A 955,236-nucleotide genomic window follows, 5' to 3' on the forward strand; every position below is an offset into this window, starting at 1 on the left:
TATATATTTATTATTCCTACAGATTATCTTAGTAATTACTTTACCTTTATCCATTGAAGTAAAACACAAACCTCACCATTAAGTATTGCTGAAATTTGCTTGGAAACTGAATTAGATCGGTTTTTCATAAGTTCTTTTCATTATTTTCCTCTGCTTGGTAATGCGATAGTTGTTAAAGATACTCTTTTCTTTTCTTGCAGAAGAATTGATAAATGAAATGATAAGCTATAAATGGAAACAAATCTTGAAGATTTTTGTTTTATATAAACAACTTGTTAACAGTGCAGTTATAAAAGTAGAGAAGTTAACTCTGACTATAGTTACCAGATTAATTGCACATTTTTAATTAATCAATGAAATATTTCAGTGAAATTGAAATTTAGATAATTATAGTGCTAATCCCACTGACCAATGAATCTTGGAAGAAATGACGTAGTTGATTAAGGGTTTTATCCTGCCGGTGAATTTAAATCAAAAGAAATAAATCATTTATGTATGTATATATATTCTTTTTTTGGTCTTCAACAAAGGGTTTACAGAAATAATTCTTAGAAATAATCGGCTCAGTTAATTCTGCTCCCGAAGCACTTAGTATGCAGCCACCCTTCCAGGTGTGGTGTTATGATTTTTGAATAAATTAAATTATATTCTAAGAATTAGAATACCCTTTGTGCGTCAAACATAATTATGCAAATTTATTTAAGTCTAGTTTTTATTAAAAAAAAGATTTATTTGAGTTATTTCTTTAATAATAATTACATAGAATTATTATATGCAGAAACAGTGTGCTCGTGGATATTATTACAATAAAGGGGGATCTTCGGCACTTTCCTCTTATAGGCATCTTAAACGCTACCATTATTCAAGATTTGTGACATATAATTATTATTCTACATCGAAAGTTTATGAGCAGGTTAACTGTGCAGCTAAAAAGGTACAAGAATCAAAGGCATTTTATTTGAACAAAACACTCTTTCAAAGCAAACAGTATTTCAAAATAACCAGAAGTCATGAAGTAATTGTCTATTTTTTTCAGGCATGGCCTAACGTTCAACTACACAATTAGTTTAGGTGGACAGGAGCGCGTAGCACATACTTTACTACATTTTTTCGAACAGATAAAAATTAGCTACTCGCGGTATTCTAACTGGGAACTTTCCTCTCACAAATCCAAGCTTCGTAACCACTACTCCTACACCTACTCCCAGAGCCTCAGGTCATTCAAATCCCTTAATGTGTTAAAATCAAAAGCCTCAAATCTTCTAAGACAATTTATGCAGTTAGTACACCGCTGATATCCTTACCCCGATGATATCTACAATTCTAAAAACAGGTCATGAAAGTTACCAAGTGGAGTGATCGCCTTAGGCAGCCTTCAACCTAATTCTTCTCTTTTTCTATTTCTCTTAATCTATATTCTCTTTTTAATTATTAAATAATGGATACTAATATTATTCATAATTACGTTATATTCGAAGAATAAGACATTGATCTCATGCAGGCTTATATCCCTTACAGAGAGATAACTATAATATCATTTATTTAATTTATTATCAACTGATTTCATTGACGTCTTCTACACCTCCATTATTCTAGGGATTTCCTGTGGAATTGTTCACAAAATTCACCATTTTCTTTACATCCTTTCCTTACATCTGTTACGTGGGGAGTGGAATAAATATAAGCGATCCTAAAGTGGAGGATCTAGCAAAAACAAAAAGGAGCAACTTCTACTTAAATAACTTGGATGTGTAATGATTCTTATCTAGGGAAGCCTGATGACGGTTTGTGGTTATATATTTCGATTAAATAGAAATAGTCAAAGAAGTTGTAAGTGTTCATTTTCAGGGAAATAATTTATTGTAAGTTTTCAAATAACGTCTTGTAATGTGAAGTTATCATATTGAGTGTGGCTTCCTTGTTTGATATCAGCAGCATTTAAAAAATTCACTCAAAGGAGAAAAATTTCTATATCTTTCTCTTGTTAGCATTAATCCCAAAAAGTCAGTTTCTTTTAATACTAATCCATTTTACTTCTTAAAGCCCATTAAAAGAAATATTAAATTCCTTCTAAAGGCTAAATATAAGTACCCGTCATAGAGCAAGTACAGCAGACACACGCTAGCCAATTTGTGCCACTAATGGTTTGGTTTGTGCGTAACTTGTACTGTTTGGACGGTCTCTAGTAGCGTTGATGTTTACAGTCAACATGGCAATAGATTCTTCTGGGACCGACGGGGGGGAGGGGGTCCATGGACTTATTGAAAAATCTTCATTTCTTAGTTTTACCTTCAAGTCCTCCATTGTTTACTTTTTTTACAGCACCCAAAATCTTCTTTTTATGGTTTAACATTGCATGTTTTTGATCTCTGTAAGCTCCTGGTTAGTTACGTTTATGATAATTGGAGGTCAGTACTTAAGATCGGTATGGACATTACTTTCCAGTTGGTTCTAGAGGAGTAATCGGTTCACTGTTTTCTCTGTCTGTCGTAAAAGGTAACTAAAGGAGAACCCATCACCTGAATTCGTTGCAGATGATGCACCTCATAGACTTTGTAGCACACTGAAATGGGAAAGGCTGAGCCAGAATCCTAAAGGAGGCCAATCCAGATTTCTCTGGATCAACCAAAAATGGCAATACTATTGTGGGAATCACTTCAGCTAACTAACGCCTGTACTCTGACTCTCTAGAACGATTTTTCTTTGTTTCAATTCCCTGTAAATTATGCTAAACCTTTTAAAGACCTAGTTAGTGGAAATGCTTTTCATTTAAACTGTTTTTTAGGAGAGAGAGTTTCCGTAATGTTAGGCTACCTTCAAATTCGTTTCGTTATTGTGATCCTGTAGCAAAGTCAACTAGCATTTAATGAAGATCCAAAGTTGGACGAAATACTGGAAAATTCCAGTAAGATTAAGTCATGTGAGTGTGAGACACAACAGATTGTGTCTGCATTGGTAAGATATTGGTTATGTAAGCATTACCCGTTACATTTGCGTCACAATCTCAGATTACATTAATGTAGCTACAGGTACAGATTTGAATGTCTGATACTACATTGATAATGTATAATTTATCAGAAAGGGGATTATTAAACCAAAAACTTGTTCAATGTATTAAAGACAAATAAATAATAACCTTACTTTTACTTTTTAGGTTCATTAGCTCTTTTTCTATAGCAATAAGCTGGGAGCATTGACCGTTGGCGGATGTCAAGAGAGAAGCCCAGCCCTCGAGACCAACCTGCCTCCAGTCCTCCTTGACAGCCACCGGCTTAGCTTTTTCAAGAACGGTAAAAAAGAACGAAATAAATAGAACGTAATTCAAAATAAGAGTGAACTTGCTTTGTGTGCGTAATTAACACTTTTATATTATGATTTATAATAATATTCTTTAAATCAAGCCTTGATGTTTCTTTGAAAGAAAGCTAATTAATGTTAGATCGATACTCAGTTTAAAGAATTGAAAGGAAGATTATGTTTTGTACGTGTGAATGTAAATTTATTCCCCTAACCTTAAAATATAAATGTGGGGTGCCTAACCGAACCTCAATATGGTTCTTATCTCCTTCATCCTGAGCTTCTTGAAATAAGCGGGGATGAGTGCCAACAAGGTTCTTTGAAATTCCTTGCCGGCTTGTTGCGCTACCTATTGCGTCGAAGTCGACAGAAGAAGCTCTAGTTATTTCCTTAATGCGGGAAACGAGATCAACTAGTAAGTTTTTATTATCAGACAAATGAAGTAAATCAGTTTGAAATTTAGATTTGAATTCCAAAAGTCTTATTCTTCTTTTAATAGAATGCGTAAAGCAAAGATCTGTGATCTGTGTACACGGAAAAATCACTACCTGCGAAATTTTTTATTGAAGAATTTACAACTAGGTGTCCTTACCGTAAGAGTTGTCTTTATTTTTAAAGAGCTTTAAGGCTTGTTATGCCTCATCTGTTAGCTGATCTATTAACTCTGCTAATGGTAATTGGTAAGTCAATGGAAATGTGAGCTTCCACGTTAACAGCCTCTTACTCCTGATGACCAGGCTGCGAAATCTGTCCTTTCCTGTTCGGTAATCTGTAAGAACATAATCTTAACTTTGGAGTTTGCGCCAATGTACAGCGCTTAAAATTCCTTATCGTACATCCTGGTGAGAACAAAGTGTTTCGCTGTTTTTGTTTTCTCGGATATTCAGAGGAAAATCTAAGGGCCAGCAACTAAATTCGAACCCGGGGACCTCCGCGTGGGAATCAAATACGCTAACCGCACAGCTAATCCCTCCTTACCTTCGTTTTATCGTTTTCCATTTCAAGTTTTTATCTTGGTTAATTACGTTTATGTTTAATTGCAGGTTACAACTTTAGACCTGTCCAGTGGATGTGGGTTCTGGAGAGTAATAGGTTTACGGTCTTCTCCGTCTGTTCTTAAAAGACAACTAAAGGAGAAGGAGAACCAATCACCTTATCGGAATCGCTCTGAAATCAACTCAGGTGACTCAGACTCTCTAGCCCACTGAAGACGGTAAGGCTGGGTCAAAATCCTGAAAGAGACAACCCTTGTACTGCGATTGGGTTTTGAAACTAATTCCCTATGTATCTAAAACTTAAACAGGTTAAAAGAAATAAAAACAAAAGGTTAATACAGAGATACTTGAATTGTTTGCAATTAATTTTAAAAAAAATTCTTTTAGGGCATTCATATATTTCAGCTTTTTCTATCCAATGTTTCTTTTCAAAGTGCCAAAAATGTATCTCCCTTTAATTGCTTATTCCTTTATTCATTAATTTTTATTTTGATAAAGGCAGCAAAACTCTGACACTATACTCCCAACGTTTTTTTTAACCAAGGTCGCCAAGTCGGTCTGAAAAGCAAAAAACTGAAAGCAAAGGACAGTTTAAACTGGGTAAAATTGTTACTCTGTTCAAATCTCCGTTACTATGTTCTATACTCTTTTGTCCTTAAAAAAATAATAATAAATGAAAATACAACTTCTATATGAAAAGAGTTTTACAAAACTTTTTAAGAGGATCATCACTTTTTGAAGGTCATCTCCAAATTGCCAATACTTTTTATACAACTTATTCTTAATAAAAAAAAATAATTCAATACAAATCTCTGGTCTTTTATATGAATCTTATTTTTGTCACAATAAATTCTCGGAAATTATTAAAACTTAAAAGTGTATTTCTAAATGGGATTTTAACTTCATTTTTCCCCTAATATTCTTTATAAACATACATCTGTAGATTTTCTTTTGATATCTTTCAGTTTCAATTTTTTGATTTGTAATCTTTTCTTCTATTAACATTCGAATTATCTCTATAAATAAATTTTTATCTATTGATTTTTTTCCCCCAAACGATGTTATAATGTATGAAACCGCTCATTTATTACCGCCTAGCAATAATTATTGCATTTTTCATTGATTAATAATTGCCTGAAGCTCTTCAGAAATCTGAACACTCATTGCTACCTTAGGCTGAAGTCTACAAATGTACCCAAGCAAGTGATGAAAGTTAGAAGAAATGGTGCAAATACAGAAGTACATATATGTAGATAGCCAGTGGGCGGTAGCAAGCTTACACCACAAACATCTTAGGAGATCGGCGTTATGTGTTGAGATGGTAGCCACCGCCGCTTTAGTCTGCGATGTGGATTTGAAGGAAGTGTTGTAGTAGACATGTTATACATCAGAGGGTTGTAATGACTGGGCAGATTTCAGTGAAGTTTTGTGTATCGAGATTAATATATTTATGAAACGAGAATAATATTTTAGGACATTCAAAAATATTTTAGTAATTTTTGTCAAAGATATTCTTGAGATTTTTCTTCTACAAAAATAAAATAATTATTCTGAGCATTTAGAATCATATAGGCCTTGTTGGGATTAAGTGATATATTCAAAGGCACTTGCGTTGAAACGTTTTTCATCAAAGTAAAACTGTAGTCACAAAATCTTATTTTCGCTCCTGTCCTGATTACATCAATCCAATTAATAAAAATGGATTGATTGCGACAATACTTTTTTGACAAAAAATTTATTGCTATGTAATCCTAGGATCCGTCCGCTAGAAAGAAATTGACTCTCAACTCTATTAATGAATGAATTCAATTCTTAACGCCTTTTTTTTAGGATAACTGTTATTGTTTTTATGGTCTCGTCTCTTATTTATTGGTCAAATCAAAAATAAATGTTATCAATAAATATCAATTTAGATAAACTCGGTAAGATTAGTCGATGAGGTCAGAGACTTTAAGTCACCCTGGTTAAAGACGTTACGATAATGACATATAATTTCCATTAATCTATTAAGTTGTCAAAAAAGATTATTGGCTATGATATATTGATGAAGAAATTAGTTACCTTCTACATGACTTATAGTTGGGTTCTTACCGTTTATACCATCTATTTATTGCTTTATAATCAATATCTCTAGAAAACATATTTATTGTTCTCTCATCTCATTGATCTTAAATACTAACAGAATTAATTTAAACCTTTAAAGGCGAAACCATTCACTACCAAAGCTCCAATAGGACGAAACAACTTCCTCAGTGTGACAGTCAATATGAGTGCTGTGAGGTAAAAGTCACGAGATTTTATTAAAATATCCGTTAAATTTTTGATTTCATATAAGAAAGGATCTCTATAAAATACATACAATGTACAGAACTCTAAATGATTTTTCATTTAACACCGGACATTACTCTTAAATTTGAAACACTCTTAAAGTAATTGCACACTAATACAGTTGAATATGTTGCCATTGTAAAAAAAGTAGTTACAATGATTTACTGACCAAGATAACAAAGGTGTAGTGGTTTTTCAATTCAAAATGATCTCAAACTATATTTGATGAGCACGACGGATTTTCAAAGACTTCCAAAGGTAGCCGATACTGAATCTTCTTATCCACATACTTCAAACCGACAAGAAGGTGACGGTGACAATTTCATCCTTTGTTCGTAAAGAAAATTTTGGCCTCGTTCATTTGTAGAACGCGAAATGCCAAAGGGTTAGATTATAATTATATACAATATAATGAGGTTCTAACAGCCTAATTTAAAGTTCCGTCAATAATTGATCTTTATTAATATTACATATACCTATAATCTTGAATACAAATGTATAGTTACCATTACGCATAATTAGAATCTTATTGAGTTTATCGCCGCGTATGGGGAGCTCATCTTGTGATGACAGCTCTTGATAGTCTTCAATTCTTTTTTAATATCTTTGTGGTGTTGTGTAATTGTAGGAAAAGTGTGCTTAAATTTGAGATGAGGATTGTGCCAGTGTGTTGGAGAATGAATGAAAATATCTCATAAAATGTTTAGAATAATTCCTACCGAGGATTTTGAAACTTAGCCCACCTTCAATGTCACTAAACATAGCAACTACTGCGCCAGATCTACACTTGTAGATAAAGAAATAGTTTAATCACTTCAAGTAAGTTAATTGTAACAACTGTAACATGTAATAAATACATTATTTGCTGAAAATCTAGTCTATTTTTCTTCTCTTTATTGCCTACTGCTTTATTCAACCGATGTCCACCCAACTTGTTCTAGGAACAACTTCTTCACTGGGAATTTTCCTTAAGATTCCAGAAATGCTATTCTATCTAATCGGTCATCTGACTTCTTGAGCCAAGGACGAACAATTTGAATCATTAGCATTTTAAATAGGATAGAATTGAAGATACCCTATATTGTAGGAATGCAATTTCCTATTTTTCTTTTTTGGTCAGCTATAGTTCTCACTTATTGTTTCCAAGATTCTCCTGAGCACTTTTCGCTCAAATTTGTCTAACTCTTTGCAGGAGTAATAAGATTTCACTGCCCCAAGGGCGGTTCTCACCAACGTACTGGCGTGTCTTCGTCACTCGGAAGGCAGCACTTTTCTTCATAATTTTACCCGGGTAAGATTCCAGGATCTTAACGAAAGAGAATCATTGGATTTATTTTCGGAAAAATCTCAAAATACTGCAACTTCTGCAAAGGGATAGTTCAGGATGGTTGATTTCGTCGAAAAGCTTTTTTTAGCTGCCTAAACCAATTTCTTTGATCTTTTGTTTTTGAGTAATGGTGGATAAAAAGACAAGGGATCAGCTCAGTAGGGCACACAATTTCTCTGCTGATATCCCGAGTTCGAATTTAGAAAAAAGAACCCTGTACAGAAGCCGGTCGTGCAGAGTAAGAGACTCCGGGTACAAATGACCCAATATGTTGAAGTTTATTTTAGTAACAGAATAAGAAAAATTGTTCAAAATAACAGTAACTAATAAACAAACCGATAAAGAAATGGAGAAAATTCTAAAATAAAACTTCTTTTCTAATGTTTCTTAGAAGCATGCATTGAAAGAAAACTATTCACACTTACCTATTGAATTTTTATGAGTTTATGTTAAAGAAATCCACTGCAAAAGTATTAAAAATTTATTTCTTCAGTGATTTCGTTTTAAAAAATCAAATGATCTACATAATGTTTAAATGTACAATACCCTTTTATTCGTTCAATAAACTTTTAACCTCGAAATCAGACCTTGAAAGTATTCTTCGCTTTGCTTTAATTGTAATTAAAACCAGTAATAAGATAAGATTGCATACTGATCTAGATTAACACACGTCTGGCATTTGTAGGTTTTTAGGTCTACTGATTTGATTAAAAACATTTTTTACATATTTACAAAAAAAAATTTATTTATTTAATTTTCTTACAAAAGGCGATTGATCTTGTTGTAGTTTTAACATCCACAATAGAAAAGTAACATATTTTTAATTTTTCTTATAAATGGTTTAACTCTTCCGGAATTTCTTTGGGTTCTTTTTACAGTTACAATTATTTTCTTCTAGTTTGATGTTGCATTACATATTTATAGGTAAGGAAGTGAACATTTGACTCTAATAATTTCTTAAATTAAGGATATCCTCTAGCTTAGAAGTACGATATTTATTGGATAACGAAGTGCAAAATAGTATCAGCGTTTAGATTATCCCTAGATCGTGGTTGACGAAAATAAAGGTACGAAATGTTTTTTTAAAGGAAAACAGCTGATGCAAAATCCCATTCAATCGATTCAAGTTTTATTATTTATATGTAACTTTATTTGTTCAGGTTATGGTAGTATAAAAGATACTGGTGCTGCTGTTTTCAATAGAATCGTGCAAAAGTGAAGAACTATTTCTCCTCTCTGATACTGAATTTTACTAAAACCACTGTGATTCACTTCTAGGCAAGTCAACATTTATGGTCATTTAGATGGGTATTATATAATTTCTTAATAGAAACCGCACGCTACGACTCCACTGAGGTATCAAGATTAAATTTCAAAGTTGCTTCTTTTGTTTTCGTGTTATTGACCCAAACAAAACTAAATAATCCTAAGAGATTAATGCTGAGAACTGTGAAGTGAACTTCTTCTATCCTTATTGTAATCACTTCTGTGACCATTGAAGAAGAGAATTCTTTCACCAGTAGAAGGAATCGTTAATTGTATTGCATACCATAGACCGTCATTTCAGAAACTGTATTAACTTTGAAAGCTACACGCACCCACTTAAGTCTATAAAATCCTTCTTCAAAGCCTATGTTTTTTATGTTTCATTAACTGGCGATGCAAATTACATTTATTTTGACAATTGAAACAAATAAACACACTAGATCAAGCCAAGCAGCTAGCTTCACCTGCCCTTCAAACAGAAAGATTTTAAAACAAACAAAAATTGGCCATGTTCGTGTAGAGGAACTTCTGCAAGAGCGTCATTCATTTTCAGTGACGGTTTTGCAGTCACTACGAATTCTACACTATTCAGCTAGAATTTCGTTGCAAATATCCCACTGTGGTACTTAAAAATGAGTATTCCGAGGCCTTTCTCATCCAGCTTACCTGGACTTACGAGGGTCGTTTGAAAAGTCCGTGCAAAAATAAAAACTACTTAATTTTTGGGGGTAAACCTTTTTTATTTTTCAACATAGTCTCCTTTTAGGCTTATACACTTCGTCCAACGCTGCTCTAGTTTGTTGATCCCTTCCGAATAATAGGATTTGTCCAAGTCTGAAAAATAGCCATTCGTTTCTGCAATCACCTCCTCGTTTGAATAAAATCTTTTACCCGCCAGCCATTTCTTCATATTGGGGAACAAATAGTAGTCCGACGGAGCCAAGTCTGGAGAATAGGGGGGATGTGAAACGAGTTGGAACCCTATTTCCATTAATTTTGCGACCACAACTGCTGAGGTGTGAGCTGGTGCGTTGTCGTGATGGAAAAGGACTTTTTTGTGGGCCAATCGTGGGCGTTTTTCTTGCAGCTCGGTTTTCAAACGGTCCAATAACGATGAATAATATGCACCTGTAATAGTTTTACCCTTTTCCAGATAGTCGATGAGGATTATTCCTTGCGAATCCCAAAAGACAGTCGCCATAATCTTTCCGGCCGAAGGAACGGTCTTCGCCTTTTTTGGCGCAGATTCCCCCTTGGTAACCCATTGTTTAGATTGTTCTTTGGTCTCAGGAGTGTAGTGATGTATCCATGTTTCATCCACAGTGACGAAACGACGCTTAAAGTCCTGCGGATTCTTCTGGAACAGCTGCAAACCGTCCTTGCAACACTTCACACGATTTCGTTTTTGGTCAAGCGTGAGCAATCGCGGCACCCATCTTGCGGATAGCTTTGTCATGTCCAAATGTTGATGCAAAATATTATGTACCCGTTCATTCGAGATGCCCACAGCACTAGCAATCTCACGCACCTTCACTCTTCTGTCATCCATCACCATATCATGGATTTTATCAATGATTTCTGGAGTAGTAACCTCAACAGGGCGTCCAGAACGTTCAGCGTCACTTGTGCCCATATGGCCACTCCGAAAATTTTGAAACCACTTATAAACTGTTCTAATCGAAGGTGCAGAGTCACCATAATGTTTATCAAGCTTCTCTTTAATCTCCTGAGGCGTTTTGCCTTTCATAAAGTATTGTTTAATCAACACACGAAATTCTTTTTCGTCCATTTTTTGAAAATCACTCGACTTCCTCGATTCAAACGAATGCCAATCACAAAGAAATAGACCGATCTGGCTGAAACTTGGTGTGTGTTCTTCCAAGAGATGCTACTAACTAAACATAACCTCGATACGCGCCAGTGGTGCTATCTCTCTGACTTTGCACGGACTTTTCAAACGACCCTCGTATTATCAACTCTTAAACTTTTTACGTATTAAACTGTTTACTTGGTGGAAGAAATGGAACGTTCCGAGTTTATTTTTAAGGGTGAGTTAAACAATTTTTTGAAAAGAGAAATAAGCGACAGAATTTGGTTAAAGATGATAATAATGAAAGTAAGAAAAAAGGAAATACATACATATGTAGGTTATGGTAAACCACGTATGAGGAGGTTGAGTAATTTGTGAACCCTGTAAAGAAATATCTTGAGCACAATAAAGGTTGTAAAGTTTTTAATCTTGCTAACTATTAAATATTTGCTATTAATTCTATCTGTAACATTAAATGCGCATTCTTTATGTAAGCAATATAAAAATAGATGCTATTAAAACTGCTTATTGAGCTAATAACTAACAAAGAATTATTAATAGAAATCACATAAGTGCAGTGATAACACAATAAGTACTGCAATAAACAGTAAGAAAAGTATTTAATTAATAGCTTACACAAATAAGTTAATGTATAAAAAGAGAAAAAAGTTACACTCTAAACTAATTCAAAAATTTAACACGTTTATATCTCCGAAGAGAATGACGAACATGTGAAGCCAAAGCTTCCGTTTAAAAGTTTGGTACCTTTATACCGGGAAAGAAAGTAGTTCTCCAAGGATCACTCATTTACAATCCAAGAAAGATCACTCGTTTCTCTTTCCAGAGATGTAAGGTTATAATTCAATACAATTAATTTAACCATAGCTTCAAACTCCAACGGCGTGAATTTGTTTTTTAAGAAATCTGTGTAGTTTCCCAGTGGATTCGAACTTCATAAGCTAGCTCTTTGTACAAAAATATGTCTCCATTATTGATTTGCTTCAGCAGCATAAACATCCTGGCATTCAGATGTTACTAAAATTAATATCTCCTGTAATAGAGCCTGCCTTAGATTAAATAAATCAGTTATCCTTTATTTTAGATGAGGTGTGTACATATGTATCTTCAATCTTTCTCATTTGCTTTGCTTTATGGTTATGCGAGCCACGAAATTTGGATATCTTCTCTAATTTACTTAACGAGAGATCGGAAATGAAAAAGAAGTGATTGGCTTAGTGATTAAATCAGTGGATTCTCACCCAGATTCGAATCCAGCTGTCTGGTCTTAGATTCTATCTACCTTGGAGCCTCTTATAGCTCACTGTCCGGTGATTGAAATTGTTTTTCATAGTAAATTAGAAAAACTGGACTCCAAAGAGATCAGATTTAAACACGTCTTAGATTTGAAAAAAAAGAGTAGGTCAGGAACCGTCTGAAGATATAAGAGAATTAGGATTGAAGGTCTAGTTTCCTGGCACAGAATCGCAAAACGCTGTACTCTAAAAAATCTTCACACCTCTTGATATGGGCAGCATAACTGGTAAACTGCTCACGCCATAGAATCCAAAACGTGAATATTTACTAAAATATGAAGTTATTAAAATTTTTACTTACAACCAGACCATTTTCATTTAAAATTTACACAAGGCATCCTGAGGACTTCAGCCTCCCTCTCCAATCTTATTTTGTAATTCATAAAAGTAATATTGGATTTATATTTTCAAGACAAAAAAAAATCAACATTTCATCTTACAAAAGTCGGAATGCGATTCCCAAAATTGTGTTTCTTTTTATTCGATTTCGTGGAAAACCAGCAAAGATTTTTTTTTTGAATATACTATGCAAAACCACTTACCATAACGACACATTCTTTTTCAAAGACAGAGAGATTATTTGAAAGTCAAACATCATTTACACTGCACTAGAATGTAGCTATATCATTTATTACCCGTACGGAGAATTACACTTGCCACTTCTGCGGGGACCTTAGCACGTCTGCGGGTATTTCCAGACTCTCTCATAGTTATAGTGACCCCATAGGCAAATCGAGCTCTAACTTCCCGTACGTTGATTACTTTACAGAGGACCATCCTATACACTAATACATACAACAATTTTTAGAAACTAGAACACATATTGAGTTTCATGGATTTTTTTTTTTTTTTTAACATTTGTTAGAGAAAATTAATAAATCAGAATTATTGAAATCAAATCAGAAAATATGGTATTATTGTTTCCCACTGACCATATATATTTTTTTAATATTTATATTAAACGATTTTTATTATGCAGGTAAACTACGAGGGTCGTTTGAATAGTCCGTGCAAAGTCAGAGAGATAGCACTACTGGCGCGTATCGAGGTTATGTTTAGTTAGTAGCGCCTCTTGGAAGAACACACACCAAGTTTCAGCCAGATCGGTCTATTTCTTTGTGTTTGGCATTCTTTTGAATCGAGGAAGTCGAGTGATTTTCAAAAAATGGACGAAAAAGAATTTCGTGTGTTGATTAAACACTACTTTATGAAAGGCAAAACGCCTCAGGAGACTAAAGAGAAGCTTGATAAACATTATGATGACTCTGCACCTTCGATTAGAACAGTTTATAAGTGGTTTCAAAATTTTCGGAGTGGCCATATGGGCACAAGTGACGCTGAACCTTCTGGACGCCCTGTTGAGGTTACTACTCCAGAAATCATTGATAAAATCCATGATATGGTGATGGATGACAGAAGAGTGAAGGTGCGTGAGATTGCTAGTTCTGTGGGCATCTCGAATGAACGGGTACATAATATTTTGCATCAACATTTGGACATGACAAAGCTATCCGCAAGATGGGTGCCGCGATTGCTCACGCTTGACCAAAAACGAAATCGTGTGAAGTGTTGCAAGGACGGTTTTCAGCTGTTCCAGCAGATTCCGCAGGACTTTAAGCGTCGTTTCGTCACTGTGGATGAAACATGGATACATCACTACACTCCTGAGACCAAAGAACAATTTAAACAATGGGTTACCAAGGGGGAATCTGCGCCAAAAAAGGCGAAGACCGTTCCGGAAAGATTATGGCGACTGTCTTTTGGGATTCGCAAGGAATAATCCTCATCGACTATCTGGAAAAGGGGGTAAAACTATTACAGGTGCATATTATTCATCGTTATTGGACCGTTTGAAAACCGAGCTGCAAGAAAAACGCCCACGATTGGCCCACAAAAAAGTCCTTTTCCATCACGACAACGCACCAGCTCACACCTCAGCAGTTGTGGTCGCAAAATTAATGGAAATAGGGTTCCAACTCGTTTCACATCCCCCCTATTCTCCAGACTTGGCTCCCTCGGATTACTATTTGTTCCCAATATGAAGAAATGGCTGGCGGAAAAAAGATTTTATTCAAACGAGGAGGTGATTGCAGAAACGAATGGCTATTTTTCAGACTTGGACAAATCCTATTATTCGGAAGGGATCAACAAACTAGAGCAGCGTTGGACGAAGTGTATAAGCCTAAAAGGAGACTATGTTGAAAAATAAAAAAGGTTTACCCCAAAAAATTAAGTAGTTTTTATTTTTGCACGGACTTTTCAAACGACCCTCGTATATCATGCAAACAAAGATCTGAGTCAAATTTTATAATTTTACATAACTGCAAATGTATATAAATATATTTAAAAATTAGGCTTCAGCTTCATATCATCAATTTTGCCATAAATCTGAAATTATATAATACCGTTGCATTTTTATCATACAATGCATTTTCCTATGTTAATTATTTATGTGGAATTAAATTCTTCAGAAATTTCCTATTTTGCTGAGGAGTAGTATTTGCAGTAGTAAAACAAAACCCATTTACTTTATTTAAATCAAGAACTGAAAAGCACTTGTATTGAAAAGTAAATGAACTGAAAATAAAAAAAAATTGGTTTCCAATTTAGCCGCTAGATGGGAGACTAAACCAATATCAATTTTATAGCAGTTTTACATTGTTGCTTCTTTAATAAGCAAAATTAATTGTTGTTTTAGACTGTATAACCAAAATATCTAATATAAATGAACAATTAATGATTATGAAATTCAGTTATAAGATCACTTATTAAGCGGGAGGTCTGTTTTAGTTGTGTTACTCTTCACTTCTAAACATTTGCTAATTGAAAATTTACTTATTCAGGCATTTAACAGTTGTTTAAAATTTCATTATTTTTTCAATTTGTTTCACTAAATTTTAAAATAAATTTATGCACAACACTAAAAGTTGTTTAAGGGAAGTGTAAGTTTAATGCAGTTAGTGGGACGAAGAATTTTGTTTGGAAGCTGAAGATGAATATATAGTTCATTATAATTCTCTATAATTATTGCAGTCTAGAAAAACTTTAAGTAAAATCACAGTAAAATTGGGGGAATTTGCTAAAAGTGTGAAATGGTACTTTATTGGTGAAAAAAATCAAATTTATGAAAAGTGAGTTTCGCTCACTTTTAGATTAACACTCTGATTCATCTAAAATAAATAAATAACTAAATTAAAATAAATAAATAAAAACTGGCCTTACATTCTACTTGGAAATTATATTTTGAAAATATTAATATGAATTTTACAAGAAGAACAAAAATTATAGTACGAAACTGAAGTAGGATAGACGTTTAAAAGAAGGAAAGCTTCTTCGTTGTTTTATTTTAAAATGACTTTTAAAGGCAAATATTAATTATTTTATGGGCGCCAATAACCTCAGACGTTGACGCACCTTAAATAACAAAAAAATATTTAAGGTGCCAGACAATAGACTGCCAGTTTTAATCTAGGTGCTCGTCACTTCCTTCGAGGATAATCTCTCTCCGTAGAGATAATGAAGTGGGTGATGATCACGAAAATTGGGCATTATAGGACTCAATATTTCTATGATATAATAACATTTCTTATTCTGGTGAGGATTAGTATTTAAGGCGATAAGAAAATGCTCTTGACTCATTTAAAAAGAAAGTAAACTTAAGAACTGAAAAAGCAATATGGTAAATTGGTTGGTACTTTTGCCGCTAGAGTGGATACTAATCCAATATCTACCAATATCTGTAAAATTAGATTAAGTTTAGCAAAATTAATTTTTTTCTCCTTTGTGTAACCAAAAGATCTTTTATGTATATATAAAAAAATATTGATTTTTATCAGATTCAGTTAGAAGGTCACTAATAAGCAGGGAATCTATTTTAGTTGTGTTAATGTTCACTTTCTAAAATATACTAAAAAAAGAGTTCAAAAATGGAAAGCTGAAACTAGAGCTGAAAAACTTTGTTGCTACTGATCCCAACTGTGAAAAATAATTTATATTATTATTATTTTATATTATTAATAGAATTATTAGTCTATGATAATATGCTTCTTGATAATAATAATTTCATATTTCTCTCAAAATATCTTCGCAAAGTATTGCCCTTATACAGTTGCTAAAAGATTCACACTTTTTTTCACGATTCATTCCAACAGAAAAAGATGGAAATTCATAGATTAATTAAGAAACTTAATGTATTTGTGCTAACTTCGTAATTTTCTATTGTATTATATCAATGAATCGAGACTGCTCCAAACCAATGGTTTGTTCTTTTTAGTTTTACAAAGTATAGACATCTTTTTTGTCTAGTATTCAGCAGCTTAATAAGTTTGCTTTGTTCCTAAATCAATTAAATCCATTTGCATTCATTAATTAACTAGACACTTGGGCTTCAGTTTTTCGTGGCTGTGTTCAATAAAATCTGTTTTGTTTTTTCTTTCTCTCTCTTTGGTTTGCCCACTGTATCGTTAGTGTATTTTTAAAGATATTTTAAATTGCATCTTTCCATCTAGCAATGGCAATCTTTACTTTATTAGAATGAATTAAAATTATCTCGTTAGGTTCAAGAAACTGCAGTTTATTTTTTGAATTGTAAAAAAGAATGTTAATTCAACTCTGGAAATTTGGTAGTTACTTTCGAATTAATAAACTTAAGCTGCTGCTGCAAGTACACTGATACAGAAGCAATTAAACAAAGGTAAACAAAGGAACCGAAGGATGAAAGTTACTAGTGTTTTGTTCTAAACAGTTTATGCAATCTTCTTCTCAGTTTAATTCTTCGCAAAAATTGGTTATGGTTTGGATTAGAAGGAAATTTAAAGGAGAGTGGTACTGGTTTAAAGCAGTGTGAGGTGAAGCTTAAACTCCAGCTATTTACATTATGCAAAAAATAAAAATAAATAAAAATAACCTCTGTTAAATTTAGAGGTGTAAAAGTTAGCTTGAATCACTTAAAAACTTGTCGTGAACGAGTTTTGATGTGGTAGTTCGGCCATTGGAAACCGACTAAAAAAAACACACACAAAAATGCAGACTTTTGTAATGCCCTAACAATATTTTCTTTAGTCAGGCCTCCATCTACCTTCTTTTAGGTTCGGTTCTTTACTCCATTTTTTATTTTATTTTTTTGCAATGAATCTCAGAGGCTCCATTTTCAACAGTCACCTTTGTGCCATTTAACCTTCAGCATATTAAGAACTTCATTCAGAGAAGATTGCAGTTCAAGTTTTTTATTTTTTTTCCTTATAAGTGCTTCAAAATTTGAGGTCGTTGGCGCCCGGAGCTTTTTTCAGAGCACTGATGGCCTCCGGACAGTACTCCCTTATTACAGACAACCAGCTGGATTCGAACCAAGGACCTCCGCGTAATAATCCAATACGCAAACCGCATAGCTACTAATCCCCTTCCTTCAGATCTGTCAATTACATTTTTTTATTGTAATGACCATTGATGTTCTTATGACCTATTCGTTCTCTATTTAAAAGTTGAAAACTTTAAATAAAATCGAATATTGTGAAATTCATCGTTGATTCTAAGAATTCTGTACTTTCGTTCCATTTTTTTGTTAGAAGTTATTATCAAACAGCTACAAACACGCTAAAGTTCATGAAGTAACCTACATTTTTCTAGGAAGCAAACAATTATTGGGAAGTGCATGTTTAACAGCAATGGGAAAATAAATTAAATGCACTTACTGTTTGGCCTGGTAATTTCCATTTTAAGATTTATGGGTTGTAGCTAGCTTTGCTTTATTGATTAATATTATTACTTGTTGAAATATTTTTTGGTTATTGAGGTTTTTTGGTTAGAAATTTAAAAAAACTTCTTTTAGCTTATTTACTGTAACTTTGGCCAATTTATTGCCTTCTGCAGAATTTCAGAACAATTCAACAGAATTCATGCACTACATAGCCGTATACTACGAACAAAAAAATTATAATAATAATATTAATAATAAATTACTTTGACGAAACGCTGATATGAGTTTTTTTTTAAATTTATGGCTTCAACTCAGTAACTAAAGAAATATTTCATTAAGATATTATTACCCATTATTTTAATTTTAAGGTGCGTCAGCATCTAAAATCATTGGCGCCTGGAGTCTTTTTCAGAGCACTGCTGGCCTCTGCAGAGTGTTTTCTCGTTACAGACTACCCTGTTACCCTAATCATCAGTGAGCTATAAGCGGGTTTGTAGGAAGAGAAGTGATGCACACTGCAAATTTAATAATCTAGAAAATTTGTTGCACTTAATAATTCAGTTTCAAATTCACTCACACTCTTATAGCTGCTATATTCTTTGGTTAAAGAAAAATTCTCTTCCTCCAGATCGAAATTAAGCATTTTCACTTTTTTCTTGCATCCTAAAAATCACAGTTTTTCTAATAGGTTCTTTATGTATGAAATTTAATTTTACCATTTCATGAATTATCTATTCTAATCCCGTATGGATTGCCCCACGGTACAATGAATTATTATTTTTATTATTATTATATTATAATTATTATATTATTATTATTTAAAATAATTATTATTTTAATTTAAAAGAAAATTATTGTACCTTATGTTCTTCAAATAAATTAACTCAAATATAAAGTCGAGTCAGCTGTAAAGACCTAATAAGTTTAAGAAGTCAGAGTTCAAGGTCTGACAAATTACAATATGAGGTGCAGCGACAACACAATACCCTTTTAGCATGCGAGATGGAAAAGACTGAGTGAACATTGTTGTATTACATTAACAGAGTTGACCTTTACAAATATTACCCACTAGCCTACTAGCCAACCAAACGTTCCTTCTAATATCGGCTGCCCTTATTAGTTGCTGGTCTCTCGTAATTTATTTCTAATTTAATCCAACTCAGGTGAGTATTAGTCTGATAAATTACCTTATCAAACTGACTGTGTCTCGAAATAGTATACTTTGTACTGGGTAATGTGTAAATTGTGTCACCTGGGACATTCCGCCAGAAATATCATGCTATGCAAGCAAGGACGATTAAGCGATTTCTGTAGGAGTTTATTATTAATGTCCAAGTAAAGCCATTTGTGATTTAAGCCAACATTTTAGCTGTAGGGAGAGTACCGAAGTGTAGGGCCATGAAGATTTCCATTTTTCTCTTTAATATGAGTGTGTGACCTAGCTTTATCTTGCAGGAATAACACTAAGTCATTTTTAACAACATTCTATTTGGCTGTTGACAGAAAAAAGTCAGAATTTATGTTAAGACGGAAATGAATTAGTGTTGCCTAATAACTTTTAAAAGCCATAAAAGCGCCTTATTTTCAATTTTTCCTGCAAGGTACAGCCATTGATCACCTGACTCGTGTCCTTTTTATTACATCCCATTCTAACCATATGTTCTCTTGTGGTTTTCAAGAAAGATTTGGAAGTATCTATTCTGCTAGTTCTGGGTGAAATCTGATTAGTTGAAACAGCAAATATTCTCCTTTTAACCGTCCTGAATGGAGATGGCGACTAAGAAGATGTTTATACCCTTCTCAATAATTAAAGGGGGTCACAAACTTTTGGGTGGATGCAGTTTGTGCTGCAACCCAAAATATATATATATATAAAAAAAATATCATCATCAGGTCCCTGACGACTTCTTTGAACCTGACTTTCTTTTCTACGTTCGTACTACAACTTCTGCGTTTTGGCAACAACCCTGCAGTGCTTTTATCAAGGACAGTGCTTTCATCGAGGATGCCCCTCACAGATTTCACATAGAAAAAGCAAACCTTAACATCAGCAGGCTGAACATGTAGCTCCATACCGAATAAAATTAGAAATAAATAATTGTAACCTTCTTGCGGTTTTCTGAATAAGCTTACAATTGATTTGACAATGTGAAGATAACATAATATAACTAGAAAGTTTCCGTTTAGTCCAAATATCATCTGGACATCATAATGTTGCAGGATGTCTAGTCATTGAATTTCTTTTGTTAGAGATACTTCTTAAGCAAGCTTAGTTTCCTTTACAAAAATTTATTTCTCACTAATCTCTGCTTTTTCATTTAGATCATTGTCTGGTTTGTTTTTCTCTTATCCCACAGCTGTAAATTTGTAATCTATCAGGTTAGAATAGTTACAATATTACGAAAGGTAATAAGGAAAAGCAACAAAATATATTCTTACAATGGATTTATAGACGGATATAATATGTATAAGGTAGTTTGCATATTTTCACGTAACCTTAACCAACTGTAAATGGTAAAGATATAAATTAAGCTTACAATAGAGTCGGCTTTCTCTGTGACTGATATAATAATCTTTCTTTTTCTTTTTGTAACATTTAAACTTCACATTGGATTTAATTCTTAAAGTTTAGTCTTTTCAAGGACCTCTTAAAAAGATTATTATACACTCATATTTTACATTCACTTTCTATCCTAGACATTCGGTTCCAAATTTCTATTTTGAGTGTTTATCACAAATGTCCGTTTTGACTCCAAAAAAAAAAAGTGGTTTTTACAGATAGGTTTGCCTGTGAAATTACCGGAAGGTCACATTTAATATCCAGTTCAGATGCCATCATTGAACAGGGTAAGTTATACAGTGGTTTTAGAATTGTATTTCATTTTTTAAAAAAAAACTCGATTAAGGATTCTTTTCAGCGAGAGGAGCTACCTCTAAAGTACTAGTTTAGATTAATTTTTGAACTTGAAATATAAATAAGCGTTAGCTGAATGGTTTAGCTAATGCTGGATTCCAACGCAGAGATCGCTGGGTTTATTCCACCTTTCATTTTCTCTTTCAAGGTGCTTCTTACAGCTCTCTTAAATAAAAGTATATTATTATTATTAAAATTGGTTAGAACTTCTTCGATTTACAAAGTTATTCAAGATGAGCCATAATCTGGAGCGAACACTTTTGCTTTCTTTATTGGAACAAACAAAATTTATTGTTTACAATATATTTTTATTGTTCTTATGGACAGCATCAATAAGTTTATTTTATTTTTACCCTTCAGTTTTCATGGAACTAACTGGAGTTACATGTTATTTAAAAAATTTTATGCCCTAGAAGTGGGGCAAGGTGACTGTTGAAGTTTAGTTAATAAAAAAAAAAACCAAAACGGGGGAAACAGTTTAGTAATAAAGCGAAGTGCAGTGTCAGTAGGTCCGGTGTTCCGCACTCGGAGCGATCAATATTGTGCTCGCTCCGTGGACACCCCCCCACGCAGGTTACTGCTACGGCTGCTGTTGCACTTGCGCTCTGGATCTCTACTGCCTTCGTTCACAGTTGCTTGCTTACACTCTTCCACTCCTGAGGATCACCTGTGCAAAGGTAAACAATGGAAGCTGTTGGCTTGGAAACCTCATTATTTTCAACTGTTGGCGAACATCCAGTCTTACTTTTTTTTAATTTTATTTAACCACTTGGAATTTAGTTTCTCAATTCATTCTTGTACATATTTTCAGATTTGAATTGAATTTTTAATTATTATTATCTAAAACAAAACAAAGGTATAAATAAATCAAACTAACTGAAGATCTATTAAGAAATTTTGAAAAAGTGAAATTAATAGAGTAATTTTCACTACATAAAAAAAAGTTTCAATTAAAAGTAATCTCGTACCAGCAGGTAGTGCAATAAATTTTTGCCGTCCGTGAAAATCAAAGATGTCGTCTCGTTGTTAGTTATTTTTAAGTTTAGTCGAAAACAAAACTCTTTTAAGAAAATACATTTTTACGCTAAATCTTGAGAAAATGGATTAACTCTAATGCTTCCATTTCCTTGTCAAAGGACCCCAAAGGTTTTATTTTTCTTTTAAACCTTTAAAACACAGAATAACATTAATTAATTGTTTTTAAGCGTTAAATTGGCAAACATTAGGAACTGGGAACAACTATAATTTAAATAATCTAAAAATATGACTACTTAAAACAGTAAAGATTAAAAAAAAGAAAGGATTGGACAAAAAGCCCCTTTTGAGTTGGCTACTTGGAGACAGGGACCAATCTAAAGAATGAATGAAAGAATGCGAAATAGATGTTTGCTGAAAAGTTTCAGCAAATACTATCCTACATCAATAAACAGCAATAATTCATTTGTGGGAGTATCTTCATTTTCAAGAAAGCAATAAGAACTTGCTTGAAAAGCTGATTAAACTTAAAAAAATAAAGCAGGATTGAATAGTAACAAGTTTCAGAGACAGAACTTGAACTTTGAAGAAACAAAGTTGATTTATGAACTTAAACCGTTAAAGTTAAAAAATAAACTTATTCAAGAAACAAAATCAAAACTGTGTAAGATTTTATTGGTTACAAATGAATGCGCTAAAAATCAATTAGTTTGTTGTCTAAAATATATTTACAATAATGGATTTTATTCTCATTAACTTGTTTATATTGTCTATTTATTCTTGACATTGAAATAAATATGAGATTAAAGATCGGAAATAAACTAAAATATTAGTTAGCATTAGTGTGTATAACTTTCTACAAAATTGAATGCAGGCATTATTTCTGTTTAAGAAAGCTGTTGCTCCCTGTTTGAAAAGGCAGCGGTTAAAGTTGTAGTAGACATTGTGGCTAAATCTATCTAATTTTATTTCCTCCTTAAAACTCTTTCCTGCTTTAAAGGATGTAAAATACGTGACTAGCCCATATATTGACCAAAATGTTTAAAGCTCTATTTGGAATTCATTACTTTTTATTAATGACAAATTTACTTTCATAAACACCTTGTGAACAGAATCTATTTCTTGTTTTTTGTTTCTTTAAATGAATGTTGTGAAGTATTAAACATTACATTTTCAAATTTTTTTGAGATGCCATCAACCCAAAAAAAAAAAGAGGTATTTGCAGGAAATCTTCTGATTTTCGTCATTGAAAAGGTTGAGTTAAGTTTTATCGAATGTCATAGTAGAAGCAAGTGTGATCGTCGCCCTTGTAATTCTTCCATATTACTCGAATTATTCAATAATATCTCAATCATTAAAAAAAGTATACTTTTACAAAATAACCCTTGTTTTAAATTATCATTGCATTCTTTTTAACGAAGGTACTAACCAAATAAGTTAATCTATTTTGGAAGAATTGAATTTTGCATTTCTCAAATTTAAATAAGGGAATCATTGACTAATCCACAGTTAGTAATTAAATATTATGCTTTTTCAGGCCATCAAAGAGATTTATATTTCTTAATATTGAGATCGTACTTACATTACTATAGAGTAATAGTATAATTCATAGGAATGAAGTATTGATTGCAATGCTAAGAAATTTCTTGCCCTACTTGGAGATCAATGAGTTTTCTGCTCAGGGATAGTAATTTGAAACAGTATATTAATCCAATATTTGCGAGAACATAATCAGAACGGTGAGCAGTTACATTTTATGTGTATTAGTTACAATAAAAATCAGTGCAGCACTTGTAAGGAATAGGTAGATCACTCTTCAAAGAAGTGGTAAAGTAATACTTCCTTAATTTGATTAATAAGGATTGTTTAAGTTATTATTATTATTATTTTATTATTATTAGTGAATATATAGGTTTCGTGACCGTAAATTGTTAAACTTGGAATTCTAGGTTAGCGAGGAATCGGTCAAATAAAGGCAAAGAAACGAGTTGTTTTTTATTTGACCGATTCCTTGCTAACCTAGAATTCCAAGTTATTATTATTATTATTTTATTATTATTATTATGAATTTTTTTATTTATTAGATAATATTTATTGTATTAGACTTCAGAATTTAAGAAGGTAAGATTCACTTAAGCCTTACTTTGGATGGAAATCACCTTTGGGAGAATTTGAAAAGAAAAGTTATTTCTCAAACACCGAGGCGAATCCATTTGCGGCAAAACGGATTTTTCCTTCGCTGGTAATTTTCTGATTTACCCACCTTAGTATTCTATTCGGATAAAGGCAAAGTCCCAGTTAATAAACAAACAAAATAACGAACAAAAGAAAGAAACAAGACGGTTAAAAAAAAATAAGAATTATAAACTATTTTGTGAAAAATATTACACAGGAAAGATATGACAAAATTATCGGTGGGATATTTAAAGAAATGAGCCTAAAATGGTTGTTGATCTTAATCAATTGATTTCGTAATATGAAAGGGACCAGATAGAATAATCAAGTTAATATAAAATCTAAAATATCTTAAGATCGGGCTGTAACTTAAAATATTGTTTAAAAACTTTCTGTTATTTTGATTTGGCCAAAAACACCTAACATAGCTGAACTAAGTTGTGAGTCTTCTTCTTCTTCTTCAGTTTTTGGAGGACCTAGTTCTTCTCAACCACTCATTCCTTCTCTTCTCTCACAGCGACATTCCTACTCCCTCTACTTCTCAAGTCCAACACCACCTCAGCATGCCTCCTAAAACTCGGTTGCGGTCCTTCTACTATTCAACATATTCTTGGGAATTCTGGATTCCTTTATTCATGCAGTATGTCATAACCACGTTGTTACTATCTACCATTCAGATCGTTAACAAGATCAGATGTGACTTATTTACTTATCTACTTTTAGATATTTCTCAGCCTTTTTATACTACCGGCTCTCTTAGCCTGTAATAAAATTTAATTGTTTCTCCCGCTCAACCCCTTCCCCACCCAAATAAAAGAATCCAATTGCTCTCTTTTTTCTAAATTTAATTAAATTGTTTTTTTATTATATTGTGAATCAAATATTAACACGAATTAAATTTCATTCAGTTCAAAAGGTCACTCAGTTCTAGGAATGCAAGTTTAGTCATTTCAAGAAAAAAAAGCCAAAAATTAGAAAGTCAATTTTGGAAAAAGGTACTTCATAATCCTTTCTTTTAGATTCCTGGAAATATCCTTTCGAATGTTACACAAGGACTTTCTATACTTTGAAGTATGCCGGCCAATCAATGAGTGGCTATTTCCTCATTAACCATTTTCTCGAGTCTAAGAAACCACAAATCGGTTTTCTATGGAAAACTCAATATACTGTTGCCAGGAAAGCAGTTTTTTCCTTTATCCAGCCCCAAGGAAAGTAATAATTCAGATTGGTAGTTATTTTGAAAAGATAATTACCAAGTTTTATCGCTAACTGTATTTGAGAGGTTATCAGGATCTGTCAGGACAAATTACATGGTTAGATAGATTCAATTATTGAAAATGATATATTACGTAATAGCTATAATATATTTAGCTGAGTTGTGTAACTCTGAATGTCATTAAAACTTCATTTAATAAATAAATAACGTTAATGGTTTATTATTTATTTAGTACTATTAAATTTAGCGAAGGTGGTTGTTAATCTTGTATTTTGTTAATTCTTTATTCAGGAATTACGTAAATTGTAAAAAAAAAAATCCATTTCCACCGAGTTTCGGCAAATTTATCCCCTTACTCTTGTTCATAATTGATTAAACAAATATTCTCAAAGTAAAAAGAAAAAGTCAATCAATATAAAAGCAGAAATAAATACATTTTTGGTTACTTTCTCTTACTAGTATATCTGTTTAATAACTCGTATTTACACTGACCAAAAGAAGGCAGTCAATTCGCCGAAATGTTAGTAATTAAAGACTTTTTGAAAACTTTAGGGCAAATCTTTTTTTTGTGCTAAGCTTTCAGTAAGTTTTTGTCATTCCAAAATTCTTCTTTTGTGGTATCGTTTGCTGTCGCTTCTTATGTTTGCCAGAGAATTTTCTTCTCGTTTATAATCATGAAATGAGATCTAATCGTCTCATTTGATTTACAGAATTCTTGCATAAAAACTATATATTGTTTAATTTTGTACTAGTTGTTTTATGCTTTTTATAGTTGTTGGTTTAGTTAAACAATTATTTCATCACAGTTTAGTAGTAATCGAAGAATGATAACGGGAGCTGGTGTCTCAATTTAGTATTTGAATTTAAGAATCTCTGTATAAATTACTATTCTGAATAGAAGTAATAAAGTGTATAGAGGACTAGAATTGTCTGTTGCACTATTTTTGTCAGTAAATAATTATTTACTGACAAAAATAGTGCAACCAATTGGTCATAGGTGAAAAATTCGTTGGACTTAAGTAAATGTAGTCTTCAACACGATATGCTGAAGTCATATTGACATATGTATGTAGATATACTCATTTTATTGTTGGTTTTGTGATTTACGAATTTTTGTGAAGTTTTGTTTCATAGGAAAGCTTGAGCACCCCGAGAAACCAAACTGCATTTGCTGAGTGCAACATCAGTACTTCAGTTTTATTCATCATTGCAAACATGTTCTTTTTTTTTTTATATAATGAGAGCAGTTTTTGTTAATAATGACTTGTGACTGAAACTTTAGAATTGAAATTTAAAATACTCTTTACGCAATCTTTGGATCTGTGAAGATGGAATTAGATCCAAAAGCAAACAACACCCGAGCATGCTATAACTGATGAAGTGATGGATGTTTCAAGCATTGCTGCTTCATACAAATAGTTTATTTTATTTTCACTTTAATTCATACGACTTAAAAATGGGCGTCCAGCAAAAATAATGGGGTTACTACAACACTGAAATTGTAATTATTTAGTGCTGAAAAACCTAACGGATAAAATTTGTTTTGTTTTCGAAAGAGAAGCAGAAGGAAAGAATAAGTATTTAGGTCGGTAAGGGAAGTGAACTAGCCATTGTACTTTGGAAATTTGCATCCCTGCAGGTCCACTAGCCCAACAATGCGAACAGCTTCTCGATTCTAACATCTTCAACGAGCACACGATGCATATAGAGCTTCTTGGTATAGTTGATGGTGCTTCTCATACATAATATTATGCTGAACACTTTTCAGAAGCCTACATTCTATCCAAAAACATTGCTTCTTAAGGAAGGCATTAGTTTTTTCAGGACGCAATGGATTTGGGTTTATTAAGCCACTCCTGCTAATAAATACTTTCATGCCAATAAATACACTCACTCTATTAAACACAACATACGTACTACTCAGTCATACAAGAGGAAAGTACTCGATATTCCTTTCCCCTTTAAAATTTCTAAACTAAGCTAACCTAATCTATACCTAAATTTTATTATAATAATTTATATTTTTCAAGAAATCAAATAGCCTCCTTACATAAGGAGAACCCTCTCGAAGAATTGCGCGTTTGTCATGTGGCAGGCCTGCTGATTCCCTCTGAGTTCGCAGTGCCTGACACCCTTCCAACACGTGCGACACGGTCAGCCTAGGCTAGTAAGCATTTGTTAAAAGTACTGCACACTTGAGTTAAATTCTACGAAATAGCCTCCTTAGGATAGACTATACACTTGAAGCGGATAAGTCAACATGATTGTATATTTGTCTAAATGAAGCTAAACCCAAATACAATACTTTGATTGATTCTTGACGAAATGTGAGTTTTGCAAAATGTGTGTTTTGTAAAATGTGAGTAATGAATTAAGGGATGGTACCATCGGCGAAACCGCATTCCCCCTCGTCGACCAGATCGATGATGTAAGAGGGGAGCGCGGTGCGATATCCGATAGCCTAGGCTCCACCTTACCTTGCTATGCAAGATATGTATGTGGCAGCCCGATAGGCCAATAGGTACCATCCCAGCTCTAGTGGCCATTGAATAAGAAAAGAGAAAATGTGTGGTGGGCGCTAATGGCCATAGACGTCGATGCGCCGACAAAAAAAAAAAAAAAAATTAAGCCACTCCTACAAACCATAATGATCTACTTTCTTTGGTTAACTGTGACAGTAAACTTTTATGAAAGCTTTAAACTTTTGCCTCTGAACTGAAGCGAATTACGATAGCTGGTTTTTGATAGCAGTTACACGTACATTCAGTTAGTAGATGCAAATGTAAAAGATATATTGCTAATACTTTGCTTTTTAGATCATATCGGAGAGTTCATGGTACATTTGAAATTAGTATTACCATTCAACGGAAACGCCCTACAATTTCGCCTTATCTTTTGAGTCCTTTCTCTTATCCCAGAGGGATAATCAATCTCTTGGTAACATGTAATATCTAGAAGCTCCTGGGGCTCCACCAATACTTTCTCTAATGCTGGTTACAATCTCGGTTCTTTGTATTGACAACTTCTGAAATGAAAAAAATTAAACATGATTTAAGGATTGTATATCCAGTAAAATGTAGATAAGTTATCTTGGTAAGATTAGCATATTAATCATTTGCATAAATATATGTGTCCGATTCCCTTCCTGGAGGAAGGGTCGTAAAATGACGAAGTCCTTCTGCTTTAAAGTTTTTTTTTAAATGTATTTATTAATGGTTGACATCACCATTGCCAAAATAATATACAATTAAGTATGACTATTTCTAGTATAATCTACAATAGTAAAAGTAACATGTGCGCTTTTAGCAGTTTTGGTAAAGGGCGTGATTAGACCATAGTAGGACGTGCCACACGTACCGCTCGTGACTTTACATACAGATTGTGCAGAGTAAGCAAACTTTTTGCTGCCCCCCATAACACTGGGGCAATACCTTTAGCTGCTCATGACTCATGACTCTACGTGCTATCTTCGCTTTGGTGCCTGTTTCAGCCAACTTACACGTCTGACTATTTATCGAAAATATCGTACATAAATATCTTTAGTAGTAGTAGTACTTGATTCTCACTTTCCCTTATACCTATAAGAGAAGGTATTCAGGGTAAGAGCAATACAATGAGTCTGGACATTAGTGTTGATATTCTATCTCGAGTTTAAGATACTCTTTGTCGAGAAACTTCTGTTCACAACTTCCAATATTTTGCGAGTAAATGGCCAAAATATAAGTCAAAAGCGCAAACCAAGAGATCGACAATGTTCAAAGACAATACATCAACTAGAATTTTACCCCTTTATTGAATCGATTTTATCGTTGTTGAGTATTTTCCAAGAAATATCTCTAATTCCCTAACAATATTTTTAATTATCTAGTACTTAATTACCAATATGCATTTTTCATTTTACGTATGCCAAAAAAATCTTAAAGTCTTGCAAACCACTTAGTTCCATACATTCACAAGCAAATATACCTCACCAACAAAATAAAAAACTTGTCAACAAACTAACTTTTGGAGACGACTTTGTTGCAACTGAAGTAGACTAAAACTTACTGACAAAGAAATAACTTAAAACGAACGTAAGTTATCATTTAATTTGACAGTATGTATATATGTATACCACTACATCAATTTGGTTTTCGAACAGCTTAAGGTAGAATTCAACAACTAAAAACGAATAACCGATTAAAGGATAAATATTTAGAACAGAAACAGAACTCTGTGATTAAATTACCAGTTGCACCTTCAAGTTTGAACTCAGAATGACAAGACGAACACCTCTACAAACCAGACTCAATACCAACAAAAACTTTACTAAGCGTTTTACCAAGTTCGGGATTCCTCAGGACTCAGTTTTAGTCCAATACTATTCACAATGATAATTAGATACATTATCAGGGCGTAAAACAATGTATAAATGACAGCCAAAAAAGTAACAAAATGCCATATCAATAATGACTAGATCTTGGCCATTCACTAATATGGAGTTCAGGTTTAATTCACAAATTATTTTGCTGCACAAAATACAAACTATGCAAAAGTAGCTGAATTCTAAAATATCCAATTATACATTACTCTATGATAATCAAAGAACTTGAGAAAACACGATTATAAAGCAGAAATGTTATTCAAAAATTCTGAAACAAGACGTTACTAGAAATTGAAGTTTTCTACCAAAAAAAATGCCCTATATTTTCATGCAGGAAGATTATAAGATTTCTTCAGTCTGCTGCAATTCAGCAATCGAGCATTAGGACATCAGTTAGTGTCTTTGGCCCTAAATTCTTCAATATAGGCTTCAAAATAGGGCAACCAGCCAGCAAATGAAACGTATCCTTGAATTCATTTAAATTGCATATGGAGCGCAGATAAATTTTATTTTACTAAAGGGCTTGTAGATGAGATTTCATATCTTTTTACCTTAGCTTTATTCTGTAGCCCTTACTGTCACAACCTTAGGGCAATTCTGTTTTCCTTTCCATTGGGCCTAAATTGATTTTTTTTCTAAATGGTCTAAATATGAATATGATATAGTCAGCACTGATTTTATTTTTAGCCATGCATTTCAGGACCAACCCGTTACTTTTCTTTCCAATATCTCCTACCGACAGGCTAAATGTTGGTACCACCTGGATGTACTTATTGTAGGCACAATTTAATTATTTCTTGTTTAATTGTTTTTTGTACAATCTTGGTTGTTAAAAGCCTGCGTAATGCCTGCGTGGAGCTAATCTATGGAGAAAAATTTAAGGCAAAGTAAAGGACACTATGCAGTGAAAACTAGTAATCTGCTATACTCGTATATTTTCTGTTTTGTTAAATTCGACTTAATTTGGTCGGAAAGCTAACGAAAATATAGTGTGTAGGAATTCCACCGTAAGTGTGAGTATGTAAGGAGAAAAATTGAGGAATACCAGAAAAAGTTCTGGAATTTACGCCGAAAATCTATGGTTCCTATCAAGGTCTTATTCTTCCGGCGAATAAAAGGTTAGGAGCTACAACAAACTTCTAAAAATAATCTTCCATTTAATCTAGGACATTAGCTAAACCCCTTCAAAATAGTAAATGCCATTCGCATAATCCAACTGTAAACACACAATCGAACTGAAATGGGTGAATCACTTAACATTTCCTAGAGAAGTGTTTTGGCTATAGATTATTTTGTATTGGCAGAAGGGGCACGGATAGATAGGTTAGAAAGGGTTCAATACTCGCTTGCAGTGCCTTCTATTAACATGTCTGTTTAAGTGCATGTTCTATTCCTTGTTGTAGTAGTCACGAGTTACAATTATTTTACAGATAGTGCTCAGTGCTTTTCTCACCCTGTGACATCGGATTGATGGATGAACTGAGATCCATTATAAAAGGGGACGTGGAACAACCCCTTCACTCTTCAATTCTAAAGCGTTGCTGCTTCTAGCTCAACATGCTCACACATGTTCATTTAGTTGAGTATATAGAGTTTTTCTACTCGTGCTAGCATTAACTTGATACAAGTTTTCTATATAATTATTTTTAGAGATGTAATTCGATATAATTTAAAGAGCAAAGCTATAGCTATTACACAGGTGAAACAATTTACATTTACAACAAATATCTGAATGCACTTGCAAACAACCAAATGTTACACTTTCTCCTTTAAGTATACAAACGAAACAATCAAGGGTATACCCTTAATATCGAACAACACTGGAATTGTGGAAGGGATTTCAAAACAAAAGTGCAGTGTCCATTCTTAGACTGTGATCAATATTATCAGCAATTGAATTCATTTGAACCCAAGCAAAGTTGGTTTTAATCCACAAAAACTATATAAGACCCGTGTTAGAATATAAAAGAAGAGCTTCTCTCTGTCACGACTTGCAGTACTCCAAAAACACGGACTTCAACATTAATAACAGGAGTATGGAAATCAACTTCTGTCTTAGCTAGGGAGATCCTCTGTTATTCAGAAGATCCTGAAGACAAGGGTGGACAGCTGCCTGTTGAACGCGCAACATGAAGTTTATCCATCCTTCTAAAGATCTTTCTTCCAAAAATGTGAGACAGTAATATTAAAAGAAGTTTATATTTGAATGGAACAAAACAGAAGTTTTTGCTCACAAGGATTTTAGGGAGATTTTATATTTTTATTAATTCATGCTGCATGAAACCTTGAAATTCCAATTACTATTCGCCAAAGAGTTAATTTCAATTCTAATTTAATAAATTTCTAAATACCGGATAATGATTTATAAAGTGGAAAGTTGTTGAGAATATATTCAAGAAGTGAATGGTTGTATTTAATCAAGTACGTTGTGAGCATAGTTCATAAGAGGAACTTCCAATATTTCACTAGATATGGTCCATTTAACTTACGCACCATGGAACAACCTCCATTCCTGACAAAAGGCAACGCTGGCGAGACTAAAACTTATCCAACCGTGCCATATATATAAACAAGATTCAACAGCCAACTTAATTTCATCTATCTTAATATCCAAGCTTCAATGATAGTTTTTTTGTTTTTGTTTTGCTCTACTTAAAAGACTTTAGATCTAAATTATTATTTTCAAGTTTATTGAAAAATAGTTCGCGCCCATATAAGGTTGTTATTTACTATGATTAAAAGTGGGCCGCAACATGAAGAATCTTACATTCATTTAATGTTTTGCGCTTGAGAAACGTGAGAAACCGTTAAATTTGACCGCATTAACCTTCATAAAATATTGGAATGTGACTTATTTTGCCTAAATGTAACTTCTAATTTTGCAGGAAGCAGAGAGACAAAAGTATTCTTTACCCGTCCTTATTAAACTTACTAATTAGCAACAAGTAAGTCCAACGCCAAATTATAGTTAACCTTTTTTTTTTCCAGAAATTTGCATCTACGTAGCACTTAACAGAACACGTAATAAGTAATGAGCTGATAGCAGCTATGGAGGAGTGTCTGCCGGAAATAGTAAGTAATATATTTATATTAATAATACCTAATATATATAACGCATCATATCCCAGGATCTAGTTATCCTCCCCTAAGAAAGTTTCCCCTTTTGGCTAAGACGACATGAAGGGTGTTGGACTAGCGAACTTTCATGAGGGTGTTGTTTATTGACAGGGCAGTAGCTGACTGATGATAGCTTCTGCCAACCCTCACTAGAATCTCTCCCCATGTATATTTCATTTACGAAATGTTTGGATAAAAGTGCACGAAATCCTAAAAGAATAAACGCCTTCAATTTTAACGATTGCTATTATTTATGATTTGTTTATCCAGTAAAAACTTTACATTTTTCAGTCAAATATAATTTAAATTGTTTATCGTGTATCACTTTTTATTTATTTTAATTTTTTTCAGAAGTATTTGCGTTTGAATGGTTTCCCTTAGTGTTGGGAGAATGGTTGAATCCGTACTAACAGCTCACAGTGCTTCCAGAGTTTTATACAGCTACCTGTTATAACTCTTTTTCACTTCAAGTATTTCTCGAAATCCAAAATTCTAGTGACTAACTTGTTTGGAATGATGATGTCAAAAGCATAAGAAATAATTAGAAAGTTATATATAAATAAATATACGAGTGGAAGACAACAAATTAGATGGATAGCCTACCAACTAAAAAATAATGGAGAATCCAAAATAAACCAAGGAATCGGGATGTGAAAGCATTTCAGGAAAGTAAGGATGGACTTTATTAACTTTAAAAGCACGGATTCTATCCATACTGATAAGTGCTACTGATTTATGTTTATCTTTTTTGTATAATGTATTCTATTTCTTAATAAATGCACTATTATTATTATTAAATTTGGTTAAGGGTAAAAATCCTATTAATTTAGGAGTATTAAAACAGAATTAGTAAATTTCTCTCTCCAATAACAATATAACTCGAGATCTTGAAGTGTTGCTTGACCATACAGTAACTTTCAATTCACTTATTGATCGTATAAAAAGCTATAGTTTAAGAATGTTAGCGTTCATCTCTCATTACTTAAAAAAAAGCTTTAAGCTTCTCAGACCATGCTCTACACTACAATGGCCGAGTCTATTCTAAAGTACTGTTCTTCAGTTTGGAATCTGGACAATATTGCAAAAAGTGTAAAACGAATTCTCCCGATATTATTCTATTAAACTTGGACTTCAGCTACCACCCAGACTCCCCATGAAGCTCTTTAGAATCTCATCTGCAGACTCGCAGACAATGACTCCCTTTTAAAATGTTTCATCTAGACTGGCTTCAGATCCTCAACAAAATTATATTCTTTATCTTAATTGCATTTTCATTAGGACTGATCTCTACATGATAAATTTTAAATCTGACTCTTAGGTCTACAAGAAATGTTTTTACTCAATGATTTGATTTATTATGTTTTGCACTATTCTTCTCTGAAATCTGGAGTATTCTGCCATGCTGATATAACAGAAAAAATTCCGCTTATATTCTATAAAACACTATTAGAAACTGTCCATCCTCGCTTTCTGGGCGTTGTTCATCTGGTTCTCAAAATCTTCTTGCAGACGGTTTCTTTGGATCAAAATATTAGAAATGTTTCAAGAAAAGTCAATTCTATTACAATGAATTATGTTACCCCGCAGATCACATTAATATGCCTTTGCATCAGCGCATTCGCAAAGTTTTAATTTTTTGTATGTTATTGAAGATCAGAATCTGTTGGATGTACTGCAATTAAACATTTGAAAGATATCATGTCAAAGGTAAATAATCATTCTACAAGTCTAGACGTGGAAGACGTCCAAAATGCTACAAAAGTGTTCAGGTGAATAGGAGAACTCTAATTCAACTTTAACTGTGGCAATGAAATGATCAGAATCGCTGTTCAGCCTTGGCTAATATCTGAAAAAACATTTCAATTTTTTATTCATTGTAAAGATAATAGATTCTAGCTGGTCTTTATGCGTTATAAGAAAAGATATTTTTCATTTTCTTCTTTATTTATCCATTTTCAAACTTCTTAGAACAAAATAATCTTGAAAAACTATCCTAACAAGTCTTATGTACAACAGTTGAGAATATTGTATCAATTATTAACTTTCTAAGCTAACAAGTATTTATTATTGTTATTAATAAAAGTTTAAAAATAAAAACTTTCTTTCCATGAACAACTTAGCTATATTACTAATGAAATATATATTATATGTTATATAATTTATTATACATTGATTATTCTTAAGATTTGCTATTATTAGCTATGGCTATTTAAACTATAACTTATTGCTTTTTTTATTATAACTATTAGCCCGTTTTTACTTAAATTTATTTGATAGAATATATTTCAATAGTTGTAGTTTATTATCGTTTCTTTATATAATATTATTTATGTTTGCCATTAAGAAAATTTGCAATTTATTCACTCCATTTTACGCTTATTTTCTTCTTTTTTTTTTTAAATTATTTTTAAAAGACACTTTCGTTTCGTTTTTGCTTTACTTTGATTTTTCTTTTTTGTTTCACTGCAATTTTTAATGTTAATTATATTTTGTTTTGTTTCATTTTGTTTATAATGTTCATCTTTAGGCTATGAATGTACTTCATAAGCTTTTAATAAGTAAATAATAGGTGCAAATTTGATCCAAGTATCCTGCCTTATGTATATGGTTTTTTTTTTATCTGTCTGTTCAAAATAAATAAATACTTAAGCGAATTTACTGGTTCGTTCTGGGTAGCTGACGCATTCCTCAAGATGTTTTGTATACGGTTTATTAAAAATCCTAATGTGATTGAATAATTGGATATAAAATGCTGCAGAATTTATTATAAACTTAAGATATTACTAATAATTTAAGAGTTATTAAACACCAAACCGTAAATTTAATTCTTAAGAATATGTCGTGCAGGTTGTATTTTTATTAAGATGACATAATTTCCTTGTGGCATACCTTCCCCGTAATTGTGTCATTCGAGTTTAGTTGAAAAGTGGCTTTAAATTGATTTACATGTACCAATTTCTTCACTCCCCTTTGTTCATAGTTCGGTAAATTAATTTCGTCGCCTTGAAATTAGAATAGATACCATCTCTTTACTTTGAAGCCTCGGTAGTGCTTCATCTTTACACTTAAATACTCACTTTGATGGTACAGCTTGTTTGTCTTCTTCAGTACTGTTCATTCACAAGCTCTATTCTTCTGTTTATATTTCGTATCTTGAGAAGGTAATTACACTATTATAATTTAAAAGTTACTAAGTTAGCTAACGGACATCAAAATTTATCGAGGAAATCTTATGGCTGATTATCTGATGGTTTTTGTTTGAGTAACATGTCTTAGCGTTCTGAATTGTAAGACCTGATATTATGTTGAAATTTAAGATGAGTACCAGCTTGTTATTGCGGATATTCTGAAACAAACACCTCTTGGTTTCGGGATAAGCTGAGTGGAATGTGATAAGTGTTTATCCCAAGTAAGCTCTATTGCCTTTCCGAAGCATACTTCCTTTTTCTTCAGTTTGGATAAGAGAAAGCCTGCTGATTGTACCGAACTTGTGGATGTTTTTCACTCCAACTTTACTTTGACAAATCGGTCGGCGTTTTCAATTCTTTAAATACAAAGTTGGACGTTGCAAATTGAACACAAACTCCTTAAGCCTGGACATCAGGCCAATATTTACGAATAGTGAATCACTCACTTTTGACGAATGCTGTCAGTGTTGCTTGCTAGTCCACAAATAGCACCAGTTTACTTGGAAGTTAATCGTCCTGCTTTTAAAAAAAGAGATTGGTGATGGGCAAAGGCCAGACAACGGTCCAACTAAAGAAATAAAGCCTGATATTTAGGTTCAGATTTTTTTTAAAAAAATCTCATATTATTGATAGATATGTATTTTAAACCGTATTCAGAGTGAACCAATTCGTTCATTATTTTATGATAGATTGACTTTCTTTTTTTTATTCCAATTCCAAAAATTAATTTCTTTACGCATAACTACAGCTTTCTCCACGTACGGCTCGGTTAGATTTATATCAGAGTTATAAACATTCAGCTAGTTACAAGCGGAAAGGTTTTGATTAATCTGACAAGTGAACAATTTGTAACATATTTCAAAGGGTGTGCTCAGAATTGTTAATCAAATTCGCTGTCTAGATTTATTGCCCTTCATATCATTTACCACGACTTAAACATGACATGTTTATAACAAGATCAATTTATTTTTATCTAAAATTAACGAAATACAAAATTAAGAAATCAAATAAAATGGACAAGTTAACCAGGTTTTCTTGGGTACAATAAAAATCGCAATTCCCGCTCTAAACAAAATAAATAATATTAATAATTTTTGATCTTTTTAATAATTATTAACAATTTTCTGTATTTCAACTTTTCATATCAATGAATTTATTGTAGTAATCGATTCAAATTTTCAAAATTTGCTTCCATTAAAAATATGGATTTTCTAAACAGCTAGGAATTATAATAATACTAAAAAGTTGTATAACAAAGTATTCCAAAAATAAAAATAAATATGTAATAGAAATATATTAGATTTCTGTTCTAATTTACCAACATTGTCAAGTTAAAATGTCCAACATTTAAGCCCTATTAATTTCCATCTCAAATAGTATATGCAGGTGTTTGTTTAGCAATTTTATTTATTTAAATGTCAAATCATGAAGTAATAATAAAAATAAGAATAATAATATTTGCAAGGGAAGAGATTAGACGCTGGATCTCACGCAGAGATCCCGGGTTCGAATCCAGCAGCTGGCCGTTAAATGTTCTCTTCTTAGGAGCTTCCAACCGTTCACTGCCCGGTGATGGATTGTGTTGTCTTTAACGAGAGATCCGTTCGGAGGCCGTAAAAAAAAATCTCTGGGCGCCAATAACCTCAGTTCCTCAGCTGTTGATGCAGCAGGTTGGAAATACTATCTTAAAATTCATATGTCGCTAGCCCAAAACGAATTGCTACCTTAACTTGAACGAAGCTTTAGGAAGGTTTAGTAAAACAAAACCTCAAATTATGTCTACTAATAAAATACTAAAAAAATAATCTTGTGTCTACTATCTTCGGACGGCTGGCAATTTCCTGTTTGTCTTACAGTACTAGATCATCAACATGAGTTTGCGCAAGAAGCACATCTTAGTTATTGAAATCAGCTGACTCTGCAAGCAAACTGGCTAATTCTCAAGGTATATCAACTGCTTTGGAAACTCGACCTTAGCTCATAGCAACTATCTTCAGATGGCGAAGCATCAGGCGCTTGCCCAAAGTAATGGAGATACATGAAAAGAGGTACCTTAATATAAGAATTATACAAGACAGAGTGAGTGTGCTTCTAAATAACCGAACTTCTTCGTTACTGCCATTATTCTGATCAATTGAGAAATAAGCAATTAAACTGAATATTCTTGATTACTAAAGGTAAGCGCCAGCTAATTATTATGGGCATAGTCCGCAATCCTTCTATGCAACAAGTTATTTCAAGCATTGGCTGGAAAGAAACGCAAATACCACTCGCCGTTCACATCGGGATACATAAGGTAAGTGGGGGGAAGATGCCACACTTAACACTTATTTCCGTTTTGTAGGAAACTGGGTTATCGAAAAAAAAACACCAAATGTATCAACGTCCAGGTTGTTTTTTATTCTTTAATTACATATATATATTAGTATATTAGATTAATTGCAAAACCGATAAAAATGCATTTGAATGAAATTTGGCAAAACTGGCATCTTCCCCCATCATGTGGGGAAGATGCCAGTTGATGCGGGAGTTGATGCAACAATATCTTAAGATATAAATTGAGAAAGAAAAAATTACAAATTTAATGTTAGGTAAACTTATACTTATACTAGTTTCAAAAAGTTGCATTAGTTTTGCAGATTCAATGATGGACTGGTCACAGAAAATTGGGAAAAGACAACAGTGAAGCTGAAAGTGTTAGACTGAAATTCCTGAATTATGCAGAAAATATTGCTTGCCACCACTTTTTTTTCAATTGAATGTCTTTAGAAATGATAATTTTTGCAGCTATCCTTCTGAGTCTTTCCTAAACATCTTTGGGTTAAAAACTCGAATAGTTGAGATACAAGTAATTTTTCGAAACAAAATTGTAATAATAAATGAACACCGGAGATCCTGAGTAGAACACTTCTTAGGTTTTCTCTTTCTAGCAGTCTTTAAAGCTTGTAAGATGTTGAAGAATGCTGTCTGTAACAAGATAAAACTAAATGTCTGAATGTCAGTATTCAAATGAGAATACTCCCAGTGTAGATGGTCAGACATGACACAACTTTATTCATTTATTGAAAATCTTCCTTATTTTGATATTGCCTCCACGAATTTTTGGTTCCCACCGCTTCAACTGTATGAAATCCTTCTTGTTATGGTCTGTCAAAATCTAACCATAAAGTTTTATTTACCAAAGTCTGAAGAGAATTCAAGTAAGTTGATAAACTTAACCTTATTTTAATTTACCTAGTGCCATAAAATTATTACTAGAATTTATGCAGGTTCTATTTTTTCATTTTCTAGAATTTTTTTTTACTAATGACAGTGTTTTCTTTTTAAACGTCACCGAACACAATTTTTCTATTCACCAGGTATATAAAAGTAACATTTAATATCATGAGACTAATTTTTTTGTCTATTGCAAAACCGTATTCATTTTTAGACGATTCATTTTACTAAAATAAAATAAAGTTCAGGACATAGTCCTAGCATTCATTCTCACATTAACTTTTCAGCAATAGAGCATTCTTCATAATTATTTTTTACTTTGGGATTTTAAAAATGAATTCATGTCCTTTCTTATTTGAAAGCATATTATTAAAAAGACATTTTTTTCTTTTTATTATTCTGCACTCATTTAGATGGTAGAAATGTTTATTCTTTGTTATTTTTTACCAAATAAATGATTTCTTCAGCTAACATCCCTTCTTCCATTTACTTTTAATTCTTAGTATTATAAACTATTCAATAAAAATAATAAGTCGTAGCAGCCACTTCTTTGGAAGAGTTGAAGCGAATTTTGAGGTAGTATAAGTTCATTCAACTTGGAAGTAGTAATAAAAGACAACAATTGGTTCATTCGGTCGAAAACAAAGAATACAGTCAGCCTCAACATCTACTAATATGGAGTTCTTGTCATCTAGAAAGTATCCAAATTAGACTTTATACTTAATAAAATAAAAAGTTCCGAAAATATAGTTATATATGAGCCGTTCACTGCACAACTCAATTGACTCCATAAAACAAATAATGGAGAAATGCGATGAAATAAGGTACATTGTATTTTATAATTCTATTTATAATTTTAATTTAACGTTATCTTTTTACGGCTGCTGCTGAATTTGAGTTGAATTATTGCAACGATTTACATTAGAGCACGGATTAATCAAAATGGCTTCTGAAATAAATTATTAACTATACAATGGTCAAAAATGTTTTGTCGTTTAATGGTGTTAATCTTTACTATTTGGGAAATTTATTATAAATATAAAAATCTATATGACTGAACCAAGTGCTTTGACACATAAATTTAAGATATTCCAAAAAGTGGATTTAATTGATTTGTGCAACGAACGGCCTAAACAATAATATATCTTACATAGTCAGACAAGCTAGTAGTTAAGGATTGAATTTAATAAATTAGAGTAATAATTTTGGTGAATTATCCTTAATTGGCTAAGTGGCCGGGATGTAAATTAACATTTTGCCTCAAAAGTATTTTTTACTTCAAGGAATTCTTGTTTTGTATTCAGAGGAGTGAATGAACACTTAAGTTAAAAGATTTGTTGTCCTGTTACCATGACGGAAACAATCTATTATCTCTTCAAAAAGAAGTTTTAGTTGCACTTTAATTTTCGATTACAGTGTCATCACTCATCAGTATCCGTCATCTTCGATCTATTCCTTCTTCGAGTGCTTCATAAAGAGGTGAAATCATAAATAAGTGGTCCTACCTTGTACTAAAGTTTTAACTAAAGGAAATATTCTAGTCTTTCAAGTGAATTAATAATTAATAGCATTTAATTTTTTTTTTTGGAAAGAGAGCAACCTGTCTCAAGTAATAACTGTCTCCGACTCACTATTTGGAGACTTCTCATAACTTGGAAGGCCCTGATCCTTGCAGGCGATCCCATTTCGAAATCCTATGCTCTTGATCTGGCGGATGATGCAGAATGAGGAATTAATAACCGTGTGCAAAGTTCTTAATTTTTCAAGGATAATATTTTATTCATCTAAATATCTTGACGACCTTAAACAATTCAAAGTGTTTTTCTAAGTGAAATAAGTCTTTTGTTCTAAGTTAACTATTGCCAAAAATAACAATAGAGGCTATAAAATTTAATAAAGAATATTAAAGTTGTTTTTTTTTTTAGATAGAATCATACATACGCCGGAAGCTAATATGAAAACACAATACCATCCAAAAGAATAGACTTCACGTAATCTCGGCAAGGAGACGGTATATGTCAGGCGAACGCACAGGAGCATGACAGAGTTTTTATAAAAAAAAGCCATTCATAAAAAGGAAAAAAAAATCAATAAAGACATTATCCTCACATATAAATATTCCTCATATATAAGGAAATAATTCCTCCTCACAGTCTAAGGACTAAGGAGTAGAGATTATCAGAACTAAATTATTTATGTAAATGTATATTTCTGATGTTAATAAATCTCTCTGTTATTATTATTATTATTATAAGGAAATAATATTTTTATTTACATTTTTTTGTTTTTTGTAACCTGAATCACTGATGCTACTTTTAGTAGAAACAAAACCCGTTATATTCCATCCATATGGCAAATGCAATTGTTTTGGTTGCTCTCTAAAAACAAAACTTAAAAGCTATGTTGCGGCATTTAAGTGGCAAGTTGCCAAAACCTGTTGTCAGCATTAAAGGATAAGCAACTTAGCCGGGCCAAAATTGACATTTTAAAATTATTGTTTGAACAAATGCAAGCGGCACATAATGTGAATAACCTGATTTTGAATATTGTCAAGAAAATCTTTCTTCTAATCAAATGTAAATTTTAGAACTTTATAGTTGCATTTGCCATTATTTGTATTATTTCACTGACATTCTGGAAATAAATATATATGAAAGCAAAAATCATTAAACAAAAAGTGATGCACAAACATATCATAGAGGTACGATATTTCCATTGGAAACGCAATGCAGATAATTTGCACAAAACAATAACTTCTTTTACTTGGTAGACTGAGTAACAAAAAATTAGACTAGATTATCAATTTTTTGAATCAGCTTATTAAACAAATATTTCTACAGTGTTATTTACCTTGTGTCGTACATAAATAACATATTGTATCTATATTTGTGCAGCAAATAAAGCTTGCTAAAACATTGTTGCTCTTTAAAAGTTTGTTCCTGTTTATAAAATATTTGTTGATTCGTTTGTTGTGATGTGTTTTACTGTAAGCTAAATGTTAACAACTAATTGTTCTACCAATCACTACAAATTTAGTAGTATAATATATATGCTACGTCACTGCCCTGAGAAATGAGAATAACTTATTCCCTAGCTTGAAAACTTGGCAAAATATAAAACATTTGTGAATGCAATTGGTAGCATTTTTTCCCTATCTACAGAATCGTCCAATCATTAAATAACAAAACTTGGACAATGATTCTATGTTCATTACTTTCATCAAAAACTTTAATTTTTTTTAATTGAAGACACTATCCGTATTATTATAGAATTAATGGAATCGGTACAAAGCCTTTTACCAGATTGACTAAAGCGGAGTGCCATAAGTTTTATCAAGTTAATTAAATTAAAGTGAAAACATGCAATGGTAAGTTTCGAATGGTGAATTGGAGACATCGACTCTATCCGGTTTTCAGGTGTCCAGTTTCAATCTCACTTGCAACGCAAGTTATATTAGCTGATACATATCTAAAGAAGAATGTTAAGAAAGTGAAGATATATCGTAAAAAGTTAACTCAACTTTTTTTATAAATTTGTGATATTAGATTTCTAGTTTTGTTGTCCACGCACACGGTTTGTCAAGTTCAGTGAATGTAACCAGAAAGCTAGTAATATTCCAGGGAATGTACAACTTTTCTGGTTTGGCTCTCTAGCAGTTGCTCCTTCTATCTAACATATTGTCATTATCTTGTAAAAAATAATAAATAACATTTTATTATATTTTCATTATAGAAATTGAAATGGAATCAAAACTTTCTCTTCTTAAAATTTTATTTAAAACAATAATCTGACTCTAATGAGTAAAGTTCCTAAAATAAAATCGTTTAGAAATTTTTTTGATCTAATCACTTTACTTGAAAATAATAATAAATAGAAGGGAAGAGATTAGCTGTGCGGTAGCGTATTTGATTTCCACCACGAAGATCCCAGGTTCGAATCCAGCTGCTGGTCCTTTAGATTTTCTCTTCCAAGAAACATATTACGGCCCCCTGTCCGGAGATGGACAGTGTTTATCTGTAATGAAAGAACACTGTCCGGAGGCTGGCGGTACACTAAAAAAAACTCCGGGCGCCAATAACCTCTTAAGCGTTAAGACGTGCTCATTAACTAAATTAAATAAAATAATAATAAATTGAACTCTAAAAATTTCTTTTCCGCCTGAAAAGTTTTATAAAAGTACATGAGAAACACTTCTTGTGATGTTACTAACGAAATATCAAATTTGAAGAAAAATGGCTGAACGGAGTTACGATTTCATTGCACAGATTTATTTTTAGTTTTAGAGTTTTTTTTTCCAAAATGGCAATTAAATTGAACAAGTATATTAAGGATTCAATTAACGAGGAATCGGACCAGAACAAAAAACTCTGTCTTTTGCCAACATTACGGTAAATTTTATTATTTTCTTCTTCAGGGTCTAGATGTTACAAATAAAACAAATACGTACAAAAATTTAGAATATTGAACCACATGACTACAAATACAACATATTAATACATGTAGAATTTATTAATTAGAACATATTAATACTGAAATATAGAACAAAATTGTTCTATATTTCATGAGATATTTAAGATTACATTTTGGGACGTGTTCAGATTCGTTTCGAATACGGTGAAATTTCAAACGTTTATATCTCTTTTAATACTTATCAGAATTCTATGATTTCTTTACCGAAATGTAGAAAAAAGTTAGTTGTATCAATGATACAAATTGCAATGTACTGGAGGTAATAGTTAACGAGATAAAGAAGGTAAAATTTGGTGGTTTTCACCTTCGTACAAATTCCAAATGTTTATATCTCCTTTTGTATTCGTTGATTTCAATGATTTTTTTACCAAAATGTAGAGATAATTTAGCTTTAAATGTGGTATAAATGGCGAAGTTTTAGTCATATTATTTCGTGAGATATTTGAGAATAAATTTTGGTACGTTTTCTTGTTTGTTTCGAATTCGGTTAAATTTCAAACGTTTATATCTCTTTTCATATTTATCAAAATTCTATGATTTTTTTACTTTAATGTAGAGAAATGTTAGTTGTATAAATGGTACAAATTGCCATGTTCTAGAGCTGCGTTTCCCAACCTGCGGTACGCGAGTGGCTAGGTAAGCGAATGTCAATAATAGCGAAATAGAAAATTAAAAAAAAAAATTAACCTTAAAAATTTCGTAGAAACCTTTTTTCCTATAATACATAAAACTTATTTTACTTAATAAATTAATTTACAGTAAAGTTGTTAATATGTATAATAATTAGTTTGGTTTGTCTCAAATATACGAGAAAATCGAGAAAATATAATGCACATTTAACATTATCAAAGTGGTCTTTTATGCAGTATTTTCTAAAACCCGAAAAGAAAAATGATAATTGGATTTCAAACCCTTTCTATAAAGAAAATTTAGGAAACGCTACATCATTATCGATAAAAGATAAAGAAAAGTTAATACAATTATCATGTGACAGAACCTAAATGATAACTATGAAAAATCTGCTTAAAAAGAATGATTGTAATGAGTAAGCTCATTTAATTGGTACTTAACAGGTAGTTGAATGCATAAAAGATATTAATATTGCACAAATATAATAATCCTAAAGAAAAACTTTGTAAATTAATAAATAATTTTGAAGTGAAAAATATGTACGCAATTTTTAATTATTTAAAAAAAGTTTTAAGATCTTACAATTTACAACCGGGCTTAGGCCTTGGATTTTATTTAAAGGTTAATAAAAGAAATTTATAGTGCAGTATGTTCGCTAGTCGCCTCCGTCCACGACACCTAATTGGTTGTTGGACGTAAAGCCCGCCTGAAAAAAAAAAAAATTAAAGTTGATAATACGATAATAATAATACTCACATTAATTAAAACTGTCCGGTAGGACAGTTGTATAAGGGTTGACCATCAAAAACTGCACGAAAAAGCGTAACGTTGAAAAACACCTAACTTTGACAATTTTTTTCTCTTTTTCTATAAAAGATAAAATTCCCAAATTTTCTTTAAATCTTACTCCAAACCCTCCTTTATAACTGTAATTTTTTTGCAACCACCCAGATCTAATAGGTTTCGAGAAAAAAGTTGCCGAAAATGAGCAAAAACGGCTTTTTCAAAAAATGTTCTTGTTCTTGTTCTTGTTGTTGTTCTTGTTGTTGTTGTTACCTTTTTTTGTAAACAACGTAGCGCCTAAACGCGCGAACCGATTTTCATGAATGAGGTGTCATTCGATTCGGAATTTTATGTAGATGTGCCTTTTGGGGGTCTCGATGCTGTACATCGAATGGGAGAGGAGTTAGCCCCCTTTATGTATGGCCCCCTCCAAAATTATTATTACTAATTACTCTGTAAATCTTGGCCCGATTTTGATAAAATTTGGTAGGGTGATAGGGTTAGGGCTCCCCTACGTAACATTAAAGCGACGATCAGCTCTTACACTTTTTAAGGGGAAGTATAGCAATCGTTGCAAATTATCGACACGTGAACCGATTTTCATGAATGAAGTGTCATTCGAATCGAAATTTTGTACAGATTTGCACATTAAAAGTCTCGACGCCGTGCCTCATAAGGAGGGGAGTTTGCCCCACCCAAATAAGACCCTTTCTAAAACTATTATTACCAATATTTCTATAACGCTTAGTCCGATTTTGATAAAATTCAGCCCGAATAAGTGGTTAAAGCTCCTCTACGTGGCTGTCAAGTGCCATCTTGCTCTTACACCTACTAAGAGGAAGTACTGCAATCGTTTAAATTATCAATGAGTGAACCGATTTAAATCAATGAATTGTCGTTCGATTAAAAAATCTTTCCTCTTTGCCTTTTAGGGAGAAGTACTGCAATCGTAGTTTATTTTTCTTACTCCTCTTAAAAGGAAGTACTGAAATCGCAGTTTAATTTTGCTATTTACGTACAAATACCTTCCTATGTTATTCAAAACGCTTTTTCAAAAAAATTGTTATTGAGGATGGTTTGGGGGAACGCAACTATAATCATTCTATAAAAAGATCTCTCCAGTGGTAGTTACGGTTCCGACTTAACATCTTATCAGATTATAATGATAGAATTGCTTATTCCAAATTTTAAAAAAATCTGTAAAGAAGATATGTAACTTTGTAAAATAGACAAAAAGGAAAATCTATCCAAAAGGTACAAAAATCTCCTTAACAAAAACTTACAGTTTAAAATGTTAAGTATAAGGGTTGATTAAACGCCAAAAGGTACACAAATCAGCGAGTACCCAACATTTCATTAATACTTCATTAATATTTAAGTAATTCTACTGCATTAATTTTCATTAATAAGTTATTTTTTAGAATTTATTAGATGTCACAGACCCTTATGCTGGCCACTTCATTATAATATTTTTTAGTTATAATTATGATAAATCACATATATACGTACATGCATGTTAAAGTAGAAAAAGACAAAGTTAGAGTAGGCTACTGTCTTGAATTCGTCTTACCGAATTATTCGTGAGCACAAATAATACACAGATAATAACAAGTAGATTATTTAACAACAATTATTCATTTCTCAATTGTAATTTAATTTAGTCCCCCTAATTTTACTTATAGTAAAATCCTGGAATAATTAGCTGTCCTAAAATATGCATATCTTATTTACTTTATATTACATATATACAACATTGTGGTATGAATACCTAGATTGAGAATGTATTTGAAGAAAACTATATTATTTGCGATAAAGCCAGATAATTATTACCTATTATTATAAACGTTTGACTACTACATAAAATAACAATTACTTTAATCGAAGAATGAACTTAAACCGACGATTTTTATTTAAAAATAAATAAATAAATAAAATAAAATCATTGATGTAAGTTTTTTATAAAAAAAAGTTTTGAATTTTTTAGCCTCATTTTTTTTTCTTTTTAACCTGTAATTAATAGTTTGATTATTATAAATAACTAGATATTACAGTCAATCTACAGTGCTACTTGAACATATATTTTGTAGACGAAAATGGCCAGCATAAGGGTCTGTGACATCTAATAAATTCTAAAAAATAACTTATTAATGAAAATTAATGCAGTAGAATTACTTAAATATTAATGAAGTATTAATGAAATGTTGGGTACTCGCTGATTTGTGTACCTTTTGGCGTTTAATCAACCCTTATACTTAACATTTTAAACTGTAAGTTTTTGTTAAGGAGTAATATCGTAATAATAAAATAACACACTCGGAATAACAAAGTTCACGAAATACAATCATTTTTACGAAGTGGTACAATTTAGCATGATGTACTACCAAGTGGTACGCGAGCCAAAAAAGGTTGGGAAATCATAGAATTCTGATAAATATGAAAAGAGATGGTTTAAAACGCTGTTCTAAATTAATGCATTTGTTTTATTTGTAATAACCAGGCCCTGAAGAAGGCAATAAATAAACTTGCCGAAACGTTAGCAAAAGACGGAGTTGTTTTTTTGTTCCGGATCGATTCATCATCGCTAATTGAACCCTTAATATAATTTTTTGTGGTCACCAAAAAGTTAATACAAATTGATATATGAACAAGTATATTATTGAAGTCGATTACTTTTTAGTCAAAAATGTACGTTTAAAACGGAATTTAATTACGCAAGCTGCAGTAAGAGACAGACATATTTGTGTTCACATTAAATTTCTTAACGAATGATTAGTTTGTTTGTAACAGTGTCATGTACAAGGCTGTTACGGAGGTTTATATCTTTAGAATAATGCAAGATTAATGGTATCATTTAACTCTCTTTGCAATCTTAATTTGGTGTTTTTAGTTTATATTTTTTTTTAATAATTCGCCGAAGTATTTGTAAACAGTGAAAACGTTGTAATACTTAAAAAATTTTAAAATCAGCGAACATTTCTGAAATGGATCAAAATTATGTAACGACGAACGGGTGCAGAGTAGAGGTGCATGTGAAGTAGTGATGGGCTATTTGAGCGGACTCGTTCCATTGGAACGAGTCCGATGGTGGAACGAGTTGATTCAAATCCCTATTTTTAAAAAAAGTGATTCCGCCCCGCCCCAAAAAATTTAGGCAAATAAAAATGAAAATGAGGCAGCAGAAGGTTTGGAACGATTAAACATAAGAACAAATGTCACGCAATTTATTATATTATTATATCATTAAATGTTAGCTTTCCCAGTTAATAACAAAACTATATTTCTTTAACACACATTGAGTACTATCCCTAATTTCCAATTGCTCTGATAAATATAAAATTAACAACGTAATACAAATATTAACACAAAAATAGGCTAGTCAAATATAAATTAAAGCAATGCAGTTTTGTCATTATCTAGCTTGACCACTAGAAGACTGGAGTTAACTTACTTCAAGAGTATTCAAGGTAGAGAAACGGAAATGGGTAGGAAATTATTCCATAAAAATTCTAACCCTTCAAAATTATAATTACTCATAATATTTATTAACTAAGAATTGAATATCAAGCTTTTAAAATATTATCTTATTGTTTTACAAAAAGAAAAAGCTGTGTGCTTAATCTTAAACTTAGCGCTGGACACTCTTACTCTCATCTTCATTGGCGTAAGCTTGAACGTGTACATGTCAGCTAGACGGTCAAAGTAAAACTGGGCCAAAATTTAGTATTACCTAACTGGTTTACTTAGTGTAGTATCCCTCCCACTCTATCACCTATTTCACAAACATTCATCGATTGAAAATATTTTTTAGTTAAATATTCGTTTCATTGGAATACAAAAAACATTATAACGCTTTCTTAAGATGATTTGAATTTTTAAAATTTGTTTTTGTCCATTACTCTTATAAAATACGAAGAATTTCAAATAAAATATAATATACAAACACAGAATGATCTAGTGTGCAGGTGGAGTCAGTCGTAGTTTCCATGACAACGGAACCGTTAAACGACTCCGGCCCAGCTCTAGCATTTTCATTGGTTAAATCCACTGGAGTTGGTGGAGTCGAATCCGGAGTGATTTAAATCCTTTTGAAACCGGACTCGTTCCATTTTTTCGTTCACTGAATCTAGCCAATAGAAATTGCTGGAGCTGGAACCGGAGTTGTTTAACGGTTCCATTGCTATGGTAACGAGGACTGACTCCACCTGCATACTAGATCATTGTGTTTGTATATTATATTTTATTTGAAATTCTTCGTATTATATAAGAGTAATGGACAAAAACAAATTTTAAAAATTAAAATCATCTTAAGAAAGCGTTATAATGTTTTTTGTATTCAAATAAAACGAATATTTAACTAAAAATTATTTCCAATCGATGAATGTTTGTGAAATTGGTGATAGAGTGGGAGGGATACTGCAGTAAGTAAACCAATTAGGTAATACTAAATTTTGGCTCAGTGTTACTTTGACTGTCTCACGGTTATGTACACGGTTAAACTTACCCAATGAAGATAAGAATAAGAGTGTCCAGCGCTATGTTAAAGATTAAGCACACAGCTTTTTCTTTTCGTAAGATAATAAGATAATATTTTTAAAGCTTGATATACAAGTCCTAGTAAATAAATATTTCTTTATTTATGAGTAATTATCATTTTGCTTGAAGGGTTAGAATTTTTTTTATGGGAATAATTTCCTACCCATTTCCGTTTCTCTACCTTGGATCCTCTTGAAGCACGTTAACTCCAGTCTTCCAGTGGTCAAGCTAGATAATGACTAAACAGCATTGCTTTAATTTTTATAATTGACTAGTCTATTTTTATGTTAATTTTTGTGTTACGTTGTTAATTTTATATTTATCAGTGCAATTGGAAATTAGGGATAGTACTCAATGTGTGTTAAAGAAATATAGTTTTGTTATTAACTGGGAAAGCTAACATTTAATGATATTTTTTAATAAATTGCGTGACATTTTTACTAATGCATAGGGTAAGTACAGAGACCGGAATCGGTGAACGAGTTGTTGGAATCGATTCCAACCCTGGAACTGATTCAAATCCAACGAGTCCAAAGACGGACTCGTTCTGCCCATCACTAATGTGAAGTGAAGTGGTTGGCGCGCATCAATAACAGGCGGCAAGTGCGGGCGCGCTGAATAGAGGGGAGACATGCGCATACAGTCGTCGTGAATGCCGGCGCTGCGGCCAGTCACTGTCAAGGCGCCGTCCTGTTCTACACTAAATTATAAAAATATATATCTCTTAACTACAAATATAAATACACCTTTTATTCCAATAAATTCAAGTTGTTTCATAAACAATTAAAATTATTTTGGCGCATTATTTTTCAATTTTATTTAACCATTGAACTGTTCATCGAGTAAATCTGTTCTACTGTTCTGTACTGAACGTATTCGCGATGTTATCAAATAACCAGTAAGTGATTGGTTTATTAACAATCAGTCCTATATTTCTCATCAGGTTGTCATAGACTTTTCCTCTACCTGAGAGCAGACTTTGTTTTTTAAGTGAGTGTTGTGACCAAGTGCATTTTTGTTCAACTTGACTTGTATCTGGCGTAAATCTACCTGTAATCAGCAACGAATAACAACCCACTTGGATATTTGGGACATTAAATATGGTGCGTCTTAATGTTTATATTTTATTCTAATTTGTAATTTAACTGCCTAGAGATTACGTTAACTGATAAGGAGGTGTTAATGTTAGTAAATAGTGAATGAACAGCACTCTTGCCACAACATTCTATCTCACCGGCCTGACTGAATCGATATTAAAGCAGTTTGCTTTATCGCTAAATATAAATTGGGTATTTCTCTGCAAGTTTTATCGTTACTTTTTATTTACTTAAATACCCCTAATTATTATTTTTTTCCAAAAATCCTTAAATATCCCCAAATACAACAAATATTCCTTATATTTCATTTCAATTGCATTGTAAAAGTATTCGCACAGTTCTAAATATCTTTATCTCCTTTTCTTTGGCGCTTTTGCCGAACATTAATGAGAAATTAACTAATACACTAATTGTTTTCAATGAACCCTCTCCCTTTTTGTTGTTTACTAAATGCAATTAGTTGTATCATTTAAAAAAAAACATCAGCCAAAACCTCTCGAAAATATTAGCATTATGATAAAATCTCAAAACCCCAATTTTCTTTTTTGGCAGACTGATAAACAAGCAGGGTCACAATATGGCGCAATATAGGGCGAACGTAAACAACCCTTTTATAAGGGACTTCACAACCTCCCCTACCTCAGCTATCTCTTCCTGCATCTTCAGTTTTTAACCCTAGCAACTCCTCCAGTTCTGACGGTAGTATTTCTACCTCCTACTGCTCTCTTTCTACCTAGTTCGGCTGCTTCTGGAGATAAATCTGAAAAATTCTTTCTCTCTCAAGGGACATAGACATATATACACACTCATACTTCTACGCTTCCTACGTGTTATATAATCAATATTTACAAACAAATAAATAAATAAATTTTTGGTTTATTTTGTTTATCCTAAAATTTGTGACTACTGAATGAAGTAGTATAGTGTATTGAATATCTTTTATTAACAGATTTATTTATTTTAATGGAAAAGTTTGGCGATTCATTTCATTATTTATTATTATTATTATTATATTTAAGAAAAAATACATTCTTCTTCGTGGGTATTATGTTTTTCAAACAAAAAATAATGCTTGCCCATGGAGTGAATATTATATTTTCCTCACTCTTTAATTTTGAGGAAACATGTATTATTTGAGGAGTTACTTAACACTCGAGTTAAATATTATATTTTTTCTGCAACCATTAGATTTATTAACTAAAAAAATTAAAAATTTCATTTTTACAGTCTACAAAAAGTAATTTATTTATTATAAACATTTATTGTTATATTACAATTATTTACATTACTTATTACATTTTCTGCTGTCTCTTTTATTGATGGTGGAGTGTTTTCTAAACAGACTTCACTAGAATCCATTTTAAATTTCTATAAGGTAACACTATAACCTTTTTAACTGTTATAATTAAAAATATCTATTATTTATTAAAGTATTATTTTTATTTCTATATTCCTTCAATTTTTATTTTATTTTTTAATATTCGTTTTTTAATTATTTAGTTACGTTAAATAAGCTTATTAAAGTTTTACAGAAAATATTTATGTTAATAACAAAACTTCTTATATCAAGGAAGCAAAATAAAGTTTTTCCACTCACATTTACATTTTTCTGCAACCATGTAGGAATGTTCTCATTACTCAATTAAAATCAGCTGTGTAATGCCCAACTTGACCTCACTAGTGGGGAAAAATTCCCATTAGTGTCACTTTCCTCACTAATGAGTGAAAAAACTTTATGTGCTTCCTTGATATAAGAAGTTTTGTTATTAACATAAATATATTCTGTAAAACTTTAATAAGCTTATTTAAATTTATTTTATCTAAATAATTAAAAAACGAATATTAAAAAAATAAAATAAAAATTGAAAGGAATATAGAAATAAAAATAATACTTTAATAAATAATTAGATATTTTTAATTATAACAGTTAAAAAGGTTATAGTGTTACCTTATAGAAATTTAAAATGGATTCTAGTGATTCCTGTTAAGTTTTTTTTTTTTTTTTTTTTTTTTTTTTAGTTAATATCCCTAATGGTTGCAGAAAAAATATAATATTTAACTCGAGTGTAAAGTATTAAAGTATCGCTTCGCTCGCTCGTGCGTGCAAACCCTGTCTCGTGTGAGGAAAAAGTACTACTTTCCACACTTGTTAAATAAATAACTATTATCATTAAAAAAATTTGTTTTCTTATCATCGCTCGTATTGATTCCTTTCCTTTTGAAAGAAGTGGTAGTTAAGGATTACCTTTTGAAAAGGTAATTTAGGATTATTTCTTCATTTGAGGGGGGGGAATGTTGCTAAGATTTTGAATTTGTTTAGTTAGTAACGTGTCCAGTAAACAGTTGCTATGATTTGCATAAACCTCGTCAAAATATGAGATTATTGTGAGGGAATAGCAGCAGCTTTTGGTTAGTATTGCTCCCGTTTTATCTTAAAGTTGCATTCAGTTGTCTTTCCCCCCCCCTAGTAAATGTGAATTATGAAACAAAATGTAAGACGATCACCCAGGTATGTACAGGAATTTCCGAATTGAATAGTCTTAAAACTTTAATAAAGAACATATTTTGTCCATTCGCAATGGATCAAATTATACAGCCATGTTTCGTCAACATCCTTCTACTTCTTCTACAAGAAGTATTTTTTCTGTTATCGTGTATTAGATTTTATTAATTCCATTTTTATTGGAAGCAGAGATTTAGCCAAATCCTCGAAAACAACTGACGATTTTCTATAACATTGCCCTCTCGAATTTTACTTGTTTTGTGTATAGGTGGCTAAAAAAAAGACGCATCTAAAGGTGGACAAAATAGAAATAGAGATTAGAATATCACCATAATTTGCATTCCTGTTTGTTCCATCGTCGATCGCGTCTGTCAGTGAGGGTTTTCAACGAAATTCACGAACAGGAAAAGTGACCAATATTTTCTTTTTTGTCTTTTATCCACTTCATAACACCCAATATTGGTCTTAGAACTATTCCTCTGTAGCTAGCTACTGGATTCACAAGAATTTCTGTCTTTTATTTGAAACATTTACAGAGCTACAACTTTTTGTCTGAAGTGTTGATCCTGTACTGTATTATACAAGGTGTTCATTTTAAGACGGCTCAAATGCATTTCATGCTTAAACGGTTAATCTGAGCAAAAAATGGTAGAGGGAAAAATTTGTAGCCCGTCACCACTAGTTTCAGAATATGTGACTTGATTTTAGATTCCTGCCTGCGTACGCGGCGCGACCAACAGTGAGGGTTTACGGTTGACCCCCATTTTCATATACACAGTTTTAAAGAGTATAAAAAGTTATGAAAGAAACCGGAAACCTCAATTCGATATCTTCAAAATTAAAGGTGCTAGGTCATTTCAAAATCTGGTATTTATTAATCATATATCAATTTTTTAACTTGTTATCAAAGAGAAAGAAGAGCGCGCGATAGGTCATTTTTATGTATTTTTTCATCCCCTTTCTTCTGAAAGTATTGCCAAGGCAGTAAAGCTAGTAGTTTTCTTACTATAGAGAAAATAAGTCGCTTTCCGAGTGATTTTTCTTAAAAAAATCAAATGTAAAGAGCTTTAGATCTTCTCAAGCATACACAAAATGGCTAAAAATTAATTTTACATGTGTTACAAACAAGAAGATTTAATAATTATTTGGTAATTTTGGGAGAGTTATATCTTTCATGTAAAGGATCAAACTTATTCCTTAATTTATCAAATAATGCACTTTACTCAACTTGTGAAGCATTTGAGCCGTCTTAAAATGAACACCCTGTATAATACTACCAGTCATACAATGTTAAGCAATAGATACAGCTGGAATTTTAATTTTAAAAGGAAGAAAAGTTAAAGGCAATTGTGGTGAAGAGGTTCTTTAAATCTTGGGAACTTTATCACGAACTGCTTCACCGATTGGACAGTTATTTGAAACATTTTTCTGCACTTAAAAAATGAATCGACTAGAATTCTTACAGTTTAAAGTTACTGCACTTTTTAAAATGTGGGAATTTGATAAACGGGTTGTAAAAAAACCAATGACATTTTTTATTGCATTTGCACATTTCTTTCGTTGCTTTTTAGTTTAACTTTCAATGATGGTTTTTATCAAAAAGAGCAAAATTAACAAAACTGTATCAGTTCGATTCTATTGGCTGTTTTAATGATGAAATATTCAAATGTTCTGCAATTAATAACTGTATTAGGGAAGTATTTACCTAAGCATCTCAGTCCAAGCATGAACATCATCTACAGGGAATGGTAAAAACCATTTGAGTTCAGCTTATCCACTAGCAGAACTTTTTGCTCCCAATACATTTGATTTCCTACTCATAGTTGCTTGCACTTGTGCATATTTTAGATGGCTACATTCTATGAACCAATATGTTTTTTACAGCTGACTTAAGACTGCATCTTATTTATCGCTACAGCTCGACTATTTTAATGTATTTTAAATAATTTTTTAGACGTTCACAACTAAACAAAAAAAGTATTACAAGTGAAATAGGAAAACATGTGCATCCTTTTTATTGAATGATGCCACTGCCTTAGTGGGAGAACTCTCCATTAAATCTTCAGATTAGTGGTTGATGGCCTTTTAGGGAAGATGGTCGTGATGTAAGCTGCGTTTTACTATGTGAATGAGCAGCTTATAAGGATGGTTAGATGTAGATTCATGGATTTTTCTTATTCATATGCGGTTTTCATTAGTAATTCATTGTGTAAATGTAATTTCGAAGTCAATATGAAAGATTCAATTTGAAACAAGGAGCCTAGCGCTGGCACTTTTTCTGAGTTCTGTTGACAGGAAGATTGGTTTACGACACCAAGTTGAAATGCTTCTAATCCTCAAAGGAATTTAATAGCGGGTTACATAGTCTTTTGCTTTCAAGCGATTGTCGAAAACAATTTTTAATTAAATTACTATTAAAAGATGTTTTTTGCTAGAAAAAAAATATATTGAAAACTACATTGAAGATCAATAAGACAATAATGAAAATTGCCTTGCAGAAGTACGCGCGGTCTATGCCAGTGACCTTAGAGGCACGTCTTTTGCTTCACCGTTACTGAAGATTCTTCGAAATCAGAAGGTTTTTAAACAGAGATTTCTTTTCATTTTTTTAAATCCTGCAAAGTGGATTTTACTTCGATTTCATCCTTTTGAAACCTTTTTATTGAACTTTTTTTTTCATTTAATAATGTTTTGTTAAAATTAATATTGTAATGATTTTACCTGTAAAAGTTTTTCATTACTTATTTATTTAAATGAAGTTATTATTGTACGTTTCTTTCAGTATAGACTTTTGGAAATGATTATCTCTCATCGTAACCTCTCTCTAAATAAAATTTTAAGTGTCAGCGATCTGGTTGCAAATGGAAATGAATGATTCATTACAGTTTGCTTAACAATTACGAATCGCCAAGCTAGTTTTAAAGTGTTGATCTAGATCGAACTTGCTTACAAATTATTTGTTCGTATTTATTCTTTCTAATACGTATGTTACATATTTTTGACGTATTTCAAATTGCTTGTTACTTTTATCTAATCTTTAATTTGTTTAGTTGATTCTATAGTTAAACACTTTTACTGTAACCATATAATTATGTATTCAATTAACAGTAAAGAAAACAGTTGCGCTTAACAAAATCGAGCGCAGAAAGCGGACAGCAGTATTGAACTACTTAATTAAACTAGATCCTCGCTACCATGGGTTAGCAAGCTGTTAATGACAGAGTTATGGACAAGAGCTGAAAAAAATTATTAATGGAAGTGAAACACAAAATGAAGTTACTATTTTCTCATTGCATACCTTAAGAAATGACCTAGGCTTCACTTCCTTGCGAACTTTCATTTACTTTGGAATATAAAGTAAGGCTGCACTTGTCAATAAATAACTTTATTGAATCACAGTACTGCCAATTTTTTACTCATGCTTTCCAGTTAATCGAAACTAATTTTATAAATATCGTTTTCAAAATAAAGCCAACTAGGTGTTACTTCGGCACCGCATGTTAGCTCTGTCTTGCTGGTCAGCAGACCTTAACTTCATTCAACTTGAAGTCTCTTAACATAAACATTCACGATTTCAATAAAAATTCTTTGAATTGAGTAAAATAGTTTTTATTTTTAAAATACTAATATATGTAGATTCTTTAGTCGTATTCTTCGATTAGTTATTATTTACTTTACAACAATTTTATATTTTTTTAGTGTTGAAAGTATTATTTTGATTTTTCGTAAGACAAAATCATTTTAAATTTTAGATTTACTTAAACATTTAAAAATTTTTGTCATTGCGCATCTATAAATTATTTAAATAAAAAACAAATTAGAATAATTTGTCTACTTCAATTAGATTAAGATACAAGACTGTGTCTTGAAGGGCCAGAGATGTGTCAAGGGCGTGTACACTCCTAAGACAAGCCCTAAATTAGAATCCCACTAACCCTTACTCATCAGCACAGGCTATTCATAACTCTGAGGTTTAAGAATAACACAATCACATCTTTAATTTTATTTCTTAATTTTACTTTTTTAATTAAAAGTTTGTTTTAAAATTTGATACCGTTACAAATGCGTACTTATTTGGTCTTGACCAATAGGACAAGAGGTACAACTATTCGAAATATGAAGGAAAATGCCCAAACTATATTAACTTATATCTCCTTAATGAAAACAGCTAGAAAGCAAGAATTTTGTACAATTGTAAAGGTAAACGAGTACTATAATCGTATGTATTTCCGCTGAGATTAAGCCAATAGAACCGGAGATTCAACATGTCGAAATTGAATTGTAATTTAGATGGGACAACGACAACAAGATTTGGACCAAGCAAAACGATCACAGAATCTCTTGTGATAGTTGCAATAATTTAAAAACCACTAACTCAGGTTTTCGTTTTCTAAAAATATTACAAATCTGTACCATTCGTTCGACTTCTATTTTCGAGCAATTATTAGAAAAATTGTTATTGTATTGTATATAAATATTCAGACAATGAATATGTCCTGGAATTTGTTGCCATTTTTTTAGGGCAATGGAATTTTGGTTTCATTAGTTTCAACCAGTTGAACTTGCTGGTTTCATTATCTGATAGTATCATAATTTGTTGGACTATTTCATTAACAGCCTTCCACTTCACTTAGTAAGTACAATCGTTTTTTGGGGGGTCTAAACCAGCAGATCGGTGAATATCCAAGAAATAATTTGTGGTGTAGTTGTTAAAGCTTCTTAAACGTGCTTGCGTAGAGACAAAAACCGAGGCTCATTTAAAATGTATGAACTGAAACGTTTGGAACAGATTTATTCCTTCAACTTTTTCAAAATTATGTAAAATTTTTTTGATATCATGTTGATTATAAATTTTATTCTAGATTGAATTTTCTTTCATATTCTCTTAAGAAAATTGATTCACCATCTTTCTAAATTAATATTTGGACTTGAAGACATTACTTATATACTGATCAAAGAAGTGAAAATCAAGAAGGCAGTATTTACCTTTTCAAATTGTTGAAACGAGGGAACTTTTTGACGTGATCTTTTTTCATTTTAAAATAATAAAGTTAGATTAAACTTAAACGCTAACCGATCTAAGTTTATTTGGACTTTTATTTTTTTTTAGTTACACAGGCTCCCTTTAACTGATGAAATTGATTATTATTGTTTCAGTAAACTTTAAAGCGGAATTAAAAAAAAAGAAGAAAAAGTATTAAAAACATACGGACCGTCTTAGTATGTTTCTATATTTGGTTCTCCTTTAATGTGGTTCATTTTTAGTTGTAATTTGGAAATTTACCAAATTTTTTAAGGAATGTGTATGTTTTTTTCTTTTTTAATTTATTTATTTTACAATTTACAAATTCTTTTAGCTAGAAATTTTAAGTTGTAGAAATCTTTCACTCAAATTTGTATTAAAACCAATTTATAAATCAAAGGCTGTCAGTATAGTTAATACTATTTATTTCTAGGTACTGAAAACCAGTTTTTGGGTGATTTCAATAAAAATAATATAATTAAAAATATCTTGTTCTTTTTGGTACAAATAAAGGCTGCATTTTTGACATAATTAGCGAATGTAGTTAGTTGACAGTTTGTGCAAAGGGCCGTTTCGAATTTGTTTTGTTTTCTTCAGTGCTCTTTTCCACTATACTAATTGGTGGAATCGAGTACATAGAATCAAAAGTAAAAATAAAAAAATATTGATATTTTAAGGAAAAGATTAGCTTAGTGGTTTTTGAACGGTTTCTGTCCCAGAAGCTCTTTGCCTCGAGAGATAAAAACAGTATCAGAAATGGAATTTTATTTATCATTTATTGAAATTTTATAATTTCTCGCTTCAATGTTTTCACGTTCTCAATCACCTGTGGTTCTCAAATTTTGGAAACTGAATGTTCACACATAGGTGTCAGCATGCCACGTTTCCTCTCCTCCCGTGGGACTCCTGTTCTCCTGACTTCTTCAATAACTATCTGCTTCCTGGCACAGACCTGGTACATTACCTTGGGTGATTCATGTTAATGAACGATTATTATGGAACTCACATAAGAAAAAATTAGTTAAAGCATGCCAGAAGAAAAAGAATAAATATTTATTATAATAAATATGTACAATACATAAAATAAATAAAGAAGTATAAATGTATAAAAACATTTCAACCTTCTTAACTAAGTGAAGTAAGAGAAAAGTTAGGTGAGGAGGATTGGAATGCAGGGAAAAAGGAGGAAAAACCTGCAGCTGAAGCATGCCAAACTTCTTTAACGCCTTCTTGGACAAAGATCTAAACTAGCGATGGAGCTAAAAAGACTAATTCACAACTCTGTAATTAAACCTATGTAAACCTTAGTTTTATTATTATTATTATTATTATTTTATGTTACTCTACCAAATAGATGTATTCCTGTATTTTCAGAACCTTCTGGGAAGGTCCCATTGTTGTTTTGAGACAAATCTGGGATATTAACTGCTCAGTTTTTTTAAACCCCGTTCTTTAGTTGGGAATCTATATTTTGGAAAGTATTTTTTAGGAATTATGGGTAATATATAGTATATGAGTTGAATTTTTTTAACTTTTATAAATGAGGGAAGATTATGCATGAGTTCAAAGGAGAAAAGAAGACCCAGGAGAAATGCGCTATCTGATTTAGACCCAATCAGAAATATTTTTTTAAAAAAAGTAAAGCATATTTTTTTCAGGCGGGGCTATACGTCCAACTAATTAGGTGTTGTGGACGGAGCCGTCTAGCAAACATACTTTACTATAAATTTCTCATATTAACCATTAAATAAAATCCAAGGCCCAAGACCGGGGGAATCGAACCCAGTACCACAGTACATATTAGCTTTGCAGGTCTCGCCTCTAACCGCCCGGCTACCGTGGATCTTTCAGTATTAAGATTACAACCGAAATCCTCCCTATCTTATATTTGTACGCTAAGCACTTTGAGCTTTAGTTATTAGACTGTTTCTGAAGTAGAATAACTTCTGTGATAAAAGGCCATAAGAGTTGAATACAAAAGTTTTTGTTATAAAACACATTTCTAGACCACATCGTGTCACCTATTCTTCATCTTGTTTTATAATCAATTCTGATTTCACAACATTAGCCATAAATAATGTTATAGTCTACAGATTATTAATAAAAACTTCCGTTCTATTGCTTCTAACTAGATCAGGTGAGATGAAGTCTTATTTAGAAATCAGGTTAACCTAAGTTTGACTTCTATTTCTAATTGAAGAATAATGTTGGATGAAGAGGTCAGTAAATGTACCTTTTTTTTTTAGTGCAGTTTTTGAACGGTATTAAGATCATCACGAACGGGTGAATGGGTCAGTGAAAGGCAGCGAGCGAATGATTTATTAAACAGTTCAAAAATATAGACAGGAATAATCAGATACAGTCGAAGTAGAGTAATTACTTTGTGCAGTTCTTATATACTATGCATGTATCAGACTTTGATTTAAAAAAAAAACAAAATATTGATTTAGTGATTTAGAATCTGTTATAAATGTATACAAAAAGTAAATATGGTGATGATGTAAATGGCGCGTAAAGAGCAGTAGGAGAGCAACTACCTATCGATAGCACGTTTGTGCCGTTGAAAGGAGCATCAAACTGTCGTAACGAATAAGTTTTGATAGGGATGTGTGTACTGTACAGCCGTATGTTCTAGGCTGAAACCCATAACTGGCCGAAATGAGCAACATAATACCATTTCTGAATCTATCGAGTTTACCCAAGAAAGAATACAAAACAGATATTTTTCAGTTCTTTATAGAAAATCTCAATTAGTTAATATCAATTCCATCCATTTAAGATGTAGTTTTAGGAATACCCACAGTTCATTGCAATAAAATAAACCAAAACTAAAGAGCCCCATTATTCATTTTCAAAATAATGTTGACTGGCAATCTGATTTAAAGAAAGACAAGCTGCTTCTTTTTAATCAAATTATGTGAGAATTAGTTTATATATTTCTTGTAAACATAGACCTAACACGCGAAATTAAAAATTAATTAAGCAAATCATTTAATTAAGAAAGTACATAATTATATTACTAACTGGGCGATTATTTCTGTGAAGCTTCTGATAATTAATAATGAAAACAATTACTTTTTTATGAAGATTAATGCGTACAAATGGAGCTCAGAGCAACGTGTAGTATAATAAGGTTATTCGTAAATTATGTTGATAGCATTAAAACACTATTTTGTATAGTAATCTTTTGATCTTTATCTTCTAAATACAACATGTACTTCCTTGATATGACTGCCTGAGAATAATTCAGTTTTGTTTTAAATATTAAATATATTAGGTGTAGAAATTACTCTTAGGCGCCTTGATAACTATTGGAGACTTCACTGCAAAGCTAAGGTGTAGTGAGTTCGATTTCCAGTCTTGTCGTAATTTCTTGTGTATAATTGTATTGTGAACACTGTATTTGACATCAGTCTCGAGTTTAGCAAAAGGAATGGAAAGCTTGGAAAAGTGTATTTCTTAACTTATTCTTCCTCTTACTAGAGTTGTAAAAATAAAAGTGGATTTCCACCATTTTCTGTTCCATTACTATCCATTATATTGAGTGGTGCCCCAACTTAGACCGCGATCTTAAAACGGCTCGTTGGCAATTTTTATTTGGTTAGTGATCCTTTTTTATTTTAAATAATATTTTAATTACTCCCTAATAATAGCAAAAAATAAGAAATACTATTTTGTCAAAATGGCTACAGACGTTTTAGTTCCAAAAAACTTTAACAATTATTAAGGTATTAAATCATATCATAAACGGTGTAGATTTTATGAACTGAGAGAGTCAATTAAACGCTCAATTACGGATTTTGGTCTCTAGTGTGTTTCTCTTTTCTTAAAAAAGCAGGATAATTGAGCTTTCTAAAGGTGAAGTTTTTTGACAAACTTTTGAGTTGAGGAGCTAACAGGAAATAATTAAAATCTAAAACTCATAAAAAATTAAAATATTTTGTTTAATAGCATTTTTGGTTGATTACTTTATGGAGATCAATAATTTTAATCAATTGCTCACGGTTTTTCTCTCGTTGCAGACAACACTCTTCTGCATCAGGGCAGAACAAAGAAGCTCTTAGCGAGAGAAAGTCTAATCAAATTTTTAAACAAAGAATTTGCAAATTCGTTAAGTGAAAAGCAAGTTTTTGGAATCTTTAATATTAAATTGGCGTATTTTTACAGCATGCTGCTAATCTAAATATTTTACTGTATAATTCTTTTCATTTAGTAATGTTATTGCTTTAAAACTGATTTCTGTATCTTTAGAGATCAAATTTAAATGACTTTAATTGAAAAACTTATAGAATTCTATCAATAGCTATTTCATTAACCTTTGTGATTTTTCATTTATATTTATTGAATCAGCAAAATCTTAATTTTTAAGGGAGCTGCTGTATATTTTGTGGAATTGCAGGATTTTATTTCTTTTTGCTGAGTTACATTTAGGAAATTTCCAGTCGTGAGAATTAATGTTTTTATGTACTGCTCGTTGTGTAAACGAACTACATTTTTTTATAATTTAGCACCTATTTGAAAATTAATGATGAATAACAAAAACAAATTATGGAGGCTTAATTATTTTATCTTATTAAAACTCATTAAAATTGATGGAAAATTGACCATCGTCTCTTTCTACTTTTTAAGGCGATGCCAAATCAGGTTCGGGCAAATATTTAGCCAAGTACAAACCTTAAAAATGTTCTTAGAATGATTTGGATGACTGGTGATGATGAGTGAGGTTGTGTGGAACATTTGTTTGAAGGCGGGCGAATAATCCAAGAATAATCATTAATAAGGATGAATCCGGCTTAACATATAATCATGATCATCAAAAGTAGTTCTACGGTAAACATATATAATTACTATTAATAAATCCGATTTTAAAGTACACATCACTTTGTCGAAGAGAGTATAGATTTGATTTAGATAATAAGTCAAAAAGAACTAGTTGATCTTTCCCTTCATAACAAAGAAACTTTTGAAATCAAATTTAATTGTTAATTTAGAAATGTTTTGACGTTATAATTTGCCAACGATCAAGTTGTATGTAAGTTCCACTTAGTGCAGACAGTTGAATACATAACTAATGATGAACTGGAAGAACGTCTGTCTGATGGTGGAAAAAAAGAGGCCATCCTGAAGTGTATAAATGATTGGCCTTGCCTTCTATTATGTCGTCGGCGCAATAGTCATTTTGTGCGGACATCTGAAATTACCTACCTTTTTTTTTACTATTCTCAATTCTGTTCATCAGATAGTTATCTCACTATTAATATTACTATCATAGTACAAAAATATAAGTTTTCAAGTTGCCAACTGTTTTTGTCTGCCTCTGAGGATTAATAATATCCTGTAATTTTCTGTTCCTCTAATTTATAGTTTTGTTTGTTCGTTCCTTTTTGATTCTGTACAAAATAAATACTTTTTAAGCCATTGATTTAAAGATTTAACGAATTCAACCAATATTTTGAAAAAAAATAATAAAGCTGATAATGTTATAATAATTTATACCATTTGTTCTGTTTTTAAAGCTCCCATTACGTCAAAAAAACATTACTTCATTAAAAAGATATTTTTATTTGCTTAAATCAAAGGTATTAACCTATTTCATTTGGAATTTCATTATGTGCCTTCGCAATGCTTGGAACAATGACATCTTAACCATTAAAGCAGATTTAAATAGTCTTTTCAGTAAGAGATAAGATTTTATCAATATTGCTGTAAATGTTTTAATGACGTCTGAGATTCCTTATTGTTATTAGCTTTATTGTAAAGCTAGCTTGAAAAACATAGAACGATGTTAATCTAATTATGCTTAGTGATAGAAATATCTATTATTTCTTACCCGGCGCATCGACAGCTTGGTCGTTAGCGCCATCTCGTTACATAAAATCCTCTCATAGTCGGATGGCACCTCCTCCTTCCTCGTTGCATCCTTTACAGCTTCCATTGGGAAGTAGTGTGGAGCCGAGGGTCAATGGAGCACATCCTCCCTCGTCAACCCTTTGACCATCGACTCCAGTCAACGGAGGGGAGAGATTTACTGACATGTTGGCATCATCCTTTCTGTTCTTGTACTCGCATGTTTTGGGTAGACCACATAATGAAGGGCTAATCTCTTGAGCTAAATAAGTAAATAATCCATCCACCTAATCTATTTGATTCACTATTAATAGGGACGAAGTACTTTGCTTAAATCTCCTTCACCCCAGATAAAAAACCTAAATAGACTAGAAACATAAACCTAAAAACCTTACACAAAAAACAACTCGCATCCAATAGCTTCATTCAACATAATAAATTTATAAATATCTATTGTTCAGTGATCAATTTAATTACTGTAAGTTGACCAATTTTAAATGGTTTGGCCGTTACATTTTGCCACCATGTTACAAAAGAATCGTTAGTTCGTAATTACTATTGCTGGAGCACTTAACAGCGTTTATTCTCTAGATTGTAGAGAGTACAGTGACAACTTTAATAATAACTAGACGGTGTGTGTTAACTACCTGGTGAGAAACTTAGGACTTTCAGAGCATGAACAAGTCCCGCCCCAGATCCGTTACGTCATCATACTTCACCGATATCATTCTACCGAAACATAAATCTTTAACTGTTAATACCACCTGTACGTTTATAGCATTTCTTTTATTTTCTCACTGTTATTTATTAATTTCCTTGTTATAATTAACGTTTTTTGTTGTAATCTATTTCATTAAATCATAATATTAACGTTTAAAGTAAAAATTATTATTTAAAAAGTCGAAGGAAAATGCAATTGTGGGAATTATTGAAATGGCTTAGTTTGCTTTAATTTGAAGGAAGAAATTTTAACTTCAATGTTCTTTTTTAAGTTGGAAAATGGCTTTTCCGTTCTCCTTAGTCTCTTTGTTTAATTTTTGTCCAACCAGTTATTGAGAGGGCAAAAAATCCTTTATAAATTTTAAATAAAATAAAAAGAAATCCTACATTTATTATTTAGGTTTCAATATTTTTTCATTTCCAGTTAGAGTTGATTTTTTTTTTATTGAATTTATTACTTCTTTATCCTATTTTTGTTATTTTTTAGGTTATTTTGTTTATATTTTGCAAAATATCTACACATTCATTTGCTGTTAAATGATTTGTTTCTAATTAGCATAAAGTTGGAAATCGATTCTTTCATGCGCAACAACGTGTGACGTATTATTAATCGAATCCGCCAAATACACAAGTATTTTTATACAATTACATTGTTCGTATTGTATTTAACATTTACGAGGTGTGGCTATTAAATAACTGATGCTGCTACAGAAGAACTATGCATGAGCCAAATCCTAACGACCGACAGCTGTGCAGCATAAAGCATTCTCTTTCTATTGCAGCGCCTCACGTGTTTGTAGAGAAATCAGTCTGACCGTCGTTTGTGTAGGAGGTGTTAGTTTTGTTTTGCCGAAAACATGATACTACACATGTAGTAGAGCAACGAATTGTCGTGAAATTTCACATGAAACTTGGTAAAACCGCTACTGAAACTTATCTGTTATTAAAAGAAGTTTATGGCGATGAATGTTTATCACTTGCGCAAGTTTTTGAATGGTTCTAGCGTTTCCAAGATGGCCAAGAAGACGTCGGAGATGATGACCGCCCGGGTCGTCCTGCCACGTCCAAAACGGATGAAAATTAATCGATTATAATTAATCAACATTACTACCGTGAGGTGCTTGCTCAACTCCATGAAAGAGTAAGGAAAAAACGACCCGATTTGTGGAAGAACAAGTCGCTGGTTGTCCATCAAGACAACGCGCCGGCTCACACTGCATTGTCTGTCAAGACGTTTCTAGCCAAGTACAACCATCCCAGTTTTAGGCCATCCGCCTTATTCGCCTGACCTGGCCCCATTTGACTTTTATCTGTTCCCCAAAGACAAATCTGCATTAAAAGGAACACGATTTCAGTCCGTTGAAGCTGTGAAAGAAAAAGCGGCACGCGTCAAGCAGGTGCTCATAGAAAAAGACTTCCAGCACGGTTTCGAACAATGGTAAATTCGCATGGAGCGTTGTAGGGATATGGGAGGGGTGTATATTGAAGGTGATAATAACTAAATATGTATAAATATAAAATAAAATGTTTTATAGCTAATAGTCTCGTTATTTAATAGCCACACCTCGTATATATTTTATGTTGGCAGTGCGAAAGCCGAACGGTTAGAGAAAAGCAGAATCTAAGATGTAATGTGTGGTACTGTTTAATAGTGAAGTATGTTTCCTCATCGCCTTCGTTAACGACAACTGATTTGGGTAGTTGTTCATTAAAGTTCGCCTAATGAATAAATCGGCATTAATTTACTTATATTTTATATTATCCGAGAGAAAGATTGATTATTGCCAGTTTTAGTCGTAATTTTTCTATTTGTTTTACTGCCAAGCTTTCCACCCGGAAACTAGGTCATCTTCATGGCTGCGGAACATCTTTTTTTTTACTAGAAAAAAATTACAATATACTGGATGGCATAGAAAATAGTTAACCACAATTATCTACCTTAAGCGGTTACTGTTAAACATAAATTTTGCTCTGGAAATTCTTGATCAAATTGGAAATTACGTTTTATTGCAATATTTTTCACATTATTAATATTTTTATATTCCATTTTCTCTTTTATTGCTCTTCTTCCGCTGGAGATGTCATTATAATTAAATATAAGTGCAGTTATTAACTTTTAAGCTGAATAAGCTTTTACATTCTAAAAAACTATAAAAGCATTTTACTTTTGATCTTCTTCTTCTTTCTTGGCATTATAGCCCACGAAGGGTCCTAGCCTCTTCAATTTTCCAGTTGAGATTTCAAGACGTATTAAGGTTTTGCAGAACAAGATTTTCGGCCCTACGCCCAACCCCCGATACAACAGAGGGCCTTGAATTAAAAGGGTTTACTCCCTTTGCCGAAGCTATTTCTATGGGAAGATAGCCCTTAGGTGTGTAATGCTTGTTTACGTAAATGTATTGTGAGTTTATTGCATAGTGAAAGTGCATGGAGTACTGTGCTAGGAACCCGTGGGATTGCAACACCCAGGAATCTGCAAGCGATCCTCTGCGGGTTTACTTTGTTTGATTTCAGTCTATATCCATTAGTGAGGTTTATCACTGCCAGTTACTCCTATTTTAATTTGTTTACTGAATAAGAGTTGGCTAAGTAACCCATAAATTTGTTCAAAGTAGTCAAATATAACTTAGAATTATAACTTGAAGAAGGATTGGAGCCCCATATTAATAACATGTTCGTATAAGAAGCGCTCGCTGAGTAGATTAAATCCTGTTTTGTTGTGGCGGAGATAAGACAATGGAACGTAGCAGATTGCCTCCGGCCTGTTGTCCATGATCCTCCTTGTCGGCGGGATTACAATGATGGCACATCTCTTTCCCACCCACAAGTCTGCAGCCTTCTCAACACGCAATAGAATTATCCTTTAAACAAACATAATGCTAATTTATTTACCCCACAATGTAAGTGTTAATATGTTTACTTATCGCTCTAAAAAACTATTATTATCTCTTTGTTAAATTATAATTTATTTTATATTTCTATCCAACTAATCTTAAACTTAAGTTATATTTATGAAGCTATAATATCAAGTTGTGTTTTAAAGCGGTAGCGCGCTTCATTAATTATGTATTTTCTATTTATTTATTACCGCTTTTGATTCCTTTCTACTTCTTAATTTCATTCTGAATTCAAACTGATTTCTTTTTTTTTTGTTAAGATATAGTGACATTCGGTATAATGATTTCAATTTAATTGTAGCACTTAATTTTGTTAAAATCATCTGCAAAAATAATAATTTAAAAAAACATTGCTAGCCTAAAGCAGTTTTGTTTGTTAAGAATCTGAAAATGACTAGTTTCTTCAAAATAAATTAGCATTTTTATTCAATCTAGACCAAAACTAGATCATTGATCGTATAGAGATGAAATTTAATAGTAACCAAATAATTTCTAACTAGAGAAAAAAGTCTGTAATATACAATTTTAAACTGCGAATAACGATTAGGATAAACAAAATGATGATGGCTCTACTAGAAATGATTATAAAACCCAAATACGTACTTCTCGTTTCCTATCTTTTGTTGATAGTATCTTGAGGATTATAGTTTTATTGGCACTCCACCCACTCTAGATAGATGTTAAGTGTTACTAAGGGTCGAGAACATGATGCTTGATGTTTATTGTCGACCATCTGTACCGCTACTGTGCAGTTAGTGTAGAATAGGCCAGTAGGGGGGACCATCTTGTAATGCATGTAGTATTAATACGTACATCGATAATAAATATAGACTTACCTCTAATGTGCCATTTTAGGGAGCTGTACGGCCTCAATGTCTGTGTAATATTAATAAGAATTAAGTATGAAAATAAAATTAGAAGTTGGAATAGAATTTTCTAGTTATTAACTATTTTTATAGAAATTGGTTCCTAAAGTGCGCACAATCGGTTGAGCGAGAACTTTGTGATTTTACCCACAAAATTGTTTTAACAAAAGTATAATTATTTAAAATTGTGTAATATTTTCTTTAAGTGAAAGTCAAGTGAGTATTACATAGGTAAATCTAACTTTTTTATCTTATAAAGAAAAACTTACAATTTACAAAGTTAGGTATAAGGGTTGATTAAACGACAAAAGATACATAAATCAGCAGGTACCCAAAATTTCATTCATACTTCAGCTTGTAATTTCAGCCATTTAGAAACGTTCGAAGAAGCTTATGTGTTTTATTTAAATTTTATAAGAACAGTATCATTTAAGTAACATTACTTCATTAAATTTTCGTAAATATTGTTTAGAATTTATTAGATGTTACAAACCCTTATGCTGGCTGTTTTCATATATTACGTAAAGTATAGAAAATTTTGAGGAGAGCGGAACCAGTTGAAGCCAAACTCGAATTGATTAATCAACCTCCGCTGTTTGTTGAAAATTCAAAACCGGTTAGCCATGATTCGACGGACAAAAAATCGGTGATTAACAACAATTTAAGTGTAATGTAAATTTACTGCCGGATTTACACGCCAACAAAAATCAAATTGACAAAATATAAAACTGTTTAAACGTTTTATTACAAGGAGAAAAAAATCTTGTATAAACTCAAAGAACAATTAACTACAATTTCTAAATTTACTTCTTAATTTCTGAATTAAACGTAAAATACGATATACTCGTATAACTGCAATGATTGCATACATTTGGCAATTTAATTTCACCAAATTTTGTATAAAATATCTTTAAAATGAGACCATCAGTTTCAGATTGGAGAGAAACTAAACATTAAGAATAACAAGAATAGTTTTAAGCACAAGGCAATAACAAGTTATAATAATTATAAAAATGGTGACTAAGTGATGATAGTTGGAAATAGTGCAGTAACTTAAAACAGGGCAACATTTGGCCCAGAAAGTGCACCATTTAGGGAGAGATGCTTGAAATCTCTCAAGTTCACCCTCCTCTAGAGGGGGAGTATCACTCCAGTTCTATGACTCACACAGACATTCCAAACGGCCAATTATCTTTTCGTAAATATAAAAGCAAGCCCACCCTTGCCCAATATGTTCTTGTAGTCTGTCTGCTAGCTTGGGGGATTTTAGATCTCTTGCTACTGGAATCAGCAGTCCGCTGCCCTCCTCCATTCCATTTCTCCACAATCACCCCTTTTTGAGGGTACTTTAGAATATTATTTTTAGGGTTATAGCTGTGGCATAGATTATTCGATTATTATGGCATTCTACAACTACAAATTGGCAATGTTTTGCTTGATAAAGCTCGTTCTCATTTTTTCTCGTTTTTTTAAATTTTTAATCGTACCTCTAATGTAGGATTTTTTCCAGTATTAGTTGGTAAGTTCTCAGTTTCAGAACGACAACTAAGCTTTTACTCATTGTACAAACTTATCAGAAACTTCCAAAGAAAGTAAAACGATTTCTAACCAATAAAAAGTAGCTCAATCGGCATTCGAACGGGTGATCTCTCAGTTATAAAGCCACCCTTATATCCACTAGAGCAGTGTTAGCGAACTTAATGAGCTCGGTGAGTCAAAATTTTGAAAAACCCTAACTTAATTCTGATTCTGTGTCACATATAAAAATATTCATCTTTTTTTATATTTATAACCAAAGCAAAAAAAAAAAAGATTTATTAAATGACCCACTTCAAGATCCATGATTCATGATCTGAGGAAAGTTTGCCAGATCTTTATTCTCAATAAATACCATAATTTCTTCAAAGTACTCTAGAAATCGCTAGTATTCTTTAAAACTATATAATAATTTTTTGTCTCTATCAGTGAGTATCACTCGAAATGAGTTCGCTTGTCATAGGTTCGCCAGCTCGGCACGACCAATACCCACGATGTCAGCACCCATGTATATACATGTGTTTGTAATCATTATACAAAATTTAAATAAATCAAAGGAGTCGTAGGTAAGAATATCCTAAAATATTGGGATATTCTATTCGTTTTCAATTATGATTCTAGTTATCATATTGCAGGTGGTAAGCCTGTACAGAAAGCGGTAAAGGCACTTAAGAGAAAAGTCTAACCCACTTTTATTCTCCCGGAAGTGGCTCAATGTGCATTTTCCTGGAAGAATGTTATAAATAGAAGTTATCGATCTACGGTCTATACGATTCGTACTCTTAGTTAAAGTTATGTCTTCGGAGTTGTTTCCTAAGAAAATCATTAAAAAGCTGAAAAACGTTTTAAAGTGGTTTTTCTGGTTGAAAATTAATTTGGACCAAAATGTTATTCTTAGTCTTTAAGCTAAATATTAATTTTGAACTTAATTGTATTTTATTACCATTGGGTTTTATTGCTACTGTATTTTTTACTTCCGTTTTATTAAATATTAATGGTTCAAAACTAAAATGGTTATTTTCTGTTTGCTCCTTCTCCAAAAATTTGCAACTTCTCAGTTTCCTGCAATGACAACCCTCTGTTCGAGGTAGGGTAATATTTAAATAAAAAAAAAATCCATATGGTCTTGAAGCTCAAAAAATGCAGAACTTTTTCTGCAATTGGGTGACTCCCTTGATTCATTAATCATTGAAAAAATACAGTTGAAAATTTTTACAAAAATCATCGAGAAAGAATTTTTTAGATAGTAAAGTAGAAATGTCATGGTTTATAAGAAACATTTTGTGGATCTGGGTCAAGCAGATTTATAGGATGCTCTTTCGTTTAGAATAAGCAGATTTGTTGTAGGATAAAGGACAGAAAAGTTAAGGCCATTTTTATGGTGGAAAACGTGAATATCGACGAAAAAGTTAAAAATGCAAATATCTTGGACACTATTGAGAATCGGACCAAAGTGAATATAATATTTTTTGTTGCATTTGAGCTACTGAATTACCTCCTGAAGTTTCGATCTCTTCTCCGTGTACACTCTGTATACTAGGCCAATTTGTAAAAATCAATTATTCGTACTCAGTGAAACTTAAGAACCTGCTGAAAACTAAAAATTGGAAATCTATTCCATTACGATAGCAACCCTTACCATTGTACGAGCATCTAAAACATATTTACTTGTATACAATATCATCTTGAAGCTTTATTACTTTATAGACAGCAAAGCGGTCACTGTCCGCTGTCTACAGAGTGTGACCATGAAATGCAGAGTTGTGAATGCTTCATTTACAATTGTACGAGCAGTTCCGTCTAGCCGAGCTTGTCTTTCTTCTCTGTTAAGACGCATTCTTTTTTTTTTTTTTAAAAAAAATCAGAAATAAAATATCATATTGTTGATCATCTTCAAAATATTTTCAATTAAAATTGGAATTAGAGAAAGCGTTTGGACTTTTTTTCGTCAGATTTGTTTTCTCATATCTACATCCACTAAAATGCCTACCACTTTAATGTGTAACCAGGTACTGTTGGTGAGAAGGAAGGTATTTTAAGGCATGTTCTGGCAATCGAACCTGTTTAAAATTATTATTGTAATAATTCTTTATAAGTGTTTTTTTTTGTATTCGCCAGTATCCACCTCGAAACGCAGAGCACTCGTTATGATTGAATTTGATTTTTATAGCTGTAGAATTGTGCGGGAGAAACATATACTACTTTATGCCATATTCTTTAGAAAGAGAGCTTTACATTTTGCTCTTAAATTCATTTTAGCATAAAAATTGTGTTTTGCTCTTTTCCTTGAAAGAGGAATAACGAATGCTCCAGAGCATAGAAGTATAGCAAACATATTTTAATAAAGTTACTGAAACGAATACGATAAATAAAATTCAGGGTAACCTCCTGGGCTGAAACCTACTACCATATAGTATACTCTCGGCGATCCTAGCCTGTAAATAGCTCGTGGCGCCTTGAATACTTCAATATTCTTTAGAACAAGCATTTTTGCTTATATTGGTATTTTATATTAGCTTTTTTTTTATATTTATGCTGACAGGCATATTTAATAAAAACTACTTAAACTTGATTCTTACATAATTAAAGTAAAGCGTACTTTTTCAGGCGAGCTTAACGTCCTACAACATATTAGATATCGTGGACGAAAGCGACTAGCAAACATACTTTACTGTAAAGTTCTCATATTAACATTAAATAAAATCCAAGGCCTAAGTCCGGGAATCGAACCCAGTACCACAATACATATTAGCTTTACAGGTCTCACCTCTAACCGCTCGGCTACCGAGGCGCTTTTTTTTACATTATTATTATTAGCTCATTACTTAAAAATAAATCTATAAAAAATATTTTAAAATTACGAAACAATTGCTAATTAATTGAGAGAAACAACACTAAATCTGCCTAAAAACGGTTCGTCGAAAAAATTCTTACCAATCGTCCATGTTGAATGAGGTAATAATATACTTATCTAACATCGCCCAACTCCGGTGTAGTTCCCATAAAGTATTTTACTATGCACCACCACAATACTCATGTGTGTTTACTAGTCACCAAATGAACGAACACACGCTATACGTGACCATCGGTAGCTCACGAATTTAACCTATCTTTTTTAGCTTCCGATTAGTCATTAGTTAACTCAGGAAATTGTTAAAGTAAAGGGCTAAATTTTGATAACTAGTTCAACAAACTTTTACTGCAATTACTCTTACAGTTTTAATTTTAACGGTGTACTCCGCCACAGGTAGTTTGCCTGCAATCTACTTCTTATTCTTAAAAGTAAATTAAATCGTTTTGAAAATTTCTCTGGAATGTTTCGCAAACTAAAGCGGGCCTCTCAGTGTCTTAAGGTTAATCACAATTAGTAATCAAATTATAATGTTTAATTTTATAAAATAGTTGGTTAAAAAAATGTATTATTACATAATTACTGAGGTCACAATACGTCATATCCGCAGTAAAATCCAATCATGCAGGCTTTGGTCTGTAGATATCAATGGATATACGAGGGTCGTTTGAAAAGTCCGTGCAAAGTCAGAGAGATAGCACCACTGGCGCGTATCGAGGTTATGTTTAGTTAGTAGCATCTCTTGGAAGAACACACACCAAGTTTCAGCCAGATCGGTCTATTTCTTTGTGTTTGGCATTTGTTTGAATCGAGGAAGTCGAGTGATTTTCAAAAAATGGACGAAAAAGAATTTCGTGTGTTGATTAAACACTACTTTATGAAAGGCAAAACGCCTCAGGAAACTAAAGAGAAGCTTGATAAACATTATGGTGACTCTGCACCTTCGATTAGAACAGTTTATAAGTGGTTTCAAAATTTTCGGAGTGGCCATATGGGCACAAGTGACGCTGAACGTTCTGGACGCCCTGTTGAGGTTACTACTCCAGAAATCATTGATAAAATCCATGATATGGTGATGGATGACAGAAGAGTGAAGGTGCGTGAGATTGCTAGTGCTGTGGGCATCTCGAATGAACGGGTACATAATATTTTGCATCAACATTTGGACATGACAAAGCTATCCGCAAGATGGGTGCCGCGATTGCTCACGCTTGACCAAAAACGAAATCGTGTGAAGTGTTGCAAGGACGGTTTGCAGCTGTTCCAGAAGAATCCGCAGGACTTTAAGCATCGTTTCGTCACTGTGGATGAAACATGGATACATTACTACACTCCTGAGACCAAAGAACAATCTAAACAATGGGTTACCAAGGGGGAATCTGCGCCAAAAAAGGCGAAGACCGTTCCTTCGGCCGGAAAGATTATGGCGACTGTCTTTTGGGATTCGCAAGGAATAATCCTCATCGAATATCTGGAAAAGGGTAAAACTATTACAGGTGCATATTATTCATAGTTATTGGACCGTTTGAAAACCGAGCTACAAGAAAAACGCCCACGATTGGCCCACAAAAAAGTCCTTTTCCATCACGACAACGCACCAGCTCACTCCTCAGCAGTTGTGGTCGCAAAATTAATGGAAATAGGGTTCCAACTTGTTTCACATCCCCCCTATTCTCCAGACTTGGCTCCCTCTGACTACTATTTGTTCCCCAATATGAAGAAATGGCTGGCGGGAAAAAGATTTTATTCAAACAGTGGTGGTGATTGCAGAAACGAATGGCTATTTTTCAGACTTGGACAAATCCTATTATTCGGAAGGGATCAACAAACTAGAGCAGCGTTGGACGAAGTGTATAAGCCTAAAAGGAGACTATGTTGAAAAATAAAAAAGGTTTGCCCCAAAAAATTAAGTAGTTTTTATTTTTGCAAGGACTTTTCAAACGACCCTCGTATAGCGATATTAATGTTTAGATATTTTTTTTTTTTTAAGAACACCATCTTTCCCAATTAATTTCTATTAAGCGAGAGCAAACTAGAACCTATTCTATTATACAAAAATTTTGAAATTTAAAAATAAAAGTTATTGATGAGACGCATTATTGATTATTTTCCTTTTTTTCTCTTTTGATTGAAACAAGTTATATCTTTTGAAAGAATTACAAGTAAAACCTTAATGTCTCTCTAAAATTCTGCACAACTACTTTAAACACTAAAAATTAGAAAAACAGTAATATTTGATTTTTTATTCCAATTGTTAGCCTTTTCCAGAAAATTTATATCATTTCTTTGGCAGAACTCGTAATAAATATATATATATATATACAGTCTTTATTTTAGAAATATTATTGCCAACATTACCTTGGAATAACCATTTCTTTTTCAAATAGATTAGGTAAATTATCCAGAGTTGTAAACATAATGGTTAATAAAAACGCCTTTGCACAATCATTTTGGTTACTGATGTTATTACAGTTACGAACAGACTATGATGTCACCATCCCATAATTGGTACAATCCTTTTTTACCCACTGTATTTTACACACAATGAAACTTTTCCTTATTTGTAAGTTATGTGGGTTGATATGTCAGCAAAGATTAGCAAGTTTTGTGCGACGTAAAATTTTTTTTGATTTTCTTTTATGTTTTATCTTACTAAAAAACACCTTCAACTGTGGGTTAAATAATTGTTATTTAATGTTTCTATGATTATTATTTTAATTACAGTTTACTTAGTACTATTTTGCTTTGTTTCAGGTGTGTACAGATTCTCTATTTATGGAAGATGACTATAGCGGTTAGTTGTTGTTTGTTCTGCATAAATTAAAAATGATTCATATCAGAATTTAGTAACGCTCATTTTTCGCTGAATATATTTTAGCATCTCACTTGAGGAGAAATACATGAGTAGCAAGCAATATAGCTTTTTCTGCTACACTTCCAGCCACAATATATCAACTGTTGGTTCCTTCTACCCAGTGTTATGTTCTTCTATTCGCAGTAACAGCGCAGGCGGCCCTGAGCAATAGATTTACCATCCCAGTAGTTCTATTCACACCTATAGTCGGCATTCTATCCTACACTTTTAAAGTACTTGGCTCAGTTCATGTTTAAAGATATATTTCATTTATTTAAAACTTACCAAATTTTCTTCTCTTTAATTATAAAGAATTATTCTTTCGGATGCATAACGAGAAACTTTCGTTATTATAAAATATAAAAAGTGTGTTGCGAAGTCTCCAGCTACAAATTTCGAGATGCTAACATTTTAGCTTATATTTCAGAGTACCCTTGAAAAATGTTTCCTAGAAAAATTTCGGAAAGAGGCATTTTCAAAATATTTCAAAAGAAAAATCCATCTAGTAAAATGGATCTTTCGGATTTGGAATTTAAAAAAAAAAAAAAACTCGGAATTTTAGCTACACATTAAAGCCTTTCTTTTTAAGACATAGAAAGGGACATTACAATGAAATGGTTCTCTTAAGGCAAGCATGAACCCTCTTTCCATGAACTGCCTTGATCGAATTCTAGTGGAAATTATTTTCAAATTAACGTTTTAGACCAACTTAAGTGCACTGTGGATATAAAAGATTAAAGAAAACATACCAGTTTAATAATAATCTAATTCTTGAAACCATATTCGTCCTTTTGTTCGCACTTATTTAATGCAAGTAATAGTAAAGACAGTCACATGAAACTATTATACTGCAAATGAAGACAAAGACGGTCCAACCGGTATTCCAAAATATCTATGAGAACAGCCTTGAAGCAAGTGTGCCTCTACATTGAGTTATCATTATCAATCAATTTTTAAAAAAACTGGAATCCAAACAGTAGGTAAGAATAGTGAAAAATATTTTTTCTGACAAGAAGTTTGATTACGTTGTTATTGCTATAGACTGCTCCAGCGTGATCGCGTATTAGAGTCCAATTTTTCTCTCCATAGTTTCTCTTTTACCAGGAGCTTCTTAAAGCTCTCTGCCTTGGAGATATGAAACTCCAACTGGATACCGTCTTAGAACAGAAAAAGGCTACGTAATGAGATACATTCCATTCTTCATCCAGTTTGCCCATAAGCTACCTCTTAAGTCTTAAGTTCATTATAAGTAGAATTGATTTCGGATATATTTTAGAATAACTTCTATCCATTAAATTAAGTTCATCATCCAAGCAAATAATCATCATTTGTAAATTCGTTCTGAAGTTGGATTGTAAGAATTATTTTATAACTATTGTTCCGTTTTTTAGTGTCATATTTTTATGCAAAAATTATGGAAAACGAATGCTAAAAAACAGTAAATTGCAAACTAATGCAATTTATTGTAATAAAATACAAATTCATGGCTAAATGCTGTAGTAGTTAGGAGAAATTGCTCTCACATTGCAGAAATACAATAGTTTTAAATAAGTAATACTAATCGAAACAAAACTGTAAATGAATTGTGTTGTGTTAAATTCGATCTTATGCAAAAAGTCGAAGTTAATTAATACGATATATCCTTGATTTGTTGTTTACCTGTAATATTTGTATTAAATTGTTACTTTCCCTTTTACATCGTCAAGATTTTAGACTGACAGTTTTTACAGAAATACAAGTGAATGGCTCCAGGTTACAAAAAAAGAGAACTTCTGTTTAATTGATCTAAGTTTGCTTGCACACTGAAAAACCTAACTGAAAAAGAAAAATCGCAGAAATTTGAACTTAGAATTGAGCTTTTTTACTGTAAAACTCGACCAACTCCATAAAACAAAACAAAAATAAAGAAATGTGATAAAATAATGTACATAGTTTTTTAAAATTCCGTTTATAATATAAATTCAAATAAATTTACCGTTATTATTCAGCGCCCTGCTACAGAATTTGAGTTGAATTATTGCAACGATTTACATTAGGAGCACGGAGTTAATCAAAATGGCTTCAGAAATAAATTATTTATTACTTAATGGCCAAAACATTTTTTTCTCTTATAATGGTGTTAACCTCTGTTATTTGGGAAATTTGTTATAAATATAAAAAGCTTTGACTGAACCAAGTGCTTCGACACTTAAATTTAAGATATTTCAAAAAGTGGAGTTACCAAAATTCCAAATTATTCCTTAAAATTCTTCATATTAGCTTACTTTGTTAAAATATTTGTTTGATAAACCGAGGTTTGCCAGAACAGACTGGCAAAATTTCACTTAGAGATAGTGTTGAGTTGGTTAAGACCGAGAGATTGAGTCGATTTCTTTGTTATTCTAATCAAAGAAATCTCCTTCATCATGTCAATATATCACGCCTCAGAGTTGCGCCTTCCAACAGTCGATGAACTACTTTTGATTATGACAATTCACGAAGTACTTTTTAGTCACTCAGTGGATGAATAAGAACATTTTGTTAACAATGCATGTTTCTCATTTGTTACATTTATCTCGCTTCTCACTCTAACTCTTTCAGTTCAAGACTTCATAATGCGAACCACACTGTTTCACAGATACAGATACACTAGTGCTGATGTAATCACGACCTAAGACATGAGGGTCATATCTCTGTTGCCATATGATGCTAATTGACCTACTCTTGTTTTAATACTATGTGTATTTAATGACGACTTAGTATTTTGTCTTCGCAATTCAGTGCTGTTAAATCTTTTAGATTCGTTGTATTTTTGCGTCAGACGTAATTCATTAATTTCATATTTCATTTCACCAATGAAGTTCTTGCATTTCGTCAATGAAGAACCCTTCTCCTATCGGACAATTTAACTCTTAAGACTCCAGCAAAGGTACCATTAATTTCTTGCTACAACATAATCGTATTTTATTTTCAATGGATAGGCTTTTTATGGCTTAGGATATTGCAGAAATGTTTAGAAGCGGAATGGCAGATATTGTAAAGATACGAGGGGGTACCCAAAAATAACCGGAATTGCGTTGCCGCGCATGGAGCTTATGTAGTACGCATTTCTGCCGCTAGACGTGTATAGCGCAATTCCTTGCCAGTTCAGTCCTGCCTGTGTTGTCTGCCTGGCTTGTTCTGTTCATCTGCAGTCATTGTTTTTACCAGCGCTGTTTTGTTCTTTTTTCGTTTTTTATGATGGCAAGTTTAAGTGAACAACGTGCAGCTCTGAAATTTTGTTTTCTACTCGGCAAAAATGCTGCTGAAAGTGTTTTAATGTTGAAAACAGCTTACAAAGATGACGCTATGGGAAAAACTCAAGTATACGAGTGGTTTACTCGGTTTAAAAATGGCGACATGTCGATTGATGACAAACCTCGTTCTGGACGTCCATCAACTGCCCGAATCGACGAAAATGTTGAAAAAATTCGAGAGCTGGTGTTCACAGACCGTCGACAGACAATTGATCAACTGTCAGAGGGTAGTGGGTTATCTTGGAGCTCGGTTCAGCGAATTTTAACGGAAGATTTGGGGATGAAAAGGGTTGCTACCAAGTTTGTTCCTCGAGTTCTGACTGACAATCAAAAAGAACATCGAGTTGAAACATGTCGTGCTTTGAAACAACAGCTTGAAACTGATCCAGACTTTCTGTCAAAGGTCATTACTGGTGATGAGTCATGGTGCTATGGTTATGACCCAGAAACAAAGCAACAGTCGAGCCAGTGGAAGACGTCATCTTCACCCCGACCAAAAAAATGTCGTCAAGTCAAGTCAAACATCAAAACAATGCTGATTTGCTTTTTTGATGCCAAAGGCGTAGTCTATTCAGAGTTTGTCCCCCCAGGTCAGACCGTCAATCAAACCTTGTATTTGGAAGTTTTGAAAAGATTGCGCAATAGTGTTCGCCAAAAAAGACCCGATTTGTGGCAAACAGGAGACTGGTTCTTACTCGCCTGACCTGGCTCCGTGCGACTTTTTCTTATTTCCACGCATGAAAAAGGGCATGAAAGGTCACCGATTTGACAACATTGAAGAGGTCAAGAAAAAAACGAAGAAGGAGCTGTCAGCCATTTCTAAAGATGACTACAAAAAATGTTTCGAACAGTGGAAGCACCGGTGGGACAAATGTATTAGTTGTAATGGAAAGTATTTTGAAGGGGATAAGGTTGTTCTGTAAAAAATTTGTAAATAAATAGCTTTTAAAAAATAATTCCGGTTTTTTTTGGTACCCCCTCGTAGCTGCGTAATTGTAAATATGAGGTAATATCCCGCCTTTGGATGTTCGCTCTTATTTAGTAAACATAATAATTTAAACTATTTTAAGTACTGTACTGTTAGTTCTGAGATATTCGTTAAAAGTGTTTAGCTCTAGTTTTTGTTTGAAAATCTTCTTTAGATTAGTTTATGTTCTATCTATAAAGCTGAAAGGATGCTCACAAATTTTATAAATCATTACAAAAACAGAATCTCTATTTTCCATCTTGAAAAGTCAATCTAAGATAAGAGTATTTTTACATGGTTACGTTTTTATGGTACAGAAAGCTTATCTGAGATATGTACTACCTTGGCACGCTGATAAAAAGGACATATTTATTATTGTTAAAAATAAAGTCGGACGTCAGAATATAGTTGGCCAACGGTTTTCTGAGTTTGTTGCGTGGTCAAATACTATTGTACTTTGTTAGCAAAAATAATAAAATAAGAAAATTGCATCTTGTTGACACTTGACTATCTTTATATAGTTTTATATCTATACTTATCCTCTAGCTGCGAGTATTCCCGTAGAGTAATGTGAATGATTCACAGATGGAGTTCCGTGCAAACCACCTCTTTGGCTAAGACCTTGCGTGTTTCGCAGCTGCATTGCCTGCCAGCAACGTATTGGCCACTTTAATAAAAGATTTCTACAGTTTCTATTTATTCTTGCTTTCCACATTTATTTGTAACTTGTTATAGAAAACTTTATTTGAAATTATTTAGAATCTGGACGTATTTTTGATTAGTATTATTTAAGAAATATACTTTAGTTCTTAATTAAACTGTTTACCTACATAGTTTCTTTTTCAAATATTGCTTCCTGCTTGTTTGTGACAACTATCTTGAGTGGACACAAATGAGAAGTCCGGTCTATAAGCTTCATGGAAGGCCGACCAAAGTAAAGTAATGCCTATTATTCCAGGCAGGCTTTACGTACTATTAACCAAATTAGGGTGTTTATAAAAATAGTGTGTAGAACTGAAACTCGTAAGTGAGATACACCAAAAAAGGACAAACTGTCCGTATTCAACCAGTTGTACAGAGACTTCCACCATAAAGAGTAATTTTAAGTTAGAACTCTGATTTTAGAAGTCAATAGTTTAGAACTCTAGTTCGTTAGTTTTGACTTCACTTCGACGAACGATTAATCTGGAATCCTCATACTCGACTAAAACGAACTGAGTTAAACAAAAGATATATATATATATATATATATATATATATATATATAATTTTGAAAAAACTACTAGACAGACGTTCGAAACAGTCATTACATGAAAAAAGGGCACCCAACTACTCACTACTAGCTCCTATATGGATTTATGGAATAGAACTATTCCATAATAGTACGGGACAGCCAAACACTCGAACGTTTATCGCATCAAATCCCTTCAATCCAAAATCTTACGCACCCAAGTCAGTGATCCCATCTAACAACATGCCTTACATATTCTGGATGATCTTAAAATTCCCTTCGGCTCTGTCATTGCAAAATTCCATTTCCAACTGACCTCTCATACGAATCCTTTATCTAAGTGCTCTCAGCCTCTACCATCTCAACTAATCCTCCCCAACGTTTGAAGCGTTCAGCTGCGTGCGTATGCAGCGTCGACTGTTCATGCTTGATTCTTCTCTTTTCCGATATTTTTTACTCTCCTAAAAGTTAAATTTTGGTGTATGTAATAAGTAGTTTTTATAATCTAGGTCAGGGGTCGGCAACCCGCGGCTCGCGAGCCGCATGCGGCTCTTTCATCCAAATTTTGTGGCCCTTCAGCCTGTCCAAAATAAATTGTATATTTCAATTTTATTGAAACAAATGAAATTTTCATTTATTAAAGTAAAGATATTTGTTCAAAAAGAATTTTAAATGTGATTGGTTTGAAATTGAATAGAATTATATTAAAATACAGTACGTAATATACAGGACTACCGCCATTTTCATTCAAACACAGGTTTAGATATTTATTTGTTTATTTACTTTGCAATATGTGAAAATAAATACATAAAACATTTAAATGTTATTGAATATCATCAAATAATTGAATATATCAAATTATAATTTTTGAATACAAATGATCTACAGAGTTGTTTACACTATCATCCTTGCGGCTCTTGGTAAGATTTACTAAAATTATTTAAGGAGAAATGGCTCTCTACTTGAAATAGGTTGCCGACCCCTGATCTAGGTAATACTTTTAATAATTAAAGGTATTTTGAAAATTGGTATTTAAAAAATGAATAAGTTAGGAAATCGAAGATTGTAGCAAGAGAAATACTGTGAGTATTCATAATGATTAATGAATAATGAAGTAATGCGCAAGAGTTTTAAAACTCAAGTTTTCTAAAATAAAATAGAACACCCATTATTAAAAAAAGTTTTAAGCTGCACTTATTAACTTTTTAATTTAGGCTGTTAAAGTTTAAATGCCAAGGCTATTCATAAAAAGCTCTTTTACAGGAAATCTTTACTTTGTCTTGATTTCCTAATTTATTATTGGTATTAACTTTCAAAGCTTTTTTTTTTCTTTTATTTAAAAAATTAAAAGAATGATTTTATTAAGAAATTTCATTAACCACTTCTTCAGCATTCTTATTAATTTTTCATTATTAAACCGAACTTTCAGTTCCCTTTTTCTGTTTTTTTTTTTTAATTCCTTTATAATTATTTTTAACTCAACGTTTCATAAACATCTTCAGTTATCAATTTAGGTGTTTTTGTTATCAAGTTTGGTATCAATTTTTATATTAGTCATTTTTTTAATAATCATCTAAGTGACTTTGCCAAAAATTTTGGAACCATTTGTTTTTACTCGAACTACAGTGGTACCTCGGTTCTCGACCACAATTCGTTCCGGAAGTGCGGTCGAGAACCGAAACAATTATCCCATTAGAAATAATGTAAACTATGTAGTTTATTTCGTTTCTAAGCCCCAGAAATACGAGTATGCTTTTTTACTGGCCTAATTTTTATATTTTATGTAAAAACAAGGTGTCTAAACAAGAAATATCGTAATATCTAAAAGTGTAAATATAAAAACAACTCGCCTCATCTCGGTGGTGTTCGAGTTCCAAATGTTTGTTCGGATTTCAGGACAATATTTTCTCGAATTTCTTGGTCGAATACCGATTTGTTCGAAAGTCAAGTCGTTCGAAAACCGATGTAGCACTGTCTTTTATTAATTTTTTAGCTGTCTCTGTTTGAATGAATGAATGAATGAAAAAATATACAATAATGCAGTGTTTACAGTAGAATTTAACTACAATATAGCATCATTTCTCTTACAGTTCTAGTTAAAACATTTATTTGTACGAGGGTCGTTTGAAAAGTCCGTGCAAAAATAAAAACTACTTAATTTTTTGGGGTAAACCTTTTTTATTTTTTAACATAGTCTCCTTTTAGGCTTATACACTTCGTCCAACGCTGCTCTAGTTTGTTGATCCCTTCCGAATAATAGGATTTGTCCAAGTCTGAAAAATAGCCATTCGTTTCTGCAATCACCTCCTCGTTTCAATAAAATCTTTTTCCCGCCAGCCATTTCTTGGGGAACAATAGTAGTCCAAGGGAGCCAAGCCTGGAGAATAGGGGGGATGTGAAACGAGTTGGAACCCTATTTCCATTAATTCTGCGACCACAACTGCTGAGGTGTGAGCTGGTGCGTTGTCGTGATGGAAAAGGACTTTTTTGTGGGCCAATCGTGGGCGTTTTTCTTGCAGCTCGGTTTTCAAATGGTCCAATAACGATGAATAATATACACCTGTAATAGTTTTACCCTTTTCCAGATAGTCGATGAGGATTATTCCTTGCGAATCCCAAAAGACAGTCGCCATAATCTTTCCGGCCGAAGGAACGGTCTTCGCCTTTTTTGGCGCAGATTCCCCCTGCGGATTCTTCTGGAACAGCTGCAAACCGTCCTTGCAACACTTCACACGATTTCGTTTTTGGTCAAGCGTGAGCAATCGCGGCACCCATCTTGCGGATAGCTTTGTCATGTCCAAATGTTGATGCAAAATATTATGTACCTGTTCATTCGAGATGCCCACAGCACTAGCAATCTCACGCACCTTCACTCTTCTGTCATCCATCACCATATCATGAATTTTATCTATGATTTCTGGAGTAGTAACCTCAACAGGGCGTCCAGAACATTCAGCGTCACTTATGCCCATATGGCCACTCCAAAAATTTTGAAACCACTTATAAACTGTTCTAATCGAAGGTGCAGAGTCACCATAATGTTTATCAAGCTTCTCTTTAGTTTCCTGAGGCGTTTTGCCTTTCATAAAGTAGTGTTTAATCAACACACGAAATTCTTTTTCGTCCATTTTTTGAAAATCACTCGACTTCCTCGATTCAAACGAATGCCAAACACAAAGAAATAGACCGATCTGGCTGAAACTTGGTGTGTGTTCTTCCAAGAGATGCTACTAACTAAACATAACCTCGACACGCGCCAGTAGTGCTATCTCTCTGACTTTGCACGAACTTTTCAAACGACCCTCGTAGGTCTGTTTTCTAAAATTAAAAGATTTAAATGTTCTGAGATAAATATATTTGTTGTAAATAATATAAAAATGGAAGAAGATTATTCAATACTTTTGGAGCGTAAATGAAATAATTTAAAGCCCAATACAGCCTCCTCAAATTATGAGTTTAATAATTTTAAATACTGTTTTTTTTTTACCTGTCATTCCATGTCGTAAGACGCTTGAGGCTAAGATGGAAACGGATGCTGTGCCGTAGGAGAAAATTTTCAGATTCATTATCAGATTCAGTTTTAACCTAATTTTCTGTCAATTTATTAATATTTTTGCAATTTTTTTTCCATCGAGATGTTATGTTTATTTTTTATCATGATTTACTTAATAGGAATTTCATTCATCTATTCTATTTATTAATCTACTTTTAGCAGAAATAGTCTGCGGTAAAGAGAGTTGATTTCTTTACACCTCTATGAAAACAGTAAACAATTCTTGGCCGTCCAATAAAGTTCAACCTTTTATCGAGCAGAGAAGCATGTTACTTCCGTTTAATTTAGCGTTAACTGAAGAGGAATCTTACGCGGTTGGTTGGTTATCCATCTGTTATGGTACCCACCATATCGTATCTCAGGTTATTCTTGATTATATTTCTCAAATCTAATTTCCAATGTTATAAGATATTTTTGAAGTTTTTTTTTTTATGTTATTTTGTGACAGAAAGTTTTAGTCTTTTTTTATTATTTTTATTAACTTATGCACTTATGATCTCCAATGAAGTTGAAGCAAAGACTAAATACAGGTTTCACTTTTATGATACAATTCATATTCCTATTGAAGAAGTAAATGTGTATTCTTAAAAGATGGATTTTCAAGTTGTTGGATGAGAGATTTTTGGTCCAGGCTGCGTTTACAATCCCTTTACATATTATCTTCCTTTTCATAGCCGGAAGTTAAACCAAGAACCTTTCCGGTGGCTACCAGAGCTCAGAGTCAGCCCTGGGTGTTATTGATCAGGGAAAAAAATGAGTAAATTTAGAAGATGTTCACGTAATTTAATCGTATATTGAAAATCGACTGGACATTTGCAGCCAACGGTGTTGACCAATTAAAGATACTTATCACGAATGTACGAAAAATAACTTTCCTTATGTCCTAACTCTTCCTCAAACTCTTAACATATCTGTTTGTATAAATATCTGTCATTTTCTTCGACGCTAATAATCACAAACTTCGTGCTTTTATAATACATTTCTTTCTTGGAAGACAAATATCTGTATAGTCTCCTCTTGTTTGTCACGATTTTTTTTTTATTTTGTTTATAACTGACAATTCAATATTACTGTGGATAGTGGGACCTTTTCGTGACTTTACTTTTTGTGTCGCCGGAAAAATATATGTTATCATTGTTTTGTCAGCATAATGAGTGGGTGTAAGTAATTTCTAACTGTGCTTCACTTTTTCCATTTTTATCTGACTGCAGTAATCAAGAATGCATCATTTTTTCCTTCCTCAGTTCAGTTTCTTTGTGAGTCCATTTCGATTTCAGCTTTTAGAATTTAGAAAGAACTGATATATCATTTTGTCTACTCTGAGTTCAAAGTTTGACAATTAAATTAAAATGTAGATAAAATCTAGAGTACTGTAGGGCAGATTATTCATAAAAATCTAAATTACTATGTAGATATTTTCTTAACTCACAGCTATTGTCAGTTTTAACAAACAATTTACATAAATATTTAATTAAAAAACCTGTTTGCTATTTCTCTTCTCTTTAAGTTTCAAAAACTGCCCGGTATTAAGGTTCAGCGTCGAATAAACTGCTTGAAAAAACGTAATGTTGAATTGAAAAACACCTAAATTTGACCATTTTTTTTGTTCTTTTAAAGTTAAAATTTCATGGGTTCAGTATCCCTAATCAAATACATCTAATTCTTTAATTTTCTAGTTTAATAACTCTCATATTTAACTTGAGCAAATTAATTCCAACTCAAAATATTTAGACAATGTTATGTTACATTACATTTCTAAAGAGTGATTTATGAAAATGTTTTCTTTTTAAAAAGTAATTTCAGAACTCTTGAATTGAAGTCGTTATTTTTTTACTGCACTTATCCTGAATTTAGTAATCCTGAAGAATAATTCCTTCAGAAACAGTTGGCTTCTTTAACTATCTTCATTCAAGTCAAATTACTATTTAGTCCTATTCGTTGAAAACTTCTATGTAGTAGAACTGTTTGGGAAGCTCAGAGCTTAATGAAATCCTTATATAAATATTTGGTGTAAACAATGTTTACATTACGCTAGCGAGAGCGTATTCACTTTATTTACAACTTGATTAAGAAAGTAAGAATTAGTTTGTTATAAGAAAATATCCTTATATCCAGAGAGGAATATAAACTAAATGCAGCAGCATCTTAGTTTTAATTTGATTAATTAGCCAACAATTAGTTGTACTTTAATTGCTTTTAATTGTTTAGTTGCCAATTTAATTTTTCTAACAAAGTTACGAGTTTTAATTTGAGATTTTAATAAGGAATGATTGAAGCTGGACTTCCTTGTAATAGCTTTAGGACATCTCTTTACATATATCCATCTGATGTCTGCAATAGGGGTGTCATCAATGTCAGTTATAGAGGAGAAATGTGGATGGGATCTTTATTGTCCGTGTCCCAACACACACAGCAGGCTATATTTACAAGGAGGAAGTAAAATAGCCTAGGAATGGTGGGTGCAATCTTACCATTTTTTTTTACGGTCGTTCTAAAATTACTTCTCTCTAATGGAAGTAATATTTACATTTGCTCCCTTTTAGGTTATTATGCAAATATTTTTATAAATATCAAGCCAGTTATTATGTACTAAGTGCGAGGTGAAATGATTTACGGAATACATTTGATTTAATATATTCTTTGCAAGTTATGTGAATATTTTAGTAACTTTTAATTTCTAAAAAGTAGTACTACTTCCGTTTGTGAAATTCTTATTAATTTCACAATTTTAGCTGCATATTCAGTCCTTTTTGGTAACATGTAGCACTCGAAACTGCACATTATCCTCGAATGGCCCTCTAGAAGAAAACTCTCCCCCATCTAAAAGCAATTTTAGAATAGAAGTTTTAGATCATCATAGGTAACTTTTGATCACAATGTTAAAAGAAAATAGTTTTGCCATTTTCAAAATAACCTCAAAAAGAAAAAAGAAAACTCCATTCAACGAAGTGCACCCTTCCTCCTTCAGGCAAGGGATTTTATAGCTAGGTTATAAACAGGTCTGTAGGTTATAAACAGTCCTGATAGGCCAGATTTTAGCTTTCTGCAATCCTGTTCTTGAGCCATTATTATTAAAATAACAGAAACTAAAAGAAAAAGAAATTCCAATTTCTCTTACCGACGTGAGCAGATTAACCTCCTACAAGTCAGAGAAAATAATGGTGATAACTGATTTCACTAGATTTATCGTCTAACTTTACCCTCAACTTTGCCACATTGTCTTAATACTTTTAAACTATTTCAGTCGTATAAGCCTGGAATAGTCGTTCAATACTTTGGACTGTTACTATTACCCACAGAAAGTTAGTATAAAGTTCTAGGATTTACTGAAATTAGGTGCTGTTCTGGGTAGTATATATTCGATTTGTTCTAACTGGGCTCACTGGAACCTTCCTAGCAAACCTAGTTACTCTATTTCCTAGAAGTTTTTACAAGAAGTTATGCACCTCAGTTTTGATTATCCCCCAAATTTTGTTTATTTCGCCATTCCGTGATAAATGATATCGCGTTTATATTCTCATAAGTATATTTTTAAAAGTTTTTGCGGAAAAGAAACATCAATCATTACTAATTTTTTAACTAAAATTATTTTAATTATGTGTTCACTAAAAGATAAATTATAAAATATCGTGAACTCAGACTTAATAATTAAATAGTTTATAGTTAAAAAAAACTTCTAATAACTAGAGACAAGAGTCATGAAAGCAATAGAACATGAACAGTTTGCTGTAAAATTAATATTTTGCTTTAAGGTTTTTCTTTTAAGAAGATTTCATTTTATCAGAACTGTTAAGACTTTTTTGGATTTGAGTATCTATATTTGCAATATTGTATAATGGTCTGGATAACATTGAGCCTATGATTGATTACTGAACTTGGGAAAAAGTTTAACAATTCTTTTAATACAGCAACCCGAATGCTTATGGTTATTATTTCGATAAAAGCATTCTAGGATATTCAATCTCAATTTTACTCCATAAACTAGACACTACAGTACTTTTTGTTTTTGTAATACTCCTATATCATCTTATGATGAACCATGTATGAAAGTGTTAGTATTAAAAGTTAAAATTGAAGAAGCCACTTTATCTGTTCTCTGTTGTCAGATCGTGAAGAAGGAAACGTTAAGACATCCTGTTGGTTGTTAGGAAAAGTTGTTACAGTATTGATTGGTTGCTCTGCAGCCAACCTTAGGCTTGCTCGCCATTATTCTTCACCAATTAGTTTCCCATTCTATACTCATTCTGCCCACATGACCTTTTACTCACCTCACCAGTAAGTTAGTTCGATTTTTGATTGTTTATTTCAGTAACCAATCAATTGATATAGACAAACTCTGTTTTAATTTGCTCGTCAAGCCTTAATAGACATTAATGACCATTTCGCTTCTAATTGTCCCATTTCTAAAAAAGAGCTTCAACAAAATGCTGTATGAATAAAAATGATTAGACAAAATGTGCACAAAATAGGACCATCTTGACTAAAAAAGATATCTGCTTAAATTACCAAATAGATTTTGTTTCATTAGATTTAAAAAAGTATTTTTAACTGTTGAACAAGAATTTTGTTTCATTGAGGTAAAATTAAGTTTAATTTTAACGATAAGAGACGTTAAGCCTCCTCTGAGTGTCGTAAGAATCTTCTAAGTGGCAACCTGGTTCTTCAATCCTTACAAGAGCAAGATTTGTAGACTTGGAAAATGAATTCCGTACACAACTCAGAAACTTTATGCAATTTTTAGTTTATTAAATTTTTTTTTTTTTTGTATCTAATTGATATAAAAGTATATCTTTCGGAAAAAAAATAATCTTTTTCTGCAACCATGTAGGAAAGTTCTCATTACTCAATTAAAATCAGCTGTGTAATGCCCAACTTCCCACACTAGTGGGGGGAAATTCCCATTAGTGTCACTTTCCGCACAAGTGAGTGGAAAAACTTTATTGTGCTTCCTTGATATAAGAAGTTTTGTTATTAACATAAATATTTTCTGTAAAACTCTAATAAGCTTATTTAAATTTATTTTATTTAAATAATTAAAAAACGAATATTAAAAAATAAAATAAAAATTGAAAGGAATATAGAAATAAAAATAATACTTTAATAAATAATTAGATATTTTTAATTATAGCAGTTAAAAAGGTTATAGTGTTACCTTATAGAAATTTAAAATGGATTCTAGTGATGCCTGTTTAGAAAACACTCCTCCATCAATAAAAGAAACAGCAGAAAATGTAATAAGTAATGTAAATACGTAAGTAATGTAAATAATTGTAATATAACAATAAATGTTTATAATAAATAAATTACTTTTTGTAGACTGTAAAAATGAAATTTTTAATTTTATTAGTTAATAAATGGTTGCAGAAAAAATATAATATTTAACTCTAGTGTAAAGTATTTTCCTCACACTCGGCAATTTGCACTTGCACTCGCATCGCTTCGCTCGCTCGTGCGTGCAAACCCTGCCTCGCGTGAGGAAAAGTACTACTTTCCACACTTGTTAAATGAATAACTATTAAACATATTATTGGTGAAAATTTCGAAAAAGTTGGAAGAGATTAGCTAATACTGGATTCCAACGCGGAGATCCCAGGTTCGAATCCAGTGGCTGGCCCTTAGATTTTTCTCTTCCTAGGAGCTTCTTACAGCTCACTGCCAGGTGGTAGACAGTGTTTTCTGTAACGAGAGAACACTGTAACACGGCAGTGCACTGAAAAAAGCTCCGGGCCGCCAATAACCTCGATGTTGACTCGCCATAAATAAATTAAATAAAAATGATAAGTTCTATCAGTTTGCACCCTAAAAGTTTCCCATTAAAAGGGCGTGGTTAGCATGATGTAGCACGGCTGTTCTAAAATTTTGATTGAACCGTTAAAACCATCCAAATTTCATAACTTGAATAATTTGTAGTGATTGGTTTGTTATTTATTGATAATTATTTGACGTTGAAAATTGTTTTAATTACTCATAATAAATTTTCCTCGCAAGAATTATCACTTGAAATACACACTAAAAACAATGAAATAAACAATTACTAAACCTAATATTTATGTTTTACGCTTTGAAGGAAACATAAAATTTAGAAATACTGATAATTTTGCTGAAAAATTGTTGCCTGAATTATATTAAGCAAAGGACATCAGCAAACAGATTTTCTTCAAATTTATTGTAACGTACCTTGATACTGCAGTCACTTCCACTAGAACTTTATTCACCAAAGGATTTCCATTTTAATTCTCTAGGCCCAATCTTAGTTTAGATTAGAAAAGTATAATGAGGTTTTCGTTTGTGGATTAAGAGCATTTACCAACAAGACTGTTAGCTTAGTTTAGTAAGATTTAATTTGTGTAAGTAAAGATAAAAATAGAAAGAGAAGAAAACAATAGGAGAAGGTTGCAGGAAGTCTAGAAGGGTGGACGAGCCCCTGTTAAGTTTTATTGTGATAGCGCAGATGCAGCAAATATCCCGTCTATGTGACACTCCCTACGTGGTCATAAATACACTTTTATAGTCTTTGAAGAATTACTAACAACACTTAACCGCAGTAGCTCTCTTTTATGTTTTATGCACTTTCCTAATCGCCGTGTACTATTCATCAGGTTTACTGTGATCTTTAAATTGTTACGGAGTAAAACTGGGAGCATTGAAATGTTGATGTTCAAGAGTTCTTGAAGAAGTGCATTGTTGAATATAAACAAGTTTTGAAATAGATTTATTTAAGAAACATTACACTAAAAGCAAACCCCTGAACTGATGACTTCAGAGACTGATCATGGAATTTAAATGATAGGGTTAAGATAAGGTTACCTCTGACCTTGATGACACCTGAGAACATCTCAACTTGGTGTTAATAGATTTGCTTTTATAATCAGTAAACGGTATTTCCTTATCAGTTTTACTACTTCCTTTCTGATGAACGGTACAGTGCGCGTATTTTTCTATCTATTTTGCTTATCATAAACGGTTTAGAAGGTTCTTTTCCGTTAGGAATTCGCAAGAGGGATGCTTAGATTCTTGTTGAGATCTTACTACAACCTTTCATTCGCGAAAGAGGAGTTTTAGTATGCATGATGAACTAGCCCTTTAGTCGGCACATAAAAGAAATTGCATCTTATCACGAATACGTGAACAGTTCCTATTTATCGCACAAAGTTTAAAATGTTTTCATTCTTAAGGAAGAAAATACCAGTTTTCAGCATGATAACTGAACTACTTTAAAACCATTGATGGACGCGGGTTTGTATCCTCTTTGTAGACATGGTAAGGAAAGGATTTGTTGGCCCTTCCTAAGATTTCGTTAGAGAGCCAGGGATACACCAGGCGTTGGAAAGATTTATTCTAAAATCTAGCAATCTTCCCGTTTCTTTTATTTTAATGGAAGTCTTCTTCGAAGTTTCTTGCAGGGCATTTGATGAAGAAGCGTACTTTGGCACAACGAGTGATGCTCGCTGACTCCCAGCACCTGCCACTCTTGCTAGAAATTCCCCTGAGTGCCTGGGTATGTGATTCCATCACCTGAGTGATCAATTGAACTTTTACGTGCTGCGGGTCGAACAAGATACTGTAACTTTGCAAACAACTTGGGCCAACAGTTTTAGGAGCCTCAAAGTTCCTTCTAGTCTCAGAACTTCGTAAAGCAGAGCGAATGTAAAACTAAGGTCAAAATAGTTCACAAGTTTCTTTTTTATAATTCAGTGAAAATGATAACCAGTTTTTAGTTTATGGTATGGCTCAGTGATGTTAATGGAAGTATAAACTTTTTCCACGCCCCTTCATGGACCAAAACCACCCTTGAAGCCCCTTTATTAATCCTATTTTCCTTCACCCTCACCATTGTACTCTGTTCTATTTACATATTCATGTTTCTACCGCCATCTTATATTTAATCAATGATTCTGAAACACAAAGGGGAAGTTTTATTCCCTTTAACAGAAGTTTCCGACTTATTCTTTTATTTAACTTGGCTAATTATGTAAATACTTTTAAATAAAAATCGCAATAATAACATTCTTAGGGATTTGATTAGCTTAGTGGATAACTCAGTGGGTTCACTGCGTGGACATCTCTGTTTCAAATTCAGTTCTCTGTTCATAGATATTCATTTTCAACGAGAATCTTTTATTTGTCTGCAACTTTGAGACACGGTCCGGAAGTCTGTAGTGAACTGTCAGAAGCCCGGATCGCCATTGTTCTCAGATTTAAAGCGTCTCTAGAATTGTAAAGGAATATATTAGCTTTATATTTTTTACTAGCTTGAAATAATAGCTATAGAACGAAGTACTTAGATATCAACATTGGAAACCACATTTCTTTTATTAGCCAGGGGGACTTTCATTGACTAAGTACTTCTGAAAACAGAAGGAAATGAACTAAGTAGATTAGTGGTTGCAGTAGATGCTAAAAAATGGGGTAAACCATTTTACTAGCATCCCTGGTCTCTGCCTAAAGTTATTTTACTGGACGATGCAAAAGACCATAGGAGGGACTGATTCTCCTCTGACAAGTTCTCTACCTTACTTTGCGGTTTTCGGCCTTTAGGTGCCAGCTTCTCAAACCAACTCGACGTCATCAAGGATTTCCTCCATGTTATGCAGTTGTTTTTGCTTCTTTTCCTGCTGTAAGATAAATAAATATGAAGGATATTTTCCAATAATATCTGTAATTCTATTTCAAACAATAAATTCTATTGTGGACATTGGCAAACTGTTTCACGATTTTAATATTCTTATTAAATATACATAAATAAATATCTTATAAATAACTTGCACATTATGATCCTATCATCGTTTTAAAGCGCCACTTTCTTTGAGAAAATACTAATAAGAGAAATGAAGAAGCAGAGAACTCGATGAAAGACAAAACGTTCTGAAAGTATTGATATGACTTACTCAAGCAGACTATAAATAACTTGCACATTATGATCCTATCATCGTTTTAAAGCGCCACTTTCTTTGAGAAAATACTAATAAGAGAAATGAAGAAGCAGAGAACTCGATGAAAGACAAAACGTTCTGAAAGTATTGATATGACTTACTCAAGCAGACTATAAATAACTTGCACATTATGATCCTATCATCGTTTTAAAGCGCCACTTTCTTTGAGAAAATACTAATAAGAGAAATGAAGAAGCAGAGAACTCGATGAAAGACAAAACGTTCTGAAAGTATTGATATGACTTACTCAAGCAGACTATAAATAACTTGCACATTATGATCCTATCATCGTTTTAAAGCGCCACTTTCTTTGAGAAAATACTAATAAGAGAAATGAAGAAGCAGAGAACTCGATGAAAGACAAAACGTTCTGAAAGTATTGATATGACTTACTCAAGCAGACTATAAATAACTTGCACATTATGATCCTATCATCGTTTTAAAGCGCCACTTTCTTTGAGAAAATACTAATAAGAGAAATGAAGAAGCAGAGAACTCGATGAAAGACAAAACGTTCTGAAAGTATTGATATGACTTACTCAAGCAGACTAATTTCGGATTAGTGTCAGGGAATGTTTTTTATTAAATTGATTTATTGATCAAATAATTCAAGAAATTGAGGCTCCTTCACAGAAAAAAACAATTTAATAGTTTTATATTGTAAAATATTAAAATTAACTTTTTTGTATATGTACCGCCGTTCTCTACACAGTATACACATCAGACAACCCTCTACACTGCTCTGTACATATGGAGACGACATAGCCATATTAGCTTCAAGTACTCATCCTACATCAGCTTCATACAAGTTACAGACACACTTACATAAAATAGAATCCTGGGCAAAGAAGTGGCGGATTAAAATGAACCCACAGAAATGCCAGCATGCCAGGTTTACTCTCCGGCGGGGCTCCTGTCCACCTGTCCTCTTCAACAGCAAACCTCTTCCTTATACAGAACTGGTGCGCTACCTTGGGCTCTACATAGACAAGCGACTCACGTGGAACCTACACACTAGACTTAAAAGACAAGCAATGACAAAACGTGCGAAACTACTTTACAGACTTCTTGCTCCAAAATACCCATTGAACTCAAACGATTAATATAAAGTACTATCCTCAAACCTATGTGGACTTACGGACTAGAGCTGTGGGGTTCAACCAAACCTTCAAACATACGGACTGTACAGACATTTCAGTCAAAACTCCTCCGACAGATAGCTGACGCTCCTTTCTACGTGACTAACCTCACTCTTCACAACGACCTCAACATCCCCTTCGTACACCAATTAGCCAAGACTAAATATCAATAATTCCATACTGCTCTCTTTACTTACTCCAATCCTCTAGTACAGTTGTTACGCTCTCTCTAGGGCGAGAACGCAATATGTTCGGGCTCGCCAGCTACCAGTGGAGAAGGGGGTGGGTCGAGAAAAAAAAAAAGCGAAAACAAAAAAAAAGTTGAGCGCCACGCCGTTTTTACTTATGGCTGTGGGGTATACGACGAAACCCAAAAGAAAACAAAAGAAAATTGATATACCAAGTATGGCTTGTATTAAACAATTACAAGGCTGAACACAAAAATAAATAATAATAATTAAAGTAATCGGATATTCAACGTTCCCAAAAGTTCACTCACAACAAAACTAAATAAATCAAAGGAAAGGTGTTACTTCTGATCCTCCTTCTCTCTTCGAGCTGACAGCCTGTCCTTCGCCAGCCCCTTTCAGGAATTTCTTGAGGTGTCCCCCGATGGAAGGAATTGAGGAGTAAGGCGATCACCCAATCTTTTCTTGCCAAAGTACTCCGCTCGCTCTTTCCACCTCAACCTTGCTCTCGTCTAGCCCAAAACCAGATTTTCCTCTGTGTGGCCACACACAACTTGTCGCTCCTGTCACCAAAACTCAACTGTCTCGTTATTTTTTTTTCTTTTTTTATCCAGGTGACCCTTTTTTTAAAAAAACACATTCCCATATGATTTAATTGATTTCCCAGGCAGCACTGAACTCAACAAAATAAACACAAATAATTACAATCTTTAGGAATCCCAATACCCCTACAAAAATGAAATCCAAATTTCCTGGGCCTCAGGTAGCCACTATTAAAACAATCACCACAACCACGAACAACTTCTATACCGCCATTTTTCTTACCCTTAAGTGATTTACTAATTTGAAATTAGTAACATTTTCTCCTCTTTCCCGGAAAGAAAAATGGCGGCATAGGGTGATTGCCAAGAACCCAGGGATATTATGTTAGATGGAGGGAAGGGACAACCTATTCAGTCCTCGGCCGGATGTAACTTCAAATCTTTCGCCCCCCAAATCCCAGCGAAAGCTCCTGTTTTTGCGTCCTCGAGTTCATACGCGGCTTGCGAAATCTTTTTCCTTACTCTCCGCTGCACGAATTTTGGTGCCAGTTTGCCCGAATAGTAGGTGGTCGCATCCGACTGTGGGTGAGTTTTGCACCATACCAACTGCCCCTCGGCATACTCTACAGGCCTCCTCCTTAAGTTGTAGGTCCGGCATCCTTTCTCATAAGCTCGGTCAAGTCTATCTTGAACCTCTTTGTACAGCATCGGCATTCGTTTTATTGCCTCGAGTCGGGGCTCTTGGTTGGTGATATCCGTTTCGTCTCGCCCTGTGGGCTCTTGTTCGTAGTCGGAAGCTGTTCTAGGTAATTCCCTGCCGTAATTTAAGTACGCTGGGGTGTAACCTGTTGCTTCGTGCACTGCCGTCTTTAGAGCGAACTCTAACTTCGGCAACTGGCTATCCCATTGCCTGTGGTTATCCTTCACATAGGAAGACAGCATGGTTTTCACGACTCTGTTGACTCGTTCCGTCGGATTAGCTTGTGGGTGGTACAAGTTAGTGAACCAGATCTTTGTTCCATATTCACCCATTTTATTTTGAAATTCACGTCCTTTAAACTGGACTCCATTGTCGCAGATGATAACTTGTGGCACTCCAAATTTCAAAAATACTTGATTTTCAATCAGTTCAGCAACCTTCTTCGCTGTAGCGGCCCTTAAGGGCAAAAGTATTGAATACTTTGTGAAATAATCACATACAACCAGTAGCATTCTATTTTGTTTAGTAGATAAGGGAAGAGGTCCCATTAGGTCTGCCGTAATTATCCGCCAAGGCGTTCCGGCGACTCTCTGCTCTCCCATTAAACCAGCTGGTCCTTGCTGACTGGGTTTCAATGAAAGGCATGTAGGGCACCTTGCCACGTACCTTGCAACATCCGCTGCCATCCCAGGCCAGTAATATTTCTCCTTCAATCTTTGTAGAGTTTTGAACGAACCTAGGTGACCTGATGTCGGTCTGTCATGGTACTCGAAAAGAAGGTTCTTCCTTTCTGACTTTGGCACAACTGCCTTCCATGGTCGATCTTCTCCAAGGATTTTCTTCGAATCTACAATTCTTTTGTACAACGTTCTTCCCTTTACCTTCCAAACAGGGTAGGCTTCAGGTTGCCGGTGTACCTTAGCACACAAATCTCTGTACCAATTGTCTAGCTGTTCTTCAGTATATTCAACTGCAGAGATATCCTCCTGGTCCTCTTCCAGCCTAGACAAAGCATCAGCAGCTTGGTGTAATTTGCCTGCCCGATGGTGGATAGTAAAATCGTATTGTTGCAATTTCACCGCCCACCGGGCCAGACGTCCCTGAGGGTCCTTTAGATTATTCAGCCATTTGAGAGCCATGTGATCCGTAACGACGCAAAATTTCATGCCCTCTAAGTAAGGCCTAAACTTTTCTATAGCCCACAGAACCGCCAAACATTCCTGCTCCGTAGTTGAAAACTTTCTCTCGGCTGCAGTCAGCCCTCTACTCGCATATGCGATCGCCTTCTCGCCTTCCAGATAGTCTTGACTGAGTATTGCCCCTAACCCTGAAGCTGAAGCATCAGTCTGTAAGATAAAGGGTCGATTAAAGTCAGGACAGGTGAGAATAGGAGCCGAGATCAACTTATCTTTTATTTCTCCGAACGCCCTCTGCTGATCATCGCCCCAAAAATACTTTCTCCCCTTTTTTAATAAACTTGTCAGAGGCGCCACTATTGTGGAGAAGCTGGGAACAAAACGTCGATACCAGGACGCTAGACCCAAAAACCTCCTTACTTGCCTCACCGTTCTTGGAGCCGGGAAATCCATAATCGAAGATACTTTTTCAGGATCCACTTGTAATCCATTTTTGTTGACGATATAGCCCAAATATTTTAGCTGAGGTCTACAAAAACAGCATTTCTCCCAATTCAGAGAAAGGTTTGCTTCCGCAAGACGTTCGAAAATTTTCTCCAAAATTTCTATATGTTTGTTAAATTCTTTTGTCACTATCACAATATCATCCAAATACACAAAAACATGAGGTTCCAGATCAGCGCCTAAGACATTGTCTATGAGCCTTTGCCATGTAGCTGGCGCATTGTGTAGTCCGAACGGCATCCTAGTAAAATGAAAGAGTCCTCTACCTGGAACTGTGAAGGCGGTTTTTTCGCAGCTGTTCTCCTCTAGTAAAATTTGCCAGTATGCACTCTTTATGTCTATGGTCGACAGATAGTGACCATCTCTAAGACTGTCTAAAATTTGTGTCACGAACGGCAGCGGATATGCATCCCTCTTCGTAACTGCGTTCAACTGGCGATAATCTACGCAAAAACGATGTGTTCCATTTGGCTTCTTGACAAGAACCACTGGGGACGACCAAGGACTCTTGGATGGTACTACTATTTCCTGTGCTAGCATTTCGTCCATTTCTTTATTCAATATAGCCTGTACGTGCGGAGAGACTGGGTAATACCTTTGCTTAATGGGGCGGTGGTCTGTCTCTATTACATGTTTTACTTGGCTTGTACAACCCAACTTACGCGGTCGCCTTTCTTTCCATTTCCCAACAAGTGCCTCTATAATATTCTTCTGATCTTCTTCCAGAGAAGAGTGACTAATGATCGCAGGGGTGGATTCCAGAGCCATTACTGAGTTATCAAAAGACCAGGTCCCCTTTTCAACATTAGGCACCACACTCATCTTCTTCCAAAAGTCAACTCCGAGAATAAGTGGATATTTAAGCCTTGGTACCACCAAAAAACTGATCATTCTTACCTTTTCACACAGTTCTACCGGTAAATCGATAGATCCTGCTACCATCACTTTATAGCCATCTGCCACTGATACTGATCTACTGGACGCATCCCCCAGTTCCATACCTAGTCTTGCGAATTTTCCCCATGTGTGCTGGTCTATTAGAGATCTAGTTGCTCCTGAATCTAGCAAACCTATGACTTCGTTGCCTAGTATTCTTACTTTCAAAAACGGACGCCCATCCTTACTACTCAATTGATTTATTGGTTTCGAGCAACTCATGTGGGACTCTTTCAACGCAGCCAACCTTTCTATCTCTTCTGTACTATCCTGGGTGGTCTTTGGGGTTACTTGCGAGCTGCCCCCTCCTTTACTCGCCCCCTCAAAGAGTTTTCCTGCCTCTGCTGGCACTGACAATTATTTGTCTCTACCTGCTTTCTCCCGCAGCGTTCGCAAAATATTTGTTTCGCCGCCTTACACCATCTAAAAGAATGTCCGTTCTGGTCACAGTTCCAGCACTTACCAAATGTGGAGCGGCGTTCCTTCGGACTCTGAATCTTCTCGGTGGCATTGGAACTACTGGTCGCTTCTGTCCTTCCTACGACTGCCACACTGGCTGTACTGGGCGTCTTTCGGTTCGGTGGAAGGTAAGCTAGGTCGGGTTCTAACAATGTCTTTTTTAGAGGAGGAGGTCTATACATCTGCATCCTCCAGCGATTGTCTTCGATTCTGCGACCTTTCTCAACTAATTCTGCCAGGCTTGAAATTTTTTGCAAGCCTAGACGTTCCAAATAATATGGGTGCAAATTCCGCAACACAATTCGGAGCACCTCATTCTCAGTAGGCTTTTGGGGGAGTCGATGAAAGTAATTTCTCATCACACTGACGTAAAATCCGATTTTTTCGTCTTCTCCTTGGGTACGGGATCTTATTTCTTCCCATAATCGTTCAGTGTAGTCCAACGGTTCAAATTCATTCCTCATTTCTTGAACGATTTCTTCCCAAGAAGAGGTCTCACGTCTAATTGCTTTTAGCCATATGAGCGCCCTGCCTGAAAATAAGTCAAAAGCTGAATTAAAAAGATCAGCATCACTCGCATTACGGGCAGACTTCATCTCTTCTATGGCTTCCAAAAAGGCGTGAACGCTCTGGTCATCTCCAGAAAATTTAATTCCCCAGTCTTTCAAAGGAACTTGTATTTTCTTAATCACGGGCTCACTGCAAGGATCTATTCTTTCAACTTTTCCTGCTGTCCCTGAAGTCATTCGTCGGCCAAATTCTTGCAAACATTCCATTGATTCCTCTAAGTAGCCCAGGCGCACATTCTCTTCTTCCTCATCCTCGGTGGAAAGAAGTGTGAGTCTGGAAAGTAGATCGGCCAGCCTATCCTCCAATTGACGAGCCACCGGGCTTCCTCTGTCTCCGGTGATATATGCCACCTGCACCCGAATAGCTGTCAAAATCTTACCAAAACGGTCCAATTCTATCATGTTGCCGCTAGGTCTAGAAGAAGTTTCTTCGACTTCCTGTTTTACTTTAGGATCCCTCTCTTCGCATAGGGCCCATAACTCAGCACATTTGTCAGCTAATTGCCTCTTCAGTTGCCATGCCTCAGTATTACTATCTTCTGGTCTAACTCTGTTGACCCTGTTAGTGACATGTTGTAGCCCAGTATCTATCTTTCGCAGTTCGTGCTCAGAAGCTGTTTCATCTAACTCGGTAATTAGAGCTTCTAAAGCGTTAATTTTTCCTTTGCAAATGTCCAAGTCTTCAGCTGTAGAAGTCTCATAAACTGGCAACATAGCCTTGCCTTCCCTTTCTAATCTAAGTAGTGGTCTAATTTTCCGGCGCATCTCATCCACAGTCGATTCAGCGGCAAGCCCTCTAATACGAAGCTCGTATGTCAGTTCCTCCTTACTCAATCTATTCGTATCCATTTTATGGGCTATTTAAAAAAACCAATTAACCCAAAATTACAGACAATAAAATTCAATAGTCAACCAAAAAAAAACAAAAATTAATTCGTCCACAAATCAATACTTAATCTTTAAAGTTATTAACCACTTAAACGTGTGAAAATATTAATCTCTTTTCTTCTTCGAGCCCCACGTTGGGCGCCAAAACTGTTACGCTCTCTCTAGGGCGAGAACGCAATATGTTCGGGCTCGCCAGCTACCAGTGGAGAAGGGGGTGGGTCGAGAAAAAAAAAAAGCGAAAACAAAAAAAAAGTTGAGCGCCACGCCGTTTTTACTTATGGCTGTGGGGTATACGACGAAACCCAAAAGAAAACAAAAGAAAATTGATATACCAAGTATGGCTTGTATTAAACAATTACAAGGCTGAACACAAAAATAAATAATAATAATTAAAGTAATCGGATATTCAACGTTCCCAAAAGTTCACTCACAACAAAACTAAATAAATCAAAGGAAAGGTGTTACTTCTGATCCTCCTTCTCTCTTCGAGCTGACAGCCTGTCCTTCGCCAGCCCCTTTCAGGAATTTCTTGAGGTGTCCCCCGATGGAAGGAATTGAGGAGTAAGGCGATCACCCAATCTTTTCTTGCCAAAGTACTCCGCTCGCTCTTTCCACCTCAACCTTGCTCTCGTCTAGCCCAAAACCAGATTTTCCTCTGTGTGGCCACACACAACTTGTCGCTCCTGTCACCAAAACTCAACTGTCTCGTTATTTTTTTTTTCTTTTTTTATCCAGGTGACCCTTTTTTTTAAAAAAACACATTCCCATATGATTTAATTGATTTCCCAGGCAGCACTGAACTCAACAAAATAAACACAAATAATTACAATCTTTAGGAATCCCAATACCCCTACAAAAATGAAATCCAAATTTCCTGGGCCTCAGGTAGCCACTATTAAAACAATCACCACAACCACGAACAACTTCTATACCGCCATTTTTCTTACCCTTAAGTGATTTACTAATTTGAAATTAGTAACACAGTCTCTCGCCTCCTCTGACATTCCTGACAATCCTCCTCGCCGACTGAATCGTCAGTGGCCCCGCGACTTCCTCGCAGTCTGAAGGCCTAAAACCTGTAGAAAGTGCTACCGCTGGGCAGTTTCTTTCCTCCTGCCTTTCACGCCTCTATACTTCAATCTCCCTATTTACTTATTGTACAATAGTGTATTATACAGATTGTAAATAACAAAGTAAATTTAAAAAAAAACTTTTTTGTACTAAAAGTAAAATTGTTTTGATTAGGGAACCAAAATTTTGAATGCTATTCCACTTTTTCCAAAAAATTGTTAATAATAATAGTACAATTCGCTAACTAGTGACTATTAATTTGGCAGCTAATTCAGGTGAACCCCATGCAGTTCTCAATTTCATTATAAAAGAGGCAGTCTGCCAGAATTTACTGCGTCCCAACTAATATCTATGCAAAAATCTTTACCACATACTTATTCTAAAATAATCTCGTTTTATTTTTAAGTTTAAAAAAAGAGTACGAATTATAATTTAATATAAATTATAACTGCTTTATATTATAAAAAAAGTTTCATTTTGCTAATTTAACAGGAAACTTTGATAGATATCGCGAAATCCTCCAACAAACTGGAAGATGTTCTGCATCTTCCAGACAAATATCTGAAGTCTGGATTGTAGACGTCATAGTTCTATCTCAATCTCTATGCAGAACATGAAGGTTACGAAGACCCATAGTTTTAAGATGTCTACTTCAGAGAGATTCAACTCGTTTCTGTTGACATTTAAAGAGCAAATTATTATTGAATTCCTCAATGAAGGTGTAGGAATCCTTAAAAGATACAAATGAAGCCTATGAAGGACTATTGAATCTTGTATGGGGCTTGATTCAGTTTATTCTTAAGTAGATATTTCCGTACTAAAGCTCTCCCTTTACCTTTATAATATTCTCATGGAAAAGACTATAATTTGCGACAGAAAAATACCAGTATAGAGAACGTCTATAATTGATTGTACAATTATTTTATAATCTTCAGCTAGCAGATGACAGCTAAGAGAAGGCACCACTTACGAGATTGAAAAATTGGTCGAACTCGGCTAATAGTTGCTTGGAAAGTGAACCGGCGAAAGAAGAAAGCAAATGCTTTTCTGGAGCATAAGATCTATTTTTTATCAAAATATTTCAAATAATAAGCTAACTTTTGTGGTAAATTTTAAAATCAAAATTGTAAAAAGGACTTTAAACCGAGAATAAATTCCAAATGATTCTGAAATAAACACTAAATTAATTAAATAATTAATAGCATAGAATCAAGGAAATTAAATAGCCTGCGTTAAAAGCAGTTGGCCTAAACTCATTAGCTGGAGGTAAAGAACTTACAGAGGAGATTTGATAATTGACATCTTTATATTAGTAATTTTGAATGTTTGAGACCACCTCATTTCAAAACCCATACCTTGGCTTCAAAATCGTTGAGAATCTTTGAACCATGAAATCTTTTTTAAGTTCTCTCCCAGGAAATAAGTTCAACAAGCGCTGCAATAATTTCAGTAAAAACTAAGGCAAGAATTTTGGTAGAAAACATTCGATAATTTTTGGTGGTAATACGTATTTTTATTAACAAGGTAATAAATTATTATTATTATGTACGCTAATATTGGAGCCCACCTGAAGTCAATTAAGAAAACACTATTTAATAAAAAATATATAACTATTAATTTAAAAAACTAGCTAAAATTAGAAATAAATAAATTATTGAATATTACCTTTAAGATAAATAACCTGGGCATACGATCTAAAAATAGTATGAAGGAGAGAAAATATTTGTAGATCTCTAATTTTACTAGAAGGGCCAATGTGGCCTGCTTATTTACAAGTCACAAATAGCATCGAAGGGCAAACTTTGTCGCTAAGAATAGGCACATATCAGTCATCAGTGTAAACGAACTTGTAAAATTTATCAACGAACGAATTTGTAACGTCATCTAACATTACTTGAAGGTTATTACTTTTCTAACTGTATATTGCGATCGATATTTAAGTTGTCACTGTCAATATTTGTTTAAGGAGTTTCCCTCTGACTGAAGAAGGGTTTTTTTTAAGGAAAATGGGATGACACTGTATTTCAACAACTTAAAAATAGAAGTTCATAATTATTATTATTATTTGGGTACACCCTCGGGATCTTACTGAAAGTTAACCATCAAAATCCCTCAGTCAAATACCACTTCAATTAATAGGTTGTCCACTTTATTTTAGAAAACTGCCGACATTAATGACGGCTGCCAGGCCGCATCAGTCGAAGATAAAGCCGCTGTTTGTTCCTGTACAGAACACGGACGTCCTTAGTTCCAAGCCATCGTGCAGAAAGACTTTAGAAGCCCTCTTTCTCTCTTTCCCTACCTCCTAAAATTTTCAGCCCATCAAATGTTCTATTTATTATATTAAACGTATCTCTCCCGAAGAAAACCCCTCATGAAAACATGAAAACTCTTAACTACTTCTTATAACGAAGTTCTTAAAGCAGCCCTCTTCCTACTCGAGAAAACTCTCCTTCATCCACCCTAATCCGAAGCTAAACGTAATCATTGTTCTTCTAGTTGAGTCCCATAAGCCTTTTGCTTTCGGATTTTGTTGAAAATGTTTTGAAAAAATTCTTGAAATCACACCTTTCCATTCTCAAATTCAACATCATCCCGAATCATCACTTTTGATTCAGACATCCCACTCTACAATACAACAGTGTCATCTGGTTGTGGACGTCCTATCATTCTCTCTTAAGAAGAAGGAATGTGATTCGTTTGTCTTTCTCAATTTTAAGCAAGCCTTCGATCGTGCATGGCACCCGAACCTACTATGTAAACTTAAGGGTATCTTTCCATTCACCAATTATCTTATGCTAAAATCTTTCTTGACCAGTGGATACTTCTGTATGAAAGTTAGCCTATCTCTCCTATTGACAATGCCTAAGAAGATGTTACACAAAGAGGTATCTTTGGTCACATCCTATGCAAAATGAACACAGCGGAAATCTCTATCCATCAAGAAACTAACCTTCTTACTTATGCAGATATTACTGCAGCTCTTTCTTTTCACTGAGGTTCAACAGTAGCGTACCAAAACCACAACTCACATGCTTAAAAAAATGTAATGAAAGCTAAATGAAACCATATCCCAATCCATCACGCCGTATCACTTTCCCTAAAATTTAATTCATATACCATCCGCTAATGTCGCCTCCTACCTCAGACTGTTAATAGACAGAAGTCAAAATTGGGGCCCTCACAGACCGCAAAAGAATTCAATTCAACAGACGTTACCAACTATGCAAAAAGGACTGCTTGGCGACAGATTCTTACTCACTCTCTAAACATTCAACTACGTATACACAATTCCATTTTAAACCTATCGAAACTGAACTGTGGGGTCCAACCAAACGTTCTAACCTCCAAAGACTAAAGACTCCTTCAATCCAAAATCCTTTGAAATCGTTATTAATGCCTCCTTTTATGTATCTAATTTTCACTGTTGATGTCCGATTCTGCTATAAGAAATTCCATTAACCCTGCATTTTTAATCTAATCCTTTATCCCACCAACTACCATCCCAATCTTTACCTTTAAGGCTTTAGATTTATTCTTTGAAAACTCATCTCCTCAAATATTGTAGTAGCTTCTCAGCGTACACATCTTGAAAATTATTCTTTTCACTTGATATATATTGCAATAAAATGATTATTTTTTCTAAGTCCTTGAATTAAAATTATTAGAATTAATTTTATGCAAAGAGAATGTTCAAAGTAACATTTAAGTCTGCAAAAGTTTAAGTTACTTACTTTCACTGAATTTATTGGCATAAAACTTGTACACAGAGTTTATAATTCTTATGTAATTTTCCCTCTCACCCTGCTACTGTTATTAATAATGGAGTCAGGTTTTTCTTCGTTTTAATGTTCTTTAATATTTATTGTTGTAATGTAATTTACCCTGTTTGCCTTACAATTTAAGAAGCACTAAATGATCTCCTTTCAAAAATGTTAAAAATTATATTCCTGGTAGTATTTCATCAATAAAGTTACCAGTCAATAAATTTTTAGTAGCTAGTTATTAATCTTCTTGTTGCTAAATAATTCGTCAAATCTTATTTGAGATTTGATCTTATAGACGTTTCTATTTTAGCTCTGCATCTGTAAAGCCCCTTTGTTTATTTACAGTACCTAAATATATTCCCTAAGTAAGTTTGTTAGTGCAATTACAGCAACTTCAATAATATAAAGCATTAATTGCACTCTACGATTAATGACTAATATCCTTTAATAGAAATTTATGCTTTAAATTCATTTTACGTGGGAGTTGTTTGAAATTTAACAACCTGTTTGAATGAGTTGTTCATTTATGTATATTTGTAATTATTTTTAAATCCACTTTTTAGTTTACAGTTTTTAATTCCACATTAAACTTTATTTGATTTTTCCCCTTTTTTGAACGATGGAGCGCTACTGGTGCGAATTATTTTCCTTCGAGAATTTAAATGTGCTGATTGAGCCACTTAGTTTGAAGGTACTGATGATTAGAGAAACCCCAGATTTCTTTGAAAATTTCGTAGTGATTTTAAGGCAATTCTTCGCCTATTGGTAATGTGCTTCCAATTTTTCTTGATTTTCTTAATAATAGTAGTATACACTGAAATCTGAAATATTTTTAGGTTGTGGAAAAACAATCTCTTAATCCCTATTCATTTTATCTTAGCAATAATATATTATTTTGTAACATTATTCCTTTAGCTAGGTCTCTATTATTATCGAGAATGATATCGTAACTATTACTTCCTTGGGGTTGAAATGTGTTTGTCTCAAGACGCAACTGAAAAGGTAATTGAGTTTCCTAGTGTGGAAAATAAAAAATTCTTTGAAGTATCTTTGATCAGCATCACTTCATCAGCATGAAGATCAGTAAAAATCTCCTTAACAAAAACTTACAGTTTAAAATGTTAAGTATAAGGGTTGATTAAACGCCAAAAGGTACACAAATCAGCAAGTACCCAACATTTCATTCATGCTTAGTTGATATAATTTAAATAATTTTGCTGCATTAACTTTTCCTTCACATTTTTTAGAATTTATTAGATGTCACAGACCCTTATGCTGGCCATTTTCATCTACAAAATATTTGTTCAAGTAGCACTGTAGATTGACTTTAATCTATAATAATCAAACTATTAATTACATGTTAAAAAGAAAATGTTATTAAAAATAAAAAAAATTATGAGGCTAAAAAATTCACACTTTTTTAAAAAATGCTCACACCAACATACATCAATGATTTTGTTTATTTTATTTATTTATTTTATTTTTAAATAAAAATCGTCGGTTTAAGTTCATTCTTCGATTAAAGTAATTGTTATTTTATGTAGTAGTCAAACGTTTATTACAATAGGTAATAATTATCTGGCTTAAACGCAAATAATATAGTTTTCTTCATTACATTCTCAATCTAGATGTTCTTCCCACAATGTTGTATGTATGTAATATAAAATAAATAAAATATGCATATTTTTAGGACAGTAATTATTCCAGTATTTTACTATAAGTAAAATTAGGGGGACTAAATTAAATTACAATGGAGAGATGAATGTTTAATAATCTACTTGTTATTAACTGTAAGTCATTTGTGCTCACGAATATTTCGGTAAGACGAATTCAAGACTGAAATATTGTTTCAGATCCTCCGTGATTCAAATTTAAACAGTAGCCGACTCTAACTTTGTCTTTTTTTACTTTTAACAAGCATGAATATGTGTCAGAATAAAGGGCATATTAAAGATAAATCAGAAGAATAATTTGGAATAGAGTTAGAATAAAGTACCTATTTAATAACGAAGATATAATAAACATTTTATCATAATTATAACAAAAAAATATTATAAACGAACTGGCCAGCATAAGGGTCTGTGACATCTAATAAATTCTAAAAAATGTGAAGGAAAAGTTAATGCAGCAAAATTATTTAAATTATATCAACTAAGCATGAATGAAATGTTGGGTACTTGCTGATTTGTGTACCTTTTGGCGTTTAATCAACCCTTATACTTAACATTTTAAACTGTAAGTTTTTGTTAAGGAGATTTTTGTACCTTTTGGATAGATTTTCATTTTTGTCTATTTTGCGAAGTTACATATCTGCTTTACAGATTTTTTTAAAGTTTGGAATAAGCAATTCTATCATTATAACCTGATAAGGTGACCGTAATTACCACCGGAGAGATCTTTGTAATAAAGAATGATTATAGTTGCGGTCCCTAAACCATCCTCAATAACAATTCTTTTTTAGAAAGCGTCTTGAACAAAATAGCAAGGTATTTGTACGTAAATAGCAAAATTAAACTGCGATTTCAGAACTTCCTTTATGAGGAGTAAGAAAAATAAACTGCGATTACAATACTTTTCCATCAAAGGCAAAGAGTGAAATATTTTGAATCGAACGACAATTCATTGATGTAAATCGGTTCACTCATTGATAATTTTAACGATTGCAGTACTTCCTCTTAGTAGGTGTAAGAGCACGATGGCACTTCACAGCCACGTAGAGGAGCTTTAATCACTTCTTCGTGCTAAATTTTATCGAAATCGGACTAACCGTTATAGAAATATTGGTAATAATAGTTTTAGAAAGGGCCTTACTTGGTGGGGCAAACTCCCCTCCTTAAGAGGCATAGCATCGAGACTTTTACAGTGCAAATCTGTACAAAATTTTGATTCGAATGACACTTCATTCATGAAAATCGGTTCACGTGTCGGTAACTTGAAACGATTTCTATACTTCCCCTTAACAAGTGTAAGAGCAGATCGTCGCTTTAATGTTACGTAGGGAAGCCATAACCCTAGCATCCTACCAAATTTTATCAAAATCGGGCCAAGATTTACAGAGTAATTAGTAATAATAATTTTGGAGGAGGCCTTACATAAAGGGGGCTAACTCCTCTCCCATTCGATGTACAGCGTCGAGACCCCCAAAAGGCACATCTACATAAATTCCTGAATCGAATGACACCTCATTCATGAAAATCGGTTCGCGCGTTTAGGCGCTACGCAGTTTACAAAAAAGGTAACAACAACAAGAAGAACAAGAACAACAACAATTTCTGAAAAAGCCGTTTTTGCTCATTTTCAGCAACTTTTTTCTCAAAACCTATTAGATCTGGGTTGTTGCAAAAAAATTACAGTTATAAAGGAGGGTTTGCCCTTTATTTTAAAGAAAATTCGGGAATTTTATCTTTTATAGAAAAAGAGAAAAAAATTGTCAAAGTTGGGTGTTTTTCAACGTTACACTTTTTCGTGCAGTTTTTGACGATCAACCCTTATACAACTGTCCTACCGGACAGTTTTATCAGCATGAAGATCAGTAAAAATAACAGCAAAAGTGAATCAGCTTTGGAGAAGTACTATATATCTTTCCGTAGAATTCTTCTTCGTATAAACAGGCTAAGCAATCCTGTTACAGATGCCTCGTAGAAGCACTGGTTAATTCAATTATTAATGAAAACTAGAATATAAAACTACAATAGTGCTAATTAGAGTGAAAAACGCTTAAATAGAAATTATAAATAATGTTTTAAGTCTAATCCTGCACCTATAATCTCAAATTACAATTTACATTGTGTGCTAAATAGGCATGTAATCGATGATTTACATACATAGAATTTTAAATTACCATTAATTCATGAATATTCATTTAATTGATTGATAATTGAAGAAGAAATGTTTAATCATGAACATAATTGATTCATTAAATCAAGTAAAGACAGTTCAGGTAACGGTTAACTAAATTAATAAAATAAAACATTAACTTGAAAAAATAATTGTAAACGCATAAAATATTTACTGTCTATTAGTTAAGTAATAAATATTTTGTTTTCAATTTTGATGTATTTTTTTTTCAAACATAGACCAATGTCTCAATAGTTTCATAGAAACTCAATAGTTTCATTAGCATTCATGCGGGGCGAACATGTCACAACATGTTAATTTAAATAATTTAAAGTGATATATTATTTTCTCTTTTGTTGTACATTTTATAATACTAGTTTCGAAATTAGTTTTTACTTTTATATATGTATATACAGCTTTCTTTTGTACAAATGTTTTTAATATTTAAAAAATTTTAATTGAAAAAAAATGAATTAGACATAACTTTGTAGTCAAGTATTTTTACAAAATTCTAGAAAAAATATAGAAAACAATTGGAAATTGTAGATTAAGTGTAGCAATTCGATCTTAAGAAGTAAAAGAATAAATGATGATAATGATTCCTAAATACTAGTCACATGTTCTCTTCGTAAACCTCTTTTTTTAAAAATTTGGGGATCCTACCTTTGATTCCTTTATGGTGATTTTGATTCCTAAAAGGTAAAACCACCTTCATGCTTATAAATCCAGGCTTTAGTCGTGAAAAAAACCCGGAAAATAAGTGCAGGATGTCAGAAGAAGATTGTAAAGGATAAACGGAAAGCAATTTCAAGAAGATTCCAGTTCCTCTTCCTGCACCAAAGAATACAGAACGTCAATAGCCGACTTTACCCACTACGGTCCCTGCTACACTTGCCTTCCACTTGTTCATTGTACATTGGACCTGCTATATTACCTCTCTAAATCAAGGTTTTACTTAGCCAGTAATCTTACTGCTCTTCTTGTTGCTTGTTATTCACCCAAACCATATGATATGGATATTTCGCTTGAGTTAAAGCTCATACAGTGCAACCCCCTCTCTTAAGTTCCATTTCCTATGATTTCTATTTACATTTATATTGAATTTGTAAATCAAACTCCACGCTGCGCAAGGGGAGAAATAAATTAAAATCAGCAAACCTCTTTTAAGATTTTTTCTTTTTTTTGTTTAGGTAGTGATTTAATTAAAACATTTTTATAGTTATGGAAATGATTTTTGATGAAGCAAAAAGTCCTTTCATGCGAAAATTAATTCTAAATTTATTTGATTATTTGATAGATTGTTTATTGTTAAAAAAGTAAAGTACAATTTTGTTGTATTCTTTAGTAATAATAGTAATATTCATACCACCCACTTCAAAACTTTAGGTGAACCTATTATTCTTTTTCGATGGTTCTTATATCGATTCCTACCTAGTATTCCTTTACTATGGAAGAAGTACTTCTTTCAGGCTCCTAATTTCAGGTTTTCAACGGGGAGTAACGGTACAAGTTAATTTTCAAAGTGTATCATCTTCTATCCATTTCTAAATTAATGTTTCATATGCTATCTCTTTGTATAAATTAAGAAAGTAATACGTTAATTCCAAATTTTGCTAATAAGCTTCATTGTTCATATGTTGGAGTAATTTTAGAGAGTAAGAAAAGAGCTACTACACACTATGGTTATAAATCCAGGCTTTAGTCGTGAAAAACCCGGAAAATAAGTGCAGGATGTCAGAAGAAGATTGTAAAGAATAAACGGAAAGCAATTTCAGGAAGATTTCAGTTCCTCTTCCTGCACCAAAAAATACAGAACGATTCTGATGAAGAAAGATTATGAACGATCATGCTGATGAAGAAAATACCGCGAATATTTGACGACATACTAAAGATCCGGAGCAGTTTTCTGTAATGAATCCCAAGAAACGAAACTCTGATTATATTCCTTACAAATCCACTAATGCAACAATAATATTGACTTAGAAGTAGAATGTGAGAAACAAAAATCTAAAATCGATGATATTAAAAAGTAAAAAGAAGTTTACTGAATGAAGTAACCAAATATACTGTGAAAGAAATACTACCTGTATGTCTCACTTGCGTCGTGGTATCTGTATATTTTAATATCTACGTGTTTTTTTTATCTAAGTTTTAGCGTATGTTGCTGCGAGATGATGAGTTAAAGATTATGTTCGTGGGAACCCTAAACCCTAATTAATAGCACACATCAACTTCAACTGCGAAGTAAGAACTGTTATAAGCTTATAAGGTTCAGTAATTAAAAATATTACAATAATAATTCATTCAATATAAAGTAATTCAATGCACAATACCTTTATTTTCAGATTTGAATAGTTTTATGATTTCACAACGCATAAATAAAGGATGTTGGGCTTGATCTGGCGATAGAAGGAGTAATGTAACGCCCCAGCCGTCAAAATTAACTACAATTCTAAGGTGTAGCGGCAACTAGCCATTGTTATACCAGTTTCTAGTAGTGTGCTCATAGATTGTAATGTTTTATAATTAGAGCAATTCAATGGTTTTAATTGTATAATGACTTTTACCATTTAATGGGGTGCAATCAGGGCGTGCGTACTAGAGAGTTATTGCTTACGGTATTCCACTCTGATGCCATTACGATTTGCAAGATAAATGATTTTGATAGTACAGGGAGTTTTTTTTTTTAGTGTTAGTATTGTTACAGTCGACCTTGTTTTGGGCTAATCTTATTTTAGAATGCGTTAGGTTAGTTCCCTCTGTTACTAATTATCACCTCCTTCTGCCGACTGTTGATCTAACTTTTAGCTGTTAAAAATTCTTTCATTTTAGGAATATAACCTACATTTACTTTCTTTCACTTATTCTAACTGGATTATTAGATTATTGCATTTTGGAGAATCTCGAATTAGTTACTTTGAATACATTTCAGATGGAAATGATTGAAAGTGAAAATCGATTTTAAAGAGGTCATTCTACAAAGTCAATGAAAGCATAACTTTATTTGAAGTACCTAATAGTTGTTTTAATAAATTCTAAAATTTATTTTAGTACCTTGTTTCATAATGATTTTATTTTTTATTACATAGATTTATGGTCGCTATTAACTAAGCTAGGAAGGTAAGTAATGTAGCTATTGTACAAGTTCGTGAAAGGTTAAAATACAACTTTTATATTTATCTAGTTGCGTAACAGTTAATTATCGCAGCTAATTTTATTTATTAAACGAAAGTAATTTCTTTCCTGTCATGAATGGTGTATTTTAAGATGTGCCAATACTTTAGTTGTGCAGCCTTTAATTCAGTGGAATAAACGTATTTATTGCTTTAGAAGAATATTTTTTAAATGATACCGATTGAATTTCACATTTTACTTCTTTAAAGTGGCTTTATTGTTTTATATTTATGTACGTACCTTACTTAGTTTCTAGTGCCAAGAATTCTGTCTATACTCGCATCTTTAATTATGTATTTCTCTTGCTGAACGAACATGACGCCAGAGATAAAATTTTTCCACCAGTACGGCTACAGATTCAACATTAACCACAATACATTGTTACTTATTACAAATAAATTTTAAAAATTTAATGTTTTATGTTGTTAAATACGAGACTATTGCTATAGAACATTTTATTTTAAATTTATACATATTTAGTTATTATCACCTTCAATATACACCCCTCCCCTATCCCTACAACGCTCCATGCGAATTTACCATTGTTCGAAACAGTGATGGAAGTCTTTTTCTGTCAGCTCCTGCATGACGCGTGCCGCTTTTTCTTTCACAGCTTCAACGGACTGAAATCGTGTTCCTTTTAATGCAGATTTTACTTTGAGAAACAGATAAAAGTCGCATGGGGCCAGGTCAGGCGAATAAGGCGGATGGCCTAAAACTGGGATGTTGTACTTGACTAGAAACGTCTTGACAGGCAATGCAGTCTGAGCCGGCGCGTTGTCTTTTCCTTACACTTTCACGGAGTTGAGCAAGCACCTCATGGTAGTAATGTTGATTAATTATAATCGATATTTTCATCCGTTTTGGATGTGGAAGGGCGACCTGGGGAGACATCATCTCCGACGCCTTCTCGGCCATCTTGGAAACGCTTGAACCACTCAAAAACTCGCGCAAGTGGTTAACATTCATCGCCATAAACTTCTTTTAATAAAAGATAAGTTTCAGTAACGGTTTTACCAAGTTTCATGTGAAATTTCACGACAATTCGTTGCTCTACAACGTGTGTAGTATCATGTTTTCGGCAAAACGAAACTAACACTTCTTACACAAACGACGGTTCCGGTCAGACAGATTTCTCTACAAACACGTGAGACGCTGCAATCGAAAGAGAAGGCTTTACGCTGCACAGCTGTCGGTCGTTAGGATTTGGCGCATGCATAGTTCTTCTGTAGCAGCATCAGTCTCGTTAATTAATAACCACACCTGGTATAATCAAGAAAAGATTAATTATTAATTGGCTAAATTCCGTTAATCTAAATTTTGCTCTTTTAGAACTGAGCTTTCAGTGTTAACTCAGAGGGGAGTTTTTTCTACGGCAATCTTACCGAAACTTCCAAAAGAAGGGTATTTTCCTAAGTGGATCCTTTTAGCTAAAGGAGGCCAGCAGGTTATTTGAAGAACCTACTCATCTGCAAATTCTTGAAGAGATGATGATTGGATAGCTATTGACTGAGGAATTTTTAAGTGAGTTTTTTTAAAGAAATAGAAATTTTTAAAAAACCGAACAATACACAGGGTATAAAGCTGTTATGTCTGATGGACTAATAATGTAATTAGATGTAATTAAAGAGCCAATTAAAAGGAATGACAATTAATGTAGATTACTTTGTTTTAGAGCATCTATTAAGTGATATATTCAATTTTAAATAAAATACATTTTTAAAATCCTTGAACAGAAACATATGTTAGGAAAGACAAAAGGAAACTCATCAACAACGACTCACTCTCAACACCCCGACGTCCCTATTCATCATCATCTCTATCAGCACTTACTGATCCAATCACCTCTGACATTTCTTGTTCAGCCTAATCCTTCAGAGCGCTACGGTAGCCGAGCAGTTTGAGGAGAGACATGCGAAGCTAATATGTATTGTGGTACTGGGTTCGATTAGGTAAGTATGTTTGCTAGTCGCCTCCGTCCACGACACCTAATTGGTAGTTGGACGTTAAGCCCCACCTGAAAAAATAGGCGATTACTTTAGTTTACCTAATCCTACGTCTATTGCTTTCATGCAAAATGTTGATTAGCTTTTCAGAGGTTTTTAGAGACATAGGTTTCTACACGGTGCTTTGTGAAGCATCATTGATGAAATCGAAACACCCTAGCTATCTCTCCATTCTTCATAAACTCAATTATTTGAAAAAAAAAATATATGAAATATATAGTAATTAGCACACCATATTAATTAAAACCGTTAATTGAGGTAATTCTAAAAACTAGAAAACAGTAATTCATTAAAATGTCACATTTTATTGAAGAGTTTAATTTTAATATGTGTAAAGCCAAATTATTTTAAATGCCTGGTATCATTTTAAATAAATACCAAATTCGAACATTAATATTTTTTCGATTTTAAGTTATGCTCATTGGTCACATTTGTTAAAAACCACGCAGCTCAAAAACAGTAATTAAAAAACTAATAAATAAAAATTTGTTGAGAACTTACGATCAAAATCTCCCCGAAAGCAATATTCTATTTTTAAGAATTGCGAGGTAGGAAAAAAAAAAAATTATAATTAAATAGTGCGATGAGGACACGTGTAGAACACGTGGGAGTTAGGCTAAATGCATTCGGCCAATTAAAGGCCCACGCTGGTGATCTTACCACTTCCCCTAGGAACTGTATGTGTCCACTTTTTATTATTTGCTTCTGACATAACTTTTAAGAATCTCTAGTCTTCGGATATTCTTCTTTTTTTAAAAAAATAATATGCAGTAGTTGACTGATTAAAACCTTTCTTGCAAAGTGTTATTTGTTGCATTTGTCAATGAATGTATACCTGGACAGTATTCTTGAACTAATGTCATAGTCATTCTAAAATGTTTAACATCCTCCTAGAGTGAGCTGCCAACTGTTTGTATGATGCATTTAATACTATTGCGACAGTCTTACGACTGCTGCAATCTGTTATTGCAGTTACTTTATTCGCAGTCTGTTATATTTATACTTTCATATGAGAGAGTAGAGTTTTATTTATTTTATGGAAAAAATTTATTTAAGAAATTCACTAAAATTATAAGTTTGATATTGTGTTTCTACTGTAAAATTGCTATACGTATAACTATTTATATCAATAAAATATACATAAGAAATTATTAAAGTGTAACTGTTTTTCTTCATGTAAAGTGAATATTGCTTATGCGGGTAAGACGTAATTAATTTGTAAAATATGCAGAATAACTGGCTGCAAGTACACGTTGCTTTCAGTTAACCCTGTGTTAGCCTCTCCTAATTTAATTATAATTTTTTTAATTTACAATTCACCACACTCGGCAGCAATGCACGTACTCTAGTAAGCTTTGCATGATTAGAAAGCTGATAATTTATTGCAAGTATATTTCAAAAAATAAGATATGTATTAGTAACGCATAATTTTTAATGCAACCTTTCAAATTCCCATAATGACTTCTTTAAAACCATAATCCCACTATTTAAATATTTTTTCGCTATTTCTTTTCACGTTCTTTCTCTTGAAGAAGTCTTAACAGATTACCGAAGTAGTTTTCAGTTGTTTCAAATTTCAATGCAAGAACTATCTGATCAAGAAAGCTGACTGCTTACAAAAGCTTCCGTTAAATAATGAATCAATATAAATTTTCATTTTAGACAAATTCAGTGCAACAAGCAAAACTAACGTTAGTGATTTCTGCAACATCCTAGGGCAGTCTCAGACGATCGACGTTTTTTTGCTATTAAATGGCCTCAAAGCCATAGGCGATTCGGTCAATGAGGAAGGTTGGTCGGTGTTGTTCTGGAAGAAAAAGGAACGGGATTAAAGGATTATAGCAGGAGGCTAATGTAGAGTAGCGGGATTAGGCTATGTTTGAGACAAAGGGAGATATTTGTCTGAATAGATTGTGAGGTTGGGGACATTAAATGGAGTAGTCACTGCTGCGTTAGAATTTGGGATTGAAAGGTTTATAATCAGTTGTGGTTAGTTCGTAAAAAACAATCATTCTCCGCCTTCATGACTATCCTAAATCCATGAGCTGTCATTTCTTATTCTTCCAGATAATCCTATTCTATGAAGCGGTTTTCCTCGGCAATGAAGATCAGCAGTTAATTTTGGAGAGTCGCCACTAAGAGATGACTCTTCACCCGTCTGACTTGTTGCAGGATATTATGGTTTTGCTGTTTTTAATTTCAAATTAATTTTAACAGACCTAGATTGCCATCACACTAAAGTTGGTAGATAAGTATGGACCTTGAAACAGAATTTAGAAAGAAAAGTAGCTTTAATATATAAAGTTAAAGTTAAATTAATAAAGTTGTACATAAAATTGTTAACGTTAATAACTTTGGTGGTCAGGCTGATTAGATTAAACAACTGTGTGGTTTCCACAATCGTCTGATGAAAACTAGGCACGAGTTAATTATCTACCCAAAATTACCAATCAAAAATTATCGCTCGATTAATATTTAATTGGATAATTACAAAAAACACTTAGCTGATTAGTGTAAGGTAATTTACTTATAAAATAAGATGTTTAACAAATGGAGGCTTTGCAAAATAGAAAACATTAATTTCATTTTTTTTACTTTATTTTTATCCATTATTTTGTTTTATAATTATAATATATACCCTTGAATACATGTTCATTCAAGAAGTACGTATCAATGGTGTAGATGGTAAGGGAAATATTGTATCTATTGACAGAACTTGGTTGAATACATTGTGAAGGGCACCTGATTGACTTCAATCATTCAATCACACTGATTGTCGATAAGTTTGTTGGCGAAATTTATCAGTGAGTTCGTTTTCATAATTTCACAAAGAAAACGAGCTTGGCTGTTATTTACTGTTTTTCATATATTTATACTTTTCTACGATTTTTGAAATTTGATTCTCCTAAAGACATTTATTTTTAATTTGAATAAAATATACTAATAAAACAAAATTAGTTAAACACTTGAGGGAAGCGAAAATTCTTTTCAGAAGAGCGTTCATAATTTACTTTGAAATAAAAACCATCAATAGCACACCTGTTGTGTTTTATCATTCTTAGATACTACAATTGGCTAAGTCATCCTCTTGTACTGTTATCATCAGGCGATTTAAGAATGGAGATATCTAATCAGCGGTCATATTACAAGATTTCAAAAACATAGGGTTATATTCCGCTGCCTTTAGGTCTATGGGAAAATGAAACTACGTAGTCTAGGTACTTTTTTGATGTTTGTGGATTTTTATTTTACAATTTTTTTATTACTTTTTTAAATCTTTTATTGAAATTTACAACTGCAACGATTGTTGCAACAAGCAAATGCGAGTGTATACGAGTGGAGAAGGCACCCAGTAGTGTCACTCCATTATCTTGCACGTATGTTAGTCTGCTCTTAAGATGACAGTAGATTGTGAGACCATCTTCTCTTCAATCTTCTTGGAGGATCACCTGGTATTGCAGAAAAAGAAAAGTTCTATAAGAGGGTTAAAATGGCTGTTGTAGAGGAATGAAAGATCTGTAATGAACGGGATTTTGAGGTCATTTTGGATGGTGAGGTTAGATATGTAGAATGGAGTGTTAAGAAGTTTTCGAAGTACTTTTGGCTGTAATGTCTGGAGACGTAGAGAGTTGGAACGTTTAGCAGATCCCCATACTTCGATGCCGTATGACCAAATACGTCGCAGTAACAGAAGACCAAATAAGTGACTTATGACCAAATAAGTCTTTTGTTATGTTGGTTAAGTTTAAGTTTGTCAAGTAGTCTGTCGAAAAGATTGCAGCATTGGTTAGTTTCTAGCCTTTCAGTCTAGTATGGGGATTCCATGTAAACCGTTCGTCTAGGTGCAGTCCAAGGTAGCGTACTTTGTCCACAGTTGGTACAGGAGTTTGGTTCATGAAGATTGGAGGCAGGATTTTCCGTCTAAGAGTAATAAATACTATATATTTGATTTGGTAACGTTAGTTTTGATCCGCCATTTGATAAGCCAGTCCTGTAAATGGTTTATCCTAGGTCCTCCTCTTAACTCCTTATATACAGCCGATATACCTCAACATCCAAATACCTTCCTACCTTTGCTGACGATACTGCACTCTTATCTCCTCATTTTACAATTTGAAAGTTAGATTTGCAAAAATTGCCAGGTAAAAGTAATGCCTATTTTTCTGGCAGGCTTTACGTCTACCAAATTGGTCTTAGATGAAGACAATTAGCACAAATACTCTACCATGAAATGAAATCCAAGTCAACTCAGAACCATAATATATCTTAGCTTTGCGGGCCTTAAACATTACCAAATTAAAGGGACAAAATATAAATATTAGAGCTCACATCATCTCTCTTGGCTCTACTGGCAGTTTGTGAATAATAGAGGTTAACTAGATTGAGTTACCATGTTACCATACTTGATGTTGCCAAGGTGATGCTGTCTTGTAGTTGTAAACCCTAAATATAAACTTTATGCATGATAACTGACGTAAAAATTATACGATAATTTGTTAACAGCTATTAGCAATTTTTCATTGTTACTAGTTACATCATTGTTTTTGTTTTTTTATGTCAAGAATATAAAGAGAGTAAAAAGTTTCGCTTGATTTCTGATTATATATTAACACTTTTTCCATCTTAAAATACTTCACAGTTTTAATTAATTACGAAATAATGTTACGTAATGAATGTTTTTAATTATCATTTTTCTTTGTAGTAACATTAATATTTATTGGGTTTAGCCTTGTATGATCTAATAATCAATTATTAACGGAAGGAAGCTCAACAGATAGTACGATAATAATTAAGGAAGAAATGACCACGACAGGACTGAAAATATAATCAGATATTACAGTAGAATTTACTTTAATAAAAATCTATAATCATAAAGCTGTTATCTTAATTTTATTATATTTAATAAATCCAATAACTGAACTACTGTTGGTGAAGCCCTCAAGTGGCGATTTAAGATTCTCTATGACAACAAAACGCCGCGAATCCCATTGCTGTTTTCCTGAACATTTGTACTTATTTATGTTTCCTTAGTAACAATCATGATTCGCTAGTTTTTTAAAAATTCGTGGGCTAGTTATTAATAATTTGTTGCTTGCTACAGCACGATGCTATCATGTAGCAGGCAGGACATACGGTTTGACAAGATTACAGTACGGTCTGTGAGTTTATATGGTCCCGGTCATCAAACTCCCAACTTCTGCTGTTGTTTATATTTATCTACTACCGCAATATAGAAAAGTTGGCGTAAAAAATAATATGGTGTCCAGTTCGAAAAATATTATATTTAAATTAGAAATGCTTAAATGGTCAGAAGTTATTTACTTATTTCCATCTTTGTAACTCTTATTATACAAAATTTATTTTCTGAATGCGATTATAAACTTTAAATTACTATCCTGTACTTAAGTTATATGATTAAGTTGAATTACGTTTCTTAATTTCTTCACGTTTTCACCTCCTACTTGTGTAGCTTATAAATTAGCTTAATTTGGATTTTAAACAAAATGCATATATTTAAAAGAATGAGTACAAAATAAATTCAAGTAAACCACTGGCAACTGTAGTTTATATTCCTTCTTGTAAAAATAGTGTTACACCATTTACAACCATTTCCTATCAAGTTTCCTTTACAAAATCCTTGATTAATAAACAGGTAAAATCTATAAAATTTAAATTAATAACCAAAATTAGAATTATACCAATCTGGTAGTTAGGGGAAGATGCAGGATTTAGAGTTTCAGAGTGGAAGTGCTTGATAATTTAGTTAATACCGACGGGGTAACGAGAGGTCAGAGAGATGCGAGAAGGGTGACTCGTTAGCCTGAAGGCTTCCTAACTGGGCCAACACCACCTCTACTCCACATGTAGCCGATCAATATAAAGTGTGTATAACTTCTATTTTTAGTGATATAAACACGTGGTGCAATCAGAATTACTTAAAAAAAAGCATTAATTCATTAAATTTTAATATGTGACTCAATAATTGCGAATTCATGTAGTTTTTGGATAATTATAATATGTTTTAGTTTATAAATAATAATTCTTTTTTTATTTTTACTTTATTTTCACAACTGCAGTATATTTCTGCAATAAGTGAAGCTGATACAACATGATATAAGTATAAACATGAGTAACGTGAGGGGAGAATTCACCCATTGGTGAAACTCCCAAAGAAGAACAGTTCAACTATTGTACACTGGCACTTACTTCATGAAGAAGGTCACTGGGCCACCTGCGCTCCAGCCGTCTTGGAGTATTTTCAGGCAATACAGTAAGTTGGGATATACTGGTGGATTAGGATGTGAGGTGACTGATGTATGGAATTTAATGTAACGGGATCTTACAGCTTCTGAAACATAAGGAACAAGGAAATCTCGGTGCAAGGTAGAGTTATAGAGACATAGTAAGGAGCATTTGCGATTCGACGGAGTGTTTTTGACTGGAAGGATTGGATTTTATGGATATTGGAAGCTTTGGCTGAATCCCAAAGTTCCAATCAGTATGTCCAGGCAGGTTTCAGTATCATTGTGTGGATAAGTCTTTTATTGTTTAGTGAAAGCTTAGATCGTTTGTCTTCAAATAAGAATTAAAATAAAAATTGAGAACTATCTACAATCAACTTTATTTTTATGTCTTTAGCTCTCATTTTCAATTATTTAAATTTATGAATGGTTTTTACGCAATTTTAAACTTTTATAGTAATACTTAAGATAAAGTACATGTGTTTATTTAAGCCTCCTTATTCCCATGTAATGCGCTGTTTTTAGAAACAGACGAATTTAAGAAAAAACAACTTGAAACAACCTCAAGCAATGAGAATTATAAAAGAAGCTCAGTTAGTCTGAAACAGTCGTACACCTTGAGTTTCAAAAAATTTGTTCTCTCATCTCTGTGTCTTCTTGTCAGCTGGTTGGCTCCTTGTCAGTTGGTTGGCTCCTTGTCAGCTGGTTGGCTTCTTGTCTTCTTGATGATGGTTGAGAAATGTCTACCATAAAAGCAATTTTTAACATACATATGTATATTGAATGAAATATTTAGACAATTTGTTGCTGCTTAGTTCGGCTTGCAGAATTTGATAAACAAAAAAATGGTGTCAGAATTGTTATGTTTGTATTAACATAGAAGTAATTTAGTCTCTTTGGATCAACTATGAGGATCAAATACTCCACGCAGATTAGAAAGAACAGTTTAACAAACTTTATGATACCCTGATACCATACTTATTCAGTCTTGAGAATGTTCTAAGTGTTCAAACAAGAAGTATAAGGATGTTAACTTAGAACAGAAGGTTCTTTATTAACTTGTCCATACTTTTACGCTATAGGGTGAAGGGACCAGTAATTGACTGGGCACCAGTAATTGACATACCAGAAATAGACTGGTATTATAGGGGATATGAGCCGTTTTTAGTGGTGATTCTTTCAGTTTCGTTATTAAGAAGCCTTTGGGCAGCAGTTCCAGAAAAATATTAATTATTGGAAGGTTCCTAGGTATCAGTGGAAGGTTATTTGTGTTAAAAGTTCAAAATCAAGGAAAAAACAAGCCGTTGCTAAGGAGGATTGATAAGAAAATAATTTTTCTTTTTTCTTATTTTTCGTTTATTTGTTCATATATTCGTGAGGTTATCAATGTTCTGTTATAATTAGTATTACTTGTAGATTTCATTTATGTAGTTTTTTTTTTAATTATAAGAAGCATTGAGGATTAAAATTGGGCTGTCAATCACTGGTCCTTGAAACGGCAATCTGCCCAGTAATTGACATGTATGTCAATTACTAGTCCTACAGCTTTTTTGTTTGAGACCAGTGATTGACTTCCTGGGAAAATGATAAGATAGGTTGATAAATTTTATTATAATTAAAAATTCAATACATTGTAAAATAAAATCATTGATAAAAATCGGCAAAATAAATAGTAAAACTTCCAACAAACTATGTTTAAATTAATGAATTAGCAAATGTACGCCTTATTTCAAGAGGGCATGCAGAATGATTATTCTGTAGAGATCAACAATGGTATGAACAACAAACTGGAATAATCGTGATCGCCGAACAGCTTCCGAGGCCTACGTGATTGATAAAAACGACGCCCACTTATCGGAGTTGGAAAATCTCTCATTCTCCCTCAGTTTTGGGTCCTAGCCACATGACAAAGAAGAAAGGGAGGAAATGGCTGAACCATAGAATTCCATCAAATAAAACGGCCAGGGGAAAAATGAAGCTCCCTTAAGAGAAGTACCAGGTGCGAAATCAAACATACGAGTACGTGGAGAGTTGGTGACTTTGTGATGTTACACAATAATAACATAAAAAAGATTGTAAGATCTATTGTATTTACTAATTGACAGACATGTTGACCGAAGACGAATATATAGCATCCCATAGGCTAAATAGGCTAAACTGTATTTTAAAAAAATGAAATCGGTATGAAAACCATTTTTAATTTCTAAACACGTGAAGGTTGGATCGCCCTGTACTACTTTATGGAGAACGTTACCAATTTAATAAAACCGTTGATGTGTGAGGTTTTCAAATGGCTTGTGATTTCAAGTGGCTAATTATCAATTACATAAGATATATTATGATGTTCATTTCCTATGGATTCCGAAAGAATATTTTGTTTTTTCATTCATTTTTTCTTTTATGGTGTGCCTATTTTAGTAACACATATTTTTGTCAATTGGTTACCTAGTTATGTGAATATCAGTGGTTTATTTGTAGGTATGTGTATTTTAATACCTATCCTTTCCAAGTTAAAGAGTCAATAACAGATATATATTTTTTAATCTAGTTTTTTTTTCATTGACGTTTCATTTGTTAATTACTGTTATAAGTGCGAATGCTTACAACCTGTGGCGGGGCGCGATGAACGTGCACACAATGTATATATACATGTGCCCAAGAGGTAACTCAGTAATAATAAACAATAAAATACTGAATAGATGCAGAAAGTAAGAATGAATTACATTCAGATAGTTTGGTTTCGAAGCAAATGACACTGGCAGCACAGATTGTGGAAAATATTAGCGAAGCGCTCCAAAAGAAGGGAAGTGTAGGAGAAATTTGGTTTACTAGAAGGCACCAACAACTCGAACTCAAAGACGCGTAGATACGATCGGTAGCAGCGTTATAGGTGGAATGAATGAAACAAGGATGTGACCACATAGTCTAATCGGAAGTAGAGAGTTTGGTAAAGTGAGAACCAAAAAAGTTCCCAAAAAAAGGTTTAAGTAACAAAATATTTAGCGGAAACTTGAAAGGATAAGAGAGCGGAGAGAAAGAGATAAAAGCGAGCCGACAGGCATTGTGTGCGATCTAACAAGTAAGTTAGCTAATATCTCCTTGGTACTATTGAAAGTAAGGGCTGTTATTCAAATTACCTGTCTTGGTTTGGACTTAATTAAAACTGTCCGGTAGGACAGTTGTGTAAGGGTTGATCGTCAAAAACTGCATAAAAAAGGGTAACGTTGAAAAATATTAGATTATTTAGGTTTGCCTATTTAAAAACTGATTGTAATGAATTATGAATAAGACTGATTTTTGTTATAAATCTAATTGAAAAAGTGATTTAAGTGATTTATTTAGATTTAAAAGTGATTTTGAATGCATACCTTATGTCGTTTCATGAATATATTTGTATGTCAATTACTAGTCCCACCCCATGTCAAACACTGGTTCCACCGAAAATTCGGTATGTCAATTACTGGGTCATTGACATATTTTCAAAAAAAATTATTTTTGGTTGACATAAAGTTCGAATTTACTGCTTTTAAAATATTAATAAAATAAAATACATCCTACTGGAGCGGTACAATTTTACAAAATACACCTGGAGTCAAAATAACGGAAGTTATTCTATCTTAAACTCGAATTTTTTCTTAAGCAGTCAATTACTGGTCCCTTCACCCTATACATTAATAAATTGTTTAAAAGATTGTCAAACAGAAAATAAATATACGCTATAAAAATTGGTTGTCTTAATTACAGGATGTTTGAAGTCGTATTTATACAGTGTTTACATTTATATATATATGTATATAAAATGCGGTTGTTTTATTTTTGTAGTGTAACAATAACATTGTAAGCACCAAGCACGTGTGTCAACATCCCAAGTGAAATAACTTGTACGTTACCCGTACAACGTGGATATAACATGTAATAAACTGTGATTTATATCTCCATATATATTATTCCATAACAAACATATGCTTGGCTGTGTAAAGCTTACTGTGATTCATGTAACACTATTCACAACTGAGTGTAATTCTTCTCGTTTAAGTTTCAGTATACTAAAATATTCTAAATCAGTGATTTCAAAATTATTTAAATTTGAATATTTAGAAAGAAACAATGGCATTATTAAGGGTTCCCTTATAATATTTAGTATTCAGTATTCTGCATCAATTGATGCTCTCAACAGAGACATTGCAGACAGTAATGTCAAGCTCCCTGTACTTCAGAGGGCCTTATACTCGTATACACATTTTTTCCTTTTAGTTTCAATCTAATATATATTTATAAAAATTCTTGAGAATTAAGCTAACCGTTCATTAAGTTTTTAAGTTTCTGTTGAAAAGTAATTTCGTGTGAAGGTTTTGATATCTATGCCCACTTCAATTGAAAATTTTTCGAAAGATTGTAAAATTTTTTTTTTTTAATTTTAGACGCGTTAACATCTGAGTTCAAAAGTCATGATGAACTTCTATCGCTGCAGACAACACTGTCAGATCATCAGGTCCTCCGTGTGGAAATTCAGTTAATTAATCATCATTGTCCTTAAATCATTCAATTCTTATTTTTTGAATAACTACTGCTATTGATAGGAAAGCGATAAAAATTACTTCCGGAACCCTTAATGACTTATTTACAACTGCAAGCTCGAACCTTCAACCAAACGCTCCAAATTCTTCGTCAAATGCTCGGTACAGCGTTTCCAGCTCTACTCTTGACACCAAAATCTCACCATTTCCTACATAAAGAAAGTGAAAGTAAAAGAACTGGAAATGGGATTCGAACCCAGGATCTCAGCGTGCAAATCCAGTGCACTAAACAACTAAACTAGTTTCTTCCCATACTGTCCTTTTTTATTTATTTATTTATTTATTTTTACTTTTGTTACATAACATTTTCAGTATTTTTTCAAGTTTTTAGTTAAATCTAATAGTAACTTACAATACCATAACTTTAAAATTTTTATTTTGTTAAAATCTGCGCCAATTTTTATTTAGATTATTTTAGATGTTTCATTCTTTATTTCTAGATATAAGTGTGATTTCTTGACTAGAACTGTTTTAATTCATTCGATTAATTAAGATTCGATTTATCTACGCGCTCTCGCCCTATGACGTAATTAAAATATGGATTCGTTTGTTTGTATTCGTTAAGAACAGGAAATAAGAAACAATTTGGTATTTTTATTATTATCATAAAAAATGAGTTCCACCTATTTGGTAATTATACACCTACACCCACCTGACCTTTAATTAACCTTTTATTTTGAAGCATTGAATCAAGTCTTACATCATAACTTGAACACTCAGAGTCATATTTCATTCACGATTTTCGTTGAAAGAATTGCTTTAATTGGAAATTCTGAACATTCCACTGTTTTAGCGCTGACGTCCATTACGCGCATAAAAAGAACTATTAAAAATAAGCAGCTTTAATAAGGAACTTATGCTTCCTTGTATCCTCTAACAGTCGAAGCTCCTAATTTGGTCTACAACCAAATGATATTCTAATAATTACGGTCGACTGATAAGTAATCCTAGTAAATGAATTCTCAGAATAATCCCTCTTAAAATCCCACTTATTCCTTCAATTCTGGAACGCAGGACAAAATTAAACCACTTTCTTCTGCTACAGTAGTGTAGTATAGTGAAATTCATTCACAAAAAGAAAAGGAAAAAGTGCACAAAGCCTCATTTTTAGAAAGTCACAAAAGTAACAATCCTTAAGTTTTATTTTAAAAAGCAAAAAGAAGTAATGACTTTCTGTTATTTTTTATTACTTTGTGCAAATAGCGTGCTTTTATAAAATCGTAAATTATGGCTTTTAAGAGATATAGAAATTTATTTTAGTGAACTGTAATAAGCTACAGTAAGGATTAACGAGGGAAAGGATTAGTTAATTGATTGAGATCCTGAGTTCGAATGCAGGCTGCTGACCCTTAGATTTTTTCTTCCTAGGAGCTTCTTACAGTTGACTATCCGGTATTGGTCAGGTTGTTAGATTAGATTAAATTAGGGTGGCCTCAAGGCCTGCGCCACCGCGACCCCTATGGATCTATTGTGGCTCCCCGGCTTTAGAGCTCACCCTCCAGACCCGTCCGTTTAATCAGACACTTAATTCTGGCGAGTGGCTCCTGGGTAAAGCTCTCAGGCCTTGGTTTTTCCTCCCCGAGAAGTAACATCCTTAGCCATACTAGCCCCTCACACTGACACAACACGTGCAGTGCCGTTTCCTCCTCTTGCTGACAGAACCTACATACAAAGGCTATCTTCTGCCAGGCCCATGCGATACATGTGTTTTCTGAGCCTGCAGTGGCCCGTTAACAGGCCTACAATTATCCTTATAGCCCCACGGCCTTGACGGATTAATTCTGCGGTTAGCCTCGGCGAATAACCTCTGATGAACTCCTTCGCCTGTCTCAGCCCAGTGGTGGCAAGCCACCACTCTGGTCAGGTTGTTAGAAACAAGAGAATAGATGTCCGGAGGCCGGCAGTGAACTGAAAAAAGCTGCGGTAAAAATTATACAAAAAAGAAGTTACTATAATAAAATTTAATGAATTGTTCTGTTAAAAAATGTAATGAAGTTAATCAATTAATGAATTATTTTAAGCAGATCTTAGGGAACAGATTTCCACCAATCATTAACGCCAAGCCACATTTAATAATAAGAATTTAAAATCCTTAATAGCACTAACCTTTCCAATATCGTAACATTTAGAAAGTTCGCTTTCAATGTGATCAATGAAACCAGGGACTAGCTCATACTGTGGACATTGTTTGGAAATAAAGAAGCAATTGTGCAATATTGCATTTCCCTGCGTTTACTCAAAGGCTTTTTAAGGTCAGAACAATTCAGACTGCAATTACTGTTACCTACCCTCTCCTTAATTTTCATGACAATTTTACTTTCATGTTATTCCTGTAAAAATGCTCTTATTGTTGATGTAAACTTAGTATCTGTTTTCTCTGTTGGTTGCAGGTGAGTCAGTTTGAGTATTATACTTTAGACTCCAATTTACGTGAGTAAAAAAAATAATTTATTTCAATTTGATGCTAGAGAGCTATCTCACGTTTTAAAAACAAGTTTTATGCACTTATAGGGCATGAAACTGGAACCTTTACATATTTCAATTTTTTATCCAGTACAACTGCAAATTATAATTATCTAGTGCCCTTAAACAGCTCGATTCAGAGACGGCTTACCCAATTTTGTACAAGGTGAAACTGCAATTTAGTTAAAGATAAGCAATAATTAAAGATATCTATTCTTGAAATGATGTACGAGTATCTTCTGTGAAATAGAAGCATAAACAATAGCGAGAGTTATCCTGGAACAGACAATTTTTTTGCAGGTTTTTGTTACAATTGTAAATGATAAACTGGTGATTATTTGCGTTTGCTGATAACCTGCACAAGGAGAGCAAGAAAGAAGTTTTGGAGTTTGAATATCTAAGAAGGAAATTAAAGACCTGGTGTTTAACGACGGAAGACTTTTGAACACTCAGGCAATTTGGAGGCTTCGGTCCTGTTTTGAAGTCATTTCTTTTCTTAAAACAATTCTTAAATTAAGAAAACATAAAAAATTATACGAAGAAGAAGTTACTACAATAAAATTTAATAATTATTCTGTTAAAAAATGTAATGAAGTTAATCAATTAATGAATTATTTTAAGCAGACCTTAAGAAAAGTCTAAGGGAACAGATTTCCACCAATCATTAACAAATTTTGTTTTCCAAATTATCTCCGAGCAGAGTTTTTTACCAAAACATTCCGTCCCGTAGTGAGTAACGGTATGTAACTATAACATTATTTAATCTCATCAATTTGACATTAATCTGACAGAAATTGCTGCCATATTTACAAACAGTCAAAAATTTTAAATGCTTCCTACATCATAATATAAAACTCATTAATCATTCTTGTCTAACAGAATCGTGTCTTGTAGTCTGCTTTTTGATTTGTTTTTTTTCCAGAATGATTTCAATCGCTCACTTTCTTTGTAAACAAACTTAATATTGATTCAAACTATCATGTATCACAGTAATCAGAATGTTTGTTGATTCTGTTCTCTCCCTTTGTTTGTTTAGTACGATCATGTTAAGATGAAAAAATATGGAATTAAGAATGGAAATAAAGCTTTAATCCGACTATTTTTAGCGAATTCCTTCTGTTTTATAAATAGTTATATGCCTTTAGCACATTCTTTATTACTGAAGAATTTACAACTTTCTCTGCAAAACAACTTCTAACGAACTTAAATCTTATTTGTCTAATTAATATACCAGTTCAAATAATACATCACGCTTTTACCTTCGCAGCCACAGGGTGCATGCTCTCCACTCTAAATTCCCTCTTAAAGTGCATGTATTCGCTTATACGAGGGTCGTTTGAAAAGTCTGTGCAAAGTCAGAGAGATAGCACTACTGGCGCGTATCGAGGTTATGTTTAGTTAGTAGCATCTCTTGGAAGAACACACCCCAAGTTTCAGCCAGATCGGCCTATTTCTTTGTGTTTGGCATTCGTTTGAACCGAGGAAGTCGAGTGATTTTCTCACGCTTGACCAAAAACGAAATCGTGTGAAGTGTTGCAAGGACGGTTTGCAGCTGTTCCAGAAGAATCCGCATGACTTTAAGCGTCGTTTCGTCACTGAGGATGAAACATGGATACATCACTTTACTCCTGAGACCAAAGAACAATCTAAACAATGGGTTACCAAGGGGGAATCTGCGCCAAAAAAGGCGAAGACCGTTCCTTCGGCCGGATAGATTATGGCGACTGTCTTTTGGGATTCGCAAGGAATAATCCTCATCGACTATCTGGAAAAGGGTAAAACTATTACAGGTGCATATTATTCATCGTTATTGGACCGTTTGAAAACCGAGCTGCAAGAAAAACGCCCACGATTGGCCCACAAAAAAGTCCTTTTCCATCACTACAACGCACCAGCTCACACCTCAGCAGTTGTGGTCGCAAAATTAATGGAAATAGGGTTCCAACTCTTTTCACATCCCCCCTATTCTCCAGACTTGGCTCCCTCGGACTACTATTTGTTGCCCAATATGAAGAAATGGCTGGCGGGAAAAAGATTTTATTCAAACGAGGAGGTGATTGCAGAAACGAATGGCTATTTTTCAGACTTGGACAAATCCTATTATTCGGAAGGGATGAACAAACTAGAGCAGCGTTGGACGAAGTGTATAAGCCTAAAAGGAGACTATGTTGAAAAATAAAAAAGGTTTACCCCAAAAAATTAAGTATTTTTAATTTTTGCACGGACTTTTCAAACGACCCTCGTATTTGGTTGTGTAGCAACCTAGAAAATCTGTTCAGGAATAATAGTAATAATAATAATATACGCTTTATTCATATTACACTATTTTGTACAATATTTACAGTTTGAATTAAAGCAAAATAAGGCATGGCAGCCGTCTGCCAGAAGTCCGGTATTACTCCAGTTCTACAAATTTAGATAATAAAACGTAAATTATGTTTTCTTTATGAAGACTGTTTATAAAGATTACTTATTACAAAAGATTAAGGATCATAATTGAATTGTAGTATTAGAAATGCTCGGTAACGCCCAGCTTCAAGAGTGTATCTGTGAATACTCCGCCAACCGTACTGTCCATCCAGGTAGTTAATAACCTCCCTCCGACTGAATAGGAGACCTTTCCTAGCCATCTGACACGGAACTCTCTCAGAACAGGACAAGTTCCCACAAAATGGACCGTATCTTCTATATCTCCAGTATTGTAGAGCGCACAAATACATCCTCTCACAGATCTACTGACACTGCAGTTCAGCGATAGTAACTCCCCTCTCAGTTTCATTACAGTACTTATTAAATTTAGGTAAATCTAAATAAATTGATTCAATTAATTTAGGAATAATAATAGGGCATAATTTAAAACTTTTGGCCGAAAAGTGTAGCGCGATTCACAATCACAGTGCCAGAAACAATTTGTATGCCACCGATTGCCCTATTATTTATTTGTAATGATAAAAAATAAGGTTACAAAACACATGTATTACTATGTTTTCAGTTCTTTCGTATTTTGTACCGAATTTGCTAAAGACAGCAAGGATGTCCTGAATTTTGAACTGAAATTGGCGTCTTGAACCAGATATCAGGCGAAGGGTTCTGCCGAGATTTCTTTTCTAACCTTCATTGACTTGGTTTTATTTTAAATACATTTTTCTTTATTTTACCTCGAAAGTTTAGGTTAGTTTATTACTACAGTGTATTTTACGTGCAAATTTATTTAAAGTAATTTATATGATTATATTCGTATTATTTATTGGTTAAACATTTTTTTATTTTAATATTTTCTTTTGATTAATGATTAGTTCAATAATTTACTAGCTGAATATATAAACATAAATTAGTTGCAATGAAGAGATTAACCAGATGTTATGTATTTGATGCGTGATAGAGCGTGCTAATAACAAATATCCAAAATTTATTTTTTGTTTCCTGATCCGCCATAGAGTCATTAACTGGAAAGATATATTCAAATGTGTGCTAACTAAACGTTACAAAGATATAAATGTTCTGTCTGAATTTATAAATTGACACATAAAAACATTAATAAATAAATTCTAAATGTCTCTGACCTTACGCATAAGGTCATAAGAATTGTAAGTTCAAATACTCGCCTCCAGTAGTCTTTATGGATTGAACGTGAGGTGTTTTAAATATATACAAGTTGATCTTTAGGTAGGCCATTAGTTAATGGAAACTAGAGATACAAAATGTTTGCAATAAAATTTGCTTTCATTGATAACCACCACACAAATTCACTTCACACTGTTTCTAAATGTTATCTTTGTAAACTTATTATTTATTAATTTTTACTACCTTTATTGAGATTTTTTGTAACTGCACAGAAATAAATGCATCACAGAAAAAAAAAACACTGAAATGTCTGACGAAACCAAAATATCAGCCTCCACCATGGCAGGAGTTTCTCGACTGTAACCCTAGAGACAGTCGACGCTACATATACGCAGTTTGGACGCAAGGCGGCCACCGACGCTTCAAACATCATGGAAGATTAGTTGGGGAGAGTGGAGGCGGAGAGGACTTGGACTAAAGGATTCGTGCGGAGTGGATAGTTGGTACTAAAAATAAAATATTACAGCCTGTGTCATGTTTTTCTGCAACCCCAAATAATTTTTGTCCCTTATTTATTGAGCGAACTCTGTATTTGGGGATTGTTTGTCCTTCTTCTAAGGGCTTCCTCAGTAGACACATCATAAATCTGATAAATGTTTTTGTATTCGTAGTAGAAATACAGACCATTCTCTTGCCGATTAACTGAAGCTCAAACGAGTTATTTTTCTCATAAATTTATCATTTTTCTTTTTTCAATACTTACCAGTTCTCTTTCTTTAATCGCACTTCCATAAATGTGGTAATTTGATCTTGAAAGAGTGTTAATGGTTTACAAGATTTTATTACACAAAAACACTCTTTCCCTTAAGTATGATTCCTTGTCTAACCGTTCAGAAGATAAAGTACTGCGATCTTGTTCTGTATCAGTAAGAGTTTCTAGCGTAGATACTCGTTTGTATTCTTATTAGTTCGAAAAAAAATGCTTTAGTATGTGATCTGTACGCTTAGGTATTAAAAGACCTTGCCTGTCCGAAGTATAGCAATATTTCAAGAACGAAAAGTCGTAATTGTAGTTTCTTTAACACAACTGAATCTGACAATAAGTTCGAATCTACTGAATGATTCAACATAAAAAGCTTGCAATTTAAACAATTTGCTAGTAAAACTTACTTTTTGTTCTCTCAGCGAACTCAGATTTTATACAAACTATCTGTCGAGCCTTAGCCACCAATAGAAACCTCTCCTATTCATCTCTATCCATTCAGGAGCCACTCTCCAGAATTAAGAGTCTGATTAAACGGACGGGTCTGGTCGGGGAGCCACAATAGATCCATAGGGATCGCGGTGGCGTAGGCCTTGAGGCCGCCCTAATTCAATCTATTCTATTCTATCTATATCCATTGCGTTCCACCACCATGTTGTGGCACCCATCCTTGTCCGTTTACCTTGCTAACCAGGTACAGCCATCATGTATTCCAAGATCTACCACCTTTATTATATTTAGGCACTGAATGAACTCCAATTTTGATAAAATGGGATGGTCAAAGAGTGACGCGGCTTGCAGAATAGGCTTCTTCAATTCTCTCTCATAGGTTTAGTGGTTAGCGTCCTAGATTCCTACCTTGCGTATTCCCTAGCTGCGAACTAGATTCCTCTTCCTGGGAGCTTCTACATCTCATTTTCTGGAGATGGAATTTTTTATATAAAGAGAATACTGTTCACAGTCTGCCAGTTCAACCGGGCGCCAATGACTGACTTCAAAAATTTTAGTAAATAACTCAAATTTTTTTTGCAATATATTTTGTATTGAATAAAAGCCTATTTTCTGGAAATCTTAGATTTATCTGTAAAAAATTTTACAATTATCGAACTCATGGTAGCGCCTCTTGTGGTGAACTATGCAATTACCAAACTTCAGTTTCTTGCAATGAATAGAAAATTTGCTAAAACTGCAATCATTGATGTAAGAGTAAATTCTACAACTGTTCTATGCCGAGTTTTTGTTCAATATTTTCCCTATTTTATGCGAGAAAGTGTGGTTTCAGTTGTAAATAAATTTCATTGCAATTCCTAGCATTTTTTAGCTACAGACTTTTTGTGAGTTCTTTTTTTTAATGCTTAACCTGTTAAGCGCGTATGACGTGGATACACGTCTAACCAAATCTTTGTTTCGGTGCGTTCGACGAGTATTCTAGTTGTGAAAAATATAAAATTACCATTAACTATAAAAACTCGAAATTTTAATAAAATACAAGAAGAATATTATTTGGTGGGATGTTTCCTTTATCTTACCAATAGAACTGCTAAGTATTTTATACAGAGTGGGTGGTGGGAGTCAGCCAAATGATAAGTGGTTGGTACATGTTTGGTCTCCGCATAAGAGATTGGGGAATTACGCGTACAAATAAAAACTCTCAACCCTTGTGCAAAGCCGTTTTTACCTTAGATAGAGGTTCAGACCTCAGTTCGTGCATGATTTCATTTTGCACAGAATTCAAAGCTCTTTTCTTCCTTGTAAAAGCTCTTGCGTCCATAGTGAACTAGGCAATGAATACGTGAAGCGGTGCAAGATTTTGAATGAGCACAGAATGCACACAAGCCCCAGAAATTGCAGAAAAAGTGCTTGCAGTGACTATTATGAATTATGACGTTGTAAACTTTTAGTTGTTTTGCTCTGCGTTCGACGTGTATACACGTCACTGTCTGATTTTAATTCCGCACACTGTGGGGGTTTTTTAAAACTAAATTCCACGCTTAACTGGTTAAGACGCTATTTTCTCAGTAAATAAAAAGATCCTTACTTTTATAATGATAAAGGAATCTGGAGATACTTCTTGTCTGGTAGAAGTCTATTGAAATGCATCGCTCCCTTATGCAATTTATAAAGTAAAACAAATTCTTTCAGCACTTCTATTTTGCTCTCTAGCCCTTAGTTCTATATTGCACTTCAAATATCTTGTGGAGTCTAAAAAGAAATCGGAATAAATCAAACCAACTATCGGGAAGTTGTTTACATTAACATACATGAATGTATCATTTGAATAATGTATAACTTTCAATTCTGTTGTAGGTTGCTATATCTGTCTATACTTAAATTATGTATTTGTCTAGTAATATTACATGTTACAAAATTAATACTGATCCTTGGCAAGGAAATTCTAAAAGAACTTCATAAATAATTTATTCCTTCGAAGAAAACAATTCAACGATGTGATTATATTTTCCTCAATGCTGAAGTAGGTAAGGAGTGTCTAAAAATGTTGCCAGCGCATGACTCCACATGAACTACTCGAATTCATTTCTCATTGATACGAGATGTCCAGTCCAGTTGGTGCATTAAAGATCCTCTTCTTTGGCAACCTCCTCTACTTTGTTACCTTGTGATGCTCCGGCACCAGAATAGTCAGTCGGAGGCTGTTGTTGTTTGCCTGTAATGCCTAAATTAGGTAAATAATATTGGGTTGTAAGCCAAAATAATGCGGGTACAAATTGTATATCATGCAATTAATTCTTATTCAGTATAAACATCGCTGTGACCTGAACATCTTTCCCAATAAGAAACAAGATGATCCCATTACGGTAACAATTGGGTTCTCTGAGGTAAACTATTTACGATTAAGAAATTTATCCAGTTTCTTGAAAAGTTGATAATCTAGGTGAGAGATTTCTGAGGAATATCGTAAGTAAAGTAGATATTGAGCTCCAAAACGTTCAATTTTGGGACGGTAATTTGTAAAACATGCCGGCGAGCATTGCCATTATCGGACCGATACTGTTTCTGACCAATTCGGTTATAACCCAAGTCCGAAGTATTAGCATAATTTCGGTTAATACCATTTTTTGACAACTCCTTTTTAAATTTTTGGTTTTACCGAATTTCAAAAACGTTCAGTAGCTGATACCAGCCGCGCACTACCTTATTGTAGCCATATATATCTTCGGAACGAGTCTTACTACTGCAAAGAACGTTTCCTATTGTCGTAAAGGATTCACTTTCCATACCAAGTACGAATAGATCAATAACCAGAGATTTTATTGTCAAATGTTCAAAAAAACAAACCTCTAAACGCGATAATTTTTGCTGATTATTCAACCATCCACAAAACTGTACGGTTAGCGTATTGGATTCCCTCGCAGAGATCCCGGCTTCGAATCCAAATGCTGACCTTAAGATTTTCTTTTTCTAAGAGCTTCTTATAGCTCACTTTCCGGCGATGGACATCCTCAACAAACAATGTGGCTAACATCTGTTTCCTCCACCACCTCCTTTACCATTTGAGATGGCTATCATACCATCCTTGATTACTGAAGAATCAACCTGATACATGGGCCTCCAAATCTACGGACAGTAATTTCTGGAACCAACGTTGCACATGGTAATGTTTAAGCCGCAAACATCAATTTTTTGATTCTCAATAGGGACAAGGTGGTGCCATCATTCATGATGATCGCCATGTATCTTCAGTGATACCACTCTTACGACTCTTAATATCGTTTTTGTCCCCAAGTAGAGGGGCGTAGTTGATCATTAGACTGTAAGGCTAATCCTTCCCAAAATATTTGCCAGAAATAGAAAACATTGCTTGTTATAAGTATGGAAGGAAAGTTGAGAATTAGCCTTCAAGAAGTGAACTTAGCCTGAGTAGAGGCTTGAAAATTAAACTAAGGCTCAGTTAGGCTGGTGGTAAGATAAGTTGCGCATTAATCACACTTCATTCTGAACTGAAAATCTAAAAATGTGTTAAATGCTTTGATAATGTCTACTCCTCTGAAAAAAATAGCCACGCTTCACTACAGCTATTTTCACTAAGTTAACTATTCACCTCTTTCTATTTTTTTTCTTTTTATGAGAGCAAAGAAAGTAAATTTTTTGTTTTTTGAACATTGGAGAAAAGCAGATGGTCACTTGTAAGAAGTTCACGAGCTGATGTTCTTTGTTGTCCTACATAGTGAAGTTATAAAAGTTCTGGTTCCGGTAAAACAAGTTCCTCATTCTGAAACTTAACCTCGGCATTTAAATAAAAAAAAAAAAAAATCCTAAATATCAAACTTGTTACTATGCAGCCATATTTTACTTAGTAGATGCAATAAAAAGCCTGCATTCTCCTTTCTCTATAAATTTGAAGTATAACTGAAATTAATAAAGCAAAAAATAAAATTGGGGTTTCCTATTATAAAGCATTAAATTACATTAATTTAAACAGATTTGTGAGAAGGTAAGAACTATCTCTATTTTGGTTCTGTTACTGTTTTAAAAACACTGTATCTTTATTTGTTGATGAGTCATGTGTCATAATTTAAAATTATAATTGTATGAATCATTTTTTAAACTTATAAATATTTAATTATAATTTTTTAACAAACTTAAGTGAATAGGAGATAAATAAGATGAACTGGAGCGGGAAGAGCAGGAGGAGAGAAGCTACCCAGCGGTAGCACTCTCTATAGGAGAGAGGGGAATGTGAGGAGGAGAATATGAGTGGGAGAGAGGAGAGATTTAGTTCTTCAGACAGTAAGGAAACCGCGGGGCCACTGGCGATTCAGTCGTCGAGGAGTATTAGGGATGTCAGAGGAGGCGAGAGATTGTACAAGAGAATTTGAGCAAGTAGAGAGAGCAGTATGGAATTTTTGATATTTAGTCTTAGCGAGTTGGTCTATGAAGGGAACGTTGAGATCGTTGTGAAGAGAGAGGTTAGTCACCGTAGAAAGGAGCGCCAGTTATCTGACGGAAGAGTTTTGATTGAAATGTTTGTACGGTCCTTACGAGAAAAAATAAATAAATCTAAATTTGGGTAATGAAAAGAAGTTAGGCAAGCTGATACAAAATATTTAAGACCCGTCACACCGTAAACTATTAAATAATTTAAACATATAATATTTATATCCTCTATTAAGTGACAACAGATGACCTGTTGGCATCACTGAGCATTATAGCATCACTTCTAGGTGAATAATTTTGGCGCACGACTCTTACAACTTTCTGTAACTTCGAATTACGTATTTAAACTTTACGAAATAGAAGACAGTACTTTTATCTATAATTCTCAAACTTCTCTATAACTTACCCATCTTTCTGTTAGTCTACATCAGGGGTCCACAACGTTTTTACACAGGGGGCCAGTTCACTGTCGCTCAGAACGTTGAAGGGCCGGACTATAAAAGAAACTATGAACTAATCCCTATGCACACTGCACATATCTTATTTTAAAGTAAAATAACAAAACGGGAACAAATACAACGTTTAAAATGAAGAACAAGTAAATTTACATCAACAAAGTGCCCAATATTTCTATGGGAATTATGGACCTGCTTTTGGCTAATGAGATGGTCAATGTTCGGTTTAGTTATAGTGCTTTGCCTTTCTTCCTACTTCTGCTATTATTTCACACTGCTACCGGAGCCATGACGCGTGCGTCCCGCGTCACCAGAAGTAGTACTGTACGTGTGCGACGCCGCCACATACCACCGATGATAGAGGTACCCTTCCGGAAGTGTGGCGGGGGCCGGATAAGTGGCCTCAAGGGGCCGCATGTGGCCCGCGGGCTGTAGTTTGGGGACCTGGTCTAGATTTATACACTGACAAGAGAAAATCTTTTCAACAATTTGTCAAAAATGTTAATTGTTGTCTAATGAAATTAAAGCCATTCATGTGCGCAAGAATAAAAATAATCTCTATTTAAAAAATAAAAAAAAATAAAAAAATGAAAAAAGAAAAGATTTTCGAAATTGAGTTTCCCATAAAAAAATTCTTTGAGATAACATCTGGTGAGTCTGTTCATGAGAGCGAGCGAGCAAGAACAGCTTAACTCCAAAAAAGAGGCACAAAAGCAATCACCGGTGCTAATTATTTATCATGGACGAAACTTCTCTAATGCTTATTATTTAAATATGTTCACCAGTCACTCCAATTATATTAGAGACATTTTTGTAAAATAATTCCAATCTTAAGTAATGTGGGCGGACATTGAGCAAAACAGGACCGAAAGTTTTAGTGCGTTCAAAAATATATTTTTTCTAATAAAAACAAGGTGCTCAGGTTCGCTTGTACACTTTAATTTGAATCAAATTCCAGCTGAATATAGCAACTATATTTCTAGTATCTGCTTAGTCTAGCGACAGGTGTGGTCAGATCTGTCCAGTAATATGGAAATAATAGATAAAGACTAGCCTTCAACTTGGCATTGGGCATTGGGCTACCGTGCCAACATTGACTAAATTATAGTTTCAGTTTGAGTTGTGGTCGAAACTCAAAGCTATAAATATGTGGCAAAACTATTTCATTCTTTAGCGCCGCCTTTTTTTGTTAATGCTATATAATTAATTTGAATAATTGGAAGTGACGCGCTGTTTGAATAAATGAAGTTACATTTTCTATCAAGCATGATTGGAAGGAAGTAATCAATCATTATTTTGCATTATTCCTGTGCGTTTTCATTTTACATCATACTTACAATATAGTGTACTGTTATTTTAATTGTTTATTAGTTTAATAGACTCATAAATCATTCATAAGTAATTAATATAATTGCTAGCAATTAAATTAATAAACTGTAATTAATTAATATTAATAGTAAATTAATAACTTTAAGAATAACTGGGTTTATAGAATCATGGAACTGCAGAGCATGTTCAGGAACTGCTTTTAGCAGTTCTGTTGCTGGCAGAGTACTTGCATCACTGTGTCTAACAAACATAGATCATTGACTTTACCACAAAAAGTTTTTCATCGCTGCATTTTCACTTGAAATAACATATCGACTGAAATCGTGATTTTTACGCTGTGGAACAATGCACAATCGTCCCCCCGCAGTTTTCAATGGGCTAAAGAATGATACGTGATTTTTAAGTAACCCTGCTTCTACCACTTACGCGTCAAGAGGGATGTCAAGTATCTGCGACATTTGCATACAGTAAATACATAAAATTAATTTATGATTCTTATGATTAATTCAGTATTTTACTTACCAGCTGGTGAATATAAAAGTTTGTGCAGAAATAGCTTCAGTATTAATAACAGATTTTTTTTTTTGACTAATAATTTCAGTGGCACCATGTTCAGCTTTTGATTGGTTAGTTTGTCCATATGCAGCTCTGAAAATAAACAGTTCTGTACATAATTATTCTCCCACAACTTAATACATTTTTTGGTTATTCATTCAATTAAGTTAAAGTGAAACTATTAAATACTCTTTCTAATATTCAACCACTGGTATTAAAGTAAACTTTGTATTTGTTTCTAAACGTTAATTTTTACGCTAAATTCGACCTTATATTAAAAGCACATATTAATACAGCTATATTAAACATTAGCGCTACCAAAAATTATGAAATGTTGACTTAAATATAGTTCCGAAATTACCCCAACGTTGCGCTCCATTCGGTACTCCCAATTCCCTGCATTATTTTTAATTATTATTAAATAAAACTGCATTCATATTTAAATATTTTTTAAAAATATGTTTTCCACAAAGTGCAGATAAAGAAATCCATTCCGACTGTACCAAGTGTAGGCGAATCTGTTAAGGATTACAATAGAAAAAGGGGAACATATCGCTGATAATGAAAATACGAGTAGATTTTCAATTTCAAATTATATGTTAGTGGTAGATTGTAAATATTATGTGAAATTTTAGACACCCTTGTTATTTAATTTAAGAGAAAGCTTTCTACTGATCTAACAACTCATGCTGCGAAAATGTCACTTGATCGTGATGAATATTCTGCAAATATTACTCCAAACGTTAAAACAATGTAGATCACATGTAAAACTTAATCGCGTGATAGTAGCAATTAGTCAACAGCAAGATTACCGCTGTTCTCGAAAGCTAATGAAAGTACACTTCCATGTTTTATGATGAATAGTTAGTTTCTTAATCTAGTGTTACATTACTCTAATTACAAATTATTAGATTAGACTACGTAAATCACTAGATTATTCTAGTCCCTTCATAAACAACACATTTATATGAATTTTTTAATATATTTATCAAACAAATAATATGTGCATTCGTATTTCTTTAATTCAATGTTCTTTTAGACTTTGAGGGCAATTTTCAACTTTAAAAACAGTTAGTGTACTAAAGACTTCAACTGTATACTTTTGACTTGCTAGCTAACTAAAGAATTGAACATTTTATTTAGTCCTTCTTTGGCTTTGCGTTTCTCAGACGAAAAAAAAAAGAAGAAAAAGGAAATACACATTAGAACAAAGAACAGGAAGTAAAAGTACCGAAGAATGAACAAAAAAAGAGAGAGAGAGAGATAACGTCAAAGAATAGTAATTGTACAGAACAATGCGGCTGTAGTTGTGAAATTAATTGCCGCATTAATCGATAAGATCCTCACATGATGATAAAAGACGTCGCGTTCGTGAAGAATACTAGAGAAGCAGATAAGCCACAAAAGATCCAATCAATCCTGAAATCTTTCCGGTACTTTCCATCCACCTGGTTAAGAAGTGAATAATTTTGCTAATAGAAATTCGCGTACAGTCTGGTTTAACTTCTTCAAGTGACATCATTTCTTTAATTTTAATGTTCATTTATAATTGTTAAAAATAATTTTTTTTTTTTTTTTGCCTTACTTTACAGAAAGAGAAGGTGCTGTGATCGGGATGGTTTTCTATTTTGAGTCAACTTCAGAAATATCCTTTTTTAAAGTCCCTTGAGTCCAAAAGCAATCTTTACAAACAGGGATTGTGTAAGCAGTAGAAGTAGAAAAACAAGAAACTGTTGGAACTTCAAATGATATTTCGAATCAGAAAGACCCGATGGAGTTTTGGGGAAAAATCTAAATAAATTTGGGAAATGCTTCTTTAAAGAAACACCAATCGGTCTTTTGGCAATAACTTCGTAAGCCAGTAGCTTTCTTTAGATCTTAAACTGTTTCCTTTAGATCTAAAACTATTTCCTTTAGATCAAAACTGTTTCCTTTGGATCTAAAACTGCTTCCTTTAGACCTAAAACTGTTTCCTTTGGATCTAACACTGCTTCCTTTAGATCTAAAACTGTTTCCTTTAGATCTAAAACTGTTTCCTTTAGATCTAAAACTGTTTCCTTTAGATCAAAACTGTTTCCTTTGGATCTAAAACTTTGATTTGAACCATTAACCCTTTTTAAAGCAGTTCGGTGAAATGGTGGATCCTTTTGGTATTTATGTGCAAATAAATTTATGGGCTCAATAAACTATGAGGAATTAAGAAAAATTAAATATGTAAAATTCCAATTTGGAGAAAATCGGTTTATTGGAAAAATGTCATTACTAAATAAATCTTGCATTTTTTAGCGATTTTTTACGTAAATTGCGGTGAAGAAAATGTCAAAAATGTTTTCCACCCAACAAATTTTGTATACTTGTGCAACAGTATCTTTTGAAGGAAGGTTTGAAACTAAGGAGAGTTAAGTTGGATTAAATTCCGAATTAACTCTGTTAACTTTTCTGTAAGGTCAACAAAAAAAAATTAATGATTTGTCAATACATATTTTCTTTCAGCTGTAAATTAATAATAAGCGCTTTGATTTTAAACGTATCAGCCAATTTGATCTGGAATACAAGAAGGGCACGTTTATACGCAAAAAGAATAAGGAATCACAAAGTTTGTTCCCCATCTGTAACAGGATGCAACTAAGACTATTAAAAGGATGCCTAGGTTGCAAAAAAGTAATTTCCAGGTTTATAGATTTCCTACAGAAGCAAATGTTCTGCTAACTTGGTGGATAACCGGTGGTTATAACAGCTGACACTCCATCTGTGGCTTCGTGACGGAAGTTGACTACTAGCAGAGACTTTTAGGATATGTCGGCCAAAGTGGTTTTTGAGGCCCGCAAAGCAGTTTTCAGAGTACAGTGAGTATTATGTCCGTAAGTTCCTGCAAAACAAATACATAGCTTTTAAAAGCAAAGATAATGAACTTAAGGGAGGTCTTTATGTAAGGAGTTTCCCTAAAACCCAGCACGCTAATCAGGAGATTAAATAGACAAAAGAGAAAATACTATTTTTAAACCAATACGATTATAGTTAAGTAAAGCTAAGTTACTTGACACACATCATAGTTACAGTAATAGTAGATTACTAACAATAGTCTCATGATTATTGTAAATTAATTTTCTTGTAATATTTTGTTAGTATAAATAAATATAACGTGTCAAGAATCAATAAAGTTAAGTAATTGGTGAATTACAACCACCATGTTATTTGCGCTGGCGCCTAAAGTTACTGACACACAATACCCAGTGTATTTATCAAAGTGTTCAGAGCAAAGAAGCCTAGGCTAATACCCAGCTAAAGAGAAAATCATCCTTTTCCTTGTGTAAAACATCCCTGGAGCCAAACAACAGAGCCTGCTCTTTGATCTCTCCGTCGCCGAATCGCTCTAGAAGTTTTTATCTATAAAAGGAGATTCCCTTGGTGTATTTTATTCTCCTTCTCTCGTGTATTTTTTCTAGTTTAACTTTGTTACTTTCAAAGCGGATTGTTGTATCTAATATGGAAGCTCTATAAATGTTATTTTATCATTTACAGCATATTGTTATTGCCTCGTTATTATCACGCCAGAACCATTATCGGCGTAAACCTCCTAAAAGCATGCAAATCCCTTTTCTCATTAATAAATCTACTATCGTATGTGGTGACATCAAGTTGTGAGAGGCATGTTCTATGTTATCTGTCCAAGCACATGTTCTGGAGTTCCCAGGCACCCTGTCGCTTCTGCTGCAGACGGGACCATTAACCTTTGCAATCTGTCCGCTGGCTTTGCTGAAACATCTCGCAAAAAGCGTCTTGTTCTAGTTTAATTTCACGGAATTGGTCCAGTCTGAGCAGTGCAATATATTCTTGTCGTACTTAAATTAGTACTAACTTTAGGGTTGCTTTTGAAGTTACAAAGCCTCGCCTTGACCACTATAAGCGATGTTCAGCCGTCAAATAACTTTTCTCTTCAATGTTTTCTTACCATTCGGTTTTGGGAAAAGTCTTCTGCTGCGCTAAGGAATAGCGGTAATCTTGTGGCATATGCTTTTATTTCGTTAACTAAAATAATTTGGACAGTAATTAACGTTGAAAATAGCTATTTGGGAAATGGCAATCGAATATTTGGAAAAGAAAACTTCGAAAAACAGACCAGTTTCAATTGCTGTCACACAAAATTTCTTGGTGCTTTTTGCACATTAGAGAGCTAATATTAATGTTATAGTTATTTTTGTGATTATATCTGAGCATAGATAAAATCAATAATATTTGAGTAATGTTTGTCTAGACTAGACCAAACTCTACTAGACTATATTCTCTACATATTCAGGAATTACGACGAATGAAAAAAAAAACAAATCTTTTTATAGATGCAATTAAGGCCAAAAGTACTAATTGATATTTAATTAACAATAAACACTGGTGAATCATTTCTTCTCAAAGCACGAAGAATGGGTGCTCATTTTCATCATATTACAAACCCATTTCAAAGATCAATAAAAAATAATTACCTTGGTTGCTAGGTAACCATCAATCAAGAAAAACTAAAGGGTTACCCACCTGGCGTGTGGTGTATCAACCTAATTGTATCAACTGTGATTGGACGGATTGTAATTACCATATGTTAGTTTCCATTCAGGTTATAAAAGCTGCCATGTTGCTATTCTTTACCGAAACTCTTCACCATGCATGGTTCTCATTTCATCTCAGACTTCTCATAATTTAAAATTTAGTACAAATCGTATATCCTCATATAATTTTCCATTTTAGTTGTAATTTACAACTTACTTTCGAAACAATTTTACCAATCTTATAAATGAATCAGAACTCATTGTGTTCTTAGGGTTTTTAATTGGATTTGGGATGGACCCGAAGTGCGTTCAGTGACTATTGGCAGATTCTCCTTCTTCTGAGCTTGTACTTCTAAACTAAAATATACTTACTTTAATTTGACCTAAACCTTTATTAGTTTTGGTGTTAAACATGTGTACTCGAGCTTGTAATAGGCTCTCTTTTCTTCTCAAATGATTATTCCCGAAGACGTTCCAAAATAGTAAATAATACCATTATTTTACTAGAAATAATTATTTGATTACAATATTCTCTCTTATCAGAAATATTGACAAAGAAAAAATGGAGCAACTTACAAAGGATTTGATATGGCGAAGGCGCTTGTAAGTCTTATTTGCTTGTGTATTACACGAAAGTGAAGCAATAGTACCAAGTGGGATGTAGTACTACAAGACAATGTTTAGAGAATCTGCTCAAGAACTAGGTGAAGGTTTCCCAACGGTCTACCAGAAGGGAAAGAATCAAGCAGGACTGACAGAATCAAATTCATTATTAGACTACTATTATACTTTATACATCTTAGCAGTTATTACATTATTATTAGAGGCCGGATTTTTATGTATTAAAGAAAGATGTTTATGGGCATAAATACATAAATATTAATTTTTTATCGTAAGTTAATTAAAAAAAAGACGAAGCTCGTGTACATATATTCATAGTACACATTTAAATCAATTCTATTCAATGTAGAAGTGTTATTCCTAAATCGGCCTTCCCTTTTAAGTCTTTTACCCGCTACTTATCTTCGACAAGTATTGTTTGGAACAGCTCGAACCATCTTTTGCCTTTACCATTTGGTGCGTCAACGTATTTTAAGCTCTTACCATTTAATTCGTTCCCTAACACAATAAATCTCTATCTAGATACTTGGTAAGTAATAAATATAATAGTATAACCTCAAGAGATAGTTAACAGCAACAGTTAACATTTGTAGCTGTTGAATTATTTTTAAACAAAACTAAATTTATATTATAAATACTCGTAAACTTGTGGAGTTTAACTTGAAAATTATTAGAGCCTGTTACCCAGTAAAATTTTAAGAGAATTTTAACACCATGCTAATAGGAGAGTAAATGAAGTACTAATTACTTAAAATAGGTTTATTTTGATCTGTAACCCTATTTAATATGATTCATAGTTTGCTCTGTGTTTGCAACAACTACAGTAAGGGAAGGACCTAGAAATCAGCAACTAACAATTATTTTCATTAAGGAACCGCACTAATCAAAACTAGAGAAATTGTAAATAATATTTACTGTTTTCTTTTTTTTCTTTTAATCTAAAGTGCGTCCAAATCTGAGTTTATTATTGGCTAGAGCCATTTTCAGAGCTCTGGTATACATCTGGGCAGTATTCTTCTCAATACCGCAGTGACTGCTACATCTAAGGGTTGACAGTAGCACTCGAAACCGCGATTTCCGCGTGGGATTCCAATCAAGTGATTGGCGAGATATTTTTGTTTATATGATAGGGTAACAGTGTGGCAACCTTCCACACTTTTCTTGTGTTTCCAATAAGGGCCAAATTTTAGGGCTTTGATTTTTATTTTAGCCTTGTGTTACGCCAAAATTTCACGTTAAAAAAGAATTTCATTGCGTACATTGTTGCCAGAGAAAACCTTGAACAGAGTTCATGCCAGATTATTATTAATTTTATGCATTATAACTATGGTTAGAGTTTCTCTAATTAATATATATTTTTTCCTCAAACTTTTTCTGCTCAATGATGCGACAGATGTTCTATTTTATAATTTATTATTGCTTTCTATTCTGTCTTATTTCATCTTTTCGTAGTTTCATTAGCTTCTTCTTCATCGTTCATACAATTTTAGATGGTCATTTCCCATGCGCACGTGTACTACAACTTAACAAGATTTCATTGTTAACAGCTAAGATTGATAAGAACTGAACTTTGGTAAACAAGGGTCTGCTCTGGGGACTCCCTCTCTACACCAAAAGTGATTGATGTAACCCAACCCTTGTGTACACTAAAGTGATGTATGTTGTGGCGCAAGATTTCGACTCTACCCACAACAGAAATGTATAAAATTAAAGTCTTAATTTAGTCAATTTTATTCTTTTGATAAATAAGATGAAACTTCTCAAAAACTTGTTTTAAAATAACCTTTAAAAATATAAATTGACTGATTTAATATTTTTACGTATAGACATTAATAACTCTATTTCTTGTATTTTTTTAACATTTTGAGATGACCAAATACTAGCTTAAAATATTAGGTTATAAAAAGTGTTTGTTTCACTTCACCCAGTGATTTTGGCCATCAGATAACTGAAAATATTCTAAAGGCTCATTTCTTATATTTAACCTCTATAATATACTGGTTTAGGCGGTTCCACATTACTCACCAGCATCCTTTTGGAAATCTTTTAGCGAGATAATACATTATAATAAATATGTATTACACTTTGTTGATTTTTTTACCATAAAACTGCTCAGGTAAGTATATGTGCATTAACACACATCAATCTGAATATTTCCCTGACCTAGTCCCCGTAGAACTAACACCTCATACATGCCTGGTTTTACAGGTCAACAGACTTTGAAAAACTTTCTAAGACTGTCTGGCTCTGATACGTTCCGCAGTAATGTTAAGGTACCGCTGCTCTTTCACACATGTCACGTTAACTAGTTTTATACCATAATAATCCGTACTTCAACTAATTTGTGCGTGATCCACAATATTTTAGTTTCATCTAGAATGGTCCTGAAATTTCAATCCTTTTAGAGCATTTTCTGGGCTTTTCTAATTAATTGATTTTGTAGAATAATAATAGAATAATTTTTCATTTAGGCTGGAAACATAGTGGAGCGGCGAGCAAAGCGGCGATGATAGCGAAGAGCGGAGCGGCGAAATCAAACACAAGTTAACATATGGGACCGCGCATAGTGGCGAGCAAAGCGAAGATAGAGCAACTCTATCTATTTCTAGTTTTTGTTTTTGCCGCTTCGCTCTTCGCTATCATCGCCGCTTTGCTCGCCGCTCCACTATGTTTCCAGCCTTAATGAGTAGTATTCTTACGCTTTGTTATATGGGTAATTCAGCAAGTTAGTTAATTATGAGAAGGCTTACATTTTTTCATTATATATATTGTAACTCGAATGTTGCTATTTTACAAAAAGTTGATCGTCGTACATCTACTGACTTTTACATTTGCTACTTCTCTTTATTTTAGAACTACATCTTATTTCCTAATTACTTCGGAAACAACTCAAACGGAAGTAACTGCATTCTACATTTAACAGTGTAGTAACAGAATATAATAGAATTAATTACAATTGGTTCTTGTTGTTGTTTTTGATTAAAGTTGTTAGTTACCTCAGTAGCCGAGCAATTGGAGGCGAGGCTCGCAAAGCTAAGATGTATTTGTGGTGCTGGGTACGATTCCCAGTCTAAGCCTTAGGATTTTATTTTATAATGTTTAATATAAGAATTTAATATTAGAGTTGGATGCCTCTCTGTCCGCCCACAAAACCTGGTTTGGTAATTTTACGTAAAGCTCGACTGAACAAGAAACATTACTTTACTCTTACTAACATAATTTGAATTTTAACTTAGTTTTTTCTTTTTTTTAACAAGCAACAAACTTTAAAAGGACGACAGTTAGCTAGATGATAATTTTCATCCAGGGAAGATGATAAATACGCGTGTTTCAGCTTGCCCTTAAAGCTACTATCCTGCCTTGAAAAAAAGGCTTCATACTTATCTCTCCATTTTTTTCTTTTGATGTTCGTTAAACATTTTTATCTTCCACCATGAAACAATCCTGAATTCTGGTACCAGAAAGCTTAGCTTATGAAAAATAAGATGATGTCTTGAATATGATTGGACGGTTATAAAACATAAAACGATTTTTAAATCGCCTTGAACAGATTATAGAATCGCCTTGCAAGAGCACCATTAGACGTTTTACTTGTTGCTTTATCATATTTCCCTCAAATTTCTGTTTGAATTATAAATTTAACTATCACTATAATTTTAAGAGATACAATTTTTGTTAGAAATGTAGTGAAAAAATTAAGAATTGTTGAATAATAAACCAGACAAAACGGTAATTTGGCTTATATTAAATTTACATAGATATAAGCACAATATGAATGATAAATGTGATTTCGGGTTGGTGGTATAATTTATTAGTGTCCCGTTGGTCTCCTTAAGTTTCATGAATGGAGATATTGTACGAGATGGTCGAATTTAACACAAGGTTTAGGTCTATTCAGTGCCAAGTAACCGCTTGATTTATATCATTGTGCGAATATATGTATAAATTTTGTCTTAAGTTGCACTTAATTATGTTGTTTAAAAATACTAAAATAATATATTTAATCAATTTGCCTCAAGTTAGAAATTCATCTGCTTTAAACTTTCACTCTAGTTCATTTATTTTCATTAATTTTTGTTTCTCTGTCTCTTAGGATGTCGCTTCTAATAGTTATTTTCAGTTACTCGAAGTGAACTAAACCGTTTGAATCGCAAATTTATTTAGTTTTCGAAGATTTGTAAATAAGAAGCGCGTATAGTATCTTTGTCAACTAGAGAGGAGTCATTGAAAAATCAGGTGAATTGTTTTTTAATCAATGTTTATCTTACAGGGATAATATATGCGTTATTGCAGTTGCTAAAAAAGCTAAACCCAGTGCAAAGGTTCATTGTACTCCATTGGAGACAGGTTTTCTTTTTCCAGTTTCTATAAAGGGGACATGTAGTTGACATCGAGATAAGAGTTTGTCAGCCGTCAGTGAAATCGTAAGAAATTACTAGGGGACCTCTGAAGGTCCTGTGCGAGAAGGGATACATTAAATAGCGAAGCCAGAATGTGGGTTTATTTATTTGTATTTTTAATTTGAAATGAGATCTAATATCACGAATTAAATAAACAGTTTAATTGGCTCTCTAACAAATTCACGTTACGTTTGTAATGTTTTGAAGAATAGTCCAAAAAATATTTTGTTCACTTACTTCTGTAAGTAGTTTGATATGTTTTATGGTTAACAATTTTATTATTTATTAATGGGCTCAACAAGCAAGTCAAGTTTCTTTCCTGAGACTGCTGCAGTACGAGACTTCTTGCACATAAAAAAAGCAATTTGTGGAGAATAACCACTTCTGGGGAGTTTCATGAAAGCTTTTTTTGTAATGATATATTGGGTAAAAGGTTTAGTATTTCACCGGGATACTCCCTGGAAGAGTAACATTGTTGGGCTCCGTTGAGAACCGTAAACTAGATCATTGTTATGAGATATGGGGAAAACGTGGGTCTGTGAACTGTGCATATTCCTAATAGAGTCTTCTGTAATGCAGTTAAGACTTATTTAAAAAGGATTTGGGGAGAAAGGGATTAGACAAGTGGTTAGCGTACCGAACTCCCTATATGGACAACACGAGTTCAAATTCAGTTGCTATTTCTAAGATTTCCTCTTCCTAGTAGCTTCTTCTCTTCCGGTGATGGATGGTATTTCCGTAACGAGAGAACACTTCCCGAAGGTCGGCAGTGCGCTGAAAAAAAGCTCCGGACGCCAATAACCTCAGATGTTGACGCGCCTTAAATTAAAAAAAAAAATCAAAATTTAAGCGACAACAAAAAAAAACAGTCTTTGTGTTACGTAACAGCGAATTAGTTGATCTTTGGATTCCAGTAAATTCTTCAAAATTTCCAAATACAAGGCGTTTGTAAATATAATTTAAAGTCAGCGTTCTCTCCAGTTAGCAAACAATCTTTACAGGACCACTGCGGAAACAACGACCTCCTTATAGCGGTACTCTGTAGAAGACTCATATTTGAAATCTAAACATTTGTTCTACATTTGAAATCAAGTGGGGGAAGGAAATCGACTTACTTTTTTTAAGATACACGTTTTATTAATATCAAGCTACGGTTCCTCTTGCATTTTGAGAGACATTTGACATTTTGAGAGGCGTGAGAGATATTTTTGTCTGAAAATTATTTTTAAAAAAATAAGATTCGATAAATTCAATTATTAGAATGGTTAGAATTTGGATTTCTTCCTTACATTGCTAAAAATGCAGTGAACAAGTTTTGACCTAAATTTTTAATTAATACTACTTTCAAAAGTAATTTTTTTCCATAGCATTGCAATAATCAATTTAAAATAAAAATTTGCAGTTTGGAAAGTAATTACTAATTTTTAAATTACTACATAAAAAATAATTGCAATTTATTGACCAGGAAGTACGTTCAAATATTACGACACGGGGATCGCAATGTTAGCTAAAATTAAAGCAAACCATAATGAGATCGGTGGAATTTATATTAAACTAACATCATTGAGAGAATTTCATAGTACTCGTATTTTAGCAGACCGAACTCATTGCACCAGTGTGTTGCAACACGGCAGCACAGCAGTTTGGTGCTACTGCTTTGCTCGCTCTGGACTTAGGGCCTTAAGGTTTTTTTCTTTTTATACTTTTTATTTTATTTTATTTTTTATTCCATTATTTTTGTTTTATTTACGGTTACTGTCTGCTAGCCCAAGAGCACGTTTTGCAAACCCAGCTGGGCAAAATAAAAATTCTACAAACTACAACAAAACTTAGTCATACTTTTGAGAACAGTACATTAATACTGAGTCATTATTATGTCACCAAATATCACTTTACCTTTTCTACTCAACAGTACAAAAACCTTAAACCATATTAAACTTCGTTCTCCAACAATTTCTGGCTCAAAATAAAAATGGTTCCAAGTTTTAACCGAAGGTTTAGCCTGAGATGCAATGGTGTTAGACTGTGTTTTAAACCAGTGAGTTACGAATTATTTAGAACTAGTTGCAGGAGTAACGCTTCTGGATATACGAGGGTCGTTTGAAAAGTCCGTGCAATGTCAGAGAGATAGTACCACTGGCGCGTATCGAGGTTATGTTTAGTTAGTAGCATCTCTTGGAAGAACACACACCAAGTTTCAGCCAGATCGGTCTATTTCTTTGTGTTTGGCATTCGTTTGAATCGAGAAAGTCGAGTGATTTTCAAAAAATGGACGAAAAAGAATTTCGTGTGTTGATTAAACACTACTTTATGAAAGGCAAAACGCCTCAGGAGACTAAAGAGAAGCTTGATAAACATTATGGTGACTCTGCACCTTTGATTAGAACAGTTTATAAGTGGTTTCAAAATTTTCGGAGTGGCCATATGGGCACAAGTGACGCTGAACGTTCTGGACGCCCTGTTGAGGTTACTACTTCAGAAATCATTGATAAAATCCATGATATGGTGATGGATGACAGAAGAGTGAAGGTGCGAGAGATTGCTAGTGCTGTGGGCATCTCGAATGAACGGGTACATAATATTTTGCATCAACATTTGGACATGACAAAGCTATCCGCAAGATGGGTGCCGCGATTGCTCACGCTTGACCAAAAACGAAATCGTGTGAAGTGTTGCAAGGACGGTTTGCAGCTGTTCCAGAAGAATCCGCAGGACTTTAAGCGTCGTTTCGTCACTGTGGATGAAACATGGATAAATCACTACACTCCTGAGACAAAAGAACAATCTAAACAATGGGTTACCAAGGGGCAATCTGCGCCAAAAAAGGCGAAGACCGTTCCTTCGGCCGGAAAGATTATGGCGACTGTCTTTTGGGATTCGCAAGGAATAATCCTCATCGACTATCTGGAAAAGGGTAAAACTATTACAGGTGCATATTATTCATCGTTATTGGACCGTTTGAAAACCGAGCTGCAAGAAAAACGCCCACGATTGACCCACAAAAAAGTCCTTTTCCATCACGACAACCACCAGCTCACACCTCAGCAGTTGTGGTCGCAAAATTAATGGAAATAGGGTTCCAGCTCGTTTCACATCCCCCCTATTCTCCAGACTTGGCTCCCTCGGACTACTATTTGTTCCCCAATATGAAGAAATGGCTGGCGGGAAAAAGATTTTATTCAAACGAGGAGGTGATTGCAGAAACGAATGGCTATTTTTCAGACTTGGACAAATCCTATTATTCGGAAGGGATCAACAAACTAGAGCAGCGTTGGACGAAGTGTATAAGCCTAAAAGGAGACTATGTTGAAAAATAAAAAAGGTTTACCCCAAAAAATTAAGTAGTTTTTATTTTTGCACGGACTTTTCAAACGACCCTCGTACGAGGCTTTAAAGAAGAATTCCTTGAACTGTACCGCCATTTTAGTTGAAACTTACGCAGCGCTAGTGCCATAGACGGTGCTCTTCGGCCCAGCAGAGTACTTCATTATAATTAAGAACAAAGATGGAGGTTACGATAAGAATAAAAAAAATTTTACCTCTAAAAACGGATACAAGAAACTGTGCGGTATATTTCAGAATTAAAGAGATTCTTCTGCTTGAGAAGAGAGAAGTAGAGTGATCAATCGTTACCCTTGTAAATGTCTAAACCGACAGCAGAGACAGTCTGCAAAAAAAAAAAAAAACTAACTAAAGAAAAACGTATTTGGTTAGCAAAAGTTTTGTTGACCCAGGTGATCGAATACTAACTTGTCGAAGAAGACCGCCGGCTGCCATCTCCTCGTAGGACATGATTATTTAGAGGTCCACCTGTACCCCATAAACATAAGTAGCGGAACTATTATCGAGACAGGAAATCGAAGGCATACTTGTCGACCATCTTGACACTTGTCCTCCTTCAGAGAGAAATATTGATTCAGCTAACTGGGAAAGTTAGGCCACGCTGGCATATAAAAAAAAAACTTTTATAATTAAAACTGCAAAATAATATTGATAATAACTATTCTTATTTAAAGCGTCATTATTAATTAGAGATTTGACTAAAGAAATATCTATTGTCGAGGCTAATCGGATTTATAAAATTGGAAAATTCTAGTTCAAACAATAAAGGTTTACCTTTCAATTCCTCCACAACACTCTTTCACAGATTCTAAAGGAGGACTGTGTTCGTAACGTCGAACTTCAAAAGAAAATTAACACTAATTGGCTCCAGAAATATAACTACGGTCTTCATTGACATCAAGAAATTAAAACCTTTTGTCTAAATAAGTCTGGACACTATTTTCTTATTAATTACATTTTGTTTAACCATTATCATCTACCGCAGAATTTTAATTAGTAATTTTGGTAAATAGTAATTTTGACTAAAATTTTAACCTAGTTTTATTATATTCTAATTTCTAATAAAATCTACGAATTATTATTATTTTTGTGGCAACTTCTAAGTTGCTAATTATTTCTTTATTCTATTATTACTCACAGCCTCAAACTACGAGTACATACTTATTTTGTTTAGCTGGCATTTTTTATAAATTGAGTTTTCAAAGATTTTTTGCGAATGGCAAACCAAAACTGATTCCTTCTTAGTTTCATTCCATTTTAAAGAACATTACTCACTTTCTCTCCCGCGCTCTCTCCTACCCACTCTGGATGAACTCCCCTACTGAACCCCCAAATTTGATCGCAATTTAACTTTGATTGAGTTACAATTTAAGATCATATTGATTTCCAGTGAAATTTTTAAATTCGTTCAAGGAACAAAATTCAAAAACCTTTTAGAATTAAAAGTAACGATCCTCTCGATTTACTTTTGATCCAATCACAAAAACAGCTTCAAGAAATTGGATTTAACTGGCAATAGTAATAGCTAAAGCTCAAGGCTAACGCTGGGATTGTTTTACGTTTGGACATTTGGTATCTTTCATTGACTACATAACGAAATTAGACACAATCTGTATCAATTGAATTATATAGGACATTGCCTATTTAGAAGTAAGGAGCTGTAATTGGTAAGATTGCTAAAAATCTGGGGTAATCACTCAGGCGGCCTTCTTGAAGCTACTCAAAAAACCTCAAAGGTTCTACCTAAAAGTTTTCCTCAAACCCCAAATATTTGAGTCCTATTTCATTCTTAAGTGCATTACACAGTTAGTAAACCCGTATATTTCGCTAAAATTTATCCTTAAAAGGAAGCCCATTCCAAGAACTGTCTGGAAAAGAATTTTTGCAGAAAAATGACCAAAGAAAAAATTATACATCTATCTGTACGTAATGTTCGTTCGCAATTAACAGAAAAGCCCAGGAGCCATTTTGTTGAAATTGGACAATCTATTGAGTTGGAACAAGTTAACAGTACACCAAGAGAAGGTTTACAACAATGGCACGTTAGAGGAATCCTACTTATACTCTTTCCCCGAGGTGCCCTTTATGGAATTGGTTAAGAAAGGCTATCAGTAAAAGCTATACTCGTAGGTCTACTCACAAACAATTAATTCATCAAGCTTAAAAAAAAAATATTTCAAGTTGTTTTTGAAAAATCTCAAAATACTTAGCAATTCAATATTTTTTTTCTTCGAATTTCGAAATTTAGTTCCATACTTGATTATTATTAAAGTACAAGTGGCAAGACTGTGAAATATACAAAAACTGCTGATTGGTTTTAAAAAAATGCCCTCGGTGTATGTGTGTGTGTATTTCAAAACCAAAATCGCAGAAAGCTGAAACTTCCTGACAGGAAAATTTCAGAGTGGAAGGAAATATCATGTTAATGAATAGAATTTTCATTTTTTGTTTAATTTTTCTCTAAATCCTCTCAAAAGATTTTCTTTATTTTTATTTTTATTTTTTTTTTTTGGCGCATCAACAGCTGAGGTTATTAGCGCCCGGAGCTTTTTTCAGTGCACTGCCGGCCTCCGGACAGTGTTCTCTCGTTACAGACAACACTGTCCATCACCGGACAGTGAGCTGTAAGAAGCTCCTAGGAAGAGAAAATCTAAGGGTTAGCAGATGGATTCGAACCCGGGACCTCCGCGTGGGAATCGAGTACGCTAACCACATAGCTAATCCCTCCCCTTCTTTAATATTTGTAAACTTATTCTACTTCTTTTTTTTTTCGGCGCATCGACTGCCTCAGTCATTAGCGCCTATAGTACTCATCCTAATCTACAACTTCAACTTTTATTTGTAAAATTGATGTAGGACAATCAATTTAAGAGCAACACCTAGGTGAAGGTGTGGAAGACAGAATTTTTTTGATTCCATTTTGTGTAACCAACTTTCTTTAGAAAACGCGTGTGTATTGCGTGATTACTAATCATCTTAAAATCTTTCTCATTGAGATGGTTTTTTTTTTAAGGAAAGTAAATTATTAACTTTACATTTTCAACTGTAAAAACTTAGCGTGACTTTAATTTACAAATTACAGTTCACTGTTAAGAGTTAAGCTGTAGATTATCAATCAAAAGCTTCTGTCAGACAGCTAGAGTACATTATTCAAATTGAATGCAATGGGTTTTACGCTGTACTATTGTCGCCTGACTTACAAAGTAGAAATATTTCATTCATTTGGCCATTTAAAAGAATGTAACAGTTCTTTATTCTGTAAATTGCTTTCACCTACTTTAGCTCTCTTAAATAAATTTATTACTTGTAGTAGATTTTTATTTAAAATTATGGCAAATTATATTTAATAACAAAATATGTGGTGTAATATTTGTTACACGATTTTCTCTTGACGGAATTTGTATAATTAAATTTTTCTACCCGAAAAACGATACAAGTTGACTCAATCGAAAATGCTATCGCCCAATCCACACTGACGGAAAAATCCCTTTTGCATTTATTCAAATTCCAAATTTTCTCAAAAGTTAAGCCCTCTCATATGTAACCTGTCCCAAACTACCCCTTGAATCCTCCCCAAAGGCTGATGCGTCGTTGGCCACGCGATTTCCTGGTTACATGAAAGAAAACGGCTTCCTCCGAATGGTCCTCATTCAATTCTTTCTAGTCATTTTACTTATGTATTGTATGTAATACTTGTTACCAACTAGAGTTACCAATTTATTTATTTACAACCTGTACATATACATATACATTAAGTAAATGTGCCCTTAATTGAGTTACGCACAAATTGTAGGCTGAATCCTAGTGGATCCAGCTCCACAATCGGGAAGGCATGCTGAGAGGGGTCAGCCAATGCTGGAACTCTCTAGAGGTTGGAAGGAAGTTTAGGAAATAGGTAAAAGTTCACGGGGCCAACGTCGTTTCAGGCGTCGTGGAGAACTGTCAGGATGGGTTGTTGTGGATAAGGCTTGTGCGGTGGGATTAGGATGTATGGTTAGGCTATTATGGAAATTAAGGAAGCGAGAATGGATTAGATCATTGACAAAAGGGATATTGAAGTCTGTACGGAGGGTTAAATTGGATACATAATAAGGAGTGTTGACGATTTGCCGAAGGACTTTAGATTGAAAGGATTGGATTCATTGGATGTTGGAAGGTTTCGCAGAGCCCCACAGCTCAGCTCCGTAGGTCCAGATGGGTCTTAGTAGTGTCTTGTATTAGAGTCAGTTTGTTCTGTACGTTCATGGCTGATCTCCGCCCAAGCAGTCTTCGTAGTTGTCCGTATCGTCTACCATGCAAGAGAGTAAAACAACATTTTTGAAAGTTAGGATTCTTTTATAAAAAGACAGTTCAACTTCAATTTATGTTCCCTGTAATAAAATATGACTGTTGAACAGTCTCCGAACTCTGACAAAAAGTTTCAATCCAAATATAGCTTTATATTTCTAGCAAGCTTTTTATTCACGTTCAACTTAATCTTTTACACAACTGCCTAAAAAAATTACATAAAATAAGGAAAAAAACAACTTCCTTAAAGTGTGATCATTCCGCTTTTGGTTAGACATTTCAACATTTAGTATTCAACTCAGGTGAAATACCTGGACACATATCCAAATGTAGATCTACACTTATGCAATTAGTTGGCCAACTTTGTGGAAAATCAGAGAAGCCGTTTTCAAGAAACGTAGCAAACGGAAAAAACTAATTATTTTTTTAGTAGCCAATGGTCTACAGTCGTCTACTGAGTCCAATAGTTGTAAATAAATGTAAAATTGGAACTTTTTGAGTCTTAACAAATTCTCTACATGTTCTACATGTTAAACAGAACGGTTGTTAACTTACAGGAGGCTCCGTTTACATTTTCTTACAATTGTCCGCATCCAATTTAGATTGTTTGTAGCTGTTGATTTACGAAATTCTACTTCTTCTTTTTTGCAACCTTAATTTAAAAAATGTGTCGACTTAAATTCTTGGTTTAAATGAAACTGGCTCCTTAGACAGCCGAGATCACAGAATCTGCCTTTATACTATAAAACCATTATATTGATAGTAGTGAGTTTAATTACAACTTTTGGGTAAAAAAATTAAGAAATTAATTTATGAAGACTTATTTTTCTAAGTATGAAACTAAAGTTAAATATTTCAGGAAATCATAGGTTTCTTTATTACGGTAAACAGTCCTTGGTTCAAGTAAATTTAAATTAAACTGAGAAAAGGAAAAATCGTGAGACGGTTTGCACAAGTTTTACTACTTTTTCTTTAAATAGAGACGTAGCTTAATAAAACAAATGTAGCGTTATATATTATTTGTTTCGTATTTGCATATGAGTGCTAAAAAAAAAAACTGTTGAACTTGAAGGGGACTCGACAGGGTAACCTTGAGAGTGACTCATTCTCACGTCCGATACATAATTTGCAATATGTTCTCTATTTAGTTGCTTGTCCCATTCGACTGTGAACTATTGTTGTGAACTTCGCCGTCATATTTACACAGTCGCCAGCCAATTGGGGTGATCCCACGTCTTGCATTAATTCCAGTTAACATTGGTATTGTCAAGGACTCTAATAACTTCCTACAATTTCAGATACAGTTTAGTTGTAAACAAGTCTAGTTTGAATTAATGGTAATCATGTTGAAGTAAAAAGTTTGGAAAATTATTAAATTAGTTAGATATTTTACTCTTTCGTAAAATAACTCTTAAGAGTTCCAGTGCCTTTCTACAATAATAATTCATTATCATTCGAATGAAGTGAAATTATACGTCCATAACAGCAAAAAAAGAACGTTACGTCAGTATCTTGGATTAACTATTTACGTGCGAATATTAGAGTTGCATCTTAAGCTTGCATTTTAACTTACTTATTTACATAATCGTTACATAAACCTTACGCCAGAAAAGCTAAACGTGAACAAAGTACCGGCTGTCTACTTTTAAGATATTTATCTTTGTCTTTTGTGTTTAAACTAGTTATTAGCTGTTAGACGAGCCCAATTACGTCATGATTGACTTTCGAGGACCTCTTAAGTTCATCTGCCGGGTCACTGCATGGTCCAGTTAATTACATATTTAGTTTAGCAGCTGCGTGTTTCTGTAGCAAAGAGGCTAAAGGTATGAAATTCTGCATTAAGTGAGTCTAATGAAAAGTTTATAAAATATTCAATAAAATTGTACACAGGTACGAAATAAATATATCTAATTTATCAAATAATTTTTCATTTCATGTAGGGAAGGGATTAGCTATGAGGTTAGCATACTGGACTCCCACGCGGAGGTCCCGGGTTCGAATCCAGCAGCTGACCCTTAGATTTTCTCTTCCTAGGAGCTTCTTACAGCTCACTGTCCGGTGATGGACAGTGTTGTCTGTAACGAGAGAACACTGTCCGGAGGCCGGCAGTGCACTGGAAAAAGCTCCGGGCGCTAATGACCTCAGCTGTTGATGCGCAAAAAAAAAAAAAAAAAAAAAAAAATCTCTCTAATTGTTATGAATTTGTACAATATTGAAATTATAACGATTGTTGCTTTTCAACAGTATTAACAAAATTGAGGGCCTGATCTGGGTATTGGTTATAGTATTCAAAGGATAAAATGTTACAGCATTACAGTCGAGACATTTTTAATGTAAGATCTAACAGTAATAAATCCAAGATATCAAAACTCAGATAGACTGGAACATTTAAGATGATATACGAGCATTATAATTCTACTTACAAAATTTAATTTAAGATCACAGCTTATTATTCATCAGCTGATAAATTGTATAAGAACAGTTAATATTAGTGTCCCGCTTTAGGCGACAGTTAAAGAGTAAAGTTTGCCTAAAGATATTTAAAGACTTTTAACTAAATACATTTAAAGTTATACAAAGTTAAATTAATTTCGCCAACTGAAACTTCGTCTCCTGTATTATAAATTCTTGAAGGAATAATATATTTAATGTAAGGTCGGCCAACTAGTTTTGATTACAAACCTTTTAATACAGATTCTGCATAATTTAAATATTCATTCTAGTTTCATAAAACAGATAATTAGACATTTTTTTAAAAACTAAATATAACGAATTTGGCTACGCTTCCTTATGTCTAACTTGTAGTTTAAAAAAGAAATAGAACGCTATGAAGTTGTAGTTTTATTTTATTTCATATTTGAGATTTAATAATTGTAGGAAATAATTATGTATACTATGATGTCTATTATTATTAGACAAAAAATTATAGGGAATCATCGAAGTATATAGTTATTTCAATTTTTTGATCTAATTAATTTAAAGTAATTACAGTTCGTTTTAATGTTATCCTAGCGCACATCTTGAAAATCTCAGCGTTTCAATTTTGTATTTCATTCACGTTTTCAAGGTTTATTCTTCGATCCTGATAAGTAACTTCTAATAAATCGTGTAGAATATCAGCTTTGGGTGAGGTAAAAGTAAGTTTTTGTTATAGTTCACGAAAGGGTTGTAACAAAAAGGGTTTATAAGATATTATTGATCGATTACGGCAGCAGCTGTTGGTCAATTATAACCACGAGGTCGGTTTCTAACCGGAACAAAGTATTGTTTCATCAACCAGTCCAAGTGTATAGGGTTCTTTCCCAATTGGAGACATGATGGATTACTTATTGGGTTAGCAATAAGTTGAGTAGCTGGTAAGTTCGTTTTCATTATCTTTTATTTTTCTAATTTCTATGACCTTTGTCAGAGATACTTAGTGTTTTCGAGAAATGTTTATAGTCCATCTTTTGATAGCAATACATATTCTGAGGACTGTAGAGAGAAGATACTTTTTGCGGAGTCTTTATTCTAGATAGGTTTTTCCCGAATTTTTTAAATTTTCTTGTACATTTTTCACTTAATTTTTTATTTACATTACATTTACGTAGATCTAGAACTTCTTTGTAACTCATCGGACTGTGGGTTATAAGAAGGTAATTGTTATATCCACAATTCATTGTTGCGTTAACCCTCAAAACATCTGTGATCTAGGGATACTGTTGCTGATTATGGATTTCGATTTACTTGCAGACTGGGTCCATGTAAATTTGCTGTAACTCAGTGTTTGTAAAAGGATTCAAGATTTTGTTTGACGATTCATTTCTAATAATATACTAATTTAGTTTTTTACCTCTTAGCCATGCTATCTAATCATTGTATTATTCTTTTCACTACCAATCCTCGCATTCAAATCACCCAGCATCAGAATATCTTCCTTTCTACTCTTAACACAAGTCTCAGTTGCGACTGATTGCGTTTCCTTCTTTGCTTTGGCGTCATTGTTGGTTAACTCGTCTTCCGTAACATGCAAACTTCATCTTCATCATTCTTTCGTCAATTTTATACCAGAATTTAATTTGATTTTTAAATTGCTTCCTCATCACGTTGAATTCTTCTCCCTTTGCTCTTTCCCGTTTGCCACTCCACTTCAACCATGCAATTACTCCCCCTTCATTTTCTCTACGGTTCCTTTCTTTTGCGTCTCTGTTATCACTGGTTATTCAAATTCCTTTCTTTCTCCACTTTCTCCAATATTTCATCTCTTTGCAAGTGATTTGGGGGGAATTCGTTTTAGGGGAGAACTTAGGAGGAATGGTAAAAGGCTTCCCCTCTATCGTTTCATTGTCGTGTATGCTGAGTTTAAATTAATTTTTTACATTCTGATTTTGAAGAAAAAAAAATATAATCACGAGAATCGAACAAATTCGTGTGAGTGTACAAACAGGATATTTGTGTTAGATTGGAACCCCATACTTGAAACACGAACAGGGACACATACTTTGATACCTTTCTATAGAGACATAACGAGGACTTGTAATTACCCTAACCCCTTTAAAGTCTCCAAGCAAAAAGGCACGTGGCAGTTCACCCCCTCAGGGCGTACGCTGTAATTTAAATCAAGGGAATTGCGTTTACCAAGGGTCAGGGACAGCCCTTTCATTAGTCAAATGTAAAGAGTTGGACACTATTTGCTTGCTACACAGGACAGATTAACAGTTTAGTAATCAACTTTTAATCTTACACCACCAAGCTATCATTATGTAGGGCTGCTGTAATCTTTCTGATTGCTTGCCGTTATTATGTGAATTGTTTGAGTTTAATAATGCAATGAACTAGTTACTTTTGGATAGATAGCATTCTTCATAATATTCAGTTTTGCTAATTCATATAAAATAACTGCAGTTGCAGTTGAGAAATCAACATTCCATCTCCCAGATTTGTTCCTAAATTTCTTTCAGATGAAAAAGCGCCGAATCATATATAAACCTTAAAATATTGTGAGTATTTTGAGTTATTGTGGTTTGCTATAATAATTTGTAATTAACATTTTTTCAAAAAGTACCCAAGACATCTATTTCCGGCGAGAGTTTACTGTAAAAGATTTGCACGATTTCAATACTTCCTCCAGCGAGAAGTAAATGAAAGTGAAACTTTTCCTTTTTAGGTTAGTTCTCGTTTAGACGTCAGTTCTGTATTTTTTTTTTCTATATTTTTTAATTACAGTTCGCTGTTGAGCAGCTTTCATTTAAACGGTTCCAGTAAATCCGGTCTAGCTGCGTTTTTTTAGCATAAGTTATTCTCTAATAATAAATTAATCGCTTAGAACTTGAATTTATATTTATAATTTCTAATTGTTTTATAAATTTCTCGCCATTCCGTAGACAAGCTGCTGAGATTTGATAAACTTTATATTTGCCAAAGAAAGTTAAGTTAGATTTTGCACTATTTATAGTCTATCTGTGCCCTTCCGCTTATTGCATTGAAATATTTTTGACGATCAACTCTTGTCTTACCGGGCAGTTTTAATAAAATTAGATAAAAAATTAGACCTTGGTTTTCATTCACAATTTAAAAATACCGACTTAATACAACAATTTAACAAATAAAATAAAGTAAAAACCAAAAACAAACGTTATAAATGTATAATACATAACCCAGATTTGACCTTAACCGTTAATAACTTGTTTTCTTTTTAATTCTTTCACCGCTATTTATATCGTTTAATTTGTTAAAAATAGACTAACAGTGCATGTTTGATCGCCATAATTCTCGTAGTATTTATTTTTACTGTCCGCAATTTAATGCCTCTCGAATAATTGTACTAATTTATCCAACCTTTTCTAATTTAGGTTAGAAACTTTTGCTTATTGCTATGTTTTATTCTTTATGGCCACTTTGCTTCTTACAGGGAAGTATTCCACTTACAAGTTCCTTAACTCGTAATTTAGGTGTGGCCGCCTAATATAGTCAGAGATTTCTTTGGAGTAACGTCTGTAATAAGCTTCAGTCTCTTCATGGAGTCTGACGTTCATGATGGCATTGGTTTCACAAGGAGACAGTAGGATGTTTCTCTTATCCCAATCTTTGCAGAGATAGGCTTGGAAATAATCTTACTCCATCTGTTCTCCAGAATTTACTATTAAATTACTTTTGGGGGAAGGAGGCAGATCAGGGGAAACACTAGTACGTAGTAAAGGTGAAAGTAACAATGCACGATAGACTAATCTTATACTTTGTTTTAAAATAACCTACAGGAAAGGTTGCAGTACTTAAAATGCTCTAAGTTTGTAAGCATGCTCGGACTTCGTATTTTATGCGTAGAAGTTATGTCCTCGTGTATGAATACGTAAATATTGTTTACCACATCAAGGGACTTTTTGTTTGAACAGTTTTACCGCCGAAAAAAGGCGTATAATTCAAGCCTGCAATTGAAGTTATGAAGGCATTCATTCCACATTTAAACTAAAATATAATTATTTTACTTGCAAAGTTTTATGCAATGATTAATTCTATTCAGAAAAATTGACTTTTATTCACAAAATAAAATTACGTGTGATAGCAATTGATCGCGTGCCACCATTTTGGTAATAAGTTTGCCAATTTTGAGAATCGTTCGGTACATCTTGAATTTTAGATATATCCTCTGGAAGGAAAGTGTGATCGTATTGGAATAATATATTGATTTTTAAGCATATTTGGAATAGCAGGGAGCCAAAGAATTGTTGGGGACAAACGAGTAGAGAAGTTATCCCAGTAGAACTTCTCCAAAATACAGTAGATTATTCGCTATCTTCTTTTGTCAAAAAGAAATATTTTGTACTACAAGATTTGCGATTAAAGTGGAGTTTTCTGTATTCAGTTTTGGCGACTTGAGTGTTAAACATACGGACTATACAGGACATTTCAATCAAAACTACTCCGACAGCCAATCGATCTAAGCTATGTTGCCTACTATGGAACATTGCTAAACGCTTAAAGAACAGAAATCGTATTAGAGTTTTAGCCTTGATCATTTCGAATAAAAGATAGTAAGAACTCTGTAGGGCACAACTGGCCCTTGGAAGAAAGACTCTTTAGATTTGGGAGCTTTGAAGATTAAAGCGTGACTCATGCGGTGAGTAACGTGCAAAATAAATTGCCCAAATAGCGTGAGAGAGTGCAGTTGCCTTTCATGACATCCGTTGCCATTAATGTGTCCGAGCTGATAATTTTAGACTCTTTTATAATAGATTCTCTAATAATTAATGACTTTCACTGAATTAACATTATTTGAAATGAATCGCAATAATTATTTTATGCTTATTTTTAATCCTATAATTATTGTAAAGAAAATTTAAATGTATTAAATCAGCTTAAAGATACAACCAAGGGCACTGACAATTGAGGAGTCGTATAAAATTGTAGACATTTTGATTCTTACAATGCTAGTGAAATCACTTACAAAATTGAAAATTTAACCGGTTTCGGAATCAGAAGACCTCAAAATAGATTTCCGGTGAAATCGAAATTTGATTTGCTCATAATACTTTGCTGGCCCAGTTTAAGAAAGCAAAAAGTTTGAGAAATACTGAATAAAATAAAAACGAGTCCAACTCATTTTCAAGAATTCCATAAACTCAGATCCATCAGTAAGACTTATATTTGTGTTTATATGAATAATTGTGCAAAATTAAAGGAAATCTATCGCGTTTTTTTCTGAATCATTGCGATTAACTGTGAACTGATTCACATCTGGATTTCCGCATTGTTTAAGAGACGGCTAAGTGGAACTACATGTTTGAGATCGCTATTGATTATTTTATTGTATTTTATCATTGTCTTTGTCGACATTAATCCGGGACAAAAATTATTGCCAAGTTCAGTCATATTTTTCTTTTTATTGGTTTCATTGTCATGATTTCGCACTAGAGACTAGTTCATCTTCAGGTCATATATTTATTAACAATTGCAATTTGTTTAACATTGTGTATGTTAACCGTAGACACTGACTAAAAGGTTCTAGAGGCCAGAGGCGGATCGATTTTCTAGAAAAGAACATGTCATCCTTCGCTCGAAGCTTCAACATAAAACCTTTACTTTACTCGCTACCTTCTTCCTACATTGCTAACACTCATTTTAGACACTATTATTCAGCTCGGTAGTTTTATTTGGAATACGAGGACTTTCCCTACCAGTTACTTCTGTGCCACAATCTCCTATGGCCTCAAAGTTCCAAAGATATCGTAGCGCAGCCACTCAAGGGTCAATATATTCTGGTGTTTTAAAATTTACTTTACGAGGTATAGTTTTAATTCCTATGTGCTCAACATTTATTCGAATAATTTACATTTCCCTGTGTACTTTACCACTCATTGAACGATAGAGAGTCTAACTTATTAAGATAATGTTATGTTTTGTTACAGGCCGAGTGATGTTGGAAGGGCACCGATGATGAGCTGCGAGTACCGCTGGTAGTACTTGGCTACCGCGTTTGAGCGCCTTCGCACCCCCTAATCCCGGCAGTGCTATCCGTCCTTAGAGGACGCCATGCTTTCTTACATGGTGCCCTCGGTAGAGGAAAAACCTCCTCCTGTACCAACTAAAGTTAATCATCTGCAATTGGATTTAGATCCACCTACAGCAAATAATAATACACCAAACACAATTCCTGCCGATCATCTTACAAATGGCCATCCAAAGAGAATAATCAAAACAACTAGTAAAAGCTCAACAATATCTGGCGAAAGCAGCGCCAGCAGTTTGAGTTCGGTGCTTGGCGGCGAAGTGGCCGGCACCCATGCTACTCAACAGTCTCAGGACAAGAACAAACACAAGATCATCACTAACGGACCAGCTAAACATCCTACACTCAAAAGGTGGGAAAATCCAAACTTTTGGAATAGTTTTGCTAAACTAATCTTTCTTTATATTGTAAATGTATGCTATATATCGCCGGACTCTAGATAATACAGAGTGAAATAAAATCTTTAGCCTTCTTGTCGCACAAATTACCATCCTTTCATAAAAACCATCCACTATATTTAAGCAAGAAAATTACGTCTTAATATCTCAGTTCCTTCCCTTTTATTAATCAAAAAAAATATGTGAAATAAACATGAACTTCTGTTCATTTTAATTAACTTCAAAGAATACAAAACTTTGAAATTAGAGAGTTTTAAAGAAATTAAAAATACTTTTTCAACCTGAAGTTTTAGAGCACGTTCTTAGAAGTTTGTAACTTATTCTCTTCCATCTTTGAAAATTGTAAAAGTGATGGACCTTTTATCCTTATTAGTCTTATTAATAATGAATTAATAATTATTCTTACCCATTAAAATTATAAATTATTCTTATTAATCAAAAAGTTTTATCATTGTTGTCTTGACATATCACAGATATCCTCTGTTATATTAATTACTAAGTACGTTTTAGCGGACTTGTTTACTATTATTGGTCACCTAAGAAGTTTACGTTCAATGTGGCTCGTTTTCATAATCTTCATCGCTTTTAGGAGTTGGATGTAAATATTTAGCTACTTTATGGGTTCCAATGGAACTATACTTGTAGCCAAAAGAACTATAGTCACTACCTGGACATACCATACTTCCCTCAGCTTCTTTATTTCGTACCCTAGTTCGGTATACTTTTCTTCCTCCCCTAAAACTTAAAGGTAGTTAGTTGATGATGCACAGAGGATAACCATTTCTAAGCTCCGGCCTGCATTTGAAGTATAGAACTTTTGCTACACCAGCCCCCGATTTCCTGCAATTAACTGGTAGACCACCTTGGCTACATCATTGCGATGAGCCAGATAATCGGGTTGTGCCAAAAAAAATCGTGGAGCCACCCGTTGAACTCTCCGGCTGCAGAAGCCACTAGCGGCATCACCCAGCTGATGGTAGTCAAGACAATTCTCTTGCCATTCACCAGAACTTAGCAACTCTTTGAGAACAATTCTTTTGTACGTCATTTTGGGTTCTAGTATTTTCTAGTAGTCTAGGAGCTGCTGCAGACCGTGATTGTGCTACACTTCAGCATTACTTTGTCTAGGTTAGGGTTTCGTACACGGGCACCCAGTGTCTCAAGTTCCTTATGACAAAAATCGCTAAACGACATAACAAGTTCCAGCATCCAACTGATGATCTCCAGCGACTTTCGGGCTTTTCGCCATTTTTTTCCGTAGCCCTTACCAGAAGCCTAAAGTCGATTGTGTTGAAATGTTCTGGCAGTAAGAACCAAACGGTCATCGTTCAGTTTCATTTTCAAGCATAGATTGAGGCTCAAATTACTCGAATAAATAATTATTATTACTTGCTTGCAGAGTTAAAGAAAACAAGTACTTTTTAATTAAAAGAACAAAATAAATATTGATTAGTAATCTTTTTTCACTTTTTAATGTGATAATTGGGCTTTGATAATTAATTTTAATAATTAATTTCTCAGGGCATTTTAATTATCAATTATTATTTTTAAAAAAATCGCTAATTAATCTACTTTATACCCTTATATATCGTACATTATGCCCTCTTGTAAAGAATAGCAAATAAAGTTTTAGTTAACATTATACCAGAATTCAATAAATTATCATTAAAACTGAAATTGTGTGTGTAAAAAAATTTTACGGTTTCTCTTAATGGTATCATAAATTTTTAAGGCTAAATATTTTTATTTTATCCCATTAAATTTATGTAGAATTTTATTGCATTCTTTCGTATCTATTGTTATTAGTGACATCCATTTCCAAGAAGCTTCATAAATTTCAGTTTCATATCAAAGCAAAATACTGTTATTTTTTGTTCTTTTTATTTCGGCGATCTTTATGTTAACATTCTGCTTTGATATTAATTTCTGTAATTTAAGTGTTTGCATACCATTTTCGCCGTTTATTTTTTTTTAAATTCTAAATAATATTCAGTTAATGTTCAAGGACTCTTAAAAGAAGTAAATTTTGCCAAGTCGTAAACCTTTTAATAACCTTTCCTTTTTCAAGGCCCTGCAAGTTTTATTCCAGTGGTTTTTGCATATTACCCTCTCTTGTCTGTTGGAGATAAACGTTTCCATTGGCAACCAGCGATTGCAACGTATTCTGGCAAAGAGAATGTTACCTTTCCTCTGGCCAGACTGTGTAAACGGCTAGACTTCAAATGAGGACTGCGCCAGTTAGCGGAAATGGGCGATTTACCTGAATGCTGGGATTGGCTTATTTGCCGCGTGACGGACCTCAGTAAAAGCTTCAAGGGCACATAAGGCTTTGTAAGTCAAAAGGAGGTAACTTTCTGAACATGGTTGCTCAAAGAACTAAAGTCGTACCGGTGTCTCTTTGGAGGTGATGGTAATATCATTACCCAACATGTAAGTTCAAGAGTGATCTTTCTTTATGGACTTATCTGCAATAGTTTCCCTCTTCAATTAACTAATGAAGACGTCCTTTCAAACAGACGTTTCCAAATTGGAAAACTTATTCCAAAACAATTGACGTAAAAGAAACTTTCTCTGCCAGTTAATACGGAAACGTTTCTCAGGACCGCTTTTTCAAAATCCGCTTTTCAACTTCTTTTTTAACAATTCAGAGATCTAGACTGGTCTTCCAGGTAAAAACATCCTTGTTTACTTTTCGTAGAATAGTTTTCAGAAATCCCAGAGATATTCAGTGTAAATATTGGGTCTAGAATTGACCAATTGGGCTCTCTTTCACTGAAAACCCAGTTTCCATTCACCTATAAAGAACTCGGAAGACTTGAGAAATATACAACCTTTTCTAATGATGCATTTTTGTATGTAATATTTTAATTTAAATTTTGTCCTTAGAGCAGGAAGTTAAATAAGTCGATATTAAAAAATAAGTTCTATTTTGAATGGGAGGTAGTCTTAACTGTTGCTGAAAGTTAATGTTCATTTCCCCTAAATTTGAGCTCGAGTTTTAAAAAAAAATCCTTCGTCAAAATCAGATATTTACTTCAGAACTTCATTAATTAGGTCCTCTAGTAGTAGAATTTTTAAGTGCAAAGAATTAGGCGGTATTATTTTAGTTAACAATTCAGAAGTGTGACCGCATGTTTACTTTAGTACCAAGTTTACAATGAAGCAAATTGCGCAGTTATGTATAATATAGTTTAATAGGTAAATTGTGCTCAATTGGTGCTACGAGCTTTTTACTCGTCCGCAAGATAAAACAATCATTAAAATTTATTAAAATTCTTAAATCTAAATTGTTTTAAATCTTGTTGCTGTTCATAATGTTATCTCTTTGTTTTTCTCTCTTTCTGCTTATGTTATCATATTAAATTATATTTAATTACCATTCTTGACCTTCTGGCTGTAATTTAAGATTAGTGATCTTATTTTCTTTGATTGTAACTTTGTTTTCTTACTTTGTTAATCCAACGAATCTAACTCTCTCTCCTACAAGAACGAGTTAATTCATAATTATTTCTTAAATTTTCATCGCCAAACTACAGGATCGTCCGATCCAATTCGCACATGATTATCTATCATCTCCAATCATGGCATTCCACCAAGTTATAGAGAAAGACGTGTTTTCTCTATATATTGCTGTAGAACGCTCAATTTCAAATCTTGTTGATAATATTTATATTGATTTGTATATAACAAAGCTAAAGTTAAATGTAAAAAAATAATTTATAAAAACTTGTGATGGAATTGGTATTTTTAAAAAAAAAATGTTGCAATTGAGAGAAATGTTGCAAAATAAATTTAATAACTAACAGAATTTATTGAGCCAGCAAACCATAATGATATTTTCATTGTAATAAAAAAAAAAAGCAAATAAGGTTATCAATACTGGCAGTGAATTCAATCATTCGTGTTAATTTATGACTCCGTTTCGTAATAGTTTATCAGAATTACATTTAATGTATTGTTTGTTGGTATTTTAGAGTCTTTAAACGTTCCATTCTAGGCTACTTAAATAGTTTAATTGAATGGAAGACTTCCTAACCATCAGTGCCATATATCACAATGTTGTAAGCTATTTAGTAAATAGTTTTGATTTAATACTATTTTCCCATAATCATCAGATTGAAAGCATAATTTACAACAGTAAAATAAGCGACTATGATAATATATACGATATTTACGAATAGAATGTTCTATTTCCTTATCTCAATAGGAAATACGCTAGATCGCATGTTGCCTTGGCATGTTACCTTCCTTCGTTACAAGATCATGAAATCCGGCATCGATTTCTCACTCATAAAGAGGAACAGATCAAGATTTTATAAGTTCAGTATTAAAATAAACATTTTATATTAATTTATTCTGTAATAGAAGAAAATATGAGCTACAGAGATTAATTAAATCTTTTAAAAAAGTTGGGGACAAATGGAGCTTTTGTTCAGAAGTTTTGTATGAACTGGCATGCATTGGAAAATAAATTAATAGAAGACGAAGCTAGAGATTAAAATAATTGTAATGAATTCTCTTTTATAGATAACCAAGATTTCCTGTCTAGAAATTACAGTCGGAAATTGAATTAAAGACATGCAACAAGCACTATCTTTTAACAGCATACACAATAATAATTTATGTACTTATCTATTTACAAACACATACGAACAAATATTGATACCCTGTATTTCTGCATCCTCAGAAGAAAAACAATAAAAAATGCATTGTTTAAACACGTTTCTGAGATTTTTGCAGTAAAGAAAAACACGGTGTGCTTTACCGATTGTAGCGGTTGCTGTTTGACCCAGTTCTTCCAATTTATCTGCATTGAACCCAATAATCAGTTTAAATGTAACTGCTCTATCCAGGGAAACAATAAGACTTTAAAATATTTATTAACACAATTATTTATTTTGTGTCCTTAATACGGCCAGATATTATGTGCAATCGTTGTGATCACAGTAAGTTAAAAACTGAATTATTTTCTTTTTAAGTTTTCACCACAGAATTATTTATCAAGTCAAGAGAAACTTCATGTTGCCTAACTTCAATTAGTATTACATTAAGTCAAAAGTCTCCCATTCTAAAACGAATTAGTAGTTAGATAATATGTTGCATTTTCTTTTCTTTTTAATTGCTCAAGATTTCCTCACTGCGGCTCTTCTCTTTCAAGGCCGCTTTTCTCAACTTCCTCTGTGATTTCATTCGCCAGCATCCTAATTACTCTCATTTACCTTGCATCATACTAAGCAATTATACTCTCGGAGCTTTTGAAGCACATTGTGATGATAGCAGAACCAAAATTTATACCTCCTAATAATTTAGAATTCTTATCGAATCTCCTCACTTAGATTAGCTATTACGTATTAAGATGAACAAATAACTGCCAGTTTCAGTCATTATATATTTTTATTATGCTAAGCTTTCGACCTAGGGAATAGGTCCATCTTCAGGGCCAATTTACAATGTAATATTTTACATCATTAAAGGATTGGCGTGTCTTCTGTCTTATCTGAACATGGACTAAGTGTCACTCACTCAGTAATCACTAGATGAAAGCCAATCGAACACACTCATGAATCAGTCACCAAAAATAATGAACAGTAATGACAGAAGAGTGAAGGTGCGTGAGATTGCTAGTGCTGTGGGCATCTCGAATGAACGGGTACATAATATTTTGCATCAACATTTGGACATGACAAAGCTATCCGCAAGATGGGTGCCGCGATTGCTCACGCTTGACCAAAAACGAAATCGTTTGCAGCAGTTCCAGAAGAATCCGCAGGACTTTAAGCGTCGTTTCGTTACTGTGGATGAAACATGGATACATCACTACACTCCTGAGACCAAAGAACAATCTAAACCATGGGTTACCAAGGGGGAATCTGCGCCAAAAAAGGCGAAGACCGTTCCTTCGGCCGGAAAGGTTATGGCGACTGTCTTTTGGGATTCGCAAGGAATAATCCTCATCGACTATCTGGAACAGGGTAAAACTATTACAGGTGCATATTATTCATCGTTATTGGACCGTTTGAAAACCGAGCTGCAAGAAAAACGCCCACGATTGGCCCACAATAAAAGTCCTTTTCCATCACGACAACGCACCAGCTCACACCTCAGCAGTTGTGGTCGCAAAATTAATGGAAATAGGGTTCCAACTCGTTTCACATCCCCCCTATTCTCCAGACTTGGCTCGCTCGGACTACTATTTGTTCCCCAATATGAAGAAATGGCTGGCGGGAAAAAGATTTTATTCAAACGAGGAGGTGATTGCAGAAACGATTGGCTATTTTTCAGACTTGGACAAATCCTACTATTCGGAAGGGATCAACAAACTAGAGCAGCGTTGGACGAAGTGTATAAGCCTAAAAGGAGACTATGTTGAAAAATAAAAAAGGTTTACCCCAAAAAATTAAGTAGTTTTTATTTTTGCACGGACTTTTCAAACGACCCTCGTATTTATTAGAGTCTGGCCCTGGCCAGTGTAGTGTTCACATCTGTGTTTAATTGCTTGGTACAAACGTACAAGTGCATGTAAAATTTTGAAAATTCCCTGCTTGATTTTTGCAGTTGATTGAATCATTGAGTTAAAAAATATGTATTTATTAGAGTCTGGCCCTGGCCAGTGTAGTGTTCACATCTGTGTTTAATTGCTTGGTACAAACGTACAAGTGCATGTAAAATTTTGAAAATTCCCTGCTTGATTTTTGCAGTTGATTGAATCATTGAGTTAAAAAATATGTATTTATTAGAGTCTGGCCCTGGCCAGTGTAGTGTTCACATCTGTGTTTAATTGCTTGGTACAAACGTACAAGTGCATGTAAAATTTTGAAAATTCCCTGCTTGATTTTTGCAGTTGATTGAATCATTGAGTTAAAAAATATGTATTTATTAGAGTCTGACCCTGGCCAGTGTAGTGTTCACATCTGTGTTTAATTGCTTGGTACAAACGTACAAGTGCATGTAAAATTTTGAAAATTCCCTGCTTGATTTTTGCAGTTGATTGAATCATTGAGTTAAAAAATATGTATTTATTATTTTAGTAAATATTATTAATTCGATTTATTGAATTATATTATTAATTCGTTCTTAAAATACTTAAATTTACAACTGTAAGTATAACGTAGTAGCAACATAGTGTACATCAGTCCTTAAATTTTAAAATTTAATGGTTGAGCTGGAGCAATTAAGTGGGACGTGAGTTTTGGGGAATGAGGGAGAAGGGAGCAGCCGTCCTGAGCCGAACTTCGGAAATCCCTAAAATCAACTTTAGCGAACATGTTTTTCTTTAAGGATTATTCTTCCCGATTCATTATTTTTATGGCTTCCAAAAAAAAAATCTTTTATTACTTTACTTGAATGAATAATTTTATGTAATATCATATTATTTATAGTAATAACATAAAATAAATACAGAATTATAAATGTATTATACATTTCAACCTTCTTAACTAGTGAAGAAAGAGAAAAGTTAGGTGAGGAGGATTGGAATGCAGGGAAAAAAGGAGAGGAAAAACCTGCAGCTAGCGAGAGAGTTAGAGTAGTTATATTTTAGTCTTCCGCGTCTGTATGTTGTAGAAGGATCTGTTGGTGGCTATGTCGCGGCATAGTGGTTTTGGATGGCAGTCTAGGATGAAAAGGAGTTTGAGCAGACGATTTTGGATATAGGAGTGAACCAGGGATAATGGACGCAGTCTCCGTGGAGTGAGTCAATTCTAGTACGTCGTTGCTAAGTCTGAGAAATTTGTTCTGGGTTATCTGAAGTTGCTTGATGTTACTACTTACAAGTCAGGCTCCAGGCGGAGCAGGCGTAGAGCAAGATCGGGCCTAATGACTACTTTGTAGAGGAGGAGTTTGTTGGTTAGGGTCGTTTTGGAGTCACCTAAGAGAAGAGGAAATAATAGTCGTACAGCCAGTTTGCCTGCGTTTACTTTGTCCAATTACATTACTTATTGAAACTTACAATTTGTAAAGAAGCCATCGTAAAAATTTTTTTTTTTTTTTTTTTTTTTTTTTTTTTTATGATTTAAGGCGCGTCAACATCTTTGGTTATTGGCGCCCGGAGCTTTTTCCAGTGCACTGCCGGCCTCCGGACAGTGTTCTCTCTTTACAGACAACACTGTCCATCACCGGACAGTGAGCTGTAAGAAGCTCCTAGGAAGAGAAAATCTAAGGGTCAGCACAGCTGGATTCGAACCCGGGATCTCCGCGTGGGAGTCCAGTATGCTAACCACATAGCTAATCCCTTCCCTGTAAAAAAATTAGCAACAAGAGAATCGCAATTTGGTTTTTATACTGAAATCGAGTATTTAACAAAAATTACTTTATTTAATTACCATAAACTATTAATTTCTAAAACAGAAAATATTTATATCAGCCATTAAATGGTAATACATGACTTTTACATCTAGTTAAAAAAGACGCCGTCATTTCGCTGAAATTGCCCTGTTCCTTAAACATTTTTGTCGTGCTTTATTTATTACCGTGACTTTTTTTCCTTGCAATTTTATTACCTTGATTCTTTCAAACAAATAAAGAACAATCTATTCAAGTTGGCACTGGATAGTCTCTACTGTCATAAAAAGTATTAATATTAGAAAAGTTCAATAGAGTGAAACACAAAAAGATATAAAATTGTAGATAATGTCCAACGAGTTCAAAATGCAACTAAATTTTGTTAAATGAAAGTAGTTAGTTCACTTTCATATTATAATAAATACTTTCGGATTAATTTACTAGTATTAAATAAAAGCAGGAAGTATAGTTTAAAATAAAAGAAGAATCAATTGGAAATACTGGCTTTACATATGAGAACGGATATGGAAAATGCTTTCATCATTTGGACATGCTAAAACCTTTCTAACGTAATGCGGAAATGAGGCAAGTTAAATTAACAAACAAAACTTGTTTTGAAAAGAAGAAATCATTGTTCTGAGTTGTTCGACTTTTTTCACCATTTTGAACAAATTTTGTCCGTAAAAATGAAAAATTAGAAAAGACCTAATGTAAATTCTTACACAAACTCTGGATGTGTCGGGTGAGGTCAAGTATCTGGGTATTGTTCTGGACACGAGACTCATTTGGAAGGCGCAGATAGAGAAAGTCACACTAAGGGCGAAACAGGCCCTTTGTGGAATAACTAGAACCTATGGGGTCTTAGCCCAAAGATGGCTCTACACACGTACAGTCATACCTATCATCACCTACGGTTCAGTGGTGTGGTGGAGAAAGACTGAACAACAGACGGCAATTAAGGCTCTAGCGAGGGTGCAGAGACTGGCCTGTCTGATGATCACGGGGGCCTTTAGTAGTACCCCTACTGCAGCGCTGGAGGTACTGCTGGGGTTGGCTCCGCTTCAATATGTTATTCAGGCGGAGGCAAGGGCCAGTGCGTACAGAATGGCGAGCAATGGGCAATGGAGGCGTATCAGCTCCTGCATTGGCCATATGAGTATTTCAGATAAGGTCGGCCCTGGGCCGGTTATTGACATGGCAGGGGACAGTATCTGTCCTAAATACAGTTTCGAGACTCCATTTCAGGTATGTATTAAACCGAGGACTGAATGGAGGGTGAATCGAGACTCCATTTCAGGTATGTATTAAACCGAGGACTGAATGGAGGGTGAACTGGACGGACCAGTACCGGAAGGGAGGTACTTGGTTTACCGATGGCTCCAAGATGGACTGTGGGACTGGGTCTGGAGTTTATGGGGTTAAACCCGAGGTACTCATTGAGAGATCTCTTGGGAGATACGCCACAGTCTTCCAGGCCGAGGTTTTTGCTATTAAAATATGTGCTGAGGAAAACCTGCGGATGGAACCTAGAAATAGGGTGATTCGTATCTTTTCGGACAGCCAGGCTGCACTGAAGGCTCTCGTATCCTTCAGAATGACCTCTTCCCTGGTTTGGGAATGCAGGAAGGCCCTAGAACTACTGGCGCGGCACAACAAAGTTCGGTTGGAATGCGTGCCGGGTCATGTGGGTATTGAAGGGAATGAAAAAGCGGATTATCTGGCTAGGAATGGAGCTAACACTCCTTTCATCGGTCCAGAGCCTGTCCTGGGGATCACCAGGGGGTCGGCTCGTGCGGCTCTCAGAGAGTGGATCTGGAGGGAGCACGAAAAGAACTGGGTGATGTGTCCTGGGGTTAAACACAGCAAGACCTTGATGCCTTGGCTGTGTAAGCAAAGATCTAAAGAGACCCTGTGTTTGGGTAGAAATCAGATTACTCTGATTACAGGCCTATTCACGGGGCACGGTAGGTTTAAGAAGCATCTGCGCAAGGTGGGGCTTATCAGCTCGGAGCCGTTGTGCAGATTATGTCAGGAAGAGGAGGAAACGGCCTCTCACCTGTTGTTCGATTGCGTTGCAATCGAACGTTTGTGCTATGAAACCTTTGGAACGTTGAGGCCGAAGGAGATAGTAGCGCAAAAAGAACTAGTAGGGAAAGTCCTCCACCTCTTTAGGAGGGGAGGGTTCGCTTACTAGAACTAAGAAGGGGCTGGCACAATAAGTCTTTTGTGGCTGCGGTGCCATGGGGCATAGGTCCCGTCCCATCTACTATCTTAATCTTAAATTCTTACACAGGTTGATCCATTTAAAACGCACCAATCGCTAATAACTTTTTAGCAAAGCGGAATTTCGAAAAAACCCGCGAAGTAAACTATATGTTTTTTTTGGTCTAGTTTTCAAATTTTTTACCCCCGATGGTGTATCTTCATTTTTGGCGGAGTTACGGCCAAAAACCCAATTGGGGTTTCACAAGGACCCTTGGTTTTGACAATGATTATGAAAACTAAATAAGAAACTGTGAAAAATGACGTTGACCCCGTTTCGATTTCCCTAATATTAGTCGAGATATGTAAGATCAAAGTTACAATTTTATCTATTCGTGAACGGTTTTCAATATTAATTTTCCACCAGAAATACACGTTTAGGGAGGTCCTCTGACTGCGAAAAATGTTATTTGTGACGCTAAGACAAAAATAATAGTAATTGAAGATCTTAAAACATGTAATGTAATGTACCTAATGGTTGTGGGTTTGTCAGGATAAATTTGTTTTATCATCAAATAAAAGCAACCATCACATCATTTTAATGCACCCAGTATGCAAGACTTCTTGACCTATGATTACGGTAAGAATATCTTGCCAGGGATGGGCGGGTGTTCGTCTAGTGGTCAAGAGCGTGGCTTTGTAAGTGGGAGATCCCCAGTTCGAATCCCGCGTATGACTACACTTTATTAAAAAAGTATTATGATTTTTTAAGTAATAAGAATGACTGCATACTCTCAGGATTCGAACTAGGGATCTCCCACACAAAGCCACGCTCTTGACCATTAGACCAACAACCTGGCAAGATATTCTTACTGTAATCATAGGTCAAGAACTCTTGCATACTGGGTGCATTAAAATGATGTGATGATTGCTTATATTTGATGATAAAACAAATTTATCCTGACAAACTCACAACCATTAGGTACATTACATGTTTTAAGATCTTCAATTACTATTATTTTTGTCTTAGCGTCACAAATAACATTTTTCGCAGTCAGAGGACCTCCCTAAACGTGTATTTCTGGTGGAAAATTAATATTGAAAACCGTTCACGAATAGATAAAATTGTAACTTTGATCTTAAATATCTCGACTAATATTAGGGAAATCGAAACGGGGTCAACGTCATTTTTCACAGTTTCTTATGTAGTTTTCATAATCATTGTCAAAACCAGTGGTCCTAATAAAACCCCAATCGGGTTTTTGGCCGTAACTCCATGAAAAATGAAGCTACAGCATCGGGGGGTGAAAAATTTGTAAACTAGACCAAAAAAAACATATAGTTTACTTCATGGGTTTTTTCGAAATTCCGCTTTGCTAAAAAGTTATTTGCGATTGGTGCGTTTTAAATGGATCACTCTGTACATTTTTTTGTTTTGTTTTGGTAAAACAGTCCTAATTGAATTTGATGACAGATTTCTAGTACTCAGTGTACCTTGTCTGGAAATTCGAAAATCTAGTGCTGGAGAAAATTATTATCTTTGATGGAAGATAAGTCAAAAAATTTTTTGCTATTCTGATTAAAACATAAGGAAGAAAACTCTTAAAAACAGGAATAATGGACACGAGAATTATCAAGGCCACTAAAGTTTTTTCGAAGAACAATGGATTGAAAAATATGAATGGATTTTGGTTGAGGAGTATTTGATTTGTTTGATTCTGCATTCTGAAAAAATTGCGGCAGAAAGCGCTTCCCAATTAGGGAGTAGCATGGCTTCGGGTGGAAAGTGCATTCTCGAACAGAGGTGTCCATCATGGCATGGTAGGAAGAACATTAGGCATTTAATGTCGAGGAGTTTATGAAAAAAAAAGAAATGGCGGATCACCAATAGCAGCAACCAGGCTAATTCGTAGCGCGTTGTATGGAAACCATCTACCGCGTTGTATGGAAACCGCGCTATAAGAAACTCGGATTTAACTGTACAAACCAGGCTAATTCGTAGCGCGTTGTATGGAAACCATCTACTGCCAGATCTTACACCCCTCCGACTTTTTTCTTTGGGGTTATTTCACTGCAAAGGTGCACCAAAGACGTTCCCTAACTTTTGATTCTAACTCTGAAATAGGCGATACGAAAAAAACTCAAAACTACCCGACCTATTACAAACATTCCTCAATCAAACTAATAAATCATTGACGAATCCACATGACATTCGACGTGACAAACTTTTTATAAGTATTTTACACACTTCTATTTTCCAGCAACATCAGAAATTTATCGTTGTTTACGTTAACGTCAAAACCCAAGAGTTAGTTTGTAGGTCCTCAAACGCGTACATTTCAAAATTATTTGTTTTACCCATCTAAAACCCATCCCGCAGCACTATTTGTTGTTATCTTATTGTTTGATTGATTTTCAAAGCTCCAATTCAAGTAACTCTAAATCAAAGTGAAGGACTATGGCTTTAAACTCCAATATCAAATATTAAGAATCGTGTAATCACATACTTTTCTTGATATTTTTTCAAAAAGTGGTGGCGTAAAAAAGTCCACGGTAATTATAGCTCTATCTCAAGCTTGCCTCTACTTGTTTTTTATTATTTAAATTATTTTTACTGAATTTAGAAGAGAGAAGGCGTATTTCCAATGACTAATAAAGAACTAGGTATTCAGAAATATTTCTAGAATACATGTCTAATCGAAACATTTTTAAAATTCCTTTTTGCCTGATCGATTTCCTAAACTAACCTATCTTTTTACTTAGTAAATTTACGGAAGTTTCTGCAGCGTGACTATTTTTAGAACTAGAGATAAACAAGAGAAGCCCTAGATAGCAGGAAAGTTTTGGTTGTGGGCTGCTGCACCTACGATTTGGGCGACATTCAATCAGGTTCGGCTAGTCTCATATTACAAACTAATTGTGGTCTCGATATCCAGATGGGAAGTGGTAATGCATTCTATTGTCAAGTCAATGATGTAATCCATTCACAGACCACAAACTTATGCAGCAGACAGTGTTGCAGAGAGCTTTGCGGTTTAACAATCCAATTTATGTTATATTTTCTATCCATTTCAAACACTAACAGCCATTATAATATCTTTTTTATTTTAATACCATACTCAGTATCGATAGCGGTATTATTGACAAACAAGTTATTGCCCACTTTCACTAAATTACTTCTATAAATGAGTAATAAAAAATTATCTTAAGTCTTGTTCTTTGAAGTTTATGTAGAATAATTATAATAATTATTTGCTTTAGAAAAAAAGCACACCATTTTGGAAAAGAGATGATCATAAAACATTATTGTTAAACAAATTTTAATTTCTATCCACAACAATTAAAAAGGCACTTAACCTATTTTAGCCCTTCTAAAAGAACTAACTATGCAATAATTAATGCAGCACTTAGTATAAATGTGAGGTTGGCTGCAGTAGTGTTGAAATATTGAAGCATTTTTTTGCCTTGTATTGTTGTAAAATGTACATTCTTAAACAAAAAATAAAGTTTGTCTTTCTGATATTAAAAACAATTCAAAAAATTATTTTACGATGAAACTAATTTTTTATGGAAAATATAAAGGATAATTTTGTTGGGAGTATTGAACCGTAAAAGACAAAAGCTTTTTAAAAATATTAATTTAATGATTTAACTAGTTCGAAATAATTTAATGCTTAGCATTTGAGTCAAAAATAAGTTGTGAAAAATTACTAAATTTTGAAGCAGTAAAGAATATTAGCAAAAGCTTATATTATTGTTCCAAGGTCCAAGACTATTCTAGACTACCTAATGCCTCCCAAAATTAATTAATTTTGATTTTGGAATTTATTAATTGTTTTTATAACCTTATATTGATCGCGTAGGTGTGAAAACATACAATATACTAAAATAGATCTTTAGTAAGATGCTTAAGATTCAGTTCGCAGAGAACACCCAAAAAATAAAAATCCAAGAGCCAAGATTTGATCTCCTACCTAAAACTCCCCAATAAGAAATAAAATAGCTGAATATTGGATAACAATCCTGTCCAAGACTTCAGTCACCTTAGAGAGTGTATAGGAGTCCATAGAGATAGAAGAACAATCTTAGGCGGAAATCGTCCTAAGCTCTTCCACAGCCATTTTGTTCCGATCAAAGCTTCACAGCCCAATATTTTATCTCCTGCATTATCTCGCAAATTCGATGTATCTTTAGATACAAAGTCGAGTAAAGAAAGAGAACCAACAGAAGTGTAAGAGATGCATAAAATTCTCTAATCAGCATTTTGTAGTGCAAACAACTTTTTAAGCTCAACTTTTGAGGATTACACTGTAAAACAATCCATTATTGGAAAGCTAGGTAGATATATATGTGCCCAAAGATATACCAACAGCAGAACTAGGCCAATGAATGGCCGATAGACGCCAAATAGGGTCAACTTACCCACCTTCTCATTTCCTGAAATACCGACCCATGGCTCTCAGACTATTGGAACATCTTTGGAAATTGATGCTCCTTTTATCTCCTTGGAAATTCCAGCACCATTAAATTCAGATTTTATCTTTGTTAATATAAAGCAGTATTTAAGTAGAAAAACATAATGGCGATACCATCTAAGACCATTGACAATTCTTTTTCAGGCAACACTTTCCACCACTGTAAGAAGCTCCTAGGGAAGAGAAAATCTAAGAGCCAAAATTAGATCTTCATTATCAATATTTTTAATGAATTCCTCGGAAAAACAATATACAATTTAACTGAATTCAAGCAAACTAAATTTTTAACTGGCGCAATCTACAGTCAACCCTCCTATAACGCGGTGAGTGCGTACCGCGTTGTATGGAAACCGCGCTATAAGAAACTCGGATTTAACTGTACAAACCAGGCTAATTCGTAGCGCGTTGTATGGAAACCCTCTACCGCGTTGTATGGAAACCGCGCTATAAGAAACTCAGAATTAGTACAAATCACATCATTCGTAGCGCGTTATATGGAGACCAAAAATACAAAAGACAAGATAAATTATAAATTATTTTTATTGAATTGAAGAGTTCATAGAAGGAAATGATAAAAAAAATGAAACAAAAACTGAACTAAAAAACTGTTTTCCAACAAGAAAAAGAAAGACTTTTGTAAAATTATCTCCACTCATCCTCGCTGTCAAATATGAGTTGCCTAACTCGTCTTCTTTTAACGTTAAAATGTCTTCCTCAGTTGGTTCATCTTCACATTGGTTTTCGAGTGTAGCTTTTTTTTTCTAACTCCACTAAAACCTCTCTATAGGGAGATAAGCAATTTCTTAACTCTCTTTTAAACTTTGCGCTGCGCACCGTTGAACGATCAGTTTGAATGAAATGTAGTTCTAATTCTTTAGCCAAATTTAGGCCTTTTTTCATATCTTTTAAATCAAGATTGGTCAGCCTGGTCAGCAGTCAGGAAAAAATTAGACAGAGCGCACGTATCTAATTGACTAACTACCCCTAAATTAATTTTTAACCCGAATGTTGGGAGAATTTGATATTATTTTGTATGCTATTTAAGTTGTATTTTTAGTTACTTTATATAAGACAATTAGGTGAAGGATACTTCCTTTATGTTAGTAGGCTTGTATATTTTTTCTTTCTTGTTTTGGTCAATATAATTGTTCACCCTAAAGGCCTAGTTATTGCTAACCTTTTATTGTGATGGTTATCTGGTTCCTTGCTGGTCAACACTACCATTAGTAGTGTTACAACTTACAGTATTGTGTAATGTTGTCCAATTATAAACCACAAATAAACCGTTTGAGTGCCACGGAGCGATTTTGCGCATCTTCGCTGTCGCTAGAACAATGCCAGCAACAAAATTTTACAAACAATTGGTCACCAACGAAACGTACTGTGAAAGAGCTCTGAGACGACTGAAACCGATGTCGTAAATGGCTAAGAGATAAGCTTGAATGTTTATATAAACATATCCAGTTAAAATCTTTCATTGGGTGCACGGAAAGAACTGATGGGACGTTATTGGAACGGAAAACGCGCTGTAAGAGTACCGCGTTATAGGAGGGTTGTCGCAATTTCAGCTTCGCGTTATATGGAAACCGCGTTATAAGAGGGTTGACTGTATAAATGTAAAGAAATGGTAAAATGTATAAAATAAGATTCGTGATATTGATTGTAATCTTAGGCATGACCGTTTAAGGCAAGCTCCCTCTATAAGTGGGACAAATATAACTTCAGCACAAATTAGAAATGTATGCTCTTTCTTATTGACCGTGCATTGATTAAAAAAATAAAAATTGAGAAAAAGATAGCCCATTACTTAAAAATAAACTTACACCACTGAAACAATTAGATTTCATAATTTAATATCGTCTAATGTAAAAGCGACCTTAATGAAAGGAGGCAGATTTAGTAATAATAAAATAATAATAAATGTATTATATAAAGTACCGATAAAAGTTGAATGACTCAGTTGAGTTGGCAGGCAATCAGATGACCTGCGGAAACTGAATGTTAAGTGCTGGGATATAAATAGGAATACGTCAGTGTTCATTTACATCGTCTTTGTATATTGGTACACAAAATGAAAAAATAAATACTTTGGGAAAATAAATTTATATTTAGTTGTTATAAAGCTTAAACGAGGTTTTCTATTATTAGAGTACGTTTTAATAATATGAATAAATTAAAATAATACATAAAACTAATGTAATTGTTAAATGAAAGGAGGAAGTGTAATAAAAATGGATTCAACTAAACTTCCGTTGGAAGTTGATACCGGAACTTGTAAATAAATTATATTACAGCTTTAAGGTCGGGAGTGCCCCAAATGACCGATTTAATACTACTAGCAGTTTATTAAAAGAGAAAGCATGCAAAAATGAAAATTATATTTTTAGAGTTATAATATTTGTCCATTCTTTTGTAAATTTACAACCTTTCCTTTTATCTCAACCTTTTATTTTTTTATTTATTTTATTTTTATCTTATACCCATAACCTTTAAAAAAAATTTATTTGTAAATATTCTGTTTGAAATAGACAATTGAATTCTATTTTTGGCTGACCCCTAGTTAGCCAGGTCAGGCTGATAAGAAATCTTTTTTTTTTCTTTTCGTGAGATTAGAAATGCGACCTTTAATGAGATCTATTGTGGGCGTTATACTGATGTAGATGAGATTCTGCAGGTTTCTCCGGTGATTTTTAAATGCATCAGGATTCAAAGGTGATTTTAATATGGGTTTATTACTTTTAGGCTGGTTCGAAATGAAAACGAAAAAATTTAAGTAAAAATAAATGAATTTAGCTCATTGGGCCTAGAGCATTTTTAGATTTGCCTGCAAAGGCCTTCCTCAGATACAGAGATCAGTTGATAATCCTGGCTAACCTGGCTTGCGAGCCAGAGGAGGCACCATTGAAGGCACAGTACATGCTTCACAAGTTGAGTAAAGTGCATTATTTGATAAATTAAGGAAGTTTGATCCTTTACATGAAAGATATTGATCACTTAAATATGTGGCAGGAGGTTTCCAATTTTTTTAGGTAATTAAACGCAACTCTCCCAAAATTACTAAATAATTAATAAACCTTCTTGTTTGTTACAGATGTAAAATTATTTTAAAGCCATTTTGTGTATGCTTGAGAACATCTAAAGCTCTTAACATTTGATTTTTTTTAGAAAATTCACTCGGAAAACGACTTATTTCCCGATATTAAGAAAAATACTAGCTTTACTGCCTTGGCAATATTTTTAGTAGAAAGGGGATGAAAAAATACATAAAAATGACCTATCGCGTGCTCTTCTTTCTCTTTGATAACAAGTTAAAAAATTGAAATATGATTAATAAATACCAGATTTTGAAATGGCCTAGCACTTTTAATTTTGAAGATATCGAATTGTGGTTTCCGGTTTCTTTCATAACTTTTTATACTCTTTAAAACTGTGTATATGAAAATGGAGGTCAACTGCGTACCCTCACTTTTGGACGCGCATCAGCCGCATATGCGGGCAGGAATCTAAAATCAAGTCCCACATTCTGAAACTAGTGGTGATGGGCAACAAATTTTTCCTCTACCATTTTTTGCTCAGATCAACCGTTTAAGCATGAAATGCATTTGAGCCGTCTTAAAATGAACACCCTGTATAACTTATTACAAATAAGAAACGATTTTTTTATTTCCCTTAACCCCTTAACGTGCACGCTCGAGTTAACTCGAGCGCGCTAAATTGGCCAAACTGTGCACACTCGAGATAATTCGAGCGGCGTTGTACTTTATGCTGCTATAATTTTTCACACTCGAATATAATCGAGAATTGAAAATAATGTGAAAGCAAAGAAAAACAATCGTTTTATTGATATTTATCATTTACATGGGATTGCAAGCTATAACACTTACTTAATCGTATAAAATATAGCGGTTTTTTTCAAAAATACTGTGCATTAAGAGGTTAATAAATAAAAATTGCATTTAAATATTTTAATGGGTCAAAATTATTATTTATAAATTATTTTAATAAAATTTTCATTATTCCCTCTCTTAAGTTTAATAAACACAACATCAAGTTAAGTGAGTAACTGAACATATCTTGAATAAAGTAGAATACAGGAAGTACACTGCAGCTGTATTACTTGATTTAGTTGATGTATTTGACAATTTTGACACGTTGGACTGCTTTGCAACATTAGACTTACGCTCTTAATTACATTATTCAAATCAAACTATCCTTTTTACAAGTCCTAACTTTCTGGGTGAGGTACAATAACATTTACAGTACGCGGCGGCAGTTCTTGAGCGTCTGCCTCAGGGAGCATTCAATTTATTTTCTATGGACAGATCTAAACCTCGTGTAACAATTTTTAGCTACTTACGACAAAATGTCATAGACAAAAGACGACAACACAGAAATTTACAAAACATCACCGACATACAGACATCAACTAATCTTATAACTAACTAATAAGATTTAAAAAGGGAACTGAATTAAAACCTATCGAAAATGTGAGCAAAAATATCTCTCTAAGAAGATTACAAAATGAAGATCTAAGAGTGTGGCTAGCTCGACGAAACTCTGGAAGTCGACACATCAACACAAAACTGCAACAATCATAACCCAACTGAGGCAGTTATAGCCACTTATTAACTTAAAAACACAAATAACGCACTAGAAACTACAAAAAACCCTATTCTGACAAACCCCTGTCAAATTTGGATAACAGCTAGTAAAGACAGACCAAACTACTGGACATTACAAAACATAATTCACAGAACGTTTCTTCGTTCACCAGAAACACAAATTCATGCAATGGATTTTGAGTTGTATTAAATAAGAACAGTCTTCTAACTGTATACCTGTATTTTTGCTACTTGAAAGAAAATTATATAATTTGGTTAGCAGTAATCGAATTGTTGTTAGTAGTTACGTAATTCTTTTTGTTAAGTTTATGGTAATGAATTTGATAACATTTCTCGACAAGTTACTTATGACGTTAATGCATCAGAAAATCTAGAAATCAATTCCAAAAAACAATTCGGGGAAAAAAGAATGATTTGAACTTTTAGTAGATTAAAAAGAAAAGATTTAAATATTCATCAAAAAGGACTAGAAATTAATTCCAAAAAACAAATTAGGGAAACCAAGAAAAATAATTTTTAAATCTTAGCCGAATAAAGAGAAAATATAGATTACATTAAAAAATCCATTCCAAAAAACCATTTGGGGAACAAAGTATGCAAATATTGAAAGTTAAGTTGATTTAAAAAAAAACAAACATTAAATAATACAGTAAGATTATAAATTATTTCCAAAAACCACTTCAGGAAACCAAGAATGTTTAATTTTCAACTAACTATCGATTAAAAAGGAAATATCAAAGAATACTCAAAAAAACTTAGAAAACTATTTTGGGAAACCAAAACGCTATTATTGAACTTACAGCCGATAAAAATAAGAGATAATCGAATACATTAAGGATTAGATATTAATTCCAAAAAAGAACTAGAGAAAACTAAAATGCTAATTTTGCACTTATAATCGATTAAAAAGAAAATATTAGAAAATGCATTAAAAACGTTTAGAAATTACTAACTATAAAAAAAAAGTGAAACCAGTATTGAAAATTATCTGCGAACTGTCGATTAAAAAGAACAATATAATTTCGGAAAACAATTTGAGGCATAAAAAATACTAATATTGAACTTTTAGTCGATTTAACAAGATCAGATTAAAAAATACAATATCAAAACCAAAACGCTATTTTCGCTATAGTCTTAGATATCAATTGCAACAAACATTTTGTGGCAACAAAAATATAAGTAATAATTAAATGATGAAATGTTATTTGCATGCAAGAATAATAAAAATTTAATTGGAATTTAAATTATATAATTGATAATAACGTCTTACCTTGTTTAAAAAAATATAGAAATTCATCAGCATCTCAATAGATCACCAGTCCAATAGCACCTGGCACTTGACACTAGTTAAAATAATTCACAACACTATTCGCACTAAAACTGTATATCACGCACTGAGTATAACAAACACAATTTATCAAATATAACTTCACTTTAACGCGCACAAATATTCACTTAAAAACCCTCGTTAAGAAAGAAAAATCGCTAACGAGTTAAAGATGGCCGTCGGTTACTGGCTAGGCAGATCTGCTGGTAAATTAAGGTTTACCAACTTTACCAGCTGGTTTACTGACCAATTTTTTCTTCATTTATTTTCATCACTAACCTACAAATATAAAATGTATTTATTGAATTAGATATTTTGTTTCATTCTTTGATGTCGACCTTAAAATATCAAAGAAGATTTAAATAAATCGATGCTAATACAGACAAATCTGGTATGAACACTCAAAAGAGTTAAATTTTTTTTCAGCTTAAATTTTTCGTGACATTTTATTTTTGTAAATTATAAAGGAAAATAATAATATAAAAAAAAAGTTGGTCACAATGATCTTCAGCTGATCTGCCTGGCCAGTTACCGGTGTCCATCTTTAACTTGTTAGTGCTGACTTTATTAACGTGATTTTTTTAGTTCGTGTTAAGGTGAAGTTCTATTTTATAAATTGTGTTTAAGTTATACTTAGTGTGTGATGTATGGTTTTAGTGCAAATAGTGTTGTGAATTATTTTAAAAAGTGCCAAGTGTCAAGTGCTATTGATGATCTATTAATGTGCTGATGAACTTGGATATTATTTAACCAAGGTAAGACGTTATCAATTACTTATTTCAGATTTCAATTATATTTTTATTATTCTTGCATGCAATTAACATTTCATCACTTAATTATTATTTGCTTCGTCTTGACTAAGTTCAGTGTTGGTTAATTCTTTTATATTGAATATTACCAAAAGTACGTATTAAATTGATTCCTCAAACTTTTTGATGTACATATCCTTTAATCTTTTCCTTTTAGTCGACTCTAAATTCAAAAAATAGCGTTTCAGTTTCTCGAAATGGTTTTCTAATCCTTAGATGTATTCTTTGATTTTTTTTTTTAATCGACTTTGTTTCTCGCCTTAAGTTTCAGTCTATAAAATACTATACTAGCTACACAGTGGGTTGTTCTGAACTTGTTTTGCACGAAAGTTTTGATAAAAATCAGGAGGTTTAAGTGAAAGCACACAAATGTCTGTCTCACTCAAGAGATTTTTTGTTTTATTATTATTTTTTTGATTGGAGGAGTGTTTGATGGATGAACTATAAGATTTGTTGGGAAAGTTCTAATTAATATCTGCTTCTAGTCTAATAATTAATTATACCTTTGGTTTACACCTAAAGGAGATCATTGTATTTTTATCTCTCTTAACATGCCTTTAAGTTAAAAAAAAGTACAAAAACTAAGTTATTTTCTCTAAATTTTGATTCGGCGATAAATGAGGGTTCCTACAGACATAAGAATCATTTTTGTATTTAATTATTAGTTATTAACAACTTAAATATTTAAAAGAATAGTAATGACCTATAATAAATAGATTTAACTCTGATTTACTTTACTTTATTTAGTTTATTGTCTCAGAAATATGTTCATTTTGGAAATGTTTGTATTCATATTTCTATCACTTGTTAAGTGCATCAAGCTTTAAAAAATCAGCATTGTATTCATAGCGTACTGGCTTTTCTTGCTATAAGAACCTAAGTGCTTTCAATTCATCTACTTCAGCCACTTATTTCAGAGCTTTGCAACAGTTGTGCCATTTTTTCGGCAACAGGTATGCAGCGAGTCTATTGAATTAAGCAGAAGAATTAGATTCTTTTCTAAAGTACGGAAATAGCAGTCTTCGGCACAGCTTCAATTCTTTGCCTCTTTCAATCTATCTGATTTGATAACCTTGTTATTGGATGATATGACCTATTTGGGAGCATTGTAGAAAGAGGAGGAGGAGATGTATTGGCATTAGGGATTTGTTATCACCCAATTTCTTTTGATTGATGAAGGGAAAGGGTTTGTTGCTGCAGCGAGTGGTGATCCCTGATTGCCGCCTCACTTCGCTCTTTCCAGGAGCTTCCCTAGCGTACCTGGGTACTGCGTAGTTAAGTCTCCTGATCTGGGTAGGCTCAGTCCGATCTATTTTGGTAGTAGTGTAGTGAAAAAAAATGGAATCCTTCGACAACGAAAAAAAAATCTGTATTCTTTTTGCTAAAGTTCTGTATTAGTTCACTAAATTTTTTAAAATTGCATGTTCTGTAATAAACTAAAAACGTTTTTGACGTGCATAATGGCAAGAAAATGGCACACAGGATTTGGTGTGACGCCGCTGGTGGAAAATGTTTGTGAACCAATGATTTGTGTGATTCAGGGTTTACACAAAAACCCAGTAGAATACCAAGTTACATATACAATGTTTTGTAAATTCAATGTAAACTTAAATTACTTTTTCTCTCTTTTTTGGCAATAAATCTTTTGACGAAAATAAAAACCAATTTCTAGGTCATCCATTATTGTTTGTATTTTACACATTTGGGCCCAAATCAGTTAGGGTGTGGAGACTATTTGTTTTTTTGTACGTATTCTGTATTCATGTTTCTTTTATTTATTTATTTATTTTATTATTGTATCGTTTTTAAGGCCGCCAGTTATCTAAAGCTAACTTTAAATAATGTAATGCACTTTTAAAGATAAAATGTTAGCGATAGCCTTGTATTTTATACAAGCTAAAATAACCTTGACGCTATTATCAGTTGATAATCTCATTCATTTAAAACAATAAATAAAGGTTATACCTGTCTTTTCAATTTTCATTGTTTATTTTTTTACGGTATTCATTATTATATCATAGCTTCCCTTCATACTAGTAAACACTGAAAGTATTTATGTATGTATTATGTTTTACTGTTCTTCAGAAACAATACCATATTAATTAGAATCGCTGAATCAATATGTACCGTTGATTGCTAACCTATTTTGTTTGAGATAAATCAACAAAGGTTTACAGCTGAATTCGATTCGCGACAACTGGTGAATCCTATATTTTTAAACCTTAAGAATATAAAGATTAAGTATTCAATCACTGTTTCTTCCGTAATAAACCTTAAAAAGTTTTACAGTCAATTGATTTGAAAAAAAAAAAAAGCAAAAGTCTTTGAATTCTAGCATTATAGGCAAGCTGTATGATTGGGCACTACCGCTGCAAACAAGCACTTGGTAATTGCAATAAATTATAAGGTTCATATTGCAGACTTTCTAATTGGTCATTGTTATTAAGTATCACCGTCCATCGCTTGTCGTGATTTGTTAGAATTGAACTTTATTTCATGGAGGAATAAAAAAAACATCTTTCTGCCAATTTATCTAGGTATTTATTTCCTATTTTTGAATTCTTTCCGTCTGCTTTTTTCTGGGAAATTTGAAAGTTACAACTGCAATAATTATTATAATAAGTAAATATGCTGGTGTGAATATATTGCTTTGATGTATTTGAATGATAATGATGGTTTTAAGTTGCTTATAAGATCGAAAGATGCTTTAAGCATCTTTGAGAATTTCTAGGGAATTAGTTCGAAGGAAGGATTAGGATTAAGGATTTGAGTGAAGAGTGTGGTAAACAGGTTTGGCTACGGAAATTACGAAAGGAGTATTGAGATTTGTGTGTACGGTAAGAGTGGTTACATAGAATGCGGAGGATTCTGGGTTGTGGATGATTTTGATGAGGTTTAGATTAAAATGATTAGTAGATCAGTATCGTTAAATTCTATATGTCCGTAATGGCCTCAATAAGAAGATGTAAAGCTATCTCTTGTTAACAAGTTAGGCTATAGAACGGTCAGGTTGGAGAGATAAGAAACAGTACGTTTGAATCGAGTATGAATCGGTACCTTGTGAGCCTCTTGCCTAGATTGAGCCTTAGGTATCCTACATGATCAGCAGGAGGAATTATGGTTCCACTCAGGTAAATAGGAGGAAGCTTTTTGCGATTTAAAGTAAGCATTACTCATCTGCATATACTTAAACGCATTTTGTGTAAAGCTAGTTTTATTCAGTTAATTGGTATTTAAGATTCTGTTTTGTAACTATAGTAGAATTGTTCATTGTTTTTGGCGATTGATTCATTAATCCAAAAGCAAGAAAGAATATTGCCAAATCTCAGTCAAAATTTTTTATTTTTACCAAGCTTTCGATCTAGGAACTAGGTCATCTTCAGGAATTATTGACAATATTATATTTTTACACATAAGTTGGTGTGTCTTCTGTCCTGTTCGTATATCTTAGTGTTTAATATTTATTAAACTTACTGAAGAAATGAAATACGGCTTCTTTTCGCTCCAGGAGGAACAGTTTCCAGATAGACTGGTTTAACTCCATCATTTCCAGTCTGAAGTACACAGTTCTTGGAGAATAAGCGAAACGAAACCTTAATAATTGAACCTCTTTTTTTGCTCTGTTAAAGTGAGAAAATATTGAAAGAAAACCATTTTAATAGAACTGTAAATGTACAACATTTAAGAGAGCAATAAGAAAAAAATGAAGGTCATCTAGTCATCAATCACTTTCACAGACAAAAGAATTGATTGAGCTCAAGTCGTTGCAGAATTGTGTTGATTAGAAGGAAACATTTTTACCTTTCCATTTCTCGTTTGTATGAACTTTAGTGTAATAGTGATTGTAACAAGCGCTTGACTAGAATAGTTAAAGGGTAACTTTGGTAACATTCTCTATTTTATTACGATAATGTTTATTACTACTACTTTTATTGTTAATGCCACTGTACTTCAACTCTTTTTATGTACAGAATAAGTTCAAGGCTCCCTAAATCTAGAGACTATAGTTATACCGTTGATTTTGTACATTGTACTCTTTCAATTACATTACTAGGTTAGAATTACCTCTTCTTCTCTTGATACAAAGATGGTATAACAGAAGTAAGTGCCTACACGCCAAAAATTATAAGGCAGCCATGAGATTATTATTTGTTAGCTTTGATTCCCCTTACGAGAGATTATATGTATATCCCTGCAAAAGCATAATGCATTTTACCTCACCAATATCGGGAGCATATGTTACATATAGGGTAAAGTTGGGTGAGATGGCCACCATTTTATTTGGATGGTGCCTGCAAATTTTTGGTTAGGGCTAGGCTTACTTTATTATTATTTTTGGAAACCTCATACGCTCACAAACATAAGATAAGGAAAAAATTTCAGAAAAAATGCTGAGGGAAACATTTTTTTATTCTTACAAAAAAAAAAATATAGCATTTGGCCATCTATCCCCACTGGGTTGGGTGAGTTGGCCAATGTAGCTTGGGAGAGATGGCCACATATTGTAAATGAAATTGCACTAGTAAAACGTAAAAATAACAGAAAAAAATGAATGGTTACTTAATATTTACTTAATATTCTTCTTTTTAAATGCGCTTTTACTATTTGGCAAGCGTATGCAAAAGAAGAGCAATTTTCGTGGAACCACTTCCGGCATATTATGCATTCCAACCAATCTTTTTTTTCTGGTCTTGTTGTAGCTTTCCCCATATCCTGTACATTCAGTTTCATCGATTTCTAAAATGGCATCACTTTCCTCTTCAAATTCGATTCCTGTTTCGTCCTCTTCATCGGAACTTGGGGAAGGTGAGCGTTTTCTTTTTCGAACAATCCTTTCTTTTAGAATTGTCTCTTTGGGGATGGTATTTCTTGTTGGTTTGGATTTCTTTGTAACTCTGTTTTTCACAACAGCAATATGCTCGAGAGAAGTTAATAAAGTGGCAACAGACTTGGCTCGTTTTCTTGCAGAGACGACAGTTTGGGTGTGGGATTAATACGATCTCAAATTTTCTTCAGTATAATTTCCGCGGTTAGTGTTCTGCCTTTTATGCTGAGTTGGCATTTTTCTGCAATGAATTGGAAACTGAGCCAAACTATAATAGAAAAAAAAAGTAAAAATAATTGGTCATCTATCCCTACTGTTTGATGGCCATCTGTCCCTAACGCTAGAGAGAGATGGCCAACGTGATAAACATAACTCAACGCGTACTTTTTGACAGTTTTAGAAGTTAGGATTCATTAATGTATACTGTACTGTCCTAATACGTAAAAAACAACACTAAAATTTCGACACATACATTCGCTGCAGCACGCAATATGCAACTATCATACAATTTTTTGTTGAGTCGATAATGTTTTTATTCTCTGAGTTAATTAATAACGCTTTGACGCAGACCAAAATGAACTCACTGTAGTCAGACGTGAAGGTTCATCACTGGAGAGGTCACGCAGCGCCATCTCTCCCGATTGGCCATCTATATACATCACTTTTATTAAGCGTTGTACTGATGCATCCTTGGGCTTTATTCTCTTCCCCTAGGTTTGATTTGTTTTTAGTTCTCCAAAATCTATGATATTTCTATTTATATGAGAACTTAGATCAACCGAAGCTTTAATTAGGTAAATTAAAAAAAAAATATTCCGGGAAAAAATAGTGAGAAAAGAAAACAATGTATCACAGAACTAATAATAATAAAATGTAATTGAAGATTCAACATTCCTCTGGTGAACGGTACACCTGTCTTCTTGATAAATAGTAAGGCGAGACTAGAAATAAATCGAACAATCTAGACGGAGAGATCAATTACATTGCGTAATAAGCAGATATTGAGATATTAGAAAACACCGGACTACAAGCTAGATTGATGAACGCGTGGGAAGGGTTTAGTGAAGAATGGGTGCTGCTGGCAGTCAGCTCTTTGAATTCTTCTGCTGTGAATGGAGAAGGTTACATTTCATTGAGGATTCTTCAATACAAAGGTATTGCCAACTTAAAATGTCGCAAGTTATAGTTTCTATTTTATTTAATTATTTATTGAATTTTGTTTGTTCCATAAGTTTTAGTTATTTTTTCCCCTGCTAAAAACAAGAAACTAGGTTCCTTTTATTTGATCATTGCCTTGCAGGTGATGGTTTTGTTCTTTTTGCTGGATTTTCATTCAGCGACTTCTTTCGGAATTTTCAAAATATTTCCTTTAAAGTAAAGTAAAGTAATCGCCTATTTTATCAGGCGGGGCTTAACGTCCAACTACCAATTAGTTGTCGTGGACGGGAGGCGACTAGCAAACATACTTTACTGTAAATTTCTTTTATTAACCATTAAATAAAATCCAAGGCCTAAGACCGGGAATCGAACCCAGTACCACAATGCACTATTGCTTTACAGGTCTCGTCTCTAACCGCTCGGCTACCGTGGCGCCTTATATATATCCTTTATTAAAAGCCCTTCTTTATTTCTCTTATTTTTGGTAAGAGCGGTTTATCCTCATGAACGAAGTGGAGGCAGTGAAAACAGTTTCTGTCTAGACCGTAATTATACTAATGTGCATTGATATGCTATTTTACCACATACATATCTTATACATTATACGAGTACATTGCGTATATAATAAAGAAAATACAAGTTTTGTGGTAATGCTTCATCCTGGAGGGACTCCTTAGTTTAAAGGCGTATCTGTTTTCTGACAGAAGTACACGGAAAAGTGTTTTTGGAAATGATGTAAAAATTTCCATAAAAAAAAAAATCTTGTCTTTCATTTATGAAGACTATATCTTTCCATTAGATAAAATATCTTGTCAAAAAATTGTTTTTAATGGTCATTTTATTTGGTAAAACACTCTTTTAAAAAACAAAACAAAAACGAATACTTTTTGAGATTTGTATTCATTTATTTATTATTTATTGTTTTTTCACATTTCGACACTTAATGCCTGAAAAAAGTTATATTATTTGTTGATTTCAAAGCCAGGAGAATCAATGAGTCAGAGACGCTAAACATTTATTTTAGTTAGTTTCTTTACTACTACATTTTATTATTGTTTTTATTACTGCTGGCCCTGGCTGTCAGAACGTTGGGAAACAAATAATAATAAAAAATTTGTGTATGTTTTACCTGCTGGAAGAGCCTAGCCACTTAAATTTTTAAAAAGATACAGGTTTTTATTAACAAGTACGAGGGTCGTTTGAAAAGTCCGTGCAAAGTCAGAGAGATAGCACCACTGGCGCGTATCGAGGTTATGTTTAGTTAGTAGCGTCTCTTGGAAGAACACACACCAAGTTTCAGCCAGATCGGTCTATTTCTTTGTGTTTGGCATTCGTTTGAATCGAGGAAGTTGAGTGATTTTCAAAAAATGGACGAAAAAGAATTTCGTGTGTTGATTAAACACTACTTTATGATAAGGCAAAACGCCTCAGGAGACTAAAGAGAAGCTTGATAAACATTATGGTGACTCTGCACCTTCGATTAGAACAGTTTATAAGTGGTTTCAAAATTTTCGGAGTGGCCATATGGGCACAAGTGACGCTGAACGTTCTGGACGCCCTGTTGAAGTTACTACTCCAGAAATCATTGATAAAATCCATGATAAGGTGATGGATGACAGAAGAGTGAAGGTGCGTGAGATTGCTAGTGCTGTGGGCATCTCGAATTAACGGGTACATAATATTTTGCATCAACATTTGGACATGACAAAGCTATCCGCAAGATGGGTGCCGCGATTGCTCACGCTTGACCAAAAACGAAATCGTGTGAAGTGTTGCAAGGACGGTTTACAGCTGTTCCAGAAGAATCCGCAGGACTTTAAGCGTCGTTTCGTCACTGTGGATGAAACATGGATACATCACTACACTCCTGAGACCAAAGAACAATCTAAACAATGGGTTACCAAGGGGGAATCTGCGCCAAAAAAGGCGAAGACCGTTCCTTCGGCCGGAAAGATTATGGCGACTGTCTTTTGGGATTCGCAAGGAATAATCCTCATCGACTATCTGGAAAAGGGTAAAACTATTACAGGTGCATATTATTCATCGTTATTGGACCGTATGAAAACCGAGCTGCAAGAAAAACGCCTACGATTGGCCCACAAAAAAGTCCTTTTCCATCACGACAACGCACCAGCTCACACCTCAGCAGTTGTGGTCGCAAAATTAATGGAAATAGGGTTCCAACTCGTTTCACATCCCCCCTATCCTCCAGACTTGGCTCCCTCGGACTACTATTTGTTCCCCAATATGAAGAAATGGCTGGCGGGAAAAAGATTTTATTCAAACGAGGTGGTGATTGCAGAAACGAATGGCTATTTTTCAGACTTGGACAAATCCTATTATTCGGAAGGGATCAACAAACTAGAGCAGCGTTGGACGAAGTGTATAAGCCTAAAAGGAGACTATGTTGAAAAATAAAAAAGGTTTACCCCAAAAAATTAAGTAGTTTTTATTTTTGCACGGACTTTTCAAACGACCCTCGTAAGTGTTCAGCGAGTAAAGAAACATGAATTAATTAAAATTCACTATTAATTCAATTTAGGCCAAATTTTCTGTTTCAATGAAAGCCAAAACTCTGGTATGCACGTCTTTCTCTTAATTCTATTCTTCAAGTTCTAACTCTCAAATTTCCTTCAAATTCTTATCAATCAAGGAATCAAGAAATCTTGCGGTAAAATAATTTTGACGAAAAATCTTATCGTAGCAAACACCCTGGGTGTGGGTACCCAAGCAAAAATTAAATATTAACTTTTTGCCAATTTTTATTATTTAAATGACGATGGATACACTTCTCAAAGAACTTCGTGAATATCACTTTTTTTGGACTCAGCTGACCTCAAAACGAATATTTTTCGGCAAAATCTCAAAATCTAGAATCTGAACGATTACACCTTCTCTTATTTATTAGTAAAATTATTCAAAAATAAATAGTTTAAATTTTCTATCTAACTATAGCTTTAAATTTATTTATTATTTATTTATTTATTTTTATGCGTTTATTGTGCTACAATCAGCGCGTTAGCGCTTTAAGTAACAATGATAACAGTGAACAGTAGAAGTAAATGAGTGGAGAAGTTACCCAGGGTAACACTCCAAAACATTATATGGTTAGTCATTCTCTTCACTTGAGAGGAGATGACGAGGCCACTGTCTTTTAAGACGTCTTGTCGGGTTGTCAGGAAGAGTTCTAGAAGAAAGATTTTGAGCTAGAGGATTTATATGAGATTGCAGGCTGAAGTGGAGTTTTCTGTATCGTGTTTTAGCAACTTGTGTGACAAAAGGAATGTTAAGGTCAGTGTGTATAGTCAGATTGGAGACATAAAATGGAGCGTTTACGATAGTTCGAAGTATTGTAGCGATTGAATCCTTTGGAGATTGGAGCGTTTGGTTGAACCCCACAGCTCTATTCCATACGCCCATATGGGTTTTAAAATAGTAGTATGAAACAATCTTTTAATGTCCAGAGAGAGTTTTGATCTATCGTCTAAGAGTCTTTTAAGTAGTCGATAGCGTCTGTTTAGTTCTGTTCTTTTAAGTCTAGTGTGGGGGTAAATTTTTTTATTAAAAAAAAATAAATAAGTCAGCTAGCTGGTTTTAAAATGTACTAACTAAACTAGACCAAAATACTTTCCCTTGTACTATAGTGGAGATAAGTGGAAGTATTGTGATCGTAACAAAACTTTCAGTTTCCAAATTCCATCAGAAATAAGCGCTTGAGTCCCCTAATTCAAGAACAAAACAAAACACAAAGTTGTAGGTAACAAATGAGTAATGATATTCCGAGTGCATCATGGTAATTTTATATGCTTATAAAGCTGTATTGTGCTTTTTAATGCTGAAGACCGAAAGTGATTATGATAGGCGGAAGTGATGTCGAGTGATCTATAGTGTTGTTCCGTGGGCTTGACTTCCTCCAGGAAGTACGTGCTCTGCCGTTTAGGAATGGCAATGAGTTAGTACCAACAACTCTAATACTCTCTCTCTCTTCAGATCAATATATCATTGCCAAAGTACTATACATATCTTTTGTTTCTTTGTATATAGCTTTCTAATTATAAGATAAGGTAGGTGCTGATTTTCCATTATCATTTTTTCATCGGTAACATCCGGTTTGATTTATGTGGTAAAATACCTGAAAATCTCTGAAAATTCACACTCATTTTGACTTCAGATTTAGAAAGTGATTGTATCCGACTTGAATTCTCTTAATCATTCTAGTTTTAGGATTTTACTGATTATTCTGGATCCAGAAAGAATTCTTCCTATTAAAAATTAGCAGAACTATAAATTTTACAGCCAATATTAAAATTAAACAGAATTTTAGAACAGTGTTTTTTATCAGCGTATTTACGTAGCATACCTTCTCTACTCGTATATTCTGCAGCACTATTTTATTAATGGATTGGTCAATATTTCGTTGAAGATGAAAGGGCTTGTTCCAATTTTAAAGTGAGCAGTTTAACCACTTAGATAAAGATTGATAGGGCTTTCAGGGCAGAGGGAAATTGGTTTTTATTATTAGTTCGACTGGAAACTAGATTTGTGTTCAGTCTGTTCGTGATTTGCATCACTTTGTCCTTCACTATCACCTCTAATTGTTCATAACTCTTCAAAAAATTGCTACTATATTGATTTAGGATGAATTAATTTACAGTTACGAGCTAGCTAATTCGCTTCTTGCTTTTTTTCAAATTATTACTGAAAGCACATTATTATCGAAATTGCTCACTAATGTTACGTATTTTTCAATATTTTAAATGTAAAACTTATTTCTTTATTTATAACTTTACCTTACTTCAAGAATTAGATGGTATTCAAGAATGCACAGGATTTTATATATTTTCAGATTTCACTGGGTATGTCCGTTTTCAGGTCCATTAAGGCCGAAAAAATGCAGTTTTGTTTGACTGTTTGTATTCATTACGTATGTAACTTTATTTAAAACGCTATTCTTCTCTAGGCTGCGGTTTTAAGATTAGTCGGGATTAACCTTTCCTCTAAAATTTCATTGAAGTGTAATTTACGAGTACAGTAATTACCATATTATTTATAATAATTAAATCAATTAGAAATTTGAGAAAAATCTGAGGGGTGAAAATTACTATTTCACTGAGAACATTTTGTGGTTTTCATTAACCACATGTGAATTTCATCGCGAAATTGCGAAGTGAGAAAGAAGAAATGATCGATTTTTCAGATCTTTTTGAACAGTTTTTAGGATTTTCTCGGACATGGCTCCAACAGTTTTTTCTTAAAATTCCTTTGCACAATTTTGTATATACGTACATATATAAGATTTTTCACAGAAATATTTCAGACATTCTTTCAAAATTTATTATATGGGTTATGCGGCTTTACATTTGCATATTGGCGAGTATTTAAATGCGTTGCTAAAACATCAGACGGTATTCTTTCTAACGGGGGGGACCGGAAAGTAATGTCGTTTCTGCGCATGTCGATATTTGGTTGTCATTTGTCAGCTCATTGTGCATCTCGAAGGCGCGCCAAAGTCAATTTAAGGTTATTGTGATTTGTTCACTTCTAAATAATTCAATATTAAACTTTTCTTTTTTTTTGCAGTTTGGGGTGAAATAGCCAACCAAATACCAGAAGAGCATATACGGCATTGTATGCTTTTTGAGTTTCGCAAGGGTAGTAACGCAACAATTGCGACCAAAAACGTTTGCGATGTTTATCCAAGTGCATAAGATGTTCGTAAATGCCAAAGATGGTTTTCCTAGTTCAGATCCGGTAATTTTGATCTCTCTGACTCCTATCGATCAGGAAGACCAACGACATGCTAAAGGCAGAAGTGGAAGCAAATTCATGTCAAACAATCGAGGAACTGTCAAACACCCTTAACCAACCTTGGTCGACTGTCCAGGAACATTTAAAGTCTTTGTGTTTGGGTCCCTCATAATCTGTCCGAAGAGAACAAAGCCAACCGATCCATCACATGCAACGTATTGCTTCAACGGCACCGTACAGAACCGTTTTTTGATCGTTTGATCACTGGAGACGAAAAATGGGTCCTATATGATAATCCAAAACGTAAAAGGTAGTGGCCAAATGAATCACCACGAAGTACTGCAAAGCTGGGTTTACATCCCAAAAAGGCACTTCTGAGTGTTTGGTGGAGTATTCGCGGAATTGTTCACTTTGAAGTGCTGCAACCTGGACATACTGTTAATGCAGACCTTTATTGTGTACGATTAGATCAAGTGAACCAAACATTAATCGAAAAGTATCCGGCGATTGTCAACAGAATGCCATAGAAAGGGCGTCATTCTGCAACACCGACAATGCAAGACCACACTGTGCAAGGTGAACCCTGGAAAAAATTAAAGAATTGGGGTGGGAGGTACTGCCTCACCCGCCATACTCCCTCGATGTCGTACCCTCGGTTTTCCATTTATTCCGATCTCTACAACATTTTCTTGGTGGCAAACAATTTGAAAAATTGGATGATGTCCAAATTGCCATCTCGAGATATTTTACTCAAAAACCAATTGATTTTTATCGGTCCGGGATTGAAAATTTGCACACTAGATGGCAAAAGGTTGTTGATAAAGAGGGTGATTATATTATTGATTAAAAATAAAGACTTATTCGTTTGAATAAGAAAGCGACATTACTTTTCGGTCCCCCTATTATTTTGAAAATAAGGTTTAGTTCTTTGTTTAAGTTCTATTTTCTTTAAAAAAAGAAAATTTGAATTTTTATGCATACATCTTATTAATAAAGGAAAGTTATTATTATTCGTTTTTCTTTTTTCAGTGACTTAGTCTAAAAGTACGCAAGTTTATTTCTTTAAATGTGGTATATTTTGTACTCTTTTAAAAAAGCTACTTTTCTTCTAGTCAATTTGCAGAAAATCCGATGGTAATTTGTCTAAGAAAATTTTAATTTGAAAAGGAAAAGTCAAGTGTACACACCAGATTTCTTCAACTTTTAGCGAATTAAAGATATTAAAATCACTTTGTTTTTCACTTTAAACCAGACATAAGTTTTATCTCAAGGCGTGTTTTAACACTCAGATGGGTAGGTTAGAGCTATAACCAAACAGACTAGAAATAAAACAGTAAACGATTTGTTTTCCCAACAAAAACACTAGAATAACTTAACATTTCACGAATATCCGATCTCTTAAGTGGCCTAAATCTTGGATAATAGATGACCTATAAAGATAGCCCTATAAAAGCAGTTTATAAGTAGTAAAGAATAAGATTTTTTAACCAATTGAAATATGCGTTTTAAAAATGAATTCTTCTTTGCTCACTTTTAGCTGAACTATATTTTTATTTAATTATTGAATAAACATTTATTTCTAGTTAACAACTCACAGAAACCCAATGTTTAAACTCGTTGGAATTCCTCTTGTTGTAAACCCTAGTTTTTTACTCCAGTTGTTACTTAACAATAAGTTGCTCAAGTTTACAAAATATTTACAAAATAAAAAGCGATAGATTCTAGTTGTACGTCTACAAAACTTGTTCTAGTATTGTTCCAAATGAGCACAATCCATCTTAGCTCTAATTTTCATTAACTTCATTTGCATACTACAGCAGCTTTCCGCAACACTTTCTAAACTGCGGCACGATAAATTGTATACAGGACCATGCATTTGCAAAAATATAATGATATATTTTTATGCACTAATACTGTTATTTTTCATTGTTCGTGGAGTACTTAGCTGTTAAACTAAAGTAGATTCGTTGTGTTCGTACTATTTTCCGAATATCTAGCGTTAATAAAAGATATTTTTGAAGAAACAAAGCACTAATTGATATTGATTGAATAAATTTTTCTTCACTTATGAAAATATCAAAACTAAATAAGAAAGGATTTATACAGTTCAAGAAAATGCGACAGGGCCCTTGGATATTACACAAAAAGTTATTGTAAAAGTTGTTTTACAAATTGAAAACCAGACACTCAAGTGTTTCTCTTATTGTAGTTTAATTTTCGTGAAACTTAGTTAATTGACTTTTAATAACTAATGTCCATTTTAAGGGAACAGAATCGAAAATAAAACTAAAAACTGAAATTATATTCAATAAACTAGTTCTTCCCAGACAGCTAATTTAATTCATATTTGGAATTTCGGTTAAAAAATTTAACTTTTATTAATATTTTATGTGTCATAAATCCTTGCATATGTAGAAGGGACACATTTTAGGGATGCCCAAAATCATCCCATCTCCTAGAAGTGCCCTTAAATTGTATAAGGGTTACGGGAAGTAGTTCGTAGGAGCCGTTTTCGAAAAGTATCTCAAAAAACTGATAAGTCCATTCAGCAAAGAGGTAGTTTCGGTTTAACTCTGGCGGTACCTAAGGTAAAATATCTAATTGTAAGCTTTCTGCCATTTTTTAACTTTTTAGTTAGGCGGAAAACGCAAACCCAATTTGTGACAAAAAACCTACTTTACAAAATTAAAAATCTGCTAAATTACAAGAATTACTTTTTAAGAGAATATTGAGAAAGTAAAAATGAATATAAATTTGCTTGTTCCCGTTTTGGAGTAGTTTTGGTGGGTCTATTTTTTGTTTGTTAATAATTAAAAAATATTTTATTGATGATCCTTATCAGAGGCTGTTTTCAATTGATAAGGAACCTTCAGCGGCGAATTCTACAGGAAGTCTGAAGTTATTGGATGTTTTTGTTTAATTTACTGTTGACTACAAGGTATTGAACTTTTTACTTCTAGCTAGATTATAGGCGCTCTTATCAGTGAAGCAATAAACATTTTATCTTAAAGAATATATGGAACAAACTTATTATCAAATAAGGAAGGAAATAATAAATAAAATGAAATTTACTGTCTTTGGTACAACTAATATAAGTAACCACAAATGAAAAAGAACGAAAAAATAAATGAAAATATTGCATTATTCAGAACATCTAGGAGTTGGACGACAGATTTTTTGTTTCTTGAAGATTGGTCAGCTAGAATATTTGTCACAAACAGGAGGTTTTTCATTTTGTATCCGAGGATGGACAAGTTGCGCAGGAATATTGAAAGATAGCAAAGGGAAACAGAAGTGTTCAGTCAAGAAAAGCAGCCTAAAATAAATATATATAAATTCATATAAAAAATATACGAGGGTCGTTTGAAAAGTCCGTGCAAAAATAAAAACTACTTAATTTTTTGGGGTAAACCTTTTTTATTTTTCAACATAGTCTCCTTTTAGGCTTATACACTTCGTCCAACGCTGCTCTAGTTTGTTCATCCCTTCCGAATAATAGGATTTGTCCAAGTCAGAAAAATAGCCATTCGTTTCCGCAATCACCACCTCGTTTGAATAAAATCTTTCTCCCGCCAGCCATTTCTTCATATTGGGGAACAAATAGTAGTCCGAGGGAGTCCGAGTCTGGAGAATAGGGGGGATGTGAAACGAGTTGGAACCCTATTTCCATTAATTTTGCGACCACAACTGCTGTGAGCTGGTGCGTTGTCGTGATGGAAAAGGACTTTTTTGTGGGCCAATCGTGGGCGTTTTTCTTGCAGCTCGGTTTTCAAACGGTCCAATAACGATGAATAATATGCACCTGTAATAGTTTTACCCTTTTCCAGATAGTCGATGAGGATTATTCCTTGCGAATCCCAAAAGACAGTCGCCATAATCTTTCCGGCCGAAGGAACGGTCTTCGCCTTTTTTGGCGCAGATTCCCCCTTGGTAACCCATTGTTTAGATTGTTCTTTGGTCTCAGGAGTGTAGTGATGTATCCATGTTTCATCCACAGTGACGAAACGACGCTTAAAGTCCTGCGGATTCTTCTGGAACAGCTGTAAACCGTCCTTGCAACACTTCACACGATTTCGTTTTTGGTCAAGCGTGAGCAATCGCGGCACCCATCTTGCGGATAGCTTTGTCATGTCCAAATGTTGGTGCAAAATATTATGTACCCGTTCATTCGAGATGCCCACAGCACTAGCAATCTCACGCACCTTCACTCTTCTGTCATCCATCACCATATCATGGATTTTGTCAATGATTTCTGGAGCAGTAACCTCAACAGGGCGTCCAGAACGATCAGCGTCACTTGTGCCCATATGGCCACTCCGAAAATTGTGAAACCACTTATAAACTGTTCTAATCGAAGGTACAGAGTCACCATAATGTTTATCAAGCTTCTCTTTAGTCTCCTGAGGCGTTTTGCCTTTCATAAAGTAGTGTTTAATCAACACACGAAATTCTTTTTCGTCCATTTTTTGAAAATCACTCGACTTCCTCGATTCAAACGAATGCCAAACACAAAGAAATAGACCGATCTGGCTTAAACTTGAAGTGTGTTCTTCCAAGAGATGCTACTAACTAAACATAACCTCGATACGCGCCAGTAGTGATCGTAACTCAAGCATTATTATTGTTAAAGGTATAATAATAATTATAATAACAATAATAAAAATAATAATAGTAAGTACTAGTGCTTTAAAAAGATCAGTATTAAAATCTGTAATGTAAAATAGAAATGAAAGTTGTTTATCTTAAATTTCTTTATAAATAATTGCCAAAGGGTTAAAGTTCACAATAAAGATTTGGCTTCTTTGTAATCAGATAAGCAATACTATAAAAATTGAATATGGTACCTGCAATCACCGGAGCAAATCTTTATCTTTTATATTTTAGTTGAATACTTTCTATAACTGATATTATCTTTTCTGTCTAGCGTTTCTTTTTGTTAGAAAAGTTTTAAATAATTTTATTATTTCTATTTCCTGTATAGAATAAAATTTATTTATGCGCGTATTTAATACATACACTCTACGTATGTTGAGAATCTATCTAATAAATGATCTGATAAGGCCCACAAGTGACGGTAGTGACCGTTATAATTTCAGGCCTCCGCGAGAAGGTACACTGTCTCCTGTGGCCTTAGCACAACTCTGAACATTCGTAGATGTATAGAATTAGTCAGTTTGGGACAGCTGTCTGTTTAATTCTGACAGATGCTCTTTCAGGGGAACAATCATGTGTTTTCTGCCTTCTGTTGCTTCTTTGAAAAGTTAAGGATAATTGAGCTACCTCAGAACTGAAAACTGACTAAATTCAATGGCATGTACTCTCCTGTTAGTTTTATCTTCCTGAATTTGTCTTATCTTTTTAAATCTTTGATTTGGTGATCACTTTAATGATTTATTCCGACGTACAAATAGTTTCAAGCTTTAAAGGCTTCAATTTTGATTTTTGTAAGAGTTTTTCTACGCTATCACTGCCCCCTTAATGTAGAAAATGCCCCCTCTAATTGAACCCGAACCGCCTTTCTGAATCGTTTCGCCGCTTCCTAAATCAGTTCACCGCACTCAAGGGAGTGAATCACCTTTTTGCAACCTTTAAGTATAGATGATACAAATACGTCGATTTAGAAACAAGATTTGTGCTTTGACATGACAATCATAAATGAGAAAGGAAACAATCTGAGAAACCTCAATATACTCGTAGCTTTTTTTAATCCATTTTTCAATTTTTTTTTTTTTTTTTTAAAGAAATTCTCTGAGATCTGAAAAGTGTTCTGAATATTAAAGTTTCTCTAAAAATTTATGTTCCCCATAAATTTCAGCAGCTACTTTTTTAGCCTACTGCCTCACGTAAATTTCATAAGAAATTTACTCACTGTCTCCTGAAAAATTTAACTTTTACGTGCAAACAAGTCAAATGAAAAATTTAGTTACATCCTAGTAGAAACAAATAACCCAAATAACGCCTAAAAATAGCACACATGAACTTCTTGAAAAGATTTTATTGTAAACAAGACATCTTGGAATATAAAATAATTAATAAATGAATTCTGGGAATGTCCGGCTTCACTTTTCTCATCAATAAGAGACAATCATGTGAGTAGATTTTAAAAAAGAATGATTAACATCATTTAGATTTTCTATTTAAGTGATGAGAATCCAAAACAAATAAACTTACTTCCAGCAGTCATTATAACAGCTGAGACTGATTGCACTTTTACGAACTAGTTGGAAACTGTTCTTAAACCAAAATGAGTATGTTGCACTTGAGTTGAATTGTTTCGGCAGGTATAGAATGTTCAAGTCGCCATTAATGGTCTTACTTAAAGATTATTTCTCGCATTATTCGGACCCCCCATAAGAAACCTTAATTATTTGCTATTTAAAAAAAGTGATTTGTAAATACAGTGACCCCGCTGTCAGTAACGCTTCTGCCATTGTTGAGTTCAGAATTGAAGGAAAAGAAATAATTTCTTGCACGAGAAAAATTATAAATTACTTTATGAAAATGACAGACAATATGACGTAAGGGAAACTGCAATTATTTTTACAATTGTATTCTTATAATTAAATGAAAACTCTTTTTTTCTACGGAAGAAACTTATAAACTACGCTTTTCCGGCGCCGAAATAAATTTCTGGCTTTTAGTTTTAAATACTGCGAAGCGCATCTTTATAATTTTGTTTCTTTCAATTTAATACCTCAAACGTTAACCTATTTCACATCTACCGTCATCCTATTTTCTGACGCTAATTAAAGTAATTAGTAAAGTAATTGCCTATTTTTTCAGGCGGGGCTTAACGTCCAACTAACAAATTAGGTATAGTGAACGGAGGTGACTAGCAAACATACTGTAAATTTCTTTTATTAACCATTAAATAAAATCCAAGGGATAGACTAGGAGGGGTCGGCAACCTATTTTAAGTAGAGAGCCATTTCTTCTTAAATAATTTTAATAAATCTTATCAAGAGCCGCAAGGGTGATAAGAGTGTAAAAAGAACTCTGCAGAACATTTGTACTCACAAATTATTATTTTATGATATTCAATAACATTTAAATGTTTTATATATTTATTTTTTACATATTACGAAGTAAATAAACAAATAAATAATAACTAAACCTGTGTTTGGATGAAAATGGAGGCAGTCCTATATATTACGTACTGTATTTTAATATAATTCTATTCAATTTCTAACCTATCACATTTAAAATTCTTTTTGAAAAAAATATCTTTACTTTAATAAATGAAATTTTCATTTATTTCAATAAAATTGAATTATACATTGTATTTTGGGCAGGCTGAAGAGCCACAAAATTTAGATAAAAGAGCCGCATGCGGCTCGCGAGCCACGGGTTGCCGACCCCTGGACTAGGGAATCGAACCCAGTACCACAATACATATTAGCTTTACTGGTCTCGCCTCTAACCGCTCGGCTACCGTGGCGCCTAATTAAAGTAATTAGCTTTACCAAAAACTTCAGAAATACCCAAATAATTATACGCGTTTTATTATTAATATATTTCTATAAAAATACCTTGATCTTCTTGAAGTAAAACGGTCGAACCCAATTTCTTGAAAATTAAAACATAAGAATAAGAAGTATGAATGAACTTGATGAAGATAATCGTTTTGTGTCTAGACAACATTGAAATGTATAATTTTGGTAATTTCTCCCAGTTAGTCTTTGAATTCTTTCCTGCAAGGACGTAGTTATCATGTAACAACTCTTCGGAAGGTTTATTAAAATTGTAAAAATATGTTTCGAGTTTTTTCTTGTTTGTTTTTTGTTTTATAAATTGCATAGTGTTTTGTTATTTGCATTTCAAACAGATTCCTAATTGTAAACCATAATAATTTAAACACATAGTTCCCCTATATTATTGACTCACATTTTACTATACAATTACTGCGCAGATGGATTTAATAAAATAAGGGAAAGTAAGAATGAAATAAATTTAGAAGGCATTGCAAGTGTGCATGTAGTTACAGAACAGTTCTATTTTTTCTTTTTTGTCACTGGTTTGCGCAACATCTGTTCAGAAGTTTTGTGAATATTTTTTTACCCACCTCTAGCAACGGAAGTTAGTGTTCTATTTAAAGGGATGGTTCAAGGTTTTGGCCGGTCACCTTGGGAGTGAATTTACGCGACATTTCAGGGGACATACTGCTGTGATGAAACTTCTGAACAAAATACATTCTGTTTTATTGTATGTGTAATGTGAAATTTACATTAGAATAGAGTTGATAATATCAGAAGTCACTTCTATCTTATTTATAATACAATAATCAAACCTAAATGACAGTATGTTCATTATAAATAATATGGTAACAATTTTTTTTTTTTAAATATTTTATTAATTTTTTGTTTTTAACTGCTGGTAAGATAATGTATTGCAGCCGGTTATCTCTATTTGTTGTAATTATCTAGGAACTCAATAAGACGACTTGGGCAAAGCCCAAGCGAACATTTTTTTGGTTTAAAGTTCCTCGAGTGAAGTACTTGTTGCCCAACAGCTCGAGTTGGACTCCTTAACACTAAAACTACCTACATTTATGCATAACTATCCCTACCGTGACCGAGCGGAACTGAAGGTTCTCTGCTTTCACGTTTTCCCAAATATGGAAAGCCTTTTATTACATCTAGTACATGCATGTACCGAGTGAATCTGCATCTTGACTTTGTTGGGAACAAACGTCCTTGGAAGAGATATATGCTCTTGGTTAGAACAGTTTTGACTGTTCTTTACGAATTAGTTCCAAAATTTAGAAATCAAAGCAGATTTATCAGTTTATAAGCGATGATTTCTTTGATCCACTCGAATAAACATAACAATTTCCGTCTATACATTTCTGCTCACTATATTTGAGAAGAATGCTGGTCCCTATTTTTCGTTCCATAGAAAAGGGCAATATCGTACATTTTTTGCCTCATATGCACCACATGCAAACAATAATCCGATAAATGCATTATCAAATTGAGTTTTCGAGAGAATTCTGTTACAAAAATAAAATGAAATATTAAAATAAGTAAATAAAATGAAAATATTCAGCCGGTCAAATGACCGGTCGAGGTAGTTAAGACGGACTAAATATTTTTCTCAAAAATCAAATAGGAAAAGAAGTGAATATTAAAAAAACAATTGTATACATATTTTAGGAAAAGTCGTGAAGTTTAATGGCGGTTACGATAAGTTGTAATTTGAAAATTTAAACCAAATTTAAAAAACGGTCAGTTGACCGGTCGTGGTACGTTTAGTGTTAAATAAATTACTACACTAATCGTAACAGTTAAAAAAAATTGATGATTAAAAAAGTCTATTAAGTTAGTGATACAATGAGATCGGCCCACAGACCTAGAGATTTACCATTCTTCGCATGATTAGTCCGTCCTCAATCCTTGCTGTTATTACTTTATTTCCTGCAATAAGGACCTTTACATTACAATAATCCTCTTCGCCAGGAGGATCATCTTACGACAGAACTTGCTTAAAAGTATCGGCATAATCATTTGCGAATATTAGAGCTTGGAAACAACCTGCAAGTTTGGCAAATATATAAGAAAAACCTGCAACCAACAAACCAGAGTTCAATGCATAAAAGATACCCGGATATCAGTAGAAACTAGGACGATTTCATTCTTCTCTGGTACTCTGGGAAATTAGCTTAGAAACCGGAAAGTTTTGGATTTCCTGTTAGTCTGTCATAAGGCAGGCTCTAAAATTGGGCGAACTTGAAAGTATTTCAAATCAAAGGATTTCAAAGGTTGGTGAACACAGAGCCGGATTTAGATGAAAAGTGGCCCTAGCCTATTCCACTCATGAGGCCCTCTCACAAACGAACCGACCCAATGAGCCGAACGCGTTGCTCTTAACCAATACATTTTTATGTTTGTTTATTAGTCATATGCGTAGAATTTCTCCTTATTTTCGGTACAGTATTTTAGTGTTCACTGTTTGTAGGACCCTCTTGATCTTGAGGTTCTAGGCTGAAGCCTAGATAGCCTATAGAAAAATCCGGCCCTGGGTGTACACAAGAAGTTGTAGAGACTGAGTTTTTTTTTTTTTTTTTTTTTTTTAGCTTCAACTGCTTACATTGATAGATCCGGTCTGACTTGAAATTCACTCTTGGTTAAAAGAAATTCTATAATTTGAACATATTTTTTTAAAAAAAAACAGTTATTCTTATTTTGCAGCAGTGATATTAAGATAAAATAAGCAAAATTCAATCTTAAATTGATGTTTAAGATGCCGACGGCTCCATTGAGATAAAGGAAAAATCTTTGGAAGCGAAAGGGAGGACCGAGAATGTATAACTTTTTTTACATTACCGTTAGTCATGGAGTCGATGCCAAAAACAAGTCTAGATTGAGGAAACAGCTTTTTGCTTTCTGAATTTTGTTTTATTACAAATTTAAAAGACAAAAGTCACCTACCTTTTTACAAAACATTGTTTTTTACATTTGTCGTAATCACATTCTGCTCTCATCCGATAATATCCTATTAGTAGGTCTAATAATAAAGAAATGAAATTAATACAAGCTTCTTTATCGAAAAACAAAAATCAGTACTGAATCAAAACTTTAAACTGAGTTCCACAAGTGCTACATATTCAAAAGACAACGCTGACTAGAGCGGCCTTAGGAGGTAGATATACCTCAAGTCTAAAATATGCATCTAACTGACATCTAGTGGGAAAATCTGAAATCTCTAAAGAAATCGTTTTCTTGGAGTCTTTTACTGGGGAATCCTTTTATTTTATTTATTTATTTATTTTTCTGCTCGGTACTTCTTATTTCGTAATTTTTTATTGAAATAAATGTTAACAAATTTTACAAAATTTAGATTAATCAAATTTTCTAATAATTCGATATTAAATTATTCCACAAATAAAGTTGGAGAAATAATCATAGGGAAATCGCTTGGAAAACAAGAAAAAGGCTCCAAGAAGGAAGTTTCCCAGGCAGAGGCGATGAATGTTGACGCGACATTTGTGGTGCTGAAAACTAGACAGCTGACGCACAATGGAAATTTTTTGATTATTGTTTTACAATTGTTTCAATTAGGAAGTAATGAACTCGGCAACTGATGTAGACGACTTGCAACTTGTGACTGAGTTACTTTTAGGCACCGCTTTTAAGTGGCAATTTGTTGAAATTGCAGAAAATTAAATCAGATTTCAAATGGAAAATAATGAAGTTTTTCAATCTGCCTATTAAGTTTTTCTATTCTCCATTGCTATGACTTATTCACACTTTGTTGGTTGTACAGTTGTAGAGCATTTTGCTGTACAATAAACTATTTGTGAGCTGTCTATTGAGGGACATCCTGGGCCAACCAGGTTAGAGCATTTTTTCTTTTGTCCTAAACGCTCTGGCACGCAGAAAATGGCTAATGCTCCACAAAATGACCTGTAGTCAGACTCTAGATTCTAGTAGGGTGGGTCGTAAAGGCACCACGACCCAATGGATCTATTGTGGCTCCCACTCAGTCTTACACTGCCTTAAATTAACTTTTTAAGACTTAATAGATTAATAAAAATAAATAAATAAATAAATAAAGTCTCTTTTTGTAAAGTTTCTACAGTCCACAACCAGTGGCATCCACAACTTACCAAGTCCTTAACGTTTGAGTGAACATAAACATGAAGATCACTTATAAGAACTCGTATGAAATAACATGTTGCAATACTCATAAATAAAAATTTATGTAAATTAGAATTCAAATCTAAGCAGCTTAGTAGTTAAAAAATAAAAATAAAATAAAAAATAGTTTAAAAAAAGAAAAAAAGCGGTTAATGTGACCTTGTGGAAGCGGATAGTTGTTGCTATGTTATAGTAATATAGGTCAAGTTTACCAAGGTCAGCAAGAGAGAGATGCACTCTATCGACCGTCCAATGCCTTTACAATCGTTTCTCCCACTTTGGTCAAGTCTTCAACGGAATCCTAATACCTTTACTTCCGCTTTCTATTAAAAATTCTACTAACAAGTTTTAAATTTCTTATTTTCTCATTATTAAAAAAATTAATTGGTTTAAAGTAGGTCTACTTGTTTGAAACATAATTTAAGCCGTGTATCATTTCCGGTGTTTATTTAAATATTTTCAATTAAATATAATAAGTACAACGGAAACATAAATAACTTCCGTAGATATTAATTACAGTTTCGTTTATAAACTAAGCATTATTTATTTTGGACAAAATTATTTATTCGCCACAATAATTTCAAACAGCATTCTTGCTTCATTTGTGCACAAAATAAACAGAATTCTAAGAAAATACCTGATGCCTAAGAAATCCCAACCTCTCTAGAAAATTATTGCCTTGCAGTTCGCAGAAATATAAAAAAATCTTATCCACTAATTTATTATTTAGTACTTACTTTCAGTTTGGTTACAAAATCTCTTTTGTATCTAGTAATTTTTACTTGAAGTATTTGTAAGAGAAAAGTGCCCACTTTTATTTGTATAGCTTTGCGCATGCGTAGATGTGTAACATAGAACCACCATGGCGGGTAGTTTGACTTGTAGAGTGCGGACATTGTGCATTGTAACGAGCTGAGTGTTATTGGGGGTACAAAAAAAGTAAAAAGATATCCAGAAAGTACTATTAGTTTGGTTAATCAAAACAGATTCTTCTGTTAAAGGTAAGATTTCATGTTTAATGAGGTTATAACAATTGTTAAGGTTATAATAATTGTTATTTGAATTGTAGAATGCCATATCTGTTACCTGGATTGCAATTTGTTAATGATGTTATTCGATATTACTAAATAAATTTGTGTCAAAAGATCAACTCGGTCTACAGCTGATAAAAATAAAATAAGCTCCTACATTCATATTGCCTTAAATATTGCGTACTTATTCAATGGAATCTTCCTTAAAAGAATAAATTAATTAAAACCAATTTGAAATTATTAACTAAGTTTAATTATTAATGCTGGACATTCTTTTTAAAAAATTTAGGTTAGAAAGCCTATTCATTCATTATTTCTAATTATCAAAAAATTTGTGAAATGGGTGTAGAATGAGTTCATTGTAAAAGGATCTCGTTATGGAGAGTTCAATGAGGTTTCGCCTTTCCCGTTTGTCCAACTCAGTTCACTAATTAGACTAATCACATTTCTAACACATACATTTTGTAATTGACCCCCGCTAACATTTGTAAATTAAGTCTGAAAGAAGGTAAATGATTAAATTCCATAAATAAATAAATACAAATTACAATTTAACTTAATAAGCAGAAATTCAACTAAGAGTGGAATTCTGCTATATTTGGAATGCTTTTATTGTTTCTTTCGTTATATTAATATATAATATTTGTATTAACGAAAATTTGGGCCAACAAAAAGATCTAGTGTGACTCACACGACTTTTCATTGCCACAGTTTATTTAGTTACATTTTCTTGAAACCAAAATTCTGTCTAGGAAGTTAGTCGACCTAAATATAATCATGTTCACTTTAATAAAAATATTTCTGTTCTTAACAGATCGGCCAAGCCGGTCAAATCAATCCCTTTCATTCCACAAATTCCCAGCAATCATATTAACATTCTCGCCAGCAGCTAGCTTCAAGGGACGCCAATATGTCGGAGTGTCCATCAGAACGCTCTCACAGGTCTAAGCGCAGAAGATGTTACTCTTTAGTCTGTAATTGTTGAGATAAATTTATATTAATTTCTTGCTATTCTCTCCACTATCTTTTTTTTGGCATTGGCTTTCGCCATACAGCCAGCATCGTCTAGATGCTTATCACTAGAATATCACTCACTCTCCATTCTTACTTATAAATACATTCGCTTCACTCATTCATCCCTCTACTATATCCAACTATTTACATAAACTACAGCTAATGGATGGATCAGTACTCTATATTCCTGCCATCCTTATAGCTTAACCGAAATTAAAATCACGTAATCCTTCTCTAATCATTTTCTTGCATTCATTCTAATCGGCTATAACTTTTAAATACATTCATATTTCATTGCTAGCTCTGCTATAGACTTAATCATGTAGATGTTGGTGGAGAATATTATGTCTTCGTAGCGAAATGGTGTACCTAAATACCTGTATATGTCGTCAAACATTCGTTTCCTTTCTACACACATAACGTGGACATATCATTATTATATGTTTGAAATCCTCCTCCTCAGTGCAATCTACGCAAAGATGAGAGGAACTTTTGTTGATCCTGTGAAGATACGATCCGCACACCACGTGGTTCGCTCTCAGTCTGCTTATTATCGTAACAACCCATTTATTAGTGACAGTTCCCTTAAAAACCATGGTTGTCTAGGTAACTGATCTGCTATAGTTTTATAGAATCTTCCTTTATTACCATTACTGTAATCTGTTTTTTTTTTTCTTTTTAGTCTTTAAAAGGTCGAGGTTCTGTCAGTGTTTGCAACACCATAGGTCAATAAAAGACTAAGAAATGCTTTTTAGACCGTTTCAAAAAATTGTTATAACAGTCCGTAAACATTTTGTTGCTGTTCTCCATTGTATTATTAACAGTGGATACAGCAAAAGTTTGCTTACTTCCTCGTTAATAAAAAGGGTTGCCCTGACGACTTTTCCCTTCGAGTAAAATTTGGAATGCACCGAAATTATCTCGAAAAACCAACGCTGGAATTATTTTTCTGAACCCATGGCGTGAGAGAATCCATGAGATTAATGCTCTGGGCTTCCACGCGATTCTACCTGCAAAAAAGCCCAGGACCTGTTATAGACACCATCTTCCAAAAACAGTCCTAACCTCCTAGAACTTTCTAGTAAATCGAAGTCGATTATTTCAGTGAGAACATTTTATAATGTCTTTATTATTATTATTTTTTATTTAATCGAGTAGTAAGTAGCGCCCGGAACCTTCTCGATTCTTTGCCGGTTCGCGGAGAGCATTCTCTCAAAGAAAAGGGAGTCTTATCTCTTTTCAAAACACACAGAAGTCGCATTTAAACGTGAAGCTCTAAATGTTCACGTTTATTAGAGTGTATATATCGTTTCTTTTGCAGTAGTCCAAACTTTAAACCTGAGTAAAAGTAAGTCCGTTTCTTATCTTTATATTAAAACACAAATCTATGGACAGGATACGCTGTTGGAGCACCAACCAAATCGGTACTTTTTAAAAAACAATCTTAACTTCGTGTTTATACTACAATGAAGTCCCGTTACACTCGTTAGCATCTAAATTTAAATATATTCTCGAACGTCATGTTGTGGGTAAACTTATAAGTGATGCATGCTCTATAAAAGAATACCTCCTCTCCCCTAACAAAGAGTTCCTAAACCAGGTGGGCGTGTCAGTAACGAAAGAATAAAGGTGCTAGTTGTGGTCTCATTACCAGGTCCAGGCACAGAGCTTGGTTACAGAGCGGCAGGTACGTGCTTTAAGAGGTCGTGATCTTCCAGTAACGGGAGTCATTGGTGCTAACTTCACCAACGCCAAAACCACCTGAACCAGGTGGTCCAATTTTAAAATTACTAATTTTTCGTTTTAGCAGTTTTGGATTATCTGTAGGATTTATTAAAAGTTGCCTGCAATTATAACTAAATATAGAGCGGACTAAGGCTGATTTTTTTTATATCTCTAATTGCGTGAGATTCTATTAATACTGTAAGAAGTTATTTATAGATCAATTTTAACTCTGTTTTTGTCTGTCGTCTTTAGCTACTGTAATTGCAATCACACCACCTCTAAACTTATGGGTTTGGGTTTTGAAAGAGGTTTTTGAATGTGGGCAATCTTACTCAGTCATTGGCGGCTCATGTGTGGTTGCCCAATAAAAAATTAATGTCTGATTAAAAGTTATTTCCAATTAGGGTTTACGACGTTGTCGTGGTTTTGTTTTAATAAAGATATTATTAATAAAGGGTCATACATTTGTTTACCAGACTTTGTACTTAAACTTGACGAATACCATGCTAAAAGAAAAGCTATGGCGATTATTTCTAAAGAAAGAGAACTCATTTTGAACAAAGAAAGACGAATGGATTTTCCTCTTTAAAAAACGGTGCATTGAAAGGATCGATTGAGTCTTAAAGCCTCAATTTAATAACACTGGCCCTATAGAGATAGCAGTGCAAATGGTACTCCATGAGTTACGTCGGTAACTGTTCTTGTGCCATGAACATGCCGAGAACTTAGGCCGACTTCCGCTGTAGAGGTCTGCAGATTATGATCGGAGGAGAGCCAAGCATCTCTTTCAACAAGCATCTGTAAATACACATTTGCTAAATGTATACAGGGTGATCCATTTAAAACGCACCAATCGCGTTTTTTCCAAACTTTTTAGGAAAGCGGAATTTCGAAAAAAAGTACGAAGTAAACTATATGTTTTTTTTTTTGTTTAGTTTTCAAATTTTACACCCCCGATGCTGTATCTTCATTTCTGGCGGAGTTTCGGCCAAAAACCCGATTGGGGTTTCATAAGGATCACTGGTTTTGATAATGATTATGAAAATTACATAAAACACGGTGAAAAACGACGTTAACCCCGTTTCGATATCCCTAATATTAGTCGAGATATTTGAGATCAAAGTTACTATTTTATCAACTCGTGAACGGTTTTCAATATTAATTTTCCACCAGAAATACACGTTTTGGGAGGTCCTCTGACTGCGAAAAATGTTATTTGTGACGCAAAGTAAAAAAATAATAACAATTGAAGATATTAAAAGATGCAGTGCAATGTAATGGTTGTGGGTGAATCAGGATAAATTTGTTTTATCATCAAATAAAAGCAATCATCACATCATTTTAATGCAAGACTTCTTTTGCTTGATTGGTTGCTTTTATTTGATGATAAAATAAATTTATCCTGATTCACCCACAACCATTACACTATACTACATGTTTTAAAATCCTCAATTATTATTATTTTTTTACTTTGCGTCACAAATAACATTTTTTGCAGTCAGAGGACCTCCCAAAACGTATATTTCTGGTGGAAAATTAATATCGAAAACCGTTCACGAATAGATAAAATTGTAACTTTGATCTTACATATCTCGACTAATATTAGGGATATCGAAACGGGGTTAACGTCGTTTTTCACCGTGTTTTATGTAGTTTTCATAATCATTATCCAAACCAGTGGTCCTTATGGAACTCTAATCGGGGTTTTGGTCGTAACTCCGCCAAAAATAAAGATACAGCATCGGGGGTAAAAAATTTGAAAACTAGACCAAAAAAAAACATAGCTTACTTCGTATTTTTTTCGAAATTCCACTTCCCTAAAAAGTTATTAGCGATTGGTGCGTTTTAGATGGATCACCCTGTATATGTACAGTTGCAAATGAATTTAAAAAAAAAAAATCATTATCTAAAAATCTCAGAGTCCCTCAATGTACGAGTATGTGGCACCTTAAAACGCAAACTCGCCATAATTTCTCTAACAAAAGATGAAAAGAGATAAATATATATAAAAATCAACAAAAATATTAAATATTTCATATTTACGAGAATATTGTTTGCACTGTATAATTGCATTCTTTGGGTAAAAGGGAAAAATCAATATTCTTATGGGGTAACGTGACATCTGTTACAAATTGGCACAACATCTGTTCTATTTGAAGCTGGTCACATAATACACATCACAGAAGTAGAAGAGAGGAGGTATTGGTCAATATGCGTTTGTTCCAACAATTGCATTACCAAACATATCCGACGATCAAAAGTTAAGGCTGAGAATGATTTCAATGAAATCGCTTTTGTTTTAGTTATTGTAGTGATAATCGTTTTTACGAGTTTTCTCGGCGGTGTAGTGCTTCCACAATAGCTGTTATTGTTCTACATATTTTGTACTCTATTCCTGTTAAAAAGTTGATTGCTTAATCGACAACTATCACTGTAGAATAGAAATCATTAAATAATTATTAAAAGTTCTGAATCATAAAGAAAATTACGCAAACTATTATATTAAAGTGCAGAAGGTGTAAGACGAAAGGCAGAACATTTTTTTCAAGTATTAAGAGAAAGTAAATGTGCTGAATTTTTATTGCTTTGATAGATGGTCTTGTTGGTTCAACACATCAGTTAGGAAAGGGAAAAATTGAAAAATGTTAATAGGATTCTAAAATAAGAGTAGTCAGTAATTATTCGTTAAAATTGTTTAATTATTTTGTAAACTGGTGAACATTACTTTGATGGGATTGCATTAGAATTTCTCTAAAGTGGACTACTTATGAAAGTCGGCGTCGTTAATTTACTAGTTTTAGGTATCGTATTATCTTTAGTCTTCTTTATAAATTTCGGTACTTAAAACCTAATACTTTTTAAAAATATTAATTGAAAAGAATATCGTTACTAACTTCTACTATGTTCTATTTTGATGGCTGCACTCTCTCTATTTCCTAAGTATAGTTACAAGTTTAGTTACTACAAAATCCGCTAGATGTCTCTAAGCGCTTTATTTAGGCTTTACTCGAACAGTGCTTGAAATGCCATAGTAACTTCCATACAAGCCCATTATAGAACAAAACTCTGGAAGTATTAAACGGATAATTCAATAAAAGTAAGAACTATTAAAAATTTATTTTTTAAATATCACTGACATGTCTTTTTACAGGTTTGTCCCAGCTTTTCATAAGTAGAGATTTCATTATTTAAAATAAATTAATTTCTGAAGTAACCTAATGAAACTGTTATTCTGTATTAATTCTAGACATATTATTGAAAATGTTGCGGGTTCTGATTTCCAAGTCTCGGCAGCCATAGAGGTTTATTGTTACATCTTGAAAGGTGTACTAGATCACATCTCCTCTTTTTTAAGAGATCAAGGTTTTTGCCAGCATTAGTTTCTGTTACATGATTTCCTCTTATCTCTAAAGTTCTAAAGATCTTAAGCAGCAGTCAAGCGATTGCCAGCTGAAGAATAGAGAGGTGATTTCTTACTCCATCTTATTGTTTCCTCGTAATCAAGCTAGATTAATCAATCTCTTCACCTTGTGAAGAGAAGAACAGCGAATGGTGTGTTATCTGACAGGTTTTAAAAGACGTTTTCTCTCCCCCATTTCTTCCCAGGGAATTGACCCATCTACGGAAGAGTATTCTGTGAAGATGTTTTATGACCAATCGTGCCTTACAAGAAAGCATCAGCCAAACGGATTGGGCCGAGTTTGTCAGAAGGTAGTAGGAGGAATTTGTATATCTCTTGCTGAATCTGTATAGTGCTTTTTCAAGCGTTCAAAGCTCCTGGGGTCGCAGGTGGAAGGTTGTCTATCGACTCGGTCTCCATGTTTTCGCTACTAGAAATCAGGTTATCTCACTCAATGTCCCGACAACTCCACATCAACTTAAGTTTAAATATCAAGCATCCCAGACTGAATACCTAATTCTGAATAGTAGTCCCTTAGTCCCACCAAAGTCTCGAAACTTAAAGAAGAAATCTGGGCTCAGAGAGATCAGCTACTTCCCGCCCTTTTAATTCTAAATTTAAGTGAAAATAAAATATTTTTAATTTTTTTTTTTTAGTTTTAAGTTAATCCATTTTTTAACTTATTCCAACATTTAAATTTAGTAAAAAAAAAATTGCTTTGGCCTGAAAAAAAATACCTACTAAAGGTTACTTTAACAACAAAGGGTTTCCCAGATGAGTACACTTGATAAATCAAGAAAATGTCTTACTCATTTTCCCTTGACTTAGTCGAGGAGAAATCTTATCGATAAATTTTCATCATAGTTTTTATATTTTGTTCTTCCTATCGATTAAAATATTTTATAAAGTTATCAATCAGGTTTTGCGGAAAGTTTGTTAAATTATTCGAACTAAAAATTACTCACACTTTTTAAGGAAATATCTTTTCTAACATTACCTTCCATTTTATTTTGTGTGGCTATATCATAACCTGATCTCAAGTAAACTTGTTGAAATGAAATTTGGCAGTAGTCCATCAGTTTCAACTAGGTCACATTCGCTTGTTTTAAGTCTATTTTTAAAATTAAGTTGAATATTTATGTTTTAATATAGATTATTAGAGTCTAGAATATATATTTCTGAGAAATTTCGCAACTAATTCTTACAAACTGCGCACATTTCCCAACCCTTCCATTAAACCACATTTAACTTGAAAATGAGATTTTGTTTTGTTTTTTGTTAGGGTTCTCTGATTGACTGATATTGTCGATCAGTTGTGTGATTGATTCTCTGATATTGTCAATTTGATCTTTGACCTCTTAAAGTTTTTTTTATATATCATTTAAATATCATTTATTAAAACTAAAGAAGAATATAGATTAGAATTCAGTCAAAAATACAAGCATTATTGACCTACAAATTATTGATTATAATATTTATTAATTGCAAATTATTGGCCATTAAATTAATTGAAAAATATTTTTGATTTGTTATTAATAAAATGAGTTAAACATTAAGTGTAGTAACTGGTCCTTGAAGTATTTATTTTTTACTTCTGTTCTTTATCGTTTAATTGTATCCAAAGTTCAAGCCTTTTTTTAGTAATTTTCACATGAATTACAATCTTACAAATGATTTACCCGAATTACATAATTTACCGTGAGAGAATTTCTTATTATGGAAAAGATTTCCATAGTTTTTTTCTTATTATTAATGAACTACTTTTAAAGAAGAAACAAAAGCATGTTTATAATGAACATGTTATCTTTGCTATTGTCGGACAAAATTGGTTGAAGTTTGTGGGAGTATATTTTAGCGAACAGCCTTAACAGTATTGCATTTCAACAACAGTAATACTGATCTTATATTTAGATAATTTTGAGCCACCCAGCGTCTAGACTTCATCCAAGTGGTAGGTGGAGGGGGGAAATAGTAAAAGGCATAAATACCTGTGTACAGTAAGTACTATGTAGCATTACATCTATACACAGTGAAATGTTTTTTACCGTTACGAACGTGATCGGCTTGCTCAAGTGCTAGCGAACGAGCGTTCACTTTGTCTGGACAAGAAACCTCGCAACATTCTGTCTTAAAATAGAGTTTACATCAGATTCTACTAAAATATAGATCATGTCCACCAGTTGCCCTCTGCCTCTGCCTAAACTTTCAATTACTCTGGTCACGCTATTGTTTATTTTTCTTCTTTTTTTTTTTTTTGTAAATTTAAAAAACATTTAAATTATTCTAGTTGCTTAACATAAAAGATGAATTTTTAAGAATTTCTAATTGGAGCATTTTAAAATGTCTATTCTAATCACGTAGAAACATTCTCTTAATGCTAAGATTCTAATTCATGCTTTACTTCTAAATCAGAAATTCTTCAGATATATTCTCTCTCATTGTAGATTGTATTAAAAGGGCGGTTCCACCAAAAAGGGGAAGGAACGCAGGCAATCCAAAATGCCCATTGTTTCCCGCCCACCACTCATCTCATGAGAGATACCGGGGCTTTAAAACAAATTCGGCTAAAAGTTGCCAGATGCTAATATAATAAACTAATAAAGTAGTAACAGGACACTAGGGAGCATGGCGACTCAATCGCTCAGTGCACTGAATAAACCTAGAAAGTTCGTTATGATTACCAGATGCCACAATCTCGGGGAGGAAAACATTTAACCTCCCGAAGACGAGAAATCTAGTTTTAAAATAAACGGGGCACACCTCTACAAAGTGCCGCACAGTCTCATTGGACTCACCACAGCCAGCGCGAATTGGCGACTGGATGAGGCCCGCATTTGGAAAGATGGTACGCTAAATTCGCATGTCCATTGGCGGATCCGGGACCTGCTAAAACCAACTATAGCCGTTTTTGACAGGCCAAGAATTTCTTTAGCTTGACGGCAGTCAGCTCGGGATCTCCACCGTTTCCGCACTCGCTTCGGCGGTACATATACTATTCTTTCTCATACAAACTACCTCATCCTCAAATCCTACCTAAAAGATCGGTATTTCAGAGTCAACTGTGGAGCAGCAGACTCTGATATCCATCTAGCTCGACCTGGTGTTCCTCAGGGCAGTGTCCTAGGTCCTCTTCTTTACTCCTTATACGCAGCAGATGTACCTCAACATCCAAATACCATTCTTTCCACCTTTGCTGACGATACTGCTATCTTATCTCCTCATTCCGATCCTCTTATCGCTACAGGAGCTTTACTAACACAAATCAACCACTTACAGGACTGGCTTTTCAAATGGCGAATCAAAACTAACGTTACGAAATCAAAATTTATAGTATTTACTCTCAGACGGAAAATCCTACCTCCCATCATCTTGAACCTAACTAACTCCTACACCAACTGTGGACAAAGTACGCTACCCTGGACTGCACCTAGACAAACGGTTGACATGGAATCCCCCATACTAGACTGAAAAGCGCTACAAACTTCTCGCCAGACTACTTTAACAAACGTTTGAAACTTAACTTACATAACAAAAGACTCTTATATCTACTGTTACTGCGACCTATTTGGTCATAAGGTATCGAAGTATGGGGATCGACTAAGTGTTCCAACACACTACGCCTCCAAACATTACAGTCAAAAATACTTCGAAAACTTCTTAACGCTCCGTTCTATGTATCCTAACCTCACTATCCATAATGACCACGAAATTTTTTTCATTACAGATGTTGCTAACACTCGTTTTCTCAAATTTCATTCCTCTACAGCAGCTCATCCTAACCCTCTCATAGAACACCTATCTTCCTCCACATTACTTCATCCTCTAAGGAGATTGAAGAGAAGATGGCCTCGTGATCTACTCTTATCGTAAGAGCAAAGCACGTTACTGGAGTGACACCACTACACTCATGATTCTCCACTCATGATTTTCTTTTATTTTTTGTTATCAGGTACCATATTTGCTTGTTGCAACAATCGTTGCAGCAGTAAATTCCAATAAAAGATTTTTAAAAAATATATACTTATATATTTTTTAGCAACATTGTATATTTTTTAAAACAGTACTGAAATGATCTCTTACTGGAAAGCTTCTATAAGAACTGTGATAAACAATTTTTATCAAGGGAAATAATTGTAGTAAAAGTTATAAAACTTAAGGGGGTGTAGAAATTTTTTTAAAAAAAGTGACCACCACTCCATTGGGCAAACAAAAAAGTATTGAAATATGTTCTTAAATTTCAGAATTTTTGCAACACATTTAGCCCTCATTGTCAGTAAACAAGAGTTTGGAGTACGTACATATCGCGAAAATGACGCTTTAGAGCGAGTATATGCTGAGTGTTGGAGAACCCCTTCAATTTTCTTGAAAGTTTCTTGATTCATGAATATTTCAATTCAGGGGGAGTTCTTTAGATTGAGAGGTCTCACCCAGTCCAGTTCATGTTGATCACATGCCCCAAAGGTACAACTTTTCATCTTTGGAACTTCCTAAAGTTTTCGTAGACGTATTTTTATTGCCCTTTGCAAGCGCAGGCATTAGAAGAAGACCTTTTATATAATCCAAATTTGTATTTTGTAGAAATGTAAGTTCTTCCTTTCCCTAACAGAGTTCATTAAAAAAAAAACTATATACTAAAATGTAAATATGATGAAAGTAAGTGATAATTGAACCGCTCTAAACGGAAACAATGTCAAGATCTCTTTCTTGACCTCTGTTCCGCCTGAGTGAGCCTGTAAAATTGTTCTGCAAAGACTGACTAGAGGGACCTTCACTAATGTTTTTGCCTCCGGCCGAGAAGGTTTCAATTATCTATCTTTATAAAAACCTTTCACTTTGTGAACCACCCGTGGGCTACATTAGGAAATACCTTTTCTTTTTATATAAATGCTGGGATGAGATCATTGTTTATGTTTTAAAACTCGTACTCGATATTAAACATTTTTTTTTTCTTTCTCTTAACACAGGTAAAACTAGTTCTTCCTGTCGCCGCACTTAAGAGGAAGTATTACAAACGTGTATTCGATTTTGAGTCTACACCGGAAATATACGGAAGTGAGGTCCTCTAACTGAGAAAAAGTGTTGGTTATCATTGGATGTATTTATACATTGTTCTTATTTTCTTTGTTCAGAAAGTTCTTGTTATCTGATTTTATTAATTTAAATCTACAGATTGTAGAGCCACAGTTAAAAGTGAGCAAAGTATGTACATATATTGGCATCTGATTCGCATCTGGGGGTGTCGCTTTCTAGTTTCTTGCAGTTCAAGGCAATGAAATTGCATTGAATGGACTTCTAAGCCTCTTAAGTACCAGGGAACGTTTTGTAGTTTCAGGAACGGTGGTAGATGATAATGAGGATATCAGAGGATGGGCACAGGATATTTTAATTTATTTAGCTGATGGGAGATTATAAGAATTGAGAAAACCTTGGGACCATCGGCGTTTTAATCTTCTAGGGGATGGTGAGAGAGGAGAACATTTGTATAACTGGGTTAGAATGGACAGATTTGGAGTCGTGGAATTCTTTTTATTAGCTGGTAGACCAAGGGGATTTTACGAGCGGAGTGGGGGAAGAAGTTTGACTTGAGACAAGTTAGGGAGCATGGCTGCTACGAAGGATCATCGACTGGGATGTCTGGATACGATTAGAAGTGGAATTCTGGTTGAACCTCAGTCAAACATCCGTGTCAACGGTGGTCGAATGCATGTTGTTTATGTTAAGTCTTTCATTTTCTGTTGATTGATCAGAACGTTGGTCAAGTTGTCTAGAGATAAGTATTTACCGTATGTTTAGTTCCAGTCTCTTCAGCTTTGTTGAGAGGTAGAGATCAAGATTATTACCATCTGTCAACATTGGAAATCGTGGTTCTGTAGAGGCTAAAGAATTGCTCTTCTGAGGGTGAAAATATTTCTTAGAAACGTAGAAACACTCAATACCTAAAATGGAACATTAGAAGCACTTCTACACTTTCTGTGAACTTCGCACAAGTTCTCGCTGAAAAGAAAAAATTGAAAACAAATTTAATAGCTCCACTCAGAACTGGTGAGTTTAAAAAGTTAACGGAAAATTAGCTTCATCCCATCAGAATCAGGCTAGGATGGATGAGTGGTTCGCGTTCGTAAACAAATTCTTTCGTCAGTGCAGTATTTGTGCATATATTCTGGACTTCTGCGTAAACTAAAATAGTTGCACATCTCAGGCTCTGAAGCCTGGGGTGATGTTAAGGCTGTCTTTGGAAGGACTCTTCCCATTAGGTTTAGGTAGATTAGATTAGGCTTAGTTAGAGGAATCTGTGAATTAGGAATATTATCGTACTTCCAACATGGGCAGAGTCTGCTGAAAACAACTTACAATAAATAATTTTGAATATATTATTGATAGAGTTTCTTAAAAATTTGAATTAACGGACCTAAATAAAAAAATTTTCCTGAAAACCAATGTAATTTGTGTAATTAGGCTAGTTCTAAGGGTAACTTTTGTCATTTCTTTACTGAATGTAAAATTTTAAATTGCTGGAGAAATAAATTTTTACAATATTATCTTCAAGAAGAGGAGGAGGATTCTTATCTTGGTCCAGTTTGATGCATTATTGTGTTCAGATGGCTACAACAAAGTAAGCAATTTTTGTAGGACATACGATTGAGAGATAAAGACTGAGATCAATATTATTGTAGGCTACAAACATGTGCTACTGTCACTTTATTATTAGAATGATTCTCCAGCTTAAAATTCACTCTTTTCAGAATATTCATTCAGTACATATTATCATTTAATGAGGTGATAAGTGCCAACCCTTGCTGTGGTTACATTATCTGAAAGCAATAAATTATTACTATTATTATTAAATTATTCAGTTTTTTTTTTAAATAGTAAATTAAGAAACCACATTTCTAATTATCCGTATTAATAAAACGTAGTCCCTTATTTCCACTGTGGAATTAAATATAGAATCAGAAGGCTGCTGTCTATCTGCATTGTTTATAGTCGCATCGCCAGCTGAATATGGAACATTTAGCGTCTGTCTGCTGCTCACAGATACTTCTATTTATACATTCTATATGCTTAGGGCGTTTTTTTTTTTTATTAAATTTAAAAAATAAATAAGTAAAGCATCTGTTTCATCATGTCCGGCTATGCATGTAAATAAAACTAGTTCCCAGTCAAACTGGAACATATACTGCGTAGTACCAAATCTCGCGAGTTCATTCATAGGGGAGACCTTGGTGAATACGATGTGAAGGTCAGTGCAATAATGCGTTGTACAGAAGATCTATTGCTGTAATGATATATTAATTATCTGATCTCCATGTCAGCTTCCCATTTCCAGATATTAATCACTGCATAAAAAAACCTAATAATATTTCCTGTGATTTCGTTTTAATGAATCAACTTTTATTTTATTTACTTGGGAAATGTGAATAATACGAGATAACCATATCAACTGGTAATCCATGGAATGTAATTTAATCCATCTTTAAGACCTACTGCTTCATGAAGTGCTAAAGAGGTTAATTAAGCGTTTCCCACATTATCTACACAAATATTACGTTCCACTCCGTGTGAAAATTGCTGGCTCTTATTGCTGGCAGTTATGTAAAATCAAAACGTTTTCTAGTATTAAATTATCCGGCAGTTGAGTAGGTGGTGAATTTCATCGATTAACACCTCCTCGGCTACTTATGTGTGCTATATTAAAGAGGTACTCATGGACCTAAATCTAATTGTTTCATCCTCCCTAACATCGAACCCAAAAATAGATCTCTTAAAGGTTTAATTTCATTCTGTTGGCTCTCCTACCTTTATAGGGAGTTCCCAAAAATCGGGTTTTGGAAAGGCATATCCTGAGAGAATAGGGCTGGCATCTGGCGCCTAGGAAGTGGTTATCCCATTAGAACATTCCCAAATTTAATTTGTGGTCCAATTTTTTGATATACTTTAATTACAGAGGAGCTGCGTGGGCAATACGGTGTATGTACCTGCTACCGGCTTATCCCTATTTCTAGAACTGTCCTAGGGAACTTGATTCCTTTAGACTGAAGAAGGCTTAGAACATTTGGGGAGCTTTGGGGCGATGCTTATAACCCTAACGTTTCCTATACAGGTGTTGGTTCATTAATTCATTCTCCTTGATTCATTAATCATTGAAAAAATACAGTTGAAAATTTTAACAGAAATCATCGAGAAAGAATTTTTTAGACAAAGTAAAAATTTCATTATTTATAAGAAACTTTTTGAGGCCTTGGGTTAAGTAGATTTATAGTAAATTTAATGCTCTTTCGTTTGGAATAAGCAGATTTGCTGTAGGATAAAGGATAGACAAGTTACGACCGTTTTTATGATAAAAATTAAAAATGAAAATATCTTGGACACTATTAAGAATCGGGTTAAAGTGAATAGAATATTTTTTGTTGCATTTGAGCTGCTGAATCACCCTGTATAGTAGTTATCACTGTATAGTAAGGTGATATAATAAGCTGTCGGGTTTCCTCACGGAGCATTGCCGACTTTAGAGGGCACCTGCAGACTGTAGGAAGATGGATGAAGCTCCAATACACCCGCTGCTTGAGGTGGATATAATTTTCCTTCCTAGAACCCACTCAGATCCTGAGATTTCTTTGATATCCTGGTCCAGAGAAGAAGTGTTGTAGGGTTTCGCAAATAATAATAATAATAATAATAATAATAATAATAATAATAATAATAATAATAATAATAATAATAATATAATAAAACCTGACACCTAAAGCAGTTTTCGCGATTTGCCTGCAAGATATTCTTCAGTTGTGAATCCTCCTGGCAGTTTTTTATTAAGTTGTGGGTCAGGTTTATCCAACCTTCCTGTCTCAAGCGATTGATTGATCAATCAATCGTAGGCAACTTTATTTTTGCGTGATATTTAGAAGAGAAGTGAAATAAAGTATTCTTCTAAAGTGCAATTTTAGGTATTGCGCAGCATTTAACCATTTAATACTTGATTAAGAAATGTCCTAACTTTTAATTTTGAGTAGGAAGAATATTAACATCTGGAAGCACACCATTACCAGAGAGTTGTCTTTGCGTTTTCTTTAGTATTGAAGGCAATTGCCAAAGTGATTCATTTGATCGTGGACAAATCTTGTGTCTGGCCTTTCTCAGTTTGGTTTTAAGCTTCCTCAGAGAGAGCAGTGGTTCTAGGAGAGCTATGACATCAACTTTCCTTTAATAATATTTTATTACTTTATAAAATATTTAATTTAATTCTTTTATTAGGGCTAATTACAAAAGAAGAAGATTTAATTACCTAAATTGTGGTAACAGAGAGTCGTTTGTGGGTTCATACCAGACATTTTACTGAATGAAAGAAGGTGGATTCATAATTCCTTTTGTACAAAATTCAAGTTCTGGCCAACAACTCCTATCTGCAAAATTATAAAACATGTGGGTATTTCAGTTAAAAATTTAATTTACCAAGAATTTATTTAATTTTCATTCCATTTGGGGCTACGTTAGCAAATTGGTTAATAAAATGAAAGTTAAAAAAAAAAATAAAAATAAATAAATGATTAAAATAAAAAATGAATTCACTCTCAGAAAAAGTGCCAAGTCTTAAAAATAGAATTTCATAATATTATAAAGTTTAGAGAGCCAAGTTTAACACATTTCTATCTAATGTAAAAACTAATAATAATTTCTTCGTTTTTATTTGAAGGGAAGAAATCTGGTCAATTTGAGGTGGCTGTTAGATTTCTGCAAGTAGTTAGATATTGACAGTAATCAAGTAACAGTTATTGCTGAACACTTGTAAATGATCTAGAGATAATAATTGTGTTGATCGTACGTCCTACAAAACGCACTGACATTTAGAATACCGCTATCGCCTTTCTTGAAAAAAACCCAATTGTCTTTTACTGCCTTCTCAAAAGAGCATAAAGCGCCATGGATCGCTGCATAATTGAAGCAATAAATATTTTATTTAAATTTATTTGCATTTAATCTCAAAGCCGTTCGACCTGATGATAATCGCCCTGTTTCCCAACTCATCCACATTTTTATTTACACTTTCGATCGCCTAATTTTACTTGGCCCTCTTTTCTCCATTTCCTTGAACTTTACGGTCCTTATTCGACTTTTCCTGCAGTGTCTCAGATTTTAAAGACTCTTCTGAAACCTGACTGATTATTTTTTTACACTTTCATCAGGTTTGACTTCTTCTACTTGTCCATAATCAAAAATGCCTGTAAGAATACAATACCTCGCGCCCAAGATCAATAACTTCAGCTGCTTCTTCATGTTCTTCTTCACCAAAAAACTTTTTATCTTCGTTGAGCTATACATCTATGTTATCTGCTTCTATATTGGCCTCTTCCTCTTCCGATAGTCCAATTCTATCAGTTATTTTTCATCATGTTCATCTTCATTATTTGTAATTTTATATATCTCATCATCAAGGAAGCTCAGTCACCATGCTTACATAATTGGTTGGGTTCTACATGATTTCTTTACCTCTCACAGACTGATCTACTTTTTTTAGGCTACTCTTCTAATTGTAATTCATTTAGTATGTGTAACAATGGATTGTTTCCTTGATCTAGGATTCTCAAACAATCTCAAAAAAGGATTGTAATGTGTGATTGCTCTAAAAGCAGGCCAGCTGGCCGGTATAACGTGTTCTCGTGCAATATTAGCAGCCGTGCCGCTGATAGTTCGGTTCCTAAAGAGCCTAACAGTGCCTTGTTCCTTAATTTATTGAGTTGATCGGTGCTGGATGGTGTGAAGATGAATTTTTCGAAAATAAAAACTGTATTATAAGACAAGAAGCATGGATATAGTAATCCATATAGTCTTCCCTCAACTCACAGTCCAGATTCATACTTCTCAGTTGATATAAAGATTTAAAAAAAGTCAGTCTATAAGTGACCTCTTTTCATCTTTGTAACACTCTAAGAGGTAGCAGAAAATCTGTTTATTGAACAAATACATCTCTCTTCTTTGTGACAATATGTGTTTTTTGAATACAATTAATAATATATGTAATATTTATCTTCATAGCGACTTATTTACCTACTTAACTAATTTATTTTTAGAATTGTGCTTTCATAATTTGCTCTTTTTAAGTGTATAGTTCATTGACAACCAATGTAAATGTAGTAAGTAGATAATTGAAGCCAATAAACTTACTCAATGTAACTGCCCTTTAAACTCCAAGACTGAATCTACCCAAAATATTAAATAAAAAGGGAAAATTCTTTTTATTAGTCTTTTATTACTACTTATATTTAAGCTTGCGAATGCAGCTTTGCTACGATTTCGCAAAATTATATTATTTTTCGCGAATTCTCTCTTTTATCTTTTAAATCGATCTTTTGCATTAAAAATGAAAAATTATTCATAATGGTCCTGTAATAATAGGTTTTTCGTTTGATCTCAATTTGTCTAAACTATAATATTTGCAAAATAAACTAACCGACCTTGTAAGCATTCTAAAGTAGGTAATTATTTCACAAAATGATAGTTGTTAACACCTACGCGAGTGACTTAATTAACATTTTTAACTGTTAGACGTAATAAGTTTTGGGTTATAATAAACAAAAAATTTAATCCCAATTAATTAAATTAATACCTGCAACAGATTGGCCTGTAATATTTACTACTAGATCTAACAACACCATCTTAGTTTGTTAGTTACACTTTGAATTCAAATTAGCTACTTAAAACTAAATGGAGAGAATGTATCAAAGAATCTATTGAGTTTAATGAATCTAATCTGCGCTCTAAGCACATTGTAATTAATAATAATTAGTTAATTTAAAGTCTACGTTGAACTTTTACTGATTATGGAATTCTTAGATGAATTCTCTTTCATTCTTAAGGTAAAACGAGAATACCTACGACGGTCCTAGATCGAGAGAAATGTTCGTTATGTAAACCCTTCGAGTTAACTTGACTATCTTTTATTTCTGAACAAAGATTACTGCGTTCGTCTTCGTTTTTCAAGATTACCCTAAATTAGTGGTTTATGAAAGAGGCCCGAATACTGTATCAGGAATATTTAAAAACATAAATAAAAATAAGTTTCATAATTGAAAATATTAGAAGGGGCTTAAATAAGTTATAATATAAAGATGAAAAATGTTGAAAAATAACCCCAAAAAGAAGGTATATTCCGAGAAAATTGCAAGCTTGTAATTGATTATTTCACTACACTTTTAGACTGGAGGAAGAATCGCACTCTAATGGCTGAAAACGATAGAAGTTACAATTCAAGCTCATTGTTCGTAGGGAACAAAGTTCTTCTGAATTCTATTTAAAGATTTATTTGAACATGTTGCTAATAAATTTCAGCTCATCAAGAAACACGCCTGAATTGTAGTTTTGCTTTTTTTATTAATCTGTATATTACATACACATGTATTTGGCAATGATGGTCGTCTTGGGCTTAAATTGTCCAAGATTTCTAGAATAGCGCCTTTATTCTTGAGTTCGAACATTTACTACTGAGAAGATAAAAATGTTGAAGAAGTTTGATAATGTAACGAGACGGTTGTTGAAGTAACATATAGGTACAGTTCTATTTTAAACACTTCAAATGGACATTTATAAAAATCATTTCAATATCTTGACCTAAACTTTTAGTTTAGATTTCTCAGTTGATTATCCCGAGCTATTTTTTGGGGCCAAGCTACAAAAATCATTATACGAGGGTCGTTTGAAAAGTCCGTGCAAAAATAAAAACTACTTAATTTTTTGGGGTAAACCTTTTTTATTTTTCAACATAGTCTCCTTTTAGGCTTATACAGTTCGTCCAACGCTGCTCTAGTTTGTTGATCCCTTCCGAATAATAGGATTTGTCCAAGTCTGAAAAATAGCCATTCGTTTCTGTAATCACCTCCTCGTTTGAATAAAATCTTTTTCCCGCCAGCCATTTCTTCATATTGGGGAAGAAATAGTAGTCCGAGGGAGCCAAGTCTGGAGAATAGGGGGGATGTGAAACGAGTTGGAACCCTATTTCCATTAATTTTGCGACCACAACTGCTGAGGTGTGAGCTGGTGCGTTGTCGTGATGGAAAAGGACTTTTTTGTGGGCCAATCGTGGGCGTTTTTCTTGCAGCTCGGTTTTCAAACGGTCCAATAACGATGAATAATATGCACCTGTAATAGTTTTACCCTTTTCCAGATAGTCGATGAGGATTATTCCTTGCGAATCCCAAAAGACAGTCGCCATAATCTTTCCGGAACGGTCTTCGCCTTTTTTGGCGCAGATTCCCCCTTGGTAACCCATTGTTTAGATTGTTCTTTGGTCTCAGGAGTGTAGTGATGTATCCATGTTTCATCCACAGTGACGAAACGACGCTTAAAGTCCTGCGGATTCTTCTGGAACAGCTGCAAACCGTCCTTGCAACACTTCACACGATTTCGTTTTTGGTCAAGCGTGAGCAATCGCGGCGCCCATCTTGCGGATAGCTTTGTCATGTCCAAATGTTGATGTAAAATATTATGTACCCGTTCATTCGAGATGCCCACAGCACTAGCAATCTCACGCACCTTCACTCTTCTGTCAACCATCACCATATGATGGATTTTATCAATGATTTCTGGAGTAGTAACCTCAACAGGGCGTCCAGAACGTTCAGCGTCACTTGTGCCCATATCCATATGGCCACTCCGAAAATTTTGAAACCACTTATAAACGGTTCTAATCGAAGGTGCAGAGTCACCATAATGTTTATCAAGCTTTTCTTTAGTCTCCTGAGGCGTTTTGCCTTTCATAAAGTAGTGTTTAATCAACACACGAAATTCTTTTTCGTCCATTTTTTGAAAATCACTCGACTTCCTCGATTCAAACGAATGCCAAACACAAAGAAATAGACCGATCTGGCTGAAACTTGGTGTGTGTTCTTCCAAGAGATGCTACTAACTAAACATAACCTCGATACGCGCCAGTGGTGCTATCTCTCTGACTTTGCACGGACTTTTCAAACGACCCTCGTAATTAGTCCATTAGAGTAATTTATTTGGGGAATTTTTTAACGGTTGGATCTTGATTAGAAGGAAGTGGATTTAAAATGAAATACAAAAAACAGTCGGATGTACATGACAGAAGACGTTGTTTTGAAAAAAGTTTTGTATAAAATGTATTGTGTTAAATTTGAGTATCTTCTATTTCAGTCTTTGTACGAGGCGTTGAAATATTTTGATTTAATTTTATAATTTTATAAAAAGTAGGTTTACTATTTTAATTGTTCGTTTCCTCGTCTTCTGCTTCCTTTTTATAATTTTCGATTTTTAATATTTTTTCTTTCTGAGTAATATTAATTTTCTTAATATACAGGGTGTTCATTTTAAGACGGCTCAAATGCATTTCATGCTTAAACAGTTAAAATGAGCAAAAAATGTTAGAGGAAAAATTTGTTGCCCGTCACCTCTAGTTTCAGAATATGCGACTTGATTTTAGATTCCTGCCCGCATACGCGGCTAACGCGCGACCAAAAGTGAGGGTTCGCAGTTGACACCCATTTTCATGTACACAGTTTTAAAGAGTATAAAAAGTTATGTAAGAAACCGGAAACCGCAATTCGATATCTTCAAAATTAAAGGTGCTAGGCCATTTCAAAATCTGGTATTTATTAATCATATTTCAATTTTTTAACTTGTTATCAAAGAGAAAGAAGAGCACGAGATAGGTCATTTTTATGTATTTTTTCATCCCCTTTCTACTAAAAATATTGCCAAGGCAGTAAAGCTAGTATTTTTCTTAATATCGGGAAATAAGTCGCTTTCCGAGTGATTTTTCTGAGAAAAATCAAAAAGAGCTTTTGATGTTCTCAAGCATACACAAAATGGTTAAAAATTAATTTTACATCTGCTACAAACAAGTTAGTTTAATAATTATTTGGTAATTTTGGGAGAGTTGCGTTTAATTACAAAAAAAAATTGGAAATCTCCTGCCACATATTTAAGTGATCAATATCTTTCATATAAAGGATCAAACTTATTCCTTAATTTATCAAATAATGCACTTTACGCAGCTTGTGCAGCATGTACTGTGCCTCCAAAGGTGCCTCCTCTGGCTCGCAAGCCAGGTTAGCCAGGAGGTTATCAACTGCTCTCTGTATCTGAGGAGCACCCTGTATAGTACCTTACCACATTGAACCTTAGAATGGTCTAATAGCCGTTCTTGAAGCGCAGAAAAAATCTGATTGATCACAAATGAATTGTAACAGCCCAAGGACAAAAACAGCAAAGAAGACAAGTTATTGATGGCTGTAATTGAACATTTTCTTCAATTACTTTATCTCTTTCTTATCACCCGCAAGATTGAATTACTTTGATGCCATTTATATAATTATTTATTTACAGATCTTTAATTGATATCAAAACTTTAATAACTAGCTTTTTATGAAAGTAGTTTCTTTGTAACAGTTTGAAATTATGTTGAGGAATTTATATAACTGATTCTCTTCATAGCCCTGAGATCTAGCGTACATTTCCAGTAATTGGCCTTAAAACTATAAGATCTCCCATTGTTCAATGAAGTGAATTCAGAGGAAAACTTCTACAATGGGAAATAATCCAATTATTTAAGATATGTTGTTATCATTTCTAACAAATCTTGGGAAATATTTATCGTACATTTCTAGCACTTTAATTAGTATCTCTTGAAGGAAATATTTCCTTAGCGTTCCCTACCAGCAGTAGCGCTAGTATCCTTCACGTCAGCTTTTCAGCTTTCTTCTTTGGAGACTTTGAAGTGTGATTATTGTTGGAGTAATATTGTTTCATTTTGAGCACATCATGATACTTTTTTTAATAAAATGTAGTCATACGAGGGATTCGAGTTGGGGATCTCCCACTTACAAAACCACTCTCTTGACCACTAGACCAACACCCGCCCCTCCCTGGCAAGAGATTCTTACCGTAATCATAGGTCATGAAGTCTTGCCTTCAGGGTTCATTAAAATTATGTGATGGTTGCTTTTATTTGATGATAAAACACCCATAACCATTACATTACATTTTTAAAGTCTTTAATTATTATTATTTTTGTTCTTTGCGTCACAAATAACATTTTTGTAGTCAGAGGACCTCCCAAAACGTGCCACTTATGGAAAATTAATATTGAAAACCGTTCACGAGTTGATAAACTAGTAATTTTGATCTTAAATATCTCGACAAAAATTAGGGATATCGAAACGGGGTCAACGTCATTTTTCACAATTTTTTATGTAGTTTTCACAATCATTGTCAAAACCAGTGGTCCTTATCAAATCCAAATCTGTTTTTTGGCCGTAACTCTGCCAAAAATGATGATACAGCATCGGGCGTGGAAAATTTGAAAACTAGACCAAAAAAAACATTTAGTTTACTTCGTGGGTTTTTTCGAAATTGCGCTTTCCTAAAAAGTTATTAGCGATTGGTGCGTTTTAAATGGATCACCCTGTATAATTCACCATTCTCACTGTGATACGAATATGTAAATGACTTGATACACATTACATTTTTGCGTGGATCTATCTATTTATCAATGTTTTATAGAATGAATAATTATTTTTTAAGTTCTTCGTAAACTTTAAAAACATTTTTGCGAAAACTTTTAACTCAATCGACGCCCAAAATCTAACGATCGCTCATCAACCAGTAACTAATCCGTTTAAAATTTAAAGAGAAAACTAGTTTGACTAATGAACAAACCAGCCAGCTTTAAATACCACAAAGCCCTGGTTAATTGCAACTGGAGATGTAAGGGTTACTTTACTCTTTTTATAACTTCTTGGCTTTAAAACTTCTTTTATTTAACTATCTTTCCATGAATAACTTTTTTTTCTACAATTCAAACTTAAGGTTTCTTATTTCTTACGCGTATCTCCTTCGAATCTCTTTTCTCTGTAACTCGTCTTGTCCTAAAGTAATGCTACTTTTTCCACTACCGATGAATCGGATAGCAAACTTACTTTATTTGATTTTCCTTTTTAACTTATTAAATAAAACCCAAGGTCTTGCTTGCGAATCAAACCCAATACCAAAACGCATCTTATTTTGCGGGCCGCTAAAGCCGCTAAAGCCTCTAATCTCTCGGCTATCATGGCTCCTTAAGGACCCTCTTTGTTTCTTCTTTTAGTTACTTCTTTCGGCTGAAACTTCTTTTTTTATTTATTTTTTCTAAAAATCCAAGAATCATATTTTTATATGTAATCTCCTTAACAAAAACTTACAGTTTTAAAAGTTAAGTATAAGGGTTGATTAAACGCCAAAAGGTACACAAATCAGCTAGTACCCAACCTAACATTCATACTTCTAATATCATATTAGGATGAAAAATTAATGCCAGTTTCAGTCATGATAAACTTTATTACGCCGAGCTTTCGACCTAGGCACTAGGTCATCTTCAGGGCTAATTTACAATATACTGTTTTACATCATTGGAGGGTTGGTGTGTCTGTTCATGGACTGACAAGACAATTAGCCAGTAAACCCAGTAAATTAGCCCTGAAGATGACCTAGTCTCTAGGTCAAAAGCTCGGCATAATAAAGTTTATCATGACTGAAACTGGCATTTATTTGTGATCCTATTGAAACTATGATTCAGTCACCTAAAATAATGAACAGTAATTCTAGTATCATATTTTTTAGAATGTATTAGATGTCACAGACTCTTATGCTGACCTTTTTTTCAATCACAAATATGTTTCTGTTAGAATAATATGTTAAAAAATGTATCTCATCATAGTTAGTATTAAAAAGGCACTTTATTTTAACAATATCCCAAATTATTTTTGAAATTTATCTTTATTCTAAATAATCATTCTAAAAACTCTTACAACTTTTTAGAATTTGCATTAATCAATCATTAAATAAAGATTTGTGCTAGTTTCCAATTGGAGGTAACTAAACTAAATTAAATTAAATTAAAGCTACTTTCTTATTAATTTACCAGCACAAACGATTGTAGTGATTAATAGTAATCTCATGCTATAATCAGTGAAAGATATGAAGCTGGACTTCGGTTATTTGTGATTTAAACAGACAATAATGCTGTTGAATTAAATCATCACCTAGTAACTTGCTAGTCAACTATAGCCACTTCATTTTTGTCTCTTCTTAATTTTTACTTAGAATAATGTCAAAGATTTGATATTTGTCTTTCACTTTTTAACCACTAGCGTAGTGGTTTACTATTGTAACGTAGTATCTAACTTATCACATTACTTTGGTAAATGCGAAACCTTCAATTACCACAATTATTCCACTTGAATCTCGTTTCCCTGTTGGTTCTATAAAAACTTAGTTTAATTAAACATTTAGATTATATACTGCGGTTTCAGCAAACCTTGAAACATTGGTAATTGATACCTGAAGTCCTTTCCCAAATAAATTACGTATCAAAGAGTGGGCGTTATACTAAAAATAAAAACATATTTAATTACTTTAATAATAAACGAAAATAGTTATTAATAGGTGATCATTTCTCTTGAGGGAACATCCTATATAATAACATATTCATTTAGATAAAAAAGAAAAACTGGTAAATCTTATACGGACTTATTGTTTCCAATGCAGTTTTCGCACTTCTGAGTGAAGACGTTTCTTTCGAACAATGAATTCTTATTTCATACTAAAAGGAATGCTTACTCAATAATATGCATTCTACCTGAGGCGAAGATCTGACCACTGTTCCAAAGATACGAATCCCCATCTATCTGCTGTGTTTGCAGCGTATGTGTTGAACTGCTACAATACTTAAGGCTAGAATGCATCTTATAAGTTCATCCCCCAGCCTTTGCTGGTCAAGACCAATGGTACACAACCAAAAGATGCGGTCTTGGCAGAGTGCTGACTTAATCTAGCATTATTCCTACCTGTTATAAGGCACGACAGGTCACAGAATACATATAGTGTATCGCCGATGATGGGTTCAGATCCTATGGTTTCAGGAGTAGAGAAATCATTTTTAAAACTCAGTAAGGGTTGCTGAGGAATCGTTAGTTTGGGTATGAGGCCACCACTGGCACTTGATAACCACAGAAGATAATTCACAAAAACGACTGGTGGGGAAGCCACAAAGAAACTTGTAAGTGGACAAAGTTTATCCTACAAGAACTGTATGAAGTCTTTACTTTAAAGCCTTCTTTCTTCACAGGGAGGGTTATTAACAGGTTTGTGTGGACCTGAAAGAAATGGAACTGTTTGGCCGGCCCTGTAATCACTAGGCTGCGATGTGATACATGAGGAGATCATGACGTTTTAAACGACTAATGCTCTAGACCTCGTAAAGAGAGCAGGTTTTATCTCCTAGATCTATCTATGTGATAACAAAATAAGACTGTTTAGTTGCAGTGCCTTGGGGAAAAGGTCCCGCCCTGTGTTCGAATAATAATAACTCAGAAACTAAATGTTGCTTTCAGTAGAACGACGTGAGACTCAATTCAGAATCAGTGTTTTTTCTCATTTAAAAAAACTTGGCATTATCATTTGAGACGTTGGTTTTTAAATCGTAGTCATCACCTTTGTTCAATTTTTTTTTACCTTGTATATAAAGGCAATAGGTGTTTCTGGGCAATACAGAAGGTTTTAAGTTTTCGAGAACTATCTAGGGAGGCAAAGCTAAACGTCTATTAAAGCCAGTGAAATGTGGCTGTTCACAAAGGAGGATAAAAGACTGCTACATGCGTAGGAGAAGAAGATTCTAAGAAAAATCTTTAGCCTAGTGAAAGAAGGGGAAAGGTACAGAATTAGGAAGAACAGCGAATTAAGAGAGCTGTACCATGAGCAAGATTTAGTGGATTGGATTAAGAGGGGAAGATTGAAGATTCCGGATTTCTCAGGTAAATAATGAATGGGCACAAGGGGGGGGCGAGAAAAGAGGAAGACCGAGGATTAGGTGGCTGGATGATGTAGAAGAAGTCATTAGAAGTATGGGATTAAGGACATGGAGGAGGATTGCTTTGGTGAGAGAGGAGTGGGAAAGGGCGATAGAGGAGGCAAGGTCCTTCGAAGACCATACAGCCGGAGGAGAGAGAGCGAGATAAAGTAATCAATGAACTGAGTGAGTTTTTAAATTGTTAAGTAATCAAGCGAATTACCAAAAGAAGAATTTGCTGGCTGGACTATAAAGAACTAATGGCAGGACGACTAATCCAAACTTCTAGCAAAGCTTTCCCGAAAAGAATAGAGATGACCCAGTATTAATAGTAATGATGGTGATGATTGACTGCCTGAAAATCAGTCGGATTAATAATTTTAACTAACTTAGCTACTCGCGAGCATTACGATATCCTTTGATGGGCTACCCCAAAAACCATTAGATCGTCATCAACTTCTCATGCCTATTGCAAGACTACTTTAAACCCAGAGAAATTTTAATGAAGTCTAGACAAAGAATAATGTTTACAGAATGTTTCACAACTGTTTTTGAACTTTGTGAAATTAGTTGAGCAACAATGTAGAGTTCTGGTCTTTGCCTTTTTACGTACAACAAACGTAGAATGTTTTAACTAAACATGTTCGTAAATATAACTATTTTGATGTACATGGACAAGATACATCTAATGTGATTCGAAGCTTGTCAGGCCTTAATACAGTACATACTTTAAGACGTTCGTTAATGGCTAGAAAAATTCGTAAAATAATACAAAAATTTTGGTACTCCACGTTTCGAAAACCATTGTTGTCCTTCATTAGAAGCTTCTGCAAAATTCTCTTACTTTTTTTTCCGAAAAAACATGCTGTGGCTACCACCCTACACCCTCTTCCTTTTCAAATTACACCAATTTTACTCCAACGTTGATTTGTAAACTAAAATTACAAAAAAACAAATCAGGCCGACATAATTAATATTTTTTGTTAAAATTTTGTCCAGTTGAATGTTTATTTAGTCTACTCAGATTTATAACAGTAAAACAAACAACCTCCCGTTAAGAGAGACAAGTCTTTGGAACAATTCCAGCTTTCCTTTGCCCCCCCCCCATATCCTTCTACTTTCAACCACATTGTCACAATAGATTTTTTGGCTACATTATAAAGTTCTTGTTTTCCTTGGGCTATTCTTGTGTATTTTCACTTCGTCAAGATTAAAACTTGATGATGATTATTGCGAATTAATGAAGATAATAGCTGTTTAAAATGTAAGACTGTTCTCAGTTCGACCGATTTGTTTTTACCATTTAAATCGAATTAGATATTGTTTTGCTGCAAAAAAGATAATCATTATTTATTCTATTTGCGATCTGAATAAACTCAATTCTGTTCGCCATTGCTGGGTTTACTCTTCAGGAGCAGAGAGTGATATATTAAAGACAATAAACTGTATTTATCAAGTTTTAATCGTGTTATTTCCCTCAAATAATATGTACATGTTTTGGCAAATTTTCTAAGACATTAAAGAGATAATATTATATGTTATACAAAATAATAATAGTAATAATAAAACTTCATTCTCAGTTAATAGATGATGTAACTTAGGGTTTGCTCAGTTAATGACAAAAATGTTATATAAAAATAAGCTTTAGTGGAGAGGAGCACATTTGAACAGAATTTACATTTTCTGCTACAGAGTGCACAGAATCGTATTACTGAACCTTTTTATTTTGTTTTCTACAATTTTAAGTATTCTGAACAGATCTATATCAATAAACAGTTTGGTACTTTACATACATATCTATATTTTTTTAATTTAAAAATGTTGTGTCAAATGTTTAATTTAAAAATGTGTCAAATCTGTCCCACTGGTGGGGTACGTTTGAACACAATATAAAATAGAAAGAAATGATATTACTTCACTCTGAATCTACCTTCTATCAGTTATTTCTCTCACTACTACATTACTTATAAACCACTGATATCTAGTTCAAAAATGAAGAATGGCTCAGTTCGGGATGTTGTACCCGAAGTGATGGGTTTAGGAAGTTTGAACAAAATACTCGGTTTGTTGCGCTTCTTAATGTAGTAGGTTCGGACCACTTTCCCCTTCTCTGCGATTAAACAAAAAAAAGTCACAAACTTGCAGGTCGGTAGGGCGGCACATTTTAACTGGTGATGTTGAAATGTGCCCCCTCTCCTTCCGTAAAAGAAAATATAATATCCAACACTTTTTGCAAGCAAATAGACTTTTGTAAATACTAGATTTAAAAATACGAATTCCAAATGTTAATATGGACTAACAATACTTACACCTTGTCCACTACAATCTTCACAATACACTTCCAAAGCTGTAACAAAAATTTTACTTCTACCTTACAAGATATAACATTCCTCAATTCTGGACTTTACAAACAATGAAAACGAAGGGAAACTCTGTCAATTATACAACAGGTCTGCCACAACATATGGAGAAAATTACCAATCATAAATGTTTTAAATAATTGGCGAGAAATTAAAAAACTTTTCAAATGTGCCCCCTCTCCTCTATACATCCAGTATGTTATATTCAACTAGAAAACCAAGTTTAAAGAGATTCAGCAAGACGGTATTTTCGGTTCACCAGTATTTACCAATACCTTAATGTCCTTCAGCTTTCGGCGTTTTTTGTTTCTGAGTTACAGTGTCAATTGTTAATATCTGCCCCACTTGTGGGGTACCTTTGAACACAATATAAAATAGAAAGAAATGATATTACTTTACGCTGAAACTACCTTCTATCAGTTATTTCACTCACTACTACATTACTTTCTCTTTTAAACAACTGAAATCTAGTTCAAAAATCAGTTCGGGATGTTGTACCCGAAGTGTGATGTGTTTAGAAAGTTTGAACAAAATATTCGGTTTGTTGCGCTTCTTAATGTAGGTTCGAACCACTTTCCTTTTCTCTACGATTAAACAAAAAAAGTCACAAACTTGCAAGTCTAAATACTAGGTTTAAAAATACAACTCTAGAAGTTCACACTCTGTTTATAGCCCACGATGGTACTCAATATTCTTGCCTTCGTGGCTTACCTTCGCGTTCATCCCTTATCCAAGAAGCATCCTCACACTGGGATAGTCAAGCAGACTCAGAGACCAATTAGGGAAAAAAAAAATTCTGGCCAAGGTTATCCCCGATCGTAAAACAGAAATATTTCTCATGAAAACTCAAAAATCAACATTCTACACGATTAGGCTAGGCTTCCTCTTAGTAGAGTAATGGGAAGTATTAAACGTCTTGGTCAACCTGTCAGGAGTTAAACCCCATGATTGGAACCTTGGAAATAATCTCGCAGTTGATGGCAGAACGACAATACCATTTACCTTGCCAGTTTTAAGTTTCCATGACTTGCCTTACACAATAATGGCGTTAACCTTCGTTAATTAAATAGTAAATTTTTCTAAATCAATTTGCGCTCTCTTTTAAGAAGAGAATATATTATTTCATCTCTTTAAAAGTGCGTAATTACAGTTATGATTAGTGCATATAAACGGTATTTTTCACAAAATGAAACTGAAAGTCGCCGTAACCTTGTCCTGCCCTGATGGAGGAGTTCTTGTTCCCTTTTATACCATTCACTCGGCTCATGTTAAAACCTGTTATGCAAATTCTCAAGAAATTGCTTATATGGCATAGGTTTCTATGAATGTGATTTATTTGACCTAATGCGGATTCTCAGACTACTCCATACTCTGCTTTCGTTTTAATAATTACTTTTATTTCGCATGTTTTGCCTTCATTAATTATTGTATTCCTTAAAAAAAGTAATTAAATGGATTTTAAAATTGAATGATAACAACTTTCACTTCTGTTTTTTTAGGGTGTCATTTGGCAGTTCGAAAGGTTCAATGGTTGAAACTTTGATATACGAGAGCCCTCTGCAGGAAGAACCCGAACTAAGCCCGTCCACCGACCAAGCATCTGTCGACAGCAATCAGGGGTAAGTATTTATCAAATTCAAGCTCTCATAAACTTTTAAGTTTTGTTTATTTTTTATTCTTTCGACATTTAAAGCTAAAAACTTCTTTTTTTGCAGCTTTTTGGCCTTGCCTTTCATTATCCAGCCATTCTTAAGTCTAACCCATTTCCTACTTACATCTGAGTAGCCACCGTTTACAGCTATCATCCTAAACCTATTATAACACAAGAAGTACACTCTCTGTTTACAACCCACGATGGTACATTCTTGCCTTCGTGGCTTCCCTTCGCGTTCATCTCTTATCCAAGAACAATCATATTTATTGATAAAGTCCACAGTGGATTGTAGTAGATACTATCCTCATACCGGAAGTATTTCTCTAAACACTTTTTATAAAATAAGGAGCACTTCCTTTCTTTCTCTTGCTTAGCCTTGGCATTTCATTTACATATTTGAGATCTTGACAGTTTAGAAGAACTGGTATGAAGTTCAGAATAATTGCACTAGGTATATTTTTTGAAAGATCCTAAATGTTCAAAGCTGTCATGGTTGAAACTGGTCCTTTAACGTTATATCCAAATAAGGACTTCAATAATATTTATTAGATCGTTTCAAAAGAAAATTTTTTGCCAGATTTCTTATTCTTCAAAGACAATAAAACGAGTAACACCTTCAGCCTGCATTCCTCTTAAAAAATGAGAAGAGCAAGTTTTGTTTATTGAAATAATAATAGTTCGTAAATTACTGCAACTATTAATAAGAAAAAATTAAATTAACAATTAACTAAAGAATAAAAAGTTGAATTTTTAAACCGATTAATCCACTACGAATTAAGTTAGACAGTTCGTTTTGTTTTGTTCAATTTCAAATACTCATTAGCAGATTATTGTACAACTAGATCCTCATTTGGTAGTTCGTATTTTATTTTTATGAGTCATATAATAACCCGATTAAAGTTCTGGTTTATGTTTTTGAGTATAAATTAAAACGCTTATAGTGTTGCCTTACTTAAGAGATCTGATTATGGGATTACTTACTACTACAAGACCACCTTGAACTAAAGTTTTGGTTTGCATTTCTATCTTCAGTTCCAGTTTGTTTACACTTGTTCTTATCCTATTAATTAAATGAATTTAGATTTGTATCTGCACCAGTCAGTGCTTAACAATTTAATATCTCTCTCTTCCGATGCTTGAATGGAACGTGTGTTTCGTATTCAGTTTGACTAGAGTTGGTAGATGTTGATACAAGTTCACCTCAAGCTTTTAGTAGTTTTTGACGATCAACCTTGCATAAGTATCGTACCCGTCCGCTATAGTCCTTTCCTATTATCCTCGAAGATCTTTCGGACTGTTCATGCTGTGTGAGTAGACTCCAAGTGCTACAGAATCATGAGTGTTAAGTTGGTAATGGAGGAGAGTTTAAAAAAGGAAGAATACTGAAGGGCCCGATATCTGACGACAGTTAGATCCATTCATCAATCTTACTCAATATCTTTTTAATTGCAGTCCCTACCAACTAAATTTAGGTAATAAATAGTTATAGTTTTAAGATAGTTCGTAAATTAGAATTGCTGTGAGAAAAACAACGCAGGGCACGAGCGAACATTTCTTTAAAAGGATTACAAACCTGAGTTAGAAAATATTTTCTCTGTATTCAACCTCAGACCAGGAGTCCCCGCAGGCAAGGAGTTATTTGCAGATAAGGATCATATATGTTGGTCTATCTATGTTGGCTAGTAATCGGATCAAAAATAACAAGAGCAAGGTACTATTTTAACTGTTGATATTTAACCATCGTAATATATTATCATTATAAAATATATTTTAATTATTTAGCATGTTATTTTTCTATATTCTATTCGATTGGCGCCCTTTGTGGGTGCACATTGCTTCATTCTCACCTGCCTTCGAGAAGTACATTTCTTGCAATGCAATACAGAGCACAGTGTTTGGGTGAATTGTTTCTGTCTGTGAGCAAATAATGGTCTCAGTCCGGGTGTTTGCTGGGTCTAGCAGTTTGCAGTTCTGCCTAGTGAATCTTGTGCCCCAGGGTTCCGCAAAGATAGCAACTTCCCCAGGTCTTTCTGATTCCAAGGAACTTTATAGATTTTAGTAATGAACATTTTTTGCTACCATTTTTTGATGGGTTTCAGCGCAGTTTCCATTTATAGATCCAGATTGTTATGAAGATTAGTAGACGAATTAATCCTATCATACGATTTTAAACATCCATCATGCGTAAATAGAATTTAATCAATGACTTATTTTAATGTAACGTTTTTTGAAGCATTAATGAAATTGAGTTGACAATTGAAAGCCAAAAATAAAGTCGCTCGTCTTGAACCAATCATTAGTTGATCGCAAGTATGTCACTTTCAAAGATTGTATGTAAATCACGATTTCCAATTCTTACTTTAGAAATTTAATAATCCCAGTTATTTCAATATCAGCTAATTTTCTAATTTTACTAACTCGTTGAGAGAAATCACTCTTTCATATGTACAAGCGTTGTAATTATAATGATTTGAAATGGTCTGCGTAGAAAGAAATGTTTGTCATTGTCATGTCCTTATTAATCTTATTTATAAACTGATTGAATTATTGCTTCAAATTGCATGAATCAAAAGAATTATCGTACTAATGCTAGCATAGTGCATCCCGCGACTGTACTGTACATGAGCGAAGCAGCGCTTTGCGGCACCGCCACATATAGTGCTCCTCTCACTGACCACCAATGAAAGAGATACCCCTTCCGGGAAGTGCGGCTAGGGCCGCATGGAGCCCGCGGCCCGTAGTTTGGGGACCCCTGATCTAAGTGCTTAGAAAACAAAGTACGAGACCTTGGACTATCGACAAACGACTACGTGGAATCCCCATAGTCGACTCATAAGACAATGACTTTAAAAATCTAACCACTTGCTAACACGATGGTCAAAACTAACAATAAACAATATGGGAACTGATTTATAAAGCACTTCTGAAACCATTCTAGACTTACAGGCTCAAACTGTAGAGAATTTATTATAAAATCTCCCTCAATCACAGTCTAAAATTCTTCTTTGAATAACAAATTTTCCATATTTCACCCATATAACACCATGTCCTAGATATACGAGGGTGGTTTGAAAAGTTCTCGGAATGTACTAGAAAGAAGTGTCTTACCTCGGTGGGACTGCTTTTATTTTTCAATATAGTCTTCCTGTAGACTAATGCGTTTGGACCAGCGATGTTCCGATGCCTTGATCCCATCTCGAAGATGAGATTCCTCCAGGCCTGCAAAATACCTTTCCAATTCGGCTGCCAGTCCTTCCGTTGTAGGAAATCTCCGTCTACCGAGAAAAATTTTCAGCTTGGGGAAGAGATGAAAGTCTGATGGTGCCAAATCAGGTGATGGCAACAATTCGTACCTCAGTTCATGAAGTTTTGCCATGGCAATAACACTTGTGTGCGGGCGGGCGTTGTCCTGATGAAAGATGACTTTTTTCCTTGCCAAACCAGGCCTTTTTTCGCGTATCTTTTCCTGCAGTTGGTCTAGGAGGTTTGCATAGTATTGTCCCCGTAATTGTTTGGCCAGTAGGAAGATAATCTATCTGCAGAATGCCTTTTGCATCCCAGAAAACTGAGGTTTCCGGCCGAAAGTACTGCCTTTGCTTTCGTATTATTCAGCCTAAGACTTTTTGTTAGATCGTTATAATATATTTCATTCGCATTGATTATCTCAATTCTCTGTCATCGGCTTCAATTCTTTTTTCCTTCCAAACAGCTCCATTCAACGTCTAAAGCGGCGCTGATTCCGCGATTTCCTTGGCGTTAGGAGACAGGTAAATAAAGAAGGCACTCGTAGAGTCGCCACTGGGTTACGATTCCTCTTACGTCACTTTCTCGGACACTCTATTTACTTGTTCCTGGAAATCTACTTTTTTTTTGTTGCTCAAATTACAAATGGAATTTATAATAAAATTTTTATGATATGCATTACGAGGTGTTCTGAAAATCGTAGAGTGAATGTAAAATAAAAATACCATTTTTTGAACGGTTATGGTGAAGTTTAAATTTCATTTTCTTAAATGTGATGGCCTATGATCTGGGAAATGTATTTCTTATTTAAATTATTCTGTTTACATTATTCTGTATAAAATTATACTACATTATGATAAAATAAGATATTTATCTCAGGTAGAACCCTGAATGTTATTGTTAAAACCGCCCATTATTAAGAATAATAAACACAGAAATTCTCTCAGATAAAACTGCTAAATAACGTGTACACACAATAAGCCCCGCGTTACAAGGAGTGTCATAGTGTGTTGTTTGTTATTGTACAACATCGTAACTCCCCGTCAGATAATGCGCTTCTCAGTCAACAGTGTTCACCCATTCTTTGTGCTCGTTTCTTAACATACACCTTGTGATTTTTTTTTACTCTGTGCTCTGTTGTGACTTTTAAGGCCAAAATTATGGGTGTGACAAATTTTGTTGGGTAAGTTCCAAGTTTTTTAATTTGAAAATTAAATGTAAATGAATTAATAAGTTTTATTTGGTTTTTGGAACTATTCCCATTCAAAATTGTAGGTGTAAAAAATATCAATTTTTTTTTTAGTGACGCTATTTAATGTAAAAAACTGATGTAAACATTTAGATAACCTTCTCTTACGCAGTTTAAGAAATTAATTTTTCTTGCTACATAATTTTTACTAAAAAATCGGTAACTTCAATAATTATACTACACAAATGCCAATAAAGGTTCTATTTTCGAGTGAAAGTGCTACCAACTGCAAAAATAAATCAATAAAATGAACTTCCTTCCGATCAGCCATTTTCTTTGAGTTTGAAGGTAGCGTTACGTATTTTGTCTTTAATAATATTTAATAAATGGACTTACATGACATTGAAATGGTACTTTAGTTCCGATTAAAACTTGGTACAGTAAATTTGTGATGATTGTCTTTAAACTTAAAGATACAGTACAGTAAAGACTTATTACTGTAAAGTATAAATAAAATGAAATTTCTATTCATTGATTTGATTTATTGTAAACTTATTCATTGTTTAATCGTTTAGTTTGCCAATTTTTTGAACAAACAAATTTTTGCAGACTTTGTATCTATCCTTCATCATTTACTGCTATTTATTTACTAAATAATATCTTTAGAGATTTTAGAATTTGCTCGCACTAATTGCTTTTAGATTGTAACAAATGATGATCACAAAGTTGATGCTTTTTTCTCTATAAACATTCTTTTTGAGACATCATAATTGTGAAAATTACATTTCCATTGTCTACAAATAATTATTCTTCAAGTGGAAACTTCTTGGCGGAACGACCTTCTCGCTACTGTACTCCTCAAGTTTCTAATACATTCTTTTTTTCCTTTAAACCGGAATTTTAGAACAGATCCAATTGTTACTGAATTTAAAAAGTTCCATATCCTTAAATTGTTACTAAATTTCACTAGAGGGAAATCTAACACTCCCCGTCCTGATACAAGATTTCCTACCAAGAGTTAGCCATTTGGCCGAAGTTAGAGATCTGCAAGAATCTATGTTTCCTGAATTTCGAAGATCACAAAGCGAATATTCCCGGAAAATAGAAAATTTAATACGATCTCAATATTTTCCTTTCCTTGAAAAGAAAAATTGAAAAATTAATTGAAGAGCTTGGTGCAAAAAGGAGTTATCTACATTTTTTTTCAGAAAATGTGTTTAGTGGCGCCCCCTATTGTATGTTCAATTCTACATCTTTTGGTGCATAAACGAGTCCTTATGCAGACTCGTTTATTATTACTTATTCTCTAACCTAGGTTACATTTGGAGCAAAAATGAGTTTTCTACTGCAGATAACTATCTTTTGCTCCAAACAGAAAAGATGACGCCATCAATCAAACAAAAAAATTTTTATTAGGTTTATTTACTGTTTATGTTAGGTAGATATTATTATTTTTTTTTTTGACAGGCATAATAATATATCTAACATTCGCTCCGACAAGACACAAAATGCCACTTAAAAGCTCAAAAACTAGAAATCTGTTGACTAAAGTACTTAATATGTACTCGAAGTTTTACTGAAAATTATGATTTTGGTGCAAAAAAGAGTTAGCTGCAAAATAACTTTTGCTTATAGCAAGCTTACAAAATGCCCTAGAAAGTTCAAATTGAGCCCCAAATGACCCCATCACAATATATTAACTTATCCTTACAGCAGACACAACATAAGGAATACATCTTAAAGCATGTTAAGTTTTTTGTCCCTACTAAAAAATTTTTAAAAAACTGTAGATAACTCCTTTATGCACTAAGCTCTTCAATTGGCTACCGAAAAAATAACTGATTTATTATTTAAAGTCTTGACATTTCACCAGCAATTCAAAAAATGGATTAGTATGGCCTTCGAATAAAACATGTTTAAATTTCAATTATGATGTAATCATCACAAATATAGGTAGCTATCGATTACTAACATGTAAAGGCGATAAATTATTCTTTGGTTAATTCGAATCGTGCCAATTTAAATATGTCATTGTGTTGGAATAAAAATTAACGTTTGTGATTACTACAACAAAACGTTAGGTTTCCGAAGTTGAAGTTGGTTTCTGCCACAGAATTCAAATTTCCTTTTCCTTTGATGAATCCATCAAATCTATGGTGTTAAATATAAAAGTATTTACATTTTTAGATCTTTAAAGCGCCGAAGTAAAGTTATTAAAATCATCCGAATTTAAGTTTCGCCCCGAAATGCTGGTTTGAAGTTAATAAAAGTATGAAAATTTTTAATAAATCTTCTCTCTGTAGTTCACGAGGTAAAAACAAGTATTATCTTGTCATGTTTCTCCTGGTGAAAACGTATTTCGAAGGCACGCAATAATATCTCCTGCTCTTCCACATCCTTAACATCCTTAAGGAAGCACAAGTACGAGGGTCGTTTGAAAAGTCCTTGCAAAAATAAAAACTACTTAATTTTGTGGGGTAAACCTTTTTTATTTTTCAACATAGTCTCCTTTTAGGCTTATACACTTCGTCCAACGCTGCTCTAGTTTGTTGATCCCTTCCGAATAATAGGATTTGTCCAAGTCTGAAAAATAGCCATTCGTTTCTGCAATCACCTCCTCGTTTGAATAAAATCTTTTTCCCGCCAGCCATTTCTTCATATTGGGGAACAAATAGTAGTCCGAGGGAGCCAAGTCTGGAGAATAGGGGGGATGTGAAACGAGTTGGAACCCTATTTCCATTAATTTTGCGACCACAACTGCTGAGGTGTGAGCTGGTGCGTTGTCGTGATGGAAAAGGACTTTTTTGTGGGCCAATCGTGGGCGTTTTTCTTGCAGCTCGGTTTTCAAACGGTCCAATAACGATGAATAATATGCACCTGTAATAGTTTTACCCTTTTCCAGATAGTCGATGAGGATTATTCCTTGCGAATCCCAAAAGACAGTCGCCATAATCTTTCCGGAACGGTCTTCGCCTTTTTTGACGCAGATTCCCCCTTGGTAACCCATTGTTTAGATTGTTCTTTGGTCTCAGGAGTGTAGTGATGTATCCATGATTCATCCACAGTGACGAAACGACGCTTAAAGTCCTGCGGATTCTTCTGGAACAGCTGCAAACCGTCCTTGCAACACTTCACACGATTTTTTTTTTGGTCAAGCGTGAGCAATCGCGGCACCCATTTTGCGGATAGCTTTGTCATGTCCAAATTTTGATGCAAAATATTATTTACCCGTTCATTCGAGATGCCCACAGCACTAGCAATCTCACGCACCTTCACTCTTCTGTCATCCATCACCATATCATGGATTTTATCAATGATTTCTGGAGTAGTAACCTCAACAGGGCGTCCAGAACGTTCAGCGTCACTTGTGCCCATATGGCCACTCCGAAAATTTTGAAACCACTTATAAACTGTTCTAATCGAAGGTGCAGAGTCACCATATTGTTTATCAAGCTTCTCTTTAGTCTCCTGAGGCGTTTTGCCTTTCATAAAGTAGTGTTTAATCAACACACGAAATTCTTTTTCGTCCATTTTTTGAAAATCACTCGACTTCCTCGATTCAAACGAATGCCAAACACAAAGAAATAGACCGATCTGGCTGAAACTTGGTGTGTGTTCTTCCAAGAGATGCTACTAACTAAACATAACCTCGATACGCGCCAGTGGTGCTATCTCTCTGACTTTGCATGGACTTTTCAAACGACCCTCGTAAGTGTACTATGCTGAGATATTCCAAGCATTTATAGCCAAAGACCTTGACCTATTTAACATCATAGAGCTATATTATTCTATCAATGTATTGGAATTTTGAAGGCGCATAAAAAGAAGTAGTAGAGAATTTAATTTTGACTATATTTGATTGATTCTAGTCCTTTCTACAAATTTGTTTGTATAAATAACAATTCCAAATAATGAATCACCAATACGTATATACAGGGTGATCCATTTAAAACGCACCAATCCCCAGTTCGAATTCCGATTATGACAATACTTTATTAAAAAAGTACATATTATGATTTTTTTTATTTTGGGATTCAAACTGGGGATCTTCCATTTACAAAGCCACGCTCTTACCGTAATCATAGGTTAAGAAGTCTTGCATATGGGTGCATTAAAATTATGTGCTAGTTGCTTTTGTTTGATGATAAAACAAATATGTCCTGATTCACCCACAACCATTACATTACTCTACATTCTTTAAAATCTTGTAATTATTATTATTTTTGTTCTTTGCGTCACAAATAACATTTTTTGGGACCTTCAAAAACGTGTATTTCTGGTGGAAAATTAATATTGAAAACCGTTCGCGAATAGATAAAATTGTAACTTTGATCTTAAATATCTTGACTAATATTAGGGAAATCGAAATGGGGTTAACGTCATTTTTCACAGTTTTTTTTTTATGTGATTTCATAATCATTGTCAAAACCAGTGGTCCTTATCCCGATCAGCTTTTTTAGCCGTAACCCCGCCAAAAATGAAGATACAGCATCAGGGGTGGAAAATTTGAAAACTAGACCGAAAAAAACATATAGTTTACTTCGTGTTTTTTTCGAAATTCCGTTTTCCTAAAATGTTTTTAGCGATTGGTGCGTTTTAAATGGATTACCCTGTATATTCTGAATAGAAATTATATATTTATTTAAATAAAAAAAAAATATAGAAACAGAGTATATTCGAATAAAATGTTTTGTATAGTTCGTTAACAAGTTTGTTATGCTAACACGGTTGTTTTGAATGACTAAGTCACAAAATTTAGCCACATTCTAAAACATCCTATATGCCCTCACTTGATGACTCATAGTTCACTTGCATAATATTACCCGATTTAGTTCATTACAACATTTCTGACGTTGCAGCTACTCCTACACAGTTTATTTAACAAATTTTAAAATCTTAAATGCAATTTAACTTACTAATTACTTTTTTAAATTCTTTATTACTGACTGGGGAAAGAAAAGTTCGTTATTACAATCGATTATTTAAATTTCTAAATACGACCTCGACAAATTTGAATCTTATTCAGGTGAATAAGGAATTGTGTGGCCAGAATTTTATCTACTCGCTGTTCCACCGGTTGGCCATGAATTCTTTTTCTTTCCTTTTTTTCTCTTCAACTTGAATATTTTTCCTCCCCATGGGAAATTACCTCAGCGTGTCTGGCTTGTTAATAATTAAATTTTTTAAACATTTTTTTTATTTAATCTAAAATTCTGAAGGGCAGTTCACTTTATAGGTAGATTGTGCATGCAAAAAACGTAAACAAAATCTTAAGACCACAAATGTCGAACTGATGGTTAGGAGAGGTTCAACGATTAAAGGTATTCTTTTTAAGAGTAATTTTTCTTGGAAGTAGACTAAACGGACGGTATGAAGATGGCCTAGGAAAACTAGCTACAGTTTTTCAGGCTGAGCTAGCTGCAATTTGGTTCTGTGCTGCCGAGATTGTTGGACGAGGAATTATTAATTCTAAGGTCGTGATTTTCTCGGATAGTCCGGCTGCTCTACGAGCTATTAGTTCCTACCAGGTCAACTCAAGGTTAATATGGGACTGTCTGGGTGCCCTGAAGGAAATTATTAGTGACCAAAATAAGGTCTTTCTGGTTTGGGTACCTGGTCATTCAGGACAAAAGGGAAACGAAGTGGCAGATTTATTGGCCCAGGAAGGCTCTGTGGGACACTAAAGTTAGCTCGGAGTCCTGTTTTGGGGTACCAAAGTGTGTGAAGACTGCGGCCATTAACTTATGGGTGCAGAGTAGGTCTCAAGAGTGGTGGGTGGCTTGCCACCACTGGGCTGAGACAGGCGAAGGAGTTCATTAAAGGCTATTCGCCGAGGCTGACTGCAAAATTAATCCGTCAAGGCCCGCTTGGGGCTATAAGGATGATTGTAGGACTATTAACTGGCCACTGCAGGCTCAGGAAACAAATGCATCGCATGGGGCCTGGTAGATGATAGCTTTTGCAGGTTCTGTCAGGACGTGTTGTATCAGTGTGAGGGGGCTCGTATGGCTAAGGATGTTACTTCTCGGGGAGGAAAAACCAAGACCTGTGAACTTTACCCAAGAGTCGCTCTCCAGCATTAAGAGTCTGATTAAAAGGACAGGTCACTGGTGGGTGAGCTTTAGAGGAGGGGAGCCACAATAGATCCAAAGGGGTCGTAGTGGCGTAGGCCTTGAGGCCGCCCTAGTCTAATCTATCTATCTATGAAGATTGTAAACGGCATTGTATATTTGTGAAGTGTAGAGGATAGCTTTTTGTGGTAAATTTCTAAAGATTGCAGGTGTATTGAGGATCTTCCCCAGTTATTTATTTTTTTTGAAGATGTTTAATGATGAAAGCGATTTCTTTAGCGTGAAATACGGCTTGATAACTAAATCTATGAACTTTATTTTGCATTATAGAGCGGCAAAAAGTTAAACAAAACAGAATTGCTTCCGACTGTTACTTCATTAAGAATTTTTAATATAATCCCAGTGATTGTAAGACAGTTTGAATTTCAAAAATCCCAGTTTGCGACAACCCTGTTTTTATAGCGCAAAAGAATTTACTGAGGCAAACTGGTGCTCTGACCACTTCCAACTTGATTGAGTAGTCAGTATTTTGGTTGTTGGTTAAAGCGTTATTTTTTTTATTTTATTTCATTTTTTTATGATTTAAGGCGCGTCAACATCTAAGGTTATTAGCGCCCGAAGTTTTTTTCAGTGCACTGCCGGGCCTCCGGACAACACTCTCTCGTTACAGATAACACTGTCTATCACCAGACAGTGAGCTGTAAGAAGCTCCTAGGAAGAGAAAATCTAAGGGTCCAGCAGCTGGATTCGAACCCGGGACCTCCGCGTAGGAGTCCAGTTCGCTAACCGCCTAGCTAATCCCTTCCCTAAAGCGTTATTACTTCAAGACTACATTATATCACAGTCATTTACAAATTTGTTTACTTTATTTTACTGTTAAGAATTGTATTATTATTGACGTGACTTTATATGATCACGCAATAAATAAATAAATAAATACAAATTCTTGGAAGAGTTATAGGTATTGACTGACTTCATTGTTAATATACTCAGATTAACTAACAATAACTATAATGGGAGTATGTGTTTTTATAAGATTGATATTTTTCACATTTTGAATAAATTCACACAATAGAACTTTAGTTATTACAATAAAATTAAGTACATCATTCATGGTTTAAACGTACTGGTGCAAATTGCTGTTATCATTTAATTAATATAATATGTGACGTGAGATTTGTTTTGTATAACAGAACTTTGAACAGATAAGATGATAAAAGATTATTTCTTATGTTATTCACATTAAATTTTATAAGCAGAAAAGCGTTTCTTTTTACAGAGATAACAACACAGGAAAATCGTACATCGATAGTTCTTTTAAATAACTTTTCGATTTTTCCTATTCGATTCTTTTGGAATTAAAGATGAGGAAATTTTTTGGTTTAAACTTCCTCATGACATCATTATTATGTGAGTTCTCTCTGAAGGTACTACAAAATTTAAAGGTACAATTTTAAAAAAATAATCTATTCTGTGAAATAACCAATTTTCTTCAATTTGAAATTTTGTTTACATATTTAATCCTTATTTATATTTAATGGTGGTTAATGTGTAAATAGTGAAAAAGGGCTTTAAATGACAGCCATTACCTCTCTCGCCCTCATGTACCCTTCTTCATTGAATGTTTTCAATAAATGTTAGGTAACTTATGCGTGATTCCAAAACAAAGTTTATACTCATTTGACCAAATTGTAAACTCGGCAATGTACATAAATACTTAGATCAATTTTCCTGTTAATATTCGAGTCCAGGAATTTGACCAGATCCATTTCCTCCCCGTCATCATGCCTTAATATTAAGATTAATAGGACAGAAATATATATTTTCCGCCGTGCTCCTGTCACGTTAAATTGCCAAGTCCTGGAGTTTCTTATTTAAGTAATTACTTAACTTCAACAACATCGAAACTTCTACTGAAATCATTAATTGTAACTTAATTGCTGCCAAAAAAAATAAAATCTACTGCCCATCTAGAAAGAAATAATTCAGTTTGGATTATCTGCAAGCTGTATTTACAATCTAATAATCTCGCTAGAGATTCGAAGCAAAAAGCGTGAAATTATTCTTGAGGTATTGGCTGGTGTTGTGACCTTAGTTAAGGGAGAGAGAGAGAGAGAGAGAGAGATGAGTTCCAGTTCCACTGGCATCTCCTTCGATGGTTATATCATCATCTCCGCCCTACCGGAAATAACGCCTATTTCCTCAGAGTAACTGCTTGCAGATAGCTTGGGCTCTCTCTATTCGATTGCCTTGTGCGTTTGGCTCAATACTTCAGTCTTTATCCACTATGTAATTCGTATTATTTAGCTGAATTTCTAATTAATATTTTAGTTGTACCATTATTATTTCGTAAAGTTATTGAGGAGATTTTAGCTTGCTATAGAGTAGAAATAAGACGCTATAATTTTAGTCGGAACATTTACGTGTCTCCCTGATTACAATTTCATTTATTTTTTTATTTAATGACGAAGCCCAGAGCTTTTTTTTTTAGTGTTTTTTTGCATTGTTTTAGTGATAACAGTTATTGAGATATAGAAGGTTAAATTCTGCAGGTTTTCAAATTACTTCAAATTTCAACGTTTATATCTATTTTGGTATTGTTCCAATTACAATGAATTCTTTATCTAATTGTAGAGAAAAGTAAGCTCTATAACTAGTATAAATCACAATGTTTACGTTATAATAGTTATTGAGATGTAAGAGGTCTGTAGATTAAGTAATGAGACTGATTTTTTTAAAAAAATTTTATTCAAAAAGAATTACAATTCTATATTGTCACCATCAAAATAACTTCCTTCTGAAGCCACACAGCGCTGGAGACGTTTCTTCCACTCCTCGTAGCAGTGCTCGAACTCCGATACTGGAATAGCCTTCAGCTGGTCGGTTACAGCCGTTTGAATGTTTTCGACTGTCCCAAAAAGAGTTCCCTTGAGGTGATTTTTCAACTTCGGGAAGAGAAAAAAAGTCACAAGGACTCCAAGTCAGGCGAATAAGGAGGCTGAGGAGCCACAGGAATGTTTTTACTAGCCAAATACTCGTTTATTGAAATTACAGTGTGACAAGGAGCATTATCGTGATGCAACACCCACTTGTTCTTGATGTTTGGTCTCGTCCACAAAGAGTTTCACCTCAAGGTCAAACGGTCAATCAACACTTTTACCTGGAGGTTCTTGAAAAACTTCGAAAAAGGGTCACTCCTTACTTGAGTCCTTGAGACTTTTTTCTCTTCCCGAAGTAGAAAAATCACCTCAAGGGAACTCATTTTGGGACAGTCGAAAATATTCAAACGGCTGTAACCGGCCAGCTGAAGGCTATTCCAGTATCGGAGTTCGAGCACTGCTATGAGGAGTGGAAGAAACGTCTCCAGCGCTGTGTGGCTTCAGAAGGAAGTTATTTTGAAGGTGACAATATAATAGAACTGTAATTCTTTTTGAATAAAAAAAATTTAAAAAATCAGTCTCATTACTTAATTTACAGACCTCGTGGAATGTTAATTTTTGCTGGTTTTTAAAATTTCAAACGTTTATATCTCTTTTCGTATTGTTCCGATTTCAATGAATTCTTTACCGAATTGTAGAGAAGCATAATCTCTATAGATGGTAAAAATGGCAATGTTTTACTGATCATAGTTATTGAGATATAGAATTCTTTTTTCTGGTCAGTGTTCTCTCATTATAAACATTATCCAATACCGTACTGTAAGAAACTCTTAGGAAGATAATATAGAACCGGTAGCTGCATTTAAACCTAGGATCTCCAGTACTCTAACCATTTAGTATCATCCCTTCCTTACAATTTTCAACGTAATAACTTAAACATAACCCAATAACAGCGAAAATTGTAAGCAAAATTATTCATCTAATATAGTAAACTTCGTATACTTGATTTTCATCTAATTCTATCATCAGTAAACAAACCTGATTCTAATTAATATTATACAGAATTCAGAATCAAATAGTAATTCTGGAGTTTGGAGGAGAATCGAACTTCATCGTTCCTTAAGTAATACTTTAGAGCAGGGGTGAGCAACCTTTTTAATCAATGGGCCAATTTAAATTTAAATTTTTTTTGGCGGGCCGCACAAAGATTAACTCTTATTAATAATTTACGAAACGTCCGTATTGCATGTTTGAACAAGTCTCCGACAAGTGTGTATCTCGTCACAAAAAAATCGCGCAGACGCGGCGCGTTCGTATTGCATGTTTGAACAAGTCTCCGACAAGTGTGTATCTCGTCACAAAAAAATCGCGCAGACGCGGCGCGTTCGTATTGCATGTTTAAAAACGTCGTCGACAGACAAGTAACTTGCCATAAAAAAATATTTCGGTTTAGTATATACTACCATTTTATTATAATTAATTTTTTAACAATATATTGATGGGAGAAAGTCGATAAAATAAATTCAATTTTAGAAATGCTTGGCGGGCCGCGTGTTGCTCATCCTTGCTTTAGAGTTATTATTATTATTTTTTAGAAAATGCTTTCCTCATTTGCAGTTATTTATGCGATAGTTGCGGAAAGTTATTATAACCTTCAATATTTTTCCGAGAGTCAACAAATGAACAATAAAAACATTAGTTATTTATTTTCCAAGTGAGAGAAGTTGAGTTTTCACCCAATCGATTCCAGATTTTGCCAAAAGAGGGATTTAAAAATGGTTCACTTTTTTTTGGCAATTCACATGCAGTCTATTTTATACTTACCTTCTATGAAGGGAAGGGATTAGCTATGAGGTTAGCATGCTGGACTCCCACGCGGAAGTCCCGGGTTCGAATCCAGCAGCTGACCCTTAGATTTTCTCTTCCTAGGAGCTTCTTACAGCTCACTGTTCGGTGATGGACAGTGTTGTCTGTAACGAGAGAACACTGTCCGGAGGCCGGCAGTGCACTGGTAAAAGCTCCGGGCGCTAATAACCTCAGTTGTTGATGCGCCAAAGAAAGAAAGAAAAACTACCTTCTATGCAACTCCGATCACCACAAAAATAATAAATTACCTACACATCTACTCTTGGACAAGTAATTAATTAACGAAAACGTTTCTTTTCTGTAACACCAGTTATTGCCTGAGCTCTTTCTCGATAATTAGAGCTTCATCGTTGCCTTTTCTTTGTGTATATAAGAAATAAGTGCATGAAAACGATTGCACTTTATTATTGATTTTTTCAATAATAATATCTTCATATCTTAAAAGATACTAATTATAGTATCTTTTAAACGGTCCTTGAGCAGTGATTAAATGTTTACGTTCTAAAATTTGATTTCAAAACGTGCCACTTTCATGGCTGTCAAGTATCCCAATGTAATATTAATGTACAATGTTGGGTGTACGAACAATTACCTAAGGGAAATTTGGTACAATCAGCCAACTAATAACACTGGAACCTACATGTGTACATTATGGGATTATAGCCTGTAGTAAGCATGTTTCAACATGTTCAGCTCTGGTGGAAACCCAGGGCTACTGGTTACTGCTCATCCGAATTAATTGGATTCTGTTTCTATTGAATAGACGCCGCATTAATATTCTATATATTGATCAGTCTCCCATAAACGGCTTCTTACTTTATTCAACACTCTCTTGTAATCTCTTATAACTTTTATTTATATCATCTTCCCCGGCAAAATTAACTTTTGGAAAAGGTTCACAAAGGTCCTACCCCTTGTGTAGTCTTAAGAAGGGTTAAAACTATTTCAAAAAACGTCATTCAGGAAAATTTCTTAAGCAGAAGTACCTCTTTGCACAATTGATTGTTTACTTGATGGAAAATGGCTCTATTCTGTGAACTTCTTTTACACTTAACATTAAACATAGATTTAAATTATTTTGCTAAAAAAAAAAAAAAACTCGTTTTAGTGCAGTTTTCGAGGATGAGACACGGGATAGGCTACCCTGTAAGGTAACATTTCAGTTTAATGTGGGGTTATATAAACTGGGTAATCTTGTAAACCGGAAACGAGTGGAAGCCGAGGAATAGGAAGCTAATGAGAGGAGAGATATCTGGGAAAGCCTCAGAAAATCGGCCACTGCCTTTTAGACATACCTAAAAAATTTGTGCTGTTGCGATTATAAGAGTAGGATAATCATCTCCAGAATTGTAAGTTTCTCAGATATCCAGCAGTCAGTTCCATGAGGTTTTAATTCAAACCAGCGTTAATGTGCTTAGACATTCTGATGAGTATTGGTATGTAGTATCTAGTGCTCTGGCATTCAGAACTTAAGCGTAATGAGACAGTAGCTTGCCCGGGAGAGTTTCCAGTATACTCTCAAAAGAACTTGAGCCATTTATAGCGTAGGAAAGAAGAGTGTAGCCGACAAAGCCTGGTCATGCAAAGAGTTGCAATAATAGTGGTGAAAACTGAAGGTTTCTCTCTGAAGGTCTCTCCTACTCTTAGGCAGACGAAAAGTTCATTATGAGCTTGCCTAAATTAAGCAGACTTTCGCTTAGAGACCACTGCCTGAGTTAACAACACACGCGTTACCCTCGGCTTAACAACGGTTAGCCTTGTAGATTTATCAGAATGAAGAAGAAACGGCACTGTACTTATTGAATAGATGCTATTTCCTGATCCTGGCTAAGAGCTCGGCCCTTTAGTACGGGAAACTCGTGCCTTCAAACTTTACCTAGAAATCCCTTTTCTAACTCTTGAGTCTAACTAGACAGGACTGAAGAGGTCGCTCCTACTAACCAGGAGGTTGCTACTAGAAACTCCCGGTGTAACGAGTAGTCTACCTTCACGGGAACTAATCTAATTTAAACTTACGTCCCAATTATTAGAATAAAGAATTAAGAAGCGGACCACAAAGATGAATTCAGGGAAGGGAATTAATATGCGGTTAGCGTATTGGATTCCCACGCGGAGTTCCTGGGTTCGAATCCAGCTGCTGACCCTTAGATAGGGTAAGCTCCTTCCTAGGGGCTTCTTATTACAGCTAACAGTTCATGTTGACGCCCTTAAATCATTAAAAACAAAATAAAACAGAAGAATTCATGCATCTAAGAGACTTAATCTAGTTTTGGAGCTAGATGCCTATAGTGTACATTAAAATTACTTTTTTAATAGCAATTTATGGGAAAACTTTAAAATTTACAAAGATTTTCGGGAGATTTCAACCAACCTATTAAAATTTATAAATTTTATGTGGTGAATAGTGGACTGTCTACTGAAATGTTAATGCTTATTAAGTAAAAACTACCTAATTCTTGAAGTCGGAGAAGGAAAAAAATTGCAGCGTGGGATTAATAATTTACATGTTTATCGCTATTTTACCTGAATTTATTTTCATTTAAATTCAGTTTATCGTTTGATACATATATATTTTTTATAATTACAGCCAAGCCCGCATTATTTAAATATAATAATAAGATAATATTGCTTCGTGTACGTTTTAACTCGTTAAAGTGAGGGCTACAAACAGCATGTGTTTTAGTACAAACTATGCATTAGATTACAAAAATAAAATAATAAATTCTATATGATGCGAAGTAAGATCATAACCGACTTTAGCTTGCTGACGTAATAGCTTGTAAATCTACCAGCTAGTAAAAGGTTTGTTTTTTTTCTAGCGTGGGGGTGGAATACTTTGTCCGTGAGTTGTATCTCTTAATGCATTTTTATGTTTCTGTTACACTGTAGGCGATCGGATGTTAATTTAAATTGTTCCTTATTTCTTTAAGTCGAGTCCCTTATTCCCCGTTCGGGCAGTCTTAGTTTCATTATTTAATTAAGTTATTATGTGATCCTACAATTCTGTGTCAAGGCGGTAAATTACTCTCTCCTACTCTTGATCTCAGAGCTAGCGTTCAACAAGCCAGATATGATATTACACACGGCGGATATTCTTACCCATTCACAATCTATAATTTAGTTAATTAAAATTTAATTCCAATCCCACAAACGAATGTCGCCCGCTAAATTGGGCTGTTCTTTAATGAGAAATGAATTAGGAATCAGTACGTACGACAGAAAAGGAAGGATTGGATACGACGATAGAAGACATCTATTGAAGAGACTCATTGAACCCATCTTTCATATCCAACAAATCGCAGTTTAACTAACTCCATTTTAAAACCTATATGGACTTACGGAATTGAACTATGAAGTTCAAGCAATCCTCAAAAGACTGCAATCCCTTCAATCCAAAATTCTCTGTACCACTTTAATGGGTGGGTCCCTTCTATGTTTCTATGCATGTGAATAAGTAAGTGCAGTTTTAGCAGTGCACCAAAACTGATGTAAAAATATCAAACAAATGAATGAATGAATAAATAGTGATTAAGTTTTGTTTAGAATAATTACTTCTTTTAGCTAACAAAAATAATATTAATAAAGAGGGAAGGGATTAGCTATGAGGTTAGCATACTGGACTCCCACGCGGAGGTCCCGGGTTCGAATCCAGCAGCTGACCCTTAGATTTTCTTTTCCTAGGAGCTTCTTACAGCTCACTGTCCGGTGATGGACAGTGTTGTCTGTAACGAGAGAACACTGTCCGGAGGCCGGCAGTGCACTGGAAAAAGCTCCGGGCGCTAATGACCTCAGCTGTTGATGCGCCAAAAAAAAAAAAAAAAAAAAAAAAAAAATATTAATAAATTTCGATTGTGCTCAAATTGTGTATTATGCAAGTGTTGATTTCTAAAACTTCTTTTTCGTTTGAAATTTGGTTGAATTTAATCAGAAGAATTACTTAGAAAAATACTTTTCTATGGTGCTAAAGGTTTTTTTTTTTTTTTTTTACTTTATTTATTTCCACAACTGCAGTATAATTCTGCAACAAGTGAAGCTGATACAACATGATACCTAGAATAGATACATGAGTAACATGAGGGGAGAATTCACCCATTGGTGAAACTCCCAAAGTGGTACAGTTCACTATTGTACATTGGCAGTTACTTCATTTAGAAGATCGCGTGGCCACCTGCGCTTCAACTGTCTGGGAGGATTTCCTGGTAGAGTAGTAAGTTGGGATACTAGTGGATTAGGCTGTGAGGTGATTGATGTGTGGAATTTAATATAACGGGATCTTACAGCTTCTGAAACATAAGGAACAAGGAAATAGGAAGGTAGAGTTATAGAGACATAGTAAGGAGCATTTGCGATTCGACTGAGTGTTTTTGACTGGAAGGATTGGATTTTGTAGATATTTGAAGCTTTGGCTGAGCCCCAAAGTTCCATTCCATAAGTCCAGGGGCAGGTTTCAGTATCATAGTGTAGATAAGTCGTTTATTCTGTAGTGAAAGTTTAGATCGCTTGTCGAGAAGTCTAGAGAGAAGTTTGAATCGTCTGTTCAGTTCTTTCTATTTAAGTCTAGTATGTGGATTCCAGGTTAGGCGTTTGACCATGAAGAGTCCTAGATAGTTACCACAATCTGTTGTGGGTAGATGAGTGAGGTTTAGGTAAACGGGTGGAAGGACAGTTCGCCTTAGGGAGAGTGTAGCGTAATTACATTTGTAAGGTTTTGTTAAAATGAATGAATCTAGAAGCAATCATACGTTTTCTTAATAAGCGTGTAGTGAAGCGCTAGCACCAAGATATTTAATCCTTATAAGAAGATTAATTATATTAAATCAAAGACTAATCCAAAAAAAAAATGGATGGGTATAATTGGAATGACCGACAATAAAAGACAAGAAGACACAGAAAAAGATAATTAGGAATAACGAAATGGAATTGCGTATTACTGCAGGCGTTCTGCGGAGAAGCCATTTGACATATATTAGATTCAGAGCTATTGGTTTTTCTTGCAGGCTCTTATGGAAATGGAAGATTCAGGTTGCTTGCTCTTCAGATGAGCTAGCTCTTCACCAGTGCCCTGGATATTACAGCAATTTTTTTTTTTTATATATACATTCCTTTATTGGGAATCAAACTTGAAGTTAAATTTTCGAGATGAAATTGAACTTTTTCTGAAAAATACATATTTAAGGCTCCCCTGAAATTGAAAAAAAAAAATGCATTTTTTTTGGCGCCAGGTCTTTCATTATGATTACTTGAAAATTATCGTAGATTAAATCGAGTAAAAAGTTAGTGTTTCAGTGCAAATAACGTGATTATTGAGTGAAAATAGAAACAAATTGGTCCAGATACTGTGAGAATTATTGTGCCTTAAGTAAGGTATTCAAGATAAACTGTGGAAGTTGCAAATTGGCTGGTATTATTTCTTCTTCTTTAGCATTTACCTGCAGTGAATGTTCTCTCTAATAGGGCTGGAATAGAAGAGAGAAAGGAATTAGAGGCGGCCATCTTGCCGAAGAGAAGGGTTTTCTTTTGTAACGGAATTCAACTTCGAAGACATTTCTTCTTTTTGTGTTGTTTGAGTCACGAAGTTGTTACAGATCTTCATCTCATTTCATCTTCTTCTCAGTGAAAATATTAAACTTAATTTCTTTCACTTTTAAGCTAATAAAGTTGTTACAATCTCCTTTTAAACTTTAACGCTCAAATCTTTACATTAAACTACCTCGAGTTGAAATAGAAACTGCATTTCTTAGAAAGTGCATTGTGAACTCAGAATTCTGGCCTGAATATCTCTTTGTAGCTGCACATTTTTTTTTTTTACTCTTGTTTGAATGAGAAAAGTGCAAGATTTAAAGCTAGTAGCAACTTACAGTAAGTGCCTGAAGTCTTAGTTAACGTAGAACTTGAAAGAGAAGAAGCCTTAAATAATTGGGAACAGTAGCATTACTCTCAAAAAACCATAATAAATGTCTACAGGAGACAGAAACTGAATCTAGTGAATGACTGCAACTAATCCACTTCCTAACAGGCGCTCCATGCGGATATTTCCTGCACCATTTCCATATGCTAGAATCATCTTTTAATGTCTATATAATCCGGTGGGATGTTCAGTACTTTACCCAGCTAATTTATTACTGCCCACTCTTAGTACAGAGCCTGGTTTTATCAGCTACGTGCGAACGCTGGCCCTTGTTAGAGCACAGTGCTGATGGAGGTGTAGAAAATCCAGGAATTCGTAAAAGGAACAGTATATTTACGTAATTACTGCTTTAAAACAAAATTATTACTTTATTTAAATTTGTCTTTGGGACCTTATCTTTTCATCTTCACTATCTTGGGCGGCCCGTCTCGCATCTTCTTTATCTTCATTATCTTTAAATCAGCCTCAAAGCTGCCGTTCACTCATTGAAGCATGGATGGCTCTTTCTATCTTCGCCTGGATAACTTGGCAGCATTCTTTTGTACTATTGTCCCATTTCCCAGGGCGCTGTAAATGTCCTAGCCACTTCACATTTCCCTTTTTGATAAAGCCAGTTATATTCTGATCTGCGTACAGATCCATTATCCCTCAAACCCTCTATCACATCCATAAATTACCATAAGTCACAAAATCAATTTGTAGAATTCTTGTATTTCAGTTTTAATTTCTATAAAAAACTTTATGATAAATTTTATATATTAGCGATTCTGTGTCCTGGTACGTTAGAACTAGCAGTGATTGAATTCAATTTTCAAAGAATTACCGAGAAATAATGGCAACACTGACAAGTGATTGGACGTACTTTAGCAAACATCTCCATTTTGGGAAGACTTGTACTTTGAATGAGGATGCGTACTTCCGGTACCGGAGGCAAAACGATATACGTTTTTATAAGCACTTCTTCTACTAAGTTAATTGCCAAAAATGTTGGAACTTTCTCTAATTCTCTCATAAAGTTATAATAGAAACTATTTATTAAAGAAGCACTTTCGGTCAGCATTAGCTTCAGATTTGGAATTTCGGTTACATATTTAATATTTAATTCTTATAAATATTCCTATGTGATTAGTAAGGAACGGATTTTTATGTTTTTAAAAATGCCAAATATTTAATTAAAATATGCATTTATTTTCGTCAATTATGTGGAAAATATGTGATTTTCTTAAAATATTTTCCGGAATATTTAAGTAAAATGGACATGTTTTTTTATGAAAATGGATTTTTTTTGGGGGGGGGGCAAGTTATAATTATTTATACAAGAAAAGAACATTTTTACAATTTGTAATAATTCATTAGGAACAAAATAATTTGTTTTTACAAGTTATAATGATTTATACAACAAAGAACATTTTTACAATTTATAAAAAGATGTGTTAAATTTTCAATTTTGAAAACTTCTCTCTTCGAAATTGTTTGCAACCACATGAAATTTCAAATGTTGGAACGTAAAGTGTCGACGATCTGGGCGTAAGATGGACTTGTAACGACTAAAAGATCGTTCAACATCTACAGATGTTATAGGTGCCTTGCTGAAAGAAGTTATCTCGTTGGTTGTAAAGGGTACACGATGTTCTGAGGTGACTTCTGTTCCACTGATAATATCAGAAATCTTTGTTCTTGCTCAGTACTTCTACCAGTTTTGATCTGATCAGATCTCCCTTACTCCCAGGAAAAAGTTCGGCTGGAAACTTGCGAAGATATTTAGCAACCAGTTGTTTGTTTGAGGCCGATGTTCGTGGCATTTCACCCAAAAAAGAATAACTAAGTGACCGAACGAAATGAATTGGACACTTCAACGAACGAGCTGAAAGAGCAGAGAACGTCAGACAACTTCAAAGAACTAACAAGTGCCCGTCACTGTTAAGCAGCATTCTGTGTAAATTACAACAACCATTGCCCACTGTGATTCTCAGCCCTACAGTCTGTGGTTCACAGTTCCTGTCAACCACCTCCCAATTATGAAAATATGCCCAAAATGAAAAAATATGTACATATTTTGATTAAATATGTAGAAATATTTATTTATTTTAATCAAATATGTATAAATATGCGATAACATCCAAATATGTGGAAATATGTGAAATAAAAGTAGACTCAAACGGCTTAAAAAGTGTCAGTATGAATACTTCTAGTTGAAAAACGTCTGTAAATTGCCTAGAAAAAAATATGTAAATACATACGAATCCGTTCCCTAGTGATTAGTGTACACATAACAATGAAGTGGCCCTTCAGATAGAAGCTAACTCCTTGCTCAGAAGTATCTTAGATGTTGAGACGCGCCTTGAATTCAAAAAAAATATTTATTTTGACTTTCAATCCTCAAAACTGTACACTTACTGAAGAGAATTTAAGAATGTGAAAATCGTTATAAAAACATAACCACGTTTTATCGATTGTATTTCCCACAATGTATTATTACCTAATCACTGTTCCTATAATTCATTGATACGGTCCGTTGCACTAAGCCGCTGTACTGCTTTGTAAACCTCTGCTTAAGCTTGTTGGCTGTCTAAAACATTTAACGATCATTTAATGATATTTGATAAACTTGAGATTACAAGTTAAGTATTTAAGAATTTTATAATATTTTTTAATATATTTTCATCTTTTTTATAATATAATATGATGCGCATATTTCATAATATTTATATCTAAAGTTTTCTTCGCTTGTTTATTTGCTTTGCAACTGTACACATTGCAAAACAAGCTAAAGAGATGAGAGTTACAGGAAATGTGTCCATTATATGTAATTTGTGCTTAATAATCTCAGCTTGAATAGAGAAATTAACGACCATCCAGTGATGGAAGCCGTTAGTTCGCAAGGTAGGCAAGCTTACGCAGCAACCTTCGTAGGAGGTCGGCGTTATGTGTTAAGATGATCGCGTGGCCACCGCCGCTTTAATCTGCGATGTGGATTTAAAGGAAGTGTTGTAGTAGTAGACATGTTGTTGTGGATCAGAGGGTTGTAATGACTGTGTAGATTTGAGTGGAATTTTGTGTATCGAGATTGGGGCTATTTCAGAGGCGAGAGGAATATTTAGATCAGAGTGTATTGTGTGATTGGTGACGTAGAAGGGAGCGTTAACTATTTTTCTCAGGATTTTTGACTGTAAGGTTTGAAGTCGCTTCAAACGACACACATTGAAGCTAGAAGGGCTGTTATCACTTTCTATTCATTAGAGTCAGTCTTGATCGTCACAAGAGTATTCTTTGTAACCTTTTTCTTTTTCCGCCTGTGGTCAGCTCGTTTGGGGATTCCATTTTAGTCGTTAGTCAAGGTGTAGTCCGAAATACCCATACTTAACGGGAATGGTTGTGTTGTGGAAGTGGAGAGGAGGAAGAGTTTTCTTGTTTAGAGTAAATACTATGCTTTTGGATTACAGTTCATTCATTCTCCACTTCTGCAGCCAAGACTCTAGAATATTCAGGTGAGATTTTAGAGCACGGCTTGCCTTCACCACGGAGCGGATAGAATTGCAGTATCGTCGGCGAATATGAAGGCAATTATTGTTGTTGGATAGTCGGCTGTGTACAGATTGCAAAGTAAAAGGGCATGTACGGACCCTCCAGCGAGTGTTGGAAGGATAAGGGTTTGACTTGGAAGAAATAATAAAAAGTGCAGTCTGGTGTGTCCTTTATCCACTTAGTTGAATAAACAACCGCTAGGGTGTGCCACTGTTGCGGAGTTTGCGGCTGTCCCGCCTCAGTCGAAGCTGTTGGTCGGGTGCTGTTAACACTAACATCTTTACTCTTGTAACTTTTTTATCTACTTATCTATTGCATTTTTTGTATTAGTTTCAAATTTATTAATTATTAGAAATAACTGTTCTTATTGTGCCAGTTAATAAGGTAAGATTTTTTTACATATAATATTCTATCGGTTTTTACTTAATTCCCGCTGTTGTAAACCTGTATTACTTCACTAGGAATTGTTACTGGTGAATGAAATTGTAATAATATAGAATGGAGGAGGTTACATCATCATAACTATGTATACGTTTCGTTGGAAATATGTGTAATGTGCATGGTGGACACAATAAACAATATTCGGGTGAAGGTTATGTTTTCGTAGGCCTTATTGATCGGACCGCCTTACCCAACCGGGGCAGAGCCCATTTACTTTACACACCACTTTCTATACAGATCGCGTAGCAGATTACTTAAGTTTTTTCCATTTGACTATCTAGTTGAAGTTACTAAGTATTTTTTGAAAATTTGCTGGACTTTAAGAGGGTTTTATGTGACTGCAAAAACAAAAAAAAATTATTATTGGAAAAATCGTCAGTTTGAAAAACTTTATTTTCTATGATTTGATAGAAATGTCTTCGTAAAACTACCATCCTACTTAGCTTAATTAATGTTAGTCATTTCCTCGAAAATCGTCTTCTAGAAGATTGTTCAATTTCGTATTAGGGGCGAGGTTATGGCTGTAATAAGTGCACAGGACCCAGAATGTGGGGGAACCCATGTTCGACTCCAGCTGGCTGTTCTTAGGTTCTTTCTTCGTACTTCTCATTTTGTAGTGACGGAAGTGTTGCGTTTAGACAGAGAGAAAACTGACCTTAGTCCGGAAATGCACTGAGACTCCGAGCACTAATGAAGTTCTTATGGTAAATGGATTTTTCGAAAGTATGTTTTTTTTTAAACAATGGATAATTTTAGGTAACCTTCCTGAATGAAATTGTTAGACTTCCGAGTGAATTTATTAAATTTGTAAATTTGAAGGATTTTTCATTTAAAATGTAAAAATTGAAGTGTGTTTGTTTTCAAAGGATTATTGGGTTAGAAGAAGTGGCGTGTATTCAGTTGGCACATTTTGATTATTACGAGTTGGCACTTCAAAGAAAGGCAGTTAATTGAAGATTGTCTTATTTTAAACAATGAGAGCTTCTGTAAACAAAACCAAAAATAACGCTTCTACATCTGATGTAATTTTGAATGTAGAATGAAGTATAAAGCATGAACATGATTAAATTCCTTTGAGGAATTATAAATTCTTCAAATACTACTGCTAATAAATACTTATATTATCTTGAAACTCATTGAACGTATCACCCATACTAACTAGCAGAAGTTATATAGGTATTTTCTGGTTGCTTAGCAACTGCCCTACATCCCCCCCCCCGTCACCAGCGCAGTTAGCCCTTGACCTCCAAAGAGTAACGTTTTAAAGCAGTATTGAATAACCTGTGTAGAGATGCTGTAAGTACACTAATTGCTGCAGCACTAATCTTTTTAAACTGCTAGATCATCGCATTTCTCTGTGGTACTAATTATTGTGTGTACAACCAAGTATCGCGTGTAAATAGTTCACTAACTAATCTCTTCTAGTTCATTCAGTGGGTTTGTTGATCCAGCAGGTCAACTGTTATTCAATTTAAGAATGCTGACTAGATAACAGGGTTGTCCCTGAATACTTACTAGTCTCTTTTTTCTCCCCTCCCACTTAAGAGTTTCAAAGCCAAACATAGAATAAAAAAGAATGAACTATTGATTTGTCTAATTACTCATTTTTCACATTCTCTTGTCCTACTAATGAGAGAAGTATTGAGATCGTGCTGTTATTCGATTTTGAGTTATAAGGTTTCTTTTACTTTAAATTGCTTTTTTTACTAACTGGTCTGTGTGTGTATGTCTACGTGAGCATTACTCCAAAAAAGGGCAAATTGCAATAAGAATTATTAAATTAAATCAAAGAAATTTTCATTGATGGGTCAATCATTGACTTTCATCATTGATAGTGAACGAAAGATTGAAACCGTTAACAGATGCAGTGAGCATGCGTCAAGATGCAAGTCAATCAAAGATGCAAATCTAATTTCTAATCTAAGTCAAATTTATTGATGATTCGACGGCAATTTTATGAACACAATAGTATTGAAAAATAAGTTTGAAAAGTATATAGGGTAAGATTTGGTCTATAAACGTAAACATTCATTCCACAATAGCACAATTAACGGCGTGAATGAACATTCGTTTTCATCAATAATTATCGCTACATTCAGCTTAATATTAGACTTCTTTTAGCAGATTGATGGAGTGATTTGTAAAACCAAAAGAACGTCAATTCACATCAATAATTGAGCAAATGCTGTTAAAAAAAAACACAGTTTAAACAAAAATTTTGTTGAATGAATGTTTCTAATTAGCAGTTATCATTATATAAATTTAAGGGAAATTTATTATGCATAGCTTTTTGATTATTTAATAGACACTTTGTTTTAACCAGTACACGTCATACCGAATCTCTATTACGGTGCGTTAGACGTGTATACTCGTTGTCAAAAATCTAAAATTCCCATTAACTATAAAAACTCGAAATTTTAATAAAATACAATAAGAATATTATTTGGTGGGATGTTTCCTTTATCTTAACCAATAGAACTGCCAAGTATTTTGTACGGAGGGGTGTGGAGGGAGTCAGCCAAATGATGTGGTTGGTACATGTTTGGTCTCCGCATTAGAGATTGGGAATTACCTCACACAAATAGAAGCTCCTTAACCCTTGTGCAATGCCGTTTTTACTTTAGAGATTCAGACCTCAGTACGAGCATGATTTCATTTTGCACAGAATTCAAAGCTCTTTTCTTCCTTGTAAAAAGCTCTTGCGTCTCTAATTAACTAGGCAATGCATACGTGAAGCGGTGCAAGATTTTGAATGAGCACAGAATGCTCTGGTAATCTCAAGCCCTCAGAGATTGCAGAAAAAGTCGCTTGCAGTGACTATTATGACGTTGTAAACTTTTGGTGGTTTTGCCCTGCGTTCGACGTGTATAGACGTCATTGTCTGATTTTCATTCCGCACACTGTGGGGGGTTTTTTAAAAACTAAATTCCACGCTTAACTGGTTAAGGTGAAGCTTATCGATATTATTTTACGTATCAAAATAATGGAACTATTCGCATACATCAAAATTATTTTACAAAACTTACTTAGCTCAGTTCACCTGATTTACTTGATTACTGAATCACTTACCATGATTTAGCATTTTATAATTCTACACCTAGTCTACACGCAGTTTTTCTGCCGGAAAGAGTATTTTTAAAACATTCTATATTTAGGTTAGACGATTCAACGAAACTTTATCTTTACTTACTATACAATAATTTCATTAAAATGCGTGAATTGTAAGAAAGAGATTTGAATCACTCAGACAGTTGATTGTGCCTTTGACCTGAATGAAATCTTTTGTGACAATTATTTGTTTAATTAATGCGCATTATAAAGCTAACAGATTGTGAAATTTCTGTGTTTTACTTATTGTATACGAGAAGACTTAGATTCAATGAAAGAGGGATAAAAGTACTTCAAAGTGATGCTGCCCTCCCTGCTTCTCTATTATCGTCCTCTGTGACTTTATCCTTTATCCCTATCCTTTTCTTCAAAACTTTTTGCGTCTCCTTTTCTAGAGAGATAATTCGCAGGACTTTATTTTCTTTTGTCTTTTTCTTTTCAATTAGTCCTCTTTTTCGCAACCCAAAAAAAGTTTTTCGATTTTAACTGTTTTCTTATTATCATTATTATTTAATTTATCACCTGGTCTCAAATTGAAAACCTTCCAGAACTTTCTATAACTTCCTGAATTGTAAAAAGGATCAAATTATCCACGGGATTCGCCAAGAACGACGGCATACTACTCTACAGAACTGTTATTTCTTAATTATAAGTTAGATCTAACCTGAATTCTAAGTTTGGAGTAACACAACATTAACTAGAAGGGTTTTCGAAAAAAATTGTTCTACAGTTGTCCACCAAATTTGAGTTTTTAACTATACAGCTCTAAACCTATCGATCTATTGCATTTTTTTTCTGGAAAAACTAGTCTTAGAGAGTTTTGAGGATTCTGAGAGAAAGTATAAGTGTAATTGCAGTGCACTGAGGTTAAAAGAGACATTTTCTCTTCTCCTGTCACAGACTCCACAGGAGATTCCGTCGCAGGTGGATCCAGCTCCTGGGATTTTCTGGACCGTTCATGCCTTATAAGAAGGCGTATGATTAGATAAAGTTAGCATGGACCCTCCTGTCTAGTCCATGTCAAGATCAGCGATCAGTTACCACTGGACTGCTTTGAAGGTCTGCCGATGGCTTCTCCAGCAGGGATTATAATGAGAAGAACTATTTTGTCGCATGCCTGATCCTTAAGAACTTACCAGTAACTAAACTGAAACCAGTACCTACTGGGCCTAGTAGATACATCTCTCACGTTGGACTAAAATTTGGTAGCTAGCATCGGAATCTGTAGAGGTAGCATAATCGTTTAATGTTAGCTACTTTTTGTGCCCCTGAGAAACCTCAAGCTCCACAGGGTATCTTTTTGAAACTAGTAATAAATTCTCTAGGATCTATTCTTATCGGAGGATTATCTACTCTTCTAATTAACTCTTTTTAGAGAGGAGAGAGTTTGAAAATCATACAATTCTAGAACTTTCCAAGATAAATGGGCAAAACTAAACCACAATATTGTTATAAGTTAGTGCTCACAAAGCAAGTAATGAATTTTTGTCAATAAAAATAATAATATCCTGTTAGAAATCTTGTGATAATAAAAACAAATGGTGGCGAGGAATGCCAGAGTCTCCGGAGACTGTACAGATGCTCTGCAGACTTCAAGCACACGTGTGATCATCCATGTATAAAACTCTCGCCATAAAAACAAAGATTGTGTTCTTCCACTTCGTCTTTCGCTAAGAATAGAAACAAAAAAAAAAATTACAGCATTCCTAGTTGGCTTTGTATCAGTTCATTCCTAACTAGATAGGGTCACCCTGATAACTTCACTATGTGGGTTCTATCTCACTCTCTACAAGGGGCGTCCGTAGTAGGCATAACTTCTTCTAGTTTTGATTGATCATTGCAAGCAGGGACTTAAGAAATTCTTAAGATAAATTTGATCTCTTTTGAAGTTTCACAATGGTTGTGTTCATTTTGCCCTTTATCGCAAGAATGGAATCAGCTTTCTAGCTTAAAGAGAATAATTAATATTTAAGGAGTTATTTTTAAATATTATTTATATTTTATTGCTAAATTATTAATTTTTATCAACTTTTTTTTTATCAACGATAGTTCCAATTTTAGAGAAGGCGGTCAATGCTTTCTTTGTATTAGTTAACTTTTATTGTTTATTTTGAGAAATAATATTTCTCTTATTCTGAATTCAAATAAAACAATAATTAAAAACACGCCTACTTTACCCCAACCTGGAAAAGAAATTAACCCATTTTGTGTTATTGAATTAGCTGCTTAGATTATAATTTGAAATCATCTATTTAAATTATCGAACATTTATTCGATTTTGAGGTTTTAGGTTTAGTGAGTAGTGAAAAAGTGGTTTTCTTAAAATAGCCCGTATGCGCCTTAATAACTGTATACACCAAAACTCGAAAACGATGAATTGCAGAAGGCTTTATTTATTTATTTGTAATTTACCATCTGTGTACATACATGTATACAATTAGTAAATGGGATAAATAAGATGAACTGGTGCGGGAAGAGCAGGAGGAGAGAAACTACCCAGCGGTAGCACTCTCTATAGAGGAATAATGACGTTTATTATCTTAAGACCTGAAGGAGGTCGCGTGGCCACTGCCGATTGTTAGGATTGTTAGGAATGTCAGGGGAGGCGAAAGACAGAACTATTTAAGATTATAGCTAGTAGAGAGAGCAGTGTAGAACTTGCGATATTTAGTCTTGGCGAGTTGGTCTATAAAGGAAATGTTGAGATCGTTGTGAAGGATGAGGTTAGTCAAGTAGAAAGGAGCGTCAGCTATCTGTCGGAGGAGTATTGACTGAAATGTCTGTACAGTCCGTATATTTGTAGGTTTGGCTGAACCCCACAGCTCTAGTCCGTAAGTCCACATAGGTTTGAGGATAGTGTTGTATGTTAAACGTTTGAGTTCTAAGGGCAATTTGGAGCGTGGTCCAAGAAGTATGTAAAGCAGTTCCGCACGTTTTGCCATTGCTTGTCTTTTAAGTCTAGTGTGTGGGTTCCACGTGAATCGTTTGTCTATGTAGCGCACCAGATCTGTGCAGGGAAGAAGATTGCTATTGAAAGCAGGAGGTTTAAATTTGATATTTCGCTGAAACGATAGCAAAAAAAAAAAAAAAACCGCCACAGCTAGATTTTGGTGCGGAAATAAGTCTACTAGAAGTGCCTAAAAAAGATTTATGAGTCCTAAAATTTCATTTAAACTTCATGTAAATTATAATTTGTATAAAAAGATCCTGGAAATTCTTTTAATGAAAGGTTCTTTTTAGATGGGGACGAGTAGATTTCCTTAAAAATGCTATTTTTCTGTCAGGGGCCTCTCTTCTGAATCCTGTGCTAAGGGGGTAAAATTTATTGTAGAAAAAAAAGAATTTGAATACAATTTTTCAAACGGAAGTAACTCGTATTTATTCAGTGGATAGTTCACTTTCTCGAAAGTGGCTTTTAGGCATTTCTGTAAACATTAAATTGGTTGGGCTGAACTCTCTCAGTCAAGTTATATGAATATTTCAGTGTAGTGTTATTACAAAATTTGTATCGTTGGTAAGAATTAATGGGTTGAACATTCCTAATTGTGAAAACAGTAATGAGCTGAAACTTTGAGAAATCAGTAAAAGAAAGTCGTTTAAATGTTCAGATCATTTGTCTCAACTCGAAGATCTAGGGTTCGAATCCAAAGTCACTTTCTCCTCCTTAGGAGCTTCCTACAGCTCACCGAACAGATAGTGTTGTCTGTAATGAGAGTACCATCTCCAGGAGGTCGGCAGTGCCCTGAAAAATTGCTCCGAGCGCCAGTGACCTTCCTTAAATTAAAAACAAACTATTTTATAGGCAATTTATTTGGTTAAAAATACTAATACCTTTGATTTTGGTCATAAAATGTTTTAAGTAATGGTAATTAAAACACCATTTAAAACATATACATCTTACCCATTGATGAACCCTACTTTTTCTCAAAATGTTTCGAACCTTTTTGGTTTCGTGATTCAACAGAAAATAAACACTAAATAATGCAACTAATGAAATTCTACTTTTTCTAATTTTGCATCTACTAGCATTAAATATTGGTGTTATTTTTTATGAATCACCTTTAAGGAATAATATTGCCAAAGATATATTTCTTATTTAGTCAAGATTAATTTGACATGATGTCATCCACTTGAATAAAAATGACCACCCATTTATCTTGCAATGAGAGGCTCGAATGGTGCAATGCTGAAGTTTTATGTACTTCTAAAGTATTTATAATTAATTAGGTTGAGAAATATCGGCAATTTCTTCAATAAAAATTTAAATATTAAATGGTCGTTGTGAAATATTAGTGATATTTACTGATATTTATTTTTATTTACCTTTTTGATTTCCTTTTTTTCCCTGATTAAAATTGGTGACGTCAGTTGCAATGTTGGCTTTCTGCAGTAGATATCAGTTATTTCAGAACTTTGATATTGTTTTTGTTTGATGTGAAACAGTGTTCTTGAGAGAAGCCTGGAGACCAGCAAACACTCTGATATCAGTTTTCAAAGAGATCTAGTTTAACCCTTCCCTCTCTAGTGGCGAAGCACTCTTATTGAATCTCCGTTACAACTGGAGTGGCGTATTAAGAGCCCTTATCCAATAATCGCTCGCTTATTTTATAAAATTATCATCGTAAACATCAAAGTCCAATATCAGAAAATAAATGTGACCTAATCCTAGCCAAGTTTTAGTTCTCTCAGAATGTATAATTAGGAAAAACTTGTTAGCTGCGTCGATGAGTTTGATTTTTCACGTTTTATTGAAAACTTAAATATTACAGATGCACCTGAGTTTCATTTAATAATTCATTTGATTTGTTATTAAGAATTTTCGAGGGCTGAGTTTGTATTATTTGTTAGCGAATTGGAATCCATCTTGTGGCCCTTAGACTCTTTCTTCCTAGGAGCTTCTTACAGATCACAGTCCGGTGATGGACAGTGTTTCCTGTAACGAAAGAACACTGTCCGGAGACTGGCAATGTACTGAAAAAAGCTCCGGGCGTCAATAACCTTAGCTGTTGACGCGCCGTAAAGCTTAAAAAAATAAACAGGCCCGGTGAATTTTTAGTTTAACTAGGTATTTTTCATAATCTTGTTTGTTAATCCTAAATAAAAAAGGGTTGCTACTCTAACCACTAATGGTTGATGGCACGATAATCTTGATAATGAAGGCAATTTAATGTTTTTGGAGGGTCGTTTCGGTTGTTAACATCTTTAGTTATCTGGAGAAAATTGGAGGTAGGGTCTTTTTTCTAAACTTAGTGCCCGGAAGGTCAGGATACAAGAGAAATGAAGTAGCAGATTACTTGGCCAAGTATTCTCAGGCCCCCCAAACTCTTCTGAGTCATTGCCACAACAGTGGAGAAGAAACCTCTAATTCAGAGACAGGAGAAAAAGTTATCAACAGCTACCATGCCCAAACTTACTGGGATATTACTTCAGGAGCATTGAACAGCTATTAGATTGATCGTGGACCTCTGTACGGACCAAGGAAATGTGGACGTGACACATTATTGCCTGTTTAGGATCAGACAGAAATAAGAGGAAACGCTTTGGACATGCTATGTGTCAATGTGATGAGCTGGTGTGTGGTTCCTTCCTTCTTCATTCTTTGCCCAGAAACTTCCGCTAGAACCCGAAGAATAATTAAGCTGACATGATTGGTCTTTCCACAGAACAATAAGGGCCACAACTTTTTTCTCCAATTGAAGCTCTCTTTTCAAAGGGCAAGATCTTCTCAGTGTTTGTCCGTTGTGTCTTGAATCTGTTCCTACTACATCTCCAATATATTTTCATATATATCTACAGCGTGTTTATGGAAAGAACGCTTATATTGTCCAACCTGAATTAGAGTAGAAATCTTTTCCATCAATGCAGTTCCCGCCATGTTTATTTTATGCTAATGTACGTAATCAGTTCCTCCTCATCCTCCTCAAGAACCATCATGACTTGTCAAAAATTGGGTAAAAATTGTGGAAGATCAAAATTTGGTGTCTTCAGGCCATTCTGTTGAGGCGATTCCACAGAATCGTGTTACAAGTAAGAAAGTTAATTATCATGGGATTTGTAATATGCAATTATCCTAATATTTATAATTTATTACTAATGTGATAAGAATTACAAATACAAATGGACAATTATCTTCTTTAATATATAATTATAGTAAATTATCTAAAATTTACTACCCATTAACAACACATCTAATTACGGATGTATGACATTTTTATAAACATTATATTATCATTTAAATAGGTTATAATTATTGTTTTTGATTTCGTTTGCCACGATATTTAATCGTGGAAGAGCATTGAAACAAGGAAACTGTGCCATTTATAAGATAAACATATTTCGAGAGGTCTTTGCTGAGTTTATATCATAAAATAATTGTCTGGGAATTTTAATAGGACAACTTTTAGATGTTTATTCGTGTCCCAAATAATTTTTTGGGTTGTCAACAAAGTAAATGCAGATTTAGCATTTGACAAATTCTCACCGTTCATTTTAATCTCCATCGAACCTTACAAGGATCAAAATATTGTCATTGTTCTCTCTGCCTGGCAGCTATTAAAGCTTGTTTTGTACTGCACCGTCTTGGCGTACTCATGGACGTGGGTAGAAAAAAAAATTAGTTCCACTACTCTGGGAACTGTGGTGGAATTGTGGAAGGAAAATAAGACAGCTATGTCTTGGCAAGGCAATTTGACAAATCACCTTTTATAGGGCCTGAATCCGTAAGCGCTTTTTGGATCGTAGCCTCAAATATCTGACGAAGCGTAGATATGCTGGGGGGCAATTATAAACAGAACAGATCTGAGGTATGCTTCTTCGTTCTAATAAGTTCCGCAAGCTGGACGGGTTTCATCACAGTGCTCGACTGCGAGGACACCTGAAGATGCTGGGTGTGGATCACGTTGGCTCTTGCCTGACTTCTTGGGGAGAGGGAGGATACTTCGACACTCCTAACTGTCTGCAAGGCTCAGTTCAAGGTAGACCCCTGTGAAGTTACCAGGTGCTATAGGAGGACTCACTTAGGATCCTTCCCACATTCTAAGATTTTGTTAGATTTCTTGGAACTTGAAGGGTTATTGAAGGGTTTCTCTAGCAGCACCCATACCACTAGCAGATCTTACAGCAGCGGAGCTAAAAGATATTGAAGTATCGCAATTCTTAACAGTACTAAAACTAAACTAACAAAAGCATTGCCCCCTTTTAACTGTTCATTTCATTTCTCGCCAACTAACATTACATCTTAAGAACTAAAACAACTTCTGTGCAAAGGAAACTTTTGCACAACCTATAAAGTCAGAACAGGCCTTCCAAAATTCATCAAATCTCAAATCAAATTAGATTTATTAGTGCAGATCTAATCTTATTTCTGGTCGTCGGAGTGGTTTTAATGATTGGTAATAAAAGAAGTGTTAGCCTGTTAACCAGAACTTGAGATTCTTGCCCAGGAACAGCAATTACATTCTAGACGACTAATACATTTTAATCTTGAAGTAAATTTATCTTTACGATTATTTTGTTTGGAGTTTTTATTATTTATTTTCTTTTCTATGTTTATGGCCTAACAAATCTATATAAACTTCCTCAAAATCACTTTGCATTTAAAATAACTACCTGTTATGTAAATTAAATGTATGGATTTCGAATGATTATTATGGCTTACTGCTCTTGTTAGAAGATCTAACGTAATTAATGTATTCTCTATTTCAGTTAGTTAACAGGCGATTGGTTTTCAATCGGTGAAAATTCCATTTTAAAATAGCTATTCTATTTCCGTAGCACGATTTTCTAAAAATTGTATTTATCTTTCAGTCTTGCTTTCTTTTATTACATCAAATTTTAATTCGGCTAACACTAAACTCAAACAAATTGACGTCAATCTCAGATACAAACAACTGACTCTGACGAACTAACTAAAACTGATTACCATTCTACTTGCCCCAATAATAGGCATTCGGAATACAACTGTACAATCTAAACAACAGACTTCAAACCTTACAGTCTAAAATTCTGTGAACAATTAAAGCTCCCTTCTACGTCACCAATCACTCAATAGATTCTGACCTAAATATTCCTTTCGTTACTGAAATAGCCCAATCTCCATTTCAAAAAACTCCACTCAAATCTACACAGTCATTACAACCCTCTGATTTAAAAACATATCCACCAGAACCACCACATGTCGTTGGCCACGTGATTATCTCAGTACATAACATCGATCTCCTAGGATGGTTGCTGTGTAAACTTTCCAATTCAGGAAACTAACGGTTCTCTATCACTGCACTCATATCTCTGGGTGCATGTATTTGCACATTACCTGTATCTTCTTTTGCTTATTGTATATGTACAGTTGCAAAAGAAATACGAGTAAGTAAACATTTCGTATCAAAATTATTGATTAAGTCATTACATAAAATATAAATTTATAGATTTATACTTTGATCAGAATTTCTCATTTTCATTTCGCTTTCGTTAGACGAATTTAAAATTAATTTTTAAAAATATTAAATTTTCCGTATTTATAATATGAGTTTAATAAATTAATAGTTCGTCACAATAGCTTATTAGAGATAGGGACTCTGTCCAATAAATGTACAATAGTACAATTGAAATGTTACAGAAGTCAGTAATTCGGGCATTGTGTCCCATTATGTGTAGCGGTTTTCATTCAAGGAATCTGCGTATTAGTTTATTTAGTTCCGGATATGTAAGTTAACATTGGGAGAGGAGTAACTCAAACGCTAGCATCTTCATGCGAATACTTAACTTCATGGGAGTTCATTAGGGGCGTTTAATACAGTTTAATAAATTGAATTTATTTTTTAAGCCGGCCAATGTTATCTTCGGCTGTATTTTGACAAAAGACTGACTTGGAACTCGCACACAAGACTTAAACGGAATGACGTTAAGCGTTATCGCCTGCTTAAAAGACTACTAGACCACTGATATACACTTCTACACCAAAACCCACCTGAACTTACGTTATTGAAGTGTAGGGTTCAACTAAACGCTCCAATTAACAACAAATTCAATTTCTAAGATCACAAATTCTCCGCACTATCGTTATCGCTCCGTTTTACGTTTCAAATCCACCCAGATTTAGAAAATTCCTTTTTTGATTCAGGCAGCTAGAACTCGCTATATAAACGCTTTCAACAGAACTTATAGTTTCAGTCCAATCCTCTTGTTCGCCATTTATCATCTCATTACATCAGAAATATCCTCCTAGGCGATTAAAACGCCAGTGGCCTCGCGATTAAAACCCTCTTCTGAAGAGAGTAGTTAACCCTAGAGATGATTACCATTGATTAGTGCGTTTGAAGTGGTGTCAGTTCTGTCATTGTTACTAATAGTGCATCTAGCACTGCTGAAATTTGACAAATACATTCGTAAATTCTTTACAGTCATATTGTTCAATAGTAATGTTGGCGTAGACCTTTTAGGGTAGTCAGTTCTCCATTCTTTGTACATTTGCTTTCTTTCATTTCTAGTTACAGCAAGAGTATTGCAATCGTCCGAATACTTGGGAGCATGTTGCTCACAGCCGGATTTTTTCTCATAAATTTTAAAATTTTACTAGAAATTTAGAACCACATTAATATTAGACAAAATAAATAATTTATTCTGTTAACAGTTTACTAACGTTTTATGAATGACTATTAAGTGCACCAGTGTAGGTTGGTTACTGTTGAAGTAATGTAGATCATACACAGACATGTGGGTGGACGCTGAATATTCTAATTGAGAGCTAGGGAATTCTTGGTATATAAATGAACACGCTTTGTCCATGCTAATAGTAGCGACATTTTAGAATGGTCACGCTTTGATGAACATTCACAGAGCTATGGTCTGTCCCAGACCGCTGAATGTAGTCTCTCGCTGGCCACCCATCAAACACTACTTATAATGACTTATCAGACATCTTCATTCCTTTCCATTAGGGTCTGTCAGTTCACTGCACTCTCGCCGATTGCTGCAATGGCTGCTTCTATGATGCGCCAAATTTTGTTGTATTTTTAACTCTTTTTTTTTTAATGCGTATTTTTCGTAAGAGGAGCTATTGTTTTTTAACATTGCCACGAAACTTTTCAGGATTCCGGTCTCAGAAGCCAATTTAATTTAATCATATTGTATTACCAAAAAACTTTAATTATAGTACTACAAGATAACTCGTATTTGGCGTCCTAGGCAAGTAAACAACTTACGAGATATCTCGTAGTTGGCAGTCAACGTGTTAAGTAATTAAAAACATTGTAAATTACTCATAATCTTGGCTACTGCCTTTAAACGCACTGAGAGGGTCACAATTTGCATAAAATCGCTTTCCAAAACGCTACACACGCTTTTCCGTTCTTTGATATTTTCTCCAAAAAGGCTTTTCTTCAAACAACGAATATTTTCTTCACACTTAACAGGTTTACGATCTTTATTTGAAACATTTTCATGGGAAATACATTTGATGGAAGTATCCTTTGAAGTCCCAGTTTAAGAATACACGAATCTAACACCTGTATAATAAACATTAAAGGATAAAATGACGAACATTAAGAACACAGGTTGACGATTAAGGGGACTATGTAAGTAAAACTGATAAGTTATTACAAGAAAAACAGTACAACCATACCGAGAAGATGCAGCAGAAAACCTGTGCATATGTGCTGGTTTCGTGCTGTGGACGCTCTTGATCATGCAGTCGCCGGTCTGTAATAGAAGAAAGGTTACGATGAATATTTAGGGGAGGTGTATGGAGTGAACAGCGAAGGATCGTCAAGGTTCACTGACATTATTACCTTGGAGACATGGATGATTGACCAAACAGTGCGCTATGGAACGAACGACAGAGAGCAAACAATCAGGGTTCGTTCACCTAGAAAGGAAAAGCAGTATACGACTAGTGCGTACTGCTACGAAGAGGGCTTAAGGGGAGCACTTTGGGCAGGAGTAAGGGCAAGTAGTACAGTGTAAGAGAAACTAAACCCCTATTAAAAAAAGGAAGCTTGCTCGATCGATTTGATGCCTACTTTAACAGCGTGACACCTCTTGCGGAATCAATTATAGTTGTTTATAATTCACCATTCACTTATATTGAGGTGAGTGAAAAAGAATGACCGTTTTTAATTAGTTAATGTATTTTCGTTTCATTAAAAATGGTTTCACTGGCGCAATCCTAACTCATCAGTACAGTGGATAGAAGAGCGGTCGCAAGGCGATGTCAATTTAAAAAGAACACAGTGCTGTGGATTTTTTTTTTGGAATTTCGAAGATAAAATCCACTACGAGTTTGTTCCGGAAGGACGTTCTGTCGATTCTGATCTTTATTCGGAACAACTGCATCGAATGCACGAAGTTTTGGAGAGGCGATACCCGGCTTTGGTGAATGTTTTGCTGCAGTAGGACGACGCCCAGCCGCACTCTTCCCGAAACACAAAGCAAAAACTTGCTGAAATGGATGCCACTGAAGTTCTACCGCACCCTCCCTATAGTCATAATCTTGCGCTTTCGGACTTATATATTTCCGAGCAATGGCTCACTTTCTTAAGGGCAAAAGATTTAAGACGTTGGAGGAGGTAAAAATTGGAGTAGAAAGACTTTTTCCTATCGAAACCCAAAGAGTGGTACCGGCAGGGAATCGATTCTAGAAGGCAACTAACCATAGAACATAGTAAACTGTACTTCGAAAGTTAGAAGAAATTTGATGTAAGAAAAAATAATAATTCGCTTCAAACCCTTGAAACGGTCACCTTTTTTTTACTTACCTCAATACATGGAAACTGAACTTCTTTAATCACAGTCCTCATTAAGACTTCGATGGGACTTATCTGCAAATTCCAGGATTACAACTCGGTGATAACATAATCTGTGGCTTTTCAAACTCCACACTCATTTTTAAACTTCTTCATGTCCTTCAGACTGATTTAAGAAGATTTTTTCGAATAGTTTAACACCGTTGAACATCCAAGCTATGATATCTTAAAGTGTAACCACTAAGGCGTCATGATCACACTAGCCAATAACTGCAAGCGGCTAAAGGATGTTGGGAGTAGTGGTTTATAGCGTGGCTTTGTAAGTGAGAGATCCTCAGTTCGAATCCCGCATATGACTACTTCTTATTCGTTAGAAAAAATGTTAATAGTGAAGTATGTGCTTCCACCTCTCCATGCATATGACACCTAATTTGAGAGTATCCCCTCATAATGAAATAGACCATCACTTTACTTCTTGTTATGCCTATCGAAAATAATATCTGCATTACCGATGCTGTATGCGGACTCCTAAAATTTGGTGCACCAGGATGCAGTCAGGTCTCTTATTGGAGTAAGGACTGCCCTGATTGTTTCCTATGGACTTGACAATGTAAAGAATTTTCTCTACTATTCCTCAAATACTATTGTACATTTATATCATTTCTTCTACTGGAATATATATATTATGTATATGTATATATAAAAGTAATTGCCTCCATTTTTTTTCTGTAGCCCCAAGTTGGGACGAATAAATGTCCGAGTGTAAGGTAGATACAGTGTTTTACGACTGACACTGTACAAGAAAGTGAATAAAACACAACTTGGTAGAAAGTCTGAACTAAGGCGAAATACTGCATCTCCAAGTCAGTCTGTAATAAATTCTTGTTTGCACTCGCAATATTCATTACATTTTGTGTGTTTCTTTTCTTTATGTTATTTGGCTCGCTGTTTATTTAATAAAATAATTATATTTATTGCAAAATAATATTTAATACATACATTTATTTATTTATTTATTATGGTGTAGTCTGTAGTTCACATACATTATTTGCACTTCTTGGGCCGCAGTGGATGCCAAGGGTCATAACCAGCTGACCACAGCTCCTACAAAAGGTGGCTGGCTGATTTATTGTTCTCCTTCTTTCTGGAATTTTATTGTCTCATTAAGTTTTATTGCCAAAGTTTATTCAACTTGAACCGTGAATACTATATTAGTTTTAATGTTTTTTTCTATTTATTTTTTGCAGAATTACTGCAATTATTTGAAATGAGAGAATAAGTGTATGAGTTAATAACATATTTCTAATTCTATGGCCGAGAGTTATTTTAATTTAATATTTGGATTTTCTGGATGTACATAGGTGATGGCTCTTCAAACTCTAAAGCTTTTTTACTAAGAAAGTGACTTTGCAAGCAAGTGCATTCTGTTTGTAGTAAACTGGAGGTCAGAAGCTCGTCCGAGAGTGAAGTTTATGTTCCGAACGTTTACTTTCATTTTCCATTTGTGAAACCATTCTTCTCGAGAATTTAGATGTTCTTATAAGAAGAGAGGAAACTGGACTGACTGCGAATGTTAGAGAAGAGAATGGCTAAGTCGTCTGCGAATGTGAAGATGATGGTTTGTGTCCATCTAGTTGGAAGGTCTGGAGTGAATATTAAGAATAGAATGGGTATTACGGTTTTTAATTAGACAATGTATAAAAAGTAAGGGATATTTTTCATTAATTTGTCTTTCATTTTGATTGCATTAAAAATAAAAACAAATAAAATGCCCTGCCAGTTTTGTGCAATAAAACGAAATAAGTTTTAATTATAGCTACAAGTGGAAATTAGATTAGATTGAATATGGAAGGATGAAAGAATTAGGGTGAGTCATGTCTAAACTAGTAGAGTCACTCAAACTTGATGAAGACTCACTTTCAAGAGGCTGATCTACAAAAGTAATGGCTGTGGAATAATTAAAGTTTAGAGAAGTTAGAGGCTTTGTCTCTCCTATACTCTGCTAGTTTGAGGGCGGACTATGTGTGAGTGTTTTCTGTTTATATTGTAGAGGTGGTTACCGGAGGCGGCAGTCGGATGTGCTGCCTCCACTTGTTTATCGATTGTACCTGGGTTGCACACAACTAGGCCACTGCCACTCGTATCTCTGTCACTCTAGTTCCCTCTCTCCTCCTAACCTGTATTGTAAATAACAGGATGCCTAGTCACCTCGCTCGCCTAGATGTATAGCTGTTCGTGCGCAATTACATTTCTATCTGCTATGGTGTCGTAACAAACTATCAGAGGAAAAGTAATCAATCATTTTTCTTAATTGTTTTTCTGAAAAAACATGCAACTTATGAATGAAATAAAAGTGAAACTGCACCAATCAGTACAGAGGTCTTAAACAGAGCTAAGAAAAAGAAAATAATGAATCCATTCCGAGCGGTTGGAGACTAGACCCGCAAAGTTAAGATGTATTGCGGTACTAGACTATATTCTCGGAGTAGGTCTTGGATTTTATTTATTGTTTAATATGAGAAGTTTATAGTTAGGTACGTTTGCTATTCGGCTCCGCCCATTTTGGTAGCTGGACTTAAAGCCCGCCCTGAAAAAATAGGCATTACTTTACTTAGCTCTAAATATCTTGTGTAGGTAATGTGGTTGAATCCTAGAACTGTCAGTCTATCCGGAATGGGCAAATTATATTTAGATGTTGAAAATGTGACTAGGACCACAGTTCAGCTAGAAAATATTGCTGATTGTTGTTGTTATTGATTCTGCAAGTTTAGAATGAGAAGTAATCTTAATTCAAGACAAATTCTCTGCACCAAACCGATTATTTCACCTTTAATGACGGATGAAGGTACCAAACCGGTCAGGGATACAAAGAAAAAATACAAGGGATGCAAGTGCTAAGACGAATATTACCTAGCTTCGCGTACCTAGCCACAGTTTCAACACCTAAGCATTAATAGTCCTCTCTGGATGAACTCTTAGTTCAAAATTCAACCACGTTACCTTCAAATGATGTCTGTTTAATTTATAGTGTGCATGAATTTAAAGTAATTTTAAATGGGCAGTTATTAAATTGGGATATACATACTATATTGCAAACAATTCTAGAGCTACAGTTTAACTTAATTGAAGAATCTCATTATTCTAGAAGAGTTTAACTAAAAATTATCTATTTTTTTACACGATTATTGTTATTTTTTTAACACTTAATGGTCTGCTGACGTCTGCTTTTTATTGTTCTAAGATTGAGATGTACGAATCACTTCATCGGTTCTTCTATGAGACAGTTAGCCCACATTATCATAAGAAAAAAAACTTAACAATTTTCAATTGTTAGAATTCAGCCAATTTTGGAATGTAATCAAAATGAATTTTTAATAATTTATGTAGTTCAGGCATGTCTATATCTTATATTATTGTTGCCCGGAGTTTATTCATTACACTGCTGGCCTCTGGATAGTTTTCTCTCGTTACAGACAGCATTGACCTATTACCGGATAGTGAGCTGTAAGAAGCTCTTAGGAAGAGAAAATTTAACGTCCGGCAGCTGGATTCAAACCCAGATCTCTGCGTGAGAGATCTCATCTAGTTACAGAGCCCGTTTTTGTTCGGCTGAATTCACTGTCGGGTTACTTTTTTAACATCTATTCCACATCCCCTCCATGATTGTTCCTTTGTTTGCATTTCACACCCTGGTAGATCAGTCAGCTGCTTTCATCCAATTCAGTTTTACTTCCTTCCATTCTTTGTTAAACATGTTCAAGTACTAATTGTCAGCCATTAATGATCAGCGAAATAGAAGAAGTCCCATTTAACAACTGACTTAGGAGTAATTGTTGAAGGGGGAATTTTTAACAAAACATTTCATTGATGCACGTGGATTATCAACAAAGTACTCCATCTTCAAGCCCACATAATGAGTTCTGAAACCGTTAATTCTTTACGCGCCATTTCATTACATTTACGTCACGTATTTAAAACTAGCATTTCTACTATCGTCTTAAGAGAGTACGGTATCCGAAGACTAGCAGCGACCCAGAAGACTTTTTTAAGGCGTTGCCTTTAAACATAGTCCTTCCGTTATACTCCATACTTCCGTCTCCAGCTGTAAGAGGGTTCTAGAAAAGGAAACATTTTAGTGAATTCAGCTGATATTGAACCCGAGCTCTCCGCGGAGGAGTTCACTGCCCGAATCACTGGGGCCAATTCCAACTCCCCAACTTCTATATTAGAGGTTAGTTTAATATTAAACATATTGAACTTCAGGAATTTCTCACGCGTAATCACGTGACCCTTACTTATATGCTTGAGACAACAACCCCCCAACAAATAGAAATATCATTTACTAAAACATCTTTCTTGCACTTTTCTTATCACAAAACTAGTATTGTGGATATATCCTCTATTACAAAAAAAAAGTCTAGCATTTTATTTTTGTTTAGTAGCACAGCACTCAAAAGTTAGCTGCAAACAGTTTTGATGATGTAGCTCAACAATAAACTTCACAAATTTCATAATAATTTGAAGAAGGTAATATATTTACCGAAACGTCGGGTTGAGAAAAGAAATTTCTCCACAATATTTGGACCCAATTCTGTAATTTCCCTATGATAATTTAATCGTATAAGTTTTGTCCACTGTTGGCCGTCAGATAACACAATTATGAAAAACATCGACTATAAACCACTTTAACAGTAAAAATCAATTTATTGAAAAAAAGCGTTATCGAAAAACAAATATTGCATAAAATGATGATAAGGTGCGCAAATTTAATAACAAATTGTTTTTGCTCTAATGTTTTATTATGTGACAAATGTTGAATTTCGTTATTCTCTTAAAAACATTTCGTCCATCTTTAAAATTTGTAGAAAGATGTTTACTTATTAAAATTTCCTATTAAATCTGAACACAATAATGGAACTTTTAACCCTAAAAAAGAGCTTTCTGTTGAATATGTTAAATTCTGTTCAAATCTAAGATGTGCTACTGGGTTCGATTCCTGATTTAGGCCTTAGACTTTATTTAATGGTTGAGAATTTTATAGTAAAATTTGTACGCTAATTGCCTTCACCACGACCACTGCCCGCAGCAAATAGCCATTATCTTAGATTTTACTTGTCGTAGCAATTCATATTTATTGTATCCCTGGGCGGTTTCGAATTTTTATCCATTGTCAGAGGTGATTAATGAGTTTAGTGTAGAGATTTCAACTTCATTTATGTTTCCGTCTCGCAATACACTTGCTGACTCATATTGTAATATAGTAAAGTTTGTATTTTACTTGTATAGTGCGTCATATTCAGAAAATTGTTGACACGAACGCCTTATTTAGCTTATTTAGTTAGATGTGGAACTATATGGAAATCATAACGTGATACAGAAATCTTATCAAATCCTTGACCCCACTTATTTTTTTTGTTAACCCTTAAAACAAAAATGAATTTTATATGTCACGCGAACATGATTATCTTTCTTAATTTGATCCAAATTTAGAATTTAAACAAATAATAATAAATTAATTAAACAAAAAAAAATGTTGAATATTAAATTTCAGTTAAAAGAAAAACACTGTTCAACTTTACGTGGGCAATTCTTACAAATTTTCGAAATACGTACAAGTTATAAATCCCTTTTTTTAAAAAACAGGGCTTCCTTTTTTGGTAGCTATTATATTCTTGAGGGAGTCTCCTAAGAATCAGGTTACCATGAATTGTTCTCCTCCAGTATTACTTTGAAGGACTTCCTTCAATGTTTACTCGTTTAATGTTAATAAAATCGCAATATTTAATTGAAATAGCATTTTAAGTAAATTTGTCATTCATATAATGTAATTCATGCACGCGACCCACCTTTACCTCCACATTTGACGCAACATCCCTTGGAGAGTCAAAGCTTTTTGGAGGTTCTTATTGGGGGCGTGTACCAAAAGATCACCGTGGCTACCGCCGCTTTTACTTATTGTCTCAGTTACCAGGTGCACTACAAACTCAAAGCACCTACCTCCTACCTACATTGTCTTTTAATCCTGGGCAAACTCTATTTGGGTTACCAGAAAATTGTCAAGTTACTTTAATCTTCAAAGAACTAAAAGAAGAGTAGGTTGTGGTCACTAGTAGTCCCAGACTTGATGAGGCAAACAAAGAATTAAGCGTACTTTTTTTAAAAAAAGAGGAAGAATTGTGTTTTTTCAAATCAGATGATTGTCCCCTGATCTAGGAGATTGTGAGTAATTCCATTTCTATAAGTCATAGTTATTTAAAAAAAAAAAAAGGACGTTCAAAGAATGTGATACGGTATCGGGGACAAGGTTGAATATTTAAATTAAACAAATATGGCTGCAGAAGGTTAAATTTTATCACCCATCCTATTGATTAACACCTATTGTGATTTGCCTTTTTATTTACTTTTTTTGTTTTATTACTACAACTTACTTTTTTTAATGTGTGCTAAGTAATGATGGTTTAGCATTATTTTTATAATAATAATAAAAATAATTCCCTCCCTCGAGCGAAAGCAGAATTGCCCGAGTGTTTTCCTTGATGTCGCTCAGGCGTTCGACAGGGTGTGGCACGAGGGACTACTGTTTAAGCTGAGGGAGATTCTTCCTCGTACTTACTACCTCATCCTCAAATCTTTCCTAAAAGACTGATATTTCAGTCAACTGTGGAGCAGTAGACTCTGATATCCGCCTAGCTCGAGCTGGTGTTCCTCAGAGTAGTGTCCTAGGTCCTCTTCTTTGCTCCTTGTATACAGCAGACATACCTCAACATCCAAATACCATTCTTTCTACCTTTGCTGACGATACTGCAATCTTATCTCCTCATTTCGATCCTCTTATCGCTACACGAACTCTACAAACACACTTACAGGACTGGCTTTTCAAATGGAGAATTAAAACCAACGTTACGAAGTCAAAGTTTATAGTATTTACTCTCAGACGGAAAATCCTACCTCCTGTCATCTTGAACCAAACTCCTACACCAACTGTGGACAAAGTACGCTACCTTGGACTGCATCTAGACAAACGGTTGACATGGAATCCCCCACACTAGACTGAAAAGACAAGAAACTAACCAACGCTACAAACTTCTCGCCAGACTACTTGACAAACGTTCGAATAATAATTTAATAAGAAAAAAAGTATAATGTTTAAAATTCTTAAAGTATTGATATTTCCTACAATTTACTAAATAAGCTGAATTGCAATACTAATTTATTGAACTTGGAAATTACGTAATGCCGAAATATTCTATAGTGCAGAATACTCATATTCTACAGTGTAAGCTCCAAGCAAATCAGGTTGCGACGAAAAATTGAGCTTTTATTTATTTGCGAATTAATAATGGTTAAATCTCTCTTTCATTTGTTAAGATCTCGTGTAATTATATTTGTTATCTTTTTGTAAAGATAATAAAATTATCAGTTATATTTTAGAGATTAGATTAGGACTGCCTCCAACATCAGTTATATGATATTCTTGTCCCGAGAATGCAGCAGGATTGTGCATCCCTGCTCTTCAGGATTAAGGGGATAGAGCCTTAAATTTTCCCTATGATCCAATTTGAATTAACAAAGAATTTTGTTCTCATATGGAGCAATAGGTGTATCGTCCGCACCACGAACTAAACTGCACAATCTTTTATCAAGATAAATGTGGCTACAGTAGAGTAGTATTACTTAACAAGATTCTCTGATTTCATTCTTAGCTTTGAAAAGAAACGTCAACTTCACACCCTACTGGCATCTTGTTCGTTGCTCCCCTAGATGTCCCTCTCTCAACATCATCACTTCTTAACATCTGCTAACATTGCTTTGTCATACAATTGAATGACACCTTCTTACCACTGGTTACCTTTGTAACATCGCACCCTACAGTTACATCTTGTAATCCTCTCCTTTTAACTACGTAGGGTACCGAAGTTTTGTCCTACACGCCGCCAGTAAGGCGTAGTATTATTTGTTTTTATCTAATTTAACGTAGTAAAGAACAAACGAAGGTCTCATATGTTTAGACGGTTTCTCTATTTGGTGATTATATTGAGAGCACCAAAGCCTAATTCTATAAAATATAAGGTAGAGAAAGATCTTTTAATTTTCCACATATTTGGATTTAATGTAGGCATTGAATGGCTTTAGCATCTGACAAAAACCTCTATCGCCCGCCATGATGAAAGCTAGACTTCGCCCTCTAGTAGGGGTCGATAGGGACTAGATTGGCTACCTCTGCTTTAAATCTTATCTTGTATCATTGAAGGCAGCTTAAATATTTAGTAAACAATCCCAGTTTACGGAAGTAAAGCCCAGTAGATCGTAGGAATGGAGTGTGGGAGGTAATTTTTGTTAGTATATCGCTTCAGATTACTTTTCTTATTGCTGCAGGGAGTTTATTTTTTTTAAAAAAAGATTTACGTAATTTATTTTAGCGCTATACTTTTATGCTCCTCCATTTTTAAATTTATAACTACTTTTCCTAGCAAACAGAGGTTTTAAAATGGTCACAAAAAACTATAGTGCCTTCAATTCATTCCATAAATCTATTCAGACAGTGCGTCAGTAATATGCTATTAAGCCTTGTTCGTATTCATAAATGGTTGTTGTCACTTTGCTGCACTCTGCACTAAATTATTATTCCTACATGAATTATTTATTAGAAATTATTTATTTTATGCGAATAGATAAGTAATACATTTACACCTGTTAAGGCACAATTTTATTGGTAGAAATGTCGATTGATAAGCGTTAATTGTCAATAACACTTTCTAGCTTAACTAACTCTATTTGAGATTCTAATCTGTAAAATGCCTTAATGCTCTATATTAATATATTGTTTTTTCTTCTTTTTGCAGGTATGTGACGTTTGAAGTATCTTGTAGCCAAACTTGTGAAACTGAAGGTTTGTGATATGTCAATACAGAGTATTTACTCACAATTCAGTATTATAATTTTTGGCCTATTGGATCATTAATATAGTTTTTAAATAAGTTGATTGGAAGAAACAACCTTGAGTTGGCTAAAACAGGATGACCTTCTCCTACCATAACAATAAGTCGTTAAAATGAAGCCGGTTCAATATATTTTTTTTAAAATGGAACAACTCCTAATCAATAAAACATTGCTTTACTTTGAGTTAAGACTATCTGCAAAAAATATTGTTACTGCAATTACTAAAGTATAAGGCTCTTTTCTTGTAGTTATTTCCTTCATTGTAATTTGCTCACATTAAGATGCGGGGTGAAGCAGAATCAGTGATTTAAACCAATATTACTTTATTCCTATAACAGATAAAATTAAAATTTGCTTTCATTTTCACAATTTCGGATGTTCATCTTTCTTCAGAGATTCGATTCAGTAGATTCGTGTACAAAAACTGATCTGATTGAATCAGAATTAAAAAATAAAAACTAAAATTCACTGCAACACTTTTTGCAGTGAACCTAAAGGCCAGAATTTTAAAAACCGAATATTGAATGTAAGATATATACATATTTTTTTTTGCATTTATTTATGCTACAATTTATGCGCGTTAGCGCTATAAGTAACAGTGATAACAGAGTAACATTGAATATACGAGTGGAGAAGTTACCCAGCGGTAACACTCCCAAATATTAGGCTATTAGCCACTCTCTTCACTTGAGAGGAGATATCACGAGGCCACTGTCTTTTAAGGCGTCTTGTCGGGTTGTCAGGAAGAGTTCTAGGAGAAAGATTTTTAGCTAGAGGATTTATATGAGATTGCAGGCTGAAGTGGAGTTTTCTGTATCTTGTTTTGGCAACTTGTGTGACAAAAGGAATGTTAAGGTCAGTGTGTATAGTCAGGTTGGAGACATAAAACGGAGCGTGTACAATAGTTCGAAGTATTTTAGATTGTAGCGATTGAATCCTTTGGATTGGAGCGTTTGGTTGAACCCCACAGCTCTATTCCATACGCCCAGTTGGGCTTTAAAATAGAAGTATAAATTAGTCTTTTGTTGCCCAGAGAGAGTTTTGAACTGTCGTCTAAGAGTCTTTTAAGTAGTCGATAGCGTCTGTTCAGTTCTGTTCGTTTAAGTCTAGTGTGGAATGTAAGATTTAAAATTGAAAATATAAGTTGTTAAAGTGATGGTAAGTACCAGTTTGAAAATGAAGTGTGTAGTGTAACTGTGATTGTATCTTATGTTAGCCACTTCAAACGCGAGCGATTAATTTCTTTAAAGAAGTAGAATTACAAAGTAAGGATTTAGCATTATATATTGTAAGAACATTTAGAGTAACTAATTTAATGGTAACTTACTTACTTACTTACGGCGCTACAACTCGCGATGAGTCCTGGCCTCCCTCATTAGCATCCGCCATCTTGCTCTATCTTTCCAGTTGGAAATTTCCAAAAATCCTTTTGCGTCAGCCGTCACTCCATCTGCCCACTTCAGCCTCTGCCTTCCAGCCCTTCTTGTTCGGTAAATAGTCTCTTCTAACACTTTCCTTGGGATCTCGGATTCCTCGGTTCCATATACGTAGGTGGCCTGCCCAGCTCAGCCTGCCTATCTTAACAACTTTAACAATATCCGCTTCGGCTTACAAGTCGTATAGCTCCCTATTCTTTCGTATTCACCAGACTAACCCCTCTTTTACTGGGCCAAAAATTCTCCGAAGGATCTTCCTCTCGAAAATGAGCAGATACTTCTCATCTGTCTTACTTAAGGTCCAAGTCTGGGAAGCATATATAAGTACCGGGCAATTTAATGGTAAGAATTACAAATATAAGATATAGAACTAAACAATTATATAACAGACAAAATGGCTTAAGGTTCAATGTCCACTTGCGATATCTATCTATTTATGTAAGATGTTCTTTGTCTTCTTTGTGTATTTTATTCTTACAACTAGTAATTGCAACTTTGTTTTAAAAGAGAATCCTCTGTAGGGTTATTGTGTGTAAGAAGGTGAGATTCTTCTTATCTTGCATTCTTGCATAATGGCCGGACCCACTTTTTGTGTACGTGCGGTGGTTAAATGTGTTGCTAACTGGAATAAGAAGGAAATGTCTCAAACGGAAGTACGAGTACCTTATTCATTACGCAATAGATTGTTCATTGTCTCAAAAATAGTAACTCCTAGACTTCAGATATAGATTTTATAACATTTTTATTCGAAAAAGACTTTTTATTTCGAACAAAATTGAAAAAATTACGTCAGTAACCTGGATGATCCTGTATGTTGTTATTGATCCGAAACCATTATTACTGCATCCCATGAGGGGCACTGGTTTAAAATATTAAATTTGAACTTTTTGCCGTTTTTAGTTATGCTACTTCAAAATTAATATTATCGTTAAAAACTTCGCATAAAAAATCGCAATTTTACAATAACTTCTTCCAATGGTAGAGTAAGAGAAAGTTACAATATGTATTGTTACGTACAAATACCATGTTTGTAGTAACCAATAGTATACTTTCATTTCAGCGCCTCTGAAATTTAGATAGGAACTGTTGCATAAAACTGAACTTTCACCTTGTTTTTTATAGCCAATAGATTGTACTGAGTTGTTATTTAAGTATTCATTAATAGTGTTCAGATTAGTTTCTTTAAAAACATTTACTATTACACCTTGACATATCTAAATTATGCATTACCCTTGAACAAATAATAGCTTCGTTTCTCCATTAAAATAGTATGTACTTAACGATTTACAATTCTGACAGTTGTTCCTGGGTAGGAATTAGGTCTGCGATTACAAAATAAGGTGCATCAACATCTAAGGTAAGAGCTTTTTTCAGCGCACTGCCGGTCTCCGGGTAGTTTTCTCTCGATACAGACCACATTTTCTATCACCGGATAATGAGCTGTAAAGAAGCTCCTAGGAAGAGAGAAATCTAAGGGCTAACAGCTGGATTCGAAACCGGGATCTCCGCGACGGAATCCAGTATCGCTAACCACTACTTTGATATTATTGCAGTTAGGTTCAGATTAAGTTAAACATAGATTTAACTTTCAATTGATGTAGTAAAATCAAAGACTTTTCGTGTATTTTTGAAAACAATTTAGTGCATGTTAGAGTAATACGACACACTCGTACATTATAGTATATCAGATTATCGTTGGAAAATCTTTTCTTTTTTCAGATCTGAATGTTTGATTAGAAGATCATTTTACATTAAAATCAAATTCGAATACTTCTTAAGAATGGCCGGTAAATTTAGGTAAAATTTTTGGACAACTTGTTTTGGTAATCTTTCCTAAGGTTGCAGCTGAATTTAAGCAGTTGTAATTACAGTGGGACAAAAAAGTATTCATACACTAAGTTTTTTTACTTTATCTACTGAACTTTTGTTTCTAGGATGACTATTTCTTCAGCACTGAAATCGAAGATAGTAACAATGAATTTAATGCTCTCATTTTCTTTTATAAACATAAAGAATTGATTAAAAAGCAGAAAAATAATTTATTGTATAAAATTGAGGCGCTATTTCAGCAAGGGTTTAGTTATCGCCACATAGGGGGGGGACTTACATTATCTCATGCAACCGTCCAGGATATAATTAAAGTGTTTAAGACAAGTTCTACTGATAACGCAAGACGTTCTGGGAGGCCGAGAAAAGTTTCTGTGAGAGGAACGCGCAATCTGGTGCGGCAAGTTTCCAATAATCCCATGATAAGTGCACGCCAACTCTTGGAAAGCCTCGCGTCAACTTCAGGGACCCTTGTTACGCCATAGACATCCGAAATTGCCAGTATGCAGCGGGCTACTAAAGTTGAACTGCAAGGAAGAAACCATTCATTATTGAAATCAATAGGATGAAGATACTGGATTTCGCTCGGAAGTTTGCCAATAAGCCGCTGGAATTTTGGAAAAATGTTATCTACTCTGATGAGAGCTAATTCAATATTTTTGGATCCGATGGGCGAAAGTTTGTTTGTAGAAGGCGTAATAGGGAACTTGAAGCAAAAAACATAATAAAAACTGTACAGCACGGAGGAGGCAGTGTGATGGTATGGGGCTGCAGGAGTGCTGTGGGAGGGGCAGAACTTGTCGTCATCGACGGAATTCTTAACACTGAAAGGTACGTGGACATATTCCGCCATAATTTAAGCAAAAGTGCTGGTAAATTGGGGATCGAAAGCGCATACTTCTTTCAACAGGCTAACGATCCCTAACATACAACCAAAAAAACGAAGGAATGGCTGCTTTATAATGCCCGGAAACAACTTGTCACCCCTCCACAGTCTCCGTACATAAACCCTATTGAAAATTTAAGGTCTTATTTGGGACGGAAAATTCGAAAATTGCAATGTTTTTCCAGAGAAGTCCTCATAACCAATTTAACCAAATCATGGGAAGAAATCACTTCTCAAGAGACACTGAACCTGGTGGAATCTGTGCCAAGGGGGCTTCAATCAATAATAAATGCAAAGGGATTGCATAGAAAATATTAGGTCTTTAGTTTTGCGTTAATTATAACATTCAGCCTGAGTGTATGAATACTTATTTTGCATACAATAAATTATTTTTCGGCTTTTTAATCAATTCTTTATGTTTATAAAAGAAAATGAGAGCATTAAATTCATTGTTACTATCTTCGATTTCAGTGCTGAACAAGTAGTCATCCTAGAAACAAAAGTTTAGTAGATAAAGTAAAAAAACTTAGGGTATGAATACTTTTTTGACCCACTGTATACGAGGTGTGTTCAAAAAGTAACGGGAATTTTTAAATTTCGCGGGTCTGGAGAGTCTGATTGTAAAATTTTTTTTTTATTATGTTGGTACACATGCCCCTGAAGTACGATAAAATTTTCAGTAATATTCATTGTTTACTTCTTAAGTGGCAGCCGTTAAGGTTAGACGTGTTTTTCGAGCTTGGCGATTTTTGTTTGTTAAAAAAAATGGATCAAAGAATTTGTATTAAATTTTGCGTAAAAAATGAAATAAAGTGTAATAAAGTGTGTGAAATGTTAATAAAGGCATATGGTGAGTCTGCTATGAGTAAAACAAGGATTTACGAGTGGTATAAGCGTTTCCAAGATGGCCGCGAAAACGTTGAAGATGACGAACGACCTGGACGTCCAAGCACATCAACAACCGATGAAAACGTGAAAAAAGTGAAAGAAATGGTTATGAACGATCGCCGAATCACAATCAGAGAAGTCGCTGATGATGTTGCCATATCAATTGGCTCATGCCATGAAATTTTTTCGGATGTTTTGGGTATGAAACGTGTGGCAGCAAAATTTGTTCCAAAATTGTTGAATTTCGAACAAAAACAGCGGAGAATGGAAGTTGCTCAAGAGTCACTCAATGAAGTCGACAACGATGCGGATCTACTGAAACGTGTTATAACAGGTGACGAAACATGGGTTTACGGATATGATGTCGAAACTAAGGCTCAATCATCCCAGTGGAGGCATTCTGGATCGCCAAGACCGAAAAAGGCTCGACAAGTGCGGTCGAATGTGAAGGTCACTGTGTTCTTCGATTTTAATGGCATAGTGCATCATGAATTTTTGCCACAAGGTCAAACAATCAATAAGGAGTACTACCTACAAGTTCAACGCCGTTTGCGTGAAGCAATCCGAAAAAAACGCCCGGATTTGTGGCAAAACAATTCATGGATTTTGCACCACGATAATGCACCTGCTCACACTTCATTGCTTGTTCGTGAATTTTTGGCCAAAAACAAAACTTTAACGATGCCCCAGCCTCCATATTCGCCAGACATGGCTCCATGTGACTTTTTTCTATTTCCAAACATAAAGAGAACATTAAAAGGCCGTCGTTTTACAAGCTTAGATGACATTAAAAGCGAATCGCTGAAAGAGCTGAAAGCTATCACAAAGATCGAGTTTCAGAAGTGTTTCGAGGATTGGAAAAAGCGCTGGCACAAGTGTATTGTATGCGAAGGGGACTACTTTGAAGGCGACAATATTAATGTAGATGAATAAATAAATATTTTTTTCAAAAAACGAAAATTCCCGTTACTTTTTGAACACACCTCGTATAACTTTCATTTTTTATTTTTAGAAAGAGAATTTTCATTTATGGTTTCCACTTTTTTAATTTCCTTTATTCTGTTTTATATAAATCTAATTTTTAAATAAATAATAAATTAATTTTGTTGGAGACAATAACATTTTCTTGTATAGAGATATGTTGTGGTGAGGTTACTTATTTAATTTGATAAGTATCAAGAATGTGTTGATACAAGGTATTTTTTATCTTATGTCAGAGATGCGGCGCTGTTTAAATTACTTCAAGTTATCTGAATTATCAGTTTTTATTTTACACCCTCGCTAAAAAGCCGAGTAATAAGTTTCTTCCTAGAACTTAACATAGCGAGTTTTGCTCAACCTGCTGCTCTTACGCCCAGCAAGGGAAACAGTTGCAAATCGTCCCAAATTTCCAAAATTATAGTTTTTTTTTTTTTTTCACTTTATTTGTGTATTTACAACTGCAACAATTGTTGCATCAAGTAAACATGATCTTACTGGTTCAGTTCACTTGTTATGACATGATTAGAGCAATCACCCACTGGTGAAACTCTTTCGCAATGATTTAGTCACAACAGATCTCTAGGCCATTTTCGCTTCAAGCGACGAGGAGGATTGTCGGGAAGGTGAGGAGAGGAGAGTTGTTGGACAAGAGGATTAGGATGGAGAGCTAGGAGGCTGTGAAAGTTGCGGTAGCGAGACTTTATTAGGTTAGTGACAAAGGGGATGTGAAGGTCAGTGTGTATGGTAAGGTTAGAAATGTAGAATGGAGCATTCAGGATTTTCCGTAGGATTTTTGACTGTAGTGTCCTGCAGGCGTTTGGAGTTAGAGGGTTTGGTTGAGCCCCACACTTCTGCTCCGTATGTCCATATGGGTCTTAACAGTGTTTTGTAAATTGTCAGTTTGTGATTCGAGTTTGGATCTGCGGTCAAGTAGTCTAGTAGCTTGTAGCGTCTGTTCACGTCTTGTCGTTTCAGTCGAGTATGTGGGTTCCACGTGAGTCTCTTGTCAATGTACAGTCCTAAGTATCGTACTGCGTCAGCTGGAGGAATCGTTACACCGTTCAGTTGAACTGGTGGACTCGCAGATTTTCTTAGAGTAAACGTAATGTTTACTGACTTTTGTTCATTAATTTTAATTTTCCATTTTCGGAACCAGGTTTCGAGAAGCTTTAAGTGAGTTTGAATATTCTGACTGGCTTGCACCGGATCGGAGTGAGATGAAAGTATAGCAGTATCATCAGCGAATGTTGAAACTATTGTATTTTGAAAAAGAGGTAAGTCAGCAGTGTATATTAGAAAAAGGAAAGGGCCCAGTATGCTTCCTTGAGGAACTCCAGCTTTTATAGGTATAAAGGATGAGAGGGCCTGCCCTTGACGACGCGGCAGAAAATTATAGTTATTGCTAAAATTTAAAATAAAACTTTTAAAAAAATTAAAAGTTACAGAAAGTAGTATTTCTTGTGGGTGTTCGTTGAATGTTGAGGATTATATTTGTGCGGATTTAGTCAATAAAAATCTCGTAATTTTTCGCCAACGTTTCGACAAAATTGCTGGGCCTACCTCAGAACATAGTGTGTGATTTATAGAATACAGTTTTATGACAATTTAATAGTAATATAACTCATTACTAACCCACACAATAACAACAATAAATTCGTCAAAACGTCGGTGAAAAATTGAAGTTTTTTAACCGAATCCAGGCGTACACTACCCACAATATTACAGAAAATATTCTGGCTTACTCTGGTATTGTTAGAATTCTTTATTACCAACTTACGTACAGAGAAGGATGTTGCACTTTTAGACTGGTTAGTGTTGCACATGTTAGAAATAATGCGCCTAGTTCATATTACTTTTCCTTTTGTACTAGTTAAATGTTCAGCTTGATTTCTGAGACAACGTTTGTAAAATGTAAATAAATACTATAAATAATGTGACAGTTTGTTTGTAAGCTTTCTTTCCGGAGATTTATAATTAGAGTTCATATAATTTATTATTGTTAATAAATATGTATTTGCTATTTGTTCATTTAACTTTTTGCAAATTTTGTCATAATTGTTTCTGTACAATTCTGGCATAAATTTTAAAGTAATTGTTTTTGATAGTCTTAGAAGTCAAAGTATTTTGTAGTTGCTATGGAATTATAGCTTTAAATGGAGTAATGATTAAATTTTACTTCCTAATGAAGTCGTGTACTCGTTGTCGTCAGTTGGCTGTGATATACTCGTAATTCCCCATACTGATTGGTTCAACATTAATCAGAGTTTGGTGATAACGGACCAAAATTTTCCTTAATTTTGCAGGTTATTTGAAATTTATCAATTTAGAAAATTCAGGCGGGGCTTAACGTCCAACTACCAATTAGGTGTCGTGGACGGAGGCGACTAGCAAACATACTTTACTGTAAATTTCTTTTATTAACCATTAAATAAAATCCAAGGCCTAAAGACCGGGAATCGAACCCAGTACCACAATACATATTAGCTTCGCAGGTCTCGCCTCTAACCGCTCGGCTACCGTGGCGCCTTAATTTAGAAAATTATTACACCTTGAAGCAAAATATGAGCGGTAACGTGAAAGCAGTTACTGCATACACTTGTTACTTTAACTAATTAATAACTTGTATTTATTTTTCCAATTTTTGGCAACGTTTTTCTGGAAATCTAATTTTTTGTAGTGCTAATGAGGATTTACTATATTTGAAGAAAATTTTACCTTTAAAGAATTTTACCTTTTATATAATAAGAAAACTGAAATTATTTAAAAATATATGTTTTTTTCAACTTACCGCTTTTTCGTCCAGTTTTTGACGATCAACCCTTATACAATTGTCCTACCGGGCAGTTTTAATATATTATACTACTAAGCTGTAGTTTGTGTTTTACAATTAAAAATATAAGTACGCTATGATATTTATATAGCACGGTAAAAGAGATAAGTTAATAGTTGCGTGTCTAGCTGTAGATTCATGTCAGATATTGTTACTATATTTAAATCTATGCGTGCGACTACCTTACATGCTAGGGAACAAATTATATAGCACATTAAAATATGTGACAGCATCAGTATCATTCCACCAATCTGGCTGTCAGGACTGCTTTATAGTTATTCCCTAATACTTAACTTTTTAAACTGTAAGTTTTTGTTAACAATTTTCAAAGGATATATAAGGTGATAAAGTTTGGAAGCTTAACATTTCCTTCATATTTCGAATTGCTGTATCTTCTGTCCTATAGATGTAATCTCCGCGCAAATATAGACAGTTATACTACTCGTTTACCTCTACAATTGTACATAATACTGGCTTTCTAGCTACATTTATCAAGGAGATATAAGGTGATAAAGTTTGGAAGCTTTACATTTCCTTCATATTTCGAATTGCTGTATCTTCTGTCCTATAGATGTAATCTCCGCGCAAATATAGACAGTTATACTACTCGTTTACCTCTACAATTGTACATAATACTGGCTTTCTAGCTACATTTATCAAGGAGATATAAGGTGATAAAGTTTGGAAGCTTTACATTTCCTTCATATTTTGAATTGCTGTATCTTCTGTCCTATAGATGTCATCTCCGAGCAAATATAGACAATTATATTACTCGTTTACCTCTACAATTGTACATAATACTGGCTTTCTAGCTACATTTATCAAGGAGATATAAGGTGATAAAGTTTGGAAGCTTAACATTTCCTTCATATTTCGAATTGCTGTATCTTCTGTCCTATAGATGTAATCTCCGCGCAAATATAGACAGTTATACTACTCGTTTACCTCTACAATTGTACATAATACTGGCTTTCTAGCTACATTTATCAAGGAGATATAAGGTGATAAAGTTTGGAAGCTTTACATTTCCTTCATATTTCGAATTGCTGTATCTTCTGTCCTATAGATGTAATCTCCGCGCAAATATAGACAGTTATACTACTCGTTTACCTCTACAATTGTACATAATACTGGCTTTCTAGCTACATTTATCAAGGAGATATAAGGTGATAAAGTTTGGAAGCTTTACATTTCCTTCATATTTCGAATTGCTGTATCTTCTGTCCTATAGATGTAATCTCCGCGCAAATATAGACAGTTATACTACTCGTTTACCTCTACAATTGTACATAATACTGGCTTTCTAGCTACATTTATCAAGGAGATATAAGGTGATAAAGTTTGGAAGCTTAACATTTCCTTCATATTTCGAATTGCTGTATCTTCTGTCCTATAGATGTAATCTCCGCGCAAATATAGACAGTTATACTACTCGTTTACCTCTACAATTGTACATAATACTGGCTTTCTAGCTACATTTATCAAGGAGATATAAGGTGATAAAGTTTGGAAGCTTTACATTTCCTTCATATTTTGAATTGCTGTATCTTCTGTCCTATAGATGTCATCTCCGAGCAAATATAGACAATTATATTACTCGTTTACCTCTACAATTGTACATAATACTGGCTTTCTAGCTACATTTATCAAGGAGATATAAGGTGATAAAGTTTGGAAGCTTTACATTTCCTTCATATTTCGAATTGCTGTATCTTCTGTCCTATAGATGTAATCTCCGCGCAAATATAGACAGTTATACTACTCGTTTACCTCTACAATTGTACATAATACTGGCTTTCTAGCTACATTTATCAAGGAGATATAAGGTGATAAAGTTTGGAAGCTTTACATTTCCTACATATTTTGAATTGCTGTATCTTCTGTCCTATAGATGTCATCTCCGAGCAAATATAGACAATTATATTACTCGTTTACCTCTACAATTGTACATAATACTGGCTTTCTAGCTCTACATTTATCAAGGAGATATAAGGTGATAAAGTTTGGGAGCATTACATTTCCTACATATCTTGAATTGCTGTATCTTCTGTTTTATAGATGTAATCTCTTCGGAAATTTGTACAATTATAGTACTCGTTTACCAGTACAACTGCGCACAATTGCAGCTTTCTAAATGGATTTTTGAAAGAGATATAAGGTGATAAAGTTTGGTAGTTTTACATTTCTTCATATTTGGAATTGCTGTATCTTCTGTCCTACTGGTGTAATCTCTACGGAAATTTGTACAATTATAGTACTCGTTTACCAGTACAACTGCGCACAATTGCAGCTTTCTAAATGGATTTTTGAAAGAGATATAAGGTGATAAAGTTTTGCATCTCCTTCATATTTCGAATTGCTGTATCTGCTGTCCTATTGGTGTAATCTCTACAGAAATTTGTACAATTATAGTGTTCGTTTACCAGTACAACTGTGCACAATTGCAGCTTTCTAAATGAATTTTTGAAAGAGATATAAGGTGATAAAAGTTTGGTAGTTTTACATTTCTTCATATTTCGAATTGCTGTATCTTCTGTCCTACTGGTGTAATCTCTACGGAAATTTGTACAATTATAGTACTCGTTTACCAGTACAACTGTGCACAATTGCAGCTTTCTAAATGAATTTTTGAAAGAGATATAAGGTGATAAAGTTTGGTACTTTTACATTTCCTTCATATTTCACTCCTATCTTACTGGTGTTTTTTTAACTGTATAAGCCTTTTTTTCTATAATTTATATTCTGCTGTTTTTTAGGAGGGGAGTTTCAAAGTTTGACTTTCCTTTAGAGTGCCTTTCAATATATCTTATAGTTACACTAAATGAAGTTCAGATGAACGTTTTGTACATAGGTAAAGAGTACAAACGCTGGTAAAAGTAAGTGCCTAAAGAAAAACGTTTTAATTACACTTAAGAGCTGCAAGTCGCACATAAGTTAGTATTAGTGTGTATTTGTGAGAGTGTTGCCAATAATGTTGGGAATTCTTTGAATCTTTAATTGATCGACGATGTGATCTAGTGTCTTTTAATAGTACGCCATAAATTGTTATTTCTTTCAGTCTGGATAAATTCTATTGCTAGATTATAAATGTAATAATAATTATTACAAATGATGATTCTACATTATCTGAATATTATTTTGCGTTTTACCATTATTACACTGTATAAATCAGAAATAATCATCCCATTATCTTTATCTGATAATTATTTGTAGTTATTACTTAATGCCCTTGAATGTTTTGTACTGGGTACGTGCAAGAATGCTGCAATACTGCACTTGCATTTATCATAATTGCATTTTTCTATTTTTGCCGGATGTTGTTTTTCTTAAAATTTGCATAATTTTTAATTAATTTTTTGTTTTGTAAAAATATTCCTTCAAAAATAAGTTGGGAAATCTCAGCCTTAGAGCCCTTAGGGAAACTACGCCACTGGTCATGGGATGCCCAAAATAGAAAACAAAATGATTCTTTATTGATTGACCTTAATTACAATACTTTATTTAGTTTTGGTGGCAGGGCATATTTCGCTAAAGAACAACAAATGTTATTCTAAACTTCTCAGAACAAGTTATTTTCTTTTTTTTTTTTTGGTAAAATTTAAAATTTAATCTTTAAAAAACTTTCCTTTTGTTCGCAGTACTTTGTTGCCAAACTTTGCTAATTTTTTAATGAAAGTCGGAAATTTCTTTCATTAAAGTCCAGCCACTGCTAATTTATTTGGAGAAAACTTCACGACAGAGTTAGTTACACTATCATGGAGTGAGAGATCTCTAGAAAAGTAGTTCATCTGTTTTAATCACTATTTCTAAAACTTTTAACTTAGCTTGATTATAAGGAGCAAAATTAAATCGATTAAAATAAATAAATAGGTAAATAAGATATTTATTGTGCTACCCAAAAATTCAAAAGTTTAACTAATAATTCAATAGGTTAATTAATTAACGCAAATCAGCTGGTAAAATTGACGCCTCTTCTTAATGATGGGAAACGGATACACCTCATATAAACTTTTTTTTTCACTTTATTTGTATATTTACAACTGCAACAATTGTGCATCAAGTAAATTTGATCTTATTGGTTTAGTTCACTTGTAATGTCATGGTTAGAGCAATCACCCACTGGTAAAACTCTTTCACAATGATCTAATCACAACAGATCTCTAGGCCATTTTCGCTTCAAGCGACGAGGAGGATTGTCTGGAAGGTTAAGAGAGGAGAGTTGTTGGACAAGAGGATTAGGATGAAGAGCTAGGAGGCTGTGAAATTAGCGGTAGCGAGACTTTATTAGATCGGTGACAAAAGGGATGTGAAGGTCAGTGTGTATTGTAAGGTTAGAAATGTAGTAAGGAGCATTCAGGATTTTCCGTAGGATTTTTGACTGTAGTGTCCTGCAGGCGTTTGGAGTTAGAGGGTTTGGTTGATCCCCACACTTCTGCTCCGTATGTCCATATGGGTCTTAACAGTGTTTTGTAAATTGTCAGTTTGTGATTCGAGTTTGGATCTGCGGTCAAGTAGTCTAGTAGCTTGTAGAGTCTGTTCACTTCTTGTCGTTTCAGTCGAGTATGTGGGTTCCACGTGAGTCTCTTGTATCTTATAAACTTAATTAACAAATTGTCATTAAATTCAATATTAAACTCTTTTTTTTAGTGTATACTTCATCAAAACTGTCCGGTAGAACTGTCTACTTTATTTACAATATGTTCAGTTACTCGCTTATCTTGATCTTATTGATAAATTCTTTGACCTGAACCCAAATTGGTGAGATGGTATTTTGTGTGAATTAGTTAAGTTATGCAACACTTGTTAGCAGATAAATTTGTTCAACTGTAATTATTTAAATTAATACGTAAATATCCAATGCTTGAGTTGCAAGTGATTGTCGACAGGAGCACTTTACTCACATTACATTACTCTAACGTTTACAAGTTTGTTTTACTTTATTTCACCCTGGCTATGTGGAAATATTACAATCGTAAAGATTTTTGAAATACAGGAAATTATTAATTCTCGGTCCTTTTAAATGACGGAAGTAGTTGGTACAAACCCATTCTATGTGAAAGTCTTTTTATTGTACAAAGGCCGAAATAAAATTAAAGAATCCTAATAGGTATTTAAGGGATATGCAGGTATTTTGGGCGTAGATAATGTTTTATTATTTCTTTATTTATTTATTTGCAACTAAACAAAAATATACATTTAGCAAAAGTGCAAAAATACTAATAACATTCGATTGTGCCACTGAGCTGGCTCAGTACCACAACCAGGATGACAGGATGAGAGAAACCAGCCAGCGCTGGAACTCTCTAGGAACTTATTGGGGGTTTAGGCGGCAATGAGGTCACGTGGCCAACGCCTCTTTAGACGACGTGGAGGATTGTCAGGATGGGACGATGTGGATAGTGATTGAGCCAGAGGATTTGGGTGATCAGAGAGTCTGCTGTGGAAATTTAGGAATCGGGTGTGGATTAACTCATTTATGTAGGGAATATTGAGATCATGATGGAGGGTGCGGTTGGAGACATAGAATGGTGCGTTAACGATTCGGCGGAGGACTTTAGACTGGAAAGATTGGATAGGTTGGATGTTGGATGGTTTGGCGGAGCCCCACAATTCTGCTCCATAGATAATGTTTTAGAATTTTAAAATGGAAGTTGTGAGAACGTAAGCTGGTAAAACTGAATCAAACCTAATTCATTTGTACTGGGAAATTAATTGTTGTTAAATTAAATATTTATGTGTTTATCAAATAATTTGCGTAAATAAATACAACCTTAAATAGAATACTTTTAGTAGTAGAGAACATGCTACACCCTCGTTAAATTCATGCTTTTTGTTGTGAGGTTTGTCGGTGCGTTTGGCACGGAATGAATTTGAAGAGCGTATCAGTATTATAGTTAATTTGGTCTTTCATAATGTTTTGGTGAGTTGATTTCTGATTGTATATTTCTAAGATGTCCGTAAGTCTTCTTTTTTCCTGAATATAACAAGAGTCATTGTGTTGTTGATACTGACCAGTTGATGACTGTGTTTGATATGGAGGTTTGCGTAAGTTATGTTTGTACGAGCGGATGTGTTCTTTGTATCTGTCTTTGATTTTTCTTCCGCTCTGGTCAATATAGGTACTGTCATAGTCTGGGCATACCACTGTTTTCATAAGGGTCGTAAGTTTCGATTTGTGTACTGTTTCCGAGTTTGTTGGTTGACTTAATAATTTGTTTAATACCGTAAATTCTAGAAACCTCTCGCCTATTTCATTCCTTTCGGCCAACCCAAAGTTTCCTATTTCTTTATCTTCTCTTTTTTTTCACCAACTTTAGGATTTAGGTCGCCCATTATTATTGTAATTCTGCACGGATCTCTATGGAAGCTTTCTTGTAGCCTATCATAAAATAATTCTTTTTCCTCTTCTGAGCTACATGATGTTGGGGCGAACACCTGTACTATTTTAATATTAATATTTTGGATTTTTAAATAGATTGGTGATATTAATCTATCTGCACCTTGAGCACAATCTATTTGCTTAATGTACGCTTTTAGATTTTTATTGATTAGGAAACCAGTACCTCCCTGTCCTTTTTTGAATCCTTTGTAGTACAATCTATTGCTACTACTTCATTGAATACAATTTTCGGTTTAAATCAATTATCATTGCTAAATAATAGAATTATTTTGACTAATTACATATTGATAGTATAGTTTCATATTGTTAATTACTACTCTCCTTATCAAGTGACGCAAATAATTACCAGTCAAGTGTACAGTTAGTTTAATGATTAATATTACTCGCACACATCGAGGTCATTACAGTAGTTGCCATCTAACTTCTATTCAATTATGTTTAGAATTCATAATATGTGGGCTACGAAGTTGTTTCATCTTAACTCGTAGTCCTATCTGGTTTTAAAGACTTATTTGAATGCAAGCCAGCCTTAACTTAAACGTGATAGCATTAATGGGCAATTGCTGTACGATTCGCATTGCTGTAAATACGTAAGTTGTTGCTAGCCCTGGGTGAATTTAGTGTTATTTAAATGATTTTAATTATCGATTATCAAGGTTTATTCCATAAAAAACACAAATAATCCTTTAAATAATTTCAACTGAAAAGGTTTTAATTCTAATATTCATCAGACATGAAATATTTAAACCATATTAATCGTGAACAGTATTTAGGCTTTTAAAACCTTACATTACTCTGAAAAACCTTAAAGAGAAGGCTATCCCAAGCTGGTACCCTGGAACATATTCGAGAACGTTAACTATCCATTAAATAAAAGGGTATTTCAGTTGAGCAATTTTCTTCATATTCAATTTTAAAGTGGAAAATGGCGCTTTAGAGGGAATCTATTCACTTCCTTTACCAGAACTACCTTTCATCAAATTTCCAAATTTCTATGTTCATAATTACTATATTAAGTTTAAATGAAATCATAGAAGCTGTTATCAATTAAATTCTAAATTAACTGGAAAAGTGTAGTCCAAGTAAAGTGGCGTCATCGTCAGCCATTGTGCTTCAAGTTTGGAAATTTAATTTTAAATTGTTTCTTATTATTATATTGCTTGCAAGATAGTACAATGAACAGACTGTGACTTTTTAGAAGTAAGACTAATCACAACCGTCTTCCAGTAGTGCTTATAATCGAATTTATCTGGGAAATTTATCATGCAGAACTTATATAACTTCATTTACGAGTATATAATTAATGCATTATGTTTTTAGAAAATCGGTAGAATCCTTTTTGAGTAAAACTTTTAAAAAAAAAAAATGAAAAATTTATTCAGTGAGGTGGTACTTTTGGTTGATTGATTTTGGCCAAAAAGTATTATGGTTTCCTCTCTTAGCGAAATATCAACTTTCAACTTGATTTTCGTTTTCGAATTTCGGTGAATCAAACAGACAGACAGATACACACACAGATAGTGGTGGAGAGGGTATTGTAAAAGGGGTGGGGCAGTTTTGTAAAATTCACTTTTTCATAAAACGAAGACCTGAAAACAGATATTTCTGGTGAAGAGTCCAAACCAATAAATCTGTACGGTTACAGTAATCCACTATAATAAAGAAAGAGCAAGTATTATCTCCGTAAAAGGAAGAAATAGGGTACAATTAGGTGGAACAGTCGTCAAGACCAGTATTCTAGTAAATATCTCGGAATTACAAGAAAACATTACAGTACCGTTCCAGTACCAAGGTATTCACTAGAACATTCTTGTATTTCGTCTTCAGTTACGTCCCAATAAATAGTAGACGCTTCCTCTCTCATTTCTGTTACCACGGCCTAGAAGAACATACACTCGAAGGTATCCTTTATCAATTAGATAGAAATGTTAATATTGTTCTGGAATTTAAAAGTTTTACTAAAGCCAAGCCACAAAACACTTTGCAATTCCCATGTCATCTTCAAGTTCATATTTTTTTTTTTTACAATTACAGAATTAAAGTTAGTTTGAGTAGCAATTGTGATTGGCTCATACACGTACAGAAGACCTCCGCAAATAATTTTAATTCTGGAGTTTAAATTGTTGCAAACAAAACGTTGATCCGGCCAGTGCTTATATACGGCTCTGCAGCATGGACCATGTCAAAAAGTAGATGATCGGTCCTTGGCGATATTCCAGCGGAAGGTTCTCCGTAGAATTTATGGCCCTGAACGTGATGGACAGAGTTGGAGAATCAAGAAAAACCGGGAGGTATATGCTTTGTTCAAGGAACCGGATTTTGCCAAAATTATAAAACTCGGAAGACTGTGGATGGGCTGGGCACGTGGCAAGGATGGGGGATGAAGAAATACCCAAAAAAAATTATGGAGGGCAGCGAACTAGATGCCAGGAGGGTAGACAGACCAAGAACGCGATGGCAGGATTGTGTGGCAAGAGATGCTTTGGCAATGCTAGGATTCCGTAACTGGAGGGCGGCTGCGCAGGAAAGAGACGCCTAGCGGGCACGTTTTGAGGAGGCCAAGATTCTTCATGAGTTGTAGCGCTATTTAAGAAGAAGAAGAAGAAATTGTAGCAAAATTTTACATTTTTTGTTTCAAGAGATTAATTTATAGTTAATATTGACGATCAGTGATTCATTTATGTGTTAATATTCAATGGTTTTCTTTTTCAATTAAATTGTATATGCTCCGTTCTAAGTATCTAACCTCACTATCCATGATGACCTCAAAATCCCTTTCATTACAAGATCTTGCTAACACTCGTTTCTTCAAATTTCATTCCTCTACAGCAGCTCATCCTAACCCTCCCATAGAACACCTATCTTCCTCCACATTACCAGGTAATCTTCTAAGGAGATTGAAGAGAAGATGGCCTCGTGATCTACTCTTATCGTGAGAGCAAAGCACGTTACTGGAGTGACACCACTGGGTGCCTTCTCCACTCATGTTATTTCTTTTCTCTTTCACCATATTTGCTTGTTGCAACAACTGTTGCAGTGGTAAGTTACAATAAAAGATTTTTAAAAAAACAGAAAAATTGTATGTATTAAAAATTTAACAAATCATATATCACGGAAATAACTTAAAGAAATCGAAAGATTTGCAACGAGTTATTTTGTGACATTTGTAGATTTGTTTTGCCTTCACATTCCATTTTGTTTAAATCAGACCCGGAGTCAAGGTAATCTTGAATTCGACTATAAGGCGATCTTTACCGCCCTCTCGTTCTTTTATATTTTGTTTTCTTTTGTCTTTTAAATAAATTTCTTTACCGTATTTGAGAAAAGTTTTATTTCATTTGTTTGTAGCTTTTTGTGTGTTATAACGTTATATGTTTAACAGTGGTCTTCTACAGTTAGAATCGACTAGGGGACTAAAGAATGTACAATGACATTGAAATTAAAGTCAAGAATAAACTAATGGATACCGATTAATGAAATTAATTGACAGTAAGAAAGGAAATGAGATAATTACCCTTGATATAGTCTGAGGCGAGGAACTGGTCAGTGGACATGATGACATCATTCAGTTCAGCTGTCGGTGGTGCGAGTTGCTTTTACTTTCATCTCCGCACTTCGATATTCTGTCTGCAACTTGGTGACCTCACTTCTATCCTGCAGACACTGGATGTGGAATTTAATTCTTTTTTATTGCTATTTATTACTTACTATCTTGTTGGCTTTATTTTAGTATTTCTTTATATTTGATTGAATTCAAACTAATAATCGATTGATCGAAAAGCCCAATAGATTTCGTTTTTACAACATTACCTTTTCAGAACATTTTGAATTGTTAGTTTTCTACCTTTTCTATATTCTCGTATAGTGGAGCAGAGTTGTGATCTAGTTAAAATGTTGGAATCTTAGAAAAACAAATTTTGGGGTCAATGCCTAACATAAACGTTGATTGATTACGTTGGCAGAAAGACAGAGTTGTTTTTTGTTCTGGATTGATTCCTCTCTAATTGAATCCTTAATATAAGTATTCACAATGTTTTGAATGTACTTTTTATTCAAGACCTTTAAACACTTCTCGATGCTAAATCAGAGAATCCTATCCTCGACTAAGAAAGCGGCGATAGACACACGATTGTCTCAGTCAGTAATTGAATGGAGTGTGAATTGACGAATGCGTGGTAACTCCACTTATCCACGGAATCAGTTATTCCGATTTACTTTTTGCAGTAGCAATGCACCTATAGTTTGCAAGTTTCATTAAAGTTATTAATCAAAATAAATAAGTAAAGAAAGACAGAAATACTATAAAAGGAACGTTTTTGAAAAATATTTTGGGTTATTCTCATCATTGGAGGAGGGAGCTTATTGAGTGAGAAGCTGTATCAGGGTTTTTAAGGTAACCTCATTCCATCTTGTAACGCTTTATTTTTTTAAAAAAGTCCAAGAGATACTTCAAAAACTGACAAAAACAGTTTTTGGCGTCCATTGAATATGCGTCTCAATTATTCTGTACTTTTTTTAAAAAACGATAAATTAGGTTAGTTATAATTAGAAAAGTAAAGAACTGCTGTTATTTCTCTTGGAACAATAATACTAATGCATTTAACATTATTTTTGGTTTTTACTTATCTTCAAATGTTACAACAGCTCTAATTACCTAGGTTTTTTGTAATGTCCTTATTTTGAAAGTGAAAACAACTTTCTACGCATTTATTTTTACTAGTAATTAGCTAGTTTTGTCCTCTGGGTGCGCAGTAAAGGCAGTGCAATTCTTTTGGTTTTGATAGCTGTTTAGATTTGGATGCTACTAATTAAATCTAAAGCAAAACGATTTAAATTTAAAAATAAAATACTCCTGCTTGAAGTTCAAACAGAATTGGTACGATTTTTCTTTTTTGGTAAGTACAATTCAAGGGTAATAATATTTTTTATATCAATAGCAATCACAACTACATATTAGATTAAAAGTAATTGTGAAGCAAAAGTTATTTCCTTCTGTCTCATTGTTATTATTATTCATTAACTGGTACAATTCATGGCGTAAAACAAAACTAATAATAATACCAGTGGGTTGGTCCCATTTTCGAATAGAAAATAATCCGGCCATAGTTTTCCTACTACCCAGGCTGCAATTAACTATTCGATATGCTAAATAAATCACGTAGATAGTTTTCCCAAAGGCCTTTAATTTCAGATCAACTATAATATAATGAAACTGTAGCGTTGGTTTTGAACTTATATTGATATCTATAGTTATTTATTTTTAATATTTCTTGCTGAATAGTTGATCCACTGACAACAAGGGTGGAGAAATTCGAAACAAATATGAATTGAAGCATTTTTCAGATACAAATCTCTTCCTTAAATTGGATTTCTGAACGCCATGTTTATCAATGATTAATGACAGTCTAGCTTTAAAGCAGAATATGTATTTGTTTTGTTTTATGGCATGGTTTTTATTACAAAAATGATGGTTAATCTCATCTACAGAGATTACGTCATTAAATTGCAAAGTTCTTGTCTCTTACCAGTAATTTTATTTATACTACGAGGGTCGTTTGAAAAGTCCGTGCAAAAATAAAAACTACTTAATTTTTTTGGGTAAACCTTTTTTATTTTTCAACATAGTCTCCTTTTAGGCTTATACACTTGGTCCAACGCTGCTCTAGTTTGTTGATCCCTTCCGAATAATAGGATTTGTCCAAGTCTGAAAAATAGCCATTCGTTTCTGCAATCACCTCCTCGTTTGAATAAAATCTTTTTCCCGCCAGCCATTTCTTCATATTGGGGTAGAAATAGTAGTCCGAGGGAGCCAAGTCTGGAGAATAGGGGGCATGTGAAACGAGTTGGAACACTTCACACGATTTCGTTTTTGGTCAAGCGTGAGCAATCGCGGCACCCATCTTGCGGATAGCTTTGTCATGTCCAAATGTTGATGCAAAATATTATGTACCCGTTCATTCGAGATGCCCACAGCACTAGCAATCTCACGCACCTTTACTCTTCTGTCATCCATCACCATATCATGGATTTTATCAATGATTTCTGGAGTAGTAACCTCAACAGGGCGTCCAGAACGTTCAGCGTCACTTGTGCCCATATGGCCACTCCGAAAATTTTGAAACCACTTATAAACTGTTCTAATCGAAGGTGCAGAGTCACCATAATGTTTATCAAGCTTCTCTTTAGTCTCCTGAGGCGTTTTGCCTTTCATAAAGTAGTGTTTAATCAACACACGAAATTCTTTTTCGTTCAATTTTTGAAAATCACTCGACTTCCTCGATTCAAACGAATGCCAAACACAAAGAAATAGACCGATCTGGCTGAAACTTGGTGTGTGTTCTTCCAAGAGATGCTACTAACTAAACATAACCTCGATACGCGCCAGTAGTGCTATCTCTCTGACAAACGACCCTCGTATATTAATTAATTTTCTAAGTTGATTTAGGAGAAAATCTGAGGTAAATTAGCTTCTCTCTGACGGCCAATTCAAATAGTTGAAATTGTGGTTAAGTCCCCAGTACGGGATAATATCTTTGAGTTTAACCATTTTAACGCGCATATTTCTTGTATCCCTGACTGATTTTGGAATTCCATCCATTTCCAGAGGTAGATCAATCAGTTTAGTGTAGAGATTTTGACTTCACTTCACTTCCGTTTCTGTTTCGCACCCCCCCTGGTTGTAAGTCCGAAACCCCGGTCTGGAATACAATAAACATACAAAAGTGATGATTCAAAATACATTATTTGATACTTTTCTATTATTTACTTGGAGTTTTCGCTTGTACAACGACTTTACAAAGATCTAAAGATAATTTCATAATAATATTACCTAATAATTTTATAGAAAAATAGAATAAAATTGTCAATGTTAGGTGTTTTCAACGTTTCACTTTTTCGTGCACTTTTTGATGATCAACCCGTAAACAACTCTCCTACCGGACAGTTTTACTATCTATTATTGTTAATGGACTAAAAATCCTAAGATGTGTCTTTATGGACTGCTTAATCATGCAGCTTGAAAAAGATAGTGATAGTTGGAAACAGTATTGAAATGATAGCTTATAATGAACAGATTTTACAAAATTCTTGATTTATATTTAAGACATCCATAGAATTCTTCAATCTATAAATTATATTCCACTTTAATTTATAATAATCTTATAAAATCCTAACATCACTAATTTAAATTTAATAAATTTAGTCTAAATGTATTTTTATTTTTTTTAAATAAACAAAAAAATCAATTGATAATTATAACCAGCAGAAACTATTAGTTTACGTAGTAAGAAATGAGGTCGCAGAGTATCCGTTATCGGCAAAGAGGCTGATGACCTCTTACGCAACGCCGCGTATTCACATCCCTTTACTTTCCCTATTTGTAAAGCCGTCACCTAGAGTGAACACTGTACATACATTCTGCATTCTGTTCTAGATTGTTTTTTATAATATGGGCACATCAGCAGAGTTATTTCTAATTATTTTTAAATTTTATTGCAGAGTTTGTATTATTGCAGGTTGCAGGTACAGTTTCTTTTTTCTAATTATCTTATTTTGCTGCAAAAAATGCAATTAAATTGGTTATTACATAACCAACAAAATCATTTTGATTTATAAGTGGTTAATAATAAAATCTAATGATACGACTTCCAATTCAAGGTATATTCCTGAATTGTCTAATGTGACCAATTCAACACAACCATCCGTCGTTGTTGGCCTTCAGCCGATCAGTGCACTCACCTATGGACTGTTACAAGTCTTCTGTTTTACTTGTTGCAGTTTATTTCTGTGTAGCGGTAAAAATCTATGTAAAGATATTTAAAAATGAAATATCTACACGATATTTAGTTACTTAAAAAGCTATAAAATTTGGGTCGTAATTTTAATTTAAAGCCACTAAGTTTTCCAAAAGATTCGGTTACCAGAAAGTTTTCAAAAAAATCCTTGGGAACGGCACCGGAATTAATATTTAAATTATTTGATAAATTAGCAAAAATCAATAACAGTCTAATACAGTGTAATTTGTTCCTTTCGCTCTGCTGTATTCTAGTGAAATTGGATTGGTTAGTTAAAGTAATGTATCTGTAGTAGAATTATTTCCAGACATCTAATACACGTGAGGGAAGGTTGCTTGGCTGTAATAAAGATTAGGGAATGCATTCTAGTCACGGTTGGCACTTTCTTTATTTTTATCTATTAATCAAATAGAGCTAGTTCGTCTGTTATTCTTTTATTTTTCTCCTTCCTCGTGATTCGCCGTATTTTTTGAACTTCACAAGTACAGATCATGGAGCACGATATGTTATCTCCTCGCGTACTTCATTCTCCTATCCCTCTTTGCTCTTTAGTTTGTTGTTTGCTTTTCATATTGTATTGTTCCTAGTTCTTTCCATGGCAATTCATGATTCGCTTTCGCCATCTTTTAAAGACTGGCGGATAACTCAACTTTGATTATTTATACCAACAAATTTAAGTCATCTTCAATGCAATTCTGTTGCTATTAGTTGTATAATATGATATTGATATCTTTGATTTATAGCTATATATTATTTTGAAGTTCTTCATTGATTTATATTGTTTCGAAGTGTTCTTTTGAATGTTCTTTATTTTCAGTCGGTGTTATTTCAAATTAATTTTTGTAATTTGGTTATTTATCTGTTATTTCAAAATTCTTAACCACATTTTGAATAACTCTGTAGAATAATTTTCTTTTTAACAAAATTTGGATTAATTGAAATTAGCCAATTAAATGCTGTAATTAAATTTGAAGACATTTGTAAGAAAGATGCTCTTCCTCACTGTTATAATCTGTTTCAAATTTAGAAATTAATAGTAAAGGAGATAGTAAGCGGATATTAGGATTAACACAAAGATCCCCAGAAAGAAGTTGGGAATAAGACAGGAATCGAAGAATTAATGTGAAAGAAAATTTCGGATACCAAGATAATGTTGGTAACTATAGGCCCTTCTAAGAATGTATCCAAACAATGGACATAAGAAGTCGGTTATTGTGGCAATTTTCTGATTCTAGTTATAGCTGGTCCATCAATAGATCGCTGTGCAAGTTCTGGCTAGAATCGTTCTTACGGACGGTGTCAGTGGCTTCGTAGATAAGCTGCTAAACATTTTTTGAACTTTCGAATAATCACACAGCTTTCAATTGAATCATTTTGTCGAAAAATGTGTAGTCGACATAATTGGAGAATTGTAACGTCTGGTTTTTCCATTACTAAGTAATAATATTACAGTAGTTACACAGGTTACTTTAACTGTTAGCAATTAGTAAAAAGAATTTGGGGGCGGATGTTGGTCTAGTGGTCTAGAACGTAGCTTTGTGAGTTGGATATCTCCAGTTCGAATCCAGCGTATGGCTACTTTTTAATTGTTAGAAAAAAATGGTTTATAGTAAAGTATGAGCTTCCGCCCCTCGTCTGCGATACCTAATTGGTAGTTGGGACAGTAAGCACCGCCTGGAAAAATAAGCAATTACTTTTACTTTAGTAAAAAGAATTCGTGTCAGTTTTTTGCCTGCCTCTCGCTTTGACATTGGTTGATGTTTGCTAATAATGCCGTAGATATTTTTTTTCAACGAATAGGTCTTAAGAACTCCTGTTACTTTCACGTTCTTACTTCTTAATTGTGTCCTTATATGTAAGAGTATTGCCATTACAATTGTTATTTTATTAGTTTTTTTTTCAATTAAATTTTTGAAATAAAATTGGAGATATCAGTTAGAAAATTGATAAGACTACAGCCAATAAAGCAATATTGATTGCAACCTGTGAGGCAAGTTAGTTCCTAAAAGAATTTTTATTTTATTTTTTCACCTGGCACGAACCCAAAATAGGAAAAAAACTGTAAGTTATTTCTGTAATATAAGGATATATACCATGAGCCGTCATCTGGGCGATCGTTTTGATTTAGTTGAATGTGTATTTTTGGAACGCTCAGCTGATGTGCTGCGGTTGTTAATAAGATGTAATCATTTCAATTATACAGATTTTATAGAAATGCTTGTTACATAAATTGAAGATATTGTTTCTAAATGAAATACAAAGCAATTTAAATTACATCGTTTGGAAAAAAATTAACTTTTCTGTCCTAATTTGTTTTTATTTAAATTGATGCGAGTTTTCAATAAACGAAAGTTTAAATCAGATACAAAGTTGTTACAGATGAAATCTGAAGTTGTTACGTACTGTACAAATCATAGACTTTCAACGTTCAAATCAGGGACTGAAGTTGTAACCGTTTAAATCAAAGGCTGGGAAGTTGTTACAGTTTAAATCAAAGACTGGGAAGTTGTAACAGTTTAAATCAAAGACTGGGAAGTTGTTACAGTTTAAATCAAAGACTGGGAAGTTGTAACAGTTTAAATCAAAGACTGGGAAGTTGTTACAGTTTAAATCAAAGACTGGGAAGTTGTTACAGTTTAAATCAAAGACTGGGAAGTTGTAACAGTTTAAATCAAAGACTGGGAAGTTGTTACATAAAAAAACAAAAAAAAAGGTGATATTTTAATTTAATTCGAATGAATTAACTTCTCAATACAAAATATCCTTTGCAAATATTCTGGGAGATTCCCTAAATATAGTAGTGTAAATTCAGAGGCCATAGTGATGAACGCCCTTTTGTTATCTAATTCTTTTGTCCTTAAATGTCGGACATGAGAAAGTGCGTGACCTTTAATAGTACGAATATCGCTCGAGTTTCGAAAACTAATATTTCATTTTGAAACTGTGGACTGCTAAATCTAGTTTAACCATTCGGCCATTTACTTATTATTATTATTATTTATGATTTAAAGCGCGTCAACATCTAAGGTTATTGGCGCCCGGAGCTTTTTTCAGTGCACTGCCTGCCTGCGGACAGTGCCCTCTCGTTACAGACAACATTGTCCATCACCGGACAGTGAGCTGTAAGAAGCTCCTAGGAAGAGAAAATCTAAGGGTTACTTATTATAAATGATATTAATTACGTAAAGGGGTTGTTTGCGTACCGAACTCGTGTATAGGAAGTCGGCGATGAAGGAAAAATAGATTTCTCTTTGTTTTAAATCTGACTCACACAAAGATTGAATGTATACTGTAATTTTTACACAATTATGTATGTCATGTAATATCATTTTCTTAGATTGGTATATCTTAGATACTATCATCTCATTGTTTGCTGAATGTGCGAAGTGTTGACTTATCATGCTCCCTGTGGCCTCCATTCCGTGCATTCATCATGCTATGAGGATGCAACCTCGGCGCTCCAAGGATGCTAAGGTCGGCTGGTCCATCTATCTTGCGTGTAATGACGAGGTGGGCGAGTCCCCTGTGCGTCCCGTCGCTGGTAGTTCCTTTGAGCAGTGCGTCCTGCAGCGTAGATCAGGAGAGCCGGTTGGCTCTGCTTTATGTTTGTACCAGGGTCACCAGTTTGGTACTGTTTGTTTGCAAAATACTCAACTGTAGAAAGTGATCAATGAAGTATAAAACTGTTTTCTCTTTATTTTTGAACTTATTCGTTCAAGGTTGAATATTATACTGTATTGTTCACCTAAAGGAATAATATATATCATGTGTATATTATTTTTTTAGACACATTTAACGTATCGTAGATCTTGGCGAGTTATTTACTTGCTGTGGCCCAAATAGCCACCACACACGCATTTATCATACAACTGATAATGATAATGCTATATTTGAGGCAATCTTCTTCATCAAAATTAATAACATTTGCCATTTTGAACAGATAATTCAGTTTCTTTTACATATTTTAGAAAATTCATGGAAAAATAAAATAAACTGCCTGTAAACTGGTTAAACTATATGAAAATCAGCCAAAACATTGGAATGGAGGTTCGTGATGATAGCCATTATATAAATAGCTGAAATGGATTAATGCATTGCGAAACTATTAAGGCGAAGTTTATGCAATATTTTTTCTTAATATAAAACTGATGAAGCTATTTTTAGAAGTAATCTGTGTTAATAAACTATAAATAAATGGGGCATATTGCCGTGAGAGTTAGTTAAATCACCCAGTCGCTTCTTTCTATTCATTCGTAGATTTCGAAAATTTTATTTTTAAGAGGATTTTTTGTTTTAATAATTTAAAAAAAATTTTGTAATTGCCAAAATTATTTGCACCAATTTGTTTTATTTTAAACGATTAAAGATCGAATTCAATCTTACAGTTCCAAAATTATTTAATAATTTATAATTTCAGTGATTGTTATAGAAAATGATTTCTAAATGTTTATGTTGTCTGAAGGTTTTTCATTTTTTTGTTTCTTCTCAAAATCAAGTATTAGGCCTTAAATTACAAGAGGAAAACCATTCAACAATGGCCTGTGTTGAGATATTTTCTATTGGTGCTCTACGTTTCGGGTACCATTATGCCTGCCCTCCATCTGTAGCTCCGGGAAAACGATTACAGCATTTACACACAGAGTAAAAAGAACAAGATAAATTTTGCAAAAAAAGAAACGAACTAGACATTGTGAACAAGAAAACTGGTAATTGTAATTGTACCAAATGATTCCTGTCCGAATCCGTGTCACCTTCATCCTGAACACCATTAACTTCAAGAAAGACAAGTCATCTCATCAATCTACCATATCATTTCCACATTTTTATTAAAAATTTTATAATTTACAATTTACTGGGTTTTTGTTTTTGTTCTACCTTCTACCATATTTTCCTAGTTTTGTACGTCATAACGTGCACAACGCTTTAACGTCCAAGGTATCTAATCTTTACTCAATTATTTTCGTGTTTTCTTTTATTTTAAACATTATAAATTAAATATAATTTTAATTTATTCATTATTTCCCAATTTTATCTTTATATTTATCAAATAATTTTTAGTTTATTTTATTTCTCTTTCACAATTTTGCTTGATTACTCTAACCACGTATCAGCAACAATTCTAAACCCTATTATCGTTTTTCAGGAGCTCCTGATGAAGGGCACCCAATGATCTCCAAAACCTAGAGCACCAATAAATTGTTTTCTTTAATAAAGGACTTTCTCTGGCCTTTGTCGAACCACCCTACCTCTTTAAATTGCCTATATTTTATTGTCAAAATTTAGGTAAGGAGGTCAGTGTGGTGTTGCAGCCTACTTTATAATGTTTTGCTTCCAAATCTATTTTTGACTTAAGTATCTCTGTACACTGAGAGGTTGCACCCCTTTAAGTTGTTCACTTCTGTCCTCTCTTAATAATGCATATAATATTACAGAGATTGCCTTATTTTCTTCCCGGCCATTCTAATTTCATTTGCACTATAATAAAATTTTAAAAATATCTTTTAATTTGGAAATTTAGCCGTCAACATTTTATTCTAGATTATAATGGTGACGAGGCAGTAAAATTATCAGTGGTGGCACTTTAAATTTGGAAAAACTGAAAAATTGATACAGTAAACTGGTCTTGTCGGAGGACCAAATTTTGACTTATTGTACGATCTGTGTTGGCACCTAACCGAAATATCACATTATAACTCTCTATTTTTTTATTTATTTTTTTTAATTTTCAAGTTACGATGGTGACAAGCTACATATACAAACAGACAACAGTTCTTACTAACCGCTCTTTCGATCTCTGGGCACCTCAAAATAAATGTTTTCTTTTTTAAAACTGAAAATCGAACATCTGCTACTATACGGTTATAATCATTTTCATTAGTGAGTAAATATTAAAGCGATTACGGCTCTCCTGGAATTTTCCGTTTTCCTGTAATTTTCTGATTCACATTGTTCAGTTCAAATTGCGGAATAATGAAGTTTTACAAGAAATCATCTATAGCAGCGGTTCTCAACCTGTGAGTCGAACGACCAAAACACAGTGGTCGCCTAAAGCCATCGGAAAATACATATTTTCGATGGCTTTAGCCGCTGAGAAGCGGCGCTACCGTCTGCAGCAGCGCTATTCAGCTGGAACGCAAGCCGTTATGCCCGTTAATGTTATTTATTGGAATTAGTAATAAATATTCCTCAATGTACAGGGTGATCCATTTAAAACGCACCAATCGCTAATAACTTTTTTGGAAAGCGGAACTCCGAAAAAACTAATGAAGTAAACTATATGTTTCTATTGGTCTGGTTTTCAAATTTTTCACCCCCGATGCTGTATCTTCATTTTTGGAGGAGTTATGGCCAAAAACCTAATCTGGGTTTCATAAGGTCCACTGGTTTTGACAATAATTTTGAAAACTATGTAAAAAATTGTGAAAAATGACGTCAACCCCGTTGTGATATCCTAATATTAGTCGAGATATTTAAGATCAAAGTTACAATGCGTATGCAGTCATTCTTATTACTTAAAAAAATCATCATACTTTTTTTAATTAAGTGTAGTCAAACGCGGGATTCGAATTGGGGATTTCCCACTTACAAAGCCACGCTTTTGACCACTAGACCAACACCCTGGCAAGATATTCTTACCGAAATCATAGGCCAAGAAGTCTTGCATACGGGGTACATTACAATGATGTGATGATTGTTTTTATTTGATGATGATGACACTTTCAACTAACATCGGTTAATAAACTCGGAAATAAGCTGGCTAAAACGGATCTATCTCCATCGTTTTAGAATAAAATGACTTCAGTAATGTAACATGTTCACTTGAAAAGGTACTATTTCGAGGGGAGAGGGGCTGCAAACTTCTATTCAGTGAAATGGATTTAGTGAAAATGATGAAAATTTAGTCAGCCAATTTTCTTCGAATTATTATAGTTTATATTTTGGTAATATATTAAAATAATTTTAATAAATGATATATAGGGAAGGGATTAGCTATGAGGTTAGCATACTGGACTCCCACGCGGAGGTCCCGGGTTCGAATCCAGCAGCTGACCCTTAGATTTTCTCTTCCTAGGAGCTTCTTACAGCTCACTGTCCGGAGTGTTGTCTGTAACGAGAGAACACTGTCCGGAGGCCGGCAGTGCACTGGAAAAAGCTCCGGGCGCTAATAACCTCAGCTGTTGATGCGCCTTAAATCATTAAAAAAATAAATAAATAAATGACATAATTTGGGTAAACCATACATAAGGGAAAAAACGAAATTTTAGAATTTTGATAAGATCTTTAAAATTTCTTTACCTAAATTGTTGAAGATTTAATTGAAATTAATTTTCTCTTATTTCATTTTAATCGTGAACAAAACGAATATAGCATCCACTGCCAACATTTCAGAACATTTATTACTTTACTGGGGCTTAGGATCACTTTAACTAAGTAATATTACACGTTCCCGTAATGGTTTGGGGAAGAATAAGTTTAGAATGTTATTAGCACTTGCCCACTATTTAGCGAATCGCTCCACTTAAATAATATCTTCAACTTGGCACAAGAATAAATTATCTAAATTGAGAAGATAATGTTCTAAAGTAGTTCCTAAGCACTTAGCAAATACTGCACACTTATGAACAGTATACAAACTACACTTTAATTAACACTATGAGCTTTTCATACAATTAGCATTTATTAAGACTAGTATACAAATGCTTGTTAAGTACCACCTTTAAAAGGAATACATAATTCGTATAAAAAGATAATTTTTATTATATTAATCCGAAAACCGAACCAGTTAAAGGATTTCCTAATGAACAGCAGCGCTATTTGAATCAATATTTAGTGAAACTTGCAAACAGAATATTATTAGAAATGTTCTGCTTCAGCTTAATTTTACTTCTATAAACAGTCCATTACATTGTAGACCATTATAAAGCAGTAAATAAACAATTTCAGACAAGCGGACAAGGTAACAACACGGAGAAGTAGGCGATAGTGCTGCTGCTGGCTCCGTCTATAATAAGCGCTGATGTAAACCATTTCAATGTCAAGGTTTTACAACCTAGCCAAATGGAAAATTATTTTTCTTTAAAGTGTTTCTATTTTGCATCATTGTATAGCTGGCCTTATTTACACCTAAGATATGTATTAGCATTATGGTGCTTTAAAAAAGTGTTATTGTGCGTTTTTCGCACACTTTTTAACATCACAACTATAAAATTAGGTCACAAACAAACACCTGCATATGTTGTGTTCATGGCCGCTCTTTATTAATAGAACGTATTGGTAAATAAAATTGTGTTAAATACCATTAATACCAACTTGTTAAATAGTTATGTATGCTTACCCACGGCGTAAAATAGCCAAAATGGATTATATTTTTATTAAATCACCTTTACGTTACTAAATACAGTTTGTGTTTAATTATTGCTATTCTCGTGGATACTTTTCTGTGAACGAATGTCAATTATGGTTATTTATTTTAATTTAAGGCGAGTCAACATCCAGAGCTCATTGGCGCACGGAGCTTTTTTCAATCACTGCCGGCCTCGCCATTGCACTTGCGCATTAACGTGAGACGGTAACGTTAATGAACTCAAAATATCTACAATAAATTGATTAGTCTACCTCTGATAATTGATAGAAGTCCAAAACTCGTCAAGAATGCAAGACGAATAAAATCAAATGATATTATTCAGACTGCGGACCTTACCGCATTTTCATAGAAGCAATCATTGAGAAGACATTTTATATTTCTTGAGTTTTGGTCAGTTCATAGATCAAAAAATCTCATCCAACGAGAGGTCGAACTATATTTAGTTCAACTTCACAGTTTTTGATTACTAATCTATGTGTAAATATTTTGCTAAAATTATTGCCCATAATATTAACTATTCTCGCAGGGGGGTCGCTGTTGCATGCTGCCTCCTGGGTGTTGCAATCCCATGGGTTCCTTCTAGCACTGTACTCCATGCACTTGCACTGTACAATACGGACACAACACTTCTTACACTACATTCACTATTACACTCCCAAAGGGGTCGGCAAAGGGTGTAAATCCTTTAAATCAAAGGTCCTCCATTTTATCGGGGGTTTGGCGAGCGTAGGGTCGACAAAAAAGTAAAGTGATCGCCTATTTTTTTCAGGCGGGGCTTCACGTCCAACTACCAATTAGGTGTGGTGGACGGAGGCGACTAGCAAACATACTTTACTGTAAATTTCTTTTATTAACCATTAAATAAAATCCAAGGCCTAAGACAGGGAATCGAATCTAGTACCACAATACATATTAGCTTCGCAGGTCTCGCCTCTAACCGCTCGGTACCGTGGCGTAGGGTCGACAACCCTATCTTACAAAACCTTAGAAACCTCAGTTGAAAAATAGAGAAAGCTAAGACCATTCTTGGGGCTGTAAGACCAAGGTAAAAAGATAGAAATATTAACTATTGCTCAATAAGAAGAGAAAAAAAGTCAAAATTTAGTTAATCTAAAACTTGATCATTTTCACCCACTATTGGAGAATTAGCTTCATTTAGAGCCCATCTATCAGTGATATTGATTTATGATCGAAATGGACAGGTTTTGATAACTGTCGGTAAAAACGGCTATCTTTCTATCCAAGTATTAACTGCCTTGTTATCAATTTAATGTCAACTCTTATCTATATCCCGATTACTTACTCCTGTCACTTGTATTGGAAGCTAATCGTTATTATTACATTGTTCGTTGTTTAGTGTAACCGTTCCTCACTTAACACTGTCTATACAGGTAAGAGATGTTTTTAATTCTGTTATTTTAGTTTATTCATGAACCAATATTCAAGAAACAAATGTAAAATTATTCACAGTTAAAACAGATGTATAAAATTTAGTTTATTTTAAGGTATTACCTGTAAATTGCATTTAAAAAGTGCTGCATCTATCTTTCAAAAGCTTGTTAAAATATGCCGAATTTCTTTTGACGGTATATCGTGTGTCGCAAGCGCTATTTTAATGTCTTTTATTCGCCTTTGGCTTAAATCGATCTTTTCATCTATAGTCTACAGTTTTGAGCCTTCCTCGAAGATTGTCTTCAAGAGAAGTATTATCACATTTAGATTCAGCTGTCCATTTGTTTTATTGTTAAAAAAGAAATAGCGATTTCCTCTAAACAAATCTTTACCATTCAATTTCTGTCGATAATCAACTATACTGTTCGTAGAATTTTATAATGGCGTAATATTTCAGTTTATCCATTTCAATGAAATGCACACACTTTAAAAGAAAACTATTTTGACAGATAAAGTTATAAATTGTTATTGCGACCAAATTTTGTTTCTAGAGGTGTCAAATATTATTGCTGGGGGAGTCGATCTTTGTGCTAGATGGAGATCTTTTCACTTGCACTTAATCCCGGAAGTAAGTGGGAAACTGAGTGCTGAATTATCTGTGAAATCATGTTCAGAATTTTTATGTATATATGTATATATAATAACTGCGAGAGAATCACCTGCATGTGCAACCATTCATCTGGCGTAAATAGAGTCAATTCTAAGTGAACTGGTTAAACCACAAGGGAAAATGGAATGATTGGTATATGATTAAATATTGTATTTTAAGCTTTATTTTATTTGCTTATTTTTATGACACAGCCTTGTAAATAAGAATATATTTTTGCGAAGGTTAAACTTTTTATGGCGTTTAGTCATGGTGTTATCTACATTTTAAGTTGAATAGATTCTTTACTTTAAACGCAGTTTAATGTACGTAATTGTTTATAACCACTTTTTTCTTAAGTAAGAGACTAATTTCAAATAAAATAAATGCCATAAACACATTAAAAAACGAAGTTGTATTGAACAATTTATAATTTTTTATTTTTATATTGAAAGGCCCATTTTAAACTGGAAATGAAAAAAAAAAAAAATCTGTTCTCAGACTGAGAAATTTATTTAATAAACGTTATAATACACAATATGAACGCTCAAAAACGATCATAATTACTTAAATTAATTATCAAACAAGGAGCAAAAACTGTCGTGTGTATTCACTAATGTTAGCACCTAGCAGATCGATTGCCTGTTATTGTAAAAATGTTAACTTCTTTTCCACTGGAATTTACTCTCCGTACCTTTTTGTACGATTTAGTTGTTTAGTTATTAGAAATTAGTTCATTCAAAACCTAAAAAACTTTTTTAACTTAAGTTTATGAATTCAATGCAGAATATCCAATATCATCGAATGAATATTTTCAGAAATAGTTCAGTTATTACAAGATGTTCGAATACTTTATTATTAACAATAACAGCAGCCGTAGAATTTAGTGGCAATTGAAGAACTGAATTAAGAATGAGATAGTTAACTTGGCTAATGATACAAATAATTATGACAAAGATGTGCCAAGATAGCCGAGCGGTTTAGAGGCAAGGCCCTCAAAGTTAAGAGATGTATTGTTAAAACTGGATTCGATTCCCGGTCTAGGCCTTGGACCTTATTTAATAGTTTCTATGAGAATTCAGTAAAGCTTGTTTTTGCTAGTCTTCCTCATCCAATACACCAAAAATGGTTGTTGGTCGTAAAGCACGCCTTAAAAAAAATTAGCCATTACATAAAAAGGAAATATTGAAAATTGGTCTCGGATAGGTTTTCTTTTTCCGCTCCTTTTAGGTTGATAATAAAAATGTTCATTATAGTTCATGATTCAGGGGGTCAAGTTTCGCGAAATAAAAAGTAAGATTTTCTTAACATTTTGATTAATCATAAAATTTATTATAATAAAGAGCTAAACTTTGATTTGTTGCCCCTTTTGTGAGCGTAATCTTTAGATAATCTTTTTATGAAATGAGAAACCTAAGAAAATGGTGTCCTGAAAATGAATATAGTTGTGTTGAGATTTAGATGCCATCTTTAATGTTCAAATGGTCTGCTCTACAAATCCAAGAGACATTTGATTAAATCTAGTCGCCTTTGAAGTTTAAAGAGTGAATAATTTGCAACATGTTGTCCCTGTAAAGTGAACTATGTAACATAGTTATCGCATCTTCGTTGAGATACCCTCTCGTTATTACCGAATTGGTAATGCTTGAACTCGCATTGTGAAAACCATACTTCTCTCACCTGTACAATAATTAAATACTCTTTGACACAAGTCCCAAAAAAAAAGGAGTTTTACAGCTTTTGTAAGATTTGTCTGTGTCATTCAAGGTAGAACTCATGCTGATACAAAATTAGAATTCTGCTTCTTGTTTTTAGCGCCTCAAAACTTGTATTTTAAGCGAAAATTCTATTCCTAACAATGTTTAGAGTTAGAATGTATAAAAAAAAAAAATTAATTGCACGAAAAAGAATTACCTGGATGAAAGTAGATTCCCCTAATAGAATGAGAAGATAACAAAAGAGTTTGCTTGAAGGTCAGTTATGCGCTGTGTTTGTGCTATTGTATCATCCAATTATATAACCGATGCCCAGACAAGGTTCTATAAGAGTGTATTATACAGGGAGATGGTAGAGAGAAAATCAAACCTGAGCTATACCTCTTTATCTAACAAACTTCTTGCAAGTTTGTGATATCCTTTACTCTTTTCGTACAAATTGGCCGAGTTAGTCACAAGAGTATGTGCGTAATATGCAAACCCTTAAGTGAAGGTCGTAATGAAGAACATATTTCAGAAAAGTCGTACTTAAGAATGTGTGTTTTTATTTATGGATGTTGGATACTGGAATTAAAGGAACGAAACTGCTGTTAAAGCCGCAAAAAGTGTAGCATTGTCATTAAACAAAGAACTGAATGGAAAAATATTGATGAAGAAGCCTACCTGTAGTAAAGTCCACTAAGAAACTTCGAAATATCAAAGCCACACCTACGAAATGGTTGAAATCTTTCAAAAAAAAAAAAAACAACGAGAAGAAATTGTGCTCGCTAAACTGCAAGTATTTGTCATACAATGCTAGCTAGCACAAGGTAATCTGTTATGAAGAGAAAAGCATCCCCAATAGGTGAGGTCTATGGCCACTCCGCTGACGGTACGATATATGTATTACCCTGAATAATGTAAAGAATACGATTGAACATGAGTATATTGACAGAAAGAAGAACGTATTGAATAATGCCAGTAATTCGTTACAATATTTACGGCAAATATCGTTATCGCTGCACATACAAATAAAATGGTAAAATTATGTTTTTTGTCATTATTTTTTTAATTAGGTAATTTTTTAAGGATATATGTGCATGTATAATGCATTAGGAAAGTTAGGATTAGAAGAATATCAAGAACTCTATTCTATTTGTGCACAGTTACGTAAGTTTGTGTTTGAATCATAGTTATGTATGTGTAATTTGATCGATTAGGCTCTTTTTTTGTGATTTAAGGCGCGTCAACATCTAAGGTTATTGGCGCCCGGAGCTTTTTGCACTGCCGGCCTCCGGACAGTGTTCTCTCGTTACAGACAACACTGTCCATCACCGGACAGTGAGCTGTAAGAAGCTCCTAGGAAGAGAAAATCTAAGGGTCAGCTGCTGGATTCGAACCCGGGACCTCCGCGTGGGAGTCCAGTATGCTAACCTCCATAGCTAATCCCTTCCCCGATTAGTACTAGGCCGAATGTATTTATTAGCAAGGATAGATAAAGTAAAGTAAAGTAATTGCCTATTTTTTCAGGCGGGCTTTACATTCAACTACCAATTAGGTGTCATGGACGGAGGCGACTTTACTGTACATTTCTTTATTAATCTTTAAATAAAATCCAAGACCTAAAACCAGGAACTCAGTACCACAATACATATTAGCTTTGCAAGTCTCGCCTCTAACCGCTCGGCTACCGTGGCGCCTGGATAGATAAGATAGAATTAGAGCAGCGGATCGCATCCACTGGGGCGCGCCCTACTTTGGGTCCTAAGAGTTTAAAAATGTATCGCGACTTGAGCCCAACTTATGTATATGAAAAACCCATTGCATTCTTAACTAAATTTTATTGAAACTAGCTAGAGATGATTAAAACCTATACAACTAAAATAAATCACTTTAAAATAACCTGCGTTACTTTGCAAGAAGCAAGAATGGACAAATTGTTGAAGGAGCATCAGAAGCAGAAGAGCTGTTAGTATGCATTGGTATAAAATTGTTATATGCATGTAAAATAATAGGTACTATTCGCCTGCATTTGCATCATTTTTTTCCCCTCCAACGCACAAGGGTCACCTTATAATTTTGTTCTTATTTTTGGGCCGACAGACACCAAAGAGAGCGGAACGCTGGATTAGAGTACAAAGGAGACTAATGTACATATGGATGAATGGAGTTAAGCTTGGCACGTGTAGATAAGAACGTCGTGAATAAACAGGTCTTCACTTCAGTGTTCAGTTGGTGCACAAGATTTAAATTGTTAAGCACCTGAACAAAAATAATCGTAACAAACAAACAAATACCTTATTAAAGTGTTCATTATCACCCTAAAGGGGGATCAACTTATGAATTGTGAATGCCCAAGCTCATTATATAATACATTTGTTTCATATGTACATATACAAGTAATCTAAACTAGTGTTTGTTGCTGATTATTAAATGGTAACCAATCAAATAAATGGTTACCTGGGTCGGTAATAATGCAGAATATCCAGCTCGCCTTCGCTCGATAGTGAATGTCCCCATTTCAAATTGAGCTAATATAACTCTCCTGTATTTCTGGATCATAAAATTTATTGCTCATAATTTATGTATTTTAACTGCTGGTAAATATATATATATATATATATCTGCTATTAAAGATGAATTCATTCTTGAAATTACGTTCATATTAGGTTTTCCCTATAGCAAGATGGTCATTACTTTGTTAATGTTTGATTCTTTCCTTGTTCAACAAAGGCAACTGTTTTTTTTTTATCTAACATTCATTAACAATGCACAATATAAAGTATACACTAATGATGGGATGATGCAAGTCTAGGAAATGGCACATAAATTAAAAGAAAAAATAAAAATAACTTGATAAAAAGTTACGAACATATATGATGAATTAACATGGCGATCTAAAGGAAAAAGGATTGCAATTTTACGTAGAAAATAGAAAGACAGAATAACCTGCAGGTGTTACAGATTGTTGCCACACATCATAGCCACATTGGTGACTAAATGTAAGCTCTATATCATTTCTAAACGTCCAAAGTATTCTTGTGAGTTAAATTTCATTTTGTGGCAGTGTAATACTCGTATGTGTGCCGCCCTTGCTAGCACGTGATTTTGTAGGAGTGAATGAGAATCCTATTTCAGACGGGTTTTGCGACAAAGTACCAAACTAGAAATCGTGGATGGAGTCATATATCTAGCTACTTTTCATCTATAAATTTCCCAATTTATTGACTTCATGCTAAGGTCGGCAATCGATATCACAACACATAAGTGCTTTGAGGACTCCATAGTTTTATTCATCCAGCCTTCATGGCGCCTTATACCTTTATTTGATAATAAAATAACACAAATTTGAAAGTTATCTTAAAATTTTTTGAAGCGAAAATTGAAAACAAATTCTTTTATTCGTATCAAACATGTGAGATTAAGTTAGTTGCTTACAATAAAGTTATGTTTAAAAAAATGGTAAAGGTCCTTGGTTATTTGTAAAGAAGGTCTAATCAAAACCATGCTAGATCCTTCTAACATCTTTTAAAATGAATAAAATCCCAGACAAATGTATTATACAGTTGATTGATGATGTTTTTGTTTTCGGTTAGCCAAATTTGGGAAAATTTCCCCAATTGCGTCAAGTTTATGTCCATTTTAGAAAATTATTCTTTAAAGTACACTTCAGGTCGATTTACCCAGACGCCATTTTAAAGGATTCAATTAACTACTTCCTAATTTTATTTAGGCGATAGATGTGAATGAATGTTCAGACCTAACTCGCTTCTTTTATTAAAAAAAAAAAAGTATTTCAGCTCCTCCAAACAGTTAGAATCTGATACACCATTTTAGTGTACGATATTACATTTCACATAAATCAGGCTGAGAAATGTGAGTTGAATGTTAAACACTCCAACTGAGCAAAGCAGTCCGAATCCAGCTAGAATTTAAGAAACAAAAAATGCTGCTATATATTTCCTCAGATATTATCCAAATCGTGGAACTGACCATATTTTTGAGAGTAAGAACTGTTCACAGTGTAAAAGTTATGATACTTGATATCAACAAAACGCATTTTAGAGTGTCTAATACATCCATCTTGTCATCTTATCTCATGAAAGGTACTCGAGTTAAACTTTCTTGTGCATAATGAGTGAACATCGTTCATTATTTTACTCAAAATATTCTTAAATGGAGTCAAAGCCGGCAGATATAAAATATTAAATGGGATAGAACAAAACATTTACATTACTTTTTTGAAAAAAAAATTCGGAGTTAAAGGTTTGAGTATTTTTTTTTTTAAATTTAAGTGAATCAGTATGTAAATTTATTGGCACCCGGAGCTTTCTCTGTGCACTGCCGCCTTTCGGGTCGTGCTCTTTCGCTAAAAACAAGACTGTCTATCTCTGGACAGCCAGCTGAAAGGCTCTTACGTGGGTAGCGCGGATGGATTCAACTCGGAATCTCCTATTTGTCTACCTCGCAACCAACTGAACTAATTCGCAATCTTTTGCTATTAATATTGTTGCTAAACATTGTTTTTATTATATCCTTCTTATTTACAAATTTCACTGAACTAGACGAAGTTTATTTTGGTTGATCGCAACTTCATTATTGCTAGATAATCTCATTCAATCTCAGATCGTAATACATGAGTGATTTCCATGAATAGAATTAACTGTGTAGCCTCTCCATCCATTCATGAACTTTCTCCTAGACTTACTTCGAATTACATCACCCAGCTTTTAATTGCGTAAGTACCTCTTACATCACATATAAAGAAGAGTGAACAAAAAAACAAAAAAATCTGTAAATTGTAATTAAAGTTTGTCACTTTAAACATCTAGTCGGTTTTTTTTTTGTTATCATAATTACGTCATTTAACTTACTTCAGTAAGTAGGAAGTTGGTTTCATTATCTACAAACTTAGTATATTAATAAACTTTGCTAGATCATAACTTACATGAACTTGGGCTATCTGATGTTTCGTTGTTAAAGAGGAGGAAAACCTTTTAAGATTGTCCCAAAGTTTCGGATGAATTATTTATTTACTTGTTTTACACAATGTTGTCACGTTGTTCTTTACTGTAAACTTTTGTTTCCGGAGCTTCGTGTAGGCCTTTTACATATTATGTAATTTTCGTTTCCTATTAGTTAGGGTCAAATTTTCGAAATCGTTTTGAACCGGAAATTCCGTTTTAGGTTACCCTTAGTTCGAAGATGTTTTTTTTCGAAAACTCTATGAGTATGTATCACAACACATTAGTTCACAAACGAAAGCTTGCGGGAGGCTTGGACTTTTTTTATATCAACTCTCTGACAGTAACTTAACGAATAGAACCTCTACTTATTTTTTCTTAAAATGACTCCATGGTTTTTGGTTTTTTATTTTTTACAAAAAATTGCACACATCTAGATCTTCAAATTTTATTTTAATTATTTTCGAGAAAAATTTGTTTCAAGGGCGCTTTTAGGTGAAGAGGGAGGAGCAGGCATCCCTCTAATGATTCATTTCAGTATAATGTACGGTCATACCACTTTCATGTGGGATGGAATGAATACGTTTGTAAATATTCTCAGTTTAAAGAAAATTCCTTATCTCGTTACTGAACAGATTTTTCCTTCTTTTCGAAAATGTTTTAGGGTTTCCTCTGTAATTAATGACTACAATAATTACATGTAGATTTATAAGTTTTATTTGCAAAATTTTGTCTGGCATAATAATTTTTAGGGCAATTATACGAGGTCTGTAAATTAAGTTATGAGACTGATTTTTTTAAATTTTTTTATTCAAAAAGAATTACAATTCTATATTGTCACCTTCAAAATAACTTCCTTCTGAAGCCACACAGAGCTGGAGACGTTTCTTCCACTCCTCATAGCAGTGCTCGAACTCCGATACTGGAATAGCCTTTAGCTGGTCGGTTACAGCCGTTTGAATGTTTTCGACTGTCCCAAAATGAGTTCCCTTGAGGTGATTTATCAACTTCGGGAAGAGAAAAAAAGTCACAAGGACTCAAGTGAGGCGAATAAGGAGGCTGAGGAGCCACAAGAATGTTTTTACTGGCCAAAAACTCGTATATTGAAATTGCTGTGTGACAAGGAGCATTATCGTGATGCAACACCCACTTGTTCTTGATGTTTGGTCTCACACAAATGACCCTTTTTCGAAGTTTTTTAAGAAGCTCTCGGTAAAAGTGTTGATTGACCGTTTGACCTTGAGGTAGAAAGTCCTTGTGACTTTTTTCTCTTCCCGAAGTTGAAAAATCACCTAAAGGGAACTCATTTTGGGACAGTCGAAAACATTCAGACGGCTGAAGGCTATTCCAGTATCGGAGTTCGAGCACTGCTATGAGGAGTGGAAGAAACGTCTCCAGCGCTGTGTGGCTTCAGAAGGAAGTTATTTGAAGGTGACAATATAGAATTGTAATTCTTTTTAAATAAAAAAATCAGTCTCATTACTTAATTTACAGACCTCGTATGTACATATGTATTCGATAGTAATTACGTATGAAACGGAACTTGAGAGTTGTAAGAAAAATTAATCTGAAAGTTGTTTACAACAGATTATTTACCTTAAATTTTAAATGGTACACTCAAGGAATTTTATTTTACCACTTTTATATAGGTACGTACTGGGAAATTCAAAGCTAATATTCAATCTCTTTTCACAAGACATCTTGTGCGATGAGGTCTTAATATAGTTCAGTAATCACCTAATAAGGCAGACTTCTGATCTCACATTATTGAATAAATTATAACTTTTTGTTCTTCTGTATATTCCTAAATCACTTTTTGCTAAACAGTCCAAAAATCACTTTTATTGTACCGTTTCGTTTGCCATCTATTATTATGGAACTGTTAACAAAATAAATAAACAGTGGATAATTCCATCTCAAGCGGTCATTCGCCTAGTTAGTAGAATATTTTCGCCACTTGTGTCTAAAGTGCGCTAGATGTTTTGGACATTATCCAAAATATATTGGGTAGATAAACCTTATTTAGTTCACCACATATTGATTTATGTATTTTTTATTATCATTAAAAAATTTGTATGATATTTATTTAGCAATTGTAATAATTTCTTACAAGTTTATATTGATAGGTCAATAGTTGGCTGTCTACGTAGATAAAAATAGTAACTTTTTATAGAATTAGTTTGATAAATTGTTTGCCTTCGGCTATCTTATCCGATGTTAACCATGTTCTTGTTTTTACTGAAGTGTCCCGTTCAAAGGTAGTGCGCCAAATTTGGTTCTTTAGTCACAGCGACCCAATAAAGATGTATTGAAACACTCAACGCTTAACCGAACTCTACCAATGTCCACCAATTACATGGCCATCCGTGGACCTTGTAATTACAATGTCTGGGACAGACGCCAAGTTCCTGAAGAAGTGGCTACGCCACTACGGGAAAGTAGTAGAATTAAAGAGAAAACTACGACTATTCCATGGTTTTTTTTTCCTATTTCATAAAAACTAACAGTATTTATTTCTTCATTTTTTTGATGGAATGAAGTTTAAATTTTTATGTTTAAATTTTATCATCATTTTTCCCCAAAAAAGTTGATACATTGTTTCATTTAAGATGCTTGGGACAGGACTCTTAGAAAAGCTTATTACGCCGTGCCCCTGGAAGTCTAGTACGTAAAAACTCGAAGATCTTTTACCACAATCTAGCGATTACAAAACAAAACCAAACAGGATGTGGGTAACCGCTTCCTGCTCTTTCAGTCTTAGCAGAGAACTTCATCCTTACCCAGCGAAGGGAGCTCTGACGACAAGCTTTCTCGCGAAATGCCCTTTTTTTTCATTATTATCTGTTGATCGTGTCAGATACAAATTATAAAAGTTCCAACATTTAACTACACTTTAGATTTAACATAAGATTGCATTCAGGGAGAAAGTTCGAATAAAAAAAGCGCGTGCTTTGCTTCATACCGTTGCAAATGGTTACTTTACCAAAATTACTTTCACTAAGTAATACAAAAAAGAGAAAAACTTTATTTGAACTTCTTTATCTAATTCTCCAAACTAAACAACAGCTGTGCGACCACCAAGCACGCAACTTTCAACTGGATGAAGTTACTCCACATCTCCACAGTCCTTCTAAACTATCCTACTAATTAGAAGGACCATATCCAACTAGATCTTTTAATAGACTGCGATATGTTCTTTATAGAGTTGGAAGTCAGCATTAGAATTTATTATCGCCCTTGTAGTAGGTGGCGCCGTCCTGGCTTACACTAAACCATATCGATCTATCTTCATTGATTTTAATCAATCTCCTCCGTCCATGATGTGGCCTCTTTTTGTGTGGTTAATGTAATTCCCATCTAAAAAATAATGCTCTATTACATAATCTTGTTAGATATCTAATATATTTAGTTAATATTGTTTGCTTTTAGCCGCTTATTGAACATTATGTTGTCTAAGGAAATGTTCTCTTATAATTAAAACTTGTATTTTGCGTGTTCTTAACTTCTATATCATATGTAATGTTTTTTTGCTAAAATAATTTAGGAAGAATTTACAAATTTACTAGTACCATGTTGGTACACAGGTTGTAACGCATATACAGGGTGTCCCAAGCTATCTGGATAATGACTTTTTCTCGGAAACTAAGACATCTAGAAAAAAACTAAAAAATACGTGTTCCCTTAGTTTTTTGTTAGAAATCCAAATTTAATTTGTAAATTTTTTTCGGTGCTTCCAGAAGCGAGATACAGGCACCAACTTCATTTTTTTAAATAGGAAGGTGTGGATTTTATTTCAGAAATAGATTCCTCTATTTTTTTAAAGAAAAATTTACTTGAACGGTTTTTTTCTGTGAGCGATATTTTACAAGTTATGAATGAAAAATGATTCTTATAAGAAATTCCAAAAACATAATATTATAACGGTTTTTTGATTGAATAAGAAGAAAAGTACTGTTTTATTATAAATTTTACTCCTCAGTAATATTACAGATCATGCTCGAAATGGCCTCCACCATTAGAGATGCATAGACATGCTCTTTCCTGCCAATTGTCCCTTACTGCCAAAGAAATAGATTCGAATTTAACCGAGTTACAGGTATCTATTATTCTTTGCTTTATTAGTTCATCTACAGATGCAATTCCGGCTTGATTCTGATACACCTAGATCTAGAAATGCTTTTAGATAACCAGAAATAAGAAAAGAAAGGAAATAATTATGAATAATCACCTTGTTTTCAGGTATCCTCAAAGGAAATATCCCAATAGGTGTCAAGTCCGGTGAACGAGGTGGCCACTGAATTCCCCCTCATGTCGATATAACACCATCAGGCATGTAAAGAGATATCTCGATAGGCAATTTGATAGGCGTGTTATATCGACACGGGAGGCGATTCATTAGCCACCTCGTTCACCGGATTTGACACCTATGAACTATTTCTTTTGGGGATACCTGAAAAACAAGGTGGATTAGTTTCCAAGAAAAAGTAGTTATCCATATCCCTTGGGACACCCTGTATGTATGCACATTGGTGTTAATAATTTTATTCCAAATAATTATTCATTATATAAATTACAACAAGTTATTTCAGTTTTTTAGATTTTGATTTATATTACAAAATAATAGCGATTTCTGAAGGAAATCTCTTAATTTCTAGTCAATTTAGTAAAATCAAACTCCCCTTTTGATCGATTTTGACTTCACTGTCGCGTCCAAGAAAGACGCCTAAGTGAAATCAAATTTGGACTTTTTCTGTCCTTCTTGCTAAGTATGGTCGATTCTTAGTCATAAAATCCCACAGGCCAATCTATAAAAACCACTTTTACGCCCTCAGTTGACCTCAAAACAGATTCTTCTAGTGAAGAACTTAAAAGCGAAAATCTTCACGATTACTTCCTTTTTTCGAGGAGTTCAAGGAAATTAAAAACCTAGTTATTTAGTTCTAATCTCTAGTTTATTTTAAAATGCCGAAGGTGAAGTTTGACAGACAGTAGTTAAATAAGTGATGAGCCAGCTGTCGGGAATCGATTGAATAAATCAATATCTTACCCATTACCATCCCCATTCTAGCTGCCCATTATCACGTAGCACCAACAGAATTTTTTAATAAACGATAGAAATTCATGACTACTTGTTGACAAATAGTTTTTACTAACCTATGGTTATTTTCATACGAAGTAATGAATATGGTAAGGATATATATTCCTGCGGAATGTTTAAGAGCAGAATAATATCATTGATTTTTTTATATAACAATATCATTGTAGCACGCGGTATTTTTCATTTTTCCGACTAAACTGATGAGTCAATCCCTGTTGATGGATGAAAATACGATGAAAGTTAGAAAAAGTACAACACGTGCGTGCTTTGACGGATAAAAGTAACGTTAAATTGTTACTTTTGTTGTTGAGTGTTCACTCTGGACTTTTTTAAAACGGTTTATCGCGTTAAGTTTCGCGTAGTCATATCTGACGTAATTCTTGCTCACTTAATTTTTAAAAATGGCAGTTCAATCTCAGGTTCATTGACTAGGCCAAGTAGGAAACGAAAAGCAGTGAAACTTGGTTCTATTGAATGTTTTAGGTCAAAATAAGCCGTAAATGTAAAAAAAGAGGTTAATTAATATGGATTTATGGAATGTTAACGTTTTCAACAAGCTTTCCAACCTTACTAAATCTGAAATTGAATTTTTGCTTTCAAGTGAGAGATTATTTACCTGCCTGAGACCTGGTTGTATTCTGAAAATGTGAACTTAGCTTTGCTTTTAAATGACTATTCTGTGTATGTCTCGAATGCTTTGAATTTTCATAATACAAGACGAGCATCTGGAACGTTAATGATTCTACTCAGGAAAAGTTAAGTTTATCAATTGGATTCTTGCTCACTGCTCTAAATACTTAAATAATCAATTGTAAAGTCATGCAAATTCATCTATACAATTAACTTTAAGCAACATCTTTTGAAACACAAAACTAAAAAGGTACTAGTTAAAGAAACGAACTTATACGAGGTGTGTTCAAAAAGTAACGGGAATTTTTAAATTTCGCGGGTTTGGAGAGTCTGATTGTAAAAATTTTTTTTTTATTATGTTGGTACACATGCCCCTGAAGTACGATAAAATTTTCAGTAATATTCATTGTTTACTTCTTAAGTGGCAGCCGTTAAGGTTAGACGTGTTTTTCGAGCTTGGCGATTTTTGTTTGTTTAAAAAAATGGATCAAAGAATTTGTATTAAATTTTGCGTAAAAAATGAAATAAAGTGTGTGAAATGTTAATAAAGGCATATGGTGAGTCTGCTATGAGTAAAACAAGGATTTACGAGTGGTATAAGCGTTTCCAAGATGGCCGCGAAAACGTTGAAGATGACGAACGACCTGGACGTCCAAGCACATCAACAACCGATGAAAACGTGAAAAAAGTGAAAGAAATGGTTATGAACGATCGCCGAATCACAATCAGAGAAGTCGCTGATGATGTTGCCATATCAATTGGCTCATGCCATGAAATTTTTTCGGATGTTTTGGGTATGAAACGTGTGGCAGCAAAATTTGTTCCAAAATTGTTGAATTTCGAACAAAAACAGCGGAGAATGGAAGTTGCTCAATGAAGAGAGTCACTCAATGAAGTCGACAACGATGCGGATCTACTGAAACGTGTTATAACAGGTGACGAAACATGGGTTTACGGATATGATGTCGAAACTAAGGCTCAATCGTCCCAGTGGAGGCATTCTGGATCGCCAAGACCGAAAAAGGCTCGACAAGTGCGGTCGAATGTGAAGGTTATGCTCACTGTGTTCTTCGATTTTAATGGCATAGTGCATCATGAATTCTTGCCACAAGGTCAAACAATCAATAAGGAGTACTACCTACAAGTTCAACGCCGTTTGCGTGAAGCAATCCGAAAAAAACGCCCGGATTTGTGGCAAAACAATTCATGGATTTTGCACCACGATAATGCACCTGCTCACACTTCATTGCTTGTTCGTGAATTTTTGGCCAAAAACAAAACTTTAACGATGCCCCAGCCTCCATATTCGCCAGACATGGCTCCATGTGACTTTTTTCTATTTCCAAACATAAAGAGAACATTAAAAGGCCGTCGTTTTACAAGCATAGATGACATTAAAAGCGAATCGCTGAAAGAGCTGAAAGCTATCACAAAGATCGAGTTTCAGAAATGTTTCGAGGATTGGAAAAAGCGCTGGCACAAGTGTATTGTATGCGAAGGGGACTACTTTGAAGGCGACAATATTAATGTAGATGAATAAATAAATATTTTTTTCAAAAAACGAAAATTCCCGTTACTTTTTGAACACACCTCGTATACATATCGAATTTTATTATAGCTTCTCAAATCCATGCTTCCTTTAGAAATGTTACATACGCAGAAAGAAATATAGAGTTGATAGGTGCACTGAAGGAGTAGAAGGTTGGCAATAAACGTGTTAAATTGACCGGAAACTGCCTGCTTCTTTGTATAACCTGTGAAGAATCACCTATCAAAGAAGGATGCACCATGAGATCAATGTAATTGTTTTGGAATTGGTTTTAATCCACTCAAAAAACAGGATGTCTGCTAAAAAAATTTTAAAAAAATTGTTGCCACAAAATACTTTGTACTGTTAAGTATTTTTATGATAGAAAATATTTTGTACTGAAATTCTTCTTCTTTTTTTTTATTAAGCAAAATTACAGTGAAGAAAAAAAATACTTAGAACTTCTAATTAGGACGAGAAACTTAATTAATCCTCCTAAAAGTTTGGTACGGAGAGAGATTCTAAATTAGATATTTGTACAATAGTTAAAGAATTCTTTGCTGCGGATTTTCGCGATCGTGAGAGATTTACAAAATTAATGTTTTTCACCTCTCTGAAAAATACTTTCCAAGACCCCTTAAGCTAAAAAAATAAAGTTTTTTTGTAAAATAAAAAAAATAATAATAATTTTTTTCCATTTTTTAGCCTCATTAATATAAATTAGTTTTAGAAACTATTGTACTGCAGTTAATGTTGCAAAGTTACCATATTCTAGTTGATGCGATAAAGTTTGCATTGCACATTTACAGCAACGACACTTTATTCGTGCGACCACATTTATCATCGTAAGTTCGTGTCAAAACCAGAAACCTTTTCATCATACTAATGTCCAATGCTCTCTCTTTCTACTCGTGTATAATGCAGTTGTATCCTATAAAGCCGTAAACACAACCAGGAACCTGCTGTATTTGTAATAAACATGATGAATGCAGTCTCTGGTGCCGTTCTAATTCACTTTGTATACAATTTTTGTTTTATGGTGCTCATATTTTTAATTAAACTGTAACTACTCTAATTAACTTAACAAATCTACAAAAGTAATAGAAATTAACCTTTAAAGGTAAAAAACTAATGAGTTGGGTATATTTACTCGTAGAAACAAGAATACCTTAGAGCCTTGTTCTTTGTTCTTAAATTCTTTCTATCTTCGGGGCCCCCTTTTGATTCTTCATCGTTCAGGCAGACCTGAAAAAATGTTAACATTGTTTTCTGTACAATTAAACAGTGGTACATTTGGGGTAGATAAATAAAAACTTAAAAATTATTCTTTTTTCAAAAATGAAATCTAATTTATTTTGTAAAAATTTTCTATTTCATAATAAAATTAAAAAGATTTAGTGTGTATTTTTTACACCATTAATTATTTCCGCATGTTACAACAATATTTTTTTCATCAAATAGTAATTACAACTAAATATTACATCAATAATATACATATAAGAACCAAAATTGTAAAGATTACAGGATGGAAGCTGGGTTACTGTAATGTACCTCCTAAAATCACAAAATTATTCTTTGGATCCCTATTTCTAGTTACAGCTCTCAGAGGCTTTTATTTTTCATTAGGGGGATTGAAATAAAGGGTAAATTGGGTGAATTAACGTTAAGTTCAGAGTGAAAAACTGGTTGAGTTAACCATGCAGTTTAATCAACGTATTTTAAAGATTTAGCTATGTTACTTAGAGTGCGACAAGTCACTCTACTTTGTCAAGCCTTAGCTGACCAAAAGCGAATAATACTAGGGCTATTTGGTTAGATTTTGTAGATTATTTTGGACAGGAGCTACGTTACTTTGATCGACTGCACTCGTGAAGCTTGGCCAGTTAAAATAGGTTGCTTATCTGCAGTCCTCGTTCTGCAGCTCTTCACTTATTTCTTAATGCATGCAATTTTCTGAATGTTTTCCTTCTCAACATTATTCAGTTTTGTCTTTATTCAAAATTATCTTTATTTTTTACCTAATGATTTTATTGATTTACTTTGTTTACATTCTCTTACTTGGCGTAAGAAGAAGAAAGCATTGTAATTAGGCAGATATCTTATTTAGAGTGTTGCTGGAAATTGTGGTTGTTTAAATCTCTCGCTTCTCTCTAACCATAAATACATGGTTGGTGTCAAGATACAAACGGTACCTACAATTCTGCTGTTCCACTGTCTGCTCTAACGTTCCGCTAGAGATCCTAAGTAGATCGTCATAAGGCATGGTCATTATACTTGAGGAAAATAACGGACTTAATATCACTAACCAACCGGTCATTCACGCTGTGTGTTTTAATTTTCAAATTAAGATAATATTTTGTTGCCTCTCAATTAATAGAAAACGAGATTTTAGGATATTTTTGATTAGTTTAGTTATAGTGATACCATAATGAGGTATCTTAAAGATTTGTACTTATTTATGCTCATATTATCTTTTTGTTGTGATTTTCTGTGCGGTAATTCAATTTAAAATAGGTTTTCGTTTACGTTTTATTAGGTTAGACCAGTGGTCGGCAAACTTATTAGCCAAAGAGCCAAATATGAACATTACAACAATTTAAAAAAAAATTGGGAGCCAAATCTGCTTGTTTAGTAAACTTTTATTACACTAAATAAGTAGTACACTAAATAATACTAAATTTCGTACTTAATAAATATTTATTAATGCGAACAATGTGCTTGCATCTTCTTGGAAAGTTTGAGTAAGTCAGGTTTGTATGTTGTTGTTTTTAATTTTAGGCATGATTCCAAGTTCTCATCAATAAGACGACTTCTCAGTTTACTCTTGATAATGTTCATGCTTGAAAAAGATTGTTCGCATTTATATGTAGAACCGAAAAGGGAAAGAATAGCCAACGCGAGCTTTTTCAGCTGATCGTAAGAGTCAGGAATACTATTCCAAACGTTGAAAATGATCATGTCTTCCTTCTCCAGGTCATTCAAAGCAGACCACTTGTGTTTGTGAACTAAGATCACATTTTTTCTTCTCCAATATTTCCAATTCAACACAAAGACGTTCGAATTTAGAGCGCCATATCTCCTTGTTTTTTAAATCCAGCAATTGTATTTCAAAGCTACCAATGTCATTTTCAAAAGGAGAAAATTTCAACTCGGTTATCGTAGCATTAAGAGGATTTTTGACAAATGCTAAAGTTGCTCTGCTGTTTTTAAATTCCAGAAACCTGCTATAACATACGAACAATTTCAGCCGGTAGCTTGTACATGGTTTGTGTTTACGTTTACGAAAACTAATAAAATTAAACTCGATGTTCGTTACGTATTTTTACAACAATATAAGATTTTAATTACCTATCTATCTTTTAACTTAAACAAAAAATTATACATGTTCTCGATTTATAGGAGAATTTTAATTTATCAAAATAAGATGTAATTTTTTTCTTACCGTTTTTTTTTTAATTGAAAATATTATTGCTTCCGTGGATATTTGTGCCAGAGCCGCACTTAAGGAGCCAAAGAGCCACATGCGGCTCTGGAGCCGCTCTTTGCGGACCACTGGGCTAGACCAAACTGTACCACTATTTGTAGAATTCTTCTCCAAAGGACATTTTCCATTTTCTACTAACCAATTTTATACCAATTCGGGCTTAGTTGTTTCATCCTACTCTCAGTTGGAAATTGATTAAAACATCTCTTTCTTTGATTGTGTATACTCCGTGAAATCACAAACCAACCCCTACGTTTTTGTGGTAACAAACCTTTTTTTAACCTGACTGATGCAATGTTCAGTCCAAACCTTCTATTGTGTTCAGCCAATTTATTATTTTCAAGGACCGGATGGTACAAAAGAAGACCATTTTGAAAAAAGAAAACTGAATTTTAAATACATTTTTAGAGTTCAGGGTTTTAGAGTTTTAGAGTTCGGTTCATTTTAGAGTTTTTTTAAACTTTAAACATAAAATTGAAGTATGATCAACAATTTTGCTACAGTACTGAAAGAAACATTTTAATCTTTTAGTGCTTATTTGTAACCCAAAACGAAAAAGAGATAACTATGAACTTCTTTTGCCAAAAGTTCAATACACAAACGTACCAATAAATTTGTCTTTTTTTTTAATTAACAGCTCAAAAGTAGATATACGAGGGTCGTTTAAAAAGTCCGTGCAAAAATAAAAACTACTTAATTTTTTGGGATAAACCTTTTTTATTTTTCAACAAAGTCTCCTTTTAGGCTTATATACTTCGTCCAACGCTGCTCTAGTTTGTTGATCCCTTCCGAATAATAGGATTTGTCCAAGTCTGAAAAATAGCCATTCGTTTCTGCAATCACCTCCTCGTTTGAATAAAATCTTTTTCCCGCCAGACATTTCTTCATATTGGGGAACAAATAGTAGTCCGAGGGAGCCAAGTCTGGAGAATAGGGGGGATGTGAAACGAGTTGGAACCCTATTTCCATTAATTTTGCGACCACAACTGTTGAGGTGTGAGCTGGTGCGTTGTCGTGATGGAAAAGGACTTTTTTGTGGGCCAATCGTGGGCGTTTTTCTTGCAGCTCGGTTTTCAAACGGTCCAATAACGATGAATAATATGCACCTGTAATAGTTTTACCCTTTTCCAGATAGTCGATCAGGATTATTCCTTGCGAATCCCAAAAGACAGTCGCCATAATCTTTCCGGCCGAAGGAACGGTCTTCGCCTTTTTTGGCGCAGATTCCCCCTTGGTAACCCATTGTTTAGATTGTTCTTTGGTCTCAGGAGTGTAGTGATGTATCCATGTTTCATCCACAGTGACGAAACGACGCTTAAAGTCCTGCGGATTCTTCTGGAACAGCTGCAAACCGTCCTTGCAACACTTCACACGATTTCGTTTTTGGTCAAGCGTGAGCAATCGCGGCACCCATCTTGCGGATAGCTTTGTCATGTCCAAATGTTGATGCAAAATATTATGTACCCGTTCATTCGAGATGCCCACAGCACTAGCAATCTCACGCACCTTCACTCTTCTGTCATCCATCACCATATCATGGATTTTATCAATGATTTCTGGAGTAGTAACCTCAACAGGGCGTCCAGAACGTTCAGCGTCACTTGTGCCCATATGGCCACTCCGAAAGTTTTGAAACCACTTATAAACTGTTCTAATCGAAGGTGAAGAGTCACCATAATGTTTATCAAGCTTCTCTTTAGTCTCCTGAGGCGTTTTGCCTTTCATAAAGTAGTGTTTAATCAACACACGAAATTCTTTTTCGTCCATTTTTTGAAAATCACTCGACTTCCTCGATTCAAACGAATGCCAAACACAAAGAAATAGACCGATCTAGCTGAAACTTGGTGTGTGTTCTTCCAAGAGATGCTACTAACTAAACATAATCTCGATACGCGCCAGTAGTGCTATCTCTCTGACTTTGCACGGACTTTTCAAACGACCCACGTAGATGTAGATTTTCGGAAAATTCGAATATAATTTACTGGTGCACCAAACATTGGGTTTTGATAGATGACTCGACCTCAGCCCTATTTATTAACTTCTTATTTCTTAGTTTTTCCTTTCCAGGCTGCCCTGTGTCTGATTTGCCCTTATTGCCCAGGAAAAAAAGTGAAATAATCTGAAAATCACTTACTTCGATAAATTTCATTAATTAGAAATCAATTTTAAGTTCAACGCTTTGATAGTTTCTCTTTCTCAATTCCGTTTTAAGTTTACCATTACTATTTCAATTTGTCAATGAAATTTAAATTTTTTAACTTGACAAATTCATTAAACATCATAATAAAGCTACGAGGCCTCGCAGTGGCAAAGTTAATAATGGCAAGCTAACATTACCCAAGCTTCCAATGACACCTCAAACCACCCAGGAAAAGAAAGAGGAAAAATGTTTTTAGAGAATTCTAACAGTAGAAGAAACAATGCCTACAAACACAAGGTTTATAGCCTACAAACAGGCTGTTGCTATACTAATTTGTAATTGAAACAAGCTCTAGCAAGCCTACAACGTTTAAGGGAACATTTACTACTAAAAACTGCTCCAGTCGCTTTTTATGTACTTTTCTCCTTTATTAGATTTATTCTTGTTTTATTAGGTTTACTTTCTTTTTCGATGTTACAGATTTAGTTTTTATCGTTCATTTACTTTGCGCATCTTTTATAGCTTTAATTGCTACGTTTTATGTTTCTAATTACATTTTCCATTGGTTATGACATTTTTTTTAATTTAGTTCAGGGATTGTGAAAAATGGTTTGAAAATAACGAAATGAAATATATTCCATCCTCATTTTTAACAAAGATTGCCAAGTTTTGGTGTTTCTAATTGAATAAATCGAACTGGATGATCAAATAAATCAGCTACCCTCATTTCTCCCTAGGGAAGTTGAATCCGGATGTCCAAGAAACCTTAGTTGAACGAAATGGTCGGTTTAGGATTCTCCGCTTGTGGTTTGATCAATTGTTACAAGTTTACAGGTCACACATTTAATAAATGTTATCATTTCTTAAAATATTTTATTAGAGGGATTAGCTTAGAGACAAGAGCTTTAAAATTCCATAGCGACGATCCTAGGTTCCTAGCCAAACTAGCCTACCTTACTTTATTTTTTCCTGAAAAGCCTCTTAAAGCTCACTATTTGGAGACAGTGATGCCTTTGACGGAAGAACATTGTACGGATGGCAGCAGTGCTCCAGGGCCTGCCGTGAAAAAAACTCCAGTTAATTTTGTTACTATTCGTAGCAATCGAGGCAGTTAGTTTACATTCATTAACTTACGTGCAGCACTTAAGTATTTTCAATACAAGTCCGGTTTTTAAGATTACTACTTAAATTTTAAAAGAGTAGTTAGTTATTACTGTTTTCAGATAGTGGAATTAAATCTGTGGCTTGGTGCAAGAAGTGCAAATGTCAGACTTTTGGTAAAAATGAGTAAAAAATCTGTTTTGATATATTAAGCATCAGAATTTTTCTTGCAAGGAGTGCCGAAGTCAATTTCAAAGTAGTAACTGAGTTACTAAAACTTACTAGTGCCAACGTCAAAATTTAGCATCAATATTTGGGGGGCCCTCCAGGTAAACCAAAGAGGACGTACACTCGTAATCCTTTTTTTTTTGACATTGGCACTTCTTGCACCAAGCCACAGAAATAATTCCAACCTGTTTTTATATTAAAGTAAATACTGTAAGTGCGGGGCCATATGAATTAGTCTTTCGTATCTTCGTATTTAGTCATCAATCCCTAGCTAGATCTTACATAGGTCTTCAGCTCACTTCCCGGATTTAAAGATCATCAAAAGAGTAAGACGAGAACTTCAGTAAATTTAGTTATCCAGAAGTTAGAATTTACTGTAACTTCTTCGATTTTCAAATGTTTTGGGGTTTTCCTCGGATTTTCTGCCAACTAAATATCTAACTGTGTGCTATGTAGATCTTAAACTTTTAAACGTAGAAGCTTACGTATTCTGTTCATGCTTGAAATGTTTTCACTTTATGTTTAACACTTCTATTTCGCTACGCAAGTTCCTTTCCCTAGTTTATACAGCCACTTTCATCTATCTTATCACACTACTTCTACACTTTCTTTTCAGTTATGAAAACAGAATCCTTACCAAAGGAACATTTAAAAGTCAAGGACTAAAAGTTCTAAGGACCTTCAAAGGCCAACGATTAAGATATATGTGTGTTATCATTCAAATAATCTTGACATTGAACTAGTTCTTATGAACAGTACTCAAATATTAACATGTTACGAATTAAATATCCAATTTCAACCTTTTTTTGCATTTTAACGGTACACCATGTGAATGTCAGCGTAGATTTGAAATTACTATTTAATAATGAATAAACCTGTTTGAAGGTGATTATAGAATGTGTTGGAAGGCTTGGCGATTGTAAACTAAATCCCTAAGGCATAGTTTGACCTTTGACTAACAAAGGAACATCATTAAAGGCGAACGCCTAGAAAGTGATTAGCAGTTGGCTGTCCATCTTTTATATATACACCTTTCATAAAAGTTCATCCAATGATAGTGGATGGCGTCTCCAGATGGTTGTGTACTGGTCTAGTCATTTTCCTTTCTTGAGGATGAATAGAAACTAGAAGTTAACGGAGGAGCTTAGTCTAGTGGCCAGAACTCCTTCTTTTCCATCATTTTTGACTTTATTATTTATTATTTCTCTTTATATTCACTTTTCATTTCTTCAAGTATCCAGGCTGCCGTTATGGAACAGTTTTTGCTTTTCTTGCAGTTAGTAAAATTCTTACAACCTTTTTTTCTATTTTATGTTGAGTGCCCTGAGATTTTGCTGAAATCATTCATATTGATGGCTTGAAGTTGTTACTCTCCAAGCTCAATTTTCTCCCTTTATTCCTGTCGAGAACATGCAAATGGCCCTTCGAACTTTTGAATTGATGGGACAAGTTATTTGGAGTAAGCAGTACTTTAGTTCATCCCATTATCCTCAGTTGGTCACGGCAAACGGCGTACATCCTAGTGGGCGCGCTGAAAACTGGTCACGAGTCTTGACCCTGAGTAAGTCAAGTGTCCATTGATTTAATATGACCTAATGCCTTATTATAAGGCGCGATAGGTTCTCAGGACGTTTTGACGAAGGTAGGTCTACGATTTGAGGTCTTCAGGATATAGAAACCAAAGGAGACTAGTTGCAATCCCTGGTTCTTACGAAAAAGGAGGTTTTCTGTTTATTTTACCAGAACAGTATGGGGTAGTCACAGTAATACCACTGAGAGGTGTATATCCTCCTTCAACACCATGAAATTTCCAAAGCTCTTAAGGGAACCTTCTGGAAGTATGGGAAGTCAGAAGATTGGGGATGATTTCTGCCAGATATTGATGTACTTCGCAATGTCATAGATTAAGGACGCCCTAATTTAGTATTTAATTACTACAAGTTTCTAATATGTTTTCCATTGGTTTGCAGGTCGGACAGCAGTAGAGCGTCCAAAGTAAGAGTAACATTTTTCGAGTGTGAAAAACCACAAGTTGTAAACTCTCCAGAACCGGGAGACAGTGCAGACGAACTGGACGCACCAGTAGCAATGAGCGGTGGTCAGCCAACTGAAAATACCTCACCACAGCCGTACAATCGGCAAGCCAGGTAACTTTTTATATTTATTAATAATTGGTCTTTGCTTATATATAATCGTACATAAAATTCCTTCGTTTAAATCGTGAGTCAGTTTATAGATTTCCATTTTTTCTCGACAAAGTTCCGCAAACAGTAACAGCTGGTTCCTTGATATGTTCTTGTATTGTTTTTCCATTATCCTTTTTATGGAGAGTAGAAGGCTGCACTTTTGCAACCGTAAATTTCACCAGAATTGTAAATGTTTATAAAGTAGCTAGAACGTAATACCATGATGCAGATCGCTACCCTAATACTATTACAAATACGAATAAATAATAATGAAATATTGAAAATATTTTCCGGCCACATGTTGACAGTTTTATTATTAATTGTACGTGACAATGACGTAGTAGAGCCATCAGAATGGTAAAAGCTCGCGGCTGACACGCTCGTATATTATTCCTAATTTGAAAATGATAATTTTTTTTACAAAACTATTTCTACTTTCTTTTATGACTTAATTAGAATATTGTTGCAATTACCTTACATATTTCAAATTGTTTTGTATTGTTTCATTATACAATTGCAGAGAGAGTTACATTTAAAAAAAAATTTAGTTCTTTACGAAAGTAAAGGTCATTCTAAATTTAGAAATTGTTGATTATCACAAATTGAAGTTATCGTTACATTGTGCACTATCTTGCGGTCTCAAAAAATAATATAATAAGTTCTTCGCTATTTTAGAATATTCATTATTATGTAGGTTAAGAAAGATTTTTTAAAATTTAAACTAAACTTTTGTGCCTAGTAGATCACTCTCGTGATCTGAACAGTTTTGGTTTATCTCATCTTCCAGAGAAGTATTTGCTGTATTTTATAATTATCGCTAAGAATTGACATCTGTGCTTTTAGTAAGTTCCAATAAAACCTTTAAAATTCCAAATGTATGGGAAGGAAAATGGTACTGAAAATAATCTTTTTGATTGTTGATTGTCTTTGGCAACTCTTTTATTAATGAAGCCATTCAAATGGCTTCTTGTTTATAACTCATTCTTGGATTAAGATGGCAGTAAAATTTACTTATTTATATTTATTTTTAATATAAATATAAATATTAATATATTAATAAAAATAAATATATTTATTTATTTACATATTTAATTTACTGCCTATTGACACTTGTAAATAAGAACACATTGTCAATCCATAAGACTAGAAGACTTGAATGATTTCAAAGAGGAACATTGCAGTATGAAGGGCGAGTCGATTAACTCTTTATTAGCATATTTATGTCTTCTTATACTTGAGTTGCCAGTAGACATATGTAAAATACATTTGTATATTAAAAATGATAATGTTATCCAAAAATTGTAAGAACATTTATCGAGTATGATTTTACTGCCATCGTAATACAAGAACGAGTTATAACAAAAAGCTAACTGTGCAGTAAATACAAGAATACTGATGAAGTGAAATCCCAGGATGCAGCCATAAGTTTGTAAGACCATCGAAGCTTCAGCTGCTTGGAAGGATTCGAAGAAAGGGTAGCTTGCGTTAGGTTGCGAATGAGTGAGCGGGTTGTGATGTGGAGAGTTTGGAATGAGATTTGGAGTAACGGGATTGGGCTAAGCCCGCTAAGCTAAGGGCAAATGAAATTTGCTTAAAAGTTCTGTTTTGCGTCCAATGGGACTTAATCCATTATTTAATTAAAAAAAAAGATTAAACCAAAGAATCCCGAAGAGATATATTATAGTGGAATCTTGTTCTCATAGTTCGGAGCTTGCAATAGAGCAATAGTTTCTTAACAAACTAGTTTTTCCTCTTTTATCTTTCTAACTTCCTTTACTCATTTCCCACAGCTAGAGTAGATATTTAACCCGTCCATTCTGTTCAGAACAGCTCTATCAAATATCGCTTTTTACTTCTTTGCTAATTGTTGTGAAACTTAATTTAGAACAACTCAATTTCACTGTTAATATTCTCTTATTTTTATAATGTTAGGTTCATAAATTATTATAACCAAGAATAATATTGTCAAAATCTTATATTTCATTGATTTTAATACATACCAGTGGTTTCGGCCCTCAAGGTTATCATCAGATATCATTCATTTAGTGGTTTATTGAAATTAGTGAAACGTCCAGCAAGTACGTGTAAAAATGAATGAAAAGTAATATTAAAATAGCATAATTTGTGTTATAATTGATAATTTAACTTATCAAGAAAAGTAAGTAGAAGCAAGTTTTGCAAATTTTTTGGAATGCTAGCTGTAACCTTTCTTTTAGCTACTTGATTGCTACATTGAAGGTTAAGCTTATATTTCAGTTTGACAAAGAAAGCTTTTGATTTCTTTTAAGTAATGTTTCTTTAATTTTAATGTCGCATTTCACAACAGAAGCTAGTTAAAAAAAAAATATTGTTTAATTCTTTTTTATTATTTGTTCTAAAATAGAAAGTCATTTCACGCAACAATGATATTTTCTTACTTTTATTAGTTTTCATTTTATGATCCTCAACAGAATTTCATTACTGTAATTTCGTTAATCCACCATGAACTCCAAACCACCATTCACCCTGCACAACAGTGTCAGAAATGTAAAGTATCGCTTTTTTACTTTGTTAAATTACGACGGGATGGGTTTGGTGTAGAGTAATATGTATAAGTTCGAACTAGTAAGAGGCTGATTCCAGTTCGAGTACGGAGAGGAGGAACCAAAGAAATTCACCGTCGAAGATTCAGTTCTAAGATGTGCATGTTTCGAAAAATAGATTTTATCGTTTTTATAAAGTTAACAATCGCGTTTTAAAATTTTTTTTTTTTTTGCGCATCAACAGCTGGGGTTATTAGCGCCCGGAGCTTTTTCCAGTGCACTGCCGGCCTCCGGACAGTGTTCTTTCGTTACAGACAACACTGTCCATCACCGGACAGTGAGCTGTAAGAAGCTCCTAGGAAGAGAAAATCTAAGGGTCAGCTGCTGGATTCGAACCCGGGACCTCCGCGTGGGAGTCCAGTATGCTAACCTCATAGCTAATCCCTTCCCTTTTTAAAAATAATTGATATCATAATTATTGCATAAATGTAAATTTCATCCTTCTTTCAATGATTTATTAAAGGGGGAAAAAAAGGATCGAAAACGAAGCAAAAAACATGAATATTTGTGCATTTATTATCACATAGTTATTTATTTAATTTTAAAAAACAATACTAGACTTACTTACTTACTAGACTACTTGACCGCAGATCCAAACTCGACTTGAACCACAAACTGACAATTTACAAAACACTGTTAAGACCCATATGGACATACGGAGCTGAAGTGTGGGGCTCAACCAAACCTTCTAACTCCAAACGCCTGCAGGACACTACAGTCTAAAATCCTACGGAAAATCCTGAATGCTCCTTACTACATTCTAACCTTACCATACACACCGACCTTCACATCCCTTTCGTCACTGACCTAATAAAGTCTCGCTACCGTAAATTTCACAGCCTCCTAGCTCTCCATCCTAATCCTCTTGTCCAACAACTCTCCTCTCTTAACCTTCCAGACAATCCTCCTCGTCGACTGAAGCGAAAATGGCCTAGAGATCTGTTGTGATTAAATCATTGTGAAGGAGTTTCGCCAGTGGGTGATTGCTTCAACCATGACTTTTCAAGAGAACTGAACCACTAAGATCAGATTTACTTGGTGCAACAATTGTTGCAGTTGTAAATATAAAAATAAAGTGAAAAAAAAAAAAAAACAATAAATGAATTATAGCTTTATATTTCAGATAAAATACATAAATTTAGTGTTGAATACAAATCATTAGCTAAAAATAGACACTGTACATGCATCAGTTAAACACTGAACTAATCAGTATAGGATTTCCACATTTTGCTTACGCACTTAAGTGTGTTGTTTTATTTTTATAATCCGAGTCTAAATTTGGAAAAACTGTTAGCTTCAGCGCTTTTCTCATGAATTTTATTTTTTAACTGAATAGATGGCTGCGAATCATTTACATCAGATTAAGAAATGTTAACATAAAAAACTGCGCACATGTTTCTAAAATTAGAGATACTTTCTTTAATCTTGGTGCTAGATTCTATTTTAATAGTATAATGTGTGATAGTTTTAATTTAGTATTCTGTTGAAAACGCTCGGAAGATTTTTATCTTGAATCACAGCTTTGGAAGGTTTCTTCAAAGTTTCAATTTTTACTGAATATTTTTAATAGGGTTCAATAAATAGTGCAATTGGATTCAATTTGAGCAGTGGTGGATGTTAACAGACGGGGTCTTCCTTATTCGTAATATAAGTGGATGCGCTGAAAAAGGCTCCGCGCACAAATAGGTCACTAAATTAGGCCGCCTTAAACAGTCTCTTGAATCAATCTCATGATTACTAAAAGATAACCTTGCCTTCATTGATGATTAGCAACTGTCGCGCAGAAAATAATGCTGATGTTTTTTCGAAAGAGTGAAATGATTTTATTGTGTTACTTTCTATATTTGATACAACGTTGATATTTACCATTAAGACCTTTCTAAACGTTTATCTAACCAACTTGGCTGTTTAATTTATATTAGATTTTTAGTATTATTTTCACTTGCTCTCTAAAGAGGAAATAATGGGGTCTTAGCGAGATTTGGGAAATTATAATTATAATTTGGGTTTTCTATCTAGTGTGCATGTTCGTTTCAGTCAGTGTCTTTACTGAATAAGTTCTCAGTTTACTAGTTTCGAGTTATTATGGGCCGATCTAAATCAAATTTAATGAATTTGAAATAGACTAATTAGCTCTTTCTATACGTTTATTTTAAAAAATAATAATAATTTCTTGAAAAATAAACGAAAGGTTTTTAAATGAGGCGCCACGTTAGCCGAACGGTAAGAGGCGGGGCCCGCAAAGCTAATGTGCAATTTCTACTGAGTTCGATTCCCGGCCTTGGCCTAGGATTTTATTTAATGATTGGTACAAACAATTTGTCGTAAAGTATGCTAGCTGTCCGCCTCCGCCGTGACTTCTGATTGGTAGTTGGACGAAAAAGCCGTGTTTTTTGGTATGGTTGAAAATGGCAATTTTATAACTGCGTTTTTGCGACTCATTTTCAACCATAACCTTACGCAACCTCACCTATTCAAACTTGATGTTGAGATAACTTGATATTCAGCGCTAAATGCGAGAGCGGAAGTGGAATGGAGGGCGTCATGGATCATTTGCTTTTCTCCTGCTTCAAGTGCAAAAAAGCGACAATTTTATACACGTTTTTTTGGAGTGCTCCAAGTATTCTAACCATAAAGATTGTAGAAGCGCATTTACTATTTCATTATGTAGAATAAAATACAGATTCAGGAAATGTGAATAACTTTTGTTTAGAAAGATTTGTAGTTTGTTCATTGCTATCTTACTGGCCCCTATCCAGACTGTGGTTTCTGTGGGGTCCGTCTGTTAATTAGAGAGTAGACTGTCTCTAAAGGTTTGGTAGACACGTCTTAATTTTAAAGTCAAATAAGGAGTCATTGCCAGTCTAGTGTTGAGTTGTACACCAGGTATTTTAGGTTTTTGTGTGAACGCCATTCCATTGAATTCAATTTTAAAGATCTGAATGCGTTCCTCGCAAAGATTTTTATTTGTGTCCTCTGTAAGTTTAGTTGCAGTTTCCATTAATGAAATTTGGAGTGTTATTTTTACCAGCAAAGTTTATAAATTACCAATGGTCATGCCAGGAAAGCAAAAGAATATCATGTCAATATAAGTTGCGAGAACAACAGGGCTACTAAATATAGGAATGTGAGTGCAGATTGTGAAGTTTAATGAATAATTAGGTACGAATTAAAAGCTGGTCTTAAGACTGTGTTATTTTTTTAACACTTTTGGAAATAGGCATTTCTTATTCAAGAATACTTCCCACAGACCGACACTGTAATCAGTAGTCATCATATTTCGGAATTAAAGAGTTATTCAAGATAGTTTTAATGTGTATTTGTATCAATTCTTTAATAACGAGTAATAATCCTTCTTAACCAGTTAAGCGTGGAATTTAGTTTTAAAAACCCCTACAGTTAGCGGAATTAAAATCAGACAGTGAAGTGTATACACGTCGAACGCAGGGCGAAACAACCAAAAGTTTACAATGTCATAACAGTCACTGCAAGCACTTTTTCTGCAATCTCTGGGGCTTGAGATTACCAGAGCATTCTGTGCTCATTCAAAATCTTGCACCGCTTCACGAATGTATTGCCTAGTTAACTAGAGACGCAAGAGAGCTTTTACAAGGAAGAAAAGAGCTTTGAATTCTGTGCAAAATGAAATCATGCTCGTACTGAGGTCTGAACCCTCTATATAAGGTAAAAACGGCATTGCACAAGGGTTGAGAGCTTCTATTTGTGTGCGTAATTCCCAATCTCTAATGCGGAGACCAAACATGTACCAACCACTTATCATTTGGCTGACTCCTACCACCTCCCTCCGTATAAAATACTTGGCAGTTCTATTGGTATGATAAAGGAAACATCCCATCAGATAATATTCTTATTGTATTTTAATAAAATTTCGAGTTTTTGTAGTTAATAGCAATTTTATATTTTTTCACAACTGAGTATACACGTCGAACGCACCGTAACAGAGATTTGGTTTGACTTGTGTACACATCAAACACACTTAACAGGTTAATTTTAAACTATAACTTCCTTTGGTCCCCGATAATCCCAAATACATGTGCATGTTTATTGTAACTATCCACCGATTCTAGTGTAAAAGGCCAAAATTCTAATGTTAATGATGAATCAAGCTACAAATTATGAAATCTCTAACACAGCGAAGAGCTACAAATACTTATTTATTGATTGGCAACTTCCAGTGACTTGGTGTTGTCCAGTAATTCGAACCTCACCAACTTAAGAAACAAGGAAAGTAGAAGAGAAATGAGGCCGCGCTGTTTAATTTTACATTGAAAATCATGCAAATCTAAAACATAAACCATATGTTTTGGTTATTTAGTTTACAAAAATAGAACTTCTGCCAGTGTATATAAAATTCGATACAGAGCACACCAGTATTTACGTAAATTAACCATTGTTTACAACGTCCTTGCCAAAGATAGTAAGCTGGGGGAGGCCTGCAATAAATGTAAACATTGCAATGGTGGCAAACAAGTACGGAGTTCGCGGTGGTGTTGGTGTATGAGACTGTAGCTATTTCTGTCCACAGGCACAGTGACTGTACTGGCCCGTTTAGCGACATCAGGAGGGATCAGAGTGGGAGATGGTGGGACTATTCTTAGAAAGTTGACAAGCAGGGTACATCTACATTGGGCTTGTTGGTCATGACTCTTCATGCCATTTCTGTTGGTCCTCCAATCTTGAAGTACAAAAAAATAGAACCAGGATTCATGAATATAAAGCTGAAGTTATATGACTTCCTCATGTCTTCCGTTATAATGGCTGTTGTCCAGATTTAAAGAAGAAAACTTCTTTACTGACGCGTGATGTGGTTCTTCGAGCTTTGGAGATGGTCTTCGTTTCTTTCAAAAAGAAGAAGGATTATTGCCAATTTCAGTTATAATTTTGTTATTTTTTGACCAAGCTTTCGACTAGTTCTTGGACTAGTTCAGCTTCTGGGCTGTGGAACATATTTCACAGGTGATAGAATCGATTTCCCAAAAAAATTCAGAGATAAAACCTCACTAAAATGAAATAATTTACGTATCAAAGACAGAAAATAGTATAAAAACAGATACGTACAATCTAAACATGTACGCCAACTTACTACAAATCATGTAAAGAACATCTTATTGATAATTGGCTACACTGATCTGTTCACTTACCAAAATATTTGAAAAATGACCGCACTCAGTGCCTAAACAATCATGGCAGAAAACACGCTGACAATAGATGCAGCAATGTTAATTAATATTATAATTGTTAATAACATGAGGTAAATAATTTTTTTGAACCATTTTTATATTCTGTTACTGTAAAATATGTTCCAATTCCCTGAAGATTGCCTAGTTTCCAATTACCTGAAGATTGCCTAGTTCCTTAGTTCGAAAGTTTGGCAAAAAAAATATATTTTTTTTTTTTTTTGCGCATCAACAGCTGAGGTTATTAGCGCCCGGAGCTTTTTCCAGTGCACTGCCGGCCTCCGGACTGTGTTCTCTCGTTACAGACAACACTGTCCATCACCGGACAGTGAGCTGTAAGAAGCTCCTAAAAAATAATATTATTATTGAAATTGTAAATATTCTTTCTTGCTTCTGGATTAATGAATACTCGTAAAGTCATCAAAAACGAGAAGTGTGAACACTACATAGTTTCTTTCTTCTGATTCTTCTCAAGCTTAGAATTTCTTGTGGGTATCACACTCTCAATGTGGGTGCTTTTAGCTGAACCATCTCTGGTCTTTGTAACCATGAGTATTGTTCGCTCCACACACACCTGGCAACGTGATTGAAGTAGCTGTTAGAATAGACAAACTGCTCGCATCTCTCTTTTACTGAAATATTCTTGTAGATTTAAAAGATACTGCATTTTTTGTTTAGTTTTTGTTTTTATTCATAACTTGAAAATTATCAAATCTAAAAATAAAAGTGGAAGAAGAACTCCTGTAGCATGGTGCATTTGTTGCAACGTTACGAACGCGATAACCTTTCCGTCCTGCAGCGTTTTTAATAGTTAGTCCTAGAGTCTATCAGATTTTTAGCAATAAATGTTAATTAGACCCTGAATCAGAAGTATTTTTTTTCTTTTGATTAAAACAGCCCGGTAGGACTATGAGGATAAGGGTTGATCGTCAAAAAGTGCACGAAAAAGCGTAACGTTGTAAAACACCCAATTTGTTTCTCTTTTTCTATAGAAGATAAAATTCCCAAATTTTCTTTAAAATATAAGTCAAATCCTCCTTAATATTAATAAATATAGAATTCCTGAAAAGTAAAAATTTAATGAAGATAAACATTTACTGAGCAAACAGTAGCCTCTGCTCTCGGCTCTGAAATAAAACCTTGACAAGAATTACCAAAACTCTTGTACTTTTTTTCCCCCTCTCCAAAAGTGTCGACATCGAACTAAATCAGTATTCATCAGGTTGGTTGAACGTGTCACGTAATGGTACACCAGTATAGTATCAGAGAGTAATTGAGTTCAGTGCACATACTTTTCTATCTCTTCCAATTTGTACATTATTACTCGAAGTCTTCTTGACCGACTTTACGGAATGTCTATCATTATGGCGACTACTCCTATAACTTCAACTTTACTTGAATCTTATATCTGGTTCACTTAGAAGTTTTACGTGTTCTTTTACTATTTTTACAATTACCATCCTCAGTTTCCCTATCTTACCGCTTGATGCATCTTCTTTCATTACTCTTTTCATAATAGTGCGAGATAGTTGGCCTCTCGTAAATCTACTTTCTCCAATTTACCAGTAGTGGCACACATTGGCTAGCCAGGAGGCTTAAATTAATTTGAAGAAATTAAACTGTGAGAAGCACTTGTCTTGTCAATTTTATTTTAATTAGGTTGTATATAAGTTATGTGCGACTTCCTGTAATGTTAATTAACACTCAATATCTTTGAGACGGTAAAATGGGCGAACTATTTTGGGCTAATTATGTCAATGATGTTTGTTAACTGGGTTAAACAAAGAAAAATGATGAGAATTCTCAACTACTTATCTCTTTGACATCAATTCTCGAAGTTCTAAATCTTACATTTTTAATTTTCAAATCCGAATTGGAAAACTTACGTATATATTACTATCTTTATCTAGATTAAAAAAAAAAAAAAAAAAAAAAAAAAAAAAAAGCTGAGCATTACACCGAAATGAAATGATAACAATATTTTTAGAAATTTGAGTGGGAACACTTTCGGTAAAATCTCAAATAAGTGCGAAAATCGTTTCGTATACTATAAGAAACTATACAAATATTTAGCGATTTTGGTGGCTACGTTACAGTCGGATGCTCTGAAGGGTCCAAATTGAAATATAATGTTCCAGCTTCCTGCGCGTTCTCTTTTCGCAAATTCATCAAAACCATTTTTTCCGCACCTCAATCCCAATATTTCTGGTAAAAACTCCATTTCGAAAACCCGGCATGATTCGCAGTACTTTCCTTGCCTAGGTTTAGTAAAGGTAATAAAGATTCAAAAAGCAGGATCATTGATTTCATTCCTAGTGAGAGAGGAGAAGGAAAGGAAGGCCTAAGAAAACTTGGATGGAGGGTATCTCCGAAGGAATGGCCTCTAGAGGCCTCAACGTCTCATTTCCTCCATCTTCTGCAGCACATTTTTTGAAACGTTCATTTCCATTTTTGTTTTTTCGTTTCTTATTCTTTCAATCATTGATACTCGTGCTGCCACGATTCCAGTAATACATCTCGGTGGCTAGAACCTTTTCCCTCAAAGCCTTATTCTTTATGTAATTAATCAAATTAAGGTAAGGTTTGATTAAACTGACTTTTCGTCAGTGAATTTTGAGTGGTAGTTCAATATATTACAAGAATTTAAATGTAATATTACTAGATTAATGTGTCTTTAGGGGACATGGGAAATTGCAAATTCTTACTATAAGCAGTGGAGGAGCTCTTCGAATATTCGTCGTCAGCAATCAGTGATGTGGAGTATGAGTTATTAATTAACGAAGGCGTACTCTGCCAAATAAACAGGACTTTAATTTAATTGTAAAGCAGGAGTTCAGTTGGAAAGCTGAGTTAGTGCATTGTAAGGAAGACATATTCCCGCCGGTGCTTCTTTAAAGTTTAAATATGAATGTCATTAAGGTAGATGGCATCTGAGGAAGTTCACATTCTGAGCGTAATCTGGGTGAACTAAGAGAGCCGTAATTAGAAGCATCAGTAATAGAGAAGTTTTGCAAGAGCGGTGAGGATAGCAAATCCTTGGAGACTCGGCACTCAGGATGGTGTACTCGTCGGAAGAATGGAAAAACGGTTGGAGGAGGAGGAGGGCCGGAAGTCCTCATCCCGTTACCCAAATTTCCAGAAGAAGAAACTATTATTTTTTTCCCAAACTTCAAAATATTCATGTTTGTTCATGAATATTTATTATTCATTATCAAATTCCTTAATATTCGCTCATGATTTTAAATTAATTGTTCATTTTTATGGGTACAAAAGTGTTACGCATAAAATGTTAATTCGTGCATGCGATCAGGCCGTTAGTAAATTAGCGTTGAATACGCCTTTTTATTTTTCGTAACGCTGTAAAACTTAATTCTGAATTAATCAGAAAATCATTATTTTAAATAATATACTATCTAAAACGGAACCACATTTTTGTAATCTTAATGTTTAGTAAGCTTCAATTATCTTTCCTCCCTATCACTGTAAAGAAGACACGTTCATATAAATTAAGATTTAATGTTTGTTAATTATATAATTATACATTGTTGTATTATGATTATGATGTTAATTTCATATTTTCTTTATAAAGGGAACAGAAATTATTAACAACAACAGAAATAGTGAAAGTTAAGCGTGTGCTCGTACGTTAATTGGGTAATTATTGTGATATGTTAATTATTATTATAATATTGTCAAGTATTATATTAATATATTCGATGTCAAGTAAATTTTATTGATAATAACGTTTGTTTTTGTATCTTAATTAGTTGTCACTATTGTGCTCAACTGCTAGGATTTCACGTTATTTATAGTTAATAATCTGTTTTATAACTAATATTCTGTTTTATACACTTTCATATCAAAAACAAATATTATGTTATTAGTAGTTTCATACATTCTGGAAGAATTACACTTCTTTCATTTGAGAAATTGGGGAAAAAAAAGTTCTTGGAAAAAAACTTTAGATTCTGTTCACGTAAACAATTGTTTGGTCAATACTTGCTAACCGGAATGGGACTTAACAATCGTGCTTGTAAGTTTCTTGTAAGTCTAAACAAACTAACTGCAAGTTAAACGAGAATATTGAAACTATATTTGGTAAAAATCTTAGAAATTGGTCAAATTAACGCTATAAATTTTGAAAACATGCTTAAAAATGTGTTTTTCCCAGCAGCGGAATTGTAAGAATGTAATTAAGAACTAAGGATTCAAGATGGGCGAGGAATCGGTCAAATAAAAACAACAACTCGTCTTTTTGCCAAAACTGTTTTCTGTAACTCAACCAACCCGCATAGCCACGCCCTGAAGAAGGCAATATATTTATCGAAACGTTCGCAAAAAGACGTTTTTTTTTTTGTTTTTTTTTTTGCGCATCAACAGCTGAGGTTATTAGCGCCCGGAGCTTTTTCCAGTGCACTGCCGGCCTCCGGAAAGTGTTCTCTCGTTACAGACAACACTGTCCATCACCGGACACTGAGCTGTAAGAAGCTCCTAGGAAGAGAAAATCTAGGGGGCAGCTGCTGGATTCGAACCCGGGACCTCCGCGTGGGAGTCCAGTATGCTAACCTCATAGCTAATCCCTTTCCTAAGACGAGTTGTTGTTTTTTATTTTACCGATTCCTTGGCCAATCTTGAATCCTAAGTTAAATAATTTACGGTCACGAAACCTAGATATTTATAAATGTAATAAGAGCAAACAGGGTGAGGAGTAGATGAAATAATCCATTACTCTTTAGTGCAATATATGTATATTTGTAAATATGTATTCATCGTGAAACAATTTCGATCCATTTGATTAGAATTTCCATTTTGTTTCATTTTATTTGTTTTGAGATCTCTTCCCTAAGAAATTAACAATGATTGGGATTTAAAGTAACAGTATATTTCTATAACTTCAATTTTTTTTTATAGAAATAGAAATAATAGTAATTTAATGTGCAAACAAGACCATAAAAACACTAAGTAAATAAGTGCAAGAAGAATAAGAACAAGTATTGTTCATTGCACCTTAAATGTTTAAATATATTAAATAGCTTTATCTCTTGATCTAGAATTGTTTTTTTTTTTTTTTTTTTAGAATTTTATAGAGTTGAATAATAAAATCAACAAAATTTATGTAATCCTCGAGAAACTATATCTCTGATGGTGAAAGAAAGTTAAGTGGTATGCAACTGCAATAAAATATCAAGGAAAGTTGTCCATCCATATAAGTGGTATGCATACAAGGCGGAAGTTGGTGCTATTTTTGTATTTATCGGGGAGAAAGTAAACGTTGATTTAGTATTTATGTAAAGGAAGTCTGTTCAAACTGGAATTTAATTAAGACCAGTTAATTGCAGTCTCGTTAACACTAAATAAATAACATAATTTATAATTTTATTTTTCTAAAATAAATCACCATCTTTGGGATAAAATTTCTTGTAAAAACTGTTGAAGCAAAAAAATTGGAACGTCCGAGAAAACAGAAAGTGTACCAGAAGACATTTAGAATCGCTCAGAGCATTTTTTGTTATCTTACTCTCTTTACCATATGTAATTGTAAATAGTACGAGGGTCGTTTGAAAAGTCCGTGCAAAAATAAAAACTACTTAATTTTTGGGGGTAAACCTTTTTTATTTTTCAACATAGTCTCCTTTTAGGCTTATACACGTCGCCCAACGCTGCTCTAGTTTGTTGATCCCTTCCGAATAATAGGATTTGTCCAAGTCTGAAAAATAGCCATTCGTTTCTGCAATCACCTCCTCGTTTCAATAAAATCTTTTTCCCGCCAGCCATTTCTTGGGGAACAATAGTAGTCCAAGGGAGCCAAGACTGGAGAATAGGGGGGATGTGAAACGAGTTGGAACCCTATTTCCATTAATTCTGCGACCACAACTGCTGAGGTGTGAGCTGGTGCGTTGTCGTGATGGAAAAGGACTTTTTTGTGGGCCAATCGTGGGCGTTTTTCTTGCAGCTCGGTTTTCAAACGGTCCAATAACGATGAATAATATGCACCTGTAATAGTTTTACCCTTTTCCAGATAGTCGATGAGGGTTATTCCTTGCGAATCCCAAAAGACAGTCGCCATAATCTTTCCGGCCGAAGGAACGGTCTTCGCCTATTTTGGCGCAGATTCCCCCTTGGTAACCCATTGTTTAGATTGTTCTTTGGTCTCAGGAGTGTAGTGATGTATCCATGTTTCATCCACAGTGACGAAACGACGCTTAAAGTCCTGCGGATTCTTCTGGAACAGCTGCAAACCGTCCTTGCAACACTTCACACGATTTCGTTTTTGGTCAAGCGTGAGCAATCGCGGCACCCATCTTGCGGATAGCTTTGTCATGTCCAAATGTTGATGCAAAATATTATGTACCCGTTCATTCGAGATGCCCACAGCACTAGCAATCTCACGCGCCTTCACTCTTCTGTCATCCATCACCATATCATGGATTTTATCAATGATTTCTGGAGTAGTAACCTCAACAGGGCGTCCAGAACGTTCAGCGTCACTTGTGCCCATATGGCCACTCCGAAAATTTTGAAACCACTTATAAACTGTTCTAATCGAAGGTGCAGAGTCACCATAATGTTTATCAAGCTTCTCTTTAGTCTCCTGAGGCGTTTTGCCTTTCATAAAGTAGTGTTTAATCAACACACGAAATTCTTTTTCGTCCATTTTTTGAAAATCACTCGACTTCCTCGATTCAAACGAATGCCAAACACAAAGAAATAGACCGATCTGGCTGAAACTTGGTGTGTGTTCTTCCAAGAGATGCTACTAACTAAACATAACCTCGATACGCGCCAGTAGTGCTTTCTCTCTGACTTTGCACGGACTTTTCAAACGACCCTCGTATTTTCTAGTATATTAGTACTGCAAGGATTCATACTAATAATACTTAATAATTACTTGTGTGCTGAGACAAGTTTTGCAAAAAAAAAAAGCTGCTCCTTGATGAAGTAAAGCAAAAAGTGAAAATTATAATTTAAAAATTTTCATAATTTGTAGAACACATTTTGGGGCGTACTCTACTTTTCTTATCTATATTCTTGTTTACCAGCGTAATTTCAGAAATATTTCTGCGATAATGTTAATATGTTTGAACGGTATATCATCAGATGACCTCGTTCAATTGAGCATCTCTTAATTTGTTTTAATTGATAGATTACACTTTTTTTGTGTTTCTGGAAGCTTGTTAGTTTATTAAAACTATTTCGTGACCAGAATATTTAGTGAGCCAGTTTGACAGTTTATGGTGTTTAAACATTAGGACTGCGGTATCTTTTAATTATTTAGGGCTGCAATAACAGTACAGTGCCTACATGCATCCGTTTTTACTATCTTATTTTTTGTGACGTTGATATAAAAAGGAAAAAGGTGCCCATTAAATTAGCTTTGTACCCAACTTGTACTTCCATGCGTTACCATATTTTCTTTGGTGGTATTTGAGAGGTTTTGATGCTCGGAAATTCAAAAATTGTATTTTATATTTAAGAAATGGTGAGTAACAAAATAATCGTGAGATAGTCTAAAATTTTGTTGCACCTGCAATCCATCTTCTTGACTGAACGAAAGCTAAACTAAAGACGATTACTACCCCTGGCTTTCGAGCATAGAAACATCTTAATAAGTAGCAATAAGTCGTAAAGGATACCAGGAATTAGAGTCGTTGGGTCAGAAAAGAGAAAGAACTGCGTTTTTTTTCTCATGAGAAATGCAGCATAATTCTCGCTGCGATTTCAAAAAAAATTGTTGACCATATTCTGTGTCCCATCTTGAGGTTTTTTTTTAGGCGCGTCAATTTCTGTGGTCACTAGCGCCCGGAGCTTTTTCCAGTGCGATGCCTGCCTCCGGGCAGTGTTCTCTCGTACAGACAGCACCGTCTATTACCGAAGCTCCTATAAAATGTAAGTGCTAGCAGCTAGATTCAAACCCGAATCCACAAAGGTAATTCTCTTGAGTTATTGATTGTTAGGGATAATATGAACGGTTTCTGTGGTAGAAAAAAAGAACACTTCTTTTCACTGCGCAATGGCACTTACTTCATTAAGAAGATCGGACGGCCATCATTGCTTCAACCTGTCCTGGCAGGTTAGAATTTGTAAAAACTGAAACATAGTGGGTTATCGTTGCTTCCAACTCATCAAAAAGCAAGAAGTACAATTAGACGGAATGGTTTTGCTTGGAAGGATTGAATTCGATGGATTTTGGAAGAATTGGCTGAGCCTAATGTTCCATTGCGTATGTCCAGAAACGTTTGAGTATTTAGTGAAGATAAATTGTTCGTTGTTTTATGGAAGTTTCGTTCGTTTGTGCTTGAAATCTTCAGTGAAGTTTGTCTCGTATCATTAGTTCTTTCTGATTAAGTCTGGCATATGGATTGCAGGTTAGACGATTTTGTCTACGAAGTGTCCAACTTAAACAATCTACGGTTGGAATAGAAGTGTGTGGTTTAGATAAACAGATGAAAGGATTATCCTAACGAGAATTATTTCTCATTTATTTTACTTCTCCATTTCTTTGACCCTCAAGAAGATCTATAGAAGAGCGATAGGCTAAGGCCAAGCTTCTTGAGAGGAGAGGATTACCATGTCTTCGGCGTAAGGAAAAAAAAAAAAGTTTGATGACGGGTAGCGATATCAGCGGTACCTTTTACAAGATATTCTGCAGGTCATCTTCATCACTTTACGCATCATACTTCCTGCAAATAATATGTAATATCTAAAGAACCTGTAGTTGTGACTATAATTTCAACTTCTTGATCGTTTCTTTATCTCTTGTTATTTCTAAGTAAGGCGGTGGCTAACGGTAAGTTAATGGATCATATTATTACATGAAGATATAAACTTAAGGAAAGAAAGAAGTATTCTAAGGGGATGTAAGGTGGCTGGCGGTAGTTGTGATGGTCCATAGTGCTTACTGCAGTTTTAATCCGCTGCACCGTTATTTAGATGAAGAAAAAACGGTATCAAACTGTTTCCCACTCAGCGAATCTTTCTTTTGCAGGTACATAAATTATACACCATAACTCTCCATTTCTAACTACAAAAAATGAAGAAAGAAATATTATTGCTAGTCGGTCAGTAAAAACAGATGTTCACAATACTGTACAATAAAGTTTATACTTCTTAGACAGTTCTTTAAATGTTTATATTTTCTAGTTTTATTGACCCTTGTTTATTACTTTGCAGTTCATTTTTACGTTTACTCGTTTTTGTTTCAAGAAAATTTTCTCATTGTTTACTTAAAAATCACGTTGTAACTATTCGCTGGTTATAGCACTCATTTTATCTTTGAATATAAGTATTTACTCCTCTTTCCTGATTACTCTTGGAAAACTGGTCGCTGCTATAATACTTTTATTTAGGAATAGTATATTCTTATTACCCAATTGTTCAAGTAGGGAAATTATCGTCTAAATGGATTTAATTTGCATATTACTTGATAAAGATTGGGGGAGGAGAGATCCAATTACTTTTCTTGTTCTCAGGATAATACTATTTAAATTAAGATTTCCGTTCGCTTTAAAAGACAAAAGGATGGTTAATTAATATGCCAACTGTAGTAAGATAACTTTCTGAAAATATAATGGTTGATTAATATTGCATCCAGTAAACAAAACAGTCAGCCATTTTTTTATACAGATGATAAATTGTTCGCATTTGAGTAGATGAGGTCACGAAACATTCATTATTTATTTCTTTTTTTGGCCGTTTGTTTGTCTATCCTCAACACTATTTTTAAGATTATGAATAATGAAACTGTTTTAACTAATCTACAACGTAGCTTCTGAAGGACGTTATTTGCTTAGAACCTAACTAAGATTATCTAATAAAAACGTATATAAATATAAAAATATATCCAAAATATAAATAAAAAAATAACCTCAATTCTGATTTGATTGAAAATCGCAAGAAACTTTGTTGCCAGAATCACAATGTTGCACTTGATGTATTATATACAAACGTAATGATACTGCGCTTGTTAAAAGATGTTGGTATACGAGGGTCGTTTGAAAAGTCCGTGCAAAGTCAGAGAGATAGCACCACTGGCGCGTATCGAGGTTATGTTTAGTTAGTAGCATCTCTTGGAAGAACACACACCAAGTTTCAGCCAGATCGGTCTATTTCTTTGTGTTTGGCATTCGTTTGAATCGAGGAAGTCGAGTGATTTTCAAAAAAAAATGGACGAAAAAGAATTTCGTGCGTTGATTAAACACTACTTTATGAAAGGCAAAACGCCTCAGGAGACTAAAGAGAAGCTTGATAAACATTATGGTGGCTCTGCACCTTCGATTAAAACAGTTTATAAGTGGTTTCAAAATTTTCGGAGTGGCCATATGGGCACAAGTGACGCTGAAAGTTCTGGACGCCCTGTTGAGGTTACTACTCCAGAAATCATTGATAAATTCCATGATATGGTGATGGATGACAGAAGAGTGAAGGTGCGTGAGATTACTAGTGCTGTGGGCATCTCGAATGAACGGGTACATAATATTTTGCATCAACATTTGGACATGAAAAAGCTATCCGCAAGATGGGTGCCGCGATTGCTCACGCTTGACAAAAAACGAAATCGTGTGAAGTGTTGCAAGGACGGTTTGCAGCTGTTCCAGAAGAATCCGCAGGACTTTAAGCGTCGTTTCGTCACTGTGGATGAAACATGGATACATCACTACACTCCTGAGACCAAAGAACAATCTAAACAATGGGTTACCAAGGGGGAATCTGTGCCAAAAAAGGCGAAGACCGTTCCTTCGGCCGGAAAGATTATGGCGACTGTCTTTTGGGATTCGCAAGGAATAATCCTCATCGACTATCTGGAAAAGGGTAAAACTATTACAAGTGCATATTATTCATCGTTATTGGACCGTTTGAAAACCGAGCTGCAAGAAAAACGCCCACGATTGGCCCACAAAAAAGTCCTTTTCCATCACGACAACGCACCAGCTCACACCTCAGCAGTTGTGGTCGCAAAATTAATGGAAATAGGGTTCCAACTCGTTTCACATCCCCCCTATTCTCCAGACTTGGTTCCCTCGGACTACTATTTGTTACCCAATATGAAGAAATGGCTGGCGGGAAAAAGATTTTATTCAAACGAGGAGGTGATTGCAGAAACGAATGGCTATTTTTCAGACTTGGACAAATCCTATTATTCGGAAGGGGTCAACAAACTAGAGCAGCGTTGGACGAAGTGTATAAGCCTAAAAGGAGACTATGTTGAAAAATAAAAAAGGTTTACCCCCAAAAATTAAGTAGTTTTTATTTTTGCACGGACTTTTCAAACGACCCTCGTAAGTATAGTTAACGCAACTAAAGTATTATTTATCATTTTTTTAAATTGTTATTTGTTTTACTTTTATTTATTAATTTAGAACCGAAGTAAGTGATAATTAGGGTTGCCATCTGCCCTAATTTCCATTTTTGGAAAGGGGAGTCCTTTTTTAACACCTGTCCTTTCTTAAATTAGGAAAGGACGCCTTTTGTCCTTTTTTCAGATATTGTTCATACAAATCTAATTTATTTTATTGAATTTTTGATTTAAGTTCGGACTTCCGTGACTTCTTCATTTGGCGTGTTGTTTTTCTGTTCTAACTAAACTGAATAGGTCAATAGGTTGTTGATGTAACGATGAACTTTTTATGAATAAGTATGTAAGATATAAATGTACCCAGGCCAGATTACAGACAGGGGGTGAGGGGACTTTTGCCCGGGGCTCGGAGCCGGAGTCTCTGCATGTATACCTAAAAGAAATAAGGAAACCAAATGATATATATTCCCGGGCCTCAAAATCCTGTCGAGGCCCCTGAATGTACCTAATTTTTTTAGGGTATCTTTTTTTGGAACTTTATAGAGTTGGCAACCCTAGTGATAATTCTCACAGACTCAACTGCCAATCAGTTTACACTAATTCAATCATTTCAATTAAGAGGGTGCGTTTTACATCGATAACTTTAGTCGACATTGTAACTCCATTAATCAGCTAATACTATTGTTAGCTTATTCCTATCATGTTAGCTGTAATTTATGAAGTACTTTACTGAACATTAACCAGCAAATACTTAACTATTTAACTTACATGCGCTTTAATATGTAATAAATACTTTCTATTTTAAAAAATATTGATTAGGTGAACATTATCAGTATAATAAGTAATCTACAATAAGTCATTTACTCCAACCATTTGCGACTTCATGAAGTGATTCAAATGAAAATATCATTGATGTAATCAATTTTCTTCGGTATAATAGAACCAAAGCAGTCTTTTAATGCCATTAATAATAAATAATTATAATAATTTAGGAGTTAAATACTTTCAGTTGACAATTCTTTTTCGTTTTAGGACAAGAGTTAACTAAGTATCACTTAATTATATCAGTAATTCCAGAAAGAACAGTAATTGAAGTACAGTTATTGCCTTAACAAAGATGAACAAACAGCATTGCTGCAACATTCTTTGAATTATCCTTTAGGAATCATCCTCCTCTTCTAGATAGTAGCACCTTAATATTTCCTATTTGTTACTTAAATTTTAAATAAAAGGATGGACATTTTAAGAAATGCAATAACAGAAAGTAGTCAAGTGGAGGCATGGCTACTTTGAGTGAAGTTATACATTTATTCATGAACTTTTTCTTATGGTATTTGCGTAGAAGTATAATTGATAGTTACTTTAAAGTAATTGACTGTAACATGGAAGCTTGTGCTCCCAGTCAGGTGACCTGTAGAATATTCAGAATGTGGGCAGCTGAAAAGGTGGGCTGAAAGTATTAACTTTGCATTTTTCTTTTATTTTTTAGTGTGGAATAGACATTCATATTGTCATAGTTACCATAGTTAATTCCAATTTTTATCGTGAAGTAAACAAAAAAGTAATGGAATACAAATTGAACAGGGCGATACCTATCTACCCACCCTATTCAGCCTAAAATAACCGCAACTAACAATTCAGTTTAAAGTATTTCAGTTGTTTACTTTAAAGTAACCAAACAATATAATCTTTACCGGGTGGATGGAATGCATTTCCTAATTCTAACAAACCTTCAAGCAGAAGATCACTTTGGCCAATTGCGTCCATGTGTTTTATCATTAATAACCTGCTTCCCTATCAATTGCATTTATCAAAGAATCTTCTGCACAGGTAATTTTAAATTTGGCTCGCGAATGTACCAATTTTAATTCTGAAAATCCGGCGGGTCTTCCTGTATTAAATAGTAATTGATGATTTTAACGTTTAATGTCTTGCGGAATCTCGGAATTGGGTCCACTCCAGTCCATCCTAAGAAACAGTAGACGTAGTATCTTAATGCTATTTTAATTGTACCCTTTATTAAAACTGTCCGGTAGGACAGTTGTATAAGGGTTGATCGTCAAAAACTGTACGAAAAAGCGTAACGTTGAAAAACACCCAACTTTGACAATTTTTTTCTCTTTTTCTACAAAAGATAAAATTCCCAAATTTTCTTTAAAATATGGGGCAAACCCTCCTTTATAGCTGTAATTTTTTTGCAACAACCCACATCTAATAGGTATCGAGAATTAATGTAAAGAGAACCGATCAGACGGAAAGGTAAGATGACGAAATAAGAATTCAGGAAATAAAAATAATTTAAAAATTTTACAAACTGGAACTAGATGGAGTTTTTTGTACGGTTGGCTGGAAATCGAGGTCAAAGGACAAAATCGATTTATCCAAGAATCTTGGGCTTTACTAACCAAACAAACTAAGGACAATAAACCATCTTTGTATAAAAAAAAGAGATTTTGGCCATCGTAGATATTCAAGTTCAGCAGTTATTCAAGTTATATCTATGCAGAGCCATTTTGTAATTGTTATCTAGTTCGATATTTTATATGAAGTCACACATAATTTTTAAGTCATTCGATTAGTTATATCGAAAGTGTCCTTAAAGTAAATTTCCTAACTAATTTGTTTCTAATTTTAATTCTTTGAACAATTTATCCGCTGGCCAATTTAAATAGTTTACAAATTCTTGCCATTACTATTTACTTGCCACCGTGATTTGAAACAAAGGAATTTCCTTCACCGTGGTCCCAGCTCTCTTAAAACAGAACCAGAACTTGTTATCTATTCATGAGGCTGCTGTGTTAGAGATCGAGAACAGTCGGTATAATACACCCATTTGTGACCTAGCCTTTCCGGGATAGTCCAGAACCTTTGTGGTTTGTGCTTTTTCCGGCCGTAGGAATTCTTAATTTAATATTTACATATTCATATATGTGTCTCTTATATACGAATACACCTGAATATGTGAACCATGCAATAGAGAAATCTTGTGTGATTTTTGTCTAATTGTGACTGAAAATGAAGATAATGCTCAATAATTGAAATTTATTCATAAAGTTTCCCAGTTGATTCTAAATTTTATTGAAACAATTCCTTAATATTTGATAAGCAAAATTTAAATTAACTAGCAATTTCATCACAAAGAAAATAGATACTCATAACGAACCGCTTAAAATATGTGAGTTGCCAATAATAAACTAATTGATCCTTCATGTCAATTCCTGCTACATGAACTTCTCTGAACGCGTTTATAGTCAGTTGCTAGAGAACCACAGCTTTCCAGACAGGGTGCTGTGGAACACGGTTGAAGAATTATTAAAAAAATAGTTATTTATTTAACAAGTGCGGAAAGTAGTACTTTCCCTCACACGAGGCAGGGCTTGCACGCACGGGCGAGAGAAGCGAGGCGAGTGCAAGTGCAAATTGCCGAGTGTGAGGAAATACTTTACACTCGAGTTAAATATTATATTTTTTCTGCAACCATTAGGGTTATTAACTAAAAAAGAAAACTAAACAGGAATTACTAGAATCCATTTTAAATTTCTATAAGGTAAAACTATAACCTTTTTAACTGTTATAATTAAAAATATCTAATTATTTATTAAAATATTATTTTTATTTCTATATTCCTTTCAATTTTTATTTTATTTTTTAATATTCGTTTTTTAATTATTTAGTTACGTTAAATAAGCTTATTAAAGTTTTACAGAAATACTTCATATATCAAGGAAGCACAATAAAGTTTTTTCACTCACTAGTGAGGAAAGTGACACTAATGGGAATTTTTCCCTACTAGGTTATAGTGGAGGTAAAGTTGGGCATTACACAGCTGATTTTAATTGAGTAATGAGAACATTCCTACATGGTTGCAGAAAAAAAAAAGTTTACCTAATTGAGAGTCTGTAAGTTGTTCTGTTTGAAGACTTGCTAGAAATGGAATCTTAAAAAATGGTGCCATAAAGAAGTGATATTATTGTTTCTGGGATACAAAAAAAATTTTGGTATTTGGAAAAGAGAACCGTCTATCATGCTATCTTTAAGTGAAGAAGTTAGTTAATCGTTTATGTCCGTGTCATGTAATCGCCTAAACATTCTGAAAAGCAAAAACAAAATTATCAGTAAGAAATAAAATAATAATTATCGTATCCTTTCGCATCTTTACTTTGGTGTTACAATTTGGTTTCTACAATAGAAATGTTAACCACCCCCAAATTAATATTTAATTGGTAAATTTAAACTTTAATCAACAGTTTGCATGAATTCTGCTTCACCATGTCCACTAACATTATCTCCAAGAATCTCAAACAAAGAACGAAATATTTCTTTATGTTAGATCAAGATAATTTCTTTATCATACATAGAAACGTCGGTTTACCTTAATGTTGTTCATTGAACTTCCAAAGAGAAGGGGCAAAGTCCCTCTTGAATGGGAAAAACTTGTTCAGGAAGTTGAATGTCATTTGATTTACTACTTTTTTTTTAGAAGAGTTCTTCCGTATTATAGTTGCGTGTGAAACATGATTAACAAAAAGAGTAACCTACTTGGCTTCCTATTTGTATGAGTTTAGATTTGATTCCTTAACCCAGTAGATAACAAAGAAAAAGTTGAAATCCCAGCAAGAAATAATCCAGGCAAACTACTGATTACACATCTTCCTTATATTTAGGCGAGAGTTCAATTAACAATTATTCTTCTGTTTATTTTAATAAATAGTAACTAAGCTGAGTAAATGTTTAATTTTACTTGCGCTACTGCTACATACACTGATCTTTTTATATAACAACTCGGCTGGTACAGAATATTCTTAGCTTGGTGCAAGATGTCGGTAGTTAGATTGGGAAGTTATTCCGCCTGTGTAAACATTGAAATAGTTGGACCGTTCACAGAGCCTATATCGCCCTAAAAAGGTATTTCAAACACCCTTCCTTTTTTTCTCCCTTCTTTTAAAAGACTTCTTTACAAGTTATTTTTTTAAAAAATAAACATTCACTTTTTATTGACATTCTTTCTTTCATGTTGAATAGCTTAACTTATATAAAAAGCAGAAAGTAATTCAAAATGAGCATTAGTACAAGCTTTGGTCCTCTTCTTAGTGTTATATTTCAGCCTTTAAAGTATGATCCAATTTTAAATTTATAAAAACAACTTTGACTTTAAAAAAAAAAAAACTATTTTGGTCTTTATCACTTCCTTGTCTTATTAAGAGATATTTGATAAATACGAGGGTCGTTTGAAAAGTCCGTGCAAAGTCAGAGAGATAGCACTACTGGCGCGTATCGAGGTTATGTTTAGTTAGTAGCATCTCTTGGAAGAACACACACCAAGTTTCAGCCAGATCGGTCTATTTCTTTGTGTTTGGCATTCGTTTGAATCGAGGAAGTCGAGTGATTTTCAAAAAATGGACGAAAAAGAATTTCGTGTGTTGATTAAACACTACTTTATGTAAGGCAAAACGCCTCAGGAGACTAAAGAGAAGCTTAATAAACATTATGGTGACTCTGCACCTTCGATTAGAACAGTTTATAAGTGGTTTCAAAATTTTCGGAGTGGCCATATGGGCACAAGTGACGCTGAACGTTATGGACGCCCTGTTGAGGTTACTACTCCAGAAATCATTGATAAAATCCACGATATGGTGATGGATGACAGTAGGTGCGTGAGATTACTAGTGCTGTGGGCATCTCGAATGAACGGGTACATAATATTTTGCATCAACATTTGGAAATGACAAAGCTATCCGCAAGATGGGTGCCACGATTGCACACGCTTGACCAAAAACGAAATCGTGTGAAGTGTTGCAAGGACGGTTTGCAGCTGTTCCAGAATAATCCGCAGGACTTTAAGCGTCGTTTCGTCACTGTGGATGAAACATGGATACATCACTACACTCCTGAGACCAAAGAACAATCTAAACAATGGGTTACTAAGGGGGAATCTGCGCCAAAAAAGGCGAAGACCGTTCCTTCGGCCGGAAAGATTATGGCGACTGTCTTTTGGGATTAGCAAGGAATAATCCTCATCGACTATCTGGAAAAGGGTAAAACTATTACAGGTGCATATTATTCATCGTTATTGGACCGTTTGAAAACCGAGCTGCAAGAAAAACGCCCACGATTGGCCCACAAAAAAGTCCTTTTCCATCACGACAACGCACCAGCTCACACCTCAGCAGTTGTGGTCGCAAAATTAATGGAAATAGGGTTCTTACTCGTTTCACTTCCCCCCTATTCTGCAGACTTGGCTCCCTCGGACTACTATTTGTTCCCCAATATGAAGAAATGGCTGGCGGGAAAAAGATTTTATTCAAACGAGGAGGTGATTGCAGAAACGAATGGCTATTTTTCAGACTTGGACAAATCCTATTATTCGGAAGGGATCAACAAACTAGAGCAGCGTTGGACGAAGTGTATAAGCCTAAAAGGAGACTATGTTGAAAAATAAAAAAGGTTTACCCCAAAAAATTAAGTAGTTTTTATTTTTGCACGTACTTTTCAAACGACCCTCGTATGTTTGTGAGTTGTGTTCATAAATGGTGTAAGAATACTGTCCGAATGTTCTAAAAAAAATTATTCCAATAAAAGTTATTGATCCATATGTAAGCCATGGATGTATGAAGTTCCAAGACAATTGTCCCCATCGACCATTCAGGGAAGGGGTACATCTGGCTGAGGAATTTCGTTTACTAAAAGTCGAGGGCTTTCCTGAAGGATCATCTTCCAGCGATCTTTTGTTTTTGGATATTTTATATACAAACCATTTTTTTTTTTTAGAAAACCTACATTTCCGGTGTAGCAAAACTTAACATTTTCAGCATGATTGCTAAAATGTGCTTACCTTGCAAAACAGATAGTGAATAAAGTTGTAATTTACAACAACAGCCAATTGTTAAAGTCAATGCTTTAGTTTAGCAAGAAATTTATTTAACATTTTCATTTTATCGTTAAATGTCGTTAATGTTAAATAACATTACTAATTTTCATCAAATTTCCATTCCTAATGAAAAACTACAGGAAATTTGGAAGAATTACTTGCTTGACGTAAGTTGCTTTAGCTGGTTTTATTTATTCACTTTACCTTTCAAGCATAGAAATTGCAAAATTCAAATCTGGGTAAATTACATTTATGCCCTCACACAGTATTAGGTAATCTCTTTTAATTCTAATCACTATTTCACAACGATCGAAAATAAATTAAATCATATTTTACGAACAAACCTCCGAACGAACACATAATTTGCATATATAATGAAATATAAAAAGAATACATAATTATCTTTGGTGAGAATGGACGAATATAAGAATTTACATTTATTGAAGTACAACCAAAACTAGAACGACAATAGCAGTACATATATTGATTTACAGCTGTTAACGAGAAAATGTATTTGTTTTACTAATTTCTGTTCAGTTTATTGGCACAGTTGGCTCTGGTGTTTATAATAAATGAGGTAACTACATTTCTTGACTGTTATAAGGAAGGTTTACAGTTCGAAACTGCATTACAGATAAATTTCTCTCATTTTAAGGGGTGGTTTACATGTGAGTTAGCAAAGTGGTTTAATGGCAGTTTCCAGTTACAAGGGAAACCCTCTGAGAACGATTTCTCTTGGACTATTTTTTGAATTTAAAATGCCAAAGTTCTCTTCGGGAAAACTCCAAATCAATAACCTGGACGATCACAACGCCTACGTAATCTCTCTTACAATTAATAAGGGGAAATAAAAACAGTTTTGGTAAGTCATGAAGTTCCACATCTATCTGGTTGCGAAATAAACATTAACAGTATATGTTGTTTTGTTTAGGAATATTAGGCATTGCATAAAGAAAATGCAAGACTTTAGTAATCATCTGATTATTCTTTTCTTTAAATTAGTTTATTCAATTTTTAATTTACATTGCTGATCATTTCAACCCACTTAGCCGTCCAATTTAATTTGTTTGGTCCATCCTAATTATGAAGGCAATTAGTTATGTAAGGGATAATCGTCAAATCTAACTCTTGTTGTAACAGTAATTATTTAAAATCAAGAATTAGAATGAGCGATAATTTATTAATACTTTCATTTATTTATGGATACATTTACCCTACAGCTGAAAGTAAAACTGATTAGTAATTGATAGAAACCAAGGTACAAACCAGTTTCCAGAGTGGTCGCAATTTGCGATGAAAGTTATTTTAAATGATTTACTGTAATATAAGCATCTTTTTTTTTTAGCAGTTATATAAGCATGAATTAATAAGAAAGTATCCCTAATTAATAAATTGTGTAGAGTTGGTGGCTTGATTCCAAATTCTTGTAAAAATAATATTTAAAAAAAAAGAAGATAATATTTTAGAATGTTAAAAATGATCCTTTTATTAAAGTTTTATTAGTGGTGAAAGCCAAGTAATTCTTTTGATATTAACAGCTATGATTCCTACTTTTATTATTCTATTTATTGGGAAACTTTTTAAGAATAAATATTTTAGTTTCCAACTTTAAAAGAAGCAACTTTCTCTTTAAATAAAGAAGTTTTGTAAACTTAACATTTTCGTGGTTACTATCTGAAGTAACTTATTGCCTAACACCACTTAGTTGGGTTTAAATCACTAAACTTCACATTTTAATAATATATGTTTTGTCAAATAAAAGTATATTTTCCTCGCAATTAACGTAACGTGTCTTGAATCTTAGAAATTATACTTTAAAAAAAAGTTGACTTCAATAGTGTTAACTATATATAAATTATATTGTAAAAGAAGCGAGACGTCACAAACTTTTCCAGAACGCTATTAACAACCATATTCTCTGAGGAGAAATTTGAAACCTAAGTAATAATAAATGAAAATCAAAATTAGATAAAAAAAATAACTTTTCTTAATCAATAATCGTAAAATTTGTGTTTAAAAAATAATACCTAACAAGAAGTTATTTCTCCCAAATGTTTTGCGCAATAATTAAAAGAACAAATATCAAAATTAATTACCTAACTGCCTTTGTGACAATAACAAACACAGAATAACAAGATTATTATTGTAAAAAAAGGATGAAACGAACAATAACAATTACTGGAGAAACACACACATGTGGGTAAAAAAAAAAGACAACTGAACCTATTATTTACTGTAGTGTCAGCACTTCTATATAAGTTGGAGGTTTCACCATTGCTATTTGAGCGTGTTATTGCATCAAACAGGTTTCTTACTTTTAGACATTTTTGTTGCAAAATTTTGTATTATCATTTACTACAAATTTTTCGTGGATTTTAACAATAGGTTTTTTTTTTTTTTTTAAGTAGACAATATAACTTGAAATAAAAGCGCCATTTTGTTACTTTTAGCTATTTGGCGATAGATTTGGGGATGTTATAATTGAAAACGGTTAATGTTAGAATGCTTGCGCAGACCAAGTGGGTTTCAGTAATGCTTTGTATAGCAGAAAGTTTTGTCCACCGTTAGTTTTGAACGACTGTTCTGGTAAGAACTATTATTTATTTTTTCTTGTCGTTTGAGAGATGTGTGCAGATTGCAAGTGAGTTGTTTTGCTGATATAGAGCTCTAGGTATATGATAGTGCCTACGCTAGGAAGTGTGGCCAGATTTAGATGAATTAGGGAGCAATTAGTTCGCCTAAGAGTAGAAGTTATATTCTGACTTGCTTTGTAATTGTTTTCAGGCCTTAAATTACAAAAGGCGTGATGTTGACAAAGGCTAAGGAAAGTCTTTATTAAAAGAAAACCATTTTATTGGTGTTTTACGTTTCGAGGATCATTAGATTAGATTAGATTAGACTAGGGCGACCTCAAGGCCTACGCCACTGCGACCCCTTTGGATCTATTGTGGCTCACCCTCACTCTAAAGTTCACCCACCCTCAAATAAGCTCAAGTTGAAGATTAGGGTACTTGAATAGATGTAGAAGTAAACAGATGCTAATCGAAAGGACTTCTCGCTAACTTAGTTTAAATTTGTTTATTGATCCTAGCAGATAGAATTGAGGACAGAATTGACTTTTTTTTTTCAAGAGCAAAAACCTATGATTGGCGGATATCGTTCTGACGTATTTTGACTCTGAACCAGTAAGTTGTTAGAGCCTCCTACAATAGCAAGAGGAAGTCTAAGAAAGTGCAGCTGGAATTGCATAGATCACCGCCTGGAATCCCCTTCTTTTATCCTATTCTTTATCCTATGCAGCATCATATTCAGCTTAAATAGAGTCAATCACTTTTTTCGCAGCCCTTAACAGTCCTTCTTGTCGATCGATATATGCGAAATTATCGATTGTAGTTAGTATTTACTCAGGTTGCTTCCTTGCATACAATAAAGGTTGTTGAAAGTACCTTTAGATAACACGGTGAACCTGCGATAACAAGTTAATCATAAAAGTGCAACCTGCTGAATTTTATAATATAAATCTACATAAGACTTGGTGCACTGTAATATGCACTAAGTAAATACTGATAAATATTGTTACATAATTTCAGAACTTGAGTTTTCGTGAAGTAACAGCGATCATTCTAAAACATCAAAACAGCTTTTTTTTGAAGAAATAAGCCATAAAATGAAATTATTTTTCTTGTAACTGTTTAAAGGTAAATCAACTTGTCCTTATTCAAACTCTCTTTTGTGTAAATTACACAAAATAAAGGTGCGCCAGTTCGCTGCGGTAGTGAGAGAGGAGTATAGTCGATATATATATTCAGATATCGATAAAAACATCGTGCCGAAAACTCGATATCGAAAGTTGGCAACACTTGTAACCAGTTTAAGAGAACTTAAAATACAGGTTATTTATTCCTGCGATCAAGTTCATCCCCCAGTTAGACATTGGAATTGCTGCATATTGTTTCTGCTTAACTATACAACTGTATATTCTAGTATATTTACGGTAAGAATACAGCTTTGTATTTAGCAAATAATATGGCCGCTTAGGCAGTGAAAATTAGTTTTTTAATTAAGTTTTTTCCGGGTTTATTGAAGTCAATTTTTTTAAAATTAATTAATGATAGTTTCTCGTTAATTCTATGAAATTAATAACTTTCAATAATCATTTCTTAATGCATTCTGTAAATAATAAAATTGCAGTCATAAAGATTTGTTATTACTTGTCTCTCACGCTGCTGATTTCAATTTTTTTTTTTTAATTGTCATAACTTTTTTGCAAATCATTTTTTTATTCTGTTAAGTAAACCTTGGAAAATTGACTTAACTTTTCATTATAAAATATTAATTGAACTTCTCAATTAATTGAACTTTTTTAACTTAATCGTTCCAACTTTCATTGCTATAAAAATATTTTTTTCTGCAACCATGTAGGAATGTTCTCATTACTCAGTTAAAATCAGCTGTGTAATGCCCAACTTTACCTCACAAGTGGGGAAAATTCCCATTAGTGTCATTTTCCTATTAGTGAGTGAAAGAACTCTATTGTGCTTCCTTTGATATAAGAAGTTTTGTTATTAAATATTTTCTGTAAAACTTTAATAAGCTTATTTAAGTTTATTTTATCTAAATAATTAAAAAACGAATATTAAAAAAATAATATAAAAATTGAAAGGAATATAGAAATAAAAATAATATTTTAATAAATAATTAGATTTTTTTAATTATAACAGTTAAAAAGGTTATAGTGTTACCTAATAGAAATTTAAAATGGATTCTAGTGATTCCTGTTTAGTTTTTTATTTTTAGTTAATAACCCTAATGGTTGCAGAAAAAATATAATATTTAACTCGCCTCGCTTCACTCGCTCGTGCGTGCAAACCCTGCCTCGTGTGAGGAAAAGTACTACTTTCCACACTTGTTAAATAAATAACTATTATCCCTAAAACTCATTTAGGCCCTCACACTTTTTAAAAAAAATCAGTAAATTTTAATTTTCGAGTTGAATTTTTGTTGTATTTCCTTTCTTAATTCAATACAAAAAGTAATGCATTTCATATCCTTTATCGGACAAATCGGATCTGTATGAGATGCTCCTAGAAAGAGAAAATCTAAAACGGATTTTGGATCTAAATTGGAGCTTTCACGTGGGAATCCAGTACCCTAAAGAAACCATTCAGCTAACCTTTCTCTCCTTCATTAGATTTTAAACTGTAAGGTGGGACAAAAAATTTCCTTCTGATGAATGATTGGTTCAGGAAGCGGAAACAGGTAAGCAAAATAATAAATGTATAAATAACTTTTATAACCGTGATATCCGTTGAATATTTTTTTCCACAGTTCATCTGTATTTCCTATTTTGCTATTCCTATTTCCGCTTTAGCCTGAACTGTAATTTTATTTCCTTATTTAAGTGTAATTCGATATTTAGATTTTAAAGCAGTTCACTATTAAATTATCTATTTCATTCCGTATTATTGAAATAAAATATTAATAAATTCCCCGTAAAATAACATTTTTAAAAATAGGAAAGTTTAATAAATGACAAGAGTATAAAGTAGAGGCAATGTTAACTGTTACCGAGTGAGGGTATGTAAGTGAGATATTAATTTAGAAATGAGTAGTCGCTTCATTAGAACTAACCAGTGAATAAACACATGATCTTAACAATTGGGCTACGAGTAAAAGGCGTAGTTTACAAAGTTGTTTTTTATTATTATTACTGCCGAATTTTACTTGTTCATTATATACGAAGGTCAAATGCAGGAAATGAATTACGTGAGCAAGAACTATTCTACATTATGTGGAGCGGAAGTAATCAACAAGTCTGTAAAGGACAGGCAGAGTAGATAAGTTTTTAGTGCAAGCCAGTAAAGTCCGGATTGACTTCCAGTGGATTGTTTGTTATATTTGTAATTAGTCAGCTTGCATTTGTTTGTTCGCTGTTGTTTACCTCATTTTGCCATATCTAAATTATTACAAACAATCCCGAGGGGAATTTCACTGAAATAATCCATAATTTTTGTTTTTACGTCCAATATTGATTATTGCTTGTAAACTTTCTGGCGCTTTCATGTTCTCCTGTTGTGATAAAATCTTTCGTCACGACTTTTCCAATCGATAGGTCATGTTATTTATTCTTCAGTTCCTTACTGTAATCGATCTTAACGATAAAAATGTAAATATTAAACATTTTTATTTAAATAAAATTCCACTCTTGAACTTGAAGGTTGTTAAAAAATAGTTGAGCAACTTTTTTATTAAAAAAAAGAATCGTCGCTCCTTTTTGGTAATTAGTAGAACAACATTCAGTCTCTCATTCCTGTGAATTTCATCCTATAACTTATCAAATCAGCTGAACTGTGAGCCGACTGAAATATTTGCGGTCCATTTTTTGCATTTTTAGTGTTTTCATTTTCCAAGGTTTTGTTCTTTTAACTCTGGACTGCACAAAATCAATAATAAATACCCATTTACTGGAATGATGAATTTCTTATTGTTTACTTTAAACGTGGCTTACATATGGCTTGAGTTCCCATTGAAAATAATTGTTTTTTTGGATCTGCTTAATCTTTGGGCTAATCATAATCCTTAGCAATTAAATTGACCCCGTAGTTATGAAAATGATTTCTTTTTTAAATTCCTAAATCTTTTTGATTCTTTTGATCTTTGCACTTTACTATTTTCCTAAAATTGTTTTGGGTTACAAAATACAAAAAAAAATTACTTTGTATTCGGTAATAACGTGTCATAAAGAAAAAATCCAAAGAAAAGTCCAAATTTTGGGCTAAGATTAAGATTCTTATAGGGCGGCCTCAGGGCCTACGCCACTGCGACCCCTTTGGATCTATTGTGGCTCCCCTCACTCTAAAGCTCACCCTCCAGACCTGTCCTTTTAATCAGACACTTAATTCTGAAGAGCGACTCTTGGGTAAAGCTTACAGGCCTTGGTTTTTCCTCCCCGAGAAGTAACATCCTTAGCCATACGAGCCCCTCACACTGAGACAACACGTGCAGTGCCGTTTCCTCCTCCTCTTCCTGACAGAACCTACAAAGGCGATGCATGTGCTTTCTAAGCCTACAGTGGCCGGTTAATAGGCCTACAATTATCCTTATAGCCCCACGGCCTTGCCGGATTAAATCTGCAGTCAGCTTTGGCGAATAGTCCTTGATGAACTCCTTCGCCTGTCTCTGCCCTGCGGTGGCAAGCCACCACTCCTGAGACCTATTCCGCACCCATAGTTTAATGGTCGCAGTCTTAAGACATTTGGAGACCCCAAAATAGGGCTTCGGGCCAACGAAGTGTCCCGCAGAGCCTTCCCAGGCCAATAAATCTGCCACTTCGTTTCCTTTATGTCCTGAATGACCAGGTACCCAAACCAGAAAGACTTTATTCTGGTCACTGATTTCCTTCAGGGCACCCAGACAGTCCCTAAAAAAATTTTGGGTTAGTTAAATAATTCATTATCAATATGTAGTAACCGACGAAAAAAAAAGAGTCAACATTTTGACTGTTGAAGTAATGTTGATGGCATTTATGTGGATTCGACTTAGCAAGGAAAAAATCGCCATTTATAGAATAAAATGGCATTTCCGCCCTATCTTTATTTAATATATTTATATTTGTAATGTAACTCAAATATTTAATCCCTATTAAGATTATAGAGGCAGTGCGGTCGTACATTGTACTTGAATCTTTGATCCTTTAAAAAGGGAGCTATCCTCCTTCTTTTAAGGTACATTCTTTTCTTTTTAAAAAAAAATCCAGGTGCATCAACATTTGAGGCCATTGGCGCCCGGAGCAATTTTACAGTGTACCATCGTTCTCCGGACAGTGTTCTCTTGTTGAAAATAACACTTTCCATCACCGGACAGTGAACCGTAAGAGGCTCCTAAGCAAGAAAAACAATCTAAGGACCACACAGTTGGACCACCGCGTAGTAGTTGAATTCGCTAATCACTAATTCTGCTAATCCCTTTGCTTTTTATTGCTACGATTTAATCGTTTGGAATAATTGGATGAAGATGCAGAGTAAGAGGAAGATATGAGGGGAATGGTTGCCCATGTAAAGAAGGTGGAAGGACGCTGAAACAAGTGACTAAGATTGTCTTGTTCTTTCATTCTAACACTTTTACCCCGTTTCATATTTTCGTGTTACTTTTTTACCTGAATTGTTCCTGAATTCACTGTATAGCTCCTTAATTAAGATTTCGAATCCAAAATTTCACTATTGTAATTGATATGCATTAATATTCCTTTGGAAATTTTTTTTTTTTTTTTTCAATACACTCCTGATCCTGTTGAATGTCTAAATGTTGTTTGATTTATTACGTCTGTTACTCCCTTTTTTGATAATTAAATTCCCGAAGGATTCCATTAATCATTGGTACTAATCTAAGAAGTGAAGAACATATATTTGAAAGTTCGTTAGTCATTCTCTGAGTTTATGAAGCGGACAGAAGCAAGAAGGCTTGGCTAATGACTTGCTGGCTATGAAGACCGCCTCTGCCGCCTTATTATTCCGCCATCCTTTTTCATTAAGAATGAAAGAGTGAGTAATATAGTGCGATAAAATTAAAAAGTATTCGAATATTGTGTTATTTTAATCGTAAGTGGCTTTAAACTAATCCAACGTAAGTGATATTAATAATGTGCATTATTTATTTGCTTGTTCTGCTTTTAAAGAGATTTATATAAAATATAATTCTATGTACATCATTCCAAATTGGTTGTTAACAAGATGAATCTAGGACAAAAGTGTCGATAAAAAAGAACAATGTTTTGAAACAGGAAAAAAGTCACACAATGAGTGAACAGTTACCGTTAGCACTTGTGTCTTCCTTACCACTAACAATTGGGATGAATAATAAACAGTGATTACAACATGTTTCGCTCAAAATTTCAAAATCGTTCAACAACAGTTACAAAATATTTTTTGCCAAAATAATTTTGGCCCGCTTAAAAGGCTGGTTTCTTTAAATTTGAAGAGAATATTGAGGAAATAGATTTAAGATTAAATGCAGAATAATAATAATAAAATTTAAAATTCACGTAGCAGTTGTATTTGAATTATTTATTAATTTTTTTAACTTGATTTATTTTCACAACTGCAGTACATTTCTGCTACAAGTGATGTTGTTGGTACAACGTGAGACATATGTACAAATTCGTGAGTAGCATGAGGGGTGAATTCTGCCAAAGGTGTAGCTCCCAAAGAAGAATAGTTCACTATTGTGCACTGGCACTTATGTACTTCATTTAGAAGATAACGTGGCCACCTGCGCTTCAACCGCCTTACGAGTACTTCCAGGCAGTGCAGTAAGTGGGGAAACTAGAGGGTTGGGATGTGAGCAAGTTGAGGTGTGGAACTTGGCTTAGCCCAGGATCTTGGAGCTTCAGAAACATAGGGAACTAGGAAATTCCCAGCGGAAGCGACGGGTATTCATACTTAACAATTAAATTCTCATATTAACCATTAAATAAAATCTAAGGGCCTAGAACGGGGGGATCGAACCCAGTACCACAATACTTCACAAGCTTTGCGGGCTTTGCCTCTAACCACTCGGCTACCATGGCGCCTTCTCAAGTAAAAAGTAAAGTAAAGTAATCGCCTATTTTTTCAGGCGGGGCTTAACGTCCAACTACCATTTACTAGGTGTCGTGGACGGAGGCGAATAGCAAACGTATTTTACTATTTACTCATTTAACCATTAAATAAAATCTAAGGCCAAGACCGAGAATCTAACCCAGTACCACAATGCATATTAGCTTTGCAGGTCTCGCCTCTTAACTCGCTCGGCTACCGTGGCGCCTGCCTTCTCAAGTATTATATAGAGTATTGAGAAAAAATAAGTTATTAGTAATAAATTTAAGGATCTCTATCCACTTGGCCTAATTTCTATCATCTATGTTAAGGTAAGATAAGAACATAATAGTTGTCAAGCTGGTTTACCAAGTGATCGATATTGTTGTTTGCCCATTAGTTAAAAAGGTTGTGAAGTTCGGTTATAAACAGCGTCTCATTAGTCTTTCTGCGAGGATAAACAGCGTTAAATCTAGGCCACTAGCTTAGAGCCTAGAATAACTCTTCAGAACATAATTTGGCCTAACCTGAAATATTTGTACAATATTTTAGTTAAAATTTAAAGAATTTAACATTAATTACTCCTAATCATTCCTTTAAATTTTTTTTATTTATTTTGAAAGTTACAATCAGCGCTAGACGCACTATCAGTAACAATGACATTATAGGCACACTCAGTACCTGAGGAAAGAAGTAACCCAGCGGTAACACTGCCTAAGTCATCTTAGGGTTAACGACTCTCTTCAGAAGAGGGAAAATCGGTGGCCACTGACTGATTTTAATCGTCTGGGAGGATGATCTGGAAGTTGATGAGGTGATAAATGGCGGACAAGAGGATTGGTATGAGGGTGTAAGTTCTGATAAAAGTTTTTTTAGCTAGTTCCAGCAATAAATGAAATGTCTAAGTATTTGTGGATGGTTAGATTTGAAAGGTAAAAATGAGCGTTAAATGTAGCGCGGAGAATTTTGGACTGTTGAAAACCGTACGACCAGATGGGTTATAGTGTGGAAGGAAATGAAAATCAACCGATTTTATTAAATGGAAGATTAGGTCGTTGGCCTAGTAGCTTTTTAAGTAGTCGATAGTGTCTGATAACTTCAGTTTGCGTAGGTCACGTGTGAACCTTTGAATTAAAATTCTATTATAATTAAAAAAAAAAATCCACGAATACTAGTAAAGATGCTGCAATCATCTTTCACAATACAAGTTTTAGGAAGGATCTTTTAGGAGAAGCATTATCCGCTCCTGAAGTTACTCCCGCAGTAATGGTATTTTTTCAGACACATTTCTCTCTTAGTATTCCAGAACCTAGGGAGTAGCTTATGAGCGCTACCATTTCCTTCGTCGTACATCGGTACGCATACTCTGTTAGATGTAAAATTACTCATTTTACAGACTACATTACACATCTTTCTACACCCAAATCTTGATTCAGAGGATATGTTAATACATTAGCAGCAAATAAAAGTCACATTGCAATCGTAGTAGCCGGAGTAGTGGATATTGAAAGTTTCTTGAAACAGAATTCGCACAGAAAATTCGCCGGAAACCATTAAAGTTTTACGATTTATGTGGCACTTCTGCCCAACCGATTATCGTCATATTTGCATCTTAAATATTAATTCTCTATTAAGATTTATTAATAAAGTGCCAAGATTGTTCTGTTCTTTCATTCTATGAGTTTATTTCCTGTGACTCTTTTGCCCTTGAATTCTACCATTAATCGATAAAGATTAGTTGCATTAGAAAATTTATGGCAATCTAAGAAAATAAATTATATATTTGTCGCTGTCTGCTTCATTCTACTCGTCTGTAACTATTTTTAATATAGCCACATCTGAAACATTAGCGAAAGAAATTTATAAACTTTTCCAAAACCTTTAAATTATAAATGAATTAGTTGAAAGCAAGAGCCGTTAAATTGACTCATCGATAATTCAACAGACATAAAACTCTTTAAACTTTCTTACTTCCAATAAAAGAAGAATTTCAGTCATTGAATAATGTGAGTTAATCATTTGTTATTATTTAAGCAAAACTAGGTTGCAGAAATTGGAAAATTTGTTCATTTTAATGAGAGCGTTTAAATTTTCATGCCGGCAATAAAAAGATGCTTCTTTTTATTAAAGTTTAATGTGGACAGCGTTGGTGTTGATGAAGGGAGCCATGTGACCTGAATAGTTAAAACATTCGCACTTATTAACTCAATTGGAATAGAGGATATGGTGACGCCCTTAACCTCCATTAGGCGCTGGCGGAGAGAGGAGAGGCAGCAGATATATATACTCCTTCATTCAATTATTGTAGAGCAGTAATTTAATTATTCCGCTCTTTTGGCTAACCTGGTCCTCCATCATTCAATCTGTTTCAATAATTTATTACGCCGCTTTTGATTTCATTTTATTTTTAATGAAATATTTAAAGAACTTTTAATTGTGGGTCAGGTAGAGTAAAATCCAAAAAAAAAAATAAATAAAATTAAAAACGCAAGACAGCTCCTTAGCTCCTCTTATCATGTACTCCTTTTATGTAGCAAACATCTTTTAAGAAGCGAACATCCCTACCATCCTGATATTATGATGATGCCTCTCGCTAATGATTCTGCTATACTTTATTCACATCCTTTTCTATAATATCATCCTTGAAGCTTCCCGGAATGTAGATATAGATATAGATTAGATTGTCGGGGTGGGACCTATGCCCTACGGCACCGCAGCCAAAAGAGACATTGTGCCATCCCCTTTGGATCTAGTAGATGATGAAACCTCCCCTACTAAAGAGGTTGAAAACTTTCCCAACTAGTTCTTTTGCGCTACCATCACCTTTGGACTCAAAGATCTAAAGGTTTTCTTAGCGCAATCACTCAGTGATCAATCAGCCAGTGAGAGGCCGTTTCCTCCTCATCCTGACACAATCTGCACAATAGTACCGAGCTAATAGGCCCCTCCTTGTACAGATGACTATGCCCTTTGTGTGGTTGTGTAAATAAATGTATTGGGGTGTAACAAAGGGTATGTTGCACATGTTCATGTTGTTAGGCTGGGATACCCGCAGGGGTCGCCAAGTACCCTGAAGAAGTGGCTAATCCACTTCCTCCTACAATGTTATAATTGAATGATCATTGCGTTGGCGAATTTAACTGAACGCCAACAAGCGCACAAAAAATTCTTTTACACTAACATCGCATACTTGGCCGAATGTACAGATAAATAATCAGGGGGGAAAAAACGACATTCAAGTGTGCAATCTGGGGTTGTACCTGGAAGTACATCAGGCATAGTACCTTGGGTTCACTCGACTGAGAAGACAAGAACTAAATAGGTGATTTTGTCTTCTAAGAGGGTTTCTTGTACTGAATCTTACTGCGAATAACTGCCTATCTAATAAACGCTTTTACGTCCCATTTAGACGTTCGGAGCGGAACAATCCCTCTTACATCCATAGAATAAACCCTTCCAATCCAAAGTCCTCAGACGAATCCTAATGTTCCTTTCTAAGTTTCCATTGACACCCTCCATCTCAACATACCGTTCATTTCTTATTTAATCCTCTCTTGTTTCCCTATTTTCCTCATTAATCTATCTAGACATCTTAATTCTGTTGCCCAAACCCTCTCTTTCAATTCTGACTACTTCACGTCACTTGCAACAGCGATTGTTCCGTGTTTTCCTCGTGTTGATCAAACTTGATTTTAATTGCTAGTGAGTGCCAATATTCCTGTTGCATCTCTTCATCTCCTATGATCGTCATTCTCGTGCCTCAACTATTGGTAAATATCTTGGGCTCTTACAGAGCATCAGCTCCATTTTGTTGGGACATATATTACATTCTACAAGATTCTTTTTTTTTTTTTCAAAAAGCCTTCGCAAACAGAGAGATACTTTGAGGCAGGTCTCAATACAGGTGATGCAAACCTGTGGAGAAGCAAATATTTTAGTAAATAATAATTGAAACAAATGAATGTTTAAACTGCTTTGAGTAAACCTTAAAGGGGTTTTATGAATGTTTATGTATTCTAATCCATTTATAGCAAATATTTGCTCAGTTTTTTTTCTCTTTTTTAATTAGAAGTAAATTCATTGTTTCGTAAATTAGTTTCTGAACTCTAAAATTGGTCTAGTTGTTGGGAATTATTACCTCAGAATTCCTGTTAAGCTAACTACCGAATGCAATTAAAAATATGCCGAATAAAGACTCTTTTTTTATGGAAATAAATTTTAGCTTCGTTAATTGTAACAATGATCTACTAACCTGTTACATTTATTACACTTTCCCAGCATTTTTCACATCACTAATGATCGTTAAATGTTTTTGTAACAAGTTGAACTCATGACACAGTAATTTTACCAAAATAAAAGAATGTATAATGGGTAAATCTGCTTCTTCTTTTTTTACGTTAAAACTTTATCGAAGGCACTTATCATTTTGGGGCTTACCTTTAACTGCGTATAAATTCTTATGATAACCTAATCGTTGAAGTAATCATTACAGTTATCACAATTATTGCTACATTAAGAACGATTTTTGATAAACGAAATTAATAATTAGAGTAGGAATAACCAAAATTTAACCTTCAAATAATTTATTGTAGTAGATATTCTTTATCGTAAATCTCTTTTATCATTTTATAGCCCTACAGTTCAGTAAAGATGGCGAGAAATAGCCTCTTTTTAGTTTTATGTTACTTTCATATTTTAGAAATGCATGTAGCAATGGCAAATAATTGATAATTGCTTTGGCAAAGAAAAAAGGTCAACTTTCATTAGATACATTTTGTGTCAAAGAATCTCCCAGAAGTTGCAGCTTGCAAAAGTTTTTATTATTATTATTTATTTATTTGCAACTGTACTGATTGTGCCACAGAGCTAGCTCAGTGCAACAACCAGGATGACGGGATGAGAGAAACCAGCCAGCGCTGGAACTCTCTAGGAACTTATTGGGGTTTAGGAAGCAAGGAGGTCACGTGGCCAACGCCGTTTTAAGAGTGACGTAGAGGATTGTCAGGATGGGACGATGTGGCTGGCTAGTGATTGAGCCAGAGGATTTGGGTGATCAGAGAGTTTGCTGTGGAAATTTAGGAATCGGGAGTGGATTAATTCATTTACATACGGAATATTGATATCAATGATGGAGGGTGCGGTTGGAGACTTTAGAATGGTGCGTTAACGATTCGGCGGAGGACTTTAGACTGGAAAGATTGGATAGGTTGGATGTTGGATGGTTTGGCGGAGCCCCACAATTCTGCTCCATATATCCATATTGGTCGTAATAGTGTTTTGTAAAGTGTAAGTTTATTTTGTAAGTTCATGGAGGATTTCGGCCCAAGGAGACTCCTTAATAGTACGTAACGTCTGTTCAGTTCTTGTCTTTTAAGTCTCTTGCTTGCAAAAGTTAAAAAAAAAAAAGATGCATTGTATTGATGATGATGTAGATGTAAAAACATCAAATTTTTGCCTCCATAATGATTCTGCAGTTAGTTTAATTTTTTTTAAAAAATGAACATAATATATAAAGAAATATATTGTTCATTAAATTACTTGATTTGAATTACAGTAACATTAAAAGTCAATTTACAGTTGGGTTTACTGCTGCTCCCCCTTGTTAATGACTCTGCTCTTTACCACTCCAAAAGGTGTCCAGCTACGCTTTTGTTTGAGCCTAGCCATTCTGGAAAGGTTGCTGCAGCCGTTCAGAGGAAAGGTCATCGAGCTATACTACAGTCTTTCCGGTTTTTCTTCCCTTTAAAGATTGCTTTTATTACCTTCTCTTTATTTTTAAGTTTGGATAAAAAAAAGTATTGGATCGTGTTTTGATGTAATGTTTCTGCCCGAAGTATCTATTGTTGAGAAAAGGTGTTTTTTAAAAAAGCGGTCATATAAGGATTTTTGGCTCTATGTGAAAAACCCTAGCTCAAAATAGAAGACTCGCAGGAAGCTCAAAAACATTCCCCATAGGTTCTGATAGTAACTCTACGATGAATATTTCTCAAACGGAAATTGTCTCTTAACTGATATTTTTCTCCACAATTTCTCGCAGTCTACTTCAACGAATTTCTTCTAAAGTGACAGCATAAAATGTGTAGGTTCACTTAGTTCTATTTAGGGCTGTTTTGTAAAAACCTTTCTTTCTTTTAGTGATTCCCTTTTTATTTATTTTATAGCTTGAGTTTACAATAAGTTAGTTTAAATTTATTTCAATAACTCCTAAATAGAGGAAGAGTTAAAAACATAAGAAATTTCAGAGTCTTCATTTAGATTCTTAGAAAATTATTACGTTTCCTAAGTGAAGATAAATTCAGACAGATAGTTGTATTCAGTAGCTGCTTTCTTGAAAGTTTGGTTAATAAGGCACATCAGTTTATACCTTCCCTTTTTCAATTCTAAATGATTCACATTCACATGATACATTACTGTAATTCTTTTCGTCAGTTTTTTATTTAAATTAAAAATGTATTAATTTTTACAAGAATCATTAGAGTAATTTATATTAGTTTGTAAGTAGATATGAAAATTAAATGTCAAGATTGATAACTTCAATTTAAAACTGCCTGGAGTAAAATGCTAATACCTATTTTAGACATGCTAACTAGATATTATGTATAAATATCTATGTACTTGGAAATCTTCATTCCAAGATTAAGTTGTAACTCTTCCTAAGATAACACAGACATTCAATTTTTTTTTTTTTTTTAATTGTGCCTAAGGTTGATTTGGAACTGATTTTAGCTACACTCAACAGCAAAAAAAACCGGACACTCAGATTTGGTCTCATAATTTTGTTAAATACGCTAATCTTTTTAGTTTATGGTTAGAATTGGTTTATTTATAAGTTATTTACACAAAATCTGCCACAAATGACTAATTTTTATTAATTATTAACACAAAATTATGTAATAAAGAAAAAATAAGAAATTAACACATTTTTCTTTTAAACTTTATTCTTCATTTTTATCAGGTTTTCTGACAAGGGATGTTCTAATAGCGGGTATTTCTCCCTCTTCTACGGCGAAGGGCCCTAATCCTGTCAGGCATAGAAGAAATAAAATTTTGGACGTACGCCACCGGCAGAGCATCCCATTCTTCACGAAGAGCAATTTGGAGCTGATTTAAGACACTAGGAGGAGGAGGATGACGATGTCTAACACGCCTTTCTAAATTATCCCATAAATGTTCTATGGGATTCATATCGGGAATTCGTGCAGGCCAGTCATTCATGATTCCCACTAGCTCCAAGTATTCGGTAACAATTCTGGCGGTATGTGGGCGTGCATTATTCTGCATCAAAATGAATTGGTCACCAATAAATGGAGCCAACGGGATCACAGCCTCTAGGAGCACTTCCTCAATGTACCTCCGAGCAGTCAGAGCCCCCATTATCAATGAAAATCAGTTCAGTACGGGCGTGGAAATTGATTCCACCCCAAACCATAACTGATCTCCTTTCGAAAGGTCGTGACTCACGAAGAGTACATTGAGCATAGATTTTTACAAATATGAATTCCGTCAATTCGTGACATATATTATTAAAGAACTGCAATATGCAATTAGTGTACTAAGTCAAATGAAAATCGTGCAACGAAAAAAGCCGATTTTGAACGAATTCTAAAAAAAGAAAAAATTGACCCATTAAAGCGACGTTTTTGGTTGTCTAATATAGGGCAAAAACCATAGTATCTATTACTGTAGGCCCTAATATTTAATTTGAATTTTATTTGTTTTTTTGGAAGAGAGTGAGGTGGAAACTCTTTCAAATACTAACACACTAATAAATTTATAAAAATTACAAAAAAACAAAATACACTTTTTACGAGGGTCGTTTGAAAAGTCCGTGCAAAGTCAGAGAGATAGCAACACTGGCGCGTATCGAGGTTATGTTTAGTTAGTAGCATCTCTTGGAAGAACACACACCAAGTTTCAGCCAGATCGGTCTATTTCTTTGTGTTTGGCATTCGTTTGAATCGAGGAAGTCGAGTGATTTTCAAAAAGTGGACGAAAAAGAATTTCGTGTGTTGATTAAACACTACTTTATGAAAGGCAAAACGCCTCAGAAGACTAAAGAGAAGCTTGATAAACATTATGGTGACTCTGCACCTTCGATTAGAACAGTTTATAAGTGGTTTCAAAATTTTCGGAGTGGCCATATGGGCACAAGTGACGCTGAACGTTCTGGACGCCCTGTTGAGGTTACTACTCCAGAAATCATTGATAAAATCCATGATATGGTGATGGATGACAGAAGAGTGAAGGTGCGTGAGATTGCTAGTGGTGTGGGCATCTCGAATGAACGGGTACATAATATTTTGCATCAACATTTGGACATGACAAAGCTCACGCTCGACCAAAAACGAAATCGTGTGAAGTGTTGCAAGGACGGTTTGCAGCTGTTCCAGAAGAATCCGCAGGACTTTAAGCGTCGTTTCGTCACTGTGGATGAAACATGGATACATCACTACACTCCTGAGACCAAAGAACAATCTAAACAATTGGTTACCAAGGGGGAATCTGCGCCAAAAAAGGCGAAGACCGTTCCTTCGGCCGGAAAGATTATGGCGACTGTCTTTTGGGATTCGCAAGGAATAATCCTCATCGACTATCTAGAAAAGGGTAAAACTATTGCAGGTGCATATTATTCATCGTTATTAGACCGTTTGAAAACCGAGCTGCAAGAAAAACGCCCACTATTGGCCCACAAAAAAGTACTTTTCCATCACGACAACGCACCAACTCACAGCAGTTGTGGTCGCAAAATTAATGGAAATAGGGTTCCAACTCGTTTCACATCCCCCCTATTCTCCAGACTTGGCTCCCTCGGACTACTATTTGTTGCCCAATATGAAGAAAAGGCTGGCGGGAAAAAGATTTTATTCAAACGAGGAGGTGATTGCAGAAACGAATGGCTATTTTTCAGACTTGGACAAATCCTATTATTCGGAAGGGATCAACTAACTAGAGCAGCGTTGGACGAAGTGTATAAGCCTAAAAGGAGACTATGTTGAAAAATAAAAAAGGTTTACTCCAAAAAATTAAGTAGTTTTTATTTTTGCACGGACTTTTCAAACGACCCTCGTAGGACTCAAGGGACCAAATCATTAAAACAAATATTTGTACGATGGAAACTTAAATTCAAAGATCTGCACGATTACACGATACTGGTGTGAGATAAAGTAAAAAGAACATTTTCTGACGTTTAAACAATGTCTTGATATAAATACCCAAAATATTTAAAACGGAAATCTAATTATTTTTTTAATAAGACATCAGTGTGTGATAAATTGTAATGAATTACTCCCAGTGTATTTGTGTGCACATGTGAATGAATAGCAGAATCCCGAGGTCAATTGGGTGGGTCAAATTGTATATCTTACATTACTCCCAGCTCTACTACCCACTATAGTTTTATGAATGAGCTATCAAATGGTAATATTTTACGAAAGTCACCCCTGCTGTTAAATTTAAATTCGCTAAAAATGTAGTTTTATGAAAATTCTAGTTTATTCAGAGTTAACTTTGTTGTAAATTAGTAATTTTAGTATCAAATTAGTTTTTTTTTTTAATTCAACTATCGATAGAAATCTCTTGCATGAAGTTTAGCATATCCGGTTATTGGTGGAGGTAGTAATTTATTCCATTTCCTGTCTTATTAGTTTCCTAAAACGAGTTAGTTAATAAAAAAATAAAATAAAAACAAGATCACAATCAGAGAAAGTTGTAGAAGTATGTACTTGGTCTTGTTATTTACTTCGATCGATTTCACAATATCGTTCTTCTTAATATCTCAAGCATGCAAAGTGCACAGAACTACTGGATTGTTTTGCTTGCGGTTAGTTTGTCTAGTGCCTGTGCGGTTGTTCATTTCCGTTTTCGTGTAGACTCTAGTTCTAGATGCGCTTTTTTAAACCAAAAGACTGCTACTTAAATTATTTTAAATTGTAATAATGTGGTTATTATTTTTTTTATTTTATTTTTTATTTTTCACAATTAAATTTTGTAGAATGGCGAATTACCGCTCGCTTATAGAATAGAAGTACTGTCCGATCGATATGTCGTAATAAAAATTAGCCACGAACCGGATAATTTATAATAAAATAAGCCAATTAAATACCGAAGTACTCACTCACAAATATTGGACAAAAAAGAAAGGCCCCATTTACACAGAAAGTTTTATTAGAATCTCTACCTTTAGAGATAAGGTATATTCTAATAATAAGTTAGATGTGTACAACTTAAAATACGAACATTTATTGAGCGAATTAAGTGTTAACACTTCCTTCGACTTGATAAAGGTACCGGAAAAGATGAGAACCGCGGCCTTCGAAGATTACATTTCTTCCCATTATCCGGGCTCATATCGTTTATTTACAGATGGGTCCAAAATCAATAATAAAGTCGGAAGTGCTGTGTATGATCCGGTTCGGAACTATTTTACGATAATTAAATTAGAAGATGAGGCGTCCATCTATACAGCGGAGCTGATTGCTATTTTAACGGCTTTAAAATATATTTATTCGTTGTCGGAGAAAAAATATACCATTATTAGTGACAGCCAGAGTGCGTTGTTGTAAATTATCACATATACACAACCAGTCTACAGGAATGAATCACATTATCGCAGAGATTGTAGAAACTATTGCCATTTTTAAAGAGAAGGGAGTCTGCATTAATTTTTTGTGGGTAAGGGGTCATTGTGGTATAAAAGAGAATGAAATTGTTGATACACTTGCAAAGGAAGCCACCAATAGTGGGGAAATGGCTAATTATAAATTACCACACACCAATATCAAGGGTATAATTGCAAAAGCAGCACTACAAAAATGGCAGACAGATTACAATAATGGTGATAAAGGTAGATTCTATAAAACTATGGCAGATCAGTTACCTAGACAACCATGGTTTAAGGGAACTGTCACTAATAAATGGGTTGTTACGACAATAAGCAGGCTGAGAGCGAATCACGCGGTATGCGGATCGTATCTACACAGGATCAACAGAAGGTCCTCTCCTCTTTGCGTAGATTGCAATGAGGAGGAAGATTTCAAACACATAATAATGATATGTCCACGTAATGTGGTAGAAAGGAAACGAATGTTTGACGACATATACAGGTATTTAGATGCACCATTTCGCTACGAAGACATAATATTCTCCACCAACATCTATGTGCTTAAGTCGATAGCAGAGCTAGCAATGAAATATGAATGTATTTAAAAGCTATAGCCGAATTAGAATGAATGGAAGAAAATGCTTAGAGAAGGATTACGTGATTTTAATTTTGGTTAAGCTATAAGGATGGCAGGAGCACAGAGTGCTGCTCCATCCATTAGCAGTAGTTTATGTAAATAGCAGTATATAGTAGAATGATGAATGTGTGAAGCTTATGTATTTGTAGGTAAGAATGGAGAGTGAGTGATATTCTAGTGATAAGCACCTAGACGATGCTGGCTGTATGACGAAAGCCAATGCCAAAAAAAAAAAAAAAATTGTAGAACGTAGCCAGCACGTTTACAGTTGTGCAGCACTTTCTTTACTTTCAGACCTGCCTGCATCTGCAGATCTGGTTAATTTTGCAACATTTATTGCGCTAAATTTAAATGGGCCACGTGAAATATATTTAGTTATCGATATTAACTCAGATTAATTTATATATTACCTCTAGAATAATTTGTTTTTAAAAAAAATTATAGAAATTTGAAATCTTGTAAATGTTACATGGAAGTAATGTGTTCTACGCATTTTACATTTTGGATGAATGATTGTAGAAACTAGATGGAAGGAGTGGCCAAATCTACAGCGACTAGATTCTAGTGTTTGTCTAAGAATGTAGGTGTCTGTAAAGTGCATACTATTGTAACTGTGCATAAGCGCATGTGAGTGAGGTAATGTTTGCTTATGAGAACACTGAGCACAAGTATATTTGTACTTCTGCTAGCCGTAATTGAACTGGGCGAATATTGAAAGGAGGCAGTGTTGATTGTGTTTTGTGCTGTTAGAATTGGATATCCCCAGGGACGTCAAAATTTCTGAAGAAATGGCCAAGTGCGCTTGTTGCTATGTAATTGCTCGAGAATTGTCAAGAATTAGGGAAGGGATTAGCTATGCGGTTAGTGTACTGGACTGCCACGCGGAGATCCCGGGTTCGAATCCAGCTGCTGACCCTTAGATTTTTCTCTTCCTAGGAGCTTCTTACAGCTCACTGTACGGTAATGGACAGTGTTGTCTGTAACGAGTGGACACTGTCCAGAGGCCGGCAGTGCACTGAAAAAAGCTCTGAGCGCCAATAACCTTAGATGATGACGCGCTTTAACTCTTTGAGGCAGACGATTTTAAAGAAAATAAAAGCCCTAGCTGCACAGAATTTCTTCTATTATAAAAAAATGGAAATAAACGTTCATTGCCATTATTTTACGTATGTAATCATCCCTCTCAAATAATCATCACTCAAAATACGGAAAAAAGAAAAAGAAAAAATTAATAACATTTCAATAGTCCTTTTTTAGTGTGGGACACTGGTATTGTATAATACCACTATGCAACTAATGCTCTATATGATGTTCATTCAAACACAACTTTTTACCAAAACAAAGCGGAACTTTGCAGACAGTACAGCACTCTCCTTCAGCGCATTGTTCCTTGAAATGTTTAAGTTCCATGTTTTGACCCAATTTTTTATAAACAATATATGAATTGTTTATATATATACAGCTGCATCCAAATAATAGAACAGTATGCGGTGCCACCATTTTTTACTATCGGTCAAGTGTATAATAAATATAAAAATTATTTCACTTATTTACGCATTTACCATTGGTGCATAGCACTGCCAACTGAATTTTAAATAACATATTAAGCTGTACGTATGAATAACTTCAACTTTTCGAGGTGGGTTAAAATATATGCCACCATGCATCAAAAGCTAAGCAAAAGGTGGGACAGTTTTAACCCACCTTTTACTGTAGGCCCCTATTACTGTAAGCCCTATTACTGTAGGTTAATAGGCCTATTACTGTAGGCCCCAAAGAGTTAAACCAAAAAAAAAAATTGTCAAGAATTGTAGATTGCCATTTTTTGGGGGAGGAGAAAATAAATTGTTTAAAAAATAAATATTCAAAAAAAGAAAATATTTTTTGATGATCGTAAGAGTTAGAGTTTGAATTGGACATTCATCAATGAAACCATCTAAGTTGGGAATATTCTCTGTTTAAATTTGCAACTTTATTCAGAAGCGGAATTCATTCAGAAATTTGGTGGTGAAGTGACTATTGTGGCGGGAAACAGTAAGAAGGCAAGAAGAGAGCGTTGGTGGCGGCAGTATTTTGGCGGGGGCGGTCGAGTGGGGTCGGCCATGTTGAGCGGTGCGGGCGGATTGTGGCAGCGGGGTGAGTAGATCGATATGTGCTAGGGAGGGGCGCCTCCACTCAGTAATGTTGGCACACTGAGCGCGCTCAGTTCACTGTGCAGTGCAGTTTCCTACGCGCTGTACAACACACCGGTGTTAAAGAGTTTAACCAAGTTGTTCATCATCTACTACTGCCTTGCGGACGTGCTATGCCCAGCATGGCCACATCCCACGGCGGCATACTTTATTATGTGGTGAAAGTGCCGAAAGAGGAGGCGGCCATTCATCAACACCATGAACCATGGTCGCCAGGACAGAGAAGTTTTGAAGAGAAACAATTAGCGGCAACATCAACACCATTACTACAACATCAAAGGTGGGAATATAGTATAAATGTTTAATTTTGTGTGATTGCAGTGCCATTGCCATTTAGGTGCGAGATTATCTGTTTAGATTAGACAGCTTTATTGTTTGGTTGATACACCGTCAACATGGTAATATTGATTAATAAAATAGGACATCCCATTCTGATAACAAATTCTACTTGAAGGGAACAGTATTTGATGCCATATTATGTAAACAAAGGGTTTTTTTCTTTCTTTTTAAACAGCACCGCTAAAAATATTCTGACATTGTTTTACCTTTGGCTTCAAACCAAAATTGACAGCATTCCGTGTAATTCCCAGTCGCGGCACTAACCTATCATCAACTGTTTGACGTAATGCTTTACACCAGGCGGTAAGTTAGATTTACACAAATTATCATTCCACTTTTCACGTATTATATTTTGTAAATTAAAATCCAACTCACTACTTTCCATTACTGCAGTTTACGTAACTAAACATTCTTGAACTTACAATCTGTACTATAAAGTAGTTGACTTCAATTTTTTTCACAAGTTCCCCCCTTAAAAAGTGCAATTTCGAGAAAAAACAATCTAGAAAATTTCACCAAAATCTATGCACTGAAGTGGTGCAGTTCTGCTCAGCTAATTTTTTTTTTATTTGTTTTCCATGTTCAGATTTTGGGTTCATATTTAGGTCCTTTAGGTGATAAGTTCATACATTATACTTGGAGTGAGACGTTAGAAGAATTGCTAGTCACCACCACCACCCCCCTTACATTTTAGCGGCATTAATCTAATTTTCCTCGGGCAAAAATGTTCGAAATAAAATTTGTGGGACTACTTAAACGCAATGAGTATACTGTTAACTTCTACTTGTAACAGAGACTGTAACTTCTATTTGGCAAAGTGGCACTTCCGATTCTCTAAACTAAGAAACAATTCTCTAATATTTGAATTTATCGCGATTAATCGTAATTTTGTAAAGTCAACATTTTTCGACTTAGTGGACTCGCAAAACTCAAAATCAAAAGTGAAAAAAGGATTATCCTTACAAAAAATTTAAATTCAATCGTAAATATTGTATTTTTTTTACACAAATTTAGGATTTTTGAAACTTTATAAAAGATAAATGACCCAATTTCAAGTTATTATAACCCATTTATACTGCAGCTACTTCATAACGATCATTTCGAGCTGTTAGCCAACTTTTACAGTGTTCCCTTTGAGCAGAGAACACTTGGGCCAACTTCAGTTCCTCCGGTATAATGTAGGCCATTTGCATACGTTATATACGAGTATATATAACTCCTCACATCAGCCTTGCCCAACACCCACGACTTATGAATCTATCCAATTACTTCTTCTTAGAATTACTTGCTTAATAATTTATAAACAGGTTAACATGGCATGTTTCTAACACTGTTTTATAAAACAAGTTAACAGTTGCTAAGAGCAAAAAAGAAATATTCTGTGGTTTGCACGGTTGACCTTCAGTAGAAGCATTCAATGTCAGTAAAAGCTTCTCCCGCAACTCTATATGCACATCTATTGCATAATAATTTTACCAGAGTAATTATGTCTAGATTAATAAATATTTTAAACGCCTTTTTCCATTATTTTGTCCAATTTTGATAAACATAAAACTACAAATTCTAAACTGGTGTAATTTCACAAATTTATGTTATCTAATATTACATACTTTCTAATTAATTAATGGAAGGATATTAATTTACTTAATAGAATAATTATTTTAATTTTTTGTTCTAATTGTAGGTTTATTTTTAAATACTAGAATGGAATGAACAAAAATACGTTCTTTCGTTTATCACATAATTAAATCAAACCGATAGAAATCACCTTCAGAAGATGTCGGTCGCAGTTCCAATTCATGAAATCATTCTTTTAATAAAACTGTTAAAACTTTATTGACAAATCGTATGATAACGAAAATTCAATCAAAATTCTGATTGATTGAATCAGATAATGAGATGCCTATTTAGTATGATAAAATTGACATTTGTATTCCTTGTGATTGTCTATTTGTCTACTTAGATCAGAATAGAATATTTTCAGTATCATTTCCTTAGCTATCAGCAGCTTAACTAAGTTGTTTTGTCTTAAAAAAAAATATGGGCGATCTTAATTCTTATTCTTTTAATAAGTTAGTAATACGAGTAAAAATTAACAAAAAACTAATATTGAGTTTGTTATTGTCAAATTTATTTTGTTTAAATACAAATACAGAATAAAAATCATTACTTTTCGTAAATTTTGGTATCAGAGACCATTTTATTTTAATCTACTTGGTATTTTCATAATTCGCTTCATCAGGCCCTGCAGCCTCCTATTAAATTTGACACAGATTTCTCTAGTAAAAAATCCTGGAGTGAACTTTTAAGTTCGAGTGGAAGGGAAGGACAAACAATTCTTTGTTCCTCCTCTTCGCACCCTTAATACCAAAGCATCTTCCAAGATTCCCTGTCAGATTAAGAAACTTTCTTTTACCTTATAAAGCCAGATCGGATAAAAATGCATTAACAGAGAGCGTCTGTATGTTTATTTTAGATATGTGCAATTTTTTTTTTTTTTTTAATATTCACCAAAAAATTCTTGTTTTCTTAAAAAAAAAGTATGAAAGTGACTAACGGATTTTCTTTACTGTCACCTGATGTCATTTTGAAATTTTTGTTTTCGTACAAAGTTGATCTATGTTTTCAGTAAGTAGTAAACTTCCAGCCTATAAAGTTGATTTTTGGTAAGTTCGTTGTTGCTGTAACCGTCAAATTCCTTTATGGAGATTACTGGTCTCAGGAATATCGACTGGATAAACGGTAGTATAAATTGGGGGCCACTATCTAAGTAATTAATTACAAATCTAATCAAGTGATAAAGAGGAATTCATTAGTTAAAATAATATTAGAAATAGTTCTTAACTCGCGCATAAAACCGTAAAAAGAAATGTGATAAATTAGTTGTTAAAATTCAATATAAAATAAGTGTTTGGTTTGTGTAGGATTCAAAACATTTACAGTTCTCTCTTAGTAATTGTGGACTGTGCCTTTCTTATCTAAAACATAATTTGGAAATTGATAGAACTAATAAACAATACTTTTAAGCTAAACTATTTTAAATATTTAAATTAGTGTCAGATCTATACTTCCTGGAAAGCAGATTTGATTAAAGAGATTGAAGGTAAATTAGTGTTTCGTTTCCATGTTTATTCGTTAGAGAAAAATCTTAATAAATTGAATTTAAGTTAGTTGAAAATATGCAACCATACAAATAGAAGTGAGTTATGTTAGAATGCTGTTTGGGACGCTAATGTTCTTGAAGAAATGGTTATGCATTTTTATATTTGGAAAAGAATGTCAGTAGATCGTTTTAAGTATCATTGTCAGTAGATCTTTTCAAGTATCATTGTCAGTAGATCTTTTCAAGTATCATTGTCAGTAGATCCTTTTAAGTATCATTGTCAGTAGATCTTTATAAGTATCATTGTCAGTAGATCTTTATAAGTATCATTGTCAGTAGATCTTTTTAAGTATCATTGTGAGTAGATCGTTTTAAGCATCATTGTCAGTAGATCTTTTCAAGTATCATTGTCAGTAGATCGTTTTAAGCATCATTGTCAGTAGATCGTTTTAAGCATCATTGTCAGTAGATCGTTTTAAGTATCATTGTCAGTAGATCTTTTCAAGTATCATTGTCAGTAGATCTTTTCAAGTATCATTGTCAGTAGATCGTTTTAAGCATCATTGTCAGTAGATCGTTTTAAGTATCATTGTCAGCAGATCTTTTTAAGTATTTGTCAGTAGATCGTTATAAGTACCATTGTCAGAAGATCTTTTTAAGTATCATTGTCAGTAGATCGTTTTAAGTATCATTGTCGAAGTTTCTTTTTTAGGTAGTCTGAACATGCACACCATAAATCTTAAGTTCTTATTGTTGATAGCCGATCCACTCTTACACAATTAGCCTGGATAGGTACTTAACTTTTGAGGATAGATTTTGAGAGATCTGAAGTTAAAATACCTGACTTTCATTTAGATGTTGTTTTTCTTTTTGAAGGAGGAATTCCTGCAAAACTACATTCACATCTTAATTCAATGCTCCTGTTTAGTTAGGGTCACCTAAATATAAAGAAAGATGGCTTGAATTTTAAGAAAATAGAACAATGATATTAGATGTAATCTTTTTATTGGTACCACTTAAAGTTTAAACTAGGATTTCTAGAATGTAGGAGTCTCCCGGTACATTCTTTAACGTTTGATAATTGTGGGAGAACTAGCAACTGAGCCGGATAGTGAGCATCCTGATTAGAACAAACTACGTGCTTTCTGGGTTACTCCTTCTCTCTAGTTAAAGCTCAGTACCTACTAATTTGGTAAATTTGAAGCACCACGTTTCACCACGACTTTCGTTTCTTCATGAGATTTTCTAATCATTATTCTGACTTAGAGACTTCATTTTAGGACATTGTCGGGATTTTCTCTTTTTGTTGGGAGTAAATCTTTCTTGTACTAATTTAGAATGATATAGTAAAAGTTCACCACTCTTAAGTGTAGAGTTCTTCGACCTTTTTTTTGCAACCTTAGCTCACCAAATTCTGTATCTGATTCCGTCTGACGTACCACAAAGTTTTAGAAGCATATTTACAGATCATGCATTTTGAAAATTCTGAGACATTTTTAAGCAGTATCTGGTCTTTTACTTCTATTCAAATAAGCTTAAGCTAAAAGTGGTTCTAATATAATTCTATTATACTTAAGACGCCTTCTGACTGTTCTCTGTCCAAAGTTATTAGAACTCAAGTAGTCAACTCGAAAAGAGGTCGAGATGAAATCTGTAAAGATTTCGATTTCACTTATTTTTCCATCTCACTTTTTAGCATCTACATCTTATGATGGTCGAGATACCGAAATAACAAACACGCGTTCTACGATGAATAAAATCGACAGTCTCCAATTTTCAATGCATTAAATGTACTTAAGTGCACCTTGAAGCATCCAGCTTTAAACCTTTAAACTTTTTATCAAATCCACTTGTGGTTTCATAGAATTTGTGTTCGAGATAAACTCTCCAACATACATAGAGCGTAACTTGCGAATATTCTAATGAAAACTTTGTTTAACAGTAATTTATTTTCTGCAGACAAAAGCGGAGTCATGCTAGAGCAGCGGAAACAGTATTCTTATGACCTTTTTGGATTTATTAATTAATTAAACAGATTCATGTGGATGGTGGAGGTTAGTTTGGAGTGAAGCTGGGTCCAAGATATTTCACTGAAGGCGACCAGGGATTACAATATTTCCCAAGCGTACACTCCGTAAGCTTCCAATTAATTATAGAGGCTTCATACTTGGATAAATTTAGTTTTACCTTCCATTTTTTGGAAGAGGCCTTTACCTTAGAGTTGTGTAACCAACACCTTCCACCGAAATGCTCTTAAATTAATTGATAGCTGCTCCTTACGTATAATTTTAAATTTTAAATGATTTTTACATCTAAAGTTATTCGTTTGATCTCTTTCAAAGTTAAACAAACAAGAAAACTGCTAAATCGATGAAGGAAAATGGCTTTTTGATTGACTGTTGTTTAAAAGCTTCAGGTTTTGTGGCTTTACCAAAACTATGAAGAAGCTTTAACCTAATTTACGGATTTTTAAGTTTTATGGGCGTACATATTCAGACCAGTTTTTTTTATTACGATCATTTTTTCGTAGTAATTAAACAGATACTGTTCAATTTGCTCGCTTCTTACAACAACATCTACATTCTCAGAAGTATGGTTTCCAAAATGTAAAATGAATGTAAACATTCGGAACATAAACTTCACTCTTAAACGTGCCATTTCTACGGCGTAACTAATGTTCCATACTACGAGGTGTGGCTATTAAATAACGAGACTATTGCTGTAAAACATTTTATTTTAAATTTATACATATTTAGTTATTATCACCTTCAATATACACCCCTCCCCTATCCCTATAACGCTCCATGCGAATTTACCATTGTTCGAAACCATGCTGGAAGTCTTTTTCTGTGAGCTCCTGCATGACGCGTGCCGCTTTTTCTTTCACATCTTCAACGGACTGAAATCGCGTGTTCCTTTTAATGCAGATTTGACTTTGGGGGAACAGATAAAAGTCACATGGGGGCCAGGTCAGGCGAATAAGGCGGATGGCCTAAAACTGGGATGTTGTACTTGGCTAGAAACGTCTTGACAGACAATGCAGTGTGAGCCGGCGCGTTGTCTTGATGGAGAACCCATGACTTGTTCTTCCACAAATCGGGTCGTTTTTTTTCCTTACTCTTTCACGGAGTTGAGCAAGCAACTCACGATAGTAATGTTGATTAATTGTAATAGATATTTTCATCCGTTTTGGACGTGGAAGGGCGACCCGGGCGGTCATCATCTCCGACATCTCGTATGTCTCGAACAGAATCATTCACTTCGATCTAAAAGTAGCTTTTATTCAAGACTTAATCCCCACCCAATACGAGAATCATTTCTCGCCTTTCCACACATCCTAACTCCTCTCATTGACCAGTTTTCATCTTTCATTCTCCCTGACAATCCGAAGCGTCGATTGAAACTTCGCTAGCCCAGCGATTTATTCGGCGGTGTAGTTCAGTAATTGAACTATACCTCACCGATGAGGTAGTAAACTTGTCTCATGTCAAGTGCAGGTACAATTTCAAAAAAGTTATTTAAGCATAATTTAACTTATTCATTCTTTTAGTAAAATATAAAATTCTTAAAAACTGCAGATCGCATCAGTTCCTGAATCAAATTAAAAAAATTTACATTCGTGTGACGTTTAGCTTATGACGTCAAAAAAGAAAAAAATTTTGAATAAAAAACTAATCAAATATTATAGTTATACTCTAATTCACTTAGTTTTTTAAAAGTTCGGTTTTTAAATTTACTAGTTAGTATATGGTAGTTGCTGTGATGTTGTAAGTTATAAAAATACATTTTAAAATCTCTATAAATAGTAACATTTATGATTGGTTTTTCCCAGTTAATGTTATATTGCTCTCAAAGCCTTGGTGAGTTCAGCGTTTATTATTTCTGTCTTTTCTGTAAAACTTCGATTTATTCAAGAAAATTACCAAGTTAGTTTTTCTGTTTAAAAGATATAATTAAGAATTAAGCAGTTGTTTTCACCAATAATTTCTATGTGAAATTAGAATCAGCTGTTTTCATTTTTAATGTAACATAATAGCTTGTTATTATTATTGGAGAACAAATTACTACTATTTACTTGATAGAAAATATGCTCTTTATAATGATATCGATAATATATCATTATTACAGCTGAATATCCAGTAAATAATCACATTATTACAATTTATGCTTAGGGCTTCAGTCTAGTTTTATGGCTCAATAAATATTTGTTGCAATTATTTACTAATCGAACTGTAAGTAGTGCAGTAAGCAATGTATGTATTTTCTGTAGTTAATAACAGCAATGGAACTAATAGTTTTTTGCAGGATCTTTTTATTTATAACTATATTATTTATTACTTGAAGTAGTTATTTATTTTTTAATGTTTTGAAATCTGCTCTGTTGGGTGCTTTAGTCTTTTTTTTCAAACTGCATGACTGTCTTGAAACTTTTAACCAACTAATCCAGATTTCATAACACTAAAGAGGAACAACTGCTAATAATGTTTCAGACAGATATTATTGTACGTATAGTATGTCTAGAAAAAAATCTTCGATGCCATACCCTGACACAACTGTACTTTAATAGAACTACAGATTTTGTTTAAATCTTCATTGTTAAGGCGACAAAAGTAATTAAAAAAAAATTAGTTGCAATGCTGGATTAGATTAGATTAGATTGGACTAGGGCGGCCTCAGGGCCTACGCCACTGCGACCCCTTTGGGTCTATTGTGGCTCCCCTAACTTTAAAGCTCACCCTCCAGACCTGTCCTTTTAATTAAGACTCTTAATGCTGGAGAGCGACTCTTGGGTAAAGCTCACAGGCCTTGGTTTTTCCTCTAAGTAACATCCTTAGCCAAACAAGCCCCTCACACTGGCACAACACGTGCAGTGCTGTTTCCTCCTCTTCCTGACAGAACCTACAGAGGCTATCATCTGCCAGGCCCCATGCGATGCATGTGTTTTCTGAGTCTGCAGTGGCCAGTTAATAGACCTACAATCATCCTGATAGCCCCACAGCCTCGGCGAATAGCCTTTAATAAACTCCTTCGCCTATCTCTGTCCAGTGGTAGCAGACCACCACTCCTGAGACCTACTCTGCACCCATAAGTTAATGGTCGCAGTCTTAATACACTTCGGAACCCCAAAATAGGGCTCCGGGCCAACGAAGTATCTCGCAGAGCCTTCCCGGGCCAATAAATCTGCCGCTTCGTTACCCTTATGTCCTGAATGACCAGGTACCCAGACCAGTGCAATGCTGGATACGTATGTGTTATGGTCTCAAAGTGAACAGTCTCGAAAAACTAAAAATAGAGCTCTACAATTTGATATTCAATTTAAGAATTTTGTTGATTTCATTACTGAGGTTCTATGTTATCTAAAGAAAGGGAATTCCACTAAATTCTACTGAGGCGCCATGGTGCGGTAAGAGGCGCTATCTGAAAATCAAATTGAGAAATTTATTGTAAAGTATGTTAGCTATTCTCCTCTGTCTATGACACCTGATAGTAGTAGTTCGGTAGGTAGTCCTTTCAAAAACCATTTTGATGATGTTAGATACAAACAAATATGTTTTGAAAGTCGGTGTAAGAAACTTTTTAAAGGTAGAGAGATCTTGCATCTTGTAAAAAGAGTAAAGTTGCTTCAAAGAAACAAATATAAGATTGTTGCTTACGTTATGAAGAGCAGCTTCAAAATCATATTGACCTTAAAAAAAAGTAAGTAATCTTTACTTTCAGACGACACTACCCATCAATATTGGTTCTATCATTAGCCAATAGCGGAATCATTTATTGGAGTTCAATGGAGAAACCAGAATACTCCATTAACCGGGTTTCAGAAAGAGGATTGCTTAATTTGATGCTTTTTGCTATCAAGTAAGTCCGTACAACCCGCCATCTTTGTAAGAGTGTTCACACCAATAATTAACACAATTTTACGACGTAGAAAAGTTTTTCAATTATAACTTTTACTTACATAAATGTTATTTAATCGAGTAGAGCATAAGTTGGTGTAAAATTTTATTCTTTTATTTCTGTAACTTTGTTTTATAAACGGTTTAAAAGTAATTGCATCTATTTAGGGAGTACTAAATTATTTATGGATGCCAGTGGAGAAGAAATCTTTCTTGCATTTAGAGGAGCTCCAGATAGACTCCCCTGCTGACCTTCTCGCTGTCCCTAAGGCGTGTTCTTCGTACCCTTTCCAAATAACCTTTCCGTTTTTTTTAAAGTACGTGTAATTTACTGTTACTTGAGATGGGATTTGTATATCATAGTAATCCAGACGTAATTATTTAACACTTTCTGACATTCTCTATTGTTTAAATAACTTTCTTTTTGTTTTGTTTTATTCTTTATTTACAGTTACAGTAAGCGCATCGTCGCGTTACAAGGATTTAATGGAAACCATTCTTCTATTTTTAATTTTATGATCTCAAAACTGTATTTTTTAATATACAGGGTGTTCATTTTAAGTCGGCTCAAATGCATTTCATGCTTAAACGTTTAATCTGAGCAAAAAATGGTAGAGGAAAAATTTGTTGCCCGTCACCTCTAGTTTCAGAATATGTGACTTGATTTTAGATTCCTGCCCGCATACACGGTTGACGCGCGACCAAAAGTGAGGGTTCGCAGTTGACCCCCATTTTCATATACACAGTTTTAAAGAGTATAAAAAGTTATGAAAGAAACCGGAAACCGCAATTCGATATCTTCAAAATTTAAGGTGCTAGGCCATTTCAAAATCTGGTATTTATTAATCATATTTCAATTTTTTTAACTTGTTATCAAAGAGAAAGAAGAGCACGTGATAGGTCATTTTTATGTATTTTTCATACCCTTTCTACTGAAAATATTGCCAACCTCCTGCCTACATATTTAAGTGATCAATATCTATCATGTAAAGGATCAAAAACTTATTCCTTAATTTATCAAATAATGCACTTTACTCAACTTGTGAAGCATGTACTGTGCCTTCAAAGGTGCCTCCTCAGATACAGTACTAAAAGATCTTTAAAGTCCGTACCTATCCTTGCGGATTTACCGGACCCCCTGTGCAAGCACAGGGTCGTTTAACAAGAGAGGGATGTCACCACCACGGAGAGGCTGGTGTGCTAGGCCTCTTCGCAGCAGAAGTGTCCCGAAGGCACACCCCCGCTTGGCCTCCAAGGAGGCAGGTTGAGATTACGCCCAACCAACGCGTGAGCCCAGCACTCACTTCCAGATCGTTGAGGAGGCATACTCTACTTTAGCTCTGGTCAGCCTCACCTTCTAGCAACAGCACTTCCATCGTCAAGCGATGGCTGGTACTCATTTCTATGGCGGTGTACCCTTCCGCCCAGTTCATGTCCGGGGACAGCGGACCTATTGTTTAACGAACGGCCACTACGAATCTAACCTCAATTGCAAGTAATTGGCTTGGAAACTGGCGCTTGCGCCCGTAGTTCAGTAATTCACTAAATAATAAAATTATCAGTTAGCAGCGTGACTGATTGATCGCACGCCCGATGAACTGTCTACTTATTATCTACTGTTTTGACCCGTTGCCGGAGGGGTCAGGTATACAGTAACCTAGGAACCAAGGACCAATATAATATTAATCCTTGGGGGAAAGGAATAAAGGATGGGTTGTGGAAGGTTATTGGGAATTCCCTAACCTGGAGAGCCAGAAGCTGATTGCATTCCTTACGGAATGGGCGATGGTGGCGCTACTTACCTACGCCTCCTCCTCCTCAGATACAGAGAGCAGTTGATAACTTCCAGGCTAACCTGGTTTGCGAGCCAGATAAGGCTCAGATCAACCGTTTAAGCATGAAATGCATTTGAGCCGTTTTAAAATGAACACCCTGTATATTGTTTCGTTTGCTTCAAAGAAATGAACATAAAGTTACTTAAGGTATGGAGTGTAGTTTCAAAATCAAATGGGCCTTAAAAATAGTGTTCTCAACTTTCAGACGACATTACCCATCAAAATTAAGTTCTATCACTAGCCAATAGCGGAATGTTAGAAGGGTTATCCATTGTAACCAGAATACTCCATAAACTGTATATCGGAATGGTACTGGTTGATATGCTTTTGGTTATAAACTAAGTTTCTTACCGACCCGTTGTAGTAGTACTGCACAAATATCTAAAAAAAAACAAAAACTAGCATAAGACAAAAAGCAAATAACTTAATACACTATTAAATTTGACTATTGTAGTTATGATAAATGACGTAAGACTGTTGTATATTATACATATATGTATATGGATCTCTTTAAAGGATAAGTTGACCACCTTGGCCCTGATTTCTTGTTTCTACAGCGATGTGTACGTCTAGTCATCACAACTAGAAGGCCGGTCTATTCCAGAGGTTTAGTCCACTGTCACCTCCACCGGTACGACCGGTTCTTCACTGTTCTACCAAACTCTATGCGTTACTTTTCTTTCGTTGATAGGGAAAGTGGTTTTTTGATTACGTACTACTTCAGCTATAGAGTTCTAATACACCCAGGGGTTACCTTTTTTAGTTCTCATAATTCAGTTAATAAATAAAATTGAATTAATTGCTTATCTTTTTTTTTTTCCAAGACATCTGTCATATTTTGGCACATCCGAATAATAAATTGAGTGTAATTTCTGTCATTCTTATTCTTCGGAAGGGGTAAGAGATAGTAAGGAATAATGTTTAATTAATTATCAATAAAAGTAATTGATGTCTAGTTCAGCCAAAAAGAATTGAAGTAGTATAAACGTCTGGCCATTCGATCGATATTAATAGCTGACTGAATCCCCAAAACAAGGTCAGACCTAATGCTACGTTATTTATCCAAACAATAAAAAAAAAGAAGTATAAATTCCTGTGAATCATGTATTAAAAATGTATACGAATTTCTCCTTCTGGCTCTACTACGAGGGTCGTTTGAAAAGTCCGTGCAAAAATAAAAACTACTTAATTTTTTGGGGTAAACCTTTTTTATTTTTCAACATAGTCTCCTTTTAGGTTTATACACTTCGTCCAACGCTGCTCTAGTTTGTTGATCCCTTCCGAATAATAGGATTTGTCCAAGTCTGAAAAATAGCCATTCGTTTCTACAATCACCTCCTCGTTTGAATGAAATCTTTTTCCCGCCAGCCATTTCTTCATATTGGGGAACAAATAGTAGTCCGAGGGAGCCAAGTCTGGAGAATAGGGGGGATGTGAAACGAGTTGAAACCCTATTTCCATTAATTTTGCGACCACAACTGCTGAGGTGTGAGCTGGTGCGTTGTCGTGATGGAAAAGGACTTTTTTGTGGGCCAATCGTGGGCGTTTTTCTTGCAGCTCGGTTTTCAAACGGTCCAATAACGATGAATAATATGCACCTGTAATAGTTTTACCCTTTTCCAGATAGTCGATGAGGATTATTCCTTGCGAATCCCAAAAGACAGTCGCCATAATCTTTCCGGCCGAAGGAACGGTCTTCGCCTTTTTTGGCGCAGATTCCCCCTTGGTAACCCATTGTTTAGATTGTTCTTTGGTCTCAGGTGTGTAGTGACGTATCCATGTTTCATCCACAGTGACGAAACGACGCTTAAAGTCCTGCGGATTCTTCTGGAACACCTGCAAACCGTCCTTGAAACACTTCACACGATTTCGTTTTTGGTCAAGCGTGAGCAATCGCGGCACCCATCTTGCGGATAGCTTTGTCATGTCCAAATGTTAATGTAAAATATTATGTACCCGTTCATTCGAGATGCCCACAGCACTAGCAATCTCACGCACCTTCACTCTTCTGTCATCCATCACCATATCATGGATTTTATCAATGATTTCTGGAGTAGTAACCCCAACAGGGCGTCCAGAACGTACAGCGTCACTTGTGCCCATATGGCCACTCCGAAAATTTTGAAACCACTTATAAACTGTTCTAAACATTATGGTGCAGTGTCACCATAATGTTTATCAAGCTTCTCTTTAGTCTCCAGAGGCGTTTTGCCTTTCATAAAGTAGTGTTTAATCAACACACGAAATTCTTTTTCGTCCATTTTTTGAAAATCACTCGATTTCCTCGATTCAAACGAATGCCAAACACAAAGAAATAGACCGATCTGGCTGAAACTTGGTGTGTGTTCTTCCAAGAGATGCTACTAACTAAACATAACCTCGATACGCGCCAGTGGTGCTATCTCTCTGACTTTGCACGGACTTTTCAAACAACCCTCGTAAATATCTCTTTCGCCAATTTAAAATGTCATAAACTATTCGGTGCATTTAAATGATAATTTTACTGTGAGTAAAATAAAATTCAATACATTATTTTATTATGGCATTTCCTGAGAGAAAGTTCAAGTATTCCCCTCTAAAGTATCATTTCAGAACAACGTACGATTTTTACTTCTTGCAGAACATTAATTAGTATTAAAAATTTTATGTAGAATTCCAGAAATTTGAAGAAATTCAGTCGACCGCATGTGCCACTTTTCTTGTTTCTCTTTTTTGTCGCCTTTAAACAAACCTCTACGCGTTTTGCAAGATTTTTGTTGATACAATAGTTAGTTATTGATGTTATCTCTCGTAAATTCAGCCTCTTTCCAGTCCATAGAACAGAAGCCAGCCAGAAGACTGGATTTTTGGTCTTTCATGAATTAATATCCAGTTGCAAAACTCTACAAGGTGGCCATCATTTTTCTTGATTGTAATACCTGAACATGAAATGGATGTAGTTTATCTTAAGAGTTGTGTGACCGCCATCAAATTTTAGTGAAAGGTGTAATTACCTTGCAATGTGATTGTCCACAACTTGCGTTGATTACATTTTCTTCATTGCCAACATTACCACCCTTTTTTGATTGTTACCAATTATGTACAAGCAGCATTCATGCCTCTTGAAGTATCTGGAATTTACTGCCTAATAAACCTTTAGGAAGGTTGAGGATTCTTTATTGGTTCTCTCTTGATGAATTGCTTTCACAGAAACCATAAATAAACGAGTTATCAACATATTCATGCTCAGAAGCACTCAGTTCTCACTAAATGCTCCACTAATAGTAAATTATAATTTACAGATGACTGTCTTTTATTTTCAAATAAAACTCGCTATTTTAATTTTTTTTTTGTCTTAATTAGAAAATAGATATACATTCTAAAGTGTTTAAGGTTGGCTCTAAAATTGAAAAAATAGAGCAAGGAGACCAAAATTCTTCCAATATAATAAAGCAAAACCAATATAAATTTACCTGCTAAAAGAGTGATGAAATTGGAACACGCCCAGTACAGTTTCAGCTAGAATTTATTATAAAATATCACATATTTTACAGTTGCAAATAACTGAATTCAGAAGAACTGTTAATAAATTTTTTAATCGCCATTTTCATATTCTAAACTAATAAATCATTGGCGCACTGAATATTTCAAATTATTTATTACAATATTTGTGTTTTATAGCGTACCTAATGTATTTTTTAAACATTATGTTCAGGCAGTGGAAACAATTTCGAATCTTAAGGTAATGCTGTCTTGAACAGTTCTCGTGTTCATTCTAACTTGAGCCCTCTAAACAAACGTAGTACATCGTTTTGTTCACCAAAAAGTTACTATCAAAGAAATAAAAGTACCTCTTCAATAAAAAAGTGAATGATGCATTTACATGTTTTGTTGGGTGGTTGTTTTCACCCAGGTTCATTTGCATCAAATCGTGACTGTGGCTCATCGTGTGCATTTTATACAGGCTAGCCAACAGTGTACACAAACAGACAAAAAATTATTGTTTATGATAAAAATATCCACCAACACTCTAAAAAAACGAACACGTATTAATATTAAGTGACCTTGAATGTTTGCTAAACGACGCAAAACAAATGCCAACATAAATTGACAAACAATACCGTGCGCGCACTCAGTTCCCTTCTCATTATGTTTATATAAGGAACGACAGGCAGCGCTAATGATTACATCATTTTATCGATGTACATTACGATATTTAGTTTTATATTTTATTTACTTCAATAAGTTTTCTGGCTTCTTTTACTGTATTTGAGAAAATTAGGAACTGATAAAACTATAAATTGTGTGGAAATAATTTATTAATAAAGTAGAAAAAAAATATTTAGAGAAAAGGTAGGATTTCAAAAACACAAAATAACAAGAGTTAATAAGCATAGAAAAAGCAAAACAAGCAATTAACTGTGGTAATCGTACTAATATTACTGTTAATTTAACTTAATTGGCTCATTTGATTTTACCTCAGCCTAATTGCTTTCGACTGTATTTTCTTTTTTTTGTAAACTTCAGCTCTTAAATATGCATTCAAAGCCTGGAGTAGGTATACCCAGAAAATAGGAAATTCAAGTATAATATCAATTATACCTAAGAGCAGCTTCCTTTTTGAGATTCTGAGGCTGAGTACCTAAAAATATTTTTAGAAAACAAAACATCGCTTTCATTATTCTTTTAAAGAAACTGCCTATATTTCAGCAGCATACATTAGATTTGTTAATCAAATCGTATTGAATTACGAGCACTACAAATTGAAGAGCTAAGCCTAAACGTTCATCAACAATTTTTCATGACTGATTGTTTTTCACAGCCTTCTGCATTTGCGTAGTTCTCTACTGCAGTTTATACTAAATGCTTGGAAGTCCTATAGGCTACCGTAGAGGCGTTTATCAAGTTAAATCACGGCTGTTCTCTTGGAACTGAGAAAACTTTTTTGAAGGGCTCTGTATTTGGCCTTCAATCATTAAAATCTCTCTGGTTCTAATAAAAAATAATAATTTTGTAATTATTGTAAGATTTTTGTAGGACTTAGATCATATTTTTGATTGAAAACGAAAATTGAACAGATTTATGAACTCCTTTCATTTTTCACGAAATAAATTAAAAGAAATGATCTAATCTTAATTACTCGTAATGGATGCTGGTTGGAAAAATGAAAAATATTATTTAGATTTTTCTGCTGAATTAAAATTTAACAGTGGTTTCTCTACAATGAGATTATTATTACCTTTATTGTAATCCAGAAAACAGATGAATCTGATTCTTAAAGGAGTTTGTCAGGAGTTACAACTTATATTAAATAATCACCTTCGCCCAAGGCCTACCCAGATAAAATAATCACTCTACGCTACTGTTGTAGAAGTATTTTCTTTCTCTTTCACACAACCACAATTAACTTCGTCATCACCTTTAAATAGAATAAGAATTTCTGTGAAGCCATTCTTCGGAGACTTCTGGTGTAAACTCGTGCCCAATATCTCCAAAATAATCTTTCGCAGTTATCAAGAAAGCACAAAAATATGTACAACACTAAATTCTGATGCATTTAGCATAACATGGATAGGATACGCTTTGAACACGAAGTAAATCGTAGTGGCAGGTCGGTGAACTCGGTTCGCTAACAGCCAGGAAGTTAGAGAAAGGATGGCTGTAATGGGCATGGAGAAATGTCACGTTGAAAGAGTCAAGAATAGCAACTTTGCTGGCGCTTCCTTTACACTTATTGTAAGGCAAGTTTTATTTAAAATAAACTTGCAGAAGTTTTAAAATGATTTTCAGAGTACATAGGAATATGTTTCTGTTTTGCAAGAAATAGCGTTCAACCAGTTATTTAACCAGCATTATTAACCAGTTATCGGATTTAATTGTACGCTTTAAATCCGACGTGAATTTCATCTAATTATTCTGCTCAAGAAATGCTGAAACGTTCTTTAAATTAAAATTTGAAACGTGGGCATACCAGTCTGACAGCGCGTAACCAAAAAGCGTTACTTAGTTCGTTGATAGGTGACTCCAAATAAGTAAGATGTGTAGAATTGTTCGATAGACCTTCAAGCAAAGCTCTATTTACGATGATGTACATATGTGTCTTATGCTTGCGTTATTTACCATTATTTTGCCTTAAGATTTCAGGATATCTACGCTGCCTGCTCCATTAAAACTGTCCGGTAGGACAGTTGTATAAGGGTTGACCATCAAAAACTGCACGAAAAAGCGTAACGTTGAAAAACACCCAACTTTGACAATTTTTTTCTCTTTTTCTATAAAAGATAAAATTCCCAAATTTTCTTTAAATCTTACTCCAAACCCTCCTTCATAACTGTAATTTTTTTGCAACCACCCAGATCTAATAGGTTTCGAGAAAAAAGTTGCCGAAAATGAGCAAAAACCGCTTTTTCAAAAAATGTTCTTGTTCTTCTTCTTCTTCTTCTTGTTGTTCTTGTTGTTCTTGTTGTTACCTTTTTTGTAAACAACGTAGCGCCTAAACGCGTGAACCGATTTTCATGAATGAGGTGTCATTCGATTGGGAATTTTATGTAGATGTGCCTTTTGGGGGTCTCGGCCCTGTGCATCGAATGGGAGAGGAGTTAGCCCCCTTTATGTAAGGCCCCCTCCAAAATTATTATTACTAATTACTCTGTAAATCGTGGCCCGATTTTGATAAAATTTGGTAGGATGATAGGGTTAGGGCTCCCCTACCTAACAATAAAGCGACGATCTGCTCTTACACTTGTTAAGGGGAAGTATAGCAATCGTTTCAAATTATCGACACGTGAACCGATTTTCATGAATGAAGTGTCATTCGAATCGAAATTTTGTACAGATTTGTACTTTAAAAGTCTCGACGCTATGCCTCATAAGGAGGGGAGTTCGCCCCACCCAAATAAGTCCCTTTCTAAAACTATTATTACCAATATTTCTACAAAGCTTAGTCCGATTTTGATAAAATTTAGCACGAAGAAGTGATTAAAGCTCCTCTACGTGGCTGTGAAGTGCCATCATGCTCTTACACCTACTAAGAGGAAGTACTGCAATCGTTAAAATTATCAATGAGTGAACCGATTTACATCAATGAATTGTCGTTCGTTTCAAAATCTTTGCCTTTTAGGGAGAAGTACTGTAATCGCAGTTTATTTTTCTTGCTCCTCTTAAAAGGAAGTACTGAAATCGCAGTTTAATTTTGCTATTTACGTACAAATACCTTCCTATTTTATTCAAAACGCTTTCTCCAAAAAATGGTTATTGAGGATGGTTTGGGGACCGCAACTATAACCATTCTTTAAAAAGATCTCTCTAGTGGTAATTACGGTTCCGATTTAACACCTTATCAGGTTATAATGATAGAATAGCTTATTCCAAATTTTAAAAAAATCTGTAAAGCAGGCGTAACTTTGCTAATAGACAAAAAGGAAAATCTATCCAAAAGGTACAAAAATCTCCTTAACAAAAACTTACAGTTTAAAAAGTTAAGTATAAGGGTTGATTAAACGCCAAAAGGTACACAAATCAGCAAGTACCCAACATTTCATTAATACTTCATTGATATTATTTAAGTAATTTTACCGCATTAATTTTCATTAATATTTTTTAAGAATTTATTAGATGTCACATACCCTTATGCTGGCCAGTTCATTCATAATAGTTATAATTGTGATAAAATGTATATTATATCTTCGTATAAATAGGTACTTTATTTTAACTCTATTCCAAATTATTCTTCTCATTTCTCTTTAATGTGCCCTTTATTCTGAAGTTGTCACATATACATGCATGTTAAATTAGAAAAAGACAAATTTAGAGTCGGCTACTGTTTAAATTTGAATCACGGAGGATTTAAAACAATATTTCAGTCTTGAATTCGTCTTACCGAAATATTCGTGAGCACAATGACACACAGTTAATAACAAGTAGATTATTCAAAATTATATATTCATTTCTCAATTGTAATTTAATTTAGTTCCCCTAATTTTACTTATAGTAAAATACTGGAATAATTAGCTGTCCTAAAAATATGCATATCTTATTTACTTTATATTACATATACACAACATTGTGGGAAGAACACCTAGATGGAGAATGTAATTGAAGACAACTATATTATTTACGATAAAGCCAGATTGACTACTACATAAAATAACAATTACTTTAATCGAAGAATGAACTTAAACCGACGATTTTTATTTAAAAATAAAAATAAATAAACAAAATCACTGATGTATGTTGGTGTAAGCATTTTTTAAAAATTTTTTTGAATTTTTAAGCCTCATATTTTTTTATTTTTATAACGTTTTCTTTTTCACCTGTAATTAATAGTTTGATTATTATAGATAAATAGATATTACAGTCAATCTAAGTTAAATGGTGTGCTACTTGAACAAATATTTTGTAGATGAAAATGGCCAGCATAAGGGTATGTGACATCTAATAAATTCTTAAAAAATATTAATGAAAATTAATGCGGTAAAATTACTTAAATAATATCAATGAAGTATTAATGAAATGTTGGGTACTTGCTGATTTGTGTACCTTTTGGCGTTTAATCAACCCTTATACTTAACTTTTTAAACTGTAAGTTTTTGTTAAGGAGATTTTTATTTAAACATTAAATCCAGTCATTTTTCTTTCTAATATTTATAAGAATCCTGTATCATTCTTTATTAAAACTGTCCGGTAGGACAGTTGTATAAGGGTTGACCATCAAAAACTGCACGAAAAAGCGTAACGTTGAAAAACACCCAACTTTGACAATTTTTTTCTGTTTTTCTATAAAAGATAAAATTCCCAAATTTTCTTTAAATTATAGGGCAAACCCTCCTTTATAACTGTAATTTTTTTGCAACCACCCAGATCTAATGGGTTTCGAGAAAAAAGTTGCCGAAAATGAGCAAAAACGGCTTTTTCAAAAAATGTTCTTGTTCTTGTTCTTCTTCTTCTTCTTGTTGTTCTTGTTGTTACCTTTTTTGTAAACAACGTAGCGCCTAAACGCGTGAACCGATTTTCATGAATGAGGTGTCATTCGATTCAATATTTTATGTAGATGTGCCTTTTGGGGGTCCCGACGCTGTACATCGAATGGGAGAGGAGTTAGCCCCCTTTATGTAAGGCCCCCTCCAAAATTATTATTACTAATTACTCTGTAAATCTTGGCCCGATTTTGATAAAATTTGGTAGGATGATAGGGCTAGGGCTCCCCTACGTAACATTAAAGCGGCGATCAGCTCTTACACTTGTTAAGGGGAAGTATAGCAATCGCTTCAAATTATCGACACGTGAACCGATTTTTATGAATGAAGTGTCATTCGAATCGAAATTTTATACAGATTTGCACTTTAAAAGTCTCTGCACCGTGCCTCACAAGGAGGGGAGTTTGCCCAACCAAATAAGGCCCTTTCTAAAACTATTATTACCAATATTTCTATAACGCTTAGTCCGATTTTGATAAAATTCAGCTCGAATAAGTGGTTAAAGCTCCTCTACGTTGCTGATTCTCTTGCTCCTACTAAGAGGAAGTACTGCAATCGTTTAAATTATCAATGAGTGAACCGATTTAAATCAATGAATTGTTCGATTAAAAAATCTTTGCCTCTTTGCCTTTTAGGGAGAAGTACTGCAATCCTAGTTTATTTTTCTTACTCCTCTTAAAAGGAAGTACTGAAATCGCAGTTTAATTTTGCTATTTACGTACAAATACCTTCCTATGTTATTCAAAACACTTTCTCAAAAAAATTGTTATTGAGGATGGTTTGGGGGAACGCAACTACAATCATTCTTTAAAAAGATCTCTCCAGTGGTAGTTAACACCTTATCAGGTTATAATGATAGAATAGCTTATTCCAAATTTTAAAAAAATCTGTAAAGAAGATATGTAACTTTGTAAAATAGACAAAAAGGACAGTCTATCCAAAAGGTACAAAAATCTCCTTAACAAAAACTTACAGTTTAAAATGTTAAGTATAAGGGTTGATTAAACGCCAAAAGGTACACAAATCAGCGAGTACCCAACATTTCATTAATACTTCATTAATATTTAAGTAATTCTACTGCATTAATTTTCATTAATAAGTTATTTTTTAGAATTTATTAGATATCACAGACCCTTATGCTGGCCACTTCATTTATATTATTTTTTTGTTATAATTATGATAAATCACATATACGTACATGCATGTTAAAGTAAAGATAAAGTTAGAGTAGGCTACTGTCTTGAATTCGTCTTACCGAAATATTCGTGAGCACAATTAACACACAGTTAATAACTAGTAGATTATTAAACAATAATTATTCATTTCTCTATTGTAATTTAATTTAGTCCCCCTAATTTTACTTATAGTAAAATACTGGAATAATTAGCTGTCCTAAATATAGCATATCTTATTTACTTTATATTACATATATACAACATTGTGGGAAGAACACCTAGATGGAGAATGCAATTGAAGAAAACTATATTATTTGCGATAAAGCCAGATAATTATTACCTATTATTATAAACGTTTGACTACTACATAAAATAACAATTACTTTAATCGAAGAATGAACTTAAACCGACGATTTTTATTTAAAAATAAAATTAAATAAATAAAATAAACAAAATCATTGGTGTAAGTTTTTTATAAAAAAAGGTTTTGAATTTTTTAGCCTCATATTTTTATTTTATTTTTTATAACGTTTTTCTTTTTAACCTGTAATTAATAGTTTGATTATTATAAATAACTAGATATTACAGTCAATCTACAGTGCTACTTGAACATATATTTTGTAGACGAAAATGGCCAGCATAAGGGTCTGTGATATCTAATAAATTCTTAAAAAATATTAATGAAAATTAATGCGGTAAAATTACTTAAATAATATCAATGAAGTATTAATGAAATGTTGGGTACTTGCTGATTTGTGTACCTTTTGGCGTTTAATCAACCCTTATACTTAACTTTTTAAACTGTAAGTTTTTGTTAAGGAGATTTTTATTTAAACATTAAATCCAGTCATTTTTCTTTCTAATATTTATAAGAATCCTGTATCATTCTTTATTAAAACTGTCCGGTAGGACAGTTGTATAAGGGTTGACCATCAAAAACTGCACGAAAAAGCGTAACGTTGAAAAACACCCAACTTTGACAATTTTTTTCTGTTTTTCTATAAAAGATAAAATTCCCAAATTTTCTTTAAATTATAGGGCAAACCCTCCTTTATAACTGTAATTTTTTTGCAACCACCCAGATCTAATGGGTTTCGAGAAAAAAGTTGCCGAAAATGAGCAAAAACGGCTTTTTCAAAAAATGTTCTTGTTCTTGTTCTTCTTCTTCTTCTTGTTGTTCTTGTTGTTACCTTTTTTGTAAACAACGTAGCGCCTAAACGCGTGAACCGATTTTCATGAATGAGGTGTCATTCGATTCAATATTTTATGTAGATGTGCCTTTTGGGGGTCCCGACGCTGTACATCGAATGGGAGAGGAGTTAGCCCCCTTTATGTAAGGCCCCCTCCAAAATTATTATTACTAATTACTCTGTAAATCTTGGCCCGATTTTGATAAAATTTGGTAGGATGATAGGGCTAGGGCTCCCCTACGTAACATTAAAGCGGCGATCAGCTCTTACACTTGTTAAGGGGAAGTATAGCAATCGCTTCAAATTATCGACACGTGAACCGATTTTTATGAATGAAGTGTCATTCGAATCGAAATTTTATACAGATTTGCACTTTAAAAGTCTCTGCACCGTGCCTCACAAGGAGGGGAGTTTGCCCAACCAAATAAGGCCCTTTCTAAAACTATTATTACCAATATTTCTATAACGCTTAGTCCGATTTTGATAAAATTCAGCTCGAATAAGTGGTTAAAGCTCCTCTACGTTGCTGATTCTCTTGCTCCTACTAAGAGGAAGTACTGCAATCGTTTAAATTATCAATGAGTGAACCGATTTAAATCAATGAATTGTTCGATTAAAAAATCTTTGCCTCTTTGCCTTTTAGGGAGAAGTACTGCAATCCTAGTTTATTTTTCTTACTCCTCTTAAAAGGAAGTACTGAAATCGCAGTTTAATTTTGCTATTTACGTACAAATACCTTCCTATGTTATTCAAAACACTTTCTCAAAAAAATTGTTATTGAGGATGGTTTGGGGGAACGCAACTACAATCATTCTTTAAAAAGATCTCTCCAGTGGTAGTTAACACCTTATCAGGTTATAATGATAGAATAGCTTATTCCAAATTTTAAAAAAATCTGTAAAGAAGATATGTAACTTTGTAAAATAGACAAAAAGGACAGTCTATCCAAAAGGTACAAAAATCTCCTTAACAAAAACTTACAGTTTAAAATGTTAAGTATAAGGGTTGATTAAACGCCAAAAGGTACACAAATCAGCGAGTACCCAACATTTCATTAATACTTCATTAATATTTAAGTAATTCTACTGCATTAATTTTCATTAATAAGTTATTTTTTAGAATTTATTAGATATCACAGACCCTTATGCTGGCCACTTCATTTATATTATTTTTTTGTTATAATTATGATAAATCACATATACGTACATGCATGTTAAAGTAAAGATAAAGTTAGAGTAGGCTACTGTCTTGAATTCGTCTTACCGAAATATTCGTGAGCACAATTAACACACAGTTAATAACTAGTAGATTATTAAACAATAATTATTCATTTCTCTATTGTAATTTAATTTAGTCCCCCTAATTTTACTTATAGTAAAATACTGGAATAATTAGCTGTCCTAAATATAGCATATCTTATTTACTTTATATTACATATATACAACATTGTGGGAAGAACACCTAGATGGAGAATGCAATTGAAGAAAACTATATTATTTGCGATAAAGCCAGATAATTATTACCTATTATTATAAACGTTTGACTACTACATAAAATAACAATTACTTTAATCGAAGAATGAACTTAAACCGACGATTTTTATTTAAAAATAAAATTAAATAAATAAAATAAACAAAATCATTGGTGTAAGTTTTTTATAAAAAAAGGTTTTGAATTTTTTAGCCTCATATTTTTATTTTATTTTTTATAACGTTTTTCTTTTTAACCTGTAATTAATAGTTTGATTATTATAAATAACTAGATATTACAGTCAATCTACAGTGCTACTTGAACATATATTTTGTAGACGAAAATGGCCAGCATAAGGGTCTGTGATATCTAATAAATTCTAAAAAATAACTTATTAATGAAAATTAATGCAGTAGAATTACTTAAATATTAATGAAGTATTAATGAAATGTTGGGTACTCGCTGATTTGTGTACCTTTTGGCGTTTAATCAACCCTTATACTTAACATTTTAAACTGTAAGTTTTTGTTAAGGTAATTTATTATATTGAATTTTATAGTTAAATATTATGGGATTAATATTTTTCAGCACTTCTGTTTATGCATCCTGGATCTATGAATAAAATCATCCATAAATTGGGTAATCTTGTGCCCCAAAATAATGGATTTACTAAGATTTGAGGTTTTCATTGGTAATCCACGCTGGTAGCAAAAAAGTCACATTCTCACAAAAATGGCCTCTCTCTGCCTCATCCCTTCCGAGAAGCCAGCTTACTAAAAAACCGACAGTAGCGTAAAATGCAAATTTTATTTCCCGTTTTGTACTCGATAAAAGGCAGTTTGTTTTAGATTTGCAAATAGGTTCTTTTGATTTTTTTTAAACCTTTAAATATGCTTACCACACGCACTATTGAATCAATAACTTAAAAATCTTTTATCCTGGAAGATTTATTTTAGGGCAGTTTATTTAAATAAATGAAGGTTTCTGTGAAGAGAAAATTTTAGAAATTTTATATTTTATAGGAAAACAAATTGTCAAAGTTAGGTGTTTTTCAACGTTACGCTTTTTCGTTCAGTTTTTGGGCGATCACCCCCTATACAAATGTCCTTCCGAACAGTTTTACTAACCGATTTAGAGTATTGGTATGTAATATCGATAATATCGATGTGGATTAAATGGGCGGGGCTAAAATTCTGAATTTAAAGTAAATGACGTGACCACAAGAGAGAATGTAATTTGCTTCGCTAACTCTCATCTAATGACCTGTCAGTTTTCCATTAAACTGTTTTTCGTGAAAATTGATTTAAGGATAGTACCTGGGTGAGTTTTTCCTCTAATGTGCCTTTTACGTTATTTGTATTTTTTATACCATCAAGTATTAGTTAGTTTTTATTAAATCTTTACTAAAATTATGAGTCTGCAATTAGAAAAAAATTTTCACAACTCGTACAATAAACTCTGAACTAAGTTAAGTTCGTATGAACCATTCACACCATATTTTGTTTTTTAAATAATTTGTTACAATTCAATGCACTTTAGAACTCTAGTTGACTGTGTTCATCATTCAAGTAGTTGTAAGATAATCATGGCATTTAGTCTCGGATATGCGGAACCATATCAGATTTGATTCAATAGCTATAGAGAGAAGAATGGGATTTTAGCGTAAATAATCGAACAAGGACATTCAACCAAAGATTTCTTTCGAGCAGAGACTTCTTACTTTAAAGTGTTGTCTGGTTTCTCTTCTAACCTTAAACCAACTTACGAGGGTCGTTTGAAAAGTCCGTGCAAAAATAAAAACTACTTAATTTTTTGGGGTAAACCTTTTTTATTTTTCAACATAGTCTACTTTTAGGCTTATACACTTCGTCCAACGCTGCTCTAGTTTGTTGATCCCTTCCGAATAATAGGATTTGTCCAAATCTGAAAAATAGCCATTCGTTTCTGCAATCACCTCCTCGTTTGAATAAAATCTTTTTCCCGCCAGCCATTTCTTCATATTGGGGAACAAATAGTAGTCCGAGGGAGCCAAGTCTGGAGAATAGGGGGGGTGTGAAACGAGTTGGAACCCTATTTCCATTAATTTTGCGACCACAACTGCTGAGGTGTGAGCTGGTGCGTTGTCGTGATGGAAAAGGACTTTTTTGTGGGCCAATCGTGGGCGTTTTTCTTGCAGCTCGGTTTTTCAAACGGTCCAATAACGATGAATAATATGCACCTGTAATAGTTTTACCCTTTTCCAGACAGTCGATGAGGATTATTCCTTGCGAATCCCAAAAGACAGTCGCCATAATCTTTCCGGCCGAAGGTACGGTCTTCGCCTTTTTTGGCGCAGATTCCCCCTTGGTAACCCATTGTTTAGATTGTTCTTTGGTCTCAGGAGTGTAGTGATGTATCCATGTTTCATCCACAGTGACGAAACGACGCTTAAAGTCCTGCGGATTCTTCTGGAACACCTGCAAACCGTCCTTGAAACACTTCACACGATTTCGTTTTTGGTCAAGCGTGAGCAATCGCGGCACCCATCTTGCGGATAGCTTTGTCATGTCCAAATGTTGATGCAAAATATTATGTACCCGTTCATTCGAGATGCCCACAGCACTAGCAATCTCATGCACCTTCACTCTTCTGTCATCCATCACCATATCATGGATTTTATCAATGATTTCTGGAGTAGTAACCTCAACAGGGCGTCCAGAACGTTCAGCGTCCCTTGTGCCCATATGGCCACTCCGAAAATTTCGAAACCACTTATAAACTGTTCTAATCGAAGGTGCAGAGTCACCTTAATGTTTATCAAGCTTCTCTTTAGTCTCCTGAGGCGTTTTGCCTTTCATAAATTAGTGTTTAATCAACACACGAAATTCTTTTTCGTCCATTTTTTGAAAATCACTCGACTTCCTCGATTCAAACGAATGCCAAACACAAAGAAATAGACCGATCTGGCTGAAACTTGGTGTGTGTTCTTCCAAGAGATGCTACTAACTAAACATAACCACGATACGCGCCAGTGGTGGTATCTCTCTGACTTTGCACGGACTTTTCAAACGACCCTCGTACTATTCCTTTATAACAAAAAATAAAATGTACGTAGTTAAAAATACTTTGATCAATTTTTTATTATACAGACTTCATAACCATCATTATTGATTAATGATTTATTTTCAGTACATTATGCAAAGGATAAATGGTTCTAAATTTAAATAGTTCCTTTAATAGAAATTATAAGTACACGATAATGGACAGCAGAAATTCGTTTTATTCCCATTAGGTAATTTCGTTTTAAAATTACAAACATGTATAAAATTCAGAAATGATGTGTGTGTGCCGAAAAGTATGGATGATTTTGCAAACATGTACACTATATTAAAGCTGAAAAATTTGTTATTTTCCACCATTATACTAAAATTTAAATCATATTGTTTAAGAATTGCTGCTGTATAAGTAATTATTATTTTCCATTTTAAATTGATATTTGTAGCAATATGTAACACAAAATAACGAGTTATGATTAATTACTTTGAATGAAAGGTCATGTGTTTGTGACAGAGAATGAATTACTTTTCCTTTAACTGATATTAGAAAAATTACTGTACTCCAAAAAAGGATACAATTTCTAATCAATCATATTTGTGTTTTTTTAAATTGATTGTTTTTTTTTTAATCTTTTATTGTAACTTACCACTGCAACAGTTGTTGCAACAAGCAAATATGGTGAAAGAGAAAAGAAATAACATGAGTGGAGAAGGCACCCAGTGGTGTCACTCCAGTAACGTGCTTTGCTCTCACGATAAGAGTAGATCACGAGGCCATCTTCTTCAATCTCCTTAGAGGATTACCTGATAATGTGGAGGAAGATAGGTGTTCTATGAGAGGGTTAGGATGAGCTGCTGTAGAGGAATGAAATTTGAAGAAACGAGTGTTAGCAAGATCTGTAATGAAAGGAATTTTGGGGTCATTATGGATAGTGAGGTTAGATACATAGAACGGAGCGTTAAGAAGTTTTCGAAGTATTTTTGACTGTAATGCCTGGAGGCGTAGTGAGTTGGAACGCTTAGTCGATCCCCATACTTCGATGCCGTATGACCAAATGGGTCGTAGTAACAATAGATATAAGAGTCTGTTGTTATGTAGGTTAAGTTTCGAACGTTTGTCAAGTAGTCTGGCGAGAAGTTTTGTAGCGTTGGTTAGTTTCTTGTCTTTTCAGTCTAGTATGGGGATTCCATGTCAACCGTTTGTCTAGGTGCAGTCCAAGGTAGCGTACTTTTTCCACAGTTGGTATAGTAGTTTGGTTCAAGATGACAGGAGGTAGGGATTTATTTTTAAAATGAATTTTTTTCTCTTTTATAACAAAACAAACCACTATTTATTCTTAGCTAAACTGTCTCCCTGAGGACCAAGAGCTGACAATCCTGTCTCATCCTTCCCTATCCAACACTTTTACCCTACCTCAGGTCGTTCCCGAACATCCTCCAGTCATCCTGCCTAAGCTCTTTCTCATCTTTTCTATTTGCCATTCATCATCTTGCTGGTTGTTATCTCTTGTACGTGGTCTGACCATCACAACCAATTTCTCTGTGACTTACCAAGACAGGGTGGCGATACTTTTCTCTTATGTCAGCAGTGTTTACTGCTCTGGATCCTTCGTTCATCTAAATTGAACTATATATCTTTCTTAAAACGTTCCTCTCCCATAAGACGTTCGCTTTGTTTTGTGAGAACACGAGACTCACGTTACTAGGGGCCGCGTCATGGTTTGCTTCGCTAATCTAGGCAATTGGTGTTATATGTACGAAACTTGAATCACCTTTGGATCAATAATTAAATTTCTTTTTGATTCAACAAAGGTTCTTTGTCAGGAATTTAATAAAAACAAAACATTTATCATTAAAATAATAAATTATTAATTTTCCGAAGTAAATATTAATGTGTCTCATTAGTTGTCTATGAATTATTTATTTGTTAGATATAATTAATTTTTTGCAGTAATATTTAAAAGTAATTATAAAATGAATAAATTATATTCATTTGTAATACAGTCTTCTTCAATCTTGAATTTTTGTTGGCAAGATAAAGATCATTCTCCTGAAACAATGTTTATTATCCAAGACATTTATTGAAACGGATATGCCTTTTCCAAGCTCTCTACCCACGATAAGTACTATTTCCGTTCTATCCGATGTTGGAGATTACATCTTTAATTGAGTTGGTCTAGCGGTTACTACCCTAGTGCAACAAGGATGTGTCCCATTGTGAGTTTCATCAAAACACTGACATACAAAAGACTTGGTCAAAATTTCGCTACTCTGTTTTGTGAACTTAATAAACATTTAAGGTGGCCAGATGTCAAGGATAGCAAGGGAATTTTAGTACACTGACCCGCATAAGAGTTGGTTCCCGAAAATGTCACCGATTTTGTGAATTGTCCTGATTTATATTGGATTGATTAAGCGTATGTGGTTCATTTCTTCATCAAAGGAACTGTAAATTTTTATCTCATTAATATTCTTTCATATCATTGTTATTAAATATGCACCAATAAATAAATTATCAACTACAAAATTTAATGTTAATATGTATAATTAAGTACCGAAGTAAAAAGGTATTAGCAATACATATTTAATTAAGTATTTGATAATTTATCTGTTGGAATCTGAATTTTATCAACCGACTAAATAAAGTTAATTTAATATCAATATTTAATAGTAATAAATAGATTCACTGATAATGACTGGAGGTCGAAATATTTGGCTGTATTAAATTAAATGAATATTAAGACTAAGAAAAGAACACTAACGCCTTTATTAATAATCTAACTTATAATTATAAATAAAACTTGTGATTGAAATTTATGTTTACTGCGTACGTAACTAATTTTTATTATTTATTTGCAGTACGGATAGTGGTTGGGACAACCCATTCCGACCTGATGGTGATCTATCCAGGGAAGCTGACGAGATAGTGGAATTAATCAAAGGCGGAAAACCAATTACTCCTACAACAGTGAATGGCGAGGCTCCAAAATTACCGATCGACACACTATCAGAGAATGGTAAAGTACCTTCACCAAAAACTGGTAATCAAGAATTACCAGTCACAAAGAATTCTGCACCGACCACGACCACGACTAGCCCACCGAAAGGTGTAAACGGTACGAAACCAGTAAGCAATGGTGATAAGGCGCCTGGCCAAGTTGAATTACAAAGAGCTACAGTGGTGCCTGCTTCGGACGCATCACAAGTTGAACATGTCAACTTGAAGAAGAAACCGAAATGTAAGTGCTGTGTTATTCAGTGAGTGATTTGTTCGTATAGAGGTGAGTGTACATTGACCACAGTCATTTCTCGTGCTAAATGTAATGAAAGACCATTCGTTGGTACACGCCCTAACATTTCTAATAAAAGATTAGGGCTAGAATAACTAGACTATATTCATGGTCAGTCACCTATTTCGTACCGAAGGTTTAATGTATTTTCAATACAAAAAATAAAGGAAAGATGTAAACAAAAATAAATCGATTTCTTGTGAAGGAGGATAAGACGGTAAATAGCCAGAACGCTTTTCTGCTTGCTGACCCACCGACCTGACGACTACTTCGTTTTCTCTATTCCACTTAAACACATTGTAAGACCTGCTGCATGGCATTGCAACCAATCGCATGTACAAGTACTTTATTTTCACAATTGTTTATCGATTATTAATGAAAACAAAGTACATACTAATTTAGCACAAAATTCAAACCAGTTAGTTCATAATAATGGCGAGAATGGTTATTGAGAAGTTTCAACCTTTCAGACAAAATAAATATTGACAGTACTTGACTAAAATATATTTTTATATTTAATAAGACTATGCTACAGAAAATACTTAAAGTATCCTCTCTCTCTCTCTCCTCAGATTTTAATTTTTTTCTGCAGATGTTAAAAAAAAATGGAACTTTCAAAGTGTATTTTTAGAAAGAAAAAAAAAAAGAAAAAGTAATGAAAATTTACCTTACTAAAGGGTGATAATAATATTTGTACATAAACACTACTGTGAACAAAAATTAAAATTTGAAAAATCGTAAAATGCGGTAATATAAGTAAAAGTGAATTATATATCTTTATTTATATATTAGTATGATTGAATTATACATTATTTATGCAAAACAAAACAAAATGTAAAATATTCGGTTATTTTGATGTATTTATTTCAAATCAAATTTAGAAATTGTACATATTTATGTGAATTTGTGTGTATACTACATTGATTTGTATTCTCTGCTAGAAATAGACAATGTCAATAAATTAATACTTAAGAAAGAAGTATATATTACATACTAATGCCCTTAATTTGTAAACAGTATATAATTGCTTATAACATGGGTTATAAAATAAAATAATCTACATTTAAAACCTTAATGAATGAATAGTTTTTGTTGTTTTTCTTTTATCAAACAAAGAGAAGAATTTTTACAAAAATTGTAGCCTACGGTTTTAAATTAATCATTATTGATTCTAGGAAATAGTATTATTATGATTGTGTTGTTGTAATTATTATTACCTCTAGCAAGGAATATCAATTTTTTGTTTTTTTTTTGTTTTGATACCTTTTTAGAGGAGTTTGAAAATTTGGACCCATTGGAAGTTTTAAGTTATGAGAATGGTGCATATTCTATATAATTTTATATACTAAATGTATATAGGTAAAAATAATAAGAACTATTACAACTTAATTTCCTTATTATTTATTTCATCTTCCTGCAGCATACCTCCACTATTCGGGATCTACTTTTTAATAAGGACGTTTATTCCTTTTCTGAATTTTCCTGTAAAATAGTAGCACCTTCGTTCTGCAATAATGCGGCCTTTTTAATTTTTAAAAATTTTATTCACTTTACTTTTGAAGTCAAAAGAAGAGAAAAATGGTAGTTTCTAAAATAGAATAACTCAATAATTATGTCATGTAAAGTAATGCCTATTTTTCAGGCGTAACATACGTCTTCGACAAAGTTTTCACATTAAACATTAAAAATAAAATCCAAGGCCTAGACCGGGAATCGAACCCAGTGCCACATTACATGTCTCTAACCGCTTGGCAGCCGTGGAGCCTAACTCAATAATTATCTTTAAACAGAAAACTGAAAAATAATTTATTTTTTAATTAAAAGTAATAAAAAGTAGAGCTATTATATTGGTTTATACTGAATAATAAATTTAAAAATTCTGAAATAGGGAGCACATAAAAGTCAAGGAATGTAATAGTTATTTATTTAACAAGTGTGGAAAGTAGTACTTTTCCTCCTGCGAGGCAGGGTTTGCACGCACGAGCGAGCGAAGCGAGGCGAGTGCAAGTGCAAATTGCCGAGTGTGAGGAAAATACTTTACATTCGAGTTAAATATTATATTTTTTCTGCAACCATTAGATTTATTAACTAAAAAAATTAAAAATTTCATTTTTACAGTCTACAAAAAGTAATTTATTTATTATAAACATTTATTGTTATATTACAATTATTTACATTACTTACGTATTTACATTACTTATTACATTTTCTGCTGTTTCTTTTATTGATGGAGGACAGGAATCACTAGAATCCATTTTAAATTTCTATAAGGTAACACTATAACCTTTTTAACTGTTATAATTAAAAATATCTAATTATTTATTAAAGTATTATTTTTATTTCTATATTCCTTTCAATTTTTATTTTATTTTTTAATATTCGTTTTTTAATTATTTAGATACGTTAAATAAGCTTATTAAAGTTTTACAGAAAATATTTATGTTAATAACAAAACTTCTTATATCAAGGAAGCACAATAAAGTTTTTCCACACACTAGTGCGGAAAGTGACACTAATGGGAATTTCCCCCCACTAGTGTGGGAAGTTGGGCATTACACAGCTGATTTTAATTGAGTAATGAGAACTTCCCTACATGGTTGCAGAAAAAATATGTTTTATTTGCTTCTAATTGAGTACTCTTCTTTGTGAATATAAATATATAACAGAAATGTTAGCCTTTAGATTTATTTTAGTTATGAATTTAGAACTATCTTAATTAAATCAATAGTTTTATAAACTTAAAAGTAATTTACAGTCAAGAAAGTATGGTTGAAGAGTATGTTAAATTAAAATTCTATACATAAGCGCTGCAGTCAGAAAAAATTTACTAATTTGAAAGGTCCAAATATAAACACTGATCATCGTAAAAGAACCCACATTTAAAGCAATCCTCTGGCAGTTTTTAGTAGTGACGAAAAATTGTCTTATTTTCAGTCGGTTATGATAAATATTTTTGATTTTTTTTTTTTTACATTTCTTTTTATTCTTAATTCTTTCATATAATTCTGTTCTATAAAGCTCAACTTAAGGTCTATGCTTCAATAACATACATATTTGAAATAAATAGGATAAAAGTGACCTTTAACAAAAAAATTAGGGTAAATTAATTATAATTTTCATAAATTGAAACAATTTATTTTTTTTTTTTTACTAAATCTCTTCATAAAATTTAGAAATTCTTTATTAATATAAAGTTGTATGTTAGCTTTAACAATAAGATGAAAGATGCCAATTTTTGTGTGACCAAGTACCTACTACTTTCTTTTAATGGAATAATTTCCCTACACTTTAAGGTGAGAAAACTAAAAACAAGTTAAGGATTGGTGGTTGGTAAGTTAACAGATTTCAATGAATAGATGAAAGTCCTCTTAATTTTCTGATGGGCACAATTATTAGTAATTTCATCTGTCTTAGCCTGCACGTTTTTGTGATAATGACCTAGAGGGTAAATATAATTCCGATAGAAACTAAAAAGCGAAAATCTGCACTGTCGAATACCATTTTTTAAAAGAAGCAAGAAATAGTAAACAAAATGAATTCCTGTAAATAACTTATAACCTCAGATGCAGCTCTTTAATTAAAAAAAAAGAAAAATGTTTACTAATACAAATGTTTTCTAAATAATATATGTATTACTATTTTTGCTTGACCATTTACTTATAACAGGCCTGAGGAACTTATTTACTCTCTTTTATTTTCTATGTGCAGTACTTCCTTCAGAGTTAATTTATTCAGGAAAGAATTATAAGAATTTACTCGTATTACTAAAGTACAAAAGGAGGTCGATCACTAAAGTAAAGCTTGTTTTTTCAGGTAGGCTTTAGACTATCAGGTCAAGAAAGGGAAGCTAAAAAATTTTTGTGAACTTCACATATTAACAAATACACTGATTGAAATCCAGAAACAATACCAAAATCGAACCTGTCCCTGCCCAAGCTAAGCCATCGTAGCGATTTAACGCTTTCATTTCAATATTATTGAAGAGCCACCCGGCAGGAAGCGATTTGACAAATCTTCAAATCAAGATCTAAGTCAAAACAAAGGTCGTTTATAAACATGTATTTCTACTGGATGTGGAAGAAGGCGTACAATAAAAATAAAACAAATAACTTAGGCAGGAACTAAAGTTATTGTAATACATAGTTGAAGTTCGGAACCTCATACTGGACTGTAAAAAGTACTTACAGTCGATAGAAAAATCAAATGTTGAAGAAAGGTAGGTGTGTTTCTTCTTTTGATTTTAGTCTCAATATTGCAACATTATTATCGATCAACATAAGGCAACATAACTGTGTACTCCTTCAAAAACAATAAAAATTTCAAGACAATAATGCATACCTAGACAAATTTAGTTTTCCAATAAATATCCTAACCAAATAAAAAATTTAAAAAAAAATAAGTTACCATATTTTCACAATACTTACCTTTTGGAAAAAAAATTAACCACGTGAAATTTATAAGAATGAAAAGTGGTTGAATTAAGAGCATAAATAGAAAGTTATTTGCATTTAGAAATCACCTTAAATAAAACAAAAAGATCTTTCTGGTCAATTGGTGTGCTAGCTAATTCATTGTCGGCTAATAAAGATTGTTTTGAATTTGTTTTAATTTTAAGTATTTGTCGTCTAAACGGAGAATTAGTTTTAAGAACATTCTTACTCGTAAGAATTCATTTAAATAAAAAAAAAAGCCGATTCAACGGACATTTTAGAAATATGAAAGTAATACATAAGTCAGACATCTACTTTCAATAGTTTATTAAAAACTAATATTGTTATTACTAATATAGATTATGAGAAAACATAATCAAATAGGGGAAGGTCATTTTGATCTGGCAGGTCTCAGAAATACGAATCTTTCAGCAGTGTGATTTTCGAAATATGTTGAACCAGGTATTCTGTAATGTGAAAAAGAGTCCATTTATGATAGAGGATTTATAATAATAGCTACTTCGGTGTTGATAGGTGGAAGTAATTTCGAGCTCATATCCTGATGATGTAGAGTGATTATGCAGATCAGCTTTTCTTGGCAGATAACGGGATTAATTTTAGCTTCGGTTTGAACGTCGCTCTCTCTCAATATTCGTCGAAAGCTGACATTGCCTTGTCGAGGACGGGATAGCGTATAAACGGTTGTTTCTCGTCCATCAGTGTTCCAACTAATTTATTCATTCAGCTTATTACGGTTTACATTCCAGGTGTTCTACTTTTTCTAGAGGATCCTACTTGATTTGGCGAATATGTCTTTTCAGTAGGACTAAAACTGGTTACAGTTTATCACGTTCGGATTGATAATCCACAAGATATCTGTTTCAAGTGTTTAACAATACGATCGTGAGAAGTTTCTTTTGAAAAGTAGTGAAAAAGAGAGATCACATGAGTGAAGAGCGACCTGCAGCGGCGCTTCGCCCTAAATGTATGGTTCCAGATTAAAACTGTCCGATAGGACAGTTGTATATAAGGGTTCATCGTCAAAAAGCACCCGAAAAAGCGTAACTTTGAAGAACACCCGTTTAAAAATCCTCTTGTTAAGAATCGGGCCTTTCATAAAAATAATAAAAAATAAATCCGGTAAAATCTTAAGACCATTTTTTCCTCTTTTTCTATAAAAGGTAAAGTTTCCAGATTTGCTTTATAATATAGGGTAAATACTCCTTTATAATTGTAAATTTTTTGCAACAACCCAGATCTAATAGATTTTCAGAAAAAAAGTTGCCGAAAATGAGCAAAAACGACAATTTCAAAAATTATTGTTACCTTTTTTGTAAACAACGTAGCGCCCAAACGCGCGAACCGATATTCACGAATGAGGTGTCATTAAATTCGGAATTTTATGTAGACGTGCTTTTTGGGGAATTCGACGATATGCCTCTTAAAAAAGGGAGTTTGCCCCACACAATTTAGGCCTTCTCTAAATTATTTGTTAATTTATTTTGTATTAATTACCTATTATTTCTACAACGCTTAGTTCGATTTGATAAAATTTAGAACGAAGAAGTGGTAAAAGCTTCCCTACTTGAGCCTAAAGTACCATCATGCTCTTACACCTACTAAGAGAAAGTATTTGATGTTTAATTTCTCTTAGCATTTTAGGGAGAAATACTGTAATCGCAGTTTCACTTTGCTATTCACATAACTAAAATACCTTCCTATTTTATTCAAAACGTTTTCTCAAGAAAATTGTTTTTAAGGATTATTTGGGGACCGCAACTAAAAGCATTCTTTAAAAATATCTCTCAAGTTAAGGGTCAACCTTAATCAACCCATACACTCAACTTTTTTAACTGAAGGTTATGTTAATGGAAATATAGAAGATTAAATTTTGGTGGTTTTCAAATTCATTCAAATTTCAAACGTTTATATCTCTCTCCGTATTGTTTAGAGTTTAATGAATTCTTTACCGAATTGTAGAGAAAAGTTAGCTGTATAACTGATATAAATTTCAATGTTTTAATGGTTATAGTTATTGAGATATAGAAGGTTAAACTTAGGTTTAATTCGTTCTAATTTCAAACATTCGGATCTCTCTCCGTATTTTTTAGATTTAAATGAATTCTTCACCGTATCCGTTCGATGGTCGTCAAACCCTTGAATAGACAGATATTGCTATACTTCATTTACTCTATAAATTTAGAAGAAATTGAAGAGACTTAATTTTCAGTTTAGTCAAATAATGGGATTCCAAACGGTTGATGTTATTGATAAATAATTACACAAAGTTAGTAATAATAATTTATCTTAATTGCATCTATTACATTATATATGTGAATACTTTCTAATATACTTAATACTAATTAAAAATTACCACAAATAATGAACACCTTAATGATTCTCACTTTTTAGTCTTAAAGGTACAAGATGTAAAGTATTTTGTATAATCTAAGATTTTTGTAAACCATCGTGATTACAAACAAATCAAATGTATCACTCACAATAATATTTAAATAAAAATAAGAATAAAAGAGCTCAACAATATAACTCTGATCCAAACAATAAGAGATTATTTTATTAATAATCATGTCCGAAATATTGTCTATTAGCATGATTAAATCTTAATATCTGTTAATCACAATTTATATAATACGTCGACGAATTATAAAACTAAAACAAAATTGACTAACGAACAGACCACCAAAGTCAAATAAAAGAGTTATGTAGGTTCGTTGTAAGATACATCATTCTAACATTAAAATCTGAATCTCATTACCATTCTTTCTGATTAACAGTAACATTAAAAACATATTTGACAATAACAAAAAATTTAAACAAAAAAAGAGGTTTAAAAATATTCTGATTTTTATTTTTGTAATTTATATATATATAAATATATTTTAATATAAAACCAATGATATAAAAAAATAAAAAGAAATCTACCCAGTTTCTTATACTTTACTGCAGTTATTGTCTGCACATTTCATCTAATCTTCAAAATGTTTGATACAATTTTTTCTTTTTTTTTTAATGGCATTTAAGTTATATTTTATAAAAACATATTTTTCTCAAAATGTTGTACTTTTTTTTACATATGCATTACGCAATTGTTCCATTTAAAGTTAGAGATATTATTTATTTTTCACATTATTAACTGTATTAAGACTTACTTTTGATGCGAGCAAATTGAATTTAGACTTCCAAGTACTTTATCAAAATATCCTTTATCCCAATAACAACGTCCACACAAGTTACAAACTTTAAAATTTACCACAGAATTTATAATATCGTCAGGAATATTTTCAACCTGTAAAATATGTATTATTAAAATAAATAATAATTAGCGTTAACTGGAATAACAAAAAAAAGGATTTGTATTATTCAGGGTTTTTAATGATAACCATCTACATTTAGTTTATAAGATTATCCATTAATACCGAACTGAATATTGAGAATTCATTTTCTCTTTGAAAACAGTCAATTAATCACTCATTTAAAAATCCTCTTGTTAAGAATCGGGCCTTTCATAAAAAAAATAAAAAATAAATCCGGTAAAATCTTTTAAATTCGTTCGCCGGCCCTTGGTTCTGCCAAGGCAAATAGTGACCAATGGGAAACTTCAATACAATTATTCGAGAGTGAATAATAAGGCATCACAGGCGCCACGTTAGCCGAGCGGTTAAAGGCGAGACCAGTTAAGCTAATATGTATTGTGGTTCTGAGTTCGATTCCCGGTCTTAGGCCTTGGATTTTATTTAATGGTTAATAAAAGAAATTTACAGTAAAGTATGTTTGCTAGATGCCTCCGTCCACGACACCTAATTGGTAGTTGGACGATTACTTTTCTTTAATAAGGCATCTCGACTACTTATAAGAAAATAATAATTTTACAAGTAAGTAAGATTGAAGAGGGTGAATATTTTATTCCAAACAATTCAATAAAGAACGATTTCCTTCACAACCTTCTTTAAGACATACAGTCCTTGAATACTTTTTCCGGATTTCAGCAAATGATTTTGTAATTTAACTTATTTTAACGGAAGTGAAGCACACAAATCAGTTGTTAGTAGTACATTATTTTTTTTACTTAACGTAAAAAATGATTTTATTATAATTTCTTTTTAAATCAAAACTCACCATTATTCGAGTGCCCATCGGTGTACGAAGCACGTCTTCGAAATTATTTTTTGTTGGACAATATGTCACACAATCCCAATCGTCTTCAAACTCATATTCATAATCAGAATATACTTCATACCCAGCAGGTACAGCATTGCACGCAGCACTAGTTGTTGCTCTTGCATTAATATGAGAAATTATTCTTTGTTTGTCGATAATAATCATATTTGTTTCATTGCACCACTGCAATTGATATGTAATTTCATTAAATCTCCAAAAATAAAAATAAAATAAAAGATTTGCTTAATTAATGAAATGAAGTAACATTTAACTTCTATGTTATCTGTTTTACTATCATAATGGTAACACTAAAAGCGAATGAATGTAATGAACCGAAATATTAAATTTACCTGACATCTGCTCATGATATCTTCATTTTTAACAAGCACGTTGAAATAATTTAAAATACCAATCATTTCTTCTTCCCACAGTGCAGATTCTACTTTATAACAGTGATTAGGCGGTAACCTATTTACAACCTAAAGGACAAAAATGACTTCTTATATGCTTAAAAGAATTTTCAGTTCAAAAATAGGTTTAGAATCTCTTCTTAATCTAAATGGCAAACATACTGTGCATAGAACCTTCAGAAAGGTTCTTCTTGTAGTGTCAAATATCTACGATAAATGCTTTAATATTTTTCGGCGATCCATTATTAAACTTTTTACCTAAGCAGTAGCAAATGACTAAGCTATTGAACTCAGATTAAAATCCGAATCTACAGGCTAAGCCAACAGTTCAACATCATTATTTCCTCCATATATTAAGGAATTGGTATTTTAGAAAAATAGCTTTTGACTGGGTGCATAGCTTCTGCTTACATACGTAATTTTTTTATTTTTATTTTTGGCGCATCAACAGCTGAGGTTATTAGCGCCCGGAGCTTTTTCCAGTGCACTGCCGGCCTCCGGACAGTGTTCTCTCGTTACAGACAACACTGTCCATCACCGGACAGTGAGCTGTAAGAAGCTCCTAGGAAGAGAAAATCTAAGGGTCAGCTGCTGGATTCGAACCCGGGACCTCCGCGTGGGAGTCCAGTATGCTAACCTCATAGCTAATCCCTTCCCTTGCACATACGTAATTATTTTGGAAAAAGCCACAAACCAAGTTTTACTTTGTGCTTATATGCATGTAAGCAGTATTAGGCTTCTTTGCTAAACTTCATTTCTAGAAGACAAATATATGTATATATTTCTTAATGAATTGAGAGGTACTCACTAATATAGGATGGATTTACGCCTTAAATGCGCCATTCACTGCACTAATCCATTAACTCCACTTTTTGAAATATCTTAAATTGAAGTATGATAGTACTTGGTTCAGTCAAAGCTTTTTGTATTTATAATAAATTTCCCAAATAATAAATATTAGCACCATTAACCAACAAAAAATGTTTTGGCCATTAAATAATAATTAATTAATTTCAGAAGCCATTTTGATTAACTCCGTGCTCTAATGTAAATTGTTGCAATAATTCTACTCAAATTCAGTAACAGGCGCTGAATGATAACGGTAATTTATTTGAATTTATGTAATAAACGGAATTAAAAAAAAAAAGTTCATTATTTCAACGCATTTCTCCACTTTTTGTTCTTTGGAGGTAATGGAATTGTGCAGTGAACGGCTTAAATCTGAAAGATATTAAATTTGTACACTGAATCCCTAATAAAGGTCAATAAAATTTAATTAACTTTAATCCACTGGTTTTCAGATAGAACCAACGCAAACATTTCCATCAAAGCAAAAACATTATATTTGCAAAATAACCATGTTTGTAATTTTTATCACAATCCTTCAGATAACCTGAAATTTGTCTAAAATTAAAATCAACAGATATCTTATTAAATTGTAACAAAGGCAACAAACGTTTTTCATCAAACCATGGGTGTTGTCGTCTAACTCAAGAGACCCTAATGTTTTGTAAAAAATACTAGCGTGGGCCTGAAAGACTAACGTAGTCAAAACGTATCACGCCCAAAAGACAAACAAATGTATTTAATGAAAAATCCCTTCAATGAATAATTAATTTAAAACAAAGGTCACAAATAAAAGGTCATTTCAAGTTTTATTATATTTTTAGCAATGATTAAAACCTTAAATAATTTGCAAGAATTTATATACTACTGTTTTCCTTTACCTTATAATATGTATTGTTCGTTACAATTAAAATCCTTTGTTCATCAGTAGCCATTGAAATCATACGATCACGGGAAGCGTCCACAGGTAAAAGGAGTGTATTGACGCCACAACGTCGCAATTTTCTGGCTAATGGATGTAAACTTCCTTCGCACAGAACTTGCAACCAGTCTACACTCACTGGTGCATCTCGATTGACCTTAGATGATATAGGATTTTTGGCCTGAAATATAGGAATTTATTCAAATGTTCTATTTTAAATTTATACTTTTTACTGTTTTATTTTGTTTGCAGAGTTCATTTTGAGAAGGGGCAAATTGTTTTCCATTAAGGCAAAAATATTCTGCTAATTTATTCTGGTATGAGAACATATTCAGTTAAGCAATAAATGAGCAGATCACTGCACAACTCGATTAACTCCATAAAACAAAAATTTGAGAAAAACGTTGAAATCATTTTCATTGATTTTTTGTTAAATTCTGTTTAAAATATAAATTCAAATAAATTTACCGTTAACATTCAGCGCCTGTTACTGAATTTGAGTATAATTATTGCTACAATTTACATTAGAGCACGGAGTTATCAAAATGGCTTATGAAATAAATTATTATTTAATGGAAAAAAAAGTCGCTTAAGAGGAGTTAAGTCTAAATTATTTGGGAAATTTTTTATAAATATGAAGAGCTATGTTTGAACTAATTGCTTTGACACTTTTAAGATATTTCAAAAAGTGGAGTCAATCAGTTTGTGCAGTAACGGCTCAAATATGGTTATAATTATTTCAGAATAATGGATTACATGATTTTTTTTGGAAAATTTAATAGAATCTAATTACCTTATTTTATTAAAAGAATGCTGGGCAACAGAATATGAAAAACCCCATAAGACGCTCAAATTGCTAAGTGTAGACCTTGGACCAAATCATGACGTTAGTAATGGCAACATAGTGAATGTGATAAGTACTATCTTAATAGTGGGATACTATAATGTCAATAGATCGGTAAGAGAGTACTGCACATAGGGTGCTCTGCATCCGGAGGAACATTGAAGATATGGTTCACTTTGTGGAAACTTGTCCTGTCTTAAGAGAGTTCTGTATCAGGTAGGTAAGGAAGATTTGTATTCGTCAGAGGAAGGTTATTAACCCCATGAATGGTCAGCACGGCTGGAAGAATTTTTATAAATATGCTCGAGAAGCTTGGCATCACCTAGCTTTTCTCACTGAACAGGTCAATTATAATCCTAAAATCAGTGAGACATTTATAGGTTATCATATTCAATAAAGCTCATAATGCAGAATATACCGTCTAAATATTCCTATTAGGAGACACTTGTGGTTCGTATGTATGTTATTCTTTTTAATTGTGTATGTAAAAAATATTTTTTATTAATATTTTCCCTGGTGGTATCTTGGTATTCCTTTAAATTGTGCTTTCTGTTTATTGTTTCGATCGTATTCATCTCTTTGGTTATTTGGTTCTATGTTATGATACAATTAAGATTCATTATCAAATTTTTGATAAGGTGAAGTATTAAACTACTGGCAGACGGCTAATAGCTCCAATGCTGTATTCATTCTAACAATGTAGTGTTGTAATTGGGATTCAATAAACCTCTATTTTTTTTTTTTTTTTTTTTTTTTTTTTTTTTTTTTTTTTGCGCATCAACAGCTGAGGTTATTAGCGCCCGGAGCTTTTTCCAGTGCACTGCCGGCCTCCGGACAGTGTTCTCTCGTTACAGACAACACTGTCCATCACCGGACAGTGAGCTGTAAGAAGCTCCTAGGAAGAGAAAATCTAAGGGTCAGCTGCTGGATTCGAACCCGGGGACCTCCGCGTGGGAGTCCAGTATGCTAACCGCATAGCTAATCCCTTCCCTAATAAACCTCTATTATTATTATTATTACTTCAAAAATAGAAAACAAGAAGATGAAATGTACCTTTGGTTTATTCTTTTTTCCTTTGTTTTTTGGTGGTCCTGAATTCATTATTGTCTGTATTATTTCATATAAGGGAAGACATCGTTCATTGCATAATCTTAATATCACATCATAAACCTCTATAAGGCAATAAGCATCTAGCGCTAAGAAATAATAAAATACAGTCATGAATTAATCTATTTTATTTTCAATAAATATTTAAGAAATATTAATTAAAATAATAAGTAAATTCTAATTGAGGTACGGGCTTGCATTATGGCCTTTAAGGGCTTGTAGGCAACCAGTTCATATTAATCGTAAGGCATCTCATTCTCTTGGAGAGTAATGTTGAGATACAAGATATGTGCAGCTAAGAGTAAGAGTTTTAGAAGAATTTTTTGATGTTTCATAGAAAATGCTCTTCCTTCACATCTCAATGTTCTAATTTATACAATTTGTAAAACTATAATTTACTCTTCAGCGGGAACCCTAACACTATTCCAACCCCAGATGTGGGTCGGGGTCTGAGGGCGAAGACCCCATTTTAAAATAAAATATAGACCAGGGGTGTGGGGAAGAAAATAGAGGTTGTGTGCAGGCGAAGCTTCCAATTGAAATAATATTATCAATATTGAAGTGTTTTTATTAGTTGTTACAATGTGACCCGCCGTATTCAAATATTAAATTAAAATAATAATTATATAATTAAATATGGTGGTTTACATGGTATCAGCTAATCAAAATCCCTGCAATATTAGGCTAGACCCACAGGCGCTATTCTAAAGAATTACCTATCATTTTAGTAGCGTATAAGAGAAGTAAAAAGGATTAGGAAAACCTAAAATCCATTTTCTTCAATTTTTTTTCTTTATTACAATTTTATTTTAATTAGTCCGTCATTTTATAAATACTAACCTGCATAAATTTTCTGTGATAATCTCAGAGGCCTGATATCCCAATTAGAAAACTGTTCAGTCTTATTTAAAGGGTGCCCTAAGCATAAAGCTACAAGTTGACTTAAACTTCCACTCGAACAATTTTCATTTTCTAAAATAAAATTTCTTTTAGAAAAATTGCTGCAAATTAAATTTTAAAAAAAATTGTATTAACTTACTCAAACTAGTTAAAAGATTTTCTTTTAATAAACAACAATGGCAAATCATTGCCGAATTTAGAATTTTGTTCGTTATACTGACCTGTAAGTACTTTATAATTCATTCAATTATTAACAGTATTTATTTACAATAAAAAATAAAAGTAGTTTACCAGGAAACGGAAATTCAAAGTTGTAATCTTTGACTAGTTTGTTCCATAAGCTGGAAAGGTCCAGGAAGCCCATAGATGGAAGATGGCAGTTCTCGAAATTCAAGTAATGAGACAACATAGCTACATCCGATTTAATAGAAAAACCTATAACAATTATTTTTATATTGAAAAAGATGCTTTTTTACTCATTTATTCAAAAATTACAACCCATCAGTGAGTGGCGAATGGAATGCATTGAAAGAATATTTCCATTACAAAAATGTTGGACAAAAATATTTAAAGCTAATAAAGTAAAATTAATTATCTTTTTACTGAAAATGTTAGGTCCGCAAAGCTAGATAATATTTATTTTATACAACATAGCTCGCATTTTTTAAAATACATGTTTTCATATTTTTGACCGGTTTTTGATTTTCATTTATCATCAGAAACTGGTTCATCAGTTTGGTGTAGAAAATTTGACTCCATTTATATTTCTGACCAAATAGTGAATCAACCACTGATAAAGAAAAGATCAGAAGTGCTGAAAACAATGCTAAAATAAATGATATTGTCTCATTTCCAATTTTTTTACTTCCACAAAAAAGCTATAAATTTTACGATAAATGCTTTTTTTTTTCATTCTTTAAAATAAAGAACTAGTTGAATGAAATTTAAGACTATTATCTTGACAAGAAACAAGAACAACAACAATAAGAGGGAAGGGATTAGCTATGAGGTTAGCATACTGGACTCCCACGCGGAGGTCCCGGGTTCGAATCCAGCTGCTGACACTTAGATTTTCTCTTCCTAGGAGCTTCTTACAGCTCACTGTCCGGTGATGGACAGTGTTGTCTGTAACGAGAGAACACTGTCCGGAGGCCGGCAGTGCACTGGAAAAAGCTCTGGGCGCCAATAACCTTAGATGTTGACGCGCCTTAAATCACAAAAAAAAAAAAAAAAATAAGAAATCTTAAGCAATTTCTGAATATAAATTATCATCCCTCAATTAAATTTTCTTAAGCCCAAAACTGATGATATGCCTGATAAATTAAAAGGAAGATAAGGAAGACATCGCAGCAAGAAAGAAAAAAAAATATCCGTTTTATTTAATTAAAGAAAATATATATACCTAATTTCAAAATATTGTGATTACTAAATAAAACTTCTGTGAGATTACTCCAAAGATCACTATAGCGCGCAAGGGCGATTACATCCACTAAATACACATAATGTCTAGTAGCCAACTGCAGAAGCGATATTTCCGTTGATGAGCTCACCATTGTGGGTTTCCATTCTGCATCTACTCCAACCACCTGTTCAGTAAATAATATGGGAATTATTTTCAATAAAACTATTAAATTGGAAACATGAACGGCATGATGTCTACAATCTTTTTGAAAATAAATTTCCAGTAGTCCTTTTCACAATTTGAAATTTTTCCCATCGAAAACAAAATTTAAAAAAATAATTTAATACCCTATCAAACTTGATTTTATTAAAGGCTATCTCGTAAAATTACAAATTTTGAAGATTTCAATCAAGCAAATTACTACAGTAACGAACAGATCATAATCATAACCGCAAAGTCTTTTTCAACATAGCACTTTAACCATTTTGTGGATCTTTTCGAGCTCTTAAAATGGAATTGCATTTCTAACTTCGAAGGTATCAAACTGATAATTTGAATTTTTTTAAATATAAATAATTATACTTCTAAACAAAATCTACAAAACGAAGAGAACACAAAGATAAATTACAAGATAAATATTGAAAATATTGAAAGTGTATTATGAAAATATAAAGAAATTACAGTAGCACCGTCAAGAGCAGAGATAATTAGATCAGACAGAGCATTCGGAGTGTCGATCAAGATGACAGAAGAAGGTGGTAGCTCTAGCTTGTGATATTGGCTGTTATTAGACGGTTGGTCCCACCACGTCTCGCCGTCTACAAATTAAAATATTGGTAAAACAGGTTTGTATAAACATATCTTGCAATTTTACATTAACTAAAAAATCTATAAGGCCAGAAATTTACCAAACAAATTTAGCTCCTAGCAATTTAGAGAAATGTTTAAATAAATTTACAATCTCGCATGATAAATACACGATGAAAATAAAAATTATAGGATGTATGTATTTTATAAAAACATAATGGTTTATCGATTTATATTAAAGTTGTTAAAAAAAAATTGTTGCCTTTAAAGAAATATCAAAACCATTGAAGAAAATATTAAATCTAAATATTTTCCCCTACAGAAAACATTTACATCTCATTTCTAAAACAGAAGGTAAAATCAAACATTGAAACAAAATAATATACTGTTAGAGGTTGAAGAATTAATGGGATCATTTCCTTCGGTCCATGGCTCAGCTTCTCTATACAATTCTCTAACAGTGAATGGCATTTCTGAAAGCTGAAGTTTATAACGTTTAGCCCAATAAAATCCTTCCTTTGGATCTCCGGCTTCGCTAAGTCTTAAAACTAATTGTCTTTGAATCTCTCTATCTTCTCCGCATGCATCAGCTACTAATTCTCGAAAACCTTGTTGTCCTAGAATGGGATTTAATCTTATTAAATTTATGAATGAAAAATCCAAAAAAAAAAAATGAATTAAATTGACCCTTCGTTAACCAAACTAAGAAAGAATGTACGAAGAAAAAGGAAAACAAATTTCTAGAAAAGTTACAGTAAATTACACATCAAGCTGAATATTAAATCTTATACAGAAATTCTAATCTAAATATGGAAAATCTTATATAGAAAATAAGACATTAAGAGAGGAAAAGTTTATTTGGGCACCACTGGAACTCTTTCGCTACTGTGGTTTAAAGTCTTTGTTATACTATGTATATATGTGTAATATCACGTATATCATTTTCTTTCTTCCGCCTTAGTATAAATCTCTCTACATTATGTAGAATTAATTTAAACATTGGATAGGACGGAAAGAAGAAGCAAAATTTGCAGCATTGAGTCTAGCAAGCTACAAGACAATTCTTAATATAATGTGTTAACCATATTATCCGTACCTCCTATCATATAAAAGGCATTAATTAAGTCAGCAAAATAGATGACCGACAGAATTATATTTTCTACTTTAGCAAGGCAGAGATAGCTCGAACCTCTCTATCTCTTCAAAAAGAAAAGCAAGCGAGTGAAAAAACCTTCTCGATTGGGTTATTTAATACTATTGTGGTTGAGCAAAAGTGTGGAAATGAAAACTGTAGTCATGAATTGTAGAATTCAAATGCAATTACTTTACGAAAATTACTTTAGGTGACCAGTTTTTGGGTATTGAGTAGTTCCAGGTTTGACCAGACTACAAATTGTAACATCCTACGACTGTTACTTTTATTAGTTCGAAGTCAATTTTTAAACATTTTCGTGAAGTATACAGTTTATATTTGATGCAGCCGTGACGTTTCTGCAAATAGGTTTATATGATAAAATATCGAAGAGCACAGTCCTCTGAATGGCAATTAGCAATTCCTCTCATATCTATCACTAGATCATGATGAATATATATAAAAATAGAAATCTTTTTGAGTGAGAATGTACATAAAACAACTGAAATGCTATAAAAATTAATAGAACAAGATTAACTTAAATTGATACCAACCTAAATCCTCTTGAACGTATCTCTTATGAACAAGAAAATGTACAATATTTAAAGAATTTTTTTGGGATAAATTTGGCGTCACTTCAGGAGGAATTTTGTGAAGAGGTAATATCTTCTTCAAATACTTAGAAAGTGTTTTAACATGAGAAAATTTGGAAATAGTATTCATTTTTACTCCTGGTACATCTAAATCTCTGAAACATTGACAACACAATTTCATAATGAACATAATAACGAAGTGAATTAATTCAAATCTTCATCTGATTAGATGTTCAAATTTTATTACTGATTATAAATAGATGATTTTACTGCTAATATTATTTTTAAAATTTAATTATGCCTTTCGGCCTAGAGCTTTTTTCAATGCCCTGCTAGTCTCCGGACAAGTGTACTCTCTTTACCGAACAGTGAGCTGTAAGAAGTTCCTAAAAAGAGAAAATCTAAGTGCCAGCAGCTGGATTCCAGTAGGCTAACCACTCAGATGACTTACCTTACCACAAGCTACTGAATGTTCTTTTCTTATGGATAGAAAGATTTTGGTCTATAATAAAACCAACAACTCCACTAACTATTCTAATTATTCAAATTTAGATCTATAATGTTATTGTAAAGTCAAGACTAAAAGAAAATAATAAATTTGTCGAACGTTTGTTGACTGGTTTCTCAATAAGAAAAGAACACTCGGCATTTTAAACGCTGAAAATATTTTGCAACAATTTAAAAAGAAATTTTAGTTCATATATTGAAGGTTTCACTCGATAGTAAGTAAAAACTGTCGAGCAAACTAAAAATAATTATCTTGAATATAACTTACATAACTAATTTATTAACGAAGTTCGGTAAATTTTTTTCAGCCAACATATTATCCAAATACTTCACCAATTCTAAATGGTGTTCTGGAGATGTATTTAAAAAATTATCCACAACCGATAATCTATCTTGTAAAAGAAGAGGTATCAAAAAATGAAATATATTAAATTCTTTTTTTAAATTTAACAGTTTAGTCCATTCACACGCCTGAAAAATAATGAAGTTATTTAAAAGGATAGAAAAACATTTACAATAAAAACCACGTTACATAATATAATTATAAGAAAACAGTTATCATCCTTTCTCACCTCTTTATACATATTTAACTTTATTAGATCACGCAATGGTTGAATAAAAAGGTTCTGAGACTCTTTAAGCATATATATTCTAACGACAGCTTCACTAAGTTCCTTGTTTCTTTGGCGCGAAGCTACCTGAAAAGCTTCGTACTTCACTTCGCTAGTAAGACAGCTTGTCAATTCTTGCTGTGTGGGTGCTAGCCATACAGCAAACTGTTCAATAACTAAAATTAAAACTGGTACAATTAATATCTATCACATCTCTTTTTTTTGTAATTTTAATTTGTTGGTTAGGGGTATAATTTCTCAAGGTTATTACATTCATCTAAATAAATCATCAGGTGTCTCTTATATTAGAAAATAAAAATATTGACAAAACTTTCACCCGATTATTTTCATACTTTTCTTTAATGAATAAAAGAAACGTTCGAAATCTAGAACCACAGTTACGCCAATCAGCTTATGGCAAAAGTTGTATCTATCCTAAGGAAGTGAACCGGACGCCAATCATCCTTAGTTAATCCTCAATTCATCATTCATTCTTTCTGTTAATGTCGCACCAAAGAGGTAAAGTTCTAATCCATCATCTGAATGATCACTTGCAAATCTATCTCATGACAAATTCTATGGAACTTGATTTTTATGACATAAATAGTCATAATAGGGCCCCTAAATATGTCTAAAATAGAGATAAGGGTAGCAGAGGTTGTCACATAGAGACGCATTGTCACCATCTGGGCAATTCTAGCCGGTAATCTTTTAGCCAAACTATCTGCGAAAGGATTCTACTGCTTAGGATTCGTAAAGATATTGTTTTGGGGCCCTTACAGAAAGCGTTAGACGTGGAGCTAAAGATCTACAGGGATTACGGAAATTTTGAATGAGGCAGCAAATCGCTTGAACCAGCAGAAACGTTTACTTTTACACATCTGGAACATTCTTTAAGCACTTTTACAGCGGCACCCAGGTGCTTTTTGGGGCATTTTCCCAGTAAATTGCTATTGGAACAATTTAATGTACGTTCGATTTCCACTACAATAAATTGAATGAATAAATTAAATGACTGCAATAAATTTAAATCACGATTTCTAAACTTATAATTTGTTGCGAGATATGTAATCGGAATGTACATTTATAAAAAGAGGGATCTCGTTTAAAGACAAGAAAATTATTATGAAGAGAGACTGAATGGGAATTTTAAAGGTCCATTCACTGTTTAATTGTAATTATTGACAGAATCCGTGCTAAGATTGTACTAAACCGAACGACACATTTGCGAAAGTTTTTGAGTTCTGATAGTTAAATATATAAATATCATATTCAGATATTTTAATCATATTCAGGGGAGCATGCTAGAAGATAGATTCGATATGGCAATTTTCAATTCGTCTGTCTCATATTATATTGTTAATGACAAACAATACACTCAGTGCAAAACTTCATTTAACCAGACATGCACAAGGATGTACAAGTAGTTTGTCTAGCATTTCAGTACTGCTCGGCAGGAATGGCTCGATTCAAAAAGGCAGATAGTTACTCTCCCTGTAGTTGCAAAGTTATTTATAGTAAAGTATTTTCTAAGAGATCCTTTAGAGGATCCTTTGTCATTTTAGCATGAAACTTCTCATTCTTCGGGAATACAACTATCTACATTAGTGATGGTAACACTACAGAGTTTTGCTGACAATTAATAAGAAAAGTTGACTCTCTAAAAAACAATCTTAGACCGACATGCTATAATAAAGATATTTCAGAAATGTTTATCAAAAACAACTAGCAGGTTGTTTGAGAGTTTCCAAAACTGTTAAATCTGTAATAAGAGATCATAAATGTTGAGTATCAAAATAAAAAACTGAAAACACGTCAAATTATTATTTATTTATAGGGATTCAGGGCGGGACATGTTCCCCAAGACACCGCTGCCAATGAAACAAAGATCAAACATCAAACCCTGAATGGTAATTAGATAAAGCTTAGCCTTGTTACGCGCTCTAGATTTGCGATATGTTCTCCTCTCGGCGAACTTGAAGTCAACACCAAATTAGGTGACGTGGGCGAAGGCGATTAAAAAACGTGTTGAAGTTAATATTACTTGACTTTCTCCACATCTCAAAAATTAGGTTAAGGTAAAAATAAATTCCCGCGTAAACAAAAAGTTAAATTTTATAATCAATACATAACCTGCAAGTAAGCAACTAAGGAAACTTCACTGAAAGAAGAAAAGAGTTTTCAATAAACTTATTGACAAAAGTTCACTTATAGTAACGAAAATCAAAATCACTGGTAGAATTATAGTAAATTCCATTACGTTTCCAAAATAATTGATCAAACAAGCTGATAAAAAAAAGTTGTCAAAAATACAGCAAAAATAAATTCTGTTTATTCCCTTAAAGAGAGTTCGATAGTAATTCAGTTACCTGTGAATGCAAGACTACTGGATCTACTTGGTTTATAATCTGGACATCTCCTAACTAATGACAATGCAGCTTCATACGGATTATCCACTTTTTCAAAATAATTGTGTAGCATGGTGTGAACAGCATCACATTTTTTGCCTGATGTAGGAAAAAATAATTTATGAAAAAACCTAAGTAGAAAAAGTATTGTATAATAATAATACACAAATAAAAACTAACATTGATTCCAAACATTTTTTAAACTATTGATAAAAGCAGTTTCATCATCAAGTTGGCCTTCTTTAGCTTCACAATTTACTTCCGATTTACAATCAAGATATTCATGATATGTCCTTCCATGATCACTGTTATAATTAGCCATTGCAATTTGCTAAACACTAGAGAATTCAGAAAACTAGGTAACAGAAGTTCAGTTTGATGAACAAAAAAAAATTAAATAGGTCATAACACACATCAGTCTTTTGAAAATGGTTTAGAGTAATATGAATTTTTAAGTAATAAATTCAAATAAAAAATCTTTAATCAGTAATAAAAGAATAAAAAAATGATTACAAATTTGATTATTAGATGGTAATGTAGAGTTCAGAAGGTAACTCACTTGTTTCCTAACCTAACAGGACTCAGGGAATAATTCTTGAATAGGTTTCATTTTTTGAAACTAACATGATTTTTTTTTAATATGGATCATTTTTTAAGTTTGCAACTAGAAATAATGTAATCAAAAATTATTTAAAGATTACTTACTACACTGAAAAGTTATTCTTTTTTTTATTATATTTACTTTTTCTGGACGATTATCGATTGCAGCACATCTTATTTTTATTCACATAGCATGTAGGCGAATACAATAATTACAGCTCCGATCGTACTGTATTTTAATATTCAGAATGACCCTAAAATGTTTTCCTACAAACCCCTAAAGTATGGGTAGATATTGCTTAAATGGAAAACAGATATTTCTATTAAATCAGGTCTATCTTAATATTTGAATAAGTTTTGACAATTCTGGAAAAAAAAAAAAAGAGGGAAGGGATTAGCTGTGAGGTTAGCATACTGGACTCCCACGCGGAGGTCCCGGGTTCGAATCCAGCAGCTGACCCTTAGATTTTCTCTTCCTAGGAGCTTCTTACAGCTCACTGTCCGGTGATGGACAGTGTTGTCTGTAACGAGAGAACACTGTCCGGAGGCCGGCAGTGCACTGGAAAAAGCTCCGGGCGCTAATGACCTCAGCTGTTGATGCGCCAAAAAAATAAAAAAATAAAAATAAAAAAAGGTCAGATTGACGAACCGCGACCTTTGATACTATATATTTAGGAAGTAGTAGGAATGAATTATGTATTTATCAATGTTGATGCAACGGATAGTAGCAACCCACCCTCTTGTAAGAAGGCAAGGCCTAAATCCCTTTCATCAAATGTTCTGAAGACTCACCAAGAGGATTTCGGGTAGGGTAAATTTCTTCCTAACTTCTGGAAACTGCCTAGGCCACTAAGTATCAATAAGGATGATAACCATTCCTGACGAACGATCTCAGATATTCTGAGTATGGCATCCTAAAAGCAAGGCTATTTAAGGAGGTTCAAAGAAAAGAGATTTTTATCTACATCAAGTCAGTCGGTGGATGATGCGCTGATTTTTTTTTTAATACTATTTGAAAAATAATATTACATATAATAAATAATAATAATACTAAATAATATTTAGAAAGAATGTAAATTTAGCTAGATCAAGAAAAAAAAATATCTTCAAGGAGTAAATAAAAAGAATGAAATGTAATGACTGAAGTTTTTATTTAAATAAAATATTTTAAACCATAGGATCTGATACTAAGGCAATATATTACATATAAGTAAATTTTTTTACAAGCAAAATAGTTTTTTTTTATTGGCAGTGTAAAACTATAGTTAAGTTACAACATTAATTCTACTTTTAAACTCTACTTCGTAAGCACCGACGTTTTGCTTACTTTAGAATATTGGTTTTCGTTGTCTGCCGAGCCATTAATTAATAACAATGAGATATTTACACAAGTATTAAAAATAATATATATTTTTTTAAATAAAATCTAATAATTAAAATGTTTTTTTTTTCTGTTAAAATGCATATTAAATTTCAAGTATAAATACTATTTGTTAATTCCATATTAATTTGAGTTAGTTAGTTTTTAGTTTTTAAGGAGCCTCATTCATATCAACTCAAATTTTTGTATTTTATAAAAAGATTGTAAAGAACCCTCAATGTAGATTTCATATCTTTATTGACAATATCTGAAAAATTGAAAAAATAAAAAATGTTAATAACTTAACCAACAACACTTGACACAATTTTTATTTGTTTAATTTTTAGCAACTGAACTGACCTTCGGGCCTCGCTTTAGGTTTTGCCAAACCAACATCTTGCATTAATTGGAAAGCAAATCCAACATTGTGCACTTTTTGTTCAAATTCTTGTGGAGTTTGATGAAAAAAGTACAAGGGGACGAAGAATCCTTCTAACAAACCCATCAACAAAGTCAAATAGACACCATCATGAAACTGACTTTCAAGTTCCGTAACTTCTAAATGAAGTTTGTTTAGATGTTTATTTACAAAGGTCATTAGGGACTGCAACAAATTAAATAGAAGACATAACAATCAATGTATAAATATATTGCTGGTAATTTAAAAATATAAAATCTATGATTTAGAATAGTCTGAATGTATGGACCCACGTTTTTTACGACTTGCAATTTATCTGGTGCATGATCAAAAAGAGCATCAAATGCGTCCCTTTCACAGCGCATCCCTACATCATCGTAACTAGCGGTAATTTCCTCTATTACAGTTCGATGTTTAATTTTGCCATCACTTTGTTTCTGAAATGACGTTAGTAAAATACTTTATTAAAACATCTTTAATAACCCTTAATTTTATATTGGAGATAAGTACATATACGCAAAGTCTGTAACATTAAAGAAATTTCTAGCAAACCTGGGCGATGAGGACTTCAATTGTCACATGTTCTGGAAGTCTGACGGGCGCTCTGTAATGCCTGGCCAATGCTACCAATAAGTGTAAGATTGCTACTAGATTTTTGCTGTGTATGCTTTCAACACTCCACTTTTGCTGAGACCATCTAGCATGTCCGAGCACCTTACACACACAGTATGTTTCTTTAGGAATTATAATTAATTACTGAATTAAGTATGTAACATTTGACAACTCACTGTGTTTGCTTTATCCAAAACAATGCCAAGTTTTTGCTTCTGTCCATCTTCAGATTGCGTCACTTCAGGAGATTCAATTTTTTGTGAGGTTAGTTTTTCTAAAAAAGAACAAAAAGAACATTAATGAAAATACCAAATACTAGATTCCTGGTCGGTCAAAGGATAAGGCTGTGCTTTCGTTCAGGGTGCTATTATTTTAATAATGCATAATAAATTAAATTTATTTTTTGTAGTATTAATATTTCCAAGGTATTTTCTATTAAATTAACTGAATTTATTTGGCAATCTACATCAAAAGCCCAAATATTAAAGGTGACTCATTTTTAATGAAATTTCGTTCTGGAAACTGACTTCATTATATTCTGTTTCAAAAATTCCCACACACATACAAAGATGAATGAATAAAATTCATTAGTAAGTATGTCCAAACTTTTTTTCATAATTTTGTGACAAAAGTACAGATTTATAAAAAATGGAAAATACAAATTTCTAAGGGTACACAAATTAAGGAGGTAGTTCCCAGTTTTTTTCTTCTTCTTTGGACATCAGGAATCAATGTCTGTTCGAGACGTAGACGTTTTACATTGAAAAATCTTGGCTTATTTAACTTTTCATCAATATTTCATAACATTTTGAGAAAATTGTGCTCTACAATCAGCAAATAACTTCACGCTAAGTTCTTTTTTCTTTAAAAAGGAAGAATATTTGTAAAAAGCTGATATTTTCTGTAAACTGACACTAATAATTACTGTGTTTGAAAGTGAAATGAGTTGTTACAAACATTTTTATGGCATAAAATTCAAAAGAAAATTTCTATTTTAAGCTTTAATAATCAGTAGAATCTTAGTAAAATAATATAAGTCAATATCAAAATATATTTGGTTACTTCAGAAAAATGTTTAGTAAAAAAATTTTAGGGAAGGTATAGTTGTCTAAATTTACCTATTAGTTTTTGAAGCACTTGACCATCATAGAGATCTGCTTCCAGATCTTTTACAATTATTCTTTGATAGGCTAATTCATCATTAATCCAATCAATTAACACGGTGATTAAGTTTTGAAGTTTAGGATCCTTATATGAAGCGTGTTTAATAATTGACATTTCTTCATTTTCCTCTGTAAAAAAATAAAAAAATACTTAAGAAATATTCATTTACAATAATGCACTTTACATAACATTTTCTCAACTTAAATTTTGCATTGCAAGTAAGGGTTCTAAACAACCTACTATGCACTATAGCAAAGGTATCTCTTAACGGGGTAACTCTTATCAACTTACTTATCTCACTCTCAAAGCCTTTCAAAAAAATTGTAGATAACAAAATATTTAACACACCCAATTTTATACTTACAATACTTATATTTAACAGTACCAAACCACACCTTAATACTATCAATAAGTAAAAATAGATAGAGAAATCTGTTTAAAGTCAACTTATAATTTTCATTTCAAGTCTGTTTCTCTTAGAGATATGGTAAAATATGTGAATGCAGTACTAAAAAATCTATTGGAATTTGTTCCTGCAGGTAGTAAAGTATAATATTAACAGAAAGAGAGTATTCAATTTTTAAATAATTAATGGTAAGAAGAATCCGTTTTAAGATTGTTATTTTCATACTTTACTTGAAACTGTCGATTATATCCATTTAGGATCTAACAAAATGTTTTCATTAAATGAGAATACAGAAATAGTGCTGAGGAACATAAACTAAAAAAATGGAGGAACAACGCTGCAGTTGTTTTATCTACATATATTTTACTTATTTCTATCTGCTATTATTATTTCAATTCAGTTCTGATCACACAACTTCAGTGACGGATGTATATCTTACTAGAAATTAAAAAATTTAAGTGGTGGAATGAAACAATGTTAATGACAAATATTTCTTCTTCTTTTTTTTACCATTTGCAGCATCGCTTTGTATCAATTAAGCAAATCTTAATTTGAAAATGTTAGTTTTAAATACCATAAATCAAATTTTACAGATTGAGTCAAGATTTTCATCGAAACTATGGTGGCAAAAGTTTTGGAATTTTTGATGATCTAAGAACCTAGCTCCAAAGGTCGAAGCGATGCAAACTACGACAAAACACGAAATGAGAAAAATAAAACCTTTGTATAGAGGATCATTCATTTTTGTTGAAAGAGGTAATTAAATAGTTTCGTAATTTAATTTGAGCGATTTTCTCAATCTAATTCGTTTTAAAATATTAATAGTTCAATTTCAAAACTCGCACACACAGTAAATTTCTAAATGCACTAACTTGGTAGAATAACGATGAGCTTGGCGTAAAATTTGAAAGAGCCATGAATGTACAATTATTTTCTAATAGCTTGGAAATAAAAGAAGGCAAACTTACCCAATGAATAAATCTCTGGAGGAATATCGGCCGAAAGAGGGCTGCCTGGTGAATCAATAGCATGTTTTCCTTCCTGCTGAATTTCTTGCACTAAGAACATAAAATTATTAATAAGAATTTCACCTCACGCATGTATCCATTTATTTTCTCACTTTGAAAAAGAGTCAGTTCTATCTTGCAGATCTCCACTTATGTGTAGATCTGCACATCTAAACAGTGTTCTGTTTACTAACTAACATTTACTGCAGACCCTTCTTGAACTAAACCTACTTTACTTATTAACAAGGAACTAACCCACCAAGAGAACTATCTAATTTAGATTATCTAAATTACTAATATGTTTCAACAGCACAGCTTTAGGAACCTATTTCCTGGCTCAAAACAAGAAATTATGTATATAAAAAAAAGACATAATTTTCTGATTTCGCCAACTGTTTCCAATTTCCTCGCAGTAAACTTCATTGAAAAATATACTAAATTAAATTTAAAGGAGAGAATCTTAAGCATATCGACAGCAAAAAAGTATAACGGTTGGAGAAATAATAGATCTGTTCCCTGAACATTCTATTTAGCGACAATTTTATTACCTTGTTTTTCATTTTATTATTACTTGTTCGACTTTTGGTTAGGTGTTACCACTAAAGTAGAGAACAATGATGGTGTGCATAAAATGCGAATATTGCCTTATGATTAATTGTTTGTTTTTTTTTACATTTCTTGACTCCAGTGTCGAAGATAAGCTTTATAATGAATAATTATTAACGCTAGGTATCCTAGTATTATTTTTATTTAAAGTTCCAGAAAAAAAAGTGCCCGTAAGGAAAAAAGATCTGACATTTTTCAGTGATCTGGTGTATAGAAAGGGCAGAAACTGTCATTCAGCACCTTCATGATGTTCCTTGACAAATTTTGTACGGATTTTTGAGAAAAAGTATATGGTATCTACCGCCAAGTAAACAATACAAATACTGATCCCTATAAATCACAAATGCCTACAAGACCCGTTGCAGTAAGGGGTATGTACATATATAGAAATACTTGGGTGTAGCGTTCCCAAGGCAGATTCAAACTAAAAACGCCTCAAATTTACACTCTAAGTTTTGAAATTGTTTGTAAACACATTTAAGAGTTTTCCTGTACATGACAATTTTTAAGGTCACATTAACTTATTAAAATATAATATTTTGTTCATTTTATCGAGCACTAATGTGCAAAGCTTACAAATTAATTAAAGCTTAGATTTTTGAGGTAATAAATCCTGGCTATAATCAATTTAAAATAAATCTATAACTTTGTTTTTTCAGAAAGTAGATTCCGTTCTGTTTTGAGGGATTTTCGTTAATGTTATAAGAATTTCAATAGACAGCAACATTTTTCTGGGGATGATTTGAACTTGAATATCATGTAAACGGAATATGATTGAATTAGGACTCTAGGGGTTCTAGCAAATTAGATTATGACTGTGAGATAATTCAAAGAAAACATACATTACTGTTCCTTAAGTCCACCTACAATGTAGCTATGGCCGTAATCATAACCAAATAAGGAAGAGGAAAAATTCAAACCAAATACACAAACAATTAAACTTGATTAATCTAACAAAATGAACTAAACATGTTACTAACCTTCACGAATTCTCTTTTTTCTTCCTAAAGTGCCGATTTTCTCCCAGATTGTCTCTTCTTTATCATCTTTTCGTGCAACAGGAGGGCGCGGAGACTTCGGTCTAGGTGAAGCCATCTTTCATTTACCCAGTATCCATAAATGGCAATTCCTTTATAAATTCTTTTGTTTTTCAAAATAAAAATTGCCTTGTTATCGATATTTTTAAGAATATTTCCATTTATTTACGGATGATAATATTAATATGACACAATAATTTACATTTAACTAGCTCCCGCCAAATTAGGTTGAGTAGGTTTCAATTTGAATTTCTTTCAAGTGCTAAAAAGAAAAATCAACACACTGTCCAACTGTCCATTCGTTTGTGAGAACTTTAATCGTAGTGTTTTCTGTTTTATATTGTAACTCAAAAGAGTAGAGAACATTAATTATCCCTTCATGGATATTTTGGAACAGATATCATCACCTGATGAAGTGATCAAAAATCTTGAAATTATCTTACCTAAATTAATAGTATCCTTTAAGACTATTTATTACAGCTTAAGATATTCTCTATCATCTTTGTTGAAATAATTGATTAGTTAAACATCAACTTCTGCCTAAAAGCAAGATTTCTATATTTACATGTATGTGTAGTTCAATATTTGGATTTGAATATTTATGTAGTATTTGATTCTAAAGCCTTTGGGATTAACATTCGACTTAGCATGTGATTGTTTTGCCAGTCAGGATCTTGTGCCTTGACAGAAGAAGTGGTTGTGTAAGTCACTTTGATCAATTTTATTTTATTTTTTGCTTAGGTGACGTAAAAATAACGTTTGCTTCACTGAAACTTCATTTATTTTTATTTAAATCAAATTAAATTGAAATTGACTTACGAAATGGAAAAAGATTATTTTGACATCACATAAGAAAATAAAAAATGAAAAAAAGTGACGTCTCTTTAGTCCGAAGCTACATAATTTTACACTACATTCATTTACGGTTGATCTGATAGTCAAATAGGGCATTATTCAAATTAAAGTGCTTGGTCGCCAAGGTTTATATAATTGGTGTAATCAAATTTAAGATGTGTAGCTTACTTCTTAAAGGGTGAATAAGAAATACTTTACTTTTCCAAACTGATTTAAAAGCTTATTACTCCTCAACCATGATCATACGCTTTTGGAAAATGAATACTGCAATTCACATTTTCTACAAATAATTACAACTCTTTTGAGGGATGTTTTAAGCGATCTAAAAGTAGATATAATAGAAGAACGATTACTCAGTAAAGTCCTACCTTGCATAAGTAAAATATTTTCACAAGTAAGTAATGATTTCATTGGAAACTTGTTGTTTAAGATTTTTTAGTGTTAGTTAATTGATAATTTATTTAATAGAGTTTATCCGCTGTATGTGACTCACTTGAGGTATTAGAGGAAAATGAAGAGGAAATTTCAATAACAGTTAGTCAATATTTACAGGTATGTCTCTCTAGTATTTGTATTTTTCATTTCATTTTATAATTACAAAATAATTTTTTTTAAATAAATTCTTCAATTTTCAGTGGATTTGGCATAAGACCATTCCCTCTTCATCCAGTGGGATGATGCTTTACATATTAGATTTCAGCTCATATTTTTTTTCGAACCATCTCATCACCTGCTCTTATTTTTGATTTGTGAACACATTTCGTTTATTTTAATTGTCGTATCGTGCCCTATAATTGTTAATAATTTAAAAATGTGGTTAGGTTCGCAGTGCTTGTTTAACCACAGATGGTTTTATCCATTTAGCAAGCACGTTTATTGTACATTAACCGATTTCGGACTTTCATCCAATAGAGTTAGATTTACCAGTTAGGTGTAGAGAATTTGAAGGAAACATAAGACGAATCTCGTTTGGAAGACGATGTATTGTTTTCTAAAATTTCTTGTATATGTGAAACAGATCATAATCTAATACTAATTTATAATCCGAGCGTGTTTATAACTGAAAAAGTCGAAGATAGTTTGGATCACTCACTGTTCTGATCCAACTCTCTAATCAACTATTTCTCTATACAGGGTGTCCCAAGCTATATGGATAACGACTTTTTCTCGGAAACTAAGATAGCTAGAAAAAAACTAAAAAATACGTGTTCCCTTAGTTTTTTGATAGAAATCCAAATATACTTTGTAAATTTTTTTCGGTGCTTCCAGAAGCGAGATACAGGCACCAACTTCATTTTTTCAAATGAGAAGGTGCGGTTTTTATTTCAGAAATAGATTCCTCTATTTTTTTTAAGAAAAATTTACTTGAACGGTTTTTTTCTGTGAGCGATATTTTAGAAGTTAGGAATGAAAACATGATTCTTGTAAGAAATGATAAAATGATAATATTATAACGGTTTTTTGATAGAATAAGAAGAAAAGTACTATTTTATTATAAATTTTACTCCTCATTAATATTACAAATCATGCTCGAAATGGCCTCCACCATTAGAGATGCATAGACATGCTCTTTCCTGCCAATTGCCCCTTACTGCCAAAGAAATAGATTCGGCTTTAACCGACTTACAGGTGTCTATTATTCTCTGCTTTAGTTCATCTACAGATGCCATCCCGACTTGATTCTGATACACCTAGATTTAGAAATGGTTTTAGATAAGCAGTAATAAGGAAAGAAAGAAAAAAGTTATGAATAATCACCTTGTTTTTCAGGTATCCCCAAAGGAAATAGTCCATAGGTGTCAAGCCCGGTGAGAGAGGTGGCTACTGAATCGCCCCCCGTGTCGATATAACACCATCAGGCATGTAAAGAGATATCTCGATAGACAATTTGATGGGCGTGTTATATGGCGATTCAGTAGCCACCTCTCTCACCGGGCTTGACATCTATGGACTATTTCCTCTGGGGATACCTGAAAAACAAGGTGATTATTCATAACTTTTTTCTTTCTTTCCTTATTACTGCTTATCTAAAACCATTTCTAAATCTAGGTGTATCAGAATCAAGTCGGGATGGCATCTGTAGATGAACTAAAGCAGAGAATAATAGATACCTTTAAGTCGGTTAAAGCCGAATCTATTTCTTTGGCAGTAAGGGGCAATTGGCAGGAAAGAGCATGTCTATGCATCTCTAATGGTGGAGGCCATTTCGAGCATGATTTGTAATATTAATGAGGAGTAAAATTTATAATAAAATAGTACTTTTCTTCTTATTCTATCAAAAAACCGTTATAATATTATCATTTTATCATTTCTTATAAGAATCATGTTTTCATTCCTAACTTCTAAAATATCGCTCACAGAAAAAAACCGTTCAAGTAAATTTTTCTTTAAAAAAAATAGAGGAATCTATTTCTGAAATAAAAACCGCACCTTCTCATTTGAAAAAATGAAGTTGGTGCCTGTATCTCGCTTCTGGAAGCACCGAAAAAAATTTACAAAGTAAATTTGGATTTCTATCAAAAAACTAAGGGAACACGTATTTTTTAGTTTTTTTCTAGCTATCTTAGTTTCCGAGAAAAAGTTATCCATATAGCTTGGGACACCCTGTATATTGAAAATTACGAAAATCTGGATTTACTATATAACAGGGAAAAATTAAAATTTAAACGAATAAGATACATAGAATAAAAAATTAAAAAAATAATATAGGAAAGATGTAAAGGAAGAAAGATATCTAAAGGTAGTCATTAAAAAAATAGTACCACTTCGAAAATTATCCGGCATGGGAACAAAAAGATGATTAATAAGCAAACTTACTTGTATGCTAATAAATTTAACGATCACTTGACTAATTTAACTGATGTTTCCGCGGAAAATAGTTACACTGGTTCTACAGTTCATTTATGATCAGGGAGATTAATGAAAATAAAGTGTTCAAAGTGGTTTAAGATATGGGCAACAAAAAAAGTCAAGAGCACTTTTAGTTAAATACATACATAACGCCTCTAACATGATTGATAAATCGCTGGCTTAAAGAAGTAACTTTCCTGCTATTCTAATATTGCAAAAAAACATTCCTATATTCAAGAAGTGCAGTTAATTAGTTGTCGGGCCTCTTCTTTTTCCTTCATACATTATTGATCTAGTATGTTCATTTTAAAAAAAAAATGCACCTTGTATGTACATTGCACGACTCTCATAGCGTGAGATAAGCATTAAGTGGTTAGAAACTTGCTGATGAAAATATTGCGATTCCTGAAAACTGGTCAGCAAAAAATAAGCTAATATTAAATCAACAGAAGTAAAGAGATCAGTACCAAACATCTATAGACAGAGGAAGAAAAGGAAACTGTCATGTTCCTGGGAGTAATAATGGATTCTGGGATTCTGAATACAGAAAGTAATACTAGGCTGGAGGAAATATGTCCATGATTTAGCCGGTAAAATCTCTGAAGATATTTTCCTTTCGGAAACTATGGCCTACTTGTTGAGTTGATTCAAAAATAATTTTTAGGTTCAGAAAAACTTTATTAGAGTGATGCTGAGTCGACAATCTCGAGGCAGTAGCAGGCCTTTTTCGGAAATTGAATATAATGACTCTGGCATCAATATTTATTTATAAGCATGCTCTGAAACAAAAAGTAAAAACAAACAAGAATTAAGATCAACGCAAAACTCTCACTAAATACAAATTTCTCAAAATAAAACTTACCCAATCGTACGTTGGCAAAGTCAAATTAGAGCCCAAACTTAATATCAGCAAAATATATAACAGTATTCCTCATGAAATTAGAAAACTTGCATGAAATTCAAGAAAACAATCAGCAAGATTTTAGTTGTGAAATGTTCTTGTGTAATTATTTATTAATTAAATGTTTCTTTAGGAATTCTAAATTAAACTTTATTTCAATTTTTTTTTTCCTGATGTTTTATAATTCAATTATTTAGACCGAAATATTAAAATTTGGATTGGACAACTATTATAGGTGTGCTTAGATGTTCTTTCTGGTTATAATTATACTTTGGAATATGTCACAATCCAGAGTGAAGATATACGACTGGAATACATTGGAAGTTTACACAAAACATTGCCTAATGTATTGTTACAATCTTTCACCCATTGCAAAGACAGGTAATTTGCCGTGAAAAGCAATATGACATTACAAGTTTAGAGTGTTCTCTATTACTTTTTCTTACTGTTGCATAGACTTTTTCCCCAATAGAAGCAGAAAGTATAAGGCTGACAAATAGTTTCAAATTTCAAGAAAATAAAAGTGCTCGCAAGGGGTAACTGTTGCATGCAGTTACCTGGGGAGTAGCGTCCCTACGACTTCCTGAGCTCAGTACATCATGCACGTTCACCAGAACAGTCCAAGCACACACATACTACACTACAGATAAGGTCAAATACATTACACACTCTAGGGCTACCGTCCCGAAAGGGGAGTATGTCTAAAAACTCTAAGGAGGCAGCTACTCCTCTAGACTCAGTAGCTGTGGGCTGATAACCCACTCTACTTAAATATGAATTATTACGGGATCTAATTGAGGAGACCAAGCCAATAGTAGCAGTAGTAGTTGTAGAAAATTAAAGCAGTAAGAAAAAGTGTCCTCAGTTTCATGCCCAAACTTTTTTATGTAATTATTTGCGTTCAATGAATTATGTTTCATGATGGTGTTATATATTTTTTTCTTGTAGTGAAAGCAATTATGGACATTATTTTGTCACATGTACGGATATTCTTACTGCATTATTTCGCAATAGTTATGAAGTTTATTTGAAATACCTTCGAGCTTTGGAAGATAAATTATATTTTAGTTGCTCTTTTGAAGAAGATATAACGCTTCTTAATGATGGTAGTTATATACATACATTCAATTTTCATTAGTAAAATGAAATCTTATTTACGATGAAATTCGTTGGATTTTTGTTTCAGTGATGGACAAAACTGTTGCAATAATAGAAATTGTAACAGGTTTGGATATCAAAACAGCAGCAGAACAATGGAAAAGCTATTTAAAAGTTAACAGTAAATACGCTGAAAAAATAAGGGACAGATTAAACTTATTGCGTCCTTTATCAGTACTTTTATGCAATATTCAACAAATCATTAATACTGTTACTACAAATAAGGTAATTTGATTTTATTTTTCGTTTCTTTTTTAGTTATGAAATTTTTAAAAATGGCAGAAAAAAGTGCGACTTTTATTTGGTGTTAAAAAAAAAAAATTAGAAATAAAAAATTATTAATGTTTTAGTAATAAACTGGTTAACTTTCTTTCTTCAAATATGGAGTATTCTATTATTAACCATTTTATTTTAATGTTTGTACAGTCGTTATTCTTAACTAAAACGTTTAGTACAATAAACATTTCTGGTCCAGTTTAATTTGTATAGACAGTAATCATTTTTTCTGTGGTAACTTTTATTCGTATTAAAGGAAGTTTTAGATGATAAAACGAGGACTCGTCATTTAAAACTAGGGAGTTTTATATTAAAGATCTTCATTAAACTTTGTGATTTGCATAAAGGATTTTTAGATGATTGTTTGTCACTGATTTTAGAAATGTTATTGCTACTTTATAGGTAAGATATAATTACTTTTTAATCATTGATTATTAATCTTTTATCTTATAATAAAATTTTTTATTCTTCCTATTTCAGTTGTTCGAAAAATTGTGGAAATGATGGATTGATAAACCAAGAATTAGATACCTACATTTGTATAGGTGGTGCAGCTTTATTGAATCAGTTTTTTGAAGATGAACATTTTTTTAGAGTAAATATCAAAGTCGTCCATGCAGAGTAAGTAATACATTGTAGTACTAATGTTTATTTAAACTAGTTGCGTTTTCTAGGAGTTGCATAATCTTTTTATTCGTCGTATGGAGTTGCCTGTTAATCAATTTGGCATGCATAATGTTGTATTGATTGCCATGAAGAAATTGGTCGTTTCTCAGAGTAAAGCAATTCATGATCTTTCTGCTAAGTATCCATTTATAGAAATGGTCATTACGCTTTATAATGATGGTGAGTAGTAAATGTATTATTTTATATTTAAAACGTTGTTAAATTCATTGTTTTATTAGCTTGTAATTATGGAACCTTAATTAATTTATGGAAGGATAGTATTTGCGAAGTAAAATGCATACTTTAGTATGATTTGTGGAAAACAGAAAACGAAATAGAACCCCGTTTCATGTTAGTAATCCAATTTGTGAGAGAAATTTAATTAATTGCAATATAGTGCATAAAACAATATATATTACCCTGTATTTTATCTTTTATTTGCACTTAAGAGGAGAGATGTAGTCAAAGTTAGTGAGGGTACATTTATACTTTTTATCGCTTACTTTTCTTCTGAAACAGTGGTAAAGGGAAGTCGATGCTTGAGGCATATCTAACAACTTACAGAATTAAAGAATTTTATCCATATTGTTATTGCCACCCTGTCTATTACTGGCCGATTCTTTGGAGAGATATGCTTTTTTATAAGGAAATCCCTTTAAGAAATTTGTTAGATGTCCGGGCATTCAATAAAATATTTTTTGTATCCCTGTTTTACAACTGCAATACTTCTTTTTATATAATAACTATCTGAAAATGATTAAGTTCTGAATAACGTGTAATTTTTTCCATTTTCAGTTGGGCTGACAATTGGGACGAACTTCTTACTAGAAGGAAAAGATATGTATATGAGTACTGTCAGTATTCTAATGGCATTTATTCTGTCAACTGTGTCTGCTTCTCAATACATTCAAATTGAGAAATTACTGTTTGAATGTTTTTTTACATTCAATTGTCACACATCCCTCCTAGTATCAGACATTGTATGTCTAATAGCCAGGTGTGTTTGTATAAATCAAAAAGGTATTAGTATTAATAAAAGGATAGCATTTTTCAATGGAACTGGAGCCAATAAATCCAAACAAGAGCAAACTGTTAAATAATTTGATTATTTTTTAACAGATTCACTAACGAGAGCATTTGTTTGGAAATGGTGCAATATTTATGTGAAACCTTAATGTTTTGGCAAGTACACTTAGATACTGAAAGACCAGAATATGTTATCGCAAGTGCTACGCTTATACGACTTTGTAAATTTTTAACTGAAAAATCTTGCGATGTCATTAGTGATAAATATTGTCATAATTATGCAAGCCATTTAAGTTATTTGCTAGCAAGAGGTTTTTGTAAAAGAATACCTATACCAACGTTGGCCATACCAGATGTTAGCTCACTTAAAGAAGACTACATTGTTTTCGTAAGTGCAAATTTTAAAATATGTTTTAACTTATTTCATTGTCTTTTAACTCCTATCGACTTAGATCCCATTAATAAATAATTCCTTTCATATTTCTTGAACAGTTGGCGAATTAAATGGCGGTTTTATTTTTGCTCTTTTATAAGCTGCAATTTATTTTTTTTTCGCCTCTAACCGCCCAAGAATCTTGCTTTACCTAAAATCTGCCCTACTCCTACGACCAAATCTTTCAGCATATTTTTGCATAAACGTTTTGTAAATTGATAAAAGAGCAGTGTGATGAATGTAAAAAGAGTTAAATTTGCTGAGTTATTTCAATTTTCTTCTATTATTTGTTACTAATGTATGTATTGTAATTTGCGTATTTATGTTGCTGTGCAAGCCACGAGACATTGTGTGGTTCAATTTTAAATTATATGCTACATCCATCTACTAAAATTGTAAATATATCTAACTAGTAAATTTATTTTATTTGAAGGTCAATAAACTGAAGATCTCTGGCCTGAGAAAGTATGTTGAAGACAAGTGTGAAACTCATAAAATGTATAAAATGTTGATTGCTGGGTTCAATACTACAATTAATGAAAAAAATACATCTGAGTTGGGATGTAGTTGGAATCTTTTCTTGGTTAACCAGCTTCTTAGAATATTGCCAATTTTTCTCCCTAATTTAAGTAACACTCAAATTATTCAGGTACTTGTTTTTATTTCTCGATGTTAGTTATCTCGTACTTTTCTTTTTTTTTTTTAAGCCAAGTTATGGTGCCTTTTACATCACTTTCTAAAAGTATTAACCCGCTATCGTAGGGAAAAGCTTACCTCTAGAGACTGATTATTAAATAAAAGACGTGACCACTACTGCTCGTAACTGTAACTCGCCCTGCACAATACTATAGAAAAAAAAAAATTATATATTTTGTTTTTATTTTAATTTTACATTTTGCCTGCGACGAGAGACTAGTCCAAAGGTCGGCATGCACTAAAAAACTTCTCCAGGCGTCAAAGATGTTGATGCGCCTAACTTAAAAATAATAATTACAATAATATTAATATTACAAACTTATTACTTTCAGCATCTTTGACTGTAATTAAGTGTGACATCCTAAGTGGGCATTTGAGATTGTCTTATTTTTAATTGCTCCTTGGTTTGCAATAGTAACTAATAATAATATAAAGAAGGGACGTACGGGGTTAGCTTAGTTATTTGCGCTGTGTAGCAAGACGGGGAACCTAGTTTCATATCAAAGCTTATTATTCTTGGGTTTTTTGTTGCTAAAAACTTGGTAATGTTGCCAGTGACGAGAGAATACTGGACCATATGCTAAACCTTTCCTCTTCGTACAATGTTGGATGAATCATTTTCTTATTTCCGGAAACCTCCCATTCCATCAACATATTCATCTAATTTTTGTGGTTTCAACAATGTAGGATAAAAGAAAAAAATGACATAGTAATCCCTGTGAACAATACTTTAATAGGTAGGCTATAAATGCAGTTGAAATTTCGGCGCCCGAAATCGTCAGAAAGTAATTTACTCTCAGCAGATACATTATCTATAGTAGTCTTTACCTTTTTTTTTTTTTTGGTTTTGTAAGGTGCGCAACAACAAGGGTCCTTTGCACCTAAGTCTTTACGTGTCGTTTTTGCAAAATAATAATAATAATAATAATTTTTTTAATTGAATATTTTATTTTACATTATTGTAGTGTGTGTTTTGTCAATGGCTACCGCCAAAGAGCCATTAGTATTATTTAATATTAACCTGATTTTTTTCAGGTTTTATCTGGCCTTCATGATCTTTTGAAACATGGTAATACAAGTATAAGAGTAGCTTCAGCTAATTGTCTGCAAAAAAGTGCTGAAAATAAATTGCCATTAGATTTTGAGTCAAAGGACGTTTGTACCAAAATAGCTGATTTGTATGCCACTTTATTGGCAGATGAAGATCCATTAATTTGTCAGGAAGCAGTAGAATCATATTCTCATTTCGTTGCAAATACGGATAATAAAGGAATTAATACATTAGTTTTAAATCAGGACAATGATGTTCAAGAATTTCTCACATTATTTCAACAAAAGAAAATAACAATAAAACCAAAGCAAAGATATTTATTGTTATTCCATAACCGAAAATTCATTTATTATCATAAATGTTTAAAGAAAATCCAACTGGTTGATGACATACCATATCCGCCCCCTAAAAAATTAAAACATAATACAGAAGATGATTTCGTTCAGAGTTCATTTTGTTCCATTTTAAAAGAAATCAAATTGGTAAAAGATTATTTAAAATCTCACGAATTACCTGTAAACAGTAAAGGTTTACTGAAAGCAATAGGAAATGAAATTGATGAAATAAGAAATAAAGCTTTTAATGAAGAAACGTATGAAGAGTTTGGTTAAATGAAGAGATTTTTTATTTCATTTATTATGTAAATAAATATTTTGTACATTATTGTTGTTATTTATTTTAAATTCACTTTAGGTGAGATTTAGATTGTAAAATCTGATAAATAATAAGGGGCAATCTCAATAGAGTTTTGAAAAAAATTAATTGCCCACGCTCCACTTCATTAGCATAATGACAGCCCCATACTTCAGACAGGTTTAACTAGACAGGGACTCAAACAGTGAAATCTTAGAACCCCAGGAATCTGATTGCGTTTTTGCTAAAATGTTTATAACGGTTGAGATGGGTCGTTTATAAAGAAAAGATGTAAGCCGCAGCCCACGAGAAGCATATGAAGGACTTCTGGGGTGGTAGAAGATCTTGATAGCGATTGGTTCAGGACGTGGTAGAGGATTTGTAGAGAAGGGGTGCCAAGCAATGACGATGAAAAGCTGGAAGATCTTGTCGCAGAAGGTCAAGGTCGTAGAGCCGAGAGTGAGTGAATGGATAAAACAAGTAAATAAAACAACGTTTTCTCTTTTTTCGAAAATACTTACATTTATAAATAATAAGTGTAATCATAGAGCAGAACGTTTAACGACTGCATGGATTTTATCATAAGTAATTTTACAAAAATTTTAAATAAAGAAGAAAATGTCTTTGACTTTTAATACAATATTAATAGTTGTAGCAGAATAAAAGTCAGTATTCTCTTTATAAATACTGGATAAATGAAATTAGTTCTTAACTTTTATAGGTTTTTCGAGATGTAAAAGTACCACCACATTTATGGTTTTCTCTTGCTATAGTCTTAATGTTTCCTCAGTAGCGTGGCTGTAAAAAATGATATCAGAATTAATAATTTAAAACGTTTAATTGTTTGCAACATAACTGAAAAATAAGCAATGTGAGTGGTGTTGGCAGTACTAATTTTTAAAAGGAGTTTAGACAAACCAGTTCAAAGTCCGCTGAAAGGAGGCAAAACTTAAAACTGACTTAGGAAACCAAAACTGCTCAACTCAGTTATAAGAAAGATGTTCACTACAATAACTAATTTTCTGTCATTAACCACTTAGCCGATAACACAAATGAAACTTGTTTAAAAATAATCTAGGCCTATTTCATTTCTATTATCCTTTAAATGAGATTAAAGTTTAGCCGTAAATTTCTAGAATGTGGAAAAATTGTTGCAAACTAATGTTTATACATTAGGTTATCTAATATTACAGTATTTTCAACCAGACCATATTTCCTACCAAGGGTGATTCGGGCCTAAGTTGTACGAATTTCTTATAAGCTTGACTCCTAAGTAGTTGGTTAAGGGGTTTTAGGTTCCTCCAAAACATCGGTTTTTCTAAACCCCAAGCAAGTTGCTTATGTTTGCGAAGAGTACAACTTTGATTTTTCAAGGATGCTCTCCCCCTACATTATTTAACATACTGCGTGTAATAATTAATACTTATTCGTTATACAAATGGTAATGGTAAAGTATGTGCTTTCTCCAGACACCTAATTATAGTTGGTCGACGAGCCCGTGTGAACAAATCGGTTTTACTTTACTGATTTATGAAGAATTATTTATTACTCCTCGTAACAATTAAGATTGCAGTAGTTTACCTTGTGAAAGGAATTTAGAACGGAAGAATGCCGAAATTTTATAGAGTGGTAAAAGTCAAACAACAGGAAGAGCAAGAAGATAGATTTTTGTGCTCAACGAGAGTGGATACGGGCTCTGAGAATAAGAGATTCCAAACAGGGAGGAGTGAAAAAAATACAATACTATATTAGTCAGATACCGATCCTTTTATGATAGTATAGTTATTTAACCACATTTTTGTAGAAAAATTGTGAAAAAAGGGGCAATTTTTTAAAAAGTGTAATTTACTTTCTGAATAATGTATAACAGAAAATGTCAGATAATAATACCTCTTCTGCAGACACTTCTTGCCTTGTAATTATTATTCTCTCTTCAGAACGTTCGTAACCTTCCTCAGGATAGCGTCTATCTCCATATCTTCCGTACCCATCATGCCCTCTTCCGTACCCTCTTCCATATCTATCGTACTCTCCATATCGGTTATATTTTCGGTTATCGTGATGAGCATCAAATTCAGATGCAAGTTCTTCATTTTGTAATTTCACTGTTGATAACGCCTCATCCTTGGGAAATAGGAATACTTTTATTGTTGATACAATCACTCCAGTAAAGCTAATATGTAGAATAGAATAGAATAGAAATTTATTATTCTGGGACAATTGTCCCCTAAGAATAAATTCAGGTACAAATAGAGGTCTTAACAGTTTAGCCTGTGTTTAAAAGAAAATAAATAAATAAATAAGTATTTACAAAAAGTGAAAATAAAAATAACAGCAGAAATTAAGGAGATAAATTAAAACAATTAGAATTTCGGAGGAAGCTGAATAGAAAGGAGATAACTGAATAGACGGGATTTAAAGATAGATAGGGTAGGAGCATGGCGGACAGATGATGGTAAGGAGTTCCAGAGAGAGGTAGCACGTATTAGGAAGGATTTGTCAAAGGATGAGGTACGGTGAGAAAGAATATAGAGATCGGATGAGCGAGATCTGGTATTACGGGAATGTATCGAGGATTTAAACTTAGGGAGTTGAAAAATATAGGAAGGCCTTTGAGACTGGATAACTAGAAAAAGGAAAGAAGCCAAAAAATAATGGCGGCGATAGACAGGAAAAAGCCACTTCATCTCATCGTAGCAGTGCGAAATGCAAGAGTCTCTGGAAATACTGAAAATAAAACTTATGAAGCAGTTCATGAGACGCTTGAGCTTAGCTTCAATATCACCGGAAAGACCGCCATACACTAAACAACCATAGTCGAAATGGGGGAATATAAGAGAGGAAACTAGGAGTTACCGGGTCTTAATTGGAAAAAGGTGACGGGAACAATTAAACTGCTTAAGGATATGGATGGAACAACGAGAGATTTGGGAAACATGGTTTTTCCAAGATAGGTTTTGATCAAAAGTGATACCAAGGTTTTTCACAGAGGAACAATATTTTATTGGGATATTGTAAAGGAAAAGATTAGGAAAAGGAGCCAATGATTGAAGGAGTGGGTTGGAGCCAATAACAATAGCTTTGGTCTTTTCTACATTCAGGGTAAGCTTATTGTTCGTGGCCCATGCTGAGATATTATTGAGGTCTTCTTGAAATTTAAACACAGCTTCAAACAAATTCGATGGGGAAAAGGATAGGTAAATCTGAAAATCATCAGCATAGAGGTGATACTGGGAATGAGAGATGGAAAGAGGAAGGTCATTGATGTAAATGGAAAAGAGGGTGGGAGATAGGGAAGAACCTTGAGGTACACCACGTGACAAAGGAAGGAGTGAAGAAGGATTATTATCGGGAGTGACAACGAATTGGGAACGATTAGACAGGAAGGATTGGAACCAACGGAGGGTGCTATTGGAAAAAGAGAGGGATTGTAGTTTAGATAGCAGGATATGATGGTCAACGGTATCGAAGGCTTTGGAGAAGCCTAGGGGTATAAGGATGGTAAGTTTTTGGTCGTCAATAGCCGTCTGCAAGTCATGAGTAATTTTCAAGAGTGCAGATTGAGTGGAATAAGAAGGACGAAAGCCAGATTGGAGTGGATTAAGGAGATTGTTTTGTTCAAAGTAATTAGAAAGCTGGGATTGCACTAAACGTTCAAAGGGTTTGGAGAAATTTGATAAAATAGAGATGGGACAAAAATCAATAGGAGAGGTGGGATTTGAGATTTTATTTAGAGGACAGACTAGGGCTGTTTTCCAGCAGGATGGGAAAATAGAATTCTGAAGGGAGAAATTATAAATATGGTAAAGGACTGGCAATATCGCTGGGAGGCAGGCTTTAATTAATTTAAAAGGAATGTTGTCAGGGCCATAGTCATTTGTATTGTGTATGAGATCGATTCTCGGTCTAAGACTTGGATTTTATTTAGTTCGTTAAGCAGAAAGTTAAGTTTAAGTATAGTAGCTGTTCGACATTCTGACAAGTTTTGGACTTTTATTTGAACTCATTTTTCATTTGTTAATTTTTTGTAGCCTTATCATTTTATGATTTTGAGGAATTAAAAAAACATTTACTCTCTTAATTTTGAGTTCTCTAACTGTCAGTGAAGCTCAGAAAACAAATTCTTAATGTGCTACAAAGAAGATTACTTAGTCACGAACTCTATACATGCCTTCTTATGCTGTATACATACAAGCCATTTCCACTCATTACTCTGAATACATGCAGTCGACATAACCATATTAATGACTTATAAACATCCAACATCAGCTTCTCACAACACATTCTTTAATAACAGTCCCCTTCCTTGCAGAGACCTGGTGCGCTAGCTTGGTCACTTCATAGTAACCCACTCAAGTCTTAACAGACAAGCTATAACTAAACATGCCAAACTTTTTTACCGACTTCTGCGAACACATTCTGATTACTAACGGGACTGAAAAAAGAATAATACTGTGCAATCATCTATCCAATTTGGACTCGCAGACAAGAGGTTGGGTTCAGCCGTACCGACACCGAAATATTTAATATTCAGGTATTCCAAAACAAGTGAGTCCTTCAGATAAATCTTTTTATGTTCCAATCATTACTCTTCATGAAGATTTAAACAGTTCTTACATACAACATCTTGCTATGACAGAATATAATAATACAGTTCTCTATCCCGTTCTCTCTGCTTTAATCTTTTTGTGTAACCTCTCGTCTCTCTTACTAATCTTAAGAACCAATTATGCCGTCTGAAGCGCCAGTGACTCCGAGATTTCCTTCGGGATTGACCAGTGGCACTGGTTCACGAAGAGAGTGTTTCTTTCTCCCTATTCTCCACCTTAATCTTAACAGTAAATTTCTAAATAAATAAAACATAACTTTTAACTTCCTAAAGAAGAAATTCATTACGTGTTTTTTGAATTGTTCATTATTTACTAATAACTGGGTAAACTTTCAATCTAAATGGTCAAACTTTAGTTTAAAAATTACCTGCTTTGTGATATCTTTTCTGTATCTTCTACCCTCCTGCAAACATAAATAAGAGCTCACTATACAATTGCAAACTTATTTAATTTTTTTCGTCTGATTTCTCAAATATAAGAAGCGATATATATTACTTGTATTATATTTTATAAATTTTTACCATAATTATACAAATTTTAACCAATTAGAAGCTAATTTGAGTAGATTGTTGCAAAATCAAAATATATTACCAGTGAGTTCGTCATAAAACTCTGATAAAAACAAATATATCGCCTAAATTAAGAAAAAAAAAAGAAGAAATGTTGGATGCAAAGCATTAAGCCATATTTTTTAGAAACTTACGCCATCTCTTGTGCCATGTGTTCTTGAGCCAATTCGATCTTCCGCTAAATGACTACTACCTCCATTGCTAAAGTATCTGCTGTCTTCCCAATGACCATCTCCGTGCACCTTTTGTTGAGTACCAAATCTATCTATATTACCATCTCTGACCCATCTTTTGTTCAATCTGACTCTATCATCCCTTCCCTGAAACATCGTTTAAATAATAAAACTTTTGATTAATATTAATCTAACGCAAAAAGGCAACTGTTATGTCAACTTGAAATCCAAAGTAAAATAACTCACATTTCCACTTTGTTGAATTTGTTGCCTATATCTATCTGGCTACGAAAACAAAAATGTCTATTATTTTCATAAAGTTAAATTATACAATATAAATATATAATATCCGCAAATGAACGGTTTTAGATTTCTATCCATCACTAAAGAGATTGTTTCTTCAGTTTGGAGTAGAGAATTTAGAATTTGACTAATGATTTTTTTTTTTTGGTCATAGATCACACTTGCTGAGTCAAAAATCCGAAATTGGTTAAAAATGGGGAAATAAAACACGCTTGTAATGATGGATATATTCAAGATATTATCTAGCACTTCAGACCAAACCACATTTGCTACTATACAGGTAAAAGAAGCGGGCAATGTACTGAAATAGCACATCAGAGAAGAAATTTTTTCTTTATCTCTCCTAAAAAAGAAACGCGTTTTAATGAAGTTTTATGGACCAATAATTCAAATAAAAAAATGTAGATCATTTACAATCAGTGTGCCAAGTTAGAAGAAAAATCGTAGAAGTTGTACTTGAGGCTAAGATTCTGTCAAGCCCCAGGAGGGACACAAAATGAAATTCATAGCCTTACAAACTTTTTTTCTAAAATCCACATTTGTTTGAGGCCACTGGAGACCTTTAAACATTATTATCAGTGAAAACTTGGCATGTTCACATTACTTTACTACCTCTGGTAAGAAAATGTAATAAAATGGGTAGAGAAGGAAAATGTATTTATTCAAATATCCTATTCGAAATTAATCTATAAAGATATAGAGGTAATGGTTTTTTTAGATATATGTCATTCATATCAGATTTTTTTTTCTCAATTGTATCAAAGTATTTAGATCAAGACAAATTTTTAAAATTAATTTTTCAACTGATATTTCGAGACCCCGTGATCTCGAGCAATTTTTTTTTTTTTTTTTTTGTACAATACAGAGCCTCCGAGTACCGTGCAAGTAACCTTTATTAGTTTGGATCAAATACCCTCCCCAGAAAGCACGTGTAAGCTACAGTTAATGGAGGAGAATATAACCATTAATTTTAACTGAAAAAATAAATTACCTCATTGCTAGGCCTTACTCTTCCTAGTGTCGGTGTGGGAACATTACCCACAATAGCCCAACTTTCAACGCCTTCTCCAATATTTTTCTTATTCTCTATTAAATTTTGCCTTTTAAATAATCTCTGAAATAAATATTTATAAATTTATTACAAATTTAATAAACAAGAATCACAACAAACACTGTTTAATGAATATAATTTACAAATTATTTTCAATCTGTAATTTTACAAATATTTTTTACACCTTTGGTTCTAAACTTAAAGCATCCTGTAAAACATTTACAAATAACAAAAAAGTTATTGAAAACTTGAACATAGTTTGATTTTTTAAATAAAACTATAAAAAAGAAATGTACACACTGTTTATATATTAAAATTATTGATGTTCGAGATAACAAAATTCCCCCTACTAAATCATAATTTTGTATGAATTCATTGTGGTTATCTACAGGGTCAGTAAAGGAAATCATTTCATTGGAATAACAGCAACAATAGAATAAAATTAAATTTAAAATTATGGCGGCATGGGATTTCCCTCACATGTAAATCAATTAAACATATGAAATAATTGTAGTTGGTTTTAGAACATGTATTCATAGTCTATAAATATAAATTACTGATATACTGTCTGTAACCAGCCACGCATTGCTGTGGCTCAGTCCGCAGCGAAGCAGCAGCAGATGGATTGGGTGATGGCATTCCCAATTGTCTGAGGACGTTGTTCCCGATTTCTAAGCACAAATCTTCAATCATTATAATCTTCGTTACAGATTCCCGCTGTGAAATCTATGTTCATATTTGAATTTTCCTTGCGCATTTGAAGGAAAATATCTACAGCCATGTGCTATTTATATTTCTCCTATAACTCTGTTGGATGAAGAAAGCAGGCGGTCAATATGACTGCAAACAATGCACGAACTTGTTTTGGGTATGACGTGTTGACGCGTCATTAATGCGTAGTACAATCCCAGGGTCGGTCGCACTCCAATAAATTCAGTGCTTGACATGCACAGCGGAATATGGCATGTTTAACGCCGTTGACAATTCTCAATTGCTGGAAGACGTTGGTCCGGGTTCATTTACCAACCGCATGTGAAAAAGAAGCATTCATCTTGATTGGGATGCACGGTGAACAGTCAGTAGTAATTTAAATTTGACAGGTTGTCCGTCGACTTGCTCTTCTCGTTTGGGTCATTTAAATGATTTCTACTCGCATTCCAAGTGTAATACGTAGGCACAAAGAAGTATAAATGAAACCAAAACGTTGAAAAATAAAAGTTAACATAAAGTTAAAGTTATTTCGACAGCACTGATATGTAATATTTGAGGAGATACCACTCATTGGAGGCTCTCCATTGCATTCTGTCAATTATTGATCTCCATTATTGATTATAACTCTAGGTCAGAGTAGATTCAGTAGACGCCTAGGATTGTTGGTAGAGTTAAGAATGTAAGCTGTTCGATGAGAGGGTGGAAAGAGCGGAGAGACGAAACCGAAATTTCTTGGCCGGGCCGAGATTAAATCTTGGGCCAGAGGTAGTTTTCCGATCAAACTGAATGGATTAGACACGTAATACGGAACATTGATAGAATGACGTAGAATGTCTGCAGGAAAAACTTTTGAGCTTTTTAACTAAAAAAAATTATTGCAATGTCTCTTTTTAAAATAATTGGTGAGATATTAGTCAGGTATTTTCATTTGAATGTGTATTTTCTTTCAAGAGGAGCGTCGATTTAGGGTGTTAACAATTATACTAACTAAAAAGAAGCAGATTGCAAATAATTGAACTCGGCGACTTAAGATAATTGCAGTCCAAAATATACATTCGCAGAAAATATCACTGCACTGTTACTTCTAAGCCACTTAGTAACGTTGCTATATGTAGTGAAAATTCGATTTTGTTATTGCTTATTCTTCTTTTAAGATTACTCTATGATGATTTTAAATGTTGGATGAGGAGGATACATCAACGTTTCGATATGAACTGTGGCCATAGCAAAGAATGCGTGTTAAAGTCCTCCAAAATGTAGTATTTAATTGCTTACTTGCAATCCAAGATTACTAAAATTATTAATGCTCAACCAGGATTTAGATACCGTGAAATGCTTCTTTCAGCATTCTATGTGTTTTATGTTCATCAAGCAATATAGGAGGTAGGGAAGACTTATTCAATAATCATCAAAGTATAATTTTATTAAGAATTATTACGTTTTTGTTCTGTTATTTTCTAAAAATACAAATTTTGAGTTTTAATCTTTATATTAGTACTTTTATAATTGTCTTAGAAGGTGCTTAAGGGTCTACTCTACATTTTATATAACACTATGTATAATAAGTATAGATATGTGTGGCTGTTTGTATTGACATATTCTTAATATGTCTAAGGAAAATGCCAAAAAATATTTCCCAGAATATGACCTTGATAATGAAAATTGACAGTGAAAATTAAATGATATTTACAGGATGTCAAAACATCCTGTTTACTGTAACAATCGTACACTACTAATTAATTACGTCATTTACCTTCCTACACATTAAAAACGCAATCAATTAGTACAGTAATAGATCTTTATTTAAATATTTACAAACCAACAAATTTGTGTATTCAATTACATAGTGGTAGACAAATATACTCATAGTTCCTAGTTCCATAGTGGTCACTGCTTAACTTCAATCTTCATTATATGAGGAGAAATTGAAGAAAAGAAAGAAATAAAATAAAATATTTTTTATATAATCAGAAACTGAAAAATGAAGCAATATTTCTGACTGTAACATACATACATAAAGTAATAAATAATATTTTAAGCGATTTATTTATAGCTTACTTACGGCATTAAAGGGGACAAAATAAAGATATAAATACATAATGAAATACGTATATACATATTTATCCCCCCCCAAAAAAAAACTCGAAAAAAGTATAAAATTGTCGTAGTAGATTTAAAATTCTATACCAATGCGTATCTATCTATATGTTACTTTGCAATAATTCATACACTTTTACAACATTTACCAATTAAATGTTGCTCAATATCCTGTCTATTTACATTTTTCTTTAAGTATTAATTCCTACATTGTATCGCCGTTATAATTTGAAAGACACTTTCTTCTCTGATATCTAAATTACACAGCGAACTCAACCTGACTTCATTATGAAATTTGTATTTATTAAGCGAATCAACCCGAACTTTAATTAATCCACCCATTTGCACGAGCGCCCAAGTTACAATAATTTACTAAATTGAATTGGAGATCCAATGTTTTATTCAAAGGAAGGTGATGACTGTTTAGGGCTAAAAGCTTATATTTATCAAGTATGCTATTTTTAATATTTTCTAGAGTTGTGTGACTATGTTGAAATTAATTAAATCAGTGAATAAGATTATAAATAATTATCACACACTTTTTCCCAATCATTATACCTATACAAACACTTTTCTTTCAATTATCGCATTCATCTAAATTTTCGGGTATTGATTAGCAGTGATAGACATCTTTTTAAGTATTTTATGCGCCGTTAACTAACACAAAAAAATTAGGCAACACTCCAGTCTAAGATTTAGTTTACAAATATATAAAGAATAGACTATGTCAGTTACCATATCTGAGCTCAGATAATAACAAATTATAGCTTTATTGAGAGCATTATATTCATATTTATTATTATTTATATACCTTTATATTCGCAGAAAAAAATATAATTTTATTTAATATTGAATTATTAAAGGAATTCAGAGCATATCCGGATACTGCAGTTCTCCATTGAAATATTTATCCAAGTATAAATATATCCAAAACGTAATCAAGTTCTCTCTTTCCTTGTAATTTTTAGTGAATTACATTTTTCAAGTAATGCGTACTCCAATCACATGAGAATGTAATTCCCAAATATTTATACCAATTCACAACTTCATTGTTTTCTTTGTTATAATATCATTAGTCATTTTGCCCTAAGTTTTCCACTACTTCTGGTAACTTCTGGTCTTTGAATTGCATAAATTAATTTTCAAATTTTATTTTAAAAAATAGCTGCAAGGCGACTATGTCAATACCATGTTCAATATTTTAAACAGAGTATTGTTGATGTGAACTTTCTCATCGATTTAGTTCACTAAATTATTTATTAATATATAAAAACAAAGTACATAAGGACGCTCAACAAATACCTCTGCTTTTTACACAAGTTGTTTCGGAACATAGGTCAGAGCACTGGGCATCAAACACTAGCACAGATCCTGAGTACAGATATCTTATTACATTGATAACTTAACGTGAAACACCAATTTCCGACAGCTTGTAGAAGAATGCATGGCGATGAATTTGATCAAATGCTGCGGATAGATCTTTAAAAAAGGCAAACACTTAACCCCTCTTCCTATTCCTCAGCCTGATGTGAATTATACTCGTTTAACACATTACTGTGCCAATGGTTGTTTAGCTCTTCCTAGATATCTAAATCCCGTCTGGTAGTCACCAATTATACCATTTTTATCAGACCTCCTTAATACTTCCTTTGTCATGTAAAGGAACTACAATCGCATTTTTAAATGTTTCCGGCAGTTCTTTTTTTAAAAGTTTTATTGCAAACTGATATGCTTTTTCCTAATTAAATTTCATATTGGTTTATAAAATACGTTTAAGGTATTTGATAAATGCAGTCAGGTAACAATAATTTAAAAAAATTCGCAATATTAGTTTTCCTGTTAAGACAACTTACATTGAGGCAAAAACATAATTAAGTTCTCTCTCTTTTCCTCCCCCTAAAAAAAACCGATCCTGGGAAAAATATGATTACTTCTTTTGGTTACAAATAAAACGTATAATCTATATACATATAAATGTTATTTAAAACGTACTGGAGCTAACCTTGGCTAGAACTGTTTGACTATTAATTAAGACTATCATTCATTCTTCAGATAAGACCAATTAGATTATATTGTTAAGTTTTGTTTATTTATTAAAATATGGCCCAATTCTGCCTAATAGAAGATAAAAGACTAAAGTGATTAAAAACAAAAAGAAAATCGTTAAATGCCAAGAAAAATGTAAATTAATTCATTTCACCTTAAAATCTTGCTAAGTAGGATTAACTTATAATTTTAACAAAGGTTTAATATAATCCTAATATTATGTGACCCCAATTAATATCGACAAATCTAGATAGTTTCATTGTACAATATATGTATATCCTTGCACATTACATCAGTTTTGTATTAATTAGTTGAAATATGACAATAATATAAAATACTATGGTCTATGTCGCATTCTATGAGAGCTGCTTAACACTAAACACAGTATATATCAAAATCTGCGCCCTCGCAAAAAGATACAAGAATACTTTGCACCACGTGAGCCCTAAACAAATTATTACGTTAATTAATAATTCTTATGTAAATATAATCAGGGCATGCCATTTTTATATTTATTATTTTAATTTAATAATTCACAACTGTAAAAAAAAACAATAAGTGAATCTGCAAACGGTATTTAAAAAATGCAAGCCTTGGAAACGAAGAGGAGTTGCCTCCCAAGAGGAACTCTTTAAAACTTTAACGCAAAAATAACTCCTGGTGGAACGTATTAAATATAATAAATAACTAAATAATAGATATGAAAATAATGAAAACATAAAAACTAAAAATAAACTAATAAAGGAAAACACCGCTAAATTAAAAATCTTCTTTCTTTAATTCTTTAATTAACATAAATCTAGACAGCCAATCTTCCTTACAAAAATTTACAAGTGGTCTCCATTTTTCATGACCATTTAAATATACCAATTATTTATCCTAGAAAGAGCTATCTTTTTCAAAATGACGAAACTCCTTAAATATTGAACAGACCCACACATTATAAAAAATGATAAATATCTTCTGGTTCAATCTGTTACAGAGTGAGCATTATAAGTTTGAAGAATGTCTCAATAGCCCAACAAATCATTCAAACAAGTTGCCTCTAATCTTCATCACACGTCTAATAACTCTGATACTTGTTTCATCTTTAATATAATGTTTTTCAAATCATTCAAAATTGACTCGTCTGTAAGCCCAGATAAGAAGACTGCTTAATTTAAGAAGAGTCAATTCCCTTATAATGTGAACATCGCACCAACTGCCTAATAGTGAACCACCGACCAAAGGACAACATTTCTGCTGTCTAGATTTTCCTTCAGGTTGCTAAAGTAGAGATTAGATTTCCGTTCCTTACAGAAATAGTACCATACATTTTGCACTATTTTAGATGAATAATGTTAACTCTTCATCCCAGCATCCTGATGGTGCCATACATTAAGTGAAACCCCTGCAGTTTTGGTCAGATGTCAACCACGTAGAGTGGAGATAGATTTCCAGTCCCACATAATGCCGGCATGAAATTTCTGATGAAACAATGTCGATAATCGGAAAATCAGCTAAGCTACTCTCTTGTTTCATAACAATTTAGAAATAATTTCGCTTAATTCTTGAAATCTTAACATTTGCAATTTTAATCACAATTTAATAATTACTATACTTTGCAATTTGAAATATTTATAAGTTGGGCAATGGTGTATGAACTTTTTAGCCAAATTTTTTCCGATTAACGTAGTATTTAGTGGCCATTAATATTTCTAATAGATGTAACCGAAATTCGTAGGTAATTGTTAATTTTGATTTTGTAAATAACGCATCCTTTTAAGGATATTTTGTTGGCCAGATTATCTAGGAATCAGTTCAATTGGAACAAAGCCATCACCACCGTCCACGATTAGAACATCACCGAATATTCCCTTCCTTTTACTAGAGTTTAGTTTACTTAATGTTTATTGGCATCCATGACTTATTGGATAATTAACAGACCCATGTGGTCTTTCTGAGAGTATAAACAAGCACTTAGTTAAAAATTGTTTCTGGCGTTTGTACAACAAAAAAAAAGTGGCATTTTTTACACAAATGGCATTCACTGACAGTACAAAAAACTTTATTTCCTAATTAATATGACAACAAAAAAAGGAAACCGTGTTAATTGTTCTCTGCTGGATTTAACTTCTGTTTTCATCTTATTGTTATATCTGTAATTTTTTTTAAATAAATGTATTGTTTCGTGAAAACTTTGTATTTTTTGAAATTAAGACCAAAAAGATGGGCGTTTAAAATGAAGCTTAAATATAAAAAAATTGCAAAAAACGAGCATAAAAAAGCATTTTTGGCATATACAAATATGTATAATATAACATTCGGGATTTTCGTTTCTGTTAACATCATCCCAAGGAGTTAACCATTATAAAGAGGATTGATATAAAGGGTGTTGGATTGATGAGCCTGACCTGAGAAAGAGTCCCAGAAAAACCCTCAAATTTTTCAAAAAATATATCTATTGTTAATATCCTTTCTACGAATATGGAATACTGAAATATTGCGAGCGTCTATGATCTCACATGATGATGCACCATAATTTGAAAGACAAAAACGGAGAATATAATGTTGAATGTGATGGAAAAAAAATCATCCCTACACCAAAAATAGCCTCAAGCTGCCCTTCACTGACAAATTTGTTTTTAGCCTTTGTTTTCCCCCTATTTTTAACCCGAATCCATTAAAATATTTAAAGTTATAATCAAGGTTTGGAAAGCCAAAAATAAAAGAAAGTAGTTATTTGACGAGTAATGGCGATTTTGTTGGCTGTATGCCTTTAATGTAACTAATCCATCAGGGATTCTACTCTAGACAGCTGTCTAAATTGACATCTGTGGCTCAATCTGACTCTTTCAATTTGAAGGGCTCCTTAAAAATAAATATCATCAGCAACAATGCCACAGAGTACTCTGTAGTACAAATATTCAACTATTGTTTTCTTTCAGTCCATTGCGAAATTGTATGAACATCTTCAAAACAGCTACTTAAACAAGTGAGAAAATTTAAATGTGCTTTGAATTTGAAACAAAAAGAAGACATTGAGAGGATGGTTTCTATGTTTCAGTTCAGTAAATTAGGGACTACAAACGAACTCTATACCACACCCTTCAACTGCCTTGTTCCAGAAACTAAATGGGAAATACTTTCATTATTTACTTTCTTTTTTTGATATCTTATTTGTCTAACCGCAACTTACAAGAACAACTTTGGCAAGGTAGTAAGTACTTAGGGCCGAGTTTACGAGTACACATATTCTAATCAATCAAGATTTTTGCTTCTTACCTAAGCAGTGGTTCTCCGTTCTGCTGTGCCTCAGATCCTATTCCTCCTGACAATATTATTCCATATCTGTCCTGTACGTGGACAAAAGACTAAAATCTACAAAACTTAACAAAAATCTAATCTCTCACTCACCATAAACAATAATAATTCAATAGTTCAATGAATTCACTCTCTTCAGTCTGAAATTCTCCGCACCAACCTTAACATTTTATTTAACCATCCACGCAGCCTTAGAAATTCGTTTTGTCAGTCACATCGTCAGAAATGTTACAAAAACTTTCAGAGCTTCCACCCAGACGATTGAAGCATCGACGGCCTCACAATTTTCTGTTCTCCGGCAAACAAAGTAGTTACCGCTGGGTATCTTCTCCGAACAGTTAATGAGTGAACAATAATGTTGGTGTTTATTATAGTGCACAAGCGCTGGGCAGCTTTCAAAATAAATTTTTATAAAGTAAATTTATATTTTTCGTCCTTGATCTAAGCTTTACATCATCTGTAAAGTTTTTTTTTTTTTGAGAACATGATCTTATAGAGTACCACGAAGAGCTAATGGTTTTGTATACATCAAAAGAATGCTGTAACATCATTGATTCTTTTCAAGATATTCATTTTAAAACATCGGGAACAATGGAAAAGTTAACATTCCCTGAACATTAACGATCCGTAGAAACTTTTTCCTGCTTGAAAAAATACCAACAATAACCTCGAACTATCTTATTTTAGAACTATCTTTATCTGTATCCCATTTTGCCTTGTTTTATTGAAATTAAATGCAATTCATTGCCATATGTTCTAGGTGGGATTTGAATGTGTACCAATATTAAGGAGAATCTTATGGTTTTAAACATTTTATCTACACATATGAAATTTACCCTAACAGAATTGTGAAGCGGATCAAGACAAAAACTAATGAGAAATTAAAAAGATTTGGCTGAATGCCTTCTAAATAAAAAAAAAACAAATTTTTTTTGGCACAATCTTATAATCATTTTATTTTTCCCCCAACTGTGTTTCACGGTTACGTTTAATTTCATGATAAATGGAGCGAGATAATTTAAAAATCAAAAATACCTTCTTAGTCTCAAAAAACCTCAAAATAAAGTTAGCCGTATTATCCAGTGTTTAGGCTCCAACCACTTATTCAAAAAAAACTTTATTTTGTTGAGTACAATCTGCGTTTAAGATCAAGCAATTAACTTCCTACAACTTTTGTTAGACAATTATGCAACAATTTTTACTAAAAAAGAATTGTGATTCATTGCTAATTATTTGCGAACTATTGCTCAGATTTTATTATGAAGAAACGCATTGTAACATTCATTGAAATTTGAAAATGAGAAATATCCGTTCACATGTTTGTTTGGGTAACGAGAAGTTTTAGGTTTAAGATCTTCTGGAACAGGATATTGAAGGGGTCCTTAGGATTTTTCTTAAGACTGCAGTCTGCTTGACTTGACTGCTGTGGGATAGTTCTTGTGGGATTTGATATTTTTCTGAACTCTAATAGATTATTTTGTAGTCAAAGTACATTAACATCAGCGGTTCTAGGAATGAGGATATCATGCAGTTGGTAATAAAGAGAAAATTGAAAAGAATATATTCATCTAAAACAATCGGAAAATAATTTAATAGGATCCATTAAAGCACATAGCCATGAAAATAGACGTAGAAGGAAACTAACAAAATTAATGAAATAGTGGCCGCTGAATGAGATATTATCGCTATAAACAAAGATTATATAATAGTCAAAAAAGTTATCTATTACTAGTATTATTGATTATATATATTATTATTACTATATATTACTATACTTTATATTATATTTACATATATTGAATGATATTAATTTTAATTGTAACTGGTGATTGTATTGTAAATAAATAAATAAATTTTTGAGCCAAGGAGAAGTAGCTAAACTTAAAAAAAGTTAAACCAAGGAGATGTAAAATATCAATGAACTGCGTTGAATTCCTGATCATTAGCCTACTGGCTATGGAATAGATTTTTATAAATAGTAAAGATAAGAACGAAGGGGAACCGAATACAACAAGTTCTACAATTGAAGCGGAACCTCTTGTCCAAGCAGAGTAGAACAACAAAGATTTTTGGATTTTTGGTAGGTAGTTAGCTTTGCCAGGACTCGAACTCTGCTCCATCGCGTGCAAGTATATCGCGATATTACTAAGCTATTGCCTTTTCTTGTGATTTTTATTATTTAATTAAATTTGTATATTTTTTTTAGGTTTCTTTTATTCTAAGAGGTATTGAAAGCGAAACTGTTATTTCCTTGGGTCTATGCCTCCATTGGCATCTAGGAGCTTTGCCTCCGTTGTTTGGGGTATTCTTTTGGGGCAATAGGTTTAGTTGATAGTGTAGGGTACAGCTCTTTCTGCCCAGGTGATTATTTGTAAATTCAAAGGGGATTTGTCAATTAATTAAGTAAACTGTCATAGATTTTTATAGCAAGAATAGAATAATTATTTAATTCCATTATAATAATACAGAAATTAACGATTTGTCTTTTCTATCGAGGTAAAGAAGAAAATATCTTGGGAAGACATTGAACTAATTATGGTGTAATGTTATTAGGACGGGTCAGTGGGTCGAGTGTCCAATCATAGCAATCAACCTTTATGCCAATGTGTTGATCAAGGGCCAGATTGAAAGCATTGATATGTATGGAGGGGCTAAGAACATTCAGTTTACTTATTGATAATTTAGTGTGAGCTCTGATACCAGCCTAGTAAGTACTATACTGTATGTATATCCAGTAAAACCCAACTGTGCTCGTCTTTGTCCCTACCTTCCAAGACGAGGAATAAACAAGAACCGAATAGTCGCTACAAACAAAACAATTTATTATATTGTTTATTAAAAATAAGAGGTTCACAATAGCTGCTCATTAAACTCAGCTCATAGTCTTTAACATTTTGTAGAAACTTCATTGTTTTGGAATATTTCAGGTTGTGAAACCATTTATAAATAATAATTAGATAATTTATGTTTTCCTTTCGTTCATATCTTAGAAATTAAATGTAATTTTTTTATTAAGTAATTACATGCAATAATAGACTGGCTAGTAATTTCGCATTTTAGATGAATGGATTATTTTAAAAGATTAAAGTTCTTATTTTGTGAAATAAGAAAAGAAAAAACATGGTCCAACGATTTTTTTTGTTTTTTAAAAAAAGGCCAAATCTATAACATTAATTTTCTGGTATAGGAATTAGTAATTAATACGGTTTAGATTACAATGAATGCTTAAGTTTGGTTTCCAGGACTTTCCTAATCGTTATTTCTTTATACCTACTATTATTCTAAATGGAAAGGACATTTCGCAGTTTTAACTATCAGTACTGGAACTGCATGCCTTTTTAAAGTTAGAATTTTTATTGAAATAAATAGGAAGATAGCAGTCAATATTACAGGAACCTTTTCCAAAGAAGTAGGTGAAAACTAGAAAATCTATACAGTAAAGATGAACTTCGCCTCAACAATGTTATTTCAAATTTGGAATTTGTGTTACATATTTAATGCTTACTAATATAGCACATTAGAGGATTCAGTGCAAAACCATCTTCGCGTCAGCTCAGAAATTCCCTTAATGGAATTTCTGTGGGAAAATATTTTGAATAAAAATTGTAGATAGAACTGCTTGGGCGCAATACAAACAAAAAATAAAAAATCGAAGGATCTAGTTTAAAGCAAATTTTATTATTTAATGAAGTGATGTTCTCCGGCTTACTTCCTAGATGACCGATTTTATCCAAAAACTTCACGTCCTCTGGTGGCTCCTAAGCGAAATATAAAAATTAAATTTTCTGCGATTTATTTTGAATTGCGATGAATTACATCAATTTTTTTTTTTGTTGCACTCAGAGAGAAAAAGAAAAAAACCTTAAAACAAAAAACTTTATGATTACAGTACTTTCCTCTTACAATGGGTAAGGCCAAGTATAAATTAATACAAGAGTAGTATTTTTGGGAAAATATTAGCGTATTGGATTTCCACATCGAAGATCCTGTGTCTGAATCCAGTTATCGGCGATTTTTTTTTTTTTTTCTAGGCGCTTCTTGCAGCTCATATAGTCCATTGATAGTGTTACCTGTAACGAGAGAAAAGTGTTGAATGCCGGCAGTGCACTGTAAAAGATTCGATGTCCTCAGAGTTGACAAGTTTTAAATAATATTAAGAATAAAAAGTACACAATTTAAAGCATATTTGTTTGAATCTTGTTTTAACAAAATGTTTGTGTAGGATGCTAAACTAAGATTTCCAACCTTATCTAATTTAAAAAAAAAAACTAATTAAAAACAATGCAAAATCTAATATAGAAAAATTATGAAGGGGAAATCTTAAAATAACATTGAACGCAATTTTTTTTCTAATTTCCTGCAAACAAATTACAGATTCAAGTCCAACTCCTTAACCGCTCGGACACCGCAGCTCGCCTTAGATTTTCTCTTCCTAGGAACTTCTTACAGCTCACTGTCCGGTGATGGACAGTGTTGTCTGTAACGAGAGAACACTGTCCGGAGGCCGGCAGTGCACTGGAAAAAGCTCCGGGCGCTAATGACCTCAGCTGTTGATGCGCCCAAAAAAAAAAAAATTACAGATTGAAATTGAAAATGTGTAGGTGTTTACTTATTTGTTTATCATAATCGTGTTATTCAGAAGTGAAATATGAGGATAAGAAGCGATCTTGTAAAGGCAAAAGAAATTATGTTTTGCGCATTGAGGCTTTGGAGAATTCAAAATTATTAAAACTTCACATAATCTGTGATTAACACCTACTTCTTTTTATTCTTGGCAGCGAAAATAGATAAATATTTTTGTTCTGTTTACTAGTTCAAAATATTAAAATTTGATTTTTTATTCTGGTGCTATTTTAAGGACAGTTTTTACTGATTTTCTAGAAAATGATGGACGATGAGCCTTGGATTATTGAAGATCCGCAAGAGACTGCGGCGGCAGAAGAACCAAAAAAAGTAGATAGACCTCTTGCACGACCTCCTCCAGCTCCTCCAACTGAGGTAAGTATAGTTTTAATACTTTTTAAAAGATAGTGTTAAATATTAAATTCACAAAATATGTTTTAAGAGGCAGAATAATAATTTGCGAATTGTGATAAGTGATAACCATATAAATTTTTGGTCCTAAATTATTGAAGTCTAAACTAAAGACTTTTTTCCATCTAAGCCAAATACAATTCTAAATATTTGAAGATACATGTTTATTTTTGAACAAAAACTAAACAGATAAAAATGATGGCGCAAGTAGTTCTGGTTCAGATTTTGGTTAGGCTTAACAGCTCCTGGATCAAATGAAGGTCGTAGAGCCAAACTGTCAGCCAACCAAGCTCAAGCACTGACACAGCCCTTGTTTCCTTCTCTTCTTGACAGAGCTCATACAGGCCATCTTTTACTGGTCTATGTAGTGCTTGTGCTTTCTTCGTCCTTAATGACCTTTGAGGAGGTTTTCGAAAGCCGCCTGCTCCCTGTTATTGGGTAAACTTGATCGTGTAGCCAATAAATAAACCTTTTTCGTCTGCTTCTAGCTTGGGAATAATTCTACTCACCATACCTGTGACACTGCCTGTGCATCCATGCTTTTATGAACACTTGTAATGCAATTCACTGTGCTTGTAAGGGTTTTAGTCTGGCAGAGTTCCGACGGAAACTATTAGGATTTTTTGAAATTATTCTTCTTCAATTCATTGTTTGCATTTCTGTTATCTAAAGCTAGACTTGAGTAGGCAGATGTTAAAATTTCTTTTGTACAGTAAAATAAGTCAGAACTATGAATATTATAGTAAAATTAAGTTTTCTTTGAAACCACAGCTTTGGAATCCCATTAAGTGCAGAACCAAAGTTCATTAGCTTCTTTTTACATTTAACAATATTGTGCAAATCCATAAGCGTGTTCAAATACTCTCTCACATAGTTGAAAAAAATACATCCGCCATGCAAACGTGCCCTTACTTTACGTGGCAATCATTTTTTTATGTCCAGAAGATTTCTTTCCATCTCTCTTTTTAACGTTTGCACCCGTTTTAGCCGCGCTCTTTCGACCTTATCCAATGGCAACCGTCTGAAAGACCAAGGATCCTATGTTGTTTACAAGTCTGCTTCTCCTTGTTACGTAATATCTGGCGAAGGAGGAAATTCTGAACCATTGGCCAACACTTGCCAAGCTTGTTTCTGCGCTTCACGACACATCTCCTTCCACCGTACTGCACATGTAACACTAAACCCATTTTTTGTTTTAACCCTCTTTATTTAATTTACAACTAGCTGTAATAAGTGAAAATGATTGCGTATAATATATAAACAAAATTAATTGAAAGAATTGAATTAGGGCCATCCAACGATTGCCATCAACCATTGTCAGCTAACTCAGGATACTGATGAAACATTTAACGACATTTAAACACATTCAAAGGCGGAATCTAAATAATTAACACCCTATCTGCTTCCTTCTGTTTATAAATTATCAAGTTGTTTTGTTCAAATACCCATAAGGCAAGCCTTAATTGGGCGCCATGCCCGCACATTTCAAACTGAGAACACAGTTTATAAAACCCGTGATGCACGAAATGTAAAAAACTAAAATATTTTTAATGTTTTCTAAAATTATTTCTTAGTTATATAAATCAAATAGATTATAATTTAAATTTTAAACCCAATTAAGTACCTCTTAAACGAAACTCTGAAAAACTAATAAAATATTTTTATTTCCTGAACGCGCACGAACGCGTTTAGTTTTTCTTTTCTTTTTAATTTGTTAGTTTATTGGAAAATGATTGTCGAATTATTTTGAACTATATGATTAATGTTTAGAAGTATTTTAATAAGATTTCCTGCCTCTTTGGCACCCTTCCGTCTAATAAAGGAGTAACATAATTAAATGTGTAGGACTAAAACACCGAGCAAGGTCGTGTGGGCAGTTGGCCAACATCAATTTTTATCACTCTAGTTTTATTTTTTCAACACAATACTAAGATTTAGAGACAAAGACCTCACTACAAAAGGTTCAGTTGGCATTTATAAAGCATTAATATTAGTGGAATATTCCGGATAATGTGGAACTATTCATTTTTTTAAATTTATTTATTTGTTTATTTATTTTTTGTTATTTTTAGATTTAGCTAAGGATAGGAAAATATTGAAACTGCTTTCTTGACTTCTTTTCTGTCGCGTAGAGCCAATCGTTAGACATATTATTGGTTATCTATTTCAGCAGGGCTAACAATTAGAACTTTCTTGAAAGTTTGCAAGGCCAAGTATTCCAGATTTCAAGTTTTCTCCGGAGACCTACCTTTTGAAAAACATTGTTTTTTGGAAACTTGATTTTTGGGCACTTCTGTGGAACGGAAATTCCAACCATGCAATTTTATGTACATATTTATTGATTATTATAATTTTTTCGGACGGTTCGACAACTTCAGAAGTAAAGGAATAATGTTTTCATTTAAATACTTCTTACAACTTTCAGGCAGCAATATAACCACTTTCTTAATGAGTTTATTTGTGTAAATTTACCCAAAAATTAAGGAATTTTGGTAAAGGTAACTATTGTAAAATAGAATTTTATATGGAGAAACTCCATGGTAATTTTAAATGGTTTACAAATATATCCACATAAATTTGGGGAGAGAAACCTCAGAATGTCGAAAGAAATTTTTGTTAAACTTCATAGAAAGAATGTAAGGATGTGTGAAAGTAACACATCACGTTATTTTGTGTTAAACAAATATCAGCTAATGCAAGTGAGGACTTTGGTTCAATCATATTTCACCACATAGCAAATTAGACCGCCCAACGTATGCACCTTATGGAAAGTTAATACTATTCACTTATAGTGTTGTTCGTTCATTCGCTTCGAAACAAATTCAATTCTGGTTGGCAAAGTATTAAGTTAAACGTTTGTTGAAATTTTAGTGCGAAACAAGGCCCAAAGAATATTGAAGAGGAGCTGAAAAAGAATTCTTTGAAAATTTTTACTGTGCTTCTTTAAATGTGTAAATTTTTTTAAAAATAATAACTTGTTCAGCATTCCTAGAAGATGAGAAAGACCTACGAAAATAATTTGGCAATAGAATCAAAATTTTTATTGGCATTGTTCTACTAGACTTGAGAAATCTATGTGTATTTAAATAATTTTTCAAGCAATATAGCTGGTCGGTTTATAAATTTCATGATAAAAAAAAAGCTAAAATTTGTGCCATTTCTTTCCTTATATCTTTATTAAAAAAAGAAGAAGTTTTTCAAAAATAATTTGTAGGTAAAGCACAGTTAAGATTCTTATTTGTCACATTTTTTTTAAATTACTATTCTCTAGTCTTGGCACTAGGTTAATATGAATCTTAACGTGAGATTTGTTTGGCTGAGAACGTTCCTTTCTTTGGCCTGCTTAGCCACCTTTTTTGTTTGTAATCAGATTACAACGGGGGGTGTGCAACTTAATTTAGATAAATTTACTTTTTCTATAAATAACATTCTTGTTGGCACTAGTGTTGGATCTATTTTCAAATTGCAAATTTATTATGCTAATGAACTTAAAGTTCGTTAACTGTAAACAGTTTACCATGATTTGAGAGAAGTTTTTTTTAAGGTAACGCATTTTTTGAAGTCCAGACCTCAAGAAGATTATCCTCAGAATATTGTTTTGTTTCAGTAGTCATCATGGACGATGAAGTTATAAGTTTTACAAAGCGATCATAAGACAAGCTTATGTAGGATATAAAGACCTATAATTAAATTTGTGGTTACTACATTAATACAATCCACTCAGCTTTGATTCCGGAGTAGATTTTTTAATTATTTATAATTATGTCAAAAAACTTTGCTCTGAATTGAAATCGGAGCCACTGCTCATAAAGTAGGATGGTTATTAATTAAACAGCAACTTCAGCTGGAGAAAGAAAAACGTGAGAGGATTGTTGAAAATATTTCTGATCTACGAGAACTTCTCCTCGCACTAAGAGAATGTCTCGATTCACAGATATATTATTTTATGCTGCAACTCCCACCTTTAACAGGAAAAAAATGTTACTTTCTATCTCGAATTCTTTCTCTTATCTTGTATATTCTTCTTCTTATTAGTGTATTGACATTTGTTTATTTCAGAAGAACTTTAACCCATAACCTTATCGCTTTTAAATCTGGTTCAATTAAAGAAAAATACGTTTCCCTCGTGCAAGTAGTCTGATTCTTCGTAAATTCGTAGCAGAGAAAGCAACAAAAATGTAAAGAAGGCTTTCTGGTAAATTTTCCAGCAGGAGAATGAAATAATTTTTATGCAGAATGTGCTTAAATACTTAAAGGAAGTATTTGATTAAGAAATCAAAATATTTTGGGCTACGGTGTTCTGAATAACATGGATAACGCACATCATTGACTAAAAAAGCAGGTCCATGATGACCATCTCAGCAAAACTACTATAGCCCAGGAGTTTAAACACTGTTTAACTCCGTCTAAATTATTATACGAATAGGTAAAATAAGTGGTTGCTAGTAATAACAAAAAGATTGTAATTACTTTAAAAAGGAATAATTGAAGCCTATTTGAAGGAAATTAGGGCGAAAACAATGGATAAATGACCATAAATAATGAAATAAAATAAAGAAATGCCTTTTTTTTCCCAGGCGAGCTCTAGGCCCCATGAATCAATGTGAATGGAAGTTAGTTCCAAACATACATTAAATACCTTTTAGTATATGTAATATGCTCAGTAAAATAAAAGATAAAAATCGAATCCATTTCCAATTTATATCTTAGAATTTATATGTACTGGTCATTCAGTTATCGAGAGCCCACTACCATTTTGAAGGTTTTTGTTTGAGTTGAGTTGACCCCATATAGAACAAAATTAAGTGATTGTGAAAGTCAGGAAGAAACCCTTTTTAAATAATGCGATTCAGTGCCATACTTGAACTCAAATGGAACTCAAAAGTAGAACGTACAAGTCAGAAGAAAAATCTTCATGATTCTGTCCCCCAAGAAATTAGAAATATATATATTTTTTTTTCTAATTTTGTTTTTAAGACAAATCTTAATGCTCCAAATTGGTGCAATAAATAAATACATTTTAATAATTATTGATTACAATGAATAAAGTGAATTTCTAGGCCAAATTTAATCTAAATTATATTATTTAATGAAAAACCATTTACATTTTTTAATTGTTGTTTCATCCTCCCAACCTATAGTAAGACTAAGTGTTTTTTTAACAAACAATTTTTTGAAATCAACATTTGTCGTTTTGAAACGAGAATTAAGGGTAAACTATATCAATAACTAGATAGATTAGATTAGATTAGATTAGACTAGGGCGGCCTCAGGGCCTACGCCACTGCGACCCCTTTGGGTCTATTGTGGCTCCCCTAACTTTAAAGCTCACCCTCCAGACCTGTCCTTTTAATTAGACAATAACTAGATAAGTAGAGTTAGATAAATTAAAACGGACCAATTAGCTAAGCGTAGCTCATATATTCTCAGATTGTGATTTATTTCTGGATTTAAGTTTACTTCAGATAACAATATAGTAAACAAAGTTGTCACCTAAATAAATGAATAAATAAAAAAGTCTTTTAGAACATGGTTAAACTAAGCTAGCGATAAGAGAGGGGTACGATCCCCACTTCCTAGATCAGCTAGGAGCGCTAAAAAACTCAGTTTGTTAAGTGAGATCTTTCGCGGCAGATAAAGTGAAGATGGAGGGTAATATTTTGGATGAAGTAAGTAGAACATTAGGAGGGGGCGAAAATGCATTAATCTTGATCGGCCAAGTATTAAGGAAATAGTATAAAATGCTCTAAAAAAAAAATAATGATTCTAATTTTGTGTTTGTTTGTTTGAGTTAAATGTTTTCCGAGTGTCTTTGTAAAGATTTCATTAAGCTTTTATTGTACACAGATTTTATTACCGAATTATTTCCTTAAATGAAAATTTTAATCCCTCACAAATTATGCAGAAGACTATGCTTAATCTGTTTTTCGGAAATTCATTCTTAAATTTTCAATTCATTTTGAAATATTAATTTTGTTCAACACAACTATTTTTTTAATTTTTATAATGTTCAAAATTATTATAAGAGATAATATAATATATCACAAATATTAGGTATTATTAGTATTAGTATTTAGTATTAGTAAACAAATTAATAATATAATAGAAAATGATCAAAATATCGAAAAACGAAAAAAGATCCACTGTATCGTGATGAAGAATTCAAATAAACACTCCGTTTTCAAATCAACTATCATTCGTTATTTTTGTATTATTATCTTCTTCTTAACACAAACCTTGCCTACTTCTTAAGATGTGGGGCATTTAAAATATATACACTCAATAATTATTATATTTTTCTGAATAAATTTATATTTTTTTGGAGGTGGGGATATTAAAACTATATATTTTTGTAAATTTCATGAAGCGTACTTTAAAACACTACATTCAGTCGAGGGTGATGGAAAAACGAACAGTGGAGATCAGTTTGTTGTCTAATTTATTTGAGGAGAAAATTGTAGGAAATCAGAGAAATTAGATTCTGACTTTTGGAATTTCTTTTTTTATCTCATTTTTTCTTTCTAGTTTTCTTTCTAGAAAAGAGTTATGTTTAGAGAAAAATAGTTCTTAATTTCAACGGATACATTTATTTTTAAATTTGATTCACTATGTATTGAAAATAATTATATTTTAAATATTTTTTTTGTTATTAATCTTATTCAAATATTTCTGATTTAAGGTGACCTATATGAAGAAGAAATTGAACAAGCATTGGGCTCGTCCAACGTTTCTCCAATACGATTATATTTACACTTATATGCACAACTATTATGATGATTATATAGACTATTTGGACCGTCGGCAAAGAGGTTTGGAAGTAGAACCACCTCGGCCACAGACCTGGGCTGAACGGGCACTGCGTAGTTATGCTAGGAACACGTATCCATTCTCTTACTCTTACAGGCTTCCAAGAAGGCTGGACAGCGATTCTGCCCTAATGTATACATCACACTGGGCGAACACCTGGCACTCAGAACACACTAAGGATTTTTATAATAGAAAGTACAAATCTATCCTTTTCTAAACAGTGAGGTTTGTTTCACTTTCTTAAATAAAATGAATATAAATAAATATTGTCAGGTACCACGGTAGCCGAGCGATTATAGGCGAGGTCCGCAAAACTAATAGTATTGCAGCCCTGGGGTTCGATTCCCAGTCTAGGCCTTGGATTTTATTTAATGATTAATAGTGAAATTAATAGTAGAGTGAGTTTGCTAGTCACCTCATTGCTTTACTTTTTAGTAATTGCCTAATTTTTCAGGCGGGCTTTACATCCAATTAGGTGTCGTGGACGGAGGCGATTAGCAAACTTACTTTACGTAAATTTCTTTTATTAACCATTAAATAAAATCCAAGGCCTAAGAAGCGAATCCAGTATTACAATACATGTTAGCTTTACAGGTCTCGCCTCTAACCGCTCGGCTAACCGTGACGCCTTGCTTTACTTTTTATATATATTATATTTGAACAAGATAACATATATATTGTCAACCGCTTTTCAAAAAATAGTAACACTATAACTCAAAAAAAAAAAAAAAATTCTTAAAGTTGAAATTAATTATTTCGTTTAGACGACAAACAAATAACGACTACAATGAGGTCTGAGGCTAAATTGGTCAATCGGAATTCGGTCTTTACTGAACGTTTTTTTATTGAATGTTTTCTCGAAAACGACTCCAATTGTTTTCTTTATAAATGAACAGCTACATTTTTTATTTGAAATAATTCGCTAAGAAAATTCGACGAAGGATACTTCTTGGAGAAACAGCTGGTAATTTTTCTAAAGCTGACCTTAAAAGAGCCATTTCTATATTTTGTGATGTCTTGACATCTACATAATTTCATTAAGAATCAACTTTGGGACTAATTCTATCAAGAGTACTTCAAGAAGAAGGGATCATTAGGTGCTCTCTAAAATGTCTTCTTTTTTTTTGTAAAGAATAGTCCTATCTCTTTTGTATGGATAAAGGAGGGTTATGGGGGTATTAAAATTCCAATTTTGAATTGAATTTCTCAATCCGAAGTTGGTCTTTATTCCATTTTAACTTCACTTTTTTAAGATTTTCGGGATTGAATTTTTGAAAACTTAGTATGTACATTACATACAATCATTCTCATAAGTAACATTGTGGGGTAGGTTCCCTGTTAACTTTTAGTGTATTGTTTTAAAAACTCTGTAGGGTTGGTAGGAATAAATAAAATATTGTTTTTAGAATCTTGAATGCAAAAGAAAGAGTGTGTTCACACCAGATGATTTCAGAATGAGGTTGTCCTGTGACCTGAATTTCACAACAGACTTTGAATCCTAAACGGCTGCTAATATTTCTTTGAGATTTAACTTATTTCTTTTATTGTTACCCATAAACTATGTAAATAAAGAGCTTAAGAACCTAATTAGGACACACATTATAAGTAATTGCTCATTAATTTATAATAATATTTACTCGTATAATGCTTTGGAATGTCGAACACAAATTTAGCGAGTGTGCATGTACTCAGAGAATTTTTTTTTTCTTACAATTTTGTGGATTTTTTTTTTTTAATTCAAAATGATATTTTAATGATACTTTGAATTTCGTCAGATTAAGAGGAAAAATTATGATCATAATATCTTTAAAACTGATTTATGATTATAATTAGAAACTATTGATGAGTGCAATGTATTTTGACAATTTTTTCTATTATTTTTCAGAAAAGGCAACATTATCAAGAACGATTCGAGCTAATGTTATAATGGTGGAGTGCTGATGAGTTCAAATGTTATAAATTCAGTGAATGAACTTGTGTTGTACGTTAAGTGTAAGACCATTCCCAAAATGTAGTTAATAAACATTTTTTTTTTTCCTTTTCTGCTCAAGATAAATATTGTTTGCGAAAACAAACTATAGTTTCTTTGCAAACAGAGCAAAACCGGAAATAAAACACATTATTTACCTGCCTTATATTTTCATGTTTCTTTAAATAAATTATTTAAATAAAAATATATTACTTTTCGAAAGATCCTCAAAAGTATTTCAGCTTAAATCTAAGTATAGATAATTATTAAATAAAAATATTCAAGAAGGTGTTTTGTTCGATAAACTTACGTAGCTCTTAAATATTTTCAAACGAATATTGTAAATGTACTAGATTAAGTAAAGAAACTACATTTTTCCTATGTCGAATTTGGACAAGATATTTTTCTATAAGAAGCTGTTGGAAAGTTTCTTTTGTTAACTTTCAGGATTTTGAACCAGTGTGATTATAAAAAGGATTAATATGAAACTTGCCCTCCATGAGAGTTTGTGAATTGAAAAGGGTATAAAAAAATTCTCTTGAGTGGAAAAAATATTTCACTACTAGTTCATTATTTCACAATTATAGACCATTTCTCAATTCGGAATTTTTGAAATACAATCAACAATCAGTACAGTATTTGACGAATGTTCATAATGTGTGAAATGAACACGTTGGCGTTTGCTTAAGATTTACTTTAACAGTCCTGTACAAATCCTTATCAGTTTACGAGTTTAAAGTTAAGTCAAACAACCATAAATAATACTAATGAAATAAGCATACGTACTAATACTTATTTAATAATACTTACGGAAATAACAGTTCTTTATATTCTTCATAAATATACAACTGCTCTATTAAAGCTATTATAATTTCTATTCTTTTTTCCGCCTCGTTATTTATAACTTAATACTTTTACAAATAACAAAATCTGAGGTTATATCGAGAAACATATTTATCATAATAAATACAAGCAACTGGTTAAGCCGCAAATTAGGATAAAAAGGTTTTACAGTTAATGGAGAAAAGTACTTTTTGAAGATAAATTTTCTTTGGTATTTCACTCCGTTTAAGGTACTATTTAGGCACTTCATCTTTAGGAGCTTCATTAGAAATAAGAGGTTGTAACCAAACAAATGTATGATTAAAAATTATATTGAACGGTTGGATTCGTAGTGCTGGATAAAATCGTTAATTTCATTGGTCTAACACTGTAGATTTCTTAAATGCTAAAAATGCTTCTTTATCTTCATAGATTAGAAGATCAGCTCGTTTCCAGAATTTGTTTTTAAAGTATAAATCAGGGTATCAACAATATTATTTACATTTTAGTAATTAGTAATTACTAAAACCACATACAACCAAAATAAATTCTATATATATATTGTATATAAATTTGTAGTGAGCAATGTATTCGGGAATTTTAAGGGTTTGCGAGAGATTTATTTCTTTAGATAAACATGTTTTTCTCTGCTTCTTTTAACATAATTTGCGATTTCTTGTACAACCAGGGACAATTTTACAATGAAGATATGAAAGATTACAAGGCGTGAAAGATTTAAGTTCCTGATTATCAATCATATTTTTCTGTCTTACATATCCTAGAAAATTGGACACAAATGGAGAGCAACCACCTATACATAAACATGAAGAAAAAAATTAATACTTGCAATTTGAAAAGAATCACCTTTTATTATTTTTCAGAGATCAAACAAAAATGTTGCAACACTAAATCTATTGAATATTTATTGCCAACAATGAGTGCACTCATGGTATGGCAAGGGTATTAAACAAGTTTTGAAATCAAAACTTTTTTTTGCTTACTCACTCAAATACATTTGGGACATCTTAAACTCCGTGTGAAGATCCCAGCCAGCTCTCCAATTTTCTATTTCTAGAACTAGGAGCTCGATGTACGGTGATGGACAGTATTATCTGTAACGGGAAAATACTGTCCACAGTCGGCAGTGCACTGAAAAAGCCTCCAGTAACTTGAGATGTTGACCCGGCTTAAAATTAAAAAAGTGAAAATAATACTTTTAGATATATTATATATAAACCTGCAATTAATCACTAAATAATTAACAAGCCCCCTGAATGAAGGAATTTTGTCATTGGATTGATTGCTTCAAGTAGACTAGTCTATTTAGTCTAGTCTAATCTAGTAGACTAGACGATCTACGATCCAGCTGGGTGGGAATGCACAGATAAAATACAAAATGTTAAAAATGCTCAAATATACTACATTATCGTGTTTGCTAAATAGTAACCTAAGGATTTATTCATTCTTAGTTATAAAATGTAATTTATTAGGTACACACAATTGCCTTCGTCCTCAAGGCTGGCACATCAAATCCCACCCACCCATGCTCCGAACTTATCGGTGGAGGAAAAATCTTTTAATTCCCCTCTTTCGGGACTGAAGCAAAAACTGGTGTACCGGGTGAATACTATTTTATTTCCAGTTAACTATGAAAAAGAAGTGGAACTAGTATTGGCCAACTCGAGTACATTCCTGACAGATTTTATTGGAAACAAGTGCTGAAGACACCATAAACACTTACAGAAATAATGGTACCTAGGTAAGTAAGAGCATATAATCAAAATAAAAACGGCATAATGAATAAAGTACTATTTGAACACTACCGTTAATAAGAAAATTATTATTAAATACAAAAAACAAAACACTCATCGTCTATTTTTATTCGATTTTTATTAACAAGGAAAAAATTACACGCGCATAATTGCAACATTCTCACAAGATACATTGAAATTACATTCACACTTGATGCATACATTCTAGTTCATTACATTTACATACACAATATACTTATTATCAGATTTTGTAATAAAGTGATTTTTTTTTTAAATATTTTTTCATACATAATAGAGAAATTTTCAAAATCTACATTGCTTTTCTTAAGAGGGGAAAACTAAACAAAATTTTAAGTAAAGAATAAAAACTTACAAATCTAGTACATTTACAATATTCCTTTCAAAATATCTGAAACATACACACACATATTATCACATAAGAATTGTTAATTTGTTTAAAAATGTCGAAAAAGCTAATTTTATGAAGAAGAGAAGAAGAAGAAAAAAAAGAATTAAATCCAAGTTTTAATTTCGGTGATACAATACACATATACATTTATATGTACACTAATGAAAAAATTAAGAAGGTACCACCATTTATCTTTATTAAAAGATTATATGTTTCATTGACAGTTCCAATAGATATTAGACTAGACAAATTAAGATCATAATAACAAATAACTTTTTTTTTTTGCATTGCGATGCCACTTACTATTTTTATTTAAATTCCACTAATTTTACACTTTTTAGTCATTTTTAAAAATTATTATGTTTAAAAAAATGGAAGAATATGAATTTGCAAACATTAAAATTGTTATTTAAAGTTGTTTACATGTATGAATGTAAATTAGTGTACATATGCAACTTTTTTACATGGGTACGGGGAGAAAAAGTAGAGTGAAAGAGTGTGAAGAGAATACTTCTAAATTTATAAAAACTAAATTCTAACCACGCTCAGAAATAAGTGTGACGTGCTTTTATTATTTTTTGTTTCTAATTAATTCCTTTTGATGATAGCTATGCTTGTAACGAACAACACGTTGCAAATTTAATAATACATTCTGTTATTAATTGATAATTAGGCCAAATTAATTTCTATTGTTTTTGTTTTCAAAAATTTGACAATATATTATATAAACTTTAATAACAATTTATATGGACAAGAAATTTGGTTTCTTTTATTCTTGACATTTGCTAAGTAGGTTTCTTCCATCAGGAAATTCGTGATTAGTTGCCAATTAGTTTGTGATTTAGTAATTAGTGCGGATATACTATCCATATTAGAAATCGATTTGGATTTTGGTTCTGATGGAACAATTTATAATACTTTATGCATGCCCAAAAATTTTTGAAAACTTCCTACAGCAGGAAAAACTAGCGGTCAACTTGCCAAAATTGTTATGCACAGTTTGATTATCTGACTGCACTAATCGATCAAAAATCAATTTGAATTTGATTTGGTTTCTGATAAAATAGCGGAGGAAAAATTGGAAATCAGTTTGATCTCTGATGGAACAGACCTAATACAGTACAATCTAATAACAAGAAATGACTATTCTTTTAACACTTTGCCTATAAATTTGCATCTATATTGAGAAAAACTGTCCATGAAAGAACATCTTTCGGATCAATGTCAAGTTTTATTGACCTGTGAGACGTTCACTTGTTGAGGGGGCTTTGGAGACAAAAAATCCAATAATGTTAATAACTCAACTGCAAATTGATAATTTTTATACGCATTTGTTTGGATTAAATTCATTAATACGTGCAATTAGAAACAGAGTGTTGCCCCCACGGCGACAATAAGGTGGAAATTTTTAAAACATTATTTTTCCACCATTTTTTTTTCTCAAGTATAGAAAATTCAAGTAACGTTAATGGTTCTATACTTGGGTCTAGCATAAAATGCACTTAACAAGGAATCCATCGAAGGGATGAAAGGCACCGCGCCAAGCCAGGTCTATGTGTTCAGAGAGGTTGTAATAAGTGTTTGTCATGTACAATCAATGAAGACGCCTTACTTATTCTTGGTACAGTTAATTTTCTTTTCATGTATATCCATGGGGCCGTATTCATTTTGCTTCATGTGATTATTTCTACCATTGATGAAATCTACATTCCAAGAAGACTTTTAAAGAAGAAATAGCAGAATGTCTATATATTTTGGAAATAGTTTTTTGATTATTATTCGAAAGATGGATATTCAGGCTTTATATTCTGCAGCATTTAGTACTTCCCATTAAAACTACTCGCAAACATTTCTTACGTTAATATGATTGGCCTAAATCTAGCTCCCAGCTACAGAGTCTCATTTTGCCATGATTTCAGAATTAGAGTAAACAGCAATGGACAATAATTTACAGCAGAAATGATTCAGCCAAAAAATTTGGTATAATAACATACCGCAGGAATCTTGTTTTGCTATGCCATTTGTCAGAATGCTTTTGGATGTTGAACCAAACATATTGGTTTATAGGTGGAGGGGGTTTACACCAAACTTTTCAAGCAGAAATTGCAGTCAGAAACCCAGCACCTTTCTCCTGCCTTTTTATTGGCACTTTATCGCCTGAATTGAAAGCCTTAATACTAGCAAAAGTTCAATTTTTTAATTGTTCACAACGATGGCCTTTCAAATTCGCTCATGTAAAGCAAGTAAAAATTTAATAGTATATTTACTTCCATTTTAGGTGACGTGTTCGGCCAGAGGATGGTCACACTTAAATATTAATTTTTTCCTAACAAAAGCCAGCAAACTATTATTACTATTCCACACTCTTTAAACACGCCAAGTAACCCCCAAAACTGAATCATTATGATGCTTTTTAAATTTCGTATACTAATTAGGAAAAATTAGATCTATACAAGAAATTACATTTCAAGAGAGTATAATGTGCTTTTTATGTACCAATAAAAAAACAGAAATCATTCCAGTATGAAATCAATATACGCTTAATAATAATATAGGGATGACAACTGGTCACCACGACAATGTAAGTCATGGCAGCTAAGATTCATAAGTGAGAATAACAAGAGAATAAAGTAGTGAAAGGCATAATTAAGGGTGGGTATTGATCTAAAAAGGAAACAATACATCCCTTTATGACTAAAAATGCTGAATAGGGCAGTAAAAAACTCGGTACAGGACAGTGACTGTACTTATTGCAATATTAGAATGATTTTTGTTTCGTTTTTGCAATTGCAAAATACGCCAAAAATATCCTGAATGATTGCATTAAGTTTGTTTTTGTTTTGCTTTAAATTACAAAACTTGTTGGATTACATTTAACTTAATGATGTTTGAAGCGTTTTAAATGAATTTACTTCTAGATAAATCTTATTCACAGGGCAAATCAGGGACGTTTATTCAAAATTCAAGATCATCTCAATCAATAAATAAAGTTCTAAAGTATCTAATTCTATAAGAGTGCAGGCAAAGTATTAAAAGTACTTAATTTACTAAATCTAAAAAAAAGACCATAAATTGATAACAACCGTAAAATAGGGATTTTATCTATGCTTACATTTATATTCTCTGATAATTATTATTTTGAAGTATTGATTTTTTCTTTTTTGAACAGTAATATTTTACAAAACATGTTTTTTTTCCCTTTATTAAATATTAAGAAGAAAAGGCATCATAATTATTATTATTTCAACATTATATATATATTATATACATTTTATTTAAAAAAAAAATTGGTATATATTATTCAAAGAACATCTAATATTAAAAATATCACCAAATTAATTGTTTTTTAGGATAGTTTTATACATATATTTTTTATTGAAACATTTCTTTTTACTATAATAATCATTTATTGGATATAAAAAAAAAAACACAAGTAATATAATATCTTAAATAAATAATATGCGATCATCACAAACGATTTAATACTCATACATAAAAAAAAATTTCATTTTTACCCAATAAAAACTAGAATATGAGTTAAATAGGATGAAGTTGTTTTACCAATTATAAAATTAATAATTGAAAATAATTCTAAAATTGATTTATAAATAGTGAAATAAAACAAGATTGACGAAAGTCATTATTAATTAAATAAAGTAGATAAATTAAGTTAAAAAAAAAAGGAAGAAATAACAAAAACTGAATAAGTTATTTCACATAGCAAGAAAGATTTTTGCAAAGTTTCACTTCATTTCTTAATTAGACATTTGCATGTGAATTTGCAGAAGATTCGAGGACAAAAGTTGAAGTAAATTTCTTCTTTTTATTCAAATTTACTCTCGCCGAGATTGGGTGATACGAATAAAAAAAAGAAAAGCGCGTGCATTTCTAGTGAGAGATCTATCATGAGTCTAATACTGCTGAGCTTGCACTAAAGTTATTATGTGCAACGCATAATTATTCTCTTAGTCGCAAGCGTTGGCTTTTTCAAAAACGCCTTTTTATTTCCTTCTAATATGTAATCGTAAATGTGTGTAAGATTGCTCCAAATACTATTACTTTTAGGACCACTTTTACTCAATCACTTTTACTAATAATTAAATAATACAAATTTTGAAACTTCTTTAAAAAAAAAATAAGAAAAAAAAATAGTTTTTGAAAGAAAATATTTCCTAGTTGAGTGTAATTTTTGGGTAGCGAGGGAAGTACGTTTAGAAATGCGCCGGATTAAAATGAAAACTAAGTTTTAACTGAAAATTTCTTTATTCGTTATTTCTGTTTAAAAAATTATCAACTTCCTCCGTCCAATGCACTACAAACATTTTTTATGCCGTCAAAGTGTAGTTCAACTTTATGTTAACGCTAAAAAATACTGTACACTTCTCAGTTTTATTCATATTACCCAGATCATTTTTTAAGAAGGTAATAGACCAAATGTATGAAATATATTTTTCAAGATGTAACGGTAAATTTTTTCGAAAAACATTTAAGACAAAAACACATTTATAGTATATTTAGAATTTTATTAAAAAGATGAACATTTAACGAGAAATAAACATTCCGTGCAGTAACTTTAATTAAAGTGCTGTAATCATCTATTAATAAAATGGCATAAACATTTGTTTGTGGAAGCCTTGCCAATTATAATAAAAAAAAAAAATTAAAAAGTAGGATTTACATTTAGAAAATTAGATTGAAAAAAGTAGTATTTGGAGGGGTTGAAAAAGGGGGAGGGAGAAGGGCAGATTACACACGTATCTTTCGACACCGATTTGAAAAGTACTATGTTCTAAAAAAATTATTCTTAAAAATTAAATGTACGTATATTACAGAATGTTATTTTTTTTCCGTCATTTCATTACTTTAATTATTTTCAAATGAATTAATTAAAAATATTTCTCAAATTGGAGTAGCACGATTCATATGTTGCATGTGCATTACTTGAAGATGACCAGCAAGTCTGGTTGCAACTTCTGTACAATGATATGAACTCATGTCATAAAGATTTTTTTTTTAAATTTATTTACTTAGTTTTTGAAAAGTATTTTTTTTTTTTTAAGGCCACAGCCGAGAGAGTGAGCAATATTCCGTTCCCCCGATAAAACGGTCAATTTTATTAAATCTATATTTTTGTAGTATCCGAGAACTTAAATTTTGTAATTAAAACTAAAAAGTTGATTGAAAGGAATTATTATTCAAAAAAAAAAAAATAATAATAATAAATAAATAAACAAAAAGGAATTTTCCAAAAAATTAAAATAAAGAAAATAATAATAAATAATCGTGCTAAATATAATTTAAATAATAGATTACAGAACGCAGTTTGTGTCTTTCATTCAGGTGTCTATTTTGAGTCTACTTTCTAATCAATATACTATTAATACTATTTTTAAATATTCTTTTTTTTCCCCCTTTTTAGAAATATCTCTATCGCCGAAAAAAGTTTGATAAAAAATGTTTAGACTAATTAGTGTATTGCTTTTTTTATTTTAACAATGAACAGACGTAACCGTCTGTATTTTATTTACACAATAACTTTGTTATTACTAACTAATGTATAATTGATTAATAATTAAAAATATTCATTAATATATATATATATATATATATATTTCAGTTAATAACAAATCAGACTGTGATGAATCCTGACTGAGGAAGACCTTATAATCCCCCTCTTTTTTTTAAAAAAAGGGGAATAATTTTTTTTTTATTTTTACAAACTAGGCTATTCTCTTGCTAAATAGCTACTTCCATAAATAAAACTGTTTTCGAATTTTAATTACAAAAACAAATTTAAATCACAGGAGCAGCTTTATGCCAAAAAATTTTGGCTTTTATTTTTTTTGTAAATGTTTAATTTTCCATAAATTTTAAATAAATATTACTTAAACATGAATTATATACCTAGTTATTACTTTTTTTTTTAAATTTTCATTGGATCCAGTATTAAGATTCATTGCCCGGGCCGAAGATAAAAGTAGGCTCATACTAGTACACCTGATTTTATTTATTTATTTTTTAAAATACTATTATTACAAAATAAAAACAAAAATGAACTAAACGAAAATAATGTTACACGAGAAATAAATATTAATTATACTGTGAGCCTGCTATACTTATTAGCGTGGTGCGGGCGTCGGTGGTATCAAGCGTTTGATTTCTCTCAAAACAAATTTATATTTTTCAAATTACATCTAGATCTAAAACCAAAGTTAAAAGAACAGAAAATTTTTTTTATTCCTACGTTATCCTTGTTTTCATAATAAGAATTTCAATTAAGTTTCACAGTTTATTTTTTTTTAAATTTTATAATAAAACTTTATTTTTTTAAAAAAAAAAAGAAAAAAAAAGATCGAAAAACAAATAACTTAATTTGTACATTGCATAATTACAAGAGCCTTCGTCAGTCGACGGGGCAGGTGGGCGGGCGCGAGAATTTAAAACTTTGCACAGCGACACTCTCACTGGGCTTGCGGATCACACTGCAATAGTCGAACAATTGATGGATCACTTTTCGCTCCTTCGATAAATTCCTCCAATGATAATTTGCCATCTTGATTTTTATCCATTTGTCTGAATATTTTATCCGTCCTCTTTTCTGGTGTTGATTCGTCTTCAGGCATTTTCATTACTGAACCAACCATCTTATAAATGGCCTGAAACATTCAAAAGTTTATATTACATAGATCTGGTCTAATAATATGCGGAAGTAAAGTAATGGGAACATATTTAAAGAATAGTGCTTATCACAGAGGCAGGTTTTCAAGATAAATTGAAAACGAAAAAACTATTGTTAACAGCAAGATGTAGACAATAATTACGTTTGGTAATAATGTCCAAAAGAACGAAAAATGTTTTCGAAATCGATTGTTACTAATTGCTGATTGGACTGAGAATCAAAAATTAATCTGATTGAAGGAGTAGGTGTGGAATACGATGGATGAAAAATTGGAGCGTCGACTATTCAGTCCAACTAAAGTTTGAAGGAGGAAACTTGATGAAAAAAGTTGCTATGGCGTCTGTTGCAGTCAGCAAATCGCCTAAAACTGAAAGTAGGATGATTGAGAAGGATTTCCAGTATGGATTTATGGACTTGAACTGCCAAACGCATACTCCTTACAACTGTCCTTACAACCTAAACTCCTACATACTATAGTCAATGCTCCCTTTCACATCTCTAACCTACCCATACCGACTAAAAAATTCACTTCATTTTCGCCAAAGTCCAACTCCGTTGCCGAAAATTTCATTCCTAACTATCCTCTCATTCTAATCCACTTATCCAAGCTCTCTCAACCTCAAATCTTCTCACAAACCTTTCTAGACATTTAGGGCACCGTTAGCTGTGGACTACCTGAATGCCTGACTTCGGCTATCCAAAGAATCAGTATTCCCTAACGCCTTAAGGGCCTATTAAGGCGGTCATCACTGGATGGCCGTCGTTCAAGAAATCAAGTCAGAGCTGACGCTAAGTCAATGCACATACTTAATGTACATTCAGCTTTTTTACTTGTTATACTAGTTGTACAGTTGTAAAATTCTTCAATAAAGAACAAAAAAATTTCAGTCACTTACTGATCAAATCAAAAAACCTTTGATTTAGTCAATATATTTTTTTAAAAATCTTTTTTCCAAAATATGATTTATTTATTACCCTCAACTCATGTAAGCACAGTAAAACTAAACTCACCAAAACAGTAGTTGTAAAACTACTAATCAATAGTTTCTTCTGTTCACAAAATAAAAAAGATAAATTGAACTAGTATTGTAACCAGAAAACACAACTGGCTGCTTTAAAATTAAATTTAAAAAAATAAAATAAAAGTACAATTTACTTACAGTAACAATTTCCAGCATTTCTTGTCTGGATATAAAACCATTACCATCTAGATCGTACATACTGAAAGCCCATTTCAATTTCTGTTCGAGTTTGCCTCGAGATGTAACAGAGAGCGCACATAGGAATTCCCGGAAATCTATTGTTCCATCTGCATTTGCGTCAAAAGTGCGAAATACATGTTCCGCAAACTGAAAAAAAAAAGAATCAACTTATTGGTAAAAATGAATTTTGTCCGCAATCTGCTAAAACTATAGAAAATGGGAGATAAGAAATTAATGTTCATCAAAATGTATAGTTTTATTTTATAAAATTCAATTCAAAACTGGAATTGGGGAAACCCCTCTAAGGATTTACGGAAAAGAATCCCAGAGAAAATAGGCCTGCAGCTGTATATAAAAGATTGCACTGAGTTAATGTAAAGTCCATTACAGGCAAGCTCTCCTTTTACAAGTTAAATGCAAAAAACAGAGAGTTAAGTCAGTTCAAAACCTCCCTTTATTATCTGCTTTTCTTGAAGTCTATACATGGGGTTGAATAGGGAAAGGATGAGTCGCTCCCCTAGAGAATAATAATAGGCCGAAATTAACATTCTTATGTATTTAAGTAAGGCATACATAATTGATTGGTGTTAGCCCTAATCTAGATGATGCAATTTGAGAACACATAAACGAAAACAACTTCGTTTATATTCAGTGATTAGGAAAACGCTGTACTTAAACAGGTTATGAAGTTGGAATAAATTAAATATTTCACAATTATTAATTTAATAAGACATTTTAAAAACAAGATTCAAGTAATATACAAGTGATTTATAAAAGTTTGAATACAAAATACCGAATGCAATCAATAAATGAATACAATTATGGTAATTTTTGGTTTTATTTTTATGTTTTTTTTTTGCCCAACGACCACAATGGTCACTAGCGCCAGAAGACGGTTAATAATTTTACATCACGATAATTTAAACATATAATAATTATAGTCTAAATAAAATTGTGATTAAGAAAGGCAATTAATAAAAATGAAATGAAAATTAAACCTTTGACGCATCGCCATAAGGGAAAAAATTTCCATATATTTTCTTAAACTCGTCTACACTCAAATGTCCACTTGGGCAGTCTTTCAGAAAACCTTTGTACCATTCTTGAATTTCTGCATCTGAAAAAAAAAGAAAAGAAATAGCACTTGCTACTGAAGAAAGAATAAGGAAATTCTGTTGCACCTGTTTCTCTAGTAGTGGCCGAAGGGATAGGGCCTGCCATAAAAGTTGAAATAAAAATTACTATAGCTTAGGTAGGACAAGCAGAAGTGTACAGGTTGGTGGCACAGCAATGGACAGCCACGGTGCTAGAACTTGAAAGTATAAATTATGGAATGAGAGTCTTAAGGTTAGATACTTATTGAATAACTAGCAACTAAAAAGGGCTGGTCTTTTTGTGTGGCCCTTTCTTTGCATCATATCGACTTAGTACTTAAGTAGGGACCAATGAATAAGGTTTTCTTCTCTGGCTTAACAGCCGGATGGAAGTTTGATGATGGTGAATGTGGATAAAATCCTCTTCCAGCTGTTCTCAAGGTCCATAAAGCCTTAGGTTTCAAAACAGTTTTATAAGGGCGCTTTGCTTTCCCAAGTTGACAACACCAATATCTGGGAATTACGGTTTGACAAATTACAAATTAGCAGAGTAGCAAACGCTTGTTGAATATTGCAGGTAAGTCTGTTCAAAAGTGAATAAGTATGTGTCTTCTGCTGCCATCTATGGCTAAACTACCAAGCCTCGAGTGGTAGATAAAGGATTTTGTACTTCCAAATTCAGATTTTGGGCAACTTCACTGTCCAGACTATTCCATTATCCTCCTGTACAGCTTATAAGACGTACACTCCCTCTATAATTGGTATCGAAAATTAATTGGTATGGCATGTGCAAGCGTCATTGTTAAAAAGCAGCTGGAACTCTTATAAAATGCACCTCTCTACAGCCAATTGTCTGGCCATTTCAAACTAAGAGACATAAATATGTCCTTAACTTGTGAGGAAGGAGCTTAACGAGACGGAACCACATACTTTACAATTAACATTATTTATAACAAATAATGCTTGGGAACTTCCAAGACACTAAGCACAATTCCACACTTCATAACCACTACACCAACACTCTCTTACTGCCATTTTCAAACTAATCGTTCTTTGAAGTGAAAATAAGAACTGCCAGGTTGTCGCTTATTATTTCAAAACTTCCATATTTTTTCACCTTCTGTTTACAACACTTTTTTCACCTCCACCTGAGAGCGTGAACATAAATAAGAACATATTTGTTCCAGGAATGCTCCGTCTTTGAAGGCGATGAATTTAAAAGTTTATAATATCTTAATTTTGCTTATACAGATTTGCAAAAGTCAATCTGCTAAAAAATTTCAATTACAACATTTTCCGTAAAAATAATATTGAAAATATTTATAATGGCATAAATATAAGTAAGGTAATAACTTACCAGTAAATTCAGTATTCTGTCTAAGGTCTTCCAATACTTCAGGTTTCAATTTACTATTTTGCTTTCCCATTTTTATTAAAAATTAAATGAAAAAATTGATTCTGGTTTCACCTACAAATATAAACTTGTAGGTATCTGAAATAAAAAAAAAGAAATATTAAAATTAATGAATATATTAAAACTAATCAAACAATAAATTCTTTAAACTTCAATTTCCTTCAACAATAATAAAGCCGTTTAATGTTTTGAATTAAAAGAAAAAAATTAAAAATGGTTGGTAATTGTTTAAAAAATAAAAAGTATAAGGCTGGTGAAAGGTAAAATTAAAAATTTAAATATTAGAATTACATTTAAACATTGAATTCTTATTAGGAGAATGCCTTTTTCATACAACATTTTACAGCATACACAAAAAACAAATTATACAATACTTTTTTAACAAAACATTCTTTTTCGAAGATCCAACTTTTGTTTAAATAATGACATAATTACTAAATTTGTATAGATTATCGTCTTATATATTTACGAATATAAACAATTATTATATATATAAAACGATAATTCACAGTTTACAAGATGATATAAAGTTTAAAAAGTTAAATTTGTAAATCGAAACAAAAGTATGAAGAAAAGCAAATCCATAAATCTCCAATTAGCAAATTGAGAATTTATTACTTTATCGATTAAAGTATACAAAATAATGAAAATATACTCTTATGTAAAATAATTAAGTACATTTCAGGACTTTTATATTTTAAGCAAATGTAATTTATAAAGGTCTTTCTCATTTTTCTTTAAATGTTTTATGCTAAAAGTCGAATAGTGCACGTTTAGAGAATATATTCTTATGAAAAACACTGACATTAATCAGTTTATTTATTCTTATTTTTTTTTCTTTTTAAATTAAAAACATGTTAAATATTCCCAAGGAGAAAATGGATTAGAAGGGCCACTAAACATTTTTAGCCTAAAATACATCGTTCAAAGAAATGAAAATATAATTATAACTATTGTTCATTTTTATTTACTTAAAAATATTATTACTTTTACCTAATCTACTAAAAACAGCAGTGCTAACGCATTTGCGAAAAATTCTCTCAAATATTTTACTTAAACTGAATTTTTATTTTTTTCATTTAAGATTTAAGATATGCTCCGCAGAGAAAGAATAACTCGGTCTGGAAATGTTTGAAGATAAAACTGGTGATAGTACCGAGTTATGGACTTTCACTTTCCGAATTTTCGTTGTGAATGTTCTAAACTCTTGACTCAAAGCATCGTTGAAACGTTATGCTTATTTCGTTTTAATTCTTGCAAATCGATGGCCAATTAGTTCTTAGTCTCAACACGAGCCGGCAGATAATGTAGAATAAAATCTAGAGAGAAAATGCTGATGGGAAATCCTTTAACTGTGAAGAACAGCTTGTCAATGAAAGCAACGATACCCGAGAATAAAACTAAACTGGTAAGTCCAAATGGTTTACCCTTAAAATAACCTACGGAATGTTTTCTTGTTTATATTTATATTGTAGAATACAGAGTACATTTTATATAAAAGGCACAACAACAAAATTTATTTCTGCAATAATCTAAGAGAGAGAATTTGAAGTAAATGCAATAGCTACTTTCGGACTTTTGTAAAAGATTGTTTTTTAAAATCACAATCGTATACATTTATTAGTTTTCCAAAATTAATTAAAATTTTTAAATTTCGTTAATAAATAAAATATTTAGGTCCTAAAAGTATTTTGAACACTACTGTTATTTTATGTTTGTAACTTTTTTTAAAAATGTTTAAGTCCCACACTCTGAGTGTGAAATGAATCGGGTAAAATTCATTTATTATTTCATTTATATAATAAGATAAACTTTTATTTATAAATTGATTTTTTAGGTGTGCGCAAATTTTTCTTTTTCTTTAGCAAAAAATCGATTTCTTTTAAAAATGTTTAAACCCAATTGTTTTGGATAAGAAACCAAATGTAATTTACTTTCAGTTGTGGGAAAATATTTTATTTCTTATTATTAATTTAAATATTATATATATATATATATATAATTTATTTTAAAATTGCCTTTTCAAAATTGTGTCCAGCACTAAAATATTTTACAATTGCACAAAATAGGCATAAAATTGATTGTTAATTGAACACTTGTAGCCGTTTCTTTGACTCGCAAAAAGTTGCAGAAACACGTATTTACAATGCCGTTTATTTATTTTATTTTTGTCTTCAAAAAATAAAATAAATAAGAAGAGAAAAAACTTGCTTAAAGCTCGGCAATGTTACATCTTAACATTGGATACTTGTTTGAAATTTTCTTACTTTTTGTTTATATGTATTGATACATACATTTGTGTTTTTCTATTGAGCTCTGTACATTAAACATGCATGGGTACAGCAAGTACAAAACTTTGCTAAGTTATTTATTTTAAATTTAAAACATGTAGTATGTAAAAGATACAAAATTAAATAAAATAAATTATTATTTAATTCAAAAATGTTTGGTAATAAAAATGATGTGTGCATTTGTAGAGGCAATATTTGGAGAAAAAAAAATATCATTTGAGGTAGGCAGCGCTCAATAGCGGCCACTAAAGAAAAGTACTGTTTTTCTTTTCTTTTAATAAAAAACAAAAAAAAAAAAAAAGTAAAAAATACCTTTCGAACTAAACACTGTTTTACAGAACAGTGTGTCTGTAATCCTAATATAAAATTTTATTATTTACAATTTAAAAACATAAATAATAGGAGTTTTTTTTTTTTTTTATAATTCATCTTTTTTAAAAGCTCCTTTTTTTCCCAATTTATTAGAATTACTTTTTTGAAACATATTATTAATTGCATATTAAAGCGAAGTAATATTGGTCAGAAATAAAGCTTATGCATGAGAATGTCCTTCGTTGGTCCACAAGGGCCGAGCAGGTAGGAGTGACGAGATAAAATCTACTGTCGGATTCTAGGAGAGGTGGTGCCGTACTCACTGATACAATTGTTATAATAATATTAGATTAGTAGAGCCTACAAGATAGGGATTGATTGTGAGAGAGAGGTATTAGAGATTGTGAGAGAGATACATATCTTATGTTGAGACAATATTTTTATTTTACAAACTGGGCCGAGATTTCTTTCTTTATTTAATTATAGTAAATAAGATTATTTATATATATATATTTAAGCGAATATGGTTGGTATCACACAATGTTCAATTAAAAAATCATAGTAATAGTAACAATAAAGAAATTGAATTGTCCCTTTAATATAATCAATATATTTAGGGCGCCAACATTTTTGATAATTCTTCATCTTGGAGACATCCTTTAAGGAACTCATCTTGTGTTAGTTGACCATCGTTGTTTTCATCCATTTTGGCGAATATATTTTTTGCACGTTCCTCTGCTGAATCAGCTGGACGATTTGACGAACAAGCTCCCAACATGTCATAAATCGCCTGCAACAATAGGATCAGTTCATAAGAAAAAAAAGTGTACATACGTATATGAGAAAGATATAAATTTTGTTTCTATTTTGTTTTGAATTCGATGTTTCTTGGTGCAGCAGAGTCCCCAATGAACTGTTTCGAAGGAGAATTTAGAATTATTCGGTTCTTATTTCAAACTGCTGGAAGCTGATAAAATACTTTAAAGTTTAATTAATAATAAAATCTTAATTGCCTAATTTCAGCTATATACGAGGGTCGTTTGAAAAGTCCGTGCAAAGTCAGAGAGATAGCACCACTGGCGCGTATCGAGGTTATGTTTAGTTAGTAGCATCTCTTGGAAGAACACACGCCAAGTTTCAGCCAGATCGGTCTATTTATTTGTGTTTGGCATTCGTTTGAATCGAGGAAGTCGAGTGATTTTCAAAAAATGGACGAAAAAGAATTTCGTGTGTTGATTAAACACTACTTAATGAAAGGCAAAACGCCTCAGGAGACTAAAGAGAAGCTTGATAAACATTATGGTGACTCTGCACCTTCGATTAGAACAGTTTATAAGTGGTTTCAAAATTTTCGGAGTGGCCATATGGGCACAAGTGACGCTGAACGTTCTGGACGCCCTGTTGAGGTTACTACTCCAGAAATCATTGATAAAATACATGATATGGTGATGGATGACAGAAGAGTGAAGGTGCGTGAGATTGCTAGTGCTGTGGGCATCTCGAATGAACGGGTACATAATATTTCACATCAACATTTGGACATGACAAAGCTATCCGCAAGATGGGTGCCGCGATTGCTCACGCTTGACCAAAAACGAAATCGTGTGAAGTGTTACAAGGACGGTTTGCAGCTGTTCCAGAAGAATCCGCAGGACTTTAAGCGTCGTTTCTTCACTGTGGATGAAACATGGATACATCACTACACTCCTGAGACCAAAGAACAATCTAAACAATGGGTTACCAAGGGGGAATCTGCGCCAAAAAAGGCGAAGACCGTTTCTTCGGCCGGAAAGATTATGGCGACTGTCTTTCTTTTGGGATTCGCAAGGAATAATCCTCATCGACTATCTGGAAAAGGGTAAAACTATTACAGGTGCATATTATTCATCGTTATTGGACCGTTTGAAAACCGAGCTGCAAGAAAAACGCCCACAATTGGCCCACAAAAAAGTCCTTTTCCATCACGACAACGCACCAGCTCACACCTCAGCAGTTGTGGTCGCAAAATTAATGGAAATAGGGTTCCAACTCGTTTCACATCCCCCCTATTCTCCAGACTTGGCTCCCTCGGACTACTATTTGTTCCCCAATATGAAGAAATGGCTGGCGGGAAAAAGATTTTATTCAAACGAGGAGGTGATTGCAGAAACGAATGGCTATTTTTCAGACTTGGACAAATCCTATTATTCGGAAGGGATCAACAAACTAGAGCAGCGTTGGACGAAGTGTATAAGCCTAAAAGGAGACTATGTTGAAAAATAAAAAAGGTTTACCCCAAAAAATTAAGTAGTTTTTATTTTTGCAAGGACTTTTCAAACGACCCTCGTAATAAGTGTTACGATTATTATGTATAAATACGTGTACTGAAGAAACGTTTGCAGTTTTCAGCATTTTTGTTCGGCTCTGATCTTCGGAATAAAGACTAATAAAAGACTAACTTTGTAATGAAAATTGTCTTTGTAAAATTTTTCTGCATTTCTTTATTATTGTCTGTGGCCAAACATCGCGTCCCTCTCAGGAGCCTCCAAGGAACCTTTCGCCATAACGCATTTCCCCAATTATAATCAATTACTATTGATTTGATACTTATATTTAAAAATGAGGGATTCAGTTACTTGTAATGTTTGTCATGCTCGCATCTTGTTGTCTCATTGGGTCGTTTCAAGCATAGATCGTAATCATGGAAACAACGTTTAATCATTATGCTTTTGATTTTAAATGACATACAACATCATTCTGCTGCCACGGTATTCGAAACAACTATTGGGTGAAGTAAAAACGAAGCAAATGCAGCATCACAAAACAAACAAATAAGCAATCAATTCTGCAATCTACTTTTTTTTTCTTGGTACTTTTTAAAGCTAAAAATAAGCAAGGAACAAAATTTTGTGTTGTTATTAATAAATTCCCAATTTCCTCGCTGAATTCTGCTCTTCAAAAAACCATACTTACAGAAAGCGTTTACCTTTTTTTGTTAAAATCAGTAGAAAATATATTAGATATAAAACCAATGATACCTGTACAATCTTTGTCATTTCTTGAATGTCTATGACGCCGTTACCGTCAACGTCGTACATTCTGAACGCCCATTTTAGTTTTTCTTCTGGAGTTCCAGACGATGTGACGTCTATAGCCAATAAAAACTCCTGAAACATTGGCAAATTTTCTAATTAGAATAAGCATAATTAAATTAACGTCCTTGTTACAGCAATATATGTATATTATACTGATATATATAAAATTTCTAATAAATTTGACTGCGTTGCCTAATAAAAAAGAAAAAAAAATTGTGAGGGATTCTTTTTCGTAGTACAAATACTGACATGAATAAACAATAGAAAAATTATTTTTTCTGCAACCATGTAGGGAAGTTCTCATTACTCAATTAAAATCAGCTGTGTAATGCCCAACTTCCCACACTAGTGGGGGGAAATTCCCATTAGTGTCACTTTCCGCACAAGTGAGTGGAAAAACTTTATTGTGCTTCCTTGATATAAGAAGTTTTGTTATTAACATAAATATTTTGTGTACAACTCTAATAAGCTTATTTAAATTTATTTTATTTAAATAATTAAAAAACGAATATTAAAAAATAAAATAAAAATTGAAAGGAATATAGAAATAAAAATAATACTTTAATAAATAATTAGATATTTTTAATTATAACAGTTAAAAAGGTTATAGTGTTACCTTATAGAAATTTAAAATGGATTCTAGTGATGCCTGTTTAGAAAACACTCCTCCATCAATAAAAGAAACAGCAGAAAATGTAATAAGAAATGTAAATACGTAAGTAATGTAAATAATTGTAATATAACAATAAATGTTTATAATAAATAAATTACTTTTTGTAGACTGTAAAAATGAAATTTTTAATTTTATTAGTTAATAAATGGTTGCAGAAAAAATATAATATTTAACTCTAGTGTAAAGTATTTTCCTCACACTCGGCAATTGGCACTTGCACTCGCCTCGCTTCGCTCGCTCGTGCGTGCAAACCCTGCCTTGCGTGAGGAAAAGTACTACTTTCCACACTTGTTAAATAAATAACTATATTTTAATAAAATTTGACGATTACTATAAATTTAGTAATTAAAGAGGCATAACAGCACTAAATGAAGCAGTGTAATAGAAAGATGAGTTTTCTCAAGAAAACAAGTAGGTCCTTCTTTTCTTTCTTAGACTTACTACTTGTCTAAGAAGCAAGGACAGATCTAGATCGATCAGTGTTATGTAGAGTTTGGATTTCGTTGACTGATTAGTTAGTTCTTAGATGCTTCAATGAGCCGAAATAACGATATTAGCAACTGATTTTCCACTGAAGATTTTATTACATGAGATGGGCTTAGATTGAGATCTAAGCTGCAACAATATTCAGGAGACAACCATCTGAACAGATTCACGAAAATACAATGGCCACGTCTCAAAGAAAAGTGTCCCTTTGTTTTGAAACTTTATTTAAAAAGGAATGCTGTAGAGCAAATATATATTATTTGCAACGCACAACCTGCATCATCTTAAGCGTAACAGATTAGAGGAGATTCTTAACTGTTCCATTGTATCATAGAGCTTAAAGCTAAAGTTTAACAAAAATCTCCTTAAAAACTTACAGTTTAAAATGTTAAGTATAAGGGTTGATTAAACGCCAAAAGGTACACAAATCATCAAGTACCCAACATTTCATTAATACTTCATTGATATTATTTAAGTAATTTTACCGCATTAATTTTCATTAATATTTTTTAAGAATTTATTAGATGTCACAAACCCTTATGCTGGCCATTTTTATTTACAAAATATTTGTTCAAGTAGCACACCATTTAACTTAGATTGACTGTAATATCTATTTATCTATAATAATCAAACTATTAATTACAGGTGAAAAAGAAAACGTTATAATAAAAAAATATGAGGCTAAAAAATTCATAAACTTTTTTAAAAATTGCTTACACCAACATACACCAATGATTTTATTTATTTATTTTTATTTTTAAATAAAAATCGTCGGTTTAAGTTCATTCTTCGATTAAAGTAATTGTTATTTTATGAAGTAGTCAAACGTTTGTAATAATAAGTAATAAATAATCTGGCTTTATCGCAAATAATATATTGGGTTGGCAACTAAGTGATTGTGGATTTTAAATAAGAAGGAAAATTCAAAATTTTTGCTTAAAAATATAACTTTATTCAATTAAGCATTTTTCGTTTTTGTCGATGACCTTTTGCCATATTTCAGGCAGTGTCATAATTCCATGTTCAGAAAACTTCCGATTTTTGCCAGCAAAAAAACGAATTAATTGTGACTTTACATCATCAGCATCATTAAAAATTTTACGATTTAAGGAGATCTGCATGGAACGAAATAAATGGTAATCTGAAGGCTCAAGGTCTGGGCTATATGGTGGATGTGACAACACATCCCAACCTAGTTCCAATAATCTTTGGTGGGTGACCAAAGATGTGTGGGGCTTTGCGTTATCATGCTGGAAAACAACACCCTTACGCTTTGCCAATTCTGGCCACTTTTCTTGAACTTCATCGCTCAGTTTGGCGAGTTGTTCAACGTAGACGCTTGAATTAATCGTTTGGTTTCTTGGTAAAAGCTACCGGACAGTTTTAATACAACCTTCGCTCTCTTGAAGTGAGTTGGCACCTTGTAGCGCTCTAAAATCTCTTTTAGAGCTCTTTTTAATAGCACTTCCTGACAAAATAATCCTGAGCTTAAGTTTTTAATAATTATTAATATATCCTTAAGCACAAAAATGTTTCTTCTATATTCTGTCGTTTTTCCTTCCCTGTAAGGTGCGTAAAATTTTAAGCTACTTGACTTTTCTATTTTGTAAGCCGATAACGAAATTCATAAATCGTATCATGCAGTATAACTGTTAGTTACTCAAAGTAAATGGTAAGAAAGTAACGAGAGTATGGTAGGGAAAACTGCAGTAGCTTTCTAGAGAATGGAATGCTTGCAGTTCTGCGAGAGAACTGGTGTTGTGTCAGTAGTCCGGGCACGTGGCTACGCGGTGTGGTCATCCTAATTGAACACCAACCGCCACACGGACCCGCAATTAACCATAACTTCTCTACCAGACACTAGAGGAAATTGACTCTGCTGAAAATAACCAGTACGCTTACCCTTCACTTCAACACCCACCTTTTTAAAATAAGAAGAATTTTCTTTCAGTTTTAAAGTTGAGTTGTTTCAAGTCTCTGGATCCAACCCTACAGGCTTTTCTAAGCTTTTTTGACATTTTAAAAAGTACTTTTAAATATTGTATAATTGCAATAATAAAAAAAATCTGAGTCCATGAAAATAATTTAAATTTGTTAAATGAGGATTAATAACGCTTTCCACACTGGTTTTGCATATTCCCAAAATGGATAAATCAATTACTTACTTTGATTAGAATTCAGTCAATAAGTGACAAGAAAAAATCTCAACACTATACTTAAAATTATTATTAAAAAACTTCTTCTTTTTTTTTTAAATTATTTTGTAATTTACAATCTGTATACATTGTATATAATCAGTAAATGTGAAGAGTACGATGAACTGGTGCGGGAGGAGAGCAGGAGGAGAGAAGCTACCCAGCGGTAGCACTCTCTATAGGAGAGAGGAGAGTGTGAGGAGGAGAATACGAGGAGGAGAGAGGAGAGGTAGGAGAATAATGGCGTTTAGGCCTTCAGCCTACAAGGAAGTCGCGGGGCCAATGGCGATTCAGTCGGCGAGGAGTATAAGGGATGTCAGAGGAAGCGAGAGACAGTACAAGAGAATTAGAGCTAGTCGAGAGAGTAGTGTGGAATTTTTGGGATTTAGTCTTGGCGAGTTGGTCTATGAAGGGAATGTTGAGGTCATTGTGAAGATTGAGGTTTGTCACGTAGAAAGGAGCGTCAGCTATCTGTCGGAGGAGTTTTGACTGAAATGTTTGTACTGCCCGTATGTTTACAGGTTTAGCTGAACCCTACAGCTCTAGTCCGTAAGTCCACATAGGTTTGAGAATAGTGTTGTATATTAAACGTTTCGAGTTCTATGGGCAATTTGGAGCGTCGTCTAAGTAGTGTGTAAAGTAGTTTCGCACGTTTTGTCATTGCTTGTCTTTTAAGTCTAAGGGTTCCACATGAATCGTTTGTCTATGTAGAGCCCAAGGTAGCGCACCAGATCTGTACAAGGAAGAGGATTGCAGTTGAAGAGGACAGGTGGACAGGAGCCCCGCCGGAGAGTAAACGTGACATGCTGGCATTTCTGGGTTCATTTTAATCCGCCACTTCTTTGGCCAGGATTCTATTTTATGTAAGTTTGTCTGTAACTTGTATGAAGCTGATGAAGGATGTGTACTTGTAGCTAATATCGTCTGCATATGTACAGAGTAGTGTAGAGGGTTGTACAGGTATGTCTGATGTGTATACTGTGTAAAAACTAAATAGAAACTTCAATATACAATTTGATAATCATTCACAGAACTCTGCGAATTTAATTCTTTTCATATTTCATAAATGTTGCTTGCTGTCCAGAAAGCTGATGACCAATTTGGATGCTCGTCCTCTGATGGAGCTAACGCCCAAGTCTCCTTTATGGATATCCACTTGCAAAAATCAATGAGTCACGTTTTTCTCAATTAGTATCGCATGTTCATTGGATTTCCTAGCGTTGATTAGAAATATTCTTCATGTTCCCACTTTTGCATTTATCACAACTAAATCATCTTTATGTCGAAATTATGCAGTCCTTGGAAATATCTGTCAAGCAAAAATGAAAATCATCCATCTCGCTTATCAGTGTATGAAACCTCAAGAAAATGTTTTTCGTTTTAATAAATGTATATATAACTAAAATAAGATATAAAAATGTATAAGGTTTAAACTCGTTTTGGCATTTTATACACCCGTCTACATGTTTTATCGCCTTGTACTTTAGAACGAACAGCTGAGAGAATGAGGTGGGAGGGAACTAAAACGTCTGTCGATAAAATTGTCATCCAAAGGGCGTTAGTGTCAAATATCACCGGCCAAATGGGTTGATTATATCAACCGTATCTGCTTTAAACTTCTTGCGCTGCCAATGAATTCCTACCGCGAATATCGCGTTTCTCAACCAGTTCACACTTTCTTCTGAAACGGAGTTATTAATCATTTTACCACATTTTTTTTTTGCCAGCGTATTGACTGCGATGGTCATTAGCGCCAGGTTGACGATAATCTCCGTGATCGGGATGTCACTAACGATTTCGCGAACATACATGACGTCTTCTTTGAAGCAGTCGGTGATACTGGCTGATCAGGAGTTTAAACTCTTGTTTGTACTTAGTACTTACTTCGCCACTTTAATGGTGATTGTTTGGCCGCAAACAAATGTAAACTCAATTTAATAATCAAAAAACTTGAAGAGTATTAAATTAATGAGGTGCTCGTTTTGAAGCAGTGTAGCAAATCATTTAAGACTCAATGCGAACCATCTAAGCGCATTCCGAGTGGCGCAGCGATTATCTTGTTGATTGCCACATTAAAAACAAAAGGCATAATCACGCTACCATAATCTCCTAATTAATATAGTAGAAGGGGGATAAGAAAATCTACCTTTATCTCACTTTTATGGAAATATATGAGATGAATGATTAATGACACTGAGATTATTGTAGTAACTCAAAAAAGTGTGAAGAAATTGAGTGCAGCCCAAACGATGTTCTTGCAGTGGAGATGATTATCTATCTCTCGCCCTATCGTAGGAAACTTTGCGAATGAAAATGTTCCAATCAAATCAGAACTGGACATACTTCCAATAACAATCAATCAACATCAATTTAATCAATAGTTTCCCCTTTTCTATTACTGAAATTCCTTAAATCTGATAAAAAAAGCAGACTGGACAACTCAATATTTTTAAGCTATCAACAGTTGCTATAATACAATGCTATAATGCATAATACAAGAAGTTATATTTTACCACATGCAAAAGAAAGGCTTTAACCTAATTTTTTGTTATTTCTTCGATTTATAAACCATATCAAACTAGGCTATCTTTTAATGTTAGCCATAATAAATTTAGGGTTAAAGCTAATATTTTGCCCACTCCGCTAGGTTACTTTATTTTATTATTGTAACCAAAATATTAAAATTCACAAAAGTGGTTAATTTAGAAGCAATAATTAGTTTACAATTTAACACAAACAGCCAGTGTGTAAGTAAGTGTATTTGTTGTGAGTCCTTTACACAACTTATAATTCCTTTAGGAGAACATGAAATAATTTTGCTGTGAAATGAGGAGTGTTTTTGTATGGGAAATTGTGTTGGGACGAAGGGATGCAATCATTAAAACTTTTACCCCTGGGTTGGGAATAAAGTTTCGTACATACTTCTAGAAGTGTGGATACACATGCACATGACCCTAATGTGCTGAAAATGGGTATGGTGGTATTAATGCCGACATGTTATGATGGCTTTTATTTTCCATTTATCAAAAGTCTCCATTTTATTTCTCTTTTTGTTTAAATTCTTCAATTTTAATTTATCTATGTCACCAGGCCTCTGGTCGAATTAAACTTGGTACTTGCTGCGATATTTCGTCACAGAAGTAATATTCAAAACATATGTAACGAAGGCGTCACTTTTTTTTTTAATTATTAATCAGGAATCTTCTATGCCAAATATTTAAAGAAGAATTGGACTCCTTAGGAGAGCAAATAGCTAAGTTGTTCTAAATGATCATAGTTGAGGAGAAGATATTTTAGTGAAATGTCTATTTAGATTTTTGAATGGTAACAAATGGCTGAATTTAATTTAATTTTACACCTTTTGTTCGTTCTACAGCTGATACCAACGTTAAGAGGAAGTATTATAAGAAAAAGGAATACATTACAAATTGAAAGAAAGGAGCAACTGCAACTTAACTAATCATTTAACAAATTAAGTTCTCTGTTACAACGCCTCAGCAAAAAGGAAGTACAAATCATATTTACTTTGTTTCCTAACAAAGGAATGTAAATGAGCAGATCTTGATGGAGAATAAACAGGACAAGAAATTAGCAGATGATACAGATCCTCCAGTTCTTGCAGGCTACACGGGGTCAACCGTCTCCGACGGCAGTTTATACAGTAGTATTACTAGTAGGATTACTTCTGGAGAACCGAAGAATAAGAACCTTACGCGGCATTATTTATTTTTAATTTATAAAAAACCATTTTGTAGAAAACCTAGTTTAACTGAGGCAAAAACTTTAAGAATTTAAAATTTAGATGGCTGGATAAATAAATTTGAGGTTGTTGGTCCTTAAAAAGAAAAGAAAAGTGGACTATTAATTATTAAAATTGGACTCAATTATTTTAAACATGTCCAGCGCTAGAAGACAGCAACTGAGCTTCCCAGTTGAATTTAATATTGGTATACTTATACTGTTCACATACTTTCTGAAATCACACAGAGCGATACCTGTTTGTTATTTACCTGTAGTTACACCAAATTTGTTATTAATGATTAATTTTATTATTTTGTTCTTTAATAGGACTCCTAATTTAATCTCTAATGAAAGCCCAAGTAAGAGAAAACATTACTCTGAAAGTAGACTTTCACTGTTTGTCACACATTACTCAATTAATCACGCATTATTACTCAATTCTAAGCCGCACGATATCTTGAGACAAAATTAAGAGTGGATAGTACAGAGATGAGGGACTATGAAGTGGTTTTGAAGACGTAGATTTGTATGTGGGAGATCCACTGAAGTTCGAATCCTAAAGTATGCGATTACTACCAAAAAAACTGTTGAATTAAGAAACATTTTCGATTTACATTATTTAGTTGAGGATACAATTTTGAATAAATATTTATTGATTATGTTCTCAATCAATTATTACACATTTATCGTAATTTTTTTTCAATTTTGTTTCCTGTATATTATCTGCACAGAAATGGATAACTCTTTAGTGGCATATGCAAGCTCGTCCAATTTATCTCTGATTCTATCTGGAGTCCCGAAGAATAGGAACCTTCCAGGGTGTTATTTATTTGTAATTTATGCAAAACAATATTTCTTAAGTAGTGAAATATTTGTAAATTACTTTTAGCTGACCAACGCATAAGGTTGACCATTATCCTGTTTTAGTTTCCTCAATTCCCAGAAGGATCCAGTGCCGCAATCACCGGACCACTTTCAGCTCATGCGAGTCTCGGTCGTCTCGCCTACTTTCTTTCTGGCGACATTCCAATAAGTTTCTTGGCAGGCTCATCAGCTAATCTTTTAACGTAGCCGTAAAACAAATGCTTCCACGCCTCGATGATATTTGCTTTCCACCAGGAGCCTTAATTCGAAGTTTACGAATGAGATTGGAACCAACATATCGTTGCCTTGCGATGTTTAAGAGTAGTGTGACCCCTAAAGAGATTGTTGTTTACATTATATACTTAACAAGTATAACTTTTTTTTCTAACTATTCTCAAACTCACAAATTTTCTGCGAACTGCAAATGGTTGAGTTATAGTTAATTATTATTACTTTATAATGAATCTGCCAATACCCTCTCTCAGAAGGCACCTCAAGCCAATTTCCGGGAAAATGTTTCTCGTAAAAGTTGTAGATTTATTTGCTTGTAATCAATTTACAAAGTTCAAATAAAATCGGAGAAGCTGTTTGCAAGAAACAACGGAAAATTCTATAGGTAAAGTGGCTGTCAACTTAAGAAGAAATTTTCATCAAGTTTGGAAATTCAGTCCCGAATTTGAGGTTAAAAGTCAATTCAGTAAATACGTTCTATTCAAAAGACATGTAATCATACGAACTAATCCTCAAGAGATACAATGATTTTTAAATTAAAATTAATTAAATTAAACTCAATAAAGAATAATTAAATTATTACACAAATTTATTATAAAGCTTTCTAACGAATTATTATATCACACTTTTATTAATTTCATTTAAAAAGTTGGGAAAAAAATTAAAAATTTACCAAATAAATTCTATATAATAATGCAAATTAATTGCAGAAACTAGTAATATGCTTAAAAAAAAGTAAATTTAAAAAAAAACACCTTAAACAAACCACAAAAAACAAAGTTTGTATCCGAGAAACATAATGCTGTAGGAGTTAAGTGTAGAATTATGGTAAAGAGGTGTGGAAGATTATCAAGATATTGTCAGCCAATCAGAAAGACGTTCAGCGGCCATACTTGGTACAGATGGGCACTTAATGCGTATTGGCTGATTTTCCCTTTCCATCCATCACACACAGATTCTACTGTGAGCTCCTATACCATTATGTTCTACTGACGGGAATTTTTGCCAATTACATAATTATCTTTGGATATTATTGTTTTTTACAAATTATTCGTTCCAAAATATTTCATTTTGTCCTTTAAATACAATAGCCCAGTCAAATTAAGTAAAAAAGGGGAGATAATAAGCTATAATCTTGCATAAATCTTTATTTTGGCATTGAATAGGTTTGCTCAAAAATCTCATACAATCACGTGTACGCGTCACTGGAAATCACGTGTTCAAAAGTCACTAAACTCGTTTTTTTTTTGTACATATCTTGTTTAGTTTGCTTTAAACGCCATTTAAGGTCTCTACAAAAATAGAGTTGTAGAGCTTAAAGTTCTCTACAAATTTGGTTCTATGGAATTTTTCATACCATCAACCGTTCTTGAGATAGAGTGGGAGCCATTTTGCCTTATGTAGAGTAACGTTAGGTCTACTGTCTAATTCAGTCTGTACACTGTACGTTTTTACAAAAATTATAAAAATACTATAATTACTAGCTGTACCCGGCCACGCGATGCTGTGGCTCAATTTAGTTAAATGGAACTACCTTGGACGACTCAAGAGTTAAGGCTATATCATTTTGGGATCGAATTGCTGACAGCATCAATCTAATCTAGAAACGTTTTACCAGTTCTCTTGGCGCATCTAAGAGGAATATTTTTCCAATCCTGCGGTCGACCTTGCATTATTTCATCACAAATGTCTTTTTGCTCAAGCGTTAGCTTAGGAATATTTGTATGATGCATGAATTCGATTTGGATGTGGCGTTTAGCACGTGTCATTAATGCATACATCCCCGTGTCGGTCGTTATTCAATAAATTAAGAGCATTACATGCGGAAAGTGGCTTTGTAACGCCGTTGAAAATTCACATTTATCAACAGCATGGGAAAAAAGAAGCAATTCATCTTGATTGGGATGCACGGTGCACAGCCTGTCTATCATAGTTTCTTTAAATATGCCAGGTTTGTGATGTACGTGCAAGAATCCTACCGACGACATTGAACTTTGAATTTGAATCGATAGTAACCTGTTTCTTTCACTTGTCAAATATTTCTGTTATCATATTCATGGAAACTATGTGTAAAATCCAATGTAATCTTCACAAAAAAAGGGGCAAATCTTACCTTTACAATAAAAGATGTCAGAATTGAAGTATAAAAGTACCAGAAATGCTTGTAGACCTAAAGGAACGTCGGATCTGGAGAATGTAGACCAGCATCCAGTGTGGAATGTTTGGAATGCTATACACAGAAATAATAACCGCTGCTTCTTGCTGAACATAAGAAATTATCTTCAAAATTATGTTTACGATTCTCTGTCTCTCGTAAAACTTGTATTAAACTAAAATCACTTCTGATGATTCTTTTTCAAATTAACTAAAACAGAAATTGTTAAACAATCCTGTATTCTGAACAATAAAAACATAAAATCCAAAAATCTAATCATATTTGAGAAAAATATGCATCTTTGTTAGGGGATCGGATTACGTAGTTCAGTGGAACGACGCTGCTTTCGTAAACCGTAAGGCTCAAAGAGAGCTACTCTTAGAATTTCCCTTCGATGGACATCTTTATAGCTTATCCAGTAGTGAATAGTTTTGTTTTTTGGGTGAAGTAGGTATTGGAATTGTTGTTTTAAAGTTAGGGATGACTGTATGGATATTTGAGCAATATGGTTTTTCGAAGGCAGAGCAAATGTAGCAACAAGGTTGCTGACGGAAGCAAAAAACCAGATTAGTAAGTGATCAAGGAAGGTAGAGGGTTTAAAGAGAGATTTAACTAACAATTTGAAACCGATTTGTATGGCTTAGGTTTTAGAAACATCAAATTTAAACATAAAATGATCAGCCCAAAGCTTGTTGCGATTTTAGGCCATCTGGAATTTTTAAAAACGCATCTTGTAGGTCTGGAATGGAACGGAGAAATTAATCTGAAATAGCGTAGAGTTGATATTGACAATTCTAAACTGTAGGATTATCGTATTCACTCTTTTTCTCGTTCACACACCCCACCGTACCAACAGTTCTGCGAAAATTCACATATGGTAAGTTGGTGAAGATTGCTGGTGGATGAACGAGGCTAAAGGCTGTATTACAAGAAATTATAGCGAAGGGAATGCTGGAACATCCTTTTGAAGACGATCACTGAACTGTACCCTAATCGGTTTAGCTGTCGGTCTGTGAACAACCCTCTGCACCGACCTCCAGTTCGCAACCAGCGTCCCTTCAACACGTGCTGTTCTTACCCTTCGCCAAGAGAAAAACTAGCATTAGTTGAAATTTTCTTTTTCTTCTTTGTTCATTTTTAAATTAAATAAAAATTAATTTTTAAAAGCACACTTTTACTTCATCCGCGGATTACATACTTCAAGCTTCAATTCGGTGATTTAATTATTTCCAGACGGTTGCCCTAAGGCACACAGGAGCTAGGCCACAGATGAGCTCCTATCATATCCAATAGGAACTCATTAAATTCTAATATTTAATCTTCACACTGGTTTCCTTGAACCTTCCATTCTCTCTACCATCTTTTCAAACCCGTCAGTGAGGTTTACAAGATCACCCCTTCGCCCAAAGATCTGCATTGCAAAAACATTAAGAAAAGAAATGTGCCAAACATTCTGTTGACTACTCAATCTTACACTATTCTAATCTTATTTCAAGCTTCAACAAATTACTATGATTCTGTAATTTAAGATTTGATTACACTTTGTTCCTTGCCCATGTCCTTTGACCCTTTACACAAACTTTTTAACATAAAAACAAAAAATCACAAGTCCAGCTCTTTCAAGATCCTAAATGCAATTCTCCCAGAGAAAAGTAGCAATTATTTATGAGCGAATCATTCTTAATATTAAAATGCGATTTTGAAGAAGGGTTTTTCTCTTCAGAGGTGTCAAGAGGTTGGGGCGGATGAAAGCCTCAAACGAGAGGGTCGTTGACAAACTCGGCATTTATTTTTACTTGAAAAATAGAAATTGAAGATCGTAAAGAAGAGAAAAAACTTACGGTATTGCTGCAGTTTTAATTAAGTTCTGGAGTAGTGGTAAATTAAGATTGCTTCTTAAGTATCATTAAAGAGTAATGAGCAGAGTCATTATCTACATAATATAATTACGAACTGAATAAGTTAAGAAAATTGCAAATTCTAAGAAAAGTGCAATTTTACTAGGAACATTCTGAGTTCTTTTTTTTTTGCAAAATCTTTGCCATCACCTTTTATTTTTCTCTGATAGTTGATAGTTTATAAACTATTTACCTGTGTTTTACATCAAACGGTTAGGGTTAGAAAGACAGCAATGTACAAACTGAATTGATAGTTCAACAGTTTTTGTGAAACATTAAAAAAAGAAAATATAAATGGGCGAGAACATAATACAAGAAGAAGTTAGTAATCTAAGCAGATGAAATATAGATGGGAAAAACAAAAGAAAAATAGAAAAAGAAAGAAATATTTTACACATTTGAGCGCTAGTGCATGTAATGGCTCCCTAAAGACCGATTTAGCTCGAAATCGATAAAGATACTTCGATGTAAGGGGTAACGTTAAGGCACACATTATTGTAATTCTCCCTCTTGATGGTACTGTATTCTTCAATATAATCACATATTTACAGAGCAGGTAAATGCTATTACATTATCTAATGATAACTTCATTACATAAATTCTTTTGCATTAAAAATGTTCAACATTTAATGGATATAATGTCTCTCGGTTAAAATTCTTGCTTGATAAAGTCGGAGACAGCAATGGTTAAAGATTCAGTAGTCTTCAATCATACTTCTTGAAACTAGTAGGGTTTTATTTAACTTTTAAATGAACTTTCATTTCTGTTTGTCTAACCGGTTTCTTCGATTCGTAAGAACCGATTCCAAGTCTGGAGTTTAATTTCAATTAAATTAAACTACAGGATGAAGTAATTCTTAAAAAACCAGAATTACATCTTGGTTTGCAAATCTTCAAACAGCAGAGAAATAATAAACTAAAAGCTACAGCCCTTATAATAATTCGATTCTTTAAAATATATGTAAATTTTTTTAATTTCAAAATTTTTTGGAAGTTGGTGCTGCTGGAAATATTCATTAAATCAATTAGCTCTCATGGAGCTCTTCCCTCTCTGTGGTCCCAGTTTCATTAACTAAATAGCTTTTTCTTTCTCACGGAGTCTGCAGTCTAAAATTATGTTTTCCTGATCAAAATTTATGACCAACAGACTTATAGAGATTTATAGAGAGACTTTTATAGAGAGTAAAACATTGTTTTCCTTGATTTCTGCAATAAATAAAAAATTATGAATACTTTATCAGGTTGGTTTGATCTGCAAGCAGGAAAAGATCAGAGTGGTAAAAATGAGGTATAAAAATCGCTCATGTTAAAAAAGCGGACCAATGGAAGGGGCACTTTAAGCGGTTTTTGAAACCCACTGTGAATTTCTCAAGCGTGCTAAGCCTTTCTAGCAAAATGTCAACTGCACGCTGAAGAGGAGCTGAAGCTGTAAAATGAAAAATGATAAGGCCCTAGTACTATACAACCTTTGCGCTGAATTTGCAGTCCTGGACTAACCAAAATTTAGATCAGCATTTTGGCAAATGAACAGTGAGATTATCATAAAAAATTTGAACAATACGAATCCAGAAATTATAGGGGATATAATAACTGTTCTTTCAGCATTTTACCAAATACAGTCGAACATTCTCTTTCTTGGATCGCAACTCTAGGACTTAGGTTGGTACCTAGGGGGTCCATAGCGGCAAACGACCAGAATTAAGAATGATACTTGATAGAGCAGGGAATTTTAGGTAAACACCACCTTTTATCTGAAATCGGCATTTGGTCACTTGTAGCAGTCACTAGTTAAAAAAGGTTACAGTGTTTGTAACCGTTGTTTGTAATGGATGCAAACCGTTGAGTCTTCAGCAATACACAAGGAGCGTGGAAAAGTTATTAAAGAACAAAATATTTAAGAAGTTTTGCTGGCCAGAATTATTTACCCCAGCTTCAAGAGCCCTTGGTATCTCTGCACAGAAAATAAATGGAGACTCAGATTTTTTAAATTTTTTTTCTAGTGCAATGGAAGAGTAGAAATAAAGTTCAGCTATTAATAGAAAATGGGACGAGGTGCGACATCAATGAGAGTTGAGTAAAACAGGCGATAGCTCTTTCCTCGGCTGGATGTCAGGGCTTCATTGTTCTTACAGAGCGATATACAGCAATAGCAACAAACAGAATTCAATGGCAGCCATTCAAGTATACCCTGGCCAAACTGTAGGGTTACAGGCACCGCCCTCTTGCGGATAGTAATCGTGAAATTTAGGGGCACATAATACGAATGACTAAAATTAATTTCCCACAATGTGCCCATGCATTCACTGGAGTCTATTTACATGGAGCCCATATATGATGTTCAGTATGTTTATCTTTATAATAATAAAACTATTTACGTGATGAGCTCGTCGAATAATAGCACTGCCGTTTTCAAATATTTATCTAAAATTTATAACCTCCTGCACAACAACAAGTCACTGCTGCTAAATGAATATTTACATTGTTCTGATTTCCCGTGAAACTGTATCAAACAAATCCTCTTCCGTTAACAACCCAATCCTCGCCGGAATACAACTGTTCGTTCAATTATTGTGCTCAACAATCATTTTACAGAGTAGGAACAAAGTAAAAATAATGTAATTAGTTAAAACTGTAACAGTATGTTTGCTATTCGCTTCACTGTAACAGTTCATTTAATTTACAACTTTTTTACTTTACTATTGATTTCTCTATTTACTGTATTGACGAGATTTTCTCTTCCCAACAGCCTCTGCAGCTCAGTAACAGGTGATAGCCAGTATTTTCTGTAACGAGAGTACATTCTTTTCTGGCTGCCATTGAGAAGTATTTATCTTAAAGAGATAAGATTAGTTTAATGAAAGCAAGACTCAAAAAAATGAAAGATAAGAATAGGAGAGTAAAGATTAAGATATAATCTTCAATTCAAACTTAAGTATTACGTGTCAGTGATTGTCCAACTTGAGACATTAGACCTTTCAAGGAATTAATTTCAAGGGGGCCCAGAAAAGTAACTAAAAATGAGTGGCCACAGTAAATGCCTACGGGATCACAAAATACTTGAAAATAAACGAACTCGAAGAAACCCATAATTGGGAATGTCTTCCAGCCGATAAAAAAAACATTGAAACTGTAGCAATACGATCCCAGAACATCTTTTAGATTCACAACATTCCTTCCAATTACGATTTAAAAGAAGCCCCAAGATTTTGGATCTGTATCGAAAGAAAATAGATTATTTTTTTTATTCTTATTTAGGGAGAAACGTTTTTACTTTAAGTTTCCGAGTGGCTGGAAACTGGCTTACAATCAAAACGCAAAATTTACTACGGGATAATAAAGCTGAGAGTTTTCTTCCTTCATTAGTGGTAGAGCTTTGGATAATTCTACTTCTGAAATGCAAGCTGATACATCTATACAGCGGAGCTAATTGCTATTTTAACGGCTTTAAAATATATTTATTCGTTGTCGGAGAAAAAATATACCATTATTAGTGACAGCCAGAGTGCGTTGTGTAAATTATCACATATACACAACCAGTCTGCAGGAATGAATCACATTATCGCAGAGATTGTAGAAACTATTGCCATTTTTAAAGAGAAGGGAGTCTGCATTAATTTTTTGTGGGTAAGAGGTCATTGTGGTATAAAAGAGAATGAAATTGTTGATACACTTGCAAAGAAAGCCACCAATAGTGGGGAAATGGCTAATTATAAATTACCACACACCGATATCAAGCGTATAATTGCAAAAGCAGCACTACAAAAATGGCAGACAGATTACAATAATGGTGATAAAGGTAGATTCTATAAAACTATGGCAGATCAGTTACCTAGACAACCATGGTTTAAGGGAACTGGCACTAATAAATGGGTTGTTACGACAATAAGCAGGCTGAGAGCGAACCACGCGGTGTGCGGATCGTATCTACACAGGATCAACAAAAGGTCCTCTCCTCTTTGCGTAGATTGCAATGAGGAGGAAGATTTCAAACATGTAATAATGATATGTCCACGTTATGTGGTAGAAAGGAAACGAATGTTTGACGATATATACAGGTATTTAGATGCACCATTTCGCTACGAAGACATTATATTCTCCACCAACAGTTATGTGCTTAAGTCGATAGCAGAGCTAGCAATGAAATATGAATGTATTTAGAAGCTATAGCCGAATTAGAATGAATGGAACAAAATGCTTAGAGAAGGATTACGTGATTTTAATTTTGGTTAAGCGAGAAGGATGGCAGGAGCACAGAGTGCTGCTCCATCCATTAGCAGTAGTTTATGTAAATAGCGGTATATAGTAGAATGATGAATGTGTGAAGCGAATGTATTTGTAGGTAAGAACGGAGAGTAAGTGATATTCTAGTGATAAGCACCTAGACGATGCTGGCTGTATGGCGGAAGCCAATGCCAAAAAAAAAAACAAAAAAAAAAAGTCCAGACCCTGCTCCACCGCAATATCGCTTATTCCGAACTTAAAAAGCAAATAAAAACTTTTGCTGGATCTTAACAGAATAATTACACAATGTAGTAACAACGTTATCACCACCATCCTGCCACCAACCTTGAACAGAAGTATTTAGTAGACACTTTGCTGACCTAATTTCAAGAGCTATGGAATTAGCAGTCATTACACTCCCAACCCTACAACCTTAGAAAGAGAGGGGGGGAAAAAAGGAGAAGCTTTTAGAACAATACTTAACAGAGGCAGGCTCTCAAGAATGTAGTAAAACTAGGATTCCTAGTGAAATGGTGCAGAAAGATAAATGCTGGGCGAATAGAAGATCTGTTAAAAAAGTATTGATCTGCGCGAGTGACGGGCGGGAAATCAATAAATGGAAACCGGATGCTGAAATGTTCTTCTATAATGAAAGGTAAAAAATGAGGAAATTGCGAATGAATAAGATAGCTCAGAATTTTACCTTGAAATAAAAATTTTTAGTATAAATTTACTTTTTCATTTTATTCGCTCGCAAGCAATTATTTTTAATAGAAAACAAAGAAAAGATACAAAATTAAATAGAATATTTTTAAAGGAAGGAAAATAAATTTTTCTCTCAGAGCTTCCATGTTTGCTTGCCGATTGCATTCTGTTCAAAATTTCATTAAATTTTATCTTTCGATTATTTTTTATTTATTTATTAATTTAAGGCGCATCAACATGTGACGTCATTGGCGCCTGGAGCTTTTTCCAGTGCACTGCCGAGCTCCGTTAAAGACAATAGTGTCCATCACCATTTCCATTGGGAAGAGAAAATCTAACGGCTAGCAGCTGGATTCAAACCTGGCATCTCCGCATTTGAACCCAGTATACGCTTCTAATTCAGCTAATACTTCTCTTAGTTTTATTATTACTACATATTCTTGTAATATTTCATTGCCTAATGGCGGCCAAAATTGAAAGCTTTCTGTAGATGTCAACGAGACATAAACTTGCACATAGAAGACCAACTATTGCACGGACAACCTCACAATTTACAAGTTCAATTGCTGCTCTCAACGAATGAGCTCTCGGCGACATGTATACTCATATTTCGATTGGATACCTTTAAAGACAAATTGAATCTAATTTGGACACTTTCAGTCTACTTCTAAATTAATCAACAGAATAAAAAAATTGTTTTATTGATAGATGAAATAAAATTTATTGCGGTCATTTTATCTTTCGTAGCAAATTTTCAAAATCTGAGACCAGAGTTATTTATTTATTTATTTTTTTAAATTAATATTTCTAATTCTTCAAAGTAATGTATCACAATTCAATAGTTCAAGAGATTTTAACACTCTCAAAGCGTCGGTATCAAAACTAGGATCAAAAAGGAGGCCATGGATAGATAAAGGTTAAGAACAACTGTTCTAGATGTTCTGAAAACAATTTTTTTTGAAAGTTAGCTCATCTATTTCATAATAGATATCTAAGACAGTTGATAAATGTTAAGAACAATATTACTCAATAGATGCGAAATATTAATAATCAATAAAAGCTTTTAAAATATTTGATCTATAATTATGTCCGTCTATATTATAGACAGTCATATAGACTCTATAAGATAGATTATTTACTTTGGTAAGAGAAGTTTCTTATTTTATACAATAGTTACTTTATATTCGGCAATAAATTACTTAAGATATCGTTTGTTACTTAAGAAAGTTTTGTTTTATTAGGAATCCTACGCTAACTTCTCTCCAAAAGGAAGTCTTCATACGTGCAGTGAAAAATAAATAAATGTACAACCACAAGCAGAAGATGTTTTGCTTTAGAGTTTATAATAACTCTACGCTCCACAAACTAAGTGTTGGTCCATCTTACAGCAACCTCACGGACAAACTAATCCGAGAACAATATCAGTGGGAATTAGAATTAAACAAGTAAAGATATGAACAAAAAAACCGAGATTATTAATAAAAGAGAAGTATGGTTGTCGAACTGCTTTCGAGTTAATGCTACCTTCTATGACTGTGATAATGTTAGACTGAACTTTACGAGTGTTATTCAAGTTATTCATTAATTTTTTAATTCAATTACTACACGGTTGGGTTAGGTTTTGTGAAAATAATTGTTATCGAATTTTAAGAAATTATGCTATAAAAAACAGTAAACCAAATTTAGACTTTGTAAACAAGTTTAGTTTTAAGAACTTCGTGACTTTACCACGCCTTATTTTTGCTAAAACTTGTGAATACTGTACCGTCATTAATATTGAACCACTCAGTTAATAAATATAACCTCAAGTATTTGAATTGGAAAACAATTACGAGTTTTGCAGTCAATGATACAATGTCAAGATCACTTTTTATGATTGTTTACATCCATTAAATTTGAATTATCATCTTATTAGTTACGTTCGTAAAATGATTTTCAGTAATCTGGACATCTTAGAATTTGTAACCGAAATATCCTAGTACTAGTTTATTACAATTTTAAGCTAGAGGAGTCTCTGACTGACCTTTGGACTATTCCATGCAGTCAATAAAGAAACTGGCCAGTGCAGTTGCAACATTTAACAACCTTTGTGGGTACCTAAATTTACTTTGCCCTCCTTATCTACATACATTTCATGTAATTTTAATTTTTTACTAACTATTTTAGGGTTAAAGTTTATTTACTTTTCATCTGAGACACCCATTAGACTAGTTTCTTTGGAGCTTGCTAAGACTACCGTTCTCTGATAGCTTCGGCTGACTGGCGTCCAGAAACAGGTTTTGTTCCTCGACAGCAGAGTCAAAAAAGGTTCCGCCTCTCATCTAGCTGGTGAATTATGATATTATGTATCATTTTTATTCGAACCATAAAATTTACAGGGTTTTCTATAAAGCGTAAAACGTTTTAATAATCAATTTCGGACAATGACAATTCGTCCTGACAATGACCCATTGTTACAAATCTATAATAATTGAGGTTTACAATCTATTGGTAATTGATTAGAAAGTAAATAGATTTGGAAATTCTTAATGAATACTTATTTGTAAAGTTGATATTTATTAAAAGTTGATATTTTTTACTCAGAGATTAATTCAACGCAGAGGAAGCCTTTATTACAAAGCCCTGCTTAAAGTGTAGAAGTTTCTATTGTAACCTCTTTTCTGCCCTCTCCTTTCAAGGCTTCCTGAAAAGAGAAAGAAGAGATCTGCAGCCTTTCTCTCGCCCTTACAATTACTACTTATTCAAATTCTATTCCAGTCAATAAAGTCTTGAATCCAATTAAAAGACTGAACTAGTTTGAAAGAAAGTTTTAGTAAAAAGTTGATGATAAAAGAAAAAAGTAACTTGGACTACACCTGAATTAGTTGGTGATCAATATGTTGTGAGTTGTATATCTCCTACTAGTACACATTAATATGTATAATGAGCCGTTCAATGCGTAAACTGAATAACTCCAATTTTTGAAATATCTTAAATTTAAGTGTCAAAGTGCTTGATTGAGTAAAAAGCTTTTTATATTTATAATAAATTTCCTAAATAATAAAAATTAACACTATTAAACGATGAAAATATTTTGGCCATTGAATAATAAATAATTTATTTTAGAAGCCATTTTGATTAACTCCGTGCTCTAATGTAAATCGTTGCAATAATTCAACTCAAATTCAGTAGCAAGCGCTGAATCAAAACGGTAAATTTATTTGCATTTATATTATAAACGGAATTAAAAAAAGTGTACTTTATTTCAACGCATTTCTCCACTTTCTGTTTTATGGAGTTAATCGAGATGTGCAATGATCGGCTCCTACATCGCACAGCCTGCCAGGTCCGCTATAGGTTCTCACTTCTTCGGTTTTTTTCTGGAGGTGGCCACATCAGCACTTTCTTCGGCCTTCTTTCATCATTCACACTCCCACGTGGCCGCACCATAATATATTCCTTTCTTCTACATGCCTGATGATATCCTTTTTAGTGCTGTACTCTTGGCAGACTGGATGTTTTAAAATTATCACCAATCTCAGCTTTTAACTTGTTCTTAGTAAAAAATATTAAGCGAAATCTCCGCACTGTTACGTATTAATAAGGAATTAAATAATATAATGAAAACATTTTGGGACGCATTTGAGAGATCAACAACTTCATTGAATTAGTTTGCCAGAGTTTTCTCCATTCCAATGATTTTATTTATTCTTGTTGTACTAACTACATACAACTTGACAATTCTTTCCAGACTCTCTTCTAAAGTGTCACCATTTCACTGGCTCCTCATCTAGATGACATTAGTAGGAATCAATTTTTGTACTGAATTTCTTAATTCAAAGAATATCGGCTCACCATATATACTACTTTACTACACAGAATTTCCCGTATTTCATGAAGATCTTCCCACTAAAATACTTCTACGATTTTATTCGAATTTTGTACAGTGAAATCAAAAACTTCTACTGTATCAGTTCACCCGAATATTAGATTGAGGGTAACTTAGAGAAGTGATTATTTCTAAAGTTAGATTCCTTATAAAGCGATAAGAATAAATTCAACTCAAACATTCGAACATTAATTCAAACTTAGGAACTAAACATATTTCAGTATTAAAAATTAAAATGATTTATTAAAAAATGTCTATAATTCCAAGTGGATATTGATACTTGTATACAGCTTGCACCAATCAAGGCCATTCAAATAAAGAATAATCTCACTTTTCTTGAGTTTTCTATTTCCCAAGTACTGTACCCTGAACTCCTGTTAAATCGGACATTCCCCAATGAAATGGATGATATCTTCCACCTCTCCAAGATTACAATGAGAATAATAGTGTCTATTTTCATCCCTGTTTACACTAAAATTTAAATCTTACGGAGAGTATAAGGAACTACAGAGAAATGTCGGCATTTGTTTAAAAAAGTATTTATAATGTTTTAATTTAAATGTTTCTACAAAAAATCGGTTTAAAGAAGGTGGCGCTAGTGAGCCATAGGTTTAAGTTACATCTTGAAATAGTGGCCAATAAGCGAACCAAATGCATACCTTTGAGGAAAACACAATATTAATATATTCTATTTTATTAAATAAGACCTATCAACATTGCAAAAGCAATTCATGTACAATACCTCTTCCAACAAACCTTTCCTGCACCTAAATCGGTAGGCAGTGACATCTGGACAGTTACATGAACCGACCAGAAGATCATAAGCCTTTTTTATGTTTTCAAGTAATGAGTTCATATTTTGCATAAATAACACTTTGGAAACACAATCGTAGAATACAATTGGTGGACACTCCCTTCGGCTTTCATCTTTTAATGAACCCATATGAAATAAATTAGTTAATAGAGTGTGAATATTAATGAGGAATAATGAAGCAAGAAGAACAATAGTAGAATATATGTTGTGCTAGGGTGGGGTATGAGGGGCAAGTGATAGTGAATGGAACAGCGGTGGAGAGGAGGTGCAAGGAAAGGTCACAGACCCTCTGATCAATAAGTGGTCGCCGTTCTGAACAGAGCTCACTGCAGCAGCTTTGTGTGTATGTGAATGTGTGCTGTTACTACACATATAAGCAGCCCATGTGTCTCAGCACAACATTCACTAAGCAATAACAAAGGTACCACCTCGCAATGACGGCGATTCATTTTGTGAGTCGCAATGTTAATAATACAGACAACTAAATTCTTACAACTGTCAGTAATACATATATTAATGCAATCCAATAAAGTCCACCACATTACTACGCCATTCTGGAATCAACAGATTGTTCTACTTTAGTTACTAAATCTTAAAATGGAACAATTTTGAGCTACCAAACCAAAGACTCCTTCCATCTCTCTTTAGGCATGGTCCAACTATCTCACAATCTCTTTAGTAGAACTAAATAAAAAGTTGACTTTTATTTATTCGATTTTTTATTTTTTTGATAAGAAATGGATAGTTAAGGCTAATATTTAAAATATAGACCATCTACAGTAAATCATCAAGTTCTCCATCTTCAGCAAATTGTTGGATTTCTTCTCTGGACTTCTCTAGTTTAGGAGGGCAAGAATTCTTGAAATATTGATGAGGGAATTATACCCGTAAATATTATGTATAGGATAAAACTTAACTCAACAAAAGTACTTAAATTGATTTAGGACAGTAAGTTCTGTCTGTAATGAAGCTTGTCGCCGGCCATCAATACTTCACGAAATGATGTCCTTGGAGGAGCAGCCACCAACTCACAAAAATGCACACAATAAGTTAAATTACATTCTCAGATATCTTACACCACTAAAGTAGAACTGCAGCTTCCATCAATTTCTGCAGTAAAATTAATATTAACGCATTTAGTGTCTCAAGTTTCAAATTCTATAACATTCAATTTCGAACTTCATAATTCAAATTATAAAACATTCTTAAGGCTTCTTCTTGCAAATTGGCAGTTTGTATCAATTTGAGTTACGCTGCTTTGTTCCGCCTTATTACGGATACAGAGCTACGCATCAGTGCCAAATCGGCAATAAAGCTTTCTTTTTTCCTCAAAGAAATTACACAAAACAACGACATTTTGCAGCGTGGGTCGGTTTTTGGAATTTATACCCTGATTTTTTAAATATCTTTCTTTCCTAACTTAACCTGGACAATCCACATGACAGGGTACAGTTTTGCTATTGTTACTGATTATTTAAATGAGAATTTTATCATTTGTAGGAGAAAACTACAAAAATTGTTAATATTTGGTGTTGAAATCACGCTTTTTGGTGGTTTTTGACGATTAGTCCTTATTCATCTGTCTTATCGGATAGTTTTAATTATGTTATTTTTTTTTTTTCTACATTTACTCTTATTTTGAACTGGTCCATCATTATTACTGTTTGTTTTCTACAAAAATATCCACCAGTCTAAAATATAATAATAATAATGTTTATAGTTCAAACTTTACATCTTTTAACAATTAGTTTTTACACAGTTAATAGTATAATCAAAAAACGCCAAAATATGAATAGAAAATGAAAGTCTCGACACACAAATTGTTTTCCGAAACGATAATTATGAAAGACTTTAATTTAATAAATTAACAGAACAATACAGCCAGATGTTAACTGGTGTTGAAGCACCAAACCAAACTCTATGGAGAGCAGGAATGAACAGTCAATCGGGTCAATGTAGAAAATATATGAAATTCTATTCTGAACTCTAAACATCCTGGAAAAAATATGGTAGCTGATGCTAAATGATTAGGTGTGACCATGGCTAATTCTCTTTAATGTAATACTAGCTGACAAAAGCGGAACATACTGTGTAGCATCAGTTCTATGCAGCCTGACAAAATGAAAACAAGCTGCAGCACCATTTTGTGACAATGAGTGATGTTGCAACAATACACCTAGTTGCACCAAGTGGATACGTGGCTTTAGAAAAAAAATTGATGCTCATTTGAACTTGAACCTGTTGATTTTAATTTTCAAATTCTAATATACAATTACAAAATTAGTATTTCAAATTATAAGAGGTTCTAAAGGCATCTATCCACTTGTTGCAAAGTAGCGTTTTGTATTTTGAGTGTGCTTTACACTCATCCGCATTGAGATGATAAAAACTGTGAACTGCTGCAGTTTGTCTACCTGCAGTGCATATTAGATAAATTTATTCAACAGAATAAATAGAGTAAATTTATAGAATAATTTAATGCACTCAATCAATTTTACAGCAGAAACAATGGAAATGGTTAGCATTAATACAGGGAATAAGCGGGCCTAGTTTTTAATTTAGTGTTTAGTATACTTTGATTAAAATAACTGATACTGGCTTTTTCGATTCAACAAAGACACTTAGTTAAGTTGGGAAGATATGTACAGTTATCAGACGAACTTGTCGATAGCTGAAGGGTTAGTGGAGAGAGGGAAGCCCTAAGTTTTGGTAGTTCGCAGAGAGCGCACTCAGAGGCCCTAGTTGAGTATTCTGAATACGAGCGTGAAGGCAGCAATCTTTATTCTGCGACCCAGTGCAGATCCCATCAAATCTGAGCCTGCTGCCTCCCACATTAACTAAATAAATTCATTCATTATCTTGCAAGCTGCTTTGCACCAATGAATTGCAAACAAAATCCATGACTACGTTCTCCACCAACTGACAAAAGCTGTTAAGAAAAATGCAGTGGTAAAGGTTATCTTATGATGAACTGGTGCATAAATTGAATGTTTGGCGTTGTTGAAATTACAGTAACTCTACTCCACAAACCAGGTCCTGAGGAAAGACACCAAAAGTATCTGAAACGTCGAACATTTAAGAAAATTAAGTATTTTGGACTCCAGCTTACCAGTGAAGTTTGGACTCTAATTTTATTGTATTCTAAACCCAATTTCACACATCCTAATGCATTTTGGGTTCAATACCATTTTTCTAAAAGAGTGGAAAAACAGGAATAATTATTAATTAAAGAATTATTATCAAAAAGTCTTAGGTTTTAGCATCTAGGAAATGAATACGGATATTGAATGAATTTGTAAAAAATCTTGTAATTTTTTGGGACTTTTTTTGTAAGTTTTGGGAGTTTGCAAGGGTTGCTGTTCTCACTTTTGGGCTCCGCAATTTTTTCCTCTAAGCAAATCAGTGCTAGTAATGCCCAGAATCTAGAAGCTCCCGAAGAAAAATCACGCACTTGGAGCGCAGTTTCCTTTTCGATCAAGCTATACCCGTGAAAACCATTATTCGAATTGACCCAACAAGCTCATAGGTCTGCTAAACCTGCAGGACCCGATTAGTAGACTCTCAAAGACTATTATTACAACCCTTCGCCTCTGGCTCATCCGATCGGTCATTAACTTTAAGAAGGAATATTTTCCCAGGTCTTACATACACTGCGTATCCAGGACTTGTAGATTGATTTCGTCAAATTCCAAATCCTGCAGCGGCAGATTACAAGGATTATGAGAGATAAATCAGATGTTTCCGGGCCAGTACGTCTGTCTTCTCATGGTCCATCATAACTTCCACGCATCCAGGATAGAGTGAGCCCATTTTGAAAGCATTTGTCTTGATGAGGAGACTTAAGACCCACCTTAAATATTCAGAATAAATATTTGTCCTACTGTCCAGAAAATTTAGTTTTACTATCTATCTCCTAGGCAACCTTGCCTCAGTATATGAAGATGGCGGAGACGTTGGATGCTTGGAAGACTGCGGAGTATCTGCCTAGGTTCTACCAAATATGGATTCACAGAGTGCGGCAGTAAAAACTAGCCCCAGTCCCTTCCAGGGTTCTAGAGGCCGAGCTGGAGAGGCACAAATTAGTTGAAATATTAATAAGTACACCATTAAGTTGAACTTCCTGCCATGCAACACAGAACTGGGACGGCGAAATGAGCTTACAAAGCTTAATATAAACACCAAGCATGCTCACTACAACAAAAATTCAGTTCCACAAAGTTTAACAGAGCCTTAACAAACAAATCTTACGCCATTTCTCCTACTATTGTATTCTGGGGTGCCATTGTTTTAATTAAAACATCAGAATCTAGAATTTCCGTCTTATTTCTACTTTTGGTAATGGGAGAGACGCGATTATTTCCCCATCCAAACTAAAGTGGTTACTAAAGTTTCGACTTAGGGGAAAATTCCTCACCCAGAAGTACCACTTTGTTGCATAGTTTTATCACTTTTCGTAGAATTTCTCCTACGATTTCTTTAATTTTAAGTAAATGCATTACTTAACATTACTGTTAACTTTTATTAGACGCATTGCTCTGGAAAAAGTCGTTTCTGGGCAACTTTATGGAGGTTTAATGAGTTACTTTTTAGCGTGACATACGATCCTAACAAACTGAATAATGTTAGTTGTTTAGGAAACACACATCAATCTGCAAAAAGAGTACCGAAAATAAATGAAGAAAAAGATAAAGACAGTGAGAAACTCAAGTAAACAATTTGGTAAAACGAAACAAACCGTTCTTCCCATTAGGGTAATTGAATTCTTTGTGTTCCTTCTTTGTAACGTTTTGATTATGATGCTTCGAAGAAACAGGACGCCTTTTCACATTTCAGGACGGCCGAATCGTAGTATTTGACTAATGGCACATATTTCACTTCATTATCACTAATATTATTAACCAAAAACAAAACGTTTCTTTAGGAATTAGGATGTATAATGGGTGATAAGATTTAAATTATAATTCATATAAATAGATTCTCGCAGCTTCAACGTCAAAATAAGAGAGTGTGATTGCAATGACGTCGGATTACACAGATAAATCGAGACCCTCTTATACTCAGATTTATTTAAAATCTATTCAAAACTAATAATCTTAAACAAAGCAGTCAAATAATAATATCATTCACATATAGAAGGAAGTGACTTATGATTAAGCGACAATTGGTCAATATGTAGATAGCCCTCAAATTACCGTACAAACTTGGTTGGTTTAATTATGTTTCAAAGATAATTTTACATTTTAACTCTGAAAACCTCAACTGTGCGGATTGTTTTTAATATAATATTTCCATTCAACATAAGTTAAACATATGGTAAAGAGATTGGATCAAAGATTTGAAGATATTCTAGGTTGTAATTGGATTGGCTTAACGTACTAAATGTTTTGTTTTTTAGAATATTCGGTACTTCTTCAGAATAGCGACCCGGGCGTGGGGCCTATTTTGTGATTTTTACCGCCATATTTAGTTATATAAATATAAATATTTATTATTGGTATTATTTTCAATTCATATTTAAATATGGCGGGTTACATTACAACAGCTAATAATTGAATATTGATAATTTTATTTCAATTGAGGAGCTTTTCACACCAAACTACTGTAACAGCGCCAACTTGAGCAGTTCACCATTAGATTCATCAATTTGTGACAAAGAAAATACTTGCTTAAGATTTAATTGGATTAAAGTAATTAAGGGTATGAAAATGTAGAATTATTGAATATTTGTGAGGATAAGTTTTTAGTAAATTAGTGTAACGTGATGAAACAAAGTATAGAAGGGTGCCCAAGAGGTTGGTTTGATGAAGCAGCAAGGACGGAGTGTTGCGGGCCACTGGCCCTTACAGGAAATTGCTGCTGACCCAATTAGTATACCGTATATGCCCATCCTACTCTTCACTTTGTCTCTCTCTCCTTCACTTTTCTCTTCAGGGCGCCATCTATTCTCCTAGGTTGGCTGTGCCCTCAAATATTTGTTCCTTCCTTCGACCACCCTCACTGAAGATTGAAGCGGGGGCAGAGTGACGTTGGTTCTAGTTACAAGCATCCTGGAGGCACTACTCTGTCCATTCCTCTTGCCCCCAGTAGCATTCTCGCTTCGTTTATATATCAATTTGTTCCCCGGGCTCTCTCATTCTCCACTTCACACATCTACTCTATCATCTGAGTGCTCCATAATTTAAAATTTAAAGTTATAGCTGGTAATGAATTATTATTTCATAATTTAAACAATATTTATGCACGATACGACTTTAATTCTGTGGTTATAATTAGTTCTATAAAACGAGAAAACTACTTAACAATCACTGCAAGCTTTTATAAACATATTTAGCCAATAAAACCTATTCATTTCCAACAATTCCAAAATCTGAATAAATCTAAGATCAAATTTCCAACAATATCCAAAATCTGAATAAATCTAAGGAAATGGAAAACTACTTGGTGAATTCGAATAGACGCAAGTAGGTAAAATTATTTAACTTTTCATTCACATACCATTTTTCTTAACATGAAAAATCTCTAGCTATTCAAAATTCTAGCCAGCATATTATCTGCTATAATATACTCAGACTGGAACTAGGTTGGTGACATACAAAGCTTAAAATCTTCAAACATACGATGTGCTAAGTTGGTATGGCACCCTCTTGAATATGGCGGATGATAGGCTACCACAGCAAAATGTTTACAGTGATTAATTCAAATGAAAAAAATTTCGTCCTGCCTGCCATTTATTTAATTGGATCTCAGTCTTGAAGACTGCCATTTCCACGTTAAGTTTTGATCTCTAAGATTTTTCTTAGTAGAAAGTTTATTTGAATGTTAAGTTTAATTTTTTACATATTTATTTATGTCGTCATTTTAACTCCAAACTCTTTTTTTTGTTTTATTTCTTGTAAGCAAGTGACCTTAACTCTTTGCCATAAAGATGTAAATCTTTTGTGCAAATAAAGTGATTGATTGATTGAATATAAATTGTATTCAATATTTTATTTTTCTAAAAAACATTTTTGCTGATCAGTAGAACTCTAAATATAATATATTTCCTTCTAAAAAAATAAATTTGGAAAGAATGTGATGATAGCAATATTTCCCCTCATGCAGTTAGAGAACTGAAAAAAGTTAATCCTTAACAAAAACTTACAGTTTTAAAAGTTAAGTATAAGGGTTGATTAAACGCCAAAAGGTACACAAATCAGCAGTTCCCAACATTTCATTAATACTTCATTGATATAATTTAAGTAATTTTACTGCATTAACTTTTCCTTCACATTTTTTAGAATTTATTAGATGTCACAGACCCTTATGCTGGCCATTTTCGTCTACAAAATATTTACTCAAGTAGCACACCATTTAACTTAGATTGACTGTAATATCTATTTATCTATAATAATCAAACTATTAATCACAGGTGAAAAAGAAAACGTTATAAAAAATATAAAAAAAATAAGAGGCTAAAAAATTCATAAACTTTTTTTACATCAATGATTTTATGCATTTATTTTTATTTTTAAATAAAAATCATTGGTTTAAGTTCATTCTTCGATTAAAGTAATTCGTTATTTTATGTTGTAGTCAAACGTTTGTAATAATAAGTAATAAATAATCTGGCTTTATCGCAAATAATATAGTTTTCTTCAATTACATTCTCAATCTAGGTGTTCTTCCCACAATGTTATATATATGTAATATAAAATAAAGAAAATAAAGATATGCATATTTTTAGGACAGCTAATTATTCCAGTATTTTACCATAAGTAAAATTAGGGGGAATAAATTAAATTACAATTGAGAAATGAGTAAATATTGTTGAATAATCTACTTGTTATTAAATGTATGTTATTTGTGCTCACGAATATTTCGGTAAGACGAATTTAAGACTGAAATATTGTTTTGAATCCTCCGTGATTGAAATTTAAACAGTAGCCGACTCTAACTTTGTTTTTTTTCTACTTTAACATGCATGTATATGTGACTACTCAGAATAATTCATCACTCATTTTATCATAATTATAATAAAAAAATATTATGAATGAACTGGCCAGCATAAGGGTCTGTGACATCTAATAAATTCTAAAAAATGTGAAGGAAAAGTTAATGCAGTAAAATTACTTAAATTATATCAATGAAGTATTAATGAAATGTTGGGAACTGCTGATTTGTGTACCTTTTGGCGTTTAATCAACCCTTATACTTAACTTTTAAAACTGTAAGTTTTTGTTAAGGAGATTTTTGTACCTTTTGGATAGATTTTCCTTTTTGTCTATTTGCAAAGTTACGTCTGCTTTACAGATTTTTTAAAATTTGGAATAAGCTATTCTATCATTATAACCTGATAAGGTGTTAAATCGGAACCGTAACTACCACTGGAGAGATCTTTTTAAAGAATGATTATAGTTGCGGTCCCCAAACCATCCTCAATAACCATTTTTTTGAGAAAGCGTTTTGAATAAAATAGGAAGGTATTTGTACGTAAATAGCAAAATTAAACTGCGATTTCAGTACTTCCTTTTAAGAGGAGCAAGAAAAATAAACTGCGATTACAGTACTTCTCCCTAAAAGGCAAAGATTTTGAATCGAACGACAATTCATTGATGTAAATCGGTTCACTCATTGATAATTTTAACGATTGCAGTACTTCCTCTTAGTAGGTGTAAGAGCATGATGGCACTTCACAGCCACGTAGAGGAGCTTTAACCACTTATTTGAGCTAAATTTTATCAAAATCGGACTAAGCTTTGTAGAAATATTGGTAATAATAGTTTTAGAAAGGGCCTTATTTGGGTGGGGCGAACTCCCCTCCTTATGAGGCATAGCGTCGAGACTTTTAAAGTACAAATCTGTACAAAATTTCGATTCGAATCACACTTCATTCATGAAAATCGGTTCACGTGTCGATAATTTGAAACGATTGCTATACTTCCCCTTAACAAGTGTAAGAGCAGATCGTCGCTTTATTGTTAGGTAGGGGAGCCCTAACCCTATCATCCTACCAAATTTTATCAAAATCGGGCCAAGATTTACAGAGTAATTAGTAATAATAATTTTGGAGGGGGCCTTACATAAAGGGGGCTAACTCCTCTCCCATTCGATGTACAGGGCCGAGACCCCCAAAAGGCACATCTACATAAAATTCCGAATCGAATGACACCTCATTCATGAAAATCGGTTCACGCGTTTAGGCGCTACGTTGTTTACAAAAAAGGTAACAAGAACAACAACAAGAAGAAGAAGAAGAAGAACAAGAACAAGAACATTTTTTGAAAAAGCCGTTTTTGCTCATTTTCGGCCACTTTTTTCTCGAAACCTATTAGATATGGGTTGTTGCAAAAAAATTACAGTTATAAAGGAGGATTTGCCCTATATTATAAAGAAAATTTGGGAATTTTATCTTTTATAGAAAAATAGAAAAAAATTGTCAAAGTTGGGTGTTTTTCAACGTTACACTTTTTCGTGCAGTTTTTGATGGTCAACCCTTATACAACTGTCCTACCGGACAGTTTTAATAAAGATATGAAAGTAGATTTTGCAAAATTAAGAATATATTAAATCTATATTACCATTTTGTTCAAAGTTAGTATTTTGAGAATTTAATCATGTTTGAAACATTAAATAAAGCAATGCATAAAAATAAAGCCTGACATTTAAGAAGTTAAATACGATCACAATTCGTCAAACATGTGACATTTACAATGAGAATACTTCCTGAGTCTGCATAGCTCGAGCGAGTAGTGATTTTCAAAATGTCTAAACGGAAGCGTCAAGTTCATGGAACTTGGAAAGAAAGCGTTCACTATTTACTTTATTTTATTGTGACGAAAACAATATAATGCTAAATATGTATACTACAATTGTGTAAACTAACCCATCGAAAACTAACAACAGCTTTTTTCAGAAACTAATCGCCATTATTTATAATATCCAGAAATATTTGGAAATAGATTTCAGGAAAATTGTTATATGATTTCCACTGAAATGGTATATTATCTAGCCTATTCTGACTGACTTACCACTGTGGCAATTAAACGCTTGATGTTAATGTCCACGATTTAACAGATTAAAGATGGTGGTTTAGAAACAGGAGTGTTTTTTAATGGCAGACAGAAACATAAAATAGAAAAAATAATAAATAATTAATCGCTTTAATTGTAGTATTTAAATTAACTCTCTGAAGATCGTACAGTTTTACGATTTACAATGTATAATATAAATGACGTCACTGTAAAGGGTCCAGCTGTCACTGTAAATAAGATATAGTTCAAAACAAATATATATATTTTTATATATACATTCAATTTCTAACATAAAGGCATTAAAAAAAATAACACTAAATGAGAATGAATTGCGTTAAAATCATATAAAACTCCGGAATCCGAACAAAGTATTTAGTTATTCTTTTTTGGTGGCAGATTGACTCATCCAAGGAGTCGAAATCCTTGCCAATGTCAGTCTTATATTTATTTACTTTTGCCAAGCTTTTGACCTAACGATTATGTTACATTCAGAGTTTTGTAAAACACGTTTTCATTTGAGAAAAGATTTCATTTGAGTTTAACATTCGACAAATAATTTTCTTATTATGAGTTTTTTGTTCTGTGAGTTTTGTTGTGCAATTTTTTGAGTTGATTTGTTGTTCTTACGAAGTAGATTTTTTGTAGTATGTTTTTATGGCGTAGTTGATGTGTTTAGGAGGTAGTAGATTCCTTTTGAAGTAAATCAACAATTACCTATCAAAGCAAACTGCAAAAAAGTCTTTACCACTCAACTCCGAAAAAAAAAAATCAAACCGACCCAAAATAACAGCCCAGTGACACCAACCTTTCTACCTACAACAAAAACAAAACAGAAAAAAAAGAACACTAAAGCAAAGTCCTCACATGACAAAAATACTAAAATAAGAGACGAATATACAAAAAGAAAATGATTACTATATCACAGACAGAAAACAGTTTATATTTCAAAACAGATGCTAACAATCCAACGCCAAGTATCTATAGAAAACAGGAAAACATATCTTTGATGATTGGCATTACTGACATGATTCAAAAACAGGAATTTTGAAGCCTGCCACTCAATTCTCAAATAGTCGCAAAAAAATAAACAAACAATTGCTAAACATTGAGATTAACATACAGCTATCTAAAACAAAAAATGTTAAAAATGGTTTTAAATTAGGTATTCATAACCGATTGTTATTGTTACTTAATCAATAAAAAAAAAAAAAAAATTATAATATATAACATCTTTAATTACGAGGGTCGTTTGAAAAGTCCGTGCAAAGTCAGAGAGATAGCACTACTGGCGCGTATCGAGGTTATGTTTAGTTAGTAGCATCTCTTGGAAGAACACACACCAAGTTTCAGCCAGATCGGTCTATTTCTTTGTGTTTGGCATTCGTTTGAATCGAGGAAGACGAGTGATTTTCAAAAAATGGACGAAAAAGAATTTCGTGTGTTGATTAAACACTACTTTATGAAAGGCAAAACGCCTCAGGAGACTAAAGAGAAGCTTGATAAACATTATGGTGACTCTGCACCTTCGATTAGAACAGTTTATAAGTGGTTTCAAAATTTTCGGAATGGCCATATGGGCACAAGTGACGCTGAACGTTCTGGACGCCCTGTTGAGGTTACTACTCCAGAAATCATTGATAAAATCCATGATATGGTGATGGATGACAGAAGAGTGAAGGTGCGTGAGATTGCTAGTGCTGTGGGCATCTCGAATGAACGGCTACATAATATTTTGCATCAACATTTGGACATGACAAAGTTATCCGCAAGATGGGTGCCGCGATTGCTCACGCTTGACCAAAAACGAAATCGTGTGAAGTGTTGCAAGGACGGTTTGCAGCTGTTCCAGAAGAATCCGCAGGACTTTAAGCGTCGTTACGTCACTGTGGATGAAAAATGGATACATCACTACACTCCTGAGACCAAAGAACAATCTAAACAATGGGCTACCAAGAGGGAATCTGCGCCAAAAAAGGCGAAGACCGTTCCTTCGGCCGGAAAGATTATGGCGACTGTCTTTTGGGATTCGCAAGGAATAATCCTCATCGACTATCTGGAAAAGGGTAAAACTATTACAGGTGCATATTATTCATCGTTATTGGACCGTTTGAAAACCGAGCTGCAAGAAAAACGCCCACGATTGGCCCACAAAAAAGTCCTTTTCCATCACGACAACGCACCAGCTCACACCTCAGCAGTTGTGGTCGCAAAATTAATGGAAATAGGGTTCCAACTCGTTTCACACTCCCCCTATTCTCCAGACTTGGCTCCCTCGGACTACTATTTGTTCCCCAATATGAAGAAATGGCTGGCGGGAAAAAGATTTTATTCAAACGAGGAGGTGATTGCAGAAACGAATGGCTATTTTTCAGACTTGCACAAATCCTATTATTCGGAAGGGATCAACAAACTAGAGCAGCGTTGGACGAAGTGTATAAGCCTAAAAGGAGACTATGTTGAAAAATAAAAAAGGTTTACCCCCAAAAATTAAGTAGTTTTTATTTTCAAACGCCCCTCGTATGTTAACCTCAAGTGTTCTCTTTTTTGACGTTTCACAGCTCTGAAAGTGATTTTTAGCCTGCATATCGAAAGCTTAGCAAAATTAAAACATACAAACTGAAATTGGCAATAATTTCTCTTTCTTGGATTAAGTATTTAATTAAAATCATATATAAATTCTTCATATTTTTCCCCAATAAATGAATCAATTAATAAAATATTTATTTGAAATAATTACCTTGAAATCGATATAGCCGTTCTTGTCCATATCAAATGTCCTGAACACATGATCACAGAATTCTTCTGCGTTTCCGCTTGGAAAGAACATTTTGTACATATCTACGAATTTGGCGGGCGTTAGTCGGCCGTTAGGACAGTCTTGCTGTAACATTAATGGTTTTTTATTAATAATTATTATTAAATTACCTTCATAAACTCAAGATGAATAATAAATAAACATTTCAATTTTGCAAGAAAGTAGCCTATTTATTGCGTACGGTGAGAAAAAGAAATCTGTTAAATTTTTTTTTTTTCACTGAATCCATTTCATTAAATGTGGATACGAAACAAACATTGCCAAAAAAGATAACTTACTCTAAAAGTTCTGTAGCCTTGCCAATAGCCAAGGAAGTAGAGCGGAGGCGTCCTAAGTAGATTAATGGAGCAGAAACATTGGACACACGAAGACTGTGGAGAAAGTCAATGTAATTCTGTGGTAGAGGCAAGAGGAGGACTAACTTCGGGCTAGATGTAATTTACAGGACTTAATGCGGTACACATTTAATAAAGCTGGTGGGAAAATTACATCATGGCAGTGAACCGGAGAGGGTTGGGATAACCAGAGCTACAAGAGGAATATGTCATCAGTGGAATTTGGGACAAACTGATCCATTGCCCAATAAAGTACAGAGGACCAGAAATCACAAGGGTCATTAATTTGTAGAACATTTTATCCTAAGAGAATAACTGTGAAATCATGTACATTAATTAAAAAAATACAAAAAGAAGATAATTACGCCAGAGATTAGAATCTTTCATTAGACTCGAATTAATTACTCGAGACAAAGAGCTCCGCGTTCTAGGATTAAATTATTACAGGCTAATAGAAATTTGACAGAATTGCATTTTCCAGCGGTAAGAATTGTTGCTTCTGCTTTTCTTAGAAAACCCAAAGAATTATCACTTTTAATTTTTTTATTATTTAATTTAATTTAAGGCACATCAACATCTGAGATCATTGAATTCCTAAGCTCTTTTTCAGTACACTGCCGGACAGGTTCTCTAAATAAATATGAATATAAATAAAAAATTCCTTACAATGTCCGTTCCCATAATATTTCGATTAATGAAAGATATCAACGAATAAGATATTAAAATATTTAATAATTCTTAAAAGAAAACAACTGTATAAAAAATATAAAATGTTTAATAGAATAAAAAGAATTCCTAACCTAAAAATAATGATGCATAAAAAAAAAACTGAAATTATTATCCAGAATTACGTCATCAAGTTATGAATAAAACATAACATTATGGTAACAAAATGGATGCACAATTTTCTGGCTTATTTCCAGCGGATCAAGCCCCATATATAGAATGAATTCCTTGTCCTAGATTCCAAAATTTGCCTTACAACCTGATTTTATTATTGGTTAGTGAATCGTCAGGCATTAAACTATTATGAGAACGTTTGGAAGAGAGTCTTTTTTTTTTATTTTTGGAGGCCAATTTCTTTATTACTGAACGTTTCGAGTATCATTAGTGTACCCTTCATCAGGCGCTTCTATAGAGGTGAATGGTGTTTTAATGGTAATTAAAAATAATATAAAGCAGAGAGATCGGAGTGAAGATAAAACGAAATATAATGCAGCATAAATCTACATAATAACCAAGTAGTTAAATAGAAATTTATCTTTCTTCTACGAGCTTGTGGCACCCTCATTTTCCGTTGTTAGAAGGTGTTGTTCGTAATGAGAGACCACTGTCAGAAAGGTGGCAGTACACTAAAAAATGACTCCAGGCAACAATGTTGGCGCTTCATGAATTTAAAAAAGAAAAAAAAGGTGTGACTTGTAAAATTGAAATAAAATTTTTGGAGTCAGAAATGGAGGGAAAAAACAGAAATTGCTGAACATAATTAACAGCCAAAGAAATTTTGGTTTTACCAGTGGTTGTAGTAAAGGTACAGAAATTTAAGATTTCAGCCTACTTATTGAAATACACATTTAAGATCAGAATTTTTTATTTTTGTGTTGAGTCACTGGTACAGTAATCAGGGCCTACAATGTTCGTTGGATCTAAAAATTCTTTAGGCATACAGTTCCTTATGAATCTCTTCGTGTAGGCGCAAGCACGTTAAGCTGGAGCCATCTTCTCATGTATTCTTAGATTGAATTAAAGTAGATAAAAATGGCTATCCAGGCAATAGGATAGTCAGCGTGGTATTGAGTGTGATCAATTAGATAGCAGTAAGAAACAAATAGCCACTTCAATTCGTTTATCTAAAACAAAGCGCCCATCCATCTAGTCTGAGGCACTGCAAGCCAATTGCATTTCAGTTGAGGTGAATTAACTTGATTCGCAGTTTAAGGATGGCTTTTATTTGTTAGGCTTGACGATAAAAACTTGTGTGGAAGGAAGACCAAGTAGTGATTTACATTCAAAGCAGCAAGAATTTAGATTTCATTGTTTCAGTGAGTGCAGATAGTAGTAGGGTAGTCCTGAGTCTCAAAGAAGCCATTGAGGGTGCTTTAAATAAGAGCTGTAAAACTCCTCTTTAGGGAAGTAAATCTCTTATGGAGTTTTAACTACATCGCAAGTAGCAAGTCTGCCAATACCAAAATAACAATAGTTTGCAAAGTTTCTCTTCCCCTGATACTGAAGCTCCCTATAAGTTGTACCAGTACTTGCAGCCAAAGATGAAAATCTCGAAACTTTAAGAGAATTTAAACGATATCCAACACACATTTATCATCATGGCAATTTTGCTAAGACTTTTCTGCTCATTCGTCACCTTTTTTTTTTGCACAGGATAACATACAAATTACCTCCACCTATAGTTTAGTTAAAACCCGAAAATTCTTTTGGAAAACTTCCTTATTGTTTTCAATAGATCTCGAAGTAAAGAGGAAGTGGCGCTTGTGTACCTAGGGATGTTGCAAGGTGGACATTTCTTATCCAGATATTCTTCATGGGTCTAAGGCCAAGTTTTCTCAATAATCAACTTTAAATATTCTACCTTTGCTAACGGAATAGTGTTTTATTGGGGCACCAAAGGTTTCAATGTTAAAAACTTGGTGCCACATTTCTCACGGTTTTTTGGTTGCTTAGCCAAATCAAAGTCAGTTTGATTAAATAATATGTAATTGTTAGATGTAAATAAAATTTAAAAAAGAAGTTTTAATATCTAATTAATGTATTTTATGCCAAAACATAATTACGTTTAATTTACATCAACATGCAACTCTTTGCACTCATGGAATTTACCCAATGGGTTCTTTATAGATTCTATTTCTTCGACTAATTTAATGTTATTTTAGCGTTGTTCAGAACCATTTGTACCGCCCTATTGTTGTTTGATGTAAATAACAAAAAAGGGTTGTGTTCGTGTTTAACACCTTGCACACCAACGGTTTTAACGATGACCAGTTGCAGTAGAGATCGATATACCCTGTACTACAGTTCAAAATCAATAATGAAGTAGACAAGCAAACAATTAATTATGAACAGTTGAACAAAAAAACCCTACACTCAATGACAGCCGCGGAACTGTTAGTAATTAGTTTCCAAGTTAAAAACTTAATTAGGAACCTATTGTTCGTATCAACTTTGTTTCACTTACAGTAAAAACTGTGGTTTTCATTTTGAGTTTCTATGTTTTGAGATTTCTAAAGAAATGCAAGAGTCAACAACTTTTCAGTTAAAAAAAAAAAGTTTCTATTGGACGTAATTTTGTGAATGCATCTATGATATTAAGAAAAATCGTAAGAAGCACAAACTAAGTTCCGGTTAAGTACGTGAAATGGATTTTTTAGATGGATTAAAAGAAGGAAAGTTAAGTTTCTACTTTCAGCAACTACATTTGGAGCTCTGCTGTTGCTAAAGGTGGTGTAGCACCTAGGAGGTAAGTCTCTTACGGACAAGAGCAATGTGAGCTAATCATTCCTTACATTCTCGACTTCACAACTGATGAAAAGAAATTTAGTCTCCTCGATAGTGGTCAGCACCCTATGATACACTGGGAAAATTATTTTAGTGACCCAGTAAACATTCTTTTAGAAGAGAACTTGAAAGCACTGATGAAAATCATTTAAGCATGATTGCTACATGTTTGGGCATCACTTGGTTCCAAGTTTCCTTCGGTTTCACTCATGTGAAGCAAGTATTTTTCCAAATGACATCCATTCTCAGTTCATCGCGAAACAGGTTAACTTACGAAAATTGAGAATCAGGTTTTCTTTTAAAAACCAACCAACTATCACCCAAATACCTCAAACCTGTAAGGTGAGATGAAACAGCATCAAGGAAGTCATTAAATTGATTAAATATTCTTAATTAAGTAGGGATTCATTTTATTTACTTGTTTTTATTTGTCTGCTAATATTTTATGATTTCTTTCAAGATATAATTAACTATTTGATGATAATATATTTGTAATTATCTATTTAAGGCATATTTGATTATACCATCTGTGAAATTTTCTTATTTTCTGTACTCTGAGATAATATGTAAACTAAAGTAGTAATGATGTGACCCACCAGAAAACATTTTTGTAAAAAAATAAATAAATAAATAAATGCAAAATGACCCACTTTTAAGAAATGTTGCCGAGCGGTAAAAGAGGAACAAAACAAGTTCGAAGCACTAATTAGAGCTGTAATTTATACAAAAACTTCCTTCCTATCTCTCGAAACAGAATATTCATCCCACATGACAAACTTGCGACTTAATTGTAGACAACGGATTTACATGGAACACGATTAAACACTCCGAAGACAAAAACGTTTCCTTTTTCTCTACAGTCTATTTTAATAACCACTCTATGACTACTAATGGACGTTCAAATTAGAACTAAACCAAATTCCATTCCTTCTATCTGAAGTCCACATCATCCCAGTTGTCCATACCATTTATTCAACTTTATATTTCCTCAGATCTCAACATTCCCTCCGTCCAAGACTTGCCGCTTCCTTCTACAACAGATTTCACTCCACACTCTAAGCCCACCCTTTAGCACTGACACTTTCTTCTCGTATAACTGGAAATCCATAACGACGATTTCGGCGACTATGATTCCGCAACGTAATAATTGGTCAGTCAATGGATGAATAACATTCAAGTTAATCAAGATAAATATCCAACTAAGTGCATCACATTTACTTGGGCATTCAAATGCAGTTGTAAATTTCGAATTTAAAAAGAAAAAATTTAACAGACAATAAATAAACAGAAATAAAATGATTTAGCGTGATGAGGAACTGGTCTTAAAGGAGTCAATTTTATGTTAATACTTTTTTTAAAAACGTGGTTTTTGGATGTTTACTCCGCTTTTGCAATGTAAATACTTTAATTACTGTAATATCGTTTGTAAAGCTTGCCCTAATTACTTCTTACCAGTCCATTTACCCATTACTTGTTCTTACATCTCTCCTCTCTACTATTAGTCGTTTACTTGCCCTACAGTGTCCTTTATCACTTGCCTTCGACAACTTTGAACTAATAATACTATCGTCGCTCCTTTAAGATCCCCGGCAAACAGGTGTTTTAATCAGCTTTGTTAGTCTATTTGTTCCAACATCAAAGCTGGTAGACCCCTTTGACAACCACGAAGATAGTTTCTTCAGAAGTAGTACGAGTAGTACGTATATAAACTATTGTGGGATTCACTAATTCGGCCACTATTCACGACTTATGCCAGTCCTGCACAGAGTGTAATAGTATTAAAAATAAAATTTCAAGAGAAATTCATAATTGATGAATTGGATATTTGGCCGTTGTTACAGTATACGAGGTGTGGCTATTAAATAACGAGACTATTGCTTTAAAACATTTTATTTTAAATTTATACATATTTAATTATTATCACCTTCAATACACCCCTCCCCTATCCCTACAACGCTCCATGCGAATTTACCATTGTTCGAAACAGTGCTGGAAATCTTTTTCCGTGAGCTCCTGCATGACGCGTGCCGATTTTTCTTTCACAGCTTCAAAGAACTGAAATCGTGTTCCTTTTAATGCAGATTTAACTTTGGGGAACAGATAAAAGTCACATGGGGCCAGATCAAGCGAATAAGGCGGATGGCCTAAAACTGAGATGTTGAACTTGGCTAGAAACGTCTTGACAGACAATGCAGTGTGAGCCGGCGCATTGTCTTGATGGAGATCCCATGACTTGTTCTTTCACAAATCGGGTCATTTTTTCCTTACACTTTCACGGAGTTGAGCAAGCACCTCACGGTAGTAATGTTGATTAATTATAATCGATATTTTCATCCGTTTTGGACGTGGAAGGATGACCTGGGCCGTCATCATCTCCGACGTCTTCTCGGCCATCTTGGAAACGCTTGAACCACTCAAAAACTTGCGCATGTGATTAATATTCATCGCCATAAACTTCTTTTAATAAGAGATAAGTTTCAGTAGCGGTTTTACCCAAGTTTCATGTGAAATTTCACGACAATTCATTGCTCTACTTGATGTGTAGTATCATGTTTTCGGCAAAACGAAACTAACACCTTTTACACAAACGACGGTTCAGGTCAGATAGATTTTTCTACCGACACGTGAAACGCCGGAATCAAAAGAGAAGGCTTTACGCTGCACAGCTGTCGGTGGTTAGGATTTGGCACATGCATAGTTCTTCTGTAGTAGCATCAGTCTCGTCATTTAATAGCCACACCTCGTAAGTTGGTAGGGGCCAAAAAATAACTTTCTTTCAAAAGATAGATTTAGGATAACCTTGATGTCAAAAACTTCACTACTTCTCTTAACACTTTAAAGAGATCGTTAGCCACTGTTGCCTCAGAGGTTAAGGGGTATTATCAGGAACAGGTGATGAGGAAAGTTGGTAAATGAAAAGATTGCGATGATGTGTGAGATTGAAGTGTTCAGAATAAGATTTTTAATGAATGGGATCTGGAGTTCGAAACGGATGGTTATGTTGGATACATAAAAAGGAACATTTTAGTTATCCAAAGAGTAATTCTAAGTGAAGAGATTGGAGAGAGTTGGAGCCCCTGAATGATCCCCATAACTTAAATCCATAAGTGATAATTGGTCTTAGGAGTAGATGTTAGAATAGCACTTTGTTGGTATTTTGGTATAAGTAGTAACTTGGGTGGGTGGTAACTTTTTGTAGAGACTCAGGCACTTCACAGTACAGGTTTATTAAAAAGAAAATGTGATTAAGGAGAATAACGACTTGTTAATTTTTAAAGTATAATCTACTTGAAATATTTAGCCTAATTTTAAAACTAAAATATTGAGTAATAAAAAAATAGGTTATGAAGTGGATTAACTACTAGAAATTTAGAAAATCCTCATGAAATTTGAGTGTAGTTACAAGCATGAAATATGTGCGGTAACGATCACCTTGGGGCACCGGGCGAAACCCCATTGTATTGTAGCCTTCCTGTGGCAGTGGGGGTCTGTCACAGGTGACCGTCTATCCCCCGCTTCTCGTGGGAACAAGATGAACACTTACAATCAAAATTTAGTTTGTAAAACAACAGCCAGTGGTGTTCCTCAGGTCACTGAGGAAGGTGCACAGGCTGGAATAGAACCGAAAGGGGAAAGTGTGAAAGGCCCTAAGACGGATTTGGTGGGACCTCAGGGGAGTCTTTCTGGAGGGAGCGGCAACGCAGACCCCCCAGGTAAAGAGGCAGTCGCTGGAGTCTCCCAGAAGTTAAAGGGTATTCACATCACATCTAGGAAGCCGAGTGGAGCTCAGCGGAGGAAGCTGGCTAAGCTTAAGGTCGCTGAGGCTGGGAAGGAGTGGATTCCTGGGAAAGACTGGAGGGAAAGGGGGAAGGGGAAGAAGACCTCCAGAGTGGTAAACCAGCCAGGTGGGCAAGGTATAATTCCTTCGACCTCCTCGGATGGGGCAGGCATTGGGAAGGAGGTGAGAGGCGTTAGTTCTCTCCCTCCCGAAACAAGTCAGACCCCTAAGAGGCCTAGGTCGGAGGTCAGTACTCCAAGTTCGGCATCGGGGAAGGCGGTGGCACAGGGTAGCAAGAGGGTGAAACTCCCAGAGGAAGGGCCTACGGGCTCTTTCAGGGACGCTCTCTGCGCTCAAAAGATGGCCATCGTTCTTGACTCCTATCCGAATGACTTTTTGTCGGAGGAGCAAGCGGATCTCCTTCAGCAGAAATTGGTGGAGGAGATCTGTAGTGAGAAGTGTACTGGCAGCATCGGACCCCGGTTTCGGAGCTGCTTTCTCTCCAAAGGTGCACTCATTCTCGCTTGCGAGGATGAGGATGCGAGACTTTGGTTAGAGAGGGTGGTTCCGGAGCTCCAGTTGGGTGAAGGGGCTAAGCTGAGGGTGGGTCCTGCCAGGGATATCGTGAGGGCGGCTAAGGTGGCTATGTGGGTACCGGGCGCTCTCAAGAATACCTCTCCGTCCGTTATTCTGGACAAGCTCCTCGTTCAAAACGAGGGCTTGGATATAGCGGAATGGAGGCTCCTAAATAGGAAAATCGAGCCCAAGGGTCAAACTCTTGTGTTCGAAATATCGGAACAGGCCCTGAGTAGACTGAAGGGGACTAACTTCGAGGTTTATCTAGGACTCGAGGTAGTGAGACTCAGGGTAGTTTCGAGGGTTGGCTGTGTAAGCAAAGATCCAAAGAGACCCTGTGTTTGGGCAGAAATCAGATTACTCTGGTTACAGGCCTATTCACGGGGCACGGTAGGTTTAAAAAGCATCTGTGCAGGGTGGGGCTTATCAGCTCGGAGCCGCTGTGCAGATTATGTCAGGAAGAGGAGGAAACGGCCTCTCACCTGTTGTTCGATTGCGTTGCAATCGAACGTTTGCACTATGAAACCTTTGGAACGTTGAGGCCGAAGGAGATAGTAGCGCAAAAAGAACTAGTAGGGAAGGTCCTCAACCTCTGAGGGGAGGGTTCGCTTACTAGAACTAAGAAGGGGCTGGCACAATAAGTCTTTTGTGGCTGCAGTGCCATGGGGCATAGGTCCCGTCCCGTCTACCATCTTATCTTATCTTATCTTACAAGCAGCTCATAATTCATAAGTAAATGAAAACTCAAATACGAAACTATGACCCCTTCAAGAAGCAGAAAGTCACTTCAGTTATACTATCCAACAACAGTTGTGTGCAGTAAGGGACTAGCGGTCTAAGCCTGGACTACCGATTACAGAGGCGCCAAGCCAATATTCGTTTCTGAACAGTCTACAAAGATGAGGAGGTTTTTCTTTTAAGGAACATTGTCTGTGTTTTGCATGTACTAACTTGCAGGATGTTTCAGCTACCTTTTGTCTGGAGCTCTTTACCCGTGGAGCAATCATAAGACTCTTATGACCCACTTATCAAGTTCAAGGTTACTGTGTCTAAATTCAAACACTCATACACAAATAAAAGACAGAAATCAAATCCAAAACCCCCCAAAAAATATCGCAGCTTTTCAGTTTCGCGCCTAGGAAATATTTGCGAGAATCTTGTCCCAAACAAAATGAACGTCTTCACATCAGTACAACTTGATAACAACTGCCTAACTCAAGCGGATCTTCCACTCTAAAATACTTCTTTCCGCCCGTTTCCCTTCTATTCCAAACTTATCTTCCTCTTTTCCCATGATAAGTATATTATTTCGGATTTTTGTACCGTAGCCCTCAAGATGCGCTAAATATAGTTCGAAACATTGGTTTAAAGATTTGTTTTATTAATTACCTCAAAAATTCAATAATATTAGGCTAATAACCCACTTGAATGTATCATTACAAAGTTGTCAGGAAAGACTATACGAGGCTATTCAAAGTCTCAAGGACTAATTCAATTATCTAAAACTAGAACACAAGACTATCTAACCTACTACTGTCATTCAAATTAATTTTAATTTACTATTATCTGAACTATTTCAAAGGATTCAATTTACCAAGATGTAAAATGTAAATAATATCGAGAACGTTGATATTATTTTGCGAAAATGTGTACTGACATTTATAAATTTTTCGAAGACTAAAACTGCGACTTGAAATAAATAATCCAAATTGAACTAAATAGATTTTTAGATAATATAACATAGAATTCTAATTTTAAACGCGATTACAATATCATTGCGCAAAATAAGATCATGACGCAAAGAATTCTTTCCAAACCGGATTGGCAAAGTCCATATCTGCTCAACCGAAGTAAAACGCTTTGAAGCTATTAGAGTATATTCGAAACCTCAGAGTAAAGTTCCTGAGACAATCGGCAAAAAAAGAGAGAAGGGTTTCACGCATATCCTTCATGTACTAGAGTTCTAGACGGAGGAAAAACTGAAGAGTTATTACCGGAAATTACGAGTTGGGCTAAAATAATGGCTGAATCACTGCACAGAATCTTAACTTAATGTACCAAAATTGGCATGGTTAATGCCCAATCTGATAAATCTTGTACAGGTTAATGAACATTTGTTTTTCCTGATTTATAAATGCATTTACTAGATGCTTAATTTGGTTATAAGCCCAGTTAAGGGGACAGAGCCCCCCAAAATAGTAACAGAATGGTGTGATGGGTGAAAGGAGGCGTGAAGCTGCTCCTTAAACTATACACTTAAAAACCCTTTAGTAATTTCCCAAAATGTAAAAAAAACAACTCCTATTTCTTAATTTTCTGTTTTCAAACTAATTTTCCATTTTGTTTCTAAACACAAAGACCGCAGTTTCCATAATGTAGAAAAAATTGAAACTAGTTCTAAAGTAGAAATATGTATTTGATAACCAACACAGTACATTTCAATTGCTTACCAACTGGCAGTTTTAATCAAGAAAGATAATGTCTCAATGAGGATAAATGTACATTAATGAGAAAGAATGTTTGTCCTCATTTAGGGATGAATTTATAACCTGTGTTTAGCTAGTAATGGTTTAGCAACTGATGAAAATGACCTAAATAGATAAGGTAGGACTCAGTATTTGGGATATGTAGTCAATTAACATGAATAGGTATACCGGCAAACGGTCAACACACTTCCGCTCTGACGGAGTAACTTCAATAATTTACTTTAAACGATTAAGACATTTCCAGGTCAAAACCATTTATAATAGTAGGCATAATTTATTGATGTATCGATTTATTTACACCTGAATTGTGTTTAGCTCTGCCCTGATTTACAATGATCCAACTAAGTGTCGGTGATTCTCATCGATAGTAATTAAAATCACAAGGGCAAATCTTTCGGATCAATAATTTGCAAGAGATTCAAAAAGAAAACATATTCCGTACAATTGCATTTCTGGATTGATCGTTTAGCCTCAAAGTGGAATACTTTTTTGGTTTTAAAATTAGCGAAAGGCCAAGCATTTTGTAAACCGTCGTTAGTACGTAGTTTTTTTTTTTCTAAGTTCCTGACCAGTACAGATTTTTATCGATAATCAATGGGTTGAATTGATTGATCAGTTTGGTGGTAGATTGACTTGCACATATGTTTCTGTCACACAAAACACTTGCTGACTGTGACATTAACAACACACAAAGGCTTCTCTTACATACAAGGTACACACACATTCTCACAAATTTCTTAATAAGACCAAGCCTGATGACACTGAAAAGAAGGATTTTTTAAAAAAAATTTCCAAACCCATGCACTCTATCGTCAGCGAAGGATCAACCAACAGCTGGCACGGGATTCCCTCACAATAGGCAACCACCACAATCTTCGAATATAAACTGAAAAAAACCTGTCGTGAACCCTCCCTCTTATCACAAATTACGAACTTTGGGAATGATAAGTTCTAAAAATGGAATATCTACTGTAATCAGCAAAAAAGCATGTGCAATGCTCCATCTAAATGCATGCAATACTCTGTATGGATGGATATTATGTTTCTTTCAAATAGAGGATAATTACAAAAAAGCACGCTAACACATATAGTTCAGAGTAAATGCACTTTTCAGACCCAAGGTATCTAGGGAACAATATTATTCCGTAAAAGATCAATGCAAAAAATCTCACTTGCAGATTGCAAACTTTCGCTACACCCTCTCTCACAAACAGTGAAAGATAGTAGAAATTTACAATTAAAATAGTAATTAAAAAAGTAAACCTAAAATACAGGAGAGTAAAGTAAAAAAAGGAGAGTAGAGAGAGAAAAATAAACCCCAATTTTGGGGAGAAAGTTATACATCCATATTAAACACAATTAAGAAAATTTGACTTTATAAGAAGAAGATTTCTCATTTTCTAATCAAATTTGCACTACTAGTAACTGGACTGTAAATGAAGATCTATTCCTTACTGATTATCCCATAGATAGTTAGGAACTAATATTTTCATAAATTTAGGATGGAAGATTTGCGAGGAATCGGTCAAATAAAACAACAATATACGAGGGTCGTTTGAAAAGTGCGTGCAAAAATAAAAACTACTTAATTTTTTGGGGTAAACCTTTTTTATTTTTCAACATAGTCTCCTTTTAGGCTTATACACTTCGTCCAACGCTGCTCTAGTTTGTTGATCCCTTCCGAATAATAGGATTTGTCCAAGTCTGAAAAATAGCCATTCGTTTCTGCAATCACCTCCTCGTTTGAATAAAATCTTTTTCCCGCCAGCCATTTCTTCATATTGGGGAAGAAATAGTAGTCCGAGGGAGCCAAGTCTGGAGAATAGGGGGTGTGTGAAACGAGTTAGAACCCTATTTCCATTAATTTTGCGACCACAACTGCTGAGGTGTGAGCTGGTGCGTTGTCGTGAAGGAAAAGGACTTTTTTGTGGGCCAATCATGGGCGTTTTTCTTGCAGCTCGGTTTTCAAACGGTCCAATAACGATGAATAATATGCACCTGTAATAGTTTTACCCTTTTCCAGATAGTCGATGAGGATTATTCCTTGCGAATCCCAAAAGACAGTCGCCATAATCTTTCCGGCCGAAGGAACGGTGTTCGCCTTTTTTGGCGCAGATTCCCCCTTGGTAACCCATTGTTTAGATTGTTCTTTGGTCTCAGGAGTGTAGTGATGTATCCATGTTTTATCCACAGTGACGAAACGACGCTTAAAGTCCTGAGGATTCTTCTGGAACAGCTGCAAACCGTCCTTGCAACACTTCAAACGATTTCGTTTTTGGTCAAGCGTGAGCAATCGCGGCTTCTGGAGTAGTAACCTCAACAGGGCGCCCAGAACGTTCAGCGTCACTTGTGCCCCTATGGCCACTCCGAAAATTTTGAAACCACTTATAAACTGTTCTAATCGAAGGTGCAGAGTCACCATAATGTTTATCAAGCTTCTCTTTAGTCTCTTGAGGCGTTTTGCCTTTCATAAAATAGTGTTTAATCAACACACGAAATTCTTTTTCGTCCATTTTTTGAACATCACTCGACTTCCTCGATTCAAACAAATAGAAAGAAATAGACCGATCTGGCTGAAACTTGGTGTGTGTTCTTCCAAGAGATGCTACTAACTAAACATAACCTCGATACGCGCCAGTAGTGCTATCTCTCTGACTTTGCACGGACTTTTCAAACGACCCTCGTATTTGTCGAAACGTTGGCAAAAAGACGAACTGTTTTATTTGACCGATTCCTCGCAAATCTTCCATCCTAAGTTTAACAATTTGCAGTCAGGAAAACTATATATTCATTTTCATAAATATAGTATCACAGAAAACTAGATATAATAAACTCTGAAATAATAAAACGACTCTAAATATTAGTAGATAGTGTGTTACGTAAATATTATATTAAACATTAATAAAAGTGTTGTTCTGCTTTGTATAATTTTTTCATGTTTATTTAAGTTTTTTTAATTTATTTTTTCCCTTAACTTTTTCTTCATTACAATGTGGTAGTAGAAGAGTGGCAGTCATGATGAAGAAAGAAGTGAAAGAGGCTGCGCTATTCCTCAAATTGAATATTGGAAAAGATAGGGCTGGTTTTTTTCCACCAACATATTGGTAAATCGAGGCATTAGAAGCCAACTGTAACTGTGAGAATACCAATATGTTGGTTTTTTCCAGCTCTCATAAAATAATAATGGTTAATGTACAAACAAGACCACAAAAACAATAAATAATCAACAATTTAAAGATTTTTTTTAAAAATCAAAACTGTCCTGTAGGACAGTTGTATAAGGGTTGATCATCAAAAACTGCACGAAAAAGCGTAACGTTGAAAAACACCCAACTTTGACAATTTTTTTCTCTTTAAAACTGTCCGGTAGGACAGTTGTATAAGGGTTGACCATCAAAAACTGCACGAAAAAGCGTAACGTTGAAAAACACCCAACTTTGACAATTTTTTTCTGTTTTTCTATAAAAGATAAAATTCCCAAATTTTCTTTAAATTATAGGGCAAACCCTCCTTTATAACTGTAATTTTTTTGCAACCACCCAGATCTAATGGGTTTCGAGAAAAAAGTTGCCGAAAATGAGCAAAAACGGCTTTTTCAAAAAATGTTCTTGTTCTTGTTCTTCTTCTTCTTCTTCTTCTTGTTGTTACCTTTTTTGTAAACAACGTAGCGCCTAAACGCGTGAACCGATTTTCATGAATGAGGTGTCATTCGATTCAATATTTTATGTAGATGTGCCTTTTGGGGGTCCCGACGCTGTACATCGAATGGGAGAGGAGTTAGCCCCCTTTATGTAAGGCCCCCTCCAAAATTATTATTACTAATTACTCTGTAAATCTTGGCCCGATTTTGATAAAATTTGGTAGGATGATAGGGCTAGGGCTCCCCTACGTAACATTAAAGAGGCGATCAGCTCTTACACTTGTTAAGGGGAAGTATAGCAATCGTTTCAAATTATCGACACGTGAACCGATTTTTATGAATGAAGTGTCATTCGAATCGAAATTTTATACAGATTTGCACTTTAAAAGTCTCTGCACCGTGCCTCACAAGGAGGGGAGTTTGCCCAACCAAATAAGGCCCTTTCTAAAACTATTATTACCAATATTTCTATAACGCTTAGTCCGATTTTGATAAAATTCAGCTCGAATAAGTGGTTAAAGCTCCTCTACGTTGCTGATTCTCTTGCTCCTACTAAGAGGAAGTACTGCAATCGTTTAAATTATCAATGAGTGAACCGATTTAAATCAATGAATTGTTCGATTAAAAAATCTTTGCCTCTTTGCCTTTTAGGGAGAAGTACTGCAATCCTAGTTTATTTTTCTTACTCCTCTTAAAAGGAAGTACTGAAATCGCAGTTTAATTTTGCTATTTACGTACAAATACCTTCCTATGTTATTCAAAACACTTTCTCAAAAAAATTGTTATTGAGGATGGTTTGGGGGAACGCAACTACAATCATTCTTTAAAAAGATCTCTCCAGTGGTAGTTAACACCTTATCAGGTTATAATGATAGAATAGCTTATTCCAAATTTTAAAAAAATCTGTAAAGCAGATATGTAACTTGTAAAATAGACAAAAAGGACAGTCTATCCAAAAGGTACAAAAATCTCCTTAACAAAAACTTACAGTTTAAAATGTTAAGTATAAGGGTTGATTAAACGCCAAAAGGTACACAAATCAGCGAGTACCCAACATTTCATTAATACTTCATTAATATTTAAGTAATTCTACTGCATTAATTTTCATTAATAAGTTATTTTTTAGAATTTATTAGATATCACAGACCCTTATGCTGGCCACTTCATTTATATTATTTTTTTGGTATAATTATGATAAATCACATATACGTACATGCATGTTAAAGTAAAGATAAAGTTAGAGTAGGCTACTGTCTTGAATTCGTCTTACCGAAATATTCGTGAGCACAATTAACACACAGTTAATAACTAGTAGATTATTAAACAATAATTATTCATTTCTCTATTGTAATTTAATTTAGTCCCCCTAATTTTACTTATAGTAAAATACTGGAATAATTAGCTGTCCTAAATATAGCATATCTTATTTACTTTATATTACATATATACAACATTGTGGGAAGAACACCTAGATGGAGAATGTAATTGAAGAAAACTATATTATTTGCGATAAAGCCAGATAATTATTACCTATTATTATAAACGTTTGACTACTACATAAAATAACAATTACTTTAATCGAAGAATGAACTTAAACCGACAATTTTTATTTAAAAATAAAATTAAATAAATAAAATAAACAAAATCATTGGTGTAAGTTTTTTATAAAAAAAGGTTTTGAATTTTTTAGCCTCATATTTTTATTTTATTTTTTATAACGTTTTTCTTTTTAACCTGTAATTAATAGTTTGATTATTATAAATAACTAGATATTACAGTCAATCTACAGTGCTACTTGAACATATATTTTGTAGACGAAAATAGCCAGCATAAGGGTCTGTGATATCTAATAAATTCTAAAAAATAACTTATTAATGAAAATTAATGCAGTAGAATTACTTAAATATTAATGAAGTATTAATGAAATGTTGGGTACTCGCTGATTTGTGTACCTTTTGGCGTTTAATCAACCCTTATACTTAACATTTTAAACTGTAAGTTTTTGTTAAGGAGTTTTATATAAAAGATAAAATTCTCTAATTTTCTTTAAAATAAAGGGCAAATCCTCCTTTATAACTGTAATTTTTTTGCAACAACCCAGATCTAATAGGTTTCGAGAAAAAATTTGCCGAAAATGAGCAAAAACGGCATTTTCAAAAATTGTTGTTCTTGTTCTTGTTGTTGTTGTTGTTCTTCTTCTTGTTGTTACCTTTTTTGTAAACAACGTAGCGCCTAAACGCGCGACCCGATTTTTATGAATGAGGTATCATTCGATTCGGAATTTTATGTAGATGTGCCTTTTGGGGGTCTCGACGCTGTGCATCGAATGGGAGAGGAGTTAGCCCCCTTTATGTAAGGCCCCCTTCAAAATTATTATTACTAATTACTCTGTAAATCTTGGCCCGATTTTGATAAAATTTGGTAGGATGATAGGGTTAGGGCTCCCCTACGTAACATTAAAGCGGCGATCAGCTCTTACACTTGTTAAGAGGAAGTATAACAATCATTTCAAATTATCGACACGTGAACCGATTTTCATGAATGAAGTGTCATTCGAATCGAAATTTTGTACAGATTTGCACTTTAAAAGCCTCGACGTTGTGCCTCATAAGGAGGGGAGTTTGCCCCACCCAAGTAAGGCCCTTTCTAAAACTATTACTACCAATATTTCTATAACGCTTAGTCCGATTTTGATAAAATTCAGCTCAAATAAGTGGTTAAAGCTCCTCTACGTGGCTGTGAAGTGCTATCATGCTCTTGCACCTACTAAGAGGAATTACTGCAATCGTTTAAATTATCAATGAGTGAACCGATTTAAATCAATGAATTGTCGTTCGATTAAAAAATCTTTGCCTCTTTGCTTTTTAGGGATATACATATATGCATATAAATAATCATCCAAAGGGATGCAGAAAAGAAGTTGCTATTTACTTCTTCCTGCTTCATCTCTTTAACAAAACGCCAGAAAGGATCATTATGTTTGAACATTCTTTATCACAAAGTGAAAAGTGTTAAATAGATTAAAAGCACAAACTGAGCAACGTAAATCTGTAATATAATACAAAATAAAAAATTATTTGTAGACTGAACAGGCTTATCTTTCAATTAAAAACCAAAACGAACGTAATGTTTAAGAGGATAGAGCACGCACAAGTTGGGCTTCATTTTATCATAACAGTCACAGAATCTACTACACCAAATGTTTTTAGGAAATGAACAATAACTGCGTTCTACTATTGTGTTGACATTTGTGTTAAAGTAGGGTGACGTCAGCCTGATTTTTTTTTTGTGTTTTTTGCGAGGTAGGGGCAATTTTTTTGTTTATGCCTTAAACTGTATTATGTACTCTCGAGCATCATGCAGTGAATTTTAATGTATTCGTCACTGATTTATGCAATGTTTATGGTTGATCTACTTAACATCTACCACCAGCAGATGGATATCCATGTTGTGAAGTGGTGTGTTTTATATTTCTTTTCTTTAGTCATCCAAATGAGAGAGGTTTCAACGAGTCACTGCTTGTGCTCCTTCTCTTTTAAATATTATTTGAAAACATATCTAGACACCAATAATGGATAACGTTGGGTAACCTTACCGTTTTACTGCAGAATTAATAGGAGAAGCGTGTAATGAATCCAAAGTTTAAGAAATATTAAATTAGAGCATCAATCTTTCTGGAATACAATCAATCTTTGTTCTGTTGAAAATGTGGTTAGGTCCTCAGAGGAGGATATGGATTTTATCCATCGAAGCATGCTTCCCTCCAGTGACATTTAAATGTAATGTACCGATTTAAAAACTGTAGAAATTTTGGTAAGGATTCAACTTGCGTCTGAAATCCTTAGTTTGAACGATAAGTACAAGTTAGAATTTTGAGATGTGTCACACAATTTTTTTCAAAATTATTCCGAAATGTCCGTTTTATCTGTTATGCTTAATATCCTACCAAATATTCCAGAATTCTATTGTCTTTTTTTTGGCTCTTAATTTTCTGGATTTCCTGTGAATGCTTTCGCATCAGGCTATGATGCCTCTTTAGTCCCAGGCTAAAAAAAAAATTATGGTTTGTTTTACAATTCTATTTGCTTTATTTTTTTGATTAGTTTATTTAATCGTGACTTCTTGTAGCCCATTCTGATCACGCAAAAATAATAATATGAAAAATAAAAAAATGTATTTATCCTTTTCATGTTGTAAATTGAAATTGAATATTTATGAATTCGAATTTTCATATCAAATTCACGACTGAAAGTAAACATCGACATCCCGTCTGTTTTGGTGGTATGTAGCGATTATTGATTAAAAAGCAACATTAAATTTCCACCACAATTTTATCTGGCATCACACATTAAGTTCAATATGATAAGTAAAAAATATAAATCGTAGGACATCAGAACTGGTAGTTTTTACAATCGCTTGAGTGGTACCAATCGCGTTCTTTGTGAGAGAAAGAAATAAATGAAAGAAGAAAACACCTAATGAAGCCGGAGGTTGGGACCAAATAGCGACAAGAGAAGACAAAGAAGAACAATTTCTTAAGATAATGAGAGTCGTGATAGAACGAAGTTACACAGAGGCTTGAGAGACCGCAAGGTTCGAGAGGTCTTATGGGTAAAGTCAAGTACTATGACACTCAGTTCTTAGGTTAGCATTAGAGTACAGTACTACTTAAAGGAATTGGGAAAGCCAAAGCTGAGGATTGCCTCTACTGCCCCGAAGTTACAGATGACGTTGCATTTTTCCATAAGCAGTGGGCGCAGCAAGAAAAGTTAATCGGAACAAAGTTAGTTCGAGCAAAGTTATATTAGGGAATGCTTTATCGCAAGAACTCTGACTTGAACCACAGTTAGACAGACGTTTTATCTTGCACAGGAAAAGGCCTATCTCTGAAGTAATACTGGTAGCACCAATATCCAATATCCAGAAGTGCGAGAGCTGTATAGCCGGCAACTGTAGTCCAGCACTATTGTGCCTAAATGCATTTCACCTCCCAAGTATACGCAACAAACAATTGCCAAAAGCGCAACAAAGTAACAAATATATGGTACAAATATACAAATTACTTACTTTAAACCCTTTATACCATTCTTTTATCGTAGCTTCATCATAACGCGTGTGCGATTTAAGGAAGTCCATATCTTCTTTGGACAATTTGTCTTTACTTCCGAAACAGCCCATTGTCTGCAACATACAAAAACATGTGGTGAATATTCAGAAATAAATACAATATTAAAAACAGCAAGGAAATCCAATAGTGTACGTCATTAATAATAATAGTAACAAAAAAGAAAATAGATTGAAAGTGTTAGATGAAGCCACGAACAAAGCTATTTGTCTTACATAAATCTGGGCCAAACAACATAGCCAATGGAATATAAAATTGGTACGTCTAGTTAGCAATTTCCTGGTCAATCATTTGAAAAGGTGAATAAGAGAAATAAATGGAAAATGTAATAGAATTACTGCAAGAAGCTGATACACCAAACTCATGAGAGAAACTGCGACCAACTCAGCAGTGAGGACAATTAGTACTGTGTTCCCTAATTTCACGAATACTCTTCTAGTATATGAGACTAATCTTCACTACTGTTGCTTAACTCAAGTGGGAGCTGAAGATCTCGTACTTATCAATCATCAAATTCGTCAAAGTTTGGTAATCCAAGTTTCCTCAGAAAAATTGAAAGTTCTCGTTGATTATACAGAAACTAATTAAAATAATGATTTGTAACTGTTAATTTTACGTTAAATTTTCTACACTTTTTGGTTTTAGATTACTACTTTCAGGGGTAATCTGCGTACTTTAATCTGTGAGGTGCTTCTGATAAAATAGAGTTGGTATCACATATTACTAGCACTACTGCTATTAGCAACGCTTCTTCAACTTAAGAGCTTAAAGTGCGGAATGACTTTGACGATAAGCCATCATCTATTATCTGAAGCTGAATTTTAAAATCTAGCTGAGATTCATCTGTGCAGAAAGCTATTTTAATTATTTTATTCTCCCGAATAATGTCCTCAACTTCACCATGCACCTAACTAAATTCATTCCTTCTGTCGCAGACTTAGCCCAATCCCGCTGCAAAGGAATTTATTACAATCCTCTAATCAGCTCTCTTTCATATAGAATACTTTCGACTAATCCTCCTCACGCAGACTCAGGTATCGATGGCCTCCCCGTGAACATGTAACTACAACACCTAGGTCCTAGGTTGGCTGACAATGTTTGCAGTAACAGATGCTGACTAATGGCTACAAGAGTGATTGGTCGGCGTACACGTTACTATGGTAATGCGTGCATGTGTTTATATGTATGAGTATGTACGATATATTCTCACTTATTCATTAGTTTTGCTTGTTGCACCATTGTGTGCAGTTGAAAAATAAATAATTAAAACAAATATATACACATTTCATACAGAAATATTCTTTGAAAATTACACATGTCAAAACCGTCGTAACTTCCCTTTTAATTTAGAGGCGGATTGTAAAGTCAAGTGATACTTATTAACTCACAAAAATGCAATTAATAAAGCGAAGTGAAAAATGAGAAGTAATTTGATACATCTTGACGTCGTAACATTAGTATTTGGTGAAAGTGGACCGTACTAAATGATTTTGTTTTGGTCGTCTAAGACGTAACTCTACAAGTTTGGTAACATCTATGAAATGTTCTTTCCTTGTATAGAGATTAACAGAAATGTTCACCTATATCTGTAAATTAGAGAGTGTTATAAGCGAATTTATTTGAACATTTATTAAGGTTTTACATAGTTTACCTTCAATGGCTGCCATAGAGCGACAAAATGTTAAAATGAGATTACAAAAAAAACTTGGTGACAGCTTGATGAGTAATTAGTCGTTAATTGGAGATGTAGAGAAAATCAGAAAAAAAACTTTTTGCTCTTCAGAAAAAATTATTTTATCACAGTCATAATATTGGCAGCAGCTAAAACAATAAAGTAGAAAGGACGGCTCTAACCAAGAAAGGGGCGTTGGCAAAACACAAGTCACTAATTCCGAAGGGGATACCTGGAGCGTCTAGAAAAATCAGCTATGATACGAGATGATCGTAAATTACTGGATACTAGGTAATAATAGAGACAGCAGACTAGAATAGACGCGGTCTAGTCTCCCAGGGCTTAGTACAAACCTTGGAAGTACATTTAACAAACACGACGAAATAATATTGGAAACGAAGGCCATTTCTTTCCCGAGGTAAAGAAATTAAGTTCTGTAATAGGGGCAAAAATGCTGTGAGGCGCCTAGTTCCGTTCACACTGGCAGCACAGATAGTAGACTGGGTGAGGCCACAATTGAGGAAACGGTACACTAAATTGGACAATCGGGTGAATCCAGGAACTGCATAAAGTTTCTGAGTCATCCAGACCATCCTATGTCTTCTTGGCTTGGCGGCAGTTAGTATGGGATCCCCCAGTTATGCCAGAGTTCTATTTACAACTCCAGGAAGGACAAAAATAAATAGGTTACGAAGTCATCATGACTAAAGAAGCATCTTCCAGTGCAGCCACAACAGCTTATTCGTTATTTATAATCCTGAAATACTCAAGCCACCAGGAAACTGAAACCTCAAAAAATTGAAATCAGAGAGACCAATAGTTTCTTAACTTAGGGCTGTCTATTCTTGAACAACCGTATGAGCGAATTCCATCAAAAGAAGCACCTCTGCTTGAAAGAAAAACCATGCTAGAACGTTCTCGTCTGAATTCAAATTGATGGGCTCAGAAGACAAACCCGCAATCTGCTCTGTTCACCAATGACGCGTTTAAGTTCATTTACAAACAGAATTTGTAAAAAACAAATTTTTGGTTTGAGAAGAATAAATGAGATGAATTTTCTAAAACAAAAATAAATTTACCCAACTGATTCTTCTGAATTTAAAAACGAATTAATCTTCAAAATCTATTGAGAACACTCTCGTATATCAAATTGCAATAATCACATTCTCTAGCTGCAATTATTACAATTAAGATCTAATTGGTGTTAGCAACAATAGCTGTAAGATAACCCTAATTACAACGAGCTTAGGCTCTGAGATTGCTTTCAGCGCTGCCTGCCTAGTTTAAGTCGGATGATTTAGCGAACCCCCTCATCCACATACCACTATAGCACGCATATCCAATGTTTTCGCTCCAATTATCCATTCATAAAGATGATTATTACATACACAATTTACATTCCAAGTTAACAATCATTGGCGTTATTTTTCAGGAAATATAAAACTATTACTCAAGTGTTGTACTTGCAAACCACATAATTTTTGCCAAGTTATTAATTAAGAAGCAGCGAGAATAATATATTAGGCAGTCGTCCATGTATCTTTAACTTTACAGAATCTTCCCTCAGAAAATATCAGCTTTTCGAGGATAAAGTTCTCATATAAAAGAAACTGGAAATTCAATGAGTAGTTGCTTCTCGTAATTTGGAAAAAATTATAGTAGTTGTAGGTATTTCCAAAATAACTAATAATTAGGTATCGTGAATGTAAGCGACTAGCAACCGTACTTTAATAAATTTCTTACATTAAACATTAAATAAAATCCAAAGCTTTGTTTGGGAATCGAACCCAGTATACCACAATATATTTTACCTTTGCGGACTCCGCCTCTAACCGCTCGGCTATCGTGGCGCCTGTATTTATAAATATCTAATGAAAATACAATCAATCGACTGAATAAAATAAAAATTCCGTCTCTAAATAAAATATTACATTTATTACAATACTATAGGGACGTGACTCAATACAATGTCGAATAAACTTTTCATTCTAGTTTTAGTTGATTACAAACTTGTAAGATGACTGGCTAACTAATTCTTAAGATATTTTGCCTCCTTAATGCAGATAATGACAACATCTAACGATGAAAATGTAATTAGGCCATCTTCAGCTGGACCATTTCTTGCTGGCCATCCGTGACGATTTCCAGCCACGTGTTCAAGGAACTTCAGAGAAGCGTCTAGCTTATTTGGGAATCTAATTCATTTAGCAATTTCAAGTTAACAAGAACTTGTTAGCGAAAAAACACAACATTTTCAGTAATGTGAGAAAGCATTAGAATGATCGAGTTGTAGCTAGAAAGGAATTATAAGAATGACTGTTATTAATTTACAAAGAATCAGAGGTCATCAAAATTTTTGGAATATTTGCCTTTCAGTAGATACTCACAACATCTTGAACCACAGCGGACTGTTTGCGGTTAATGATCTCTTATCTTCACACTAGAACTTATTATATTGATAGAACAACAATGATCATTCAATTTTAACATTTCGTGTAATCTGTAATCGAAAGCGTTTCAGACTGTAAATTCAGATTCATATTTCGCTTTTGATGGCGATATTTGTTCACTTTGAACCTCAAAAACCCGACCTTATATTAAATATTTCCTTTTCCATCGAGACTGATTAAAGAATATTATCTTTATGCACACATTACATAACCAGAACACTGAATAAGTCCCGAGAAGTAGAATCTACCTCACAGACCAAGTATTTCTTTCTGTTGCGCTCCGGCCCGTGCTGGACCTTGCCTTCAATAAAGCCTGCCAATATTTCGCCTCCTACCTCCACTGACGCACCTTCACCTATCTAAGGCAAGGTAGATTTTTGAACCTTCGTTTCCTCGAATGTCCATCCATCCGATCACGACTTCTCTCTCTGCGGAGCAAGAACTCACCGGAGCTTGGAAATCATAGCTCTTGCCGCAAGATCGTTAAAGAACTCACCTTAAAATAAGTCTTTTAGCTATGAGTACTTCCTCGCACAGAATATCCAACTCTACACTATTGGACCAAAGATATTTACGTAATATTTGCCCCTCCGTTCAAATCGGCAAATCGACATGAACTCAGTTGTAGCAACCAGAGAATCCAGGTCTTTGTGGAATTGTTTTATAAATAGTCAATTTGGCACTTTAAAAATTATTCTAATTTTTTAGAATCGCCCTTAATGAAGCATAACACCAATTTCTGGTACAGACTGTTCCAAATTTTTCGCCGACATCTTTCTCCTTTCTCATAATCGAACTACAACTAATTCATTCATCGCTTCGAAACAATACTTTCCTACCAAAAGTCACCTTCTGTTTTTACCTGTAATACCTCACATCTGCAAATCTTCATAGGACTAAGAATGGTAGTCTAAACTAACCCCAAAGATTCTCACTTCCGGCGGCAAGGTCTCTAGGACAATACTCGTCTTAAACGTGTTAACTTACCGCGTATCACTGTCTTATAGTGGGCAGCAATTAAAAATATTAAAGTTTTAAAAATTTAAAGGGCAAAAGAGCAAATAGTTTTATGCCATTTGTCTCAAAAACTAATGGACCGGGGGCTAAAAGTTCGAAGAAAGTTTTTGAAGTCATTTTCAAAAATTCACGGACTTCGAACCAAAATTATTGGAAGTAACGATTGTACCAAAATATAAAATCGAGTTTTATGATTTATTTGATTATATGCTACTAGAAATTTTGTTTTAAACTCACGCAAGCGAGCACATGGAAGTACAATTTCGAAAATTCGACAGGTTCGCAAAGTTGTAAAAGAAAGAAAATAATAAAAATAGAAACACAACTTTATAACTGCATAAAATAACTTGAAAACATGAGATGAAATATAGTATTTTGAATGCGTAGGAGGTCGAAATGTTATTGTGTCAATGTCGTACGAATTATTTATCCGGGGGCAGGCCCAAAGGAATTTTAGTTGGGTAATATAATAGAAGTTGTAAAAAAGTTACAGTATAATGCTAAACTGTAGCAATGGATGCAATCAATAACTAAAATACATTTATCAATGCATCCAAAAATATGAGGCACATAAAGAAGAATAAGAATAAAAGATAATTCATGATATTTTATCGAGTATTTACATTCTCCTACCTGCTAGAAGCTAGACCAATTGCACACGGTTCATCCAAAGCTAGCTTATTTTCGATCATTCAGACTGGATTTGGATTTTCATCTATCTTCAGAGCCTCTATCATCTGAATTGTGCAGAGAAATTTGTCTTCAACTTACGTATAGAGATTCTGGCATCTTATCACACACAAACTGTCTGAATATTAGCTTATTATCATGGGAAGGAGATTAGTTCAGTGATTATTTTGTTTGCTTAGAGTTATTGTTTCTTGTTGTTAACAGCATAAATTTAAATTCATGATTTAAGGTTTTAATAATTTTGTCTTCACTCGTATGTGAATCGTTTTAAACTTTTAGTATTAAGAAATGAATTGTAAAATTCTGGAAGATAATTAAACAAATATGGTAACTGGACCGATGTTAGGAATACTCTTAGGTTTTTCTCTTCTCTGAAACCTATACTGCTCTCTAGGATATTCGGTAATGGGCCGCATTATCTGCCACAACAAAACACTGTCCTCAGGCCGGCAGTGAAAAGAAAAAGGCTCCGAGAATCAATGTCTCCAGATATAAAGCTCCTTAATTTAAAAATATAGGTAATAATAATTCCACATTCTTATTATTATATTAAATATAATCGATCTGCATGTTGATTAAAAGTTTATGTGTACAGGTTATCATTTAATTTTAATGTTTCAAGAAAGTTAAAACTAAAGTGTTTCGACCAATCAATCAAGTAGTCTAGCTTTACGGAGATCATCATCATCAAAGTAGCACTGTTAAGTCATTAACACATTGCAGTTTTTCTTGTTAAGAAATGCAAAAGTTATTCAAGTAATTAAGGGACATTCTGGTTGTAATTTATGAAAAAGAAACAAGATTCGACTTTCAGCCTCCATTAATGTCTGCAGGGTCCGCGCACTTAATCACATCACCAACACTATACAGCACTCCGCACTTAAATATTAAACATAATCAAAGGTAACACAAAATTTTTAAGCCTAATTTCTCTTCACAAACCTGATGATTTAGCCTAATAAAAGTAGATAAAAATATAAAACGGATGAAAATAAAGTAAAGTAATTGCCTATTTTTTCAGGTGGGCTGTACGTCCAACTACCAATGAATCTTCTAATTTCTTCTAATTTTCTTGAATTTTTAAAAGATCTGCTTAAGGGTTTTTAATTTGTTCGTAATTCCACCGCTTTCAATCTCATTTTCAAATCAAATTATAAATACTTTTTTAAACAATAGTACTATGTACTTCCTTATACTCTCCATAAGATGAGTATTACGATCGAGCGGAGTATCGATTTTAAGTTCACGCCAAAATTAGATAATCCTCAAATTTTCAATCTTTATTCTAAAAAAATTTTATATATTTTTTTATTTAATCAGTTTATATTTACATTAATGTATTATTCCTTTTGAACAGACCCTGAAGAAATTTGTCTACAATATTTATTGACCACACCTCTATAATTTCCCTATTATAATCTAATAACGGTCGAAAACCAAAACATCACACCAAAATTACACTTACTGAGGCTGCCTGAGTACCAAAAGTGGTATTTACAAATTTGTAAAAGGAATTTATGTCAGAATATCTCATTAAGAGTAAATAGCGGAACATTTAAATTCTATATTTGGTTTAGGGGCGAAAAAAACGTGGTTAAATTTGGTCAGCAAAAAGTGCCAATTCATTGAAACGATTTTTAAATGACTCTTCCGATTCATTTGTTTACTTGGTAGGCTCATTGGATTCAAGGTAGATCACTAATTATTATTTGAAACACTTTTCCAGAAAAAAAGGCAGTGCAGGACAGACGAGTATTTTACCACTGAATCACCGATTTGTAAAGTTTGTCTTCAACATCTTCGGCTTTTACTAGAAGTGGAAAATAGGTGGCTAGATTGATTAGGCAAAGTGTGTGATGCTGTGAGAGTAATTCATTGTTTGCATGTAGTGCGGTTGTGATTAGCATAAGGGGTTTATGGGTAGTCTTTGACTTACTATTAGATATTTTAAAGGTATATCAAATACAGGGAAATACTGTTTGTTTAATGTTTTTCTCTTTACTTGGGCATATCTTTTACCATTAGTGTAGTTGTGATTTTTTTTTTAATTTTGTATTAGCCTCAAGGATTTTTAAAAGGATAGGTTTCCACGGGCTGGATGGAAAATTATTTTTTATTTTTGCCTACGGGTAAACTAAGGACAGGAACGAGTGCAAACTGCGAATTGCCTTCAAAGGATAAAATAAAGGATAAAGGGAAGCGGGAGTAGTTAAAGCTTTTCTTTAATGTTTTATTTCGATTTTTGTTTTATTTATTTTCAATGTTTATAGAAGCAACAGAATCCCTGAAAGGTACTTTTGCTCATCGCCTGTAAAAGATTAATTGTACATGTTGCGTCTTTCTAAATTAAAAAAAAAAAAATCATTCGAACGAAAATGCAAAGATTTTCTTTTTTTCAACATTTTGAATAAATTTTTGCACATATAGTTTTCTTTTTCTATTTGAAACCTCTTTTTCAGGAGACATTAATCGAAAAGGGTTTTCTTATGGAGGGGTGAAGTTATATGTGCTGCAGTAAACAGAAAGCAGCAACTGCTACTTTATTTTTTACTTCCGTTTTATTAAATAATAATTGTTAAAAACTAAAATGGTTACTTTTCTTTTTGTTCCTTCTCCAAAAATTGACATTTGATTAAATTGGTAGTTAAAAGTCGGTTACGCAAAATCCCAGTTTTCTGCATTTACACCGCTTTGTTCGGAGTAGGGTTTTATTAAAAACCAAAAAAATCCATATGGTCTTGAAGCTCAATAAATGCGCAACTTTTTCTGAAATTACGAGTACGTGACTCCTTGATTCATTAACCATTGTAAAAATGCAGTTGAAAATTTTAACAATAATCATCGAGAACGTATGTTTTAGACATTAAAGAAAAAATTTCACTGTTATAAGAAACGATTTGAGGCTCGGTATTGAGCAAATTTATAGGAAATTTAATGATCTTTCGATTGGAATAAGCAGATTTGTTGTAGGATAAAGGATAGAAAAGTTACGGCCGTTTTTATGGTGGAAAACGCAAATATCGACAGAAAAGGTAAAAATGCAAATATCTTGGACACTATTGAGAATCGGGCCAAAGTGAAGAGAATATTTTTTAAGCTGCTTAATCACCTCCCCAAGTTTCGACTTACAACCTGTATAGAAATAATAAGTTCAGTGCTTATCTAAGCTCTCATTTAGTCTCAATTATTGTAATGGAAGTAATTTAGTTAGACCAGCAAACCCGGTGGAGATGGGAAAGAAGCAGAAGGAAGCACAATGCTTCTTAGTTTCAATAAAACCAGCTCAAAATTTACCAGTTGGAAAAGGATTCAAAACATCACAATAAATTCTGCCTTAATTTATAATACAGGCTTACCTCTGCATTTCTAAATAATATCAATATTTTCTGCTAAACTAATGAAGGGTAACGTCAGCCAAGGAGGCGAAGGAGCTCCTCCATCGTGCTCACGAAGTAAGCGCTAGAAGATACTATCTCCGGCGTCGTCCTTCTGAATTCCAACTAGTTTGGATGAAGACCAACCTTCAATTTCTACCAATTTCTTTCGTAGCATCCAAGTTACCGTTCTAGGGACTATCGCAAGGTTTCCTCAACAGTGTTCGAAGTAGTACCAAGGAATCTGTGTAGATGGCATGTTCAAGATTTAAAGCCAACTCCTGAGCTTGAGCAAAGAGCGGGCAAACTCAGCTCCTACTCAGTAGTTCGTTGCATAAAAATTGACCATTTTGAAACAATAGCTAAGTTAAAGTGAAATTATTGACATTATTTAAGGTATAGCTTATCGCAATGTCTTCCAACTTGTATTTCAGCTGCTAAATTTTGCGTAGCTTTTCTTTTTGTTGCTTCTGGAACAGATTTCATTTGAAGTTAAGAGGCTTCCTGATTTCAAAGAGATGTGCTGGGCCACTAAATAACTTAATAAATATAACAATAATCATTCTCTGGCTTTAGTGTTATTTGGTTATATTGAAGTTCTCTTAAAATAGATCCAGCGGATGTACATATGATGATAACAGCAGATAATATTTGATTTTTTTTATTTTGTTCCAAATTTTACTTAGAAATTAACTCTGTCAGATATACATATAGCAATTACACTTAATAATAATTCTGTATTATTACTTCTCCGTTAAAATGGCAAGTATTTGCATAAATAAGAAAGAATTCTAAAAATAATGTTGATTATTTTATTTATTTATTTTTTAAGAAACATATCGATTGCAGTTTTAAAAAAATGAATTATTTAAATTAGTACCGGCCTTACTAATAAAATAAAATAAAGAAATATATAAAAAAAATACCGGTTCTCCTCTATAAATGCTTTATATGTAAATCAAAATGTGCATCTTCTTCAAAACCAACATATTGCTAAATAATGAGGTTATGAAAAGAAAATAAGGGTTATGTACCAAATAAGGCGAGGGAATAATGCAATTCTCAATAAGCAATTCTATGTTCAATCATTTTAAAAGCAAGAATTCCTATGGGATGGACCAAAATCTGGTTATAGGCACTCTTAAGCCTAATAAGATCACAAAATATTATTAGTTGGCTGTATAAAGCTAGCCCCACTAGGCCACTTAATTTAGTGACGTTCTCTTTATCAACAAAATTTATCACCTTTTTGGTAAATAATTTATAATTTGAGGAAAGAAATTTAAAATGAAAGCCTTAGCGGATATGCATGATGTTTGAAAGGTCAGTTTAAACCTACTAAAACAAATGATTATAAAAACGTATCAAAGATTTAGCAAACAACTTGACCATCATATTAATCATTAAATAAAATCCAAGGCCTAGACCGGGAATCGAACTCATTAACTAACAATACATCTTAGCTTTGCGAACCTCGCCTCTAGCACATCTGCTAATTATAATAAAGTAATAACTCTGTAATTAACTTTCATAAAAAAGAAACAAACAAACAGGAAATAAAATAAAATATCTAACAAGAAATTATAAAATTTATAAAGCAGTGAATCTTAACGGCTTGCACATAACAAGTGTAATGGAAAACAGCGTCTGCAAGTGTGGGTGTACTGCAATATCTCCATGCATTATGCATAAGATTTACAACCCCCCACTTCGCACTTTCTATAGCAGATATAATGCAAAGGTGTTTTACTATGCAAATCTAAGAAAATCCTAACAGATTAGGAGAAAGATGTTCTTATCACAAAATGTTTGGTTTAATTCAAAGCATTCTTTTTCTATATGTAAACAATTCGTGCATCTAAATCTTTAATCTGAAACTTTAATAAATTTGTTGCATTGAAAATGTATTGTTCAATATTCTAATGTGCGAACAATAGTTTAGATTACCCCCGTTACTTTCATTGTCACAATCGTTTGTTTGAAATCACACTTTTTCATTAAGAAATAACTTTTATTTAATTTTTTTTTTATAAAAAGAACTTTCATGGAAACAGTAAGACTATTTCAACAAACTCCTCCAGACCAGGAGGCAATTTGGTGAACTGAACTCCACGATGCGTGCCAAGAAGTAAGGATGAACTAGCAAATTTATAAGCGACCACCAAAAAGAAAAATCAGCATCACCAAGCGATTAGAGACGAGAGTCTTCTTCTCTCTTTTCCTGAAACGGATATCCTATTTCTAGACAAACTTTAGAAACGGATGTAAGCTACAATGTCACAAAACGCAATTTATCAGGTAAACTGCTGCCAGTATCAATCACTTGCACTCACTCTTTGTGGATAAACGCAATATAAGTTCAGAAAGTGACTGTGACATCAATTCTCAAATCAAAGAAAACAAAAGTCAAAGAGATAATAATATAAATCGTGCTCCGCACCTTTAACGTAAGCAGGTTGTTTTTGCAAGGGATAAATTACAACTTAGCTCCCACTATTAACTACTGGGGGACATCTTAGCCGAGTTTAATTAAATTCAATAATTAATCATTAGTTTGACGCGATCTATAATTATATATACAATTATCTATTAATTTACCTTTGGTATACTCCTTACAATCAGTTAACTGCTTTTGAGGTAATGTGCGTGAATCTTACGACTTAACATTCCACATTTCATTTGGCAGCGCTTCTAACATGCACAGCTAACCAAATCAGAACATGCAAAAAAAAAACAAATAATGCGGCAGAAGAGGAACAAAAATGATTCCTAAAGGAAGTATTACAAAGGATATGGCATCGCAGGTCCAGTATTGCAATAGTAGTGAACTTAAGTTTGGAACAAAATGAAAGAATAATTGCTTGGAAAACACATGATTCAACAGCAATCTATTTAAGAGCTACTTAAAAAAGTATCAGCGGATACATAATTGCGATCAAAAAGAATGAATAAAGTATGAGAAAGATAAATGCTTTGTTCTCAAGAAGAAAAGACATTTTGAGATGCCGACAACTCAAAGTGCATATATTCAATAATAACAAAAGGATGTACAATACTGTTCATGAGGTGCTAATTACATGTACCTTGATAGGAGACAATATTCAATAAATCGATATATAAACTTTAAAATTTGATGGCTGACCTAGTACAATAGATATGGCAGCCCCTGGCGCTTCGGACAGAAGATTGGGAAAGCTGCGTCGTCATAATTTTATTACAAAGTGTAACAAAATCTCCATTTTTCTTACTAAATAACTTCGTAGACTTCATAAAAACCATCAGTAGAGGGAAAATGGCGGTTCTGGCGCACCTAAATTGTGCCAGATCCAAACACCTCCAAATCTGACCGGGTAATCATCGAGTTCAACGAAAATGTAAGCCATGCCCATCAACACCATTCTAACCCCACCTATCATCGAATTTGACGAGGCTGAAATCCGCACCATCACAAAAAAAAGAGGAATCGTTTTAAAAGATCTAAAGATTTAAAAGATTTAAATCGGTATAGATATACTCAGATCTCAGACCTATTAAATAATAATTTTGTTCAGAATAATGTTTGAAATAAATAGGTTTATGACAGAGAAGTTTAAAATAAACAACAGACTAAAGGGTTTTTTTAAGCGTATGCTTATTTTTTCGAAAAATGAGTTTAAAAAAGCACTTACACAAAACAAATAGGGTGAAGCGACCGGTAATTTAGAGCTTAAGAAAAAAATCGAGTTTCGTTTAGAATATCTTCCGTTATTTTGGCTCCAGGTGTTGGTTGGTACAATTGTGCCGCTCCATTACATTGTATTACATATTATTAATATTTAAATAACAGTAAATTCGATTTTTATGTCAACCAAAAATTATTACTTTTTTTTAAGTATTTCAACCAACAGAACTGACCATCCTGATGGTACCGCACATGGCGGTTCTACTATTCTCATAAAAAATTATTATCTCACTTTCCCATTCCACACAATGCCACAAACTACATACAACCTACTGTGATCTCTCTCCAACGTGAACCCTTCCACTACAACATCGCTTCAGTGTACTGTCCACCTAATCACACAATACTTCAAAACCAATTTCTATCCTTCTTCCAGTCTCTGGGCCCTAGTATTGGTTACTTTGGCTCAAGAAACAGTTCGCTTATCCTTCTTGAAATGATAGGATGACGGTTCCGGAATACATTCTACCAAGATTAACCTGGTAGGTTATTATTGAAAGGGTTCGGTTTATCTAGTTTTTTAAAAAGTTGCCACACACTCATCAGTAGATGGCTTTTAGTGATAGGAAAACCCAGCTCTGGCAACGGACGTGATCCACAAAAGTAAAAAAAATCCTCTTTCGCAGAGGAGAGTACTGTACATGGCTCCTTTCGTCTGCTGACTGTAGATTTACCTTTCACTTTGTACAGTAGGGTAACTCGAGCGACTGGGAGCTTTTTAGCAGCTTTACTAATTGATGTTCCTTGACTTACAACTATCTCAGGCAGTTAACAACAGATTATTGGCATGAAATTTTGTTCACTTATATACTACACTTTACAGTATATAAATTATATACTGTAGTTTCCTTAGGTACAAATCCATAAGTAGAGAAGGTATTGAGAGTTGAAATTTTTTTGGGTCACAGTTTTGCTGTGAAATGGGGCCCTTATAAATCCCACAGTAAACACAGATTATTCGTATGAAATTTTGTGCTCTTACACACTCTGTTTTACTGAGTAGTATGCTATAGTTTTCATGAGTACACATCCGTTAGTTGAGAAGATATTGAGAGTTGAAATTTTTTTGGGTCATGGTTTTCTGTGAAATGGGGCCCTTATAACTCCCATAGTAAACAACAGATTATTCGTATGAAATATGGTGCTCTTACACACTCGGTTTTACTGAGTAGTATGCTATAGTTTTCTTGATTACAAATCCGTTAGTTGAGAAGATATTGAGAGTTGAAATTTTTTTGGGTCATGGTTTTCTGTGAAATGGGGCCCTTATAACTCCCACAGTAAACAACAGATTATTCGTATGAAATTTTGTGCTCTTACACACTCGGTTTTACTGAGTAGTATGCTATAGTTTTCTTGATAACAAATCCGTTAGTTGAGAAGATATTGAGAGTTGAAATTTTTTTGGGTCATGGTTTTGCTGTGAAATGGGGCCCTTATAACTCCCACAGTAAACAACAGATTATTCGTATGAAATTTTGTGCTCTTACACACTCGGTTTTACTGAGTAGTATGCTATAGTTTTCTTGATAACAAATCCGTTAGTTGAGAAGATATTGAGAGTTGAAATTTTTTTGGGTCATGGTTTTGCTGTGAAATGGGGCCCTTATAACTCCCACCGTAAACAACAGATTATTCGTATGAAATTTTGTGCTCTTACACACTCGGTTTTACTGAGTAGTATGCTATAGTTTTCTTGATTACAAATCCGTTAGTTGAGAAGATATTGAGAGTTGAAATTTTTTTGGGTCATGGTTTTGCTGTGAAATGGGGCCCTTATAACTCCCACAGTAAACAACAGATTATTCGTATGAAATTTTGTGCTCTTACACACTCGGTTTTACTGAGTAGTATGCTATAGTTTTCTTGATTACAAATCCGTTAGTTGAGAAGATATTGAGAGTTGAAATTTTTTTGGGTCATGGTTTTGCTGTGAAATGGGGCCCTTATAACTCCCATGGTAAACAACAGATTATTCGTATGAAATATGGTGCTCTTACACACTCGGTTTTACTGAGTAGTATGCTATGGTTTTCTTCATTACAAATCCGTTAGTTGAGAAGATATTGAGAGTTGAAATTTTTTTGGGTCATGGTTTTGCTGTGAAATGGGGCCCTTATAACTCGTACAGTAAACAACAGATTATTCGTATGAAATTTTGTGCTCTTACACACTCGGTTTTACTGAGTAGTATGCTATAGTTTTCTTGATTACAAATCCGTCAGTTGATAAGATATTGAGATTTGAAATTTTTTTGGGTCATGGTTTTGCTGTGAAATGGGGCCCTTATAACTGCCATAGTAAACAACAGATTATTCGAATGAAATATGGTGCTCTTACACACTCGGTTTTACTGAGTAGTATGCTATAGTTTTCTTGATTACAAATCCGTTAGTTGAGAAGATGTTGAGAGTTGAAATTTTATTGGATCATGGTTTTGCTGTGAAATAAGGCCCTTATAACTCCCACAGTAAACAACAGATTATTCGTATGAAATTTTGTGCTCTTACACACTCGGTTTTCCTGAGTAGTATGCTATAGTTTTCTTGATTACAAATCCGTTAGTTGAGAAGATATTGAGAGTTGAATTTTTTTTGGGTCATGGTTTTGCTGTGAAATGGGGCCCTTATAACTCCCACAGTAAACAACAGATTATTCGTATGAAATTTTGTGCTCTTACACACTCGGTTTTACTGAGTAGTATGCTATAGTTTTCTTGATTACAAATCCGTTAGTTGAGAAGATATTGAGAGTTGAATTTTTTTTGGGTCATGGTTTTGCTGTGAAATGGGGCCCTTATAACTCCCACAGTAAACAACAGATTATTCGTATGAAATTTTGTGCTCTTACACACTCGGTTTTCCTGAGTAGTATGCTATAGTTTTCTTGATTACAAATCCGTTAGTTGAGAAGATATTGAGAGTTGAATTTTTTTTGGGTCATGGTTTTGCTGTGAAATGGGGCCCTTATAACTCCCACAGTAAACAACAGATTATTCGTATGAAATTTTGTGCTCTTACACACTCGGTTTTACTGAGTAGTATGCTATAGTTTTCTTGACTACAAATCCGTTAGTTGAGAAGATATTGAGAGTTGAAATTTTTTTGGGTCATGGTTTTGCTGTGAAATGGGGCCCTTATAACTCCCACAGTAAACAACAGATTATTCGTATGAAATTTTGTGCTCTTACACACTCGGTTTTACTGAGTAGTATGCTATAGTTTTCTTGATTACAAATCCGTTAGTTGAGAAGATATTGAGAGTTGAAATTTTTTTGGGTCATGGTTTTGCTGTGAAATGGGGCCCTTATAACTCCCACAGTAAACAACAGATTATTCGTATGAAATTTTGTGCTCTTACACACTCGGTTTTACTGAGTAGTATGCTATAGTTTTCTTGATTACAAATCCGTTAGTTGAGAAGATATTGAGAGTTGAAATTTTTTTGGGTCATGGTTTTGCTGTGAAATGGGGCCCTTATAACTCCCACAGTAAACAACAGATTATTCGTATGAAATTTTGTGCTCTTACACACTCGGTTTTACTGAGTAGTATGCTATAGTTTTCTTGATTACAAATCCGTTAGTTGAGAAGATGTTGAGAGTTGAATTTTTTTTGGGTCATGGTTTTGCTGTGAAATGGGGCCCTTATAACTCCCACAGTAAACAACAGATTATTCGTATGAAATTTTGTGCTCTTACACACTCGGTTTTCCTGAGTAGTATGCTATAGTTTTCTTGATTACAAATCCGTTAGTTGAGAAGATATTGAGAGTTGAATTTTTTTTGGGTCATGGTTTTGCTGTGAAATGGGGCCCTTATAACTCCCACAGTAAACAACAGATTATTCGTATGAAATTTTGTGCTCTTACACACTCGGTTTTACTGAGTAGAAGAAGAAGAAGAAGAAGAAGTCTTTATTTAATTTACAAAATTACAAAATTACATACATGTAAAATAGTATTTCAATTACAGTGAAATTAAATAAAACTAAAAATAAATTCCTTATAAAGACAAACAACATGGTCATTGACCGTCCGTGGAGTCTATGATTTATTGTTGCATTTTGTATTTATTTATTTTTGTATATATATATATTAATATATATATATATCAACATATATATATATATATTTTTTTTTTTTAAATTATTATTATTATTATTATTTTTATACTGTTATTATTATTATTACCTTATATACTTCCTTCTTTCTGTCTTAACTATACAATATAAAACATAAAGCATTAAACCGAAAATTGGAAAACAAAAAATAGATTTATAATTATCCTGGATTAATAAGTGATACTCGTTTTGCATAAGCTACAGTACAATACTGAACCAAAGCAACCCAGTCTTTGCCGTTTAAATAATCCACAAAGCTCTGTCTAGAAAGAGTAGGCGAACCAAAGTAACGACCGCGCAGTTCAGCCAATGCTGGACAATCCGCCAGGAAGTGAAACAGGTCCTCATACTCATTACTGACACATAGATTGCATTCAAGGTCGGTATTCTTAAAATATTTGAAATTCAACGGTAATAGATCACCTCGAATTTTAAATATCCATCTCATTGATTTCAAAGAAAAAGCATCAGTTAAATACAATTTATCCTCTAAAGTATAATGAAGTTCTTTATAAAATGGGTAATAACTTGTATTAAATACCTTCAGTTTGCAAATGTTATTAAAATCACTGTTTAAAGATTCAATTATAATATTAAGCGTAGTTTTCCACAAAACGCTATTGTTACAATTTGTGAAGTTTAAATTAAAATTAATATTAAATTTTTCAGCCTGACTCTTAATTTCTGAAAACCAAAAAATATTCTTTTTTATTATTTCAGTAGCTAAAATTTTGGGATATCTATTTTCGGAAAGGTTTAAGGATCTGAGTAGATATTTATAGTGCAGTTTTAATGTGTAAAGGAAAATAGGCGGTAATTTGGTTTCGAAATGTATTAACGCTGAGGGTGCGTATTTTGGGCATCTCATTAATTTCTTCATGAAAAAATAAAGAACCCTCTCAACCTCGTCATATCTTTTCCATCCCCACAATTGGGCACCATAGCAAATGATATTTCTAGTAACTGAGTTGAAAATTCTAATTTTTGATGAATATGAAATATTATTATTATCAATAAATTGTGACCATATTAAGTTTACGCTCAGTTTTGCTTTTGATGACTTGCTTTTTAAGTGTTTAGACATAGATAATGTGGGGGTAAGAACTATGCCGAGATATTTATATTCACTGACCACTTCAATTCTATTTAAGCCCAAAAACCATTTCTCATTTTTGGCTGGTCTACCGCCATTTCGAAAGACCATGACTTTGGACTTTTCTAGGTTGATTTTCAGGCTCCACAATTGGCAATATTCGTCGAGAGAGTTTATCATTAGTTGGAGTGATACCGGATCCGAGGCCAATAGGGCAATATCGTCGGCATACGCCAACATCTTTATCTTACATTTGCTGTTAACGACTACACCTCCTCCCAGATAGCTCTCTAGGTCATTTACAAACAACGAGAACAAGCAGGGGCTGAGAAGACATCCCTGTTTCACCCCTCTTTCAGTAAAGAAACTCGAAGATAGACCATTTTTACACATAACTCAAGCCGTTGTATCAGTTAACAAATTCTTTATAATCTTGACTATTTTTGAGGAGATACCTAAAGAGTGCAGTTTATAGATTAGACTAAATCTATCGATATTGTCGAAGGCCGCAGAAAGGTCAACAAAAAATACATAAACTTTTTGCTTTTTCATACTTAATTTTAGCTTAATTAGATTGGTCAAATTAAATATATTATCTATTGTCGAATAATTCGACCTGAAGCCAGCCTGCCACTCATGTAGTATATTATTATTTTCTACCCAACTAGTCAGTCTATTTAAAATTAGCCCTGAGAACAGCTTGCTGATGGCATTAATAAAAGATATGCCCCTGTAACTAGCTGCCTGATCTTTATTGCCTTTCTTATACAAGGGAAATATAATCGATTCCTTAAAGGAGGCTGGAATATTACCAGTTTCGAATAATTTATTAAATAATTTCAGCAACCTTATTACGAAATCTTTTGGAGCGTACTTGTAAAACTCATAACCTATTCGATCAGTCCCGGGCGCTTTGTTCTCTTTAGAATTACTCAGTATTATGTATAACTCTTCTAACAGAAACGGTCTGTCTAAGTGGTCATTGATAAAGCAGGGTTCAGCGTAAGAAAATCTACCAGTAATTAATGAGGGATTATGTAAGTTTTTAAAGTGCCATAACCAATCTTCGGCACACACGTTACCTACTGTCCAGGAATTCTCATGTTTAAATAACTTGATCTTTTGCCAGAATTCTTTACTGTTTTTAGTTTCGCACAATTGTCGAGCACAATCTAAGTAGTATTGTTTTCTCTTATCCCTACATAAAGTTTTATACATAACGTTGTAATTTAAATATAATAATCTATCTTTCATCTCATTTGTTTTTCTAAATAGTTTAAGTTGCTTAAACGATTTAGATCTTGCCGTGTTACAATCTTTATCAAACCAATTATTTTTACGAATAATTTGACGTTTGTTATTTTCATTAGATATAGACGCACTTTTAATTATGTTAGTTAAGAAATGAACTTCCTCTTCCCCATTATTAGAAACGAAAACAATAGAGTTTAAATAAAAAGATATTTTATGTTGATAATCTCATAAGTTTTGTCTAGCCCAGTTTAGTTTTGGCAAAAGAGGAAGCGTATTATTATTAGAAAAAATAATACTGAGTAGTATGCTATAGTTTTCTTGATTACAAATCCGTTAGTTGAGAAGATATTGAGAGTTGAATTTTTTTTGGGTCATGGTTTTGCTGTGAAATGGGGCCCTTATAACTCCCACAGTAAACAACAGATTATTCGTATGAAATTTTGTGCTCTTACACACTCGGTTTTACTGAGTAGTATGCTATAGTTTTCTTGATTACAAATCCGTTAGTTGAGAAGATATTGAGAGTTGAAATTTTTTTGGGTCATGGTTTTGCTGTGAAATGGGGCCCTTATAACTCCCACAGTAAACAACAGATTATTCGTATGAAATTTTGTGCTCTTACACACTCGGTTTTACTAAGTAGTATGCTATAGTTTTCTTGATTACAAATCCGTTAGTTGAGAAGATATTGAGAGTTGAAATTTTTTTGGGTCATGGTTTTGCTGTGAAATGGGGCCCTTATAACTCCCACAGTAAACAACAGATTATTCCTATGAAATTTTGTGCTCTTACACACTCGGTTTTACTGAGTAGTATGCTATAGTTATCTTGATTACAAATCCGTTAGTTGAGAAGATATTGAGAGTTGAATTTTTTTTGGGTCATGGTTTTGCTGTGAAATGGGGCCCTTATAACTCCCACAGTAAACAACAGATTATTCCTATGAAATTTTGTGCTCTTACACACTCGGTTTTACTGAGTAGTATGCTATAGTTATCTTGATTACAAATCCGTTAGTTGAGAAGATATTGAGAGTTGAATTTTTTTTGGGTCATGGTTTTGCTGTGAAATGGGGCCCTTATAACTCCCACAGTAAACAACAGATTATTCGTATGAAATTTTGTGCTCTTACACACTCGGTTTTCCTGAGTAGTATGCTATAGTTTTCTTGATTACAAATCCGTTAGTTGAGAAGATATTGAGAGTTGAATTTTTTTTGGGTCATGGTTTTGCTGTGAAATGGGGCCCTTATAACTCCCACAGTAAACAACAGATTATTCGTATGAAATTTTGTGCTCTTACACACTCGGTTTTACTGAGTAGTATGCTATAGTTTTCTTGATTACAAATCCGTTAGTTGAGAAGATATTGAGAGTTGAAATTTTTTTGGGTCATGGTTTTGCTGTGAAATGGGGCCCTTATAACTCCCACAGTAAACAACAGATTATTCGTATGAAATTTTGTGCTCTTACACACTCGGTTTTACTGAGTAGTATGCTATAGTTTTCTTGATTACAAATCCGTTAGTTGAGAAGATATTGAGAGTTGAATTTTTTTTGGGTCATGGTTTTGCTGTGAAATGGGGCCCTTATAACTCCCACAGTAAACAACAGATTATTCGTATGAAATTTTGTGCTCTTACACACTCGGTTTTACTGAGTAGTATGCTATAGTTTTCTTGATTACAAATCCGTTAGTTGAGAAGATATTGAGAGTTGAATTTTTTTTGGGTCATGGTTTTGCTGTGAAATGGGGCCCTTATAACTCCCACAGTAAACAACAGATTATTCGTATGAAATTTTGTGCTCTTACACACTCGGTTTTACTGAGTAGTATGCTATAGTTTTCTTGATTACAAATCCGTTAGTTGAGAAGATATTGAGAGTTGAAATTTTTTTGGGTCATGGTTTTGCTGTGAAATGGGGCCCTTATAACTCCCACAGTAAACAACAGATTATTCGTATGAAATTTTGTGCTCTTACACACTCGGTTTTACTAAGTAGTATGCTATAGTTTTCTTGATTACAAATCCGTTAGTTGAGAAGATATTGAGAGTTGAATTTTTTTTGGGTCATGGTTTTGCTGTGAAATGGGGCCCTTATAACTCCCACAGTAAACAACAGATTATTCCTATGAAATTTTGTGCTCTTACACACTCGGTTTTACTGAGTAGTATGCTATAGTTATCTTGATTACAAATCCGTTAGTTGAGAAGATATTGAGAGTTGAATTTTTTTTGGGTCATGGTTTTGCTGTGAAATGGGGCCCTTATAACTCCCACAGTAAACAACAGATTATTCGTATGAAATTTTGTGCTCTTACACACTCGGTTTTCCTGAGTAGTATGCTATAGTTTTCTTGATTACAAATCCGTTAGTTGAGAAGATATTGAGAGTTGAATTTTTTTTGGGTCATGGTTTTGCTGTGAAATGGGGCCCTTATAACTCCCACAGTAAACAACAGATTATTCGTATGAAATTTTGTGCTCTTACACACTCGGTTTTACTGAGTAGTATGCTATAGTTTTCTTGATTACAAATCCGTTAGTTGAGAAGATATTGAGAGTTGAAATTTTTTTGGGTCATGGTTTTGCTGTGAAATGGGGCCCTTATAACTCCCACAGTAAACAACAGATTATTCGTATGAAATTTTGTGCTCTTACACACTCGGTTTTACTGAGTAGTATGCTATAGTTTTCTTGATTACAAATCCGTTAGTTGAGAAGATATTGAGAGTTGAATTTTTTTTGGGTCATGGTTTTGCTGTGAAATGGGGCCCTTATAACTCCCACAGTAAACAACAGATTATTCGTATGAAATTTTGTGCTCTTACACACTCGGTTTTACTGAGTAGTATGCTATAGTTTTCTTGATTACAAATCCGTTAGTTGAGAAGATATTGAGAGTTGAAATTTTTTTGGGTCATGGTTTTGCTGTGAAATGGGGCCCTTATAACTCCCACAGTAAACAACAGATTATTCGTATGAAATTTTGTGCTCTTACACACTCGGTTTTACTGAGTAGTATGCTATAGTTTTCTTGATTACAAATCCGTTAGTTGAGAAGATATTGAGAGTTGAAATTTTTTTGGGTCATGGTTTTGCTGTGAAATGGGGCCCTTATAACTCCCACAGTAAACAACAGAATATTCGTATGAAATTTTGTGCTCTTACACACTCGGTTTTACTGAGTAGTATGCTATAGTTTTCTTGATTACAAATCCGTCTGTTGATAAGATATTGAGATTTGAAATTTTTTTGGGTCATGGTTTTGCTGTGAAATAAGGCCCTTATAACTCCCACAGTAAACAACAGATTATTCGTATGAAATTTTGTGCTCTTACACACTCTGTTTTACTGAGTAGTATGCTATAGTTTTCTTGAGTACAGAACCATTAGTTGAGAAGATATTGAGAGTTGAAATTTTTTTGGGTCATGGTTTTGCTGTGAAATGGGGCCCTTATAACTCCCATAGTAAACAACAGATTATTCGTATGAAATTTTGTGCTCTTACACACTCGGATTTACTGAGTAGTATGCTATAGTTTTCTTGATTACAAATCCGTTAGTTGAGAAGATATTGAGAGTTGAAATTTTTTTGAATCATGGTTTTGCTGTGAAGGCCCTTATAACTCCCACAGTAAAGAACAGAATATTCGTATGAAATTTTGCGCTCGTACACACTCTGTTTTACTGAGTAGTATGCTATAGTTTTCTTAATTAGAAATCCGTTAGTTGAGAAGATATTGAGAGTTGAAATTTTTTTGGGTCATGGTATTGCTGTGAAATGGGGCCTTTATAACTACCACAGTAAACAACAGATTATTCGTATTTAATATGTGCTCTTACACACTCTGTTTTACTGAGGAGTGTGCTATAGTTTTCTTGAGTACAGATCCGTTAGTTCAGAAGATGTTGAGAGTTGATTTTTTTTGGGGTCATGGTTTTGCTGTGAAATGGGGCCCTCATAATTCCCATAGTAAACAACAGATTATTCGTATGAAATATGGTGCTCTTACACACTCTGTTTTACTGAGTAGTATGCTATAGTTTTCTTGAGTACAGATCCATTAGTTTAGAAGATATTGAGAGTTGAAATTTTTTTGGTTTGTTGAGCTGTGGGAGTTATAAGGGTTCCATTTCCCATCCAAACCATGACCCAAAAAAATTTCAACTCTCAATACCTTCTCAACTTTTGGATCTGTACCCAAGGAAACTACAGTATATAACTTATAACTCAGTAAAGTGTTTTATATAAGTGAACAAAATTTCATGCCAATAATCTGTTGTTAACTGCCGGAGGTAGTTGTAGGTCAAGGAACATCAATTAGTAAAGCTTAGCAGCTTTTTAGCAAAAGCTCCCAGTCGCACGAGTTACCCTACTGTACAAAGTGAAAGGTAAATCTACAGTCAGCAGACGAATGGAGCCAAGTACAGTACTCTCTTTTAAGCATACGCTTAAAAAAACCCTTTAGTCTGTTGTTTATTTTAAACTTCTCTGTCATAAACCTATTTATTTCAAACATTATTCTGAACAAAATTATTATTTAATAGGTCTGAGATCTGAGTATATCTATACCGATTTAAATCTTTTAAATCTTTAGATCTTTTAAAACGATTCCTCTTTTTTTTGTGATGGTGCGGATTTCAGCCTCGTCAAATTCGATGATAGGTGGGGTTAGAATGTTGCTGATGGGCATGGCTTACAGTTTCGTTGAACTCGATGAATACCCGGTCAGATTTGGAGGTGTTTGGATCTGGCACAATTTAGGCGCGCTAGAACCGCCATTTTCCCTCGACTACCATCCACACACATTCGATCTGTACGACCCGATGTTATATTAATAAATTAGACTTTCTGCGGAGTGTTTATACAAACATAATATGTATTCTACAAACATTTATTCCAATATGAGGTCTACCAAGTAAGTAAAACATTTTAGAGCTTTTTCTTCAAGAAAACCGTAACAACAATGCCTTAAATTTATTAGTCACTTTTGGAAGAACAGTGTATAGCTATTGAAGCTTCTAGAGACCCAAAGTGAAATTGAGATATTGGATGTGCAGAATTAAGTAAACTCTCCGGTATGCGAACTTAGAGAGAAAGTTCGGCTAAGACTTCAAGTGTTGCAGGAATATATTACTTCACGAATTGCAGGATAACTCGTATTATAAACGGGAGACGATAGGGAGACATTTAGTCACCGCCGTTTGAAATAGAATTAATTTTGGCTGAAAGATCACCTTAGAGGCGTTTATAAATAAATACAGTTGAGTATAGCTTCAAAATCAAATTTAAAAAAAAAAGTAAAAAGATTAGCACCTCTTGCACTTTTCCACAAGGTACACACCTGACCAGAAAGTAAATCAGGAGATTATTCTCATTGCTATTCCTAGCACAGAATTTAAAGTAAATTAATGACTTTTTCCAGGCATTTGTACAGTCAACCACACAAATCAGTTGAGGTGGAAAAAGTAAAGGTACTTTACAAGTCATTTACCCTTGCAAGAAATTCAAGATCAAGATGGGAAATAAGTCTGTTTACATATTTCAACAAGGGAAAATCCATTCTGAGAAAATTCGAACGTTCTCCTGAGAGCCTTAAAGCCTGAAAGATCGTTTAGATCAGATTACATTGAAGCAGGAGTTCTGAACACCAATAATACAGCCAAATGTGAGCTAAGTAGAGTAGATAAAAGATCCTCTTCTTATAAATGTGTCAGAATTCGCTCATCAGTTTTTGTTTTTGCGTTGCGATCAACATTGTCTTAAAGTGATAAAAATTTCATATTGTCATATCAATTGCAAGCCTTCAAGCTAGATGAAGAGGCGTTTCCATTTATCATCTATAATCTGCCAGGATCCAGCCTGCCTCAGATGGCCTATACATTCCTTTCATGAGTTCCTTAAATTGTTTAATGTTAACAGATTTAAACAAGGTAACATCCATTCTTTTAAAGAGCAAATAATGAGAAGTAAAAACCTAATTGCCGGAAGCTGATGTAAGTTATGTGCTTGAAAACAGTGAAAATTGTCACAGGTAAAAAAGTCACAGAATAAAAGAAAAAGACAATATTAGCGCTACTCCTGCGTCTTCATTCGTAACATTAATAACGATTAAAAATTTAAGCTAAATTCAAAATATGAAGGAAATGGTTTAAGCAAGTGCTTATTTGCAGTATAAATTCTGTGGTTTTTGCCGGTTTATCCACGCAAATTCTAATTTTCAAGATACTTTCATCATGTAAATTGCGGCAAGAGTTTCCGAATTTTCCGCAAATGCCATCAACATTCCTTACACAGTCATATTTTGTATTTTTATGGGTTTTTCCCCTTACTTTACACCGATCGCCGAGTGGTTGTAGCTAGAATGAGCACGATGACTGTTTTTGTAAAAAGTAGAGTTGCAGGGATGTTATGTATTAGTGAATAATAATATTAAATTTGTTGAACGGAGAACCGTCAAAACTTCTATCCCTTCAAAATTTTGCTATACAGGGTGTCCCAAGCTATATGCATAACGACTTTTTCTCGGAAACTAACATAGTTAGAAAAAAAACTAAAAAATACGTGTCCTCTTAGTTTTTTGTTAGAAATCCAAATTTAATTTGTCAATTTTTTTCGGTGCTTCCAGAAGCGAGATACAGGCACCAACTTCATTTTTTCAAATGGGGAGGTGGGGTTTTTATTTCAGAAATAGATTCCTCTATTTTTTAAAGAAAAATTTACTTGAACGGTCTTTTTCTGTGAGCGATATTTTAGAAGTTATGAATGAAAACTTGATTCTTGTAAGAAATGTCAAAATGATAATATTTAACGGTTTTTTGATTGAATAAGAAGAAAAGTACTATTTTATCATAAATTGTACTCCTCATTAATATTACAGATCATGCTCGAAATGGCCTCCACCATTAGAGATGCATAGACATGCTCTTTCCTGCCAATTGTCCCTTACTGCCAAAGAAATAGATTCGGCTTTAACTGAGTTAAAGGTACCTATTATTCTCTGCTTTAGTTCATCTACAGATGCAATTCCGGCTTGATTCTGATACACCTAGATTTAAGAAATGCTTTTAGGTAAGCAGAAATAAGAAAAGAAAGAAAAAAGTTATGAATAATCGCCTTGTTTTTCAGGTATCCCCAAAGGAAATAGTCCATAGGTGTCAAATCCGGTGAACGAGGTAGCCACGGAATCGCCCCCGAGTCGATATAACAAGCCCATCAAATTTCCTATCGAGAAATCTCTTTACGAGCCTGATGGTGTTATATCGACACGGGAGGCGATTCTGCTATACTGAAAAATACTATTTAAATTTTTTTTACTAATTTTTCCCCCATAGGTATTTGATAAATTTTCGAATAATGCAATAAAAATTGATATAGTAAACACGTCCAAAATAAACATGTTTGGAACATTATATTTCCGGTTTCATACTTCTAGTGTAATGCAGAATCAAAAAAGTTAACGAAATATTTTTCTGAAGTAAAAGAAAGTAAAATCTAGATCATTGAATGAAAGGGAAAGAGCACCATTTTATGTACTGGATAACTGTGCTTTTATTGGTGAGGGAGTGGCTTACGGTGTCACTACGTCATCGGCTACACTCCGCCTACTTAACACATCCCGTTCGCCAATGAGATTAGCCAATCGTTTTTGGTAATTATTTCTAGGTAAAATACTATTTAAATTTTTCTACTAATTTTTCCCCCATAGGGATTTGATAAATTATCGAATAATGCAATAAAAATTGATATCGTAAACATGTCCAAAATAAACATGTTTGGAACATTATATTTCCGGTTTCATACTTCTAGTGTAATGCAGAATCAAAAAAGTTAACGAAATATTTTCCGGAAGTTAAAGAAAGTAAAATCTAGATCATTGAATGAAAGTGAAAGAGCACCATTTTATGTACTGGATAACTGTGCTTTTATTGGTGAGGGAGTGGCTTACGGTGTCACTACGTCATCAGCTACACTCCGCCTACTTAACACATCCCGTTCGCCAATGAGATTAGCCAATCGTTTTTGGTAATTATTTCTAGGAAAAATACTATTTAAATTTTTTCTACTAATTTTTCCCCCATAGGTATTTGATAAATTTTCGAATAATGCAATAAAAATTGATATCGTAAACATGTCCAAAATAAACATGTTTTGAACATTATATTTCCGGTTTCATACTTCTAGTGTAATGCAGAATCAAAAAAGTTAACGAAACATTTTCCTGAAGTAAAAGAAAGTATAATCTAGATCATTAAATGATAGTGAAAGAGCACCATTTTTACAAATTACATTACATTCTTGAGGCATTTTTCTTTTGAAAGCTGATTCATCCAACTAATCTGAGTAGAATCAGTGGATCAAAAAAGATACAACAAAAGAAAAACCCAATACTGGAAGCCACGATTACTAGTTGAAAAGATAATTAGTGAAAGCCATAAAATAATGAACGGTCGATAGAATTAATGTTAGTAACAGTGACAAATGGGTATAAAAAGAAAACATCTCTGGCCGAGTGTGAACCAATAGCCACCAGAACATTGGCAATTATTGTGGCGCGAGTTCCTGCCGCTGGGTGATTAATGGTTGTGCTACTCTCTAGTTTATGGCTAAAGATTAATTTGATACCCAGTAGATGGACTTCCTGCATTTTACTATTAATCGAAGACTCTAAACCAGACCGAGAGGTTTCCGAGCTACAGTTGAGATAAAAGTTAGTAAACCTATTGTGATTAGATATTGCTTAGAGTTAAATGTTCCTTTTTCATAAAATTTCGAGAAAATATTGGATCATCCAAAGTTATATTTGCAAAAAATAAAATAAATAAATAAATAAAAATAAAGCACTATTTACTAAGAATTTAAAGTTCAGTCCATCAAAAAGTATTAGACACCAAACTGAGTGTAGCTAATAATAATTTAAATCTATGTTTAATTCCCCAAATTACTTAACCAGTTAAGCGCGTTTGACGTGTATGTACGTTTGACGTGTATGTACGTTTGACGTTAAACCAAATCTCTATTACAGTGCGTTCGACGTGTATACTCGTTGTGAAAAATATAAAATTGCCATTAACTATAAAAACTCGAAATTTTAATAAAATGCAATAAGAATATTATTTGGTAGGATGTTTCCTTTATCTTACCAATAGAACTGCCAAGTATTTTATACGAAGGGGAGTGGAGGGAGTCAGCCAAATGATAAGTGGTTGATACATGTTTGGTCTCCCAATTACAGATTGGGAATTACACACACAAATAATAGCTCTCAACCCTTGTGCAATGACATTTTTACCTTAGTTAGAGGTTCAGACCTCAGTACGAACATGATTTCATTCAGCACAGAATTCAAAGCTCTTTTCTTCCTTGTAAAAGCTCTTGCATCTCTAGTTAACTAGGCAATGCATACGTGAAGCGGTGCAAGATTTTGAAAGAGCACAGAATGCTCTGATGTAATCTCAAGCCCTTAGAGATTGCAGAAAAAGTGCTTGCAGTGACTACTATTATGACTTTGTAAACTTTTGGTTGTTTTGCCCTGCGTTTGACGTGTATACACGGTCATTGTCTGATTTTATTTCCGCACACTGTGGGGAGGTTTTTAAAATTAAATTCCACGCTTAACTGGTTAAAAACAATTTTTTAATAAAAACATGAAATTTCAGTTTGCACGAAGATAATAAACTAGCAGATATCATTAATTACAAGTACAATTAACAAATAAATGAATTACTTAAGTCTAACATTTACTGGAAAAAATTGTAACCTAAAGTAAAAGCTCCTAACTATAAATCATTGATTACGAATGTATTAATATTTTTTATTGCAAAATACTTCTAAAGTTTCTAATAATTCTGATTTTATAGAACGATAAATTTGAAAATTATACTTATTAGAGAAGTAGCCCTAAATAGATTTAATATTGGCCATTTCATTTGAAAATGTAAAATCTCATAATTTTCTTGCAAATTAAGTAACCTAAGTCAGCGTTTTTTTTCCCATCTTCCAATCCACAACTTACATTGAACTGTGTTTACCAAAAGCGCTTATTAGTAACCTTTTACCTTCAATTTATGCTTGGATCAGCATCCCTTTAAAAAAAATGATGATCAGATTTACTGAATGAGTTGGCACTTTAAAAAAAACACAATAAAACCACAATCACCTCATCCTAAATTAATGAACATGAGGGGGAAGGCTGTACATGCTCAGGAGTCGTCTAAAGGCTGAGAATTAAATTTCGCCCAAGACGACCTCTACTTTAGATTCTTCACTTATGACGCTAGCTGTTTCAAGAAAGGATTTAAAATTCGTTAAGATTGGAAAAAACAAAAAAAAAATAGTCCCACCGAAAACTTCAGCGTATTTTACAACAATGCGTACGCTTGGCAATGCCACTGGGGTCTCCAAAGCAGAATTATATGAAAGCCTGCCTGCTTCTAAGCAGCTAAAATGCTTCTAAATAGTTGTAGTCTACTACATCAAAACCAAAGATATTTACATTTCGTTTAAAACTACAAAAGTTTCTTGCAAGGAAAAATGGATTCATTCCGACAAAGAGAACAAAACCATTTTTTAAAGTGACGCCAATCACCTAACTTCGTGTATCGAAAAGAAAAATTTGTATAAAGTAATAGTTCCCGAACGATGTTACGGTTATGCGATTACGCTAATCTACTCGCCAAGGCTCTATGCGTACAATCAGTTTTCATATTTAAATTTTATTAGGACTTCTTATCTAATAAAACACAATTAAAGTACCACGCAGGAACCAACGAGGATCAACACTGCGTAATGTGTTCAGCTATATTTAAAAATTACATTGTTTAAACAGAGCCTAAAATAACAATGCCCAGAGTCGGAGGTTTATTTAGAGGAAAGAAGATTTAATGAACGAAATGTTTTAGGCTCTATAATGTTTTATTAAAATATGTATATGAAAATTATTGTATTTCTAAATGAGAATTGTTATCTTTATTTTGAGAGATTAATTCAATCAACACCTGACTTTGAATTATGAAAATCTTTGCTCATAATGTTGGATACAACCAGCTGGCTAAGAATGTTTTTGTTAGAATTAATTGTATAAAACATTTAGTATTCAATAAATTGAAATTCTTCCACAAATCTTCTTTACTACTCCCCCCTCTAAAGATAAAAAATCTGGATGACTTCTGCTCGGAATGACCAACTCTTTCTGTAGCTGTTTAAAAAGGTTATCCTTAAATTATCAGTCCTTCCGCAGAAACCAAAGAGAATCAAGTTGTTTTAAGTAGGAAGAAAGTTGGGCAATTCAATTTATATTTTGGGTGTCAAAAAATGGTAAAAAAAGTCAGAAAACCAAATGGTGGTTGAGTACTTTCGATTTTCTAACCAAATTTTTCACTTTCTCTTAGGTCGTATCTAGTTTTTGGAAATATTAAGATGGCTTTTTTTACTTACAGTAATGACCAAACTATACACGATGAATTTTTCTATTTATTTATTCGGGAAATTCCATTGAAACAAAAAGGAACTTACCTCACTTACTAATAAAAAAAAAAATGTTCCGGAAGAAATAATATAAGAAAAGATTTTCAGTAAATAGAATCAGGAGTTAGATTTCGGAGGAATATAAATTCGAGGAGTATGTGCTCGAGAATTAAGACACAAACTATCTAGCAGAGATCTAGAAAGAAGTCTCGTTAGACAGATCTTTCAAGAATAAATTAGATTGGACGTGGTGTAGGCAGATATGTAAGCCTATGGTGAATGAAGGTACACGACAGTCATCACGGAATATAAAAATCTTCAATTAATACATCTACAATTAATACTTTTTAATACGCATAACTTTATTTTTTATTATTAGGTGCTTTATTAATTTATTGTGATTAAAATGAAAATAGCAACTGTTGCAACTTTTATTACTGAATAACCATTTTTAAATAAATGTTAACCTTTTTCGCAGGTTAGTAAGACTTGCGGCTGGAGATAGTGATGGCAGGCATTTCCTACGTTCAGATACATTTGACTTCTTTGACATCTTCATTACAAAAGGAGCACTACTCTTTCGGTACCACGAACTTATCTTGAAGGAAGCAGAATAGAGCACTCCAGCTACTTCCGAGAACTGTTTCTCGTAGTATGTTACCTTGGCTGACGTAGTGTTAAAACAGAGAGAGCAGCGGGGCCATCTTGAAATGTAAAGATAATATATTTTTCTTAACGGTGGAAAATGTGATGAAAAAAGAGAATATGTTTATGGCAGTACACGGTATGTTCCAACTGATTATGCCCAACATTAAGCTTAAGATCATTGACATCGGTATACCCGAGAACTTCTAAGCCATCCAAAGTTTAAGGCTTCGATTTTATGCATCACATGCAGAATTCCGGAATTCTCAATTCCGAAATTAGCTTTCGGACGGAAATCTCCTAATACAGAGTACATCGGTTCTCGACCACAATTCTTTCCGGAAGTGCGGTCGAGAACCGAAACAATTTATCCCATAAGAAATCATGTAAACTATGTAGTTCATTTTGTTTCTAAGCCCCAGAAATATGCCGTTTTCTGGCCTAATTTTTATATTTTAGGTAAAAACATGTATCTAAACAAGAAATAAGATCTAAAAGTGTAAATATAAAAACAACTCGGCTCATCTCGGGTGTTCGAGTTCCAAATGTTTGTTCGGATTTCAGGGCAATATTTTCTCGAATTTCTTGGTCGAATACCGATTTGTTCGAAAGTCAAGTCGTTCGAAAACCGAGGTACCACTGTACATTGATCAAAAATAAATTCTTCCTTTAACAGGAGGTACAGATTCATGTATGGCACCAATAAGAGCTCCTAAACGACCTAATGAAAATCAAAAAGAATTTCGAAACCCAAATTATCACATTGTTACCACACTTTTCGCATTAAAAAAAAAAAAAGTAGCAAACTAGCGATCTAAAGCCAATGTACACCAAGACCCGGCTTCAAGTCCAACTGACCTTAGATTTAGAGTCCAGTAACGGTCATGCCATGAGAAGGCTTCGGGCGCCAATGATAGAAGATTACAGAAAATTATTCGCGATTAATTCACTAAACTTGGGCCACTTTCCACAACACTTAAAAAACTTTTGACGCACTTAAGCTTGCTTAGAATCAGAGAACAATCTAGGGTTGTATAATATCGCTGGACATAATTAAAATTTTTTTTGATCAAAAGTATAAAAAATAAAAGTAGATAACATCACAACTATGCTTGATCCCCTAAAGTGTAGGGAACGTAAAAGTAAAAAGTAAAAATGAAATAAAAAAAAAGAGAAAACTAAGTGGAACACGAACAAATTTAAGTTCTGTGAGAGAGTTTAAATTTAAACCTAAAATTTTAAATGCAAAGTGTAGGCAAGAAAAATACCTGTTTACTTTTCACAAGAAGGATCTGATAAGATGGAAAGTTTTACTTGCGAGAACGAAGAAAAACCCGCCCTTTTAAGAAGCTAGCTGATAAAATTGATGGTGGTAATAATTTTCTGTTAGCAAACCTTCAACAGACGATAAGAAATTCTCCCTAAAACCTAACTTCTACGGAAAAAGGGAAATCCTTACGTACGTCACCTAAAGCGCAAAAAAAGCTTTTCTTTATGTTACTGCAAAAAATAGAAAAGTTAAAATGTAACAGAAATTAAAAACAAAAAAAAAATTCAGTTTTTTATGGCTACAATCGTGTCTAAATTGAAATATAAACTTCAGCTTGTTTTTGTTCTTCAACAACTCGTATTTTGCTATCGCTCCGTCCATTTTCTAAATCGAGCTAAGATTAACCGAGTTATTAGTAATAATAACTTTATGAGGGGGCCTCGTATAAGGCCAACCCTCTCTCATAAGATCTGTCGAAGTCCTAAAAAATTCAAATCAAATGACACCTCTTTCCAGAAAATCGATACACACGTTTAGGCGCTACGTTGTTTACAAAAAAAAGATAACAAGAAAAAGTACCATTTCTAAAACTGCGTTTTCCCATTTTTCGATAACTTTTTATGTACGAGGGTCATTCAATAAGTAACGAGACAAATTACTACTGCTCAAAAACAGCTTAATTGATCCGTATGAAACTTTCAGGACATAAAGTTGGCAACCTTGCGATGACATCTGATCAGCTGTTATATTATATATTTTGTAAACATAACCTCAAATTTACTCAGTTAACGATGGCGAGTCCGCTCGAGAATTGCACCGTGGAAGAACAACATGCCGTGATCAGATTTTTTGTCGAGGAAGGTGAGAAAGGTAGTAAAATCCACAAAACAATGTTAAAAGTGTTCGGAGACAATTGTTTGAATCGTTCGAACGTTTACAAATGGGTAGAACAGTTTCAAAGTGGCCGTACAAAAGTTTCTGACGAGCAACGCCAGTGGACGACCGATCGAAGTTGGGACTTCCTCTCTCGAATCCCGGATTGACGCGTTAATTCGGGACAATAGGCGTATCACCGTTGAACTGATAAGTGAAAAAGTAAACGCGAGTGTTGGAACTGTCCATAACATTATTCACAACAAGCTGCAGTACAAGAAAACCTGTGCGAGATGGGTGCCCAGACAACTCACGGTCGCTCACAAAGAAACCCGGCTTCAAATCAGTCAACAGTTGAAAAATCGATATTCGACTGAAGGAGAAGGTTTTTTCAAAAGAATTGTAACGTGTGATGAAACATGGAACCACCACTATGAGCCAGAGTCAAAACGACAGAGCCTTGAGTGGAAGCATACGACTTCTCCCATTCGGAAAAAATTCAGGACCCAGCCATCTGCCGGTAAAGTCATGCTTACAGTATTCTGGGATTTTCAGGGGCCAATTTATTGTGATTTTCTTGAAGGCCAAAGAACAATCAACAGCCAGTACTACAGTGACATGCTGGAAAACAAGATAAGACCGGCAATTCGAACGAAACGCCGTGGGCTCTTGACTGAAGGCGTGATTTTGCTTCATGACAACGCCCGTCCACATACGGCAAAGCTGACGAAAGAAAAACTTCAGAAACTGGGATGGGAGATCCTTCCACATCCCCCCTACAGCCCCGACCTCGCCCCTACAGACTTCCATCTGTTTGGACCCCTTAAAGATGGTCTACGAGGGATAAGTTTTCGATCCAATGAAGAGGTAAAAAATCAGGTGCAAAAGTGGCTTCGAGATCAACCCAAAGAATTTTATGCCAAGGGCATTTACAAATTAGCAGAAAGATGGGACAAGTGTATAAGTGTTGCTGGGGACTATGTTGAAAAGTAACCAAAGTTTTGTACTGATTCAATAAACCGTTTTTGAGCAATAATAATTTGTCTCGTTACTTATTGAATGACCCTCGTACTAGATGTTTGCTAACAAAGAAGAGAATTTGTCCTGTATTTAAAAGAAAATTTGGAAAAGTTGCAGTTTCTTCAAAAATTTCACTTTTTCGTGCAGTTTGTCATTGATTGAACTGTCATACCGGATAAGGAGACCTCAAAACGAATATCATCTTCAATAATTTCCTCGCTTTGTAAGGGAAGCAGAACATTTGTGTAATTTGAATTATGAATATGTAATTCTCGCTCATTGAATTTAAGGAAAAAATGAAATCCTGGTGGAGAAATCTAACCAGTACAACTGAGAAAGAAGTATGAATGAAGAAACTGAATTGAAAAGTAAAAAGCAGCAACCAGTGCTGTCGAGTGACAAATTGAGAGTTATTACATAATCCAATGGTGGTGACAGGACCAAACTGAACGAGCTTTTATGATCAAAGTATCCACAACAAAATACAAGGCGAGTTTGTTGACTGTGTTGGTAAGGGGATATTGTGAAAACGATAGAGCCTATTTTGGTCCTTATTTGCTTTGATCAGTGAATTAGGGGATATACTGAAGGGCAGATATTATATAGGCAGACCCGTACCCCTAGAGCGAAATGAAAGAGGCTGCGCGCTGCCTCCAGGCTACTCAGCTGCTCTGCATTATGCAGACTTGTCAAGGTAGATCTAACAGCAGGCCGTCTACTTGGTACGGCCAGGAGGCGAGTAGATGTGCTTGACTAAGTCCAAGATCGATACGGTCTGAGAGAGTGTGTGGGCGTTATGTGTCACTATAACGTCGCCTCTGCCTTTATTGCCCCTTCCCTTTATAACAGATTTTATAACACTTTACAGTTACCATTTAAATCATTATAGTTACCGCTTTAATTAGCTGTTAATACTCAAATTGTCTCTTAATCACAGATTAGAAAATAGTTACCTATTATACGAATGGCGGTATGAATACACTTCGCACAAGACCACCGAAAAAGCTACCCATTGACGTTTAAATAGAATATTGAATTTAGAATATCAGATTAACTTGAGATTTAATTTTAAATATTAAGTAATAAAATTGCTAGGATATACTCTAGATTTAATTTATTATAAAGTATTATTATTTTTTTTTTTTAAAACAATGTTCATCTATGGTACTGAAACCTGCCTGGACTTACGGAATGGAACTTTGGGATTCAGCCAAAGCTTCCAATATCCATAAAATCCAATCCTTCCAGTCAAAAACACTCTGTCGAATCGCAAATGCTCCTTACTATGTCTCTATAACTCTACCTTGCACCGAGATTTCCTTGTTCCCTATGTTTCAGAAGCTGTAAGATCCCGTTATATTAAATTCCACACATCAATCACCTCACATCCCAATCCTCTAGTAGCTCAACTTACTACTCTACCAGGAAATCCTCCCAGGCGGTTGAAGCGCAGGTGACCACGCGATCTTCTAAATGAAGTAACTGCCTGTGTAGTCAAGTAAAGTAATCGCCTATTTTTTCAGGCGGGGCTTAACATTCAACTACCATTTACTAGGTGTCGTGGACAGAGGCGAATAGCAAACGTACTTTACTATTTCTCATTTAACCATTAAATAAAATCCAAGGCCAAGACCGGGAATCGAACCCAGTACCACAATGCATGTTAGCTTTGCAGGTCTCGCATCTTAACCCGCTCGGATACCGTGGCGCCTGAGAGTGCCAGTGTATAATAGTGAACTCTACCTCTTTGAGAGTTCCACCAATGGGTGAATTCTTCCCTCATGCTATTCATGTATTTACCTATTATCATCTTGTATGTATCAGCTTCACTTGTTGCAGAAATATACTGCAGTTGTGAAAATAGATAAAGTAAAAAAAAAAAGTTTGTTCTTACAATTAATTGTTCGCATAACTTGGCAAGGGTCAGTAATATTGATGTTGATACGTTGCTACAACTATATTAGTCAGTTTTGTGTAAATTATCTATTGTTTTCAGCAATTATTTACTATCAGGAGTTTTCTCAGAACAATATTCAATACTGCATGAAATTAGTCTGAACTTCGTCATAGACAAGGGATATCCAACATGTTACAATAAATAATATTTATTATACAAATAAATAATATTTATTTATTGTATAATATAATTTTATTAATACTTAAAATGTACAACTGACACAATTAGTGCTGCACGAGACCGAGACGAGGCGAGACTTTATGCAGTCTCGATCTCGGTCTCGGTCGCTCAAGTCTCGGTCTCGGTCTCGTCGAGATATCTCGGTCTCGGTTTTTTGAATTTTTGTTTAAGTACTAAAAGCGGTTTGCTATTAATAATCTTTTCAAAAAATGTTATTATTTTCTAATAATTATTTTAATTTATATATTGGTAATGAAAATGTGTGTAAAAGAAGACAACTACTTACACTTCAATGCATCATATATTACTATTACTGTTATATATCTTTATCTAATTTCAAAAAGATGTTAAAAACGCGCCATATGAAAGACCCAAAATCTGCCTGCTATAACAAGTCGATTCGTGAAATAAAAAATACACCTCCCAACAAACTTCCCGCTCCATTAGTTATGGCTGTTGGTGAAGATAAAGAATCTGATGATTCACCTTTTGACGACGACGACGACTGCATCAATATTTTTGCACCATTTGCTCAAAAATCAGCAAATATGAAATAATTAATTACACCAAATTAGACCAAGCACCAGTAGACGTTGACATTTTAGAATGGTGGAAAACACTTGAGAATTCCTTCAAAAATTTGTCTAGAATGGCGAAAGATATTTTTAGTATCTGTGCAACTTCAGTGCCATCGGGAAGATTATTTTCGCAAGCTGCGATGATAATGACCAATAGAAGATCTTCTCTAACTTCTGACTCAGTAAAAGCTCTTTTATGTATCAATGCTTGGGCAAAGTGTATCTTAAAAACGAAAATTTGTGGCAATATTTTTTAGGTGCATAGATAGTCTTTTTTTTCAAATTCACTAATTCCAAAATTCTAAAATATAATTCAAATAATATCAAAGTTCAAAGTATTAGATTATTAATAGTGAAATATATGAAATTGAATGAATGAATGATATGAATAGTGAAATTTAGTGAATTTATGTAAAAATTATGTAATTCGAAGGGGGCCGCCACGGTAGCCGAGCGGTACGAGACCTGCGAAGCTAATGTGTATTGTGGTACTGGGTTCGATTCCCGGTCTTAGGCCTTGGATTTTATTTAATGGTTAATATGAGAAATTTACAGTAAAGTATGTTTGCTAGTCGCCTCCGGCCTCCGTCCGCGACACCTAATTGGTAGTTGGACGTAAAGCCCCGCCTGAAAAAATAGGCGATTACTTTACTTTGCTTACTTTACTTATGTAATTCGAAGTCAAATAGATGTAGTAATATTGAACATATATAATAAAATCGTATCTTTTAATAATTAATTCAATACCCGTAATGATTATTTATTAATAAAGAACACAATTTTATAATTTTGTAGCTAAAAATTAATATTTGAAAAACCGAGACCGAGACCGAGATTTGTCTCGTTTCTCGTGCAGCACTAGACACAATTTGAATTAAAAATTTATATTCATTTATAATGAATTTAACGATTTATTTCACGTAAATTATTAAATTATTTGCCCGTATGATTAATGTAATATTGAGAACTTACTAATTACGTATACGTAGCATCAGTTCTCAAAAAATCGAATGAAAATGTATTCACTAGTGATTTTAGTGGGGAATTTGGGTATTCTCTTGAAATGAAAATGTTTATTCTAAAAAGTTTCATTGGTGCTTTCTGTTGCAAATTTATAGAAGATTCTGATGATGCGAAACAATAAGAGTTTTTAATAAGCGACATTTCTCTAGCCACAGCTGAACGTGCTTCTTCTTATCTAATTTCTTGTACAAGCATCTAGTTTGAAGTTAGTACCACCAGATGCACCAATGTTCCATTATATTCCATAATAACAGCAAGTTATACCAAAGAAAATGGTTATTAAGGCATTTGTTATTCATAAATTTAAAAAATATCAGTCAACAGATTAACCAATAATAATTCTTTCAACTGATTTTTTGCTTTGTTTTGGATCTGTTTGCACCGTCGAACCAACCAGTAACATTTACTTATACCTAACAGTGTAAATAGTGAATTCGAAAATCTGACAAAACCTTCAACTTAGTACCTACTATTTGGCCCAATTAATCATCCTAAACCTATTTGCATCATCCGAAGGACACTCCAGTTTTATAATCGTGAATCTGAGTTCAAATTTCAACCAACAACTTCCTCTCGCATTAGTACACATATTAAATGTTCATGTTTAATTACTCAGCAAACTTTCTGAAGTATTAAACTAGATTTCCAGTAAGTATAATCTGACCTAAATTTCAAAACAGAAACTTTTATCGCTAATATCATCATACATACGAATAGTTTAGGGAGATTTTTATCAATTCCATTTAGTCGCTAAAAATAAAATTTAAAATCTGAACATGTAAATGTGAGTATATTGTGAATATAAGTTAGTTACCTTGATGGAACAGGGTCAGTTTATGGTGAACGTAGCTCCTTCTACTAATGTTATGCAATATTAAAATGTATGGAACAGTAATCTCATGGTTAATACCTAGTTAATATTTTTCTTTAAAAGAACAAGTACCTATTTTACCATAAATACCATTACTTGATCAACATTATTTAACATTGAATGTTCATGATTTACTGAAAATTATTCTAGTTTAAAATATTTAAAAAAGACGTTAAATTTAAAGGACTGAATGTCTTTTAACTCGTCCGATTGGTTATAAAAGAGAGAATTAAGATCGTGTCAAAAATTCAAAAAGCACAGAAGGTAACGAATGAGAAGAACAAGAAGGTGACTTTATGGATACCATAGATGGGCTAGAGCATCTTTTTTCATTTTGCATAAAACTGCCGGTGAGACTATTGAAAGATCGGTTCGGAAGCATGCTCTTTAGTAGATAAGTATGGCATTGAAGAGACACTCTAGGATCTAGGCTTGAAAAGACTCGCTCAAGCTACCTCCATAGCAAAACGGAAAATCGAAATGTCGAAGAATACTGGGCGCTAATTACAGGCTTTGGTTCTTGAGAAATTGCGATGTAGGAAATGTGGTCGGCGGGCTGAAACTAAGAAGGTAGAATACGAGCATTTTGCTAACGGTTCCTAAGGGCATATGCTTCCCAATGGAGGCTTCAACTCCAAACTAGAAGAGAGTGTTGTGGTTAAAAAACGGAAGAGGAAGAAATTGAATCTTTGGCAAATTAAAAGTGCAAAGTAACTCTCAAACTAAATGCACCATTCAGTAGTTTTATCTATGTAATAGAAGTTGACTGCAAAGTAGACTGAGTTGTCTGATAATGCTCAAACTACCGCGCAGGCTCTTTCATTTCCCTTGAGAATCAAATAAGAGAGATAAAAGAACTTAATAGGAAGAAAGTTAGACAACGTTGGCTATCCTCAGCTTGCCAATCTCAAGACACGGCTATCTCCCGACCCAATCTGACGCAGAAGCATTCATCTAGAACTTCAGTCTAGAAGTATGACTCCATCACTCTAGTATGTCCGAGTAGGGGTTGGGCAGTAGGAGGCTATAGTTCATTAACAGGAAAGCAAGATGAAAATGAAAGTAATTTATTTTTTGAAATAGGAGTGAGGTTAGGTTAAAATCGTATCCTAGCTTTAGGAGTGAAACTTCCTTCCTGGCATATAGAGTAATTGCGGTGGATTCAGTTTGCGGTAGAAAGGAAACTATTGTCAATGGTGGATCTCTGGTATGAAACACATAGCACTGGGCATAACAGAATATTAATTAAGCTTTCAGCCTCTAACTAGGGCGTTTACTTATTTAAGGATATCTTAAGAGTGAGTTTATTGGAAACTAAGAGAGTGAGCACTATGAATCTGTACCATAGTTGAAAAAATAGCCTAAAACCTGGGCTTGAATCCTTAAGGCTACGGCCGTCATAAACCTACTGCAACTACAATAAAAAAAACAACAAAATCCTTATGCTTCATCGTTATTTCAAGCTACAAGACAGCTACGTTAACTAGAATCTAATACTTTTAGCAAAAGAAAGGCCCCCTTTTCAAGTTTTGTACATTTTTCATCAACGACGTACATTCATTTCATTGATTACTTAAAAAGAAGGTTTAAAATACAATGATGTGTTTGCATTGATTCAGTCAACAATTCTACTTCAATCAACAATAATAGCACTCTGATATCAATTACAACTACTACAATAAGATTCCTTCTACGTGTAATTGTCCCGTGAAATTTGAAATTAAATTTAGTTAGAGGGAATTGAATAAATTTTAATTTATTTATTTTCTGTTTTTCCACAACAATCATGTAACCACATAATTTATGTAACCACTAGAGAGGTGGATACTTCTACAATTATGCACAATTGCAATTTTCTAGCTTAACTTTTGAAGCAGATACGAGTATAAGGGGGTAAATTTAAGGTGTTTTACAATATATTTCCTTCAAATTTCGAAATGCTGAATCTCCGATGCTACTGGTGCAATCTCAGCGGAAATACGTTCAATTATAGTACTCGTTTACCTCTACTATTGTACATAATTCCTGCTTTCTGACTGTATTTATAATGGAGATATAAGGTGATAAGGTTTGGTAGTTTTGCATTTCCACCAAATTTCGCGTTGCTGAATCTCCTGTTCTATTGGTGTAATCTCAGCGGAAATAGGTACAATTATAGTACTCGTTTACCTCTACAATTGTGTGGAATTCCCGCTTTCCAGCTGTATTTATTAAGGAGATATAAAGTGATAAAATTTGGGAGCTTTACATTTGCTTCGTATCTCTAATTGCTGAATCTCCTGGCCTATTAGTACAATACATTGTTGCAAGTAAATTAGTCAATAATTTACATAGATGCAAAAATTTTGTCACAATATGTTATATTATATAAAATATTATTCTATTTTCACTTAATTTTCTTGTAAATAAATTTCGCAGGTAAAAAATAAATGCTTTTGAAATCTTTGGAACTAATAATGGTATCTAGTGATAGTAGTAAATTGATTTCCTTATTGAATTTTGTAAAATGTTAATTGGGTCATTTATTGTACAAAGCATTTGATGACTGCATTTGTAGATTTAATGTTTCCTTTAAGTTTTTGGGACATTCACTCAAAAATCGTCGAAAATAAACCTGGAATACTCACTGTAAAAATATAAACCTGGGGACGCTTCTTCAAAGTTGTTAATAACAGAAAAAGATATGTACGTACTTGATACAACTCGTTTGTTTTTTGAATAAATTATTTTTTCATTTTTCATTTTTAGAAAAATATTTGTTTTTGTTTTTTTTAAACATTATTGAAAACTAATTGGGATTGAAAATATCCTGAGTTTTGGAGAATAGGTAAATTTACAGGACATAACCTTGGGAAATACAGTGACTATAGTGTACTTATCTCGCGAGCAGTGACGTCAAGTTTTATCAGTAAGCTGGGAGTTCCTCCCACACACAGAGAGTAGCTCTCGCCAGGACAGCCAACAGCATGTAACTGCTCCATCTCCCCGTCCTTAGTAGCGCCCACAATGTCTGTCGCCTCAGACCCTTCAACTAGTTTCTGCTTAACTGCAGGGATTCCTACTGAGCATGTTACCTAATATATGTACCGTTTATATTAAAAAAAAAACTACTATGTATCTCTGAAAAGTATCACTTTCTGCTTGGCGATTATTATACCTTAATTAGCCCAAGTACAAGTTAAACAAAAACCAGGGAATCTCGATTTTTAGTGAGTTATACTCGATACAGGCACGCATGGTGCTATTACTTTACACAATTACCAATTTTAAAAACGTTTATTTTCGTAGATAAGGTTAAAGGAAATACTATTATGCTTGAGCAGTTTTCAATAGGAATTAATTACTTAGGTGAAAAAAAGAGCGCACCAGAGTGAATTAAGTTGACTACGAGGTGCGGCTATTAAATAACGAGACTGATGCTGCTACAGAAGAACTACGAGCCAAATCCTAACGACCGACAGCTGTGCAGCGTAAAGCCTTCTCTTTCGATTGCAGCGTCTCACGCGTTTGTGTAAGAGGTGTTAGTTTCGTTTTGCCGAAAACATGATACTACACACATAATAGATCAACGAATTGTCGTGAAATTTCACATCAAAACTTGATAAAACCGCTACTGAAACTTATCTTTTATTAAAAGAAGTTTATGGCGATGAATGTTAATCACGTGCACGAGTTTTTGAGTGGTTCAAGCGTTTCCAAGATGGCCGAGAAGACGTCGGAGATGCTGTCTGCCCAGGTCGCCCTTCCACGTCCAACACGGATGAAAACATCGATTATAATTAATCAACATTACTACCGTGAGGTGCTTGCTCAACTCCGTGAAAGAGTAAGGAAAAAACGACCCGATTTTTGGAAGAATAAGTCATGAGTTCACCATCAAGACAACGCGCCGGCTCACACTGCATTGTCTGTCAAGTACTAGCCAAGTACAACATCCCAGTTTTAGGCCATCCGCCTTATTCGCCTGACCTGGCCCCATGTGACTTTTATCTGTTCCCCAAAGACAAATCTGCATTAAAAGGAACACGATTTCAGTTTGTTGAAGCTGTGAAAGAAAAAGCGGCACGCATCATGCAGGAGCTCACAGAAAAAGACTTCCAGCGCTGTTTCGAACAATGGTAAATTCGCATTGGAGCGTTGTAGGGATATGGGAGGGGTGTATATTGAAGGTGATAATAACTAAATTATAAATTTAAAATAAAATGTTTTACAGCATCAGTCTCGTTATTTGACAACCACACCTCGTATATTATAGTTTTATGACTTTGAAAGAATATATTAATTTACTTCATGGCTATCTGATAGTCTAAAATTGAAAACAAAAAAGAACTTCATGCCGAAAACAAACAAAATAATAAAAAACCTTTGGCCAATTGGCTGTCAAATACAGAGCGTTCATATTTTCCCAACTTTGAAGGATTTTCACCACTTCACTGTTGTAGGTATTGATTTTCACTTACTTCTGTTTGTGAAATGCTAGTTTTATTTTCTTCGTTTTTTTACGTTAAGACGCCCTGCGTAGTTTGATACGTATCTTACAAATTTATTTTATGAAACGTTCTATTATAAACTCTTAATTAGAATCACAAAAACCATAACAGTTCTAATTAACTAACAATAACATTCAATTTTCTGTAGATCAATTTTGAATCAATCAATTGGAGATGATTCGACTGCTAAACTGCAACTAGAATCCTAACTTATAATTAAATTGTGCAATATACTATTTGAGCATGTCTAGTCGCAACACCAACTACGTACTTGTAACCCAGAGTAAGCTTACAACGTTCAGCAAACTCATCATCCAATTATTGAAGAAAGGCAGACATACATATTTAAGCTTTTCCCTTCTCAATATCTTCTCAGATTAGTAAAAGTACTGGACGATACACCAATTCTGGATTGCATTATCACTGTAATAAGCATCTGATTAGTTGAAATAATTGAATTCGAGCAAATTAATTGGCGGTTGTGATTCTGAGTTTAATCATACTGATCATGCAACAACATGCGTGTTTCAACTTTTGTGCAAATTCTTGTGAAATTCACTTCTTCTGGTGACTCTTTCGTGGTCCATTACACTGCAAGTCTTGGGTACTTCAGATCAAGTTAACTTGACTTCATTGGGTAACACAGTTGAGCACCCTTTAGTATTATGTATATACTTTTATTATATTTCCCTTTTTACACAAACCAAGCTTTTTCAGTTGGTACACAGCTTTCTTAACAGCTTGGACAGTTTCACCTTTTTTTTTTTGCAGTTCTTCGGCTTCTCTCTAATCGACTGTCTTTACAACTTACTTAACTACATCTTATTCTTCTTCTTCTTCTTCTTCAGTGAACCAGAGTTTTCTACAGGATTTTTTCGTAGTTTTTTGAAGCCAGATCCGTTATATCGGTACGATGATCTTAACTAAAAGCAGCACCCAGATTGCGCAGTGGTTAGTTCAATAGAGCCCCCTGTTCTCTTACTGGTAAAACTCTATTTATCTACCATGTACACAAATATTAGTATTTTGATTTTTTATTTCTAGTTGAAAAGATTTCAATATTTAAAAAATCTACTTCAAAGAGGAGTTTCAAAGGAAAATATACAAAGGAAAGTAATTATTTCAGTTGGTATCCTTGAAATAAAATTGTTAATATTAAATACATTCAAAGAAGAATATGGTGGAAAGAAAACAGAAAAAAAAGGACTAATTTGATCCCAAATAAAACTAAAGGGAAATCCATTTTCCTGAAACATAAAAACTGGACAAAGGACTTCTTTTTTTATAATTAAAGAAGGAATACTTTTGAAAGAGGACAAGAAAAAACTTAGGGAATTATTTCCAATAATGAATTTTGTTAATAATTTAAATATCCCGCAAACCAAAATCTGGCTATTGTGCGCTTTGCTGGAATAGCCAGCTATCGCTTTAATGACAAAGACCATCTGAAGAGCTCAGTTTTAGTAAAGCATGCTTTGGCAGGCAAAACCTGGAAGTCATTTTAGAGCAGCGTTTCCCAACATTTTTTGGCTCGCGTACCACTTGGTAGTACATCATGCTAATTTGTACCAAAATGATTACATTTCGTGAAATTTGTTAATCAGAGTGTGTTATTTTATTATTATTATCTTTCTTTCTAAAATAGATATAAATGTATCTGCAACAAAGGAGTTCAAGTTCACTTTATAAACTTTGTAAACTGTAAGATCTTAGATTTAACAATATTTTTAAACAATTAAAAATTATTTTCTCTTCAAAATTATTAATTAATTTATAAAGTTCTCTTTTAGGATTATTATATTTGTGCCCAAATCTTCTAAATTAATTTTTCTTAAGCATTCAACCACCTGTAAATACCAATTAAATTTAATGTTGCTTGGATAGAGCTTACTCATTACAATCCAGTCTCTTTATGCAGATCTTTACATAGTTATCATTTAAGCTCTGTCACATGATAATTCTATTAAATTTTCTTTATCTTTTATTGATAATGACGTAGCTTTTCCTGAATTTTTCTTATAGAAGGGGTTTAAAATTCAATTATCATTTGTGTTTTCGGGTTTTGGAAAATACTCCATGAAAGACAATTTAAATCCTGTTAAATGTGCTGTTATATTTTCCCGTATATCTTGAGATAGACTAAACTTATTACTGTACATATTAACAACTTTACTGTATAATATTATTAATTAAAATAATTTTTATGTATTATTGGTATAAACGTTTCTATGGTATTTTTATGCTTTGATTTTTTTTTTAAAATTTTTATGTCCGCCATTATTGTTTATTTTTCGCGTACCACCAAACCAGCAACTCGCGTACCACAGGTTGGGAAATGCTGTTCTAGAGAAACCTTTTTTTCATAGAACCTAATTTTTCTCAACTTCTCAGGACATTAACAATATTTATTTGAACAGTTTTTTTCATAGAAAAATTCGCTTTCAGGCATTCCAAGGAGGGAAAAGTCAAAGATGTGTTAAAATTTGGTGCTTTTAAAAAATATAAAAGTTAGAAATTCTACAAAAAAGTCGTTTGCATGTTCACAACAGAAACATCAGATGAGAAAGAGTCTTACATATTTCTTTTACTGCTTTAAGTACTATTCTATAGTTAGAAGATTTATGAGAACTTGACGTTACAGTTTAGACGTTGTGGAAGCAATACTTATTTGACCACATGTCACCTTTCAAAAAACTCTGATTCTCTTAACTCCTACAAAAATAATTTTCTATTTGCTTCACTGATTATCAACTTTTTCATCTAGCATTCAGGCAATGTTTTTGTTGTACATCTATTAATAAGTGAAATGGTAAGTTGTTACTGAATTTTTCAAGAACCCCCGAAAAAAAAAAAAATTTCCAAGAATAATTTCTAAAAATAAGTGATTGGCATTATGGTGAATAAATGGTATAGGGACTTGTTGATGTTGATTTCAAGAGAAAAAACGAAAAAACTGCAAAATCCCTTCGAGACTTCGCTCTTACGATTGATGTACTTTTCGGCCAATACCAAATACGAGTACTCCAAAATGGGGTCCCAAAGAGTGCTCTCTGTTTAAAGTTATTCTGTTCACAAGCGCGCGCGCACATACACCATGCGCTAAAATCATTTTTGATCTTTCAATGGATCTGAAATATTTAATCCGGAAAATCTATTTCAAATATTTGGCACGAAGAAGTCACGATAGTCGAGCGGTTAGATTTATTGTGATAATAGGTTCAATTCCCCGTCTTGGCCTTGCATTTTCCATCCACGACACCTAAATTTTGTCATTAAACGTAAAGACACGATGGTAATATTACAGCGGCAACAAAGCAAAAAATAATGGTCCCAAAATCAGATACATATAATAAAAAAAACTAAAATGCAATCTTCCCCAATATAAATAGTTACTTCTCCATTCATTGGCGGATAATAACAGATATAGAACAGTGCAAAGAGTGTGGCGACAGCACGCGAATGCTAAAAAGAACGCACCATCGATCAAAGGAGAGCACTGATGAACTTGAGTCCCACTTGGTCTCCTGTCCCATCATATTTTGTACACAATATACCTATTTATTTACTTAAAACAAACTAAGTTTAAAATTATGGAACTTTATATTTACCACCAAGTAACACTTAACAGAGGGGGGCACATTTGAACAGAATTTACATTTTCTGTTACAGAGTGCACAGAATCGTATTATTGAACCTTTTTATTCTGTTTTCTACAACTTTCAAGTCTTCTTAACAGAGCTGTATCAATAATAAACAGTTGGTACTTTACCTACATATCTAAGTTTGTTTTTTAATGTAAAAATGTTATGTCAAATGTTAATATCTGCCCCGCTGGTTGGGTACCTTTGTACAAAATATAAAATAGAAAGAAATAATATTACTTTACTCTGAATCTACTTTCTATCACAGTTATTTCTCTCACTACTACATTACTTTCTCTTTTAAACCACTGAAATCTTGTTCGAAAATCAAGAATGACTCAGTTCAGGATGTTGTACCTGAAGTGGTGGGTTTCGTAAGTTTAAACAAAATATTCGGTTTGTTGCGCTTCTTAATGTAGTAGGTTCGAACCACTTTCCCTTTCTCTGCGATTAAACAAAAAAAAGTCACAAACTTGCAGGTCGGTAGGGCGGCACATTTTAACTGTGATGTGATTCTCTGTCATGTAAACTGTGATTCTATAAAGAAAATATCCAACCCTTTTTGCAAGCAAATAGACTTTTGTAAATACTAGATTTAAAAATACGAATTCCAAATGTTAATATGGACTAACAATACTTACACCTTGTCCACTACAATCTTCACAATACACTTACGAAGCTGCAACAAAAATTTTACTTCCACCTTACAAAATATAACATTCCTCAATTCTGGACTTTACCAAACAATGAAAACGAAGGGAAACTCTGTCAATTATACAACAGGTCTACCACAACATATGTAGAAAATTACCAATCATAGATGTTTTAAATATTTAGCGAGAAATTCAAACTGTTCAAAAGTGCCCCCTCTCCACTACTTTAAAATAGGCCGAAACTAATATTCATTTGGTAGCAAACTTAGTTGAAACATCTGTTTGACGCCGAACAGTTAGAATAACTAAAATTATTCAATTCTATACATGAGAAAAAATAAAACGTACATTCCGTATATAACTTCTAGTAAAGGATCAGTATTAGTTAATAACCTTCTGGAACACTGATAATGCTTTCGTGATAAAACCATTTTATGGATAGTAAAAAATGTGAAACTCATTAATTTTTAAATAGATTAGTGATTAGTCGTCAGGCATTAAATCCGCAGTTTCCAAATTGAATTGAAGTTCCCAAAGTCGGAAAAAATGTTTTTTTTAAAGAAACTAATCTCAGTATGATTACATAATTTCTGAAAAACAATGGAAGCTGCAACTTTATATTTTGATTTGGTGCAATCAGGGGAGCTGACTCTTTGAAATTATCAAAATTCAATCCAATCAGAAGTAGTAGTTTATTGAAGAAATTGAGATTTTCCCAAAACGGCTACGATTTTTCTGTACACGTGCTATGTGTAGGCTAGAACTAGCAAAAAAATTATAGTGGGAGAAAATTGGACCTTTACATTTCATATTAACATCCATTAAATTATTGTAAATAAAAAGTAGGTAATATTTATGATATGAACTATTTTAAAAAAAAATCGAGTGCAGTCGGCAATTTGTACTAAACAAGAAAAGGACGACGGTACAGAATGTTTGGAAACCACTGCCAAAGACCCACTGGTTACTAGAAATATTCGACTCGAAACAAATATTTTCGGTGATAAACTTGATCTCGAAGAAATCGCCATGACCGCCATGATAATACCTAAGTAAGAACTGTTTATTATTTCGAACTAGCGTGGTTCGCAAAAACATTTATTTCCAGATATCTGATCTATTTTTAACTCAATCCATGCTTTTTATATTAATTCAAAACGGCAAGAAGAACAAAATAGAAAATTAATGAACTGTTGAAATATTTCGAAGTGAACTGATGTTAGAAACTCAAGTGTAAGATATATAATATATTAGGACAGCCTGTTAAAGGCGAAACAAACAAAACCGTTTATACTAGCAAACAGATGAAAAACCGGTTAGTAATAAATCTAGCAGCCCAGCAAAATCTCCCCCCTAATGCTACCCCTTGTTAACAAAGAACAAAAAAAAAACAACAAATAGCAGCAATAAATCTAAATAGTGTAGAGGTATCGATTTCTGAATATCGATTAAATTTACATTAATAAATAACAAACTTTATTGAATAAGAAGTCAACAAACTGGGTCTCGTAAATTTCATAAAACAATATTTAATAAGATATTTTACGAAGACTGTTCATTAAAATATTTAACACACATTTAATTATTTGTTTTTTAAAAATAAATTCTATGAGAAGGAAGAAAGAATGTCAATTTAAGTCGTTAAAACATTGATTACCTTTCCGATGTTTTCTTAGTGGTATATTCAAAAGGGTGTTTCACATTATTGAATATGTTAGGTTCGTCTTACAAGGATTGTTCATTGTTTTTGGCAACTAATTTTTTCTACTTTCTGGATTAAAGAATCAGTCACAAAAAACAACATGTTAAATAGTAATAATTGAGATTTCTTAGTCTATTTTATAGTATTTGTTAAAAGACAAGACACTGCTGTCTATCTATCTGTATTTCCTGACATAAAAATATCAATATCATTTAATTACTAATTCTAACGTACTTTTAAATCCAAAATTAATTTACATTGTTTGACGCAAGAATGTTATGAAATTTGTTCAGTTAAGAAGCCCAGTTCGGCTCAAATATTTTGACAGAATAAGTTGGGTTCATAAACAAATAAAAAACTCTTTTCAACTTAGTTGGTTGAAAAAAATTAGAAGCATCTGTTATAAGCAAACTGAATGGATCGGCCTAAATAAGTACCAAATGTTTAGGAAGATTTCCAGGCATGATGAATGGAAATGTTAACTTAAATGGTGGATATATGTTATATCTAACTAGGTTAGAGTATCGCGATTAAGGCTGGAAACATAGTGGTGCGGCGAGCAAAGCGGCTATGATAGCTAAGAGCAAAGCGGCGAAAACAATCACAAGTTAACATATGGGACCGCGCATAGTGGGGAGCAAAGCGAAGATAGAGCAACGCTATCTATAGAGAGAGTAGAGCAACGCGTTGTGACATGGTCAAGAGCTATGGACAAACCTTCAAGGTCAGAGGCAGCCTTAAACACTAATCTGTAAAGATGGCCGACTGAAAGAGATCTTAGTTGTTGAGGCCTTAAATTGTGAATAAACAAAAATGTAGTTGAAGATTGGGTCTTGAACGCGACAAAAACTAAGTTTTGGAGGACTAGAACACCGACTACATCTAGTCTAGATCTAGAATGCCAGATACGAGTATTTACTACAGTTGTGGTGATTTTCTAAGGGATTATGTGACAGATTCTGGAATTTCTTAGATAAGAGATGGTATACATATCTCAACCTGCAGAGTAGGGTGCAATCTTACTTATTCTCCTCCTTAAATCTGCTGAGTTGAATGCGTATACAAGACGATATAGAAATATTCGTTTATATGGTTGGCAACCGTTTAATTTGAAGAAGTTATTCCCAGTTATTGTGCAGTGAGTTCGCCAAACTTGTTAGGGTCGATTCGTTACATTAATGTTCCATGTTAGATGACTGCAACATAATTGTCCCAAGAGATAGCAAATATCTTTCTACTGAGGGGGGGGGGTGTAAAAATTTGGAAATTAATAATCTTTTTTAGTAAACATTTTGTTTACGTGTTTTTATAGTTTTCAGTTCTACAAGTTCTCAGCTCCTACACGATTTTGTGAAGTATGACAATGCAAGGAAACCTCATCTAATTGCGTTTACAGCAAGCAAATGCTGGTCTTCCCACAGACAGTATCTCAGACATTAGATTTCACGTTTCAACACTTATATATTTATAACTCCTAGACGGTAATCTACCACTTGGCACTGCTTTTCTTCTTGATTCTTCTCTTAACCAACTGGTTAAAGTCAATATATAAGAGACTTTTCATTGCAAGTAGCTGTAGATGTACCAAGAACATAGTAGCTCATAACACTGTTTAACTATACTTTTTTATACTTACTTCACAATATCTCTAAACAGGCCTCTTATTCGACTTGTAAAATAGAATATAATCGGCTCTCTTGAGGGGATAACTCATCTTATATCCCATTTTTCAAGTAACATAAGAAATATAATTTTAGTTGAGCGCAAATTAATTAATTAATTTTATTTTGTTGCCCGCGGATGTTTTAAAAAGTCTGCTCTGCTAATTATTCAGCATTCGAAATAGATATTAGGGCAATTGCAGCGGACAATTTAGTGGTATTTAACATAGCGAGCGTAGGTTCTCAAGATATTGAGTCTATTCTAGTTCGTGTTATTTTGAGTACCGCCACCATTCATTTAAAATTCAACTCTAATTACAATTTTACATGAATTAATTAATATTCAGACTCTTAAACTACTCCTTTTCACTTCATATTATAAATATTAATTGACCGACCTATACGCCCAACAAACTCATAGACTACCTTCGCTAAACTAGTGAATGTAATGGTAATACTCGACTTGTATCATTCCAGGCCATCATTATTGCTTGTACATCTTATATAAATTCAAATTTCTCTCTATTGTCTTAGACTAGAATTTAACATGATCTCAACCACAGCCATCCTGGCTGGTTTTGCATTTCTTAATGAAGTTTCCATTACCACTTCACAATTTGCATGATTTCATTACCGTTTTACTTATCGCTATTTAGATATTTTCTTCCATTGTTTTAAGTATAATGATGGTGTGTTAGAGAAAGAAAGAGTTAGAAAACGGATACCAATTCTTTAAGTTAGTAGTATTTAGGAATGGATTCACAAGCAATGTAAGGAGGAATACCAGTTCTCAAGGCCTCCTGAAATATTTTACTGCTTTCTATTGAGAGAGTGTACGTGACAAACCAAAGTGTCCACAAAGTTCTTTGTCTTTGGTTGGAACAACTTCTTTAAGGTAGGTTATTTCAGTTTACCTATTGAAAACAGGGATTAGTCCGGTTTTTGCCTCTGCTAACAATATATAAGCAACAGCTTAATGCCGTAAACAGTCGCCAAAGATGACGGTCTATTTATAGATCAGGTTAGTTTTTGAAATGATTTGATTTTAATTTCATAAAAGAAAAGTTTAAGCAATAATTAAATTTAAAATAAAGATCCCAATTTGAATTAAAGTAAAACAAAACTAACTAGGTATGTTCCAAATGGAATACACATTCTTGTTGATTAAGATTACCAAATGTAACAAAATTTGACTTCGGCTTGTTTAATAAAATTAAAGTTTAAATATTAATTAAATTTAAAATAATAGAATAGAAAAGAAATTTATTATTCTGGGGCAATTGTCCCCTAAGAATAAACGCAGGTACAAATAGAGGCCTTATTAGTTTGGCCTGTGATTAAAAAGAAAATAAATAAATAAATAAGTATTTACAAAAAGTGAAAATAAAAATTACAGCAGAATTTCGGAGGAAGCTGAATAGAAAGGAGATAACTGAATAGAAGGGATTTAAAGATAGATAGGGTAGGAGCATGGAGGACAGATGATGGCAAGGAGTTCCAGAAAGAGGTAGCACGTATTAGGAAGGATTTGTCAAAAGGATGAGGTACGGTGAGAGGGAATATAGAGATCGGATGAGCGAGACCTAGTATTACGGGAATGGATTGAGGATTTAAACTTAAGAAGTTGAAAAAGTATAGGAAGGTCTTTGAGACTGGATGACTTGAAAAAAGAAAGAAGCCAAAAAATATTGGCGGCGATGGACAGGAAAAAACCACTTCAACTCATCGTAGCAGTGCGAAATGCGAGAGTCTCTGGAAATGCTGAAAATAAATCGTATGAAGTAGTTCATGAGGCGCTTGAGCTTAGCTTCAATATCACCAGAAAGACCGCCATACACTAAACAATAATGATAATAATATACTGATCACCAGATTTCTCAAAACTGACTTCGATAATACTCGACTTTAACATGATCGAATTAACTTTGTTCGGTTGTGATCATTAGAAACTGACTTTTACTACAACTGACATTATAAATCTAAAGAGGCTAACAAGCGAGCAAGTTGTTACGCTAAAAGAACGCAGGAGTTTGTTTAATAAGACGAGTTTTGACAGTCTGTATTTATTTATTTATTGCAATATAGATAATATTAATAATTCATGCTTATTAAAATTGACAGTTGAGATGTCAGCTATGTAGTGGCACGGCCCTCTGAAATAACTAACGAGTTTCTTTCTCTCTTTTTGAATATAATTACCGCTAACCGCCCTTCCAACGCTGTTCTACGGATAATTATAATAATTAAATTTAAAAAAATATATAATAATAACAAGTAGCTAAAAAATAAAATGTTAAATGTATAAATTTAAGAATTGGTGGAAAGTTTTAGGTTAGAAGAAAGATAGGTGAGATTCAGACCGGCTAGACAAGTTCTAAATGCACAACCGCGAATTGAAATGAAGTCCAGTTTTAAATGAATATACGTCAGCAAAGGTTATGAAGACCTGTCATTTTTATGTTATAAACTCACTACATTTAATGAGAACTGATCTCTCTTTTTTGCAATTAACCGCATAGTTTGATAAAGCGAAAGTTGTAATATTTGGGGGGATTAAGAAATACGGTTGTTGAGGAATCATAATTGATTTGGATTAATAAGAACAAAAATAAATTGCCAACCAATTTAAGAAAGAACGAAATTACTTCAAAGTTTCATGCTTTTAGAGAATCTTTAGTTCTCTTAGCTTTAGTTTTTTAAATATAGGAAAAGGATAACTTAGTGATCCACTGTCTGGTACCTTTTACAGCATCACTGTTCTGTGATAATAGAAGAGAACACTGTCTGGAGGCGGCAGTCAACTGAGAAAAGGCTCTGGGCGCCAATGACTTCAGATGATGACGTACCTTTTCGTTTGACATTATAAATTTTTAATCTACTAAGCTATCTACTAAGTTTTTCATCCCACTTTAAATGTTTTTTCTCACTTTTTCAGTAATATGTCAAGTTCTTTAAGCTTGCAAACTGGTTCTCTCCGCTAATCGATACAATAAGTATCATTTCGATTCTTTATATTAAACTTAATGGGGGTATGTTTTTTTATAATTGCTTTTGTACAGCACATCATTTTTTTAATCAATAAACATTAATTGCTTAAACAAGAATAGCGATAAAGAGGTCAGTCGAAGAAGAGAAAGAAATCAATTCGAATTGAGAAAGTAAATGTACAGCCACTTCTAAAGAACTGCCATTAACACCATTCTAAAATTATTTACGCACAATAATAACGCTAATTTTTTAATGAATTATACTGGCAAATATTACGAAATACATTTTCTATTAAGTCTCTTTGACATTAGATGAACTTACCACATGGTGTTTTCAAGATCTGTATGACATGATTACTCACCTGAAACAGTAAGAAATAGAATTTTTAGATTCTTGTTGGGTTGGTAAAATTGATAATGAATCAGATCATGCAATCATTGCTCATGTTGGTGAGAAATTTTAGATTAAAATTGCTTACATACGTTACGGCCTAAAGATTTCAGACTGAATACTGCATACATTTACAATGAAATCTAGCACCAACTAGAAAGTTATGTTCTATAACTTACTGGTGGTCCACCCTAACCCTATTGCACGTGATTGTTTTCAAGAATATATACAAAATATTAAGATTTACCAAACACTTTATAGTGGCACTACGACAGTCTTGCGGTAAGAGGTGCCGTCCGCAAAGCTATGTATCATTTTGGCAATAAGTACGATTCTCGGCACTGGACTTGCATTTTATCTAACGTTACAATAATTAATTAATATGAACTTCATTTAATGATGCAACAGATGGTTTCAAACAATTTGATTTCGAAAGGTAGAAGTAAATAGCAATAGCAAACCTGGCGATGTTAAAAATTTGTAATGAAGTACATTTTTCACGCCCAAAAATCTGAGCGCGAGACCGCTTAATTTACCCTTCTCAAAAGTTTTTTAAAAACAATTTACACAGAGTATACCTGTTTATATTTAAATTTGTGTTGTTACTGTCGAAGCTTACTCTAATCATTATTTTTAAGGCATTTTTCATTTAATAATTATCTGACAAGTGAAAGAGGTAGCTTCTTTATAGTGAAGGTCTGTAAGATGCGGCCGCTTAAAAACATTAATAACCGGATTATGGGCGCATCAGGGAGTTTGGTAAAAATTTAGGTCTTTAATCAGCAACTCTCCAGCGGAGTATAGCAGACGATAGTTTGATAATACCCAGGGCACTACACAGACAATCCTGGAATCCATAATCTAAAACTTAATGGAGTAAAAACAGAAAACGATAAAACCACTACTGGACGGACAAACGTTTGAAACTAACTCTAAACAACAATGTAATCTACAAAATCTACTCCTAAAACCAATTTATACTTACGAACTTAATCCATTGGGTTCATCCATGCGTTTCAACATCCATCGCTTCAAATCAATTCAATCAAAAATACTCCTTTCTGTAATAATAATGTTACCTACAAACTAATGCTCCTTTTTACTCGCCCATCAACACAATCCTCTAATCTATCAATTTCATCCATACCAGATAATACCCCTAATCCATGCGATCTCTTTTAGAGTGTGAACAGTGAAAAATTGTTGGGTTTACTGAAATGGAGAGTAATAAATAAAGGAAAAGTTAGCTGTAATTAATTATTCGTTAATTAATTCGTTTTAAAAGGCCTAAAACATTATTTATAATGCTTTTCATGTACATAATGCACTTTAGGTTTAGAAACTGTTAAGCAATGTATCCAAACAATCACAGAATATTATGCAAACAGCTGGGGCGTAATGACCGCTGGGCAAACTAACATGGCTTCTAATATGTACAGAAACAATGATAGTTCAAATATATTTAGGCAAGCAAGTTTTTGCAATATTTAGATTATATTATGCAAATCGTTTACAGGGAGGAAAACTTCCAAAATTGAAATAATGCACCTCCATTGACTAGGAAAGGAGAACCAACAAACATAGACACAAGAATCCGCTCTTACAAATATGTACAACAAAACAGCCCCAACTTACGCAAACCAACTTATCAAACAGTCACCAACCGGACAGTATCAAAGACGCAATGACGCTGTTACGTACGGGAAGGAAAGAGAGATACAAGCAAATCTTACAAATAATAGACATGTACAAACCCAAAGATTTACATTTACAAAAAAACATGAACGACCAAATTAACTCGGAAACGCTCTTTAAAGTCATTTCGTACTAAAACACAGACATGGCTAAAAAAATATCACACAAACACCCACAAAATAAGAATATAAGCAGGGAGGGGATTGGCTAAGTGATAATGGGGATACCCATGCAGAGATCTCAGCTATTGGCCCTTAGATTTTCTCTTCCTAAGAGCTTCTCACCAATGTTGTCAGAACACTCCGAAAGCCGCCAGTGCATTTACAAAAGCTACAGGAGGAGCCAATAACCTCAGATCTAGACGCTCTTTAAATATAAATATACAGTACAAACTACGGGTTCAATTAAAGGGTAACAAAAAATAAAAATAAAAAAAGAACAGTAATAGAAATAAAATTGCACTTGTTCTCTATTAAGATACACAAGATTTAAACCGTTGCAAAGAGCAAATGGTGGTTTGTATCAATTCTGTAAAGTGGTTTGTACGTCTGGAAGTAATCTGTCACCAGGGCCTTTCCCGCCATCACCGGAAATGAAATTGTTCTTCAATCCCCGCTGAGTTAAAAAGATTTCTCTCTTCACGAACAAGCAATAATAACATTCTGTTAATTTGCCAACGTTGTATAATTTAATTTGTATCAATAATAATATTCATTACGTTAATCTGATGTTAACACTAACTCGGTTTCCTCGGTAAGGGTAATTAGATGTTCTTAAAACTTCAAAGTTTTACTAAAAATAGTTAACTTCAAAATTATAGTACATGTTCGTTCAAGTTAAAGGTACCATTTTCGGCAAAAGGAACATACGGAAATTTTATTCTAATTTGGAATTTTGGTAAAAGTCTGAAAATGTGTACATACTACACTGAAGTGGGAGTTTAGAGGAAAACCCAACTATTCCCTCCTCTTAATGGAGTTTTTCTTAGAAAACACGAAAGTTATAGAGCTACTAGTGAAATAAGCAGGCAAAGTCTAAATAAAATAGATGGAGACGTTTTCGAGAAATTCTAAAAACAAAATAAAAAAATCGATTCAAGTGGAATGGCACTTCCATTTGGATGATTAAAATACACAATGCAATCACAAATTCAAACCAATTTGGGAAATCCAATATTTTGAACTCTAGAAGCTTCTAGAGCTTCTACAGAAAATTTGCAAGATCACTTTTCTTCCACTTATCGAGATTAGATTCTATGAAGGTTGGCCAGAAATTCTACGCAACTACGATCCAGAGAGAAAGAGTCTATTGTAGCTGCCTTCCGTTCATAGACTTGGAAGTCTGGTAAAAGGCTTCAGGACAGGCAAACTATGAAGACTTGTAGGATTTTCCTTCTCCGAAGAACCGTATCCTGAGCCAAATCAGCCCAAACACACTTACATAAAACGCGCAGTTTCATCTTCTTCCTAACCGAACCTACACAATACACGGGTTGATTCAGTCTACAATGGCCTACGATCATCCTAAGGGCCACCAGACTTTGTTGGAGTCATGTCGCTGTAAGATTTGGCTAATAACAGCTAATGTATTCGCCTGCCTCTGGCTTGGAATTCTCCCCCACATCTTGCGACTTACTATGAACCAATTCTTAGATAGCCTCACTGACAATACATTTCACAGCGCCGCAAAAGAGTTCAGGTCTAGCGAAAACAGGACCCTATCTAGCGATACACCGCCTCGAGGTCTTTGCAATCCGAATGAATGTCCAGATTACATCGATTATTATTTTGGCTACCAATTACCGTCAGAATTTTTAAGCAGTCCCACACCAGTTTTAAACCTTTTAATTGGACTTGAATGACTTGCAAAGCAGTCACTTCCACGAGAAGATTGAATTAATTATTCCTAGTCTTGGCAGCATGAAGATATATAGCAACTATTGTAGCTCCGCCTGTAAGACTGTAACTTCTACCAAGGTTAACCGAAATATCAAAGCACGGTAGCCTTTCTTTTACCTAGTGTAGTTCAAGGAAGTAAGCAATAAAAAAAATAGTAGTTAGAAGTTATTAATAGTTAAGGTTCTGGTTGATTACAAAGAATAGAAGAAGGAAATGTAAAACCTTGAAAAGACACAAGTAAAGTTAGACATTATTGACGGTATAGTGACTTCTTGAGAAAGATTGCTTACAATGAATACTTTCTGTAAAGCTCTTTACAGACATTACGTTTTGGAGCATATATATCCATCAGAGCAACGAGTTGCAAGTATAGCAGAATAAAAAGGAAACGGTCTCCCATCAATCAACTCAAGTACTCCAGCACGATCTCACTCTACATGTGAACACACACAGACAAATCCATTTTGTATAGATACAGAATCCAACCTCTTAAGCTTCAAGTAAAACAAACAGAAGTCTAAGGTGGATTTTGTTTTCTTATTTCCACTTTTTTTTTGTCACAGACTTTCTTTTATGGTAAGTCGATAGTGAGGCGTATAGGTCGATTACTTTTTTACGAACATAGTAAGCAATATACGTCAAAAATCTGCACGGTTAATCATGATTTACAGATCAGCTCCTAAATAGGTCTAAACTAATTGGCAGCTACCTCATAAATTTCTTGAATAATGTTTGTTAGAATAATCAAATAAAATATTTAGAACTACATTTGAGCAGGTAACCCAAGTCTAGATAAACTGTTGAGAGAGTTGAGTTGAGAAAGAGAACACATCTTAATTCCCTCTAGCAAAATTTTACATCCTTTACAAATTTAAACATTTCCCTTTTTTTTAACTTCCAACAAATTATAGTCTAAAAATTTACTGAATGGCCCCGTAAGAGATTAATTGTAAAGCTTACCAACAAACTCCACCAGAAAACAACGTTCCTTCTCACACATAAAGCATCTTTTTTGGGAAGTGAGGGAAAACGTTTCACCAATAAAAGTGGTAGACCTTTGAGTACGATGTTCAAAGAAAATGGTTAAGAAAAATGCGGAAAACTGACAGATGGCATACTCTTGCAGCAGGGACCTCTCTGATCTTCTCTGATGGGAAGCTATCAGACGGATTTTATTAACCCAAAAAAAGAGCGTAATAAATAGGGAACGGATTCGTATGTATTTACATATTTTTTTCTAGGCAATTTACAGACGTTTTTCAACTAGAAGTATTCATACTGACACTTTTTAAGCCGTTTGAGTCTACTTTTATTTCACATATTTGGATGTTATCGCATATTTATACATATTTGATTAAAATAAATAAATATTTCTACATATTTAATCAAAATATGTACATATTTTTTCATATTTTTCATTTTGGGCATATTTTCATAATTGGGAGGTGGTTGACAGGAACTGTGAACCACAGACTGTAGGGCTGTGAATCACAGTGGGTACAATGGTTATTGTAATTTACACAGAATGCTGCTAAACAGTGACGGGCACTTGTTAGTTCTTTGACGTTGTCTGTTCTTTCAGCTTGTTCGTTGAAGTGTCCAATTCATTTCGTTCGGTCACTTAGTGTATTCTTTTTTGGGTGAAATGCCACGAACATCGGCCTCAAACAAACAACTGGTTGCTAAATATCTTCGCGAGTTTCCAGCAGAACTTTTTCGAAGTGATGGAGACATTTTGTACTGCACAGCTTGTGACAAGCGCGTTTCTTGCTCTCAACGTTCCCAAGTCACCCAACATATTGCCACCGGATCGCACATAGAGAATAAAAACAGAAAGAAAGAGAGGACGTCCTATCAAGCCTTCCTTACATCTCCATCATCAAGTAATTCTACTCTGAGTACAGATCTGTGTCGGGCTTTGGTTAGAGCAAATATCCCTTTCCACAAACTTAAAAATCCTCATTTCAAAGGATTTTAGTCATTACAAGTACATCTTACGCCTAGATCGTCGTCACTTTACGTTCCAACATTTGAAATTTCATGTGGTTGCAAACAATTTCGAAGAGTAAGGCGCCACAGTAGCCGAGCGGGTTAAGAGGCGAGACTTGCAAAGCTAATATGCATTGTGGTACTGGGTTCGATTCCCGGACTTAGGCCTTGGATTTTATTTAATGGCTAAATGAAAAATAGTAAAGTACGTTTGCTAGTCGCCTCCGTCCACGACACCTGATTGGTAGTTGGACGTTAAGCCCCGCCTGAAAAAGTAGGCGATTACTACTACTACTACAATTTCGAAGAGTGAAGTTTTCAAAATTGAAAATTTAACACATCTTTTTATAAATAGTAAAAATGTTCTTTGTTGTATAAATCATTATAACTTGTAAAAACAAATTATTTTGTTCCTAATAAATTATTATAAATTGTAAAAATGTTCTTTTCTTGTATAAATAATTATAACTTGCCCCCCCCCAAAAAAAATCCATTTTCATAAAAAAAAATGTCCATTTTACTTAAATATTCCAGAAAATATTTTAAGAAAATCACATATTTTCCACATAATTGACGAAAATAAATGCATATTTTAATTAAATATTTGGCATTTTTAAATACATAAAAATCCGTTCCTTAGTAATAAATCAATGATTCGTTTTAAAATATCGAAGTTAGGTCAAATAGTAAAGTAAAAATAAGGTAAGCGCCGATTTTTTTTCAGGCGGTTCTTAACGTCCAACTACCAATTAGGTGTTATAAACGAGGACGGAAGAGTTCATACTTTACTGTAAACAATTTTTTGCTAACAAATAATAAGTAGCCATACTCAGGATTCGAACTGGGGACCTCCCACATACAAAGCCACGCTCTTGACCACTAGACCAACACCCGCCTCTAAGTTAGGTCAAATAAAAAGGTTTTTTGATTTTTATATTTAAAAAAAAAACATAATTTATGATTGCCAACGTTTCGCGAATGTGATGGACTTTTCTTGGCCTAAAAAAAACCATAGAAATATTTATGGTATTTTTAATACCAAAACAGAAATATAAAAAATATATTCAGTACACAAAATTAAAAGATAGTAAATAATTAACAGTTTTATATGATTTTCTTTAAATAATGCTACACCGAAACTTTTGTGTCTTACAGCTCTAGAAGTATCGTAATAGATGATGTTATTAGCTTAAAATCCCCTTTTTTAAATTTTTTTCGGCGCAACCATTTCTTGGGCATAAGCGCACCCCTCCTGAAACATATTCGTACCCAAACACTGACCACCCAAGATGTGATGGAACCTCTAACCTGTGTGACGTTGCAAGGCAGAAAGAGCTCTAGATTCTGCATTATCTACAAACGCCCTCTAATAACATCGCTCCAGTCAATATGGCTGATGTTTGTGCTATCCATCAATTGTTTACATAAACTCTGTGCCAAACTGAAAGCAAATTTTGCATTATGTTTTCCAATACCAAGCATTATTTTAAAATATGGAGGTCCTCAGTGCTCTAACCCAGATATGTGCCCAAATAGAAACAAACAACCCTTAAGACAACAGCGGTATTTACAAAGCTACTCTGTACTGCTTGCGATAGTACCGATATTGGACAGGAAGGAATACAAAACAATGACAGATACAAGAAACTCATCCGCTGGAACAAATATAACTAAACAAACTTATACAAACCAAGTTATGAAACTCAGTCACCCACCGTAAAGCATCTATCTACTGCATAATGGTACTAGCTGTTACATACAGGAACGAAAATAAGACGAATGGACATCTTACCAAAGAATAGAAATGTACAATCACAAACCTATTTACACAAACACATTAGGAACAATCAAATTAACTTTATTACGGATACACTACTTAAAGTCATTTCGTACCAAACACATTAACAGAGTTAAAAATACTTCACGAAATCATTAATAATAATAATAACTAGCAGCAAGGTAAGGGAATAGCTCAATGGTTTCAACGCGGTGATCCCGAATCCAGCTGCAGATTGATTTTCTTTTCCTAGGAGCTTCTTACAGCTCACTGTCCCGGTGATGGACGGTATTGTCTGTAACGAGAGAACACTGTCCGTAGCCAGCTGAAGAATGCTAGGCGCCAATGACCACAGACATTAACGCGCCTTTAATACAAAAATTAAATAAAAATGAAAATAAATAAATAAAATAATAAAATAGCATGAACCTAGTATACAGGGTGAACCAGTAAGTATTGTCAATAGGCCTACTGTGTGTAGTACATCTAAAGTGAAGTTCAATGACGTATTGGCCAACTTCATATTTTCCTCTGTTCTTGAGTGACGTCACTTTATTTTTTTTTTCTAAAATCATTACTTTTTTCCAATAAAAATGTTATTACTCAGAAAGTTTTAGTCCCAATTCGATTCTGATGACACGGTTAGAAAGACAGATAAATTTTCTAAAAATTGATACCATTTATAATGATCACGTAAGGGCCTAATGAGTTTTCTTAAAAATTTCGATTACTTTTATTTTTCCAGCGTCCGGAGGAAGATTGAGGCTGTTTGGAGAACAACTTATGCTTCGAAATGGTATCAATTTTTAGAAAATTTATCTGTCTTTCTAACCGTGTCATCAGAATCGAATTCGGACTAAAACTTTCTGAGTAACAACGTTTTTATTGGAAAAGAGTAATGATTTTAGAAAAAAAAATTAAAGTGACGTCCCCCAAGAGCAGAGGAAAATATGAAGTTGGCCAATACGTCATTGAACTCCACTTTAGATGTACTACACACAGTAGGCCTATGGACATACTTACTGGTTCACCCTGTATAAAGGGTTTCTTTAAAGATGTTTGCTTATTTACGAATTATTTATTAAGTGATTGGAAACAAATATTCATTAATATTAATTTTAGCGATAACTATTTTCCCGTACAAATGAACTATGCACCGTTTAGTGTTTCCGGTTTAAATTTGCGCGCCCTGTTTTTTAAAATACATCTCCAACTTTTGAGTTCTAATATCCTACCTACGTTTCCATCATAAGAAATCTTAAATGCGTTCTAGTTTTCATTAAATCTATTTCATCATTTTATCAAAAATGTTTGTTTATTAATAAGTAACAGTTTGATCTCGGGAAAAATCATTACTTACGTTGCAATTTGCCCTTAGAACACTTGCGTTGGCTAATGAAGACCCCCGAGCAGGTATATTGAAGTTAGGCAGCTCAGTTTCGTACCAATGAGCTGAAAATGACTCTTGCCAAATGTGCAATGATATTGTAGCTGACGGTAAAATATATCACTTCATAGCAAGCTGCCCGAGACTAACCGACATTAAGCTGAGATATCCTTGGCTAACTGCTACTCTCTTGGTGAGGAAGCATTGGCCTATATGAATGGTCGAAAATGGGTCTCAATTGTCAGTTACATCCAAGTTCATGTTCTAAACTATTTATAGTGTTTATTGTACTATTTGATGTCATATTTACGTAAGAATTTAGAACTTTAGTAAAGTAGGTATTTTTATTTAGTTAGCTCATTTTCTATTAATTTCGCTATGTATTTTTAATTTATACTTAATTTCTATTTTTTCTTTTTAATTTCTATGTTTCTTAAAGTAATATCGTATTATCTCACTTGTATTACGAGGGTCGTTTGAAAAGTCCGTGCAAAAATAAAAACTACTTAATTTTTTGGGGTAAACCTTTTTTATTTTTCAACATAGTCTCCTTTTAGGCTTATACACTTCGTCCAACGCTGCTCTAGTTTGTTGATCCCTTCCGAATAATAGGATTTGTCCAAGTCTGAAAAATAGCCATTTGTTTCTGCAATCACCTTCTCGTTTGAATAAAATCTTTTTCCCGCCAGCCATTTCTTCATATTGGGGAACAAATAGTAGTCCGAGGGAGCCAAGTCTGGAGAATAGGGGGGATGTGAAACGAGTTGGAACCCTATTTCCATTAATTTTGCGACCACAACTGCTGAGGTGTGAGCTGGTGCGTTGTGATGGAAAAGGACTTTTTTGTGGGCCAATCGTGGGCGTTTTTCTTGCAGCTCGGCTTTCAAACGGTCCAATAACGATGAATAATATGCACTTGTAATAGTTTTACTCTTTTCCAGATAGTCGATGAGGATTATTCCTTGCGAATCCCAAAAGACAGTCGCCATAATCTTTCCGGCCGAAGGAACGGTCTTCGCCTTTTTTGGCGCAGATTCCCCCTTGGTAACCCATTGTGTAGATTGTTCTTTGGTCTCAGGAGTGTAGTGATGTATCCATGTTTCATCCACAGTGACGAAACGACGCTTAAAGTCCTGCGGATTCTTCTGGAACAGCTGCAAACCGTTCTTACACGATTTCGTTTTTGGTCTAGCGTGAGCAATCGTGGCACCCATCTTGCGGATAGCTTTGTCATGTCCAAATGTTGATGCAAAATATTATGTACCCGTTCATTCGAGATGCCCACAGCACTAGCAATCTCACGCACCTTCACTCTTCTGTCATCCATCACCATATCATGGATTTTATCAATGATTTCTGGAGTAGTAACCTCAACAGGGCGTCCAGAACGTTCAGCGTCACTTGTGCCCATATGGCCACTCCGAAAATTTTGAAACCACTTATAAACTGTTCTAATCGAAGGTGCAGAGTCACCATAATGTTTATCAAGCTTCTCTTTAGTCTCCTGAGGCGTTTTGCCTTTCATAAAGTAGTGTTTAATCAACACACGAAATTCTTTTTCGTCCATTTTTTGAAAATCACTCGACTTCCTCGATTCAAACGAATGCCAAACACAAAGAAATAGACCGATCTGGCTGAAACTTGGCGTGTGTTCTTCCAAGAGATGCTACTAACTAAACATAACCTCGATACGCGCCAGTAGTGCTATTTCTCTGACTTTGCACGGACTTTTCAAACGACCCTCGTAATACTGCTTATAGTATATTTTTTATTTTGTTATCTTGAAGTATATTTTCTTTATTTAATTGGACATTTTTCTTTCGACTCCATCGACTATCTGTAACCATGGTTGATGTCTTAAAGGTGACTATTTAATTTTGATTATTACTTTTTTTTATGTGTTTAACATTTATAAATAAAGACTTTAAATAATAAAATAATACGAAACATATGTATTTACCCGCCGTATAACCTCCCGGGCTCATCGTCGGCAAGAGAAGTGTGAGACGGAAACTTAGTTGACCGAACTGATTATGAGTACTGTAGCTCTAATGATGGATGAAAATCCAAAACCGGACAGGAGAATATAAAAAAAAGAAGTGTGCCAAGACGGATAAAATCGATGACATTATTTAAACCTTAATTGGAACAAACATTTTCCTCTGGAATCTCCAATACGAAATTATGTTTTGTTATATTGTTATTTAAAATATTAATATTTTTACGTTTCAAATTTTCCAATTATGTTCAATTATCTGGTAAATGTAAATAATTAATTAATGTTCCATTTTAAAATTTATTTACAAAAATTATAAATAAAAATGCCAGTGCTAATTATTTTGAAAGTTGGAGGTAGCTCTGTCAACGCAGAAATATTTGTCTCTGTCAAGAGCCATCGTGAACACTCTCAAGCCCTACTTGACCGAAATACTCCACGTTAATATTCCACTGCACAACACCATCGTGTCAGAGCCATGTATTATAGCAGAACATTTCGGAAATTTAAATTATTTATATATTCCTATATATAATAATATAATATATAAATAATATATAATTATGGTGATCCATTTATAACGCACCAATCGCTGTTTTAGAACAGCAGAATTCCGATAATCCCACGAAGTAAACTATATGTTTTTTTTTGGTCTAGTTTTCACATTTTCCACTCCCAATGCTGAATCTTCATTTTTGGCGGTGTTACGGCCAAAAACCTGATCGGGGTACATAAGGACCTCTGGTTTTGACAATGATTATAAAAACTACATAAAAAATTGTGAAAAATGTCGTTATCCCCGTTTCGATATCCCAAATATTTGTCGAGATATTTAAGTTTAAAGTTTCAATTTTATCTATTCGTGATCGGTTTTCAATATTAATTTTCCATCAGAAATACACGTTTATAAAGGTCCCTCTGATTGCAAAAAATGTTATTTGTGAAGCAAAGAACAAAAATAATTTTAATTGAAGATTTTAAAAATAGTGTAATGTAATGATTGTGGGTGAATCAGGATAAATTTGTTTTATCATCAAATAAAAGCAATCATCACATCATTGTAATGTACCCCGTATGCAAGACTTCTTGACCTATGAATACGGTAAGAATATCTTGCCAGGGAATGACTGCAAACGTGAGATTCGAACTACGGACTCCCACTTACAAAGGCCACGGCTCTTGACCACTAGACCATCACCCTGGCCAGATTCTTCATTACACTACATTTTTTGAAATTTTCAATTACTATTATTATTGTTCTTTGCGCCACAAATAACATTTTTTGCAGCCAGAGAACCTCCCAACACGTCTATTAACTCACATTTATTTGTAAGGATTTATCCGATCCAAAAATTCCAATGATCCTACAAATCGAGTTTTAACTAATCAAATTTTCCCGGAATTTGTTACAAATAAAAGTTATAGAACTATGAGCAAAATACAACTAATAAACAAAGTTTAAAGAGAAATCGTTGGAACCATTTTTGAAAAAATAGTAAACACAGATATATTGAAAATGTAAAGTGATTTTCCGTACGTCCGATTACGATCCAAATCTTATATTGTTGCATGCCAATATTATCTTATATAATAGTGAAATAATGGCTGTGAGTGTCGTTTTATAACGTGTTTCGTTGTGACCACAATTTTGGAAATAACAACTAGTTTGCGTTTCTCTGAAATAGAGTTTTATTTTGATATTAGTAATATTTATAACAATTAATTTTTACGATAGATATTTATTTAATTGTTCTACATTACCTAAAAAAGAGCGACACTCACAGCTATTATTACTTCATTTCACTTAAGTTTTCAGGACGATGATTTTTGTATTGAGTGTAAAGGATATTTTTATGATAGGAAGGGCCCAAAATGCGATTGGCTTCAATGCATAACATGCAAGAGATGGCTACATGAAATTTGCAGCGAAGACAATTTGCATTGCAAAAAAATGTTAAAAATTAAACAAAAAGTGTCTTTTGTTCGGTGTTCCTTCCCCTCAGTGTCTAATGAGAATATTTTGCTGTTTACCTAACATTAAATTTGTAATTTTTTCTTTCTCAATTTATATCTTAAGATATTGTTGCATCTTCCCCCACATCAACTGGCATCTTCCCCACATGATGGGGGAAGATGCCAGTTTTGACAAATTTCATTGAAATGCATTTTTAATGGTTTTGCAATTAATCTAATATACTAATATATATATGTAATTAAAAAATAAAAAACAACCAAGACGTTGATACATTTGGTGTTTTTTTTCGATAACCCAGTTTCCTACGGAAATAAGAAATGAAACGGAAATAAGTGTTAAGGGTGGCATCTTCCCCCCACTTACCTTATATATATATATTTCAAGTATAAAAGGATATGTGTTTATAAATAGTAAGTCTCTAGGGTTATTTATCTACATGGGAAGCCAAACAGCAACTCTGTTCATAGGGGAGGCATCCTGGGTATAAATTTTTTATAAGGAGGAGAGAGAAAGGCGAGAAAAGAAGGCGCGCGAAGAGTGCACTTTTTAGCGGGAGGAGCCAGCTAGCGGGCGGGATGCTGCACACTTGTTCCCGCTCAGAACGTGCAATACCCCACTAGCGGCGCTCTTATTCTTCCTCTACTACAATAAACACCTAAAGTAAAACGTTTCTTTATCTGATTAATTTTTAAAATGCTCTCGCTTTAATGCACCCGTCATTGTTCACTTCGTCTCTTTTAACAACAAAACTGCCTAAAAATTGGTTTAATGTGAACAATTAAAAGTATTTTTTTTTAAAATAAGTCTATTTCTCTTTAGCAATAATGACAAAATAAAGGGTCTGTGCAAATTTTTAAGAAACTGCTAATTATAATTCATTCATTTTCATTTTAAACATTCCAGAAGTATTTAAAAATCCACAATTCTAGATGCGCTAATTTAAAAATGGTTCAAAATCAACTTTGCTCAATACAACCAATTAAGCCGCTCACTGCACAAATCGATTAACTCCACTTTTTGAAATATCTTGAATTTAAGTATTAAAGCACTTTATTCAGTCATAGCTTTTTATATTTATAATAAATTTCTCAAAAAAATAAAAGATTAACGCCATTAAACGACAAAACTTTTTTCACGATTGAATAATAAATAATTTATTTCAGAAGCCATTTTGATTAACTGCGAGCTCTAATGTAGATTTTTGCAATAATTCAACTCAAATTCAGTAGTAGGGGTTTGAATGATAACAGTAAATTTATTTGAATTTATATTATAAACGGAATTTTTAAAAAACTATTAACATTATTTCATCGCATTTCTCCACTTTTTGTTTTATGGAGTTAATGGAGTTTTGCAGAGAAAGGCTCAATTATTATTAACATTGTCTGCATTAGAAACTGACCCTTTTAAAAGTTAAACCGGTTAGAAAAATGAACAAAATTAAATTGAATAAAATAATAATTTCGAACCAGGGAATTTAGCAACACATTTATACCTTTTTTTTTTATAATTTATAATACCACAGGGTCGTTCATTATACGGAAATGGTTCCTCTAAGAAGGAAGTCATCACTCTTCCCCCGAAAGTGTGGCCCTTAATAGAATTTTCTTAGGAAATGTTTTAAAAAAAAAGTAATAGATCTTTATAAGCACGGATAGTTCAAACAAAACCGTTGGCTAAATTTTTAGCAAATATCTCGAAAAATTTGAAATTGAAGAAAATACAAATTACCTAAAATTAGACAAGTTCAACAAAATGTACTTTGAAGTGATATTTTTTGCTGTTCATTATTTTTTGTGACTGATTCATAGTTTCAATAGGATGGAAAAATAATTGCCATTTCAGTCGTGATACATTTATTCTGCCGAGCTTTCGACCTAGGGACTAGGGTCATCTTCAGGGCTAATATTACAAAGTAATATTTTACATTACAGGGTTGGTGTGTCTTCTGTCTTGTCTGTCCATTAAGATTTAATCAATTGGAAGACAAAGTTATTTCTCACCTATCAATTGCCATATACCTCACGCCAATTGATGGTCACTATTTTAAATAAAAACTGGGTTACATTCCCTGGAGCTGGTAGAAACCTTACCCAAAATCAGCGAAAACGGTTTTTGTCCAATTTCTTGAATTTAGAGGACGCAAGTATCTTCTTTTTCTTTCACAGTGCTTGGAAAAGTCGACGTTTTGATGCTAATAGTGCTTAATTCCATTAAACTGAACAAGAACGAAGTGCTGAACGAGTTGAGTTCAGAACTCTCTGATTCTCGAAAACTTTTCCTTCCTCTAATCATCTAATACCATGTAATTATTACAGCCGAAAGATTTGAATGCAGTGTCTTGGCGACACGTTTATTATAATTAGCCAATCGCGTGTATTATAGCTGTAAACTTGAGGTGTCTTTTACTGTTATTACCACCCTCTCTATTTACCCATGATTATTCAAGTATAATACAGGTGTAACCACACTTCTCTCTGTAAAACATAATTTCTAGAAGAAACACAGGATCCAACTATGCCTGTAATCTAGATTAATTATGATACATTAGAGCATAGGACGGCAACGCACAAGGTTGTTGCAAGTTTCTTTGCGGCCCACCAAGCAATATAACTTAATATAAGTAAAAATTAGGAAGACTTTTTTATGTTTTATTATATCATTATTCTATTCAGTTCTACCAGAAAATAAACTTCCTAATTTAAGAAATTACAGTCCCAAATAATTTGGATAATTGATCTGATAGATACGTTAAGTAAATATACGTTGGTTTGCATTCTGCCTCATTTGTTAAATCAACATCCTAACCTAACTAATTTGAAAAGTAATCAAATTAGTTTCTTTCAAACCAGTTATTGATCTCATTTCTTCATTGCTAGAGCACGCATTAAGTATGGTAAGACTCAAGAAGCAATATTCGTGTCGTGCCCACTATGACATTACTACAATATAGCCGAATACAGCAATAGCCGAATAAGCAGTAAAAGTAATTTGTGAAACATCATAAATTTCTACGCCATTTGCAAACACTTTTAGTATTTAAATATTAACAGAACGGTACTTGTAATTAATTTAAACCTCAAATTTACCTATAATGATAGCTAAAAGAGTTGGCGTGTCAAGGTCATCATACCACGCTTTCATATGGCATGTTTTTTATCCCAATTCATGACCACTTCATGCAGGAGAAGTTAGTTAATGTGATAATTTATTGATTTCATATACCTAGAAATTTTAAATACGATTTTAGATGACAGTCAAAACATAATTTACTATGTTTTCAAATTCTCAAGGTCATTGAAAAAATTGTTACATAAAAAAGAGGTTTAAAATTAATTTTGGGATATTACTTTAAAAACCATTCCAAAGATTTCGCTAAGATACCTCTGCAACAAAATGATTACATTTTTTTGTGACTAAATAAAGAACTATTGCTTTTTTTGTCATCCATTCATTGCTTTGCTTCACAGGAAGTGAAAATGAGATTGATGTCAGCCAATAAATGCTATTATGGTCTAAGCAAGCATTTTAAAAGTAAATTATTGACGAGAGGCACTAAACTGAGGCTCTATAAGACTCTTATTAGGTCCGTTTTTTATGTACGCCTCGGAAACATGGACCATCTCAAAGGCGGACGAAAACCGTCTGCTGGTGTTCGAAAGAAAGCTGCTCCTTAAGATTTATGGCCCAGTCACGACCTGGCGACGTAGGCACAACAGGGAGCTGTATACACTATTAGAAGAGCTCCCATTGGATCAAGTTGAGCAGATTGAGATGGGCTGGCCATATAGCGAGAATGGATGCTGACGAAATTCCCTCCAAACTTCTACGCGAGACACCAGACAAGAAACGAAGAATTGGAAGGCCCAGGTCACGATGGCAGGTCGGTGTGGCTCAAGATGCTAAGAGCATCCTTCGAGTTCGTAACTGGATGGCGGTTGCTAAAAATAGGAATGACTGGTGGAAACTTATTGAGGAAGCCAAGACCCACTTCACTGGGTTGAAGCGCCATGAAAGAAGAAGAATTTATTTCTTTGCAGTGAGAACCAAGAATGTACTGGTATGAGTGACATTTGACGAAGATACTCAGTGGTATCATTTCTTGGCGTTGGGATAGGTGAAGAGGATCAGACGGCCACTGGCGCTTTAGTCGCTTACAGGGAGTATTGGTTAAAGTTAAGTGTTAGGATAAGGAGTTTTGAAATCACTGATAGCGGCATTTTATCCGGTCAGATACAAAGGTAATGGATAGATCATTACGTAGGGTTTAATTGGAGAAATAATAAGATGATGTAGGTGGATTATTCGAAGGATTTTGGATTGTAAGAATTGGATTCGGTAGAGATTGGAATGCTTAACAAAACTGCACACATTTCATAGCTAAGTTTTCTACAAAGTAAGTTTGTTTTGTAACGTAAGTTTGGAGTTTGACGAGTAGTCTTGAAATCGGCTATTAGTCACCATTATTTCCAGTCTGGAACTATTGTTTAAACCAAATATTGGAATTTCCAATTTAAAAACAATATATTGTAAATAAATAAATTTGTTTTGTGAAAACTATTAAGCTGGAAATATTAATTTATTGCAAATTCCAAAATGCAACATTGCAACAACAAAAGCTGAGAATATGAATAAATATGACAAATATAGATCTGTGTTTACAAAGTCCAGCCATCAATATCGACTAAATGTGACCTTGTCTGGAATTAACTTATAAAGTGGTTGATTAAAAATTATCTCTCATTTTTTTAAACTTAACTATAAAAAGTAAGGGCGTATATTTTTTGGGAGAAACCGCTTTAAAAATGAAATAAAATTACTAAAGTTTCTTTAATAAAAACGGAATAAGAATTTAGACTGAGAACAATTTAATAAACTACACAAATGTAGGAATATTCGAATGACTGGTGTTTAGCAACAATGCCGTCAGATTTCCGGGCTTAAACCACATTCGCTCGAAATTCATCGAACGATCAACATGAACTTTATGAATGTCGCGAAGGTGCTTGTAGTAAGAAATGAGTATCATGCTGAGGTTACAACTCAATCGCGCAGTACATCGGTAACTACTGCATTTCGTCCATTAACACCCTATCTTGAGGCGAGTATGCAACGTTCAGAAAATCACATTAATCTCCACCCTAAGCCAATCATAGGCAAGGAAATGAAGTAGAAATAATGTCCCAAGTAAACTGATCTATTCAGCGGTTGATGACTTCAAATAAGTTCGTTTCCTTCCATTAATTGCCATTAAAACAACAAACATAGTTTGTCGAAGTGGAGCTGCTTGCAGATAGAAATGGTAAATGAAAAATAGACATTATTTTTTGGCAGCCGAGTATATTTGAACTCTAAGTGGTGTCCGATGACAAAGGATGATAGATATAGCGTCAGAGTGCCTCTAGGAAGTGTCCTGCACTTTTCCTCCACGTATACTTACAGACATATATCTTCCATCTTCCAGTAACAATCTACCTGTCATTGCCAATCCAGATCCTGTCCAAACAGGATCCTAAGCAATCCAAACCCACTTAAACTCTTCACCCAACTTTTTTACGAGTACATACTGGCTCAAAAAATGGAAGATTGAAATCAATCCAACATTACCCGAATGCGTTTCATCGCCACCAGATGAACAACCCTCTTCCACCTATCCTCCATCATAGAATCATAATCCCTACTTTTACGAGATTTGCATCTAGGTAGCTTGATTAGCGACTCACCTAGACCCACACGTACAAAATTGAAGTAACAGGAACTCAATTCTCTCGACTACTTGAATGAAGTTTCAAGTACACTTTCTTCAGAAAACAAAACCCTTATATACATGTCATTAAATGAACCATTAGCACCTAACAGATGCGAGTTCTGAGGTTTCTACCAAGTGTTCCAATTCCTACCGTATCCATCATTCCCGATCTAAGTCCGGCGAAAAATGTTTTCAACTATCTTTCAAAGCTAACCCTTTACCACAACGACCTGAAAACTCTTTTTGTCCACAGCTACAAAAAATGCCAAGTCTGTACCTACATCTGTCCATCCTAACCTATTTATTCAAAGACGGTCGCCTCTCACCAGCAAAGCCACTCCATCCAGAAAATTAAAACGCCGCTGAAGCCGAAAGTTCAACAGCTCCGCCTAATTCTCTACTGGTCACAATAACAAATTTATACGAGTACTTTGCCATTAGTTTTATACGCATATATGATATTTACAGGTGAAACTGTGTATTAAAGTGAGTCCCAACCTAACATGTATTTAATGAACGTATAAATTTTGAAAAACTGTCAATGCAGGCAATTTTACTACCGTTTGACTAGTTCCCTACTAATTCCTTAATAAAACCTAACATAATAGTTTTCTGCATTTAATTTAATTTCGCGAAGAATATTTTAAAAAAAAATGACCATCAGCAGCGAGAAGTGAGCTGCCATACCCGTGAAGTTAGACTAAAATATAATGATTCTTTTAGGCAACGGAGTAGGGGTGTCTACAATGTTATATAAAATTTAAAATGCATTGTTTATTATAACCTGAAAATACTATTTACGTTATTAATTAATACTTTTTGTTGGCCATGAATCCGAGGTTAAATTTATCTATATAAATGAAATAATTATTAATTTACGCATATATTATATTACTTTTTGTGATTAATGTAAAAACGAGTATAATAATTGAACGTATATTAGCAGAATTCTGTAAAACTAGCTGAAAATTTCTTTAGATCAGGAAATTATGCAAGGACTCAGTAATTTATGGAAATAACAAGCGTTAGCCTCTTCCTTTAACTACGTTTTCCCTCAGCAATTAAAAATACATCTTTAAAACAGTTTTTCAGGAAAATGTTTAAAAAACTAATGAAGTAAACTTCTATGGTGTCTAATTTTACAAAAAAATCTCTTTAGAAACGGCTTAGAAAAATTCCAAATGCTTGGAGAAACTATTTCTAAAAAGCCGCTTAAATTTTTAGAATTTACATTAAACGACCACAGTTTTTCAAACGAACGTAATTTTAAACGAGTGGTACAACCGAAATCTGATGATAAGACAAAGTTAAACAAAGTTATTCCTCGCTAATATACAGGGTGAACCAGTAAGTATTGTCCATAGGCCTACTGTGTGTAGTACATCTAAAGTGGAGTTCAATGACGTATTGGCCAACTTCAGATTTTCCACTGTTCTTGAGTTACGCCTCTTTAAATTTATTTTTTTTTGTAAAATCATTACTTTTTTGCAATAAAAATGTTATTACTCAGAAGGTTTTAGTCCGAATTCGATTCTGATGACACGGTTAGAAAGGCAGATAAATTTTCTAAAAATTGACACCATTTCGAAGCATAAGTATTCTACAAACAGCCTCAATCTTCCTCCGAATGCTGGAAAAATAAAAGTAATCGAAATTTTTAAGAAAACTCATTAGGCCCTTACGTGATCATTATCAGACCTAGGTGCTGGCACTTTATATAAAAGTTTCCTTGTTTAATGGGTTTTCAAACGGTATATCATTTTCCAGGATTCCTTTTATCTTCGTATAAGAAATTACGTTTGTTTTGCAAGAAAACGTGTTCACGAGCACTCAACAGTATTCATAAGTTGTTTAATTCATTGAAAACTCTTTTAGATGGACCAGTAGTCAATTTTTTAAAGGGCCTAATAAGTTTGCTTAAAAATTTCAATTACTTTTATTTTTCCAGCATCCGGAGGAAGATTGAGGCTGTTTGGAGAATAACTTATGCTTCGAAATGATGTCAATTTTTAGAAAAATCATCTGTCTTTCTAACCGTGTCATCAGAATCGAATTCGGACTAAAACTTTTTGAGTAATAACATTTTTATTGGAAAAAAGTAATGATTTTAGGGGAAAAAATTAAAGTGACGTCACTCAAGAACAGTGGAAAATATGAAGTTGGCCAATAGGTCATTGAACTCCACCTTAGATGTACTACACACAGCAGGCCTATGGATATTACTTACTGGTTCACCCTGTATGGCTTAACTGGGAAGAACTTATAGAGATAATTAACCTTACAGTTTGAAAACCTGCGAGAAAGTCAAATAAATTTCTAACGAGTCCAAAGAGGTAATTTTTTATCAGAAAAAATTATGATAATAATAAGCTGGTATTAGTCATTAGTAGAGACAAAGTACTCAGTCTCTTTGGTGGAAAAAAAGTAGTTGTATGACAGAGAAAATGTTTGCCCTAAGGTACTTTACCAACCTTCTTGTTAAGATGAAGGAAAGAAGCTGTAAGAGTTACTTTACTAGATTCTCGCTGCGACACTGCAGGTAGGTAACTTCGAGGGTTTGTATGCGCACTAACTAACCTTGTTGCCTTCTTTCTTGCCAACGGCTTGTACGTGTATTCTACTTTATACATTTATTTCCAATTTAAGGTGTTAGCTACGTTTCACCACTGCTTCTGATTACATGCAAAAATCTATATTAATCTATTATTTTTATTGTGTAACTTCTTTTGCCAATTTTCTTCCTTAAAGAAGAAAATAAACTTTTTGAGTTCTCATAAATGAAACTTTTTTTACTTCTCCTTCTAGTTCTTGTCGCATTTTCCGCAAGTATCAAAAACAGTTAAAGGTCACAAAAACGAAATGTCTTTGTACGTATACATCTTAGCCGGAAATGCGTCATTATTCATTTATGTTAGTTAAATGCGATGCCAACACATTGCTTCAATTGTGACAATTCCAGTTCGAAAAGTGCGAAATATTTGCTGTTTTATTAATAACCCTTATAATAAAAGGCTCCAATATTATAGTTAATTGACATTAGAATCACTATCTCGATGTACAAAATCTAAATTTTCGATTACTGTAGGTGTCTTTAAATTAGTTTCAAGTTGTAAACTAATGCTGCTGGGATGCAGAGTATGCGATAAAATGCATTCTTTAGGGAAACCTTACTGAAATACAGTCATGCCCACTTTATCTAACATAGAATTCTTGTAAAATGTTTTTGGAATATTTTAAACAAACTCCTAGAAGACGAACCGTTCTGGGAGCTCTTATACATTTTCTTATAGTTGCCAGTTTCTTAAAGTTGTCCCCTGAAATTCCACAAACCAGCGGCCAGGGGAGAGAGAGATAAAAAGCTCCATTCGACCAGAGACAGTTGTCGCTGTGTTGTCTGAATTTCATACTGGACGAGCTCAGATGTTATTAGCAAGGCGTATTCCGATCAGAAACGGTTTTTCTGAGCTTCTGGTGATGTCTAAAATTAATTTTAATTATAAATTTGAAAAGAACCCATACCTTTCCTAAGTAGATTATGGTTTTATTAATACTTGCCATCTCCAGGGAAGGGATTAGCTATGAGGTTAGCATACTGGAGGTCCCGGGTTCGAATCCAGCTGCTGACCCTTAGATTTTCTCTTCCTAGGAGCTTCTTACAGCTCACTGTCCGGTGATGGACAGTGTTGTCTGTAACAAGAGAACACTGTCCGGAGGCCGGCAGTGCACTGAAAAAAGCTCCGGGCGCCAATAACTTTAGATGTTGACGCGCCTTAAATCATTAAAAAAAAAAAAACTTGCCATCTCCTTAATATCTACAAAATCTTACTTTGTTATTTGTAATTTCAGGGGTTATTTACTTATTTATTCAATTTAAGTGCATAAGTAACAGGACAATGTAAATAACCAAATGTAAATATAAGCTGATGCTAAATTCCAAGTTAACCTTAACAACATATTCTTAGCTCAATAGAACTGAACGAAGAATGAATTGTACGTACTTACATTTACGATTTCTTGAGTTGACTTCACGTTTTGATATGTTACTTAATCATTAACTATCATCCTTTATTTAGGTAGCCTCTGTTTGTAATTTTTCTACGTAATATTTCCCCAATAAGTTAGTAGAGGAACAATCAACACTCTCAAAACATACAAGCGATCTTACCTTAAAACCATTTTATTTTATTAATTTTTTATCTTAACTGATTACCGTTAATATGTTCTCATGCTTTATATTGATTGAATAAACTATCCAGAACCAAAAAATTCTAATTAAAATACATTCCCACAACACTGGGATGATTCAAGGATAACATACAAATTCAAAAGGACAAAATGAGCCAGTAAATGATGAGATGCAAATTTGCTTGCGATGTAAAACTTAGAAATGCAAAGCACTAATCGATCAAGTTATTTCTAAACAAGTATTACTGGTTAAAATATTTCTGAACATTTGTAATAAAGTTCTAAAAAAAAACCAGGATTAGAAAAGACACGCTCTAAAACAGGTTTTGTGGGTCACATAACGAGAAAAAGTCACCGTTAGAATGTCCAAATTATAATACACTTTATATCTTCAAGAAAGATAGGGGGGTAAAATTATGTCCCCTTTAACCTCCGGCGAAAGGAAAGTCATTAATTTAAAACACATATGATCAAATAAAGAATGTTGATATATATAAAAAAAAAACTGACGTTCTGTTATAATTGCAATTTAAGGAGTAGAATAATGAGAGCTATTTAGAAGGCAAAAAGTAAATATCTATAAAATTTAGATCAAGTAGTTTAGTCACGTAATTATAGGAAAATAATTTATACGCTTATGATCTGATAGATGGATTCTTGTGGAAAAGAATTCTTCAGCTTTTAATTTAATTAACCAACCTTCAGAACAACTAACCAGAATAGTTATTAATCTAACAAGTGAGGAATGTTAGGTTTACAATGAATGAGTTCAGGTTTTTACCATGCCAGCTTAGCGAGAGGTTTTCACCTATGAGTAAAAACACTTCTCTTAACAGGGCTATCTATATTAATCTCGTTTTATAGAATGACTCTAAACTTAGATTAAAAGGGCCGTTGAAAGTTAGATTATTGAATTTAGAATATTGTTTTAACTATAGAAGTGTTAATATTAACAAAAAAATTAGAATTCTAGGTTAAATTTTCACAAATGAGTTGCTGCGCATGTAACAATTCTATTCCTTAACTGGCGGAAGTAATCTTGCAGTATATAAGTTGGTAATAGTCGATTAGTAAGTTTTAAGTAAAAATATCTGTGGCTTCAATTGGTATTAGAAGGGCAGTTCCACCAGAAAGGGGAAGGAACGCAGGCAATCCAAAATGCCCATTGTTCCCCTCCCACCACTCATCTCTTGAGAGATACCGGGACTTTAAAACAACAAATCCGGCTAAAGTTTGCCTGATGCCAATACAATAAACCAATAAAGTAGTAACTGGACATTAGGGAGCATGGCGACTCAATCGCCCAGTGCACTGAATAAGCCTAGAAAGTTCGTTAAGATTACCAGATGCTATAATCTCCGGTAGGGAGACACTCTTGACCTTCCGTACAGTCTCATTGGACTCACCACAACCAGCGCAAATTGGCAACTAGGTAAGGCCGCATTTGAAAAGATGATACGCTAACTTCGCATGTACACTCAACACCTGAACCTACTGGCGGATCCGGGGCCTGCTAAAACCAACTAACTATAGCCGTTTTTGACAGGCCAAGAATTTCTTTAGCCTGACGGCAGTCAGCTCGGGATCTCCACCGTTTTCGATGTTCCTTCAAAATCCACTGCTCCACCTCTGTTCTACAACATCGATAGGATACAGGGATAATGGGCTGAGGAATCATTGTTATCATCGCAGCTCCTTCCTTTGCTGTTTCATCAGCAAGTTCTTTACCCGGGATCCCGGAGTAACTAGGGAACCCGAAACAGCAACCGAAACAGTATTCAAAGCTCCCAACAAATTGAGAGCAGCATGACAAGAATTGACCGAAATTTGGTTCTTACTAGGAGAGGCCAGAGCTTTAATTGCAGTCTGGCTATCCGTGAAGAACCTAATATCAGTATCGGCAAATCTCTTCCAGCGGAGTAAGGTAGCTGCCATCTCAATGGTAGCCAACTCTGCCTGAAAAATGGATGCATAATTACCAAGATCTAGGCAGGTGCGTTCCCATCTGAGCCCAAACTGGAGTCCCCAGATGCAGAGGCCAACACGTGCCCTATCCATCAATGAACCAACCGTGAAAACAGAGATGGCGTTTATTGGCAACTCGACAGCCGAAGCACAAGCCTTGCTAGTATCTGAACCCCATAATTCCTACGGAAATCCAGAGTCGCAGGGAGGAAGTCCCCCGGCATGGAGAGCACTGCAATTTGCTTTTTATCTTACCGAACCAGATCAGCTTGACTAATAAGCCTGCCTTTCCGATCGAGAAAGTTCGTACACTTTCAAGTCTACGCGCGGCCATCAAAGCCTCTCCCCTATCCAAGGGAGGAAGCCGTAATCTGTTAGTTTGCTGTAATTTATTTAATTTTTGGGAAAGCATTTCCAGAAAAATATTCAAAATATTTTCAAGTGAAATTGGTCACAGCATTTTGACTTTAGTACAGAATGTAAGAAGGTTACAAGTGGCGTCTAAAATTTGAACAAGAGTTGTAAAAAGTAAAGTTCAGTTCACTTGTAATTACCCATGGGGGTAAGTCTTCATCAACAGGTTTCTAGGCCACTTCTATTTCAGGAGGTCTGTCTGAAAGATGAGGATAGGAGAGCTGTTGCTGTTGATTTGGACGGAGAGAGCTCTAGCAGGCTGTGAAACTGTAACTAGCTCGGTGACAAAAAGGATGTGGAAGGTTTGATATGCTGTAAAGTGCATTAAGGATTTCAAACAGTAGTGTTTGTATGCGTTTGAAATTTGAATGTTTGGTAAAAGTCCTTCACTTCTGCTCTGTAAGTTCGTGAAAATTTAAAATGGTATGAATTATTTTTTGAATTATAGGTTTTTGTATGATTAATATAAAAATAAAAACTTACAAATTAAAATACGCTTTTGGCAATTAAACAAGGATCAGAATCAAGTTCTCGATCTCTACTATTCTCTAGTGATAAAATTTGAACTTTCTTCACAAGATTTACAGTCATAGATTAAGCGATTAGATCTGAATTGCAAGAGATTTCTTGATGCTTCTTCTTCTTGGTAGAGTTGTTAAAAGCAACAGTATTTACTGGCTAACGACTGGCCGAGAAAAATTGGAAGTCCTGTTCAGCGAGAAATTAATTCCTCGGAGTCGATCGAAAGATTCGAACTGTAATCTTGACTATGTGTAGTTGTAGGGTTGTATATTGAGATAGAGCAGTGGTTGGCAATGCACTTACTTCGGTCTTGTCGGCTAACAATCCATCTTAACTCTTGTTAGGCAGTTGGACGAGTGACAGCTAACAGTTACAGTACTCTGTTACAATCAGGTTCTCTTAAGTTGTGCTTTAATCGCTTTTAGTTTTATTCTATAATTGGCCCCTGATACACGTTCAAAGTTACGATAATATTTTTAAAAGTTGTCACACTAAGATATTATTTTATGATAACCAGTAGGTTCTGTGTTATTACTAATTACTACCGGGGATGCTCAATTTATCTCACACATTGATTACATCCATCTACGACCAAACAAAGACTTTTTAACATACACGAAAGCCAAGACAAATAACTTCTTCATCAGTTAGTGGTCAAATTTTTTTCTCCAGATGAGAGCGGGTCAATTATAATTCGGTCTAAGGGAGTTTAATTTTGTAAGTTTACAAAGATTTTTTTCAAGGCAGTTATAGTGAGCAGGAATGTTGGAGATAAAGAGTGACTGAGAAATCGAACCCATTACCACAATGCACATTAGCTTTGCATAGGGGCTCGCATCTAACCGCATCGTGGCGCCTTCATTAAAGCTCTGTTTGGACCTTTATTGACTTTTACTGATTTATAAATTGGTGTTGCTGTTACTGCTGAGAAAGCGTCCTCACAGATTTCATAGTTCTCCGCTGAATTTGCAGATGCTGCTGCGCGTGTGTACAAATTCGATTACAAAAGTGTAAATTTCAGTCGCACCGAATGCGACAGATTTGTTTTAAGCAAATAATGAAATAAACGATGTTATATTTGAAAAATGAGATTTGTTGATTAAAAATAGTTAATATCTACCAAGTAACGAAACTAGACTATTACTTTATGTAAATACACACACTGAGCTAACCTAATTTATGTCTGAATTATGAATATGTATGAATAAATATAAATTAATGATTGTCTTAGGAGAGGTAGGGGTGGCATGATTGTTCGAGTAGATGCTGAAGGTACCCTCTCAAAATGGTAGTTCAGTTGGAGAACTGATATCACACTGAATTGGTAATTTTAGCGATTGTTGCTGAGCCTTCTTCTTCCAAGCACATTCTATTGAAGATGGGGGATAACGGTATAGTGGTTACTAGTAGCTGTTGACAGTGTAGAGAGGGCGAAGTGGTGAGGATACCACTTAACGTCATCCTCCAACTTTAAGAAAGAAGTCACGGATAGCAGCAGTGAGAACACTTACGGATTAACTGGAATAAGGCACTCACAAATTATAAGTTCAGCACGATATAACAGTCAGCCAAAATCAACACAACGCGAGCAACAATCACTATTCACATTACCACTGCTTTATCCACTAATTGTATTCAACAATGTTCTTAAACGTCATTTATTTTAGTTCCTCTGCTTTTGCATTAATAAATCAGAATATACATAGTGTAATATCGAAAAGGTTTATAAGTTTTTATTTTATTTTATTATTTTTAAATGATTTAAGGCGCGTCAACATCTAAGGTTATTGGCGCCCGGAGCTTTATTCAGTGCATTGTCGGCCTCCGGACAGTGTTCTCTTGTTACAGACAACACTGTCCATCACCGGACAGAAGCTCCTAGGAAGAGAAAATCTAAGGGTCAGCTGCTGGATTCGAAACCTATGATCTTGAAAACTTTGAAAAAGTTCCGTTAGAGTTTATTAATAATAATATTAAGATGTTAGTTAAAAGAATAATGATTTAGGTAAAATTATAAAGTAAGAATAGTTTCCTCGATGAATGTTCAGAAACTGAATTTGTGATGTGCAAAAAACCAAGTGCATTATATTGTTAACTACTGATATTGATTAAGAATTGAATCATGGAGATGGAGCACAGAGAACTAGGTTAGGTACGTTTTAAAAATTTAAAAATTGCAGAGGAGAAATGGAAGTAGCAATAAACAACAAGAAATGGAAGTAGCAATAAACAACAAGAAATGGAAGTAGCAATAAACAACAAGAAATGGAAGTAGCAATAAACAACAAGAAATGGAAGTAGCAATAAACAACAAGAAATGGAAGTAGCAATAAACAACAAGAAATGGAAGTAGCAATAAACAACAAGAAATGGAAGTAGCAATAAACAACAAGAAATGGAAGTAGCAATAAACAACAAGAAATGGAAGTAGCAATAAACAACAAGAAATGGAAGTAGCAATAAACAACAAGAAATGGAAGTAGCAATAAACAACAAGAAATGGAAGTAGCAATAAACAACAAGAAATGGAAGTAGCAATAAACAACAAGAAATGGAAGTAGCAATAAACAACAAGAAATGGAAGTAGCAATAAACAACAAGAAATGGAAGTAGCAATAAACAACAAGAAATGGAAGTAGCAATAAACAACAAGAAATGGAAGTAGCAATAAACAACAAGAAATGGAAGTAGCAATAAACAACAAGAAATGGAAGTAGCAATAAACAACAAGAAATGGAAGTAGCAATAAACAACAAGAAATGGAAGTAGCAATAAACAACAAGAAATGGAAGTAGCAATAAACAACAAGAAATGGAAGTAGCAATAAACAACAAGAAATGGAAGTAGCAATAAACAACAAGAAATGGAAGTAGCAATAAACAACAAGAAATGGAAGTAGCAATAAACAACAAGAAATGGAAGTAGCAATAAACAACAAGAAAAACAAAATTCAATTCCAGTATTTTTTATCATAGTTCAATTAATTATTTATAACCTTTAAAAGGGAAATTCCCTCTTAACGTCTAAAAACTTTTTTAAAGAAAACCAAAAAAACAAGCAATTGGAAAAAGAATTTAAATAAAACTTTGACCTAATTAGGAAATGAGGAAAAGCAGATTGGATGAAAAGAGGAGAAGAAAAGGTCAAAGAATTAAGAGTAAAAGAATTTGTCTTGAGCAGTAAAAGTTTGAAGTAATGGACAAGGTTAAAACCCTTAAGTACTTGTGAATAATAAAGATAAATTGGATTCTTGGAGGGAAAATAAGATGGTTTTTATAGAAAAGAGAAAAACCAGAAGAATAAAAAAAGATAAGGAATGCCATGAATAACAGCAAAATTTAGTAAATAAGACGTAAAAGCTGGTTTTCAAACATATTTATGGACGACAGTCCTAGATGACATTCTTGTAACATTCTTCAAACTTACTGAAACGAATTTGAGAGCATGGCTTGGAATAAAAAGAATCTTCAAATCAACTGACTATCACCCTGAGACTCTAAGCGTAAAGTGATCAATTTATCTGAGCAGCAAGAAAAGCTTCTAATGGAAATTACTTAATAGCGCCCCTTTAAATAAGTTTCAAAATATCAAATCACTTTAACCAAATCGAGTTTTTTGTATTTTAAGTTGGATTTTCACGAAAACGATTACGTTGATTTTTTTCAAATTTGGTATTCTTATGGCATAATTAGTAATACGACGCTTATTTGAAACATTTTTTCCGAAAAAAAGAACTCTCAAGGGAACTTAAGAGCAAATAGGGTGGTTGGAATTTACCTCTAAAGTGTTATTCCGGTAAAATATAAGGAGGATATATATTGATAAGTATCAAATATGGAACCAAACTTCCGCATTTGGAGGAAATTGGCTGAATTGGGAAAAGATTGCACGGAATATATCTTTGATATTTTCCAGCACTAACCACCATTTTGTACACAATATATTTTTCTATTTTATACTGATTTCCTTTTTTCTTTTTAAGAAAATGGTACCTTTAAAGTGAACGTGAAATTAAAGTCAAATACTTTTTTTAAGTAAACTACTTATGTCAAAATTGTAAACACAAAATGACCGATTCACTTTTCAGCCTATAAACGTCATTTTTGTCCGCACTTAATTTGAAAAATATTTTAACATTGCTGAGCCTCAGATCTATTTAAAGAAAGCTACACATTAAAAGGTATACGAACTACAAGATGAATATAATAGAAATGGAATTTCAGTATTTATAATTAATAATAGCCTTGACGATGTTTAATGGCCAGCTATTGTGCAATGGTGCGAGAACAGGAGATTTGATTTTCCCGAAATTCCTAATTGTCTATCCCTTAAATGCGGCCATCAAAGCAGAGAGCTCTTAGTAGCGTGCTTGACAGTGAATCCCCCTATAGTTAACCACGCCTCTACTATTATCTACCAACAAAACGCTACCTGTCAAGCTTAAAGCTGAATATTTTGCATTAAATCACTGAAAGGCTCCAAGGCCAGTCTGATGGAAATTATTGAAGGGAGTGTGAGATAACAAAATTGTCTAGTTTATTTTTAATTTTTTTTTAGAAAATTATCTAACCAAAAGTCAGACTTAATAATTTAAAAATATTGACCGAACTTCAAAGAAGCTAATGCGCCTAGGCTTAGCTTTCATGTTTAGGCTAATTAAAGTAACATTTATATTTGCCAACCCTGGAGATGACTTAGGGCAGGGGTAGGCAACCTATTTCAAGTTGAGAGCCATTTTTCCCTTAAATAATTTTAATAAATCTTACCAAGAGCTGCAAGGATGATATTGTGAAAAATTCTGTAGATCATTTGTATTCGCAAATTATTATTTTACGATATTCAATAACATTTAATTGTTTTATATATTTATTTTTAATATTGCAAAAGTAAATAAACAAATAAGTAAACAAGTAAATTAATCGCCTATTTTTTCTTGCGGGCTTTACGTCCAACTACCAATTAGGTGTCGTGGACGGAGGCTACTAGCAAACGTACTTTACTGTAAATTTCTTTTATTAACCATTAAATAAAATCCAAGGCCTAAGACCGGGAATCGAACCCAGTACCACAGTACATCTTAGCTTTACAGGTCTCACCTCTAACCGCTCGTCTACCGTGGCGCCTCAAATAAACAAATAAATAATAACTAAACCTGTGTTTGAATGAAAAGTCGGCGTCTTTATTTTAATAAAATTCTATTCAATTTCTAGGTAGTTGGACGTTAAGTCCCGCCTGAAAAAATAGGCGATTACTTTACTACTTTTTACTTTATTCAATTTCTAACCAATCATATTTAATATTAATTTTGAAACAATATCTTTAATAAAACAAGTGTTCATTTGTTCCAATAAAATATACAATTTAAATTTGGGACAGGTTGAAGAGTCATACGATTTGGATAAAAGAGCCGCTTGCGACTCCTGACTTAGGGCTTAGGGAGAGTTGAACCATGGGGAACTTCTCCCCTCAGTGAGTGGGTGGTGGTGTCAGTTATTGTCATCGTTACATCTCCGACTAAAGAGGATACTAAGGACAACCTCAAACAGGTTTATGGAACTTCTAAGGAAATATTTTATTAATTTTTTCCCCCTCCATATTTCTCATTATTAATATCTTTGAAATCAGACAGCTGGAAGTTAATTAAATAAATCTTAGAGAAGAAAACTTAGGGCATTGAGGAGCCCTCCTTGGTGGTGGAAGGGCTTAACTTTTATTGAAACCAAATTCTTAATAATACGAATACACTCGAATACAAACTTAGATAGAACGCGTGATGAATAATGAAAGATTTCTATTTATACACGTGTAGCCACAAGTGAAAAACCTTCATCTCCAACATATTACACACTCCAACATATTACTCGTACTACACAGTCTAGGAGGACTGGAGAACTCGCAGGAAACGTTATTGGCGATGGCAACTTTGCCCAGTTTAAGAGAGAGAATTCAGCAGCAAAGGGGCAATGTTACAGCTGTATACTTTATTTTATTACACTTTCCACTTTTCAACTGAAACTAAGTCGATGTAAACTAGACCCTCAACACGCCATCGTTAATCCGCTAGTTTTATTGCATTTATTTTCAAATATACACTGTCATTTTATAATAAAGATTTGTTTTTATTGCATCCATCGCCTGGTTTTACTTAAGTTATGTGTATAAAGTATAAAATATTTTAGAGACAAAAATATTCAATTTTTATTCTTACATGGAAAGAATTTAAGGTCTACTTTAAGAGAAATTTTAATTTGACAAATATTTTTAATGTTTTCACATCTTGAGCCAAGAACTGAAAGAATATACCTACTTAAAAATTAATATAACCTGCCATTCTGTAAAGTGAATGTTGAAATAGAGGCAGTTTCGCTTATAATTCATTCACGAAGTAGAAAAAAAAGATTAAATGCTTTATTAAATTAGGGGAATCCATAACTAAGCGGTGAAAATGCTTGTGTCAAAATAAGTGAAACGAAGCTCGATTAATATCTCTCATTAAACTCAATAAAAGAACCTGTCTTAATATTCAACGAACGAAAATGATAAACAAATACAGCTACAGAATTAAAAATTTGGGGGGTGAGGAAGAACGGAGGCATCGCCATTATTTTGGTTTTATTTTTGAATCAAACTGAGGCAGTTCTATTACTGTTCTACGTTTCGGTTATTATAGGTTCCCTTCATCAGGAGCTTCTTTAGGATGGAGACCTGTATAAGATATATTAAACTTTGTACAAAGTTCTTTCCCTAAGCCAGCGTTTCCCAACCTGTGGTACACGTATTGGTAGGACGCGAATTGCTAGTTGATGGTACGCGAAAAATCATCAATAATGGCGGATATAAAAAATTAAAAAAAAAATCAAAGGATAAAAATATCATTAGAAACGTTTTTACCAATAATACATACAAATTATTTTAATTAATAATATTATACAGTAAAGTGGTTAATATGTACATAATAAGGTTAGTCTGTCTCAAGATATACGAGAAAATATAATAGCACATTTAACAGGATTAAAATTGTCTTTCATGGAGTATTTTCCAAAACCCGAAAACACAAATGATAATTGGATTTCAAACCCCCTTCTATAAAGAAAATTCAGGAAAATCTACGTCAATTATCAATAAAAGATAAAGAAAATTTAATAGAATTATCATGTGACAGAACTTAAATGATAACTACGTAAAGATCTGCTTAAAGAGACTGATTGTAATGAGTAATCTCTATCCAAGCAACATTAAATTTAATTGGTATTTACCGGTGGTTGAATGCTTAAAAAAAATTAATTTAGAAGATTTGGGCACAAATCCCAAATAATCCTAAAGAACTTTGTAAATTAATTAATAATTTTGAGGAGAAAATCATTTTTAATTGTTAAAAAAAATTGTTAAAACTAAGATCTTACAGTTTACTCGTATAAAGGGAACATGAACTTGAACTCCTTTGTAACAGATACATTATATCTTTATACAAATAAAGATAACAATAATAAAATAAGACTCTCGGAATAACAAATTTCACGAAATACAATCATTTTTACCAAGTGGTATGCGAGCCAAAAAAAAGGATGGGAAACGCTGCTCTAAAGGTTAAATAATTAACTGGATAACGCAACAATTCTCATCATTAAAAGAGGTTAATGATACCTAAAGAGTAGAGCCAAAATAAAACCTTTTTTTATTTTTATAAAATACTGTTTACTGGTCTTTGCCGAAAACTGTAAGAGATTTCAGCCACCTGTCAGCAACATCCTGTCACAGAAAAAATGTCTTATCACAGGGCTATGGAGGAGTAAGAAGCTCCTGGAAAGAGAAAAATCTAAGTTCGATCAAGGATCTCCTCATGGGAATCCACCGAACTCTGCGCTAATCCAACCCTCTTTTAACGCCGCTGACCTCACGACTATTTATCTTACTTCAACCAGTGATCTGAAGTCCTGTGCAAAGTTCCACCACTGGGAGACAGAGACATCTTCCCTCCGATCTCATATTTTACGTACTAATAGATTTACTGCATAATTCAGTATTCCCTATTGTTGTATAATTGTGAAAATAGTGAATACCTACAATTTATAATGGAAAAAAAACTTAATTCACCCATTTTAAGAAATGAAAATAAGCTAATAGACTTGGAGCTAAAAACATTTGATTTTTACCACTCTCGAAAATCCGGCAAGTTAAAACAATTAAAATAAATATTTAATATAAAGAAGAAGATATTAAAAAGAGGCCAGATACTTTGCAATTAAAGAACAGATTTAGACGAAATTAATTGGAAATACGGGTTAAAGTTAACTTACATTCAATCAAAGATCTCCATCCAATCCTTTACTCATGAATTACTCAGTTGTAATACAAACTCTTCTTGTACGTTCCTACAGAAGCGGACTCTATTGCAAACCTAAGATAAGACTGGATTTAGACCACTGAAAAGACTGCACCCACGTAGTTCGCCTACGTTCTCAGCTACTTTCATTATCAGACTTGTAGCTGGACTTGAAAATGTAAATACATTTTATTTTTAGGTTTATTAAAAAAGAAATTTGTAAGAGGGAATCATCCAGTTTAAAGCGCTAAAAGTAAATGATGCTGAACGTTTAGATAAGATAGGGCAATCACCTTTTTGGCCCATCCCTTCGTGTGGAACTTGAAACCAAGTACGGCAATAAGGACATTAGCAAGGACTAAGTTTATCTGGATCAACCATATGCATGACAAGCCAGCGAAATGTATCGACCGACTTTCATGCTACTACACTCGTTCGTCTAATTATACTCATCAAAGTCTAATCATTGTTGTATAATCAACTGAACTGATTGTCTCTCTATTCTATTCTAATTATCAAATCTTCAACAATACCTACAATTATCTTGAAAACAGTTTTGAAGAGGGGGCGGGCCAATTACTTGCAATGATTGGTGTTTTTGGTGTCTGAAATATTTATTAAAATTTGAAAATTGAACAGTTTTAAGTTAAATTCCGTAATTCAATTTACATTAATTTATGCAAACTTATTTGAAGATGGAGGGTGACATTAAATAATTAGAAGGTCAAATCCAATCAAACAAAGTGGTAGCACCATCCATTCTAAAATCATTCTGTTATCTAAGAGAATTTATGATTGCGCTAGCCTTAATTTCATTACGCTGATTTTTGTTATTTAAATCCTTTGACCTTGATCATATCGTAATTTTTCGATCAAATTTAGAATTTGTGCGAAAAATTCTTTAAAATTACGAAATTTATCTAATAAAACAGCGTTCACGTGGAACAGGTTTTCCTCAAATATGGAATTATAATTGTATGCCTAATTTCTGTTGAGATAAACTCGTATAATAAGGTCACACAGTAAAAGGATACCTGAAATGGAACTTAATTTCACCTTTCAACCAGAACTACCTCTAGGGGAAATGTTTTACAGATTAAAGGAATAAGTATTTCTAGTTCAAGGAAATCGTGGAAGAAGTATATATGAGAAAATCTCAAACAGTTTATTAGATATAAAATATATATTGTAATTACCCTTTATCCACACTTTGCCTCAAGTACGTATGTATTATACAGGTAGCAATAAATAAATAATAAGTTATAAAAAAACCACTCTTTCAGGTTTAATTCCTTGTATATTTCCTCTTTCTGTATTAGATAAAGAGAAGTACGAGGGTCGTTTGAAAAGTCCGTGCAAAAATAAAAACTACTTAATTTTTTGGGGTAAACCTTTCTTATTTTTCAACATAGTCTCCTTTTAGACTTATACACTTCGTCCAACGCTGCTCTAGTTTGTTGATCCCTTCCGAATAATAGGATTTGTCCAAGTCTGAAAAATAGCCATTCGTTTCTGCAATCACCTCCTCGTTTGAATAAAATCTTTTCCCCGCCAGCCATTTCTTCATATTAGGGAACAAATAGTAGTCCGAGGGAGCCAAGTCTGGAGAATAGGGGGGATGTGAAACGAGTTGGAACCCTATTTCCATTAATTTTGCGACCACAACTGCTGAGGTGTGAGCTGGTGCGTTGTCGTGATGGAAAAGGACTTTTTTGTGGGCCAATCGTGGGCGTTTTTCTTGCAGCTCGGTTTTCAAACGGTCCAATAACGATGAATAATATGCACCTGTAATAGTTTTACCCTTTTCCAGATAGTCGATGAGGATTATTCCTTGCGAATCCCAAAAGACAGTCGCCATAATCTTTCCGGCCGAAGGAACGGTCTTCGCCTTTTTTGGCGCAGATTCCCCCTTGGTAACCCATTGTTTAGATTGTTCTTTGGTTTCAGGAGTGTAGTGATGTATCCATGTTTCATCCACAGTGACGAAACGGCGCTTAAAGTCCTGCGGATTCTTCTGGAACAGCTGCAAACCGTCCTTGCAACACTTCACACGATTTCGTTTTTGGTCAAGCGTGTTGATGCAAAATATTATGTACCCGTTCATTCGAGATGCCCACAGCACTAGCAATCTCACGCACCTTCACTCTTCTGTCATCCATCACCATATCATGGATTTTATCAATGATTTCTGGAGTAGTAACCTCAACAGGGCGTCCAAAACGTTCAGCGTCACTAGTGCCCATATGGCCACTCCGAAAATTTCAAAAACCACTTATAAACTGTTCTAATCGAAGGTGCAGAGCCACCATAATGTTTATCAAGCTTCTCTTTAGTCTCCTGAGGCGTTTTGCCTTTCATAAAGTAGTGTTTAATCAACACACGAAATTATTTTTCGTCCATTTTTTGAAAATCACTCGACTTCCTCGATTCAAACGAATACCAAACACAAAGAAATAGACCGATCTGGCTGAAACTTGGTGTGTGTTCTTCCAAGAGATGCTACTAACTAAACATAACCTCGATACGCGCCAGTGGTGCTATCTCTCTGACTTTGCACGGACTTTTCAAACGACCCTCGTACTCTGATGATACATCTACGATATTTAGACGTCGAGTTAACATCGGTGATATCAAAAGTTTTTGTATGGTCGCACTATCTACCTGCTTGACAGGTCGATTATCAGTGGATTCTATGGTCGAAATGACTCCATAATTAATTGATAATTGATAAATTAAAATAATAAGTCTTCACCGAGGCAACAGCAGAATTTCGTGCGTTAAGATAATAATAGATTACTAATTTTTGTTTTTCTTTTTTTGAAAATAGAAACCAAAGTGCGACACTGGCGTGATTCTTGTTGGGAGTTAGTTGGCGACAGTTTAACGGTGCCCAGGAGAGAGAGAACTGGTCAGAAGCTATGTGACGGTAACCACTGACCTTTAAAATTCGTTGGTAAGCAGCTTAATCATTTGTCCTTCAACTGGAATTTCGAAGAAAATTTTCCAAAATTATGTATAGTATTTTCTACTTCTTCTTTACAAAAGTAATAATTTAGATTTATCTGAGAAATTCTTATATTAACTGGATTCCAAAAAATAAATTAGTTGATAGGTGTGACACCTACATAACTTTCTTTAACCACAACTGTGACGTAATAAAAGTTTAGTAAAAACTACTTTGGGCTAAAAAAAAAAAAAATGGCAAATAATTTATTTCGTAAAGTTGTGGCACCAGTAGCCGAGCGGTTAGAGGCAATGATTGCTAAGAAGTATTGTGGTACTGGGTTCGATTCCCCGTCTAGACCTTGGATTTTATTTAACGGTTAATATCGCCAATTTTATAATGAGGTACGTTTGCTAAACGCCATCTCATTCGCTCTCTTGCTAATGCTACAGAGACCCAAGGTTCCCTCAAAAATACTCCCCCACCCCTTTCTAGCAGCTGCATCCCTCCTCCAACCTTTTAACACCAAATAAATTCTTAAAACACTAGTACAATCGGATTTCTGGATTAATTAATCCGTAACCTGGGGAAACAGACCTTATAGCCCGAACTAAGGCAGCCTGTCTAAGGCTGGAAACATAGTGGAGCGGCGAGCAAAGCGGCGAAAACAAACACAAGTTATCATATGGGGAGCAAAGCGAAGATAGAGCAACGCTACCAAGAGAGTGTAGAGCAATGTGTCGTAACATGTTTGATTTCTTCGCTCTTATCGAACTCAATTTTCAAGGTTAAAATGGACATTGCTTCATTTATTGGTGAAGTTTTTTTAAATAAACCTCTGTGGGATCAAAAGGATTTTCTACATCACAACCGATTTATGTTGGATAAGGAATGGAACAGGATTAATGGGGTTAACATTAAAATTTGTCCTATTCTTGATTAACATGCCTTCAACACTGGTTAGTATGTAATCAAATGTTGAAACAGACATTCGAAAATACGCATGAAACTTGCCAGGATGCTGCCGAAGTTGTTGGTACAAGTGATGGAATTCACCATGTTCATGTCTAGTCCTGTTTATATCATGAACACTGCTGCTCCTGCTACTAAGCTGCTGTAAATACCAAATTTTCAAGGAAGAATTTTCATATAGAAATAATTCCTCCACCATGTCTCGTCGAAAGGAGAAACGCGACTTAAACTCGTCACTATGTGCGTGCGATTCTCTTTGCTCGCTGTTTGTCGGTCTCTTTGATTTGAAGCAACTATCATGGCCGCTTGGCTCGCCGCTCCACTATGTTTCCAGACTAAAGGAAAGAAACTCTGATGGATTTGGTTGATAAATAAATTGAGAAAACGCAGGTTTAGGAAATGTGAAGATGTAATTAAAGTAACAGTTAAAGAATCCATAAAAATGAATAACTGAACTATTCCAAACTGGGACAATGTACGAGTCCAGAAAGTTAAAACATAAGAGAGTTCACTGGTTCTTTGATAATACCGACACTCAGACAAAGCAATCGACTCGAGATGGAGTTCCAAATAGAGTGATGTTCAAAACGGACTGCAAGTGGAGAGCTTAAATTCTCGGATATGGTTCGCATACATCTTGTATACATGCATGCAAGCCAAGAGTAGATTGCGTTCTGTGGTGAAACCAGCTGGCCTACGAGAAAGAAATCTCCAAAGACAAATGACCAGGGTTCTTCAGGAAGGAGTTTGAACGTGAGGCTAACGACATTACCTTAAAGTCTTAAGAAAGGAAACGGATTAAAGAAACGTTAAGTAAAGTAATCGCCTATTTTTTCAGGCGGGGCTTAACGTCCAACTACCTTTACTAGGTGAAACGGATTATAAGGAACGAAATTACGACATCTAAATTTGGTAAACCAGGTTGAAAAAGTAAGCGTTACTTTACTGTTTTTACATATTTAGTTCCTGTTCATGTGTAAGTTCGATATTTACACTTGAAAAATATGATAAAGAGCAAACAAATTTTTTAAAAAATAAATGGAGTTTTTTTTTTCTGAAAACTCTCACAAATCTGAGAAATAGATTCAGTTAAGTGTTAATGCCAGATTATGGCTGATTCTGTCCCATAGTTGCCCGGAAGTGACTCCGATTCGAAATATCAACTATAAACATCCTACGATTTGTTGTTTATATAATTATATGCTACATTCCCACAAGCGCGTGCCAATTGGTAAAAAGAAAACCTTTTCCTAACTCAGAAAAGCCTCCTAAAAAAAAGAAGTTATTGCTAGTAAAAACTTAAAAATTGAAAACCTGTTCAGACACTACGAAAGGGTTAGAAATATTCTAAAAAAGTTTTATAACAATTGTAAAATAATCTTGCCAAAAAAAAAGTACAGGTTGGAGAACTTTAAAAAAAGTCAGTTTAAAATTAACTAAAACTGCTGTGGAACACGTAGACTAAATCTTTAAAAATTCTACTAAAATGGTGGGTCACATTAAGCAGTATTGGTGGTTGTTCGTTCAATTTCCGGTCGTGGTCTTGGATTTTTATCTGTAATATTCAATAGTGCTGAATATTAAAATACTCTGAGGAATTATTCATCAAATATATGATTCGCGTGCATAAAACCAATTTCCTAAGTTCATATTGCTTGATTTTTTGTATTATACAAAAAAATGCTTTCTTCAATTAAAACGATATCTTCATTAAAATTTGTCAATATAAAGTTCTCATTCTTTTTTATATGATAAAACACCGATAATCCCGTTCTAATTTATGTTTTAAATACAAAATATTTACCGACTACGAAGCATAATTAACTCCAAAATTTATCTTTAATGCAAACTTAATGAATCTTACACTTAGTTATGGATTATTGCATTACTTATTTACATCAATAACTGACCCGTCCAATCGATCGCTAGCTGCAAAATTATTTACAATAAATCTCTAATCTTGCACATCCATAATATAGCAGTCCGTAGACAACTTTACTGCAACATAAGTTCAACAGACTAAATTGACAGAGTTTGGCACACCTTGATTGTGTGGAAGAAAAAGATAAGACCAAGAACTGCTATTTCTTACTACAAAAAAATTAATCAATCCTTTTTGAAAATAAGTTTAGCTTTAAAATCAGCAGCCTGGTGGTGATAATTTTTGTTGTTTTCATTTTTGTGATATTGCGAATTCATGGAAAGAGATCCTTTAAGATTTGTCGATTTGATGTGGTGATTTTTTACAATCAATTTTCTAGTGCGAACAAAGGTGGATATTAGTTAACAAAAAAAAAATTATAGATAGTTTTTCTTGAAATTGTAAGTTGGAAAGTAAATTTATGTAGGATATTATTTCTTTTTGGTGAATTGCGCCGTTTACTGCACAACTCGATTAAATCCATAAAATAAAAAAATGGTAAATTTCTTTTATTAACCATTAAATAAAATCCAAGGCCTAAGACCGGGAATCGAACCCAGTACCACAATACATTTTAGCTTTGCAGGTCTCGCCTCTTAACCGCTCGGCTACCGTGACGCCTCCAACAAAAGAGTATATTTAATAGTTTAATTAAGGTGAGTTACATCCCAGATTTACGCTTTGAAGAAATAAATTAGCTTAGAAAATCGGTAAAAAGACAACGATTAATCTAACAGCTAGCAATGACTTTTAAAATTGGGGAGCTACGAGGGTCGTTTGAAAAGTCCGTGCAAAGTCAGAGAGATAGTACTACTGGCGCGTATCGAGGTTATGTTTAGTTAGTAGCATCTCTTGGAAGAACACACACCAAGTTTCAGCCAGATCGGTCTATTTCTTTGTGTTTGGTATTCGTTTGAATCGAGGAAGTCGAGTGATTTTCAAAAAATGGACGAAAAATAATTTCGTGTGTTGATTAAACACTACTTTATGAAAGGCAAAACGCCTCAGGAGACTAAAGAGAAGCTTGATAAACACTATGGTGGCTCTGCACCTTCGATTAGAACAGTTTATAAGTGGTTTTTGAAATTTTCGGAGTGGCCATATGGGCACTAGTGACGCAGAACGTTTTGGACGCCCTGTTGAGGTTACTACTCCAGAAATCATTGATAAAATCCATGATATGGTGATGGATGACAGAAGAGTGAAGGTGCGTGAGATTGCTAGTGCTGTGGGCATCTCGAATGAACGGGTACATATTTTGCATCAACACGCTTGACCAAAAACGAAATCGTGTGAAGTGTTGCAAGGACGGTTTGCAGCTGTTCCAGAAGAATCCGCAGGACTTTAAGCGTCGTTTCGTCACTGTGGATGAAACATGGATACATCACTACACTCCTGAGACCAAAGAACAATCTAAACAATGGATTACCAAGGGGGAATCTGCGCCAAAAAAGGCGAAGACCGTTCTTTCGGCCGGAAAGATTATGGCGACTGTCTTTTGGGATTCTCAAGGAATAATCCTCATCGACTATCTGGAAAAGGGTAAAACTATTACAGGTGCATATTATTCATCGTTATTGGACCGTTTGAAAACCGAGCTGCAAGAAAAACGCCCACGATTGGCCCACAAAAAAGTCCTTTTCCATCACGACAACGCACCAGCTCACACCTCAACAGTTGTGGTCGCAAAATTAATGGAAATAGGGTTCCAACTCGTTTCACATCCCCCCTATTCTCCAGACTTGGCTCCCTCGGACTACTATTTGTTCCCCAATATGAAGAAATGGCTGGAGGGGAAAAAGATTTTATTCAAACGAGGTGATTGCAGAAACGAATGGCTATTTTTCAGACCTGGACAAATCCTATTATTCGGAAGGGATCAACAAACTAGAGCAGCGTTGTACGAAGTGTATAAGCCTAAAAGGAGACTATGTTGAAAAATAAAAAAGGTTTACCCCAAAAAATTAAGTAGTTTTTATTTTTGCACGGACTTTTCAAACGACCCTCGTATATATACCCGATTTGAATCCTGGATTGCCAGGTTGAAAACTTGAAAACGATCGCAGGTACTATAGTACCTAAACAGAGAGTCGTTCTTCCCGCGATTTGTATTTATTGAGGTATAATTTTTTCATGAAAAAAAATAATATTAAAATAAAATAAGCAGCGCTGTTATCCTTTAAACCCATGAAATTCAATAATAGTAAACTTCAATAAATATTTATACTAACTACAAATCACAAATAGATTGAAAGTAGATAAGAAGTAATGCTAAAAAGCAAAAAATATGTCAAAGTGAGTTTCGAAATAAAATGCCAACAGTAATGCTGTATAATATCGCTGTTAACGGAACCGCATTTTAATTAAACTAATTATACATATATGCTAATTAGTAATCTTTTTTAAATAAAAATTGTGCCGTAAAGAGATTTGTAATTATATTCTAAGCACATGAACAAATTAATATTGCAATCAACGAAGTAATTGAGGATGCTTTTCATGTCAACTTTTAAATATTCGAATCAGAAGTCAAAGTAAAATTGAAATTAGTCTAATAGGAACTTCATTAACATAAATCGAACAACTAATTTACTTCTATGCCCATGAGGAATAAGTGTTAACAGTGGTTTAATACAATAGAAAAATAGAACGGACGGATCGATTGTCTAACAGTGCGAACACCTTCATCAATATAGATAGATTAATGCATTTTTTTTTTTTTCTAAAGAGATCACAAACACATTAACAGCACCCTCTGTTTCACTTCTAACCAATCAATCAACAGTCTCGTCCGCTACATCTAGCAGGTTCAGGAGCTAAGGAACCATACTAACATTGGTGGTTTATAGAATTGAATTTAATATTGTTCTATCACTTCAGAAATCATGTGAACAGGCAAAAAAAATTATTTAGTTTTCATAGCATTAACGCTAACTAAATAATACTGCAATCGTAGGCGACCAAGTGCAACATTCATCCAATTTACTCAATATCTAACAACAAATTTTTTCTAATTTATAATTCTAATTTCACTTTTCTAAAAGTCAATGTATATAACAAAGTTTCACCAAATCAAAATGACACGTAAAAGAGATGCATAATGTCTCCAGAAAGTGAAAAAGTCTTGATACTTGAAATGCATTGCACTTTTTTGCTCCTCCTTCGCCCCCCCAAAAAAACAAAATGCCCAGTATAGATGCCTTTTCCGATTTGATTTGTAGCTCAGATATCTGTGACTGTACAACTGACAATGAAGACACATTAGATAAGTGCCCAAACTCACCTTTCCACCAGAACCAAATACAACAAATTTTTCAGAATTACTTTTCAAATTAACGAAGTAAAAATTATATATACAGATAAAACGTTATATATATTTTGAAGAATAAAAACCCCTATGGTGATTTCAGAGAAAATCGAAAATAACTGGAAAAATCGATGCATTCATGGCTAACTTCTGGTTAATCGATAGTGACGAAAAACACAGTGAATCCTTAGGTGGCGGTCTCTATCCAAACACAAAATTATAACTTTTCAATCCTGCTCTTTTTAGCAACACAAAAACGTAATCAAAAGTAAAAAAAAAAAACAAATAAAGACAAAAAATACCATTTTCATGTTCAAGATTTTGGAAATTGGTGTAAAAATAAAGTCGCAAAACATTAAGCATAGTAAGACAAGGGAAAATGATATTGTCCTTTCAGGAAAATGACCAGCATTAAATATAGTTCGAAGTAGTCTTATATATAGTTAAATTGGTGATAATGATATGCATATTTTTAGAAAAAAAGAAAACGTATGCTTTGCAAAAGTCCAATGGGGAACTAACCAGTCACTGGCAAGTATTATGCATATTAAATAGGGCCGCAAAACAATATAAAATGACCACTTGCAGTATAATGTGCAATCAAACAAAAAAACATCAATAATATTTGTGAACGATGTCGCACTTTCACTTAATCACACTCGTTAAACAGTAACTAAAATAACAATCTCCATTTTTAATCAGAGTAAACAAAAATGACGCAATCATGTAAAGCTGTCAATTTTAAAATAAATTAAATTTCAAAATATATTATTTTATATAAAAGCTGATTAATAAAATAGAACATAAATAAATAAAGTATAATTTCAAACCGGCAAAAAAGTCCGGGAAAAAGGTGCAATATGGCGGTTTCCCGCGCGTCTTATATATCGATTTTATTTACTTACCGGTGTGTTATGAAAAAAAAACCTAAAGGTGTATTCTAATGGTGATATTAGAGATTTGTTGGACAGTTGCAGTAGATTATTTCTCCTAGGTAATTATATTTACAAAAATATTGAACTATATAGCGCCTTTTGTGGACAGACGAGGCAGTGTTTGGCTCTCTCCAGCTAGATGGACTGACAGCGAGGACCCATGCAGCGGCAGTGTCCAGCTCCGATCAGTCCAATGCACAGCTTCCACACATTACTCACTTCAAGTTAATGTTTTCACTTTTTTTTTGCTTTTAAATTTGAATTTATCTTTTATTAACCAGGTTTAATATTTTCTTAAAAAAACCAATTGTTTACTCCCTTCTTTTAAATATATATTTCACTTTAATATCAAATTCTTGTATCAACTTTTTAATATTTTAGAAAAAAAAAATAAATTAAAAAAACCAGAACAAACTAAAGAAGAGAAGGTTTTCCAAAGAGTTGGTACCAGGACGCACACTATATTGAGGTGACCTCGGCGCGCTGCAAGGCGGGACTGCTGACTGCCCCACACAACCCTCCAACAACAGACGCACCCTCTACCGGCTTTGCTACAAACATTCGCTAAATCCTTCCCCACTTTTATACCATATACAACTTACTAGTCTGGCTAAAAATATAAGCTCATCTACTTTGGGGCATATATTTCGACCTACCCGACCAGCTTTTACACCTAGTGCACCTTATTTTGTATTTCTTAAAAAAAAGAATTGCATGAAATGGTCGCATGATCTGCTTCTGGTGCAATTATATCAAAAAAAAATCTATACGTACTGAAAAAAAAAAACATTTTCAAAAATAACAAAAATAGTTTATTTGTAAGACCAGTTCGCAAAATGATTCTCGTCATTGCGACTCGAAGCGGCTGTTGTATCCGCAATGCACAGCACTAGTAGCAGACCATATTTAAAAAACACAATTATTTCGAGTAAAACCTAAAATAATCTAAGCAACAGTTGCTATGGCAATAACAATGCGATATTTCGTAAGCGCCCTCAGATTTTCTCTTCCTAGGAGCTTCTTCTCACTGTCCGGAAATGGATAGTGTTGTCTGTAACGAAAGAACACTATCCAGAGTCCGGAAGTGCGCTGAAAAAAGCTTCGGGTAGGTGAGAAGATAGTAAATATGGGACAGTCTTTATTTTTTACCTTGCATATTTTTAACACTCCTGAATTTAAATTCTACTCTGAAGTAAAATCATAGACATAAATTATTTGTCTTTGTAAATTTGGTGTCCTGGATGGATTACAGCAAGGAGACTGGAGTTACACTGAAAAAGTCTGTCGTGGTGCCACATTGGGTTTTTCAGAAAGTGTGGTAGGTAATATGGGACACACATAATAATTATAGTTAATGTTCTCGTTTCTCCATGAATTGTAAAGATAAGCCTTAAATATGCCACAAAACTATATTTTACACAATTATCGTACATTAAGGATAAAAATTAGGGTGTAATCAGTTTTCTTAGAGAAATGTCAAGAAATCCTTGAAATGATCGTTTTAGGCCCTTTATAGTATACCCTGTGGAAAAAAAATAAAAAATTATAAGACACCTATTTCGTCCTCAGTGCCACTTTTCACACTTGTTCGGCAGACGATTAACGAGGTTTATATATGGGGCAACGCTGTCCCATAATACCACCATACACCGCGTACAATATAACCTCATTTTTATTACAATATACGTTCATATTTGAAATCCATAATACTGGCATTTAAAACTCTCTACTTTCACCATTTTTAATGTCTAAGAGAAATTATTCTAACTTTCCTCGGTATTTACCAAAAGCAGAGGAAAATCAACCTTAAGAAAACTTTTTAGCATTGACAAAATCAATACGGTCCTCTCTTGGACAAAGCTGCCACTCGATTGGATGCGCTGTCTTCTGCAGCAGACAAAGCCTACCCCAAAGAGTAGTATGGCACCAAAAACTAACCAGATAGCACTACAGGGTTTCACAAAAACAGGGGTGTCCCAAATTTCAACCCCGTCCCTTCACTTTTACCAATGGACCTCAGATGTTCACGCACCTTGAATTTAAAAAATACAAACAACGCGATACTTTCAAATTGAAATTTCTCTTTTTTTTCAAAAAAAAAAAAAAAGGAAGAAGGAGTCAAAAAATACTTGATAAGACAGGAAACGAGCCAGCTTAGTCTTAAGTATTAACACATGCCCAAATTGTAACGATAATTTGAACTTTGTTTGTATTTTTATAGAACAAAATAGATTTCAGCTCGCAGAGTTAGTTCTTGCCGAAAAGAAAAACTTTTAGTCCCCAGTGAATATCTGGATAAACACACTAACCATCGCAACAGTAGAAATTATTACCGATCTAGTATCTCTAAATCCAAACCACAAAAAGTAAATTCTTTCATTTTGCCACCAACTTGCCACACTATACCAGCAGCATCTCCCAACTTCATGACATCACGTACAGCATATAACTATTACTGGTTAAATTGAATTATAACTAAATTAAGTTACTGGTCAGAGTCACAAATCGAATCTAAATCCTTGCGTCAAATCCATTGTTTTCAATATGGTAAATCGACAGAAATGAATTCAAGAGAGATAAAATGTCATTTTCATATTTTATTACTTTGAATATTGTTTTTTGTGTTTTTTAAATAACCTCCTTGATAACTAATTAAAACTGCCCGATAGGATAGTCGTAGAAGGGTTAATCGTCAAAAACTGCACGAAAAAGCGAATTGTTAAAAAACATCAAACTTTGAAATGTTTTTTTTTTTTCATTTCTTTTGAATGAATAGTTATTTATTTAACAAGTGTGGAAAGTAGTACTGTAGAAACAGCAGAGAATGTAATAAGTAATGTAAATACGTGAGTAATGTAAATAATTGTAATATAACAATAAATGTTTATAATAAATAAATTACTTTTTGTAGACTGTAAAAAATGAAATTTTTAATTTTATTAGTTAATAAATGGTTGCAGAAAAAATATAATATTTAACTCTAGTGTAAAGTATTTTCCTCACACTCGGCAATTTGCACTTGCACTCGTATCGCTTCGCTCACTCGTGCGTGCAAACCCTGCCTCGCGTGAGGAAAAGTACTACTTTCCACACTTGTTAAATAAATAACAATTTCTGCAACCATTTATTAACTAATAAAATTAAAAATTTCATTTTTTACAGTCTACAAAAAGTAATTTATTTATTATAAACATTTATTGTTATATTACAATTATTTACATTACTTACGTATTTACATTACTTATTACATTTTCTGCTGTTTCTTTTATTGATGGAGGAGTGTTTTCTAAACAGGAATCACTAGAATCCATTTTAAATTTCTATAAGGTAACACTATAACCTTTTTAACTGTTATAATTAAAAATATCTAATTATTTATTAAAGTATTATTTTTATTTCTATATTCCTTTCAATTTTTATTTTATTTTTTAATATTCGTTTTTTAATTATTTAGTTACGTTAAATAAGCTTATTAAAGTTTTACAGAAAATATTTATGTTAATAACAAAACTTCTTATATCAAGGAAGCACAATAAAGTTTTTCCACTCACTTGTGCGGAAAGTGACACTAATGGGAATTTCCCCCCACTAGTGTGGGAAGTTGGGCATTACACAGCTGATTTTAATTGAGTAATGAGAACTTCCCTACATGGTTGCAGAAAAAGATTATATTTCCAAATTTTCTTTAAAATAAAGTGCACATCCTCTTTTATAAATGCGATAAACAATCAATTTGAACTTTCGAGTCTTTACATGAGACCACTAAATTCGATTTAAAAACAAGAAACCCTCTGCTAGGGCCAAAATTGTAAAAAAAAAAAAAACTCTAAGATAACATAGCAATATAAAGGACAGCTAGGAATAGCTTTTCTTGCACGTAAACGGACTTACGGACTCGTAAACTATCCGATACAAGGTATACACATTAAAACCGCTACAGTGCAAAATGCTTCGTAAATTGCGAACACTTCTTTTTTTATGGTTCGCTACTCTATTCATACAGAGCTCAAGTTTCCATTCATAACCTCGCAACACCAAATTCCCCAATCTTCTTGCAGCAAACTAGTCCCTAAGTCAACTTACGTTCAATCCTCGAAGACTGCTAAGACTCACGAATAATGATTTATCGCTGGATAAACACCATTCAAGCCTTTTTTTACTAAATTTGCGTACACCAACATCTGCACTTATCGCGTATACTTGTACACAATTGTAAAATGTTTTATGTAAACAAAATACATATTATTATTATAAAAATTGCCTCTTTGAAATAATTTTTTAAACCACCCCTTTTTTAACATATAGTCGGTAAAACTATCCGTTCACACTCATAAGACTGAATGTGACGCAGTAAAACTAAAATCTAAAATTTTTATGCTTCCAAATTTTACTCGATCGCAAAACTTCCACTAAAATTAAATTTCCCAAGTGGTCAATTGATTTTGAAGGTTACCCCGAAGAAAACTATTAGTGTTACGATTTTGTACCCCGCTAATCAGTAAGAGCTAATCTGATTCATAATCTTTTAATTAACTAAATCTCTTTCTCTTTTTAAGGCTGCTCCTGATAAAGGCCACTAATGGCATCCGAAACGTAGAGCACAAGTAAAAGTTGCTGTAATTTTTTAAGGCCATTACCGAACATCCTTACTCTTGTAATTGGCTAATCTAATCAATTAAAATTTTAAAAAATCAATTAAAAATAAAAATTATTCAACTATTTATAATATTTACAAATTTGACGACGAGCTTCAGTTATCATTAAAATTAATGAAAGTCTAAACACAAAAGATTGATTTACATTTATTTAATATAACAGATTGTAATTTCACATCTATTAATTACACTTTTGCCGACCAACTCCAAATTAATTTATATGAAATTTTTATAAATGAAGGAATCTTTCGCCTGAATGAATATAAATATTAGAATTACTTTACACATTTACCAATATTCACTCACTAGAACGATAACTGAGTCATTTTCATTCATTTCCAAGAGGTCATTAAAAAAATACTTTAAAAAATTGTTTATTTTATCTATCGTAGTATGTGACGTGTTTTTATTGATATGTCCGGTTCCCTCTTCCATTCATCATCAGAGATTAAATCAAAGAGGATGATGGATGAGAATCCGAACCCGGCCAAAACATGCGCGCCAGGACGGATAAAGTCTGCGAAAAAATACCTTATTTTATTATTTATTGTAAAAATTAATGCCCAGGAGTTACTCCGGCGTGTCTGGCACCTAGGTTACTTCTGTATTCAAGAGTATACCTACCAATTCTCTAATCATATCACTCCAAATTCCTGTCTAAATGTCGTTTATGGGACTATTTACTTCATTTCCAGTTCGTGCAGGTGTTCCTCAGGTGGATCCTTGGGACTTGTACTCAACACTACATACACCGCTGATATTCCTCCGCGAATGTGATGAAATTGGTATGTTAAGATGGAATATTTGCAGCTTTGTGAAGGCAGGAATGTTTAAGCCTGGGTGAATAGTTTGATTGGTGACGTAGAAAGAAGCGTTGGCTATTGAGCTAAGAATTTTAGACTACTAAGACTGGACCCTTTAAAGGTTTGGAGATTGAAGGTTGAACCCCACAGTTCGATTCCATATTTTGGTGCTTTAATATACTTACATAAATAAGTATTTTGTTGTCGAGAGTGAGTTTTGATCTGTTGTCGAGTTGTCTTTTCAGTTGTCGGAAGCGTCTGTTGAATTCTGTTCTCTCTAGTCTTGTATGAGGACCCCAAGTAAGTTTTCTGTCGATATAGAGCCTAAGAAGCGTCTACGTTGTCTACTGGAATTGGATTATAAAAGACAGGTCGAAGAGTGAAGGTAATATTTTGAGATTTTGTCTCGTTCAGTTTTATAAATGGTGACGAAGTGGCACTGAAGATGTGCCATGAAAAAAAGGTTAAAATAAATAAATAAAATTAATTAATTAGGAGGGAAATGTCATTTTAAAAAAATCGTTCATTGGATTAAAATCTTCATAATTCTCAAAATTTTTCCGAAACTGAAGGAAACTTTTAAAATATGCACCAGATACTTCAAAATAATCTTCTAAAAGTAAATATTCATAAATGCTGCGATGTATTATTCATAGATACAGTGTAGCACCACTATACTAAGAACAATAGGTGAAGCAACTTTATCAAGGGGTCGAACGCGTACGAGCGCAATAGTTAAGCTTTATTAGAATATTAAGTAGCAATGAATTTCATCTACTAAATAAAGGCGCTTATGCATGATGAAATAGATGAAGACCTAACAATAGACCACTTTTACGCGATACCAGCAAATCTGGTAGAAATAGTCTTGTCAAAATCTCTCAGCCAGAACTACTTAGTAGTTCTTAGACTACTTTGTAGTCACTAACAGAATTCTGTCTAAATGGCCGCAATGACAGCAAGCGAATATAACGAAAGTTAGGTATATTAAAAATGCGAGGAATTATAGGAGAACAGAATAATAAACACTAGATAAAGAGGAACGCCGAAGAGAACTTTGGATCAGGAAGTTCCAAGAGAGGAAACGGGGTAGAGAACAAAGAGTTGGTTGAGGTGGTTCGGGATAGCCTCAGCGAAGGAGTGCAGGCTCTCCACACACAGTGGCCGGTATAAGAGTAACAGATTAGCCAGTACCAGAAAATTAAACAGTTGCCATCGAAATCTAACGAAGAAAATTCTTTTCTTTTCAACCCTTCATTTACAAAAAAAAAATTATCAAAAAGGTATAGAAAACAGAATTTAACATATTTGTTTTGTGTAAGAATTCAGGTAAATATTCCATGTTTTATACGAGCCTATCGATGCACAATTCGATTAACTCCACAAAACAAAACAAAAAAATGGAAAAATGCGATGAAATACAAGGGTCGTTTGAAAAGTCCGTGCAAAGTCAGAGAGATAGCACCACTGGCGCGTATCGAGGTTATGTTTAGTTAGTAGCATCTCTTGGAAGAACACACACCAAGTTTCAGCCAGATCGGTCTATTTCTTTGTGTTTGGCATTCGTTTGAATCGAGGAAGTCGACTGATTTTCAAAAAATGGGCGAAAAAGAATTTCGTGTGTTGATTAAACACTACTTTATGAAAGGCAAAACGCCTCAGGAGACTAAAGAGAAGCTTAATAAACATTATGGTGACTCTGCACCTTCGATTAGAACAGTTTATAAGTGGTTTCAAAATTTTCGGAGTGGCCATATGGGCACAAGTGACGCTGAACGTTCTGGACGCCCTGTTGAGGTTACTACTCCAGAAATCATTGATAAAATCCATGATATGGTGATGGATGACAGAAGAGTGAAGGTGCGTGAGATTGCTAGTGGTGTGGGCATCTCGAATGAACGGGTACATAATATTTTGCATTAACATTTGGACATGACAAAGCTATCCGCAAGATGGGTGCCGCGATTGCTCACGCTTGACCAAAAACGAAATCGTGTGAAGTGTTGTAAGGACGGTTTGCAGCTGTTCCAGAAGAATCCGCAGGACTTTAAGCGTCGTTTCGTCACTGTGAATGAAACATGGATACATCACTACACTCCTGAGACCAAAGAACAATCTAAACAATGGGTTACCAAGGGGGAATCTGCGCCAAAAAAGGCGAAGACCGTTCCTTCGGCCGGAAAGATTATGGCGACTGTCTTTTGGGATTCGCAAGGAATAATCCTCATCGACTGTCTGGAAAAGGGTAAAACTATTACAGGTGCATATTATTCATCGTTATTGGACCGTTTGAAAACCGAGCTGCAAGAAAAACGCCCACGATTGGCCCACAAAAAAGTCCTTTTCCATCCCGACAACGCACCAGCTCACACCTCAGCAGTTGTGGTCGCAAAATTAATGGAAATAGGGTTCCAACTCGTTTCACATCCCCCCTATTCTCCAGACTTGGCTCCCTCGGACTACTATTTCTTCCCCAATATGAAGAAATGGCTGGCGGGAAAAAGATTTTATTCAAACGAGGAGGTGATTGCAGAAACGAATGGCTATTTTTCAGACTTGGACAAATCCTATTATTCGGAAGAGATCAACAAACTAGAGCAGCGTTGGACGAAGTGTATAAGCCTAAAAGGAGACTATGTTGAAAAATAAAAAAGGTTTACCCCCAAAAATTAAGTAGTTTTTATTTTTGCACGGACTTTTCAAACGACCCTCGTATACACCCCACACCTAAATATACGTACATTATTATTATGTAATCTTTAAAGTATCTACTTTCATAATATTTAAACGACAAATCTGAAACAGATTCTAAATACTTTGAAAGCCAGTTCTGGCTGCAGGTACAATCTAGTTATCGATTTGTTTTTCTTTAGTACGCTAGTCGTAACTGCGTATTATATTCACGCACCAGCCAATCTCATGAATAAATAAATGTATGAATCTTTTTCTTTTTCATATTTTACCCAGGTAAGTTAAATGTTTAAAAAAATAGGGCAATCGGTCTTCAAATCCATCCAAGTAGATGTTTTATTATACAATTCAAATGAACTTCTTGAAAACAATCTTACATTTTATGTATGTATATATCTACATTTATCCGCCGGAACTCAAAAACAAAAACAAAAATAGAAAAAGGTTCGAGTTTAAATGTTTCGTTTACGCGCCAAAAAAAGAAGTAAAAAAGTGAACCGGAAGTTTCGACGATTCTTTGCTAACTTATGCAATCATATTACACATATTATGTGTAAAACTATAACTTTTCTTTGAAATCTTGTAAAGCGCCATCACTTAGTTAGTGCCAATATTAACCAGAATCAGAATGTGGAACCTAAATTAGCAAAATTAAAGAAAACAGGCAGATCGGCACTATCTCTTCTCAAATCTAAAAGAAAATTTGTAAATTAGAACTACTTAAAAAGTTGTTTGTTCACACCAGAAATGTAGCTATTTTTTGCTCCTGAAATAATATTACTGTCAAATATCAACCACACTTCATCATTTTTATGGATTTGAGTCTCTCTCCCAGAAAAAATACCAGAGTAAAGAAATCTGTACTTAATTTCCAATTTAATGTAAAAACAATTATTCTGGCTTTGTAAAATGGAAAATTAACTTCTACAAAATGGGAAATAAAAGACAAATATGATTCGTTAAAATTTGTAGTTAAACACAATTTACAAAATTGTTTAGATTAATTAAAAAAAAAGTTGTAAAGTAAAATTGAACTGTAAGCTTTTTATTAAATCCAAGCTTTAAGCTGGGCTTATTCATTAACAAAGATCGTTAATTATTATGTAAGTGGTGGCGAGTTGACCGTAGCACAGGATAAAATAAAAGCGTTTGTTTATAAAATACTTTTCAATTAGTTGAGCTAATAAAAAAACAATTAAAAAGAATTGGGGATCCTCTTTCAAATTAAATGTAATTAAAATTTATTTTTTAATGCAGTCAAAATACATATTTTGAGCAAGGCCCCCCCCCAAATTGTTAAAATCATCGCCTGATAAACTAATGTTGTATTTTTATGACTAAATACCGGAAAGGGGCTTACATAAAAAATAATATCAGTTCTGTGTGAAAAGAAATAAGGAAAAGCAGAGCTATTCGTGTATTTGAGTTTTTATTGGACGACTAGTTTTTCTTTTTTTGGCATTGGCTTTCCAGCATCGTCTAGGTGCTTATCACTAGAATATCACTCACTCTCCATTCTTACTTATAAATACCTTCGCTTCACACATTCATCCCTCTACTACATACAACTATTTACATACAAAGTTACAACTAATGGATAGATCAGTACTCTATATTCCTGCCATCCTTATAGCTTATCCGAAATTAAAATCACGTAATCCTTCTCAAATCATTTTCTTGCATTCATTCTATAACTTTTAAATACATTCATATTTCATTGCTAGCTCTGCTATAGACTTAAGAACATGTATGTTAGTGGAGAATATTATGTCTTCGTAGCGAAATGGTGCATCTAAAAACATTCGTTTCCTTTCTACCACATAACGTGGACATATCATTATTATATGTTTGAAATCCTCCTCCTCATTGCAATCTACGCAAAGAGGAGAGGACCTTTTGTTGATCCTGTGTAGATACGATCCGCACACCGCGTGGTTCGCTCTCAGCCTGCTTATTGTCGTAACAACCCATTTATTAGTGACAGTTCCCTTAAACCATGGTTGTCTAGGTAACTGATCTGCCATAGTTTTATAGAATCTCCCTTTATTACCATTACTGTAATCTGTCTGCCATTTTTGTTGTGCTGCTTTTTCAATATTATAGACTAGAGTGAACATGTTTCATAAGAAATCTTTAAATACCTACATAACCATTAAATAACAACATATTTGAAAATATGTCTAATATTAATCTGATACTTAAATTTAAAAGTATTCAGTATCAGAATGAAGATAATAATAATAAAATTATTATTAAAGTTTCATCCATAATCATAAATGGATGAATCAGTTTGGTGCTGAAACTTGGACTGCATTGCCTGCTGTCAGTCACTTGTCTTGCTGAGTAAGCAAGTGTAGTACGAGATGGTAACATCAGTGAAGTTGAAGTTTCTACACCCATCTGATAAATCTACCTGTGATGATGGATTAGTCCAAAACCTTTCGGGAATGCAATAAACAGACGTGCTGCTAAGACGGATAAACACTAAAAATATCCAGTACTGCCAACCTAACATTTTACTTAGAGAATCAATGAATACCATCAACTGAAAGTGCCAATACCTTTTACTGCATTAACAACCAGCGGGAAATATTACCAATACTTATATATCTACAATTTTTATTTTCAGTAATTTTGAGGTAAGTGATAAACTTTAATAAATTATAAGCAATGAAATGCTTACTTGAATCTGATGAACTGCTCCATAAAAAGAAGGCACCAAGTTACAGCATCACTGACTTGTGACGATATTTCATCACCATCTTCCAGGTTTCTTTTAAATACAGTAGTTGACAGAACCTCGTTAAGGCAGAATATTATCTTCCATCTAAAAATGAAAAAAAATAAGCTTAAGTTAAGATTTGTACTGATTATGTTTTTAAGAGAAGTTTACAATGTTAAATGCGGGATAAAATAATTCAACTGCTCTTTATTTAAGATTTCCTAAAAGAAACATACTTTTCTTTCAAACTCTTCAATTATTTTTGTTTTAAACATATGATTATTTTGCAAAAAATGGTCATAAATAAATAATAAAAGAAAATATGAAGTGAATAAATATGTGAATAAAAAGAAAAGAACATTTAAACGGAAAACGTTCAACCACTTCAAAGAATAGACAAACAAGATATAAGTATTATTTATTACAAGTACATCATTTGACAAATCATACATTTTAAAATTAAATATCATTGTGAAAAGTAAATAAAATTTACAGTATTCAATATTATAAATTAGGTTAGCTACTAAAAACCGCTTCCGAGCTTATCAAGCTACTAGAATATATATATATATATATATATATATATATATCATATATATATATATATCATACATATATATATATATATCAAATTAAATATCATTGTGAAAAGTAAATAAAATTTACAGTATTCAATATTATAAATTAGGTTAGCTACTAAAAACCGCTTCCGAGCTGATCAAGCTACTAGAATATATATATATATATATATATATCATATATATATATATCAAATTAATTATCATTGTGAAAAGTAAATAAAATTTACAGTATTCAATATTATAAATTAGGTTAGCTACTAAAAACCGCTTCCGAGCTTATCAAGCTACTAGAATATATATATATATCATATATATATCAAATTAAATATCATTGTGAAAAGTAAATAAAATTTACAGTATTCAATATTATAAATTAGGTTAGCTACTAAAAACCTCTTCCGAGCTTATCAAGCTATATATATATTAAAAAACTTACTAAAGCAGATAAAATTTCCAACTGTTGAAGAGGACAATTTCTCTCGTCAAACCTTCTTATTTGTAAATCAGGTAAAGTGAGAGAGGATTGGCAGATGACGAAGAGAGCTATACATGAAGCGCTCTCACCATCTGAATGTTTAAAGTAGCGCGTGGTGGCTGAGCATTGCCTCCACTTAAGCCTTATCGATTTATGAACACTAACGCAATAAGTGAGTGAATTGCTGGCCAGGGAGGAATTCATTTTAAAAACTTTATATAAAGTAGTAAAGAGAAAAAATACTATCTATAAAAAAAGTCTGTAACCATTCAATGTGATGATATATACATTTATAATAAATTGGTGAGTTTCTCGTATCTTTTTAATATAGCGTTTTTCAATCTATGAAACGCACAGTCTCAAGGAATGAATAAGTGCAGTTTTTATCAAAAATATCCTGTCCTAAGTGCAAAGCAGGCTTTCAAATTAGCCGAATCAAATGTCCACAAGTTTTATTAAAATATTCTTGATTGCAAATTATGACGAATACATAAATAATACGGTTAGAAAGCAGGCTAAAGAATATAAGTTATTATTGAAAGTAAATATTAAACAAAAATTAAAAAATAAGAAGTGCATAAGAATGAATCCTAAACAAATGCGACATTGATTCTTAAAAATTAAAAATAAAGTAATTTGCTTAAAATACCTGTGCTCCTATCAACAAAGAGACGTAATATCGGAAATGAAAATGGAAAAGTGAATGCGAACTTAAGGAGAGCGATTGGGATATTAAATTCTAATTTAAGAAGCATCAATATTTAGATCGGCACTAAAATGACAGAAAATGCAAAAAATTTGGCGACTGAAATGGATAACTGGAGAGATTCAGCAGGAGGTTACGAGGTTATGTCGCAGATAAAGGTTGACGAATATGAAAATAAGAAGAATCGTAGATAAGCTGAGCAAAGTATTATAAGAAACCCAAATATAAACATGGGTTAATCCACGTGACAAGAAAGTAGAAAATTTAAACTCAATTGGTAAAAGTTTCAACTAGCAATAATTTGAATAACAGTTGGCACCACGGTAGCCGAGTGGTTAGAGGCGAAACCTGTAAAGCTAATATGTATTGTGGTACTGGGTTCGATTTCCCGTCTTTAGGCCTTGGATTTTATTTAGTGGTTAATATGGAAACTTTACAGCTAGTCGCCTCCGTCCACGACACCTAATTGGTAATTGGACGTTAAGCCCCGCCTGAAAAAATAGGCAATTGCTTTACTTTTATTAATCCAATTTGTTAACAATTTGACTTCCAGATAATTTGTTCAGCTTATCATAAATAGATAAATAAATAACTTTATTGCTTATATGTTTACAACTTTCTGCAATGAGTTGGCTAAACTTAAATAAACTGCAATGTACTACATGAAATGAATATAATGTAAAAATAATATACGAGTAATATAAACATAAACAAAAATAATGTGATACCTTTCCCTAAAAATTATTATTACTTCAATTTATTTTCTAATTAATAATCTCAACTGAGAACTTTACTTGAGCCCTAATATTTCACCTGCTTCTTGCCGCTTTTCCAAAGCTTGAGTTACAAAATGGTACAAATTCTGTAACTCTAATTTAGAGCGGAAAGTCAAAAGGGAAACTATTTCCAATGTACGAGGGGGTACCCAAAAAAAAACCGGAATTATTTTTTAAAAGCTATTTATTTACAAATTTTTTACAGAACAACCTTATCCCCTTCAAAATACTCTCCATTACAACTAATACATTTGTCCCACCGGTGCTTCCACTGTTCGAAACATTTTTTGTAGTCATCTTTAGAAATGGCTGACAGCTCCTTCTTCGTTTTTTTCTTGACCTCTTCAATGTTGTCAAATCGGTGACCTTTTTCATGCCCTTTTTCATGCGTGGAAATAAGAAAAAGTCGCACGGAGCCAGGTCAGGCGAGTAAGGTGCGTGGGGCAGCGGAACCATGCCATTTTTAGCCAAAAACTGTGTAACAGAGATGGCTGTGTGTGCAGGTGCATTGTCGTGGTGGAAGAACCAGTCTCCTGTTTGCCACAAATCGGGTCTTTTTTGGCGAACACTATTGCGCAATCTTTTCAAAACTTCCAAATACAAGGTTTGATTGACGGTCTGACCTGGGGGGACAAACTCTGAATGGACTACGCCTTTGGCATCAAAAAAGCAAATCAGCATTGTTATGATGTTTGACTTGACGACATTTTTTTGATCGGGGTGAAGATGACGTCTTCCATTGGCTCGACTGTTGCTTTGTTTCTGGGTCATAACCATAGCACCATGACTCATCACCAGTAATGACCTTTGACAGAAAGTCTGGATCAGTTTCAAGCTGTTGTTTCAAAGCACGACATGTTTCAACTCGATGTTTTTTTTGATTGTCAGTCAGAACTCGAGGAACAAACTTGGCAGCAACCCTTTTCATCTCCAAATCTTCCGTTAAAATTCGCTGAACCGAGCTCCAAGATAACCCACTACTCTCTGACAGTTGATCAATTGTCTGTCGACTGTCTGTGAACACCAGCTCTCGAATTTTTTCAACATTTTCGTCGATTCGGGCAGTTGATGGACGTCCAGAACGAGGTTTGTCATCAATCGACATGTCGCCATTTTTGAACCGAGTAAACCACTCGTATACTTGAGTTTTTCCCATAGCGTCATCTTTGTAAGCTGTTTTCAACATTAAAACACTTTCGGCAGCATTTTTGCCGAGTAGAAAACAAAATTTCAGAGCTGCACGTTGTTCACTTAAACTTGCCATCATAAAAAACGAAAAAAGAACAAAACAGCGCTGGTAAAAACAATCACTGCAGATGAACAGAACAAGCCAGGCAGACAACACAGGCAGGACTGAACTGGCAAGGAATTGCGCTATACACGTCTAGCGGCAGAAATGCGTACTACATAAGCTCCATGCGCGGCAACGCAATTCCGGTTATTTTTGGGTACCCCCTCGTATATTTATTTAAATGTTGATACCTTAAGGGACTGTAGTAAGGGCATTCTATTAAGAAATGTTCTAACATGTCAGATTTAAACAAGGAACAGGTAAAACAGAGGTTTTCTGGCTTAAATTTAAATTTCCTCCCCATTATGAAAAATCTAGAAGATTTATTGCTAACAAGCCTTAACTGTACAAATAATCTTAAAATAGCAATGTTCATGTTGACATTAAGAAAATGCTCCTCGATGCCTAAAGCACTTACTAACCTGTAGTGGAAGTTAAACCTAGAATTCAGAACATTATCTACATCTTTACGCAAAAGGTTATTCTGAAATGCAATTTTTAAATTGGTGAGGTTGTTCTTTAGCAAGACTGGATCTTGACTATTCCAAATATCTATGGCACCGATGCTGTACAACATATTTTTTAAACCTGTTATTCAGCTTATTATCAGCAATCATTATTTTCTGTAACCCTGAAATTCCATAAAAAAATTTCATAACATTTTCAAAAAAGTTATAAAGGAAATTAACGTATATTTCTTTTTTCTCAGGAAATTATGGTAAAATTAAAAAAAAAAAAATATTTCATAATTTTAAAAAATCAATTCCAAATAAATTCTAAACAGCAATGTGAAATAAGGTTAAAAGAAATAAGGAGGAGCCCTACATCACGATACAGCAAATCCAATTTCACTTCTGAATTTCCACTTGTCAAACTAGTAGGGTGGCGTGACCGATCACAAACTTTATCACTTAGTGAAAGAGAAGTAGTGAAGCGAATGAGCTCAAAGTGCGCGCTTTAAGAAATAACAGCCCTACTGGTAATGTTTTATTATATCTAAAATACATGTATATGCGATCTACTAAAGTGAATTTATTCGACATAAAAGTCTTATAAAATAAAGTTTTGTATACTGTTCGATATAGCTAGTACAGTCAAGTTTTATTGTTATCGAGAAAAAGATAATGAGATTCGGTGACGTAAATATCGATAAATATATTTTTGAATAGACCATGGAAGACCATGGGAAGATTACTGAGATATATAATGGGGATCGAACAAATATGACTGGCGAAATTATGAATACAAAAGCAGCCATTCGCTGCAGTTGCCGCTACAGAACAGCTAAGATCACACTGTGGCCTGTAGTGAATGAAAGAGAACCTCTCATCAACTGCAATCAGCTAATAAATACTTCCCAATCAGAAGATCTTTATCAATTTGATTGGTTAGGAAAAATGAAAGTTACCTCAAAATATGCACAAACTATTTCCATGCAAATCTTCACGATATATACTCAAAACGCAAAAAACATGGCTTTATGTTTTCTGGAGGACTCCCTAAGTAGCTGTACGGCGTACTTTCCGAATACTAGAGGGTGTTGAATGAGCGAAGTGGTCGTAGAAAATCTGATTAACAATGAATGGCGGATAACCTATCAGTACTACACAGTATGATGAAGAAACGCAACTGCGGATATGTTTACTAAAAAAAGTAGTTTTTTTCTCAAAATTCTCTGTTCTAATTTTGTTCAATAAAACCAATACTGTCATATTTAACATCCTGCCAAATTCAGGAGGCGTGAAATAACAGTTATATGAAAAACATGGAAGCAAATTTAATTATGCTTACCCAAATAAAATTTATAGCAAGCTATAGTGAATTAAGGATGCCCAAGGAGACAAGGCATATTTTCCATGTCCGAAGAAAACGTAGGCTAAGAAGGTGGTGCGGGGCACAGGAAGACTCTTTAATGTTTTTTTTTTGCGCATCAACAGCTGAGGTTATTAGAGCCTGGAGCTTTTTCCAGTGCACTGCCGGCCTCCGGACAGTGTTCTCTCGTTTCAGACAACACTGTCCATCACCGGACAGTGAGCTGTAAGAAGCTCCTAGGAAGAGAAAATCTAAGGGTCAGCTGCTGGATTCGAACCCGGGACCTCCACGTGGGAGTCCAGTATGCTAACCTCATAGCTAATCCCTTCCCTTGACTCTTTAATGTAATTTTACGCAAAAAGAAATCTAAAAATCGGATTTTGACCAAGAAATGAGTTTGGTTAAAGTTGCTCCAAGTCAATAAGTGAACTCCAAGCGCTCAAAACTAGAGATTTTCTGGACCAGAATTCTTTTAAAATCATATATCAGGAAAAGGATTTTAAATAAAACATATTTTTATCATTTAAACCTTAAAGAAAAACCTGCACTAAACTTGCACTCTAAGTTAAATGGATGTTACACATTATACTGAACAAATATTTTGTATTTGAAAATGGCCAGCATACGTAAGCGTCTGTAACATCTAGTAAATTCTAAACAATGTTACCGTAGATGTAATGCAGCAAAGTTATTTAAGTGATACTATTGCTATAAAAGTTGAATAAAACATAAGCTTTTTTGTACGTTTCTAAATGGCTGAAATTACAAGCTTAGGTATGAATGAAGTGATGGGTACCTGCTCATTTGAGTACCTTTTGGCGTTTAATCAACCTTTATACTTAACTTTTTAAACTGTAAGATTCTGTTAAAAGAGATTTTTGTACCTTTTGGATAGATTTTTACCTTTTTGTTTCACGATTTGAACAACTTTAAATCTATCTAATGATAAATAAATTTTGGAATTTCTAGAATAATTAGGCTGGTTTACAATTTCAATAATTGCCTTGCCACTTCTTTTTCTGGCAAATTTTATTAAAATATGGTCAAGATTTACTGAGTTATTATTTAATATTAGTTCAGGAGGGGATCTTCTTACCTGGGGAGCCAACACCGTTCCTAAAAGTATATACAATAGAGTACCCAAAAAGAAATTTCTACATTACAGTTCATTTATAAAAATCAGTACACTCGTCGATTATTTAAACGATGCCAGTACTTCTCCTTAATAAGTTCTAAGAGCGGAAGGTACTGAAATGTCACGTATGGTAACTCAAACTACTTCTTGCCAAACTTTTTCAGAATCAAAACATCTAAGATTTTCAGAGTTATTAGAATTAATAGCTTTAAAGGAAGCTCCCCTCTATAATATGTGCAACGTAGAGACCTCTAAAATGAAAATCTACACGAAATTTTTAATCAAATGACAATTCATTCTTAAAAAAACCGGTTCACGCTTCAATAATTATAAACAATTGCAATACTACCCGTTAGTAGGTGTAAGTACCCTAACTCGAATATCCTGCAAAATGTTATCAAAATTGGGATAACATTTTTATAGTTATTAGTAATAAATGTTCAAGAGGGGGGGGCATAATTAAATGAGGCTAACTCCTCTTCAATTGCATGTACAACTTTGAGACCACCAAAAGGCACGTCTACGTGAAATTCCGAATCGAATGACTCCTCATATTCATGAAAATCGGTTCACGCGTTTAGGCGCTACGTTGTTTCCAAAAAAGATAACAACAACCAGAAGTAGAAGAGAAACGAGATAAACAACAATTTTTGAAAATGCCGTTTTTGATCATTTTTGGCATCGCTTTTCTGGTTTGTTAGTTTTGTTTAGGATCAACAACAACAACGACTGGGAAACTGTGCACTATTCGAAACTAACGACCCTAATGACAAAGCAGTATTCACAAACTAGTTTGTCCAGACTATGATAGTTACTTATATTAACCAGTGTGGGAGAGAAATCTAAGACAGATACAAAGAACACATCCGCTCGTACAAACATAACTTACGCAAACCACCTTATCAAACACAGTCATCAGCTGGACAGTATCAACAACACAATGACTCTGTTTCAGTCAGGCAAAAAGGAAGACTTACGGACATCTTAGAAATATACAAACAGAAATCCATTCGCCAAAACACTATTATAGACCAAATAACCAATAACTCTGATACACTCTTTAAAGTCATTCCGTACCAAAGCACCGACACAGCTGAGCAGACCTCACAACAAAAAGAATGAATGTAACAAGTGTGTAGCATGTTCTCTGCTACTAATAGTGTTCTATCTAAGATTTTATTTATTTACGCATCATTTGTTAAACTATTAGAATCTCATATTCAATATTTAATTTAATAACAAGTAAACTGATTGAATGATTCAGTTTTCCTACTTACGTTCTCACAGCTTCCATTTTACAATTCTAAAACATTACCAACGCCCAATAACCTGCATATCCCTTAAATACCTACTAGGATTCTTTAATTTTATTTCAGCATTGATACAATAAAAAAAAAGAGGTTCACATAGAAGGGTTTGTACCAACTACTTCCGTCTTGTTCAACGACCGAAAATTATTTATTTCCGGCATATCGAAAATCTGCACGATTGTAATACTTCCACAAAGGAAGGGTGAGACAAATTAAAGCAATTTGAAAAATTCATAGTAAAGTAATCGACTCAAAGTGCTACGCTACTGTCGACAAGCATTGGTTATTTATGAATTCATTTAAATAATTATGATTGGACAAATTTATCTGCTACCAACTATTGCATAACTTGACTGACTCACAAAATACCATCTCACCAATTTGGGTTCAGGTCAAAGCATTTATCAATAACATCAAGTTAAGCGAGTAACTGAACATATCATGAAGAAAACAGAAAGCTATATAACTTGATTTAGCTGATGTATCTGACTATTTTGACTTGCTGGACTACTTTACAAAATTAGGTAGACTTGCGCTCTTACTTACATTATTCAAATCATACGGTCCTTTTTACAAGGCCTAACTTTCTAGATAAAATTTAATATCATTACTCGCAAGACTACTCGCATATTAAGTCCTATACTCTTCAATATCTACTCTATGGGCAGACCTAAACCCAGTATAAAGATGTTGGCTACTTACGACATAATGTCATTAACAAAACCATCGCCAACTTACAGACATCAAATAATCTTATAAAAGATACTGGTTAAAACCACTTGGGAAAACAAAGAATTATTTTGAACTTAAGGTCGATTAAAATGAAAAGAATAAAGAATACATCATAAAAAGGTTGTAAAGAAATTCCAAAAAGCAATTAGGAAACAAAGATAGCTAATTTGAAACTCTTGGTCGGTAAAAAAGAAAATATTAAAGAATAAATACAAAAATTTTACCATATTCTAAAAAACGATTTTGGTAAACAAAGAATGCATGAAAAAGATTTAGAAATCAAATTAAATGCTTTTTGTAGTACACAAAATTAAAGAACTAAGTTACACTGAACGTAGCCAAGACGTAGCGTTATTATTAATTTGTAAGTAATAATTAAATCATTAAATGTTATTAGCATGCAAACATAATAATATAATAGAAATTTAAAATGTAATTAATAATAAAGTCTTACCTTGTTTAAAGAATATCCAAGTTCATCAGCATCTCAATAGATCACTAGTCCAATAGCACTTGACACTAGTTAAAATATTTTTTTTTTTTTTTTTTTTTTGGCGCATCAACAGCTGAGGTCATTAGCGCCCGGAGCTTTTTCCAGTGCACTGCCGGCCTCCGGACAGTGTTCTCTCGTTACAGACAACACTGTCCATCACAGGACAGTGAGCTGTAAGAAGCTCCTAGGAAGAGAAAATCTAAGGGTCAGCTGCTGGATTCGAACCCGGGACCTCCGCGTGGGAGTCCAGTATGCTAACCTCATAGCTAATCCCTTCCCTTTAAAATATTTCACAACACTATTTGCACTAAAACTCAATATCACGCACTAAGTATAACTTAAACACAATTTATCAAATAGAACTTCACTTTAATTCACAATAATATTCACTTTAAAAATCACGTTAATAAAGAGACACCACTAACGAATTAAAGATGGCCGCTGGTAACTAGCCAGGCAGATCAGCTGGTAAATTATTAAGATTATCTGAGCAGTGTGACCAAGTTTTTTTTTTTTGCAGATGAATTTTTATATTCTTTAAACAAAGTAAGACTTATTACCTAATTATTTAATTTTAATATTAATTTACTATTATTAATTTCAATTTATGTATTATCTTGCATGTAAATAACACTTAATCATTTATTATTTCTTGCCAATTAATATTAATGCTACGTCTTGACTAGATTAATTGTTGGTTAATTTTTTAATTTTGAATACTTCAAAAAGTTATTAATTGATTTAAAAATATTTTTGATGTATTCTTTAATCTTTAAAAATTTAAATCAAATATTTTGTACTGCCATTAGCTGTGTGGCCACAAAGCTAGAGATCTTATCATTGTAAGAAATAATTGCAGTTGGAACAAGCAAGCACTGTATAGAGTGGAGGAAATACGAGGGTCGTTTGAAAAGTCCGTGCAAAGTCAGAGAGATAGCACCACTGGCGCTTATCGAGGTTATGTTTAGTTAGTAGCATCTCTTGGAAGAACAAACACCAAGTTTCAGCCAGATCGGTCTATTTCTTTGTGTTTGGCATTCGTTTGAATCGAGGAAGTCGAGTGATTTTCAAAAAATGGGCGAAAAAGAATTTCGTGTGTTGATTAAACACTACTTTATGAAAGGCAAAACGCCTCAGGAGACTAAAGAGAAGCTTGATAAACATTATGGTGACTCTGCACCTTCGATTAGAACAGTTTATAAGTGGTTTCAAAATTTTCGGAGTGGCCATATGGGCACAAGTGACGCTGAACGTTCTGGACGCCCTGTTGAGGTTACTACTCCAGAAATCATTGATAAAATCCATGATATGGTGATGGATGACAGAAGAGTGAAGGTGCGTGAGATTGCTAGTGCTGTGGGCATCTCGAATGAACGGGTACATAATATTTTGCATCAACAATAGGACATGACAAAGCTATCCGCAAGATGGGTGCCGCGATTGCTCTCGCTTGACCAAAAACGAAATCGTGTGAAGTGTTGCAAGGACGGTTTGCAGCTGTTCCAGAAGAATCCGCAGGACTTATACATCACTACACTCCTGAGACCAAAGAACAATCTAAACAATGGGTTACCAAGGGGGAATCTGCGCCAAAAAAGGCGAAGACCGTTCCTTCGGCCGGAAAGATTATGGCGACTGTCTTTTGGGATTCGCAAGGAATAATCCTCATCGACTATCTGGAAAAGGGTAAAACTATTACTGGTGCATATTATTCATCGTTATTGGACTGTTTGAAAACCGAGCTGCAAGAAAAACGCCCACGATTGGCCCACAAAAAAGTCCTTTTCCATCACGACAACGCAGCAGCTCACACCTCAGCAGTTGTGGTCGCAAAATTAATGGAATTTGGGTTCCAACTCGTTTCACATCCCACCTATTCTCCAGACTTGGCTCCCTTGGACTACTATTTCTTCCCCAATATGAAGAAATGGCTGGCGGGAAAAAGATTTCATTCAAACGAGGAGGTGATTGCAGAAACGAATGGCTATTTTTCAGACGTGGACAAATCCTATTATTCGGAAGGGATCAACAAACTAAAAGGAGACTATGTTGAAAAATAAAAAAGGTTTACCCCAAAAAATTAAGTAGTTTTTATTTTTGCACGGACTTTTCAAACGACCCTCGTAGAGGAGGAACGTCCCTCTTCCAGGTTGTGTCATCCCCACCTACAAGGAAGAAAAGTTGGAATCAGAAAGCACAAGAGTACAATAATTACCAATTCTGCTCGTCAGCAGATCACCAATTTCAAGTATTCACTTTGAAAGTACCTTCAGTATCCAATGTAACATTCATGCCACGTCTACCACTTGAATTACAATCATTTATTCATCTTATTCATAAATATTAATAATTAAGTCGTAAATTAAGTAAGCAGTGGTGTTTGTAATAATTAGAATTCAGTCCGATGTCCGTTACCTTTGTAATATTTACTATTATTTATCGAATCACATTCAAATTGCATTCATATCAACATAATTCTCGCTCTCTCTCTCTTCAGCCCACTGCAACTGTAACATTCTACAGAGATGATAATGAGCTTAATTAATTATATACTAAATGCGCACACCAGAAATGAGGTTTATAGCAGTACAATCTCCTGAATATAGAACCATCCTGCATAGATGGGTGAATATGAAGAGAACAAAGTGAGGTAGGAGGAAAGCATCGTTTCCTGGATTAACAATAAGACCTTGCTGGGTAGCTACCGGTTACTACCGGAGATAGCATACTATTCTGGTAGATGATGGTCCATAATTCACGCAGGCACTCGATAGCCCACATTCATCAGCGCTAGAGTAGAACAAGTAATACACAACAGTAATATTCCACGTTTCATTTTTCTCGCTAATACAAAAATTTGTTATTCAACTGTCTTTTGCAAAAAATAAACATTTTTAAATTTCCATAATGCGAGGAAATCTGTTGTGAAATGTTTCTTTAAACTTTCTGCACAATAGTCCCTCGGCGGAAGGGGATGAGAACGGAAGGAAGTGCTCTTATGTAAGCTCATCGCCCGGGAGGATATTGTGCACTTACTTGTAGTTTGTCACAGTATGGCGGAATTTTGTTTGCCTTATCTCGGCGTTCGATCTCTTTCTGTCCCTTCCTTGTTTGATTTTGCTCGTCTTGAATAGCAGTAACGGCACCAATTAGTACAGATATTGACCGCAGGAGTACAATTATAGAAATGGCAAAAAATATATTTGATTTTAATTTATTCATTTTTATCGTTATATTTTCTATTTTTATTTACTTTTTAGCATTTCAGTATAATGTCCATGCCAGCTAATAACATTCAAAATCCATCAGATTACGGTTCGGCTACAAAACCGATTAACCAACCAGTTTTTAATGCAAATCTGAAGAAAACTGATCGGACATTTGACTTTCTGGTAGATCCCTGAAGCTTCCAATTACAATACAATTATACTGTTTTCTCCGATCTTCAAGGCACATGTTTTATACGCATAAAACATAAAAAACATTTTAAAAATAAAGAAATATTAAAAATTAGCCACAATAGATACAGAGAACCAATCTAACAGGTGCACCAACAGGTTTCCTTGCAGTCAACATTTATTAAAGAGAAGCCATAAAATATAAAAAAAGAGATTTAACATAAAGCCACAATCCACATTTCATTACTTTTATGCATAAAACATGGGTAAAACCATCGTAAAAAGAAGTATTACTGAATAATTTGCGAATTATATTTTTATTATTATTACTATTATATAGCGTTTTATATCTTTGTTAAAGTAAAGTTATTGTATTTAATATTAAGGATTGACTATTTTTTATTATCCCTATCTATTGAAAAAAGAAGTCCTGTAAGGGGCAAATATGTGAACTTGAGTTCTTAAATGGAAGTACTTGTTTGATGACCCTAGTACCACGGTTTAAGGTCCCCAGTACAAGTCCCAAGACTTCAGTAGCAAATACGAATGCCAGGAATTGCTTTACCAGGTATCGCTCCAAGAAGAGTGAAGAGATGATGCCCTGGCGATCTACTCTTATCATGAGAACAGTATAATAAGTTTCTCGATAAAGGAATGACACCGCTGGGTGCCTTCTTCACTCAATAATCCTGATACAGTGGTACCTCGGTTTTCGAACGACTTGACTTTCGAACAAATCGGTATTCGACCAAGAAATTCGAGAAAATATTGTCCTGAAATCCGAACAAACATTTGGAACTCGAACACCCGAGATGAGCTGAGTTGTTTTTATATTTACACTTTTAGATCTTATTTCTTGTTTATAGTTTTATAAAATATAAAAATTAGACCAGTAAAACGGCATATTTCTGGGGGTTAGAAACGAAATAAACTACATAGTTTACATTATTTCTTATGGGATAAATTGTTTCGGTTCTCGACCACACTTCTGGAACGAATTATGGTCGAGAACCGTGGTACTACTGTATTGTGTAATCATGTACCACATTCAGCTGTTGTTGCAGTACTCCAAATAATAAATATGTTCTCCAGTGAAGACGAACTGAGTTAATGCGTGCTCTGACTTTGTTGCAAATAAAAACTGAACTTTTACATTACGTATACATTAGTTGGTTTCTTTAAACTATTTTATAAAAAATAAAGTTTCTTTTACAAATAAAAAACCATTTCAGAGAAATAAACAGGAAATAGAGCAGAAATTTTAATCATAAAAAACTCTGTTAAAAATAAAAATTGTTCTTCATGAGTCTAAATTTGAGGCTATGTACGAGCTGCAATTCTGTTTAAAATTTCAAGCACTTTTATACCAACTTAGTTTCAATTGTATTTTGAACAAGAATTTAGAATGCAAAAATGTTCAATAAATCAAATATTCCAAGAAAAATATGGTTAAGGGGAAATTTTGGGTAACCCATCCACAACGACTCTTCAATATTCTCAGAAAGTCCTTACCCAAGTACGAGCTTGAGGCAGAAGGGAAGCACAAAGAATAGCGTAAACTCATTAACATGAAGGCTGAAACAAAAAAGTTGAAATGAACGAGGTGAATAAGGCCTTATTGTTTTTTCTACAGATAGTTTGTAAGAATATAACTGCCATAAATAGATTAATAAGTCACTTAGAAAATTAGAACGGTAATTAAGGAGTTATTCATATATTGAAGTTACCAAATCGGAAACGAAAAGGATACTAAGTCCTTATATAAAGGGACATTGAAGGGAAGGTTGGTGACATTGGGAGAAAATTGCTAAACCGGTAATACCGCTAAACTGAAAGTAGTTGTTACTTGTTAATAGAATCTCTTCACAGGGTACGCACATCGTACGATATACGACAAAGATCTACAAAACTAAATGCAGTTACAAGGATAGTAAAAGTACCTATAAGATTAGGAGATTGGAAAGAAATAGTTTTGGAATTTGCCTTTAAAAGAAATAAAAATTAAGCAGACAAATCGTAAGTTAAAATTAGTGAGCATTACAGATATACAGTGAAGAGGTATGTTAGGTTGTAAGTGAGCTATAGAGATAGAAGTGAGATAAAGGAGAACGGGATCAGGAGATTGGCTAACAGTAAGCGGCACTGCCAATCACCATTGAAGTCGAAGGCAGAGCCACAAACACGCGATTACCCAGCTAAATCTCGGACCGTCGGTCTGTCTGGCCGCTATTGGCTCGGCATGAACGTCTGGTTGACAAGCGTGACAGATGAAATTGAATAATCAATGTTAGACAACCAGTCACGACAACCGTAAACGGAGGAATTAATCCAGTTTATTTTTAATAAAACTACGTAATAAATAATTCGATAAGTAGTAATCGCATATGCTAAATAATGCCCAACATAAATTTAATTTTGATTAATAACCATTCGTAGTTGCGATTCCTCTTGTTGACAGTATTTTTGAAGTGCGTTAACATTCATTTTTATACAGCCACTTTGGTAAATCGATTTTTTAAAAATTAAAATTGATTGTATTAAATTTAGTTTGCGATTATGACTATCTCATGATTATAATTATTTTAATTTTAACTCTTTCTATAAATAAATTGTAAATTAATTTCTTTGAAAGGCGCATATTAATAACACTGACATTCAATCTACTTCTCTCTTCGCTGTGATCACCTATGGCACCATGATTTAGACATGGAAAGAAGGTAAGCATTTCCAGACCGTCTTTCAAGCGACTTCAGCTCTTCTAGAGCCCAGGGGAGACCATTCAACCCATGGGTGAGAATGTGATGACACCAATAGTGTCAAAAGCCCTGACAACGATTAACGAATGGTACCCCCCTCTGAAGCACTTGCTCCAGCTACGCACTGGCGGCTCAGCTTATGATTACGTAATTCTCTCTGAATGAAAAAAAAAATACTAGTCAGGAAACTCCGGACTGTTTTATCAGCCTTGTAACAGCTGAACTTTACATCTGAAGATATGATCGTTAACTTCGTAGAACTCTCAAATCCTCTGATCTGCGGAAGTCAGTGAGTCTGATGACATTCATGCGAAGTAGAGCTGTTACAGCAAAACTGTTAAAGGCTGGATGGATCGTGATTCTGGATTGGAGCCTAAGGCGCACTGAAATCAGAGGATATAAGCCCGTTAGACTAACGACCATTGGCACGACAAAAAAAGAAAAGATAATGATAATTAGATAATTAGAGGCGACTCAAGCTAATAGTCTTATTACGGCAACCTAAGGGATGCCCTTGCTCTACGGATTGTAGATAGTCCTGCTGCAGATAGTCTTGCTTTAGATAGTTCTGCACGTATTTATTAAGCACATGCTGTCTGACTTGGAAGAGATCACCTGATGCCAAAAGATATAGTAGAGGAAAAAATTTTAAAACGCTGATTTGTTTGGTTCTATTTTCTAACTACTCTTAATAGCAATCAATTAAGAGTACATACGAGGGTCGTTTGAAAAGTCCGTGCAAAGTCAGAGAGATAGCACCACTGGCGCGTATGTTTAGTTAGTAGCATCTCATGGAAGAACACACACCAAGTTTCAGCCAGATCTGTCTATTTTTTTTGTGTTTGGCATTCGTTTGAATCGAGGAAGTCGAGTGATTTTCAAAAAATGGACGAAAAAGAATTTCGTGTGTTGATTAAACACTACTTTATGAAAGGCAAAACGCCTCAGGAGACTAAAGAGAAGCTTGATAAACATTATGGTGACTCTGCACCTTCGATTAGAACAGTTTATAAGTGGTTTCAAAAATTTCGGAGTGGCCATATGGGCACAAGTGACGCTGAACGTTCTGGACGCCCTGTTGAGGATACTACTCCAGAAATCATTGATAAAATCCATGATATGGTGATGGATGACAGAAGAGTGAAGGTGCGTGAGAAACGCCAGTGCTGTGGGCATCTCGAATGAACGGGTACATAATATTTTGCATCAACATTTGGACATGACAAAGCTATCCGCAAAATGGGTGCCGCGATTGCTCACGCTTGACCAAAAAAGAAATCGTGTGAAGTGTTGCAAGGACGGTTTGCAGCTGTTCCAGAAGAATCCGCAGGACTTTAAGCGTCGTTTCGTCACTGTGGATGAAACATGGATACATCACTACACTCCTGGGACCAAAGAACAATCTAATCAATGGGTTACCAAGGGGGAATCTGCGCCAAAAAAGGCGAAGACCGTTCCTTCGGCCGGAAAGATTGTGGCGACTGTCTTTTGGGATTCGCAAGGAATAATCCTCATCGACTATCTGGAAAAGGGTAAAACTATTACAGGTGCATATTATTCATCGTTATTGGACCGTTTGAAAACCGAGCTGCAAGAAAAACGCCCACGATTGGCCCACAAAAAAGTCCTTTTCCATCACGACAACGCACCAGCTCACACCTCAGCAGTTGTGGTCGCAAAATTAATGGAAATAGGGTTCGAACTCGTTTCACATCCCCCCTATTCTCCAGACTTGGCTCCCTCGGACTACTATTTGTTCCCCAATATGAAGAAATGGCTGGCGGGAAAAAGATTTTATTCAAACGAGGAGGTGATTGCAGAAACGAATGGCTATTTTTCAGACTTGGACAAATCCTATTATTCGGAAGGGATCAACAAACTAGAGCAGCGTTGGACGAAGTGTATAAGCCTAAAAGGAGACTATGTTGAAAAATAAAAAAGGTTTACCCCAAAAAATTAAGTAGTTTTTATTTTTGCACGGACTTTTCAAACGACTCTCGTATACTTTTTTTTTTTTTAAGGCGCCCATTTTCAAAATCTGAGATCATTGGCGCTCAGAGCTTTTTTCAGTTCATTGCCGGCGTCCGGGAAATGTTTTCTTGTTAAATTCAACATGATACATCACCGGACGGTTCCTAAGAGCTGCAAGAAGCTCCTAGAAGGAAGAGAGAAATCTAAGAGCCTGCAGTTGGATTCGAACCCAGAATCTCCGCGTTAAAAGATAAACGCAGTATAAGCTAAACTCTGAGCTAATCCCGTCCGTAAAATCAAAATATTTTTCTTTATCTCTTTGATTAGAATTAGTATGTATTAAATACAAATTGTTTAATGGTTCCTGTGTACCAATCTAGAATGGAGTTAGCCGTGTGTTGAATGTGAACATAGCGCAATGCATCATTTTAAATCTGACTGGGGACAAAAAGTACTATAAGACTGCAGTATTTTTCAAGTACAGCATTGCGCACAGAACTGAGGGATAAAAGAAAAACGAATGAATATCCAGAAAAAGCAAGAAGATAAAAAGTATATAACAATAATACAATCAAAATACGGCCAATAAAACACTGATTCCTACATAAAGATTTATTGGCGCTCTGCCCATCAGCCCACTTACGTGTCTATTCAAATTAGTGAATTGAATTATACTAAATCCATTGTATTACAATTAAAAGAAATCTAAATGAAAGTTGTCATACTCGATGTTTTTTAACCATTTATTAATTAAGTAAACGACAAGAAACATCATCAACATATGTGATCAGCATCAAGGGAGTTACGAATCAATAATGCTATTAACCATATGGAAAATTAGCAAAACCAAAATCCCTGAAACCGTAGGAAGACTATACTAAGATGTTGTCCAGATGAATGCGCCATTAGGGTTCTATCCGCCATTTTACTGTTCCTAACCTTTGTATAATATTGACGAGTAATGAATGAGTTGCTTCAATCTCGAGTGACGTAACTGGAAGTTTATATTTTCCTCAACAGTTTTCCTCATTTCCAAGATTTTATTGAAAATCGTTACAGCTTATTAAATTTAGTACATTAACTTTTAGAAACGCTGTAACTTTTTCCGGTAAAATCATTCTGTTGATATGGCAGTTTTGGCGGGAGAAGGCGGATAAGTATTTCTTTAAAGTTTCATTTCGTTGAATTGAATGTTTTATTATTGGGTTGGGAATCGCTGTAAAATAGAAAAAGTAAATGATTTCAATTTCGCATTGACTATTCACGTCCTTCGCTCTTGTCTAATATTCGTTTCATGATATGGATTTTAAGAAATCTTGAGTGGTACATTTCCTCAAAATTCTTCCTAGATTAAAGCTCCACAGCGATCAACTAGAATAAATAAAATATTCGAAGAAGAATTTGGTAAAAAGGAAAATTCTGGATCAAGTACGAACTTGATACAGAAGGAGATCCAAGACTTGAGGGACTTATCCTTGCTTACCCTATCCACAATACTCCAGAGCACTTATGCCCGTCCCAAAGCCAAAAAAGAATGTCGTAAACATATCAACCATGAAAGCTGAAATAAAAAAAAAAAAGTTGAAATATGCGGGGTAAATAAGACCTTATGGTTTTATATAGAAATGTTATACGAATAAAACTGCCATAAATGGATTTTGTAGGCACATAACGAATTAGAACTGTATTAAAAAAGTAAAATATATGTATAAAGTTAAGAAATGGAGAAACGCCTGTAGGCACTCAGAGATCCCATAATGAGTTGGGCGTGCCACTTGATCGGCTATAATTCAAGGTATCTCTCACTGCCAGTGACTATATTCACCTCGACCTACATAGCTATGGCTAACTATAACTTTCTTTCTGCAACACTACTTCACTATAGTGATAGGTGATCACTTATTAATAAAAACTGTCAGGCTTAACAGGTGAAACAATAGGTTTTTTTTTTTACTCTCGATTTTCGACCATGCCATTTATGTCGCTACTGTTTAAATATTCCGCACCATCAAACAGTGTCTCATACTCATCGATATATTGCTTAACATCTTATTAGTCTTCAATTACGCATTGACACTGGACTGAATTACTGGACATTGTCAGTTAACCACATTGGTGGAATCCATCACTGGCTTTTTGCCAAAATGACGCAAGAAAGAACCAAATTTTTTTTAAATCTTACCTCAACTAACTCATCTGTAATAGCTATTCATTCCTTAACTAGGTACACCTAAACATATAAATACAGTTCTTGCCCATCTCTTCAATGTAAAAACATATAATTACCGAACTTCAAAGTGGATTTCAAAGAACGTTCTTGTTAAATTAATTTCTAAGTAGTTGAGATTTATTTTAATAAGACAAAAGGTTTACTACGTTTAAGGAAGAAGTGTTAAAAAATTAGGTTTTAACAAACTGAGTAGCAATGGAGACAAATATTACCTCAACTAATGTAATACATTACGAGAGATTATATTATAATGAAGCTGATAAAGAACTCTACAACATTAGGTTTATCAAAAAAAGAAATGATTGATAAAATTTAAAAAAATAATAATCCCCTATAATTGACACATAAAATAAATAATTATGATACTTCCAAATAAGTTAAGAAAAACATCAGAGGGCTTAACTTGCATATAAACGAGCTCAAATAGATGATATTCTTGGCGAGATTCTTTTTTGGCAAGGGCAATATACACAACTAGAGAGATATGGACCACTGCAGTGACTGGCTTCTGAAGAGCTCCGCATCACTTCAACACATCCTCTCCAACAGAAGTGGGTACTCAACAAATTTTTATGAAGCTCGTTGTCTTACAAAAAAAAAAGAAAAGAAAAAAGAATGACGATGTAAATATAAATAAATAATATATATAATATTTCAAAAACCTTAAAAACTGCAAAGCCAAAAGAAAAAATTACGTCGATATTAGTGTAACCTTAGTCTGCACACAAAAATAATTAGAATTATTAAATTAAAGTACTAATCGACGCATTAAGTTGTGATAATATGTACAAATAGTCGAAAATATTTTTAGAGAAGGTGAATAGTCTGGATTGAATTAGGGTTTAAACATTTAGTTCAAAAAAGGTAAGATGGAGTGTAGTAGATTGTACGTACACCTTGCAAGAATTAACAGCTCCAATGATAGAGCGAACCGTTGCTCAAAACAGTCAGTTTCGAAATAATGATATTACTATTCATAATAACATCCTTGATAACAGAAATATAATAATACATACAATGTTTTAATTCGTAATAAAGCTGCCGAGGCGAAAGGATATTATTCAAGCAGTATACTAAATGAATAATAAAGATAAGCCTCTAAGGGCTAGCAGCAGCTTCAAAGGGAATATCTTCCATTCTTTGCATACATACATGCACCCTGGGCCTCCACATGTTACATTAATAAACCTAACAGGAGTCCGCTGGCTTGTCCTGACAAAGAAATTACTTACACAAGATGTTTGCCTGTTTAAACTAAAGCAGTTCCTGTAAAGTAACATCACTTCTATATCCTTTACTTATCTACAAAAACGGTATACATGGCCTCCATTGTTTTGTACTGTTACAGCTAATGGGCGCTTTACCTTTGGAAGTTTCAGGGCTATCTTTTTACAAATGCTGATCTAGGGAGTATTACCCTATTTTCTTATGTTCTATTTAAGCCTATTTCTCGGCACTTTACTACAATTAAATTTTTATATGAAAACTAATTTCAAAAAAGCCTTACAAACTGATGGTTTTCGAAGCAGTCAGAAATCAAAAATATCTTTTCCTGCTCATAAAGTCTACAATCCATCCAGTGATCTGACAGAAGTCTGTAAAAGAGACAGAAACTTCTTAACTTTTGCGTCAACAAACCAACAAACTTAACGACAAGGAAGAAGTCTAAAGCCTGGTAAAAATCTTTATTTCAGAAAATTGTGACGACCGCAATGTTTGCCTTAACGGGAAAGAAGAAATAAGATTGAAATCTGATTTTGTTGACCAAATAAATATAACAGTGGGCTGCAGGCAATGCAAAGCGATCCTAACAGTTGTGATGACACTGTTAAAGTTTTTCGTGAACGAATTTCCTAATTAACTTAAGAATAAATATCTGTAACCTATTCTAAGTTTGTTTATTAAACTTACAAATTGACCTTTAACAATCAACCAAAAGTAATTGAAATGTTACCCAAAAATAATCTTGAGGTGCAAGTGTTATAATTTTCTAAATTTCCTTTGAACCATGATCAAGGTTTTTTTAAAAGTCGAAATAATGAAAAATCAAATCAAATTAGTAATTAATTCTGAAAACATTTTTGAAAATTTTAAAATTAACATTTAAAGAAGATTCAAATGTAAAAACAACTGTAATCGCATTGTCCATTCTATTCAGTTAGGGCAGTGGTTCTTAACCGGTTTCCGCGAAACACTGGTGTTCCGCGAATATGGTCCAAGTGTTCCGCGAAATTTCAATTTTAAATGTATTGAAATTTAGAAACTTAGGAAAGATACGAAAACAAAAAATTGTTCCTTTTTTTTTTTAATTTGAATTTAATTTTAAGTTCTTGCTAAATACAGAATTTCAAATTATTTAATGTTAGTGTTCCAAGAGAAAAATATAAACATATAATTGTGTTCCTCGTCTTTGAAATGGTTAAGAACCACTGAGTTAGGGCAATAAACTCAAGTTATTTAAGTACCATAACTACTTGCCAGGCCTTGCGGTCAGAGCGGATCCTATAACACTGCGGAGTCTTGCGGTCAGGGCGGATCCTAAGACATTGCCGGGTCTTTCACATACCATTCTTAGGCTCCTTGTTGGAGATACATAATAGGGTTCATGCGGTTTAAACAGACACCTCTACCCTAGCAGCAATCAATCTTAAAGGTTGCGAGATTTGTTTCTAGGTAAGTAATTAGCCAATTAGGGTGATTTTGATAAAGTTTTATTAGTTGAAAAAACTAAAAATGTTACAAACGATCATACGACTGTTTCTTACCGTAATTAAGTAACAAAATTTTCTTTTAACTAAGAATTTAAACAAATTTTAACGATATGCCAAATCCATAAAATTAATTAATTAAAATGATTTTTCCACTCAACTGAATTTCATTCAAATTTTAGATTTGATCCGTATTATATCATACAGTTAATAATTGGGCATAATACACGCCTTGCATTCTACTTCTAATACGAGTATACGTATTACCACTAAGTAGACTTAAAAGCTTTGGCTGAAATAAAATTACGTGCAACGCTCAAAATCTATTAGTAAAAGAACTTTAGACCGGGACGCGTAATTGTTGTACAATGTAGAGCAGGGGTGGCCAACTTTTCTGTATATCTACTTTTTATCTTAAAAGTGTGTCGCGATCGACTTGTTTTCATAGGAGTAGTCTAAGGGGTGAAGAAGGGGTGTGAAATGCATACTATGTTTATACACTGGGTTTCTGTATAAGGTGCATTCCAGCGAGGTATGGGTAGATAAGTAAAATATATTATTTTCTTGAAATCACTTATTAAGTTTTCGAGATATGGGCTCATGAAAAAAATAAATAGTTTTTTATCAACTGCAATGTATAAGTTGTACTATTTGTTCGTAAATATGAAAAAGTTGTTATAAAAATGCACAGTATGGCTGATAATTTGATTTCAATATTTCACTTTCGCGTTTTTTTTTGGGCCAGGAAAATTTATCATGAACGAATAATATGACTTACTTTTTGCTAATCTATCAATAGCTCGCTGAGTACACCTCGTACCGAAATATAGATATGCGGCTTATCTACCTGCGTAAAAACCAACAACAATAATTATTTAAAGGGCCAAAAAACTCACATCTAGGGGAATTAAAAGAATATGGATAATTATTAATTGAAAGTAGCTACAGATAAAGACAGATTTAGAATTTACTTTGTTGCCTTAACATTAATGAGAAGACTGAGTTTGCATGTCTCTAACCAAGCAATCATAATTGCTAGAAAGTTTTGCCTTCTACAATCGCTTCTAAGTCCATGGTACACGGAATTCCACCCCAGACATCGCGATCGACTTGTTGGCCATCCCTGATATAGAGCGCCGCCCAATTTTACTTATAAGTAAAAAAAAAGAAAAAAAAAGTTACACTTAAAAGGCTTTGAGTTTAAAGAGATTATCGCAGGACTACCCGAGCTCGAAAATTATCTTTTCGGCACTAAATATATTTAGTTTTTGGCAGGACAAAACTAAAAGTTAGGCTGAAAATATGGTTAGGTCCGCAGAGCTGGATGATATATTTAATACTATCCGTCCTAGCACGCATGCTTATTGTATCCCTTAACCGGTTTCGGATTTTCATCCACCATCAGTGGTAATTAATCGATTTGGGATAGAGGTTTCGACTTCACTTCCGTTACCATCTCGCACTAAACTACACTACACGTGCGAAAAAGTAGAGTAAATAAATTATTTCCAGTTTAAAATATTTTAATAAATTTCCAAACTTCCAAATTTTAGCTCCGGATGTGCTAAATTCTTTGTACATTAACACAAGAAAAGTTCATTAACTAAATAGACTAGTAATTAACCAAGCAAATTAGGTAGGAGAAGGTGTATTTTTTTAATGATAAATTATATTTACATTTTATGAATTCTTAAAGCCAAATTATGGCGTAGATTCTAAATAGCACGAAGTTTAGAATTAAGTTTTTAACATTAATGAATTTTCAAGTTAAAATAAAGTCAGGTTGATCATTGAATTAAATGATAAAATTAAATGGAATAGTAAGATTTATTGGAAGACGTAGGTATTTACGGAGACATACTGAAGAGATTGTCACCAGAGATCTGGATATAGCAGGCTCACGTTTCTAATAGGAACACATTTGCATACCACTTTCACCAGGAAGGCGTCCGACCTCTTAAATGCGCGGGTAGTGACGCCAACGTATATTCCTCTTAAAGAAAGGAAACAATCCCCAGCCGCATAACAGGGTGTCCTACTTTATATTTATACATTTAAATACTTTTTCAAATACACTCCTTATCAAAATTAGCATATATTCACATTGCTATTCAAACAATTATTTTGCATAAAACAGTTTTTATCCGTCACAGGAACATTTTGTCCGGTTTCGAATTTTCATTTTCTTATCAGAGGCAATAAACATAATTTGATTCTTTGTGGAGGATCGACCTCATGTATTTTTTAAAATGTGATTAGTAGTGCTGGATGGATATCATCTCTGGTGGAAGCAATACCACCCAGTAGCCATCCTAGAAATATCTCAACCATTTGATCGGGTATAGCATCCGAGCTTATTGTGGAAACTCAAGAGCATCCTTTCCTCCACTTACTGCCTTATCCTTAGATCGTATCTTATTATCGCTCTTTTCTGGTCTCCCAAGGCACTTCTTTTTCCTTATTATTCGTATGCCTGCTGGGCTCCCCAAGGGAGTATTCAGTGTACAGGCCTGATCTCCCTCTAACTTCCATCTACATCGAGGATACAACCCTCCCCTCACCAGCAATGATCCCATCATGGCTATTCGCTACCTCTAACCTCACCTTAACATCTTCGAATCCTGACTCCAGCAGTGGAGTGTAAAAATCCACCAAAACAGTTCCAAGCAGCAGGTGTTTATTAAACCAAAAAATCCTCTTCCCCATAAATATTTTTCAGCCATATTCCCCTTAAAACAATCCCTCAAATCTGATACCCAGAAATCTGTTTAGACAGAAGATTAATATGGAATCCTTAAACTTGACTTTAACGAGCTAAAGTAATCTACCGTTGAAGAATGTTAAAAAGACTGTATTGGTTTTAGTGACCGTAAAAATATTAAATTAAGGATTCAAATTGGCGAAGAATCGGTCCAAATAAAAACAACAACTCGTCTTTTTGCCAAAGTTTCGACAAGTATATTGCCTTCTTCAGGTCGTGGCTATGCGGGTTGGTTGAGTTACAGAAAACTGTACAGGCCCCGCTGTGAAGAAGGCAAAAAGACGAGTTGTTGTTTTTATTTAAACTGATTCCTCGCGAATATGAATCCTTTGTTAAAAAGACTGATAGCCAAACACTCCAAACCTTACACTTCATAACAAAAGACAACTGTATATTTCATTTCTCCAAATGGAGGATGGATTCTAAATAGACGGAACTGCCAAACGGACAAATATCGCATTCTATCCTTACAATCTAAAATCCGACGAACCGGACAATGCTCCCTTTTACGTATCTAACGTAACCACTCACCATTCCCTTTGCAAGAGACTCAGCCAAATCCCGTCACCTAAAATAACATGCCAAACTAGCTCCTCTTCTAATCTGCTCACCCAAATCCACTCAATTGCCACTATCCTCACTAGCCCACCAAAACGTCTGCGGAGTCTTTGTCCTTCCACATGGGAGTCTAACAATGGATGTCGAAAGAAAAGGAGCACTCCATTATCTAATACCCTAATGGCTTATTGCGGCCAATCACGTCAGTCCAAACCATTGTGTGCGCAAGTTTTAAGCCAACGCACATACTTTATGTATGTACGTCCATCAATTTGCTTGTTGCACCAAACAGTACAGTAGCAAAATTCTTAAATTAATATATCACACAAATTTTTGAAAATTATTTGCTTTACAATTAACAACACGCTGAATGAAATGAATGTTTTAAGCTAAAAGTTTTCATAAATAGAAAGAACAAATTAGAAAAAAAGCTATATTAAGAGAAACAGCTTAATTAAAAATATATACGTTTTATAATTCACCATTTTCTGCCGAGAGAAAGTGTGTAAGAGATAAAAAAAAGTTAAGGAAACATTAAAAGCTAATTATGGTTATTGTATTGTATTTTAAATTGGACAACTAACTTAAAAACTCATCAAAGGAACGTTTATTTCAGATTTCATTAATTTTCTACCAGTCCTGGGGAACATTTGTTAACATTAAAGATGTTTTTGTTAACAGTATTACTTTATGTTATATTTAGCATTTATTTTAAAACATTCATTCATTATATGATTTTCAGTTGCCAAGGTAACTGATCTCCACTTCTTGGGATTTCAAAACATTCTTTACAGCTTTGTGATGCTATAAATTTTCGCTACTCTGTCTAGACTAACTTCAAATGTGGACATTCCTAATCTCACATATTTAGAAAGGGTGTATTGTACTTATGATGAATTCAAGAGATGTAAATATTGTTCCAAATATTTGTTTGTACAGCAAAAGGTTACCGCTTCCTTTCAAAGTAATGGAATTCCTGCAGTTTTTTCAAGTAAGTTTTTAAATCAGACCTAAATCTAGAATGCTTTCAATATTCCTCGTATATTTTCTTCCAACTAAAATGTAAGAAAAAAATTATTGATGGCCGTTAAATTGATGTGAATTAGAAGAGGCTGGAGGAGATTTTGTAGGACTAAAATAGAAAAATTAACGTAGAAGTTGGAATTGAAAACACTTCTGCTATTTGTTGCAGGAGATGCAAATCCAAAATCCAGAATATTTAAGGCACGCGAACCAATCTTGTCTCTCCAAAGCCATTAAATGGGTGAGATCTTCCTCGGTAGTGCTCGCCGAGTAACTGCTCCTAAGAGCAGACTAACAGATTTAGATGAGGATTTGTTTCACAGCTGGAATTGAGGCGCCCACTATATCACAACTTTCCATTTTCTTAGAAGGAAACTCTTATCCGACTAACAGCAGCAGCTCTTTTTCTAGAACTTCACCGCAGAGCTAGGCTCTGTTTTGATCTGCAGCTGTCATCCACAAAACATTCCTTAATACTCTGAGAAACGTTAAGCCCACACGTATCCTGCAAAACCAGCAGAGTTATCTGGTGTTAGAGTGAAGTTTAAATACCCTTTTCAAGAAATCTTTTGGGGGATTTTTCTTCAGGATAATTAAGGAGAACAATGTAGAGGTGGGGTGTATAGCTCCAGGAAGTAGTTTATCCCGTAATGCTGTTGGCTGCCACTTCTCATCCTAGAACTTCGCTAAGAATACCAAGATGAGTTGTTTCATTCCTTAGGACAGGGCCTTAACCTAGAACTGGTTAGGGGCACAGTAGATCTAAGGTCAGAGAGCAGATTACACAAAGAGAATGAGATATGGAGTTCTGAAGAGTGTAAAAAGTGGTTCTCAGCGTTTGCCGTTAAAAGGATGAAATACTAAAGACTACACTACTTTATCTGGTTTATTTTTAGATCTATTATATTCTTTAAATATGTGGCGTAGTGATTATATATATATTTAAATAGCTTTCGTAATAATTTGTATTTAATGTACGTCTGGTTTCTGGATTAAAAAATAATATTGAGAAATCGAAAATAAAGAAAAAAGATTTTTATCACAACTTCAAATCATTAAAGGGACAAATGCTGGAGAATAACGTGGTAGTTCAGCGACACTCTGATTCCAGATAGGTGGAAATACCAATTTCCTGTCTGCAACTCTGGTAGCTTGGCTATAGGACCTAAACAAAAGAAGATCTGTGAGGCTTTACAAGCTGAGTCAATAGTATCATTGGATGATGCCATCGGTTAGAGAACAGGATGAAAGATTAATATTATTTTCGCTCAACTAAAATCTCCCCACTTTCCGAATTGCCCCAAAAAAAATCTCTTAATCAAGAAATATAATTAAATTATAAATATTTTTGAACATTATAGATTAAAGCGCATGATGCGTCATGAACTGAGTTGATGGAAATTCAAATAAGTGCCTCAATCTTGCCGGCTGATTTGAGCTGTACTTTGATTATAATTGGATTTATACAAATTTGATTTACTTATTCTTTGTTAATTGTATGCGATTTTTGTGTAGCTCAATAAATAGCTTATTTATTTGTACAGCAATACTCTCCTTCTTTAGAGTTATTTTAGAGGAAGGAGTTTTAAATCATAGGGAACCTCTCTCAAAACTAATCTTTCTAGTCAAATACGAGGTTTGGCTATTAAATAACGCTACAGAAGAACTATGCATGCGCCAAATCCTAACAACCGACAGCTGTGCAGCCTAAAGCCTTCTCTTTCGATTGCAGCGTCTCACGTGTTTTTAGAGAAATCTGTTTGACCGGAACCGTCGTTTGTGTAAGAGGTGTTAGTTTCGTTTTGCTGAAAACATGATACTACACATGTAGTAGAGCAACGAATTGTCGTGAAATTTCACATCAAAACTTGATAAGACCGCTACTGAAACTTATCTTTTATTAAAAGAAGTTTATGGCGATGAATTTTCATAATGTGCGCAAGTTTTTGAGTGGTTCAAGCGTTTCCAAGATGGCCGAGAAGACGTAGGAGATGATGACCGCCCGGGTCGCCCTTTCACGTCCAAAACGGATGAAAATATCGATTATAATTAATCAACATTACTAATAGTGAGGTGCTTGCTCAACTCCGTGAAAGAATAAGGAAGAAACGACCCAATTTGTGGAAGAACAAGTCACGGGGTTCTCCATCAAGACAACTCACCGGCTCACACTGCATTGTCTGTCAAGACGTTTCTAGCCAAGAACAACATCCCAGTTTATAAGGCCAACCACCTTATTCGCCTGACTTGGCCCCATGTGACTTTTATCTGTTCCCAAAGTCAAATCTGCATTAAAAGGAACACGATTTCAGTCCGTTGAAGCTGTGAAAGAAAAAGCGCATGTTTCTAGCACTGTTCCGAACAATGGTAAATTCGCATGGAGCGTTGTAGGGATAGGGAAGGGGTGTATATTGAAGGTGATAATAACTAAATATGTATAAATTTAAAATAAAATGCAATACACAATACGTTTTACAGCAATAGTCTCGTTATTTAATAGCCACACCTTGCATTTGAAACGATTGCACAACTTCTTCTTACTAAGAAAATAAAAAGGAAACTAAAAATCAGTTAGCAAACTTTTACCACCCATTAGAGAATACAGGAGCAGCAATGATTTGGAATTAGACTGGTTCGTTCTTTCACTTTAAATTCGCTATTTTTTGTTTTCTTTCCTTTAAAGGCATCCTTTGTAAGCATGGGAGAGGATAAACAAAAAGGAGTAGTAATAAAAAAATCCCCTTCATAAATATAAAATTTTACAACATAACAAGTTACCTCCCCCAAAAAAAGTCTACTCTCGTGGAAGAAGTGAAAGTTTTTTAGAAAAAAAAAAAAAATATAAGAGTGGAACTATAAATTTACAGAGGGAAATGTCAAGACTACCTTAGGCCCTGATATTAGGTTTCTCCCGTCCTTTAGCCCAAAGAGAAACACTGGATTCCTAAATCCTACACCTTGCTCTAAAAAACAGCCGATCCGACACCAGCACAAAACAAATAAATATCCAAGTTGCAAGCTTACACTGGAAAAGAAAGAGACATAAACTTATATCTTTCTCTATTGAACACAGTTTCTATCTGCCCCTCATACATTCTGGCCTTGATTTTGAAAACAAATTGCTCTTTTTCGAAGTGGGATTGGAATTCATCTTAATAAAAAACGTCTATACTTGGAAACTGGATTAATTTATTAAATAACTTAAGAAGCCGAAATTAGAGAATTAAAGATAAAACTGTTTTGAATACTCACAAGTCTTTTCTTACTGATGTAATCAAAGTTTTTTGATTCATCACTACGGACCAATCAATCAAATTCTGTATTTTAGTAAAGTAAAGAAATCGCCTATTTTTTCTGGCGGGGCTTAACGTCCAACTACCAATTAGGTGTCGTGGACGGACGCGACTAGCAAACATACTTTACTGTAAATTTCTTTTATTAACCATTAAATAAAATCCAAGGCCTAAGACCGGGAATCGAACCCAGTACCACAATGCAAATTAGCTTTGCAGGTCTCGCCTCTAACCGCTCGGCTACCGTGGCGGCGCCTTTATATGTATTTTATTCAAACGTAGAACTAGTACGAATTAAACTCTTTACTGCCATTAACTTTTTGAATCCAAATATTACAGTTATAAAGGAGGATATGCCCTATATTATAAAGAAAATTTGGGAATTTCATCTTTTATACAAAAAGAGAAAAAAATTATCAAAGTTGGGTGTTTTTCAACGTTACGCTTTTTCGTGCAATTTTTGACGATCAACCCTTATACAACTGTCCAACAGGACAGTTTTAATGAAGTTATAATACGAGTATATCAGAGGAAGAATTCTTTCATATTTGTAATTTTACATACACAATTAATTCTACTTAATATTTTTGGGGAAGTGAAGCCGTAATTACTTTATTACTCGATACAGTCCTTTAGTGTAGGATAATACTTCCGCAACAAGCCTTTCTTTGCAAGCACTTGTAAGAAATCACGCTGGCAAAAAGTCACATAAATGCGGTGAAAGTGATAACATGAAAATTTTCAGGAAGTTAATAAAATTTCATATGAGATTACTTACTGGCGTAAAGCCATATCAAGTTAGCAACTGTATTTACGCTTAGGTTATTAAAAACATCAGTTAAAATAGGAATGGGCAAATTCAGGCAATGATATTGGATGGCCATCCGCAGTAATTGAATGGTAAAGAAAAAGAATAATGGTAGGTAACTGAAGAGGTGGATGGGCAAATTGAAGGCTGAAGAGGGTTTGTATTGGTTAAGGAAAGCTGAAGAGAGAAATTGGGGAAGATAACGAAGTGGATCTCTCTGTCCAAGACGGATGTCGCCATGGCAGTAAAGTGTCCTGTACTTTAGTGCCAGTAATCCAACTAAAAAAAATCTATACTACATTATTTTGATCATTTTCATTAATCCGAACAGGATTTGGCGAACATGGATGATAATCGCAGTGTACAAAGTAAATTGAGGCTGCAAACACCTTATTCCAGAATACTAATGATGGATTTAGTGATTAACGAAATATATACATAAATTACGATTGAGTCAACTCCGAGAGTCACACCGAGTTAAAAATTTGAAGGAGTTTAAAAACGTTCCTGGATTCGTGTCCTGTGATTGTGCTTGGGGTCAACGGAGAATTATATTACCCAACAAGTAAATAGTTGCTTACTGTTGTCCTAGATATGGACGCTAATATGGTTTTAGCAAGTATTCTAAGAGAAAACTGTGGACTAGATACACTAAACTGAAGCCTGACTAAACCCATGTTCGACCTGTGTTTTAAAGTAAACCACAGTGCAAACAGTGTCGAAGGCTGAAGTTAGTTCGAGAAATATGCTGCCCAGGATTTTCTGTCCTCGATGTTGGGATGTATTTTGTGACCTATAGCTCGGTTAAATTGGTGTATTGCTTTCGAATGTTTTGGTATAAATCTAAACTGCTGTGGTTGGTCTTGTGTTTGATTCAGACAAGTATTTTAGGAGTCATTATAGAAGAGATTGGATGCCTGGTAGCTACACTTTTCGACTTTCCAGCTTAATGGAGTATGATAACTACTGCATTGTTCCAACTTTTGTGGAAATATCCCAAAAGAATGCATGCATTGAATAGGCTGGGTAGGAAAGAAACATTTTATGCAGGTCGATTTTTAATTATTAGAGTATTCGGGATAAGATCGTTTCCTGGAGCCATTCTGTTGGGGAGGGATTAAACATGATCAAAATTTATGGATAGTGTTTTTACACCCAGATTTGGAGAAAGTAATACTCCAGAAACACAGTACACTGAGAAAGGATTGTAGAGAAGACAAAAATTTGACGAGAGAATTTAAATATCTGTTTAATAAATATATAAAAAGCATAATGGTACCTTGTTACCTTTGCCATTATTTTCTTTTATAAAGATTTTTTACATTTCTATTTTATTTAAAATTCTCTCATTAATTTTTATTTACTATGAATTCATTTCATAGCACAACTGCTGCATCATAATTTAAGGCCCGATGATTTACTAACAGTTTTAAAGAATACAATGTTGATTTGGGACAAAAAAGACCAAGATGGATAAATTGTATTTTAACAAATAATAAAAAAAAGAATCTCTAGAAGACTGTACAAAGGATCAAGTAATATGGCAAAAACTAGCTCAAAAGTGGTTGAAGAGTTGTGTATCGCTAAAAGTTTTTGTTATACCAGAAGGATAGAATAAAGTGACCTTTATATATTGTAAAGGAAGTGAGGTGTAATATGAGCTGCAAAGAAGACAAATATATAGCAAGGAAGAAGGGCTGGAGAAAAAAGGATGAACGGTTTAAGGACAAGAGTTATGTGATAAAGATAAAATAGAAGACTAAGGTCTCGTTTTTAGTTATTTGTTCGTCCTCTGTGATGACTCCGGCCTCTAAAAATGCAAATGCCCTCAGCACCACATAAACACACTACACGCTATACCCAAATTCGGAGAAATAAACTCTTTATGAATAATCATCACATTTAGCCCCGGTGACAATGTATCTTTTATTGTCCTGCACATAAAGAACGTCTTTTTATGAGTTCATCTTACGTCATATTATCTGGCTTTCTTTCAGCTTTCAGATATTTAGTCTTCACTGGAGATTATAAATAATAAATCCTTAAAACAGACCACATAAATCCTATTGTTTTCAACAACAATTGCTTAGTGTATAGGTTAAGTTGATGTGTAGAAAATGTTGCCAAAATAAACAAAAATTTAGGCGCGAACAATCATGACTTTCACAGACCATAATTTAAATTTTCTTGAAACAAATTTGGGCAACACAATTAGTGTAAAACACCAACAATTTATTCAAGGTTTCGCTAAAACAAACTACCTTCAAATTGGGAATTTTACTAACACATTTAAATCCTACTAGCATTAGGAAGATGATAATGATGTACTTTACAATTAACTGACACTTTAAGGGGCGCTAAAACCCCTTATTTCTCCATTAATGCCTCACAAGAAGTATTTTCCCGAGGAATTGTCTCTAATCAACGTTATTGATCTAATTTTGTTTTTATTTTTTGCCAAGCTTTCGACCTAAGGGCTTAAGCTATTAACAAATATAATATTTTTTATACCGTATAATTGTTTTTAATCTTTATAATTGTTAATAACGTGAGCCCTAAAATCATGATCCATTCTTAGTTCTTTTTGGATTAATGAATCTGTCACCAAAAACAATGAACATAATCTAAAATAATAATAATTAAAATAAAAACTGTTTTCGAGATGATTCCCAAAAAGTACAAAATTTACTTAGTAAATTGGCACTTTTATATTGGCTGGTTTCGTCAAAATGTTGCAGAGGTTCCATGAGCTCGGTGTCCTATGGTGGCACTGATTCGAAACTATCAAATTTGAACTTTCTGCAATATTTTGATTTTTTGTTACTCTGACCCGCATACACTCATATACGAGGGTCGTTTGAAAAGTCCGTGCAAAAATAAAAACTACTTAATTTTTTGGGGTAAACCTTTTTTATTTTTCAACATAGTCTCCTTTGAGGCTTATACACTTCGTCCAACGCTGCTCTAGTTTGTTGATCCCTTCCGAATAATAGGATTTGTCCAAGTCTGAAAAATAGCCATTCGTTTCTGCAATCACCTCCTCGTTTGAATAAAATCTTTTTCCCGCCAGCCATTTCTTCATATTGGGGAACAAATAGTAGTCCGAGAGAGCCAAGTCTGGAGAATAGGGGGGATGTGAAACGAGTTGGAACCCTATTTCCATTAATTTTGCGACCACAACTGATGAGGTGTGAGCTGGTGCGTTGTTGTGATGGAAAAGGACTTTTTTGTGGGCCAATCGTGGGCGTTTTTCTTGCAGCTCGGTTTTCAAACGGTCCAATAACGATGAATAATATGCACCTGTAATAGTTTTACCCTTTTCCAGATAGTCGATGAGGATTATTCCTTGCGAATCCCAAAAGACAGTCGCCATAATCTTTCCGGCCGAAGGAACGCTCTTCGCCTTTTTTGGCGCAGATTCCCCCTTGGTAACCCATTGTTTAGATTGTTCTTTGGTCTCAGAAGTGTAGTGATGTATCCATGTTTCATCCACAGTGACGAAACGACGCTTAAAGTCCTGCGGATTCTTCTGGAACAGCTGCAAACCGTCCTTGCAACACTTCACACGATTTCGTTTTTGGTCAAGCGTGAGCAATCGCGGCACCCATCTTGCGGATAGCTTTGTCATGTCCAAATGTTGATGCAAAATATTATGTACCCGTTCATTCGAGATGCCCACAGCACTAGCAATCTCACGCACCTTCACTCTTCTGTCAACCATCACCATATCATGGATTTTATCAATGATTTCTGGAGTAGTAACCTCAACGTCCAGAACGTTCAACGTCACTTGTGTCCATATGGCCACTCCGAAAATTTTGAAACCACTTATAAACTGTTCTAATCGAAGGTGTAGAGTCACCATAATGTTTATCAAGCTTCTCTTTAGTCTCCTGAGGCGTTTTGCCTTTCATAAAGTAGTGTTTAATCAACACACGAAATTCTTTTTCGTCCATTTTTTGCAAATCACTCGACTTCCTCGATTCAAACGAATGTCAAACACAAAGAAATAGACCGATCTGGCTGAAACTTGGTGTGTGTTCTTCCAAGAGATGCTACTAACTAAACATAACGTCGATACGAGCCAGTGGTGCTATCTCTCTGACTGCACGGACTTTTCAAACGACCCTCGTACACTGATTACGGTTAAAGATGACTCAATTCTGATTAGAACCTTTTCTAAGTATTAGTAAAACAAAAGAAATTATTTCAGCAACATTTGCTATATTAAGATCATTTCCCCGCTATTCAGTTTAACGGGAAATCTATCCTTTCACGGAATTTTAATTGAATGAAAATAAAAAGAAAAGAAGAAAAATTCTCTATAAAAGCGCTGGTTTTTAATTAAAGGTTTTCCAAAGCTATAGAACCACCAATGGGGTAATCTACTGCATCCGATCGAAGAACGATGTATTCTAAAAAAAGAACGAGTTCTCTTCTTTTTTTTTATTTTTTAAAAATTAAAAAAGATAAGTAATTATTGCAATCACCAAAACAGAATATCTTCATTCTCTGCTTTGAACAATCCATCGATCGGTTCAGACGCTAGACCACCATCAAGATAACTTGATAAGTAAAAGTAAGTAACGCCTATTTCTTCAGCTAGACTATCCAACCACCAAATAAGGCGTTGTGGACGAAGGCGACTAGCAAATATACTTTACAATAAATTCTTTTATTAACCATTAAATAAAATCCAAGGCCTAGACCGGGGTATCGAACCCAGTATCACCAGAATTCATCTTAGTTTTACGGGCCTCGCCTCCAAACCGCTCGGCTACCGTGGTGCCTAGATAAACTGATAAAATTATTGAAATATACTAAAGGCAGATTTGGAGGTGGTGGTTCATGGAGCAATGATTTGTGAGAGATTTCAAGGTTCCAATCTCTTATCTAATACTCGTAGTGGTTATATGCTAGAAAATGTTTTTAACACGAACACCAACCGTCCGCAAAATTTAATTGTTGGACGTCAAGCTGACAAGCGCCATATTAAAAAAATAAGCCGACAAGTTTAGATAACCACATGCTGAGTTTGCTTCTTTTTTTTGCAAACTGTAGAATCAAGAAGTTTTAGGAGTTGACCTCAAACTCGTGAATGTCGCGTGTGACTCGAAACTTTTAAAAATGACTCCGACGTTTACTGCACGCTGCTATGCAATGCGCCAATTGAGACATATTTTTTAACACACGAACGCTCTTCATTCTAATGCGTTAATTAATAGACAGTGAATTAGAGGTAACAGCATTAAATAGAGATACTGTAGCATTAAAAAAAGAATTAATTCATATTAATACAGTATAATTAATTAAAAGCATGTAATCCAATTAAAAAGTATAATACACGTTCAGATTATATTTTAAAAAAACATATAGATTATTGTTATATATATTTCAGCAATAACCGGAAACAGTATATTAATAATAGATGCAGAAATGTGCAGAGTAAAAGATAATTATAAATTTGTAACATTACAAATTAATGGTTAGATTTATTTATTTATTTTTTAATTAAAGCTTCATTTGTTCAGACTCTCGACTTTATGACATATTGAATATGCATATTGAACTATCCTCAGACTACAGCCCAGTACTGCTAAAACTAAAACAGTAGACCAATACTTTTTCTAACTCTAACTATCCTAATGAGAGGGTCGACTGACTGGAATTGTTCCAAACTCTACTTATACAACAGATAGACCTAAAGATATCACTGAAAAAAATCAATTTACATAGACGTCGCAGTTGACTATTTTGACCAGTTTGCAATTAGTAACAGCAGTAAATCTGAGATTATTGCAAAGACAGAAAAACCTATCTACCACCACACTTACGCACCTTGTTGGACAACAAAAAGCAAGCTAGAACCAGATAGCAACAAACTAGGTACCCATGAGGCAAACATACATTTAGCCAACCTACTCTACAAACTGAAAACAGAATTACGAAAATTAAGAACGAACGGATTTTAGAAGTACTTATTAACTTGACCAGTGAAAACAGATCACTTTTGAAAGCAACCAAAAACATTTTAGCCTACTCAACCGTTTTACTCCAGCTCCAAAAAGACTATAGCAGTTGGGCTAAATCAGAATAGAACAAACTGAACTGTTTACCTCCTACAGTACTCACCGCTCTTATAACAGATCAGTAGTAGAAAGAAAAAAATAAATTACTGGAAGCTTCATTTCCTTCTTCACCATTCCAAAGAGCCTAAGATATCATAGCAAATAGAATCGCAAAATATCCTGTGCTGGTAAGGAGGATGTACAGTCACGAACAGCAGTGTGCACTGAAAGTGAAAAAAAAAAGTAACAGCAAGGAAAGAAATATTGACAAAATAATCAGGAATTCATGGATGTTGCTTCCATATATTTCACCAATAATGGGATTGTACGATTGATATGCAGAACGTTAGCTTTAGGACAAATGGCTCAATGTGATATTGAATCGTGTAGAAAGAAGTACTAAGGAGAAGTACTTGTATTAAAACGAAATGTCAAGAAGTAACTGAACACTTAATTAAATCTTCCGACTTCAACTTCATTTTCTTAGATAGATATGATCCGATAACTTGTCTTTATTTTCAGCAAAGAAATATATTCATTATAACTGAATCACAATAAACTGATCTCTATGATCAACATGATCGTCGTAGGGATAATATTTTAGTTGTTAATTATTACTTATTTGTCAAATTAAATTCTACACTATAGTGAATTCTGTTATACATATTTGTCTAGTAAAAATAAGTAAAAAAGTTAAATGCCTATTTTTTATGGCAGGCTTTACGTCCAACTACCAATTAGCTGTCGTGGACGGAGGCGACTAGCCAACAAAGTTCTTTTATTGACCTTTAAATAAAATCCAAGGCTTAGGCTTAGTCATGGAATCAAACCAAGTATCACAATTCACTTTAGATTTGCAGGTCTCGCCTCTAACCTCTCGGCTACCGTGGCGCTTATTGTCCTAGTTAGTTTCTCTAGATAATATTGCAATTATCCAAGGGAAAAATAGGTTATTGGCAATTACAGGCAACAATCTTTCTTCCCTTTGGAATAATGGAATCTGTCACCAAAAAAGAGATGAACAGTACTGTCATCCTTTTGAGTTAGTGTTTATCCACGTCATTTCTTTTGGATAGTACTTCTATCGTTTCAGCTATTTAGCCCTTAATTCTCAGATAACTATAACTACTTAATGGAACTGACAATTACGTAATTCCAATTCATCCCCAGTATCCAGTTCAGTACTTCATAATTTCTGCAATCCGATTAACTAAATAAAACGAACTGACTAATTTTGCTCTGGCAAAAAGATGTTACCATAGTAAGCACTACTTGCAAGAATCTTTATTACATAAGAGATATCGAAAACTGTTTAAAACACGAATCAAGAGAGAAAGTGAATATAAAACACTGTATGGACTAAAATGATCAGCGATTTAGCTAACAGATTGTGGTTCTTTTCGCAAATCAAATGCTGGCATTGTCTTACAAGCCACCAGGTATACTGGACTGTCCTTGTGGCCAACTGTTGTTGACCAGTGATGATATTCTGAAGACAGAGACAAAAAAAAAGAATTGGACATCAATCCTGGGTAAAGAAATGGGTCTACCTATTTTTCAGACATTGACATTACACGGAGACAGATACGTCTCCTTTGAAAGCGTTTTACAACCACATAAAGGCTAACAGAATTTTAATTTAAAAACATTCTTTAAACTGAATTGCGAAAATAAATAACTAATAATGAAGTGGCTAATATGGTAACTATCTGTTAACCCGAAAATAAACAAGTTGTTTAATATAAAGTAGGCAAAGGATAACCAAGCTATCCTGGAAGAAAAGGTTGAAGAGTTATACAAGTTTAAACTACAAGAAGGATAAGTACTATACATTAGGCGGTGCATGGGTTGGGAAATCACATGGGATCCCTTATGTGGCGCACCAAACTGCAAACCTTCTCCCACAAGTACCTTTTTTGCCATAGCCATACTTACCTTCCGGTGCTTCTCTAATGGCTGTTTTTCTTTTCATTTGTACTTTTGTTTTTATTTCCACCACCTTCGTTGTCCGGGGGAAGTATTACGATCATGTTTCAGAGAAATACATGTTGTGAGCTCCCAAGGGTGTAGAAAACACGTTTTCAGCGCAGATCTCTTTCGTTCCTTTATCCCTTGCAGAAAGCTTACTATTTGTCTGTAGTAACACCCACGCCTCTTAAATTAAAGTTGTGGCTAACATTCATCCACGAAAGATTGGTTTTAACTTATACATTCATTTAATTATTAATGATTTCAACAAATTTCTTTAACGCCTCGTCTAAATGTAATTTTGGCAGGATCCATAAGATGTGTAACTCTTCTAAATTTCGAGCCGAGAGATTAGTTGTTTTAGAAGCCGCTTAGAAGGCTGGTTTCTAATTGTAATTACATTTTAAACGGAGTAGTAATCGCAGATGTAAGGGTGTCTATGTAGATCGGCCAGCAGCAGTTAAAATGTGGTATTTGTTTATTTTATTTTATTTTATTTTAATTTTTTCACTTAATTAGCCATATTTACAACTACAACAAATGTTGCATCAAGTAAATTTCATCATGCAGGTTAAATTCACATGAAAGTCGTGATAAGAGTAATCATCCATTGGTGAAACTTTTTCTCAGTGGAATAACTCACATCAGTAGATCCCTAGGCCACTTCCACTTCAAACGACAAGGAGGATTGTCTGGAAGGTGAGGTGAGGAGAGTTGAACAAGAGGATTAGGATGGAGAGCTATCTAGTAGGCTGTGAAAGTTGCGGTAGCGAGACAAAATGGATGTGAAGGTCAGTGTGTATGGTAAGGTTAGAAATGTAATAAGGAGCATTCAGGATTTTCCGTAGGATTTTAGATTATAGAGTCTGTAGCCGTTTGGCGTTAGATGGTTTGGTTATTTTTTAAATTTATTGAATTGAATATTACAATTAGAGCGCACAATCCCTTGTAATTATGGATGTACCTAATTATGTTTAAGATAATAAGAAGATTTTTGTGATTATTTAATTCTACCTTTTCAATGCTGGCGAGGGTCTTCTATGGAAAATGGATTGAATTAAAAACGTTCGAATAGAAAGAATAACAATCTAAAATAACACATTTCAACTGCTGCTGATCAGCCTACTTACTAAAAGTAAATAAAAACTTTTTATAATGTAACCTTAAAAATAAAATAAAGTAAAAACAGATCCATTAACGGCTGCACAAGATGGTAAGTGATAAAGTGCATGGAATTTATTACATTATATAAGTTTCTCTGTGTGTCTAAGGAATATACGAGTATAAAGCCAAAAGCCTGATATCCAGTAGTAAAAGAGTTGCAAGACATTCTAAGTCTATAAGCGCAATTTTTATACATTCAAAGTGGTTTTGAAATTAAAATTTAAAACGCATCGCTCCTAAATGGCTGCCTTAAAGAAATATTTTCAGACTACAATTTACATTTAAAAAAATAGCAGAAACAGAATCTCAAGAGAATGCTACTTTCTTTAATAATATTCAATTTATGTTAATGAACAATTTTTCTATTATATATATAGGTACATTTCAAAGATTCTTAGTTATTATTAAAATGCAAAAGAACTAAACAGAAAGAAGAAGGTTACAGTGAAGAGTTGATGATAAAGTCAGGCAAGCATGAATGAGTAATCAAGGGAAAAGAAACGGCAGCGGTTGGTTAGGGCATAGAGGTACGGTAGTCCTTTTTCATTTAAGGGGCATGTCCTAGGGGACAGGATCCGACATTAGTTTAGGGACGTACTCTCAAAGACATGAGGTCCTTCATTGGCTTCTTCTTCTTCTTCTTCTTCTTCTTCCACAACGCTTCTCCTCTCTCGCTCTCTCTCTCTCTGCCTAAGTTCTAACCTTCTGGATACAGTTCCCCACTAAGAAATCCTTAACACTAACTCGTTGAAACAAGTTGCACTAACTATACTCCTTTTCAACTGCTCTCTCTTCTCATCAAAAAAATAAGATGAGACGAAACTGTGAGTTAGAAAATTCCCGTTACAAGTATTTATAATTATTTGTTACAAAACTTTACATCAATTAATTACTTTTTATTTTCTATTGCAATATTATTGTAACAGTCAGTAATTCAATGAATTTTAACCCCTTAATTCACAGTTTTTTTTGAAAAAAACGCTATATTTTATATTTGAATAAGTAAGTGTTATAGCTTACAATCCCATGTAAATGATAAATATCTATAAAACGATTGCTTTTCTTTGCTTTCACATTATTTTCAATTCTCGATTATATTCGAGAGTGAAAAATTATAGTAGCATAAAGTGCAACGCCGCTCGAATTATCTCGAGTTTGAACAGTTTGGCCAGTTTAGCGCGCTCGAGTTAACTCGAGCGTGCACGTTAAGGGGTTAATAGAGAAGTTTCTATTTTGAGTAATATAACGTCAGATTTAACCGCTAGGTCTGGGCGATAGACGTAATTAGACAGATGAAGAAGTGGACAGGCCAGAATTTATTGGAGGCGAATTATTACAATGATTTTACCAGTAACGCATATATAAACCAACTTCTTTGGGACGCTAGGTGTGGATGTATAGTTAGTAAAAACTCATTTTTTACGTCTTCTAAACTCCTAGATTTACTCATCTGGACAACTCGAATACAGTAGCCCATTTTCATCATCTGCCAATGAACATCTGTATCGTACACAGTGAACACAATAATAGGCAATGAAGTCTCAATCGGATAAAATGGTTTGTCAATGTCGCAACTTGATATACCATATCGACAGTTTAAAAACAAGCAAAAATGTTTATTAGCAAACGGTTCATTGCCGTCAAAGCGACTGCAGTAGAAACATCATACGTATAACAACGGGCCCACTATGTTTTACAATAGAAACAAAATAGGTATCACTTAAAATATAACTTTAAACTGCAGCTATTTCTACATTCAGGTTCGTTATCTAGGGCTTTACCTAGACAGCCGCCTAACCTGGAGCCCTCACACAAGACTTAAAAGACAAGAACTGAACAGATGTTACGGAATACTAAGAAGACTCCTTGGACCGAAATCCTCCATGAATGTACAAAACAAACTTACACTTTACAAAACAATATTACGACCAATATGGACATATGGAGCAGAATTGTGGGGCTCCTGGAACCTGGAACCCTCACACAAGACTTAAAAGACAAGAACTGAACAGATGTTACGGAATACTAAGAAGACTCCTTGGACCGAAATCCTCCATGAATGTACAAAACAAACTTACACTTTACAAAACAATATTACGACCAATATGGACATATAGAGCAGAATTGTGGGGCTCCGCCAAACCATCCAACATCCAACGAAGTCCTCCGCCGAATCGTTAACGCACCATTCTATGTCTCCAACCGCACCCTCCATCATGATCTCAATATTCCCTACGTAAATGTGTTAATCCACACCCGATTCCCTAAATTTCCACAGCAAACTCTCTGATCACCCAAATCCTCTGGCTCAATCACTATCCACATCGTCCCATCCTGACAATCCTCCACGTCGTCTAAAGCGGCGTTGGCCACGTGACCTCATTGCTTCCTAAACCCCAATAAGTTGCTAGAGAGTTCCAGCGCTGGCTGGTTTCTCTCATCCCGCCATCCTGGTTGTGGCACTGAGCCAGCTCTGTGGCACAACCAAATGTTTCCTTCTACTACTCTTTTGCTAGATGTATACTTTGTACAGTTGCAAATAAATAAATAAAAAATTCTACATTCGACAAACTTAACGAAGGACTTTTAATTCCTAATTAAGGACGATGTTAGAATGTTCGCAAAATATGAACATACTCTGCAGTTGTAACTAAATCATAGTTAAACTTAATGCAAAATCAATCAAGATCCAATTTCCGCAAGACTTCAAAGGTGGGTAGGTTCTCAATACAAATGGGGGTAACCTTCTTGCTAATGTTAAAAATACACGGGAGACTTCAATTTTGCCACACACAACAATAACGACCGTTTTTTTTTTCACGACTGAAATCTTCGCAAAGAAAACGCCATGCATCTGAGTTCTGCAATATGCAACGTAAGGGAAAACCATAAATGTTTTTTTGTAAGGAATGTTATTTCTGTTTTTGGAACATCCGGGCGCAAACTATCACCAAATGTGATAATAATGATTATTGATTACATATTAAAATTGCTAACTTTTGTAGAAACAACAAACAATAAAATTTTACGGGGATCATTAATAAAACATTATAAAAACACAAAAAAAAATAGAGAAAAAATTACTTTAGAATAAAATGGAAGAATAAGAAATTAAAAGTGGGATGATGAAAACATCAAGAATATACGACAATGGACTTACCTATAATATTAAAAACGTAGCAAAAAAGTTCAATTTTTCTACACATACGACTGATTGAAATTACCTAGTGGAGTTGTAATGTTCTTTATGGTATGTTACGATTATTATAAAGGTAAAAAAAAAAACTACCCACAATAAAATTGAAATATCATATAGAACATGTATTACAACAAGTACGTAACATTTTCTGTAATAAAATACATGGTAAATGTTGACATCTATTTGATTGAAATGGTCTTCTTCGGAGCGAGCAAGGCAAAAAGGAAGATGTATTGTGACAAGCGATACAGTTGAAACTGTAAAGAAGAAAAATGAACCCTGAAGTGAAGAAGAGAAATATTATTTTTTAATTTGAAAGAAAGATGAATAGCAAAAAATTAAGTAAACTAACCGCTTAGCCACTGCCAGCTATAATTATACACTAATGATTGTTCTTAACAATAAAATTAAAAGATGAGCCCCCTATATTAATTAGAATTGCCTTTCAAACCAAAATTTCATGACAAGTACATAATAAAGTAAATGAATACAGGAGTTATTTAGATAAATTACAGGATAACTACAGATCAATGTTTTAGCATTTATATCAATTAACCAATGAAAAACCGAATCGTAAAATAAAGAGAAAAAATGGATTACGTCAGTGCATTTAATTTGGTTTCAGCTTTTGATAACGGTCGACATGCATCAAGAAAATACCATGGAATGCCAATTGAAGTTTTCATCAATACATGTGTAAAGCTGGCCCATATTTAATTTGTAAACATAATAAATAGAAGATTATACCTATATATATATTAAAACAGAGAGTTTCTCACATTAGGGTATTCGAACAATCCAATCACTGCAAGAGATAGCAACAACTAAATAATAATCGTGCTAATACCGGGGAAGTAATGTTCGCAATGAAGAGAATGTAAAATGGAGTTTTGGATAATTCCTCAATATGTACATCTAGGGGGCTCTTTCAACAATCGCGGTCCTTTCACCAATCTTTCATTGGCGCATATCACTGGGAAGTGCTGCATTCCTGTTAAGTCTATTGGGGGTCAGATTTTAGAACCAGAAAATTATCGGCAACACGTAAAGTTTGATACCTAGGTGCTATATATAGTTGTTACCGATGAGCCAAGCTGTGAACTAACAAGGTTCAATTTACGAGAGATATCATGCAGCAATAACTACTGTCTATAGTCTCAAAACTAATTGCCGAGCAACAGTTGCGATTTCATACAGTATTTTTTTTACATTTCTTCTCTCATCTAGGCTTCACTCTGTCCTGTCAATCGAAGCGTCATGAAAGCAAGGAAGTTACACGCACAATCCCAGCACGAGTAGCCTCAGAGATAAAAAGGCAAATAATTAGGGGTGTAAATAACTTCAACGCAGGCGAAGCCCCTTAAAAAGTCAGTTATTTTAAATACAAAATTTAGGCTCTTAAACATTTGAATTGTTACAATCTATCAGACCGATTCAATATACCCGAAGCTTCAGTATTTGACAAATGAGTACATGAGAAAGTTAAAAAGATGCAATATGGGTATTATACTTTAACAAATCCCTACAAAGACACAACGGTTATCATTGTTACGCGCAGGCAATTACAGGCACAAATATTTGTTTTTTACCTTAGAAAAATATAATTATATTCTCAAAGCTAGCCACTAAATGTTTTGGTTTAGACAAGTAGAAATCAATACTTTTATCAATCGATATTCTTCACCACTTAACTATTCACAACACCATCGCACTAAACATATAATGAAATGTCGCACGCTAGTGCATAACTGGATATCGCTTTGGCTCAGATAGTTGCATCGCCGTGAACTGTCACGGAGAGAATGTCCCTAGTCAAAATACAGACTTGGCAGACAGAAGCGGTTAGCCAGGGCTGACCCACAAGTGTGCTAACTAGTTCCACTAGTAATTAAATCTTCTCAGTTCTAATTAAGCACAGTAACCAGTTATTTTTTTTTATTTTATCTGAAGTAGCTGTGACATTACAATTTGAAAGTATCGGTTAGTTAATATTTTAATAATTACTATATATTCTTCATCGCATTACTCTTCCTCCAGTCTTCTATAACCTAACACCTCTACCAGTAGTAAACGTTGCCTGCTACCTTGGGCTTTACTTAGACCGAAGACTTTCTTGGAATTCCCACACTAGACTACTTCTATTTTGAAACCCATCTGGGCGTATGGAATAGTGCTGTGGGGTTCAACCAAACGCTCCAATCTCCAAAGGATTCAATCTCTTCTATCTAAAATACTTCGAACTATTGTAAACGCTCCATTTTATGATTCCTTTTTATGACGATCTAAACATTCCTTTTGTCACACAAGTTGCTGAAACACGATACAGAAAACTCCACTTCAGCCTGCAATCTCATATCAATCTTCTGGCTCAAAATCTTTCTTCAAGAACTCTTCCTGATAACCCGACAACTCGCCTTAAGAGACAGTGGCCTCGTGATATCTCCTCTCAAGTGAAGAGAGCGACTAATAGCCTAATGTTTTGGTGTGTTACCACTGGGTATCTTCTCCATTCTGTATACCTCTGTAATTCATAGTTCTGTTATCATTGTTACTTATAGTGCCAACGCGCTGATTGTAGCAGAAATAAACGCTAAAAAAAAAATTATATTTTTAAAATTATTTCAGATTCTTTGGAAAAGCGATTCTTTCCGAAAATAATTCTTCTAGTCTTGTCTAGACTAGTCTGCAAAGGTGGCTGACTAGGTCTGCCAAAAATGACATTTCAGATAACTAAAAATGAGTTTTTACAATGTATCACCTAAGAGCGCCAACGTCAAATTCAGAAGAATATATTTTAGAGTTAAGAATTTTAGAAATATATTCTGGTAATTGCCACGCATTACAGGCCGTCCTTACTTGCTCAAGCAGGACGTTATGTACATAGAATGTTAAGAAGTTTGAAGACGATACCTACGATTTTTAGTTTTTACAAAGTTAAGCCATTTAGGGTTCAGACAATTGTAAAAAAGACTAGATAGTAGAGGGGGTGAAAAAAAGAAAAAGGTTTATTTTTCAAGAAACAAAACAACAGAAAGTGTTTGCATTTTTTAGAATATAAGAATAAACATAACTAAAAAATAATAAGAACTGTTTTGAATTTAAAGCGGAGAAAACGTTTAATTAGAAAATGAGTAGAAATAAAAGAGGATGTACTGCTGCTCCCACCAGAGAGACTGGACCAACCTTCTGTTTTTTGTCCTCATCAATAGTAAAACCATTAATTAGTTTGAATGTTAAAGTATGCCACCAAAGTAATTAGCAAACACTCCCTATCTAGTTTTTTATTCCGAGTTCGGTTGTTACTGCCGAGTTCTGAAGTCAACTACACTTTTACTCCTCTGACTGAGGGATGATTATCTACTCCAACACTTCAGTTATTAATGCACAAGTACAATTAATCTACGCAGAGAATAATCTACATTTCTTTCGATATTAGGAGAGAAATAAACGGAAGAAAATGCCTGTTCCAGACAACAACACTCATTAATGGACTAATGAAAAGCAAAAAAAAAAAAAGTTCTGACAGGCCCTTGTGGAAAGTTAGACAGAGAATAACCTTCCCTGCTAATAAAAGTCAAGCTTAAAGATCAGTAGTTAAAAGAAACTTTAATTCAGAACGGAACCAATTCTCGCACCCTGTTTTTTATGCAAATTTGAGATGTTTATTTTAATTTACAGCGGAATAATTTAATAAGTATAAAAAAAATATAAAGTATAATAAGCGTACAAACTTTATCTCAACCTTGTTCGCCAGTAGTAGAAAATAACTATAATTTAACTGGTCTAATAAGCGATAAACACTAATTACTTACATTAGTGTTTTTATTACATTCCTAAGCTCCAGCGAATATTGTTTTACCTCATTCTGCGATTAATAAGGTAAGGTTACTCAACTTGTACCTCTTAAAAAAAACCTTCTCAGATACCAAAGAATATATAAACCAGTAAATACGTACTTATGGGTATCATTTGTAACCTTAGTAAACCCTGCTCTTAACATTATGTTATTTATTGAATAGTCTACGCACTTTTTCCTTAAAATCCTAAAATGAAAAAAAGTTAATCAGTACGATTAACGGAATTTAAATTTGCTTCTATTTTCTCTCGAAGTCTGACGTGATAATTAGGGGACTGAATCTGAGACAATAATATCGACAGTATCGACAGCAAGTGTTTCAATTTATGAATTTATCGCGACTTGTGTAGGTGGTTGTCCTAGATGTCGAAGGAAGTGGGTTGGCTGACGGACTTTCAGTTTCTGCTTCTTCTGTCTGCGCTCTTATGCCTTTCAGCGTCGAGCTTTAGACAACGGATGTACTCTTCTCTGTTATTTGCCAATTTTTGGATAGAAAACCTAGTCTGACCTCGCTTTTGGGCCAATCGATCGATGAAATCCCAATAGCCCAATCTTGGTCTGCCTCTTGGTCTGCGGCCTTCAGATTTGGCCTCCATCAAGCACCTAATCTTCTCTTCTCCACTTCTCCAGCAGACGTGGCCAAATCACCCCACCAACTGCCGATTCTCCAGCTTGGTTACGTAGGGTTGTATGTCTAAGCTGTTCCTTATTGTTTGATCACTCTCAGTTTCTTCAGTTTCAATATTCTCTTCTGGAGTTGGTTTGAACAAGTAGTGGGTCCTCGTTATTCATCACCGAAGCAGAGAAGTCTTCATTTCGAAAGACATGCCTATTTACATGACCACAATCCTGTAGATTTTAAAGCCGTTTATGGCGATATCCGTATGAATAGATTTTTGAGTATGCTTTACCTATGAACGGTACTTTGTTTAATTGTTTCGCCAGGATTAGTTCTTACCAAATTGCTGAGGCTTCGTAACAATAACAAGTGATTTAAAAAAGCTTTAGTTGGTACGCTCGTGACCAAGGGTGTAATTAAACTTAATTCTTTTGAGCTGTATCTTAAACACTGTCTTCATCATGAGTGTTAGTCTGCAAAACTATACATATAGGGGAAAGTCGCCAAAGTTGAGGTAAAGTTCATGTTGTTGTTAACACAAAGACCGAAGGGGATTAAACGAGGAATTGCTTCTCTATTTACAAGAAACTTTGGACCTTGATTCGATTAATTGTTCCCTGACAGGTTATGAAAATAATTAAAACTAATAATCTTTCCCCAAAATGTGATAAAACAAAAAATTAACGCTTTTTTCAAAGTGCGCCACTTTTTTTGTGGAGCAGTTTATTAATTTCCTACCACATTTACTGTAGCGATCGTGGCAATAACATGTTTAAAGACTGTCAATTCTGGTTGCAATATTTGCAGAAGAGGAAGTAATGTTAAGTGCAATCAAAATAAATATTTTTTTTAAAATAGTACTCTGTTTCCTTAAATTCTTGCCGAAGAATGCACTACTAACACGCAAAGTACGGTTAGGAAAGCACAGATGTTATTTAAGACAGTATAATGCAGTTCAAGGTAATGTATGCATGGCTATAGTGCCTTAAATCAATTCATCAAATGTACTTTGGCTACATAGTAATAAATCATATCTTAATTGGGCTTCAATGTAGATATATATATAATTACATTTAGCTATTTATGGACAGGTTGTAACTTATAAAGTGGAATTACGATGAGCCATTATAATTAATTGCTTACATTATGTTTCTCTTTCATTCAATAAATAACTTGTCTAGAACACATTTCAGACAACTGTGAATGTCTTAATAATTTTCAACTTAGTTGCAAACACATATTGCGTTCCACTTCCAATAGTCTGCGACTTTAGGCAGAAGAATAAATACCAATTTTGTTTGGGAAGTCAAGCTGTGTCTGCGAATAAAGGAAAAATGGGTGATGGAAAGTTTTGAAATGAGTTAATATTCTTCAAAGGTCTCCTTTTGACAAAATATTAGAATAACCTAGTTCAGGCATGGCCAACATACGGACTGCGTAATGAATTTAATTAAAAAAAAAAAATCCGTTATAAAGATATACAACTTTTGTACATTTGGAAGCTGTATTAAGAATAGCTACTACAAATATATAGCCGGATATTAACCAGTTAAGCGGGGAATTTAGTTTTAAACCCCCCCCCCCACCACCACAGGGTGCGGAATTAAAATTAGACAATGACGTGTATTTTGAGGTTGCACGTCAAACGCGCTTAACTGGTTAAGAGAATAATAGGCGATTCAAAACGCCTGAACTCGTCACAATCGTTTTTTTTTATTTTGTAATTTTCAAGAAGGAAGAATTATAATGCATGATTTTATAGTTTTCACTAGAAATGATGTTTAATCTATGTAGAAAATAAATAAATAAATAAATAAATAAAGGCCCATTTTATTTCATAAAAAACAACAAAATCTCGGAACAACCAAAATCTCTGCAGTCTCAGCCCACTAAGGCAACGAAGACGAATAGAGGGGATTTCTTTCAAAATCGGTGAAATAAATGATACTACGCTATTATTTCTTTTAATTTTTAGAAAAATGGCTGCCATAAATTTCTTTTAGCTTAAGCTGATTAACTAAAATATTCTACTGGGGCAATTTGCTTTTTGGGATTCTTAGAAGGGTTTCTATTCGTAAATATTAGTATTGAATAGCGATAGAAACTAAGCAATCCAGCCAGAGAGTGCAGTGTGCTAAAGTGTACCAGTTTTTAAGGCACCAATGAACACAAACTGAAAATAGAAATATTTGAAGGAAGTTAGTAAATATTCAAAAAGAAGGACACAGAATACTATGGTAATATAAGTTAATGTCGACGGTAAGGCAAATAGGACAAGTCAAAAGATTAACCATCTATTTGCACAGTTTGACAAACATGGTAGGATGCTGGTCGCAATTTAATGTTACTACGCCAGCTAAATTTCTCCTAAGTAACCTAATTTTCTACAAGGGGAATTTTATTAAATTATTTATTTACGTATATTACTTGCAAACTACAATTAATGTAAGTTTAAAAGTTTTATTCACTATTTTAAATAAGTAAAGAGAATAATAAGTACCGGATATTGTCCCAGAGTGTGAACAAGAGCTTTTTGTACGGTTTTCTGTGCGCATGTGTGTTGTGAGTGAGCATCTCAACCCTAGGAAACCAAATTGCAGAAAGTTCAAATTTTAATATTTCACTTAGGTACCACCCCCCACTAGGGAGCGCGACATCGTTTTGATCCAAAATTGTTGTCGGTAAACACGATCTTACAGAATCAATTTTTTTTTTTTTTAGTTAATCTTAAATTAAATTAAATTTAATTAATAATAAGTTTCTTGGCTTAAAGTACTATTTTATGTGCTAAGCAACATACAGAAAGTGCAGTGTTTAGAAAATAACTGCATTAGTGTGATTTTATTCGTCGAGGATCGCATGTTTATTGTATCTCTGACCGGTTTCAAACTGTCTGACGTCAGCACGTATAGGTGATACAGAAACATAAGTGAATTAAAGTTCGAAATCGGATAAAGTCTAAGATATTATCCAGCACTACGAACTTAACCACATTTTCAACTATATTTGTGCTTGTGTCGTAGTTAAGTAAGGGTCTATACCCGCCGGAAAAATATATTAAATTTTAATGGGAATTACAATTGTAATGCGAAAATAAGCAGAAAGTTAAGAGGGCTGCAAGCCCTTAATTTAACTTTGTAAAATAGATAAGTTCCTGAGATGCTTGTTCTCAATAACTTCACCGTTCCTTCTCTGTCCATCGTAACTGAGAATGCAGAACTAGAGGCGCAAAACCTTAAAAAAAAAAGAAAAGAAAAGAAAAAGAGGGTAAAAGTTTGCTTGCAAAGTCAATCTTCGCAAAATCAATCTAATGAAATCAATTTCATCCACAGAACAACTTTTCATGTACTTGAATATTGATTTCATCTCTAGAAAGTTAAGAGTCAATTAAAGAGCAACAGAACACCCAATTACAAATTTAATAATTCTAAACTTCCTTAATTAATTATAAGTATAACAAGTTTTTTTTTAATTTAAAATTTTAATCAATAATAATAATATTTCAGACTTATGGTTACTCTATTTACATTAATTACAAAGTCTCTTAGTTTTTTTTTTGGCGCATCGACTTCTTGGTCATTAGCGCCCACTTTCTTAGTTCTTCTTATTTCCTTATACTACTGGAGCTGGGATGACACATGTGCAGACCCATAGCTTCCAATCACAACACCTTGCTTAACAAGGTAGGGTGGAGCCTGGGGCTGCAGTCTCTTAGTTGTTAAAATCTTAATTTATTATTTTGAAAATAAATAAGAAAGCTTATGTTTGAAAGATACATATATTGGAAGAAGGCCAGAGGCACCACGTAATAGGTGATTCTTCAGATGCAGGGAGACCTCAGGAAATACAGCGTCAAAAGATGGAGAAAGAAAGAAGCAATGGCGGAGGATAAAGGTAAGTATCCACTTTAAAGGACCTGGAAAATCGAGCTAGATTACTAGGACAAAATAAATAAACTGGTTTCCTTAGGCGTAACTAAGGACAGTTTATGTAATCCTGCCAGAATGATTAGGACTGAAGGCGGCCATTTCCTTGATAGGCTACAATTGGGCCCCTTTTCTTAGTGTAGTAAGTGCTTGGAGAATAAGTGATTGCTGTGCCTCGAAAGATAGATCCTCTCTCGACGGCATAGAAAAAGTAGATTTATCATTTGAATGAATGAATCTATCTAGACTAGTATCTATTTCTAGATAAACTCTCCATAGTTCACCGCTCAATTACAAGTTTATTCACTCAATAAGTCAAGATAAATATTGCAGATCATCCCCCACGTACTTTCACAGAACAAGTGATTTCCAATTGCAAATCATTAGCAGAAGAAAAACAAAGTAGGGTATTCACAAGCAAATCGTATGGCCAATGTACAGAGGAGCTAATGCGGCTGACCTGAAATTGGCAATAAGCCATTATCTGTACGGAAAAGTTTATAAAGCCCACCGTGGCCATGGAAAGCGATTCCAACAAAACTTGTAGCTGGAAATATTTATTACAATAAATGATCCCTAATAATTCAGAAATGTGACCAAACTCTCGTTTTAATCACAATTACCGCCACCAATTTAAATTATACCGAGTAAAACAAACATTGCGAATATTATTGTAGCCCTCTTGTGTGCATACTAGTCTTTTTAAAAGAACAAATCTGCGACCAGAAATGAGCATTTGAATTGCTCTCCATCAAGAAAAGAAACAAACAGTTAATGGAAACCAAATAATTTCAGGATGATAGAACCATGATTTTTAAGTCCTTTCTGTTCCTAACAGTTTCTTACAGCTCGATGTCCTGTCATGGAATCGATTTCTGTAACGATTGAACATTGATCGGAGGCTTAAATTAAAAAGGTGAAAACTATGGCAATAAGATCAATCAAGCACTGAGACTGGAGATATAAAAGTGCAAGCTTATCTAAATTTTCATTTTGGGCGACTTCAAGCTTTGCCTAAAGCCTTGATTCCACTTTAAAACGTAAGTCCAGAATTCAAACACACTACGCTAAACGGTCCTCTTATTATGTCTTTATTAATAATGACCCCTGTTAATAATGAAAGAGGATTACTGTTTCCCTAAATTAATCCTTCTTCAAAGATCTTAAAGTACCGCTGGCTTGCTGACCTCACAACAGAACAATGCTTAACCCCTTCACTTACACAATACAGAATAAGCTGAAGAGGATATTCGAGGGATCGGAGTTTATCTCGTCAAGATGGCAACCCTCAGCTCTCCAAAAATGCTATTCACAATCAGAAACTATGCTTATTTGTTCTTTATCCTAATTTTACAAAACACTCAGCTAGAAGTTTAACGCCGGAAATCAAAGAACAAATTTAACGCAAGTGAGCGTAATATCAAGTAGCCCGCTGTATAATATCTATCCAAATAACATGGACATCTTAAGATTAAAGGAACTGTCTCCATCATTTCTCGACATTTTGATCTCATTTATTTGAAAAATATTGGAAAATTAACTAATTTATTTTATATCATTGTTTAAAAAGTTACCCGGCTCGTTCTTTGACTATACTTGCTTAACTTTAAACTGTTTTACCGAGTAAATTTTATTTTAGTGTAATCTGATTTCCTAAAAAGTAATAAGAGCTGGTTTCTAGCGTGCTAGGGTTCTAGAATGCTAATCTCATCGCTGAACATAACTTTGGCTCTGTATTACTGGTTGTACGAAGTCATGTGAGATAATTATACTAATTTCATTGCTGACTTCATATTTATGTATTGTGACCGTCTACTGAGAAACCGGGGACTTGCTTAATGCTTAATGATTTGTGAAAGCACGGAACGAAACAAATACAGACCAGATTAGCCGCTACCTGTTTGCTAATTAAAACGTTCTGGAATTCAGGGCGCTGTCTAGATAGGTCAAACTCATTTTATGCTAGGAAAACGTGGGTTATTAAGAAAAAAAAAAAGATTGCAGAAAAATGAAGAAGAAAAATGCTCAAGAAGATATATGGCTTTATAAATGAAGGTGGGAAATGGACGATCCGCAAAAATGGTGAACTGAGGCAACTGTAAGATGATGAAGACATAATAAGCTTCATTAAAAAAAGGGTAAGGTAAGGTGGTTGAAACATATGAAAAGAATGGGAGCAGAGAGATTCCACAGACGCATGCTGTACGGCAGAACTGGAGCTAGTAGTCCAGGAAATCTTTCAGGAAAGTAGCGCTAATTGAAGAGGAAGAAACATCTATTGATGAAAAAGGGGAGGTACCCAAAATGCTCCAATTCAACACTAGGCAGAGCTAGTGGCAGATTTACTCAAGAGTTGTTATTCTGATAAATTTATAGATAAGACAGACACGATTTTGAATGTTCAGAAGAATTCTAACGAGTACTTAAAGAGGACAAAGTGGCCCTTTTGATGATAAGCAGCGTTAAGTTCTGAGAGCGAAATAGTGAAATGATCGAAAATTTGAAATATTTGTTCAGTTTCAATAGTAGAGCGTTTTTTAATTTATAGTGCTTCGTAAGAAAACAAAGTTAATAAAAGTCTGGTATGTTTCATCAAATCGACCCACTTGTTAACTATAGCGGCAGACTCTAATTAAAACCGTTATAAATTGATATCAGAAGTGGGATAGAAGGGCAAAACTAGTAACAGGTAATAAATTAACGATTTGATTACTATATTTTAAAGTCTGCACTTGTTAGTCTAGATGGAGTCTCTAGTTAAAAAATATTACAGTTATGCATTTCCATGTACTTAACAATAAATATGTAATTAATAATATAACGAGACTATTGCTATAAAACATTTTATTTTAAATTTATACATATTTAGTTATTGTCACCTTCAATATACACCCCTCCCCTATCCCTACAACGCTCCATGCGAATTTACCATTGTTCGAAACAGTGCTGAAAGTCTTTTTCTGAAGTCAAATTATAACCCGGATTTTAGAAGATGCTCAAGAGATACTGAGCGCCAATTCATTAAACTTTAAATCATAAGTCAAATGAGGTTATGTCAGACGTTCTTTTAGAAATTACTTCTGGTTTTAGAAATAATTTTCAAGGAGATATCTCTAACTGTCCTGTATGCAGCATCCCCGGAAAAGGGTATTTAAATCATTTTTTTATTAAAATGTTTAAGGCTAAAAACTTATACGAGATAAATAATTGAATAAAAACTGTTACGCACTCTTTAGGGCGAGAACGTAAAGTATGAGTGTCGCCAGCAATCAGTGGAGAAGGGGGTGGGTGAAGGAAAAAAAAAGACAAAACCAAAAAAAATTGAGCGCCACGCCGTTTTTTTTTCGTATGTGGGGGGGTATACGACGAAACCCAATCTGAATAGAAATAAAACCAAAAGATTACGATACAAATTAGGCCTTATATTCAATAATTACTACAAGGATGAACTTACAAAAAAAAATTAATAAAAGTTATTGCTTAAATAAGGTTCACCAACAGTTCACACACAAAATGAAGTAGAATAAATAAATGGAAGAGTGTTTACTCCTTACTTCGACTGACCAGCCTTTCCTTCGCAGCCCCCTTTCGGGAATTCTCTCCTGGGTCCCTTCTTGGATCTGGGGAATAAGCAAGACTCAGAAATGTCAGTTCGTTGTCTCAGACTGGTTCTTCAGCTAGCCAAACCTTGACTGACCTCTCTGGTGACCAAAACTCGACTCCCCTTTTTTTCTTTTTGTAGTTTATAGATCTTGTTCAATTTTTTTTCTTTCCAGGTGACTTTTTTCTAACCCTCCATATCATATGGTTACATTTATTTTACTTTTTTTTTTTTTTTTTTTTGGCGCATCAACAGCTGAGGTCATTAGCGCCCGGAGCTTTTTCCAGTGCACTGCCGGCCTCCGGACAGTGTTCTCTCGTTACAGACAACACTGTCCATCACTTACTAAAGCACTAAATTTAAATTTACCAAAATAACCAAAAAGAATTACATATGTATATACAAACTTTGGAAATTAAAATTTCCTACACCCCAGTAGCCTCCATCTAAACGGTCACAAAACCACGGACCAACTCCATTCTGCCATTTTTCTTACCCCTAATAATATACTAATTTGAAATTAGTAACATTTCCTACATATCTAACATTTCAGATGTTGATAATAAAGCTCAAACTGTATTATATATGTAAGTAGGTATAATATATAATATAAGGTATAAATAAATTCAATTATTTATTTTATATCATCCGAACATATTATTTGCCTTAAAATGAGAAATTTTGTTTGATTTATAAAAGATTATTGAATATTATTATTTATGCTAAAAACTCCTGCGTCTATAAAAAAGAAAAAAAGGCAAATAATCCTATGTCGATGCCAATAACTTAATCCCAGTTTAAAGGAATGTTGAAAATTAGAGTAAAAGGATTATCCAGAGATATTTATTCATCAAAGTAGAAAGATTAAAAAATAATTATTATTTAGCACATAGCGAGTAAACTTAGAAAAATCTCTCGCACTATTCCAGAACCAGATCATGATGGAACATTCTGGTAGAAATAATGAGGTGGATGATTCCAGATTATGACAGCTACAAACTACAGAGCAGCCATCGGTATTGCCGACACAGCAATACCTTATTTTCGTAAGATGATAGAGATGAATATCTCGTACTTTTTCATCTTATGACATGCCAATATACCTTTATAATCAGATAACATTTTATTCTGGTTTGTCAGAAGGCATTTAATGAACTGGTTATAAAAACTAAAAACAACCTTAATTTAAAACTATACATTTTACTCTGAGTAGAATAAAAAAATAGTATTCAATTTTACACTAAACACTCTGTGGTTGCCAATTTCTCACAAATACACATAAATTTTACTCTTTCTCTTATTGTACAGTACATAGTATAAGAGATTGAATAATCGACATCGTGCAGATTCTCCATTCAGAGGTCTGCTGAGTTGGAATAAGTAGTTTTTACAACATGGTATGTGAGAGTGATCAGAAAACCAGTCTGTCTCTGAGTATCCACCGTAACTCAAAGACAAAAAAATCGTAGAAAGTTAAAAATTTGATATTTCCGTTAATAATACCAACAGACGAAGCCAAAATAAAGTTTAGGTCCAAATCAATCATCCTAAACTGAAACTTCACTGAGTAGATTTTCCACCTTTCTAAGGTTCTCTTAAAAACGACCCCAAAGAATATCTTGAAACTTGCTGATATAATATCTCAGCAACAGAAACTTACAGTATAAGAAGTTAACGTAAGGGTTGATTAAACGACGAAAAGTACACAAATCAGCAAGTACCTAATTTTAATTCATATTTCAGCCATTTAGAAACGTACGAAAAAGCTTATCTGTTTTATTCAAATTTTAGAACAATGGGTTTGTTTAAGTAATTTTACTGCATTAAATTTTTATAAATATTGTTTAGAATTTATTAGATGTCTCGCTGGCCATTTTGATCTACAAAAAATCCCACAGATGGTCTTTTGGACCCGGTGTATTTGTCTTTTATTTGTCATGTTTAAAGAAAGTCATTTTGTATTTATTGTTCATGTTCGAAAAAAAAGGCTTTATTATTATAATTTTTGGTGCCACGGTAGCCGAGCGGTTAGAGGCGAGACCTGCGAAGCTAATATGTATTGTGGTACTGGGTTCGATTCCCGGTCTTAGGCCTTGGATTTTATTTAATGGTTAATAAAAGAAATTTACAGTAAAGTAAGTTTGCTAGTCGCCTCCGTCCACGACACCTAATTGGTAGTTGGACGTTAAGCCCCGCCTGAAAAAAATAGGCGATTACTTTACTTTTATTATTTTTTTTAATTATTTAAGGCGCGTCAACTTCTCAGGTTATTGGCGTTCGGAGCTTTTTTCAGTGCACTGCCGGTCTCCGGACAGTGAGCTTTTAAGAAGCTCCTAGGAAGAGAAAATCTAAGGGTCAGCAGCTGGATTCGAACCCGGGGCTTCCGCGTGGGAGTCCAGTACGCTAACCGCATAGCTAATCCCTTCCCTATTATTATTATAATTATTTATTTTTTTTTTTTTTAGCGCATCAACAGCTGAGGTTATTAGCGCCCGGAGCTTTTTCCAGTGCACTGCCGGACAGTGAGCTGTAAGAAGCTCCTAATATTATTATTATTATTATTATTAATATTCTTTCTTCTTTTTCGATTAATGATTCAATCACCAAAAACGATAATATTCTACAATTGAATTATTATCTTTAACTACATTTTTTACCTAATATTCAAACAGAAACAATTACTTAATCGCTTTCAATATAATAACTAATTAATGTACAACAAAAAATATTTGTTTCTTGTTTTAACGAAAATTTTATTTTCCAAAAATATTAGTCTAAAATATGTAACCGAGAATATTTTCTCAATACGACGAAAGATCTCAAATTTTTAAGGCACCTGCAAAATAATAATAAAACTTGTCTAAATACCCTTCAATGGTAATCATTAAATAATTAATCATGAAATAAAGTAAGATTTCTAATAGACTGAAGTTTGGTTGGCTTTTAAATTGAAGAATGTTTAAGCTCATGGATCAAAGAAAAAAAAATACAGTAAGATCATAAATCAAGAAAAAGTTAAGTAATGGCTATTTTTTCAGGCGGGCTTTACGTCCAACTACCACCAATTAGGTATCGTGGACGGAGGCTACTAGCAATATACGTTACTTTAAAGTTCTCATAGTAAACACTAAATAAAATCCATGGCCTAGACCTGGAATTGAACCCAACAATACAAATACACTTAGCTCTTAGGTCCTCGCTTCTAATCGCTCGGCTACTGTAATAAATCAAATGCCTAATCTTTCTAGAACTCTTTTCTTGGCATTTCAATCCGCATGTGCTCGCTAAGAGTCATGGGCTATTCAAGAATCTTACTCCATCTCTACCAGTTCACTCTAAACACGATCTACCAATTCCATGGTATAGGTATACATGCAAGGTTGTACCACATCCTAATGCACCTTAGATAACCTACTCTTTACCTATCCAGAACACCCAAGCTACTGATATTCCTCCTATACATGGCAACCTACCCAGAGTTAAGCACTCTCTCTGATTTAAGAGAAACGAGATAATTTATCCGCCGGGTCTCAACATATTCCCATTATGGACAACATCAGGCTCTTCCCAACTTATATTTTACTAAAATTTCTACACAAAGAGAATTTTGTACTGAATTATTGGCAATGCTTAGATATATTTAGATTTGCAGGTCGATCGATTAGATCGATTTTATTTACAAATGAATACAAGGAATTTTGATTTGTTACTTGCACTAGTAAAGAAAGAACATATATATCTGAATTTCATATATCTAAATTATTGAGAAATGTATTTAATTAATGCAGATCAGATTGAACAGATAGGTGTTAGTAAGATCAATTTGATTGCCAAGTTAAGAATGTGTATTCTCGCCTAGGAAGTTATTTCCATCGCTGTTATAGCAAGCAGGTTAGAAGCATGACTACCGGTAGTTTGTCGGTTAGATATTTGTGGCCGTGGATTGCATGTCCAATACTGCTGTCGACGGCGCCTCCGCTGACCCCATCACACTTCCCAAACTACAGGCTCTTCTCTTTCTACGAGACTTCCTTCAGTTATTCTTACCTCAAATTCTAATCACTGCTATCTTCTAGACATAAAACGTATTTATATTTTAATCTATAATATAATTTTTATTTTTTATTTTTGCACTGAGTCCGTTTGCACTAAATTTAGATAAGTTCAACTTTTAACGGTAGCCGGTTCACTGCTATTTGTATTTAGCTTAATTAGTAACTTTTCAGTATGCAGTAATCAGTATTTAAAAATAGTATAACTCGTTACCAGCAGTGTTGTTGCCAAAGTACGCTTCGGACAGTTGCTTTATGAATGCTTGATAACTCTGTCAAATAATAGAGTACATTGAGAAAAACCAAAAGTGTAGCGATTAATTTTAGCTCGAAACAAATGGTGGCTAATATTAGATATTTTATATTGTACTATAAATGTTTAAAAAAATAACTCGCCCAAGTATCGATGATAGAACTGTTGGGTCTATATTCACTGTCTTAAACTCGGCTTGTTCTAACACGCAATTAGCAATAAGATGTTAACTGGTAGTGATAATTTAGATTTAGAATATACTGTTTTGAATCCTACTGATATTTTGGTTCTGACAGAAGATTTGAAGTTCTTTGCTTGTGCCCGAAGAATTTCAAAGACATTTTTTTCTTAAACCTTCCCACAGCAAAAAGAAATGAAGCGAATTACTAGCATGACCTAAACTTTTAACTTCTCTAACTACTTGATCGATAAGAAATCAGTTTTAAGTTGGTTTGGAATCTGATGGAACAACGAAAGTAAAACTAGGAAATCAAGTGTAAACTCAGATGTTGGGTTCTTTTTTACCCAATGCTACATAACTTCAAAAAATATGAGTGGAAATCATATTCTAAAGATGAAAAGGATTGGAAAAGAGAATTATGGCAGAATGGCCTTGAAGACAGGAGCATTTCTGATTAAAAAGAAAAAGTTTGGGAATGAGTTTCATAAACCAAAACATGTCCTTTAGTCAAGGGATCAGAAGAGGAGTTCAGACAATATTTGGCACAATGCCGCCTAAGTTTAATAAATTAAATGAAACACCTCTTCTAAACCGCTAATGGTCACATTAATGTTCATCTATATTTCTAAAGCACCAGCGAAGAAAGCAGTACTTCTCAAGAATCAATAATACGCAGATATAGTCCATTTTGGCAAGGCAGTTGCATCCAAAAATATTTTTTGCTACGGTATTTAAATTGAGTGAAATGAGAACTGCCAAATTAATGATCTGCTATCATTATCCTCCCAATAATCCATCTGAAGAATACGACAGCTTCTACAAACAGTTTAAAAATACAGCAGATGAACAGTAGCATAATGAAGCGTTTGGTTCATTCTTAAAAACAAAAAACAAAGACCTAGACGACGAAAAAGCTATTCAAAGTGACTGAAGCGAAGCAGACCTCGAAAGGTGGAACAAAATCAGTTGGGTTCTGATATGAGAAAATCGAAACTGAAAATGAAAACCCAACTTAATATAGTACGTTTCAGAAGGCGCTAGTTTGGTAGTTAAATGGACAAAATTATTGGCTAGTTCTAGGGAATCTAAGGGAGGAAAGATCTTGTTCAAAGCCAATAGAGCGAAGAAAAGAGAGGTCGCTCCCTTAATATCATCCCTATCATAAATTTAGCAAGATTATAACTACAACCCCACACTACAACCATGTTTACCCTCTAAAGATAAGAAAGAATTGTAAAATTTGCAGCAATAGACTGAGGATTTACATAAGATATTTTGGCTTATAAAAACTATACGTCAGTTGCTTTAGCTAAAATATTCCTCTCCTCACATAATCATTCCTCCTCCTCAGAGTAGAGATAGAGATCGATCCTAATCTATCGATCCAACAGACTCAGCGACTAGTAAGTACAATCGGTACCGGTCACCGTTAACATTCTCATCGGTTCTCAATGTCAATCAAAGCTTCTTCAAAACTCAACAATGAACAAAGTTTTGGTAGCTCTCACAAAATTAGCCGCCTGCAGTTGGCATTACGCACGAATCATCCAACAACTGTCTAAGCTTCCGTACCAGAGATCATCTATTTGCTTCAATTACCTAAGACCTACCGTTGTTTATATCATTTGGAAAAGGATGAAGATATTATAAATTTCAGGTACCTCTGAAGCAACTACACATGATTAAAATAAACTGCTCCACAAAAAAAGTGGCGCACTTTAAAAAAAGTGTTTATTTTTTGTTTTATCACATTTTGGGCAAAGATTATTAGTTTTAATTATTTTCATAAACTGTCAGGGAACAATTAATCGAATCAAAGTCCTAAGTTTCACGTAAATAGAGAAGCAATTCCTCGTGTAATCCCCTTCAGTCTTTTTGAGTAAACAACAACATGAACTTTACCTCAACAGTAAATAAATTTATTGACCTCTACAGTTGCGTTTCGACTTTTTTCAAGCTGAAAGCATTGCAAACTCTGAATTACAGCAGAGCAAGTGGCCCGTATTATTGCATTAGTTGAGGATAGACGGAGTCAGCGGTACGCAGCTCGAACGTTAGGGTTGCCTGAGACCACCGTCCGTAGAGCCATCCATTGTTACCAGGAGACAGGCCTCTGCACTCGCAGATAAGGTTCGGGTCGACCAAGAGCCACAGAAGCACTTGATGACCGATTTATCTGAATTCACACTCAAAGAAATCGTACATCAACTGCTTCTGAAACAGCTCAAACACTGCTTACTGTTCGTGGAGTTTCACTCAGTGCCGAAACCGTATGAAGAAGGTTTGCTGAAATGAATTTACGCTCTAGGAAGCAAGCCACGGGACCATTGCTCACCGTAGACCATCGGAGAGCCCGTCTAGAGTTCGCTAGGGAACACCGCAACAGGTCTGCGAACGATTGGAGAAACGTGCTCACTTCAGACGAGTCACGTTTTGCTCTCTATGCACCTGATGGGTTTACCCAGTTTACCGAAGGCCTGGGGAGCGCTACGCTCCGTGCAATATTTCTGGTAGACTACCATTCGGAGGTGGTTCAGTGCTGGTGATGGCTGGGATTTCTATGGAGGCTAAGACTGAGCTCCACGTGTTCAACAGGGCAATCTTGAATGCAGATTTGTATGTGAGGGAAATTTTGCAGCAATATGTGATACCCTATGCACCATTTATTGGGGAGAATTTTATTTTTATGCGAGATAATGCCCGACCACACACTGCCGCCTGTGTTGTTCAATATCTACAGGACACTAGCATTCGTGTTTTGAGGTGGCCAGCACGCAGCCCGGATTTAAATCCAATTGAACATCTTTAGGATGAGCTGGGTAGGCGATTAAGATGGAGAAATAATCCTCCCAGGAGCTTAGAAGAGTTGCGAGGTGCTCTGGTGGAGATATGGGAGGAATTAACACAAGATTTCATGAGAAATTTAATAAGGAGTATGCCGAGGAGATTGGATGCAGTAATGCGAGCAATACACGTCACTAAAACTCTTTTTCTCTTTTTTAATCGGAAGAAATACATTTTTTTTCTAAACTCATTTTTTGCCGAGAAGTACTTTTTTGTTAAATTAAAGGTTTTCATTTCTTTTAGATCATGTTTTATTTAATTTTAGCCCTCCCGTAACTTTATACTTCTTATATTTGCTAACTAAAATAAAATGTAGAACAAAAAAGTTTCAGAGAAAAAAAATAACGCATTTTTAAAGTGCGCCACTTTTTTTGTGGAGCAGTGTATATTTTTTCATTTGTAGAGTATTATGTTCCGTCCAAATTTGGGAAATGAGTTTCCACTAAGAAATGAACACTTTGAGTCCCTTAAATACAAAAAAAAAAAATAATTTCATTCATCAAAAAAACTCAGTCAGTTCTATTTTTACATCCTTTTTTGGATTTAATCAGGATATCAGAACAAAAATGTTTAATAAAAATTCTCCTAGCCGTGTTTTTACATTTTTTTAAAATCAAATATTTGCATCATTTTTTTATTAATTAGACTTCAATAAACTAAACTGGGCAAGTTCTTAATTACTGTATACGATTGTAATTACTGCTTACAAATAATCGATTGCTTTTTGTTTTCTTATCTATTGTAACAATACTTGGCCAGGAGCGGAACCTACGTGCTTACAACTTTCCGTGTGGAATAGTGAATTCCCATGAGTAATCAACTTTGACCCCTAGATTAAACAACTCTTGTTTGTCACTAACAGACCATAAGTCACCCAGCTTTATGATGAAACTTCATAGACAGCTTCAATCATCAGCTGAGTACTTATTCCCATAAGCCCTTGATTGATTTGTACGCTACCGTCCTATGCTTTTACCTTATGTAAACATTTGTGCTTAAAATTCAAATTTAAATAAAAAATAAACAGTCCTTGTTTTCCAAATTAACTATAAAATGTTTTATTCAATTAAAGCAACAGCAATCTTGAAATCTCGTAATTCTAAAACGCAGTCGTCAAAATAGTTATATTCTATATGTTCCATCTAAAAATGTCAATTTAATAAAATGTAATTACTAAAAGCGAACACCTATAAAACATGAACAATTCAAGAAAGAAATAATAAACAACTAGAAGTACTGTATACTACGGAAGGAAATAAAAGTTACTATGTAATAAAAATAATAAATGAAAACAATTAGTAAAATGGGCACATAATATGTTTACGTCATACCATAAACTAATTTATTAATTTTACCCTTGGGGAGATGACCTAATTAAGTGTTCAGTTATTAACTCAGAACACGTTGACAGAACACGCAGAGCACACCAAAGGGCAGAAATATATTCTCTAACAGTTATCTAATTTCTGTCGAGCATTTATGTCTAAACATATTATTATTGTTTTTTAATATCTTAAAAAGGAATATGGCGCGCCGCGGTAGGGTAGACAAGTGGCCAGAGGTTAGACTGTAACGCAATGACTTTATGATACTGAGTTCATGTCCGGTCTTAGATTTTATTAAATGAGTCCCAATGAAAAATCTATGGTGAAGAATTTATGGTTGATTTTAATCCGGGCCAGTTGATCTCTTCCACAAACAGAAGTTCTAAAGAAATTAATGGAAGAATTTCCTTTAGATTGGAGTAAGTACTGGTAGCATAAAAATATTTTCAAGTCTATAGATTTAAACATTACCATAAAGAAGAAAATTTTCAATAGTTTAGTTATTCCTCGTCTAACTTACGGAGCACAAGCGTGGTCCACGAATCTAGAAAGGTTAAGAGTTGCAGAAGCAATGAAATGCAATATGCTTGGCATCAAATGAAAAGATAAAGTAAAAATTTCCTTAATTAGGAGAAAAAAACGCAAGTAGTAGATGTTGTTCTATGAAAGAAAACGCTCAAATGGAATTGGGCAGGAAATGCGCAAAGATAGATGGACTGAATGGCCATCCGGTAGGAAAATAAAGAAGTCCTTATGAGAAATATTATATTTCAGTATATTACATGGAGCGACGAACTTAAGCTGTTCTGTGGATAAGAGAGGCAAAATAAAAATGAAAGATAAGGGACAAGGCCTATTCCACACTGGCCCAAATTCGGGCCTAATTCCGCTAGAAGAAAGATACTAAGTTTATCTTTTTTATATTTTATTTTATCAGTATTTTTATGTTGCTATTATTGCTGAAATATCGTAAATTAGATTAGATTAGACTAGGGCGGCCTCAAGGCCTACGCCACTGCGACCCCTTTGGATCTATTGTGGCTTCCCTCACTTTAAAGCTCACCCTCCAGACTTGTCCTTTTAATCAGACTCTTAATTCTGGAGAGCGACTTTTGGGTAAAGCTCACAGGCCTTGGTTTTTCGTCCCCGAGAAGTAACATCCTTAGCCACGCGAGCCTATTGCTGAAATAATAATTTATCACTTTTTCTAACTTTGTTCTTGAGGAATAAGTCATTATTATTTTACTTAATTATTTGCTTATTGCCTCGAAGCCCTATTCCGCGAAGCCAAAGTGGAAGTTGGAGTAAAACCCTTATGAAAAAATATAACGATAAGAAGATAAAATGTCATAATTTTTGGAATTGAAAACAAGGTGCAAAAAACAACATAAAGAGAAATACGAGGGTCGTTTGAAAAGTCCGTGCAAAGTTAGAGAGATAGCACCACTGGCGCGTATCGAGGTTATGTTAAGTTAGTAGCATCTCTTGGAAGAACACACACCAAGTTTCAGCCAGATCGGTCTATTTCTTTGTGTTTGGCATTCTTTTGAATCGAGGAAGTCGAGTGATTTTCAAAAAATGGACGAAAAAGAATTTCGTGTGTTGATTAAACACTACTTTATGAAAGGCAAGACGCCTCAGGAGACTAAAGAGAAGCTTGATAAACATTATGGTGACTCTGCACCTTCGATTAGAACAGTTTTTAAGAGGTTTCAAAATTTTCGGAGTGGCCATATGGACACAAGTGACGTTGAACGTTCTGGACGTTGAGGTTACTACTCCAGAAATCATTGATGGATGACAGAAGAGTGAAGGTGCGTGAGATTGCTAGTGCTGTGGGCATCTCGAATGAACGGGTACATAATATTTTGCATCAACATTTGGACATGACAAAGCTATCCGCAAGATGGGTGCCGCGATTGCTCACGCTTGACCAAAAACGAAATCGTGTAAGGACGGTTTGCAGCTGTTCCAGAAGAATCCGCAGGACTTTAAGCGTCGTTTCGTCACTGTGGATGAAACATGGATACATCACTACACTCCTGAGACCAAAGAACAATCTAAACAATGGGTTACCAAGGGGGAATCTGCGCCAAAAAAGGCGAAGACCGTTCCTTCGGCCGGAAAGATTATGGCGACTGTCTTTTGGTATTCGCAAGGAATAATCCTCATCGACTATCTGGAAAAGGGTAAAACTATTACAGGTGCATATTATTCATCGTTATTGGACCGTTTGAAAACCGAGCTGCAAGAAAAACGCCCACGATTGGCCCACAAAAAAGTCCTTTTCCATCACGACAACGCACCAGCTCACACCTCAGCAGTTGTGGTCGCAAAATTAATGGAAATAGGGTTCCAACTCGTTTCACATCCCCCCTATTCTCCAGACTTGGCTCCCTCGGACTACTATTTGTTCCCCAATATGAAGAAATGGCTGGCGGGAAAAAGATTTTATTCAAACGAGGAGGTGATTGCAGAAACGAATGGCTATTTTTCAGACTTGGACAAATCCTATTATTCGGAAGGGATCAACAAACTAGAGCAGCGTTGGACGAAGTGTATAAGCCCAAAAGGAGACTATGTTGAAAAATAAAAAAGGTTTACCCCAAAAAATTAAGTAGTTTTTATTTTTGCACGGACTTTTCAAACGACCCTCGTAACTGCATTTAAAAGAGTGCACGAATTCTGTTACAGAGTGCTCGATATTCATCTACTTATATTTAAATTAAACCTCAAATTTGAAAACTTATACAAACATGTACTTGCAAACTAACATAATTTAAAAGATAACCTTTTCGATAAATATCGTTACATTGGCTTTTAATAGAATTCATCTTACAATGGTCGTTTCCATGATCGATGTTTAACTTCGAGAGTAGTATAGTTTTGTGGATACAACGCTCCTGGCGATCACCAAGAGGGTGAGGATAACGATGAATGTTTCTGTGGTACCATTGAAAATCAAAACAAGGGTTCCGGGTGAAAACTATATTTAGAAAAATTCATTCAGATTTAACGGAAATCAGTAAAAAAAATGTTTTGTTTACCTTTATAATTACCTGCTAACAGTAAAAGTAAAAAAGTAAAGTAATCGCCTATTTTTTTCGGGCGGGGCTTAACGTCTAACTACCATTTACTAGGTATCGTGGACGGAGGCGATTAACAAACGTACTTTACTATTTCTCATTTAACCATTTAATAAAATCCAAGGTCAAGACCGGGAATCGAACCCTCCACAATGCATATTAGCTTTGCAGGTCTCGCCTCTTAACCCGCTCGGCTACCGTGGCACCCTCCCTGCTACCTGTATAATTACTCAATAAATAATGTAATCTGACTTATATGCCTCAAATTGGGAAGTGATTCCTCTAAGATTTAAGAGAGGCGTTTAACCAGCAATGAGGCGCTATGGTTAGGAATCAGGAGTAAGGCATTTAGGCGGACGAGTGGCCAACAATAGTTCAACTAACATGGAAAACAATAGTTCAACTAACATGGTAGAATGTCTGAAAAGTTGGGGTGGGTTACAAGAAGACTACTGAGGAAATTCAGGAAGCGAAGATTCACGTATCATAAGATATCGTATTATTAGATGGGAGACAAAAAAATGGAGGTTTTCGTGAAAAGTATAATTGGAGGCACGTAGGAAGGGGTGACGAAATTGATTTTGAACTTTGACATAAGATCGGAATTTGAAGCAAATCTCTGAGTTCGAACTTTGAGAATAGTAGTCATGAGAGTGTGCACAGCAGATCTACATTATTTATTCGCTCATTCTTAATCTAAAGAAAAAAGCCATCGAACAATGAAAAGAGATTGACGTGCAATAAGTTCCAAACAGCTGTTAGAGCTACTACTTTTTCCGACCACCCACCAGGAATTTAAGCTCCGAGGCCGCCATCTGTTACTAAAAAAAAAAAACTTGGAGACTGCGAACTGTCCTCCTCTACTTTAAGAACTGCCATTTCGTAGTTTTGCCTTCTTTTTCTTCTAAACTCCTAATTTCCCTCCTATTTTTTACCGCCCTAACTCTTAAATTTTCTTTGTTCTCACAAAGTTTTACTTCTAGCGCCATTATCCTATAAAGTCAAACCAGCGAGTCAAAAATGTTCTATTAATGTTTTACTGTACAATTTTACCAAACTTCCAAGCTTGAGAGTGAAATAGACACACATTTAAGGGACTGCCATTTCTTACAGTTTTATTTCTACAACAGCAATTTATACCTTTTTCTTTCATTCGAGGTTATAAATTAGAATGTAGGAGTATTCCTCGTACTTTCTCCAAAATACACAACTCAATAATTTTAATTCAACAAAAAGTAAATTATTTATTTGTTGTATTACTTTGAAATTTTACTTTATTTGTAATGTCAGTGTGATCATTAGCCCTTTTTAATTTCACCTATTTCAATTTCAATTTGACTAATTTTGGAACTCGCTTCGGCGGTACATATACTAGAAAACAGGACTAATTTTGATGACATCACTTCCTTAAAAAAAAGCCTTCAAGAATATGAGTAATGGTGATCTAGCTGGATTTGTTCCATCAATCCGATTTCGCTTGAAGAGTCCCCACCATGTTACAGTTTCAAGAAAATGAAATTGCTCATGTTCTAACGGTTAGGCTGGTAAAAATCCACAGCAGAAGACATGATTTCTATTCACGCTACTTTATCTTTACTTCTTCTTTACTAATACAATCACCGCTTTATAACTCAATAATTGCAAGACTGAAAATTAAACCATTCTAAACATAATCCTAGTCTACAAAATTATTCATTTGAAATAATTCTAATCCGATTTGAAATTATGGTAACAAAGAGGGTATTCTATGCTAATTCTGTCTAAGGATTACTTGCCGAAAGAGGATTTGTTTCATCTTCCAATAGAAAATGTTCCCCAAGCATTCATACTATGTACTGTGCATAATTTTAAAGATAGAATTCTATTTTACTTATAAATAATTAGCTTTATTTGGAGTAATTTCATTGTCTTTTATTATTTTGGCAGCCCAAACGCTGAGAGTCCCTATAAAAGGAAAACCTTTTCTGCACTGTATTTCGATGAGAATGTGTAGAAATAGAAAATTAAACCAAAATATTTACAATAACATTAAGAAACAGATGAGACTAAAGTGTCATAGAATAAATATATCAAAAGTATTGCTAATTTATAATTTTAAAAAGCTTTTAATAATTGAAAACTTTTCTAATTAAGCATACGAGGGTCGTTTGAAAAGTCCGTGCAAAGTCAGAGAGATAGCACCACTGGCGCGTATCGAGGTTATATTTAGTTAGTAGCATCTCTTGGAAGAACACACACCAAGTTTCAGTGAGATCGGTCTATTTCTTTGTGTTTGGCATTCGTTTGAATCGAGGAAGTCGAGTGATTTTCAAAAAATGGACGAAAAAGAATTTCGTGTGTTGATTAAACACTACTTTATGAAAGGCAAAACGCCTCAGGAGACTAAAGAGAAGCTTGATAAACATTATGGTGACTCTGCACCTTCGATTAGAACAGTTTATAAGTGGTTTCAAAATTTTCGGAGTGGCCATATGGGCACAAGTGACGCTGAACGTTCTGGACGCCCTGTTGAGGTTACTACTCCAGAAATCATTGATGGATGACAGAAGAGTGAAGGTGCGTGAGATTGCTAGTGCTGTGGGCATCTCGAATGAACGGGTACATAATATTTTGCATCAACATTTGGACATGACAAAGCTATCCGCAAGATGGGTGCCGCGATTGCTCACGCTTGACCAAAAACGAAATCGTGTAAGGACGGTTTGCAGCTGTTCCAGAAGAATCCGCAGGACTTTAAGCGTCGTTTCGTCACTGTGGATGAAACATGGATACATCACTACACTCCTGAGACCAAAGAACAATCTAAACAATGGGTTACCAAGGGGGAATCTGCGCCAAAAAAGGCGAACACCGTTCCTTCGGCCGGAAAGATTATGGCGACTGTCTTTTGGGATTCGCAAAGAATAATCCTCATCGACTATCTGGAAAAGGGTAAAACTATTACAGGTGCATATTATTCATCGTTATTGGACCGTTTGAAAACCGAGCTGCAAGAAAAACGCCCACGATTGGCCCACAAAAAAAGTCCTTTTCCATCACGACAACGCACCATCTCACACCTCAGCAGTTGTGGTCGCAAAATTAATGGAAATAGGGTTCCAACTCGTTTCACATCCCCCCTATTCTCCAGACTTGGCTCCCTCGGACTACTATTAGTTGCCCAATATGAAGAAATGGCTGGCGGGAAAAAGATTTTATTCAAACGAGGAGGTGATTGCAGAAACGAATGGCTATTTTTCAGACTTGGACAAATCCTATTATTCGGAAGGGATCAACAAACTAGAGCAGCGTTGGACGAAGTGTATAAGCCTAAAAGGAGACTATGTTGAAAAATAAAAAAGGTTTACCCCAAAAAATTAAGTAGTTTTTATTTTTGCGCGGACTTTTCAAACGACCCTCGTACATAGCAACAGTGCAAAAGAACAGTGTACTTTTTTTTACTAATGATTGATATTTGGACTTAACTTCACTCAATTTAGTGATGATGCAAACAGCAAATGATGGGCCAATTATTTAGATTGGAGAAAAAAAGAAATAGATTTGAGGAGAAACTCGAGAAGCACATTGTAATTAGTTCTACAGGACAGGCACAAATTTCTTGTACCGAATGTATTCCAAGATATAACAGAGTGTAACCTTCACACGTAGGATACCATAACAACGTAACAGAACCACTGAAGAAGAAACACATCCTTGCCGACACGTTTAGTTGGTTTTCTTTTATAAACCCAAGATCAATATAAAATAAAAGTTCAAACTAAGTATTCTACTATTGCTGTTAAATGTATTTTGTGAGCAGCACTGAGATAACTTCAAAACTTCATCAAATAATACTCGATAAAGTTTGCAATTACCTCAAAAAGTTAAATCCAAGAAAAACTACTACTAAAGAGTGTAAGTATAACTTTCTCAAATCTTGTTATAAGAGAAAATGTACCAGTTGTTCTTTTCATGAAAAAATAAACAAAGATAAAGGAAAAATAAAAGCAAAAAGTTCATTTGATTTGTTTGTCTGTAATAAGTCTTGAAGGCCGTCGGATCTTCAACTGAACTAACTGGCAAGATGGTACTTACCAGTCAGCTTCAGTTTCCATGGTAACACAGTTAAAAACAAGGGATTAGATGTTTACAACAGTGGATAGAAGTTAGGGAGTAAACAAATTGCATGAGAGTAAAATCGATAGAATACCTACACTCAACTATCCATTGACATTAAACATGTATGGGGCTTGGAGGATAAGTAACAAAAGAGGATTCGATTACTGCCTTCGGCAATAATCTTAAAGATACAATAAATGTTTTATTAATTAAATTATGCAGTAACTAGGGCAAACGCCAGAAAAGAACATGCAGAGGATTGGATGTTTAATGGACTTCGCAGTCGATCATTTTGTCTCTACATAGCAAAATATTGGTAATCGTTTTTGGCGACCGATTCAGAATCCAAACAGGAAGAAAGTCATGATTTTGTTTTTATTTTTTTGGCCAAGCTTTCGATCTAGGAACTAGATCATCTTCAGGTCTTACAACATATTAAGAGTAACTAAACAGTCAGGACAGAAGATACACCAATCTTTGATATTAATTCTGCAGCATTAATGTATAATATATTATATTAGCCTAGCTCATGATCAGATTTAAAGAGGAAGGTCCAAATCAATTATCCTCAAGTAATTGCCTACTTTTTCCGGCGGGCTTTACGTCCAACTACCAATTAGGTGAACGTGGACGGATGCGACTAGCAAACATACTTTGCTGTAAATTTCTTTTATTAATCTTCAAATAAAATCCAAGGCCTAAGACCGGGAATCGAATCTAGTATGTACCACAATGCAACCCTCTCAATCCTCATTTACCCTCAATTTGGACATTATTTTTTGCCACTGTTATATTTCCAATTGAAAGTTACAAGTTGGTTTCCAATTCTTGTGGTTCTGCAGCATTAAAAAAAATGATCAGATATTTGAATCCTTTGAATAAATTATGTGTTACGATGTACTTTTCTTATATGTATATTTCTATGTACAAATTGAGGATAAAGCGGGCAGAAAAAGTACTTATCTAATAATTTTTCTACATTGATCTGTAACTAAATAAAAGAGTCAATATGTTCCATAGTGCTCGTAAATATAGGAAGTTGACTGCATCCGTGCTTCTTTATTTCTGACTGGATTCGGACATTCATTCATTATCAGCTGCTAGATTTATTAGTTTTCAAATTCTACAACTACTCCTACTAAGTCGGCCTCGGACAGTAAATTATGTCCGAAACCAGGTGACAAAAAAAAAGAATCCTGGGTGCTAAGTCAATGAAAAGTCAGTGAAACTAAATACCAATATATAGAAATATATAAGATAAGAACTTCGCAACACTTATTCAAAGGTTTCAAATATCTGATCATTTTATTAATGCTGCACAACCACGGGAACTGTAGACTGTGCAAATCTAGCCGTTTAAATTCTGGAGTAATTAGAACGGTGGCAAAAAATAATGTCCAAATAAGATACGAAAGAGAAGAAATTAAAAAAAAACTGAAAATCTATGGACGAAAGAAACTGTTGGAAGAAGAACAGGAGATTAAGAGAAAGAGTTACGAAGATGAAGTCAAAGCCAAAGCTGATGGAAGCGATATGGCAATGGAGGATACAAGTGGGTTTAAAATACAAAAAACCTAAGCTTAATGATCAAAGTTACATCTAGTTGGGTCTGTTAAATAATGTTAATCCTAAAGGTAATAGCTCGAAGGGGGATTTTCAACCCTGAGAGGAATGTGCTAAAAATGTAGTTAATGTATTACCTTAATATCGTCGTAGCACGCATGTTTATTGTATCCCTTATCGGTTTCGGATTTTCGTACACAATCAGAATAATCAGTTTGATGTAGAGAATTCAAATTCAATTTAGTATAATCAGGAATAATCATCAGTACTTGGATGATAACCATTGATTATGTATGAAAGCATCCCAAACTGGTTTGGGATAAAATAAAAAATGTGCGCTTCGACGGATAAAATCAGCAATATTATGCAACACTATGGAAACTAACTCATATTTTCAACAGAGCCTTCATTTATTTATTTAAAAAAGAGGTTTTTGAGGAGGCGGTTCTGGTTGTTTTTTGTGAAAATGGTTGGGTATTTTTATGGATCAAATATTTCTCTAAAACCTGGATAGAAGTTAATAATGAACAGCGGGGTATTTAATAAAAATAAATACATACTATTTATGTACATTGTTACAAAGTTGTTGATGCGTACATTTAACATATAAACTGCTACATGAAAACTATAATGTACAACGCCAAAATAATATAATTTAAGATGTGCAGATGTAGCCATAAATATTCTAAAGATTTATATTGAAAATGGCGAAACAAAAAAAAAAAAAAAATCACGACGATGTCAAGTTAACAGTGGCGGTTGAAAGCACAAGGAAATAAATAGCTTTCCATGTTTATACTATCACGCTTCACACAAACATACTGCGTTAGTATAAAACGGAAATGAATGAGTGCCAGTAGATATGATGAAACGCTTTATTTTCTATTTACCTCAGTCAAGAAATGAGAGTAATGAATAACAGTCGAAATTTCCGTTTTTAGAATAACAAATCTTTTCACCAGTTCTATTCAAATTTAAAATCTGATATTAATTTAATAAAACAATTATTTTTACTTTTTAGGTAGGGATTAGCTCAGTGATTAGTGCACTGGTCTCCCATCTAAAGATTCTGGGTTCGAATCCCTGCGGTCTGCCTTTAGAGTAGTCTCATTCAGCTCACTCTACCTGTTGTTGGACTGTGTCGTTTTATAACCAATGATCACTTTCGAAGCACCAAAGAGCACTAAAGTATAAATTTTGGAAGGCAATGAATATTGAAGCTAAAGATAATATTGATGAAATTTTAATTACCCAGGAAGGTGAAAACATGAACAACTTAAACATTAGAATAAGCATTTCTTCATGGAGTCAACATGATGCAACAAGAGCAGCTTACCTTTTTGTTTTTAAATGTTTTTAAAACTCTGGTTTTTGGATTGTTGGACTTCAAAAACACTTCTGCTTTATTTTCTAAATCTCGGAACCAGTTTCGTTCAATTAAAATAGCTGCATATCTTACAATCTGACAGACTAGCAGCTTTTCAAAACCTATCCTCAATCTAATACTTTTTCATGTGCCACATAATTAACCCCGAACAACTAGCTACCTATAAATTAATCAATTGTTTGTACAGGTTAGACGCACAGTTTGTGTTCTTCGAAGAGACAAATAACTTAGTTAATTACAAATAAGACACAAGTTAGTTACGTTAAACAAACTTTAAACCATAATCAAAACTTAATCAAGAAGGAAGAGGTAAACATCTACCATTGCAGCTACCCAGGTAAAACAACAGAATATAACCTCTACATGAATCATACCTCTCGCAGTTACTATACACTCCAAATAATATTGTACCACTGATGAGGAAAATTATCCTACAAGAACCGACTGACGTATAGAGTGAAAACCCAGTTTTCAGCACGTATGTACTTTCAGAAAAGTAAAGGTCAAAAAAATAAAATTTTACCACTACCAAATAAAAGGACCTATTTCTAGGTCTTTTAAAACAAATTGCTGCGGAACTTAGTGGGAAAATATGGTGGTTATAACGAAATGAACAAAAACTTCATTGTGTCAGTACTCATTTCTAAATAACCAACCAAGCACTCAGAACCCCGTCAGAATCTCTAAATTAGGCAAAAATAATTGATGAAGGCTAAAATCTAAACCTGTTTTCTTTCTTTTCAAAAATAAACTCACTACACTTTTGTAGAACTGACCAATAATTAATTACTTAATCAAGTTGACAATTTAGATGTTCCTATCCTACTGACAGATTAAGTACAATATCTCGGACTCTACCTCGACAAACGCATCACTTGGAACGCCCATATCCGACTCAAACGGCATGAACTTAACTTTCGTTGCCGAATGATCCAACAAACGATCCAAATTGAATTCCAACGGACGAAAAAACTCAACCAAAACTTTACGGTACACCTAAGAGCACCAATCTTAACCGCATCCATCGTTAAGGCAACTTTTCACGTCAGCAAATTAAACTATCCACGGTGACCTAACTATCATTTTCTGCTGTTGACGCAGCCAAATCCCGTTACACCAAATCTCCCAACAAACTTTCCCAATACTTCATCCGCCGTTCGTACACAATCTTTCCCAAACTACCCTTCCATCGAATCCTTCCCCAATGGTTGAAGCGTTGATCGTATGACTGAAAAAAGGCATCCTTCTAATTCACTTCATTGGTATCCTATGTTAGCCGGCTCATTGAATAAATTCTTTCATTTTGTTTATATATTGTACACAATAATATTTACTTGTTGCCAAAAGGCAGTTGTAATTTAGAGTTGGAAACAAACAAAAAAATGAAAATGTCACTAAATCAAAGTAATGCAAGGATTACCAAAATTTTCAACAACTGGATGCAACATTTAGATATTTTTGAAACTGATTTTCGACGGGTTAACGTCTAGTCGACCAGAAATACTTTCCAAATATAAACTATAATTTCGGTTATATTGAATGGATTTATAAGAATCTCGCTTTACGTGTTTACGTGTTCCTTGTGCAATCTAAATGTCCCTGAGGATACGGTCACTTCCTAGGAATATGTCCAATTTTAGGGGAATTTAGAAAGGCATATTTTGGGAAAATAAAATTAAATCAAGAGGAGGTGGTCAACTTATTGAATGGTACCAACTGGACAACACTCGCCAAATACCTAAATACAGTTATAAAATATCGGAAGTTCCTGATTGAGCATTTCCAACATAACTATTAAATTAATTGCTGTATGAATAATAAATACTGTAATTGTAAAGCTAAGAATGAATTAAATTAAATAACTTAAAGTAGGCAACTCGACAGACGGCAAAAGCCATGGTCTTGAACCCTTTTTTTGTATAAATCCATTTGTATTTATGTAATTTGTAAATAAAAGCATTTATTCATTCATTCATAATTATACGTTATGTTTTTTATTGTATTTTAGTATGCGTTGTTTTAAAGATAACTTCCATTAGAGACTTTTAATTTCAGAACTCTCGATATAGCTTGAAATATCTCTAACGTTTAGTTTTAAATGTGGGAGAGGATGAAGATTTATTTTGTTGAGGAATAAAACTATTCATTAATTAAGACAACAATTCAATGGCTAAAAATTAATTTAGTTGAAAGAAAATACGTACCCCATAGTTAGGAGGGTGCCCACTTCTATTTCTGAGTGTCACTGACTGTCCTGAAAGGAGAAATGGATATAGTAATTATACATGACAAAGTTACACATTATTTAAGAGCAAAACTTTTTAATTGTATAAATGGGACCAAGCTCCATTAGAAGCACACAAAAAAAGTCTCCTAAAGTTCTGATTCACACACACATATATATATAGCTGTACATTAATTACTCTAATGAAGTTTCGTACTTAAAAGGCTGATTTGGTATAGTGGTTATGGGTCAGAATTTAAAGATTATAATAGATGAAATTATTAAAATAATGTATTAAATCTTTATTAATTTGATATAACTTTTTTTTTTTGCGTTTATTTCTGCTACAATCAGCGCTTTGACGCTATAAGTAACAGTGATAACAGTTACCCAGTGGTAACACTCCAAAACATTAGACTATTAGTCACTTTCTTCACTTGAGAGGAGATCACGAGGCCACTGTCTCTTAAGACGTCTTGTCCGGGTTGCCAGGAAGAGTTCTTGAAGAAAGATTTTTAGCTAGAGGATTTATATGAGATTGCAGATTGAAGTAGAGTTTTCTGTATCGTGTTTTGGGCGACTTGTGAGAAAAAAGAAATGTTAAGGTCCAGTGTTTATAGTCAGGGTTGGAGACATAAAATGGTGCGGGTACAATAGTTCGAAGTATTTTAGATTGAATCCTTTGAATATTGGAGCGCTTGGTTGAACCCCACAGCTCTATTCCATACGCCCAGATGGGTGTCAAAAAGAAATATAAATCAGTCTTTAGTCGTCCAGAGAGAGTTTTGATCTATCGTCTTAGAGCCTGTTTAGTTCTGTCTAGTGTGGGGGTTCCAAGATAGTCTACGGTCTAAGTAAAACCCAAGGATATAAATTTTAGAGTTTATAATTCATGTAATTAATATAATAACTTGTACTTTTAAAATATTAAATCAATAGGCTGGGGTTAATTAAGGAGGTGCGGAGAAAGTTCGTGATTTCTTGAAAAATGAAATAAATATTAGGGCACGAGATAATGAAGATGAGAAGGGTTCCTTTATTGGGGTTTCCGTTCGCATTTCTCATTCTCCAGATATTCAATATCCTGATTATTTTAAATTAATTTTATTAAAACAGAAATTTGTGGTAAAAAGAAATACACAAAACTTTGTTTCATCCTTACCACCGTCACATTACTTCAAAGTTGCTACCTATTTTGAATTTCTTTGTGAGAAAAAAAGTAAAGTAATTTCTTCAGGCCGGAAACTGCTAATTCAGATGTGATGAACGGAGCTGGATAGCTAGCTCACATACTTTACTGTATTTTTACCACATTTATAAAATTCAAAACCTAAACCGGGATCGAACCCAGTACCTCATGCATTGATAGTTTTAGATGGCCTTGTCAGTAATCGCTCGGCTACCCCAGCTTTCTTTAGAAAAGAAAAAACTGTATTTTCCGTCAAGGACAAAAAGTCTTATTATTACTATTATTATTATTGTAACTGGGCACTAGAATTAGTTGCTAGGTTTATGAGCACAGCTGGGTTTTGATTGGAAGAAAAGTATTTTATTGAATTTCGAGCATTCTGAGTTGGGACTTGCTGGAATACAGACGAGGATTGAGAGTTTGTAGAAAAGCCAAGTTTCCCTCTTGCTGACCTGCGACTTTTCTTGTCTGCGGCCCATGCGGCGTATGTATGTTTATTCATGTACCAAATATTTTGTTAAGTAAATCCGTTAAGTAAATTCATCAGACTTATTGTTATCATAGCTTTGTTCCAGTAGGTTAGTTGTCCTATCTATCTGTGAGTGTATGTACGTGTGTGTGAGTGTGTGCTTGAGTGTGTGTAAGTGGCTCTCTATAGAAGTGTAGTTCGTACGAGGTAGCGGCTGGCCTACATTGGTGTCAGGTGTGGGGTATAGTCGGAAACCCGTAACGTTTCCCCGTCCTTAGTATTAGTGCTCTGGAATTATGGAAGAGGTGAAGGCACTAAAGGAGGAGGTAGACAGGTTGAAAGAGGAGGTGCGCTGGATGAACTCCCAAAGGGAAGCAGCAAGCTTATCCTCTAATGAAGGGGGGGTTAAGCGAGATCTTTCCCTTCAATCTTTAATCATGCCTTGGAGTGGGGACATATCAGATAGGCCTATTGACCAATTTCTGCAAAATTTTTCCTTAGTGGCCGAAAGAGGCGGGTGGTCAGAGGCGGATAAAATTATGATATGTCGTCTTAAACTAAAAGGGGCTGCAGCAGATTGTGTGGCTTGTCGACCGGAGCTATTGCTACCTACGGCGACATTTGTGGATATGGTTGATGTGATTAGAACTCGCTTTGTGGGGGAGGCTACGCCTGAGCAAAAGCTGTTGGAGCTTAACTCTCTTGAACAACTGTCGGGTGAAGATGCGCGTCAGTTTGCAGATCGGTGTCGGCAAGTCGGGGAGAAAACATTGCCTATCTCGGCATCAGTAGCGGAAGCAGGGTGGGCTAGGGCTCAGCTTGAAAGAATTCTTATGGCTGCCTATATAAAAGGGCTCAAAGGAGAACCAAGCCGACAACTACAATACGATCCCCCGAAAACGTTTCACGAAGCGGTGGCACGGGCTTCGCGTATTGAGCAAGTGAGGGTGAAGTCAACCTCTCCACGGGAAATCTGGGCTGTGCAAGGAAGTTCCGGTCTAGAAGGGAAGACAACAGTGGAGCCCCAACGATCAGGGAGCATGTGCTTTCGTTGTGGGAGACCGGGACATTTTGCAAAGTCATGTGATCTGAGAAGGAGGAAGAGCCTTGGGTGGGGTAACCAACGCAGTGAGGCTGCTCCCTCAAAAAGGGAGACAGCCTGTTTTGTTTGTGGCCAAATGGGACACTATGCGCGAGATTGCGCTCGACGAGCTACCTTAGCAAAAGTCAGGACTTGTTATGAGGGAACAGGCCCGCACCCAAAAGCGGAGGGCTCGACCGATGGCCCGACGTCGAATGCCCGTTAAAACCGAGGGCCCCTGCCCTGGTGCCAAGTGTAGCAACGGGGAAGTCTAAGGGTTTAACAATACCTGTGTTTACAGGAAAGAGTCGGTTGGAATTACTTGTTGACAGCGGGTCAGAAATTTCCATTTTAAAACAAGCAATTCCTGGAGTGGTAGTCAAGCAGTCCCGTATTAAAGCAACAGGAGTTACGGGGAGTTCGGTACCCATTAGAGGTGAACAGGAACTGGAGTTCTTTGTAGAGGGGAGCCGGGTGAACCACACCTTTGTGATCGCTGCGGTAGCCACTCGCGGGGATGGTCTCATGGGTTGGGACCTAATGAGGAAACTAGGGTTGGTTGTAGACGCTGGCCGAGGTCAGGTCACAATTAAACCCAGAAACCCGTCAGTAGCACTGGTGGAGAATGGCTGCAAGGAGAAAGCAGTGTCCTATGGGACGGACAATCAGGAGAACAGGGAAAGGCACCCTAACAGGTCTCGGGAAGGCAGTGCAAGCGAGATCGGCGTGAAGGTAGCACGCTGTCAGAAGATACCAGGTCACAGCGAATGCTTAGTGGAGGGGAAGATAGCCCGTGACCTGGAAGGGGACATTCTTTTAGAACCCCTGATGCCGATTGAAGGGGGCTTGAGGATAGCGAGGAGTTTAAACCGGGCTGAAGGCCGCCGGGTTTGGGTGAAAGTGATAAACCTAACGGAGTCAGAAGTGAATGTTGGGAAGGGTCAGTGGGTAGCAACAGCGGAGAGGGTGGACTTAGGAAGCGAATCGTCTCACTCGAAGGTGGTAGGTGCCGTGGGTCAGGAAGTGGTCCCAGAGGGAGAAGTGGAAGTCGAATGTATTGGGAAGTTAAGCCACTTGGCCGAGGGTGATCGCGGTAAATTGATGAAAGTGCTACGAATGTATCTACAAGTCTTTGTGGAGCCAGGGCCAGAAGGGTGCAAGTTACCTGTGTATCATAGAATTAAGACAACAGAGGAAGGCCCCGTTATCAAGCGTCCCTACCGGGTACCCTATAATCAGAGACCAATTGTAGAAGAACATCTCCGCGAAATGCTAGATAAGGGGGTAATTGCACCTTCAAGCAGCCCATGGTCCGCCCCGATCGTGTTAGTTCCAAAGAAGAGTAGGGATGGCACGTGTAAGTACCGTTTCTGTACTGATTTTAGAGGGCTTAATAAAATCACGAAAGTAGACCCCTATCCTTTACCACTGATAACGGAAACGTTGGAGAACTTGGGTAGAAGTCGGTACTTTTCCACTATCGATTTGGCCAGTGGGTACCACCAAATCCCCATCCACCCAGAGGATTGCGAAAAAACCGCTTTTTCAACTATAGGGGGCCATTTTGAGTACAAACGGATGGCTTTTGGTCTGGTTAATGCGCCGGCTACGTTTCAACGATTAATGGACCAATTATTGTCGGAAATCAAAGGGGAGGAGTGCCTGGTTTACATGGATGATATAATTATCTACAGTCCTACTCTCGAAGAACATTGCCGACGATTAAGTAATGTACTACATCGCTTGGAGCGTGCGGGGTTGAAAGCAAATCTTGGGAAGTGTGCTTTTGCACAGCGAGAGGTGCAGTACTTGGGGCATATTGTATCTTCGGAAGGCGTAAAGCCAGATCCGAACAAATTGGTCGCCATCAACTCGTATCCCGCCCCAAACTCTGCGAAAGAAGTAAAGAGTTTCTTGGGTCTTGCGGGGTATTACCGCCGCTTCATAAAGGGGTTTGCTGACCTTGCGCAACCACTTACCTCGTTACTAAAGAAAGATGTGGCATTCACTTGGGGCAAGGAGGAACAGTCTGCGTTCGAGTCTTTGAAGGGTGCACTGTGTTCATCATCAGTGTTAGTATACCCAGATTTTCGGGACAGTTTTATATTAGCGACCGACGCTTCGGGGATAGCGCTAGGAGCAGTACTCTCCCAAATGTGTGCGGGGCAAGAAAGACCAGTGGCTTATGCTAGCCGTCAACTAACACCGGCTGAGCAAAAGTATTCCACCACTGAAAGAGAATTGCTAGCAGTGGTCTGGGCCACAACCCAATTCCGTTGCTATCTTTTAGGTCGGAAATTTAAACTCGTCACAGACCATGCTGCTTTGAAATGGATGCTAAGCCTGAAAGACCCCTCCGCGAAATTGACACGTTGGTCCCTAAGATTGTCCGAATTCGTGTATGATGTGGAACATAGACCAGGGATTAAACACCTTAACGCTGACGGGTTAAGTCGAAGGGTCGCTTCAGCTTCCAAGCCAGAGTTGTTCGGTGAAGTGCAGTGGGCCACGGGGAAAAGCGACCAGTTCGGGCAAGAGCAGTCTAAAGATCGCTGGTGTAGCCAAACCAGGAAGTCCTGGCCGGAGAAAACCTATGTTCACGAATCCGGGCTCTTGTACTGGACGGATGGTAAAGCCCAGGAAGACCAGTGGCGAATAATGGTACCAGCTAAACAGAGAATTCGTGTAATCAAAGCCCATCATGACACCCCCTGGTCCGGCCATCCCGGTATAGAGAGGACGTTAACTCGTATTAAAGAAAACTTTTTTTGGCCCGAGATGGCCAGAGATGTGGAACTGTACGTCAAGAGCTGCCAGTCGTGTAACGAACGTAAAACACCGAGTGGATTAGCAGTACCATTGGGCCGGGTAAATGAAGCCACTTATCCTTTCGAGCGGGTCTCGACGTGGTGGAGTGCCCGCTAAGTAGTAGGGGAAACCGCTACCTCCTTACTATGGTCGACCATTTCACAAGGTATGCAGAGGTTATCCCCATGAGGACGCAAACGGCTGAAGAGACTGCTCGGGCATTTGTTCATAATATTATTTTAAGACATGGGGCCCCTCGTCAGGTTCTGACCGATAGAGGTACGAATTTCCTGTCCAATTTGTTTAAAGCTGTCTGCCACTTGCTGCACATAAAGAAACTGCAGACCACCGCCTACCATCCCCAGAGCAATGGGATAGTGGAGCGTATGCATCGGACACTAATTGACTCTCTTTCCCACTTTGTTCGAAAGGACGGCCGGAATTGGGATCGATGGGTGCCATTTGTTGTGATGGCGTACCGCTCTACTGTGCATTCGTCAACAGGGTTTACTCCTCATTATTTGTTATATGGGCGAGACTTTGAAATGCCATTTGATTTTCCGTATACTTGGCAGCAACGGGCGGCGTCAGTGGAGGACTATGTGATGCAGTTAAAAGAGAGGCTCTCTGCGGCGTATGCCCAGGCCAAAGGGAGTGAGGCTAAAGCCCGAGAGTCGTGGACCCGTTTCTATGACGCGGGGAAGAAGGACCGGGTATTTCGCGTAGGCGACAAAGTGTATTTATTGGAACCGGCCGTACCACAAGGTCAGGCGAAAAAATTTTATAAACCGTGGACCGGGCCACATGAGATAAGTGCACAACTTCCTCCCTGTGACTATGAATTGGCTCTGAATACAGGGGGTCGATATGTGGTACATGCCAACCGCCTCAAACCTGCCTATCAGGCCAGAGAGGACCATGGTAGTGGGCAAGCAAATGTAGAGGCTCACCCCTCAAGGGTTGCAGAGGAACCAACCACCTCAGGTAGTAATTCCCCGGCGGATAATGAACAAGGGTGGTGGGAAGACTTGAGTGAAACCCCTCTCAGAGTCTCCCTAGCACCATCCACACCGGGTGAGGCGGTAGAAGAGGGGGAAGAAGACGCCCCCGAAAGTTCCGAATCTACGTTGGCAGAGGGAGATTCATCGTGGCATCCCACCTCCGGGGAGTGGGATCCAACAGAAAACCCAAGGTCTCCTTATTTGTTACGTGGGCAGGAGAGCGAGCAGGAATCTAACTCCATTCCTAGGGAGGTTAGGATCAATCTGCGGCCGAGGCATCGTCGAGAGTGCATGGAGGATGAATAACGGCGAACTACCAGATTCGGTTCTCATACCTACTGATTGACGGCAAAACTATTGGAATATAAGCTTATGAAACAAAACCAAAGTATTAGTATTGATAACTCGGGCTCAGATGAGCAGTATATGGATGGGCGTGTGCGGCGGTGGGGATGTGGACGGAGAAATGGCCGTGGGAAAATGAGAGGATCTACAGAGTAAGCTCAAAATGGATGTTCCACAAGCTGAATACCAGCAAAGAGAGATTTTGGTAGGCCAACTCAGAAATCCAGTCAGCCATCTAAGAGCGGAGTATCTTTGAGCAGGGGAGATCATATGGCTGAAGATTGCCTTACGTAAGCCACAAACATAGGCAATGAGATCGTCGAGGCACCTAGGAAGAAAGAAACTCACCCTGAAAACCTTACCCGAAGGGAGGATTAGCGTTGGAAGCTGTGCGGGAAAAATGGTAGGGCAAGAGGAGCCCTCGGAGCGATAGCTTTCCAGATGTTAGAGTTCGAGAAGTGGCAATATCCTCGCCAATGGGATACACCTACATCGCATCAACTGCGAAGAGAGCTACCAGGAAGATTCCAGGTTCAGCTGCCCATGTGGAGGGGCACTAGGAGTGAACCAGAAGCTGCGGAGTCAACTACCTCCCCTGAGCTTGAAAAGTGGAGTCCACTTTTCTTCAAAGGGGGGGATAATGTAACTGGGCACTAGAATTAGTTGCTAGGTTTATGAGCACAGCTGGGTTTTGATTGGAAGAAAAGTATTTTATTGAATTTCGAGCATTCTGAGTTGGGACTTGCTGGAATACAGACGAGGATTGAGAGTTTGTAGAAAAGCCAAGTTTCCCTCTTGCTGACCTGCGACTTTTCTTGTCTGCGGCCCATGCGGCGTATGTATGTTTATTCATGTACCAAATATTTTGTTAAGTAAATCCGTTAAGTAAATTCATCAGACTTATTGTTATCATAGCTTTGTTCCAGTAGGTTAGTTGTCCTATCTATCTGTGAGTGTATGTACGTGTGTGTGAGTGTGTGCTTGAGTGTGTGTAAGTGGCTCTCTATAGAAGTGTAGTTCGTACGAGGTAGCGGCTGGCCTACATTATTATTATTATTATTTTTTTTTTTTTGGCGCATCAACAGCTGAGGTCATTGGCGCCCGGAGCTTTTTCCAGTGCACTGCCGGCCTCCGGACAGTGTTCTCTCGTTACAGACAACACTGTCCATCACCGGACAGTGAGCTGTAAGAAGCTTCTAGGAAGAGAAAATCTAAGGGTCAGCTGCTGGATTCGAACCCGGGACCTCCGCGTGGGAGTCCAGTATGCTAACCTCATAGCTAATCCCTTCCCTTACTATTATTATTATTGTTATTGTTATTATTATTACTATTACTATTATAAACATGGAATGACATTATTAAGGAAGCCAAGGCCCACCCCGGGCTGTAGAGCTGTATAGTAAGTAAGTAAGTATTACTATTATTATTATTACTATTATTTCCCGCAAGGGGTAGTTATTGTGCGCAACTGCCGGGGTTTTTGGCTGTGGTACAAAAAAGGGGTGCACTTAGAATCGCTAGCGCATATAGAACGGTGTCTGAACCGGCGGTTTTAGTATTGGCTGGTGTTACACCTATAGATCTGCTCGATCTGGGATTCTGCCTATGATGATGCGCATCATACGTTCTTCGAATGTGAAAGATGGGCGGAGGAAAGAGCGAGGCTGCAGGAAAGAACTGGTCCACTTTCACCGCATAATATAGTTGAAACTGTGCTGGTTAGCCAAGACCTATGGGAGGAAGTTTCGTACTTCGTTAGGTCTGTGCTAAAAAGTAAGAAGAATGAGCTAGACCGTCGCTAAGACCTAGCCCAGACAATGAGATAAATTAAGATAGTTGAAATTTAATACGAGGCACCACCCTGAAGTAATGCTTATGGCGGTTCCGGGGTGGACGCTATGCCTGAAGAGGAGGGGTTTTTTAAGTGGGTAAAGCCCCACACACCCAGACTTAATCTGGAAATATTATTATTTTATTTTTTGTCCATCATCAGTTAACATTAGTCATCAGGAACTTCACTATTTATCTTAAAACTAGAAAATTTCCAAATATCTGTTGGAATGCTTTTTCAGTGCCAATTCTTTTTGGCTGAACACTAGTTTCATGGATTTTTTTTGGTTTTTTCAGAACACCTTTTTCCAGTTTATGGATTAAATTTGTCTATTACATTTACAATCTTACAAAATTTGCATTTAAATAAAAAACAAAATTGAAATTGTTGGAAGAATAATTAATAAAAACAGAATACATAAATCACATAAATACATAAAATAAAAAGTAAATAAATTAATTAATTAATCGCCTATTTTTTCAGATGGGGCCAAATATCCAATACTAAATCAGCTGTCGTAAACTGAGGCGGAACACATGACCTCCCACTTTCAAAATTGCGCCAAAATCACTAGTATTTAAATATTTTCACCCAAAATAAATGAATTCGTAGTTTTTTATTCAATTGTTCTTATAAAGGTATCATTGGCGTAAAAACTTTAGAGAGACTATACCCACCTCCTCTCGCAGAAGAAATCGAAAATCCCCAAGATTACCTTCTTTTTTTTTGCGAGGAGTAAGAAGCAAGTATAAAAAATGCGCAACCAGTAAACGCCGCCAAAAATAAATGGTCACCTAGGAAGGCGTGGGTATTCAAATCTATTAATTTACATCGTGTGCGCGCATTCAGTAGTGAAATGGGCGAATAGGGAGGGAGAGAGAGAGAAGGAAGATGAGATCAATGAGCGATGGAGAGCAGACTCCCTATTAAACCTGTGCTTACTGGACCATAACTTAAAGCCTGTTTTTCTAGAAAGGCCTGCACGCTGTAAACTCAAGCAGAACATCAACCCCCTTTTCTCAATTCACTCTTTATCCAAGTAATTTTCTTTGATAAATTTCTCCATTCCTGCAGTTTACTCGATTCAACTAAAAATGGTCGTAACTCTAACTTTACAGAGTAGATTTTTAAATAATTAATTTAAGGTCTCAAATGTTTCAATTTGTAAATTTAGTTTCGCCGATAAGCAAGGAAAACATCAAATTTATGTTATCTTCCAATAGTAATCATCAATTCTATTATATCATGGAAATATTGACAAAAATATGGCTCTCTAGAACTGAAAAAATTAAAATAGCGAGAAATAAAAAAAAACCTAAGTTAGTCCACGAAAATAGGCAATAAAAAGCGAATACCAGGTGTGAAGGAACAGATAAAGGATTCAGAAAACTACAGACAAAAGAAGAAAGAAAAATCCTTATCAGGAGCTGAAGTGATTAAAAAAAAAACGCCGGAAGCAAGATAGTTATTTAAATAGCAAGCAATCTAGCTAGCCATACTGCATCGCGTAGAAAATGGAATATTAAATTAACAACTAATGGAGTACACAACTGTTTCTCTAGTTAAATGAAAGAAGCTATCGCAATCTAACTTCACTGATGTTGAATCTGGGAATGGAATATATAGCTTGAGGTCATGAAGTAGTTTTAGGTCAACATTTAACGACGAACTTATGCAATTTGTTAATGAGAACTCAAAATAAATCATATATTTAAAAGCTATGCATAAAAATATTAACTGAATTGTATTCTTCTTAACAACAATTTTGTTTAACGAAATATACAAAAGCAAATCAAATTATCAACCACCAAAGAGTGAATCTCTACAGGGTAATTCCGATTTTAATGAGTCCTTGCGCTCTATTAGAAACACTTTGGAATCATCTCCTTATAATGACTTAACTAAGACTTATAATTCCTGTTCACCCAATAAGGAAGTGTTCGCATCCAAATTAAATTTCAGAATTCTTTTTTTCTCTCAACATATACATAATATGCCTTCCCTTGGCAAACTAGCTATTCAGCCTTATAAAGGCTGGATGCTGCCTTATTTTATCGAAGTGTTCAATTGCTGCTCTGTTAGTAACAAACGCGTTGTATGAATAGAGGAGTCCAGCGTCTATTCTACCGACAGATCATAGAGAGCAGACAGTCGAGTTGCCAGTTAGCTTGTAGGAAGTCTGGAATAGGTAGAAAGCAGCCTCTCCGACTAGCTATAGCAGCAGAGTGCTGTAGATGAATTCATCGTACAGCAAATCCTTCGCCTTTATGTCAGCAGCCACCACAGTAACTTTATGAGCTTCACGGATGATGGTAGATAGCGTACCCTGCCAAGTATTTTGCTGGACTTATAGACGAAGTAGCAAATAGCTGGAGAAGAAGCACTTTTAGTTTTTGGCTAAAGAGCTCAACCGTATTGTTTAACGAAATCCTCTAATAACTAGGAATATACTGAAAGAACAGGTTAAATGAGCTTATTCGCAAGCACTGACAGTTCTTTTCCGCAAGAAGTGGTAAGAGAATTATCTGTAGGCAGATAACTGCAGATTGCAAGGGGTAACAAACTGCAAGTCACTAGGAAGACCATCGCCAAGGAATAAAATTGGGCCTCAATTATTCTCAATGGCTGATATTTCTTTATTGAGAATGGCCCATAAGTATGTCCAGAACGATCTGAAATAATTACTATAGATGAAATTAACGCAATTTCAGCAAATGAATCAAATTTTTCCCACCTGTGAATAAAAAATGAATCGCAATATATCAGAACTTTTATACAGCACAGCGCACCTAAACATTCCTTCAACAAATAAGAACATGATTATTAACATTGTTTGTTGCTAACAATGGGTGTGGCCGTGATGTTTTATAACCCTCAATAAATGATAAAAGGTTAAAAACAAAGTGTAAGGAAGGAAAAAGTAAAAAAACAAAGAAGAAAATAATTAAACTTTGCAACTAAGAGAAAAGATGTAGTCGCTGAAAAAATGATTAAAGCGTTGAAGGTAGAGCGTAGAGAGGAGCAAGGGGAAAAACAACTAGATGAAAAGGAAAGTAAATGTTTAACTCCAAGATTGATGTTTGCCATGGGGCTTCTCAGTTCCGGTACCTTGCTAAAACGTTGGTCACCACTAAACTAGAGCGCTAATTTCTAACAGAAGTCTTAACACTAAACAGTAGTAGTAATGAGAATTTTTCCAGATATGTCTAAGTACCTAATTACATGTCGTGGCGATTAGCAAACGTACTTTACTATAAAGTTCTCATAATAAAACATTAATTAAAATCTGGATTTATAATAGTACTATAGCTTTTAGTAACAGTAAAAATATTATATTAAGGATTCAAATTAGCGAGGAATCGGTCCAAAAACAGATCCAACTTTTTACAAAATTATTGCTTTGTATTTTCAATTTATTTTTGACCATTTGATGAATTGTATTTAAAAAAATTCCAGTATTTATGCTCTTTTGTTAAACGAAACATTGTAATTACTCTATTGTATCTGTCTCGTCTCTTTATAGTCATTACCAAAATTCCCTTATAAGTCCCGTTATATTTGCATACACAGTTTAGCCATTTTGTCTATGCTTGAGAACATCTAAAGCTCTTAACACTTGATTATTGCTTAGAAAATCACTCGGAAAACGATTTATTTCCCGATATTAAGAAAAATACTATCATTACTGCCTTGGCAATATTTTTAGTAGAAAGGGAATGAAAAAATACATAAAAATGACCTATCGCGTGCTCTTCTTTCTCTTTGATAACAAGTTAAAAAATTGAAATATGATTAATAAATACCAGATTTTGAAATGGCCTAGCACCTTTAATTTTGAAGATATCTAATTGCGGTTTCCAGTTTCTTTCATAACTTTTTATACCCTTTAAAACTGTGTATATGAAAATTGGGTCAATTGCAAACCCTCACTTTTGGTCGCGCGTCAGCCGCGTATGCCGGCAGGAATCTAAAATCAAGTCACATATTCTGAAACTAGAGATGACGGGCACCAAATTTGTTCTCTACCATTTTTCGCTCAGACCAACCGTTCAAGCATGAAATGCATTTGAGCCGTCTTAAAATGAACACCCTGTATATTCCTGTTCTCCCGTTTTGGCTCTTAGTTTTCTGCGTATGTCCAAAACAAAATTGAAATTTTCACGTTTCTGCGGTATTTTGTTTTGAAATATTTTGTCCCAACGCCAAATTCATTTCCACTTGACGGATTTAAAAACCGGTGATTTTTCTGGTGAAATTACGTTATTTGCCTTGATTGCAATACATCTCTTTAACTTTAGTAAGAAAAGCTTAAATATCAATTGTTTATTTTATTCTTTTTTAAAGTAAATTCGCTTAATTTTTTGTTTGTAATTTTTAATTAACAGAACAGAATCTGCCGAATTAAGTGGAGATCAAGAAAAGGACCAGGGCAGAGATCACCCTTACAGTGAAGATAACTGGCTTCCACTCAAGTAAGCTCTTAAGATCAAAACAAGCAGCGCGCAGTAACAGTAGCTCTGATTAGAGGCATAATAAATGTAGACATCATAACTTCTACGATTTGCAGAGAGAGAGAATTGTGAATGAAGTAGAACTGAAACTCCACTTAAAGGTTGTTACTAAGCTAAGAGCGCCGATTAGCTAGATAACTATTGCTAAGGGAACAACTAACTTTACAGAGATTTGGATGAATGGAGGCTGGCCTTTGATTTTGGGCCAAAACTTACCATCAGATAAAATGATGGTATCCAAAACAGAATATCAAAGATAAGCTTCCTAGGTTATGGCAGTATTAGGATTAACTCTCCACACTTTTGGCTTAAAATATTTTAATCAAGGTAAAATAAAGTATGTGAGCGAGGAGAAGATTATTATTATTAAGTAATGCTTTATGAGTTTTGTACTCGTAATAACAGTAAGATTTATTAGAAACTGTTCACATAATTTTTGAGGGCATTAATAGATTAAATATCGCGATTGTACAAATACTTGTCTTTACCTTATGGATTTGGAATAGTTAATAATTTACAGGAGGAGATTATTAGGAAATTAATTTATTAGATTATGCGAGAATCTCTAAGTTGTACGGTATTTACTGGGAGGCATGAGAAGTAGATACACAAAGCACCAAGAGGAAGACAGAATATTCAGAGAGAAATAAAGTTATGCCAGTGATAAAGTTATAATTTCAGTATTAAATATGTTACAGTTTGCTCCCGTAATTCTATTCATCTTATAATTTGATTAGATTCTGTGCCTAGTTCCTCTAGTTCCTCTCCGCTAACATTACTGCAGGTAACTAATTTTTTAATATTATTTTCCCAGCTCTTTCTACCTTTAAATGCATTTGCTAATCTGACTAGCACCGTCATCCTTTTCTCTGATATACTCGTACGAGGGTCGTTTGAAAAGTCCGTGCAAAAATAAAAACTACTTAATTTTTTGGGATAAACCTTTTTTATTTTTCAACATAGTCTCCTTTTAGGCTTATACACTTCGTCCAACGCTGCTCTAGTTTGTTGATCCCTTCCGAATAATAGGATTTGTCCAAGTCTGAAAAATAGCCATTCGTTTCTGCAATCACCTCCTCGTTTGAATAAAATCTTTTTCCCGCCAGCCATTTCTTCATATTGGGGAACAAATAGTAGTCCGAGGGAGCCAAGTCTGGAGAATAGGGGGGATGTGAAACGAGTTGGAACCCTATTTCCATTAATTTTGCGACCACAACTGCTGAGGTGAGCTGGTGCGTTGTCGTGATGGAAAAGGACTTTTTTGTGGGCCAATCGTGGGCGTTTTTCTTGCAGCTCGGTTTTCAAACGGTCCAATAACGATGAATAATATGCACCTGTAATAGTTTTACCCTTTTCCAGATAGTCGATGAGGATTATTCCTTGCGAATCCCAAAAGACAGTCGCCATAATCATTCCGGCCGAAGGAACGGTCTTCGCCATTTTTGGCGCAGATTCCCCCTTGGTAACCCATTGTTTAGATTGTTCTTTGGTCTCAGGAGTGTAGTGATGTATCCATGTTTCATCCACAGTGACGAAACGACACTTAAAGTCATGCGGATTCTTCTGGAACAGCTGCAAACCGTCCTTGCAACACTTCACACGATTTCGTTTTTGGTCAAGCGTGAGCAATCGCGGCACCCATCTTGCGGATAGCTTTGTCATGTCCAAATGTTGATGCAAAATATTATGTACCCGTTCATTCGAGATGCCCACAGCACTAGCAATCTCACGCACCTTCACTCTTCTGTCATCCATCACCATATCATGGATTTTATCAATGATTTCTGGAGTAGTAACCTCAACAGGGCGTCCAGAACGTTCAGCGTCACTTGTGCCCATATGGCCACTCCGAAAATTTTGAAACCACTTATAAACTGTTCTAATCGAAGGTGCAGAGTCACCATATTGTTTATCAAGCTTCTCTTTAGACTCCTGAGGCGTTTTGCCTTTCATAAAGTAGTGTTTAATCAACACACGAATTTCTTTTTCGTCCATTTTTTGAAAATCACTCGACTTCCTCGATTCAAACGAATGCCAAACACAAAGAACTAGACCGATCTGGCTGAAACTTGGTGTGTGTTCTTCCAAGAGATGCTACTAACTAAACATAACCTCGATACGCGCCAGTGGTGCTACCTCTCTGACTTTGCACGGACTTTTCAAACGACCCTCGTACTTACCGATGTGTGCAGTAAGTGCACTTTCTTCTTCAAAATGTATGGTGGATTCTTAATAAAAGCAATACAAAATTTAAGCTACGAGTATTGCTCGTATTGTAGTAAAAATAAATAAAACTCTGAGTTCTTATAATTTATAACTATTTATGAGTATTAAAGCCAACACATTTCATCAAGCAGCCATTGTAATCTGATAGGAGAGGCATCATGAAAGTTGCAGATTCTAATCAGCCAATAGAATCACCCATATTTTACACATGATTCTCTACATTCTGATTGGTTAATTATCTGGAAGAAAGAAGAAAGAGATGAAGACCACGGTTGCGATGGCAGGATGTCGTAAAACCAGCCTTCAGGGCGGAGACGGGTGCTCAGGAAAGAGAAAGAACAAATTAGTTGAATAGAAAAGAGATAGAAGGTTGCTCAACAACGTGTAAAAACACGAATATGGACAAATCATTGCCAACAACTAATATTAACAGTACTACTTTAGCGGCTGATAGTCGAGCTGAAACTTAAGATTACCTAGTGAATATCAAATCGCTCGTCTGAAATGAGCTCTTCAGCAGCTCGGAGGGCAGGTTGCCTTCGAAAGAAGGCACATTGTCACTATGCTGAAGGATGTTGCGCGAAGTGCTTAGAGAGAAAGTTGTAGGAAACATTAGCAACAACTGGACTTCTTTTAGTGCGAAGTCTTCATTTTTGTGCTTTGGGAATAATTAGTTAATGCGCAATAGATTTCCACGAGGAGATCTTTAATTCGGATGCAGCAGCCGCCTGACCTTAGATTTCCACTGTCAAGGATCTTTCGAGTATGAAAGCCGGTAGTGCACTGAAAAAAGATTCGAGTAATAATTGAACACATTTATTGACACGATGTAAATTTAAAACAAAAAACAGTGTTGAGATAAGTTCAGGGTTAGTGCCTTGGTTTCTTAAGTAGAAGGACCCTGGGTTCGAATCCAGCTGCCTGCTCTTAGATTTCCTCTTTCTAAAAGCTGGATGTCCAGTCATTGACAGTCTGGTCTGCATCAGAGTCGCTATTGTTCACAACCTTTGTACACACATTCAGAGGAGCATTCTCTTAAACCGACAGAGAGATCTCAAAAAATATATTTTCGGTTTGAACAAAATGTGAAAAATTTGCCTTGATCACCTTACTTCCTCAAATATAATGAAGAAAAAAAAAGTTACATTCACAATGAAATAAAAATAAGTAAATGGTATCATAATTTCAATTATACACCTTCTTGAAATCGACTTTCATCATAATTTACATTATTAAGGGAATACATGGGGCGTTGCACTGTCTAAAGTTTTTATAAAACTTTTCTAGTTAAAACAACAACTAAACAGCGATAAAACTGTACATAAAGTCAATAAAGGAGAAGATTCAGTTCTCATTAAAATGAAAGAAATAGTTCGCTATTAATAATTAAAGAAACAATTTAATCTAAATCCGTTTTCGCTGGTAGTTTTGCAAAGTTTATTGATACTTTAACCAACACTTAAAATTTTTAGTTTCTGCAAGAAATATGTAAAAACTAACTTAAACATAAAACTGTTTAATAAAATTTCGGGATATGGTAAGATGGCCTGCCAACTTCACTTGTGATCTCTTTTATGCAGTAAAAATAACATTAAAATGTGCAATCAATACCTTATTAGTAAGGAGAGTTAGCAGTTTTCTTAGTCTGGACGTTCACAGTAAAGACGACGGTGTTTTGAAGAATTAGAAACCATGGTACCAGAAACTACGAAAAGATGTAAATGTAAAATCAAATATATATGCGGCATATTAAAGATATGATATAAAATGTATGACTTAAAACATTGACAAATCTATTTCCACTTCACAAGGGGCCGCAATCTCTCCTTATGGAATAGGAAAAGGAATCTGCACAAATGAAGATCCTATATATGAAGCTGCACTGCAACCAAAGGCATTGAGTTTCCCTTAAACGAATGAATATTACTGCTGATGTACAAAGGTAACTATGGAATATCGCTAACCAATAAACGACAGACACATATCAAGATAGATAATAGAATGTCAATAATGCCTTTCGGCTTGAAAGGTGCTCTTAACCGCAAAGGAAGGATATATTTTCAGACCTGAGTACCAACAACTCGAAGCTCGCTCAAAGTGGTTAAGGCGAAGATATGCTAAACAATTATAGGAAGTTAAGTACAATCATTTCCCGCAGTAATTAAATCAGATCAGATTGCTTTATTCAGTTACACAGTGGAAGTGATAATGATATAAATACAAGGAAGGGGCAATAAAATATGTTTTGCTCCAAATACGTAATCTCCATACAACATTACAGGATCAAATAAATTCTAAGTAGACTAAAGGGATTTTGGCCGTGCAGTCGGTCTCAGGTTATTGTAATTCTGTTGGATAAATGCCATAGTAGTAAATATTTTCTTAGGGGGCCGAATTTGGCGGCTCTCCTGTTGACCCTACGCCTCAGAACAAAGTACTCCACTAGCCCCACAGTAAATCAAACAAGAACCCAGATCCAGTTCTACTGTATTGCTAACGGCTCCTTTATCTTGGCTACAAACCACTTCTGCAGAATACGCAGCCTCCATTTGCAGCGTCAATACTGTATCGTATTTTCTGTTTTTTTTAGAGACGAAAATGATGAATTTGAAATTCATATTTACACAATTTAAGAAATTCAAGTCTATTTGGAGTAAAATATTTGCTTTGAAGCACAAATTGGTAAGACCGATTTTGATTGAAATGCTTCCAGAGAACAAAGTTATAAATGTTTGAGAATCCCTTACACGACGACCTTCTGTTACCTCATTTCTCATAATTGTGAACAACCAGTTAATTTTTAAAATTTTATGATGTATCGGAAATTTAGCTTCATTGAAAAATGAAATGTTTTATCCAAAAATGGCACCAGTGGGATGAATACGATATAAAAAGCTTCAGCATCTGCAATTATTCGTTTTTGAGGTATTAAGTTAACATAGTACATATAAAACACGTACAAAGAGGCTATTTACATAATAATAATAATAATAATAATAATAATAATAATAATAATGGAGGGAAGGGATTAGCTATGAGGTTAGCGTACTGGACTCCCACGCGGAGGTCCCGGGTTCGAATCCAGCAGCTGACACTTAGATTTTCTCTTCCTAGGAGCTTCTTACAGCTCACTGTCCGGTGATGGACAGTGTTGTCTGTAACGAGAGAACACTGTCCGGAGGCCGACAGTGCACTGAAAAAAGCTCCGGGCGCCAATAACCTTAACATAGATGTTGACGCGCCTTAAATATACTTTTATAGGTTCCATTCATCTCCACGACGATCGTCCCTCACCAGATCTAACGTACGTCGGTTTTGATGTCGTTTTTCCCCAATTGGGCAAGGGATAAAAATTTTCATTTAAAAAAGCATCATGTTTTACAACTACAGTAACAAGACATGTGGTTACGTTACGTCACCTTTTTTGCCAAAATGAATCCTTCCATAAAACATTTTCAGTGTTAAAAAAAATTAAAAAATTACTCATATAAATTAATGTATTTATGTATTATATGTAAGGGATTTCGGTAAATACTCAATTTTAAAAAGTCGCAAGCTAGCAGTACTTACTGTTGTAAGTAATAATATCGGAATTCCGGTCCCGGTATTTGGTTGAGTTTTACAGAAGGTCCATTTTTGTCTGAAAAAACCCCCTTCCTTTACTTCTTAGAGGTAAGACAATTAAAAGATAAATACAACTCTTTAAATTATGTCGAGAAGTTTTAATCGGTAATAAACAAAGAAAGCTCACTTTTGAGCCCAATTACTTTATTGTACTCGACGTTTCGGGAACCATTGTTGGCTCTTCTTTAGGAGATTCCTTTGGGTGGGCAGACGTATATACAATATACATATATGTTTCACACTAGAAACAAAATAAATAAATAAATAGAAGAAAAGTTTTCGAGACATAACGAGGACAAACATACAGAAAAAGCAATAATATTAGCTGCAGGGTTTAAGTTTGGCAAGAAAATAAAGTAAGCACGTGACGAAAATGTATCTAAACTACTTAAAACATTTCTTTCTAGAGTTGTAGCCGTTGCGAGTGGCTAGTGCTGTACCACCACATAGCTACATTAATAAGGATTAGGTTGGCTACACTGTTACCAGCACAATTTGTCCACAGATAATAATATTTCTTTAAAGAGTGAAGTAATAATGTCGGCATTTTTATTATTATTATTACACAGCGTACAACTGTACAAACTTTTTATATAGAAGTGCAGTTTAATGCATAAAGCACTTTTCCACCATGTTTCTGAGTTAAAATCATAATAATTCATTTACTCCATTCAAGGAATATCCCAGAATATGATTGAAACTAAGCCTTGAAGTTTGTATAAGGAGTTTCTTTAGTTCGGAAGCAAGTTTCTACATTTTTTTTTTTAAATTAAGGCGTGTCAGTTTCTGAGATCATTGGCGCCCGGAGTTTATTTCAGTGCACTGCTGGCCTCCAGACTGTGTATTCTCTTCCGTTACAGACATCACTTTCCATTATTACCGGACAGTGAGCTTTAAGAATCTGCTAGATAGAGAAAAGGGCTAGCAACTGGATTCGAAGCTCCGCAAGGGAATTCAGCTTGGTAATCCCTTCCTCACTAACAGACATCACGAGACATAACGAACATTAAGACGTCATCCTTTTCAAGCAGCCACTCACGAACCAGCTGAAGAAACTAAACCAGAAATTATTCCACGAATTCTCCAAGATATTATAAAAGCGTATACCTACATTTGATAAGAACTATTATTTGCTAAATATTATCTATTCTAACATTTTTGCTATAAAAACTGTATTTTTATAATCCGGAGTTAAAGAAAAACATGAACACATCTGAACTCGTAGTTTTATTAGAAAATAAGAAATCAATAGATTATCTCTTTACATTCGTCCGATACTCCTGTACGCAGCCCCTGGTCTGGTCTCTTACTTGTACAACCAATCGTAATAAAATACAGAGAATGCAAAATAAATGCGTCAGATGTTGGCTCATTTCCTAGATGGATGCCACACCTAGCAACTCTTTTTTGCATTTATTTGTGCTACAATCAGCGCGTTGGTGCTATAAGTAACAATGATAACAGAGTAACAAATGAAGCAAACGAGTGGAGTAGTTACCCAAAACAGACTATTAGACACTCTCATCACTAGAGAGAGGGGTCTTGGGTTGTCAGGAAGAGTCCTAGAAGAAAGATTTTGAGCTAGAGGATTTATAAAAGATTCAGGTTGAAGTGGAGTTTTCTGTACCGTGTTTTAGCGACTTGAGTGACAAAAGTAATGTTAAGGTCAGTGTGAATAGTCAGATTGGAGACATAAAATGGAACGTTTACAATAGTTCGAAGTATTTTAAATTGAATCCTTTGAATATTGGAGCGCTTGGTTGAACCCCACAGCTCTATTCCATACGCCCAGATGGGTGTCAAAAAGAAATATACAGTAAACGCTCTTTATTCGCGGGGTATATGTTCCATAAATATGCCGCGAATACAGAAACCGTGAATACGGAATGGTAATTTATATGGGATTATAGGGGATACGTTCCTAGGTGACAAAATAAAAAAAAAAACAAGTATATAAAAAAATCAATTTAATTGAAGTTTTTGAACATTTTGATTAATTATCTAAAGGCTTAGGCAATGGTTTGAAGAATTTTTTAATTTTCTCTTGCTTGGCAGTTTTTAAAAGCTTTTGTTTGCAGTCGAAGTTTGAACTTGCCACTACAACTACCAACAGGTTCTTTAAAATGAGCGTAAAGCTACTTTGCCTTCTCCCGGACCATTGGACCACTCAGGGGTACCCTTCCTTTTTTGGATGCGGTCTTCGATCCATAATGACAACGCCACTTCCATTTTTTCTATTGCTGGATCACGAACAATTGCTTTCATTCTGTGCGTTTGCATTCTCAAAAACACCGATCGCGGCGAAGGCGGCTTATGTCAAAGTCCTCGGCGATATCATTTAACAACATACTTTGGGCAAAGTTGTAATACTAAGATCTATTTTACTTTTTTTATTAGTCCATTTGACGGCATTTACAAAGGATATTGGGTTGGATACCTATTGGAATCCTTTTATTATCATAGTGTACTTCCGCGAATATAGGAATTGGGTCGCATTTTTTTAATCCGCGAATAGTGAAAACGCGAATGAAGGAAGCGCGAATAAGGAGCTTTTACTGTAAATCAGTCTTTAGTCGTCCAGAGAGAGTTTTGATCTATCGTCTAAGAGCCGATAGGGCCTGTTTAGTTCTGTTCTTTTAAGTCTCTAATTCTAATTATTATTTTTTAAACAACATTGTCACTACTTGTCATAAAAGTCCTTATCCACACATAGCAAACATTGTTAAAGTTCTCTTAGCTATTAACAGCTTAAAAACAAGAAGTTTAAAAGCATTCTGTTACAATTCCCTATATCTAGATGAGATTTTTTATTTAAATTTTCGAAAAAATACGTAAATCTATTTTCCTTTAATCTGTACCAAATAGTAGTTGAGTGTATATAGGCGCCAAGATTGAAACCTAAATTTACTTTACTTATTTTTATTTTGTGTGATTCTAGGCTAGAAAACAGACTTGTTCATATTTTTTTTCAAAAGTACTAGACAAATAATCATTAGCGTCAAGATTGTTATAATATAGTTTGAAACTAGTTGAGATCAGTAACAACATTATACCATATGTAATCATAAAGTTTGCTCGGTATTATAAACTTGGCATGTCTGAATGTCAAGTCTAGTGTGCTTACTGCTCAACTCAAACAACATTTGTAAGCACGCAATGTTATCATTATTACAGTTGCATATCAGCTAAATATGACTGTTGGAAACGCTATGTGCAAGCCATTTCGCTTAGTATTTAACTTATAAGTCTCTAATAATTTTATTCTCATTGGATTTTTAAAACTATAGAGAACAGTTTCGATGCCAGAGGCCCTTCTTCAATTTCCATCTTCCAATTTCCAAACTCAAAAATCGAACGATCCATTGCACTAAGTAAAAACTAATTGTTAGGAATTTAGCACGAAACGGATCACATAACGGACAATGAATTTCTGATAATGATTTTATTGATTTGTCAGTAGAATTTGAAATGTAAGATTAATAACAAAGATGACCCAATTGCTGTCGGCGCTGGTGCACAACGTGAACATTCTATGAAGCTCAATGCTGAGGCCACAAAAAAATTTAAGTAACACATAAATAACAGTATAAAGAATAGCAAACACAGATAAACATCCTTATTTAGACTTGCGCTATTTACCGTCAGCTAATGTAGCATACTGTAAATTTTCTACAATTATCCAGCTAATATTAGCATCTGATAATAAAATTATAATCTACTAAATCAGGGGTGGGCAATCTTTTTCTGTAAAGGGCCACATAGGGGTATTGGTTTATTACCGACGGCCGCAAAAGGTTATTGGTTTATTACAAATTTTTATATTTATTTCGGGTTCTTATTTATTAATTGTTTTTATCTATTTATAATACAGATTATTAATTAAAATGAAATTTATTAACAAATCAACAAAAAAAACGGCATTAGTTACTTCTATGAAATTGCTTCAAATCTTCCTTCATCATTTTTTTCTATTAAAAGGACAGACGAAATAAAAATAATGCGATTGCATTCACATTCATATATCACCAATAAATAAAGAGAAGAAGCGAAAATCCGCAGCTTCGTCGGCGACAACACGCTTTGTGTCGGTGTAAAAATGGCGTACTAAAAGTCGGGTGATCATACAAAGAAAGAGCGCGGATAACTAATATAAGATTTGAATGCTGAGACAATAATTGTACTAGCGAAAATCACCAAACTTTATTAACATAAAATGTGAAATATTTTATGATTTAAATTTTTATAATGCCGTTTCCTGCCGCGGGCCGCAGGAAAATGTTAAAAGGGCCGCACTTTGCCCACTCCTTTACTAAATAGATAACAGACAGATAATTAATGCACAGTTTGAGAGAACTACCTTAAAAGTCAAGATCAACATTAAAAGTAAAGATAGGAATGTGAGATTAATTTATTTATTAAAAATTGACAAGAAATAAATGACATTTTCAAGTCTACTGCACTCAAACTAAGTGAATTTCACTTCAATAAACGGTACGTTCAAGTAACATAGATTGCATCTGCCACTAGAAATCTATTCAGCTTAGCTTAGTTCAACTTAAATAAAAATTAATAATTAATAATTATTAATTTAATTATAATTAAACCAAAATAAAGTTTATTCTGCCTTCTCCTGTAGGAAATTTATAGCATTATTTTCTTTGTCTGTCTGCACATGTGCTCATTATCTCCTAGTATTTTGTTTTCATTATTTACTCTGCTCATCATTAATACATGTTTATTTTTGGATGTTGAATAATCATGTATTATCATATAAGTTTTATTTTATTTATTTTTTCATTTATTTGTATTTTTTTTAATTTTTTTATTTTACTTTAATCTTACATAAACAAGGTTTATATAATTTATATAACTAGTACTAAGTATCCTTACTCTCTTGCAATAAGATCGTCTTAAATACCGTCCTATCTGTCAAACTAGAATAAAAACCCATTTTATGACGATTTCAGTAAATACTGGGCCAATGCACCAGCTGCAGTTGGCTGAGAACTTCCTCACAACGCTTTAAATACCTGGGAGCCCAGAAAGAAACAGGACGTTGGAAAGTCGTTGGTAAAGGCGAGAATACCAGCAGGCAATAGGTGCCTAAAAAAAAAAGTTCTTCTGGGCTTCAGGTGTTATATGAGAAGGCTTTCGTACAAGACGATAATAAGAGACCAGTAGTTAGCTGGGTCATGAAAACGGTGTAAAGTATAAAGGCAAGGAATGTAGAGAAGGAAAGAGCTGTGGGGATATTAAGAGAAAAGAACTTCGGAGATACTAGGAGGAATCAGCTACGGAGATACACTAAAAGGAAAAAGCTATCTCCCTACAATATATATTTTTTTTTTTTGTAATAAAACATTTTTTTAGATGGTTAAAAGTAAACAACTTAATCAAAAGTAAGACTGATTATTCTTTTCCACGAAGTTCTAGGAAACATTCGGTAATGTAAGTAAACATAAGTCCCATCTAATGATCCTCTGTAAATAATATAAAGGGTGAGATAGTAGAAGGCACAAGTTGAAGTCTGGCCAAGATCCAAACAGAGCACCCTCAACTGGCTGACCTATAGCCCAACACGGAAAGTAGTCTACGAAATCATTTAGGTGAGTCACAGCTGTCTAAGGAAAAGTTAATTTTTAGGGTAATATTGTCTTTCCATTTATTCTCTTTAATCCAATTAGGTTACAATATGCAAGTGGAATGTTTAGCCAAGCATCAATTTGTTGAGAGCCGCCTTTACATACGAGGTGTGTTCAAAAAGTAACGGGAATTTTTAAATTTCGCGGGTTTGGAGAGTCTGATTGTAAAAATTTTTTTTTTATTATGTTGGTACACATGCCCCTGAAGTACGATAAAATTTTCAGTAATATTCATTGTTTACTTCTTAAGTGGCAGCCGTTAAGGTTAGACGTGTTTTTCGAGCTTGGCGATTTTTGTTTGTTAAAAAAAATGGATCAAAGAATTTGTATTAAATTTTGCGTAAAAAATGAAATAAAGTGTAATAAAGTGTGTGAAATGTTAATAAAGGCATATGGTGAGTCTGCTATGAGTAAAACAAGGATTTACGAGTGGTATAAGCGTTTCCAAGATGGCCGTGAAAACGTTGAAGATGACGAACGACCTGGACGTCCAAGCACATCAACAACCGATGAAAACGTGAAAAAAGTGAAAGAAATGGTTATGAACGATCGCCGAATCACAATCAGAGAAGTCGCTGATGATGTTGCCATATCAATTGGCTCATGCCATGAAATTTTTTCGGATGTTTTGGGTATGAAACGTGTGGCAGCAAAATTTGTTCCAAAATTGTTGAATTTCGAACAAAAACAGCGGAGAATGGAAGTTGCTCAAGAGTCACTCAATGAAGTCGACAACGATGCGGATCTACTGAAACGTGTTATAACAGGTGACGAAACATGGGTTTACGGATATGATGTCGAAACTAAGGCTCAATCGTCCCAGTGGAGGCATTCTGGATCGCCAAGACCGAAAAAGGCTCGACAAGTGCGGTCGAATGTGAAGGTTATGCTCACTGTGTTCTTCGATTTTAATGGCATAGTGCATCATGAATTCTTGCCACAAGGTCAAACAATCAATAAGGAGTACTACCTACAAGTTCAACGCCGTTTGCGTGAAGCAATCCGAAAAAAACGCCCGGATTTGTGGCAAAACAATTCATGGATTTTGCACCACGATAATGCACCTGCTCACACTTCATTGCTTGTTCGTGAATTTTTGGCCAAAAACAAAACTTTAACGATGCCCCAGCCTCCATATTCGCCAGACATGGCTCCATGTGACTTTTTTCTATTTCCAAACATAAAGAGAACATTAAAAGGCCGTCGTTTTACAAGCATAGATGACATTAAAAGCGAATCGCTGAAAGAGCTGAAAGCTATCACAAAGATCGAGTTTCAGAAGTGTTTCGAGGATTGGAAAAAGCGCTGGCACAAGTGTATTGTATGCGAAGGGGACTACTTTGAAGGCGACAATATTAATGTAGATGAATAAATAAATATTTTTTTTCAAAAAACGAAAATTCCCGTTACTTTTTGAACACACCTCGTATAATTTACCGAGTAACATTTAATCAAATAGAAGTTAGAGCATGTTTATAATCGCGATGCAGAGTTTAAAGAACATCGTAGGAGCTGTTTTCAGGAGAAATCTTAAAATACTGCAAAATTTATTCATAAAGTGGCGATTCCATTCATTCGATTTTCCAAAAATTCAGTATTTGTGTCTCATTATTATTATGCAGGTGTAGTAAGAGAGGAAAATATACAAAACCTGGCACTTCAGAGGAAAGCCTAAAATATTCCAACAACCGGAAGGGCCTAATCGAATTTCCTTGGACAAATGTTTCAAATAAAACCAAATAAGCCAAACTTGAAGATCTAAATCTATATAATTAAATCACCAACTTGAAGAAGATTGTTGACAGTTTTATCCAGATCTTTTTTTTAAAAAAAACGCTTTAGTGAACGTTTTGACAAATCTTAAGCTTCTCTTAAAAACGCTTCAGTGAGCGTTTTGAAAAATCGTATGCTTATCTTAAAAACGCTTCAGTGAGCGTTTTGAAAAATCTTAAGCTTCTCTTAAAAACGCTTCAGTGAGCGTTTTGAAAAATCGTATGCTTATCTTAAAAACGCTTCAGTGAGCGTTTTGAAAAATCTTAAGCTTCTCTTAAAAACGCTTTAGTGAACGTTTTGACAAATCTTAAGCTTCTCTTAAAAACGCTTCAGTGAGCGTTTTGAAAAATCGTATGCTTATCTTAAAAACGCTTCAGTGAGCGTTTTGAAAAATCTTAAGCTTCTCTTAAAAACGCTTCAGTGAGCGTTTTGAAAAATCTTAAGCTTCTCTTAAAAACGCTTCAGTGAGCGTTTTGAAAAATCGTATGCTTATCTTAAAAACGCTTGTATATATAAAAAAAAGTAAAAATAAACATTAGGAAAATTTTCAAATGGTACGTTAATCATTGGTTAGATAACCTAATGGCAGTTTTATGACTTAAGAATTTTGACCAAGTCAGTTTATGACTTTTTTGGCTAATATCGATGTAAAAGAGATTATTTTTATGGCAGTGATTTTCTTTGCATTAAAAATGAAAAAAAAAAAATCAAATTAAGGTGCATGTGATATTATTTTTTTACTAATACATTTAAAATTCTGTTGATACTGGAGATGGACTCTGGGTTCAGAAATAAAAGTTCTTATACTGAAGATGGCTGTAAAATAATTAAAATAATCATACCTAAAATCAGTCTGAATATTTAAACTTAATTAAAAAGTTTCAAGTAGGTATTTGCAACATCTTGAAAACGGATTTTAATTTTAAAGAAAGTTGATAAAACACCTATTTATAATACAAAATGCAATATATATATATATATATCTTGTAAATTTATTTAACCTAATTGCAGTGTTTTAAGAAAAATGCTAAGATTTATAGGCTGAACTTAACTGGAAAATACTCTCATAAAATTAAGAGCTCCTAAAAATTATGAAGAAAAGAATAAAGTAAATTAAAGATTAATCGCACAGTCAGTTAAAAGTGAATAAAATAAATTAAAGATGAACAATAAAGATTTAAAGAGAATCTACGCAGAGTTAATAATAATGACCAGCAATGGGTTTCGAAATACAGATGCTGAAGGCACACCACCTGTATGTACCTGGGTAAAGGAATATATGATCAGTAAGCCCGCACCACAGAAACACGCCTGTACACATGAAAACACCAGATAATGGAAGAACAAATCTCCTAAGCTTTGTTAACTTCGCCATACAAAGGATTCTCTTAACTAAGAACAAACCATGCGCTTGAAATCAACTTACAATAATGGAAACATAATTACTTTATAATCTGATTGTGATGGAACATTCATTTGTAGTTCTACTGAGGAAATTTTTATTTTATCCTTCGTTTTACAATTTAGAAACAATTTAAAGAAAGTATTTTGAATTAAGTCATCTAAATACTCATTTTAAGAAATAAATTTTTCATGAACAAAGGTCCTACGAGTATATCAAATCAGTATCAGATCTACCACAGATCAAAATTTTAGCATTTTCAACAATATTTTAGCATCAATTATTATTTAATAACAAAACGAATAAATGCAGAAATCTGTGAACAATAATTTAGTGTAATTGAAGAATTAGGTAAAAAAACAAAACAAAAATTAAGTGCTTCAGTAGAGCTAAGTATGCTGATACGTATTTGATTCATTTCTGCTATGGTAAAGCTCTTCAACACTCTAAAAAAGTTCTCTTTTACGAGGGTCGTTTGAAAAGTCCGTGCAAAGTCAGAGAGATAGCACTACTGGCGCGTATCGAGGTTATGTTCAGTTAGTAGCATCTCTTGGAAGAACACACACCAAGTTTCAGCCAGATCGGTCTATTTCTTTGTGTTTGGCATTCGTTTGAATCGAGGAAGTCGAGTGATTTTCAAAAAATGGACGAAAAAGAATTTCGTGTGTTGATTAAACACTACTTTATGAAAGGCAAAACGCCTCAGGAGACTAAAGAGAAGCTTGATAAACATTATGGTGACTCTGCACCTTCGATTAGAACAGTTTATAAGTGGTTTCAAAATTTTCGGAGTGGCCATATGGGCACAAGTGTCGCTGAACGTTCTGGACGCCCTGTTGAGGTTACTACTCCAGAAATCATTGATAAAATCCATGATATGGTGATGGATGACAGAAGAGTGAAGGTGCGTGAGATTGCTAGTGCTGTGGGCATCTCGAATGAACGGGTACATAATATTTTGCATCAACATTTGGACATGACAAAGCTATCCGCAAGATGGGTGCCGCGATTGCTCACGCTTGACCAAAAACGAAATCGTGTGGTGTTGCAAGGACGGTTTGCAGCTGTTCCAGAAGAATCCGCAGGACTTTAAGCGTCGTTTCGTCACTGTGGATGAAACATGGATACATCACTACACTCCTGAGTCCAAAGAACAATCTAAACAATGGGTTACCAAGGGGCAATCTGCGCCAAAAAAGGCGAAGACCGTTCCTTCGGCCGGAAAGATTATGGCGACTGTCTTTTGGGATTCGCAAGGAATAATCCTCATCGACTATCTGGAAAAGGGTGAAACTATTACAGGTGCATATTATTCATCGTTATTGGACCGTTTGAAAACCGAGCTGCAAGAAAAACGCCCACGATTGGCCCACAAAAAAGTCCTTTTCCATCACGATAACGCACCAGTTCACACCTCAGCAGTTGTGGTCGCAAAATTAATGGAAATAGGGTTCCAACTCGTTTCACATCCCCCCTATTCTCCAGACTTGGCTCCCTCGGACTACTATTTGTTCCCCAATATGAAGAAATGGCTGGCGGGAAAAAGATTTTATTCAAACGAGGAGGTGATTGCAGAAACGAATGGCTATTTTTCAGACTTGGACAAATCCTATTATTCGGAAGGGATCAACAAACTAGAGCAGCGTTGGACGAAGTGTATAAGCCTAAAAGGAGACTATGTTGAAAAATAAAAAAGGTTAACCCAAAAAATTAAGTAGTTTTTATTTTTGCACGGACTTTTCAAACGACCCTCGTATTTTCCATCAACTTCTCAAAGACAGGAACAAAATAATGAAATGGGTTAAATAGTGTAAGCGAAAGCTAATGTCGGAAATTCTCTTTATGCAGTAGAGACTTACCCTTCTTTAAATGCAATTAATGTAATTGCTACTTTGATGGAAAACTAAAAGAAAGAACTTTTTTCTTTGAAATATTATATGTTAATTTGGGGGTAAACTCTCTCTGCAGCATCTTAAAGAGACATCTGGTGAGCAAGTTTGCAAATTAAATCTCTACCCAGCTAATCTGGTAAAAGCCTGTAATTTATTGGCTTATTCCTACGATATTTTTAAGTTACAAAGTATTTAAAAAAATATATATTCAGATAATTATCTCAAAATTTATAAAGATTCTTGTCAAAAAAAGAAAAGAAAAAAAAAAGAGATTGAATAATTTTGAAAATAATTGAAGCTGATGCGTAGAAAGAGAGCATAGAACGGTCCAAGAGTTGGCTGGCAACAAGTATACCAGTGTAGCAGCTCGGCGTATCTCACAAATCGATGTTCCTTGGACATGCGTGCTACGATACAATTCCATTCCGTAACTGCGCTACGGTAACTGAACCACCAAACTTATGTCAAGGTATTTCGTCGCAGCAATACTACCAACGCATTCTTTTATTGCACAAAACAGTTATTTAGGGTTTTGCTAAATAGTGTCTGAATGGCAAATTTAGCAACAAACACACACAATATCCTCTTAGTTACATTTGTGGTAACCATATTGTGTAAATATATGGAATTATTTTGGTTTACAATATACTTATATAACTTTTAGTTTATATAAATAGAGATTTATATAGACAACAGTTTTTTTAATAGAAAATTCAGAAAACTATTATGTGAATTCGCGCGTGTAAACTTGTAAATCTTGAATTAATAATATTCGTCAATATCTCTCTAGGAAGGTATACACCTTAAACTACAAAAAAGTTTATTAGTTTTATATTTGTACTTCAATTACAAACATTACCACTAAATTTGTTTAACTATAAAATCTAGATTTGTTTAACTAAATGAAATTAATAAAATAAAGCGGATAACTGTTGACCATCTTCTCTAGCCCTATTTAACGGTGAATCCAAAACAGCTGGCCTTGAAAAACACTGTTAATAGTAACTGTATTTCTCAGCTCAGATCTAAATGAATACTCCAGCGGAATTCGAACTATGAAAATCTCAGGACTGGAGACTGGTAAAGAAGCTGGCTAACAAAGAGGAGTTGAAAAGTACAGTAGATGGGCTTGAGGTAATCCTCAATATCCTTTCTTTCCATGTTACTGAAAGGTAGGCAAAGGGAGTCATCCTCAGGACATCTGGGAGCAGATATATGAGGAGACGATGCTAGGAAACAAGATATTTCAGACTGCTATTTTACTATTTTCACAGTACATCTCCTAGCCTAACACAAGGCGCAACCCATGCCGAAAGATAAATGGAGTAGGAGTGACGCAAACGAACCCTTTAAGGCATGGTGGGGTCTATTTGGATTTAAAATAGCCTAAACTTGTTAATACGGGCTTGAAACGGCACTTGACCTCCACAGAAAACCTGTAACGGTGTAATGGTTAGTAGAGGAGTATATACTATTCCTTGTAAAGGGGAAGTGATAAGACTTAAGGGAATAGTTGCCCTAGACTACCGGTTCTCCAATCCCTAGGACTTTTCATACAATCCTGGTCAAGGTAGGACGGAATATCTGAGGAGGGTTTTGTAGGAAGGAAGATTATTACCTGCCTACCACTTCTCCCTCCTAATAGAACTTTTTTTTGGATAAACTGGTCCTCGTTGATCATTAAGTGCCATGCTTAAAACATCTAGTTGGAGGTGAGACCTGAGTGGTAAGTCCATGTTTCATGAAAACCTGGGTAGTCCCACAAACTTTAAAGCTCTTTAAAGTACGAAACAAATCAAAGCGGAACCTTTGACTTTGCTGACCAAAAAATCACAGTTGATCTCTATGTACTGGTATTGGATTTTGTGTAAGAAAGAGAAACCAGAAGAAAGATCGACCAATTTCAGGTAAAGACGGAATTATGAAAGTGATGTTTCTACGGAATGCTAAGCTATATACAAAGAAAGTATGTCTATCACGCCAGGAAAAAAGGAAGGTGTATACAAAAATGCTATTTCATGGAACTGGAAGGGAAAAAAAAGCACGGTCACTAGTGTCGTAAGGAAACAGATGTAAGAGGGTGTTCAGAAGAGGGAGATGAGGCGATGAGCAGGACAACTAGCGGTGGGTGGTTACATTGAAGTTTCCCTGTAAGTGGTGTGGTCTACTTAACCTACTTCTTTTATAAACTTGCCTCTGGCCTCTTTCTTCCACTAAACCACTCTTACCTTTCACAACTCTACGCACATCTAAATATTAAATACCAAAAATATCATTTCCAAAGCCACCTATAAACATGCACATTTAGCAATTTAAAAAAAAAAAGAAAAAAAAAAGCTGGTTTGAACAGTAACGTCACTATTTCTCCTACCGCCATTTAGGTAATAACATCCCCGTAGGCACCATCTTCAAGGTACGTGGCATCCCTGCATACCTGAGCCTAACGACATGAACATGAGCAACATATACTGTTACGCCCAAATATATGTATATTACACAGTACACTTAGGGCATACTCATCTGTACTAGGAGGGGCTTATTATCTCAAAACCATTGTGCAGATTGTGTCAGGATGAGGAGAAAACGGCCTCTCACTGACTGTTTGATTGCGTTGCTAGCGAGTGATTGTGCAATGAAACATTTGGATCTTTGAGACCAAAGGAGATGGTAGCGCAAAAAGAACTAGCAGGGGAAGTCCTCAACCTCTTTAGTAGGGGAGGTTTCGACTACTAGATCCAAAAAGGGGATGGCTCAATAAGCCTCTTGTGGCTGCGGTGCCGTGGGGCGTAGGTCCCACCCCAATAATCTAATCTAAGTAATAACATTTTCTTGAAGGAAAAAAAGATATTTAATTTCAAAATGATTTCATGACATCTTCACTACAATAAAATGATAATAAATAGTTACCTCAAAACCCGACCAAAATCAATACACTCTCGAAAAACAGATTCGAACCAAATGATAGGGCGAATGTACTGTAATGCCCACTTTTCACGAATCCAAAGGGAATTGCAAGAAAACTGTAAAATCTCGGTGAGTTGAATAGCATTTTCGTCGGAATGATATTTTCTCTATTCGTTATTTCATTTTTTGCCTATTTTTGCCGGCGAGGCGTAACATTCAATCACCAATTAGGTGGATGGATGCAATAATTAACAATTAACACTTAAATAATTAAAATCAACTAAAAAATTTGGTCTTACAACTTAAAGCAACCCATATCCATATTATAGCGTGTCTGTACACATATTATGCGAGGCATGCTTACAGGGTAAATGTAAATGAAGCATCGAATAGATCGAAGGCTGGTAAAACATGACTGGTTTCTACTCATTCAACCAAAAAATCTGAACTGACAGGGTTTTCCCGGTTTTATTCCTTGGAAAAAAAAAAAATGATAATCTGATGAGAAAAACTCAACAACATAATTTTCTTCCAACATAAATTTTATGTGTAATGGCATACATTTTTAATTTCAAGATAACTTTTTATATTCTTAATAATAAAATGAAATTAGTTGTTAGTTTTTTAGTATAATACAAATAGCTTCAATTCAGAAGATTTTACGAGGTGTGGCTATTAAATAACGAGACTATTGCTGTAAAACATCTGATTTTAAATTTATACATATTTAGTTATTAACACCTTCAATATACACCCCTTCCCTATCCCTATAACGCTCCATGCGAATTTATCATTGTTCGAAACAGTGTTGGAAGTCTTTTTTCTGTGAGCTCCTGCATGACGCGTGCCGCTTTTTCTTTCACAGTTTCAACGGACTGAAATCGTGTTGTTCCTTTTAATGCAGATTTGACTTTGGAGAACAGATAAAAGTCACATGGGACCAGGTCAGGCGAATAAGGCGTATGGCCTAAAACTGGGATGTTGTACTTGGCTAGAAACGTCTTTACAGACAATGCAGTGTGAGCCGGCGCGTTGCCTTGATGGAGAACCCTCGACTTATTCTTCCACAAATCGGGTCGTTTCTTCCTTATTCTTTCACGGAGTTGAGCAAGCACCTAACGGTAGTAATGATGATTAATTATAATCGATATTTTCATCCGTTTTGGACGTGGAAGGGCGACCCGGGCATTCATCATCTCTGTCGTCTTCATGGCCATCTTGAAAACGCTTGAACCACTCAAAAACTCGCGTACGTGATTAACATTCATCGCCATAAACTTCTTTTAATAAAAGATAAGTTCAGTAGCGGTTTTATCCAGTTTCATGTGAACTTTCACGACAATTCGTTACTCTACTACATGTGTAGCATCATGTTTTCGGCAAAACACCTCTTACCCAAACGACGGTTCCGGTCAGACAAATTTACACGTGAAACGCTGCAATCGAAAGAGAAGGTTTTACGCTGCACAGCTGTCGGTCGTTAGGATTTGGCGCATGCATAGTTCTTCTGTAGCAGCATCAGTCTCGTTATTTAATAGCCACACCTCGTATGTGATGTTTATATAATATTTCAAACTATAAACGATCGGTAATAAAAATTTTCTATCGTGACAAATGATAAAATGATAATTTAATAAATTCATCTACTGACTAGTTTCAAAAAAATTCGCTGAGAATTTACAAATTATTTCAACTAATTCTTTCTGCGTTAATGATAGCATTTTTTTCGCAAAAGATGATTCACACTAGCTTGTTTTATTTACTTTTATCTACCACCGAAGGAAGTGTTAGAGACTGAATAAATTAAGAAGAACTCCTTAGGAGATACTCTTTACTTATTATCACAAAATCTATTATCGAAAAGGAAAGCGTGTTGGGCCGAGGGGATAACAAATGAGTGCGAGGCAAGTTCTTGGCGAGTGCGGTGGAGGTTTAAATAAAAGCTGATGGAAAACGTAAACAGGAAACCAGGGCCTACACGATCAGGTAAAACGTGAGTGAAGTCTCAAAAAACATTAATTGCGGCAAAGTTCTTTGATAGTAAATTGTACCGTTGAATTTTCTCCCAAATGGAGGAACACGATTGTACTTCTACGAATTTCCATTTTATTACAAATGGGTTCTAAATGAATTGTGCATTTTCGAATTCAGAAATATTCAATGAATTTAATTTTGAAAATCAAAAACGATTTCATTACGATAATGTACCAAACCAAAGGATGATTTAAGAAGTGTCTGCAACAAACCAAAAAAAAAAAAAAAAACCTGTGATTTCCATTGGAATTGGTAGTTCAGAAAAGAAATCAAATCAACGATACTGCGATGTGGAGTGTGCGTTCGTTCGATGGAATCAATGAAACGAAGACTGTTGTGTGAGCCATATTTGTCTGACAGAAGAAATATGACAGGAATTTGTGGGCCCTTGCTATGACGATGTGTGACGTCAATTATTCATCCAATGATAAATGTCCACACGTGAACCTAAAAAAATGGATTGTCATTCTTCATTTGCATACAAATTTTAACACATCCAATGAGCATACATTTTAGATATTTCGTCGTTGGTTAGACGTAGTCTTAGTGATAAATCAAGTATGGACATGCAAACGACACCTTTTATTGGATTAACCAAAGTTCCAACCGATTTCTTTTTTATGCACTTAGAATTTTAAAAGTGTATTCAAATTTGTTTTCCATTATACAGTTTTTTAAAACCGCTCGTCTCGATGGAGCGACACTAGAAGGAGTGGATTTGTAAGTGGAAGATCCCCAGATCGAATATCGAATTTAGCTATAGTTTATTTGTTAGCAAAAATAGTATAATTCTGAGCCCCTAGCGATGGCTCACCTAACTGATAGTAGGACGTTAAGCCTAAAAAAAAAGGCAATTACTTTACTTTATTTTTTAACTTCAAGATTAAAGAAAACACCATCTAGACTTACAACACGAATTTGACTTTGACAACACTTCCATACTTGCAACTAACACCAACAGATACAAACGGAACATATTAGAAATGATACTCTCATTAAAAAACAACAAAAATCCATCAACTTTAGGACAGACACGAACAACCTTTCAAATTTCTACAACATTCTTCAAACAGTAACTTAACAAATTACTCACCACATTCCTTAGGTTTTTCCAGCCCTATTGTTTTCACCCCTCCCTTACCCCTATATAAACCAGCTTTTCCGTGAATCCTTAACAGTTATGATGATTTACTCGTACCTCTACATTAAACTTCACAAACTTTTTTTTATAATGTAAGTCTTTCCAAATTATATTTATCTATCTTTTTAATTTTATGTTTTAGAAATAATTTTTATTTATTTTTTTCTAATTCATCTATATTAGTGTAATATTCCTTTTGTACAGACCCTGAAGAAGGTAGTAAAAATTACCGAAGCGTTGGTATAAAGCAAAAAAGTTGTTTTTATTTAAGACCGCACCTCGATATTCACCAAAAATCATTAAAGAAAAGTACAAACCGTTTTCGAAAAATCGAAATAAATCGATTCAGAAAAATTGAACTTGCGATAGGCTGAATCTATCCAAAAGCTTCAAGAACCTCAACTAAAAAACAGAGTTGTTTATTACTTAAGAGAAAATATTATATAAATATATATTATTTATTTCATTTGTAATTTTGCGAACAAAAAAATGTCCCGTCTCAGATACTCGATGTTTGCATAATGTGCTGAACAATTCTCATAATTAACAGCAAACTTTGTAGTTAACAAACACCAAGCATTCAACAGCAAGAATAAACAAGAAAATTTAAATAGAAGTTTCAAGGTGTGGGAACAAATTCCAATTGGAATTAATATATCATTTGTTTTAGTTAATAAAAGAAAATGGAATATTAATAGAATGACACACTGTTCGTGCATTTAATAATAAATAAGGTTTAATTGTGGCATAATAATAGACATTGTTAAAGACCCGTTAAGAAAGATATGAGTTATATAGAAAGAAAATGACTCTGTAAATAGAGCAGAAGATGGGTTGTTCTAAGACAATGAAATATAGTAGCGAACATAGGCCAGGCGTCACTTCAAAAGACGTTCTTTGTTATTGTTACGGCGCTAGACAGTTTGCTCTTTAGAATGCACGCATGCATGTAATATATTGCCAAACGATATAGTTATACTTTAAGTGTCTTTTTGTCTGCATTAAGGAAGCTCACTTTTGTTACAAATTATTTCACAAATAAATCAAAAATCGAATCACACGAAGTACGAAAATAATATCTTGGTAAAGTTAAAATTAACGAAGGAAATAATATACTGATTTTTCAGCGACCTTTCAGCTATTCTAAGCGCTTTACTGAAATTTCTGCTTCAGCTTACTGAGATTTAACTAAAAGAAACCACACACCGATATCAAGGGTATAATTGCAAAAGCAGCACTACAAAAATGGCAGACAGATTACAATAATGGTGATAAAGGTAGATTCTATAAAACTATGGCAGATCAGTTACCTAGACAACCATGGTTTAAGGGAACTGTCACTAATAAATGGGTTGTTATGACAATAAGCAGGCTGAGAGCGAACCACGCGGTGTGCGGATCGTATCTACACAGGATCAACAAAAGGTCCTCTCCTCTTTGCGTAGATTGCAATGAGGAGGAGGATTTCAAACATGTAATAATGATATGTCCACGTTATGTGGTAGAAAGGAAACGAATGTTTGACGATATATACAGGTATTTAGATGCACCATTTCGCTACGAAGACATTATATTCTCCACCAACATTTATGTGCTTAAGTCGATAGCAGAGCTAGCAATAAAATATGAATGTATTTAAAAGCTATAGCCGAATTAGAATGAATGGAAGAAAATGCTTAGAGAAGGATTACGTGATTTTAATTTTGGTTAAGCTATAAGGATGGCAGGAGCACAGAGTGCTGCTCCATCCATTAGCAGTAGTTTATGTAAATAGCGGTATATAGTAGAATGATGAATGTGTGAAGCGAATGTATTTGTAGGTAAGAACGGAGAGTAAGTGATATTCTAGTGATAAGCACCTAGACGATGCTGGCTGTATGGCGGAAGCCAATGCCAAAAAAAGCAAAAAAAAAAGATCTTCGCTCCAATTTTTTTTTTTACAAATTGGGAATTTTACTTCCTTATTAATTTCGCCTTAATATTGCATTGTGCAAACGGAATCCGCTCACTGCCCTTAAATAAACTAGAGGTTCTCGAACTTATTTCAACTACCGCCGACTCTGAGAATAAATTATTTTCATGCGCCCTCAAAAATTTTTAACTTTACCACAATTTAATTTAAATATAGCGAGCCATATGAGTCTTATCCTGTTTCTGAATTCGAACTTACATTTTAATTGATACTGTCCTAATGAGAGAAATAAAACGCAACTTTATAAATAATATTTAGAAAAACTTTTATTCAAATTAAAGCAATCATTTCAATTTCAATTTTAAAACTAATCTAATTTGAAGAAGGATGAATCTGATGATTTTTTTTTAATATCAGGCTCGAATTTACTCAAAAAAAGCCGTAAGTCACCGCGTTCGATAATATGCAAACAATTTCTCTTTCTAATTAGCAGCACTAAATCCACTTTCATACAAATACAAGATAGAAATGCTATCAGAAATCGATTAACAATCTTCTATAATCTAGAGTACAATTGTGAGATGATTGGCTTTTGTAGCCAAAATTAAAGAAATACGCTATAAAAAAACAACGAAATAATCGATGTGGTGTAGATAGGTAAGTTTTGATTTTAGTTTAAAATATTATATTAGAAAAACACAAATCAGCCCTTTAAACCGCTTCAAAATCCCCCAATTTTCTCAGAGCCCTTTAACGCCCCTTGAAGGCCTCCAGCGCCCAAAAATGGGACTTTGAGAAAAACTGTTTTAGAGGGATGTGTAACTCGACTTTACCCCCACGAACTACCTTCAAAAGCATATACCTAGGAAAAATTTTAAATTAAAATTAAAAAACTGCATGTGTGCTATGAGTATACGAAGTTTAAAGTTCATCGAAGACGTTTTGGAAAAATCTCCCTTCAAAAAAAAAAAATAAAAAAAAATTGATGCGGGGTAAAGAAGCACTATCGGCTAGCTAATTTTTGACCAAATCTTATTACCGGATACCACCATTGTGGCGTATCAAAGTTTCAAAATATCAAATTGGAATATTCTGTGATTTCCGTTTCGGAGTCATGCTATTCATCACGTCAAGACCAATTTGTAAAAACTACAGTTTCAGACTTAGGGGTCCTTTAGAAGGATATCTATAGTGAAATGCAAGCAGAAAATCTGCCTGTTCGCAAAATGTTTTTCTCACACAATTAGAGAAAACCAAAACTTAAATCAAGTAACTTTTTAAACAGAATGAGATCATAATTTTTATATATTTTATTATTTTGCTAATTTCAATTAACCCTTAAGCATATTGTCTGAAATTATAATTGCCAATCATCTACTGTCAACTACTTACAAAACATTGTTGTCCGACCAAACCAATTTCTTTGTCCTACGTGATTTGAAACATAAACTCAATTCTGTATCCTAATTACTATAGCCGTTCCACCTCTACAGTAACTTTTCTTCAGCAGGTCGTCCTTACCGTGTCTTATAATCTGATTACGATCATGCTCCACTCAATTTCCTCTGCCAAGCCAATCCTTTCTTATTTCCTGGTGATTGATTGGAAACATTTTTGTGAGCCTTTCATCATAGAGCATCGTTGTTCATCTTCAAGACACTAAACTTATAAAAATCCACTTTTTTTTTGCAATCGTATTTTATTTATATCTCTTTTTTCGGTTTGGCAAATTTTTATTCATAATATTTTGATACCCAACACAATTTACCTCCATTAACCCACCCTCCAAATATTTCTAGTCGACATCATCCCCTCCAACACATGCTATAATACATTCCCGACATACTTTTTATTAGTTTGGTTTTCTTTGCAATCGATTTTGTTTTAATCGATTAAACAATACAATCATGTCACGAATATGATGACGAATAAAACTGACGTTACAATTAAAATGAAAAAATAGTTAAAAGGTTCCTTCCATGGTTTAATTTATTTGAACAGACAAAAAATTCGAGCTGAAAAAAATAGGAAACAAGCAGTGTTTTGATTTTCTGTAAAAATGTAGAAAGCAAGAACTGGTTCCTAACTAAAAGAAGATTGTTTTACTGGCCGGCCCGGCAAATTACAGTGTTCGTTCACAGATAAACGAATCAAAAGCTAAACAGGCATTCATGTCAAACCCAAACCAGAGATACACAATTCAAAAAGCGTCCACCCACCTTGACAGATAATGATACAGACAATGATGCAACTTAAATGCAAATGGAAGTTTAGTTATAATTAGCTAGATAAAAAAAAAAACATCGTTTTTCATAAAAATTTCAAGCATTGAAAATGTTTTATGAATCAATAGAAATTAAATTACACCCACCAATACAGGGTGACCAAAGTTATATGCTCCACCCACTTTTTTTTTTAACGGCGGGAAATTTTGAAAAAATAAAAAACACGTATTTAATCATTTTTAGTCTAGTTTATTTTCAGTGATTGGCCCATTTTTTTAAACCCCTGTATCTCGAGATACAGTATCCAATTTTTGTTTTTCAAATGGAACGTTATATTTTTTGTTGCATATTTTTTATAGTATTTGAGCTCCTAAAACAACAAAAAAACATTTTTTTGAAATCGGTTAGGTTTTTCAAAAGTTATGGTAATTTAAAATATGAAAAACAAATTTCAGTTTACTGTCAAAATTACGTTATTTTTTCTAAAGAATCTGTTCGAAATGGACACAATCAACGGATAGGCAAGTCCAAACTCTGGACTCCCACGCTTTGCTTGTAGCAGCACTTATGGTGGTGAAGTCAAGATCTAGGCAGGCTAGAGTTATTCGACGTTTCAGATCATCGACTGAAGCCACTAGATTAAGGTTACTGTACACTTTATTTTTTAGATATCCCTACAAAAAAATAGTCCATTTGGGTTATGTCCGGAGATCGAGGTGGCCATTGGATGGGACAATGAGTCCCTAAGCACTTTTCTTGGAAATTTCTGTCCAGGTAACCTCGAACCACTCTCGCATTATGTGCCGGGCAACCATCTAGTTGAAAATACATATCTAGCCGACGTTGTAGAGGAACATCTTCAAACTCCACACCAAACGTTTGTAGAAAGAACAATCTGAACGTCGAATTACTCTAGCCTGTCTAGATCTTGACTTCGCCACCATAAGTGCTGCTACAAGCAAAGCGTGAGAGTCCAGAGTTTCGGCTTGCCTATTCGTTGATTGTGCCCAGTTTGAACAGATTCTTTAAAAGAAATAACGTAACTTTGACCGTAAATTGAAATTTGTTTTTCATATTTTAAATTACCATAACTTTTGAAAAACCTAACCGATTTCAAAAAAATTATTTTTTTTTTTTTAGGAGCTCAAATACTATAAAAATATGCAACAAAAAATATAACTTTCCATTTGAAAAACAAAAGTTGGATGCTGTATCTCGAGATACATGGGTTTAAAAAAATGGGTCAATCACTGAAAATAAACTAGACTAAAAATGATTGAATACGTGTTTTTTATTTTTTCGAAATTTCCCGCCGTTAAAAAAAAAGTGGGTGGAGCATATAACTCTGGTCACCCTGTATATTTTAATTTTTTAACTTAACATTCTTTTTTTTAAATAGCAGTTAGTATATGGCCCCATTCAGGAAGGGGACAGAAGGAGGAAAAGGACCAACAGAGAAGTCAGAGATCTTTGTGCTGAATAGGACCTAGTTGGCCTCATCAAACAAGGAAGGATCAGATGTTAGGTCACTTGGAACGAATGGTGGAGGAAAGAATAGCGAAGATACTCTTTCTTGGACATCGAGGAGGGCTAGAAGGAGAGGAAGGCCCCGGGGAAAGATGGCTCGACAGTGTTAAACAGGATTTAGGAGATTTGGGCCGTGAGATGATGGAGAAGAGCGGTCAAAGACAGAGGACGAATGGCACAAGATTATTGAGGCGGCCAAGGTTCTTCATGGACTGTAGTGCGAAACAAGAAGAAAAAGAAACTTTAAAAGTTAAGCTAAGTTGTTTGTTTCTTTGATTATAACAGTTAAGGCATTCTGGAGAATTTACAATACTAATTTGATTCAAACAAGATGATGTTGAAATCTCTTATTCAATACACAGTCAAAAACATAGAAAAAATCAACTATTAATTCTGTTTAATTTTGAGAGTGCCGTAACCTTTAAGGTAGGAAAGCTTGGCAAAAGTAAATAACCAATAAAACTGAAACTGGCAATAATTTCTCTTGAATAAATGAACCTCAGTCACCAAAAAAAAAAGATTAATGAAAATACTCGACAAAAATATCAGAAAAACAATTTATCAAATATATATACCACAATTTCATACAATTTTACTCAAGACAGCAGAAAGTAACATAATTCATAATAAAAGAATCTGCAACACTTCATCAAAACAACACAATGCCGCAAACGTCATTTTAAACGTTCACAATATATCAAAGATTTGTACTTGGTGGAGCATCTGCTTCATTTCTCTCAGTTTTTATAGTCCAGACCTTGTAACTTCTGATTTATTATATATGTCCATCTCTTATACGTCACTGAATAAACCACAATTTTATCTGTTAAACGTTTGCAAGCACAATGGAATAGAAAATGAGATTTATGGTATTTTTGATGTATAAAGGTATGTAGTAAAACTCTCTAAGGAGATTAAGAAAGTGGTCCTTACTCCATCTATAAACCTCCTGAAATCCTCCACCTTTAAATTATCTTAATGAACAATGTTTTGGTACTTTTTCCATTAATAGTTTTAATTCTTGCAGTAACTAGCAGTGTGTTAACTACTAACCATGCTGAAATAATAAAAACCTATGGGCAAATATGTGGCAAAATTAATTTATTATCTTTATTAAATATTACACTCATATTGTTTAGTGCAAGTATATTACTAAAAGCTTCACGGAATTCATTGCAAACTTTGTTTTGAACTAGACTAGGAATAACAAGCTCTACCTACATTAATTAAGGAAATTTTGCAACAAATGTTTTTACAGGTTGATGAATACTTGGTACCAAGGAAAGTTAATTAATATGAACAGAACTGTACTGTTTTTACCGAAAATTTCCTTAAGAAATAAAAATGGAATAAATAATAAAGAAAAATTTAAAAAATAAAACATGCCAGTAACTGAAAAGAAACCAAATATGTTGGCTCAAAACTATTACAAATAAAGTGCTAAGTAAATAAATAAATGAAAAGTTTTATTTTATTCATTTAATAAAATTATAATTAAATTGAATTTTAGTTATTATTTCAATCGCTAGACAGTGACACAGCCTTAAAACAAGAATCAATGGAAAAAGCTGGCTGCAAAAAGGCCAGCAACAGCCATCTAGCGAGTATAAGTTGAACTAAAGTAAATGAGGTAAAAGGAAACATACGGGACTCTGCCAATCTTCTAATAGGTGTTCAGAAATTGGTGAGATTTTGGATAAAGCAGTAAATAATAATTAAAACAATTCGTATGGTGAAAAGTAATGATAAGAACAGTAAAATAAATCTAAAAGGAAGGAAAAATGATTTTTTAAGTTGATTTGATGATTAATTAGCGAAAAGTTACAGGTTCTCTTCCCAACCTTGCCTTTTTTTTAAACTTAGAATATTTAAAATAATTGCAATAATATGCGTAATTTATGGAAATAATTCAATTATACTATTTTTTCATCAGTTTATTAAAATGAACTTGGTTATCTTTTTAGCATACATTTTTTATTAAAGTGTGCTTAAAAGATAAAAATAATTAATTTACTGTTTAATTTTGGCGAGAATATAAAATAACAAAATTTCCACATACCATTCCAAATTATTTATTTAAACTCCTTTAGAAAAATAAAATAAGCGTTAATTTGATAAATTGTAAAATAAGTAGAGAAGGGAAAGATAAATGTTTGTAGTACAATCATGTAATAGACCCTATCAACTATAGTTTCCACAACATTCTCAAGTGAAATTGGATGGAAATGACTGATGATTTGCAAAGATAGTGCTCATTATTATTCATTTATTCAGCGGCAGTAAAAAAAAAAAATACATTAAGTGAGATACTAGAATCTTCTTCAATAGAAGCTTACTTCAGCAATAAGGGTAATAGAAAACGACTTATTTTAATCCATAGTTTCCATTTCGTGTATTTCGTGATGTTTTAATTTTAAATTATTTTTCCCTCAGGGCAGTGTCCTAGGTCATCTTCTTTACTCCTTATATACAGCAGACATACCTCAACATCCAAATACCATTCTTTCCACCTTTGCTGACGATACTGCTATCTTATCTCCTCATTCCGATCCTCTTATCGTTACACGAACTCTACAAACACACATCAACCACTTACAGGACTGGCTTTTCAAATGGCGAATCAAAACCAACGTTACTTAGTTTATAGTATTTACTCTTAGACGGAAAATCCTACCTCCTATCATCTTGAACCAAACTCCTGCACCAACTGTGGACAAAGTACGCTACCTTGGACTGCACCTAGACTAATGGTTGACATGGAATCTCCCCATACTAGACTGAAAAGACAAGAAACTAACCAACGCTACAAACTTCCCGCCAGACTAATTGACAAACGTTCGAAACTTAACCTACATAACAAAAGACTCTTATATCTACTGTTACTGCGACCTATTTGGTTATACAGCATCGAAGTATGGGGATCGACTAAGCGTTCCAACTCACTACGCCTCCAGGCATTACGGTCAAAAATATTCCGAAAACTTCTATGTATCTAACCTCACTATCCACAATGACCTCAAAATCCCTTTCATTACAGATCTTGCTAACACTCGTTTTCTCAAATTTCATTCCTCTACAGCAGCTCATCCTAACCCTCTCATAGAACACCTATCTTCCTCCACATTACCAGGTAATCCTCTAAGGAGATTGAAGAGAAGATGGCCTCGTGATCTACTCTTATCGTGAGAGCAAAGCAGGTTACTGGAGTGACACCAGTGGGTGCCTTCTCCACTCATGATTTCCTGTTATTACTTTTTTCTTTCACCATATTTGCTTGTGCAACAACTGTTGCAGTGGTAAATTACAATGAAAGATTAAAAAAAAAATATATATATTTTAAACGAAAGTTAAGCGAAGCTAAGTTAGAAACCACATTCGTTTCAGTGATGTACTAGTTTTACAAACTGAGCTGAAATTTCACTCTCAGATATTTTAGTTTGAATGCAACATAAAATGTGGACATTCACACTGAAAAATACACAAATTCTCCTCACAGTTTAAATCATATAATGTACATTTTTCTCTTGTGTTTAGCTTTTGCAACTTTGATAAATAGTTTGTAGAGTACTGTTAATTCTTTATCTATTTAATTTTTTTCTGGTGATTATTCCAAATTTTAGTCGTAATTCTTTTTATTTGAGTTAATGTCAAGCACTTAGGAACTAGATCATCTAGGGAGAATGGTAATAACCTTTCTTCCTTATGAAATAATTTAAATGAAGCAGTTGACTTCTCAGTTTGAAGTGCCTATCTTAGTTGACAATTTTCAGTTTACCAATTTTTGAGGGTTTCTCACAAAACGGCTCGTATTATTTTATCTAAACATTGTACAGCGATTAAAAACAAGAAAATTTACAATAATTTTCTAGAAACTTTTTCGATTAAAGTTCAAAAAGTCGATCAAGAGAGAGGTGGTTTACATTACTTCTAAAGTGATATAAATGTTAATATAATATTTTATTACTCATGCGTTCGAGTTTTTAAAAAATAATTACGGAGTAATAAGCAAAAGTCCAGTAACATCTCACACCAGATTCTTTTGTTTACATTGTATTTAGTTGTAGAATGTTTAGACCATCGACGGAAGGTTTCTACCTTCTACGGAAGGTTGCCGTATAATCGCATTATTTTAATTCCTTCATTCGGTTATTACATAAGTTTCCATTTTGGGTAAATAAAATAATTTATTTTTTTTTTAATTTAAGGCTCGTCAACATCTGACCTAATTGGCGCCTAGAGCTTTTTCCAGCGCAGAGCAAGCCTCCGGGTAGGGGTTTTTCGTTACAGATCTAACTGATGGTCGTTAACTAGAAAGTGAACTCTAGGTTGAAAAAATATAAAGATCAGCAGCTGAAAATGTCTGAACATTTTGAAGTGTTACTTAGATTCGCAGGATTTTAATTTTTTATATGCATATAACATATATATTTATTTATTTTTGCAACAAACTTTTGAAGTTACGGATGATCATTAAGTTTTAATTTTTCGTTTCTAGTGATCGGACCCATCTTAGTAAATTTAAACCGATGATAGTAACATCAAACATGAAATTCCTGCCATTTCCTAGTTTCCAGTTATGCTCATCACATAAGCAGACTGACACAAATCACAGACACAGACCAAATACAATGAGAGGCAAAAAAAAGTGGCCACCCTTTAAAAAAATGTATTTAACCATTCGTAATTGCAAAAGTAAAATATTTTTAGCATGCATTGTTGATAAACGTATGGTAGCTTAGGAAGTGATAAAGGAATTCAAAATAGGGAAATAAAGAAATATGGAAAAAATCAAAAATAATAACACAAACAAATCACTAGGACACCGTTTGTTTCTGTAAACTTTGATCTCTAATCCTTAAAATTCACAGTGATGTGGTTTGGAACAGGATTAACTTGAAGCTCGGACTGAATAAATCTTTATAGAGTGGTCCTCTGTAACAGCTGCTGGCTACATAGACGACATTCTTTCGAAGGCTGTTGGTCCCATTCGTACCACAACGTTGGCGAGGAATTTTCCGTTTATGTACGATAATGCACGGCCCCATACAGCAAAGATTGTTTCCCGCTACCTGGTAATTGCTTCAATCCAATGCTTAGAGTGGCCAGCACGTTTTCCAGATCTAAATCCTATTGAAAATCTATGGGATGAGTTGTCAAGACATCCAACACTAGCAGATTCGCTTCAGGAGTTAAGGGTTGCACTAACGGTAGAATTTGAAAATATCCCTCAGGAAATTATTCAAAATCTTGTTAGGTCAATGCCCCGTCGAATGAAAGACGTAATAAACGCAAGAGGTGGAAACACAACCCATTCATTGGAACAAAATAAAATTTCAATCTTACTTAATAATTTGGTGTTAGCCAGGTTGAGGATTGGCCACACGCTATTTACCCATGGTTACATCTTCAAAAGAGAAGAACCACCTATTTGCTCTGAGAGTAATAACGTCCCTTTAACTGTACGCCATATCCTGGTTGAATGCCCCAAGTATTCCAGAGCTAGGCAAAAGTGTAACATTTCCTCACAAATGGAAGAAGTATTGAAGGACGATGAAAACAGCGTACAAAACACTCTGCGATTTCTGAAGGATATTAATGTTTTTAATTCAATGTAACAATAGACACTTTACTACGCGAGGTCACTTTTAACATACAAACTTATAGAAATCGGTATCATACGAAAGTTTGGTAGCAGTAAAAATAACAGTAGTATTTGATAATAGTAAAAATTTAGGAAGGAGTAGGTTAGGCAGTGTGAATGTGTGTGTGTAAGAGGTGTAGGGGGGCCAATGCCGGGGCAGGGGTGGCAAACAGTTGTCTTCTTGTCTCGCAGGAGGTCTTCCTGCACTTTCTCGGGAGCCACTGCTTTCTAGGACGGGTGGGTCTGTGTCGGGATTGGCACCCTGGCACGCGTATGAATGGGCTGCGTAAATGTAAATAGATTTAGGATTGTAAATGAGTGAGAGGAATATAGAGTACTCCACTCAATGTATATATAGGAATATAACTATTAGGATGAATGTATTTATTAGGATGAATGTATTTACTAGGATGATTGTATTTATTAGGATGATTGTATTTATTAGGATGATTGTATTTATTAGGATGAATGTATTTATTAGGATGAATGTATTTACTAGGATGTTTGTATTTATTAGGATGATTGTATTTATTAGGATGAATGTATTTATTAGGATGAATGTATTTACTAGGATGATTGTATTTATTAGGATGATTGTATTTATTAGGATGAATGTAATTAATAAGATGAGTATATGAGTGTACATATAAATTTTGTGTAAATAGGTTTTTTTAAAATTTAGGTTAGATCTCTATGGGGTGCGAGGAATATCGAGTACTCCACCCCAACATTAGTTAGTTAGGTTAGAAGAAAATAGGAGTTAGGCCAACAGTTAGGTTTGTATCGATCAGATTGACTAGGTGTAGGTTAGGCTGTGTAGTAAAGTGTCTATTCTACAGTATAGTCTAGGTGCAAAGGACCCCTGTTGTTGCGCACCTTACAAAACCCCAAAACAATTTTTCTTTTTTTAAAAAAAAATACCACTTATTATTTACCTTTAATATTCCTAGGTATGTTACAAGTGGCCTGTTATTTATTCTAAAAGTATGTGGAGACGTTAATAAGAAATTGGTTGGAAATAAGAACACATCCTGGAGAGTGGCCACTTTATTGCCTCTCAGTGCAATATAAACTACCATGTATTACCTGGGAGGACTTTAAAATGATATTTCTAGTGAAAACCCAAATGGGAAATCCCCTAATTTAGAATAAGAAAGAATAAAATTAAAATAATAAACATGTCACGAATTTGGAGACCTGAGCACATTAAACCTAGCCTTCTTAGAGGCCAAGTTAAACAACAGAATTTTCTAGTTTCCGTCAGTGGTAGAAGTGGATAAAGCAGAGATATTTAACCTAACAAGGAATATCAGCTTTATTGAGAATATCTGAAATAGAGATACATTTAATGGAGAATGGGATGAGTATAGCATTCACCATCAAGCTTCTGCAATGGTGCCCTTATTTCCTGACGTAAACACATCAATCTTCAACCCCTTGCTCGCCCATAGGTATGTGCCTTGTTTTCCCAGCTTGTCTCTCAGTTGTCTTTACCTGAGTAATACTTCAAATTGCTTTTTCTTTTTAAACCTAACCATCAACGAAGCTCTAGATAACAACTGTTATTACAAAAGTCGTTCACTAAAGATTGTTGATTTTTTCTTTTAGTGTATCTTTCGATTTATCTTCATTTAAAATACAATAATAATTACCAATACCAAAAAAATGCAATAATAAACTTAAATAAACGAAAATATTTTAACGCAACGATAGACCTAATAAAAACTGCTTCCTACTTCAATTCTCTTTTGCGTGTAAATCTCTTGGCCAATGAGGTTTGAGGCGTCAGGAGGATTTTGTAGGAGATTCGAGATGAAAAGCAGCGAAAACAGGATAATAAAGATAAGATAATTTATCAAAACAGATATGGATAACTTCTTGAAGGAAGATTATGAATGTCCAGTTCGGGGAGTGAATCGTATTTTGTTGGATAATACGTACGTTGCGTTGACAATGGTACATAGAATTTCACCACACGAGAACTGAATTAGCTGAAGATTTTGGAACGACATAGTTGAACTCTACAGTTTGATTACATGAACCCAAACAGGTTTCTTTAAGGTGGGGGCTCAATCTTTACCTATCAAACTAGATACAGAAGACATTATTTCCGTTCTAGCCAATTAAATGGTCAATTGGATTCGATAAGTCAGCGAATTTTGGGCAACCTTATTAAGGTGAAGGGCTGGACTTAAAATTGTACGCAATTGGTGTACAACTTAGCTCATTGTCAGCGATGCTATGTACTTAAACCTCTAGGCTGTGCTCCGCAACGGGTATGCCGCCATGTTCATAGCATACCTCGCTGAGGTGGTTAGCCCGAGCTCCGCATGTAGTTCTACTAATAAATAATAAATGCTGTCAGAAATAAAATCACACCAATTTATTTTTACGGCTTTTTTACGTTCCGACTCAAACATGGTAAAAGTTATTTTGTACTAATTACAATCGTACAATTGACCGAATAGAACTGATTTTTTAAGCATTGTAGTAGGGCATAGTCCAACTTGGGCACCTTGATGTCGGAGGGATTTTTTTGAGAAAAGTGCTAATATTGACTGACAGTAATGTGGTACTAACTGATGAACCAATGAGGGGTTCCCTTTTCTTATTTCTTCATTGTTTTATCAAATTAATTTACAGGAATCACCCGGAATTACAGATAAGTTGCAATGTTAATCCCTTTTTGAATGATTACCAATTATAGGAAAATAGCCATAATCTGCAGCGATGCTGAATCCAAATACTGTAATCCTGTAACCGATCACTAAATGCATTTACTCTGCTCTACGAGATGAGGTTGTTGCACAAGATTTAGTTGACAAGATATCGGCTTAGTCGGAAGGGTATGGTTATACCTTCAAGTCGAGTTAATATGTTTCATTATATATTACGAGGGTCGTTTGAAAAGTCCGTGCAAAGTCAGAGAGATAGCACTACTGGCGCGTATCGAGGTTATGTTTAGTTAGTAGCATCTCTTGGAAGAACACACACCAAGTTTCAGCCAGATCGGTCTATTTCTTTGTGTTTGGCATTCGTTTGAATCGAGGAAGTCGAGTGATTTTCAAAAAATGGACGAAAAAGAATTTCGTGTGTTGATTAAACACTACTTTATGAAAGGCAAAACGCCTCAGGAGACTAAAGAAAAGCTTGATAAACATTATGGTGACTCTGCACCTTCGATTAGAACAGTTTATAAGTGGTTTCAAAATTTTCGGAGTGGCCATATGGGCACAAGTGACGCTGAACGTTCTGGACGCCCTCCCTGTTGAGGTTACTACTCCAGAAATCATTGATAAAAACCATGATATGGTGATGGATGACAGAAGAGTGAAGGTGCGTGAGATTGCTAGTGCTGTGGGCATCTCGAATAAACGGGTACATAATATTTTGCATCAACATTTGGACATGACAAAGCTATCCGCAAGATGGGTGCCGCGATTGCTCACGCTTGACCAAAAACGAAATCGTGTGAAGTGTTGCAAGGACGGTTTGCAGCTGTTCCAGAAGAATCCGCAGGACTTTAAGCGTCGTTTCGTCACTGTGGATGAAACATGGATACATCACTACACTCCTGAGACCAAAGAACAATCTAAACAATGGGTTACCAAGGGGGAATCTGCGCCAAAAAAGGCGAACACCGTTCCTTCGGCCGGAAAGATCATGGCGACTGTCTTTTGGGATTCGCAAGGAATAATCCTCATCGACTATCTGGAAAAGGGTAAAACTATTACAGGTGCATATTATTCATCGTTATTGGACGCTGCAAGAAAACCGCCCACGATTGGAACCACAAAAAAGTCCTTTTCCATCACGACAACGCACCAGCTCACACCTCAGCAGTTGTGGTCGCAAAATTAATGGAAATAGGGTTCCAACTCGTTTCACATCCCCCCTATTCTCCAGACTTGGCTCCCTCGGACTACTATTTCTTCCCCAATATGAAGAAATGGTTGGCGGGAAAAAGATTTTATTCAAACGAGGAGGTGATTGCAGAAACGAATGGCTATTTTTCAGACTTGGACAAATCCTATTATTCGGAAGGGATCAACAAACTAGAGCAGCGTTGGACGAAGTGTATAAGCCTAAAAGGAGACTATGTTGAAAAATAAAAAAGGTTTACCCCAAAAAATTAAGTAGTTTTTATTTTTGCACGGACTTTTCAAACGACCCTCGTATGTACGTTGGTGTGTCGTGTAATTCAGAGAAGAACTTGGTTGTGCCGTGAGTAAAGAATGCTAGGCATTGTTCTAACAAAGACCTCAATGGTAACCCAGTACTTTAATATCCGGTTTCTGTGCAAACTGCCCAACGACCCGTTGAAAGAAGGAATAACAATAACGAAGTTTTCCACCCAAATTCAGCATCTTGGATCAGAAGAAAAGTTAAATTTCTTCAAATTTTGATACTTTCTGCACCAACCATTCGAACAATTTAGAAGTAAAACCTTTACATAAAAATGTTTACAAGTTTAAACAATAACATGAACAAAAACACAAGAATTGAATTTAAAAAATAGAATAATATTTTGCAGAAATAAAGTTAGGCGATACCGATCTACATTAATAATCAACACGTAACGAAGTAAATTTGGCTGATTATTGCCACGAAACTGAGTTCTAGAACAATTCAAGCATCACAAATTATCTAACTAGTATATTATTATTATAAAAGCTAATTCAATTAAAAGAAAACCTAAGGTACAAAGTTCAAAACGGAAACTTTACATTTAATAAAACTTTTCCAGGCTCCATTATAAGGGTAAAAATTATGAAAATGGCAAATTTAACATAATATAATTTTATTAAAGCGAGACTTGAGGTTGTAAATTCAAATTATTAGTTAAGGGACTTAATATAAATTTAAGTCTAAAAAGGATTTTCAAACATTTAGAAACTGTATTTACTTATTTATTATATTTTGTCAGGAGTTAGCTGATCCAAAATTACTTAATGCAATTCACTCACGCGACTGTCTCTGGCCGGAATTCAAGAATAAAATTTTTTCTTTTTAAAATTTATTGTAAAAAAACAAAAAATAAAACTTGAATGATCACAAAAATTCTTCCTTTAAAATTGTTAGTTGTTCCCGAAAAATATTATTAAAAAAGGTAAAATTAATTCAATAAAATATTAGTTCTAGCATTGGGATTTACATAAGTACATCTGGAGGACCTAAATTAAAATACACTAGTTTATCTTTGTGCGATCTTTTGAGTTTTGAAACATATTATAACAACATACACCCGGTAGCGACCGTTTACTAAAAACTTAGAGAATTTTTTTTAAGATTCTGACACTGAAGGTCACTTACCAGTAAGAATAAGAAACTACAAGAAATGAAGAACAAAGGCTAATAAATTCAGGAGTGGTGGCTCGCCACCACTGGTCGGAGACAGGCGAAGGAGTTCATTAGAGGCCATTCGCCGAGGCTGACTGCAGAATTAATCCGTCAAGGCCGAGGGGACTATAAGGATAATTGTAGGCCTATTAACCGGCCACTACAGGCTCAGAAAACCCATGCATCGAATGGGCCTGGCAGATGATAGCCTCTGTAGGTTCTGTTAGGAAGAGGAGGAAACGGCAGTGCACGTGTTGTGTCAGTGCGAGGGGCTCGTGTGGCTGAGGATGTTACTTCTCGGGGAGGAAAAACCAAGGTCAGTGAGCTTGGAGTCTGATGAAAAGTGCGGGTCTGGAGGGCGAGCTTTAGAGTGAGAGGAGCCACAATAGATCCAAAGGGGTCGCAGTGGCGTAGGCCTTAAGGATCGCCCTAGTTTAATCTAATCTAAGGCAAATAAATCTTTTAATCAAGCAAGAACTCAGATAGATGCGAGATATGGGTTACGTGAAGAAGCGACCATACGAGAAATAGGGAGAGTTGTGATTCTAGTACGGGTTGCAGATGGAACAACTCCACAAAAAAAAGAAAAAAGAAGTCTTAATAAAGCTGTTCTAACAAGGTTGGCCTCATGAGGCCATTAAATGGAACAAAGGAAAGCAGAGATAAAGATCAAGTGCTAAAAGACATTAATCAACATTTTTATTCACGTAAAGCAAAGCGAGTAAATGCCAAATATAAAAGAAGCGCTGATATACTTGTATAGGAGGGAGAATAGTAAAGTGCAGACTTGTTGACACAAAGAGTTAGAGGAGCAGAAAAAGGAAGGTCACTTTCAACAAACTATGGAACATAAACATCAAAATGTCAACAACAGGGTCACCTTTCGCCTTCACTTTGCTGTCGCACAATAAACCTACATTATACTCTACTAATGGATTGTTTTAAATGATGGAATTAATTGTGAAACAAATGAACTGCTTATTGTTGGCTATTTTATTACTTTAACTTTAGACACATCACCATTTGAGAACATTAAGAGATTGAGATTCAGTCAGTACACTAGCTGTCACAGGAAGGTTTTCTATCATTACTAACAACTCTGTCCATCATGTATTTACGAATATTAGAAAACTAGGAAAAATTTGTAAATATGTTGTGGCCCGCATGAATGCCTGTTGCACCAAGTGGCCCGTGGTTTAATTGTCTTCGAGACTCCTGCACTAGAGTTTACACATATGTAGTGTGAGAGATAATTGAAGTAGAATTCTTTTACACCAAACTTGATTCATCAACTTCTGATGATGGTTATTAGTCCGAAACCGGTCAGACAAATTTTAAAAAAGTCTACAATTTATTGGGCTTAAATGTGCTCTAATGTTTATTTCTAGAGAGAGCTGTACCAAGAGCACCTTCTTCTTCTGCACTTCAGGGATTAGGCAACATGCCTGTTCCGTCTTCACAATATTTTATTTATTTTATTATTTTCGATCTCCATCTTTTCAATGGTCGTCCTACCCTACGATTTCCTCTAGGTCTGTACATATTGACCATTACAGGTATTCTTGTAGTTGACATACGGTTAAGATGTTCCCTCCATCTATCTCTAATTTCTTCTATAAATTCATTGATATTATATATATCCAATTCTTCCCGTATGTCAACATTCCGTATTCTCTCACTTTTTGTGCAACCCTTCACTCTTCTGAGAAATCGCATCTCTGCACTTTGTAGGTTACTTTTATCTTTAGCTCTGGTAACCCAAGATTCGCTCCCATAAGTGAGCAGAGGCACAGCCATAGTTTTGTAAAATTTTAGTTTTGTTTCAGGTCTCGTTTTATTTTTAAGTGATCTGTTTATTACACCACAGATAGCTTGAAATTTACTTATTTTATTTTGTACATCATTATCTGGGTGAAAACTAACCTCACAACCCAAATAATTAAAAAACGAGACCTGTTCCAGTGGCTTATCATCTACTACTATTTTAGAGCGAAGTGGGTGCTTTCCATGGTGGGTCATAACCTTTGTCTTTATGACTGATATATTTAAATTATAGTCTCTTCCAAGTTGATGTAGTTTATACACTATCTTCCTCATTGTTCTGCAGTATTATTTCATCGTCAGCATAGAGTAAGATGTTTAGATTGCTCTTTCTGTTCAGTTGGATACCTGAACTAACTTCTTTTTCCATTTTTTTTATTTTATCCATTTATTTTTCTTTTTTAAGAGCACCTTTATATCAAAAATGATGGAGGACTAAGAAATTGAAGTTCTGCGGTTGCGGAACTGCCAGCTTCAGTTCAATTTCCTCTGCTCTTAATTTCTCTTAAAAGGAGTCCAGTTCACGACAATTAGGTTTATGTTGCTTGTAACGAGAAAACCTGCCTGGAAACCGCTAGTGCCCTGAGAAGCGTAAATGCATTCAAAAATTAAGGCGCCTTTGATTTTCAATAATCTTTTTTTATTAATTTATCAGTTTCCAGTTGCACATCTGCCAATAATACTTTAGCACATGGCTGACCTCTTCTCTTCACAAAAAACCAAAGCATAATAAGCTCCCTTTAGAAATGGACGAAACCTGCCAATCGGAAAGGCATTTTACTGCTGGATTTTTAATTTTTTCTTAGTTCCAACATTGTATTGACTTTTATTTTGACAAAATGAAATGTTTAACTTCCTTTTTAGTAGAACACTAATTTATCACGAGAATAGCAATAAGAGATTGCGTGGGCCAATATCGTTTTGTCTTAAATTATTTTCTTATATAAGGAGGTTGGTAGATGTCAATTCATTTGTCATGATATTAGCTAAAGATTGAATGTTTAATTTTTGATACTATTTTGGGCTATAACTATGTGCTCTTTATTGTAGGCAGCCAGAGACATTAACTGAGTTCGTCTCAGGTAAGTTTGTGTACCCAGTTGCTCCTCTGCATGTTTATTTCAGCTTGACTTCCCTTATTGTTTGCCATCCAATGTTTACCAGCTGTTAGCGAGTTACTCCATCAATTCCTAGCAAGTAAAACTAAAGTCTCTTTTCTTCTTTTTAAACAATTATTTTCAAAATTTCCTCTCTATTATTGATTAATGTTTTATGTAATCGCAAAAATTACTCAGAAATTTCTTTATAAAAGGCTGAAGAAAGATGGTTTCTTTATAGAAATCTACTTACTATGAACTTCAAAGAAATTCACAAAATTTTATTACTGCTTGTAGAATTACAAGAGAATCATTATCTATCGCAAGCTGATCTTTTTTTTTTTTTTTTAAACTTTATTCTACATGCTCCATTTACATATTACATGTATATATTACTATCACTTAGTATTATAGATCACATAATCACAAATTTACATTTGAATAATTATAGGACTAGCAGATAACAAAAAGAAAATAAATGAATAGATAAATAAACATTGAAAAAATTACTTCAATTTATCACAACTGTCTGTCTACATTAATCTAAGTTGTTTAATTTGATTTTATTAATGAATTGGACAAACTGGCATACATATTGTTTCGATATCAGTTTCTGCTTTTGTAGTGGCCATCTTGATCCTGTTGAAAGCACATATCGAATCAACCGACTTCTTTCTCTTTCATGTTCTTGGCAATGGTATATCAAATGGTCCCATGTCTGTTCAACCTCTTCCGCACAAGAACAAAGCCCACTATCAGCCAAACCAAATCTATATAGATAGGCTCGATGTTTTCCATGCTCGCTCAGAACTTGAGTGAGCATGTATCCCAATGGCAAATAGACTGCACGTTGCCGATCAACAATATGAGGGAAATATTGTTTTGTAGCGCTTCCGTTCGCTGTATCATACCATCTTTTCTCCCATCCAGAATACACTGCTTGCCTGCAAATTTCCCTGAGATAAGATACAGGAGCTCTGGCGTAAGATACAGGAAGTGTGCTTAATGCAGCTTCCTTCGCCAACATATCTGCACGTTCATTCCCTTCAACTCCACAATGTGCCTTGACCCAAAGAAAGCCTAAATTCCATCCATCAGCAGATAAAGCATGAACAGATCCCCTGATACACTCCAACAATGGCTCCCTCCTGTTAGCATTATTAATACTTAGCAGAGAGACCCGTCTGTCCGAATTCAGCACAGAAGAACGTCGCTCAAGTTGTTCATATCTTTGTTCCAACCAGATCAAAGCCCTCTGAATCGCAAGCAACTCAGCCTGATTATTAGAGCAAAATTCGGCCAGCCTAAATTTCTCCTGATGTACAATGTCACCCTTCCCGTTGTACACTACGAAAGCACAACCTACACCTCCCGCAAGCTGATCTGTGCACCCTTTAGATGAACTGTAACACCATCTTCTTCCTCTGGCTATTTGTATGTCTCTTTTTTATCAATAGCCATTAGATGTTTAAACTTTCGATAAGGCACGCATCTAATAAGACGATATTTAGCTGGATCTTCAACAAAATAACCCTTTGGTACTTAAATAATAATAATAAATAATAAGACCAAAGTTTGTCATGACTTCGTTGAAGCAGTTCTACAATTTTTTCTATTAAATTATTACTCATTCTAAAAATTATTAAAACTGTCTAGTACAGAATTTCAATTTTAATAGCAAAATTTGGTTTCATTATAGTAAGAGTAGAACAATAGTTTTATGGGGTTATACAGTATTTTATAAATGGCGCAATCAACTGAAGTGGTATGCAAATGAATGCATGAATACAAAATGAATATAACATCGAATGCATACAACAGGTAGTTGGTGTTGACTTGGCGGATTTTATCAGCGATGCTAGCTGATTTTATCAGACAAAACGCGCATCTTTCTGGCCCAAGCGACTTTGATTGCTATCAATGGTGACAGTGAGTTCAAGCGACTCATACGCTCTAAAATGTGTCACACGATTAATAGCTTAATATGTCACTAATCGTTTAGTTCGATGAATTACGCCGCAGCAGTCACGCAAATCAACCAAATCAATCAAATCAAATCTGATTATAGACACGTGGTATGTCTGGTCTTTTGAAAGTCTCTCGTTGTTTTCTGTTTCTTACCCCAAATAACCTTAAACTTATTTTAAACGAAAAATGTGATGACTTATGCAAAGTTTTTCCCCTTATACAATTTTTATTTATTTATTTTTTATATCTTTTATTGTAATTTACAACTGCAACGATTGTTGCAACAAGTAAATGTGGTACATGATACAAAAAATATCAGGGTATACGAGTGGAGAAGGCACCCCCAGTAGGGTCACTCCACTTCAATCTCCTTAGAGGATTACCAGGTAATGTGGAGGAAAATAGGTGTTCTACGAGAAGGTTAGGATGAGCTGCTGTAGAGGAATGAAATTTGAGAAAACGTGTTTAAGCAAGATCTTTAACGAAAGGGTTTTTGAGGTCATTATGGATGGTACGTTAGAAATATAAAACGGAGCGTTAAGAAGTTTTCGTAGTATTTTTGTAATGTCTGGAGGCGTAGAGAGTTGTCATCTAAGTTTGGGGACTGACTAATTTTTATTAAAATTTATTTTTTAACCAAATATTTGATTAAAAGTAAAATTGAAATTTCGAAAGCGAATAAAATGGCTAATAACTATTAACACTAATAAGGAAGAACTTTGATTTGCTTAGTTTGGGCGATTGTAAATCTGAGGAGGTTCGTATGCGGAACTGATTTTCTCCTTTAGATTAACACTTATTTTTACTTCTTAAGTTCAGCTCCAGAAAAACAGAGTTACGTATTTATTCATATTTTAAATAATTTTATACGTAATCGCTACAAATTTAAGAGTAAAAAAATTATACGCAATTGTCACATGTTTTTTAGAAGAAAGGTCATAATTCAGATTTGAAACTGAATCAGATCTAGTTCGACACAATGCTCTTTAAATAGCCAATAGAGCCTACCTATTAGGTTTTACAGAATGTACTATAGTTACCAGGGAAATAATTTATTATTGAAATATGAACGACCAAATGAACTAAAGCAAAATTCTTGTTTAGAAAAATTAATATAAAGGTACTCACTCACAGAAATAAAGAAGCACCTGCTCATTCATCTGAAAAACAAAACAAAAAAGTAAGTTTAAGTCATTGTAGTAACTACATTGTCATAATCAAGCAAAAGGGGCGAGTTCATGGTAGTAAGGAGCGCTTTCAGGTTCGACTTCAGGCAACGGCCCTACAACAACAACCGAGTTTATAAAAGTGTAAATTCTAGAGGGTTTGTGACTGCTGGATTACAATCTGGCACTCAGAAATCTATCTTCAATTCTATCTTCTGGACTGTACAGACGGGTCTTAACGTCCAACTACAAATAAGGTGTTGTAGGCGTGGCCTGAAGCACATAGTTACCTATTAATTATTATTTCTAACAAATAAACAGTAACTACACTCACGGGATTTGAACTGGGGATCTCCCACTAATAAATCCACATTCGTAACCACTACACCAAAACCTTGCTCTCATGGACTATAAATATTTCAAGAAAAAGCTAAATAATGGACTACACTATCTAAATGTTCCTGGAACGCATTGTAAAATGGAGAGAAAATAATATTTATAATTTTTACAAGATCGAATCCAGTTAAATAACTTTCATATTCACATAAACAAAAAATTTAGTCTTTACAATGCTAAGAAAGTGAGAGGGGTATCAAAATTCTAAGTTTTAAAATCTTTAATTAAATTCCTAAATTGGGTTATCTAGTTACATTTTAATCTCCTATCACCAACAGTAAAAATGTACGTATTATTTACAGATATTCTATTTATTTATCGCATCCTCTACCATTGACTAGGGTGCCAGCTAGCAACTCACCTTCGGGTTGCTTACAGAAGGAAAACAGAAACAAGTATTTTCTAAAAACCGCTTTTCCTAACTCACGGGACCACGAATATTTTCAGTGATAACTCGATATCGAAAAATTTGGCATGATCGCAGTACTCCTACTTTCCAGTAGTAAGAGAATGTTGATGTAGTATACAGATTAAGAGAAATTAAGAGAGTAAAAATTGTTTTTCCAGCTAGTGGAGCTGAATAACCCATTTAATATGAAACTAAGAGAAAAATGGGTCTAAATTCTAATCAATGGAGTCTCAATTATTATTCCTGGCACTAACTGCAGACTAGGGGTGGATGGTGAGACAAACTGTGGGTGGATGGTGCCATTTGGTAAATCAGGCCAACGATTTATTTATCTGAACTGGGAGAGTATAGCGCCAGACTCTCCATATGGTGGGGTGTAAAAATGAGTCAGAGGAAACTGGCAGAAGTAATGGATTTGTGTGTACTAAATGAGAAGATGTGTGATTCGACTTCCGGGGAAACTGCAGTAGCTTAACGGTCGAGTGTTTCAAAAACCAAGGTTCAATTTAGAGCTCATACAATTAAGTACCACTTTGCTTTCTTAAATGTTAAGTTACATTAAATAATAAGGTCCCGCAAAGACTGTATAATTACAAAATCTGGTGTTAGGCACTCCACGTTCTCCTAATTCTCTGAAGAAGTTAATAATTAGAGCACATTATGAATAGTCGCTAGAATGGAGCAATGACAAGATATACTTTTTCTTCTTCCCGTGGTGCTGTAGTAGGACCTGGACCTCATTTAAGAGAGAGTGCCACTCATCCCTATCCTCGGCTTTTAGGCGCCATCTTCTTACACCCACCTTTCGCAGATCTCTTTCTATGTCATCTAGCCATCTTATCCTGGGACGACCTCTACGTCTTGCGCCCCCCGGGTGTCTACTTTTTTAGGAACTCGGTGATGGGGCATCCGTTCAACATGGCCTAGCCACCTCAGCCTGCCTTTTTTGTGATACAAGAAACTATGTCGGGTTCTCCGTATTGTTTCTTGAGTTCTTCGTTCTTTCGGAGCCTCCATTCACCGTCAATGTACACCGGGCCGTAGATTTTCCACAACACTTTTCGCTCCCAAATCCTCAGATATACTATGGAAGGTATTTCTGAAGGGTTAGGAAAAATAAACACATGGATCCCCAATCTCCTTATTACATATCCAACCTTAACCTTAATTATGATCTGATATGTTTATGATATAATTGTATGTTCCTAATCTTTCGTTATAGATCTTCTTGCTACTAAAAATTATTAAAAATTAAAATTATTATCCTCTTATTATTAAAAATCTCCATAATTCCCTTCTTGTTCATTCCAATCCTTCAGTCCTACACTTGGTTTCTTGCCTCATCAAAAATAACCCTTCCAGCCGCCTGAAGCGTTCGTGAGACCTACTGTTGCGATAGGTCAACTCACCAATTTTACTATTTAAGGATCAATGTTTAGAATCGAAATAGCCAGAATTCGGTCAAAATAAAAAACTACAATTCCGTCTTGAAGCCAAATTCATTTTCTTTTATTCAATGATAAATTCAACAATAAAAGACAATAAATTAACCTAGACTGTACCTAGACAAGAGACTTACCTGGAACCCCCATACGAGATGCTTAAACGTACCGAACTAAACAAACGATACAAACTAGCCAGACTACTTGACAAACGCTCAAAACTCTCACTACAGAACAAACGACGACTCTATACAGCTCTTCTCACCACCAATATGGACTTACGGACTCGAACTTTACGAAACAGCTAAAAAATCAAACATCAATAGACTGCAAACACTCCAATCCAAAATACTCCGCCGCATAGTAGACGCTCCATTTTATGTTAGCAACCACACAATACATACAGATCTCCAAATTCCACTCATCTCCGAACTTGCCAAAATTCGATATAAAAATTTTCATCAAAAACTCTCACTTCATCCCAACTCTTTAGCTGCAAACTTGTCTTCAACTACACTACCCTCCAATCCTCGAAAACGGCTGAGGCGCCGTTGGCCCCGTCACCAACTGGGTGACTAATGGCGGCCATCACTGGATGACCGTCATTCACATCTGCCACGCTATTCATGTACACTTATCGCATTTACTTATTGTACCCTGAAGGTACAGGTGGAAATTTCAATAAAAGGATAAATAAAATAAAAAAATTAACCTAAATTTTGGCGTAAAAACGAAGTTGTTTTTTATTTTGACCTCGCCATTTCATTCCTAAATATTCATAGTTTACGGCCACTAAAGGATAATACAAAGATCAATATTACTGAATATTTTCCCTGTAAATGTATATCAATAAACTATAAATAGCAGCATATTAATTGTTTTGCTTATTATTATTACATATTATTTTAAAGCGCATCTACATCTGAGGTTATTGGCGGCCGGAGCGTTTTTTCAGTGCACTGCCGGCCTCTGGTCGGTGTTCTCTCTTTACAGTGAACACTGTCACCGGACAATGACCTGTAAGAAGCTCTTAAGAAGAGAAAATCTAAGAGCCAGCAGCTGGATTCGAAACCCGTGATCTCCGCGTTTTGTGTTTATAAATAAATTGATAGAAAAATAAAAATCAAACAATTTAATAGCATTTAGAATGTTGCAATTATTTTATTGATAAGTCTTAATTTATTTACTGACTTGTTGATCAGTTTCCCATTTTCTGGAACGTGTCATTATTACTGGTGACGAGTCTTGGGTGTTTGAGTACGACCCAGAAACCAAGCGCCAAGAGCATGGAGTGGCACACTTCAACCTCTCCAAGACCCAAAAAAGCAAGGATGGCGAAGTCGAAGATCAAATGCATGCTAATTTATTTTTTCGATATCCACGGAATCGTCCACAAAGAGTTTCTACCTCAGGTCAAACAGTTAATCAACACTTTTATCGAGAGGTTCTTGAAAACCTTCGAAAAAGGGTCATTCGTGTGAGACCAAACATCAAGAACAAGTGGGTGTTCTTGGAACATCACGATAATGTTCCTTGTCACACAGCAATTTCAATAAAAGAGTTTTTGGCCAGTAAAGGCATTCCTGTGGCTCTTCAGCCTCCTTATTCGCCTGACTTGGAGTCCTTGTGACTTTTTTCTCTTCCCGAAGTTGAAAAAATCACCTAAAGGAAACTCATTTTGGGATAGTCGAAAACATTCAAACGGCTGTAACCGACTTCAGCTGAAGGCTATTCCAGTATCGGAGTTCTAGCACTGCTATGAGGAGTGGAAGAAACGTCTCCAGCGCTGTGTGGCTTCAGAAGAAAGTTATTTTGAAGGAGACAATATAGAATTGTAATTCTTTTTGAATAAAAAAATCAGTCTCATTACATAATTTACAGACCTCGTATACTTCGAATAAAAATGAAAATTTATTCTTCAATAATATAATTGACCCCTCTTGAGAAACAAATTAGATATTCTGCCTCAATAATTTCGTTGAGTTCTTGATTTGACAGAATTACACCACTAATTGAAGAGTCAATTATGAAGTAAACTCAACTGAAATAATACAAAATGAATATCTCTATTGAGCTCTCATTTTTTTTTAAATTTGAAATATAGAAATATAATTAAATTAATATGCATAAAATTACATCGCCCATATTATTAAACGTATTAAATAAATAATAATACGGTGTCTAAAATACTTATTAAGAACAGAGCCAATCAGATACACAATGTGGCCGTTGAGAGAGGAGGTGTTCCATAACTAGAGCTAGAAATTTCCGGTTAATTAAGCAAATAACACTTGCACGCGAGCCTCCATAAAAAAAGCTCTAGCACAACATGAAACATTTTAAAATAAAATAATGGTAATAATAAAAAAAAATATTTCTAAAAAATATTGCATGTTCCTGAGATATTTAATTATATTTTGGGATGGAACTTTGTTTTTTTTTTTTTTATTTAGTTTCACAAAATTACAATTTCGTTAATTAAGTGCAGCATTCATTTTGTACTAATCTATAGAAATAATCTTTGTTCCCCACTTCTTTTTTGTTAAAGGTGTCAAAGGTTAACCGCGCTGTACTTTTGGATATTATTCGTTTAGTGGGCCGCCACTGAGTAACAGAAATTATCAGCTAGGCACAGACTCTGTCGACGGAAACTGAACAACCAAATGGTAAGTCATAAAGATGCAGAGGACATACAACAAATGGACATGCAGTGAACGCGACAGGAGACAGAGATTCGTTGATATGAATGCGAAATCATTAAAGAGTATAATTAATACGAAACACTCGTAAAGGTAACGAATCAATATTGTATTCTATAGTTATAATTAAAAAGACCGAGCTAACTTAATCAATGACGTAATAATGAATATTTATGAATTAATTATTGGTTATTGGTAATGCAATTGGTAGACGTGCCGGGAATGTTCAAGCGGATGCTGAAAGTAGCCGAAATAAATGAGTGAATTGGTGTGATCAAATAGGATTTGATTTTTGTTCATAAAAAGTCTTATTTCAATAAAACATTCTAATTCAAATCTTCTTCTAAGGAGTCCTCTTTGGGCAGCCACACACTTCTTACAACGGTTCCGCGGAAGCAGCGCTGGAACGCCTTTACTGAGACACCGTTGGAGAGGCTTGACAAGAATCGCTAAATATTTCTTTTTGGCAGAACGAAAATTGAGTAGATAATTAATTATACCCCCTAGTTACAGATTACAAAGCTTGCTTTTTTTTAGAGAAAAGATCTTCATAGGACGGAAGTAATAGCAAAATCGGTCTGTAGCAAGTGCGACCAAGGGGACAAAACTTCGTTCAATCTCCTTGGGGAATGAAATCTCTACTTGGCTCGCAAAAACATTCCTAACTAGAAATGGAAGTCTTTGCTCGCCTCTGCCCTGGCGTTCTTATGTGATATAGGGGTGTTGTGGGCTGAGACCTCCACAGAGGGCCCAATGGGCCCACTTGTGCCCTAGGCACATATCCTACTACGGTGGTGGGCCAGATTCCACGTCGATTAGATTAATAAACTGTTATTAATAATTTTGTTGTTTTTTGTTTTATTGTGTTTTAACAATATAAAGCATTTCAACATCTGATATTGACGCCCGGGGCTTTTTTTCAGGGCAATGCTGGCCTCCGAACAGTGTTCTCTTATTACAGACACATTGTTCATCGCCGGTCAGTGAGCTGCAAGAAACTCCTAGGAAAAGAAAATTCTAAGGGCTAGAAACTGGATTCGAAACCTATGATCACCGCGTTGGAATCCAGTATACGCTGACCTCTGGGCTAATTCCTTCCCTAGTATAAGTATAAGTCACATAGATTTCAATTTTTCAATTATTTTTATTTTCTCAAAGAGGCATTGTTTGTTATTAAATAGCTCAGTATTCTTGTTCAAAACTCCCACATATAATAATAAATACAAACTTAATTTAAATGTAAAAGACTGACTTGGAACCAGCACACACGACTTAAACGAACTGAAGTTAACAGGCGTTATCGACTACTTAAAAGACTACTAGACCAACGTTCAAAACTTTCACTTAATAACAAACGACTGATTTACAATTCGTTACTAAAACCCGCCTGGACGTACGGTATTGAACTGTGGGGGTTCAACGAAACGCTCCAATCTTCAACGAATTCAATCTCTTCAGTCTAAAATTCTCCGCACTATGGTTAACGCTCCATTTTACGTTTCAAATCTAACTAACCACAAAGATCTGGAAATTCCGTTTGAAGGTCCAGGTAGCACGAACTCGCTATAAAAGTTTTCATCAGAACTTGCACTCTCATTCCAATCCTCTTGTCCGCCATTTATCATCTCATCACCATCCAGATCATCCTCCCAGACGACTAAAACGCCAGTGGCCTCGCGATTTTCTCTCTTCTGAAGAGAGTAGCTAATCCTAGAGACGACTAGTGAGTATTATCGCTGGGTAATTTCTCCCCTCAATTAGTGAGTTTGTAGTGGTATCAGCTATTACCATTGTTACTAATAGTACATCTAGCGCTGTTGTAACTTAACTAATAAATTAAAAAAAAAAAAAAAAAATTAAATGTACTCTGAACAGGCATTTAGAACCGTTCGAAATTCTGAAATACACTTTAGAGCAGTGTTTCCCAACCTTTTTTGTGTCATGCCCCACTTTAACCTTTATAAAATTTTTATGCCCCCCTATGTAACATATATAATATTTAACATTAAAAAATTGATTCTTCACTTAAGAAACATAAATGATAGGTTCTAGGAAGAAATCACTCTGAAATTGTTAACAAAACACAGTAAGTAAAATTTCAAAACATATAATGAAAAACTGAAATTCAAATTCCAAATAATTTTAATACAGATTTTTCTATATTAATTTATTATTTTAATTTAGTGAGATCCTTGCGCTTGATGCTTGCTGCACAGAGATTTTATATAAGGTTCCAATTTGGTTAGCTGCAGTCTCAAGTCTCCACGTTGTGTTATATCCAGCCGATTTCTTTTTTTTACCAGTAAATCATTTACAGTACTAAATCCACATTCAGCTAAAAATGAAGATGGAAACGGTAGCAATAGTTTTCTTGCACATTTGGTTGAATTTAGGTATTTGATTTCTGTTTCCTCACAAAGCCATGCCATCGCTCCTTTTATATTAAATAAAGTTTTAACTGACTCATCATTTTGCAATTCTGCGAGTTCTTCCTGATACTGCATATTTGATATGCAGCGATGGGCCAATTAAGTGCCAACAACTGCGCTGTTTAGCGAGTTTTTAAAACGTCCGGGGTTCCCCGCGGCAGACTGCACGCTCCGCGGTGAACCCCGGACGAAGTTTACTTGACGACGCCAATCACCCAGTTGATATTTTGGTCTCGTCAAACGGAATTATACCTAATAATTATTTACCGCAATTATTTAAGAATTTGCTTTTTTTGTTAAATTTAGCACCGATATCTAGCATTGCATTTAAATGGCTCGGAGCGAAAGTGTTAAAGTCGTGTCGAGTCCATTTTCGAATTGCCCCCCTTAACTATCAAATTGCCCCCCTGGGGGGCGTGGGCCCCACGTTGGGAAACACCGCTTTAGAGGAAAACCTAAATTCACATTTCCCTCAGAATTTCTCGAAATAAACTTTCCAGGGGAAATATTTTTTTAAAAAAATTGTGACAGCCCAGCATCAGTTTATTTCTATAGAGTGTATTCAAAGATAACATTGTTTTAAACCTGTGCATGAATAGTTTAATACCTGCCAGTGCAGTCAATCTAACTTAAATGGGTGCTACAATAAAAAATACTGAACAAATATTTTGTAGATGAAAATGGCCAGCATAAGGGTCTGTGACGTCTAATAAATTCTAAACAATATTAATTAATTTTTATTTTTAATTAATTTGTTAAGTTACACCAGCGCTAGATACGCCATAAGTAACAATGACAATAGCTGACATCGAACTGACTAATTGAGGGGAGAAGCTACCCAGCGGTAACACTCCCTAAGTCGTCTCCAGGATTAGCTACTCTCCTCAGAAGAGAGAAATCGCGAGGCCACTAGCGTTTTAGTCGTCTGGGAGGATGATCTGGATGGTGATGAGATGATAAATGGCGGACAAGAGGATGGGAATGAGAGTGCAAGTTCTGATGAAAACTTTTATAGCGAGTTCGTGCAACCTGGACCTACTACAAACGGAATTTCCAAGTCTGTGTGGATAGTTAGATTTGAAACGTAAAATGGAGCGTTAACCATAGTGCGGTGAATTTTAGACTGAAGAGTTTGAATTCGTTGAAGATTGGAGCGTTTCGTTGAACTCCACAGTTCAATACCGTACGTCCAGGCGGGTAATGAAAATTTATTGCAATAAAATTGCTTAAATGATACTATTGTTATAAAATTTAAATAAAACACATAAGCTTTGTCGATATTTCTAAATGGTTGAAATTACAAGCTTAAGATGAAATGTTGGGTACTCGCTGATTTGTGTACGTTTAGTCGTTTAATCAACTCCTATACTAAGTTTTTGTTAAGGATACAGATAAATATAGTTATGTATATTCGAATAATATGTGAAATATCAGATTTGAACTGTCTGCTATTTACATATCCACAAAAATTATCTTATGAACGTTATATTTAACTAGCGCCAAGAAAGTGCTCCATGTTAAGGTATCTTCTGGGATACAAGTAAGCACAGTATGCAATTAGTACAATATAAGATGGAAGTCTTCATATTTATTGGTGATATTAAAGCGCCCGCTAGATGTGTGCTTTAGTGTTCAATATCTGTTATGAGTTAGTGAAATTTGTGCGTAGAGTCAACAGTACGGACACTAACGACAGGATAGGCCTACGTGAATGATGATAAAAGCTATTGGTAAGTTGTAAAATGTTTGCTTAGAATAGGAAAGCTACTCCAGTAAGAAAGTTCGCTCCTCAACAGGCCTGAATATTTTAGGAATTGAGTTCTAAAAGTTAGGGGTAAAACGAGACAGAAAATGGAAGTTAAGGAGAGAAAGAAGTCTGAGGAGATAGTCAACTACGTTTTGAAGAAGACTAAAAAGAGAAAACCCACATCGGCTGGTCCATGCTGAGAAGACAATATGGGAAAGTGGATAGAAAGATCTAAATTGGTGAATATTGATACCAGTATATCCTGGTTTATACTTGAGGAGTTTATTTTGAATTTGATCAAGTATCGATCAGCCCTTCCGACTATAAGGCGACCTGAATCTAGAGCAGCTATTCAACTTAGTTATCACTGCAGAATAAAATCAGAAGACCTTTTAATGTTGGGACAACCACTACCTTTTCTAATAATACAGCCCACATTTTTTACATTCGATTATATACATTCATAAGGTTTTGGTCGAAATCGATCAACCGGAACTTTACTTGTTACAAATTCTTGTCGAAAACGGCTCCTACCATTTTATTTAAATTTAGTATACTAATTATACATAGAGAGAGATTAATTATAGATCTTGGACTTACTTGCCCCAATATGGACTTACGAAATGCAACTCTAAGGAAGTGCCAAAAAAACAAACATCAACCGACTTCAAACCTTACATTCAAAAATCCTGAGAACAATAGTTATCGCTCCTTTCTAAGTCTCCAATCACACAATACACTCTGATCTAAATATTCCTCTCGTCTCTGGAAATAGCCCAATCTCGATACACAAAACTCCGCTCTGATTACACCCCTCTGATCCACAACATGTCTACTGCAATACTTCCTTCAAATCCACATCGCAGACTAAAGCGGCAGTGGCCACGCGACCATTTCAACACATAACGCCGATCTCCTAGGATGGTTGCTGGGTATGCTTGCCAATCTGGTGAACTAACGTCGTCGTTTACTCCTCTCACGCCTCTTGGCGCACAAGCATGAGCACATACAGGGTAACCAGAGTTATATGCTCCACCCACTTTTTTTTTTAAACGGCGTGAAATTTCGAAAAAATAGAAAACACGTATTTAATCATTTTTAGTCTAGTTTATTTTTAGTGATTGATCTATTTTTTTAAACCCCTGTATCTCGAGATACAGCATCCAACTTTGTTTTTTCAAATGGAACGTTATTTTTTTTTTTGCATATTTTTATAGTATTTGAGCTCCTAAAAAAAAAAAAAAAAAATTTTTTTGAAATCGGTTAGGTATTTCAAAAGTTATGGTAATTTAAAATATGAAAAACAAATTTCAGTTTATTGTCAAAATTACGTTATTTTTTCTAATGAATCTGTTCGAAATGGACACAATCAACGGATAGGCAAGCCAACACTCTGGATTCCCACGCTTTGCTTGTAACAGCACTTATTGGCGAAGTCCTGATCTAGGCAGGCTAGAGTTATTCGATGTTTCAGGTCATCGACTGAAGCCACGGGATTAAGGTTACTGTAAACTTTATTTTTTAGATATCCCCACAAAAAATAGTCCATTGGGGTTAAGTCCAGAGATCGAGGTGGCCACTGGATGGGACAATGAGTCCCTAAGCACTTTTCATAGAAATTTCTGTCCAGGTAACCTCGAACAACTGTCGCATTATGTGCCGTGCAACCATCCAGTTGAAAATACATATCTAGCCGACGTTGTAGAGGAACATCTTCAAGCAGAACCGGCAAAATGATAAAATACGTGTTTTTTATTTTTTCGAAATTTCCCGCCGTTTAATAAAAAAGTGGATGGAGCATATAACTCTGGTCATCCGGTATATGTATCTACACAAATATTTGAGCAGGGAAGGGATTAGCTATGAGGTTAACATACTGGACTCCCACGCGGAGGTCCCGGGTACGAATCGAGCAGCTGACCCTTAGATTTTCTCTTCCTAGGAGCTTCTTACAGCTCACTGTCCGGTGATGGACAGTGTTGTCTGTAACGAGAGAACACGGTCCGGAGGCCGGCAGTGCACTGGAAAAAGCTCCGGGCGCTAATGACCTCAGCTGTTGATGCGCAAAAAAAAAAAAAATATTCGTGCATGGTATTTGCACAATTTCCTTATCTCTCAGCTCTTTCGTTATTTAATAGCCACACCTCGTATTAATAAGAAACAGTCCTGTGAGTGTTCACACCACATTCTGTTTAAATTTACCTAAGATTTAAATGAAATATTTCTTATTTCAAGGCTAACAGACTACATTTCTTTATGGTACGACTAAAGAGAATGAAGCGAAAGAATTGTTAGGCCTAAAGTGGAGCGGAATACAAGAAGAAAGACAAGAGGTATAAGCAGGACTGTGTTCTGAATTATTGTCTGGCTTATACGAGCTAACGTGGTGTGCAAGTGTACGCTGGTAGTTCGCTGTGTGTACAAGCGTAAACAATGTTTATGAGGCAAGCTCCACTGATCTGGTACTTTTATTGGTAGAGAAATATAATTTATGACATGTTTATATCGCGTCATACTAACACATAAATAACGTCAACTCTAATATAAATAACTATTTCATTTCAATAACATATTATAGTAATTGCTTTTTTTATATTATCTAATAATTCATTTTATAACTTCGATGTTATGAACCCTCATAAATAGAGAAATAAGATATTTATACTTGTTTTTTTTTCTTTATAGAATAAAAAATAATAATACGTTCCAGGAATGTGGCCATTATTCGGCATAATGCTTGTAACACTAACTTTTTACAACTATTTATTACAAAAATAAATAAAGTGTAAACTCGACTACCAATTTCTACTATTCTGGACATAATCATATACATACAGGGTGTCCCAAGCAATATGGATAACGACTTTTTCTCGGAAACTAAGGTAGCTAGAAAAAAACTAAAAAATACGTGTTCCCTTGGTTTTTTGTTAGGAATCCAAATTTACTTTGTATTTTTTTTTCGGTGCTTCCAGAAGCGAGATACAGGCACCAACTTCATTTTTTCAAATGGGAAGGTGCAGTTTTTATTTCAGCAATAGGTTCCTCTATTTTTTTAAAGAAAAATTTACTTGAACGGTTTTTTTCTGTGAGCGATATTTTACAAGTTATGAATGAAAACATGATTCTTATAAGAAATTTCAAAATGATAATATTATAACGGTTTTTTGATGGAATAAGAAGAAAAGTACTATTTTATTATAAATTTTACTCCTCATTAATATTACAGATCATGTTCAAAATGGCCTCCACCATTAGAGATGCATAGACATGCTCTTTCTTGCCAATTGCCCTTACTGCCAAAGAAATAGATTCGAACACGCCCATCAAATTGCCTATCGAGATATCTCTTTACATGCCTGATGGTGTTATATCGACACGGGGAGCGATTCACTGGCCACCTCGTTCACCGGATTTGACACCTATGGACTATTTCCTTTGGGGATACCTGAAAAACAAGGTGATTATTCATAACTTTTTTTATTTCTTTCCTTATTTCTGCTTACCTAAAAGCATTTCTAAATCTAGATTTATCAGAATCAAGCCGGGATGGCATCTGTATATGAACTAAAGCAGAGAATAATAGATGCCTGTAACTCGGTTAAAGCCGAATCTATTTCTTTGGCAGTAAGGGCAATTGGCAGGAAAGAGCATGTCTATGCATCTCTAATGGTAGAGGCCAGTTCGAGCATGATCTGTAATATTAATGAGGAGTAAAATTTATAATAAAATAGCACTTTTCTTCTTATTCCATCAAAAAAACCGTTATAATATTATCATTTTGACATTTCTTATAAGAATCATGTTTTCATTCATAACTTGTAAAATATCGCTCACAGAAAAAAACCGTTCAAGTAAATTTTTCTTTAAAAAAAAATAGAGGAATCAATTTCTGAAATAAAATCCACACCTTCCCATTTGAAAAAATGAAGTTGGTGCCTGTATCTCGCTTCTGGAAGCACCGAAAAAAAAAATACAAAGTAAATTTGGATTTCTAACAAAAAACTAAGGGAACACGTATTTTTTAGTTTTTTTCTAGCTACCTTAGTTTCCGAGAAAAAGTCGTTATCCATATAGCTTGGGGCACCCTGTATTTACTATAAACTCCGAAAATATAAACAATACCATGATCATTATACAGTTAATAAAACCTACATTAAACTAAATAACCTTACGGAGAATTCCACCCTGATCTTCCCTCTTAGCATTGTCTTGAGATGAACTTTTCTAGGAAAATGATTAAAGTAAATTTCAGGAAATAATTTATATTTAACTTTTTATTCCTAACATGTCAATTTATTGTGGAGTAAGGCTAAAACGAGATTTGAAACTAGTGCTCAGCTTTGAGCGGGTGGCTTCTTTGGTTCAGAATTTGATATATGGAGGACCAGAATGTTTTTCCTAAGATATACAACCAAATTTTAGTGTAATATGAAATAATGTAATGCCTACTTTTCAGACGGGCTTTACGTCCAACGTATACGAAGGGCACTATTATAAGCTAATATTAGGCACTATTTGAGCCTAATAACAAAAAAAAACAGTAATTTGTCGTTGAAAATGACTTTATTGTTTTTCAAAATATTCTCCTTTAAGATCTTCTGCATGCGTTCGAACCACTTGTCAAAGCATTTTTTCCATTCCGCTTGAGACACCTCCAAAACATGGTTTTTGAGTGTATCAACGGCTTCTTCTGCCGACGAAAATCGTTGTCCACGGAATTTATTCTTGACGTTCGGAAACAAAAAGAAGTCATTTGGTGCCAAATCAGGACTGTACGGCGGATGACCCATTAATTCGATTTTTTGGGTGCTCAAATAGTCGGTTGATAAACGAGATGTGTGACAGCTAGCATTTTCTTGATGAAGAATGATCCGACGGCGCTTGTTTGTTTTCCTTATTTCATCGAAGACTTCCGGCAAACAAATGGTTGTGTACCATTCAGAATTGACCGTTCTCCGTTCCTCTAAAGGCACTGTTGCCACATGACCAGTTTTTCCGAAAAAACAGGCGACCATTTGTTTCGAAGTGCTTCGAGCACGAACAACTTTTGTTGGATTTGGTTCATCTTGAAACACCCGTATAGTCGACTGCTGTTTAGTTTCCGGCTCATACGCATATATCCATGATTCGTCACCTGTTACAATCTTATACATGTCTTTTGAAGCACCGCCATTGTATTTCTTAAGCATTTGTTTGCACCAATCGACACGAGCATCTTCTTGAGATTTTGTCAGATTATGTGGGATCCAACGAGAACAAACCTTTTTCACGGCTAAATGATCATGCAATATTTTATATATGCTGATGGAACCAATGCCTAAGGTTGCCACAATCTCACAGTATGTCACATGACGATCTTGCATTATTAGTTTTTGCACAGCATCAATGTTTTCTGACACAACAACTGATTTTGGACGAGCTTCACGACTTTCGTCGGTGAGCGAACGACGATTACGATTGAATTCGTTATACCAGCGTTTCACAGTGGCAAAGGATGGGGCTTTATCGCCAAAAGTGGAAGTAAGTTGATCGATGCACTCCTGTCTTGATAATCTACGTCGTAATAAATCATTGCACGAAAATTTTCACGAGTTAATTCCATTTTTTCGCTGAGACACAATTTTCAAGTGACAACACAAATCGCGCTCAAATAACATAACCTTCTGAAGAAGTTTATGGTCAAAAATGTCAAACTTTCAAGTGGAAACGTCAGATAGCACCTGACAACACTCAGTGTTGCCAAGGCTCAAAATACAAGTAGTGCCCCTCGTATATATGTACATACATACACGCGCACATCCATTAAATATTAAAAATAAAATTTGTAAAACTCAGAATATGCACAATAAGCAAAAAAAAATTGATGGAACCGTCAGATAATCCCCCCAAAAAAACTGTAAAATCGATTCACAAAAACTTTCACTTCCGACTGGTCGATTTCATCAAAAAGCTTGACAGCGCATCTAACAGAGGCATCGATTCCAAATATAAAATTTCAACTTTTATACCATTTCCTATTTTTGAATTATTCTGCTCATACACGTATACTCTGACCAGCAGTAAGTGAAAGTAGAGATATTAGTACAGAAAAATTCAGTTTGGTAATGGTGATCTTATTTTACGAAGAATGATAATAAATTTGTTCACAGATATTTACAAAAAAAAAAACTTATTGTAGATTGTAAAGGTAAGGAAGGTCGGTTGCCAAAAAAGATTTGGCAAGATTCCCATTTGTAAAATTCATTCATCTATTGTTTAGTACGGTAGAATTAAGTGAAATGTGAGAGGTCTTAACAAAAGACAAAAGTACTAAGTAAGAGCGGAGGCACTGATGTTTATTTAAAATGATTAATGATGCAAATCACTAGCTAAGGTATGGAAAAAATCAGTGGGAGTTTTATTCACTGATCAATTTATTTTATGTAGGCGAACCCATTCCAATTCCAAATTATGCATTTAATAAAAAAAAATGTTTACAGAACACTAAATTACAGTTGTAAACAATTCAAGCATTACCCATTTTTCCGCATGGGATTAGGCAAAAATGGATTGATTTTCGTAAGAATTGTTGAATAAGTCTCCTGTTTAACATATCAATAAGTATAATAAACAGAACTCAATAAAACTATTTAATAGCAATCTAATAGTTCACCTAATTATCGGGCAGTCCTAACAAGTTTCCCTTACTTAATCAAAACACCACCTACTTAGTAACTGTACAAAGTAATGCCACTGTGATTAGTTTAAACAATAGTATCTCTCTTTAAGTGAATTCCTACAACGAGCATCATCTACACCATACTTCTTTTGAAGGACTCTTCTTTTCTACTTCAACTCTACCTTACCACTTCAAGCCCTTCTGCCACTCTACTACTACGCTGTCCATCAGAAAATGTCTCAAGTATATTAAACCAGATTTACATTTAATAAAATTTAACATTTAATACAGATCATTCAGAGTAAACCATAATAAATTGTTTACAATTTTACGAGTATTAAAAAATAAATAAATCAACAATATAAATCCTCACAGGAATTGTTCGCACCTCTGTTTATGTAATTCAATTTTCTTGAAACATACGAGGGTCGTTTGAAAAGTCCGTGCAAAAATAAAAACTACTTAATTTTTTGGGGTAAACCTTTTTTATTTTTCAACATAGTCTCCTTTTAGGCTTATACACTTCGTCCAACGCTGCTCTAGTTTGTTTCCCTTCCGAATAATAGGATTTGTCCAAGTCTGAAAAATAGCCATTCGTTTCTGCAATCACCTCCTCGTTTGAATAAAATTTACTTTTTCCCGCCAGCCATTTCTTCATATTGGGGAACAAATAGTAGTCCGAGGGAGCCAAGTCTTGAGAATAGGGGGGATGTGAAACGAGTTGGAACCCTATTTCCATTAATTTTGCGACCACAACTGCTGAGGTGTGAGCTAGTGCGTTGTCGTGATGGAAAAGGACTTTTTTGTGGGCCAATCGTGGGCGTTTTTCTTGCAGCTCGGTTTTCAAACGGTCCAATAACGATGAATAATATGCACCTGTAATAGTTTTACCCTTTTCCAGATAGTCGATGAGGATTATTCCTTGCGAATCCCAAAAGACAGTCGCCATAATCTTTCCGGCCGAAGGAACGGTCTTCGCCTTTTTTGGCGCAGATTCCCCCTTGGTACCCATTGTTTAGATTGTTCTTTGGTCTCAGGAGTGTAGTGATGTATCCATGTTTCATCCACAGTGACGAAACGACGCTTGAAGTCCTGCGGATTCTTCTGGAACAGCTGCAAACCGTCCTTGCAACACTTCACACGATTTCGTTTTTGGTCAAGCGCGAGCAATCGCGGCACCCATCTTGCGGATAGCTTTGTCATGTCCAAATGTTGATGCAAAATATTATGTACCCGTTCATTCGAGATGCCCACAGCACTAGCAATCTCACGCACCTTCACTCTTCTGTCATCCATCACCATATCATGGATTTTATCAATGATTTCTGGAGTAGTAACCTCAACAGGGCGTCCAGAACGTTCAGCGTCACTTGTGCCCATATGGCCACTCCGAAAATTTTGAAACCACTTATAAACTTTTCTAATCGAAGGTGCAGAGTCACCATAATGTTTATCAAGCTTCTCTTTAGTCTACTGAGGCGTTTTGCCTTTCATAAAGTAGTGTTTAATCAACACACGAAATTCTTTTTCGTCCATTTTTTGAAAATCACTCGACTTCCTCGATTCAAACGAATGCCAAACACAAAGAAATAGACCGATCTGGCTGAAACTTGGTGTGTGTTCTTCCAAGAGATGCTACTAACTAAACATAACCTCGATACGCGCCAGTGGTGCTATCTCTCTGACTTTGCACGGACTTTTCAAACGACCCTCGTACAATTTGACTAAAACGTAGTTAACTTCAAATAAGTGATCACTTTTTTCGAAAAATAAAACAAAAAACAAAACCTTCTATTCACCAAAGTGGTACTTACTGTCTGTCAGCTAATGTTCTTTAAATATGGAATATCGAGTAAAACTTTAATCCTTATTACAAAAAAGGTAACAACAACAAGACCAATTTTTGAAAATGCCGTTTTTGCTCATTTTCAGCATTTTTTTTCTCGTATATATTAAATCTGGGTTTTGACAAAAAAATTACAGTTATAAAGGAGGACTTGCCCTATTCTTTAAAGAAATTTTGGGAATTTTATCTTTTATAGAAAAAGAGAAAAAAATTGTCAAAGTTGGGTGTTTTTCAACGTTACGCTTTTTCGTGCAGTTTTTGACGATCAACCCTTATACAACTGTCCTGCCGGACAGTTTTAATTGATACGAGGATACAAAATTGATGAATCCTTAAGTTAAATTGAAAGGAGACTTTAGAAGGAAACCTAAATAACAACTCGCCCAGAAGTAATCTTAATCGAATGTTTTCAAAAAAAAAAAAAAAAAATGCCTCAAATAAAAGTGAGAAGAACAACTCATGCGAAAAGGGAAGGGATTAGCTATGCGGTTAGCATACTGGACTCCCACGCGGAGGTCCCGGGTTCGAATCCAGCAGCTGACCCTTAGATTTTCTCTTCCTAGGAGCTTCTTACAGCTCACTGTCCGGTGATGGACAGTGTTGTCTGTAACGAGAGAACACTGTCCGGAGGCCGGCAGTGCACTGAATAAAGCTCCGGGCGCCAATAACCTTGGATGTTGACGCGCCTTAAATCATTTAAAAAAAAAAAAAAAAAAAAAAAAAAAAAAAAAAATGCGAGATATTGAATTTATGTTTTATCATAAATGTGGGATCCGTTTCCGAGAAAGTCCTTAAAAAAACTGAAAACTTCCTCTCACCTAGTGTAAGTAGTAGCGAAAAAGAAATAGTTATTTATTTAACAAGTGTGGAAAGTAGTACTTTTCCTCACACGAGACAGGGTTTGCACGCACGAGCGAGCGAAGCAAGGCGAGTGCAAGTGCAAATTGCCGAGTGTGAGGAAAATACTTTACACTCGAGTTAAATATTATATTTTTTCTGCAACCATTAGGGTTATTAACTAAAAAAAAAAACTAAACAGGAATCACCAGAATCCATTTTAAATTTCTATAAGGTAACACTATAACCTTTTTAACTGTTATAATTAAAAATATCTAATTATTTATTAAAATATTATTTTTATTTTTATATTCCATTCAATTTTTATTTTATTTCTTTTAATATTCATTTTTTTATTATTTAGATAAAATTTTAAATAAGCTTATTAAAGTTTTACAGAAAATATTTATGTTAATAACAAAACTTCTTATATCAAGGAAGCACAATAAAGTTTTTCCACTCACTATTGAAGAAAGTGACACTAATAGGAATTTTTCCCCACTAGTGAGGTAAAGTTGGGCATTACACAGCTGATTTTAATTGAGTAATGAGAACATTCCTACATGGTTGCAGAAAAAATAATTTTTAAAACATATGAAATTAAAAAAAAAAAAACAATAAAAATTTATTAACCAATAGAAAAACTGTAACAATAACAAAATAACCATTCTGTTCAGCAAAATACTTCGAAAAAAAACAGTTCATGAATTGTGAATATTCAAACAATAAACTCAAATTGGACGTTAAAAACAATTTGCTTGGAACGTTACAAGCATTTGTTTCTTTTAACAATAACAAGTATTCATTAGCTTTTTGTAAAGACACGTTGTTCAAACAAACAATCCACAATAAAAACTAGAACTCTATTGTGAACCTTACCACAGAATGGTTGATAGTATCTTTGGTGTCAATATCAATACTCTATTTGATAATCCTTAACAAAAACTTACAGTTTTAAAAGTTAAGTATAAGGGTTGATTAAACGCCAAAAGGTACACAAATCAGCAGTTCCCAACATTTCATTAATACTTCATTGATATAATTTAAGTAATTTTACTGCATTAACTTTTCCTTCACATTTTTTAGAATTTATTAGATGTCACAGACCCTTATGCTGGCCATTTTCGTCTACAAAATATTTACTCAAGTAGCACACCATTTAACTTAGATTGACTGTAATATCTATTTATCTATAATAATCAAACTATTAATCACAGGTGAAAAAGAAAACGTTATAAAAAATATAAAAAAAATAAGAGGCTAAAAAATTCATAAACTTTTTTTACATCAATGATTTTATGCATTTATTTTTATTTTTAAATAAAAATCATTGGTTTAAGTTCATTCTTCGATTAAAGTAATTGTTATTTTATGTTGTAGTCAAACGTTTGTAATAATAAGTAATAAATAATCTGGCTTTATCGCAAATAATATAGTTTTCTTCAATTACATTCTCAATCTAGGTGTTCTTCCCACAATGTTATATATATGTAATATAAAATAAAGAAAGTAAAGATATGCATATTTTTAGGACAGCTAATTATTCCAGTATTTTACCATAAGTAAAATTAGGGGGACTAAATTAAATTACAATTGAGAAATGAGTAAATATTGTTGAATAATCTACTTGTTATTAAATGTATGTTATTTGTGCTCACGAATATTTCGGTAAGACCAATTTAAGACTGAAATATTGTTTTGAATCCTCCGTGATTGAAATTTAAAAAGTGGCCGACTCTAACTTTGTTTTTTTCTACTTTAACATGCATGTATATGTGACTACTCAGAATAATTCATCACTCATTTTATCATAATTATAATAAAAAAATATTATGAATGAACTGGCCAGCATAAGGGTCTGTGACATCTAATAAATTCTAAAAAATGTGAAGGAAAAGTTAATGCAGTAAAATTACTTAAATTATATCAATGAAGTATTAATGAAATGTTGGGAACTGCTGATTTGTGTACCTTTTGGCGTTTAATCAACCCTTATACTTAACTTTTAAAACTGTAAGTTTTTGTTAAGGAGATTTTTGTACCTTTTGGATAGATTTTCCTTTTTGTCTATTTGCAAAGTTACGTCTGCTTTACAGATTTTTTAAAATTTGGAATAAGCTATTCTATCATTATAACCTGATAAGGTGTTAAATCGGAACCGTAACTACCACTGGAGAGATCTTTTTAAAGAATGATTATAGTTGCGGTCCCCAAACCATCCTCAATAACCATTTTTTTGAGAAAGCGTTTTGAATAAAATAGGAAGGTATTTGTACGTAAATAGCAAAATTAAACTGCGATTTCAGTACTTCCTTTTAAGAGGAGCAAGAAAAATAAACTGCGATTACAGTACTTCTCCCTAAAAGGCAAAGATTTTGAATCGAACGACAATTCATTGATGTAAATCGGTTCACTCATTGATAATTTTTTATAAGGATTTTCCTCAACCTTGAGGTTTCCTCAGACCAACTTCCCTACATTAAAAGAAACACTTCACACATATACCGATAAGTGCACTGCAGGCTCAACTTTCATACCCTACTCAATCTATACCATTTCTCCAGCGCACTCTATCCATCGCGTCTTGCTCGCACAGCCCTCGTCCAGCCATTAGCTCTTCGATGCCATTTTGCCACCTGTTCCTAGGCCTGCCTCTTTTTCGCGTACCTGGCGGGCTCCATTGCATCACGGTCTTCAGCATTCTACCTTCTGGCATCCTCAACACGTGGCCGAACCATATGAGTTTCATTTTTTCAATTTCTTCCGTCACTGTGCTGTGCTTCTCTACTATTTTTCTTATATCCGCTTTCCTCCTCCTCCTCTCTCTGCGGGATATTTTCGCGGAACTCCTCCAGAAATCCATTTCAGTCGCCTCTATCTTTTTCTGCATTTTCTTGCTGACTGTTCCATGTTTCTGATGCGTAGAGCAAGACGCTTTGAACCAACGCTTCATAGATATGCTTCTTGGTGCTGATCTGGACATTGCTGCTCCATAAAATAGAATTCAGCATTCCAATCGCCTTCCTTGCGCTTGTCACCCTCTTTTCGATATCCATTTCGGATGTTCCGTCCACTTGTCCGTTCCATTAATCTTCTTTACGAAATAAATAAATAAATAAACTCCAAATTCTGCTGGCAAAGAAGATGATGAGTGAAAAAAAACTAAATTAATTGATAACCAATGGGAATTTGAGACAGACACTAACCGATATAACCATATTAAATTTCATCTACTAAGAAACTGAATTATAACACCAAATTGAAAATTAAGCCAACCCATCACAAAATTTCAGTTGGCTGATTACCAATGGAACTTTTAGTTAAACACTTACAACTATAACCACATTCAACTTTAAACTACTAAGAAATTGAATTACAACATCAAATTGAAAACAATAGTTAATTTAACCAAATGAGAGATGAGAAGAAGACTGCGTGGAAAGAGAAATACGAGGTTTTAGAACAAACTTAGAGGAGATGCACAACCGAGCAGAGAACTTTGTAATCTAATGATGCTGCCGTTGCAGAATTTAATTAAGGTCCACCACGGCGGCAACAAGTGATCTTAAACCCAATTAATTATAACAACAGATGTGCTATAATTATTACGGCCATGAAAGGTACATAAACAAAAATAAATCAAAACACAAAAGGAAATGTAGATACGCTTCTTACGTTTTTTTAAAAAAACAAAAAGATTATTTTTTGTAATTTTTCACAGAAATTAATTTGCAAAAGCTGCTGCTAGGGGCCAGTCAATTGAGACATTGAGAGGACTAGTCAACAAGCTGGGATTGTGACAATCCGCAATACTAATCTCTACACGTAGAATGGGCCAAGGGAGCTATCCTCAGATCATTGGCTCTATAAGTGATCCCTAAATAACTGTCCGAACAGAGGTAATTACTAGATGTTGGAAGAGAATACCCTCTTCCTTGAGAGAGATGGCGGAAGTACGTCACTCAGTTGTCCGCTCTACGTGAAGCCTTCCTCGAGAGTTTCATTAGCTAATTGTTTACAAGAATGTCAGCAGCAAAGAAACAGCCTAAAAAGTTCGTTTTGAAGAATCATCAATCGGATTACCAATGTTTAAGAAGCGTCCCAGAACCTATACTAAGCGCCTCTTTACACAAGTCTCTGTAAGTCAAGAAGTCTGTTAGTAGTCCATTATATGTTAGGTTTCATAAATCTTATCAGTTTATCACTCCTTAATACCTACACTTGGAATGAACATCGGTTCTTAATGCATAAAATTTGGCTAAATGCAATTTGAGTCAGCGAGTCCTTTTATACACAATTTCACCATAACCTGTTCCCATTTTCTCGTATAATATACTGACGGTAAAATCTGATGATGCCCGGAAATGTTTCCAAGGTATTAAAACTGTCCGGTAAAACAGTTGTATAAGGGTTGAAAAACACCCAACTTTGACAATTTTTTTCTCTTTTTCTATAAAAGATAAAATTCCCAAATTTTCTTTAAAATATATGGCAAATCCTCGTTTATGACTATAATTTTATTGCAACAATATAGATTAAATAGATTTCGAGAAATACGTTGAAAATGGGCGAAAACGGCTTTTTGAAAAATTGTTCTTGTTCTTCTTGTTGTTACCTTTTTTTCCGATTTTCATTATTACAAGATTGGTCTAACTTTAAATTTTCGAACTTTCTGAATTTTTGTTTTTGTTCTTTAGAAACAATGCAATAGAACAATGATAAAAATAATACAATCTTCTCTCAATCCATAAAGTACGCATTTCTAGGAACCACAACAACTACTTCTTACACTAATTTTCTTTGCCAGAAAAGAATGCCGAAGACTGAACAAATGGAACAGCATAACGGGACTGGTATTTGTGATGTTTCCTTTTAGCCTGGGTATGTAAGAGAGGTCATTGTGAGAAGGGAGGTTTGCAACGAATAGATAAGAATGTCTGAATAGTTAAGCTCCGCAGTCATGTTTTTGCAATAAGAAAGTTCTCTGTGATTTCAATTTCATGTGAAAGGATGATGTTTAAATCGAAATTAGTTTTCTATCTGTAGAGGAAAAAAATAAAATGAAAGTAAAGAAACAGAACAACGGATTCTTTACATTATCTTATTGATTCTAAAAGAATGAATCCATAGAAAATAACCAAGTCTTAGTAATATTTTGTATACAGAAATATTATATTTTATAAAATTAGTATTTTTATGTTTTTATGGAAGAGAATAGTTTATTTTTCAGTATGTTTTATTTTTACATATGTTTTCAGTAAGGCCTAATGTTTAATCCCAGCTTTACATCCGACTACCGAATAGGTTTCGTGGACGGAGGCCAATCGCTAAGATAATTTATTTATTTTCCTTATCTAACATAATGAATAAAATGGAAAGGTGAAGACCGGGAATCGGTCACAATACATCTTAGCTTTGCGGACAGCGTACTTATCAGAAAATCGATGATGAAAAGCTTACAGTAGTAGCTCAGTATAATAGAGCCTCTTTATAATAATTAACAAGATTCTCACAGGACATAACGAAATAATTTTAGAAACAACTCAAGGGAATGGTATTTGGCGCGGCTTTTGGCCAAGTAGTACTTGCCGGGGGACCGAGTTAGATTGGTTACAAAACATTTTGAACTTGAATTAACTACAGAATGTAACTGGAAACGATTGGAATATAATATATTTCTGGAGCCACAACTGCTCCAGTCCACCATCGAGAGACTCTCCATTCTGCCCTGGTCCTGCCCGTAGATGGAATTTTAAAGATCAATTCTATTGACCAAAATATGTTACCAAGATATCATTGGTAGGTTATCAATTCGAATTCAGTATAGCATTTAATAGTTGGGTACTGTTTCGTTGTATTTTATTGTATATACTGTAAAAATGTATTGCAAATATATATCTTAGTAAAAACAAAAGTATTAATGTATATACATTTTTTTTTTAAATATCTGAATGTTAATTCTGTATTATGATCATGATACATAGTATACTTAATTGCTCTCCACTTGTTTTCTCTAAATTGTAATTGTTCTGTTTAATTTTAACATTTCTTTATCGATATAACTTCAGCTTATTAATTTACTTATTTTGATATTAAATAGATCCTTCTTTAATTGCTTTTAACATATATATGGAACGGAACAGACCGATAAAATCTAGTGTGCCCTAGAGTGAAGTGCCAAAATTACACTTTGCGGCGAAAGGCAAAAAACAATAGCAATAAGCAGCAGCTGTACTGATGGAAAAAGAAATTACGACACAACTTGGGACAGTAAAAGTTTGAAAGTTGCCCTAACTTGGAGGAAGGAAGTGAAGTTGACATTTATGGATTGTACAACACGACTCCAGAGTGTTGAAGAACTTCTGCTTTATCCTCCTGAATTATATCACAATGGATGTAACAAAATTATTAAATCAATCCAAGACTATTATCAAAATTAAAATAACTATCTTGTTCATTAAAAATATTTCTTACAACTTAAACTGAAAACTATTCTTGCTCAAGTCTAATTAATTAATCTTTTCTTACTAATCGCTACTTATGGATTATTCATATAACAGAAAATTCTTCATATCACCCTGTGAAGGCCGGCGTTCCTCAAGGAAGCATTCTAAAGGAACCGTTCTGTTCAAAATATCCTCTTCAAACCATCCAATTCACCCACACATAACCATCTTCACATATACAGACGATATTGCCCATCCTCACCACACTGAGATCCAGATTAACACGCTTCTTACAACAGCACCTAAACTCTCCAGAAGAAGAAATAATGTTTAAAAAATGGAAAATTAAAATAAATGTTCGCAACATAATCTTCACTCTCAGAAGAGCCATTTGTCCATCTAGTTTAGTCTAGAACCGGACTGCACTTCCTTGCACAGATACTGTAAGTTATCTCGAGCAATACGGCGAAATACATGGAATGGAAACCATCAGGATTAATTTCCTCTTTTCAGGAGCTTCTTACAGCACTATCCGGTAATGGAATAACGACAGAACACTTTCTGGGGGCCAATTACTCCCAATGAAATGGTAGAGAGCTTCACACGCTTGTAGTTAGTTAGATCCAGCCAGTGAAATAGATGGAACATATTTTAGGTTAGTGCTACAACATAGGACCCTAACATTAACCAGAATTATTGTAAATATAACAAAAAGATAGCTTCTGAATTACGTCAAGTAATCTTTGTGTTATTTTATATATCTTGAATCATCTGTTATTGTTACATTTTTTTATAATTTCGTAAATTCGAGAAAAATGACAAGATGACTCTATAATATATATTTTACTGAATACAATCCTTAATTTGCTGTTTTTTTTTTATTTATTTAGTAATTTGCTATCTGTATACATGTATACAATAAGTAAATATAATGAACTGGTGCGGGAAGAGCAGGAGGAGAGAAACTACCCAGCGGTAGCACTCTATAGGAGTATAATGACGTTTTGGTCTTCAGACTGCAAGTAAGGCGCGGGGCCATTGGCGATTCAGTCGGAGAGGAGAATTGTTAGGAATGTCAGAGGAGGCGAGGGATTGTAGAGCAAGTAGAAAGAGCAGTGTGGAATCATAATTTGGTTAATTTAAATAAACTTGTTTCAATGTAGATTTTATTTTTTGAGCAAATAAATTAACTTAAAGCCCTGTATAGCTAGCTACAAGATCAAATAACAAGTTAATAATAAAATTATATTTAATTTAAAAATAATAAATAATATTGTAAAAAGATCTCAAGGGAGATACTATTGGTAATGAGTGGATAAACATAATAAAGGCTTCTAAAACATGGATGAACCATTAACACCGACAGTTTGATTATAAATTACAACTCCCAAAAGAGCGGTTATGCCAAACTAACATACTAACATACTACCTAAAACAACATACAAACATACACTCGCTTGGGTTTAAAAGCACACACTATCTGTCGGACACCTCCACCCACTAAACGGAATGGAACTATAGTAAAAAAAAACGTGTATAATAAAATGTTTTAAAATGTACCAAAAGTTATAAACATATAAGCGAAGATTAAAAAATTAATATCCACTTACTCCGTTGGATGTTAACTGCAGACAAAAATAAGAATTTCACAAATCGTTCTAGTTAATTCTAATTATAAAAGAGGTTTCGAAACAGTCCGAGATGGTGAACGTAGAAAGTAACTCGGATATAGGAAGAGATCTAATAAGCAAGGCACAAGACATATTCGCCACTGCAGTGATTTAAATTTAAAAGGCAAAACTGTTATCCAGAATTTGGGACTACAAGAAATACCATTTTATGACACAGGGTTCCTTTGTTTTGGATCTCCTGATCTTCTGATTTGGGTTGAAAGTGATTAGCTTTGAAACTCAATTTGGTTAGCGCCAGTTAAGCTGGTTTGCTAGCATGAAGTATGATGGTTACCAGTTAACTGAACGTTCCAAAAACTGCGCTGAATTTCTAAAAAATGTTTTATTGTTCCTAATAAAAAGGAATTTCGGTTAGGTTATTTGGAAGCCACAAATTTTTGTGCTAGTAAACTTTCCAGTGACGTACATTTTTTTCATAATTATTAATTAATAAAATTTTAAATAAATAATTATGAAGGATTAACTATTTTTTGGGCTCATTCTTTAACACGCCCTCGAAATAAAAAATATATATATATATATTTTGTTTACCTCCTTATAAAAAAAAAATAAACGTCTACATGTTTATGTATTCAACCTTTTTGGGGTTTACAAATCCCGAAATCTTGAAATTCCGGAAAAATTCACTAAATTGTAAGAATAAATTTATATTGGCTATTAGATAGTTTGGTAGTGGTTATAATAGTTGAACGTAGAAGCAGTGGTAAGAGAAGCAATAACAGCATGGTCGTGCTTACAATGAAGGGCGTTATTATCGAGGAACCCTCCATACCACGCAATGTGCATATTACACTCTCCTCAAGAGCGATAACCTTTCTCCAAAATCTGATCAATATTACCTCCTTCATGCTGCTACCACCAAATCTTACTGACATTATTTACGACCTCTCTTTGTACATTATAATAGACTTTTTTTTTCTTTTTTTTATTACGTTCTGTAAGCAGAACAATTCCTTATGGCTTTTATTTCTTATTACCACACATGCATACTTCATTGGCCACACCATAAATCGTAAAATTCTGAATTGGTAGGACGCTAAAGAATTTTTTGTAGAGATAATAATTTGAATTTTTCAAAAGATTTAAGAGACTGGAACTTAACAGACGATACGACATGTGCGACTAGAGCGGAAAGAATGATTTTCGTGCGAGAACGAGATATTGCGACATGGACCATATGAATAATGCAATTCCCATAACTTGAGGAACCATCGTACCTTATGAATATTATTGGACATACATTTTTTTTTCAAGGGGGGAAATGGTTGTTAGATGATAAATGGCCAATAATAGTTGCTCAACTATGAGAAACCAAAACGGCTACATTGATCAATGACAATAATAATAGCTTGTAAAGGAAGGGATTAGTTCAGTGGTTAACGTACTGGTTAGCTATTCACTCTTGGATTTTTCTCTTTCTAAGAGTTTCTTACAGCTCACTATTCGGTGAAGGGCAGTAATGTCTGTAACGAGAGAACACTGTTTGGAAGCAGGAGTTGCATAGAAAATAGCTTCTAGCACCAATGAACTCGATGTTGACGTGCTTTAAATTATTTTTTAAAAAAAGTAAGTAATAAATTCTTCAGAGTGAAAAGGAAATTGATATTTTTTTAAAAATAAATTCTGTTAGTCAAAAACCGAAGGCACATTAAGGAAATAATAATAACACTCCTAATTAGGGATAGATCTGGTGTAGTGGCTGTGAGTTCGAATTACATAGTAAGAAGAAGCTCCCCACTTCAATTCCAGAGCACAGCTATTTGTTATTCTATGGAAACAATGTTTATAGCAAAGTAAGAGCTTCAATCCCCCGTCCAAAACACCTAATTTGGTAGTTGGGACGTAACGGAAAATAGGCGATTACTTCAATTTTCAGGCAATCAATTATAATAATAATTACTTACTTTTGAATTTAGAATTACTCATAAATTCAAATTTACGTTCAATAAGAAAGATACAAAAATATTCCAACTGAATAATCTAGTAGATATTGTTTGCATACATCAAACTCAATATTATTTACATTTCCTTAACAAAAGAGAAAATGCACTTGCAAAAAAAATTGAATTCCTTTCAAATGTAACAATAAAGAAATAGGCCAACAGCCAAGTTGCTTGAAGTATATAAATTCTGGCATGAAAGAACTAGTGGCAGACAAAGAGTTGAAGCCAACATTTAATTATAAAGCCAGGACTTGACTTGTAAGAGCAGTGTCCTTCAAATCTTTAATTTGTGTGCGCACTCATAACAACTCGACTGCTAAAAGTGCTGCCAACTTAAAGGCACATATTTTACTCATTACTTCAAACGGTAGTTGAAGATTAATTAACCAATAGAGAATATTTTAATTTGTTTGTTTTATTTGTTTATTTTGTTTCTGCAATCAATGTACAACAAGCAAAAGAGATGAGAGATAAGGAAATGGTGCAAATAAATACGTGCTCACATAATACAAGTGCACCCAGAGACATGATTGGAGTGATGGAATGGTGGATCCAGTGATGGAAGCCGTTAGTTCGCAAGGTTGGCAAGCTTATACAGCAACCATCCTAGGAGATCGGCGTTATGTGTTGAGATGATCGCGTGGCCACCGCCGCTTTAGTCTGCGCTGTGGATTTGAAGGAAGTGTTGTAGTAGATATGTTGTAGATTAGAGGGTTGTAGTGACTGTGCAGATTTGAGTGGAGTTTTGTGTACCGATATTGGAATTATTTGAGAGACGTTTGAAAGTAGATCGAAAGGTTTGAAGTCGGTTGATTGTGGATTTTTTTGGCACTTCCGTGCAGTATGATTGAAAAACTGGTCAGAAGATTAGAGAGTTTTCTTAATTCGTTTGGTATAAAATTCGGTCAACTATGTGCTGTTTAACAGCTAGCCTTTCAGTTGATTATTGATGAACGGATTGAAAATAAAATCTTCTTCTTCATTAGAGAAGTAAAGTAATCGCTTTTTTATTCAGACCAGGCTCAATCTAGTACTCTGCCCTGAGATGAAATTCTTTTCAGGATTAGAGCAGGCTTGTTCGGCCCACGGCACTTATTTTTTAGCAGCCCATGTTGCAAATTAAATTTAAGAAACTTCTAACAACAAAGAGCAAATAATTTTTAAAATATTTCTCCTTAGTTTGTAAGATAATTTATCCGTTATTAAAATTGTCGCTTCAGGCTTCTTCACTTTATAAGTTTTTACATCTTTAGTTGAGTCTTCCGTTATGTAAAAGGCATGTGCGATTCCTGCTCTTAAAACCAAGTTACTGATAGACAAATCAAATATTCAAATCAGTATTATATTTATTTAAAGCAAGATAAGAAAATGCGTAGAGTTTCTTTTTTTTAAACTATTACCGATCTCCGAATATATAATATGAAAAAAAGTCTTTCAGTTCAAAGTGCAAAAAAAATATTTGCTTTCTAATTGAAAGCAATTCAGTAACACATTTGGATACAGAATAAAAAAAAGCAATGATTTAAGACAAAGAATATTTATTTGGCCCGGTAATTACTACAGGACTATTAGCTGACAGATTTTCGACTGAGATTTTTGACAGCATTAAATTACAAAAATTAAAACAACAAAAATGGTCAAAAAGTAGTTTTTTTTTCAAAAAAAAATACCAACACTAAAGTTTCAATAAGAAAAGTATATGGGAAGAAAGTAACAAATTCACCAAATACCTGATATTGTAATAGAAACCACAATGCTGGTATTGTAAAGTTTTACTAGCCAAGAAGCCCTCAAAGTATTTAAACTAAATTACTTTACAATCCTCGAAGTGCCATGAGATCGTTCCTATTGCCGTAGAAATAGTAGAAGCAATTAACAATAATAAAAGCAAAGCGAAGAGTGGGGGGTAGTTTGAAGATGGAGAGTGAAATGAAACTTCTTGAAGGAAGTTTAGCCAAAGAGGTGCAGCAAAAAGCGGCAGAGCAGCAAGTCTTGATGAGGCTCGTTTCTTTGCATTAATTGTTTTAATTAACCCCTCGGCAATAGTAACATTAAACACAGACGTTCTACTGTTCACTTCCACTTGGCTGAACCGTTCTACTGTTTACTTTTTCTTACTTTTAACAAATGATTATATTAACTTTATAATTTAATTAAAAGAGTGATTTGTAAATAACGAAGATATTACTAAATTAAATCAGTATTTTCTTACTAAGTGCAGCAGCATGAGAACAGTCGCTAGCTAATAAAAAGGCAATGTTAGCACCAATACTTGTATCATTTCGCCCAGACAAAAGACAAGAAAACCAAGAAAAAATATATCTAAAAGTAATTCCTCCATGCTAGTTCTTACGAGTACTATATTCTCCTTTTCACTTTGGTAGGAGAAAAGATAGGCCGAGAATTCGTAAAAAAAAGGAGAGCAACTTTAGCTAAAGACAGGTACCGCATTATAAGTCAAGAAAAATGGTGACCAGTGCCTTCCAATCAAACAATGTCAACTGTCTCGCTCAAAGTGTTCTGCTATTGAGCAAGAATACAAGGAATTGTTGGTAAGCAGTGTTTCAATTCAACATTCCATTACACTAAAACTTTGCATAAGCAGTACTTGGGTGCACTTAACAATATGGCCAAGCCTGAAACCACACAATCTGATTAATTCAATAGCCACAAGTACCTTTTAGTGAGCCTGGTAGCGCGTCGGTAGCCGAGTGGTTAGATATGAGGCCCGCAAAGATAAGATATATTGTGTTTACTGGGTTCGATTCCCGATCTTAGGCCTTGGATTTTATTTAATGGTTAATAAAAGAAATTTACAGTAAAGTATGTTTGCTAGTCGCCTCCGTCCACGACACCTAATTGGTAGTAGGGCGTGAAGCCCGCCTGAAAAAAAGAAGACATTACTTGTTTTTTAGTGAGCCTGATAGACTCCTTTAGAATCTTTGCAACATAACGTGGGGTCCCGGAGCTAATGTATTAAAAAGGAGCAATAATAGTGTTTCCTAAACTACAAAATTAGCAGACAATTCCACAACAGTAAATACAATTTTACGTAATCGATTTATCACTTTACAGAGATTTTTAGAAAATTCTCACAATTTTTGTTTTAGCCCTATACAAATTTCATAAATGTAAAGATTAATAACTTTTGTAGGAATAATTTTTCAAACAAAAATTGAGTTTTTAGAGCATTTTATGGACGAATTTAGTTACTCTTTAAACCAGGGATCTTCTTTCTTTTTTAGGAACCCTTCTAGCTCGTGGTTTTCTTGAAGGAACCTCATGTTTAAGTAGCAGATAAAATAGTTTATCAAAGCTATTTTCTACTCAAATTCGCAAAATTATTCTTGGATCTTTATTTAATCTTAATAGAAACATCTTAATGAGACAATGAATAGTGAGGAAGCGAATCAGGTTTTATTTTATTTTCTAGAATACAGAAAACATTGATCACTCGCGGAACCCTTGTCAACGTTCCAGGGAATCCTTGGGTTCCGTGGAACCCAGTTGGAAGACCCTGCTCTGGAGTAAAGGGTCATTATTATCGCTCAAATTTTTACCTTCTAGATGACGTCAGTGAGAATAAAATGTTAAAAAATTCGTAGTTAAATAATAATAATAATAATAATAATACGTAAATGCGTAACGTTGAGAATCGCAGTAAGACCAAATTTTTATTTACTTCTTTTCCTTATTAATAATTACAAACTATTGTGGCTCATCTATTTTAGAATTTTAGGTTACTAAGAATTTAAATATAATCATTTAGCAATAACATCCATCAAGGATTTCATTCAGGCAAACTCCAAGTTTAACCATTCACAAATAAGGAAAATAAAATATAATACAGGAAAGAGGCAGAGTTGGTGTCTAGTGGTTATGAAGTGTGGCTTTGTAAGTGGGAGATCCCCAGTTCGAATTCCGGAGAAGCTACTTTTTATTTGTTGGAAAAAAATGTTAATAAAATATGTACTTCCGCCTCCGTCCACGACAATAATCCTTCCTGAAAAATAGGCGATTACTTTGACTTTTTACTACAAAACACGAAAAATTGATTCTAGAAATAAATTATGGGGTTTTAATATGAAAAAAGGAAGGTTTTCTCAAAATCTTAAAAATGGAAATTGACTTAAAAAAAAAAAATAAATAAGCTGAGTAAATATTCTAGATGAATAAGCATGAACTACTGTGACACACTCACACTAAAGGAAATTATGGCCAGTGAAACCAGTTAGTGAATTATGGCCGGTGAAAACTAAGATAAGGTAGAACAACAACGAGAAAAAGTGTAGCTAGGTCTAGGATGTGGGGCCGGTGGAGATGAAACCGTCAAATACATAATTCACTTTAAAAACAGTACTAACAATGTGAGGAGAAAGAAGCTTAGGAGCATTTGAATGGGGGCGGTTGGCCGGAAAATGGAATAATAAAGGGGTCCCGGGGAAGATTTAATACTGCTGGAGGTTGTATTTGGTGATGACAGCATCCTATTATTTCTAGGGGTTAGCTAACGCCACTCATACATTTCCTCTATTACCTTTCACAAACTATAAAAGTAAAATTCCTAAAACTCCGCCAAAATTTAAATAACTGCCAACACCAACGACTTCTTGATGGAACTTAATGGACTCAGGCGAGGATTCAGGATTATTTCTAATTTACCCAAATTAATCAGGAATACTTCAAATTAAATCGTATCAGAAAGACCTGATCCTGTTTGCTTTCACTTACTATTGTGGTAACAGGAAGTGATAAGATAATTTCAATTTTTTCCGTATAAAACGGAAATATCCTTTTTAAGGCCACCTGTCGCTAAAATGGCTTATACAAATTAGTCTGTTATGTGTACATTACATACATACAGAAAATGAATCCTACTAATCAAAGTAAACTCTTGCTCTAGATAAATTTATCAATTTCACGATCAATATTAAACCTTAATTGATCTTATTCAATTGTTTTTTTTCACAAACATTTTTTATATCAACTTCGCGAACTTTACCAACGACTGGACTTTTATCCTCAACTTCTTCTTCAAAAGTTTCTTCATTAGGCAAGTTTATTTTCATTTTTTCCACTAAATATTTCTTCTGGATTTCGTCTTCAATTTCTTATTTAGAATTCCGTTTACAGCTGCCTTTTGCTTTCGCTTCGCCCCTTTCTCTACCTACAGATACGCTGTTCTCTATTATTGCAGTTTTCAGCTCCGTTCTTTTCAAATACAATTTCTACTTATAGATACCTTGCCTGACGGTCGTTATCATCAGCGACTCCAAAAAAAAAAGTCGCTGTAATTTTCCTTGACGTTAGCATGCTATCAATCCACCTTATAATTGGATTTGAAATTGAGAGACTGCGCTACGACATCTTTGGAACTTTGAAGCCAAAGGAGATAATAGCTAAGAAGGAACTAGTAGGGAAAGCTCTCTACGTTTTTATAAGGGGAGGTTTCACCTATTAGACTTAAGGGGAAGGCACAATAAGCCTCTTGTGGCTGTGGTGCCGTGGGAATAGGGTACCGCCCCGTCATTTCAAATCTAAAATCTAAATCTATGAAGACCAAGTGCATTACTTGGTTAATTAAGGAATAAGTTTGATAATTTAAATATGTGACTGGAGATTTCTAATTTTTTTTTGGCAATTAAACGCAACTCTCCCAAAATTACCCAAAAAAGTATTAAACCTTCTTGTTTGTAACAGAAGTAAAATTATTTGTTTAGCCCTTTTGTCTATGCTTGAGTACATCTAAAGCTCTTAACATTTGATTATTGCTTAGAAAATCACTAGGATATCAAGAAAAGAACTAGCTTTACTGCCTTGACGATATTTTCAGTAGAAAGGGGATGAAAAAATACATAAAAATGACCTATCACGTGCTCTTCTTTCTCTTTGATAACAAGTTAAAAAATTGAAATATGATTAAAAAAATATCATATTTTGAAATAGCCTAGCACCTTTAATTTTAAAGTTATCGAATTGCGGTTTCTGGTTTCTTTCATAACTTTTTGTACTCGTTAAAACTGTGTACATGAAAATGGGGGTCATCTGCGAACCCTCACTGTTGGTCGCGCCGCGTACGCAGGCAGGAATCTAAAATCAAGCCCCATATTCTGAAACTAGAGGTGACGGGTAACAAATTTTACCTCTACCATTTTTTGGTCAGATCAACCGTTTAAGCATGGAATGCATTTGTGCCTTCTTAAAATGAACATCCTGTATATTTTCCGCTAAATCCTGGACCCTTATTTCTTCAAAAAGGAAACTGTAAGTTTAGGTGTTACCGATGAATATATTTGGAGCTTCTCTATTCAAATTGTGGAAAGTTATCAGCACCATCTAATATAATACTAACTTATTTCACGGAGGGTTAATCAAATACCGCATTGATATTTCAAAGTACCAATCCTTCATCTGATCTCATGTTCCTGTTTCTTTCATTACTCCCAGATATCTTTCAGAGGTCTCTTTGCTTTTTAATTTTCTTTCCGGCAAGTAGAATGTCTACTTCTTTCAAATACTCAGATTCTCCAACCCCAAAAACATCCAACTTCCTTCATACTCCTTGGTAGCGCTACCTTATTCTTATTTTTTTTTTTTTTTTTTTTTTTTTTTTTTTTTTTGCGCATCAACAGCTGAGGTCATTAGCGCCCGGAGCTTTTTCCAGTGCACTGCCGGCCTCCGGACAGTGTTCTCTCGTTACAGACAACACTGTCCATCACCGGACAGTGAGCTGTAAGAAGCTCCTAGGAAGAGAAAATCTAAGGGTCAGCTGCTGGATTCGAACCCGGGACCTCCGCGTGGGAGTCCAGTATGCTAACCTCGTAGCTAATCCCTTCCCTCCTTATTCTTATTCTATTTATTTTTATGCTAAGAAATGACTCGAGCCAAAAAAAGATTGTTTACAAATTATTCAAATACTATCTGAAAGCTGTTATTTTCTGAATTAACTAATGGTCATTGTAAACATGCCAATGCAGTGAAAAGCAACATGTTCAGCAATGTATTAAATTAGTAGAGATTAGCTGTAAAATTCTTGGCAACAATAACAAGAGAGCCACTGTTCAGTCTAGCCAACTAGTCAGTTCTTAACGCTTAGTTACAGCCAAGTTATTCAACGTGTTCTTTAACAAAAACCAAACAATAATAATGGTAACATTAGTCGTTGTACGCATGTCCATAGTTTCCCTGGCTGGCTGCAGACTTTCATGCATCATCAGTGAGGTAGAATTAATCAGTTTGGTGAATTTAGTAAATTTGACTTCAATTATGTTTTCATCTCACAGTATATTTGCTGCCTCAGGGATATATGAGTGCAAATAGGGGATATAAATCAGCGACAATATCTCTGCAGCTTAAACACATGAATATGGACTGTAACGGAGAAGATCGTAATATTTGGTTAATTTAGTTTTTGGTTTTTTAACGTCAATGGCAGACAGTGACGATCATGATGTTTTGTAATGTAGGGCAGGATTAAACGACTTATTAAACTGGAAGGTCGTTCTACAGTCCCTAGTTCCTAGTCTTTGTAAGATAAAGGGAAATGAAGAGACTGCCCAGCCGAAGGAGGTACCACAAATTAAAAAATAATCGTAAATTAACACTATACGATCTTATAGTAAACACTATACACTCGTATCTCAAAGAGACTCCATTATAAGTAAAGTAATCGCCTATTTTTTCAGGCAGGCTTTACGACCAACTACCAATTAGGTATCGTGGACGGAGGTGAGACTAGCAAACATACTTTACTGTAAATTTCTTTTATTAACCATTAAATAAAATCCGAGGTCTAGTACGAGAATCGAACCCAGTACCACAATGCATATTAGCTTCGCAGGTTTCGCCTCCAACCGCTCGGCTACCTAGACTCATTATAACTTGTTCATTTAAAAAAAGTTTCTATATTTCAGGAAAGGCTTGCCGTCAAACAGGCAAATTAGGTGTCAGGAACGGAAGCCGGAAGCACATACTATTAACGTTTTACCTATTAAATAAAAATTAGCAGAATTGAAACTGGATATCTCCCACTTACAGGTCTAAACTCGTACCAACAACACGAAATCCGCCCCTCAATTGCTTAATTTATTTACTGTTTATTATCTACGGGTTTCTAATAAACACATAAAAAAAGCACCATACCTTAATCTTAAGCTTATCGATAGCATACAAAAATTTTTTTTTTAACAAAAGTGAAAAATTATTTATGAATTTATCTATCGTAATAAAAATCGAAAACAAGGGCAGGCAGCATCGTGGTCTGGAAAGAAAGCTGAAAGCCTCGGACAGTAAAGTTTACGCTCACGTTCCAAAAGAAAAACATCAGAAACTTGAACCGAACAAAATAAGCAATTTCATGGTAGAATACCCCAGAGTGGATATAGGTTATAAAAACCCGATAAAAGCAAAAGTGGTATTCAGTAAAAGAAAAAATTCAAGAAGAATAAAGGAATATGGCAGCCAATGTTTTAAAAACAAGTAGGACAGGTGAAGATAAAGAGGAAGTAGAAAGGAACAAAAACAAACGAAGAGGACAAAGAAGAAGAACGAAAGAAAAGGTTGCAGCATCAAAAAGTGGGCAAAGAGGTAAACCAAAATGACGAAACGATACGTGTCCAATGTTGTATATAAGGCTGATACACAGAAGATGTACCATTTTTAGATGAACAACTCAGGAAAAACATCAGTAGGAAATACATAATTCAGAAGCAACAAACTATATTCGATTTACCAAAACAAAAACAATCGATTCGCTGCAGATACGTTTTTAAATTAAAATAACTATTTTTGGGGGAATTGAGCATATTAAAAGCGCGTTATATCGGAAATGGACTGCAACAGTAATATCTATAATCCGCCTCCAAATTAAAATAACTATTTTGGGGGAATTAAGCATATTAAAAGCGCGTTATATCGGAAATGGACTGCAACAGTAATATCTATAATCCGCCTCCAAATTAAAATAACTATTTTGGGGGAATTGAGCATATTAAAAGCGCGTTATATCGGAAATGGACTGCAACAGTAATATCTATAATCCGCCTCCAAATTAAAATAACTATTTTGGGGGAATTGAGCATATTAAAAGCGCGTTATATCGGAAATGAGCTGCAACAGTAATATCTATAATCCGCCTCCAAATTAAAATAACTATTTTGGGGGAATTGAGCATATTAAAAGCGCGTTATATCGGAAATGGACTGCAACAGTAATATCTATAATCCGCCTCCAAATTAAAATAACTATTTTGGGGGAATTGAGCATATTAAAAGCGCGTTATATCGGAAATGAGCTGCAACAGTAATATCTATAATCCGCCTCCAAATTAAAATAACTATTTTGGGGGAATTGAGCATATTAAAAGCGCGTTATATCGGAAATGAGCTGCAACAGTAATATCTATAATCCGCCTCCAAATTAAAATAACTATTTTGGGGGAATTGAGCATATTAAAAGCGCGTTATATCGGAAATGGACTGCAACAGTAATATCTATAATCCGCCTCCAAATTAAAATAACTATTTTGGGGGAATTGAGCATATTAAAAGCGCGTTATATCGGAAATGAGCTGCAACAGTAATATCTATAATCCGCCTCCAAATTAAAATAACTATTTTGGGGGAATTAAGCATATTAAAAGCGCGTTATATCGGAAATGGACTGCAACAGTAATATCTATAATCCGCCTCCAAATTAAAATAACTATTTTGGGGGAATTGAGCATATTAAAAGCGCGTTATATCGGAAATGGACTGCAACAGTAATATCTATAATCCGCCTCCAAATTAAAATAACTATTTTGGGGGAATTGAGCATATTAAAAGCGCGTTATATCGGAAATGAGCTGCAACAGTAATATCTATAATCCGCCTCCAAATTAAAATAACTATTTTGGGGGAATTGAGCATATTAAAAGCGCGTTATATCGGAAATGGACTGCAACAGTAATATCTATAATCCGCCTCCAAATTAAAATAACTATTTTGGGGGAATTGAGCATATTAAAAGCGCGTTATATCGGAAATGAGCTGCAACAGTAATATCTATAATCCGCCTCCAAATTAAAATAACTATTTTGGGGGAATTGAGCATATTAAAAGCGCGTTATATCGGAAATGAGCTGCAACAGTAATATCTATAATCCGCCTCCAAATTAAAATAACTATTTTGGGGGAATTGAGCATATTAAAAGCGCGTTATATCGGAAATGGACTGCAACAGTAATATCTATAATCCGCCTCCAAATTAAAATAACTATTTTGGGGGAATTGAGCATATTAAAAGCGCGTTATATCGGAAATGAGCTGCAACAGTAATATCTATAATCCGCCTCCAAATTAAAATAACTATTTTGGGGGAATTGAGCATATTAAAAGCGCGTTATATCGGAAATGGACTGCAACAGTAATATCTATAATCCGCCTCCAAATTAAAATAACTATTTTGGGGGAATTGAGCATATTAAAAGCGCGTTATATCGGAAATGAGCTGCAACAGTAATATCTATAATCCGCCTCCAAATTAAAATAACTATTTTGGGGGAATTGAGCATATTAAAAGCGCGTTATATCGGAAATGGACTGCAACAGTAATATCTATAATCCGCCTCTAAATTAAAACAACTCCATTAAATATTATTCCTGAATAGGATGAAAAAATAATTGCCATTTCAGTCGAGTAAAATTTATTTTGCCGAGCTTCCCACCTAGGGACTACGTAGGTCATCTTCAGGGCTAGTTTAGAAAGTAATACTTTTACATTTCAGGGTTGGTGTGTCTTCTGTCTTGTCTGTTCATGGACTCATGACCTAGTCCCTAGGTCGAAAGCTCGGCAAAATAAATTTTACTCGACTGAAATGGCAGTTATTTTTTCATCCTATTGAAATTATAAATCAGTCACCAAAAAGAATGAACAACAATTATTCCTGAACATAAGTCGCCAGTGGACAGTCTTCTAAACCAGAGCAGTGAATGTAATTGCTCTTTGCCTTGATCTAAAGCAAAACTTTCCCGGGGGTCTTTCTAGGCTTATTTCCAGCATTCGACCGGGTAAGGTACTCAAGATTGCTTTATCAACTAAAACGCCTTCTATCTTTTAACTCATCCTTAAGTCTTATCTCTCCGACCGTTTCTTTCAAGTCAAACAAGGTTCTACTTCTTCTCTTATCCTTTCAATACTCGCTGGAGTTCCTCAAGGGTGCACACTTTTCTCCATTACTTTACAAATCTGTATACAGCCGACTACCCACTCACTACACTGCAATTCTATCACCTGCTTGAAGGCAATCTGTGCATTTCAAATACATCTGAATGAACTTCAGCCTTAAACATACTATTCACTCTAAATAAGAAACCTCTCCCTCCTCTACTTTCTACAGCCTGACAAACGGCTAACATGGAACCCTTCCACAAGAGATTCAAACGAACTGATCTGAACTTTAGATACAAAATTATAAAAAGATTACTCTACAAAACCTTAGCCAACGAATAAAAGAAAACTGCACTTCTATCCAGGAATACAGCACTCAACGAACGTCAACTGATCAACTGCAGTTCGCCCTTTCTTCAGCCAAAAATTAATAACAGAATAGGTTCACAACTTGTGAGTTAGTCCTGATGTTCAGATTGGTATGTATTATTAAAACTGCCCAGTAGGACAAATGTATAAGGGATGATCGTTAAAAAAATAGTTATTCTGTTGTAAAATTTCAAGTAACGTCACAAAAAAAAGAGTGTCACCATTCTGGGATTGCCTCACACACACACACTGTAACACTCTAGGAGATCAGGCTAACTTCCTGGCATGGAGGGTATTACAGAAACTCTTCCTTCTCTGCTCGGTGAATCATCGCCAAGCATAAGGGGTGAATTGGAACCCTGCCAGACCCTACGGAGTATGTGGGGGTATTTTTATAAGGCAGATATTTTTTTCGTTGAGTTTGCAATTTCATACAGTAATAACTATTGATCTACCAGAAAAAAGATGTGAAAGAAGATTATGTTCAGGATGAATTTTAATTAGAACGCAAAAATTTTATTTTCTGTGCGTTTATGGTTACTATCAAAATAGATATTTGATAGAGAATCATTTGTTAAAATGTTACTAGTTCAAACATCTTTCAAAGAATGAAATGAATCAAATAAAAGTAGAAATTAGTTACTAAAACCAAATGTTAGAAAGAAACCCAAGGCGAAAATAAAAAAAAAAAAATCATCCTTGGCAAGTGGATTATACTAAATTAATTTAATATTAGTATTAATATAAAATATGTATAATATAAATTTAGCAGGTTTGTGTGGCCTTAGTGACAAAGATAGGCCTGACTAGTTGTTCTTCATTTAGAATCTGTGTTAGATTTCTTGGCCAGATGAGAATCTTGAATAATAGCAGGTGATAATAATAAAAACTCAATTTGTATGATATTAAATAATAAAAACTTAAAAATGAAAACGCAAAAAAAATAAAATAAAAAATTACTTTACTGAAATTTATATAAATTATATTAAGACTTATTGATTAAACTATCTTTATTAACTTAAGATTCAAGATTGGCGAGGAATCGGTCAAATAAAAATCAAACTAGTCTTTTTGTCAACGTTTCGACAAATATGTACGAGGGTTGTTTGAAAAGTCCGTGCAAAGTCAGAGAGATAGCACCACTATCGAGGTTATGTTTAGTTATTAGCATCTCTTGGAAGAACACACACCAAGTTTCAGCCAGATCGGTCTATTTCTTTGTGTTTGGCATTCGTTTGAATCGAAGAAGTCGCGTGATTTTCAAAAAATGGACGAAAAAGAATTTCGTGTGTTGATTAAACACTACTATATGAAAAGCAAAACGCCTCAGGAGACTAAAGAGAAGCTTTATAAACATTATGGTGACTCTGCACCTTCGATTAGAACAGTTTATAAGTGGTTTCAAAATTTTCGGAGTGGCCACATGGGCCCAAGTGACGCTGAACGTTCCGGACGCCCTATTGAGGTTACTACTCCAGAAATCATTGATAAAATCCATGATATGGTGATGGATGACAGAAGAGTGAAGGTGCGTGAGATTGCTAGTGCTGTGGGCATCTCGAATGAACGGGTACATAATATTTTGCATCAACATTTGGACATGACAAAGTTATCCGCAAGATGGGTGCCGCGATTGCTCACGCTTGACCAAAAACGAAATCGTGTGAAGTGTTGCAAGGACGGTTTGCAGCTGTTCCAGAAGAATCCGCAGGACTTTAAGCGTCGTTTCGTCACTGTGGATGAAACATGGATACATCACTACACTCCTGAGACCAAAGAACAATCTAAACAATGGGTTACCAAGGAGGAATCTGCGCCAAAAAAGGCGAAGACCGTTCCTTTGGCCGGAAATATTATGGCGACTGTCTTTTGGGATTCGCAAGGAATAATCCTCATCGACTATCTAGAAAAGGGTAAAACTATTACAGGTGCATATTATTCATCGTTATTGGACCGTTTGAAAACCGAGCTGCAAGAAAAACGCCCACGATTGGCCCACAAAAAAGTCCTTTTCCATCACGACAACGCACCAGCTTACACCTCAGCAGTTGTGGTCGCAAAATTAATGGAAATAGGGTTCCAACTCGTTTCACATCCCACCTATTCTCCAGACTTGGCTCCCTCGGACTACTATTTGTTCCCCAATATGAAGAAATGGCTGGCGGGAAAAAGATTTTATTCAAACGAGGAGGTGATTGCAGAAACGAATGGCTATTTTTCAGACTTGGACAAATCCTATTATTCGGAAGGGATCAACAAACTAGAGCAGCGTTGGACGAAGTGTATAAGCCTAAAAGGAGACTACGTTGAAAAATAAAAATGGTTTACCCCCAAAAATTAAGTAGTTTTTATTTTTGCACGGACTTTTCAAACGACCCTCGTATATTGTCCTCTTCAGGGCCTGGATAATAAAAATACACAAATACAAACAATTCAGTAATACCAATCAGTAGAAAAAAAAAAACAGTAATATAAAAATAAAAATAAATAAAATAAATAAATAAAATAAATAAATAAAAATTAAATACAATAAATTCACTATAATTATTGAAATAATTCAATATCCAGGCCCTGAAGAGGACAATATATTTGTCGAAACGTTGGCAAGAAGACGATTTTGTTTTTTATTTGACCGATTCCTCGCCAATCTTGAATCCTAAGATAACAATTTAGGGTCACGAAACCTATATATTCATATCTTTATTAACATATTTTTTAGAATACTTCTCATAGAATTTATTAAGAAACCAATTAATTAAATTTCACTAAAAATAACGGTAAGTTGTAACTGTAAGGCGAAAATAATGTGGACTCACTATAAGGGAATTTAAAAAAAAATGAAAACGGAACTGAATAAATGCCATGCTTTGGGTTGATCTGTAAAATCAACCTGTTGATAAAATTGATGAGAAATCGATTGCCAAAAGACTCTGGTTGAATCAAAAATTTTTTGGATCCAACACTTCCACGACCAACTACTGCTCTCTTTACACCATTAATTTTTCTAGCCATCTCAGCCGCGCCCTGTCTTTCTCTAAAAAAGAAAACCGTCCGAATTGTTTTCCTCTAGAAGTTGCAATTGGTCCTGAAGAAGCGGAAAACAATAAAGATTAAATGAGAAACTTTGGCGCATTCTCCAGAGAAAATTTGCTATGAGAAAAAAAAACGCTTCTAGAAACTACTGTTACAAAACCTCGCCTTTGCACTATTTCTACCCTATTCAGGGTTTGCAAGGTTTTGATATAAATCACGCCCCCAGCTAGACCGGCCTCCAGCTAGCAGCCTACACAAGACGGAATTTCCTGTTTATTCATTTTTCTGTGGACCTACACAGTGTTCAACGACTTCCTTCGAACGTCTCTACTAGGATTCAATAACTTTTTACTTTCTAGGAGGAAAAAAAAAACTAAATTCGCTGGCATTGATGGTATCAGCCTCAAATAGGTTTTTGCAAGTACAATCGCGTTCTCATAGTGAAATACAAATAGAGAGGATCTGAATACGACTGGAAAAGGCGACTGCGCAGGACTAGTAATTTCCCAGATTTCTATTACTGATTATTAAGTTAAAAAGCAATTCACCAAACGATTACCGTTTTTTTATGTTATCATTAAAATTACAGTAAGTGAACAGAAAATAAAGCAAAAAAAAGGTTTATACCATAAAGGGTTGTACACACATCTTTGTGTGCAGTAAACAAGCAGATGCATGCTTGTGGACAGAATATAGCCAAGGAATAAGTGTGCACGGGTAAGAGCTTACCTTGCAAAGCACTTTCTGTCCGCAAGGTTATATTACCCACCTGTTTTAACAGCAGTGCATTATGAAGAAGTGAGGTTGGGCTATACATGCAAGCTGTACTGTACTTCTTAGTGGCAAGGTAAAACAGAGCCATTACCTTAAGTAGAAATGTAATGACCAATGCAATAACTAGGTTTATAGCCCACATCATCATCAACAACAAGCAGCATCATTAAAGAAAATGTCACTTCCTTTTATTTAAAATTGGCCATATTAAATATGTACTGTTCTTTTTCAAATGCACTTAATTCAGGAATCCCTTATAATTATTTCAAACTCATAAGATGGATGAGATTCTCTCAATTTTCACTAAAATTTCAATTTTTTTAAAATTTATTACAATAAAAAAAGAAGTCTTTTCCAAAAATTAAAGAATTCAAAACTTAAGTTGGAAAGATCACTTAATAGATATGATAAGAGAATTGAAAACAAGATAATGGCAACAATAACGGATTCAATAATTCTTAAAACTTCATACCAAAGAGCAAGTGTGTAACCCTTAGCCCTTAGTGAGAGAATGAATAGAACCATTACATTAAAAGCGCGTTCTATATGATACCAAATCAAGTAAAAATGTTTAGAATGAAGTAGTAAATATACTAAAGTTTATTTGAACACTAGGTTACCCACAAGTGCAATTAAGTGAGTACGCTATTCCGGAGGAAATATGGAAGAGGAACGAAAGTGCCTCTTATTCATCTTGGAGTATTTGGATATGTAAATTATATTCATACATTCCAAAACAATTGAGGCGAGAATTGCGATTCAAAATCCCAAGCGTACCCAATGATGGATATTGTGGAAATGCTAAAAGATATGGACCTTATGACGTTAAGATTTCCCAAGAGAGTTACCTGGTAAATTATACTAAGAGGGAATGCTCTCCAGACAAATTAAATACTATATTCCACATTCTATACTTTAGTTTTGCAACAAATACTAATTAAATACCCCATTTGTCACATTGAAATGTGTGTAATATATGTAGTAAGATAACATATTATCAAACCAAGATTAAAAACAGAACAAAATTCTTTTTTGAATATATTTTTGATTTCTGGACTAATTAATTATAGCTGCTTTTTGGCCGCCAAAACATGCAGCCACTTGCAGATCTTTTCATTTTTTTTTTTATCAGCGCAATGCTCAACTACCTACTACAATTAGAAGAAAACGATGCAGGGCGAGGTGTACACGGTTGTCTAACTATAAAGGTGTACGTGGTTGCAAAGGACGCAAGTTTATTTCACAAGACTGCTCTAAAACTGACCATGTCGCGGTTACCTGTAGCTGAAGTAAGCGCGCTAGGAGATACGAGTTAGAAACAATGTCCAAAAACGGGTAAACTTACACGAACGTTCTTCTTTGAAGTACTGACAAGTGGATAGAAGTGGATAGGCCAGAGATCAAAGTACGTAGCATAAAGTTGTGCAACATAGCATCAGAAATGTCTGTTCTACACTGCTCCATTTCTCAGAGAAAACCAGAGCGCTTGGTGTGAACTCGTCTTAAGGAGTTCATTTGTACTTCCACTTGAACAATGCCCAACAACTATACTCTTCTGAATCCCATGGACAACATCATAGAATACTCTAACCAACACTTAATTCGGCCATTTTGTGCACCGAATACAATAAAACTATTACTATCTTCGGGTACCACTTACAGCAATAACCATTAAACTATACAAACTAAAAAATAATAATAGAAAATATTAATAATACAACAGAAAAGTGGGGTACAGGATTCATTAGAATCCATTGATTTACCAAAAGCAGTTCCGCAGGATTAAACTATCAGAAATAAGTAATTTTAAAGTGACATCAAAAGGCTAGTAAGAATCAACAGCGACTAGACACTTTCTATTCCTAGTGCAATAATAAATATATATTTTTATAAGGTTAAGAAAATGTTGAGAAACAGCTATTGGTCTAGGCGCTTCAAAATAATGGTCGCTGGTGCTTCAAGCTTTTTCCACTGTTCTGTAGCCCTGCGGTTAGTGTTATTTCGGTAGAGACAACTGTAAATCACTGGAGAGTGTGCTGTAGGAAAAAGAAAATTAAAGTACTGCCTATTTGTTCAGGAGGTAATTTGGAAGGAGCGAATAGCTAACATACTTCACTGTGAATTCCCTCATTAAATAAAATCCAAGGCCTAGACCGGGAAATCGAATCCAATACCACTATACTTATTAGCTTTGCGGGCCTCGCCTCTAATCGCTCGAGATACTGTGGCGCCTTCAGTTACTCCTAGAAAGAGAAAAATCTAAGGGCCGGCCAGCAGCTGGATTTAAAACATGGAATTTCCGCATAGAAATCACTAAACAATGAGCAAATCTTTTCCTTGCCGCGAATAGCGAAATGCAATGATATTTCTCCATGAGCGCCATTCTATTATCTTTCGATAGCTAAAAAAAAGAAAAGCCACTAAAATGTATCTTACCACACGCCACAAACACGCCTCAATATGCTCCTCAACTACTGTTCTCCAGCACGTGTAAATTAGACATGGGATAAGATTCTGAAAGGGTAGGAATATTTACGAAAGTACTTTAACTTATGAAGCAAACACTCATTCCATAAAAAAAACAGGAGCAATTTATAGCAATAATATTTTTACTACGAGAGAGCGAGCAATAACTTTGTAGAAGATAAATATATTCCAACCAGCACTTTACTTAAAATTGTAAATATGATTGAAGCGCCAGTTATGTACAGTGCACTCATATGTTCAAACATGTACTTGTGAGATACGTATAGTATGCAACACTTAAAGGAACGAAGAGAATCTATCTTTCATAACTCCTCCCACCTCTAGTTTCTGCATTCCAAAGTAAAAAGAACAGCAACTTTCAAAGGTCTGTTCTAAAATAATAAGACGATAATTGAATCACCGACAGAAGAGACTGGCCAAGGAGTTTAAGGACAACTATATATATAAAAAGAAGGTTACGTCAAACTGAAAACATAAAACAAATAACAAGGACAATTACAATAGAACAGTTAGCTAAAGTGAACAATTTCGCGATCAAAGCAAACTATACGAAGAACCGTGGATGATTTTCAACTGAGTAAAACTTCTTTAGCCACAAAGGCAATTAACTAAAAATACTCCAAATAAAACGCGACGTCCTTTGATTGAATCCGTATTGAAACAAACTGAAATCCTGCTTTAATGTTAAAACTTGACAGGAAAGTTGGAATTTTCTAAGGAAACCAAATTCCTAGGGTAACTGTATAGCATTTTTTTATTTTATTTTTGGAATCGCTAAATAATGGGCTCATTATTATATATACTAAATTTAGCGAAAGAAATATAAATTTCAAGTTAGCTGCGAGAGTGTGGGATTTAGTTGAGAAAAATATACTTTCCACACTTGTACAATAATACAACATACAGGGTGTTCATTTTAAGACGGCTCAAATGCATTTCATGCTTAAACGGTTGATCTGAGCGAAAATGGTAGTGGAAAAATTTGTTGCCCGTCACCTCTAGTTTCAGAATATGTGACTTGATTTTAGATTCCTGCCCGCATACGCGGCTGACGCGCGACCAAAAATGAGGGTTCGCAGTTGACCCCCATTTTCATATAGACAGTTTTAAAGAGCATAAAAAGTTATGAATGAAACCGGAAACCGCAATTCGATTTCTTCAAAATTGAAGGTGCTAGGTCATTTTAAAATCTGGTATTTATTAATCATATTTCAATTTTTTAACTTGTTATCAAAGAGAAAGAAGAGCACGCGATAGGTCATTTTTATGTATTTTTTCATCCCCTGTCTACTAAAAATATTGCCAAGGCAGTAAAGCTAGTATTTTTCTTAATATCAGGAAATAAGTCGTTTTCCGGGTGATTTTTCTAAGAAAAATCAGATGATAAGAGCTTTAGATATTCTCAAGCATACACAAAATGGCTAAAAATTAATTTTACATCTGTTACAAACAAGAGGGTTTAATAATTATTTGGTAATTTTGGGAGAGTTGCGTTTAATTGCCAAAAAAATTGAAAACATCCCGCCACATATTTAAGTGATTAATATCTGTTTGATCTTTGCAAACAAACGCGGTAAGTGGACTGTATAGAATAGGGTGTAGTTCGTTAAGCGGGCAATCAAATGAAATTATACACATAGAATGAAATAATAAGGCTTACCTTGCAAGATGTGGACACTGGCGTGACACTGCTCTAAGGAAATGGCAACCCCAAAGGGAAAAGAGAGTCGACTCCCCCACCCCCTGGCCCCAGATACCTTTATGAGCGTAGATTATGTCCTCTTGACTAAAGGCGAGCTGATTGAAGGCCCAAATAGGCGTAAATATTCTTTTATAGCGGTGAACATGCTGTGTAGCGAGAATAGCGGTGAACATGCGGTGTAACGAATGGAAGTGAACACGGGATAACACTTGAAATTGCGGTGTAACAGGAAGAGTAGTAAACTGAACACTCGTACAGTTGCGGTGAACGTGCGGTGTAGCGAGAATAGCGGAAAACGGAAAACACTTCCGTACGAGCGCCAGAGAACAAACGTTACGAACAGACTGCGGTAAACGACGAAGAGAGACTTACTCACATACTCATACACATACTGAGAGGTGACTGCACAGAGCAATGAGCAGCCGAGAACTGTCGTAAACACGACAACAGCCGAAGTCGATGCGTGCGATGCGGTTAGCATACATTGGATGACAAAAAGGAGTAGGAATGAGCTTGAACAATATCTTTCATTTAAAGGATCAAACTTATTGCTTAATTTATCAAATAATGACTTACGCAGCTTGTGCAGCATGTACTGAGCCTTCAAAGGTGCCTCCTTTGGCTTGCAAACCAGGTTAGCCAGGAGGTTATCAACTGCTCTCTGTATCTGAGGAGGCACCTTTAAAGGCACAGTACATCCTTCACAAGTTGTGTATGCATGAAATGCATTTGAGCCGTCTTATAATGAACACCCCTGTATATATTTTTTTTTCAATTTTTTTACTACCGTCCTTAATAGACCTCGAACATATCAACGAACACTCGTCACTTATCAAGGCTTTGACTCACCATCGTCTTTATACTCTTTTTCTCCGCCTTCCTTCGAATTAGATCTGTCTCTTTTGCCTTATATTATCCTCTGTACATTCCTTTTTAAGTTATCTAGTCATCGGAATCTACTTCCTCTTATACAGGTGGCCATCTAGATGGAAAATTGGACCCCATCGCCCTACTTCTTCTGTATTAAATTCAAAACCTAATCTACATTTTTTTATTTGACCTCAAATTCAAAGAAAGAGACCAGTTCTTAAAAAGCACTTTAGTGAAAAAAGAAAATCCTGTGATTAGTGATTGCAAAAACTTAAAAGACGCCAAATGCTACAAGTCAAGAATCTGAAAACAATGAGGGGCTATCAAGCCGATATGTTTGCGAGCTAAAAGCCCTGTTATGACTTCATTCCAGCATAAAAAAAAAAGTGGTTGTCTGAAAAGTAGACAATTGTGCTGAATTATGGGGGCGGGTGACTCTGCGTGGGTGAGCCAGTGTTTACATTCACCCATGGATGCTATGAAATAAAAGAGTTGTTAGTGAGTAGGTTGTATAGAAAATGTAGAAGTTTATCATTTCCAAAAGATATAGATTGGTTACAGACCAATATCGTCATTAAACACGGTTTCGAAAATTGTCACTTACAAGTTGTACTATACAGATTATCACAATGGAACGAAACGTATGATTTTATTATCCCCATGGAACAATTAGGGTTTCGTAAAGGCAAAGGATCTTCTTCTACTTCTTCTTTCAAGATACCGCGATGGAATTTTTAATTATTTTTTTCTCATTTATTTGTGCTTCAATCAGCGCGTTGACGCTATTAGTAACAATGAAACAGTGAACAGAAGAAGTAAACGAGTGTTAACCAGCGGCAACACTTTAAAAGACTGAACTATTGGTCACCCTCTCCAATAAAGAGGAGATCACGAGGCTACTGCTGTTCAAGTCGTCTTGTTGGGTTGTCAAGAAAAGTTCTAGAAGCAAGAATTTGAGCTAGAGGATCTGCGTGTGATTGCAGGCAGAAATAGAGTTTCTTGTTTTCGCGATTTGGATGGTAATGTTAATATTTGTATGTACAGTCCAGTTAGAGACGTAAAAGAGAGGGTTAATTAGGATCGAAGTATTTTAGATTGTAGAGATTGGATTATTTGGAGATTGGTGAGTTAATTTGAACCCAACAGCTCTATTCAGATGGGTTATTATATTATTGAGAACCACTGAGAGTGTTCAATTGCGCCCAGCACGAAGCGAGCTGGATGAAATCTCTATAGATTTTCTCATGGCTCTCGACTCTGCATACCACGGTGAGCTTTACTAAATTAGGAATAAGCCAGAATAATCAGGGTAACCCAAAAGCCATATGAACAAGGAACAATAAATGTAGAAAAGAATAACTTACGTAGTCAAGATATCAAAATCTCCAAAGGTGTAATACAAGGTGAAATATCGCTGCGGTTATTCCCACGGTTTCACAGTGAAATAATCCTTTTTTGAAATCAAGGGTTCTAGAGGCATTAATATCAACAAAAAAATTACGTATTAACGCTACTCTAGGCAGATGATCCTATTCTGTTAGCCTCATCTAAGTGGGGGGGGGATGTTTTAAAAAAACTAAATATTTTGTATGAATATTGCAGTTTCAAAGCTCTAAAGACGAATCTGTTGAAAAAATACGTGATTTCTTTTAAAGAATCGGGAAAGTTGAAAATCTCATAAACCTTTTATTAAATTATTGATAAAAAACAGCTTCAACTGTCTTGGCGTACCTTTCTCTTCTAGCGGGAAATTTAGGAGAGCAGCGGAGCCTAAAGCCAATTAGCCGTACATCAACAGAGATACGAGTATGGGCGCCAAAATTAGGTCTTGTTTAGTGGGTACATCGTGTACTTCTGTTAAAATCTACTGTTCAGAAATTTGGGCTTCCATATATTTGGTTATGGTGGAAAAAGTACATGGAGCTGTTACTCTCCTAGGAAGAGAACATCTAAGGACAGGCCAGCTGCTTTCTAAACCGGGGATCTTTGCGTGGGAATGCTAAACACTGAGCGGATCCCTTCCTTAAGTGTTGGATATAAATTGAGAGAAAAGCAACAATCTAAACAATCAAATGCTACCCCCAATAAACAAGCAAGCAGAAGCTGGCCTAAAATACATAAATTCGTCAGTGTCCCAGCAAACAATCCAATTTTGGTGAAGGTTAAAATACAAATTATACAACAAAAAAGAATATAATTTGGTTTTGGCTTCATGAAAAGAAAGATTAAATTTTGTGCAAACAATAAATACAATACATAAAAACATACATAATCATAGTTTCGTTTTGTTTTTTAATTATGGATTCAGCTGTAGGCCCTCGTGATGAATATTTATGAGCTGAGGAATGTAGGGTAATAAAACAATAGTATTTGATTAATAATTACTTTAAATATATAAATTATATGGAAATACGTACTGGAGACCCTACTCAAAATATTATTTGTAACTGCAAAACTGCTTCATTTTAGTTAATTAATATGTGTAAAGCACTTAGTGAGCCGGCCCATATTTAATTTGTAAATAATTTATTTAAAAAATCAATTAAATAAAATAGAAAATAAATGAAATTTACAACTTAAATCGGAGTTGGGAGTTAATTTTGAAGAGAAATGCAGTAGTCATGAGTTTATAGAACGCCTAAACTACTAAATAAATTATTAGGTGGTGCCTGAATAAATTGTCAAGGAACCTATAGCCTAACATAGGAACGGAAAGAGGCTTAACACTAAAAGTGCATGATAATGTAGCAACATACCAGTTCTTCACTCAACAATAAATTGAATTTGCAACAATTTCTAACAAGTTGCAAAAGATAGAGAGAGAGGGTAGGCTGAATTTGGTTTTTATTAAACTTCACGTAAAAAAAAAAAACTGGTGTAAACAATCACATGATGTTGTTTCTGTAACGAGAATACACTGTCCGGAGGATGGCAGTACACAGAAAAAATAAAAATCATATGACTTTCTCTTGGTGCTAACTTATTTTCTTCGAAATCAACACTTTTCAAAACGTATTTAACTCTTACTCACAATATAAAGCTTTGAAAAACTAAAATTTCCTTAGAAGAACTTCCCAAAACTAATTTTTCCCAGGATCAAATTAAAAAGTTAAAGATCTAGGAATGTGAAGGTTAGGCGCCATTTTCAAGAGAACACTCCAAAAAAATGAAAAATACAATACAGTAAGTTGGTATTTCCGGTGGCTTTTTTTTTTAATATCTTGGAAGTCGGAATAATAGAAACTCTTCCTTAATAATGTTTAAGAGTTAGAATCGAACATTCTACTGAGACAGTACTATGAAGGAAAGCCTCCCTCCTCTCCTTAATCGAACTATTCTATTAAAAAATTGTTTCAATTAAAGTAGGTAGACCTGCACATGTACAATAGATATTCTTACATTTGGAAAAATCTCAATAAACTATTCGATAAAGTGGTGCATTGGGTTGAGATATTTTGAATGATATTGCATTCAGCTACTCTGGGTAGGACTTCATCCAAAGATAATATTTCCGCTTTCTGCGATTTTTCATTTTTGAAATAATTTCTAAACAAACTCACAGATCTTTTTCAAAAAAAAACCACGGGGCCTCGTTTGATTACAAGTTATAATTCAATTTAGGATTCAAGGTTTTTTTTTTTTTTTTAATTATTAAGGTAATTATATTTAGCCACTATCAAGGTCATTACGCTTAGCCATTATCAAGGTCATTTTTTTAACCTTGGACTTTTTCCCGAATGTTCACAGCTATTTAAAACGGAAGTGGTCAAACTAAAGGAGAATACCACATTAAAATTGCTTTAAAATAACAAGTTTCAAATAAATGAAAAAAATAAAAAATTCTTTTTGGATAAAATTAAAATCATAATTTCTGATTTAAAAAGGAACCAAAATTTAAATTCTACCCAATTATTAGATATACCTATACAGGGTGAACCAGTAAGTATCGTCAATAGGCCTACTGCGTGTAGTACATCTAAAGTGGGACAACTTCATATTTTCCTCTGTTCTTGAGTGACGTCACTTTAAAGTTTTTTTCTAAAATCATTACTTTTTTCCAATAAAAATGTTATTACTCAGAAAGTTTTAGTCTGAATTCGATTCTGATGACACGGTTAGAAAGACAGATAAATTTCCTAAAAATCGACACCATTTTGAAGCATAAATTATTCTCCAAACTGCCTTAATCTTCCACCGGAACCTAGAAAAATAAAAGTAATCGAAATTTTTAGGAAAACTCATTAGGCTCTTGTGTGATCATTTTCAGACCTAGGTGCTGGTACTTTTTATAAAAGTTTCCTTGTCTAATGGGCTTTCAAACGGTATATCATTTTCTAGGATTCCTTTTATCTTCGTATGAGAAATTACGTTTGTTTTGCAAGAAAACGTGTTCACGAGCATACAGCAGTGATATTGTATAGTGTTGTTTAATTCATTTAACTCTTGTGGATGGAGCTGTAGTCAATTTTTAAAGTAGATTGTCTTAAAATAAGGTAGTCAATGGTTAATTATCGCACATTAAAAAAAAAATCGATATAACATCATCAGGCATGTAAAAAGATATCACGATAGGCAATTTAATGGGCATGTTATATCGACACGAGGAACGATTCAGTGGCCACCTCTCTCACCTATGGACTATTTCCTTTGAGGATATTTCTGCTTACCTAAAAGCATTTCTGTAATATTAATGAGGAGTAAAATTTATAATAAAATAGTACTTTTCTTCATATTCAATCAAAAAACCGTTATAATATTATCATTTTGACATTTCTTATAAGAATCATGTTTTCATTCATAACTTCTAAAATATCGCTCACAGAAAAAAACCGTTCAAGTAAATTTTTCTTTAAAAAAAATAGAGGAATCTATTTCTGAAATAGAAACCACACCTCCCCATTTGAAAAAATGAAGTTGGTGCCTGTATCTCGCTTCTGGCAGCACCGAAAAATATTTACAAATTAAATTTGGATTTCTAACAAAAAACTAAGGGAACATGTAGTTTTTAGTTTTTTTCTAGCTATCTTAGTTTCCGAGAAAAAGTCGTTATCCATATAACTTGGGACACCCTGTATATTGTGGCGCTAAATAGGACAGAGGTTCAATCACATTTAGCCCTCTAATTCGCATATTTTCCAGGAAATGGAGTTTTGACAAAATGTGGTATTAAGCTAGCCTCAAGAATGCACTATTCTACCTCCAATATATAATCTAATCTAACTTAGGATCGAAGCCTTCCTTAAAAAGAAGATGCCAGGGAATTACTTGATTCGTAAATTTTTTTTTAGTTTCTCGCCTTGAGGGCTTGATAAAGCTTAAGATAAAGGTAAGTGCCTTAAACATTAAATCTTTATGAATTTTTGGAGAAAAGTTTAGATCTAAAACAGACTCACTTTTTCTGATTCTGTTCAAATAATTTCGACTAGTTGATCTATTGGCAGCCAGATTTCCAAAGAATACTCAAATTCCATGAAAGACAACATGGCAAAAAAAAAGAACATAAATCAATCCATAATTCTGGATCTTACTAATTAAAGCTCTTTGCACGAGGAAAATGTGTTAAAGTAAAAACCCCAAGTCAAGGTCGTATAACTCAAAATACTGGAGTATAGAGGAGATCGACATGCTGATTTAGGTGTCTTCAACTAGCCAAGACTAAACTATCGCCGCCTGAGAAGTATTTCAACACGCGTTATTAACGCCAAGCTATTGCAGTAATCCCAGGATTACCCGCAGCAGAGGAGAATACTGCCCAATTTATGAAGAAGGTATTACTCTGATCTTTAAAGAACTAGTAAAATTTAAGAACAAATTAAAATTAAGTAAAACCAAACGAAAATAAACGTCTAATAGATAACAAGAATGTTTTCTAATTAATATCAAAGTTGCTGTTACCCATAAGACCAATCGTAGAAAGTGAATATATCGTCAAGCTGAAATGGTCAGGGTTAATTGAGTGGTTGGATCGCTAAGAGAACGCATTCACCTCATGACCAGACAATGAACGAGCCTCTTCAATTATCGACTGAACTAGTGGCCAAAGTTTTCCCATTAATCGAGATTGAAAGCTTTCCGTTGTGCTTACCATCTCTAATGTCTCGCCGCGCTCTTCAACAACGTTTTCACCCACTTGTAAAAACAATTGCCAGCTTTTAGGCAACCACCTTAAACTATTTTACAAGTCTAAATCTTATTTAAACTTTCAAGCTTTCCATTAAGTTTTCTACAGAACTTTTGTTGACTACAGGCAATTTAAACTATTTTTTGAAAATTCTTGTAAAACTACAATAGTTTTCCTGGCAGGATTGTAAAGGACGCGACTAATGAGTGCAACAGTGTTCATTTTAGTAGAACTATTAAAATATTTTTTTCTCAAACAGGAACAATTTCGAGAGCTACCCAAAAACAGAGAAGTAACGCTCTTACGCTACATGCCAACAAATGAAAAGGCGAAACAGCTATTTAGTTACCAAAAAGCAACTACAGTTGAACCTCTCAAAAACGGACACTGGCGGGGGAAACCAGAGTGGCCTCTGTTTGGAGGTGGTCGTTAGAAGGAGGTAGGCAATTTCATAATGAAAAAATATGGGTTTTTTTTCCAAGCATCTATTTAAAAATTGTTTATTATTAATAGATTTCATAATTGCATAATTATTTAGCTATATGATATGCATCAAATTTTTCTTAATTATCCAAAAGATTTATCAAAAAACTACATATTATTGACTTATTTAATAATTTTTATAACAATTTTGTTAATAATCATCACACTTATTCATAACAATAATAATTTATGGTAAAATTATCATCATACTATCATCTATTATTAGAAAAATAGAACAAACCTTTCGGTAAATTGACGATGGCTCGAATTGGTTTTTGCAAAATCTTTCAACATATTTATTTTCTCTTCTAGAGTTAATCACTTTCGTTTGAGAGACATATCGGAAAAGTTCGTCCAAAGTAATATTGAAAAATGATTAAAATGGTACAAGATGTGTATGAGCTTATATAGAAAACTTTAGGAAAACCAGAAGAATAAAAAGAAAAACTTGAGAGGGGATAATTATTTTTATCACCGCGTCAAACGAACTATTAATAATAAGGTGGTCATTGGTGGGAGGTGAAACATATAATCCGTTCCCCAAAATCAATGTCCGCGGTCGCTATGTAGAGTGTCCGTTAGACGGAGATTCTTTTTATATAGAAAGTGTATAGGGGTAAAACGGGGAAATCCAAAAACTGTCCGTAGATGGAGGTGGTCGCTAGTGAGAGTGTCCTTTATGGGAGGCTTGACTGTAGTTTGTAATAATTTTTAGTTAATTTTAAACTCGACACGAGACTATCCTTTTATCCTCTAACTAACCGTCACGACACTTCTAAAACCACTACACTCGAGTACACATACATCTATACTCAGGCCCTTCATTACTGACTTAGAAAGATCAAGAAAAAGAGAAGAAGAAAGAGGAAAAGGCTGACATCGATGAAAAATCACCAGAGATTTTCAACTCTCCCACACATACCAGATCTAGCAGACCAGTAGTCAAGCCGAGCACATTTGAAATCAAGAAGAAAAGAAATGGCATCGGTGGTGACGGGGGAATCAAGTTACGGAGATTTTGATTGGGGGATTAAAGGATATGAGTTTGTTTCAGGCGGGCTTTACGTCCAATTACCAATTAGATGTCGTGGGCGGAGACTAGAAAACATACGTAGATCACTGTAAATTTCTTTTATTAACCATTAAGTAAAATCCAAGGCCTAGACTGGGAATCGAACCCAGTACCACAATACATATTAGCTTTAAAGGCCTCGCCTCTAACCGCTCGGCTACCGTGGCGCCTTTGTTTTATAAGTAATATTAATTTTAAAATCGTTTAAAAGGAAGAAGATGTGATATATTTCCAATATGTATGTCTTAGTATTAGTGACCCTTCCCACAATGCTTACTCCGTTTTTAAGGTCACTAGTAAGACTACAATGTAATACGTTTTCCAAAATAAAGTGCATATCGCCTATTATTTCACAAATGTTTGAAATTTGAAGAATTTGTTAGAACAATGATTAAAAAAACACTGAATAAAAAAATAAGTCGTGTTAACACGAGATTTGTCTACAAGTTGTAGTTGCTCCCAACACTCTGATAAAGAACTCCGTTCGAACTACTAGCACGCAAACAGATAACTATTGAAAATGTGGTTAGGTACGCAGTGCTGGATAATAGATTTGATTTTATCTATCGTAGCACGAATGTTTATTGTATCCCCGATAGCACTTTCAACCATCATCAGCAGTACCAGTTTAGGTTAAATAATTGGACTTCACCTATGTCTCCCACTACACTTCCTGATTTTAGTGAGAATGGGGACCATAAATGAAGTAAAAATCTCTAAAACATACGTATCTATCTCTGATAATGGATAAAAATCCGAAACCCAGTCATGGGATGCAATAAACATGCGTGCTGCAACAAGAATCCAAGAAACTATTGGCTCTTCTGCATTACTGAAGGTTGAATGCAGTTACACATGTGTAAAAAACCTAAAAATGGAAGAAGGAAGAAAAGAAAATGGATTGAAAGAAGTATAAGAAAGTGAAATGGATTCATTCACGCACAGTTAATGGATTGAAAGAAGTACAAAGGAGAGAACTGGATTCATTCAACCACAGTTAACAGTTACACAAGAGACTAATTAACTCGTTAAGAAGTCGGTCACGCTGAATTTTCTTGTTTAGCAAATACAGATACCAATAGGAGTAAAAACTCTATTTAAAGTAGGGAGATAGAGTTCTGGTATACTCTGCACCATTGGTGGAACAAGGCCAGAAATTGGAACTTGAATTTAATTGATTTCCGTTTTACTCAGGAGAATTATTTTTATTGGTCAGAAAATGAAACTGAATAGAACCAAGAAAAGTTATAGAAGTTAAGTCACTATAAACCGCACTGCATTTGAATTCAACTATAATATTAAATACATTAATTCGTAAGGAAAATATAAGACTAAAATTAATAAAAATATTGTGATTAAAACCAAAAAATGTTTTTAATACCAAATGACAGGCAAAATTCCAAAAACAAATTATGTAGATTTTTAGATGGCTGCACACAAGACAGCAGCTTAACAGAAAGGTTAAGTTTTTCACAATTCACGAAAAGACGATTATTAAAAAACAAAAAACTACCAAATAGATTTTAAAGTGTATTCTTTGCAATAAATATCACGTTATCTTGCCAATTTAAATGCAAATTAAAATTCTAAGAAGTTTCAGAGCCTTCACAAGCCAATGCAGAGGTCGTTGACCAGACCAAGATTTGGGAAGTCTCTTCGTGACGAAATGCTAACCTCCTTTGGTCAAAGTATAACACTTATACAATAGCCCCTATTGAGACCTTCATTCAATAAATGTCTATTATTCTATTTCACTTATCAAGGATTTGTCAGTTGAAATTGTGCTCCTGAATGGAAGGAATGAGGTGATCAGTTTTAGTTTCGGAGTAATTATTAACCAAGTTGAGAGTAGATAAGCTAGTGAATTGAAAGAAGAAATAACTTACCTCTTAATTCTTTCCAAGTTATTCGAGTTTTCTACTTTTACTTCTGAGACCCTGAAACAACAATAATAAATAAATAAAATATAGCTAAAAAAGGTAGATAAATTTCAAAAGTTTACACGCACTCTATTGGTGGATATTACACTAATAAATCGCGTGTTTTATTTAGTGAGAAAAAATTTGATGATGATGATGTTTAGGAAGCCCCAGCATGGAGCCTTGACTGTATATACTTATCTATATAAATTTATTTGGATTTAGTTGGGAAAGGATGTCCACGGATCAGGGAAGTTCATAAGGGCAGCAGAACTTCCGAAGGTATATTTCACCCGACCTAAGCTTGGGATGCTCTTCTCTACTAACATCCGCTAGGTCCCTGATCTTTATCAAACGCAGGGTCCCGCTACTAAATTTATATATAACTATGTAAAATAAACATGCTAACCAACCAATACTCTTCCACAAAATAATACATTTACCCCCCCCCCCCCAAAAAAACCATAATTCATGGTCAACAACAAGCTGATATTGCGTATTCTATACAAACAAGTTTTTCTTACAAATTTATTGACTGTAACTTTTTATGCTTTGATGTAACGTGATAGCAACAATAAGTCCATCCAAATAGGCTTACCACGCACATTATCCTTCGTACGGCTTTTTGCTCTTTCACATTCTGACTTTTTCTTACTATTGTCAATTTTCTTACTAATAAAGAGTAAACTGGACAGAACAATGCCGGAAGGGAGGTACGTGGTTCACGGACGGCTCCAAGATGGCCTGTGGGTCTGGTGCTTGAATGTATAGGGTTAAACCTGAGATACTCATTGGGAAATCTCTTAGGAGATTACTGTTTTCCAGGCTGAAGTCTTCGTAATTCAAACTTGTGCTAAGGAAAACCTATGAATTGATCTTAGAAGCACGGAAATTTGCATCTTTTCGAACAGCCAAGTTGCACTGAAGGCTCTTATTATTACATACAGCTAGAGAGCGGGAATGGTTACAATTGTAGAGGCAAACCAGTAATATAATTGTACATACTTCCGGAGAGATTAAACCAACTGAGCAGGAGCTACAGCAATTTGAAATTTGAAGAAAATACAAAACTCCCAAAACTTTATTAGCTTATATTTCTTTAGTAAATACCTAGAAAGCGGGAATAATGTACAATGGTAGAGGTAAACGAGTACTATAATTGTACATACTTCCGGAGAGATTACACCAATAGGATAGGAGATACATCAGTCCGAAATTTGCAGGAAAAGCAAAACTCCCAAAACTTTATTAGCTTATATTTCTTTAGTAAATACCTAGAAAGCGGGAATAATGTACAATGGTAGAGGTAAACGAGTACTATAATTGTACATACTTCCGGAGAGATTACACCAATAGGATAGGAGATACATCAGTCCGAAATTTGCAGGAAAAGCAAAACTCCCAAAACTTTATTAGCTTATATTTCTTTAGTAAATACCTAGAAAGCGGGAATAATGTACAATGGTAGAGGTAAACGAGTACTATAATTGTACATACTTCCGGAGAGATTACACCAATAGGATAGGAGATACATCAGTCCGAAATTTGCAGGAAAAGCAAAACTCCCAAAACTTTATTAGCTTATATTTCTTTAGTAAATACCTAGAAAGCGGGAATAATGTACAATGGTAGAGGTAAACGAGTACTATAATTGTACATACTTCCGGAGAGATTACACCAATAGGATAGGAGATACATCAGTCCGAAATTTGCAGGAAAAGCAAAACTCCCAAAACTTTATTAGCTTATATTTCTTTAGTAAATACCTAGAAAGCGGGAATAATGTACAATGGTAGAGGTAAACGAGTACTATAATTGTACATACTTCCGGAGAGATTACACCAATAGGATAGGAGATACATCAGTCCGAAATTTGCAGGAAAAGCAAAACTCCCAAAACTTTATTAGCTTATATTTCTTTAGTAAATACCTAGAAAGCGGGAATAATGTACAATGGTAGAGGTAAACGAGTACTATAATTGTACATACTTCCGGAGAGATTACACCAATAGGATAGGAGATACATCAGTCCGAAATTTGCAGGAAAAGCAAAACTCCCAAAACTTTATTAGCTTATATTTCTTTAGTAAATACCTAGAAAGCGGGAATAATGTACAATGGTAGAGGTAAACGAGTACTATAATTGTAGGTATTTCCGCTGAGATTACACCAATAGAACAGGCAATACAACAATTCGAAATTTGGAGGAAATTTAAAACACCAAAAATTTAATCGCCTTATATCTATTTCAAAAATAAACCTGGAATGCTGTAATTGTGCACTATCGAGGAGGTAAATGAGTAGAATTATTGTTGATATTTTCGTAAAGTTTCGTAAAGTGTAATTTTATGTTTGGTAAATTTCATTTTCGAAAAAAACGATTCGCAGGAGTAGAGGTTGATCCTTAAGCGCTAACAACTTTTTGTGCCAGATTTCTCAAATTGGAAAATTCTCTTTTAGTGACATGAGTGTAAGAAAAGTCTATTTTTGTTTCTTATGTTTCAAAAATGTGATTTAGTTCATCATTACATTGTGAGTCAATCCGTTCCATTCTGACGTAAATAGCAAATTTTGTAAAAATTAAGCTGAATACAGCGGGCCATAGAGTTGTTCAAAGCTGACTAGAAATGTTTATTGGAGTGGATTTGTACACGCGAATGTATTGAAGTTGTTTTTTTAAGAGTATATATTATATCTGTAAATGCTCAGATCAACACTTTGCTACAATTGTAATATTATAAGCAATTAACAATAAATAATCAAATAAATTATACTCATATCAAATAAAGAAATCGGACATCCTTGTATTATCAACACAATAACATGAAACTGAGTAAAAGTTGGTTAAAACGAGATAAGAAAAGAGGTAAAGTTGATCATTGCATGGAGTCTGAGAAGTTTTGTCCTGGACCAAAGAAACAATAACAAGTTTTGGAAGAAGAGGAACAACAGAAAGTGGCATTATTCATATAGAAGAGTCAGCCACTGGCATTTCCCTCTTTTATTGCAATACATTCCCATTGTTCTTTCCCTTATATAGCTCTTTCTTTGCATCATCCCATAAAATATTGTTTTCAGAGGGACCGTTCCAGCTATCTGCGTGCAGAGAAAATAAAGCATGTATTATGCATAGAACATGAATTTATTTTTTAACGAGCTCCTAATATAAACTACAGAGCCAAAACCAAACGGGTATCTACCAACTTAAAATCTAAAACCAACTATTCTCAAGGTTTTAACTCGGAAATATTCTTTAGACTATGATCGTTTGAGTTCTTTTATATAATTCTAATCACAATGTCAGAAATACCCTTAACCAAACGTTTGGACAAAATGTATCAAGTAAAAGTTATAGACCAAAAACGAAATCGTGTGAAGTGTTACAAGGACGGTATGCAGCTGTTCCAGAAGAATCCGCAGGACTTTAAGCGTCGTTTCGTCACTGTGGATGAAACATGGATACATCACTACACTCCTGAGACCAAAGAACAATCTAAACAATGGGTTACCAAGGGGGAATCTGCGCCAAAAAAGGCGAAGACCATTCCTTCGGCCGGAAAGATTATGGCGACTGTCTTTTGGGATTCGCAAGGAATAATCCTCATCGACTATTTGGAAAAGGGTAAAACTATTACAGGTGCATATTATTCATCGTTATTGGACCGTTTGAAAACCGAGCTGCAAGAAAAACGCCCACGATTGGCCCACAATAAAAGTCATTTTCCATAACGACAACGCACCAGCTCACACCTCAGCAGTTGTGGTCGCAAAATTAATGGAAATAGGGTTCCAACTCGTTTCACATCCCCCCTATTCTCCAGACTTGGCTCCCTCGGACTACTATTTGTTCCCCAATATGAAGAAATGGCTGGCGGGAAAAAGATTTTATTCAAACGAGGAGGTGATTGCAGAAACGAATGGCTATTTTTCAGACTTGGACAAATCCTATTATTCGGAAGGGATCAACAAACTAGAGCAGCGTTGGACGAAGTGTATAAGCCTAAAAGGAGACTATGTTGAAAAATAAAAAAGGTTTACCCCAAAAAATTAAGTAGTTTTTATTTTTGCACGGACTTTTCAAACGACCCTCGTATAGAGGTTTAAATTTCGATTTAGGGAAGCGACACTATTTGCGGAGCGATCTCTCTCTCTGTGAGGTGCGTTGGATTATAAAGGCACGGGCTTCAACATTAATTTTAGGTAAACCCCCTTATTTGCAAAATGGTAATGAAAATAATTATTGCCAATTATGTAATGAAACAGTACTGGATGGGACTTACCACTTCATTGCGGTCTGTATTAGACTTGCGGAGATGAGGATGAAATATTTTAATAAGCCGCAGCTTTCCGGAGAGGAGATGATCGCTTTGCTGAATGGTGAAGCTTGGAAGTTGTTTCAGAAATATTGCAAAGATGCCTACAACAGTATTTCCCCAAAATGATTTAATGATTTTACCCAGTTTATTGTATAATTGTTACGTATGTTTATCGTTATAATTATTATTAATTTTTTTTTTATTATTATTTTATTTTCAATTATGTTAATGGAAACTGTTGTTTGAGTTTGTTTTTATTTTCCTCGTCTTAATGTTCAGAGATTTTTCAGTTTTGTGCCAGAAGTAATTATTTTCTTTAATTTTATTTTCTTTATGATTCAATGTATTTAACGACTCCGCCGACGGTTATACCATGGTGCTGTCTTTATAGTTGATATTTTGTTGTTTTTCCTTAATGTATGTACTTAAAGTAAATAATAAAGACTAAAAAATAAAAATACTAAAATGAACCATCGTAACACAATTGAGGTTAGAAGGTTTTTACTGGTAATGGCAAAATTTTTTTGTTTTATTTTATACAGCAGCAAAGTGCACACCTCCCCAACTCAAAACCACTGATTAAAGATACCCAAAACGTACAATAAATAAATTGATTTCCAAAAAAACACTTGCCGATAAAACTTCATCAAAATTTAAGGCCTAGCAATTGACAAACCAGTACAGCTAATTTAAATATGATTTAAATATGTTAAATTCTCATTAAAGTAGAATATCTACCATATTCAGTAAGGCAAACAATATTAAAGAAAATAGTTATAGTGGTGAAGATAGATAATAAAATAAAGTTGATACTATGAAGGACAATTTATATAATAAAAAGTACAAGATGGAAACACTCAATATCTAAAGGTCAAAGTGAATGGACAAAAGAGTCAGTAAAAGGTTACAAATATTAGGGACAAGAGTATACATTGTTCCAAATATAACAATAATATAGACAGCAACCTGCTGTCCCCATCTGGATTATACCCAATAGAAAGGTAGTTTGGATTATAAGCAAACATAATACAGGTGTAAAAGACGAATAACAGTTCTATTATCTAGCCAAAACCTACAACAGGTCTAGGGCTAAATAGCCTTACAAAACTATTAGTTTGCAAACTTTAGGCTAACCATTAATTCTGTTAATAATAAAGCACGTTAACATTATAGGTAAACTTATAACAAATAGTGCATTTAACATTTTTTTACTGTGTTAAGTTAAAAAAGTAAAAGATGAAAAAGTAAATTAATTAATCGCCAATTTTTCTGGCGGTGCCCTTTGTACACATCAAAGAAACATGTTGCAAAAACTGCCTAGCATAGCCGTTGCAGATCGCAACCGGAAATGAGAAATAGCCAGAGCTAATAGATTAGATTAGATTGTTTAAGACGGGCGACTCCACCAGAAAGGGGAAGGAACGCAGGCAATACAAATGTCCAAATGTCCTCAACCACCCCTCATCTCATGAGAGATACCGCGGCTTTAAAACAAATCTGGCTAAAAGTTGCCAGATGCTAATATAATAAACTACTAATAAAGTAGCCACTAGGGAGCATGGCGACTCAATCGCCCAGTGCACTGAATAAACCTAGAAAGTTCGTCAAGATTACCAGATGCTACAATCTCCGGTAGGGAGACATTTAACCCCTCCGAAGACGAGGAATCTAGTTTTAGATTAAACTGGACACACCTCTACAAAGTGCCCGTACAGTTTCATCGGACTCAGAGAGCTAATACGTACTTTCGGGAGTTTTAGTGACTGGAATTGTCTAGGATAGGAGATCGCATGGCCAAAGTCATTTTAGGCATCGCGGTGGTTTATCAGGGTGGATTATATCGAGCTGTTAAACTGGGACGTTTTCTTACTTCCAAATTATTTTTTAACACATGCAATAGAAAAAACGGTGTCGCAGAATATTAGAAGAATTATCTGACGTCCAAAAACTGGGTTCTTATCGAACAATATCACACAACATTTTCCTCAAAGCGTTTTCTATAATAATCTGTATTAACTTTTTCCCTTATTTAGAATTTTTTCGCAGTACTTGTTTGTGATGTTCAATACTAAAAAAATACTGAAATCCACTTTGAGAAATGTTTGCTAAACGGAAGTTCTATAGCGATAAGGTTATGTCCGATATGGCATATCAGAATTCAAGTCGTATTTCACAGACCAATCTGCGCTTAAAATTCTTAAAATGTATTACATTATTTGTATAAATAATATTTATGAAGGAAATTATTGAAAGTCGTATGAGTGAGTCCATTAGATTTTTTTCTAAAATAGTTCTATTACAAGATATTGTATAATTTAAGGTAACTATTATTTGGTAAAAATTCCCGTTCACAAAAATTCGAACTGAAACTTTACCAAAAAAAATTCGTGTCAGTATGCATATTAGGTGTTAAATATTAAATTGGTAATAAAGCTAATATTCATGGTCAATTAAGCCGAAATTGGCCGACAGTAACCGATTGCATTCGGCTTCTCAGAGAGAAAAGAGAGAGAAATGTGATATTAAAAGCACGGATAAGGCACGATGGGTTAGAGATCTAGTAATTCCTGGAAATCTGCTCTTTTTTCAAACTAATTTGCTGTTCTCTAACCCATCGGTCATTGATGGCATAGGTTTGTGCTGACTTTACTTATCTGTAGTGAGTTTATCCACTATATCTCAGGAACGGATAATTGCAGAAATCTTATAAATTTGATATTCCGTTCAAGTGACACCACGGGAAGCGACAAAAAAAATTTTAGACCAAATAGGTACACCGAAAGTAACACTTTACTGAATAGATTTTACACTTTTTCAACTTTTCTTTTTAAACTGTTTCTTGGATTTTCTCTAAACTTGGTATAAATTATAGTTCGCAAATAGTTCTATAACTTTTATAAGGACATTTTTCGGGAATACTTCTAATAAGAGCACTTTTAGGGGAGGGGGTGGTTAGGCAGTCCGGTAGAATGCCAGTTCCCTGTAATATATGGATTTTTACTTCCTATTAAATATTAATAGGGGATTAAATTCGAGAAAAAAAAACCATATTGGAAGAAAATCGGTCAACCGGAAATAAAGGGTGACCCAGTGAAAATGACCACATTTCTTTTTTGAATAACTGTGGTGGTAACACTGCTACAGGGACGAACGCGCGCTCTATGGTTAGTAGAGACCTGGGAAATTCCTGTTATCAACATTTTAGTAATCATGGAACGTTACACTGCAAAAGAACGAGCATTTTGTGTAGAAGCGTATTTTCGAGATAAATCGGTTGTGAAAGTTCATAGAGCGTTTCGTAAACAGTTCAAAGTTAAAAGTAATGAATCTGTTCCTACGCGAAAATCGATCCTCAGGTGGGTTGAAAACTTCCGTGAAAGTGGCAAGACGACTGATAAGATTCATCCAGGTGCCAAAAGAACAGTTCGTACACCGGAAAACATCGGAAAAGTTTGCCAAGCAATAAAAATTAGTCCAACTCATTCCGCTCGCCGTCACGCAGCTTCTTTAAAGTTATCAAGGGAATCTGTGTGTCGAATTCTATATAACAAAATCGATATTACGGCTTAAAAAAATCGAATGGCCGTAAGTGACGCTTAACAAAATAGATTTGGTATTCCATGAAATGGAATCCCCTCTACTTCTCTCAACTTAGGAAGCGTACTTGCCTCTTACAGCTTCTGTTCAAACTCTACAGCAGAACTTCACATCTATTCGACGAATACTCGCAGTAAGAAAAACAAATATCAAGTTTTAGTATTTTTGCATTTTTGAAGTATGACTTTAATACAAACAGGGTACCCCAAAAATTCTAAATCGTAGGTACAAAATAAAAGAGTATTTGGTGTTTCCTAAACTCTCAATTTAGAAATTTTAAAAAGATATCAAAACATCTTATTAACAAGAAAAGGAAATAATGATAACATGGAATTAAAAAAAAACTTATTTACCGGTAGATAAATTATTTTTTTTAATAAAATTTATTACAAAATCAATTTGAAGTAATCTCACCAACTCTGGAGATTAAGGGACGAAGGAGATATTGTAAAAGAAGAGGGACACGATAGACTTTATCCCTTAATCCAGCTTTTATCTCCTCAGAGATGAAAATTTAAAGGAAAATTTATCTGGAGGATAAGATGAGCCAGTATGGGTAAAAGTGATCGAGGGATTGATACTTCTTGATGAACAAAAAAAGAAGCTCTCCGGGGATTTGCGGTAGTAGAAGCGGAATATACAAGAAGTATCTGTTCTACAGACTTACACGATGTTCTCCTATTACAATGCTCGAGGTCTTAAAATACGTATTTAAACTGTTTTTATTTTAAATTACGAATTCGAAAACTTATTTGTTAGCAAAATTTTCCAGCTTACAGAACTGCATATTATATGGAAATATCACAAATATGGCATACCTTCCTACATTCTCCTCATACCTCATTCTCAGAATGCCCTAGTAAGTAATTTACTAAATAATTTAAATACAAATTATTGATATACATATACATATACAGGGTGATCCATTTAAAACGCACCAATCGCTAATAACTTTTTAGGAAAGCGGAATTTCGAAAAAACCCACGAAGTAAACTATATGTTTTTTTTTGGGTCTAGTTTGCAAATTTACCACCCCCGATGCTGTATCTTCATTTTTGGCGGAGTTACGGCTAAAAAACCCGATTGGGGTTCCATAAGGACCACTGGTTTTGACAATGATTATGAAAACTTCATATAAAACTGTGGAAAATGACGTTAATCCCATTTCGATATCCCTAATATTAGTTGAGATATTTAAGATCAAAGTTACAATTTTATCTATTCGTGATCGGTTTTCAGTATTAATTTTCCACCACAAATACACGTTATGGGAGGTCCTTTGACTGCGAAAATGTTATTTTTGACGCAAAGAACCAAAATAATAATAATTGAAAATTTTAAAAAATGTAGTGTAGTGTAATGGTTGTGGGTGAATTAGGATAAATTTGTTTTATCATCAAATATAAGCAATTATCACATCATTTTAATGTACCCAGTATGCAAGACTTCTTGACCTATGATTACGGTAAGAATATCTTGCCATGGTGTTGGTCTAGTGGTCAAGAGCGTGGCTTTGTAAGTGGGAGATCCCCAGTTCGAGACCCGCGTATGCAGTCATTCTTATTACTTAAAAAATCATAATACTTTCTTTAATAAAGTGTAGTCATACGCGGGATTCGAGTTCGAATTTAATTCGAGTTTATCCTGATTTACCCACAACCATTACATTACACTACATTCTTTAAAATCTTCAATTATTATTATTTTTTTTACTATGCGACACCAATAACATTTTTTGCAGTCAGAGGAGCTCCCAAAACGTGTATTTCTGGTGGAAAATTTAATATCGAAAACCGTTCGCGAATAGATAAAATCGTAACTTTGATCTTAAATATCTCAACTAATATTAGGGATAACGAAACGGGATTAACGTCTCTTTTCACAGTTTTTTATGTAGTTTCCATAATCATTGTCAAAACCAGTGGTCCTTATGAAACCCCAATCGGGTTTTTAGCCTTAACTCCGCCAAAAATGAAGATACAGCATTGAGGGTGGAAAATTTGGAAACTAGACCAAAAAAAAAACATTAGTTTACTTCGTGGGTTTTTTCGAAATTCCGCTTTCCTAAAAAGTTATTAGCGATTGGTGCGTTTTAAATGGATCACCCTGTATAAAAATAGATCAATAATTGTGTAACATATTGCGTTTTAAAAGACATATGTTATAAGTATCTATCTACAAGTAGATCAGCTATGTAGCTTACTAATAAAAAAGAACCACAAAACAGGGAAGGGATTAGCTGAGTGGTTAGCATATACTGGATTTCCACGCGGAGAGCCCGGGTTCGAATCCAGCTGCTGGCTCTTGGATTCCTCTCTAAAGTACCAAAATATTCTTTCTAATTTGTCTGTTGAGGAAGGGACTATGTTCAGTAAAGAGTATGGCGTTAGCATTATCATAGTTTATTTCATTTTGCAGCGAATGAAGTGTTGGTTTATCTAATACTAAGTGATAGTGCCGATTCTCCATGATGTCGTGTTTAAATGGCACATCATCAGTGTACACATCAGTGTACATTGATATAAGAGATTTAGGAGAGGTTTCACGCTTGTGATGAACAGGATGGAACCTAGAGGAACGCCTGCTGCGTAAACATTATTTAATAAAAGTATAGCTTTGTGTATAATAGTAACGTTTATTTAAAAGACGTTAAGGAAAAAGACATTTTTACAAAAAATGAACCGAAAATTCCATTTGATTAAGTAGTATTATCGATTAATCAATTTTGAACATCAATTTATTAAGTGGCCACGTATTAGCATTTAAACAGTTCGATTTATGATGACTATTCCTGGAGCTGAAACCATCAACATTGGAAAATAATTAAAATCTACTAGGTGCAGCTGAATCTCTTGTAAGCTCATGACAGTGACAAAACCACTGCTATTAAGGTTAATATTAAGGTTTCTTGTTCAGTTCGCAGGAATTGCAATCTAATACAATTAACCCCTTAACGTGCACGCTCGAGTTAACTCGAGCGCGCTAAATTGGCCAAACTGTGCACACTCGAGATAATTCGAGCGGCGTTGTACTTTATGCTGCTATAATTTTTCACACTCGAATATAATCGAGAATTGAAAATAATGTGAAAGCAAAGAAAAACAACCGTTTTATTGATATTTATCATTTACATGGGATTGCAAGCTATAACACTTACTTAATCGTATAAAATATAGCGGTTTTTTTTCAAAAATACTGTGCATTAAGGGGTTAATTCAAATAGGCAGGTGTAAACCTATAATTTAATGTCGTTAAATGAAGAGAGACTTGAATCCATATAGATCAATGCGACGAAAACTGTTCATACAGAATTTATTTTGATCGATAAAGAAATAATATATTAATTGCTTGCCATAAAGTGAACGTCGATATATCATACAAAATATCAATTAAGCTAAATTATTCAAAATGGCTGGCTATTCAGTAAGTATTGAACAAAAATATTATGAATTTCAGTATCGCAGTTAATTAAAAAATAAGTAATTTGTTTTTAAGAATTCGTAAGCGCTATTTAGCTATTCGGTGTAAGTTCAGAATAGATAGTTCTGCTGCCCAAAATGCATTACCTCACTTCTAAAATGCAAAGCATGAGTTCTTTTTTACCTAAGAACCTCTACAAAAACAACCAAACGTTTACAACGTCGTAATAGTTACTGCAAGCACTTTTTCTGCAATCTCTAGAGCTTGAGATTACAAAGGAGCATTCCGTGCATTCCAAAATCTTGCACCGCTTCTCGTATGCATTGCCTAGTTAACTAGGGACGCAAGAGCTTTTACAAGGAAGAAAAGAGCTATGAATTCTGTGCAAAATGAAATCATGCTCGTACTGATTTCTGAGATATAAGGTAAAAACGGCATTGCACAAGAGTTGAGAGCTTCTATTTGTGTGCGTAATTCCCAATCTCTAATGCGGAGACCAAACATGTACCAACCACTTATCATTTGGCTGACTACTACCACCTCCCGCCGTATAAAATACTTGGCAGTTCTATTGGTAAGATAAAGAAAACATCCCACCAAATAATATTCTTATTGTATTTTATTAAAATTTCGAGTTTTTATAGTTAATGGCAATTTTATATTTTTCACGAGTATACACGTAGAAAGTACCTTAATAGAGATTTGGTTAGGTTAAATGACATTATAGAGAGCGCATTAACTCTTTCCCAGAACTGACTAAACATGCATTTCGCTAAAGAAAAAGTCAGCTGATCAGCATGTCTGCATTAAGTTTACTAAGTTACACACAAATAAAATAAAATAAAATAAATAAATAAAGCCGTTTTTGAGACGCTTCCTTCCTTTCAAAATAGATTCAGTTAAGTACTATCCCAAAACTTAATATAGGGATATCTAGACGAACTACCAAACAGAATAGTAACCGGGTGGTAATAGAGGTTTACAGAAAGTAGACTGTTTAGGAGCAAACTGGCGAAGGAAGTTATTTCTACAACTTCTAAATATCGTACTGTCCATATTCGCAGGTAAATTTCTACGAACGTAGAATTATGAAAACTGGTAGATTATTTAGATAGTTGATCAGCACGATAAACTGTAGATTATCTAACCACCACTTATGCGATCTAAAAATAAAAGAAAACCCTTACTGGTAACCACAGTTCCAGGATTCATCCTAGACTATCTGGACCAGCAGTTATGCTGAAAGTTTTCGTCAACTATTTGACACAAACATTTGCAAACATCTACACAGTCATACAACTTGCATACGTACACTTCATTGCGTTCTATATGAATGTTTTATGCATCCACAGTGATTAATAAGTAAGTAAGTAAAGTAATTGCCTATTTTTCAGGTGGGCTTTCGCCTAACTACCAATTAGGTGTCGTGGACGGAGGCGTCTAGCAAACATACTTTACTGTAAATTACTTTTATTAACCATTAAATAAAATCCAAGGCCTAAGATCGGGAATCGAACCCAGTACCAACAATATATATTACCTTTGCAAGTACCGCCTCTAACCGATCGGCTACCGTGGCTGGCACCTCAGACATTAATATCAGGCAAGGCAGATCTTTTAGAAGAAGAAGAGTTTGGTTAGTCTCTAAGCAGAACTAAAATAACGTGAAAAGGACTCTATCTTTGCAAAAAAATAAAAAAAAGTAATGTAGAACACATAAATAAGAGAATTTTGAAGCCTGAAAAACCACATAGTACGGATACTTGGATATACAGCGTTCTGCTTTCATAAATCCCACTTATAGAGCCACTTTTGAGAAAGCCATTCATAGAGAACTGCAATAAATCTATATTGAACGAACTGAGCGCCGAAAAGTGTCAAGTGCTTTGAGAAACAAGATTCTTTTCGTTGAACTACATTTTTTTTATCTCTTAAATGCAACAGCATTTCTGGTGCCACCAAAGACTTAATGGCCACTACTTCAACCCCTTTAGCCACCCTGTAGGTGGTTACTGCTGAATGTTTAAAATGGATAACAGTGGAGAGAGTTTCAGTATCACCTGGTTGTGGCCTTGGTTGCTAAACGACTCCGGGAAACCACATGGCAATCAATACAAATCGTTAGCCTCTTTCATGACTTGTTGCGCAACAGATGCACCTATTTTTGGAGAAAAAAAAGTATGGTAAACTCACACGACTTTTACTTTCTAATTGTAATGTAATTCTGTAATTGTCGTGGTCCTAAATTATATATTTTTTTTCATCTTATGAAAACGTATTTGTTTTTTGCCAGCTATACTATAATTACAGTACCGTACATTACACTAAAATGACACGTCGGAGTATTATTTAATTTTTTAACAAAAATCTTTTAAATCCCAATTAAAATACTGACCATTGGAGCTTATTTCAAGTCAGTTTTGGAAACATTGGGCGACAGTGCAGCATCGGAAGAAGAGGCCTAATTTGTGGCAGTCAGGAGACGAACGCCCCAGCGCACACAGCCCTGTCTGTGCGCCAACTTTTGACCACAAATGGCATGACGCCCCTCACCACCCCTATTCACCTGATCTTGCCACCAGCGATTGTTTTTTTAAATTTCTCTGAATGAAAAAGTGAGATAAATTTAAGCTGCTCAATGCCTTTAAAAAAAATAAATAAAACATAGGAAAGGGATTAGCTATGCGATTAGCGTACTGGACTCCCACGCGGAGGTCCCGGGTTCGAATCCAGCAGCTGACCCTTAGATTTTCTCTTCCTAGGAGCTTCTTACAGCTCACTGTCCGGTGATGGACAGAGAACACAGTCCGAAGGCCGGCAGTGCGCTGAAAAAAGCTCCGGGCGCCAATAACCTAACCTTAAATCTTTTTAAAAAAATAATAATAAAACATGTTCTGACTCAGGGGATTTTAAAATGAAATTTACAATGAAAACGTAATTTAGAAAATTTGTGAATGTTTCTTTAACACAAAACGCTATTAATAAACTTATTTCTCATAACTGAATGCAAACTATAATTGCTTGTGTTTAACCTCAAAACTTATAATGTAGCAAAATTCTTAAAAGAAATTGATATTATTAAATGAGACGTCTGTCTCTCAAATGCAATTTTTTTTTTTTTATGATTTAAGGCGCGTCAACATCTAAGGTTATTGGCGCCCGGAGCTTTTTTCAGTGCACTGCCGGCCTTCGGACAGTGTTCTCTGTCCATCACCGGACAGTGAGCTGTAAGAAGCTCCTAGGAAGAGAAAATCTAAGGGTCAGCTGCTGGATTCGAACCCGGGACCTCCGCGTGGGTGTCCAGTATGCTAACCTCATAGCTAATCCCTTCCCTGTCAAAGTGTAGTATCTCAAATGTAATTATTATTATTTTTTTTTTGTTTATATGGTCCATTTAAAGTCTCCAGTTTATTCAGTAAATCTATCGATTTTTTTTTTAAACTATTCTACCTCAAAGCGAAAGCTGTTATTAAACCAAGAGTGTAAACTTTACGGCCCAGCGGTCCCACATCTGTTGTATTAACTCGACTACGCTAACCCTTATGCAATCTTGCACCCATAAAATGGACTTGTCTGCCTAATAATGCAATTCACAGATTTTATCGGTCATAACCCAGAAAATAAAGCACGCTCTAAATGCAAATAATAAATAATACAATTTTCCTAGTGGTAACTATTTTTTTACTACGTTGTAATAATAATATCAATGATAATAATAATATCAATGATAATTTAGTCAAATTGACATTATAAGTTTATACGTACTATTATCGTTTACATTAAAATTGAAGAGCTTGGTGCAAAAAGGAGTTATCTACATTTCTTTCAGAAAATGTGTTTAGTGGCGCCCCCTAGTGTATGTTCAATTCTACATCTTTTGGTGCATAAACGAGTCTTTATGCAGACTCGTTTATTATTACTTATATTACTTATTCTCTAATCTAGGATAGATTTGAAGCAAAAATGGGTTTTCTACTGCAGATAACTTTCTTTACATTCCTTGGGGAAAAAAAATTATTAGGTTTGTTTAATGTTTATATTAGGTAGATATTATTTTATTTTATTTTTTTTTTTTAATGATTTAAGGCGCGTCAACATCTAAGGTTATTGGCGCCCGGAGCTTTTTTCAGTGCACTGCCGGCCTCCGGACAGTGTTCTCTCGTTACAGACAACACTGTCCATCACCGGACAGTGAGCTGTAAGAAGCTCCTAGGAAGAGAAAATCTAAGGGTCAAGCTACTGGATTCGAACCCGGGACCTCCGCGTGGGAGTACAGTATGCTAACCTCATAGCTAATCCCTTCCCTAGGTAGATATTATTATTTTTCTTTTTGGCAGGCATAATAATATATCTAACATTCGCAAATTACAAGACACAAAATGACACTTAAAAGCTCAAAAACAAGAAATCTGTTAAATAAAGTACTTAATATGTACTCAAGTTTTACTGAAAATTATGATTTTGGTGCAAAAAAGAGTTAGCTACAAAATAACTTTTGCTTATAGAAAGCTTAAAAAATGCCCTAGAAAGTTCAAATTGAGCCCCAAATGACCCCATCACCATATATTAACTAATCCTTACAGCAGACACAACATAAGGAATACATCTTAAAGCATGTTTAGTTTTTTGTCCCTACTAAAAATTTTGAAAAAACTGTAGATAACCCCTTTTTGCACCAAGCTCTTCAATTATGAGAAGACTATTTTGAGAACACTCAATACCCATTTTGCTGGTCAGTCCCGAAGGAGATCTCGGGGTAAGTGGAGCTTCAATTGGCGTGGAGGATTGTCACGATTGATAGGAGAAGCGAAAGACTATACGAAATGATTAGGGCAATGAAAAAGTGTAAAACGGTATTACTGATATACAGTACAACCTCGATTAACCAGGATTCGGATTAACCGGGACCATGTTGAGTCATCATAAGAACACCTGGATCGGCGCCGAAACAAAAGTTAATTTTCGGTGGCGACAGGAAATTTTTTTTTGTCTTCCGATGTAGACGTGGCAGCAACTCTTTTATACTTGATTTTCTTGAAAGGTCATTATGTATGATGTATGTAAAACCAAAATATGGTGCAATTAGTATTGAATTTCTTGGGATTTACCACGGCCTTACAAAAGACCATGGGATTTACGTGTCGTAATGGTTGATTTTCAACTTCACGGTTATATGTAATATTTTTATGGATAATTACCGGCATTATTTTAATCTTCCCAGAGAGCAGCCTAATCTCAAGCTAGTCTTCAGTGTTAATCAGTTCGTCCTACAGAAAACATCTTTCGTCTGCCCTTTCGGTCGAATTTTTATTTCATTTACGCAATGGAATCCGTTTAGAAAACTGGTGCTAAACGTAAACGTATTTTTGTTTATCTATCGAAGATAATATCCACATCGAAACAGTAATGTATTACTATGTAATACTGTGTGTTCGGTTTAACCGGGATTTCAGTTTTCCGGGTTGGGTATAGCCGGAGGTCAGCCTGGTTAATCGAGGTTGTACTGTATTCCCTTGGCTAGTTGATTTACCAACGGAATGTCAAAATCGATTTATAACGTAGATCGAGGTACCAACTATTTCTCGTAGTACGAGGGTCGTTTGAAAAGTCCGTGCATAAATAAAAACTACTTAATTTTTTGGGGTAAACCTTTTTTATTTTTCAACATAGTCTCCTTTTAGGCTTATAAACTTCGTCCAACGCTGCTCTAGTTTGTTGATCCCTTCCGAATAATAGGATTTGTCCAAGTCTGAAAAATAGCCATTCGTTTCTGCAATCACCTCCTCGTTTGAATAAAATCTTTTTCCCGCCAGCCATTTCTTCATATTGGGGAACAAATAGTAGTCCGAGGGAGCCAAGTCTGGAGAATAGGGAGGATGTGAAACGAGTTGGAACCCTATTTCCATTAATTTTGCGACCACAACTGCTGAGGTGTGAGCTGGTGCGTTGTCGTGATGGAAAAGGACTTTTTTGTGGGCCAATCGTGGGCGTTTTTCTTGCAGCTCGGTTTTCAAACGGTCCAATAGCGATGAATAATATGCACCTGTAATAGTTTTACCCTTTTCCAGATAGTCGATGAGGATTATTCCTTGCCAATCCCAAAAGACAGTCGCCATAATCTTTCCGGCCGAAGGAACGGTCTTCGCTTTTTTTGGCGCAGATTCCCCCTTGGTAACCCATTGTTTAGATTGTTCTTTGGTCTCAGGAGTGTAGTGATGTATCCATGATTCATCCACAGTGACGAAACGACGCTTAAAGTCCTGTGGATTCTTCTGGAACAGCTGCAAACCGTCCTTGCAACACTTCACACGATTTCGTTTTTGGTCAAGCGTGAGCAATCGCGGCACCCATCTTGCGGATAGCTTTGTCATGTCCAAATGTTGATGCAAAATATTATGTACCCGTTCATTCGAGATGCCCACAGCACTAGCAATCTCACGCACCTTCACTCTTCTGTCATCCATCACCATATCATGGATTTTATCAATGATTTCTGGAGTAGTAACCTCAACAGGGCGTCCAGAACGTTCAGCGTCACTTGTGCCCATATGGCCACTCCGAAAATTTTGAAACCACTTATAAACTGTTCTAATCGAAGGTGCAGAGTCACCATAATGTTTATCAAGCTTCTCTTTAGTCTCCTGAGGCGTTTTGCCTTTCATAAAGTAGTGTTTAATCAACACGCGAAATTCTTTTTCGTCCATTTTTTGAATATCATTCGACTTCCTCGATTCAAACGAATGCCAAACACAAAGAAATAGACCGATCTGACTGAAACTTGGTGTGTGTTCTTCCAAGAGATGCTACTAACTAAACATAACCTCGATACGCGCCAGTAGTGCTATCTCTCTGACTTTGCACGGACTTTTCAAACGACCCTCGTATTGTAGACTGAAATGTCTATATTGTGCGTAAGTTTGTCCGTTTGAGAGTCCGAATGTTAGATTTGATTACAGATAAGCGAATTATCAGATTTAAACTTTCTTTTTGGAGTTACGCTGGCTGTACAAACATCAAAATAGAAAATAATAATTTGCACGATTACAGACAACAATAGAGAAATGTATTTTCTTCGGCAAGACTGCCGTTTGGCTTCCTGCCGCACTGCCTACCACTTGCATTATCACCCACCACTGACAAGAGGAAACAGGTGTATTACCATAAATATAAACTCCTCCTAGGTGCAACACCTAGTAGTACCTTGGGTTGAATAAAACATTTATTATCAAGTCTCTGATTTCCACTTTAAAAAATTGATAACTTGGAATGACGTGCTCCACAAGCCAAGGACTCTTCAATTAAGTGTATATATTTAGCACGCTTATTTATATCCAAGTTACTCCGAGGTGGGAAGCTTTACCTTATAGGACATCTATCGCTTTCTAAGTTATGAGGTGAATAAATTATTTAATTATTTATTTTTTTAGCAATGTCGATTTAGATAAATATTTCCAGCTGCCACAGCCACATAAATATAGGGTTATTTTCAATTTCATCTTTCAATAAGGAAGTCGATCTACGAACTTCCTTTTTTCGTGAGACAAAGCAAAATAAGAATTTAAACCTAATTGGAAAATTAAACCAAAAAGAAAAATTAAATGTCCTTAAGCAGAAAGATGGGCTAGAAATCATTCAAGAAAATGACTGAAATTCACTTGTTAACAGCTAGCTTCACATTGTCACTGGATATTAAGAATACTCTTTTAGTCTCTACTTTTTAGAGAATATTTGGCACTTTATTATACAGTTTCAGGATAATCTTGTCTTATAATAATTGTTGACATAAATATGTATTACCCAGATCTGTGCATCTAGGCAGCATTATATTTTTTAGTATTTCTATCATGTATATGAATACACAGTTCATTAATTATTTTTATAGTATAACTTTATTATTTTTTATTAATATTATTACTGTATTTTTTTTTTTTTTTGGCGCATCAACAGCTGAGGTTATTAGCGCCCGGAGCTTTTTCCAGTGCACTGCCGGCCTCCGGACAGTGTTCTCTCGCTACAGACAACTCTGTCCTACACCGGACAGTGAGCTGTAAGAAGCTCCTAGGAAGAGAATATCTAAGGGTCAGCAGCTGGATTCGAACCCGGGACCTCCGTGTGGGAGTCCAGTACGCTAATTGCATAGCTAATCCCTTCCCTATATTATTATTATTATTATTTTTATTTTTATTACTACTTTCAGTTTTCATTTTGATTCCAGTTCTTAAATAAAATGTAATTTCAGTTTTCTCTATTAGTCTTAATTCTCTTTTCTTTATTAATTAATTTATTTAGACTGTTATATTCTTAGTATTTAATGAATGTAACTTGTGGTCCAGACTCACTGGCTGCAAAATATGTTTTAAAAGCCAAATAAATATCTAATCTAATCTTAACTACGAATCTTCTAACTGATCAATTTTTTATTTTTATTTTTGTCTAAATGCTAATTGATAAGGAAGGCCTATTTATTCAGGGATTTACTAAAATTCCAACTTTAAAGAACTAGTCACCCGTGGGTAGAAAAATTGTGTGTTCTTCTCAAAAAATATTAATCTATAAGATTCACCTCACCTCCAAAAAAATACATTTACTAACACTTTATTTTGTACAACTAAATATGGATTAAGTATAATTCTTAATTAGAAAAATACTTCATAAGCGGAAGTCCCAAATTAAAAAATTGGATTTTTCAATATTTTCCAAAATGTCCAGTTGAATATGTACAAATTTTATAAAAAGTTTAAAACTTTTTTTCCCCGAAATGAATATTTAATAGAAATTCAGGAAAGCTGAAAATAGAGGAGTTTATTGAATGATTTAAATGATAATAGATAGAACCAAATGGATGTAGGTCACCGGCTAAATGGCTGGAATGCGAAGTATAAACTGTGAATGGGAGGTTAAACTTCATTCAATAAGTAAACATATTTGTGACGTAAGAATTTTCAAATATACTGCATCATTTATGCAGTACATTGATTATTTAAACTAACGGTTTATGTTAGTTTTATACTAATTGTTAGATAATTTTAATCGCCCATTTCTCCATTTCTTAACATAAACCTTATTTACTTCTCCTTAACAAAAACGTAAAGTTTAAAAAGTTATGTAACAGTAGTAATAGTAACAATAATAATAATAAACTTTACTGAAATTTATTTACAATCTTAACAGTGGAAAAACAAAATGAAAGCACATACGGCTTGGTAAACGACAAAAGGTACCCAAATTGGTAAGGCTTTCTCTGATTAATTCACTGAACGGCTCTTCGTTCACCAGAAACACAAATTCATCCAAGGATTCTGAGTTGTATTAAACAAAAAACTCAGTTCTCTAAGAAACTGATATAATTTGGTAACTTGGACAGGGAAATTGACTTGTTAGTAGTTACTTCTTGTGAATTTTAAGGTGATACACCTGAGATTTCTTGACTTGTTACTTATAGACTTTAATACATCAACAAGGTTTAGAAATCAATTCCAAAAAAACCATTTGGGAAAACAAAAGAATGCTAACAAAATTAATAAGGAAAGATGAAAGAATACATAATTAAAAAGTGTTACAAATCCAACATAAAGTCGAATAAAAAGAAGAGATCAAAGAATTATTCAAAAAGGCTTAAAAAACAATTTGGGGAAACAATGACAATTTTGAACTTATAGTCGATTAAAACAAAATCAACATTAAAGAATTAAACAACACTGATCGTTGTAAACGTAGCAATAATATTAATTTGTAAGTAATAAGTAAATGATAACATGCTATGTTCACACTAGAATGAAAAATATAATTGAAATTTAAAATAAGTACTTGATAATAATGTCTTACCTTGTTTAAATAATATAATAGTTCAACAGCATCTCAATAGATCACCAGTCCAATAGCACTTGACACTAATTAAAATAATTCACAACACTATTCACACTAAAACTCAATATCACGCACTAAGAATAACTTAAACAATTTATAAAATATAACTTTACTTTAACATGCACTAATATTCACTTCAAAAATAAAGGAATAAATAGACAATACTAACGAGTAAAGATGGCCGCCGGTAACTGGCCAGCCAGATCAGCAGTGTGACCAACTTGTTTTTTTTTCGAATTAGGTATTTTTATTTCATTGATTTATTTTAAAGAATACTTTAAAATATCAAAGAAGATTTAATAAAATCAATGCAAGTAAAGAAATATTTGGTGTGAACACTCACAGATTTAATTTTTATTTCAGCTTAAAATTTAGTTATAAAAAGTCACTAATATCTTTTATTTTTGTACATTATGAATGAAAAAAATATTGACAAACTTAAAAGTGATATTTTATAAATTGTGTTATCAAATGTCAAGTGCTACAGGACCGGTGATCTGTTGGGATGCTGATGAACTTTTATATTCCTCAAACAAGGTAAGACGTTATTATCAACTACTTATTTTAAATATTATTATTATTATTCTCGCTTGAAAATAGCAAGTTACCATCTAATTATTACTTACAAATTAACACTACAAACGTCTTTACAAACGTTCAGTCTTGGTTGATCCTTTAATTTTGAATTCTACAAAAGTATTGAAATTTATTTGTAGTCCTCTTGATGTAATCTTCGATCATTTCTTTTTAATCGACTATAAGTTCAAAACTAGCATTCATTGTTTCCCCAAATTTCAACCAGGAAGTTCTATCGTTCTCATATTCATGTATGAAATTTATGTTGGAGTTAAGTAAAGGTGTTTAGGCTTTAGGAGTTTAGGTTAAGACGATAATTTGCATATAACACCAGGATATGTTTGAGTATGAGTTGTAATGTTTTAATGTTGTTACATTAATGAAATGTTTTAACATGTTTAAAATTTTCCTTTCAATTTTAGCATAAATATTTCAGAGAATTTTGCTGACGAGGAGTGTCCCATACCTAATGTGTTATTAGTAAGGAACGGATTTTTATGTATTTAAAAATGCCAAATATTTAATTAAAATATGCATTTATTTTCGTCAATTATGTGGAAAATATGTGATTTTCTTAAAATATTTTCAGGAATATTTAAGTAAAATGGACATTTTTTTTTATAAAAATGGAATTTTTTTTGGGGGGGGCAAGTTATTTATACAAGAAAAGAACATTTTTACAATTTATAATAATTTATTAGGAACAAAATAATTTGTTTTTACAAGTTATAATGATTTATACAACAAAGAACATTTTTACTATTTATAAAAAGATGTGTTAAATTTTCAATTTTGTAAACTTCTCTCTTCGACATTGTTTGCAACCACATGAAATTGCAAATGTTGGAACGTAAAGTGACGATGATCTGGGCGTAAGATGGACTTGTAACGACTAAAAGATCGTTCAACATCTACAGATGTTATAGGTGCCTTGCTGAAAGAAGTTATCTCGTTGGTTGTAAAGGGTACACGATGTTCTGAGGTGACTTCTGTTCCACTGATAATATCAGAAATCTTGCAGATGGTCTCCCACCCTTTGTTCTTGCTCAGTACTTCTACCAGTTTTGATCTGATCAGATCTCCCTTACTCCCAGGAAAAAGTTCTGCTGGAAACTTGCGAAGATATTTAGCAACCAGTTGTTTGTTTGGGTCCGATGTTCGTGGCATTTCACCCAAAAAAGAATACACTAAGTGACCGAACGAAATGAATTGGACACTTCAACGAACGAGCTGAAAGAACAGACAACGTCAGACAACTTCAAAGAACTAACAAGTGCCCGTCACTGTTTAGCAGCATTCTGTGTAAATTACAATAACCATTGCCCACTGTGATTCACAGCCCTACAGTCTGTGGTTCACAGTTCCTGTCAACCACCTCCCAATTATGAAAATATGCCCAAAATGAAAAATATGAAAAAATATGTACATATTTTGATTAAATATGTAGAAATATTTATTTATTTTAATCAAATATGTATAAATATGCGATAACATCCAAATAAGTGGAAATATGTGAAATAAAAGTAGACTCAAACGGCTTAAAAATTGTCAGTATGAATACTTCTAGTTGAAAAACGTCTGTAAATTGCCTAGAAAAAAATATGTAAATACATACGAATCCGTTCCCTAGTTATTAGCATGGTAGAAGTTATTGTTAAATCTAAAGTAATTTGGTGTGAAGATAGTTTCGGTATCGGTTAGGGCTATTAGTTGGTCAATGTACTGTAGAGTGTTTTCGTCTTTTAGATTCTGTTTTACAATATTTAAAGAGTCTCTGACAGGGTAGAAGTTTAAAGGTTGGTACAGTCAAGGGACATGAGGCATGATGAGATTGTTATTTCTGTTTTTCAATAAGCGGATAATGTGTTGTGTATTTTTTATGTGTAAACTTTGGGAACTGTGCCCAGGTTAGGTGCAGCGGGATTCATGGACACGTATTTGAGTACTCCTCTTTAGGTAGGATAAAGGTGGTTGTTTTTATAGCTGCCTTGATTTGCTGTTGTACTCATGTTGTCAGGTCGTACTTAAGTTAGGTTTGTCCGTTTTAGTTTAAAAGTCGTTTTGTTAATATAGTCTAAGTGTTGAAATTACCATAGATTTGCATTTGTCCGCTTAAGTTAATATGAGAGTATTCTTTTTTAGTTTCTGCCTTTGGTTATTTGCTGTGTACAGTAAAGTAATACCTATTTTTATAGGCGGGCTTTACGTCCAACTTCCACGTTAGGTATCGTGGACGGAGGATCAGTACGCGCACTTTACAATTAAATTCTCATATTAACCATTTAAATAAAATCCAAGGCCTAGACCGGAAATAGAACCCGTATCAAAATTCTTCATAGCTTTGCGGGCCTCGCCTCTAACCGCTCGGCTAACGTGGCGCCACAGTTCCTTATTATCTGTTTTGTTTTGTGTATTCGTTTTACAAATATATACATAAATAATGTTGGTCGCCAAGTGTTCTTGTGTATACTTCTCCAACATGTTATAGTAATGTTACTATTTCTGCGTCGATAGTTAGGTTTTTAATAGCTGGGTCTCAAAAACGCGTTTACGGAATAGAATAAGTGAACAAACCGAAATTAACAAACCCTAATGGCAACAGCTGACAGAATTAGTCTCTGTCCTATATAAGGTAGTACTTATTTTGGTTGTAGCGGGAGAAAAATCCAAGATTGACTAGAGAACATCTACTCTTACAAATATAACAAAGCAGACTTAACTTCCACAAACCACCTCATCAAACACAGTCACCAGCCGGACAGTATCAAAGACGCAATGACGCTGTTACATGCAGGAAGGAAAGACGTCTTAGAAAGAATAGAAATATACAAACAGTAAATATACAACGAATGAAATGGGCAATATTCTTTCATTTTTCTGGGATAATTATTTTTTAAAACTGTCCGGTAGTTGTTCAAGGATTCAATGTTCAAAAACTGTACGAAAAAGCGTAACGTTGAAAAAACTCAACTTTGACTTTTTTTCTCTCTTTTTCTGTAAAAGATAAAATTCTTAAATTTTCTACAAAAAGGTAAAAACCACTTGATCGCACTTTATCTTCGTTCATTCTCCATTACTTTACTTATTATTATTAAATTTTAAACGGAGATAAAAAATATTTTGCAAAGGATGAAATAATAAATCTTAACGTAAAGAGTTGCAGTAAGTAATAGAAATAAATGCTCCAATTCACCTCACCACTGGTGCAATGTCAGTGTGGAGAGCTGATATTTACACAGGAGTCGTGGACTTAGATGCTGGAATGAGTAAAAGTGGAGGCTGAGTAATTAAGCGCGCGGCCCAGGTGTTTCTGTTTCGATCTGAATTATTCTCATTATTTTTTACATTGTTTTAGCTTGAGCTTCACAAATGTTTCTTATTTAAATTTACTAAATTTAAATTATTTCTGTACAAAGTTAATTTAGAATGAACTTTCGACTAACTTAATTCTCTCATTACAAGAAGCAGTTAAATAAAATCCCTCAGAATTTTATTAAACGCAGTAATATTTCATTATAAACACAGGAAATATTCTGATCTGTTTTCTCTATACTTGACAAAGTCTGCGCAGGGACTGGAGCTTCTAAAAGTTGAGATCTTTATTGAGGGGATCGTGTCCTAATAAAAAAGAAGAAGAAGATTTAAGCCGGCTTGGGAATTACAGCATGACCCGATTGGAGATTCGAGGTGTGGATATTCGTAAATAACGAGACTGACGCTGCTACAGAACTATGCATGCGCCAAATCCTAACGACCGACAGCTGTACAGCGTAAAGCCTTCTCTTTCGATTGCAGCGTCTCAAGTGTTTGTAGAGAAATCTGTCTGACCGGAACCGTCGGTGTGTAAGAGGTATTAGTTTCGTTTTGCCGAAAACATGATACTACACATGTAGTAGAGCAACAAATTGTCGTGAAATTTCACATGATTCTTGGTAAAACCGCTACTGAAACTTATCTTTTATTAAAAGAAGTTTGTGGCGATGAATGTTAATCACGTGCGCGAGTTTTTGAGTGGTTCAAGCGTTTCCAAGATCGGCCGAGAAGACGTCGGGGATGATGACCACCTGGGTCGCCCTTCCACGTCCAACACAGATGAAAATATCGATTATAATTAATCAATATTACTACCTTGAGGTGTTGCTCAACTCCGTGAAAGAGTAAGGAAGAAACGACCCGATTTGTAGAAGAACAAGTCATAGGTTCTCCAACAAGACAACGAGCCGGCTCACACTGCATTGTCTATCAAGACGTTTCTGGCCAAGTACAACATCTCATTTTTAGGGCAAACCGCCTTATTCGCCTGACCTGGCCACATGTGACGTTTATCTGTTCCCCAAAGTCAAATCTGCATTAAAAGGAACACGATTTCAGTCCGTTGAAGGTGTGAAAGAAAAAGCGGCACGCGTCATGCAGGAGCTCACAGAAAAAGACTTCCAGCACAGTTTCGAACAATGGTAAATTCGCAAGGAGGTTGTAGGGTTAGGGGAGGGGTGATAATAACTAAATATGTATAAATTTAAAATAAAATGTTTTACAGCAATAGTCTCGTTATTTAATAGCCACACTTCGTTTGTGATCAATTTCGTTCAATATTGTTAATCCCTTAATAGAGGAGTCATCTTTTCTTTTTTTTTTTTTTTTTTTTTTAAATGGTTGGTTAATGAATTAATGATCAAGGTAGCTTAAATTTCAAATTTAGGCTAGAAATGTTCAAACATTTCTAAAAAGCTGTACAACGCCAGATCCTTTATAGAGGCGAAGAAATGGATTTTCGCCTGGCATGATGCATAATTTTAAAACTAAAAATTATACTATTTCACGATGAGCACTAAAATTAAGCAAAACTAGAACACTTCCAAAAAGAATAAGAAACAAAAAGGCTAAAAAATACACTAGAAAATACACTACTGGACTACTAAGTCCAATATTAAAACTAGAAAATACAAGAATCTCAGGCTAAATTAGCTCCAGGATTTGCCCGGCCACGTTGCTAGCCAATATTGTACTTTGTAGACTAAGTACAACCCCTAGTTATGAAGGAAATCTAAACTAAGTAACTCCGAGGTCACAAGAAAATTTGCCCTTTTTAAGTAATGCAGTCAGAATAAAGTTTTAATGTAGGTGCACAGAAAAGTTTTCTTAAAATTTTAAAAGGCTAAAAATCGATTAGTATCAATCAAAAGTAGTTGCAATTTTAGCATTTATTTTGAGAAAATAAAAATAAAAAATGAAGACGTGATCTTAAAGGATAAATAAATTTGATTTGTGATCAATTAAGATGAAGAGCATTTCTCTTGCCGCCTGTTTAATCGTGGACTAGTTTAATGGGCAAATAAAACTTGCACGCAGTGAAGTGGACAGCGGCTCTGGGAAGAGGGCCTGCTTTGGAAGTTGGGCTTACTGTTGTGCTTTACGTCGCGTAGTATAGAGAGCGATCAATAACACCATTCTTTGAACTACTTTCAGCCGCTTGTACTATCCGGCATCTCTACGTCTAGGCCGCTAGCGGCTAAATTTGATCTAGGAATATAACTACTATACTTTGGTTTGGTCAACGTTTGAATTTTCCATATAATAATAAAAATAGTTCTGTAAATTCTGTGTATGAAATAGCAAATTACAAACATGGTAATTTTTGAAATTTGCTTCTTAATTTTTATAAAAAATATAACTCTGATGAGAAATACCCAGACGATATCCTTCGGATTTTCTGCCAACTCGGACTGTAAGCTTGTTTCGAAGTAACACTGAACTGGAGGTAAAATTGGACAATACTCTATGAACGACCCATTAGAGATAATAATGTATTTGAATAACTGAGATTATTTGATGATTTGAATAATCAAACCAATCGTTCAGAAAGTTTGAGTATCCGAAGCAGGCGGAGCCAATGACCAATATGCACAGGCTGAGATCCTTCAGGATATTGGAGACACATACGCTCCTACTAATAAGATCGACCCAGGGGCCCCGCTTTGAACATGACCGGGTTGGTACCAAATTCTCAATTACAGTTTTCAGCACCTATTTTTAAATGACCTTATAACCAAAGATTGATTATCTTATAGATCAAAAGGTTCCAATTTGGTTGTTCAATGGCTCGTGGCTCGGATGCCGAAATCTTTAGAGTAAAAACCATAGATAATTTGAAAGCTATCTCTGGGTCTGTACAGTTAGCAAATAGTTCTTTTAGGTTGAAATTTTGGCGACCAAAACGTGTGCCGTGGATAACCTGCGGAGTTACTTAGCTATTTAATGGGAGTATTGTCCGTTCACGGTTTAGTTACAGTCTTTAGGATACAATTTCTTGGGGATCCAGAGCCACTTTGTGGGTCAATAATTAAAAAATCCAACCAATTTTAAAATCTATTAGTAATTACTTATTATTACTGGGGTTACTACGTATTATTACTTCGTTACTAAAAGTAATAGTGCAAAAATCTGGTACAACAGACACAGCTTACTACAATTTAAGAATTTAGAAAAGAAAAGTTAAAATTAGTAATCTAAAGTTAAATAAAATTCAAGACCGAGAATCGAACCCAGTACCACCCCATACATATTAGCTTCGCAGGTCTCGCCTCTAACCCCTCGGCTTTCGTGGCGCCTTAAAAGTACAGTGATAGACTTAACCCACAATTTTTGTCCTAAAGGCAATACCTCTAGAAATCATTATTAATCGATACCCTTCACCCGATTGGTTTCATGTCTACACAGGCGGTTCAGCCCTAGAAGCAAGACATAATGCGGGAGCCGGTGTGTACTCTGAAGACTTTCAACTATCAGCACCTGTGGGGAAAATATCCACTAATTATGATGGCGAGCTTGCCGCAAAATTATTAGCTCTTGACAAAGTGAAGCGGGGGTCCTTGGTGCCGTATTGTGGTCTTTGTAGATTCGCGTGCGGCGATTCTAGCTATAGCTGGAGCAAGCTATGCAGAGTCGGCAGTCATAGCGAAATGCAGAGCAGCGATTGAGGCTGCCAATGAAAGCAATAAGATTATAGCGCTCCAATGGATTCCAGGGCACTGTAGGCTGCTTGGAAACGAGAGGTGCGGATGAATTGGCAAAAAGAGGTGCGCAAATGGATCAACCTGAGCAACCGATCTCTATGCACGCTTTTAAAAAGATTACTGCTGTCTGTCTTCGATCAGAAGTGAAGTGTAGACAAAAAGCAAAAGCGGATGGAAAACGGTGGCAAGTATTGGTCGAACCAGGTGGACGAGTTCCACCAAATCTGACAAGAAGGGACGGCGTGGCCTGCTTCAGACTGCTCACGGGTCATGATTATTTGCAGGCCCATCTACATCGCATTGGGTTGGCGGCGGACCCGACCTGCACTCTGTGTGGAAGAGAGGACATGTCCTCCGAACACCTCGACGTGTGTCCTTCTATCGAGGACATAAGAGGTATTACTTTATCGGACGATATCTACAAAAAAAAAAGCATTTGTGTACTGGGAGGCCCGACGTCGGATGGCGGAACTGCCGTGACTTACGGGTGGCGTAGATAAAAAAAAAAAAAAAAAAATTGTCCACGTTAAGATAAATTTTCTTCTTTTTTCGCGGCCGTTTATTTTCATTAAAATAAATCTGCTAATGTATCAAAGTAGAGGCGGCCACCCGAACTGGCTGTTGGAATAGCAGAATAATTCATTAACGGCATAACAACCTGCTTTTTTTGTACATACCAGTCATTCGTAAAAATCAAGTCTAGACATTTTGCTACTCTCAGCACGACAAAGTAGAATGAAAAATTTATTACCACAGTAAGTGATTAAACTGATGATGAATAAAGATAAGAAGTAATTAAGTGTTTCAGTTCGCCACACTAAACTAAAAAAGTAATCACATATTTTTCGGACGGGACTTAAAAAATTAGGTGTGGCATGGATAAGGGCAGAAGCACCTACTTTACTAATTAATAAATTCCTCTAATAAATAAACAGTTGCTGTATACACGTCATAACCACTACACCGAACAACCAGCCGGTAATATAAATAACTGTGATAATAAGGAAGTGGGTGTTTAATTTAAAACTCTAGGCACCATTTAATAGCTAGTGTAGTGGGTCTATGAACATATGTACAGACGGATATTAATAGGTAAGAGTGAGGCCAGCTATTTAGTGTGCACTTTATGATTGCGGCTCTGCTATACTATATTGCATTTTATAGAACAATATTTGTGGTTTCAAAGTAATTATAGGGAAAAAATAAATAAAAATTGCCAAAATCTATTCAGTGAAACTGCACTACGTCAGTCAATTTTATACAAATATTGAATGGTATTTTCTTGTAACTTATAATTGATTGAAAAGTTAGTAGATTTTCAATTTTAAAATCATAATTTAAGATACGCCTTAATCGAGAAAATCGCTAAAAAAATTACCTCAATGATCTATTCTAATACAAGAAATGCACTGCCGTTAAGACAATTTTCGTCAAATTTAAGATTTCAGTAACATATTTAATCGTAACATATTTAATAGGTACCAAGTTTTCATTCATTACAAAAATAGATCTTTAGAGCAAAGCCCAATCACCTATTTTTAGTAATTAGGTACTTCCCCAGGTACCTAATTTTCACCAAAAAGCTAACTGTGGAACAGATGAAAGCACTTAAAGCTAGATATCAATTTTGGACGTTCAGCTATTTTTGATTCAGAGTTATGCTGCGCCACAGTCAGACACACAATTCAGCCAGAGGAGCAGCATGTTTTTGTTTTTTTTTAATCCCCCTGATCGCTTTTCGGAATTTCATCCATTTATCCGGTTTGTTGCAGAGAATTTGACTTCAGCTATGTTTCCATCTCACGTTAATCACAGGGGGAGCAAAAGATTACAGAGTGAGGGAGACAGTAAAGTAATCGCCTATTTTTACAGGCAGGGCTTAACGTCCAACTACCAATTGGGTGTCGTGTCACGGGGCTGAAGCTCATATTTTGCTATAAACAATTTGGTCAAACAAATAATAAGTAGTTATACGCGGGATTAGAATTGGGGATCTCCCACTTACAAAGCCACGCTCTTGACTACAAGACCAACATCCGCCCCAAAAGAGAGAGTATATGTGTATTTTAAAAATTTTAAAGTAATTTTAAAAAGTTTTTATATAAAATTTATAATAAAATTAATGTTTAGTATGCATTTAAGGGGTACTGTATGTTTGTTCATAAATAATGTTTTAGAGTGTCGAAGTATTTTAAAAACTGTTGTATTTAAACAGAAAACACTAAATTTTACTTAGCTCTTTTTTACTAAAAAATAATTATCTCTAAATTAAATATTGACGAACATATAATTCTAATCACTTAATAAATTATGCGTAAATAAGTTACACAGGGTGTTCAGCATAAGGCTACCGTAACTTCGGGAGGTGATTCTGGGCATCATTTGCAACAAAAAAATCCATATAAACTATGGCTCGATTCGGCTCCGTTTTATAGATATTTTTAATTTTATGTTTTTTCAAGAATTACTACTTTTTTAGCAAACAGTTGTCTACATTTCTTAAACTATTATAGCTGCAGCAATTTCAATTAGCTCATTAGAAAGAAGGTTAAATTTCCTTTTAAATAAGCTAATTTATATTTCAAAATAATAATATTAAGTATTTCACTTTGTGGCCCAAACATAAGAAATAGCAAGTTTCTAATTTTTTTCTTCATTTTTCTCAAAAATATTATATATGTAAAAAACGTGCACTATTCATGAAAAACATGTACATACAATCACCTTTCGAAAGATATACAATGCATAGTGGTTATTTTAAAGTAATTTTAGTTATTTCGAAGCGAAATGTTTCTAATACCTTGGTTCTGGGTCAAGATCATGAATAAAAGAAAAAGTCGATAATAAATACTAAACGTACTCACTTAAACTGAAGCCAAAGAAACGCAAGCTTACTCACCTGAGAAAAAGGAAAAAACAAGAATTAATAAAAATATTTCTCTTGGTTAAAAAATAAAATAATATTGAAAACAGACAAAATTATACTACAATATTCTCACTTATTCCTAAAATTTTAAAGTATAAATGTTGGTACACGAAATCAGGCACTGCCTAACATCGAATATTCTCAAGAGATTTCTCAAAAAATTAATCAAAGTTATGTTAATTTTGAACTAAGTGATCAAATTACTCGAATTCTCCCTCGAAACCCCATTAATAAGTTCGTGAGCAGATTGCCGTATTTTTAGAGTGATGAATTGAAAATGTAGTTTTGCAAACTTCAGCCGAATTTCTCTGATAATTTTCTAACTACCAACTGAAAAATTCCCTTCTAGTATTCAATTTGTTTTTAAAAAAGCTTATTTGCTCTCAATATGAACAACATTGTTTATCGCCGAACAGAGATAGATAGATAGATAGATAGATTTAAACTTCATTCCAAGATGTATACTTTACTAAAAAAAATAATGAAATTCCAATGTATTAACACTACAGTCTTCAATAAATAGTTTATGGACGTTTAAGGTGAGATAGTGGCAGGAAAAAGGGATAGAAAAACCTGCAGCTAGAGGAAAAAATCAGAGAAGGGTTTGTTTATTTTGTGCCTATGGGAAATGGAAGGATCACCGGTAGCTATTTCGCCGAACAGTTGGTTAGCAGGACAATCTAGAATGGTGAAGAGTTTCAGCAGACCGTTTTGATGGAGGGTCCTGGGTTTATTGAAGATATGTTGTAGAGGAAGTCGAATCAAGTACGATGAGAAGAGTCAGTCAGTCGCAAGTCTAAGATATTTGCTCCATGTTGAGTGGAGTTTCTTGTTTTTACTACGGCAGGTCAGGCTCGAGGCGTCGAGCGTAGAGTAGCTTTGTAGACCACTTTGTAGAGGAGGAGTTTGTTCTGTCGCTTCATCTTCTTCGAGTCTCGCGAGAGTAATGGGAAAAGTAGTCTTGTAGTTTATTTTACCTGAATTGACTTCGTGGATAGAGAATGTCAGTTTGTAGACCAAAGTTAAGCAAAGATACGTGGCTAGTCCTCGAGATCAGAATATTGTTGTGTCTAATTTGTCTAATAGTCGTTTAGAAAAGAGTGCTCTCACAGTTGATTTTAATTTTCAATTTAGAACAGTATTTAGCCAGTTTGTCTAATACTAAAGTAAATCTGTTATTGAAAGTGTCGATTCTTCAAGTTCAAAGCCACGTCATCAGCATAAACAGCAAGAATGATATGGGGAAAGTTTAGGGAGAGGGAGAGGAGAAAGGAGAGCACTCAGAAATTCTGTATCACCGAACAGTGGCTGTAGAGGCTCGGGTACAAATAAAGGTATTGAATTACCTGGAAAATATAGGAAAATCTCTACAATAAATAAACTAGTTTAAATAAAATATCGCTAATTACAGTACCAAAATAAATTTTTAAAAAAATATCTATTTATCTGTAAAAGACATTTAAAATTCAATCAAATATTTCAGAAGATAATGTAAATATTTGTGGGGGATAAGTCTGGTTTTGAAAGAAAAACAAAACCACTTGGTATATTATTAATTTGAGGTCTAGGTGATTTTATTACGTAGATCTATTAATAGAGCGCACTTGAAGACAGTTCTAACATTCCACACTAGTTCATCTCGAGTACAGATTTAGTATACAAATATAAGATTTATGTTTACGGTAAAAGCCACATCTCTTTATAAAATACTTAAAATAAATATGAATAAATCTCAAAAAAAATTTTTGCGTATAATTTAAGTTGGTTTAATAAAATATAATTATTTTATTCATAGACATTTAGTTATTTATTAACTTTTTAGATTTTTAATTGCCGTACAACCCAATGGTGATTCTCTACAGTTATGAAAACTGACTTAACCTATCGCCCAGGAAATCGTGCGGCCTGTACTTCTTAAAACATCCCTTGAGATGTTGGATATAGTCAAAGAAAAGAGCTGATAAATACACAGATCAAGATGACTAGTAAGATAATTTTTGATAAACGTGAATTAGCAAGTGTCGATGCTTCAGGTAAGATGGCGCCTCTCTCATGAGTCCATGATTTTCGTACGTGTTTATGTTTAATGTTAGTAGAAGTTTGTGTTCAGTCAGGAGAGGCAGCTTCTTTTTTGTAACATACTTAAGTACAATACGAGGGTCGTTTGAAAAGTCCGTGCAAAGTCAGAGAGATACACTACTGGCGCGTATCGAGGTTATGTTTAGTTAGTAGCATCTCTTGGAAGAACACACACCAAGTTTCAGCCAGACCGGTCTATTTCTTTGTGTTTGACATTCGTTTGAATCGAGGAAGTCGAGTGATTTTCAAAAAGTGGACGAAAAAGAATTTCGTGTGTTGATTAAACACTACTTTATGAAAGGCAAAACGACTGAGGAGACTAAAGAGAAGCTTGATAAACATTATGGTGACTCTGCACCTTCGATTAGAACAGTTTATAAGTGGTTTCAAAATTTTCGGAGTGGCCATATGGGCACAAGTGACGCTGAACGTTCTGGACGCCCTGTTGAGGTTACTACTCCAGAAATCATTGATAAAATCCATGATATGGTGATGGATTACAGAAGAGTGAAGGTGTGTGAGATTGCTAGTGCTGTGGGCATCTCGAATGAACGGGTACATAATATTTTGCATCAACATTTGGACATGACAAAGCTATCCGCAAGATGGGTTCCGCGATTGCTCACGCTTGACCAAAAACGAAATCGTGTGAAGTGTTGCAAGGACGGTTTGCAGCTGTTCCAGAAGAATCCGCAGGACTTTAAGCGTCGTTTCGTCACTGTGGATGAAACATGGATACATCACTACACTCCTGAGGCCAAAGAACAATCTAAACAATGGGTTACCAAGGGGGAATCTGCGCCAAAAAAGGCGAAGACCGTTCCTTCGGTCGGAAAGATTATGGCGACTGTCTTTTGGGATTCGCAAGGAATAATCCTCATCGACTATCTGGAAAAGGGTAAAACTATTACAGGTGCATATTATTCATCGTTATTGGACCGTTTGAAAACCGAGCTGCAAGAAAAACGCCCACGATTGGCCCACAAAAAAGTCCTTTTCCATCACGACAACGCACCAGCTCACACCTCAGCAGTTGTGGCCGCGAAATTAATGGAAATAGGGTTCCAACTCGTTTCACATCCTCCCTATTCTCCAGACTTGGCTCCCTCGGACTACTATTTGTTCCCCAATATGAAGAAATGGCTGGCGGGAAAAAGATTTTATTCAAACGAGGAGGTGATTGCAGAAACGAATGGCTATTTTTCAGACTTGGACAAATCCTATTATTCGGAAGGGATCAACAAACTAGAGCAGCGTTGGACGAAGTGTATAAGCCTAAAAGGAGAATATGTTGAAAAATAAAAAAGGTTTACCCCAAAAAATTAAGTAGTTTTTATTTTTGCACGGACTTTTCAAACGACCCTCGTACAAAACAAGCTGTACAATAGGGATGTTCATGTTTATACTTCGAAAAAACGGAAATAACTGTTCTAGTAAGTAACTTTTGTTTGCCTTGAAAAATCTACAGCGACCACCCCAGGCTCTATATCAGGACCTCCCAGCTCTACATCAACACCACACAGAGTGTCATGGCCACACAGGGTTTTTTTTCACCATCTCTTGTTATTACAAGTAACTTAGTAGAAGTAAGTGCGATCTGGTCAACAGTTCGAAAATGAATTTACACCGCTATTCGTTACTGAGTGCCAGTCAAGTCTCAAAAAAAATGAATTTTAGCAAAATTATTTCTAAAGTGTGTTTAAGTGAACACTCCAGTTTGGGAAAAAAAAATAAAATTGCGGATATCTTAAACCATTGACTTGATTTGCATTCAACCAAAATTTGCTGACAGTAAGTTAACGATAAATCAGGGAAAAAATTGAATCGATTGTTACTACATTTAAAGTTTTCTCGAAAACGTTACCATTGATTTTCTTTGCACTTCAGAAAAAAATGATGAGGTTATGCTTTTAAAAACACCTCTTCCATGTAACGTAAGATCGTACCTATCAGTATGCTGTGTACCAAAGCAACAAAAATCAAGCACAGTTAATAGCGATTTTACGTTTGGTTGGCGAGAGATCCCCAAAATGTTGTTATTTATTCTTTAATAAGTTTCCAAGTAACAGAAGATTTATTCAATACTTAAGACGTTTAATAAGGAAACTGGATTAATATTTCCAATGATGGCGCGTAACTTAATGGGCAAAAGTCACATTTCTTGCTTAAAGCATCAAAATCCAACCATAAAAATCACAATTAGGGTCCTCTCGGCGCGATTCAAAAAGGATTATCTCAATTGGACAGCTAAGTTTTCTTTACAGGAAATGTCAAAAATGGTTAAACGAACGGCTGGCTCCCACATAGCTCGAAAACAGTGATTTCATTCGTTTACATGGAGCGTTTTGTTTTTCTTCATCCACTCTGACTGGTTTCACTTTCCTCTTTCAAGACCATCTGCCTCATTCTTGGCTTCCTGTTTAAACTTGAACTCCTCTTGTTTACCATGTGGTTAAACATTTTATTTAAGCAGTTAAACTGTTCCACTGATCTAAATAAACACACTGTAAATGTAACAAGAGCCCAGTATTTAACTTAGTTTAAATTCTACGTCCCACGCGTTTCCTTAAATTTTTTAACTCTTTTCCAGTATCTCATTTACAGATCAATTTTTCTCATTAACAACTATTTTCTATTAAATTAGCAAAATCTACAATTATTACAAACTGCCTCGAGGGAAAAAAGGAACCAATCACTCGCTGAAATATCCCTCAAGTGAAAGACTAACTCAAAGTGATCTCGAATCTTTTTGCATAACACAGAGAAGAGGGCGAAACTTCATTCAGTTTCAGGTGATTCAGCAGCTCAAATGCAACAAAAAATAATCTATTCAATTTGTCCTGAATCCCAGTAGTCTCCAAGATATTTACATTTTTAACTTTTCTGTCAATATATTCCACATTACTAAAAAACTGTCGTAACTTGCCTATCCTTTATCCTACAACAAATCTGCTTATTCCAAACGAAAGAGCATTAAATTACCTATAAATCTACTTAACCCAAGGCCTCAAAACGTTTCTTATAAACAATGAAATTTTTACTTTGTCTAAAAAATTCTTTCTCGATGATTTCTGTTAAAATTTTCAACTGCATTTTTTCAGTGGTTAATGAATCAAGGGGAGCCACCCAATTACAGAAAAAGTTGTGCATGTATTGAGCTTCAAGACTATATGAAATTTTTTGTTTTTAATAAAACCCTACCCCGAACAGACGGGGTGTAAATGCAGAAAACTAGGGAAGTTGCGGAACCGATTTTTCACTGATATCAAATTATTAATTTACTCGTATGTCAATTTTTGGAGAAGGAACAAAAAGAAAATTAACCATTTTAGTTTCGTACAATTTTTATTTAATAAAACGAAAGTAAAACATACAGTAGCGATAAAACACAATAGGTAGATGCCTACCTAAAATCGATACAATGGTGGAAATCGCGTATATCGGCGGAAAAGTTAAAAAATGCAAATATCTTGGACACCATTGAGAATTGGGCCAAAGTGAAGAGAATATTTTATGTTGCATTTGAGGCGCTGAATCACCTCCCGAAGTTTCACCCACTCCGCCGCATACACCCTGTATAGTAATAAACCTTGTGTAATATAACGCACTGAAGGAAAATATTTGGAAAATTTTAGAAAATAAGAATTTAAAAATAATTTGACCTTGTCTGAGCATTTCCCAGTAGCCCACTTGGACAGAAATGAACGATATGTAACTTCAATGGATACATTAAACTTGGCTCTGTTCTATATCCAAATAAATAAGCAAAGTAATGCAACAAGAACCTACCTGCATCTAGTTTCATCAAAGAAATGTAACGGTACACAGTATTTGTATCAGGGACAGATTTTAGAAAATCTCCCACTAAAAATTACTTTATTTACATACTGATATCCTTATTGCATTTAAAAGGGAGAGAAGGCGTGCATTAAACTTGAATGTCCTTTAGAGGAAAACTGAATTTCCTCCCACAGAACTGTTACAAGAAACCTTTAAAAGAAAATTTTTCAACCAAAAGTTACCGATCTACATCTAGAATAAGATAAACCTCATGGCTGTGGTGCCTCAGGGAACAAGACTTCTGCTCCTTGTTCTAATAATAATACAGATCTGTATACAATGGGAATACGGCATTAAAAGAGAATTTATTGGAACTTTTCAATTTTTGTTTTCAATAACCAAACAATCACAAGCAAAGATACATCAAAATTTAACCACTGGAGATTAACTTCCAGTTTTATACCACCTATCGAATAATATGCACCTGTAATAGTTTTACCCTTTTCCAGATAGTCGATGAGGATTATTCCTTGCGAATCCCAAAAGACAGTCGCCATAATCTTTCCGGCCGAAGGAACGGTCTTCGCCTTTTTTTGGCGCAGATTCCCCCTTGGTAACCCATTGTTTAGATTGTTCTTTGGTCTCAGGAGTGTAGTGATGTATCCATGTTTCATCCACAGTGACGAAACGACGCTTAAAGTCCTGCGGATTCTTCTGGAACAGCTGCAAACCGTCCTTGCAACACTTCACACGATTTCGTTTTTGGTCAAGCGTGAGCAATCGCGGCACCCATCTTGCGGATAGCTTTGTCATGTCCAAATGTTGATGCAAAATATTATGTACCCGTTCATTCGAGATGCCCACAGCACTAGCAATCTCACGCACCTTCACTCTTCTGTCATCCACCACCATATCATGGATTTTATCAATGATTTCTGGAGTAGTAACCTCAACAGGGCGTCCAGAACGTTCAGCGTCACTTGTGCCCATATGGCCACTCGGAAAATTTTGAAACCACTTATAAACTGTTCTAATCGAAGGTGCAGAGTCACCATAATGTTTATCAAGCTTCTCTTTAGTCTCCTGAGGCGTTTTGCCTTTCATAAAGTAGTGTTTAATCAACACACGAAATTCTTTTTCGTCCATTTTTTGAAAATCACTCGACTTACTCGATTCAAACGAATGCCAAACACAAAGAAATAGACCGATCTGGCTGAAACTTGGAGTGTGTTCTTCCAAGAGATGCTACTAACTAAACATAACCTCGATACGCGCCAGTAGTGCTATCTCTCTGACAAACGACCCTCGTAAGCCTGAAAATGGCGCCTATGTTATCACTAGTTCCAAAGATTTGCAACAAAAAATTAAATTAAATTGAAAAACATAAATTTCAATTACCTATTATTATTTTTTATTTTGAATTTTTTAAAAATTGATTATTATTGGGGACTGTCGTGGACTCCATTCGAAATAACTTGGAAAAGAATTTCAAACATGCCACTTCCACTACTGTCCTAATGTTGAAGAAGCTAAATGCAATATGTAATAATGACTATCGGACATGTTTTGGCATGCACCAGAAAGAACATTGCTACTTGATTCTAAAACTTATCCATTTTTTTTTTTTTTGTAAAATTTATTTAAAGAAATTGCATTGTATATATTTTAGTTATTTTGGTATGTTGCGCGCAAGATGTAATCAGAATGTAAAAACGTCACACATTACGTGGTACGTGTGGAGACTATTTTTAATAAACTCGTTTTGATCAGGGTTACTGTTAGAAGGAGGAAAAAAAGGAAAATACCCACACACAGACCAATTATTAAAACGAGCTATTCCGTTCTCGGAGGTCCTGAAATCGAATATTTCTGGTAAAAACTTGAAATCAAAATCTGCCTTCTCTTACAGGTAAACTAAGATTTAGTACATTATTTATGTGAATTGGAACACCTCTACTCTATAGCTAGTGGATCTACCCAGCCAACTAGTAAGGATTTAGTCTAAGGTTTTCCTAATATTATAACCTCTAAGCATATCTCAGCATACACCACCATAGTGTACAAACAACCCTTGGAATTAATTGAAAACAAAGTTGGAACTGTTTACACAATGGCGGCATGAATATATAGCCTGTAAACCACTGACAACAACAGCTCCTTGAGTAACCACTGCTGGTAACCAAGATCGTTCACTACGATCTACGCAAAAAACCACATCAGAAAGTAGTAAGGCAAACCTGCTAGAATTTTGTGGAGATAAATGATTTTTTCCTTCTTTTAATTAAATAAAATTTTTCAAGATTTCTACTTCAACGTTTATAACATTACAAAGTAAAAAATTAAAGTTTTTTAGGCGGGCTTTCTGAAGGAAATTAGTGGCCAAAATAAGGTCATCCTGGTTTGGGTACCTGGTCATTCAGGATATAAGGGAAACGAAGTGGCAGATTTATTGGCCCGGGAAGGCTCTGCGGGACACTTCGTTGGCCCGGAGCCCTGTTTTGGGGTTTCGAAGTGTGTTAAGACTGCGGCCATTAATTTGTGGGTGCAGAGTAGGTCTCAGGAATGGTGGCTCGCCACCGCAGGGCAGAGACAGGCGAAGGAGTTCATCAGAAGCTATTCGCCAAAGCTGACTACAGAATTAATCCGATAAGGCCGTGGGGCTTTAAGGATAATTGTAGGCTTATTAACTGGCCACTGCAGGTTCAGAAAACACATGCATCGCATGGGCCTGGCAGATGACAGCCTTAGTAGGTTCTGCCAGGAAGAAGAGGAAACGGCACTGCACGTGTTGTGTCAGTGTGAGGGACTTGTATGGCTAAGGATGTTACTTCTCGGGGAGGAAAAACCAAGGCCTGAGAGCTTTACCCAGGAGTCACTCTCCAGAATTAAGAGTCTGATTAAACGGACGGGTCTGGAGGGCGAGCTCTAAAGTCGGGGAGCCACAATAGATCCAAAGGGGTCGCAGTGGCGTAGGCCTTGAGGCCGCCCTAATTTAATCTATTCTATGACAGGCGGGCTTTACGTCCAACTACCAATTAGGTGTCGTGGACGGTGGCGATTAGCAAACATTACATTAGATTAAAAATATTACAATGACAGGTACGCCGACTTCACTGAACAAGTAACCACTGAAAATAAATCTCTATGGACCGTTACTAGAAGAATATTGAAGTATAAGCAGATATCACCTCCACTTCGTCAGGATAATGGCTCTTGGACCAAGTTCGACGAAGAGAAAAAGCCAACTTATTTGCAACCTACTTTTCAAATATCTTCTCACCTCACATCGACATACTAGAACCAGCGACCTGCCACAGACGTTAACCACCGACTGGATATCCCCCTCCAATTCAGTTTACCCCCTAAACCCTTTACACCTGCAGACGTAATGTACGAAATACGCAGACTACTTAAAAAAAATCACCTGGCTACGATCTTATAACCTCAAACATTTTAAACGAACTTCCGAGAAAAGCTATACTATTCCTCATACTCCTTTACAACTCTGTCCTCAGAACGACGCAATTTCCCACTCTGTGGAAATTCTCAATCATCAAAATGATACCAAAACCGACGAAACCCATCGCTAGTGATACTTCCTACCGACCAATCTGCAGCACTAACAGTTCTTTCTAAAATCCTCGAAAAGCAAATATACTTTACTATAAATTTCTTTTATTAACCATTAAATAAAATCCGAGGCCTAAGACCGGGAATCGAACTCAATACCACAATACATATTAGCTTCACATAGGTCTCGCCTCTAACCTCTCGGTTACCTATAACATTACAATAGAATGAAACTGTTAGTTATAATACTCAGTTTATATGGAAAAAACGTTTTGTTTTTTTTGCATGACTAGCTCCTAGACCCAGCAGCACCTGTGCATAAAGAACTGGACTTTATGTAGAAGCCTAAGTGTGCTAAAAGGTTGAAGAGGAAAACAATTTGGAAGAATAAAGAGAAGAAGATTTGCAAACTAACAAAAGGACGGACATTACAAACAGGATCCTTTCTGGCGAGAAGCGACCTAACCATTTTCCACTGCGCCCAGTCCACACACCTTCCTGTGTTTCAGCACCATTAGAAAACTCAAGCGTTTTAGCTCTGCTTCCTTTTCACTTCCAACATCCTGTCTTTACGGATGAAATTGCAGGATCACAATACTCTTTAACTAGTAAGAAAATATTTAAAGGTTTTAAATTAAAAGAAAATATATACGCGTTCCTGCGAACTTATTTTTAACACAATCATTTCCTAAAAGTAACTTCGTAAAAGAGACCATTTTTTTGTTTATGGTTTTAAATTTATTTATCTATTTTATATTTACCGGACAGCATTTTGATTTGCTATTACTGCATAGGTTTGAGAGTAAATTTATCTTCCTTTAGCCTGGGACTGTATATCTAGTGCAGATCTCTTGACCAGGGCTTTCACAGTCTGCCAACTGGATTATCCGTTGGCTTAGTGGTTGTTAGATAAGGATTAAGTACGTCGCCGATCGCAGTAAGTCGGTAATGGAAGCTACGATAACGGTCTGTTATTTCCGTCTGTGTATACGGTATTTGCTAGTCTATTTGTAAAGTCAAGTTTGATACATAATATGGTGCGACTATCGTTTGAAATCTATCTGTATTTGATTTTTTTTTAATTCTTCCCCACAGCTTGATGCCATATTTCCATATTAGTTTCAGTATTGTTTTGAAGATATTAGTTTGTCAGTAAAAAAAAAAAAAAAAGAATTAATTTCGACTTAAGAGTGTATTCAGTCTTTTGAATCGATGTTTTAGTTCATTCTACATATGTTTCTTCTAAGTTAGACATTAATCCTGATTTCTCTCGTTACAGACACTAACTACTCTACTTCACCGGACAGTAAGCAGTAAGAAGCACCTATACTCCAATATATTTAAATAAAGCTATCTTCAAACTTCAAACTTAATAACCTGAACATACTTTCAAAAACTTTTAAAAGAAAAACGAGTGGAATAAATATTGTTCATCGTTTTTGGTAACTGATTCATTAATTCAGTAGTAAGAAAAGAATAACGCCAATTTCAATTCATGATTTTGTTATTATTTTGCTGAGCTTTCTACCTAGGGACTAGCTCATCTTCAGGGGCTGTGGAACCATATTTTACACTGTACGAGGGTCGTTTGAAAAGTCCGTGCAAAGTCAGAGAGATAGCACTACTGGCGCGTATCGAGGTTATGTTTAGTTAGTAGCATCTCTTGGAAGAACACACACCAAGTTTCAGCCAGATCGGTCTATTTCTTTGTGTTTGGCATAATGTTTGAATCGAGGAAGTCGAGTGATTTTCAAAAAATGGGCGAAAAAGAATTTCGTGTGTTGATTAAACACTACTTTATGAAAGGCAAAACGCCTCAGGAGACTAAAGAGAAGCTTGATAAACATTATGGTGACTCTGCACCTTCGATTAGAACAGTTTATAAGTGGTTTCAAAATTTTCGGAGTGGCCATATGGGCACAAGTGACGCTGAACGTTCTGGACGCCCTGTTGAGGTTACTACTCCAGAAATCATTGATAAAATCCATGATATGGTGATGGATGACAGAAGAGTGAAGGTGCGTGAGATTGCTAGTGCTGTGGGCATTTCGAATGAACGGGTACATAATATTTTGCATCAACATTTGGACATGACAAAGCTATCCGCAAGATGGGTTCCGCGATTGCTCACGCTTGACCAAAAACGAAATCGTGTGAAGTGTTGCAAGGACGGTTTGCAGCTGTTCCAGAAGAATCCGCAGGACTTTCAGCGTCGTTTCGTCACTGTGGATGAAACATGGATACATCACTACACTCCTGAGACCAAAGAACAATCTAAACAATGGGTTACCAAGGGGGAATCCGCGCCAAAAAAGGCGGAAAGATTATGGCGACTGTCTTTTGGGATTCGCAAGGAATAATCCTCATCGACTATCTGGAAAAGGGTAAAACTATTACAGGTGCATATTATTCATCGTTATTGGACCGTTTGAAAACCGAGCTGCAAGAAAAACGCCCACGATTGGCCCACAAAAAAGTCCTTTTCCATCACGACAACGCACCAGCTCACACCTCAGCAGTTGTGGTCGCAAAATTAATGGAAATAGGGTTCCAACTCGTTTCACATCCCCCCTATTCTCCGGACTTGGCTCCCTCGGACTACTATTTCTTCCCCAATATGAAGAAATGGCTGGCGGGAAAAAGATTTTATTCAAACGAGGAGGTGATTGCAGAAACGAATGACTATTTTTCAGACTTGGACAAATCCTATTATTCGGAAGGGATCAACAAACTAGAGCAGCGTTGGACGAAGTGTATAAGCCTAAAAGGAGACTATGTTGAAAAATAAAAAAGGTTTACCCCAAAAAATTAAGTAGTTTTTATTTTTGCACGGACTTTTCAAACGACCCTCGTATTTACGATAATTACATATCTTTCCACAATTCCTTTCTAATACAATTATTTACAAATATATTTTAAAATATGTCCTACAGCCCTGAAGATGACCAAGTCCCTAAGTTGTAAGCTCGGCAAAATAATACAAAAATCACGACTTGAAATTGGCATTAATCTTTTCTTCCTAAGGGGAATAATCTTTGAAAAATTCTGTCAGAACGTTGAACCATCCTGGTTTTATTATCGATTACAGAAAGTACTGTTAAAATTTAATGTCTAATTGTGATAAAATCAGTGATATCGATTTATTTAATGTAACAAGTGGACTTGTGAAATAATTGCCACCAAAATGTGCACTAATCTTTCCAATCAATTTCTCTAGTCACGTAAGAGCCTCAAACTTTGAAACTCTGATCTAAACGAAACGCAGGGAAAAAATCTGTGTGGTAATAAAAGTCAAAAAACAGGTGGGATATTTCTTTTAAAATTTTCAGTTTAGTTACATTGCGGTCAAAAAATTTATAATTAAAACCAATATTGTCAGTCCAGGAATGTGTATATAATTTTTCTTTTTTAATTTATCCTGTACTAAGAAATAGGTACAACTTGCAATTAGATTATTACACAAAGAATGTACACTTTGGCTCCAAGCCCCACATCCGCTGGAAACGTAATGAGACACCAGTCATTACAGAACTATCCAGGAAACAAGGCTTGATCATGCAATGAGATTTCGCTGGTGTAAGCGGCAAGGTGATTTATTCAAGATGGAAAGTAGAAGAGAGAGCTTGAGGGTCTAACAGGATAACGCGATGGCTGGATTAGCGAGGAAAACAAGAAGAAAGGAGAGGATTAATCTTTGTAGATTAGTTTAGATAGAGATCTTCGTAGAAAATTGAAAACGCAGCAAGCAGCATTAAAAATTTGTCTCGAGAACTCCAGATTAGAAGTACTCTATTCTCTGAAGGTTTGCTAGATCCTCAATGTTCCCTACGCCCTTAATGGTAGTAAATAAGACTTACAGATGGTCAGGTTTGTGTTCACAGTGAAACTTAGCCAACAGATTGGCCTGTAACTGTCTGTAACTCATATACAGTCAATATCTTTTAAGACGAGAATAAGAGTTTCAAGTTAGTCTACAAACTAGGTAGTACATCAGATAACGGACTCCGTTTTAAATATCGAAATGTCCTAACCATTTATCTGAACAGCTGGGCAGGTTTGTCGCCTCGGTGTAAAACTGATCAGAACATTTGTTTAAGTTGATTTTAATTTTCAGTTACAAGATCAAGGAAAAGGATATCCTGTAGAATTTAGTGTCGTTGTATCATCCTCGTAAGTGGTGATCATAGTATGAGGATCGTTATGGATGTCTGCTGTATAGGATATGCCCATTGGATTCTGATATTTATGGGATACCAGCTAGAAGTATTCAAGCCATATCGCATTTTGAAAGACTGATCGGAGAGGTAGGATTTTAGATGATCACAATCCCAGGAAATGTGCTGGGAAGAAGTTCTTTAAGCTTGAATAAGGTTGCCGCATGTCCAACACTTTGTTAAAGGCTCGTGCTAATCTTGAAGAATATTGAGTTTTGTATAAAACGATCGTGCAGAAACGTGTAATCATCAAAATCATCAGGTGCTCTCCAAAGTTTTTCATTTGATTGATTAACTGATAATAAAGTTACTGTTATTTAGTGTAATATTATTTATGAATGATGAACGTTGAATTAACGTAGGTAACCGCATTATTTTCATTGCCAATTGCATTGATGATGTAACGATCAGCGGTCAGTGTCACTGATAAATGGAGTTTAGCTATATTTAGCCCCAGTTAAAAAACCAATGGAATGATAAAGGGAACACGTATTCAATGGCACCAGAGAGGGGAACCGTGGACAAGTAAATAAGTGACCTTCATTCAACTGGTCACTATGTTTTCATTTTCGCTATGTTAAGAACTAATAATCTACAAAAATATTACTTTTTATTTTTAAATCCACAACTTTAAAAAGTGGACTTAGTTCACTGAAACTGCAAATTACAATTTATTGTGCAGGCAGCACCGCAAGGCACCAAACGCATAATCATTTGGGACTTGTTTTCCCCCTTCATTAACTTAATGGAAGATTTTTCCGGGACGGTTTTTATTTCGCCATTTTATACTAGCCGAAAAGTGTTCTGTATTCAGTTGTGCCATTAATGGTGGTAGAAATACGATTGGGTACAATTTTCTATCTCTCTGGTTTCGCGACAAATGTCTCCAAAATAGGGAGTTGGGAAGTATAGTTGCAGCATTATTTTTTTTTCGTCTTATGAACATTCTTTTTGAAAATCTCTTTAATGTAATCGATGCCATCTTTTCATTTTCTGCTCCCCAATTTCTACCGTAGATAATAATTATTCTAATCTACAACCAACCGTTTTATCTCAGCCATTCTTAGTTGCTGGTGACAGAAATTGACAGTTGTTAGGGGTTCTTCACATTTTCTAATAAATAAATTAATTGTACTGTTTTTGTCTATTTTATGCCTTTTTTTTTTAATTAGAACTAATTCTTGTTACACGCATATTCTAACAATTTTTCTACAAATGCAAGCAACTGTTGTATTGTAATTCTTAACAAAAACTTACAGTTTAAAAAGTTAAGTATAAGGGTTGATTAAACGCCAAAAGGTACACAAATCAGCAAGTACCCAACATTTCATTAATACTTCATTGATATTATTTAAGTAATTTTACCGCATTAATTTTCATTAATATTTTTTAAGAATTTATTAGATGTCACATACCCTTATGCTGGCCATTTTCATCTACAAAATATTTTTCAAGTAGCACACCATTTAACTTAGATTGACTGTAATATCTATTTATCTATAATAATCAAACTATTAATCACTGGTGAAAAAGAAAACGTTATAAAAAATAAAAAAATATGAGGCTAAAAAATTCATAAACTTTTTTAAAAATTGCTTACACCAACATACATCAATGATTTTATTTATTTTTATTTTTAAATAAAAATCGTCGGTTTAAGTTCATTCTTCGATTAAAGTAATTGTTATTGTATGAAGTAGTCAAACGTTTATAATAATAGGTAATAATTATCTGGCTTTATCGCAAATAATATAGTTTTCTTCAATTACATTCTCCATCTAGGTGTTCTTCCCACAATGTTGTGTATATGTAATATAAAATAAATAAGATATGCATATTTTTAGGACAGCTAATTATTCCAGTATTTTACCATAAGTAAAATTAGGGGAACTAAATTAAATTACAATTGAGAAATGAATAAATAATGTTGAATAATCTACTTGTTATTAACTGTGTGTTATTTGTCCTCACGAATATTTCGGTAAGACGAATTCAAGACTGAAATATTGCTTTAAATCCTCCGTGATTCAAATTTAAACAGTGGCCGACTCTAAATTTGTCTTTTTCTAATTTAACATGCATGTATATGTGACAACTTCAGAATCAGAAGAATAATTTGGAATAGAGTTAAAATAAAGTACCTATTTATACGAAGATATAATATACATTTTATCACAATTATAACTATTATGAATGAACTGGCCAGCATAAGGGTATGTGACATCTAATAAATTCTTAAAAAATATTAATGAAAATTAATGCGGTAAAATTACTTAAATAATATCAATGAAGTATTAATGAAATGTTGGGTACTTGCTGATTTGTGTACCTTTTGGCGTTTAATCAACCCTTATACTTAACTTTTTAAACTGTAAGTTTTTGTTAAGGAGATTTTTGTACCTTTTGGACAGATTTTCCTTTTTGTCTATTAGCAAAGTTACATATCTGCTTTACAGATTGGATTTTTTTAAAATTTGGAATAAGCTATTCTATCATTATAACCTGATAAGGTGTTAAATCGGAACCGTAACTACCACTGGAGAGATCTTTTTAAAGAATGGTTATAGTTGCGGTCCCCAAACCATCCTCAATAACAATTTTTTTGAGAAAGCCTTTTTATATAAAATAGGAAGGTATTTGTACGTAAATAGCAAAATTAAACTGCGATTTCAGTACTTCCTTTTAAGAGGAGCAAGAAAAATAAACTGCGATTACAGTACTTCTTTCTAAAAGGCAAAGATTTTGAATCGAACGACAATTCATTGATGTAAATCGGTTCACTCATTGATAATTTTAACGATTGCAGTACTTCCTCTTAGTAGGTGTAAGAGCATGATGGCACTTCACAGCCACGTAGAGGAGCTTTAATCACTTCTTCGTGCTAAATTTTATCAAAATCGGGTTAAGCTTTGTAGAAATATTGGTAATAATAGTTTTAGAAAGGGCCTTATTTGGGTGGGGCAAACTCCCCTCCTTATGAGGCATAGCGTCGAGACTTTTAAAGTACAAATCTGTACAAAATTTCGATTCGATTGACACTCCATTCATGAAAATCGGTTCACGTGTCGATAATTTGAAACGATTGCTATACTTCCCCTTAACAAGTGTAAGAGCAGATCGTCGCTTTATTGTTAGGTAGGGGAGCCCTAACCCTATCATCCTACCAAATTTTATCAAAATAGGGCCAAGATTTACAGAGTAATTAGTAATAATAATTTTGGAGGGGGCCTTACATAAAGGGGGCTAACTCCTCTCCCATTCGATGTACAGGGCCGAGACCCCCAAAAGGCACATCTACATAAAGTTCCGAATCGAATGACACCTCATTCATGAAAATCGGTTCACGCGTTTAGGCGCTACGTTGTTTACAAAAAAGGTAACAACAAGAACAACAAGAACAAGAAGAAGAAGAACAAGAACAAGAACATTTTTTGAAAAAGCCGTTTTTGCTCATTTTCGGCAACTTTTTTCTCGAAACCTATTAGATCTGGGTGGTTGCAAAAAAATTATAGTTATAAAGGAGAATTTGGAGTAAGATTTAAAGAAAATTTGGGAATTTTATCTTTTATAGAAAAATAGAAAAAAATTGTCAAAGTTGGGTGTTTTTCAACGTTACACTTTTTCGTGCAGTTTTTGATGGTCAACCCTTATACAACTGTCCTACCGGACAGTTTTAATTTGATTGTAAACGATGCCGTTAGATTGTAAAATTAAAATATCTGGTAGTGTGCTGTATTTCTGGAAGTTGCAGCCTCCCTTCCCTTGATTTTGAGGAATGTTCTACACTTTCATTGGCCAAAAAATCATTTGTTATTCGGCTCATTGTTATATTATGTTTAATAGCTTACCATATTTCCTCAGATTAGTACTGTCACAAAGAAATGACACGTTAAAAGAGAAAAATGAATAATTTCAAGGACGTGTTATCGTTAAAACCCCTTATTATTAGCAATTATTACTATTTGATAAGAATAATAATCCCTTTAAACCAATTTGTCTACGTTATCTATAAATGTTTTTTATTACATTTGTCATTTGATTTATTATTAGAATTATCATAACTTTATCAAAATAAATACCGTAGTAAAAAAAAATTTGCCGAGTCACATCGTATATTACAACATAAATTTAGTCATTAAATTTATTTTTATTAATAACATTTTATTATTAATAAAAAGTTTACAGAAATAAAATCAAATAAAAATAAAAAAGTTATAAATTACTACAGTTTCACTTTTAAAATCTCTTGATTTCCCGGAACTTCCAATTTTAACTCTTTTTTTTAGCAAAAATACAGGTTTTGAGGTCCCAGTCCCATAAATTTGGGGAAAAACATTATCACCGCTTACTCTCCCTCCTCCCTCACCCAGAGATGTTATGCTTTCAAGTAATAAGGGAAAACTTTATGAATTTCCCTCTTTGTCTTCCCATAGCCTATTAATGCGTTTGTTACGCGTAAAACTTTAAAAAAACGACTGACCACAATTACCCAAATTAGTTGTTCTTCATACCACTTATACAGCGTGTTCATTTTTAAGACGGCTCAAATGCATTTCATGCTTAAACGGTTAATCTGAGCAAAAAATGGTAGAGGAAAACTTTGTTGCCCGTCACCTCTAGTTTCAGAATATGTGACTTGATTTTAGATTCCTGCCCGCATAAGCGGCTGACGCGCGACCAAAAGTGAGGGTTCGCAGTTGACCCCCATTTTCACATACACAGTTTTAAAGTGTATAAAAAGTTATGAGAGAAACAGGAAACCCCAATTCGATATCTTCAAAATTAAAGGTGCTAGGCCATTTCAAAATCTGGTATTTATTAATCATATTTCAATGTTTTTAACTTGTTATCAAAGAGAAAGAAGAGCACGCGATAGGTCATTTTTATGTATTTTTTCATCCCCTTTCTACTAAAAATATTGCCAAGGCAGTAAAGCTAGTATTTTTCTTAATATCGGGAAATAAGTAGTTTTCCGAGTGATTTTTCTAATAAAAAATCAAATGTTAAGAGCTTCTATGTTCTCAAGCATACACAAAATGGCTAAAAATTAATTTTACATCTGTTACAAACAAGAAGGTTTAATAATTATTTGGTAATTTTGGGAGTGTTGCGTTTAATTACCAAAAAAAATGGAAACCTCCTGCCACATATTTAAGTAATCAATATCTTTCATGTAAAGGATCAAATTTATGCCTTAATTTATCAAATAATGCACTTTACGGAACTTGTGAAGCATGTACTGTGCCTTCAAAGGTGCCTCCTCTGGCTCGCAAGCCAGGTTAGCCAGGAGGTTATCAACTTCTCTCTGTATCTGAGGAGGCACCTTTGAAGGCACAGTACATGCTTCGCAAGTTCCGTAAAGTGCGTTTTTTGATAAATTAAGGCATAAGTTTGATCCTTTACATGAAAGAAGTCAAATTCGTTTACTGTTTTTTGGCACAAAATAAACTGGTTTTTTTTTTCAATCTTTTACGTTTATAAGAATGGTTTATTTCTCTAAAATAGGAAGAAAAACTGAACGTGATCATGCAAAATTTTCCAAATTGGGTTTTCACAAAAAATACACGGTTTTAGGTCCTCTGAACTTAAAATAATAACGCATGGCACGCCACGTTTTGAGTGAATAAATTTGGAAAATTATCTTAAATGGCGTTTAAAGTTAAAGTCTAACAGTAAAACGCACCCTTGTAGCATCCTTAAACCACATTTAGTTTCGATAATCGATATTGAGAACATTGTAGATTTTGAATACCTACTGTTGTTCATTGTTTTTGTTGATTGATCCAGAAAGAATAATGCCATGGTTTTGTATAAAATGTTTGCAATGTAATTGTTTTTGTTTGGATTTTGTTGGTTGGATCAGTTTTTATTCTTCTGTAAGTGGTAGTGTCGTCCTAAATTTACTCTACCCTCTAAGAAAAATTCCCATAATAGACTAAAAGATACTGCACCATCAACACCATCAACTTACCCTTAGACGAAAACAATTCGAGAAAAATCCACAAATATAAACGCTAAAACTGTTTTCGTACAAATTGGAAACGATAAGTGACCAAAACAACTCGAGTCACTTCCAGTTAAAAATTTTGACCTAAACATCACCTAACGTGAAATGAAGGTAAAAAAAATATCCAAATTGAAACTTTTCTGTCCTTTCCTTTGTCAAATATGGCGGCCGAATGCAGTCTCACAATTCATTCAATTCCTCAGCCAAGTATGCCGTCACGAGATGTAAAATTTATGCATTATCTCACTGATTTTGTTCCGTCATAACGACATGCTTACTCAATCCGTGGCATTTTTGGATTTTCATCCATTATTAGAAGTAGATTAATCAGTTAGGTGTAAAGAATTCGACTTTCTGTTTCAAACTAAACTTACTAACTCAATTAGGCGTCACGGTAACACCAGTTTGAAAAATAGTGCCACTCTAATGTAATATTTGCAACAGTTAAAATCTTTTTCAAATGTTTCACACCTTTTTTATTCACAAATAGAACCGTCCGAGGAGGGACATTGATAGAAATAAAGTAAGGACAAAGTTAAGCTTGTATATATTTCAGGTCTAGGCAGCCGAGCGGTTAGAAAGAAAGAGATACGTTTATTAATGTCCAGGGACATTACCCTTAAGGACAACAAAAAGTATATACATAAATTAATTAAACAAAAATTTCTCCTCTGAGTTGCTGCTAAATTAATATATACAATATATACAAGCTAGAGGGAGACCAGTAAAGCTAATTTGCATTGTGGTACTGGGTTCGATACCCCGGTCTTAGGCCTTGGATTTTATTTAATGGTTAATAAAAGAAATTTACAGTAAAGTATGTTTGCTAGTCGCCTCTGTCCACGACACCTAATTGGCAGTTGGACGTTAAGCCCCGCCTGAAAAAATAGGCGATTACTTTACTTTATATTTCAGGTCTATATTATTTAATATCGCTCTACGATAAAAATATGTGTGAACAACCAAGTACGAAATGCAGACTATAATTACTATAATTTTTTAATTAATTCATGTTACTAAGAGATAAGCTTCTAGATTTATCTTTAACTCAAGTGTTTTTATTTTCCCTTCCTGCTAAATTAAAGGAAGTTACGTGACCCTTTAAAATAAAAACTCCAGAGTTTTTATCGAAAATATAAGAAAAAGACAAAAGAAAATACAAGAGAAATTCTGAGACCAAAAATATAAAATTTTTGAACATCAACATCGCATACATGTGAGATGTGTAACATTTATTTCAAATATTCTTTCCATAAAAATTCGATAAGACTACTGGGGTGTGGCGCGGTGGTCACTTTTCTCCGCATTTAGAGAGGATCATTTTAATATAATAACTCTTACATAATATTAATGTGAAATAATTAAGTTGCTGGAAACAAAATCTGGAAATTACTTTTTTCCATGGATTTCTTGAAAATTGATCGCGCTCAAATAAATTAAACACCCATATAAATACTACAATAAGTATATATTTATTTTAGGCGGATTTGCGGAGGAAAGAGATAAGCTAGATTTCCTCTAACGTGCCAATCCTATTTCACAAAATTTTACGATTTAACCACTAACATATTGTAATAGTGAAATTAATAAGCTACTAAATTACTAGTTTTTTTTACTGAAAATCCGCTAAAATTTATATTATTTAGAAGGGGTAAGAGGTCAAGTGAGTATTTCAATGCCACACTTTTTATCTTTCGTAAAACAAACTGCTTATATCCAAACTTATTACATAAGATTTAAAACAGGGTCTTAAGTTGCTCTGTACAAAACCTATATCAAAAGCTAACTAAACATTTACTAAAAACTCCTAGTTTGAATAATAGCCACCAATTTCAGAAATGTCTATCTATGTCTAACTCCTAGTCTAACTACACAAACAGCATTCACCACTAACTCTCGTAAACAAAACACGTGTGTGTACACAGAACCAGCAATAGAAGATACTGAATTTATGGTTAAAAGTAAATGATGTGGCTTAGGGAAGGGATTAGCTATGAGGTTAGCATACTGGACTCCCACGCGGAGGTCCCGGGTTCGAATCCAGCAGCTGACCCTTAGATTTTCTCTTCCTAGGAGCTTCTTACAGCTCACTGTCCGGTGATTTACAGTGTTGTCTGTAACGAGAGAACACTGTCCGGAGGCCGGCAGTGCACTGAAAAAAGCTCCGGGCGCCAATAACCTAAGATGTTGACGCGCCCTAAATCATAAAAAAAAAAAAAAAAAAAAAAAAAAATGATGTGGCTTTAGCGCCTACATCTGTTTATCTATTGGTAAACTTAAGCTCGTCATTGAACAAAACTTGTTAATACTTGTACACGTACATCTTACACACTTTACAGATTCAATGAACTAACAATGACACTTATAGATGCAGTTAAATATTTTTCTTAAACTATTCAAAACTTTTGAAGAAAAAAAAAAATCTGTCCTTTTCTATTAATTCTTCCAATTAGTTTCTCAGTTAAAATATCAATCAGCAATTAAAAAATTAAATGTGAGCAAAAAAATAATTAAAGCGCGTTATAAAACATTATTTTTTTAGTATCATATCCCCTTACAAATTAAGTTTTAATTGAAAATAAAAAGAAGTTAAATTAGTGATAGTAATCTTGAAAGAATGGATATAAGGAAACAACAGGAAAATAATCACATTTTTATAAAGAAAATGGGCAAGTAAATCCAAGAAAATGTTTAAAAAAAAATTAAATACAAAAGAAACATGGTGATAACAAATGGAAGAATTGTAAAACATTTCTAAGAAATAGTAGAATTAATAAGAATATAAATTAAGTAAAGTATACAAAAGTCTGCTTAACAAAGATGCAATGAAAACAATGTTAAAAGTTACGAAACACAAGAGTAACTAAAGTCCAATAATTTTTAATATTATTTAACCCTGTGAACCCTCTCGAAGGAACAGAACTAGCCCTTTTTTTTTCAAGGTACAACAGACGTCACTGCGGGTATACCAGCCTAACAACATAAAGCTGTTGGGTCTACAGAGGTAGTTGATGTGTAAAGCTACTTGATATTAGCAAGCCACAGGCAAATTTTAGTTTATTAATACACATATTGTACAATTTACTACGCCTACAATCTTTCAATCTGACAATTAAGACACATAGTCGTGCATTTTTTTTTCTCTTTAAAGCACTTCCAACTCAAATTTATCTCAGGAAAAAACTAGTCCTCTATTAAAATTTAGGTATAGAACATCATAGGTATAAGAACAAAAAATAGCCAGAAGCATAGGCTTTATATTATCTCCTGCACGACTAGGGGACCCGACTGAGCAAAATCTCACGAAAAAATAGCTGAATAGGTTTCATAGATCTTATCGAAAATAGTTCATTCAAAAATACTTTATGTAGAGCTATAACACTGTAAAAGAAAAGTTCCAAACGTACAGTATTTAAGAAAATAAAATTTTTCAAAAAAAATTGCTTGACAACAATTGCATATTTTCTGAAAGCATATTTTTAATTTTCCCAAAAATTTTATCAGCTATTTTTTTAAATAAGTAAAAACAACTAACTACACGAATAAATGGCCAGGATTGTGCAAATTGTTCGTAGAATTATTTTTAAAAGTGCTGTTTTAGATGTGTTCTTGCAACTTACATAACGCTATTTGTAATAAAATATTCTGACGTTAAAGAAATTAATTAAACCAGAAATGTAAATTCTTGAAAGACTATTTGTTTTTGAATACTGTCTGTCTAGAAACCTTATGGACGTTACTCTTACAAGAAACCTTATGGGGGGTTCAGGGTACTGGTACTACAGATGAGGTTAAAACCAAATTCAAGGTTTCACAAGTTACGAGCTATTAAGAAATTATTCAAAAAAAAAAAAAATACTGAATCACAAACATCATTTTTAAACACAAGATATATAGCTGGCAATTTTTTATTAATTCTGCTAAATCAATGTGCACTAGCGAATTAAATCAAAAATAAAAAATTGCATGGTAAGTAAAATAATTGAAAGTAACTATGAGGGGACTGTAAGCAATCTAACTTTTTGTATAATCATTTGAAAAAATTTGTATAAATATGTTTTCTTAAAAGTTTCGTATGAAAATCTGCTTCTTACACTTATTTAAGCTCTTTTTAAGTAGACCAAAGTTGTAGGTCATCTACAATTGACAAAAGAAATCTATTGCAATCAATATTTAAACAATTTAAAATACCAAAACCACCACGAAGGGCTGTTAGACAAAAGTCAAGTTGGAAATCCTCCAATTTCAAATATAATGTAAAGAATCTTAATGCAGACAAATATTATCACGTTTGAATGACGTACATTCTCCGCATGTTCCAACTTATCCACTTCTTATCTTTTATTTAATAATAGCAACAACAAATTTGTACTTCTAAAGGAAGCAAAAATATAGTTTTGCAGCGCAAATATCAATGAAAAATATATATTTAAAAATAAACAAAACAGGTTTCCTTCTTGACTCAAAACGTAAACAAAAGCAAACGAGCTTCCTAATATTTTTGCATGCGATTACAAATTCCAGTGACATTCTGCCGAGTACAGAATAATCCAAAAAAAATTTCGTTAAACATAACATTATTTTAAACAAACCGGCAGTACTGAATTTAAGCTCTTGTGGTAAGTTGCGAATAAAATAACTCATCTCGTTTTGAAGTTAATAAAACACCTTCTTTTTGATTTAACAAAAATTAATATATGCTAACATTCAGAAGTGTCAGAAGCTTTCTATGAAAAAGATCTTTAAAAAATAATTTTTACTCACCTTTTGCGGATCTACTATCCATTGGAAAATATCTTCTTCTAATTATTTTTGTTTTTTCGGAAACACTATCACTACACTCACGCACTTCACTTTTGCACCACTAAATTAATTTTCACAACTATCGTACATTATCATTATGGCTTAATAATGCAGTGACAATACTATTTACTATGAATTTTTGAGATGAATATAAATCTAAATTAATTAAAATTAGTTTTGATCATTAATCAATTATTTCTATAGCGGATACGTTGTTAAATTTTTCTAAAAAATGTTACATTTTTTGAAACTATTCCTTCGAACTATAAAACCATGATTTGTTTCAAATTGGAAAAATAAAGTATTCTTTTAAATGCAATTACAAATGAATGTAGGCAAGAAGATAGAACTAACTTCATTAAATTAACAAATTCTTTAAGATGAATTTATCATAATATCAATGAATAATTACTAACAATCAACACTAATAACCTTCCAACAGCCAAATGTAGGTTATATCAACAATTTTGATTCATTTTTTAAAGTGGTAAACAAATGTAATTTTCAAAAAACCCTTGAAAAAAAGGAATCTAGGGAGCCGGTATTTTACTAAAACTCGTTTGATTTTGATAATTAAACATGCAAAATCAAAATATTCCTGATTGTTTCCCTACAAGGGGCACAGTAATACAAAGAAACCAACATTAAACGGCCATAAAAATCATTATATAATTACTTACCAGCAATCAGAATGATACACAATTTAATATCAGACAAATATACCAACCTAGAACGCTTGTCTCTGTTATACTTTTAACGTAAATTGAGAATCTAATACATTTTAACCTGCAGACACAGCATTAATACTGCCACAGTCGCCATATTGGATGTAGCCTGGTGCCGTAGGGAGATACATCCCCACTCTCCATTGGCCACCTACACAGAGTAATGTGAGTCGTAATTGGCTGAAATGGCTCGGTAGAGAGGATAAACAGACACGCGCTAGAATTTAAAATTTAAAATTTATTTTTCTAAATTATTACCTGTTTATTTCTTTTTTAATAATGAGAACTTTTAAAATTGATTCCAGTTACCATTGCAGATTAATGTTTAAAATCAATAACTCATTACTTTCTTTTAGTAAAGGAGTCTACAGAGTTTTCTCATAAAATAACGCTTTTGTGGTTTTTAAAAATTGTCTCCGTGTGTTTATGAGGGTTTCTTTGTAAATGAACACTACAGCGAACAAAAAAAAACCACAAACTCAAATTTTAATTAGGTATTTTTTACACCATGGGACCTTACCACAAAATCCACCAACCAAATCACCTTATACTCGTATGTAGTGCCACATTACTGGATGGATTCTTTATTCATTGATTCTTTATTAATTGGGATTTCCTCGGATGGCTTCGACGATTTTTTTCCAATTTTTGTAATCTATAAACTGATTACATTTGTGCAGTTCATTTGAAAAGTTCCAGGAAAATTATTCAAAAGGAAGTTCTAGGGAGAGATAGAGTTAAGAATGCCTCTGAAGTGTTACATAAGTGCAATTTGCTGTTTCATTATTTATTTTAATATCAATAAGAATTGAATATTTAAGAAGAGTTCTAAATTGGAATAGAATTAGTCAAAGAAAAGTGCCATTTTTAAAAAAAAGTTTCTGGTTTTGGCGATTTTTTAGCACAAATCCCAATGCATTTACATAATTACATTAAATGCATTAAGAAAAAGCCGTATTAGTGTTCACAACAGATTATTGAGAATATGAAAATATTTAAATCATATAGTTGATTTATAGTAAATCTATTCAATATGGGATTTTCCCATTGCGATTTACGATTCACTTTTAGTCTAAAACTTTTATTTGAAACATCCAGAAAAATTTGATTGAGGGCATTCCTGAGCTTTGGTAGGCGTCGCTTTAAAAAATGATTAACTGCGTTGACAAAATTTTGTGCATAGGGGAAATTCAACTATTGCAAGTATCATTTCACTTAACGATTTTTTTTTACCACAACACGGAAATGACTCACCCGATTGTCCACATCCGATTTCATTATTATTTCTTATCAAGTAAGGAAAGTCATACGATCTTGTAAAATTTTCGATAACTAGTTTTAGCGTTCAGTTTTCTAAGTTCCCGGATGTTTTAGAAAAGCGTTTCCCAACCTGTGGTACACGTACCACTGGTGGTACGCGAAAAACAATCAATAATGGTGGACATAAAAAATTTAAAAAAAAAAATATCAAAGGATAAAAATATCATTAGAAACATTTTTATCAATAATACATAAACATAATTTTAATTAATAATATTATACAGTAAAGTGGTTAATATGTATAGTAATAAGGTTGGTATGTGTCAAGATATTCGAGAAAATATAACAGCGCATTTAACAGGATTTAAATTGTCTTTCATGGAGTATTTTACAAAACCCGAAAACACAAATGATAATTGATAACTATGAACAAAATCTGCTTAAAGAGACTGAATGTTATGAGTAAGTTCTATCCAAGCAATATTAAATTTAATTGTACTTACAGGTAGTTGAATGCTTAAAAGAAATTAATTTAGAAGATTTGGGCACAAATATAATAATCCTAAAGAAGAACTTTGTAAATTAATTAATAATTTTGAAGAGAAAATAATTTTTAATTGTTTAAAAAAATTGTTAAAACTAAGATCTTACAGTTTACAAAGTTTATAAAGTGAACATGAACTTTGTTGCAGATACATTGTATCTCTATACAAATAAATATAATAATAATAAAATAACACACACTGAATAACAAATTTCACAAAATACAATCATTTTTACGAAGTGGTACCAAATTAGCATGATGTACTACCAAGTGGTACGCGAGCCAAAAAAGTTTAGGAAACGCTGTTTTAGAAAATGGTATTTGTGTCGTTATGTCTCAAAAACAAAATATCAGAACTGTTTACCTCGATCTGTTCATTCCAGAGGATCTGATGGCCACTTATTGATCAATATCAACCTACCGGAAATACCATAGATTTTACACTCTTTTTTAGATTTCCTTTAAACTTCGAGTATTCAATGAACTCATACTGATCTTAGAGGTTATATGACACTTTACCTGGAAGATTCCGTAAAGAGTACTTCTATAAAATGAGTTAGTAGCATTCTAACAAACTACAATTTCAGTATGATGTACAGTCCTGTTATTCATTCATCAAAGGAAAGAAACATAATGGGGTCTTAAATTAAAAATGTGTAATTCCGTGATTGAAGTAAATTCCACTACCAGATTACTGAATGAATTTCACCAGTCTTAGAAAAAGCATCATCGATTTTATCTAAACTCCATACATATACTACGAGTACGTTCACTTAATGCTGCAATTTTTAATTGATTTTTGCTAGGAAAGTTCGTTTTAAGGCAATTTTAAGGAATGATAGGGTCAGATTTTCTTTTAAAGAGCCAATCCAAAGTTATAGAATGTCACAGAAGGAACTTTTTATTTTTTGAACGTTTATTTAGTTATAATCAACGCATTTTATTGCGTTATAAGCAACAATGATAACAATAAACAACATATCACACTCAGAGTGGAGAAGTTACCCAGCGGTAACATTCCACTAACATTTTACTTTCCACTGGCTCTCGTCATCAAGAGAGTAAAGACGTCTAGAAGTGTTGTCTGGAAATGTTCTGGTAGATAGATATTGTATAAGTGGATTGTTATGAGATTGAACGCTAAGATGGAATATTCTGTAACTGGTTTTAGCTACTTGTGTGACATCAGGAATGTTTAGGTCTGTGTGAATGGTTTGACTGGTGACGTAGAAAGGAGCGTCCAACTAAAAAGCGAAGAGAATTTTAGACTGCAAGGCCTGGGACCCTTTGGAGGTTTGGGCGTTTGGTTGAACCCCACAGTTCGATGCCATAAGCCCAGACTGGCTTTAATATACTTACATAAATAAGCCTTTTGTTGCCGAGAGTGAGTTTTGTTCTGTTGTCTAATAGTCTTTTCAGTTGTCGGCATTGAGTTCTGTTCTCTTAAGTCGAGTAAGAGGACTTCCAGCAGTTCACGAACTCATTGAAGCATGTAAACCGCCTTCAAATTTGTCAATAAAATAAGTTTCTACAGTAACTGTAAAGTCATATTGAAAAGTAATTGATTATTTTGGCGATTAAAATATCATATATTTTAAAACTTAAGCAACGTAACTGTAATTAAAACTGTACCCAGCAATCACCTTTTTTTTTTTTTTTTTTTTTTGAACCCCTGAATATAAAAGATTAACTTGAAAATATAGTAGTTCACGTCTGTAGAGCAAAAATTCCTTCTCCTCTATTTTACATAGATATTGAACTGACCGCAAAAAACAAAAAAATTACACATATTCAAAGACAATCCATACGTTCTTAAAAACAGTAATTAAAGTAGAGGAACACAGTAAAACTAGAGAAATCGTTCATTGCAAGAGATGTCAGCAGAATGGCCGTAAAGTTACCAAGATGTGTTAGAAGAGCTGGGAAGAATTCCATAGAAAACACAGAGCGATTCTCTTGCTAGAAATGCACAATTCTCGAAGAAACCATTTCGCTAATTATGGAGTGTGTTCGAAGCACACAAGACTCCAGAGAATCCACAGAGTAAGTGGGTAAGAGTGGTTATATGAGAGAGTGGGAGAAACAGTTATTACTCTCTGGGACTTACCTCCCTTAAGAGCTACAAAAGAAATATAAAAATTTTTACAACAGAATAATCTCACCTAACCTACTTGATCTCAGAAAACAAAATTAATTCATTTTCACTTACAATTTACACTGTTTCAAATTCACTCTTTACAGCAAATTATGCTGAGAATAATAAATCTAATACTTATGTCAAATTTATAGAATTAAATTAATAATGATGGTAAGTAATGCACAAAGTAAATTGAGAAAAAGAAATCTCGAACGTCAGAGACAGCAACCCCCATCTACATTTCTGGTGGATTTTCAATCGCTTTCAAGTACTGTCTAACGTGCTCTCCAGAATGGAACCAGAAGAACACAAATGCAAAAACCACTGTAGCAACAACTATACTAATTTTCAAGAATCAAGAAACGTTGAAAGATAGTTCAACTCTTTTAAATCATTTCCAGAAAAGTCGAAACTCGTTCAATTCCTCTTTTCCGCCTACTTAATCCTACTCCAGTTTTTTAACTCTTTCCCGTTCAAGAAAACGTGAATTCGTCTACGCCAAACACTATATTTATTTTACGATGAAATGTTAACAGTTTGAATGCCCACAAAAATAAGCATTATACATTTTTGCATGACAGACGAATCGACATAGCACTGATAACGGAAACTCACTTTACATTGCGAACTACCAACGTAGAGGATCATCCTGACGAAACTGCCCACTTTTGCAAGACAATCCTTGTCTTTTGTACCTCCTACACCACCGATTATCTCCAATCCTCTGCTGCATTCCTAGAAGCAAACATTTTCAATACTGCAGCTGTTCCTCCATTCATACATTTCCCAACAATAGTTGCTATTTTTTCTATTTTCCTTGATTGTAAGTTTCTAGGGTGCGACGACAATGCAAAAGATACTCGATGGTGCTCTCATGCGGCTAACCCACAAGGGCAAACATTCCTAAATATTCTTTTGTCCAATAACTGCAAATTTATCCCTCTAAATCAATTAAATTACTAGCTCACATCTCTTTTAAAACATCTTTGACTACTTTGTAACCTCCCATATTTATTTTCTCTTTAAAAACAAATTCCTAACTGATATCTCTTGAGACTATATTTCTATATATGTACTTATCCTAAGAACCTGACCACTCGAAACCTCTCAAAATACCATTCACTGATAAAGATATAGTAGAATTCATTCCAATTTCCCTATAACACTTTTTATGCATAACTTAGCTTATTCAAACGGTTAGAAACGGGTGTTTCATAAACCATTCTCTGGCTAGATGTGCGCAATTCTCGAAGAAACCATTTCGCTAATTATGGAGTGTGTTCGAAGCACACAAGACTCCAGAGAATCCACAGAGTACACACATTTAAGTTTAAGTTACATACATACTTTTTCTTCATCTTTATCGGCCCAAAACCGGTCTAAAAACATGCGTTCTATTATGGATAAACTCAGCAACATCCAAAAGTGCGGACCTAACCACATCTTCAAAAATTAAAAGTTTTTATTAAAAGTATTAAATGTGGTATTTTATTTGGCTCTTCGAAATAATTCGAATACATTTGTAGTAATGTCCAACTTTGGTTTCTACCAATTTATCTAATTTTCTTGGCAGCGCTGATACCTATAACTTCCTTAATCTATTCGTTAAAATAAGTATAATTTGTTTAATAGCTCTTTTTGTTTGTAAATGAAGGTATTACTTCTCAACTTCTAATTCCGCGTGAAAAAGTGTCGTGAATTTATTATCAAGGAGTTGACTTCCTTTAGTCAAGAGATTGCAACTAATTCAGTCAGTTCCTTCTAAAACCCTAGCAGAACTAGAACGGATTGGTCGCTAGGGTAGAGTTTCTAAGTAGGTACAACTTTTGGTTTTTTGGTCCTTCTTAAGATTCAAAGATTGTAGACTTCCTCTAACAAAAAGTAAAACTTTTTTATCCATTGTCCTGTTTAAGCATAATGACCCTATTAACAGTGAACTTATTTTTGTACTTCTTTTACTGCTCATCCAAACGAAGTTGAAGTAATTAATATTCTACTACCTTAATTCTCTAATCACACTTTGTGGAAAATATTTTTATAAATTTTAAACTTGATACGGTCTGACCGTAATTGTTCATTTATAAAAACGAATTCTTTTTTTAAAATATAATAATATAGTCACGTAAATATAAATTCAATAAATAATAAATGAAAAATATTTTTTGTTCCTACTTTTGGGGATATTGAAATTAACATCCGATCAGAAAGTATAGAAAATTACTCTTTCAAAATTATATTTTGTCTATTTTTGTTTTCGCTTGCACATTTTAAGAACAAGTTTTGGATCGTGCATCTTTTGGGTTTTAATCAGAAATAAACGTCTTGAGTCTTTTTAGTATCAAAAAGTGGTGTTTTCTTTGCACATATTTAGAATAATAAAAAACTTAAGGTTGCAGAAAGTAATATCACGTTGCATTAATACTATTACTAGGCACTAGGAGCTACTGGACAGCAAGACAATAAGGTTTAGGCAGAACCTCTTAGTAAAATGAATTTTTAGTTTTCGGAAATGTAGCGCAGGCATTATGTTGCCTGGACAAGTTCCTATTTCCGATAATTTGAAGAGCCATAAGTGGACATAAAGAGATTTTCATAAAGTTTATCTTCTTTAAAAAAACTGCTGAACAAAACAAAGTAGTTTAACACACTAAAACAAAAGCAAGGAATGAAAATGTTGAAGAGAAATTAAGGTAATAACGGCTTTTTTTTCAGTTTGTTAATCAACAATTTTTTCTATTGTTATTTGAAAAAGAATAATTTATTATTATTAAAAAATTTATTATTTTATATTCATCGGTCTGACAATACCTGAAATTAAGATATGTATAATATACATATAAACAAAAATTTCAAAGGAAGTAATAATTATTATCTATTATTTTATCATTGATTGATCCTAAGGTTAGTTACAATTGCAGACTTTATTTAAATTCCTTCATTTTTACTAACTTCGTAGTAATTATTATTAAACAATTAAAGCAAAGTGTCTGTAAAAGATTCATTTAACATTTAAGTAGCTAGCAAATACCTTACTCCAATAAATTCACCAAATCGTGATCTGATCTGAAAATCAAGCTTAAATTGCATTGGTTAATTAGAAACCCTAAATTTCTCCTAAAACTTCGGTAAATATTTAAAACAAAACATTCGAAATCAAATTTGGACTTCGTTAAACGAATTCTTCAAGCTACCACAAAATTTTGTCACATTTAAAGTAAGCAAGCAATTATAATATAAAATCTTCTCTTCTTTTTGAAAAATATATTCAACGATTTTTAAAAAAACTAATAATAAACAAGTTCGGGATTATCTGTAAATCATAAAAAGAGGATGAATTCTAAAGATTTGTCATAGCCAAAAAATAACCGTCCAATGTACATTATTCTGCCGATAGATAGCGTACAAGTGCTCAATGAAGTATTGATTTTACTTGATTTGACGTTTACATCTGCATATATTTGTTAAATTTAACAAGTTGTTTATGTTTCTATTATGTTTTTCTAAATTATTTTTTGCATTTATTTATAATTTTCGAACAGAAGCACATTTAAAATGTTTCATTCTTGATTAGGCCTTATTATAAATATGTAATCACATAATGGTTACACATAATATTATTTTTTCATGACCTTAAAGAAAAAAGATAAATCCTAAAGCAGTTGTATCAAAATAACATGAAGGTTAACTCCTGGATGTATGAAGTTTTTCACGCTAAATTGTTATCAATGAATAATTGAAAAAGATTTAGTAATGTGTAAGAAAAATGTTTTTGTTAGATAAATAACCAAGTTGTTATGAATACCATTAACAATCTATGTGAACATAGTTACAAACATCTGTTTTTTTTGTATATATTACATTTTTTAAATGAAGATGAATCCGTGGAAGTTTGAAACATATTTAAAAATAGAAAAGTTTGGAGGCTGTATTTGTGGCTATGTATCCATCCTATCCAGTTTGTTCCTCTTTTACCATAGAAGATAAAATTTCCGAATTTACTATAAAAATTACTTTGCAGATTGTTTATTTCAGAAATAATATTTCGAGAAAAACGTTGCTAAACATGAGCCAAAACGGTTTACACCTAAACGTTTCAACGTAGTTTGTTGAGCGTAAAACTCATTCGATTCGAGATTTTATAAAGTTGTGCATTGTAAAGGCACTCGGCGCTTTACATTCTTCTGGAGAGCACTTCAATCAACATGTTTGAGGCCTCGCTCTACAAATTAATAATAATTAATTTGTAAATCTTTTAACTTGTAAACTAAAGGCTGGTGAAATTTATCTAGATTAATAAAATAGGGTTCAAAGAAGTGCACTCTCACTCTTGCTCCTGAATAATAATATATAGGGAAAAATTAATTCACCGAAAAAGCACTTTAAAGAAAGTCTGGCACTTCCATTATGAAATCTTAAATCGAAAATCTGCACGTTCGCCATTTCTAAACCAGGAAGAAAGTAAAAACAGTTTTAAAAAATAAACAAGATAATATTTCCAATCAACTGCTCCCTACAATTTTTCTCTGTTCGTTACAGAACATAAAATAGATCACGCCGCCTTGTTGAATGAAACTGTTGTATTCTACTAGTGATTATTGATCTAGTTGGACGACCTAATAATCAACGGAATATAGCGCACGTAACATCTGTGTGATTCATTAGTTGGTTGATGTAAATTTACTCGAGTTGGCTTTGTTAATAAGCCAGGATAAGTACGAGTGAAGCTCAAGCAGTAGTAACTAATGCCCCATTTAAGTTAAGATAACGTCATCATTGTCCTAACTACTTCATTACGCCTCCATATCATGTTCCTAATTAATCACCAAATTATTAATCTCAGTCTTCCAGTTTCGCCTAATTGCGCGTGATTCGTGAATAATCAAATTACTTTCTGTTTATTATTTTTAAGCAGAAATTTTTGCGTGCCTTCTTGATATTAAAAAACATTATTACTAAATAAACTTTAGGGTTAAATAAAAGAGTTTCTTTGCACTTTCATTAGGGACAAGTGATTACCGTTGTTTTAAAATAAAGCATTAATTGTTTAAAAATCTAACGATTATTCACGTTGTACCAAACATTTTTGTAAATCAGCCATTTTAAAATGAAGAACGAAACATCCACTTTAGAGTATGTTGTTTTGTTACACTCTAAATATAATATTATTTAAAAAAATTTGAGTGATTGAGCCTAAAAGGAGTTCTCATATCTGTCAGCTATCAAAACATAGGACATTCATACATAAGACATGCTTCATTTTGTTACTGAATGCAAAGGTGAGTGAGTGAATGAGTTTTGGAAGGTTTGCATGATGGTTTATATGGCTTGAATTTGATGGTGTCAGGTTTAATAGGCTGGGATATATCCGCAGGGAAGCAAAGATTATTGAAGGTATGGTTAAACCACTGCTCGAATTGGGAAATATAGTTGATCATCAGTTTAAACTTTCCAACAAAATGGTTCTTTGTAGTATCAATAACTTTTTCTAATGACTTATTTCTAAAAAAAAAATATTATACGCAAAGCACTAATCTATTCTTATATCAAAGAGCAAAAGTTTAATGAAAATATATAAATGCAATTTGAAAATACAGAAATCATTTTATAGTCAGTTCAGGACGCTGGGAAAACTTTGTTATCAACTTAACTATGGGAATTGCCTTCAGTTGCTATCTGTAGAAACTTTGCATCCTTGGCCACGACCTTCACAAACACAATTGTGGCCGATTCAATTACAATTACGGTTTGCCAGAAACAAAAACAAAAAAATATATTCAGAATTTCTGTAACAACAGCTACAGATCTTATTTCAAGTTATGTAATTTTTTTTTTCTGGGACAGTAATCATAAAAATCTTTAAACATAGTGGAAAAATATCTTCTATCTTTTTTAATATTTACTTAAATGTATACACTTTAGCTGAATTTGATATAGGTTTGTCTATATGTTGACAAATTTTGTGAAATTGGTTATCTTTATCCGCAATTTTGAGAATTCTTAGCATTTTGTTTTTTTTAAAAGAGAATTTAATTTTGTTTTGCCTGAAGGTCAGTAAAATTTTAATTTAACTCAATAAATAAAAGTGTAGCGAGTGTATCTAAGCTAACGAGTAAAAAATACTGTATAGCGTTCGATTTTGCTGACCAGGACCTCGTTTTTCAAGACAAACAATTCGAATCTTCGCCTCAGCGGCGACTGTCACCTATCAAGTCCCTAACGGTGAGTTCTTTCAACTTCTTTTGTGAATATAGCGTCGGAAATCTGGTAAATTGGATTCAAGGCAGATGGAACAAGATTTGCCACCATTCCCCGTTAAATTACCGATCATGAGTTAATCTCAATGTTCACGAAATCAGAAGTAAAAAAAAAACGTTTCGGGGTGGCAAGATCTGGCGATCAGGAAGTGATTTCCAAGTTTATTCTATACGTTTGAGAATGTGATTGTGGTGGGTGAGAATGAGAATGTAGCTTTCTCATATTTCCTACGATCATTGGTATGTACTCGTATCAACAATGGTAGAAGTAACGTTAGTAATGAATGAACACTGTATACATTCATTCACGATTCCTAGTCGCTAAAACCAAAAAAACCCTGAAAATAATCGCTATCTATCCAATTATATAACACTATTATAATTATAGTTTCTCTATTTCTATTCAGGAGTATTAACCAGTATGCTTCCTAGAGGCATCGACACTGTACAACTGTATGGCTCAATTGACTTCTTGGAATTTCCTCCTGGAGTTCAGAACTCTCATTACCTTGTTACTAAGACGATAGCCGAGCTGTTAGAGGCGAGGCCTGTAAAGCTAATATGTATTATTGGTTTAGAGGGTTCGATTCCCAGTCTAGGCCTTGGATTTTATTTAATGGTTAATATGAGGGAGAAATTAGGCCTCCGTCCACGACAACTAATTGGTAGTTGGACGTAAAACCCGCATGAAAAACTTGTTACTAATATTATGCAGAAAGCCTAAATTGAAATTTCCACTTTTAAAGATTAATAAAAACAGAAGAATTGGATACTACTAATCTATTTCGTTAATGGCAAAACTGTTACTAACTTGATAAGAAATATATCTTTTCGCCAAAACTAATCTGAATTTCGAGGTTTCTGGTAATACTACTAACTTTCATAAACAAATAGGTACGGCGCATGCTTATTTCCGGCGTATTTCTTGCCAACCCCATTAGGCATTTCGCCAGCACTTGGTTTTATTGTAAAGTGGAGAATCTTCAGAATGTTAGGAAAGTTTTGAAAACAATTTTTTTTACTAAAAGCAAACTTTTACTAAATAGTTCAGATTGTTTCTCGGTTAGGGCAGGATAAATATCATATTTATTGAAAAATAGAGTTCAAAGAGATGATATTCAATAATTTAAAAGAAAAAATACTTGAATTTTATTAAGAGTTTTAGCTCGAAAATCATCTTTGTTATCAATTTAGTTGTCATGATTGTTGAGATCAACTGCCATAGGATTCAAGCCATTATTTCTTATTAAATTTCCAAATTTCATACATAATTTCCACTTTCTTGGAAATTAGAAAATGGAGAAAAAGAAAAGAAAGTAATAAATCTTAAGAATTTCTTAAGAAAATGAAACCTTGTGAATTTTATAATTTGCTTATTTTTACTCAAAAGAATTGCCAATGATTACTTATTTTCTTTTATAAATGTGCCATTTTGTTGTAAATATAACTCATATCTAAAACATGATTAACTAAATTAAAAATCTAGGGTTGTATTTTCAAGAAATCAAACTGTTGTGGACACTCATTTGATTTTCTTTTATCACAATTCTTAATCTAACATAGAATTATCTTACAAATTAATGACATACTGGAGTTCCAGTAATTTTTAATTTTTTAAAACCTCATATTCAGATTCGAAACTTCAAAAAATTAAAAAACTTCTCTTCAACTAAACAGGAGAACGTGAAAAAACTGAAAAAATCTAAAGAATTCAACTAATGAGGTACGTGGTTAAAGCAAGATCACCACGGTTCACACCCAGATCTCCTTCTCAGGCATCTAAGTAAAGAACTTTTCAGTTAAGTGAGAGTCATACGCTTTCACACGCATCTTGTAATGCGTAATTATGGAAAAATATTTTTTAATAGTGATTAGATCACTTTCATGTTGTTTACTTGGCTCTTTAACATAAAATATTATCTGTTTTTTTTTTTTTGGTATTCATACAAAAGAAAGAGAGGGAATAAACCAATAAAAATTAAAATGCTTATTATTTCAGGCAGCTTTTTTCGTTCAACTACCAATCATGTCTCTTGGAGAAGGATAACAACATAATAACGATAAATTTCTCTTATTATACAGGGTGTTCAGCATAAGACTACGGTAACTTCGGGAGGCGATTCTGGGCATCATTTGCAACAAAAAATTCCATATAAACTATGGCTCGATTCGGCTTTGTTTTATAGATATATTTAATTTTATGTTTTTTCAAGGTGTTACTACTTTTTAGCAAAAAGATGTCTATATTTCTCAAAATATTAAAGCTACAGCAATTTCAATAGGCTCATTAGAAAGAAGGTTAAATTTCCTTTTAAATAAGCTAATTTGTATTCCAAAATAATAATATTAAGTATTTTACTTTGTGGCCCAAACATAAGAAATAGCAAGTTTCTATTTTTTTCAAAAACTTTGACTTCATTTTTCTCAAAAACATTTCATATGAAAAAACCGTGCACTATTCAGGAAAAACATCTACATACGATCACCTTTCGAACGGTATACAATAATTGGGGTTATGTTAAAAATTGACGCAGAAATCTGTTATTAATTGCAAAAAAAGTAGGCCTCAAAACAGTGTCGGCATTAAGAAAGCAATTCATCTACCATAAGAATATAACTGATCAGAATCATCAAATCCAGTACGATTTTTTGCAAACGTGTAATTTAATAATTAATTTATTTAAGAACTATATTCAAAAATATAAAATTTACATTATAAATAATAAAATAAAATAAAAAGAAGAGAAATGAATATGATGTTAAATGAGTGTTAGGTACCAATTTCAAAAGAAAGGATTTTCGTTTAACGAGTTTAGATCTGTGTGTTATTCTTTAGTTAATTAAAGAAATATGCCAAATAATATGAATAAATCACAGATTTTCTTGAACTACTCAATAAACTTTTGGAATTTACAGGTTGTGATTATTTTTCTTCTTTTTATTTTATTTTATTATTTATAATGTAAATTTTATATTTTTGAATATAGTCCTTAAATTAATTAATTATTAAATTACACGTTTGCAAAAAATCGTACTGGATTTGATGATTCTGATCAGTTATATTCTTATGGTAGGTGAATTGCTTTCTTAATGCCGACACTGTTTTGAGGCCTACTTTTTTGCAATTAATAACAGATTTCTGCGTCAATTTTTAACATAACCCCAATTATTGTATACCGTTCGAAAGGTGATCGTATGTAGATGTTTTTCCTGAATAGTGCACGGTTTTTTCATATGAAATGTTTTTGAGAAAAATGAAGTCAAAGTTTTTGAAAAAAAATAGAAACTTGCTATTTCTTATGTTTGGGCCACAAAGTAAAATACTTAATATTATTATTTTGGAATACAAATTAGCTTATTTAAAAGGAAATTTAACCTTCTTTCTAATGAGCTTATTAAAATAGCTGTAGCTTTAATAGTTTGAGAAATATAGACATCTTTTTGCTAAAAAGTAGTAACACCTTGAAAAAACATAAAATTAAAAATATCTATAAAACGGAGCCGAATCGAGCCATAGTTTATATGGAATTTTTTTTTGCAAATGATGCCCAAAATCGCCTCCCGAAGTTACCGTAGTCTTATGCTGAACACCCTGTATATTATAATTACACAAAATCGGGAATCGAATACTAGCTTTGTGGTCTTTACCTATAACCACTCGGCTACCGTGGCTAAATAATTGAAAACTTTCTTCGTGTTTCTAAAACTACTTAGTTTTTCCAAAAAAAAAGTCAAGTTAGTCGGTCCGTGGTCTCTGGCCAATTAAAAAACAGGAAACCATTGATTGCTCAAAATTGAATTTTAGTTTTAGTACCAATGAAAAAACTTGTGATAAGATTTAGTCTGAGTTGTTCCACTGGAATTGCCACGTAACAGAAACGTTTTTTGTACCAGAAAACCCCATCGAGTTTCTTTAATTTGTACACGGATTGGATATTATAAAATTCAGTAATTTTGCACTTTCCTTGGTTTCATTTTGACTAAACCTAATTGCAAAGATCCTCGTAGTTATATCATTAGAATATTTAGATAAAATAACTAATTGAAATACGATTCTTTAAAGAAGTCCTTCAGTCTAAAGGTGGTTTATTTTGTCAGGTCTAATTGTGGTAATTAAACCAGATATAGAATTTGAACGAACTACGAGTTTTCCTTTATAAGTTGTGCCGCCACACAGTGCAGACCAATCGATGAAAAACCACCTTTTTTTGGATGAAAGGGAACCTCAAAATGGATATTTATAGTGAAAACTTGAAATCTAAATTTCGATAAGATCGCAAAACTTTCTCATAACTAGTGTAGCAAGAGAAAGCGTGGTAAAGGTAGATGAGAAAATAGAAGAAGCAAGAACAGCCTCCCTTATCCCAAAATAGACTCCTCAAGTATCTTGCTCTATAAGAAGAGAAACCAGAACATTCGAAAATAAATTGAAGTGATAAATTGAATAAATTCTTGCAATTTGAGTGCATACCTTACAAGTTTGCCTTACAAGGAGTCATTCAGAGCGCATTAGTCATCCAATTATCTGATTTGGTGGCCTTGAATAAGTTAAAAACTATATTTAAAAAAAAAGTAAAAGAAATAAGTAAAAAAAACTAGTTATATTAAAAGTAAATTAGCCGCTCTGTCGTTGAAGACTCTCTGTTCCTGGGTTTGCACTAAGATCTGCAATGATCAATAACAGGCGCAGAATACTCCCTGAATACGTCCGAATTTTTCTGAAAAAAAAGGGTACTAAGAATGTTTCGATCTTTCGGCATTCAGTTTCAAACAAAGCAGTGTAAAGACGACTTGAAAAAGTTCAAAACTATTTTGATGGATTTGAGTTGTTAGAAGTTCATATTTTCTTTTCAATACTTCACGCCGCATTCCAGCCAAGGCCCTATAAACACAGCGATTTCATCATTCAACCAAGGCTAGCTATGTTTTAAGTTTTCAATATTTCATGTTTTCTGTAAGCTATTATGTGTTTCATCGAAGTCAATGATTTAAGCGAAGAAAAAGTGCTTTATCAGCTGGAGCTGCTAATCTTCAACATTGTCAAGGTCTATAAATCAGCGTAACAACAACTTGGCTACGGTGGATCCGATGGCATGAAATTTTTTTTTATTCTGCTTTCAGCTGCCTAACCCAAATGATTTGGTTTCATGAAAATTATAATGAGAGACATTTATCAACAGGGCCAAGCGAAGAGGGCTTAAGAAGTGGTCGCCCCGGGCGCTATAATCAGCTCGAAGAAGAAGACTTATTATAAAAAGCTATTGATTAAGATTGAATATATCTCAATCGATTAATTTAGACAGGCAAATATGGTACTTTGGAGGGAATCCTCCCCTGTATACGCTCCTAAAAGAAAAACAACCAAAACTGTTTCTTACATGAACAGTTATTATAAAAACGAAGTTTTAAAATTCAGCTCGTTTTTTTTAGTTTCCTAAACACAAAAAATCTAGAAAACTAGAAACAACAAACCAAGAGAATTCGTAATTAGTGCCATTCATTTTGCTCATTTATTTATTTATTTTGAAATCTAGAAGATGGGAAGACCAAATTCCATTAAAATAAAGTATTCGCTAATTTTTTTTGGGCGAATGTAACGTCCAATTTCTCCAAATCAAGTGTCGTGTACGAAGGCATTACCTAACTATTAAACACGTTAGTTACTTAACTTTTTTTATTGTAACAAATAAAACGAAGCTGGAGCTCGATGGGGTTCTTTCACTTACAAGTCTACTACACCAAACCGTAGAAATAAACAGTTACCAATAATATTCAAATTTTTCTTTTATTACAAGAATAAACAAACTGTAGATTCGTTTTTGATAATTTTCTCTATATTCGTGATAAATTTTCAGATAATGACAGACAGATAATATCTGTCATTATCAAGTCACAACAATTCATGAAGGAAATTTAACAATAATTGTATCCTCGTTTCACATTACCCAAATTTATCACAGTGTAATTGTTTTGAAATATTTATTGAAATGAAAGTGGATATAATTATAAGTAGAAAAAGGTTAAAACTGTTTTCTATTACTTTTAAACTGAGTGGATAAACGGCTCTGAGATTAAAGAACGCTTTCTCTTTCCTTTAACTAAGTAATTTGGATTTTACATCCGTTCAATATTTAAAAATGTGCTGAAATAAAAAAAATAAATAAATAAAAACTTTTTGCAAAATTAACAAATAGGGTTCAAATCTTCATTTCCAAGCTGAAAGATAAAATACGAGTGAAAAACCACGAATTGGCTTCCAGATTGTCTAAATTTTCTACTTTTTCTGACTCTGTCACCTACTTTTATCGACAAAGATAAAATAAACATAAAGGCTAGCCATCAATAGGAAAATGAAAAGAAAAATACTGGGAAATAACACCGAATTGGCTTCTAGTTCGTCTAGATTTCTACCTTGTTAGAATTGTGATTGTAAGTGATTAAGTAAGTGTACTTACAGTAATATGATACAGTAACAAACTACCAGTATGCTAGGATATTGAAAGATTTTTGGGCTGTTGTAATAATACTATAGTTTAATTTAAAAGAACCAAAACAGCACTCGAAGATTCTTTTCAAGAATTTGTTGGAGCCTAGAAGAAACTGGGCATTAAAATAAAATAATCAAATTCTGAATTCACAGCTTTTACTTTACATGAAGCAACTACATTGCGCAACATGTGAATTTGAAATAGTCGGTTCTTTTAAATATCTAAGGACTGTTTTAACAGATAAAAATAATAGTGTGGATAATAATAATAGGCAGGCCTCAGGTTCTTCTGGGCACTGAAGAAAGAGTTTATTTTCCAAAATCTATCAAGGAGAAAGACATATTCAGGTGCGTGGTTTCGTGCTTCAGTCAGACGTGGGTGCTATTGATGGGGAATTAGAGATCGTTGAGTGCTTGGGAGAGGGAGATCTTCAGAAAAATCTTTAGCCCCATGAAGAAAGGAAATTGATACAGAAGAAAGACAAATAGTAAGATAAGCTAACTCAACATGAAGCAAGATTTGATGGATAGATCAAGAGTAGAAGAATAAGATGGCTAGGGCACCTATTAAGGATGATGGAACCTACAATTCTTTATAATTCCTAAAGAATGCTGATGGGCACCGAGGAATAACTGGAAGAAAAGGAAAGTCTAAGATTGGAAGTTGGGCCTTGTCGAGGACGATATTAAGAAACTAAGGGAGAAGTGATTGGTAAAAGAAGAATAGGAGAGAGTAATTGAAGAGGTCAACATCTTCGAGGACCGCAGAGCCAAAGAAGAAGAGTAAGAAGCTTGTACGTCCTGCCACCAACCAATCTTCACTTCGATTACTGTCCATAACTGAGTATCCTAGTATTTAAAGGTATTCTTCCGGTAGTATACCTGGTCCTCTGCTGTATGTGCCTTGTCTTTGTCTATGTTCCCCGGACGATTCAAGAATTCATTCGTCTGAAGCCCTATTCTACTTGCCATGTTTCATTTTTTTTTTTCTTCTTCTTTCATTAAAAACATCTCATGGAAAAGTGAGCTATAAGAATCTTCTAAGAAGAGAAGATCAAGGACAAGCAACTAGATCCGAACACAGGATCTTCAATGAACTTACCCCTGAGCTAATTCCTTCTTCTGAAAACAGAAAAATAATTAGAACTATAGTTCATTTGTAGTTAATGGAGGCTGTGGCCAACTGTGTCGACAGTGTGCACCTTATGCAAACTTCACTCCGCCTGAACAAGTGGCCAGATTCTGCACGGGTGACAATCAATTAGTCATATCTGTTGTCACATCGGACGTGACACTAAAAGACAGTCCTGCCAACACTTACTTCTCCTAATAAAAACGTGATAACTCCCCCCTCGATTGCGTCCACTGTTTTTAGAACAAAAAATAAAAAAAAAATAAAAAAAAAAAAATTACTGCTCCTTTAACCAGTTATTTCGAAAACTAGTTCTGTTTTCACTCCATAACCTGAGAGGTGATTTATTTTATTTAAAGTAACAATGGACGGTTTTGAATTTTCCTAAGAGTTTTCGATAGATCAATCGTTTTGTTTACGACCAGATTACTTAAAACTTTCTTACTAAATCATTATTTTTATTGCAAATGTCTTGTTGTAAAATTTTTGGGAAATTAGTAAAAAGGTTTAAACTTAAGTTCTCTGCATAGGTATACATTTAACAACTGTTCCAAGTTAAAGGATATGTATTTCTTGAAAAAACAACGGTTCTCCTTTATTAATGATCTTCTTAATTTTGGGAATTTCTACCTTTTATCCCACTAGGTAAGATATAGAACCATTCCATCCACTCCCAAAATAAAAATGAAGGTGGACAAGTCCCCTATTCAAGAAAATTAGAAGATTAAATTACATTTAATTAAATTCAGCTCACATTTGCGGTTCTGTATTAATAAACAAATAAGTAAACGAAAATTAATTTATCATTTGATTCTGCAATCCTTCATTTCTCAAATTGTTATTGACCGTAAAATAATAATCTTTTTTTATTTATGGCCAAACCAAAAATCCATCAATTAAATCAGAAATCAATACAGACATTATAATAAAAAGATACTTTTAGATGGTCATGCAACAATCATTCTAATATTTTTTTATTAATATTATCATTTATAGAAAAGAATAATATTTAAGTACCTGAATAAACCGAGCTAGAATATCAGCTTTTGAAAATTTCTGCTATTGAACGTTTTTAAGGGATAAATAACAATTAAAACTAAGGATTTAATGTATAATTTCTTTGAATGGCGTAGATACAATGGCGTAGAAGTTACTATGTATAAAAAGCACAAAAAAACTTAAAAAATAATAATAATTTCTTTTCCCAAACAACTTGTGGCAAGCATCAGTATGGTTCTCAAGAAATAGAAAACGCAGTAACGATCAGTAGTCATTAAGTTTCACTTAAATTAACAATTCATTCTATGACTTCTTTTTCATGAATTTATGGCTACTAAAGAATTAAACTAATCACTGAAATCACTGAAAACAAAAAGGAAAGTAAATAATACTTTCTTTTTATCAGACAATAGCTTTATATTGAAATACTTTAAAAAACAAACTTTTAAAAAGAGAAAGGTTGTAAGAAGCAATGTTTCCTCTGGTACATGTAACTTTATACCTCAAATTTGAAACCATATTTTATTATATATCAGCACATTTAATTATACCTATCTTACTATAAACATTTAACTTTTATTTGTAAATAAAGTTAAATTTCACTGATCAGTCAAATTCATTCTTTTTTTAACCATTTTAGTTCTTTTTAAAACAAATTGCTACTATTTGCAAAGAATTTAATACTTTTTTTAAAATACATTATTTTCGATCAACGCCTGTTCCAATCAAAATAAACTTACGCATTTTAAATACAGTGAAATTTTATATATTGTGTAAAGTAAGCAAAAGGATATTCTCTTTGGAAATGGAATCTTCTTTTTGCCTTATTTCATTAAGAGTTCTTCTTAGGAGCTTCTTACAGTTCGGCGATGGACAGTGTTGTCTGCAAGGAGAGAACACTGTCTGGAGGCCAACAGTGCACTGAAAAAAAGCTCCGGGCGCCAATAACCTCAGATGTTGACGCGCCTTAAATCATTAGAAAAACATTGTTTTTTTTTTACAATTTTGCTGTCATAGTTATTAGATTTTAAAACGCCATCTGTTCAAGTTTGTTCGCCCTCATCAGCGTGGAACCATCCGTTTGGCATTTACTCAGTTTTTTACTTCAAAATTAGGATGTGCACTTTAATTCAAACCTAATTTTTTGTCTTCCTGTCGAAAACTAAAAAAATAAAAAAACTCCTTTCGGGATAACACGGGAACTTATCTCTTCTTCGCCGCATTCTTGAGTCCAACTAGAGTTGGTCGTTCTTCCAAATCGCCCAGTTTTTATAACTTACAACATAAGATTAGCGCATGCATTATTAATCATGTTTAGGCGTTGCTAATCGCTGTTGATCTGTAGCAATAAACTACTCAAAGAAGTCTGACCACCTGTACCTTTAATTTATGGTCTATGTAATGTGACAGAACTAGGAAATTTAAAAGATGGAAAAAGTAGTTGTGAAGTGTTTAATGGGATAAATACAGGTAGACCAAGAACAATAGATGCTCTCCAAGCATATGAGTATATAGGACGCTAAACTATTGCTCTGCCCCATTCGCTCTTCACAAGTATTTACGTCATTATTATTGCCATCCGTTTAGCCAATTCCTTTATCAGTAGTTTATACTTTAGTTTACCCTAATTAGTTATTGTACTTAATGCTCGATCTTAAGTTAATGTTAATGCTAGCCATTAAACTCTTAGTCAATAATATTATCTTTTATTCTATTTAGTTCTTCAACTTTCTAATCAAACCTAATTAACCGTTTGTGCCAATTAATCGTTAGCTGCTTAAATAATCTTTTCATGGCTGGAATAAACATTAACCTCACCTACAGCTTTTTTAAAAAAAATTATTAATAAATAATTTACTCTACAACAATAATGTTTAGCATTATTTTCAAAATTTAATCATGGGAACAGTAAATTAGCCACATTGTTCAAGACTATTGATAAACCTGCGTATACCCCAGTCAAAAACATTAACAAGATCAACACCAACATCGACGCCTCTAAAGTCACAAGATATTACCAAGGAACGTATAAAGGTGGGTAAGTTATGTCAGAAGTTTTTATTTGGGAATGGATGTAGATTAATAACTATTCCCTATTAAAATCATTCTAAATTTGTAAAAAATCTATGTCAAAATTTTCGTATCAGAAAGAAATCCATGTTATACGGCCTACCGGCGGTGAAAATGAAGCAAATACTTTAAGGAGTATCACCATAATGATGTGTTCCTCAACCAAATACCTCTTTCTGTTTTATCTTCCAGCAGGTAGCACCTTTCTCAATTCAGTAAACGTGGACGCTTTTTATCCCCTCTTGTTCCGGCGCTTTATTCTTCTTTCCTCAGCTCCTCAATTTAGAATCTCTTTTGCCATTCTAACATTTTTCATGCTTTTTTTAAACAAAGATCTCTCACCGTATCTAAGTTCTTACCTCCAGCTTCTGCTGCACATTTTTTTTTTTTTTGAAAAGTTCATTTTATTTCTGGTTTCCTTGTTCCTTAAACTCTTCTTACCTTGACATTGTTGTTACTCTTCTCCAAACATTCTATCACGGTTGTTAGAATGAACTTTTTTCTGCTAACCTTGCTCAAGACATTGTCTCAGGACTTATACTCTTGAACAAGATGATATTACTTTTCTATTCAAAATATTACTACTATTTATCACAAAAAAGAAATGCAGAATAGCAAAGAACCTGCATAATTTTACACGCGTTTAGACCATTATGAACATTAAAGTATATTCTTTTTGAGAAAACTATTCGGGGGAAAAACTTTCTGGGAGTGGATCTCATCATCTTACAATCCGATGAGGGACAGATGATGCCTTTAGTGAGAGATCTTTGTCCTCAGGCTGGCATTCGATTGAGAAGGCTGCGGGTAACAGTGACACAGATATAATGTTCCTTTAAAAAAAGTTGTTTTTCTTAATTCCTTGAGATTCTCCACTACCTAGTGATTTTCAAATTGTGAAGTATTTGTTTCCGCTATCGTTCAGTACCCCAATTAGGTCGGTGGGCGTTAAGTCCACCTAAAAAATAGGCATTTCTCTACTTTCTTGTTTTACTTTTATAAATAAAAATAGTAAAATAATTAGTGTTGCAAAAAGTATATTAGCTGTGGCAGGTTTGGATGCAAATAATAAACGATTTGATTTAAAGTTGATTTAAAAATGCAAAAAGTTCTAATCATGAACAGACTTCTTTTATTGTTGTGGCTAGCGAAGTAAGCGCAGCCAAGAGCGAATTCCCAGATGAAAAAGATCTTTTATAAGTCACAAAGTGCGTAAGTGAATGTGGAACTTAAGGAAGGAAAAGAGGCAGCCTTTAGAATTCCCACGATAGTGGACGAGGACAATACTGTCTCCTGATGCTTAAAAGTGCGGTTAACGGTGAAGAAGGGAGATCTTTGTAAACAATCTATACAGAGCATCTATATAGAACGCCTGTATAGAACGTCCATAGCTCGCCTATAATGGCACCTAGCCGGAGTGCTGTCATTCTATCTGACTCACCCTCTTCCAACTCTAATGGTAAACTAATTCTCTTCATTTTTTTTTTAGCAAGCTCTAACAGGATAGTGTCACCGCTGATTGTGGAAAGTGACACTTGATTAATGATTGATTGCGAACATTAAGAGAAAATTGGAGATAGTACCGAGTCTACTTGCTCTTCTATCAAGTCGCGATAAAAGATTTGATATCTTGTCATTTGTCCAAGTTTTTTCCAGAATACTGAATTGAAACCCGTGAAGTAGCTTGTCGAAAATAGTTTCCCCTCTCTGTGAGGTTAGTTATCAGATTAGAAAATGGATCCAACTGAAATTAAATTTTGTTAAAGAATTATCCAGTCTCTCTATATTTCTGTAAAAAAACATCCTTTAAACTTCGTACTTTATCTAGATATCTAACTGGAGATAGATTAGGATGTCTTACAGATAGGAATTCCTGTTAAATTTTCTGTCCCTAGCAACTCCATGCTCCCGAAGATGGCGAGAGAACATGATTAGAGAGCAGAAACTTCAACTAGCTTAATCCTATACCTTTAGGATCCGCAGGGAGGTACGATCTGTTTACACATCCGCAGGGTATGACTAATAAATTGGGCGAGCTGGGACTCGCTATTTGACACCGTAGTGGATGGAACATCTCATCTTTGAAAGTCGTAGTAAATTCGTGATATTTTCACAGCGCACACTTTGGTAAGCGATTGGTGTTTATGTGACAATCTGCAAATTAAGGTTTACTTCGATAAACCCACACTCTTGAGGCTCTTTTCCGTTGCCATCTCACGAGAAATTTATTTCAGAAGGCCTTTTAAAAAAAAAAATCAAATGCGCCAAAATCTGGGTGTGTAAAATATCACTAACCTGCTCGAATCAAAGACGAAATTTTCAAAGAAGAAGGCTTTTGATCAATCTAGGTGATTCCTGTACCCCAATTTTGTAGTCATCACAAATATGTCATCTCCAGCGAGACCCTACACTTCCAACGACCCTTTTAAAAACCTTTCATCAATCTTTCCCAATTTATTTAGATTTGGAAGTTAGCCAACGCTTTTTCATTAGGAGTTTTGTTCAGTCATAATGCAATAGATCAAAATTGTTCTCTTTGGAAGGAAATAATTGTTTCGTAGTGCCCAAAAAACAGTTGTTAAAGCTAGCAATTGAGTCCATTGGAAAATAGAATATGTAATTCGGAAACTAGAGTGCAAGTGTTTCTGGAAAGTCCTTAAAAATAGTTTAAAGGAATTTTTAACTTACATTGCTCGTGTACTGTCTTTGATCACAATAATTACAAACAATGAATCAATGCTAAAATTAATAATCAATATTTAGGAATAATTTAAAGAATACCCGAATGAAGCTATATTAATATAGAAGTAAGTAGTACTTAGTTTGTAGAAGATCTTCAACTCAGAGTTCACGATGTCTTCAGCCAGATAATGAGAATGTGGGTGGAGGGACAACGGACAGAATGTTTCTATTATCTTGATGAAGAGCAATCAGTTTAGAGTATCTTGTTTCTCTGGTTTGTGTTAGTTCACTTTCTATCTCACTTTTATCATAAAGCGGCCCCGAAAATATAATCTGGTCAGCCATCTGCTTTAGCAGCATATTCTGTATTAAACTTTTTTCTCTTTAATACGCTGCTTCATAGTTTTCTAAAGAATATTTCTTGGTAAAGTTGGTACCTGGACGAAATAAAAAATTTGTAAGCAGCAAAACTTTTTCGAACCTCTGCAACTGCGGATATTTAAAGGATTGTCATAAGTTGTTTCTTTCTAATGTATCAATTGGTAAATGATTAACCTGTCTGGTGAATGATAATCAAACCATTCAGTTTCATATAAAGTACATCTAAATAATCACAAAATGATAAAAAGACAAAATAATTAGCTTCTTAAGAGTGCGTTAGTTGTCTTTTTCGAAGATTCAGGTTTGAGTTTAGAAAGTTATGCCCTCAGCATTTCTCTTCACCTTTAACCATTACTACGCCATGTTCCGGTGCAAACTTATGTTTCCAATAAGGAGAGGACGTTGGCTGAAGAATACCTGCAGACCTCTGAGAAGACTTGGGACACCACTCAGGTTTCAAATAAACAACACCAACCATGAAAATTAGTTTACAACGAAATTAGGAGTATAATTTACGAAACACAAAAAAAAAAAGAAGTTTATTGTTTCTACTGAATCCATAGATCACAACATCTGACCTTATTGTACCAAAATACGTGACTCCACGTTAGTAGAAATTTTCACAAATGCAATTAAGTATTAACGGTTTGCTCAACTATGAAATTTAATTTCAGGCTCTACAGTTTTGCAAAGTATTGTAAACATACTGAATGTCGTCCTTCGATGATCAAGCGAAACATATTTATTGTTATCCTAAAGGGTTTTTTGGTCTTACCATCTGATACGGTTAAAGTAAAAATAAAACTGGAGTTATATCTTGGGTCATAATATTTTATTGGTTAATATCTACATCCACGGAGTTACAGTTCTGTCAGTAAAGTGATAAGAATTCCAAAAATATAAAATTAAAAAATGCATTAATTGAGACGCCCTTTTTGTAATAATTATAAATATATACCGCATAATTTAAACATTTTAGATTGAAATATTTTATGCATTGATATAAAATGTTAATTTAACAGTCAATGCTTACTAATTAGCATATTTCATAAATTATTTCTTGCCAAGCATTGCCATGCACGAGTGAATCTAATACAAAACAATTCCCACTGAATTGATACACATTTCTAAAAAAAATATATCTTCCGTGAATACTTACAAATTCTCTCTAATAATTTTTTGTTTTGTTCTAATTTAGAATGTTAGTAGAGAAAGCCTCCAAGAAAACTCCCTTAAAACAAGTAAAAAATATGTATAAATATATCGAAAGAGAGATCTTTATCTTGACGCTGTACGAAAGCCAAAATCAAATCATTGAAGATTTTCTTTTCTTTTTCTTTTTTTAAGAAAAACCTTTGCCACCCGGCCTCAGGACTGTCCTAAAATTAAGTTTATTGGAAAAGACTTTTGCAACGAAAGTGATTTTTGTTACTTCACATAAAAATAAAGTACTTAAATAAAAGCGATGCCGATTCTCTCCCAGATACCTATAGAATTCATTAATCGATTTTTCCCGGGGATATAATAGCTTTAATGGTACCATTTTCGATAAAGAAAAAATAGAAAGTTGTACTTACGGACATCCCATTATCTCCTAACTTGGAATTATGTTACTTATTTAAGCCTTATTATGATTCAATAGGTGTTGCTCCTTACAATATATGTACTAAAAATGTGGTTTTAGAAGGGTGTCGATCATGTAGTCGAATTCTTCCCAGATAATGTACCAAATAAAAGTTTTATAAAGAAAACCACTACACCGCTAGGTAGATAAGGTGGAGTCAAAGTGTTATAAAGTATTTGAGCGAAAAACAAGTATTATGATAAGTATTATAAGCAATATTATAAAAAAAAAATAGCCTTTTTTAAGAGAAAATCTAAAAAAATCTGCGAGTCTATTAAGTAGTGACCCTTCTGGTGGTCTGAATATGACCAAAAAACCTCTGATCACATGAAATGAGGTACCAACTTGGTTATTTGTGAGTGTAAGGTGGTCCCAGTTATTATACTGGGACTCTTAAGTTTATTACATCTGAGTTGAATTTCCAAGTAATGTAAAAATGTTCCACGTACTACACATCAAAAGGTAAGAAGTGAGTTTAATATAGATGTAAGTAGTACCAGTTATGTTTAATGAGATACCCCAATTTCTCTGAGAACAATTTTTTGGGAAGGGAATAATCTAACAATTGATGCCCCCTGGTGGAGATGGAAGCATATGATATTAATTATGTGTAATACTAATGATTAATTAATATTTATTAATAATTAGCACATTAATATTATATAATAATTAATAATTATTTAATATTGTATTTGTAATTATAAATACATACATGTACGTATATTCTCTTAATTTTATAAAGATTTACTTCGCACAAACTGGAGCTTTATTCTAATTCTTTTCATGACCAGAACCTAGGAAAAGTATCAACGAATTTTTTACAAACCAAGATATTTACTGATATTGCCATAGAATATTGATTATTATTGTACCGGCCAGAATGGTGGATGTCAAGGTCGTGTGGGGATGAAATAGAACTCTGTTTTACGTTATCTTTAACGAGCCGTGACAAAATTTACGACAGCCACTCCGCCCGCGATTCTGAACTGTTGCCATAACAGCCCTCATGCTATCGACCTACATTGAAAACAATAAAAAAATACGTAACCATTTTTTTTCTGTTAGTAGTTTATCAATTATTCGATGATATAAAAATTCGGTTGAAAGTAATATTTTGTCACGGGGAATGGCCACTTTAGCTACTAGCTAAACATGTTTTAGGGAAATGACTGTGGAATAATTTTCATCAAAAAAATAATACTATTTTCTCTATAAAATTACTAAAGAGAAAATTATGATTTTGTTTGTCTTTAGTTTTATTTGTAGATTTTGACTCGATCGGTGCTGTATTGCGTCATTGGTTACCAATCTAGCCTATATTAGTTTTCTTTGACAGCCCTTTGTTTGCACCCTGATAACTCGATAACTGTTTAATTTTTTTCAGCTTCGAAAAATTGTGTGAAACACTACGAGGGTCGTTTGAATGGATGACAGAAGAGTGAAGGTGCGTGAGATTGCTAGTGCTGTGGGCATCTCGAATGAACGGGTACATAATATTTTGCATCAACATTTGGACATGACAAAGCTATCCGCAAGATGGGTGCCGCGATTGCTCACGCTTGACCAAAAACGAAATCGTGTGAAGTGTTGCAAGGACGGTTTGCAGCTGTTCCAGAAGAATCCGCAGGACTTAAGCGTCGTTTCGTCACTGTGGATGAAACATGGATACATCACTACACTCCTGAGACCAAAGAACAATCTAAACAATGGGTTACCAAGGGGGAATCTGCGCCAAAAAAAGGCGAAGACCGTTCCTTCGGCCGGAAAGATTATGGCGACTGTCTTTTGGGATTCGCAAGGAATAATCCTCATCGACTATCTGGAAAAGGGTAAAACTATTACAGGTGCATATTATTCATCGTTATTGGACCGTTTGAAAACCGAGCTGCAAGAAAAACGCCCACGATTGGCCCACAAAAAAGTCCTTTTCCATCACGACAACGCACCAGCTCACACCTCAGCAGTTGTGGTCGCAAAATTAATGGAAATAGGGTCCAACTCGTTTCACATCCCCCCTATTCTCCAGACTTGGCTCTGTTCCCCAATATGAAGAAATGGCTGGCGGGAAAAAGATTTTATTCAAACGAGGAGGTGATTGCAGAAACGAATGGCTATTTTTCAGACTTGGACAAATCCTATTATTCGGAAGGGATCAACAAACTAGAGCAGCGTTGGACGAAGTGTATAAGCCTAAAAGGAGACTATGTTGAAAAATAAAAAAGGTTTACCCCCAAAAAATAAGTAGTTTTTATTTTTGCACGGACTTTTCAAACGACCCTCGTAAAAATATGCAAGAGTGAACAGTATTACATAAAAAGCAATCAATAAACCCCATTAAATTAAATTTTTTTAATTTGTATTCTTGGGAACCATTAAAATAAACAATATTTGTTGGATCGAATGCATTAAAATGATTAATCTATTCCTACTCATATTAATATTCGTCTTATGAACATTTTTCAATCATGAAAATTCGTGGTTACGACTGCAGTCCTCGTTCAAAACCCATCGGCGCAATTTACTGCGTTAGTTTATCAGGTCTGTCGAACTTGAATTTGCTCGATAAAATGTATGCAGCTTACCAGATGTTCTGTTTCCGAAACTGAAGAAATTGGCAGCTGGTGTAGCATCAGTGTTTGGAACAACTTATATCTGTGAGTAAACATTTTCAAAAATGAAGTATGTGAAGTCAGCATATCGAACGAGATTGACTGATGAAAATTTAAAAACAATTCACTTGAATGGATGCTGCAATTTCAAATCAAACATTGAT

At 34.0% G+C, this 955,236-nt stretch overlaps 8 protein-coding genes and 3 long non-coding RNA genes across 23 annotated transcripts in view; 6 read left to right on the top strand and 5 right to left on the bottom strand.

Annotated features, from left to right (window-relative positions):
* LOC141449697 (uncharacterized) overlaps positions 1 to 7,492 on the top strand; it is a 21,896-nt gene extending 14,404 nt beyond the window's left edge. For 2 of the 4 annotated variants that reach the window (XR_012455655.1, XR_012455653.1), the window contains exons 5-7: positions 368 to 493; positions 3,155 to 3,290; positions 4,341 to 7,492. This is a non-coding gene — a long non-coding RNA (uncharacterized lncRNA). The remainder of the gene's footprint in view (positions 1 to 367; positions 494 to 3,154; positions 3,291 to 4,340) is intronic. The other 2 variants (XR_012455654.1, XR_012455656.1) reach the window with 1 other exon arrangement.
* Positions 7,493 to 21,247: 13,755 nt separating this feature from the next.
* On the top strand, positions 21,248 to 37,829 carry LOC141449698 (uncharacterized). 2 transcript variants are annotated; one of them, XR_012455657.1, is made up of 4 exons: positions 21,248 to 21,622; positions 31,105 to 31,252; positions 32,663 to 32,746; positions 33,143 to 37,829. It is a non-coding gene; the product is annotated as an uncharacterized lncRNA (long non-coding RNA). The 2 variants fall into 2 exon arrangements; XR_012455658.1 differs by lacking the exon at positions 31,105 to 31,252 and having other exon boundaries at positions 21,266 to 21,622.
* A 12,439-nt stretch (positions 37,830 to 50,268) lies between these two features.
* On the top strand, positions 50,269 to 427,716 carry LOC141449700 (uncharacterized). Its single transcript, XM_074119357.1, has 5 exons — positions 50,269 to 50,714; positions 165,097 to 165,549; positions 241,541 to 241,660; positions 346,885 to 347,061; positions 425,897 to 427,716. The coding sequence occupies exons 2-5, from the start codon at positions 165,221 to 165,223 to the stop codon at positions 426,297 to 426,299; spliced, it is 1,029 nt and encodes a 342-aa protein (XP_073975458.1). The 5' UTR covers positions 50,269 to 50,714; positions 165,097 to 165,220; the 3' UTR covers positions 426,300 to 427,716.
* Positions 427,717 to 433,045: 5,329 nt separating this feature from the next.
* On the bottom strand, positions 433,046 to 447,980 carry Nbr (exonuclease mut-7 homolog). Its single transcript, XM_074119356.1, has 16 exons — positions 447,939 to 447,980; positions 447,606 to 447,763; positions 447,387 to 447,524; positions 444,979 to 445,193; positions 444,675 to 444,877; positions 443,861 to 444,054; positions 442,561 to 442,791; positions 442,049 to 442,185; positions 441,368 to 441,551; positions 440,257 to 440,400; positions 439,906 to 440,037; positions 439,012 to 439,154; positions 437,074 to 437,295; positions 435,287 to 435,415; positions 434,895 to 435,119; positions 433,046 to 434,064 (listed from the first exon to the last, which is right to left on the bottom strand). The coding sequence occupies exons 2-16, from the start codon at positions 447,745 to 447,747 to the stop codon at positions 433,924 to 433,926; spliced, it is 2,580 nt and encodes an 859-aa protein (XP_073975457.1). The 5' UTR covers positions 447,748 to 447,763; positions 447,939 to 447,980; the 3' UTR covers positions 433,046 to 433,923.
* Positions 447,981 to 449,157: 1,177 nt separating this feature from the next.
* parvin (beta-parvin) lies at positions 449,158 to 454,991 on the bottom strand. Its single transcript, XM_074119360.1, has 8 exons — positions 454,579 to 454,991; positions 452,954 to 453,043; positions 451,534 to 451,707; positions 450,592 to 450,689; positions 450,356 to 450,517; positions 450,097 to 450,240; positions 449,746 to 449,989; positions 449,158 to 449,653 (listed from the first exon to the last, which is right to left on the bottom strand). Exons 1-8 carry the CDS (start codon positions 454,691 to 454,693, stop codon positions 449,577 to 449,579), a joined length of 1,104 nt encoding a protein of 367 aa, XP_073975461.1. The 5' UTR covers positions 454,694 to 454,991; the 3' UTR covers positions 449,158 to 449,576.
* A 4-nt stretch (positions 454,992 to 454,995) lies between these two features.
* LOC141449701 (FIGNL1-interacting regulator of recombination and mitosis-like) lies at positions 454,996 to 465,210 on the top strand. The gene is made up of 13 exons (XM_074119359.1): positions 454,996 to 455,089; positions 455,735 to 455,884; positions 455,959 to 456,042; positions 459,477 to 459,622; positions 460,190 to 460,347; positions 460,428 to 460,624; positions 460,932 to 461,077; positions 461,156 to 461,270; positions 461,350 to 461,521; positions 462,137 to 462,338; positions 462,461 to 462,755; positions 463,234 to 463,449; positions 464,532 to 465,210. The coding sequence occupies exons 1-13, from the start codon at positions 455,015 to 455,017 to the stop codon at positions 465,156 to 465,158; spliced, it is 2,583 nt and encodes an 860-aa protein (XP_073975460.1). The 5' UTR covers positions 454,996 to 455,014; the 3' UTR covers positions 465,159 to 465,210.
* A 465-nt stretch (positions 465,211 to 465,675) lies between these two features.
* Positions 465,676 to 472,226, bottom strand: LOC141449703 (uncharacterized). The gene is made up of 7 exons (XM_074119361.1): positions 472,071 to 472,226; positions 471,827 to 471,949; positions 470,779 to 470,817; positions 470,494 to 470,679; positions 470,158 to 470,193; positions 467,071 to 467,304; positions 465,676 to 465,978 (listed from the first exon to the last, which is right to left on the bottom strand). The coding sequence occupies exons 1-7, from the start codon at positions 472,140 to 472,142 to the stop codon at positions 465,967 to 465,969; spliced, it is 702 nt and encodes a 233-aa protein (XP_073975462.1). The 5' UTR covers positions 472,143 to 472,226; the 3' UTR covers positions 465,676 to 465,966.
* On the top strand, positions 471,041 to 494,407 carry fln (flightin). 3 transcript variants are annotated; one of them, XM_074119371.1, is made up of 4 exons: positions 471,041 to 471,115; positions 484,925 to 485,041; positions 491,757 to 492,109; positions 493,770 to 494,407. In XM_074119371.1, exons 1-3 carry the CDS (start codon positions 471,053 to 471,055, stop codon positions 492,099 to 492,101), a joined length of 525 nt encoding a protein of 174 aa, XP_073975472.1. In that variant the 5' UTR covers positions 471,041 to 471,052; the 3' UTR covers positions 492,102 to 492,109; positions 493,770 to 494,407. The 3 variants fall into 3 exon arrangements, with proteins under 3 accessions (XP_073975472.1, XP_073975473.1, XP_073975475.1); XM_074119372.1 differs by lacking the exon at positions 471,041 to 471,115 and adding an exon at positions 475,073 to 475,144; XM_074119374.1 differs by lacking the exon at positions 471,041 to 471,115 and adding an exon at positions 482,716 to 482,750.
* Positions 494,408 to 496,546: 2,139 nt separating this feature from the next.
* Nca (neurocalcin homolog) lies at positions 496,547 to 927,041 on the bottom strand. 3 transcript variants are annotated; one of them, XM_074119362.1, is made up of 5 exons: positions 926,896 to 927,041; positions 507,189 to 507,323; positions 505,736 to 505,854; positions 504,696 to 504,884; positions 496,547 to 503,512 (listed from the first exon to the last, which is right to left on the bottom strand). In XM_074119362.1, exons 2-5 carry the CDS (start codon positions 507,256 to 507,258, stop codon positions 503,318 to 503,320), a joined length of 573 nt encoding a protein of 190 aa, XP_073975463.1. In that variant the 5' UTR covers positions 507,259 to 507,323; positions 926,896 to 927,041; the 3' UTR covers positions 496,547 to 503,317. The 3 variants fall into 3 exon arrangements, with proteins under 3 accessions (XP_073975463.1, XP_073975466.1, XP_073975465.1); XM_074119365.1 differs by having other exon boundaries at positions 926,849 to 926,995; XM_074119364.1 differs by lacking the exon at positions 926,896 to 927,041 and adding an exon at positions 508,239 to 508,378.
* LOC141449705 (neuronal calcium sensor 2) lies at positions 507,533 to 926,850 on the bottom strand. Of its 5 annotated transcripts, none has more exons than XM_074119368.1 (9): positions 926,130 to 926,850; positions 869,968 to 870,018; positions 811,446 to 811,473; positions 752,890 to 752,939; positions 676,640 to 676,783; positions 566,991 to 567,104; positions 547,521 to 547,664; positions 512,866 to 512,994; positions 507,533 to 510,638 (listed from the first exon to the last, which is right to left on the bottom strand). In XM_074119368.1, the coding sequence occupies exons 6-9, from the start codon at positions 567,099 to 567,101 to the stop codon at positions 510,462 to 510,464; spliced, it is 561 nt and encodes a 186-aa protein (XP_073975469.1). In that variant the 5' UTR covers positions 567,102 to 567,104; positions 676,640 to 676,783; positions 752,890 to 752,939; positions 811,446 to 811,473; positions 869,968 to 870,018; positions 926,130 to 926,850; the 3' UTR covers positions 507,533 to 510,461. The 5 variants fall into 5 exon arrangements, with proteins under 5 accessions (XP_073975469.1, XP_073975468.1, XP_073975470.1 ...); XM_074119367.1 differs by having other exon boundaries at positions 811,442 to 811,473; XM_074119369.1 differs by lacking the exons at positions 752,890 to 752,939; positions 811,446 to 811,473; positions 869,968 to 870,018; positions 926,130 to 926,850 and adding an exon at positions 676,915 to 676,930.
* Positions 811,279 to 817,523, top strand: LOC141449707 (uncharacterized). The gene is made up of 3 exons (XR_012455659.1): positions 811,279 to 811,493; positions 816,275 to 816,518; positions 816,963 to 817,523. It is a non-coding gene; the product is annotated as an uncharacterized lncRNA (long non-coding RNA).
* Positions 927,042 to 955,236: the final 28,195 nt, after the last annotated feature.

The sequence above is a fragment of the Rhodnius prolixus genome, unplaced genomic scaffold (assembly GCF_049639745.1).
Source record: "Rhodnius prolixus isolate KJV_2025 unplaced genomic scaffold, Rpr scaffold_2, whole genome shotgun sequence".
Lineage (NCBI taxonomy): Eukaryota > Metazoa > Arthropoda > Insecta > Hemiptera > Reduviidae > Rhodnius > Rhodnius prolixus.

Coding starts and splice junctions, on each gene's coding strand:
- Nbr (XM_074119356.1), bottom strand. CDS start 447,747: ATGGCTAATTATAACAGTGATCATGGAAGGACATATCATGAATATCTT. Junction 442,186..442,560: donor TAATTCTTCAACCTCTAACA/GTATATTATTTT, acceptor TTTAATTTGTAG/ACGGCGAGACGTGGTGGGAC. Junction 440,038..440,256: donor CTTTGAATTTCCGTTTCCTG/GTAAACTACTTT, acceptor ATTTTATTTTAG/AAAATGAAAATTGTTCGAGT.
- LOC141449700 (XM_074119357.1), top strand. CDS start 165,221: ATGCTTTCTTACATGGTGCCCTCGGTAGAGGAAAAACCTCCTCCTGTA. Junction 241,661..346,884: donor TCTGTCGACAGCAATCAGGG/GTAAGTATTTAT, acceptor ATTGGTTTGCAG/GTCGGACAGCAGTAGAGCGT. Junction 347,062..425,896: donor CCGTACAATCGGCAAGCCAG/GTAACTTTTTAT, acceptor ATTTATTTGCAG/TACGGATAGTGGTTGGGACA.
- LOC141449705 (XM_074119368.1), bottom strand. CDS start 567,101: ATGGGCTGTTTCGGAAGTAAAGACAAATTGTCCAAAGAAGATATGGAC. Junction 547,665..566,990: donor AATGGTATAAAGGGTTTAAA/GTAAGTAATTTG, acceptor TTAATGTTACAG/CAAGACTGTCCTAACGGCCG. Junction 510,639..512,865: donor AAATGACAAAGATTGTACAG/GTATCATTGGTT, acceptor CTATTGTTGCAG/GCGATTTATGACATGTTGGG.
- parvin (XM_074119360.1), bottom strand. CDS start 454,693: ATGGCTTCACCTAGACCGAAGTCTCCGCGCCCTCCTGTTGCACGAAAA. Junction 451,708..452,953: donor TCCAGAGATTTATTCATTGG/GTAAGTTTGCCT, acceptor ATTTTTTTACAG/AGGAAAATGAAGAAATGTCA. Junction 450,241..450,355: donor TTGAAGTCCTCATCGCCCAG/GTTTGCTAGAAA, acceptor ACGTCATTTCAG/AAACAAAGTGATGGCAAAAT.
- Nca (XM_074119362.1), bottom strand. CDS start 507,258: ATGGGAAAGCAAAATAGTAAATTGAAACCTGAAGTATTGGAAGACCTT. Junction 505,855..507,188: donor ACAGAATACTGAATTTACTG/GTAAGTTATTAC, acceptor TTTTTTTTTCAG/ATGCAGAAATTCAAGAATGG. Junction 503,513..504,695: donor AAATGCTGGAAATTGTTACT/GTAAGTAAATTG, acceptor TGAATGTTTCAG/GCCATTTATAAGATGGTTGG.
- LOC141449703 (XM_074119361.1), bottom strand. CDS start 472,142: ATGTTCAAGTTTTCAATAACTTTTTTGTTATTTGTAAATGTTTTACAG. Junction 470,194..470,493: donor CACATGGCACAAGAGATGGC/GTAAGTTTCTAA, acceptor TTATGTTTGCAG/GAGGGTAGAAGATACAGAAA. Junction 467,305..470,157: donor GAAAAGATATCACAAAGCAG/GTAATTTTTAAA, acceptor CTATTTCCCAAG/GATGAGGCGTTATCAACAGT.
- LOC141449701 (XM_074119359.1), top strand. CDS start 455,015: ATGGATATTTTGGAACAGATATCATCACCTGATGAAGTGATCAAAAAT. Junction 456,043..459,476: donor CAGTTAGTCAATATTTACAG/GTATGTCTCTCT, acceptor CAACTATTATAG/GTGTGCTTAGATGTTCTTTC. Junction 461,271..461,349: donor AAGATGAACATTTTTTTAGA/GTAAATATCAAA, acceptor TGCGTTTTCTAG/GAGTTGCATAATCTTTTTAT.
- fln (XM_074119371.1), top strand. CDS start 471,053: ATGATGGATATATTCAAGATATTATCTAGCACTTCAGACCAAACCACA. Junction 471,116..484,924: donor CCACATTTGCTACTATACAG/GTAAAAGAAGCG, acceptor CTGATTTTCTAG/AAAATGATGGACGATGAGCC. Junction 485,042..491,756: donor CTCCAGCTCCTCCAACTGAG/GTAAGTATAGTT, acceptor TTCTGATTTAAG/GTGACCTATATGAAGAAGAA.